Source organism: Passer domesticus, chromosome 4, assembly GCF_036417665.1.
Source record: "Passer domesticus isolate bPasDom1 chromosome 4, bPasDom1.hap1, whole genome shotgun sequence".
NCBI classification, from domain to species: domain Eukaryota; kingdom Metazoa; phylum Chordata; class Aves; order Passeriformes; family Passeridae; genus Passer; species Passer domesticus.
Window position 1 is genome coordinate 2,630,451 of NC_087477.1, and position 1,137,982 is coordinate 3,768,432.

Here is a 1,137,982-nt window from a genome sequence, read left to right on the forward strand (position 1 = left end):
AGATGATGGCTGTAGATATTACGGCGGTGTATATATGTTTGAAAAGTTAGGATATTTTTGTAAATATGTTCTTAGGTTAGTAGTTCTTTGTAAATATGTTTTGAAGATTGTTACTCCATAGGATCCCATGGAAATATGTGCAGTAGATTGTTGTTGTTGTTGTTATGAGGATTGTTGTAATGAAATGTGTTCTGTAAATCCTCGTGTTTGCCGATGTTCAGCAAATAAATAATGATTCTTTATAAAACTTCACTTCTCTTTCTCATTCCTTTGGGCACTGTCAGAAGCCCGGACCTCCCCCTGACCATCCTAAATGATTCCAGCCCCAGCCAGGGGGCTTTAAATCCCTGGCAGGGGGTTCAGAGACCCTGGCATGTAGCCAAAGACCCCTGGGCCTTTGAATTTAACCCATAAAGCATGTTACCACCTTTATGTCAAGAATTAAAAGTCACAACAATTTAGATAGTCTAGTAATAGTAATCACAAAGTGAACGGAAAACATTTAGAGCACTGTAGACAGAGGTTTTGAACCTTGTACGAAAGAGTTTGGTATTATCTACATAGATAGAAAAATTTGGGTGTACCCAGTCCTTCCTCTTTCTTCTCGCTAGCATCCATATGAAAGACGATATTACCATTCACATATTGGTTTCAAGTAGAAAGTCACTATCTAACTTAAGTAATAGCTATTAAAACATTCTTGTAAACATAGTATAGTCAGGTTTTAATATAAAAGATAACACCAACCCAAGAGGCAAAAAGAGTACCTTAAGCTGACCTGCTGAACAAACCTCAGCAGGCCAGCAAAAAAATGTTTTAGACAAAATATAAAAATCAACCTTAAGAGAGTGAAGCACATACTTCTCAACTCTTCCTTCGACAGCTAAGTTAGAGAAAAAGAGACTTCTAACATACCTCGAAATCCCCTCAACCAAAGAAAACCCAAGAGGCACAGGCAGCGTTTGCACAGTTGGGATTTCCACTTGTTCCGGGATCCCGGGGCTGGAGCTCCCTGGGGCTGCTGCCACGGCCACCCCGCGGCTGGGGCTCCCTGTGCACAGGGGGTCCCACTGACACCACTGCTGCCGCTGGCCACTGCTGCTGCTCCTGGGCTGGGGCACAGCCGCGTCCCCAAGAGCTGAGCTGTCACCAGCACAGAGGGGGCTCTCACTGCACTGGCCCCTGCAGCCATGCCACCAAAGCAAGGCAGGAAACTTTCAGCCACCCTTCCTGCTGCAGCCACAGCCACTCCTGGCTCCAGAGCCGCCATCAGCCCACAGGGATGCAAAATCCACCTGCCCGCTCTCAAGGCCTTGACAGCCTTGGCAACTGTGGCACCTGCATCTGGGCTGCTGCAGGGGCTGATGTTTAAGGCTTGCAGCCTCCAAAGGCTCCGGGCTCTGCTTCCCACCCTGCTCTGCACTGCCCTGGGCCCGCATTGCTCAAGAGACAAAAGCCAAGCCAGGGGATCCTCACCCTACCCAAATTGCTGAATTGACTGCAGTCCTTAGGACCTTCTCCACTTTCAAAGAACCTCTTCCTTTGATCACTGATTCGGCACATGTCTATGACCTAGTGCAGCGGGCCGAAAATTCCATTTTCAAAGACATTTCTAACCCCAACTAGAGCATTTGCTTTCCCCTTTCATTTCTCTTCTGTCCCACAGACAACACCCACACTATATCATGCACACAAGGTCTCATACCACCCTTCCTGCATTTATAGTAGGCAATGCTAGAGCAGATGCCTCAGCAATGCTTCTCCAAACCTCCCTACGGAATCTTTCTGACCAGGCTAGGATCCGCCACCACTTCTACCATCAAAACATTCCTGCACCGCTCAGCATCTTTAAAATTACCCAAGATCAGGCAAGATTCATGGCAGCCACCTGCCCAAATTGTCAGCAACGTGCCTTTGCTTCTGTCAGAGCTGCACTCAATCCAAGAGGACTAAAGACTCTCCAGATCGGGCAATCTCACATCACACACCAAGCCCCTTTTGGGAGACTAAAATACATCCCCGTCTCAATCCACACCGACAACGCTGCGGTTTCTGCCCCTGCCCATGCTGCTGAAAAATCAAAAGATGCTATAAAACGTTCCTTTTTAGCCTTTTCCACCTCCCCTGTTCCACAGGAAATTAAAACTGATCATGGTCCTGCTTATACCTCCCACTGATTCCAACCGTTTTCTGACCAGTGGGCTACAAAACATGTCACAGCCATACCACACTCTGCCACAGGACAGTCCATAGTCCAGAGGGCCCACTCTTCCATCCAAAGGATCCTTGATCAACAGAGACAGGGAGTCCACATATTATCTCCCATTGAGAGCCTGGCCAAGGCCCTTGATGTGCTCAACTTTTTCAACAACTCCCCCAGTCATCAGGCATTTTATATTTAATTGGCAGCCCAATAAAAAGAAAAGCCACCTGTCTTGATCAAAGACCCTGAATCCAAACAAATTATGGGCCCTTTCCCATTCATTACTTGGGAGGGAGGATATGCTTGTGTCTCTACAGCAGCAGGCCCAAGACGCATCCCAGCAAAAAACATAAAACTCTTCTGCCAATGGCCAGGCAAACACCAGGGCCACCTTCAGAAAAACAGAACAAAAGCCTAAGAGAGACAGCGGCAGCCTGCAAAAGAAGAAGAAGAAGGACAGAAGAAGATCTCCTAAGCAGTGTGGACCGCACAGACCAACACCAAGAGAGCTCAGACACCACTAACTGCGATATCCCGCTTAACAATTGGAAAAACTGTATTCTAGCCTTGATATTTGATTCTTCTAATAAGAAGACTTCAAACCCTTGCCTTACAGAAGAGAAAGTTTAGTGGGAACAGAATTTCAGTTTCACATTGCAATCTCCCTATCTCTTTACTTTCAGGCCACCCAAGCCTCCACCCACTAGTAAATTAGCTAAAGTCAAAGGATGCTGTCCTTTCTTGCCACTGCAGCAGGAAGCTGGATGCTCCTAACTATGCCGCATGCCTTCGCATGGGTGGTTCCACAGCCAAGCCACAATTTCTTGCCCATGGCCACGCATGTCAACCTCTTCTCACATAGGGACTCAGTATACCAGAGCGGCCAGCTGCTCACAGATCAAATCAATAAGATCCAGACAAAAGGCAACAACGACTGGCTCACTGGACTGTTGAAAGACTGGGGCATGAAAGGCTGGCTTTCATCTTTACGTCCAACAATATGAAGTCTAATAAGTCTAAGTGCCATGTTCTGCATTTTGGCCACAAAAATCCCCTACAGCGTTACAGGCTGGGGACGGTGTGGCTGGATAGTGTTCAGGCAGAAAGGGACCTGGGGGTGCTGGTTGACAGGCGATTGGATATGAGCCAGCAATGTGCCTTGGTGGCCAAGAAGGCCAACGGCATCCTGGCCTGCATTAGGACTTGTGTGAGCAGCAGGAGCAGGGAGGTCATTCTCCCCCTGTACTCGGCACTGGTGAGGCCACATCTTGAGTACTGTGTCCAGTTCTGGGCCCCTCAATTTAGGAAGGATATTGAGATACTTGAGCGTGTCCAGAGGAGAGCAACGAGGCTGGTGAGGGGCTTGGAAAACAAGCCCTACGAGGAACATTTGAGGGAGCTGGGGTTGTTTAGCCTGGAGAAGAGGAGGCTTAGAGGTGACCTTATTGCTCTCTACAACTTCCTGAAGGGAGGTTGTAGACAGGTGGGGGTCGGTCTCTTCCACCGGGCAGCAACTGACAGAACAAGGGGACACAGTCTCAAGCTACGTCAGGGAAGGTATAGGTTAGATATTAGGAAAAAAATTTTCACTGAAAGAATAATAAAGCACTGGAACTGTCTTCCCAGGGAGGTGGTGGAATCACCATCACTGGATGTGTTTAAAAAAAGACTGGACATGCCACTTGGTGCTATAGTCTAGTTGAGATGTTAGGGCATAGGTTGGACTTGATGATCTTAGGGGTCTCTTCCAAACTCATGTTTCTGTGATTCTGTGATTTAGTCAAGACTGTTTTGTGGGCTTTGTTTCTTGTATTCATTGTCTTGGTTATTCTATCCAGTTTTGCTCAACGCTTGCAAAAGTCCATGGCAGAAGCCTTCATTCTTGAAAACAAAAAGGGGGCACTTGTGGAGGCCCAGGGGCCTCTCATTGCAACTGTAATACCTTAGGGCAAAGGGGACCAAGGTGAAACAGAGAAACCCCTCTGAATGCAAGGCTCTCACCCATGGCCACTTGCAGCCTCTTGCAATCTGCAGGTTTTGTTGCTATCACCCACTTCAACTGCCATTTTTTCCTTATATCTACTCTCCAGAGAATGTTCTCCTCTCTCTTCTCCCCTGCTGGTCCTGGCTTCACCCCTTCTCCCCCCCGAATGAAACCCTCAGACCCCCGTCTCATTTTCTCTCTGGCCCTGGACCCTCTTCATGGCAATGCACAGCGTTTGGAGTTCCACACAAAGACCCATCTCTGGCCTCATTCATCAGCACTTGAAGCAAGTGTGCTCCGGCCTCTGGGAGTGCAGCTCGCTCACAGGGGCTCACTGTGGACACGCCGCAATCACACAGTCATTGAGTGCACCAGAGAACCTGGCCTCTAATAAAAGGCATGAATGCCACAGCCCACCCAACACAATGCCTTGCATGACTCTACTTTTTCCTTCTCCTCTCATCTCTCATGTCACTTTCCCCATTTCCTCTCTCTGCCAGCTTGGCTTCTCTCTCTCCTGGCTGCAGCTTCAGCCACATGTGTGACACTGCAGGAACAGCCTGACCCACAGGGAAGTGGGAGAGGACTCTTTGTCAGCAACTGAAGTCACAGAACAAGGGGGAATGGGATGAAACTGCAAGAGCTGGAATCCATTCCATGATGGCAAGAACTTCTTTCCTGTCAGGGTGCTTGTCCCTGACACAGGGACCAGCGCAGAGAGGCTGTGCATACCCCATGCCCACCAACATCCAAGGCCAGCTTGGACAGGGGCCGCAGCAACCTGCTGTGCTGGGAGGCTGCTCAGCTTGGAACCAGATGATCCTTAGGGTCCCTTCCAGGCCAAACCATTCAAGGATTTCATCATTCCACCATGCCCATCTCCCAGTGTGGAGCGGCCCTGAAACTTCTGTGACATCACAGCTCCCACAGCGTTCCAGGTGGAACGTCCAGCACCTGGAAACCACCACAGCAGACACTCTGCCTGCTGCCAGCGCTCAGTTGGCGCTCGCTCTGCGCTCTGCCCGTCAGCACTCAGCTGTTGCTGCTGCTGCCTGGCCTTTTCCTGCTGCCTGCTCTGGAGCACCAACCCCAGCAGGATGAGCACTGCTGCGCCAGTGGAGGTACTGTGCCATTCCAGGGAGGAGGCAGCCTGCTTGAGCAGGCTGCAGCCATGTGGCAATGGATGGTGTGGGACAGGAACCCCACTGTGAGATTGTGCTGTCTCTTGCAGACTAACAGAGACACTGTGGTGGCGATGGAAGTGGACATGGTGCTGAATGAGGAAGAGATGATGGAGGTGGACGTGGAAGAGCAGGTTGAGGAGATGGAAGTTGATGAGGAGGATGACATCGAGGCGATGGAAGTGGATGAGAAGGATGAGGAGGAGCCCATGGTCCTTGGATGAAGATGGAGCCCCACAAGTAAGACAGGCAGATGCTCCCCATGCCCTGCCCACAGACACAGTGGCTGCCCTGGCGCCAGGCTGGGGCTGGGCTGGATGGCCCCGCTCAGGGACACGCTGCCCGCAGGGGGCCTGGATTGTGCTGCCACAAGCACCAGCCCTGGCCTGCCCTGCACTTGCCTGGGGCCACACCAGCCCTGCCAGCCCTGTCCCAGCTCCTGGGGCCCAGCTGGGCCCAGTGCTGGCAGCTGACTCCAGCTTTGCTTCTTTCTTCCTTCCAGGACTGATGCAGATGATGGCTGTAGATATTACGGCGGTGTATATATGTTTGAAAAGTTAGGATATTTTTGTAAATATGTTCTTAGGTTAGTAGTTCTTTGTAAATATGTTTTGAAGATTGTTACTCCATAGGATCCCATGGAAATATGTGCAGTAGATTGTTGTTGTTGTTGTTATGAGGATTGTTGTAATGAAATGTGTTCTGTAAATCCTCGTGTTTGCCGATGTTCAGCAAATAAATAATGATTCTTTATAAAACTTCACTTCTCTTTCTCATTCCTTTGGGCACTGTCAGAAGCCCGGACCTCCCCCTGACCATCCTAAATGATTCCAGCCCCAGCCAGGGGGCTTTAAATCCCTGGCAGGGGGTTCAGAGACCCTGGCATGTAGCCAAAGACCCCTGGGCCTTTGAATTTAACCCATAAAGCATGTTACCACCTTTATGTCAAGAATTAAAAGTCACAACAATTTAGATAGTCTAGTAATAGTAATCACAAAGTGAACGGAAAACATTTAGAGCACTGTAGACAGAGGTTTTGAACCTTGTACGAAAGAGTTTGGTATTATCTACATAGATAGAAAAATTTGGGTGTACCCAGTCCTTCCTCTTTCTTCTCGCTAGCATCCATATGAAAGACGATATTACCATTCACATATTGGTTTCAAGTAGAAAGTCACTATCTAACTTAAGTAATAGCTATTAAAACATTCTTGTAAACATAGTATAGTCAGGTTTTAATATAAAAGATAACACCAACCCAAGAGGCAAAAAGAGTACCTTAAGCTGACCTGCTGAACAAACCTCAGCAGGCCAGCAAAAAAATGTTTTAGACAAAATATAAAAATCAACCTTAAGAGAGTGAAGCACATACTTCTCAACTCTTCCTTCGACAGCTAAGTTAGAGAAAAAGAGACTTCTAACGTACCTCGAAATCCCCTCAACCAAAGAAAACCCAAGAGGCACAGGCAGCGTTTGCACAGTTGGGATTTCCACTTGTTCCGGGATCCCGGGGCTGGAGCTCCCTGGGGCTGCTGCCACGGCCACCCCGCGGCTGGGGCTCCCTGTGCACAGGGGGTCCCACTGACACCACTGCTGCCGCTGGCCACTGCCGCTGCTCCTGGGCTGGGGCACAGCCGCGTCCCCAAGAGCTGAGCTCTCACCAGCACAGAGGGGGCTCTCACTGCACTGGCCCCTGCAGCCATGCCACCAAAGCAAGGCAGGAAACTTTCAGCCACCCTTCCTGCTGCAGCCACAGCCACTCCTGGCTCCAGAGCCGCCATCAGCCCACAGGGATGCAAAATCCACCTGCCCGCTCTCAAGGCCTTGACAGCCTTGGCAACTGTGGCACCTGCATCTGGGCTGCTGCAGGGGCTGATGTTTAAGGCTTGCAGCCTCCAAAGGCTCCGGGCTCTGCTTCCCACCCTGCTCTGCACTGCCCTGGGCCCACATTGCTCAAGAGACAAAAGCCAAGCCAGGGGATCCTCACCCTGCCCAAATTGCTGAATTGACTGCAGTCCTTAGGACCTTCTCCACTTTCAAAGAACCTCTTCCTTTGATCACTGATTCGGCACATGTCTATGACCTAGTGCAGCGGGCCGAAAATTCCATTTTCAAAGACATTTCTAACCCCAACTAGAGCATTTGCTTTCCCCTTTCATTTCTCTTCTGTCCCACAGACAACACCCACACTATATCATGCACACAAGGTTTCATACCACCCTTCCTGCATTTATAGTAGGCAATGCTAGAGCAGATGCCTCAGCAATGCTTCTCCAAACCTCCCTACGGAATCTTTCTGACCAGGCTAGGATCCGCCACCACTTCTACCATCAAAACATTCCTGCACCGCTCAGCATCTTTAAAATTACCCAAGATCAGGCAAGATTCATGGCAGCCACCTGCCCAAATTGTCAGCAACGTGCCTTTGCTTCTGTCAGAGCTGCACTCAATCCAAGAGGACTAAAGACTCTCCAGATCGGGCAATCTCACATCACACACCAAGCCCCTTTTGGGAGACTAAAATACATCCCCGTCTCAATCCACACCGACAACGCTGCGGTTTCTGCCCCTGCCCATGCTGCTGAAAAATCAAAAGATGCTATAAAACGTTCCTTTTTAGCCTTTTCCACCTCCCCTGTTCCACAGGAAATTAAAACTGATCATGGTCCTGCTTATACCTCCCACTGATTCCAACCGTTTTCTGACCAGTGGGCTACAAAACATGTCACAGCCATACCACACTCTGCCACAGGACAGTCCATAGTCCAGAGGGCCCACTCTTCCATCCAAAGGATCCTTGATCAACAGAGACAGGGAGTCCACATATTATCTCCCATTGAGAGCCTGGCCAAGGCCCTTGATGTGCTCAACTTTTTCAACAACTCCCCCAGTCATCAGGCATTTTATATTTAATTGGCAGCCCAATAAAAAGAAAAGCCACCTGTCTTGATCAAAGACCCTGAATCCAAACAAATTATGGGCCCTTTCCCATTCATTACTTGGGAGGGAGGATATGCTTGTGTCTCTACAGCAGCAGGCCCAAGACGCATCCCAGCAAAAAACATAAAACTCTTCTGCCAATGGCCAGGCAAACACCACAGCCACCATCAGAAAAACAGAACAAAAGCCTAAGAGAGACAGCAGCAGCCTGCAAAAGAAGAAGAAGAAGGACAGAAGAAGATCTCCTAAGCAGTGTGGACCACACACACCAACACCAAGAGAGCTCAGACACCACTAACTGCGATATCCCGCTTAACAATTGGAAAAACTGTATTCTAGCCTTGATATTTGATTCTTCTAATAAGCTGACTTCAAACCCTTGCCTTACAGAAGAGAAAGTTTAGTGGGACCAGAATTTAAGTTTCACATTGCAATCTCCCTATCTCTTTACTTTCAGGCCACCCAAGCCTCCACCCACTAGTAAATTAGCTAAAGTCAAAGGATGCTGTCCTTTCTTGCCACTGCAGCAGGAAGCTGGATGCTCCTAACTATGCCGCATGCCTTCGCATGGGTGGTTCCACAGCCAAGCCACAATTTCTTGCCCATGGCCACGCATGTCAACCTCTTCTCACATAGGGACTCAGTATACCAGAGCGGCCAGCTGCTCACAGATCAAATCAATAAGATCCAGACAAAAGGCAACAACGACTGGCTCACTGGACTGTTGAAAGACTGGGGCATGAAAGGCTGGCTTTCATCTTTACGTCCAACAATATGAAGTCTAATAAGTCTAAGTGCCGTGTTCTGCATTTTGGCCACAAAAATCCCCTACAGCGTTACAGGCTGGGGACGGTGTGGCTGGATAGTGTTCAGGCAGAAAGGGACCTGGGGGTGCTGGTTGACAGCCGATTGGATATGAGCCAGCAATGTGCCTTGGTGGCCAAGAAGGCCAACGGCATCCTGGCCTGCATTAGGACTTGTGTGAGCAGCAGGAGCAGGGAGGTCATTCTCCCCCTGTACTCGGCACTGGTGAGGCCACATCTTGAGTACTGTGTCCAGTTCTGGGCCCCTCAATTTAGGAAGGATATTGAGATACTTGAGCGTGTCCAGAGGAGAGCAACGAGGCTGGTGAGGGGCTTGGAAAACAAGCCCTACGAGGAACATTTGAGGGAGCTGGGGTTGTTTAGCCTGGAGAAGAGGAGGCTTAGAGGTGACCTTATTGCTCTCTACAACTTCCTGAAGGGAGGTTGTAGACAGGTGGGGGTCGGTCTCTTCCACCGGGCAGCAACTGACAGAACAAGGGGACACAGTCTCAAGCTACGTCAGGGAAGGTATAGGTTAGATATTAGGAAAAAAATTTTCACTGAAAGAATAATAAAGCACTGGAACTGTCTTCCCAGGGAGGTGGTGGAATCACCATCACTGGATGTGTTTAAAAAAAGACTGGACATGCCACTTGGTGCTATAGTCTAGTTGAGATGTTAGGGCATAGGTTGGACTTGATGATCTTAGGGGTCTCTTCCAAACTCATGTTTCTGTGATTCTGTGATTTAGTCAAGACTGTTTTGTGGGCTTTGTTTCTTGTATTCATTGTCTTGGTTATTCTATCCAGTTTTGCTCAACGCTTGCAAAAGTCCATGGCAGAAGCCTTCATTCTTGAAAACAAAAAGGGGGCACTTGTGGAGGCCCAGGGGCCTCTCATTGCAACTGTAATACCTTAGGGCAAAGGGGACCAAGGTGAAACAGAGAAACCCCTCTGAATGCAAGGCTCTCACCCATGGCCACTTGCAGCCTCTTGCAATCCGCAGGTTTTGTTGCTATCACCCACTTCAACTGCCATTTTTTCCTTATATCTACTCTCCAGACAATGTTCTCCTCTCTCTTCTCCCCTGCTGGTCCTGGCTTCACCCCTTCTCCCCCCCGAATGAAACCCTCAGACCCCCGCCTCATTTTCTCTCTGGCCCTGGACCCTCTTCATGGCAATGCACAGCGTTTGGAGTTCCACACCAAGACCCATCTCTGGCCTCATTCATCAGCACTTGAAGCAAGTGTGCTCCGGCCTCTGGGAGTGCAGCTCGCTCACACGGGCTCACTGTGGACACGCCGCAATCACACAGTCATTGAGTGCACCAGAGAACCTGGCCTCTAATAAAAGGCATGAATGCCACAAATCACCCAACCCAATGCCTTGCATGTCTCTACTTTTTCCTTCTCCTCTCATCTCTCATGTCACTTTCCCCATTTCCTCTCTCTGCCAGCTTGGCTTCTCTCTCTCCTGGCTGCAGCTTCAGCCACATGTGTGACACTGCAGGAACAGCCTGACCCACAGGGAAGTGGGAGAGGACTCTTTGTCAGCAACTGAAGTCACAGAACAAGGGGGAATGGGATGAAACTGCAAGAGCTGGAATCCATTCCATGATGGCAAGAAGTTCTTTCCTGTCAGGGTGCTTGTCCCTGACACAGGGACCAGCGCAGAGAGGCTGTGCATACCCCATGCCCGCCAACATCCAAGGCCAGCTTGGACAGGGGCCGCAGCAACCTGCTGTGCTGGGAGGCTGCTCAGCTTGGAACCAGATGATCCTTAGGGTCCCTTCCAGGCCAAACCATTCAAGGATTTCATCATTCCACCATGCCCACCTCCCAGTGTGGAGCAGCCCTGAAACTTCTGTGACATCACAGCTCCCACAGTGTTCCAGGTGGAACGTCCAGCACCTGGAAACCACCACAGCAGACACTCTGCCTGCTGCCAGCGCTCAGTTGGCGCTCGCTCTGCACTCTGCCCGTCAGCACTCAGCTGTTGCTGCTGCTGCCTGGCCTTTTCCTGCTGCCTGCTCTGGAGCACCAATCCCAGCAGGATGAGCACTGCTGCGCCAGTGGAGGTACTGTGCCATTCCAGGGAGGGGGCAGCCTGCTTGAGCAGGCTGCAGCCACGTGGCAATGGATGGTGTGGGACAGGAACCCCACTGTGAGATTGTGCTGTCTCTTGCAGACTAACAGAGACACTGTGGTGGCGATGGAAGTGGACATGGTGCTGAATGAGGAAGAGATGATGGAGGTGGACGTGGAAGAGCAGGTTGAGGAGATGGAAGTTGATGAGGAGGATGACATCGAGGCGATGGAAGTGGATGAGAAGGATGAGGAGGAGCCCATGGTCCTTGGATGAAGATGGAGCCCCACAAGTAAGACAGGCAGATGCTCCCCATGCCCTGCCCACAGACACAGTGGCTGCCCTGGCGCCAGGCTGGGGCTGGGCTGGATGGCCCCGCTCAGGGACACGCTGCCCGCAGGGGGCCTGGATTGTGCTGCCACAAGCACCAGCCCTGGCCTGCCCTGCACTTGCCTGGGGCCACACCAGCCCTGCCAGCCCTGTCCCAGCTCCTGGGGCCCAGCTGGGCCCAGTGCTGGCAGCTGACTCCAGCTTTGCTTCTTTCTTCCTTCCAGGACTGATGCAGATGATGGCTGTAGATATTACGGCGGTGTATATATGTTTGAAAAGTTAGGATATTTTTGTAAATATGTTCTTAGGTTAGTAGTTCTTTGTAAATATGTTTTGAAGATTGTTACTCCATAGGATCCCATGGAAATATGTGCAGTAGATTGTTGTTGTTGTTGTTATGAGGATTGTTGTAATGAAATGTGTTCTGTAAATCCTCGTGTTTGCCGATGTTCAGCAAATAAATAATGATTCTTTATAAAACTTCACTTCTCTTTCTCATTCCTTTGGGCACTGTCAGAAGCCCGGACCTCCCCCTGACCATCCTAAATGATTCCAGCCCCAGCCAGGGGGCTTTAAATCCCTGGCAGGGGGTTCAGAGACCCTGGCATGTAGCCAAAGACCCCTGGGCCTTTGAATTTAACCCATAAAGCATGTTACCACCTTTATGTCAAGAATTAAAAGTCACAACAATTTAGATAGTCTAGTAATAGTAATCACAAAGTGAACGGAAAACATTTAGAGCACTGTAGACAGAGGTTTTGAACCTTGTACGAAAGAGTTTGGTATTATCTACATAGATAGAAAAATTTGGGTGTACCCAGTCCTTCCTCTTTCTTCTCGCTAGCATCCATATGAAAGACGATATTACCATTCACATATTGGTTTCAAGTAGAAAGTCACTATCTAACTTAAGTAATAGCTATTAAAACATTCTTGTAAACATAGTATAGTCAGGTTTTAATATAAAAGATAACACCAACCCAAGAGGCAAAAAGAGTACCTTAAGCTGACCTGCTGAACAAACCTCAGCAGGCCAGCAAAAAAATGTTTTAGACAAAATATAAAAATCAACCTTAAGAGAGTGAAGCACATACTTCTCAACTCTTCCTTCGACAGCTAAGTTAGAGAAAAAGAGACTTCTAACGTACCTCGAAATCCCCTCAACCAAAGAAAACCCAAGAGGCACAGGCAGCGTTTGCACAGTTGGGATTTCCACTTGTTCCGGGATCCCGGGGCTGGAGCTCCCTGGGGCTGCTGCCACGGCCACCCCGCGGCTGGGGCTCCCTGTGCACAGGGGGTCCCACTGACACCACTGCTGCCGCTGGCCACTGCCGCTGCTCCTGGGCTGGGGCACAGCCGCGTCCCCAAGAGCTGAGCTCTCACCAGCACAGAGGGGGCTCTCACTGCACTGGCCCCTGCAGCCATGCCACCAAAGCAAGGCAGGAAACTTTCAGCCACCCTTCCTGCTGCAGCCACAGCCACTCCTGGCTCCAGAGCCACCATCAGCCCACAGGGATGCAAAATCCACCTGCCCGCTCTCAAGGCCTTGACAGCCTTGGCAACTGTGGCACCTGCATCTGGGCTGCTGCAGGGGCTGATGTTTAAGGCTTGCAGCCTCCAAAGGCTCCGGGCTCTGCTTCCCACCCTGCTCTGCACTGCCCTGGGCCCGCATTGCTCAAGAGACAAAAGCCAAGCCAGGGGATCCTCACCCTGCCCAAATTGCTGAATTGACTGCAGTCCTTAGGACCTTCTCCACTTTCAAAGAACCTCTTCCTTTGATCACTGATTCGGCACATGTCTATGACCTAGTGCAGCGGGCCGAAAATTCCATTTTCAAAGACATTTCTAACCCCAACTAGAGCATTTGCTTTCCCCTTTCATTTCTCTTCTGTCCCACAGACAACACCCACACTATATCATGCACACAAGGTCTCATACCACCCTTCCTGCATTTATAGTAGGCAATGCTAGAGCAGATGCCTCAGCAATGCTTCTCCAAACCTCCCTACGGAATCTTTCTGACCAGGCTAGGATCCGCCACCACTTCTACCATCAAAACATTCCTGCACCGCTCAGCATCTTTAAAATTACCCAAGATCAGGCAAGATTCATGGCAGCCACCTGCCCAAATTGTCAGCAACGTGCCTTTGCTTCTGTCAGAGCTGCACTCAATCCAAGAGGACTAAAGACTCTCCAGATCGGGCAATCTCACATCACACACCAAGCCCCTTTTGGGAGACTAAAATACATCCCCGTCTCAATCCACACCGACAACGCTGCGGTTTCTGCCCCTGCCCATGCTGCTGAAAAATCAAAAGATGCTATAAAACGTTACTTTTTAGCCTTTTCCACCTCCCCTGTTCCACAGGAAATTAAAACTGATCATGGTCCTGCTTATACCTCCCACTGATTCCAACCGTTTTCTGACCAGTGGGCTACAAAACATGTCACAGCCATACCACACTCTGCCACAGGACAGTCCATAGTCCAGAGGGCCCACTCTTCCATCCAAAGGATCCTTGATCAACAGAGACAGGGAGTCCACATAGTATCTCCCATTGAGAGCCTGGCCAAGGCCCTTGATGTGCTCAACTTTTTCAACAACTCCCCCAGTCATCAGGCATTTTATATTTAATTGGCAGCCCAATAAAAAGAAAAGCCACCTGTCTTGATCAAAGACCCTGAATCCAAAGAAATTATGGGCCCTTTCCCATTCATTACTTGGGAGGGAGGATATGCTTGTGTCTCTACAGCAGCAGGCCCAAGACGCATCCCAGCAAAAAACATAAAACTCTTCTGCCAATGGCCAGGCAAACACCAGGGCCACCTTCAGAAAAACAGAACAAAAGCCTAAGAGAGACAGCGGCAGCCTGGAAAAGAAGAAGAAGAAGGACAGAAGAAGATCTCCTAAGCAGTGTGGACCGCACAGACCAACACCAAGAGAGCTCAGACACCACTAACTGCGATATCCCGCTTAACAATTGGAAAAACTGTATTCTAGCCTTGATATTTGATTCTTCTAATAAGCTGACTTCAAACCCTTGCCTTACAGAAGAGAAAGTTTAGTGGGACCAGAATTTCAGTTTCACATTGCAATCTCCCTATCTCTTTACTTTCAGGCCACCCAAGCCTCCACCCACTAGTAAATTAGCTAAAGTCAAAGGATGCTGTCCTTTCTTGCCACTGCAGCAGGAAGCTGGATGCTCCTAACTATGCCGCATGCCTTCGCATGGGTGGTTCCACAGCCAAGCCACAATTTCTTGCCCATGGCCACGCATGTCAACCTCTTCTCACATAGGGACTCAGTATACCAGAGCGGCCAGCTGCTCACAGATCAAATCAATAAGATCCAGACAAAAGGCAACAACGACTGGCTCACTGGACTGTTGAAAGACTGGGGCATGAAAGGCTGGCTTTCATCTTTACGTCCAACAATATGAAGTCTAATAAGTCTAAGTGCCGTGTTCTGCATTTTGGCCACAAAAATCCCCTACAGCGTTACAGGCTGGGGACGGTGTGGCTGGATAGTGTTCAGGCAGAAAGGGACCTGGGGGTGCTGGTTGACAGCCGATTGGATATGAGCCAGCAATGTGCCTTGGTGGCCAAGAAGGCCAACGGCATCCTGGCCTGCATTAGGACTTGTGTGAGCAGCAGGAGCAGGGAGGTCATTCTCCCCCTGTACTCGGCACTGGTGAGGCCACATCTTGAGTACTGTGTCCAGTTCTGGGCCCCTCAATTTAGGAAGGATATTGAGATACTTGAGCGTGTCCAGAGGAGAGCAACGAGGCTGGTGAGGGGCTTGGAAAACAAGCCCTACGAGGAACATTTGAGGGAGCTGGGGTTGTTTAGCCTGGAGAAGAGGAGGCTTAGAGGTGACCTTATTGCTCTCTACAACTTCCTGAAGGGAGGTTGTAGACAGGTGGGGGTCGGTCTCTTCCACCGGGCAGCAACTGACAGAACAAGGGGACACAGTCTCAAGCTACGTCAGGGAAGGTATAGGTTAGATATTAGGAAAAAAATTTTCACTGAAAGAATAATAAAGCACTGGAACTGTCTTCCCAGGGAGGTGGTGGAATCACCATCACTGGATGTGTTTAAAAAAAGACTGGACATGCCACTTGGTGCTATAGTCTAGTTGAGATGTTAGGGCATAGGTTGGACTTGATGATCTTAGGGGTCTCTTCCAAACTCATGTTTCTGTGATTCTGTGATTTAGTCAAGACTGTTTTGTGGGCTTTGTTTCTTGTATTCATTGTCTTGGTTATTCTATCCAGTTTTGCTCAACGCTTGCAAAAGTCCATGGCAGAAGCCTTCATTCTTGAAAACAAAAAGGGGGCACTTGTGGAGGCCCAGGGGCCTCTCATTGCAACTGTAATACCTTAGGGCAAAGGGGACCAAGGTGAAACAGAGAAACCCCTCTGAATGCAAGGCTCTCACCCATGGCCACTTGCAGCCTCTTGCAATCCGCAGGTTTTGTTGCTATCACCCACTTCAACTGCCATTTTTTCCTTATATCTACTCTCCAGAGAATGTTCTCCTCTCTCTTCTCCCCTGCTGGTCCTGGCTTCACCCCTTCTCCCCCCCGAATGAAACCCTCAGACCCCCGCCTCATTTTCTCTCTGGCCCTGGACCCTCTTCATGGCAATGCACAGCGTTTGGAGTTCCACACAAAGACCCATCTCTGGCCTCATTCATCAGCACTTGAAGCAAGTGTGCTCCGGCCTCTGGGAGTGCAGCTCGCTCACACGGGCTCACTGTGGACACGCCGCAATCACACAGTCATTGAGTGCACCAGAGAACCTGGCCTCTAATAAAAGGCATGAATGCCACAAATCACCCAACCCAATGCCTTGCATGTCTCTACTTTTTCCTTCTCCTCTCATCTCTCATGTCACTTTCCCCATTTCCTCTCTCTGCCAGCTTGGCTTCTCTCTCTCCTGGCTGCAGCTTCAGCCACATGTGTGACACTGCAGGAACAGCCTGACCCACAGGGAAGTGGGAGAGGACTCTTTGTCAGCAACTGAAGTCACAGAACAAGGGGGAATGGGATGAAACTGCAAGAGCTGGAATCCATTCCATGATGGCAAGAAGTTCTTTCCTGTCAGGGTGCTTGTCCCTGACACAGGGACCAGCGCAGAGAGGCTGTGCATACCCCATGCCCGCCAACATCCAAGGCCAGCTTGGACAGGGGCCGCAGCAACCTGCTGTGCTGGGAGGCTGCTCAGCTTGGAACCAGATGATCCTTAGGGTCCCTTCCAGGCCAAACCATTCAAGGATTTCATCATTCCACCATGCCCACCTCCCAGTGTGGAGCAGCCCTGAAACTTCTGTGACATCACAGCTCCCACAGTGTTCCAGGTGGAACGTCCAGCACCTGGAAACCACCACAGCAGACACTCTGCCTGCTGCCAGCGCTCAGTTGGCGCTCGCTCTGCACTCTGCCCGTCAGCACTCAGCTGTTGCTGCTGCTGCCTGGCCTTTTCCTGCTGCCTGCTCTGGAGCACCAATCCCAGCAGGATGAGCACTGCTGCGCCAGTGGAGGTACTGTGCCATTCCAGGGAGGGGGCAGCCTGCTTGAGCAGGCTGCAGCCACGTGGCAATGGATGGTGTGGGACAGGAACCCCACTGTGACATTGTGCTGTCTCTTGCAGACTAACAGAGACACTGTGGTGGCGATGGAAGTGGACATGGTGCTGAATGAGGAAGAGATGATGGAGGTGGACGTGGAAGACCAGGTTGAGGAGATGGAAGTTGATGAGGAGGATGACATCGAGGCGATGGAAGTGGATGAGAAGGATGAGGAGGAGCCCATGGTCCTTGGATGAAGATGGAGCCCCACAAGTAAGACAGGCAGATGCTCCCCATGCCCTGCCCACAGACACAGTGGCTGCCCTGGCGCCAGGCTGGGGCTGGGCTGGATGGCCCCGCTCAGGGACACGCTGCCCGCAGGGGGCCTGGATTGTGCTGCCACAAGCACCAGCCCTGGCCTGCCCTGCACTTGCCTGGGGCCACACCAGCCCTGCCAGCCCTGTCCCAGCTCCTGGGGCCCAGCTGGGCCCAGTGCTGGCAGCTGACTCCAGCTTTGCTTCTTTCTTCCTTCCAGGACTGATGCAGATGATGGCTGTAGATATTACGGCGGTGTATATATGTTTGAAAAGTTAGGATATTTTTGTAAATATGTTCTTAGGTTAGTAGTTCTTTGTAAATATGTTTTGAAGATTGTTACTCCATAGGATCCCATGGAAATATGTGCAGTAGATTGTTGTTGTTGTTGTTATGAGGATTGTTGTAATGAAATGTGTTCTGTAAATCCTCGTGTTTGCCGATGTTCAGCAAATAAATAATGATTCTTTATAAAACTTCACTTCTCTTTCTCATTCCTTTGGGCACTGTCAGAAGCCCGGACCTCCCCCTGACCATCCTAAATGATTCCAGCCCCAGCCAGGGGGCTTTAAATCCCTGGCAGGGGGTTCAGAGACCCTGGCATGTAGCCAAAGACCCCTGGGCCTTTGAATTTAACCCATAAAGCATGTTACCACCTTTATGTCAAGAATTAAAAGTCACAACAATTTAGATAGTCTAGTAATAGTAATCACAAAGTGAACGGAAAACATTTAGAGCACTGTAGACAGAGGTTTTGAACCTTGTACGAAAGAGTTTGGTATTATCTACATAGATAGAAAAATTTGGGTGTACCCAGTCCTTCCTCTTTCTTCTCGCTAGCATCCATATGAAAGACGATATTACCATTCACATATTGGTTTCAAGTAGAAAGTCACTATCTAACTTAAGTAATAGCTATTAAAACATTCTTGTAAACATAGTATAGTCAGGTTTTAATATAAAAGATAACACCAACCCAAGAGGCAAAAAGAGTACCTTAAGCTGACCTGCTGAACAAACCTCAGCAGGCCAGCAAAAAAATGTTTTAGACAAAATATAAAAATCAACCTTAAGAGAGTGAAGCACATACTTCTCAACTCTTCCTTCGACAGCTAAGTTAGAGAAAAAGAGACTTCTAACGTACCTCGAAATCCCCTCAACCAAAGAAAACCCAAGAGGCACAGGCAGCGTTTGCACAGTTGGGATTTCCACTTGTTCCGGGATCCCGGGGCTGGAGCTCCCTGGGGCTGCTGCCACGGCCACCCCGCGGCTGGGGCTCCCTGTGCACAGGGGGTCCCACTGACACCACTGCTGCCGCTGGCCACTGCCGCTGCTCCTGGGCTGGGGCACAGCCGCGTCCCCAAGAGCTGAGCTCTCACCAGCACAGAGGGGGCTCTCACTGCACTGGCCCCTGCAGCCATGCCACCAAAGCAAGGCAGGAAACTTTCAGCCACCCTTCCTGCTGCAGCCACAGCCACTCCTGGCTCCAGAGCCACCATCAGCCCACAGGGATGCAAAATCCACCTGCCCGCTCTCAAGGCCTTGACAGCCTTGGCAACTGTGGCACCTGCATCTGGGCTGCTGCAGGGGCTGATGTTTAAGGCTTGCAGCCTCCAAAGGCTCCGGGCTCTGCTTCCCACCCTGCTCTGCACTGCCCTGGGCCCGCATTGCTCAAGAGACAAAAGCCAAGCCAGGGGATCCTCACCCTGCCCAAATTGCTGAATTGACTGCAGTCCTTAGGACCTTCTCCACTTTCAAAGAACCTCTTCCTTTGATCACTGATTCGGCACATGTCTATGACCTAGTGCAGCGGGCCGAAAATTCCATTTTCAAAGACATTTCTAACCCCAACTAGAGCATTTGCTTTCCCCTTTCATTTCTCTTCTGTCCCACAGACAACACCCACACTATATCATGCACACAAGGTCTCATACCACCCTTCCTGCATTTATAGTAGGCAATGCTAGAGCAGATGCCTCAGCAATGCTTCTCCAAACCTCCCTACGGAATCTTTCTGACCAGGCTAGGATCCGCCACCACTTCTACCATCAAAACATTCCTGCACCGCTCAGCATCTTTAAAATTACCCAAGATCAGGCAAGATTCATGGCAGCCACCTGCCCAAATTGTCAGCAACGTGCCTTTGCTTCTGTCAGAGCTGCACTCAATCCAAGAGGACTAAAGACTCTCCAGATCGGGCAATCACACATCACACACCAAGCCCCTTTTGGGAGACTAAAATACATCCCCGTCTCAATCCACACCGACAACGCTGCGGTTTCTGCCCCTGCCCATGCTGCTGAAAAATCAAAAGATGCTATAAAACGTTACTTTTTAGCCTTTTCCACCTCCCCTGTTCCACAGGAAATTAAAACTGATCATGGTCCTGCTTATACCTCCCACTGATTCCAACCGTTTTCTGACCAGTGGGCTACAAAACATGTCACAGCCATACCACACTCTGCCACAGGACAGTCCATAGTCCAGAGGGCCCACTCTTCCATCCAAAGGATCCTTGATCAACAGAGACAGGGAGTCCACATAGTATCTCCCATTGAGAGCCTGGCCAAGGCCCTTGATGTGCTCAACTTTTTCAACAACTCCCCCAGTCATCAGGCATTTTATATTTAATTGGCAGCCCAATAAAAAGAAAAGCCACCTGTCTTGATCAAAGACCCTGAATCCAAAGAAATTATGGGCCCTTTCCCATTCATTACTTGGGAGGGAGGATATGCTTGTGTCTCTACAGCAGCAGGCCCAAGACGCATCCCAGCAAAAAACATAAAACTCTTCTGCCAATGGCCAGGCAAACACCAGGGCCACCTTCAGAAAAACAGAACAAAAGCCTAAGAGAGACAGCGGCAGCCTGCAAAAGAAGAAGAAGAAGGACAGAAGAAGATCTCCTAAGCAGTGTGGACCGCACAGACCAACACCAAGAGAGCTCAGACACCACTAACTGCGATATCCCGCTTAACAATTGGAAAAACTGTATTCTAGCCTTGATATTTGATTCTTCTAATAAGCTGACTTCAAACCCTTGCCTTACAGAAGAGAAAGTTTAGTGGGACCAGAATTTCAGTTTCACATTGCAATCTCCCTATCTCTTTACTTTCAGGCCACCCAAGCCTCCACCCACTAGTAAATTAGCTAAAGTCAAAGGATGCTGTCCTTTCTTGCCACTGCAGCAGGAAGCTGGATGCTCCTAACTATGCCGCATGCCTTCGCATGGGTGGTTCCACAGCCAAGCCACAATTTCTTGCCCATGGCCACGCATGTCAACCTCTTCTCACATAGGGACTCAGTATACCAGAGCGGCCAGCTGCTCACAGATCAAATCAATAAGATCCAGACAAAAGGCAACAACGACTGGCTCACTGGACTGTTGAAAGACTGGGGCATGAAAGGCTGGCTTTCATCTTTACGTCCAACAATATGAAGTCTAATAAGTCTAAGTGCCGTGTTCTGCATTTTGGCCACAAAAATCCCCTACAGCGTTACAGGCTGGGGACGGTGTGGCTGGATAGTGTTCAGGCAGAAAGGGACCTGGGGGTGCTGGTTGACAGCCGATTGGATATGAGCCAGCAATGTGCCTTGGTGGCCAAGAAGGCCAACGGCATCCTGGCCTGCATTAGGACTTGTGTGAGCAGCAGGAGCAGGGAGGTCATTCTCCCCCTGTACTCGGCACTGGTGAGGCCACATCTTGAGTACTGTGTCCAGTTCTGGGCCCCTCAATTTAGGAAGGATATTGAGATACTTGAGCGTGTCCAGAGGAGAGCAACGAGGCTGGTGAGGGGCTTGGAAAACAAGCCCTACGAGGAACATTTGAGGGAGCTGGGGTTGTTTAGCCTGGAGAAGAGGAGGCTTAGAGGTGACCTTATTGCTCTCTACAACTTCCTGAAGGGAGGTTGTAGACAGGTGGGGGTCGGTCTCTTCCACCGGGCAGCAACTGACAGAACAAGGGGACACAGTCTCAAGCTACGTCAGGGAAGGTATAGGTTAGATATTAGGAAAAAAATTTTCACTGAAAGAATAATAAAGCACTGGAACTGTCTTCCCAGGGAGGTGGTGGAATCACCATCACTGGATGTGTTTAAAAAAAGACTGGACATGCCACTTGGTGCTATAGTCTAGTTGAGATGTTAGGGCATAGGTTGGACTTGATGATCTTAGGGGTCTCTTCCAAACTCATGTTTCTGTGATTCTGTGATTTAGTCAAGACTGTTTTGTGGGCTTTGTTTCTTGTATTCATTGTCTTGGTTATTCTATCCAGTTTTGCTCAACGCTTGCAAAAGTCCATGGCAGAAGCCTTCATTCTTGAAAACAAAAAGGGGGCACTTGTGGAGGCCCAGGGGCCTCTCATTGCAACTGTAATACCTTAGGGCAAAGGGGACCAAGGTGAAACAGAGAAACCCCTCTGAATGCAAGGCTCTCACCCATGGCCACTTGCAGCCTCTTGCAATCCGCAGGTTTTGTTGCTATCACCCACTTCAACTGCCATTTTTTCCTTATATCTACTCTCCAGAGAATGTTCTCCTCTCTCTTCTCCCCTGCTGGTCCTGGCTTCACCCCTTCTCCCCCCCGAATGAAACCCTCAGACCCCCGCCTCATTTTCTCTCTGGCCCTGGACCCTCTTCATGGCAATGCACAGCGTTTGGAGTTCCACACAAAGACCCATCTCTGGCCTCATTCATCAGCACTTGAAGCAAGTGTGCTCCGGCCTCTGGGAGTGCAGCTCGCTCACACGGGCTCACTGTGGACACGCCGCAATCACACAGTCATTGAGTGCACCAGAGAACCTGGCCTCTAATAAAAGGCATGAATGCCACAAATCACCCAACCCAATGCCTTGCATGTCTCTACTTTTTCCTTCTCCTCTCATCTCTCATGTCACTTTCCCCATTTCCTCTCTCTGCCAGCTTGGCTTCTCTCTCTCCTGGCTGCAGCTTCAGCCACATGTGTGACACTGCAGGAACAGCCTGACCCACAGGGAAGTGGGAGAGGACTCTTTGTCAGCAACTGAAGTCACAGAACAAGGGGGAATGGGATGAAACTGCAAGAGCTGGAATCCATTCCATGATGGCAAGAACTTCTTTCCTGTCAGGGTGCTTGTCCCTGGCACAGGGACCAGCGCAGAGAGGCTGTGCATACCCCATGCCCACCAACATCCAAGGCCAGCTTGGACAGGGGCCGCAGCAACCTGCTGTGCTGGGAGGCTGCTCAGCTTGGAACCAGATGATCTTTAGGGTCCCTTCCAAGCCAAACCATTCAAGGATTTCATCATTCCACCACGCCCACCTCCCAGTGTGGAGCGGCCCTGAAACTTCTGTGACATCACAGCTCCCACAGTGTTCCAGGTGGAACGTCCAGCACCTGGAAACCACCACAGCAGACACTCTGCCTGCTGCCAGCGCTCAGTTGGCGCTCGCTCTGCGCTCTGCCCGTCAGCACTCAGCTGTTGCTGCTGCTGCCTGGGCTTTTCCTGCTGCCTGCTCTGGAGCACCAACCCCAGCAGGATGAGCACTGCTGCGCCAGTGGAGGTACTGTGCCATTCCAGGGAGGGGGCAGCCTGCTTGAGCAGGCTGCAGCCATGTGGGAATGGATGGTGTGGGACAGGAACCCCACTGTGACATTGTGCTGTCTCTTGCAGACTAACAGAGACACTGTGGAGGAGATGGAAGTGGACATGGTGCTGAATGAGGAAGAAATGATGGAGGTGGACGTGGAAGAGCAGGTTGAGGACATGGAAGTAGATGTGGAGGATGACATCAAGGAGATGGAAGTGACACCAGGAGGAATTTCCCCAGGGAAATGCTGCTCTGGCCTTGGCAGGGGCTGCCCAGGGAGCTTTGCAGTGCCCATCCCTGCAGCTGTCCCAGGAAGGCCTGCAGGTGGCACTCAGGCCTCTGGGCTGGGGACAAGGTGGGCATCGAGCACTGCTGGGACTCCATGGTCTCACAGACCTTTCCCAACCTTAGTGATTCCATGAGTCTATGATTCTATGAAGACATGATTCAGAACAGAGTTAACTCAAATCTATCATACACAAATATTACAGAGGTCAAAATTCACGTGAATGAAATTTAAGATTATTCTTTAAGACTGAAAGAATCGTATGTCAATGTTGCATATAGGTAAAGCCCTATAAAAGAAGAGCCTTGTTACCCTTGTAAGATGATGCCTCGGGCCTCCTGCTTCGGCTAAGTACAGCTAACAGGCAGGGGTGAGGGGCTCCCAGCAGGGCAGGGAGAGCCGAGCTCAGGATCCCAGGCATCCGAGCAGAAGGGGATTGGTGTCTCCTTTATTGAGGTGGGTGTTAATAAGCTCCCAGTTCAGTGGCTGTTCTCACCAGCAGAGGCTCACCCCACGGCAGAGGAAGCAGCTCTGGGCTGGGCTCCTGCAGCAGCAGTGGAATTCCTTTCCCCAAGAGCAGTGGCTCCCACAGTGCTCCTCCAAAGCCAAGACAGGGCTAGGAGCTGCACCCAGCCCCTTCCCCCAGCCCAAATCCCACCGTAGCTCTGGCCCTCCTCCTGCTTCCCCAGGGAAAACTCCCAAAGAAACAGAGCTCTCCCTTTGTCTGAAGCACCCAGCAATCACCTGCCATTAGCAACTCACTGGCAAGAAATTCTACAGGTGAAAAGGAAGAACAGAAAAGAAAACCCTTCCCCAAACAAGGAGGTGGCCAGATGCTGAAGGAGCACACACACATCCCCAGCTGGTGAGAAACCCTCCCCCTGCCTCAAAGAGGAAGAGTCTGACCGTGCAGGAGTGAAACCCACAGACATTACAACCAGCCAGGTTCCAGCTGAACTGCAAGGGCAGCCACAGCCAGCAGCAGTCGCCCCTGTAGAACCAAGGAGATCGAAGATGAAATCAGAGCACCCAAATGCTGTGGAGTCTGGCAAATCTGGGGCCATCTCAATACACCACCTTCACTGCAACCATTAATGCCCATACCAACCCAGAGACAGTGGGCTCTGCCACCAACAAGCTTAGAAATAATGAGAGTGTGATCAATGGCCCCATGCAGGCCTGATGCAGTCTGTGCTGTGGTTAAGGACCTCAGAAAAGAATTTAAAGAGGAAATGAGGGAGATGAGGCAGGAGGTAAGATAAATGCAGCACTAGTGCAAGTCACAGGCCCCAAAGTCAGAGCCCAACGTCCCCCAGCTACTGTGAGAGTACATCCCACGAGCTGACCTGTGCTTCTTCCTGAGTGACCATGGGGAAGGCATGGGAACGTGGGATGGGAAACCCACTTCTGTCTTAGCAGCACAAGGAGGGAAAACTCAACTCAAGGAAGGAAACACTAATCGAGGGAGTTCCAGTAAGGTGAAGGTAGCCTCCTGCCATGACCAAGCTGCTGGGTATGATCTGTCAGATCCCCTTGAAGGTACCTCTAGTATGAATGCCCAGGAAAGAAAGAATAACCACGGCTAAAGGGGCCCTGCCTCTAGCCAGGGAGAGGCACGGGAAAAACAGGTCTTTTGGATGGTGTGCCTCCAATGGCCTTTCCACATCTTCTGTGGAAAGGAAGGTGCCCACAGCACAGCTCGTACAGCAGGATGCCCAGGGACCAGATGGTGGCTGGCTGGCCATGGGAGCAGCCAAAGAGGATCCACTCCACTGGGCTGTACTCCGGCATTCCTATGGGACACGGGCGCAGCTCATCAGGCCCATGCTGCTCCCTCCCTCCCTCCCAGCCAGCTTCCGTTCCACAACAGCCAGCCCCTGCCCTGCCAAAAAGCAACTGGGCTGCAGCTGGCTGAAGAAGGATTCTCCCTCCCTCCCTCCCTGTTTCCCCTCTGCCAGCAAAGGGGGGAACCTCCGCTGCCCGGCTGGGCCCAGCTTTGGGCTCACCTGACATCCGGGTGTAGAACATGTCCTGGAGGATCGTGCCGCACCCGAAGTCGATGAGCTTCACCTCGCCCGTGCCCAGGTCCACGAGGATGTTCTCGGCCTTGATGTCGCGGTGCAGACGCCGCGGCTGCTGCGGTGCTGCACGGCCTCCAGCACCGGGCGGAGCAGCCCCCGCGCCACGGGCTCCGTCAGGAAGCCCCGCTCCTCCAGCAAGTGCCAGAGCTCCTGACTGCGCTCCGCACGCTCCATGACCAGCGCCAAGCCGTCGGGCACCTCGAACCAGCCCAGGAGCCGCACCACGCCGCGGAAGCCGGGCCGCCACACCTTCCACAGCAGCGCCAGCTCCAGGGCCACAAGGGCGCCCTTGTGCTGCGGGGGGACCGCGATGCCGACAGCGGGGCCGATGCTGCGCCGCGCCTTGGGCCCCCTGCCCGGCCCCGCCGCGGCTCGCCACTGCCCGGCCCGGCACGCTGCGCGGGCCCCGCTCTCTCCACGCTCGCTCCCCTCCGCCTGCCGCCCTGCCGGGCCCCGCCTCAGCCCCGCCCGGCACGCCCCGCCGGCTCCTCCGCGGGCCCCGCTCCCTCACCGGCCGCGCCCACTCCCAGACGCGCTCCCGGCACGCTCGCTTGATGGCCGCCTGCGAGCCAAGGCCAGCGGCGGGCTCAGCTCGCCGCCCGCCGCCCCGCTCCGACCCGGCCCCGTCTCTTACCGGGTCCCGGAGTAAACGCTGCCGCAGCCGCCGCTGCCCAGCAGCGGCCCTCCCGGCAGAGCTGCTCTGGGCGAGGCTTCTCCGCCCGTGCGGGCGGCACCGCGCTCTCGCTCTTGTGCCCGGGGCAGCCGAGCGCCCGGCGCGCTGCTGCTTGCCGAGCCGCCCCGGGCTGCGGCGGCTCGGGGCCGGCGGCCGAGCTGGCGAGCGGCGGGCCGGGAGCCGGGCGGCAGCGCTGTCGGCGGCGGGCCGGGAGCCGGGCGGCAGCGGGGCGGCTGCGGGCGGAACCGCGGCAGGGGCTTCGTTCGGGGCCGGGGCCTCGGCCGGGGCCGGGCCAGAGCCCGCGCCAGGCGGAGCCGAAAGACCGTGCTGCTCCGCCGGCAGCAGAGCGAGCGGCACCTCCAGCGGCGCCACGGGCGGGACGGAGGGAGCCCGGCGGTGGCGGAAGCACGGCGGGCCGGGCAGCGGCGGGCACGGGGCGGCCCCGCCGAGGGGCGCCGTGCGGGACGCGGCGTGAGCCGGGCGGGAGAGGCGGGACACGGACGGGACGGGACGGGAGTAGAGCGAGTGTGAGAGCGAGAAGGGGATGGGGAGCCAGTGGAAAGTCGAACGGAAAACCCATCGAGAGAAGCGCTGCTGCTGCTGCTGCTGCCCCTGCAGCTGCTGCTGCTGCTGCTGCTGTGCCCCGCGGAACGAAAGAGAGAAAGAAACAAATCACACCCCAAAGTCATTCCTATTAGAGAAATAACCAAAGAAAACAATGGAGCAATAAAGAAGAGTGCTGGCTTGTGGCTTCTTTCTTCTTTGGGTGAGACGAAGCATTTCATGGGGAAGAATTGCCTCTTCTGACAGTTTTGCCAGAGTGGACAGGAGTGCAGCATTGAATTTTGAAGTCGAAAAGGGAAATCGTGTCAGTAATGTCATCTCTTTTCATCCTCTCTTGAGACAGTTGCAGGCTGCCAAAAGACATGGGCTGCAGTGTGGAACTTGGGGCCAAGTTTCTTTTTCTGCCAGAGGATGAGAAGGGGAAGCATCCCAGAATCATGGAGTCGTGGCATGGCTGGGCTTGGAAGGGATCTGAAGAATCCCATGGCTGCAACCCCGCTGCTGTGGCTGGGGAGCCCTTGCACTAGACCGGCTTGTCTGGAGCTCCGTGCAGCCCGGCCTTGACCACTGTCAGGGACGGGACATGCACGCCTTCTCTGGGCAACCTGTTCCAGGAGAGTCTTTTTTTCTGAATCCCTTAGCTAAACCTAATCTGTCTCCATTTGGATCCATTCTCCCTTGTCCTGTCCTTGCCTGCCCTTGTACAAAGTGGCAGGGGGGGGGGATTGGTTGTGGAAGAGATTAAGAAAAGTGCCCAATGAACAGACAATCAGTGCCCCACCTCTAACAGATAGGAATAGAATTCCCCTATTTGTAACCTAAGACAACTGGGATCCTGGATCCATTTTTCCTGTGGCTGCGGGTCCTAGCCCCAGCGGAGCAGAACTGGGAGCTGGGACTGCGATCCCTGATTGTCGATCCCCTTGTCTCTCTCTCTCCTGTTCCCTCCCTTTCCTCTGGGGGATCACAAATCCCAGAGCAGCTGCAGAGCCCCGTGCCCAGGCCAGGTTTCCCAGCAAAGGGAGGCCTGGGGGTGAGGTGCCCCGGGCTAGCCAGGAATGGGGGTCCGGGGGTCCCTGGGCTCATGGAAACAGGGAATCCAGGGGCTGGCAGAGGGGGATACCCGGGAAAGGGGGTGCAGGGGGTGTTGGTGCAGGACAAGGGAGTGCAGGGGGTCCTGGAACTGGGGAAGGAGATGCAGGGGGGTCCCAGTGCCCCAAAATGGGGATTCAAGGGGGTCCCCGGGGGAGTCCCCAAAGCCCCTCCCAGGGGGAGCAGGAGCTGGGTCGGGAGCTCTGGGCAGAGAAAAGGGGGTGACCCCGGCATGGGGGGACATGGGGGAGTCAGACGCGCTCTGAGGGGGGACACGACCCCCGGGGACCCCCCTCACCTTCTCCCGCAGGGGAGGCCGAGCCCCAGCCCAGCAGATGAAGCCGAACACGAAGCCCCCGAGCCCCGGCAGCACCTTGGGGGGCGTCCGGCGGCAGCTCCGGGGGCGGGAGGGGCAGGATCCGGGAAACGGCGGCTGGGAAGGGACCGGCACGGACTGGGACAGGCTGGGATGGACTGGGACAGGCACGGACTGGGACAGGCACGGACTGGGACAGGGATGGACTGGGACAGGCACGGACTGGGACAGGCACGGACTGGGACAGGCATGGACTGGGATAGGGATGGACTGGGACAGGCTGGGATGGACTGGGACAGGCATGGACTGGGACAGGCACGGACTGGGACAGGCTGGGATGGACTGGGACAGGCACGGACTGGGACAGGCTGGGATGGACTGGGGCAGGGATGGACTGGGACAGGCATGGACTGGGACAGCCATGGACTGGGACAGCCATGGACTGGGACAGGCACGGACTGGGACAGGCACGGACTGGGACAGGCATGGACTGGGATAGGGATGGACTGGGACAGGCATGGACCGGGACAGACTGGGATGGACTGGGACAGGTATGGACTGGGACAGGGATGGACTGAGACAGGCTGGGATGGACTGGGACAAGCTGGGATGGACTGGGACAGGCACGGACTGGGACAGGCATGGACTGGGACAGGTATGGACTGGGACAGGGATGGACTGGGACAGGCTGGGATGGACTGGGACAGGCACGGACTGGGACAGGCTGGGATGGACTGGGACAGGCATGGACTGGGACAGGCACGGACTGGGACAGGCTGGGATGGACTGGGACAGGCATGGACTGGGACAGGGATGGACTGGTACAGGGATGGACTGGGACAAGGATGGACTGGGACAGGCTGGGATGGACTGGGACAGGGATGGACTGGGACAGGCACGGACTGGGACAGGGATGGACTGGGACAGGCATGGACTGGGACAGGCTGGGATGGACTGGGACAGGCATGGACTGGGGCTGGGATGGACTGGGACACTGGGACACACCAGGGTACACCGAGATACCCCAGGACACACCAGAATACACTGGGACACACCACACCCAGGACTGGGACCCACTGGGAGCAGGATCAGAGCACACTGGGACCTAGCAGGACCAGAAGTGGGGCAGTAGGGATCATAGTGGCAGCAACTGGGATATACTGGGAGTGACTGGGATCATACTGGTGGAAACTGGAACTATATTGGGTTAGCTGGATGTGACTGGAAAGGACCATGAGTATGCTGAGGGCAACTGGGATATACTGGGAGTGTCTGTAACCATACTGGGGGTGACTGGTTTGACTGGGACCATGCTGAGGGAGAATGGGATCACACTTGGAATGACTGGGCCAGTGCTAGGGGCAACTGAGAGCAACTGGGATCATACTGGAGCAACTGGGACCACACTGAGGGTGACTGGGGTCATACTGGGATCATATTGGAAGTCACTAGGAGCAAGCTGAGAACAGCTGGGACTATGTTGGGGCAACTGGGATATACAGGGAGTAACTGGAATCATGCTGGAGTTGACTGGGAGTCGCTATGAGCAACTGGAATCATGGTGGAAGCTACTGGGAGCAACTGGGAGTGCGTGGAAGCACGCTGCAGGCAACTGGGATATACTGGGAGAGGCCAGGAGTGAGTGGAATCACAGAGCAATCATAAAGGAAGCTACTGGAATAATATACTGGGAGTGACTGGGATGGTACTGGGAGTAACTGGAACCATACTGGGATGATAGTGGGGGCAAAGGGCATTGTACTGAGAGTACTGGGAGTGACTGAGATGATACTGGGGGTGAGTGGAACCATACTGGGAGAGGCTGGAACCATCCTAGGGGTGAATGGTAACACCTGGGACCATTCTGGGATCATTCTGGGAGTGACTGGGATCATACTGGGATTGTAATGAATGCAACTGAAAGTTACTGGGATCATACTGGGTGTGACTGGGAGCCGCAGAGCCCATGCTGGGAGTGACCTGGGCACCCCTGGGGGAACTGGGGCAACTGGCCCAGCTGGGGCTCAGGGTTGTTCTCCCCCAGGGCTGCCCCGGGTCCTGCTGCCACCTCCGACCCCACAGAGCCAAGGGACAGGGGACAGGGACAGGGGAGAGCTGAGGGACAAGGACAGGAGACAGGGACAGGGACAGGAGAGGGACAGGGGACAGGGCAGAGCCAGGGAACACGGCCTGGCCGAGGGACACTGAGCTCCAGCACTTGGGGCTGTTGCCCTTGGGCTCCCAGCACAGCCCAGGGGCAGAATCCCCTCCAGAAACTGTTGTTTGCTTTCAGCTTTGCTCTGGAACATTCCCCAGGAGCCCCTGCAGCGGTTGCAGCCCGGCCGGGTGCCCGGGGCCACCAAAGCTGCTCTGGCAGTGCCCTCCTGCCCTGGGCAGGGCACAGAACAGCCAAGGAAAGGCTCGTGCTGGGCTCAGGGCAGGCACAGGGCACTCCCCTGGCGCTGCCACGGGCACAGCAGAGCCGGCCTGGGCACAGCATTGGCACCCATGTCCCATGCCATCCCAGCAGGGATTATGGCTCATTGTGTTATAAATGAGAAGCTTGACTAGACCAATGTTCAGGCAGCAATCAATATATTAATTAATATGGTAAAGTATGAGCAATACAGCACTTGGTAACAGTGGGGGAAATTTTCCCTGCAACTGCACACTGATAGTTGAGGCTTACAGGCATTGATAGGGGTACTCATAAGTTTTCTCAGCAGTTTCCATTCCCAATTTTTATGTCACAATTCTATACACTATTATGATTTAGTTTTTCTCAGGATGTATCCCAGAAAGGAGTATCCCCAGATGGTGGTGTCTGTCTTCTGAAAGAAGGAAGAAATCTCTCAGCTGGTGAGGTCCAGATTCCAGATGGGTTCACCTTTTAATTGCAAATCTCATAACAGTGATATCCAGCTTCCCTTGGTGGAAACTATCAATCCTTGAGTAGATGTTCATCTTCCTTTGTTAAGCTGCTTTTCACTGTTTTGTTAATGCGTCGAGATAAGCATGTTTCCTTTTGATATCTTCTAAAGCTATAGTTTCAAAGATCCTTACTACAAACAATATTCTAAAATGATACTTCAAAAGGTTATTATTGCAAAACTCTTTTTAGCTCAAAGCAGAAAATTCCAACATCCTTAAAGCTTTAATTCAAATGCTCCTAAATCAAGATTTATAAAGATTAATTGTGAACAAAGGAGAGGTTCAAAGGCCTTCTTCCATGCTTTCCTTCCTCAGTTATTTATTAGAATTGTCTTTATAACTGTCCCACAGTCAGTTTCTACACATATCACAATCACAGATATACACGTTGCCTGTATGTACCTGACATGAAACACAGCTTTGTATTTCACATTACTCCCTTTTTTCTTTTTGTTACTTTTATTAACACTTTCTTTATAACCTTTTAAAATTTTAAGCCTGCTTTACTTTTCTCCTAATCCTATCTCACAACAAAATAAATATATAAATATTCAAGTGACAATAAAACCCACCACACTCATGAATACATTAATTAAGAAATCTCAAAATTAGAAAAATCTTAAATTAACAAACTATAACACTACAATGTCACAATAAACCTTTTGCCAAAATTTCTCTAATTTTCTAAAGTTCCCAGTAAAGGCTGTTTTGAGCCTCTGAGAATCTCTTGTTGGTATTTCTCCAGGGAGGCCAACTCAAAGGACAAAATAATAATAAGTCCTTCTAAAGGTCTTCTTGAGAGAGTTGTTTGGAGGAAACAGCTGCAAGAGGAAATCTGGGAGCAAGGGGAAGGGCATAGATCCAGCTGCTCCAATTGAAGAGATGTCCTTAGACATGGCCATTTAACCAGGAGAGCTGGAAACACCTGAAGGAGGGGGTCATGAAATATTAGACTGAATGTTGGTGGCTCAAATAGAGGGGAAGATCAGTATTTCTTCTCCTGACATCAGTAGAAGAATCCATGAGATCCAGGAAATAATTTCCTGTTCCCGATGGGATAACTTTGCCATTTCTTAAATGTACTCAAGTGACCCAGGTAATAAAGGTTTGCTTGTATATGATGAAATATGCAAGTATTAAAACCTGTGCCCCTTTCCAGGCAGCCATCAGCTGTGTGCCCATGAACAGGCAGTGCCACTTGTGCCCTGAGGTGCCCAGCTGGGATTGGATCTCTCCGAGAGCACCTGAGGGAGAGCAGAGCACCTTGCAAGCTGCAGGTCCCTGACAGCCCCGCAGGGCTCCTGTCCCATCAACATCTGCTCTGCTCCAGTCTGAAACAGGGCCCAGCATGGTGCCGGGATCATCAGAGAGCTGAGGTGTGTGTTGGAATTCAATGCCCTCCCCATCCCGCAGCAGCCCTGCATTTCCCTGCTCCAGCCTTGGTCTCAGCACAGCCATGGAGGCTCTTTGGGCTCCTGACTGTTCCTGCAGCCCCCAAGGGCAGCTGAGCTCTGCCTGTGGCAGTGGGGTTTTTTGAGGTTGTTTGGTCTCCTGTTGCACTGGGTTTGAGTATGTTTGGTCTTTCCCTGTCTGGCTGGAATGGCAGTTTGAAGATGTTTAGTCTATGTTTGCCTCCTGTCTAGCCAGGGCACTTGCAGTGGTTTTTTCCCCTAGCCTGGTAAGTTCCCTGTCAGTTCCGGGTTTCTCTCTTTGCTATGGGTTTATGCCTTTCCCATCTTAGCTTCTGACCTAACCCCCACCCCGATTTCCCGCTCTCTCTTACGCAAAAGCCGCTGTTTTCTCTGCCTCCCCGCTCTGTGCCACTGTCTGCCCTTCCAGCTGCACGGCTCCCGCGCTCTGCCGGATCCCGTGCCCCGCCGGCTCCCCCTCCGCAGCCGGCACCCCTCTCCGCCCGGGAAAGGAGGTCACCCCGCGGGGCATCGGCCGCCTGGCTCCTGCCCGCGCCGCCGGCACCGCTGAGCCTCCCGTGAGCCACGGCTCCTGGCGAGAGGGGATCGCCCACACGAGCACCGCTGCTGCCAGCGCCGTGAGGAGAGAGACTGTCCCCGCCGTGAGGAGAGAGACTGTCCCCGCCGTGAGGAGAGAGACTGTCCCCGCCGCCAGGACAGAGACTGTCCCCGCCGCGCTGCCGCTGCCTGCGAGTGCTGCGCCATCTTCTCATGCCGGCGCTGCTGCCACCGCGGCAAAGAACAGCTCCTGTGCCACGCTGCCGATTCCAAGCAGCGCCATCCTGGCGCGGGACAGAAATAAAGCGGCTCGGAGAAGCCAGCACGGGGTCGTTCCTTATTTCCTTTACAATGAATCTCAGAGGCTGAGCCCGCGTTGCAGCAGCCGAAGCGTGACCCTGCCGGCCGGCGGCAGAGGTCGGGCACGGCCGCTCCTGGGCCTGCCCCGATCGCCTGCAGGGATTGGGGCACGCTGGTGCACACCTCAGCTGTCTGCAGGGTGCACGGACGCTGCTGCCAAGTGAAGTTCGTGCTCCGTCAAGCGCTGCCGGTGAATTCGCACACTTTCTGCTTGCTGCAGCTCCCGGGAAAGTCAACCCCCTCCATTCCAGACGTGAGAGGAGTTTTCCCCTGGATCAAGGACTACCTCCGAGATTTTCGTTTCAAGAATCTTGGGTTTCGTGAGTATTCCGGTGGCTGGGACGGACCGGACTGGGGCACCTTAAAATTGGGTGGGGGTGACTCCCGGGGATTAGGGGAGGCACAGTGCACAACATTAAAAACTCCTATGGCTGGTGATTCCTGGGTGTTTTTGTTTGACCTGGGAGATGGATGGAAAAGAACCTAGCAAATAGTCTCAGTCTGAGTTTTCTAGTGGCCAGGACGGACCCGACCGGGGTGCAATGGGGTACAGGGAGACTGTCTGCTTAGGAGAAGGAAGTTTATAACCAAATTGTGGATTCCTTGGTGGGGGAGGGTTTTGTTTATCACAGGTGTTATAAATGATAAGCTTGACTACGCCAATATTCAAGCAGCAATCAATTTATTTATTAATGAATATGGTAAAGTATGAGCAATACAGCGCTGAGTAGAGTGGGGGAAATTTTCCCTCCAACTGCACACTGATAGTTGGGGCTTACAGGTATTTAGAGGGGTACTCATAAGCTTTCTCAGCAGTTTCTATTCTCAATTTTTACATCACAATTCCAGCTATCAGTAGCAAGGGATTTTTATTTTAGTTTTTTCAGGGAGAATGGGAAATTAAAAATACTTTTTCTTCCTTAGATGCTAATGTATCTTTTACTAGTTTTTCTAGGCTGTAGGATAATGATAAGTGCAGAACAATGTTCTTTTATGGAACCTTATCTCCTTGTAACATTTCAGTTAAATGCCAGTTGATGTTTGGCTTCTCCTTCTTCAACTTTTTGGCTAAACGTTTCCTAAACCTCCAGTGGCTGTCTCAGCACCACACTGCCTGTATATCTGTAAAACCAGCTCATAAAGAGGAGGAGCATCCCAAAAGAGATTGTTTGGCTCATTTTAGTCTGTTTATGTTTGGAATACGGAAAGTTCAGTTGTGTAATTCACAGTGATTCAAAAATGAATGAGGGAAATATCATTTGCATTTTCCCCATGTGTATGTCCAGTAGAAAGCAGCCTCTGCAAAAAACACAATACTGCTTTTATTCATCCACAATGTATCAAAACAAAATTGGTTAAAAGGGGAGATGTGAAAAATTTAATGTTGGCAATGTGCTATTGGTACCTAGTTTGGGTTTTACTTTTTGGTAATTTAAATCCTGATCCTTCACATTCCTACTGGAGACCTTTAAGTTCTAGGCATGGATTAAGTGCTTCTGAAAACCAAAATTTTGATGAAATGTTCACAGACAGTGAATTGGGTTTTGTCATTGTATTTTCAAAACATGAATATAGAAATAAGCCTGCAAACACCAGCAAAATTAAAAACTACTTGGTTTGGCCAATGAAGCACAAGCAACCAAATGTGTTCAAACTTGTAGAGAATTCTTTGTTTTCATTTTCACAAGTTTCACTTGATTTCATGTAGGATCAAAGTGAACTAACAAAAAATAACTGCTCCCACAATAAACAGGAACAAAAGAAGAACAAATCCTTCCTCGACATAAAACACAGCTCCCCCTCCTCTGTCTATTGACTCTGACACACCTCAATATTTTGTTTCAACCAGTGCCTAAAATGCCTTCTGAGTATGTTTATTGTACTTATATAGAGTGTCTGTGTGTGAAATTATATTTATACAAACACGTATTATTAGTTGTAAGTGTAGACGTGAGAATGTAGATAAATCTAATAATTTAGCATTACTAACAACCTGACTGGGTGTTAGTTTCAGTAGTAGGCAGCTTAATAGCTGAGAGTGTTGAGAGGTAACATTTTTCACTTTTTTTCCCTGTTATTATTTTGCCCTGATTTACTGGGCAGGTGGCAAGAGTGGTGAAGTAGGTCATGGGGATTTATTGTTTGAAAATAGAAGTTCAGTGGGTCAGAGATTGGATTGAGGCATGGATTGAACCCAAAACATCTTGAAAGGTGATGATTCATAATTCTGTCCCTGTCTTGATTCCTTCTGTCTGAAACTCAGGAGACAAGTCTGCCTGACCTCTGGCAGCTTCAGTCTCACACATATTCCTCACAACTGTGTTTGTAATGGACCAAAAACTCCTGCGTGGCAAGGGAAAGCTTCCAAAATCCCAGAACAGACAAAACTGTTACTGCAGTGTATCCCATAGGATTTTCCACAGGGTCCTCCTGTATTCACAAGCAACCATCTGATGATGTTTTGGAAGAAACCAGACTGGAAAGTCTCCTTTGTGAAGAGAGGAAGGTGTGAATATCAGCAGGGCAATGGGGTGAGAGGAGACTGGAACAGCTGCACTGGCCTTTCCTTTTCCTCTCAGCACTTTGCTGGAGGAGGATCACAGTGCCTCAGAAATTCAGATAATAATGAGGACACTGTGGAAAAACCCAGACTTGTAGAAGGTTAAGAAGCAGGTGAACAGCAGCTTTGGAGAATAGCTGTGTGACAGTGAAAACTTAATGCAGTTCTAAGAAATAGTATCTGGCATGCACTGTTTGGGACTTGAAAATTGGGAGAAAATTTGAGATTTTTGTATAAAAATTGGTTGGGTGGGGTTGTTTGGTTGGTTTTTTTGGGTTTTTTTTTGTTTGTTTGTTGGGATTTTTTTGGGGGGGGTTGGTTTTTTGTTGTTGTTGTTGTTGTTGTTTTTTAATAAGGAAGCTTAAAAGGGAAAAATAAAAATAATTGAGAAAATTTTCCTGAGCCCATCTGGAGCATAAGTGGGAGAGGGAGCAGTGAGGTGGGTAAGATGGAGATTAGTATGGTGGATTTGGCATTTTTCTGAAGCAAAACAGATTCTTAAATGTCAAGAGTCAGGAGTATTAAGTGTTTAGGAAGCTGTCGAAGAAGAGAGTGGTGAGAGCTATATGAAGAGTGTGTGGTGAATTGCATGAAAAGATGAGTTTTAAAGAGCAAAAAGTCTTCTGGGAGGCTGTTACAATTAAAATGGAGGACGAGGTGTTGGCTGAGATGTGTACTCTCCTTTTTTTCTTTGTGTAACACATTATTGCTGATTCCTGTGGAATGGTACAAGGTGTGAGAAAATAATTCTTTTTTTTTTTTCAGTCTATATGTGATCACAATTCAATTCCTGAGGACATTTGCATAGTATGATACACCTTAGGAAGTTACAATGTAGAAGAATTCAGATTGATACTGGCTTCAAGATACTCATAGCATCTGGTTTGAGTGAGGATGTAGATTTCAAATGTTGTCCCTCCCTTGATGTCTCCAGTCACATTGGTCACATTCTTGCTGAATTTTGTATCACTTTTCTAAGCTTCAGTGCTATACAACATTGGCACTGCTTTTCTGTCTGGCTCCATCTGTCCTTTCACTCCATCTGAGATATTTAACTTCAGTGTACAGAGGATTTGGCTTCTCAGCCCCTGCCAGCTTTTCTCCAGGAGCCATAGGTGCTTTGCTCTTCCCTGCTGCTTTTCATGCTCCACAGAAGGGCACAGTTTTTGAGCCAGCCTTTGGCTTAATAGCCAAAACATCCCTCTGTGAAGCATGAAAGACGAGAGAGAGCAGCGGGGCAGCCCCAAGAGACAGATGGAAAAGAAGCTGACTTGGTGAAATCAGCAGCCAGGCTGTGCCCCACCTCACACAAACAAACCTGGCCACAAAAAGCAGCTCAGGACAGCTCTCAGGCTTGAAATCCTGCTGCTGAGCTTGGAGGGAAGAGCAGCTGGAGCTCCCTGGGAAGCCACTTTGGGCCAATGTCCCTCCCAGCTGTGCCCCACAAGGGCATTCACAGGGGCTGACTCACGCCCCTTGTCTGTGGAGGTGCCACCCTGCTCCACACCAAACCATCTGACCCACATGGGACAAGTCTAGCAGAATGGCAAAACCTCTCATGTCTTTACTGTTCTTAGTACCAGACAGTAGTTACAAGATTTTCCAAGTCTGTGTAGATGATATAACTATACTTAACTGGGGCCTCTTTGTGATCACATGTCAATTGGATAAGCTAAAAACCCACCAAAGTACAAAGCAAAAGGTCATCTTACTGTGGCTTGTTCTGTTTGCTTTGGTTAGCAGTCAGATCAGAACTTTGGCTAGTGGAATGGCCATTTTGAAACACATATCTCTATTCAAATCAATAAATTATAACAAGAGTACTCTCCAGCTTCTCATATTCAAGTATTTTTACAACTCTTAAATTGAGTTGCCTTTGTCCACAGTAATGGGTTTTTATTGCTTATACAATTCAAAGTGTGTGTCACCTTGGTCCAGAAAATGCTATGGACTCCTCAGTAAAAAAAAAATTGAATTATTAAGAAGCAGAAGCTCCTTCTTCCTTCTCTTCCTTCTCTTCCTTCTCTTCCTTCTCTTCCTTCTCTTCCTTCTCTTCCTTCTCTTCCTTCTCTTCCTTCTCTTCCTTCTCTTCTTTCTCTTCCTTTCTTTTTCTGTTTCTTTTTATCCTAACCAAACTGAAACCACTGGCCAGAGGAAAACAAATTTTAAAAATGGAATAGTAACAGAAATGGTTGATGTAGAAGGCCTTTATTTCCCTTTCATGCATGAAAAGCATGATAAATACCACAAGCATATGTTTTGCAGCACACTCAATTGTTGTCTTCATGGACTCTCATTCTATTCCTTTGGTTGTATCTTTCAGAACACCTTGAGACTAATTATTATAAGTAAATATTACAATATGTGAATTTCCTCTGTAATAGAGGGTTTCTCTATAAGTTTTCACACTGCAGCACAATAAATGCATTTTAAAAATGCCATGGAGGAATGAGGTCAGCTGTCAATATATTATGAAGAGAGTGAATTCTATGCACAGGTCTTACTGCATTAATTAAGATAACACAGGGATATGATTGTAAACTCTTTAGATACATGCTGCCTTCTATCAGCTGTCATCTGAGAAACTGGTTGGTAGATTATCCTGAACATAATGTCAAGGTTTTTAATCAAAACATTTTCCCTATTCAGAAGAAAATCATATAATGGCATTAGCAAAAGTAGTTGAATTAGATCTGTAGAGAGAAGGATGTTGTAGAAAAGGGTTGGGAAAAAGGTAGTAACAGGCCTAGCAAGTGGAGGTACAGGAACAATGGATTGAATTATAGCACAGAAGGCAAGCTGTTCTCTTTAATCAGTAGTGGGTGACCCTCTGTAAAACCTCCTGTGTCCAGTACAATTTAAAACTCAGAAACCACCTCGTGTGTCTGAGACTTTCCCAGTGGAGAAAAAACCCTATATTCTTGGCTACCACAACAACAGAGTTGTTTTGACAGGCTCAGCAGGCTCAGAGTGTGGCTCTGCAGAACGCCTGGGTGCACAGGGTGCTTTGCCCACAAAAGCTGAGGGAGAGGCTGGGGAAACATGAGGCAGAGTGCTGAATGGGTATGTCAGAGCCAGACTCTACAGGTGTGGATGTTTATGGGTGTTCATGCAAAAGAAAAGGGATTCCTGGAATGGCAAACATGCTGGAAGCACTGTGTGTTAACTCCTGGCTGGCTCAGTGCTGGTCCCTGAGGGGTGCTGGAAAGGATTCCAGACTTGGAGACCTTTGATCTGTCTCAGTCCAAGGTGACTGACTTGTACCAGCTCCCTACAGAGAGCAAAAGGCTGAAAGCCTGGCTGGTGTGTTCAGCAGGAGATGGAGGCTATAAATGTCTTCTCTATCACTAGGAAGGAGTGTTCCTCTGCTTTGTCCAAATGCAACTGATATAAGAGTTCTCATGGTTCTCTGTCACTGGACAGAACTGCAAACTTTCGTTTCAGCACGTACATGCAGCCTGATTTTTATTTTATTTTATTTTATTTTATTTTATTTTATTTTATTTTATTTTATTTTATTTTATTTTATTTTATTTTATTTTATTTTATTTTATTTTATTTTATTTTATTGTCAATAGCAGCATTCAGGACTGGCTTTATGATTTCTGACTGAGGACCCTAAGTAAGTTTCCAGAATTGGAAGTGTTCAAACCACATCTCCTCTAGCCCATGCACAGAGGGAGAGGAATCGAGTGTGTCCTGCCCACAGTGCAATTTTAACTAGAAATCCTTTTCTCCATGGGTAGTATGGACTCCCAGAGCAGGTATTCAAAGCTCATGCTTGCTGAGGTTAACCTGAACATTTGCACAGGAAGGAATAAAGCTACTGCCAAGTGGTTTGTGGAAAGCCCACCAGAACATGGTGAGATTGTTCTGCTGTCCTTGTGCTGAAGACCTTTGTGTTCCAGGCACAGGAATTGTAATTTCAGCTGACTGGAAACACAAGACAGTGGCTCGTGGCATGTGAGTGGCTGTTTAGCAATGCAGCCTGCTGTAAGCACTTCAGGTCTCTCTTCCAGACTCTGCACTCTTGTGGCACCAAATCCTGCCCAAGGAAAGTGCAGCAGCACTCAAACTGCAGTGTGGGGGTGTCTGGGGCTGCCTGTGCTCCAGAATTTCAGCTGTGCTCTCAGTGCTTGATAGGAGACAGAAACCCTGGGGGCTCAGAGACACTCAGCTTGTCCCTCAGGTGATGTGGAACAGAATATTCCTAGGGATAATGTCAAGCTGGAGAGGAAACATTTCTGTCAGCTCTTTCCATGCCCCAAAGAAGCCACATATCCCCATTCTTCCACACTGCAAGCAAGGAGAAAAGAGCCAAAACATGTAAGATCATCAAACTGGTTTAGCTGCAGAATGAGAAGGAGATAGATAAGACACATTATCATTTCTATTTTAAAAAGTTTGAAGAGTTTGCAAAGTTAGGGTGTGGGGTGACACCTGGAAAAAGAAATCCTGATCCCTTCTGTTTTTCCCACACCACTTAGGTGACTGGAAGTGGTCAGCACCACTGAGTTTGTCATATTCCATAGAGCAATAGTTGGAAATTTTGTTTAAATCTGAAGCTAGCTCAGAATGTTTAATTTGAGAAAGTGTGTTTTGTGGTCACTTATAGTATTTTAGTGCTTTTTACATAAACAGCTTCCTCAGTTTTAAAATGAACTTGCCCAGATACCAAAAACGTTGTCTTCTCCTGTGATATGTGAGGATGCAGTTCTTGTTCTAAACTTCAGTTCCTGCCAGCAATGCTTTTACAGCCAGCTGACATGGCACACATCTGCCCTTCTATAGCATTTATCCTTAAAAAACCCTCCAAGAAATCTCTGGAGGAATTTATTACTGAATAATAATGGTTTCTGAAGAGAGGGAGTGGAGGTATAATTAGAAGTGGAAACACTTGAAGCAAGATCTCTAGAATCTACTGTTTCCTACTGTAATCTCACTTAGGAAAGCATCTGAAGTGTGTGCTTGAATCTTAGTAACTACACAAGCAATAAACACATTTCCTAAGAAAGAAGGATTGGCTCATGTACTGAAAATGTGGTGAATATTTTGAAGAACCATGTTCTATATTAGATCAGTGACAGAAATTATGGTAATATGACAGCTCTGCTTTACAGACTCTTTCTTTCCCTGTCAGTCTATGACTTTCATTATATTATCTTTTTGTCTTTCACCTGTTTCTTCAAATTGCATGGGTTACTCCTAGGACATAGAAGAATCTTATTAGGCACGGAGAAAAGCCTTGTCACAAAGAAAAAGGTGCTGCTCTTTTAAAACATTGGTCTGGAAAAAGATGATATAGACTGATGGAATTATTTTCTAAGCTCTCCATTGTCTTATTTATGTACACATCATTTTTATATCTATTGTTTGTTGGCTCCTTAAGTTACAGTAATTTCTTTAAGACATTCCTTAAGATGGATGTACTGTGAAATGTATATAAAATAGTTTTCCAAAGTGGATAACAAAATGTCCAAATATTGTTTCAAGTAAACAGTAAAATATCTAAAAGCCATGCCATAAATGCTGCATTAAAAGTGAGTTTTCTTCAAACCTTTTGGCATAAAACCATCACAACATCCTGCCAGGAAAAAAAAAAAAAAAGGAATAATTAAACCTGATTTGAAGCATCATAGGAGACAGAGCTGGGAGCTGGGTAGAAATTCTCTGTCCAACCAATTTCCTGTAACTCCACAATACAATTATGTGTGACAAAAAGGATTATTCCCTGGACCAGGTGTATTTGGTAGCGTATGGTGAGGTCTGAATACCTGCCATAAAATTGCTGCTTTTGGCCAGTTTCTGTTGCAGTAGATATTCCCAAATATGGAATATCCAGAAGATTGAAGGTGCCTTCCAATTTCCCCAGTGGCTGGTGATGCTGTCTAGCACACTAGCCTTGCTGAAAGGTGTTTGCTTGGTTTTAACAAGGAGATTCTCCAGGAGCTTTGGTGAGAAAGATACTGGTTGTTTTCTTCTCTTCTGGTTTATTCTTTCTCCTGTAGATAAGAAACGAACAGTGTTTTTGTGTGTCTTCAGATAAGTTGATGGGGCAGAGTGGGCATTTTAGGGCCACACACACACCCTAGAGATTTGTAAACAAGAACATGTGTGACAACTGTATGATAGAATGACATCTTTCTTTTCACATGGTCTGCTTTCCCTTCCTGTGTGAACTGCAGTCTTCACTGTATTTGCTTTTTTGCTTTGTTCTGAATGTCACCACCTACCACGAGCACTCCTTGGGTGTCAGCCTACGGGGGTCATGCAATTAAGCTGTAATTGAGCAGCTGCACATCCATGGGAGGCTGTAGGGATACTCTGAAAATGTATCAGAGCAAACCAATGGACAGTTGTTTCCCTTGACTGGAAATTGCTGCGCATTGATTTGAGCAATAATCCATGCCATGACACATATCAAGGATATTGGAGCTGTTGCCAGTCATTAAAAAGCTCCAGATTCCTGTAGGATTATTTTATATACCATATGAGAATACAGAGAAGTAATATTACATCACTTTTTGTTAAAATTTCCCATGAAAATCAGACCATTGTTCTTCTTGGCTGGGCTTTTTTAAAGGATGACTAGTTTTGTAAAAAAAAAAAAAAAAAGTATTTCCCCCACATATAAAACTAATTTCAGTGGAACGTTTTTTCAATTATTGATACACTTGAATGGTGTTACACTGGATTTGCATGGATTTAAATTAAATCAGAAACCTTCCAAAACACAACTCATTGACTTTGCCTTCAGAGCTTGCTTTAAAGGTGTTGACATTGGCCTATAGGAAGGTAAAGAATTATGGTTAAATTAATGATGTAGTGATAAATTTTTATTTCCCCTTCAGTATTTTTAATAATCTGAAAACTTTTAATGGCTATTTTGTGAGCTACCCATTAGTGATGTGAAATAAACTAGTCCTAGTCCAAATTTACAGAAATAAGCACAGTTATTTCAACAAATAAACAGGAAATAAGTTTGTACTGTTAGCAGCAAATCCAGCCTTGTGAAGCAAAATGTTTCTACAGGACATTTCCAGGTGGCCATAATCAGTGGCAAATTTGTTTTGGTGTTTGAAAAACCAACATCTCAGTAATTCAAGTATTTGTCAAGTATAGCTCAATAGAGAAACTCAACATAGAGATAAAAAGTACAGCACTTGCATTAGGTATTTTTTTTTGTCTGAGAATAGTTTATTCATTGCTGAAGGTTTCCATTTATAAATTTAGCAAGTTAGGTAAAAAACCCAACAATAATAGTACAGTACAAATGGAGAATTTTTATTCAGGGGAAATTGCATTTGCATGTAACGAAAAACAACACCTCACCAAAAAAATCTGCATGGTTTAGGATGAATTGGGTAAAATCAACTAGCAATGGAAACATGAATTTTCTGCAGGGGAAAAAAAAGTAGTTTTATTTTGATAAATATTTTGATAAAATGAAGGCAATCTGAATTTCACTTCTTGCAGCTCCCCCAGGCTTTCATTGCAGAGCCTGTCAGCTGAAGGGAATGGTGTTTTCCTAGGACCAGAATATTTTCTCTGCAAGTGTGTCTGCAGAGATGCAGGAGCAATCTGAGGCTCCACTTCCATGGCTGTGTCATTTACCCATGAGAACAGACTCTTACCAGGGAGAATTGCCAAGGCTTGCTCCTTCATTGCTGCAGGCACCTGCAGAAATGGTAGTGCAGTGCAAGGAATGCTCTGATCCCTGCAATACAGAGCCACTCTCACAAGAAAATAGCTCCAGTGAACAAGGACAAGTGGAAGGAAGGGCTTGACAATCCTGACCTACCAATCTCAGAAAGAATCAATCTGATTGTGAAATCCAGCGTGCAAAATTGGCACAAATATCAGCTCACATCTTTAAAAAGTCTTCATAACATGCAAATCCCAATTAGTCCTCACTGAGGAAAAGGCAAAGCTAAAATATATTTGCCTACATTTTTAATTATTATTATTAAATTTACAGAACTTATGCTGACCAGCATATATTTCCTGTGAAGTGTGCAGATTATCTACATGCACACACTGAGGGAGGATTTTTCCCAAGGAATTATATAAAGTTTTATTGTCTGAAAACAGATGTAGTTATCTCTTACACTACTGAGTCGTTTCAAAGGAGCAAGCAACATAGATTAGGTGACTTTTTAGACCCCTAGCACAGGCACAGGAAAGGGACACCTCTCTGAAGTCATGGATCATACCAGCACATAATTTCACTTGCTTGAAAGCCCGAAGCCAAGGTCAAGATACACCAGTGTTATTCAAACCTTATTAACAACAATGTTGAAAACACTTTGCCAGGACTCTGCTTCAAAATATTTCCAGCATATTTCTGCCTAGAACATCTTCCTCTGTCCCATTTGTCTGTTTAACACACTCTGCTCATTTCTTTCCCATCAGACCCTGAGAAGCCTTTCCCATTCCTGTTGTATCAGTACCTGGACATCACCTTCTATGCAACTTAAAGATTTTAATAATAATAGTATATAATATAATATAATATAATATAATATAATATAATATAATATAATATAATATAATTATTATATTGTAATATTATGCATTTTTTAATAGTAATAGTGTGTCCTTTTCTGCAGGCCTACCTTCTCCTACCTTTGGTGACTAGTTAGCAAAATATTATCTGTTATCAGCCCATCTTCTTGTCTTAATTAAGCTTGCAGGGAGGTTTTATTCCTCTGCCTGTGATGATCTTTGGTGCCCTAAATTTAATTTCTTTTCATAATCCCTACAGGAGCAAGCAGCACAGAGGAGTTTTAAATAATAAAGTGTTGGAACCTTGGAAGCAACAAGAACTTGGCAGAAACACCCATGGGATAAGATAAATTATCGTGTTTAAAAACAAACAAGCAGGCACTATAAGCCTCAGTAGGGCTGTGAGCAGTGCTGGCTTTCCATTGCAGAGCCTTGCTGGCTTTTAGAAGAGGGATGAGGGGTGCAAAGGCAGCAGTAAAAGCCATGTGGTGGCTTCTGTCTGTTCCCTTCCTTCCTTCTCAGCAATCCAAGTCACCAGGTGCTGCAGAGCACCCTGCAGCAGCCCCTCCTGCAGGGACAGGCACAGGCAGCAGAAAGCTGCTTTTCCTTGGAGTCAGGCTCAGAATTCTTTGTGCGGGAGCCCTGAACTAGCCTGTAGAACCAAGTGGTCAGGGAAGAGACACTAGAAATCCATCCCGGTTTCTGATGTCAAGCTTGATTCTTTCATCTGCAAAGCAGGATGGAATATCATTTCAAAATCTGCAAAGCTGTTGCTTTGGAATGATGTCTTCACATCTGCCTTTGGATGGGGAACTTAGTAAATAAATCTGAAGGCAGAACTGAAAAATGGGAGTCCCTAACCACTCTCAGCTTTGCCACTGTACTTCAGCAGTGCAAAACACTTAGAAAATATCACTTATAGATATGGTTTATTGCACTTAGAAATATGGCTTATACAATGTGAATTTTGTCCTGGTGTTCAGGGTCACAACACTGAATTTTACTTAAATATTTCAGTTACTCTTGTATCCCTCTTCTTTTACCCAAAGGCATTCACTGAACCAAGGTGGTGTCACATTTTTAGCATTGCCCTTTAGAAGCTGAATGAACTTTAAAAGCAGCTTTTTATTTTCTCACTGAAACTAAATAGGCTACATCCTGAAATTTTAGACCATTTAAAATTGGCTGATAGATAAACCTTTTATTTATTACTTATATATTAGTTATTTATATTGTATTGTAAACTGTGTGAGTATGACTTTAGTAAAAAACTGCATTCCTATCATAGAATTATTTCTCAAGCTCAGGAACAGACTCACAGCAGAAGAAAGCCTTAGGGTCTATCAGGTAACACAACCAAATTTAAAAGCAAACATCAGCTTCTCTAGAAGTGAGGTGCATGACTGCCTTTGAGAGAAAGATCATCCTACACTCACAGCGAGATGTTCTCTTTATTTTTGGTAATTGACAGTAAAAAGAAGTGCTGGAGTACCTGGTGGCATGAAATAAGGGGCTGACAGTGGGAGGAGGGAACAGTGGTTGTTTACTGGGGCTAGAAACGCTCGTACGAGGTGCAAACCTCATCCAGCAGCAGGAATCCTTGCTACATGAACAAGATTTACTGCCAGACTCCATCTGTGCCTTCCCACCAAACAAGGTCACTCAGTCAGATCCTAGGAAGCCTAATGAGCAAAGCTGCCAAGTCTCTGCAGTGATAATGGAGGCTTGCTCTGACTTACGCCTCAGGCACTTGCAATGTTTTTAGTACTGGAAAACAAAATAGGGTAGAGGAAAAAAGGTCATAATTTTTATCAAACCAGTCCCCCTTGAGAAATATCAGTGTGCGTGCCTGTGCATGAACATACCTGGGTATTTTTTCTTTCTTTTCCTGGTGATTTGCAGTTTACTTTACTCTTGAGGCACTCCTTCATCTTGGCCTTCATCTTGGCCATTCATCTCACATCTGCACCTTGGTTATGGAAACATCACTGTGGTGGTACCATGCCCCTTCCTTACAAAAGGCTGTATCAACAGCTTGTGTGGTGGCTCCAGAGCTGAGGGAGAGGCTTTAGCCATGGATTTTTGATGTTCATCAATTTTCTGCCTGGAGTTTCTGTGATGCAGTCTGGTCAACTTACAGGAAATATTGTGGTAGGGGACAAAAATAAATTTAGAGCATTGCACAGGCCCAGAAAAAAAAGTCTCTGCTAAGAACTTTTAGTATTCACAGCTGATTTGTTCCTGTAGACAAGCTGATAGTTAAACCAAAACAACTGAACCGCAAGTACCCTGAATCCCTTGTTTTGTCTAGAATCTATTCGTGTTTATCTGTATTCCTTGGGTAAAGCAACATCCACCCATGGGCCAGCACTTTAGCTTGGATGACAATGCAGACAAAATTGCTGCCCCTTCCTGCTGCTGTAGCTGACTCCAAATCATGAGAAATGTGCCAACTCTGCCAAAGACAGGCAGACCTGGTGAGATAAAAAGAGCCAGTCTGCTGAAAAGGAGACCAAATGAATGTTTTCTAATGCCCCCTTTTCATCCTTTCCCCAGGCAAGACAGAGCAATGTCCTTCCTCCCTGTCACCGATGGTGACCCAGGCACGGGATGCAGCGCAGGGACAGAGCCCGCCGCTGCTCTCAGTGCCCTGCCCTGCCCTCCCTGCCTGCCTTGCCCGCCGAGTCCTGCTGTAACCTGCCCTTCCCTGCCGTGCCGTGCGGAGCCCGGCCAGCCCCAGGAGCCACCCCGCCAAGCTGTGGTGCCTGGTGAACAGCCCCCGCGTCCGCTCCGTGCGCTGGGACAGCCGGGCCCAGGGGCTGCTCGTCGACCGCTCCCTCTCTGAGCGGGAGCTGCTCGGCCCGGGTCCCGCCCGCGGGGGCGGTGGCACTGGGGCGGGTCCGGTGCCGCGCCCCTTCAGGGCCGCGCAGTTCCGCAGCTTCGTCCACCAGCTGTACCGCTACAGCTTCCGCAAGGTGCCGGGCTGGCTCGGCACGGCTGCGCCGGGCGATGCCGGGGGCTGGCTGCACTACAGCAGCCCCTGCTTCCGCCGCGACCGCCCCGACCTCCTGCTCCGCGTCAGGCGCCGGAGCGCGGCCGACAGGCGGCGGCCGGCGGCGGGCCGGGAGGGCCGCAGGCGCCCGCCCTGCGGCTCCCGGCAGCTCCCCGGGGCGCGGCCGCTGCCGGACGGGCGGGACCGGTGCAGGCGCTTCCAGTCGCTGCCCCGGGAGCGGCCGCTGCTCGCCCGGTGCCCGCCCTGCGGCTTCCTGCTGCTGCACAGGGACCAGCCAGTGCCGGCCCGGCGGGAGGGGCCGAGCCGCTTGCAGGAGCTCTACGGGGAACGGCCACCGCCCGCCCAGCGGGAGGTGCTCAGGGTCCAGCCCTGCAGCTTCCAGCAGCTCCACAGGGAGCAGCAGCCCCCAGCCTTCAACCCACGAGGCAGGAAAAGAGTTGTAGCCTTGTTTTTCCAAAACGTAATGAAAAGTGACGTTTGAAGTATTTTTCCACAAGGCTCTGTCATTCTCAGCCAGAAATTGTCAAGCCTATTAGGAAGAGGAACCTAGAAGGCCAAAAAATTCTCTGCCTGTTTTTTTTCCTGCATGCTTCCTGTGATGTTTGATCCAAGGCAGCAATAGAGATCTGTGTCCTAGAGCCACATTGTGGAGCCTGACCAATATGTTTGGATTCTTGCAGCCACCCCAGGCACTTTAGCGTCCAGCACTCCAGCTGGCAGTGCTGGTTGTGCAGCATTGACAGTGTCCAGCTCCACACAGAACACACCTGGGGAAGAGCAGTCACCAGTGGATCTTGGCTTTGCCATTGAGCAAATGATCCGGGAGATCCCTGCCTGAAAGGTCTCTCTCTGCACAGGTAACTCCATTGGAGGGGAAAGTAAGAGGCTGAGCTGAGAGCTTACATGGAGAAGAAGAGAAACTGTATCCCTGATATGATTCCAAGAAAATACCAAATGATCTTGAGTTTTCTTTCTTTCCATTGTTCTTTCAAGGGCAATATTAATGTTGTGCCTAAGTCTTCTGGAGGCGAGCCTGTGAACCAGGCTGCAGCAGAGGAAGCCTCATCTGGCACTGAGAGGAACAGTTTGCCAGAGCCTGAGGAGCTTGGTAAGGACAGAGCCCCCATTGGTTTAGAGAGGTGTGAGATGGCTGCTCTGAGCCTGCCTCTGGCAGCAAGGGAGATGAGCAGAGTTGAGTTCCTGTCTGCAGGGCTGGTGCTGCCTGGTGCCTTTAGTTCAAATCCTGCACTGCCACAGCCTCCCCGAGCCCTGCCCTCCACGCTTCTCCAGAGGCTCTGACACTGAGTCCACTGCTGTGGCAAGAGAGCAGGGAATAAAGCTGACCTTGTGGCAGTTGTGTCACCAAGCTGGGTGTCCCAGTTTGGTTCATAACTCAGCTCCCAGCAGCTTCAGCTTCGGCCACTTCAGTGAGGACTGAGGTCTCTCTGTCACTGAGACTGTCTGTGTTTCAAGCTCAAGCCTTTGCTGAGACTTTATCAGGATACTTAAATGCTTTACACAATTCAGTTTTGAACACTTGGAAGGATCCCTGTTCTTTAAAGAGCAGGCTTCAAATTGCCAAGTGAGAGTTTGCCTTTCGGGCCATCTTTGACAGTCCCTCATAGAAGGACAATTGGTGCTCAAGGAACACGTGCACAAGGGCCAATATTGACTCAGTGTTTCCTTTGCTTCCCAGATCCTGTGTGATTGACCTCTGCAGGAGGGCTGCCCTGTGTGGCAGGAAGAGACAGAGGGAGAGGCTGTGACCATCGGGCAGGTAGAATTCCTCTGTCTCTAGTTATATTTATAGATGCGCATAGTTATGTTTATTTATCTAGGTAGTTGTATTTATAGATTTATGTAATTATATTTATCTATATAGGTAGAGATCTGTACAGTTAATTTTTTTTTTGTTTTAGATGTATATCGTTATAGCTTTAGATGTGTTGGTGTAGTTATAGATGTGCACAGTTGCACTTATACCTGTGTATAGTTACATTTATATATATACATTTGTAAATGCATATTTATATTTGTATATGGGGGTTTAGCTAAATAGATTGATATCTGTAGACGCCTCTTTTTAACCTCTTGCCCTGCTCTGCTTCCTCCCTCACTCGTGCTTTTCCCCCTGTGCCCGCTCTGTCCCCTCTCCCTGTGCTGGGTCCGAGCTGGCGGCCGGGCCGGGCGCAGCAGCAGTTCCAGCCCCGGCTGTCCCTGGAGCGCTGGGAGCTGCCGGTGGCCCCAGGCACTGTCCCCTGAGGAGCTGCTGAAGGATGGTGAGACTGAGGGGGCTGAGGGGGCGGTGGTGCTGAAGGGACGCTGACCCTGAGCTGCTGCTGGGGCTGAGGGCTGTGGGGCAGCCCAGGGCCATGGTGGCACTGAGGTGACAGGCAAGTGGCACAGGCTGAGGGGCTGGCGGGTCTAAGGGGATGGGATGGGTCAGAAGGGACTGAGGGAGGTGAGAGGACTGTGAGGGGCTGAAGAAGCTGAAGGGGGCTGGGGGTTTGGCGAGAGCATGGGTGGGGCTGAGGGGATGGAGGGGCCAGCAGGGAGCACAGAGGGCTCTGGGACTGCAGCTCTGACAGGCCTTGGAACCAATTCCAGAGCCTCCACTTTTGCCACAGCTGCAAAGAAAACCTTGAGAACAGCCAGAGACTGCCAGGAGCCAGCAGGGAGAAGCTGAGTGCCAGCAGCAGGAGCAGTGAGCAGGGCCCTGCTGCTGCCAGCCTGGAGAGAGCCCGGGTGAGGCCCCATGGCCGGGGAGGCAGGGTGGGCTGAGGCTGGCGTGGGCTGTGGCCGTGGGCCCTGCCCGTGCTGGGGCTGCTCAGCGCAGCTGCCCCGGCTGGCACAGGGGCTGTCCTTGGGCAAGGCAGCTGTGCCGGCAGGGCCCGGGAGCTGTGCCGGCTCTGCCGGGCTGCCGGGGCTGCGGGATGGTCCCGCCGCGGCTGTGCTCGCCACAGCCCAGCCCGCTCGGCTGCTTTCTCTTTCTGACCCTCCTGGGGAGGCTCTGACATTTCCTCTTCCCTGATGGAAGTGCAGCTGCTGCCAAGGGAAACGTCCCCATACTGACTCAGTGTTCCCTTTGCTTCCCAGATGTCCCATCTGCTGTCCCTGTCCAGGAGATGTGCCGAACTTCATCTGCAGGATCAGAAGAACCAGTGTCCTTTGGCCTCCCCCAGTTCCCACTGAGGACGAGAGCACCTGCAGAGCAGAGGAGACCAGCTGCAGCTCCAGGCCCAGGTCTTGCTGGTCACAGCTGAGCCTGTGTGAAAAGGTTTCTTAAGTTATAGGTTAAAATTCAACACATAATTCTACAAGCTAAAATTTAAATGCTGAATTCATATTGCTAACTCAAGGGAGCTCCAAAAATCTCTATTTCAAAAGCAACAAACCTTTGAAAGGTTAAACCTCAACAGAGCTGTGATCCTCCATCAATACCTCCTTCTTCCACTTGCTTAAAATCTCTTTGTCCTGGGCACTCACTAAGGCCTTTTTCCTGGAAGCTCTCTGGCTGTCTTGAATGCTTATGGAGTAACAGGTAACCCCTGATCTATTTTCAACTCTCTGCCCAGAGACTTCTGGAAGGGAGGTAGGACTGGTACTGGGGACCTGACAGCTTGTCCAGGAATCAAAATTATTGAAATAATGGTAATGTGGACAAGGCATGCAAGTCCAGGTGGTGAGCTCAAATATGCAAGTACTTGCAGTTTCCCCTCAGCACTTGACAGCTAAGGGGTATGGTCTCTTCTTATTTCTGTCTCTTAATCCTCAATCCTTGCCACACTCCTTCAACATCTTTTGCATTGTCATCTTCCCTGTTTTCTCCCTCCCTTCTTCTTTCTGTGACTTTCTGTACACGACAGACTATCTGTCACACTCTGTCAGCTTGCTCAGTCACCCGAGCAGTGATAATGATGGTGTAGAAATTGTAGGTGCACAGGAGGCAAAGGTGTCATGCTTCTGTGTGCCCTCTGCAGGCAAAGCTGCTTCCCGAAGCTTCAGTCAAACTTGGAACAAAGGCTTGTCCCCACTGCAGGGACAAGAGAGGTAGGAAACTGGGCTCATAAAACATGCTTCTTCTGCTTCAACAAAAAACCGTGACTTCCCTTCACAGAGAAGGATGTAAACTTTTTCTTGAAGGGAATAAACAAATCTCTTTATGTCCTGATCTTTTACCAGTCTGAAATTATTTAAAAATGTCGTAAATTTTGTTTGTTTGTTTGTTTCTTTGTGGTGTTTTTTTTTTGTTTGTTTTGGGGGTTTTTTGGGTTTGTTTTTTTTTTGTTTGTTTGTTTGTTTTGTTTTGTCTTGTTTTGGTTTTTTTGGGGGTTTTTTTGGTTGTTTTTGGTTTTTTGGGGTTTTTTTTGTTGTTGTTGTTGTTCTGGGGTTGGGTCTGCATTTCAAGCCTGTTCTCCCAGCAGTCAGGGACCTGCACAGCTGCTGTGGGTGGGGCAGGTGCTCAGGTAATTACCAACAGGTAATTACTAACAGCCAGGTGAGAAGTTGGCTTGTGCCTGGTTGAGGGCTTGAGGACTGTGCTGAGAGAAGGGCTAGGGAGTGGAGTGGAAAATACAATTTACACAAGCAGGTATAGGTGGATGTCTGGGGTGTAGGTGGGAGTTAACTGGTTTAGGTACTGCATTTATGAAGAATTGAACATTTAACTCTGAGATAGGACTATTTAGTTGCTACTCTAAGTGCTGCATTTACTAACACGTAATGTAATTTCTGCTGCTGTGGCAGAACCTGCTGTCCCCTGAGCTCGGAACAGGCGTGGAGGGTCCCCAAGGCATCCTCAGAATGGGCTTTGCCCTCACCTTGGCTTGTGCTGCTGCAGATTTTGGAGACAATTGTGCATAAGAACGGGCACTAGAACCAGACTTGGGGCTGGCATGCTCTGCATTTCCAGGATGGCTCATGGACAGGGTAAGGTGGTATCGGTGCACTCTGGGTGAAGCTGTGATTCTATGGATACTTCAGTAAGAGAGGTTTTTTCAGGGTGATTAAACTTTCGTCCTTGCTGTGCTTTCTATGACATTTGCATCTCTATTTTGTAAAACTTCAGAAATCTGAATCCTCTTTGGCCCTGTGAAATGTTAAAAACGTCAGCAAAAGCCATCATAGTTTGCATGCGAAAATACATAATTTTTTACATTTGGGAATTGGAAATTCTAAAAATTTAAAACTGATTTCTGTTGCTGATGATACAGAAAGGGGGCACGTTGGTGCCCTGGGGCTTATGTCTGCTACTGTTGACTGAAAAAAATAATTTGAAGTAGCACCCTATGACTGTGGATGGCCAGAACGGAGGTCCAGGAGGCTTGACAGGTGTTTACTACTGAGTCCTTGACCTTTCCTGCCAAGCAAAAATTATAATTTCTTAGAACTATGTATTTATAAAAGAAAAGTATAAAGGAGAGATGTTGTACACTCTGTGTGTGTCCCATCTTGAACATATGACATTATAAAAACACACTCTCCAAACATCCATTCTTTTGTATGACCAGGTACATGCCAGGTAAAAGTGATTTCTTTGTTCAGAAGTATCTCACCTACTGACAACAATTAGAATTGCTTACAGGGCCTCAGTTGCAAATGCAAAACATTCAAAACTCAAACTAACTGGTTACATTAGAAAGCACACTTTGCTTTTCTCAAGGGGCTGATTGTGAGCTATTTGATGAGCTATTCATGAACATATCCTGGGGCTGTTTGCATCAAACACTGGGATTTTGTTAGCAGTAAAAGAGGGAAAGTGCACCATGTGTGGGAAAGTAATTCCTTCCCAAAATATGTGCTTGGAGGCTACTTGGGTCAAAAGAATTTATTTTTAATTCAGTGGGCTGAAGAACTGCCCACCATCTGCTTTTTCAGAAAAAGAGGGTTAAGTCTTTGGCCCCTTTCAGAGCGTTAAATTACCAAAGCCGAAGGGATTTGCCCCAAAAAGCAAGGAGTGTGTGAGGCTCATGGCCATAGCTGTCTGCAGAAGTGAGCATGGGCCAAGGGAAGGTCCTGCTGCAGAGCCAGCCCGAGGTGTCCCTGAGGATGTGTCACATCCTCTGCCTCCTCTGGCAGTGCTGCCACAGAGCACAGCAGGAGGGATTGCAGGGATTTGTCAGCATGGGGAGGCAGAGCATGAGCTCCTGCTGACATTTCCATCCAGGGCTGGCACTTTCAGGCCAGCAGTGACAAATTCTGCGGCTCTGGCTGCACAGTTGCTGTTGGCAGTGCTGTGACAGCCTCTGCCACCAAGCCAGAGCCTCTGCAGGGGTTCCCATGACGTGCTTGGCATTTAGTTTCATCTGGGCACAATGCTCCTTCTTCCTTGATGTATCTGTTCGAGGACAGCACATGGTCTGTCTTGTTCTGGGGACAGTACAGAGTAACTCTGTAAACTGCAGGCCAGGTTGTCCAGTTCCCACAGGAGAATGTCATGGCATTGTTCAGCCAGCAATCTTTCTACAGTTTAGTGGACCCATTTTCTGCATGGCCAGAGGATTTTCCTTGTCACAAAAAAAAAAAAAAAAAAAAAAAAAAAACAAAACAACAACAACAAGAAGCCTAAATAATTACCTCAAGTAATAATAAGAGAAAAACTACTAAGATTCGGAATTCCCTGATTCCTTTTGGAATGTCATCAGATACAGATCTTCATTTCATAGCTGAAACTGCAAAAGTTATGTAAAACACTCCCAGTTAAATGGGACCTACTCAGCCCATGGAGGTCATTCCCAGCAGCAAGGCTGAGAGAACAAAGCAGAGTCTAAAAGCAGAAATTAGTAAATATGGCCAGGAAAACTCACTGAAGTGCCCACCAGTGCTTCCCCTTGCACTCTTGAGGTTCAGAATTCCAGTGGCTTCTAAAGAAAAAGTGAGCCCATCGGAAATGCCCTGTGGAAGGCACTACAAATTCCAATCCTTTCTAGAGAAAGTCTTATGATAGGAATAATTTCAGTCCCTTTTTATCTTCTTTGTGGAAAGTGCTCTCATCTTTCCACAAATTTCTGACCATCCCTGGTGCCTCAGGCACTTCCTCATCAACCTGGGGACTGTGTCTTATGTCAGAAAGCAGAGTAAAAAGGCACTTAAAGAAAAGTGGAAAGGACCATTTGAAGTGTTCCTAAGCACTCCTGCAGCAATAAAAGGGGATGGGATCAGTACATTGATACATCTGCCCCCAAGGGAAGCCAGCCCCAACACATAAGGGACTGGAGGGGAAAATATAGATGAGAATTTGAAGCTTCAATTTGTTAAAGCATGGAAATAAAATTTTCTAATGCAGTGTAGAGTGAGTTAGAAGAAATCCCATCAAGGGAAAGATATGTCATGAAGGGGTAACTATGAAAAGTCCTCAGTGTCAGCCCATCCTGGGCAGCAGCACTCTGGCACACTCTGTCAAGCAGCAGCAGCCAGCAGGCCCAGGGGAGGCAGCCCAGCACAATTCACCCCATGCCCCCCACGGCAGCGTCCCTGGGGCTGCTGCACTGCAGAGCTGGAGGAGCACCCCCTGAGCCAGGCAAAAATGGACCCAAGTCTCAGGGTTTAGGAGGTGACATTTCTTGAACTTGGCTTGAAGGAGAACAGAAGGGCAACAACGGCTCAGGTGTTCAATCACAAAACACCCCAAGGGCTCTCACATACAGGGACTCAATATCGTTGTCTTGGGGACAATGGAGGAATTTGTAGAATACTCTGCAAGGAAGAAAGGGGCATTCCCAGCCACCTTTGAGTGTTCCCAAATATTATCCTCCCTCAGACAATTTCATATCCTTTCCCAAGAGAAGATTATGGTCTTGTTGCTAACATGTCCTCTTTTTCAGCTGAATAAATAAATGGCAGGAAATTTAGGAAAATAACTAGACATCAAAGTCCCCATTGGTCTGTGCAGGAATCAACATCTGTGTCTCTCTAGAAAGACAGGTTGTGACTGACTAGTTTGGAGAAATCTACAAAACTGATAGCGATCCTGAAGGGACACTTGAACGGAATTTCTCTTTTTAAACCAATTGATGTACCTTGCCTCCAACGCTTTTCCATGTCTTTTACAAAACCCTTACAGAGATCTGGATCTTCCCCGGCTCATGACAAGGTGAGGCCATGATCTGCCAGCAGTCCTGGGAGCTGCTTCAGCTGACAGCTTAGAGCAGCCCATGGGCACTCCTCTGCAACCCTCCACAACAAGGTCATTTGGGGTGGAGGTTGTCCTCTACCCTTTCCATCCCTTAAGGCAAAGATTTTAAATTAACAAGTAAATCAGAAAACAGGCTTATTCTTGTCATAAAGAAATTCCATTTGCTACAATATTTTCTTAATATGTGCACAATTTTATAATAAAGGTACTGGGCTTCCATTCTCTACTGATAAGTTTCATTCAGTGGACAGAGCTAAGTCTTGAAGAGAAGAATTGACCAGAAGAAAGACTCTCCAAATATGATAAAACTGATGATAAGAGAAGGAGTTAACAATAATGCAACTTTTTTATTGCTAAAGTTCAATACTAAAGTCTCTAATCGTAGACTAACTAATCCTACATTTTTAACAAATAATCATCTCCTTATTACTAACTTGAAGAAACCTAAAAAGCTAATCATCTTTTAAAATAAAACAGCTGGAGCTCATAGATGATCCTTTGCTGAAGCAGAAGACTGGTGCCAGGACTCCAGGACTTGCTGCTTGCCAAATTCAGATACTCATTGCTGAATGTGGGACAGCTTTTTGTGGAGCTACTGCTCCTGTGGCACCTGCTCTTCATCTCGGAGTAGCTGGGGCTACCCTATGAAGGAGAAATCAAAAGAAAATCAGTGCATGCCAACATTTCTGCAGAGTTTAGAATTTCCTGACCTTTCCTACAAAATAGCCTTGAGGCACACTCAGCTAGTCCAGTCTGGTTTTATTCATGTAAAACAGAAAATATACACTGAGTTTATCTTTTGAGCTATTTTTCTCTGTGAGCACCACTCTTGAGGGAACATGGCAAACTGAGGCAGTTATAATGCAGACCAAAAAACAAACTCTAGACAAGTCAGAAACTACAACAACAAAAACCCAAAGCGCGTCAGCTCCTCAGGAGGGCAAAACTCATTAATGCTCAAAGCCACCGATGGGAGTCAAACCTTCTTCATTCCCTTCTCCCTCAAATCAACAGGTGTGAGGTTTATCAAGCTCATGATACAAATCCAAGATGAAGTGGCAATGAGAATAATAGATGCCACTTCCCAGCACTCTCACACCAATGCTTCTGCTCCTCTAGGCCTTAAGGTCTGGTTCTTATTGGATGAAAAAAACTCCCTCCACATCAGGCAGTTTTTCCTTCAATTCCTTCAAACCACCCTGAGATTAATATTTACAAGCAGTAAATTGCTAACAAGTTGAAATTCAGTAGCAGGACAGACAACAACTTGTGCCAAGGATGCATGCCAGGCCTGATACACCTCAGTAGTATGCAGGATAGTTTTGAAAAGAAAACCACAGATGCCTTTCCACATTTTGGGTGGTCCCGGAGCAATGTGAGCCGGGGCCCTGCCGCGCCTGCTCCAAAGGCCGCAGCTGCCCCAGAGCCCCAGAGCTGCAGGAGGCCTGGCTGCCCCTGCCAACACCACTGCCCTGACACAAGCTGTGAGCAATTTCCAGGGCTTTAGACCACACACACACTTCTCCCTCCCCTCCTGCAAATGCCATGAGGGGATGCAGCAGCACTGCTGCAGCTGAGCCTGTGCAGCTGCACTGCAGGAAGGGAGGGCCCGTCCGGGCCTCACCCACCTCGGTGTTCATCTCTGCACTTCCCCCCACCTGGCCCATCTCCTCCTTTACCTTTCTAGCTCCCTAGTTCACATTTACTTGTAAACAACATCTGTAGTATTAACTCTGAAATATGGTCTTGGTTGCACCAAAATTCGGGCAGAGGCTTCTCTTAATAATCAAATTTTACTCCATCATTGTCCACACTGGAGTTGGGAAAAGCAGCACATTAATACCTTCATTGAAATCCAAGGGACACTACTGCTTCAGCCTCCCCAGCTCTCTTCACATCTTTTTGGACATGCTAGTCCTCTACACAACTGCTGGCATTCTAGAACTCCAACATTTGTCTTTTTCTTGAACCTAAAGGGTGCAGGGGAAATGGAGCCCAGACTTGGAGACAGGGTGCTGGCTTTGACATCCCATTCTACAGGGATGGCTTTGACATCCCCATAGAATGGAATGTTAAAGCCAGCACCCAGGAAGAAGAGTGGCCACCAGCTGCTGCCTGGATGTAACTGGGCTACTGCTCAGTTCTCTGCTTCTTGCTCCTGACAGGACTGATAAAGCCAGAAGCCCAAGGCCGTATCTGCAACAACAACAAAATAATTCATTCTTCTATGATCACAATCAGGTTTTGCTCTCCATTCTAAAAAAGCAGCATCTGTGAATTGGCAAAGTTTTAAAATGCACTATTTTTAATTAAAAATAACTGTCAAACCTGGAAGACCTGCAGGTAAATATCTGCTCTTCTGCATTCCTACTTTCTCATCTTAGCACTTAGCAAGACCTTCTCCAAGTCTACTGCTAAAAGGCTTTGGGAAGTAGACGCTCCCTTCAGCAGCTCCAGCAAAGCTTCCCCAAAATGGGGATGCCAGGTAACTTTTGTCTAGGTCCCAATTACTGCTTGCACACACCAGGAAAAGACTCAGCTTTTGCTATCAAACACCCACATAATTTATTACAGAGGAACCTGGCTGTTTTGGAGTTTTATGCATTAAAAACAAGATTAATGCTTCACTATTACAACCCATGAGTACAGGATGTTGTGGTTGGTTGTGAATTCTCATCAGGATGAACACAGACACCAGTCACATGTCCAGAAACTCTTGTGCATTTAGGTACAGCTGTCTTAAATCCAGCAGGCTCACCCACTCCGCAGACTCAAAAGCTGTTGGCTAACAAGCCTTTAAACTTGTACAAGAGAGTTTCACAAGTGGTTACCAAGGAGCCCTTGCTGTTGCTCAGGGCCCTTCAGTCATCTCTCAGCTCCTCCCAAGGAGCTTCTCAAAGGTGCTGCCTCACGAGCCACAACACACGGCCACAAGCTCCCCACAGGCACAGCAAACCTCAGGGCCGGGGATGGAGTAGAACAGGACAGCCGTGCTGTGCCCAGGCAGAGGGAGGGAGGAGAGAAATTAAGGCAGAGGAGGGAGTGAGGGAATAGCACCATTCTGTAGGTGCTGTGTTTTGTCCAGCCATGTGGATAGTGCAGAGCTGGGGTCAACAATGAGAGTGACAGAGAGACAGAGGGAGAAGATAGCAAGAGGGTTCCATCTGCCCCAGCCTGGTGCAGCCTCTTATGCACAGGAGATTTCTCATGCAGTTCTGTCACACAAGCAGAGCCAGCCATTTGAGCCCTTCTCCAGGGAATGAGTTGAGGGTGGGGACTGAGCTCAAGTCTCCAGGCAGAGCAGAAAGTTGGATCAGGACAATGCTGCTCCACCCCTGCTGGATCCTCTCTTCTTATCATAACCTTGAGGTCACAGCAGTGTGTGGCAAAACATGCCTAGGCCTGATCCTGCACATTCCCATCACAGCTTCTACATCACCAGCAAGTCTGCTAAAATTTACTATACAATGCAGAATATTAAAAATGCACAAAATACCTGAGCAGGTCTTGCTGGAGCATCTGTCTCAGAAGGCCTTGGAGACGTTGCTTGGCTGCTGCTGGTGGGGTTCTGAGATGGAGCTGATTTTCTGTATGGATGGTCCAAGAGTTCATGTTACAAAGCCTAAATATCAACTGTCATAGTTCTTTCCTTGCAGGGAAAACAGACCTTCAGTGTCAGGACTCAAGGAAAAAACATGAAGCAGAGTTGAGGGAACTTTAGGCAGGACATCAGGAAAACATTCATGGCCCAGAGGGTGCTTGAGCACTGCAACAGGCTCCCCAGGCCAGTGGTCACTGCAGCAAGGGCTCAAGAACAGTTTGGACAACTCTCTTGGGCACAGGGTGTGATTCTCGTGGTGTCTGTGCAGGGCCAGGAGTTGGATTCCATGACCCTGATGGGCCTCTGCTGGTGCAGCATATTCTAAGAATCTAGGCTTCATTTCCCAGGGCTTTTTTTCTAAAAAGGCTCTTTTCCTTCCCCAAGAGACTGAACTTACCTAGAAAGTATTGACTTCAAACTCTTTCTTTCGATTTTACTGTAGCCAGGCCAATCACTCTGAAGGGTTTGAAACAGATGTTCCTTCAGACTAAAGGAATTCTCCTTTGCATTCACGTTGGCTACCTACAGGCAGACGTTTAGGAAAACAAATCTTCATTATACCTATATGCAAACTATAGAAATCTAAAGGAGCTACTTCAGCTGGGATGGCAGAACATGGCTCTCATTATGTTGTGAATGTCTGCAGCGTGAAAAAGCCCTGCCACTACCCTGGGCAAACACAGCAACAAACTTTGCAGGTTCAGGGAATGAGTTCTTAAAAGTCACTGTGGGATCAACTAAAACTGTATCGACGTTGAATTTGAGTCCTTTGCCTAGGCTCCAAAACTATTTTCTTAGCTAAAGAGGAAATAATCCAATTTAATATAATAATGCTTGCATAATTCAGCAACAGCACCATTCAGGTGCATGGGGAATATTTAAAAAGGAAAGAAGGAGCTACTGCATCTTTCCATGGGTGTGCCTCTGATGAAAGCCTATCAGAAAGAAATACCAGTGGAACTTACCTTGAAGGAGTATTGGGAAAGTCTCTAATTTGAACAGGTGAGGAAGTAGTAAAATTATGAACAGCAGAACAGCATGATGGAAGAATTGGTGGTACAAGCTCCATGATCTCACCTGCTGAAGGATCTTTCCAAGGGAATCCTTGTCCTTTGGCCTGACTCCATCTCTCTGCAGCCGAGCAAGTAACTCTGGCTCCTTGTAATCCCTCAGAGCAAGCAGATGAATCACCCTGTCCCTGTAGGGTCGGCCGTAAACAGCAGCGCAGCCGCTCCAGTCGATGTCTGCAAGTCTCATAGGCACCATCCTCTTCTTCTCAGGCACAGGACCTGGATTGTTTTGTTGGGCTCCTCTGACCTCTGCTTCTTCTCCTAAAGTGAGGGAAAACCAGAAACAGAGAGTTCAAATTGCAGGTTTGCAGAAGGCAAGGTAGTTGATTCCAAAGGATGCACCAAGAATGTTGAACCTCCATTGGCTGGGCATTTACAAATATAAAAGAATCCAAATAGTAAAGCATTAAAAAGAAACAGTTAGTAAAATGCCTGGTAAAGGAGTGATACTGGATGGGAGGTTTTAATGAAAACTTCTTTTTATGCATGGTGCTTTTATATGATTTCCCCAGTTTGTAAGCTCAAGCGTTGGCTATGTCAAGAATGGCATGGACAGTGGGAATATGTGCACTCTCAGCAAGTTTGCCAGCACCAGAGGCATGGGATGCCATCCACAGGGACCAGGACAAGCTTGGGAATTGGGGCCCTGGGAACCTCATTGGTTTCAACTAGGCCAAGTGCAAAGTGCTGCATCTCTGGGGTTGGGACATGCCCTGGCACCGAGGCACGCCTGGGGATGAAGGTGGGGAGGACTTGGAGGTGCTGGTGGATGAGAGGCTGGATATGGGCATAAAAACATATAGATATCCAGTAAAAAAATGAAATGGAAGCATATCTGAAAGGAGTCCATCAGTTTAATACCCTTTGCACTTGGATTGTGTGACTCCTTTTCTGCCTGGGTCCTGAGCTCTCTGCTCTTCTCTTTGGCTTTGAGCATGGCAAGCATTTCATAAAAATCCAAAGGATGGGATTTTTTTACCCTCTCTCATTCTGTTTACTCACCTTTGGACTTGGGAGTCTTCCCCTGCACCCTGGCAGACACTGGGAATCCAGAATGTGTCAGAACCTTATTTTTCAGTTGTACTTCGGTGGAAGCGGAAATGGATCTGACACTTGGAGACATGTTCAAAATTGAACAGGATGTGGAAGGCAGGTCCAAGAAAGAAGGAGAGTGGCCACCAGCTGCTGGCTGGACATCACTGGGCTCTTGGTCAATCCTCTGCTTCTTGCCCATCACAGGACTGAGAAAGTCAGAATCCAGAGGCCGTTTCTGCAAAGATGATCCCGATTAGTTTTCCTCCCATTCTGAACAAACAGCATTTCTGAACTGGCGATGGTTGAAAACACACCTTTCTTACCTAAAACAGCCTTTCAAACAAGGAGTGCTGCAGCTAAATATGTTCTCTATTTCATCCCTACTTTCTCACCCCAGTATTCAGCAAGTCTTTCTCCTAGTCTGTAGCTCAAAGGCTTTGGGACAAAGACACTCCCTTCAGCACCTCTATCAAAGGCTTCCCCAAAATGGGGAGCTCAAGTTGGTTTTATCTTGCTCCCTGTTTCTCCTTAGACACACCAGGAAAACACTCAGCTCTTGCTGTCACACACCCACATGATTCCCTAAAGCAGCCCCAAGGAGCCACCGGTGTGGTGCCGATCACAGCGTGTCCAAAGCAGACATGATAACAACAGAGGGAAGGCCCAGTCTGGCTGCAGGTCTCATTCCTGCTGTTCTCCAGAGGAAACCCTGGATCACAGCCTCTTCACTACCGAGCAAACACTGCTCCTATCCGTGCACATCAGCAGCTCAGAACAGGAGTGCCAGACACAGCTCTGTGCCTGCCTGCTGACAGAAATCCTGTGGGCAAGGAGGCAGGACTTAAGAGGATGCTGGGCCCTGCAACATTTCCTACTGTGGCTGGGAAAAGAGTAGGGAAAAACAGAGCTGTGTCCTCCCTCCTCTATTTAAAGAGTATTTTTAATCTTTAGGAAACTAACCTTTTCATGCAATGTTTTCCAAGATTCTTTCAAAAAGACCACGCTCTGATTTTAAGCCTAACAAGTCCGAGCTATTCCATGATGATTCAGAGTTCCCTCCTCTCACATGGGATAGTCTGAATCAAAATGGGAGCCTAAATGCTGCTTAGGACAGAAAAACAAGTTTCCTACAAATGCCTTATACTGGAATTTGTCCTTATTCTAGACTTCCCTTAGATTTCTCTTCAAACAGTAGCACTGGCATGACCGTGCATGTTTTAAGTACTAGAGCTGCCATATCATCAAGAACCCTGCACAGACACAGCCAGGTACCAGAAACATGTCCACATCTTGTCCTTAGCAGAGTTTCCTACGCACCATGAGAAACAAGTCATGTGTGCAAGCTTGTTGCAGGCTTTGACATTGCAACCATCTGGAAAACTATACAGGAATCCCATTGGAAGTACACGCCTCAGGTTCATACAATATAAAGAGAGCACTACTGCTTCATATCACAGCTTGGACACCAGGAGCAAGTGGGATAAAACATCATTCATAGTAGAGAATGTTTAAAAAATTCACAAAATACCTGAGCAGTTCTGGGTGGAGTATCTCCTTCAGAAGGTCCCAGAGATGGTGACTGGCTGGTGCTGGTGGAATTCTGAGATGGAGTTGGTTTTCTGTAAGGATGGTCCAACATTTCAGGTTACAAAGCAAAACTATCAACAGTTATCGTTCTTTTCTCACAGGGAAAACAGACCTTCATTTCCCAGAGGGTTTTTTGAAATGGTTGTTGTCCTGACTGAACTTACTGAGAAAGGGTCACCTCCAATGTCTGTCTATCTCTTTCAGTGTAGCCAGGCCAATCTTCCTGGATGTCTTTAAAGAAATGTTCCTTCAGGCTGAAAGAATTCTCATTTGCATCCAGGTTGGCTACCTAAGGACAGACATTTAAAACATAAATGTTCATTTCACCTAAAGGCAGACTATAGATGTCAAACTGATACTGCAAAGCTAAAGCAAAGGTGAAAAGAAATCATGCACCAGTTTTCCTGGACTTTTGTTCAATGTGAAGAACAATGCAGCTGACATGTAAGAGGTAACAATATTAAAGAGGTGTGGTCCATTTGGGCTCTAGAAATTGGGAGGTAAATAAATGCCAAAGTGCTGCAAGCATGGAGGAAATGGATGCTATGAAAACCTCTCCCTGCAGCAGGGATCCAGGTTTTTTGGTCTTTAACACAGCTTTGAGAGTCAAAGTCCCCTATGCCACAGCTCTCAATCTTCACCATTTGAAATACAAGGAGAGGCCAGGCTTTTCCTTTCTGTTTCCTTATCTTTTGAGTAAGACCTGAAGAACATCATCTCCATGGGCAAATCCATATTTTTCCACCCTCAGGAACACATTGGCTACCCTCTTGTTTCACCCAGCTGCATTGCCATGGCAGAGCACAGCCTGGGCCTCTAACGGGGCATGCTTTCACCATCCCATGAAGCTCCACAGGATGCTGGCATTTGTCTCTGCAAACAGAACTGCTTTTCTTTCTCAAGTGCTTGCTCAGAGGAAACTACAGGTTCCTATGGAACACTTGTGGGAGATAACCTACCTAGAGCTACACTTCAACAGCTAAAAAGTAACCAAGATACCCAGAATCAGGAATTTACTTCTTAAAAGCACAACTAAGTCTGTGTTGGAAGAGAAGGAAGGCTGTGAGTGTAAGAGCTCAGCAAATTCACCCTACTGGTTTTTCATCTATACCCAAAAACAATGCCACCTGCTGCGAAGTTAAGAAAAATGTGAATAATAGTTTTCAGGATGAAGTGCTGTTCACACAGCCCTTTCAGAATGCAAACCAGTACCTTGAGGCAGTTCACACTGCAAACATGAAACTACTCCTTCAAAATCTCCTTAAACATTGACAAGAAGAAAAGGGAAAGGAGATTTTTCCACCTCTTACCTTCTAAGGAGCTGAGCTTTGAAATCCTATAATCCCTTCTTTCATAGCTAAAAAGGAAATATTGCTGCATGATATGCTATTTAATGATAGCATAATTCAGTAACAGCCTACATGGACGGGGAATATGGAAAAGGAAGGAAACAGACACTGAATCCTTCCATAAATGTGAATTGTAGGAATGATAAAGAAATACCAGTGGAACTAAACAAACACCTGGAAAAGTTACTGAATAATAATAGGTGCCAAGGAATTTGAAGACTTGATACACAGGACAACAAAGAACCCCTGTGCTCAAAGTTGGGAACCATCTCTATCATGGAGGATTTTCCTGGAACACCCTCCCCTGGAAAGCAATCCCCACAGATCCCAGCAGCAGTCAAGTACCATCGAGTGGCCACCAAATCCCTTCAAGTGAAATACTGCCCTAGGCAGCTACCAAAATTCTCTCCTCTGAAACTTGTCCCAGGATTTTAAGGACCTCAACTAAGTGTTTCATCCAGTTGAGACTTTCACCCTCTGAAGTTCCTCCATGAAGCAGTTAAAGAGTCCAAGGAAAAGAGAGAGGATTACAAAAAGGCACGAGAAGCAAGCATGTTACAAAGAATTTATCATTGCCAGCCATTCTAGAAAAACAACAATGCCTCCCAAGTTTGGAAGGTTTCTTTCTTTCCTCACATGGGCTTGCCATTGGGGGGAACTGGGTAAAGCTGATGGAAAAATCTAAACCAGGAGCATTTCCCAAGCCTCTCATTAGTTTCTAATTGAAACCCTGAAGTAAGACAGCTGAGAGTTAGCATTGCTGGCAGCGACTCCAGGATCTCACCTCCTGAAGGATCTTTCCAAGAGATTCCTTGTCCTTTTGCACAACTCCCTCTCTTTCTAAGTGGGAAAGTAGCTCTGGCTTCTTGTAATTCTTGAGAGCCAGTAAATGAATCACCCTGTCTCTGATGGGTCGTTGGGAAACAGTCCTGGAAAGTCTCTGGAAGAATTTGGCAGGGTTCGTGGGCATCGTTCTCTTCCTCTCAGGCACAAGATCTGGAGAGCTGCATGGGGCTCTCCTGAGCTCTGGTATTTTCACTTCAGTAAAGGAAAAACAGAAAAAGAGTTGTCAAATGGGGGGTTGGGAGAAGGCAAGGAAGTTGATTCAAAAGGATGTACCGAGACTGCTGAAATTCTGTTTGTTCAGCATTGATAGATCAGTAAGAATCCAAACAGTAAAGCATTGGGAAGAAACAATCCTTAAAAATACCTGGTAAACGAATGATATTGGAGGGATGGTATTAATGAAAAATTACTTTTATGCATGGTGCTTTTGTATGATTTTCCCAGTTTGTAAGCTCAAGCAGTGAGCTATGTCAGGAATGGCATGGACACTTGGATTAAATGCAAGCTTGGCAAGTTTGCCAACACCAGAGGCATGGGATGCCATCCAGAAGGACCAGGACAAGCTTGGGAAGTGGGGCCCTGGGAACCTCCTGCGATTCAACAAAGCCAAGTGCAAAGTGCTGCATCTTTGGGGTTGGGACATGCCCTGGCACTGAGACACGCTTGGGGATGAAGGTGGGGAGGACTTGCAGGTGCTGGTGGATGAGAGGCCAGGCATGAGCTGGCACCGTGTGCCGGCAGCCCAGAAAGGCAACCGTGTGCTGGGCTGCACCAGGGGAAGCGTGGCCAGCAGGTCGAGGGAGGGGATATGACACACCAGGCACTGCTTTGAAACCAGGAACTCGTGCTTGGTGTCTGATGGAGACTCTCTGAGTCCTGGTGAGACATCCGGGAGCTTTGTCTCTCCCATCACACACACACAGACTGACCTTTCTTTACACGCTCCTTCAATCTTTCAATGTAGGTCAAACTTTTAATGCCTTTCTCCACTTCCTGTTCTTTGGACCATGCCTCTCTGATATGTGCCTGCAAACCTAATGACACAAACATCACACACTTCAATTACTTAGAACAAGGTAAACATGCCAGTTATTGAGTGGGGGCACTGCTGGTGTTTTGAGAAGCTCAATCCGATGTAGGTACAGAGACTTCCCACAGCATTCAAGCAAAAGACCTCCCAAAATGATACCCCTGAATGACTTCTAATGAAAATTACCTGAAACCATAACCAAGCATCAGGATGAAAAGTAGGTAAGAGTTCTTCACCACAGGGTAGTCAGGCATTGGGACAGGCTCCCTTAGTGGGCTCAGGGCACCAAGTCCAGCAGAGCTCATGAAGCATTTGGACAAGGTCCACAGGTACCTGGTGGGATTCTTGGGGACAGAGCTGCACTTGCATGTCCTTGTGGATCCCTTCCAAATCACATATTCTCTGATTCTGTGACAAACACCAGTCCCAAACTGATACTGCATGGAGCACGTTGCAAAGGCACGCTCTACCCTATCAGCAACCAGAGCTGTCTCACCTGAGATTCTCTGTGCCAGCCCAAAGTAGAAGTGGCCCCAAGTTCCACAATCGTCTCACTACTGCCAGTCCTCAGACCCCAGTTACTGAATGTTAAATATTCCCTTAGGATTTACGTAGACCACCACCAAGAATCACACAAATCTTCATTCACATGTGAAACAGAATGTCCTGAATGAGGAATTCAGAAGTTTAGCGTTGTCTCTCCAAAAAGCCACCAAGGGTGCTGCCTTAAAATGCTCTGCACTAGGCTAAGGCAGAGCAAGAGCTGCATGTGCAGGGGCAGAGATGTCCCTGCAGGCAGGTGACTGCAGCCACAGCCAGGTGAGAGCCTGTTTTTCTCAGGGCAGCTGGCTGTACCTGGCTCAGCTCACTGCTGCAGGCAGCACCACGGAGTGCCTGCAAGGGGAATGTGCACCTGGTGTCTGCCTGGAGCCAGGCTCCTTGGGGAAACAGCACTCAGAACAGGTTAACAACAAATGGCAGCCCCTAAGCACATTGTGCTTTGTGGGAAGTGATGGAATCCACTGGGAAGATGACACCAATGCCTTCCTTCCAATTTCCTTGAAAAGAACCCAACACAGTAATATGATAACAGTGACTTATTAATGACCAAGACCAAAAAAATTAAATAAAGCATGGTTCTCCACAATGACTTTATGGAAATTCTCCATGCGACTTCCTCTCAGTCATTTTTTCTTTCAATTTGCAATTAATTCTTATGGATAGGCACAATGCCTAGGTACTCCAAAATCTAATTGTAAATCAAAAACATTAGCTACCAAAACTGTGAATTTAAGTGCATAAGGTGGTCCAAATCTTGACCTCCATGCTCCAAATTCCAGCCCATCAAGGAGTATGGGAACAAGGAAGGACTGGCAGGCTTTCTCAGGGGAAAACAAACCAGTGCCTGAATGAACTGACAAGAGACTGCAAGGCTGACCTGAGGCCAAACCACCTCCAGCTGAGAGCTCTGAACACAAGAGATTCCCTCTCCCAAAAATATGCTGCAAAAATGAATTGCCAAGGTGAAAATCTTACAGACATTGAGCAAAATATGAAAGGCAACCATACCTCCAAGTGGGTTATACAATTTGACATCCTGCACACTTCCATTGTGCGACACCTCGCTGGCATTTGGCTAAAAGGAAGAAGAAATTTTCTGTAAAATCTTCAGCCTACTCTCCATCACTGCTGATTAACTAAGCCCTTCATTTTAAACAAGAGCTGCACTTGCAAAGGTTTGCTGTTCCATCACTCAAAAGGGCTGCTTTGACACAGTTCTCCCTCTGAAAGCAACCAGCTACAAAAGTGCCCTGAGAGAGTGACCCTCACTTAGCCTCTAATGCAGCCAAGCCTTCAAGTAGCAGGTCATCCTTTCCCAATTGCTGGAATTTATAGGCACAGGCTTCCCCTGAAATCAAGTGCCTGAGTACAGTTGAACTGGTCAGTGCTCAGCTAACAATCCAGGTGAGAGTGGTTCACAAAAAGATTAAGAATTCAGAGCAGGACCCAACACTGGGATTTATCTGGCACTATGGAAGTACATCGTAGAGTCAGCTCCAAGAAGAATTTCATCTGCATGAGGTGAATTTCGACTCTCAAGAGGCATGAAAACCCTTTCTCTTTTCCTCAGCTCTAGATGCAATTCTTCATAGATGTGAAGAGGAAAGAGTTTCTCCTCGGTAAGTCAGATATACCAAATTTGGGTTACTTGGCTGATCTCATAATTTAGTACAGAAAGTGTCACATTCCAGTAGAACTTAAAAATCTCTAAAATGTTTTTCAGCCTAAGTACATTTTTTAACAAAAACAACTACTGCCATCCAACTGCTTCATTCTGAAGGCACAATTGGCTGAGATAAAATCTAAAAAGGTATGATAAATGGACTGGAAAATGTGGACTAATTAGCATGAGAAAGGAGACATCAATCCCAAATAGAGGATAGCATATTACTTAGTGGAATTGTACTTTAGAACCAATTAAGGTTAATTTCTATGTTTGCTAAAACTGTATCAAAGAGTGGAAAAGCTTTGAAAATGATGTGCATGTGGCTGGAGTTCTCCACTAGGCATCACAGCTGGGAATATACTAATACATCCTCCTAATACTAGAAAATACTGTCAGAGAGTTTCCTTTACCCTGACATGTTCGGTGAGTGCAGTACAACGTGGAACAATGAGAAATCCATGCATTTTGGCCAAGAGCCATGCCCAGGCATGAATTTCCCAAGTGTCCCAGCATGGAGAACATGTGACTTTCACTGGCACCTCCTCAGTGTCATCACTGAGTGCCACATCCACCAGAGAACCTCCCACATCCACTGGCACCTCCTGTGTGTCATCCCTGTGAGTGGTTCCCACCTGGGCAGCTGCCTCCAAGGGGCCCTGGAGCAGCCGTGGGGCCCCAGCCCTGCCCAACAGGTCCCGCGGGCTCAGCAGCACCTGACACCAACACCATGGCCAAGCCCCCACCCGCTGCCAGCCCGCAGAGCCCCACAGCTGCCCCTCACCTCTTGGTCCTGGGGCCTCTGGGTCACCCTGACGGGCACGGCAGTGCTGCTGGGGGCCCTGCGGGACGCAGCGCGCGCTGGGGCCCTGCGGAACACACTGGATCCTGCCCAGGCCCGCAGCTCCGCCATCCCGCTCTGCCTCGGCTGCTCCCGCTGCCACAGACACTGATCCTGCTGCAAAGGCTGCAAAATGCAAAATCCTTCTTAGCAAAATGTGTTCCTGGATGTTTGGCCTTGGTGGCTTTCAAGGCTCATCAAGAAGAAGGGAGATCACCCCCATGAAACAAGAAGCAGCCACCAAGCTCAAAGGGATGGCCCGGCCTTTGAAAGGCAGGTTACTTGTTGGCTCAATTGCCTTGGTGAGGTGCAGGGCTTGACAGCCTTCAGTGACCTCGACACAGGGGAGGTTAGCAAGGCTTGGGAAGAACGATGCACCTCTGATGGTGGACACAAAGAATGCAGGATTTATGGGCACAAGGACATTTGGCAGAACCCCCGAGAAAAGGAACAAACTGATGAAGCCAACACAGCAACTGTGCTGCATCAGCTGTGACAGGGTAAAAGGCCATTCCAGCAGGAGCAGACCATGGCCACCCACTCCAGAAACCTCACTGTGAATAAGGGGGAGACTGAGCATGCAGACTATTGACCATGAGAAGTGAGAGGAAATTACCCAACAGCAGACATAATACTAATTATGAAAAGAACTAGGAGACTTGCAGTCAATGAACACTAATTCCTTTCTTTGCTCAATTGTATAAATACTAAGACACTCTGGTTCTTGTGGTGCTGGCTTTGTGAATTTGCCCCTGAGCCCCCCCTTTCTGCCCAGAGCTGTAAATAATTACCTCCACTCAGTGTGTGGATCGGCCTCTTGAACAACGAGTGCTGGAACCACCAAAGCTGGAACAACACTCGCTGTCCCTCTGACACCTCCGCTCTGGCTGCAGCCGCCGAAGGGTCTGAGCGGTCCTGCCGTGTGCCGGTGACAATGGCCACGTGTCCTTGGAAACGGGGAGTTCCATGTTCCAGGCTGGGCGGGATGTCACTGAGGAGCGGGACGTGTCACAGTCGGGGCAGAGGGAATTCACAATGGGCACAGGTGGGGAATGCCCTGCCTGGCCCATGACTGACTCAGCTCATTTCCAAGTGCAGAAAGGGGCACTCCACCAACCCCAGGTGCTGCAGCTGTGCAAACCAGGCCTAGTGAAGGGTTTCTGCTCTAACGTGCTGCACTTGGCTCTCACGGAGGCGAAGGAGCAGCTTAACACCTCTCACCAGGGCAGCAAGGTGCAGCCCTCCCAGCACTGGGTGCTCCTGTCCTGGGCCCTTCAGTCTGTGAGGCTTCCAGCACGTACACGGTCACTCAAACATCATCTCTTTGACAAAATCCCCCAACCTTTCCTCATCCCAGTCCCCTAAAAGGAAACAAGCCAGCAGCATGCCCAGGCCCCCACAGCCTCTGCAGGAGGAGCTGACATGGAAAGGCCAGTGCTGGCCCCGAGCAAAATTCTAGGCTGACATTTGTGCTGACTGCAAGTGGCCATTGAAGTTATTGACACATGTAGAAAAACATTTTATATTCAATTTATGATGGTTTTATTGTCATTTCCCCCATACCCAAGATTAGTCCAGATTTCAGTCAGCTGGCACCAAAAATAAGTGCTAGCCATAAGTTGTCCAGGCATTACAGGGAGAAATAATAAAGCATGTAGGTTAAAATGTGTTGAATATTACCATCCAAAGTTCATTTTCAATGATATCTTGTGTTAGTTTTGAAGTCCATGTCTATATCTACCCATGTCTCATCTCCTGGCTGCCACACTCACAAGGACAGTGTAGTCTGGGGACACAAAGGGAGGAATCAATTTGTCAAACACCAGAGCCCAGATCTGTAAAAGAACTGCGTGCCTTTTTGGGAATGACTGGTTTGTGTTGATTATGGAGCCCCAGTTAGGGACTGTTGGAAAAGTCTTTGTATGAACCATGAAAGGAATCCATGGAGGTTGTTACACTGGACTCGAATGTCCAACAGCCTTTCCATACCTTTTAAAGGTTATTGATGACAACCCCTGCTCTGGAGTTACCAGATTTGATGGAACCCTTTGCACTGTTCATCCATGAGTGCCTTTGCCCTGCACAGTAGCCCCATATTTAGCTCAAAGAATGGGAACGAAGGAAGAAACCCTGTGGTATTTTGGGCGTATTTCTCAAAAAATAACTAAAAAATGTACTCAAGGCATGGTCAGTGCACCTCAGAGCAGGAACCACCATGGTCCTGATTGATAGAATATACTTGAAAATAAATGGGAAAGAAAAGTGATAGTTTATGTGCCCAACATGGTTATGTCTGGTTCAGCACAAAAAGGAGGTCACTGGTTATCCCTGAACAGAAACTGAAAGTAACAGGTGGTACTCCTGGAACAAAACACGTGGTGCTAAAGACAGCTACTGCCTTGAGCCCTGAGTAAAGGTTACAAATTGCTGGATTTGTTACAAGAATGCTGGTTGATTTGATATCCAGCAATCTGGCATATCATCAGTCAGAAAAAGGAGTGTAAGAATGGGAGAAGACTAGAAGTCCCCACTCTAGGTGGGACTGGCTTTCCTCATGGCTACCAGACCTTTAAAGGCTTACAGAAGTATTTCTAACCCGTGCTGGAATTGTGACTGTTTGCATTTTTTTCTGTGTGATAATTCATTGTATTTCAGCTTTCATGAGATGGTTTGCAAATATTTGTAATAACAAACATTCTTATCCTAGAAAAGAAAATTAGTTTTAGAAGTGAGACTTCCAAGACAAATCTTGAAAGGATCTCTGTGAGGGATTGTTGCAAATAGCTTATGAGGGAGGAGTGGGTAGTGGAACACTGAAAGCTCTGAAACCCTCTATGTCCCAAGCCAAGCCAGAACAACACAGTTTCTTCAAGAACACATTCTGCTGCTCAGACAACCAAGATGAAAATGACTACTATATGGAAGACCACAATGAAAAGTCAACAAAAGGCCAAAAGCTCAGTGAACACCCAGGGTCTCTAAAGATCCCCAGTAGACCCTCAGAAACTAACTGTGCAGACTCCAGCAATTTATACATATTTAATGATTTCTGAGAAACGGAATGCCTGTGTGCTGCATACTGCAGTAAAGCACAGCAAGCTCACCCCAAAGTGTGCGTGTCCCCGCGGTGCCTGTGCGCCAGCAGCAGGTGTCACTTGGGGTCTGCCCGGTATCTGCGTCTCTCTGCTCCCCCAGGGTTTCCCTGGCTCAGGAGATCCCCCGTTCTCCACGCTTGACTGCTCCACTCTTGGCTGTGCCTCTCAGAAACAGGGCTCCTATTGCATGAGTGAATGCCTTGAGAGCCAGCCCCTCCAACACTTTCTTTGTCCTTGCTGCACATGTGCCTAGAGCAACATGTGGGTCACCTTCCTGCCACTTCAGCATGTGCAGAACTGCACTTAAGTGCCACTTCTGTTCAAAGTTTTCTGGAGGCAAAAAGGGAGCTGGGGCGGGGCAGAGGGGCTGATGTCAGTAAGTGAGAGGTTGTCCTCAAGTCCCTTTTGCCGGGGCAGATGCCACGGGGGTCTGTCACCCAGAGCAAGAGCCAGGACCCGCAGGAAGGATCCTGTGTCCTGGATCCGGCCAGGAGGGTGATCTTTGCAGCAGCTCGGAGGAGCACGGCCAGGACCTTGGGGTAACTGGATACCACCTGCCACGTGGCAGGGGCAAATGGAAGGGTTTGTTCTTCCTCCACCTGTGTGCTGCAAGTCACGGGCTGTGCCAAGTTCTGTGTGGAGAACGATCACGTGTGACTCGTTCGCGTCTTGTATGCTCTCCTTTTAGTGTTGTTATTACCGTTTGTGTTCTTTTTTCACTGCTCTTTCTAGTAAATTGTTCTTATCTCAACCCGTGATCTTTACCTATTTGTGCTCTTCTCTCCATCCTGCCACAGGGAAAGTGGTGGGGAAGTCAGTGAGGGGCACGTGCTCTGAGGGGTATCAGTGTGAGCACTCAACTGGGGAATACCATTCCTACACTGCAACAATGTGGAAAACTCAGTTTCCTAAGGTACTTTCCTTGGATAGTCCTACAGGAAAATCAGCCTGCTGAAAAGCAACTGCTGTCATTGAACTGAAAGCCTGCTAGGTAACACTTGTTTTAAACTACAGATTTAATAAAGTTACACAAGCAGCAAAAATTAAATATTGCCAAACCGTCTTTATAATAACATTTTAAATTATTTTAAAATCCAAGATGGGAGAAACTCCTGTGAACTTTTTCCAATCCCACAGTGGCAAAGAATACAAAGAAAGTAAAGCAAATTACAACTGAATATTTTCAGCCCCTAAAAAAAAAGTTAAGCAAAATAGCAGAAAGAGTTACATTTGAGCTGCATTTCCAAAGCAGATGGTTGACTTTAATGCTTAAGGCTACAGAAGAGGAAATGAGAGAATCTGTGTGTTGAAAAAAAACAACCTGTAATGGAACTGTGCAAATGCATTCTCTTCCTCCCTGAAATGAAAATTCTCATATTCAAAATATCATTAAAAGTTGAGGCCAAAATTTCAAGTGACTTGATGTCAATGAGCTGTGTTAAATCTTTGAAGAGAGCATTGCTGGTCTGGCTTCACAGGCACCTGAATGAATGATGAACAGAAGATCTGTACATTCCAAATTATACTTTCTTGGATAAGCCAGATTTTCCAAAGATTCAACAAACAGATTTGGGTTTGGTTTATTTTCTCCCACTAAAAAGAGCTAAAAGAGTTCATGCACTCGCTTAGTCAGGTCAAGGTTCTGAAGGTCACTCGGCCAGTATTGAGGTCACAGACAGCGGATTCCAGAAAGATGTCCTTGATTTTCAGACTTTTCACAGACAAAATACCAAGAAAGAAAAAATTGAAATCAATTGAATTCAGACACTGCTTTGCTCCCCATGAAACCACAAGCCCACACTTTACTCTTCTCATTAATACAAACACAGAAACACCGGCAGCCTTGGTTGGCAGAAGATGGAAAACTGTCATTTCCAGACACTCACTGAGAGCAGGCAATGTGAAAGCCCCGCCCTGGGTTTCACAGCCACTCCCCTCCTGTGCCCATCCCTTCAGGGCAGGCCCAGCATCAGGACGAGCTGTGGAAAGAGCTGGTGACAGTGGCAGGTCCCTCTGCCCAGGGCAGAAGGCACAGCACCTCTGCTCCTGGCTGGAAAAGGGGCCGCTTGCCCAGCTAGACCTGGTGTCCCAAAAAGAGGAGGGGCCCTGGCCCCAGGGCTCTCCCCAGCCCTGCAAGAGGCCAAGCCACCAGCAGCTCTAGCAGGGCTCTTGCAACTCTTTACTCAAGGAAAAGGAAATCAATTGGTATTTCCCTCACACACTCCCTAGACACTGGTTTCTCTCCCTCCTAATGCCCTTCCCCTTCCCCTTGTGCCCCACCGTGGGTGACACTCCTGTGCTGGGGGCACAGCCAAGGGCCCCTGCAGTCGAGGGCCATGGCAGCAGTGCTGCCTCTTCCACAGGAAATCCTGCTGCAGCTGCCACACCTGCAGCATATCAGATGCCAAAGGCAGAGCGGGCAGCAGGAGCATCTGCTCTCTCACAGGACCATGCCCTCAATATTCCTATCCAAACATCTGGATACACAGTGACTCCACAGCCCGAGGTAATCCAATCGGGGGCACTCCCCTCTGATGTTCCAGCCCAGAAGGTAAAACTAATTTCAGTCACCCGAGCTTTGGAATTGAGTAGAGGAAAATGAGTTAACATTTGAACTGATTCATAATATACCTTTGGAGTGCTATGTGCACATGGGATTTCTGGAAAGAAAGGGACCTTTTGACCTCTCAAGGCACATCAATCAAAAATGGAAAAGAAATATTGGGCACACTTGAAAGTATCCAGAAACCAGAGGAAGTTGCCATCAGGCATTGCAGAGCACACCAAGTGGCTAAGACCAAACTGGAATTGGGGAAACATTTAGCCAACGAGGCTGCAGAAAAAGACATGTTAGAAAACAAAGCTTTATCTTTAATACCCTTGCCAGAGATACCTCTCCAACTAGAAAAAACAGAGTATAATGCTAGGGACTGTCAATTAACTGCAACTGTAGAATTGTGATTTGATCCACAGGGTTAGACAGTTATCCCAACTGGGCAAAGAATAGTCCCAGAATCACTCCTGTGTGAAAAAATGGATTGCAAACACAAAGCCACTCATTGGAGTACTAAAAAACATTGGAAACATTTGCAAAAATCTGTAACTGGGTGTGAAATGGCTCAGATTGTACAATCAAGACTCCAAAAGTGTATAGTTTGTAAAAGAGACAACTGTAGCACAGCTCACAATGTAGTGCTAAGAGCCATAAAATCTGAAGGTGTTCCAAGGGAATAGTGCCTGATGGATTTCACTCAATTTCCCAGAAAATGGGGGTATCAATCCCTCCTACATCTGGTGGATACCTTTGCCGGGTGGCCAGAAGACTTCCCTTGTCTTACCAACCAGTCTAGGGAAGTGGCTAAAATACTGTTGAATCAAATAATACCTAGATTTGGGGTACCTTTGGGAATGTCATCAGATAGAGGTTCCCACTCTCTTGTAGAAGAGGTACAAGAGATTAGGAAAGCCTTGGGAATAGCTTGGGATCTTTGTGCTCCTTATAGGCCCCATGCTAGCGACAAAGGAGAGAGAATGAATTATACAATCCAATTGAACTTGGGTAAAATACGTCAGGAAACCTCCTTGACATGGTTCCAAGCCTTACCCGTGGCTCTGCTTTGAATTAGGATTCAGACATGGGGCACCAGCAAAATCTGGCCCTGTAAGCTGCTGTATGGTTGACCCTACCAAGTACCACACATTTCAGGAAACACACACATATAAGGAGAGGTTGATTTGAATAATTACCTCATTTCTCTTAGCAAAACTTTACAGGACTTACAGCAAGCAGTGGCGATCTCCAGACCAACAGGACTGGACATACCAGTGCACAAGTTCCACCCAAGAGCTTGGGTGTACTTGAAAGGCTGGGGAAGCTGTTCTGCTACAGCCAAAGCAGGGCCTTCTCAACTTCTGTAGACAATATTGCTGCATTGAAATGGATAGGATAAAATCGTGGATACATTATTCCAGAATCAAAAGAGCCAAAGCCTCTTAGCTCAAGACAACATTTCCTTGGGATTTGAAGAAATCTGGGCCAAGCTTACTTCATGGTTACCCAGCTGGACTTGGTTAAAACATCGGTCTGTAGCTGTTGTAGTGCCTTATCCTGTAAGATGAAATTATAGCTATTAAGAAACTAGTTCCCATAATGAACTTTGTCTCAAGAAAAGGGGGCACATGATAAGGACCATAGGACAGAGCAGCACAGCCTTGAAGAAGTGGATGAAGGATGTAACTTCTTTGGCACGTAGAAGTCATGAAAAACACAAGCAGGATGCCAGCTCATTTCTGCAAGGCTGACAAAGCAGAAGTTGCTGTGCAAAAAATGATACTGTGCTTAGTGCAAAGTGGGGGTGAGGAACAGCCACCTAAAAAGGACATCGGATGTTGAAGACAGACCCCAAAGAATCATGTGAGGACTATTGAGGCGGCTTCCAGCCGGGCTGTGCCCGGTGGGCTGCCTTGGCCAGGATAGCTCAGTGGTGCTCAGCACAGCGTCCGAGTTCCCAAGCAGCTGCCAGCCGCAGGCAACCTAAGCAAGCTCAAGTGATATCAGCTCTTAGTGATTATCAGCTCTTTGTGATTTCAGCTCTTTAGCCTGCTGGTGCCACAGCAGACACTGGGAGAGAGAGGGGAAGCGCTGTGTGATGTTCCAAAGAATTCTTTATTGGTGTCTTCTATGAAGGTTCTCAGTGACAGCTCTTCTACTAGACCAGGCAGAAGTTGGGGTTTATATACCTTACAGGGGTTTTGGAAATTGTCCAATAGTAAGGGTCAAGGGAAAGTGACCTATGGGCTTACAGAGAGATAAGCAGGGTCCGAAAGGCAGAAGAGAGGGGCTGCTAAGGCTCAGTCATCATGTCCTGGCCTTTCCTAGCTCAGGCTTGTGGCCTCCAAGGAAGCCTTGCAGGCCCTGGACCTGCTGTGGTGGTTCAATAACGTGACATGAGGGAGTTCCCCCAGGGCAACTGGGATGCCTGAAAGAAGTGAACAGCCTCACCACAGCCTGGCATGCTCAGCTGCTTTTCCTTCTGATCCTCCTGGGGAGGCTCTGACATTTCCTCTTCCCTGCTGGAAGTGTAGCTGCTGCCAAGGGAAATGTCCCCATACTTACTCAGTGTTCCGGACAGATTGATGTCATTGGCAAAATTCCCTCTCTTCCAAAGGATTTTAATTTTCTTTGGCTGTACTTTGTATGGCTGCAGGTCACATCTCCCTTGATTTAAGGAAGTATCTTGGCAGTTCTTGAAGAAATTGCCTTTGGAGGAATTACTCAGTTCTGCAGTCCTCATTGTATGCCCTGTTCTAAAAAACTGTTATGCTATTTTCCCACTCTCTGTGTTTTCACACTCGTTCAACAAGGTTTCCTTTCTAAGAATATTAATCACAATATCCCAGAGGCTTAAAGTGCTTGGGTATTTTTTATCTAAGTATTTACAAAAGAGCAATTTTTTAAAAACTGTATAAATACTGGACATAAAATGCAAATGCAAATGCAAATGCAAAAAAAAAAAAAAAACAACAAAAAACCCCCAAAACAACCCAAACAAAAAACAAACAAACAAACAAAAAAACAAACCAAAACAAAAAACTTCACCTTTCTCCCAAAAACCTTAAAAAAACCCCCATGTACTCTATAAAACCAGATAATTCAACTACAGAATACAAAAAGAATACAAAAAGTTCCAGAAGATAAAACTTGTACCACAGTGCTGCACAGAATGATATTATTTCAAGCTTTTTGCACGTCAGGGGCAGTATCATTCTTTGAACTGCAATGCTCTGAGCATGTTCTGCTTACCATGGCAGCTTTCTGCTCTCCCCTGGTGCAGATCATTGTCAGAACCCAGGGCACAGGGAATATTTCTCTGCCTGTCCTCAGGAGTCCTGATCCCCAGGAGAACACTGCTTTTAACCTTTGTCCATGGAGAAAGCTTCCAAGACTTTGGAATGAATTGGGATCTATGAGTGTGTGAAATAGATAGTTGCGTAGTTTATCACAGGGTAAAAAACTTAGAGTTTTGGGTTTTTAGTGTGGAGGTAGATAGAACACAAGATGGAGTGTTTTTGGGCATTGTCTGATCTCCTTCTTGTTCTTCATCTACTCCATTTTCTGCACTGTTGCAAGCACAGAGTGATTGGTTAGAAAGAGCTGCAATGCAGATGTTGCATGAACAGACAAATAATTATTGATAGAAAGGTAGAAATAAAATATGTTTTAAGAGTTAATTGGACAAAATAATTTTAAAAGACCCTGAACCTGTGTGTCTTGTGACTTTTTGGTGCGTCTCTCTTTGTACACTAAGTCTTGTGTGCAGAGTGTGCTGAACTGTTGGTAAGAGAAAAAATCAACAACCTGAAGACTGAAAACTCAAAAGTCCTGTTTCATCTCTCAATCCTGGCACAGAACTTTTTAGGGGTCTCTCCATCAGGTGATCCATGGGGGAGTTTCCACAGATCATCCTCCCAGCCAAGGCTGAGTGCAGCCACCACAGCTCGCAGCACCTTCCCACACAGCAAGAACCTGAATGAGAGAGATGGCTTCCCCCAACTGCTGTGTGTTCTAACACTGCCACCTCGCAGCTGCTGAAAGCCTCAATTTCTGTGCCCCTTCTTCCTTCCCCAATTGTTACATTCTGCACTCCAAACCTGCAAACCATTCCTCTCATCAAGGAGGAATGTCTACCCCACCTGTATTTCAATGCCACCACTTGGCTCAGCCTCCTTTCCTTAGACCTACAAGTTTTTTCCCAGTGTGTGAAATGCCTCCTCTTTAGAAAGGCATATTCCAGAACCTGGCAAAACAGCAGGGGTGATGGATGGATTGAGAGCAGCCCTGTGAAGAAGGACTGGGCCATCCTTGAGAAAGGAAATACTGGATATGAGCTGGCACTGTGTGCTTGCAGCCCTGACACCCCTCTGTACCTGTGCCTAAACAGGGATGTCCAACAAGTCAAGGGAGGGAATTCTGCCCCTCTGCTGGAGTGAAAGCCAGGAAAAGGATGCCTGTGAATGTTGTGGATGTCCCATCATTGGTAGTGTTCAGGGTCAGGTTGGATGAGGGTCTGAGGAATGTGGTCTAGTGGAAAGTGTCCCTGACCATGGCAGAGAGAGAAAGGCCCCAGACCCTGAGGAGTCTCCCCACCCCTGCCAGAGTCCCCCCTGCCAGTAGCACCAGCAAGGCTCCTTCAGCCCCTTATTTCAGAGACAAGAAAGAAATAGTTGTTATTTCCCCCACAGAGTCTCTGGGCTCTGCTTCCTCAGCCTTCCCCTTGTGCCCCACCACGGGTGGCACCCATGTCCTGTGGGGCACAGCCTTAGGCCCAGGGCCATGGGGGCAGCACCTTTTCCCACAGGAAATCCAAGGCTCCAATCTCTCTGCATCTCTCTGCATGGCATCTTGTTGTTGTGGTGGGTTTTCATTTTCTTTATTTGCTATATTTTATTGCTTGATTTGTGGTTTTTTTAATCCCTCTGTGTTTTTCTCCCCGCCTTTGGAGTAGCACAGGTTCCCCATTTTGTATCTTATGTTGCTAAATTTAGACTCGCTCCCTCGTTGTTATTCAGCTTGGTTAACTGTCTTTGTGTTTGTTGCCTGGCCACTCCCTGCCAAATTGTCAATCCCTCTTGTCCCTACTCTTTTTCCCCCAACACCTTCCCTGCTCCTTCCCTCCTCAGATGTCAATCCTTCCCTAAGCCTGCCTTTTTCTCCAGAACCTTCTTTGTCAGTTCTCTATCCTTTGAAACCCCATTGGTTTACTTAAGCCTTTCCCCTCCCTTCAGATCCTCTATTGGTTTACAGATTGTATTTCCCCACCTTGTGTTCCACCGTCAGTCCTCTCAATTGGTTAACAATTGTATTCTCCCCCAAAACCATCCCTGTTTATATAAGTTAGTACCTGTCCTTGGTTCAGGGTCTTGGGACTTTGGACTTGGGGAGTTTACCATCAAATAAAGCTACCCCTGTTGCGACTCCAAGACCCGTGCTGCTTTGTTAATCTGTGCCAAACCTCTGCTGGCAGCTGGAATTCTGCGGGGTCTGCCAGGGGGATCTGTCACACCCCTGGTCTCTCTGTCGCTGGGCTGGGCACACATAGCCTCTACACCACAACATCTTGTCCCTCAAGAGAGTCAACAGCCCCTCCCAGTTTGAGATCAGCAGCAGCCTTGAATTGGGACATTTAACTGCGGCATCCCAATCTTTGAAAAATCCCAACCTTCTCCTCCAGCCGAGCTTCCAGCTGTCCCTCACTTGGTCAGTTCCTACGAGGTGTCCCACAACAACACAGCGAGGCCCACAAGACCCTGCTGGCAGCCTGGCTGCCCTGATTCAGACACATTTTCCTTTCTTCCCACAGTTCTGCAGCTTGAACAATGGGAAGGGGCCCTTGTTTGGTCAGCAGTGAAGTGTCAGACTGCACCTTGCTGGCTCAGTGCCCTTCCCAGGCTTCAGGATTCAGGTGGGGAGGACAACTCAGCACAGGCAGGAGGAGAAAAGTTGAGCTGCACCCCTGGGGCACCATTTGTGTATTTGCAGATTTCCTTTGTTCAGGGGCCTACATGCTGTCCTTGTCACCTCAGGGGTGCTGCCAGCATGGAGGCCTGGCCTTGTCATTGTGCAGATGAAAGAACTGCTGCCAAAACAAAAGGCAGAATTCCTTCCTGGGTTTGGAGCCCCCTAGACAGGACCCATTCTACTGAACAAGCAAGGCTGAACAGTCCCACAGCCCTAAACACAGCTGCAAAGTGTCCTTGTGCCCATCACCCTCGATCCAGAAGGGCTGCAGAGAGGACAAACTCTGAGCTTTAAACCAAAAGGGACAAAATCATGCACAGGGCCTGGCCTGGAAGGCCTGGATGTGATGGCCGCTCCCAGGGAGAGAGACCAGAGGCCCTGTGAGTAGAGACCAGGACTGTTCCCAGGAAACCATGGCAAGGTGTCAGGAGCAGGCATTAGAGACAGGGCCAGGGAGATGTGATGCAGGTGGCTGAGGGAGAGCATCATGGAGATGAAACTAGGAAATTAAAACTAGGAAACAGGATTTCCTTTGTTCTCTGACAACATGTGCCTGCAGGGATGGAAGGCCTCCTGTGTAATCACAGTGTTAGAAATGAACTTTTAGATACAAATAAATGGAGAGACAATGTTGTGGAGGCAAAAGAAATCTGTTTATTAGTAACAATTCACCTGAGCTGCAGGTATGCCCTCTTTCCCTCAAGAGCCAAACACACACACCCTCCAAAAAAGGACTACATTTTATCCCCTTTCCTGGCCAGGGGCGATCCCTGTCCCCTTTCCCATTGCCTGGGTACTTGGGAATTCCTATTCTCTCCTCACTACCTTCTTTTCTGTCCCCACTCCTCTGATCCTACTTCCTTTTTGGTCATGTCTTTAACTTGGCTGTTTTCCCAGCTCACAGCAACAAATTAACTGGAGCAATTCCAAACCAGAAGTTACAACACACAGAATGAACGACTTTCATTTTTTTACCTAATAACCTTTTAGGTTCAGCAAAATATTACCTTATCGCTGACAACAGGGTAGAGGACTCTGATGTCACCAACCTCTGGATGATGACATCAGGAATTGCTGGATTGTGACCTCACCTTCTCTCCCTGCTTATCTTGGGGTTCCAAGGAGTTTCAATGCTTTTTGTGCTGTCACAGGGGTTGGAGGCTGGTGTCAGAGAGCAGTGGGCTGTGACATCACAGGGGGATGCATTGTGACATTATGCCCCTCAGTTCCAAGGGATACTTCTGAAAAATACCTCCCAAAGTAAATCTTTCTCCAAGCAGATGGACTGGCAAAACCCATGTACGATCAAGTGATAAGACAATTTGTACTCTCACAAATTTGTTTTTCTTCCTCACACCTCTGAAAACCTCTAATTTTTTTGGATTTTCTTTCTTCTTTAGAATCTGTGAGCAGAAGACCGGAATACTTTTGCCTGTTGGAAAAATGCCAAAGCAACGTGCTCTTGACTAGACATTCTCTTGTCCTTACCATAAAGAAAAAGACACTGAACAAACTGAAACATCAGGGATTTTGTGGGAGCAGAAAGGAGAGACAAAATCTGTTTCATTCTTTAAGTTGTCTGGAAAAATTCTGCAAGTTTGCAAAGTGCACAGAGATGCAGTCACTAGAATGAGGCCGTTACTCACATCTGGCATCCCTAAGCCTTTGCCTCAGTTTTCAGAGAGTTTGTAAGTGAGGGATACATGCAAGATTTGTCTAATTAGTAAAGGTAAAGATTCACTTAGGGTTTGATGTGTGGGGATCTCTGCAGTCCCAGAAGGCATGCTGAGACCAATTTCTTTGGTTTCATTCCCTCACAGCAAAAAAAAAAAAAAAAAAAGGAAAAAAAAAACCCAATTAGGCTCTTTCTGTGCCACGCTGTGGCAGCTCTGCCCTCTCACCTTTGCCTTGAGCCCTTTGGTTCTTTTCCCTGAGCCCCTGAGCCCTGATTCCCATCCTCAGCCAAGGGCCCCTGGAGCCCTTTCCGGGACTGCAGGAAAAGCTCCCTCAGCCATGACCACAGAAGAGCTTCTGGAAAAGTTTATTGTCTCTTGCTGTGTCTTAGTCAGAACTGGTATATATCAACTTGGAGTTCTAGAGGAACAAATTTTCAGGGACTATTCCTCTTCAAATCTGTTTTGTTCTAACCCAGAAGGAAGACAAAGAGGAGGTTCTCTGCTGGTGCTAAGTTACTTGCAATTAGTGTAATAGTAGTCATTAAGTTGGGGAAAGCAACAAGAGCAGTGCAGTGAGCACTTCACGCATTACAAGTTAGGACCCAGTCCAAAAGATCCCAGAGTTGATGCAGTTTCACACCTTGGTTTTGCCCAGGAAGTTTGTCTTGTTTGCTGTTTCTAGGAACACCCCCACTTCCCTGCTGAAGATCAGCAGAACCAGTCTGGGAGCGGGGCAGCTGCCAGCAGTTTTAAATTGAGATGTGATGATCGTTTTTCACTTAGGCTCTGTCACCTTTGGCTTAGATACAAGAGGCTTTCCTTCTTTTTCATAATGGGTATGTCGTGGGTCAAATTTCCTTCTTCCTTTTTAAAGAAACCTTCCTAGAGTTGAGATGGAGCTGTGGGAGAACCAATGCAATTTTGAATTGCCACAGTTGCTTCTATTGACAATTTACTAATGTTTGTGACTTGTCTGCATTCTCATCACAAGTGACATGTTGAGAGACCAAATATGAGTCAAAGAACTTCATTTTATTTTTTTAAATGAAAAACAAAAAAAGCGGTGTAGGAAAACTCCTATAGATGTCTAATTTTTCTCAACATAAATTTCTACATATTTGAAATCATGTTAACCTTCCCAGCACTGCCTTGGGAAGCTTCAGAATTGTTATGATCTGGCTACATTTTTCAGATTTCATAATAAGGAACTAAAGAATCCTAACAGAAAACAAAAATGTCCCATGAGGAATGGTTCCCTTCACCTTCCCCAACTCCTTTTTGCCTGCAATGCTGTCACCCCAGCAGCAGTGCCATCGCGGCAGTGAGTCTGAGAGGTGGCAGCTCTCTGGCCCACACGGTGCTGCTGGCAGAGCCGGCTGCTGCCTACTCAAGGCTCAGGCAGGCCCCTGAGCTGCCGAGCTGCACGGCCAGAGCCATCTCGATGCTGCAGTGCAGGCCAGAGGCGCCGCTCAGCCGGAAGCTGCAGGACTTGCCGGAGGGCAGCGCCGTGAGCTGGCAGTGGCGCGACTGCGGCAGAAGCGGCCAGGCCGACAGCACCAACATCTGCACCCAGCGGGTGACTTTCTGCAGGTCCAAGTAGGAGCCCGTGCAGAGGGTGTCCAGCAGGTACCACTCCTGATCCGTGGGCAGCTGGCCACCAGCGGCGTGCAGGAAGCACGTGTGCCCCAGCAGCTGCTCCCCGTAGCACAGGCACTCCAGCGCCACATGGATGCGCCTGGCTGGCGGCCGCTTGGTGCTCTCTGGGCTGAAGGAGTGGCCGGGGGGTGGCCGCAGGATGACCAGCGTGCGGTAGCTGCTGCTGCTCTCCTGGACGCTGCAGGCTGCAGGGCTGGTGTCCGTCCCGGCAGCTGGGTGCAGCTCCGGCACGAAGCTCCTCCAGGAGAGCACTCGGCAGACACCCAGGAGCTCGTCCACCAGCTCCTGCAGCACCTTCGTGCTGGGCAGGCCCTGCTGCAGAATCACAGAATCACAGAACAGCTGGGCTTGGCAGTGAGCTTTAAGGACTGTCCAGTGTGACCCCACAGCAATGAGCAGGGACATTCCAATGAGATCAGTTTGCTCACAGCCCCCTCCAGCCCTATCCCAGATGTGCCCAGTGGTGATGGGCTGGGCACAGCCAAAATGCTGCCACCCCTGTCTGCACCCTTGTTCTTCTCATGCTCACTCACCTTCTCCTTGCTGCTGAACTTCACCCTGACAATACTCATCTTGCTGCTGGATTCCTCCTGCGTGCTGTGTCTGGCAGAGCCACACTTCCATCTCGTGACCAGCCAAAAGGCAAGAGAGAGCAGAGGCAGCCACAGCAGCTGCCATAGACAAAGGAAAAGGCTTTCCATGATGGAATTGTTGCCATCAATCTCCTGCAGGAGCTGAGTCATTTCCCAAAGCAGATACTCCTCGTGTTCCTGCATCCGTTTAGCTTCATTCTTTTCAATTTCTGGATTCCCTTTCTGCGCAGCTATGGTCAGCCAAGGCAGCCACAGCAGCTGTCGTACAGAAAAGAGCAGGCTTTCCATGATGGAATTGTTGTCATCCACCTCCTGCAGGAGCCGAGTCATCTCCCGATGCAGAAATTCCTCATGCTCCTGGATCCGCCTGACCGCATCTTTATCAATTTTCATGTCCGCTTTCAACCCACTGGGGGTGAATAACAGGGCCAGGATGAAGGCCAGTGTTGGAGACATGGCCTGGTGGGAGAAAGGGGGCTCAGCATGTCTGGCTGGGAGGGACCAGGGAGCTGGTGACACCTGCAATGTCCCCAGAGCCTCTCTGGGCACCTGCCACATTGAGAGCCCCAAGCCCCACTTCCCTCAGCCCTGGGGACAGTGCCCTGCCCTGAGGGTCCCAGCTCTCACTCTGGCTTTAAATCCCCAGGGCATCTTTCCCAGCCCAGCATTTTCCCTGCATGTGCACTCACTGGCTGCCAGAATCAAACTGCCCAGAGCTGCTCCTGACACAGATGCCAGCGTGACCTCTCCTCTCTGATGTCACAGCCAGCAGAACCATGTCACTCAGCTGCCAAACTGGCCGTGCCCCTGCTCACAGCTCCCACTGTGACCCATGCCCTGGCATCTCCCAGCCCCCAGAGCCACACCTGCCCGGCCACGAGCCCCAGCCTTGGTCCCCACTGCCGGCCTCAGTGGCTCCTGGCCATCCTCACCCTGAGTGCAAAGCCAGCCCCAGGAGCCCCCCAGGGTGCTCTGGATCCAGGCTGAGACACCCTCAAGCCATCACTGAAAGGGACATGGATGGGGACTGCAGCTGGATCTTCCAGTGCTCACCACCCCTGACTGTGCTCCAGGTGAACCCAAACCTCAGCTGCAGCAACTTCAGAAGTTTATAAGACTTTGTGTTCTACATGTGTGAATTTCATGCAAAGATATATACCAATGTGCAATTGCTCAAACATATTCAAGTCATCTAATAATTAATTTTTTTATAGGCATGGTTTCTTTTATAGCTATTTTTGTGACCTTTTAAGAATGCTTTCTGTTTTCAACATTCTGTTATATTCTAACAGCACAACTGTGTCTCCTTTTTATAAGGGTAGTTAGAAGACCCCAGTAAATTTGTCTTAAGAATATCAAGTCTTTAAAACCATTGGATAGCAGAGAGGTAAAACCCTCTAACAGCCTTACTAAAAGGATGTGTAACTAAATAAAATTTTGTCTCTCTGTGTACTCTGGACGTAACAAATCTGTGAATTGAAATTTGCAAATACTCAGTGTTTACTAAATCTTGCAGCCTATCACAATTTAATTTTTTCTTGCCAATGTATTCTATTTACAGGTTGTTCTCTGAGAAATTACCTCCGAGGGAGCCCTGCTCGCCCATGAAGCCTCTTGGAAACCTTACTCCCCACCAGCAAATAAATGGTGCCATGGTCAAAACACCCTGTGACTTGGGAAGCCTGCTCTGCTAGCACCTAGCATTACCATAATTTGTGACCAAAAAAATTAAGCACAACAGATTTGTCCATCAGTTTAAATCTGGCTGCAGAAACAATATTGATTTTTGAGGCAGAATAAAGAAAATAGCAGCCTCAGTATTGATCCCTGGGGTTACTGCTGCAAAAACTTAAAAAAATAAATGCTAAGAGAATCGAAAGTGCTCGCTCAGTAAGCAAACCAGTGCTACCTCCAAAGCACTGAGTGAGCTGCTACCAAATGTTAATAACACCAAGCATGTAACACTCTAAAACCAGCAGCAATACACTTTTCACTGGTCACCATGGACACAGCTGCCACAACTTTGAAAGGATGTACTGCTTCAAATTTCTTCACACCCAACATCCATCCATCTAAACATCCAGAGCTGAGGGAGCAAGGACTTTTTAAGGACTTAAAAGTTAAGAAGAACCCAGATGGCATCAATTAACTTTTCAGACAATGGGGGTTGACAGGATAGGTTTCATCATTTGTTAGAGGAATTTTTCGGGTTGCAATCATTGTTTTTACTCATGTTTCCCTGTTTAGTTAAGTGCCTGCAGAGGTCCACTGGGGAAATCTTCATAGTAAGAAAAAACAGGGGAGTTGTGGAATCCTCTGACTCCTCCCCCTCAAGGAAGATCAGATCACAGAGTTTTCTCAACCTAGGCTGATAGAGAAGACTTAACCCCTGACGCTCTGCAGCACTTCTGCCAATCCACATCAGATTGCCTCCCCCACTGGCCAGCTGACACCGCCCACCCCAATTATTCATCCCTCATCCCCCTACAGGTTGCTGCCCTTGGCCCTGCCCTGTGCCCGCCCCTGTGCCCTCAGGTCACCGGTCACTGACCCCACACTGAAGTCCTGCAGACAACAGGCTTTGGTCTTTTGTCTCTGGTCCCTCTGGCGTGCTGGATGCAGTAAAACCCTTGCTGGAATATGCCATGCAAAGACCCTTCCTGCCTTCCTGTGCTGAGCTGTCTGTGGCGTGTGCATGTGCATGGACTGGAAATGGCTGTTCTCGTGGCCTTCCTCGGAGCGGCTTCTGAAGGAGACGCCTCCAAGAAGGTTGCAGCATTTCTACCACCCTGTAGCACTGCAACACTAAACAAATATACAAAAATCAACTTAGGTTAAAAATATGAAATTTTTTATAAATTGCTACACTGGCGATGTCAACATACAAATATCAATTTAAGGTTGCAAAACAAATTTATTGTTACTATCATGCAATGTAAATATATAGAAATATCAAATACAGTTTAAAAAATCTAATGTACTGAAACCCTCTACAAACACTCATTAGAAACAAATATCAATCAAAGTTTAACAATTAAATTTATTACAAATTACTACAACTGAACAGCCCATATACAAACACAGGAATATCAATATTCCTCTCTAAACAACCCTAGCCTAGAACTAAATGAACACAATTTCAGAACTGTACAAATCCATACGCGTTTCAATAGAATTAAATACACCACAGCAATGTGCAGTGTAAATATATATTAAGTGTTACATATGACATATAGTAAGACATATGTAAACATATTCTTAAGAATCCTATCTATAAATACAAATATCAGTGTACCAATAGAAAAATCCATCTAACTGTAACAGTGGAACTATAGAGCTGTACAACTGTACACATATGTGAATATAACAAAGCAGGGACATAAAGTGAACATAGGTACACATATATATAACTGCATACATATCTATATTTTTATATATGTTTACACACACACAAACACACATATATACATACATAACATACATCCATAAATGCAAGTAGATACACATTCATAATATCCCTATACAAATATCAGTCAATGTATGTAAATATCCCTACACTTGTAACTATCCAAGTCTAACTCTGCCCATCCATAAACAGAACCAGATCAGCAGGGATTGCAGCCCCCCATGTTCCCAGGCTCTCCCTCGGTCTCCTCCTCCCGTGCAGAGCAGCTCTCTTGGACAGGGACAGCAGATGGGACATGTGGGAAGCAAAGGGAACACTGAGTCAGTACGGGGACGTTTCCCTTGGCAGCAGCTGCACTTCCAGCAGGGAAGAGGAAATGTCAGAGCCTCCCCAGGAGGGTCAGAAGGAAAAGCAGCCGAGCGGGCCAGGCTGTGCTGAGCTGTTCACTTCTTTCAGGCATCCCAGTTGCTCTGGGGGAACTCCCTCATGTCACGTTATTGAACCACCTCTGCACTTACCAAGACTGTGGCCCCCAAATCAAGCAGTATTTCTGTCTCCAGCTGCTTGCACCAGTGACAGGGAACGTCCTCTGACAGTGCTGGGGCACAAAGTTACCTTCCACAGCTCATCTGACAGGGCCTTGCTCTTCCTCTGCTTCCTGTCTTTCTCCTTATCTTCCACTTGGAATTTTCACTGAATTTTTTTTTTTCTTTCTTTCCCTTTGATCAGTGCTAAAATGAATGTTTCTCTTCCAAGCTTGAGTTTGTTCAGTGATCCTGTGGAGTGTTTTCTCAGAAGCCTTTATCATGGAATTGAGTGTTAATTTCAGCAGTTTTGGTGATTTTCTGTGTGATTTACACAAATCTCCTTTTAGTTAAGGCACCACTTGGGAAGGTATAAAGAGAAGAAGGATGTTTCTGTATGTCAGTCCACTAGTGGAATATTCATGGAGAGAGAGAGTGATTAGCTGCATTTTACATGTACTCCTAACCTGAAAGTGCAACAGATAACTTGGGGAGAAATTAAAGCCAGATCTCTCCTTCTACCTGCCGGGGTCGGCTGTTGCTTGTCTCTGCCCCAGCACGGGAAAAAGTGGTTCTGGGTAGGCCGCGCTCTCGAAGAAGGAGTCTGGACTCTTGCTTTCGGTCTTCAGTCGAGTTTATTATTTCTTATCTACAAAGATTTTCTGTCTGTCCAGCTGAGGTCTGTTCAGCAGGACAGCCAAAGGCACTCTCTCCCGCCCACGAGGCGGTTGTCTCTTTTATAATGAAAATTACGTATTCGATATTTACCTTTACTTCCCAATACTTTCTGCCCTTGTTGGCAAGTGTACTCTTTCTATGAACCAATCCACACATGCCAACATCATCCTGAACATGGATGCCAAGGAGAAGAAAGAAGAAGGACAGGGCACGCCCAAATTCCTCCATCTTGGGACTCCTGATCCATGCACAGAATTCTAGACCCCCCTGTACAATACATAAAACCCCCCTGTACAGTGCATTCTAACTTAAGCTCTAACAAGTGAATAACATCCCCTCACCATTTAGACATGAAATTCTCTCATCTCTTCACCTTCAGGTGTCATTTCTTTAAAAGGATCAAAGTCAAGCCACCAGGTACCTTTGGCAACATTCCAGGGCCTCCGAGCCCCCCAAGGGTTGTCTCGGTAGCTCTGGACATCCGGAGTGATGTACTGAGTTCCCACATCTACCAGCCTGTATTCAAATGTAAAGTAAATAGAGCAGGGTGAGAATGTTAGTGTTGAGTTCCTAATGTGCCTTATTAAGGTGTTCTTAAAGTAATGCAGATAAAATCTGGGTTGGCATTCCTAATTTCCAGACACTCCTTGTCAGTTTCATTGACTCTGAAAACACCAGAGGTGTGCCCATCCTACCTTATTAATCGATTTGGGGAGGTTTTAGGTTCAGATTCTCTGAGGCTTTAGCTTTTTAGATCTCTAGACAATGCTTCCAGGAATCTAAATGGGTTTCAGAAATTAAACTTTGCTCCTTTTTTCCCTCAGTCTGGTGCACTTGTGTGCACCAGAAACCTTCAGTGAATGGATTCCACTCTAATACAACTCCAAGCTGAATCTCTCAGCTCTGTTTATAGTTGTGGTTTACTCTCCTGCAGTGCAATTTTAAAATCTTCATTCCTTTTTATCTGTCTTTCTTTTTCTGTTTTAGCTTGCAAATGCATGCAGATGTATCAGAAATTATACATTTAATTTCTGATCCATCACTTCCAGTCTAGTAATTTCATTTTATCCTGTTCTGATGTTATGCTAGCCTTGTATGTTTTATTCTAAGTGCACTCATGTTTTCTTGAATGTGGAAGTTTTAGAATGCAATGTTCTCATACATCTCCTTTCACGAAACCCTTCACTATCATCAGCAGAAGTAACTGTGTGGTTCCTTTCTGCTTTGTAGAAGATTTTGGGAAAGTCCTGCTCAGCTCCAAAAACCATTTATGATGCTAGGTAATTCTCCTAAGAGCTGAAGTTAATGGTAAAGCAACGGCAGCTGCTTGTTCACTTGACAGAAATTGGGAGAAAGCACACTGCAGATACTGAGGAATGCAGTGCAAGGATGGTGGGCATCCCTCAGTCATCCCAGCAGATTGATATCACTGGCAAAATTCCCTCTTTTCCAAAGGGTTTTCATTTGCTTTGGCTGTACTTTGTATGGCTGCAGGTCACATTTCCCTTGATTTCAGGAAGTATCTTGGCAGTAACTCTTGGTAATATACCTTGCTAATTCCCCCCTTGGAGGAATTACTCAGTTCTGCAGTCCTCATTATATGCCCTGTTTTAAAAGACTTTTATGCTATTTTCCCTCTCTCGGTGTCTTCACACTTGTTCAACAAGGTTCTCTTTCTGAAGATATAAATCACAATATCCCAAAGGATTAAAAATGCTTGCGTATTTGTTCCCTAAGTACTTACAAAAGAACAATAAGAAAAATCCGTATAAATGCTGGATGTAAAATGTAAATAAAAATAAACTTGAGAGTTCTCCCAAAACCCTTATGAAAAAGCCCCAATGTATTCTATAAATCCTGATAATTTGTCTACAGAATACAAAAAGGGACATGTCCTAGAAGAGAAAATTTGTACCACAGTGCTGCACAGAATTCTATGCTTTCAAGCTTTTTGCACTTCAGGGGCAGTATCATTCTCTGCACTGCAGTGCTCTGAGCATGTTCTGCTCACCATGGCAGCTTTCTGCTCTCCCTGGTACAGATCATCCTCCCAGCCAAGGCTGAGTGCAGCCACCACAGCTCGCAGCACCTTCCCGCACAGCAAGAGCCGAGAGATGACTTCCCCCAGCTGCTGCGTGCTCTAACACTGCCCCCTCGCAGCTGCTGAGAGCCTCAATTCCTGGGTTGCGGCGTGTTAGTTTATTGAGTCCAATGTTCTATTAGCTTGTCGTATGTTCAGGTGTTCCCCGAGTTATCACAGTTAGTTTCTCCCCTGCCTTATGCCCTCCTACCCAACTGGCCCTCCAGGAATCCCCTCCCTCCTTCCCAGATTTTTCCCTGTCTGTCAAAACAACCCGGCCCCTTTGCCCTGTCCATCAGCTCAAACCTTGCCCTTTGTTCCAGAAAGTTCCCTGTACCTCACCCTAAGATCCAATCCCTATCCCAACCCTCTGTCCTCCCCTTGTTCTGATTTGTTTCAGCCCTCAAAACCACACCCTGGGACTCGTTTATTGGTTACTATATGGTGCCTGCGCCCTGTTTTAAGAGTTTTTAAAAACAGATCATCCTCCCAGCCAAGGCTGAGTGCAGCCACCACAGCTCGCAGCACCTTCCCAGACAGCAAGAGCCGAGCGAGAGGTCGGCTTGTGTTCCCGTTTGGCAGTTCTGTCCTGTGTAACCTGTCCTTGCCTCTCCTAATAAATTTGCTGGACTTTGCACTGCAGAAGAGCCTCCTCTGCCTCTTTCACTCGGTGCTTGTGGCTCCTCCAGGGTCTCTACTGCCAGGCTGGCTTAGAGGTTCTGGCTCAGGCAAAACCCCAGTCTAGCCACTTCCCTGCTCTCGCCATTGCCCCTGGAGCATCACAGAGCTAGCCAGGGCTCCGGAGGACAGTGGCAGTGAGCCATGCCCTGGCATGTCCCAGCTCCCAGAGCCACACCTGCCAGGCCACGAGCCCCAGCCTTGGTCCCCACTGCCGGCCTCAGTGGCTCCTGGCCATCCTCACCCTGAGTGCAAAGCCAGCCCCAGGAGCCCCCCAGGGCGCTCTGGGTCCAGGCTGAGACACCCTCAAGCCATCACTGAAAGGGACATGGATGGGGACTGCAGCTGCATCTTCCAGTGCTCACCACCCGTGACTGTGCTCCAGGTGAACCCAAACCTCAGCAGCTACACCTTGAGCACATTGATCCTTCTTGCCCACCCTGGAACGTGGTATTCCCACATCATACATGAGCCCTTTGCAGGGAGTGACCAGCTCCCAGCTGATCTGCTACCTTGGCATTCTTTTGTGTTTCCCAGCAATGAACTTAATGGATCCACTCATGAGAATCCCAGCACATCATTTGCTTCTCAGAGCTCTTAGGAAAAAACCTCCACTCATCACTAGTTTTTGCACAGAGAAGGAGGTGCTGACAAGCATAAGGCACAGACAGGGCCCTGACATAAGAATTCCTGAGCCATAGGATTCTACACATTGCTGATGCCAGCTGCTTGGTTCATATTTCATAGGCAGTTGTGGATGGGGGTTGCTGCTGACAGGGTAGGAAAATTTGGAGAAATGAAGGTGCAGGAGACAAGCAAAACCAAGAAGCAAGAGGGAAGACACTTAGAAATACAGAGCACAAGAGAAGACCTTGGAGATGGCTCAATAGAAAATGCCAGCAGCAGCGCCCAGAGCCCGGAGCTGCTCACTGCCACCACAGGGGCTCCTCAGTGCCCTGCTGGTTTGTGTCTGATCCCTGCTGGGCTCCCTCTGCCCCTCCAGCAGACACAGCCCTGCCTGCAAAGGGCTCCGTGCTCTGGTGTTCTCAGCTTGCTGCAGGCTACATTCTTAGCAGCGCTGAAAGAGGAGGTGAAACAAAGAGCCCTCTTCTGTGCTGCCTGCAGCTCGGAGTGCCCGGAGCCCGGGCCCGTGAAGAGCTGCTCCTGGCGCTGGCTGTGCTCAGCCCGCTGTGCCGAGCAGCCGCGGCCATGGAGACACAGGCGGGAGCTCTGCCCGAGGCCGGCAGCGGCCAGGCCCGGCTCGCAGCTGCGAGGACGCCGGCAGCCTGTGCCTGAGCCGAGGCCATGCGGGGGGTTTGCGGGCAGGGCTTTTGCGAGCCGGCCGGAATGTGCCGCCTCCCGTGTGGGCCCGGCTGCGGCAGAGGCAGCGGGAGCGCGGCGGGGCCGGCAGCGGCGGGCAGAGGCCGCGGAGAGCAGCAGCCCGGCCGGGCCCGCTGCGGACCGGCACGAAGCTCCCGGGCAGCCCTCGGCCGTGTCTGTGCCCGCCGGGCAGGAGCCACAGCAGGAGCCGGCCATAGCGGCAGCTCGCTGTGCCCGGGGCCGCGGCCGCAGCTCTCCCCGCCCGGCCGCAGCAGCAGCCGCTCGCCTCCGAGGCTCCGGCGCTTCCCGAAGAGGACGGGCCCGGCCCCCGGGACGCGCTGGAGCCCCGCAGCGAGAGGAGCCGCCGGCGCCACAAACGGCAGCGTGGATGGCGCGGCCTGAGGAGGAGCAGATGAGGCTCTTGCTGGGCCACGCTGTGGCAGCTCTGCCCTCTCGCCTTCGCCTTGAGCCCTTTGCTGCTTTTCCCTGAGCCCTGATCCCCGTCCTTGGCCAAGGGCTCCCGGAGCCCTTTCCAGGGCTGCAGGGAAAGTTTCCTCAGTCACAGAATCACAGAATCACTGGGTTGGAAGACACCTTCAAGATCATGGAGTCCAACCCATGCCTTAACACCTCAAGTAAACCATGGCACCCAGTGCCACATCCAGTCTTTTCTGAAACACTTGCAGGGATGGTGACTCCACCAGCTGCCTGGAGGGGTCTGTCCCAGGAAGAACCAAGATAGCACTGGGGCCTTCTACCTCCCCCCCAGTAGTGCTTGGAGCTCTGGAGGTTTGTCTTTCTGCTTAGGGAAAGGCCGTGGAAAAGTATTGGGAAAACTAGTCACTAATAGAGTAGCTTACAGAGATACCAATATATGTGCAAAGAATACAGAAAACATAGAAAAGAAAAATGGCAAAACCCAAACAGCATGAGCGTGGTCTTGGGCATGATCACATAGATCCAAATGGTCTTCTCAGCCCTATATCTGTTGTATTTCTGAGAACCAAAGGAATCCTGCTGGAGCCTGTGGGGAGATGGGTTTGGGAGGTACAAGTTCATTCATTTTTTTTCTCCTTGGGGCAGCTCCTGTTCCTAACATCAGCCGAGCCTGTCTCCAGACTGATGCCTCTGATGGTTGCAGCCAAACAATTCATGGCAGGCAGAAGACATGACTTTCTCCAGTGCTATCTGTGAGTGGGAGTCAGAATAAAAACTACAGAACCCACAGCTCCATTGGAAAATTCCCTTTCTTTTCATTCTGTAAATAAGTTCTGTGTCCACTTCTGAATTGTCAGTTATTTGTTAAGGATGGGAAGTTCTCTTTTACAAATTTTTTAATGTGGTTTGCAATTGGATAAGGGTCTCCTTCCTTCACAAACTCCAGCCCAAACTGCCTTTGGAATATGGCCCACTGGGCAGTTTTTGCCAAGCCATGGTATGTCTGGATAAGAAAGCAAGGGCAATGGTATTTGCAGCTAAAAGCCAACAAAGCCTGGGACAGCCAAAGCATCCTGTGGAGATCCAGGCCTCCAGCTGTTACTAGAAATCAGCAGAGTTCCAGCCAAATGGTTCTGTGTCACTAAGTGCAATCTCTTTGCCTGGATCAGAGCCTTGGTCAACAGAAAAAGCAGAAAGATCAGCAAGGGTGATCCCAAAGGCCCACAACAGCATTGTTATGTTGTTATTTTGCTCATCTTGTTTAAGTTTGCAACTAAATGTTGAGCTGATGGGGGGGGGGGGGGTTGGGGGGGGCGTGGGTAAGAAAAGAAAAGAGGCTTATGACAGGGCCATGACATTCTACAAGAGGAATCACTGGTGTGCCTGGTGTGCATTTCCTGGACCTGTCTCAATTGCATTAAAGAATTGTAGCCCTGATTTAAAACAGACAGGTAGGAAACGACCTTTGAGAGCCAGAGGCTAAAATGGCTTGTGGATTTTTTTTAAGAACGAGGACATAAAAATTACCAACTGCAATAAATAAAGAGTTAAAAAAGAAGTATTTTGGTATATGAATAATTAGAAACACAAAAATGTGGAGATGGGAATGCATGTTTTCATGAAAATAATGAAATTATAGACCAAAAACACAGGGCTGTTGACATTTATCTCTCCTCCTGTGGCATTCTTGAGTGCTCTAACCACCTCTCCAAAAGACCTAGAAACAAAAGAGAAGCAGTGAAATGAGAAGCTGTTTAGCTCTTGGAGTGAAAGCCAGCCCACACAGGAGATGTCTCCTGCAAATGCCCAGAACCTGCAGGATGCAGGAGGGCTCTGCCAGAAGGCAGATGATGCATTTTCCTCTCAAGTGCATGGGCACTGCGCCTGTTCCTGAAGCACTGGGGTTCACTGCCTCAGCTCCTAAAGGGAGTTTATTCTTTCATCTTGGGTTTCAGTTTCTAAACTGTGTGGTTCCTATCCTAACCACAGATTATTTCCTTCAGCAAACCATGGGAAAGAAATGTTCCTGAGAACTGTAACCTGACAGCTTTGATAAGGGGGTTGCCCTTTCAGGCAAGCAAGATTCTTCTTTTTTCATTAGTGTGTCAGTATGATTGTGAGACATACAGAAATGCTAAAGAAATTAACACAGAGCTGTCCTACACTTGAGAGACAAGGAGATCTTCCAGGTCCTGCTCCTTGATGCAGGCAAGACCTCAGCAGCATGAAGATGTCTCTGACAAAGCCTTCTGAGCACACTCACAAATTCTGAGCAGCACTGAGAGATGGGACAATCTATCCTCAGGGTGTGAAGATGTTTCCAGCTGGCCTGACTTCATGCTGGATAGACATTTCCACCAGAAAAACTCCTGGCCCATGGTTGTGTAGAAGTAACTGCATTTGGACTCACCCGCTGCCAATACGTCCCCTTTCTGTGTATTTAATCACAGGGTTTTCCATGGTCACCATTCTCTCTGAGGGAAACAAAATACAAGATGCTCACTTTTAAGCAGAGATCCGAGCTTCCAGGAGATACAAAAGGCAGCCCCACTGTCAGGGACTCTGAGCCCTTTGTGGTCAGCTGGGTAACAATAGTAACAACCACAATAGCAAAAACAAACCAAAAGAAAACAAACAAACCCCACAAAAATAAGCAAAACAAAACAACAACCCTTCCCCCTCAACCAAAATGACAAAAATAAATCCCCAGCCAAAAAGACAAAACTCCAAAACCAGTCAACTTCTGTGAGGTTTGTTTGCTCTGATGACTATTTGGGAGTCAGGAATCTAAGGAGAATTTAAGAAGCTAAAAATTGTGTTCAGTTTGGCCACTAGCACACAGGACTTGTCCAGATGATTTGCTTGTCCACAGCCTTCATCTGGTTCAAAAACAATCGCTGCTTCAGCCTTTAGCAGAGAGGGAAGCTCAGGCAAAGCCAAGCCAGTCCAAGCTGCCCTCAGAGGCAGCAGGAACACCCAGAGCGCTCCCTCGCTGCCTCAGAGCACAGCACTTCCTCTGGGGAGTCCTGAATGTCCCCAGTGGGACACCAGACTCAGGAGGAGCATTTGGTACAGCTGTGCTGACACCTGCACAGAGTACACTGTCCCTCAGACAAGAAATACGCCACACTAACCCAGTATCTCCAGGTACTTCTCAATCTCCAGTTTCGGAGCAGCCATGCTGCTGTCAGACCTGGAGATGAACAAACTGCCCCAGCTCGAATTCCCAGGTTCAACAGAATAGATTCCCCCAGGTAATGCTGCAGCAGCAGGTTTAGTGCCAGAGTCCATGTAGGTGTGCTGAACCTGTAGCACTTCTGGTGGGGACAGTTCCTGTGCTTCACACCAACCTTGGGGCCCTTCATTGCCCGTTGTTTGCTGGAAGTCTTTGCGGTCTGCCAGGTGAGATGTCGACACTTGCACCTCAAGTCAGAGAACAAAACAATCAGAGACCACAGCTTGTCCCTCTCAGCCAAGAGTCATTGACTGTGAGCAAAGGGAAAGAACAGATATACAAGGGATACAGACAGCTTGTTTCAATCCTCCTCTGGGTCACCATGTTCCCCTGTAAAGAAACAGAGAGAGCAGGAACATGCCAGCAGGAATCAATTTGGATGATTGCTGGCCAAAAGCCAAAGAACAAGTCCCACTGTCCAGGGCAGCACTTGAGATCCAGCAGGAAATGTCCTTCAGAGTGACTGTGATATATACTAGAGCAGGATGGCACTCAGAGGCATGGCCCCACTCCCTGCTGCTCTGCACTGAAAGGCAAGAAGGGCAGAAAGCATCAGTTTGGTGACTGCAGTGGCTGTCCCTCCTTCACTCACTTGCTTTTGTAGAGCCTGAGGGAGGTGATTAACTTTCTCTCTGATGATTTTCATTTCTTCTTCCAGCCTCTTCTCCCTTGCCTTGTTCCTAGCCTCAGATTCCTGCAGCTCTGCCTGCACATCTTCCTTGATGGTTTGTAAACAACAATGGAGAGGAAGTTTCATGAGTGGAGTGGCTGCCACTCTTTCTCTCACCTGGTTTTGTTGATCGCCCCTGTGCTGATGGAGATTCATCTCCTCTTGAATTCTTCTCATGTCTTCCTTGTTCTTTCTCTTCACTGCCATGATGGCACTCTGAGCTTCGGGCAGCTCTGCTTGTGGCTCTGCCTTGATGTTCTGTACACACAAATGCAGAGCAAGTGACTGGGAGCTGCCATCAGGCTCAGCTTTTTCCTCTTGCAGCCTCAAAAGCACATCTATTCAGCCACGTCTTTCTGCTTCCCTATCCACCTCTGCTTCCACTGCAAACCTCCTGTCCCAGTGCTGATCTCTGCAGATTCCAAGGCTCTGTGCTTTCAGTGCCTGTGGGACTCCTGGCCTCCTCAGTCCCAAGAGCTCAATTTTATGCCCCTCTTCCTGCCCTTCCCTCTGTCACCTGGCCAGTCAGGCTTACCTGGCCATTCTGCTGTGGCTCTTCCACCTGCTGCCTGAGCTGCTCTTCCTGCTCTCGGGCTGGGAACAGCTCTCCCTGAGCCTGGCATGGCATCTCTGATAAGCAGTCTGCCCCTGCTCTTTCTCTAGAAAGACCTTCACAGAAAGCAAGAGAAAATGGGTTTCAACTTCCCATGTGATATTTGTGAGCCAAGACTCAGAGACTGATGGGCTCACACATTCCCAAGGCACTGTGCTGATGCTCTCCTGGGTCATTCTCTGCCCGTGGGGAGGCACAGATTCCAAAGTGAGCCTGGCACTACAATCAGGGGCCATCTGGCACTGAAGCTCCAACAGCCTCTCAGGCAGCTGACAGGGAAGGTGTGGCATTCCTCAAGGCTCTGGTGAGGGCCTCCCTCTGCTCCTGCCATGTCCTCTTTGTCTTTCAGTAGTGACTGACACCCAGCCCTGTCCCACAGCTCCATCCTGGCTCTGCAGGTGGCTTCCTGGCTGAGCTCAGCCCTTGGGAGAGACACTTCTGCAGTTCACGTTCTCCTCAGGCCTGCACCAGCATTCCTGCCTTCCTGACATCTACACTCTTGTTAGAAATCCTGGTCATTCAGGAGATAGGGATGCGTGCAAAGATACTTTGATGTATGTCACAGAGCCTCTACAGCCGCCTCAGTATATGGAAGAGGACCAAGGTGTTTTTTCTCCCTCTTTTGTCAACTGAGAATTCTGACCAGCAGTAACAGAGACTCTCATAAGGCCCCAATTAACGAATGCACTTACACACCCCTGGGGATGCCAGTGAAGGAAACCATGTGTCGTGTAATGCATGTATGAGCAGAGTCACCAAACAGCACCTAACCATGGAATTGTTCCACCTCTCTAGGACAGGCAGAAATTTAAAGAATTAAGTGGGGACTTCAGGGCAGAAGAGGCCGGAGAAGGAAAACAGCTTTGAGGGGGAAAAACCCATATCTGGAGGGGGAAACATCTCTGCCTGCTCAGAACTGGTACACGGAACATGTCTCTAATCCTCTCCTGAAAGGGATGCTTTAGGTGAGGTTTGCACCTCCAACATCCTTGGCCCAGAGATGGGAAGATTCAATTATGTAAAAGTTACATAGATAGATAGATAGATAGAAGATAGATAGACAGACAGACAGACAGACAGGTAGATCTCACTACTATAATCTGTCTTTACTGTCCTCTCTCACATCAAAACTTGGTAGGCAGTGCCCCCACTCAGCAGCAATCCTGAGATTGCTGTTCTGTTGCTTCAATAAACCACACTCTTGGGGAATTTGGAGCTTGTAGGTACTTATGGAAAACGATCTGACCCAGAGCATTGCACTGAGAACTGCACTCTTTCTGCATCTGTGCTTGAGCAAGTTCTTCTCTTGGACTCAACCACACTGACACTGCTGAAGTGGATGAAATCAGAAATGCTGCCCAGCCCCTCCCAGCTCCTCTGATCTCTGAGGACCGGTTGGAATAAAAGGCCAATGATATCCTGCTCAATTCCCGAACACAAAACAAATTGATTCCCTGGGCTGCAAAAAGCCACAGGCGTTGATAACCTGAAAGTGATCTCAAATGCCATACTGGCTGGCCAAGAAATACACAGTTTCATCTGCACCAAGGTGCTAGCACTGAATGATGTCTTGTCATGCAAAATTATTTCATTCTACAGCAGTGACACCTTAGAAATTAAAATTCTAGCAGAACCAGTACCAGTCCTGTAAAAGGACAGAAAATAATGAGGAAAAGCAGCATGGATGGGAAAAAAAGAAAATGAAGAAGCCTCATTCTCCAAGCAAAGACAAAATAGCAGTTAAAAAAAAAGGGGGGAAAAAGTAACTACAAAAAGTGGCTAAAATAGTTCAATGGAGAGAGTAGAAGCTGAAGGTCCCCTCATGAGCCTCCCGTTGCCCAGGCTAAAGCTCCCTCAGCACCTCGTCACTGGGCTTGTGCTCCACACCCTTGCCCAGCTCCCGTGTCCTTCTCTGCACACGCTCCAGCCCCTCAGTGACATTCTGCTTCACAGGGGCCACAACTGCACACAGCAGTCACTGCAGCTGTGGCCGCAGCGCTGCCCAGCACAGGTCAACGCTCAGTGCCCTGCTCCTGCTGCCCCTCTGCTGCTGACACAGCCCACCATGCCCTTGGCCTTCTTGGCCACCTGGCCACAGGCTGCCTCACGTTCAGCTGCTCTGGACCGGCAGCACCCCTGGCTCCTTTTGGCCTACGCAGCTGGCCAGCCAAAAAGTTGCCCATCTGACTTCAAATACTGCATCCTCCATTTCAATACGTCCCTCCTGTGCAGAGCAACACAAGAGAGCACTCAAGGACTTGCAGCTTCACCCTCACTCCAGGCTCCAAGGCACTTTCCAAAGCTGCAGACTTCACCATGGAACAGAGCCACAGAAATTCGCCACTTCTGCCTTTTGCCTGACAAGAAGGCTTCGCAACTGCGCAGTTCCTTTCCTTGGCCACACGGGACAGAAATGGCCCCCCACAGCTTCAGGGACAGCGCAGTCATCTCCTTGCAGCTTATCAAAAGCCAAAAGACAGCTGGGCCAAAAGAGTCTGTACGAGTGAAGAACTCCTCAGGAATACTGCAGAACACTTCCACAAGCCAACCACACCTTTCCACGATGGAAAAACCAACATAGCCCTGGGATCTCCAGCACTGCCATGTGTGCCCTTGGCCAAAGCACTGCAGAAGCCCAGAAATAGAGCTTCACTGAGTCAGGCAGCCAAAGGGTCATCCAGAGCCCCCAGCTCTTCGGTGCCTCAGCATGACAGGTTAAAGGCCAATTTTGAGCTGTCACTGCCCACAGGAAATGGCTACATCCTGCAGGACTCCAGCACTCAGCATCCTCGGCCAGCAACAGCAAGTGCTGGCTGCTCAGAAACTTGCACCTCTGCCTTGCACTAAAGACAGCAGCACCCACAACTGGCACTTAGTCTCTTGGAATGATGGGGCTGTGCTGTGAGCACAGCTGGACGCATGTGGTTGTCCTGCTCACTTTGCTCCTTTTTGGCTTCTTGTCCAAGAGCAGAAGGAGCCAGGGGAGAGACGGCTGTTGCTTTTGTCGTCTGTGGCAAGAGAGAAGCATGAGGGACAGGCTGTTACCTATCATTTCTAACCTCATTTCTCCTTGCATCTACAACCACATCTTCTAAGAGAACTCATCAACTGTGTCACAATGGCCCCTTGGTTCCATGACACCCCAAAGCATCATAATGGTCTCCACAGTTCTATGAGGCCCCTTGGTGTCACAATGGACCCTCTGTAGATGGGGCCTCACAGTGTCACAATGGTCCCTAGTGTCCATGGAACCATACAGCTTTAGTATGGTCCCCCTGTTCCATGAGGCGAGCGAAATATCACAGTGCTCTCCATGATTCCATGAAGCCCCACGGTGTAACAATGGTCCCTTGGTCTCACTGGTCCCCACAGTGTCACAATGGTCCCTTGGTGTCACAAGGCCTCACGGTGTCACAATGGTCCATGCATTCCATGAGCCCTGTGCTGCTGCATTCCCCCCTCCCCTTCTCAGGCCGCCCTGCCAGCTGAGAAATGCTCCTTGGGCCTCGGCCTTGGCCAACAGCCCCTGGGCTCAGCTCCTCTGTGTAGGAATCCATAAAATCAGAGGGTTTGGGAAAGCTGCAAAAGGCAAGCCTCAGAGACAGGAGAACTGTGATTAGAGCTAAGCAGTAGCCATAAGATAGGTCAGCAGAAAATTATGTAAGAAGTATAAAAATAAGCACAAGTAGAACAATGGTCTGTGTATTAATGCTGGGCTAAAATAACTCCCTAAGCTCCAGAGAAGTATATCTAGTGAGATATTAGGAAGTTCTAAGCTTAATAATGGAGATCTGTGCCTTGTATTTTAAGGCTTACAAGCAGGTAATGTATTTGAAATAAGCAAGCATTCTTTATGTTATGCTGCAAGCTGAGAAATGCTCCTTGGGCCTTGGCCTTGGCCAACAGCCCCTGGGCTCAGCTCCTCTGCAGCTCAGCACAAACACTGTCTGCCCCAGGCACTGCTGCTGTCCAACCAGCTCCTGGTTGCTGTAGCAGCAGCACTGGGAACTGGTTTTGTTCCCTCAGTGGCACAACATCCCTGTTCGCACAGTGCCAAAGAAAGCTGTTGATGCCAAGTGCAGCCAGGATGAACCATTGCTGTGACTGCAGCCCCTCTCTAGGGGCCCTACAAACAGCGCTGCAAAAGGAGCCCCTTGGAGCTCTCCTGGGCCAGCGACTCCCTCTGAGTGGGGCCTCTCCCAGCCGGGAACTCTCCCGTTTGCTGCACTCGGGGATCCTGAACAACGAGGGAGCCTGCGCCGATCCCCCCACTCCTCCAGGCTCAACCCTTCACCTGCTGGGGAGATGCCAAAGCATCCACAGGGAGCATTTCCTGCCCTCAGGGGAATTTCTCACAGGTGCCTTGCACTGACTCTTTGTGTCTGTGTGCACACAGGAGTGCCTGTGCTGGGGAAATGTGGCAGAAATGCTGCTCTCGGAGGGGTTGGAGTGCCCTGGCTATCTGAGTCAGTCAGGCCTGTAAGTGAGGTTAAGTCATGATGTCTAAGCTAAGTTGTTATAAGAGGTGCTGCTAAGAGTTGTACTTCTGTTAAGTTTAATGTAAGTTATAAGCTGATATAAATATTGTTAATGTTATTCCACTGTTATATTGCAATATCATAGGTTATAAGTAAGGTTAAATAGTGTTAAGTGCTGTTCTTTTGCTAAATTGTGAAGTTTAAGGCAGAAATTAAGGTTAAGGTATAAGTTAAGTCCTGTTAAGTTTGAGCTCTGTTAAGCTTTTGGGTTGTATTCCTTTTGTCCTTGCCGTCACTGTCCTTTTGTCACAGACAGACACACACAGGGACAGTTCACGCTTCAATTCTCGTTTGACTGCCTAGATTTTGTTTGGCCTAGTTGTTGTTCATTTGATTGCTGTGCCTGAAGTGTCCAGTCAGGAGCAGAGTGACTCTTGCCAAGGAACTTTGTGGTGCTGTCCCTTAATATTAAATCTGGTTTTTGCTGATCCCTAGCCAGGGATTTTTCAGAGCTCTCAAGCCCTCGTTCAGAACAGGGTGAAGGAGCCCTGGCCCAGGCTCTGGCCCTGGGGGACACGGGGACGCTGCCGGGGGGTCCCTGTCCCCCTGTCCCACCCCCCAGGGCCCCGGCCCCCCCTCCCCGTGTCAGGCTCTGGGGTCGATCTCGTGGAACATTCTCTGGGGGAGGCTGCGGCACCGGGGGCGGGAGGACCCGGGGGGACAGGGGACCCCGCTGTGCACGAGCAGCGTTGGACTGCTCTGGGGGAACTGTGAGGGGGCCTGGGGCAGAGTGACCTCCCCAGTGACCTCACACAGCCCCTGTGATGTCACACAGCACCTGTGATGTCACACAGCCTCCTGTTATATCACAGCCCACTCTGGGATGTCACCCTGTGATGTCATACAGCTGCTCTGTGATGTCACAGAAGACTCTGTGGTGTCACAAAGTCACCCTGTGATGTCACTGTCTGTTCTGTGATGTCACAGCCTCCTCTATGATGTTTCACAGCCATCTGGTGATGTCACAACCCACTCTCTGATGTCACAGAGCCACCCTCTATGATGGAAGAGTCTGCTCTATAGCCTCACACCCTACCCTGTCCTGTCACAGCTGTTATAAATTTGAACAAGGCCAAATTTCAGAAGAGAGGTTGAAACAGGCTCTCATTTATTAAAAATAAGTCAAAGAGAACAGAAGACCCAGGATAAGCCCAGGTCTTTCACAACAGCTCAAAATTCCAAAAGCAGTGTGCTTCTCACACGCTGGGTTCTTTCAAAAATACACGAACACCAACACGAACAAACCCGAAAGAACCCCGAAGAACTGAAAACCCCCCTTTTTATAACAGTCCCTGGTCCAGGATTGGTGGGTTTTGGATCCACGCACCGATTGGTGGAATTTGGGCGCTTTGCTTGGTCCTTACTGATGTTCATTCTGGACCAATCATTTCCCCAGGGCGTCGAGTGATTGGTCGGTGCCCTGGTCCAATCACCATCCACCTCCAGCCCCCACCAAGTCCTGGACGCTTCCCTTCCCCCACAACGAGCAACCCCCATTCTTCCCCAACTTTATTAAAACAAAACTCATAACAACTCCCCCTCTAAAACTTTGATCAGGCTTTAGCCCTCATCAACCCGCATCAACTCCCACTCAGTCTTTAGTTTAAACAGTCTTTTTAAATAGTCTCTTAACAGTTCATTTCTGAGCTGTTTTTAACAGTTTCTCCAAACAGTTCATTTTGAACTGTTTTTAAATAGTTTCTTCTTTGATAGTGTACAATTCTCTTAATTTCTGGTATCTTCTGTAAGTCTCTGCCGCAGTTTCATCATTCTCTGCCACTGGGTTGGGTTCCATCCCTTGTCCTTGTAACATTAAAATGTTGTTAGCATCTTTGTCTTTTTCTCCACTTTTGAGGGTGAGTTCGAGGGAGTTGATCACAGTTCTCGTAACGACCCGGATGAGGCATGGGATCATACATGGAAGAAACATGATACTTATTAGGGCACCACCTAAGACAATCAGTACTTTCTTCCACCTATCACCTTTTAATAAGTTATTCCACCAATTTCCCCAATCAGTCTGTATCAATGGGGTCCACCTTTGAACAGGGACGTGGGCTAATTTTCTGATGTTAGTCATGATATTGGTAATTACTTCACTGTGATCATCTATTTCAATACAGCATTCCGAGGAATTAAATTTCCCACATACCTCTCCTTCTTTCGGCTAGAAGGTAGTCTAAAGCTAGCCGGTTTTGGTATATCATGGTTCTCATCTGCCTCGATTGGGCATTGAGGAGGTCTATTGTTAGTGTGGATTGGTTGGAAATAATTTCTAATAAAGCTTGTAACCTGATTATTCTGTTTAGCATGTAAATAGGAGTCCTATATCCCCATGACCCATCTTGAGCCCAAGTAGCTGGGCCGTAGGTGGCAATGATACGTTCTGGTGGCCATTCTTCCTCTCCCCATTGTTGAGTGCCTCCTATGGACAACTCTCGCTTTTTCCGGCTAACTCATCATAGAGAGGTACCCCTAAATGATGCCCTTCTATCCTGGGGAGGAGAAAGAAGGAGGGTCTTATTACGCCCAGGGTACAACTCCCAGCCCATCCTTTTGGCAGGACTACATATGCTCTTTTTCCACACAGCCAATATAAATTTTTTGGAGCTCTCCAAAACTGAAGTTGGCTTTCTAAGTTATAGTTGGTTTTGTTCCAAAATTTGGCAATTTGGGGTGCATCCCAGAATGGATTGGGCTCTCTGGTAGGGCATTCATATAACTTTTCTCTTTCTATATAAGAGCATTGGGATCTTTTGGACCTTGACCAATATAAGTGCGGACGTTTGGGAATCCACCACTGATAGGTTTTATTCATGACTAAATAACTCTTACAATGGATCTCACCCAAATACACGGTGTACTCTGGATGCCTCCTCCAAAGGCACTCTTCACCAATCATTTCGGATCGTAGGTTCCATGCCTCTTCCTCCGGTCGGTTGTCTCGCTCGGATCCTTCTTTGTCTAGAATTCTAAGTACGTCCTGTGGACTCATGGGGATTCCCTCCCATGGCCAAATTTCAGCCATACAAGTATCTCCACAAATCCAGCAGTTAGAGATGTTAAATTCGTGACTTATCTTTTCCGCTAGGTCGAGGAATAGATTTTTCCCTCCCAGAGTTGGGATTTTCGGTCCCTTTTTAATCACCCATTTTATTTCTTTTTCTTTTATCAAATCGGGTTCATAATCCTCATATCCTACTTGTCCTTCAATGGGTTTCTTCTCAGAACAGACCCACTTCTCTTTCATAGGGCATTCCCCCAACAATTTTTGTTTAAAATTTCCTATATTTTCGAATAGCCAATATGTTTTTCCATCCTCCATACAAGTTGTTACTGACAAAAAGTTGATACAATTAGGACTCGGGTTAGTGTGTGTCCTGAGGACGGCAGTCCGAGACTCTCCTGCATACAAAGGGTAGTAACACTTCTCGCATGGTTCTGTCTCTCCCTTGTTGATGATCATAAGTAGGAGGATTCCTAGGAATGGGGGTCCGGTACAAGCCACTCTCCCAATCATGTCTCCCCTCCGTAGAGGATCAGCAACTCTTTGTGGCAAGAGTGTAACTTGATCCGGTCTTGCCCCCCTCTCGCTCTTTTTCTTAACGTGTTACTCTTACCAGTTACTGTTGCAGGAGTTCACTTTCCCTTTTTTTATCAACTTGTTTCTTCTGTTCTTTTTAGGGCCAGATTGCTAGATGTGTGGGAGAATGCTCTATTTCTTTCCTTTGATCTTCTGATCTGAAACAAGAGATACCAGAAATTAATATATTTTACAATTTTACATCTTTCACACTAAACATTAAATTTCATTAAAAACATATTAACAACTTTTCACTTAAACATTTATATAACAATTTTTAGGAATTATAGCTTATGGGTCTCTTGGCGGTGTGTCTGAGGTCTCTTTAGACTTTGTTAAAGTCGGTGGTGGTTCCTTAGGTGCAGAAACCAGCCCTTTTACTCTGGTTATATGTGTCCATCCTCGTTCTTGGGTTCGCACAGCAGTTTCAGTAGTCAATAGTACTTGAAAAGGGCCTTCCCATTTTGGGACTAAGGGTTGTTCTTTCCAGGCTCTGATTAACACCCAGTCACCGGGCTGAAATTTATGAATTTTAAAATCAATAGGAGTGGATTGAGGAAGGTATCCTTTAACTCTTAGTTCTTCTAAGGTGCTGGTGATAGTCTTTATATATTTTCTTACACTCATTTCTCCTTCTTCGTATGTTCCTGCATGTCCTAGGGTTGTTAAAAACGGTAGCCCAAACATCATTTCTTACGGGGATACTCCTACATCTGCTCTCGGTCTTGTCCTTATTCTTAGTAAAGCTAAAGGGAGACATTTCAGCCAATTCATTTTCGTTTCCCCTGTTAATTTGGTAAGTGTATTCTTAAGAGTTTGATTCATTCGTTCTACTCTTCCAGAACTCTGGGGTCTCCAAGGTGTATGAAATCTCCACGTGATGTTTAGGGCTTCTACAAGCTGTTGTATTATTTTAGCTGTGAAATGAGGACCTCTATCTGAATCGATGGTATTTATGATTCCGTACCAGGGTATGATTTGTTCTAATAGGATCTTACTTACAGTTTCTGCAGTTTCTCTGGTGGTCGGATATGCTTCTACCCAATGGGTTAGATGGTCTATTATTACTAATAGGTACTTGTATCTCTGCACTTGAGGCAGTTCTGTGAAATCTATTTGGATGCTTTGGAATGGTCTTTTTGCTAACTCTCTTCCTCCTTGAGGTGGTTTTCTCATCACTTTTCTATTTATTCTCTGACATATCATACAGTCCCTCATTATTATTCTTGCAATTTCCCATACTCCGATACATGCATAGGTCCTCATGAAATGGTCATGTAACGCTTGGGTCCCCCAATGGGTTGATGCATGCAGGTCTTCTAATTTCTTTCTTGTGAGTGCTTTGTTTAGTATTTGCCTCCCATCTGGCATTTCCCATTTTCCTGTTTCTTTTAATATTGCACCATGTTTTTGTAACTCTTCCTGTTCTTTTTCATCAAAGATTGGAACTTCCTCTAGACTCATTATACCTGCCCCCTTCTCCTCCTGCTAATCCATTGCTTCCAAATCCTGCACTCTCCCTTGCTACTGCCACCATCATTTTCGCCTTGGTTCTTGTCTTCCCTTCATCTCTCCTCAAATATACCTTCTGTGCTTCTCTTAACAATTCATTCATTCCCTTGTCTTGCCAATCATCTATCTTTTCTAGTTCTTTCTTATATCAACCCATGCTTTTGTCACAAATTGTATCTTAACCAACACTTGTCCCTCTGGGCTGTCTGGGTCTACACTTGAATATAGCTGGAAATTTCTCTTTAACCTCTCTAACCAGGCACTTGGTGACTCTTCCTTTTGCTGGTGACTGTCAAAAGCTAACCTTGCGTTATTGGTTCTTGGTACTGCCTTCCGTATTGCCGTTATTATTAAGGTCCGGTATTGTCTCATATTTGTTCTTCCTTCCTCTTCATTTGGGTCACAGTCAGGGGCGTTAAGAGGCATTTTATCTTCCCCTCTAGGACCACCTCGATTTTCCCTCTCCCAGATTCTCATACCTGCTGCCCTGATCATTTGTATTTCCTCGGAAGAAAATAATATAACCAGGATTGAGTTTAGCTCCTCCCACACGTAAATGTTAGGTCCCAAAAACTGATCTAATTGCTGGGAAATACCTAGTGGGTCTTCCAAAAGGGGTTTAATATCTGTCTTAAAATTTCTAATCTTGGAGGCGGTTAAGGGTGCATTCACAAAGCCTATACCTCCTCTGGCTCCACCCATAGGTACTTCCCTTGAAGGAAATAATTTTTCAGCTTTTTTTAGATTTTCTTGTATTTTCTTGGCCTGGAACCTAGTATTGTATGGGTGACTCTCAACATATTTGTCTTTCTCGTTTATTTTATGTTCTTCCTTATTTCTACAGCAGCAAGCTGTTTCGGTTGTTGGATGTTCTTTCCCTGTTTGACTTTTGGGGTTTTGGGGTACATGGGGTATATAAAAAGGAGTACCAAAAATGGGAGAAGACACGTTTTGAGGGATTGGCTGGAATATAGAAGAAAAATTAAAAGGAGGATTTTGGAAGGTTTTAGGAACTACAATTGGGGTAGGGGTACTTTGAGTAGAATTTGATGCACTCGGCGAAATTGGAGATAAATTTGAGTGCTCAGGCTCATGTGTCACTGGGAGGGGAGATGGCACAGAGGAAGATACATCTGCAATATGTTGTTCTTTATTTGAGGAGGGAGGTGATTTTGTTGTTTCTACATTTAGGTCTTGTCTTAATTTTTCCTTTGGGGTTGGTATTGTGGAGTATAATTCCGGAGGAGATGGTGGCAAATCATTTACTGGTGCTGTTGAGGGAGGAGGAGGTAATGGGAGGTATTCTATTGGATCTGGAGGAGGAGGAAGATGGTCTAAGGGGTCCCACCTCCTTTCTGGCAACTTATCAACTTCTCTTTTTCTTTCGAGACTTTATATATCTTTACTTCTCTTTCTTGTTTCTTTTGTTCCATCCAACATCTTGCGTATTTAATTTCTTGTTGGCATGGATCTAGTCGGGTGTTAACGTACCTATTTAGGGCCTCACATAACCATTTTTCCTCTGTTCCATACCACGGCCAATACACTGGACCTTCCGCAATACTCTCCTGAGGCCAAACCTCAGTACAGTATTTTATCATCTGTATTCTATTTAAACTCTTCAATCCTTCATCATCATCCCAACTATCCAGCATCTTCCCTAATGGACTATTAGGTGGTATATTCTTAAGGGTCTGTTTCACTTTCTGTTTCTTAACTGCACTCTTTCCTGTACCCTGCCCCATGCTTAGAATTTAAACTGTGCCTCTTACTCTATAACACACAACAACAACACTGTTTAAAGAGATCAAATATAACCAAATATAGGAGACACCAAGTGTGGGAAATGAGATGAAATAAATATGATGACTTAAGATGGGAACTGAAATAAAGATGGCAGATTTTATAGAAATTAAATAAAATATGATGATTTAAATAAAATAAATCGGATAGTGGGGTGTGGGAGTTAAAATAAAGATGGCGGGAATTGAAATAAAAATAGCAGGTTTAACTGATTGTGGGAAACTCTAAGTGGGGGAATTGAAATAAAGATGGCGGATTTTAATGGAACTGAAATAAAATAAATATGGCATCTAATGATGAGAATCAAAATAAAGTGGCAGATTTTATAGAAATAAATACTACAGCTTAAATATAACTGATATAGGATGATAAATTAAAATAGCAGGACGTGGAAGTTAAAATAAAGGTGGCTAATATAAATCAGTAAATTGAAATAGTAAAATATAGGAATTGTAATAAAAATAACAAATCTTAAGGAAATCAATTGTATTTGGACCTATAAGGATTTAAAGTAAATAGCAGCTCTAAGGTAATAAACTAGAAATAACTCAACTAAAGAAATTAATCTGCTTTAAAAGAAGTAAATATTCAAAAATATTCTGAAAAGAAATTTTAACTAACAATTTTATTAAACTTATACTGAGCACTGTTTCGCTTACTTAAAATGGCCGCTGCTCGGCCCACAATCACCACACAGTAAAAGAACACACAACACAGTACGCACCCAAAATGGCCACCACTCGGCCCTCGACCACAATACGACAAAAACTTACAATGGCTGACTCACAGCCTCCACGCAACACTATTTCACCAACTTAAAATGACCGCCACTCGGCCCACAACCACACAGCACCATAAAAGAGAACTTAAAATGGCTGCCTCGCAGCCCTCACACAGCACTACTTTACCAACTTAAAATGGCCGCCACTCGGCCCACAACTTAAAGCCACCGAGATAAAACTTAAAATGGCTTCCACTTGGCCAATCACTTAAAACAACACTCAAAGTAAACTTAAAATGGCCACCACCTGGCCAATTACTTAAAAACACTGCTTGGGAGCTGTCTGGGGACTTTTGGGCTAGCCCTCACCCCAGAACCTCCCTCCTTATATTTTCAAACTCAATTTAAACACAAACAAAACAAGTTTCGTACACAAACCAAAAATTTTCCCTAACCTCAGGTCAGTTCTAACCTCCTTTCCAGCCCTAGTGACTGGAAAGGCCCTTTCACAGCCGGTGGCCCGCCTTCACCCTGTGGGTCACCGCTCCTGTGAAGATATTTTCGGCTACCCCTACGACCCTCTTTAGCTAGGATCCTGGCTCGGGGTAGCCTACTTTCCCCCTATGACCCCTTTCCACTGGGGTCCTAGTTCAGAGGTCCCTACTATTTCCCTCAGGTGGGGCACCCTCCCCTTCCCTGGCCTGGAAAAAGGGGCACTCTCCCGCACGGTGGCTGCTTTAAGCTGCAGTCTCCGTGTGGGAGTATTTTCTCCCACACCTGAGGTCCTAATGCCTCAGAAGTCAGACTTCTCTCAGTCTGCCTCTGAGGAACAGCCCTCCAGGTGGTCTTAGTGGGCAGAGACCCCCCACTGGGCAAATCTGCCTCACCAACCCCCACCCAGACACTTCTATGACCCCCTTTAACTGAGGTCCTAGTTCAGAGTGCCAGGCGTGCCCCCCTGTATGACCCCCTTCAACTGGGGTCCTAGTTCGAGGGGAGCAATTCGGGCCACTGACTAAGACCACTCCTAGGAGCCTCCACTCTCAGGAGGAACAGGAGCCTATGCGGGTAAGGGCAACGAACGGGTAGGTACTCCCCGTCTCCCCTACTCCCGGGGGTCCCTAGGGGTACACTCACTCCTCAAGACTCGCTTCCCTCCTATCCCAGCCGGCCCCCTCGCGGGAGTCCGGAACCGCAGTACTAGGAGGTCCACACTCGCTTCGGGAGTCTGTACTAACAGCCTCAGTCTCGCTCACACACACGCACTTCGCACCCCCGATGACTTAAACCCCACTCGTGTGGCTCATGGACCACACGAGCCCCGCTCCTTCTCAGAGGGCTTACCCTTTGAGCTGTTGTCGTTTTCTCTGACCTCGGGAGTCAGCACGTTCCCCTCCTCGGTCCAACGTAGTCCAAGATCCGAGCAGCCGAAAAATGTGGCTGGAAACGTCTTCTCGGGCCCGGGCTATCCCGGACCGCTTCAGGGTCGTGGCTGACTCCGGACGAGTCCCCAAAGATGTTATAAATCGAACAAGGCAAAATTTTAGAAGAGAGGTTGAAACAGGCTCTCATTTATTAAAAATAAGTCAAAGAGAACAGAAGACCCAAGATAAGCCCAGGTCTTTCACAACAGCTCAAAATTCCAAAAGCAGTGTGCTTCTCACACGCTGGGTTCTTTCAAAAATACATGAACACCAACACGAACAAACCCGAAAGAACCCCGAAGACCTGAAAACCCCCCTTTTTATAACAGTCCCTGGTCCAGGATTGGTGGGTTTTGGATCCACGCACCGATTGGTGGAATTCGGGCGCTTTGCTTGGTCCTTACTGATGTTCATTCTGGACCAATCATTTCCCCAGGGCGTCGAGTGATTGGTCGGTGCCCTGGTCCAATCACCATCCACCTCCAGCCCCCACCAAGTCCTGGACGCTTCCCTTCCCCCACAACAAGCAACCCCCATTCTTCCCCAACTTCATTAAAACAAAACTCATAACAATTGCCAGCTCTGTGATGTCACAAGCCCTTCAGTGATGTCATAAAACCCTCTCTGTGATGTCATACTGCCACTCTGTAATGTCACAGCACATACTTTGACCTGACAGTCTGCTCTATGGTGTCATACAGATATGCCATGATGTCACAGCCTGCTGTGTGATGTCACAGAGTCCCCTCTATGATGTCATAGCTGCTCAATGACCTCACACAAGAAACTATGTGATGTCACACACTCCCATCTATGATGTCATAGCTGCTCAGTGACCTCACACAATAAACTCTGTGGTCTCATAGCCCAGTCTGTGACCTCACACAGCCCACTCTGTGCTGTCACACAGTCCACTCTGTGCTGTCACACAGTCTCTTTCTGACATCACAGCTGCTCTGTGCCTCCATGACACAGCCACAGAGGTGCCGCTGTGACACAGCCCCCTCTGGGACATCCCCCAGCCCCTGCCAGTGCTGAGCCCCTGTCAGCTCTGGCTGTGCCCTGCTGGTGTCCCTGAGCTGCCCTGGCAGTGCCCCAGCCCTGCTGGGCTGAGCACAGGAGCTGCTCCTGGCCAGAGCTGTCTCTCTGCAGCGCTGCCCTTGCCAGGAGCTGCCTCTGGGCCAGGAGCCCGGCCCAGCTCAGCAGCACAGACACAGCAGCAGGACTTTAATCACCCTCTGGGGCTTTGGTGCTCTTTGCATCAGACTCAGTCCCTCAGAGTGTGCTCAAAAAAACTTCTCAAGAACTCCTAATCAGATTCAAACTTCAAACTTTCTTTAACTTCTAATGGGTCCCAGTGAGAGACACAACTCATGTGAAAGTGTCCCCAAGTTCCACGTAGAGCAGAATACTGGAGGCAGTGATGACAGCTGGGGACAAACAAGGCAAAGGTGTCTCTGGTGCTGAGCAAACCTGGATGTGTTTCAGGAATGCAAAGGGCCAAGGCCTGAGCCCCAGGCCCTGGCCAGGCAGATCCTGTCCCTCCCTCCTTGCTCAGGGCTCTTCCCAGGGCACTGGCATGTGGGGATGTGCAATGCCAAGGGCAGCACCATGGGGCGGCCCCTGCCAGGCTGCTGAGCAGGGACAAGGAGGCAATGAGGCCCCAGGCCTGCCAGGGTCACTTGTCCCCTGCTCCTGGCTCAGGCCCAGGGCCAGCAGCCATGGCCAAAGTGCTGCCCAAGTTGGCTCTGTCAGGGCCTTGCAGCTGCTGCCCATCCCTGTGCCCTGTGCAGCCCAGGCTGTCCTACGGTGTCCCTGCCCTGTGCCTCTGTCCCTGCAGGCTGTTGTCATCCCCCGGCTGCCCCACCTGGCTGGCCCCTTCCTTTGCTGACAGCTCTGCCTCCTGCCTGCCTCTGCCTGCCCACACAAAGCCTTGGGCTTGATACCAAAAGGGTTAATTCAATTCTTACCATGCCTGCGAACTTTTAGCACAGGAACAAAGCATGCAGGGGCTGCTTTCCTGGCAAGGGTGGTTGGAAGAGAAGAAGAAGACATCTGGCTCAAGAATGCAGCGACAGAAAAAGCGAGGACTGAACTGGGAACTTGGGGTGGATTTTACGGAAATGGGTAAATAACCATACACACATAGTGACTGTACATAAGTGATACACTTGTGGAATCACGTGTCCCTGTAAGGTTAGGAATTATCCCCTCCTGGACCTCAGGCCTGAATAAATGATGCTCTCTAAAACACCAAATTAGTGTCAAGGAGTTGTGTTCTGATATTTTGGACATTTGGTGACAGCAGAAGGTCCCGGCATCAAGGAGCCAGCTGTGACATTTGGAACCTATGGAACAAAGGGTCCATTGTGGTGCAGTGGAACCTCATGGAACCAAAAGTCCATTGTATCAGAGCAAGGCCTCATGGAACCCGGGAGACCATTGTTGACAGAATAGAAGTTCATGGAGCCGTGGGGTCATTGTGAGTGTTTGGGGCTGCATGGAACCAACGGTCCATTGGCTCCCTGCAGAACCTTCTGGAACCAAGGTGGTCATGTTATGCTCTGGAACCTCATGGAACAAAGGATCCATGGTGATACTGCGGAACTCAGACCATTGTTGACGGTGCGAAAGCTCATGGAACCAAAAGCCCATTGTGACACAGCATGGCCTCCTGGAACCAAGGGTCCATTGTGGCTCTGTAGGGCTTCACAGAACAAAGGAGACCATTTTGACACAGTGGGGCCTCATGGAACCACCTGCAACTGTGACACAGCAGGGCCACATGGAGCCAAGGGGCCGCTGAGACACTGAGGAACGTCATGGAACCAAAGGTCCATTGTTACACTGTGGGCCCCTGTGGATCCAATGGGACCATGGTGACACAGTGGTTCTACATGGAACCAAGGAGTCATTCTGATTCTGCTTTGCCTCATAGAACCAAGGGGCCACTATGACACTTCAGGGCCTCTAAGTCAAACTAAGGCAGCCTTGTGATACTGTGGGCCCCATTGGAAGCAAGGGTCCATTGGGATATTGTGGGGCCTCATGGAAGCATGGAGACCATTCTGACCCTTCAGAACCCATTGTAACCAAGAGGCCATTGCAGCATGGCAGGGCCTCATGGAATCAAGGGGCCCATAGTGACACTGTGGGGCTCCATGGGACAAAGGGGCCATTCTGACACCGTGGAAGCAAGGAGACCATTGCTATGCTATGGGGCATCATGGTACCAAGGAGGCCATTGTGATACTACAAGGCCTCATGGAAGCAAGGAGTCCATTGTGACACTATGAGGCCCTGTTGGGCCAAAAGGCAATTGTGGCACTGTGTGGTACCACTGAACCAAGGAGACCATTGTGACAGTACAAGGCCCCATGGAACTAAGGATTAATGGAACAATGTGGGACTCATGGAATCAAAGGTTCATTGTGACATTGCAGGGCCTCATGGAATACTGGAGACCATTGTGCCACTTCAAAGCCTCCCTGAACCAAGGGTCAATTGTGATAGTGTGGTAGCAAGGAGAGCACTGTGACATGGCAAGGCCTCATGGAAGCAAGAGGGGACAATTTTGAGTCTACCTGGCCCAATGGAAGTAAGGGGCTAGTGTGCCACAGTTGAGCCTCATGCAGCCAAGGGGCCACTGGGATCCTGAGGACCCCAAAAGAACCAAAGGGGCCATTGTGGCACTCTGCAGCCTCATGGAGCCAAGGGGGCCATTGTGTCATTGTGCAGCTCCATGGAACCAAGGAAACCATTTTGGCACTGCAAGGCCTCATGGAAGCAAGGGGCCATTGTGACATTACGGGGCCCCATGGAAACAAGGGGCCAGTGTGACACAGGGGGGCCTCGTGGTACCAAGGATCCAGTATGACACCCCCAGTGTGACACTGCTGGGCCTCATGGATCCAAGGGAACAGGGAACAGGTCTGCTTGGCTTGGCCTGACTGCCTCAAATTACCTCGGCATGTTGGGGGTCTGTTGTCATGTGCCTCTGAAACAGTAGGGCTCAGTGCTTTCCTTTCTGTGGGAAGAACCATCTCTCCTGCCCAGGCACCGATGGGCAAAATTGGTACTTCTCCAAAATTCCCTATATGCCAGGGTTTCTCCCAGACAAAAGCTGCCAGGACACACAGGCCTAGCTCGCTTTGGCCTCTGGTGGTCGCCTCTAATGTGCCCTGGAAACTCTGGGGCTCTCTGCTTTCCTTCCTATGGGGAAGAACCATACACTTTTCCAGGTACCCACAGCAAAAATGGATACTCCCCCTGAAAAATTCCCTACATGCAAGGCCTCCCCTTGACATAGCTGCCAGGACAGAGAGCTCTGTCTGGCCTTGGCCTCGGGTGGTCACCCCTCATCTCAAGGAAGCCCTGAGGAAAGTATTTGAACAGGTTTGACTAGTGGAACATCAATGAGTCTCTCACCCTCTGAAAAACTCAAATGCTCTTCTGATCATATGTGTCTTTTTTTCTCATTATATATTATGCATGAAATATTATTTTCAGCTAAAAAAATATTATCACTCTAGCAGTGTTATCTGACACAAGACACCTCATCTACATATGGATCCAAGTCACCTGTATAAGCAAACACAAGAAAGAATCCAGCAGGAATAATTTGTCTTTGCTCCCATCCGTTGCATCTCCTCTGGAGCTGGAGGTGAAGCCCCAGCACTTGGCAGGGCTCAAAGGGTCACAAGCTCAGCTGCCACACAGAAAACTTGCAGACCCTGGGGTGCTCTCCTTGGCCCCTGCACGCTCAGCCAGGCTGAGATGGACACTGATGGTTTCTGTGGCAGGCTCTCTGAGCCCAGCCCAGCTCCCTGCAAGCTCTGCCAGCTGCCCTGAGCTCTGGGCAGCACCAAGGGCCTCTCTCCAGCCCAGCCCAGCCGGCTCTGGCCCCACAGCTCTGCTCAGGCCAGGCTGCTCTGGCCACTGGCCCCACGGCCTCAGCCCCTGCCAAGGGCACAGCAGCAGCTGCAGCTCACACAGGACTCAGCCCCAGCCATGGGGGAAGGTGCTGGGAAAAGGCCAAAGGAGGCTCCCTGGCTGCCCTGCTCCCCTCTGGCTCAGGTGCTGAGAGCTCTGCAGCCCCTGCTGCCATCCCATGTGCCCAGGGCAGCACAAGAGCCCCGGCCTTGGGGCCTCAAGAGCTGCTCCTGCTCCAGGCCGAGGGCCCATCCCTAAACTGGGCCAGCCACAAAGCTGTGCCCATTTCTGCTCATTGCTGCTCTGATGGGGATGGATCCTCAGCCACTTGGAGGTTGCTGATGAATTTTACTCCTCCAGAAGCCTCTTCTTTCTTGAGCATTTCAGTTCAGGAATTCAGTGACAAGGGCTTATAAACATTTGTTCAATACACCCAAACAAGACAAGCCCTGAGAATAATTCAAGTCTTCAATTCTTCTGTGGTTAATTAGACAGATTTCAGAAGTGTATTCAAAGTGAATCTACTATATTGAAACCAATGCAGAGCATATTGTTTTGTCCTGTTTAGTTTTCTTTTCCTGTTTATAGATTGATATCAGCATTCCCCAGCTTATACTGACCCCCTGAACATCCTAATACAGTTTGAACATATACAAAAATCAAGATCCTTCATGGCTGACCATCAATCACACTTTGTTCTTACCCCCACCCAGTCGTTTCCCTCATCCAACCCCTGGTGCTCAGAGCAACTGAGGAATGGAGTCACATCCACAGGTGTCCCCAGAGTTCAGGACTGGGGCCAGGTCAGTGAAATCTCTTTATTGCTGATCTGGACGAGGCCATCGAGGGCACCCTCAATCAGTTTCCAGGTGAGCCCAAGTTGGGTGGGAGTGTGGCTGTGCTAGAGGGCAGGAAACTCTGCAGAGGGATCTGGACAGGCTGGAGCCATGGGCCCAGGACAATGGGATGAGGTTCAACAAGGCCAAGGGCCAAGTCCTGCCCTGGCTCACAACCATCCCAAATCCCTGGCTGTGCCCTGCCCCTGATCCCCACAGCCTGTGCTGTTTCCTTCATCCCTGCATTGCCAGGGAATTTCTGGGACACAGGAGCTCTGCTCTGGCTATTGAGGGAGCTGCAAGTGCCACCACTGGAGTGGGAACCACAACTCATCAGGTTTGTGTCCTTTGGGGGTCAGGAACTGGTGAGACTCAGAGGCACAGAAAGGTTTCTCTTCATGGCCAACATACCATAGTTGAACATGATAAAATTTAATAACAATCATGCTTCTCCCTGAGCTATATGCAAGGTCCCAGCATTGTCTGATGAGTCCTCCATCCGCAAGTGATTTCCATACTAAAATTAATTTTAGATAAAAGTGGTTCTGAGACAGATATAAACACAATTAAATTCTTGTATCAGGATGCTCGTCCTGGAGTGGGATCAAAACAGCTCAAACAATTCCTGATTTGCAAAGCTGTCAGTGGTAGATAGAGAAGGGGCTCAGGCAGCTTTTTCTGTTGAGAAAATGCGGAAACCAGCCTGACTAATTTCATCTCTTCCTGTCCTGGCTGATCTCCCCTCTTTCCCCTTCCACCCATTGGCTTTTGTCTCCCACCAGGCCCCCTGGTGAAGAGCCTGGCTCTGTGTTCTCCATCACCTCCTGGCTGGCACTGCCAGGCTAGGATGAGGAGCCCTTCAGCCTTCCCCGCTCTGGGCTGGACAAGCCCAGCTCCCTCCGCCTCTGCTCACAGCCCAAGGGCTCCAGCCCCACCTTGGAGGCCCTTCCCTAACCCTGTTCCATCTGCCAGACATCTTTCCTGCCCTGGAGTACCCAAACCAGGACACAGTGACCTGGATCATCCACGGCCTTGATGTCCTGGTCACACTGCCCTGGCCCCTTGTCCCCATGTCAAGCTCTGGGCTGGATCCTGTGGAACATCCTTTGCTGGAGGCTGTGGCTCCAGGTGGACCGGGTGGATACCAGGGGACAGGGACCCCGCTGGGCATGAACATCATTGGACTTGTTGGGAGAAACTGTGAGGGGGAGCTGGGGCTGAGTGAGCAACCCAGTGACCTCACACAGCCCTCCTGGGATGTCACAGAGCCCCTCTGGGATGTCACAACCTGCTCTGTGAGGTCACAGCCCATTCTATAATGTCACACAGCGGGTCGCTGATGTCACAGCCAACTCTGTGATGTCATAGTCTTCTCTGTGATGTCAGGCCTCTGCCTTGTGATGTCACAGAGATGGCCTGTGATGTCATAGCTTCTCAATGACCTGACATAACCCACTCTGTGATGTCATAGCCCACTCTATGTCCTCATGTTACCAGATGATCAATTGTCTACACCAGGTGAGCTGACACCTGGAGCTTGTTCTCCTAAAACCCAGGCCTATGGAAAGCACACAATGCCCATTGTGTCAGAAGGGGAACTGGAAGTTCACCAGCCTCAGTGTCCTGCCAGCTCAGCCAGGCCCACTGGAACACTGGGGTCCACGACCACCAGGGACCACCAGAGAGACCCACAGGACAGAACTCATGGGTAAAGAGGAGGGGAAATATGTCAATGATTTTGGGGAAATGATTATCATATGTGTGTTTAGTCCAGGGCAATCAATGAATGTGTGTGCAAAATACAGAAAATAAACAGAAACTTTCCTGTACTCAGCATGCAGGGCTTTGGGAGGAGCTCTCCCCCGTGCATCCGGCTGAATAAATAATGCTGCTTCTTCATGCTACATTGGGGTTAATGAATTTTCTATTTTACCAAATATACCAAATTTTTGGTAACATTCTCAAGGAAAGCTCTGTCTCCTGCTGTTCAAAAACAGAGAAGGGCTGGTGGCAGATGTGGGGGTCAGGGGCTGCCTGGAGCACAGTGACCATGAAATAATCAAGTTTTCAATGTTCTGTGAAAGAAGGAGGGGCAGCAACAAAACTTCTACACTGGAATTAGCTAAGGCAGACTTTGGCCTATTTAGAATGTAGATTTGCAGAGTACCAAATCAGGTCCTGATTTTTTTAAGGGAAACTGTCCTTAAAAACAAAGGGCCCAAGGAAGGACAGACACATTTCAAGAAAGTAATCTTAAGGGAGGAGGAGCAGCCTGTCCCAGTGTGGCAAGAGATGAGCTAGAGAGGAAAATGACTGTCCTGGCTGCACATGGAGCTTTTGTGGGAAGTCAGTGGAAAAAAGAAGGTGCATCAGCTTTGGACAGAAGGTCAGGCATCTTAGAAAATATTTAAGGATGTTGTTAGGTCATGCAGAATGAAAAGTCGAGAGGTGAAAGCTCAATTAGAGCTTAACCTGGTCATTTCTGTAAATAATAATAGAAAATGTTTCTATAAATAAACTAAATAGCAACATGTGGTATAAGGAGAACCTCAATTCCTTATTGGATACAGTGGGGAATATAGCAACAAAAGATAAAAAAAAGGCTGAGCTGCTTAACACCTCGTTTGTCTCAATTTTCAATATTAGGACAGGTTGCCCTCAGGGCAAGTGTTCCCCTGAGCTGCTGGATGGGCACAGGGAGCAGAACAGCCCCCTGAAATCCAGGAGGAAGCCGCTGCTGACCTGCTGAGCCACTCAGATGCTCACAGGAGTATGGGAGCAGATGGGATCCATCCTAGGGGGATGAGGGGGCTGGTGGGTGAGCTCCCCAAGCTGCTCTCCATCATTTACCATCAGTCCTGGCTCAGCAGGGAGGTCCCAGAGGAGTGGAGGTGCCAATGTCAGCCCATCCCCAAGAGGGGCTGGAAGGAGGATCTGGGGAACTCCAGGCCTGTCAGCCTGAGCTGGGTGCCTGGCAAGGTTATGGAACAGATCACCTTGAGAGCCATCACAGGGCACCCACAGGATGGCTGAGGGATCAGAGCCAGTCAGTGTGGAATTAGGGGTGGCAAGTCCTGCCTGACCAACCTGGTCTCTCCTTTTATGACCAGGTGACCAGCCTGTGGATGCAGGAAAGGCTGTGGATGTTGTGTGCCTGGAATTCAGCAAGGCCTTTGACACTGTCTCTGACAGCATTCCCTGGAAAAGCTGCAGCCCACGGCTTGGGCAGGTTCCCTCCTCCCTGAGAGATTTAAGAGCTGGCTGGAGGCTGGGCCCAGAGAGTGGTGGGGATGGTGCTGCACCCAGCTGGTGTCCAGGCACTGGTGCTGTCCCCCAGGGATCTGTGTTGGACCCAGTCCTGTTTAATATCTTCACTGATGATCTGGGTGAGGGGATCGAGTCCACCATTCACAAATTTGCAGATGACACCAAGCTGTGTGAGAGTGTGGATCTGCTGGAGGGCTGGACAAGAAGACACAGCCTTAAGCTGCACCAGGGGAGGTTTAGGCTGGACAGTAGGAAGAAGTTCTTCACAGAAAGAGTGATTGGGCATTGGAATGGGCAGGCCAGGGGGAGGTGGCAGAGTCACTGTCCCTCTCCAGTAGCACTTAGTGGCATAGTCTGGGTGACAAGGCAGTATTAGGGCATTGGTTGGACTTGATGATCCCAAAGGTCTTTTCCAGCCTCTTTGATTCTGTCATTTTCTGATGATTGGGACACTCTGGGGAAGCAAGGGGCAATTGTGACACTACAGGACCTTGTGGAACTAAGAGGACCATGGTGACACTGTGCAGCCTGATAGAACCAGGGGCCCATTGTGGTGCTGTGGGGCCAAATGGAACCAGGGAGTGCACTGTGACACTCTGGGTCCTCATGGAACCACAGAGGCCATTGTGACACTGCATCACCTTGTGTACCCAAGGGGTTTCACCATTTTGACAGTGAGAAACCAAGGAGACCATTGGGAGACTCCAGGGCCCAGTGGAACCAAGGGGTCATTCTGACACTGCGGGGCCTCATGGAACCAAGGGGACATTGTGACACTGTGTAACCAAGGAGCCACTGTGACACAATTGGGCCTCAAGGGATCTGGAAGACAGCTGTGACACTGTGTGGCCTTGTGGAAACAAGGAGTCCATTGTGACACTGAGGGGACTTGTGGAACCACAGAGACCATGGTGACAGTGTGGGACCTCGTGCAACCATGGGGCCATTGTGACACCCTGGGGCCCCATGGAACCAAGGGGCCACTGTGAAACTGCAGCACAAATTAGAACATTGTGACGCTGTGAAGTCCCATGGAAACAAGGAGTCCTTTGTCATATTTTGGGGCCCCATGGAACCAAGGAGAGCATTGTTGCTCTGCATGGTCTCATTGAAACAAGGCGACCACTGTGACAGTGCAGGGTCTGGTGTAACCTGAGGGCCATGGTGACACTGAGAGGCCACATGGAGCCAAGGACATCTTTGCAGATGACACCATGCTGGGTGTGAGTGTTGATGTGCTGGAGGGTAGGAGGGCTCTGCACAGGGCCCTGGACAGGCTGGATCCAGGGGCCAAATCCAGCAAGGTGAGGTTGAACAAGTCCAAGCGCTGGGTCCTGCACTTGGGCCACAACAACCCCTGCAGCGCTACAGACTGGGGACAGAGTGGCTGGACAGCAGCCAGGCAGAAAGGGACCTGCAGGGACTGATGGACAGCAGGCTGGACATGAGGCAGCAGTGTGCCCAGGTGGCCAAGAAGGCCAGTGGTTCCTGTCATGGATCAAGAATGGTGTGGCCAGCAGCAGCAGGGCAGTTGTGCCAGCACTGATCTGCCCCCAGCTCTGCACACAGACATTGCTGCTGCAGCTCCAGAGAAGGCAACAAAAGGGCATCTCTGCAGAAAACTTTGCTGCGAGATCCTTTAGTTCCTTTAAAGCTCCCAAGAGCACAGCCCCTCATTGACACAGTCTGTGGCCACAGGCAAGTTGAAGAGAAACAAAATGAGATATGGCACAATGACACTTCTTTGTGGACAATGTGAAAAAATTAAAACAGGAAAAGAACATCCAAAATGAAACGAACAACAAGTATCAAAGGTGATTTTTATTACAAGTGATTTGCAGAAATTGGCCAGCAGTTTAATGTTCCTGAAAGCATCCAGTCATCAGTGTCCACATTTCAGCCTTGAGCTCCTTGTTCCTCAGGCTGTAGATGAGGGGGTTCAGGGCTGGAAGCACCACCGAGTACAGAAATGACACCACCAGTTCCAGAGATGTGGAGGAGATGGAGGGAGGCTTCAGATGAGCAAAAATGACAGTGCTGAAAAACAGGGAGACCATAGCCAAGTGAGGAAGGCAGATGGAAAAGGCTTTGTGCCGTCCCTGCTCAGAGGGGATCCTCAGCACAGTCCTGAAGATCTGCACATAGGAGAAAACAATGAACACAAAACATCCGAGTCCTAAACAGGCACTAGCAGCAAGAAGACCAAGTTTCTTGAGTTTGGAGTGTGAGCAAGAGAGCTTGAGGATGTGTGGGATTTCACAGAAGAACTGGCCCTGGGCATTGCCATGGCACAGGGGCAGGGAAAATGTATTGGCTGTGTGCAGCAGTGAACAGAGAAAAGCACTGGCCCAGGCAGCTGCTGCCATGTGGGCACAAGCCCTGCTGCCCAGGAGGGTCCTGTAGTGCAGGGGTTTGCAGATGGACACGTAGCGGTCATAGCACATGATGGTCAGGAGTGAAAGCTCTGCTGAGATGAAGAAATACAAAAAGAAGAGCTGAACAGCACATCCTGTGTAGGAGATGGTCGTGGTGTCCCAGAGGGAATTGTGCATGGCTTTGGGGACAGTGGTGCAGATGGAGCCCAGGTGGCTGAGGGCCAGGTTGAGCAGGAAGAAGAACATGGGCGTGTGCAGGTGGTGGCCGCAGGCTACGGCGCTGATGATGAGGCCGTTGGCCAGGAGGGCAGCCAGGGAGATGCCCAGCAAGAGACAGAAGTGCAGGAGCTGCAGCTGCCACGTGTCTGCCAATGCCAGCAGGAGGAAGTGGCTGATGGAGCTGCTGTTGGACATTTGCTGGGGCTGCACAGGGGGACCTGTTCATGGAGAAAGGACAGTGACAAGTCAGGAGAGGCTGCTTTGAGCCAAACCTGGACCATTCCCTGCAGAGTGTCCTGCTGGGACTCACCCAGCCTTGTTCCTGCTTTGGGAAAACCTTCCCCCAGGTCCCTGCCTGAGCTCCAGTTGTGCTGGCTGAGTGTGCTAGGAGCAGCCAGGCCTATGCAGGGGGGCTCTTGAGGAGCCATCCCTGCCCTGCTGCCCTGAGTTTGTGGCCATGTGGAAGAGGGACAAGGCTGAATATTCAGGATTTGTCAGGGAAATCACTCCTAATGGAGAATGAATTGGTACCATCTGCACTCACACTTCTAAAGAATGTCAGGAGTTGGTTTTAGGAGTTGTTTTAAAACATCATTGCTGGATTGCTGAGGTCAGAAAACCGCAGCATTCCTGCTGCACTCAGAGTTTGCTACTGAGAGATGAGAGAAGCAAAGGATTCCCTGTGGCTGAGGGAAGGTGAGGGGCTGGATGGGCTTGTTCCCAACTGCCCTGGCTTTGCACCTTTGGCTGCAATCAGAGCACAGTCACATTCTCGGGTTAGCCTGGGATAAACCAGACCCTACCCAGAGCACAGGGATCCCTGAATGTCTCACCCTCTCTCAAGGTCTCTGGGCAAGGTCTCAGCACCCCCTTGTGCCAAGGACACTCACAGCTCCCTTGGCAAACCCAGCAGCATTTCCTCAGGTGTGGCAGTTCTGCCCTTCCCCGTGGGACATTCAGGGAACTGCCAGGGGCTCTGGCACAGATTTGCACCCAGGAGCCCAGCCCAGCTCAGCAGCACAGACACAGCACAAGGACTTGAATGACCCTCTGGGGCTTTGTGCTCAGGCCCTGAACATCAGTTCCTGAGAGGCAGCTGAAGAAACCTCTCCAGAACTCCAAGTCAGAATCCAACTCCAAAGTTTCTTGGACTTTTAATGCGTCCCACTGAGGGACTCGACTGAGAAAATGTCCCCAGGCCCCAGGCAGAGCAGAGAACTGGAGGCAGTGAAGACAGGTGGGGAAAAAGAGAAGGCAAGTCTTGGTGGCCTGGGGCACAGCAGGGTCTGTGCCACCAAGGGCTGTGAGAAGACACCTTGTCCTGAGGCACTGGGGCCATCTGGCACAGCCCCAGCCAGGCTGGGCACTGTCAGCCACTTGTCCTGCCCTCAGCGAGATTCAGTGTTGGCTAATTACCAGTGCACTCACTAGAATATTCTTACTCATTTCATGCTGTGTGATAGGATTAGGAGAAAGGCAAAGTAGGCACAAAACTTTAAAAGGGTATAAAGTAAAGTTTATTAATAGTAAGTAAAAAATAGAGTAATAAGAATCAGAACAAAACTTTCAGAACACTTCTTCCTACAACCTTTTCTTTCTTATTGACAATGTAGAGAGAAAACCTAAAATTTTCAGTCAGTTTACCATCTCTATAACAGTTTTTCTTCAGTTCACTTAAGGAGAGGAGTCTCTCTTTCATGCTATGGAGATCTCTTCATAACAAAAGAGTACTCTCGTGCCTTCAATTACAATGAGTAAAAGCTGCCCAGAAAAATCTGTAATCGTGAAGTGCCTCCCATTTTTTCACAACTTTTCCCACAGCTGTGTTTATGGGCCATGTCAGCTTATGGGGTATTAGTTTAAAGATGAGCTGTTTAGGAGCAGAGGTTCTCTTCATCCATTTCTGAAATCATCTTCATCTCTGAGAACACAGATCTTCTCTCCCCGAGGGCACAGGGTCTCATCACTCTGCTCTCTTTCTCTGTACAAAATTCTCATGGGATCACAGCTACTTCAACGTTTGCTTCCTTTAGCATGGAGGCCTTTGCTGAACAAGTCATCTCCCCATAGTTTTTAAAGCATTATATGGAAAAAGAGAGACTGATGTATCAATTACATCCTTCTCCATAGCTTTACAAGAGGATTTCGGCCCCAAGTTCAAGGCACCTCCTCATCCCTCCCATCTGGGACTCAACTTCTCCTCACTGACCTCGGTGTCTTCATGTTCCTGCTCTGTGTGCCTGCACTTTGTCCTTTCCTCTCATTCGACGGAGGATGGAAGCACTGAAAGAGTTAATATCTCACCCAGGACCTGCAGATGGTTCCGTGACCCCGGCTGGGCTCGGTCCTTGCGGCCAGAGCTGTTTTACGATGGAGGTTTCTGCAGCGGCTGCGCTGGGGCTGTGTCAGGATGGGCCGTGCTGGGGCAGGGCCAGGATCTCAGCAGCCAGGCCAGAACACAGCAGCAGCACGGCTGGGGCCCATGGCTTCTCCTCCCCCTGCCCGGGGCTTGCGGGTGAACCCCAAGGGTGGCAGAATCTTGGACGAGCCGGCCCGGCCCGGGGCTGCTCCTGGGGCCCGGCGGATCCTGGCTCGGCCCGGGCTGGCGGCGGGGCAGGGCTCGGTAGCGCCCAGGTGTTGGCAACCGCAGCCATGGCCCGGCCCGGCCTCGGCCCCGTGGCCTCCCCTACCCTGCCCGGCAGCCGATGGGGCCTGGGGGGCTCCCTGGGAAGGGGCCCGGCCCCACGGCAGGAGCCGCCCGGCCCGGCCCGGCTGAGACAGGGGCTGGGCCAGCCTTGTTACCTCTTTGCTGGCCAGAAGGGAAAGAGACCCTCCCAGGCTTTCTCATCTTTAACATGTGTCTTCACAGAGGCATGTACACTTTCCTTAGTGGTTAAACAGACTGTCAATTCTCAGAGCTAATTACTGTTGGTTTTTTTTTTTTTCCAGAGACAGAGGAAACTGCTAGCAGCTTCTCTTTGAACATCACTTCCATGATGCAAAAGCACCACAACATCACAGAACACAGAGCTCCTTTGTTCATATGTAGTGGTCATGTGCCCGAGGCCTCAAAACCCCTCCTTGGGAGATCTCTGGGCCCTCTCCAAGGTTTTTTCAAATGAAAACATGCAGCTCATAGTCTAAGAAAATCACCAGAGGACAGGGCCAGCCTGACCTGTCTGTCCTGGCTACTTTTGTCTGGGAGAAATCCTTGTACATAAGGAATTTGGGAGGCCAAATTCTAATTTTGGCCACAGCTCCTAGACATGAAGGCCGGTTCTTTTTCATAGGAATGAAGGAACAGAGCCCCTCTGTTTCCTGGGCATATGAGAGATGACCACCAGAGGCCAAGGCCAGCCAGAGATGGCAGGTTTTTTCTGGGAGATATCCTTGCCTATAGGAAAATTTTTAGGGAGAGTACTAATTTTGGCAATGGGCATCTGAAAGGAGGGATGGTTCTTTTCCATAGCAAGGAAAGCACGGAAACCCAGTGTTGCAGGGGCAGATGTGAAGCCCTCGACATGCCAAGGTCAGCCACACCTGTCAGGTGGCCCCTGGGAGGCCAAGCCAGCCAGACCTATTCCATGTTCTCTCGGTTCCATGGGGCCCGACAGTGTCCACATGGTCTCTTGCTTACATGAGGCCCTGAGGTGCCATAATGTCACCCCCTTGGTGACACAGAGCCCTGAAGGGTCGTGATGCTCTGCATGGTTCTGTCAGGCACCACAGAGCCATAATGGTCTCTGGGTTCCATGAAGCCCCACTATGTCACCATGGCCCCTTGGTTTCATGAGGTCCCCACAGTGTCCCAGTGATCTCCATGGGAAGGAAAGAACCCAGCCCCAGTGTAGCAGGGGCAGTCACCGGAGGCCATGGCCAGCCAGACTTGATGGTACTGGCAGATTTTGCCTGTGAGCAACCCTTGGATATACAGCTTTTTCCAGGTGGAATCCTAATTTCAGACATGGACACCTGGATGACAATGACGGTTCTTTTCCACAGGATGGAAACCATGGAACACTGGTGTATCAGGGGCAGATGGAAGGTGGCCATCAGAGGTCTAGGCCAGCAAGACCTCTCTGTCCTAGAAGCTTTTGCCTAAAAGCAACTCTTGGATAGAGGGAATTTGGGAGGTGGAATCCCAGTTTCGGCCATTTCTGTGTAAACAAGGACAGTTCTTTTCCATAGGAAGGAAAGCATAGAGCCCAATGTTCCAAAGGCAGAAAAGGAGAGCGGTGGCTCCTGGGAGGCCAAGCCAGCCAGACCTGTTTGTCCTCACAGCTTTTGTCAGGAGGAATCCTTGGATATATGGAATTTGGGAAGAGGAATCTCTATTTTGACCACACACACCATGAGAAGAAATATAATTCTTTTCCATATGAAGGAAAGCCCAGAGACCCAGTGTTTGGAAAGCAGGTGAGAGGCAGCCCCCAAGAGGCCAAGGGCAGCCAGACCTGTCTGTCCTGGCAGCTTTCACTGGGGAGAAATCCTTGGATGTATGGAGTTTTGGAGGTGCAATCCCAGTTTTGGCCATGGGCACCTGCTCAAGATGGATGTTTTTTTTTCCCATAGGAAAGAGAATGTGAAGTCCAAGTGTTTTGGAAGAAGATGAGAGGTGGCCACCCTCAGGCCAAGCCAAGCCACACCCATCTCTCCTGGCAACTTTCATCTAGGGGCTATCCTTGGCCATAGGGCATTTTGGAGGTGGAATCTCCATTTTGGCCGTGGGCGCCTGGACAGGAAGAAGAGTTCTTTTCATTAGGAAGGAAAGCAGAGAGCCCCAGTGTTTCAGAGGCACATGAATGCCAGCCCTCTGGAAGCCAAGGCCAGCCAGACTTGTCAGTCCTGGCAGTTTTTGTCTGGGAGTTATCCTTGGATAGAGGGAATTCTGGAGGTAGATTCCTAATTTTGGCTGTGAGTGCCTGGTCAAGATGGATGGTTTTTTCTGCTAAGAAAGAAAAGCACATGGTCCCAGTGTTTCAAAGGCGGATGGGAGATGGCCCCTGGGGGGGCCAAGGCTGACAGATCTGTCTCTCCTGGCAGATTTCTGCTGGAAACAATGTTTGCATATCAGGAAATTTGGAGGTGGAATCCCAATTTTGGCAATGGGCCCTGGAGGAGAAGGACATTTCTCTCCCGTAGGAAGGAAAGCCCAGAGCCCCAGTGCTTCAGGGGCAGATGAGAAGCAGCCCTCAACATGCCAAGGTCAGCTGGACCCATCAGGTGGTCCCCAGGAGGCCCAGCCAGCCAGACCTGTTCCCTGTTCCCTTGGTTTTGCGGGACCCCACAGTGTCCCAATGGTCTCCTTGGTTCCATGAGGCCCTGGAGTGCCACAATGTTCCCCCTGCTTCTGCAGTGTCACAATGGCCCCGCGCTTCCATGAGGCCTTGCAATGTCACAATGTCTTTGTGGTTCCACAAAGCCCTGATGTGTCACCATGGCCCCTGGCTCCCTGTGCCCTCGCTGTGTCACAATGGCTCCTCTGTGACACTACGGGCTCCACAAGGTCACCATGGCCCCTTGGTTCCATGAAGTTCTGTAGTGTCCCTGCGCTCTCTGTCAGAGGCTGGATGAGATCGATGTCCCGAGACACCTTGGGATGCTCGGAATGCCCGTGTGGGGCCAGGCCCGGGTCAGGCCTTGGTTTGTGGGGGGACAGAGCCCCGCCCCCTGCCCTGGCAGAGCTGTCAATCACACAGCAGGGGCCGTGCTATTCCAGCTCTAATTGGTCCAGCTGTCAATCAATCACACACTAAAAAGCTGGTGCCATCCCTGACTCTGATTGGACAAGCCACTGGCAGTCCCACCCCAGGGGCGGACCCATGAATGCCCAGGGGGTTAAATGCCGGAGTGCGAGGCCAGCCCATGCTCTGGATCCTGGGTTTCCTCTGTCAATGGTGCTGGAACCTGATCAGTTGGTACCTATGTGTCTGTCTTCTTATAGATTTTCTGTCGTTCTGTTGTTCTCTATTTCTTCTCCATCTAATCCTACTTACCTGGAATGTTTTTGGGTATCTTAACACCTTAAGTGTTAAGTTTTTAGGTAAATGGGCTAAGTGAAGTTAATGCTATGGTAAGAGTTTTATGTTGAAGTGAATGTTGTATTAAACTCTTTGCCAAAGTTCCTTGTCTATATTTTGCCAGTAAAATTTGTGCCATTTTGACCTCTTAGCTCAGTTTGTTAGAGCATGGTGCTGGTATCACCAAGGCTGTGGGTTCAATCTTGAGTGGGCCATTCACTCAAGAGCTGGATTTGATGATCCTTGTGGGTCCCTTCCTACCAAGAATATTCTTTGCATCTGGCCATGTTGAGAATATCTGGTGTTTCTCCTGTGCACCAAACCCAAAGAAAGGAGCCTTTGGTTCCCCCCAGCATTTGGTTCCCCCCAGCATTGTGAGCCCCCCTGCAGGCTCACAATGGCCTCTTGTTTCCATGAGGCCCCTCAGTGTCACACTGGCTCCTTGATTCCATGGGCCCCAACAGTGCCACAATGATTACCTTGGTTCCACAACTTCCCACAGTGTCCTACTGGCCCCTTGGTTCCATGAGGATCTGGAAGGTCACACAGGTTTATGGCATTTGTCCTTGCTGCCCCTCACATCCCCCTGCCCCACAGAGAGCTCCGAGCCACCCGTGAGGGACAGGCCCTGCTGGCCCAGGCTGGGCTCAGGGCTTGGTCTTTCTGCTTCCCCCAGCCAGCCCAGGCCTTGCTCAGCATTGCAGTTCCCTGCCCAGAGCCTTGGGCTCCCTGCACTCCTGGCCTCAAGGATCTGCTCTCAGCAGTCCCTGGGGAGCCTTTGGCACTCCCTGCCCTCACTGGGGCCCAGCCATGCTCCAGGGGACTTGGAGTTTTGCTGCTGACTCCTTGAGCAGCTTCTTCAGCCTTCACTCAGTGTGTCAGGGTCCTAGACTCAGCCCCATATCCACCGTGGGGATCGTCAAAACACAGAAAGCTCTTGATGGACCTTTCTTAGGTGCTCTTCATGTGTCCATGGCTTGTGCAGCTGATTGGAGTCAGTCTAGAGTTCCTTTAAGGATGAAAGATTTCAAAGTATGCCTCATTATGTTTTTTTTTCTTTAATCAAGTATTTTTTTATGTTCCAGTTCAGAGAAGAGCTGATAGAAGCATTCCCCAGGTGATCTTGATGCTGAATGTCTCCTCAGGAGGTCTGGGCATGGAGAAGAATGAGCCCTTTGAGGGCTGACCCTGTTTGGACAAGCTGCTCCTTACCCCCAGCCTCACCATGTCTGGAAGGAGTGGCTCCTCCCTCTGGGCAGAGCACCTCACAGTGGGATGATATAATTTTTATCAGTCCTGCAGTTACACTCAGTGGCCCATTAACAAAAGATATCTCCCTGGAGGGAGGATTGATTTGTTGAAGAGATAAAGAAAACTGCCCAATTAACAGAACATAACTGCCCTACCTCTGACAGATGGCAAATACAATACACGCATTATCTTTCAATCCAAAATAATAGGAATTCAAATTAATAGAATGTAACTTAACATTGCTCAAATCTAACAATAATGAAGCTTAACTTTGTTTAATCTTATCAACCCTGAATTTGAATTAAATTAAACATCACAGAAATAAAAATTAATATCCTTAAAAGTTATACATACAACAAAATTTAACTTATTCTGATGCTATTCGTGAAAAAAGCAGCACTATTAACTTGAACAATCTGCGAATGAAGTAACAGTATCATGGATTTACTGGAGGTATTAAAAGGATGTAATGAGTACGTCATGTTTTTATGTAATTTAGTTTTGAGAGAAGCCCATGGTAGCCACAAATTTTATGCCAGCATAAGTTTACTAAGACCATTTAAACTGCAGATTTATTGAAAGAAACAACAATGTGGAATTTGGCAAACTGCCCAGCAAACCAGCAGCTTCTTGAAATCGTATTTAGTGTCATTCCAGATGGTCAATTTACCAGCATTTCTGTTAAAGAACCTCCGGCCAGTGCCGTGGTGGGGTGGCCTGGTGGAGCTGTGCCGGGGGCTCGGGGGAACCGCGCCGGGAGCAGCCGAGCCACACACCCCAAACCGCCCGTGGTTCCCCCTCCTGCCCCAGAGCCTGTGAATGTGCCTCCATGCCAGAGGGAAGGGGCAGGAGATCCCCCAGTGCATCCCCAGCAGGACAGCGTTGGCAGTGGGTTGTCCTGCAGCTGGGGGCCATGCTGGGCTGGGAGATGGAGCAGGAGAGAGGAGAAAGGGGGCAGTGACTTCCTCCTCACCTGTCTGTGTGTCTCCGGGCATCTTCCTCTTCCTTGCAGCCTTCTCCTCCATTGGGCCAAGATTTGGGAATGGGAAATCCTGGTTTGGGGAAAAACAAGGGATGAGCACAGAGAGTCTGAAGGTCCTCTGCCCAAGTCCATCTCTAGAAGTCACCTGCTGTCCAGAAAAACCTTCAAAAAGCAAAAGTGAATTTAAAAAAGCCACCAGGAGTGTCCCATTTCCAGTCTCATCCCTCTGGGATTCTGGTGGTCCCCTCTTTCATGGCTGCCAAGGATCCCAGAGCACCTGAGGATCCCCCCTCTCCAGGGTCCTACTTAGGGATGCTGGGGGATTTTGGGGTCCCAGGGTCCCTCTCTCCAGCCTCCCCCCAGTCCAGGCACTTGGGGCTCTCTCCTCTCCCCACCACCCTGTCCTAGTTTAGGGCAAATTTGGGAGAAAACCTCCAAAAGGGGTTTCCTCTGGAAAGCAAATTCAAGCAGCCTCTTCCCCAATCAGTTTGGGAAAAGATTTCCTTGGAGAAAAGTGGAAAAACCTGTTTATTTAACAGACAAAGCATTCACAAGCACAGCAAATGACCAATATTAAACAATAAAACCTCTTGCCACTCCTAAAGAGATGACAAACTCAGAAAGTCCCTCTGTGAGCTGTAGCTCTGCTCACTCAGTCTCTTCTCAGTTTCTCTAGCACTGGAAATGCTGTGGACCAGGCTCGGGCCAATGGACCACAGGTGGAGCTGCCAGTGCTCTTCTGGATGTTGAGAGGAGGTTTAAACAGCTCTAAAGTAAAAGAAAAACCACAGGCCAGGGCACTTATCTGTCTTAGTGAGGTAAAACTAACTAAAACCAAAGGAGAGCCCTGTCCTGCTATTTGTCTGTCCAGGAGCCAGAATATGGAGGAGTGCAGTTTTTTAAAAAACCTGCTCACTTGCTGCCTCCCTTCGCTCTCAGAACCAGCCTTAAAGGTGCAGAACTCATTTCTGGGCTAAAGAGATGAAGAAGGTATGAGCATGATCCCAGGTTCAGCCCTTCTGGGGGTTTGGGGGGGTCTCTGTCCCTCTGACCCCGATGATGTTTGGGTAGGGGTCACACCAGGGCTGAGAGGGACAGAGACGCCCCTGGCCTCCCCAGGGATGAGAAGGTCAGAGAGCCCCCCCCAGGCCTGAGCACCCTCAGCAGTGAGAGGGACACAGAGCCCCTGGTCCCCAGCCCTGCACAAGCATTCCCTGAGGCCAGAGGGATGGAGACCCCCCAAACAAGCCCAGGGTGAGGGGACAGAGACCCCTGAGTATCCCCTGGGCTGAGAGGGACAGAGACTGCCCCGAGCATCCCCCTGGCATGGGGGTGAGAGGAAGGAAAACCACCCAGGCATTCCCTGGGGTGAGAATGATGGAGACCCCCTGGGGAATGGTCTGGGGTGACAGGGACAGGGACAGCCCCTGGGGAATGGTCTGGGGTGACAGGGACAGGGACAGCCCCCACAAGCCCTTCCCATACATCCCCCAAGGTGAGAGGCACGAACAGCGACCCCTCGAGCATCCCCTGGGCACTGGACAAAATAAACTTGGCAGAAATCAAACTTAACTCTGCATAAACCACTTTGACAAATATTTGATTTTCCCACTAGTCACATGTCATGAAACGCAAACCAATCCCAAGCATTAATAAACTGACAATGGAAGCAATTTTGTGAAAATTCCAAGTTCCATCGGTTCCTGCACAGCTCCAGCTCAGCAGCTGGCAGGTTCCCATAAAAGAAAAGTGGAAATTTGGTGCAGTACAGATTACTAAAAGGAAGAGAAACCTTTGTGTAACTATCACAAAGGTGACAGGGATCAATAGAATAATGATTCTCACATTTGGCAAAGTCCCTAAGCCTGTGAATTTGGGAGTTATTCAGGAACTTAGCTACCTTAGCTGGGCTTCCTGTGGCACTTTTAGCAGCCTTGTGTTCCTCACCTTGGGGTGAATGAACCTTGTCAGTCACACTGGTAATATTTGTTCCCTTTTCTCCAGTGATTTGAACAAACTTTTCAAGGAAGGACAAGAAAATATTTTCTTTACACTGGCCCCCCGCAACAGCCATTTTCTGCATCAGTTTTCCCATAAGTTGCTCAGAGGAAGCTGCATCCAAGTTACCAAATGTTCCTCTGGAAAGAAAGAGCCACAAGCTCCTCAGAGGAGGGAACCATGCTGTTGTCAAAGGCACTTGGGGTCAGAGAACAGTGCCTAAACTCCCTGTGCCAAAATAATGTCACAATCCAATTAATAAAATTTTTAGAAATGTCTCTTCCCCAATTAAGGTGCTAATGAGACCAAATTTAAAGTAGATTTTATTGAACAGTAAATGTGAGGTAAAGAGAGAGAGATGGAAAGAAAGAGAAAAGGGGGGAGAGCAAGAGACAGGGACAGAGAGCCTCACTGGGGTGCAGCAAGTGTGACATTGTCCCCTGTGTGCGTGGCCTTCCCGGGGTGGGGGTTTTACACCTGAGCCAGTTTGAGCCAGTAATCCCGAGCAGGGATTACCCCACTGTTTCAGGTTACAGTGCAAGATGGACCAAACGCATGTTTTCAATCCCCATCTTGACAAACTGTTGTAAACAGACAGGGCAGTGTTCTTTATCTCTTCCATGACTCAGCCCTGATAACACCCTCCAGGGGCTCTCTTCTGTGAATGGGCCATTGAGTGTCCCTGAAGGACTGATAAAATTACATCATCCCATTGTGGGATGCTCCGCCCAGGGGGAGGAGCCAAGCATTCCTACCTGGATATAAGCTGAAGCTTACAGCCCCAGGAGCACCTTGCCTACTGGATTGCCAGAGGACAAGAGCTCCATAAGCACCACTGGACCTTCAGAGGAAGACCAGACCCTTCTACAGGATCACTGGTTTGACAGAATCACGATCATCACTGCAGCCACCATTTAATGGCACTGCTCCCACCACCCTGACCAGCAGGGTGTCAGTTTATATCCTGACTGTGTCAGTTTAAGGCAGTGTTTCTGTATCATTGCCTTGACCTTAATTTTCTTGTTAAATTGTAATTCTGGCTTAAAATCTCCCCCTGGTTTGACCTCAAACCAGTACAAAACTGAATACACTAATCTCTTGTTTTCCTCCCAAAACAGAATTTCACATCCCAAACCCACTGCCAGATGGAGGAGAAGGCTGTGAGGAAGAGGAAGATGCCCTGAGACATTCAGGCAGCTGAGGAGGAAGTCAGTGCCCCTTTCCTTATCTCTCCTGCTTCATCTTCCAGCCCAGCACAGCCCAAGGCTGCAGGACAGCCCCACTGCCAACGCCGTCCGGCTGGGGATGCACTGGGGGGATCTCCTTCCCTTTCCCTGTGGCACGGAGGCAAATCCAATCCTCTCCTTGCCCTGCCTTCCTCAGATTTGAGTGGCTCCATGGCACAGGAATCTAACAAGGAGGAAAATTCCCTGAGATTCCGCAGGAGGAAGGGCTTCAAACCCAGCCCAGGGTGCTCTGAGGAGGAAAGACCCACCCTCTGCCAGGAAGGTGGACAGAGCTTCAGACAGAGCTCAGCTTATCCCCATCATGAAGCTCCTCATGGACCATCGGAGCTGATGGTCCATGAGGAGCTTCATGATGGGGATAAGCCCTACAAGTGCTTGGAGTGTGGGAAGAGCTTCAGGCAGAGCAGCACCCTGATCCGCCACCAGATGATCCACACTGGGAAATGGGCATGTGAGTGTTGGGAGTGTGGGAAGGGCTTCAGCTGCAGCTCAGAACTTGTCAGGCACCAACGCATCCACACTGGGGAGAGGCCCTACGAGTGTTCCGAGTGCCAGAAGAGGTTTCACACCAGCTCCAATCTCCTCCAGCACCAGCGGATTCACACAGAGGAGAGGCCCTTCCGCTGCCATGACTGCGGGAAGGGCTTCAACCGCAACTCCCACCTTGTCACCCACCAGAGCATCCACACTGGGGAGAAGCCCTACGAGTGTCCCCAGTGTGGGAAGAGCTTCAGACAGAGCTCTCATTTGAGCAGACACCAACACAGTCACCAGTAAGGGAAGACATGCAAATGCTGCAATTGCAGGAAGAGCTTTGTGCACTGCTCCAACTTCATCCCCCATGGGAGAACCATGTTGGGAAGAGCCCTGGTGTGTTGTCTGTGATCCATGCTGGGAAGACACCTGTTTGTCTTCCTGCCCCTGCCAATGATATGATGTGAGCCTGAAGAACATGAGGGTCTGGCCAGGGCTGTGTCATACATTCACTCCGACCTCAGATCATTGCCACGGGCAGGAAAGGGACTCTCTCTGTCTCTCTCCCTGAGGAGAAGGGTGTCCTTTCCAGGCAGGTGGAAATTATGGCTGGGAAGTTGTGTTGTGGTTTTCCCTTTTTTATAACCCTTCTGTTGTCAATATTTTTCTGTTCCTGTTTGTTTTTGTCTTGGTGCTGTTCCCATTAAATTATTCTTTTCCCAGCCTGGGATCTTTGCCTTTTGTGCTTTCCATGGGAGGCGGGAGGGCAGCAAGTGGCAGAGCAGTTCTAGTGGGAGCAGGAAATTGGGGAATCCCATTCCTAAAGGCCAGCCTGTGGAAACCGAGCATCCCAGCTGGTCCCAGACCTGCTGGCCATGGCAACAGCCTTGGGAGCGGGTCCCTGGCTGGGGCTGTGGGAACCTCTTCCCTCTGGTGCCCAGGGACAGGACAGGAGGGAACGGCTGCAGCTGAGTCGGGGCAGGCTCAGGTTGGATCTCAGGAAAAGGTTTTTCCCCAGAGGCTGCTGGGGCACTGCCCAGGCTCCCCAGGGAAGGCTCCCAGCTCCAGGGCTCTCTGAGCTCCAGCAGCATTTGGACAGCGCTGCCAGGCCCAGGCTGGCATTGTTGGGGTGTCCTGTGCAGGGCCAGCACTTGGACTCCAGAATCCTGATGGGTCCCTCCCAGCTCAGCCAATTCTGTGGATCTGGGATCCCATGACCCATAGCAACAGGGTCCTGGTGATCGTTGCCTGCTAAGGATCAGATTTGTCACAGACCCTCAGAGGGGCTCCATGAGGACATTCCAAGAGTCTCCAGGCTGTTCAAGAGCTGGAATGTCACAGGCAGAGACAGGAGCTCCATAGACACCTCCCAGGGGTTTCTCGGAATGGTAAAGAGCCCTGTGCTCAGACGCAGTCACAGCCATTCCATGGTGACATCCCAGGGCACCTTGGGCTGGAAAGGCACCGATCTGTCACAGGCACTCACGGGGACTCCACGGTGACATCCCAGGAGTCCCCAGGCTGCCAAAGAGCTGGGATGTGACAGACACTCCCAGGGTTTCCTGTCATAGGCACAGCAGGAGCTTCAGGCAAAGTTTATTGGAGAAGCTCCTGTTAGGTCACGAGGTGCAGAAAGGATCCCAAATATCCCCCACAGATCCCCAAATGTGACTGTGGAGTCAGAGATGACACAGACTCAGGTCAGAAGGCTGAGAGCTAAAGCCCCCCATTTATTCAATCCTCTTCTTTTATACCTTGGTTTGCCTCTAGTGGACCTCATTGGTCATTTAATCAACACATTTCATATGATTGGCTAATGAAGAAAACACCTTCCATTAAACAACTTTATGGAAAAAAACAACCTATTCCAAACACCACCTGTGGATAGTTACAATTCTTTCTCTCCTGCTCCCTAAAAGTTCTCAGCCCAGTTCATGGGAAATCTTATCTTGCTTTCTCTGTCTCTGACCAGACTGTCATATCCACACTCAAACACCCCCAAGAATCTCCAGGCTTTCTAAGCTCTTTTAGTGAGAACAGCCATGGAGCAGCTGGTTCCAATCCCAGCCCTGGAGTTTTCAAGCGTTGGTGTGTAGAGAATTAATGAGGTGGAATTAACATTTTGTTGTGGTTTGACCAGGAAGTGAGTTTCTGGGAAAGTTGTGGTCAAACCAATTAGTGGCCAGATTTGAAAATTGCCACCAGGTGTGGCCACTGGGGACCTGGATACACCTCTGAGAACACACAGGGGTTAAAAGCAGAAGATTCCCAGAGGGACTCTCTCTTTTGAGTCCAGTAGTGAGTTGATCTGAGCTCTCCCCTGCCCAGCTGTGTCTGGGTGGGGCAGGGGAGGCCATGCGGCCTGTGGGGAGGGAGGCCGGAGCCCTGCAGGGTGGAGGAGACCTGGGATGTTTGGGCAGCCCTCCCCGGGAGAGAGTGATAGAAACTGTGCTGGCTTGAAATTTGATATCTTGTGATGGCACCATGGCCAGGAGAAGAAGTGGGGGGGGCGAGGTGCCCAGCCGCAGGCAGACCATGGCTGAGGTTTTAACCCCTTTGGTACTGAAACAATGGAAGCTGTAAAAACACTGATCCTCCCTAGCTGAGAATTGAGAGGGGACGGAGGATGGGCAAATGAGAAGAAGGTTTGAGTGAATAAAGAAATGCCAGCAGATGAGAAGTGCCATAGATGGAGGAGATGATGGAGTGGACTGTTGGGCTGGACTTTTCTCTTACATGGCCACAGGACAGAACCAATTTCTTCCTGTAATGTAGAGACTGTACCTTGGGGGAGGCGGTTGGCCAAAAACCAAAAGTGACAAAGCTGTTGTAAGAAGAAATAGAGGGAACAGAGACTGATGAGGAGGGTGTGGTGGAGCCCTCTGCCTTCAGAGGAGAAAGATCTCTGTTCACGAGGCCCTTCGGCTCCAAGGGGTGAAATATGGGGGGGACAGGTGTCCCAAATGGTGAGAGGCTGCCACTTCTTGAAACTGAGCAAAGCATTCTTAAAAAGACCTAAGAAGCAGTTTAGATCCCTGGCCAGTGGTGAGAGCACTGGACATGGAAGGAAGATGATCACCAGGGCAGATTCTCTCTGGGCGGCTGCCACGTGTGACATGGAAGCACAAGAACTTCCAACTGTGTTTCCTGGGGAGGCCCATGGTGCAAGAGGGAGACTCCTCTCTCCTGATGAACTGAGGGGAGGTTGTGTGAAGGATGGTATTGGACTAAGATTTGAATGTTAGAGGACTGGGGGGAGGAGGAGTGTTTTGGGAGTGTTCCATTGTGGATTGTTGTGTGTGGATTTTTCTTTTTTTCCTCATGTTTCTGTGTTGTAGATTATTAAAGTGTTGTGTTTTTCCCTCCATCCCCAAGTTAAAACCTGCTTAGTTCCGTTTCCGAGTCACATCTCACAATAACCATTTTGAAAATACATCTTTCATAAAGGCCCTGGCATTGTGCCAGGATCAAACCATGACAGGGACTATTTCTACAATTCCATGGACTGAAATTGGCTGCAAAAATAATCTTAGAGCCATTTCAGTAATCTTGCACCTGTTACATGATTACTTGTTACAGACTGATGGAAAAGCTAGCACTTTTGCTCAACTTGTCAAGTGACATCTGGAATCCCTGAAGTACTTGTTAAAAATCAGTTTCACTGCCAATGCTGCCATATAAAAGTACTTTTTTTTCTCTTTTAGAGAAATGGATCATACACCCTGTACATATTACCCAGTCACAGAAAGAGTCACTGCTATAATTATTAGCTTTTCCCTGCGTGAAAACACGGTATGGGACACTGTTTGAGGCACTGGAACTGTCAGTGCCTTTTGAGTGACACAAATGGAGTAATCTCAGTAGAGGTTTCCATATGTGCTTTGTTTGTGGTGGGAGGCAGGACCATGAATGAGTAAAAACTCAGCAGATGAGGGGTCCTATTAGTGGTTGGTTAAACCCTCTGGAGCCCAGCTGGCAAAGAGAAGGACATTTCTTCATGTAGGTGATTTTCCAAACCAAGCTGCAACAAGCAGACAGGTGCTGGGGTGGTGATGGAAACCCAGTCTCAGACCCTGAGATGGTCTCAATCACTGGGGGAGGTGTTCACTAATTGCTAGAAAAGGTTGTAACTAATTAAACATTAATCACCCTCTGTTCAGTGCTAAGCAGAGCTGTATCAGAACAACTCCCTTGAAATGAAAGAGTTGTCCTATGACTAATGGACAGAAGTGTTGCCTGTCTTTGCCTTTCCCTGACTCTTCCCCATTCTTTTCTGCAGTTCCTAGGGCATGCCTGGCTGAAACTCATCAAGAATTACAATTTACAATTTTATCAGGCTGTGATAAAGCTCAGTGGAAATGCAGCCCTCAGTGAGCGTGGCAAGGAGCTCCAGGACAGGACACCTGGGCACCGGACCATGAAAGTCTGAGAGGGAACAGCCAGCAAATTACTGCCTCTGCAGGAAGTCTGAAATGTTCCATTCCATTTCTTTCACATATTAATGTTGCATTGACAGCTGCTCAAGCTTAAAACATCTTTAACTGAAAGGTTAAACGAGAGACATGGGAAGATCCCAAAGAAAAGGTTCATCTCTCTTTATAGTCATGTCATATGGGTTTGTGTTACCCAGTTGCAAGTCTTTCTAGATGCAATTTATTCACAGTGAGTACTTGAAGCTTCTTGTATCCCTTACTTCCTTTTATTTGTGCAAGGCTGTTCAATACAACATCTGCATCCATGCTTCCTAATAGCTTCATCTGTGGATCTCTGTAAGTGGGGGTTTTTTGCATTGTAAGATGTACACAAAAGGTTTATTGTTGATTACACATACAATTTCTTACAAGTCAACACTGCTGTTGTAAAGAGGTTCTATAGCAAAACATATTTTGAACTGTTTTTTTCAGGCACCAACTTTCCTTTCAGTTTAAGACAAGTTTTTAATTATAAATAAAATTAAATTAAATTTTGATTATAATGTATAAAATATTTGGGTTTTTTCTTAAAAAAACACCCAAACAACAACAAAGAAAAAGCATACACAATCCTTTAGCTTTAATGAATAACTGAATAATATGGGTCAGGAGAGGAGCTTCATGAAATACATATTATAGAAAAATTACTTAGATCTGACCTAAAACTTGGGCTTAGGCTGACCTAGGTGAGGCGTGAGGGCAGGGGGAAATGAGAGGTGGCCTGACTGGAAAAGAACACTGGTACACACAGCATGGAGCCAAGCATGGCTGTGGGCAAGGTCAGAAGGGAAAAGAAATAAAAATAATTACTAGCAGAAATGTGATGGGACGGGAGAGAAAAAATCTTCAGGTTTTTGGCAATTCTGGTGCTTGAGGGTGAAGCTGTCAGTGCACCTCAAGATCTGTGCACAGCCAGGACAGAGCTGCTTTGAGTTTCAGCTGTGAAATACTGTGTGGTGTGCCAGAGTGAACTGGGGAACGGAGGGACAGGGATTTCAGGGAACAAGTACCTGCTCTTTAGGGAGAAGAGCTGAGAGACTGCACCTTAAACCTTCATTTCTCCTTAGTGTGTGTGCAGGGTGATGTGCTGTTCTGTGCACATCTGTGCTGTTCTGTCTTATGGGAACTAATACCATGCTTGCTGTCGGTTGGAGATTTCATACTGTTCCACCCCCACCCGTCAGAACATTTCATTACATCTCTCAGGCAATAGAAAGGACTTTTAGGATTATTAGGTAAGTCACTACATTATTAGATATGTTTTTGAATATATGGGCAGAGCTGTCATTTTATAAGTCTGTCAGATGGCAGGAAACAACAGAGAATAAGGGGAAAAACATCAATTCCTACATCCATTTAGCTCATATTGCTAAACTAGTTACCCCCCACTTGTAACTGGGATTTAGAAGTGTGAGTATTGCTAAAAAAAGCCTTGGCACTGCTTACAGCAAACTTCAGGGGCCATTTGAAAGCTGTGGGCAATCCAGAACATCCTACACTGGAAATTTGGACAGATATCCCAAAAAGCCTTGGGCTTAACATCAAGTTCCGCATTTTCAGTCTGCACTCACTGCTGGAGAATGGATATTTGCAGAGCCTGAGCTACAGTGTCTTTGTAAGTTAAGCAATAAATAAAAATTTAATTCATAATCTTGGTGTATTCTTCAACTCAGAATTAAAATTTTCATGTCTTTTCCACTTGTAGATCTACTTCTACCACAGTCAGTGATATTATATCACTGCAGAAAGACATCTCTTACAATTGTATTTTACAAGGCAACTGAGTGCCAGTGTCACTATGCAGAGTCCCTTGGCAATTGTAGAGACATCTCCTCCAGAATATGGAAATATTCACTTGTGCATGTGCATTTTCCTGGACGCTTATCCCCTAGAACTTTTAAATTAGTGCTCTATTCTGATCACCAGGTGTGCAATTTGGCAATGTCCTGTTGTATACATTGAGTGTGAAGGCACACAAGAGAAAATGTGACTCCCCATCCTGTGAAGAAGTTTTCTGTATGTGAGATCTTAGGACCTGAGTTAGTTTACACTGACTCAGGGGCAGAACAGAATCCTGTCAGAAGGTGACACAGAATGGATTCTGCAGGGTAAAGCCATTTCCAGAAGATCTGCTCACATCTTCTCCATACTAAGACTCTGATAGCCGTACATTGCAACACATCTCTCACCACAAGAAGCACTATTTCATTCCAGAAACATTCCATCCTGCACTAAAGGATGGCACTGAGAAACTTCACTGACTGTCCATCTAAATTTCTCTTCTTATTCCACTGTTTTACATGATGGTTTTGGTCTCCTTAATCCCATCTCACAGATTTAAACAAGAATTATTTTACTCACTAAGAAGTCAAACAAGGGGCTAATTTTTTGCAGGCAGTGCATAAACATACACTGGAAACATACACTGGACCAGATATTCCTATCAAAAGCAGATAAACATGAATAGATCCTAGATCAAACAAGGGATTCAGGTTACTTGCGGTTCAGTTGTTTTGGTTTAACTATCAGCTTGTCTACAGGAACAAATCAGCTGTGAATACTAAAAGTTCTTAGCAGAGATTTTTTTTCTGGGCCTGTGCAATGCTCTAAATTTATTTTCGTCCCTTACCACAATATTTCCTGTAAGTTGACCAGACTGTATCACAGAAACTCCAGGCAGAAAATTGATGAACATCAAAAATCCATGGCTAAAGCCTCTCCCTCAGCTCTGAAGCCACCACACAAGCTGTTGATACAGCCTTTTGTAAGGAAGGGGCATGGTACCACCACAGTGATGTTTCCACAACCAAGGTGCAGATGTGAGATGAATGGCCAAGATGAAGGCCAAGATGAAGGAGTGCCTCAAGAGTAAAGTAAACTGCAAATCACCAGGAAAAGAAAGAAAAAATACCCAGGTATGTTCATGCACAGGCACGCACACTGATATTTCTCAAGGTGGACTGGTTTGATAAAAATTATGACCTTTTTTCCTCTACCCTATTTTGTTTTCCAGTACTAAAAACATTGCAAGTGCCTGAGGCGTAAGTCAGAGCAAGCCTCCATTATCACTGCAGAGACTTGGCAACTTTGCTCATCAGGCTTCCTAGGATCTGACTGAGTGACCTTGTTTGGTGGGAAGGCACAGATGGAGTCTGGCAGTAAATCTTGTTCATGTAGCAAGTATTCCTGCTGCTGGATGAGGTTTGCACCTCGTACGAGCGTTTCTAGCCCCAGTAAACAACCACTGTTCCCTCCTCCCACTGTCAGCCCCTTATTTCATGCCACCAGGTACTCCAGCACTTCTTTTTACTGTCAGTTACCAAAAATAAAGAGAACATCTTGCTGTGAGTGTAGGATGATCTTTCTCTCAAAGGCAGTCATGCACCTCACTTCTAGAGAAGCTGATGTTTGCTTTTAAATTTGGTTGTGTTACCTGATAGACCCTAAGGCTTTCTTCTGCTGTGAGTCTGTTCCTGAGCTTGAGAAATAATTCTATGATAGGAATGCAGTTTTTTACTAAAGTCATACTCACACAGTTTACAATACAATATAAATAACTAATATATAAGTAATAAATAAAAGGTTTATCTATCAGCCAATTTTAAATGGTCTAAAATTTCAGGATGTAGCCTATTTAGTTTCAGTGAGAAAATAAAAAGCTGCTTTTAAAGTTCATTCAGCTTCTAAAGGGCAATGCTAAAAATGTGACACCACCTTGGTTCAGTGAATGCCTTTGGGTAAAAGAAGAGGGATACAAGAGTAACTGAAATATTTAAGTAAAATTCAGTGTTGTGATCCTGAACACCAGGACAAAATTCACATTGTATAAGCCATATTTCTAAGTGCAATAAACCATATCTATAAGTGATATTTTCTAAGTGTTTTGCACTGCTGAAGTACAGTGGCAAAGCTGAGAGTGGTTAGGGACTCCCATTTTTCAGTTCTGCCTTCAGATTTATTTACTAAGTTCCCCATCCAAAGGCAGATGTGAAGACATCATTCCAAAACAACAGCTTTGCAGATTTTGAAATGATATTCCATCCTGCTTTGCAGATGAAAGAATCAAGCTTGACATCAGAAACCGGGATGGATTTCTAGTGTCTCTTCCCTGACCACTTGGTTCTACAGGCTAGTTCAGGGCTCCCGCACAAAGAATTCTGAGCCTGAATCCAAGGAAAAGCAGCTTTCTGCTTGCCTGTGCCTGTCCCTGCAGGAGGGGCTGCTGCAGGGTGCTCTGCAGCACCTGGTGACTTGGATTGCTGAGAAGGAAGGAAGAGAACAGACAGAAGCCACCACACGGCTTTTACTGCTGCCTTTCCACCCCTCATCCCTCTTCTAAAAGGCAGCAAGGCTCTGCAATGGAAAGCCAGCACTGCTCACAGCCTTACTGAGGCTTATAGTGCCTGCTTGTTTGTTTTTAAATACGATAATTTATCTCATCCCATGGGTGTTTCTGCCAAGTTCTTGTTGCTTCCAAGGTTCCAACACTTTATTAGTTAAAACTCCTCTGTGCTGCTTGCTCCTGTAGGGATTATGAAAAGAAATTAAATTTAGGGCACCAAAGATCATCACAGGCAGAGGAATAAAACCTCCCTGCAAGCTCAATTAAAACAAGAAGATGGGCTGATAACAGATAATATTTTGCTAACTAGTCACCAAAGGTAGGAGAAGGTAGGCCTGCAGAAAAGGACACACTATTACTATTTAAAAATGCATAATATTACAATATAATAATTATATTATATTATATTATACTATATACTATTATTATTAAAATCTTTGAGTTGCATAGAAGGTGATGTCCAGGTACTGATACAACAGGAATGGGAAAGGCTTCTCAGGGTCTGATGGGAAAGAAATTAGCAGAGTGTTTTAAACAGATAAATGGGACAGAGGAAGATGTTCTAGGCAGAAATACGCCAGAAATATTTTGAAGCAGAGTCCTGACAAAGTGTTTCCAACGTTGTTGTTAGAAAGGTTTGAATAACACTGGTGTATCTTGACCTTGGCTTCAGGCTTTCAAGCAAGTGAAATTATGTGCTGGTATGACCCATGACTTCAGAGAGGTGTCCCTTTCCTGTGCCTGTGCTAGGGGTCTAAAAAGTCACCCAATCTGTGTTGCTTGCTCCTTTGAAACGACTCAGTAGTGTAAGAGATAACTACATCAGTTTTCAGACAATAAAACTTTATATAATTCCTTGGGAAAAATCCTCCCTCAGTGTGTGCATGTAGATAATCTGCACACTTCACAGGAAATATATGCTGGTCAGCATAAGTTCTGTAAATTTAATAATAATAATTAAAAATGTAGGCAAATATATTTTAGCTTTGCCTTTTCCTCAGTGAGGACTAATTGGGATTTGCATGTTATGAAGACTTTTTAAAGATGTGAGCTGATATTTGTGCCAATTTTGCACACTGGAGTTCACAATCAGATTGATTCTTTCTGAGATTGGTAGGTCAGGATTGTCAAGCCCTTCCTTCCACTTGTCCTTGTTCACTGGAGCTATTTTCTTGTGAGAGTGGCTCTGTATTGCAGGGATCAGAGCATTCCATGCACTGCACTACCATTTCTGCAGGTGCCTGCAGCAATGAAGGAGCAAGCCTTGGCAATTCTCCCTGGTAAGAGTCTGTTCTCATGGGTAAATGACACAGCCATGGAAGTGGAGCCTCAGATTGCTCCTGCATATCTGCAGACACACTTGCAGAGAAAATATTCTGGTCCTAGGAAAACACCATTCCCTTCAGCTGACAGGCTCTGCAATGAAAGCCTGGGGGAGCTGCAAGAAATGAAATTCAGATTGCCTTCATTTTATCAAAATATTTATCAAAATAAAACCACTTTTTTTTTCCCCTGCAGAAAATTCATGTTTCCATTGCTAGTTGATTTTACCCAATTCATCCTAAACCATGCAGATTTTTTTGGTGAGGTGTTGTTTTTCGTTACATGCAAATGCAATTTCCCCTGAATAAAAATTCTCCATTTGTACTGTACTATTATTGTTGGGTTTTTTACTTAACTTGCTAAATTTATAAATGGAAACCTTCAGCAATGAATAAACTATTCTCAGACAAAAAAAAAAATACCTAATGCAAGTGCTGTACTTTTTATCTCTATGTTGAGTTTCTCTATTGAGCTATACTTGACAAATACTTGAATTACTGAGATGTTGGTTTCTCAAACACCAAAACAAATTTGCCACTGATTATGGCCACCTGGAAATGTCCTGGAGAAACATTTTGCTTCACAAGGCTGGATTTGCTGCTAACAGTACAAACTTATTTCCTGTTTATTTGTTGAAATAACTGTGCTTATTTCTGTAAATTTGGACTAGGACTAGTTTATTTCACATCACTAATGGGTAGCTCACAAAATAGCCATTAAAAGTTTTCAGATTATTAAAAATACTGAAGGGGAAATAAAAATTTATCACTACATCATTAATTTAACCATAATTCTTTACCTTCCTATAGGCCAATGTCAACACCTTTAAAGCAAGCTCTGAAGGCAAAGTCAATGAGTTGTGTTTTGGAAGGTTTCTGATTTAATTTAAATCCATGCAAATCCAGTGTAACACCATTCAAGTGTATCAATAATTGAAAAAACGTTCCACTGAAATTAGCTTTATATGTGGGGGAAATACTTTTTTTTTTTTTTTTACAAAACTAGTCATCCTTTAAAAAAGCCCAGCCAAGAAGAACAATGGTCTGATTTTCATGGGAAATTTTAACAAAAAGTGATGTAATATTACTTCTCTGTATTCTCATATGGTATATAAAATAATCCTACAGGAATCTGGAGCTTTTTAATGACTGGCAACAGCTCCAATGTCCTTGATATGTGTCATGGCATGGATTATTGCTCAAATCAATGCACAGCAATTTCCAGTCAAGGGAAACAACTGTCCATTGGTTTGCTCTGATACATTTTCAGAGTATCCCTACAGCCTCCCATGGATGTGCAGCTGCTCAGTTACAGCTTAATTGCATGACCCCGTAGGGTGACACCCAAGGAGTGCTCGTGGTAGGTGGTGACATTCAGAACAAAGCAAAAAAGCAAATACAGTGAAGACTGCAGTTCACACAGGAAGGGAAAGCAGACCATGTGAAAAGAAAGATGTCATTCTATCATACAGTTGTCACACATGTTCTTGTTTACAAATCTCTAGGATGTGTGTGGGGCCCTAAAATGCCCACTCTGCCCATCAACTTATCTGAAGACACACAAAAACACTGTTCGTTTCTTATCTACAGGAGAAAGAATAAACCAGAAGAGAAGAAAACAACCAGTATCTTTCTCACCAAAGCTCCTGGAGAATCTCCTTGTTAAAACCAAGCAAACACCTTTCAGCAAGGCTAGTGTGCTAGACAGCATCACCAGCCACTGGGGAAATTGGAAGGCACCTTCAATCTTCTGGATATTCCATATTTGGGAATATCTACTGCAACAGAAACTGGCCAAAAGCAGCAATTTTATGGCAGGTATTCAGACCTCACCATACGCTACCAAATACACCTGGTCCAGGGAATAATCCTTTTTGTCACACATAATTGTATTGTGGAGTTACAGGAAATTGGTTGGACAGAGAATTTCTACCCAGCTCCCAGCTCTGTCTCCTATGATGCTTCAAATCAGGTTTAATTATTCCTTTTTTTTTTTTTTTTTCCTGGCAGGATGTTGTGATGGTTTTATGCCAAAAGGTTTGAAGAAAACTCACTTTTAATGCAGCATTTATGGCATGGCTTTTAGATATTTTACTGTTTACTTGAAACAATATTTGGACATTTTGTTATCCACTTTGGAAAACTATTTTATATACATTTCACAGTACATCCATCTTAAGGAATGTCTTAAAGAAATTACTGTAACTTAAGGAGCCAACAAACAATAGATATAAAAATGATGTGTGCATAAATAAGACAATGGAGAGCTTAGAAAATAATTCCATCAGTCTATATCATCTTTTTCCAGACTAATGTTTTAAAAGAGCAGCACCTTTTTCTTTGTGACAAGGCTTTTCTCCGTGCCTAATAAGATTCTTCTATGTCCTAGGAGTAACCCATGCAATTTGAAGAAACAGGTGAAAGACAAAAAGATAATATAATGAAAGTCATAGACTGACAGGGAAAGAAAGAGTCTGTAAAGCAAAGTTGTCATATCACCATAATTTCTGTCACTGATCTAATACAGAACATGTTTCTTCAAAATATTCACCACATTTTCAGTACATGAGCCAATCCTTCTTTCTTAGGAAATGTGTTTATTGCTTGTGTAGTTACTAAGATTCAAGCACACACTTCAGATGCTTTCCTAAGTGAGATTACAGTAGGAAACAGTAGATTCTAGAGATCTTGTTTCAAGTGTTTCCACTTCTAATTATACCTCCACTCCCTCTCTTAAGAAACCATTATTATTCAGTAATAAATTCCTCCAGAGATTTCTTGGAGGGTTTTTTAAGGATAAATGCTATAGAAGGGCAGATGTGTGCCATGTCAGCTGGCTGTAAAAGCATTGCTGCCAGGAACTGAAGTTTAGAACAAGAACTGCATCCTCACATATCACAGGAGAAGACAACGTTTTTGGTATCTGGGCAAGTTCATTTTAAAACTGAGGAAGCTGTTTATGTAAAAAGCACTAAAATACTATAAGTGACCACAAAACACACTTTCTCAAATTAAACATTCTGAGCTAGCTTCAGATTTAAACAAAATTTCCAACTATTGCTCTATGGAATATGACAAACTCAGTGGTGCTGACCACTTCCAGTCACCTAAGTGGTGTGGGAAAAACAGAAGGGATCAGGATTTCTTTTTCCAGGTGTCACCCCACACCCTAACTTTGCAAACTCTTCAAACTTTTTAAAATAGAAATGATAATGTGTCTTATCTATCTCCTTCTCATTCTGCAGCTAAACCAGTTTGATGATCTTACATGTTTTGGCTCTTTTCTCCTTGCTTGCAGTGTGGAAGAATGGGGATTTGTGGCTTCTTTGGGGCATGGAAAGAGCTGACAGAAATGTTTCCTCTCCAGCTTGACATTATCCCTAGGAATATTCTGTTCCACATCACCTGAGGGACAAGCTGAGTGTCTCTGAGCCCCCAGGGTTTCTGTCTCCTATCAAGCACTGAGAGCACAGCTGAAATTCTGGAGCACAGGCAGCACCAGACACCCCCACACTGCAGTTTGAGTGCTGCTGCACTTTCCTTGGGCAGGATTTGGTACCACAAGAGTGCAGAGTCTGGAAGAGAGACCTGAAGTGCTTACAGCAGGCTGCATTGCTAAACAGCCACTCACATGCCACGAGCCACTGTCTTGTGTTTCCAGTTAGCTGAAATTACAATTCCTGTGCCTGGAACACAAAGGTCTTCAGCACAAGGACAGCAGAACAATCTCACCATGTTCTGGTGGGCTTTCCACAAACCACTTGGCAGTAGCTTTATTCCTTCCTGTGCAAATGTTCAGGTTAACCTCAGCAAGCATGAGCTTTGAATACCTGCTCTGGGAGTCCATACTACCCATGGAGAAAAGGATTTCTAGTTAAAATTGCACTGTGGGCAGGACACACTCGATTCCTCTCCCTCTGTGCATGGGCTAGAGGAGATGTGGTTTGAACACTTCCAATTCTGGAAACTTACTTAGGGTCCTCAGTCAGAAATCATAAAGCCAGTCCTGAATGCTGCTATTGACAATAAAATAAAATAAAATAAAATAAAATAAAATAAAATAAAATAAAATAAAATAAAATAAAATAAAATAAAATAAAATAAAATAAAATAAAATAAAATAAAAATCAGGCTGCATGTACGTGCTGAAACGAAAGTTTGCAGTTCTGTCCAGTGACAGAGAACCATGAGAACTCTTCTATCAGTTGCATTTGGACAAAGCAGAGGAACACTCCTTCCTAGTGATAGAGAAGACATTTGTAGCCTCCATCTGCTGCTGAACACACAAGCCAGGCTTTCAGCCTTTTGCTCTCTGTAGGGAGCTGGTACAAGTCAGTCACCTTGGACTGAGACAGATCAAAGGTCTCCAAGTCTGGAATCCTTTCCAGCACCCCTCAGGGACCAGCACTGAGCCAGCCAGGAGTTAACACACAGTGCTTCCAGCATGTTTGCCATTCCAGGAATCCCTTTTCTTTTGCATGAACACCCATAAACATCCACACCTGTACAGTCTGGCTCTGACATACCCATTCAGCACTCTGCCTCGTGTTTCCCCAGCCTCTCCCTCAGCTTTTGTGGGCAAAGCACCCTGTGCACCCAGGCGTTCTGCAGAGCCACACTCTGAGCCTGCTGAGCCTGTCAAAACAACTCTGTTGTTGTGGTAGCCAAGAATATAGGGTTTTTTCTCCACTGGGAAAGTCTCAGACACACGAGGTGGTTTCTGAGTTTTAAATTGTACTGGACACAGGAGGTTTTACAGAGGGTCACCCACTACTGATTAAAGAGAACAGCTTGCCTTCTGTGCTATAATTCAATCCATTGTTCCTGTACCTCCACTTGCTAGGCCTGTTATTACCTTTTTCCCAACCCTTTTCTACAACATCCTTCTCTCTACAGATCTAATTCAACTACTTTTGCTAATGCCATTATATGATTTTCTTCTGAATAGGGAAAATGTTTTGATTAAAAACCTTGACATTATGTTCAGGATAATCTACCAACCAGTTTCTCAGATGACAGCTGATAGAAGGCAGCATGTATCTAAAGAGTTTACAATCATATCCCTGTGTTATCTTAATTAATGCAGTAAGACCTGTGCATAGAATTCACTCTCTTCATAATATATTGACAGCTGACCTCATTCCTCCATGGCATTTTTAAAATGCATTTATTGTGCTGCAGTGTGAAAACTTATAGAGAAACCCTCTATTACAGAGGAAATTCACATATTGTAATATTTACTTATAATAATTAGTCTCAAGGTGTTCTGAAAGATACAACCAAAGGAATAGAATGAGAGTCCATGAAGACAACAATTGAGTGTGCTGCAAAACATATGCTTGTGGTATTTATCATGCTTTTCATGCATGAAAGGGAAATAAAGGCCTTCTACATCAACCATTTCTGTTACTATTCCATTTTTAAAATTTGTTTTCCTCTGGCCAGTGGTTTCAGTTTGGTTAGGATAAAAAGAAACAGAAAAAGAAAGGAAGAGAAAGAAGAGAAGGAAGAGAAGGAAGAGAAGGAAGAGAAGGAAGAAGGAGCTTCTGGTTCTTAATAATTCAATTTTTTTTTTACTGAGGAGTCCATAGCATTTTCTGGACCAAGGTGACACACACTTTGAATTGTATAAGCAATAAAAACCCATTACTGTGGACAAAGGCAACTCAATTTAAGAGTTGTAAAAATACTTGAATATGAGAAGCTGGAGAGTACTCTTGTTATAATTTATTGATTTGAATAGAGATATGTGTTTCAAAATGGCCATTCCACTAGCCAAAGTTCTGATCTGACTGCTAACCAAAGCAAACAGAACAAGCCACAGTAAGATGACCTTTTGCTTTGTACTTTGGTGGGTTTTTAGCTTATCCAATTGACATGTGATCACAAAGAGGCCCCAGTTAAGTATAGTTATATCATCTACACAGACTTGGAAAATCTTGTAACTACTGTCTGGTACTAAGAACAGTAAAGACATGAGAGGTTTTGCCATTCTGCTAGACTTGTCCCGTGTGAGTCAGATGGTTTGGTGTGGAGCAGGGTGGCACCTCCACAGACAAGGGGCGTGAGTCAGCCCCTGTGAATGCCCTTGTGGGGCACAGCTGGGAGGGACATTGGCCCAAAGTGGCTTCCCAGGGAGCTCCAGCTGCTCTTCCCTCCAAGCTCAGCAGCAGGATTTCAAGCCTGAGAGCTGTCCTGAGCTGCTCTTTGTGGCCAGGTTTGTTTGTGTGAGGTGGGGCACAGCCTGGCTGCTGATTTCACCAAGTCAGCTTCTTTTCCATCTGTCTCTTGGGGCTGCCCCGCTGCTCTCTCTTGTCTTTCATGCTTCACAGAGGGATGTTTTGGCTATTAAGCCAAAGGCTGGCTCAAAAACTGTGCCCTTCTGTGGAGCATGAAAAGCAGCAGGGAAGAGCAAAGCACCTATGGCTCCTGGAGAAAAGCTGGCAGGGGCTGAGAAGCCAAATCCTCTGTACACTGAAGTTAAATATCTCAGATGGAGTGAAAGGACAGATGGAGCCAGACAGAAAAGCAGTGCCAATGTTGTATAGCACTGAAGTTTAGAAAAGTGATACAAAATTCAGCAAGAATGTGACCAATGTGACTGGAGACATCAAGGGAGGGACAACATTTGAAATCTCCATCCTCACTCAAACCAGATGGTGTGAGTATCTTGAAGCCAGTATCAATCTGAATTCTTCTACATTGTAACTTCCTAAGGTGTATCATACTATGCAAATGTCCTCAGGAATTGAATTGTGATCACATATAGACTGAAAAAAAAAAAAGAATTATTTTCTCACACCTTGTACCGTTCCACAGGAATCAGCAATAATGTGTTACACAAAGAAAAAAAGGAGAGTACACATCTCAGCCGACACCTCGTCCTCCATTTTAATTGTAACAGCCTCCCAGAAGACTTTTTGCTCTTTAAAACTCATCTTTTCATGCAATTCACCACACACTCTTCATATAGCTCTCACCACTCTCTTCTTCGACAGCTTCCTAAACACTTAATAATCCTGACTCTTGACATTTAAGAATCTGTTTTGCTTCAGAAAAATGCCAAATCCACCATACTAATCTCCATCTTACCCACCTCACTGCTCCCTCTCCCACTTATGCTCCAGATGGGCTCAGGAAAATTTTCTCAATTATTTTTATTTTTCCCTTTTAAGCTTCCTTATTAAAAAACAACAACAACAACAACAAAAAACCAACCCCCCCAAAAAAAACCCCAACAAACAAACAAAAAAAAAACCAAAAAAACCAACCAAACAACCCCACCCAACCAATTTTTATACGAAAATCTCAAATTTTCTCCCAATTTTCAAGTCCCAAACAGTGCATGCCAGATACTATTTCTTAGACCTGCATTAAGTTTTCACTGTCACACAGCTATTCTCCAAAGCTGCTGTTCACCTGCTTCTTAACCTTCTACAAGTCTGGGTTTTTCCACAGTGTCCTCATTATTATCTGAATTTCTGAGGCACTGTGATCCTCCTCCAGCAAAGTGCTGAGAGGAAAAGGAAAGGCCAGTGCAGCTGTTCCAGTCTCCTCCCACCCCATTCCCCTGCTGATATTCACACCTTCCTCTCTTCACAAAGGAGACTTTCCAGTCTGGTTTCTTCCAAAACATCATCAGATGGTTGCTTGTGAATACAGGAGGACCCTGTGGAAAATCCTATGGGATACACTGCAGTAACAGTTTTGTCTGTTCTGGGATTTTGGAAGCTTTCCCTTGCCACGCAGGAGTTTTTGGTCCATTACAAACACAGTTATGAGGAATATGGGTGAGACTGAAGCTGCCAGAGGTCAGGCAGACTTGTCTCCTGAGTTTCAGACAGAAGGAATCAAGACAGGGACAGAATTATGAATCATCACCTTTCAAGATGTTTTGGGTTCAATCCATGCCTCAATCCAATCTCTGACCCACTGAACTTCTATTTTCAAACAATAAATCCCCATGACCTACTTCACCACTCTTGCCACCTGCCCAGTAAATCAGGGCAAAATAATAACAGGGAAAAAAAGTGAAAAATGTTACCTCTCAACACTCTCAGCTATTAAGCTGCCTACTACTGAAACTAACACCCAGTCAGGTTGTTAGTAATGCTAAATTATTAGATTTATCTACATTCTCACGCCTACACTTACAACTAATAATACGTGTTTGTATAAACATAATTTCACACACAGACACTCTATATAAGTACAATAAACATACTCAGAAGGCATTTTAGGCACTGGTTGAAACAAAATATTGAGGTGTGTCAGAGTCAATAGACAGAGGAGGGGGAGCTGTGTTTTATGTCGAGGAAGGATTTGTTCTTCTTTTGTTCCTGTTTATTGTGGGAGCAGTTATTTTTTGTTAGTTCACTTTGATCCTACATGAAATCAAGTGAAACTTGTGAAAATGAAAACAAAGAATTCTCTACAAGTTTGAACACATTTGGTTGCTTGTGCTTCATTGGCCAAACCAAGTAGTTTTTAATTTTGCTGGTGTTTGCAGGCTTATTTCTATATTCATGTTTTGAAAATACAATGACAAAACCCAATTCACTGGCTGTGAACATTTCATCAAAATTTTGGTTTTCAGAAGCACTTAATCCATGCCTAGAACTTAAAGGTCTCCAGTAGGAATGTGAAGGATCAGGTTTTAAATTACCAAAAAGTAAAACCCAAACTAGGTACCAATAGCACATTGCCAACATTAAATTTTTCACATCTCCCCTTTTAACCAATTTTGTTTTGATACATTGTGGATGAATAAAAGCAGTATTGTGTTTTTTGCAGAGGCTGCTTTCTACTGGACATACACATGGGGAAAATGCAAATGATATTTCCCTCATTCATTTTTGAATCACTGTGAATTACACAACTGAACTTTCCGTATTCCAAACATAAACAGACTAAAATGAGCCAAACAATCTCTTTTGGGATGCTCCTCCTCTTTATGAGCTGGTTTTACAGATATACAGGCAGTGTGGTGCTGAGACAGCCACTGGAGGTTTAGGAAACGTTTAGCCAAAAAGTTGAAGAAGGAGAAGCCAAACATCAACTGGCATTTAACTGAAATGTTACAAGGAGATAAGGTTCCATAAAAGAACATTGTTCTGCACTTATCATTATCCTACAGCCTAGAAAAACTAGTAAAAGATACATTAGCATCTAAGGAAGAAAAAGTATTTTTAATTTCCCATTCTCCCTGAAAAAACTAAAATAAAAATCCCTTGCTACTGATAGCTGGAATTGTGATGTAAAAATTGAGAATAGAAACTGCTGAGAAAGCTTATGAGTACCCCTCTAAATACCTGTAAGCCCCAACTATCAGTGTGCAGTTGGAGGGAAAATTTCCCCCACTCTACTCAGCGCTGTATTGCTCATACTTTACCATATTCATTAATAAATAAATTGATTGCTGCTTGAATATTGGCGTAGTCAAGCTTATCATTTATAACACCTGTGATAAACAAAACCCTCCCCCACCAAGGAATCCACAATTTGCTTATAAACTTCCTTCTCCCTAGCAGACAGTCTCCCTGTACCCCATTGCACCCCGGTCGGGTCCGTCCTGGCCACTAGAAAACTCAGACTGAGACTATTTGCTAGGTTCTTTTCCATCCATCTCCCAGGTCAAACAAAAACACCCAGGAATCACCAGCCATAGGAGTTTTTAATGTTGTGCACTGTGCCTCCCCTAATCCCCGGGAGTCACCCCCACCCAATTTTAAGGTGCCCCAGTCCGGTCCGTCCCAGCCACCGGAATACTCACGAAACCCAAGATTCTTGAAACGAAAATCTCGGAGGTAGTCCTTGAACCAGAAAACTCCTCTCACGTCTGGAATGGAGGGGGTTGGTTTTCCCGGGAGCTGCAGCAAGCAGAAAGTGTGCGAATTCACCGGCAGCGCTTGACGGAGCACGAACTTCACTTGGCAGCAGCGTCCGTGCGCCCTGCAGACAGCTGAGGTGTGCACCAGCGTGCCCCAATCCCTGCAGGCGATCGGGGCAGGCCCAGGAGCGGCCGTGCCCGACCTCTGCCGCCGGCCGGCAGGGTCACGCTTCGGCTGCTGCAACGCGGGCTCAGCCTCTGAGATTCATTGTAAAGGAAATAAGGAACGACCCCGTGCTGGCTTCTCCGAGCCGCTTTATTTCTGTCCCGCGCCAGGATGGCGCTGCTTGGAATCGGCAGCGTGGCACAGGAGGTGTTCTTTGCCGCGGTGGCAGCAGCGCCGGCGTGAGAAGATGGCGCAGCACTCGCAGGCAGCGGCAGCGCAGCGGGGACAGTCTCTGTCCTGGTGGCGGGGACAGTCTCTCTCCTCACGGCGGGGACAGTCTCTCTCCTCACGGCGGGGACAGTCTCTGTCCTGGCGGCGGGGACAGTCTCTCTCCTCACGGCAGGGACAGTCTCTCTCCTCACGGCGGGGACAGTCTCTCTCCTCACGGCGGGGACAGTCTCTGTCCTGGCGGCGGGGACAGTCTCTGTCCTGGCGGCGGGGACAGTCTCTGTCCTCACGGCAGGGACAGTCTCTGTGCTGGCGGCGGGGACAGTCTCTGTCCTGGCGGCGGGGACAGTCTCTCTCCTCACGGCGGGGACAGTCTCTCTCCTCACGGCGAGGACAGTCTCTCTCCTCACGGCGAGGACAGTCTCTGTCCTCACGGCGGGGACAGTCTCTCTCCTCACGGCGGGGACAGTCTCTCTCCTCACGGCAGGGACAGTCTCTCTCCTCACGGCGAGGACAGTCTCTCTCCTCACGGCGCTGGCAGCAGCGGTGCTCGTGTGGGCGATCCCCTCTCGCCAGGAGCCGTGGCTCACGGGAGGCTCAGCGGTGCCGGCGGCGCGGGCAGGAGCCAGGCGGCCGATGCCCCGCGGGGTGACCTCCTTTCCCGGGCGGAGAGGGGTGCCGGCTGCGGAGGGGGAGCCGGCGGGGCACGGGATCCGGCAGAGCACGGGAGCCGTGCAGCTGGAAGGGCAGACAGTGGCACAGAGCGGGGAGGCAGAGAAAACAGCGGCTTTTGCTGTAAGAGAGAGCGGGAAATCGGGGCGGGGGTTAGGTCAGAAGCTAAGATGGGAAAGGCATAAACCCGTAGCAAAGAGAGAAACCCGGAACTGACAGGGAACTTACCAGGCATGGGGAAAAAACCACTGCAAGTGCCCTGGCGAGACAGGAGGCAAACACAGACTAAACATCTTCAAATTGCTATCCCAACCAGACAGGGAAAGACCAAACATACTCAAACCCAGTGCAACAGGAGACCAAACAACCTCAAAAAACCCCACTGCCACAGGCAGAGCTCAGCTGCCCTTGGGGGCTGCAGGAACAGTCAGGAGCCCAAAGAGCCTCCATGGCTGTGCTGCAGACCAAGGCTGGAGCAGGGAAATGCAGGGCTGCTGCGGGATGGGGAGGGCATTGAATTCCAGCACACACCTCAGCTCTCTGATGATCCCGGCACCATGCTGGGCCCTGTTTCAGACTGGAGCAGAGCAGATGTTGATGGGACAGGAGCCCTGCGGGGCTGTCAGGGACCTGCAGCTTGCAAGGTGCTCTGCTCTCCCTCAGGTGCTCTCGGAGAGATCCAATCCCAGCTGGGCACCTCAGGGCACAAGTGGCACTGCCTGTTCATGGGCACACAGCTGATGGCTGCCTGGAAAGGGGCACAGCTTTTAATACCTGTTACTTTCATAATATACACGCAAACCTTTGTCATCTGGGTCACTTGAGTACTTTGAAAAAATGGCAAAGTTTTCCCACCAGGAACAGGAATTTTCTGGATCTACTAGATTCTTCTACTGGTGTCAGGAGAAGAAATACTGATCTTCCCCTCTATTTGAGCCACCAACATTCAGTCTAATATTTCATGACCCCTCCTTCCGGTGTTTCCAGCTCTCCTGGTTAAATGGCCATGTCTAAGGACATCTCTTCAATTGGAGCAGCTGGATCTATGCCCTTCCCCTTCTCCCAGATTTCCTCTTGCAGCTGTTTCCTCCAAACAACTCTCTCAAGAAGACCTTTAGAAGGACTTACTATTATTTTGTCCTTTGAGTTGGCCTCCCTGGAGAAATACCAACAAAAGATTCTCAGAGGCTCAAAACAGCCTTTACTGGGAACTTTAGAAAATTAGAGAAATTTTGGCAAAAGGTTTATTGTGACATTGTAGTGTTATAGTTTGTTAATTTAAGATTTTTCTAATTTTGAGATTTCTTAATTAATGTATTCATGAGTGTGGTGGGTTTTATTGTCACTTGAATATTTATATATTTATTTTGTTGTGAGATAGGATTAGGAGAAAAGTAAAGCGGGCTTAAAATTTTAAAAGGTTATAAAGAAAATGTTATTAAAAGTAACAAAAAGAAAAAAGGTAGTTAATGTGAAATACAAAGCTATGTTTCATGTCAGGTACATACAGGCAACGTGTATATCTGTGATTGTGATATGTGTGGAAACTGACTGTGGGACAGTTATAAAGACAATTCTAATAAATAACTGAGGAAGGAAAGCATGGAAGAAGGCCTTTGAACCTCTCCTTTGTTCACAATTAATCTTTATAAATCTTGATTTAGGAGCATTTGAATTAAAGCTTTAAGGATGTTGCTGTTTGACAGGAACTTTCTGCTTTGAGCTAAAAAGAGTTTTGCAATAATAACCTTTTGAAGTATCATTTTAGAATATTGTTTGTAGTAAGGATCTTTGAAACTATAGCTTTAGAATATATCAAAAGGAAACATGCTTATCTCAACGCATTAACAAAACAGTGAAAAGCAGCTTAACAAAGGAAGATGAACATCTACTCAAGGATTGATAGTTTCCACCAAGGGAAGCTGGATATCACTGGTATGAGATTTGCAATTAAAAGGTGAACCCATCTGGAATCTGGACCTCACCAGCTGAGAGATTTCTTCCTTCTTTCAGAAGACAGACACCACCATCTGGGGATACTCCTTTCTGGGATACATCCTGAGAAAAACTAAATCATAATAGTGTATAGAATTGTGACGTAAAAATTGGGAATGGAAACTGCTGAGAAAACTTATGAGTACCCCTATCAATGCCTGTAAGCCTCAACTATCAGTGTGCAGTTGCAGGGAAAATTTCCCCCACTGTTACCAAGTGCTGTATTGCTCATACTTTACCATATTAATTAATATATTGATTGCTGCCTGAACATTGGCCTAGTCAAGCTTCTCATTTATAACACAATGAGACATAATCCCTGCTGGGATTGCATGGGACATGGGTGCCAATGCTGTGCCCAGGCCGGCTCTGCTGTGCCCGTGGCAGCGCCAGGGGAGTGCCCTGTGCCTGCCCTGAGCCCAGCACGAGCCTTTCCTTGGCTGTTGTGTGCCCTGCCCGGGGCAGGAGGGCACTGCCAGAGCAGCTTTGGTGGCCCCGGGCACCCGGCCGGGCTGCAGCCGCTGCAGGGGCTCCTGGGGAATGTTCCAGAGCAAAGCTGAAAGCAAACAACAGTTTCTGGAGGGGATTGTGCCCCTGGGCTGTGCTGGGAGCCCAAGGGCAACAGCCCCAAGTGCTGGAGCTCAGTGTCCCTCGGCCAGGCCCTGTTCCCTGGCTCTGCCCTGTCCCCTGTCCCTCTCCTGTCCCTGTCCCTGTCTCCTGTCCTTGTCCCTCAGCTCTCCCCTGTCCCTGTCCCCTGTCCCTTGGCTCTGTGGGGTCGGAGGTGGCAGCAGGACCCGGGGCAGCCCTGGGGGAGAACAACCCTGAGCCCCAGCTGGGCCAGTTGCCCCAGTTCCCCCAGGGGTGCCCAGGTCACTCCCAGCATGGGCTCTGCGGCTCCCAGTCACACCCAGTATGATCCCAGTAACTTTCAGTTGCATTCATTACAATCCCAGTATGATCCCAGTCACTCCCAGAATGATCCCAGAATGGTCCCAGGTGTTACCATTCAACCCTAGGATGGTTCCAGCCTCTCCCAGTATGGTTCCACTCACCCCCAGTATCATCTCAGTCACTCCCAGTACTCTCAGTACAATGCCCTTTTCCCCCACTATCATCCCAGTATGGTTCCAGTTACTCCCAGTACCATCCCAGTCACTCCCAGTATATTATTCCAGTAGCTTCCTTTATGATTGCTCTGTGATTCCACTCACTCCTGGCCTCTCCCAGTATATCCCAGTTGCCCGCAGCGTGCTTCCACGCACTCCCAGTTGCTCCCAGTAGCTTCCACCATGATTCCAGTTGCTCATAGCGACTCCCAGTCAACTCCAGCATGATTCCAGTTACTCCCTGTATATCCCAGTTGCCCCAACATAGTCCCAGCTGTTCTCAGCTTGCTCCTAGTGACTTCCAATATGATCCCAGTATGACCCCAGTCACCCTCAGTGTGGTCCCAGTTGCTCCAGTATGATCCCAGTTGCTCTCAGTTGCCCCTAGCACTGGCCCAGTCATTCCAAGTGTGATCCCATTCTCCCTCAGCATGGTCCCAGTCAAACCAGTCACCCCCAGTATGGTTACAGACACTCCCAGTATATCCCAGTTGCCCTCAGCATACTCATGGTCCTTTCCAGTCACATCCAGCTAACCCAATATAGTTCCAGTTTCCACCAGTATGATCCCAGTCACTCCCAGTATATCCCAGTTGCTGCCACTATGATCCCTACTGCCCCACTTCTGGTCCTGCTAGGTCCCAGTGTGCTCTGATCCTGCTCCCAGTGGGTCCCAGTCCTGGGTGTGGTGTGTCCCAGTGTATTCTGGTGTGTCCTGGGGTATCTCGGTGTACCCTGGTGTGTCCCAGTGTCCCGGTCCATCCCAGCCTGTCCCAATCCATCCCTGTCCCAGTCCATGCCTGTCCCAGTCCATCCCAGCCTGTCCCAGTCCATGCCTGTCCCAGTCCATCCTAGCCTGTCCCAGTCCATCCCTGTCCCAGTCCGTGCCTGTCCCAGTCCATCCCTGTCCCAGTCCATCCCAGCCTGTCCCAGTCCATCCCTGTCCCAGTCCATCCCTGTACCAGTCCATCCCTGTCCCAGTCCGTGCCTGTCCCAGTCCATCCCTGTCCCAGTCCATCCTAGCCTGTCCCAGTCCATCCCTGTCCCAGTCCGTGCCTGTCCCAGTCCATCCCTGTCCCAGTCCATCCCAGCCTGTCCCAGTCCATCCCTGTCCCAGTCCATCCCTGTACCAGTCCATCCCTGTCCCAGTCCGTGCCTGTCCCAGTCCATCCCTGTCCCAGTCCATCCCAGCCTGTCCCAGTCCATCCCTGTCCCAGTCCATCCCTGTACCAGTCCATCCCTGTCCCAGTCCATGCCTGTCCCAGTCCATCCCAGCCTGTCCCAGTCCATGCCTGTCCCAGTCCATCCCTGTACCAGTCCATCCCTGTCCCAGTCCATGCCTGTCCCAGTCCATCCCAGCCTGTCCCAGTCCGTGCCTGTCCCAGTCCATGCCTGTCCCAGTCCATCCCAGCCTGTCCCAGTCCGTGCCTGTCCCAGTCCATCCCAGCTTGTCCCAGTCCATCCCAGTCTGTCCCAGTCCATGCCTGTCCCAGTCCATCCCTATCCCAGTCTGTGCCTGTCCCAGTCTGTGCCTGTCCCAGTCCATGCCTGTCCCAGTCCATCCCAGCCTGTCCCAGTCCGTGCCTGTCCCAGTCCATGCCTGTCCCAGTCCATCCCAGCCTGTCCCAATCCATCCCTGTCCCAGTCCGTGCCTGTCCCAGTCCATCCCTGTCCCAGTCCATGCCTGTCCCAGTCCATCCCTGTCCCAGTCCGTGCCTGTCCCAGTCCATCCCAGCCTGTCCCATTCCGTGCCGGTCCCTTCTCAGCCGCCGTTTCCCGGATCCTGCCCCTCCCGCCCCCGGAGCTGCCGCCGGACGCCCCCCAAGGTGCTGCCGGGGCTCGGGGGCTTCGTGTTGGGCTTCGTCTGCTGGGCTGGGGCTCGGCCTCCCCTGCGGGAGAAGGTGAGGGGGGTCCCCGGGGGTCGTGTCCCCCCTCAGAGCGTGTCTGACTCCCCCATGTCCCCCCCATGCCGGGGTCACCCCCTTTTCTCTGCCCAGAGCTCCCGACCCAGCTCCTGCTCCCCCTGGGAGGGGCTTTGGGGACTCCCCCGGGGACCCCCTTGAATCCCCATTTTGGGGCACTGGGACCCCCCTGCATCTCCTTCCCCAGTTCCAGGACCCCCTGCACTCCCTTGTCCTGCACCAACACCCCCTGCACCCCCTTTCCCGGGTATCCCCCTCTGCCAGCCCCTGGATTCCCTGTTTCCATGAGCCCAGGGACCCCCGGACCCCCATTCCTGGCTAGCCCGGGGCACCTCACCCCCAGGCCTCCCTTTGCTGGGAAACCCGGGCTGGGCACGGGGCTCTGCAGCTGCTCTGGGATTTGTGATCCCCCAGAGGAAAGGGAGGGAACAGGAGAGAGAGAGACAAGGGGATCGGCAATCAGGGATCGCAGTCCCAGCTCCCAGTTCTGCTCCGCTGGGGCTGGGACCCGCAGCCACAGGAAAAATGGATCCAGGATCCCAGTTGTCTTAGGTTGCAAATAGGGGAATTCTATTCCTATCTGTTAGAGGTGGGGCACTGATTGTCTGTTCATTGGGCACTTTTCTTAATCTCTTCCACAACCAATCCCCCCCCACTTTGTCACTTTGTACAAGGGCAGGCAAGGACAGGACAAGGGAGAATGGATCCAAATGGAGACAGATTAGGTTTAGCTAAGGGATTCAGAAAAAAAGACTCTCCTGGAACAGGTTGCCCAGAGAAGGCGTGCATGTCCCGTCCCTGACAGTGGTCAAGGCCGGGCTGCACGGAGCTCCAGACAAGCCGGTCTACTGCAAGGGCTCCCCAGCCACAGCAGCGGGGTTGCAGCCACGGGATTTTTCAGATCCCTTCCAAGCTCAACCATGGCACGACTCCATGATTCTGGGATGCTTCCCCTTCTCATCCTCTGGCAGAAAAAGAAACTTGGCCCCAAGTTCCAGACTGCAGACCGTGTCTTTTGGCAGCCTGCAACTGTCTCAAGAGAGGATGAAAAGAGATGACATTACTGACACGATTTCCCTTTTCGACTTGAAAATTCAATGCTGCACTCCTGTCCACTCAGGCAAAACTGTCAGAAGAGGCAATTCTTCCCCATGAAATGCTTCGTCTCACCCAAAGAAGAAAGAAGCCACAAGACAGCACTCTTCTTTATTGCTCCATTGTTTTCTTTGGTTATTTCTCTAATAGGAATGACTTTGGGGTGTGATTTGTTTCTTTCTCTCTTTCGTTCCGCGGGGCACAGCAGCAGCAGCAGCGCTTCTCTCGATGGGTTTTCCGTTCGACTTTCCACTGGCTCCCCATCCCCTTGGCCCTCTCACACTCGCTCTGCTCCCGTCCCGTCCCGTCTGTGTCCCGCCTCTCCCGCCCGGCTCACGCCGCGTCCCGCACGGCGCCCCTCGGCGGGGCCGCCCCGTGCCCGCCGCTGCCCGGCCCGCCGTGCTTCCGCCTCCGCCGGGCTCTCTCCGTCCCGCCCGTGGCGCCGCTGGAGGTGCCGCTCGCTCTGCTGCCGGCGGAGCAGCACGGTCTTTCGGCTCCGCCCGGCGCGGGCTCTGGCCCGGCCCCGGCCGAGGCCCCGGCCCCGAAGGAAGCCCCTGCCGCGGTTCCGCCCGCAGCCGCCCCGCTGCCGCCCGGCTCCCGGCCCGCCGCCGACAGCGCTGCCGGCAGCTTCCCCGCTCCGAGCTCCGCCGCTCGCCAGCTCGGCCACCGGCCCCGAGCCGCCGCAGCCCGGGGCGGCTCGGCAAGCAGCAGCGCGCCGGGCGCTCGGCTGCCCCGGGCACAAGAGCGAGAGCGCGGTGCCGCCCGCACGGGCGGAGAAGCCTCGCCCAGAGCAGCTCTGCCGGGAGGGCCGCTGCTGGGCAGCGGCGGCTGCGGCAGCGTTTACTCCGGGACCCGGTAAAAGACGGGGCCGGGTCGGAGCGGGGCGGCGGGCGGCGAGCTAAGCCCGCCGCTGGCCTTGGCTCGCAGGCGGCCATCAAGCGAGCGTGCCGGGAGCGCGTCTGGGAGTGGGCGCGGCCGGTGAGGGAGCGGGGCCCGCGGAGGAGCCGGCGGGGCGAGCCGGGCGGGGCTGAGGCGAGGCCCGGCAGGGCGGCAGGCGGAGGGGAGCGAGCGTGGAGAGAGCGGGGCCCGCGCAGCGTGCCGGGCCGGGCAGTGGCGAGCCGCGGCGGGGCCGGGCAGGGGGCCCAAGGCGCAGCGCAGCATCGGCCCCGCTGTCGGCATCGCGGTCCCCCCGCAGCACAAGGGCGCCCTTGTGGCCCTGGAGCTGGCGCTGCTGTGGAAGGTGTGGCGGCCCGGCTTCCATGGCGTGGTGCGGCTCCTGGGCTGGTTCGAGGTGCCCGACGGCTTGGCGCTGGTCATGGAGTGTGCGGAGCGCAGTCAGGAGCTCTGGCACTTGCTGGAGGAGCGGGGCTTCCTGACGGAGCCCGTGGTGCGGGGGCTGCTCCGCCCGGTGCTGGAGGCCGTGCGGCACCGCAGCAGCCGCGGTGTCTGCACCGCGACATCAAGGCCGAGAACATCCTCGTGGACCTGGGCACGGGCCAGGTGAAGCTCATCGACTTCGGGTGCGGCACGATCCTCCAGGACATGTTCTACACCCGGATGTCAGGTGAGCCCAAAGCCGGGCCCAGCCGGGCAGCGGAGGTTCCCCCCTTTGCTGGCAGAGGGGAAACAGGGAGGGAGGGAGGGAGAATCCTTCTTCAGCCAGCTGCAGCCCAGTTGCTTTTTGGCAGGGCAGGGGCTGGCTGTTGTGGAACGGGAGCTGGCTGGGAGGGAGGGAGGGAGCAGCATGGGCCTGATGAGCTGCGCCCGTGTCCCATAGGAATGCCGGAGTACAGCCCAGCGGAGTGGATCCTCTTTGGCTGCTCCCATGGCCAGCCAGCCACCATCTGGTCCCTGGGCATCCTGCTGTACGAGCTGTGCTGTGGGCACCTTCCTTTCCACAGAAGATGTGGAAAGGCCATTGGAGCCACACCATCCAAAAGACCTGGTTTTCCCGTGCCTCTCCCTGGCTAGAGGCAGGGCCCCTTTAGCCGTGGTTATTCTTTCTTTCCTGGGCATTCATACTAGAGGTACCTTTTAAGGGGATCTGACAGATCATACCCAGCAGCTTGGTCATGGCAGGAGGCTCCCTTCACCTTACTGGAACTCCCTCGATTAGTGTTTCCTTCCTTGAGTTGAGTTTTCCCTCCTTGTGCTGCTAAGACAGAAGTGGGTTTCCCATCCCACGTTCCCATGCCTTCCCCATGGTCACTCAGGAAGAAGCACAGGTCAGCTCGTGGGATGTACTCTCTCAGTAGGTGGGGGACGTTGGGCTCTGACTTTGGGGCCTGTGACTTGCACTAGTGCTGCATTTATCTTACCTCCTGCCTCATCTCCCTCATTTCCTCTTTAAATTCTTTTCTGAGGTCCTTAACCACAGCACAGACTGCATCAGGCCTGCATGGGGCCATTGATCACATTCTCATTATTTCTAAGCTTGTTGGTGGCAGAGCCCACTGTCTCTCGGTTGGTATGGGCATTAATGGTTGCAGTGAAGGTGGTGTATTGAGATGGCCCCAGATTTGCCAGACTCCACAGCATTTGGGTGCTCTGATTTCATCTTCGATCTCCTTGGTTCTACAGGGGCGACTGCTGCTGGCTGTGGCTGCCCTTGCAGTTCAGCTGGAACCTGGCTGGTTGTAATGTCTGTGGGTTTCACTCCTGCACGGTCAGACTCTTCCTCTTTGAGGCAGGGGGAGGGTTTCTCACCAGCTGGGGATGTGTGTGTGCTCCTTCAGCATCTGGCCACCTCCTTGTTTGGGGAAGGGTTTTCTTTTCTGTTCTTCCTTTTCACCTGTAGAATTTCTTGCCAGTGAGTTGCTAATGGCAGGTGATTGCTGGGTGCTTCAGACAAAGGGAGAGCTCTGTTTCTTTGGGAGTTTTCCCTGGGGAAGCAGGAGGAGGGCCAGAGCTACTGTGGGATTTGGGCTGGGGGAAGGGGCTGGGTGCAGCTCCTAGCCCTGTCTTGGCTTTGGAGGAGCACTGTGGGAGCCACTGCTCTTGGGGAAAGGAATTCCACTGCTGCTGCAGGAGCCCAGCCCAGAGCTGCTTCCTCTGCCGTGGGGTGAGCCTCTGCTGGTGACAACAGCCACTGAACTGGGACCTTATTAACACCCACCTCAATAAAGGAGACACCAATCCCCTTCTGCTCGGATGCCTGGGATCCTGAGCTCGGCTCTCCCTGCCCTGCTGGGAGCCCCTCACCCCTGCCTGTTAGCTGTACTTAGCCGAAGCAGGAGGCCCGAGGCATCATCTTACAAGGGTAACAAGGCTCTTCTTTTATAGGGCTTTACCTATATGCAACATTGACATACGATTCTTTCAGTCTTAAAGAATAATCTTAAATTTCATTCACGTGAATTTTGACCTCTGTAATATTTGTGTACGATAGATTTGAGTTAACTCTGTTCTGAATCATGTCTTCATAGAATCATAGACTCATGGAATCACTAAGGTTGGGAAAGGTCTGTGAGACCATGGAGTCCCAGCAGTGCTCGATGCCCAGCTTGTCCCCAGCCCAGAGCCCTGAGTGCCACCTGCAGGCCTTCCTGGGACAGCTGCAGGGATGGGCACTGCAAAGCTCCCTGGGCAGCCCCTGCCAAGGCCAGAGCAGCCTTTCCCTGGGGAAATTCCTCCTGGTGTCACTTCCATCTCCTTGATGTCATCCTCCACATCTACTTCCATGTCCTCAACCTGCTCTTCCACGTCCACCTCCATAATTTCTTCCTCATTCAGCACCATGTCCACTTCCATCTCCTCCACAGTGTCTCTGTTAGTCTGCAAGAGACAGCACAATGTCACAGTGGGGTTCCTGTCCCACACCATCCATTGCCACGTGGCTGCAGCCTGCTCAAGCAGGCTGCCCCCTCCCTGGAATGGCACAGTACCTCCACTGGCGCAGCAGTGCTCATCCTGCTGGGATTGGTGCTCCAGAGCAGGCAGCAGGAAAAGCCCAGGCAGCAGCAGCAACAGCTGAGTGCTGACGGGCAGAGCGCAGAGCGAGCGCCAACTGAGTGCTGGCAGCAGGCAGAGTGTCTGCTGTGGTGGTTTCCAGGTGCTGGACGTTCCACCTGGAACACTGTGGGAGCTGTGATGTCACAGAAGTTTCAGGGCCGCTCCACACTGGGAGGTGGGCGTGGTGGAATGATGAAAATCTTGAATGGTTTGGCTTGGAAGGGACCCTAAGGATCATCTGGTTCCAAGCTGAGCAGCCTCCCAGCACAGCAGGTTGCTGCGGCCCCTGTCCAAGCTGGCCTTGGATGTTGGTGGGCATGGGGTATGCACAGCCTCTCTGCGCTGGTCCCTGTGTCAGGGACAAGCACCCTGACAGGAAAGAACTTCTTGCCATCATGGAATGGATTCCAGCTCTTGCAGTTTCATCCCATTCCCCCTTGTTCTGTGACTTCAGTTGCTGACAAAGAGTCCTCTCCCACTTCCCTGTGGGTCAGGCTGTTCCTGCAGTGTCACACATGTGGCTGAAGCTGCAGCCAGGAGAGAGAGAAGCCAAGCTGGCAGAGAGAGGAAATGGGGAAAGTGACATGAGAGATGAGAGGAGAAGGAAAAAGTAGAGACATGCAAGGCATTGGGTTGGGTGGGCTGTGGCATTCATGCCTTTTATTAGAGGCCAGGTTCTCTGGTGCACTCAATGACTGTGTGATTGCGGCGTGTCCACAGTGAGCCCGTGTGAGCGAGCTGCACTCCCAGAGGCCGGAGCACACTTGCTTCAAGTGCTGATGAATGAGGCCAGAGATGGGTCTTTGTGTGGAACTCCAAACGCTGTGCATTGCCATGAAGAGGGTCCAGGGCCAGAGAGAAAATGAGGCTGGGGTCTGAGGGTTTCATTCGGGGGGGAGAAGGGGTGAAGCCAGGACCAGCAGGGGAGAAGAGAGAGGAGAACATTCTCTGGAGAGTAGATATAAGGAAAAAATGGCAGTTGAAGTGGGTGATAGCAACAAAACCTGCGGATTGCAAGAGGCTGCAAGTGGCCATGGGTGAGAGCCTTGCATTCAGAGGGGTTTCTCTGTTTCACCTTGGTCCCCTTTGCCCTAAGGTATTACAGTTGCAATGAGAGGTCCCTGGGCCTCCACAAGTGCCCCCTTTTTGTTTTCAAGAATGAAGGCTTCTGCCATGGACTTTTGCAAGCGTTGAGCAAAACTGGATAGAATAACCAAGACAATGAATACAAGAAACAAAGCCCACAAAACAGTCTTGACTAAATCACAGAATCACAGAAACATGAGTTTGGAAGAGACCCCTAAGATCATCAAGTCCAACCTATGCCCTAACATCTCAACTAGACTATAGCACCAAGTGGCATGTCCAGTCTTTTTTTAAACACATCCAGTGATGGTGATTCCACCACCTCCCTGGGAAGACAGTTCCAGTGCTTTATTATTCTTTCAGTGAAAATTTTTTTCCTAATATCTAACCTATACCTTCCCTGACGTAGCTTGAGACTGTGTCCCCTTGTTCTGTCAGTTGCTGCCCGGTGGAAGAGACCGACCCCCACCTGTCTACAACCTCCCTTCAGGAAGTTGTAGAGAGCAATAAGGTCACCCCTAAGCCTCCTCTTCTCCAGGCTAAACAACCCCAGCTCCCTCAAATGTTCCTCGTAGGGCTTGTTTTCCAAGCCCCTCACCAGCCTCGTTGCTCTCCTCTGGACACGCTCAAGTATCTCAATATCCTTCCTAAATTGAGGGGCCCAGAACTGGACACAGTACTCAAGATGTGGCCTCACCAGTGCCGAGTACAGGGGGAGAATGACCTCCCTGCTCCTGCTGCTCACACAAGTCCTAATGCAGGCCAGGATGCCGTTGGCCTTCTTGGCCACCAAGGCACATTGCTGGCTCATATCCAATCGGCTGTCAACCAGCACCCCCAGGTCCCTTTCTGCCTGAACACTATCCAGCCACACCGTCCCCAGCCTGTAACGCTGTAGGGGATTTTTGTGGCCAAAATGCAGAACACGGCACTTAGACTTATTAGACTTCATATTGTTGGACGTAAAGATGAAAGCCAGCCTTTCATGCCCCAGTCTTTCAACAGTCCAGTGAGCCAGTCGTTGTTGCCTTTTGTCTGGATCTTGTTGATTTGATCTGTGAGCAGCTGGCCGCTCTGGTATACTGAGTCCCTATGTGAGAAGAGGTTGACATGCGTGGCCATGGGCAAGAAATTGTGGCTTGGCTGTGGAACCACCCATGCGAAGGCATGCGGCATAGTTAGGAGCATCCAGCTTCCTGCTGCAGTGGCAAGAAAGGACAGCATCCTTTGACTTCAGCTAATTTACTAGTGGGTGGAGGCTTGGGTGGCCTGAAAGTAAAGAGATAGGGAGATTGCAATGTGAAACTGAAATTCTGGTCCCACTAAACTTTCTCTTCTGTAAGGCAAGGGTTTGAAGTCAGCTTATTAGAAGAATCAAATATCAAGGCTAGAATACAGTTTTTCCAATTGTTAAGCGGGATATCGCAGTTAGTGGTGTCTGAGCTCTCTTGGTGTTGGTGTGTGTGGTCCACACTGCTTAGGAGATCTTCTTCTGTCCTTCTTCTTCTTTTGCAGGCTGCTGCTGTCTCTCTTAGGCTTTTGTTCTGTTTTTCTGATGGTGGCTGTGGTGTTTGCCTGGCCATTGGCAGAAGAGTTTTATGTTTTTTGCTGGGATGCGTCTTGGGCCTGCTGCTGTAGAGACACAAGCATATCCTCCCTCCCAAGTAATGAATGGGAAAGGGCCCATAATTTGTTTGGATTCAGGGTCTTTGATCAACACAGGTGGCTTTTCTTTTTATTGGGCTGCCAATTAAATATAAAATGCCTGATGACTGGGGGAGTTGTTCAAAAAGTTGAGCACATCAAGGGCCTTGGCCAGGCTCTCAATGGGAGATAATATGTGGACTCCCTGTCTCTGTTGATCAAGGATCCTTTGGATGGAAGAGTGGGCCCTCTGGACTATGGACTGTCCTGTGGCAGAGTGTGGTATGGCTGTGACATGTTTTGTAGCCCACTGGTCAGAAAACGGTTGGAATCAGTGGGAAGTATAAGCAGGACCATGATCAGTTTTAATTTCCTGTGGAACAGGGGAGGTGGAAAAGGCTAAAAAGGAACGTTTTATAGCATCTTTTGATTTTTCAGCAGCATGGGCAGGGGCAGAAATCGCAGCGTTGTCGGTGTGGATTGAGACGGGGATGTATTTTAGTCTCCCAAAAGGGGCTTGGTGTGTGATGTGTGATTGCCCGATCTGGAGAGTCTTTAGTCCTCTTGGATTGAGTGCAGCTCTGACAGAAGCAAAGGCACGTTGCTGACAATTTGGGCAGGTGGCTGCCATGAATCTTGCCTGATCTTGGGTAATTTTAAAGATGCTGAGCGGTGCAGGAATGTTTTGATGGTAGAAGTGGTGGCGGATCCTAGCCTGGTCAGAAAGATTCCGTAGGGAGGTTTGGAGAAGCATTGCTGAGGCATCTGCTCTAGCATTGCCTACTATAAATGCAGGAAGGGTGGTATGAGACCTTGTGTGCATGATATAGTGTGGGTGTTGTCTGTGGGACAGAAGAGAAATGAAAGGGGAAAGCAAATGCTCTAGTTGGGGTTAGAAATGTCTTTGAAAATGGAATTTTCGGCCCGCTGCACTAGGTCATAGACATGTGCCGAATCAGTGATCAAAGGAAGAGGTTCTTTGAAAGTGGAGAAGGTCCTAAGGACTGCAGTCAATTCAGCAATTTGGGCAGGGTGAGGATGCCCTGGCTTGGCTTTTGTCTCTTGAGCAATGCGGGCCCAGGGCAGTGCAGAGCAGGGTGGGAAGCAGAGCCCGGAGCCTTTGGAGGCTGCAAGCCTTAAACATCAGCCCCTGCAGCAGCCCAGATGCAGGTGCCACAGTTGCCAAGGCTGTCAAGGCCTTGAGAGCGGGCAGGTGGATTTTGCATCCCTGTGGGCTGATGGCGGCTCTGGAGCCAGGAGTGGCTGTGGCTGCAGCAGGAAGGGTGGCTGAAAGTTTCCTGCCTTGCTTTGGTGGCATGGCTGCAGGGGCCAGTGCAGTGAGAGCCCCCTCTGTGCTGGTGAGAGCTCAGCTCTTGGGGACGCGGCTGTGCCCCAGCCCAGGAGCAGCAGCAGTGGCCAGCGGCAGCAGTGGTGTCAGTGGGACCCCCTGTGCACAGGGAGCCCCAGCCGCGGGGTGGCCGTGGCAGCAGCCCCAGGGAGCTCCAGCCTCGGGATCCCGGAACAAGTGGAAATCCCAACTGTGCAAACGCTGCCTGTGCCTCTTGGGTTTTCTTTGGTTGAGGGGATTTCGAGGTACGTTAGAAGTCTCTTTTTCTCTAACTTAGCTGTCGAAGGAAGAGTTGAGAAGTATGTGCTTCACTCTCTTAAGGTTGATTTTAATATTTTGTCTAAAACATTTTTTTGCTGGCCTGCTGAGGTTTGTTCAGCAGGTCAGCTTAAGGTACTCTTTTTGCCTCTTGGGTTGGTGTTATCTTTTATATTAAAACCTGACTATACTATGTTTACAAGAATGTTTTAATAGCTATTACTTAAGTTACTTAGTGACTTTCTACTTGAAACCAATATGTGAATGGTAATATCGTCTTTCATATGGATGCTAGCGAGAAGAAAGAGGAAGGACTGGGTACACCCAAATTTTTCTATCTATGTAGATAATACCAAACTCTTTCGTACAAGGTTCAAAACCTCTGTCTACAGTGCTCTAAATGTTTTCCGTTCACTTTGTGATTACTATTACTAGACTATCTAAATTGTTGTGACTTTTAATTCTTGACATAAAGGTGGTAACATGCTTTATGGGTTAAATTCAAAGGCCCAGGGGTCTTTGGCTACATGCCAGGGTCTCTGAACCCCCTGCCAGGGATTTAAAGCCCCCTGGCTGGGGCTGGAATCATTTAGGATGGTCAGGGGGAGGTCCGGGGTTCTGACAGTGCCCAAAGGAATGAGAAAGAGAAGTGAAGTTTTATAAAGAATCATTATTTATTTGCTGAACATCGGCAAACACGAGGATTTACAGAACACATTTCATTACAACAATCCTCATAACAACAACAACAACAATCTACTGCACATATTTCCATGGGATCCTATGGAGTAACAATCTTCAAAACATATTTACAAAGAACTACTAACCTAAGAACATATTTACAAAAATATCCTAACTTTTCAAACATATATACACCGCCGTAATATCTACAGCCATCATCTGCATCAGTCCTGGAAGGAAGAAAGAAGCAAAGCTGGAGTCAGCTGCCAGCACTGGGCCCAGCTGGGCCCCAGGAGCTGGGACAGGGCTGGCAGGGCTGGTGTGGCCCCAGGCAAGTGCAGGGCAGGCCAGGGCTGGTGCTTGTGGCAGCACAATCCAGGCCCCCTGCGGGCAGCGTGTCCCTGAGCGGGGCCATCCAGCCCAGCCCCAGCCTGGCGCCAGGGCAGCCACTGTGTCTGTGGGCAGGGCATGGGGAGCATCTGCCTGTCTTACTTGTGGGGCTCCATCTTCATCCAAGGACCATGGGCTCCTCCTCATCCTTCTCATCCACTTCCATCGCCTCGATGTCATCCTCCTCATCAACTTCCATCTCCTCAACCTGGTCTTCCACGTCCACCTCCATCATCTCTTCCTCATTCAGCACCATGTCCACTTCCATCGCCACCACAGTGTCTCTGTTAGTCTGCAAGAGACAGCACAATCTCACAGTGGGGTTCCTGTCCCACACCATCCATTCCCACATGGCTGCAGCCTGCTCAAGCAGGCTGCCTCCTCCCTGGAATGGCACAGTACCTCCACTGGCGCAGCAGTGCTCATCCTGCTGGGGTTGGTGCTCCAGAGCAGGCAGCAGGAAAAGCCCAGGCAGCAGCAGCAACAGCTGAGTGCTGACGGGCAGAGCGCAGAGCGAGCGCCAACTGAGCGCTGGCAGCAGGCAGAGTGTCTGCTGTGGTGGTTTCCAGGTGCTGGACGTTCCACCTGGAACGCTGTGGGAGCTGTGATGTCACAGAAGTTTCAGGGCCGCTCCACACTGGGAGATGGGCATGGTGGAATGATGAAATCCTTGAATGGTTTGGCCTGGAAGGGACCCTAAGGATCATCTGGTTCCAAGCTGAGCAGCCTCCCAGCACAGCAGGTTGCTGCGGCCCCTGTCCAAGCTGGCCTTGGATGTTGGCGGGCATGGGGTATGCACAGCCTCTCTGCGCTGGTCCCTGTGTCAGGGACAAGCACCCTGACAGGAAAGAACTTCTTGCCATCATGGAATGGATTCCAGCTCTTGCAGTTTCATCCCATTCCCCCTTGTTCTGTGACTTCAGTTGCTGACAAAGAGTCCTCTCCCACTTCCCTGTGGGTCAGGCTGTTCCTGCAGTGTCACACATGTGGCTGAAGCTGCAGCCAGGAGAGAGAGAAGCCAAGCTGGCAGAGAGAGGAAATGGGGAAAGTGACTTGAGAGATGAGAGGAGAAGGAAAAAGTAGAGACATGCAAGGCATTGGGTTGGGTGGGCTGTGGCATTCATGCCTTTTATTAGAGGCCAGGTTCTCTGGTGCACTCAATGACTGTGTGATTGCGGCGTGTCCACAGTGAGCCCGTGTGAGCGAGCTGCACTCCCAGAGGCCGGAGCACACTTGCTTCAAGTGCTGATGAATGAGGCCAGAGATGGGTCTTTGTGTGGAACTCCAAACGCTGTGCATTGCCATGAAGAGGGTCCAGGGCCAGAGAGAAAATGAGGCTGGGGTCTGAGGGTTTCATTCGGGGGGGAGAAGGGGTGAAGCCAGGACCAGCAGGGGAGAAGAGAGAGGAGAACATTCTCTGGAGAGTAGATATAAGGAAAAAATGGCAGTTGAAGTGGGTGATAGCAACAAAACCTGCAGATTGCAAGAGGCTGCAAGTGGCCATGGGTGAGAGCCTTGCATTCAGAGGGGTTTCTCTGTTTCACCTTGGTCCCCTTTGCCCTAAGGTATTACAGTTGCAATGAGAGGCCCCTGGGCCTCCACAAGTGCCCCCTTTTTGTTTTCAAGAATGAAGGCTTCTGCCATGGACTTTTGCAAGCGTTGAGCAAAACTGGATAGAATAACCAAGACAATGAATACAAGAAACAAAGCCCACAAAACAGTCTTGACTAAATCACAGAATCACAGAAACATGAGTTTGGAAGAGACCCCTAAGATCATCAAGTCCAACCTATGCCCTAACATCTCAACTAGACTATAGCACCAAGTGGCATGTCCAGTCTTTTTTTAAACACATCCAGTGATGGTGATTCCACCACCTCCCTGGGAAGACAGTTCCAGTGCTTTATTATTCTTTCAGTGAAAATTTTTTTCCTAATATCTAACCTATACCTTCCCTGACGTAGCTTGAGACTGTGTCCCCTTGTTCTGTCAGTTGCTGCCCGGTGGAAGAGACCGACCCCCACCTGTCTACAACCTCCCTTCAGGAAGTTGTAGAGAGCAATAAGGTCACCTCTAAGCCTCCTCTTCTCCAGGCTAAACAACCCCAGCTCCCTCAAATGTTCCTCGTAGGGCTTGTTTTCCAAGCCCCTCACCAGCCTCGTTGCTCTCCTCTGGACACGCTCAAGTATCTCAATATCCTTCCTAAATTGAGGGGCCCAGAACTGGACACAGTACTCAAGATGTGGCCTCACCAGTGCCGAGTACAGGGGGAGAATGACCTCCCTGCTCCTGCTGCTCACACAAGTCCTAATGCAGGCCAGGATGCCGTTGGCCTTCTTGGCCACCAAGGCACATTGCTGGCTCATATCCAATCGGCTGTCAACCAGCACCCCCAGGTCCCTTTCTGCCTGAACACTATCCAGCCACACCGTCCCCAGCCTGTAACGCTGTAGGGGATTTTTGTGGCCAAAATGCAGAACACGGCACTTAGACTTATTAGACTTCATATTGTTGGACGTAAAGATGAAAGCCAGCCTTTCATGCCCCAGTCTTTCAACAGTCCAGTGAGCCAGTCGTTGTTGCCTTTTGTCTGGATCTTATTGATTTGATCTGTGAGCAGCTGGCCGCTCTGGTATACTGAGTCCCTATGTGAGAAGAGGTTGACATGTGTGGCCATGGGCAAGAAATTGTGGCTTGGCTGTGGAACCACCCATGCGAAGGCATGCGGCATAGTTAGGAGCATCCAGCTTCCTGCTGCAGTGGCAAGAAAGGACAGCATCCTTTGACTTCAGCTAATTTACTAGTGGGTGGAGGCTTGGGTGGCCTGAAAGTAAAGAGATAGGGAGATTGCAATGTGAAACTGAAATTCTGGTCCCACTAAACTTTCTCTTCTGTAAGGCAAGGGTTTGAAGTCTTCTTATTAGAAGAATCAAATATCAAGGCTAGAATACAGTTTTTCCAATTGTTAAGCGGTATATCGCAGTTAGTGGTGTCTGAGCTCTCTTGGTGTTGGTGTGTGTGGTCCACACTGCTTAGGAGATCTTCTTCTGTCCTTCTTCTTCTTTTGCAGGCTGCTGCTGTCTCTCTTAGGCTTTTGTTCTGTTTTTCTGATGGTGGCTGTGGTGTTTGCCTGGCCATTGGCAGAAGAGTTTTATGTTTTTTGCTGGGATGCGTCTTGGGCCTGCTGCTGTAGAGACACAAGCATATCCTCCCTCCCAAGTAATGAATGGGAAAGGGCCCATAATTTCTTTGGATTCAGGGTCTTTGATCAACACAGGTGGCTTTTCTTTTTATTGGGCTGCCAATTAAATATAAAATGCCTGATGACTGGGGGAGTTGTTCAAAAAGTTGAGCACATCGAGGGCCTTGGCCAGGCTCTCAATGGGAGATAATATGTGGACTCCCTGTCTCTGTTGATCAAGGATCCTTTGGATGGAAGAGTGGGCCCTCTGGACGATGGACTGTCCTGTGGCAGAGTGTGGTATGGCTGTGACATGTTTTGTAGCCCACTGGTCAGAAAACGGTTGGAATCAGTGGGAGGTATAAGCAGGACCATGATCAGTTTTAATTTCCTGTGGAACAGGGGAGGTGGAAAAGGCTAAAAAGGAACGTTTTATAGCATCTTTTGATTTTTCAGCAGCATGGGCAGGGGCAGAAATCGCAGCGTTGTCGGTGTGGATTGAGACGGGGATGTATTTTAGTCTCCCAAAAGGGGCTTGGTGTGTGATGTGTGATTGCCCGATCTGGAGAGTCTTTAGTCCTCTTGGATTGAGTGCAGCTCTGACAGAAGCAAAGGCACGTTGCTGACAATTTGGGCAGGTGGCTGCCATGAATCTTGCCTGATCTTGGGTAATTTTAAAGATGCTGAGCGGTGCAGGAATGTTTTGATGGTAGAAGTGGTGGCGGATCCTAGCCTGTTGAAAAACATTCCGTGGGGAAGTTTGGACAACCCTTGCTGGGGCATCTGCTGTAGCATTGCCTACTATAAATGCAGGAAGGGTGGTATGAGACCTTGTGTGCATGATATAGTGTGGGTGTTGTCTGTGGGACAGAAGAGAAATGAAAGGGGAAAGCAAATGCTCTAGTTGGGGTTAGAAATGTCTTTGAAAATGGAATTTTCGGCCCGCTGCACTAGGTCATAGACATGTGCCGAATCAGTGATCAAAGGAAGAGGTTCTTTGAAAGTGGAGAAGGTCCTAAGGACTGCAGTCAATTCAGCAATTTGGGCAGGGTGAGGATGCCCTGGCTTGGCTTTTGTCTCTTGAGCAATGCGGAGCCAGGGCAGTGCAGAGCAGGGTGGGAAGCAGAGCCCGGAGCCTTTGGAGGCTGCAAGCCTTAAACATCAGCCCCTGCAGCAGCCCAGATGCAGGTGCCACAGTTGCCAAGGCTGTCAAGGCCTTGAGAGCGGGCAGGTGGATTTTGCATCCCTGTGGGCTGATGGCGGCTCTGGAGCCAGGAGTGGCTGTGGCTGCAGCAGGAAGGGTGGCTGAAAGTTTCCTGCCTTGCTTTGGTGGCATGGCTGCAGGGGCCAGTGCAGTGAGAGCCCCCTCTGTGCTGGTGAGAGCTCAGCTCTTGGGGACGCGGCTGTGCCCCAGCCCAGGAGCAGCGGCAGCGGCCAGCGGCAGCAGTGGTGTCAGTGGGACCCCCTGTGCACAGGGAGCCCCAGCCGCGGGGTGGCCGTGGCAGCAGCCCCAGGGAGCTCCAGCCTCGGGATCCCGGAACAAGTGGAAATCCCAACTGTGCAAACGCTGCCTGTGCCTCTTGGGTTTTCTTTGGTTGAGGGGATTTCGAGGTACGTTAGAAGTCTCTTTTTCTCTAACTTAGCTGTCGAAGGAAGAGTTGAGAAGTATGTGCTTCACTCTCTTAAGGTTGATTTTTATATTTTGTCTAAAACATTTTTTTGCTGGCCTGCTGAGGTTTGTTCAGCAGGTCAGCTTAAGGTACTCTTTTTGCCTCTTGGGTTGGTGTTATCTTTTATATTAAAACCTGACTATACTATGTTTACAAGAATGTTTTAATAGCTATTACTTAAGTTAGATAGTGACTTTCTACTTGAAACCAATATGTGAATGGTAATATCGTCTTTCATATGGATGCTCGCGAGAAGAAAGAGGAAGGACTGGGTACACCCAAATTTTTCTATCTATGTAGATAATACCAAACTCTTTCGTACAAGGTTCAAAACCTCTGTCTACAGTGCTCTAAATGTTTTCCGTTCACTTTGTGATTACTATTACTAGACTATCTAAATTGTTGTGACTTTTAATTCTTGACATAAAGGTGGTAACATGCTTTATGGGTTAAATTCAAAGGCCCAGGGGTCTTTGGCTACATGCCAGGGTCTCTGAACCCCCTGCCAGGGATTTAAAGCCCCCTGGCTGGGGCTGGAATCATTTAGGATGGTCAGGGGGAGGTCCGGGCTTCTGACAGTGCCCAAAGGAATGAGAAAGAGAAGTGAAGTTTTATAAAGAATCATTATTTATTTGCTGAACATCGGCAAACACGAGGATTTACAGAACACATTTCATTACAACAATCCTCATAACAACAACAACAACAATCTACTGCACATATTTCCATGGGATCCTATGGAGTAACAATCTTCAAAACATATTTACAAAGAACTACTAACCTAAGAACATATTTACAAAAATATCCTAACTTTTCAAACATATATACACCGCCGTAATATCTACAGCCATCATCTGCATCAGTCCTGGAAGGAAGAAAGAAGCAAAGCTGGAGTCAGCTGCCAGCACTGGGCCCAGCTGGGCCCCAGGAGCTGGGACAGGGCTGGCAGGGCTGGTGTGGCCCCAGGCAAGTGCAGGGCAGGCCAGGGCTGGTGCTTGTGGCAGCACAATCCAGGCCCCCTGCGGGCAGCGTGTCCCTGAGCGGGGCCATCCAGCCCAGCCCCAGCCTGGCGCCAGGGCAGCCACTGTGTCTGTGGGCAGGGCATGGGGAGCATCTGCCTGTCTTACTTGTGGGGCTCCATCTTCATCCAAGGACCATGGGCTCCTCCTCATCCTTCTCATCCACTTCCATCGCCTCGATGTCATCCTCCTCATCAACTTCCATCTCCTCAACCTGGTCTTCCACGTCCACCTCCATCATCTCTTCCTCATTCAGCACCATGTCCACTTCCATCGCCACCACAGTGTCTCTGTTAGTCTGCAAGAGACAGCACAATCTCACAGTGGGGTTCCTGTCCCACACCATCCATTCCCACATGGCTGCAGCCTGCTCAAGCAGGCTGCCTCCTCCCTGGAATGGCACAGTACCTCCACTGGCGCAGCAGTGCTCATCCTGCTGGGGTTGGTGCTCCAGAGCAGGCAGCAGGAAAAGCCCAGGCAGCAGCAGCAACAGCTGAGTGCTGACGGGCAGAGCGCAGAGCGAGCGCCAACTGAGCGCTGGCAGCAGGCAGAGTGTCTGCTGTGGTGGTTTCCAGGTGCTGGACGTTCCACCTGGAACGCTGTGGGAGCTGTGATGTCACAGAAGTTTCAGGGCCGCTCCACACTGGGAGGTGGGCATGGTGGAATGATGAAATCCTTGAATGGTTTGGCCTGGAAGGGACCCTAAGGATCATCTGGTTGCAAGCTGAGCAGCCTCCCAGCACAGCAGGTTGCTGCGGCCCCTGTCCAAGCTGGCCTTGGATGTTGGCGGGCATGGGGTATGCACAGCCTCTCTGCGCTGGTCCCTGTGTCAGGGACAAGCACCCTGACAGGAAAGAACTTCTTGCCATCATGGAATGGATTCCAGCTCTTGCAGTTTCATCCCATTCCCCCTTGTTCTGTGACTTCAGTTGCTGACAAAGAGTCCTCTCCCACTTCCCTGTGGGTCAGGCTGTTCCTGCAGTGTCACACATGTGGCTGAAGCTGCAGCCAGGAGAGAGAGAAGCCAAGCTGGCAGAGAGAGGAAATGGGGAAAGTGACATGAGAGATGAGAGGAGAAGGAAAAAGTAGAGACATGCAAGGCATTGGGTTGGGTGATTTGTGGCATTCATGCCTTTTATTAGAGGCCAGGTTCTCTGGTGCACTCAATGACTGTGTGATTGCGGCGTGTCCACAGTGAGCCCGTGTGAGCGAGCTGCACTCCCAGAGGCCGGAGCACACTTGCTTCAAGTGCTGATGAATGAGGCCAGAGATGGGTCTTTGTGTGGAACTCCAAACGCTGTGCATTGCCATGAAGAGGGTCCAGGGCCAGAGAGAAAATGAGGCTGGGGTCTGAGGGTTTCATTCGGGGGGGAGAAGGGGTGAAGCCAGGACCAGCAGGGGAGAAGAGAGAGGAGAACATTCTCTGGAGAGTAGATCTAAGGAAAAAATGGCAGTTGAAGTGGGTGATAGCAACAAAACCTGCGGATTGCAAGAGGCTGCAAGTGGCCATGGGTGAGAGCCTTGCATTCAGAGGGGTTTCTCTGTTTCACCTTGGTCCCCTTTGCCCTAAGGTATTACAGTTGCAATGAGAGGCCCCTGGGCCTCCACAAGTGCCCCCTTTTTGTTTTCAAGAATGAAGGCTTCTGCCATGGACTTTTGCAAGCGTTGAGCAAAACTGGATAGAATAACCAAGACAATGAATACAAGAAACAAAGCCCACAAAACAGTCTTGACTAAATCACAGAATCACAGAAACATGAGTTTGGAAGAGACCCCTAAGATCATCAAGTCCAACCTATGCCCTAACATCTCAACTAGACTATAGCACCAAGTGGCATGTCCAGTCTTTTTTTAAACACATCCAGTGATGGTGATTCCACCACCTCCCTGGGAAGACAGTTCCAGTGCTTTATTATTCTTTCAGTGAAAATTTTTTTCCTAATATCTAACCTATACCTTCCCTGACGTAGCTTGAGACTGTGTCCCCTTGTTCTGTCAGTTGCTGCCCGGTGGAAGAGACCGACCCCCACCTGTCTACAACCTCCCTTCAGGAAGTTGTAGAGAGCAATAAGGTCACCCCTAAGCCTCCTCTTCTCCAGGCTAAACAACCCCAGCTCCCTCAAATGTTCCTCGTAGGGCTTGTTTTCCAAGCCCCTCACCAGCCTCGTTGCTCTCCTCTGGACACGCTCAAGTATCTCAATATCCTTCCTAAATTGAGGGGCCCAGAACTGGACACAGTACTCAAGATGTGGCCTCACCAGTGCCGAGTACAGGGGGAGAATGACCTCCCTGCTCCTGCTGCTCACACAAGTCCTAATGCAGGCCAGGATGCCGTTGGCCTTCTTGGCCACCAAGGCACATTGCTGGCTCATATCCAATCGGCTGTCAACCAGCACCCCCAGGTCCCTTTCTGCCTGAACACTATCCAGCCACACCGTCCCCAGCCTGTAACGCTGTAGGGGATTTTTGTGGCCAAAATGCAGAACACGGCACTTAGACTTATTAGACTTCATATTGTTGGACGTAAAGATGAAAGCCAGCCTTTCATGCCCCAGTCTTTCAACAGTCCAGTGAGCCAGTCGTTGTTGCCTTTTGTCTGGATCTTGTTGATTTGATCTGTGAGCAGCTGGCCGCTCTGGTATACTGAGTCCCTATGTGAGAAGAGGTTGACATGCGTGGCCATGGGCAAGAAATTGTGGCTTGGCTGTGGAACCACCCATGCGAAGGCATGCGGCATAGTTAGGAGCATCCAGCTTCCTGCTGCAGTGGCAAGAAAGGACAGCATCCTTTGACTTTAGCTAATTTAGTAGTGGGTGGAGGCTTGGGTGGCCTGAAAGTAAAGAGATAGGGAGATTGCAATGTGAAACTTAAATTCTGGTCCCACTAAACTTTCTCTTCTGTAAGGCAAGGGTTTGAAGTCAGCTTATTAGAAGAATCAAATATCAAGGCTAGAATACAGTTTTTCCAATTGTTAAGCGGGATATCGCAGTTAGTGGTGTCTGAGCTCTCTTGGTGTTGGTGTGTGTGGTCCACACTGCTTAGGAGATCTTCTTCTGTCCTTCTTCTTCTTTTGCAGGCTGCTGCTGTCTCTCTTAGGCTTTTGTTCTGTTTTTCTGATGGTGGCTGTGGTGTTTGCCTGGCCATTGGCAGAAGAGTTTTATGTTTTTTGCTGGGATGCGTCTTGGGCCTGCTGCTGTAGAGACACAAGCATATCCTCCCTCCCAAGTAATGAATGGGAAAGGGCCCATAATTTGTTTGGATTCAGGGTCTTTGATCAACACAGGTGGCTTTTCTTTTTATTGGGCTGCCAATTAAATATAAAATGCCTGATGACTGGGGGAGTTGTTCAAAAAGTTGAGCACATCAAGGGCCTTGGCCAGGCTCTCAATGGGAGATAATATGTGGACTCCCTGTCTCTGTTGATCAAGGATCCTTTGGATGGAAGAGTGGGCCCTCTGGACGATGGACTGTCCTGTGGCAGAGTGTGGTATGGCTGTGACATGTTTTGTAGCCCACTGGTCAGAAAACGGTTGGAATCAGTGGGAAGTATAAGCAGGACCATGATCAGTTTTAATTTCCTGTGGAACAGGGGAGGTGGAAAAGGCTAAAAAGGAACGTTTTATAGCATCTTTTGATTTTTCAGCAGCATGGGCAGGGGCAGAAATCGCAGCGTTGTCGGTGTGGATTGAGACGGGGATGTATTTTAGTCTCCCAAAAGGGGCTTGGTGTGTGATGTGTGATTGCCCGATCTGGAGAGTCTTTAGTCCTCTTGGATTGAGTGCAGCTCTGACAGAAGCAAAGGCACGTTGCTGACAATTTGGGCAGGTGGCTGCCATGAATCTTGCCTGATCTTGGGTAATTTTAAAGATGCTGAGCGGTGCAGGAATGTTTTGATGGTAGAAGTGGTGGCGGATCCTAGCCTGGTCAGAAAGATTCCGTAGGGAGGTTTGGAGAAGCATTGCTGAGGCATCTGCTCTAGCATTGCCTACTATAAATGCAGGAAGGGTGGTATGAGACCTTGTGTGCATGATATAGTGTGGGTGTTGTCTGTGGGACAGAAGAGAAATGAAAGGGGAAAGCAAATGCTCTAGTTGGGGTTAGAAATGTCTTTGAAAATGGAATTTTCGGCCCGCTGCACTAGGTCATAGACATGTGCCAAATCAGTGATCAAAGGAAGAGGTTCTTTGAAAGTGGAGAAGGTCCTAAGGACTGCAGTCAATTCAGCAATTTGGGCAGGGTGAGGATCCCCTGGCTTGGCTTTTGTCTCTTGAGCAATGCGGGCCCAGGGCAGTGCAGAGCAGGGTGGGAAGCAGAGCCCGGAGCCTTTGGAGGCTGCAAGCCTTAAACATCAGCCCCTGCAGCAGCCCAGATGCAGGTGCCACAGTTGCCAAGGCTGTCAAGGCCTTGAGAGCGGGCAGGTGGATTTTGCATCCCTGTGGGCTGATGGCGGCTCTGGAGCCAGGAGTGGCTGTGGCTGCAGCAGGAAGGGTGGCTGAAAGTTTCCTGCCTTGCTTTGGTGGCATGGCTGCAGGGGCCAGTGCAGTGAGAGCCCCCTCTGTGCTGGTGAGAGCTCAGCTCTTGGGGACGCGGCTGTGCCCCAGCCCAGGAGCAGCAGCAGTGGCCAGCGGCAGCAGTGGTGTCAGTGGGACCCCCTGTGCACAGGGAGCCCCAGCCGCGGGGTGGCCGTGGCAGCAGCCCCAGGGAGCTCCAGCCTCGGGATCCCGGAACAAGTGGAAATCCCAACTGTGCAAACGCTGCCTGTGCCTCTTGGGTTTTCTTTGGTTGAGGGGATTTCGAGGTACGTTAGAAGTCTCTTTTTCTCTAACTTAGCTGTCGAAGGAAGAGTTGAGAAGTATGTGCTTCACTCTCTTAAGGTTGATTTTAATATTTTGTCTAAAACATTTTTTTGCTGGCCTGCTGAGGTTTGTTCAGCAGGTCAGCTTAAGGTACTCTTTTTGCCTCTTGGGTTGGTGTTATCTTTTATATTAAAACCTGACTATACTATGTTTACAAGAATGTTTTAATAGCTATTACTTAAGTTACTTAGTGACTTTCTACTTGAAACCAATATGTGAATGGTAATATCGTCTTTCATATGGATGCTAGCGAGAAGAAAGAGGAAGGACTGGGTACACCCAAATTTTTCTATCTATGTAGATAATACCAAACTCTTTCGTACAAGGTTCAAAACCTCTGTCTACAGTGCTCTAAATGTTTTCCGTTCACTTTGTGATTACTATTACTAGACTATCTAAATTGTTGTGACTTTTAATTCTTGACATAAAGGTGGTAACATGCTTTATGGGTTAAATTCAAAGGCCCAGGGGTCTTTGGCTACATGCCAGGGTCTCTGAACCCCCTGCCAGGGATTTAAAGCCCCCTGGCTGGGGCTGGAATCATTTAGGATGGTCAGGGGGAGGTCCGGGGTTCTGACAGTGCCCAAAGGAATGAGAAAGAGAAGTGAAGTTTTATAAAGAATCATTATTTATTTGCTGAACATCGGCAAACACGAGGATTTACAGAACACATTTCATTACAACAATCCTCATAACAACAACAACAACAATCTACTGCACATATTTCCATGGGATCCTATGGAGTAACAATCTTCAAAACATATTTACAAAGAACTACTAACCTAAGAACATATTTACAAAAATATCCTAACTTTTCAAACATATATACACCGCCGTAATATCTACAGCCATCATCTGCATCAGTCCTGGAAGGAAGAAAGAAGCAAAGCTGGAGTCAGCTGCCAGCACTGGGCCCAGCTGGGCCCCAGGAGCTGGGACAGGGCTGGCAGGGCTGGTGTGGCCCCAGGCAAGTGCAGGGCAGGCCAGGGCTGGTGCTTGTGGCAGCACAATCCAGGCCCCCTGCGGGCAGCGTGTCCCTGAGCGGGGCCATCCAGCCCAGCCCCAGCCTGGCGCCAGGGCAGCCACTGTGTCTGTGGGCAGGGCATGGGGAGCATCTGCCTGTCTTACTTGTGGGGCTCCATCTTCATCCAAGGACCATGGGCTCCTCCTCATCCTTCTCATCCACTTCCATCGCCTCGATGTCATCCTCCTCATCAACTTCCATCTCCTCAACCTGGTCTTCCACGTCCACCTCCATCATCTCTTCCTCATTCAGCACCATGTCCACTTCCATCGCCACCACAGTGTCTCTGTTAGTCTGCAAGAGACAGCACAATCTCACAGTGGGGTTCCTGTCCCACACCATCCATTCCCACATGGCTGCAGCCTGCTGAAGCAGGCTGCCTCCTCCCTGGAATGGCACAGTACCTCCACTGGCGCAGCAGTGCTCATCCTGCTGGGGTTGGTGCTCCAGAGCAGGCAGCAGGAAAAGCCCAGGCAGCAGCAGCAACAGCTGAGTGCTGACGGGCAGAGCGCAGAGCGAGCGCCAACTGAGCGCTGGCAGCAGGCAGAGTGTCTGCTGTGGTGGTTTCCAGGTGCTGGACGTTCCACCTGGAACGCTGTGGGAGCTGTGATGTCACAGAAGTTTCAGGGCCGCTCCACACTGGGAGATGGGCATGGTGGAATGATGAAATCCTTGAATGGTTTGGCCTGGAAGGGACCCTAAGGATCATCTGGTTCCAAGCTGAGCAGCCTCCCAGCACAGCAGGTTGCTGCGGCCCCTGTCCAAGCTGGCCTTGGATGTTGGCGGGCATGGGGTATGCACAGCCTCTCTGCGCTGGTCCCTGTGTCAGGGACAAGCACCCTGACAGGAAAGAACTTCTTGCCATCATGGAATGGATTCCAGCTCTTGCAGTTTCATCCCATTCCCCCTTGTTCTGTGACTTCAGTTGCTGACAAAGAGTCCTCTCCCACTTCCCTGTGGGTCAGGCTGTTCCTGCAGTGTCACACATGTGGCTGAAGCTGCAGCCAGGAGAGAGAGAAGCCAAGCTGGCAGAGAGAGGAAATGGGGAAAGTGACTTGAGAGATGAGAGGAGAAGGAAAAAGTAGAGACATGCAAGGCATTGGGTTGGGTGGGCTGTGGCATTCATGCCTTTTATTAGAGGCCAGGTTCTCTGGTGCACTCAATGACTGTGTGATTGCGGCGTGTCCACAGTGAGCCCGTGTGAGCGAGCTGCACTCCCAGAGGCCGGAGCACACTTGCTTCAAGTGCTGATGAATGAGGCCAGAGATGGGTCTTTGTGTGGAACTCCAAACGCTGTGCATTGCCATGAAGAGGGTCCAGGGCCAGAGAGAAAATGAGGCGGGGGTCTGAGGGTTTCATTCGGGGGGGAGAAGGGGTGAAGCCAGGACCAGCAGGGGAGAAGAGAGAGGAGAACATTCTCTGGAGAGTAGATATAAGGAAAAAATGGCAGTTGAAGTGGGTGATAGCAACAAAACCTGCGGATTGCAAGAGGCTGCAAGTGGCCATGGGTGAGAGCCTTGCATTCAGAGGGGTTTCTCTGTTTCACCTTGGTCCCCTTTGCCCTAAGGTATTACAGTTGCAATGAGAGGCCCCTGGGCCTCCACAAGTGCCCCCTTTTTGTTTTCAAGAATGAAGGCTTCTGCCATGGACTTTTGCAAGCGTTGAGCAAAACTGGATAGAATAACCAAGACAATGAATACAAGAAACAAAGCCCACAAAACAGTCTTGACTAAATCACAGAATCACAGAAACATGAGTTTGGAAGAGACCCCTAAGATCATCAAGTCCAACCTATGCCCTAACATCTCAACTAGACTATAGCACCAAGTGGCATGTCCAGTCTTTTTTTAAACACATCCAGTGATGGTGATTCCACCACCTCCCTGGGAAGACAGTTCCAGTGCTTTATTATTCTTTCAGTGAAAATTTTTTTCCTAATATCTAACCTATACCTTCCCTGACGTAGCTTGAGACTGTGTCCCCTTGTTCTGTCAGTTGCTGCCCGGTGGAAGAGACCGACCCCCACCTGTCTACAACCTCCCTTCAGGAAGTTGTAGAGAGCAATAAGGTCACCTCTAAGCCTCCTCTTCTCCAGGCTAAACAACCCCAGCTCCCTCAAATGTTCCTCGTAGGGCTTGTTTTCCAAGCCCCTCACCAGCCTCGTTGCTCTCCTCTGGACACGCTCAAGTATCTCAATATCCTTCCTAAATTGAGGGGCCCAGAACTGGACACAGTACTCAAGATGTGGCCTCACCAGTGCCGAGTACAGGGGGAGAATGACCTCCCTGCTCCTGCTGCTCACACAAGTCCTAATGCAGGCCAGGATGCCATTGGCCTTCTTGGCCACCAAGGCACATTGCTGGCTCATATCCAATCGGCTGTCAACCAGCACCCCCAGGTCCCTTTCTGCCTGAACACTATCCAGCCACACCGTCCCCAGCCTGTAACGCTGTAGGGGATTCTTGTGGCCAAAATGCAGAACACGGCACTTAGACTTATTAGACTGCATATTGTTGGACGTAAAGATGAAAGCCAGCCTTTCATGCCCCAGTCTTTCAACAGTCCAGTGAGCCAGTCGTTGTTGCCTTTTGTCTGGATCTTATTGATTTGATCTGTGAGCAGCTGGCCGCTCTGGTATACTGAGTCCCTATGTGAGAAGAGGTTGACATGTGTGGCCATGGGCAAGAAATTGTGGCTTGGCTGTGGAACCACCCATGCGAAGGCATGCGGCATAGTTAGGAGCATCCAGCTTCCTGCTGCAGTGGCAAGAAAGGACAGCATCCTTTGACTTTAGCTAATTTAGTAGTGGGTGGAGGCTTGGGTGGCCTGAAAGTAAAGAGATAGGGAGATTGCAATGTGAAACTGAAATTCTGGTCCCACTAAACTTTCTCTTCTGTAAGGCAAGGGTTTGAAGTCAGCTTATTAGAAGAATCAAATATCAAGGCTAGAATACAGTTTTTCCAATTGTTAAGCGGGATATCGCAGTTAGTGGTGTCTGAGCTCTCTTGGTGTTGGTGTGTGTGGTCCACACTGCTTAGGAGATCTTCTTCTGTCCTTCTTCTTCTTTTGCAGGCTGCTGCTGTCTCTCTTAGGCTTTTGTTCTGTTTTTCTGATGGTGGCTGTGGTGTTTGCCTGGCCATTGGCAGAAGAGTTTTATGTTTTTTGCTGGGATGCGTCTTGGGCCTGCTGCTGTAGAGACACAAGCATATCCTCCCTCCCAAGTAATGAATGGGAAAGGGCCCATAATTTGTTTGGATTCAGGGTCTTTGATCAACACAGGTGGCTTTTCTTTTTATTGGGCTGCCAATTAAATATAAAATGCCTGATGACTGGGGGAGTTGTTCAAAAAGTTGAGCACATCAAGGGCCTTGGCCAGGCTCTCAATGGGAGATACTATGTGGACTCCCTGTCTCTGTTGATCAAGGATCCTTTGGATGGAAGAGTGGGCCCTCTGGACGATGGACTGTCCTGTGGCAGAGTGTGGTATGGCTGTGACATGTTTTGTAGCCCACTGGTCAGAAAATGGTTGGAATCAGTGGGAGGTATAAGCAGGACCATGATCAGTTTTAATTTCCTGTGGAACAGGGGAGGTGGAAAAGGCTAAAAAGGAACGTTTTATAGCATCTTTTGATTTTTCAGCAGCATGGGCAGGGGCAGAAATCGCAGCGTTGTCGGTGTGGATTGAGACGGGGATGTATTTTAGTCTCCCAAAAGGGGCTTGGTGTGTGATGTGTGATTGCCCGATCTGGAGAGTCTTTAGTCCTCTTGGATTGAGTGCAGCTCTGACAGAAGCAAAGGCACGTTGCTGACAATTTGGGCAGGTGGCTGCCATGAATCTTGCCTGATCTTGGGTAATTTTAAAGATGCTGAGCGGTGCAGGAATGTTTTGATGGTAGAAGTGGTGGCGGATCCTAGCCTGTTGAAAAACATTCCGTGGGGAAGTTTGGACAACCCTTGCCGAGGCATCTGCTCTAGCATTGCCTACTATAAATGCAGGAAGGGTGGTATGAGACCTTGTGTGCATGATATAGTGTGGGTGTTGTCTGTGGGACAGAAGAGAAATGAAAGGGGAAAGCAAATGCTCTAGTTGGGGTTAGAAATGTCTTTGAAAATGGAATTTTCGGCCCGCTGCACTAGGTCATAGACATGTGCCGAATCAGTGATCAAAGGAAGAGGTTCTTTGAAAGTGGAGAAGGTCCTAAGGACTGCAGTCAATTCAGCAATTTGGGCAGGGTGAGGATCCCCTGGCTTGGCTTTTGTCTCTTGAGCAATGCGGAGCCAGGGCAGTGCAGAGCAGGGTGGGAAGCAGAGCCCAGAGCCTTTGGAGGCTGCAAGCCTTAAACATCAGCCCCTGCAGCAGCCCAGATGCAGGTGCCACAGTTGCCAAGGCTGTCAAGGCCTTGAGAGCGGGCAGGTGGATTTTGCATCCCTGTGGGCTGATGGCGGCTCTGGAGCCAGGAGTGTCTGTGGCTGCAGCAGGAAGGGTGGCTGAAAGTTTCCTGCCTTGCTTTGGTGGCATGGCTGCAGGGGCCAGTGCAGTGAGAGCCCCCTCTGTGCTGGTGAGAGCTCAGCTCTTGGGGACGCGGCTGTGCCCCAGCCCAGGAGCAGCAGCAGTGGCCAGCGGCAGCAGTGGTGTCAGTGGGACCCCCTGTGCACAGGGAGCCCCAGCCGCGGGGTGGCCGTGGCAGCAGCCCCAGGGAGCTCCAGCCCCGGGATCCCGGAACAAGTGGAAATCCCAACTGTGCAAACGCTGCCTGTGCCTCTTGGGTTTTCTTTGGTTGAGGGGATTTCGAGGTACGTTAGAAGTCTCTTTTTCTCTAACTTAGCTGTCGAAGGAAGAGTTGAGAAGTATGTGCTTCACTCTCTTAAGGTTGATTTTTATATTTTGTCTAAAACATTTTTTTGCTGGCCTGCTGAGGTTTGTTCAGCAGGTCAGCTTAAGGTACTCTTTTTGCCTCTTGGGTTGGTGTTATCTTTTATATTAAAACCTGACTATACTATGTTTACAAGAATGTTTTAATAGCTATTACTTAAGTTAGATAGTGACTTTCTACTTGAAACCAATATGTGAATGGTAATATCGTCTTTCATATGGATGCTAGCGAGAAGAAAGAGGAAGGACTGGGTACACCCAAATTTTTCTATCTATGTAGATAATACCAAACTCTTTCGTACAAGGTTCAAAACCTCTGTCTACAGTGCTCTAAATGTTTTCCGTTCACTTTGTGATTACTATTACTAGACTATCTAAATTGTTGTGACTTTTAATTCTTGACATAAAGGTGGTAACATGCTTTATGGGTTAAATTCAAAGGCCCAGGGGTCTTTGGCTACATGCCAGGGTCTCTGAACCCCCTGCCAGGGATTTAAAGCCCCCTGGCTGGGGCTGGAATCATTTAGGATGGTCAGGGGGAGGTCCGGGGTTCTGACAGTGCCCAAAGGAATGAGAAAGAGAAGTGAAGTTTTATAAAGAATCATTATTTATTTGCTGAACATCGGCAAACACGAGGATTTACAGAACACATTTCATTACAACAATCCTCATAACAACAACAACAACAATCTACTGCACATATTTCCATGGGATCCTATGGAGTAACAATCTTCAAAACATATTTACAAAGAACTACTAACCTAAGAACATATTTACAAAAATATCCTAACTTTTCAAACATATATACACCGCCGTAATATCTACAGCCATCATCTGCATCAGTCCTGGAAGGAAGAAAGAAGCAAAGCTGGAGTCAGCTGCCAGCACTGGGCCCAGCTGGGCCCCAGGAGCTGGGACAGGGCTGGCAGGGCTGGTGTGGCCCCAGGCAAGTGCAGGGCAGGCCAGGGCTGGTGCTTGTGGCAGCACAATCCAGGCCCCCTGCGGGCAGCGTGTCCCTGAGCGGGGCCATCCAGCCCAGCCCCAGCCTGGCGCCAGGGCAGCCACTGTGTCTGTGGGCAGGGCATGGGGAGCATCTGCCTGTCTTACTTGTGGGGCTCCATCTTCATCCAAGGACCATGGGCTCCTCCTCATCCTTCTCATCCACTTCCATCGCCTCGATGTCATCCTCCTCATCAACTTCCATCTCCTCAACCTGGTCTTCCACGTCCACCTCCATCATCTCTTCCTCATTCAGCACCATGTCCACTTCCATCGCCACCACAGTGTCTCTGTTAGTCTGCAAGAGACAGCACAATCTCACAGTGGGGTTCCTGTCCCACACCATCCATTCCCACATGGCTGCAGCCTGCTCAAGCAGGCTGCCTCCTCCCTGGAATGGCACAGTACCTCCACTGGCGCAGCAGTGCTCATCCTGCTGGGGTTGGTGCTCCAGAGCAGGCAGCAGGAAAAGCCCAGGCAGCAGCAGCAACAGCTGAGTGCTGACGGGCAGAGCGCAGAGCGAGCGCCAACTGAGCGCTGGCAGCAGGCAGAGTGTCTGCTGTGGTGGTTTCCAGGTGCTGGACGTTCCACCTGGAACGCTGTGGGAGCTGTGATGTCACAGAAGTTTCAGGGCCGCTCCACACTGGGAGATGGGCATGGTGGAATGATGAAATCCTTGAATGGTTTGGCCTGGAAGGGACCCTAAGGATCATCTGGTTCCAAGCTGAGCAGCCTCCCAGCACAGCAGGTTGCTGCGGCCCCTGTCCAAGCTGGCCTTGGATGTTGGTGGGCATGGGGTATGCACAGCCTCTCTGCGCTGGTCCCTGTGTCAGGGACAAGCACCCTGACAGGAAAGAACTTCTTGCCATCATGGAATGGATTCCAGCTCTTGCAGTTTCATCCCATTCCCCCTTGTTCTGTGACTTCAGTTGCTGACAAAGAGTCCTCTCCCACTTCCCTGTGGGTCAGGCTGTTCCTGCAGGGTCACACATGTGGCTGAAGCTGCAGCCAGGAGAGAGAGAAGCCAAGCTGGCAGAGAGAGGAAATGGGGAAAGTGACATGAGAGATGAGAGGAGAAGGAAAAAGTAGAGACATGCAAGGCATTGGGTTGGGTGGGCTGTGGCATTCATGCCTTTTATTAGAGGCCAGGTTCTCTGGTGCACTCAATGACTGTGTGATTGCGGCGTGTCCACAGTGAGCCCGTGTGAGCGAGCTGCACTCCCAGAGGCCGGAGCACACTTGCTTCAAGTGCTGATGAATGAGGCCAGAGATGGGTCTTTGTGTGGAACTCCAAACGCTGTGCATTGCCATGAAGAGGGTCCAGGGCCAGAGAGAAAATGAGGCTGGGGTCTGAGGGTTTCATTCGGGGGGGAGAAGGGGTGAAGCCAGGACCAGCAGGGGAGAAGAGAGAGGAGAACATTCTCTGGAGAGTAGATATAAGGAAAAAATGGCAGTTGAAGTGGGTGATAGCAACAAAACCTGCGGATTGCAAGAGGCTGCAAGTGGCCATGGGTGAGAGCCTTGCATTCAGAGGGGTTTCTCTGTTTCACCTTGGTCCCCTTTGCCCTAAGGTATTACAGTTGCAATGAGATGATGTCACAGAAGGGGCCTCCACAAGTGCCCCCTTTTTGTTTTCAAGAATGAAGGCTTCTGCCATGGACTTTTGCAAGCGTTGAGCAAAACTGGATAGAATAACCAAGACAATGAATACAAGAAACAAAGCCCACAAAACAGTCTTGACTAAATCACAGAATCACAGAAACATGAGTTTGGAAGAGACCCCTAAGATCATCAAGTCCAACCTATGCCCTAACATCTCAACTAGACTATAGCACCAAGTGGCATGTCCAGTCTTTTTTTAAACACATCCAGTGATGGTGATTCCACCACCTCCCTGGGAAGACAGTTCCAGTGCTTTATTATTCTTTCAGTGAAAATTTTTTTCCTAATATCTAACCTATACCTTCCCTGACGTAGCTTGAGACTGTGTCCCCTTGTTCTGTCAGTTGCTGCCCGGTGGAAGAGACCGACCCCCACCTGTCTACAACCTCCCTTCAGGAAGTTGTAGAGAGCAATAAGGTCACCTCTAAGCCTCCTCTTCTCCAGGCTAAACAACCCCAGCTCCCTCAAATGTTCCTCGTAGGGCTTGTTTTCCAAGCCCCTCACCAGCCTCGTTGCTCTCCTCTGGACACGCTCAAGTATCTCAATATCCTTCCTAAATTGAGGGGCCCAGAACTGGACACAGTACTCAAGATGTGGCCTCACCAGTGCCGAGTACAGGGGGAGAATGACCTCCCTGCTCCTGCTGCTCACACAAGTCCTAATGCAGGCCAGGATGCCGTTGGCCTTCTTGGCCACCAAGGCACATTGCTGGCTCATATCCAATCGGCTGTCAACCAGCACCCCCAGGTCCCTTTCTGCCTGAACACTATCCAGCCACACCGTCCCCAGCCTGTAACGCTGTAGGGGATTTTTGTGGCCAAAATGCAGAACACGGCACTTAGACTTATTAGACTTCATATTGTTGGACGTAAAGATGAAAGCCAGCCTTTCATGCCCCAGTCTTTCAACAGTCCAGTGAGCCAGTCGTTGTTGCCTTTTGTCTGGATCTTATTGATTTGATCTGTGAGCAGCTGGCCGCTCTGGTATACTGAGTCCCTATGTGAGAAGAGGTTGACATGTGTGGCCATGGGCAAGAAATTGTGGCTTGGCTGTGGAACCACCCATGCGAAGGCATGCGGCATAGTTAGGAGCATCCAGCTTCCTGCTGCAGTGGCAACAAAAGACAGCATCCTTTGACTTTAGCTAATTTAGTAGTGGGTGGAGGCTTGGGTGGCCTGAAAGTAAAGAGATAGGGAGATTGCAATGTGAAACTGAAATTCTGGTCCCACTAAACTTTCTCTTCTGTAAGGCAAGGGTTTGAAGTCAGCTTATTAGAAGAATCAAATATCAAGGCTAGAATACAGTTTTTCCAATTGTTAAGCGGGATATCGCAGTTAGTGGTGTCTGAGCTCTCTTGGTGTTGGTGTGTGTGGTCCACACTGCTTAGGAGATCTTCTTCTGTCCTTCTTCTTCTTTTGCAGGCTGCTGCTGTCTCTCTTAGGCTTTTGTTCTGTTTTTCTGATGGTGGCTGTGGTGTTTGCCTGGCCATTGGCAGAAGAGTTTTATGTTTTTTGCTGGGATGCGTCTTGGGCCTGCTGCTGTAGAGACACAAGCATATCCTCCCTCCCAAGTAATGAATGGGAAAGGGCCCATAATTTCTTTGGATTCAGGGTCTTTGATCAACACAGGTGGCTTTTCTTTTTATTGGGCTGCCAATTAAATATAAAATGCCTGATGACTGGGGGAGTTGTTCAAAAAGTTGAGCACATCAAGGGCCTTGGCCAGGCTCTCAATGGGAGATAATATGTGGACTCCCTGTCTCTGTTGATCAAGGATCCTTTGGATGGAAGAGTGGGCCCTCTGGACGATGGACTGTCCTGTGGCAGAGTGTGGTATGGCTGTGACATGTTTTGTAGCCCACTGGTCAGAAAATGGTTGGAATCAGTGGGAGGTATAAGCAGGACCATGATCAGTTTTAATTTCCTGTGGAACAGGGGAGGTGGAAAAGGCTAAAAAGGAACGTTTTATAGCATCTTTTGATTTTTCAGCAGCATGGGCAGGGGCAGAAATCGCAGCGTTGTCGGTGTGGATTGAGACGGGGATGTATTTTAGTCTCCCAAAAGGGGCTTGGTGTGTGATGTGTGATTGCCCGATCTGGAGAGTCTTTAGTCCTCTTGGATTGAGTGCAGCTCTGACAGAAGCAAAGGCACGTTGCTGACAATTTGGGCAGGTGGCTGCCATGAATCTTGCCTGATCTTGGGTAATTTTAAAGATGCTGAGCGGTGCAGGAATGTTTTGATGGTAGAAGTGGTGGCGGATCCTAGCCTGTTGAAAAACATTCCGTGGGGAAGTTTGGACAACCCTTGCTGGGGCATCTGCTGTAGCATTGCCTACTATAAATGCAGGAAGGGTGGTATGAGACCTTGTGTGCATGATATAGTGTGGGTGTTGTCTGTGGGACAGAAGAGAAATGAAAGGGGAAAGCAAATGCTCTAGTTGGGGTTAGAAATGTCTTTGAAAATGGAATTTTCGGCCCGCTGCACTAGGTCATAGACATGTGCCGAATCAGTGATCAAAGGAAGAGGTTCTTTGAAAGTGGAGAAGGTCCTAAGGACTGCAGTCAATTCAGCAATTTGGGCAGGGTGAGGATGCCCTGGCTTGGCTTTTGTCTCTTGAGCAATGCGGAGCCAGGGCAGTGCAGAGCAGGGTGGGAAGCAGAGCCCGGAGCCTTTGGAGGCTGCAAGCCTTAAACATCAGCCCCTGCAGCAGCCCAGATGCAGGTGCCACAGTTGCCAAGGCTGTCAAGGCCTTGAGAGCGGGCAGGTGGATTTTGCATCCCTGTGGGCTGATGGCGGCTCTGGAGCCAGGAGTGGCTGTGGCTGCAGCAGGAAGGGTGGCTGAAAGTTTCCTGCCTTGCTTTGGTGGCATGGCTGCAGGGGCCAGTGCAGTGAGAGCCCCCTCTGTGCTGGTGACAGCTCAGCTCTTGGGGACGCGGCTGTGCCCCAGCCCAGGAGCAGCAGCAGTGGCCAGCGGCAGCAGTGGTGTCAGTGGGACCCCCTGTGCACAGGGAGCCCCAGCCGCGGGGTGGCCGTGGCAGCAGCCCCAGGGAGCTCCAGCCCCGGGATCCCGGAGCAAGTGGAAATCCCAACTGTGCAAACGCTGCCTGTGCCTCTTGGGTTTTCTTTGGTTGAGGGGATTTCGAGGTACGTTAGAAGTCTCTTTTTCTCTAACTTAGCTGTCGAAGGAAGAGTTGAGAAGTATGTGCTTCACTCTCTTAAGGTTGATTTTTACATTTTGTCTAAAACATTTTTTTGCTGGCCTGCTGAGGTTTGTTCAGCAGGTCAGCTTAAGGTACTCTTTTTGCCTCTTGGGTTGGTGTTATCTTTTATATTAAAACCTGACTATACTATGTTTACAAGAATGTTTTAATAGCTATTACTTAAGTTAGATAGTGACTTTCTACTTGAAACCAATATGTGAATGGTAATATCGTCTTTCATATGGATGCTAGCGAGAAGAAAGAGGAAGGACTGGGTACACCCAAATTTTTCTATCTATGTAGATAATACCAAACTCTTTCGTACAAGGTTCAAAACCTCTGTCTACAGTGCTCTAAATGTTTTCCGTTCACTTTGTGATTACTATTACTAGACTATCTAAATTGTTGTGACTTTTAATTCTTGACATAAAGGTGGTAACATGCTTTATGGGTTAAATTCAAAGGCCCAGGGGTCTTTGGCTACATGCCAGGGTCTCTGAACCCCCTGCCAGGGATTTAAAGCCCCCTGGCTGGGGCTGGAATCATTTAGGATGGTCAGGGGGAGGTCCGGGGTTCTGACAGTGCCCAAAGGAATGAGAAAGAGAAGTGAAGTTTTATAAAGAATCATTATTTATTTGCTGAACATCGGCAAACACGAGGATTTACAGAACACATTTCATTACAACAATCCACATAACAACAACAACAACAATCTACTGTACATATTTCCATGGGATCCTATGGAGTAACAATCTTCAAAACATATTTACAAAGAACTACTAACCTAAGAACATATTTACAAAAATATCCTAACTTTTCAAACATATATACACCGCCGTAATATCTACAGCCATCATCTGCATCAGTCCTGGAAGGAAGAAAGAAGCAAAGCTGGAGTCAGCTGCCAGCACTGGGCCCAGCTGGGCCCCAGGAGCTGGGACAGGGCTGGCAGGGCTGGTGTGGCCCCAGGCAAGTGCAGGGCAGGCCAGGGCTGGTGCTTGTGGCAGCACAATCCAGGCCCCCTGCGGGCAGCGTGTCCCTGAGCGGGGCCATCCAGCCCAGCCCCAGCCTGGCGCCAGGGCAGCCACTGTGTCTGTGGGCAGGGCATGGGGAGCATCTGCCTGTCTTACTTGTGGGGCTCCATCTTCATCCAAGGACCATGGGCTCCTCCTCATCCTTCTCATCCACTTCCATCGCTTCGATGTCATCCTCCTCATCAACTTCCATCTCCTCAACCTGGTCTTCCACGTCCACCTCCATCATCTCTTCCTCATTCAGCACCATGTCCACTTCCATCGCCACCACAGTGTCTCTGTTAGTCTGCAAGAGACAGCACAATCTCACAGTGGGGTTCCTGTCCCACACCATCCATTCCCACATGGCTGCAGCCTGCTCAAGCAGGCTGCCTCCTCCCTGGAATGGCACAGTACCTCCACTGGCGCAGCAGTGCTCATCCTGCTGGGATTGGTGCTCCAGAGCAGGCAGCAGGAAAAGGCCAGGCAGCAGCAGCAACAGCTGAGTGCTGACGGGCAGAGCGCAGAGCGAGCGCCAACTGAGCGCTGGCAGCAGGCAGAGTGTCTGCTGTGGTGGTTTCCAGGTGCTGGACGTTCCACCTGGAACGCTGTGGGAGCTGTGATGTCACAGAAGTTTCAGGGCCGCTCCACACTGGGAGATGGGCATGGTGGAATGATGAAATCCTTGAATGGTTTGGCTAGAAAGGGACCCTAAGGATCATCTGGTTGCAAGCTGAGCAGCCTCCCAGCACAGCAGGTTGCTGCGGCCCCTGTCCAAGCTGGCCTTGGATGTTGGCGGGCATGGGGTATGCACAGCCTCTCTGCGCTGGTCCCTGTGTCAGGGACAAGCACCCTGACAGGAAAGAACTTCTTGCCATCATGGAATGGATTCCAGCTCTTGCAGTTTCATCCCATTCCCCCTTGTTCTGTGACTTCAGTTGCTGACAAAGAGTCCTCTCCCACTTCCCTGTGGGTCAGGCTGTTCCTGCAGTGTCACACATGTGGCTGAAGCTGCAGCCAGGAGAGAGAGAAGCCAAGCTGGCAGAGAGAGGAAATGGGGAAAGTGACATGAGAGATGAGAGGAGAAGGAAAAAGTAGAGACATGCAAGGCATTGGGTTGGGTGGGCTGTGGCATTCATGCCTTTTATTAGAGGCCAGGTTCTCTGGTGCACTCAATGACTGTGTGATTGCGGCGTGTCCACAGTGAGCCCATGTGAGCGAGCTGCACTCCCAGAGGCCGGAGCACACTTGCTTCAAGTGCTGATGAATGAGGCCAGAGATGGGTCTTTGTGTGGAACTCCAAACGCTGTGCATTGCCATGAAGAGGGTCCAGGGCCAGAGAGAAAATGAGGCTGGGGTCTGAAGGTTTCATTCGGGGGGGAGAAGGGGTGAAGCCAGGACCAGCAGGGGAGAAGAGAGAGGAGAACATTGTCTGGAGAGTAGATATAAGGAAAAAATGGCAGTTGAAGTGGGTGATAGCAACAAAACCTGCGGATTGCAAGAGGCTGCAAGTGGCCATGGGTGAGAGCCTTGCATTCAGAGGGGTTTCTCTGTTTCACCTTGGTCCCCTTTGCCCTAAGGTATTACAGTTGCAATGAGATGATGTCACAGAAGGGGCCTCCACAAGTGCCCCCTTTTTGTTTTCAAGAATGAAGGCTTCTGCCATGGACTTTTGCAAGCGTTGAGCAAAACTGGATAGAATAACCAAGACAATGAATACAAGAAACAAAGCCCACAAAACAGTCTTGACTAAATCACAGAATCACAGAAACATGAGTTTGGAAGAGACCCCTAAGATCATCAAGTCCAACCTATGCCCTAACATCTCAACTAGACTATAGCACCAAGTGGCATGTCCAGTCTTTTTTTAAACACATCCAGTGATGGTGATTCCACCACCTCCCTGGGAAGACAGTTCCAGTGCTTTATTATTCTTTCAGTGAAAATTTTTTTCCTAATATCTAACCTATACCTTCCCTGACGTAGCTTGAGACTGTGTCCCCTTGTTCTGTCAGTTGCTGCCCGGTGGAAGAGACCGACCCCCACCTGTCTACAACCTCCCTTCAGGAAGTTGTAGAGAGCAATAAGGTCACCTCTAAGCCTCCTCTTCTCCAGGCTAAACAACCCCAGCTCCCTCAAATGTTCCTCGTAGGGCTTGTTTTCCAAGCCCCTCACCAGCCTCGTTGCTCTCCTCTGGACACGCTCAAGTATCTCAATATCCTTCCTAAATTGAGGGGCCCAGAACTGGACACAGTACTCAAGATGTGGCCTCACCAGTGCCGAGTACAGGGGGAGAATGACCTCCCTGCTCCTGCTGCTCACACAAGTCCTAATGCAGGCCAGGATGCCGTTGGCCTTCTTGGCCACCAAGGCACATTGCTGGCTCATATCCAATCGGCTGTCAACCAGCACCCCCAGGTCCCTTTCTGCCTGAACACTATCCAGCCACACCGTCCCCAGCCTGTAACGCTGTAGGGGATTTTTGTGGCCAAAATGCAGAACACGGCACTTAGACTTATTAGACTTCATATTGTTGGACGTAAAGATGAAAGCCAGCCTTTCATGCCCCAGTCTTTCAACAGTCCAGTGAGCCAGTCGTTGTTGCCTTTTGTCTGGATCTTATTGATTTGATCTGTGAGCAGCTGGCCGCTCTGGTATACTGAGTCCCTATGTGAGAAGAGGTTGACATGTGTGGCCATGGGCAAGAAATTGTGGCTTGGCTGTGGAACCACCCATGCGAAGGCATGCGGCATAGTTAGGAGCATCCAGCTTCCTGCTGCAGTGGCAACAAAAGACAGCATCCTTTGACTTTAGCTAATTTAGTAGTGGGTGGAGGCTTGGGTGGCCTGAAAGTAAAGAGATAGGGAGATTGCAATGTGAAACTGAAATTCTGGTCCCACTAAACTTTCTCTTCTGTAAGGCAAGGGTTTGAAGTCAGCTTATTAGAAGAATCAAATATCAAGGCTAGAATACAGTTTTTCCAATTGTTAAGCGGGATATCGCAGTTAGTGGTGTCTGAGCTCTCTTGGTGTTGGTGTGTGTGGTCCACACTGCTTAGGAGATCTTCTTCTGTCCTTCTTCTTCTTTTGCAGGCTGCTGCTGTCTCTCTTAGGCTTTTGTTCTGTTTTTCTGATGGTGGCTGTGGTGTTTGCCTGGCCATTGGCAGAAGAGTTTTATGTTTTTTGCTGGGATGCGTCTTGGGCCTGCTGCTGTAGAGACACAAGCATATCCTCCCTCCCAAGTAATGAATGGGAAAGGGCCCATAATTTCTTTGGATTCAGGGTCTTTGATCAACACAGGTGGCTTTTCTTTTTATTGGGCTGCCAATTAAATATAAAATGCCTGATGACTGGGGGAGTTGTTCAAAAAGTTGAGCACATCAAGGGCCTTGGCCAGGCTCTCAATGGGAGATAATATGTGGACTCCCTGTCTCTGTTGATCAAGGATCCTTTGGATGGAAGAGTGGGCCCTCTGGACGATGGACTGTCCTGTGGCAGAGTGTGGTATGGCTGTGACATGTTTTGTAGCCCACTGGTCAGAAAATGGTTGGAATCAGTGGGAGGTATAAGCAGGACCATGATCAGTTTTAATTTCCTGTGGAACAGGGGAGGTGGAAAAGGCTAAAAAGGAACGTTTTATAGCATCTTTTGATTTTTCAGCAGCATGGGCAGGGGCAGAAATCGCAGCGTTGTCGGTGTGGATTGAGACGGGGATGTATTTTAGTCTCCCAAAAGGGGCTTGGTGTGTGATGTGTGATTGCCCGATCTGGAGAGTCTTTAGTCCTCTTGGATTGAGTGCAGCTCTGACAGAAGCAAAGGCACGTTGCTGACAATTTGGGCAGGTGGCTGCCATGAATCTTGCCTGATCTTGGGTAATTTTAAAGATGCTGAGCGGTGCAGGAATGTTTTGATGGTAGAAGTGGTGGCGGATCCTAGCCTGTTGAAAAACATTCCGTGGGGAAGTTTGGACAACCCTTGCTGGGGCATCTGCTGTAGCATTGCCTACTATAAATGCAGGAAGGGTGGTATGAGACCTTGTGTGCATGATATAGTGTGGGTGTTGTCTGTGGGACAGAAGAGAAATGAAAGGGGAAAGCAAATGCTCTAGTTGGGGTTAGAAATGTCTTTGAAAATGGAATTTTCGGCCCGCTGCACTAGGTCATAGACATGTGCCGAATCAGTGATCAAAGGAAGAGGTTCTTTGAAAGTGGAGAAGGTCCTAAGGACTGCAGTCAATTCAGCAATTTGGGCAGGGTGAGGATGCCCTGGCTTGGCTTTTGTCTCTTGAGCAATGCGGAGCCAGGGCAGTGCAGAGCAGGGTGGGAAGCAGAGCCCGGAGCCTTTGGAGGCTGCAAGCCTTAAACATCAGCCCCTGCAGCAGCCCAGATGCAGGTGCCACAGTTGCCAAGGCTGTCAAGGCCTTGAGAGCGGGCAGGTGGATTTTGCATCCCTGTGGGCTGATGGCGGCTCTGGAGCCAGGAGTGGCTGTGGCTGCAGCAGGAAGGGTGGCTGAAAGTTTCCTGCCTTGCTTTGGTGGCATGGCTGCAGGGGCCAGTGCAGTGAGAGCCCCCTCTGTGCTGGTGACAGCTCAGCTCTTGGGGACGCGGCTGTGCCCCAGCCCAGGAGCAGCAGCAGTGGCCAGCGGCAGCAGTGGTGTCAGTGGGACCCCCTGTGCACAGGGAGCCCCAGCCGCGGGGTGGCCGTGGCAGCAGCCCCAGGGAGCTCCAGCCCCGGGATCCCGGAGCAAGTGGAAATCCCAACTGTGCAAACGCTGCCTGTGCCTCTTGGGTTTTCTTTGGTTGAGGGGATTTCGAGGTACGTTAGAAGTCTCTTTTTCTCTAACTTAGCTGTCGAAGGAAGAGTTGAGAAGTATGTGCTTCACTCTCTTAAGGTTGATTTTTACATTTTGTCTAAAACATTTTTTTGCTGGCCTGCTGAGGTTTGTTCAGCAGGTCAGCTTAAGGTACTCTTTTTGCCTCTTGGGTTGGTGTTATCTTTTATATTAAAACCTGACTATACTATGTTTACAAGAATGTTTTAATAGCTATTACTTAAGTTAGATAGTGACTTTCTACTTGAAACCAATATGTGAATGGTAATATCGTCTTTCATATGGATGCTAGCGAGAAGAAAGAGGAAGGACTGGGTACACCCAAATTTTTCTATCTATGTAGATAATACCAAACTCTTTCGTACAAGGTTCAAAACCTCTGTCTACAGTGCTCTAAATGTTTTCCGTTCACTTTGTGATTACTATTACTAGACTATCTAAATTGTTGTGACTTTTAATTCTTGACATAAAGGTGGTAACATGCTTTATGGGTTAAATTCAAAGGCCCAGGGGTCTTTGGCTACATGCCAGGGTCTCTGAACCCCCTGCCAGGGATTTAAAGCCCCCTGGCTGGGGCTGGAATCATTTAGGATGGTCAGGGGGAGGTCCGGGGTTCTGACAGTGCCCAAAGGAATGAGAAAGAGAAGTGAAGTTTTATAAAGAATCATTATTTATTTGCTGAACATCGGCAAACACGAGGATTTACAGAACACATTTCATTACAACAATCCTCATAACAACAACAACAACAATCTACTGCACATATTTCCATGGGATCCTATGGAGTAACAATCTTCAAAACATATTTACAAAGAACTACTAACCTAAGAACATATTTACAAAAATATCCTAACTTTTCAAACATATATACACCGCCGTAATATCTACAGCCATCATCTGCATCAGTCCTGGAAGGAAGAAAGAAGCAAAGCTGGAGTCAGCTGCCAGCACTGGGCCCAGCTGGGCCCCAGGAGCTGGGACAGGGCTGGCAGGGCTGGTGTGGCCCCAGGCAAGTGCAGGGCAGGCCAGGGCTGGTGCTTGTGGCAGCACAATCCAGGCCCCCTGCGGGCAGCGTGTCCCTGAGCGGGGCCATCCAGCCCAGCCCCAGCCTGGCGTCAGGGCAGCCACTGTGTCTGTGGGCAGGGCATGGGGAGCATCTGCCTGTCTTACTTGTGGGGCTCCATCTTCATCCAAGGACCATGGGCTCCTCCTCATCCTTCTCATCCACTTCCATCGCCTCGATGTCATCCTCCTCATCAACTTCCATCTCCTCAACCTGGTCTTCCACGTCCACCTCCATCATCTCTTCCTCATTCAGCACCATGTCCACTTCCATCGCCACCACAGTGTCTCTGTTAGTCTGCAAGAGACAGCACAATCTCACAGTGGGGTTCCTGTCCCACACCATCCATTCCCACATGGCTGCAGCCTGCTCAAGCAGGCTGCCTCCTCCCTGGAATGGCACAGTACCTCCACTGGCGCAGCAGTGCTCATCCTGCTAGGGTTGGTGCTCCAGAGCAGGCAGCAGGAAAAGCCCAGGCAGCAGCAGCAACAGCTGAGTGCTGACGGGCAGAGCGCAGAGCGAGCGCCAACTGAGCGCTGGCAGCAGGCAGAGTGTCTGCTGTGGTGGTTTCCAGGTGCTGGACGTTCCACCTGGAACACTGTGGGAGCTGTGATGTCACAGAAGTTTCAGGGCCGCTCCACACTGGGAGGTGGGCATGGTGGAATGATGAAATCCTTGAATGGTTTGGCCTGGAAGGGACCCTAAAGATCATCTGGTTGCAAGCTGAGCAGCCTCCCAGCACAGCAGGTTGCTGCGGCCCCTGTCCAAGCTGGCCTTGGATGTTGATGGGCATGGGGTATGCACAGCCTCTCTGCGCTGGTCCCTGTGTCAGGGACAAGCACCCTGACAGGAAAGAACTTCTTGCCATCATGGAATGGATTCCAGCTCTTGCAGTTTCATCCCATTCCCCCTTGTTCTGTGACTTCAGTTGCTGACAAAGAGTCCTCTCCCACTTCCCTGTGGGTCAGGCTGTTCCTGCAGGGTCACACATGTGGCTGAAGCTGCAGCCAGGAGAGAGAGAAGCCAAGCTGGCAGAGAGAGGAAATGGGGAAAGTGACATGAGAGATGAGAGGAGAAGGAAAAAGTAGAGACATGCAAGGCATTGGGTTGGGTGGGCTGTGGCATTCATGCCTTTTATTAGAGGCCAGGTTCTCTGGTGCACTCAATGACTGTGTGATTGCGGCGTGTCCACAGTGAGCCCGTGTGAGCGAGCTGCACTCCCAGAGGCCGGAGCACACTTGCTTCAAGTGCTGATGAATGAGGCCAGAGATGGGTCTTTGTGTGGAACTCCAAACGCTGTGCATTGCCATGAAGAGGGTCCAGGGCCAGAGAGAAAATGAGGCTGGGGTCTGAGGGTTTCATTCGGGGGGGGAGAAGGGGTGAAGCCAGGACCAGCAGGGGAGAAGAGAGAGGAGAACATTGTCTGGAGAGTAGATATAAGGAAAAAATGGCAGTTGAAGTGGGTGATAGCAACAAAACCTGCGGATTGCAAGAGGCTGCAAGTGGCCATGGGTGAGAGCCTTGCATTCAGAGGGGTTTCTCTGTTTCACCTTGGTCCCCTTTGCCCTAAGGTATTACAGTTGCAATGAGATGATGTCACAGAAGGGGCCTCCACAAGTGCCCCCTTTTTGTTTTCAAGAATGAAGGCTTCTGCCATGGACTTTTGCAAGCGTTGAGCAAAACTGGATAGAATAACCAAGACAATGAATACAAGAAACAAAGCCCACAAAACAGTCTTGACTAAATCACAGAATCACAGAAACATGAGTTTGGAAGAGACCCCTAAGATCATCAAGTCCAACCTATGCCCTAACATCTCAACTAGACTATAGCACCAAGTGGCATGTCCAGTCTTTTTTTAAACACATCCAGTGATGGTGATTCCACCACCTCCCTGGGAAGACAGTTCCAGTGCTTTATTATTCTTTCAGTGAAAATTTTTTTCCTAATATCTAACCTATACCTTCCCTGACGTAGCTTGAGACTGTGTCCCCTTGTTCTGTCAGTTGCTGCCCGGTGGAAGAGACCGACCCCCACCTGTCTACAACCTCCCTTCAGGAAGTTGTAGAGAGCAATAAGGTCACCTCTAAGCCTCCTCTTCTCCAGGCTAAACAACCCCAGCTCCCTCAAATGTTCCTCGTAGGGCTTGTTTTCCAAGCCCCTCACCAGCCTCGTTGCTCTCCTCTGGACACGCTCAAGTATCTCAATATCCTTCCTAAATTGAGGGGCCCAGAACTGGACACAGTACTCAAGATGTGGCCTCACCAGTGCCGAGTACAGGGGGAGAATGACCTCCCTGCTCCTGCTGCTCACACAAGTCCTAATGCAGGCCAGGATGCCGTTGGCCTTCTTGGCCACCAAGGCACATTGCTGGCTCATATCCAATCGGCTGTCAACCAGCACCCCCAGGTCCCTTTCTGCCTGAACACTATCCAGCCACACCGTCCCCAGCCTGTAACGCTGTAGGGGATTTTTGTGGCCAAAATGCAGAACACGGCACTTAGACTTATTAGACTTCATATTGTTGGACGTAAAGATGAAAGCCAGCCTTTCATGCCCCAGTCTTTCAACAGTCCAGTGAGCCAGTCGTTGTTGCCTTTTGTCTGGATCTTATTGATTTGATCTGTGAGCAGCTGGCCGCTCTGGTATACTGAGTCCCTATGTGAGAAGAGGTTGACATGCGTGGCCATGGGCAAGAAATTGTGGCTTGGCTGTGGAACCACCCATGCGAAGGCATGCGGCATAGTTAGGAGCATCCAGCTTCCTGCTGCAGTGGCAACAAAAGACAGCATCCTTTGACTTTAGCTAATTTAGTAGTGGGTGGAGGCTTGGGTGGCCTGAAAGTAAAGAGATAGGGAGATTGCAATGTGAAACTGAAATTCTGGTCCCACTAAACTTTCTCTTCTGTAAGGCAAGGGTTTGAAGTCAGCTTATTAGAAGAATCAAATATCAAGGCTAGAATACAGTTTTTCCAATTGTTAAGCGGGATATCGCAGTTAGTGGTGTCTGAGCTCTCTTGGTGTTGGTGTGTGTGGTCCACACTGCTTAGGAGATCTTCTTCTGTCCTTCTTCTTCTTTTGCAGGCTGCTGCTGTCTCTCTTAGGCTTTTGTTCTGTTTTTCTGATGGTGGCTGTGGTGTTTGCCTGGCCATTGGCAGAAGAGTTTTATGTTTTTTGCTGGGATGCGTCTTGGGCCTGCTGCTGTAGAGACACAAGCATATCCTCCCTCCCAAGTAATGAATGGGAAAGGGCCCATAATTTGTTTGGATTCAGGGTCTTTGATCAACACAGGTGGCTTTTCTTTTTATTGGGCTGCCAATTAAATATAAAATGCCTGATGACTGGGGGAGTTGTTCAAAAAGTTGAGCACATCAAGGGCCTTGGCCAGGCTCTCAATGGGAGATAATATGTGGACTCCCTGTCTCTGTTGATCAAGGATCCTTTGGATGGAAGAGTGGGCCCTCTGGACGATGGACTGTCCTGTGGCAGAGTGTGGTATGGCTGTGACATGTTTTGTAGCCCACTGGTCAGAAAATGGTTGGAATCAGTGGGAGGTATAAGCAGGACCATGATCAGTTTTAATTTCCTGTGGAACAGGGGAGGTGGAAAAGGCTAAAAAGGAACGTTTTATAGCATCTTTTGATTTTTCAGCAGCATGGGCAGGGGCAGAAATCGCAGCGTTGTCGGTGTGGATTGAGACGGGGATGTATTTTAGTCTCCCAAAAGGGGCTTGGTGTGTGATGTGTGATTGCCCGATCTGGAGAGTCTTTAGTCCTCTTGGATTGAGTGCAGCTCTGACAGAAGCAAAGGCACGTTGCTGACAATTTGGGCAGGTGGCTGCCATGAATCTTGCCTGATCTTGGGTAATTTTAAAGATGCTGAGCGGTGCAGGAATGTTTTGATGGTAGAAGTGGTGGCGGATCCTAGCCTGTTGAAAAACATTCCGTGGGGAAGTTTGGACAACCCTTGCTGGGGCATCTGCTGTAGCATTGCCTACTATAAATGCAGGAAGGGTGGTATGAGACCTTGTGTGCATGATATAGTGTGGGTGTTGTCTGTGGGACAGAAGAGAAATGAAAGGGGAAAGCAAATGCTCTAGTTGGGGTTAGAAATGTCTTTGAAAATGGAATTTTCGGCCCGCTGCACTAGGTCATAGACATGTGCCGAATCAGTGATCAAAGGAAGAGGTTCTTTGAAAGTGGAGAAGGTCCTAAGGACTGCAGTCAATTCAGCAATTTGGGCAGGGTGAGGATGCCCTGGCTTGGCTTTTGTCTCTTGAGCAATGCGGAGCCAGGGCAGTGCAGAGCAGGGTGGGAAGCAGAGCCCGGAGCCTTTGGAGGCTGCAAGCCTTAAACATCAGCCCCTGCAGCAGCCCAGATGCAGGTGCCACAGTTGCCAAGGCTGTCAAGGCCTTGAGAGCGGGCAGGTGGATTTTGCATCCCTGTGGGCTGATGGCGGCTCTGGAGCCAGGAGTGGCTGTGGCTGCAGCAGGAAGGGTGGCTGAAAGTTTCCTGCCTTGCTTTGGTGGCATGGCTGCAGGGGCCAGTGCAGTGAGAGCCCCCTCTGTGCTGGTGACAGCTCAGCTCTTGGGGACGCGGCTGTGCCCCAGCCCAGGAGCAGCAGCAGTGGCCAGCGGCAGCAGTGGTGTCAGTGGGACCCCCTGTGCACAGGGAGCCCCAGCCGCGGGGTGGCCGTGGCAGCAGCCCCAGGGAGCTCCAGCCCCGGGATCCCGGAACAAGTGGAAATCCCAACTGTGCAAACGCTGCCTGTGCCTCTTGGGTTTTCTTTGGTTGAGGGGATTTCGAGGTACGTTAGAAGTCTCTTTTTCTCTAACTTAGCTGTCGAAGGAAGAGTTGAGAAGTATGTGCTTCACTCTCTTAAGGTTGATTTTTACATTTTGTCTAAAACATTTTTTTGCTGGCCTGCTGAGGTTTGTTCAGCAGGTCAGCTTAAGGTACTCTTTTTGCCTCTTGGGTTGGTGTTATCTTTTATATTAAAACCTGACTATACTATGTTTACAAGAATGTTTTAATAGCTATTACTTAAGTTAGATAGTGACTTTCTACTTGAAACCAATATGTGAATGGTAATATCGTCTTTCATATGGATGCTAGCGAGAAGAAAGAGGAAGGACTGGGTACACCCAAATTTTTCTATCTATGTAGATAATACCAAACTCTTTCGTACAAGGTTCAAAACCTCTGTCTACAGTGCTCTAAATGTTTTCCGTTCACTTTGTGATTACTATTACTAGACTATCTAAATTGTTGTGACTTTTAATTCTTGACATAAAGGTGGTCACATGCTTTATGGGTTAAATTCAAAGGCCCAGGGGTCTTTGGCTACATGCCAGGGTCTCTGAACCCCCTGCCAGGGATTTAAAGCCCCCTGGCTGGGGCTGGAATCATTTAGGATGGTCAGGGGGAGGTCCGGGGTTCTGACAGTGCCCAAAGGAATGAGAAAGAGAAGTGAAGTTTTATAAAGAATCATTATTTATTTGCTGAACATCGGCAAACACGAGGATTTACAGAACACATTTCATTACAACAATCCTCATAACAACAACAACAACAATCTACTGTACATATTTCCATGGGATCCTATGGAGTAACAATCTTCAAAACATATTTACAAAGAACTACTAACCTAAGAACATATTTACAAAAATATCCTAACTTTTCAAACATATATACACCGCCGTAATATCTACAGCCATCATCTGCATCAGTCCTGGAAGGAAGAAAGAAGCAAAGCTGGAGTCAGCTGCCAGCACTGGGCCCAGCTGGGCCCCAGGAGCTGGGACAGGGCTGGCAGGGCTGGTGTGGCCCCAGGCAAGTGCAGGGCAGGCCAGGGCTGGTGCTTGTGGCAGCACAATCCAGGCCCCCTGCGGGCAGCGTGTCCCTGAGCGGGGCCATCCAGCCCAGCCCCAGCCTGGCGTCAGGGCAGCCACTGTGTCTGTGGGCAGGGCATGGGGAGCATCTGCCTGTCTTACTTGTGGGGCTCCATCTTCATCCAAGGACCATGGGCTCCTCCTCATCCTTCTCATCCACTTCCATCGCCTCGATGTCATCCTCCTCATCAACTTCCATCTCCTCAACCTGGTCTTCCACGTCCACCTCCATCATCTCTTCCTCATTCAGCACCATGTCCACTTCCATCGCCACCACAGTGTCTCTGTTAGTCTGCAAGAGACAGCACAATCTCACAGTGGGGTTCCTGTCCCACACCATCCATTCCCACATGGCTGCAGCCTGCTCAAGCAGGCTGCCTCCTCCCTGGAATGGCACAGTACCTCCACTGGCGCAGCAGTGCTCATCCTGCTAGGGTTGGTGCTCCAGAGCAGGCAGCAGGAAAAGCCCAGGCAGCAGCAGCAACAGCTGAGTGCTGACGGGCAGAGCGCAGAGCGAGCGCCAACTGAGCGCTGGCAGCAGGCAGAGTGTCTGCTGTGGTGGTTTCCAGGTGCTGGACGTTCCACCTGGAACACTGTGGGAGCTGTGATGTCACAGAAGTTTCAGGGCCGCTCCACACTGGGAGGTGGGCATGGTGGAATGATGAAATCCTTGAATGGTTTGGCCTGGAAGGGACCCTAAAGATCATCTGGTTGCAAGCTGAGCAGCCTCCCAGCACAGCAGGTTGCTGCGGCCCCTGTCCAAGCTGGCCTTGGATGTTGATGGGCATGGGGTATGCACAGCCTCTCTGCGCTGGTCCCTGTGTCAGGGACAAGCACCCTGACAGGAAAGAACTTCTTGCCATCATGGAATGGATTCCAGCTCTTGCAGTTTCATCCCATTCCCCCTTGTTCTGTGACTTCAGTTGCTGACAAAGAGTCCTCTCCCACTTCCCTGTGGGTCAGGCTGTTCCTGCAGGGTCACACATGTGGCTGAAGCTGCAGCCAGGAGAGAGAGAAGCCAAGCTGGCAGAGAGAGGAAATGGGGAAAGTGACATGAGAGATGAGAGGAGAAGGAAAAAGTAGAGTCATGCAAGGCATTGGGTTGGGTGGGCTGTGGCATTCATGCCTTTTATTAGAGGCCAGGTTCTCTGGTGCACTCAATGACTGTGTGATTGCGGCGTGTCCACAGTGAGCCCGTGTGAGCGAGCTGCACTCCCAGAGGCCGGAGCACACTTGCTTCAAGTGCTGATGAATGAGGCCAGAGATGGGTCTTTGTGTGGAACTCCAAACGCTGTGCATTGCCATGAAGAGGGTCCAGGGCCAGAGAGAAAATGAGGCTGGGGTCTGAGGGTTTCATTCGGGGGGGAGAAGGGGTGAAGCCAGGACCAGCAGGGGAGAAGAGAGAGGAGAACATTCTCTGGAGAGTAGATATAAGGAAAAAATGGCAGTTGAAGTGGGTGATAGCAACAAAACCTGCAGATTGCAAGAGGCTGCAAGTGGCCATGGGTGAGAGCCTTGCATTCAGAGGGGTTTCTCTGTTTCACCTTGGTCCCCTTTGCCCTAAGGTATTACAGTTGCAATGAGATGATGTCACAGAAGGGGCCTCCACAAGTGCTCCCTTTTTGTTTTCAAGAATGAAGGCTTCTGCCATGGACTTTTGCAAGCGTTGAGCAAAACTGGATAGAATAACCAAGACAATGAATACAAGAAACAAAGCCCACAAAACAGTCTTGACTAAATCACAGAATCACAGAAACATGAGTTTGGAAGAGACCCCTAAGATCATCAAGTCCAACCTATGCCCTAACATCTCAACTAGACTATAGCACCAAGTGGCATGTCCAGTCTTTTTTTAAACACATCCAGTGATGGTGATTCCACCACCTCCCTGGGAAGACAGTTCCAGTGCTTTATTATTCTTTCAGTGAAAATTTTTTTCCTAATATCTAACCTATACCTTCCCTGACGTAGCTTGAGACTGTGTCCCCTTGTTCTGTCAGTTGCTGCCCGGTGGAAGAGACCGACCCCCACCTGTCTACAACCTCCCTTCAGGAAGTTGTAGAGAGCAATAAGGTCACCTCTAAGCCTCCTCTTCTCCAGGCTAAACAACCCCAGCTCCCTCAAATGTTCCTCGTAGGGCTTGTTTTCCAAGCCCCTCACCAGCCTCGTTGCTCTCCTCTGGACACGCTCAAGTATCTCAATATCCTTCCTAAATTGAGGGGCCCAGAACTGGACACAGTACTCAAGATGTGGCCTCACCAGTGCCGAGTACAGGGGGAGAATGACCTCCCTGCTCCTGCTGCTCACACAAGTCCTAATGCAGGCCAGGATGCCGTTGGCCTTCTTGGCCACCAAGGCACATTGCTGGCTCATATCCAATCGGCTGTCAACCAGCACCCCCAGGTCCCTTTCTGCCTGAACACTATCCAGCCACACCGTCCCCAGCCTGTAACGCTGTAGGGGATTTTTGTGGCCAAAATGCAGAACACGGCACTTAGACTTATTAGACTTCATATTGTTGGACGTAAAGATGAAAGCCAGCCTTTCATGCCCCAGTCTTTCAACAGTCCAGTGAGCCAGTCGTTGTTGCCTTTTGTCTGGATCTTATTGATTTGATCTGTGAGCAGCTGGCCGCTCTGGTATACTGAGTCCCTATGTGAGAAGAGGTTGACATGCGTGGCCATGGGCAAGAAATTGTGGCTTGGCTGTGGAACCACCCATGCGAAGGCATGCGGCATAGTTAGGAGCATCCAGCTTCCTGCTGCAGTGGCAACAAAAGACAGCATCCTTTGACTTTAGCTAATTTAGTAGTGGGTGGAGGCTTGGGTGGCCTGAAAGTAAAGAGATAGGGAGATTGCAATGTGAAACTGAAATTCTGGTCCCACTAAACTTTCTCTTCTGTAAGGCAAGGGTTTGAAGTCAGCTTATTAGAAGAATCAAATATCAAGGCTAGAATACAGTTTTTCCAATTGTTAAGCGGGATATCGCAGTTAGTGGTGTCTGAGCTCTCTTGGTGTTGGTGTGTGTGGTCCACACTGCTTAGGAGATCTTCTTCTGTCCTTCTTCTTCTTTTGCAGGCTGCTGCTGTCTCTCTTAGGCTTTTGTTCTGTTTTTCTGATGGTGGCTGTGGTGTTTGCCTGGCCATTGGCAGAAGAGTTTTATGTTTTTTGCTGGGATGCGTCTTGGGCCTGCTGCTGTAGAGACACAAGCATATCCTCCCTCCCAAGTAATGAATGGGAAAGGGCCCATAATTTCTTTGGATTCAGGGTCTTTGATCAACACAGGTGGCTTTTCTTTTTATTGGGCTGCCAATTAAATATAAAATGCCTGATGACTGGGGGAGTTGTTGAAAAAGTTGAGCACATCAAGGGCCTTGGCCAGGCTCTCAATGGGAGATAATATGTGGACTCCCTGTCTCTGTTGATCAAGGATCCTTTGGATGGAAGAGTGGGCCCTCTGGACGATGGACTGTCCTGTGGCAGAGTGTGGTATGGCTGTGACATGTTTTGTAGCCCACTGGTCAGAAAATGGTTGGAATCAGTGGGAGGTATAAGCAGGACCATGATCAGTTTTAATTTCCTGTGGAACAGGGGAGGTGGAAAAGGCTAAAAAGGAACGTTTTATAGCATCTTTTGATTTTTCAGCAGCATGGGCAGGGGCAGAAATCGCAGCGTTGTCGGTGTGGATTGAGACGGGGATGTATTTTAGTCTCCCAAAAGGGGCTTGGTGTGTGATGTGTGATTGCCCGATCTGGAGAGTCTTTAGTCCTCTTGGATTGAGTGCAGCTCTGACAGAAGCAAAGGCACGTTGCTGACAATTTGGGCAGGTGGCTGCCATGAATCTTGCCTGATCTTGGGTAATTTTAAAGATGCTGAGCGGTGCAGGAATGTTTTGATGGTAGAAGTGGTGGCGGATCCTAGCCTGTTGAAAAACATTCCGTGGGGAAGTTTGGACAACCCTTGCTGGGGCATCTGCTGTAGCATTGCCTACTATAAATGCAGGAAGGGTGGTATGAGACCTTGTGTGCATGATATAGTGTGGGTGTTGTCTGTGGGACAGAAGAGAAATGAAAGGGGAAAGCAAATGCTCTAGTTGGGGTTAGAAATGTCTTTGAAAATGGAATTTTCGGCCCGCTGCACTAGGTCATAGACATGTGCCGAATCAGTGATCAAAGGAAGAGGTTCTTTGAAAGTGGAGAAGGTCCTAAGGACTGCAGTCAATTCAGCAATTTGGGCAGGGTGAGGATGCCCTGGCTTGGCTTTTGTCTCTTGAGCAATGCGGAGCCAGGGCAGTGCAGAGCAGGGTGGGAAGCAGAGCCCGGAGCCTTTGGAGGCTGCAAGCCTTAAACATCAGCCCCTGCAGCAGCCCAGATGCAGGTGCCACAGTTGCCAAGGCTGTCAAGGCCTTGAGAGCGGGCAGGTGGATTTTGCATCCCTGTGGGCTGATGGCGGCTCTGGAGCCAGGAGTGGCTGTGGCTGCAGCAGGAAGGGTGGCTGAAAGTTTCCTGCCTTGCTTTGGTGGCATGGCTGCAGGGGCCAGTGCAGTGAGAGCCCCCTCTGTGCTGGTGACAGCTCAGCTCTTGGGGACGCGGCTGTGCCCCAGCCCAGGAGCAGCAGCAGTGGCCAGCGGCAGCAGTGGTGTCAGTGGGACCCCCTGTGCACAGGGAGCCCCAGCCGCGGGGTGGCCGTGGCAGCAGCCCCAGGGAGCTCCAGCCCCGGGATCCCGGAGCAAGTGGAAATCCCAACTGTGCAAACGCTGCCTGTGCCTCTTGGGTTTTCTTTGGTTGAGGGGATTTCGAGGTACGTTAGAAGTCTCTTTTTCTCTAACTTAGCTGTCGAAGGAAGAGTTGAGAAGTATGTGCTTCACTCTCTTAAGGTTGATTTTTACATTTTGTCTAAAACATTTTTTTGCTGGCCTGCTGAGGTTTGTTCAGCAGGTCAGCTTAAGGTACTCTTTTTGCCTCTTGGGTTGGTGTTATCTTTTATATTAAAACCTGACTATACTATGTTTACAAGAATGTTTTAATAGCTATTACTTAAGTTAGATAGTGACTTTCTACTTGAAACCAATATGTGAATGGTAATATCGTCTTTCATATGGATGCTAGCGAGAAGAAAGAGGAAGGACTGGGTACACCCAAATTTTTCTATCTATGTAGATAATACCAAACTCTTTCGTACAAGGTTCAAAACCTCTGTCTACAGTGCTCTAAATGTTTTCCGTTCACTTTGTGATTACTATTACTAGACTATCTAAATTGTTGTGACTTTTAATTCTTGACATAAAGGTGGTAACATGCTTTATGGGTTAAATTCAAAGGCCCAGGGGTCTTTGGCTACATGCCAGGGTCTCTGAACCCCCTGCCAGGGATTTAAAGCCCCCTGGCTGGGGCTGGAATCATTTAGGATGGTCAGGGGGAGGTCCGGGGTTCTGACAGTGCCCAAAGGAATGAGAAAGAGAAGTGAAGTTTTATAAAGAATCATTATTTATTTGCTGAACATCGGCAAACACGAGGATTTACAGAACACATTTCATTACAACAATCCTCATAACAACAACAACAACAATCTACTGCACATATTTCCATGGGATCCTATGGAGTAACAATCTTCAAAACATATTTACAAAGAACTACTAACCTAAGAACATATTTACAAAAATATCCTAACTTTTCAAACATATATACACCGCCGTAATATCTACAGCCATCATCTGCATCAGTCCTGGAAGGAAGAAAGAAGCAAAGCTGGAGTCAGCTGCCAGCACTGGGCCCAGCTGGGCCCCAGGAGCTGGGACAGGGCTGGCAGGGCTGGTATGGCCCCAGGCAAGTGCAGGGCAGGCCAGGGCTGGTGCTTGTGGCAGCACAATCCAGGCCCCCTGCGGGCAGCGTGTCCCTGAGCGGGGCCATCCAGCCCAGCCCCAGCCTGGCGCCAGGGCAGCCACTGTGTCTGTGGGCAGGGCATGGGGAGCATCTGCCTGTCTTACTTGTGGGGCTCCATCTTCATCCAAGGACCATGGGCTCCTCCTCATCCTTCTCATCCACTTCCATCGCCTCGATGTCATCCTCCTCATCAACTTCCATCTCCTCAACCTGGTCTTCCACGTCCACCTCCATCATCTCTTCCTCATTCAGCACCATGTCCACTTCCATCGCCACCACAGTGTCTCTGTTAGTCTGCAAGAGACAGCACAATCTCACAGTGGGGTTCCTGTCCCACACCATCCATTCCCACATGGCTGCAGCCTGCTCAAGCAGGCTGCCTCCTCCCTGGAATGGCACAGTACCTCCACTGGCGCAGCAGTGCTCATCCTGCTGGGATTGGTGCTCCAGAGCAGGCAGCAGGAAAAGCCCAGGCAGCAGCAGCAACAGCTGAGTGCTGACGGGCAGAGCGCAGAGCGAGCGCCAACTGAGCGCTGGCAGCAGGCAGAGTGTCTGCTGTGGTGGTTTCCAGGTGCTGGACGTTCCACCTGGAACGCTGTGGGAGCTGTGATGTCACAGAAGTTTCAGGGCCGCTCCACACTGGGAGGTGGGCATGGTGGAATGATGAAATCCTTGAATGGTTTGGCCTGGAAGGGACCCTAAGGATCATCTGGTTGCAAGCTGAGCAGCCTCCCAGCACAGCAGGTTGCTGCGGCCCCTGTCCAAGCTGGCCTTGGATGTTGGCGGGCATGGGGTATGCACAGCCTCTCTGCGCTGGTCCCTGTGTCAGGGACAAGCACCCTGACAGGAAAGAAGTTCTTGCCATCATGGAATGGATTCCAGCTCTTGCAGTTTCATCCCATTCCCCCTTGTTCTGTGACTTCAGTTGCTGACAAAGAGTCCTCTCCCACTTCCCTGTGGGTCAGGCTGTTCCTGCAGGGTCACACATGTGGCTGAAGCTGCAGCCAGGAGAGAGAGAAGCCAAGCTGGCAGAGAGAGGAAATGGGGAAAGTGACATGAGAGATGAGAGGAGAAGGAAAAAGTAGAGACATGCAAGGCATTGGGTTGGGTGGGCTGTGGCATTCCTGCCTTTTATTAGAGGCCAGGTTCTCTGGTGCACTCAATGACTGTGTGATTGCGGCGTGTCCACAGTGAGCCCGTGTGAGCGAGCTGCACTCCCAGAGGCCGGAGCACACTTGCTTCAAGTGCTGATGAATGAGGCCAGAGATGGGTCTTTGTGTGGAACTCCAAACGCTGTGCATTGCCATGAAGAGGGTCCAGGGCCAGAGAGAAAATGAGGCTGGGGTCTGAGGGTTTCATTCGGGGGGGAGAAGGGGTGAAGCCAGGACCAGCAGGGGAGAAGAGAGAGGAGAACATTGTCTGGAGAGTAGATATAAGGAAAAAATGGCAGTTGAAGTGGGTGATAGCAACAAAACCTGCGGATTGCAAGAGGCTGCAAGTGGCCATGGGTGAGAGCCTTGCATTCAGAGGGGTTTCTCTGTTTCACCTTGGTCCCCTTTGCCCTAAGGTATTACAGTTGCAATGAGAGGCCCCTGGGCCTCCACAAGTGCCCCCTTTTTGTTTTCAAGAATGAAGGCTTCTGCCATGGACTTTTGCAAGCGTTGAGCAAAACTGGATAGAATAACCAAGACAATGAATACAAGAAACAAAGCCCACAAAACAGTCTTGACTAAATCACAGAATCACAGAAACATGAGTTTGGAAGAGACCCCTAAGATCATCAAGTCCAACCTATGCCCTAACATCTCAACTAGACTATAGCACCAAGTGGCATGTCCAGTCTTTTTTTAAACACATCCAGTGATGGTGATTCCACCACCTCCCTGGGAAGACAATTCCAGTGCTTTATTATTCTTTCAGTGAAAATTTTTTTCCTAATATCTAACCTATACCTTCCCTGACGTAGCTAGAGACTGTGTCCCCTTGTTCTGTCAGTTGCTGCCCGGTGGAAGAGACCGACCCCCACCTGTCTACAACCTCCCTTCAGGAAGTTGTAGAGAGCAATAAGGTCACCTCTAAGCCTCCTCTTCTCCAGGCTAAACAACCCCAGCTCCCTCAAATGTTCCTCGTAGGGCTTGTTTTCCAAGCCCCTCACCAGCCTCGTTGCTCTCCTCTGGACACGCTCAAGTATCTCAATATCCTTCCTAAATTGAGGGGCCCAGAACTGGACACAGTACTCAAGATGTGGCCTCACCAGTGCCGAGTACAGGGGGAGAATGACCTCCCTGCTCCTGCTGCTCACACAAGTCCTAATGCAGGCCAGGATGCCGTTGGCCTTCTTGGCCACCAAGGCACATTGCTGGCTCATATCCAATCGGCTGTCAACCAGCACCCCCAGGTCCCTTTCTGCCTGAACACTATCCAGCCACACCGTCCCCAGCCTGTAACGCTGTAGGGGATTTTTGTGGCCAAAATGCAGAACACGGCACTTAGACTTATTAGACTTCATATTGTTGGACGTAAAGATGAAAGCCAGCCTTTCATGCCCCAGTCTTTCAACAGTCCAGTGAGCCAGTCGTTGTTGCCTTTTGTCTGGATCTTATTGATTTGATCTGTGAGCAGCTGGCCGCTCTGGTATACTGAGTCCCTATGTGAGAAGAGGTTGACATGCGTGGCCATGGGCAAGAAATTGTGGCTTGGCTGTGGAACCACCCATGCGAAGGCATGCGGCATAGTTAGGAGCATCCAGCTTCCTGCTGCAGTGGCAACAAAAGACAGCATCCTTTGACTTTAGCTAATTTAGTAGTGGGTGGAGGCTTGGGTGGCCTGAAAGTAAAGAGATAGGGAGATTGCAATGTGAAACTGAAATTCTGGTCCCACTAAACTTTCTCTTCTGTAAGGCAAGGGTTTGAAGTCAGCTTATTAGAAGAATCAAATATCAAGGCTAGAATACAGTTTTTCCAATTGTTAAGCGGGATATCGCAGTTAGTGGTGTCTGAGCTCTCTTGGTGTTGGTGTGTGTGGTCCACACTGCTTAGGAGATCTTCTTCTGTCCTTCTTCTTCTTTTGCAGGCTGCTGCTGTCTCTCTTAGGCTTTTGTTCTGTTTTTCTGATGGTGGCTGTGGTGTTTGCCTGGCCATTGGCAGAAGAGTTTTATGTTTTTTGCTGGGATGCGTCTTGGGCCTGCTGCTGTAGAGACACAAGCATATCCTCCCTCCCAAGTAATGAATGGGAAAGGGCCCATAATTTCTTTGGATTCAGGGTCTTTGATCAACACAGGTGGCTTTTCTTTTTATTGGGCTGCCAATTAAATATAAAATGCCTGATGACTGGGGGAGTTGTTCAAAAAGTTGAGCACATCAAGGGCCTTGGCCTCCAATGGGAGATACTATGTGGACTCCCTGTCTCTGTTGATCAAGGATCCTTTGGATGGAAGAGTGGGCCCTCTGGACGATGGACTGTCCTGTGGCAGAGTGTGGTATGGCTGTGACATGTTTTGTAGCCCACTGGTCAGAAAATGGTTGGAATCAGTGGGAGGTATAAGCAGGACCATGATCAGTTTTAATTTCCTGTGGAACAGGGGAGGTGGAAAAGGCTAAAAAGGAACGTTTTATAGCATCTTTTGATTTTTCAGCAGCATGGGCAGGGGCAGAAATCGCAGCGTTGTCGGTGTGGATTGAGACGGGGATGTATTTTAGTCTCCCAAAAGGGGCTTGGTGTGTGATGTGAGATTGCCCGATCTGGAGAGTCTTTAGTCCTCTTGGATTGAGTGCAGCTCTGACAGAAGCAAAGGCACGTTGCTGACAATTTGGGCAGGTGGCTGCCATGAATCTTGCCTGATCTTGGGTAATTTTAAAGATGCTGAGCGGTGCAGGAATGTTTTGATGGTAGAAGTGGTGGCGGATCCTAGCCTGGTCAGAAAGATTCCGTAGGGAGGTTTGGAGAAGCATTGCTGAGGCATCTGCTCTAGCATTGCCTACTATAAATGCAGGAAGGGTGGTATGAGACCTTGTGTGCATGATATAGTGTGGGTGTTGTCTGTGGGACAGAAGAGAAATGAAAGGGGAAAGCAAATGCTCTAGTTGGGGTTAGAAATGTCTTTGAAAATGGAATTTTCGGCCCGCTGCACTAGGTCATAGACATGTGCCGAATCAGTGATCAAAGGAAGAGGTTCTTTGAAAGTGGAGAAGGTCCTAAGGACTGCAGTCAATTCAGCAATTTGGGCAGGGTGAGGATCCCCTGGCTTGGCTTTTGTCTCTTGAGCAATGCGGGCCCAGGGCAGTGCAGAGCAGGGTGGGAAGCAGAGCCCGGAGCCTTTGGAGGCTGCAAGCCTTAAACATCAGCCCCTGCAGCAGCCCAGATGCAGGTGCCACAGTTGCCAAGGCTGTCAAGGCCTTGAGAGCGGGCAGGTGGATTTTGCATCCCTGTGGGCTGATGGCGGCTCTGGAGCCAGGAGTGGCTGTGGCTGCAGCAGGAAGGGTGGCTGAAAGTTTCCTGCCTTGCTTTGGTGGCATGGCTGCAGGGGCCAGTGCAGTGAGAGCCCCCTCTGTGCTGGTGACAGCTCAGCTCTTGGGGACGCGGCTGTGCCCCAGCCCAGGAGCAGCAGCAGTGGCCAGCGGCAGCAGTGGTGTCAGTGGGACCCCCTGTGCACAGGGAGCCCCAGCCGCGGGGTGGCCGTGGCAGCAGCCCCAGGGAGCTCCAGCCCCGGGATCCCGGAACAAGTGGAAATCCCAACTGTGCAAACGCTGCCTGTGCCTCTTGGGTTTTCTTTGGTTGAGGGGATTTCGAGGTACGTTAGAAGTCTCTTTTTCTCTAACTTAGCTGTCGAAGGAAGAGTTGAGAAGTATGTGCTTCACTCTCTTAAGGTTGATTTTTATATTTTGTCTAAAACATTTTTTTGCTGGCCTGCTGAGGTTTGTTCAGCAGGTCAGCTTAAGGTACTCTTTTTGCCTCTTGGGTTGGTGTTATCTTTTATATTAAAACCTGACTATACTATGTTTACAAGAATGTTTTAATAGCTATTACTTAAGTGACTTTCTACTTGAAACCAATATGTGAATGGTAATATCGTCTTTCATATGGATGCTAGCGAGAAGAAAGAGGAAGGACTGGGTACACCCAACTTTTTCTATCTATGTAGATAATACCAAACTCTTTCGTACAAGGTTCAAAACCTCTGTCTACAGTGCTCTAAATGTTTTCCGTTCACTTTGTGATTACTATTACTAGACTATCTAAATTGTTGTGACTTTTAATTCTTGACATAAAGGTGGTCACATGCTTTATGGGTTAAATTCAAAGGCCCAGGGGTCTTTGGCTACATGCCAGGGTCTCTGAACCCCCTGCCAGGGATTTAAAGCCCCCTGGCTGGGGCTGGAATCATTTAGGATGGTCAGGGGGAGGTCCGGGGTTCTGACAGTGCCCAAAGGAATGAGAAAGAGAAGTGAAGTTTTATAAAGAATCATTATTTATTTGCTGAACATCGGCAAACACGAGGATTTACAGAACACATTTCATTACAACAATCCTCATAACAACAACAACAACAATCTACTGCACATATTTCCATGGGATCCTATGGAGTAACAATCTTCAAAACATATTTACAAAGAACTACTAACCTAAGAACATATTTACAAAAATATCCTAACTTTTCAAACATATATACACCGCCGTAATATCTACAGCCATCATCTGCATCAGTCCTGGAAGGAAGAAAGAAGCAAAGCTGGAGTCAGCTGCCAGCACTGGGCCCAGCTGGGCCCCAGGAGCTGGGACAGGGCTGGCAGGGCTGGTATGGCCCCAGGCAAGTGCAGGGCAGGCCAGGGCTGGTGCTTGTGGCAGCACAATCCAGGCCCCCTGCGGGCAGCGTGTCCCTGAGCGGGGCCATCCAGCCCAGCCCCAGCCTGGCGCCAGGGCAGCCACTGTGTCTGTGGGCAGGGCATGGGGAGCATCTGCCTGTCTTACTTGTGGGGCTCCATCTTCATCCAAGGACCATGGGCTCCTCCTCATCCTTCTCATCCACTTCCATCGCCTCGATGTCATCCTCCTCATCAACTTCCATCTCCTCAACCTGCTCTTCCACGTCCACCTCCATCATTTCTTCCTCATTCAGCACCATGTCCACTTCCATCGCCACCACAGTGTCTCTGTTAGTCTGCAAGAGACAGCACAATCTCACAGTGGGGTTCCTGTCCCACACCATCCATTCCCACATGGCTGCAGCCTGCTCAAGCAGGCTGCCTCCTCCCTGGAATGGCACAGTACCTCCACTGGCGCAGCAGTGCTCATCCTGCTGGGGTTGGTGCTCCAGAGCAGGCAGCAGGAAAAGCCCAGGCAGCAGCAGCAACAGCTGAGTGCTGACGGGCAGAGCGCAGAGCGAGCGCCAACTGAGCGCTGGCAGCAGGCAGAGTGTCTGCTGTGGTGGTTTCCAGGTGCTGGACGTTCCACCTGGAACACTGTGGGAGCTGTGATGTCACAGAAGTTTCAGGGCCGCTCCACACTGGGAGATGGGCATGGTGGAATGATGAAATCCTTGAATGGTTTGGCCTGGAAGGGACCCTAAGGATCATCTGGTTGCAAGCTGAGCAGCCTCCCAGCACAGCAGGTTGCTGCGGCCCCTGTCCAAGCTGGCCTTGGATGTTGGCGGGCATGGGGTATGCACAGCCTCTCTGCGCTGGTCCCTGTGTCAGGGACAAGCACCCTGACAGGAAAGAACTTCTTGCCATCATGGAATGGATTCCAGCTCTTGCAGTTTCATCCCATTCCCCCTTGTTCTGTGACTTCAGTTGCTGACAAAGAGTCCTCTCCCACTTCCCTGTGGGTCAGGCTGTTCCTGCAGGGTCACACATGTGGCTGAAGCTGCAGCCAGGAGAGAGAGAAGCCAAGCTGGCAGAGAGAGGAAATGGGGAAAGTGACATGAGAGATGAGAGGAGAAGGAAAAAGTAGAGACATGCAAGGCATTGGGTTGGGTGGGCTGTGGCATTCATGCCTTTTATTAGAGGCCAGGTTCTCTGGTGCACTCAATGACTGTGTGATTGTGGCGTGTCCACAGTGAGCCCGTGTGAGCGAGCTGCACTCCCAGAGGCCGGAGCACACTTGCTTCAAGTGCTGATGAATGAGGCCAGAGATGGGTCTTTGTGTGGAACTCCAAACGCTGTGCATTGCCATGAAGAGGGTCCAGGGCCAGAGAGAAAATGAGGCTGGGGTCTGAGGGTTTCATTCGGGGGGGAGAAGGGGTGAAGCCAGGACCAGCAGGGGAGAAGAGAGAGGAGAACATTCTCTGGAGAGTAGATATAAGGAAAAAATGGCAGTTGAAGTGGGTGATAGCAACAAAACCTGCGGATTGCAAGAGGCTGCAAGTGGCCATGGGTGAGAGCCTTGCATTCAGAGGGGTTTCTCTGTTTCACCTTGGTCCCCTTTGCCCTAAGGTATTACAGTTGCAATGAGATGATGTCACAGAAGGGGCCTCCACAAGTGCCCCCTTTTTGTTTTCAAGAATGAAGGCTTCTGCCATGGACTTTTGCAAGCGTTGAGCAAAACTGGATAGAATAACCAAGACAATGAATACAAGAAACAAAGCCCACAAAACAGTCTTGACTAAATCACAGAATCACAGAAACATGAGTTTGGAAGAGACCCCTAAGATCATCAAGTCCAACCTATGCCCTAACATCTCAACTAGACTATAGCACCAAGTGGCATGTCCAGTCTTTTTTTAAACACATCCAGTGATGGTGATTCCACCACCTCCCTGGGAAGACAGTTCCAGTGCTTTATTATTCTTTCAGTGAAAATTTTTTTCCTAATATCTAACCTATACCTTCCCTGACGTAGCTTGAGACTGTGTCCCCTTGTTCTGTCAGTTGCTGCCCGGTGGAAGAGACCGACCCCCACCTGTCTACAACCTCCCTTCAGGAAGTTGTAGAGAGCAATAAGGTCACCTCTAAGCCTCCTCTTCTCCAGGCTAAACAACCCCAGCTCCCTCAAATGTTCCTCATAGGGCTTGTTTTCCAAGCCCCTCACCAGCCTCGTTGCTCTCCTCTGGACACGCTCAAGTATCTCAATATCCTTCCTAAATTGAGGGGCCCAGAACTGGACACAGTACTCAAGATGTGGCCTCACCAGTGCCGAGTACAGGGGGAGAATGACCTCCCTGCTCCTGCTGCTCACACAAGTCCTAATGCAGGCCAGGATGCCGTTGGCCTTCTTGGCCACCAAGGCACATTGCTGGCTCATATCCAATCGGCTGTCAACCAGCACCCCCAGGTCCCTTTCTGCCTGAACACTATCCAGCCACACCGTCCCCAGCCTGTAACGCTGTAGGGGATTTTTGTGGCCAAAATGCAGAACACGGCACTTAGACTTATTAGACTTCATATTGTTGGACGTAAAGATGAAAGCCAGCCTTTCATGCCCCAGTCTTTCAACAGTCCAGTGAGCCAGTCGTTGTTGCCTTTTGTCTGGATCTTATTGATTTGATCTGTGAGCAGCTGGCCGCTCTGGTATACTGAGTCCCTATGTGAGAAGAGGTTGACATGCGTGGCCATGGGCAAGAAATTGTGGCTTGGCTGTGGAACCACCCATGCGAAGGCATGCGGCATAGTTAGGAGCATCCAGCTTCCTGCTGCAGTGGCAACAAAAGACAGCATCCTTTGACTTTAGCTAATTTAGTAGTGGGTGGAGGCTTGGGTGGCCTGAAAGTAAAGAGATAGGGAGATTGCAATGTGAAACTGAAATTCTGGTCCCACTAAACTTTCTCTTCTGTAAGGCAAGGGTTTGAAGTCAGCTTATTAGAAGAATCAAATATCAAGGCTAGAATACAGTTTTTCCAATTGTTAAGCGGGATATCGCAGTTAGTGGTGTCTGAGCTCTCTTGGTGTTGGTGTGTGTGGTCCACACTGCTTAGGAGATCTTCTTCTGTCCTTCTTCTTCTTTTGCAGGCTGCTGCTGTCTCTCTTAGGCTTTTGTTCTGTTTTTCTGATGGTGGCTGTGGTGTTTGCCTGGCCATTGGCAGAAGAGTTTTATGTTTTTTGCTGGGATGCGTCTTGGGCCTGCTGCTGTAGAGACACAAGCATATCCTCCCTCCCAAGTAATGAATGGGAAAGGGCCCATAATTTCTTTGGATTCAGGGTCTTTGATCAAGACAGGTGGCTTTTCTTTTTATTGGGCTGCCAATTAAATATAAAATGCCTGATGACTGGGGGAGTTGTTCAAAAAGTTGAGCACATCAAGGGCCTTGGCCAGGCTCTCAATGGGAGATAATATGTGGACTCCCTGTCTCTGTTGATCAAGGATCCTTTGGATGGAAGAGTGGGCCCTCTGGACGATGGACTGTCCTGTGGCAGAGTGTGGTATGGCTGTGACATGTTTTGTAGCCCACTGGTCAGAAAATGGTTGGAATCAGTGGGAGGTATAAGCAGGACCATGATCAGTTTTAATTTCCTGTGGAACAGGGGAGGTGGAAAAGGCTAAAAAGGAACGTTTTATAGCATCTTTTGATTTTTCAGCAGCATGGGCAGGGGCAGAAATCGCAGCGTTGTCGGTGTGGATTGAGACGGGGATGTATTTTAGTCTCCCAAAAGGGGCTTGGTGTGTGATGTGTGATTGCCCGATCTGGAGAGTCTTTAGTCCTCTTGGATTGAGTGCAGCTCTGACAGAAGCAAAGGCACGTTGCTGACAATTTGGGCAGGTGGCTGCCATGAATCTTGCCTGATCTTGGGTAATTTTAAAGATGCTGAGCGGTGCAGGAATGTTTTGATGGTAGAAGTGGTGGCGGATCCTAGCCTGTTGAAAAACATTCCGTGGGGAAGTTTGGACAACCCTTGCTGGGGCATCTGCTGTAGCATTGCCTACTATAAATGCAGGAAGGGTGGTATGAGACCTTGTGTGCATGATATAGTGTGGGTGTTGTCTGTGGGACAGAAGAGAAATGAAAGGGGAAAGCAAATGCTCTAGTTGGGGTTAGAAATGTCTTTGAAAATGGAATTTTCGGCCCGCTGCACTAGGTCATAGACATGTGCCGAATCAGTGATCAAAGGAAGAGGTTCTTTGAAAGTGGAGAAGGTCCTAAGGACTGCAGTCAATTCAGCAATTTGGGCAGGGTGAGGATGCCCTGGCTTGGCTTTTGTCTCTTGAGCAATGCGGAGCCAGGGCAGTGCAGAGCAGGGTGGGAAGCAGAGCCCGGAGCCTTTGGAGGCTGCAAGCCTTAAACATCAGCCCCTGCAGCAGCCCAGATGCAGGTGCCACAGATGCCAAGGCTGTCAAGGCCTTGAGAGCGGGCAGGTGGATTTTGCATCCCTGTGGGCTGATGGCGGCTCTGGAGCCAGGAGTGGCTGTGGCTGCAGCAGGAAGGGTGGCTGAAAGTTTCCTGCCTTGCTTTGGTGGCATGGCTGCAGGGGCCAGTGCAGTGAGAGCCCCCTCTGTGCTGGTGAGAGCTCAGCTCTTGGGGACGCGGCTGTGCCCCAGCCCAGGAGCAGCAGCAGTGGCCAGCGGCAGCAGTGGTGTCAGTGGGACCCCCTGTGCACAGGGAGCCCCAGCCGCGGGGTGGCCGTGGCAGCAGCCCCAGGGAGCTCCAGCCCCGGGATCCCGGAGCAAGTGGAAATCCCAACTGTGCAAACGCTGCCTGTGCCTCTTGGGTTTTCTTTGGTTGAGGGGATTTCGAGGTACGTTAGAAGTCTCTTTTTCTCTAACTTAGCTGTCGAAGGAAGAGTTGAGAAGTATGTGCTTCACTCTCTTAAGGTTGATTTTTACATTTTGTCTAAAACATTTTTTTGCTGGCCTGCTGAGGTTTGTTCAGCAGGTCAGCTTAAGGTACTCTTTTTGCCTCTTGGGTTGGTGTTATCTTTTATATTAAAACCTGACTATACTATGTTTACAAGAATGTTTTAATAGCTATTACTTAAGTTAGATAGTGACTTTCTACTTGAAACCAATATGTGAATGGTAATATCGTCTTTCATATGGATGCTAGCGAGAAGAAAGAGGAAGGACTGGGTACACCCAAATTTTTCTATCTATGTAGATAATACCAAACTCTTTCGTACAAGGTTCAAAACCTCTGTCTACAGTGCTCTAAATGTTTTCCGTTCACTTTGTGATTACTATTACTAGACTATCTAAATTGTTGTGACTTTTAATTCTTGACATAAAGGTGGTCACATGCTTTATGGGTTAAATTCAAAGGCCCAGGGGTCTTTGGCTACATGCCAGGGTCTCTGAACCCCCTGCCAGGGATTTAAAGCCCCCTGGCTGGGGCTGGAATCATTTAGGATGGTCAGGGGGAGGTCCGGGGTTCTGACAGTGCCCAAAGGAATGAGAAAGAGAAGTGAAGTTTTATAAAGAATCATTATTTATTTGCTGAACATCGGCAAACACGAGGATTTACAGAACACATTTCATTACAACAATCCTCATAACAACAACAACAACAATCTACTGCACATATTTCCATGGGATCCTATGGAGTAACAATCTTCAAAACATATTTACAAAGAACTACTAACCTAAGAACATATTTACAAAAATATCCTAACTTTTCAAACATATATACACCGCCGTAATATCTACAGCCATCATCTGCATCAGTCCTGGAAGGAAGAAAGAAGCAAAGCTGGAGTCAGCTGCCAGCACTGGGCCCAGCTGGGCCCCAGGAGCTGGGACAGGGCTGGCAGGGCTGGTATGGCCCCAGGCAAGTGCAGGGCAGGCCAGGGCTGGTGCTTGTGGCAGCACAATCCAGGCCCCCTGCGGGCAGCGTGTCCCTGAGCGGGGCCATCCAGCCCAGCCCCAGCCTGGCGCCAGGGCAGCCACTGTGTCTGTGGGCAGGGCATGGGGAGCATCTGCCTGTCTTACTTGTGGGGCTCCATCTTCATCCAAGGACCATGGGCTCCTCCTCATCCTTCTCATCCACTTCCATCGCCTCGATGTCATCCTCCTCATCAACTTCCATCTCCTCAACCTGGTCTTCCACGTCCACCTCCATCATTTCTTCCTCATTCAGCACCATGTCCACTTCCATCGCCACCACAGTGTCTCTGTTAGTCTGCAAGAGACAGCACAATCTCACAGTGGGGTTCCTGTCCCACACCATCCATTCCCACATGGCTGCAGCCTGCTCAAGCAGGCTGCCTCCTCCCTGGAATGGCACAGTACCTCCACTGGCGCAGCAGTGCTCATCCTGCTGGGGTTGGTGCTCCAGAGCAGGCAGCAGGAAAAGGCCAGGCAGCAGCAGCAACAGCTGAGTGCTGACGGGCAGAGCGCAGAGCGAGCGCCAACTGAGCGCTGGCAGCAGGCAGAGTGTCTGCTGTGGTGGTTTCCAGGTGCTGGACGTTCCACCTGGAACACTGTGGGAGCTGTGATGTCACAGAAGTTTCAGGGCCGCTCCACACTGGGAGGTGGGCATGGTGGAATGATGAAATCCTTGAATGGTTTGGCCTGGAAGGGACCCTAAGGATCATCTGGTTGCAAGCTGAGCAGCCTCCCAGCACAGCAGGTTGCTGCGGCCCCTGTCCAAGCTGGCCTTGGATGTTGGCGGGCATGGGGTATGCACAGCCTCTCTGCGCTGGTCCCTGTGTCAGGGACAAGCACCCTGACAGGAAAGAAGTTCTTGCCATCATGGAATGGATTCCAGCTCTTGCAGTTTCATCCCATTCCCCCTTGTTCTGTGACTTCAGTTGCTGACAAAGAGTCCTCTCCCACTTCCCTGTGGGTCAGGCTGTTCCTGCAGGGTCACACATGTGGCTGAAGCTGCAGCCAGGAGAGAGAGAAGCCAAGCTGGCAGAGAGAGGAAATGGGGAAAGTGACATGAGAGATGAGAGGAGAAGGAAAAAGTAGAGACATGCAAGGCATTGGGTTGGGTGGGCTGTGGCATTCATGCCTTTTATTAGAGGCCAGGTTCTCTGGTGCACTCAATGACTGTGTGATTGCGGCGTGTCCACAGTGAGCCCGTGTGAGCGAGCTGCACTCCCAGAGGCCGGAGCACACTTGCTTCAAGTGCTGATGAATGAGGCCAGAGATGGGTCTTTGTGTGGAACTCCAAACGCTGTGCATTGCCATGAAGAGGGTCCAGGGCCAGAGAGAAAATGAGGCTGGGGTCTGAGGGTTTCATTCGGGGGGGAGAAGGGGTGAAGCCAGGACCAGCAGGGGAGAAGAGAGAGGAGAACATTCTCTGGAGAGTAGATATAAGGAAAAAATGGCAGTTGAAGTGGGTGATAGCAACAAAACCTGCGGATTGCAAGAGGCTGCAAGTGGCCATGGGTGAGAGCCTTGCATTCAGAGGGGTTTCTCTGTTTCACCTTGGTCCCCTTTGCCCTAAGGTATTACAGTTGCAATGAGATGATGTCACAGAAGGGGCCTCCACAAGTGCCCCCTTTTTGTTTTCAAGAATGAAGGCTTCTGCCATGGACTTTTGCAAGCGTTGAGCAAAACTGGATAGAATAACCAAGACAATGAATACAAGAAACAAAGCCCACAAAACAGTCTTGACTAAATCACAGAATCACAGAAACATGAGTTTGGAAGAGACCCCTAAGATCATCAAGTCCAACCTATGCCCTAACATCTCAACTAGACTATAGCACCAAGTGGCATGTCCAGTCTTTTTTTAAACACATCCAGTGATGGTGATTCCACCACCTCCCTGGGAAGACAGTTCCAGTGCTTTATTATTCTTTCAGTGAAAATTTTTTTCCTAATATCTAACCTATACCTTCCCTGACGTAGCTTGAGACTGTGTCCCCTTGTTCTGTCAGTTGCTGCCCGGTGGAAGAGACCGACCCCCACCTGTCTACAACCTCCCTTCAGGAAGTTGTAGAGAGCAATAAGGTCACCTCTAAGCCTCCTCTTCTCCAGGCTAAACAACCCCAGCTCCCTCAAATGTTCCTCGTAGGGCTTGTTTTCCAAGCCCCTCACCAGCCTCGTTGCTCTCCTCTGGACACGCTCAAGTATCTCAATATCCTTCCTAAATTGAGGGGCCCAGAACTGGACACAGTACTCAAGATGTGGCCTCACCAGTGCCGAGTACAGGGGGAGAATGACCTCCCTGCTCCTGCTGCTCACACAAGTCCTAATGCAGGCCAGGATGCCGTTGGCCTTCTTGGCCACCAAGGCACATTGCTGGCTCATATCCAATCGGCTGTCAACCAGCACCCCCAGGTCCCTTTCTGCCTGAACACTATCCAGCCACACCGTCCCCAGCCTGTAACGCTGTAGGGGATTTTTGTGGCCAAAATGCAGAACACGGCACTTAGACTTATTAGACTTCATATTGTTGGACGTAAAGATGAAAGCCAGCCTTTCATGCCCCAGTCTTTCAACAGTCCAGTGAGCCAGTCGTTGTTGCCTTTTGTCTGGATCTTATTGATTTGATCTGTGAGCAGCTGGCCGCTCTGGTATACTGAGTCCCTATGTGAGAAGAGGTTGACATGCGTGGCCATGGGCAAGAAATTGTGGCTTGGCTGTGGAACCACCCATGCGAAGGCATGCGGCATAGTTAGGAGCATCCAGCTTCCTGCTGCAGTGGCAAGAAAGGACAGCATCCTTTGACTTTAGCTAATTTAGTAGTGGGTGGAGGCTTGGGTGGCCTGAAAGTAAAGAGATAGGGAGATTGCAATGTGAAACTTAAATTCTGGTCCCACTAAACTTTCTCTTCTGTAAGGCAAGGGTTTGAAGTCAGCTTATTAGAAGAATCAAATATCAAGGCTAGAATACAGTTTTTCCAATTGTTAAGCGGGATATCGCAGTTAGTGGTGTCTGAGCTCTCTTGGTGTTGGTGTGTGCGGTCCACACTGCTTAGGAGATCTTCTTCTGTCCTTCTTCTTCTTCTTTTGCAGGCTGCTGCTGTCTCTCTTAGGCTTTTGTTCTGTTTTTCTGATGGTGGCTGTGGTGTTTGCCTGGCCATTGGCAGAAGAGTTTTATGTTTTTTGCTGGGATGCGTCTTGGGCCTGCTGCTGTAGAGACACAAGCATATCCTCCCTCCCAAGTAATGAATGGGAAAGGGCCCATAATTTGTTTGGATTCAGGGTCTTTGATCAACACAGGTGGCTTTTCTTTTTATTGGGCTGCCAATTAAATATAAAATGCCTGATGACTGGGGGAGTTGTTGAAAAAGTTGAGCACATCAAGGGCCTTGGCCTCCAATGGGAGATACTATGTGGACTCCCTGTCTCTGTTGATCAAGGATCCTTTGGATGGAAGAGTGGGCCCTCTGGACTATGGACTGTCCTGTGGCAGAGTGTGGTATGGCTGTGACATGTTTTGTAGCCCACTGGTCAGAAAACGGTTGGAATCAGTGGGAGGTATAAGCAGGACCATGATCAGTTTTAATTTCCTGTGGAACAGGGAAGGTGGAAAAGGCTAAAAAGGAACGTTTTATAGCATCTTTTGATTTTTCAGCAGCATGGGCAGGGGCAGAAAGCGCAGCGTTGTCGGTGTGGATTGAGACGGGGATGTATTTTAGTCTCCCAAAAGGGGCTTGGTGTGTGATGTGAGATTGCCCGATCTGGAGAGTCTTTAGTCCTCTTGGATTGAGTGCAGCTCTGACAGAAGCAAAGGCACGTTGCTGACAATTTGGGCAGGTGGCTGCCATGAATCTTGCCTGATCTTGGGTAATTTTAAAGATGCTGAGCGGTGCAGGAATGTTTTGATGGTAGAAGTGGTGGCGGATCCTAGCCTGGTCAGAAAGATTCCGTAGGGAGGTTTGGAGAAGCATTGCTGAGGCATCTGCTCTAGCATTGCCTACTATAAATGCAGGAAGGGTGGTATGAGACCTTGTGTGCATGATATAGTGTGGGTGTTGTCTGTGGGACAGAAGAGAAATGAAAGGGGAAAGCAAATGCTCTAGTTGGGGTTAGAAATGTCTTTGAAAATGGAATTTTCGGCCCGCTGCACTAGGTCATAGACATGTGCCGAATCAGTGATCAAAGGAAGAGGTTCTTTGAAAGTGGAGAAGGTCCTAAGGACTGCAGTCAATTCAGCAATTTGGGCAGGGTGAGGACCCCCTGGCTTGGCTTTTGTCTCTTGAGCAATGCGGGCCCAGGGCAGTGCAGAGCAGGGTGGGAAGCAGAGCCCGGAGCCTTTGGAGGCTGCAAGCCTTAAACATCAGCCCCTGCAGCAGCCCAGATGCAGGTGCCACAGTTGCCAAGGCTGTCAAGGCCTTGAGAGCGGGCAGGTGGATTTTGCATCCCTGTGGGCTGATGGCGGCTCTGGAGCCAGGAGTGGCTGTGGCTGCAGCAGGAAGGGTGGCTGAAAGTTTCCTGCCTTGCTTTGGTGGCATGGCTGCAGGGGCCAGTGCAGTGAGAGCCCCCTCTGTGCTGGTGCCAGCTCAGCTCTTGGGGACGCGGCTGTGCCCCAGCCCAGGAGCAGCAGCAGTGGCCAGCGGCAGCAGTGGTGTCAGTGGGACCCCCTGTGCACAGGGAGCCCCAGCCGCGGGGTGGCCGTGGCAGCAGCCCCAGGGAGCTCCAGCCCCGGGATCCCGGAGCAAGTGGAAATCCCAACTGTGCAAACGCTGCCTGTGCCTCTTGGGTTTTCTTTGGTTGAGGGGATTTCGAGGTACGTTAGAAGTCTCTTTTTCTCTAACTTAGCTGTCGAAGGAAGAGTTGAGAAGTATGTGCTTCACTCTCTTAAGGTTGATTTTTACATTTTGTCTAAAACATTTTTTTGCTGGCCTGCTGAGGTTTGTTCAGCAGGTCAGCTTAAGGTACTCTTTTTGCCTCTTGGGTTGGTGTTATCTTTTATATTAAAACCTGACTATACTATGTTTACAAGAATGTTTTAATAGCTATTACTTAAGTTAGATAGTGACTTTCTACTTGAAACCAATATGTGAATGGTAATATCGTCTTTCATATGGATGCTAGCGAGAAGAAAGAGGAAGGACTGGGTACACCCAAATTTTTCTATCTATGTAGATAATACCAAACTCTTTCGTACAAGGTTCAAAACCTCTGTCTACAGTGCTCTAAATGTTTTCCGTTCACTTTGTGATTACTATTACTAGACTATCTAAATTGTTGTGACTTTTAATTCTTGACATAAAGGTGGTCACATGCTTTATGGGTTAAATTCAAAGGCCCAGGGGTCTTTGGCTACATGCCAGGGTCTCTGAACCCCCTGCCAGGGATTTAAAGCCCCCTGGCTGGGGCTGGAATCATTTAGGATGGTCAGGGGGAGGTCCGGGGTTCTGACAGTGCCCAAAGGAATGAGAAAGAGAAGTGAAGTTTTATAAAGAATCATTATTTATTTGCTGAACATCGGCAAACACGAGGATTTACAGAACACATTTCATTACAACAATCCTCATAACAACAACAACAACAATCTACTGCACATATTTCCATGGGATCCTATGGAGTAACAATCTTCAAAACATATTTACAAAGAACTACTAACCTAAGAACATATTTACAAAAATATCCTAACTTTTCAAACATATATACACCGCCGTAATATCTACAGCCATCATCTGCATCAGTCCTGGAAGGAAGAAAGAAGCAAAGCTGGAGTCAGCTGCCAGCACTGGGCCCAGCTGGGCCCCAGGAGCTGGGACAGGGCTGGCAGGGCTGGTATGGCCCCAGGCAAGTGCAGGGCAGGCCAGGGCTGGTGCTTGTGGCAGCACAATCCAGGCCCCCTGCGGGCAGCGTGTCCCTGAGCGGGGCCATCCAGCCCAGCCCCAGCCTGGCGCCAGGGCAGCCACTGTGTCTGTGGGCAGGGCATGGGGAGCATCTGCCTGTCTTACTTGTGGGGCTCCATCTTCATCCAAGGACCATGGGCTCCTCCTCATCCTTCTCATCCACTTCCATCGCCTCGATGTCATCCTCCTCATCAACTTCCATCTCCTCAACCTGGTCTTCCACGTCCACCTCCATCATTTCTTCCTCATTCAGCACCATGTCCACTTCCATCGCCACCACAGTGTCTCTGTTAGTCTGCAAGAGACAGCACAATCTCACAGTGGGGTTCCTGTCCCACACCATCCATTCCCACATGGCTGCAGCCTGCTCAAGCAGGCTGCCTCCTCCCTGGAATGGCACAGTACCTCCACTGGCGCAGCAGTGCTCATCCTGCTGGGGTTGGTGCTCCAGAGCAGGCAGCAGGAAAAGCCCAGGCAGCAGCAGCAACAGCTGAGTGCTGACGGGCAGAGCGCAGAGCGAGCGCCAACTGAGCGCTGGCAGCAGGCAGAGTGTCTGCTGTGGTGGTTTCCAGGTGCTGGACGTTCCACCTGGAACACTGTGGGAGCTGTGATGTCACAGAAGTTTCAGGGCCGCTCCACACTGGGAGGTGGGCATGGTGGAATGATGAAATCCTTGAATGGTTTGGCCTGGAAGGGACCCTAAGGATCATCTGGTTGCAAGCTGAGCAGCCTCCCAGCACAGCAGGTTGCTGCGGCCCCTGTCCAAGCTGGCCTTGGATGTTGGCGGGCATGGGGTATGCACAGCCTCTCTGCGCTGGTCCCTGTGTCAGGGACAAGCACCCTGACAGGAAAGAACTTCTTGCCATCATGGAATGGATTCCAGCTCTTGCAGTTTCATCCCATTCCCCCTTGTTCTGTGACTTCAGTTGCTGACAAAGAGTCCTCTCCCACTTCCCTGTGGGTCAGGCTGTTCCTGCAGGGTCACACATGTGGCTGAAGCTGCAGCCAGGAGAGAGAGAAGCCAAGCTGGCAGAGAGAGGAAATGGGGAAAGTGACATGAGAGATGAGAGGAGAAGGAAAAAGTAGAGACATGCAAGGCATTGGGTTGGGTGGGCTGTGGCATTCATGCCTTTTATTAGAGGCCAGGTTCTCTGGTGCACTCAATGACTGTGTGATTGCGGCGTGTCCACAGTGAGCCCGTGTGAGCGAGCTGCACTCCCAGAGGCCGGAGCACACTTGCTTCAAGTGCTGATGAATGAGGCCAGAGATGGGTCTTTGTGTGGAACTCCAAACGCTGTGCATTGCCATGAAGAGGGTCCAGGGCCAGAGAGAAAATGAGGCTGGGGTCTGAGGGTTTCATTCGGGGGGGAGAAGGGGTGAAGCCAGGACCAGCAGGGGAGAAGAGAGAGGAGAACATTCTCTGGAGAGTAGATATAAGGAAAAAATGGCAGTTGAAGTGGGTGATAGCAACAAAACCTGCGGATTGCAAGAGGCTGCAAGTGGCCATGGGTGAGAGCCTTGCATTCAGAGGGGTTTCTCTGTTTCACCTTGGTCCCCTTTGCCCTAAGGTATTACAGTTGCAATGAGAGGCCCCTGGGCCTCCACAAGTGCCCCCTTTTTGTTTTCAAGAATGAAGGCTTCTGCCATGGACTTTTGCAAGCGTTGAGCAAAACTGGATAGAATAACCAAGACAATGAATACAAGAAACAAAGCCCACAAAACAGTCTTGACTAAATCACAGAATCACAGAAACATGAGTTTGGAAGAGACCCCTAAGATCATCAAGTCCAACCTATGCCCTAACATCTCAACTAGACTATAGCACCAAGTGGCATGTCCAGTCTTTTTTTAAACACATCCAGTGATGGTGATTCCACCACCTCCCTGGGAAGACAATTCCAGTGCTTTATTATTCTTTCAGTGAAAATTTTTTTCCTAATATCTAACCTATACCTTCCCTGACGTAGCTAGAGACTGTGTCCCCTTGTTCTGTCAGTTGCTGCCCGGTGGAAGAGACCGACCCCCACCTGTCTACAACCTCCCTTCAGGAAGTTGTAGAGAGCAATAAGGTCACCTCTAAGCCTCCTCTTCTCCAGGCTAAACAACCCCAGCTCCCTCAAATGTTCCTCGTAGGGCTTGTTTTCCAAGCCCCTCACCAGCCTCGTTGCTCTCCTCTGGACACGCTCAAGTATCTCAATATCCTTCCTAAATTGAGGGGCCCAGAACTGGACACAGTACTCAAGATGTGGCCTCACCAGTGCCGAGTACAGGGGGAGAATGACCTCCCTGCTCCTGCTGCTCACACAAGTCCTAATGCAGGCCAGGATGCCGTTGGCCTTCTTGGCCACCAAGGCACATTGCTGGCTCATATCCAATCGGCTGTCAACCAGCACCCCCAGGTCCCTTTCTGCCTGAACACTATCCAGCCACACCGTCCCCAGCCTGTAACGCTGTAGGGGATTTTTGTGGCCAAAATGCAGAACACGGCACTTAGACTTATTAGACTTCATATTGTTGGACGTAAAGATGAAAGCCAGCCTTTCATGCCCCAGTCTTTCAACAGTCCAGTGAGCCAGTCGTTGTTGCCTTTTGTCTGGATCTTATTGATTTGATCTGTGAGCAGCTGGCCGCTCTGGTATACTGAGTCCCTGTGTGAGAAGAGGTTGACATGTGTGGCCATGGGCAAGAAATTGTGGCTTGGCTGTGGAACCACCCATGCGAAGGCATGCGGCATAGTTAGGAGCATCCAGCTTCCTGCTGCAGTGGCAAGAAAGGACAGCATCCTTTGACTTTAGCTAATTTACTAGTGGGTGGAGGCTTGGGTGGCCTGAAAGTAAAGAGATAGGGAGATTGCAATGTGAAACTGAAATTCTGGTCCCACTAAACTTTCTCTTCTGTAAGGCAAGGGTTTGAAGTCAGCTTATTAGAAGAATCAAATATCAAGGCTAGAATACAGTTTTTCCAATTGTTAAGCGGGATATCGCAGTTAGTGGTGTCTGAGCTCTCTTGGTGTTGGTGTGTGTGGTCCACACTGCTTAGGAGATCTTCTTCTGTCCTTCTTCTTCTTTTGCAGGCTGCTGCTGTCTCTCTTAGGCTTTTGTTCTGTTTTTCTGATGGTGGCTGTGGTGTTTGCCTGGCCATTGGCAGAAGAGTTTTATGTTTTTTGCTGGGATGCGTCTTGGGCCTGCTGCTGTAGAGACACAAGCATATCCTCCCTCCCAAGTAATGAATGGGAAAGGGCCCATAATTTGTTTGGATTCAGGGTCTTTGATCAAGACAGGTGGCTTTTCTTTTTATTGGGCTGCCAATTAAATATAAAATGCCTGATGACTGGGGGAGTTGTTCAAAAAGTTGAGCACATCAAGGGCCTTGGCCAGGCTCTCAATGGGAGATAATATGTGGACTCCCTGTCTCTGTTGATCAAGGATCCTTTGGATGGAAGAGTGGGCCCTCTGGACTATGGACTGTCCTGTGGCAGAGTGTGGTATGGCTGTGACATGTTTTGTAGCCCACTGGTCAGAAAACGGTTGGAATCAGTGGGAGGTATAAGCAGGACCATGATCAGTTTTAATTTCCTGTGGAACAGGGAAGGTGGAAAAGGCTAAAAAGGAACGTTTTATAGCATCTTTTGATTTTTCAGCAGCATGGGCAGGGGCAGAAAGCGCAGCGTTGTCGGTGTGGATTGAGACGGGGATGTATTTTAGTCTCCCAAAAGGGGCTTGGTGTGTGATGTGAGATTGCCCGATCTGGAGAGTCTTTAGTCCTCTTGGATTGAGTGCAGCTCTGACAGAAGCAAAGGCACGTTGCTGACAATTTGGGCAGGTGGCTGCCATGAATCTTGCCTGATCTTGGGTAATTTTAAAGATGCTGAGCGGTGCAGGAATGTTTTGATGGTAGAAGTGGTGGCGGATCCTAGCCTGGTCAGAAAGATTCCGTAGGGAGGTTTGGAGAAGCATTGCTGAGGCATCTGCTCTAGCATTGCCTACTATAAATGCAGGAAGGGTGGTATGAGACCTTGTGTGCATGATATAGTGTGGGTGTTGTCTGTGGGACAGAAGAGAAATGAAAGGGGAAAGCAAATGCTCTAGTTGGGGTTAGAAATGTCTTTGAAAATGGAATTTTCGGCCCGCTGCACTAGGTCATAGACATGTGCCGAATCAGTGATCAAAGGAAGAGGTTCTTTGAAAGTGGAGAAGGTCCTAAGGACTGCAGTCAATTCAGCAATTTGGGCAGGGTGAGGATCCCCTGGCTTGGCTTTTGTCTCTTGAGCAATGCGGGCCCAGGGCAGTGCAGAGCAGGGTGGGAAGCAGAGCCCGGAGCCTTTGGAGGCTGCAAGCCTTAAACATCAGCCCCTGCAGCAGCCCAGATGCAGGTGCCACAGTTGCCAAGGCTGTCAAGGCCTTGAGAGCGGGCAGGTGGATTTTGCATCCCTGTGGGCTGATGGCGGCTCTGGAGCCAGGAGTGGCTGTGGCTGCAGCAGGAAGGGTGGCTGAAAGTTTCCTGCCTTGCTTTGGTGGCATGGCTGCAGGGGCCAGTGCAGTGAGAGCCCCCTCTGTGCTGGTGAGAGCTCAGCTCTTGGGGACGCGGCTGTGCCCCAGCCCAGGAGCAGCAGCAGTGGCCAGCGGCAGCAGTGGTGTCAGTGGGACCCCCTGTGCACAGGGAGCCCCAGCCGCGGGGTGGCCGTGGCAGCAGCCCCAGGGAGCTCCAGCCCCGGGATCCCGGAGCAAGTGGAAATCCCAACTGTGCAAACGCTGCCTGTGCCTCTTGGGTTTTCTTTGGTTGAGGGGATTTCGAGGTATGTTAGAAGTCTCTTTTTCTCTAACTTAGCTGTCGAAGGAAGAGTTGAGAAGTATGTGCTTCACTCTCTTAAGGTTGATTTTTATATTTTGTCTAAAACATTTTTTTGCTGGCCTGCTGAGGTTTGTTCAGCAGGTCAGCTTAAGGTACTCTTTTTGCCTCTTGGGTTGGTGTTATCTTTTATATTAAAACCTGACTATACTATGTTTACAAGAATGTTTTAATAGCTATTACTTAAGTTAGATAGTGACTTTCTACTTGAAACCAATATGTGAATGGTAATATCGTCTTTCATATGGATGCTAGCGAGAAGAAAGAGAAAGGACTGGGTACACCCAACTTTTTCTATCTATGTAGATAATACCAAACTCTTTCGTACAAGGTTCAAAACCTCTGTCTACAGTGCTCTAAATGTTTTCCGTTCACTTTGTGATTACTATTACTAGACTATCTAAATTGTTGTGACTTTTAATTCTTGACATAAAGGTGGTCACATGCTTTATGGGTTAAATTCAAAGGCCCAGGGGTCTTTGGCTACATGCCAGGGTCTCTGAACCCCCTGCCAGGGATTTAAAGCCCCCTGGCTGGGGCTGGAATCATTTAGGATGGTCAGGGGGAGGTCCGGGGTTCTGACAGTGCCCAAAGGAATGAGAAAGAGAAGTGAAGTTTTATAAAGAATCATTATTTATTTGCTGAACATCGGCAAACACGAGGATTTACAGAACACATTTCATTACAACAATCCTCATAACAACAACAACAACAATCTACTGCACATATTTCCATGGGATCCTATGGAGTAACAATCTTCAAAACATATTTACAAAGAACTACTAACCTAAGAACATATTTACAAAAATATCCTAACTTTTCAAACATATATACACCGCCGTAATATCTACAGCCATCATCTGCATCAGTCCTGGAAGGAAGAAAGAAGCAAAGCTGGAGTCAGCTGCCAGCACTGGGCCCAGCTGGGCCCCAGGAGCTGGGACAGGGCTGGCAGGGCTGGTGTGGCCCCAGGCAAGTGCAGGGCAGGCCAGGGCTGGTGCTTGTGGCAGCACAATCCAGGCCCCCTGCGGGCAGCGTGTCCCTGAGCGGGGCCATCCAGCCCAGCCCCAGCCTGGCGCCAGGGCAGCCACTGTGTCTGTGGGCAGGGCATGGGGAGCATCTGCCTGTCTTACTTGTGGGGCTCCATCTTCATCCAAGGACCATGGGCTCCTCCTCATCCTTCTCATCCACTTCCATCGCCTCGATGTCATCCTCCTCATCAACTTCCATCTCCTCAACCTGGTCTTCCACGTCCACCTCCATCATCTCTTCCTCATTCAGCACCATGTCCACTTCCATCGCCACCACAGTGTCTCTGTTAGTCTGCAAGAGACAGCACAATGTCACAGTGGGGTTCCTGTCCCACACCATCCATTCCCACATGGCTGCAGCCTGCTCAAGCAGGCTGCCTCCTCCCTGGAATGGCACAGTACCTCCACTGGCGCAGCAGTGCTCATCCTGCTGGGATTGGTGCTCCAGAGCAGGCAGCAGGAAAAGGCCAGGCAGCAGCAGCAACAGCTGAGTGCTGACGGGCAGAGCGCAGAGCGAGCGCCAACTGAGCGCTGGCAGCAGGCAGAGTGTCTGCTGTGGTGGTTTCCAGGTGCTGGACGTTCCACCTGGAACACTGTGGGAGCTGTGATGTCACAGAAGTTTCAGGGCCGCTCCACACTGGGAGGTGGGCATGGTGGAATGATGAAATCCTTGAATGGTTTGGCCTGGAAGGGACCCTAAGGATCATCTGGTTGCAAGCTGAGCAGCCTCCCAGCACAGCAGGTTGCTGCGGCCCCTGTCCAAGCTGGCCTTGGATGTTGGCGGGCATGGGGTATGCACAGCCTCTCTGCGCTGGTCCCTGTGTCAGGGACAAGCACCCTGACAGGAAAGAACTTCTTGCCATCATGGAATGGATTCCAGCTCTTGCAGTTTCATCCCATTCCCCCTTGTTCTGTGACTTCACTTGCTGACAAAGAGTCCTCTCCCACTTCCCTGTGGGTCAGGCTGTTCCTGCAGGGTCACACATGTGGCTGAAGCTGCAGCCAGGAGAGAGAGAAGCCAAGCTGGCAGAGAGAGGAAATGGGGAAAGTGACATGAGAGATGAGAGGAGAAGGAAAAAGTAGAGACATGCAAGGCATTGGGTTGGGTGGGCTGTGGCATTCCTGCCTTTTATTAGAGGCCAGGTTCTCTGGTGCACTCAATGACTGTGTGATTGCGGCGTGTCCACAGTGAGCCCGTGTGAGCGAGCTGCACTCCCAGAGGCCGGAGCACACTTGCTTCAAGTGCTGATGAATGAGGCCAGAGATGGGTCTTTGTGTGGAACTCCAAACGCTGTGCATTGCCATGAAGAGGGTCCAGGGCCAGAGAGAAAATGAGGCTGGGGTCTGAGGGTTTCATTCGGGGGGGAGAAGGGGTGAAGCCAGGACCAGCAGGGGAGAAGAGAGAGGAGAACATTCTCTGGAGAGTAGATATAAGGAAAAAATGGCAGTTGAAGTGGGTGATAGCAACAAAACCTGCGGATTGCAAGAGGCTGCAAGTGGCCATGGGTGAGAGCCTTGCATTCAGAGGGGTTTCTCTGTTTCACCTTGGTCCCCTTTGCCCTAAGGTATTACAGTTGCAATGAGAGGCCCCTGGGCCTCCACAAGTGCCCCCTTTTTGTTTTCAAGAATGAAGGCTTCTGCCATGGACTTTTGCAAGCGTTGAGCAAAACTGGATAGAATAACCAAGACAATGAATACAAGAAACAAAGCCCACAAAACAGTCTTGACTAAATCACAGAATCACAGAAACATGAGTTTGGAAGAGACCCCTAAGATCATCAAGTCCAACCTATGCCCTAACATCTCAACTAGACTATAGCACCAAGTGGCATGTCCAGTCTTTTTTTAAACACATCCAGTGATGGTGATTCCACCACCTCCCTGGGAAGACAGTTCCAGTGCTTTATTATTCTTTCAGTGAAAATTTTTTTCCTAATATCTAACCTATACCTTCCCTGACGTAGCTTGAGACTGTGTCCCCTTGTTCTGTCAGTTGCTGCCCGGTGGAAGAGACCGACCCCCACCTGTCTACAACCTCCCTTCAGGAAGTTGTAGAGAGCAATAAGGTCACCTCTAAGCCTCCTCTTCTCCAGGCTAAACAACCCCAGCTCCCTCAAATGTTCCTCGTAGGGCTTGTTTTCCAAGCCCCTCACCAGCCTCGTTGCTCTCCTCTGGACACGCTCAAGTATCTCAATATCCTTCCTAAATTGAGGGGCCCAGAACTGGACACAGTACTCAAGATGTGGCCTCACCAGTGCCGAGTACAGGGGGAGAATGACCTCCCTGCTCCTGCTGCTCACACAAGTCCTAATGCAGGCCAGGATGCCGTTGGCCTTCTTGGCCACCAAGGCACATTGCTGGCTCATATCCAATCGGCTGTCAACCAGCACCCCCAGGTCCCTTTCTGCCTGAACACTATCCAGCCACACCGTCCCCAGCCTGTAACGCTGTAGGGGATTTTTGTGGCCAAAATGCAGAACACGGCACTTAGACTTATTAGACTTCATATTGTTGGACGTAAAGATGAAAGCCAGCCTTTCATGCCCCAGTCTTTCAACAGTCCAGTGAGCCAGTCGTTGTTGCCTTTTGTCTGGATCTTATTGATTTGATCTGTGAGCAGCTGGCCGCTCTGGTATACTGAGTCCCTGTGTGAGAAGAGGTTGACATGTGTGGCCATGGGCAAGAAATTGTGGCTTGGCTGTGGAACCACCCATGCGAAGGCATGCGGCATAGTTAGGAGCATCCAGCTTCCTGCTGCAGTGGCAAGAAAGGACAGCATCCTTTGACTTTAGCTAATTTACTAGTGGGTGGAGGCTTGGGTGGCCTGAAAGTAAAGAGATAGGGAGATTGCAATGTGAAACTGAAATTCTGGTCCCACTAAACTTTCTCTTCTGTAAGGCAAGGGTTTGAAGTCAGCTTATTAGAAGAATCAAATATCAAGGCTAGAATACAGTTTTTCCAATTGTTAAGCGGGATATCGCAGTTAGTGGTGTCTGAGCTCTCTTGGTGTTGGTGTGTGTGGTCCACACTGCTTAGGAGATCTTCTTCTGTCCTTCTTCTTCTTTTGCAGGCTGCTGCTGTCTCTCTTAGGCTTTTGTTCTGTTTTTCTGATGGTGGCTGTGGTGTTTGCCTGGCCATTGGCAGAAGAGTTTTATGTTTTTTGCTGGGATGCGTCTTGGGCCTGCTGCTGTAGAGACACAAGCATATCCTCCCTCCCAAGTAATGAATGGGAAAGGGCCCATAATTTGTTTGGATTCAGGGTCTTTGATCAAGACAGGTGGCTTTTCTTTTTATTGGGCTGCCAATTAAATATAAAATGCCTGATGACTGGGGGAGTTGTTCAAAAAGTTGAGCACATCAAGGGCCTTGGCCAGGCTCTCAATGGGAGATAATATGTGGACTCCCTGTCTCTGTTGATCAAGGATCCTTTGGATGGAAGAGTGGGCCCTCTGGACGATGGACTGTCCTGTGGCAGAGTGTGGTATGGCTGTGACATGTTTTGTAGCCCACTGGTCAGAAAATGGTTGGAATCAGTGGGAGGTATAAGCAGGACCATGATCAGTTTTAATTTCCTGTGGAACAGGGAAGGTGGAAAAGGCTAAAAAGGAACGTTTTATAGCATCTTTTGATTTTTCAGCAGCATGGGCAGGGGCAGAAATCGCAGCGTTGTCGGTGTGGATTGAGACGGGGATGTATTTTAGTCTCCCAAAAGGGGCTTGGTGTGTGATGTGAGATTGCCCGATCTGGAGAGTCTTTAGTCCTCTTGGATTGAGTGCAGCTCTGACAGAAGCAAAGGCACGTTGCTGACAATTTGGGCAGGTGGCTGCCATGAATCTTGCCTGATCTTGGGTAATTTTAAAGATGCTGAGCGGTGCAGGAATGTTTTGATGGTAGAAGTGGTGGCGGATCCTAGCCTGGTCAGAAAGATTCCGTAGGGAGGTTTGGAGAAGCATTGCTGAGGCATCTGCTCTAGCATTGCCTACTATAAATGCAGGAAGGGTGGTATGAGACCTTGTGTGCATGATATAGTGTGGGTGTTGTCTGTGGGACAGAAGAGAAATGAAAGGGGAAAGCAAATGCTCTAGTTGGGGTTAGAAATGTCTTTGAAAATGGAATTTTCGGCCCGCTGCACTAGGTCATAGACATGTGCCGAATCAGTGATCAAAGGAAGAGGTTCTTTGAAAGTGGAGAAGGTCCTAAGGACTGCAGTCAATTCAGCAATTTGGGCAGGGTGAGGATCCCCTGGCTTGGCTTTTGTCTCTTGAGCAATGCGGGCCCAGGGCAGTGCAGAGCAGGGTGGGAAGCAGAGCCCGGAGCCTTTGGAGGCTGCAAGCCTTAAACATCAGCCCCTGCAGCAGCCCAGATGCAGGTGCCACAGTTGCCAAGGCTGTCAAGGCCTTGAGAGCGGGCAGGTGGATTTTGCATCCCTGTGGGCTGATGGCGGCTCTGGAGCCAGGAGTGGCTGTGGCTGCAGCAGGAAGGGTGGCTGAAAGTTTCCTGCCTTGCTTTGGTGGCATGGCTGCAGGGGCCAGTGCAGTGAGAGCCCCCTCTGTGCTGGTGAGAGCTCAGCTCTTGGGGACGCGGCTGTGCCCCAGCCCAGGAGCAGCAGCAGTGGCCAGCGGCAGCAGTGGTGTCAGTGGGACCCCCTGTGCACAGGGAGCCCCAGCCGCGGGGTGGCCGTGGCAGCAGCCCCAGGGAGCTCCAGCCCCGGGATCCCGGAGCAAGTGGAAATCCCAACTGTGCAAACGCTGCCTGTGCCTCTTGGGTTTTCTTTGGTTGAGGGGATTTCGAGGTACGTTAGAAGTCTCTTTTTCTCTAACTTAGCTGTCGAAGGAAGAGTTGAGAAGTATGTGCTTCACTCTCTTAAGGTTGATTTTTACATTTTGTCTAAAACATTTTTTTGCTGGCCTGCTGAGGTTTGTTCAGCAGGTCAGCTTAAGGTACTCTTTTTGCCTCTTGGGTTGGTGTTATCTTTTATATTAAAACCTGACTATACTATGTTTACAAGAATGTTTTAATAGCTATTACTTAAGTTAGATAGTGACTTTCTACTTGAAACCAATATGTGAATGGTAATATCGTCTTTCATATGGATGCTAGCGAGAAGAAAGAGGAAGGACTGGGTACACCCAAATTTTTCTATCTATGTAGATAATACCAAACTCTTTCGTACAAGGTTCAAAACCTCTGTCTACAGTGCTCTAAATGTTTTCCGTTCACTTTGTGATTACTATTACTAGACTATCTAAATTGTTGTGACTTTTAATTCTTGACATAAAGGTGGTAACATGCTTTATGGGTTAAATTCAAAGGCCCAGGGGTCTTTGGCTACATGCCAGGGTCTCTGAACCCCCTGCCAGGGATTTAAAGCCCCCTGGCTGGGGCTGGAATCATTTAGGATGGTCAGGGGGAGGTCCGGGGTTCTGACAGTGCCCAAAGGAATGAGAAAGAGAAGTGAAGTTTTATAAAGAATCATTATTTATTTGCTGAACATCGGCAAACACGAGGATTTACAGAACACATTTCATTACAACAATCCACATAACAACAACAACAACAATCTACTGTACATATTTCCATGGGATCCTATGGAGTAACAATCTTCAAAACATATTTACAAAGAACTACTAACCTAAGAACATATTTACAAAAATATCCTAACTTTTCAAACATATATACACCGCCGTAATATCTACAGCCATCATCTGCATCAGTCCTGGAAGGAAGAAAGAAGCAAAGCTGGAGTCAGCTGCCAGCACTGGGCCCAGCTGGGCCCCAGGAGCTGGGACAGGGCTGGCAGGGCTGGTGTGGCCCCAGGCAAGTGCAGGGCAGGCCAGGGCTGGTGCTTGTGGCAGCACAATCCAGGCCCCCTGCGGGCAGCGTGTCCCTGAGCGGGGCCATCCAGCCCAGCCCCAGCCTGGCGCCAGGGCAGCCACTGTGTCTGTGGGCAGGGCATGGGGAGCATCTGCCTGTCTTACTTGTGGGGCTCCATCTTCATCCAAGGACCATGGGCTCCTCCTCATCCTTCTCATCCACTTCCATCGCTTCGATGTCATCCTCCTCATCAACTTCCATCTCCTCAACCTGGTCTTCCACGTCCACCTCCATCATCTCTTCCTCATTCAGCACCATGTCCACTTCCATCGCCACCACAGTGTCTCTGTTAGTCTGCAAGAGACAGCACAATCTCACAGTGGGGTTCCTGTCCCACACCATCCATTCCCACATGGCTGCAGCCTGCTCAAGCAGGCTGCCTCCTCCCTGGAATGGCACAGTACCTCCACTGGCGCAGCAGTGCTCATCCTGCTGGGATTGGTGCTCCAGAGCAGGCAGCAGGAAAAGGCCAGGCAGCAGCAGCAACAGCTGAGTGCTGACGGGCAGAGCGCAGAGCGAGCGCCAACTGAGCGCTGGCAGCAGGCAGAGTGTCTGCTGTGGTGGTTTCCAGGTGCTGGACGTTCCACCTGGAACGCTGTGGGAGCTGTGATGTCACAGAAGTTTCAGGGCCGCTCCACACTGGGAGATGGGCATGGTGGAATGATGAAATCCTTGAATGGTTTGGCTAGAAAGGGACCCTAAGGATCATCTGGTTGCAAGCTGAGCAGCCTCCCAGCACAGCAGGTTGCTGCGGCCCCTGTCCAAGCTGGCCTTGGATGTTGGCGGGCATGGGGTATGCACAGCCTCTCTGCGCTGGTCCCTGTGTCAGGGACAAGCACCCTGACAGGAAAGAACTTCTTGCCATCATGGAATGGATTCCAGCTCTTGCAGTTTCATCCCATTCCCCCTTGTTCTGTGACTTCAGTTGCTGACAAAGAGTCCTCTCCCACTTCCCTGTGGGTCAGGCTGTTCCTGCAGTGTCACACATGTGGCTGAAGCTGCAGCCAGGAGAGAGAGAAGCCAAGCTGGCAGAGAGAGGAAATGGGGAAAGTGACATGAGAGATGAGAGGAGAAGGAAAAAGTAGAGACATGCAAGGCATTGGGTTGGGTGGGCTGTGGCATTCATGCCTTTTATTAGAGGCCAGGTTCTCTGGTGCACTCAATGACTGTGTGATTGCGGCGTGTCCACAGTGAGCCCATGTGAGCGAGCTGCACTCCCAGAGGCCGGAGCACACTTGCTTCAAGTGCTGATGAATGAGGCCAGAGATGGGTCTTTGTGTGGAACTCCAAACGCTGTGCATTGCCATGAAGAGGGTCCAGGGCCAGAGAGAAAATGAGGCTGGGGTCTGAAGGTTTCATTCGGGGGGGAGAAGGGGTGAAGCCAGGACCAGCAGGGGAGAAGAGAGAGGAGAACATTGTCTGGAGAGTAGATATAAGGAAAAAATGGCAGTTGAAGTGGGTGATAGCAACAAAACCTGCGGATTGCAAGAGGCTGCAAGTGGCCATGGGTGAGAGCCTTGCATTCAGAGGGGTTTCTCTGTTTCACCTTGGTCCCCTTTGCCCTAAGGTATTACAGTTGCAATGAGAGGCCCCTGGGCCTCCACAAGTGCCCCCTTTTTGTTTTCAAGAATGAAGGCTTCTGCCATGGACTTTTGCAAGCGTTGAGCAAAACTGGATAGAATAACCAAGACAATGAATACAAGAAACAAAGCCCACAAAACAGTCTTGACTAAATCACAGAATCACAGAAACATGAGTTTGGAAGAGACCCCTAAGATCATCAAGTCCAACCTATGCCCTAACATCTCAACTAGACTATAGCACCAAGTGGCATGTCCAGTCTTTTTTTAAACACATCCAGTGATGGTGATTCCACCACCTCCCTGGGAAGACAGTTCCAGTGCTTTATTATTCTTTCAGTGAAAATTTTTTTCCTAATATCTAACCTATACCTTCCCTGACGTAGCTTGAGACTGTGTCCCCTTGTTCTGTCAGTTGCTGCCCGGTGGAAGAGACCGACCCCCACCTGTCTACAACCTCCCTTCAGGAAGTTGTAGAGAGCAATAAGGTCACCTCTAAGCCTCCTCTTCTCCAGGCTAAACAACCCCAGCTCCCTCAAATGTTCCTCGTAGGGCTTGTTTTCCAAGCCCCTCACCAGCCTCGTTGCTCTCCTCTGGACACGCTCAAGTATCTCAATATCCTTCCTAAATTGAGGGGCCCAGAACTGGACACAGTACTCAAGATGTGGCCTCACCAGTGCCGAGTACAGGGGGAGAATGACCTCCCTGCTCCTGCTGCTCACACAAGTCCTAATGCAGGCCAGGATGCCGTTGGCCTTCTTGGCCACCAAGGCACATTGCTGGCTCATATCCAATCGGCTGTCAACCAGCACCCCCAGGTCCCTTTCTGCCTGAACACTATCCAGCCACACCGTCCCCAGCCTGTAACGCTGTAGGGGATTTTTGTGGCCAAAATGCAGAACACGGCACTTAGACTTATTAGACTTCATATTGTTGGACGTAAAGATGAAAGCCAGCCTTTCATGCCCCAGTCTTTCAACAGTCCAGTGAGCCAGTCGTTGTTGCCTTTTGTCTGGATCTTATTGATTTGATCTGTGAGCAGCTGGCCGCTCTGGTATACTGAGTCCCTGTGTGAGAAGAGGTTGACATGTGTGGCCATGGGCAAGAAATTGTGGCTTGGCTGTGGAACCACCCATGCGAAGGCATGCGGCATAGTTAGGAGCATCCAGCTTCCTGCTGCAGTGGCAAGAAAGGACAGCATCCTTTGACTTTAGCTAATTTACTAGTGGGTGGAGGCTTGGGTGGCCTGAAAGTAAAGAGATAGGGAGATTGCAATGTGAAACTGAAATTCTGGTCCCACTAAACTTTCTCTTCTGTAAGGCAAGGGTTTGAAGTCAGCTTATTAGAAGAATCAAATATCAAGGCTAGAATACAGTTTTTCCAATTGTTAAGCGGGATATCGCAGTTAGTGGTGTCTGAGCTCTCTTGGTGTTGGTGTGTGTGGTCCACACTGCTTAGGAGATCTTCTTCTGTCCTTCTTCTTCTTTTGCAGGCTGCTGCTGTCTCTCTTAGGCTTTTGTTCTGTTTTTCTGATGGTGGCTGTGGTGTTTGCCTGGCCATTGGCAGAAGAGTTTTATGTTTTTTGCTGGGATGCGTCTTGGGCCTGCTGCTGTAGAGACACAAGCATATCCTCCCTCCCAAGTAATGAATGGGAAAGGGCCCATAATTTGTTTGGATTCAGGGTCTTTGATCAAGACAGGTGGCTTTTCTTTTTATTGGGCTGCCAATTAAATATAAAATGCCTGATGACTGGGGGAGTTGTTCAAAAAGTTGAGCACATCAAGGGCCTTGGCCAGGCTCTCAATGGGAGATAATATGTGGACTCCCTGTCTCTGTTGATCAAGGATCCTTTGGATGGAAGAGTGGGCCCTCTGGACGATGGACTGTCCTGTGGCAGAGTGTGGTATGGCTGTGACATGTTTTGTAGCCCACTGGTCAGAAAATGGTTGGAATCAGTGGGAGGTATAAGCAGGACCATGATCAGTTTTAATTTCCTGTGGAACAGGGAAGGTGGAAAAGGCTAAAAAGTAACGTTTTATAGCATCTTTTGATTTTTCAGCAGCATGGGCAGGGGCAGAAAGCGCAGCGTTGTCGGTGTGGATTGAGACGGGGATGTATTTTAGTCTCCCAAAAGGGGCTTGGTGTGTGATGTGAGATTGCCCGATCTGGAGAGTCTTTAGTCCTCTTGGATTGAGTGCAGCTCTGACAGAAGCAAAGGCACGTTGCTGACAATTTGGGCAGGTGGCTGCCATGAATCTTGCCTGATCTTGGGTAATTTTAAAGATGCTGAGCGGTGCAGGAATGTTTTGATGGTAGAAGTGGTGGCGGATCCTAGCCTGGTCAGAAAGATTCCGTAGGGAGGTTTGGAGAAGCATTGCTGAGGCATCTGCTCTAGCATTGCCTACTATAAATGCAGGAAGGGTGGTATGAGACCTTGTGTGCATGATATAGTGTGGGTGTTGTCTGTGGGACAGAAGAGAAATGAAAGGGGAAAGCAAATGCTCTAGTTGGGGTTAGAAATGTCTTTGAAAATGGAATTTTCGGCCCGCTGCACTAGGTCATAGACATGTGCCGAATCAGTGATCAAAGGAAGAGGTTCTTTGAAAGTGGAGAAGGTCCTAAGGACTGCAGTCAATTCAGCAATTTGGGCAGGGTGAGGATCCCCTGGCTTGGCTTTTGTCTCTTGAGCAATGCGGGCCCAGGGCAGTGCAGAGCAGGGTGGGAAGCAGAGCCCGGAGCCTTTGGAGGCTGCAAGCCTTAAACATCAGCCCCTGCAGCAGCCCAGATGCAGGTGCCACAGTTGCCAAGGCTGTCAAGGCCTTGAGAGCGGGCAGGTGGATTTTGCATCCCTGTGGGCTGATGGCGGCTCTGGAGCCAGGAGTGGCTGTGGCTGCAGCAGGAAGGGTGGCTGAAAGTTTCCTGCCTTGCTTTGGTGGCATGGCTGCAGGGGCCAGTGCAGTGAGAGCCCCCTCTGTGCTGGTGAGAGCTCAGCTCTTGGGGACGCGGCTGTGCCCCAGCCCAGGAGCAGCAGCAGTGGCCAGCGGCAGCAGTGGTGTCAGTGGGACCCCCTGTGCACAGGGAGCCCCAGCCGCGGGGTGGCCGTGGCAGCAGCCCCAGGGAGCTCCAGCCCCGGGATCCCGGAGCAAGTGGAAATCCCAACTGTGCAAACGCTGCCTGTGCCTCTTGGGTTTTCTTTGGTTGAGGGGATTTCGAGGTACGTTAGAAGTCTCTTTTTCTCTAACTTAGCTGTCGAAGGAAGAGTTGAGAAGTATGTGCTTCACTCTCTTAAGGTTGATTTTTACATTTTGTCTAAAACATTTTTTTGCTGGCCTGCTGAGGTTTGTTCAGCAGGTCAGCTTAAGGTACTCTTTTTGCCTCTTGGGTTGGTGTTATCTTTTATATTAAAACCTGACTATACTATGTTTACAAGAATGTTTTAATAGCTATTACTTAAGTTAGATAGTGACTTTCTACTTGAAACCAATATGTGAATGGTAATATCGTCTTTCATATGGATGCTAGCGAGAAGAAAGAGGAAGGACTGGGTACACCCAAATTTTTCTATCTATGTAGATAATACCAAACTCTTTCGTACAAGGTTCAAAACCTCTGTCTACAGTGCTCTAAATGTTTTCCGTTCACTTTGTGATTACTATTACTAGACTATCTAAATTGTTGTGACTTTTAATTCTTGACATAAAGGTGGTAACATGCTTTATGGGTTAAATTCAAAGGCCCAGGGGTCTTTGGCTACATGCCAGGGTCTCTGAACCCCCTGCCAGGGATTTAAAGCCCCCTGGCTGGGGCTGGAATCATTTAGGATGGTCAGGGGGAGGTCCGGGGTTCTGACAGTGCCCAAAGGAATGAGAAAGAGAAGTGAAGTTTTATAAAGAATCATTATTTATTTGCTGAACATCGGCAAACACGAGGATTTACAGAACACATTTCATTACAACAATCCACATAACAACAACAACAACAATCTACTGTACATATTTCCATGGGATCCTATGGAGTAACAATCTTCAAAACATATTTACAAAGAACTACTAACCTAAGAACATATTTACAAAAATATCCTAACTTTTCAAACATATATACACCGCCGTAATATCTACAGCCATCATCTGCATCAGTCCTGGAAGGAAGAAAGAAGCAAAGCTGGAGTCAGCTGCCAGCACTGGGCCCAGCTGGGCCCCAGGAGCTGGGACAGGGCTGGCAGGGCTGGTGTGGCCCCAGGCAAGTGCAGGGCAGGCCAGGGCTGGTGCTTGTGGCAGCACAATCCAGGCCCCCTGCGGGCAGCGTGTCCCTGAGCGGGGCCATCCAGCCCAGCCCCAGCCTGGCGCCAGGGCAGCCACTGTGTCTGTGGGCAGGGCATGGGGAGCATCTGCCTGTCTTACTTGTGGGGCTCCATCTTCATCCAAGGACCATGGGCTCCTCCTCATCCTTCTCATCCACTTCCATCGCCTCGATGTCATCCTCCTCATCAACTTCCATCTCCTCAACCTGGTCTTCCACGTCCACCTCCATCATCTCTTCCTCATTCAGCACCATGTCCACTTCCATCGCCACCACAGTGTCTCTGTTAGTCTGCAAGAGACAGCACAATCTCACAGTGGGGTTCCTGTCCCACACCATCCATTCCCACATGGCTGCAGCCTGCTCAAGCAGGCTGCCTCCTCCCTGGAATGGCACAGTACCTCCACTGGCGCAGCAGTGCTCATCCTGCTGGGATTGGTGCTCCAGAGCAGGCAGCAGGAAAAGGCCAGGCAGCAGCAGCAACAGCTGAGTGCTGACGGGCAGAGCGCAGAGCGAGCGCCAACTGAGCGCTGGCAGCAGGCAGAGTGTCTGCTGTGGTGGTTTCCAGGTGCTGGACGTTCCACCTGGAACGCTGTGGGAGCTGTGATGTCACAGAAGTTTCAGGGCCGCTCCACACTGGGAGATGGGCATGGTGGAATGATGAAATCCTTGAATGGTTTGGCTAGGAAGGGACCCTAAGGATCATCTGGTTGCAAGCTGAGCAGCCTCCCAGCACAGCAGGTTGCTGCGGCCCCTGTCCAAGCTGGCCTTGGATGTTGGTGGGCATGGGGTATGCACAGCCTCTCTGCGCTGGTCCCTGTGTCAGGGACAAGCACCCTGAGAGGAAAGAAGTTCTTGCCATCATGGAATGGATTCCAGCTCTTGCAGTTTCATCCCATTCCCCCTTGTTCTGTGACTTCAGTTGCTGACAAAGAGTCCTCTCCCACTTCCCTGTGGGTCAGGCTGTTCCTGCAGTGTCACACATGTGGCTGAAGCTGCAGCCAGGAGAGAGAGAAGCCAAGCTGGCAGAGAGAGGAAATGGGGAAAGTGACATGAGAGATGAGAGGAGAAGGAAAAAGTAGAGACATGCAAGGCATTGGGTTGGGTGGGCTGTGGCATTCATGCCTTTTATTAGAGGCCAGGTTCTCTCGTGCACTCAATGACTGTGTGATTGCGGCGTGTCCACAGTGAGCCCATGTGAGCGAGCTGCACTCCCAGAGGCCGGAGCACACTTGCTTCAAGTGCTGATGAATGAGGCCAGAGATGGGTCTTTGTGTGGAACTCCAAACGCTGTGCATTGCCATGAAGAGGGTCCAGGGCCAGAGAGAAAATGAGGCTGGGGTCTGAAGGTTTCATTCGGGGGGGAGAAGGGGTGAAGCCAGGACCAGCAGGGGAGAAGAGAGAGGAGAACATTGTCTGGAGAGTAGATATAAGGAAAAAATGGCAGTTGAAGTGGGTGATAGCAACAAAACCTGCGGATTGCAAGAGGCTGCAAGTGGCCATGGGTGAGAGCCTTGCATTCAGAGGGGTTTCTCTGTTTCACCTTGGTCCCCTTTGCCCTAAGGTATTACAGTTGCAATGAGAGGCCCCTGGGCCTCCACAAGTGCCCCCTTTTTGTTTTCAAGAATGAAGGCTTCTGCCATGGACTTTTGCAAGCGTTGAGCAAAACTGGATAGAATAACCAAGACAATGAATACAAGAAACAAAGCCCACAAAACAGTCTTGACTAAATCACAGAATCACAGAAACATGAGTTTGGAAGAGACCCCTAAGATCATCAAGTCCAACCTATGCCCTAACATCTCAACTAGACTATAGCACCAAGTGGCATGTCCAGTCTTTTTTTAAACACATCCAGTGATGGTGATTCCACCACCTCCCTGGGAAGACAGTTCCAGTGCTTTATTATTCTTTCAGTGAAAATTTTTTTCCTAATATCTAACCTATACCTTCCCTGACGTAGCTTGAGACTGTGTCCCCTTGTTCTGTCAGTTGCTGCCCGGTGGAAGAGACCGACCCCCACCTGTCTACAACCTCCCTTCAGGAAGTTGTAGAGAGCAATAAGGTCACCTCTAAGCCTCCTCTTCTCCAGGCTAAACAACCCCAGCTCCCTCAAATGTTCCTCGTAGGGCTTGTTTTCCAAGCCCCTCACCAGCCTCGTTGCTCTCCTCTGGACACGCTCAAGTATCTCAATATCCTTCCTAAATTGAGGGGCCCAGAACTGGACACAGTACTCAAGATGTGGCCTCACCAGTGCCGAGTACAGGGGGAGAATGACCTCCCTGCTCCTGCTGCTCACACAAGTCCTAATGCAGGCCAGGATGCCGTTGGCCTTCTTGGCCACCAAGGCACATTGCTGGCTCATATCCAATCGGCTGTCAACCAGCACCCCCAGGTCCCTTTCTGCCTGAACACTATCCAGCCACACCGTCCCCAGCCTGTAACGCTGTAGGGGATTTTTGTGGCCAAAATGCAGAACACGGCACTTAGACTTATTAGACTTCATATTGTTGGACGTAAAGATGAAAGCCAGCCTTTCATGCCCCAGTCTTTCAACAGTCCAGTGAGCCAGTCGTTGTTGCCTTTTGTCTGGATCTTATTGATTTGATCTGTGAGCAGCTGGCCGCTCTGGTATACTGAGTCCCTATGTGAGAAGAGGTTGACATGCGTGGCCATGGGCAAGAAATTGTGGCTTGGCTGTGGAACCACCCATGCGAAGGCATGCGGCATAGTTAGGAGCATCCAGCTTCCTGCTGCAGTGGCAAGAAAGGACAGCATCCTTTGACTTTAGCTAATTTACTAGTGGGTGGAGGCTTGGGTGGCCTGAAAGTAAAGAGATAGGGAGATTGCAATGTGAAACTGAAATTCTGGTCCCACTAAACTTTCTCTTCTGTAAGGCAAGGGTTTGAAGTCAGCTTATTAGAAGAATCAAATATCAAGGCTAGAATACAGTTTTTCCAATTGTTAAGCGGTATATCGCAGTTAGTGGTGTCTGAGCTCTCTTGGTGTTGGTGTGTGCGGTCCACACTGCTTAGGAGATCTTCTTCTGTCCTTCTTCTTCTTCTTTTGCAGGCTGCTGCTGTCTCTCTTAGGCTTTTGTTCTGTTTTTCTGATGGTGGCTGTGGTGTTTGCCTGGCCATTGGCAGAAGAGTTTTATGTTTTTTGCTGGGATGCGTCTTGGGCCTGCTGCTGTAGAGACACAAGCATATCCTCCCTCCCAAGTAATGAATGGGAAAGGGCCCATAATTTGTTTGGATTCAGGGTCTTTGATCAACACAGGTGGCTTTTCTTTTTATTGGGCTGCCAATTAAATATAAAATGCCTGATGACTGGGGGAGTTGTTGAAAAAGTTGAGCACATCAAGGGCCTTGGCCTCCAATGGGAGATACTATGTGGACTCCCTGTCTCTGTTGATCAAGGATCCTTTGGATGGAAGAGTGGGCCCTCTGGACTATGGACTGTCCTGTGGCAGAGTGTGGTATGGCTGTGACATGTTTTGTAGCCCACTGGTCAGAAAATGGTTGGAATCAGTGGGAGGTATAAGCAGGACCATGATCAGTTTTAATTTCCTGTGGAACAGGGAAGGTGGAAAAGGCTAAAAAGTAACGTTTTATAGCATCTTTTGATTTTTCAGCAGCATGGGCAGGGGCAGAAAGCGCAGCGTTGTCGGTGTGGATTGAGACGGGGATGTATTTTAGTCTCCCAAAAGGGGCTTGGTGTGTGATGTGAGATTGCCCGATCTGGAGAGTCTTTAGTCCTCTTGGATTGAGTGCAGCTCTGACAGAAGCAAAGGCACGTTGCTGACAATTTGGGCAGGTGGCTGCCATGAATCTTGCCTGATCTTGGGTAATTTTAAAGATGCTGAGCGGTGCAGGAATGTTTTGATGGTAGAAGTGGTGGCGGATCCTAGCCTGGTCAGAAAGATTCCGTAGGGAGGTTTGGAGAAGCATTGCTGAGGCATCTGCTCTAGCATTGCCTACTATAAATGCAGGAAGGGTGGTATGAGACCTTGTGTGCATGATATAGTGTGGGTGTTGTCTGTGGGACAGAAGAGAAATGAAAGGGGAAAGCAAATGCTCTAGTTGGGGTTAGAAATGTCTTTGAAAATGGAATTTTCGGCCCGCTGCACTAGGTCATAGACATGTGCCGAATCAGTGATCAAAGGAAGAGGTTCTTTGAAAGTGGAGAAGGTCCTAAGGACTGCAGTCAATTCAGCAATTTGGGCAGGGTGAGGATCCCCTGGCTTGGCTTTTGTCTCTTGAGCAATGCGGGCCCAGGGCAGTGCAGAGCAGGGTGGGAAGCAGAGCCCGGAGCCTTTGGAGGCTGCAAGCCTTAAACATCAGCCCCTGCAGCAGCCCAGATGCAGGTGCCACAGTTGCCAAGGCTGTCAAGGCCTTGAGAGCGGGCAGGTGGATTTTGCATCCCTGTGGGCTGATGGCGGCTCTGGAGCCAGGAGTGGCTGTGGCTGCAGCAGGAAGGGTGGCTGAAAGTTTCCTGCCTTGCTTTGGTGGCATGGCTGCAGGGGCCAGTGCAGCGAGAGCCCCCTCTGTGCTGGTGAGAGCTCAGCTCTTGGGGACGCGGCTGTGCCCCAGCCCAGGAGCAGCAGCAGTGGCCAGCGGCAGCAGTGGTGTCAGTGGGACGCCCTGTGCACAGGGAGCCCCAGCCGCGGGGTAGCCGTGGCAGCAGCCCCAGGGAGCTCCAGCCCCGGGATCCCGGAACAAGTGGAAATCCCAACTGTGCAAACGCTGCCTGTGCCTCTTGGGTTTTCTTTGGTTGAGGGGATTTCGAGGTACGTTAGAAGTCTCTTTTTCTCTAACTTAGCTGTCGAAGGAAGAGTTGAGAAGTATGTGCTTCACTCTCTTAAGGTTGATTTTTATATTTTGTCTAAAACATTTTTTTGCTGGCCTGCTGAGGTTTGTTCAGCAGGTCAGCTTAAGGTACTCTTTTTGCCTCTTGGGTTGGTGTTATCTTTTATATTAAAACCTGACTATACTATGTTTACAAGAATGTTTTAATAGCTATTACTTAAGTTAGATAGTGACTTTCTACTTGAAACCAATATGTGAATGGTAATATCGTCTTTCATATGGATGCTAGCGAGAAGAAAGAGGAAGGACTGGGTACACCCAAATTTTTCTATCTATGTAGATAATACCAAACTCTTTCGTACAAGGTTCCAAACCTCTGTCTACAGTGCTCTAAATGTTTTCCGTTCACTTTGTGATTACTATTACTAGACTATCTAAATTGTTGTGACTTTTAATTCTTGACATAAAGGTGGTAACATGCTTTATGGGTTAAATTCAAAGGCCCAGGGTTCTTTGGCTACATGCCAGGGTCTCTGAACCCCCTGCCAGGGATTTAAAGCCCCCTGGCTGGGGCTGGAATCATTTAGGATGGTCAGGGGGAGGTCCGGGGTTCTGACAGTGCCCAAAGGAATGAGAAAGAGAAGTGAAGTTTTATAAAGAATCATTATTTATTTGCTGAACATCGGCAAACACGAGGATTTACAGAACACATTTCATTACAACAATCCTCATAACAACAACAACAACAATCTACTGCACATATTTCCATGGGATCCTATGGAGTAACAATCTTCAAAACATATTTACAAAGAACTACTAACCTAAGAACGTATTTACAAAAATATCCTAACTTTTCAAACATATATACACCGCCGTAATATCTACAGCCATCATCTGCATCAGTCCTGGAAGGAAGAAAGAAGCAAAGCTGGAGTCAGCTGCCAGCACTGGGCCCAGCTGGGCCCCAGGAGCTGGGACAGGGCTGGCAGGGCTGGTGTGGCCCCAGGCAAGTGCAGGGCAGGCCAGGGCTGGTGCTTGTGGCAGCACAATCCAGGCCCCCTGCGGGCAGCGTGTCCCTGAGCGGGGCCATCCAGCCCAGCCCCAGCCTGGCGCCAGGGCAGCCACTGTGTCTGTGGGCAGGGCATGGGGAGCATCTGCCTGTCTTACTTGTGGGGCTCCATCTTCATCCAAGGACCATGGGCTCCTCCTCATCCTTCTCATCCACTTCCATCGCCTCGATGTCATCCTCCTCATCAACTTCCATCTCCTCAACCTGGTCTTCCACGTCCACCTCCATCATCTCTTCCTCATTCAGCACCATGTCCACTTCCATCGCCACCACAGTGTCTCTGTTAGTCTGCAAGAGACAGCACAATCTCACAGTGGGGTTCCTGTCCCACACCATCCATTCCCACATGGCTGCAGCCTGCTCAAGCAGGCTGCCTCCTCCCTGGAATGGCACAGTACCTCCACTGGCGCAGCAGTGCTCATCCTGCTGGGGTTGGTGCTCCAGAGCAGGCAGCAGGAAAAGGCCAGGCAGCAGCAGCAACAGCTGAGTGCTGACGGGCAGAGCGCAGAGCGAGCGCCAACTGAGCGCTGGCAGCAGGCAGAGTGTCTGCTGTGGTGGTTTCCAGGTGCTGGACGTTCCACCTGGAACACTGTGGGAGCTGTGATGTCACAGAAGTTTCAGGGCCGCTCCACACTGGGAGATGGGCATGGTGGAATGATGAAATCCTTGAATGGTTTGGCCTGGAAGGGACCCTAAAGATCATCTGGTTGCAAGCTGAGCAGCCTCCCAGCACAGCAGGTTGCTGCGGCCCCTGTCCAAGCTGGCCTTGGATGTTGGTGGGCATGGGGTATGCACAGCCTCTCTGCGCTGGTCCCTGTGTCAGGGACAAGCACCCTGAGAGGAAAGAACTTCTTGCCATCATGGAATGGATTCCAGCTCTTGCAGTTTCATCCCATTCCCCCTTGTTCTGTGACTTCAGTTGCTGACAAAGAGTCCTCTCCCACTTCCCTGTGGGTCAGGCTGTTCCTGCAGGGTCACACATGTGGCTGAAGCTGCAGCCAGGAGAGAGAGAAGCCAAGCTGGCAGAGAGAGGAAATGGGGAAAGTGACATGAGAGATGAGAGGAGAAGGAAAAAGTAGAGACATGCAAGGCATTGGGTTGGGTGGGCTGTGGCATTCATGCCTTTTATTAGAGGCCAGGTTCTCTGGTGCACTCAATGACTGTGTGATTGCGGCGTGTCCACAGTGAGCCCGTGTGAGCGAGCTGCACTCCCAGAGGCCGGAGCACACTTGCTTCAAGTGCTGATGAATGAGGCCAGAGATGGGTCTTTGTGTGGAACTCCAAACGCTGTGCATTGCCATGAAGAGTGTTGTCCTGGGTTGACTATATGATGCTTTTATCCCCAATCGTCTTGTTCTGTTTATACTGAATAATATGTTTTAAACCTTTAAGACTCTCTTCCAGACAGTGAGGACGGGAGGGAAGAAGCGCACAGTTTGTTTTCAGACTGCTCTCACTCCTCCACATTCCTGCTCCTGGACTGTGTTGTCTGCGGATGGACAGACAGCCGGACAGAGCTCCTTTTTTCCCTTTTTCTTTTTTTTAGTTAGTTTTAGCTGGCTGAGGCAAAGAAGTTCTCCAGATTGTGATTTTTTTCCTGTTTTCTTGGACCTGTTCAAGCCTGCTCTGCACTGAACACCCAGAAGAGCACCGGCAGCTCCACCTGTAGCCCCTGGCCAGGCCTAGGCCGCGGCGTTTCCAGCACCAGAGACTGATCAGAGACTGAGTGAGCCAAGCTGCAACCAAGAGAGAGGACTGTTCTGAGTTTGCTTTCCTTGGATCAGTGAGAAGTTTTATTGTTTAATATTGTTTGGTTTCTATTGTTTAATAAACAGGTTTCTTTCCACTTTTCTCCAAAGAAATATTTTCTCCTGAACCGGTTGGAGGGTGGAGGGGCAATTGGATCTGCTTTTGTAGAGAAGCCCCTTTGGGAGTTATCTCCCAAACTTGCCCTAAACCAAGACAAATACAGCTAGTGGCGCCCAACGCGTGGCTTGAGAAAGTGGAAAAAAACCCTTTATTGATTGTAGGTTTGTTGTGCTTGGTGTGTAGTAGGTTAAAGTACCCAGTAGCCATGTTATTTGAATTTGTAATGTCTCTTGGGGAGGCCTTTATGTGGCTCTGGTCTCTAGACCTTTTTGAGGTTTCAATACCTTTCTGGTCACTAGGATTATTGTCCCTATCACGTAGTTTTTGCGGTAAAGGGGCATGGATTAGATTAGCTATTGTGTTAGCCTTGGTGATAATGATTTATAAGGCGTTTACAAAAATACTGGCGTCTGTTTACGATATGTATGGTTTATGGTTTCTTCGTCTTACCCTGCATCCCAGTTCTAGCAGTATGTTTTGGGAATTTATTAGTAATTGCACCCAGCTGGTTAGAGGAGGAGCAAGGAATGAGGCTTTCCAGCCTTTCCTTTCCTTCTTCTCCTTTGAATCTGTTATGTCACTTTTGGAGAATGTTCAGTTTCCCCTGAATATTAAAGAGACCATCTTTCTGGCATTTAATCTAGTAGGCTTCCTCTATATGGTCTGCAGCTTCTCTAGAATGAGGGCTGAGATGTCTAGAAGAGCTGATGAGAACCCTGACCCAGAAGTAGACCCACGTGTGGAGAATCCTGAGTGGGGTGGAGAATGGGAAAATATGAGCCAAATCCTGAAAGAATTCTCTGACCCTATAGTCTGGGACTTTCCCCATGAACAAATTCAGAACCCAGCTGAGGTGGGGAAATATCTGAAAGAGAAGTATCTCAATGATAGCCCTAAGGAGAAAAGGATCATTGCAGTGAGCTGGGCCCTAGCATATGCTTATCGTACACTGCTAGATACTCTAGGGCAGCAGACCGAGGAACGGGGGCAGGGAGATACATCAAGAGCTATCCCAATCGCTCAAGTTGCAACCAACACCCCAAGCTCAAAACCAGCAGCTAAACCACATAGTGAACCTAAGCCAGTGGTTAAACCAAACAATAAGCCTCAACCAATAGCTGTTGCTACTAGCACTAAAAGTAAGAAGTGCACAGACAAGACCGATCGACCAATAGATGATAATGATGATGATGCAAAAGAAAGACCCTCAACATTTCCTAACATAAAATCAGGAGTCAAAGCAACTAACACAAAATCAGAAGCCAATATTAAGTCCTTCTCCCTAAAAGACCTGCGTGGCCTAAGGAAGGATTACACCCGACGATCTGATAAATCCATAATTAGCTGGTTAGTCTGTCTTTAAAATGCTGCAAGCGAAGCTACAATTCTGAATAACACAGAAGCGAAGCATTTGAGATCCCTGTCACATGATCCTGTCATTGACCAAAGCATGATGAGGGGGGCTAACCCTCACAGCCTCTGGGTACAGGTCTTAAACAGTGTAGCACAAAGATACCTGTGTGCCGATGATCTCTACATGCAGCAAACACAGTAAAAAACCATAGAACAAAAGATTCAACGCTTGAAAAAAATAACAATAAGAGAAATTATATTCTCAGATGACATAACAACTAAAAATCCAGACTTAGTACCATGCACATCTGTGATGTGGCGAAAACTAGTACAACTTGAACCACATGAATATGCATCTGCTCTAGCTATCATAAAGCGAGATAACACGGATGAGACTGTGCTTGACATGGCAAAGAAACTCCGAGCTTATGCAGATGCTGTGCATAGCCCCACACATGCCAGAATCGCAGCGGTGGAAACACGTCTGCAGAGATTAGAAGATAAGATAAAAAAGAATCATAAGAAGCTTAGAAAAGAGATTAAAGAAAACCTTCTCCAAATCTCAGCAGTACAGATCAGAGGTTCTAGTACCCAACGCAGACGTTCCCCAGATGGAGAAAGAAAGTACACCCCACGAGCTGAGCTGTGGTTCTTTCTGCGTAATTGTAGAGAAAACATGAAGCTATAAGATGAAAAATCCACCGCTGCTCTGGCCCGAAAAGTACGTGAATTAAAAGAAGACAAAGCTCAGAGAAGAAGTTCCACCACAAGGAAAGCAGCTCCAGTTACCCATAGCCAAACTGCCAGGTATGATAATAATAATGACATGTCTAATCCCCTTGAAAAAACCTCTAAGACATATGCCCAAAGAAAGAAAGATAACCAAGCTTAGAGGAGCCCTGCCGCTAGCCAAGTAGAAGCTAAAAAAAATCTTGTTTTCTGGACAGTATAGATTCGTTGGCCTAGCACATCAGAACCACAAAAGTATAAAGCTTTAGTCAACACTGGTGCACAGTGTACCATAATTCCATCAAGACACGTAGGGACAGAATCCGTTTCTATCGCTGGTGTGACAGGGAGATCACAAGACTTCACTTTAGTAGAAGCTGATGTGAGCTTGACTGAGAATGAGTAGAAGAAACATCCTATTGTGACTGGCCCAAAAGCCCCATGTATCCTGGGCATAGATTATCTGTGAAGTAGGTATTTCAAAGACCCAAAAGGACTGAAGTAAGCATTTAAGATAGCAACTATAGTAACAGAGGGCGTCCAGCAATTGAATACCTTGCCTAGACTGTCTGAAAATCCATCTACAATAAAGCTTCTAAAGAGAAAAGAACAACAAGTACCAATTGCCACTTCCACAGTACATCATCGACAATATAAAACCACTCGAGATGCTGTAATTCCCATCCATAAGATGATGCGAGAGCTAGAGAGCCAAAGAATAGTCAACAAAACCCACTCACCCTTCAACAGCCCCATCTAGCCTGTGCATAAATCTAAAAGAGAATAGAGACTGACGGTTAACTACCGTGCATTAAATAAAGTGAGTCCACCACTGAGCGCTGCTGTACCAGACATATTAGAGCTCCAGTATGAGCTTGAGTCCAAAGCAGCGAAGTAGTATGCCACTATCAATATTGCCAATACATTTTTCTCCATTCCGCTGACAGCAGAATGCAAGCCTCAGTTTGCCTTCACCTAGAGAGGTGTGCAGTACACTTGAAACCGACTGCCCCAGGAGTAGAAGCACAGTCCTACCATCTGCCATAGACTGATCCAAAGTACACTAGAAAAAGGTAAAACTCCAGAACATCTGCAGTATATTGATGACATCATTATATAGGGGAAGACAGCAGCAGAAGTGTTTGAGAAAAGAGAGAAAATTATCCAAATTCTCCTGAAAGCCGGCTTTACCATCAAGAAGAGCAAAGTCAAAAGACCTGCTCAAGAAATCCAGTTTCTAAGAGTAAAGTAGCAAGACGAACAGCGTCAGATTCCCACTGATGTCATCAACAAGATAACAGCAATGTCTCCACCATCGAACAAGAAGGAAACACAAGCTTTCCTAAGTGCCATAGGTTTTTAGAAAATGCACATTCCTGAATATAGTCAAATCGTGAGCCCTCTCTATCTAGTCACCCATAAAAAGAACACTTTCCACTAGAGCCCTGAACAGCAACAAGCCTTCGTCCAAATTAAGCAAAAAATCGCTCATGCAGTAACCCTTAGCCCAGTCAAAACAAGACCAGATGTGAAAAATGTGCTCTATTCTACAGCCGGGAACCATGGTTTGTCCTAGAACTTGTAGCAGAAAGTGCCTGAAGAGACTCGAAGCCGACCACTGGGATTTTAGAGTCGAAACTACAGAAAGTCTGAAGCCAACTATACTCCAACAGAGAAAGAAATTTTAGCAACCTATAAAAGAGTCCAAACTGCCTCAGAAGTAATAAACACCGAAGCACAACTCCTCCTGGCACCCCGACTACCAGTACTGGGGTGGATGTTCAAAGCAAAAGTTCCCTCTACCCACCATGCCACCAGTGCTACATAAAATAAGTAGATTGCTCTCATAACACAGCGTGCCTGTATTAGAAAGCTGAATTGCCCTGAAATTCTAGAAATAATTACAAACTAGCCAGAAAGTAAAAACTTCAGTCTCACTGATAAAGAAGAACAAGAAATGACACATGCTGAAGAAGCTCCTCCATATAACCAACTGCCAGCGGAAGAAACACAATATGCTCTTTTTACTGATGGTTCCTGTCGCATGGTAGGAATGAATCGGAAGTGGAAAGCAGCCGTATGGAGCCCCACACGACAGGTTGCAGAGGCCACTGAAGGAGAAGATGGATCGAGCCAACTTGCTGAACTCAAAGCTGTTCAACTGGCCTTGGACATTGCTGAAAGAGAGAAGTGGCCAAAGCTCTACCTCTACACTGATTCATGGATGGTAGCCAACACTCTGTGGGGATGGCTGGAGAGGTGGAAAGAGGCTAATTGGCAGCGTAGAGGAAAACCAGTTTGGGCTGTTGAAGAGTGGAAAGACATCGCTACCAGGGTAGGGAGGCTACCTGTGAAGGTCCGCCATGTAGATGCCCATGTCCTCAAGAGTAGAGCTAATGAGGAGCACAAGAACAATGAGCAGGTAGACCAGGCTGCAAAGATAGGGGTGTCCAAGACAAACCTAGATTGGGAGCATAAGGGAGAGTTATTCCTAGCTCGATGGGCCCATGATGCCTCAGGTCATCAGGGTAGAGATGCCACCTATAAGTGGGCACGAGACCGAGGAGTGGATTTAACCATAGACAGTATTTCTCAAGTTATCCACAGCTGTGAGACGTGTGCTGCCGTCAAACAGGCCAAGCGGATGAAGCCCCTATGGTATGGTGGGCGGTGGTCCAAGTACAAGTATGGGGAGGCCTGGCAGATTGACTACATCACACTGCCCCACACACACCAAGGCAAGTGCTACGTGCTCACAATGGTAGAAGCCACCACAGGATGGTTGGAGACCTACCCTGTGCCTCATGCTACTGCCCAGAACACCATCCTGTGCCTGGAAAAGCAAGTCCTGTGGAGACATGGTACCCCTGAGAGGACTGAGTCAGACAACAGGACTCATTTCAAGAACAGCCTTATTAGCACCTGGGCCAGAGAACATGGCACTGAGTGGGTGTACCATAACCCCTACCATGCACCAGCTGCGGGAAAAGTGGAAAGGTACAATGGGCTGCTAAAAACCACCTTAAAAGCCTTAGGTGGGGGATCTTTCAAAAATTGGGAGCAGCATTTGGCAAAGGCCACCTGGTTAGTTAATACCCGAGGCTCTACTAACTGATTGGGCCCTGCCCAATCTGAGCCTTTGCATAGAGTAGATGGAGACAAAGTCCCAGTGGTACATGTCAGGGGTTTGTTAGGGAAGACAGTTTGGATCAATCCTACCTTGAGTACAGACAAACCCATTTGCGGAGTTGTTTTTGCTCAGGGACCAGGTTGCACATGGTGGATAATGCAAAAAGATGGAAGAACAGGATGTGTACCTCAGGGAGATCTGATTGTTGGGTGAGAACTATGTATAAATATCACTGTTTGCTGAATGTTACCACCATTGTCTGTGTATAGCTGTATATTAGATGTATAATATATGTGTTTGTAGAGTAAGAATATATATTAGTTTTAGTAGTAAGCCGATGATATGGGGATAAGGGGTGGAATGTCCTGGGTTGACTATATGATGCTTTTATCCCCAATCGTCTTGTTCTGTTTATACTGAATAATATGTTTTACACCTTTAAGACTCTCTTCCAGACAGTGAAGAGGGGAGGGAAGAAGCGCACAGTTTGTTTTCAGACTGCTCTCACTCCTCCACATTCCTGCTCCTGGACTGTGTTTTCTGCGGATGGACAGACAGCCGGACAGAGCTCCTTTTTCCCTATTTTCTTGCTTTTAGTTAGTTTTACCTAGCTGAAGCAAAGAAGTTCCCTGGACTGTGATTTTTTCCTTTTTTCTTGGACCTGTTCAAGCCTGCTCTGCACTGAACACCCAGAAGAGCACCAGCAGCTCCACCTGTAGCCCCCCTGTCTGGGCCTGGGCAGCAGCATTTCCAGCACCAGAGAGACTGATCAAAGACTGAGTGAGCCGAGCTGCAACCCAGGGAGGTGGCCGTTCTGAGTTTGCTTGTTTTTTTGGATCAGTGAAAAGTTTTGTTGTTTAATATTGTTTGGGTTCTATTGTTTAATAAACAGGTTTCTTTCCACTTTTTCTCCAAGGAGATATTTTCTCCCAAACTGGTTGGAGGGTGGAGGGGCAATTGAATCTGCTTTTGTAGAGAAGCCCCTTTGGGGGTTATCTCCCAAATTTTCCCTAAACCAGGACAAAGTCCAAGGGACAAATTTGTGCCAATGAACTTCACACCTTGAACTAGGAGGATCTGTGCTCAGCAGAGTCTGGGGACAGAGAGGGTTTCCAAAGGAAATCTTGGTCCATGTGGGGCTGAGGCTCCCTCCAGGCTGGCTCCAGCCCCTCAGGGTGCCCACAGCCCAGTGCCCCCTCCTTAGCCCTGGGGCTGCCCAGGGAAGAGCCATGGCTGAAGCTCTGCAGGAGCACACAGGCTCAGCCCTGCTCCAACATGGGATTCATGGGCCAGGGCACGCTGGGCTTTGCCCCTACAGCTCCCAAGTGTGTCCAGAGAAACTGCAAGGAGAGGCTCACCTCTGTCAGTGGGACCCCTCTGTGCACAGGGACCCCCACTCCTGGGGAGGCTGTGCCAGGGACCTCCAGCCCTGGGAACCTGGAGCAAGTGGAAAGCACAACTTGTCAAAATGCTGCCTGTGCCTGAAGCAAATGCAAGGAGAACTGAGATGTGAAAAATAAAATTTGTTTATTACAGAAGAACAGAAGCAAAAATACAGAAGATATTTACATTCTAAGAATGTTTGTAACAACAACAATTGATAGAACATATATAGAGAAAAACCTACCTAGCAAAACTATGTGAAATGTATTTACAGAAGTCCAAAATAGCCCTAAAATCTATATTCTAAAAAACAACAACAAAGTGTAAAACATATATACAAAAGGGTGGTGCCTCTGTCGGTGATGTCCATCGCACCTGGAAGAAAAGCAAATGGCACGGTCACTCCAGTCAGGCACAGAGGGCTCTTGCATGTGCCCCCAGGCTGGCACATGCTTACCCAGCAGCAGGACTCTGCTACCAGAACTGAGCCTGGCTGGGTCTGGCATGGAGCTTGTGTGGAGCAAAGCAGGCACAGGACGGGCTGTGGATGGCCACCAGAATCCAGTGCCCTGGCTACAATGTCCCTGAGCAGGGAGCACCCAGCCCAGCCCCAGCCTGGCAGCAGGAGACCCACTCTGCCTGTCCTGCTGCTGGCATTGCTCTTCATGCCAAGATCATGGCCGCTTCCTCACCTTCTTAATCAATATCCATGTCCTCAATGGACTCTTCCATATCCACATCCATCTCTTCGTCCTCATGCACATCCACGTCCATCTCTTCTTCATCATCCTCATCCACATCCATCTCTTCCTCTCCAGGGTCTTCTCCGTCTATTTCCATCTCCTCCTCCATATCAATCTTGGTATCTACCTCCATCTCCTCCTCTCTGTCTGGGACAGCCTGCAGAGGTAGGTAGCAAAAGCTCAGAGCGGGTCCCTGTCCCACTCCATGCCCACAGAGCTCCAGCCCACCCGGGCAGGTGGGGGGTGTCCACCTCCATGGAATGGCACCATACCTTCCTCAGAAGAAAGGGGAGCATCCTGCAGGGCTGGATGATGAAATCCAGGCACTCAGGAGCTGTCAGGAATGATCGAGGTGATCGGGGTATCGGGGCGATAAGAAGAGTGAAAGGCGAGGGCAGGAGCAAGGTGCAGAGCGTGTCAACACAGCGGCCAAGGGTTGTGTTGTGCCCTTTGCTGGGCGCTGGACGTTCCAGCTGGAGCGTGGGCTGTGACATCACAGTTCCCAGGCTCCATCTGAAGTGGACAGTGGAGACCATGGAATGATGGAGTCCCTGAACGGTTGGGCTTGCAAGGGAGCCTGAAGAACAACATCTTGTTCCCAGCTGAGCAGTCTTCCCCCAGAGCATGCTGCTGAGAGCCCTGTTGCCAAGGATGGGACATGCACAGCCTCTGTGCACAGCCTGGGCCAGTGCCCCACCACCCCCAGTGGAAAAGAGCAGCTTCCTTAGATGCAGCTTCCATCAACCTGCTGCAGTTGAAAGCCATCCCCCCTTGTCCTGTCAGCACAGGCCCTGCTGAACACTCTGTCCCCTTCTTTCCTGCGGGAGCCTTCCAGTCCTGCAGAGCCGCAGTGAGGCTGCCCAGTGTCTCCTCTCTCCAGGCTGAGCATCCCCAGCCCCACTTGCCCAGCAGTCAGTCACATCAGGGCCAGTCAAGGCTGAAGGGTAGCAAATAGCATCAGGAACTGAGAGATGCAAGCTTTAGACCCAGGTGTCCTGGCTTGTAAAATAAGCATGTATTCTATTTTTGCCATCTGTTGGGGGTTAGGCAGTTTTTCTTATCTCTTTCAAGAACAATGACACTGCCTGGAAGATAATCTCCTGCTAATGGGCTATTGAATTACTCACTGTGGCTGGTAAGATTAGTTACATCATCCCATTGGGAGATGCTCCACCCAGAGGGAGGAGCCAAGCATCCCTGCCACCATAAAACAAGCATTTCTGAGACCACAGACAGCCTTCTTCGCTGGATTTCCCAGAGGAATCAGGAACCAAGGCCCAGCTGCTCCTTCGCCGCATTTTCAGAAAGGATCTACACCCTTCTGCACATCGCCGCTCCAGGAGGAGCAGCCACCATCTGGCTGGACTACTATCAACACCCTGACTTCTCAGGGTGTCAGGTTTTTCTCACTCTGCCAGTGGTTTTTTGCTTGTGCTAAATTACATTGTTATTTAGGGTTTTTTTTCTTCCTAGTAAAAAACTGTTATTCCCATTCCCATATCTTTGCCTGAGAGCCCTTTTAATTCTGAAATTGTGATAATTCGGAAGGAGGGGGTTTACCTTTTCCATTTCACAGGAGGCTTTTGCCTTCCTTCACAGACTCCTGTCTTTTCAAACCAAGACAGATTTTGGCACCTGAACAGGGGCTCGAGGGCATTGAGAAAAAAAAAAAAAAAGGGATTAACAGTTCTTAGGTAGTTTAATTTTTAAGTACCACCATGTGGTCTAGTTTTCCCTGGTTTGGGTGGCATGTGGTCGCAAGTGTATTCTTCCCATTTACAGGCCCTTATCTAAATATGGGTCCTATAACTAAAGCCACTGTGTCTGTTATCAAGTTTGTCCTCTGGGTGAAGGATTCATGGATCTTTAATTTCCTCTGGATGGCAGGTACATAGATTCAGAGCTATCACACACTAACTGCATGTTTTTGGAGTTACTTTAATAATGGTACCTACTGTGAGGAAATGACACGGGGGGAAACTTTCTCCCAACCTTTTAACCATCTTTTTGGGTCTGCTCCACCAGTTTTCGAAGGGTTAAGATCCACTCTAAGTGCTAATGATATCATACAATGGATGGTGTTGCTGATATGCCTGTTATGTTTAGCACTCAGAGATAAGAGAAGATTAACCTGGATAAGTACCCTGACACTTACACCAGAGACTAGGGATGCTGCTGCAGAGCCTGACACTACCCCAGAGACTGGAGATGCTGCTGCTCCAGAGCCTGACCCTGCCCCACAGCCTGCCTCAGAAACGAACCACCCAGATTGGGTGAGGGTGCTGGTTAAGGAGATGCAGGAGATGCAAGAGATGCTGAAGGAGTGCATTTCACCAGCTGGTGAGAAGCCCGCCTTTTGCCTTGAAGAGGGACAGTCTAATAGTACAGCTGTGGAACCCACAAATGTTACAACTGTCCAGGCTCCAGCTGAACCACAAAGGCAGTCACAGCCAGCAGCAGTTGCCCCGGTAGAAACAAGGAGGTCTGAGATGAAAGCAGAGCACCCAGATAGAGATAGGAATGGAGGAACCTCACAACCCACAGGGGAGCCAGGAGTTGCGATCATCACCGAGTCCCTGACGTACGAAAGTCTCCGTAATCTGCACAAAGACATTGTGCGACGAGGGCGTGAGGCTTATACTACCTGGCTACTCCGGGTCTGGGACCTTATGGGTACAGGCGTGCAGCTGGACGGTGGTGAGGCAAGGAACTTGGGACCCTTAATCCAGGACTCAGGTATGAATCAGATTTTTGTAAGGGAGCCAGGATCCCTTTCTCTCTGGGAGCGGCTTTTAATGAGTGTCAGAGAGAGGTTTGTCCACAGGGAGAGAATGCAGGAGCACCACCATAGAATGCGTTGGAAGACCCTGGAGGAAGGGATCCAACAGTTAAGGGAAGTGGCAGTATTAGAGGTACTCTTTGGGAGGGATGGACAACATAATAATGACCCCGACAAGGTCAGGTGCACAGGGCAAATGCTGTGGAGTCTGGCAAATCTGGGGCCATCTCAGTACACCACTTTCATTGCAACAATTGATGCTGACACTAACCGAGAGACAGTGGGCTCTGTTGCCAACAAACTTAGGAATTATGAGAGTATGATTAATGGCCCAATGCAGGCTCATATCTCAGCTGTGATTAAGGAGTTCAAAGAAGAGATGAGGGAGGAAATGAGGAAGGTTAATGCAGCACCCGTACGAGTCACAGGCCCCAAAGTCAGAGCCCAACATTCCCCAGCTAGAGAGAGAGGGTACACCCCAAGGGCTAATCTGTGGTTCTTCCTGCGTGACCACGGGGAAGACATGGGGAGGTGGGATGGGAAACCCACTTCTGTCCTGGCAGCACGGGTCTGTCAACTCAAGGAGGGAAACTCTAACCAGGGGAGTTCCACCAAGGTGAAGGTAGCCTCAACCTCCCATGACCAAGCTTTTGGGTACGATCTGTCAGATCCCCTTGAAGGGACCTCTAGTATGTATACCCAGGAGAGGAATAATAACCAGTGTTAGAGGGGCCCTGCCTCTAGCCAGGGAGAGGCACGGGAAAACCGGATCTTCTGGACAGTGTGGATCCGATGGCCTGGCACATCAGAGCCACAAAAATACGATGCCCTAGTTGATACTGGTGCGCAGTGTACCCTGATACCATCGGGACATGTGGGGGCAGAGCCTGTTTCTATTGCTGGTGTGACAGGGGGATCACAGCAATTGACCCTGGTGGAAGCCGAGGTGAGCCTGACTGGGAAGGAGTGGCAGAAACATCCTATAGTGACTGGCCCAGAGGCCCCGTGTATTCTGGGCATAGACTTCCTCCGGAACGGCTATTACAAAGACCCAAAGGGACTCAGGTGGGCTTTTGGCATAGCTGCTGTAGAGGCAGGGGACATTAAGCAATTGAACACCTTGCCTGGACTGTCAGAAAACCCGTCTGCAGTAGGACTCCTGAGGGTGGAAGAGCAACTCGTGCCAATTGCGACCTCGACAGTGCACCGCCGGCAGTATCGGACGGATCGAGATGCCGTGATCCCCATCCACAGAATGATTCGTGAGCTGGAGAGCCAAGGGGTGGTCAGCAAAACCCACTCACCATTCAACAGCCCCATCTGGCCTGTGCGCAAATCTGACGGAGAATGGAGATTGACTGTGGACTATCGTGCCTTGAATGAAGTGACTCCACCGCTGAGCGCCGCTGTACCGGATATGCTGGAACTCCAGTACGAGCTGGAGTCCAAGGCAGCGAAGTGGTATGCCACTATTGATATTGCTAATGCGTTTTTCTCCATTCCTCTGGCAGCAGAATGCAGGCCTCAGTTTGCTTTCACCTGGAGGGGCGTGCAGTACACCTGGAACCGACTGCCCCAGGGGTGGAAACACAGTCCCACTATCTGCCATGGACTGATCCAGACTGCACTAGAAAAGGGTGAGGCTCCAGAACACCTGCAGTACATCGATGACATCATTGTGTGGGGGAACACAGCGGCAGAAGTGTTTGAGAAAGGTAAGAGGATCATCCAGATACTGCTAGAATCTGGCTTTGCCATCAAGAAGAGCAAAGTCAAGGGACCTGCCCGAGAAATCCAGTTCCTGGGAGTGAAATGGCAAGACGGACGGCGCCAGATTCCCACTGAGGTCATCAACAAGATCACCGCTATGTCCCCACCAACCAGCAAGAAGGAAACACAAGCTTTCCTAGGTGCCATAGGTTTTTGGAGGATGCACATTCCCGAGTATAGCCAGATTGTGAGCCCTCTTTACCTGGTTACCCGCAAAAAGAACGATTTCCACTGGGGCCCTGAGCAGCAACAAGCCTTCACCCAAATCAAGCAGGAGATCGCTCATGCTGTAGCCCTTGGCCCAGTCAGAACGGGACCAGAAGTCAAAAATGTGCTCTACTCTGCAGCCGGGAACAATGGTTTGTTCCTGGAGCCTTTGGCAGAAGGTGCCTGGTGAGACTCAAGGTCGACCATTGGGATTCTGGAGCCGAAGTTTCAAAGGGTCCGAAGCCAACTACACCCCAACAGAGAAGGAAATCTTGGCTGCCTATGAAGGAGTTCAAGCCGCCTCAGAGGTGATTGGCACGGAAGCACAACTCCTCCTGGCAGCCCGACTACCAGTGCTGGGGTGGATGTTCAAAGGAAAGGTTCCTACTACCCACCACGCCACCGACGCCACATGGAGCAAATGGATTGCCCTCATCACCCAGCGCGCCCGTATTGGAAACCTGAATCGCCCTGGGATTTTAGAGATAATTACGAACTGGCCAGAAGGTGAAAACTTTAGTCTCACTGACAATGAGGAGCAGGTACAAGCGACAAGAGCTGAAGAAGCTCCACCCTATAACCAACTACCAGCAGAGGAAACACGTTACGCTCTTTTCACTGACGGTTCTTGTCGCATCGTAGGGATGAACCGGAAGTGGAAAGCAGCCGTATGGAGCCCCACACGACAGGTTGCACAAGCTACCAAAGGAGAAGGTGGATCGAGCCAACTTGCTGAACTCAAGGCCGTTCAGCTGGCCCTGGACATTGCTGAAAGGGAGAGGTGGCCAAAGCTCTACCTTTATACTGATTCATGGATGGTAGCCAATGCTCTATGGGGCTGGCTGGGAAGGTGGAGAAAAGCCAACTGGCAACGTAAAGGAAAACCAATCTGGGCTGCTGATATATGGAAAGACATTGCCTCTCGGGTGGAGAAACTAACGGTGAAAGTCCGTCATGTAGATGCCCATGTCCCCAAAAGTCGGGCTAATGAGGAACACCGAAACAACGAGCAGGTAGATCAGGCAGCGAGAATAGAAGTGTCAAAGATAGACTTAGATTGGCACCATAAGGGGGAGTTGTTCCTGGCTCGATGGGCTCACGATGCCTCGGGTCATCAGGGCAGAGATGCCACCTACAAGTGGGCACGAGACCGAGGGGTGGATCTAACCATGGACAGTATTTCTCAGGTTATCCACGACTGTGAGACATGTGCTGCCATCAAACAGGCCAAGCGGGTGAAGCCCCTGTGGTATGGGGGGCGGTGGTCCAAGTACAAGTATGGGGAGGCCTGGCAGATTGACTACATCACACTGCCCCAGACATGCCAAGGCAAGCGCTACGTGCTGACCATGGTGGAAGCCACCACTGGATGGCTAGAGACCTACCCTGTACCTCATGCCACTGCCCGGAACACCATCTTAGGCCTGGAAAAGCAAGTGCTATGGAGACATGGCACACCTGAAAGGATTGAATCTGACAACGGCACCCATTTCAAGAACGGCCTTATCAACACCTGGGCCAGAGAACATGGTATCGAATGGATATATCATATCCCCTATCATGCTCCAGCTGCTGGCAAAGTTGAACGGTGCAACGGACTCCTTAAGACTACCCTGAAGGCACTTGGTGGGGGAACATTTAGAATCTGGGAAAATAACCTGGCAAAAGCAACCTGGATGGTCAACACCCGAGGGTCCATCAATCGAGCTGGCCCTGCCCAGTCTGAACCCTTGCACACAGTAGATGGAGATAAAGTCCCTGTGGTACATATGAAGGGTATTTTAGGGAAAACTGTCTGGATTAATCCCACCTCAGGCAGAGACAAACCCATCCGTGGGATTGTTTTTGCTCAAGGACCTGGTTACACTTGGTGGGTAATGCAGAAAGATGGGGAAACCCGTTGTGTACCACAGGGAAACCTGGTCTTAAGTGAAAACTGAGTATAAGATTTCATTGTGACACAGATGGAAATAGAATAAGGGGTGGATAATGTCCTGGCTTGTAAAATAAGCATGTATTCTATTTTTGCCATCTGTTGGGGGTTAGGCAGTTTTTCTTATCTCTTTCAAGAACAATGACACTGCCTGGAAGATAATCTCCTGCTAATGGGCTATTGAATTACTCACTGTGGCTGGTAAGATTAGTTACATCATCCCATTGGGAGATGCTCCACCCAGAGGGAGGAGCCAAGCATCCCTGCCACCATAAAACAAGCGTTTCTGAGACCACAGACAGCCTTCTTCGCTGGATTTCCCAGAGGAATCAGGAACCAAGGCCCAGCTGCTCCTTCGCCGCATTTTCAGAAAGGATCTACACCCTTCTGCAGATCGCCGCTCCAGGAGGAGCAGCCACCATCTGGCTGGACTACTATCAACACCCTGACTTCTCAGGGTGTCAGGTTTTTCTCACTCTGCCAGTGGTTTTTTGCTTGTGCTAAATTACATTGTTATTTAGGTTTTTTTCTTCCTAGTAAAAAACTGTTATTCCCATATCTTTGCCTGAGAGCCCTTTTAATTCTGAAATTGTGATAATTCGGAAGGAGGGGGTTTACCTTTTCCATTTCACAGAAGGCTTTTTGCCTTCCTTCACAGACTCCTGTCTTTTCAAACCAAGACATATGGTCAGTTTCCATGGCAACCATAACCAGCCCCCTGTTGCTATGGTCAGTTTCCATGGCAACCATCCCCAGCCCCCTGTTGCTATGGTCAGTTTCCATGGCAACCATCATCAGCTACCGTTGCTATGGTCAGTTTCTATGGCTACCATCACTAGTCCCCTGTAGCTATGGTCACTATCCATGGCAACCATCACCACCCCCCAGTTGCTATGGTCAGTTTCCATAGCAATCATCCCCACCCCCCTGTTGCTATGGTCAGTTTCCACGGCAACCATTCCCAGCACCCCGTTGCTATGGTCAGTTTCCATGGCAGCCATCCCCAGCCCACTGTTTCTATGGTCAGTTTCCATGGCAACCATCCCCAGCTCCCGTTTCTATGGTCAGTTTCCATGGAAACCATCCCCAGCCCCCCGTTGCTATGGTCCGTTTCCATGGCAACTATCGCCACCGCCCGTTGCTATTGTCGGTTTCCATGGCTAGCATCACCAGCCCCTTCTTGCTATGGATAGTTTCCATACCAACCATCCCCAGCCTCTCGTTGCTATGGTCGGTTTCCATGACAACCATCCTCAGCCCACTGTTGCTGTGGTCAGTATCCATGGCAACCATCCCTAGCTCCCTGTTGCTATGGTCAGTTTCCAAGGAAAACGTCTCCAGCCCTCCGTTGCTATGGTCGGTTTCCATGGCAACAATCGTGAGCCCCCTGTTGCTATGGTCAATTTCCATGGCAACCATCTACACCCCGCAGTTGCTATGGTCTATTTCCATGGCAGCCATCCCCAGCCCCCTGTTGCTATGGTCAGTTTCCATGGTAACCATCAACACCCCCCAGCTGCGATGGTCACTTTCCATGGCAACAACCCCAGCCCCCTGTTGATATGGTCGGTTTCCACAGCAACCATCAACACCCCCCAGTTGCAGTGATCAATTTCCATGGCAACAACCCCAGCCCACTCTTACTATGGTCAGTTTCCACGGCAATTATCACCAGCCCCCAGTTGCTATGGCCAGTTTCCATGACAACCATCCCCAGCACCTTGTTACTATGCCAGGTTCCATGGCAACCATCACCAGCCCCCCGTTGCTATGGTCAGTTTCCATGGCAACCATCCCCAGCCCCCAGTTGCCATAGTCACTTTCCATGGCAACCATTCCCAGCCCCTTGTTCCTATGGTCAGTTTCCATGGCAACCAACCCCAGCCCCCTGTTGCTATGGTCAGTTTCCATGGCAAACATTACCAGCCCCCTGTTGCTATGGTCAGTTTCCATGGCAACCATCCCCAACCCATTGTTGCTATGTCAGGTTCCATGGCAACTATCACAGCCCCCGTTGCAATGGTCAGTTTCCATGGCAACCATCAGCAGCACACTGTTGCTATGATCAGTTTCCGTGGCAACCATCCCCAGCCCCCGCTTGCCATGGTCACTTTCCATGGCAACCATCACCAGCCCCTTGTTGCTATGATCAGTTTCCATAGACACCATCCCCAGCCCCCCTTGCTATGGTCGGTTTCCATGGCAGCCATCCCCACCCCATGTTGCTATGGTCAGTTTCCATGACAACCATCCCCACCTCCGGTTGCTATGGTCAGTTTCCATAGCAACCATGCCCCCGGTGCTATAGTCAGTTTCCGTCGCAACCATCACCAGCATGCCTGTTGCTATGCTCGGTTTCCATGGCAACCATACCCAGCACCCCGTTGCTATGGTCAGTCTCTATGGTAACCACCCGCAGCCCAATGTTGCTATGGTCACTTTCCATGGTAACCATCCCCTGGCCCTTGTTGCTATGATCAGTTTCCATGGCAGCCATCCCCAGCCCACTGTTGCTATGGTTAGTTTCCATGGCAGCCATCCCCAGCCCACTGTGGCTATGGTTAGTTTCCATGGCAACTATCACCATCCCCCTGTTTCTATGGTCGGTATCCATGGCAGCCATCCCCAACCCCCTGTTGCTATGGTCAGTTTCCATGGCAACCATCCCCAGCTCCCGTTTCTATGGTCGGTTTCCATGGAAACCATCCCCAGCCCCCTGTTGCTATGGTCCGTTTCCATGGCAACCATCGCCACCCCCCGTTGCTATTGTCGGTTTCCATGGCTACCATCACCAGCCCCTTCTTGCTATGGGTAGTTTCCATACCAACCATCCCCAGCCTCTCGTTGCTATGGTCGGTTTCCATGACAACCATCCTCAGCCCACTGTTGCTATGGTCAGTATCCATGGCAACCATCCCTAGCTCCCTGTTGCTATGGTCAGTTTCCAAGGAAAACCTCTCCAGCCCTCCGTTGTTATGGTCGGTTTCCATGGCAACAATCGTGAGCCCCCTGTTGCTATGGTCAGTTTCCATGGCAACCATCAACAGCCCCCAGTTGCGATGGTCAGTTTCCATGGCAACCATCACCAGCCCCCTGTTGATATGGTCGGTTTCCACGGCAACCATCAACACCCCCCAGTTGCTGTGATCAATTTCCATGGCAACAACCCCAGCCCACTCTTGCTATTGTCAGTTTCCACGGCAATTATCACCAGCCCCCACTTGCTATGGCCAGTTTCCATGGCAACAATCCCCAGCCCCTTCTTACTATGTCAGGATCCATGGCAACCATCCCCAGTCCCCCGTTGCTATGGTCAGTATCCATGGCAACCATCCGCAGCCCACTGTTGCTATGGTCACTTTCCATGGCAACCATCACCAGACCCCAGTTGCTATGGTCTGTTTCCATTGCAACCATCAACACCCCCCCAGTTGCTATGATCAATTTCCATGGCAACCACCCCCAGCCCCCTCTTGTTGTGGTCAGTTTCCATGGCAATCAACCACACACCCATGTAGCTATGGTCAGTTTCCAGGGCAACCATCCCCGGCCCCCTGTTGGTATGGTAAATATCAATGGTAGACATCACCAGCCGCCCGTTGCTATGGTCAGTTTCCATGGCAACCATCATCAGCCCGCCATTGCTATGGTCAGTTTCCATGGCAGCCATCCCCAGCCCCCCGTTGCTATGTCAAGTTTCCAGGGCAGCCATCACCAGCCCCCTGTTGCTCTGGTCAGTTTCCATCGCAACCACCCCAGCCCCCTGTTGCTATGGTCGGTTTGCAAGGAAAACATCACCAGCCCCCTGTTGCTATGGTCAGTTTCCATGGCAAACACCCCCAGCCCCCTCTTGCTATGGTCAGTTTCTATGGCAACCATCACAACTCCCCTATTGCTATGGTCTATTTCCATGGAAACCATCACCAGACCCCAGTTCCTGTGGTCAATATGGTTGGTTTCCGTGGCTACCATCACCAGCCCCCTGTTGCTATGATCGATTTCCATGGTAACCATCACCAGCCCCCTGTTGCTATGGTCAGTTTCCAAGGAAAACGTCTCCAGCCCCCTGTTGCTATGGTCAGTTTTCATGGCAACCATCCCCAGCCTCTTGTTGCTATGGTCGGTTTCCATGACAACCATCCCCAGCCCGCCTTTGCTATGGTCAGCTTTCATGGCAGACATCACCGGCATACTGTTGCTATGGCAAGTATCCATGGCAACCATCCCTAGCTCCCTGTTCCTATGGTCAGTTTTCCAGGAAAACATCACCAGCCCCCTGTTGCTATGGCCAGTTTTCATAGCAACCATCCCCAGCACTCCATTGCTATGGTCAGTTTCCATGGCAAACATCACCAGCCCACTGTTGCTATGGTCAGTTTCCATGGCAGCCATCCCCAGCCCCCTCTTGCTATGGTCAGTTTCCAAGGAAAACGTCACCAGCCCCCAGTTGCTCTGGTCAATTTCCACGGCAACAATCAGCAGCCACCTGTTGCTATGGTCAGATCCCAATGAAAACATCACTAGCCCCCTCTTGCTATGGTCAGTTTCCATGGCAACCATCCCCAGCCGCCTGTTGCTATGATTCATTTCCACGGCAACCATCACCAGCCCCCTGTTGATACGGTCCGTTTCCATGGCAAGCAGCAACACCCCCCAGTTGCTATGATCAATTTACATGGCAACAATCCCCAGCCCACTCTTGCTATGGTCAGTTTCAAAGGAAAACATCTCAAGCCCCCTGTTGCAATGGTCAGTTTTCATAGCAACCATCACCAGCCCCCTGATGCTATGGCCAGTTTCCATGGCAACCATCCCCACCTGCCTGTTGCTATGGTCCGTTTCCAAGGAAAACATCACCAGCTCCCTGCTGCTATGCTCGATTTCCATGTCAGCCATCACCAGCCCCATGTTGCTATGGTCAGTTTCCACGACAATCATCACCAGACACCTGTTGCTATGGTCAGTTTCCATAGCAATCATCCCCACCCCCCAGATGCTATGGTCAGTTTCCATGGCAACCATCACCATTCCCTGTTGCTATGGTCAGTTTCCATGGAAACCATCCGCAGCCCACTGTTGCTATGGTCACTTTCCATGGCAACCATCCCCCGCCCCTTGTTGCTATGATCAGTTTCCATGGCAGCCATCCCCAGCCCCCTGTTGCTATGGTCACTTTCCATGGCAACCATCGCCACCCCCCGTTTCTATGGTCGGTTTCCATGGAAACCATCCCCAGCCCCCTGTTGCTCTGGTCAGTTTCCATGGCAACCATCCCCAGCTCCCCATTGCTATGGTCGGTTTCCATGGCAGCCATCACCAGCCTCCTGTTGCTACGGTCGGTTTCCATCGCAACCATTCCCAGCCCCCCGTTCCTATGGTCAGTTTCCACGGCGACCACCATTAGTACCCCGTTGCTATGGTAAATCTCCATGGCAGCCATCCCCAGCCCACTGTTGCTATGGTCAATTTCCATGGCAACCATCACCCGCCCCCTCTTGCTATGGTCAGTTTCCAAGGAAAACATCTCCAGCCCCCTGTTGCAATGGACAGTTTTCATATCAAACATCACCAGCCCCCTCTTGCTATTGTCTGTTTCCATGGCAACCATCCCCAGCCCCCCGTTGCTATGGTCAGTTTCCAAGGCAGCCATCACCAGACCACTGATCCTCTGGTCAGTTTCCATGGCAACCATCCCCAGCTCCCCGTTGCTATGGTCAGTTTCCACATCGACCACCATTAGTACCCCGTTGCTATGGTAAATCTCCATGGCAACCATCCCCAGCCCACTGTTGCTATGGTCAGTTTCCATGGCAGCCATCAAAAGCCCCTTGTTCCTATGGTCAGTTTCCTTGGCAGCGATCCACAGCCCCCCGTTGCTATGGTCAGTTTCTATGGCAACCATCCCCAGCCCCCAGTTGCTATGATCAGTTTCAATGGCAATTATCATCAGCCCGCCAGTTGCTATGGTCAGTTTCCATGGCAACCATCCCCAGCACCCCGTTGCTATGGTCAGTTTCCATGGTAACCATCCGCAGCCCACTGTTGCTATGATCACTTTCCATGGCAACCATCCCCCGCCCATTGTTGCTATGATCAGTTTCCATGGCAGCCATCCCCAGCTCCCGATTCTATGGTCGGTTTCCATGGCAACCATCCCCAGCCCCCTGTTGCTATGGTCCGTTTCCATGGCAACCATCCCCACCCACCGTTGCTATTCTCGGTTTCCATGTCTACCATCACCAGCCCCTCCTTGCTATGGACAGTTTCCATGGTAACCATCCCCAGCCCACTGTTGCTATGGTCAGTTTGCATGGCAGCCATCAAAAGCCCCTTGTTCCTATGGTCAGTTTCCTTGGCAGCGATCCACAGCCCCCTGTTGCTATGGTCAGTTTCCATGGCAATCATCCCCAGCCCCCTGTTGTTATGGTTGGTTTCCGTGGCTACCATCACCAGCCCCCTGTTGCTATGATCGATTTCCATGGTAACCATCACCAGCCCCCTGTTGCTATGGTCAGTTTCCAAGGAAAACGTCTCCAGCCCCCTGTTGCTATGGTCAGTTTTCATGGCAACCATCCCCAGCCTCTTGTTGCTATGGTCGGTTTCCATGACAACCATCCCCAGCCCGCCTTTGCTATGGTCAGCTTTCATGGCAGACATCACCGGCATACTGTTGCTATGGCAAGTATCCATGGCAACCATCCCTAGCTCCCTGTTCCTATGGTCAGTTTTCCAGGAAAACATCACCAGCCCCCTGTTGCTATGGCCAGTTTTCATAGCAACCATCCCCAGCACTCCATTGCTATGGTCAGTTTCCATGGCAAACATCACCAGCCCACTGTTGCTATGGTCAGTTTCCATGGCAGCCATCCCCAGCCCCCTCTTGCTATGGTCAGTTTCCAAGGAAAACGTCACCAGCCCCCAGTTGCTCTGGTCAATTTCCACGGCAACAATCAGCAGCCACCTGTTGCTATGGTCACTTCCCAATGAAAACATCACTAGCCCCCTCTTGCTATGGTCAGTTTCCATGGCAACCATCCCCAGCCGCCTGTTGCTATGATTAATTTCCACGGCAACCATCACCAGCCCCCTGTTGATACGGTCCGTTTCCATGGCAAGCAGCAACACCCCCCAGTTGCTATGATCAATTTACATGGCAACAATCCCCAGCCCACTCTTGCTATGGTCAGTTTCAAAGGAAAACATCTCAAGCCCCCTGTTGCAATGGTCAGTTTTCATAGCAACCATCACCAGCCCCCTGATGCTATGGCCAGTTTCCATGGCAAACACCCCCAGCCCCCTCTTGCTATGGTCAGTTTCTATGGCAACCATCACAACTCCCCTATTGCTATGGTCTATTTCCATGGAAACCATCACCAGACCCCAGTTCCTGTGGTCAATATCCATGGCAGCGACCCCCAGTCCGCTGTTTCTATGGTCAATTTCCATGGCAACTATCACCAGCCCCTTGCTGCTATGGTCGGTATCCATGGCAACCAACCCCAGCCCCCTGTTGCTATGGTCAGTTTCCATGGCAAACATTACCAGCCCCCTGTTGCTATGGTCAGTTTCCAAGGAAAACATCACCAGCCCCCTGTTGCTATGCACGGTTTCCATGGCAGCCATCATCAGCCCCATGTTGCTATGGTCAGTTTCCATGGCAATCATCACCAGACACCTGTTGCTATGGTCAGCTTCCATAGCAATCATCCCCACCCCCCTATTGCTATGGTCGCTTTCCATGGCTACCATCACCAGACCCCTGTTGCTATGGTCAGTTTCCATGGTAACCATCCGCAGCCCACTGTTGCTATGATCACTTTCCATGGCAACCATCCCCCGCCCATTGTTGCTATGATCAGTTTCCATGGCAGCCATCCCCAGCTCCCGATTCTATGGTCGGTTTCCATGGCAACCATCCCCAGCCCCCTGTTGCTATGGTCCGTTTCCATGGCAACCATCCCCACCCACCGTTGCTATTCTCGGTTTCCATGTCTACCATCACCAGCCCCTCCTTGCTATGGACAGTTTCCATGGTAACCATCCCCAGCCCACTGTTGCTATGGTCAGTTTGCATGGCAGCCATCAAAAGCCCCTTGTTCCTATGGTCAGTTTCCTTGGCAGCGATCCACAGCCCCCTGTTGCTATGGTCAGTTTCCATGGCAATCATCCCCAGCCCCCTGTTGTTATGGTTGGTTTCCGTGGCTACCATCACCAGCCCCCTGTTGCTATGATCGATTTCCATGGTAACCATCACCAGCCCCCTGTTGCTATGGTCAGTTTCCAAGGAAAACGTCTCCAGCCCCCTGTTGCTATGGTCAGTTTTCATGGCAACCATCCCCAGCCTCTTGTTGCTATGGTCGGTTTCCATGACAACCATCCCCAGCCCGCCTTTGCTATGGTCAGCTTTCATGGCAGACATCACCGGCATACTGTTGCTATGGCAAGTATCCATGGCAACCATCCCTAGCTCCCTGTTCCTATGGTCAGTTTTCCAGGAAAACATCACCAGCCCCCTGTTGCTATGGCCAGTTTTCATAGCAACCATCCCCAGCACTCCATTGCTATGGTCAGTTTCCATGGCAAACATCACCAGCCCACTGTTGCTATGGTCAGTTTCCATGGCAGCCATCCCCAGCCCCCTCTTGCTATGGTCAGTTTCCAAGGAAAACGTCACCAGCCCCCAGTTGCTCTGGTCAATTTCCACGGCAACAATCAGCAGCCACCTGTTGCTATGGTCACTTCCCAATGAAAACATCACTAGCCCCCTCTTGCTATGGTCAGTTTCCATGGCAACCATCCCCAGCCGCCTGTTGCTATGATTAATTTCCACGGCAACCATCACCAGCCCCCTGTTGATACGGTCCGTTTCCATGGCAAGCAGCAACACCCCCCAGTTGCTATGATCAATTTACATGGCAACAATCCCCAGCCCACTCTTGCTATGGTCAGTTTCAAAGGAAAACATCTCAAGCCCCCTGTTGCAATGGTCAGTTTTCATAGCAACCATCACCAGCCCCCTGATGCTATGGCCAGTTTCCATGGCAAACACCCCCAGCCCCCTCTTGCTATGGTCAGTTTCTATGGCAACCATCACAACTCCCCTATTGCTATGGTCTATTTCCATGGAAACCATCACCAGACCCCAGTTCCTGTGGTCAATATCCATGGCAGCGACCCCCAGTCCGCTGTTTCTATGGTCAATTTCCATGGCAACTATCACCAGCCCCTTGCTGCTATGGTCGGTATCCATGGCAACCAACCCCAGCCCCCTGTTGCTATGGTCAGTTTCCATGGCAAACATTACCAGCCCCCTGTTGCTATGGTCAGTTTCCAAGGAAAACATCACCAGCCCCCTGTTGCTATGCACGGTTTCCATGGCAGCCATCATCAGCCCCATGTTGCTATGGTCAGTTTCCATGGCAATCATCACCAGACACCTGTTGCTATGGTCAGCTTCCATAGCAATCATCCCCACCCCCCTATTGCTATGGTCGCTTTCCATGGCTACCATCACCAGACCCCTGTTGCTATGATTAGTTTCCACGGCAACCATCACCAGCCCCCTGTTGATATGGTCCGTTTCCATGGCAACCATCAACACCCCCCAGTTGCTATGATCATGGCAACAACCCCCAGCCCACTCTTGCTGTGGTCAGCTTCCACGGCAATTATTACCAGCCCCCTCTTGCTATGGCCAGTTTCCATGACAACCATCCCCAGCCCCTTGTTACTATGCCAGGTTCCATGGCAACCATCAGCAGCCCCCCGTTGCTATGGTCAGTTTCCATGGCAACCATCCCCAGCCCCTAGTTGCTATGGTCAGTTTCCATGGCAAACATTACCAGCCCCTAGTTGCTATGTCAGTTTCCATGGCAACCATCCCCAACCCATTATTGCTATGTCAGGTTCCATGGCAACTATCACAGCCCCCTTTGCAATGGTCAGTATCCATGGCAACAATCCGCAGCACACTGTTGCTATGGTCAGTTTCCGTGGCAACCATCCCCAGCCCCCGGTTGCCATGGTCACTTTCCCTGGCAACCATCACCAGCCCCTTGTTGCTATGATCAGTTTCCATAGACACCATCCCCAGCCCCTCTTGCTATGGTCGGTTTCCATGGCAGCCATCCCCACCCCATGTTTCTATGGTCAGTTTCCATGACAACCATCCCCACCTCCAGTTGCTATGGTCAGTTTCCACAGCAATCATCACCAGACACCTGTTGCTATGGTCAGTTTCCATAGCAACCATCCCCACCCCCCGTTGCTATGGTCAGTTTCCATCGCAACCATCACCAGCACGCCTGTTTCTACGCTCGGTTTCCATGGCAAACATACCCAGCACCCCGTTGCTATGGTCTGTTTCCATTGCAACCATCAACACCCCCCCAGTTGCTATGATCAATTTCCATGGCAACCACCCCCAGCCCCCTCTTGTTGTGGTCAGTTTCCATGGCAATCAACCCCACACCAATGTGGCTATGGTCAGTTTCCACGGCAACCATCCCCGGCCCCCTGTTGGTATGGTAAATATCAATGGTAGACATCACCAGCCGCCCGTTGGTATGGTCAGTTGCCATGGCAACCATCATCAGCCCGCCATTCCTATGGTCAGTTTCCATGGCAGCCATCCCCAGCCCCCCGTTGCTATGTCAGGTTTCCAGGGCAGCCATCCCCAGCCCCCTGTTGCTATGGTCAGTTTCCAAGGAAAACATCACCAGCCCGCTGTTGTTACGGTCAGTTTCCATGGCAACCACCCCAGCCCCCTGTTGCTATGGTCGGTTTGCAAGGAAAACATCACCAGCCCCCTGTTGCTATGGTCAGTTTCCATGGCAACCACCCCCAGCCCCCTCTTGCTATGATCAGTTTCTATGGCAACCATCACCAGCCCCCCGTTGCTATGGTCAGTTTTCATACCAACCATCCCCAGCCCGCCGTTGCTATGGTCAGCTTTCATGGCAGATATCACCGCCATACTGTTGCTATGGTCAGTATCCGTGGCAACCATCCCCAGCACCCCGTTGCTATGGTCAGTTTCCATGGCAACCATCCCCAGCACCCCGTTGCTATGGTCAGTTTCCATGGTAACCACCCGCGGCCCACTGCTGCTATGGTCACTTTCCATGGCAACCATCCCCGCCCCTTGTTGCTATGGTCAGTTTCCATGGCAGCCATCCCCAGTCCACTGTTGCTATGGTCAGTTTCCATGGCAACCATCCCCAGCTCCCGATTCTATGGTCGGTTTCCATGGCAACCATCACCAGCCCCCTGTTGCTATGGTCCGTTTCCATGGCAACCATCGCCACCCCCCGTTGCTAAGGTCGGTTTCCATGGCTACCATCACCAGCCCCTTCTTGCTATGGATAGTTTCCATAGCAACCATCCCCAGCCTCTCGTTGCTATGGTCGGTTTCCATGACAACCATCCTCAGCCCATTGTTGCTATGGTCAGTATCCATGGCAACCATCTACACCCCGCAGTTGCTATGGTCTATTTCCATGGCAGCCATCCCCAGCCCCTTGTTGCTATGGTCAGTTTCCATGGCAGCCATCACCAGCCCCCTGTTGCTATGGTCAGTTTCCACGGTAGCCATCCCCAGCGCTTTGTTGCAATGGTCGGTTTCCATGGCAACCATCACCAGACCCCCATTGCTGTGATCAGTGTCCATGGCAGCGACCCCCAGCCCCCTGTTGCTATGGCCAGTTTCCATGACAACCACCCCCACCCCCTGTTGCTATGGTCAGTTTCCTTGGCAGCAATCATCACCAGACACCTGTTGCTACGGTCAGTTTCCATCGCAAACATCACCAGCCCGCCTATTGCTATGGTCAGTTTCCATGGCAACCATCCCCAGCCCCCCGTTGCTACGGACAGTTTCCATGGCAACCATCACCAGCCCTTTGTTGCTATGATCAGTTTCCATAGCAAACATCCCCGGCCGCAGTTACTATGGTCTGTTTCCATGGCAACCATCAACACCCCCCCAATTGTTATGATCAATTGCCATGGCAACCACCCCCAGCCCCCTCTTGTTGTGGTCAGATTCCATGGCAATCATCCCCAGCCCCCTGTTGCTATGGTCAGTTTCCATAGCAACCATCCCCCCGCCCGTTGCTCTGGTCAGTTTCCATCGCAACCATTCACCAGCCCGCCCGGTGCTATGGTCAGTTTCCATGGACACCATCCCTCCGCCCGTTGCTCTGGTCAGTTTCTATGGCAACCATCACCAGCCCGCCTATTGCTATGGTCAGTTTCCATGGCAACCATCCCCAGCCTCCTGTTGCTATGGTCAGTATCCATGGCAGCGACCCCCAGCCCCCGGTTGCTATGGTCTATTTCCATGGCAACTATCACCAGCCCCCAGTTGCTATGGTCTGTTTCCATGGCAACCATCAAGGCCCCCCAGTTGGTATGATTAATTTCCACGGCAACCACCCCCAGCCCCCTCTTTTTGTGGTCAGTTTCCATGGCAACCAACCCCATACCCCTGTTGCTATGGTCGGTTTCCATGGCAGCCATCACCAGCACCCCGTTGCTATGGTAAATTTCCATGGAAACCATCCCTAGCCCCCTGTTGCAATGGTCGGTTTCCAGGGCAGCCATCACCAGCCCCCAGTTGCTATGGTCAGTTTCCGTGGCAACCATCCCCAACCCCCTGTTGCAATGGTCATTTTTCATAGCAACCATACCCAGCCCCCTATTGCTATGGTCGGTTTCTAAAGCTACCATCTCCAGCCCCCTGTTGCTATGGTCGGTTTCCCTGGCAACCATCAGCAGCTCCAATTACTATGGTCGTTTTCCATGGCAGCCATCACCAGCCACCTGTTGCTATGGTCGGTTTCCAAGGAAAACGTCACCAGACCCCTGTTGCTATGGTCAGATTTCATGGCAACCATCCCCAGCCTCTTGTTGCTATGTCAGGTTCCATGGCAACCATCCCCAGCCCCCCGTTGCTATGGTTAGTTTCCATTGCAGCCATCCCCAGCCCCTAGTTTCTATGGTCGGTTTCCAAGGCAACCATCCCCAGTCCCCTGTTGCTATGGTTGCTTTCCATGGCAACCATCCCCAGCCCCCCGTTGCTATGGTCGGTATACAAGGAAAACATCACCAGCCCCCTGTTGCTATGGTCAGTTTCCATGGCAACCATCCCCAGCTCCCCGTTGCTATGGTCAGTTTCCATCGCAGCCATACCCAGCCCATTGATTCTGTGGTCGGTTTCCATGGCAACCATCCCCAGCTCCCCATTCCTATGGTCCGTTTCCACGTCGACCACCATTAGTACCCCGTTGCCATGGTAAATCTCCATGGCAACCATCCCCAGCCCACTGATGCTATGGTCAGTTTCTATAGCAGACATCAAAAGCCCCTTGTTCCTATGGTCCGTTTCCTTGGCAGCGATCCACAGCCCCCTGTTGCTATGGTCAGTTTCCATGGCAATCATCCCCAGCCCCCTGTTGTTATGGTCTGTTTCCGTGGCTACCATCACCAGCCCCCTGTTGCTATGATCGGTTACCATGGTAACCATCACCAGCCCCCTGTTGCTATGGTCAGTTTCGAAGGAAAACGTCTCCAGCCCCCTGTTGCTATGGTCAGTTTCCATGGCAACCATCCCCAGCCTCTTGTTGCTATGGTCGGTTTCCATGACAACCATCCCCAGCCCGCCGTTGCTATGGTCAGTATCCGTGGCAACCATCCCTAGCTCCCTGTTGCTATGGTCAGTTTTCCAGGAAAACATCACCAGCTCCCTGTTCCTATGGTCAGTTTTCAGAGCAACCATCACCTGCCCCCTGTTGATATGGTCGGTTTCCACGGCAACCATCCCCAGCAGCCCGTTGCTATGGTCAGTTTTCATGGCACACATCACTAGCCCACAGTTGCTATGATCAGTTTCCATAGCAACCATCACCAGCCCCGCGTTGCTATGGTCGGTTTCCATGGCAAGCATCCCAAGCTCCCCGTTGCTATGATCAGTTTCCATGGCAGCCATCCCTAGCCCCCTCTTGCTATGGTCAGTTTCCAAGGAAAACATCACCAGCCCCTTCTTGCTATGGTCAGTTTCCATGGCAACCATCCCCAGCACCCTGTTGCTATGGTCAGATCCCAAGGAAAACATCACTAGCCCCCTCTTGCTATGGTCAATTTCCATGGCAAACATCCCCAGCCCCCCGTTGCTGTGGTCAGTTTCCACGGCAACCATCACCAGCCCCCTCTTGCTATGGTCCGTTTCCATGGCAATCATCAACACCCCCCAGTTGCTATGATCAATTTACATGGCCACAACCCCCAGCCCCGTCTTGTGGTGGTCAGATTCCATGGCAATCATCCCCAGCCCCCTCTTGCTATGGTCAGTTTCCAAGGAAAACATCTCCAGCCCCCTGTTGCAATGGACAGTTTTCATATCAACCATCACCAGCCCCCTCTTGCTATTGTCTGTTTCCATGGCTACCATCCCCAGCCCCCCGTTGCTATGGTCAGTTTCCACGGCAGCCATCACCAGACCACTGATGCTCTGGTCAGCTTCCATGGCAACCATCCCCACCTCCCCGTTTCTATGGTCAGTTTCCACGTCGACCACCATTAGTACCCCGTTGCTATGGTAAATCTCCATGGTAACCATCCCCAGCCCACTGTTGCTATGGTCAGTTTGCATGGCAGCCATCAAAAGCCCCTTGTTCCTATGGTCAGTTTCCTTGGCAGCGATCCACAGCCCCCTGTTGCTATGGTCAGTTTCCATGGCAATCATCCCCAGCCCCCTGTTGTTATGGTTGGTTTCCGTGGCTACCATCACCAGCCCCCTGTTGCTATGATCGATTTCCATGGTAACCATCACCAGCCCCCTGTTGCTATGGTCAGTTTCCAAGGAAAACGTCTCCAGCCCCCTGTTGCTATGGTCAGTTTTCATGGCAACCATCCCCAGCCTCTTGTTGCTATGGTCGGTTTCCATGACAACCATCCCCAGCCCGCCTTTGCTATGGTCAGCTTTCATGGCAGACATCACCGGCATACTGTTGCTATGGCAAGTATCCATGGCAACCATCCCTAGCTCCCTGTTCCTATGGTCAGTTTTCCAGGAAAACATCACCAGCCCCCTGTTGCTATGGCCAGTTTTCATAGCAACCATCCCCAGCACTCCATTGCTATGGTCAGTTTCCATGGCAAACATCACCAGCCCACTGTTGCTATGGTCAGTTTCCATGGCAGCCATCCCCAGCCCCCTCTTGCTATGGTCAGTTTCCAAGGAAAACGTCACCAGCCCCCAGTTGCTCTGGTCAATTTCCACGGCAACAATCAGCAGCCACCTGTTGCTATGGTCAGATCCCAATGAAAACATCACTAGCCCCCTCTTGCTATGGTCAGTTTCCATGGCAACCATCCCCAGCCGCCTGTTGCTATGATTAATTTCCACGGCAACCATCACCAGCCCCCTGTTGATACGGTCCGTTTCCATGGCAAGCAGCAACACCCCCCAGTTGCTATGATCAATTTACATGGCAACAATCCCCAGCCCACTCTTGCTATGGTCAGTTTCAAAGGAAAACATCTCAAGCCCCCTGTTGCAATGGTCAGTTTTCATAGCAACCATCACCAGCCCCCTGATGCTATGGCCAGTTTCCATGGCAACCATCCCCACCTGCCTGTTGCTATGGTCCGTTTCCAAGGAAAACATCACCAGCTCCCTGCTGCTATGCTCGATTTCCATGTCAGCCATCACCAGCCCCATGTTGCTATGGTCAGTTTCCACGACAATCATCACCAGACACCTGTTGCTATGGTCAGTTTCCATAGCAATCATCCCCACCCCCCAGATGCTATGGTCAGTTTCCATGGCAACCATCACCATTCCCTGTTGCTATGGTCAGTTTCCATGGAAACCATCCGCAGCCCACTGTTGCTATGGTCACTTTCCATGGCAACCATCCCCCGCCCCTTGTTGCTATGATCAGTTTCCATGGCAGCCATCCCCAGCCCCCTGTTGCTATGGTCACTTTCCATGGCAACCATCGCCACCCCCCGTTTCTATGGTCGGTTTCCATGGAAACCATCCCCAGCCCCCTGTTGCTCTGGTCAGTTTCCATGGCAACCATCCCCAGCTCCCCATTGCTATGGTCGGTTTCCATGGCAGCCATCACCAGCCTCCTGTTGCTACGGTCGGTTTCCATCGCAACCATTCCCAGCCCCCCGTTCCTATGGTCAGTTTCCACGGCGACCACCATTAGTACCCCGTTGCTATGGTAAATCTCCATGGCAGCCATCCCCAGCCCACTGTTGCTATGGTCAATTTCCATGGCAACCATCACCCGCCCCCTCTTGCTATGGTCAGTTTCCAAGGAAAACATCTCCAGCCCCCTGTTGCAATGGACAGTTTTCATATCAAACATCACCAGCCCCCTCTTGCTATTGTCTGTTTCCATGGCAACCATCCCCAGCCCCCCGTTGCTATGGTCAGTTTCCAAGGCAGCCATCACCAGACCACTGATCCTCTGGTCAGTTTCCATGGCAACCATCCCCAGCTCCCCGTTGCTATGGTCAGTTTCCACGTCGACCACCATTAGTACCCCGTTGCTATGGTAAATCTCCATGGCAACCATCCCCAGCCCACTGTTGCTATGGTCAGTTTCCATGGCAGCCATCAAAAGCCCCTTGTTCCTATGGTCAGTTTCCTTGGCAGCGATCCACAGCCCCCCGTTGCTATGGTCAGTTTCTATGGCAACCATCCCCAGCCCCCAGTTGCTATGATCAGTTTCAATGGCAATTATCATCAGCCCGCCAGTTGCTATGGTCAGTTTCCATGGCAACCATCCCCAGCACCCCGTTGCTATGGTCAGTTTCCATGGTAACCATCCGCAGCCCACTGTTGCTATGATCACTTTCCATGGCAACCATCCCCCGCCCATTGTTGCTATGATCAGTTTCCATGGCAGCCATCCCCAGCTCCCGATTCTATGGTCGGTTTCCATGGCAACCATCCCCAGCCCCCTGTTGCTATGGTCCGTTTCCATGGCAACCATCCCCACCCACCGTTGCTATTCTCGGTTTCCATGTCTACCATCACCAGCCCCTCCTTGCTATGGACAGTTTCCATGGTAACCATCCCCAGCCCACTGTTGCTATGGTCAGTTTGCATGGCAGCCATCAAAAGCCCCTTGTTCCTATGGTCAGTTTCCTTGGCAGCGATCCACAGCCCCCTGTTGCTATGGTCAGTTTCCATGGCAATCATCCCCAGCCCCCTGTTGTTATGGTTGGTTTCCGTGGCTACCATCACCAGCCCCCTGTTGCTATGATCGATTTCCATGGTAACCATCACCAGCCCCCTGTTGCTATGGTCAGTTTCCAAGGAAAACGTCTCCAGCCCCCTGTTGCTATGGTCAGTTTTCATGGCAACCATCCCCAGCCTCTTGTTGCTATGGTCGGTTTCCATGACAACCATCCCCAGCCCGCCTTTGCTATGGTCAGCTTTCATGGCAGACATCACCGGCATACTGTTGCTATGGCAAGTATCCATGGCAACCATCCCTAGCTCCCTGTTCCTATGGTCAGTTTTCCAGGAAAACATCACCAGCCCCCTGTTGCTATGGCCAGTTTTCATAGCAACCATCCCCAGCACTCCATTGCTATGGTCAGTTTCCATGGCAAACATCACCAGCCCACTGTTGCTATGGTCAGTTTCCATGGCAGCCATCCCCAGCCCCCTCTTGCTATGGTCAGTTTCCAAGGAAAACGTCACCAGCCCCCAGTTGCTCTGGTCAATTTCCACGGCAACAATCAGCAGCCACCTGTTGCTATGGTCACTTCCCAATGAAAACATCACTAGCCCCCTCTTGCTATGGTCAGTTTCCATGGCAACCATCCCCAGCCGCCTGTTGCTATGATTAATTTCCACGGCAACCATCACCAGCCCCCTGTTGATACGGTCCGTTTCCATGGCAAGCAGCAACACCCCCCAGTTGCTATGATCAATTTACATGGCAACAATCCCCAGCCCACTCTTGCTATGGTCAGTTTCAAAGGAAAACATCTCAAGCCCCCTGTTGCAATGGTCAGTTTTCATAGCAACCATCACCAGCCCCCTGATGCTATGGCCAGTTTCCATGGCAACCATCCCCACCTGCCTGTTGCTATGGTCCGTTTCCAAGGAAAACATCACCAGCTCCCTGCTGCTATGCTCGATTTCCATGTCAGCCATCACCAGCCCCATGTTGCTATGGTCAGTTTCCACGACAATCATCACCAGACACCTGTTGCTATGGTCAGTTTCCATAGCAATCATCCCCACCCCCCAGATGCTATGGTCAGTTTCCATGGCAACCATCACCATTCCCTGTTGCTATGGTCAGTTTCCATGGAAACCATCCGCAGCCCACTGTTGCTATGGTCACTTTCCATGGCAACCATCCCCCGCCCCTTGTTGCTATGATCAGTTTCCATGGCAGCCATCCCCAGCCCCCTGTTGCTATGGTCACTTTCCATGGCAACCATCGCCACCCCCCGTTTCTATGGTCGGTTTCCATGGAAACCATCCCCAGCCCCCTGTTGCTCTGGTCAGTTTCCATGGCAACCATCCCCAGCTCCCCATTGCTATGGTCGGTTTCCATGGCAGCCATCACCAGCCTCCTGTTGCTACGGTCGGTTTCCATCGCAACCATTCCCAGCCCCCCGTTCCTATGGTCAGTTTCCACGGCGACCACCATTAGTACCCCGTTGCTATGGTAAATCTCCATGGCAGCCATCCCCAGCCCACTGTTGCTATGGTCAATTTCCATGGCAACCATCACCCGCCCCCTCTTGCTATGGTCAGTTTCCAAGGAAAACATCTCCAGCCCCCTGTTGCAATGGACAGTTTTCATATCAAACATCACCAGCCCCCTCTTGCTATTGTCTGTTTCCATGGCAACCATCCCCAGCCCCCCGTTGCTATGGTCAGTTTCCAAGGCAGCCATCACCAGACCACTGATCCTCTGGTCAGTTTCCATGGCAACCATCCCCAGCTCCCCGTTGCTATGGTCAGTTTCCACGTCGACCACCATTAGTACCCCGTTGCTATGGTAAATCTCCATGGCAACCATCCCCAGCCCACTGTTGCTATGGTCAGTTTCCATGGCAGCCATCAAAAGCCCCTTGTTCCTATGGTCAGTTTCCTTGGCAGCGATCCACAGCCCCCCGTTGCTATGGTCAGTTTCTATGGCAACCATCCCCAGCCCCCAGTTGCTATGATCAGTTTCAATGGCAATTATCATCAGCCCGCCAGTTGCTATGGTCAGTTTCCATGGCAACCATCCCCAGCACCCCGTTGCTATGGTCAGTTTCCATGGTAACCATCCGCAGCCCACTGTTGCTATGATCACTTTCCATGGCAACCATCCCCCGCCCATTGTTGCTATGATCAGTTTCCATGGCAGCCATCCCCAGCTCCCGATTCTATGGTCGGTTTCCATGGCAACCATCCCCAGCCCCCTGTTGCTATGGTCCGTTTCCATGGCAACCATCCCCACCCACCGTTGCTATTCTCGGTTTCCATGTCTACCATCACCAGCCCCTCCTTGCTATGGACAGTTTCCATGGTAACCATCCCCAGCCCACTGTTGCTATGGTCAGTTTGCATGGCAGCCATCAAAAGCCCCTTGTTCCTATGGTCAGTTTCCTTGGCAGCGATCCACAGCCCCCTGTTGCTATGGTCAGTTTCCATGGCAATCATCCCCAGCCCCCTGTTGTTATGGTTGGTTTCCGTGGCTACCATCACCAGCCCCCTGTTGCTATGATCGATTTCCATGGTAACCATCACCAGCCCCCTGTTGCTATGGTCAGTTTCCAAGGAAAACGTCTCCAGCCCCCTGTTGCTATGGTCAGTTTTCATGGCAACCATCCCCAGCCTCTTGTTGCTATGGTCGGTTTCCATGACAACCATCCCCAGCCCGCCTTTGCTATGGTCAGCTTTCATGGCAGACATCACCGGCATACTGTTGCTATGGCAAGTATCCATGGCAACCATCCCTAGCTCCCTGTTCCTATGGTCAGTTTTCCAGGAAAACATCACCAGCCCCCTGTTGCTATGGCCAGTTTTCATAGCAACCATCCCCAGCACTCCATTGCTATGGTCAGTTTCCATGGCAAACATCACCAGCCCACTGTTGCTATGGTCAGTTTCCATGGCAGCCATCCCCAGCCCCCTCTTGCTATGGTCAGTTTCCAAGGAAAACGTCACCAGCCCCCAGTTGCTCTGGTCAATTTCCACGGCAACAATCAGCAGCCACCTGTTGCTATGGTCACTTCCCAATGAAAACATCACTAGCCCCCTCTTGCTATGGTCAGTTTCCATGGCAACCATCCCCAGCCGCCTGTTGCTATGATTAATTTCCACGGCAACCATCACCAGCCCCCTGTTGATACGGTCCGTTTCCATGGCAAGCAGCAACACCCCCCAGTTGCTATGATCAATTTACATGGCAACAATCCCCAGCCCACTCTTGCTATGGTCAGTTTCAAAGGAAAACATCTCAAGCCCCCTGTTGCAATGGTCAGTTTTCATAGCAACCATCACCAGCCCCCTGATGCTATGGCCAGTTTCCATGGCAACCATCCCCACCTGCCTGTTGCTATGGTCCGTTTCCAAGGAAAACATCACCAGCTCCCTGCTGCTATGCTCGATTTCCATGTCAGCCATCACCAGCCCCATGTTGCTATGGTCAGTTTCCACGACAATCATCACCAGACACCTGTTGCTATGGTCAGTTTCCATAGCAATCATCCCCACCCCCCAGATGCTATGGTCAGTTTCCATGGCAACCATCACCATTCCCTGTTGCTATGGTCAGTTTCCATGGAAACCATCCGCAGCCCACTGTTGCTATGGTCACTTTCCATGGCAACCATCCCCCGCCCCTTGTTGCTATGATCAGTTTCCATGGCAGCCATCCCCAGCCCCCTGTTGCTATGGTCACTTTCCATGGCAACCATCGCCACCCCCCGTTTCTATGGTCGGTTTCCATGGAAACCATCCCCAGCCCCCTGTTGCTCTGGTCAGTTTCCATGGCAACCATCCCCAGCTCCCCATTGCTATGGTCGGTTTCCATGGCAGCCATCACCAGCCTCCTGTTGCTACGGTCGGTTTCCATCGCAACCATTCCCAGCCCCCCGTTCCTATGGTCAGTTTCCACGGCGACCACCATTAGTACCCCGTTGCTATGGTAAATCTCCATGGCAGCCATCCCCAGCCCACTGTTGCTATGGTCAATTTCCATGGCAACCATCACCCGCCCCCTCTTGCTATGGTCAGTTTCCAAGGAAAACATCTCCAGCCCCCTGTTGCAATGGACAGTTTTCATATCAAACATCACCAGCCCCCTCTTGCTATTGTCTGTTTCCATGGCAACCATCCCCAGCCCCCCGTTGCTATGGTCAGTTTCCAAGGCAGCCATCACCAGACCACTGATCCTCTGGTCAGTTTCCATGGCAACCATCCCCAGCTCCCCGTTGCTATGGTCAGTTTCCACGTCGACCACCATTAGTACCCCGTTGCTATGGTAAATCTCCATGGCAACCATCCCCAGCCCACTGTTGCTATGGTCAGTTTCCATGGCAGCCATCAAAAGCCCCTTGTTCCTATGGTCAGTTTCCTTGGCAGCGATCCACAGCCCCCCGTTGCTATGGTCAGTTTCTATGGCAACCATCCCCAGCCCCCAGTTGCTATGATCAGTTTCAATGGCAATTATCATCAGCCCGCCAGTTGCTATGGTCAGTTTCCATGGCAACCATCCCCAGCACCCCGTTGCTATGGTCAGTTTCCATGGTAACCATCCGCAGCCCACTGTTGCTATGATCACTTTCCATGGCAACCATCCCCCGCCCATTGTTGCTATGATCAGTTTCCATGGCAGCCATCCCCAGCTCCCGATTCTATGGTCGGTTTCCATGGCAACCATCCCCAGGCCCCTGTTGCTATGGTCCGTTTCCATGGCAACCATCCCCACCCACCGTTGCTATTCTCGGTTTCCATGTCTACCATCACCAGCCCCTCCTTGCTATGGACAGTTTCCATGGTAACCATCCCCAGCCTCTCGTTGCTATGGTCGGTTTCCATGACAACCATCCTCAGCCCACTGTTGCTATGGTCAGTATCCATGGCAACCATCAACACCCCCCAATTCCGATGGTCAGTTTACATGGCAGCCATCCCCAGCCCCCTGTTGGTATGGTCAGGTTCCATGGCTACCATCACCAAGCCCTTCTTGCTATGGTCAGTATCCATGGCAACCATCACCAGCCCCCTGTTGCTGTGATCAATTTCCATGGCAACAACCCCAGCCCACTCTTGCTCTGGTCAGTTTCCACGGCAATTATCACTAGCCCCCAGTTGCTATGGCCACTTTCCATGGCAACCATCCCCAGCCCCTTGTTACTATGTCAGGATCCATGGCAACCATCACCATTCTCCGTTGCTATAGTCAGTTTCCATGGTAACCATCCGCAGCCCACTGTTGCTATGGTCATTTTCCATGGCAAGCATCCCCCGTCCCTTGTTGCTATGGTCAGTTTCCATGGCAGCCATCCCCAGACCAATGTTGCTATGGTCAATTTCCATGGCAACCATCACCAGCCCCCTGTTGCTATGATCAGTTTCCATGGCAACCATCCCCAGCTCCCGTTGCTATGGTCAGTTTCCGTGGCAACCATCCCCAGCCCCCTGTTGCTATGGTCAATTTCTATGGCTACCATCACAAACCCCCTGTTGCAATGGTCAGTTTTCATAGCAACCATACCCAGCCCCCTGTTGCTATGGTCAGTTTCCATGGCAAGCATCACCAGGTCTCGTTACTATGGTCGGTTTCCAAGGAAAACGTCACCAGACCCCTGTTGCTATGGTCAGTTTCCACGGCAGCCATCACCAGCGCCCTGTTGCAATGGTCGGTTTCCATGGCAACCATCCGCAGCACACTGTTGCTATGGTCAGTTTCCATGGCAACCATCACCAGCCCCCGGTTGCCGTGGTCACTTTCCATGGACACCACCCGCAGCCCCCTGTTGCTATGGTCAGTTTCCATGGCAACCATCCCCAGCCCACTGTTGCTATGGTCGGTTTCCATGGCAGCCATCACCAGCCCCATGTTGCTATGCTCGGTTTCCATGGCAACCATCCCCAAGCTCCCCATTGCTATGGTCAGTTTTCACGGCAGTCATCACCAGACCCCTGTTGCTATGGTCAGTTTCCATGGCAACCATCCCCAGCTCCCCGTTGCTATGGTCGGTTTCCATGACAAACACCCCCACGCCCTGGTGCTATGGTCAGTTTCCACAGCAATCATCACCAGACAGCTGTTGCTATGGTCAGTTTCCATCGCAACCATCACAAGCCCGCCTGTTGCTATGGTCAGTTTCCATCCCAACCATCACCAGCCCGCCTTTTGCTATGGTCAGTTTCCATCGCAACCATCACCAGCCCGCCTGTTGCTATGGTCAGTTTCCATGACCACCATCTCCACGCCCCCCTTGCTAGGGTCGGTTTCCATGGCAACCAGCCCCAGACCTTTTTTGCTATGGTCAGTTTCCATAGCAACCATCCCCAGCCCCCAGTTACTATGGTCTGTTTCCATGGCAACCACCCCCAGCCCCCTCTGGTTGGGGTCAGATTCCATGGCAATCATCCCCAGCCCCCCGTTGCTATGGTCAGTTTCCATGGACACCATCCCCAGCCCCCCGTTGCTATGGTCAGTTTCCATGGCAATCATCACCAGACACCTGTTGCTATGGTCAGTTTCCATAGTAAACATCCCCCCGCCCGTTGCTATGGTCAGTTTCCATGGCAACCATCCCCCTGCCCGTTGCTATGGTCAGTTTACATCGCAACCATCACCAGCTTGCCGGTTGCCATGGTCAGTTTCCATGGCAACCATCCCCAGCCCTTTGTTGCTATGGTCAGTTTCCATAGCAACCATACCAGCCCCTATTACTATGGTCAGTTTCCATGGCAACCATCCCCAGCCCCCTGTTGCTATGGTCAGTATCCATGGCAGCGACCCCCAGCCCCAAGTTGCTATGGTCTGTTTCCATGGCAACAATCAACGCCCCCAAGTTGCTATGATCAATTTCCATGGCAACCACCACCAGCCCCCTCTTGTTGTGGTCAGTTTCCATGGCAACAAACAGGATACCCCTGTTGCTATGGTCGGTTTCCATGGCAGCCATCCCCGGCCCCCCGTTGCTATGGTAAATTTCCATGGAAACCATCCCCAGCCCCCTGTTGCAATGGTCGGATTCCAGGGCAGCCATCACCAGCCCCCAGTTGCTATGGTCAGTTTCCGTGGCAGCCATCACCAGCCCCCTGTTGCTATGCTCGGTTTCCAAGGAAAACGTCACCAGACCCCTGTTGCTATGGTCAGATTTCATGGCAACCATCCCCAGCCTCTTGTTGCTATGTCAGGTTCCATGGCAACCATTGCTAGCCCCCTGTTGCTATGGTCAGTTTCCACGGCAGCCATCCCCATTGCCCTCTTGCAATGGTCGGTTTCCATGGCAACCATCACCAGCCCCCCGTGTCTATGGTCAGTTTCCATGGTAACCATCCGCAGCCCAATGTTGGTATGGTGAGTTTCCATGGCAACCATCCCCAGCCCTCCGTTGCTATGCTTAGTTTCCATGGCAGCCATCCCCAGCCTCTAGTTACTATGGTCAGTTTCCATGGCAACCATCCCCAGCCCCCCGTTGCTATGGTCGGTTTCCAAGGAAAACATCACCAGCCCCGTCTTGCTATGGTCAGTTTCCAAGGAAAACATTTCGAATCCCCTGTTGCAATGGACAGTTTTTATAGCAACCACCACCAGCCCCCTGTTGCTATTGTCAGTTTGCATGGCAACCATCCCCAGCCCCCCGTTCCTATGGTCAGTTTTCATAGCAACCATCACCAGCCCCCTGTTGCTATGGTCAGTTTCCATGGCAACCATCCCCAGCCCCCCGTTGCTATGGTCAGTTTCCATCGCAGCCATCCCCAGCCCCTTGTTTCTGTGGTCGGTTTCCATGGCAACCATCCCCAGCCCCCCGTTCCTATGGTCAGTTTTTACAACGACCACAATTAGTACCCCGTTGCTACGGTAAATCTCCATGGCAATCATCCCCAGCCCACTGTTGCTATGTTCAGTTTCCATGGCAGCCATCCCCAGCCCCCCGTTGCTATGGTCAGTTTCCACGGCAGCCATCACCAGACCACTGATGCTCTGGTCAGTTTCCATGGCAACCATCCCCAGCTCCCCGTTGCTATGGTCAGTTTCCACGTCGACCACCATTAGTACCCCGTTGCTATGGTAAATCTCCATGGCAACCATCCTCAGCCCACTGTTGCTATGGTCAGTTTCCATGGCCGCCATCAAAAGCCCCTTGTTCCTATGGTCAGTTTCCTTGGCAGAGATCCACAGCCCCCCTTTGCTATGGCCAGTTTCCATGGCAATCATCCCCAGCCCCCTGTTGTTCTTGTCGGTTTCGGTGCTTACCATCACCAGCCCCCTGTTCCTATCGTCAGTTTCCAAGGAAAAGGTCTCCAGCCCCCTGTTGCTATGGTCTGTTTTCATGGCAACCATCCCCAGCCTCTTGTTGCTATGGTCGGTTTCCATGACAACCATCCCCAGCCCGCCGTTGCTATGGTCAGCTTTCATGGCAGACATCACCGCCATACTGTTGCTATGGTCAGTATCCGTGGCAACCAGCCCCAGCACCCCGTTGCTATGGTCAGTTGTCATAGCAACCATCACCAGCCCCCTGTTGCTATGGTCAGTTTCCAGGGCAACCATCCCCAGCACCCCATTGCTAATGTCAGTTTTGATGGGAAATATCACCAGCCCACTGTTGCTATGGTCAGTTTCCATGGCAACCATCCCCAGCCCCGTGTTTCTATGGTCAGTTCCCAAGGAAAACATCACTAGGCCCCTCTTGCTATGGTCAGTTTCCATGGCAACCATCCCCAGCCGCCTATTGCTATGATTAGTTTCCACGGCAACCACCACCAGCCCCCTGTTGATATGGTCCGTTTCCATGCCAACCATCAACACCCCCCAGTTGCTATGATCAATTTACATGGCAACTACCCCCAGCCCACTCTTGCTGTGGTCAGCTTCCACGGCAATTTTTATCAGCCCCCTCTTGCTATGGCCAGTTTCCATGGCAACCATCCCCAGCCCCTTGTTACTATGCCAGGTTCCATGGTAACCATTACCAGCCCCCCGTTGCTATGGTCAGTTTCCATGGCAACCATCCCCAGCCCCCAGTTGCCATAGTCACTTTCCATGGCAACCATTCCCAGCCCCTTGTTCCTATGGTCAGTTTCCATGGCAACCATCCCCAGCCCCCTATTGCTATGGTCAGTTTCCAAGGAAAAGATCACCAGCCCCTTGTTGCTATGCTCGGTTTCCATGTCAGCCATCCCCAGCCCCATGTTGCTATGGTCAGTTTTCACGGCAATCATCACCAGACACCTGTTGCTATGGTCAGTTTCCATAGCAATCATCCCCACCCCCCTGTTGCTATGGTCAGTTTCCATGGCAATCATCACCAGCCCGCCAGTTGCTATGCTCAGTTTCCATGGCAACCATCCCCAGCACCCTGTTGCTATGATCAGTTTCCATGGCAGCCATCCCCAGCCTACTGTTGCTATGGTTAGTTTCCATGGCAACTTTCAACAGCCCCCTGTTTCTATGGTCGGTATCCATGGCAGCCATCCCCAACCCCCTGTTGCTATGGTCAGTTTCCATGGCAACCATCCCCAGCTTCCGTTTCGATGTTCGGTTTCCATGGCTACCATCACCAGCCCTTTCTTGCTATGTATAGTTTCCATGCCAACCATCCCCAGCATCTCGTTGCTATGGTAGGTTTCCATGGCAACCATCCTTAGCCCACTGTTGCTGTGGTCAGTATCCACGGCAACCATCCCTAGCTCCCTATTGCTATGGTCAGTTTCCAAGGAAAACGTCTCCAGCCCTCCGTTGCTATGGTCGGTTTCCATGGCAACAACCGTCAGCCCCCTGTTGCTATGGTCAATTTCCACGGCAACCATCTACACCCCGCAGTTGCTATGGTCTATTTCCATGGCAGCCATCCCCAGCCCACTGTTGCTATGGTCAGTTTCCATGGCAACCATCAACACCCCCCAGTTGCGTTGGTCAGTTTCCATGGCAGCCATCGCCAGCCCCCTGTAGCTATGGTCCGTTTCCATGGCTACCATCACCAAACCCTTCTTGCTATGGTCCATTTCCATGGCAACCATCACCAGCCCCCTGTTGCTATGGTCAGTGTCCATGGCAACCATCCCCAGCTGCCTGTGTATATGGTCGGTTTCCAGGGCAACCATCAACACCCCCCAGTTGCTGTGATCAATTTCCATGGCAACAACCCCAGCCCACTCTTGCCATGGTCAGTTTGCACGGCAATTATCACTAGCCCCCAGTTGCTATGGCCAGTTTCCATGGCAACCATCCCCAGCCCCTTGTTACTATGTCAGGTTCCGTGGCAACCATCCCCAGCCGCCTTGTTGCTATGGTCAGTTTCTACGGCAGCCATCCCCAGCGCCCTGTTGCAAAGGTCGGTTTCCATGGCAACCATCACCAGACCCCAGTTGCTGTGGTCAGTATCCATGGCAGCGACCCCCAGCCCCCTGTTGCTATGGTCAGTTTCCATGGCAACCATCCCCAGCCCCTTGTTCCTATGGTCGGATTCCATGGCAACCGTCCCCAGCCCCCTGTTGCGATGGTCCGTTTCCATGGTAACCATCGCCACCCCCCGTTGCTATTGTCGGTTTCCATGGCTACCATCATCAGCCCCTTCTTGCTTTGGATAGTTTCCATACCAACCATCCCCAGCACTCCGTTGCTATGGTCGGGTTCCATGGCAACAACCGTCCGCCCCCTGTTGCTATGATTAGTTTCCATGGCAACCATCCCCAGCCCGGCGTTGCTATGGTCACTTTCCACGGCTACCATCACCAGCCCCCTGTTTCGATGGTCCGTTTCCATGCCAACCATCAACACCCCCCAGTTGCTATGATCAATTTACATGGCAACTACCCCCAGCCCACTCTTGCTGTGGTCAGCTTCCACGGCAATTATTACCAGCCCCCTGTTGCTATGGCCAGTTTCCATGGCAACCATCCCCAGCCCCTTGTTACTATGCCAGGTTCCATGGCAACCATCACCAGCCCCCCGTTGCTATGGTCAGTTTCCATGGCAACCATCCCCAGCCCCCAGTTGCCATAGTCACTTTCCATGGCAACCATTCCCAGCCCCTTGTTCCTATGGTCAGTTTCCATGGCAACCATCACCAGCCCCCTATTGCTATGGTCATTTTCCAAGGAAAAGATCACCAGCCCCCTGTTGCTATGGTCACTTTCCATGGCAATCATCACCAGCCCGCCAGCTGCTATGGTCAGTTTCCATGGCAACCATCCCCAGCCCCCTCTTGCTATGGTCAGTTTCCAAGGAAAACATCACCAGCCCCCTGTTGCTATGCTCGGTTTCCATGGCAGCCATCACCAGCCCCATGTTGCTATGGTCAGTTTCCACGGCAATCATCACCAGACACCTGTTGCTATGGTCAGTTTCCTTAGCAATCATCCCCAACCCCATGTTGCGATGGTAAGTTTCCATGGCAATCATCACCAGCCCGCCAGTTGCTATGGTCAGTTTCCATGGTAACCATCCGCAGCCCACTGTTGCTATCGTCACTTTCCATGGCAACCATCCCCCGCCCCTTGTTGCTATGATCAGTTTCCATGGCAGCCATCCCCAGCCCACTGTTGCTATGATCAGTTTCCATGGCAACTATCACCAGCCCCCTGTTTCTATGGTCGGTATCCATGGCAGCCATCCCCAGCCCCCTGTTGCTATGGTCAGTTTCCATGACAACCATCCCCAGCTCCCGTTTCAATGGTCGGTTTCCATGGCAACTGTCCCCAGCCCCCGGTTGCGATGGTCCGTTTCCATGGCTACCATCGCCACCCCCCGTTGCTATTGTCGGTTTCCATGGCTACCATCATCAGCCCCTTCCTGCTTTGGATAGTTTCCATACCAACCATCCCCAGCCTCTCGTTGCTGTGGTCGGTTTCCATGGCAACCATGACCAGCCCCCTATTGCTATGGTCGGTTTCCATGGCAACCGTCCCCAGCCCCTTGTTGCTATGGTCAGTTTCCATGGCAACCATCCCCCGCCCCTTGTTGCTATGATCAGTTTCCATGGCAGCCATCCCCAGCCCACTGTTGCTATGATCAGTTTCCATGGCAACTATCACCAGCCCCCTGTTTCTATGGTCGGTATCCATGGCAGCCGTCCCCAGCCCCCTGTTGCTATGATTAGTTTCCATGGCAACCGTCCCCAGCCCCGCGTTGCTATGATTAGTTTCCACGGCAACCATCACCAGCCCCCTGTTGATAAGGTCCGTTTCCATGGCAACCATCAACACCCCCCAGTTGCTATGATCAATTTACATGGCAACTACCCCCAGCCCACTCTTGCTGTGGTCAGCTTCCACGGCAATTATTACCAGCCCCCTGTTGCTATGGTCAGTTTCCATGGCAACCATCCCCAGCACCCCATTGCTATTGTCAGTTTTCATGGCAGCCATCACCAGCCCCATGTTGCTATGGTCAGTTTCCATGGCAACCATCCCCAGCCCACTGTTGCTATCGTCACTTTCCATGGCAACCATCCCCCGCCCCTTGTTGCTATGATCTGTTTCCATGGCAGCCATCCCCAGCCCACTGTTGCTATGATCAGTTTCCATGGCAACCATCACCAGCCCCCTGTTTCTATGGTCGGTATCCATGGCAGCCATCCCCAGCCCCCTGTTGCTATGGTCAGTTTCCATGGCAACCATCCCCAGCCCCTCGTTCCTATGGTCGGTTTCCATGGCGACCATAATTTGCCCATCGTTGTTATGGTCCGTTTCCATACTAACCATCCCCAGCCCCTCGTTGCTATGGTCAGTTTCCATGATAACCATCCTCAGACCCCCTGTTGCTATGGTCAGTTTCCATGGCAACCATCAACACCCCGCAGTTGCTACGGCCTGTTTCCATGGACACCATCCCCAGCCCCCCCTTGCTATGGTCGGTTTCCCTGACAACCGCCCCCAGCCCCCCGTTGCAATAGTCAGTTTTCATGGCAGACATCACCAGCCCACTGTTGCTATGGTCGGTTTCCATGGCAACCATCCCCAGCCCCTTGTTGCTATGGTCAGTTCCTATGGCTACCATCACCCGCCCCCCGTTACTATGGTCGGTTTCCATGGCAGCCATCTCCAGCCCCCTCTTGCTACGGTCAGTTTCCAAGGAAAACATCACCACCCCCTGTTTCTATGTTCAGTTCTCATGGCAGCCATCCCCAGTCCCCTGTTGCTATGGTCGGTTTCCAAGGAAAACGTCACCAGACCCCTGTTGCTATGGTCAGTTTTCATTGCAACCATCACCAGCCTCTTGTTGCTCTGTCAGGTTCCATGGCAACCATCCCCAGCCCCCCACTACTATGGTAGTTTTCCATTACAGCCATCACCAGCCCCATGTTGCTATGGTCAGTTTCCATGGCAACCATCCCTAGCCCCGCGTTGGTATGGTCGGTTTCCATGGCAAGCATCCCTAGCGCCCCGTTGCTATCATCAGTTTCCATGGCAGCCATCCCCAGCCCCCTGTTGGCATGGTCAGTTTCCAGGCAAAACGTCACCAGACCCCTGTTGCTATGGTCAGTTTCCACGGCAGCCATCCCCAGCACCCTGTTGCAATGGTCGGTTTCCATGGCAACCATCACCAGACCCCCGTTGCTGTGGTCAGTATCCATGGCAGCGACCCCCAGACCCCTGTTGCTATGGTCAGTTTCCATAGCAACTATCACCAGCCCACTGTTGCTATGGTCAGTTTCCATGGACACTTTCCCCAGCCCCCTGTTGCTATGGTCACATTCCATGGCAAACATCACCAGCCCACTGGTGCTATGGTCGGTTTCCCTGGCAGCCATCCCCAGCCCCATGTTGCTATGGTCAGTTCCCACGGCAATCATCACCAGACACCTGTTGCGATGGTCCGTTTCCATGGCTACCATCGCCACCCCCCGTTGCTATTGTCGGTTTCCATGGCTACCATCATCAGCCCCTTCCTGCTTTGGATAGTTTCCATACCAACCATCCCCAGCCTCTCGTTGCTGTGGTCGGTTTCCATGGCAACCATGACCAGCCCCCTATTGCTATGGTCGGTTTCCATGGCAACCATCCCCAGCCCCTTGTTGCTATGGTCAGTTTCCATGGCAACTATCCCCAGCACTCCGTTGCTATGGTCGGGTTCCATGTGAACAAACGTCAGCCCCCTGTTGCTATGATTAGTTTCCATGGCAACCGTCCCCAGCCCCGCGTTGCTATGGTCGGTTTCCATGGCAAGCATCCCAAGCACCCCGTTGCTATGATCAGTTTCCATGGCAGCCATCCCCAGCCCCCTCTTGCTATGGTCAATTTCCACGGCAACCATCAGCAGCCCCCTGTTGCTATGGTCACTTCCCAAGGAAAACATCACTAGCCCCCTCTTGCTATGGTCAGTTTCCATGGCAAGCATCCCCAGCCGCCTGTTGCTATGATTAGTTTCCACGGCAACCATCACCAGCCCCCTGTTGATAAGGTCCGTTTCCATGGCAACCATCAACACCCCCCAGTTGCTATGATCAATTTACATGGCAACTACCCCCAGCCCACTCTTGCTGTGGTCAGCTTCCACGGCAATTATTACCAGCCCCCTGTTGCTATGGTCAGTTTCCATGGCAACCATCCCCAGCACCCCATTGCTATTGTCAGTTTTCATGGCAAACATCACCAGTCCCCCGTTGCTATGGTCAGTTTCCATGGCAACCATCCCCAGCCCCGTGTTGCTATGGTCGGTTTCCATGACAAGCATCCCAAGCACCCCGTTGCTATGGTCAGTTTCCATGGCAGCCATCCCCAGCCCCCTCTTGCTATTGTCAATTTCCACGGCAACCATCAGCAGCCCCCTGTTGCTATGGTCAGTTCCCAAGGAAAACATCACTAGCCCCCTCTTGCTATGGTCAGTTTCCATGGCAACCATCCCCAGCCGCCTATTGCTATGATTAGTTTCCACGGCAACCACCACCAGCCCCCTGTTGATATGGTCCGTTTCCATGGCAACCATCAATACCCCCCAGTTGCTATGATCAATTTACATGGCAACTACCCCCAGCCGACTCTTGCTGTGGTGAGCTTCCACGGCAATTATTACCAGCCCCCTGTTGCTATGCTCAGTTTCCATGGCAACCATCCCCAGCCCCTTGTTACTATGCCAGGTTCCATGGTAACCATCACCAGCCCCCCGTTGCTATGGTCAGTTTCCATGGCAACCATCCCCAGCCCCCAGTTGCCATAGTCACTTTCCATGGCAACCATTCCCAGCCCCTTGTTCCTATGGTCAGTTTCCGTGGCAACCATCCCCAGCCCCCTGTTGCTATGGTCAGTTTCCAAGGAAAACATCACCAGCCCCCTGTTGCTATGCTCGGTTTCCATGGCAGCCATCACCAGCCCCATGTTGCTATGGTCAGTTTCCAAGGCAATCATCACCAGACGGCTGTTGCTATGGTCAGTTTCCATAGCAACCATCCCCACCCCCATGTTGTTATGGTCAGTTTCCGTCGCAACTATCACGAGCCCGCCAGTTGCTATGGTCAGTTTCCATGGCAACCATCACCAGCTCCCTTTGCTATGGTCGGTTTCCATTGCAACCATCCCCAGCCCCATGTTACTACGGTCAGTTTCCATGGCAACCACCCCCAGCCCCCTCTTGCTATGGTCGGTTTCCATGACAACCATCCTCAGCCGACTGTTGCCATGGTCAGTATCCATGGCAACCATCCCTAGCTCCCTGTTGCTATGGTCAGTTTTCAAGGAAAACGTCTCCAGCCCCATGTTGCAATGGACAGTTTTCATAGCAAGCATGCCCAGCCCTCCGTTGCTATGGTCGGTTTCCATGGCAACCATCACCAGCCCCCTGTTGCTATGGTCAGTTTCCATGGACACCATCCCCAGCCCCCTGTTGCTATGGTCAGTTTCCATGGCAACCATCCCCAGCCCCTCGTTCCTATGGTCGGTTTCCATGGCGACCATAATTTGCCCATCGTTGTTATGGTCCGTTTCCATACTAACCATCCCCAGCCCCTCGTTGTTATGGTCGGTTTCCATGATAACCATCCTCAGACCCCCTGTTGCTATGGTCAGTTTCCATGGCAACCATCAACACCCCGCAGTTGCTACGGCCTGTTTCCATGGACACCATCCCCAGCCCCCCCTTGCTATGGTCGGTTTCCCTGACAACCGCCCCCAGCCCCCCGTTGCAATAGTCAGTTTTCATGGCAGACATCACCAGCCCACTGTTGCTATGGTCGGTTTCCATGGCAACCATCCCCAGCCCCTTGTTGCTATGGTCAGTTCCTATGGCTACCATCACCAGCCCCCCGTTACTATGGTCGGTTTCCATGGCAGCCATCTCCAGCCCCCTCTTGCTACGGTCAGTTTCCAAGGAAAACATCACCACCCCCTGTTTCTATGTTCAGTTCTCATGGCAGCCATCCCCAGTCCCCTGTTGCTATGGTCGGTTTCCAAGGAAAACGTCACCAGACCCCTGTTGCTATGGTCAGTTTTCATTGCAACCATCACCAGCCTCTTGTTGCTCTGTCAGGTTCCATGGCAACCATCCCCAGCCCCCCACTACTATGGTAGTTTTCCATTACAGCCATCACCAGCCCCATGTTGCTATGGTCAGTTTCCATGGCAACCATCCCTAGCCCCGCGTTGGTATGGTCGGTTTCCATGGCAAGCATCCCTAGCGCCCCGTTGCTATCATCAGTTTCCATGGCAGCCATCCCCAGCCCCCTGTTGGCATGGTCAGTTTCCAGGCAAAACGTCACCAGACCCCTGTTGCTATGGTCAGTTTCCACGGCAGCCATCCCCAGCACCCTGTTGCAATGGTCGGTTTCCATGGCAACCATCACCAGACCCCCGTTGCTGTGGTCAGTATCCATGGCAGCGACCCCCAGACCCCTGTTGCTATGGTCAGTTTCCATAGCAACTATCACCAGCCCACTGTTGCTATGGTCAGTTTCCATGGACACTTTCCCCAGCCCCCTGTTGCTATGGTCACATTCCATGGCAAACATCACCAGCCCACTGGTGCTATGGTCGGTTTCCCTGGCAGCCATCCCCAGCCCCATGTTGCTATGGTCAGTTCCCACGGCAATCATCACCAGACACCTGTTGCTATGGTCCGTTTCCATAGCAACCATCCCCACCCCCCTGTTGCTATGGTCAGTTTCCATCGCAACTATCACGAGCCCGCCAGTTGCTATGGTCAGTTTCCATGGCAACCATCACCAGCTCCCTTTGCTATGGTCGGTTTCCATTGCAACCATCACCAGCCCCATGTTGCTACGGTCAGTTTCCATGGCAACCATCCCCAGCCTCTCGTTCCTATTGTTGGTTTCCATGGCGACCATTATTTGCCCATCGTTGCTATGGTCGGTTTCCATGATAACCATCCTCAGACCCCCTGTTGCTATGGTGAGTTTCCATGGCAACCATCAACACCCCGCACTTCCTACGGCCTGTTTCCATGGCAACCAACCCCAGCCCCCTCTTGCTATGGTCGTTTTCCATGACAACCGCCTCCAGCCCCCCGTTGCAATGGTCAGTTTTCATTGCAGACATCACCAGCCCACTGTTGCTATGGTCAGTTTCCATGGCAACCATCCCCAGCCCCATGTTGCTATGGTCAGTTTCTATGGCTACGATCACCAGCCACCCGTTACTATTGTCGGTTTCCATGGCAGCCATCTCCAGCCCCCTCTTGCTATGGTCAGTTTCCAAGGAAAACGTCACCAGACCCCTGTTGCAATGGTCAGTTTTCATGGCAACCAACCCCAGCCTCTTGTTGCTCTGTCAGGTTCCATGGCAACCATCGCCAGCCCCATGTTGCTATGGTCAGTTTCCACGGCAATCATCACTAGACACCTGTTGCTATGATCAGTTTCCATAGCAACCATCCCGACCTCCCTGTTGCTATGGTCAGTTTTCATGGGAACCATCCCCAGCCCCGCGTTGCTATGGTCGGTTTCCATGGCAGACATCACCAGCCAACTGTTGCTATGGTCTGTCTCCTTGGCTACCATCCCCAGCTCCCCGTTGCTATGGTCAGTTTCCATGGCAGCCATCCCCAGCCCCTTGTTTCTATGGTCGGTTTCCATGGCAACCATCCCCAGCCCCCTGTTCCTATGGTCAGTTTCCATGGCAACCACCACTAGGACCCCGTTGCTATGGTAAATCTCCATGGCAACCATCCCCAGCCCACTGTTGCTGTGGCCAGCTTCCATGGCAGCCATCACCAGCCCCCTGTTCCTATGGTCAGTTTCCATGGCTACCATCACCAGCCTCCTGTTGCTATGATCGGTTTCCATGGCAACCATCACCAGCCCCCTGTTGATATTGTCAGTTTCCATGGCAACCATCCGCAGCCCACTGTTGCTATGGTCAGTTTCCATAGCAACCATCCCCAGCCCCCGGTTGCCATGGTCACTTTCCATGGCAACCATCCCCCGCACCTTGTTGCTATGGTCAGTTTCCATAGAAGCCAACCCCAGCCCACTATTGCTATGGTCAGTTTCCATGGCAACCATCACCAGCCCCCTCTTGCTATTTTCAGTTTCTATTTCAACCATCCCGAGCTCCCGTTGCTATAGTTAGTTTCCATGGCAACCAGACCCAGCCCCTTGTTGCTGTGGTCAGTTTCCGTGGCAACCATCACCAGCCCCTTCTTCCTATGGTCAGTTTCCAAGGAAAACATCTCCAGCCCCCTGTTGCTATGATCAGTTTCCATAGCAGCCATCCCCAGCCCCCAGTTGCTATGGTCAGTTTCGAAGACAACCATCACCAACCCCCTGTTGCTATGGTCAGCTTCCATGGCAACCATCATTTGCCCCCGTTGCTATGGTCGGTTTCCATGGCAGCCATCACCAGCCCCATGTTGCTATGGTCGGTTTCCATGGCGACCACAATTTGCCCACCGTTGCTATGGTCCGTTTAGATAGCAACCATCCCCAGACCCCCGTCGGTATGGTCGGTTTCCATGATAATCATCCTCAGACCCCCTGTTGCTATGGTCAGTGTCCATGGCAACCATCAAAACCCCGCAGTTACTACGGCCTGTTTCCATGGCAACCATCCCTAGCTCTCTGCTGCTATGATCAGTTTCCAAGGAAAACATCACCAGCCCCCTGTTGCTATGGCCAGATTTCATAGCAGCCATCCCCAGTCCCCTGTTGCTATGATCGGTTTCCATGGCAACCATCCCCAGCCCCCTGTTGCTATGGTGTGTTTCCATGGCAGCCATCCCCAGCCCCTTGTTCCTATGGTCAGTTTCCATGGCAACCATCCCTAGCCCCGCATTGGTATGGTCGGTTTCCATGGCAAGCATCCCAAGCTCCCCGTTGCTATGGTCAGTTTTCATGGCAACCATCCCCAGCTCCCCATTGCCATGGTCGGTTTCCATGGCAACCATTCCCGGCCCCCTGTTTCTATGGTCAGTTTCCATGGCAACCATCAACACCCCCCAGTGGCTATGATCAATTTCCATAGCAACAACCCCCAGCCCCCTGTTGCGATGGTCGGTATCCATTGCAGCCATCCCCATCCCCTGTTGCTATGGTCAATTACTATGGCAACCATCACCAGCCCACTGTTGCTATGGTCAGTTTCCATAGCAACCATCCCCAGCCCCCGGTTGCCATGGTCGCTTTCCATGGCAACCATCCCCAGCACCTTGTTGCTATGGTCTGTTTCCATGGAAGCCGTCCCCAGACCATTATTGCTATGGTCAGCTTCCATGGCAACCATCACCAGCCCCCTCTTGCTATTGTCAGTTTCCATGGCAACCATCCCCAGCTCCCGTTGCTATGGTCAGTTTCCATGGCAACCATCACCAGCCCCTTGTTGCTGTGGTCAGTTTCCGTGGCAACCATCCCCAGCCCCCTGTTGCTATGGTGTGTTTCCGTGGCAACCATCCCCAGCCCCTTGTTGCTGTGGTCAGTTTCCATGGCAACCATCCCCAGCCTCCCGTTGCTATGTCAGGTTTCCATGGCAACCATCCCCAGCTCCCCGTTGCTATGATCAGTTTCCATGGCAACCATCACCAGCCCCCTGTTGCTATGGTCAGTTTCCAAGGAAAACATCTCCAGCCCCCTGTTGCTATTGTCAGTTTCCACGGCAGCCATCCCCAACCCCCTGTTGGCATGGTCAGTTTCCAAGGAAAACGTCTCCAGCCCCTTGTTGCTATGGTCAGTTTTCATGGCAACCATACCCAGCCTCTTGTTGCTATGGTCGGTTTCCATGACAACCATCCCCAGCCCCTCGTTGCTGTGGTCAGCTTTCATGGCAGACATCACCAGCATACTGTTGCTATGGTCAGTATCCATGGCAACCATCCCTAGCTCCCTGTTGCTATGGTCAGTTTCCAAGGAAAACATCACCGGCCCCCTGTTGCTATGTGTGAGAGTCTGTCCGAAACTTCCCTCATTTTTTGCCTCTCGATTGTCATGAAAGCCAAGACCACCGGAGAAAGGGAAAGATCCTGTTCTGAAAATCCAGGTCTGTCTGGTCCACCAAGCCAGATTATTGCCTACGGGTGTGTTTGCTCAACTCATGGAACACTGCACCCAAGAAGGGGCAGTGTGCTCTCCTTCGCCTGCATCACCTAGCAACGCTAGTGCTGGAATTTCTCCACCCTTCTGACTTGGCTGGACTTTCTCTCTGGAATGACCTTCCTGGAGGTCGCCACAAAAGGACCCTCCACTCACCGTACATCAACCACCATGACAGATGGACTGAGATGGGAGAAGGTTCTCCCCTCAAGGACTGAGACGTGCGACCCCTACATGGAAAAGCTCCCCTCTTTTGCCAAAAGGACTAAGACTGAAATCCCCACCGTAGGGTGAAGGAAGGCGTGTGTGGGGACCGGAGCAAGTTTTGCAAGCGACCACTGGACCGAGAAGACAATGGTTCCTGCCTACGACATCTGCTGCTGACAACGCCTGCTCCTGATGGACTACTGATGGACTCCTTGTACCCTTTATCAATAGACTATTTTGAAATGGGTCCCCTTCCCCCTTTTCAAAAGGACTATAAAAAAGGTTAGACCTGACTGATACCTTTGAGATCTCCCCTGACGTGAAGACGACAGGCCTCTTCGTCGACCGGACTTCGAGGGACTTTGTCATCCGCACGTCTGGTAGCTATATACCTCCTTGCCCTCTCTCTCTCTTCTTTTTCTTTTCCTTATTCTTTTCCCTTTCTTCTTTCCCCCTTTCTCTAACACATCTTTGCTATGGCTATTTAATAAAAGTACATGTATTTTGATTTTACTGCAAATCCCCTTGTCGTGTCAATTTTTGCACCCTGAGATCAGTGAAAAAAGAACCTCCACGAATCACGTCCTTAGGACGGATCGTGTCAGCAAGTCACGGGCTGTGCCAAGTTCTGCGTGGAGAACGATCACGTGTGACTCGTTTGCCTCTGGTACACTCTCCTTTTAGTGTTGTTATTACCGTTTGTGTTCTTTTTTCACTGCTCTTTCTAGTAAATTGTTCTTATCTCAACCCGTGATCTTTACCTATTTGTGCTCTTCTCTCCATCCTGCCACAGGGAAAGTGGTGGGGAAGTCAGTGAGGGGCACGTGCTCTGAGGGGTATCAGTGTGAGCACTCAACTAGGGAATACCATTCCTACACTGCAACAATGTGGAAAACTCAGTTTCCTAAGGTACTTTCCTTGGCTAGTCCTACAGGAAAATCAGCCTGCTGAAAAGCAACTGCTGTCATTGAACTGAAAGCCTGCTAGGTGACACCTGTTTTAAAGCACAGATTTAATAAAGTTACACAAGCAGCAAAAATTAAATATTGCCAAATCGTCTTTATAATAATATTTTAAAATATTTTAAAATCCAAGATGGGAGAAACTCCTGTGAATTTTTCCAATGCCACAGTGGCAAATAATACAAAGAATGTAAAGCAAATTACAACTGAATATTTTCAGCCCCTAAAAAAAAGTTAAGCAAAACAGCAGAAAGAGCTACATTTCAGCTGCATTTCCAAAGCAGATGGTTGATTTTAATGCTTAAGGCTACAGAAGGGGAAATGAGAGAATCTGTGTGTTGAAAAAAAAAAAAACAAACCATAATGGAACTGTGCACATGCATTCTGCTCCTCCTTGAAACGGGAATTGTCATATTCAAAATATCACTGAAAGTTGAGGCCAAAATTTCAAGCGACTTGATGTCAATCAGCTGTGTTGAATCTTTGAAGAGGGCATTGCTGGTCTGGCTTCACAGGCACCTGAATGAATTATGAACAGAAAATCTGTATGTTCCAAATTATACTTTCTTGGATAAGTCAGATTTTCCAAAGATTCAACAAACAGGTTTGGGTTTGGTTTATTTTCTCCCTCTAAAAAGAGCTAAAAGAGTTCATGCACTCGCTTAGTCAGGTCAAGGTCCTGAAGGGTCACTCAGCCAGTATTGAGGTCACAGACAGTGGATTCCAGAAAGATGTCCTTGATTTTCAGACTTTTCACAGACAAAATACCAAGAAAGAAAAAATTGAAATCAATTGAATTCAGACTGCTTTGCTCTCCATGAAACCACAAACCCACACTCTACCCTTCTCATCAATACAAACACAGAAACACTGGCAGCCTTGGTTGGCAGAAGATGGAAAACTGTCATTTCCAGACACTCACTGAGAGCAGGCAATGTGAAAGCCCCGCCCTGGGTTTCACAGCCACTCCCCTCCTGTGCCCATCCCTTCAGGGCAGGCCCAGCATCAGGACGAGCTGTGGGAAGAGCTGGTGACAGTGGCAGGTCCCTCTGCCCAGGGCAGAAGGCACAGCACCTCTGCTCCTGGCTGGAACAGGGGCTGTTTGCCCAGCTAGACCTGGTGTCCCAAAAAGAGGAGGGGCCCTGGCCCCAGGGCTCTCCCCAGCCCTGCAAGAGGCCAAGCCACCAGCAGCTCTAGCAGGGCTCTTGCAACTCTTTACTCAAGGAAAAGGAAATCAATTGGTATTTCCCTCACACACTCCCTAGACACTGGTTTCTCTCCCTCCTAATGCCCTTCCCCTTCCCCTTGTGCCCCCCGTGGGTGACACTCCTGTGCTGGGGGCACAGCCAAGGGCCCCTGCAGTCGAGGGCCATGGCAGCAGTGCTGCCTCTTCCACAGGAAATCCTGCTGCAGCTGCCACACCTGCAGCATATCAGATGCCAAAGGCAGAGCGGGCAGCAGGAGCAGCTGCTCTCTCACAGGACCATGCCCTCAATCTTCCTATCCAAACATCTGGATACACAGTGACTCCACAGCCCGAGGTAATCCAATCGGGGACACTCCCCTCTGATGTTCCAGCCCAGAAGGTAGAACTAATTTCAGTCACCCGAGCTTTGGAACTGAGTAGAGCAAAATGAGTTAACATTTGAACTGATTCATTATACACTTTTGGAGTGCTACGGGTACATGGGATTTCTGGAAAGAAAGGGACCTTTTGACCTCTCAAGGCACATCAATCAAAAATGGAAAAGAAATCTTGGACACACTTGAAAGTATCCAGAAACCAGAGGAAGTTGCCATCAGGCAGTGCAGAGCACACCAAGTGGATAGGACCAAATTTGAATTGGGGAAACATTTAGCCAACGAGGCTGCAGAAAAAGACATGTTAGAAAACAAAGCTTTATCTTTAATACCCTTGCCAGAGATACCTCTCCCAGTAGAAAAAACAGAGTATAATGCTAGGGACTGTCAATTAAGTGAAACTGTAGAAGCGTGATTTGATCCACAAGGCTAGGCACTTATCCCAGCTGGGCAAAGAGTAGTCCCAGAATCACTCCTCTGCGAAAAAATGGATTGCAAACACAAAGCTACTCATTGGAGTATTGAAAAACTCTTGAAACATTTGCAAAAATCTGTAATTGGGTCTGAAATGGCTCAGATTGTACAATCAAGACTCCAAAAGTGTATAGTTTGTAAAAGAGACAACTGTAGCACAGCTTGCAATGTAGTGCTAAGAGCCATAAAATCTGGAGATGTTCCAAGGGAATAATGCCTGATGGATTTCATTGAATTTCTCAGAAAATGGGGGTATCAATCCCTCCTACATCTGGTGGATACCTTTTCTGGGTGGCCAGAAGACTTCCCTTGTCATACCAACCAATCTAGGGAAGTGGCTAAAATACTGTTGAATCAAATAATACCTAGATTTGGGGTACCTTTGGGAATGTCATAGATAGAGGTTCCCACTTTCTTGCAGAAGGGGTACAAGAGGTTAGGAAAGCCTTGGGAATAGCTTGGGATCTTCATGCTCCTTACAGGCCCCAAGCTAGTGGCAAAGGAGAGAGAATGAATTACACAATCCAATTGAACTTGGGTAGAATACGTCAGGAAATCTCCTTGACATGGTTCCAAGCCTTACCCATGGCTCTGCTTTGAATCAGGATTCAGACATGGGGCACCAGCAAAATCTGGCCCTGTAAGCTGCTGTATGGTTGACCCTACCAAGTACCACACACTTCAGGAAACACACACATATAAGGAGAGGTTGATTTGAATAATTACCTCATTTCTCTCAGCAAAACTCTACAGGACTTACAGCGAGCAGTGGCGATCTCCAGACCAACAGGACTGGACATAGCAGTGAACAAGTTCCAACCAAGAGCTTGGGTGTACTTGAAAGGCTGGGGAAACTGCTCTGCTACAGCCAAAGCAGGACCTTCCCGAGTTCTGCAGACAATATTGCTGCATTGAAACAGACAGGGTAAAATTGGGGGTACACTGTGAGCAAGGGTGCTCACAGTGTACCGGAATCAAAAGAGCCAAAGCCTCTTAGCTCAAGAAAACATGTATTTGGGATTTGAAGAAATCCTTGTAAAAATCTTTGCACTTTGTAACATCAGCTGAGCCTGCCCCCAGCCTGGCTGATGGGACCCTGTCAGCAAAGGAAGTGCAGGAAGCCTGGAGAGGAGGCAGCGGTGCTTGCGGAGGCTCTCTGCCCTGCCAGCTCAGCACAGGACTGGGAATCCAACCACCTGACTCCTGCACTCCGTGGGAGCATTCCCTTCCTGGCCAGGCTGCGCTGAAGCTGTGCTGTGCCCGGCGCTGTCCCTGTCCCTGGCGCTGTGCGTGCCGCACGGACAGTCCCGTTTGTGGCTCCGCACTGCCCGAGGCTCTCCCCCCTCACACAGGGCCCCGCCCCGCCCCGGGCGCCCCCTGGCGGCTGCCCGGCCCCGCCCGCCCCGCGCAGGCGCGCTCCCTGCCCATGGCGCCGCCCAGCGGCAGCCGCCCCTCCCTGCAGGCCCGGGCCGGGGTCGGGCCCTGCTGCTCGTCCTGGCCCTCGGCTCCCTTCTTTCCAGAGAGAGGAAGGCTCCAAAGGAAGCGTTTCCAGCTGTGGCCCTCTGCTTTACTCTGTGGGGCCGAACGTCTCCCCTGAAGGTGGCCCTGGTGCGTCCATGAGTGCTGGTGCGGGAAAAGGCCCCTTCCTTCTGCCGCCAGCCGTCATCAGTGGCTCAAAAGCAGCACCCAGCTCTGGAAGGAGAAACAGCCCGTGGCACAGTGGTGCCATCCCTGCCCAGACGGGGCTTTCTGCCACAGCAGCAGCAGCAGCAGCAGGGCTTGCCTTGGCTTCACCTGGAAAGCCAGAAGCCTCTGTAAGTCAGCAGGTTGCCAGGCTGCATCAGCTCCTGGTGGGGGTGAATCCTGCTAGCTCTGACCATTTCCAAAAGGTTATAAAGGCAGCAGTACAGACATACATGCAGAGCAACCAGCATCCCATAAATGTGTAAAACTGTGTGGGTTTTGTGGCATTCTTAGGGCTGTCATGCTGACGGTGCCTCCTGCACAGCTTGTGTGCCATGCCATTGCTGGGCCAGCCTTGTCCCCAAGCTGTCACCCCCAGACTCGTTCTCTGGCTGCTGTTGCATCTCAAAGCACGATTGCCCAATTGCTGAGTTCCAGCTCTCAGGCTGGAGCACCAACCCGTGCTGTTGCATGTGAACGAATGGTCTGTGTCCACTTCATTGTGCTGGCAGAAGCCACTTTTGCTGAGACACAGGATAAAGAAAGTAGAGGAAAAAATCAGTTGGAAACTCTTGTATGGAAAATCAAGGTGACTGTGACATTGTGGAGAGGGAGAGAGAATGATGCATCTGACTCCACCTTATCAGAAGCCTAAATAATTACTTTCTTATACCATACTATATACATTGCATCTAAACTGAATCTGCCCCACACTCACCCTTGCTCACAGCTGCACAGAACTGCATCCGCTCTGATTCTCTCGTGTCTGTCTCGTGGCAGTCCCGACACACACATTCTCGTGGCCCTGATAGGCCAAGGGAACAAAACATCCTCACTTTGGGTAAACAATCTCCATACTGCACTCTCCTTTGGCACAACACAGTCATAAGAATTTTCTCCTTCTCTGATGTTCAGAAAATGTGAAACCCAGAAATATTCCTGGGAAGAATTGTGTCTTGCTTTTCTCTATGAAGAGAACGTGGCAACACTCTTGGGCTGGGGGCAGGCTGTTGGAGCTTTCTGTAGTTTTCCTTTGAGGAAACAGCAGTGTTTTGTGAATGGTGGGCAGAAAACGGTATGCCTGGCTCTGGGGACTGTTTTGCAAGCAGTGCATGTTTGAAACTATTCCCTGATCTCTAGCCTGGAGGAAATTAGGGTCACCCAGAAACATCTTAAAGCTTCAGGATTATGACACCAGTAAGGCACAAATGTGGGGTCTGTAGATCCACAGGCATTCCTCATCTAATCAGACATTTCTTGAAAATTGTCCTGACTTTCCGTGTGACACGCAGAGGGAATTTGCATCAGGACAATATGCAACCTCCCAGCTGTCACATGTGGTGTCTGACCAGCTGCTCTCTCCACTCCACTTGCTGGGCTCATGCCAGAGGTGGTCCTGGGGCTGGGAAACACCTCGACTTGTGTAGAGCCCTTCCAAAATGCTACCATGGCTGCAAGAGCAGGCAAACAGCAAAAGCCCAGATCTTTCTCCATTCTTTTTAGTTTTTAACTGGGACCTGGTGGTTTTTCCAGGCACTTTCTGTTCGTGCTCAAGAAGGTATTTTTAGGAGGGGGAAAAAAAATTGTTTTCAAGGGCAGAGGAGAGGAGGGGGAAGGAAGCTTCTGAACTTTGGAAAGCTTGTGGTTGCTCTGTTTTCCTGAGCCTGCCTTGCTAAGGTGTGCCCACCAGCTGAGCTATTTGGACTCTGCCTCATAATTCTCTTTTAGGTGGGACTTGCCCATTTTGGTGGTTTTCCTCCCCCCACCAGCTTCTACATTGTCCCACATTGGGATTTAAGGTTCTTTTCCTTCTTTCTGTGTGTCCATTGGAGTCAGATCCCCGTGACTGCCAGATGCATACTGCAGGGAAGCTGCCAGAAGTGAGGCACAGGCCCCAAAGGCTTCTTTGAGGTGCTGTAATTGTGCAGCAGCAGTGTGCTGTGTGTGCAGCAGGTTGGTTACTTGGCTTTTTCCCCCCACTTAGGTGTCATTCTTCCTTCAGCAAGCCCTACAGTTTGCTGGTTGATGTTAGCCATGCAGCAAATGAGTGGGAATGACAGGCATTCCAGCTGAGGGAACTCTCCAGGATATTAGCAAAGCACAATTTCATCCACAGCATTTAAACAAATGTTCTTGGTTTTAGTCAGAAGCACTGCTGGGCAAAAGGGCACATTGCCTTTGGCTTCCTCACATGCTGGCTCTTTCTGAGTGTTCAGCTTGGCATACAGGGTGAATGGGCTTGGTGCCTGTTGTGTGTTACTCTGGGATCCTTTGAGCTGTGGGTTATGGACTGCAAGGGGGTTTTGTGCTGCTTTGGGGCAGAGGAGAACTTTCTGGGCTTTTCTGTTGCATTAGCTGTAGAGGAGGTTTGGTTGCCATGCATGAACTCACAGAGCAAGCCAGAGCAGCTGCTATTGTGATGTCAGCAGAGGGCTGCCACGTCACAGCGTTGTCACCAGGAGGTTTTCCTGGTGCCTGCAAGGCCTCAGCGTGCAGAGCAGCTCTTGGCGTGCTCCTTGCAGGAGGATCACCTCGTCTGAGCTGTTCTCAGATTACGGCCAGTGTTCCTTTTTCTCTGTATTTTCTTGCACAGTCCTTGGACTTGTGCAAGTGTCCTGTTTTTCACCTTTTTACTTGCACAGTCTCAGGACTTGTGCAAGTGTCCTGTTTTTACCCTTTTTACTTGCACAGTCTCAGGACTTGTGCAAGTGTCCTGTTTTTCCCCTTTTTACTTGCACAGTCTCAGGACTTGTGTGTGTCCTTTTTTTCCCCTTTTCATTTGCACAGTCCCGGGACTTGTGCAAGTGTCCTGTTTTACCCCTTTTTTACTTGCACAGTCTCAGGACTTGTGCAAGTGGGGTTTTTTTCCATTTGTGTTTCCTGGCCTACGGACTCGAGCAGCCCTGCTCAAAGGATGGAGCGAGTCCGTAGAGCAGTCAGCAGCGCCTTTTCATTGGCGGCTTCTCGGAAAGCTTTTCTGCATTTGGCTGGTAAATAGAAGTTGTTTTTTCCTTTGGGGCTGCACGTTGGAGCTAAAATGGCATAAAGATGCCATGTGTTTGGTAAAGCTCCTGTCAAGAGCTTCAGCTGGAGAAGGGGGTGTCTCTTGCCTAGCAGAGTGTAGGAATCTCCAAAATGCAGACTGGGAGAGCCTTGTAGGCATCCTCCCAAAAACTGTGCAGGTCTCTCCAGAACTGAGGAAAAGCATCTTTTGCTTGCATTCCATCCTTAAAGGATGTGCCTGTCTAACTGGACCTCCTCTGTGTGCTCCAAGAGCCATTGGCTCTGCGCTGCAGGGCAAACTGCCGAGCACTTTGTGTGTGCTCCTGAAGCCTGGAGCTGGGCCTGTGCTGTGTCCCAACAGAACTGCAAGTGCTGGGAGGGGTTTGGTGGAAGGTTTTGTAGGGAATTGTTTACAGCAACCACATGGCACATGCTGCATGCAATTTACAAAAAGAAAAATGCTCTCTGCTTGGGTGGGCTTGTTCTGTGGGATTCCTCAGCACAAACAGTTTTCTAACAGCACCTGGTTCGTTTTCCCTTGCCCCTGGCAGCTCGCCTCAGAGGTGGAAGGAGTCCAGCGCGCGCTTCGGTGAGTGGGACGGGCACCCTTGACATTCCTGGTGTCTGAGGAGTGTGGAGAAAGCTGTGGGCTTGGCCTGTTGCAGTACAGTGCCAGCCTGGCAGGCTGAAAGAAAGTCCACATCAGCGTCTGCATGAACACTACCAGAAGGATTCCATCCCTTTCCTCCTTTTCAACTGAAGAGGTTTTAACTAATGGAAGTCAATCTTTGCAGGCAGGAGGCTGCATGCTGATTGTAGCCAGCCTGGAATATCTCCTGCAGAGGCATGCACAATCCTGTTTAAACATTAGACTTATCAGCCCTTTTTAATTGAGTTTTAATGCCTGAGCATCTCACTTTTATCCAAATTCATGACTTGTGCTTAGGAGAGCTGAGGATAGAGCTCAGGAGAAATCAGGCTCTAAATGACAGGTGACTCCCTGTCCCTCACACTGCTGCCTGTCTGCAGAGCACCACAGCAGCAGCAGAACCTCCTCTGGCTTGCTCTCTTCCTCCAGAGGCTAAAGGGGACACAAAGGACAACAAACCTCCAGGTGTTGTCAGTCCAGGGCCTGAGCATCCTACAGCAATCAGTGGCAGCTTTGGTTGGTTGAGTGCAAAGCTTTGGGGCAGTGCAGAGCTGCAAGTTTCTGAGCAGGCAGCCCTTGCCCTTTGAGGCTGAGGACGCTGTGGGCTGGAGTCCTGCCATGACCTCGCACTTCAGCCCAGCCACTGACCCATGAGAAATGGCATCTGAAAATTGACATGCAGGCATCATTTTCCTGGCATTCTCACAGGGACTGTGAACTTCCCTTGGTGTCAGAGAAGCGGTAGCATGATGTCCTTTAGTGCTACTGGTGTGGAAGTCAGCTCCTTTGTGCACAGAGTCTATGCAGGCTCCTTGCTGTCAGCAGAGAGAGGTCCCCAGGTGCAGTTCCCAGCCTTGTGGGGTGCCGAGGAGCCGCTGTTGCCTGCAGGGACCCACCCCTCTCCACGCCTATCTAGGTAGCTACAGGCACTGCTTCAACTGCCCCCTTAACTTTGACATGACCCAAGTGTGTTGAAAAGACTCCTGAGCAGCTCTGCATGGCAGAGACAAAATCTGTCTGTGAAGGGCTGGAATGCAGTTCCTCTTGGCTGCTCTTGAAGGTCTGAAATCCTGAGGGGAAGCCAGTTGAGCAGAGCTGAGCAGGGAAATGTTCCCTGCTTCTATTCAGACACTCCCAGAGCAACTCCAGGGTTAGTTGGGACATAAACACCACATCAACACCACATAAACAGCCCCACACAACAGCTTTTGTCTTCAGGAGGGCTGCTGCTTGCTGCTTCTAGCAGCTCTCAGGAGCCAACTTCCCTGCTCCTGATTGCTTGTTTGTGCTTTTTCCCTGCCTATTCCTTGCAGGTCCCGCTAGGAGAGGATCTTGCCAGTCAGGACTCCTGGGCCCAGGCAGGAAAGGCGGAGCGGCAGGAGAGCACGGATGGAGTGCACGGCGCCCAGGAGTTCAGGTGTGTGTTGAGCTTTCTCGCTTTCTCTGAGCAGGGGTGGGCATTGCTGGGCTTTAGGAAGCCCAGTGTCAAAGAACAAATTTGGCTTTCTCCTTGTTGGACTTGCTCAGCAAAGACGGGGGGAGGCAGCCCAGGGCACGTCTGGCTGCTGAGCAACCTAGAGCACAGCTGCCTCCTGGGACTCACTCCTTAAACCTTGACAAAAAGCATTCCTAACTAGACCAGAGTAAAAGCAAGGGAGGGTCAGGCTGGGCTTAAGGACAGCAGAGCATTGACCTGCAAAGGCAGTCATGCAGCAGAACAAGTGTCTCAGAGAGCTTGTGTAGATTGCACCCCTGGAAATTCAGAACCCCAGCTGGATGGGGCCTTGAGCAGCCTGTCCAGATGCTGACCCCAAGTGCTTGGAACTGAAGACTGGGCTAGAGGCTTCCTGGGATCTCTGCCAGCCTAACCATCCTTTGATAACTGGATTGGAAAATCGTCCCCACCTCCTCCCCAAGCTGTGGCTTGCAGGCTCTTTCCTTGTTTCACTAGTGAAAGCAAGAGTAATTGTGGCAGTACTCATCTCGACTTAGCAAGCATGTCTTAGCCATAGAAGAACTTTTGCAAGTCCAGTATCCACTGTAATCAGAAAGGAGTGTAAGAGCTAGCAGGCAGGAAGCTGTTACGCTGAGAGTACCTGAGCTTTCTGGAAGTGTTCTGTGGCTTCTGGAAGCTTGTTTGACTTCCTCAGTGGTGACTCTTTCACCTGCACAAAAGACAAAGAGAATGCTGGTCTAGGGAGGGAATTGCAGCATTCTCTTGAGGTGGAAGTAGAGGGCTGTTGGAAGCCCCTGAGACTGCCTTGTGTGGGACATGGTATGCAGTCCTGGTTTGCAAGGAGACTGTGTTGCAATTAAAGGCTTGTTTGTCTGTCTGCTTGCTGTAGGTGGAAGGAGTTGGCTGCATTTGAGAGAAGGCGCCACTCCTCACTGGAGAGGGCGTCTGAAGTGGCGGCAGCGACAGCGGAGGAATGGCAGCCTCAGAGGGATCTGCTGAAGGAAGCGGTTTCTCTGGCTGTGCCAAAGGTACGCTCACCTTGTTCCTAGGCAGCACTTGTGGGAGAGGGATTTGTCCTAGCAAGATCCCCCCAAATGCTGCTTCTGGCAGCAAGCTGAGACCGAGGCTGTGTTGTTGTTGTTGTTGTTCCTCTTGAAAAATGGTGCCCCCCCACTGCCAGGTTTTCCGCTGGCAGCGGCCAGCCCACAGGGGTCTGGAGAAGCTGCTGCAGGAGTTCTCCCGCCAAGGGCACACCCTGTCCCAGGTGTGCAGAGAGAAGGCGGTGCTGGCACAGGAGAACGCTGCCCTGGAAGCCCGACTGGCAGCCACGGAGCGGGACCTGCGAGGCCTTTCAGAGCAGCTGGCAGAGGCCAGGTAAAGGCAGGGAGGAGACCCTGGGTGGGACATTACTGAAGGTCTGTAGTTACAAAGGTGGTGAGCATTATGCCAGGATTTACTGCCTGCTGTGTGCTCTCCAGATGTTTCTTGGGCAGAGAAGCAAAGAGATACGAGCAAAAAGGGAAGGATACTGTGATGTGAATATTACTTTTCTGCCAGCTCAACTCTCAAAGCTTTTTTTGGGTGCCTGCTTGGGACCCCTTGCACATTCCTGTGACAAGTGCAAAGCAAGCCAACTTGGCACTCAGTTGAGGACCAGGAACACTGTGCAGATGTTTGCTGAATCCAGAAGTTTCCCTCTGGTTTTGCTTTCTCCTTCAGTGTATCTGACCATCAATCTTTGCTTGCCAAGTTGTTTGACATGGGGTTTTTGGAATTCAAGGCTCTTAGATGTGTTGTGAGTAGGGCGCTGACGCTTCAGGTGAAGCTGGAGGGTCATGCTGAAAATCTTGAGAGCCTGCAGAGCTGACTCTTGTGATGGATGGTGCAGAACCTAGAACTGCTTACAAACAGCAGCAGCAGCAGAAGGGAAAGGTCTTGTGACTTCTTGACAGTGTCTGGGGATTCTTGCTGCGCACTGATTCTTGCCCACTTGTCCAGTCACCTCTGTAACCTGTCAAGGATCTTTTTGGCTGATTGTTCTTCCTTTTTAAAGAGTGCCCAGATATTTGGGCACTGCTGGCTTAGTTAGCCAAAAATAAAGGTAGCAATTGGTCTTGTTCATCCAATTCCAGTAATTTAATTGGCCGGATATCTGTCCCTCCTCCTAGAGAGTTGTTGTGCAGATAGAAACCTACTTCTGGTTTCCTACTCATGCTGCTAGAAGCCAGAGGTTTTGCTATATGGTTTGGTGAATTCCTTAGTCCCTTTTACTTAGAGAGTGCCTGGCCAACAAAGTACCTATACGTCCACTATGAATGGCATGAGCATTGAGGAGTCAGCCAGGAGAGCCCTGTTCTGTCCTGCACCTGCAGAGTGACTTGGAAGTGCTGATGAGCTCAGGGCTGTGAGCAAAGGCTGGGCTTTTGTCCCTTTGCAGATACTTGGTGGGCACACCCGTGTGTGATAGGTCAGGCAACAGCAATTTCAGCTTTGGTTGCTGAGACCAAACTGAGCTGGGCTAGGTCATGAGGAAAGGCTGCCCAGTCACCTGGAGGGGCCTGATTTGCTATGTAAAGTGGCAAAATAGTCCTGCTGTATCTGAGTTTCCATGCAAGCCATTTTGCATACTAAGGTGTAGGGATCTTAAGGCACATCTTACTGGAGAAGCTGCCCCTGTGTGCCAGGAGCAATTGCTCTTCATCTTCACGCCTTGTAGGTCAGAGAAGGAGAGCCTGCAAAGCAGCCTGCTGGAGGCTGAGCAGCACATATGGGAGCTGGAGATGGCCAGGAGCCGTGTGGAAGCCCAAGTGTGCAGGGCCAGGCAGGCCAAGGAGGCGATACTGGGTGAGAGCCTGGTGCGCTTTGTTTCTGCTGGTGGCCCTGCCCAGTGCAGTGGCTGCGAAGGCAGCTCTGTGCCCAGGGCTTCTGAGCAGTGAAGCAGCTGAGGGCAGGTCCCTCCTTGCCTGAAACTGGAAGGGCTTAAGGCCAGCAGATTGCTCTGCTTGTGGAGTGTCTGACTGCTGCCGTGTGTCATGTTTGCAGAGGATGTGAGGGGCCTTCGTCGTGAGCTGCTGGCTGTAAGAGCTCTCAGCCAGCAGCAATGTGAAGACATGGCTGAACAGCTCCGCTGGGCACAAGAACAGTGCTGCAAGGCTCTGAGACTCTGGCAATCTGCCCAGGAAGAGGAAAAAAGGAATCTCATGAGAGAACTGGTAAGAAACAAGAGGCCCCTGAAGATTTCAGGCAGGTTTGGTGGGCTGGCTCAGCAGAAGAGCAGCCTGAGTATGTGACATGGCCGCAAGCATCTGCTGTAGGCCAGACGTTGCTGGGCCAGGCAGCAGGGGCCTTCAAGGGCTCATACTTGAAGGCCTGTGAAGAGCCAGAGGACAATGCTGGGACAGTATATGCATGCACAGGTTGAGGATGGGCATCAGCCAAGTTCCCCAGGAGGCTGGGTGGTCGCCACCCAAAGCATGGCAGCGAAGGGGCAGGATCTTCCCCACAGCCTTGTGCCATGCAGCAGGCGGCTGCTGACCTTGCTGCCAACTGCAGTCCCAGCAACCGGGTTCCTTGCTTTCTGTCCTCCCATGGTGGACAGATGTCTTTGGGCCTGAATCATATGCAAGAGGCCCCGTGTTGCTGGTATTTCAGCTGGTGGCCTGCCTTGTGACTGGATCATGGAGGCGCTGGCCTCATCCTCATCCTGCAGTCCATGTGCACCTCTTCCTTGATCAAAGGGCAGGGGGAATGTGAGCACAGAGCCTCTGAGAACAGGCAGAAATGCTGAGGAGAGAGGGGCCATAAAACAGGCAGCCATGAGAGCAGGGAAGGAAGGTGGCATCTCCTTCCTTCCACCTGCTGACACTCCCTCTACATTTTGGGTTAGAACAGCATTGCTGGAGGGCACAAAGTCACGACTCATGTGCACTTTCCAGTTGGGGGGGTTGTTGGAGGGATGGAGCTTCCATTTCTCTCTGTGGGGAGCATTGCTTGGACTTCATCAGGAATTGTCTCTTCCCCTCATCAGGAGAGACAACTGGAAGAGCAGCATGTGGAGGCACGGAAGCAGCTGGAGGAATGGGCAAACTTCCTGGTGGAGGTACAGAGGGAGCAGGAGAAAAGGCTGCTTGAGATGAAGGGGGAAATTGGCATCATGCAAGCTGAAGAAGAAAAGCTACCAAGCAGAGGCAGTCAAGAGGCACAGAGTGTGGAAAGAGAGTTTGTGTGCTGTTTTGGACTCCTCTGTGCTCCCTATGGGCACTGCTTCCCTGGGCACTGTCTGTCTGGGTGGCATTGTCTCTTAGCTGGCCCCTTAGAAATACGAGCATGAGAACAAAATGCTTTTGGAAAGCGAGAGCACATCAGTCTTGGTTGCCACACAAGTGGAGTGTGGGAAGTTTAAAGCCATCTTCTCTTCCTTTGTGTGCAGATGCTGCAGGAAGAGCAGCGTCAGAAGATTGCTGTCATCCACAAGGTGTACCAGCTGCAGAGAGAGCTGAAGCAAAGTGAGCAGCTGAGGCAGAAGCTGAATGAGCAGTGGCAGAACGGGCAGGTGAGCCTGAGTAGGCAGGCAGCAGAGGGAAGGGCAGTGATGGGGGCAGGAACTGGAGATCTGAGGAAGGGGAGGCAAGGACTACTGCAGGCACTGGAAGCACAGAGCCTGGCAGGCTCCAGTGCTGAGCAGCAGGAAGAAGAGCTGGGATGGAAGGGTGAGAGCTGGGTAGAGAAGCAGAAAGAAGTGGCTGAATAGAAGTGCTTTAGAGACTGGAAAAGAGGAAACCTGAGTGTGATGGCAGGTGCCAGTAAGATTTCTCTTGATGGAATATCAAGGTCATGCTGCAGGCTGAGCTGCAGGAAGCTGAGAGGAAGATGATGGCAATGGAGAAGAGGCACCAAGAGGAAATGGAAAGGATGCACAAGGTCCTGCTGCAGTGCAGGCTGGCTGAAGAAAAGCAGGTGAGTGAAAGAACAGGAGGCACTGCAGTCCTGCAACAAGTGGTCTCTGCCCTTGCTGCCTTTCCCCTGCAGAGCAGCAGTGGATGGGGGCAATGTCTCTGACCGCTGTGCTCTGTGGGCTCCATGGCAGCTGGACAGAAGGACACTTCCTGGGCTGCTGAACCTCAGCTGCTGCCCCGGGCAGCAGGGCAAGTGCTTTGGCCAGTGGGCCAGCAATCCTGTGAATGTATTTCTGCTGGCCTCTTAGTGCTCCCTTTGTTTTTTGAGGGGTTTGTTCAGGTGAGCATGGTGACCCACGCAGATTCTGAGCAAGTTGTCCCTGTCCATGGTGACTGCAGTCCTCAGAACGGGCTGAAGTGTAAAGTTGCTCTTTTCCTTTCACGCTCTCCTCTACGGCTGGCTGTGACAAGCTGTAGTCTCTGACTGCTTGTGTGGGTTTGACTTGAGGAGGAAGAGTTGACAGCTCAGCCTGCAGCCTAACACCAGTGCTGTTCCTAAGGGCTTGCCTTTGAAATGCTCTGTCTGGGACATCTCTGCCAAGCACCTTTCTGACACAAACAAATTTCTTCTCCCAGGTGGACGCAGGATCTGCCATCGAAGCTGCTGGTGCAGCAGCATCCTGCCAAGAAGCCTCCTCTCCACAGCCTGAAAACCAGAGCATGAGCAGCTCGGCCCACTCAAGCCAGGAGAGAGAGAAGCAGTTCCTGAAGCTGCTGAGTACGTCCTGGGGATTTCTTGTGTGACTGAGCAGTGTTTTATGGTGTGTGTGCCTCAGCATGGCCTGGAGCACATGTTCCTCCTGCCTTTGGTGTCAGACAGACATTTTGGACTCCCTACAGAAGCAAGTGTTGTGCTTGGGGGCAGCCAGGCAGCACTTTGGGGCATTCCTTTTGCCTTTGAGGGCAGCTGGGAGTGGGTGGGCTTTGCCTGAGCTTCCCTGTGCAGTCAAGACAAAAGCAGGGATTGTTTTGCAAGCAGCAGAAGGCTGCAACCCAGCCAATGACTCCGTGAAGGTGTGTGTGCTAGTCTGGCCAAACTGATGAGAACATTTGGCTTCCTAGATTCCCTTTAGACTCCTGACCTGTCACCAGCCATTGGAGACAAAATACTTCCCAGAACTTGATTGTCTGTGGGGCTGGTTTAATGCTGGTGTTGTTTTTATGACTGTTAGTATTTCTACTGTTCCTTCTACAGTTTGGGTTTGATAAGAATTCTACATTTTGGTTAGCCTGACCTCCTGGAAGATAACATGAGGTGACAGCACAGAGAGAGAAGAGGTCTTTTCAATGTGCCTTAAAAGTTAAAATGTTACATTCTTAGAACAATCCCGAGGTATCAGATAGGAAGTGTTGTTTTCATTGTGCCCCAAAAGAAGAAGGACGTTTTTTTACAATCCCTGTTGGATATTTTAGTTGTATGCCTAGGAAGATGCATCAAAGAGACACATCCATGTGGCATTTCCAGATAGAACTGCCCTGCAGGCAATTCTCAGGAGGAAGCCTGCAGCCCCTCTGCTGCATGTTCCTGCAGTACCAGGCACTTTGTCACTGCTAATGCCCAGCTGATAAACACTCTTGGAATACTAAGCGTTGGCCTCAATCCCTGCACAGATTCCTGCACTCTAGGAAAGCACACCAAGCCCTTGGTGACTCTGCAGTACAGCTGAGTTGCTTCTTACAACTAGTAAGGGCTGCCAGTGCAGTGCTGTCAGGGACTGACGGGTCAGGCACAGAGCAGAGCCCAGTTTACTCAGTGTCTGCCATCAGCTGTTGGGACAAAAGGTGGATTGATTGACTCCTCTGTGGGTCTGAAGAGAAAGACAACCATGTTCTGCCTTGAGTGGGGTCAACAGCTTGTAACAGAGCTGGGTGTGCCTCTGGCTTCTTGACAGTGGCTGTCAGTGGCCGTTCGTGGGCTTTGCCAAGCTTTTTGTCATACCTGCCCTGTCACTGACAGCTGCTGTGCCTGCAGGGGCTGGAGCCTTCCTCAGCTGTGGGGTTGCAGCTGGCGCCCCATTGCTGCAGCTTTGCCTGGGCTGGTGAGAGGATCAGCATCTCCTTTGTGCAGGTGTCTGTGTCACGGCAGCGCCTGAGGAGCGGCGCTGTCCTTGTGACCCGTCTGGGCTGTGCCCTTTGGGAAGATGGGGCACGTGGGTGCTCTTCAAGGGGCTGAGTCCAGTGCCAGTGGCTGCTGCAGCCCAGGCTGAAGACCAGCACTTGTAGTTCTTCACTGAATGAGGAACAGGCAAAGTGGTCTTCAGAACTTAGCCTGCTCCTAAATAAAAGGGTTCTAATTCTTAGAGTCATTGTTCTTGGATGTAGCATGAGCTGCTGTTCTCTGAAAATGTCAAGGCATTCTTTAGGCAAACTGCTGAGAGGAAGGGAACATCCCCTCCTCTCCTGGAATTCACTTTGCAATATTCTTTCTGCTCTGCAAAAAGCAGATGTTGATAAAAATTCATCCCAGATCCCAGGGTGCATTGAATCTTTGGAAGTATGTAATCTTGTGCTGAATCTCACAAGAGAGTGTTTCTTCCCAAGAAAATGAAGGCTCCTGATTTTTCAGCCCTCCTCCCCATTTGTAGATGACAGCCGCTTGCCTTGGTGCCAGTTTGTCTTCTGATTTCTGTCTGCTCTGATGGTTTTTCCATGGGCTTAGTTTCCCTTCAAGGCAACCCTGCAAAGGAGTGTGGGAGAATCAGACTCTGTGCAGAGCTGCCTGTTTTGCTGGGGCTGCTGTTGTTGTTGTTCTTGTTGATGTTATCGTTAGCCAAAAGACCACAAATTGCTCAGAGCCCCAGAGAGTGGAGCTGGGTTTCAGATCTCCTGCAAGCTCAATCTCTCTGTTTTGAACTTTGCTTCTTGCATTTTGTTTCTTTCAGGGTGTGTGGTGAGTGTGGAAGATCCAGAAAAGAAGTACACTGGATGGGAACATCTTGGCAGTGGGTGAGTGCAGTCACACTTATTTCTACAGAACCACAGGCCAGGAATTTTGGTGGTGCAATGGCACGTGGGAAGTCAGGCAAGCTGCAAGCATCTTGAGAGCCTGGCTCCAGATTGTCCCTGTCTCACTACTGAGGCAGTACAAGGCATCATCAAAGATAAGTGGATGCTGACAATGTCTTGGCTGCCTCAAGGAGCAGGACCTGGAAGCCCTCCTGTCCCTCCAAGATGTGGCACCAGTTTGCCTATTTTCCCAGGAGACATGGTTTTGTATGATTCAAAGTAATATGGCCACACTCATGAAGGAAGGAAAACCTGAGAGAGCAGGTTTTGTGTGTTGTTTCCCACCAGACAGCTGTCAGATAACAGCTCTCAGTAGCATTTCTTAGTAGTATTTTTCTGGAAACAATATTCAGTGGTCAGGAAAATAAGAAAGGCTGTGTGGCATTGCCTGAGTTTGGCAGGTAGGATGAAAAGAGAGCAGTGAGAAGGACCAGCAGCACTGTGTGTTTCATTGCCTGGAAAGGCACGTCACAGGCACATACACAAGAAGAAAAAGGCAAAGAAAACCCCCCCACATGCATAACCTACTGTGTACATTGGAGATTTCTAGCAGCCCTTTTTCTTCCTGTGGGAGCCAGCTTTTCTCTTGGACACTCTGCATGGCAGAGGGCTGCTGGGCTGCTGTGCCCTTGGCTGAAGAGTAGACAAAGCCCAGTGTTTTAGAGCCACTGCAGGCAGCACAGAGGTCCTGCCTGGGCTGCCTTTTGCTCCTCAGCACTGAACAACTTCTCTGTTCTTGCCACTGTTCTGATTCTAGGGGCTTTGGAGCTGTTTATAAGGCCTTCGACACTGCCACAGGACAAGCGGTGAGTGCCCGTGCAGATCTTGCAGCTCTTGAGTGCTTTCCCTGTGATGTGATCTGTGGCCAGAGCTTTGGGCCGCCTGTCTGTGCTGCAGAGGCTGTTCTGCAGAAGCAGTCTGTCTAGAGGCAGGCTGCAAAATGCATTTGGGACAGACTTTGTCCTTCCTACCTACCTGAATGAATGCAAGGATGGCCGTGGTCTCTTTCAGAGGACACGCTAGCTTGGACTTACTGGATAAATATGCATAGATTAGCTGATGGCAAGAGCCATCATTCCAGCCCAATTCCTCTTAAGCCCAGGATCAGACACAGATATTTTGTTTTCTATCACGTGATTCAGTTGGAAAATACAATGCAAGCCCTTCAGAAAGAGAGATCTTGTCTGAAGCACAGTTTTGCCTTTCAGTCCTAGGGAACCTAGTTCACATACACACACACCTACACACACAGAGGGACACATGCACAGATGAATGAGAAGAAGTTGATGAAGAGCCTTAAATAATACAACCTTGTGTTGATCCTGTGTTCCACTAGAGAGATGCTCTCTGTTCTGAACAGGCATGGTGGTGTCTTGGAGAGTCTTGCTGCTCTTTGGGGCTAGAAGTTCCAAGTCCTGAATTCTCCTTTTTGACTCTCAGGAAATACATTCCATCTTCCTTGATAGTAAGGAATTAGAGAAGGTAGTTTCTTATCCAGCTGCAGAGCTGTGCTCAGGAACTGCACTTGGAGGGAGGTCTCGGAGGCGTCCAAAAGCCCCAAGCCCTGTGCTTAGAACTTGGGGCACATCCATAGTGTACCACAGAAAGAGGTATTCATTTTTAAACCCATTCAATAATTTCAAGTCTAAAGATTGTTCTTCAAAGTTGCAAAAGCCAAACTGAAGAAGTGAGGATGTGCTGGGATTGTAACTTTACCTTGAGTCACTTTGCAGTTCTTTTTTGACAGCATTTTCCCCATCATGTTTTATGTGTTTACTCTGGCACACAATTGAATTGGCAGCCGTCTCTTCACAGGAGCAAAATTACTTTTGGCTTCCAAAGCGTGTGTAAATGATAATAGTAGTGCTAAACAAAGTCTGTTTGAGAAGCCTGCGGGTGCAGAGGGTGGTGTTAGCGCTTTGTGGTTGATGGTTTAGAGTCCCTTTTTTCCAAGGTGACAAGGCATCCAGGCCCATGAGTGCCAGAGAAAGAGGCTCTGGTCATGTCTGTCCCTAAGAGCTTTTGATGTCATTGTAGGTGGCTGTAAAGGAACTTTATCTCCAGCACCAGGGCTGTGAGGGAATATTAAAAGAAATCCTGCTCATGAGAGAAAATAAGAACGTCAATATTGTCAGCTACTTAGAAAGGTAAGTAGTTCTGGTGATTTTCTGGGAATGTTCATTTCCATACTTGCAAGGCAAAGATTTAAAAGCTCTTTAGCCACTGGCAGAAAATGGATCTTTCAATGAACATCAATCCACTCCTGCACCAGGCATGGGAGGAGTTTACATTCTGTCCCCATGAATGCTTCCTGACATAAACAGCTTGAAGATTGATCTCAGAAACCTGGCTCTCTTACTAAGCCAGCAGCCTGTATGTTCACTTGCTGCATGTGGTTTTGCTGGTTTGGGGCATGATTTTTTCCAAGTGTTGGAGGAGAAAACATGCCAGAGATTATTTCCCTTGTGCTGTTCCCACTATTTTCCATAGCCTTGCATGCCAAAAGACTAGGCTAGGAGACACATAATTTGCCAGGTCTGAAATTGTTTTCCTGTTTGTGACTGTCCTTTCTGCAAGGTTTTCCAAAGGGTGTTGGCAGTGCTGCACACCCATTTGCCTTTAGTAAAAGTTGTGAAAACTGTGTCTTCTTGCTGCTGGAGGGAATGGTGCAATTTGTGTCTGAAGATGATGAAGCAGCTGCTGGGATGTGCCCACTTCCAGATTTATCTTTTTCCTCACTAAACCTCCTTTTTCCCACTGCTTGCCACCTAAGCCGTCTCCTTTTCCATGGATGTGCCTTCCTCCTTTAGGTGGCACAGATGGCAGGCACTGGCTAGCCTAGGTGGAGTGTGTCTTCATTTGATTCCATCTTCATTTACCAGTGACCTGGAAACAAAACTCAGCTGTAGTCTTTTCTTCCCCACAGCAATTTAGCTGTGCACGTTCAGCTCCACGCTGTTGCTTTCCTCTTGCAGCTACCTTGTGGATGAGGCTGTCCTGCTGGTGTTGGAATATATGGATGGAGGCTCCTTAGCTGATGTGGTCACCGTGAGAAGGATGGCTGTAGGACACATAGCAACAGTGTGTCGGGAGGTAAGGGGTCCTGCTTGTGCTTGCGAAGGCTTGGACAAGGCTAGTCCTTTGAAAGCACTGCAAAGTGAGTGATTCCATGTTCAGAGCTTTCTTTCTGTGTTGCTCTTCTGCTTCAGAGAAGAAAGAGCATCTGGACTGAACTGCCTGCCAGTGTCCCTGCCCTTCCTGTACTCTGTTCTTCACTCTTATCCACCATCATTGAACTCTCTGTCTCTTTTTCCTTTTTATTTTCTGTTCTGCACTTTGCCTCCCCAAGCCTTTGCCCAGAGCCTTTGTGCACTGCCTTCTTTGCCTGTAAGTGCAAAGGTGCTGCTGTGAGAGTTTTAAACCAGAGGCCAAGCCAAAGAGAGACTCATCTGCCACAGGTCTCCACTCCAAAGGATGGCATGGCACCCAGCATGGTGCTTGCTGCTGAAAACTGACAAAGGAGCTACTTCCAAGTCTGCTGTCGAGGCAGCCGTAGAACCCTTGTCCTCCAGTCTCCCGCCCGACAGTGATCTCCTTGGTATCCAAGGCAGGGACGTTTTCCTCTTTTGGCAAACCATTGTTTGTCGTCCGGACGGGGAGAGCGCATCCGCTGCAGCAGCGCTCATTCTGACTGGCTTTGCAGGGGACAGTCTCGAGCAACGACTGACTGATGTTTCCCCCTCCAAAGCAAATATGCCTTCCCTTGGAAAGATCCTGCTCTCCTAGTGCTGCAGCAGCAAGCTCTTCCTCCTGCCAGCACTCACTGCTCCTTGGAGATCTGTGAATCTTCAGGAGCAGCCTCCTTTTGCATGTGATGAAATCAGATCAGGCTAACTTTTGGCCTCCTGTTTCTTTTTCCCCTGGCAGTGCCTGCAAGGCCTGGCTTTCCTTCATGCCAAGCAGGTGATCCACAGAGACATCAAAAGCGACAACATCCTTCTGGGCCGGGATGGCTCCGTCAAGCTGGGTGGGTATTCCTGCTCAGGCGCAGCGCTGCGGGAGGCGGTGTGGGGCTGCTTTGGAGAGGTGCCGGGTGCCAGCAGTGGCTGCTGAGAGTGCAGGGAGCGCTGTGCAAGCCCAGGCCACAGCTGGAAGGTGCCGAGTGGTCTAGAGAGCAACCAGGTATCCAGAGTAACTTTGGTTTGTGGGTGTTCCTTCCAAAGGGAGAGAGTTACAGTGTAAACGTTCAGGGCAATGAGGAAAAGCCAAGGTTTTGTAGGAGTCATGGGCGGGTTGTCACCTGCACAATTGCCCATGTCCTTGGCTGCAGCCCTGAGGAAGGAGAGCCCAGCTGCTTTTCCAGATTGATTCAGCACTGCATTCTGGGACTGAGAGTGAGGAACCCTTTTCCTTGGTTTCCTACTTGAAGCAGTGTTTGTTTTCCTCCTCAGCTGATTTTGGCCTCTGTGCTGTGCTCAGCCCTGAGCACAGGAAACGGAGGTCGATGGTCGGGACCACTTACTGGATGGCACCCGAGGTGGTGAGAAGAGAGCCTTACGGCCCCAAAGTGGACACCTGGTCCCTTGGCATTGTGGGAATAGAAATGGCCACAGGAGAGGCTCCTTATATGCAGGAGACCAGTGACAAGGTAAGGTGCAAATGTGCTCAGATAGCCGTGTCCTTCTGCTCCGAGTCCATTAGAGAAAATCCCATTCCCACAGCTTGGAGTGCTTCCAGCAAGGGCCACTTCTCAAAAGGTCCCTGGGGCTCACATCAGCTGTCAAGGCAAGACCTGGTGCAGCTTGGAATAGCTGGGGCTGCACTGGAACCTTTTTTCCTTTGGGAGAGAAGGCTCATCTCTAAGTATCTGGTAGGCAAGAAATTGCCACTGCAGACTGGAGCTTCAAAGATGGGGTCTAGGTGAGCCCTGAAGGATATGGAAGAATCACATAGAGTCTCATGTTTCCTTTTGCTTCAGGCCAGCTACCTGATAGGCAAGCAAGGGGTTCCAAATCTGCACCAGCTCAAGCTACCCCCTGGCTTGTGTGAATTTCTGGGCTGCTGCCTGCAGATGGATGTGGACAGGCGAGGCTCTGCCAAGGAACTTCTGCAGGTACAAGGCAAAGCGGCTGCAGGCCAAACAGCTGTTCCCTGCCAGGGTTTGCTCCTCGGCCAAACTCCAGGGAATCAGATGGGCCCCCCACAGAGTAATCTCTGCTTTGGGTGCTTTTCAAATGAAAGCCAAGTAGGCTCTTGATTGCTGAGGTTAGAAGGGCCCAGTGAAGGTCATCTAGCCCAGAACTCCAGCCACTGGCAAGGACATCTTCAAGTAGATCAGGTTGCTCAGAGTCCCATCCAACCGGAGCTTGAATGTTGCTGGGCTTGGGGCTCCTCCCAGCTCTCTGGGCAGCCTGTGCCAGTGTTCCAGCACTCTCCTCACAAACAGTTTCTTCCTCAGAGCCAATCTGAATTGAGTGTCTTTTAGCTTAAAGCCATTCCCCCTTGTCCTCTTGCAATTGGCCCTGCTAAAAGATATCTCCCCAGCTTTCTTAGGAGCCCCTACAACTATTGAAAAGTCTCCTTGGGGCTTGCTCTTCTCCAGGCTAAACAAGCACAAGTCTCTCAGCCCTTCCTCAGAGGAGAGCTCCCCCCTTCTGGTCATTTCTGTGTCCCTCTTTTGCTCTCAGGTGCTGTATTCAGGTTTGCCTGGTAGCAAAGGAACTGAAGTATTGCAATGCTGGGGACGGGGGCTTGAGGAACACAATGAAAGCAGTCCCTGCCAAGCGGTTTTAGATTGGTCTGTGGGAAGGTGGGGGCTGGGGTGGAGCTCACTCTGAGCATCCGAGGGCAGCCAGCTTGTCCCTCCTGGCCCACCCTTGGAGGTTTCTGCCAGCCAAACAGGCACAGCTGTGCAGGATTTGTGCCAGCCCCATGTGCTGCCTGGCCCCATCAAGTAGCTGAGAATGGCTGTGGCTTTGCTGCCAGGTTTGGTGGCAGACAAGGAGCTGGTGACCGGGCCACTTCCTTGGCTGTGCCTGCTGTGAAGGAAGATGCCAGCCAGCACAGGAGGGAGTGGGGTGTGCTGAGGCAGACACTGCTCTTCCTGCAAGCCAGAGCTGAGCACATCTGCACCCTGCTGCTTGTGTCCTTGCTCCTGGCTTGCTGCTGAAAACCTGCATGTCCAGCTTTCCTGAGATCAACACGTGGGATCAACATTTTTCAGAGCTCTTGGGAGTCTCTTGAGGAGTGCCTTTTGCCATATATCTCTCTTGGACACTCAAAGAGCCCATGTCTGTAGAAAAAAGGAGCTTAAATAAGTCTGCTGACTTTCCTGAAAGGAATAAATCCTTAGGACAGCAAGCAGCAATCCCACAGTTATAGGAGGACAAAAATCCCAGCAAGTGACGACACCATGAGGAATGGACTAGTGCAGTTCTGGGCTGTGTTTGCCTGTGACAGCAGCATGCTGGACATGAAGGCAGATGTGCTGCTGGTGCCCTCAGCCCCATGTCTGTGTATTTCTGGGTGCTGGAGGAATCCAGCTCGACCCTGTTAGGAAATCAGTTTGGAAAAGAATGGTTCCTTTTTCCTTTGTCTCTTTTAATTTGGTTTGTTTTGTTTCTTTTTCCCTTTGGTCAGCATCCATTTCTGCAATCAGCAGAGCCTCTCTTAAGCCTCTTCTGACAGCCTGATTGCTGCCATCCCTGCAGCAAGGGAATGCAGGAAGCAAAGGAAATGAGAAGGACCACGTCAGCACTGGAGAACAGAGCCTCTGAGAGCACGTAGGAATCCAGAGAAGAGAGGGGCTAGGAAAGAGGGAGCCATCAGAGCAGGAAAGGAAGGTGCCATCTCCTTTTCTCCCACCTGCTGAATTTCTGCTTAGGACAGCATTTCTGGAGGGCACAGAGTCACTACTGATGTGCATTTTTCTGGTGGGGGGTGGTGTGAGGCAAGAAGCTTCCACTGATTATTTGGGGAGCTTGTCTGGGACTACATTGAAAGTGTCTTCCTCCCCTCACCAGGAGCTGGAAGGGCAGCGTTTGGAGGCACAGTAGCTGCTGGCACCATGGGCAAACTTCCTGGCAGAGGTAGAGAAGGAGCAGGAGAAAAGGCTGCTTGAGATGAAGCAGGAAGTTGCCACCATGCAAGTGACCAAGAAGAGGTACGAAGCTGAGGCAGTCAAAAGGCAAAGGGTGTGAAAAGAGAGCTTGTGTGTTGTTTTGGACTGCTCTGCACTCCTTATGGGCACTGTTTCTCTGGGCTCTGTCAGTCTGGGTGGCTTTGTCTCCCTGCTGGCCCTTGGTAAACAGTGCTGGAGAGACCTTTGTGCCATGAGGGAAAGGAGCGGTCAGGTGAGAGACTACCAGAATGCAGGTTTGAGGAAGGCAGGAATGGCACTGCAGGCCCAAAGATAATGGGAAAGGCAGAGCTGTGTCTCAGAAGGAGGGAGGTCCCCCAGAATGCTCCCTGCAGAGCCAGGCTGGAGCTGTGGGAGCAGGCTGGCTGTCAGGCTGCTGAGGAGGTGCCTGAAGCTGCTGAGTACGTCCTGAGTGTTCTCTGTCTGATGGACCAGTGCATGGTGTGTGTGCCTCAGCATGGCCTGGAGCACATGTTCCTCCTGCCTTTGGTGTCAGACAGACATTGTGGATCTCTACAGAAGCCACTGTTGTGCTCAGGGGCAGCCACGCAGCACTTTGGGGCATTCCTTTTGCCTTTGAGGGCAGCTGGGAGTGGGTGGGCTTTGCCTGAGCTTCCCTGTGCAGTGAAGACAAAAGCAGGGATTGTTTTGCAAGCAGCAGAAGGCTGCAACCCAGCCAATGCCTCCGTGAAGGTGTGTGTGCTAGTCTGGCCAAACTGATGAGAACATTTGGCTTCCTAGATTCCCTTTAGACTCTGACTTGTCACCAGCCATTGAAGACAAAATACTTCCAAGAAATTGATTGGCTGTGTGGCTGGTTTAATGCTGGTGTTGTTTTTATGACTGTTAGTACATCTATTACTCCTTCTACAGTTTGGGTTTGATAAGAACTCTACATTTTGGTTAGCCTGACCTCCTGGAGGAGCATATCAGTTGACAGCACAAATAAGACAGGAAGAGTTGTTTTCAAAGTGCCCCAAAAGAAGAAAACAACCACACTTTTTTTTTTTTTTTTAAATCCCTGTTGGATATTTTAGTTGTAGATGCATCAAAGAGACACATCCATATGGCATTTCCAGATAGAACTGCCCTGCAGGCAATTCTCAGGAGGAAGCCTGCAGCCCCTCTGCTGCATGTTCCTCCAGTACCAGGCACTTTGTCACTGCTAATGCCCAGTTGGTAAACACTCTTGGAATACTAAGCATTGGCCTTAATCCCTGCACAGATTCCTGCACTCGAGGAAAGCACACCAAGGCCTTGGTGACTCTGCAGTACAGCTGAGTTGCTTCAAATAGTAGGAGCTGCAGAGAGGCAGAGAGGACTTTTATAAGGTCACTTCCAGTGAGGTTTATTTGAGCGCCCCAAAGGGGAACCAGAGACAAATATGAGCCATGTCCTCTGCACAAGGTTTAAGCGGGGGTGGGTACAGGGTCCGTAGCAAGGGGCAGGGCAAAGGGAATTGGCTCTCAGGGAAGAAGGGGCCATCCACCTCTTCCTGACCCCCTCTCTTTACATATTGTGACTAAACCACTAAATGTGTTTTTTTCAATGGAAGTCTTGCTGGATATGAATGGAGATACTTGGTTGTTTCCAATTGGTGAAACATTAATATGGCTTAAAACTCATGCGGCAAGGGAATAATTCAGCTCTGTGCAAAAAGACATTGTTCAGCTCTAATTGCGTGCTCACACCCAATTCAGGAACAATCATATTTCTCTAGTGTGCATGCAGCAACCATAATGAAGATTTGTTTTCTGAAATGTCTGCCCATAGGTAGCCAAGTGGAATCCAAAGGAGAATTCCTTCAGTCTGAAGGAACATCTATTTCAAACCCTTCAGACTGATTGGCCTGGCTACACTGACACAGACAGACAGAATTTGAAGTTAATATTCAGTCGTTCAGAGAACGGGAAAAAAAAAGCCCTGGAAATGAAGCCTAGATTCTTAGAATATGCTGAGGTAGCAGGGACCTGCCAGGATCCTGGTCCTGCACAGACACCACGAGAATCACACCCTGTGCCCAAAGAGTTGTCCAAACGCTTTTTGAGCTCTTTCTGCAGTGACCACTGGCTTGGGGAGCCTGTTGCAATGCTCGAGCACCCTCTGGGCCATGAATGTTTTCATGATATCCTGATTAAGCTCCCTCAATTCAGCTTCATGCTGTTTCCTTGAGTCCTGACACTCAAGGTCTGTTTTCCTTGCATGGAAAGAACTATGACAGTTGATATTCAGGCTTTTTAACACGAACTATTGGATCATCCATACAGAAAATCAGCTCCATCTCAGAACCCCACCAACACCAGTCAAGTGACATCTCTGGGACCTTCTGAGAGAGACGCTCCAGCAAGACCTGCTCAGGTATTTTGTGCATTTTTAACCTTCTGGACTGTATGGTAAATTTTAGCAGACTTGCTGGTGGTGTAAAAGCTGTGATGTCAATGTGCAGGACCTTCCCTTTTCGGGAAGTTTTGATGGAGCTCCTGAATGGGAATGTCTTTCTCTCAAAGCATTTTAGCTCCAGACTTGAAGTAGGACTTGCTAAGTGCTAGGATGAGAAAGGAGGGATGAGATAGAGCCTGTATTTACCTGCAGTTTACTTGCTAGTTTGAATGCTCTTTTTAGTTAAGAAAGATGTGTTTTCAACCTTGGCCAGTTCAGAAATGCTGCCTTTTCAGAATGGGAGCAAAAGCTGACCCTGCTCCTAGGTTGATGAACAAATTATGTTGTCATTGTTGCAGAAACGGCCTCTGGCTTCTGAATTTACCAGTCCTGTGATGAGGAAGAAGAGGACAATTGGTCACTGGCCCAGTCATGTCCAGGCAGCAGCTGGTGGCCACTTTTCTTCCTTCTTTCTGCCTTCCACATCCCTTTGCTTTTTGGACATGCTTCCAAGTTTTGGCTCCATTTCCCCCTGCACTCATGTGGTGCAAAAACGAGAGAAATTTCAGAGTTCCATCATCCCAGCACCTGCCAGAGTGCAGAGGAGATCCCCAATTCAAACAGGAAGAAAAATGAATTGGGAAGACTGAAGCAGTTGCATCCCTTGGATTTCGATGAAGGTATTAATGTGCTGGTTTCCCTGACTCCTGTTTTCATAACTGTGGTGTAAAGATTTGGTTATTAAGGTGCAATTAAGGTGCAAGCGCACCTCTTTCCACAGTCAAGAGTAAAAATGTTATTGAACAGGAAATGCAAAGTAGGGAGATAGAAAGAAATAAGAGAAGAGAGGCAGAGTGAGGGGAAGAGAGAGACATTCAGTAGGAAGATATCATCCCCACATGGGCCCTCTGTCATCCAGCTGGTCCTTCCTCACCCTTGGTCTTCTCGGTGGTGGGGGTTCCCAAGTCTCTCTGGGGGTACCACCTTTATACTGACCAAGATTGGGGGATCCACAGGGTGGTCACAGCTGTCCCCACGTCTTGGGCTAGAAGCCATGGAAGCAGTGATTCTCCTTACCCACACTCTCTACAGTGGAGTTTCTGTCTGGTGTCCTAATTCCAAACCTTCATCTCTGCTAGGCCAAGGCTTAGTGCTTTTCTTCCTGCCATCTGTGCTTCTCTCATATTCCTCTTCTGGTGGTTCATTATATGGAAACATCCTTCTTTGACAGTGTTTGGAAATAGTTAATTGTGCTCTTGCACCTTGTGACAAGGGAGCTTTGAAAGCTGGCTCTGGATACACAAAGGCACTGCTCTACATCACTGCTCTACCATTACCCCTGCTGTATGGTCATGAAAAATCAAGAATTTTTTTTTTCCTGCCATTAGATTAGATTGTATCTCTTGCTTTAAAAGACAACAACAGCAAAGCCCAGAACCTGTGCTGCTGGAACCTTGTCTAAAATGACATTAAGTTTTAGAAATTCTCCCTCTAAGTAGTGCAAAAACCAGTTGAGGACAAAGAAATGTGAAATTGCTTGCTGTTGGGAGAAGCTGATTAAAATGAAGAACCAGGCATTATAAAACCACAGGGAATGGGTTATTTCTTTCCATTTGATTTCTAGTAAACTGACCGTTGACTGAGACACCGCTTTTTCCATCAGCAGATTTCCAAGACTGCATGCTGAATGCACAAACCTGTCACACATTGATTTCAGACTAGTTTACTGAAACAGTCAAATCTCTGTGATTGCATGGTTTTTCACTGAACTCAGCCTTTTCATGGAAACTCCAAAGGCTCAAAACCTGGGGTGTGGTTTCCTGGAGATCTGGATTTGAATGGGGCTGTGAGTTCCTCTCCATCCCAGCTGCAGAATTTCCTTCTTCAAAAGCTGTGGAAGTAGTACAGACTGAAAACAGTGTTGAAAAGCTAAACATAAAGGCATAAAGAACACTTGATTTCTGATGACAGGGACACAGGCAGTAGGGCAGAGTTCAGTTGCTTTGTTAAATCTGTGGCTTGTCTCTTTTGGAGGTTGACCTTGCAGATTCCAAGTTGGGTTTGGCGTGGAGGCAGGTTTAGAGTATGCAGATGCCTCTTGCAAGTGCTGGTGTGCTTGTAGAGACAGGTGCTTTGAGATGGTCTTCCCACATTTCTTCTGGACATGCACACGGCACCTGCAAACCTTGGGATGCCTTTGAAGGATTTCTGCTTGAATCCATAAACACATGAGCAGCTTTTAACAGGAGGCAGTAACAAAATTCTGCCCAGATGGTGAAGGAAAAATCTGTTCTGTGTTTCAAATTGGGGCTCAGGCTGAAGCTTTTGTGTGGACTGAGCCATGAGAGCAACTGCACTTTTGGAAATTAAATGCTCACAGCAAAGGCAAGTTGTATTGAACATGCTCTGACTATTGGTATTTCTGTCCAGCTTTATTACTATATTTACACTTCTTTTTATACTTCTGCTATACCATGTAATAGTTTGAACACTGAAATCAACAAAAGCAAATGGAATATCACATGACAGCTCTTTCCTCAAAAATTAAAGCTCAGGTGGCCTAAAGATTGGCAAGAATGGCTGAGTTTGAACAAGATTACTTTGTGTAAATAAGGGCAATGGAAGCTCACAAGGAACATAAAGGATCCTGTGGGTCTTTGATGCTTGGCACAAAACCTCAAGTGGAAAGCAGAGATTACCAAGATCCTGAGTGTTCCTTCCTGTTTCTGCTGACTTTTCCTTATGGCAGCTCTTTTTATTATCATCGTAGCTCTTCAACATTTCTTTGGAAAGAGGGCTTTGAGGTTATGTGTGCAATGCTTCCCAAATGCCTTTGGAAAGAGCCAAAGGGCAATTCACAAGTGCAGAGCTGTTTCCAACCCCATCCTGCCATGTTAATCTGTTTTGGCTGCAGGTCATTGGAGCCTTAGTGCCAGTAAGCCAAATAGAATGGAACTGGCTTTCCTGCTGACAAGAGTGCAGGCACTCCTCCAAACTTTGGGCCCTGGAACTGGCAGGGAATTGGGGATAAAACATGGTGTGAGAAGAACTCAGCTTCCTTCTTCATTTCTTGTTAGAACCTCAATGTTGGTCTCTCTCAAGCTGTTGTCTTTTGTGAAGCTGCATCTGTTGCTGCAATAATTGAATGGCTCTGCAGATGACACCTCATGCTTTATATATGACAAATTATATAGCTGGGGCTAACACTGTGGGAATGCACAACCTGTAGGATAAAGTGGCCATTCCCTCTTTCTAAACCCCAGGACAGGCTACTGTGGAGAGGGTTGTGTGTGCCCCATTAATAAATGTTACTGCTTCTTCTAAATAATTTATTGTGAAAAGAAAGGTCTGCAGGATTTTTCTCAAGAATGTCCAATGGGGATCCTTTGGCCTTTTAACGATCTCCTGACGAAGAGTGTCAAAATTCTGCTTTTCTGCAGGAACAAGAAAAGATCCTTCCATTGCCTCCACATGCTCTGCAACAAGCAACCAAGCAGACTACTTGAGGTGAGCCAAATAGCAATTCACTCTTGCCACTCTCAGTGGGGTGCAGTGTCCATCTCTTTGCTGTGCTGAAAGGATGAGTTTGAGCAGGTTTTGTTGGGCCTCCAAGGCTCAGAGCAGAGATGAACACCGAGGTGGGTTAGGCCCAGACGGGCCCTCCCTTCCTGCAGTGCAGCTGCACAGGCTCAGCTGCAGCAGTGCTGCTGCATCCCCTCATGGCATTTGCAGGAGAGGAGGGAGAAGTGTGTGTGTGGTATAAAGCCCTGGAAACTGCTCGCAGCTTGTGTCAGGGTAGTGGTGTTGGCAGGGGCAGCCAGGCCTCCTGCAGCTCTGGGGCTCTGGGGCAGCTGCGGCCTTTGGAGCAGGCGCGGCAGGGCCCCGGCTCACATTGCTCCGGGACCGCCCAAAATGGGGAAAGGCATCTGTGGTTTTCTTTTCAAAATTATCCTGCTAGTCAGGTGTATCAGGCCTGGCATGCATCCTTGGCACAAGTTGTTGTCTGTCCTACTACTGAATTTCAACTTGTTAGCAATTTACTGCTTGTCAAAATTAATCTCAGGGTGGTTTGAAGGAATTGATTCCAACGTGGAGGGAGTTTTTATCATCCAATAAGAACCAGACCTTAAGGCCCAGAGGAGCAGAAGCATTGGTGTGAGAGTGTTGGCAAGTGACATCTATTATTCTCATTGCCACTTCATCTTGGATTTGTATCATGAGCTTGATAAACCTCACACCTGCTGATTTGAGGGAGAAGGAAATGAAGAAGGTTTGACTCCCATCAGTGGCTTTGAGCATTAATGAGTTTTTCCCTCCTTAGGAGCTGATGTGCTTTGGGTATTCTTCTTGTAGTTTCTGACTTGTCTAGAGTTTGCTTTTGTGGCTTTGTTTCCTTTTGTGTATTAGAAATGCCTCAGTTCCCAGGTCAGTGATGTAACTTGCTCTCCACTAGAAGAATCAAATATTATCATTGACTCTGCTTTACCATTAGCAGAAAAGAATGTAGCTCAAAAATTCACTCATCTCCATAAATACATTCCTTTACAAAAATATTTTGCAGATGAATTTTTGCAGTCATATGTAACTCAATTAAGTTTTTCCTACAGAGGAAGAGATTATAATTTAGTTATGTCTTCTCTTCCTGAAGCTGCTGTGTTTGTTTTTCCTTTGACATTTGAAATGAGGGCACATAATTTCTAAATGTGCTCCACCTGCTCATGAAGGAAACCTCTACAATGTCAGCGATTTTGAACTAGAAATGGGCCACATAGAAATGTGGCAGATTCCCAGAGTTACCTGACTACATTCTCTTGATGCACATGAGCTTGAAAGCAAAAAGGCCAGAGCCACTGACTCAAAGCTTGGTTGTCTGTGTTTGAGATTTCACTGTGCTTGGTGTCAAATTATATGTGTGTTTTATGGATTAGAAACACACTCAAATGTTCTCTTAGAATTCACTCAGAGAAAAATGGTCTCATTTTTTCCTTTAGAAAATACAGAGCAATTGTCTCCTTGGAGCAACGCCAGCACTACAAGGACGACTTCAATGCAGAATATGAGGAATATTGGAATTTATATTTTAAGATTGACAAGATCATCAAGAAATTCAGACAATTTCAGGAGCAATGGAAGTCTCTGACTCCAGGCTCCAAAGCTTATCAGGTAAAGAAGGATAAAACCACGAAGACTGTGCTTCATCACAGCAGTGTTTTGGATTCCCTGGAGCTGCTCAGTGAGACAGAGGGAAACTGTGGAACTGGCAAATATGCTCAGACACTGCTTGGGCTGAGTCTGATTTTTGCAAGACCCTGCCCAAAAGCCCCTGTTTGAGCTGTCTATGAAGAAACAGTTGTCTATGAGAGATGTCCCAAGCAGAGTCTTAGAGCATGGACTCCTTCTGTTGCCTATTGAGAGGCTTAATTACAGATCTTGGGTGATGCTGGGAGATGGAGATTTATTTTGCAGAGCTCCCAGAAGAGTGGTGGCTCACAGAGAAGAAAATCTCTATAGAGTCAGACTGAATGTACTTTTAGTGTTTTACCAAAGCGTGCATTTTATGGTGCCAGTGAAACATTCTTCATGATTTGTTATTTTTGTTTCTTTGTTTTTCCTGCAGATGCTGCATTATCGAATCCTAGCAGATTATCAGCAGTTACAACAGGTACGTGTGACACCAGACCTGCAGGGCCATGGCAACTGCTAAGTTTGCCTCAAGGCATTTTTAAAGCAAAGGACATCAGATTCTAAGCTCTGCAGAAGTGTTTGCGTGCCCTGATTTTCTTTTGCTTTCTCCTTCAGAGGGTAGCCCCAGCTACTCTGAAATGAAGAGTGGGTGCCAGTACCTCCACAAGAAGCTGGCCCATATTCAGAGCCGCATTTCTGAATTTGACCAGCAGTGAGTGGAGTACTGGCACCAGACATCAGCTTCAGCATGGAAGATCTCTGAAATCAGGATTTTTCATTTCAACTAGAAGATTAGATTTTTTAGGATTCTTTAAATTAGTACAGAAGAGTAGGTTATCTTAGCACTGAGCAGTAGGTGATTTCTTATAAATGTAGGATTAGTTCAAAGAAGTTTAGTAAGTTTAAGTCAAAGTTGAAAGATGATAGTATTGAAATTTAACAATAAAGAAATCTCACTATTGGTAATTCCTTCTCTCCTTGTTGATTGTATCATTTGCATTGGGTTTCTTCTGGTCACTTGTTTTCTTCAAGTCCTAAGTTTGTCCACTGAAATAAATTGATCAGTAGAGGGTGGAAGCCCGCTACCTCTACTATGAAGTTGAGCTCATTTTAAGAAAAGATGGTAGTGGATGGAAATTCTTTATGATAAGTGTAGGGGTGGTTTTTGACCTTTCTTGTTAAATTCAAACTCTTTGCCAAAGTTGTCAAAGGCTTAGAAGTTGGACAAACCTGTCCCCAAATGACCTTGTTTTGGAGGGTTGCAGAGGAGTGCACATGGGCTGCTCTAAGCTGTCAGCTGAAGCAGCTCTCAGGACTGCTTGGAGATCATGGCCTCCCCTTGTCAGTGAGCCAGGAAAGATCCAGATCTCTGTAAGAGTTTTCTAAAACACTTGGAGTAATGTTGGAGGCAAGGTACTTCAATGGATTTTAAATGGAAATTCAGTTCAAGTGTCCCTATGGAAATGCTGTCAATTTCTTAGCATTTTTAAGACTAATCTGTCTCAAGCAGCCTTTCTAGAGAGACACAGATCTTGATTCCAGCACAAACCTATGGGGACTTTGATGTTTGAGACTTTTCCTAAGTTTCCTCCATGTATTCATTCAGCTGACATGGTAGAGCTGTTGCCAGCAAGGCTGTAAGCGTCTTTAGGGAAAGGATATGAAATTGATTGAGGGAGGATAATATTTGGGAACACTCAAAGGTGGCTATGAATGCCCCTTTCTTCCTTGCAGAGCATTCCACAAATTCCTCCATTGTCTCCAAGCCAATGATGTTGAGTCCCTGTACCTGAGAGCCCTTGGGGTGTTTTGTGATTGAACACCTGAGCCATTGTTGCCCTTCTGCTCTCCTTCAAGCCAAGTTCAAGAAAATGTCACCTCCTAAACCCTGAGACTTGGGTCCATTTTTGCCTTGCTCAGGGGTGCTCCTCCAGCTCTGCAGTGCAGCAGCCCCAGGGACGCTGCCGTGGGGGGCATGGGGTGAATTGTGCTGGGCTGCCTCCCCTGGGCTTGCTGGCTGCTGCTGCTTGACAGAGCGTGCCAGAGTGCTGCTGCCCAGGCTGGGCTGAGACTGAGGACTTTTCATGGTTACCCCTTCATGATATATCTTTCCCTTGATGGGATTTCTTCTAACTCACTCTAGACTGCATTAGAAAGTTTTATTTCCATGCTTAACAAATTGAGGCTTCAAATTCTCATCTATATTTTCCCCTCCAGTCCCTTATGTGTTGGGGCTGGCTTCCCTTGGGGACAGGTGTATCAATGTACTGATCCCATCCCCTTTTATTGCTGCAGGAGTGCTTAGGAACACTTCAAATGGTCCTTTCCACTTTTCTTTAGGTGGCTTGTTGCTGTGCTTTCTGACATAAGACACAGTCCCCAGGCTGATGAGGATGTACCTGAGTATCCAAAGTCACCAGGGTTGGTCACAGCAGAGACTTGTGGAAAAATGAGAGCACTTTCCAAGAAGATGATAAGGGACTGAAATTATCATTTCCTATCATATGATTTTCTCTAGAAAGCATTGGAACTTTATAGTGCCTTCCATAGAGCATTTCCTATGGGCTCACTTTTTCTTTAGAAGCCACTGGAATTCTGCACCTCAAGAGAGCAAGGGGAAGCACTGGTGGCCACTTCAGTGAGTTTTCCTGGCCACTTTTATTCATTTCTGCTTTTAGACTCTGATTTGTTCTCTCAGTCTTGCTGCTGGGAATGACCTCCATGGGCTGAGTAGGTCCCATTTAACTGGGAGTGTTTTAGATAACTTTTGTACAGTTTCAGCTCTGAAATGAGAATCTCTATGGATGACATTCCAAAAGGAATAAATGAATCCTAATCTTAGTAGTTTTTCTTTTATTACTACTTGAGGTAATTCTTTGAGTTGGTTTGTTTTTTGGTTTTTTGATTTTTATTTTTTTTACCTTTTTGTTTTGTTTTGGTTTTTTGGGTTTTTGTTTGTTTGTTTGTTTGTTTGGGTTTTTTGCTATTGTTGCTATTGTTGATTTTGGGTGGTGGTTTTGTTTTGGGTATTTTGTTTGTTTGTTTGTTTGTTTGTTTGTTTGGTTTGGTTTTGTATTTGAAAGTTTGTGGGGTTTTTTTGTTTTTCTGTTGGGGTTTTTTTGTGGCAAGGAAAAGCCTCTGGCCATACAGAAAATGGGTCCACAAACTGTAGAAGGGTTCCTGGCTGAACAAGGCCATGGCATTCTCCTGTGAGAATTGGAAAATCTGGTCTGCAGTTTACACAGTTACTCTGAAGACCATGTACTGTCCCCAGAACGAGACAGACCATGTACTGTCCTCCAACAGATACATCAAGGAAGAAGGAGCATTGTGCCCAGATGAAACCAAATGCCAAACACACACAAGTGGGAACTGCTAATTTGGCACACCTTAGCTAAAGATGCTTATGGTGTGACAGCCAATCAGTAATTAACATGCATGTGTGAATGCAGCTACTGAACCAAGGAGCATTAAGCATTAGTGGCCTGAGACAGTGTCTAGAGAAGGATAAATGTGCCAAAGTTGCTTAAAAAAGGGGAGCAGCATGTAGCCACATGGGCTGTGAGTGTCGTTCCTCGGCCAACTCTCCGTGGGACCCTCTTCCCTTTGGTGCCTGTGCACAGGGACTCTCTTTGCTGAAATGCAGTTCGCTGAAATGCAGTTCCCCTAAACGCGGAAGACTCCGAGCATCAGGTTCCCAGGCATAGCAGGAATCTATGGATGCACTAATGGAGCACTAACATTCTCACCCTGCTCTACTTACTTTACATTTGAATACAGGCTGGTAGAAGGAGAGATCTGGCTTTGATTTCTCCCCAAGTTACCTGTTGCACTTTCAGGTTAGGAGTACATGTAAAATGCAGCTAATCACTCTCTCTACCCATGAATATTCCACCAGTGGACTGACGTACAGAAACATCCTTTTTCTCTTTGTACCTTCCTAAGTGGTGCCATAATGAACAGAAGATTTGCAGAAATCACACAGAAAATCACCAAAACTGCTGAAATTAACACTCAATTCCATGAGAAAGGCTTCTGAGAAAATGCTTGACAGGATCACTGAACAAACTCAAGCTTGGAAGAGAAATATTCATTTTAGCACTGATCAAGGGGAAAGAAAAAGAAATGCTGTAAAAATTCCAAGTGGAAGATAAGGAGAAAGACAGGAAGCTGAGGAAGAGCAAGGCCCTGTCAGATGAGCTGTGGAAGGTAACTTTGTGCCCCAGCGCTGTCAGAGGACGTTCCCTGTCATTGGTGCAAGCAGCTGGAGACAGAAATACTGCTTGATCTGGGGGCCACAGTCTTGGTAAGTGCAGAGGTGGTTCAATAACGTGACATGAGGGAGTTCCCCCAGGGCAACTGGGATGCCTGAAAGAAGTGAACAGCTCACCACAGCCTGGCCTGCTCGGCTGCTTTTCCTTCTGACCCTCCTGGGGAGGCTCTGACATTTCCTCTTCCCTGATGGAAGTGCAGCTGCTGCCAAGGGAAACGTCCCCATACTGACTCAGTGTTCCCTTTGCTTCCCAGATGTCCCATCTGCTGTCCCTGTCCAGGAGAGCTGCTCTGCACGGGAGGAGGAGACCGAGGGAGAGCCTGGGAACATGGGGGGCTGCAATCCCTGCTGATCTGGTTCTGTTTATGGATGGGTAGAGTTAGACTTGGATAGTTACAAGTGTAGGGATATTTACATACATTGACTGATATTTGTGTAGGTATCTGTGTATGTATATTGTTATATTGATGCATGGATATTGATGGGTTTACACCTGTAGTTATATTTACATACTTGTACATTTTTGTAGCTGTGTAGTTCTATTGCTGGGGTTGTATGGATTTTTTTATTGATCCATTGATATTTGTATATTTATAGATATGTTTGTTATGTGTGTATTATAAGTCATATATGGAATGAAATACGTAATACATATTTACATCTATATATTCTTATGGATATATATGTATTTACTTCTACTTAAATATATATGGAGTTGCATAGTTCTAAAATTGTATTTATTTCGTTCTGGATCTGAGATTCTTTAGAGAGGGATATTGATATTCCTGTGCTGGGGTCGGCTGTTGCTTGTCTCTGCCCCAGCACGGGAAAAAGTGGTTCTGGGTAGGCCGCGCTCTTGAAGAAGGAGTCTGGACTCTTGCTTTTAGGTCTTCAGTCGAGTTTATTATTTCTTATCTACAAAGATTTTCTGTCTGTCCAGCCGAGGTCAGATCAGCAAGACAGCCAAAGGCACTCTCTCTCGCCCACGAGGCGGTTGTCTCTTTTATAATGAAAATTACGTATTCGATATTTACCTTTACTTCCCAATACTTTCTGCCCTTGTTGGCAAGTGTACTCTTTCTATGAACCAATCCACACATGCCAACATCATCTTGAACATGGATGCCAAGGAGAAGAAAGAAGAAGGACAGGGCACGCCCAAATTCCTCCATCTTGGGACTCCTGATCCATGTACAGAATTCTAGACCCCCCTGTACAATACATAAAACCCCCCTGTACAGTGCATTCTAACTTAAGTTCTAACAAGTGAATAACATCCCCTCACCATTCAGACATGAAATTCTCTCATCTCCTCACCTTCAGGTGTCATTTCTTTAAAAGGATCAAAGTCAAGCCACCAGGTACTTTTGGCAACATTCCAGGGCCTCCGAGCCCCCCAAGGGTTGTCTCGGTAGCTCTGGACATCCGGAGTGATGTACTGAGTTCCCACATTCCTGTATTTGTATATGGGCTGTACAGTTGTAGTAATATGTAAAAAATTTAATTGTTAAACTTCAATTCATATTTGTGTATAGTGAGTTGTAGAGTTGCAATAAACTAATTTTTTAAACTGAAGTTGATATTTGTATATATTTACAAAGCACAATTATCTCAAAAAGAATTAGATTTAAACTTAAATTGATATTTGCATGTTTATACATTGGCAGCACAAGTGTAGCAATTTAAAACAAATTTCATTTTTAAACTAAAGGGTTTTTTGCATATTTGTACATTACTAGTGCAGGTGTAGCTATCTGCAATAAATGTAATGATTCAATTGAAGGAACTGTAGATTTGTGCTACCCAAAGCCAGGAGCAGATGGAAATGCTGCAGGATTTGGGCCATGGAAATCCCCGGCCATGCCCAGCACAGGCCCCACCTGCACTCAGGCTGGGCAAGGGCAGCGCAGATTTGGGATGGCAGCAGAGCCACACGTTGGCTCAGAACTCGCTGCCAAGGCCTGCTGAGAAAACTCCGAGACTCCACTGAGAGCAGAACTCCAAGCAGGAGCCACCTGGGGAGGACAAATCCACCCCCCATCCCACGGGCAGCTCTTCAGGAAGAGCTCCAAGTGTCCCCCTGAAGCTCATCCCAGAGCCCAGAAGCCAACAGGGATCCTGAGCCAGCTCCGCTGCCTTTGGCAGCACTTGGGCAAATGAGCTGCAGCAAGGGGGAGGCAGCAGTGACTGTGACTGCTGCAGGCTGGGGATGAAGGAAGGGCCATGGACACAAGTGCTGAGATGCTCCAAAATCCAGAAAGAGGCTGGAGAACCGGGAAGGAACAAGTTCTGGCAAGCACTGAAATGATGGAAGCCCTTTGTGTGAAGTTCCCTGAAGGAACTACCAGGGATATGGATGCTATAATAAGTAGTACCAGAATACACAAATGCAGTAACACCAGGAGATGGTCTGTATGACCCACAGGCAATGGCTGAGAAAAAGACCAAGTCTATATTTTATATTTTCTGTTTATTATAGTATCTATATTAAAATATATAGTATGTAGTCTACAGATGACAAATTACATATATAATAAATTCATATGTGTTGTGTGATACATTTTGGTATATTTTGATAAATGTTTTTATTTTGTACAGATTTGATATATTCCTCCAACTTGGGAGAGTGAAGATGTACAGCAGTCCAAAACCTTCTGCCCACACAGCAATCAGCCCCGGCTGTGTGCATGCACACCCACCCACTGTGCTTGCTCTCCTCAGCACCTCGGGGCTGCTGTTTGCACAGAATTGGGATGAATTTAACTCAACAGAGCCACGAGTGGGGTGTCCAGCTTGTCATGAACACTCATGTGGCAAGGAACAACAGAGCTCTCAAATCACATCATCACAGGTCCTTTCATTCCTGCTGGGCACTGAGGAACTCCTAAAAGCACAAAGACACAGAGAAGAGGTGGAAAAAATTGGCATCATGCTACTGCTGGTATCCTCATGGAGGAAAATCTGCTGGGTTTCTTAAGGTCAAAGCTTTCCAAAAACTAGGAAAACTGCTCAGCACCATGAGCCCAATTGTGAGAGGTTTCCTTGACTTGGCAAAGCTGGGATGTTAACAGTGGACTCTGTCCTTGGCTCAAATCACCTGCCCTCACCTGCAGACAAAAGCACCACCACCAGCAGTAGCTACATCAGTCCATTTTATCAAAAAGCTGTGTTAAATAGGGGAGACAAAAGGAAAACATATCAGACACTATGGATTAATGACAGGACCCTGTGAAACAGTTGCAAAGCAAAGGGCAGCAGCTTCTCTCTGGGACACTCCCTGTGCTCCAGGGCAGTCGGGCTGTCCAGCTGCCCAGGACCCGGCGCTGCGCAGGCTCTGCAGAGCTGCACAGCGGGGAGGCAGCTTCGGGCACCTCAGCCCCTGGCCAGGAGTGGCTTCGTGCTCTGGACGGCTCCCTGTGGGCAAATGCAGGCTGCTGGCCTTCTGCTCTTGGCCCTAGCCTGGCCTTGCAGGGCTAATCCTCTTCCCTGTCTCAAATGTGCTAAAGACAGACTTGTTTGTTTCCAGCTCTGCACAGCAATGATTTGCACCACAAAATACTGAAGGACTGAAGCCTGAACTTCAGACCCTGCCTGAAGCCTCAACAACAGGACCTGAGCCAAAGCTGCCCTCTAGGTGACCCTTCCAACCAAATGTGCTGTGTATCTGCTCCTTAACCAAGTATTGCTATCAAAAGGATCAATGCATCCATTCACTGGGGAAACACGTCTGCACCTTTCTGCATTAGGAAAATGGACAAGGCCACACCTGGCCCTGGCTCCTCCTTGAGCCCTGGGCAGGCTCGGGCAGAAAACCAAGAGGAGAATGAAATCAGATGTCCCCCAGAAGAAGCTCTGTCACGTTGCCTGTCCAGCACTGTCAAAGCCGGGCTGCTCTCACAGCGCACTCGGAAGCCTCGTGGCCAGCAAAGGTGGAGGCTCTGCAGGATTTCCCAGTTCCCGGCCGTGGCTCTCCAGGGCTTGGCTGGGACAGCTTCCTCCAGCTGATGTGCCGCTCTGGATGAAGGGGAAAGCATTGGGGTATCTGCTGATGTATCTTTCTTAACCACTAGAGGCAACCTTTTGTAATAATGCTGGGGTGCATTGCTTGGCTTCTCCTTTTCTGACTCTTTCTTGCACTTTTGCATTGCAGTAAATGACACTATTCCTCCAGCTGGTGTCTGTGTCTGCCTCTCCGACCCTCCCCACTATCAAAACAAACACACAGCCACTTTAGCACCAGACCTGCCTCTCTGCCAGCCCTTCTCTTGGAAAAATCCCTGATGGCCATCTCTGCAAAGGAAATTCTCACTTGGCAACTTCCTTTTCTGCAGGCAGCTGAGAAAAGGAGCCACTCCCAGCTCTGGACACCTCTGGAAACCAGCTGCTTTCAGCAGTCACAGCCCTGAAATATCAACCTCCTTCCTTAACCTGCCACTGGGAGCTCCCACCAAGAGGCCTTTTGTCCAAGGATGCCCACAGAAGAGCTCGAGGAGGGAGCAATTTGGAACACAACTCCTCCAGAGTTTAAACCTGCCTTTATCTAATGAGTACACACCGACCTGTCCCAAAGAAAAAGCAGGCAGGAAAGAGAAGCTGCTCTCCCACAACAGCAAACTCTCTGCTTTCTTCTGTTCCAGCTGGAGAGTGGAAAACATGGCCTACACCTCAGTGTGGGAAGGAACCTGGGAATTGGCCTCATCTGGGAGCCTAGCAGAGAGAAGTTTCCTAAAGACATGGAAAAGATTCTCTGGAAGCAAAAGATTATGGCAATAATTCTGCAAGGAAAAAAACCCAAAAAACCAAACCAAACCAAAACAAAAAAAACCACCAAACAAACAACAACAACAACAAAAAAAACCCTAAAAAAACCACCAAACAAAAACAGAGTAATTGAAGCATTTCAAGAAGTTCCCAGACTGAAATTTGTGCCCCAACATGACAGCCTCAAAGTCTCTGTGGCGAGTCAGGAAGCTCAGGAATGAATCTGCAGGGCTTGGATAAACATCATTGGTGTGCGTCCCCCAGAGCACAAGCAGCTCCTCAACAAGACTTCAAGGCTGAGGGACAAAGCTTCCCCCTTCAGCCCTCCACTGTGGAGGATTTTGTGAACAGCTGGCTAGCTGACAAAGGTCACACTGATATAATACCGTTAGTTAAGGATGAAGGAGATGGGTATAGGAGCCAGCAGTCAGTGTCCAAACCTGGCAAGGGCACTGTGCCCTTGGTGCAACATCAGGATGGGGGAGAGGATGGTTAGTTAGAAATATGAAGAAAAGATGTGGACAGCTGCAACATAGTAGCCACAAGAATGCTAAGGTAGGTGTAGTTACCTGATAAGTAACTAACCAATGATGAGCTCGCCTTTTGCAATATGTATTGGCCTCATTAGCACCAATATAAATGTATGTGCCTATCAATAAAGTTTTGAGATTTGCTGATCACTCATATTGAGTGCCGCATTTCTTCCACCGATTACCACAAATGGTGACCCTGGACGTGAAACCGGTAACGGCAACCACGGTGGATCAGTGAACGAGTTCGGGTCCTACAGCAGCAAGGACGGCGAATAAGCATTGCTGAAAAAGGGAAAGGTGCCGTGCCCTGGGTGACCTTATAGAAGAGCCCGGCCAATATGTGCTGCCGAGACCTTGAAGGGCTGCAAAAACGTTGATGTTCTCAAAAATGGAAATGGAAAGGCAAGCAGAATATGATTTATTTACTTGCTTTTTAAAAAAGCATCAGGTTAAGGACATAGATTTGCAGAACGAGCTCCCACAGTTGTTAGCTTACGGGTATGCACAAGGAGTTTCTCAAAATCCTTATACAGTACATGAATTAACAGAGTGGCATAAGTTCGGGACCAGGAGTGCGACAGGGGCCGCGGGAGAGCCCGGGGCAGACGCGGCGGCGAGAACGCGTGTGGCAGTGGTGGCATGCTCGGTGCCGGCGGCGGTTACGCGCACCGCGGGTCCAGTGACGCGCACGGTGACAAAAACTCACACGGCAGCTGTCCGTGGAGAAAGCGCACAGATCGCGAGGGAAGTGCCAGCCAGGGCCGGGCCAGCCAAGGTGAGACGCGGGGGCCGAATACACGGCAGCGACAAGCGCAGTGCCAGTGATAGCGGCGCGGACGTGCACCAGTAACACGAAACCCGAAAGCTGGAGCTGGGAGGGCTTTTTCACTTTTTGCAAGCGCACAAGAGCACCAGCGGTGTGGGACATTCTCCTGCTGGCTGTGGGTGTTGGCGCAGAGCCAGGGGGAACCAGCCCGAGCGGAGATCCAGGCAGAGCGGAGCCCAAAGGAGACCGGGGCTGCGCGGGTCCGGGCGAGGGCATTCCTCTCCACACCCCCGAGGTGGCACAGGCTGAGGCTGTGCTGGAGCAGGTGGAGACGGGGCGGGAGCTGACATTCCTCAAGGCACCGCCCTGTCACAGCTGCCAGGCAACCACAGCAGCCAGCCCATCGCAGCAATTCAAACAAGTGTCTGAGAAAAAACAGGTCAGGAATTTTCTTCAAGATCAGGATGGAAAACTTCTGAAAATTCACACAGTGCTTTATCCAGCTTTTTATAAAAAAAAAAAAAAAAAGGGCAACTCCACAGAAAATGCAGCAGATGTTTCACGGGGCACTTCACCCAACTGTTCCACAGGCTTTACAGTTAGTTTACCGTTTTGTGGTTTTTTTGTAAATGTGTTTGCTTTTTTAAAAGTGGTAGAGTATTTGGGTTTGATGGCTTAAAGTTTGATGACTTCATTGCCTTTCCCTTACCTGAGGCAGGAACAACCTTTTAAGGGAACAGAATCTAAATAAACTTCCTAGTTTCTGTTTGGACTACATGTGAGAAGATTTAAACTGTAATATTTCTGTATACTATGGTCTTTATGGTCTTTGCTCTCTTCTATTCATTAAGAGATGGCATTAGATAAATGGATGTAAATGTGTGAATTGTTTTTGTACTGTCCTTATTTTAAGTGAAATTATTTGTGTTTGAAATTATCTGTCATCTTTCTCAGTTTTGTTTTAAAATATCTCTGCGAACTGTCCAGCTTTACCAGCCTGTTATCCTTCAGTTAATGATTGTTGTCAATCAGTAAGAAATCTCAGTGTAACAAAATGCCACCTGGATTCATCAAAAAAACCAAAAAAAACAACAAAAAGCAACAAAACAAAATTAAAAAAAAAAAAGGGGGAACTGCTTTTATTATAAAAAATTATTCCCTGGGAAACAAAATGTCGTGTAAAGATGAAAGTATTAGTAAAGATTTAATTACTCAAGGTGTCTTGGAAGACAAAGCATTTGGGAAAGGTGAATCAGATCCTGTTGTGGGGTCATCAGTCGATTCCCCAATGATTCAAAGTTTTAAGAATTATTTATATTAAGTTTATAACCTTTGTTATTTTCGGTTTTTGTAAGTAATGCTGATAGATAGCGATTGTTGTTAATACTAGATGAATACTTTGGGAAGGTTGTCTTAACCCCTTCAAGCACTTCTTGTTAGGGAGTTTTCAGATTTTTGTGATGAGAGTTGTTGTTGGTGTGTTGTTGTGGTGTTTGCAGCTGGCTTTCATGTGTTTTTCTATTTTTTTTGTGTGATCACCTGCAAGACACGTGTCTCTTCAAGATCCTGTCTTTTTATTTCGTAACTATTTAGATGTTTCTGAGGGTTTTTATCCAAATTGCCAGTTTTGTGGTTCTTTTATTATTATTACAGAAATACTCCAGCAGAGAATTCAAGAAGTGTGCTGTGTTTAGAAAATCTCTGTCTTGACAGAAACTTCAGAAGGATTCAATTATTTGCTGGTTTGATTGGTTTGTAACCCTAAGGTTTCTTGTTTATAACAGCTGTTTTTAAAAGTCCTGTTTAAAAAATGTGTTAAGTGATACTCACCAATTAGAGTTCGGGCTCTGGCCAAGCTCTGAATCTATTTGGATAGAGTGACTGACAATCGACCCAGATGTTTTCTGCATCAAATAGTATTCAAGTCCTTTTGACTTGGCGATTTGACCATCTATGATGGCTGAGCCATTTTCAGAGGTAATTTGGAGAACCATGAATCCGGACATGATTTCCCCAATTCTCTGTCATTTTAAGGTTTATCAGCTGTCACAGACTCTGGGATAAGAGTTCAGTGTTGTAGTGTTTGGTAATTTTCTGATCTTGTATGTGTTGTTGATGGTGTGTATTATCTGAATTTATTCCTAATTACTCTTATCTTAACATTTCTCTATGTAACATTGCAAAATGAAACCAGGACCCATTCTTCACCTCTAGGATTTTGAGAAAATTCTTCAGTCCTGCGGGGACATGGGATTTGTTTGTGTTTTAACAGGTGCAAAGTCCAGATGGATTTCAATGAAGAATGTGAAACTCTATCAAGAGCAAGAGAAATGTTGACCATTCAACAAGCAAAGAAGACAGACAGATATTGGACTGTGTGACACAGGGCAGTGTCCGGAGACGAGACCTTAACCTCCCTATACAGCTGACAGTTTGGTGTGGAACTAAATACTTACTAGGTGCACTTACTCAGCAAAACAGAAAAACGGGGGAGGCGTGGGCCTTGGAATGGATATCTCCTCCACTTCAACAGCATAAAACCCTCTTTCAAAAAATCGAAATTTTGGCTGATTTCATCAAGGAGGGTTGTGAACGGACACTACAGATCATGGGAAAGGAGCCTGCTCAGATACGGGTACCAATGAAGAAAGATACATTGACCTGGTACCTGATAAACAGTATGGAATTACAAGAGGCACTGTTAGGAGCCGGAAGTGTGATCGCCACTGATGATGTCCCCAATATACCGTTGAATTGGGTAGGGCAATGGGGTTGGACTCAATGCCCAAAAAGGTCACAGAAACCCCTGTCAGGATGCCATAACAGCCTACACAGATGCAGGAAGAAAATCCAGAATTGCTGCAGTGACCTGGCAGGAAAAGGGACAATGGCACCATCAGATTCTCCAGGCCTCCGAATTGGATACTTTACAAACCATGGAGTTATTGGCTGTTGTTTGGGCCATGATGCATTTTTCTGGGCCCCTCAATATAGTGACAGATTCTTTGTACGTTGCTGGAGTATGCGAGCGAATAGAAGATGCCTCTATAAAAGAGGTTCAAAACAGGAGGTTACATGAGCTGTTTATACAGTTACAGAGGGCAATTAAGCTGAGGAAGTATCCTTTCTCTGTCATTCATATCAGAAGTCATAAGTGGGATATTGGTCTAGGAAAGGGTAATGCCTGAGCAGATAAGCTAGTCTCAATCACACATGTGACTCCAATTCCCAGGCAGACTATGGCCAGAGGGGCACACTCCATGTTTCACCAAAATGCAAAAGGCCTCCATAGAGAATTTCAGATATCTCTGGAAGAGGCACGGGCAATAGTCAAAGCCTGTCCCATATGTAGTCATCATAACGGGGGCTGCGGGTTAGGTCTAGGAGTTAACCCCAGAGGGCTGAATACAAATGAGACCTGGCAAATGGATGTCACACATGTTGCTGAGTTTGGAAGGATAAAGTATGTGCATGTTACTGTAGACACCTGTAGTCATTTTATATGGGCCACAGCACAAACTGGTGAGAAAGCAGGGCACGTGGAGAGGCATCTTAGTAGCTGCTTTGCAGTAATGGGAGTGCCACGGCGTATTAAGACAGACAATGGGCCTGCCTACTGCAGCAAAAGAATAAAGCAGTTCATGCAAATGTGGGGGATAGAACACGTGACAGGCATCCCTAATTCCCCGACGGGACAAGTGATGGTAGAAAGAGCTAATGGTACCCTGAAAAGATATCTAGGTAAATACAAAGATATTAGAGAGCCGCAAGAAAGGTTGCTAAAGTGTCTATTTGTCTTAAAGCACCTGTGTGTTTTTGGGGAAAGCAAAGTTCCTGCTGTAATTCATCATTATGTAACAGAGAAAGATAGTGTGAGGCAGGATGTATGGGTAAAATACAGAGATCCCAAGACAGGACAATGGCAAGGTCCTGCTAAGGTATAATACTGGTGCCGTGGATATCTTTGTGTTTCTACCCCTACAGGATCCTTGTGGGTAGCTGCTAAATGGACCCCAGCAGCCGTGTTAGATGGAACCAGACCCCAGACAACTGAGCGAAGAGGACCGTCGGCGAGTGGAGGCAAAGCTGCTGATCACCATTCGACCGATACTTCTCAAGCTGAAAGGACACTGTAGCTTTGCCATTGACCGAGCGATTGATCGGTGTCAATCTCTAGACAATATACTAAGCCTGCTTCCATCGCTTCATACGTTTTATCGTAGAAGGCCTAAGAGATTAGCTTGCATTAAGTGTCAAAATACTCAGTGTGCTGCATGGATATTGCCTTTTTGCGGGGCTTGTCAGCAAACTAAGTGGGTGCTTCAGTCCCAGTTACCTGAGCTGTGGTGCAGAAGCTGTGCATTTTATTGGCAGTGGGATTCCTGGCAAGTAGAACTCCAGGCCTTTACAGGGTTACCTGGCCACCAAGGGTTACAGCTGTATGAGTCCCCAGAACAGAAAATTCTCGCATGGTTTAGGTGGGAAACCCAGCACTTTGCCAAACACGCTTTACAGCAATCTCAATTGTGTATCTTACTGTCTAAGTGTGGTTGGGGTATTCCCCTCTCCCAGTTAGATGTAGTAAGTCCGATTCTGGGGGATCAAGATCCCAACCAAGCGTAGGACGATTGTTTAAGGGCTCTAAAAAGATTAAGTCTGGGCAGCTCGAGAAAGAAAAAGGGGAAAGGAGAGAAGAGACTTTCTTAACAGTTTGTGGGCAACCTGTTAATTTCCCAAATGTCTGGATGGTTCAAAACAGCGCCCAGGAAAATCAGGGTGATGTGGCAGACTTATGCTGCTGTTTTACTCATATTTACCCTCTTAATAGACAGCCCAGACATTGCCAAAGGAGTGAGAACCCATCAAGCATGGGCCCCACCTCAGCCCAAGACTAATATTTGGATCACCATGGCAAATTTAACTAACCAGGAGGCTATTTGCTTGTCATTATCTTCTCCCGGCAATCCATTTACCGCCTGTTTGATTGGACTACCGGCAGATCCCTGGCCATGCCCATCAAAAATACCCACCTGCAAAACCAATGACGCCAGGGTCAGTGTAGATAACTGGGACCAATGGATTTCTCATTTTCCTATAGCACCGCAGGAACCCCAAGATTTGGAACTGTTAGGCTCAGTGATAGTGGATGCATGCCTTAGGTTTAAGCATAAAAGTCAGCTGCCAGCCAAAAACTATTCTACTATTGTAACTTCTAGCATGGCCATTTACCGTAATGCAACAACTTGGTGCAATTATACCACAAAGAGGGTGTCAATCTCATCAAATGACCCTATTCAATTACCAGCAGGTTACTTTTTAATATGTGGTGACTGTGCTTGGCCCAGCGTCCCATCGATGCTGAACGGGGGGCCATGTACAATTGCACGGTTGTCTCTACTCACACCCAATACGTCAATGATCCTTAATATGAGCCACCGCTATCATAGAATTAAAAGAATGGCCCCTGCATTTACTGCTGACTGCAAAGATGATGTAAAACTTTGGTCCCCAGGGGCCATAGTGGCAGCATCCTTTTTGGCTCCAGGGGTATCAGCAGCAGGTGCCCATGCCATTTTAAACAAGCTACGATGCTGGCTTGCTAAACAAACTAATGCCACTTCTTTGGCACTTTCTAGCTTTTTGCTTGATGTTGAATCTATTCTCCATGCAACGCTTCAGAATAGAGCTGCAATTGACTTCCTTTTACTGGCACAAGGCCATGGTTGTGAGGAATTTGAGGGCATGCATTGCATGAACCTCTCTGATCATTCCCAGTCCATCCACTCCCAGCTCTCTGAGTTGCGAAGGTTAATTGGAAACTTACAGGTAGAATCGGGCTCCGGTATTGATGAATGGCTCAAATCTTTAGGCTTGGGATCATGGTTGCGCTCTATTCTTAGAGTCATCATTATAGTAGGCATTATAGCTTTGTTAGTAGTGTTAGTTTTGCCTTGTTTTTGCATGTGCTTACAGAACATGGTTCAAAGAATGATACTTGCTGCATCTAATCAGACTATGCTTGTGCAACAGAAAAACAGGGGAAGTGTGGAGGATTTTGTGAACAGCTGGCTAGCTGACAAAGGTCACACTGATATAATACCGTTAGTTAAGCAAGAAGGAGACGAGGATAGGAGTCAGCAGTCAGTTTCTAAACCTGGCAAGGGCACTGTGTCCTTGGTGCAACATCAGGATGGGGGAGAGGATGGTTAGTTAGAAATATGAAGAAAAGATGTGGACAGCTGCAACAGAGTAGTCACAAGAATGCTAAGGTAGGCGCAGTTAGCTGATAAGTAACTAACCAATAATGAGCTCACCTTTTGCAATATGTATTAGCCTCATTAATACCAATATAAATGTATGTGCCTATCAATAAAGTTTTGAGATTTGCTGATCACTCATACTGAGTGCCGCATTTCTTCCGCCGATTACCACAAGCTGGCAGATATGGAAGCAAAAGAAGCAGTGAAAAATGAGGTAATAACTGAGGCAGCCCTGGTTCCAGATGGGCAAATTTCCCTCAAAATACAACAAATTAGACAAAAAAATTGATCTATGAGCAGAAAGGAGCCTATAACCAAAAGGGATAGGCCATCACAGAGGGAAAATTTGTTATACCTTCTGACTTATTATGATCTCCAATAAGGGAGAAACATCAGAAAACACATAGGGAAATTGACGCCCTACATATCTAAATGAAAGGATCATTGACAGAAATTTACGAGCCGCTATCACCCAAGTGACTCCACAACGTGACCTTTGCCTCCAGACCAATCCCAGGAATATTCCCAAACCAAAACATGGCCAGATTGGAAAAGACCATGGACCTGGGCAACAATGGCAAATCGATTTCACAGAATTGCCAAGAAAAGGGGAGTGTAAGTTTTTACTAGTACTAACAGATACCTTTTCAGGGTGGCCAGAAGCATTCCCCACCAGGACTTGTAAAGCTCAGGAGGTAACTAAGGCATTGGTACAGGAAATCATACCATGCTTTGGAGTCCTGGTCACAATCTCCTCGGATAGAGGACCACATTTCATCACAAAATTAGTGCAACAAGTTAGCCAGTACTTGGGCATAGACTAGGAACTTCACACCCCATATAACCCACCATCAAGTGGTCAGATAGAGAAAATGAATCATTTGATCGAACAACAAGTTACACAACTGGGACAAGAGGCTAATTTGCCATGGCATCAATCCCTCCCATTAGCGCTGCTGCAGATTTGGACCAAACCCAGGACTAAGAAATAGCTAAGTCCCTTTGAATTGCTTTATGGGAGACCATACACGGTGCAGAAGGGAACTTCTGCCCAGGACGTATCGTTATGTGATCGCTCTGACCAAACAGCTTAGAGCAATTGAAAAATATGTGGCTGGAACTCGGGGTACAGGGCTCGATGCACCAGTATATGATGTGCAGGCTGGAGACTATGTATATGTTAAGTCTCTAAGAGAGAAGGCCCTGGAACCACAATGGGAGGGACCATACCAAGTGCTCCTTACTACCGTCACTGCAATCAAGACTAAGGAACAAAGTGCTTGGATCCACCACAGCCGTGTTAAGAAAGTTCCAGAAGCCCCTTGGAGAATAACACCGGGTGATGGTAAACTGAAACTGAAACTTACCCGCACAAAATGAATGCATCATGGTGGGGGGGGATTTGCGCTGAAGTGTTGTTCACAATCATCGCTGTCATCCAAAAATTAGAAAGTACTCCTAGCCAGAACAATGCTGAATGGCCTTGGTCCCAAGCCCTTACTCAATAGACCAGATCCATGGGAAAACCTTCCCATTTAAAAGGTTTAAACCTAACAACTGTGGTCATGTGCAAAAAAAGCAAATATAAAAAATGCTGCAGTGGCAGAAACAGAGGTTGTGGTCACTTCAAGGGACCATGGCAGAGGTAATTAAGATAGGGTGTAGAATGATTATAGGGACTACCTATAGTAAAGTAACCCAAATCAGTGTAAATAAGCACTGGAAGATTTGCAAGCGTCCAAATGAATTGGACTGTTGGCACAACTTCACATTAAGACAAACTGTCGACATGGTTTGCCTCTGGGCCTGCAACACTATTGGGCTGTCTTTCAAATTGAAAATAAGTGCTATAGCTAAGCCTGTTACAACCCACCCCAGCACTCAAGGACAAACCCAAAATACGCCATTTAAGCTTGAACCTACAGTTTATCAAATTGGCCCATACATAATAAGGAATACGGGTCAACAACAACTGTTATTTAATCCAGAATTATGACATGTCAAACTGGTAATGCAAACTACTATCTCGACAGTTCAGCCAGCTTGTTCCCCCTTCATAAGGTCATCCTTCGAGGGATGGACAAGATGGCTGCAAAAACAAGCGCACTTCAGAGACAGAATGCAAAGGAATTTAACCATTATGTTAGGGACTGGACTAGGGGTTTTGAATAGGATTGACTCAGAAATATTAATGAACAAATTAGCTGTAGCAGCTAGCCATCCAATAAAATTAAAACAGCCTTTACAGTCATCTCTTTTGACATTGGGAAATAGTCAGTGGCAAGTCTCGAGGGTGCTGCCGAAATGGAGAGATATTGAAGATCAAGACCATAGCTTGCTAGCAGACACATTAAAGGGGGCACAGGATAACATATCTTTAGCCCTCAGCTATATACAAACACAATTATGGGTACAGTCAACAGCTGCTTTAACCATAAGAGAAGGAAGTGAAGGGGTGTTTCCCACTGAAGTGCAAAAGGTTGTCTGGGGCAGTGCTACAGACATTGAGAAAGATTTCCAGTCTTGGTGGGCCATGGTAATTTTACATATAATCCCCCCACTAACACAGCTCCAGCCTTCGTGCTCACTCTGCGTAATGGCACAGTTCACGCTATTCACGCCATTGCTGCCTTAGGGCTCAGTCACGAGCAGCCAGCATTATACCCCTCAGAATACAGGGTATGGGCTTGGAAAATCCAGGGGAGATGGCAAACCGTAAACTTGGAACTTTGCATTGCTCAAGAACAACAGGGATTCGTCTGTGACAGTAATGTGATTAGTGCTCAAGACATATGCCTTGACAATGACCAAGGCATTTGCCACTTTGAGATCCACCCAGAGACCAACCAATAAACGGTACTAGTGTATGTAGGTGATGGCTGTGTGTGTTTAAGGACTGTGTGTGATGTCATAGAAATTGAAAAGAACAAGGTTGCCGGGGTCAGGATTTTCACCCGCTGGACCCTGGCTAGATATTTCTCTTCACCAGATAGAAGGATGGCAGCTCGAGTCCTGGATAATTTCAACTGATTTATTGCAGGGCCCAAAAAGGATAGGAAAACACGGAGGGTAGGCTGAGGGACACACGGTGGACTGGAGAGACAGCAGGGATGGTAACAACCAGCAGCGGGACACCAGGGCGAGTGCGAGATCTCTGGGGAAAGTTACAGATTTTGTGCACAGCTACATGGAGGGGGATGGGAGGGGAAAAGTTTTCACAGGAGCAACTAATGAAAGATACAAAGGGTACAGGATGAGTGGGATGGGGAAGGGAGTACAGCATTTGAACCATGGGAAAGGAATGAATTTTCCCTGACTTAGACAATGGTGCTTTCCCAGGGCATTCCTGAGATAGCTTTCTCACCCATGACCCCCACATCTCCCCCTTCTTTCTTTATTAAATAAATTTTTCCAAGTGACTTTTCTATTACTCTTTTGAAACAACTCAGGGCAACCATTATCATAAAAATGACAACTTAAATCCACACCAAATTTTTGAAAATTGGTACAAGCCACCTGGGGTTGGTTTCAAATTTGCTGAGTGCTGGCATGTGGGGAGGTGCTTTTAGATGTTAAATTAAAATAGCACAGACCAGCAAAGTCCTGACAGCTGTGACCGTGTGCCAGAAGGAGAAAATCAATGGCAGCTCTATTTTGTAGGGTGGCGTGCCTGGTGGTTTCTTCTTCCGTGAGCAGATCTGACAGGGCTGCGGAGGCAGCTTTGGCCTGACAGCTGAGCCAACACCCCAGGTGGGAAATTTCACCCAGAGAGAGAGAGAGCCTTTGCAGCTGCGTACCAAGGTAGAAAAATGGACGCAGAGACTCTTTTGCATTCTCTCCAATCATAAATTTTGTCATCACAATTTGGGTCGAATTGACTGTAAGATCTCTTTTTGCGTGCCAATCATTCTTGATTCTGCCAATTTATAATTTGTGATGTGTTTGGGGTGAGGACAGTCAGCTGTCCGAGGCTGCAGGGACCTCCTTTGATCTTTGATGGGATCCCTGCCCACACTCTGTCACCGCAGATAAGAAACACGCCTCTCGGTGACACTCTGGGACCATCACTGGACTCAGGTGGTGTGCTAGAGGTATAGTTGCACCATGTGGCTGAATTATGCTTTCTGCTATTGGGTGTTACATATTTCTGAGTTATTGTGCCTGAGACTGCAGAGTCATGCCAAATGGGTGTGTTTTGTAGACAGAACAACCTAACACAGTATGTAGCTGGAGCAGAGCCCAAGAGATCTAACTCCTGACACTCCTGTCTGGCATGTGGTATAATCTTTGTCTAGGTGTCCCAGGTATCAACTGGATTTGGTTTCTTCCCCGCATAGGGATAATCTTTTTGTGACAGGCATTCCCACCAGGCACGTAGATAGAGGATTGTCCACGCTGCCCATTGACAAGCAGATCTTATCTTGTTTCAGAGTTTTTGCCAGAGTCAGCCATACATCTTCTGTCGGTTGTTGCACCATGCACCCTTCTGCTGTCCACGGATGGAGCAGAATGATGATTGCAGTGAAAAGCACTCGTTTGAATTTCATTCTTTCCAGGGGGCCTTCCAGGGTGATTCTGCTGTAGCAAATAGCAAGAGAAACATATGACATTAAATTTCTGTACACTCTTTTCAGTCACTCTCCTCACCCTCCCCCTTTTCTAATAATAATAGGACACAAGCAGGAAAGAGAAGTGTGGGGACTAGTGGGATGGATTGGGGGCAAGGTATGTGGGAAAAGGGATAGGGATAGTTGGGGAGGAAAGGAGGGGTTCTGCAGCAAGGTATGACAGTGGAAAATATTTTTTTGTGATGAGAGTTCATGCTACAATGTTGGGAATTCTGGTCTTCTTGTTCCGACGCTTCCAAGCGACTGCATCTGCTGCGGTGTCTGGCTGATCAGATGCATCTTGGCTTTTCCTGGGTGGGTCAGCAGGCTGATTTGCATCCTGGTAGGGTTTGACAAAGTGGCCTGGAATCCAGTTCGGCCCTGTTTCTGTTGAAACACACACGTACCCTTGGCCCCAGGTTATTAGTGGAAAAGGACCTTTAATTTGGTGGGACTCAGGGTCTCTGATGAGCACAGGTGGGTGTTCTTTGAGATGGGCAAATATGTTGTTATGCAAATGCCAAAGGATTGGAGGATTTGGCTCTTTTGAATGGCAGTTAAGAAAAGTGAGCACATATAGTGCTTTGCAGAGTCTTTCTTGAGGTGTCATTAAAAGGGCAGAATCTTTTTGTAAACTTAACAGGTTGTTAATTTCTTTGTGTGTGCCTTCTATTATTGATTGTCCCTGAGAGTTGTGAGGAATGCCGGTGTGATGGTGATTTCCCCAAGCTGAGAGAAAATTTTGAAATGCTTTGGAGGTGTAACTTGGTTCATTATCTGTCTTAATCTTTTTTGGAACTCCTAGGGTAGCAAAGGCCATGTTAAAGTGCTTGGTGACATCTTTGGCTTTCTCTCCTACATGCAGAGATGCAAAGATTGCACCAGAAAATGTATGTATACATACGTGAATATATTTTAATTTCCCAAAAAGTGGGTAATGAGTAATGTCTGACTGCCACAGGTTAAATGCATTCAGTCCCCTAGGATTGATACCTGTTAATACTGTTGGAAGGGCACGGGATTGGCAATTTGGACATGTGGCTACAATGGCACGGGCTTGTTCTTGTGACAATTTCAACTGACGTGCCAGGGCTGGCGCGTTTTGGTGGTAGAACATGAGGCTCAATTGTGCTTGTTTAAAAATGTCAGGTAAAGTTGGTGAAGTAATTGTGGTGGTGACTGTCATTGCCAATGCATCTGCCCTCTGGTTCCCCTCAGTAAGGAAGCCAGGCATGTCGGTGTGGGATCTTACATGTAGAATATGATAGGGTTGCTCTCGATGAGAGATGAGCCAGATTAATTCTGAAAGCAAGGAAAACAGCTGTTTGTTTTGCACGTCTTTGAGCAGAGCATGCTCTGCTCCATCAGCTATCCCGGCAACATAAGATGAATCAGTCACTAAGTTAAATGGTTGCTGGAATATCCTGAAGGCCCTCACAACTGCAAAAAGCTCTGCAATCTGGGGGGAACCTTCGATGGTCTGAACATCAGCTTCCCACTTTTGAGTGTTCAGGTCTTTCCAGGTAAATACCGATCTGTGGGACCTGCCAGACCCATCAGTGAACACTGTGACAGCGCCTTTAATAGGAAGATGACTTTGGAAAGTTTTTGGAACTAAATGGAATGAATCTTTGAATAATTTGTGCTTTGGGTAGTGAATTGAGACTTTCCCGAGATAGCTATCTAAAGCAATTTGGATGTTTTCATTTGTTTTTAATAAGGCGTCCAATTGATCTAACTTCAAAGGCAGGTAAATGCATGAGGGATCACAGCCTGCGAGGCTTCGGAGGCGATGGTGACTTTTGGCAATTAATTTTGCTAGCAACTCTGATGGTGTATACACTGTTTTCGCAGGCTGATGTGGGAGAAATAACCACTCGAGTATGATGAGTGAGTCTTTCTGTGTCGTGTCCCACTGAAATAGGAGCCCATGAAAGTGTGGGCACTTACCCAGGATGACAAATTCAATCGGAAGGTTTTTTCTGACATGTTGAGCCTGTCGTGTCCTCATTGCCTCTGCTACTTTCTGCAATGTTTCCTCTGCCTCTGGTGTCAGGGTCCGTGGGGCTGTGGGGTCGGTGTCTTTCTTCAGCAAGGAGAACAGTGGAGCCAGCTCTTGCCTTGTCAAGCCGAGCAAAGGCCGGACCCAAGTGATGATCCCACAAATGCGTCTGATGGGAGGGGCCACTGATCCACCCACACTGGAACATTGGTTTTCCAATTCAATGGTGGGGAAGTTTGCTCTGCAGTGGCCCATGCTAAAAATCCCACTTGGGGTCAGGGATATCAAGGTGGGCACCCCACTGGGATAAAACATCCCTGCCTAATAGAGAGATATTGGATGACACGACAAATGGTCAGATGGTGGAGACTTGCCCCTCGGGCCCCTCTACGCTTACCAGATGAGATCTTCTCATGGAATTGACAGCTCCACCAACACCGGAGATTGTGCCACAAGGGGACACCAGCGCCCAGTCGCGGGGCCACTTTGCTCTGGGGAGGATAGTAACGTCCACTCCTGTGTCAGCCATGAGAGGAAGTTCAATGGATTTCCCATTTTTGGAAATACAAGAATCAATCAGGGGTTTGTCTTTACAAATCTAGTGACATGCAAACACATCAAAATTTGAATCAGGTTCAACCTCTGAATCCTGGCCGGGTAAAATTAACATTTGTGCAAAAGGTGCAAATTTCAACAATGTAAATGGTGGATTGTAACAAACAACTGCCACAGTAATTTCATTGCCTGGATTTACAGTCACAACTTCTGGTAATATACTTATCTGATCTGGAGTGTGTTCACTGTCCCCAAACAGCAGGACTGTAGTTGGTTGAGGGTGGAAAGGGGGCTCAAGGTACCCAGCTGGAACTCAAACTAGATCTTCGTCGGGGAAAAGTAGATGGACAGAACTTACTAACATTGGTCGGAGGCTTTGGGGAAAGTTCCGGGTTCTGCGGAAGAACCGGAGTCTGTCCTCATGACTGCGGTCCTCTGCGAGGAGCCTGTTGGGGCGGGGGACTCCTGGATGGCTGGCAGCTGAGGTGGGCTTTGCAGGCAAGGCCGGTAATTTGCTGTTGTCGCGCGGCGTGGCCCCATGCTCTGCTAAGCATTTCCCTGGGTCGGCTCATAATATTGCTGCTGAAAGTTGTATGTGGGCCGATAGGGCTGTTGGAAAGGAGGAGGCCTAGGAGGTGGAACATAGTTAATAAATTGCCCAACAGGAAGGTGAGGACAGTCTTTCTGGAAATGTCCAAGTTGGGCACAGTAAAAGCAACGGACATTGCTAATGTTTGTCATGGCTTCCCCCACTCCCTTACTCACTGCAAAAGACACCAGGGCCAGCACTTTGGGGACAGAGGCTCCTGTTCTGGGTGGTGGCAGTATGTCCCTAGCAACAAGCTGATAATGCAGCTGTGGCAGGGATGTTGGACATGGCTTGGGGATGGCTGATGAGAGGCGCAGGTACAGGTACAGGTCTCCCTGATGGAAATCTTTGGCCGATCTTGTGAAGCTGCAGAGATGCTCCTGTGGAGAGAGGAGGTGGCTGAGGCCCCAGCTGCCAGTGGCACACAGGGACCCTCGTGCACAGCAGGGCCCCGAGCTGGCAAGGCTCCCCAGCACGGCTGGAGCTGCTGGCACAGCTGGGCCCAGCTGGACAGCTGCCCCTCAAGGCCCCGGCCAGCAGGGCACGGCTCTGGGCAGGGTCCCTGGCCAGGAGCGGGCCCCAGAGCGCCTCTGCCTTTCAAGGGCAACCTCGGCCCTGCTCTTTCTCCTCCCCACCTCCCTCTGCCTCTGCCCCGTGCCCCTGGGGCTGCTCTTGGCCACAACTGCTAATCCGTGATTGTTCTCTCAGGAAAGGGACATGGAGAAGCTGCCTCCAGCATGCAGCATGATCTTCACACTGTGACTGGCAAGGACTTCCAGTCAATCCATCTCTCAATCCCAGTGTCCATGGGAGCACAGTTCAGAAGCGTTTCCATGCTGTGCTGGCTTGCCCACGTGCTTTAGGGAAGTGGGCATTGCAAGGAGCTCCTTCCTCAGTGGGAGCAGGCACGGCCTCAGCTGCAGCCCCGGTGCTGCCTGTGGTGCAGGGAGCGGCCGTGGCTGTCCCTGTGCTCGGCTGCAGCACAGGGCCAGGCCGGAGCGGGGCCCTTGTTGTGCCTCCGCCGCTGCTCGGCAGCGCCGCTGGAGCCCGGGGCCGCGGCCCTTCCCCGCCAGGGCCGGGACCTGCCCGACAAGGGCGCGGCGGCTCCAGAGGCCCCGCCCGACCCCCAAGGATGGGCTCCGTCCGCCCGCCGGCCGCAAGGCTTGGCAGGAAGCTTTCTGCCCACTTTGCACAGCCTCCACCCAGAGTGGCCCTTTGCTGCGCTGAGGAGATGAAAAACCCCACTGCACATCTCATGAGGGATCCCTGCACACCTTAGTAGAGACCATCAATACTCCTTTGTGCCTCCTGAGGGATCCCTGCACCCCTCAGCAGAGACCCCAAAATATCCCTGTGTGCCTCACAGAGAATCCATGCACACCAATGCCGAGACCCCAGGGCAGCCTCGTATGCCTCACAAAAGAGCCCAGCCTCCTGCCCACCTTAGGAAGGACTCAGCTCCTCTCCAGGCCTTGACGGCAAGCACTAAACCACCACGTTAATCACGAGGAACTCAAGCCCCTGCCAGCCTTACAGATGTCTCCAGTCCCCTGTACGCCACAGAAGAGATCTCAAATCCCCTGAGAACCTCACGAGGAACCCCAGCCCCATGCACCACTTACAAAGGACGCAAAGCCCTGCATGCCTTACTGCAAAACCCAACACCTACAAAACACCCCCTCCAGCTCATGTGCCTCATGAGGGACCCCGGCCAAGTGCCATCCTTACAGGGGTCCCCCAATGCCCTGCATGCAATAGAAAAGCCAGGCTTGGCATTAACTCTAGCCAGCAGTGTGTTCCCTGGCAGAAACCAATTCCCTTCTGGGAATCGGGAAGACGTGTTGTGTCGCCACCTGCATCTGTGGGAGCAATGGGGAGTGTGAGCCCGTGCTGTGCTGCACTGCTGAGCTGGCAGCACGGTGGATACGGGCAGGACGTTCTCTGTTTCCCCCAGAGCTGGGGCCTGCAGGCACCTTGCCGGCCCTTGGCACAGGCTGTGCCAGCCAACAAAGCCCAGCAGGCCGGGAGGAGAGCCCGGGGGCAGCAGGAAGCTGAGAGAAGCCCCTGCTCTCGAACTTAGGCAGTTCTTGCAGAAGCAAAGATGGTGACTTGAAGAGATTCCCACTGTGCTCAAAGTTTGCCTCTGAAAACTAAGAGGTGAGCTGGTCAAGAATCCCAGGAAATATCTGGGAAAAGGTTTTATGTGACTTGGTTGTGACTAGATATAAAGTTCCTGTGGGAAAAGATCTTTGCCTCTGCAGCAGGCTGGCTGTCTTAGCGTGTCTTAGTTCTTCACAGAGTAAAGAGTACCACTGAAATGCCACTTTATATTTTATTGTATATTGGTAAATTATTTTCTGCAAAACTACTTTCAAACATAGAAATGTATTCTAGAAAAAGGGATGAACTATGTGCTGAATTGTCTCAGCAAGAAATATTTCTAAATATTTCTAAAAATTAGAAGTCCAGAAAAAATAGGGTTGCCTTTTCGGGATTCTAAAACTACTGTGTAAAGTCCTTAACTACTGCACTACACGGGAATAAATATTTAGGGATGTCTCTCTACAGTAAAAAAAATACTTAAAATATTTTTTTAAAGACAAATTTCTAAAAATGAAAAACAAAGACAAAATAGGGTTGCTTGTTCTCAGGAGCCCCACACTGCTGCCTGCCCCCTGGGCTCCCCCAGCCCATCGAGACACTGCCGCTGGTCACAGCAGCCCCTGCCTGCCTCCTGCCTGCCCAGACCGTGGCCATCCCCAGCTGCCCCTGGGCACGGAGCTCAGCCAGTGCTGGTGCCGGGTGGGCTTTGCTGCTGCTACCTCCCAGACACTGGGGTGGCAGCTCCATCTCTGTAGTGCAACAGAAGAAGGGGCCATCGCCTACCCTGGTGGGGCAGCAGGGCTTAACTCCAGTGTTGTTTAGAGGGCAAGGCCAGGGAGCTGAGGGGCAGAGGAAGGGATGTGTTGGTCTCAGGATGGGCTGGAGGGTGCTCGGCTGGGCCTGGGGTCTCCAGAAGACCTTGAGAATTGGCTGGGATGGGATGCAGGGAGATCAAAAAAGGGATGAAGGCATCTTGGGGAGACCTATAGAGAGAGCAGGCGGCAGTGGGATCTACAGGGTAGTAGGAGGTTTCCTTGTAGATGGCTGTTCTTGGGTTCCCTTCACAGAACAGTTGAGAGGGCTGTCCAGGCCCTTATTACTGCTGGAGGAGCAGCTCACGCTGTCTGGGTGTGAGGTGCAGCCACCGTCTTCCAACTCCTGTCCAGAGGTGCTCCTGTGAAGAGAGGAGGTGGCTGAGGCCCCAGCTGCCAGTGGCACACAGGGAGCCTCGTGCACAGCAGGGCCCAGAGCTGGCAAGGCTCCCCAGCACGGCTGGAGCTGCTGGCACAGCTGGGCCCAGCTGGACAGCTGCCCCTCAAGGCCCCGGCCAGCAGGGCACGGCTCTGGGCAGGGTCCCTGGCCAGGAGCGGGCCCCAGAGCGCCTCTGCCTTTCAAGGGCAACCTCGGCCCTGCTCTTTCTCCTCCCCACCTCCCTCTGCCTCTGCCCCGTGCCCCTGGGGCTGCTCTTGGCCAGGCAGCCTCAGTGGGAGCCAGCACTGGCAATTGACAGGCCAACGAAAGAAATCGGCAGCAGCAGAACCCTCAGAAGAGTTATTTGGACAATCATGGACTGGCAACAACTCGACCCCAGGCTCTCTGGGAATGTTTCCTCTCTGCATTAGGTTTTCATAAGAACCTATTCCTGGGAAAGGTGTCGAAAACAGCATTTTCTCATCCAGTAACTCCAAATTCGGACACAACATAAAATAATGATAATCTCCGAAAGAAGCAGGCCTGCCATTAACCTTGGTCAGCAGCTTGCTCCCTGACAGAAACCCCTTCCGAGGCCACCCTGGGCATCGGGAACAGGTCTTGTGGTGCTGGCTGCATCTGTGGGAGCAATGGGGAGTGTGAGCTCGTGCTGTGCTGCACTGCTGAGCTGGCAGCACGGTGGATACGGGCAGGACGTTCTCTGTTTCCCCCAGAGCTGGGGCCTGCAGGCACCTTGCCGGCCCTTGGCACTGGCTGTGCCAGCCAACAAAGCCCAGCAGGCCGGGAGGAGAGCCCGGGGGCAGCGCAGCTGCTTGGGCAGTGGCTGCTGCCAGGGACACGGGCCAAAGCCATCCCTGAGCAGCCACTGCCAGCCCTGGCCCTCCCTGCCCCGTGACAGCTCCCCCAGCCCCAGGGGACAGGCTCAGGCCCTGTCAGGACCCAGCGCAGCCCCTGCCCAGTCGGGAGCCAGGGCTGGCTCTGGCCCTGGGCTGGCGGCAGGGCTCCCGCTCGGGGCTGCTCCTGTGCCTTGGGCCTCTGGGCACTCAGGGCCAGCTCCGCAGCAGCTGCAGCGCCAGGGACGTTGCTGCACCAGTCCCGTTTCCCCGGGGCTCTGAACCAGCTCCAGAGGCCTGGAAGCCGAGGCACCTCCAGCTTTGGCTGCTGCCGGGCCGGGCAAGGGCAGGCCCTGGGGGAAGAGCTGCTGCCACACAGCCCCGGCCAGGGCTGAGCCCGGCACAGCAATTACCTGCTGTGCCTGTGCCCGTGTCTGGCATCGCCTTCCTCCCTGCAGCAGGGGCTGGCACCGAAGATGGAGTGCTTCCTTCAGGAAATGCCAACTTCCACTGAAGCAATATGTCCATCTCTTGACAAAAGAAGGGAGACAGCTGCATCAGATGGAGCTGTTCCCAATTGGGTGGTGGCATCAGAGGTAATATTTATGAAATTTATGGAGCAGGAAAATGGCCAGGTTATGGTGGCATGATGAGAGCACTTCTACCTCCAAACAGACACCCTTTTCCTAATCTGCAGGGCTGGATATAGTGGGGGATCTCAGGGTGTGTTACAGTTTGGGATGCCTGTCAGCTGATGCCAAATAACTTCATACAGAGCCTGGGCAGAAGCTGCAGCCCGGCCAGGCTGGGAAACAGCCCTGCAGGGCGTCAAAGCAGCCGTGGGGCAGCGAGGCTGCCATGGATCCCTTCCTGCTGTGCCGGGCACGGCGTGTCCAAATGTGCAGCCAAAGCCCCCGGCTGCTGAGTCCCAGGGGAAGCATGAGGGAAATGCACTCACCTAGTCTGGTCTGCAGGAGTTCCTTCAGCTCTTGCCTCATCTGTTTGGATGGTTCCAGGGATATCTTATCTGTTGTATCTTGGATTTTCCCTGTTGGAGCACCTTAGAGAAAAATATTTCCATTTCCCAGGAATGGATCCGACAAAAGTAGGGCTCAGCCTGTGGGGTCAGCAGGGACACACTACTCACCCCTGTGACGGGAGCTGGGCTTGAGTGCAGCATCCAAGGAAGGAGCTGGAGAAGTCCTCCCTGTAGACACATCTGTAACACAACAGCCACAGAAGCTTCTGTCACCTGGTGCCTGCCCGCTTGTCTACAATTCTTCCTTGGTGGCACACTGAGAACATACCTGCAGGAGGCTCCAAGGGCTTCAAAACTTTATTTATCCAAGCTGATGGAGAAGCCTTCCCAGACACCTCATCTAGAATGGGGCACAGATGAGAACACTTTCCAGGGTGTGCTGGGATCCCCTTCTGCCACAGGGAACTGGGCACTGCAAGGGGGTTGGGTAAGGCCGTGGGAGCCAGATGTGAATGGACATGGCCAAAGCAGCACAGGGGCCTGGGGAGCTCTGGGCTGGCTCCTGATCACTCTCCACACTCTTTCCCTGCCCTCAGCAACATTCCTTGTTGGGGTGGCTTGAGCAGTGTAGGGCCCTGTGGCTCTCTCCCTCACACACAGAAGAAATCCTCCCTAAAGCACGGGGGCAAACTGCAGCAGGCAGTGCCACAGCTATCCATCCCTCCCTCCCTCTGTCCCTCCTGCCCTCCTTCTGCTGGGACACCCCGCAGATCCCAAGGGCAAACAGCCAGGCCCTCTCAGGACACACTGGAGCCTTGCTCTCCCCCTCTGTCCTTTCCCCACCGTGGGCACCCTGTGCAGTCACTCCCAGGTTTCAGGACATGTCTCCCATGGAGGGACCCCAGCAGGACTGCTCAGTACCCGAGTGCCCTGAGCCTGCTCGGGATAATTCCCCTGGGCTGTGCTGCTCTAGTCCAGGCTGTGCCTGCACTGCCAAGCAGCAGAGAGGGCAGCTCAAGCCTCAGCAGGGCTCAGGCCCAGAGGCACAGCAATTATCTCCCGTGCCTGTGCCTGGCATGGCCTCCCTTCCTGCAGCAGAGGCTAGCATGGAGCCACTGCTTCTCCTGGGAAATTCTTCCTTCTGCCCAGCCTCTCCATCCACTTCTGGAGAAAGGAAGAGGGACGGCTGGATCAGGTGGGGCTGTTCCCCATTGCGGAGGTGGCATCTTCAGCAGCCAGTACTTGTGAAAGTCATGGTTAAGGATCAGGAATCCACACAATTTTCTAGGTAGACCAGGGCCCATCTTCATCATAATACCCACCCTTAGTGATCATCCTGGAGACTATGAAATTTCAGGGGATCTCAGGCACATGGTGCAGTTTGGGCTGCCTGTCAGCTAATGCCCAATGCCTTCCTGCAGGGGCTGGGAAAAAGCTACAGCCAGGCCAGGTTGGGAAACAGCCCTGCAGGGTGTCAAAGCAGCAGCAGCAGCAGCAGTGTGGCAGCGAGGCTGCCATGGATCCCTTCCTGCTGTGCCGGGCATGGCGTGTCCAGATGTGCAGCCAAAGCCCCCGGCTGCTGAGTCCCAGGGGAAGCATGAGGGAAATGCACCCACCACGGCGTCTCTCCAGATCACTCGGCATCTCCTCCATGTGTTTGGATGCCTCCAGGACTTAGTGTCTCCTCTAAGTTTGTTCTCCATTCTCAGGGGACCTGAAGTGAAATAGTTCCATTTCCCAGGAATGGATCCCACAAAACCAGTGCTCAGCCTGTGGGGTCAGCAGGGTCACACTACTCACCTCTGCGATGGGAGCCAGGCTTCTGTGTAGGGATCAGCAAAGGAGCTGGAGAAGTCCTCCCTGCAGACACACCTGTAACTCAACAGCCACAGAAGCTTCTGCCATCTCTGCTGATCTGCACGGGCACCACTGAGCCACAGGAGCGGTGAGGGGATCGTGCAGGGCGAGGGCACACACGTGCATGGTTCTGTGCTGGCACGTGCAGCGATGGCCCCCTGGCCCAGCTTTGGGCTCTGAGCTGGCAGCTCTCCCAGGGAGGAAAGTCTTTACCTACCCTCAGCATCTCCCAGATGCTCAGTAATGGGTATGGGCTGGGAATCCCGATCATCTTCATCAACAGCATCATCTTCATCAACTTCAGCTGCAAAGAAAGCCAGGACACAACAGCTCCTGTGACCCTGCTGAAGATTCTCCTTCAGGCCCGAGTGTCAGTGAGGGCACCTGGGTGATTGGTGCCCTCCAAGGCACTCCCTCCGCTCTGCCTCCCACTCAGGAGCAGGGGCAGGGGGACCACGTGCCTGCAGTGGCCCCACACTGGGATGGAAGGAGCCCCTTGCAGGGCAGTCGAGGCAGAAAGGACTCCCTGGAGCTGCCAGCAGCTCTAAAGCCAGCCTCGGGCAGGGCCGGGGCTTGGCAGTGGCAGCAGGAGCAGCTCAGGCTCCCTGGGGTCAGTAAAGGAGCTGCCAAAGGCTCAGCCCTGGGGCACAGCCCTGGGCCCGGCCCCTTCCCTCTCTGCCCTTCTCCCTGGCTGCACAGAGCACATGGAAGGACACACTGGCATTGCACATGGGAGGAAGGCTGAAAGCTAAATGCACCCTTCTCTCACTGACAGCGATCCTCCGTGATCACTGTTGGGCACAATAGTAGAAACTTTGAGGCCAGGATTTCCAGAATCCATCAAACTTCAGAGGATCTTAAGGGAAATGACAGAGGAATATTCCTCTGGACAACGATTACACTTGGACAGTGATTACTCTGTTAGGAAAGGGTTGCTGACAACCTACCTTCACCAAGCTCCAAGATCCTTAAACCATGGTTTACCAGCGTTTCCAAATGATGCAAGTCCCGATCCCAATCTAGAAAGGAGCACAGATGGGAACTGTTCCATGGTGTGCTGGGATCCCCTTGTATAGGGAACCGAGCACTTCAAGGGGGTCAGGTAATGCTGTGTGCCTGCACTGCCAAGCAGCAGAGAGGGCAGCTGAAACCTCAGCAGGGCTCAGGCCCAGAGGCACAGCAATTACCTCCTGTGCCTGTGCCTGGCAGCGCCTCCCTTCCTGCAGCAGAGGCTGCCATGGAGCCACTGCTTCCTCCGGGAAATGCTTCCATCTGCACAGGCTCTCCTTTAATTTCTGGAGAAAGGAAGAGGGACAGCTGGATCAGATGGAGCTGTTCCCCAGTGGGGAGGTGTAGGAGAGTGCCCCCCTAATGACAGAGTGGCAAAGCTAGCCTTTGTCCCCCAAAAAAGGAAAAAAGCCCAGAAGTTTCTCCCAACGATCAGGTGAAAAGCCACCTCGTAAGACCCCAGAGGCTTCACTAAAACCTTGGGGTCACCTAACTGGATAGAAGCGAAAAGGTCCTGCCTGGCCCATCAAGTATAAAAGAGGAGGACAAAAGGACCACGAGGCTTTTGTGAAGGTGTTTATACCAGTGGCAGACTGCTGTACCTGGATTGGATTTTCTGTTTGTCATTTTGCCTTTTATTAAACCTTTTTGTTTCTAACACTGCAGCAGAAGCCATCCTGCTCATTATTTGCCTCCAAAGGTAATAGCTGAGCTATCCTTGGGTGTGCTGGGTTCCCTTTTGAAGGTTTATAACACCCGGCCCGAGAAAAAAGAACCCAGCACGTGGCGCCCGGACAGTATTTCTCATATTGAGGAAGATGGTCTAGGGATTTTTTGATTACCTCCATCAAAATAGGACATTTTTACTTGATATTTGCGTGTTTTGAGGGAGCAGGCCTGCACCTGAGTTTTTTGTCCCTTTAAAATAGAAAACCCAGAAGAAGGCATTTGAGATTGAGAGGGAATCTCGAATCAAAGCCTCATACTGGTGAAGAGGAGGCTGTAATCAGAGACGGGACTGGAGCAGCACCGCAGCCTCAGAGGACTCTGCCGCTCAGCTCAGCTGATTTGTCACTGTTGTGACCCAGGACCGGGGAGGAATTTCATACCAAGAAGCACAACTGGAAAACTTTGGTGAGTGCCACCATGGGAAATCGGTTGTCTTTAGCTGAGCAGGATTTTTTTTCATATTTCATTTATAAGTTAGAAATTCAAGATATTCAGTTTGACAACAAACAGCTTAAAAAGCTTGTAAAATGGGTCTTAACAGAGTTCCCAAACTCAGACATATCTCAGAAACTCGATCCAGAATTCCGGGATTCGGTTGGACTGAAATTACATAACATGGAAAAGAATAAGAAGTCCAACTTAAAGCTGCATCCAATATTCAGGACGGTGTTAAAATTTGTAACAATGGAAAGTGCAAAGCAAGCAAAGAATGCACACAAGCAAGCAAAGATCAGGGACAGGGCAGAATGCAGGCAGCAACAGCAGGACCGGGAGGAGAGGAGAAAGAGGAGTTCTGAGGGGACCCAGAAGACTTCCCTTATCCCAGTCGAGAACCAGAAACCCCGGAGGAGCGGCCGGGAGCTGGCCAGGCCAGCCGCCCTCCCCCTTCCCCACCCCCGTCCCGGGAGAGAGGGGAGCAGACCAGCCCTGGCCAGGCTCCTCTGCAAACCACATCTTTCACAATCCCTGCCATACCTAAGTCCTCTGTATTCCCTCTGAAAAGCTGCCTTTGGTGCTCAAAATCGGTGAATTTTGGCAGTACAATGGAAAAAAGACGAGCCGATTGTGCCCACTCTGAGAACAGAGGAGCTCATGGCAGACGCCATGATGGCCCCGGCCCAGCCCCGCCCTTCGTGGGCGTGGCTCGCCCTCCTCCTCGGGCTCCCAGCAGTCCCTGGGTGGCTCCTCCCTGAGCTCCTGCCCATCAGAGCAGGGACACGCCCCTTTTGTGGGCGGAGCCCCAGCAGTGTCCCCGCCCCTGCTCCCCGCCCACAGCCCGGGAGGGCACGCCCCCTCCCTGCCGGGCGTGGGAACCGGATGTGAGCCCCGGAAGTCACCCTGTCCAAGATGGCGGCGCCCATGTCAGAAACCTTGCCAGAACAAAAAACTAATTATTCCTATGCTCCACAATGTAATTCCAAATAATCTAAGGAAGAGTTTAACACACGAGGACTCACAGATACCTGGCAGAGGATAAGAAAGGATGCAGTTCAGGAAGGAGAGTGGGAAATTGCATCGAAGTTAAAAGTTTTTCCTGTGAGGTGCACAGCAGGTCCTGCACCGAGAGGGAGCTGGCAGCAGATCAGTTTTGCTGAGTTAAAAGAGATTTGCAAAGCCTCTTGTTTGTATGGTAGCGATTCTGCATATTTCAGAAGTCTTTTACAAGCCACCTTTACAGCAAATGTATTTACTCCACACGATTTAAAGCAGCTTTGCACATCCCTGCTGTCCCCAAGAGAATTTTCTCAGTGGGAACTGGCATGGAAACGTTTGTTAAATGACCTTTTAGGAGGTTATGCAGGAACTCCAGCCTCTGCAAATTTGACTATAGATCAGCTCTCAGGTGAAGGAGCTCATACAGATCCTCAAACACAAGCCCGAACTCTCAATAAACAAGTATTACAGGATATCAAAGAAGCAGCAAAAACAGCTTTGTTACAGGTTCCTGATGGCAACAAACCAGAACTAGATTTCACAGAAATAAAACACAGAATAGATGAGCCTTATATTAAGTTTTTGGACCGTTTGAAAATAGCATTGGAAAAGCAGATTCCAATAGACGGAGCCAGACAAGAGTTATTAAAATGGCTCGCAATTTCTAATGCAAACCCGAGCTGCAAAAAAGTATTAGGTGCATTGCCACAGGATCCTGAGCCCAGCCTGACCCAGCTCGTGGATGCTTGAACCGCCTGGGCACCCCTGAGCCTGCAGCAGCCATGCAGGCAGAGGTGCTGGCCAGTGCCATCACAGCAGCTCAGGAAAACACCCCAAAGCAGCAGGAAAACGCAGCAGAAATGCAAACACAAGCCCTAGCAGAGGCTCTAAGAGCATTCAGAGGTGCAATTGAAAACCAGCAGACTCCAAGGGACACGTGCCATTCGTGTGGCCAGAGAGGTCATTTCAAAGGGGATGTCCTGGGGCCCGCAGAAGGCCACTGCCCAGAAACAGTGGATGCAGAGGTTTCTGTCACGTGCTAACAGCTGTCACCCAGCACAGGGCTGTCCGTGCCATCTGCCGGGAAACGTGCAGCCCGGCACGGGGCAGTGGCTGCCATGACACAGGAACCCTGCACCAGGGGCAGAGAGCACCACAGGCCACCACGGTCAGAGCTGCAGCACGTCTGTGCAGGACTGCCGACCACAATGTCCCCAGGTGCCAGACTGGAGCTGTCCCCAGCCCAGCCAGTGGTGCTGACCAATGCCATTGCTCACACAGTGCCCACAGGACAGCTGGGGCCTGAACCACAACCACGTCAGCTCCTCATCGTGGGAGTGAGCAGATCCCATGCAGAAGGTTTTTATGTCATTCCAGCTGTGCTCTCTGTCACCTGTTCACAGGAAATTACAGCGTTAGCTTTGTGTCCAGACCCTCCATGCTTTTTACCCAAAGGACTGACCACAGCACAAGCTTTCCTCCAACCAGAGTCCCAGAACAGCACAGCTGCCATGGCCTGGACCAGGCTCATCAGCCGCGGGCGGCCTCAGCTCACCTGTGTGCTGCAGCCCCTCGGGCAGCCATCACCCTCAGTGGCCTGACAGATCCCGGAGCAGACGGCATCTGGCACCGGAATGGCCACAGGACTGGGCCACGGTGCCTGCGCTGGATCAGCTGGCAGCTATTGGTGGTCACTGTGAGAGCTCTCGAAGCTCCCACTCAGGCACATTTGAGGGGCCTGCAGGTCGTGTTGCCACCACAAGACCATTCGTTGTAGGAGCTGATATTGTTCTTTGGGGCCGGGACATTTTGTCGCAATGGGGTGTGAGGTTAGAAACTGGATTTTAACAAAAGCTGTTGATGGACATAACACTTTAAAACTGACATGGACATCTAATACACCCATCTGGGTCAGCTAGTGGCCCTTACCCAAAGAGAAACTTGCTGCTTTAGAGCAGTTGGTACAGGAACAGTTAAACAAAGGTCACTTAACTCCAACTACTAGTCCCTGGAACACCCCAGGTTTTGTAATCAAAAAGCCAAACAGTGGGAAGTGGAGGTTGTTGCAGGATCTCAGAAAAGTTAATGAAGTGATTCAAGAAATGGGTTCTTTACAACCAGGTTTACCCTCTCCTGTTATGATTCCAAAAGATTGGAAGTTGTCTGTTATTGATTTAAAAGACTGTTTTTTCAATATTCCCTTGCATCCAGATGATGCACCAAGATTTGCATTTTCCATCCCATCCATAAATCAGCAAGCACCCTTGAAAAGATATCATTGGCTTTCTCTACCAGAAGGAATGAGAAATTCCCCGAGTATATGCCAGTGGTATGTTGCAAAAATACTTTCCTCAGTTCGTGCACAATATCCAAATTCTCTCATATTACATTACATGGAAGATATTTTAGTAGCAGCCAAGGACCAAACATCAATGCAGGAGACAACAGATCAGGTCATCTCAGCAGAGGAGAAAGCAGGACTCGCTGTAGCAAAGGAAAAAATTCAGACACTTCCTCCCTGGAAATATTTAGGATACAGGATGACAGAACAAACGGTAACCCCGCAGCCACTCCAGCTAAGGACAAATCCAAAGACATGGAATGAAGTGCAGCAGCTGGTAGGGACTCTGAACTGGCTTCATCCACTACTAGGCCTTTCAAATCAGGACTTGGCTCCTCTGGCAGATTTGTTGAGAGGAGACACAGCCTTAAACTCACCGTGAGAATTCAACAAAGAAGCTCAAAATGCTTTGGACAAAGTGATGAGAGCCATCCAGTCACGTCAGGCTCATCGGTATAATCCTAACCTGTCTTTTTTGTTTGCAGTTTTAGGAGAGAGTCCATAGCTTCATGGTTTAATATTCCAGTGGGATCTAGAGAAGAAGGACCATCTGATAATCTTAGAGTGGGTTTTCCTATAGCGTCAATTGGGTAAAACTATAACAACTTGCCCTGAAATTATTTCACAATTGATTATCAAGGCTAGATCTTGAATGCTTTCCCTTGCAGGAAAAGATTTTGCAGAAATCTTCCTGCCTCCAACATCCATCTATTTAGAATGGTTAATTCAAAATTAAGAAGTCATGCAATTTGCTTTGGAAAATTTTGCAGGAAAAATTTCAGTCAATTGTCCCAAACATGAGCTATTAAGTTCATCTTTAAAATTAATTCATAAGCCTTTAAGAAGTAATGCACCCCTCGAGGCAATCACATTTTTTACAGACGGTTCTGGGAAGTCTAAAAGGTCTGTGATTGCTTGGCAAAATTCAGAGACAAAAAAATGGGAATCAGATATTGAGGAAGTAGATGGTTCTGCACAGATTACAGAGTTAGCAGCAGTTGTACGGGTCTTTTCAAAATTCACATTTCCTTTTAATTTAGTAACGGATTCAATTTACGTTGCAGGTGTGGTGGAAAGAGCAGAAGGATCTCTGCTGAAAGAAGTTTCTGATGATCAGTTATACGGTTTGCTTAAAAAGTTAATCCTACTTCTTTCCATTCAACAAGAACTTTACTTTGTAATGCACATTCGCTCACATTCTTCTCTTCCAGATTTTTTAGCAGAAGGCAATGCCATGGCTGATTTGTTAGCCGTGCCAATCCAGCACACACTTTTTAATGTTATTGAACTCTTCCTCTGTTGTTGTTGATTTAAGCTTCCACTCACCTTCCCTTCTTTTGGGTACCACTGTGCTTTTTCTTGATGTAATCCATTTAAAAATGTCTAGGGGACCTAAACTGATATTGTCCCATGGCCAAATTTCACTTAAGTGTGTCCCCCTGCACACTCAACAATGAGTCAAATTAAATTCTTTTGTACCATATTGATAAAAAAGATTCTTTCTGTATATTTGTCCCTCTCTATCCCTTTGTCTTTTCAATTGCACTTCTTTCTCTTTGAATGTATCCTCTGAGTTGGTTTCACTTCCTTGTTCAAAGCATACCCATCTTTCTTTCACAGGGCACTCTCCTGACATCCTCTGGCTTGGGTTTGCAATATTTTTAGCCAGCCCATATAGTTTATTTTCTTCTTTACAGGTTGTTAACTGGGAGTGATCGATGCATTTGGGATTCATGTCTGTGTGTACTCTGATGAGTACACGTACTGTATCTCCTCTATACAAGGGATAGTAACACTTCTCACAAGTGTTTCCTCCACTTCCTCCAAAGTGCGTGAGTAGTAGCATTGCTACGAGTGGGAGTCTGGTACGGGCTGGCCTCCTCACCTCTCGAACCACAGGGGTTTTCTCGGTGCCCAGAGAGTATTTCCTGGAGGTAATTCCCAATCCAGTCTTGCCTCCCACTTCTGGTTTTCCCTTCTTCTGGAGACATTCTGCCATGACCTTTATTGTACTGACTCCCTTTCTTCAATTTGGTCCCAATTAGGGTTGCAAGGAGAGTGCTCTATGGAACAGTACCGGAAACTGAGATCTTATTTTGATAGTCATTCTTAGCTGAACAAAACTTGACCTTGTACTATAACAAACATTAACAAACTTTAAGGATTTAAGGATAACAATGTAGATGCTTCCCGTGCGGGGTTGTGTTCAGGGTTGCGCTTCTTTTGCTGTTTTCCTCAGGACCAATTTCAAGTCTTTATTGTCTCTGCTGCCTATAGCCCATTTGCTTGCCTCATTTGAGGGTTGTACTGGACCCTTCACTGGACTTGCATGTGTCCACCCCCGCTCCTTTGTTCTTCCTGCGGTGTTTGTTGTAAGCAGCACCTGGAAGGGGCCCTCAAAGCGAGCAGTGAGTGGAGAGGTTTTCCATGATTTAATCAATACCCAGTCTCCTGGGTTAATACTACGTATTTTACAGTTCAGTGGGGAAGTTTGGGGAAGGTGTCCCTTTTCCCTTAGTTCTTCCAGGGTTGCTGTTACTGTTTCTAAGTATTTTTGCATTGTCATGCCCCCTTCTAGATGTTCCCTGGTACTGTACAGGGTAAGCAAGAAAGGCAGCCCAAGCAGCATTTCATAAGGAGAGACCCCTAGATCTGTTCTGGCTCTTGTTCTTATTTGTAATAGGGCTAGATGTAAACATTTGACCCAGTTCTATTGGGTTTCTAAGACCAATTTTGTTAAGATATGCTTTAAGGTTTGATTCACCCTCTTGCCCTTCCCAGAACTCCGAGAGTGCCAAGGGGTGTGTAACTCCCACTTTATTCCCAGGGCCCTGATGACTTGTTGCAGAACACTGGATGTAAAGTGGGGGCCACAGTCCAAATCAATAAGATTTACTAGCCCATATCTCAGAAGAATTTCTTCCAAGAGAACTTTTGTCACAGTTTGAGTTTCTTGTGGGGAACACTTCAACCCAGTGGGTTAGGTGGTTAAGTATGACCAATAGGTGTTGATACCCTGGGGCTGGAGTTAATTCAGTAAAATCAACCTGAATACTCTGGAAAGGTCTTATGGCTAATTTCCTCCCTCCTGGAGTTGTTTTTCACATTACCTTTTTGTTGACTTTTTGGCAGGTTAGACATTCTCCTGTGATGGATCTGGCCATTTCATATATTCCTGTCCCCATGCAATATTTCAGGAAATGATCATATATTCATTGTGTTCCCCAGTGAGTTAATTGGTGTATCTCTTCCATCACTTTCCTGGTTATTATTCAGTTGAATATTTATCATCCATCTGGGGTCCAGCACTTTCCATCCCCTGTTTTTACTGCTCCCATTTGCTCTATTTCTTTTAGCTCCTTGTCCTTGAAAACTGGAACCCCCTCTTCCTTTATTTTCCCCTGGTCTTTTTTTACCCTTAGGACTATGACTGAGTCCAGCATTTCAAAGGCTGCTTTTTTGGCTGCCCGGTCTGCTAATTTGTTTCCTTGGATTTCAGGGGTATCCCCTTTTTAGTAGCCTTTAATATGGACTGTGGCAATTTCTTTTGGTCCTCTGAGGGATTCAAGTGCTTCCCTATCAGACTTTCATGTGCCAGATTTTTCCCCTTTGAGTTAAGGTATGCCCTCTCTGGCCAGATTTTTCCAAAGGTATGAGCTATCCCAAAGGCATATTGAGAATCCATGTAGATTGTCCCTATATCATCTAATAAATCAAAACCTCTCTTTAGGGCATATACCTCGCAGTTTGTGCAGAGCAATTTGAGGGTAATTTCCCTTTTTCTTTGTTTTCCTCTGCTTCAATAATGGCGTATCCTGATGCCCATTTTCCCATTACTGTTTGGGAGGATCCATCTATATACTGGATCCTTCCATATGGTAAGGGGTCTTCTTCTAGCTCTTCTCTTACATTTGTTTGCATCTCAATTAGCTCTATACAATTATGATCTAAATTTTCCATTTTTGGTTCCCCGGTTAAGAATTGAGCAGGATTTCAACCTTTTGAGGTGACAGTCTCTAGATTCTTGACATTCATCAGGGTTATTTCATACCTCAGGATTCAGCTGTGTGTTAGCCACTGAGGAGTTTTTGGCTTAACACTGTCCTCAAATAATGGGATGTGTGTACTGAAATCCTTCCATTTAATGTAGGATTTGGAGTGTCTTCTAATAAGGTAGCTGTGGCTGCCACAGCTTGAATACAGGCTGGCCACCCTCTTGCAACCACATCCAATAATTTTGACAGATAAGCCACCAGCTTCCTGCTTCCCCCCCAGCCTTGGGTTATCACTCCATATGCTATCCATTCATTAACATTAACAAACAGATCAAATGGTTTTCTTCAATTAGGCAGACTCAAAACTGGGGTTTTCGTCAATCGAGCCTTTAAGTCTTGGAACCGTTCGGTATCCTCCAGAGTCCAGACTACAGGTTCTGTCCTTGTTAATTTTTCATACAAAAATTTTACAGCTTGAGTATACTGATCAATCCATAATATACAAGAGCCCATTAGACCTATTAGCTTTCTTACATCTTTTTTAGTCTTGGGTGGTGGAATTGACAGGATCCCCACAACTCTTTCAGGACTGAGCTTTTTCTACCCTTTTCCAATTAGATGTCCCAGGTACTTTATCTCTTCTTCTACAAATTGGAGGTTTTTCTTTGATCCTTTTAATTCTTTATCTCCCAGAAAGTTTAGTAAACTTATACTGGCCTGTTTGACTTGTTCTTGATCTTTGCCTGATATTAGCAGGTCATCCACATATTGTAGAATTTGTATTTCTTCCCCAGGTACAGAGGATTTTAAAGGATCCTCTAAGGCTCGTCCAAATAGGTTAGGGGACTCTGTGAATCCCTGCGGGAGGCAGGTCCACCTGTGTTGTTGTTTACATTTGCAGTGTGGGTCTTCCCGTTCAAAGGCAAACAAATTCCTGCTCCCCACCTCTAATGGACGGGCCCAGAAGGCATCCTTCAAATCTATTACTGAGAACCATGCATGCTCTTGTGGAATTTGACTAAGAAGAGGATATGGATTTGATACTATTGGCTATCTGGAAATTGTTTGTTAATTTCCCTCAAATCCTGCACCAATTCATAGGTTCCGTCAGCCTTCTTGACAGCTAACATTGGTGTATTATGTGGTGACATGCATGGTTCTAGTATGCCTTCTTCCATGAGTCCCTGTATCACAGCTGCTAGTCCTCTCTGGCCTTCAGGGGAGATGGGGTATTGTTTAACCTGAGCAGGGGGAATTTCTGACTGCATTTCTGTCTTAATTGGTGGGATATTTAACAACCCTGGCCCTCCTCCTTCCGCCCAGACTACTGGGTTATTTTCTCCCAAATCCTGTCCAGTTAATAACATTATTTGGGGTACCAAATCCTCCCCTCCTTTGGCACTACTGCAATTCCCATCTTTACTTGCAAGCCTCGCCCCAGTTACAAGTTATTTTTGGGATATAAAGGAAATCATCCCTACATTCCTTTGAATTGCCTTTTATAATTATGCTCTCTGTAACCTGGGCTCCGAACGGTTCCCCTTTTGCTCCCCACATTTGGCAGATCTTTTTGCTTAGCTGAGCCCCTCTGGGAAGCTTTGTCACACAGGATCGATCAGCACCTGTGTCCACTAAAAACTCATATTCTTCACTCTGGGGACCAATTTCTAAGTTTATCAGGGACTCTATCTAGTGTCCAATCTCATCCCCCACAGCGTTGACTCCTGACACCCCTAATCATCATCTCCTCTCAGAATCTTCTCTAGGGTGTGACATTCAGATTCTCTGAAAAATCCCTTTGCCCAGGGTTTTTCTCCTGGGAAGCTGAAAGGTAGTGAGAGAGGCCTCAGAGAAAAGGAAAACAGTTCTTATCTCCTTTGCTGCTCCTGTGTTGTGATCGTCTGGAATGTGTTTGGACATTGTTTACCCAAGGGTGATTGCCGCTTTGGACTCTGGTGTGAGTTGTTTTGACTCATTGGCCAATTAGTGCCAAGCTGTGTTGGGACTCTGGAAAGAGTCACGAGTTTTCATTATTATCTTTTTAGCACTGAGTAAGTATCTTTTCGGTATTCTTTAGTATAGTACAGTATAGTATTCTTTAATATAGTATTATAAAGTAATAAATTTGCTTTTGGAGAACATGGAGTCCTCCACGTCATCCCTGCCTACATTGGGGCCCTTTGTTTACAATACTAGGGTGTCCTGTTCTTTCTCAATTGCTTCATCCATTTGTAATTTTTTTACAGGACTGCTTAACATGCTTTCTTTAGCCACAGTAACAGCAATACACATAATCTAATGGTGGTTTTTTCCATTTACCCAGCTTCACTTTATTTTCTGCTCCCCCTTTTGGCTCCCCTCTTCCCACTTCTAGGCTTTCTCTTGTTACTGCCACCATAATTTTTGCTTTTGTTCTGTTCTCCTCATGTCTCCTTAAATAAATTTTCAGAGTTTCCCAGATCCTTAATTCCCCTTTCTTGCCAGTCTTCCAATTTTTCCAGTCTTTTAATTTTTCTAATTTCTGCCTGATGTCAGGCCAACCTTTGGTAACAAACCATACTTTTAATAATACTTGGCCCTCTGGTCCATCAGGATCAATGCTGGAATGTAACTGAAAATTTTGTTTTAATCGATTTAGCCATGACCCCGGGGACTCATCCTTTTCTTGACTCCCATCAAATGCTAATTGCTGCTTTTGGGTACAGATTCTTTTATGCCTCTTATAATTAGGTTCCTGTAGTCTTGCATGTTTCCCTGGCCCTCTTCCTGGATGGGATTCCAATTTGGGTCCACTACAGGGAGTTTTCGCTCACCTGGGGGTCTGGTGCAGTTTTCCTTCTCCCAGATCTTAACCCTGCTGGCCTAATGAGGCATATTTCCTCTGGGGAGAAGAGGATGTTCATAACAGAATCCAGCTCCCCCCAGGTATATATATTGGGACCCAGGAACTGATCTCATTGCTGTGCTGTCCCAATGGGATCTTCTACCAGGTTACCCAGTTCCTTTTTCAAGGTTCTTTCTTCAGAGGCTGTCAGGGGTGCATTTACAAACCTATTCCTCCTACGCCCCCTCCTAGAGGGACTTCCCTCAGGGGAAACAGCCTGTCCAGATTTACCTCTGGCCTTACACCCCTTTTTGATCTGGTATTACAGTAAGGGCCAGCATCTGAAGGGTTATTCGACTGGCTCTCTAATTCTTTGTTATCATTTTCGGAAAGGTGCAGTTGTTAGGTTGGAGGATATATGCAGAGGCTTTTTCTCAGGGAAAAGTGTTGTATTCTGACTTAGAGGTTGAGCATGCTGCAGGTTAGTGGGTGTAGGGGGCAGCAGAGGAAAAGCATCAAGGGGTGGATATATATGGGGGAGTGGAGTTGTTGGAGGGGGTAAAAATGACATGGAGATTCCCTGAGGATACAGAGGAGAGGCGGGGATCACTGGAGGGGGTAAAGGTTGGTTTTGAGAAGCAGGAGGCTGGGTGTTAAGCGGGGGGGGTGGCTTGATAGTTGGGAGGAAGAGTTGGTGGGGCTACATAATCAAGGGGATCCCACCTCTTTTGAATAACTCTCTTGTTTTCTTTATCCTTTCCCTCAGATTTCTGCTCCTTATCTTTTTTTACTTTGTATACCTTTGAATCTCCTTCTAAGAATTTGACCCAGCAAGTAACTAACTCTACTTCTTCTGCATTAGGGCTTTCTTGGTTACACACTTGCTGATATAATAAATTACATAACCACTTGCGAAAAATGCCAGTCACTTGTTCTAAAATTTTAAAAGTTTAATAGTAAATAAAATAGTTTTAAAATGAGTAATAAAAATTAGAGCAATATTAATTTGGACAATCAGAGTTAGGACAATAAAGGAGAATAAAAAGCAATTTTTTTCTTTTTATTCTCCTTTATTGTCCTAACTCTGATTGTCCAGATGCTTCTTGGGCACCAAGGCCCAAAAAGCATGGCTTGCTAACAAAGGATTAACCCTTAAAAGCAATAGCCTGTTGTATATTCATATATCTCATACATGATTCAAAAATTCTTTTCAAACAAAAGGTGTCTTCTGCTTTACTTCTGCTCCCCCCTCATCTTGTAAATCAATTCCTCTGCCTCTTTCGAGTCTGGAAGAAGTCTGGTTCTTCCCGATAAGAAGTTAATAATTCTTCTCGTGGAATTTTGGTGTCTTGGAGCTGTTATATCTATGCGCAGAATTTCTTCATTCTCTCATAGATTCCTTGAGCTAGTTACAAAACATATCTTCCATCATATAGGGTCTATTTTAATATTATGCTGTAGATGAAAAACTTTATTTACCACACTACTTAAAAGGATTAATACAACATAACTTTCTAACATAACACATATAGCATTCATTTTAATAATTGCTGTGAAAAACGCCAACCACTTTTTTTAAAAATTTTTAAAAGTTTAATCATAATAAAATGGTTATAACAATAGTAATATAATTAGAGTAATAAAAATTTGGACAATTTGGATTCAGATAATATGAGACAATAAAAACAAAGAGTTACAGACTTCCGTGTACCTTTTTCTGGGCAACACAAGCCCGAAAAAGGACACCTGTTAACAGAGGATCAATCCTTAAAAACAACAGCCTATTGCATATTCATACATCTCATACATGATGCATAAATTCTATTCAAACTCAGGATTCTGTCTGTTCATCGTCAACTTCTTTGTCTTAATGCTAATGCCAACTTCATGTCTGAGTGAGACAGGAAGAAGTTAGTTTACTGCTGATAAGGGAACAATAAATTCTCTTTCTCAGAAAGTTGTAGGTGTCCTGTGGCTGCTACCTGGTGCAAGTCCTTTCTTTAAAAAAATGTCATACATAGCATACTTTCTATTTTAACTTTCTATTATGATAAAACCTCAAACTATATTTAACACACTACTTAAGAAAATTAATACAGCATAACGTTGTAGCATAACACATAAAAGATTCATTTTAATATTTACGAAAAGCCAATGATAAAATATGCATTTTTGACAATCTCTCTGGGCAGAGCCATCCCAGCTCTGCTCGACTCCTGGCTGCCTCCCGCTGCTTCTGTTTGTCCCCTGCCTGCTTCCCTGCAGGCAGAGCTAAATCTAAAGCCTGCCCAGCAGCTGTAACCAGAGTCTGGGGTGCTAAAAGTGGCAAAAACCCTGGAAGAGGCTTGGTGGAGGAATCTCTATGAAAAGAATTCTCAGAACTGCGAAACAATCTGCCCGCCTGAGCCCAATCTGAGGGAATGACTTCATGGGAAGAAACTGTGGCAGGGGTGACTCCCACAGCCCCTCGGCCAGGCAAAGCAGATCTGGAGCCCCCCTCGGCAGACCCCGCTGAACAACTTCAGAACAAGATCCAACCACAACTTGTTTGGAAGCGGAACAGGGCTCAGAAACAGCAGCCCTCGTTTTGCAAACCTTCCCCAAACTCTCATCTCTCACACCCGTTTGACTCCCAATCTCCCCAGAACACGACTCCTGACCCCCCAAATTCTCGCAGCACAATGAAAATCCCGCATGCTTTCCCGGGAAATCCAAGGGTGGATGATTTTGTGGAGGAATGGAGGATGCCTGGTTGCAGCATCAGAGACACAGGGAATCCTGGAAGAAACAGAGGACACGACCGAAGCTGGAAGCTGATCTGATTCCCCCTTTGCGGGGATTGGGATGCTGTCCACACTGCCTGGGGAAACCCCAGACATGCCAGGAGAAGGGAAAGAGCTACAAACAAAACCCGAGATCCTCCCAGAGATGGACAAAGACCTAGCACCACTCGGAGTTAACATCTTAGAACTAGGTGTTCTGTTTTGGTGTTTGAGAAAGTCTCTGTTACGATCATTCTGTTTAAAGCTCTATGATAAAGCTCTGGAAACAGGTTTGATTAAAGTCTCTTCCTTTTGAGAGAGACTAGATTGTAAATTTTCCAGTTTTTCCGGTCCCAGAAATCAAAGGCAAAAGCAGACTTCAAGTCTACATTTTGAGTATTCACTTTTACCCAGATTAATAAGTCTTTTCGTTCATGTTTTGAGCTGTCTGAATGTCCTTTCTCCTGTAAAATTGTCTGAAGCTGGAAAAAGACATCTCCTCCTGTTTTGGATAGATGGTTTCCCATCTCATTGCCCAGGAGCCCCTAAAATTGCTACTTGTTACTTACAAGGATACCAGCTACAGACAACAAAGGGCATGATCCATTCCTCCTTTTAACAGCCTGGGCCTCAGGCAACAGCACTGTCCACGGTCTTATTTTTTATTTTTTATATTCTTCTAGTCTACAAATCCTCCTCACTGAGGAGCACCATTTATTGCTGACCGGGGGAGTCTACGTACAAAGCACAAACGGGATGGGACTGCTGGGGAACGCGTCTCGAGCTGTTTCTTTTCCAGCATCAGTTCCATTACATGGCTATGACAATGGGAAGATGCCAGCAGCTCACATCCCTGGCAGCAGACCAAGAACTTAATGTTACAACTTACTTCAAAAGTTTTTTGACCAATCACACAAAGCAAAAGCATATTGACAGTAGTTCTATCGGTGAGAAACAGCTGCTCACTTTGAAAATGTAAAAAGGTTTATTAAACCCTAACAAAAATACAACAAAAGACTATATAAGGAAAAATTTGCAGTGCTGGGAACTGGCCTCGTGGAGACCACGTTGCTGGCTCTTTTTCAAGATTGGTGCTCAGCCTGTTCTACCCCTGAGACTTGCATCAGACAGCCCTGGGCCCTGCCAAAGTCTGTCAGTCAGCTCTTTGCCATTTATCGGTGGAGATTGCTTTCTTGTAACTTGATGGGAGATCAGGTGTTGCCATGCTGTACCCCCTTGGCAACAAGCTTCTCCATTCCCAACTGCCCCAGGTAAGGGACACGTGCACGCCTTCTTCTACCTGGCCTTGACAACCCCGGCTGCCTGATGGTAACAATACATGGGGGGAAAGGGAACTATGGGGAGAACAGAGGACGTCTAAACTACAATAACTTAACTACACATCACTGTTGCTTGGCCCAGATGGATGGTGACAGGGGGGCAACAATCCCCCTCCCCCGAGCTCCACTAAATCCCAGCTGCCAGTGATGGCACAGCATGAAACAAAGGAACAGCAACACGGGTCCCGGGGTAACTTTATTTGATGGTAAAAGTTCCCCTCTTCATCATCCCAGGACCCTGAACTGAGGGCAAACAGTAACTTATAGACAGGGGCAGGTCCCAGCGGGAGGATACAATCTTTAACAAATCAGGAAAATTGGGAGTAAAAACAAGGCGGGAAATACAATGTATAAACCAATGAAGAATTTCAAGGGAGGAAAACAGTTTCAGTGAACTAATAAAGTTTGAAGAAATACAAAACTGAAAATTCTCGAGGGGAGGCAAGCTCTGGGAGAAACCAGCATCTAATAACATTAAAGGAAAAATGCTGAAAGTTCTGGGAAAAGGGCAGGGACAAAAGGAACAGCATAAGGAAACCACACAATTACAAATCAAACTAATAAAAGAAAAAACACATCACAATACCGAGAGCTCCATTATTAAGCTTCAGACTTCCTAATATTCAACTAGATGTAATTTTCCATTCCTTTAATATTCGTTGGTCTCAGGTCACATAGTTCTTAGTATTTGTTTTTCTCCTGAAGCCAGATTTCTTGGCCTCTGATGTTAATAAAGTCCACCCTCCTTGATTTTCTTCTCAACCTCTTCCAGACCAGGTGTCTCCAACTATGCCAGGGGGCAGTGTCTGGGGCAGATGTTCCTTGATGTTTGCTGATGGTCATTGATGTGTTCTTGATGGTCATTATCTTTTTGGGGACCTTTTGGGTTATTCCCAGTTCATTGAGATGTTCAGCTCATTTCCCTTGAGAGTGGTGCAAGATCCCTTAAAAAAGCCATGAGAATTCCTTTCCCCAAGGCAAAGGCAAACCAAGCCTGACTGGAGACATGAAACAAAAATTAAACTTGGTATATTATCCAACACACGTGTGCAGCGCAAGTGCCCAGCTGCTGAGGGAAATGCACCCACTACGCCCCCTCTGCAGCTCACTCAGCCTCTGGTGCAGAAGTTTGGATGCCTGCAGGGGTTGCTTGTCTCCTCTGGGTTTGTTCTTCCCTCTGGGAGGGCCCCAGTGGAAATTAGTTCCATTTCCCCTGCAGACCAGAGTGGCAGTGAGTCACTGCAGGCTGCTGATAGTCTGATACAAGGAAACAGGTGTGCATAAAAATCACGCTGTGAAAAGCCAGTGTCCATAAAGGAGCCAGAGAAGTCCTGCAGCTTTGTTTGAACATAGGGAGCGAGTCCATTGGGACATCCGCTTGTGGGGTTGTCTCTCTCAGCTAGTGGGGAACACAGCCTTGTTTTATACCCCCGGCCACATATTGCCCTCTTCCTTTCCCCGCTGGCTGAGGTACTGAAGCAGGGGACTCCAGGGACCTTTGTACCCTCTTTTCCTTTTGCCAGCTATTAGTTCTGGTCTCCATCCAAACCCAGTCCAAAGGTGGGATGAGCGTGTTAGTCCTGACAAGGATGGGCTCCCTGCACTCCCAGCCCCTCTGCAGCCTGTGCTTTTCCATGCCTCACTTGGCTCGTCAGGTGGCAGATGGCTTGGGGCAGGTTACTCCAGACACACAGCAGTGCCCGTGGAGGCCCAGTCCCTAAAGCTCTCCCAGAGCTGTGCTTGGCTCCAAATTTTGTCTGCGTCCACCTGATTTTAAAGACTGTAGCACATCTGCACTTTCAAGGGGTAGTACAGCCAGTGCTGCACTCTGAGAAGTAAGTCCACAGTCTGAGTTGTTGATGTCATTTAACTGATTTGCAGCTCAATCTGATGATGATGATGATGGTATCCCAGAACATTTCCTTTATTTTCCTCCCCCAAATGAAATGGTGCCATTCAGCTTCTGGAGGAAAGAACTGTCAAAGGTGCTGTTTGGCAGTCATGGAGGGAGAGGTGTGGGGGAGAAAGATATGCCCTGGAAGGATGCACTGGTGTGCTCCAGCATTTAAACAAGTTCCTTTGGTACACAGACTGGGCCATTTTCAGTACTAAATGGCTGCATTAAATGGTTTTCCAGGCCGTATGCTGGCCAGAAAGCGTTGAAAGCCCATGGGAGTTTAGGCTCCATGAGAAAGGCAGCATCAGTTCCTGTGCCAGGTGAAACACAGCATTCAGAAGCTCAGCTTGTGTTTCGAGAAGCCACCAGCCTAATGTAATCATGGCCAGAAAGCTTCTCCAATCCAGCTGAGCGGCTGTGGCAGAGCTGTTGTGTTTTACAGCAGCTCCATGGCAGTGCAGCAGCTGCAGGAGAGGGCTCAGGACAGGCTTGGGGTGGAGTGGGGTGGAAGGAAGCTGAGAGAAGCCTCTGCTCTAGAACTGAGGCAGTTCTTGGCAGAAGCAAACAAAGATGGTGACTTGAAGAGATTCCGACTGTGCTCAAAGCTTGCCTCTGAAGACTAAGAGGTGAGCTTGTCAGAAATCCCAGAAAATATGAGGGAAAAGGTTTGTTGTTAGTTATTGTGACAAGATACAAATCTGCCCTGGGAAATGAGCCTCTGCAGTAGACAAGGTGTCTTTTATTGTCTTAGTTCTTCCAGGAATAAAGATTACCAATTCAATGCAATTTTATAATTTACTCTAGAAGTGTGAAAATGTTCTATGTTTTTCCCAATTCTAAAACTACGTAGAAAAATATAGAACTATTGCGGAAAAGGGGAAGAATTTTTAGGGGAATATTCTATGACAAATGTTCCTAAATCTTGCAAAATCCAAAATAAATATAGTAGCTCCTAGTCTCAGGAGACCCATGCCCGGCTGCTGTCTGCACAAACCTGGCGGTGCCCAGAAAATCAGCACAGCTAGGGCTGGTGCTGCCACCCAGAGAGCAGAGGTGAAGCTCAAAGGTGTTGCTCAAGCCCTTCCCTGGTGGGAGGGGCCCACCTTCAGTCCTGGCTGGATACCAATGCCAGAACGTTCAGGGCCAGAGGCGCCTGTTCTGCGTGGTGGCAGCATGTCCCTAGCAACAAGCTGGTAATGCAGCCGTGGCAGGGATGTTGGGCATGGCTTGGAGATGGCTGATGACAGGTGCAGGTACAGGTACAGGTCTCCCTAATGGAACTCTTTGGCCGGTCTTGTGAAGCTGCAGAGGCACTCCTGTGCAGAGAGGAGGTGGCTGAGGCCCCAGCTGCCAGTGGCACACAGGGACCCTCGTGCACAGCAGGGCCCAGAGCTGGCAAGGCTCCCCAGCACGGCTGGAGCTGCTGGCACAGCTGGGCCCAGCTGGACAGCTGCCCCTCAAGGCCCCGGCCAGCAGGGCACGGCTCTGGGCAGGGTCCCTGGCCAGGAGCGGGCCCCAGAGCGCCTCTGCCTTTCAAGGGCAATCTCGGCCCTGCTCTTTCTCCTCCCCACCTCCCTCTGCCTCTGCCCTGTGCTCCTGGGGCTGCTCTTGACCAGGCAGCCACAGTGGGAGCCAGCACTGGCTGCTGTCCCAGCGGGCCCCTAGGACAAGGCCCAGCAATTAAGAGGCCAATGGAAGCACTGGGCAGCAGCAGAACCCTCAGCAGAGTTATTTGGAGAACCATGAACTGGCCACAACTCCATTGCGGCCTCCCTGCGAATGTTTCCTGTCTACATTAGATTTTCATAAGAAGCTGTTTCAGGGAAAGATGAAGAAAACACTCACCATTTTCTCTTCCAGTAAAAATGAATTTGGACACAGCATAAGATGCAGATAAACGCCAAACAAAGCAGGCCTGCCATTAAGCCTGCCTAGCAGCCTGTTCCCTTACAGAAGCTCCTTCTGAGGCCCTTCTGGGCATCAGGAAGATGTGTTGTGGTGCTGGCTGCATCCGTGGGAGCAATGGGGAGCATGAGCTCGTCCTGTGCTGCGGTGCTGCACTGCTGAGTTGGCAGCACAGTGGATGGGGGCACGACATTCTCTGTTTCCCCCAGAGCTGGGGCCTGCAGACCCTGTTGCCTGGCGACGCCGAAGAAAGAAGCCTGTCCAGCCAAATATCATTGCTGAAGTTCTAATTTCCCGGAGATATTTTCCAATGTTAAATGACTCTACAGGTTCCTTTATACCCTCTCCTGAAATCCCAGTAGCATTTCCCTCATACCCCGTCCCTCGATCTCTCCCGTAACCCCTACCCACTACCCCCATAACCAACCTTACCTATGTCTTTAACCTATTAATTTAAATATGGGAGGAGACAGGAAGGAAAACCAAAGACTTAGTATATAGTGGTTACAAAACAAAGAATATAACGGTGACAGCTAACTTGACTATTCCTGTTTCTAGCAGTGCTCAAACAGTCTATACCTGATTCGTTTGAGAACCAGATGCCCACTCCCAGGACACCCCAAAACATTTTAATGGCTGCCACCACCATCACTGCCCTCCTATGCATCCAAACATCGGTCGGATGGGTCATGCCACAACCAAAAGAAAATGTATAGATCACACTAGTGAAATCTCTCAAACAAGATAATTTTTGCATGGCCATGGGAAGCGTAGAAGACCTGCTCTCTACATGTCTGGTGGGAATCCCCCTGTCACCAAACAAATACCCATATACAAGTAAGAAACCCACCCCAATGTACACTTGGGATGATTGGATGAAGATTCTACCACATGCACCACAAGAGCCCCAGCAACTAGACCTACTGGGCTCCTCAAAAGCCACTGACTGTGTAAGCTTTTTCTGTGAACCACTCAAACAAAACTGCCTGGAAATAACTAAGCCACAGATGAATGTGAGAAAAGATGTATCTCCAAATGATACAAGATACAAGGTTGTTGAGTGGTACAATTATACTGCTGAAACATTGTCTAAGTCCTCTGTATTACCCAGAGTACTCCCCAGGGCAGTGTTTCTCATCTGCAGCAACAGGGTCTGGGCAGGGATCCCCTCAAAGATCAAAAGGGGGCCTCTGCAGCCTTGATCAGCTTACCATCCTTACCCCAACACTACTCCAATTAAATATTGGAAATGAGAAACTCAACTGACATGCCAAAAACTATCATACTCTCAATTCAACCAAAATTGTGATGACCAAATGTACAACAGGGGCAAGACAAAGAGGGTAGCTGTGTCCATATTTTTGCCATGGGTCGCAGCCGCCAAGGCTCTTGGTGAGCTTTCTCACCTGGAGTGCTGGCTCAGTAAGCAGACCAACGCTATGTCCACCACCCTTTCAGACCTCTTGGTGGACAAAGAAACCACCAGACATGCCACCCTCCAGAACAGAGCGGCAATCGACTTCCTGCTGCTCACCCATGGCCATGGTTGTGAGGATTTTGAAGGACTTTGTTGTTTTAACCTTTCTTCAAGAAGCACGTCGATCCGAGGCAACATCAAGCAAATGCAAGACCAAATGAAGACTTTTCTTACTGATAAGAAGGTTGTGGACATGATGGACAAAACGATTATGCAATGGCGCGTTCCTGGGTGGGTGGCCCCCATTCTTAAGAGTTTATGGTGGGTCTTCCTCATCATTGCTATACTCTCAACAGTGATGAAGTGTTTTAAGAAAACCGGAGACAAAACTTTAGGAAATGTTTATTTAATAAATAAAAAGGGGAAGATGTGGAAGACAGTCATGGGAATGATGGGGCTGGAATGCCCTGGGAGGACAGTGCCGTTTAGTTAGGGTGAGAGGCTGGCACAAATCCCCAGGAGTCTCTGGTTGTTAATTTGCTGTTGTCACACAACTGCTGTTTGTTCCCTATTCTAGAGAGTTCTGTGCCCCCTCTTCCCCCACTGGCTTTCCCTGGGAAACCACCCCCTCTCTGCTCCCCCTCTGGTGGACCCCCAGTCACCCCATTTCAACTCCTCCCCTGACTCCCTTCCCCATTCCATGATTTGTACCCTGACCCCTCCTACCTTCCCCCAGTGATATACCCTGGCCCATCCCTTGCTGCTCGCTCTTGGCCCCTGATTCCCTTCAGCAGAGCTTGTGCTCCTGTTTGTTCTCCACACCCTCACCCCACCTGGAGCCCTGGATCTTCCCTAAACAAACCCTGCTGGATCTGCCGAGCCAAGAGTGCCCTCGTCTGTCTGGTGAGGCTGTCATTACTCCATCCAGGCTCAGGCATCTGCTGGGCTGGGGGAGTTGTCAAGGCTGCCCGAAGCGGAGACACTTTTGGTGCTGCAGGCACTCCGACAGCACCTGCCTGGGGAAGCTACTCGGGCCTCCCGCAGTGCTCCCTGCTCCCCGGGAAGCACTGGGGATGGTTTTACCCAGGGCTTTGGGGAGGGTTTCCTCTGTGGGAGAGAGAGAAACCCCACGGGCCTGGGGATGCTCCAGCCACCACTCCAGGGATGTTGCACAGGGCCTGCAAAGAGGGTGGAGAGTGACCAGGAGCCAGTCCAGAGCTCCCCAGGCCCCTGTGCAGCTTTGGCCTTGTCCACTGACATCTGGCTCCCTGACCCCCTTGCAGTGCCCAGTTCCCTAAGGGAGCGAGGGATCCCAGCACACCATGGAAATGGGTCTGGTCTGTGCTCCCATCTAGATTGAGATCGTGACATAACTTATATGAGAAAGCTGGTGAGTGAGAGTTTGAAGATTCTGCAGCATGCAGGAGGCAAGTTCTCTGTGTGAACTTCCTGACAAAATAATCGGTGTCCATGTGGCAAGAGCTCACTCATGTGCCCCTTCCCTTAACATCAGCTCCCACTGAGGCTGCCTGGCCAAGAGAAGCCCCAGGGGCACAGGGCAGAGGCAGAGCAAGTTCTCAACAGTATTTGGGCAGCACAGCTCAGGACAGGACAGGACAGTGCTTTTTTTGTAGCCCGTGTAAAGATTCATGGTAACAGTGGTGTTGCAGGTCAAGCAAATTTGCTCCAGATCAGTGTTAAAACAAATCCAACGTGATGAAGGTTTGTCTTTGGCCTTGAGACTTTGCTCTTTGTGTGAGCCTTGCTCTGGATTGATTCCCAATCAGTCTTGGAGCTGGTTTTGGGCGAAGGCTCATCCCAGCCCTGAGCCTTGGCAGTTCTCTGGCCTCAAAGGGAGAGCTGAGGCTGCACTGTACATGACTGGTGTTCAAGGCTCCATTATCAAAGAGCTTTGAGGTGATTCAATTACTGTATTCTTACTAAATGGTTTTCTTTATGAAACTTGTTAATTAGTTTTTAAAACTTAACTGTAAAAAAACTTCCAGTGCTTTTTCCAGTTATTTGATATAGTGAGTGATGGCCTAAGTATCCCATGGCTGAATTAGAAGACTGTAAGTATTATAAAATGAAATAATCTTGACACTCTTATGTCTTTCACAGACTCCTGAAACTTATGTTAGCTTGATGTGACCAACAGAAGAGTTTGGCTCTGCTTTAATTGAAACAAGCAGCAGAGCTGGAACCTGTTGAGAAGAGTTTCTCCACCGCTAAAGCAAACTGCCAGGGTTCTTTTATTCCAGCTCTGGGCAGGACGATAAAAATCTCTCAGCAGTAAATCCTCCTGACCAGTAACTGATATAAACTAGGCATTTGGGCTGTTTGCTGCCTCACCCCTGAGTTCCTCAGAGCTGCAGCTCCCTGTTCTCTTGGCAGACAGGGGCTGGCTATGGATGACAGTCACGTCTCTGGCCTGGTGCACACCAGGTCCACACACGAACTGAGGGATCATCCTTGCACACCCCATCCTGGAAGAGCCCAGGTCAGTGATGAGTCTGACACAGTTTGATGCATGGCAGCAAAAGAAGGCAAAATAAAGGCTGGAATTGGTACCATTCTGTAATATGCTTTTGCCACCAACATTATCCAAGTTCCTGTGCTTGTTTTCCTGGAGAATTGGCACTCAACAGAGCTTCAGTGCCTTTGATCAAATCAGTCTTAAGAGCAGCTTGGGGCTGGTCAGTCATGTAGATGTCAGCACTGACTGGGGTCCAGGCAACAAAAGAACATTCGCTGCAGGCCATCCATACAGCTTTTCATCTTAATGAGCACAAAGCCTTTATTTTTGCAAACGGAGGGATGTTGGGAGGATTTTTGCACCATTGGGCCAAGGCACAAGGCTGTGGATCTACACAGCACTTTGGTAAGGAGGGGAACACGGGAGGGGACAATCCAGGCTGTTAGCAGTGCCCCACCCCCTGATTAGGGACAGCACAATTGCTTTTAGAGCTCCTTAAGCAGATGGTGAAACACTGATCTTCTTTTCTTGCCCCCTGCATACTGACAGGCAAGTTGAACAGAAAATCTGCCTCTTCCTCCATGCTCTCTGAGCACCAAAGCAAAGAACCACAAAAAAACCCCAAAAAACCAAAACAAACAATAACAACAACTACAACAACAAAAAACCCAAACAGCTAAAATACAAATAATTTTTTGACCAGTCAAAGCTTTTATTAGAACTTTATAAGACTGACTAAGCCAGTGCTGAATTAAGAGTGGCACATGTTATGTGCCTTCCACAAAGTGTGGGACAGCTGCTGCCATGCAAACGTGGGTGCAGGGTCAGACCCTTTACTTCAGACCCAGCCCTGCCTTCCTGAGGGACAGAAATTCATCTGTTAGAATCCTTTGGAACTTCTGGAGCTGCTCTTGGCCCTCCTGTGGATAACTGGGCTGCTGTGGAGCACTGGAGAACTTTCAGCTTGGTAGCTGTTATGTATATTATGGTTATTTGTGCTGATAGAATATATATATATATATATATATATATATATATATATATATAAGAACAAAATATCAAACCTTGAAATCACACTAGCAGGGGAAGAGGGGATTGCTTCACAGGGTGAGGAAACCGCAGCTGGCAGTCGGGTAGGAGGAGTGTCATTAACATAGGAAGTGAACCCAGCCAGCACAGGAGATTGTCGTTCTCACTGGTGTGAACAGGAGGAGGTCCAGCGATGATGGCCCATGGAGATGTTCATCTTAGACAGGGGGGACCATCAAGGACATACATCTGCATACGGGATTCCGGTAACCGAAGAGTGGATACACATCAGTTCCCGGACAAGGTTCTGTCCAGCACAGGACGGAGAATAGAGGCATCATGAATATGAAGAACCCTGAGGAAAGACAAAGGGACTCTGCCACGGGCTAGAAAAAGAGTATAAGAACGGACTCTGCCAAGCGGCATTGGTGAACAGGGGGGATTGGGTGCGATAGAAGGTGGATCTGTGTTCACCCAGCTTCCATCCCAGGGTCAGTGCTGTCCTTGATTGTTGGCTGTCGGGACTGTATATCGATTGTGAATAAATTTATATTTTATTTTTATTCAATTGGCTGGATCGATTTTTACCTGTAACAGTACCCATGTATGGGGGCCTGCAGAATCTAAGCAGCATCTTCCTTGGCCAACAACAGACTGGAAAGGAAAAACCAGCATCAGAAACCTGTGAGATGGAAAACTTTGGGCTGTTTGAGATCAAAAATATCACCTAAAAATATAAATGGCGAAGAACAACCTTTCTCACAAGGATTCCAGTAGAACAAATGACACAGGTGTTGGAATAACAGCCAGTGCCCACAGCAATGACAATTCCTTGGTGAGGAGGGTCCCATGGAGAGTCAGCTGAGTAATGACACTCACAGCCAATGTGTCTACATGTTGTCCTCCTTTATTAAGTAACTTTGACATAGTTATCCTTTTCTATACACAGTCTCACGCCACTGGTGCTTAATGCTGATTGGTTAAGTAGCTATATTCACACATACATCTTAATTACTGATTGGTTGTCACGCTATAAGCATCTTTAGCTAAGGTGTGCCAAATGAGCAGTTCCCACAACGTGCTTGGCGCATTTGGTTTCATCCTGGCACAATGCTCATTCTTCCTTGTTGCATCTATTTGAGGACAGTGCATGGTCTATCTTGTTCCTGTTTGAGGATGGTACATGGTTTTCAGAGCAACTCTGTAATCTGCAGACCAGGGCTGTCCCATTCCCACAGGAGAATATCACAGCCTTGTTCAGCCAAGAATCCTTCTACACCTTGGAATAAAAGGCAGTGCCCACTGCAAAGACATTTCCCTGTCCTGTGGGCTCCATAACCCACACATAACATGGCACTTTTCCTGAGTGCTTCCCAAAGCTTCTCTGCAAAAAGCACTGGAGAAGTGGGGTAAGAGTTCTGCAAGTGCCAGGCTCTTGTGCAGCAGAAAAGTCATAAAATATAAAAGATTCTTGCAACCCAAATAAATCCATAATTTATGGCTTGTAAATACTCCAGGGAATCTCAGTTACTTCAGGGCAAAAACAAACACAGGGAAAACTTTCCAAAGTATGGTTTCATGACAAAAATCCCATTTGGATGCTCCTGTTTGTGGGAGAAGACAAGTTTATAAGCTCTCCAGCTGAAGAAGGAAAGGAGGATCTACACTTCCCTGTCATATTTTCCTACTGACAAAGGAATTAAGACAGAGAATTTGGGTAATGGAGGGATAAGATTGGAGTATGGATGAGGGTTTACATCCTAAGATACTTCATTTGCTGAAATAGAAGCACTTTTGTTGTACATGGATCTCCTTGCTAAACCTCTTTGTCTTCAAACTCCCTTCTTCCATGGCAGAACTGAGCAAGCTCCATGTGTCAGAGCTTCAAGTTAAAAGCTCTGTGATGAGTTAGTTTTAATGGATTCATTACCAGTCCATGGGGTTGCTGTCATGTGGAGCTCAGGTGGCTTTTTGTTGAGATCGAAATCAATGAGCCATTTGTCCCAGCTCCACCTGTCCTGAGGCAGCACTGGCTCCACTGTGCCATTTCTAGATGAAAATTGAATCTCCTAAAGAAGCCAGGCCAAAATCACAAGAGAGTAGTCACAAAAACTAATTTAGGTAGTTTGCTGGGTATTGATCTAACAGCTACCACCTTCCCAAAGTCAAGGCTACACTAAAAAAGGCTCTTTGCTCTGTAATCAACCTTTCAATTGGTAGTGTTTCATACCCATGCAGAAGAACAAAAAGCCACTTCCACTGTAGAAACATGAGCTGCAGCTATGCAGTAAGTTGTGCTCAGTAGCTGACCTGCTGCTTTAGTTTTGAGGCAGGAGATACTGCCATAAAATTTCACAAGAAAACTATCAAGTATCTAAACTATCCAGTTTTATGTTATTTTCTACTTCCAATATTGCCAGCACATAGCTTAAGGAAGAAAGCTATTTACCTGCCACCATACATGAAATAAAACTAAAATGTAAAAAGTTTTTTTAGAGGAAATCAGATTGATGGCCACCAGTCATTTTCCAGCTTTGCAGGATTTCGGTTCAAAGTCAATCTAAACAAGCCCGCATATGTCTAGCAAGAAGGAAATCACAGTTCAGGTTTGCTCCTCCACCCAAGCTTTTCTATATCAAAGATGGATGGTATTCTTTTCCAGCTCTCAAGAGATGTGTCATAATTTCCAAATAAACAAAATATCATGCATAGAAATATTTCATAGATTGTAGCAGTTCTTTGAGGGGAGCTCCCCAGGGGGTCCCCGGAGGGCCCCCTGGGCTGTGAGTTCGCTGGCAGCAGCAGGCACGCAAGGAGACTCCACACGGCTTCTGAGGGTGCTGATTAGATGAGGGTTTATTGGGGGTCCCAGCCCCGGGAGTAACATGGTTTCAGAAGGAGAAAGGAGAAAGGGAAAGAGAGGGGGAGAGAGGGCGAGCCTAGGGGAGAGATGGGCCATGAGAGAATCTGGTCTTCCTCACACAGCTTAAGAGGGAAATTCAAAGTGGGCACGAAATAAGATTTGGGCCAATGGGATTAAAGATCCATGAGACTTCAGGGGAGGAACACAGCTTGGAATAAATCATACATTTCTGAGGCATAGATTTTCAAGATAGAGCACACTATTTGAATAAAATGCAACACCACAATAAATTAGTAAGATAGATGATAGATAGATAGATAGATAGATAGATGATAGATAGATAGATAGATAGATAGATAGATAGATAGATAGATAGATAGATAGATAGATAGACAAGGCAGATAGAGATATATGAATGTACCTGCCTGTATCACTTTGTCTAGAAAGGGATGGGGAAGTGAGAGGTTATTCTTTTCCACACATGGGAAACTGTCTTTTTCCCAGAAAAATCAGCTTCCTTCTCCAGTGACCACCAGGGTATCTGAAGACCCCACCAAGAAGGCCCTGTGATGCCAATGGCCTGTGCATCCAGCAAGTCAAGAAAGTAAGGCCTGCCTCTTAATACTACAGTGGTGTTAAAGAGGTTTATTCTCGGTTTTTGGTACCAAGATGAACGAACTGAAACCAGTTACTGTAAAATGCCTTCACAAGCACCAGTGCAAATCACAGCCAAAGGAAGGATGAAGCCAAGGTGTCCCACAACCACAGCCCAAGCAGCCAGAGATCCTCCTTCAACCCTGGCTACATTGAAACCCCACTGACCGCCAAGAAGAAAAGCGCCCTACTGAGAGCAAGCAAACTTAACCCTCTGCCAGGACACAAATTTAGAGGGAAAAATGTTTAAATCCCTACACCACCACATTTCCCAGTGAGAAGGGTTGGAACTCTCTGCCCCCCAGCACTTCCCCGGCAGGCAGGTTCACAAAGGTGCTGGGAGCTAAGCTGTGCCCTGCGAGGGAACAGAGCCAGCCTCCCTTCAGTGGCAGAAGGCGCGGCCTCAGCTGTAGCCCCGGGTGCCTGCGGTGGCCCAGGGCACGGCCATGGCTGTCAATGTGTTGGGCTGCAGCACAGGGCAGGCCGGAGCTCAGCAGCCTCAGCAGAGCCCAGGGCCGCGGCCCTTCCCTGCCGGGGCCCGAGCCTGGCCCGGCCCGGCCCGGCCTGAGCAGCCCGGACTGGCCCAGGGGATGGGCTGCGCCCGCCCGCTGTGCCCACAGGCTGGGCCCAAGCCTTTGCAAGAGGCTTTCTCCCAGCTTGGCAAAAACTTCGGCCAAGTGTCCCTGTGCTGTGCTGAGAAGAGTAAAAACCCCATCAAATTTAACCCTGCTGCCCAACGCATGAGGGATCCCTGCACACCGTAGGAGAGGCCATCAATACTCCTTTGTGCCTCATGAGGGATCCCTGCACCCCTCAGCAGGGACCCCAAAATATCCCTGTGTGCCTCGTGAGGTCCAGGCCCAGCTGGTGCCAACGAAGGAAATGTGCCCTCAGCCCAGGGACGCTCAGCATGGGCTCCCCCATCCCCTCGGGGCCCCGCCACTGGTCACAGCAGCCCCTGCCTGGCTCCTGCCTGCCCACACCGTGGGCATCCACGGCTGCTCCTGGGCATGGAGCTCAGTCAGTGCTCGTGCCGTGTGGGCTTTGCTGCTGCTACCACCCGGACATAGTTGTGAAAACTCTATTCTTTTATTTAAATATGAAATATGGGCCAAGCCCTGCCCTGTCAGACAGGGGATGCCGAACTTCAGTTCTGGCCAGGGAACAGGACCAGGGGGCTCGGGGGCAGAGGGTCTCGTGGAGGGACGGGTTTTGGGAAGGCCTCATGACGCTGCTGCAGCCACGGCAGGGCAGATAGGGGCAGAAGCGGAGAGCTGGGATAAACGGCCACGTTCTCATTGCCTGTGTTGTTAGGGCCATCTGCTGTAGATGCACAGAAGCACCTGTGAAGAGAGGAGGAGGCTGAGGCCCCAGCTGCCAGTGGCACACAGGGACCCTCGTGCACAGCAGGGCCCAGAGCTGGCAAGGCTCCCCAGCACAGCTGGAGCTGCTGGCACAGCTGGGCCCAGCTGGACAGCTGCCCCTCAAGGCCCCGGCCAGCAGGGCACGGCTCTGGGCAGGGTCCCTGGCCAGGAGCGGGCCCCAGAGCACCTCTGCCTTTCAAGGGCAACCTCGGCCCTGCTCTTTCTCCTCCCCACCCCTCTCTGCCTCTGCCCAAGTGCCCCTGGGGCTGCTCTTGGCCAGGCAGCCTCAGTGGGAGCCAGCACTGGCTGCTGCCCCAGCGGGGCCCCCAGGACACGGCCCAGCAATTGAGAGGCCAATGGAAGCACTGGGCAGCAGCAGAACCCTCAGCAGAGTTATTTGGACAATCATGGACTGGCCACAGCTCCACTGCGACCTCGCTGGGAATGCTTCCTGTCTACATTAGACTTTCAAAAGAAGCTCTTTCAGGGAAAGATGTCCACTCACCGTTTCTTCTTCCAGTAACACCACAATCTGACACAGCACAACATGAGAACAAGCTCCAAACAAAGCAGGCCAGCCATTAACCCTGCCCAGCAGGCTGCTCCCTTGCAGAAGTCCCTTCCAAGGCCCTTGTGGGCATCGGGAACACATGTTGTGGTGCCAGCTGCATCTGTGGGAACAATGGGAAGCGTGAGCCCGTGCTGTGCTGCACTGCTGAGCTGGCAGCATGGTGGATACGGGCAGGACGTTCTCTGTTTCCCCCAGAGCTGGGGCCTGCAGGCACCTTGCCGGCCCTTGGCACAGGCTGTGCCAGCCAACAAAGCCCAGCAGGCCGGGAGGAGAGCCCGGGGGCAGCGCAGCTGCTTGGGCAGTGGCTGCTGCCAGGGACACGGGCCAAAGCCATCCCTGAGCAGCCACTGCCACCCCTGGCCCTCCCTGCCCCGTGACAGCTCCCCCAGCCCCAGGGAACAGGCTCAGGCCCTGTCAGGACCCAGCGCAGCCCCTGCCCAGTCGGGAGTCAGGGCTGGCTCTGGCCCTGGGCTGGCGGCAGGGCTCCCGCTCGGGGCTGCTCCTGTGCCTTGGGCCTCTGGGCACTCAGGGCCAGCTCCGCAGCAGCTGCAGCGCCAGGGACGTTGCTGCACCAGTCCCGTTTCCCCGGGGCTCTGAACCAGCTCCAGAGGCCTGGAAGCCGAGGCGCCTCCAGCTTTGGCTGCTGCCGGGCCGGGCAAGGGCAGGCCCTGGGGGAAGAACTGCTGCCACACAGCCCCGGCCAGGGCTGAGCCCAGCATAGCAATTACCTGCTGTGCCTGTGCCCGTGTCTGCCATCGCCTTCCTTCCTGCAGCAGGGGCTGCCAATGAGCCACTGCTTCCTTGGGGAAACACCTCCTTCTGTCCTGCCTTTTGGTCCATCACTTGAGAAACAAAAAGGGACAGCTGGATGAGATGGAAAATTTCCCCATTCCTTTGCTGGCATCATCATGGCAGCATGCTTATCAAAAATAGGGAAAGGATTCACAAAATATCTGGGCTTTTGTGGCTGCGCTATGGCCCTCCCTTCCCCAGACAGCTGTCAGTGCTGAGCAGAAATCATGAAGGTTTCGTGCAGGGCGAGGGCACACACGTGCATGGTTCTGTGCTGGCACCTGCAGCGCTGCCTCCCTGGCTGAGCTTTGGGCTCTTGAGCCAGCAGCTCTCCCAGGGGGAAAGGCCTTGACCTACCCTCAGCATCTCCCAGAGGCTCAATCCTGAATGTGGGTTCGGAAGCCAGATCATTTTCACCAGCCGCGTTAGCTGCAAAGAAAGGCAGGACAGAACAGCTCCTGTGACCCTGCTGAAGATTCTCCTTTAGGCCCGAGTGGCAGTAAGAGCACCTGGGTGATTGGTGCCCTCCAAGGCACTCCCTCAGCTCTGCCTTCCACTCTGAAGCAGGGGCAGGGGGACCTCGTGCCTGCAGTGGCCCCACACTGGGATGGAAGGAGCCCCTTGCGGGTCAGAAAGAACTCCCTGGAGCTGCCAGCAGCTCTAAAGCCAGCCCCGGGCAGGGCCAGGGCTTGGCAGTGGCAGCAGGAGCAGCTCAGGCTCCCTGGGGCCGGCAGAGGAGCTGCCAAAGGCTCAGCCACGGGGCACAGCCCTGGGCCCGGCCCCTTCCCTCTCTGCTCTTCTCGGTGGCTGCAACAGAGCACATGGAAGGACACACTGGCATTGCACACGGGAGGAAGATGGACAGATAAATGTTCCCACTGACAGCAATCCTGTGGGATCCTTCACAGCACAAGAATGGAGCAGGGCAAGACTTCCTGAACTGATTAACCTTCAGAGGAACTTAAGGGAAATGCCACTTGACTGAGCTCTTGCCACATTGACACTGATTATTCTGTCAGGAAATGTACATTGAGAACTTGCCTCCAACATCTGGCAAGGTCTGCAAACCACCATTCACCAGTGTTTCCAAGTAATCTAAACCATGATCCCAATCTAAAAGGGAGCAGCGATCATAACCATTTCCATGGTGTGCTGGGATACCTTTCTGCCTTAAGGATCTGGGCACTGCAAGGGGGTTGGATAAGGCTGTGGCAGCCTGTGGCTCCTGGTCTCTCTCAACACTCTTTCCATGCCCTTGGGAACATCCCTGGAGGGGCTGCTGGAGCAGCCCAGGGCCCTGGGCCTCCCTCATTCCCACACAGGAACCCCTCACTAAATGCTTGGAGAAAACTGCAGCAGGCAGTGCCACAACTATCCCTCCCAACCTCTGTCCCTCCCTCCTGCTTGCCCACCTGCCCACGGAACAGCTCCCACAGCCCAAGGGCAAACAGCCAGGCCCTCTCAGGACACACTGGATCCTTGCTCTCCCCCTCTGTCCTTTCCTCACACTGGGCACTCCGTGCAGTCACTCCCAGGTTTCAGGACATGTCTCCCATGGAGGGACCCCAGCAGGACTGCTCAGTACCAGAGTGCCATGAGTCTTCTCGGGATAATTCCCCTGGGGTGTGCCTGTCTTCTCCGGGCTGTGCCCGCACTGCCAAGCAGCAGAGAGGGCAGCTCAAGCCTCAGCAGGGCTCAGGCCCAGAGGCACAGCAATTACCTCCTGTGCCTGTGCCTGGCATCTCCTCCCTTCCTTCAGGAAATGCCACCTTCCACAGAGCCTCTCTGTCCATCCCTTGAGAAAGGAAGAGGCACAGCTAGATCAGATGGAATCATTACGCACTGGGGAGGTGGCCTCTTCAGGAGGCAACACATGTCCCAGTCATGGATAAGGATCAGGAAAATCCTGATCCCTCCAGTGCCTTGGGACTGGCTATGGCCCTCCCTCCTCCAAGCAGCCACCACTCCGGATGGGCCTGGGGACTGGGAAATTGGAGAGGAATTCAGGCCAGTGGTGCAGTTTGGGCTGCCTGTCAGCTGATGCCAAATGCCTTCCTGCAGGGGCTGGGCAGAAGCTGCGGCCAGGCCAAGCTGGGAAACAGCCCTGCAGGGCGTGAAAGCAGCAGCGGGGCAGCGAGGCTGCCATGGATCCCTTCCTGCTGTGCCGGGCACGGCGTGTCCAGATGTGCAGCCAAAGGCCCTGGCTGCTGAGTCCCAGGGTAAGGCAGAGGGAAATGCTCTCACCATGCCCTTTGTGCAGTTCTGTACCGATTTGTTTCAGGGTGTTGTTTGGCTCGTGGGGTTTCTTCTGTCCTTTGCCTTTGTTCTTCCCTCTCAGGGGACCTTAAGAGAAAGTAGTTCCGTTTCCCAGGAATGGGTCCCACAAAAGCAGGGCTCAGCCTGTTGGGTCAGCAGGGAAGCACGACTTACCCCTGCCATGGGAGCCAGGCTTCTGTGCAGGAATCAGCAAAGGAACAGGAAAAGTCCTCCCTGCAGACCCATCTGTAAGACAAGAGCCACAGAATCTTCTGTCACCTGGTTCCTGACAGGCTGTCAACAATTCTTCCTTGGTGGCACACTGAGAACATACCTGCAGGAGACTCCAAGGGCTTCAAAACTTTATGCAGCCAAGCTAATGGAGAAGCCTTCCAAGCAACCACATCTAGAATGGATGACAGATGAGAACATTTTTCAGGGTGTGCTGGGATCCCCCTCTGCCACAGGGAACTGGGCACTGCAAGGGGGTCGGGTAAGGCCGTGGGAGCCGGATGTGAATGGATGTGGCCAAAGCTGCACAGGGGCCTTAGGAACTCTGGGCTGGCTCCTGGTGCCTCTTTCCATGCCCGTTGCAACATCCCTGGAGGGGCTGATGGAGCAACCCACGGCCCTCGGACTCTCTCTCACTCCCACAGCTGAAAATCTTGCTAAAGCACTGGGGAAAACTGCAGCAGGCAGTGCCACAACTATCCCTCTATCCCTCCATCCCTCCTGCCCTTTTCTCCCTCCCGTTCTACCTTCTTCTGTCTCTCCATGCCTCTTTTCCCCTGGGAACAGCTCCCAGATCCCAAGGGCACATATCCAGGCCCTCTCAGGACACACTGGAGCCTTGCTCTCCCCCTCTGTCCTTTCCCCACCGTGGGCACCTCGTGCAGTCACTGCCAGGTTTCAGGACATGTCTCCCATGGAGAGACCCCAGCAGGACTGCTCAGTACCCGAGTGCCCTGAGCCTGCTCGGGATAATTCCCCTGGGCTGTGCCGCTCTAGTCCAGGCTGTGCCCGCAGTGCCAAGCAGCAGAGAGGGCAGCTCAAGCCTCAGCAGGGCTCAGGCTCAGATACACAGCAATTACCTCCTGTGCCTGTGCCTGGCATGGCCTCCCTTCCTGCAACAGAGGCTGGCACAGAACCACTGCTTCCTCCAGGAAACGCCGTCTTCTGCCCAGCCTCTCCATCCAGTTCTAGAGAAAGGAAGAGGGACAGTTGGATCAGGTGTGGTTGTTCCCCACTGGGGAGGTGGCAACTGTAGGAGGGAATGCTTGTCAAAGACATCACTAAGAATCAGGAAAATTCCTATAAACTTTTTGGGCAGGCCAGGGCCCTCCCTCCTACAAGCAGGTGCCCTTTCTGTTCTACCGGGCGACTGGAAAATTGCAGGGGATCTCAGGCCCATGGTGCAGTTTGGGGTGCCTGTCAGCTGATGCCAAATGCCTTCCTGCAGGGGCTGGGCAGAAGCTGCGGCCAGGCCAGGCTGGGAAACAGCCCTGCAGGGCGTGAAAGCAGCAGCGGGGCAGCGAGGCTGCCATGGATCCCTTCCTGCTGTGCCGGGCACAGCGTGTCCAGATGTGCAGCCAAAGCCCCCGGCTGCTGACTCCCAGGCGAAGCATGAGGGAAATGCACCCACCTTGTCCTCCTGCCTGCTGCATTTCCTTCAGCATTTGCCTCATGTTTTCAGATGGCTCATGGGGTTTCTGGTGTTCTGTAGCTTTGTTCTTTCCCCTCAGAGGACCTTAGAACAACATTAGTTCCATTTCCCAGGAACGGATCCAACAAAAGCAGGGCTCAGCCTGTGGGGTCATCAGGCAGACGCTACTCACCCCTGCGACGGGAGCTGGGCTTGCGTGCAACATCCACCAAGGGACCTGGGAAAGTCCTCCCTGCAGACACACCTGTAACTCAACAGCCACAGAAGCTTCTGCCATCTCTGCTGATCTGCACGGGCACCACTGAGCCGCAGCAGCGGTGAGGGGATCGTGCAGGGCGTGGGCACACACGTGCATGGTTCTGTGCTGGCACCTGCAGCGCTGCCTCCCTGGCCCAGCTTTGGGCTCTGAGCTGGCAGCTCTCCCAGGGGAAAGGCCTTGACCTACCCTCAGCATCTCCCAGAGCCTCAGTCCTGGACGTGGCTTGGGAAGCTGCACCACCTTCACCGGCAGGTTCAGCTGCAAAGAAAGGCAGGACAGAAGAGCTCCTGTGGCACTGCAGGTGATCCTCAGGCTGCCCACAAGGCTCAGCCCCGGGGCACAGCCCTGGGCCCGGCCCCTTCCCTCTCTGCTCTTCTCTGTGGCTGCACAGAGAACATGGAAGGACACACTGGCATTGCACACAGGAGGAAAATGGACAGCTAAATGCTGCTTCCTCCCAATGACAGTGATCCTGTGGGATCCCTCAGGGCTCCAGAAGGGAGCAGGGCAAGGTTTTCAGAATCTTTCAACCCTGACTTAACAAATGGCCCAGGAGTGAGCTTTTGCCACATGGACACGGATTATTCTGCCAGTCAAAACGCAAATGCAGAACGTGCCTCCAGCATTCTCTAAGACATTCAAAATGTCATTCACCAGGACTTCCAAGTCATGTAAGTCATGATCCAATTCTAGAAGGGAGCAAAGACCAGAACCATTTCTGTGTGTGCTGGGATCCCCTTCAGCCACAGGGAACTGGGCACTGCAAGGGCATCGGGTAAGGCCGTGGGAGCCAGATGTGAATGGACGTGACCAAAGGTGCACAGGGGCCTGGGGAGCTCTGGGCTGGCTCCTGGCCTCTCTCCACCCACTTTCCCTGCCCTGTGTAACATTCTGGGAGAGGAATGGGAAATGGGGCTACCCAGGGCCCCTTGGGACACTCTCCCTCCCACACAGGAAACCCTCCCTAAAGCCCTGGGCAAAACCATCCCCAGCACTTCCCGGGGAGCAGGGAGCGCTGTCCCGGGAAAGGGCAGCCAGGCTGCCGGCTCACCTGCTCGCCGCGCTTGCAGCGGAGCAGCCTGGGCAGCCCTGGCAGGCAGGGCCACGGCCAGGAGCAGCAGGAGTAGGAGGCGCAGAGCAAGGGCCATGGTGCCTTGCCCTCCGCCAGTCCCGCAGCTCTTGCTGCCACCGCTGTCCCGACACCGCTGTCCCAATGTCAGCACCGCTGCTGCCACCGCCGCTGCTGCCGCAACAGTTGTGCTCAGGGACTGACTGCTGGCTCCTTGTGCTGCTGTGCAACCACCGGGTTCTGGCACCTCTGGCACCTCTGTGACATCAGGGTCTGCTGAGAGCTCAGCCTGCTGTGACCCCAGAGCCCTGCTGTGACCTCATGGCCTTAGCTGTACCCCCAGAGTGTGCCCCCATCTGTACCAATGGACTGCCCTGATTTGTTGGGAAGGATGAAAGTTTGACAAGAAAGTCTCACAGATATGTGTGCTTGGCAGAGAGATTTTTGAATGTGGAATCTGAAGAAGAAATAGAGATGGAAGCAAGTGTTGATATAGAATTAAAGAATTGCCGAGCCACTCTTAGTGGATAACTAAGAAGGCAAATGGTGTGTTAGTTTGAAGGGGGCTTTATGATCTGGAGCAAAGGATAAACCCACCTGAAAGAAGAAGATGCTTTCACCAAGCATGAAGATAGCACAGGAAACAAGACGGCTGATGTTGCAAGTAGAAAGAAGCTCTCAGAATTTTCGACAACTTCTAGTTTAAACTGTAATGTACTAACTTTTAGTGACTGGAGAAAAATAACATGAATGTGGTAATTACAGTAGTTATGACAGGTTATAGATAAATGTTAAGGTACCGATTGGTTCTTCTCTCTTAAGATGCTCAACGAAGAAAAGTACATAATGCATTGTCAGCAAAACTAAAGGGTCTTCAGGCTTGTGTGCAGCTGGAGCTGACAGCTGCAGGCACAGGCTCTGTCACCCACGACCCTGGACTGCTGTAATGTCTTGGATGTAAGAAAGTGCATTATGAAGAGCTGCCTGGAGTCCCCCATCCCCCATTAAGGCTATTACACTGATTGTAATTGCTTTGCTTCATCCAAGGGCCATTGCTCAGCAAAACCTGCAGGGACACAGGGTCTTGTTTGGGTGGAGGCAGCATCTGCACAGCAGCAGGCTGGTAATGCAGCTGTGACAGGGACATTGGGCATGGGCATGGAGATGGGAAGTGTGTGCCAGGTGTGTCCCAGACAGAGGTGTTTGGATGTTGTTGTGAACTTGCAGAGTGGCAGCTGTTGAGCGAGGAGGTAGCTGCAGCCCCAGTTGCAGCTGGGACACTGTCCTGGGAAGACTTTATGATGCTTGTATCCCCATTTGTGGGTTGAGCCCAGAAATAAGTTTTGCACCTTTAGGTCTGGTTCCAAGAGTGAAGGGGGGACAAGAAGAATCGTGGAGTTTGTTATCAGAAACTGCACTTGCACGTCTGCATCCTTCTCCTGCACTGTGTTGTCTGCGGCAAGGACAGACAACAGGATAGAGCTCTACTTTGATTTTTAGTTAGTTTTAGCTAGCTAAGGCAGAGAATTTCTCTGGACTGTGGTTTTTCTTTTTTCGTGGAACTGTTTAAACCTCCTCTGGACTGAAAAACCAGAAGGGCACCAGCAGCTCACTGCTGTGGCCCACTGGGCTGGGCCAGGCTTGCAGCATTTCCAGTGCTAGAGGGACTGAGAAGAGAATGAGTTAGCAGAGCTATAGCCCACGAAGGTGACTTTCTGATCATGTCATCTCTTCTAAGTGGCGAGAGGTTTTATTGTTTAACATTGTTCATCATTTTTTCTGATGGTGAATTCTTTGCCTATTAAATAAAGAGGGTTTTTATCCCATTTTCACAAAAAAAAAATATTTTTCCCAATCTAGTTGGCAGAGGGGCCTCTTGAATGTGTTTCCTAGAGAATGCCTTTGGAGGTTATCTCCCAAATCTGCCCTAAACCAAGATAACAAGAGACCAACCTGCGCAGCAGCAGATTAGTATTGTACTCAAAGTTTGCTGCTGAAGACTAAGAGCTAAGCTTGTCAGATATTCTGAAAAATATCAAGAAAAAGGTTTTTCATTGGTTGTTGTGACTACGTAAAAATCTCCAGAGGGAAAGTGGTTTCTCCAGTAGACTAGGTGTCTTGAGATGTCTTAGTTCTTCCTGGAGTAAAAATTGGCTATTAAATTCTGGTGTTTATTCTAGAAGGGCAAAAATGTTCTACATTATTCCCTATTCTAAAACTACTTTGAAAATCCTATGCTACTATGGAAAAAGGGGAGAAATATTTGGGGTTTTCTTTCTACAAAAAAGAAAAGTCTGAATATTTTTAAAAATTTCTAATTTCTAAAAAAGAAAAATGAAGACAAAACATGGTGGCTCAGTAGCCCCATGCCCGGCTCCAGCCTGCGCACTCCTGGCTGTGCTCAGCCAGTGCTGCTGCTACCAGCCAGAGAGCAGAAGTGAAGCCCAAAGGTATTGCTCAAGCCCTTTCCTAGCAGGGGGGGGCCCATCTTCAGTCCTGGCCGGACACCAGGGCCAGCAGCTTTGGGGACAGAGGCTCCTGTTCTGGGTGGTGGCAGCATGTCCCTAGCAACAAGCTGATAATGCAGCTGTGGCAGAGATGTTTGACACAGGCTTGGGGATGGCTGATGACAGGTACAGGTACAGGTACAGGTCTCCCTGATGGAACCCTTTGGCTGGTTTTGTGAAGCTGCAGAGGCGCTCCTGTGAAGAGAGGAGGTGGCTGAGGCCCCAGCTGCCAGTGGCACACAGGGACCCTCCTGCACAGCAGGGCCCAGAGCTGGCAAGGCTCCCCAGCACGGCTGGAGCTGCTGGCACAGCTGGGCCCAGCTGGACAGCTGCCCCTCAAGGCCCCGGCCAGCAGGCACGGCTCTGGGCAGGGTCCCTGGCCAGGAGCGGGCCCCAGAGCGCCTCTGCCTTTCAAGGGCAATCTCGGCCCTGCTCTTTCTCCTCCCCACCTCCCTCTGCCTATGCCCCGTGCCCTTGGGGCTGCTCTTGGCCACAATTGCTAATCTGTGATTGTTCTGTCAGCAAAGGGACATGGAGAAGTCGCCTCCAGCATCCAGCATGATCTTCACACTGTGACTGGCCAGGACTTCCAGTCAATCCATCTCTCAATCCCAGTGTCCAAGGGAGCACAGTTCAGAAGCGTCTCCATGCCGTGCTGGCTTGCCCATGTGCTTTAGGGAAGTGGGCATTGCAAGGAGCTCCTTACTCAGTGGCAGCAGGCACGGCCTCAGCTGCAGCCCCGGTGCCGCCTGTGGCGCAGGAAGCGGCCGTGGCTGTCCCTGTGCTCGGCTGCAGCACAGGGCCAGGCCGGAGCGGGGCCCTTGTTGTGCCTCCGCCGCTGCTCGGCAGCGCCGCCGGAGCCCGGGGACGCGGCCCTTCCCCGCCGGGGCCGGGACCTGCCCGACAAGGGCGCGGCGGCTCCAGAGGCCCCGCCCGACCCCCAAGGATGGGCTCCGCCCGCCCGCCGGCCGCAAGGCTTGGCAGGAAGCTTTCTGCCCACTTTGCACAGCCTCCATCCAGAGTGGCCCTTTGCTGCGCTGAGGAGACTGAAAAACCCCACTGCACATCTCATGAGGGATCCCTGCACACCTTCGTAGAGACCATCAAGACTCCTTTGTGCCTCCTGAGGGATCCCTGCACCCCTCAGCACAGACCCCAAAATATCCCTGTGTGCCTGGCAGGGAATCCGTGTTCACCAATGCAGAGACCCCAGGGCAGCCTTGTGTGCCTCACAAAAGAGCCCAGCCTCCTGCCCATCTTAGGAAGGACTCAGCTCCTCTCCAGGCCTTGACGGCAAGCACTAAACCACCACGTTAATCACGAGGTACTCATGCCCCTGCCAGCCTTACAGATGTCTCCAGTCCCCTGTACGCCACAGAAGAGATCTCAAATCCCCTAAGAACCTCACGAGGAACCCCAGCCCCGTGCACCACTTACAAAGGACGCAAAGCCCTGCATGCCTTCCTGCAAAACCCAACACCTACAAACCCCCCCTCCAGTTCGTGTGCCTCATGAGGGACCCCGGCCAAGTGCCATCCTTACAGGGGTCCCCCAATCCCCTGCATGCAATAGAAAAGCCAGGCTTGGCATTAACTCTAGCCAGCAGTGTGTTCCCTGGCAGAAACCAATTCCATTCTGGGCATCGGGAAGACGTGTTGCGGTGCCGACTGCATCTGTGGGAGCGATGGGGAGTGTGAGCCCGTGCTGTGCTGCACTGCTGAGCTGGCAGCACGGTGGATACGGGCAGGACGTTCTCTGTTTCCCCCAGAGCTGGGGCCTGCAGGCACCTTGCCGGCCCTTGGCACAGGCTGTGCCAGCCAACAAAGTCCAGCAGGCCGGGAGGAGAGCCCGGGGGCAGCAGGAAGCTGAGAGAAGCCCCTGCTCTGGAACTGAGGCAGTTCTTGCACAAGCAAACAAAGATGGTGACTTGAAGAGATTCCCACTGTGCTCAAAGTTTGCCTCTGAAGACTAAGAGGTGAGCTTGTCAAGAATCCCAGGAAACATCTGGGAAAAGGTTTTACATAACGTGGTTGTGACTAGGTACAAAGTTCCTGTGGGAAAAGATCTTTGCCTCTGCAGCAGGCTGGGTGTTTTAGGGTGCCTTACTTCTTTGCAGAGCAAATATTACCACTGAAATGCCACTTTATTTTTTTATTGTATAAGTGTAAAAAATTTTCCAGAACTGTAAAACTACTTTCAAAAATAGAAACATAATGTGGAAAAAGGGATGAACCATCTGGTGAACTGTCTCTACAAGAAGCATTTCTAAATATTTCTAAAAATTAGAAGTGAAGATAAAATAGGGTTGCTTTTTCAGGATTCTAAAACTGCTTTAGGAGTGAAGTCCTTAGTCCTTGAAAAATCCTTAAATTCTGTAGTACTCAGGAATAAATATTTCAGGAAATCTCTCTACAGTAAATACATTTAAAAATATTTCTAAAACTTTCTCATTTCTAAGAATTAAAAACAAAGGCAAAATGGGGTGGCTTGTTCTTAGGAGCCCCATGCTGCTGCCTGCCCCCTGGGCTCCCCCATCCCCTTGGGGCCCCGCCGCTGGGCACAGCAGCCCCTGCCTGGCTCCTGCCTGCCCACACCATGGCCATCCCCAGCTGCCTCTGGGCATGGAGCTCAGCCAGTGCTGGTGCCGGGTGGGCTTTGCTGCTGCTACCACCCAGACACTGGGGTGACAGCTCCATCTCTCTATTGCAACAGAAGAAGGGGCCATCACCTACCGATTCATAGAATCACAGAATCACAGAATTTCAAGGTTGGAAGAGACCTTTAAGGTCATCGAGTCCAACCCATGTTGTAGCACCTCAACTAGATCATGGCACCAAAGTGCCACATCCAGTCTTTTTTTAAACACATCCAGGGATGATGACTCCACCACCTCCCTGGGCAGATGATTCCAGTGTTTGACCACTCTTGCTGTGAAAAACTCCCTCCTTAAGTCTAGCCTGTATCTCCCTTGGTGCAGCTTGAGACTGTATCCTCTTGTTCTATCTGTTGTTGCCCGGAGAAAGAGACCGACCCCCAGCTCACCACAGCCACCCTTCAGGAAGTTGAAGAGAGTGGTAAGGTCACCTCTGAGTCTCCTTTTCTCCAGGCTAAACAATCCCAGCTCCCTCAGCCGTTCCTCGTATGGCTTGTGTTCCAAGCCCCTCACCAGCCTTGTTGCTCTTCTTTGGACACACTCAAGCATCTCAACATCCCTCCTAAACTGAGGGGCCCAGAACTGGACACAGTACTCAAGGTGTGGCCTCACCAGTGCCGAGTACAGGGGAAGAATGACCTCCCTGCTCCTGCTGGCCACACTACTCCTGATACTGGCCAGGATGCCATTGGCCTTCTTGGCCACCTGGGCACACTGGTGGCTCATGTTCAGCCGACTGTCAACCAGCACCCCCAGGTCCCTTTCCACCTGAGCACTGTCCAGCCACACCGTCCCCAGCCTATAACGTTGCAGGGGGTTATTGTGGCCAACGTGCAGGACTTGGCACTTGGATTTATTGAACTTCATCCCAGAAGATTCTGCCCATCCATCCAACCGTTCCAAGTCCCTCTGCAAAGCCCTCCCTCCCTCTACCAGATCCACACATGCTCCCAGCTTAGTGTCATCTGCAAATTTACTACTAAAAGACTTTAAACCCTCATCCATATCATCAATAAAAATATTAAACAGAACTGGCCCCAGCACTGACCCCTGAGGGACACCCCTGGTGGCTGGCTGCCAGCTGGATGCAGCACCATTCACAACCACTCTCTGGGCCCGGCCATGCAGCCAGCTCCTAACCCAGCACAGAGTGCTCTTGTCCAAGCCACGGGCTGCCAGTTTATCAAGGAGTATGCTGTGGGAGACAGTGTCAAAGGCCTTGCTGAAATCCAAATAAACAACATCTACAGCCTTCCCTGCATCCACTAGGCGGGTTACATGGTCATAGAAGGTGACCAGGTTGGTTAAACATGACCTACTCCTCCTAAACCCATGCTGACTGGGCCTGATACCCTGGCCATCCTGTAAATTCTGTGTGATGGCACTTGATATAAACTGTTCCATTATTTTGCCAGGTACTGAGGTCAGGCTGACCGGTCTATAATTACCAGGATCCTCCTTTGCACCCTTTTTGTGAATGGGTGTCACATTGGCCAGCTTCCCGTCATCTGGAACCTCACCAGTGAGCCAGGACTGTTGGTAAATGATGGAGAGTGGCTTTATAAGCTCATGTGGCAGCTCTCCCATTACCCTGGGGTGGATCCCGTCAGGTCCCATAGATTTATGAACATCCAAGCATTTCAGTAGTTCTTTGACTGCCTCCTCTTGGATAATGGGGGGGACCATTCTGCTCCCTGACACCATCAACCAGCCCAGGCGGACAGGTGTCTTGAAGGCAAGTCCTCTTCCCACTAAAAACTGAGGCAAAGTAGGCATTAAGCACTTCTGCCCGCTCCTCATCTGCAGATACTGAGTTCCCTCCCTTGTCCAATAAAGAACAAAGGCTGGTCTTACCCTTCCTTCTAGCATTAATGTATTTGTAAAAATATTTTTTATTATCCTTTACAGAAGTCGCCATTCTATGTTCAAACTGAGCTTTGGCCTCCCTAATTTTTTTCCTGCATGCTCTAGCAGCCCTCTTGAATACTTCCTTAGAGACCTGACCCTCCTTCCAAAGCTGATACATCCTCTTTTTATTCTTAAGTTCCTCCTAAACCTCCTTGCCCAGCCAGGCTGGACGTTTACCCCACTGACTTATCTTTCGGCACACAGGGACAGTCTGTTCCTGTGCCCTCAAGATCTCTGTTTTGAGGCATGCCCACCCTTCCTGGATCCTTTGTTTTTAAGGGCTGCCTCCCAAGGGACGCTCTGAATAAGTATCCTAAACAGGCCAAAGTCTGCTCTCTGGAAGTCCAGTGCAAGAGTCTTACTGGTGCTCCTCCTGACTTCACCAAATATTGAGAACTCTATTATGTCAGGATCACTCTGCCCCAAGCGACCTCCAACCACCACATCTCCCACCAGCCCATCTCTATTTGCAAACAGCAGATCTAACATAGTCCCTCTCCTGGTGGGTTCACCCACCAGCTGCGACAAAAAGTTGTCCTCCATACACTCTAAGAATTTCCTGGACTGCCTCTTTACTGCTCTATTAAGTTCCCAGCAGATGTCTGGTAGGTTGAAGTCACCCACAAGAACAAGGGCTGATGATCCTGAAACATTACCTAGCTGCTTATAGAATAAGTCATCTACCTCTTCTTCCTGCTTGGGTGGACGATAACAGACTCCCAGTAGGGTGTCAGCCTTGTTGGCCTTCCCCTTAATTCTTACCCATAGACATTCAACTCCAGCTTCCTTAGTTTCAATTTCTATGGCATCAAAAGTCTGCTTAATATAAAGGGCCACCCCTCCACCTCTTCTTCCTTTCCCGTCTCTTCTGAAGAGCTTGTAGCCATCCAGTGCAGCGCTCCAGCCATGTGGGGCATCCCACCATGTTTCCGTGATGGCAGCTACATCCTAGCTCTGCAGCTGCACCATGGCCTCCAGCTCATCATGTTTGTTGCCCAAGCTGCGTGCATTGGTATACACGCATCTCAGCTGGGCTACTGACTTCATCCCTAACTTAGCCTTGCAACCCTTGGGCCTGCTTCCAGACAGCCCAGCTGCATCCCCTTCCCCCTTCAAACCTAGTTCAAAGCCCTCTCAATGAGCTCTGCCAGTTCATGAGCTAAAAACCTTTTGCCCTTAACAGAGAGATGTACCCCATCTGGTTCCAGCAGAGCAGATGCTGTAAAAGTTTCCCCATCATCAAAGAATCCAAAATGTTGCCGATGACACCAACCCTTAAGCCATTTGTTGGTGATGCGGATTCTCCTGTTTCTTTCATCATTTTCCTCCGCCACCAAAGGGACTGAGCGGAACACTACCTGTGCTCCTGCCCTATCAACTACCTGACCCAGTACCCTAAAGTCCTTTCTAATTGCCTTGACACTCCTCTTTTCAATCTCATCATTGCCAGCCTGGAGTATCAGCAGTGGATAATAATCAGAGGGCTGAATCAGCCCAGGAAGTCTCTCAGTGATATTTTGTACCCGGGCCCCAGGGAGGCAACAGACCTCCCTGTGGGATGGGTCTGATCGACATACGGGGCCCTCAGTTCCCTTCAGAAGGGAATCACCTACTACGATTACCCTTCTTTTCTTCTTGATGTTAGAGGTAGTGATCCATCTTACAGATGAATCATAATTGGGGGGCTCACTGGGCAGACAGTTTTCTTCTAAATCATCTAGTTGGGTCTTTAGTTCCAGGACCTCATACCTATTCTGTAGTGGGACCTGCCAGGATGATGGGGATGGGGAGGAGTTTTTGTTATTACCTCCCCAAATGGGGACCCATTTCCACTCCTCTTCATCCACCAGGTGCCCTTCTATTGCCTGACAGCGGGAGGCATAGAAGTCCTCAGTCTCTCGGTCAGAGGCCTCCCTTAAGGATGGAAGGGCCCAGCTCCACCAACCTATTTCCATTTCACTTTCCCTGATACTCCTTAACCTTTCAACTTTCTCCCTAAGCTCAGCCACCAGTGAAAGGAGGTCGTTCACCTGTTCACACCGCAGGCAGGTCTCCTCCACAACACTCCCTGAAGCCACCGATAAGCTCAAACATTCTGGGCTCGGATGGGTCTGTACAGACACATCCTTTTTGGAGGGCTCAACTCACTTACACTTATACCAGCCACAGTTTGTGACCGTGTAGAAACCATTACTAACAGACACCTCAAACACAAGCAGGCAGCAGAAAAACCTCAAACAACACAGAGGACTCCTTACTAGCAAGAAAGTTGGCAACCCTGCCTGTTTGCCCTGCCTGTGGGAACTGCCGCGCAAACTGCCTTGTATAAGCCCCAGAGACTCACCACACCCCTGTTTGCTCGCTCCTGTTCGCCCCGCTCCCCAGACACCTCTTATAATCAGCCACTCAGCAGCAACTCAGGTAGCTGCACCCCTTGCTCCTCACTGACTCACAATGGCCCAATGGCGGGGCAGCAGGGCTTAACTCCAGTGTTGTTTAGAGGGCAAGGCCAGGGAGCTCAGGGGCAGAGGAAGGGATGCGTTGGTCTCAGGAGGGGCTGGAGGCTGCTCGGCTAGTCTTGGGGTCTCTAGAAGAACTTGAGAAATGGCTGGGACAGGATACAGGGAGACCAAAAAAGGGATGAAGGCATCTTGGGGAGACCTATGGGGAGAGCAGGTGGCAGTGGGATCTACAGGGTAGGAGGAGGTTCCCTTGCAGATGGCTGTTCTGGGGTCCCTTTCACAGAGCACTTGAGAGGGCTGTCCAGGCCCTTATTACTGCTGGAGGAGCTGCTCACGCTGTCTGGGTGTGAAGTGCAGCCACCGTCTTTCAACTCCTGTCCCGAACTGCCCCTGTGGTGAGAGGAGGTGGCTGAGGCCCCAGCTGCCAGTGGCACACAGGGAGCCTCGTGCACAGCAGGGTCCAGAGCTGGCAAGGCTCCCCAGCACGGCTGGAGCTGCTGGCACAGCTGGGCTCAGCTGGACAGCTGCCCCTTATTGCTGGATCTGGATCTATGTAGAAATCACAAACAGGACAGTACTACTCAGGAATGCGCCTTGAGCCGTTTCATTTTCCAGCATCAGTCTCATTATATAGTTATGACAATGGGAAGATGCAAGCATTTCACATCCCAAGCAGCAGACCAAGAACTTAATGTTGCAACTTACTTTAAAAGTTTCCTGGCCAATCACAAAACCCAAAACCTATTGACAGTAGTTCCATCCAATTAATGTAAGCACACATTCCTTTGGTTAAAGTAATGCTTGCTTATTTCAAATACAATATCTGCTTAAAATACAACGCACAGAGCTCCATTATTAAGCTTAGAACTTCCTCACGTTCAACTAGATAGACTTTTCTGCAGGTTAGGGAGTTGTTCTAGACAAGTGTTAATACATAGACCATTGCTCTCTAAGTCTTTACTTGCCTACCTCTTATACAATTTTTCTGCTGACAAATCTTATGATTACTTTTTAGCTCTAATTGCAGTTCTGCTGTCACTGAGGCTTGCCTTTTGCAGCTTTCCCAAAACCCTCAGATTCTATGGATTCCCACAATTCCCCCTCTTGGTTCAACTAAAAAGAAACTTTCCTAACTGTCTCCTTTATTAACTCCCTTGCGTTTTGTAGATTTCCTATAATATATCTGCTTGTTACTTGCTTAAAGCTTCCTTTTTGCTCACATTAAGTATTGCTATACTAAAACACAGCAATTTTAATGCTGTGAAAGTCCAGTCAGTTCAAAGGGCATAAGTCATGTCTGATAATAATTACAAGTCATTGTTCAAAAAATCTCGCCTGTTCTAAGTTTAATTCAAAACCTTTTTCTATGGCTATACCTTCATCTACCATCTCTGTAAGATTTTGACAACTTTCTGTGAATCTATTTCCTACTTTTCTCTCTTGTATGACAAAAACTTCTTTGATAGTTTTCTCCATCATTTGTCGCACCAAAGTCTGCAAGGTGTCACTACTAGTATGGCCACCAAAACACTCTGCACATATAGACCTATCTTACAGAGTTCCCTTAGCCAAGGTGCAAAGCTCCATTCTTGGAACAAATCATCTAAGTATGACAGACCATCTTCTTTAATTTGAGCTGTCAAATCTTTCAGCTTTTGTATGCTGTTTGGATGGATTCAGAATGCTCTGACAGGATCATGCAACAGAATCCTTCAAATTCCTCACAACCGTGTCCATGTGCCAGTAAAAGAAAATCTACTGCTGCCCTGGTTTGAAGGGTAGCATGTCTAACACTAGTAACATCTGTCAGCATATCACTGATTGCAGTGGATGTGGCATTAGTTTCTTTACTCAGCCAATATCCAACTCAATCTCATTGTTTCAATGCCCTTGCTGAAGCCACTTGGGGTAAAAACAAACCTGGCAGCCTGGGCAGCCCTGGCAGGCAGGGCCACGGCCAGGAGGAGCAGGAGGAAGAGGCGCAGAGCAAGGGCCATGGTGCCTTGCCCTCTGCCAGTCCCGCAGCTCTTGCTGCCACCGCTGTCCTGACACCGCTGTCCCAATGTCAGCACCGCTGCTGCCACCGCCGCTGCTGCCGCAACAGTTGTGCTCAGGGACTGACTGCTGGCTCCTTGTGCTGCTGTGCAACCACGGGGCTCTGGGACCTCAGAGCCTGCTCTGACATCATGGCCAGGGTGGAATTGTTTGGGAAGGTGGATCTGCCTTCTTCAGGAGCGAGCTCATCCTGCTCAGCTGCTCTGCCCAAGGGCTGTGACACAGTCCCAGCTCAGCTGATCTCACAGGCTGGGACATGAAGGGATGCAGAGCAGCTCTGCCAGGATGGACTTGGGGTTGCTGCTAGAAGAGAGGCTGGACGTGAGGCAGCCATGTGCATCCAAAGGAGAGTGCCCAGCAGGTTGAAGGAGGTGATTCCACCTCTCTGCTCTGGTGAGACCCCACCTGGAGTACTGTGGAGGAGGTTTTACAGTGGCCTCTGTGAGCCATCAAGATGTTTGATAAGAGGATCCACGTTAACCCTGGAAATAATTTTCTGCCAATTTTCTATGTCATTGACATAGAAACCAAGAAAGAAAGAAGGATAAATAAGAGAAACCTGCAATGGCCTATTCCAAGAAGAGCTTTGTAAGAATGTAGAAAAGGCATGCAGGCTAGAATAAAAACAGGGTTTGAAGCCTTCTGGAAATGGAGTGTGTTTCTTTGTAGTGTCTCGGTCTCTACCACAACAGAGTACTGCATCCTGCTGTGGGTCCCCAAGACAGGAAGGATCAAGTCCAGAGGAGGGACAAAATGCTCTGAGGGCTGGAGCCCTTCTGCTTTGGAGACAGGCTAGGAGAGCTGGCAGTGCTCAGCCTGGAAGAGAGAAGACTCCAGGGACACCTGATTGCTGCCTTTCAGTGCCTTCTGGGGGCTTGTAAACAGATGGGACAGAATTTTTAGTAGAGACTTTTGTGACCAGACCGAGGGTCTTTTAATCTAAAAGATGGTCAATTCAGACTAGATGAAAGAAGCACATATTTTACACTATTGCTTTTGAAACCCTGGCACAGGTTGCCCAGAGAGCTGGACATCCATCCCTGCAGACATTCAAGCTCCTGCTCTGAGCAACCTGACCTAGTTCAACGTGTCCCTGCTCACTCCAGGCCATTGGGACTAGATGGCCTTTAAATGTCCCTTCCAACCCAAGCCATTCTGTGCTCCTGTGCACCATCAAAGCAGTGCTGCATTAGTGCTGGGCTGATTGTGCTGGCACCTGTATTTTGGTCGTTGTGCCATTTAGCAATTGGCCACGAGAGGATTGATGGGCTGGACAGTGAAGTTTGCAAATAACACACAGTGTGCTCAAGGAGAAACAGGAGAGGAACACGGCTTCCACTTCAGATAAATGTCAGCATTTTGCTGCCCATTTCCAGTTAAGAAATATAGGAATGTCCTGAAGATCCCTTCATGTGGGTGCATTATTGGCCATATCAGTACTTGTGTTCTGTAAAACAGGTTAAGTTGTTACAGCTTCTTGCCCCATTTATCCCTGGATAAAACCCAAATACTGCATTGCTCCTTGTCTACTTTCTTCCAAGTCAAGGCAAATTTTGTTCATTACTGAGTGGGACATAGTCATCTCTTCACAAGCAAATTCCTCTTGCCATTCACACAATGGCTAGACTGCTTTGTTGATTTGCTCTAATCGGACTGTAATTAAGGCTACCTCTCACTAGAATTAAAGCTGATGCATTGGGAGGCAAAGTGTTGAGTCATTTCTCCTGGAGTCTGACACTGTAGAGAGTTGTTCTGTAAGTAAATGACATCTGAAGACAGGTGTAGTCTACCATACTTCTGGCATACTAGAAGTGAGAAAAACCCTTTGAATCAGGATTTTATCCTTTCTTCCTCCACCTACTCCTACCAGGAATTTTAATCTCTGAGGTCTAAGCTCTTCAGCTGCCTCACAAACATTGTTTTAATTCAGACAGGCATCCATGCATTGAGCCACAAATCAGGACCATGGTGTGAACCTTGAAGCAATGTAGGTTTATAGCACTGAAAATAATAATCCAATACCCAGGTTAAGCCAAGCCTATTGGTTATTTCCCAAATAACTCTACCTATCCTCAGAGATGTTTCAAAAATGATCATTGTAAAGGCTAGGAGCGGGGAGAGAGAATGTTATCAAAATTAAAAATAGAGCTTTCTGAGCTCTTTATATTCCTATAAAAAGAGAGTCCAAACCGTTCATCTATGGAACATTAACTGAGAAGTGAACAAAAGACTGTCAAAATAATTGCTTGGGGAACAAAAAACGCATAAATAAATACAAGCTTAAATGTAGTGTTGCAGTGTTGGTCTGCCCCTGATTGCCTGTAGAATAATCACCTTTGGAAAACATAGAGAAGACCTCTCCCTGTTCCTTGTCCCTACCCTCAGTGCAGTCCTACCCCCAAGGCAGTCCACCTGTGCTGTAGAGCAGCTGTGCCCTGCAGCCACAGCCCAGATTTGACAGTTTTCTGGGGGCGGCCCAGTGCCACTGTGGGTGTGGGCAGCTAGTGGGGCTGAAGAAATGGGGCAACACAGCACTTCCCAAATCAGCTCTTCTGCTGCAATAAAGAGATGCAGCTGTGACCCAGTGTCCTGGTGGTAGCACAAGCAAAGCCCAACTGGCAAAAGCACTGGCTGAGCTCCATGCCCAGGAGCAGCCGTGGATGCCAGGACTGAGCCCAGCTGTGCAGGAGGGTCCCTGTTTGCCACTGGCAACTGGGACCTCAGCCACCTCCTCTCTACACAGGTGCTCCTGTGCATATTCAGAAGACAAGCAGAAAAGCAGAGGCAATGAGAAGTTGACAGTTTATGCCAGGTCTTCGCTTCTGCCCCTATCTGCCCTGCTGTGGCTGCACCCCTGCCATGAGGCCGTCCCAAAACCCACCCCTCCACAACGAGACCCTCTGCCCCTGAGTCCCCTGGTCCTGTTCCCTGGCCAGGAATGAAGGTGGGCAGCCCTTGTCTGGCAGGGCAGGGCTTGTCCCACATTTTATGTTCAAATAAAGAGATGGAGTTGTCGCAACTATGTCCGAGTGGTAGCAGCAGCAAAGCCCACCAGGCACCAGCAGTGGCTGAGCTCCGTGCCCAGGAGCAGCCGTGGATGGCCACGGTGTGGGCAGGCAGGAGCCAGGCAGGGGCTGCTGTGCCCAGCAGTGGGGCCCCGAGGGGATGGGGGAGCCCATGCTGAGCGTCCCTGGGCTGAGGGCACATTTCCTTCTGTGGCATCATCTCGGCCTGGACCCCGTCCAGGGGCATGCCCAGGAAAAGAGGGAAACCACCTAGAAAGTGCTTGCCTTGAGATCAATGGAATGAGGCTGGACTCTGAAGGAAGTCCTTCATAGCCTGAGGGGTGAGCTCAGAGCCCAGAGACAGAGACTGAGCCTGTGGCACCCGCAGATCTCTTATGAGCAGAGTGGCCATTTGCCCCCAAGCCTCATCTGTTCACCCAGGGACACGTGGTGAGCACACACCGAAGATGGCTCAGCCCTGTTGCTGCTCCCTGAGTGTTATGTTTGGCTCCCTCTAAAAGGCACGCAGGGGCTTTAGGTCATCTCGGTGCTGTGCAAGGGGCTGGGGGCACCCAAAATTGTGCAGGGAATTTATTGTATGTGGAAAGGTGTGCAGGGGTCAAGGGACACCTGTAAATAGAGCAGGGGTCTGGGGTCTCTTGTGAGGCACACAGGGGGATTTTAGGGTGGCTGAGGGTATAGCCATAAGATGTGCAGTGGGTTTGGGTGTCCCCTAAAGTGTGCAGCTCCCCTGATAGCCTGTGTTGCATTACTTTTGTAAGCTATGGCATCAAGTCCTTCACTTTTGAAATAGGGGCCAAAGGCCAGCACAGCGCACAGCACGGACTTGGTGGGAGCGGGGCAGGGCTGGGGCTGCCTGCAATAGTGGGAATGGCCAACGTGAGATGAATTTTGGACATGACATTGCTTTGGCATGTAGAACCATGAAATGTCTCACATGCCCAATATTGTCTAACTCACTTCTGGTGAAAAAGAGCTAGATTGCACATAACTACCAGCAGGGACACACTCTCCTTGCTGGAAGGGCACCTCTTGAGATCCTTTGCCACAAAAACCTGCCCCGGCCATGAGGTCACAGCAGGCTCACGGGTCACAGCAGGCTGAGCTCTTAGCAGGCTCTGAGGTCACAGAGGTGCCAGAGCCCCGTGGCTGCACAGCAGCACAAGGACCCAGCAGTCAGTCCCTGAGCACAACTGTTGCGGCAGCAGCGGCGGTGGCAGCAGCGGTGCTGACATTGGGACAGCGGTGTCGGGACAGCGGTGGCAGCAAGAGCTGCGGGACTGGCGGAGGACAAGGCACCATGGCCCTTGCTCTGCGCCTCCTACTCCTGCTGCTCCTGGCCGTGGCCCTGCCTGCCAGGGCTGCCCAGGCTGCTCCGCTGCAAGCGCGGCGAGCAGGTGAGCCGGCAGCCTGGCTGCCCTTTCCCGGGACAGCGCTCCCTGCTCCCAGGAAGCGCTGGGGATGGTTTTGGCCAGGGCTTTAGGGAGGGTTTCCTCTGTGGGAGGGACAGAGCCCCCACAGGGCCTGGGCATCTCCAGCCATCACTCCAGGGATGTTGCACAGGGCCTGCAAAGAGGGTGGAGAGTGACCAGGAGCCAGTCCAGAGCTCCCCAGGCCCCTGTGCACCTTTGGCCTTGTCCACTGACATCTGGCTCCCACAGCCTTACCCAACCCCCTTGCAGTACCCAGTTCTCTAAGGCAGAGGGGGATCCCAGCACACCATGGAAATGGGTCTGATCAGATCTTGATCCCCTCTAGATGAGCATGCTAGGAAGGCTTCTCCAGCAGCTTGGCTCCATGAAGATTTCCAGCCTCTTAACCCTCCAGCAGGTATGTTGTCAATGTTCCTAAAAGAATAATCATTGACAGCCTGGTAGGCACCAGGTGACAGGAGCTTCTGTGGCTGTTGAGTTACAGGTGTGTCCGCAGCAAAGACTTTTCAGGCTCCTTTCCTGGTTGCTGCACACAAGCCCCGCTCCCATGGCAGGGGTGAGTAGTGTGTGCCTGCTGACCCCACAGGCTGAGCCCTTGTTCTGTGGGATCCCTCCCGGGGAAAATGCAAATGCTTCTCTTAAGGTCCTCAAAGAGGGAGGAACAAACCAAGAGGAGACAGGAAGTCCCTGGAGGCATCCAAACACATAGGGTTTCGATAGGGTCCTGAGTGAGGTGGACAGGCAGCGTGGTGGGTGCATTTCCCTCAGCCTTCCCCTGGGACTCAGCAGCCGCGGGCTTTGGCTGCACATCTGGACACGCCGTGCCCGGCACAGCGGGAAGGGATCCATGGCAGCCTCGCTGCCCCGCTGCTGCTGCTGCTTTCATGCCCTGCAGGGCTGTTTCCCAGCCTGGCCTGGCTGCAGCTTCTGCCCAGCCTCTGCAGGAAGGCATTTGGCATCAGCTGCGAGGGAGCCCAAACTGCACCATGGGCCATGCCCACCCTGAGATCCTTTGCAATTTCCCTTCACTGGGGAGCTCCGGAGGGGTGGTGGTTTGGAGGAGGGAGGGCCCTGGTCCCGCTCCAAAGCTTGGATGACTTCCTGAACCTTATTAATATCTTCAACTAGCATTGCCTCCTGAAGATGCCGCCTTCCCATTGGGGAAGAGCCCCACCTGATTCATCTGTCCCTTCTCCTTTATGCAGAGATGGAAGGAAAGCCTGTGCTGAAGGCTGAGTTTCCCAAAGGAAGCAGTGGCTCATTGGCAGCCTCTGCTGCAGGAAGGGAGGCGATGCCAGGCACAGGCCCAGGAGGTAATTGCTGTGCCTCTGAGCCTGAGCCCTGCTGAGGCTTCAGCTGCCCTCTCTGCTGCTTGGCAATGCGGAAAGAGCCCGGAGAGGACCAGCACAGCCCAGGGGAATTATCCTGAGCAGGCTCAGGGGCACTCGGGTACTGAGCAGTCCTGCTGGGGTCCCTGCATGGGGGACACGAACTGAAACTTGGGAGCCACTGCACAGGGTGTCCATGGTGGGGAAAGGGCCGAGGGGGAGAGCAAGGCTCCAGTGTGTCCTGAGAGGGCCTGGGTATGTCCACGTGGGCTGGGGAAGCTGTCGCCGCAGAAGGAGGGACAGAGGCGGGGAGGGACACTTGTGGCACTGCCTGCTGCAGTCTTCCCCAAGGATTTAGTGTGGATTTCCTTTGTGGGAGGGAGAGAGCCCCCACGGGCCCTGGGCTACTCCTGCCGCCCCTCCAGGGATGTTGCACAGGGCCTGCAAAGAGGGTGGAGAGTGACCAGAGCCAGTCCAGAGCTCCCCAGGCCCCTGTGCACCTTTGGCCTTGTCCACTGACATCTGGCAGCCAAGACCTTACCCGACCCCCTTGCAGTGCCCACTTCCCTAAGGCAGAGGGGGATCCCAGCACACCATGGAAATGGGTCTGATCAGATCTGTGCTCCCCTCTAGATGAGCATGCTAGGAAGGCTTCTCCAGCAGCCTGGCTCCATGAAGATTTTCAGCCTCTTAAGCCTCCTGCTGGTATGTTGTCAATGTTCCTAAAAGAATAATCATTGACAGCCTGGTAGGCACCAGGTGACAGGAGCTCCTGTGGCTGTTGAGTTACAGGTGTGTCTGCAAGAAAGACTTTTCAGGCTCCTTTCTTGGTTGCTGCACACAAGCCCCACTCCCATGGCAGGGGTGAGTAGTGTGTGCCTGCTGACCCCACAGGCTGAGCCCTTGTTCTGTGGGATCCCTCCCAGGGAAAATGCAAATAATTCTCTTAAAGTCCTCCAAGAAGGAGGAACAAACCTATAGGAGACAGGAAGTCCCTGGAGGCATCCAAACACATGGATAGGGTCCTGAGTGAGGTGGACAGGCAGCGTGGTGGGTGCATTTCCCTCAGCCTTCCCCTGGGACTCATCACCCGCGGGCTTTGGCTGCACATCTGGACACGCCGTGCCCAGCACAGCGGGAAGGGATCCATGGCAGCCTCGCTGCCCCGCTGCTGCTGCTGCTTTGACGCCCTGCAAGGCTGTTTCCCAGCCTGGCCTGGCTGCAGCTTCTGCCCAGCCTCTGCAGGAAGGCATTTGGCATCAGCTGCGAGGGAGCCCAAACTGCACCATGAGCCATGCCCACCCTGACATCCCCTGCAATTTCCCAGTCTCTGAGCACATCTGGAGGGGCCGCTCTTTGGAGGAGGGAGGGCCCTGGAGCAGCCCCAGTAACCTGGTGACAAGCATTGCCTCCTGAAGATGCCACATTCCCACTGGGGAAGAGCCACACCTGATTCAGCTGTCCCTTTTCCTTTCTGCAGAGATGGAAAGAAAGCCTATGCTGAAGGCAGCATTTCCCAGAGGAAGCAGTGGCTCCATGGCAGCCTCTGCTGCAGGAAGGGAGGCGATGCCAGGCACAGGCCCAGGAGGTAATTGCTGTGCCTCTGGGCCTGAGCCCTGCTGAGGTTTCAGCTGCCCTCTCTGCTCCTTGGCAGTGCGGGCACACAGCATTACCTGACCCTCTTGCAGTGCTCGGTTCCCTATACAAGGGGATCCCAGCACAGCATGGAACAGTTCCCATCTGTGCTCCTTTCTAGACTGGGAACGTGACTTCCGTCATTTGTTAAAGCACAGTTTAAGGATCTTGGAGCTTGGTGAAGGTAGGTTATCAACAACCCTTCGCTAACAGAATAATCATTGTCTAAGTGTAATCATTGTCCAGAGTAATATTCCTCTGTCACTTCCCTTAAGATCCTCCAAAGTTTGATGGATTCTGTAAATCCTAGCCTCCAAATTTTTACTCTTGTACCCAACAATGATCCCACAGGATCGCTGTCAGTGGGAGGAAGGAGCATTTAGCTGTCCATCTTCCTCCCGTGGGCAATGCCAGTCTGTCCTTCCGTGTGCTCTGTGCAGCCAGGGAGAAGAGCAGAGAGGGAAGGGGCCGGGCCCAGGGCTGTGCCCCGGGGCTGAGCCTTTGGCAGCTCCTTTACCGACCCCAGGGAGCCTGAGCTGCTCCTGCTGCCACTGCCAAGCCCTGGCCCTGCCCGTGGCTGGGTTTAGAGCTGCTGGCAGCTCCCGGGAGTCCTTTCTGCCCCGACTGCCCCGCAAGGGACTCCTTCCATCCCAATGTGGGGCCACTGCAGGAACGTGCTCCCCCTGCTCCTGCTCCTGAGTGGGAGGCAGAGCTGAGGGAGTGCCTTGGAGGGCACCAAGAATCCAGGTGCCCTCATTGCCACTTGGGCCTGAAGGAGAATCTTCAACAGTGTCACAGGAGCTCTTCAGTCCTGCCTTTCTTTGCAGATGAACCTGATGATGATCCTGATGATGAATATGAGCCTGTTGACGAAGACTATCCTGTGAATGGAGATGACTTGGATTCCCAACGCATATCCATTACTGAGCCTCTGGGAGATGCTGAGGGTAGGTCAAGTCCTTTCCCCCTGGGAGAGCTGCCAGCGCAGAGCCCAAAGCTGGGCCAGGGGGGCATTGCTGCAAGTACCAGCACAGAACCAGGCACGTGTGTGCCCTCTCCCTGCGCAATCCCCTCCCTGCTCCTGCGGCTCAGTGGTGCCCGTGCAGATCAGCAGAGATGGCAGAAGCTGTTTTGTTACAGGTGTGTCTGCAGGGAGGACTTTCCCAGGTCCTTTGGTGGATGTTGCACGCAAGCCCAGCTCCCATCACAGGGGTGAGTAGTTTGTTCCTGCTGACCCCACAGGCTGAGCCCTCGTATTGTGGGATCCTTTCCTGGGAAACGGAAATATTTCTCTTAAGGTCCTCCAAGACGGAAGAAGAAACCTACAGGAGCTCGTACATCCCTGGAGGAATCCAAATATCTGGAAAAACTCCTGAGTGATGTGGACAGCCAGCGTGGTGGGTGCATTTCCCTCATGCTTCCCCTGGGACTCAGCAGCCGGGGGCATTGGCTGCAAATGTGGACACACCGTGCCCGGCACAGCGGGAAGGCATCCATGCACCACAGGCCATGCACACCCTAAGATCCCCTGCAATTTCCCAGTCTCTGCGCACATCTGGAGGGGCCGCTCTGTGCAGGAGGGAGGGCCCTGGAGCAGCTCCAAAACCCTGGCCATTCTCCTTATCCATGTCTTTGACAAGTGTTGCCTGGAGCAGAAGGGCACAACACAGAGGAATTATGGCATGCAGGCTCAGGGGGTTTGGGTACTGAGCAGGCCTGTGCCAAGGGGCAGCAAGGTGCCTGCAGGCCCCAGCTCTGGGGTAAACAGGGAGTGAGAACGTCCTGCCCGTATCCACAGTGCTGCCAGCTCAGCAGTGCAGCTCAGCACGGGCTCACGCTCCCCATTGCTCCAACAGATGCAGACAGCACATCAACACATTCTGACATCATCTGGAAAAGCATGAGAAGAGTTTTCTGCTGGGGAACACCTTGTTTGATTAAGTTGATGGCCATTGTGGCTGGTGCGGCACTGTGCCTGATGATGTGCTGTGCAGGAATCTGGTATTGCTGGAAGAGAAAATGGTGAGTGTTTTGCGATTCTCCACCTCAAGCAGCTTCCTTTACAGGCTGCTCATAGTCAGGGAACATTCCCAGAGAGTCTGCAGTGGAGTTGTGGCCAGTCCATGATTTTCCAAATAACTCTGCTGAGGGTTCTGCTGCTGCCCAGTGCTTCCATTGGCCTCTCAATTGCTGGGCCGTGTCCTGGGGGCCCCGCTGGGGCTGCAGCCAGAGCTGGCTCCCACTGAGGCTGCCTGGCCAAGAGCAGCCCCAGAGGCACGGGGCAGAGGCAGAGGGAGGTGGGAAGGAGAAAGAGCAGGGCCGAGATTGCCCTTGAAAGGCAGAGGCGCTCTGGGGCCCGCTCCTGGCCAGGGACCCTGCCCAGAGCCGTGCCCTGCTGGCCGGGGCCTTGAGGGGCAGCTGTCCAGCTGGGCCCAGCTGTGCCAGCAGCTCCAGCTGTGCTGGGGAGCCTTGCCAGCTCTGGGCCCTGCTGTGCACGAGGGTCCCTGTGTGCCACTGGCAGCTGGGGCCTCAGCCACCTCCTCTCTTCACAGGTGCTCCTGTGCATGTTCAGAAGACGCAACTAAAAACAGAGAAAATGAGAACCTGAAACTTTATCCCAGCTCTTCACTTCTGCCCCTATCTGCCCTGCCATGGCTGCATCCCCGCCATGAGGCCGTCCCAAAACCCACCCCTCCTCAACGAGACCCTCTGCCCCCGAGCCCTCTGGTCCTGTTCCCTGGCCAGGAATGAAGGTGGGCAGCCCTTGTCTGGCAGGACAGAGCTTGTCCCACATTTTATGTTTAAATAAAGAAATAGAGTTTTCACAACCATGTCCGGTTGGTAGCACCAACAAAGCCCACCCGGCAGCAGCAGCAGTGGCTGAGCTCCATGCCCAGGAGCAGCCATGCATGCCCACGGTGTGGGCAGGCAGGAGCCAGGCAGGAGCTGCTGTGCCCAGCGGCGGGGCCCCGAGGGGATGGGGGAGCCCATGCTGAGCGTCCCTGGGCTGAGGGCACATTTCCTTCCATGGCATCATCTGGGCCTGGACCTGAAGAGGCTCAAAGGGATATTTTGGGGTCCCTGCTGAGGGGTGCAGGAATCCCTCATGAGGCACAAAGGAGTATTGATGGCCTCTCCTAAGGTGTGCAGGGATCCCTCATGCGTTGGGCAGCAGGGTTAAATTTGAGGGGGTTTTTTACTCTTCTCAGCACAGCACAGGGACACTTGGCCGAGGTTTTGCCAAGCTGGGAGAAAGCCTCTTGCAAAGGCTTGGGCCCAGCCTGTGGGCACAGCGGGTGGGCACAGCCCATCCCCTGGGCCAGGCCGGGCTGCTCAGGCCGGGCCGGGCCGGGCCAGGCTCGGGCCCCGGCAGGGAAGGGCCGCGGCCCTGGGCTCTGCTGAGGCTGCTGAGCTCCGGCCTGCCCTGTGCTGCAGCCCAACACATTGACAGCCATGGCCGTGCCCTGGGCCACCGCAGGCACCCAGGGCTACAGCTGAGGCCGCGCCTTCTCCCACTGAAGGGAGGCTGGCTCTGTTCCCTCGCAGGGCACAGCTTAGCTCCCAGCACCTTTGGGAACCTGCCTGCTGGGGAAGTGCTGGGGGGCAGAGAGTTCCAACCCTTCTCACTGGGAAGTGTGGCTGATGGTGCGGGGGTTTTAACATTTTTTTCCCTCTGAATTTGTGTCCTGCCAGAGGGTTAAGTTTGCTTGCTCTCAGTAGGGTGCTTTTCTTCTTGGCAGTCAGTGGGGCTTCAATGCAGCCAGGGTTGAAGGAGGATCTCTGGCCGCTTGGGCTGTGGTTGTGGGACACCTTGGCTTCATCCTTCCTTTGGCTGTGATTTGCACTGGTGCTTGTGCAGGCATTTTATGGCAAGTGGCTTCAGTTTGTTCCTCTTGGTACCAAAAACCGAGAATAAACCCCTTTAACACCACTGTAGTATTAAGAGGCAGGCCTTACTTTCTTGACTTGCTGGATGCACAGGCCAATGGCATCACAGGGCCTTCTTGGTGGGGTCTTCAGATACCCTGGTGGTCACTGAAGAAGGAAGCTGATTTTTCTGGGAAAAAGACAGTTTCCCATGTGTGGAAAAGAATAACCTCTCACTTCCCCATCCTTTTCTATACAAAGTTATACAGGCAAGTGCATCCATATATCTCTATTTTCCTTGTCAATCTATCTATCTATCTATCTATCTATCTATCTATCTATCTATCTATCTATCATCTATCATATTAATCTATTGTGGTGTTGCATTTCATTCAAATGGTATGCTCTATCTTGAAAATGTACCCCTCAAAAATGTATGATTTATTCCAACCTGTGTTCCTCCCCTGAAGTCCCATGAATCTGCAATCCCATTGGCCCAAATCTTATTTCGTGCCCACTTTGAATTTCCCTCTTAAGCTGTGTGAGGAAGACCAGATTCTCTCATGGCCCATCTCTCCCCTAGGCTCGCCCTCTCTCCCCCTTCCTTTTGCCTTTCCCCCTTCTCCCTCTGAAACCATGTTACTCCCGGGGCTGGGACCCCCAATAAACCCTCATCTAATCAGCACCCTCAGAAGCCGTGTGGAGTCTCCTTGCGTGCCTGCTGCTGCCAGCGAACTCACAGCCCAGGGGGCCCTCCGGGGACTCCCCGGGGAACCCCCCCCCCCCCAAACAAACTGCTACAATCTATGAAATGTTTCTGTGATTTCCTTCTTGCTAGACATATGCAGGCTTGTTTAGATTGACTGTGAACCAAAATCCTGCAAAGCTGGAAAATGACTGGTGGCCATCACTCTGATTTCCTTAAAAGCCATTTTTCATTCTAATTTTTTCATCTATGGTGGCTGGTAAATACCTGTCTTCCTTAAGCTATGTGCTGGCAATACTGGAGGTAGAAAATAACATAATGCTGCATAGTTTAGATACTTGATAGTTTCCTTGTGAAATTTTATGGCAGTATCTCCTGCCCCAAAACTAAAGCAGCAGGTCAGCTACTGAGCACAACTTACTGCATAGCTGCAGCTCATGTTTCTACAGTGGAAGTGGCTTTTTGTTTTTCTGCATGGGTATGAAACACTACCAATTGAAAGGCCGTTTACAGAGCAAAGAGCCTTGTTAACTGTTGCCTGGATTTTGGGAAGGTGGTAGCTGTTAGATCAATACCCAGTAAACTGCCGAAATTAATTTTTGTGACTACTCTCTTGTGATTTTGGCCTGGCTTCTTTAGGAGGTTCAATTTTCATTAGAAATGGCACAGTGGAGCCAGTGCTGCCTCAGGACAGGTGGAGCTGGGACAAATGGCTCATTGATTTTGATCTCAACAAAAAGCCACCTGAGCTCCTCATGACAGCAACCCCACGGACTGGAAATGGATCCATTAAAACTAACTCTTCACAGAGCTTTTAACTCGAAGCTCTGACACATGGAGCTTGCTCAGTTCTGCCATGGAGGAAGGGAGTTTGAAGACAAAGAGGTTTAGCAAGGAGATCCATGTACAACAAAAGTGCTTCTATTTTAGCAAATGAAGTATCTTAGATGTGAAACTTCATCCGTACTCCAGTCTTATCCTTCCATTTACCCAAATTCTCTGTCTTAAATCCTTTGTCAGTAGGAAAATATGACAGGGAAGTGTAGATCCTCCTTTCCTTCGTGAGCTGGGCAGCTTGTAACCTTGTCTTCTCCGACAAACAGGAGCAGACAAATGGGAATTTTGTCATGAAACCATACTTGGGAAAGTTTGCCCTGTGTTTGTTTTTGTCCCAAAGTAACTGAGATTCATCGGAGTATTTACAAGCCCTAAAGGATGGATTTATTTTGCTTGCTAGAATTTTGATTTTTTTAGACCTTTTCTGCTGCAGAAGAGCCTGGCACTTGCAGAACTCTTACCCCATGCACTTCTCCAGTGCTTCTTGCAGAGAATCATGTGTTGTGAATGAAACTTTCACAGTTGACTTCTGCCTCCTTTCCTGCCACTGTTTTGTTCTTTTCCCATTTATAAGGACACAGGTGAACTAGAAATGTTGTGGTCAGATGTGCTCTGTGGCTGCTCTGTGCTCAGAGGAGCTCTCCTGGATGTACAGCTTAGCATCTCCCTCTTTAAAGGGCTGCCCGGCTTCCTCCTGTCCCATCTCGTGGGTCCATCTTTTCATTCCCTTTTAATTTAAAATACTTCCACAATTTAATATTAAATGCTAGGTAAAAAAATCCAGTGGCACTCCCAGATAGAAAAAAATATGTTGTGTGTAACCCAGAGGAGGAATTCTGCTGGCAAAGTGATGGCTTTCCACTGAAGTGGATCAAACAGGTGCTCAGTTGGATGCTGGTGCTGAAGTACTTTTCTTGTGGCTTGAGTGTCTCATGGCAACAGCCTGAGATTTTAATAGCAGAAAGAAGGGATTTCCTGCTAATTTTCCTCTGAGAACTGTCACCTGTACAATCTTTTCCAGCCTCATGTAGTCTGACCTGTAACTGCTCCAAAGCCTGGTTAATTTTTTTAATGCTTTTGAAATTTTTGGTCCCATTTGCAGAGAACAGGAGGGTGCTGGCTATTTTTTTTCAGGTGCAGTGTATTTTTACTGGGGGCGGGACTGGCTTTAGTTTTACCTTCCCAGCATCAGCTGCACTGATGCTGGGAAGTTACTCTCTCTTATTCCAGTTACTCTCCAGGCTGGTACGTGCAACCCCAGTGGCAGCAGTGGTAGATTGAACTGTGCCTGGGCTGGGTTGGGAGGGGAATAATCCTACTGCATCCATGATTTTCCCTCCTGGGCACCTGCAGCAGGCAGAGCTGTGCCCTCCCACTGAGGCTGCCTCAGCCAGGAATGCTTGCAAAATCCCCGTGCTCCTTTTGCACAGTTCTGTTTTCTCCCTGGCAGAAGCAGGGCTGGTATCTCCAGACCAGGGGACATGGTGAGACTGGGTGTTGCCATGGAACGTGGTGACGCTGGGTGTTGCCATGGGACAGGTGAGTCCTTGAAGGCACACACTTGTCCACTGAGCTTGGGGCCCCTATTTGGAGATCAGCTGCAGACGACTGGAAAAAAGAATGTGGCATCTCCCAGTTCAAACAAACAAACCAGAAAACTTTATTTTGAGGGATGAGGGGGCCAAACAACAGGGGTGGGTGCTCGTCTGGTCCTGCCCTGGTTTTCAGGCCGACTGTAGGGCTTTTTATCTCGCCGCTGCCGCCGCAAGACGTACCTCACACGAATTGGCCCGGATTGGGAGCGGGGCAAGATCCAGGGGGGTATGTATGGGGCTGTTTGTTTCCTGGATGACTGAGATTTCTGGGACAGCCTCAATGCCACCTGGCTGGTGGTACCAGCACTCTGGGCTGGACCATCCTCCAACCTGCGGTGCTTTGCCAGTGGGCTCTTGGGTGCCTGAGGATCCGTGTCTCCCCGTGGGTGGCCTCGCTTCAGGCCCTGCTTTCGGCAGGGCAAGCTGCTGCTGGTGACCAGCCCCACGGCCTGGGACCACCCTGACACCTCCTGAGGGGCTGGACCATCCTCCAACCTGCGGCGCTTTGCCAGTGGGCTCTTGGGTGCCTGAGGCTCCGTGTCTCCCCGTGGGTGGCCTCGCTTCAGGCCCTGCTTTCGGCAGGGCAAGCTGCTGCTGGTGACCAGCCCCACGGCCTGGGACTGCCCTGACACCGCCTGAGGGGCGGTGCTGGGGCTGCTGGTCTCAGCACGCAGCAGTGGCACGCGGTTGAGCCGGATGCGTTTTCCTTTCTGGCTGCCCGAGTCTTGTGCTTGCTGTCTCCATGAACGGCGACGAGCCTGGTCCGGCCTGGCATGTCCGGAGAGGCAGCTGCCGCTCTCTGCGTCTGCCTCTGCCCGGTGACACGGTGTGCATTGGGGAGAGAGAGAGAGGGCAGGGGGAGTGAGCACCTTGTAGAGCTCAGGAAATGTCCCTGCAGCATTGTCCCCAAGGCCCTGCTGGCTGGCTAAAGGGCAGGGGAAGTGCCGGTGCCCACAGCCCAGCCTGGCTCCTCTGGCCCATGAGAGGAGGGCCTCTACTCTGGGGTGATTCTGTGGATCTCCTGTTTCCCCTTTCTGCTGCTCTTGGCCGCTCCCCCTCTGCCATCTGTGGGGAGGGAGACTTGGCTCTCACCTCGCTCCTTGCCAGGGGGACGCTTCTTAGCAGCGTTCTGCTGCACCATTGTGGGTACGGAGGAATGCCTGGACGGTCTGTGCCACAGCACTGCCGGCCTTTCTCCTCCTGACAAAGCCTTCCAATCCTTCCTTGAGTGAAGAGAGATGTCTCAGAGACACCAAAACTCGCTCAGCAGCCTTGGGCAAGCTCCCTCTCGGGATCCTGTCCTCAGCTCTGAGTGCAATGTTGATGTACAGCAACGGTTATACCTCAGGCCTCCCTGGAGATGTGCCCGTGACCTCACAATCGGTGAGTTCTGCGTGCCCCACTCCCCTCACTTGGGGACGGTGTCCTTGTGGGTGCTGGCTGGGACTTTGTCCATGTCAGGCATGGCTGTGGTGGGAAGAGGAGAAATGGGAACAGGTCCATCAACAGGTTTATGGGCTTGAGTAGGCTCAGGTCTTACTACAGGTCATCAGTGATGATTGTTCCCCCCACCACAGCACCCAGGGGACCTTGTAAAGTCTGAAGACTTTGCTTATTTTTAGGCCTCTCATGTTAAAAGAATTCCATGCTGGGCCTGTGTTACATAATTTTCTCAAAAAAATTGTCCAGTTAGACCAAGCTGAAAAGTAGTTCTTTTACTGTGGTAGGTTTAGGAAGGAACACAGATGTCGACTAAAAATCAGTCATTCCTAAGAAAGCGGAACTGTCATTATCAAAGAATTATGGATGTTGAATAGCTTAAATGTACAAAATAACATGAAACTAAAGTTGAAGCAGGTTATTACTTACAGTCTAATTCAGAGCCCCTTGAAGTATGTCAAAAAGAAGCTTTGACTTCAGTGCTCTTTGCATCTGACTTAATTCCACAAATTGGAAACAATGTTTTGGTCAAGCTTTTTTTAATTTTTTTTAACAATTTAATATATGTCAAAAACTCCTAAGGTTCACTACATTTGCCTATGGAGTATTTTTGATTTCCAGTGTTTTCTTATTCCCATGTTGGGTTGTTGTTGCTGGGTTTTTTGCCTTTTTTTAAATTTTATTTTCCAGTCTAAAATAAAAATCTGCTGTATTTAAGTTTTTGATCCTGTATGATAATGAAGACTAAACTATCCCATTTCAGTTACTTTTCAAAATAAATATGTGGATGAAAGTAGGTAAAATCTACTTAACAATATGATTATATTCACATGAGGGTCTGAAAAAAATAAGTACTTTTTTCTTATCTGTTAGCTCACATAATTAGTTGTTAGAGCACTCTTGGAAAAAGAGCTATGGGAGTAAAAGCAGTGGAGCTAAAAAAGTGCAGCTAATGTAAGGCAATGGTTGTAGTGCAAAGATGCCAGAGAATATAATAAAAAATATCTGTTGTGATCTAAATTTAGCATTATTAGAGTCTGGGGAAAACTATGGCTGAGAAGTCATTAGGGCAAGAACAAAGGTTAGTGCTGCAGAGAAGAGAGCTGATGCCAAGCTGAAGACACTGTTATTTACAGATGATTCAGATCTGCCTATCAGTTCAGAAAATTGCCCTCTAAAAATGGAAACCATCATCATATTAAACTTCACATGGAAACAAGAACCACAGCATGTGGACTGGCCTTTCTCCTCGTGTTGTCTATGTATAAATATCTATTTAGCAGTGGGCAACTGGGCTGCCTCTGTGTGGTGGGGATGATGGGGTAGTAGTTTGTGGAAGGTAGCTGGGACAAACTTTAGGAGAGGTAAAGGACAAGTACCCACAGCCAAAGAATATGGTCAATGAAACACTTGTGGTTTTGTCATGAAGAGTAAATTTTAAGGAATTAAACACTTGTGGTTTTACCATGAAGAGTAAATTTTCTTAGTGTAAAGTCATCTTTTTATCATAGACTGTTGAATTTTAAGCAGTGTATGTGGCTGTAATGCAGCTCTCAACGTCAAAATTTTGGAAAATTTCAGAGTATGGTATGTCTTTAGGTCCATGGTTTTCATGTGCCTTCACTTGCTATGAGGGGTTTATCCAAACCCCAGGTTCAGATAGTATCCAGCTTGTTCCAGATGTCCTGCACTTTTGTTTCATGGGCACATAGATAATAAAAAAGTTATCAGTTTCTTTATGCCTTTTAACTGTTGTTGTTAGCCAAGGACATGGTGTACATTTTTGTGAAAGCATTTTAAAACCAGATGAAATTGTTTTTAATTCAGAGGTTTTTCAGAAATATTTTCAATGATACACATTATAGCATACAATCAGTGCACTGGAATTTGGATTAACTTAAATAAGATCAAGTGAATATATCAGCAATCTTCCACAAAATAATTAAGAAGTAACTGTGTACTGCATATGACTTTTAAATATCTTTAAATATCTGATGACTATTGCAATTGTGTTGTGGTGCAGGGTTCATTTGGTTTCTTCCGTTTCCCCCTAAAGTTATAACGGTTCGGTCCTAGGGTTCCCCCCCCCCACCCCCCCTGGCAGCCCCTCCTTTTGAGAGTGTCAGTTTTTTGTCTCCACCCCTGTTCCCCTGGTTACCCTCTGTCAATCCCTCCCTGAGTTCCTGTCCATCAGCCACTGTCCCTTTCCCTATTTCCAGAAAGTTCTCCCCTCCTCGGTGGGTGACTGGATCGGGAACAAGGGTCCCTCCCTGTCGCATTCCCTATTGGCGAGCCGGCATATTTGTCACGAGTTTGTTCCCTCCCAAGTTCTCTCTCATTGGTTGAAATGTTCTATGTTCCGTCCCTTTCTAATCGGCTGTACCCCTGCCTCGTGGTCCCGACTCGGCTGGCGTTCCCTGGAGACATTAAAGCACTCTGGACTTTGCCCTGATTCGGGTCCCTCTTTTCTACTTCGCCTTCTTGCTGATCACTGCTGCCTCCTGCTGAGGCGCTGCCCGGACGCCCCCGGCGCATCTGGGCAGTGCCCCCCCGGCTGTCAGTTGCTGTGCCACAGCTCGGCCGGTGCAGCCTCCTCCCCCGCCCGGGGGAGTAGAGAAAAAACCTCGGACAGCAACTCGGCACAATTGTACTTCAACTCGGATGAAACTTTGACAGATTTCAGTGCATGTTTTGCTTTTTTTTTTGATCTGGGCCAGAACTGTAGAGAAATGGAAGTCTGACCATGTGTGCACTTTGTGTGGAATGTATTGAGTGGTTGCAAACTTGTTTGAAGTCGTTGTTTTGGGGAACTAAATATATTTTTTTCCGTGTGTGTGAAAGTTACAGAAGAGTTACTGTCTAACACATAAAAATTCAAAGCTAGCCCTATAAATGGGTAAGAAATCACATGTCTCTCACAGCTTTCAAGAAGTGAACCTTTCTTTGGAAAAAGAGAACCAACAATAAGCTGTGCTTTTTATTAAAATTTCTTTTTATTTAATATCTCTCTCCATGTTTGTATACAATGTGTATAATTTAGTGGATTTTGTGGTCAAAACAATTGATATTGCCCCTATTTTCCTGCAGGTTTCTCTAAATATATATCCTCTTCAATGATTTTTTCCCTTTTAATAATCTTTATTTATGGTTCACATGAAAAACCAGCCACTGGGGAGTTGGGAACATGGTTTTTATTGTCTGGATGTTGTCAGTGATGGTGCACGGAAGCATAAAGGATCTTGAATTTTGTAAACCAAGGTAATTGTGCAGGAATCTTGATAACAAATTCTTGTTTTGACTAGTAAAGGATAGGTTATTAAATTCATCGTTGTAGTATCTAAAGCTTGCTCCAAAATGGGGTAATTTTTCATCTAAGGACCACTTTGAAGTACACTCTGCATGTTTTTTTTGAAGCATCCCTTAACAACAGAAAGTTACAGCTGGGATGATGTTTCACTGCTTTTTAAATAGATCCTCTATGCAAAACCTGAGGGCTGTAGTTGAGCTGAGCCCTGTTTTGCTTGGAACTTTTTTGCCCCCACAATTTCCCACAAAGTGAAGGTGGAGAAATTACTAACTTTTACTAAGAAAGATAATAGGTCTAATGGGCTCTTGTATATTATGGATTGATCAGTATACTCAAGCTGTAAAATTTTTGTATGAAAAATTAACAAGGACAGAACCTGTAGTCTGGACTCTGGAGGATACCGAACGGTTCCAAGACTTAAAGGCTCGATTGACGAAAACCCCAGTTTTGAGTCTGCCTAATTGAAGAAAACCATTTGATCTGTTTGTTAATGTTAATGAATGGATAGCATATGGAGTGATAACCCAAGGCTGGGGGGGAAGCAGGAAGCTGGTGGCTTATCTGTCAAAATTATTGGATGCGGTTGCAAGAGGGTGGCCAGCCTCTATTCAAGCTGTGGCAGCCACAGCTACCTTATTAGAAGACACTCCAAATCCTACATTAAATGGAAGGATTTCAGTACACACATCCCATTATTTGAGGACAGTGTTAAGCCAAAAACTCCTCAGTGGCTAACACACAGCTGAATCCTGAGGTATGAAATAACCCTGATGAATGTCAAGAATCTAGAGACTGTCACCTCAAAAGCTTGAAACCCTGCTCAATTCTTAACCGGGGAACCAAAAATGGAAAATTTAGATCATAATTGTATAGAGCTAATTGAGATGCAAACAAATGTAAGAGAAGAGCTAGAAGAAGACCCCTTACCATATGGAAGGATCCAGTATATAGATGGATCCTCCCAAACAGTAATGGGAAAATGGGCATCAGGATACGCCATTATTGAAGCAGAGGAAAACAAAGAAAAAGGGAAATTACCCTCAAATTGCTCTGCACAAACTGCGAGGTATATGCCCTAAAGAGAGGTTTTGATTTATTAGATGATATAGGGACAATCTACATGGATTCTCAATATGCCTTTGGGATAGCTCATACCTTTGGAAAAATCTGGCCAGAGAGGGCATACCTTAACTCAAAGGGGAAAAATCTGGCACATGAAAGTCTGATAGGGAAGCACTTGAATCCCTCAGAGGACCAAAAGAAATTGCCACAGTCCATATTAAAGGCTACTAAAAAGGGGATACCCCTGAAATCCAAGGAAACATATTAGCAGACCGGGCAGCCAAAAAAGCAGCCTTTGAAATGCTGGACTCAGTCATAGTCCTAAGGGTAAAAAAAGACCAGGGGAAAATAAAGGAAGAGGGGGTTCCAGTTTTCAAGGACAAGGAGCTAAAAGAAATAGAGCAAATGGGAGCAGTAAAAACAGGGGATGGAAAGTACTGGACCCCAGATGGATGATAAATATTCAACTGAATAATAACCAGGAAAGTGATGGAAGAGATATACCAATTAACTCACTGGGGAACACAATGAATATATGATCATTTCCTAAAATATTGCATGGGGACAGGAATATATGAAATGGCCAGATCCATCACAGGAGAATGTCTAACCTGCCAAAAAGTCAACAAAAAGGTAATGTGAAAAACAACTCCAGGAGGGAGGAAATTAGCCATAAGACCTTTCCAGAGTATTCAGGTTGATTTTACTGAATTTACTCCAGCCCCAGGGTATAAACACCTATTGGTCATACTTAACCACCTAACCCACTGGGTTGAAGTGTTCCCCACAAGAAACTCAAACTGTGACAAAAGTTCTCTTGGAAGAAATTCTTCTGAGATATGGGCTAGTAAATCTTACTGATTTGGACTGTGGCCCCCACTTTACATCCAGTGTTCTGCAACAAGTCATCAGGGCCCTGGGAATAAAGTGGGAGTTACACACCCCTTGGCACTCTCAGAGTTCTGGGAAGGGCGAGAGGGTGAATCAAACCTTAAAGCATATCTTAACAAAATTGGTCTTAGAAACCCAATAGAACTGGGTCAAATGTTTACATCTAGCCCTATTACAAATAAGAACAAGAGCCAGAACAGATCTAGGGGTCTCTCCTTATGAAATGCTGCTTGGGCTGCCTTTCTTGCTTACCCTGTACAGTACCTGGGAACATCTAGAAGGGGGCATGACAATGCAAAAATACTTAGAAACAGTAACAGCAACCCTGGAAGAACTAAGGGAAAAGGGACACCTTCCCCAAACTTCCCCACTGAACTGTAAAATACGTAGTATTAACCCAGGAGACTGGGTATTGATTAAATCATGGAAAACCTCTCCACTCACTGCTCGCTTTGAGGGCCCCTTCCAGGTGCTGCTTACAACAAACACCGCAGGAAGAACAAAGGAGCGGGGGTGAACACATGCAAGTCCAGTGAAGGGTCCAGTACAACCCCCAAATGAGGCAAGCAAATGGACTATAGGCAGCAGAGACAATAAAGACTTGAAATTGGTCCTGAGGAAAACAGCAAAAGAAGCGCAACCCTGAACACAACCCCCCACGGGAAGCATCTACATTGTTATCCTTAAATCCTTAAAGCTTGTTAATGTTTGTTATAGTACAAGGTCAAGTTTTGTTCAGCTAAGAATGACAATCAAAATAAGATCTCAGTTTCTGGTACTGTTCCATAGAGCACTCTCCTTGCAACCCTAATTGGGACCAAATTGAAGAAAGGGAGTCAGTACAATAAAGGTCATGGCAGAATGTCTCCAGAAGAAGGGAAAACCAGAAGTGGGAGGCAAGACTGGATTGGGAACTACCTCCAGGAAATACTCTCTGGGCACCGAGAAAACCCCTGTGGTTCGAGAGGTGAGGAGGCCAGCCCGTACCAGACTCCCACTGGTAGCAATGCTACTACTCACCCACTTTGGAGGAAGTGGAGGAAACACTTGTGAGAAGTGTTACTGTCCCTTGTATAGAGGAGATACAGTACGTGTACTCATCAGAGTACACACAGACATGAATCCCAAATGCATCGATCACTCCCAGTTAACAACCTGTAAAGAAGAAAATAAACTATATGGGCTGGCTAAAAATATTGCAAACCCAAGCCAGAGGATGTCAGGAGAGTGCCCTGTGAAAGAAAGATGGGTATGCTTTGAACAAGGAAGTGAAACCACAAGGAAAGTGATACATTCAAAGAGAAAGAAGTGCAATTGAAAAGACAAAGGGATAGAGAGGGACAAATATACAGAAATAATCTTTTTTATCAATATGGTACAAAAGAATTTAATTTGACTCATTGTTGAGTGTGCAGGGGGACACACTTAAGTGAAATTTGGCCATGGGACAGTATCAGTTTAGGTCCCCTAGACATTTTTAAATGGATTACATCAAGAAAAAGCACAGTGGTACCCAAAAGAAGGGAAGGTGAGTGGAAGCTTAAATCAACAACAACAGAGGAAGAGTTCAATAACATTAAAAAGTGTGTGCTGGATTGGCACGGCTAACAAATCAGCCATGGCATTGCCTTCTGCTAAAAAATCTGGAAGAGAAGAATGTGAGCGAATGTGCATTACAAAGTAAAGTTCTTGTTGAATGGAAAGAAGTAGGATTAACTTTTTAAGCAAACCGTATAACTGATCATCAGAAACTTCTTTCAGCAGAGATCCTTCTGCTCTTTCCACCACACCTGCAACCACCACCACCACACCTGTAAATTGAATCCGTTACTAAATTAAAAGGAAATGTGAATTTTGAAAAGACCCGTACAACTGCTGCTAACTCTGTAATCTGTGCAGAACCATCTACTTCCTCGGTATCTGATTCCCATTTTTTTGTCTCTGAATTTTGCCAAGCAATCACAGACCTTTTAGACTTCCCAGAACCGTCTGTAAAAAATGTGATTGCCTCGAGGGGTGCATTACTTCTTAAAGGCTTATGAATTAATTTTAAAGATGAACTTAATAGCTCATGTTTGGGACAATTGACTGAAATTTTTCCTGCAAAATTTTCCAAAGCAAATTGCATGACTTCTGAATTTTGAATTAACCATTCTAAATAGATGGATGTGACAGGCAGAAAGATTTCTGCAAAATCTTTTCCTGCAAGTGAAAGCATTCAAGATCTAGCCTTGATAATCAATTGTGAAATAATTTCAGGGCAAGTTGTTATAGTTTTACCCAATTGACGCGATAGGAAAACCCACTCTAAGATTATCAGATGGTCCTTCTTCTCTAGATCCCACTGGAATATCAAACCATGAAGCTGTGGACTCTCTCCTAGAACTGCAAACAAAAAAGACAGGTTAGGATTATACCGATGAGCCTGACGTGACTGGATGGCTCTCATCACTTTGTCCAAAGCATTTTGAGCTTCTTTGTTGAATTCTCGCGGTGAGTTTAAAGCTGTGTCTCCTCTCAACAAGTCTGCCAGAGGAGCCAAGTCCTGATTTGAAAGGCCTAGTAGTGGACGAAGCCAGTTCAGAGTCCCCACGAGCTGCTGCACTTCATTCCATTTCTTTGGATTTGTCCTTAGCTGGAGTGGCTGCGGGGTTACCGTTTGTTCTGTCATCCTGTATCCTAAATATTTCCAGGGAGGAAGTGTCTGTATTTTTTCCTTTGCTACAGCGAGTCCTGCTTTCTCCACTGCTGAGATGACCTGATCTGTTGTCTCCTGCATTGATGCTTGGTCCTTGGCTGCTACTAAAATATCTTCCATGTAATGTAATATGAGAGAATTTGGATATTGTGCACGAACTGAGGAAAGTATTTTTGCAACATACCACTGGCATATACTCGGGGAATTTCTCATTCCTTCTGGTAGAGAAAGCCAATGATATCTTTTCAAGGGTGCTTGCTGATTTATGGATAGGATGGAAAATGCAAATCTTGGTGCATCATCTGGATGCAAAGGAATATTGAAAAAACAGTCTTTTAAATCAATAACAGACAGCTTCCAATCTTTTGGAACCATAACAGGAGAGGGTAAACCTGGTTGTAAAGAACCCATTTCTTGAATCACTTCATTAACTTTTCTGAGATCCTGCAACAACCTCCACTTCCCACTGTTTGGCTTTTTGATTACATAAACTGGGGTGTTCCAGGGACTAGAAGTTGGAGTTAAGTGACCTTTGTTTAACTGTTCCTGTACCAACTGCTCTAAAGCAGCAAGTTTCTCTTTGGGTAAGGGCCACTGGCTGACCCAGACGGGTGTATTAGATATCCATGTCAGTTTTAAAGTGTTATGTCCATCAACAGCTTTTGTTAAAATCCAGTTTCTAACCTCACACCCCATTGCGACAAAATGCCCCGGCCCCAAAGGACAAAATCAGCTCCTACAATGAATGGTCTTGTGGTGGCAACACGACCTGCAGGCCCCTCAAATGTGCCTGAGTGGGAGCTTCGAGAGCTCTCACAGTGACCACCAATAGCTGTCAGCTGATCCAGCGCAGGCACCGTGGCCCAGTCCTGTGGCCATTCCGGTGCCAGATGCCGTCTGCTCCGGGATCTGTCAGGCCACTGAGGGTGATGGCTGCCCGAGGGGCTGCAGCACACAGGTGAGCTGAGGCCGCCCGCGGCTGATGAGCCTGGTCCAGGCCATGGCAGCTGTGCTGTTCTGGGACTCTGGTAGGAGGAAAGCTTGTGCTGTGGTCAGTCCTTTGGGTAAAAAGCATGGAGGGTCTGGACACAAAGCCAACACTGTAATTTCCTGTGAACAGGTGACAGAGAGCACAGCTGGAATGACATAAAAACCTTCTGCATGGGATCTGCTCACTCCCACGATGAGGAACTGACGTGGTTGTGGTTCAGGCCCCAGCTGTCCTGTGGGCACTGTGTGAGCAATGGCATTGGTCAGCACCACTGGCTGGGCTGGGGACAGCTCCAGTCTGGCACCTGGGGACATTGTGGTCGGCAGTCCTGCACAGACGTGCTGCAGCTCTGACCGTGGTGGCCTGTGGTGCTCTCTGCCCCTGGTGCAGGGTTCCTGTGTCATGGCAGCCACTGCCCCGTGCCGGGCTGCACGTTTCCCGGCAGATGGCACGGACAGCCCTGTGCTGGGTGACAGCTGTTAGCACGTGACAGAAACCTCTGCATCCACTGTTTCTGGGCAGTGGCCTTCTGCGGGCCCCAGGACATCCCCTTTGAAATGACCTCTCTGGCCACACGAATGGCACGTGTCCCTTGGAGTCTGCTGGTTTTCAATTGCACCTCTGAATGCTCTTAGAGCCTCTGCTAGGGCTTGTGTTTGCATTTCTGCTGCTTTTTCCTGCTGCTTTGGGGTGTTTTCCTGAGCTGCTGTGATGGCACTGGCCAGCACCTCTGCCTGCATGGCTGCTGCAGGCTCAGGGGTGCCCAGGCGGTTCAAGCATCCACGAGCTGGGTCAGGCTGGGCTCAGGACCCTGTGGCAATGCACCTAATACTTTTTTGCAGCTCGGGTTTGCATTAGAAATTGCGAGCCATTTTAATAACTCTTGTCTGGCTCCGTCTATTGGAATTTGCTTTTCTAATGCCATTTTCAAACAGTCCAAAAACTTAATATAAGGCTCATCTATTCTGTGTTTTATTTCTGTGAAATCTAGTTCTGGTTTGTTGCCATCAGGAACCTGTAACAAAGCTGTTTTTGCTGCTTCTTTGATATCCTGTAATACTTGTTAATTGAGAGTCCGGGCTTGTGTTTGAGGATCTGTATGAGCTCCTTCACCTGAGAGCTGATCTATAGTCAAATTTGCAGTGGCTGGAGTTCCTGCATAACCTCCTAAAAGGTCATTTAACAAACGTTTCCATGCCAGTTCCCACAGAGAAAATTCCATTGGGGACAGCAGGGATGTGCAAAGCTGCTTTAAATTGTGTGGAGTAAATACATTTGCTGTAAAGGTGGCTTGTAAAAGACTACTGAAATATGCAGAATCGCTACCATACAAACGAGAGGCTCTGCAAATCTCTTTTAACTCAGCAAAACTGATCTGCTGCCAGCTCCCTCTCGGTGCAGGACCTGCTGTGCACCTCACAGGAAAAACTTTTAACTTTGATGCAATTCCCCACTCTCCTTCCTGAACTGCATCCTTTCTTATCCTCTGCCAGGTATCTGTGACTCCTTGTGTGTTAAACTCTTCCTTAGATTATTTGGAATTACATTGTGGAGCATAGGAATAATTTGTTTCTTGTTCCGGCAAGGTGTCTGACATGGGCGCCGCCATCTTGGACAGGGTGACTTCCGGGCATCACATCCGGTTCCCACGCTCGGCGGGGAGGGGGCGTGCCCTCCGGGCTGTGGGCGGGGAGCAGGGGCGGGGACACCACCCAGGCTCCGCCCACAAAAGGGGCGTGTCCCTGCTCTGATGGGCAGGAGCTCAGGGAGGAGCCACGCAGGGACTGCTGGGAGCCCGAGGAGGAGGGTGAGCCACGCCCACGAAGGGCGGGGCTGGGCCGGGGCCATCATGGCGTCTGCCATGAACTCCTCTGTTCTCAGAGTGGACACAATCGGCTCGGCTTTTTTCCATTGTACTGCCAAAATTCACCGATTTCGAGCGCCAAAGGCAGCTTTTCAGAGGGAATACAGAGGACTTAGGTATGGCAGGGATTGTGAAAGATGTGGTTTGCAGAGGAGCCTGGCCAGTGCTGGTCTGCTCCCCTCTCTCCCAGGACGGGGGTGGGGAAGGGGGAGGGCAGCTGGCCTGGCCACCTCCCGGCCACTCCTCCGGGGTTTCTGGTTCTCGACTGGATTAAGGGAAGGCTTCTGGGTCCCCTCAGAACTCCTCTTTCTCCTCTCCTCCCGGTCCTGCTTTTGCTGCCTGCATTCTGCCCTGTCCCTGATCTTTGCTTGCTTGTGTGCATTCTTTGCTTGCTTTGCACTTTCCATTGTTACAAATTTTAAGACTGTCCTGAATATTGGACGCAGCTTTAAGTTGGACTTCTTATTCTTTTCCATGTTACGTAATTTCAGTCCGACCGAATCCCAGAAGTCTGGATCGAGTTTCTGAGACATGTCTGAATTTGGGAACTCTGTTAAGACCCATTTTACAAGCTTTTTAAGCTGTTTGTTGTCAAACTGAATATCTTGAATTTCTAACTTATAATTGAAATATGAAAAAAAATGCTGCTCAGCTAAAGACAACCGATTTCCCATGGTGGCACTCACCAGAGTTTTCCAGTTGTCCTTCTTGGTATGAAATTCTTCCCAGGTCCTGGGTCACAACAGTGACAAATCAGCTGAGCTGAGCGACAGAGTCCTCTGAGGCTGCGGTGCTGCTCCAGTCCCGTCTCCGATTACAGCCTCCTCTTCACCAGTATGAGGCTTTGATTCGAGATTCCCTCTCAATCTCAAATCCCTTCTTCTGGGTTTTCTATTTTAAAGGGACAAAAAACTCAGGTGCAGGCCTGCTCCCTCAAAAACACAAATACCAAGTAAAAATGTCCTATTTTGATGGAGGTAATCAAAAAATCCCTAGACCATCTTCCTCAATAGGAGAAATACTGTCCGGGCGCCACGTGCTGGGTTCTTTTTTCTGGGGCCAGGTGTTATAAACCTTCAAAAAGGGAACCCAGCACACCCAAGGATAGCTCAGCTATTACCTTTGGAGGCAAATAATGAGCAGGATGGCTTCTGCTGCAGTGTTAGAAACAAAAAGGTTTAATAAAAGGCAAAATAACAAACAGAAAAATCCGATGCAGGTACAGCAGTCTGCCACTGGTATAAACACCTTCACAAAAGCCCTTTGGTTCTTTTGTCCTCCCCTTTTCTACCTGATGGGTCAGGCGGGACTTTTTGGCTTCTATCCAGTTAGGTGACCCAGAGTTTTTACTGAAGCCTCTGGGGTCCTTTGAGGTGGCTTGTCACCTGATCTTTGGGAGAAACTTCTGGGCTTCATTCCTTTTTTGGGGGATAAAGGTTAGCTTTGCCACTCTGTAATTAGGGGGCACTCTCCTACATTCCTACATCCAAGGATGTTTCACAGGGCCTGAAAAGAGTCTGGAGTGTGACCAGGAGCCAGCCCAGAGCTCCCCAGGCTGCTGTGCAGCTTTGGCTTTATCCATTCACGTCCGACTCCCACAAACTTACCCGACCCCATTGCAGTGCCCAGTTCCCTGAGGCAGAAGGGGACTCCAGCACACCATGGAGATGAGTCTGATCTCTGCTCCCTTCTAGATGAGGTGTCTGGGAAGGCTTCTCCATTAGCTTGGCTGCATAAAGTGTTGGTCCTATCTGAGCCACCGTCAGGTATGTTCTCAGTGTGCCACCAAGGAATAATTGTTGTGAACCTGGCAGGAATCAGGTGACAGAAGCTTCTGTGGCTCTTGTGTTCCAGGTGTGTCTGCAGGGAGGACTTGTCTAGCTGCTTTGCTGATTCCTACACAAAAGCCCAGCTCCCATGGCAGGGGTGAGTAGTGTGTCCCTGATGACCCCACAGGCTGAGCCCTGCTTTTCTGGGATCCGTTCCTGGGAAATGGAACTCTGTTGCTCTAAGGTCCTCCGAGGGGAAAGAACAAAGCTACAGGACACCAGAAACCCCATGAGCCATCCAAAAACATGAGGCAAATGCTGAAAGAATTGCTGCAGGGAGGAGGACAAGGTGGGTGCATTTCCTTCATGCTTCCCCTGGGACTCAGCAGCCGGGGCCTTTGGCTGCACATCTGGACACGCCGTGCCCGGCACAGCGGGAAGGGATCCATGGCAGCCTCGCTGCCCCGCTGCTGCTTTCACGCCCTGCAGGGCTGTTTCCCAGGCTGACCTGGCTGCAGCTTCTGCCCAGCCTCTGCAGGAAGGCATTTGGCATCAGCTGACAGGGAGCCCAAACTGCACCACGAGCCAGAGATCCCCTGAAATTTCATAGTCTCCAGGATGATCACTAAGGGCGGGTGTTATCATGAAAGTGGACCCTGGCCTACCCAGAAAATTGTGTGGATTCCTGATCCTTAACCATGAATTTCACAAGTACTGGCTGCTGAAGGCACCACCTCCCCAGTGGGGAACAGCCCCACCTGATCCAGCCGTCCCTCTTCCTTTCTCCAGAAGTGGATGGAGAGGCTGGGCAGAAGGCGGCGTTTACCAGAGGAAGCAGTGGCTCCATGACAGCCTCTGCTGTAGGACTGGAGGCGATGCCAGGCACAGGCCCAGGAGGTAATTGCTGTGCCTCTGGGCCTGAGCCCTGCTGAGGCTTGAGCTGCTCTCTCTGCTGCCTGGAAGTGAGGGCACAACCCAGAGGAATTATCCCGAGCAGGCTCAGGGCACTGAGCAGTCCTGCTGGGGTCCCTCTATGGGAGACATGTCCTGAAACCTGGGAGTGACTGCACGGGGTGCCCATGGTGGGGAAAGGACAGAGGGGCAGAGCAAGGCTCCAGCGTGTCCTGAGAGGGCCTGGCTGGGTCCCCTTGGGCTGTGGGAGCTGTTCCGTGGGCAGATGGAGGAAGGGTGGCTGGGAGGACAGGCAGGAGGGAGTTTGCGAGGGATACTTGCAGCACTGCCTGCTGCAGTTCTCCCCAGGGATTCAAGGAGCATTTTCCTTGTGCGACTGAGAGAACCCCCACGGGCCCTGGGCTGCTCCAAGCACCTCTCCAGGGATGTTGCACAGGGCCTGCAAAGAGGATGGGGATTGACCATGAGCCTGCCCAGAGCTCCCCAGGCCCCTGAGCAGCTTTGGCCTTGTCCATTCACATCTGGCTCCCATGGCCTTACCTGACCTATATGCAGTGCCCAGTTCCCTGAGGCAGAAGGGGATCCCAGCACATCATGGAAATGGTTCTGATCTTTGCAAACTTCTAGGTTGGGAACAAGACATGGATTATCTGGGAAACCTGCTGGATTATGGCTTGAGACTCATGGGAAATCCTGGAGGCAAGTGCTCAATGTACCTTTCCTGAGAGAATACGCAGTGAGCAGGTGTCAAGAGCTCATACATTTGCCCTTTCACTTAAGATCATCTGAAGGTTGATGGAATATGGAAAATTTCCTCTGCTCCCTTCTGGAGCCCTGAGGGATCCCACAGGATCACTGTTAGTGGGAGGAAGGAGCATTTAGCTGTCCATCTTCCTCCTGTGCAATGCCCATGTGTCCTTCCATGTGTTCTGTGCAGCCACAGAGAAGAGCAGAGAGGGAAGGGGCTGGGCCCAGGGCTGTGCCCCAGGGCTGAGCCTTGTGGGCAGCCTGAGGATCTCCTGCAGTGCCACAGGAGCTCTTCTGTCCTGCCTTTCTTTGCAGCTGAACCTGCTGGTGAAGGTGGTGCAGCTTCCCAACCCACATCCAGGACTGAGCCTCTGGGAGATGCTGAGGGTAGGTCAAGGCCTTTCCCCTGGGAGAGCTGCCAGATCAGAGCCCAAAGCTGGGCCAGGGGGGCATCGCTGCAGGTGCCAGCACAGAACCATGCACGTGTGTGCCCTCGCCCTGCGCGATCCCCTCACCGCTCCTGCGGCTCAGGCATGGCAGCTGTTTGGAAACAGGGGAGCCCTGACCCTGCCCTGAAAGCCAAGACATTTTCTGAAACCTATCCCCATGTTTAACACGCATGACATCCTGAAGATGCCGGCACCCAAATCAGGAAGTCTTCCATCTAATCCAACTGTCCTTTTTCCTGTCTGAAGTGATGGGCCAAACATCTGTGCAGAAGGAGGCACATCCTGGAGGAAGCATTTCCCCATGGGTAGCCCCTGCTGCAGGAAGGAAGGCGATGCCAGACATGGGCACAGGCACAGCAGGTAATTGCTGTGCCGGGCTCAGCCCTGGCTGGGGCTGTGTGGCAGCAGCTCTTCCCCCAGGGCCTGCCCTTGCCCGGCCCGGCAGCAGCCAAAGCTGGTGGCGCCTCGGCTTCCAGGCCTCTGGAACTCGTTCAGAGCCCCGGGGAAACGGGACTGCTGCAGCAACGTCCCTGGCGCTGCAGCTGCTGCGGAGCTGGCCCTGAGTGCCCAGAGGCCCAAGGCACAGGAGCAGCCCCGAGCGGGAGCCCTGCCGCCAGCCCAGGGCCAGAGCCAGCCCTGGCTCCCGACTGGGCAGGGGCTGCACTGGGTCCTGACAGGGCCTGAGCCTGTTCCCTGGGGCTGGGGAAGCTGTCACGGGGCAGGGAGGGCCAGGGCTTGCAGTGGCTGCTCAGGGATGGCTTTGGCCCCTGTCCCTGGCAGCAGCCACTGCCCAAGCAGCTGCGCTGCCCCCGGGCTCTCCTCCCGGCCTGCTGGGCTTTGTTGGCTGGCACAGCCTGTGCCAAGGGCCGGCAAGGTGCCTGCAGGCCCCAGCTCTGGGGGAAACAGAGAATGTCCTGCCCATATCCACCGTGCTGCCAGCTCAGCAGTGCAGCACAGCAGGGGCTCACACTCCCCATTGCTCCCACAGATGCAGCCAGCACCACAACACGTCTTCCCCATGCCCAGGAAGGCCTCGGAAGTGTCTTCTATATGGGAACAGGCTGCTGGGCAGGGTTAATGGCAGCCCTGCTTCTGTTGGACCTTACTCTCATATTGTTCTGTGTCAGAATCTGGTGTAACTGGAAGAAGAAATGGTGAGTGGTCATCTTTCCCTGAAAGAGTTTCTTTTGAAAGTCTAATGTAGACAGTAAGCATTCCCACTGAGGCTGCATTGGTGCTGTGGCCAGTCCATGGTTGTCCAAATAACTCTGCTGAGGGTTCTGCTGCTGCCCAGTGCTTCCATTGGCCTCTCAATTGCTGGGCCTTGTCCTGGGGGCCCACTGGGGCAGCAGTCAGTGCTGGCTCCCACTGAGGCTGCCTGGCCAAGAGCAGCCCCAGGGGCACGCGGCAGAGGCAGAGGGAGGTGGGGAGGAGAAAGAGCAGGGCCGAGGTTGCCCTTGAAAGGCAGAGGCGCTCTGGGGCCCGCTCCTGGCCAGGGACCCTGCCCAGAGCCGTGCCCTGCTGGCCGGGGCCTTGAGGGGCAGCTGTCCAGCTGGGCCCAGCTGTGCCAGCAGCTCCAGCCGTGCTGGGGAGCCTTGCCAGCTCTGGGCCCTGCTGTGCACGAGGCTCCCTGTGTGCCACTGGCAGCTGGGGCCTCAGCCACCTCCTCTCTCCACAGGAGCACCTCTGGACAGGAGTTTAAAGACGGTGGCTGCACCTCACTCCCAGACAGTTTGAGCTGCTCCTCTGGCCGTCATAAGGGCCTGGACAGCCCTCTCACCTGTTCTGTGAAGGGAACCCAAGAACAGCCATCTACAAGGAAACCTCCTACTACCCTGTAGATCCCACTGCCACCTGCTCTCCCCATGGGTCTCCCCAAGATGACTTCATCCCTTTTTTGATCTCCCTGCATCCCATCCCAGCCAATTCTCAAGTTCTTCTGGAGACCCCAGGCCCAGCTGAGCACACTCCAGTCCCTCCTGAGACCAACACATCCCTTCCTCTGCCCCTCAGCTCCCTGGCCTTGCCCTCTAAACAACACTGGAGTTAAGCCCTGCTGCCCCGCCAGGGTAGGCGATGGCCCCTTCTTCTCTTGCACTACAGAGATGGAGCTGTCACCCCAGTGTCTGGAGGTAGCAGCAGCAAAGCCCACCCGGCAGCAGAACTGGCTGAGCTCCGTGCCCAGGGGCAGCTGGGAATGGCCATGGTGTGGGCAGGCAGGAGCCAGGCAGGGGCTGCTGTGCCCAGCGGCGGGGCCCCGAGGGGATGGGGGAGCCCGGGGGCAGGCAGCAGCATGGGGCTCCTGAGAACAAGTGACACTATTTTTCTTTGTTTTTCATTTTTAGAAATTTGACTTTTGAAAAAATATTTTAAAATTTATTTACTGTAGAGAGACATCCCTAAATATTTATTCCCGAGTAGTGTAGTAGTTAAGGACTTTACAAAATAGTATTAAAATCCTGAAAAGGCAAACCTATTTTTTCTTCACTTTTAATTTTTAGAAATATTTAGAAATATTTTTTGTAGAGACATATCACCAAAATATTCATCCCTTTTTCCAGAATACATTTGTATTTTTAAAGTAGTTTTACAGTTCTGGAAAGTTTTTTACACTTATACAATAAAAAATAAAATGGCATTTCTGTGGTAATCTTTACTCTGTGAAGAACTAAGACACCCTAAGACACCCAGCCTGATGCTTAAGCAAAGATCTTTTCCCACGGGAACTTTGTACCTAGTCACAACCAAGTGACGTAAAACCATTTCCCAGATATTTCCAGGGATTCTTGACCAGCTCAACTCTTAGTCTTCAGAGGCAAACCTTGAGCACAGTGGGAATCTTTTCAAGTCACCATCTTTGTTTGCTTGTGCAAGAACTGCCTCAGTTCCAGAGCAGGGGCTTCTCTCAGCTTCCTGCTGGCTGAGAAACAACAAAGCCCAGCAGGCTCTCCTCCCGGCCTGCTGGGCTTTGTTGGCTGGCACAGCCTGTGCCAAGGGCCAGCAAGGTGCCTGCAGGCCCCAGCTCTGGGGGAAACAGAGAACGTCCTGCCCGTATCCACCGTGCTGCCAGCTCAGCAGTGCAGCACATCACGGGCTCACTCTCCCCACGGATCTTGTAGAGGTTCAAAGCAAGACAGGAACACGTGCCCTGATTCCACTTTGATGAATCTCAATGATATTCTGCTTGCAGGATGGGCACAAGCAGTGCATGATAGGTATAGCAGAGCCTCTGTTCCCTGTGTCTCTTGCCATGGCCTCTTTCACAGTTGTATCTTCCTCCCTTCATATGTCCCGCCAAACACCTAAGGGAGAACTGGACCTCTAATTGCATGGCACATCTCCATGCCCATGCCTGATGTCCCTGTGCCAGCTGCTTTAACAGCTTGTGGCTGTGCAGATGCTGCCTCCAGCCAGACAAGGTCCTCTCCCCCTGAAGGCACCAGCCCTGCTCTCTGGCCCCTACTGAAGGTGGGCAGGGCTTGGCCCAGCTCTTCTCTTGCACTAAAGAGATGGAGCTGTCACCCCAGTGTCCGGGTGGTAGCAGCAGCAAAGCCCAGCCAGGATCAGCACTGGCTGAGTTCCGTGCCCAGGGGCAGCTGGGGATGGCCACGGTGTGGGCAGGCAGGAGCCGGGCAGGGGCTGCTGTGACCAGTGGCGGGTCCCCGGGGAGGATGGGGCAGCCCATGCTGAGCGTCCCTGGGCTGAGGGACCTTTCCTTGCCTGGGACCATCTGGGCCTGGACCTCCTCCAGTGGCATGCCCAGGAAAAGAGGGAAGCCATCAAGCGCCTGTGAGTTACGCAGGGATGGGCTGCAGCTTCCTCCCTCCTTGGTTAGCGGGCGAATTAAGAGAGGCCTCTAGGGTTTGTGGCAAACAGGAGTGGGCAAACAGGGCCCTGGCATGTCTCTGAGGGACAATTCACGAGGCAGTGTGCACAGGCAGGGCAAGCAGGCAGGGTTGCAGGTTTTCTTGTTAGGAAGGTTTACTGTGTGTTGTTTGCAGTGTTTCTGTTGGTTGGGTGGTTTTGGTGTTTCTGGTAGTAGTGGTTTTTACGCAATCGAAAACTGTAGTTAGTACAAGTAACTAGATGGAACCCTCCAAAAAGGATGTGTCTGTCCTGACCCATTCCTGTGCAGAGTGTTTGAGCTTAGCAGTGGTTTCAGGGGGCAGTGAGGAGAAAAGCTGCCTGTGGTGTGAACAGGTGAATGATCTCCTTTCACTGGTGGCCGAGCTTAGGGAGGAAGTTTAAAGACTAAGGAGTATCAGGGAAAGTGAAAGGGAAATAGATTGATGGAGTTCAGCCCTTCCATCCTTACGGAAGGCCCAGCAAGAGTCACAGGACTCCTGTGCTGCACACTGTCAGGCAAGAGAAGGACACCTGTAGATGAAGGGGAGTGGAAATGGTCCCTGAACGGGGAGGTTATGATAAAAATTCCTCCCGACCCCCGTCCCCTAGCCAGGGGCCACTTCAGAATAGGTATGAGCCCCTGGATCTAGAGAGTCAGCCAAATGATTAAGAAGAAAATTATCTGCCCAGAGAGCCTCCCAATTATGATTAATCTGTAACATGGATTGCCACCTCTAACATCAAAAAGGAAAGAAGGGTAATCGTGGTGGGTGATTCCCTTCTGAGGGGAACAGAGGGCCCCATGTCAACCGGACCCACCCCACAGAGAGGTCTGCTGCCTCCCTGGGGCCCAGGTGCAGGATATTCCTCAGGGACTTCCTGGGCTCATTCAGTCCTCTGATTATTATCCACTGTTGAAACTCCAGGCTGGCAGTGATGAGATTGAGAAGAGGAGTGTCAGGACCATTGAAAGGCACTTTAGGGCACAGGGACAAGTGGTTCATAGAACAGGGACACAGGTAGTCTTTTCCTCAGTCCCTTTGCTGGCTGAGAAAAATGGTGAAAGCAATAGGAGAGCTCGTATCATCAACAAGTGGCTCAAGGGTTGGTGTCATTGGCAGAATTTTGGATTCTTTGATCATGGCGCAGCTTTGATGGCACCTGGCCTGCTGGAACCAGATGGGCTCCATCTCTCTGTTCAGGGCAGAAGGTTTTTAGCTGATGAGCTTGCAGAACTTGTTGAGAGGGCTTTAAACTAGGTTTGAAGAGGGAACGGGATGCAGCTGGGCTGTCTGGAAGCAGGCCCAAGGGTGGTAAGCCTGAGTTAGGGATGAAATCAGCAGCCCAGCTGAGGTGCATGGATAGCAGTGCACACAGCATGGGTAACAAACAGCAAGAGCTGGAGGCCATGGTCCAGCAGCAGAGCTGTGATGTCATTGCCATCACAGAAACGTGGTGGCATGCCTCACATGGCTGGAGCACTACACTGGATGGCTACAAGCTCTTCAGGAGAGACAGGAAAGGGAGAAGAGGTGGAGACGTGGGTTTTTTTTATATTAGAGAGGCTTTGGACACCATGGATATTGAAACTAATGATGATGAAGTGGAATGCCTATGGGTGAGCATTAGGGGGAAGGCCAACAAGGCTGACATCCTACTGGGAGTCTGTTATCATCCACCCAACCAGGAAGAAGTGGTGGACATCTCATTCTATAAACAGCTAGAGGATGTTTCAGGATCATCAGCCCTTCTTCTTGTAGGCGACTTCAACTTGTCAGACATCTGCTGGGAACTTAATACAACAGAAAAAAAGCAGCCCAGGAAATTTGTAGAGTGTGTGGAGGACAAGTGTTGGTTGCAGCAGGTGGGCGAGCCCAGCAGGGGAGGGACTATGTTAGATCTGCTGTTTGCAGATAGAGGTGGGCTGGGGGGACATGTGGTGGCTGGAGCCCGCTTGGGGCACAGTGATCATGAAATGATAGAATTTGTTGCATTGCAAGCTGATCTGTAGTCAGCATTAATCAAGTTCTAAGAAGCAGTCCAGCTCAGCTCCATGAACTAGCCTCTGTGTCTGAATGACAGAAGCTCACATGCAGTGGGAACTCTCCTAGGATGCAGACATTGTCTTGGTTCAGAGTCTGGGGGCACACAGATAGACCAATGAGCTGTCTCGGCCCAGGAGATTTGAATGGGCTATAAAAGAACACTCCAGACAATAAACAAGGCTGTTTTTCTGAGGAAACACGAGTGGTCTGTTGTATGTTATGTCTCAGACAGGGGAACACCAATGTATGAAGAATTCTTGGTATTTTGTGAAAACAGGAGGAACATCAATAAGACTTTTACACATGACTTCCAGAGGGCAGACTTTGGCCTGTTTAGGAGACTTCTTCAGAGAGTTCCTTGGTAAGCAGCCCTTAAAAACCAAGGACTCCAGGAAAGGTGGGCATGCTTCAAACCAGAGATCTTGAGGGCACAGGAACAGTCTGTCCCTGGGTGTCAAAGGATGAGTCAATGAGGCAAACGCCCAGCCTGGATGGGCAAGGAGGTTTTGGAGGAATTTAGGAATAAAAAGAGGATGTATCATCTTTGGAAGGAGGGTCAAGTCTCTCAGGAAGTTTTTAAAGGAGCTGCTAGAGCACGTAGGAAAAAAAAAATTAGGGAGGCCAAAGCTCAGTTTGAAATTTAAATGGCGACTTCTGTAAGGGATAATAAAAAAATGTATTTACAAATATATCACCGATAAAAGGAAGGGTAAGACCAACCTTTGTTCTTTGTTTGATGTGGGAGGGAATTTAGGAACTGCAGATGAGGACAAGGCAGAGGCGCTGAACACCTTCTTTGCCTCAGTCTTTAGTAGGAAGATGACTTGTCCTCAGGACAAGTGTCCTGCTGGGCTGGTAGATGGTGTCAGGGAGCAGAATGGGCCCCCTGTTAGCCAAGAGGAGGCAGCCAGAGAACTGCTGAGCTGCTTGGATGTTCCTAAATCTATCGGGCCAGATGGGATCCACCCCAGGGTGATGAGGGAGCTGGCAGATGAGCTGCTGAAGCCGCTCTCCATCATTTATCAGCAGTCCTGGCTCACTGGTGAGGTTCCAGATGACCGGAAGCTTCCCAATGTGACGCCCATGTACAACAAGGGTGGGAAGGAGGATCCTGGTAATTATAGGCCAGTCAGTCAGACCTCAGTACCCACTGAGGTGATGGAACAGTTTATACTGAGTGCCATCACACAGCACTTACAGGATGGCCAGGGTATCAGACCCAGCCAGCAGGGGTTTAGGAGGGGTAGGTCGTGTCCGACCAACCTGATCTCCTTTCACGAGCAAGTGACCTGCCTGGTGGATGCAGGAAAGGCTGTGGATGTGTCTATTTGGACTGCAGAAAGGCCTTTGCACTGTCTTCCACAGCACGCTCCTGGAAAAGCTGCAGCCCAGGGCTTGGAGAGGAACACTCTTTGCTGGGCTCAGAACCAACTGGATGGCTGGCCCAGAGAGGGCTGGTGAACGGTGCTGCACCCAGCTGGCAGCCAGTCACCAGTGGTGTCCCTGCGGGCTCTGTGCTGGGGCCAGCTCTGGTCAATGGTTTTATTGACAACATGGATGAGGGGATTGAGTCTTTCATTAGCAAATCTGCAGACAACACTAAGCTGGGAGAGTGTGTTGATCTGTTGGAAGGTAGGAGGGCTCTGCAGGCAGACCTGGAATGGTTGGAGCAATGGGCAGAGTCCAGTGGGATGAAGCTCAGTAGGTGCAATTGCCCAGTGCTGCACTTTGGCCACAAGAAGCACCTGCAGTGTTCTAGGTTGGGGATAGTGTGGCTGGACAGTGGCCAGGCAGAAAGGGACCTGGGGGCACTGGTCACAGCCAGCTGAACATGAGCCAGCAGTGTGGCCTGGTGGCCAAGGAGGCCAATGGCTCCTGGCCTGTGTCAGGAACAGCGTGGCCAGCAGGAGCAGGGAGGTCATTCTGTGCCTGTACTTGGCACTGGTGAGGCCGCACCTCGAGTGCTGTGTCCAGTTCTGGGCCATCAGTTTGGGAAGGACATTGAGTCGCTCGAGCACATCCAGAGGGGGCAACGAGGATGGTGAGGGGCTGGGAGCACAAGCCCTGGTGAGGAATGACTGAGGGAGCTGGGGGTGTTTACCCTGGAGAAAAGGAGACTCCGAAGTGACCTTATCACTCCACAGCTCCCTGAAGGGTAGTTGTAGTCAGGTGGGGTTGGTTTCTTTCTCCAGACAGCACTGACAGAACCAGAGGACACAGTCTCAAGCTGCATCAAGGGAAATGTAGGTTGGATATTAGGAAAATGTTTTCCACAGAAAGAGTGATAAAATTCTGGAATGGCCTGCCAGGGGAGGTGGTGGAGACACCATCCCTGGATGGGTTTAAAAAAGACTGAATGTGGCACTTGGTGCCATGGTTTAGTTGTGGTGTTGGGACATGGGTTGGAGTGGATGATCTTGAAGGTCTCTTCCAACCTGGTCATTCTGTGAATTCTGTATGAATACTGAGCATCTGCAGGGACACAGCCTGACCAGCAATGTCAGCAGGTGAAAAATAAGTTTTGTGAATGGCCCTTTGATGAAGCAAAACATTTACAATCAGGGCAGTCCATTCATACAGATGGGGGCACACTCTGGGGATACAGCGAAGGCCATGAGGTCACAGAAGGGCTCTGGGGTAACAACAGGCTGAGGTCACAGCAGGCCCTGAGGTCACAGAGGTGCCAGAGGTGCCAGAGCCCCGTGGTTGCACAGCAGCACAAGGAGCCAGCAGTCAGTCCTGGAGCACAACTGTTGCGGCAGCAGCAGCGGTGGCAGCAGCGGTGCTGACATTGGGACAGCGGTGTCGGGACAGCGGTGGCAGCAAGAGCTGTGGGACTGGCAGAGGGCAAGGCACCATGGCCCTTGCTCTGCGCCTCCTGCTCCTGCTCCTCCTGGCCGTGGCCCTGCCTGCCAGGGCTGCCCAGGCTGCTCCGCTGCAAGCGCGACGAGCAGGTGAGCCAGCAGCCTGGCTGCCCTTTCCCGGCACAACGCTCCCTGCTCCCTGGGAAGCGCTGGGGATGGTTTTGCCCAGGGCTTTAGGGAGGGTTTCCTCTGTGGGAGGGAGAGGGTCCCAAGGGGCCCTGGGCAGCCCCATTTCCCTTTCCTCTCCCAGAATGTTACACAGGGCAGGGAAAGAGGGTGGAGAGTGGCCAGGAGCCTGCCCAGAGCTCCCCAGGCCCCTGTGCAGCTTTGGCCATGTCCATTCACAACTGGCTCCCATGGCCTTTCCTTTCCCATTTCCTGTACCCAGCTCCCTGAGGCAGAAGAGGATAAAACTCAGCATGGAAATAGTTATGATCTCTGCTCCCTCTAGATTTGGATGGCAACATAAATTATTTGCAAGTACTGGTGAATGACACTTTAAAGATCTTGGAAAATGCTGGAGGCAAGTTCTGAATTTCTGTTTTATCTGATAGAATAATCAGTGTCAATGTGGCAGGAGCTCATTCATGCCACTTTCCTTAAGGTTCTGTTAGGGTTGAAAGGCTGAAAAATTTGCTCTGCTCCCTTCTGGAGCCCTGAGGGATCCCACAGGATCACTGTCAGTGGGAGGAAGGAGCATTTAGTTGTCAGTCTTCCTCCTGTGTGCAATGCCAGTGTGTCCTTCCATGTGCTCTGTGCAGCCACAGAGAAGAGCAGAGAGGGAAGGGGTCGGGCCCAGGGCTGTGCCCCGGGGCTGAGCCTTGTGGGCAGCCCGAGGATCTCCTGCAGTGCCACAGGAGCTCTTCTGTCCTGCCTTTCTTTGCAGCTGAACCTGCTGGTGAAGGTGGTGCAGCTTCCCAACCCACGTACAGGACAGAGCCTTTGGGAGATGCTGAGGGTAGGTCAAGGCCTTTCCCCCTGGGAGAGCTGCCAGCTCAGAGCCCAAAGCTGGGCCAGGGGGGCATCGCTGCAGGTGCCAGCACAGAACCATGCACGTGTGTGCCCGCGCCCTGCACGATCCCCTCACCGCTCCTGCGTCTCAGTGGTGCCCGTGCAGATCAGCAGAGATGGCAGAAGCTTCTGTGGCTGTTGAGTTACAGGTGTGTCTGCAGGGAGGACTTCTCCAGCTCCTTTGCTGATTCCTACAGAGAAGCCTGGCTCCCATGGCAGGGGTGAGTAGTGTGTCCCTGCTGACCCCACAGGCTGAGCCCTGCTTTTGTGGGATCTGTTCCAAGGAAATAGAAATATTCCTCGTAAGGTCCCCTGAGAATGGAGAACAAACCCAGGAGGAACAGTAAGTCCCTGGAGGCATCCAAACACATGGAGAAGATGCCGAGTGATCTGGAATGATGCCATGGTGGATACATTTCCCTCATGCTTCCCCTGGGAGTCAGCAGCCGGGGTTTTGGCTGCACATCTGGACACGCCGTGCCTGGCACAGTGGGAAGGGATCCATGGCAGCCTCTCTGCCCTGCTGCTGCTTTCACGCCCTGCAGGGCTGCTTCCCAGCCTGGCCTGGCTGCAGCTTCTGCCCAGCCTCTTCAGGAAGGCATTTGGCATCAGCTGACAGGCAGCCCAAACTGCACCACAGGCCATGCCCACCCTGAGAGCCCCTGCGATTTTGCAGTCTCCAGACTGATCACTAATGGCAGGTGTTTTGATGAAAGTGGGCCCTGTCCTACCTAGGATGTATATGTCTTTGACAAGAATTGCCTCTTGAAGATGCCGCCTCTCCAGTGGGGATCAGTCTTACCTGATGAGCTGTTGCTTTTCCTTTCTCCACAAGTGGATGGAGAGGCTGTACAGAAGGCGGCGTTTCCCGAAGGAAGCACTGGCTCCATGCCAGCCTCGGCTGCAGGAAGAGAGGCGATGCCAGGCACAGGCATGGGAGGTAATTGCTGTGCCTCTGGACTTGAGACCTGCTACGGTTTGAGCTGCCCTCCCTGCTGCCTGGCAGTGCGGGCACAGCCCAGACAAGACTGGCACAGCCCAAGGGAATTATCCCAAGCAGGCTCAGGGCACTCGGTACTGAGCAGTCCTGCTGGGGTCCCTGCGTAGGAGGCAGATCCTGAAACCTAGGAGCGACTGCATTCCCATGGTGGGGAATTGACAGAGCAGGACAGGAAGGCTCCAGTGTGTCCTGAGGGGCCTGCTTATGTCCTTTCCATTCGGGGAGGAATTTCAGGGGGAAGAGGAATAGAGGGAGAGAAGAAATTAGGAAGGGAGGGAGAGAGGGGGGAGGGAGGGAGGGAGGGAGGGAGGGAGGGAGGGAGGGAGGGAGGGAGGGAGGGAGGGAGGGAGGGAGGGAGGGAGGGAGGGAGGGAGGGAGGGAGGGAGGGAGGGAGGGAGGGAGGGAGGGAGGGAGGGAGGGAGGGAGGGAGGGAGGGAGGGAGGGAGGGAGGGAGGGAGGGAGGGAGGGAGGGAGGGAGGGATGATTGTGGTAGTGCCTGCTGCATTTTTTCACTAGTGCTTTAGCAAGAGTTTTAGCTCTGGGAGTGGGAGAGCCCAAATGCACCCTGGGCTGCTCCAGCCACCTCACTAGGGATGTTACACAGGGCCTGCAGAGAGGATGGGAATTGGCCAGGAGCCTGCCCAGAGCTCCCGAGGCCCCTGTGCAGCTTTGGCCACGTCCATTCACATCTGGCTCCCACAACCTTACCCAACCCACTTGCAATGCCGTTATCTGAGGCAGAGGGGGCCACAATACACCAGGGAAATGGTTCTGATCTGTGCTCCCTTCTAGATCTGGATGGCAAATTGCACTATTTGGATGCCCTGCTGGATGATGGCTTAAGGCTCTTGAAGAATGCTGGAGGCAAGTTGTCCCTGTGTCTTTCTTAACAATATCCTGACAGCGCTGCAGGTGCCAGCACAGATCCATGCACGTGTGTGCCCTTGCCCTGCGCGATCCCCTCACAGCTCCTGCGGCTCAGTGGTGCCCGTGCAGATCAGCAGAGATGGCAGAAGCTTCTGTGGCTGTTGTGTTACAGGTGTGCCTGCAGGGAAGACTTTCCCAGGTCCTTTGGTGGATGTTGCAGGCAAGCCCAGCTCCCATCGCAGGGGTGAGTAGTGTGTCCCTGCTGACCCCACAGGCTGAGCCCTGCTTTTGTGGGATCTGTTCCTGGGAAATGGAACTCTGTTGCTCTAAGGTCCTCCGAGGCGAAAGAACAAAGCTACAGGTCACAAGAAACCCCATGAGCCACTCAAAATCACGGGACTAATGGTGAAAGAATTACTGCAAACCGAACAAGGTGGGTGCATTTCCCTCATGCTTCCCCTGGGACTCAGCAGTCAGGGCCTTTGGCTGCACATCTGGACACACCGTGCCCAGCACAGCGGGAAGGGATCCATGGCAGCCTCTCTGCCCCACTGCTGCTTTCACGCCCCGCAGGGCTACTTCCCAGCCTGGCCTGGCGGCAGCTTCTGCCCAGTCTCTGCAGGAAGGCATTTGGCGTCAGCTGACAGGGAGCCCAAACTGCACCACGGGCCTGAGATTCCCTGAAATTTCATAGTCTCCAGGATGATCACTAAGGGCGGGTGTTATCATGAAAGTGGACCCTGGCCTACTCAGAAAATTGTGTGGATTCCTGATCCTTAACCATGACTTTCACAAGTACTGGCTGCTGAAGATGCCACCTCCCCAATGGGGAACAGCCCCACCTGATCCAGCCGTCCCTCTTCCTTTCTCCAGAAGTGGATGGAGAGGCTGGGCAGAAGGCGGCGTTTCCCGAAGGAAGCAGTGGCTCCATGACAGACTCTGCTGTAGGACTGGAGGCGATGACAGGCACAGTCACAGGAGGTAATTGCTGTGCCTCTGGGCCTGAGCCCTGCTGAGGCTTGAGCTGCTGTCTCTGCTGCCTGGAAGTGAGGGCACAACCCAGAGGAATTATCCCGAGCACGCTCAGGGCACTCGGGTACTGAGCAGTCCTGCTGGGGTCCCTGTGTGGGAGACACTTCCTGAAACCTGGGAGTGACTGCACGGGGTGCCCATGGTGGGGAAAGGACAGAGGGGCAGAGCAAGGCTCCAGTGTGTCCTGAGAGGGCCTGGCTGGGTCCCCTTGGGCTGTGGGAGCTCTCCCAGCCCAGATGGAGGAAGGGCGGCTGGGAGGACAGGCAGGAGGGAGTTTGCGAGGGATACTTGCAGCACTGCCTGCTGCAGTTCTCCCCAGGGATTCAAGGAGCATTTTCCTTGTGCGACTGAGAGAACTGCCACGGGCCCTGGGCTGCTCCAGCCACCTCTCCAGGGATGTTGTACAGGGTCTGCAAATAAGATAGGGATTGACCATGAGCCTGCCCAGAGCTCCCCAGGCCCCTGAGCAGCTTTGGCCTTGTCCATTCACATCTGGCTCCCATGGCCTTACCTGATCTATATGCAGTGCCCAGTTCCCTGAGGCAGAAGGGGATTCCAGCACATCATGGAAATGGTTCTGATCTTTGCAAACTTCTAGGTTGGGATCAAGACATGGATTATCTGGGAAAGCTGCTGGATTATGGCTTGAGACTCATGGGAAATCCTGGAGGCAAGTGCTCAATGTACCTTTCCTGAGAGAATACACAGTGACCAGGTGGCAAGAGCTCATACATTTGCCCTTTCACTTAAGATCATCTGAAGGTTGATGGAATATGGAAAATTTGCTCTGCTCCCTTCTGGAGCCCTGAGGGATCCCACAGGATCACTGTCAGTGGGAGGAAGGAGCATTTAGCTGTCCATCTTCCTCCCGTGTGAAATGCCCATGTGTCCTTCCATGTGCTCTGTGCAGCCACAGAGAAGAGCAGAGAGGGAAGGGGCCGGGCCCAGGGCTGTGCCCTGGGGCTGAGCCTTGTGGGCAGCCTGAGGATCTCCTGCAGTGCCACAGGAGCTCTTCTGTCCTGCCTTTCTTTGCAGCTGAACTTGCTGGTGAAGGTGGTGCAGCTTCCCAAGCCACGTCCAGGACGGAGCCTCTGGGAGATGGTGAGGGTAGGTCAAGGCCTTTCCCCCTGGGAGAGCTGCTAGCTCAGAGCCCAAAGCGGGGCCAGGGGGGCATCGCTGCAGGTGCCAGCACAGAACCATGCACGTGTGTGCCCTCGCCATGCGCGATCCCCTCCCTGCTCCTGTGGCTCAGGCACGGCAGCGGTTTGGAAACAGGAGAGCCCTGACCCTGCCCTGAAAGCCAAGACATTTTCTTAAACGTATCCCCATGTTTAACGCACATGACATCCTGAAGATGCCAGCACCCAAATCAGGAACTCTTCCATCTAATCCAACTGTCCTTTTTCCTGTCTGAAGTGATGGACCAAACATCTGTGCAGAAGGAGGCACATCCTGGAGGAAGCATATCCTCATGGGTAGCCCCTGCTGCAGGAAGGAAGGCGATGCCAGACACGGGCACAGGCACAGCAGGTAATTGCTATGCCGGGCTCAGCCCTGACCGGGGCTGTGTGGCAGCAGCTCTTCCCCCAGGGCCTGCCCTTGCCCATCCCGGCAGCAGCCAAAGCTGGAGGCGCCTTGGCTTCCAGGCCTCTGGAGCTGGTTCAGAGCCCCGGGGAAACGGGACTGGTGCAGCAACGTCCCTGGCGCTGCAGCTGCTGCGGAGCTGGCCCTGAGTGCCCAGAGGCCCAAGGCACAGGAGCAGCCCCGAGCGGGAGCCCTGCCGCCAGCCCAGGGCCAGAGCCAGCCCTGGCTCCCGACTGGGCAGGGGCTGCGCTGGGTCCTGACAGGGCCTGAGCCTGTCCCCTGGGGCTGGGGGAGCTGTCACGGGGCAGGGAGGGCCAGGGCTGGCAGTGGCTGCTCAGGGATGGCTTTGGCCCGTGTCCCTGGCAGCAGCCACTGCCCAAGCAGCTGCGCTGCCCCCGGGCTCTCCTCCCGGCCTGCTGGGCTTTGTTGGCTGGCACAGCCTGTGCCAAGGGCCGGCAAGGTGCCTGCAGGCCCCAGCTCTGGGGGAAACAGAGGACGTCCTGCCCTTATTCACCATGCTGCCAGCTCAGCAGTGCAGCACAGCACGGGCTCACGCTCCCCATTGCTCCCACAGATGCAGCCAGCACCACAACACGTGTTTGCGATGCCCAGAAAGGCCTCAGAAGTGTCTTCCATATGGGAACAGGCTGCTGGGCAGGGTTAATGGCAGGCCTGCTTCTGTTGGACCTTGTTCTCATATTGTGCTGTGTCAGAATCTGGTGTAACTGGAAGAAGAAATGGTGAGTGGTCATCTTTCCCTGAAAGAGTTTCTTTTGAAAGTCTAATGTAGACAGGAACCATTCCCACTGAGGCTGCAGTGGAGTTGTGGCCAGTCCATGGTTCTCCAAACAACTCTGCTGAGGGTTGTGCTGCTGCCCAGTGCTTCCATTGGCCTCTCAATTGCTGGGCCTTGTCCTGGGGGCCCCGCTGGAGCTGCAGCCAGTGCTGGCTCCCACTGAGGCTGCCTGGCCAAGAGCAGCCCCAGGGGCACGGGGCAGAGGCAGAGGGAGGTGGGGAGGAGAAAGAGCAGGGCCAAGATTGCCCTTGAAAGGCAGACGCGCTCTGGGGCCCGCTCCTGGCCAGGTACCCTGCCCAGAGCCGTGCCCTGCTGGCCGGGGCCTTGAGGGGCAGCTGTCCAGCTGGGCCCAGCTGTGCCAGCAGCTCCAGCCGTGCTGGGGAGCCTTGCCAGCTCTGGGCCCTGCTGTGCACGAGAGTCCCTGTGTGCCACTGGCAGCTGGGACCTCAGCCACCTCCTCTCTCCACAGGAGCACCTCTGGAACTTCACAAGACCAGCCAAAGGCCTCAGTGCGGGAGAACTGGGCCTGTCATCATGCATCTCCGTGCCAGTGTCCATTGTCCCTTCCAGAGGTGTATTACCAGCTTATTGCTGGAAATATGCTGTAGCCAGTACCTAGAACAGAACCGTCTCTCCCTGAAGGGCCTGGCGTCGCTCTCCATCCAGGACAGGAGGTGCAGCCCTCTAGCCAGGGAATGGATTGTTCCAGAAGTTATATTTACTTGTAAAAATTTTAAATGTTTATTAAAAACCTTATTAGAAATATAACAGGACACTGAATAAGGAAAATGTTACGTCGTCGGGAGTAGAGGTTTTTTCCCACCACATTCTCATCCACACAATGGAGGTTTCACCTTTTAACTCTTTTGCCCTTCTTAAAGTTCTGTCCATCGACTCCTTCTTTGATGCCCAGTGGTGGAGTTTACTTCCTTACATCTCACTTGGAGGTCAGGTGCTGCTGTCGTAGCAATTTGACCCTCTTATATGTCCCAAACTTAGGTAACGCCAAGATAACACATCAGGGGGTAAAACTTATCTATAAATATATAAAACTTCTCTTAACATATATACATGACATTTTTCCTTTAATTGTGAGAGTCAACTGTCGCATTATTCATCTATCACAGGCTTGAGTCCAGCTTCAGCTCAGGTGTCGGTGTGCTACCACCCGCACTGGCGGAGCTGCTCGTCTGGGCACAGCCAGGCATGGGCAGGCAGCAGCTGGGCATGGGGCTCATTCGACCAACAGCACTCTCATGTTATCTTTGTCTTTTCTTTTGAAACATTTAGATATGTTTTTCCTTTGTAGCATTGAGAAATGTTTTTCATAGAATACGGACACCAGATATTTGTTCCCCTTTCCTCCAACAGTTCTGTAATTGATAAAGTAGCTTTACAGTCAGGGAAACCTAGAATCTTCTGACACATTGGCAATAAAAGTAAAATTGCTTTTAATTCTTAATGTTTAGTCTTACTCAGCCTGAAAAGACTGGCATAGCTCAGGGGAATTATCCCAAGCAGGCTCAGGGCACTCAGGTTCTGAGCAGTCCTGCTGGGGTCCCTCTGTGGGAGACACATCCCGAAACCTGGGAGTGTCTGCACGAGGTGCCCATGGTGGGGAAAGGACAGAGGGGAGGAGCAAGGCTTCAGTGTGTCCTTAGTGGGCCTGAGCCTGTCCCCTGGGGCTGGGGGAGCTGTCTCGGGGCAGGGAGGGCCAGGGCTGGCAGTGGCTGCTCAGGGATGGCTTTGGCCCGTGTCCCTGGCAGCAGCCACTGCCCAAGCAGCTGCGCTGCCCCTGGGCTCTCCTCCCGGCCTGCTGGGCTTTGTTGGCTGGCACAGCCTGTGCCAAGGGCCGGCAAGGTGCCTGCAGGCCCCAGCTCTGGGGGAAACAGAGAACGTCCTGCCCATATCCAGCGTGCTGCCAGCTCAGCAGTACAGCACAGCACGGGCTCACGCTCCCCATCGCTCCCACAGATGCAGCCGGCACCACAACACATGTTCGTGATGCCCAGAAAGGCCTCAGAAGTGTCTTCTATATGGGAACAGGCTGCTGGGCAAGGTTAATGGCAGGCCTGCTATTTTTGGACCTTATTCTCATGTTGTGCTGTGTCAAAATCTGGTGTAACTGGAAGAAGAAATGGGGAGTGGTCATCTTTCCCTGAAAGAGTTTCTTTTGAAAGTCTAATGTAGACAGGAAGCATTCCCACTGAGGCTGCAGTGGAGCTGTGGCCAGTTCATGGTTCTCCAAACAACTCTGCTGAGGGTTGTGCTGCTGCCCAGTGCTTCCATTGGCCTCTCAATTGCTGGGCCTTGTCCTGGGGGCCCCGCTGGAGCTGCAGCCAGTGCTGGCTCCCACTGAGGCTGCCTGGCCAAGAGCAGCCCCAGGGGCACGGGGCAGAGGCAGAGGGAGGTGGGGAGGAGAAAGAGCAGGGCCGAGGTTGCCCTTGAAAGGCAGAGGCGCTCTGGGGCCCGCTCCTGGCCAGGGACCCTGCCCAGAGCCGTGCCCTGCTGGCCGGGGCCTTGAGGGGCAGCTGTCCAGCTGGGCCCAGCTGTGCCAGCAGCTCCAGCCGTGCTGGGGAGCCTTGCCAGCTCTGGGCCCTGCTGTGCACGAGAGTCCCTGTGTGCCACTGGCAGCTGGGGCCTCAGCCACCTCCTCTCTCCACAGGAGCACCTCTGGAAATTCACAAGACCGGCCAATGGCCTCAGTCATGGAGAACTGGGCCTGTCATCTTCAATCTCTGTGCCAGTGTCCGTTGTCCCTGCCATGGCTGCATGACCAGCTTATTTCTGGGCATGTGCTGCTGCCACCACCACCCAGAACAGGAGCCTCTGTCCCTGAACGTGCTGGCCCTGGTGTCCAGCCGGGACTGAAGGTGGGCCCCTCCTGCCAGAGAAGGTCTTGATCAGCATCTTTCACCTCTGCTCTCTATGTGGTGGCACCAGCCCTGCCTGTGCTGATTTTCTGGGCACAGCCAGATTTGTGCTGGCAACAGCCGGGCATGGGTCTCCTGAGACTAGGAGCTACTATAGTTATTTTTAATTTTGCAAGATTTAGGAACATTTTTCATAAACTATTCCCCTAATAGTTCTTCCCCTTTTCCACAATAGTTCTATATTTTTCAACGTAGTTTTAGAATTTGGAAACACATAGAACATTTTCGCACTTCTAGAATTAAAAAACTATTACATTTAATTGGTAATCTTTATTCCTGGAAGAACTAAGTTCACTGAAGAAACATAGTCTACTGCAGAGGCTCATTGCCCAGGGCAGATTTGTATCTTCTCACAAGTAACCAAGAACCTTTTTTCTCATATTTTCTGGGATTTCTGAGAAGCTCGCCTCTTGGTCTTCAGAGGCAAGCTTTGAGCACAGTAGGAATCTCTTCAAGTCACCATCTTTGTTTGCTTCTGCCAAGAACTGCCTCAGTTCCAGAGCAGAGGCTTCTCTCAGCTTCCTGCCGCCCCGCTCCCCCCAAGCCTGTCCTGAGCCCTCTCCTGCAGCTGCTGCACTGCCATGGAGCTGCTGTAAAACACAACAGCTCTGCCACAGCCGCTCAGCTGGATTGGAAAAGCTTTCTGGCCATGCTTACATTAGGCTGGTGGCTTCTCGAAACACAAGCTGAGCTTCTGAATGCTGTGTTTCACCTGGCACAGGAACTGATGCTGCCTTTCTCATGGAGCCTAAACTCCCATGGGTTTTCAACGCTTTCTGGGCAGCATACGGCCTGGAAAACCATTTAATGCAGCCCTTTAGTACTGAAAATTACCCAGTCTGTGTATCAAAGGAACTTGTTTAAATGCTGGAGCCCACCAGAGCATCCTTCCAGGCCCTAATTTACTCCCCCGCACCTCCCCCTCCATGACTGACAAACAGCACCTTTGACAGTTCTTTCCTCCAGAAGCTGAATGGCACCATTTTATTTGGGGGAGGAAAAAAAAGGAAATGTTCTGGGATACAATCATCATCATCATCATCATCATCACAATGAGCCACAAATTAGTTAAATTACATCAACATCTCAGACTGTGGACTTATTTCTCAGAGTGCAGCACTGGCTGTACTACCCCTTGAAACTGCAGATGTGCTACAGTCTTTAAAATCAGGTGGATGCAGACGAGATTTGGAGCCAAGCACAGCTCTGGGAGAGCTTTAGGGATTGGGCCTCCACGGGCACCGCTGTGTGCCTGGAGTAACCTGCCCCAAGCCATCTGCCACCTGAAGAGCCAAGTGGGGCACGGAAAAGCACAGGCTGCAGAGGGGCTGGGAGTGCAGGGAGCCCATCCTGGTCAGGACTAACACGCTCATCCCACCTTCGCACTGGGTTTGGATGGAGACCAGAACTAATAGCTGGCAAAAGGAAAAGAGGGTACAAAGGTCCCTGGAGTCCCCTGCCCCAGTACCTCAGCCAGTGGGGAAAGGAAGAGGCCAACATGTGGCCGGGGGTTTAAAAGGAGGCTGTGCTCCCCACGAGCTGAGAGAGACAACCCCACAAGGGGATGTCCCAATGGACTCTCTCCCTATGTTCAAACAAAGCTGCAGGACTTCTCTGGCTCCTTTATGGACACTGGCTTTTCACAGCGTGATTTTTATGCACACCTGTTTCCTTGTATCAGACTATCAGCAGCCTGCAGTGACTCACTGCCACTCTGGTCTGCAGGGGAAATGGAACTAATTTCCATTGGGGCCCTCCCAGAGGGAAGAACAAACCCAGAGGAGACAAGCAACCCCTGCAGGCATCCAAACTTCTGCACCAGAGGCTGAGTGAGCTGCAGAGGGGGCCTAGTGGGTGCATTTCCCTCAGCCTTCTCCCGAGACTCAGCAGCTGGGCACCTGCGCTGCACATGGGTGTTGGATAATATGCCAAGTTTAATTTTTGTTTCATGTCTCCAGTCAGGCTTGGTTTGCCTTTGCCTTGGGGAAAGGAATTCTCATGGCTTTTTTAAGGGATCTTGCACCACTCTCAAGGGAAATGAGCTTAACATCTCAATGAACTGGGAATAACCCAAAAGGTCCACAAAAAGATAATGACCATCAGCAAACATCAAGGAACATCTTCCCCAGACACTGCCCCCTGGCATAGTTGGAGACACCTGGTCTGCAAGAGGCTGGGACGAAAATCAAGGAGGGTGGACTTTTTATTAACATCAGAGGCCAAGAAATCTGGGTCCAGGAGGAAAACAAATACTAAAAACTATGTGACTTGAGACTAACAAATATTAAATGAATGGAAAATTGCATCTAGTTGAATATTAGGAAGTCTGAAGCTTAATTATGGAGCTCTGTGTACTGTGATGTGGTTTTTCTTTTATTAATTTGATTTGTAATTTTGAAGTTTCCTTATGCTGTTCCTTTTGTCCCTGCCCTTTTCCCAGAACTTTCCGCACTTTTCTTTTATTAGATGCCAGTTTCTCCCAGAGGCTGCCTCCCCTCGAGAATTTTCAGTTTTGTATTTCTTCAAACTTTATTTGTTCACTGAAACTCTTTTGCTCCCTTGAAGTTCTTTATTGGTTTCTACATTGTATTTCCCGCCTTGTTTTTACTCCCAATTTTCCTGATTTGTTAAAGGTTGTATCCTCCCGCTGGGACCTGCCCCTGTCTATAAGTTACTGTTTGCCCTCAGTTCAGGGTCCTGGGATGATGAAGAGGGGAAGTTTTACCATCAAATAAAGTTACCCCGGGACCCATCTTGCTGTTCCTTTGTTTCATGCTGTGCCATCACTGGCAGCTGGGATTTAGTGGAGCTCGGGGGAGGGGGATTGTTGCCCCTCTGTCACCATCCAGCTGGGCCAAGCAACAGTGATGTGTAGTTATGTTATTTTAGTTTAGATGTCCTCTGTTCTCCCCATAGTTCCCCTTTCCCCCCATGTATTGTTACCATCAGGCAGCCGGGGTTGTCAAGGTCATGTAGAAGGCGGCGTGCACGTGTCCCTTACCTGGGGCAGTTGGGAATGGAGAAGCTTGTTGCCAAGGGGGTGCAGCATGGCAACACCTGATCTCCCATCAAGTTACAAGAAAGCAATTTCCACCGATAAATGGCAAAGAACTGACTGACAGACTTTGGCAGGGCCCAGGGCTGTCGGAAGCAACTCTCAGGGGTAGAAAAGTCTGAGTACCAATCTTGAAAATTAATCAGACACGTGGTCTCCATGAGGGCAGTTCCCAGCACTGCAAATTTTTTCTTATGTTGTCCTTTGCTGTATTTTTGTTAAGGTTTAATAAACCTTTTTTAAATTTTCAAAGTGAGCAGTTGTTTCTCACTGATAGAACTACTGTCAATATGCTTTTGCTTTGTGTGATTGGTCAAAAAACTTTTAAAGTAAGTTGTAACATTAAGTTCTTGGTCTGCTGCCAGGGATGTGAGCTGCTGGCATCTTCCCATTGTCATAACCATGTAATGGGACTGATGCTGGAAAAGAAACAGCTCGAGACGCGTTCCCCAGCAGTCCCATCCTGTTCGTGATTTGTACGTAGACCCCCCCGGCCGGCAATAAATGGTGCTCCTCAGTGAGGAGGATTTGTAGACTAGAGGAATATAAAAAATAAAAAATAAGACCGTGGACAGTGCAATTGCCAGAGGCCCAGGCTGTTAAAAGGAGGAATGGATCATGCCCTTTGTTGTCTGTCGCTGGTATGCTTGTAAGTAACAAGTAGCAACTTTAGGGGCTCCTGGGCAACGAGATGGGAAACCATCTATCTAAAACAGGAGGGGATGTCTTTTACTGGCTTCAGACAATTTTACAGGAAAAAGGACATTCAGACAGCTCAAAACATGAACGAAAAGACTTATTAATCTGGGTAAAAGCGAATACTCAAAATATAGACTTGAAGTCTGATTTTACCTTTGATTTCTGGGACCGGATAAACTGGAAAATTTACAATCTAGTCTCTCTCAAAAGGAAGAGACTTTAATCAAACCTGTTTCCAGAGCTTTATCATAGAGCTTTAAACAGAATGATCGTAACAGAGACTTTCTCAAACACCAAAACAGAACACCTAGTTCTAAGATGTTAATTCCGAGTGGTGCTAGGTCTTTGTCCATCTCTGGGAGGATCTCGGGTTTTGTTTGTAGCTTTTTCCCTTCTCCTGGCATGTCTGGGGTTTCCCCAGGCAGTGTGGACAGCATCCCAATCCCCGCAAAGGGGGAATCAGATCAGCTTCCAGCTTCGGTCGTGTCCTCTGTTTCTTCCAGGATTCCCTGTGCCTCTGATGCTGTGACCAGGCATCCTCCATTTCTCTGCAAAATCATCCACCCCTGGATTTCCTGGGAAAGCATTCAGGATTTTCGTTGTGCTCCGAGAATTTGGGGGTTAAGGAGTCGTGTTCTGGGGAGATTGGGAGTCAAACGGGTGTGAGAGATGAGAGTTTGGGGAAGGTTTGCAAAACGAGGGCTGCTGTTTCTGCGCCCTGTTCCTCTTCCAAACAAGTTGTGGTTGGATCTTGTTCTGAAGTTGTTCAGCGGGGTCTGCCAAGGGGGGCTCCAGATCCACTTTGCCTGGCCAAGGGGCTGTGGGAATCACCCCTGCCATGGTTTCTTCCCGGGAAGTCATTCCCTCAGATTGGGCTCAGGCGGGCAGATTGTTTTGCAGTTCTGAGAATTCTTTTCATAGAGATTCCTCCACCAAGCCTCTTCCAGGGTTTTTGCCACTTTTAGCACCCCAGACTCTGGTTACAGCTGCTGGACAGGCTTTAGATTTAGCTCTGCCTGCAGGGAAGCAGGCAGGGGGACAAACAGAAGCAGTGGGAGGCAGCCAGGAGTCGAGCAGAGCTGGGATGGCTCTGCCCAGAGAGATTGTCAAAAATGCGTATTTTATGATTGGCTTTTCGTAAATATTAAAATGAATCTTTTATGTGTTATGCTACAACGTTATGCTGTATTAATTTTCTTAAGTCGTGTGTTAAATATAGTTGGAGGTTTTATCATAATAGAAAGTTAAAATAGAAAGTATGCTATGTATGACATTTTTTTAAAGAAAGGACTTGCACCAGCTAGCAGCCACAGGACACCTACAACTTTCCGAGAAAGAGAATTTATTGTTCCCTTATCAGCAGTAAACTAACTTCTTCCTGTCTCACTCAGACATGAAGCTGGCATTAGCATTAAGACAAAGAAGTTGACGATGAACAGACAGAATCCTGTGTTTGAATAGAATTTATGCATCATGTAAGAGATGTATGAATATGCAATAGGCTGTTGTTTTTAAGGGTTGATCCTCTGTTAACAGGTGTCCTTTTTCGGGCTTGTGTTGCCCAGAAAAAGGTACACGAAAGTCTGTAACTCTTTGTTTTTATTGTCTCATATTATCTGAATCCAAATTGTCCAAATTTTTATTACTCTAATTATATTACTATTGTTATAATCATTTTATTATGATTAAACTTTTAAAAATTTTAAAAACAAGTGGTTGGCGTTTTTCACAGCAATTATTAAAATGAATGCTATATGTGTTATGTTAGAAAGTTATGTTGTATTAATCCTTTTAAGTAGTGTGGTAAATAAAGTTTTTCATCTACAGCATAATATTAAAATAGACCCTATATGATGTAAGATATGTTTTGTAACTAGCTCAAGGAATCTGTGAGAGAATGAAGAAATTCTGCGCATAGATATAACAGCTCCAAGACACCAAAATTCCACGAGAAGAATTATTAACTTCTTATCGGGAAGAACCAGACTTCTTCCAGACTCGAAAGAGGCAGAGGAATTGATTTACAAAATGAGGGGGGAGCAGAAGTTAAGCAGAAGACACCTTTTGTTTGAAAAGAATTTTTGAATCATGTATGAGATATATGAATATACAACAGGCTATTGCTTTTAAGGGTTAATCCTTTGTTAGCAAGCCATGCTTTTGGGGCCTTGGTGCCCAAGAAGCATCTGGACAATCAGAGTTAGGACAATAAAGGAGAATAAAAAGAAAAAAATTGCTTTTTATTCTCCTTTATTGTCCTAACTCTGATTGTCCAAATTAATATTGCTCTAATTTTTATTACTCATTTTAAAACTATTTTATTTATTATTAAACTTTTAAAATTTTAGAACAAGTGACTGGCATTTTTCGCAAGTGGTTATGTAATTTATTATATCAGCAAGTGTGTAACCAAGAAAGCCCTAATGCAGAAGAAGTAGAGTTAGTTACTTGCTGGGTCAAATTCTTAGAAGGAGATTCAAAGGTATACAAAGTAAAAAAAAGATAAAGAGCAGAAATCTGAGGGAAAGGATAAAGAAAACAAGAGAGTTATTCAAAAGAGGTGGGATCCCCTTGATTATGTAGCCCCACCAACTCTTCTTCCCAACTATCAAGCCACCCCCCCCTGCTTAACACCCAGCCTCCTGCTTCTCAAAACCAACCTTTACCCCCTCCAGTGATCCCCACCTCTCCTCTGTATCCTCAGGGAATCTCCATGTTATTTTTACCCCCTCCAACAACTCCACTCCCCCATATATATCCACCCCTTGATGCTTTTCCTCTGCTGCCCCCTACACCCACTAACCTGCAGCATGCTCAACCTCTAAGTCAGAATACAACACTTTTCCCTGAGAAAAAGCCTCTGCATATATCCTCCAACCTAACAACTGCACCTTTCCGAAAATGATAACAAAGAATTAGAGAGCCAGTCGAATAACCCTTCAGATGCTGGCCCTTACTGTAATACCAGATCAAAAAGGGGTGTAAGGCCAGAGGTAAATCTGGACAGGCTGTTTCCCCTGAGGGAAGTCCCTCTAGGAGGGGGCGTAGGAGGAATAGGTTTGTAAATGCACCCCTGACAGCCTCTGAAGAAAGAACCTTGAAAAAGGAACTGGGTAACCTGGTAGAAGATCCCATTGGGACAGCACAGCAATGAGATCAGTTCCTGGGTCCCAATATATATACCTGGGGGGAGCTGCATTCTGTTATGAACATCCTCTTCTCCCCAGAGGAGATATGCCTCATTAGGCCAGCAGGGTTAAGATCTGGGAGAAGGAAAACTGCACCAGACCCCCAGGTGAGCAAAAACTGCCTGTAGTGGACCCAAATTGGAATCCCATCCAGGAAGAGGGCCAGGGAAACATGCAAGACTACAGGAACCTAATTGTAAGAGGCATAAAAGAATCTGTACCCAAAGGCAGCAATTAGCATTTGATGGGAGTCAAGAAAAGGATGAGTCCCCAGGGGCATGGCTAAATCGATTAAAACAAAATTTTCAGTTACATTCCAGCATCGATCCTGATGGACCAGAGGGCCAAGTATTATTAAAAGTATGGTTTGTTACCAAAGGTTGGCCTGACATCAGGCAGAAATTAGAAAAATTAAAAGACTGGAAAAATTGGAAGACTGGCAAGAAAGGGGAATTAAGGATCTGGGAAACTCTGAAAATTTATTTAAGGAGACATGAGGAGAACAGAACAAAAGCAAAAATTATGGTGGCAGTAACAAGAGGAAGCCTAGAAGTGGGAAGAGGGGAGCCAAAAGGGGGAGCAGAAAATAAAGTGAAGCTGGGTAAATGGAAAAAAACACCATTAGATTATGTGTATTGCTGTTACTGTGGCTAAAGAAAGCATGTTAAGCAGTCCTGTAAAAAAATTACAAATGGATGAAGCAATTGAGAAAGAACAGGACACCCTAGTATTGTAAACAAAGGGCCCCAATGAAGGCAGGGATGACGTGGAGGACTCCATGTTCTCCAAAAGCAAATTTATTACTTTATAATACTATATTATATTAAAGAATACTATACTGTACTATACTAAAGAATACGGAAAAGATACTTACTCAATGCTAAAAAGATAATAATGAAAACTCGTGACTCTTTCCAGAGTCCCAACACAGCTTGGCACTTATTGGCCAATGAGTCAAAACAACTCACACCAGAGTCCAAAGCGGCAATCACCCTTGGGTAAACAATGTCCAAACACATTCCAGACGAGCACAACACAGGAGCAGCAAAGGAGATAAGAATTGTTTTCCTTTTCTCTGAGGCCTCTCTCACTACCTTTCAGCTTCCCAGGAGAAAAACCCTGGGCAAAGGGATTTTTCAGAGAATGTGAATGTCACATCCTAGAGAAGATTCTGAGAGGAGATGATGATTAGAGGTGTCAGGGGTCGACGCTGTGGGGGATGAGATTGGACACTAGATAGAGTCCCTGATAAACTTAGAAATTGGTCCCCAGAGTGAAGAATATGAGTTTTTAATGGACACAGGTGCTGATCGATCCTGTGTGACAAAGCTTCCCAGAGGGGCTCAGCTAAGCAAAAAGATCTGCCAAATGTGGGGAGCAAAAGGGGAACCGTTCGGAGCCCAGGTTACAGAGAGCATAATTATACAAGGCAATTCAAAGGAATGTAGGGATGATTTCCTTTATATCCCAAAAATAACTTGTAACTTACTGGGGCGAGGCTTGCAAGTAAAGATGGGAATTGCAGTAGTGCCAAAGGAGGGGAGGATTTGGTACCCCAAATAATGTTAACTGGACAGGATTTGGGAGAAATTAACCCAGTAGTCTGGGCGGAAGGAGGAGGACCAGGGTTGTTAAATATCCCACCAATTAAGACAGAAATGCAGTCAGAAATTCCCCCTGCTCAGGTTAAACAATACCCCATCTCCCCTGAAGGCCAGAGAGGACTAACAGCTGTGATCCAGGGACTCATGGAAGAAGGCGTACTAGAACCATGCATGTCACCACATAATACACCAATGTTAGCTGTCAAGAAGGCTGACGGAACCTATGAATTGGTGCAGGATTTGAGGGAAATTAACAAACAATTTCCAGATAGCCAATAGTATCAAATCCATATCCTCTTCTTAGTCAAACTCCACAAGAGCATGCATGGTTCTCAGTAACAGATTTGAAGGATGCCTTCTGGGCCCGTCCATTAGAGGTGGGGAGCAGGAATTTGTTTGCCTTTGAACGGGAAGACCCACACTGCAAATGTAAACAACAACACAGGTGGACCTGCCTCCCACAGGGATTCACAGAGTCCCCTAACCTATTTGGACGAGCCTTAGAGGATCCTTTAAAATCCTCTGTACCTGGGGAAGAAATACAAATTCTACAATATGTGGATGACCTGCTAATATCAGGCAAAGATCAAGAACAAGTCAAACAGGCCAGTATAAGTTTACTAAACTTTCTGGGAGATAAAGAATTAAAAGGATCAAAGAAAAACCTCCAATTTGTAGAAGAAGAGATAAAGTACCTGGGACATCTAATTGGAAAAGGGTAGAAAAAGCTCAGTCCTGAAAGAGTTGTGGGGATCCTGTCAATTCCACCACCCAAGACTAAAAAAGATGTAAGAAAGCTAATAGGTCTAATGGGCTCTTGTATATTATGGATTGATCAGTATACTCAAGCTGTAAAATTTTTGTATGAAAAATTAACAAGGACAGAACCTGTAGTCTGGACTCTGGAGGATACCGAACGGTTCCAAGACTTAAAGGCTCAATTGACAAAAACCCCAGTTTTGAGTCTGCCTAATTGAAGAAAACCATTTGATCTGTTTGTTAATGTTAATGAATGGATAACATATGGAGTGATAACCCAAGGCTGGGGGGGAAGCAGGAAGCTGGTGGCTTATCTGTCAAAATTATTGGATGTGGTTGCAAGAGGGTGGCCAGCCTGTATTCAAGCTGTGGCAGCCACAGCTACCTTATTAGAAGACACTCCAAATCCTACATTAAATGGAAGGATTTCAGTACACACATCCCATTATTTGAGGACAGTGTTAAGCCAAAAACTCCTCAGTGGCTAACACACAGCTGAATCCTGAGGTATGAAATAACCCTGATGAATGTCAAGAATCTAGAGATTGTTACCTCAAAAGGTTGAAATCCTGCTCAATTCTTAACCGGGGAACCAAAAATGGAAAATTTAGAGCATAATTGTATAGAGCTAATTGAGATGCAAACAAATGTAAGAGAAGAGCTAGAAGAAGACCCCTTACCATATGGAAGGATCCAGTATATAGATGGATCCTCCCAAACAGTAATGGGAAAATGGGCATCAGGATATGCCATTATTGAAGCAGAGGAAAACAAAGAAAAAGGGAAATTACCCTCAAATTGCTCTGCACAAACTGCGAGGTATATGCCCTAAAGAGAGGTTTTGATTTATTAGATGATATAGGGACAATCTACGTGGATTCTCAATATGCCTTTGGGATAGCTCATACCTTTGGAAAAATCTGACCAGAGAGGGCATACCTTAACTCAAAGGGGAAAAATCTGGCACATGAAAGTCTGATAGGGAAGCACTTGAATCCCTCAGAGGACCAAAAGAAATTGCCACAATCCATATTAAAGGCTACTAAAAAGGGGATACCCCTGAAATCCAAGGAAACAAATTAGCAGACTGGGCAGCCAAAAAAGCAGCCTTTGAAATGCTGGACTCAGTCATAGTCCTAAGGGTAAAAAAAGACCACGGGAAAATAAAGGAAGAGGGGGTTCCAGTTTTCAAGGACAAGGAGCTAAAAGAAATAGAGCAAATGGGAGCAGTAAAAACAGGGGATGGAAAGTGCTGGACCCCAGATGGATGATAAATATTCAACTGAATAATAACCAGGAAAGTGATGGAAGAGATACACCAATTAACTCACTGGGGAACACAATGAATATATGATCATTTCCTGAAATATTGCATGGGGACAGGAATATATGAAATGGCCAGATCCATCACAGGAGAATGTCTAACCTGCCAAAAAGTCAACAAAAAGGTAATGTGAAAAACAACTCCAGGAGGGAGGAAATTAGCCATAAGACCTTTCCAGAGTATTCAGGTTGATTTTACTGAATTTACTCCAGCCCCAGGGTATAAACACCTATTGGTCATACTTAACCACCTAACCCACTACGTTGAAGTGTTCCCCACAAGAAACTCAAACTGTGACAAAAGTTCTCTTGGAAGAAATTCTTCTGAGATATGGGCTAGTAAATCTTATTGATTTGGACTGTGGCCCCACTTTACATCCAGTGTTCTGCAACAAGTCATCAGGGCCCTGGGAATAAAGTGGGAGTTACACACCCCTTGGCACTCTCAGAGTTCTGGGAAGGTCTAGAGGGTGAATCAAACCTTAAAGCATATCTTAACAAAATTGGTCTTAGAAACCCAATAGAACTGGGTCAAATGTTTACATCTAGCCCTATTACAAATAAGAACAAGAGCCAGAACAGATCTAGGGGTCTCTCCTTATGAAATGCTGCTTGGGCTGCCTTTCTTGCTTACCCTGTACAGTCCCAGGGAACATCTAGAAGGGGGCATGACAATGCAAAAATACTTAGAAACAGTAACAGCAACCCTGGAAGAACTAAGGGAAAAGGGACACCTTCCCCAAACTTCCCCACTGAACTGTAAAATACGTAGTATTAACCCAGGAGACTGGGTATTGATTAAATCATGGAAAACCTCTCCACTCACTGCTCGCTTTGAGGGCCCCTTCCAGGTGCTGCTTACAACAAACACCGCAGGAAGAGCAAAGGAGCGGGGGTGGACACATGCAAGTCCAGTGAAGGGTCCAGTACAACCCCCAAATGAGGCAAGCAAATGGACTATAGGCAGCAGAGACAATAAAGACTTGAAATTGGTCCTGAGGAAAACAGCAAAAGAAGCGCAACCCTGAACACAACCCCCCACGGGAAGCATCTACATTGTTATCCTTAAATCCTTAAAGTTTGTTAATGTTTGTTATAGTACAAGGTCAAGTTTTGTTCAGCTAAGAATGACTATCAAAATAAGATCTCAGTTTCCGGTACTGTTCCATAGAGCACTCTCCTTGCAACCCTAATTGGGACCAAATTGAAGAAAGGGAGTCAGTACAATAAAGGTCATGGCAGAATGTCTCCAGAAGAAGGGAAAACCAGAAGTGGGAGGCAAGACTGGATTGGGAACTACCTCCAGGAAATACTCTCTGGGCACCGAGAAAACCCCTGTGGTTCGAGAGGTGAGGAGGCCAGCCCGTACCAGACTCCCACTCGTAGCAATGCTACTACTCACCCACTTTGGAGGAAGTGGAGGAAACACTTGTGAGAAGTGTTACTGTCCCTTGTATAGAGGAGATACAGTACGTGTACTCATCAGAGTACACACAGACATGAATCCCAAATGCATCGATCACTCCCAGTTAACAACCTGTAAAGAAGAAAATAAACTATATGGGCTGGCTAAAAATATTGCAAACCCAAGCCAGAGGATGTCAGGAGAGTGCCCTGTGAAAGAAAGATGGGTATGCTTTGAACAAGGAAGTGAAACCAACTCAGAGGATACATTCAAAGAGAAAGAAGTGCAATTGAAAAGACAAAGGGATAGAGAGGGAAAAATATACAGAAAGAATCTTTTTTATCAATATGGTACAAAAGAATTTAATTTGATTCATTGTTGAGTGTGCAGGGGGACACACTTAAGTGAAATTTGGCCATGGGACAGTATCAGTTTAGGTCCCCTAGACATTTTTAAATGGATTACATCAAGAAAAAGCACAGTGGTACCCAAAAGAAGGGAAGGTGAGTGGAAGCTTAAATCAACAACAACAGGGGAAGATTTCAATAACATTAAAAAGTGTGTGCTGGATTGGCACGGCTAACAAATCAGCCATGGCATTGCCTTCTGCTAAAAAATCTGGAAGAGAAGAATGTGAGCGAATGTGCATTACAAAGTAAGGCTCTTGTCGAATGGAAAGAAGTAGGATTAACTTTTTAAGCAAACCGTATAACTGATCATCAGAAACTTCTTTCAGCAGACATCCTTCTGCTCTTTCCACCACACCTGCAACCACCACCACCACACCTGTAAATTGAATCCGTTACTAAATTAAAAGGAAATGTGAATTTTGAAAAGACCCGTACAACTGCTGCTAGCTCTGTAATCTGTGCAGAACCATCTACTTCCTCAATATCTGATTCCCATTTTTTTGTCTCTGAATTTTGCCAAGCAATCACAGACCTTTTAGACTTCCCAGAACCGTCTGTAAAAAATGTGATTGCCTCGAGGGGTGCATTACTTCTTAAAGGCTTATGAATTAATTTTAAAGATGAACTTAATAGCTCATGTTTGGGACAATTGACTGAAATTTTTCCTGCAAAATTTTCCAAAGCAAATTGCATAACTTCTGAATTTTGAATTAACCATTCTAAATAGATGGATGTGACAGGCAGGAAGATTTCTGCAAAATCTTTTCCTGCAAGGGAAAGCATTCGAGATCTAGCCTTGATAATCAATTGTGAAATAATTTCAGGGCAAGTTGTTATAGTTTTACCCAATTGACGAGACAGGAAAACCCACTCTAAGATTATCAGATGGTCCTTCTTCTCTAGATCCCACTGGAATATCAAACCATGAAGCTGTGGACTCTCTCCTAAAACTGCAAACAAAAAAGACAGGTTAGGATTATACCGATGAGCCTGACGTGACTGGATGGCTGTCATCACTTTGTCTTAAAGCATTTTGAGCTTCTTTGTTGAATTCTCACGGTGAGTTTAAGGCTGTGTCTCCTCTCAACAAGTCTGCCAGAGGAGCCAAGTCCTGATTTGAAAGGCCTAGTAGTGGATGAAGCCAGTTCAGAGTCCCCACGAGCTGCTGCACTTCATTCAGTGTCTTTGGATTTGTCCTTACCTGGAGTGGCTGCGGGGTTACCGTTTGTTCTGTCATCCTGTATCCTAAATATTTCCAGGGAGGAAGTGTCTGTATTTTTTCTTTTGCTACAGTGAGTCCTGCTTTCTCCACTGCTGAGATGACCTGATCTGTTGTCTCCTGCATTGATGCTTGGTCCTTGGCTGCTACTAAAATATCTTCCATGTAATGTAATATGAGAGAATTTGGATATTGTGCACGAACTGAGGAAAGTATTTTTGCAACATACCACTGGCATATACTCGGGGAATTTCTCATTCCTTCTGGTAGAGAAAGCCAATGATATCTTTTCAAGGGTGCTTGCTGATTTATGGATGGGATGGAAAATGCAAATCTTGGTGCATCATCTGGATGCAAAGGAATATTGAAAAAACAGTCTTTTAAATCAATAACACTTAACTTCCAATCTTTTGGAATCATAACAGGAGAGGGTAAACCTGGTTGTAAAGAACCCATTTCTTGAATCACTTGATTAACTTTTCTGAGATCCTGCAACAACCTCCACTTCCCACTGTTTGGCTTTTTGATTTCATAAACTGGGGTGTTCCAGGGACTAGTAGTTGGAGTTAAGTGACCTTTGTTCAACTGTTCCTGTACCAACTGCTCTAAAGCAGCAAGTTTCTCTTTGGGTAAGGGCCACTGGCTGACCCAAATGGGTGTATTAGATGTCCATGTCAGTTTTAAAGTGTTATGTCCATCAACAGCTTTTGTTAAAATCCAGTTTCTAACCTCAGACCCCATTGCGACAAAATGCCCCGGCCCCAAAGGACAAAATCAGCTCCTACAACGAATGGTCTTGTGGTGGCAACACGACCTGCAGGCCCCTCAAATGTGCCTGAGTGGGAGCTTCGAGAGCTCTCACAGTGACCACCAATAGCTGCCAGCTGATGCAGCGCAGGCACCGTGGCCCAGTCCTGTGGCCATTCCGGTGCCAGATGCCGTCTGCTCCGGGATCTGTCAGGCCACTGAGGGTGATGGCTGCCCGAGGGGCTGCAGCACACAGGTGAGCTGAGGCCGCCCGCGGCTGATGAGCCTGGTCCAGGCCATGGCAGCTGTGCTGTTCTGGGACTCTGGTAGGAGGAAAGCTTGTGCTGTGGTCAGTCCTTTGGGTAAAAAGCATGGAGGGTCTGGACACAAAGCTAACGCTGTAATTTCCTGTGAACAGGTGACAGACAGCACAGCTGGAATGACATAAAAACCTTCTGCATGGGATCTGCTCACTCCCACGATGAGGAACTGACGTGGTTGTGGTTCAGGCCCCAGCTGTCCTGTGGGCACTGTGTGAGCAATGGCATTGGTCAGCACCACTGGCTGGGCTGGGGACAGCTCCAGTCTGGTACCTGGGGACATTGTGGTCGGCAGTCCTGCACAGACGTGCTGCAGCTCTGACCCTGGTGGCCTGTGGTGCTCTCTGCCCCTGGTGCAGGGTTCCTGTGTCATGGCAGCCACTGCCCCGTGCCGGGCTGCACGTTTCCCGGCAGATGGCACGGACAGCCCTGTGCTGGGTGACAGCTGTTAGCACGTGACAGAAACCTCTGCATCCACTGTTTCTGGGCAGTGGCCTTCTGCGGGCCCCAGGACATCCCCTTTGAAATGACCTCTCTGGCCACACGAATGGCACGTGTCCCTTGGAGTCTGCTGGTTTTCAATTGCACCTCTGAATGCTCTTAGAGCCTCTGCTAGGGCTTGTGTTTGCATTTCTGCTGCTTTTTCCTGCTGCTTTGGGGTGTTTTCCTGAGCTGCTGTGATGGCACTGGCCAGCACCTCTGCCTGCATGGCTGCTGCAGGCTCAGGGGTGCCCAGGCGGTTCAAGCATCCACGAGCTGGGTCAGGCTGGGCTCAGGATCCTGTGGCAATGCACCTAATACTTTTTTGCAGCTCGGGTTTGCATTAGAAATTGCGAGCCATTTTAATAACTCTTGTCTGGCTCGGTCTATTGGAATTTGCTTTTCTAATGCCATTTTTAAACGGCCCAAAAACTTAATATAAGGCTCATCTATGCCCTGTTTTATTTCTGTGAAATCTAGTTCTGGTTTGTTGCCATCAGGAACCTGTAACAAAGCTGTTTTTGTTGCTTCTTTGATATCCTGTAATACTTGTTTATTGAGAGTTCGGGCTTGTGTTTGAGGATCTGTATGAGCTCCTTCACCTGAGAGCTGATCTATAGTCAAATTTGCAGAGGCTGGAGTTCCTGCATAACCTCCTAAAAGGTCATTTAACAAACATTTCCATGCCAGTTCCCACAGAGAAAATTCTCTTGGGGACAGCAGGGATGTGCAAAGCTGCTTTAAATCGTGTGGAGTAAATACATTTGCTGTAAAGGTGGCTTGTAAAAGACTTCTGAAATATGCAGAATTGCTACCATACAAACGAGAGGCTTTGCAAATCTCTTTTAACTCAGCAAAACTGATCTGCTGCCAGCTCCCTCTTGGTGCAGGACCTGCTGTGCACCTCACAGGAAAAACTTTTAACTTCGATGCAATTTCCCACTCTCCTTCCTGAACTGCATCCTTTCTTATCCTCTGCCAGGTATCTGTGAGTCCTCGTGTGTTAAACTCTTCCTTAGATTATTTGGAATTACATTGTGGAGCATAGGAACAATTCATTTTTTGTTCTGGCAAGGTTTCTGACATGGGCGCCGCCATCTTGGACAGGGTGACTTCCGGGCATCACTTCCGGTTCCCACGCCCGGCAGGGAGGGGGCGTGCCCTCCGGGCTGTGGGCGGGGAGCAGGGGCGGGGACACTGCCTGGGCTCCGCCCACAAAAGGGGCGTGTCCCTGCTCTGATGGGCAGGAGCTCAGGGAGGAGCCACGCAGGGACTGCTGGGAGCCCGGGGAGGAGGGCGAGCCACGCCCATGAAGGGCGGGGCTGGGCGGGGCCATCATGGCGTCTGCCATGAGCTCCTCTGTTCTCAGAGTGGGCACAATCGGCTCGGCTTTTTTCCATTGTACTGCCAAAATTCACCGATTTTGAGCACCAAAGGGAGCTTTTCAGAGGGAATACAGAGGACTTAGGTATGGCAGGGATTGTGAAAGATGTGGTTTGCAGAGGAGCCTGGCCAGGGCTGGTCTGCTCCCCTCTCTCCCAGGACGGGGGTGGGGAAGGGGGAGGGCGGCTGGCCTGGCCACCTCCCAGCCGCTCCTCCGGGGTTTCTGGTTCTCGACTGGGATAAGGGAAGGCTTCTGGGTCCCCTCAGAACTCCTCTTTCTCCTCTCCTCCTGGTCCTGCTGTTGCTGCCTGCATTCTGCCTTGTCCCTGATCTTTGCTTGCTTGTGTGCATTCTTTGCTTGCTTTGCACTTTCCATTGTTACAAATTTTAACACCGTCCTGAATATTGGACGCAGCTTTAAGTTGGACTTCTTATTCTTTTCCATGTTATATAATTTCAGTCCAACCGAATCCCGGAATTCTGGATCGAGTTTCTGAGATATGTCTGAGTTTGGGAACTCTGTTAAGACCCATTTTACAAGCTTTTTAAACTGTTTGTTGTCAAACTGAATATCTTGAATTTCTAACTTATAAATGAAATATGAAAAAAAAATCCTGCTCAGCTAAAGACAACCGATTTCCCATGGTGGCACTCACCAAAGTTTTCCAGTTGTGCTTCTTGGTATGAAATTCCTTCCAGGTCCTGGGTCACAACAGTGACAAATCAGCTGAGCTGAGCGGCAGAGTCCTCTGAGGCTGCGGTGCTGCTCCAGTCCCATCTCTGATTACAGCCTCCTCTTCACCAGTATGAGGCTTTGATTCGAGATTCCCTCTCAATCTCAAATGCCTTCTTCTGGGTTTTCTATTTTAAAGGGACAAAAAACTCAGGTGCAGGCCTGCTCCCTCAAAAACACAAATACCAAGGAAAAATGTCCTATTTTGATTGAGGTAATCAAAAAATCCCTAGACCATCTTCCTCAATAGGAGAAATACTGTCCGGGCGCCACGTGCTGGGTTCTTTTTTCTCGGGCCGGGTGTTATAAACCTTCAAAAGGGAACCCAGCACACCCAAGGATAGCTCAGCTATTACCTTTGGAGGCAAATAATGAGCAGGATGGCTTCTGCTACAGTGTTAGAAACAAAAAAGGTTTAATAAAAGGCAAAATAACAAACAGAAAAATCCGATGCAGGTACAGCAATCTGCCACTGGTAGAAACACCTTCACAAAAGCCCTTTGGTTCTTTTGTCCTCCCCTTTTCTACCTGATGGGTCAGGCGGGACTTTTTGGCTTCTATCCAGTTAGGTGACCCAGAGTTTTTACTGAAGCCTCTGGGGTCCTTTGAGGTGGCTTGTCACCTGATCGTTGGGAGAAACTTCTGGGATTCTTTCCTTTTTTGGGGGATAAAGGTTAGCTTTGCCACTCTGTAATTAGGGGGCACTCTCCTACATTCCTACATCCAAGGATGTTTCACAGGGCCTGAAAAGAGTCTGGAGTGTGACCAGGAGCCAGCCCAGAGCTCCCCAGGCTGCTGTGCAGCTTTGGCTTTATCCATTCACGTCCGACTCCCACAAACTTACCTGAGCCCCTTGCAGTGCCCAGTTCCCTGAGGCAGAAGGGGACTCCAGCACACCATGGAAATGGGTCTGATCTCTGCTCCCTTCTAGATGAGGTGTCTGGGAAGGCTTCTCCATTAGCTTGGCTGCATAAAGTGTTGGTCCTATCTGAGCCACCGTCAGGTATGTTCTCAGTGTGCCACCAAGGAATAATTGTTGTGAACCTGGCAGGAATCAGGTGACAGAAGCTTCTGTGGCTGTTGTGTTCCAGGTGTGTCTGCAGGGAGGACTTGTCCAGCTGCTTTGCTGATTCCTACACAAAAGCCCAGCTCCCATGGCAGAGGTGAGTAGTGTGTCCCTGATGACCCCACAGGCTGAGCCCTGCTTTTGTGGGATCCGTTCCTGGGAAATGGAACTCTGTTGCTCTAAGGTCCTCCGAGGGGAAAGAACAAAGCTACAGGACACCAGAAACACCATGAGCCATCCAAAAACATGAGGCAAATGCTGAAAGAATTGCTGCAGGGAGGAGGACAAGGTGGGTGCATTTCCCTCATGCTTCCCCTGGGACTCAGCAGCTGGGGCCTTTGCCTGCACACCTGGACACGCCGTGCCCGACACAGCGGGAAGGGATCCATGACAGCCTTGCTGCCCCGCTGCTGCTTTCACGCCCTGCAGGGCTGTTTCCCAGCCTGGCCTGGCGGCAGCTTCTGCCCAGCCTCTGCAGGAAGGCATTTGGCATCAGCTGACAGGGAGCCCAAACTGCACCACGGGCCTGAGATTCCCTGAAATTTCATAGTCTCCAGGATGATCACTAAGGGCGGGTGTTATCATGAAAGTGGACCCTGGCCTACCCAGAAAATTGTGTGGATTCCTGATCCTTAACCATGACTTTCACAAGTACTGGCTGCTGAAGATGCCACCTCCCCAATGGGGAACAGCCACACCTGATCCAGCCGTCCCTCTTCCCTTCTGCAGAAGTGGATGGAGAGGCTGGGCAGAAGGCGGTGTTTCCTGAAGGAAGCAGTGGTTCCATGCCAGCATCTGCTGTAGGACTGGAGGCGATGCCAGGCACAGTCACAGGAGGTAATTGCTGTGCGTCTGGGCCTGAGCCATGCTGAGACTTGAGCTGCTGTCTCTGCTGCCTGGAAGTGAGGGCACAACCCAGGGGAATTATCCCGAGCAGGCTCAGGGCACTTGGGTACTGAGCAGTCCTGCTGGGGTCCCTGTGTGGGAGACGTCCCGAAACCTGGGAGTGACTGCAAGGGTTGCCCATGGTGGGGAAAGGACAGAGGGGCAGAGCAAGGCTCCAGCGTGTTCTTAGTGGGCCTGGCTGGGTCCCTTTGGGCTGTTGGAGCTGTCCCAGCAGATGGAGGAAGGGCGGCTGGGAGGACAGGCAGGAGGGAGTTTGCGAGGGATACTTGCAGCACTGCCTGCTGCAGTTCTCCTCAGCGATTCAAGGAGCATTTTCCTTGTGCGACAGAGAATCCCCACGGGCCCTGGGCTGCTCCAGGCACCTCTCCAGGGATGTTGCACAGGGCCTGCAAAGAGGATAGGGATTGACCAGGAGCCTGCCCAGAGCTCCCCAGGCCCCTGAGCAGCTTTGGCCTTGTCCATTCACATCTGGCTCCCATGGCCTTACCTGACCTACATGCAGTGCCCAGTTCCCTGAGGCAGAAGGGGATCCCAGCACATCATGGAAATGGTTCTGATCCTTGCAAACTTCTAGGTTGGGATCAAGACATGGATTATCTGGGAAAGCTGCTGGATTATGGCTTGAGACTCATGGGAAATCCTGGAGGCAACTGCTCAATGTACCTTTCCTCAGAGAATCAACAGTGACCAGGTGTCAAGAGCTCATACATTTGACCTTTCACTTAAGATCATCTGAAGGTTGATGGAATATGGATAATTTGCTCTGCTCCCTTCTGGAGCCCTGAGGGCTCCCACAGGATCGCTGTCAGTGGGAGGAAGGAGCATTTAGTTGTCAATCTTCCTCCTGTGTGCAATGCCCATATGTCCTTCCATGTGCTCTGTGCAGCCACAGAGAAGAGCAGAGAGGGAAGGGGCCGGGCCCAGGGCTGTGCCCTGGGGCTGAGCCTTGTGGGCAGCCTGAGGATCTCCTGCAGTGCCACAGGAGCTCTTCTGTCCTGCCTTTCTTTGCAGCTGAACCTGCTGGTGAAGGTGGTGCAGCTTCCCAAACCATGTCCAGGACTGAGCCTCTGGGAGATGCTGAGGGTAGGTCAAGGCCTTTCCCCTGGGAGAGCTGCCAGCTCAGAGCCCAAAGCGGGGCCAGGGGGGCATCGCTGCAGGTGCCAGCACAGAACCATGCACGTGTGTGCCCTCGCCCTGCGCCATCCCCTCCCTGCTCCTGTGGCTCAGGCATGGCAGCTCTTTGGAAACAGGAGAGCCCTGACCCTGCCATGAAAGCCAAGACATCTTCTGAAACCTATCCTCATGTTTAACGCACATGACATCCTGAAGATGCCAGCGCCCAAATCAGGAACTCTTCCATCTAATCCAACTGTCTTTTTCCTGTCTGAAGTGATGGACCAAACATCTGTGCAGAAGGAAGCACATCCTGGAGGAAGCATTTCCCCATGGACAGCCCCTGCTGCAGGAAGGAAGGCGATGCCAGACACGGGCACAGGCACAGCAGGTAATTGCTGTGCCGGGCTCAGCCCTGGCCGGGGCTGTGTGGCAGCAGCTCTTCCCCCAGGGCCTGCCCTTGCCCGGCCCGGCAGCAGCCAAAGCTGGAGGCGCCTCGGCTTCCAGGCCTCTGGAACTCGTTCAGAGCCCCGGGGAAACGGGACTGGTGCAGCAACGTCCCTGGCGCTGCAGCTGCTGCGGAGCTGGCCCTGAGTGCCCAGAGGCCCAAGGCACAGGAGCAGCCCCGAGCGGGAGCCCTGCTGCCAGCCCAGGGCCAGAGCCAGCCCTGGCTCCCGACTGGGCAGGGGCTGCGCTGGGTCCTGACAGGGCCTGAGCCTGTCCCCTGGGGCTGGGGGAGCTGTCACGGGGCAGGGAGGGCCAGGGCTGGCAGTGGCTGCTCAGGGATGGCTTTGGCCCGTGTCCCTGGCAGCAGCCACTGCCCAAGCAGCTGCGCTGCCCCCGGGCTCTCCTCCCGGCCTGCTGGGCTTTGTTGGCTGGCACAGCCTGTGCCAAGGGCCGGCAAGGTGCCTGCAGGCCCCAGCTCTGGGGGAAACAGAGAACGTCCTGCCCGTATCCACCGTGCTGCCAGCTCAGCAGTGCAGCACAGCACGGGCTCACGCTCCCCACGGATCTCGTAGAGGTTCACAGCAAGACAGGAACACATGCCCTGATTCCACTTTGATGAATCCCAATGATTTTCTGCTTGCAGGACGGGCACAAGCAGTGCATGATAGGTATAGCAGAGCCTCTGTTCACTGTGTCACTTGCCATAGCCTCTTTCACAGTTGTATCTTTCCCCCTTCATATGTCCTGCCAAACACCTAAGGGAGAACTGAACCTCTAATTGCATCGCACATCTCCATGCCCATGCCCGATGTCCCTGTGCCAGCTGCTTTAGCAGCTTGTTGCCGTGCAGATGCTGCCTCCAGCCAGACAAGGTCCTCTCCCCCTGAAGGCACTGGCCCTGCTCTCTGGCCCCTACTGAAGGTGGGCAGGGCTTGGCCCAGCTCTTCTCTTGCAATACAGAGATGGAGCTGTCACCCCAGTGTGCGGGTGGTAGCAGCAGCAAAGCCCAGCCAGGATCAGCACTGGCTGAGCTGCGTGCCCAGGGGCAGCTGGGGATGGGCACGGTGTGGGCAGGCAGGAGCCAGGCAGGGGCTGCTGTGACCAGTGGCGAGTCCCCGGGGAGGATGGGGCAGCCCATGCTGAGCGTCCCTGGGCTGAGGGACATTTCCTTCCCTGGGACCATCTGGGCCTGGACCTCCTCCATTGGCATGCCCGGGAAAAGAGGGAAGCCATCAAGAGCCTGTGAGTTACGCAGGGATGGGCTGCAGCTTCCTCCCTCCTTGGTTAGCGGGCGAATTAAGAGAGGCCTCTAGGGTTTGTGGCAAACAGGAGTGGGCAAACAGGGCCGTGGCATGTCTCTGAGGGACAATTCACGAGGCAGTGTGCACAGGCAGGGCAAGCAGGCAGGGTTGCAGGTTTTCTTCTTAGGAAGGTTTACTGTGTGTTGTTTGCAGTGTTTCTGTGGTTTTGGGGTTTCTGGCAGTAGTGGTTTTTACGCAATCGAAAACTTTAGTTAGTACAAGTGCATGTAACTAGATGGAACCCTCCAAAAAGGATGTGTCTGTCCTGACCCATTCCTATGCAGAGTGTTTGAGCTTAGCAGTGGTTTCAGGGGGCAGTGAGGAGAAAAGCTGCCTGCAGTGTGAACAGGTGAATGATCTCCTTTCACTGGTGGCCGAGCTTAGGGAGGAAGTTTAAAGACTAATGAGTATCTGGGAAAGTGAAAGGGAAATAGATTGGTGGAGTTCAGCCCTTCCATCCTTACGGGAGGCCCAGCAAGAGTCACAGGACTCCTATGCCGCACACTGTCAGGCAAGAGAAGGACACCTGGTAGATGAAGGGGAGTGGAAATGGTCCCTGAATGGGAAGGTTATGATAAAAATTCCTCCCGACCCCCATCCCCTAGCCAGGGGCCACTTCAGAAAAGGTATGAGCCCCTGGATCTAGAGAGTTAGCCAAATGATTAAGAAGAAAATTATCTGCCCAGAGAGCCTCCCAATTATGATTAATCTGTAACATGGATTGCCATCTCTAACATCAAAAAGGAAAGAATGGTAATCGTGGTGGGTGACTCCCTTCTGAGGGGAACAGAGGGCCCCATGTCAACCGGACCCACCCCACAGAGAGGTCTGCTGCCTCCCTGGGGCCCAGGTGCAGGATATTCCTCAGGGACTTCCTGGGCTGATTCAGTCCTCTGATTATTATTCACTGTTGAAACTCCAGGCTGGCAGTGATGAGATTGAGAAGAGGAGTGTCAGGACCATTGAAAGGGACTTCAGGCCACAGGGACAAGTGGTTCATAGAACAGGGACACAGGTAGTCTTTTCCTCAGTCCCTCTGGTGGCTGAGAAAAATGGTGAAAGCAATAGGAGAGCTCATATCACCAACAAGTTGCTCAAGGTCTGGAGTCCCTGGCAGAATTTTGGATTCTTTGATCATGGCGCAGCTTTTATGGCACCTGGCCTGCTGGAACCAGATGGGCTCCATCTCTCTGTTAAGGGCAGAAGGTTTTTAGCTGATGAGCTTGCAGAACTTGTTGAGAGGGCTTTAAAGTAGGTTTGAAGAGGGAACGGGATGCAGCTGGGCTGTCTGGAAGCAGGCCCAAGGGTGGTAAGCCTGAGTTAGGGATGAAATCAGCAGCCCAGCTGAGGTGCATGGATACCAGTGCACACAGCATGGGTAACAAACAGCAAGAGCTGGAGGCCATGGTCCAGCAGCAGAGCTGTGATGTCATTGCCATCACAGAAACGTGGTGGCATGCCTCACATGGCTGGAGCACTACACTGGATGGCTACAAGCTCTTCAGGAGAGACAGGAAAGGGAGAAGAGGTGGAGACGTGGCTTTTTTTTATATTAGAGAGGCTTTGGACACCATGGATATTGAAACTAATGATGATGAAGTGGAATGCCTATGGGTGAGAATTAGGGGGAAGGCCAACAAGGCTGACATCCTACTGGGAGTCTGTTATCATCCACCCAACCAGGAAGAAGTGGTGGACAACTCATTCTACAAACAGCTAGAGGATGTTTCAGGATCATCAGCCCTTGTTCTTGTAGGTGACTTCAACTTGCCAGACATCTGCTGGGAACTTAATACAACAGAAAAAAAGCATCCCAGGAAATTTGTAGAGAGTGTGGAGGACAACTGTTGGTTGCAGCTGGTGGGTGAGCCCAGCAGGGAGGGACTATGTTAGATCTGCTGTTTGCAGATAGAGGTGGGCTGGGGGGACATGTGGTGGCTGGAGCCCGCTTGGGGCACAGTGATCATGAAATGATAGAATTTGTTGCATTGCAAGCTGATCTGTAGTCAACATTAATCAAGTTCTAAGAAGCAGTCCAGCTCAGCTCCCATGAACTAGCCTCTGTGTCTGACTGACAGAAGCTCACATGCAGTGGGAACTCTCCTAGGATGCAGACATTGTCTTGGTTCAGAGTCTGGGGGCACACAGATAGACCAATGAGCTGTCTCGGCCCAGGAGATTTGAATGGGTTATAAAAGAACACTCCGGACAATAAACAAGGCTGTTTTTCTGAGGAAACACGAGTGGTCTGTTGTATGTTATGTCTCAGACAGGGGAACACCAATGTATCAAGAATTCTTGGTATTTTGTGAAAACAGGAGGAACATCAATAAGACTTTTACACATGACTTTCAGAGGGCAGACTTTGGCCTGTTTAGGAGACTTCTTCAGAGAGTTCCTTGGCAAGCAGCCCTTAAAAACCAAGGAGTCCAGGAAAGGTGGGCATGCTTCAAAACAGAGATCTTGAGGGCACAGGAGCAGTCTGTCCCTGGGTGCCAAAGGATGAGTCAATGAGGCAAACGCCCAGCCTGGATGGGCAAGGAGGTTTTGGAGGAATTTAGGAATAAAAAGAGGATGTGTCATCTTTGGAAGGAGGGTCAAGTCTCTCAGGAAGTTTTTAAAGGAGCTGCTAGAGCACGTAGGAAAAAAAAATTAGGGAGGCCAAAGCTCAGTTTGAAATTTAAATGGCGACTTCTGTAAGGGATAATAAAAAAATGTATTTACAAATATATCACCGATAAAAGGAAGGGTAAGACCAACCTTTGTTCTTTGTTTGATGTGGGAGGGAACTTAGGAACTGCAGATGAGGACAAGGCAGAGGCGCTGAACACCTTCTTTGCCTCAGTCTTTAGTAGGAAGACGACTTGTCCTCAGGACAAGTGTCCTGCTGGGCTGGTAGATGGTGTCCGGGAGCAGAATGGGCCCCCTGTTAGCCAAGAGGAGGCAGCCAGAGAACTGCTGAGCTGCTTGGATGTTCCTAAATCTATGGGGCCAGATGGGATCCACCCCAGGGTGATGAGGGAGCTGGCAGATGAGCTGCTGAAGCCGCTCTCCATCATTTATCAGCAGTCCTGGCTCACTGGTGAGGATCCAGATGACCGGAAGCTTCCCAATGTGACGCCCATGTACAACAAGGGTGGGAAGGAGGATCCTGGTAATTATAGGCCAGTCAGTCTGACCTCAGTACCCAGTAAGGTGATGGAACAGTTTATACTGAGTGCCATCACACAGCACTTACAGGATGGCCAGGGTATCAGACCCAGCCAGCAGGGGTTTAGGAGGGGTAGGTCGTGTCCGACCAACCTGATCTCCTTTCATGAGCAAGTGACCTGCCTGGTGGATGCAGGAAAGGCTGTGGATGTGTCTATTTGGACTGCAGAAAGGCCTTTGCACTGTCTTCCACAGCACGCTCCTGGAAAAGCTGCAGCCCAGGGCCGGGAGAGGAACACTCTTTGCTGGACTCAGAACTGGCTGGATGGCTGGCCCAGAGAGGGGTGGTGAACGGTGCTGCACCCAGCTGGCAGCCAGTCACCAGAGGTGTCCCTCCGGGCTCTGTGCTGGGGCCAGCTCTGGTCAATGCTTTTATTGACAACATGGATGAGGGGATTGAGTCTTTCATTAGCAAATCTGCAGACAACACAAGCTGGGAGAGTGTGTTGATCTGTTGGAAGGTAGGAGGGCTCTGCAGGGAGAGCTGGAATGGTTGGAGCGATGGGCAGAGTCCAGTGGGATGAAGCTCAGTAGGTGCAAGTGCCCAGTGCTGCACTTTGGCCACAAGAAGCACCTGCAGTGTTCTAGGCTGGGGATAGTGTGGCTGGACAGTGGCCAGGCAGAAAGGGACCTGGGGGCACTGGTCACAGCCAGCTGAACATGAGCCAGCAGTGTGGCCTGGTGGCCAAGGAGGCCAATGGCTCATGGCCTGTGTCAGGAACAGCGTGGCCAGCAGGAGCAGGGAGGTCATTCTGTCCCTGTTCTTGGCACTGGTGAGGCCGCACCTCGAGTGCTGTGTCCAGTTCTGGGCCATCAGTTTGGGAAGGACATTGAGTCGCTCGAGCACATCCAGAGGGGGCAACGAGGATGGTGAGGGGCTGGGAGCACAAGCCCTGGTGAGGAATGACTGAGAGAGCTGGGGGTGTTTACCCTGGAGAAAAGGAGACTCCGAAGTGACCTTATCACTCCACAGCTCCCTGAAGGGTAGTTGTAGTCAGGTGGGGTTGGTTTCTTTCTCCAGACAGCACTGACAGAACCAGAGGACACAGTCTCAAGCTGCATCAAGGGAAATGTAGGTTGGATATCATGAAAATATTTTCCACAGAAAGAGTGATGAAATTCTGGAATGGCCTGCCAGGGGAGGTGGTGGAGACACCATCCCTGGATGGGTTTAAAAAAGACTGAATGTGTCACTTGGTGCCATGGTTTAGTTGTGGTGTTGGGACATGGGTTGGAGTGGATGATCTTGAAGGTCTCTTCCAACCTGGTCATTCTGTGAATTCTGTATGAATACTGAGCATCTGCAGGGACACAGCCTGACCAGCAATGTCAGCGGGTGAAAAATAAGTTTTGTGATGGCCCTTTGATGAAGCAAAACATTTACAATCAGGGCAGTCCATTCATAGAGATGGGGGCACACTCTGGGGGTACAGCTAAGGCCATGAGGTCACAGCAGGGCTCTGGGGTCACAGCAGGCTGAGCTCACAGCAGGCCCTGAGGTCACAGAGGTGCCAGAGGTGCCAGAGCCCCGTGGTTGCACAGCAGCACAAGGAGCCAGCAGTCAGTCCCTGAGCACAACTGTTGCGGCAGCAGCGGCGGTGGCAGCAGCGGTGCTGACATTGGGACAGCAGTGTCGGGACAGCGGTGGCAGCAAGAGCTGCGGGACTGGCAGAGGGCAAGGCACCATGGCCCTTGCTCTGCGCCTCCTGCTCCTGCTGCTCCTGGCCGTGGCCCTGCCTGCCAGGGCTGCCCAGGCTGCTCCGCTGCAAGCGCGGCGAGCAGGTGAGCCGGCAGCCTGGCTGCCCTTTCCCGGGACAGCGCTCCCTGCTCCCCGGGAAGCGCTGGGGATGGTTTTGCCCAGGGCTTTAGGGAGGGTTTCCTCTGTGGGAGGGAGAGTGTCCCAAGGGGCCCTGGGCAGCCCCATTTCCCTTTCCTCTCCCAGAATGTTACACAGGGCAGGGAAAGAGGGTGGAGAGTGGCCAGGAGCCTGCCCAGAGCTCCCCAGGCCCCTGTGCAGCTTTGGCCATGTCCATTCACAACTGGCTCCCATGGCCTTTCCTTTCCCATTTCCTGTACCCAGCTCCCTGAGGCAGAAGGGGATAAAACACAGCATGGAAATAGTTATGATCTCTGCTCCCTCTAGATTTGGATGGCAACATAAATTATTTGCAAGTACTGGTGAATGACACTTTAAAGATCTTGGAGAATGCTGGAGGCAAGTTCTGAATTTCTGTTTTATCTGATAGAATAATCAGTGTCAATGTGGCAGGATCTCATTCATGCCACTTTCCTCAAGGTTCTGTCAGGGTTGAAAGGCTGAAAAATTTGCTCTGCTCCCTTCTGGAGCCCTGAGGGATCCCACAGGATCGCTGTCAGTGGGAGGAAGGAGCATTTAGTTGTCAGTCTTCCTCCTGTGTGCAATGCCAGTGTGTCCTTCCATGTGCTCTGTGCAGCCACAGAGAAGAGCAGAGAGGGAAGGGGTCGGGCCCAGGGCTGTGCCTTGGGGCTGAGCCTTGTGGGCAGCCTGAGAATCTCCTGCAGTGCCACAGCAGCTCTTCTGTCCTCCCTTTCTTTGCAGCTGAACCTGCTGGTGAAGGTGGTGCAGCTTCCCAAGCCACGTCCAGGACGGAGCCTCTGGGAGATGCTGAGGGTAGGTCAAGGCCTTTCCCCTGGGAGAGCTGCCAGCTCAGAGCCCAAAGCTGGGCCAGGGGGGCAGCGTTGCAGGTGCCAGCACAGAACCATGCACGTGTGTGCCCTCGCCCTGCGCGATCCCCTCACTGCTCCTGCGTCTCAGTGGTGCCCGTGTAGATCAGCAGAGATGGCAGAAGCTTCTGTGGCTGTTGTGTTACAGGTGTGTCTGCAGGGAGGACTTCTCCAGCTCCTTTGCTGATTCCTACAGAGAAGCCTGCCTCCCATGGCAGGGGTGAGTAGTGTGTCCCTGCTGACCCCACAGGCTGATCCCTGCTTTTGTGGGATCTGTTCCGAGGAAATAGAAATATTCCTCTTATGGTCCCCTGAGAATGGAGAACAAACCCAGAAGGAACAGTAAGTCCCTGGAGGCATCCAAACACATGGAGAAGATGCCGAGTGATCTGGAATGATGCCATGGTGGATACATTTCCCTCATGCTTCCCCTGGGACTCAGCAGCCGGGGTTTTGGCTGCACATCTGGACACGCCGTGCCTGGCACAGCAGGAAGGGATCCATGGCAGCCTCTCTGTCCTGCTGCTGCTTTCACGCCCTGCAGGGCTGCTTCCCAGCTTGGCCTGGCTGCGGCTTCTGCCCAGCCTCTTCAGGAAGGCATTTGGCATCAGCTGACAGGCAGCTCAAACTGCACCACAGGCCATGCCCACCCTGAGATCCCCTGCGATTTTGCAGTCTCCAGGCTGATCACTAATGGCGGGTGTTTTGATGAAAGCAGGCCCTGTCCTACCTAGGATGTTTATGTCTTTGACAAGAATTGCCTCTTGAAGATGCCGCCTCTCCAGTGGGAATCGGTCTTACCTGATGAGCTGTTGCTTTTCCTTTCTCCACAAGTGGATGGAGAGGCTGTACAGAAGGCGGCGTTTCCCAAAGGAAGCACTGGCTCCATGCCAGCCTCGGCTGCAGGAAGAGAGGCGATGCCAGGCACAGGCATGGGAGGTAATTGCTGTGCCTCTGGACTTGAGACCTGCTGCGGTTTGAGCTGCCCTCTCTGCTGCCTGGCAGTGCAGGCACAGCCCAGACAAGACTGTCACAGCCCAGGGGAATTATCCCGAGCAGGCTCAGGGCACTCGGTACTGAGCAGTCCTGCTGGGGTCCCTGCGTGGGAGGCAGATCCTGAAACCTAGGAGCGACTGCATTCCCATGGTGGGGAATTGACAGAGCAGGACAGGAAGGCTCCAGTGTGTCCTGAGGGGCCTGCTTATGTCCTTTCCATTCAGGGAGGAATTTCAGGGGGAAGAGGAATAGAGGGAGAGAAGAAATGAGGGAGGGAGGGAGGGAGGGAGGGAGGGAGGGAGGGAGGGAGGGAGGGAGGGAGGGAGGGAGGGAGGGAGGGAGGGAGGGAGGGAGGGAGGGAGGGAGGGAGGGAGGGAGGGAGGGAGGGAGGGAGGGAGGGAGGGATGATTGTGGCAGTGCCTGCTGCATTTTTTCAATAGTGCTTTAGCAAGAGTTTTAGCTCTGGGAGTGGCAGAGCCCAAATGCACTCCGGGCTGCTCCAGCCACCTCGCCAGGGATGTTACACAGGGCCTGCAAAGAGGATGGGGATTGGCCAGGAGCCTGCCCAGAGCTCCCCAGGCCCCCGTGCAGCTTTGGCCACATCCATTCACATCTGGCTCCCACAACCTTACCCAACCCACTTGCAGTGCCCTGTTATCTGAGGCAGAGGGGGCCACAACACACCAGGGAAATGGTTCTGATCTGTGCTCCCTTCTAGATGGGGATGGCAAATTGCATTATTTGGATGCCCTTCTGGATGATGGTTTAAGACTCTTGAAGAATGCTGGAGGCAAGTTGTCCCTGTGTCTTTCTTAACAATATCCTGACAGCGCTGCAGGTGCCAGCACAGATCCATGCATGTGTGTGCCCTCGACCTGTGCGATCCCCTCACCGCTCCTGCGGCTCAGTGGTGCCTGTGCAGATCAGCAGAGATGGCAGAAGCTTCTGTGGCTGTTGTGTTACAGGTATGCCTGCAGGGAGGACTTTCCCAGGTCCTTTGGTGGATGTTGCACGCAAGCCCAGCTCCCATCGCAAGGGTGAGTGGTGTGTCCCTGCTGACCCCACAGGCTGAGCCTTGCTTTTGTGGGATCTGTTCCTGGGAAATGGAACTCTGTTGCTCTAAGGTCCTCCGAGGCGAAAGAACAAAGCTACCGGTCACAAGAAACCCCATGAGCCACTCAAAATCACGGGACAAATGGTGAAAGAATTACTGCAAGCCGAACAAGGTGGGTGCATTTCCCTCATGCTTCCCCTGGGACTCAGCAGCTGGGGCCTTTGGCTGCACATCTGGACACGCCGTGCCCGGCACAACGGGAAGGGATCCATGGCAGCCTCGCTGCCCCGCTGCTGCTTTCACGCCCTGCAGGGCTGTTTCCCTGCCTGGCCTGGCTGCAGCTTGTGCCCAGCCTCTGCAGGAAGGCCTTTGGCATCAGCTGACAGGCAGCCCAAACTGCACCACGGGCCTGAGATTCCCTGCGATTTTCCAGTCACTGGGTAGAAGAGAAAGGGCACCTGTTCGGAGAAGGGAGGGCCCTGGCCTGCCCAAAAAGTTTATAGGAATTTTCCTGATTCTTACTGATGTCTTTGACAAGCATTCCCTCCTAAAGATGCCACCTCCCCAGTGGGGAACAGCCCCACCTGATCCAGCCATCCCTCTTGCTTTCTCCAGAAGTGGATGCAGAGGCTGGGCAGAAGGCGGCATTTCCCGAAGGAAGCAGTGGTTCCGTGCCAGCCTCTGCTGTAGGATTGGAAGCGATGCCAGGCACAGGCACAGGAGGTAATTGCTGTGCCTTTGGGCCTGGGCCCTGCTGAGATTTGAGCTGCTGTCTCTGCTGCCTGGAAGTGAGGGCACAACCCAGGGGAATTGTCCCGAGCAGGCACAGGGCACTCGGGTACTGAGCAGTCCTGCTGGGGTCCGTCCGTGGGAGACACTTCCCGAAACCTGGGAGTGACTGCACGGGGTGCCCATGGTGGGGAAAGGACAGAGGGGCAGAGCAAGGCTCCAGTGTGTCCTGAGAGGGCTTACCTCTGTGCCCTTGGGCCGTGGGAGCTGTCCCAGCAGATGGAGGAAGGGCGGCTGGGAGGACAGGCAGGAGGGAGTTTGTGAGGGATACTTGCAGCACTGCCTGCTGCAGTTCTCCACAGGGATTCAAGGAGCATTTTCCTTGTGCGACTGAGAGAACCCCCACGGGCCCTGAGCTGCTCCAGGCACCTCTCCAGGGATGTTGCACAGGGCCTGCAAATAAGATAGGGATTGACCATGAGCCTGCCCAGAGCTCCCCAGGCCCCTGAGCAGCTTTGGCCTTGTCCATTCACATCTGGCTCCCATGGCCTTACCCGACCTACATGCAGTGCCCAGTTCCCTGAGGCAGAAGGGGATCCCAGCACATCATGGAAATGGTTCTGATCCTTGCAAACTTCTAGGTTGGGATCAAGACATGGATTATCTGGAAAACCTGCTGGATTATGGCTTGAGACTCATGAGAAATCCTGGAGGCAAGTGCTCAATGTACCTTTCCTGAGAGAATACACAGTGACCAGGTGGCAAGAGCTCATACATTTGCCCTTTCACTTAAGATAATCTGAAGGTTGATGGAATATGGAAAATTTGCCCTGCTCCCTTCTGGAGCCCTGAGGGATCCCACAGGATCACTGTCAGTGGGAGGAAGGAGAATTTAGCTGTCCATCTTCCTCCTGTGTGCAATGCCAGTGTGTCCTTCCATGTGCTCTGTGCAGCCACAGAGAAGAGCAGAGAGGGAAGGGGCCGGGCCCAGGGCTGTGTCCCGGGGCTGAGCCTTGTGGGCAGCCTGAGGATCTCCTGCAGTGCCACAGCAGCTCTTCTCTCCTGCCTTTCTTTGCAGCTGAACCTGCTGGTGAAGGTGGTGCAGCTTCCCAAGCCACGTCCAGGACGGAGCCTCTGGGAGATGCTGAGGGTAGGTCAAGGCCTTTCCCCTGGGAGAGCTGCCAGCTCAGAGCCCAAAGCGGGGCCACGGGGGCATTGCTGCAGGTGCCAGCACAGAACCATGCACGTGTGTGCCCTCGCCCTGCGCGATCCCCTCACTGCTCCTGTGGCTCAGGCATGGCAGCTGTTTGGAAACAGGAGAGCCCTGACACTGCCATGAAAGCCTAGACATTTTCTGAAACCTGTCGTTGTCGAGGTGGTCACGACACAAAGCAGGGACCAGAAGCAGTTTCAGATGGCAACAGTTTATTATTGAACATGGCTGACCTTTTATACACTCTTTAATTGTTTATGTTTCTTCTACCCTAACTATTGGATACAATAAATCAACATAACATCATTGGTGAAAAGTTACAGTGACTTAACTAACTTTCTAAATATACTTCATGCAGCTGTGAAGTTCTTATCTTTCTTCAGTCTCTCAATTCTCTTGGTCTCCTTGGTTACAGCCTTGGAGAGAGGTCCTTATCAGCTTCTTCTTTCTTCTCAGCTTCTTCTTACTCCTTTAGCTAAGAGGCCCGCTGTTAGCCCCTTCCACAGAAACCTATCCCCATTTTAACGCGCATGACATCCTGAAGATGCCGGCACCCAAATCAGGAACTCTTCCATCTAATCCAACTGTCCTTTTTCCTGTCAGAAGTGATGGACCAAACATCTGTGCAGAAGGAGGCACATCCTGGAGGAAGCATTTTCCCATGGGGAGCCCCTGCTGCAGGGAGGAAGGCGATGCCAGACACGGGCACAGGCACAGCAGGTAATTGCAGGGAGCCCTGCCGCCAGCCCAGGGCCAGAGCCAGCCCTGGCTCCTGACTGGGCAGGGGCTGCGCTGGGTCCTGACAGGGCCTGAGCCTGTCCCCTGGGGCTGGGGGAGCTGTCACGGGGCAGGGAGGGCCAGGGCTGGCAGTGGCTGCTCAGGGATGGCTTTGGCCCGTGTCCCTGGCAGCAGCCACTGCCCAAGCAGCTGCGCTGCCCCCGGGCTCTCCTCCCGGCCTGCTGGGCTTTGTTGGCTGGCACAGCCTGTGCCAAGGGCCGGCAAGGTGCCTGCAGGCCCCAGCTCTGGGGGAAACAGAGAACGTCCTGCCCGTATCCACCGTGCTGCCAGCTCAGCAGTGCAGCACAGCACGGGCTCACGCTCTCCATTGCTCCCACAGATGCAGCCGGCACCACAACACGTCTTCCCCATGCCCAGAAAGGCCTCAGAAGTGTCTTCTATATGGGAACAGGCTGCTGGGCAGGGGTAATGGCAGGCCTGCTACTGTTGGACCTTATTCTCATATTGTGCTGTGTCAGAATCTGGTGTTACTGGAAGAAGAAATGGTGAGTGGTCATCTTTCCCTGAAAGAGCTTCTTTTGAAAGTCTAATGTAGACAGGAACCATTCCCACTGAGGTTGCAGTGGAGTTGTGGCCAGTCCATGGTTCTCCAAATATGTCTGCTGAGGGTTCTGCTGCTGCCCAGTGCTTCCATTGGCCTCTCAATTGCTGGGCCTTGTCCTGGGGCCCCGCTGGGGCTGCAGCCAGAGCTGGCTCCCACTGAGGCTGCCTGGCCAAGAGCAGCCCCAGGGGCACGGGGCAGAGGCAGAGGAAGGTGGGGAGGAGAAAGAGCAGGGCAGAGATTGCCCTTGAAAGGCAGAGGCGCTCTGGGGCCCGCTCCTGGCCAGGGACCCTGCCCAGAGCCGTGCCCTGCTGGCCGGGGCCTTGAGGGGCAGCTGTCCAGCTGGGCCCAGCTGTGCCAGCAGCTCCAGCCGTGCTGGGGAGCCTTGCCAGCTCTGGCCCCTGCTGTGCACGAGGCTCCCTGTGTGCCACTGGCAGCTGGGGCCTCAGCTACCTCCTCTCTCCACAGGAGCACCTCTGGCACTTCACAAGACCGGCCAAAGGCCTCAGCCATGGAGAACTTGGCCTGTCATCATGCATCTGCGTGCCAGTGTCCATTGTCCCTTCCTGAGGTGCATTACCACCTTATTACTGCAAATACGCCGCAACCACTGCCTAGAAGAGAACCACCTCTCCCTGAAGGGACTGGCGTCGCTCTCCATCCAGGACAGGAGGTGCAGCCTTCTAGCCACTTCATGGATTGTTGAAAAAGTTATCATTACTTCTAAAATTTTTAAATGTTTATTAAAAACCTTATTAGAAATATAAGAGGACACTGAATAAAGACAATTTTACGGCGCTGGGAGTAGAGGATTTTTCCCACCATGTGCTCATCCACACAATGGAGGTTTCACCTTTTAACTGTTTTGCTCTTATTAATGTTCTGTCTATCGACTCCTTCTTTGATGTCCAGTGGTGGAGTTTACTTCCTTACATCTCGATTGGAGGTCAGGTGCTGCCGTCGTAGCAAGGTGACCCTCTTATATGTCCCAAACTCAGGTAACTCCATGATAACACAACAGGGGGTAAAACATATCTATAAATATATAAAACTTCTCTTAACATATATGCATGATATTTATCCTTTAATTGTGAGAGTCAACTGTCACTTTACTCATCTATCACAGGCTTGAGTCCAGCTTCAGCTCAGGTGTCTGTGTGCTACCACCTGCACTGGCGGAGCTGCTCGTCTGGGCACAGCCAGGCATGGGCAGGCAGCAGCTGGGCATGGGGCTCATTCGACCAACAGCACCCTCATGTTATCTTTGTCTTTCATTTTGAAACATTTAGATATGTTTATCCTTTGTAGCATTGAGAAACGTTTTTCATAGAATACAGACACCAGATATTTGTTCCCCTTTCCTCCAACACTTCTGTATTTGTCCAAGTAGTTTTACAGGCAGGGAAACCTAGAATCTTCTGACACATTGGCAATAAAAAGTAAAATTGCCTTTAATTTTTAATGTTTAGTCTTACACAGCCTGGACAAGACCGGCATAGCTCAGGGGAAATATCCCAAACAGTCTCAGGGCACTCGGGTTCTGAGCAGTCCTGCTGGGGTCCCTCCGTGGGAGACACATCCCAAAACCTGGCAGTGACTGCATGTGGTGCCCATGGTGGGGAAAGGACAGAGGGGGAGAGCAAGGCTCTAGTGTGTCCTTAGTGGGCCTGAGCCTGTCCCCTGGGGCCGGGGGAGCTGTCATGGGGCAGGGAGGGCCAGGGGTGGCAGTGGCTGCTCAGGGATGGCTTTGGCCCGTGTCCCTGGCAGCAGCCACTGCCCAAGCAGCTGCGCTGCCCCCGGGCTCTCCTCCCGGCCTGCTGGGCTTTGTTGGCTGGCACAGCCTGTGCCAAGGGCCGGCAAGGTGCCTGCAGGCCCCAGCTCTGGGGGAAACAGAGAACTTCCTGCCCGTATCCAGCGTGCTGTCAGCTCAGCAGTGCAGCACAGCACGGGCTCACGCTCCCCATCGCTCCCACAGATGCAGCCGGCACCACAACACGTCTTCCCCATTCTTGGAAGTGTCTTCTGTAAGACTGGCCATAGAGTTCCATCAGGGAGACCTGTACCTGTACCTGTACCTGTCATCAGCCATCCCCAAGCCATGTCCAACATCCCTGCCCCAGCTGCATTATCAGCTTGTTGCTAGGGACATGCTGCCACCACCCAGAACAGGAGTCTCTGTCCCCAAAGGTGCTGGCCCTGGTGTCTGGCCAGGACTGAAGATGGGGCCCCTCTGCCAGGGAAGGGCTTGAGCAACACCTTTGGGCTTCACCTCTGCTCTCTGGCTGGTAGCCGCAGCACTGGCTGAGCTGATTGTCTCGCCACAGCTAGGAGTGCGCAGGCAGCAGCCGGGCACGGGGCTCCTGAGGCACCATGTTTTGTCTTCATTTTCCTTTTTTAGATATTAGAAATTTTTAAAAATATTCAGACTTTTTTCTTTTTGGAGAAAGAAACCCCCAAATATTTCCCCCCTTTTCCCTTAGCAGTTTAGGGTTTTTCAAAGTAGTTTTAGAATAGGAAAAAATGTAGAACATTTTTACCATTCTAGAATAAACACCAGAATTTAATAGCCAATCTTTACTCCAGGAAGAACTAAGACATCTCAAGACACCTTGTCTACTGGAGAAGCCATTTGCCCTCTGGAGATTTTTACTTAGTCACAACAACCAATGAAAAACCTTTTCCCTGATATTTTTCAGAATATCTGACAAGCTTAGCTCTTAGTCTTCAGCAGCAAACTTTGAGTACAATGCTAATCTGCTGCTGTGCAGGTAGGTCTCTGTTTTGATCTTGGTTTAGGGCACATTTGGGAGATAACCTCCAAAGGCATTCTCTAGGAAACACATTCAAGAGGCCCCTCCCCCAACTAGATTGGGAAAAAGATTTTTTTTTTTGTGAAAATGGGATAAAAACCCTCTTTATTTAATAGGCAAGGAATTCACCATCAGAAAAAATGATGAACAATGTTAAACAATAAAACCTCTCACCACTTAGAAGAGATGACATGCTCAGAAAGTCACCTTCGTGGGCTATAGCTCTGCTAACTCATTCTCTGGTCAGTCCCTCTGGCACTGGAAATGCTGCAAGCCTGGCCCAGCCCGGTGGGCCACAGCAGTGAGCTGCTGGTGCTCTTCTGGGTTTTCAGTCCAGAGGAGGTTTAAACAGTTCCACAAAAAAAGAAAAACCACAGTCCAGAGAAATTCTCTGCTTTAGCTAGCTAAAACTAACTAAAAATCAAAGTAGAGCTCTATCCTGCTGTCTGTCCTTGCCGCAGACAACACAGTGCAGGAGAAGGATGCAGAGGTGCAAGAGCAGTTTCTGATAACAAACTCCACCATTCTTCTTGTCCCCCCTTCACTGTTGGAACCAGACCTAAAGGTGCAAAACTTATTTCTGGGCTCAACCCACAAATGGGGATACAAGCATCATAAAGTCATGCCAGGACAGTGTCCCAGCTGCAACTGGGGCTGCAGCTACTTCCTCTCTCAACAGCTGCCCCTCTGCAAGTTCACAAGAACAGCCAAACACCTCAGTCTGGGACACACCTGGCACACACTTCCCATCTCCATGCCCATGCCTGATGTCCCTGTCACAGCTGCATTACCAGCGTGTTGCTGCCGTGCAGATGCTGCCTCCACCCAAACAAGACCCTGTGTCCCTGCAGGTTTTGCTGAGCAATGGCCCTTGGATGAAGCAAAGCAATTACAATCAGTGTAATAGCCTTAATGGGGGATGCGGGACTCCAGGCAGCTCTTCATAATGCACTTTCTTACATCCAAGACATTACAGCAGTCCAGGGTCGTGGGTGACAGAGCCTGTGCCTGCAGCTGTCAGCTCCAGCTGCACACAAGCCTGAAGACCCTTTAGTTTTGCTGACAATGCATTATGTACTTTTCTTTGCTGGGCATCTTAAGAGAGAAGAACCAGTCGGTACCTTAACATTTACCTATAACCTGTCAAACTACTGTAAGTACCACATTCATGTTATTGTTCTCCAATAACTAAAAGTTAGTACATTACAGTTTAAACTGGAAGTTGTTGAAAATTCTGAGGGCTTCCTTCTACTTGCAACATCACCCGTCTTGTTCCCTGTGCTATCTTCATGACTGGTGAAAGCATCTACTTCTTTCAAGTGGGTTTCTCCTTTGATCCAGATCATAAAGCCCCCTTCAAACTAACACACCATTTACCTTCTTAGTTATCCACTAAGAGTAGCTCAGCAATTCTTTTATTCTATATCAAAACTTGCTTCCATCTCTATTTCTTCTTCAGATTCCACATTCAAAAATCTCTCTGCCAAGCACACATAGCTGTGAGACTTTCTTGTCAAACTTTCATCCTTCCCAACAAATCAGGGCAGTCCATTGGTAGAGATGGGGGCACACTTTGGGGGTACAGCTAAGGCCATGAGGTCACAGCAGGCTCTGGGGTCACAGCAGGCTGAGGTCACAGCAGGCCCTGATGTCACAGAGGTGCCAGAGGTGCCAGAGCCCCGTGGTTGCACAGCAGCACAGGGAGCCAGCAGTCAGTCCCTGAGCACAACTGTTGCGGCAGCAGCGGCGGTGGCAGCAGCGGTGCTGACATTGGGACAGCGGTGTTGGGACAGTGGTGGCAGCAAGAGCTGCGGGACTGGCGGAGGGCAAGGCACCATGGCCCTTGCTCTGCGCCTCCTACTCCTGCTGCTCCTGGCCGTGGCCCTGCCTGCCAGGGCTGCCCAGGCTGCTCCGCTGCAAGCACGGGGAGCAGGTGAGCCGGCAGCCTGGCTGCCCTTTCCCGGGACAGCGCTCCCTGCTCCCTGGGAAGCGCTGTGGATGGTTTTGCCCAGGGCTTTAGGGAGGGTTTCCTCTGTGGGAGGGAGACAGTACCCACGGGCCCTGGGCTGCTCGAGACACCCCTCCAGGGAAGTTGCAAAGGGCCTGCAAAGAGGGTGGAGAGTGACCAGAGCCAGCCCCTGTGCAGTTTTGGCCTTGTCTATTCACATCTGTCTCCCATGGCCTTACCCAACCCTCCTGCAGTGCCCAGTTTCCTAAGGCAAAAGGGGATCCCAGCACACATTGGATATGGTTCTGGTCTGTGTTCCATTCCAGATGTGGATCGTGACTTGGATTATTTGGAAATACTGGTGAATGATGATTTGAAAACCTCGCCAGATGCTGGAGGCAAGTCCTCAATGTACCTTTCCTGACAAAAAAATAGTGTCAATCCAGCAAGAGATTACTTGTAACATTTCCCGTAAGTTCTTCTGAAGGTTGATGTATTCAGCAAACCTTGCCCTTCTGGAGCCCTGAGGGATCCACAGGATCACTGTCAGTGGGAGGAAGGAGCATTTAGCTGCTCCATCTTCCTTCCATATGCAATGCCAGTGTGTCCTTCCATGTGTTCTGTGCAGCCACAAAGAAGAGCAGAGAGTGAAGGGGTCGGGCCCAGGGATGTGCCCCGGGGCTGAGCCTTCTGGGCAGCCTGAGGATCTCCTGCAGTGCCACAGCAGCTCTTCTGTCCTGCCTTTCTTTGCAGCTGAACCTGCTGGTGAAGGTGATGCAGCTTCCCAACCCATGTCCAGGACGGAGCCTCTGGGAGATGCTGAGGGTAGGGCAAGGCCTTTCCCCTGGGAGAGCTGCCAGCTCAGAGCCCAAAGCTTGGCCAGGGGGGCAGCGCTGCAGGTGCCAGCACAGAACCATGCACGTGTGTGCCCTCGGCCCGCACGATCCCCTCACCGCTCCTGCGGCTCAGTGGTGCCCGTGCAGATCAGCAGAGATGGCAGAAGCTTCTGTGGCTAGAGCCCTGGTTTTGTGAAATCCACTGGGAAATGGAACTATGTTGCTCTAAGTTTCTCTGACAGGGAATTACCCAGCTACAGGTCACAAGAAACCCCATGAGCCAGCCATAGTCAAGATGCAAGTACTGAAGGAAATGCAGCAGGAAGGACAAGGTGGGTGCATTTCCCTCATGCTTCCCCTGGGACTCAGCAGCCGGGGGCTTTGGCTGCACATCTGGATATGCCGTGCCCGGCACAGCGGGAAGGGATCCATGGCAGCCTCACTGCCCCACTGCTGCTTTCACGCCCTGCAGGGCTGCTTCCCAGCCTGGCCTGGCTGCAGCTTCTGCCCAGCCTCTGCTGGAAGGCATTTGGCATCAGCTGACAGGCAGCCCAAACTGCACCACAGGCCATGCCCACCCTGAGAGCCCCTGCGATTTTGCATTCTCCAGGCTGATCACTAACGGCGGGTGTTTTGATGAAAGTGGGCCCTGTCCTACCCAGGATGTTTATGTCTTTGACAAGAATTGCCTCCTGAAGATGCCACCTCTCCAGTGGGGATCAGTCTTACCTGATGAGCTGTTGCTTTTCCTTTCTCCACAAGTGGATGGAGAGGCTGGGCAGAAGGTGGCGTTTCCCGAAGGAAGCAGTGGCTCCATGCCAGCCTCTGTTGCAGGAAGGGAGGTGATGCCAGGCACAGGCAGAGGAGGTAATTGTTGTACCTCTGGACCAGAGACCTGCTACGGTTTGAGCTGCCCTCTCTGGTGCCTGGCAGTGCAGGCACAGCTCAGACAAGACTGGCAGAGCCCAGGGGAATTATCCCGAGCAGGCTCAGGGCACTCGGGTACTGAGCAGTCCTGCTGGGGTCCCTGCGTGGGAGGGAGATCCTGAAACCTGGGAGCGACAGCATTCCCATGGTGGGGAAAGGACAGAGGGGGAGAGCAAGGCTCCAATGTGTCCTGTAAGGGCCTGGCTATGTGCCCTTGGGCTGGGGGAGCTGTGCCAAGAGATGGAGGGAGAGAGGGACTGCAGGAGGGAAGGAGGCAGGAGTGGTTCTGGCACTACATACTGCAGTTATCCCCAGGGATTTAGGGAAGTCTCCCTCAGTGAGGAGGGAGAGAGCCCCAGGGCCCTGGGCTGCTCCAGCTGCCCTTCTAGGGATGTTGCATAAGGTCTATGGCGGGCAAAGATTGTAAAGGATGTGGAGATTAACCAGGAGCCAGCCCAGAGCTCCCCAGGTCCCTGTGCAGCTTTGGCCATGGCCATTCACATCTGACTCCCACAACCTTACCCAACCCCCTTGCAGTGCCCAGTTCCCAAAGGCCAAAGGGGAACCCAGCAGAGCATGGAAGCAGTTCCGTTTTATGCTCCCTTCTAGATTGGGATCGTGACATGGATTCCATGCTTGTCTTTCTGGATGAGAGTTTGAAGACCTCGGCAGATAGTAGAGGTAAGTTCGCAAAGTCCCTTTTTACTTAGAGAATAATCAGTGTCAGTGTGGCAAAAGGTCATGCATGTCCCACTTTCCTTAAGAGTAGGAAGGTTGTTGAATTCTGGAAGCCTTGCCCTGCTCCCATCTGGAGCCCTGAAGGATCCCACAGGATTGCTGTCAGTAGGAGGAAGGAGCATTTAGCTGTCCATCTTCCTCCTGTGTGCAATGGCAGTGTGTCCTTCCATGTGCTCTGTGCAGCCAGGGAGAAGGGCAGAGAGGGAAGGGGCCGGGCCCAGGGCTGTGCCCCGTGGCTGAGCCTTTGGCAGCTCCTTTGCCAGCCCCGGGGAGCCTGAGCTGCTCCTGCTGCCACTGTCAAGCCCTGGCCCGGCAAGGGGCTGGCTTTAGAGCTGCTGGCAGCTCCAGGGAGTCCTTTCTGCCCCGACTGCCCCGCAAGGGGCTCCTTCCATCCCAGTGTGGGGCCACTGCAGGCACGAGGTCCCCCTGCTCCTGCTCCTGAGTGGAAGGCAGAGCTGAGGGAGTGCCTTGGAGGGCACCAAACACCCAGGTGCACCCACTGCCACTTGGGCCTGAATGAGAATCTTCAGCAGAGTCACAGCAGCTGTTCTGTCCTGCCTTTCTTTGCAGCTAACCCGGCTGGTGAAACTGATCTGGCTTCCCAACCCACGTTCAGGAATGAGCCTCTGGGAGGTTCTGAGGGTAGGTCAAGGCCTTTCCCCTGGGATAGCTGCCAGCTCAGAGCCCAAATCTGGGCCAGGGAGGCATCGCTGCAGGTGCCAGCACAGAACCATGCACGTGTGTGCCCGCGCCCTGCACGATCCCCTCACCGCTCCTGTGGCTCAGTCGTGCCAGTGCAGATCAGCAGAGATGGCAGAAGCTTCTGTGGCTGTTGAGTTACAGGTGTGTCTGCAGGGAGGACTTTCCCAGGTCCATTGGTGGATGTTGCACGCAGGCCCAGCTCCCTTGGCAGGGGTGAGTAGTGTCTGCCTGCTGACCCCACAGGCTGAGCACTGGTTTAGTGGGACCCATTCCTGGGAAATGGAAATATTTCTCTTAAGGTCTCCTGAGATTGGAGAACAAACTTAGAGGAGAGAGTAAGTTCCTGGAGGCATCCAAACACATGGAGAAGATGCTGAGTGATCTGGAGAGAAGACAAGGTGGGTGCATTTCTCTCATGCTTCCCCTGGGACTCAGAAGCCGGGGGCTTTGGCTGCACATCTGGACACGCCGTGCCCGGCACAGTGGGAAGGGATCCATGGCAGCCTCGCTGCCCCGCTACTGCTTTCACGCCCTGCAGGGCTGTTTCCCAGCCTGGCCTGGCGGCAGCTTCTGCCCAGCCCCTGCAGGAAGGCATTTGGCATCAGCTGACAGGCAGCCCAAACTGCACCACGAGCCTGAGATCCCCTGAAATTTCATAGTCTCCAGCATGATCACTATGGGACGGTGTTATGATGAAAGTGGACCCTGGTCTACCCAGAAAATTTTATGGATTCCTGATCCTTAACCATGTCTTTCACAAGTACTGGCTGCTGAAGATGCCAGGGCCCAGTGGGGAACAGCCCCACCTGATCCAGCCGTCCCTCTTCCTTTCTCCAGAAGTGGATGGAGACGCTGGGCAGAAGGCGGCATTTCCCGAAGGAAGCAGTGGCTCCATGACAGCCTCTGCTGTAGGACTGGAGGCGATGCCAGGCACAAGCACAGGAGGTAATATCTGTGCCTCTGGGCCTGAGCCCTGCTGAGGCTTGAGCTGCTGTCTCTGCTGCCTGGAAGTGAGGGCAAAACCCAGGGGAATTATCCCAAGCAGGCTCAGGGCACTCTGGTACTGAGCAGTCCTGCTGGGGTCCCTCTGTGGGAGACACTTCCTGAAACCTGGGAGTGACTGCATGGGGTGCCCATGGTGGGGAAGGGACAGAGGGGGAGATCAAGGCTCCAGTGTGTCCTGAGAGGGCTTGACTATGTGCCTTTGGGCTGTGGGAGCTGTCTCAGCAGATGGAGGAAGGGTGGCTGGGAGGACAGGCAGGAGGGAATTTGCAGGGGATACTTGCAGCACTGCCTGCTGCAGTTCTCTCCAAGGATTAAAGGAGCATTTCCCTTGTGCGACTAAGAGAACCCCCACAGGCCCTGGGCTGCTCCAGGCACCTCTCCAGGGATGTTGCACAGGGCCTGCAAATAAGATAGGGATTGACCATGAGCCTTCCCAGAGCTCCCCAGGCCCCTGAGCAGCTTTGGCCTTGTCCATTCACATCTGGCTCCCATGGCCTTACCTGACCTACATGCAGTGCCCAGTTCCCTGAGGCAGAAGGGGATCCCAGCACATCATGGAAATGGTTCTGATCTTTGCAAACTTCCAGGATGGGATAAAGACATGGATTATCTGGAAAACCTGCTGGATTATGGCTTGAGATTCATGGGAAATCCTGGAGGCAAGTGCTCAATGTACCTTTCCTGAGAGAATACACAGTGACCAGGTGGCAAGAGCTCATATATTTGCCCTTTCACTTAAGATCATCTGAAGGTTGATGGAATACGGAAAATTTGCCCTGCTCCGTTCTGGAGCCCTGAGGGATCCCACAGGATCACTGTCAGTGGGAGGAAGGAGCATTTAGCTGCTCCATCTTCCTCCCGTGTGCAATGCAAGTGCCAGCACATTCGATGTGCTCTGTGCAGCCACAGAGAAGGGCAGAGAGGGAAGGGGCCAGGCCCAGAGCTGTGCCCCGGGGCTGAGCCTTCTGGGCAGCCTGAGGATCTCCTGCAGTGCCACAGGAGCTCTTCTGTCCTGCCTTTCTTTGCAGCTGGACCTGCGGGTGAAGGTGGTGCAGCTTCCCAACCCACGTCCAGGACGGAGTCTCTGGGAGATGCTGAGGGTAGGTCAAGGCCTTTCCCCTGGGAGAGCTGCCAGCTCAGAGCCCAAAGCTGGGCCAGGGGGGCATCGCTGCAGGTACCAGCACAGAACCATGCACGTGTGTGCCCTCGATCTTTGCGATCCCCTCACCGCTCCTGTGGCTCAGGCATGGCAGCTGTTTGGAAAGTGAAAACCCTGGCCCTGCCCTGAAAGCCAAGACATTTTCTGAAACCTATCCCCATGTTGGACAAGCATGACATCCTGAAGATGCCAGCACCCAAATCAGGAACTCTTCCATCTAATCCAGCTGTCCTTTTTCCTGTCTGAAGTGATGGACCAAACATCTGTGCAGAAGGAGGCACATCCTGGAGGAAGCATTTCCCCATGGGCAGCCCCTGCTGCAGGAAGGAAGGCAAAGCCAGACACGGGCACAGGCACAGCAGGTAATTGCTGTGCCGGGCTCAGCCCTGGCCGGGGCTGTGTGGCAGCAGCTCTTCCCCCAGGGCCTGCCCTTGCCCGGCCCGGCAGCAGCCAAAGCTGGAGGCACCTCAGCTTCCAGGCCTCTGGAGCTGGTTCAGAGCCCCGGGGAAACGGGACTGCTGCAGCAACGTCCCTGGCGCTGCAGCTGCTGCAGAGCTGGCCCTGAGTGCCCAGAGGCCCAAGGCACAGGAGCAGCCCCGAGCGGGAGCCCTGCCGCCAGCCCAGGGCCAGAGCCAGCCCTGGCTCCCGACTGGGCAGGGGCTGCGCTGGGTCCTGACAGGGCCTGAGCCTGTTCCCTGGGGCTGGGGGAGCTGTCACGGGGCAGGGAGGGCCAGGGGTGGCAGTGGCTGCTCAGGGATGGCTTTGGCCCCTGTCCCTGGCAGCAGCCACTGCCCAAGCAGCTGCGCTGCCCCCGGGCTCTCCTCCCGGCCTGCTGGGCTTTGTTGGCTGGCACAGCCTGTGCCAAGGGCCGGCAAGGTGCCTGCAGGCCCCAGCTCTGGGGGAAACAGAGAACGTCCTGCCCGTATCCACCGTGCTGCCAGCTCAGCAGTGCAGTACAGCACGGGCTCACGCTCCCCATTGCTCCCACAGATGCAGCCGGCACCACAACACGTGTTCCTGATGCCCAGAAGGGCCTCGGAAGGGTCTTTTATATGGGAACAGGCTGCTGGGCAGGGGTAATGGCAGGCCTGCTTCTTTTGCACCTAATTCTCATATTGTGCTGTGTCAAAATCTGGTGTTACTGGAAGAAGAAATGGTGAGTGGTCATCTTTCCCTGAAAGAGCTTCTTTTGAAAGCCTTATGTAGACAGGAAGCATTCCCACTGAGGTTGCAATGGAGTTGTGGCCAGTCCATGATTGTCCAAATAACTCTGCTGAGGGTTCTGCTGCTGCCCAGTGCTTCCATTGGCCTCTCAATTGCTGGGCCTTGTCCTGGGGGCCCCGCTGGGGCTGCAGCCAGTGCTGGCTCCCACTGAGGCTGCCTGGCCAAGAGCAGCCCCAGGGGCACGCGGCAGAGGCAGAGGGAGGTGGGGAGGAGAAAGAGCAGGGCCGAGGTTGCCCTTGAAAGGCAGAGGCGCTCTGGGGCCCGCTCCTGGCCAGGGACCCTGCCCAGAGCCGTGCCCTGCTGGCCGGGGCCTTGAGGGGCAGCTGTCCAGCTGGGCCCAGCTGTGCCAGCAGCTCCAGCCGTGCTGGGGAGCCTTGCCAGCTCTGGGCCCTGCTGTGCACGAGGGTCCCTGTGTGCCACTGGCAGCTGGGGCCTCAGCCACCTCCTCTCTCCACAGGAGCACCTCTGGTGCTAGTCCAGCCAAATACCTCAGTCATGGAGAACTTGGCCTGTCATCGTGCATCTCCGTGCCAGTGTCCATTGTCCCTTCCACAGGTGTATTACCAGCTTGTAGCTGGAAGTATGCTACAACCACTGCCTAGAACAGATCCGTCTCTCCCTGAAGGGACTGGCCTAGCTGCCCATCCAGGACAGGAGGTGCAGCCCTCTAGCCAGGGAATGGATTATTTGAAAGGTTATATTTACTTGTAAAAATTTTAGATGTTTATTAAAAACCTTATTAGAAATATAACAGGTTACTGAATAAAGACAATGTTACTGTGCCGGGAGTAGAGGATTTTTCCCACCACATTCTCATCCACACAATGGAGGTTTCACCTTTCAACTCTTTTGCCCTTCTTAAAGTTCTGTCCATTGACTCTGTCTTTGATGACCAGTGGTGGAGTTTACTTCCTTACATCTCGATTGGAGGTCAGGTGCTGCCGTCGTAGCAAGGTGACCCTCTTAAATGTCTCAAACTCAGGTAATCCCAAGATAACAACACAACAGGGGGTAAAACATATCTATAAATATATAAAACTTCTCTTAACAAATATACATGATATTTCTCCTTTATTGTGAGAGTCAACTGTCACATTACTCATCTATCACAGGCTTGAGTCCAGCTTCAGCTCAGGTGTCTGTGTGCTACCACCAGCACTGGCGGAGCTGCTCGTCTGGACACAGCCAGGCATGGGCAGGCAGCAGCTGGGCATGGGGCTCATCAGACCAACAGCACCCTCATGTTATCTTTGTCTTTCATTTTGAAACATTTAGATATGTTTATCCTTTGTAACATTGAGAAAAGTTTTTCATATAATACAAAAACCAGATATTTGCTCCCCTTTCCTCCAATAGTTCTGTATTTGACAAAGTAGCTTTACAGTCAGGGAAACCTAGAATCTTCTGACCGTTTGGCAATAAATGTAAAATTGCCTTTAATTCTTAATGTTAGTCTTACACAACCTGGACAAGACTGGCATAGCTCACCGGAATTATCCCGAGCAGGCTCAGGGCACTGGGGTTCTGAGCAGTCCTGCTGGGGTCCCTCCATGAGAGACACTTCCTGAAACCTGGCAGTGACTGCACGGGGTGCCCATGGTGAGGACAAGACAGAGGGGAAGAGCAAAGCTCCAGTGTGTTCTTAGTGGGCCTGAGCCTGTCCCCTGGGGCTGGGGGAGCTGTCACGGGGCAGGGAGGGCCAGGGGTGGCAGTGGCTGCTCAGGGATGGCTTTGGCCCGTGTCCCTGGCAGCAGCCGCTGCCCAAGCAGCTGCGCTGCCCCCGGGCTCTCCTCCCGGCCTGCTGGGCTTTGTTGGCTGGCACAGCCTGTGCCAAGGGCCGGCAAGGTGCCTGCAGGCCCCAGCTCTGGGGGAAACAGAGACCGTCCTGCCCGTATCCAGCGTGCTGCCAGCTCAGCAGTGCAGCACAGCACGGGCTCACGCTCCCCACGGATCTTTTAGAGGTTCAAAGCAAGACAGGAACACATGTCCTGATTCCACTCTGATGAATCCCGATGATTTTCTGCTTGCAGGACGGGCACAAGCAGTGCATCATAGGAATAGCCAAGACTCTGTTCACTGTGTCACTTGCCATGGCCTCTTTCACAGTTGTATCTTTCTCCCTTCATATGTCCTGACAAACACCTAAGGGAGAACTGGACCTCTAATCGCATGGCACATCTCCATGCCCATGCCCGATGTCCCTGTGCCAGCTGCTTTAACAGCTTGTTGCTGTGCAGATGCTGCCTCCAGCCAGACAAGGTCGTTTACCCCTGAAGGCACTGGCCCTGCTCTCTGGCCCCTACTGAAGGTGGGCAGGGCTTGGCCCAGCTCTTCTCTTGCACTAAAGAGATGGAGCTGTCACCCCAGTGTCCGGGTGGTAGCAGCAGCAAAGCCCAGCCAGGATCAGCACTGGCTGAGCTCCGTGCCCAGGGGCAGCTGGGGATGGCCACGGTGTGGGCAGGCAGGAGCCGGGCAGGGGCTGCTGTGACCAGTGGCGGGGCCCTGGGGGGATGGGGCAGCCCATGCTGAGCATCCCTGGGCTGAGGGCACATTTCCTTCCCTGGGACCAACTGGGCCTGGACCTCCTCCAGTGGCATGCCCAGGAAAAGAGGGAAGCCATCAAGAGCCTGTGAGTTACGCAGGGATGGGGTGCAGCTTCCTCCCTCCTTGGTTAGCCAGCGGATTAAAAGAGGCCTCTAGGGTTTGCGGCAAACAGGAGTGGGCAAACAGGGCCCTGGCATGTCTCTGAGGGACAATTCACGAGGCAGTGTGCACAGGCAGGGCAAGCAGGCAGGGTTGCAGGTTTTCTTCTTAGGCAGGTTTACTGTGTGTTGTTTGCAGTGTTTCTGTTGGTTGGGTGGTTTTGGGGTTTCTGGTAGTAGTGGTTTTTACACAATCGAAAACTGTAGTTAGTACAAGTGCATGTAACTAGATGGAACCCTCCAAAAAGAATGTGTCTGTCCTGACCCATTCCTGTGCAGAGTGTTTGAGCTTAGCAGTGGTTTCAGGGGGCAGTGCGGAGAAAAGCTGCCTGTGGTGTGAACAGGTGAATGATCTCCTTTCACTGGTGGCCAAGCTTAGGGAGGAAGTTTAAAGACTAAGGAGTATCAGGGAAAGTGAAAGGGAAATAGATTGGTGGAGTTCAGCCCTTCCATCCTTATGGGAGGCCCAGCAAGAGTCACAGGACTCCTATGCCGCGCACTGTCAGGCAAGAGAAGGACACTGTAGAAGAAGGGGAGTGGAAATGGTCCCTGCACGGGGAGGTTATAATAAAAATTCCTCCCGACCCCCGTCCCCTAGCCAGGGGCCACTTCAGAATAGGTATGAGTCACTGGATCTAGAGATTCAGCCAAATGATTAAGAAGAAAATTATCTGCCCAGAGAGCCTCCCAATTATGATTAATCTGTAACATGGATTGCCAGCTCTAACATCAAAAAGAAAAGAATGGTAATCGTGGTGGGTGATTCCCTTCTGAGGGGAACAGAGGGCCGCATGTCAACTGGACCCACCCCACAGAGAGGTCTGCTGCCTCCCTGGGGCCCAGGTGCAGGATATTCCTGAGGGACTTCCTGGGCTCATTCAGTCCTCTGATTATTATCCACTGTTGAAACTCCAGGCTGGCAGTGATGAGATTGAGAAGAGGAGTGTCAGGACCATTGAAAGAGACTTTAGGGCACAGGGACAAGTGGTTGATAGGACAGGGACACAGGTAGTCTTTTCCTCAGTCCCTTTGGTGGCTGAGAAAAATGGTGAAAGCAATAGGAGAGCTCATATCACCAACAAGTTGCTCAAGGTCTGGAGTCCCTGGCTGAATTTTGGATTCTTTGATCATGGCGCAGCTTTGATGGCACCTGGCCTGCTGGAACCAGATGGGCTCCATCTCTCTGTTAAGGACAGAAGGATTTTAGCTGATGAGCTTGCAGAACTTGTTGAGAGGGCTTTAAAGTAGGTTTGAAGAGGGAACGGGATGCAGCTGGGCTGTCTGGAAGCAGGCCCAAGGCTGGTAAGCCTGAGTTAGGGATGAAATCAGCAGCCCAACTGAGGTGCATGGATACCAGTGCACACAGCATGGGTAACAAACAGCAAGAGCTGGAGGCCATGGTCCAGCAGCAGAGCTGTGATGTCATTGCCATCACAGAAACGTGGTGGCATGCCTCACATGGCTGGAGCACTACACTGGATGGCTACAAGCTCTTCAGGAGAGACAGGAAAGGGAGAAGAGGTGGAGGTGTGGCTCTTTTTATTAGAGAGGCTTTGGACACCATGGATGTTGAAATTAGTGATGATGAAGTGGAATGCCTATGGGTGAGCATTAGGGGGAAGGCCAACAAGGCTGACATCCTACTGGGAGTCTGTTATCATCCACCCAACCAGGAAGAAGTGGTGGACAACTCATTCTACAAACAGCTAGAGGATGTTTCAGGATCATCAGCCCTTCTTCTTGTAGGCGACTTCAACTTGCCAGACACATGCTGGGAACTTAGTACACCAGAAAAAAAGCAGCCCAGGAAATTTGTAGAGTGTGTGGAGGACAAGTGTTGGTTGCAGCTGGTGGGTGAGCTCAGCAGGGGAGGGACTATGTTAGATCTGCTGTTTGCAGATAGAGGTGGGCTGGGGGGACATGTGGTGGCTGGAGCCCGCTTGGGGCACAGTGATCATGAAATGATAGAATTTGTTGCATTGCAAGCTGATCTGTAGTCAACATTAATCAAGTTCTAAGAAGCAGTCCAGCTCAGCTCCATGAACTAGCCTCTGTGTCTGACTGACAGAAGCTCACATGCAGTGGGAACTCTCCTAGGATGCAGACATTGTCTTGGTTCAGAGTCTGGGGGCACACAGATAGACCAATGAGCTGTCTCGGCCCAGGAGATTTGAATGGGCTATAAAAGAACACTCCGGACAATAAACAATGCTGTTTTTCTGAGGAAACACGAGTGGTCTGTTGTATGTTATGTCTCAGACAGGGGAACACCAATGTATCAAGAATTCTTGGTATTTTGTGAAAACAGGAGGAACATCAATAAGACTTCATCAATATGACTTGCAGAGGGCAGACTTTGGCCTGTTTAGGAGACTTCTTCAGAGAGTTCCTTGGTAAGCAGCCCTTAAAAACCAAGGAGTCCAGGAAAGGTGGGCATGCTTCAAAACAGAGATCTTGAGGGCACAGGAACAGTCTGTCCCTGGCTGCCGAAAGATGAGTCAATGAGGCAAACGCCCAGCCTAGATGGGCAAGGAGGTTTTGGAGGAATTTAGGAATAAAAAGAGGATGTATCATCTTTGGAAGGAGGGTCAAGTCTCTCAGGAAGTTTTTAAAGGAGCTGCTAGAGCACGTAGGAAAAAAAAAATTAGGGAGGCCAAAGCTCAGTTTGAAATTTAAATGGCGACTTCTGTAAGGGATAATAAAAAAATGTATTTACAAATATATCACCGATAAAAGGAAGGGTAAGACCAACCTTTGTTCTTTGTTTGATGTGGGAGGGAACTTAGGAAGTGCAGATGAGGACAAGGCAGAGGCGCTGAACACCTTCTTTGCCTCAGTCTTTAGTAGGAAGACGACTTGTCCTCAGGACAAGTGTCCTGCTGGGCTGGTAGATGGTGTCCGGGAGCAGAATGGGCCCCCTGTTAGCCAAGAGGAGGCAGCCAGAGAACTGCTGAGCTGCTTGGATGTTCCTAAATCTATCGGGCCAGATGGGATCCACCCCAGGGTGATGAGGGAGCTGGCAGATGAGCTGCTGAAGCCGCTCTCCATCATTTATCAGCAGTCCTGGCTCACTGGTGAGGTTCCAGATGACCGGAAGCTTCCCAATGTGACGCCCATGTACAACAAGGGTGGGAAGGAGGATCCTGGTAATTATAGGCCAGTCAGTCTGACCTCAGGACCCAGTAAGGTGATGGAACAGTTTATACTGAGTGCCATCACACAGCACTTACAGGATGGCCAGGGTATCAGACCCAGCCAGCAGGGGTTTAGGAGGGGTAGGTCGTGTCCAACCAACCTGATCTCCTTTCATGAGCAAGTGACCTGCCTGGTGGATGCAGGAAAGGCTGTGGATGTGTCTATTTGGACTGCAGAAAGGCCTTTGCACTGTCTTCCACAGCACACTCCTGGAAAAGCTGCAGCCCAGGGCTTGGAGAGGAACACTCTTTGCTGGGCTCAGAACCAACTGGATGGCTGGCCCAGAGAGGGCTGGTGAACGGTGCTGCACCCAGCTGGCAGCCAGTCACCAGTGGTGTCCCTCCGGGCTCTGTGCTGGGGCCAGCTCTGGTCAATGGTTTTATTGACAACATGGATGAGGGGATTGAGTCTTTCATTAGCAAATCTGCAGACAACACTAAGCTGGGAGAGTGTGTTGATCTGTTGGAAGATAGAAGGACTCTGCAGGGAGACCTGGAATGGTTGGAGCGATGGGCAGAGTCCAGTGGGATGAAGCTCAGTAGGTGCAAGTGCCCAGTGCTGCACTTTGGCCACAAGAAGCACCTGCAGTGTTCTAGGCTGGGGATAGTGTGGCTGGACAGTGGCCAGGCAGAAAGGGACCTGGGGGCACTGGTCACAGCCAGCTGAACATGAGCCAGCAGTGTGGCCTGGTGGCCAAGGAGGCCAATGGCTCATGGCCTGTGTCAGGAACAGCGTGGCCAGCAGGAGCAGGGAGGTCATTCTGTGCCTGTACTTGGCACTGCTGAGGCCGCACCTCGAGTGCTGTGTCCAGTTCTGGGCCATCAGTTTGGGAAGGACATTGAGTCGCTCGAGCACATCCAGAGGGGGCAACGAGGATGGTGAGGGGCTGGGAGCACAAGCCCTGGTGAGGAATGACTGAGAGAGCTGGGGGTGTTTACCCTGGAGAAAAGGAGACTCCAAAGTGACCTTATCACTCCACAGCTCCCTGAAGGGTAGTTGTAGTCAGGTGGGGTTGGTTTCTTTCTCCAGACAGCACTGACAGAACCAGAGGACACAGTCTCAAGCTGCATCAAGGGAAATGTAGGTTGGATATTAAGAAAATATTTTCCACAGAAAGAGTGATAAAATTCTGGAATGGCCTCCCAGGGGAGGTGGTGGAGACACCCTCCCTGGATGGGTTTAAAAAAGACTGAATGTGTCACTTGGTGCCATGGTTTAGTTGTGGTGTTGGGACATGGGTTGGAGTGGATGATCTTGAAGGTCTCTTCCAACCTGGTCATTCTGTGAATTCTGTATGAATACTGAGCATCTGCAGGGACACAGCCTGACCAGCAATGTCAGCAGGTGAAAAATAAGTTTTGTGAATGGCCCTTTGATGAAGCAAAACATTTACAATCAGGGCAGTCCATTCATAGAGATGGGGGCACACTCTGGGGGTACAGCTAAGGCCATGAGGTCACAGCAGGGCTCTGGGGTCACAGCAGGCTGAGCTCACAGCAGGCCCTGAGGTCACAGAGGTGCCAGAGCCCTGTGGTTGCACAGCAGCACAAGGAGCCAGCAGTCAGTCCCTGAGCACAACTGTTGCGGCAGCAGCGGCGGTGGCAGCAGCGGTGCTGACATTGGGACAGCGGTGTCGGGACAGCGGTGGCAGCAAGAGCTGCGGGACTGGCAGAGGGCAAGGCACCATGGCCCTTGCTCTGCGCCTCCTGCTCCTGCTGCTCCTGGCCGTGGCCCTGCCTGCCAGGGCTGCCCAGGCTGCTCCGCTGCAAGCGCGGCGAGCAGGTGAGCCAGCAGCCTGGCTGCCCTTTCCCGGCACAGAGCTCCCTGCTCCCCGGGAAGCGCTGGGGATGGTTTTGCCCAGGGCTTTAGGGAGGGTTTCCTCTGTGGGAGGGAGAGTGTCCCAAGGGGCCCTGGGCAGCCCCATTTCCCTTTCCTCTCCCAGAATGTTACACAGGGCAGGGAAAGAGGGTGGAGAGTGGCCAGGAGCCAGCCCAGTGTTCCCCAGGCCCCTGTGCAGCTTTGGCCATGTCCATTCACAACTGGCTCCCATGGCCTTTCCTTTCCCATTTCCTGTACCCAGCTCCCTGAGGCAGAAGGGGATAAAATGCAGCATGGAAATAGTTATGATCTCTGCTCCCTCTAGATTTGGATGGCAACATAAATTATTTGCAAGTACTGGTGAATGACACTTTAAAGATCTTGGAAAATACTGGAGGCAAGTTCTGAATTTCTGTTTTATCTGATAGAATAATCAGTGTCAATGTGGCAGGATCTCATTCATGCCACTTTCCTCAAGGTTCTGTCAGGGTTGAAAGGCTGAAAAATTTGCTCTGCTCCCTTCTGGAGCCCTGAGGGATCCCACAGGATCGCTGTCAGTGGGAGGAAGGAGCATTTAGTTGTCAGTCTTCCTCCCGTGTGCAATGCCAGTGTGTCCTTCCATGTGCTCTGTGCAGCCACAGAGAAGAGCAGAGAGGGAAGGGGTCGGGCCCAGGGCTGTGCCTTGGGGCTGAGCCTTGTGGGCAGCCTGAGAATCTCCTGCAGTGCCACAGCAGCTCTTCTGTCCTCCCTTTCTTTGCAGCTGAACCTGCTGGTGAAGGTGGTGCAGCTTCCCAAGCCACGTCCAGGACTGAGCCTCTGGGAGATGCTGAGGGTAGGTCAAGGCCTTTCCCCTGGGTGAGCTGCCAGCTCAGAGCCCAAAGCTGGGCCAGGGGGGCAGCGTTGCAGGTGCCAGCACAGAACCATGCACGTGTGTGCCCTCGGCCTGCGCCATCCCCTCACCGCTCCTGCGGCTCAGTGGTGCCCGTGCAGATCAGCAGAGATGGCAGAAGCTTCTGTGGCTGTTGTGTTACAGATGTGTCTGCAGGGACGACTTCTCCAGCTCCTTTGCTGATTCCTACAGAGAAGCCTGCCTCCCATGGCAGGGGTGAGTAGTGTGTCCCTGCTGACCCCACAGGCTGATCCCTGCTTTTGTGGGATCTGTTCCGAGGAAATAGAAATATTCCTCTTAAGGTCCCCTGAGAATGGAGAACAAACCCAGAAGGAACAGTAAGTCCCTGGAGGCATCCAAACACATGGAGAAGATGCCGAGTGATCTGGAATGATGCCATGGTGGATACATTTCCCTCATGCTTCCCCTGGGACTCAGCAGCCGGGGCTTTGGCTGCACATCTGGAGACACCGTGCCTGGCACAGTGGGAAGGGATCCATGGCAGCCTCTCTGCCCTGCTGCTGCTTTCACGCCCTGCAGGGCTGCTTCCCAGCTTGGCCTGGCTGCGGCTTCTGCCCAGCCTCTGCAGGAAGGCATTTGGCATCAGCTGACAGGCAGCTCAAACTGCACCACAGGCCATGCCCACCCTGAGATCCCCTGCGATTTTGCAGTCTCCAGGCTGATCACTAATGGCGGGTGTATTGATGAAAGTGGGCCCTGTCCTACCTAGGATGTTTATGTCTTTGACAAGAATTGCCTCTTGAAGATGCCGCCTCTCCAGTGGGAATCGGTCTTACCTGATGAGCTGTTGCTTTTCCTTTCTCCACAAGTGGATGGAGAGGCTGTACAGAAGGCGGCGTTTCCCAAAGGAAGCACTGGCTCCATGCCAGCCTCGGCTGCAGGAAGAGAGGCGATGCCAGGCACAGGCATGGGAGGTAATTGCTGTGCCTCTGGACTTGAGACCTGCTACGGTTTGAGCTGCCCTCTCTGCTGCCTGGCAGTGCAGGCACAGCCCAGACAAGACTGGCACAGCCCTGGGGAATTATCCCGAGCAGGCTCAGGGCACTCGGGTACTGAGCAGTCCTGCTGGGGTCCCTGCGTGGGAGGCAGATCCTGAAACCTAGGAGCGACTGCATTCCCATGGTGGGGAATTGACAGAGCAGGACAGGAAGGCTCCAGTGTGTCCTGAGGGGCCTGCTAATGTCCTTTCCATTCAGGGAGGAATTTCAGGGGGAAGAGGAATAGAGGGAGAGAAGAAATGAGGGAGGGAGGGAGGGAGGGAGGGAGGGAGGGAGGGAGGGAGGGAGGGAGGGAGGGAGGGAGGGAGGGAGGGAGGGAGGGAGGGAGGGAGGGAGGGAGGAGGGAGGGATGATTGTGGCTGTGCCTGCTGCATTTTTTCAATAGTGCTTTAGCAAGAGTTTTAGCTCTGGGAGTGGGAGAGCCCAAATGCACTCCGGGCTGCTCCAGCCACCTCGCCAGGGATGTTACACAGGGCCTGCAAAGAGGATGGGGATTGGCCAGGAGCCTGCCCAGAGCTCCCCAGGCCCCTGTGCAGCTTTGGCCACGTCCATTCACATCTGGCTCCCACAACCTTACCCAACCCACTTGCAGTGCCCTGTTATCTGAGGCAGAGGGGGCCACAACACACCAGGGAAATGGTTCTGATCTGTGCTCCCTTCTAGATGGGGATGGCAAATTGCATTATTTGGATGCCCTTCTGGATGATGGTTTAAGACTCTTGAAGAATGCTGGAGGCAAGTTGTCCCTGTGTCTTTCTTAACAATATCCTGACAGTGCTGCAGGTGCCAGCACAGAACCATGCACGTGTGTGCTCTCGACCTGTGCGATCCCCTCACCGCTCCTGCGGCTCAGTGGTGCCCGTGCAGATCAGCAGAGATGGCAGAAGCTTCTGTGGCTGTTGTGTTACAGGTGTGCCTGCAGGGAGGACTTTCCCAGGTCCTTTGGTGGATGTTGCACGCAAGCCCAGCTCCCATCGCAAGGGTGAGTGGTGTGTCCCTGCTGACCCCACAGGCTGAGCCTTGCTTTTGTGGGATCTGTTCCTGGGAAATGGAACTCTGTTGCTCTAAGGTCCTCCGAGGGGAAAGAACAAAGCTACCGGTCACAAAAAACCCCATGAGCCACTCAAAATCACGGGACAAATGGTGAAAGAATTACTGCAAGCCGAACAAGGTGGGTGCATTTCCCTCATGCTTCCCCTGGGACTCAGCAGCTGGGGCCTTTGGCTGCACATCTGGACACGCCGTGCCCGGCACAACGGGAAGGGATCCATGGCAGCCTCGCTGCCCCACTGCTGCTTTCACGCCCTGCAGGGCTGTTTCCCTGCCTGGCCTGGCTGCAGCTTGTGCCCAGCCTCTGCAGGAAGGCATTTGGCATCAGCTGACAGGCAGCCCAAACTGCACCACGGGCCTGAGATTCCCTGCGATTTTCCAGTCACTGGGTAGAAGAGAAAGGGCACCTGTTCGGAGAAGGGAGGGCCCTGGCCTGCCCAAAAAGTTTATAGGAATTTTCCTGATTCTTACTGATGTCTTTGACAAGCATTCCCTCCTAAAGATGCCACCTCCCCAGTGGGGAACAGCCCCACCTGATCCAGCCATCCCTCTTGCTTTCTCCAGAAGTGGATGCAGAGGCTGGGCAGAAGGCGGCATTTCCCGAAGGAAGCAGTGGTTCCGTGCCAGCCTCTGCTGTAGGATTGGAAGCGATGCCAGGCACAGGCACAGGAGGTAATTGCTGTGCCTTTGGGCCTGGGCCCTGCTGAGATTTGAGCTGCTGTCTCTGCTGCCTGGAAGTGAGGGCACAACCCAGGGGAATTGTCCCGAGCAGGCACAGGGCACTCGGGTACTGAGCAGTCCTGCTGGGGTCCGTCCGTGGGAGACACTTCCCGAAACCTGGGAGTGACTGCACGGGGTGCCCATGGTGGGGAAAGGACAGAGGGGGAGAGCAAGGCTCCAGTGTGTCCTGAGAGGGCTTACCTCTGTGCCCTTGGGCCGTGGGAGCTGTCCCAGCAGATCGAGGAAGGGCAGCTGGGAGGACAGGCAGGAGGGAGTTTGTGAGGGATACTTGCAGCACTGCCTGCTGCAGTTCTCCCCAGGGATTCAAGGAGCATTTTCCTTGTGCGACTGAGAGAACCCCCACGGGCCCTGGGCTGGTCCAGCCACCTCTCCAGGGATGTTGCACAGGGCCTGCAAAGAGGATAGGGATTGACCATGAGCCTGCCCAGAGCTCCCCAGGCCCCTGAGCAGCTTTGGCCTTGTCCATTCACATCTGGCTCCCATGGCCTTACCCGACCTACATGCAGTGCCCAGTTCCCTGAGGCAGAAGGGGATCCCAGCACATCATGGAAATGTTTCTGATCTTCTAGATTGGGATCAAGACATGGATTATCTGGAAAACCTGCTGGATTATGGCATGAGACTCATGAGAAATCCTGGAGGCAAGTGCTCAATGTACCTTTCCGGAGAGAATACACAGTGAGCAGGTGGCAAGAGCTCATACATTTGCCCTTTCACTTAAGATAATCTGAAGGTTGATGGAATATGGAAAATTTGCCCTGCTCCCTTCTGGAGCCCTGAGGGATCCCACAGGATCACTGTCAGTGGGAGGAAGGAGAATTTAGCTGTCCATCTTCCTCCTGTGTACAATGCCAGTGTGTCCTTCCATGTGCTCTGTGCAGCCACAGAGAAGAGCAGAGAGGGAAGGGGCTGGGCCCAGGGCTGTGCCCCACGGCTGAGCCTTGTGGGCAGCCTGAGGATCTCCTCTGCAGTGCCACAGCAGCTCTTCTCTCCTGCCCTTCTTTGCAGCTGAACCTGCTGGTGAAGGTGGTGCAGCTTCCCAAGCCACGTCCAGGACGGAGCCTCTGGGAGATGCTGAGGGTAGGTCAAGGCCTTTCCCCTGGGAGAGCTGCCAGCTCAGAGCCCAAAGCTGGGCCAGGGGGGCATCGCTGCAGGTGCCAGCACAGAACCATTCACGTGTGTGCCCTCGCCCTGCGCGATCCCCTCACTGCTCCTGTGGCTCAGGCATGGCAGCTGTTTGGAAACAGGAGAGCCCTGACACTGCCATGAAAGCCTAGACGTTTTCTGAAACCTGTCGTTGTCGAGGTGGTCACGACACAAAGCAGGGACCAGAAGCAGTTTCAGATGGCAACAGTTTATTATTGAACATGGCTGACCTTTTATACACTCTTTAATTGTTTATGTTTCTTCTACCCTAACTATTGGATACAATAAATCAACATAACATCATTGGTGAAAAGTTAGTGACTTAACTAACTTTCTAAATATACTTCATGCAGCTGTGAAGTTCTTATCTTTCTTCAGTCTCTCAATTCTCTTGGTCTCCTTGGTTACAGCCTTGGAGAGAGGTCCTTATCAGCTTCTTCTTTCTTCTCAGCTTCTTCTTACTCCTTTAGCTAAGAGGCCCGCTGTTAGCCCCTTCCACAGAAACCTATCCCCATTTTAACGCGCATGACATCCTGAAGATGCCGGCACCCAAATCAGGAACTCTTCCATCTAATCCAACTGTCCTTTTTCCTGTCAGAAGTGATGGACCAAACATCTGTGCAGAAGGAGGCACATCCTGGAGGAAGCATTTTCCCATGGGGAGCCCCTGCTGCAGGGAGGAAGGCGATGCCAGACACGGGCACAGGCACAGCAGGTAATTGCAAGGAGCCCTGCCACCAGCCCAGGGCCAGAGCCAGCCCTGGCTCCCGACTGGGCAGGGGCTGCGCTGGGTCCTGACAGGGCCTGAGCCTGTCCCCTGGGGCTGGGGGAGCTGTCACGGGGCAGGGAGGGCCAGGGCTGGCAGTGGCTGCTCAGGGATGGCTTTGGCCCGTGTCCCTGGCAGCAGCCACTGCCCAAGCAGCTGCGCTGCCCCCGGGCTCTCCTCCCGGCCTGCTGGGCTTTGTTGGCTGGCACAGCCTGTGCCAAGGGCCGGCAAGGTGCCTGCAGGCCCCAGCTCTGGGGGAAACAGAGAACGTCCTGCCCGTATCCACCGTGCTGCCAGCTCAGCAGTGGAGCACAGCACGGGCTCACACTCTCCATTGCTCCCACAGATGCAGCCGGCACCACAACACGTGTTTCCCATGCCCAGGAAGGCCTCGGAAGTGTCTTCTATATGGGAACAGGCTGCTGGGCAGGGGTAATGGCAGGCCTGCTACTGTTGGACCTTATTCTCATATTGTGCTGTGTCAGAATCTGGTGTTACTGGAAGAAGAAATGGTGAGTGGTCATCTTTCCCTGAAAGAGCTTCTTTTGAAAGTCTAATGTAGACAGGAACCATTCCCACTGAGGTTGCAGTGGAGTTCTGGCCAGTCCATGGTTCTCCAAATAACTCTGCTGAGGGTTCTGCTGCTGCCCAGTGCTTCCATTGGCCTCTCAATTGCTGGGCCTTGTCCTGGGGGCCCGCTGGGGCTGCAGCCAGAGTTGGCTCCCACTGAGGCTGCCTGGCCAAGAGCAGCCCCAGGGGCACAGGGCAGAGGCAGAGGGAGGTGGGGAGGAGAAAGAGCAGGGCAGAGATTGCCCTTGAAAGGCAGAGGCGCTCTGGGGCCCGCTCCTGGCCAGGCACCCTGCCCAGAGCCGTGCCCTGCTGGCCGGGGCCTTGAGGGGCAGCTGTCCAGCTGGGCCCAGCTGTGCCAGCAGCTCCAGCCGTGCTGGGGAGCCTTGCCAGCTCTGGGCCCTGCTGTGCACGAGGCTCCCTGTGTGCCACTGGCAGCTGGGGCCTCAGCCACCTCCTCTCTCCACAGGAGCACCTCTGGCACTTCACAAGACCGGCCAAAGGCCTCAGCCATGGAGAACTTGGCCTGTCATCATGCATCTGCGTGCCAGTGTCCATTGTCCCTTCCTGAGGTACATTACCACCTTATTACTGCAAATACGCCGCAACCACTGCCTAGAACAGAACCACCTCTCCCTGAAGGGACTGGCGTCGCTCTCCATCCAGGACAGGAGGTGCAGCCTTCTAGCCACTTCATGGATTGTTGAAAAAGTTATGATTACTTCTAAAATTTTTAAATGTTTATTAAAAACCTTATTAGAAATATAAGAGGACACTGAATAAAGACAATTTTACGGCGCCGGGAGTAGAGGATTTTTCCCACCATGTGCTCATCCACACAATGGAGGTTTCACCTTTTAACTGTTTTGCTCTTATTAATGTTCTGTCCATCGACTCCTTCTTTGATGTCCAGTGGTGGAGTTTACTTCCTTACATCTCGATTGGAGGTCAGGTGCTGCCGTCGTAGCAATTTGACCCTCTTATATGTCCCAAACTCAGGTAACTCCATGATAACACAACAGGGGGTAAAACATATCTATAAATATATAAAACTTCTCTTAACATATATGCATGATATTTATCCTTTAATTGTGAGAGTCAACTGTCACATTACTCATCTATCACAGGCTTGAGTCCAGCTTCAGCTCAGGTGTCGGTGTGCTACCACCTGCACTGGCGGAGCTGCTCGTCTGGGCACAGCCAGGCATGGGCAGGCAGCAGCTGGGCATGGGGCTCATTCGACCAACAGCACCCTCATGTTATCTTTGTCTTTCATTTTGAAACATTTAGATATGTTTATCCTTTGTAGCATTGAGAAACGTTTTTCATAGAATACAGACACCAGATATTTGTTCCCCTTTCCTCCAACACTTCTGTATTTGTCCAAGTAGTTTTACAGTCAGGGAAACCTAGAATCTTCTGACACATTGGCAATAAAAAGTAAAATTGCCTTTAATTTTTAATGTTTAGTCTTACACAGCCTGGACAAGACCGGCATAGCTCAGGGGAAATATCCCAAACAGTCTCAGGGCACTCGGGTTCTGAGCAGTCCTGCTGGGGTCCCTCCGTGGGAGACACATCCCAAAACCTGGCAGTGACTGCACGGGGTGCCCATGGTGAGGACAGGACAGAGAGGGAGAGCAAGGCTCCAGTGTGTCCTTAGTGGGCCTGAGCCTGTCCCCTGGGGCCGGGGGAGCTGTCACGGGGCAGGGAGGGCCAGGGGTGGCAGTGGCTGCTCAGGGATGGCTTTGGCCCGTGTCCCTGGCAGCAGCCACTGCCCAAGCAGCTGCGCTGCCCCCGGGCTCTCCTCCCGGCCTGCTGGGCTTTGTTGGCTGGCACAGCCTGTGCCCAGGGGCGGCAAGCTGCCTGCAGGCCCCAGCTCTGGGGGAAACAGAGACCGTCCTGCCCGTATCCACCATGCTGCCAGCTCAGCAGTGCAGCACAGCACGAGCTCATGATCCCCATCGCTCCCACAGATGCAGCCAGCACCACAACACGTGTTCCCAATGCCCAGAAGGGCCTCGTAAGGGGCTTCTATATGGGAACAGGCTGCTGGGCAGGTTTAATGGCAGGCCTGCTTTGTCTGGCATTTATCTGCATCTTATGCTGTGTCCAAATTCATTATTACTGGAAGAGAAAATGGTGAGTGTTTTCTTCATCTTCCCCTGAAAGAGTTTCTTATGAAAATCTAATGCAGACAGAATTCGCAGGGAGGCCGCCATGGAGTTGTGGCCAGTCCATGATTGTCCAAATAAGTCTGCTGAGGGTTCTGCTGCTGCCCAGTGCTTCCATTGGCCTCTCAATTGCTGGGCCTTGTCCTGGGGGCCCCGCTGGAGCTGCAGCCAGTGCTGGCTCCCACTGAGGCTGCCTGGCCAAGAGCAGCCCCAGGGGCACGGGGCAGAGGCAGAGGGAGGTGGGGAGGAGAAAGAGCAGGGCCAAGATTGCCCTTGAAAGGCAGAGGCGCTCTGGGGCCCGCTCCTGGCCAGGCACCCTGCCCAGAGCCGTGCCCTGCTGGCCGGGGCCTTGAGGGGCAGCTGTCCAGCTGGGCCCAGCTGTGCCAGCAGCTCCAGCCGTGCTGGGGAGCCTTGCCAGCTCTGGGCCCTGCTGTGCTCGAGCGTCCCTGTGTGCCACGGGCAGCTGGGGCCTCAGCCACCTCCTCTCTCCACAGGTGCTCCTGTGCATCTTCAGCAGATGGGCCTAACAACACAGGCAGCGGGAACTTGATAGTTTATCCCAGCTCTCCACTTCTGCCCATATCTGCCCTGCCGTGGCTGCAGCAGCGTCATGAGGCCATCCCAAAACCCATCCTTCCAGGAGACCCTCTGCCCCTGAGCCCCCTGGTCCTGTTCCCCGGCCAGGAATGAAGGTGGGCATCCCCTGTCCGCCAGGGCAGGGCTTGGCCCATATTTCATATTTAAATAAAAGAATAAAGTTTTCACAACTATATCCGGGTGGTAGCACCAGCAAAGCCCACCCGGCAGCAGCAGTGGCTGAGCTCCGTGCCCAGGAGCAGCCGTGGATGGCCACGGTGTGGGCAGGCAGGAGCCAGGCAGGGGCTGCTGTGGCCAGCGGCGGGGCCCCGAGGGGATGGGGGAGCCCATGCTGAGCATCCCTGGGCTGAGGGCACATTTGCTTCTGTGGGATCATCTGGGCCTGGACCTGAAGAGGCAGAAAGGGATATTTTGGTGTCCCTGCTGAGGGGTGCAGGGATCCCTCATGAGGCACAAAGGAGTATTGATGGCCTCTCCTAAGGTGTGCAGGGATCCCTCATGCGTTGGGCAGCAGGGTTAAATTTGAGGGGGTTTTTTACTCTTCTCAGCACAGCACAGGGACACTTGGCCGAGGTTTTGCCAAGGTGGGAGAAAGCCTCTTGCAAAAGCTTGGGCCCAGCCTGTGGGCACAGCGGGCGGGCGCAGCCCATCCCCTGGGCCAGTCCGGGCTGCTCAGGCCGGGCCGGGCCGGGCCAGGCTCGGGCCCCGGCAGGGAAGGGCCGCGGCCCTGGGCTCTGCTGAGGCTGTTGAGCTCCGGCCTGCCCTGTGCTGCAGCCCAACACATTGACAGCCATGGCCGTGCCCTGGGCCACCGCAGGCACCCGGGGCTACAGCTGAGGCCGCGCCTTCTCCCACTGAAGGGAGGCTGGCTCTGTTCCCTCGCAGGGCACAGCTTAGCTCCCAGCACCTTTGGGAACCTGCCTGCCGGGGAAGTGCTGGGAGCCAGAGAGTTCCAACCCTTCTCACTGGGAAGTGTGTCTGGTGGTGCAGGGATTTTAAATTTTTTTTCCCTCTAAATTTGTGTCCTGGGAGAGGGTTAAGTTTGCTTGCTCTCAGTAGGGCGCTTTTCTTCTTGGCAGTCAATGGGGCTTCAATGCAGCCAGGGTTGAAGGAGGATGTCTGGCCGCTTGGGCGGTGGTTGTGGGACACCTTGGCTTCATCCTTCCTTTGGCTGTTATTTGCACTGGTGCTTGCGGAGGCATTTTACAGTAAGAGGCTTCAGTTCGTTCCTCTTGCTGCCAAAAACTGAGAATAAACCCCTTTAACCTCTTTAGTATTAAGAGGCAGGCCTTACATTCTTGACTTGCTGGATGCACAGGCCATTGGCATCACAGGGCCTTCTTGGTGGGGTCTTCAGATACCCTGGTGGTCACTGAAGAAGGAAGCTGATTTTTCTGGGAAAAAGACAGTTTCCCATGTGTGGAAAAGAATAACCTGTCACTTCCCTATCCCTTTCTCTGTAAAGTGATACAAGCATGTGCATTCATCTATCTCTGTCTGCCTTGCCAATCCATTTATCTATCTATCTATCTATCTATCTATCTATCTATCTATCTATCTATCTATCATCTATCTTACTAATTTATTGTGGTGTTGCATTTTATTCAAATGGTATGCTCTATCTCGAAAATGTACCCCTCAGAAATGTATGGTTTATTCCAAGCTGTGTTCCTCCCCTGAAGTCCCATGAATCTGCAATCCCATTGACCCAAATCTTATTTCGCACCCACTTTGAATTTCCCTCTTAAGCTGTACGAGGAAGACCAGATTCTCTCATGGCCCATCTCTCCCCTAGGCTCCCCCTCTTTCCCCCTCCCTTTCCCTTTCCCCCTTCTCCCTCAGAAACCATGTTACTCCCGGGGCTGGGTCCCCCAATAAACCCTCATCTAATCAGCACCCTCAGAAGCCGTGTGGAGTCTCCTTGCGTGCCTGCTGCTGCCAGCGAACTCACAGCCCAGGGGGCCCTCTGGGGACTCCCCGGGGAGCTCCCCTCAAAGGAACTGCTACAATCTATGAAATATTTCTATGCATGATATTTTGTTTATTCGTAAATTATGACACATCTCTTGAGAGCTGGAAAATAATACCATCCATCTTTGATATAACAAAGCTTGGGTGGAGGAACAAACCTGAACTGTGATTTCCTTCTTGCTAGACATATGCGGGCTTGTTTAGATTGACTTTGAACTGAAATCCTGCAAAGATGGAAAATGACTGGTGGCCATCACTCTGATTTCCGTAAAAGCCATTTTTTCATTTTAATTTTTTTTTCATCTATGATGGCTGGTAAATACCTGTCTTCCTTAAGCTATGTGCTGGCAATACTGGAGGTAGAAAATAACATAATGCTGCATAGTTTAGATACTTGATAGTTTTCTTGTGAAATTTTATGGCAGTATCTCCTGCCCCAAAACTAAAGCAGCAGGTCAGCTACTGAGCACAACTTACTGCATAGATGCAGCTCATGTTTCTACAGTGGAAGTGGCTTTTTGTTCTTCTGCATGGGTATGAAACACTACCAATTGAAAGGCCGTTTACAGAGCAAAGAGCCTTGTTAACTGTTGCCTGGACTTTGGGAAGGTGGTAGCTGTTACATCAATACCCAGCAAACTGCCGAAATTATTTTTTGTGACTACTCTCTTGTGATTTTGGCCTGGCTTCTTTAGGAGGTTCAATTTTCATTAGAAATGGCACAGTGGAGCCAGTGCTGCCTCAGGACAGGTGGAGCTGGGACAAATGGCTCATTGATTTTGATCTCAACAAAAAGCCACCTGAGCTCCTCATGACAGCAACCCCACGGACTGGAAATGGATCCATTAAAACTAACTAATCACAGAGCTTTTAACTCGAAGCTCTGACACATGGAGCTTGTTCACTTCTGCCATGGAAGAAGGGAGTTTGAAGACAAAGAGGTTCAACAAGGAGATCCATGTACAACAAAAGTGTTTGTATTTTAGCAAATGAAGTATCTTAGATGTGAAACTTCATCCGTACTCCAGTCTTATCCCTCCATTTACCCAAATTCTCTGTCTTAATTCCTTAGTCAGTAGGAAAATATGACAGGGAAGTGTAGATCCTCCTTTCCTTCTTGAGCTGGGCAGCTTGTAACCTTTTCTTCTCCCACAAACAGGAGCAGACAAATGGGAATTTTGTCATGAAACCATACTTGGGAAAGTTTGCCCTGTGTTTGTTTTTGTCCCGAAGTAACTGAGATTCATCGGAGTATTTACAAGGCATAAAGGATGGATTTATTTTGCTTGCTAGAATTTTGATTTTTTTAGACCTTTTCTGCTGCAGAAGAGCCTGGCACTTGCACAACTCTTGCCCCATGCACTTCTCCAGTGCTTCTTGCAGAGAAGCTTTGGGAAGCAGCCAGGAAAAGTGCCATGTTCATGTGTTGTTTATGGAGCCCACAGGACAGGGAAATGTGTTTGCAGTGGGCACTGCCTTTTATTCCAAGGTGTAGAAGGATTCTTGGCTGAACAGGGCCATGATATTCCCCTGCGGGAATTGGACAGCCCTGGCCTGCAGGTTACAGAGTTACTCTGAAAACCATGTACCGTCCACAAACAGGAACAAGATAGACCATGTACTGTCCTCAAATAGATGCAACAAGGAAGAACGAGCATTGTGCCAGGATGAAACCAAATGCGCCAAGCTCATCATGGGAACTGCTCATTTCGCACACCTTAGCTAAAGATGCTTATAGTGTGACAACCAACCAGTAAGTAAGATGTATGTGTGAATATAGCTACTTAACCAATGAGCATTATGCACCAGTGGCGTGAGACTGTGTATAGAGAAGGATAAATATGCCAAAGTTGCTTAATAAAGGAGGATGACATGTAGCCACATTTGTTATGAGTGTCATTACTCAGCCGACTCTCCGTGGGACCCTCCTCACCAAGGAATTGTCATTGCTGTGGGCACTGGCTGTTATTCCAACACCTGTGTCATTTGTTCTACTGGAATCCTTGTGAGAAAGGTTGTTCTTCGCCATTGAGATTTTTAGTGACATTTTTGATCTCAAACAGCCCAAAGTTTTCCATCTCACAGGTTTCTGATGCTGGTTTTCCCTTTCCAGTCTGTTGTTGGCCAAGGAAGATGCTGCTTAGATTCTGCAGGCCCCCATACATGGATACTGTTACAGGTAAAAATCGATCCAGGCAATTTAATAAAAATAAAATATAAATTTATTCACAACCAATATACAGTCACGACAGCCAACAACCAAGGACAGCACTGACCCCGGGATGGAAGCTGGGTGAACACAGATCCGCCTTCTATCGCACCCAATCCCCCCTGTTCACCAATGCCGCTTGGCAGAATCCTTTCTTATACTCTTTTTCTAGCCCGTGGCAGAGTCCCTTTGTCTTTCCTCAGGGTTCTTCATATTCATGATGTCTCTATTCTCCGTCCTGTGCTGGACAAAACCTTGTCCGGGAACTGATGTGTATCCACTCTTCGGTTACCGGAATCCCGTATGCAGATGTATGTCCTTGATGGTCCCCTCTGTCTAAGATGAACATCTCCATGGGCCACCATCGCTGGGTCTCCTCCTGTTCACACCAGTGAGAACGACAATCTCCTGTGCCGGCTGGGTTCACTTCCTATGTTAATGACACTCCTCCTACCCGACTGCCAGCTGCGGTTTGCTCACCCTGTGAAGCAATCCCCTCTTCCCTTGCTACTGTGATTTCAAGGTTTGATATTTTATTCTTATATATATATATATATATATAGTCTATCAGCAGGAATTACCATAATATACATAACAGGTACCAAGCTGAAAGTTCTCCAGTGCTCCACAGCAGCCCAGTTATCCACACGAGGGCCATGAGCAGCTCCAGAAGCTCCAAGGGATTCTAACAGATGAATTTCTGTCCCTCAGGAAGGCAGGGCTGGGTCTGAAGTACAGGGTCTGACTCTGCACCCAGCTTGGCATGGCAGCAGCTGTCCCACACTTTGTGCAAGGCACATAACATGTGCCACTCGTAATTCAGCACCGGCTTAGTCAGTCTTATAAACCTCTTACAAAAAAAAAACCAGAGCGGGCAAAAAATTATTTGTATTTAATTGGTTAGGGTGTTTTTGGCTTTTTTTTTTTTCTTGGTTCTTTGCTTTGGTGATCAGAGATCATGGAGGAAGAGACAGATTTTCTGTTCAACTTGCCTGTCAGTGTGCAGGGGGCAAGAAAAGAAGATCAGTGTTTCACCAGCTGGTTAAGAAGCTCTAAAAGCAACTGTGCTGTCCCTAATCAGGGGGTGGGGGCACTGCTAACAGCCTGGACTGTCCCCACCTGTGTTCCCCTCCTTACCAAAGTGCTGTGCAGATCCAGAGCCTTGTGCCTTGGCCCAATGGTGCAAAAATCCTCCCAGCATTGCTCTGTTTGCAAAAATGTGTTCTCATTAAGATGAAAAGCTGTATGGGTGGCCTGCAGCTAATGTTCTTTTGTTGCCTGGACCCCAGTCAGTGCTGACATCTAAATGACTGACCAGCCCCAAGCTGCTCTTAAGACTGATTTGATCAAAGGTACTGAAGCTCTGTTGAGTGCAAATTCTCCAGGAAAACAAGCACAGGAACTTGGATAATGTTGGTGGCAAAATCAGAGTGCAGAGTTGAACCTCTGAGGACACCTCACTGCTGCCTCTCCCCACCCTTTTATTTTAAATTCATTTCATATTCTGAGTGTGAGCTCTTGCATGAAATGGGTCCTCAGCAAGGAGCTGCTGGGCCTCCTGGCTGTGTCCCTTTGTGCTCCCAGTGCTTCTTGAAATAAATGGGGTAGGAGTTCTTTCTCCTTTTTACTGCCTTTATTAAAAAGAATCAGCTCAGGTGGGGAGAAATCAAAGGGTCGTGCCCACGCCGCCGGAGCTCCCAGGAGTGGCACGGAGGAGGAGGATGATGCAGCTGTGTCCGCTGGTCTGCAGGCAGAGCTGGGGATTCCGTCCTCACCAGAGATTAGGAGATTCCGCCTTTTTGGTCCAACACCTCGGGTCCTCTCTCTAGTCAACATCCTTTCAGGTTAGGGTGAGAAACAAAAAGGATCCAAGCAGGCACTGGACTACGCTCCCATCCTTAGACATCACCTAGGTCCCCTAGTTCTATGTTGGCTCCTTGTTTTTAGGGGTTTTCCTGGAAAACTGCAAAATTTGGTGCAATGTATTTCTCATCTGCATACTGGCTCTGATGCCACTGCCATTCTCCTGGTACCTGCAGGGTCCCTGTGGCACTCCCTGGCAAGCATCAGGTGGAATATGGTTAATCACCAACCATTAACAGGTAATTGAAGAAGAACTCTTAACAATGAAGCTAACTTAACAGCAACTGGTCCAACTTGTTTTAACTTTGCAAGCTTAAACAAAAATAGATAACTTTTTATTCATAACAGTCCCCCCTCTTTTTCTTTGATCAGGCTTAAGCTTAAGCTTGCATCAACTTACAGTTTTTGCCTCATTAACATAGAATTTCTTATATTTTTTGTATTGATTATAAATTTCCTGAGCACTCTGGTGATCATATTTACCCAGCTTCATTACTTTTTTTTTGGTTTTTTCAGGTTAATCTCTTTAGAGATCCTTAGGTTATTCTGCACAGCAGATATCACTATTTTAATTAAGCAGGGAAATAAGAACAAACTAACAAGTGCACACACTGTGAAGGTTGTAGTTTTCTAACTTTTTTTGAAAGTCCATAAATTATCCCACCAACTGGAATCAAGTACAGGAATCCTTTTTTGATTTCTTACATATGCCAGTTTTCTTATTTCATTTAAGATGTCTCTCATGACTGCTACAGCTAATTTGATTTGATAAATTACTGTTTTGGTTTGGGTGAGTTGGTCATTAATATGGTTAAGAGCTAATGTGGTCTGATTCAATATTATCTCTAATATTGCTTGTAACTTCATAATTTGGTTTAATATATACCGCTTCTTCAATTTGTTTTTTCTTAAATTCATCGTATATAGGGACTCTTGTACTTGATCCAGATTCTTTGGGAAATATAAAGAAAGCTTGTTTTATAATTCTAATGATGCAACTGCCAGACCAGTCTCTTGGCAATTTAGTGGATGTTGTGGTACCATTGACCCAAAACAGGTGTTTAGGGGTTTCCTGAAATATATTAGCTTTTGTTGTGCTCTCCTAATATTTAGAAATATCTTTTCCTTTGACCAGATTTACCAGGCTTGCTTTAGTAGTATCACGTTCAAAGCACCACCAGGCTTCTCCTACAGGGTGCTCTCCCAGGAGTGGCTGCCTAAATGTGGCGGTGTTCTGGGCTGTGCAATATATTTTCTTGTTCTCTTGATAAAGGATCAATTGGGAGAGATTAACACAATTATAGTTTAAATTGGTGTGGACTCTCAGCAAGGAACTTACTTCTTTCTCATAGGGAGGTTGGTAGCACTCACTGCACGGCTCTCTTGGGCTCCCCAGAGCACCCCCAGCAGTCAGAGCCATTGCTACTACCCTTCCCAAGAGTCCAGTATGGGTCATCTTGCACAGCCTGCCCACCCGGCCTTGCCTCTTGAGGATTTTACTGAGAAGAAGTTTCCAAGCTCTTTAGAGTCTCTTGCTCTTCTGGTTAAACCTCTCTTGATCTGTCTCTGCTAATTTGGTCTCTCCTAGGGGAGCACTCTGCAGAAGATTAACCTGGAGTCTTTGGTACTAAGTTGGGAGGACTTCACCAGAATTACTTATTAACAATTTTTAACTTGTACAAATTTCTTGAAACACTTTAAGACATGTTATGATTCTAAACTTTTGTCTTATGCAGTTCATCAGTCTTTTTGATATGTCAACTTTAAGTCATTTGGTCCTTTTATAATAGTATATTCAGCTGAATTGGCTCCTGATGTGGTTGAATCTTGTCCTGAGTTAGGGTGTGAGGATGGTGTGGAATCTGGTCCAATACCAGAGGGAGACACTGACCAATCTTGTCCAATGCCCGGGGGTGGGACTGGTCCTTTAATTCTCGTGATGTGGGTCTAACCTTTTTCTCTGGTCCGCACAGCAGAATTAGCGATGACAAGTGCCTGAAAGGGGCCTTCAAATTTAGGCATTAATGGTCTACTATTCCAGGATTTTATCAGAACCCAGTCTCCTGGGTTCATGTCGTGTGCTTTTGTATCAAGAGGGGAGGTTTGGGGGAGGTATCCTTTTTTTCTAAATCTTTCTAGGGTTCTTCCAATGACTTCTAAATATTTTCTGGTAACTTCTTCTTCCAAATAGTCTCCTGTGCTATAGGGTGTTAACAAGAATGGCTGTCCAAACATCATTTCATAGGGTGAAATCTTTATATCAGACCGGGGTCTTATTCTGATGCGCAAGAGCGCTAGGGGCAAACACTTTAGCCAATTCATTTTTGTTTCTTTGATTAATTTAGTCAATACATTTTTGAGAGTTTTGTTCATCCGTTCCACCCTCCCAGAACTCTGGGGGTGCCACGGAGTATGTAATCTCCATTTTATTCTTAAGGCTTTTTGCATTTTGCAATGTTTGGGCCACAAAGTGTGGACCTCGGTCTGAGTCTATGGTATTCACCATTCTGTATCTGGGGATAATGTTTTCCAAGATTACCCTTGCTACGACTTGGGCTGTTTCCCTTTTGGTTGGGAAGGCTTCTACCCAGTGAGTGAGATGATCCACTATAACTAGTAGATGTTTGTATCCTTGTTCTGGGGGCATCTCAGTAAAATCTATTTGTATGCTTTGGAAAGGTCTTAGAGTTAGTTCCCTCCCTCCAGGTGTTACTTTTCTCATGACTTTCTGATTTACTTTTTGGCAAATTAAACACCCTTTTGTGATTGCTTTTGCTAGGTCATATACACGTATGCACAGGTTATTTCTTAGGAAATGATCACATAGTCCTTGGACTCCTCAGTGGGTTAATTTATTTAGTTCTGTTAGCACTGTCCCGGCAAGTGCTTTGTTTAAAAACACCCTTCCGTCTGATGTTAACTACTCCCCTCGTTGCCTTTGGTGTAACTTTCTATCTTTTATAGCCTTTAATTCTTTTTCACTAAATATAGGTTTTTCTCTTTCCTCCTCCTCGGGTGTGGTTTCTGTTTTAAAAACTTTCACTGGATCCCCTGGTTCTAAAGCTGCTTCCTTTGCTATCTGATCAGCCAATCGGTTTCCTTTAACTTCAAGGCTGTGTCCTTTTTGGTGCCCTTTTATATGGACTACTGCTATTTCTGTTGGTTTTTGTAGAGATTCCAATACAGACTTGACTAGATTCTCATGAGCTAAGCTTTTTCCACTTGAGCTTAGATATCCACGCTCCTCCCATATTTTCCCAAATGTGTGTAATATCCTAAATGCATATTTGGAATTTGTAGAAATGGTTCCCCGGTCTCCCTCCAATAAGTCTAATCTTCTTTTCAGGGCATATATTTCACAACTTTGGGCTGACCAGGTTTGGGGTAGTTTTCCTTTTTCATCAATTTGTAAAGTTTTTCCGTCTATGATGGCATAACCTGAATCTCTTTTTCCACCTACTACCCTTGAAGAGCCATCTATAAACAAAATTCTTCCAGTTGTTAGAGGTTGATTTTCTAAATCCTCTCTTACTTTGTTTTGGAGACTTATCAATTCAAGGCAATCATGTTCTAAATTCTCGATAGGCTCTCCCATAAGGAATTGTGTTGGATTGAGGGCGTTTGATGTAATGAATTCTAAATGATCTGTGTTCATTAGTATTATTTCATATTTTAATATTCTTGCATTGGTTAGCCACTGTTGAGCTCTTTGGCTCAGCACTGTTTTAAGATCGTGAGGGGTATGTACTTTAATTTTTCCTTGTAAGGTCAATTTTTGGGTCTCTTCTATCAGAATAGCAGTTGCTGCTACTGCTTGTATACAAAGTGGCCAGCCTCTAGCCACTGGCTCTAACAATTTGGAGATGTAAGGTACAGGTTTTCTGCAGCCTCCTCACTCTTGAGTTAGTACACCGTAGGCTAGACTTCCTTCAGCACTTACAGAAAGATCAAAGCTCTTCTTGAGGTCTGGTAAGCTTAGGACTGGAGCAGAAGACAACTTCTCTTTTAGGTTCTCTAGTTGTTGATCGTCTTCTGCTGTTCAAATTATGGGATCTGGGGCTACCAGCTTATCATATAAAAATGTCACACTTTGTGTGTATTGATCCAACCATAACGTGCAGTATCCAAACAGGCCTAGAAGCTTTCTCACATCTCTTTTTGTTTGTGGAGCTGGGAGAGATAGGATGCCTGAAATTCTGTCAGGACTCAATTTCTTATATCCCTCTCCTATTATGTGCCCAAGGTATGTTACTTCTGATTGTACGAACTGTAGCTTCTCTTGGGAAACTTTTAATCTTTTCTCTCCCAGAAAATTCAAAAGTTTAATGCTAGTTGTTCTGACCTGATTTTTTCCTTTCCCTGATACCATCAGGTCATCAACATACTGCAGGATTTGTACCTCTTTTTCAGGAACAAACTGTTCTAACAAACCCTCTAGGGCTTGTCTAAAGAGGTGGGGTGATTCAGTAAACCCTTGCAGTAATCGGGTCCATCTTAGCTGTTGTTTTCTTTTTGTACTTGGGTCTTCCCATTCCGAGGCAAACCAATCTCTACATTCTGCTGCCAGAGGACACGCCCAGAAAGCATCCTTCAAATCTATAATAGTGAACCAAGCATGTTCTCTTGGAATTCAGCTTAGAAGATTATACGGGTTGGGCACAACCGGATGTCTAGCAATGGTTTTCTTGTTTACCTCTCTTAGGTCTTGTACCAGCCTGCATTTCCCTTCAGCTTTCTTAACTGCCAGTACAGGGGTATTGTGCGGTGACATACAGGGTTCCAAAATTCCCTCTTGCAGCAGCTGTTCAATAACTATGGCCAGCCCTCTCTTTCCTTCCAGGGAAATTGGATACTGTTTGACCCGTATGGGTGAAGTATCATCTTGCATTTTTATTGTTATCGGAGGAATGTCCCGCTTTCCTCCTTCAGCCCACACCTCTGGGCTTATTTCAGCAACATCACCTTGGGATAACTTCATTATTTGTACCACCATCTTCTCTTCTCTTCTCTCAGGACAATTCCTACTCCCAAATGAACTTGTAGATCTCTCCCTAACAAACGTTTTTCTAGTTTAGGCAGGTAGATCAAATTTGCTTCACACTGCCTTGAGTTTCCGATTATTTTTACATTCTCGATCGCTGAGGCTCTAAATGGTTTCCCTTCAGCCCCTAATACTTCACAGAATTTTCTACCAATTATCATACTTTCTGGTATTTTGTTGAGACAGGACTTATCTGCTCCTGTATCAACCAAAAATTCAAATTCCCTATTTTGGGTTCCCACTTCAAAGTTTACCAAGGGCTCTTCTAGGTGTTGCATTGTGTCCCCTAAAGTATAGAGCCCTTGACACCCCTAATCGTCACCTCTAAGCATTTTCTCTAAGGCTTCTTGTTCTTTGGCTATTGCTTCATCAAGGGTCAGCTTTTTACAAAACCTTCTAATGTGCCCAGTCTGCTCACAGTAATAGCAAGGCCTTTCACTTAAAGGGACTTGAGGCCTCTCCATTCCTCTTGTACCTGATGGTACTGGCCTATCCTTACCTGCTCCTGGTGGTGGATTCCTCTACTCTTTTGTGGCCTTGGAGTGTAGGAAAGAGTTGTTTGCTCCTACATTTTCTCTAGCTATAGAGACCATGATCCTAGCTTTGGCCTTTGCTTTTTTTTCTTCCCTCCTTAAATACACTTTCAATGCTTCCTTCAATAACTCATTAAGGTCTTTTTCTTGCCAATCTTCAATCTTTTCCAGTTTTCTCCATATATCAGGCCAAGATTTAGTAAAAACTGGACCTTTAATAGCACTTCACCCTCTTTGGTGTCTGGGTCTGTTCTAGAATACAATTGAAAGTTCCGCTTTAGGTGATTAAGCCAAGTAGCAGGAGTTTCATCCTTCTCTTGTGCGCCCGCGAATGCCAATTTTGTATTAGTTCCTTTGGGAACTGATTCTCTGATCCTTCCAATTATCAGAGACCTCTACTCCGTCATGCCTTTCCTCCCTTCCTCCTGATTAGGGTTCCAATTGGGATCCACTAGTGGCAATTTGTCTTCACCTGATGGCACTTGGGGTCCTGGACAATTACCCTTTTCCCAAAGTCTTATGCTAGCAGCTCTAATCATTCAGGACTCTTCTGGGGAAAATAATATATTTAGAATAGAATTCATCTCCCCCCAAGTGTAGATATTTGGACCTAAGAACTGATCCACTTGGTTAGCAATGCCCACGGGGTCTTAACTAAATTCCCTAACTCCTTCTTGAATCCTCTCACCTCAGAGGCATGTAGAGGAGCGTTTACAAAAGCAACACCTCTTGCTACTCCTTCCATAGGAACTTCTCTAAGGGGAAAATGTCTCTCTACTTTGGAGGTCTTGGATCAGGTACCGCAGTATGGCCCATCTTCAGACACAAGATTACTCATTTGAGGGGTATTAGCACTAGCTTGGACCTGCTGTAGGCCAACGGCTGTACCTGGTGATAAGAGGTTACTAGGTAAGGAAGCATTTGTGTCCCAGTTAGGAGGAGGTGGAGGGACAGCAGTAGGAGGGAGAGAAGAGCTTGAGTGCATGTTAAGTGGAGCTGGAGAAGGGGTGGAGCATGCAGCAGGTGGAGTAGGTATTAGGGGTGGTGCAGAAGCAGCTAAAGGAGTCGAAGTGGGTGGTGAGGGAATGGCCCCCATGGCCGCCGGGGGAAGAACTGGATCTGCTATTTGAGGTGCTCGAAGGAGAGGATTATAAGGTGGAGGGGCATCAGGAGGCAAGTAGTGTAGGGGGTCCCACCTTTTGGCAATCTCTTTAACTTCAGCATCTCCTCTTTCATTCCCCTCTTTCTTCCTCTGCACTTTACAAATTCACACTCCTTCGTCCTTGATGGCATTCAACCAACAAGCTCCATAGAACAATTGCTCAGGATCGGTATCCTCTGGAGATGTCAGATACTGACTCAGCTGTTGACACATCCACTTGTCTTTTCTCCCACACCACAGCCATCCTCCTTGTACATCTAATTCTGGCCACACTTCTAGACAATAGTGAATCATCTTAACTTTATCTAATCCTTCTGTGGCTTCTATAGAGTCCCATCTCTCTAATAGTTCACCTAGGGGACTGTGGGGAGGTATAGTCCTCAGTCTCTGGCCACTTTTCTTACTATTGCACCCTCCCATTTTTCCAGCCTCAAAAAAAAATCACAAAGATGATTTTATCTTAAAGGAAATATATCTTACTTAAGAAGTCCCAACCTCCTCCACCAAAACTCCAATTTCTCTGACCCTTTTCGTCAGGACTTTGTTGAGGCCTTGGCCTCGCGTGCCAAGACTCAACAAACAAACAAAACAACAAAAAAAAAATTCCTCGAGACCCTGGCCTCTGAGGCTGTATGCCTGACCTCCTTTGTCAGGACTTTGTTTGCTTGCAGGACTTTTAGACTTGCCCGAATTCTTCTTGGGACTTCTGAGTTTGCCTAACCTCTCTTGTCAGGACTTAAAACAAAAGTATTGCCTGATTTTCAGTTTGCCTGACCTTCCCCTGTCAGGACTTATGCTTCAGGGCTTGAAAAAACTCAAGATAGGCTTCCTCTGCCAGACCTCGTGCCTGACCTCTGTCATCAGGACTTAAAAACAAAACTGCCTGATATTCTAAATCGCCTAACTTCCTTTGTTAGGACCTCTATCAGGGCTTTTGGGGTACGTGCCACTCACACAGCTATTTCCTCCGCATGCCCGGAGGGGGGTCCTCTTTACCCCTTTGGAGGCGCCTCAATCACCAGTTCCACTCGCTTCCCCCTGTTCCCGGCCGGCCCCCTCGGGGGGGTGTGGAACCGCGGTACTGAGGGGTCCTCAGGGGGACTCGCTTCGAGGGGCCGAGCTGCCGGCCCTCGTCTCACTCACACACACTCGCTCGTCTCCCTCTCCCGCCGCCGGATATTCTCACCAATCCGGCCCTGCTCGGTGTCACTGTCCCAAGCCAATCTTCTCTGGTCCTGGTATCCAGCTGTCCTGCAGGGCCAGGGTGGGCGGCCGTCCCAGTCCTGGTGTCCTCTTCAGGTGTGGCTATCCCGGACGAACCGCCAAGCTGAAATGAATGGGGCAGGAGATCTTTCTCCTTTTTAAAGCCTTTATTAAAAAGAATCAGCTCAGGTGGGGAGAAATCAAAGGGTTGCGCCCACGCCGCCGGAGCTCCCAGGAGTGGCACGGAGGAGGAGGATGATGCAGCTTTGTCCGCTGGTCTGCAGGCAGAGCTGGGGATTCCGTCCTCACCAGAGATTAGGAGATTCCGCCTTTTTGGTCCAACACCTCGGGTCCTCTCTCTAGTCAACATCCTTTCAGGTTAGGGTGAGAATCAAAAAGGATCCAAGCAGGCACTGGACTACGCTCCCATCCTTAGACATCACCTAGGTCCCCTAGTTCTATGTTGGCTCCTTGTTTTTAGGGGTTTTCCTGGAAAACTGCAAAATTTGGTGCAATGTATTTCTCATCTGCATACTGGCTCTGATGCCACTGCCATTCTCCTGGTACCTGCAGGGTCCCTGTGTCACTCCCTGGCAAGCCTCATGGGGTCAATCACCAACCATTAACAAGTAATTGAAGAAGAACTCTTAACAATGAAGCTAACTTAACAGCAACTGGTCCAACTTGTTTTAACTCTGCAACCTTAAAAAAAATAGATAACTTTTTATTCATAACACTTCTGGTCAGGTTTGGCTGGGAAAATTGTCCATCCTGCCTCTGTGTTTGCTCCCTGTCATTCCAATGCACAGCCCTTGCCCGCTGCTTGGCATTTAAATACTCTGATTATTTTATTGGGTAACTTGCATCTTGCACTCCATGACATTAAATTGTGTTTACTCAGACTCTGCCCTATCCTGAGTTTCTGGAAGACATTTCTAAGCCTTCCAGCTGTAGCCCAAGGGAAACTGTTTCTGTCTTGCATCACAAAATTGGCAGATTTTTTGCAAGGACAGCCCGTTACAAAGGACTTGTTGTGTGCATTAACATCTGAGGGGCTGCTTTCAAAGACAGATAAAAAACCCATGAACAAACAGCAAACCAACCAAACAACATATTATTAAAAATTACTTTATTTTTACCTCTTATTTTTAATCTTTTCCAAGCTGGCCTCCTTTTCCGCTGCAGTGTTTTTCTTTGAACAGAAAAGCCCCCTTGCCAGATGATGCGACTTCACAGGAAAACAAAACTCACACACAATGCATATATGAAAGCTAAACGTGGAGATTCCCATTATCACAATCATCATCATTGATTTTCAGTGTATTTTGATGTCAGATTGTTTCCAGAAGGGTGAGAACAGTATCTCAGATCCCCTGGCTAGTTTGGTGTCATAGCAACTTATTATCTCTCCTTTCTTATTATCTTTCCTTTCTGCAGTTCTGTAGTTGCTCTGCCCATTTGTTGCTCTTGGATCTCTGCCTCCTTCACCTGATTTTTACCTTTTTCTGGATTTGTGGGGATTTTTCTGTTGCTTTTGGTTTTTCTTGGTGGTTGTTTTGTTTACCTATTTTATTTGGTCACAGTTTTGCTTTTGTTTTTTGTGGGTTTTTTTAATCCACTCAACAGCAGAATCAGCTTTTGACTTCTATTATGAAGTTTTGATATACAGGTGTAGCACATAAAGGTTGTTTTTGTTTCTAAAGTCATCTCAGACACAGACCTGCAAGCTCCTGTGACTTTGAGAACTGAGTGCTCTCAGACAGCAAATTGTGCATGAATAGGAAACTTGTAGTACCTATCTCCATTACACACAGCAGAATGTCAAGTGGTTGGAATTGTTATAGATAAAAATTGATCAAGCCAATTTAATAAGAATTTTAAAAAAAAGAATGGAATGTATTGCATGACTGATATACAGAATTGAGATGCACAATCAAAGGGACAGTGTTGAGCCTGGATGGACACTGGGTGAACACTGATCCGACCTCTATCGCATCAGGCCCGCTCTGTTCACTAAGGCAGTCTGGTACAGTCGGGTTTTATACCCTTTCTGTTGCTTGAGGCAGCGTCTCTCTTGTTCTTTTCATAGTCAAACACATTCATGATGTCCTCTTTCTCCAAGTTGCACTGGACAATGTGGTTCCCGGCAAGCTGTGAATGTTGACAGTAGGGGGTACCTGGTATTGGGATGCAGGTTCCCTGATAACTTCTGCTATCTCAACCTCAGAGCTTGAGGAGCGTTGACCGCCCAGGTGGCATTTAAGTAACGATCCATCTCCTTCCCCAGCTAGGCTCTTTTAATTGCAAATTAGACCCCTCCTCGCTGCTGTCTGCAGTTTTGCAATGGCATGCAGCAGTCTCTAGGCATGAAGCAATTCCATGTGGATTTGAAAATGCTTTTGAGTATTTCTTTTAAACATTATAACATATCTTCCTCTCATATTCTACATAAGCACAAATTACCTATATCACATATTACAGAATGGTACCAATTCTAGCCTTTATTTTGCCTTCTTTTGCTGCCATATATCAAATTGTGTCAGACTCATCAATGACCTGGGTTCTTCCAGGATGGGGTGTGCAAGGACGATCCCACAGCTCATGTGTGCACCTGGTGTGCACCTGGTGTGCACCAGGCCAGAGACCTGACTGTCATCCATAGCCAGCCCCTGTCTGCCAAGAGAACAGGGAGCTGCAGCTCTGAGGAACTCAGGGGTGAGGCAGCAAACAGCCCAAATGCCTAGTTTATATCAGTTACTGGTCAGGAGGATTTACTGCTGAGAGATTTTTATCTTCCTGCTTAGAGCTGGAATAAAAGAACCCTGGCAGTTTGTTTAGCTGTGAGGAGACTCTTTTCAACAGGTTCCAGCTCTGCTGCTTGTTTCAATTAAAAGCAGAGCCAAACTCTTCTGTTGGTCACATCAAACCAACATAAGTCTCAGGAGTCTGTGAAAGACATAAGAGTGTCAACATTATTTCATTTTCTAATACTTACAGTCTTTTAATTCAGCCATGGGATACCTAGGCCATCACTGACTATATCAAATAACTGGAAAAAGCACTGGAAAAGAAGTTTTTTTACAACTAAGTTTTAAAAACTAATGAATGAATTTCATAACAAAACCATGTAGCAAGAATACAGTAATGTATATATCTCAAAGCTCTTTGATAATGGAGCCCTGAACCCCAGTCATGTGCAGTGCAGCCTCAGCTGTCCCTTTGAGGCCAGAGAACTGCCAAGGCTCAGGGCTGGGATGAGCCTTCGCCCAAAAGCGGCTCCAAGACTGACTGGGAATCAATCCAGAGCAGGGCTCACACAAAGAGCAAAGTCTCAAGGCCAAAGCCAAACCTTCATCACGTTGGATTTGTTTTAACACTGATCTGGAGCAAATTTGCTTGATCTGCAACACCACTGTTACCATGAATCTTTACATGAGCTACTAAATAAGCACTGTCCTGTTCTGTCCTGAGCCGTGCTGCCCAAATACAGTGGAGAACTTGCTCTGCCTCTGCCCTGTGCCCCTGGGGCTTCTCTTGGCCAGGCAGCCTCAGTGGGAGCTTAGTTTAAGGGAAGGGGCACATGAGTGAGCTCTTGCCACATGGACACCGATTATTTCGTCAGGAAACGCACATAGAGATCTTGCCTCAGCATGCTGTAGAATCTTCAAACTGTCATTCACCAGCTTTCCAATATAAGCAATGTCACGATCCCAATGCAGAAGGGAGCACAGACCAGACCCATTTCCATGATGTGCTGGGATCCCTCGCTCCCTTAGGGAACTGGGCATTGCAAGGAGTTCGGGTAAGGCCATGGGCACCAGATATCAATGGACAAGGCCAAAGCTGCACAGGGGCCTGGGGAGCTCTGGGTAAGCTCTGATCACTCTCCACCCTCTTTGCAGGCCCTGTGCAACATCCCTGGATGGGTGGCTGGGGCAGCCCCAGGCCTGTGGGGGCTCTCTCTCTCCCACAGAGGAAACCCTCCCCAAAGCCCTGGGCTAAACCATCCCCAGCGCTTCCCGGGGAGCAGGGAGCGCTGCTGTTGGTCATAGTAGCTTCCCCAGGCAGGCGCTGTCGGGGTGCCTGCAGCACCAAAAGCGTCTCTGCTTCGGGCAGCCTTGACAACTCCCCCAGCCCAGCAGACGCCTGAGCCCGGATGGAGTAATGACAGCCTCACCAGACAGACGAGGGCACTCTTGGCTTGGCAGATCCAGCAGGGTTTGTTTAGGGAAGATCCAGGGCTCCAGGTGGGGTGAGGGTGAGGAGAACAAACAGGAGCACAAGCTCTGCTGAAGGGAACCAGGGGCCAAGAGCGAGCAGCAGGGGATGGGCCAGGGTACATCACTGGGGGAAGGTAGGAGGGGTCAGGGTACAAATCATGCAATGGGGAAGGGAGTCAGGGGAGGAGTTGAAATGGGGTGACTGGGGGTCCACCAGTGGGGGAGCAGAGAGGGGGTGGTGTCCCAGGGAAAGCCAGTGGGGGGAGAGGGGGCACAGAACTCTCTAGAACAGGGGGATGAACAGCAGTTGAGTGACAACAGCCAATTAACAACCAGAGACTCCTGGGGATTTGTGCCAGTCTCTCACTCTAACTAAACAGCACTGTCCTCTCAGGGCATTCCAGCCCCATCATTCCCATGACTGTCTCCCACAGAGCGCTGTCCCAGGAAAGGGCAGCCAGGCTGCCGGCTCACCTGCTCCCCGTGCTTGCAGCAGAGCAGCCTGGGCAGCCCTGGCAGGCAGGGCCACGGCCAGGAGCAGCAGGAGTAGGAGGCGCAGAGCAAGGGCCATGGTGCCTTGCTCTCTGCCAGTCCCGCAGCTCTTGCTACCACCGCTGTCCTGACACTGCTGTCCCAACGTCAGCACCACTTGTTAAGGACGGAGAGTCTGGACATTGTGATGCTGTAGAACCACAGGGCTCTGTGACCCCAGAGCCTGCTGTGACCTCACTATCCTGCTGTGACCTCACAATCCTCCTGTGACTTCATGGCCTGGGTGGAGATGGATCTCAGGACTAGAATTTTCCTTTCTGGGGGGGGAGCTTGTCCTGCCTGGCAGTTGTGTCCAAGGGCTGGGCCAGTCCCCCCAGTCGAGCTCACTGCTCTGTGTTCTGCACACTGGCCCAGGAGATCACATCCAAAGATTTCTGAGCTCCTCAGGCACTGTCAGCCACAGCCCACGATGCTGAGGAGTGAGTGATCTCTGGCTGGAGACGAGTACCCCACTCCCTCCTGTCAGCAGCTTCCCAGCTGGAAGTTTGGCATCTTGGGAGGGCCCTGGCTCACACAGCCCTTTTGTTTCATAGGAAAGGGTGAAGCCTTTACTTCACCATTTGCTCTTCATGTGCAATGGAAGGCTCTGCTTCCTCTTGTGGTCCTCAAAGGACACACTCAGTCAATAACACAGCGGGGGAAACCATCCAAGCTCTTCAATGCTTTGATATGCCAAAGGAAACCTTGAGGAGCACACGGTGGGTCTGTGCTGCCTGACCAAGCCAGAGGCCTTCCATGGTGGAGTGGCTGCCTCAGTGCACGAGGGAAGAGCTGCAGATGCCACCACTCTGCACTTCTGTAATGCCCTGGACACATCAGCCCTGCCCAGCATCCTTGTCCCTCATCTGGTGAGCTATGGATCTGATGGAGGCACAGTTTGGAGAATGAGGCATTGCCTGGCTGGTCACATCCACGGGGTTGTGGACAATGGCTCAGAGGCCCGATGGATGTCAGTGACCAGTGGTGTCCCTCAGGGCAACAGCAAAACCATGCCTGGACACTGGGAACTCAATGTCCTGATGGTGCTGCTGGACAAGAAAGCTGGAGGTGCCTCCCAAACAGAACTGTTCTCATTCCCCAAGTCTTTCAGCCTTGCTCAGTGAATGAGCAGCTTTAAAAAAAAAAAAAACAACAACTCTTTTTTTATCCTTTTTGTATGAAGTTTTGATTAGAAAGAAATTTTATTCTACACAGTTACATTCAGAAAAGACATTAAATAGCAGATGCTTTTAAGATGCCACATTCTGGAACTGCAGCAAATTCCTCCCTGACTGACATTCATGAGTGTCTGCTCTCAGGGAGGAATCAGAAGGTCCTGTCCAGAGGGTGGGAACAGATGTATGCCCTCTTCTCCAGGAGCTGCTTTCCAGCTTTTTTAATGGAATCATACCGGTTTGCATCTGCGTCTGTGGAGACAGCGAGAAAAGTCAACTAAGGGACCACAAAGAGCTGTTGTAAATTTCTTTTGAGAAGTGTTTTTCAATGCAAATGCAAGAGTGTGAGGGCCAGGAAGAAACTGAACATTCTCTATTGAAAAAGATTGGTTATTACAGACTGAGCTTCAGAGAGCCAATGTCCAACTGGTCAGTACTTCCCAAAGAGTCCAAATCCCTCATTTCTATCAGCTACTTGTCAGGAGTATATACATGAAATATAGATATTATATTCCTCAATAAGAACCCTGGCTGTTTGCTTTAGCTATGAAGCGAAGAGACTCTTTTCAACAGGTTCCAGCTCTGCCGCTTGGTTCAATTAAAAGCAGAGCCAAACTCTTCCGTTGGTCACATCAAACCAACATAAGTTTCAGGAGTCTTTGAAAGATATAAGAGTGTCAACATTATTTCATTTTCTAATACTTACAGTCTTTTAATTCAGCCATGGGATAATTAGGCCATCACTGACTATATCAAATAACGGGAAAAAGCACTGGAAAAGAAGTTTTATTACAACTAAGTTTTAAAATCTAATGAATGAATTTCATAAAAACAACTATCTAGTAAGAATACAGTAATTTAAACATCTCAAAGCTCTTTGATAATGGAGCCCTGAACCCCAGTCATGTGCAGTGCAGCCTCAGCTGTCCCTTTGAGGCCAGAGAACTGCCAAGGCTCAGGGCTGGGATGAGCCTTCGTCCAAAACCAGCTCCAAGATTGATTGGGAATCAATCCAGAGCAGGGCTCACACAAAGAGCAAAGTCTCAAGGCCAAAGCCAAACCTTCATCACATTGGATTTGTTTTAACATGGATCTGGAGCAAATTTGCTTGATCTGCAACACCACTGTTACAATGAAACTTTACACGAGCTACTAAATAAGCACTGTCCTGTTCTGTCCTGAGCCGTGCTGCCCAAATACTGTGGAGAACTTGCTCTGCCTCTGCCCTGGGCCCCTGGGGCTGCTCTTGGCCAGGCAGCCTCAGTGGGAGCCAGCTCTGGCTGCAGCCCCAGCAGGCCCCCAGGACAAGGCCCAGCAATTGAGAGGCCAATGGAAGCACTGGGCAGCAGTAGAACCCTCAGCAGAGTCATTTGGACAACCATGGACTGGCCACAAGTCCACAGCAGCATGACTCCCAGTCAGGCTACCTATGCCAGGAGCAGAATTATAAGAAAACTGTGGAGAAAAATCAACAACTGACCCTCTGTGCTCGTACAGCTTACGAATGCCAAAATAGCAGCCTATCAGCACAAGTGGCACAGTGAACACTGTCACCACCGTGCCTATCATGCAGGTCCTGCGCACATCCTGGGGGCAGACAATTCTTGGGAGGCGCACTGGATCCGGGGCATATATTCCTGTTTCATTGATAACGTCTGTGGGAGCAATGGGGAGCGTGAGCTTGTGCTGTGCTGCACTGCTGAGCTGGCAGCACGGTGGATACAGCAGGACGTCCTCTGTTTCCCCCAGAGCTGGGGCCTGCAGGCACCTTGCCGGCCCTTGGCACAGGCTGTGCCAGCCAACAAAGCCCAGCAGGCCGGGAGGAGAGCCCGGGGGCAGCGCAGCTGCTTGGGCAGTGGCTGCTGCCAGGGACACGGGCCAAAGCCATCCCTGAGCAGCCACTGCCAGCCCTGGCCCTCCCTGCCCCGTGACAGCTCCCCCAGCCCCAGGGGACAGGCTCAGGCTCTGTCAGGAGGCATGGGAATCCTTGCACTCCCCCTCTGCCCTTTCCCCACCATTGCCACCCTGTGCAGCTGCTCCCAGGTTTTGGGACGTGTCTCCCAGGGAATGGGCCCAGCAGGACTGCTGAGCCTGACTGAGCCTGGCAGAGCAATCACCTTCTGTGGCACTGTCTGGCATCTCCTCCCTTTGTGCATCGGTGGCTGGCACTGAGCCATCGTTTCCTCCAGGAAGTGCTGCCTTCCGTAAAGCTTTTTGGTCCATATCTGGAGAAAGGAAAAAGGACAGCTGGATCTGGTGGAACCATTCCCCATTAAGGTGGTGGCATCTTTAGGAAACACTAAATGTCAAAGGTATGGATAAGTATCAGGGAAAGGCCAAGGCTCTTGGGGCTGCTCCAGGGCCCTCCCATCTCCAAATAGTTGCCTTTCCAGATCTACCCAGAGACCAGGAAATTGCAGGGGATCTCAGGGTGTGCATGGCCGTGGTGCAGTTTGGGCTCCCTGTCAGCTGATGCCAAATGCCTTCCTGCAGAGGCTGGGCAGATGCTGCAGCCAGGCCAGGCTGGGAAACAGGCCTGCAGGGCGTGAAAGCAGCAGCGGGGCAGCGAGGCTGCCATGGATGCCTTCCTGCTGTACCGGGCACGGCGTGTCCAGATGTGCAGCCAAAGCCCCCAGCTGCTGAGTCCCAGGAGAAGAATGAGGGAAATGCACCCACCACGTTGTCTCTCCAGTCCAGTCAAGATTTGGTCTGCTTGGTTGGATTCCTCCAGGGACTTACTCTGTTTTGTAGTTTTTTTCCTCCCTCTCAAAGGACCTTAAGAGAAATTATTTCCATTTCTCCAGAAGTGGATTCCACAGAACCAGGGCTCATCCTGTGGGGTCAGCAGGCACACACTACTCACCCCTGCGATGGGAGCTGGGCTTGTGTTCAGCAACCAGACCTGGAGCTTGAAAAGTCCTCCCTGCAGACACACCTGGAACTCAACAGCCACAGAAGCTCCTGTCACCTGGTTCCTGACAGTTTGTCAATGATTATTCTCTGAGGGGAAGTTGAGAACTTACCTGCAGAGGCTCCCAAGGGTTCCAAACCATCTTCCATCCCAGCTGCTGGAGAACCTATCCCAGCACCCTCACCTAGAAAGGGAGCATAGATCAGACCCATTTCCATGGTGTGCTGGGATCCCCTTCTGCCTTTGAGAACTGGGCACTGAGAGCCAGATGTCAGTGGACAAGGCCAAAGCTGCACAAGGGCCTGGGGAGCTCTGGACTGGCTCTGGTCACTCTCCACCCTCTTTGCAGGCCCTGTGCAACATCCCTGGAGGGACAGGCACTGACACAAAGCAGCAGAGAGGGCAGCTCAAGCCTCAGCAAGGCTCAGGCCCAGAGGCACAGCAATTACCTCCTGGGCCTGTGCCTGGCATCGCCTCCCTTCCTGCAGCAGAGGCTGCCAATGAGCCACTGCTTCCTCTGGAAAACTCAGCCTTCAGCACAGCCTTTCGTTTCATCTCTGCAGAAAGAAAAGGGAACCGTTGGAATAGGTGCAGATGTTCCCCTTTCTGGGAGTTGGAATCTTCAGGAGACAATACTGGTCAAACTGATGAATAAGGATCTGGAAATCATAAAAACTTTTGGGATTGGACAGGGCACTCTCTTGTCCAAACAGCTGCCATTCCTGATCTGCCTGGTGACCGGGAAATTGCAGGGCATCTCAGCCCAATGGTGCAGTTTGGGCAGCCTCTCAGCTGATGCCAAATGCCTTCCTGCAGGGGCTGGGCAGAAGCTGCAGCCAGGCCAGGCTGGGAAACAGCCCTGCAGGGCGTGAAAGCAGCAGCGGGGCAGCGAGGCTGCCATGGATCCCTTCCAACTGTGCACGGCGTGTCCAGATGTGCAGCCAAAGCCCCCGGCTGCTGAGTCCCAGGAGCAGCATGAGGCAAATGCACCCACCACGACGTCTCTCAAGGTCACTCAGCATCTTGTCCAGAAGTTTGGCTGCCTCCAGTGACTTGCTGTCTCCTGCGTCTTGGTTCATCCATCTAGGAAGACCTTAATGGAAAGTGATTGAATTTCTCCTTCAGGCCCGAGTGGCAGTGAGGGCACCTGGGTGATTGGTGCCCTCCAAGGCACTCCCTCAGCTCTGCCTCCCACTCAGGAGCAGGGGCAGGGGGACCTCGTGCCTGCAGTGGCCCCACACTGGGATGGAAGGAGCCCCTTACGGGGCAGTCGTGGCAGAAAGGACTCCCTGGAGCTGCCAGCAGCTCTAAAGCCAGCCCCGGGCAGGGCCAGGGCTTGGCAGTGGCAGCAGGAGCAGCTCAGGCTCCCAGAGGCCAGCAGAGGAGCTGCAAAAGGCTCAGCCATGGGGCACAGCCCTGGGCCCGGCCCCTTCCCTCTCTGCCCTTCTCCCTGGCTGCACAGAGCACATGGAAGGACACACTGACATTGCACACGGGAGGAAGATGGACAGCTAAATGCTCCTTTCTGCAACAGATAGCAATCCTGTGGGATCACTCAGGGCCTCAGTGGGGAGCAGGGCAAATTTTGGAGATTCTTTCAGTCCTGAGATTATGTTAAGGGAAATGCCACTTGACTGAGCTCTTGCTGCCTGGACAGAGAGTATTTTCTCTGAAAGGCTCACAGAGAACTTACCTCCAGCATTCTCCGGGGGTTTCAAGTCATTATCCGATAGGGCATCCAGATAGTCCATGACGCCATCCCAGTCTAGAAGGGAGCAAAGATCAGAACCATTTCCATGATGTTCTGGGATCCCCCTCTGCCTTAGGGAACTGGACACTGCAAGGGGGTCGGGTAAGGCTGTGGGAGCCAGATGTCAGTGGACAAGGCCAAAGCTGCTCAGGGGCCTGGGGAGCTCTGGAATGGCTCTGGTCACTCTCCACTCTCTTTGCAGGCCCTGTGCAACATCCCTGGAGTGGTGGCTGGAGCATCCCAGACCCCGTGGGGGCTCTCTCACTCCCACAGAGGAAACCCTCCCAAAAGCCCTGGGCAAAACCATCCCCAGCGCTTCCCAGGGAGCAGGGAGCGCTGTCCCGGGAAAGGGCAGCCAGGCTGCCGGCTCACCTGCTCGCCGCGCTTGCAGCGGAGCAGCCTGGGCAGCCCTGGCAGGCAGGGCCACGGCCAGGAGCAGCAGGAGTAGGAGGCGCAGAGCAAGGGCCATGGTGCCTTGCCCTCTGCCAGTCCCGCAGCTCTTGCTGCCACCGCTGTCCTGTCACCGCTGTCCCAACACCAACACCGCTGCTGCCACCGCCGCTGCTGCCGCAACAGTTGTGCTCAAGGACTGACTGCTGGGTCCTTGTGCTGCTGTGCAACCACGGGGCTCTGGCACCTCTGGCACCTCTGTTACCTCAGAGCCTGCTGTGACCTCAGCCTGTTGTGACCCCTGAGCTTGCTGTGACCTCATGCCCTTAGCTGTACCCCCAGAGTGTGCCCCCGTCTGTATGAATGGATTGCCCTGAATGTAAATGTTTTACTTCATCAATGAGCCATTACTCAGCAAAATTTGTGTTTTGCCTACTGACATTGCTGGTCAGGCTGTGTCCCTGGAGATGCTGTTTATGGCTTTCCTCTTTTCCTGGGCATGCCACTGGAGGAGGAAAAGTCCTAGGTGGTGCCAAAGAAGGAAATGTGCCCTCAGCCCAGGGACGCTCAGCATGGGCTCCCCCATCCCCTCGGGGCCCCGCCGCTGGGCACAGCAGCCCCTGCCTGGCTCCTGCCTGCCCACACCGTGGCCATCCACGGCTGTTTCTGGGCATGGAGGTCAGCCAGTGCTGGTGCCGTGTGGGCTTTGCTGCTGCTATCACCTGGACACTGATGGGTGACAGCTCCATCACTTTATTGCATCACAAGATCTGGGCCAAACCCTGCCCTGGAATGGGAGTAGGTGGTGTGGCATGGAGGCTCTTTCAGTGTCATTTGGAGGGCTGCTCTGAGCATTTTGGGCAATCAGGAGGGGGTGGTCTCGGCTGGGTATGGAAGGTGCTGAACTGGTTCTGGGTTGCTGCATAGGTGGAGATGGACTGGGAGGGGGTGGAGGCATCTTGAAAATCCCCATGCGTAGCGGAGGCGGCTCAGGGATTCCTATAGGGAGTGGAGGTGGCACTGGGATTTCCACAGTGATAGGCTGATTTCCTCTTCTAGGCCAGCTGTTCTGGGGTTGTCCACTGAGGGCTTTTCATGGGGCTACCCAGGTTCTTATCACTGCTGGAGGAGCTACTTAAGTTATCTGGGTATGAGGTCCAGCCACTGCCCTTCAGTTGCAGTCCAGAGGCGCTCCTGTGAAGAGAGGAGGTGGCTGAGGCCCAAGCTGCCAGTGGCACACGGGGACCCTCGTGCACAGCAGGGCCCAGAGCTGGCAAGGCTCCCCAGCACGGCTGGAGCTGCTGGCACAGCTGGGCCCAGCTGGACAGCTGCCCCTCAAGGCCCCGGCCAGCAGGGCACGGCTCTGGGCAGGGTCCCTGGCCAGGAGCGGGCCCCAGAGCGCCTCTGCCTTTCAAGGGCAACCTCGGCCCTGCTCTTTCTCCTCCCCACCTCCCTCTGCCTCTGCCCCGTGCCCCTGGGGCTGCTCTTGGCCAGGCAGCCTCAGTGGGAGCCAGCCCTAGCTGCAGCCCCAGCGGGGCCCCCAGGACAAGGCCCAGCAATTGAGAGGCCAATGGAAGCACTGGGCAGCAGCAGAACCCTCAGCAGAGTTATTTGGACAACCATGGACTGGCCACAACTCCATTGCAGCCTCCCTGTGAATGTTTCCTGTCTGCATTAGATCTTCATAACAAGCTGTTTCAGGAAAAGATGAAGAAAACACTCACCATTTTCTCTTCCAGTAAAAATGAATTTGGACCGAGCATAAGATGAAGATAAACTCCAAAAAAAGCAGGCCTGCCATTAACCCTGCCCAGCAGCCTGCTCCCTTGCAGAAGCCCCTTCCGAAGCCATTCTGGGCATCAGGAAGACGTGTTGTGGTGCTGGCTGCATCTGTGGGAGCAATGGGAAGCGTGAGCCCGTGCTGTGCTGCACTGCTGAGCTGGCAGCATGGTGGATACGGGCAGGACGTTCTCTGTTTCCCCCAGAGCTGGGGCCTGCAGGCACCTTGCCGGCCCTTGGCACAGGCTGTGCCAGCCAACAAAGCCCAGCAGGCCGGGAGGAGAGCCCGGGGGCAGCGCAGCTGCTTGGGCAGTGGCTGCTGCCAGGGACATGGGCCAAAGCCATCCCTGAGCAGCCACTGCCACCCCTGGCCCTCCCTGCCCCATGACTGCTCCTCCAGCCCCGGGGGACAGACTGTCAAAAAGTCCACAGCCAGCAAAGAGATTGTCCCAGGAATTGTGTCCTGCTTTTGCTCCCTGCACTTGGTTCCAGAAACATCCCTCAGACTGCTGTACATGCCCACACATGATCTGATCAGCCCCTATGCTTTTCCACTCTGCTCTCAGAAATTTTGCAACAAATCCACAAATAAATTCGAGGTTACATCTGTGAATTGCACACTACAGTTTCCTTCATTTTTCCCAATACCTGGAAGTTTCTATATTTAGTAATGCCCTTGAGGATCTCTGATAATTTTCAGTATTTGGGATTTTTTGTATTGAGAGAGACGATACAGCCTAATTCATTTTAGTTTTTGCAGGTCTGGGTTTTTCCTCAGCATGATGGTTTACTTATTATCTACATGTAAACTTGTTTTTATTTATGTTTTTTTTTGGTTCGCCAAGTGTGGCAGAGAGAATAGGGACAGGCGGTCGGAAGATTTCGGGCTGTCACGGAAACCTGATAGGGCCTCCCTCACCTGACTCCCAGAGATAAGGATAGCCGCAGGACAAGAGGCCAAGAATGTTGTAATCCCCCCAAGAATGTTGTAACTAACACGGCCTCCAGTCCCCTTACTAACCATATAAGGTAAAAGTCAGACCCCAAAGGTAGGGGAAGGACCAAGGGTATATATACCGAGGAGAAAACCAATAAAGGGCCTTTGGACCGTCTATCACATTGATGTCTGCGTGTCCTTAGCCCGAGCGGCCAAGAGCATTGGGCCGTCGTGCTGCGTTTCCTTGGAACCAGGTCGTTACGCCTTGCCTGCAAGGCAACAAGTGGTGCCGAAACCCGGGAACAGAAAAGAAACAGAACCCGGGATCGGGAGTCTCCTGGACAAGGCCAGCGGCTGCGGGGGGTCCTGGACTCCACCACAGCGAGGAGGGACGCCTCCGGAAACCGCCACAGCCTCATACAAGCTGTGGCCTGAGTTTGAATTGGAACCGCCATAGCCCCATACAAGCTGTGGCCTGAGTTTTACGAGGACCGCCGCAACCTTGCAGAAGTTGTGACCAGAGTCTTGTAGGACCGCCAGTCTCGTGGAAGTCGTGGCCCGAGTCGCGTGGGGACCGCCGCAGCCTCATGGAAGCTGTAGCCCGAGTCGTGAGTTATTTTAATTTACAATGGGGTATTAGATGTGACTTCAAGCATTTTCAGCTTGCTATTAATAAGCTCCAAGAGCTAAGGACGATAACTCGTCCCATAGACATATTAAATTCAGAGGTGTGGGAGAGATGTACACTCGCTTTAGCCGAGGATTTAAAGGTTACAGGCAGTGGGAAATGTCTTAAGGCGTGGGCTAAAGCAGAGGAAGCTTTAAAAAAGGCCTCAGAACAGCAGGAGGCATGGGAAGCAGCGAAGACCATGCTGTTAGCAACCCCAAAAATCGGGAGCGTGGCTGCGACCCAAACGGCCCCGGGAAACAGCCCGGAGGGGGGGGGCAACACGCGGGAGGCGGGCGTTCCCCGCCCGAACCCGCGCGCGGACGCGAGCCCGGGTCGCGACCACCCGGCGCCCCGGGGGGACCCCCCGACCCCTCCGCAGTGCCCGCGGGACTCCCCGACCCCACAGCCCACCTTGCGGGACCCCTTGAACCCCCCGCGGAGTGCGCCCGGCCCCGGCCCGCCCGAGGAGCCCGCCGGGGTCGCGGAGCCGCTGCCCCCTCCCCTCCCCCCACCGCGAACCGCCGATTCGGGGACGCTGACGGCGGAACAGGACTCGCGTTCGTTCTGGGAAGGTTTAATGGCAGACGCGCGCCGCGCGGAGAGTATCGCGGCCGCGGAGTCCGGCAACGCCGTGCCGGCGGCGGCCGGCGGACCCGGCGCCAGAGCCGCACCGCCGCCATACGGGTTTGAAAATGGCGCGGGCCACGCGGGAGAGGGGCGGGGCCAGCCGCCCAGCGGCGAGAACGGCACGGAGCCGAGAAGGAGCACTACCGCGCATGCGCGGGGCCGTGCGGGGGGGCGGACACCCGAACGGGAGCCGCGCCCAGCGGCGCCACCGTCTAAAGGGGAGACCCCGCCCCGCAGGGGGCAGGAAACTCACGGGGGGCGAGAGCGGCGCCCCCCCCGAGAGGCGGAGCGACACCGCCCACGCGGGGAGGAGCGGGGCCGCTCCAGAGGGGAGGAACGAGAGCGACACCGCTCGCGAGGGGAGGCGCGACTCCACCCCCGAGGGGAGGAGCGGGGGCGGAGCCGCGGGAAAACGCGGAGCAGACCGGAAGCGTACTGGCATTCAACTTCCGGCTCGGAGACAAGTGAGAGCTCCTCAGTCAGCTCAACCGAGCTTACCGAGTCAGACTGTGACTCGGAAGCCGAGAGGGCAGAATTAACGCGGTTTCAAGCGAAACCGAATAAAGCTTTCAATAAAACCGGGAAGCAAACACAACATAAGCTTACAGACTGGGGCAAAATAAAGATAGCATGTGCAGACTGGGTGGATATGACCAGCGTTCATACTTACCCAGTCAGAGTTACAGGGGCCCAGGGAAATCAGCAGCGAACGTATACACCAGTAAATGTAAAAGAGGTTCAGACAATAGCAAAAGCAATTTCAGAAAAAGGGATCAACTCAGCAGTGGTTACTACTTTAATAGACGGGCTTTTTAGCAATGATGATTTACTTCCCTTCGACATTAGACAAATCGCTCGTAGGATCTTTGATGCGGCAGGTATGAGACTGCACGGTTTTTCCCCTAGCAAGTTGGCCCAGACATTGGCAATTCAAAGAAGTCCCACCAGTGAACGGAGTGGAGGGACAATCCCGAGCGTGGAAGAGCACCCAGCTGGTAGCTATAACGCTTCACACAAAAGAGGGGCCAGAAGAAACAGTAGCAGTCTATCCATACATCCTGCAGAATTCTCCACCCCTGTTGGGAAGGGACATCCTTGCTATGTTAGGAGTCAGGATCACAAATTTATAATGAGGGCCACTGCCATACACCCAGCGCTGCCAATCAAAATAACTTGGAAATCATCAAACCCCATATGGGTCGAGCAGTGGCCCCTATCTGAGCCTCGAGTGGCAGCCTTATTAGAATTGGTCGATCGCGAGTTACAAAAGGGTCACATAGAACCGACCACTAGCCCATGGAATACCCCTGTATTCGTGATCCCCAAAAGGTCAGGGGAAGGCTATCGCCTCATCCACGACCTAAGAGAAGTGAATAAGACAATTCAACCCAAGGGTCCAGTTCAGACCCTGATACCCGCAAACTCAGCCATACCCGAGGGACAGCCATGCGCAGTGCTGGACATCAAAGACTGTTTCTTTTCCATACCCTTGCACCCTGAGGACAAAGAACGATTCGCCTTTTCCGTTGTGTTTCCGAACGGTAAGCGGCCAAATCTGCGCTTCCAGTGGAGAGTGCTACCACAAGGTTTGGTGGACAGTCCGACTATATGCCAGATCTCCGTGGACAAAGCGCTGACGCCAGTTCGACACTCCTATCCCACCGCAACCATCATCCAATACATGGACGACATCCTGATCGCAGCTCCATCAACGAGCCAGGTGGATCACCTGGTGTCCACAGTTACAGAAACCCTGCGAGCCAACGGTTTCGAGATCGCGACCGCAAAGATCAAGAAAGGACCCTGCGTGACATTCCTGGGAGTAGGGATCACAAGCTCCTACGTGACCCCTCCAAGGGTGAGAGTGAACCGAGACGTCAAGACACTACACGACGTCCAGCGCCTGGTAGGATCACTGCAGTGGCTTCGCAACATCATCCTGGTTCCTCCGGAGGTCATGGACCCTTTGCACGACCTCCTGAAAGGGAAGCAGCCCTGGGAACCAAAGGAGCTGACACCGCAAGCAAAGAGCTCCCTCGACTTCATCGAACACCGGATGTCCACTGGCACACTTGCCAGGTGGAACCCAGCTATGCCCCTGGACTTGTACGTCCACTTCACGCCGAAAGGAGGAGTGGGAGCATTGGCCCAAGGACCTACCGAGAAGTCCCAACCGATCCAATGGGTGGTCCTCGGAAGACCAGCTCGAGCGTTCTCCCCAGGAACGGAATGCATCGCGAACCTCATCATAAAAGGCAGAAAACTCGCCCTGAAACACCTAGGAACGGAGCCAACAAGGATCCACCTTCCGCTTCGCAAGCAACCGGCAACAGAATCGACAACAATATCGGAGCACCTAGCCCTTGCACTCACCGGCTTCGGAGGAGAAATCTCCTACTCCGCCAAGCCACCTTGGACTCAGCTGCTGACCATCGTCGACATAGACATGCCACCGAAGGTCAGAGACAGACCGCAGCCAGGACCAACAGTCTTCACGGACGCTTCCTCCACGACCTCGACCGCAACGGCAGTGTGGCAGGCAGGAGAGCAATAGCATTGCATCAAAGCGTGTGACCCAACACTGTCAGTGCAGCAACTGGAGGCAGCGGCAGTAGCCTTGGCGTGTGGACTCTTCCGAGAGGAACACCTCAACATCGTGACAGACTCCATATTCGTGGCAAAACTCTGCCTAGCCATGGCAGAACCGGGGGTGTCAACATCAGCAGCAGCCCAAATGCTGGAAGAAGCGCTCTCCTCACGACGGGGCACCATATCCGTCATACACATCAACAGCCACAACCCAGTCAAAGGTTACTTCCAGATCGGCAACGACAAAGCGGACGCCGCAGCAAAAGGAGTTTGGACGTTGCAAGAAGCGCGTCAGCTGCACGAATCGCTTCACATCGGGGCAAAAGCACTGGCAAAGAGATGCGGAATCTCGACAGCAGACGCGAAACACGTAGTGGCGACCTGTCCTCATTGCCAGAAGTCACCACTGTGGACCAGCGGAGTCAATCCAAGAGGCCTCAAGCCCTCAGAAATCTGGCAATCAGACTTCACCGTGTGCCAACTGATGAAGCCAAGAGCGTGGCTAGCAGTGACAGTAGACACCTTCAGCGGAACGATAGTAGCCACGCAGCACCTCAAAACGGACTCAAAAGCCACGATTCAGCACTGGCTGACAGCCATGGCATGGCTCGGTGTCCCCAAACAAATCAAAATAGATAACGGGTCGAATTTCACTTCCAAGCAGGCGCAAGAATTCGCCAAAAAATGGGGTATCACCCTGGTACAAGGTATCCCTTACAACAGTACCGGGCAGGCAATAGTAGAGCGGGCAAATCAGACCCTAAAAACCAGAATAGAGGTGTTGGCAAAAGCAGACGGCTTTGCCAACTCCATTCCCCCAGGAGAGCAGGCACGCATACTAGCAACAGCTTTGTTAGCGCTCAATCAATTTCCCAGGGGGGACGAGACAAACAGTCCTGTCCAAAAACATTGGACCACTCGAATGCAGGAGGAGGGTCCACGAGTAATAATAAGGAACGAGCTAGGCGAATGGGAACGGGGTTGGAGGTTAATGCTCACGGGACGAGGGTACGCAGCAGTCAAAAAAGACGGAGAAATCAGGTGGTGTCCACTTAAATCGATCAAACCAGATCTCCAAAAGGAGCAGGGTGACGCTAATGAGAATGGCGAGTCTCTGTTTACAGGACATGATCAAGAGACGTCCGCGAGACGTGCACACCCGCGTTCTGGAGGAGAGAGACAGACCACCGAGCCGCCAGACAGCACCCGAAGGACCGGCACGGGCGAGATCCAGTCATCAAGGGTATCTCTGGGTAATGTTGCTGCTGGGGCTAGTTGCCAGGGGGCAAGCCAGCTCACAGCACTATCCCCATCAGCCATTCAGGTGGGTCATATGGCACCTCACCAATGACAAGGTGCTCAGACACGTCATTACACCAGACGCCCCATCCTTCATACTTCGCATTACAGACCTGTTCCCGGGACGACCAAAGCCAGACCCTCATTCCCCATACGCCAAAAACACATACCTATCCTATTGGTGCCCAGCCTCAAACCCCGGAAAAAGTTACTGTAATCGCCCGGGGTGGGGATATTGCGGACACTACGGTTGTGAAACAATAGTCACAGACACCAGACCGACAGGGCCGGGGTGGGACCCACAGGAACCCGACAGATTCTTACAGTTCACTTGGGCGCCAAAAGGCTGCAAAACACCACTCTTCCATCACGAAAGCACCCATCGAAACAGCCACAAACTCCCAAAAATCCAGAAATGTATTAGGTACAACATGACAGTCTTGCAGCCCAGAGACCCCAGTTGGGCCTTCGGAAAAATGTGGACAGTAGTCCTTCACGGGACAAACGAGTGGGTAAACGTGCAGATTATCAGGCTCATACCGTCAGCACCCCGAGCGGTCGGACCAAACAAAGCAATCAAAAGCGTGCAGAAAGGGAAAAACATGACCTACCCCAAAACCTTACCTACAAGGGTCGCGAATACCCAGACAGGCCTAGCGAGAACCATTCAGACACATCGCTTAGCTAAGTCGGATTCAGACCCAATCCTTCGCATGTTAGAAGCTACCTTCCTATCCCTAAACGAATCCAACCCTAACCTAACCAATTCCTGTTGGCTATGTTACGATGTCAAACCACCCTTTTACGAAGGAGTCGCCTTAGATACCCCTTTCACATATTCCTCAGCAGACGCCCCTCACCAATGCAGATGGGACACTCCCCGCAAAGGAATCACCCTGAGTCAGGTCACGGGGAGGGGGAGATGCTTTGGAAATGCAGCCCTAGCTAGGCGGGAAGGCAACGTGTGCACCAAAGTAGTCAAACCCGACAGGAGAAAAAAGTGGGTAGTCCCATCCGCATCGGGCATGTGGGTTTGCCAAAGATCCGGAGTGAGTCCCTGTGTGTTCCTAGACAAATTCAATGACTCAACAGACTTCTGTGTCCAAGTCTTAATCGTTCCCAGGATCCTGTATCACTCAGACGAGGAGGTGTACCAACTCCTCGGAGAACCCAGCCGACTCCACAAGAGAGAAATAATAACAGGCATAACAATCGCAATGTTGCTCGGCCTAGGAGCGGCAGGAACAGCAACGGGAGTCGCGGCCTTGGCGACCCATCACCAAGGTTTGTCCCAGCTGCAGAGGACCGTCGACGAGGATCTACAGAGAATAGAGAAATCCATATCCTTTCTAGAGAAATCAGTTTCCTCACTTTCAGAGGTGGTCCTGCAGAACAGGCGAGGACTGGACCTCCTACTCATGCAACAAGGAGGCCTGTGCGCCGCCTTAAAGGAGGAATGCTGTTTCTACGCAGACCACACAGGAGTCGTCAGAGACTCCATGGCAGAACTCCGAAACAGACTGGCTCAGAGACAGAGAGACAGAGACGACCAACAAAGCTGGTTCGAATCCTGGTTCAATCAATCACCATGGCTAACCACTCTAATTTCTTCCCTAATAGGTCCGTTAGCAATCCTGCTTCTAGCCGTCACGTTCGGACCGTGCCTACTGAACAAGCTAGTCTCATTCGTCCGGACCCGCTTGGAACGGACCAACATCCTGCTCTTGGGCAGACATCCGATGCTGTGAATTCAACAAGAAGTTCAACAGGGAACGCTGCCGGACGCAAGAACCCGAGAAAGAACTTGCCAGGCAGAAAAACTAACTCAGGAACCCCAAATCCCCTTTCCTTGTCAAGCGACAACCTTAGATACCTCATATCAGCATGTAGACAACTACCTCATCCATTTGTGGGAGAAGGGGGGGGAGATGTGGCAGAGAGAATAGGGACAGGCGGTCGGAAGATTTCGGGCTGTCACGGAAACCTGATAGGGCCTCCCTCACCTGACTCCCAGAGATAAGGATAGCCGCAGGACAAGAGGCCAAGAATGTTGTAATCCCCCCAAGAATGTTGTAACTAACACGGCCTCCAGTCCCCTTACTAACCATATAAGGTAAAAGTCAGACCCCAAAGGTAGGGGAAGGACCAAGGGTATATATACCGAGGAGAAAACCAATAAAGGGCCTTTGGACCGTCTATCACATTGATGTCTGCGTGTCCTTAGCCCGAGCGGCCAAGAGCATTGGGCCGTCGTGCTGCGTTTCCTTGGAACCAGGTCGTTACGCCTTGCCTGCAAGGCAACAGCCAAGGAATTATTTTCACAATCTGACATTCACTTCTTAGTTAATGTTCCATAGAAGAACAATTTGGACTCTCTTTTTATAGAAATATAAAGATCTCAGAAAGCTGTATTTTTAATTTTGAGGACACTCTTTCTGCCCACTCCCACCTATAACAGTGATCGTTTTTGAAACATCTCTGAGGACATGTGGAGTTATTTGAGAAATGCTTGGCTTAACCTGGGTATTGGATTATTATTTTCAGTGCTATAAACCTACATTGCTTCAAGGTTCACACCACGGTCCTGATTTGTGGCTCAATGCATGGATGCCTGCCTGAATTAAAAGAATGTTTGTGAGGCAGCTGAAGAGCTTAGACCTCAGAGATTAAAATTCCTGGGAGGAGGAGGTGGAGGAAGAAAGGATAAAATCCTGATTCAAAGGGTTTTTTCTCACTTCTAGTATGCCAGAAGTATGGTAGACTACACCTGTCTTCGGATGTCATTTACTTACAGAACAACTCTCTACAGTGTCAGACTCCAGGAGAAATGACTGAACACTTTGCCTCCCAATGCATCAGCTTTAATTCTAGTGAAAGGTAGGCCTTAATTACAGTCCAATTGGAGCAAATCAACAAAGCAGTCTAGCCATTGTGAGAGTGGCAAGAGGAATTTGCTTGTGAACAGATGACTATGTCCCACTCAGTAATGAACAAAATTTGCCTTGACTTGGAAGAAAGTAGACAAGGAGCAATGCAGTATTTGGGGTTTATCCAGGGATAAATGGGGCAAGAAGCTATAACAACTTAACCTGTTTTACAGAACACAAGTACTGATACGGCCAATAATGAACCCACATGAAGGGATCTTCAGGACATTCCTTTATTTCTCTAACCAGGAATGGGAAGCAAAATGCTGGCATTTATCTGAACCGGAAGCCGTGTTCCTCTCCTGTTTCTCCTAGAGCACACTGTGTGTTATTTGCAGACTTCACTGCCCAGCCCATCAATCCTCTCGTGGCCAATTGCTAAATGGCACAAGTACCAAAATACAGGTGCCAGCACAATCAGCCCAGCACTAGTGCAGCACTGCTTTGATGGTGCACAGGAGCACAGAATGGCTTGGCTTGGAAGGGGCATTTAAAGGCCATCTAGTCCCAATGGCCTGCAGTGAGCAGGGACACCTTGAACTAGGTCAGGTTGCTCAGAGCAGGAGCTTGAATGTCTGCAGGGATGGATGTCCACCTCTCTGGGCAACCTGTGCCAGGGTTTCAAAAGCAATAGTGTAAAATATGTGCTTCTTTCATCTAGTCTGAATTGACCATCTTTGAGATTAAAAGACCCTCGGTCTGGTCACAAAAGGCTCTACTAAAAATTCTGTCCCATCTGTTTACAAGCCCCCAGAAGGCACTGAAAGGCAGCAATCAGGTGTCCCTGGAGTCTTCTCTCTTCCAGGCTGAACACTGCCAGCTCTCCTAGCCTGTCTCCAAAGCAGAAGGGCTCCAGCCCTCAGAGCATTTTGTCCCTCTTCTGGACTTGATCCTTCCTGCCTTGGGGACCCAGAGCATGATGCAGTACTCTTTCGTGGTAGAGACCGAGACACTACAAAGCAACACACTCCATTTCCAGAAGGCTTCAAACCCTGTTTTTATTCTAGCCTGCATGCCTTTTCTACATTCTTACAAAGCTCTTCTTGGAATAGGCCATTGCAGGTTTCTCTTATTAATCCTTCTTTCTTTCTTGGTTTCTATGTCAATGACATAGAAAATTGGCAGAAAATTATTTCCAGGGTTAACGTGGATCCTCTTACCAAACATCTTGATGGCTCACAGAGGCCACTGTAAAACCTCCTCCACAGTACTCCAGGTGGGGTCTCACCAGAGCAGAGAGGTGGAATCACCTCCTTCAACCTGCTGGGCACTCTCCTTTGGATGCACATGGCTGGCTCATGTCCAGCCTCTCTTCTAGCAGCAACCCCAAGTCCATCCTGGCAGAGCTGCTCTGCATCCCTTCATGCCCCAGCCTGTGAGATCAGCTGAGCTGGGACTGTGTCACAGCCCTTGGGCAGAGCAGCTGGACAGGATGAGCTCCCTCCCGAAGAAGGCAGATCCACCTTCCCAAACAATTCCACCCTGGCCATGATGTCAGAGCAGGCTCTGAGGTCCCAGAGCCCCGCGGTTGCAGAGCAGCACAAGGAGCCAGCAGTCAGTCCCTGAGCACAACTGTTGCGGCAGCAGCGGCGGTGGCAGCAGCGGTGCTGACATTGGGACAGCGGTGTCAGGACAGCGGTGGCACCAAGAGCTGCGGGACTGGCAGAGGGCAAGGCACCATGGCCCTTGCTCTGCGCCTCCTACTCCTGCTGCTCCCGGCCGTGGCCCTGCCTGCCAGGCCTGCCCAGGCTGCCAGGTTTGTTTTTACCCCAACTGGCTTCAGCAAGGGCATTGAAACAATGAGATTGAGTTGGATGTTGGCTGAGTAAAGAAACTAATGCCACACCCACTGCAATCAGTGATATGCTGACAGATGTTACTAGTGTTAGACATGCTACCCTTCAAAACAGGGCAGCAGTAGATTTTCTTTTACTGGCACATGGACACGGTTGTGAGGAATTTGAAGGATTCTGTTGCATGATCCTGTCAGAGCATTCTGAATCCATCCAAACAGCATACAAAAGCTGAAGGATTTGACAGCTCAAATTAAAGAAGATGGTCTGTCATAGTTAGATGATTTGTTCCAAGAATGGAGCTTTGCACCTTGGCTAAGGGAACTCTGTAAGAGTCTATATGTGCTGAGTGTTTTGGTGGCCATACTAGTAGTGACACCTTGCAGACTTTGGTGCGACAAATGATGGACAAAACTATCAAAGAAATTTTTATCATACAAGAGAGAAAAGTAGGAAATAGATTCACAGAAAGTTCTCCAAATCTTTCCGAGATGGTAGATGAAGGTATAGCCATAGAAAAAGGTTTTGAATTAAAACCTTAGAACAGGCGAGAGTTTTTGAACAATGACTTGTAATTGTTATCAGACATGACTTATGCCCTTTGAACTGACTGGATTTACACAGCATTAAAATTGCTGTGTTGTAATATAGCAATACTTAATGTGAGCAAAAAGGAAGCTTTAAGCAAGTAACAAGCAGATATATTAGAGTAACGCTACAAAACGCAAGGGAGTTAATAAAGGATACAGTTAGGAAAGTTTCTTTTTAGTTGAACCAAGAGGGGGAATTGTGGGAATCCATAGAATCTGAGGGATCTGGGAAAGCTGCAAAAGGCAAGCCTCAGTGACAGCAGAACTGCAATTACAGCTAAAAAGTAATCATAAGATTTGTCAGCAGAAAAATTGTATAAGAAGTAGGCAAGTAAAGACTTAGAGAGCAATGGTCTATGTATTAACACTTGTCTAGAACAACTCCCTAACCTACAGAAAAGTCTATCTAGTTGAACGTGAGGAAGTTCTAAGCTTAATAATGAAGCTCTGTGCATTGTATTTTAAGCAGATATTGTATTTGAAATAAGCAAGCATTATTTTAACCAAAGGAATGTGTGCTTATAGTAATTGGATGGAACTACTGTCAATAGGTTTTGGGTTTTGTGATTGGCCAAGAAACTTTTAAAGTAAGTTGCAACATTAAGTTCTTGGTCTGCTGCTTGGGATGTGAAATGCTTGCATCTTCCCATTGTCATAACTATATAATGAGACTGATGCTGGAAAATGAAACGGCTCAAGGCGCATTCCTGAGTAGTACTGTCCTGTTTGTCATTTCTACATAGATCCAGATCCAGAAATAAGGGGCAGCTGTCCAGCTGAGCCGAGCTCTGCCAGCAGCTCCAGCCGTGCTGGGGAGCCTTGCCAGCTCTGGGCCCTGCTGTGCACGAGGGTCCCTGTGTGCCACTGGCAGCTGGGGCCTCAGCCACCTCCTCTCTCCACAGGGGCAGCTCTGGACAGGAGTTGAAAGACGGTGGCTGCACCTCACACCCAGACAGCGTGAGCAGCTCCTCCAGCAGTAATAAGGGCCTGGACAGCCCTCTCAAGTGCTCTGTGAAGGGGACCCCAGAACAGCCATCTGCAAGGGAACCTCCTCCTACCCTGTAGATCCCACTGCCACCTGCTCTCCCCATGGGTCTCCCCAAGATGCCTTCATCCCTTTTTTGGTCTCCCTGTATCCTGTCCCAGCCATTTCTCAAGTTCTTCTAGAGACCCCAAGACTAGCCGAGCAGCCTCCAGCCCCTCCTGAGACCAACGCATCCCTTCCTCTGCCCCTGAGCTCCCTGGCCTTGCCCTCTAAACAACACTGGAGTTAAGCCCTGCTGCCCCGCCATTGGGCCATTGTGAGTCAGTGAGGAGCAAGGGGTGCAGCTACCTGAGCTGCTGCTGAGTGGCTGATTATAAGAGGTGTCTGGGGAGCGGGGCGAACAGGAGCGAGCAAACAGGGGTGTGGTGAGTCTCTGGGGCTTATACAAGGCAGTTTGCGCGGCAGTTCCCACAGGCAGGGCAAACAGGCAGGGTTGCCAACTTTCTTGCTAGTAAGGAGTCCTCTGTGTTGTTTGAGGTTTTTCTGCTGCCTGCTTGTGTTTGAGGTGTCTGTTAGTAATGGTTTCTACACGGTCAAAAACTGTGGCTGGTATAAGTGTAAGTGAGTGAGTTGAGCCCTCCGAAAAGGATGTGTCTGTACAGACCCATCCGAGCCCAGAATGTTTGAGCTTATCGGTGGCTTCAGGGAGTGTTGTGGAGGAGACCTGCCTGCGGTGTGAACAGGTGAACAACCTCCTTTCACTGGTGGCTGAGCTTAGGGAGGAAGTTGAAAGGTTAAGGAGTATCAGGGAAAGTGAAATGGAAATAGGTTGGTGGAGCTGGGCCCTTCCATCTTTAAGGGAGGCCTCTGACCGAGAGACTGAGGACTTCTATGCCTCCCGCTGTCAGGCAATAGAAGGGCACCTGGTGGATGAAGAGGAGTGGAAATGGGTCCCCATTTGGGGAGGTAATAACAAAAACTCCTCCCCATCCCCATCATCCTGGCAGGTCCCACTACAGAATAGGTATGAGGTCCTGGAACTAAAGACCCAACTAGATGATTTAGAAGAAAACTGTCTGCCCAGTGAGCCCCCCAATTATGATTCATCTGTAAGATGGATCACTACCTCTAACATCAAGAAGAAAAGAAGGGTAATCGTAGTAGGTGATTCCCTTCTGAAGGGAACTGAGGGCCCCATATGTCGATCAGACCCATCCCACAGGGAGGTCTGTTGCCTCCCTGGGGCCCGGGTACAAAATATCACTGAGAGACTTCCTGGGCTGATTCAGCCCTCTGATTATTATCCACTGCTGATACTCCAGGCTGGCAATGATGAGATTGAAAAGAGGAGTGTCAAGGCAATTAGAAAGGACTTTAGGGTACTGGGTCAGGTAGTTGATAGGGCAGGAGCACAGGTAGTGTTCTGCTCAGTCCCTTTGGTGGCGGAGGAAAATGATGAAAGAAACAGGAGAATCCGCATCACCAACAAATGGCTTAAGGGTTGGTGTCATCGGCAACATTTGGATTCTTTGATGATGGGGAAACTTTTACAGCATCTGCTCTGCTGGAACCAGATGGGGTACATCTCTCTGTTAAGGGCAAAAGGTTTTTAGCTCATGAACTGGCAGAGCTCATTGAGAGGGCTTTGAACTAGGTTTGAAGGGGGAAGGGGATGCAGCTGGGCTGTCTGGAAGCAGGCCCAAGGGTTGCAAGGCTAAGTTAGGGATGAAGTCAGTAGCCCAGCTGAGATGCGTGTATACCAATGCACGCAGCTTGGGCAACAAACATGATGAGCTGGAGGCCATGGTGCAGCTGCAGAGCTAGGATGTAGCTGCCATCACGGAAACATGATGGGATGCCTCACATGGCTGGAGCGCTGCACTGGATGGCTACAAGCTCTTCAGAAGAGACGGGAAAGGAAGAAGAGGTGGAGAGGTGGCCTTTTATATTAAGCAGACTTTTGATGCCGTAGCAATTGAAACTAAGGAAGCTGGAGTTGAATGTCTATGGGTAAGAATTAAGGGGAAGGCCAACAAGGCTGACACCCTACTGGGAGTCTGTTATCGTCCACCCAAGCAGGAAGAAGAGGTAGATGACTTATTCTATAAGCAGCTAGATAATGTTTCAGGATCATCAGCCCTTGTTCTTGTGGGTGACTTCAACCTACCAGACATCTGCTGGGAACTTAATAGAGCAGTAAAGAGGCAGTCCAGGAAATTCTTAGAGTGTATGGAGGACAACGTTTTGTTGCAGCCGGTGGGTGAACCCACCAGGGGGGGGACTATGTTAGATCTGCTGTTTGCAAATAGAGATGGGCTGGTGGGAGATGTGGTGGTTGGAGGTCGCTTGGGGCAGAGTGATCATGACATAATAGAGTTCTCAATATGTGGTGAAGTCAGGAGGAGTACCAGTAAGACTCTTGCACTGGACTTCCAGAGGACAGACTTTGGCCTGTTTAGGAGACTTATTCAGAGCGTCCCTTGGGAGGCAGCCCTTAAAAACAAAGGAGTCCAGGAAGGGTGAGCATGCCTCAAAACAGAGATCTTGAGGGCACAGGAACAGACTGTCCCTGTGTGCCGAAAGATAAGTCAGTGGGGTAAACGTCCAGCCTGGCTGGGCAAGGAGGTTTAGGAGGAACTTAGGAATAAAAAGAGGATGTATCAGCTTTGGAAGGAGGGTCAGGTCTCTAAGGAAGTATTCAAGAGGGCTGCTAGAGCATGCAGGAAAAAAATTAGGGAGGCCAAAGCTCAGTTGGAACATAGAATGGCGACTTCTGTAAAGGATAATAAAAAATATTTTTACAAATACATTAATGCTAGAAGGAAGGGTAAGACCAGCCTTTGTTCTTTATTGGGCAAGGGAGGGAACTTAATATCTGCAGATGAGGAGAAGGCAGAAGTGCTTAATGCCTACTTTGCCTCAGTTTTTAGTGGGAAGTGGACCTGCCTTCAAGACACCTGTCCGCCTGGGCTGGTTGATGGTGTCAGGGAGCAGAATGGTCCCCCCCATTATCCAAGAGGAGGCAGTCAGAGAACTACTGAAATGCTTGGATGTTCATAAATCTATGGGACCTGACGGGATCCACCCCAGGGTAAGGGGAGAGCTGGCAGATGAGCTTACAAAGCCACTCTCCATCATTTACCAACAGTCCTGGCTCACTGGTGAGGTTCCAGATGACTGGAAGCTGGCCAATGTGACATCCATTCACAAAAAGGGCACAAAGGAGGATTCTGGTAATTATAGACCAGTCAGCCTGACCTCAGTACCTGGCAAAATAATGGAACAGTTTATATTAAGTGCCATCACACAGAATTAATAGGATGGCCAGTGTATCAGACCCAGTCAGCATGGGTTTAGGAGGAGTAGGTCATGTTTAACCAACCTGGTCACCTTCTATGACCATGTAACCCGCCTAGTGGATGCAGGGAAGGCTGTAGATGTTGTTTATTTGGATTTCAGCAAGGCCTTTGACACTGTCTCCCACATCATACTCCTTGATAAACTGGCAGCCCGTGGCTTGGACAAGAGCACTCTGTGCTGGGTTAGGAGCTGGCTGCATGGCCGGGCCCAGAGAGTGGTTGTGAATGGTGCTGCATCCAGCTGGCGGCCAGCCACCAGGGGTGTCCCTCAGGGGTCTGTGCTGGGGCCAGTTCTGTTTAATATTTTTATTGATGATATGGATGAGGGTTTAAAGTCTTTTTTTAGTAAATTTGCAGATGACACTAAGCTGGGAGCATGTGTGGATCTGGTAGAGGGACGGAGGGCTTTGCAGAGGAACTTGGAACGGTTGGATGGATGGGAAGAATCTAATGGGATGAAGTTCAATAAGTCCAAGTGCCGAGTCCTGCACTTTGGCCACAATAACCCCCTGAAACGTTATAGGCTGGGGACGGTGTGGCTGGACAGTGCTCAGGTGGAAAGGGACCTGGGGGTGCTGGTTGACAGTCGGCTGAACATGAGCCACCAGTGTGCCCAGGTGGCCAAGAAGGCCAATGGCATCCTGGCCAGTATCAGGAATAGTGTGGCCAGCAGGAGCAGGGAGGTCATTCTTCCCCTGTACTCGGCACTGGTGAGGCCACACCTTGAGTACTGTGTCCAGTTCTGGGCCCCTCAGTTTAGGAGGGATGTTGAGATGCTTGAGTGTGTCCAAAGAAGAGCAACAAGGCTGGTGAGGGGCTTGGAACACAAGCCATACGAGGAACGGCTGAGGGAGCTGGGATTGTTTAGCCTGGAGAAAAGGAGACTCAGAGGTGACCTTACCACTCTCTTCAACTTCCTGAAGGGTGGCTGTGGTGAGCTGGGGGTCGGTCTCTTTCTCCGGGCAACAACAGCAAGAACAAGAGGATACAGTCTCAAGCTGCACCGAGGGAGATACAGGCTAGACTTAAGGAGGGAGTTTTTCACAGCAAGAGTGGTCAAACACGGGAATCATCTGCCCAGGGAGGCAGTGGAGTCACCATCCCTGGATGTGTTTAAAAAAAGACTGGATGTGGCACTTTGGTGCCATGATCTAGTTGAGGTGCTAGAACATGGGATGGACTCGATGATCTTAAAGGTCTCTTCCAACCTAGAAATTCTGTGATTCTGTGATTCTATGAATCAGTAGGTGATGGCCCCTTCTTCTGTTGCAATAGAGAGATGGAGCTGTCACCCCAGTGTCTGGGAGGTAGCAGCAGCAAAGCCCACCTGGCAGCAGCACTGGCTGAGCTCCATGCCCAGGAGCAGCCGTGGATGGCCACGGTGTGGGCAGGCAGGAGCCAGGCAGGGGCTGCTGTGCCCAGCGGCGGGGTCCCGAGGGGATGGGGGAGCCCAGGGGGCAGGCAGCAGCATGGGGCTCCTGAGAACAAGCCACCCCATTTTGCCTTTGTTTTTAATTCTTAGAAATGAGAAAGTTTTAGAAATATTTTAAAATTTATTTATTGTAAAGAGACTACCCTAAATATTTATTCCTGAGTACTACAGAATTTAAGGACTTTTCAAGGACTAAGGACTTCACTCCTAAAGCAGTTTTAGAATCCTGAAAAAGCAACCCTATTTTATCTTCACTTCTAATTTTTAGAAATATTTAGAAATGCTTCTTGTAGAGACAGTTCACCACATGGTTCATCCCTTTTTCCACAATATGTTTCTATTTTTGAAAATAGTCTTACAGTTCTGGAAAATTCTTTACACTTATACAATAAAAAATAAAGTGGCATTTCAGTGGTAATGTTTACTCTGCAAAGAAGTAAGGCACCCTAAGACACCCAGCCTGCTGCAGAGGCAAAGATCTTTTCCCACAGGAACTTTGTACCTACTCACAACCACGTTATGTAAAACCTTTTCCCAGATATTTCCTGGGATTCTTGACAAGCTCACCTCTTAGTCTTCAGAGGCAAACTTTGAGCACAGTGGGAATCTCTTCAAGTCACCATCTTTGTTTGCTTCTGCAAGAACAGCCTCAGTTCCAGAGCAGGGGCTTCTCTTAGCTTCCTGCTGCCCCCGGGCTCTCCTCCCGGCCTGCTGGGCTTTGTTGGGTGGCACAGCCTGTGCCAAGGACCGGCAAGGTGCCTGCAGGCCCCAGCTCTGGGGGAAACAGGGGACATCCTGCCCGTATCCACCGTGCTGCCAGCTCAGCAGTGCAGCACAGCACGGGCTCACGCTCCCCATCGCTCCCACAGATGCAGCCGGCACCGCAACACGTCTTCCCGATGCCCAGAAGGGAATTGGTTTCTGCCAGGGAACACACTGCTGGCTAGAGTTAATGCCAAGCCTAGCTTTTCTATGGCATGCAGGGGATTGGGGGACCCCTGTAAGGATGGCACTTGGCCGGGGTCCCTCATGTGGCACACGAACTGGAGGGGGGGTTTTGTAGGTGTTGGGTTTTGCAGGAAGGCATGCAGGGCTTTGCGTCCTTTGTAAGTGGTGCACGGGGCTGGGGTTCCTAGTGAGGTTCTTAGGGGATTTGAGATCTCTTCTGTGGCGTACAGGGGACTGGAGATATCTGTAAGGCTGGCAGGGGCTTGAGTACCTCGTGATTAACGTGGCGGTTTAGTGCTTGCCGTCAAGGCCTGGAGAGGAGCTGAGTCCTTCCTAAGGTGGGCAGGAGGCTGGGCTCTTTTGTGAGGCACACAAGGCTGCCCTGGGGTCTCTGCATTGGTGAACACGGATTCCCTGCCAGGCACACAGGGATATTTTGGGGTCTCTGCTGAGGGGTGCAGGGATCCCTCAGGAGGCACAAAGGAGTCTTGATGGTCTCTACTAAGGTGTGCAGGGATCCCTGATGAGATGTGCAGCGGGGTTTTTCAGTCTCCTCAGCGCAGCAAAGGGCCACTCTGGGTGGAGGCTGTGCAAAGTGGGCAGAAAGCTTCCTGCCAAGCCTTGCGGCCGGCGGGCGGGAGGAGCCCATCCTTGGGGGTCGGGCGGGGCCTCTGGAGCCGCCGCGCCCTTGTCGGGCAGGTCCCGGCCCCGGCGGGGAAGGGCCGCGGCCCCGGGCTCCGGCGGCGCTGCCAAGCAGCGGCGGAGGCACAACAAGGGCCCCGCTCCGGCCTGGCCCTGTGCTGCAGCCGAGCACAGCGACAGCCACGGCCGTTCCCTGCGCCACAGGCGGCACTGGGGCTGCAGCTGAGGCCGTGCCTGCTGCCACTGAGTAAGGAGCTCCTTGCAATGCCCACTTCCCTAAAGCACGTGGGCAAGCCAGCACGGCATGGAGACGCTTCTGAACTGTGTTCCCATGGACACTGGGATCGAGAGATGGATTGACTGGAAGTCCTGGCCAGTCACAGTGTGAAGATCATGCTGGATGCTGGAGGCAACTTCTCCATGTCCCTTTGCTGACAGAACAATCACAGATTAGCAATTGTGGCCAAGAGCAGCCCCAGGGGCACGGGGCAGAGGCAGAGGGAGGTGGGGAGGAGAAAGAGCAGGGCCGAGGTTGCCCTTGAAAGGCAGAGGCGCTCTGGGGCCCGCTCCTGGCCAGGGACCCTGCCCAGAGCCATGCCCTGCTGGCCGGGGCCTTGAGGGGCAGCTGTCCAGCTGGGCCCAGCTGTGCCAGCAGCTCCAGCCGTGCTGGGGAGCCTTGCCAGCTCTGGGCCCTGCTGTGCACGAGGGTCCCTGTGTGCCACTGGCATCTGGGGCCTCAGCCACCTCCTCTCTGCACAGGAGCGCCTCTGCAGCTTCACAAGACCGGCCTAAGAGTTCCATCAGGGAGACTGCCACCTGCACCTGCGCCTCTCATCAGCCTTCTCTATGCCAGTGTCCAAAGTCCCTGCCACGGCTGCATTACCAGCTTGTTGCTAGGGACATGCTGCCACCACCCAGAACAGGAGCCTCTGGCCCTAAACGTGCTGGCATTGGTGTCCAGCCAGGACTGAAGGTGGGACCCTCCTGCCAGGGAAGGGCTTGATCAACGTCTTTTACCTCTGCTCTCTGGGTGGTAGCATCAGCCCTGCCTGTGCTGATTTTCTGGGCACCACCAGGTTTGTGCAGACAGCAGCCGGGCATGTGTCTCCTGACACTAGGATCTAATATATTTATTTTTAATTTTGCAAAATTTAGGAACATTTGTCATAGAATATTCCCCTAATAGTTCTTCCCCTTTCCCACAACAGTTCTATATTTCTCAGCGTAGTTTTAGTAGTTGGAAAACCAGAATATTTTCACACTTCTAGAATAAAATAAAAAAAAAAAATTGCATTTAATTGGTAATCTTTATTCCTGGAAGAACTAAGTTCACTGAAGAAACATAGTCTACTGGAGAGGCTCATTGCCCAGGGCAGATTTGTATCTTCTCACAACTAACCAAGAACCTTTTCCCTCATATTTTCTGGCATTTCTGACAAGCTCACCTCTTAGTCTCCAGAGGCAAACTTTGAGCACAGTAGGAATCTCCTCAAGTCATCATCTTTGTTTGTTTCTGCCAAGAACTGCCTCAGTTCTAAAGCAGAGGATTCTCTCAGCTTCCTGCCGCCCCGCTCCCCCCAAGCCTGTCCTGAGCCCTCTCCTGCAGCTGCTGCACTGCCGTGGAGCTGCTGTAAAACACAACAGCTCTGCCACAGCCGCTCAGCTGGATTGGAGAAGCTTTCTGACCCTGCTTACATTAGGCTGGTGGCTTCTCGAAACACAAGCTGAGCTTCTGAATGCTGTGTTTCACCTGGCAAAGGAACTGATGCTACCTTTCTCATGGAGCCTAATCTCCCATGGGCTTTCAATGCTTTCTGGCCAGCATACAGCCTGGAAAACCTTTTAATGCAGCCATTTAGTACTGAAAATTACCCAGTCTGTGTATCAAAGGAACTTTTTAAAATGCTGGAGCCCACCAGAGCATCCTTCCAGGCCATAATTTACTCCCCCGCACCTCCCCCTCCATGACTGACAAACAGCACCTTTGACAGTTCTTTCCTCCAGAAGCTGAATGGCACCATTTTATTTGGGGGAGGAAAAAAAAAGGAAATGTTCTGGGATACAATCATCATCATCATCATCATCATCATCATCATCACAATGAGCCACAAATTAGTTAAATTACATCAACATCTCAGACTGTGGACTTACTTCTCAGAGTGCAGCACTTGCTGTACTACCTCCTGAAACTGCAGATGTGCTACAGTCTTTAAAATCAGGTGGATGCAGACGAGATTTGGAGCCAAGCACAGCTCTGGGAGAGCTTTAGGGATTGGGCCTCCACGGGCACCGCTGTGTGCCTGGAGTAACCTGCCCCAAGCCATCTGCCACCTGAAGAGCCAAGTGGGGCACGGAAAAGCACAGGCTGCAGAGGGGCTGGGAGTGCAGGGAGCCCATCCTTGTCAGGACTAACACGCTCATCCCACCTTTGGACTGGGTTTGGATGGAGACCAGAACTAATAGCTGGCAAAAGGAAAAGACGGTACAAAGGTCCCTGGAGTCCCCTGCCCCAGGAAAGGAAGAGGGCAATATGTGGCTGGGGGTTTAAAAGGAGGCTGTGTTCCCCACTAGCTGAGAGAGACAACCCCACAAGCGGATGTCCCAATGGACTCGCTCCCTATGTTCAAACAAAGCTACAGGACTCCTCTGGCTCCTTTATGAACACTGGCTTTTCACAGCGTGATTTTTATGCACACCTGTTTCCTTGTATCAGACTATCAGCAGCCTGCAGTGACTCACTGCCACTCTGGTCTGCAGGGGAAATGGAACTAATTTCCTTTGGGGCCCTCCCAGAGGGAAGAACAAACACAGAGGAGACAAGCAACCCCTGCAGGCATCCAAACTTCTGCACCAGAGGCTGAGTGAGCTGCAGAGGGGGCGTAGTGGGAGCATTTCCCTCAGCAGCTGGGCACTTGCGCTGCACACGTGTGTTGGATAATATACCAAGTTTAATTTTTGTTTCATGTCTCCAGTCAGGCTTGGTTTGCCTTTGCCTTAGGGAAAGGAATTCTCATGGCTTTTTTAAGGGATCTTGCACCACTCTCAAGGGAAATGAGCTGAACATCTCAATGAACTGGGAATAACCCAAAAGGTCCCCAAAAAATAATGACCATCAAGAACACATCAATGACCATCAGCAAACATCAAGGAACATCTGCCCCAGACACTGCCCCCTGGCATAGTTGGAGACACCTGGTCTGGAAGAGGTTGAGAAGAAAATCAAGGAGGGTGGACTTTATTAACATCAGAGGCCAAGAAATCTGGCTTCAGGAGAAAAACAAATACTAAGAACTATGTGACCTGAGACCAACGAATATTAAAGGAATGGAAAATTACATCTAGTTGAATATTAGGAAGTCTGAAGCTTAATAATGGAGCTCTCGGTATTGTGATGTGTTTTTTCTATTATTAGTTTGATTTGTAATTTTGTGGTTTCCTTATGCTGTTCCTTTTGTCCCTGCCCTTTTCCCAGAACTTTCAGCATTTTTCCTTTAATGTTATTAGATGCTGGTTTCTCCCGGAGCTTGCCTCCCCTTGAGAATTTTCAGTTTTGTATTTCTTCAAACTTTATTAGTTCACTGAAACTGTTTTCCTCCCTTGAACTTTATTGGTTTATACATTGTATTTCCCGCCTTGTTTTTACTCCCAATTTTCCTGATTTGTTAAAGATTGTATCCTCCCGCTGGGACCTGCCCCTGTCTATAAGTTACTGTTTGCCCTCAGTTCAGGGTCCTGGGATGATGAAGAGGGGAACTCTTACCATCAAATAAAGTTACCCCGGGACCCGTGTTGCTGTTCCTTTGTTTCATGCTGTGCCATCACTGGCAGCTGGGATTTAGTGGAGCTCGGGGGAGGGGGATTGTTGCCCCCCTGTCACCATCTAGCTGGGCCAAGCAACAGTGATGTGTAGTTATGTTATTGTAGTTTAGATGTCCTCTGTTCTCCCCATAGTTCCCTTTCCCGCCATGTATTGTTACCATCAGGCAGCCGGGGTTGTCAAGGCCGGGTAGAAGAAGGCGTGCACGTGTCCCTTACCTGGGGCAGTTGGGAATGGAGAAGCTTGTTACCAAGGGGGTGCAGCATGGCAATACCTGATCTCCCATCAAGTTACAAGAAAGCAATCTCCACTGATAAATGGCAAAGAAGAGCTGACTGAGAGACTTTGGCAGGGCCCAGGGCTGTCTGATGCAACACTCAGGGGTAGAACAGGCTGAGCACCAATCTTGAAAAAGAACCAGCAACGTGGTCTCCACGAGGCCAGTTCCCAGCACTGCAAATTTTTTCCTTATATAGTCCTTTGTTGTATTTTTGTTAAGGTTTAATAAACCTTTTTTAAATTTTCAAAGTGAGCAGTAGTTTCTCACAGATAGAACTACTGTCAATATGCTTTTGCTTTGTGTGATTGGTCAAAAAACTTTTAAAGTTGTAATATTAAGTTGTTGGTCTGCTGCCAGGGATGTGAGCTGCTGGCATCTTCCCATTGTCATAGCCATGTAATGGGACTGATGCTGGAAAAGAAACAGCTCGAGACCCATTCCCCAGCAGTCCCATCCTGTTCGTGATTTGTACGTAGACCCCCCGGCCGACAATAAATGGTGCTCCTCAGTGAGGAGGATTTGCAGACTAGAGGAATATAAAAAATAAAAAATATGACTGTGGACAGTGCTATTGCCAGAGGCCCAGGCTGTTAAAAGGAGGAATGGATCATGCCCTTTGTTGTCTGTAGCTGGTATCCTTGTAAGTAACAAGTAGCAACTTTAGGGGCTCCTGGGCAATGAGATGGGAAACCATCTATCTAGAACAGGAGGGGATGTCTTTTACCAGCTTCAGACAATTTTACAGGAAAAAGGACATTCAGACAGCTCAAAACATGAACTAAAAGACTTATTAATCTGGGTAAAAGTGAATACTCAAAATATAGACTTGAAGTCTGCTTTTACCTTTGATTTCTGGGACTGGATAAACTGGAAAATTTACAATCTAGTCTCTCTCAAAAGGAAGAGACTTTAATCAAACCTGTTTCCAGAGCTTTATCATAGAGCTTTAAACAGAATGATCGTAACAGAGACTTTCTCAAACACCAAAACAGAACACCTAGTTCTAAGATGTTAACTCCGAGTGGTGCTAGGTCTTTGTCCATCTCTGGGAGGATCTTGGGTTTTGTTTGTAGCTCTTTCCCTTCTCCTGTCATGTCTGGGGTTTCCCCAGGCAGTGTGGACAGCATCCCAATCCCCGCAAAGGGGGAATCAGATCAGCTTCCAGCTTCGGTCGTGTCCTCTGTTTCTTCCAGGATTCCCTGTGCCTCTGATGCTGTGACCAGGCATCCTCCATTTCTCCGCAAAATCATCCACCCTTGGATTTCCCGGGAAAGCATTAGGGATTTTCGTTGTGCTCCAAGAATTTGGGGGTTAAGGAGTCGTGTTCTGGGGAGATTGGGAGTCAAACGGGTGTGAGAGATGAGAGTTTGGGGAAGGTTTGCAAAACAAGGGCTGCTGTTTCTGCGCCCTGTTCCTCTTCCAAACAAGTTGCGGTCGGATCTTGTTCTGAAGTTGTTCAGCGGGGTCTGCCGAGGGGGGCTCCAGATCCACTTTGCCTGGCCAAGGGGCTGTGGGAGTCACCCCTGCCACGGTTTCTTCCTGGGAAGTCATTCCCTCAGATTGGGCTCAGGCGGGCAGATTGTTTTGCAGTTCTGAGAATTCTTTTCATAGAGATTCCTCCACCAAGCCTCTTCCAGGGTTTTTGCTGCTTTTAGCACCCCAGACTCTGGTTACAGCTAGTGGGGGGGCTTTAGATTTAGCTCTGCCTGCAGGGAAGCAGGCAGGGGGACAAACAGAAGCAGTGGGAGGCAGCCAGGAGTCGAGCAGAGCTGGGATGGCTCTGCCCAGAGAGATGGATGGGGTGGAGGCGGGAGAGCTCAGGAAAGTTTCTGTGCAAACACAAAGAGTTAATTAGGAGCCTTGAAACCTCTCTCATTTGTTGCTGGGGGTTGGGCGGGGGGGGAAAGCATGCTGAGATCGCAGCTCAGACCTGAGAGTTTTCCAGCTGAGTCCCTGTGGGTGGGGATGCGGTGTGGAACCTGTAACAGCTCATTGCAAAGTGTCACAAATACAAATTTGGGATCTGCAGCTGTAGAGCAGCTTGATTTGTATGAATCTATAAACCCCAATTTAGTGAATTGAGATGTGATTTAGCAAGCTCTAGCTTTCTTCCTCTAACCAATACAACACATTCCTCGGCCGCTACCTCCAGCGGTGGGCAGGGGAGGGGAGGTGGGGGGTGTGTTAAAAATGTAGAGCTCTCCTCCTCCACCCTTCCTGGCAGGGCTCCCGGGAAGGGCGACGCCTCTGCCAAGAACTTGGAGCTTCTTGGCAAGGTTCCTGAGACAGCTGATTGCTGTGACAACACTACCTGTTCTTCTGTACCAGATACAGGAGTGATGAGAGCAAGAAACCACACACAGTCTAAATCAGAGGGAAACCTTCCACTTCAACTACCTAATTCATCTAATATTAGTCAAAGTTTAGAAAAAATTTAGACTCAAATAAACAGCTCCTTGCCTTAACCTGTAGGATATAGTCATAATGATGTAAATCCATGCTATGAAACTCATTCTCACCATGATATAAAAGAACTCCGTCAAGCTTTGAAAGAATGTAGGTTCTTTTCTCCTTATTTTAAGAATGTCTTGAAAAGTATATTTAATTCTTTTACTTTAGTCCCTGCTGATTGTCAAAATGTAGCTTCCTTGATCTGAACCAATTCACCATATCTTTTATGGGAATTACAATGGAAAAAATCTTCTTAATAAATCAGTTGAAAAATATAACAATACTCCTTATGAGAATATAAATATTATATACCCAACTAGCAAGTGATCCAACTTTCCACAGACCAGAAAATCAGGCTGTAGAATTGCCTCAGCCTATAGTCACAGATATTAAAAATGCTGCTAGAAAAGCTTTCCTTGCAGTTGAGCCAGATGGTACCCATGTAAATGCTTACCCTACTATCAAACAAACTGATTTAGAACCCTTTAGTTCTTTCCTAGATAGATTAAGCCAAGCTGTTGAAAAACAGTGTCCAGGTGAACGAACTCATTTCTGTTTTATTCAAAACCTTGCTTTTGTCAATGCTAACGAAGAATGTAAAAAAATTATTTTAACTGTACCTGATCAGTCTCCAAGTGTAACACAGATGCTAACAGCTGGCAGTAAGCTCACCTCTCCACAACATCTGACTAATGTACAAGTCAATGCTTTTGGAAAGCAGATTGCAGAATCGCAAGAATAGTCCAGAAAAACATCGGGAGATAATTTAGGAAAAGCTTTAAGTGAAAATTTGAGACAACAAATGGAAAAGCTTGAAAAAGCCCTAGAAGCACAAACAAAAATTTTGTCCAAATCTGTTGGCACTTTACTGTTGGACTCTGATAAAAAAAATTTCTTGCTTTGCTTGTAGTAAAACAGGTCACATTAAAAAATATTGTCCTACAAAAACATTCCAACCTAAACAACTTTCTATTTGCCCTCGATGTCGGAAAGGGAAGCATCTTGCTAAGCACTGACACTCTCAGTTTGACATCGATGGCAAACCTTTGTCGTTAAACTCAAAAAAGATCGTGGATAATCTCTAAAAAGAGTGTGGATTAGCACCGCGCCTCGACACAAGCAGTGGTACCTCCTGACAGTCAATTACCCAGCCAAGTGGCATTGGTACCTTCATCATTTATTCCGCAGTCAACCATTCCTCAAATGGTCCCAGCTCAATACCCTCAAGCAGAAGGTTTGAATTGGCCTCCTCAAAATTAATACAGCTTTTAAATAAATTTTGTTATGAAAGTATTTCTACTGGAATTATCAGGTTTTTTTCAACTAAGACAAGATCTTTTAATTATAGGCAAGGCCAGCACCAAAATTTTCAGACTTTCAGTGCATCCAGCTGTTGTTTCAGTAAATTGTATCAAAGAGCTAGTAATTTTAGCTCTTGCACTTAATGTTCCTATAGTAATTCCACCAAAAACACCTATAGCTATTGCATTCCATGAATACATCTAAGCAAAACAACTTTCCAGAGAATTCAATTCTGTCTGTGCTATTTGGAACTCAGGTCCTGAGGTCTTTTGGGTGCAATCTTTAGACCACAGCCAACCAAAATTGACTTGTAGCCTGACTCACCGTGGTAAAACAATTTCCATTACAGGCATGCCAGGTACTGGTGCAGATGTCACTGTAATTTCTCACGTGTTTTGGCCCAGTAATTGGGATTTGGTAACTCCTTCAAGTTCCCTCACAGGGACTGGAGGTGCTACTGTGTGTTTGCAAAGTGCATCCCTGATTAACATTACAAGTCCTGAAGGAGAAACAGCCACGGTGCATCCTTTTGTTGTTCAGAAGCCTCTCAGTGTCTGGGGGAGAGACATCCTGTCCCAACAGGGAGCAAAACTAAAAGTGAGCCTGTGATGGAAACCACACCAAAACCTGCCACTTTAAAGCTGAACTAAAACACTGATCATCCTATAGAGATTGATCAATTGCCTTTAACTGAGAAAAAATTAAATATCCTTAAAAGATTAGGAAAAGAACAGTTACAGCAAGGTCACATCACACCCACAAACAGTCCCTGAAATTCACCAGTATTTGTCAACCACAAGAAGACATTGGACAACCCTAGAAGTTGCTTCATGACCTAAAGAAGATCAATAAAGTAATTGAAGACATGGGACCTCTTCAGCCTAGACTTCCTTCTTTATCAATGATCCCAAAACACTGGCCTCTTGTTGACATTGATTTAAATGACTGTTTTTTCCACATCCCACATCATCCTAGTGATGCTCCAAGATTTGTCTTTTCAGTTCCAGTCAGTCATCGATCGAAGAGATGCCACCAGAAATCATTGCCTCAAAGAATAAAATAATTGCCTATAATTTGTCAATATTTTGTTGCACAAGTTTTGTCTCCAGGTCAACAGAAGCATCCAAGATCCATTATTCTACACTAGATAGATGATTTGCTCATCACAACTACAATGCAGCCAAGGAGAAAACAAACTCGTGCTAGTGTTGTTACTGAAATCCAAAATACTGGAGTTGAAATTTCTATGACCAAAATTCAAGAAGTTCCACCCTAGAAGTATCTAGGATGGAAAATGACTGAAAAAAACATCACAAAAGATACAGCTCCAGACCAGTATCAGCAACCTACAAAATTTACAACAACTTCTAAGAGAAATCACTTAGGTCAGGACTGATTTGAGAATTACCAGTGATGAACTGAGACCACTTTTTAATTTACTGAGAAGCTGTGACATCAATTCTCCTAAAACTCTAACACCTGAAGCTCTTGCAGGCCTTAACAAAGTCATAGAAGCTCTCCAAAGACGACAAGATCATCGCTGTATTCCAGAAAAGCCTTACTTTTTTGCAATTTTGAGAGAAAAAAATGCAACTTTGTAGCCTCATCTTTTGATGAGACTCTTCTAAGAGAGATCCTTTGTTGATAATAAAATAAGTCTTTCTTCCCTACAAGTTTCCAAAGACTATTTTTTCAGTTTTAGAGATAATAGCACAAATTGTAATGAAAGCCAGAATAAAATTGTAATTTTAGCAGGTGAAGAATTTTAGTTTTCTATTTACCATTGGAAAAAAAATCTTAATTAGGCAATGTAAAATTCTGATGATTTGCAATATGCATTGTTACATTTTCCAAGTATTTGTTGTGTTCATTACCCAGCTCACAAATTATCACAAGCAAAATTGAGTTGGAGAGAGAAACCTATGTTAGGCAAAGAAGCTTTGAACACAATAACTCTTTTCACTAACAAATCTAGCAAAAGTATCAAGTCAGTTGTAACTTAGTTGAACCAAACAACTAAAATTTAAGAATCAGATATTGCAATAGTAGAAGGATCTCCTCAAATTGTTAAGCTTGCTGCTGTAGTTTGGGCTTTTCATCTCTTTCTACAACCTTTTAATTTAATCACAGATTCTGCTTATGTTGCTAATGTGGTTAAAAGAATAGAAAGATCAGTTCCAAAAGATGTTATGTTGCTAATGTAGTTAAAAGAATAGAAAGATCAGTTCTAGAAGATGTTATGTTGGTAATGCAGTTCAAAGAATAGAAAGATCAGTTTAAAGAATGTTAATAATGACACTTTATATCGTTGGCTTTCATGTCTTTATACAACTTTGCAATCTAGAACTAATCCATATTTTGTTTCTCACATTAGGGCTCATTCCTTGCTTCCTAGATTTTTAGTGGAAGGAAACGCAGGAGCACAAAACCTGACAATGGTTATTTCAAACACTTTACCAAACATTTTTCAATAAGCAAATCTGAGTCATGCCTTTTTTCACCAAAACGCACAAGCACTTGTGCAAATGTTTCAAATTTCCAAAAGTGAAGCTAAGGCTATCGTCAGTACTTACACTCAGTCAGCTTCTGCAGCCTCCTGTTTCTACAAGAGCAGTCAACCCACAAAGCTTACAAAGCCTGCAGTTATGGCAAACGGATATCACTAAATATCCTTCCTTTGGTACATTTAAAAATATACATGTTTCAGTAGACATGTTCTCTTGCACAGTTTTTACTTCTGCTCACAAAAGTAAAACAAGTAATCATGCCTGTCAACCTTTTTTGCAAGCTTTTGCTTCATTAAGTGTACCCCAAGAAGGAAAAACTGACAATAGTCCTGCATATAGATCTCAAAAATTAGCCACATTTTAAAAAAATTAAGTGTTCATCACAACTTTAGTATTCCTCATTCTCCCACAAGTCAAGCAATTATTGAGACAACACATCAAACATTAAAACATATTCTTCACCGACAGAAGGGGGATTAGAGGTCACACCACAGATGAGGCTGAACAAAGCTTTCTATGTTTTGAATTTTTTAAACAGCTATGTTGCAGAACCCGATCCACCAATTTTTAGGCATTTTTCAAATAATAGACAGATAAAACGGAAAGAAAATCCCCCTGTTTTAATTAGAAGCCCTGAGACTGGACAAATTGGAGGTCTTTTTGGCTTAATCACTTGGGGCAAAGGGTGTGCTCCTGTCTCTACAGGTGCAGGAATTAAGTGGGTCCCAGCCAAAAACGTCAAACTGTATCGCACCCCAGAACGTGTTGGCGAGTCCGCAGACGTGAGCCCAACAGAGGCATCACGGGCCACGCCTGGCATTCCTTGTTCGTCCCTGGAACCTGCAAAGTCTGATTGTATGCTATTTATCAATGTGTCAATTGTGTGTTTCGTAGAATCTTTTTGGCAAAAGTGTGGGTTTTGTTTTGTTACATTATAGATCTCCCTCTACTGGATTTTCAAAGGTGAAATTCTTTTTAAAGGTCAAAAGCAGAGTTTTTAAATTGAGATATATAGGAAGATCTTTTGCCAAAAATATGCTCACTAAAAGGATGGAACGAAATTGAGTGATACACTAGTGTTAGTTGGTTTTAATTGTTTCTTGTAGTGCAAATTTGCCTGTAGAACAACTAAAAACAAATGTTTGGGTGACCTTAGCCAAGGCAACAGGCTCAGATATCATATGCTTGTCTAATTCAGAAGCAGAAAACCTGTCCAGTTGGTGTGCCAGTAAAGGATTTGCCTTTGATTGAAAAACAATTTAATAGTAAGCCTAGTGAAATTGACAATGAGAGCAATCCTGCACTGAATTGGAACATTTGGGCCAAGGAACTTCCCAAAGCAGTGTCTGAACCCCAAGATTTAGAAATCCTTGGTTCTTTCACAATGGACTTTTGCCTTACGTTGACAGCTTCTGACCCGAAGGCGACCTTCCAAAGTACAATGTTAGTCCCCATTATTTTGCATACAGAAATTCAAGTTTTTAGTGTAGTGATTCAGACAGTTGGGATGCGCTTTCCGAGGCTGACCAATGTCCTTGACAATTGCCAAAAGGATATGGGCTCATTTGTGGAGATAGGGCTTGGCAAGGCTTTCCATCACGCCTTGAAGGTGGCCTGCTCACTGTGGCATGCTCACTGTGATAGCACCTACTGCTAAAGCAGTCATTAAGAAGAAACATAGGGGAACAAGATCCGCTCATCACTATGATGAGAATTGTAAGAGTGATTTCATGCCTTAGAATGCTGCTAAAAAGGGTTCCAGCAGGTTGGTTTTTACCCCAAATGGCTTCAGCAAGGGCATTGAAACAATGAGATGGAGTTGAATGTTGGCTGAGTAAAGAAACTAATGCCACATCCACTGTAATCAGTGATATGCTGACAGATGTTAATAGTGTTAGACATGCTACCTTTCAAAAGAGAGCAGCAGTGGATTTTCTTTTACTGGCACATGGACACGGTTGTGAGGAATTTGAAGGATTCTGTTGCATGATCCTGTCAGAGCATTCTGAATCCATCCAAACAGCATACAAAAGCTGAAAGATTTGACAGCTCAAATTCAAGAAGATGGTCTGTCATACTTAGATGATTTGTTCCAAGAATGGAGCTTTGCACCTTGGCTAAGGGAACTCTGTAAGATAGGTCTATACGTGCAGAGTGTTTTGGTGGCCATTCTAGTAGTGACACCTTGCAGACTTTGGTGCGACAAATGATGGAGAAAACTATCAAAGAAGTTTTTATCATACAAGAGAGAAAAGTAGGAAATAGATTCACAGAAAGTTCTCCAAATCTTACAGAGATGGTAGATGAAGGTATAGCCATAGAAAAAGGTTTTGAATTAAAACCTTAGAACAGGCGAGAGTTTTTGAACAATGACTTGTAATTGTTATCAGACATGACTTATGCCCTTTGAACTGACTGGATTTACACAGCATTAAAATTGCTGTGTTGTAATATAGCAATACTTAATGTGAGCAAAAAGGAAGCTTTAAGCAAGTAACAAGCAGATATATTAAAGCTACAAAACGCAAGGGAGTTAATAAACAAGACAGTTAGGAAAGTTTCTTTTTAGTTGAACCAAGAGGGGGAATTGTGGGAATCCATGAAATCTGAGGGATCTGGGAAAGCCGCAAAAGGCAAGCCTCAGTGACAGCAGAACTGCAATTACAGCTAAAAAGTAATCATAGGATTTCCCAGCAGAAAAATTGTATAAGAAGTAGGCAAGTAAAGACTTAGAGAGCAATGGTCTATGTATTAACACTTGTCTAGAACAACTCCCTAACCTGCAGAAACGTCTATCTAGTTGAACGTGAGGAAGTTCTAAGCTTAATAATGGAGCTCTGTGCATTGTATTTTAAGCAGATATTGTATTTGAAATAAGCAAGCATTATTTTAACCAAAGGAATGTGTGCTTATAGTAATTGGATGGAACTAATGTCAATAGGTTTTGGGTTTTGTGATTGGCCAGGAAACTTTTAAAGTAAGTTGCAACATTAAGTTCTTGGTCTGCTGCTTGGGTTGTGAGATGCTGGCATCTTCCCATTGTCATAACCATATAATGAGACTAATGCTGGAAAATGAAACTGCTCAAAGCACATTCCTGAGTAGTACTGTCCTGTTTGTGATTTCTACATAGATCCAGATCCAGCAATAAAGGGCAACTGTCCAGCTGAGCCGAGCTCTGCCAGCAGCTCCAGCCGTGCTGGGGAGCCTTGCCAGCTCTGGGCCCTACTGTGCACGAGGGTCCCTGTGTGCCACTGGCAGCTGGGGCCTCAGCCACCTCCTCTCTGCACAGGAGCGCCTCTGCAGCTTCACAACACCGGCCAAAGGCCTCAGTCATGGAGAACTGGGCCTGTCCTCTTGCATCTCCGTGCCAGTGCCCATTGTCCCTGCCATGGCTGCATGACCAGCTCGTTGCTGGGCACATGCTGCTGCCACCACCACCCAGAACAGGAGCCTCTGTCCCCAGAGGTGCTGCTCCTAGTGTCCAGCCAGGACAGATGCTGCGGCCCTCCTGCCAGGGAAGGGCCTGAGCCCAGCAACATCTTTGGGCTTCAGCTCCTGTGTCTGTGTGCTACTACCAGCACTGGCTGAGCTGATTGTCTGGCACAGCCAGGAGGGGCAGCCAGCAACCACAGATAGGACTCCTGAGAAAAAGCGACCCCATTTTGTCTTTGTTTTACATTTTGACATATTAGAAATTTTTAGAAATATTCAGCATTATTTTTCATAGGAAAAAAATCCCCAAATATTTCTTACATTTTTCTATTGTCCTTTAGGATTCTTCAAAATACTTTTCGAATTAGAAAAATTTAGAACACTTTTACACTTGTAGAATAAAAAATAAAATTGCATTTAATTGGTAATCTTTGCTCTAAGAAGAATAAAGTCATGACAAGACACCCAGTGTACTGGAGAGACTCTTTTCTCACTGGAGATTTGTACCTAGTGACAACAACCAACTTAAAACCTTTTCCCTGATATTTTCTGGGATTTCTCACAAGCTCACCTCTCTGTCTTCAGAGGCAAACTTTGAGCACGGTGGGCATCTCCTGCAGTGCAGGAGGGTCCCTGTGTGCCAGCTGCAACTGGGGCCTCAGCCACCTCCTGTCTCAACAGGTGTCCATCTGCAGCTTTACAGGAATGGCCAAACACCTCAGTCTGGGACAGCTGGAGCAGACATTTCCCATCTCCATGCTTATGCCCGATGTCCCTGTGCCAGCTGTTTTAACAGCTTGTTGCTGTGCAGATGTTGCCTCCAGCCAGACAAGGTCCTCTGCCCCTGAAGGCACTGGCCCTGCTCTCTGGCCCCTACTGAAGGTGGGCAGGGCTTGGCCCAGCTCTTCTCTTGTAATACAGAGATGGAGCTGTCACCCCAGTGTCCGGGTGGTAGCAGCAGCAAAGCCCACCCAGCACCAGCACTGGCTGAGCTGCGTGCCCAGGGGCAGCTGGGGATGGCCACGGGGTGGGCAGGCAGGAGCCAGGCAGGGGCTGCTGTGACCAGTGGCAGGGCCCCGGGGGGATGGGGGAGCCCATGCTGAGCGTCCCTGGGCTGAGGGCACATTTCCTTCCATGGGACCATCTCGGACTGGACCTCCTCCAGTGGCATGCCCAGGAAAATAGGAAAGACATCAAGAGCATCTCCAGGGACACAGCCTGACCAGCAATGTCAGCAGGTGAAAAATAAGGTTTTTCTGAGCAATGGAACTGTGATAAAGCAAAACAATCAGGGCAGTCCATTCATACAGATGGGGGCACACTCTGGGGGTACAGCTAAGGCCATGAGGTCACAGCAGGGCTCTGGGGTCACAGCAGGCTGAGCTCTCAGCAGGCCCTGAGGTCACAGAGGTGCCAGAGGTCCCAGAGCCCCGTGGTTGCACAGCAGCACAAGGAGCCAGCAGTCAGTCCCTGAGCACAACTGTTGCGGCAGCAGCGGTGGTGGCAGCAGCGGTGCTGACGTTGGGACAGCGGTGTTGGGACAGCGGTGGCAGCAAGAGCTGCGGGACTGGCGGAGGACAAGGCACCATGGCCCTTGCTCTGCGCCTCCTACTCCTGCTCCTCCTGGCCGTGGCCCTGCCTGCCAGGGCTGCCCAGGCTGCTCCGCTGCAAGCGCGGCGAGCAGGTGAGCCGGCAGCCTGGCTGCCCTTTCCTGGCACAGCGCTCCCTGCTCCCTGGGAAGCGCTGGGGATGGTTTTGGCCAGGGCTTTAGGGAGGGTTTCCTCTGTGGGAGGGAGAGAGACCCCACGGGCCCTGGGCTACTCCAGCCACCCCTACAGAGATGTTGCACAGGGCCTGCAAAGAGGTTGGAGAGTGACCAGGAGCCAGCCCAGAGCTCCCCAGGCCCCTGAGCAGCTTTGGCCTTGTCCACTGACATCTGGCTCCCACAGCCTTACCCAACACCCCTGCATTGCCCAGTCTCCTGTGGCAGAAGGGGATCCCAGCACACCATGGAAATGGTTCTGATCTCTGCTCCCTTCTAGACTGGAATCGTGACATGGGTTTTCAGGAAGTCCTGATGAAGCATGGTTTGAAGTTCCTGGAGGATGCTGGAGGCAAGTTTTCATTCAGCCTTTCCTGAGTGAATAATCTTGATTAATGCAACAAAAGCTCACTTACAAACCATTTCTCTTAACATAATCTTAAGGTTGAAAGAATCTGGAAACCTTGCCCTGTTCCCTTCTGGAGCCCTGAGGGATCCCACTGGATCACTGTCATTGGGAGGAAGGAGCATTTAGCTTTCAATCTTCCTCCCGTGTGCAATGCCAGTGTGTCCTTCCGTGTGCTCTGTGCAGTCAAAGAGAAGAGCAGAGAGGGAAGGGGCCGGGCCCAGAGCTGTGCCCCGGGGCTGAGCCTTGTGGGCAGCCTGAGGATCTCCTGCAGTGCCACAGGAGCTCTTCTGTCCTGCCTTTCTTTGCAGCTGAACCTGCTGGTGAAGGCCTCACATCCAGGACTGAGCCTCTGGGAGATGCTGAGGGTAGGTCAAGGCCTTTCCCCTGGGAGAGCTGCCAGCTCAGAGCCCAAAGCTGGGCCAGGGAGGCAGCGCTGCAGGTGCCAGCACAGAACCATGCACGTTTGTGCCCGCGCCCTGCACGATCCCCTCACCGCTGCTGCGGCTCAGTGGTGCCCGTGCAGATCAGCAGAGATGGCAGAAGCTTCTGTGGCTGTTGAGTTACAGGTTTGTCTGCAGGGAGGAGATTCATACGTCCTTTGGTGGTTATTGCCAACAAGACCAGCCCCCATGGCAGGGGTGAGTAGTGTGTCCCTGCTGACCCGACAAGTTGAGCCCTGCTTTTGTGGGATGCATTCCTGGGAAATGGAAATATTTTTCTCGAAGTTCCTCCGAAGAGGAAGATGCAAGACACAACAGAGAAGATATCCCTGGAACCATCCAAAAAGACGAAGCAAGAGCTGAAGGAAATGCGGCAGGGAGGACAAGGTGGGTGCATTTGCCTCATGCTTCCCCTGGGACTCAGCAGCCGGGGGCTTTGGCTGCACATCTGAACGCATGGTTCCCGGCACAGCGGGATGGGATCCATGGCCCATTCCCAATGAGGAATGTTTCCATCTGATCCAGCTGTCTCTTTTTCATTCTCCAGAAATGAAAGGAGAGCCTGTGCAGAAGGAAGCATTTCCCAGAGGAAGCAGTGGTTCCGTGCCAGCCTCTGCTGAAGGAAGGGAGGCCATGCCAGGCACAGGAGGTAATTGCTGTGCCTCTGGGCCTGAGCCCTGCTGAGGCTTGAGCTGCCCTCTCTGCTGCTTGGCAGTGCGGGCACAGCCTGGACTAGAGCGGCACAGCCCAGGGGAATTATCCCGAGCAGGTTCAGGGCACTCGGGTACTGAGCAGTCCTGCTGGGGTCCCTCCATGGGAGACATGTCCTGAAACCTGGCAGCGACTGCACGGGGTGCCCACAGTGGGGAAAGGACAGAGGGGGAGAGCAAGGCTCCAGTGTGTCCTGAGAGGGCCTGGCTGTTTGCCCTTGGGATCTGGGAGCTGTCGCCGCAGAAGGAGGGCAGGAGGGAGTGTAGGAGGGAAGGATGGATAGCTGTGTCACTGCCTGCTGCAGTTTTCCCCAGGGTTTTAGAGAGGATTTCCTCTGTGTCTGAGGGAGAGAACCCCGGGGCCCTGCGCTGCTCCAGCCACCTCTCCCTGGGATGTTGCTGAGGGCAGGGAAAGAGTGTGGAGAGTGGCCAGCAGCCAGCCCAGAGCTCCCCAGGCTCCTGTTCACCTTTGGCCATGTCTATTCACATCTGGCTCCCACGGCCTTAGCCGACCCCCTGGCAGTGCCCAGTTCTCTGTGGCAGAAGGGGATCCCAGCACACCCTGGAAAATGTTCTCATCTGTGCTCCATTCTAGATGAGGTGTCTGGGAGGGCTTCTCCATCAGCTTGGATGAATAAAGTTTTGAAGCCCTTGGAGCCTCCTGCAGGTATGTTGTCAGCGTGCCACCAAGGAAGAATTGTAGACAAGCGGGCAGGAACCAGGTGACAGGAGCTTCTGTGGCTGTTGTGTTACAGATGTGTCTACAGGGAGGACTTCTCCAGCTCCTACTTTGGATGTTGCAATTAAGCCCAGCTCCCATCACAGGAGTGAGTAGTGTGTCCCTGCTGACCACACAGGCTGAGCCTTGCTTTTGTAGGATCCATTCCAGGGAAATGGAAATATTTTTCTCTAAGGTATTCCAACAGGGAAAATCCAAGATACAACAGATAAGATATCCCTGGAACCATCCAAACAGATAAGGCAAGAGCTGAAGGAAGCCCTGCAGACAAGACAAGGTGGGTGCATTTCCCTCATGCTTCCCCTGGGACTCAGCAGCCGGGGGCTTTGGCTGCACATCTGGACACGCCGTGCCCGGCACTGCAGGAAGGGATCCATGGCAGCCTCGCTGCCCCGCTGCTGCTTTCACGCCCTGCAGGGCTGTTTCCCAGTCTGGCCTGGCTGCAGCTTCTGCCCAGCCTCTGTAGGAAGGCGTTTGGCATCAGCTGACAGGCAGCCCAAACTGGAACACACCCTGAGATCCCCCACAATATCCAGCCCTCCAGATTAGGAAAAGGGTGTCTGTTAGGAGGTGGAAGTGCTCTCATCATGCCACTGGAATCTGGCCATTTTCCTGCACCATAAATTTCACAAATATTACCTCTGATGCCACCGCCCAAGTGGGAAACAGCTCCATCTGATGCAGCTGTCTCCCTTCCTTTCTCAAGAGATGGACATAGTGCTTCAGTGGAAGTTGGCATTTCTTGAAGGAAGCACTCCATCTTTGGTGCCAGCCCCTGTTGCAGGAAGGAAGGCGATTCCAGACACGGGCACAGGCACAGCAGGTAATTGCTGTGCCGGGCTCAGCCCTGGCCGGGGCTGTGTGGCAGCAGCTCTTCCCCCAGGGCCTGCCCTTGCCCGGCCCGCCAGCAGCCAAAGCTGGAGGCGCCTCGGCTTCCAGGCCTCTGGAGCTGGTTCAGAGCCCCGGGGAAACGGGACTGGTGCAGCAACGTCCCTGGCGCTGCAGCTGCTGCGGAGCTGGCCCTGAGTGCCCAGAGGCCCAAGGCACAGGAGCAGCCCCGAGCGGGAGCCCTGCCGCCAGCCCAGGGCCAGAGCCAGCCCTGGCACACAATGGAAACAGTTCTCATCTTGGTTTGCTTCCAGACTGGGAGGCTGGGAAGGATTCTGCATTAGCCTGGCGCTCTGAAGTTGTGAAGCCGTCTGAGCATTCTGCAGGTATGTTCTCACAGTCCCAACAAGGTCTAATGTTTGAATGACTGGTCAGGACCAGGTGACAGAAGCTTCTGTGGCTGTTTTGTTACAGATGTGTCTGCAGGGACGACCTCACCAACTCCTACCTTGGATGCTGCACCAAAGCCCAGCTCCCATCACAGGGGTGAGCAGTGTGTCCCTGCTGACCCCACAAGCTGAGCCCTGCTTTTGTGGGATCCATTCCTGGGAAATGGAACTACTTTCTCTTAAGGTCCTACGACAGGAGAGACCAAAGGCATGGCAGGCAAGAAATTCCAGGACCCATTAGAAGTCATGTGGCAAATGCTGAAGGAATGTCTGCAGAGAAAGCAAGGTGGGTGCATTTGCCTCATGCTTCCCCTGGGACTCAGCAGCCGGGGGCTTTGGCTGCACATCTGGACACGCCATGCCCGGCACAGCGGGAAGGGATCCATGGCAGCCTTGCTGCCCCGCTGCTGCTATCACACCCTGCAGGGCTGTTTCCCAGTCTGGCCTGGCTGCAGCTTCTGCCCAGCCTCTGCAGGAAGGCATTTGGCATCAGCTGACAGGGAGACCCAATTGCACCACAGTCCATGCCCACCCTCAGATCCCCTGCAATTTCCTGGTGTCCAGGCAGATCAGATTTTGGGGCTGTTTGGGGAAGGAAGCAACCTTGGGTTGTCCCAAAATCCTGGGTGTTTTCTGATCCTTATCCATTCCTTTCACAAGTGAGGCCTCCTGAAATTGTCCCCATCCCCACTGCCAGTCAGGAATGTTTCCATCTGATCCAGCTGTCTCTTTTCCATTCTCCAGAAATGAAAGGAGAGCCTGTGCAGAAGGAAGCACTTCCAGGAGGAAGCAGTGGTTCTGTGCCAGCCTCTGCTGCAGGAAGGGAGACGATGCCAGGCACAGGCCCAGGAGGTAATTGCTGTGCCTCTGGGCCTGAGCCCTGCTGAGGCTTGAGCTGCCCTCTCTGCTGTTTGGCAGTGCGGGCACAGCCTGGACTAGAGCAGCACAGCCCAGGGGAATTATCCCGAGCAGGCTCAGGGCACTGAGCAGTCCTGCTGGGGTCCCTCCATGGGAGACATGTCCTGAAACCTGGCAGTGACTGCACAGGGTGCCCACGGTGGGGAAAGGACAGAGGGGGAGAGCAAGGCTCCAGTGTGTCCTGAGAGGGCCTGGCTGTTTGCCCTTGGGATCTGGGAGCTGTCGCCGCAGAAGGAGGGCAGGAGGGACAGAGGGAGGGATGGAGGGATAGCTGTGGCACTGCCTGCTGCAGTTTTCCCCTGGGCTTTAGGGAGGATTTCTTTTGTATGTGAAGAGAGAGTCCCAGGTCCCTGCGCTGCTTCAGCCGTCCCTCCCAGGGATGTTGCTGAGGGCAGGGAAAGAGTGTGGAGAGTGGCCAGCAGCCAGCACAGAGCTCCCCAGGCTCCTGTTCACCTTTGGCCATGTCTATTCACATCTGGCTCCCATGGCCGTACCCGGCCCCCTGGCAGTACACAGTTCCCTGTGGCAGAAGTGGATCCCAGCACACCCTGGAAAATGTTCTCATCTGTGCTCCGTTCTAGATGAGGTTGCTGGGAAGGCTTCTCCATCAGCTTGGATGAATAAAGTTTTGAAGCCCTTGGAGCCTCCTGCAGGTATGTTCTCAGTGTGCCACCAAGGAAGAATTGTAGACAAGCGGGCAGGAACCAGGTGACAGAAGCTTCTGTGGCTGTTGTGTTACAGATATGTCTCCAGGGAGGACTTCTCCAGCTCCTACTTTGGATGCTGCACTTAAGCCCAGCTCCCATGGCAGGGGTGAGTAGTGTGTCCCTGCTGACCCCACAGGCTGAGCCCTGCTTTTGTGGGATGCATTCCTGGGAAATGGAACTACTTTCTCTTAAGGTCCTCCACCAGAAGAGACCAAAGTCATGGCAGACAAGAAATTCCAGAACCTATTTGAAATCATGTGGCAAATGCTGAAGGAAATGCTGCAGAGAAGACAAGGTGGGTGCAATTCCTTCATGCTTCCCCTGGGACTCAGCAGCTGGGGCCTTTGGCTGCACATCTGGACACGCCGTGCCCGGCACTGCAGGAAGGGATCCATGGCAGCCTCGCTGCCCCGCTGCTGCTTTCATGCCCTGCAGGGCTGTTTCCCAGTCTGGCCTGGCTGCAGCTTCTGCCCAGCCTCTGTAGGAAGGCATTGGGCATCAGCTGACAGGCAGCCCAAACTGCACCATGGGCCTGAGATCTCCTGCGATTTCCCAGTCTCTGAGCAGATCAGGAGACACAGCTATTTGGAGGAGGAAGTGCTCTGGCCCAGACCCAAGACCGTGGACCTTTCCTGATCCTTATAATTTTTTTTAATAATTATTGCCTCCTGAGGATGTCACCTCCCCAATGAGAAACAACTCCACCTGATCCAGCTTTGCCTTTTCCATTCTCCAGGAGTGGATTGTGAGCCTGTGCAGATGGAAGCATATGCCGGAGGAAGCAGTGGTTCCGTGCCAGCCTCTGCTGAAGGAAGAGAGGCGATGCCAGGCACAGGCACAGGAGGTAATTGCTGTTCCTCTGCGCCTGAGCCCTGCTGAGGCTTGAGCTGCCCTCTCTGCTGTTTGGCAGTGCGGGCACAGCCTGGACTAGAGCGGCACAGCCCAGGGGAATTATCCCGAGCAGGCTCAGGGCACTCGGGTACTGAGCAGTCCTGCTGGGGTCCCTCTGTGGGAGACATGTCCTGAAACCTGGCAGTGACTGCACAGGGTGCCCACGGTGGGGAAAGGACAGAGGGGGAGAGCAAGGCTGCAGTGTGTCCTGAGAGGGCCTGGCTGTTTGCCCTTGGGATCCGGGAGCTGTTGCCGCAGAAGGAGGGCAGGAGGGACAGAGGGAGGGATGGAGGGATAGCGGTGGCACTGCCTGCTGCAGTTTGCCCCCGTGCTTTAGGGAGGATTTCCTCTGTGTGTGAGGGAGAGAGCCCCGGGGCCCTGGGCTACTCCAGCCACCTCTCCCTGGGATGTTGCTGAGGGCAGGGAAAGAGTGTGGAGAGTGACCAGGAGCCCGTCCAGAGCTCACCAGGCCCCTGTGCAACTATGGGCATGTCAATTCGCATCTGGCTCCCACGGCCTTAGCCGACCCCCTGGCAGTGCCCAGTTCTCTGTGGCAGAAGGGGATCCCAGAATGCCACTGAGATCATTCTGATCTCTGCTCCCTTCTAGACTGGAATCATGACTTGGATTTTTTTGAAGCCCTGCTGGGAAATGGCTTGAAATTCCTGGAGGATGCTGGAGGCTATTCCTCCGTGTGCCTTTCTTGACAGAATAATCAGTGTCAATGTTACAAGAGCTCACTCATAAGCCATTTCCCTTAACATTATTTAAGGGCTGAAGGATTCTGAAAATCTTGCCCTGCTCCCTTCTGGATCCCTGAGGGATCCCACAGGATCGCTGTCATTGGGAGGAAGGAGCATTTAGCTTTCAATCTTCCTCCCGTGTGCAATGCCAGTGTGTCCTTCCGTGTGCTCTGTGCAGTCACAGAGAAGAGCAGAGAGGGAAGGGGCCGGGCCGGGCCCAGAGCTGTGCTCCGGGGCTGAGCCTTGTGGGCAGCCTGAGGATCTCCTGCAGTGCCACAGGAGCTCTTCTGTCCTGCCTTTCTTTGCAGCTGAACCTGCCGGAGAAGGCCCCACATCCAGGACTGAGGCTCTGGGAGATGCTGAGGGTAGGTCAAGGCCTTTCCCCTGGGAGAGCTGCCAGCTCAGAGCCCAAAGCTGGGCCAGGGAGGCATCGCTGCAGGTGCCAGCACAGAACCATGCACGTGTGTGCCCTCGCCCTGCACGATCCCCTCACCGCTCCTGCGGCTCAGTGGTGCCCGTGCAGATCAGCAGAGATGGCAGAAGCTTCTGTGGCTGTTGAGTTACAGGTGTGTCTGCAGGGAGGACTTCTCCAGCTCCAGGGCTGGATGCTTGGCCCCAACCCAGCTCCCATGGCAGGGGTGAGTATTGTGTCCCTGCTGACCCCACAGGCTGAGCCCTGCTTTTGTGGGATGCATTCCTGGGAAATGGAACTACTTTCTCTTAAGGTCCTCCAAAAGGCAAGACCCAAGATACTACAGCCAAAATGTCTCATGAGGCAGATGAATTCCTGACACAAACACAGAAGGAAGCACCCGGAGGACAAGGTGGGTGCATTTCCCTCATGCTGTCCCTGGGACTCAGCAGCCGGGGGCTTTGGCTGCACACCTGGACACGCCGTGCCCGGCACAGTGGGAAGGGATCCATGGCAGCCTCGCTGCCCCGCTGCTGCTTTCACGCCCTGCAGGGCTGTTTCCCAACCTGGCCTGGCTGCAGCTTCTGCCCAGCCTCTGCAGGATGGAATTTGGCCTTAGCTGATAGGGTGCCCCAACTGTACTGTGGGCCTGAGATCCCCTGCCATTTCCCAGTCTCTGAGAAGATCAGGAGGTGCAGCTGTTTTCTCAAGGGAGTGCACTGGCCCAGCCCCAATTACCTGGGATTTTTCCTGATCTTTACCTGTGACTTTGACAAGCATTGCCTCATGAAGATGACACATCCCCAGTGGGGAATGTTTCCATTTGATCCAGTTGTCCCTTTTTTCCTTTTTCAAGTGATGGACCAAAAGGCTGTGCAGAAGGAGGAACACTCAGGGAGAAGCAGTGGCTCATTGGCAGCCCCTGCAGCAGAAAGGAAGGCGATGCCAGACACGGGCACAGGCACAGCAGGTAATTGCTGTGCCGGGCTCAGCCCTGGCCGGGGCTGTGTGGCAGCAGCTCTTCCCCCAGGGCCTGCCCTTGCCCAGCCCGGCAGCAGCCAAAGCTGGAGGCGCCTCGGCTTCCAGGCCTCTGGAGCTGGTTCAGAGCCCCGGGGAAACGGGACTGGTGCAGCAACGTCCCTGGCGCTGCAGCTGCTGCGGAGCTGGCCCTGAGTGCCCAGAGGCCCAAGGCACAGGAGCAGCCCCGAGCGGGAGCCCTGCCGCCAGCCCAGGGCCAGAGCCAGCCCTGGCTCCCGACTGGGCAGGGGCTGCGCTGGGCCCTGACAGGGCCTGAGCCTGTCCCCTGGGGCTGGGGGAGCTGTCACGGGGCAGGGAGGGCCAGGGGTGGCAGTGGCTGCTCAGGGATGGCTTTGGCCCGTCTCCCTGGCAGCAGCCACTGCCCAAGCAGCTGTGCTGCCCCTGGGCTCTCCTCCCGGCCTGCTGGGCTTTGTTGGCTGGCACAGCCTGTGCCAAGGGCCGGCAAGGTGCCTGCAGGCCCCAGCTCTGGGGGAAACAGAGAACGTCCTGCCAGTATCCACTGTGCTGCCAGCTCAGCAGTGCAGCACAGCACGGGCTCACGCTCCCCATCACTCCCACAGATGCAGCCGGCATCACAAGACCTGTTCCCAATGCCCAGGATGGCCTCGGAAGGGGTTTCTGTCAGGGAACAGGCTGCTGGCTAGGGTTACTGGCCGGCGTGCTTTGTTTGGAGCTTGTCTTCATGTTGTGCTGCTTTGGAATCGGGTATTCCTGGAACAGAAAACAGTGAGTGTTTTGTTGCTCTCCCCCTCCAACAGCTTCTTTTGAAAGTCTAACGTGGACAGGGAACATTCCTATTGAGACTGCAGTGGAGTTGTGGCCAGTCCATGATTGTCCAAATGACTCTGCTGAGGGTTCTGCTGCTGCCCAGTGCTTCCATTGGCCTCTCAATTGCTGGGCCTTGTCCTGGGGGCCCGCTGGGGCTGCAGCCAGTGCTGGCTCCCACTGAGGCTGCCTGGCCAAGAGCAGCCCCAGGGGCACAGGGCAGAGGCAGAGGGAGGTGGGGAGGAGAAAGAGCAGGGCCGAGATTGCCCTTGAAAGGCAGAGGCTCTCTGGGGCCCGCTCCTGGCCAGGGACCCTGCCCAGAGCCGTGCCCTGCTGGCCGGGGCCTTGAGGGGCAGCTGTCCAGCTGGGCCCAGCTGTGCCAGCAGCTCCAGCCATGCTGGGGAGCCTTGCCAGCTCTGGGCCCTGCTGTGCACGAGGGTCCCTGTGTGCCACTGGCAGCTGGGGCCTCAGCCACCTCCTCTCTTCACAGGAGCACCTCGGGACAGGAGTTGGAAGACGGTGGCTGCACCTCACACCAGACAGCGTGAGCAGCTCCTCCAGCAGCAGGAACGGCCTGGACAGCCCTCTCAAGTGTTCTGTGAAGAGGACCCCAGAACAACCGTCTATGAGGAAGCCTCTTATTGCCCCGTAGATCCCACTGCCACCTGCTCTCCCCATGGGCCTCCCCAAGCTGCCTTCATCCCTTTTTTCTCTCCATGTGTCCCATCCCAGCCAACCCGAGTTCCTCTAGAGACCCCAGGACCAGCCCAGCACCTTCCAGCCCCTCCTGAGACCAACACATCCCTTCCTCTGCCCCTGAGCCCCCTGGCCTTGCCCTCTAAGCAGCACTGAAGGTGACACCCCGCCCTCCCCCCCCCCCCCCCCCCCCCACTTGCAGAGTAGGCAATGGCCCATTCCTCTGTTGAAATAAAGAGAAGGATCTGTGTTGTGGTTTGAAAGCAAAACCAGTGAGAGACTCCAAGTTAGAAATACAATTTATTAGGAAAAGGGAAAAAAGAAAAACAAAATACATGCAATAATACAAAAGAAAAACCACTGACAGGGTCAGCATACAGCCTGACACCCTGCTAGTTAGGGTGGTGGTAGCAGTCCAGCTGAAATGGCCTTGTGGAAGTCGTGATCCTGTAGAAACAATCTGGTAGCTCTCATCCTCTGGAAAAGCAGTGGGTAAGGGCGGCGGTTCCTCTGGGAATCCAGTGGAAAGACTGCTTGTTGTGTCCCAAAACCCAGATTATATCCAGCTGGGGATGCTTAGCTCCTCCCCCATGGGCAGAGCATCTCACAGTGGGCTGATATCATTCTGCCTCATGCTGTGGGTCCTTGATTAGCCATTAAACAGAAATGGCTCTGGGAGGGAGTTATCACTGAGTCATGTGGCAAGACATTGATGGGCCTGTTAACAGGAGATGAGGAAGAAACAATGCCCCTCCTGGTTTCAGTAGCTCTTGAGGATGGCATTAGAATACATCTTTACACTGCAACCCAGGACAAGCGGTCACCCCAGTGTCCAGGTGGCAGCAGCAGCAAAGCCCACCCAGCACCAGCACTGACTGAGCTCCATGCCCAGGAGGAGCTGTGGATGCCCACGGTGTGGGCAGGCAGAAGCCAGGCCGGGGCTGCTGTTGAAATGGAGGTTTTGGGCCGCTCACAGGCTCAACACAGTTGGCTGTGATTGGTCATCAAGTGAAAACAATCCACATGGACCAATGGAAGATGCACCTGTTGCATTCCACAGCAGCAGACAGTTATTGTTTACATTTCTTTCCTGAGGCCCTCAGCTCCTCATGAGGGGAAAAATCCCAGGAAAGGATTTTTAATAAAATATCATAGCTACAGATAACTGTTTTACTCATAAGGCCAGGAGAAGACCAGGAAATGCAGGTAGCCTAGACTAAGGAGCTCCTCTGTCTCCAAGCTGATCCAAGCCAACAGACCTACTCAGATAAGCACCAGGGGACCACAGTGCATGCACAAAGGAGAAAAGTTCAAAAGTTCAGTCATGAGGAAGACCACAGCCTTCGACCTCAGAGACCACCAAAGACCCCAGTGTGACCACCACAGGAAACAACGCGTGCCCAGAAGGGCGTGGATCTCATCGCCATGTGAGGGGAGGACAGGCGGGGCCAGGGGTTGAATGTGCATGACGAGATTGTGTAATGCATTGCATATGGAACATGTTTGTGAACAAAGATGTGGCTCAGTCCAGGGCTCGGGGCACAAGTTTTCACGAGAGCCATCTCGCTTGTGCCAGGCCCTGACACGCATACCCACTTCACAACTACATCAGGTTGTGGAGTGCCGCTGTAGGACATGAAATAAAACAACGCAGACACGCATCTCTCCAAGGTAAAAAAGAAGGCAGTTGAATTTCTGACTCCAACATTTACAGATTTCCAAAAGTGACAGTGGATTGGAGGGTGAAAGTGCCACCTCTCCAATGACACTGGACAAACCAACAGTCCATCAAATTTCTCCTCTGCAGAAAAGAATGCAAAACAATAAGTTATTTACATAAAGTGTTTGGGAAAGTTTGCTACAAGAATGTAAACATCAGAAGGCTTAGAAGAACATTAAAAACCAGGGCGACAGTGGAGTCTATTTATTCTGCAGATGGCTTCACTGTGACCAGCGGTGGGGCCTCGAGGGGATGGGGCAGCCCATGCTGAGCGTCCCTGGGCTGAGGGACATTTCCTTCCGTGGGATCATCTGGGCCCACACCTCCTCCAGTGCCATGCCCAGGAAAAGAGGGAAGCCATCAAGAGTATCTCCAGGGACACAGCCTGACCAGCAATGTCAGCAGGCAAAACAAAGCTCCTCCCTAATTAACACACACTTGATAGGACCTAATTGATGGGCCATCACCAATGCAGGGTGCTGCACAGGGTCTGCTGCTCTCAGCCAGGGCCAGAAGGAAGGGAAGGGAAGGGAAGGGAAGGGAAGGGAAGGGAAGGGAAGGGAAGGGAAGGGAAGGGAAGGGAAGGGAAGGGAAGGGAAGGGAAGGGAAGGGAAGGGAAGGGAAGGGAAGGGAAGGGAAGGGAAGGGAAGGGAAGGGAAGGGAAGGGAAGGGAAGGGAAGGGCTGTGTGGCCATGGGGTTCGACAGGGCTGGTGAGCAGCCCCAGAGACACAACAACCCAGGTGCAACCAGGCTTGATTTCCAGGTCGAAACACTCGGCGTAGCTGGCCTGGACTTCCCTGTAAGGCATGTGGGGGCTTTGGAGTCCCCCTAAGGTGCATGAGGAGCTGGGGTCCCTCGTGGCACACCCAGGGATATTTTAGGTTTCCTCTGAGGCATGGAGGGCACTGGGGTCCACTTCAAGTCATGCAAGGTATTTGGAATCCTGTGTGAGGCATGCAGAGGGTTTGGGATCTCTCCCAAGGTGTGCAGGGTGCTGGGATCTCTCCTGAGGCACATGTCACGGTTCTGGGGTCTCATTTCACATGTAGAAAGGGCTGTGGACTCTCGTAAGCGTGCAGATGCTTTGTGTCCCTCCTGCTGCACGCAGTGGGGCTGGAGTGGCTGCTGAGGCACGCAGGGGAGGGGGACCTCCGGCAGTCCCTCCCGGGCCCGTGCGGCTCGGGGCTGCCGTGGCCCAGGGCCAGCCGCCGTGCCGGGATGGCGGTGGCGAGGCGCCGAGGCGGAGCTGCCCCGCCGGGTCACGCTGCACCGGCACGGCACGGGCGGTGCTGAGCGCCGGGCAGGCGGCACCGCCATCCCAGGGGCCACAGCCCCGGCCCTGCCTCTTTTGGGGCCGGGCACAGAAAGCCCCGCGGGACGGGCACCGCTCAGCGCCTGAGGGGATGGAACAGATGCCAGAGGAGCCCCAGGAGCCCTGGACAGGGCCCTGGCGTTGCCCGCCCGGCTCCCCCGGGCCTGTGGCCATCCTGGGCAGCAGGGGCTCGCTCTGGGCCGTGCTCTCCCCGGCCAGCGGGGCTCCGGGCCAGCACCCGGCTCCTGCCACTGCCCTGAGAATGCTGAGGGGCTTTCGGGGCAGAACTGAACTTGACAGGGACAGAATTCATAGGAGACTTGTTTTGGCCTTTTACAAGGTTAACTGAGAAACAACTTAAAATCCCAGGCTAAATCGTGTGCTTTAATGCGTGGGGATTCCTTCAAGACCCTTCCTAACTCCCGTGGTGCCGGGCCGGGCCGCGTCCCAACGAGCACCAACACCCAGCAGCTCGATGTATGCAGCACGGCTGGCACCAGGGAAACGAGTCAGTATCCCTACAGCTGCCCGCTCTGCCTGCACGGCTGTCACACAACAGCAATGTTCCAGAAGGAACAGGCATTTTTACATCCTCAGGACCATGTGATCTTTGGTCCTGGTGGTGGATCAGAGAGAAAAGCCAAATGTGACAGACTAAACTTGACTGTAGGAGAGGGATACCTCAGCAGAGGGTCTGGGGACCTGTGGTGCCAGCCAGTGGCCCGGCACTCGGACACAGCAGGAAGACCTGAGATTATCACACTTCACCTGGGAGGGTAGAAAAGCTCAGGGGTTCTTTGTTCAAGGTCCCCCAGAGGCACCAGCTGAAGCCGCCACAGCTCCACCTTGATAAAATTGTTTAAAAGGATCCAGAGGTCTGACACTCTGCTGTGGAGGACATTCCACATGTTATATTTGCCCAATTATCCAATCCAAAAAACCGAAAGAACAAACCCAAACAAAATGAAATGTGACAGCAGTTTTAATTATGTAGCTTAATATATATACAATTGAATACACTCAAAATATTGACAATATAATTTGCTTTAAATTATGAATAATTTGTTTCTGATAATAGCGTATAAGCAAAAATAACCTCGCGGGGTATGCGTGGGGTACGGGTGCAGGGCTTTTGGACCCCCGTCACCTCACGTACTAGTGTGTCAAGCCCAAATTCCCCTTTTTATGCTGTATGTCATTACCATCTCCTCCCATTTTCGATTCGTCACACTTGTATCACTGCCCTCATCATCACCTTCCCCACGCATGCTCCACACTTCTTTAAGTAAGTTGTACCACTCTTTGGGGATCTTCTTTGAGGAAGGCCTCTCCTCTTCCTCCATGTCCTGGAGTTCACCTTTTGGATTACACATGCGCACCAAGCTGCTACAGTATAAGCCAATACTGTGTTCTAACATTAAAGCAGTGAATCTCATATAATCAACATTTGCCTGGTGTCCAACCAAATTCTCCTCTCTTCCAACGAAATTTAGTCATAGTTATCTCTTGCTTCCTCCTGTTCTGAACATCTGCAGGAGAAGGTTGGGGGTGGACCCCTCCTCTCCCTTTCTTGCTTGGCATGACTCCTTTAACTGGTTTTTTATTTCCAAATATTAATTATCAATATTGATTACTGTTTCAATTTTGTCAGCATGAATCATATCTATTTACCACACACAGTTCTCATCTTTTGGGCATTTAGAAGCTTTTGATTTTGCTTTGCACCCAAGGAAAATATACCCCCAAATGTGCACAAATAACTCCTTTAGCATGTCCTCTTTTTCAGCTGGTTTTTCCATTGTTCTCTGCTATCTTGTCCTCATCTTTCCACAACTCCTGTGCCTATTCAAGTCCAGCCTGGGACCGTGCATGCATTTGCTTTAGTTCTGTAGTGATTTATGCCCAGCCATCCTGCCAACCACACCCATTTCAATGTTGCAACAACCTAACTCTGGGCTGCAGTATGTGAATCTCACTCTGCTGTGTGAGCTGGCAGAGCACCAGAGCAGGCACTGAAGAAGGGGCATTCGGTACATTAGTGAAGTGAGTGCTGGAACCTGGGCTAGCTCTTACAACTCCGGCACTACGGCAGGAGTCGGGAACTGCCTCGCTATGGGGATTTACCAGAGGCAGAGCCTTTAGTGCAACTTGCTCTCCAGTGCCAGACACAAGCCACGACAGGGACAAGGCACAGGAGAAAGGAGGAGGCTCCCTGTCTTCAGGTTCCGCAAGGAACAGCTTAGTCCAGGTGAAGAGAACAGGATGAAAAGCCCCTAGCTGTACTGCCCAAGGGGTTTTGTACACATACAAGTCATGGGGTGGATGCAAACAATGAACCAATAGGGAATCCTCAGGAGAGGAGTGAGGGGATTACATCAAGTGTCTGGGGCCAATTGGGGTAGGAGGGTGGAGAGGATGGGTCACAAGGGCCAGTGGGGCTCCCAGGAGTAGGGGAATTCCAAAGGGGAGTTGCAGTCAGGGATTGCCCAAAGATTTGGGAACCAAGGTGTTGGGTTGCCTTGACAGGCAGGGAAAGAGCTGGAACAAGGGGTGGGGAAGGGCACGAGGGACAGTTTGGAGGGAGGGTAAAACCCACAGGTAAACCAACTCAGGAAAAACATGGGGGCACAACAGAGCCCTTAAACAACACTTAAAATGAAATCAATAAAATAAATTTGAACTGCAACAATCAAGAGCATCTTGAGGGACGCAGCCTGACCAGCAACGTCAGCAGGCAAAAGAATGGTTTTGCTGAGCAATGGCCCTTTGATGAAGCAAAACATTTACAATCAGGGCAGTCCATTCATGCGGACGGGCGCACACTCTGGGGGTACAGCTGAGGCCATGAGGTCACAGCAGGCTCTGGGGTCACAGCAGGCTGAGCTCTCAGCAGGCCCTGAGGTCACAGAGGTCACAGAGGTGCCAGAGCCCCGTGGTTGCACAGCAGCACAAGGAGCCAGCAGTCAGTCCCTGAGCACAACTGTTGCGGCAGCAGCGGTGGTGGCAGCAGCGGTGCTGACGTTGGGACAGCGGTGTCGGGACAGAGGTGGCAGCAAGAGCTGTGGGACTGGCGGAGGACAAGGCACCATGGCCCTTGCTCTGCGCCTCCTACTCTTGCTGCTCCTGGCCGTGGCCCTGCCTGCCAGGGCTGCCCAGGCTGCTCCGCTGCAAGCGCGGGGAGCAGGTGAGCCGGCAGCCTGGCTGCCCTTTCCCGGCACAGTGCTCCCTGCTCCCTGGGAAGCGCTGGGAATGGTTTTGCCCCAGGGCTTTAGGGAGGGTTTCCTCTGTGGGAGGGAGAGAGACCCCACGGGCCCTGGGCTACTCCAGCCACCCTCCAGGGATGTTGCAAAGGACCTGCAAAGAGGGTGGAGAGTGACAAGGAGCCAGCCCAGAGCTCCACAGGCCCCTGTGCAGCTTTGGCCATGTGCATTCACGTCTGGCTCCCACAGCCTTACCCAACACCCCTGCATTGCCCAGTTCCCTGTGGCAGAAGGGGATCCCAGCACACCATGGAAATGGTTCTGATCTCTGCTCCCTTCTAGACTGGAATCGTGACATGGGTTCTCAGGAAATCCTGATGAATGATGGTTTGAAGTTCCTGGAGGATGCTGGAGGCAAGTTTTCATTCTGCCTTTCCTTAGTGAATAATCAGGGTCAGTGCAACAGAAGCTCATTTATAAACCATTTCCCTTAATATAATCTTAAGATTAAAAGAATCTGGAAACCTTTCCCTGCTCCCTTCTGGAGGCCTGAGGGATCCCTCAGGATCGCTGTCAGTGGGAGGAAGGAGCATTGATCTTTCAGTCCTCCTCCCGTGTGCTGTGCCAGTGTGTCCTTCCGTGTGCTCTGTGCAGCCACAGAGAAGAGCAGAAAGGGAAGGGGCGGGGCCAGGGCTGTGCCCCGGGGCTGAGCCTTGTGGGCAGCCTGAGGATCTCCTGCAGTGCCACAGGAGCTCTTCTGTCCTGCCTTTCTTTGCAGCTGAACCTGCCGGTGAAGACCCCACATCCAGGACTGAGCCTCTGGGAGATGCTGAGGGTAGGTCAAGGCCTTTCCCCTGGGAGAGCTGCCAGCTCAGAGCCCAAAGCTGGCCCAGGGAGGCATCGCTGCAGGTGCCAGCACAGAACCATGCATGTGTGTGCCCTCGCCCTGCACGATCCCCTCATGATTTCTGCTGCGGCTCAGTGGTGCCCGTGCAGATCAGCAGAGATGGCAGAAGCTTCTGTGGCTGTTGAGTTACAGGTGTGTCTGCGGGGAGGACTTCTCAAGCTCCAGGGCTGGATGCTTGGCCCCAACCCAGCTCCCATGGCAGGGGTGAGTAGTGTGTCCCTGCTGACCCCACAGGCTGAGTCCCGCTTTTGTGGGATCCATTCCTGGGAAATGGAACTACTTTCTCTTAAGGTCCTCCAAAAGTAAAGACCCAAGTTTTTGCCGCCAAAAAGTCTCATGACTCAGATGAATTCCTGAGACAAACACAGAAGGAAGCACCCGGAGGACAAGGTGGGTGCGTTTCCCTCATGCTTCCCCTGGGACTCAGCAGCCGGTGCCTTTGGCTGCACATCTGGACACGCCGTGCCCGGCACAGCGGGAAGGGATCCATGGCAGCCTCGCTGCCCCGCTGCTGCTTTCACGCCCTGCAGGGCTGTTTCCCAACCTGGCCTGGCTGCAATTCCTCCCCAGCCTCTGCAGGATGGAATTTGGCCTTAGCTGATAGGGTGCCCCAACTGTACTGTGGGCCTAAGATCCCCTGCCATTTCCCAGTCTCTGAGAAGATCAGGAGGTGCAGCTGTTTGCACAAGGGAGTGCACTGGCCCAGCCCCAATTACCTGAGCTTTTTCCTGATCTTTACCTGTGACTTAGACAAGCATTGCCTCCTGAAGGTGCCACCTCCCCAGTGGGGAATATTTCCATTTGATCCAGTTGTCCCTTTTTTCCTTTTTCAAGTGATGGACCAAAAGGCTGTTCAGGAGGAGGAACACTCAGGGAGAAGCAGTGGCTCATTGGCAGCCCCTGCTGCAGGAAGGAAGGCGATGCCAGACATGGGCACAGGCACAGCAGGTAATTGCTGTGCCGGGCTCAGCCCTGGCCGGGGCTGTGTGGCAGCAGCTCTTCCCCCAGGGCCTGCCCTTGCCCAGCCCGGCAGCAGCCAAAGCTGGAGGCGCCTCGGCTTCCAGGCCTCTGGAGCTGGTTCAGAGCCCCGGGGAAACGGGACTGGTGCAGCCACGTCCCTCCCGCTGCAGCTGCTGCGGAGCTGGCCCTGAGTGCCCAGAGGCCCAAGGCACAGGAGCAGCCCCGAGCGGGAGCCCTGCCGCCAGCCCAGGGCCAGAGCCAGCCCTGGCTCCCGACTGGGCAGGGGCTGCGCTGGGTCCTGACAGGGCCTGAGCCTGTCCCCTGGGGCTGGGGGAGCTGTCACGGGGCAGGGAGGGCCAGGGCTGGCAGTGGCTGCTCAGGGATGGCTTTGGCCCGTGTCCCTGGCAGCAGCCACTGCCCAAGCAGCTGTGCTGCCCCCGGGCTCTCCTCCCGGCCTGCTGGGCTTTGTTGGCTGGCACAGCCTGTGCCAAGGGCCGGCAAGGTGCCTGCAGGCCCCAGCTCTGGGGGAAACAGAGAACGTCCTGCCAGTATCCACTGTGCTGCCAGCTCAGCAGTGCAGCACAGCATGGTCTCACGGTCCCCATTGCTCCCACAGATGCAGCCGGCACCACAAGACCTGTTCCCAATGCCCAGGATGGCCTCGGAAGGGGTTTCTGTCAGGGAACCGGCTGCTGGCTAGGGTTTCTGGCAGGCATGCTTTATTTGGAGCTTGTCTTCATGTTGTTCTGCATTGGAATCTGGTATTCCTGGAACAGAAAACAGTGAGTGTTTTATTGCCTGCCCCCTCCAACAGCTTCTCTTCAAAGTCCAGCGTGGACAGGGAACATTCCCATTGAGGCTGCAGTGGGGTTGTGGCCAGTCCATGATTGTCCAAATAACTCTGCTGAGGGTTCTGCTGCTGCCCAGTGCTTCCATTGGCCTCTCAATTTCTGGGCCTTGTCCTGGGGGCCCCGCTGGGGCTGCAGCCAGAGCTGGCTCCCACTGAGGCTGCCTGGCCAAGAGCAGCCCCAGGGGCACGGGGCAGAGGCAGAGGGAGGTGGGGAGGAGAAAGAGCAGGGCCGAGATTGCCCTTGAAAGGCAGAGGCGCTCTGGGGCCCGCTCCTGGCCAAGGACCCTGCCCAGAGCCGTGCCCTGCTGGCCGGGGCCTTGAGGGGCAGCTGTCCAGCTGGGCCCAGCTGTGCCAGCAGCTCCAGCCGTGCTGGGGAGCCTTGCCAGCTCTGGACCGTGCTGTGCAGGAGGGTCCCTGTGTGCCACTGGCAGCTGGGGCCTCAGCCACCTCCTCTCTGCACAGGAGCACCTCGGGACAGGAGTTGGAAGACGGTGGCTGCACCTCACACCCAGACAGCGTGGGCAGCTCCTCCAGCAGCAGGAACGGCCTGGACAGCCCTCTCAAGTGTTCTGTGAAGAGGACCCCAGAACAACCGTCGACAAGGAAGCCTCTTATTGCCCCGTAGATCCCACTGCCACCTGCTCTCCCCATGGGCCTTCCCAAGCTTCCTTTATTCCTTTTTTTCTCTCCGTCTGTCCCATCCCAGCCAACCCGAGTACCTCTAGGGACCCCAGGACCAGCCCATCACCTTCCAGCACCTCCTGAGACCAACACATCCCTTCCTCTGCCCCTGAGCCCCCTGGCCTTTCCCTCTAGGAATCACTGAAGGTGACACCCCACCCCACCCCACCCTCCCCGCCCCTCCAACTCCCGCTTGCAGGGTAGGCAATGGCCCATTCCTGTGTTCAAATAAAGAGATGGATTTGTTTCCTAGTTTGAAAGCAAAACCAGTGTGAGGCTCTCTTGTTTCAACTGCGACCCTTTGGACGAGGACACGAGGCTTGACTCCATTTTCATCAGAAGGCTGATTTATTATGTTATATATTATACTAAAATACTACATTACAACTATATGAAAAGGACAGAGAGAAGAAGATCAGAAAGCTACCAAGACAAGAATAGAATAGGAATCAATAACAAAAACCTGTGACTGCTCACAGCCTTGGCACAGGTGGCTGTGATTGGTCACTGGTTGAAAACAATCTACACGAACTAATGGAAGATGCACCCGTGGCATTCCACAGCAGCAGATAGCCATTGTTTACATTTCTTTCCTGAGGCTCTCAACTCCTCAGGACAGGAAAAGTCCTAGCAGAGGCTTTTTCCCTAAATTATCATGGCAACATCTCACCCTTTTAAATTATTAAATTAAATAGAAAAAGAAATGTTTGCAATTTCTTCTACTAGGGCTTTGTAGAAGAGAGAACAACACCTCTTGAGGTTGATCTGTTGCCAATCAAAATCTCAATCATTTGCTGATGTGGAATGGTCAGGGAAATTCTTCACCTGTAGATCATTCAGGGAAATTCTTCACTTATCAAACATCTAATTATATCATATCACTAAAACAATCTTAAAAAATAAGAAAATGCAAAAACTCATGCAAGGAAAGTTCATTGTTTCAAGTCCAAGCAGCTGAATTTCAGGACAGAGTCCATGGACTGAAGATGTTCTTTTTTGACATCTCTGGAAGTCCCCTTTGGTCCTGAAACAGGCTTGCAGAATTCTGAAACAAAGAACTGCTAAAGAAAACAAGAATTAGCAAACAATTCATTGACAGTCATGAAACAATTCAGAGAAAATTTCTGGAATGCCCTGGCCACAGCCCTTCATTGAACCACTTGGGCTGAGGCTAATTTTTGGCTTTTCAATGCTTTTGAGCTGCTAGCTCTTTCCACTTTTCTTTATTATTATTATTTTTTTTTTTTCCATTAGAAGAAGAGTAGCAGCAGCAGCAGAGTGTCTCTAGGACCCTTGGGTGGCTCTGGTCCTGGTGGGTGGACCAGAGAACTCAGACTTGGCTCACAGAATGGTGGCCTAGGTTCTTGTGGGGAAAGCAAAGTTTTTGAACTCAGCACTGGACGGGGCGATGGCCCCGGCCCAGGGAAATGAGTTAAACGGCTTAGAACTAGCTTGTGAGGCGGGCTCTGCACGCTCAGAACTTGGTAGGACTATGCTGCTAGTGTTTTGAGAGTAGAAATGACGAAATGTTTTTTTTTTTTTTAGAAGCACTGGTGCACACTGGCAGCTGGAGAAGAGAAGTTTTCTCAGGAATTGTTATTTTAGATTTGAGGGTTTCTTGTCTCCAGAGCAAGCGAGCAGTGCTTGCTTTGCTCTGTGTCTCTTGTTTTTGTAAGGTAAATGTTATTTTTTCTGCTTTTTGCTTTTTGGCACTACTTTTATCTCTACTGGGTTGGGAACTAGAGGTAGATGTTACAGGAGCCAACTCCCCCACGCCGCTGGGGCGCTCGGGGGAAGGCAGGCACTTTAACTTCTAGGGAGAAGCTCTCGACTATACGCGAAGTGATTTAAAAACTATATTGATTTTGAACACAGCCAGCCGAACTGCTCCTGCAGTCAGCTGAAGGGTTATGCTTTTTTTACGGAAGGATAGGCTTTTCGCAGGGTTTGATGTGAATGATGGAGTTTCGGAAACCTGCGGGACAACTGGGGTGGGTGGTGCAGGCAGCACGGGCGCTAGTGTCGACTTTTGAGGCGGTCTCGTGGGCTCAGCACCATTCTCAGCAAGCTCTTGCACTGCAATTGGATCGGCAGGGAGCGGCGGGACAGGCGGGGGCGGCGGGCTCGGAGCGGGGTCGGCCCGCGCAGGCGCCGCCTGCACCGTTGCGAATTCAGTTGCCGGCTGGGATGCAGAAAAAGAAGAAGACACGGAGGCAACTCCTGCAGCTCCCGGGGACAGCAGCACAGCCGGAGAATCACTGTTGTTGATCGCATTGCCTGGCAACACGGGCGGATCGGCGGGAGGCGGTTCCGGGTGCCTCGGCGCAGGCGCAGTCATCAGAGCCGGTGAAGCTGGCTCGGGCGGCTGCGGGGCCGCGGGCGGAGCCGGCTGAGGCGGAGCCGCGGGGTCCGGCGCCTCCCGCGGGGCTGGCTGAGGCGGAGCCGGATCCGCTCCCTCCCGGGGTGGGGGAAGCGGAGAGTTCCGCGGCGAAGCGGGCGGGGCCGGCCCGGAAAGCGGGCTCGGCTCCCCATCCCCCCCAAGAGAAGGAGCGGGGGGGGAAGGCAGATCTGTTTGCTCCGAGGGAGCGGAGAAAAACTTTTGCTCAGCTGTGGGCTGTGCGGGGGGGCAGCAAACCCGCGGTTCGTCTTCTTTGAGAGGCTTCTTTCGTGCTGAACCTGGCGGGGACAGCAAGCGACTGCGCGCCTGAGCCAGGATGTCCCTCGCATTGTGCAATGTTTTCAAAATAAAAAAATAAATGTATATGTGCACTACAAACACCTCTGGGTAGTCAACACCCTGGCCTAGTGCCCAATGAAAAGCAGCGTCCATGAGCTCCCATAAATCGAAATCAAGGGAGTAGACGACATTTGTAAAAAATCTATGAAATTTTGCCCATTTGAAAAACTCATAACAATCTCTCTCCCACTGACGATAAGGAATTCTGTTCCTGTGTCCCCATCTGCACCAGAATTTAATAACTTTCTCCTCTGACGCAGTAAACGGAACCTGAGCTTCCGAAGGTACCTTTTCCCAACTTTCCTCCCACCTTTTGCGAATGGCAGGATCTTCAGAAAGGGAAAAAATAACAGTACCTTTAGACAGTGTCCTTGTGGATCCAGCTGTGCAGCTCTGCTGCTCTGCGGTCTCTGGACACAATCTCCAGGAAAGTCCAACAGGTTCTCCTGTTTGCCTTGGCTGTGAACTCTGCCCATCTTCAGGGTCTCGTTTCTTCAGCTCCAGGCTAGATTCCATGGTCACTCTTGGGGTGACCATCAGTTTCACACGTCCAGGGGTCACCAATTGTTGCTTTGACTTGGACTCTTGGTGCGAGGACACGAGGCTTTACTCCATGTTGATCAGAAGGCTGATTTATTATGATATATATTATACTAAAATGCTACATTACAACTATACTAAAAAGAACAGAGAGAAGAAGATCAGAAGGCTACAAAGACAAGAATAGAACAGGAATGAATAACAAAAATCCTGTGACTGCTCACAGCCTTGGCACAGGTGGCTGTGATTGGTCACTGATTGAAAACAATCCACATGGACCAATGGAAGATTCACCTGTGGCACTCCACAGCAGCAGATAGTTATTGTTTACATTTCTTTCCTGAGGCCCTCAGCTCCTTAGGACAGGAAAAATCCTAGCAGAGGCTTTTTCACTAAAAATCCTGGCAACACCCGGGGACTCATCCTTTTCTTGACTCCCATCAAATGCTAATTGCTGCTTTGGGGTACAGATTCTTTTATGCCTCTTATAATTAGGTTCCTGTAGTCTTGCATGTTTCCCTGGCCCTCTTCCTGAATGGGATTCCAATTTGGGTCCACTACAGGGAGTTTTTGCTCATCTGGGGGTCTGGTGCAGTTTTCCTTCTCCCAGATCTTAACCCTGCTGGCCTAATGAGGCATATTTCCTCTGGGGAGAAGAGGATGTTCATAACAGAATGCAGCTCCCCCCAGGTATATATATTGGGACCCAGGAACTGATCTCATTGCTGTGCTGTCCCAATGGGATCTTCTACCAGGTTACCCAGTTCCTTTTTCAAGGTTCTTTCTTCAGAGGTTGTCAGGGGTGCATTTACAAACCTATTCCTCCTACGCCCCCTCCTAGAGGGACGTCCCTCAGGGGAAACAGCCTGTCCAGATTTACCTCTGGCCTTACACCCCTTTTTGATCTGGTATTACAGTAAGGGCCAGCATCTGAAGGGCTATTCGACTGGCTCACTAATTCTTTGTTATCATTTTCGGAAAGGTGCAGTTGTTAGGTTGGAGGATATATGCAGAGGCTTTTTCTCAGGGAAAAGTGTTGTATTCTGACTTAGAGGTTGAGCATGCTGCAGGTTAGTGGGTGTAGGGGGCAGCAGAGGAAAAGCATCAAGGGGTGGATATATATGGGGGAGTGGAGTTGTTGGAGGGGGTAAAAATGACATGGAGATTCCCTGAGGATACAGAGGAGAGGCGGGGATCACTGGAGGGGGTAAAGGTTGGTTTTGAGAAGCAGGAGGCTGGGTGTTAAGCGGGGGGGGGTGGCTTGATAGTTGGGAGGAAGAGTTGGTGGGGCTACATAATCAAGGGGATCCCACCTCTTTTGAATAACTCTCTTGTTTTCTTTATCCTTTCCCTCAGATTTCTGCTCTTTATCTTTTTTTTACTTTGTATACCTTTGAATCTCCTTCTAAGAATTTGACCCAGCAAGTAACTAACTCTACTTCTTCTGCATTAGGGCTTTCTTGGTTACACACTTGCTGATATAATAAATTACATAACCACTTGCGAAAAATGCCAGTCACTTGTTCTAAAATTTTAAAAGTTTAATAGTAAATAAAATAGTTCTAAAATGAGTAATAAAAATTAGAGCAATATTAATTTGGACAATCAGAGTTAGGACAATAAAGGAGAATAAAAAGCAATTTTTTTCTTTTTATTCTCCTTTATTGTCCTAACTCTGATTGTCCAGATGCTTCTTGGGCACCAAGGCCCAAAAAGCATGGCTTGCTAACAAAGGATTAACCCTTAAAAGCAATAGCCTGTTGTATATTCATATATCTCATACATGATTCAAAAATTCTTTTCAAACAAAAGGTGTCTTCTGCTTAACTTCTGCTCCCCCCTCATCTTGTAAATCAATTCCTCTGCCTCTTTTGAGTCTGGAAGAAGTCTGGTTCTTCCCGATAAGAAGTTAATAATTCTTCTCGTGGAATTTTGGTGTCTTGGAGCTGTTATATCTATGCGCAGAATTTCTTCATCCTCTCGTAGATTCCTTGAGCTAGTTACAAAACATATCTTCCATCATATAGGGTCTATTTTAATATTATGCTGTAGATGAAAAACTTTATTTACCACACTACTTAAAAGGATTAATACAACATAACTTTCTAACATAACACATATAGCATTCATTTTAATAATTGCTGTGAAAAACGCCAACCACTTGTTTTTAAAATTTTTAAAAGTTTAATCATAATAAAATGGTTATAACAATAGTAATATAATTAGAGTAATAAAAATTTGGACAATTTGGATTCAGATAATATGAGACAATAAAAACAAAGAGTTACAGACTTCCGTGTACCTTTTTCTGGGCAACACAAGCCCGAAAAAGGACACCTGTTAACAGAGGATCAACCCTTAAAAACAACAGCCTATTGCATATTCATACATCTCATACATGATGCATAAATTCTATTCAAACACAGGATTCTGTCTGTTCATCGTCAACTTCTTTGTCTTAATGCTAATGCCAACTTCATGTCTGAGTGAGACAGGAAGAAGTTAGTTTACTGCTGATAAGGGAACAATAAATTCTCTTTCTCGGAAAGTTGTAGGTGTCCTGTGGCTGCTAGCTGGTGCAAGTCCTTTCTTTAAAAAAATGTCATACATAGCATACTTTCTATTTTAAGTTTCTATTATGATAAAACCTCCAACTATATTTAACACACGACTTAAGAAAATTAATACAGCATAACGTTGTAGCATAACACATAAAAGATTCATTTTAATATTTACGAAAAGCCAATCATAAAATACGCATTTTTGACAATCTCTCTGGGCAGAGCCATCCCAGCTCTGCTCGACTCCTGGCTGCCTCCCGCTGCTTCTGTTTGTCCCCTGCCTGCTTCCCTGCAGGCAGAGCTAAATCTAAAGCCCCCCCACTAGCTGTAACCAGAGTCTGGGGTGCTAAAAGTGGCAAAAACCCTGGAAGAGGCTTGGTGGAGGAATCTCTATGAAAAGAATTCTCAGAACTGCAAAACAATCTGCCCGCCTGAGCCCAATATGAGGGAATGACTTCCCAGGAAGAAACCGTGGCAGGGGTGACTCCCACAGCCCCTCGGCCAGGCAAAGCGGATCTGGAGCCCCCCTCGGCAGACCCCGCTGAACAACTTCAGAACAAGATCCAACCACAACTTGTTTGGAAGAGGAACAGGGCGCAGAAACAGCAGCCCTTGTTTTGCAAACCTTCCCCAAACTCTCATCTCTCACACCCGTTTGACTCCCAATCTCCCCAGAACAAGACTCCTGACCCCCCAAATTCTCGCAGCGCAACGAAAATCCCAAATGCTTTCCCGGGAAATCCAGGGGTGGATGATTTTGCGGAGAAATGGAGGATGCCTGGTCGCAGCATCAGAGGCACAGGGAATTCTGGAAGAAACAGAGGACACGACCGAAGCTGGAAGCTGATCTGATTCCCATTTTGCGGGGATTGGGATGCTGTTCACACTGCCTGGGGAAACCCCAGACATGCCAGGAGAAGGGCAAGAGCTACAAACAAAACCCCAGATCCTCCCAGAGAAGGACAAAGACCTAGAAACACTCGGAATTAATATCTTAGAACTAGGTGTTCTGTTTTGGTGTTTGAGAAAGTCTCTGTTACGATCATTCTGTTTAAAGCTCTATGATAAAGCTCGGGAAACAGGTTTGATTAAAGTCTCTTCCTTTTCAGAGAGACTAGATTGCAAATTTTCCAGTTTATCCAGTCCCAGAAATCAAAGGCAAAAGCAGATTTCAAGTCTATATTTTGAGTATTCACTTTTACCCAGATTAATAAGTCTTTTAGTTCATGTTTTGAGCTGTCTGAATATCCTTTTTTCTGTAAAATTGTCTGAAGCCAGTAAAAGACATCCCCTCCTGTTTTAGATAGATGGTTTCCCATCTCATTGCCCAGGAGCCCCTAAAATTGCTACTTGTTACTTACAAGGATACCAGCTACAGACAACAAAGGGCATGATCCATTCCTCCTTTTAACAGCCTGGGCCTCAGGCAATAGCACTGTCCACGGTCTTATTTTTTATGTTTTAAATTCCCCTAGTCTAAAAATCCTCCTCACTGAGGGTCACCATTTATTGCCGGCCGGGGGGTCTACGTACAAAGCACAAACGGGATGGGACTGCTGGGGAACGCGTCTCGAGCTGTTTCTTTTCCAGCATCAGTCCCATTACATGGTTATGACAATGGGAAGATGCCAGCAGCTCACATCCCTGGCAGCAGACCAAGAACTTAATGTTACAACTTCAAAAGTTTTTTGACCAATCACACAAAGCAAAAGCATATTGACAGTAGTTCTATCGGTGAGAAACAACTGCTCACTTTGAAAATGTAAAAAGGTTTATTAAACCTTAACAAAAATACAGCAAAGGACAACATAAGAAAAAATTTGCAGTGCTGGGAACTGGCCTCATGGAGACCACGTGTCTGATTAATTTTCAAGATTGGTACTCAGACTTTTCTACCCCTGAGAGTTGCTTCTGACAGCCCTGGGCCCTGCCAAAGTCTGTCAGCTCTTCTTTCCCATTTATCGGTGGAGATTGCTTTCTTGTAACTTGATGGGAGATCAGGTGTTGCCATGCTGCACCCCCTTGGCAACAAGCTTCTCCATTCCCAACTGCCCCAGGTAAGGGACACGTGCACGCCTTCTTCTACCCGGCCTTGACAACCCCGGCTGTCTGATGGTAACAATACATGGGGGGAAAGGGAACTATGGGGAGAACAGAGGACATCTAAACTACAATAACATAACTACACATCACTGTTGCTTGGCCCAGCTGGATGGTGACAGGGGGGCAACAATCCCCCTCCCCCGAGCTCCACTAAATCCCAGCTGCCAGTGATGGCGCAGCATGAAACAAAGGAACAGCAAGATGGGTCCCGGGGTAACTTTATTTGATGGTAAAACTTCCCCTCTTCATCATCCCAGGACCCTGAACTGAGGGCAAACAGTAACTTATAGACAGGGGCAGGTCCCAGCGGGAGGATACAACCTTTAACAAATCAGGAAAATTGGGAGTAAAAACAAGGCGGGAAATACAATGTATAAACCAATAAAGAACTTCAAGGGAGCAAAAGAGTTTCAGTGAACAAATAAAGTTTGAAGAAATACAAAACTGAAAATTCTCGAGGGGAGGCAGGCTCTGGGAGAAACTGGCATCTAATAAAAGAAAAGTGCTGAAAGTTCTGGGAAAAGGGCAGGGACAAAAGGAACAGCATAAGGAAACTACAAAATTACAAATCAAATTAATAAAAGAAAAAACACATCACAATACACAGAGCTCCATAATTAAGCTTCAGACTTCCTAATATTCAACTAGATGTAATTTTCCATTCCTTTAATATTTGTAGGTCTCAAGTCACATAGTTTTTAGTATTTGTTTTTCTCCTGGACCCAGATTTCTTGGCCTCTGATGTTAATAAAGTCCACCCTCCTTGATTTTCGTCTCAGCCTCTTGCAGACCAGGTGTCTCCAACTATGCCAGGGGGCAGATGTTCCTTGATGTTTGCTGATGGTCATTGATGTGTTCTTGATGGTCATTATCTTTTTGGGGACCTTTTGGGTTATTCCCAGTTCATTGAGATGTTCAGCTCATTTCCCTTGAGAGGGGTGCAAGATCCCTTAAAAAAGCCATGAGAATTCCTTTCCCCAAGGGAAAGGCAAACCAAGCCTGACTGGAGACATGAAACAAAAATTAAACTTGGTATATTATCCAACACACATGTGCAGTGCAAGTGCCCAGCTGCTGAGTCTCGGGAGAAGGCTGAGGGAAATGCACCCACTAGGCCCCCTCTGCAGCTCACTCAGCGTCTGGTGCAGAAGTTTGGATGCCTGCAGGGGTTGTTTGTCTCCTCTGGGTTTGTTCTTCTCTCTGGGAGGGCCCCAATGGAAATTAGTTCCATTTCCCCTGCAGACCAGAGTGGCAGTGAGTCACTGCAGGCTGCTGATAGTCTGATACAAGGAAACAGGTGTGCATAAAAATCACGCTGTGAAAAGCCAGTGTCCATAAAGGAGCCAGAGGAGTCCTGTAGCTTTGTTTGAACATAGGGAGCGAGTCCATTGGGACATCCGCTTGTGCGGTTGTCTCTCTCAGCTAGTGGGGAACACAGCCTCCTTTTAAACCCCCGGCCACATATTGCCCTCTTCCTTTCCCCACTGGCTGAGGTACTGGGGCAGGGGACTCCAGGACCTTTGTACCCTCTTTTCCTTTTGCCAGCTATTAGTTCTGGTCTCCATCCAAACCCAGTCCAAAGGTGGGATGAGCGTGTTAGTCCTGACCAGGATGGCTCCCTGCACTCCCAGCCCCTCTGCAGCCTGTGCTTTTCCGTGCCCCACTTGGCTCTTCAGGTGGCAGATGGCTTGGGGCAGGTTACTCCAGGCACACAGCAGTGCCCGTGGAGGCCCAGTCCCTACAGCTCTCCCAGAGCTGTGCTTGGCTCCAAATTTCGTCTGCATCCACCTGATTTTAAAGACTGTAGCACATCTGCAGTTTCAGGAGGTAGTACAGCCAGTGCTGCACTCTGAGAAATAAGTCCACAGTCTGAGATGTTGATGTAATTTAACTAATTTGTGGCTCATTGTGATGATGATGATGATGATGATGATGATTGTATCCCAGAACATTTCCTTTTTTTTCCTCCCCCAAATAAAATGGTGCCATTCAGCTTCTGGAGGAAAGAACTGTCAAAGGTGCTGTTTGGCAGTCATGGAGGGGGAGGTGCGGGGGAGTAAATTATGGCCTGGAAGGATGCTCTGGTGGGCTCCAGCATTTAAACAAGTTCCTTTGATACACAGACTGGATAATTTTCAGTACTAAATGGCTGCATTAAAAGGTTTTCCAGGCCGTATGCTGGCCAGAAAGCGTTGAAAACCCATGGGAGTTTAGGCTCCATGAGAAAGGCAGCATCAGTTCCTGTGCCAGTGAAGCACAGCATTCAGAAGCTCAGCTTGTGTTTCGAGAAGCCACCAGCCTAATGTAAGCATGGCCAGAAAGCTTTTCCAATCCAGCTGCGCGGCTGTGGCAGAGCTGTTGTGTTTTACAGCAGCTCCATGGCAGTGCAGCAGCTGCAGGAGAGGGCTCAGGACAGGCTTGGGGGGAGCGGGGCGGCAGGAAGCTGAGAGAAGCCTCTGCTCTGGAACTGAGGCAGTTCTTGGCAGAAGCAAACAAAGATGGTGACTTGAAGAGATTCCTACTGTGCTCAAAGCTTGCCTCTGAAGACCAAGAGGCGAGCTTCTCAGAAATCCCAGAAAATATGAGAAAAAAGGTTCTTGGTTACTTGTGAGAAGATACAAATCTGCCCTGGGCAATGAGCCTCTGCAGTACACTATGTTTCTTCAGTGAACTTAGTTCTTCCAGGAATAAAGATTACCAATTAAATGTAATAGTTTTTTAATTCTAGAAGTGTGAAAATGTTCTATGCGTTTCCAAATTCTAAAACTACGTTGAAAAATATAGAACTATTGTGGAAAAGGGGAAGAACTATTAGGGGAATAGTCTATGAAAAATGTTCCTAAATCTTCCAAAATTAAAAATAACTATAGTAGCTCCTAGTCTCAGGAGACCCATGCCTGGCTGTTGCCAGCACAAATCTGGCTGTGCCCAGAAAATCAGCACAGGCAGGGCTGGTGCCACCACATAGAGAGGAGAGGTGAAAGATGCTGATCAAGACCTTCTCTGGCAGGAGGGGCCCACCTTCAGTCCTGGCTGGACACCAGGGCCAGCACGTTCAGGGACAGAGGCTCCTGTTCTGGGTGGTGGTGGCAGCAGCACATGCCCAGAAATGAGCTGGTCATGCAGCCGTGGCAGGGACAACGGACACTGGCACAGAGATTGAAGATGACAGGCCAAGTTCTCCATGGCTGAGGCCTTTGGCCGGTCTTGTGAAGTGCCAGAGGTGCTCCTGTGGAGAGAGGAGGTGGCTGAGGCCCCAGCTGCCAGTGGCACACAGGGAGCCTCGTGCACAGCAGGGCCCAGAGCTGGCAAGGCTCCCCAGCACGGCTGGAGCTGCTGGCACAGCTGGGCCCAGCTGGACAGCTGCCCCTCAAGGCCCTGGCCAGCAGGGCACGGCTCTGGGCAGGGTCCCTGGCCAGGAGCGGGCCCCAGAGCACCTCTGCCTTTCAAGGGCAATCTCGGCCCTGCTCTTTCTCCTCCCCACCTTCCTCTGCCTCTGCCCCGTGCCCCTGGGGCTGCTCTTGGCCAGGCAGCCTCAGTGGGAGCCAGCTCTGGCTGCAGCCCCAGCGGGGCCCCAGGACAAGGCCCAGCAATTGAGAGGCCAATGGAAGCACTGGGCAGCAGCAGAACCCTCAGCAGACTTATTTGGAGAACCATGGACTGGCCACAACTCCACTGCAACCTCAGTGGGAATGGTTCCTGTCTACATTAGACTTTCAAAAGAAGCTCTTTCAGGGAAAGATGACCACTCACCATTTCTTCTTCCAGTAACACCAGATTCTGACACAGCACAATATGAGAATAAGGTCCAACAGTAGCAGGCCTGCCATTACCCCTGCCCAGCAGCCTGTTCCCATATAGAAGACACTTCTGAGGCCTTTCTGGGCATGGGGAAGACGTGTTGTGGTGCCGGCTGCATCTGTGGGAGCAATGGAGAGTGTGAGCCCGTGCTGTGCTGCACTGCTGAGCTGGCAGCACAGTGGATACGGGCAGGACGTTCTCTGTTTCCCCCAGAGCTGGGGCCTGCAGGCACCTTGCCGGCCCTTGGCACAGGCTGTGCCAGCCAACAAAGCCCAGCAGGCCGGGAGGAGAGCCCGGGGGCAGCGCAGCTGCTTGGGCAGTGGCTGCTGCCAGGGACACGGGCCAAAGCCATCCCTGAGCAGCCACTGCCAGCCCTGGCCCTCCCTGCCCCGTGACAGCTCCCCCAGCCCCAGGGGACAGGCTCAGGCCCTGTCAGGACCCAGCGCAGCCCCTGCCCAGTCGGGAGCCAGGGCTGGCTCTGGCCCTGGGCTGGCGGCAGGGCTCCCTGCAATTACCTGCTGTGCCTGTGCCCGTGTCTGGCATCGCCTTCCTCCCTGCAGCAGGGGCTCCCCATGGGAAAATGCTTCCTCCAGGATGTGCCTCCTTCTGCACAGATGTTTGGTCCATCACTTCAGACAGGAAAAAGGACAGTTGGATTAGATGGAAGAGTTCCTGATTTGGGTGCCGGCATCTTCAGGATGTCATGCGCGTTAAAATGGGGATAGGTTTCTGTGGAAGGGGCTAACAGCGGGCCTCTTAGCTAAAGGAGTAAGAAGAAGCTGAGAAGAAAGAAGAAGCTGATAAGGACCTCTCTCCAAGGCTGTAACCAAGGAGACCAAGAGAATTGAGAGACTGAAGAAAGATAAGAACTTCACAGCTGCATGAAGTATATTTAGAAAGTTAGTTAAGTCACTGTAACTTTTCACCAATGATGTTATGTTGATTTATTGTATCCAATAGTTAGGGTAGAAGAAACATAAACAATTAAAAAGTGTATAAAAGGTCAGCCATGTTCAATAATAAACTGTTGCCATCTGAAACTGCTTGTGGTCCCTGCTTTGTGTCGTGACCACCTCGACAACGACAGGTTTCAGAAAATGTCTAGGCTTTCATGGCAGTGTCAGGGCTCTCCTGTTTCCAAACAGCTGCCATGCCTGAGCCACAGGAGCGGTGAGGGGATCGCGCAGGGCGAGGGCACACACGTGCATGGTTCTGTGCTGGCACCTGCAGCGATGGCTCCCTGGCCCAGCTTTGGGCTCTGAGCTGGCAGCTCTCCCAGGGGAAAGGCCTTGACCTACCCTCAGCATCTCCCAGAGGCTCCGTCCTGGACGTGGCTTGGGAAGCTGCACCACCTTCACCAGCAGGTTCAGCTGCAAAGAAAGACAGGACAGAAGAGCTGCTGTGGCACTGCAGGAGATCCTCAGGCTGCCCACAAGGCTCAGCCGCGGGGCACAGCCCTGGGCCCGGCCCCTTTCCTCTCTGCTCTTCTCTGTGGCTGCACAGAGCACATGGAAGGACACACTGGCATTGCACACGGGAGGAAGATGGACAGCTAAATTCTCCTTCCTCCCACTGACAGTGATCCTGTGGGATCCCTCAGGGCTCCAGAAGGGAGCAGGGCAAATTTTCCATATTCCATCAACCTTCAGATTATCTTAAGTGAAAGGGCAAATGTATGAGCTCTTGCCACCTGCTCACTGTGTATTCTCTCCGGAAAGGTACATTGAGCACTTGCCTCCAGGATTTCCCATGAGTCTCAAGCCATAATCCAGCAGGTTTTCCAGATAATCCATGTCTTGATCCCAACCTAGAAGTTTGCAAATATCAGAACCATTTCCATGATGTGCTGGGATCCCCTTCTGCCTCAGGGAACTGGGCACTGCATGTAGGTCGGGTAAGGCCATGGGAGCCAGATGTGAATGGACAAGGCCAAAGCTGCTCAGGGGCCTGGGGAGCTCTGGGCAGGCTCATGGTCAATCCCCATCCTCTTTGCAGGCCCTGTGCAACATCCCTGGAGAGGTGGCTGGAGCAGCCCAGGGCCCGTGGGGGTTCTCTCAGTCGCACAAGGAAAATGCTCCTTGAATCCCTGTGGAGAACTGCAGCAGGCAGTGCTGCAAGTATCCCTCACAAACTCCCTCCTGCCTGTCCTCCCAGCCGCCCTTCCTCGATCTGCTGGGACAGCTCCCACAGCCCAAGGGCACAGAGGTAAGCCCTCTCAGGACACACTGGAGCCTTGCTCTGCCCCTCTGTCCTTTCCCCACCATGGGCACCCCGTGCAGTCACTCCCAGGTTTCGGGAAGTGTCTCCCACGGACGGACCCCAGCAGGACTGCTCAGTACCCAAGTGCCCTGAGCCTGCTTGGGACAATTCCCCTGGGTTGTGCCCTCACTTCCAGGCAGCAGAGACAGCAGCTCAAATCTCAGCAGGGCCCAGGCCCAAAGGCACAGCAATTACCTCCTGTGCCTGTGCCTGGCATCGCCTCCAATCCTACAGCAGAGGCTGGCACGGAACCACTGCTTCCTTCGGGAAACGCCGCCTTCTGCCCAGCCTCTGCATCCACTTCTGGAGAAAGCAAGAGGGATGGCTGGATCAGGTGGGGCTGTTCCCCACTGGGGAGGTGGCATCTTTAGGAGGGAATGCTTGTCAAAGACATCTGTAAGAATCAGGAAAATTCCTATAAAATTTTTGGGCAGGCCAGGGCCCTCCCTTCTCCAAACAGGTGCCCTTTCTCTTCTACCCAGTGACTGGAAAATCGCAGAGAATCTCAGGCCCGTGGTGCAGTTTGGGCTGCCTGTCAGCTGATGCCAAATGCCTTCCTGCAGAGGCTGGGCACAAGCTGCAGGCAGGCCAGGCAGGCAAACAGCCCTGCAGGGCATGAAAGCAGCAGCGGGGCAGCGAGGCTGCCATGGATCCCTTCCTGCTGTGCCGGGCACGGCGTGTCCAGATGTGCAGCCAAAGGCCCCAGCTGCTGAGTCCCAGGGGAAGCATGAGGGAAATGCACCCACCTTGTTCGGCTTGCAGTAATTCTTTCACCATTTGTCCCGTGATTTTGAGTGGCTCATGGGGTTTCTTGTGACCGGTAGCTTTGTTCTTTCTCCTCGGAGGACCTTAGAGCAACAGAGTTCCATTTCCCAGGAACAGATCTCACAAAAGCAGGGCTCAGCCTGTGGGGTCAGCAGGGACACACCACTCACCCTTGCGATGGGAGCTGGGCTTGCGTGCAACATCCACCAAAGGACCTGGGAAAGTCCTCCCTGCAGGCACACCTGTAACACAAAAGCCACAGAAGCTTCTGCCATCTCTGCTGATCTGCACGGGCACCACTGAGCCGCAGGAGCGGTGAGGGGATCGCACAGGTCGAGAGCACACACGTGCATGGTTCTGTGCTGGCACCTGCAGCACTGTCAGGATATTGTTAAGAAAGACACAGGGACAACTTGCCTCCAGCATTCTTCAAGAGTCTTAAACCATCATCCAGCAGGGCATCCAAATAATGCAATTTGCCATCCCGATCTAGAAGGGAGCACAGATCAGAACCATTTCCCTGGTGTGTTGTGGCCCCCTCTGCCTCAGATAACAGGGCACTGCAAGTGGGTTGGGTAAGGTTGTGGGAGCCAGATGTGAATGGACGTGGCCAAAGCTGCACAGGGGCCTGGGGAGCTCTGGGCAGGCTCCTGGTCACTCTCCACACTCTTTCCCTGCCCTCAGCAACATCCCTGGGAGGGGTGGCTGCAGCAGTGCAGGGACCTGGAACTCTCCCCCTCACACACAGAAGAAATCCTCCCTAAAGCACGGGGGAAAACTGCAGCAGGCAGTGCCACAGCTATCCATCCTGCCCTCCCTCTGTCCCTCCTGCCCTCCTTCTGTGGGGAAACCCCCCAGATCCCAAGGGCAAACAGCCAGGCCCTCTCAGGACACACTGGAGCCTTGCTCTCCCCCTCTGTCCTTTCCCCACCGTGGGCACCCCGTGCAGTCACTCCCAGGTTTCAGGACATGTCTCCCACAGAGGGACCCCAGCAGGACTGCTCAGTTACACGAGTGCCCTGAGCCTGCTCGGGATAATTCCCCTGGGCTGTGCCGCTCTAGTCCAGGCTGTGCCTGCACTGCCAAACAGCAGAGAGGGCAGCTCAAGCCTCAGCAGGGCTCAGGCCCAGAGGCACAGCAATTACCTCCTCTGCCTGTGCGTGGCATCATCTCCCTTCCTGCACCAGAGTCTGGAATGGAGCACCTGCTTCCTCTGGGAAACGCCGCCTTATGCCCAGCCTCTCCATCTACTTTTGGCGAAAGGAAGAGGGACAGCTGGATCAGGTGGGGCTGTTCCCCACTGGGGAGGTGGCGCCATCAGGAGGGAATGCTTGTCAAAGACATGGCTAAGAATCAGGAAATCCCTATAAACATTTTGGGAAGGCCAGGGCCCTCCCTTCTCCAAACTGGTGCCCTTTCTGTTCTACCCGGCGACTGGAAAATCGCAGGAGATCTCAGGCCCATGGTGCAGTTTGGGCGGCCCGTCAGCTGATGCCAAATGCCTTCCTGCAGGGGCTGGGCTGTAGCTGCAGCCAGGCCAGGCTGGGAAACAGCCCTGCAGGGCGTGAAAGCAGCAGCGGTGCAGCGAGGCTGCCATGGATCCCTTTCCGCTGTGCCAGGCACGGCGTGTCCAAATGTGCAGCCAAAGCCCCCAGATGCTGAGACCCAGGATAAGCATGAGGGAAATGCACCCACCTTGTCCTGCCTGCTGCATTTCCTTCAGCATTTGCCTCATGTTTTCGAATGGATCATGGGGTTTCTGGTGTCCTGTAGCTTTGTTCTTTCCCCTCGGAGGACCTTGGAGCAACAGAATTCCATTTCCCAGGAACAGATCCCACAAAAGCAGGGCTCAGCCTGTGGGGTCAGCAGGGACACACTACTCACCCCTGCGATGGGAGGCAGGCTTCCGTGTAAGAATCAGCAAAGGAGCTGGAGAAGTCCTCCCTGCAGACACACCTGTAACTCAACAGCCACAGAAGCTTCTGCCATCTCTGCTGACCTGCACGGGCACCGCTGAGCCGCAGCAGCGGTGAGGGGAATCACACAGGGCGAGGGCACACACGTGCATGGTTCTGTGCTGGCACCTGCAGCGATGGCCCCCTGGCCCAGCTTTGGGCTCTGAGCTGGCCGCTCTCCCAGGGGAAAGGCCTTGACCTACCCTCAGCATCTCCCACAGCCTCAGTCCTTGACGTGGCTTGGGAAGCTGCACCACCTTCACCAGCAGGTTCAGCTGCAAAGAAAGGCAGGACAGAAGACCTGTAAATCCACCAACAGAAACACCAGCCAAACCTCACTAAAAAAGTCACCACTACTCCTTGAAGTAAAATAGACTGATGCATGTTAATACCTAAGCTTGTAAGCTGTAAAACCCGTTGTTAGGAGAAGTAAAATATTTTAATTTAAACTGTATTATTCATGAGATTGTTTTAAGTGAACTGAATATTTAAGGTGTGATATGCAAATTTATTTCAAAAAATAAAATATTTTAGTGCTTTTGTTATAACAGACTAAAGAAATAGAAGTAAAAGCTAATGAAACACTGTAAATAATATATTAGAACAATAATATGATTCGTGAAAAATCGGAAAAAAATTAAGTATATAAGATACAAACCAGATTTAAGTTCCAAGAAACACTAAAAGTAACATTAAATCAGATAGGATATAACAAAAGCCATTAGATATTTAATAAGGATCAAATTAAAATAAAGGAAAAAAGCCAAGTATAGCTGAAAGAAAGAGAAGTGTACAGACTAATTACAACTTTAGAGCTAAAATGTCAAAGAAATAAAACTATAACAATTAGAAATAAGCAGATGCTATCCTAAATCCTGAAAAACAATTTAAAAGGCTCTTATAAATCTTATGAAGTAAATACTGAGAATGAGACGAATGACAGCAGTGACTAGATCCCAAGGTGTAAGCTCTGCTACCAAGAAGATACACATCTTGGCCCTTTGGCTGCAACCCAAAGGGGCTTTGAGAGAGCTAGAGAGTTAAAACTGCAGAGGATTATTGTCACTGTATCAGTCATCCAAGCCCAAAAAGAATGAGCCATATGCACACTCCCAAGTTAGTGTAGTACGCTATAATTTTAACAAATTCAGAAGGTGCACTATGAGTAGTAAAAGACACTGGAATAAAGAAAATGTGAAATAGAGCAAAAAGAATAAAATGGCAAAATTTGTAAGCAATATATTAAAACTTTTTGTTCTGTAAGAGATAGAGAAGAAATAAATCCTGAGAGCAGAATAAAGCAAATTCCTCAAGAATTAGAAAACAAGAACATGAGACAGTTATAAAGACACATTTTAGCAGGCAACATAAGAAAACATGAAAAACTTATTTTACAAATATTACCAGCCTTAAACGACTATGGAGTCAAAATATATCTAAAGTACAATAAGCACATGCATTGATATAAAAAAATATAATTGACAATCCAAAGAAAAGAAATTAAAGATTTGGAATAATCTACCTTATGAGAAGAGCTGTTAATTTTATACCCTGACTAGTAGTATGACAGTGTAGTTGTTAAGTTTTATAAATACTAAACATAAAATTAGAAAATAAGTAAGCTTTGTCAAAGTGTATCCTAAAAGTACAAATTTAATAAATTAATAGAGAAAGGGAGGGATTCTGATAGATTGTATGTACAAATTCATGCTGAGAGTACAGTAATCTCGCCTAATGAAAATCCTAGCATAACAAAGGAGGGTTCAGGGCAATCAACATGCACCAAAATCCTAGCCTGAATATTCGTCCCCAGAAATGCTGATTCCAGAAGATTATTTCTCTGACCAAACCTCAGCAATGTGCATTCAATTTGCATCATCTATAAGATAAATGTGTGCCTCCTAGAATGCATATTGCAGGAGATTTTCCTCTAACAAAGTGAATTTTTTACCAGTTTTGGGGAAACTCTCAGCAAGAGCTGCAGCAAGAAAGGAAAAAATACATGAATATGCAAAAAGGATAAAAACAACCATAAGAAAGCAGAAAAACTCCTGCCCTCCACATCGCTTGGAGCTTGGAAATGGACAAAAAAGACTTTGAGAGGGCTGTCCCTTCGTGATGCACAGGGGAGAGAAATGCCCCACCTGTCTCACCTGACGCTGTTAGCCTGCTTCAGGGCCAATCTGATATTTGCTTCTAGATTTTCTATGACTGAATTTTAATTATGGAATAAATTCTCCTTATTAATCAAAAAAAGCTAATTCATTTAAAACATGCGGGACTCCTGGAACCCTCATCAGGCAACCCAAAATATCCCTTTGTGCCTCTTCAGGTCCAGGCCCAGATGATCCCACAGAAGGAAATGTGCCCTCAGCCCAGGGATGCTCAGCATGGGCTCCCCCATGTCCTCGGGGCCCCGCCGCTGGGCACAGCAGCCCCTGCCTGGCTCCTGCCTGCCCACACCTTGGGCATCCATGGCTGCTCCTGGGCATGGAGCTCAGCCACTGATGGTGCCGGGTGGGCTTTGCTGGTGCTACCACCAGGACATAACTGTGAAAACTCCAACTCTTTATTTGAATATAAAATGTGGGCCACGCCCTGCCCTGCCAGGCAAGGGCTGCCCACCTTCATTCCTGGCCGGGGAACAGGACCAGGGGGCTCAGGGGCAGAGGTTCTCGTTGAGGAGCGGTGGGTTTTGGGATGGCCTCGTGACACTGCTGCAGCCACGGCAGGGCAAATAGGGGCAGAAGTGAAGAGCTGAGGTCATGGCTCAAATTCTCGCTGCCTGCGTTGTTAGGCTGCTCTTCTGGAGATGGAGAGGAGCACCTGTGAAGAGAGGAGGTGGCTGAGGCCCCAGCTGCCAGTGGCACACAGGGACCCTCCTGCACAGCAGGGCCCAGTCCTGGCCTCCACGGCTGCTCCTGGACATGGAGCTCAGTCAGTGCTGCTGCCAGGTGTGCTTTGCTGGTGCTACCTCCCAGGCACTCGCGTGACAGCTCCATCTCTTTATTGCAGCAGAAGAGCTGATTTGGGAAGTGCTGTGCTGCCCCATTTCTTCAGCCCCACTAGCTGCCCACACCCACAGTGGCACTGGGCCGCCCCCAGAATACTGTCGAATCTGGGCTGTGGCTGCAGGGCACAGCTGCTCTACAACACAGGTGGACTGCCTTGGGGGTAGGACTGCCCTGAGGGTAGGGACAAGGAACAGGGTGAGGTCTGCTCTATGTTTTCCTAAGGTGATTATTCTACAGACCATCAGGGCCAGGCCAACACTGCACTAAAGGCATACACCAACTTACAAACTTGGCAGGGTCCCAGGGGAGGATCCAATCTTTAGCCAATTGGGAGAAACTGAGGGTGGAACAGCAGGCGGGGAATACAAGGTTTAAACCAATTGGGGATTACAGGGGAGGGGAAGAACTTAAACAAACCAATGGGGTTCCGAAGGATACAAAATTGATAGGAAAATTTCTAGAGCAAGGGGCAGGCTTGGAGAGGGACTGACATGCAATGGGAGGAGGAACAGTGAACAAAAGGGCTGGTCTTTGGGGAGATGGACAAGTGGAGCAAAACCAACACATGGGGTAAAGGAGCAAGCCCTTGGTAATAAAATATGCTATAACAATAGAAAATAAGGGGAGGGGTATAAAACTGACTGCTAGGACCGAATTACAATCAAAGACATGAACTGCAGTGCCGAAACTCTGAGTTGAGGTTCAGTTGAGCACTTCCAAATAATTTCCTGGCAGAAACAGATAGCCAGACTTGCCCTTATCACATGCAAACAGAGGGTTCCCCAACAGCAACCCATTCTGAGGCTCTTCTGGGCATGGGAAACACGTGTTGTGGGGTCAGCCGCATCTGTGGGAGCGATGGGGAGCGTGAGCCCGTGCTGTGCTGCACTGCTGAGCTGGCAGCACAATGGATACGGGCAGGACATTCTCTGTTTCCCCCAGAGCTGGGGCCTGCAGGCACCTTGCCGGCCCTTGGCACAGGCTGTGCCAGCCAACAAAGCCCAGCAGGCAGGGAGGAGAGCCCGGGGGCAGCGCAGCTGCTTGGGCAGTGGCTGCTGCCAGGGACACGGGCCAAAGCCATCCCTGAGCAGCCACTGCCACCCCTGGCCCTCCCTAACAAATTCTAGGTTACATCTGTGAATTGCATGCTACACTTTCCTTCATGTTTTTCCCAATACCAGGAAGTTTCTATATATAGTAATGCCCTTGAGAATCTCTGATTATTTCAGGTTGTTTTTTTTTTTTTTTTTTTTTTTTTTTTTTTTTTTTTTTTTTTTAATTGAGACAGATGAAACAGCCTTATTGGTTTTAGTTTTGGCAGGTCTGTTTTTTTTCTTTGCATGATGGTTTACTTATTATCTACATTTAAGCTTGTTTTTATTTATGGGTTTTTTGTTCCCCAACCAATTATTTTGACAGTCTTTTGTTCACTTCTTACTTAATGTTCCATAGATGAATAGTTTGGACTCTCTTTTTAGAGGAATATAAAGATCTCAGAAAGCTCTATTTTTAATTTTGATAACATTCTCTCTCCCCGCTCCTAGCTTTCACAATGATCGTTTTTGAAACATCACTGAGGATAGGTAGAGTTATTTGGGAAATAACCAATAGGCTTGGCTAAACCTGGGTATTGGATTATTATTTTCAGTGCTATAAACCTACATTGCTTCAAGGTTCACACCACGGTCCTGATTTGTGGCTCACTGCATGGATACCTGTCTGAATTAAAACAATGTTTGTGAGGCAGCTGAAGAGCTTAGACCTCAGAGATTAAAATTCCTAGGAGGAGGAGGAGAAAGAAGAAAGGATAAAATCCTGATTCAAAGGGTTTTTTCTCACTTCTAGTATGCCAGAAGTATGGTAGACTACACCTGTCTTCAAATGTCATTTACTTACAGAACAACTCTCTACAGTGTCAGACTCCAGGAGAAATGACTGAACACTTTGCCTCCCAATGCATCAGCTTTAATTCTAGTGAAAGGTAGGCCTTAATTACAGTCCGATTAGAGCAAATCAACAAAGCAGTCTTGCCATTGTGAGAGTGGCAAGAGGAATTTGCTTGTGAACAGATGAATATGTCCCACTCAGTAATGAACAAAATTTGCCTTGACTTGGAAGAAAGTAGACAAGGAGCAATGCAGTATTTGGGTTTTATTCAGGGATAAATGGGGCAAGAAGCTGTAACAACTTACCTGTTTTACAGAACACAAGTACTGATATGGCAAGTAATGCACCCACATGAAGGGATCTTCAGGACATTCCTTTATTTCTCTAAACAGGAATGGGCAGCAAAATGCTGACATTTATCTGAAGTGGAAGCCGTGTTCCTCTCCTGTTTCTCCTTGAGCACACTGTGTGTTATTTGCAGACTTCACTGCCCAGCCCATCAATCCTCTCGTGGCCAATTGCTAAATGGCACAAGTACCAAAATACAGGTGCCAGCACAATCAGCCCAGCACTAATGCAGCACTGCTTTGATGGTGCACAGGAGTACAGAATGGCTTGGCTTGGAAGGGACATTTAAAGGCCATCTAATCCCAATGGCCTGCAGTGAGCAGGGACACGTTGAACTAGGTCAGGTTGCTCAGAGCAGGAGCTTGAATGTCTGCAGGGATGGATGTCCACCTCTCTGGGCAACCTGTGCCAGGGTTTCAAAAGCAATAGTGTAAAATATGTGCTTCTTTCATCTAGTCTGAATTGACCATCTTTGAGATTAAAAGACCCTCGGTCTGGTCACAAAAGGCTCTACTAAAAATTCTGTCCCATCTGTTTACAAGCCCCCATAAGGCACTGAAAGGCAGCAATCAGGTGTCCCTGGAGTCTTCTCTCTTCCAGGCTGAACACTGCCAGCTCTCCCATCCTGTCTCCAAAGCAGAAGGGCTCCAGCCCTCAGAGCATTTTGTCCCTCCTCTGGACTTGATCCTTCCTGTCTTGGGGACCCAGAGCAGGATGCAGTACTCTGTCGTGGTAGAGACTGAGACACTACAAAGCAACACACTCCATTTCCAGAAGGCTTCAAACCCTGTTTTTATTCTAACCTGCATGCCTTTTCTACATTCTTACAAAGCTCTTCTTGGAATAGGCCATTGCAGGTTTCTCTTATTTATCCTTCTTTCTTTCTTGGTTTCTATGTCAATGACATAGAAAATTGGCAGAAAATTATTTCCAGGGTTAACGTGGATCCTCTTATCAAACATCTTGATGGCTCACAGAGGCCACTGTAAAACCTCCTCCACAGTACTCCAGGTGGGGTCTCACCAGAGCAGAAAGGTGGAATCACCTCCTTCAACCTGCTGGGCACTCTCCTTTGGATGCACATGGCTGCCTCACGTCCAGCCTCTCTTCTAGCAGCAACCCCAAGTCCATCCTGGCAGAGCTGCTCTGCATCCCTTCATGCCCCAGCCTGTTAGATCAGCTGAGCTGGGACTGTGTCACAACCTTTGGGCAGAGCAGCTGGGCAGGATGAGCTCGCTCCCGAAGAAGGCAGATCCACCTTCCCAAACAATTCCACCCTGGCCATGATGTCAGAGCAGGCTCTGAGGTGCCAGAGCCCCGTGGTTGCACAGCAGCACAAGGAGCCAACAGTCAGTCCCTGAGCACAACTGTTGCGGCAGCAGCGGCGGTGGCAGCAGCGGTGCTGACGTTGGGACAGCGGTGTCAGGACAGCGGTGGCACCAAGAGCTGCGGGACTGGCAGAGGGCTAGGCACCATGGCCCTTGCTCTGCGCCTCCTACTCCTGCTGCTCCTGGCCGTGGCACTGCCTGCCAGGGCTGCCCAGGCTGCCAGGTTTGTTTTTACCCCAACTGGCTTCAGCAAGGGCATTGAAACAATGAGATTGAGTTGGATATTGGCTGAGTAAAGAAACTATTGCCACATCCACTGCAATCAGTGATATGCTGACAGATGTTACTAGTGTTAGACATGCTACCCATCAAAACAGGGCAGTGGTAGATTTTCTTTTACTGGCACATGGACACGGTTGTGAGGAATTTGAAGGATTCTGTTGCATGATCCTGTCAGAGCATTCTGAATCCATCCAAACAGCATACAAAAGCTGAAAGATTTGACAGCTCAAATTAAAGAAGATGGTCTGTCATAGTTAGATGATTTGTTCCAAGAATGGAGCTTTGCACCTTGGCTAAGGGAACTCTGTAAGATAGGTCTATATGTTCTGAGTGTTTTGGTGGCCATACTAGTAGTGACACCTTGCGGACTTTGGTGCGACAAATGATGGAGAAAACTATCAAAGAAGTTTTTGTCATACAAGAGAGAAAAGTAGGAAATAGATTCACAGAAAGTTGTCAAAATCTTACAGAGATGGTAGATGAAGGTATAGCCATAGAAAAAAGGTTTTGAATTAAAACCTTAGAACAGGCGAGATTTTTCTAACAATGAGTTGTAATTGTTATCAGACATGACTTATGCCCTTTGAACTGACTGGACTTTCACAGCATTAAAATTGCTGTGTTGTAATATAGCAATACTTAATGTGAGCAAAAAGGAAGCTTTAAGCAAGTAACAAGCAGATATATTATAGGAAATCTACAAAACGCAAGGGAGTTAATAAAGGAGACAGTTAGGAAAGTTTCTTTTTAGTTGAACCAAGAGGGGGAATTGTGGAAATCCATAGAATCTGAGGGTTTTGGGAAAGCTGCAAAAGGCAAGCCTCAGTGACAGCAGAACTGCAATTAGAGCTAAAAAGTAATCATAAGATTTGTCAGCAGAAAAATTGTATAAGAAGTAGGCAAGTAAAGACTTAGAGAGCAATGGTCTATGTATTAACACTTGTCTAGAACAACTCCCTAACCTGCAGAAACGTCTATCTAGTTGAACGTGAGGAAGTTCTAAGCTTAATAATGGAGCTCTGTGCGTTGTATTTTAAGCAGATATTGTATTTGAAATAAGCAAGCATTATTTTAACCAAAGGAATGTGTGCTTATAGTAATTGGATGGAACTAATGTCAATAGGTTTTGGTTTTTGTGGTTGGCCAGGAAACTTTTAAAGTAAGTTACAACATTAAGTTCTTGGTCTGCTGCTTGTGATGTGAGATGCTGGCATCTTTCCATGGTCATAACCATATAATGAGACTGATGCTGGAAAATGAAACTGCTCAAGGCACATTCCTGAGTAGTACTGTCTTGTTTGTGATTTCTACATAGATCCAGATCCAGCAATAACGGGCAGCTGTCCAGCTGGGCCCAGCTGTGCCAGCAGCTCCAGCCGTGCTGGGGAGCCTTGCCAGCTCTGGGCCCTGCTGTGCACGAGGGTCCCTGTGTGCCACTGGCAGCTGGGGCCTCAGCCACCTCCTCTCTGCACAGGAGCGCCTCTGCAGCTTCACAAGACCGGCCAAAGGCCTCAGTCATGGAGAACTGGGCCTGTCCTCTTGCATCTCCGTGCCAGTGCCCGTTGTCCCTGCCACGGCTGCATGACCAGCTCATTGTTGGGCACATGCTGCTGCCACCATCACCCAGAACAGGAGCCTCTGTCCCCAGAGGTTCTGGCCCTGGTGTCCAGCCAGGACAGATGCCGTGGCCCTCCTGCCAGGGAATGGCCTGAGCCCAGCAACATCTTTGGGCTTCAGCTCAGGTGTCTGTGTGCCACCACCAGCACTGGCTGAGCTGCTTGTCTGGGCACAGCTAGGAGGGGCAGCCAGCAACCACACATAGGACTCCTGAGAAAAAGCGACCCCATTTTGTCTTTAATTTACATTTTGACATATTAGAAATTTTTAGAAATATTCAGCATTATTTTTCATAGGAAAAAATCCCCAAATATCTCTTACATTTTTTCTATAGTCCTTTAGGAATTTTCAAAGTACTTTTTGAATTAGAAAAATTTAGAACACTTTTACACTTGTAGAATAAAAAATAAAATTGCATTTAATTGGTAATCTTCTCTCTAAGAAGAATGAAGTCATGACAAGACACCCAGTGTACTGGAGAGACTCTTTTCTCACTGGAGATTTGTACCTAGTGACAACAACCAACTTAAAACCTTTTCCCTGATATTTTCTGGGATTTCTGACAGCTCACGTCTCCATCTTCAGAGGCAAAATTTGAGCCCAGTGGGCATCTCCTGCAGTGGAGGAGGGTCTCTGTGTGCCAGCTGCAACTGGGGCCTCAGCCACCTCCTGTCTCAACAGGTGTCCATCTGCAGCTTTACAGGAACGGCCAAACACCTCAGTCTGGGACACCCGTAGCAGACATTTCCCATCTCCATGCCCATGCCCGGTGTCCCTGTGCCAGCTGCTTTAACATCTTGTTGCTGTGCAGATGCTGCCTCCAGCCAGACAAGGTCCTCTCCCCCTGAAGGCACTGGCCCTGCTTTCTGGCCCCTACTGAAGGTGGGCAGGGCTTGGCCCAGCTCTTCTCTTGCACTAAAGAGATGGAGCTGTCACCCCAGTGTCCGGGTGGTAGCAGCAGCAAAGCCCAGCCAGGATCAGCACTGGCTGAGCTCCGCGCCCAGGGGCAGCTGGGGATGGCCACGGGGTGGGCAGGCAGGAGTCAGGCAGGGGCTGCTGTGGCCTGTGTGGAGGGTCCCTGGGGAGATGGGGCAGCCCATGCTGAGCATCCCTGGGCTGAGGGCACATTTCCTTCTGTGGGATCATCTGGGCCTGGACCTCCTCCAGGGCGATGCCCAGGAAAAGAGGGAAGCCATCAAGAGCATCTCCAGGGACACAGCCTGACCAGCAATGTCAGTAGGCAAAACACAAATTTTGCTGAGCAATGGCTCATTGACGAAGCAAAACATTTACATTCGGGGCAATCCATCCATGCAGATGGGGGCACACTCTGGGGGTACAGCTGAGGCCATGAGGTCACAGCCGGGCTCTGGGGTCACAGCAGGCTGAGGTCACAGCAGGCCCTGAGGTCACAGAGGTGCCAGAGGTGCCAGAGCCCCGTAGTTGCACAGCAGCACAAGGAGCCAGCAGTCAGTCCCTGAGCACAACTGTTGCGGCAGCAGCGGCGGTGGCAGCAGCGGTGCTGACGTTGGGACAGCGGTGTCGGGACAGCGGTGGCAGCAAGAGCTGCAGGACTGGCAGAGGGCAAGGCACCATGGCCCTTGCTCTGCGCCTCCTCCTCCTGCTGCTCCTGGCCGTGGCCCTGCCTGCCAGGGCTGCCCAGGCTGCTCCGCTGCAAGCGCGGCGAGCAGGTGAGCCGGCAGCCTGGCTGTCCTTTCCCGGCACAGCGCTCCCTGCTCCCCGGGAAGAGCTGGGGATGGTTTTGCCCAGGGCTTTGGGGAGGGTTTCCTCTGTGGGAGGGAGAGAGTCCCCACAGGCCCTGGGCTCCTCCAGCCACCACTCCAGGGATGTTGCACAGGGCCTGAAAAGAGGGTGGAGAGTGACCAGAGCCAGCTCAGAGCTCCCCAGACCCCTGTGTAGCTTTGGCCTTGTCCACTGACATCTGGTTCCCACAGTCTTACCCGATCCCCTTGCAGTGCCCAGTTCCCCAAGACAGAGGGGGAATCCCAGAACATCATGGAAATGGTTCTGATCTCTGCTCCCTTTTAGACTGGGATGGTGTCATGGACTATCTGGATGCCCTATCAGATAATGACTTGAAACCCCCGGAGAATGCTGGAGGTAAGTTCTCTGTGAGCCTTTCAGAGAAAATACTCTGTGTCCATGCGGCAAGAGATCACTCATGTGCCATTTCCCTCAACATAATCTCAGGATTGAAAGAATCTTGAGAATTTGCCCTGCTCCCCACTGAGACCCTGAGTGATCCCACAGGATTACTGTCAGTTGCAGCAAGGAGCATTTAGCTGTCCATCTTCCTCCCGTGTGCCATGCCAGTGTGTCCTTCCGTGTGCTCTGTGCAGCCAGGGAGAAGAGCAGAGAGGGAAGGGGCCGGGCCCAGGGCTGTGCCCCACGGCTGAGCCTTTTGCAGCTCCTCTGCCGGCTACAGGGAGCCTGAGCTGCTCCTGCTGCCGCTGCCAAGCCCTGGCCCTGCCCGTGGCTGGCTTTAGAGCTGCTGGCAGCTCCAGGGAGTCCTTTCTGCCCCGACTGCCCTGCAAGGGGCTCCTTCCATGCCAGTGTGGGGCCACTGCAGGCACGTGCTGCCCCTGCCCCTGCTCCTGAGTGGGAGGCAGAGCTGAGGGAGTGCCTTGGAGGACACCAGTCACCCAGGTGCCCTTACTGCCACTTGGGCCTAAAGGAGAAATTCAATCACTTTCCATTAAGGTCTTCCTAGATGGAAGAACCAAGACGCAGGAGACAGCAAGTCGCTGGAGGCAGCCAAACTTCTGGACAAGATGCTGAGTGACCTGGAGAGACGTCGTGGTGAGTGCATTTCCCTCATGCTTCCCCTGGGACTCAGCAGCCGGGGGCTTTGGCTGCACATCTGGACACGCCATGCCCGGCACAGTGGGAAGGGATCCATGGCAGCCTCGCTGCCCCACTGCTGCTGCTGCTGCTTTGACACCCTGCAGGGCTGTTTCCCAGCCTGGCCTGGCTGCAGCTTCTGCCCAGCCTCTGCAGGAAGGCATTTGGCATCAGCTGACAGGCTGCACAAACTGCAGCTTTGGCTTGAGCTGCCCTGCAATTTGGTCTCCAGGCAGATCAGGAATGGCAGCTGTTTGGACAAGAGAGTGCCCTGTCCAATCCCAAAAGTTTTTATGATTTCCAAATCCTTATCCATCAGTTTGACCAATATTGTCTCCTGAAGATTCCAACTCCCAGAAAGAGGAACATCTGCACCTAATCCAACTGTTCCTTTTTCTTTCTGCAGAGATGAAACGAAAGGCTGTGCTGAAGACTGAGTTTCCCAGAGGAAGCAGTGGCTCATTGGCAGCCTCTGCTGCAGGAAGGGAGGCGATGCCACGCACAGGCAGAGGAGGTAATTGCTGTGCCTCGGGGCCTGAGCCCTGCTGAGGCTTGACATGCCCTCTCTGCTGCTGTGTGTCAGTGCCTGCCCCTCCAGGGATGTTGCACAGGGCCTGCAAAGAGGGTGGAGAGTGACCAGAGCCAGCCCAGAGCTCCCCAGGCCCCTGTGCAGCTTTGGCCTTGTCCATTGACATCTGGCTCCCGCAGCCTTACTCGACCCCCTTGCAGTGCCCAGTTCCCAAAGGCAGAAGGGGATCCCAGCACACCATGGAAATGGGTTCTGATCTATGCTCCCTTTCTAGGTGAGGTTGCTGGGATAGGTTCTCCAGCAGCTGGGATGGCAGTTGGTTTGGAACCCTTGGGAGCTTCTGCAGGTAAGGTCTCAACTTCCCCTCAGAGAATAATCATTGACAAACTGTCAGGAACCAGGTGACAGGAGCTTCTGTGGCTGTTGAGTTCCAGGTGTGTCTGCAGGGAGGACTTTTCAAGCTCCAGGGCTGGTTGCTGCACACAAGCCCAGCTCCCATCGCAGGGGTGAGTAGGTTACCCCTGCTGTCCCCACAGGCTGAGCCCTGGTCCTGTGGAATCCATTTCTGGAGAAATGGAAATACTTTCTCTTAAGGTCCTCTGAGAGGGAGGAAAAAACCTATTAAACAGAGTGAGTCCCTGGAGGAATCCAAACAAGCAGACCAAATCTTGACTGGACTGGAGAGACAACGTGGTGGGTGCATTTCCCTCATGCTTCCCCTGGGACTCAGCAGCCGGGGGCTTTGGCTGCACATCTGGACACGCCGTGCCCGGCACAGCAGGAAGGGATCCATGGCAGCCTCGCTGCCCCGCTGCTGCTTTCACGCCCTGCAGGGCTGTTTCCCAGCCTGGCCTGGCTGCAGCTTCTGCCCAGCCCCTGCAGGAAAGCATTTGGCATCAGATGACAGGCAGCCCAAACTGCACCAAAGGGCATGGCCACCCTGAGATCCCCTGCAATTTCCTGGTCTGTGGGTAGATCCGGAGAGGCAACTATTTGGAGAAGGGAGGGCCCAGGAGCAGAACCAAGACCCTTGGCCTTTCCCTGATACTTATCCATATCATTGACACGTAGTGTTTCATAAAAATGCCACCTCTCCAAAGGGGAATGGTTCCACCAGATCCAGCTGTCCTTTTTCCTTTCTCCAGACGTGGACCAAAAAGGTTTGCGGAAGGCAGCACTTCCTGGAGGAAGCGATGGCTCAGTGCCAGCCACTGATGCACAAAGGGAGGAGATGCCAGACAGTGCCACAGAAGGTGATTGCTGTGCCAGGCTCAGCCAAGCTCAGCAGTCCTGCTGGGCTCCTTCCATGGGAGACACGTCCCAAAACCTGGGAGCAGCTGCACAGGGTGGCCATGGTGGGGAAAGGGCAGAGGGGGTGTGCAAGGCTCCCATGACTCCTGACGGGGTCTGAGCCTGTTCCCTGGGGCTGGGGGAGCTGTCACGGGGCAGGGAGGGCCAGGGCTGGCAGTGGCTGCTCAGGGATGGCTTTGGCCCGTGTCCCTGGCAGCAGCCACTGCCCAAGCAGCTGCGCTGCCCCCGGGCTCTCCTCCCGGCCTGCTGGGCTTTGTTGGCTGGCACAGCCTGTGCCAAAGGCTGGCAAGGTGCCTGCAGGCCCCAGCTCTGGGGGAAACAGAGAACGTCCTGCCCGTATCCACCGTGCTGCCAGCTCAGCAGTGCAGCACAGCACAGGCTCACGCTCCCCATTGCTCCCACAGACGTTATCAATGAAACAGGAATATATGCCCCGGATCCAGTGCGTCTCCCAAGAATTGTTTGCCCCCAGGATGTGCGCAGGACCTGCATGATAGGCACGGTAGTGACAGTGTTCACTGTGCCAGTTGTGCTGATAGGCTGCTATCTTGGCATTCGCAAGCTGTACGAGCTCAGACGGTCAGTTGTTGATTTCTCTCCACAGTTTTCTTATAACTCTTATAATTCTGCTTCTGGCATTGGTAGCATGACTGGGAGTCATGCTGGTGTGGAGTTGTGGCCAGTCCATGGTTGTCCAAATAACTCTGCTGAGGGTTCTGCTGCTGCCCAGTGCTTCCATTGGCCTCTCAATTGCTGGGCCTTGTCCTGGGGGCCCGCTGGGGCTGCAGCCAGTGCTGGCTCCCACTGAGGCTGCCTGGCCATGAGCAGCCCCAGGGGCACAGGGCAGAGGCAGAGCAAGTTCTCAACAGCATTTGGGCAGCACTGTTCAGGACTGAACAGAACAGTGCTTATTTAGTAGCTCGTATAAAGTTTCATGGTAACAGTGGTGTTGCAGGGGAAGCAAATTTACTCCAGATCAGTGTTAAAACAAATCCAACGTGATGAAGGTTTGGCTTTGGCCTTGAGACTTTGCTCTTTGTGTGAGCCCTGCTCTGGATTGATTCCCAATCAGTCTTGGAGCTGGTTTTGGGCGAAGGCTCATCCCAGCCCTGAGCCTTGGCAGTTCTCTGGCCTCAAAGGGAGAGCTGAGGCTGCACTGCACATGACTGGGGTTCAGGGCTCCATTATCAAAGAGCTTTGAGATATATAAATTACTGTATTCTTACTACATGGTTTTTGTTATGAAATTCATTCATTAGTTTTTAGAACTTAATTGTAATAAAACTTCTTTTCCAGTGCTTTTTCCAGTTATTTGATATAGTCAGTTATGGCCTAGGTATCCCATGGCTGAATTAAAAGACTGTAAGTATTATAAAATGAAATAATGTTGACACTCTTATGTCTTTCACAGACTCCTGAAACTTATGTTGGTTTGATGTGACCAACAGAAGAGTTTGGCTCTGCTTTTAATTGAAACAAGCAGCAGAGCTGGAACCTGTTGAAAAGAGTCTCTTCACTTCATAGCTAAAGCAAACAGCCAGGGTTCTTATTGAGGAATATAATATCTACATTTCATGTATATACTCCTGACAAGTAGCTGATAGAAATGAGGGATTTGGACTCTTTGGGAAGTACTGACCAGTTGGACATTGGCTCTCTGAAGCTCAGTCTATAATAACCAATCTTTTTCAGAAGAGAATGTTCAGTTTCTTCCTGGCCCTCACACTCTTGCATTTGCATTGAAAAACACTTCTTGAAAGAAATTTACAACAGCTCTTTGTGGTCCCTTAGTTGACTTTTCTCTCTTTCTCCACAGACGTCGTTGAAAACCTGTACGATGCCATTAAAGAAGCTGGAAAGAAGCTCCTGGAAAAGAGAGCAATACATCTGCTCCCACCCTCTGGACAGGACCTTCTGATTTCTTCCTGCGAGCAGGCACTCATGAATGTCAGTCAGGGAGGAATTTGCTGCAGTTCCAGCATTTGGCATCTTAAAAGCGTCTGTTATTTAATGTCCTGACTAAATGTAACTGTATAAAATAAAATTTCTTCTAATCAAAACTCATAGGAAAAGGAGAAAAAAAATACTTTTTTTTTTTTTAAAGCTGCTCATTCACTGAGTGTAGCAGGCACAGGGCCTGCACGGCCTCCTTGGCGGTCAGAGGCCTAAGAGCTAGGAAATGCCAAGTCAGCATGACTGGACCCTAGCAGCCCCTCTCTTCCGCCTGTCGGACCCTGCTTATCTCCCTGTAAACCCATAGGTCACTTTCCCCTGACCCTTACTATTGGACAGTTTTCAAAACCCCTGTAGGGTATAAAAACCCCTGATTCTGCCCGGTTCGGCAGAAGAGCTGTCACTGGACCCTTCACGGAGACCCGAATAAAAGAATCCTGCGGAACCCAGACAGCGCTTCTCACATCTCTCTCCCCTGTGTCTGCTGCTGCAGCACCTAGCAAGCTACGAGCTGAAATCACTAAGAGCTGATCATCACTAAGAGCTGCAAATCACTATAGCTTGCCTAGGTTGCCTGAGCCCCCCGCTGAGCTATCCTGGCTGGCCGGCATTCCCTGCTGGGCTCCTGCCCTGAGGGTAATGACCTGGCCATAGCTGGCGCACCGAACAGCCGGGGCCTCTGGACCGACATCTGAACCGCCGCGATATTCTGGCCGCGGAACTGAATGCCAGACCTGGCATTTCAGAGGAGCAGCATTTCTTCTTGAAATTGTCACTGCCTTCGCTCGTCAGAAATCCTGGAAGAAGAAGCTCTCTGTTTTAGAAGGACTCTTCTGGAAAGGAGGTCAGCCGAACCGTAACACGACACCTGAGCACGCAAGTGTTAGTGGAGGCTGACAAGCAGACGACCCCCAGCAGAACTTTGACCCACAACTGGCTGAAGAAGTGTAAGTTTAAAACAGCCTTTCTTGCGCGCAAAATACTTTTTCCTTGGGTCCTTTTTTTTGGTTTTTTTCTCTTTTTTTCTCTTTTTTCTGCTGGCGGGGAACGGGAACATGGAATCAAAGCTTAGTACATTGAAACGATCCCAGAACGAGAGAGATTTATATTTACTAATCCTAGAAATCCTATCTTCTAACAACTTTTCTTTTTCTAAAGGTAACCTTTCAAAAATTAACCTGAAAAAATTTATAACGTGGATTCTCTGCCACTTTCCAGATACTAATACACAGACTATTACCTTAGATTCCTTTTGGGATACAATTGGGACCACGATATATAAGTTTCAAACTAACCAAGACTTTTCTGTAACCTGGTTTTTACCTATATTTCACACTACAACTAAAGCTGTAGAAAAAACTAACAAAAAAATAGTAACTTCAGGGCAAACTTCTGTTGAACAAAGCTCCAAACTCTTACCTGACTCAACAGACGTCCCTCTTTCAAATGCTAATCGCGCAGAGAACTCCCCATCCGCCCTGGAATCCAGTACTCCTCTGGGTCCTAGCGTCCTGCCATCCACCACTACCCTTGCACCGCACATCCCCGACCCCGCTGCCCCCACGGCCCCTGCCCAACCCCTCCTCCCCCCCGCCTCCCCGTCAGGAGCTACACCCTGCGCGCCTCCTTGCTCTGTTTTATCTCCGAGAGCATCTGCGCCAGTTCCCGCCGAGTCTGACCCAAACCCCATTCCCTCTGCCGTCCCTCCTGCCCCTGCCGCGGCCCCCCCACTCCCTCTCCCGCCCCTCCCACCCCTGCCCCCCCCGCCACCTTGGCGTCTTTCCCTGCCCCCGGTATCATCCCTGCTGAGGCAGGGGATCAGCCCGCCTGCGTACCCATGGCACCCTCCTCCAGTCCCGCCGCCTCCTCCCTCCCGCACCCCCCTGCCCCCATACCCAGGCTCTGCAGCCACACACCCACCCTCAGGGACCCCCGGTCGGGACCTCCCAGACTTCCCCCAGCACCACCCCCCCTCCCCACGCCCCCCAGTCCTGTGCCTGCTGTGCCACGCATTGCACAGCCACTCCAGCCCCACTGCCTCCCTGTAGCCACGTTCTGCCATGTGCTGCCTTACACTCTGACCAGCCACATGCCCCTCGGCCAAATGTTGCTCCAGCCTGCCATAAGAAACATAAGGCACGGCCTGCTAACTCTCACTTCTCGTCATCTGATGACAGCAGTGACAGCGATTCGGATTCGGAAATAGAGTATATTGATCCATGGGCAAAAAGAAAAATGGAAGCAACACAGGCAGAGGACTGGCAATTACCTCAGAGAATTACTGCCTTTCCAGTAGATTATAAAAAGGGAAAAAGGGGAGGTGCTACTACTAGAAAGACATGGGAACCTATTACAAATAAAGAACTCGTGCAATTAAGAAATACTGCCAAAGAACAAGGCAGAAGTTCACATATTTTTAGAAATTTCCTAGAAGCTACATTCTCAGCACATTTTCTGGTACCCCACGATATTAAAAATATTGCCCAGTGCCTCCTTTCTCCCGCCGAGTACATGCTTTGGGAAAGGCATTGGAAAAGCAATTACAAACATTATCAGATAACTACGCTGCAGATGCTGATACGTCAAACTTTACACTCGAACAGCTGGCTGGTGAAGGGGATTTGCAGAAACCCTCTCACCAAGCTGATACTTTACCTAAGGCAACACTACAAGACGTGGCTATAGCAGCAAAAACCTCCTTACTCCTTACCCCTGATGACTCTACCCCTACCCAATATTTTTCTACTATCAAACAAGGAATAGATGAAAGCTTTATCAAATTTGTGGATAGAATTAAGGATGCTCTGGAAAAACAGATAGAGAGCTCAGAGGCAAAGAAAGAACTGTTGTGTAAGCTTGCCATGAGTAATTCGAATGAAAAATGTAAAGCAATTCTGAGAGCCTTACCCTTAGACACAGAACCTACCATAGAGCAAATGCTGGAAAGCTGCACACGCCACCTGTCCACTGAAGATACAGTGGCACAAGCAGTTACTAAGGGTGTTGCAGAAGGAGTTTCTAGTGCATATGCAGTAATAGCTTCTAAAGATCAGGTCCGCTGCTACCACTGCGGAGATTTTGGACATTTTATAAAGGACTGTCCAGAGAGGTCACCTCCCAGGTACCCTCGCAATTTCCACCAAAGGCCCCAGAATCAGCAGCACTATCAGCCGCGTCCGGGAAACTTCCATCGGAGCGTGGTGGGGCCCCACGCAAGGACACCAAATCAAAGGCCATCCAGACCCAGTCACGCACCATCCCAGGAGATTCCAGACCACATGAGGAGGATCCAACACACGGAGCGATACCAAAGGGAACACGCCGTCAGCTGGTAACTGCACTGTCCATTGACTTTAAAAATGACAATGTTTATCGTGTTCCCACAGGCAAACGTGGGCCAAATCAGGTCCTTCTAACATCCTAATTATAGGTGATTCTCTCCATACCCCAAAGGAAATATTTGTTGTTCCAGAAGTACAAACAGTGCACCCGGGACAAGAAATCTTTGTCCAGGTGTACTGCACAGACTTACCATATTTGCTTCCAAAGGGTACCCCATTCGCACAAGCCTTTCTACTCCCTAAGAATCACAGGGAACAGCTTCCTCTCAACCCCACAGCAATGTGGATACAAGTTGTGGGACCGAGTAAGCCTGTCATCGAGTGCGGTCTTACCTGCAGAGGAGAGAAGATCCACCTGCCGGGGATGCTGGACACCTCTGACATAAAAATAGTGGAGGGATCTCCACAGATTGCGGAATTAGCAGCTGTTGTCAGAGCCTTTGAGAAATTCAAAGACGAACCTTTTAATCTGGTCACAGATTCAGCTTATGTTGCTGGCATAGCTATGAGAGCAGAACATGCTCTTCTCAAAGAGGTTTCCAATCCAAAGTTATACCAATTGATCTCTACATTAACACGCTTAATTTCCCACAGAAAACAACCTTACTATATAATGCATGTGAGGTCACACACTGATCTCCCAGGTCCCATTGCAGAAGGGAACAGGAAAGCAGACACCTTAGCCATGGCAATAGAGACTGCTAATGTTCCTGACATCTTTGCCCAGGCAAAGTTGTCACACTCATTTTTTCATCAAAATGTGCCTGCCCTTGTCAGAATGTTCAAGCTTTCAAAAGATCAGGCAAAAGCTATTGTTGCCACATGCCCGAACTGTCAAAACTACCAGATACCATCTATGGGGACGGGAGTCAATCCCCGAGGTTTAAACAGCTGCCAGCTGTGGCAGACAGATGTAACCCACTTTGCACCTTTTGGAAGGTCAAAGTACGTGCATGTATCAGTCAATACGTTCTCAGGAGCAGTATTTGCATCAACACATACAGGAGAAACTGCACAGCACACCATAAAACATTTTCTCCTGGCATTTGCTACCCTGGGAGTACCAAAGGAGATCAAAACAGACAATGGACCTGCCTATACCTCTCGTAAGTTAAAAGAGTTCTTCAGTGAGTGGGGAATACAACACAAGACAGGTATACCTGCAAACCCCACAGGACAATCCATCGTGGAAAGGACACATCAAACTCTCAAAAGAGTCCTCAATCAGCAACAGAGAGGAACGAAAATCATTTCTCCAGTTGAAAGACTTTGCAAGGCTCTCTATGTCATCAACTTCCTGAACTGTACAACCTCAGAGCCTGATCCACCAATACTTCGCCACTTTGCAAATATCACCCAAGCAAAGCTCACAGAGAAACCACCTGTGCTGGTGAAGGACCCAGAAACACATAAAGTCTCTGGACCTTTCGAACTCATTACGTGGGGAAGAGGATATGTGTGTGTTCTGCTACCATCTGGTCCAAGATGGTACCCAGGGAAAAACATAAAGCCATACCTAGGTACTGCAAATACCACTTCCACAAGCAGGGACAAGAATCCTCCTGAGTCAAACACAAAACCTCCTCAAAACCAGACCAGCTCGGCCTGGAGACGAAGACGTCGGCAAACATCCACAGGTGGAGGAGACGACTGTCCCATCACACAGCAGCAGACAAACCAGACAGCTGAACGACATTCTGCGGCATCAAGCCCTAGGCCAGGCACAGCCTGAAAACGAACTGTTCTCTGAATTAGATGTTATTACCCTTCTTACCCTAAAACCCTATTATCCCCTTTATCTACCCTTACCAAAAGCCTCTAACCTTTTACCCACTCCCCCGCCCTTAGCACCATAGAAAAAAAAAAAAAAAAGAAGAAGAAAAAAAAAATCAGTAAAAAACTAAAAATAAAAGGGGGGGGTGGAAGGAACAGAGGAAAGGAACAAGAAAGGAACCCTAACCCTCCCTTCCTACCATAAAAATAACAAGCTTTGCTTATATTCCCTATCAGAAGCCCCATTCCTGCCCAAAGATGAAAAATATCTCCGTTGGTGCTGTCCTCACTGCTGCCTGGATGTTCCTCTCCGTGCCGTGTGCCGTCGGTTGGATTGGCCCACAGCCGAGCCATAATGTCTGGGTAACCTTAGCAAGAACATTAAAACAGGATAACATGTGCTTATCCATGGGAAGCGTTGATAACCCACTTTCCACATGTCTAGTAGGAATTCCTTTTGTAGTCGATGACTGGCCCTCCTATAATTCAGAGCTTCTCCGCACCACAGGTAAGAGACCCCACCAGGTAGAAACTTGGGACCAGTGGACAAAAATACTGCCCAATGCTCTTGAGGAACCCCAGGAATTGGATCTATTGGGGTCCTCTAAGGCCACATTCTGTGTCAAATTTTACTTTAGACGTCCAAAGAATAATTTGCCTGAAATTGACCTGAACAAAAACACATACCGAAAAGACATCTCGCCAGTTAACAAAGCCTACAACCCTCACGATTGGTGTAATTACACTGCTCGTGTGATCTCTGTGTCCTCTCTCCATCCCAAAGTTCTACCCAAGGGAACGTTTCTCATCTGTGGTGACAGAGTATGGGCTGGGATCCCCTCACGACTCCAGGGAGGTCCCTGTACCCTAGGAAAACTTTCTACCCTTACTCCAAATATCACCTTGTTGCACAATTGGAAAAAGGAGAGCGAGTTATAAACGCCACAAAAGGTCCTACACAGCATTTGATGAAAATTGCGATCCCAAATTATACAATTGGAACAAACCTAAAAAGATAGCGGTCTCTATATTCCTACCATGGGTTGCTGCAGCTAAGGCCCTGGGTGACATAAATCACCTTGGGTGCTGGCTCAGTAAGCAAGCTAACGCTACTTCTGCTGCCCTGAGTGATCTCTTAAAGGAAGAAGAAACCACAAAGACATGCCTCCCTCCAAAATCGAGCAGCGATTGACTTCCTGCTGCTTGCCCACGGACATGGCTGCGAGGACTTCGAAGGGATGTGCTGCTTCAATCTCTCTTCACGCTCGGAATCCATCCACGCCAACATCCAGAAACTGAAGGGACTTGTGAAGGACTTAAAAGTAGAACAGACCCCAGACTGGGTCAATGACCTCTTCGGTCAATGGGGATTAACGGGATGGGTTGCATCTTTGGTTAAGGGAATGTTGTGGATTTTTCTTGTAATTGTCATCGTGTTACTTATGTTCTCATGCCTTGTCCATTGTTTTAAAAGAACCATAGGGAACGCCTTTTTTCTAAATACAGAATGTGGAGTTGTAGCAGGCACAGGGCCTGCAAGGCCTTGGCAATCAGAAGCCTGAGCTAGGAAATAACAAAGTCAGCATGACTAAGGTTTTAGAAACCCCTCTCTTCCGCCTTTGGGACCCTGTTATCTCCCTGTATATCCATAGGTCACTTTTCCCTTGACCCTTACTATTGGACAGTTTTCAATACCCCTGTAAGGTATAAAAACCCCTAACTCTGCCCGGTTCAGCAGAGGAGAGCTGTCACTGGACCCTTCGCGGAGACCCCAATAAAGGAACCCTGCGGAACCTACACAGCGCTGCTCTCTCTCTCTCTGTGTCTGCTGCGGCGATACCTAGGGCGGCAGCCCCAGGCAAGCTAAAAGGGCTGAAATCACTAAAGAGCTGAGCTGCAAATCACTATAGCTTGCCTGGGTTGCCTGAGCCCCCCCCGCTGAGCAATCCTGGCCCTCCGTGAGCTATCCTGGATGACCGGCATTCCCCACTGGGCTTCTGCCCTGAGGGAGCCATAAAGCAGTATTTCTGTCTCCAGCTGCTTGCACCAATGACAGGGAACGTCCTCTGACAGCGCTGGGGCACAAAGTTACCTTCCACAGCTCATCTGACAGGGCCTTGTTCTTCCTCTGCTTCCTGTCTTTCTCCTTATCTTCCACTTGGAATTTTTGCAGCATTTCTTTTTCTTTCCCCTTGATCAGTGCTAAAATGAATGTTTCTCTTCCAAGCTTGAGTTAGTTCAGTGATCCTGTGGAGTGTTTTCTCAGAACCCCTTGTCATGGAATTAAATGTTAATTTCAGCAATTTTGGTGATTTTCTGTGTGATTTATGCAAGTCTCCAGTTCATTATGGCACCACTTAGGAAGGTACAAAGAGAAGAAGGATGTTTCTGTATGTCAGTCCACTAGTGGAATATTCATGGATAGAGAGAGTGATTAGCTGCATTTTATATGTACTCCTAATCTGAAAGTGCAACAGGTAACTTGGGGAGAAATCAAAGCCAGATCTCTTCTCCTACCAGCCTGTGTTCAAATGTAAAGTAAATATAGCAGGGTGAGAATGTTAGTGTTCAGTTCCTAATGTGATTTATTAAGGTGTTCCTAAAGTAATGGAGGTAAAATCTGGGTTGGCATTCCTAATTTCCAGACACTCCTTATGAGGAGTGACTCGGAAAACAGCAGAGATGTGCCCATCATACCTTATCAATCCATTTGGGGGTGTTATAGGTTCAGATTCTGAGGCTTTACCCTTTTAGATCTCTAGACAATGCTTCCAGGAATCTAAATGGCTTTCAGAAATTAAACTTTGCTCCTTTTTTCCTCAGTCTGGTGCATTCGTGTGCACCAGAAACCTTCAGTGAATGGATTCCACTCTAATACAACTCCAAGCTGAATCTCTCAGCTCTGTTTATACTGGTGGTTTACTCTGCTGCACAGTGCAATTTTAAAACCTTTATTCCTTTTTATCTCTGCCCTTCTTTTTCTGTTTTAGCTTGCAAATGCATGCAGATGTATCAGAAATTATACATTTCATTTCTGATACAACACTTCCTGTCTAGTAATTTCATTTTATCCTGTTCTGTTGTTATGCTAGCCTCGTATGTTTTATTCTAAGTGCACTCATGTTTTCTTGAATGTGGAAGTTTTATAATACAATCTCTCATACACCTCCTTTCATGAAACCCTTCATTAACATCAGCAGAAGTAACTGTGTGGTTCCTTTCTGCTTTGTAGAAGATTTTGGGAAACTCAAGTCCTGCTCAGCTACAAAAAACATTTATGATGCTTGGTAATTCTCCTAAGAGCTGAAGTTAATGGTAAAGTAACAGCAGCTGCTTGTTCACTTGACAGAAATTGGGAGAAAACACGCTGCAGATACTGAGGAATGCAGTCCAAGGATGATGGGCATCCCTCAGTTATCCCGGCACATTGATGCCACTGGCAAAATTTCCCCTTTTCCAAAGAGTTTTAATTTGCTTGGCTGTATTTTGTATGGCTGCAGGTCACATTTCCCTTGATTTCAGGAAGTATTTTAGTACTTATTCTTGGTAATATATCTTGCTAATTCCCCCCTTGGAGGAATTACTCAGTTCTGCAGTCCTCATTATATGCCCTGTTCTAAAAGACTTTTATGCAATTTCCCTCTCTTGGTGTTTTCACACTTGCTCAGCAAGGTTTCCTTTCTAAGAATGTGAATCACAATACTCCAAAGGATTAAAAAATGCTTGGGTATTTGTTCCCTAAGTATTTACAAAAAAAGAATTTAAAAAAAATCTCTATAAATCCTGGATGTAAAATGCAAATAAAAGTAAACTTGAGAGTTCTCCCAAAAACCTTAAGAAAAAAAAACCCCAATGTATTTTATAAATCTTGATAATTCATCTACAGGATACAAAAAGGGACATGTTCTAGAAGAGAAAATTTGTACCACAGTGATGCACAGAATTCTATGCTTTCAAGCTTTTTACACTTTATCATTCTCTGCACTGCAGTGCTCTGAGCATGTTCTGCTCACCGTGGCAGCTTTCTGCTCTCCCTGGTACAGATCATCCTCCCAGCCAAGGCTGAGTGCAGCCACCACAGCTCTCAGCACCTTCCCACACAGCAAGAGCCGAGCGAGAGAGAGATGGCTTCCCCCAGCTGCTGCGTGTTCTAACACTGCCACCTCACAGCTGCTGAAAGCCTCAATTCCTGGGTTGCGGCATGTTAGTTTATTGAGTCCAATGTTCTATTAGCTTGTGGTATCTTCAGGTGTTCCCCGAGTTATTACAGTTAGTTTCTCCCCTGTGTCATGCCCTCCTACCCAACTGTCCCTCCAGGAATCCCCTCCCTCCTTCCCAGATTTTTCCCTGTCTGTCAAGACAACCTGGCCCCTTTGCCCTGTCCATCAGCCCAAACCCTACCCTTTGTTCCAGAAAGTTCCCTGTCCCTCACCCTAAGATCCAATCCTATCCCAAGCCTCTCTCCTCCCATTGTTCTGATTGGATGTAGTCCTCAAAACCACACCTTGAGACTCGTTTATTAGTTACTATATGGTGCCTGTGCCCTGTTTTGAGAGATTTTAAAAACCCGTGCACAAAGCGGGTGAGTGTAGCCATGATATTTTAGTGAAAAAGCCTCTGCTAGGATTTTTCCTGTCCTGAGGAGCTGAGAGCCTCAGGAAAGAAATGTAAACAATAACTATCTGCTGCTGTGGAATGCCACAGGTGCATCTTTCATTGGTCCATGTGGATTGTTTTCAATTAGTGACCAATCACAGCCACCTGTGCCAAGGCTGTGAGCAGTCACAGGATTTTGTTAGGCATTCCTATTCTGTTCTCATCTTTGTAGCCTTCTGATCTTGTCTCTCTGTTCTTTTAGTATAGTTTTAATGTAGTATTTTAATATAATATATAACATCATAAATCAGCCTTCTGAGCAAAATGGGGTCAAGTCTCGTGTCCTCACACAAGGGGTCTCAGCCCAAACAAGACCAGAGGGTCATTAAAGTCCTTGTGCTGTGTCTGTGCTGCTGAGCTGGGCCAGGCTCCTGGCCCAGAGGCAGCTCCTGGCAAGGGCAGCGCTGCAGAGAGACAGCTCTGGCCAGGAGCAGCTCCTGTGCACAGCCCAGCAGGGCTGGGGCACTGCCAGGGCAGCTCAGGGCCACCAGCAGGGCAAAGACAGAGCTGACAGGGGCTCAGCACTGGCAGGGGCTGGGGGATGTCCCAGAGGGGGCTGTGTCACAGCGGCACCTCTGTGGCTGTGTACTAGAGGCACAGGGCAGCTGTGATGTCAGCAAGGGGCTGTGTGACAGCACAGAGTGGGCTGTGTGAGGTCACAGATTGGGCTGTGACATCACAGTTTGTTGTTTGAGGTCAGCAAGCAGCTACACCATCATAGAGGGGAATGTCTTACATCACAGAGCAGGCTGTGACATCATGGCATTGCTGTATGACATCATAGAGCAGGCTGTAAGGTCACAGTGTGTGCTGTGACATTAAAAATTGGCAGTATGACATCACAGCGAGGATTTTGTGACATCACTGAGGGGGTTGTGACATCACAGAGCTGTCTGTGACATCATAGAGTAGGATGTGAGGCTATAGAGCAGATCCTGCCGTCATGGAGGGTGGCTCTGTGATATCAGAGAGTGGGTTGTGACATCACCGGGTGGCTGTGTAACATCATAGAGCAGGCGGTGACATCACAGAACAGACTGTGACATCACATGGTGACTTTGTGACGTCACAGAGTCTTCTGTGACATCACAGTGCATATACATGACATTGCAGGTTGACATCCCAGATTTGGTTCTGTGACATCACAGAGGCTGTGTGACATCACAGGGTGATTGTGATATCACAGGATGCTGTGTGAGGTCACTGGGGAGGTCACTCTGCCCCAGCCCCCCTCACAGTTCCCCAGAGCAGTCCAACCCTGCTCGTGCACAGCGGGGTCCCCTGTCCCCCCGGGTCCCCCCGCCCCTGGCGCCGCAGCCTCCCCCAGAGGATGTTCCACGAGATTGACCCCAGAGCCTGACACGGGGACGGGGGCCGGGGCCCTGGGGGGTGGGACAGGGGGACAGGGACCCCCCAGCAGCATCCCCCTGTCCCCCAGGGCCAGAGCCTGGGCCAGGGCTCCTTCACCCTGCTATGAATGAGGGCTTGAGAGCACTGAAAAAATCCCCAGCAAGGGATCAGCAAAAACCAGTTTTAATATTAAGCAACAGCACCACAAAGTTCCTTGGCAAGAGTCACTCTGCTCCTGACTGGACCCTTCAGGCACAACAAAGAAACAAAGCAACAACAAAACCAAACAAAATCTGGTTAATCAAACCAGAAATGAACTGAGAAATGTCCTTGTGTGTGTGTGACACAAGGACAGTGAGGGCAAGGATAAAAGGAATACGGCCTAAAAGCTGAACAGAGCTCAAGCTTAACAGGAGTTTATACACTTTCAAAATATTAAGTCTGCTTTACCTTTCTCCTAATCCTATCTCACAACAAAATAAAAACATAAATAATTAACTGACACTAAAACACACCACACTCATCAATACATTAATTAAGAAATCTCAAAATTAGAAAAATCTTAAATTAACAAACCAAAATCACCACAATGTCATAATAAACATTTTGCCAAAGTTTCTCTGATTTTCTAAAGTTCCCAGTAAAGGCTGTTTGGTTGTTTTGAGTTCCTGAGAATTCTTGTAAATATTTCTCCATTGCACACAACTCAGAGTACACAAATAATCATAATGCCTTTTAAATGTCTCCTTGAGAGAATTTTTTTAGTGGATACGGGTAAGGGCTTGTCTGTCCTGCTTGGCACAGCCCAGGCAGGGCTTTCCCAGCCACATTCCACACTCCATTGCCCAGCTGGAGCTGCTGGTGCCTCTGAGTTCTGCTGGCCCAGCCCCAGGGACGCTCTCCTTGTCTGCCCATTCCCCCACGGTCTCTGGGCAGGGATGGCCTCAGTGGGGGCTGCTGACATCCTCAGCAACTTGGAGGCTGCTGCTGGATTTCACTGCTGCAGAGGCTTGTTCAGCCTTCAGCTCTTCAGTTGAGGAATTCAGTGTCCCAGGGCTCATTAACATTCAGAACACCTTAACAAACCAAGCCTCTGGGAATAATTTGATTTAAGTTTCCAAATAATTTGTGGTTAATTAGACAGATTTAAGGAGTGTATTCAAACTGAATATATTCTGTTTAAAAAGACAGGGGAAAATATTTTTAGGTCCTGTTTAGGTTTTTTTTTCCTGATCATAAATTGATATGTGCAATCTCCAATGGACAGTGAATCCAAGCACCTCCTCATGTAGTTTGAATAGATATGAAAATCAAGACCCTCCATGGCTGACAATCAATCAGACTCTGTCCCTCCTCCCTCCCCACCATTTCCCCCATCCAAGCCCTGGCACTCAGAGCAGCCTTGTGCAAATCTGAGCTCCCTCCAGCCCAAGCTGCACCTGCAGGTTTCAGCTCCTTGGCTCCAACTCCCACCTGCTTTCCTTGGAGAAGGAGCTGCCTGAGACACAGTGGGATGTTCATTTCTTGTCAGCCAACAAAGCCAAGGGAAGGCACAGCTCCATCAAATGCAAAAGTCATTCTTCTCCCTGGCTGTTCCCTGGCCCTGATCCCCACAGCCTGTCCTATTTCCTTCACCCCTCCTTTGCCAGGCACTTTCTGGGACAAGGGAGCTCTGCTCTGGCTGTGGAGGGGGGTCCAAGTGCAGCCTCTGGAGTAGGAACCACAGCTTATCAGGTTTGTGTCCTTTGGGGGTCAGGAACTGGTGAGACTAGAGGCACAGGAAGGTTCCTCTTAATGGACAACATTAAAAAATGTGAACATGATAAAATTTAAGAAACATCAAACCCCTTACCTGAATTCCTTCTGACATCCCAGCAGCATCGGACATGTCCACCACCCACAAGGGATTGCCATACAGGAAGGATTTTAGGCAAAGACTTAAGAAGATGCGATAAAAATACAACTAAAAACCTGACTAAGGAGGTATTTAAACTTTTGGAAGATAGGGCAACTCCCTGAAGCTCAAAGCATGAAGCCAGTCAAAGGACACACATCAGAATGACCAGAGAGCAGCTGCATGAGGAAATCTGGGAGCAGTGGGAATGACATAGATCCAGCTGCTCTAAATGAAGAGATATCCTTAGACATGTCCATTTAACCAGGAGAGCTGGTTAAATAAAGGAGGGGGTCATGAAATATTAGACTGAATGTTGGTGCCTCGAGTAGAGGGGAAGATCAGAATTTCTTCTCCTGCCATCAGTAGAAGAATCTAGTAGATCCAAAAAATTCCTGTTCCTGGTGGGAAAACTTTGCCATTTTTTCAAAGTACTCAATTGACCCAGATGACAAAAGTTTGCTTGTATCTTATGAAACTAACAGGTATTTGCACCTGTGCCCCTTTCCAGGCAGACGTCAGCTGTGTGCCCATGAACAGGCAGTGCCACTTGTGCCCTGAGTTGCCCAGCTGGGATTGGATCTCTCCGAGAGCACCTGATGGAGAGCAGAGCACCTTGCAAGCTGCAGGTCTCTGACAGCCCCACAGGGCTCCTGTCCCATCAACATCTGCTCTGCTCCAGTCTGAAACAGAGCCCAGCATGGTGCCGGGATTATCAGAGAGCTGAGGTGTGTGCTGGAATTCAATGGCCTCCCCATCCCGCAGCAGCCCTGCATTTCCCTCCTGCAGCCTTGGTCTCCAGCACAGCCATGGAGGCTCTTTGGGCTCCTGACTGTTCCTGCAGCCCCCAAGGGCAGCTGAGCTCTGCCTGTGGCAGTGGGGATTTTTGAGGTTGTTTGGTCTCCTGTTGCACTGGGTTTGAGTATGTTTAGTATTTCCCTGTCTGGTTGGGATGGCAGTTTGAAGATGTTTAGTCTATGTTTGCCTCCTGTCTAGCCATGGCACTTGGAGTGGTTTTTGCCCTAGCCTGGAAAGTTCCCTGTCAGTTCAGGGTTTCTCTCTTTGCTATGGGTTTATGCCTTTCCCATCTTAGCTTCTGACCTAACCCCCGCCCCGATTTCCCGCTCTCTCTTACGCAAAAGCCTCTGTTTTCTCTGCCTCCCCGCTCTGTGCCACTGTCTGCCCTTCCAGCTGCACGACTCCCGCGCTCTGCCGGATCCCGTGCCCCGCCGGCTCCCCCTCCGCAGCCGGCACCCCTCTCCACCCGGGAAAGGAGGTCACCCCGCGGGGCATCGGCCGCCTGGCTCCTGCCCGCGCCGCCGGCACCGCTGAGCCTCCCGTGGCTGCCAGCGCCGTGAGGAGAGAGACTGTCCCCGCCGTGAGGAGAGAGACTGTCCCCACCGCCAGCACAGAGACTGTCCCTGCCGTGAGGACAGAGACTGTCCCCGCCGCCAGGACAGAGACTGTCACCGCCGCCAGGACAGAGACTGTCCCCGCCGCGCTGCTGCTGCCTGCGAGTGCTGCGCCATCTTCTCACGCCGGCGCTGCTGCCACCGCGGCAAAGAACAGCTCCTATGCCACGCTGCCGATTCCCAGCAGCGCCATCCTCACGCGGGAGAGAAATAAAGCAGCTTGGAGATACCAGCACAGGGTTGTTCCTTATTTCCTTTATAATGATTCTTAGGCGTTGAGCCTGTGTTTCGAGCAGCCGAACCGTGACCCTGCCGGCCGGCGGCAGAGTTCGGGCACGGCCACTCCTGGCGCCTGCCCTGATCGCCTCCAGGGATTTGGACACACTGGTGCATGCCTCAGCTTGGTGCCCAGCCGTGGGGCACAGACCACAGAAAGGACTGTCTTCAGGGTGCACAGACGCCCCTGCCAAGTGAAGTTCGTGGTCCGTCAAGCGCCGCCGGTGAATTTGCACACTTTCTGGTTGCTGCAGCTCCCGGCGGGTGGGAATGACACGAAACACAGCTTTGTATTTCACAGTCTCCCCTCTGCTTGTATAAATTTTCATTTATCTTAGTCATTCATGCCTGGGCTTCAAATCTGGCCAAAATTTTATAATATTTTCCTTTTTTGTTTTCTTTCTTTAATTTAATTATTTTGCATATCTTAGTTGTTTTCTTAAATTGGCCAACTTCTCTTATAGTCAATTCTGGGTCTACAGGTAGCACAGCAAACTGCATGCTTTTAATAACTGAGTGGATTAGTTGGATAAACACGGAATAACGCAAGGTAGAAACAATAACCCAGCTAATGAACACAATATTATGAACCCTATTTTCGTCCACCAAGTTCCCCCTTCTATTCTTTGTAAATCATTTGGCTTGAGTAATATTTCTTGTTTACTTGTATTCTGTCGACTGTGCTGGCAAAATAAAGCAAGGAGATTACACAAGGAAGAAATATCAAAACAGTTGTAACACATAAAAGGAAAAATTCTTTTATCATCTTATCTCTAATACGTTACTCCACCAGCTAGGTTTTAACATTGTTTTTCTAATATCTTTTCCTAGAATGACTTTTCTGTGGTCATCAATTTTCAACAATCTGATATATTAAACTTTCCACAAACACCCCCTTCTTTAGCCAATAAATATTCCAAAGGCAGCCTATTTTGATACACTACAGTTTTTGTTTGGCTTTGCTGACTTGATATTAATTCTAATGCCTGAGCAGGTTTATTTGTTATCATTTCTATAACTGCTTGGAGTCTTGTAATATGACTCAACATATAATTTGGGTTCAAGACAGCATTAGATTGCTTTGCTGATTTTACTCTTTTTTTGTTTACTAGTAGTTTTTCGTTGGGTTATTTTTTTTTACCAAATCGTGAACTGTTTCTTTATGATTATATGTGAAACAAATCCATCTCTCTTCTTTTGGGCATTCAATTCCCTGTCTATTACCACTTTTTCCTAAGTTTCTTGCAATCCAATAATTTCCTCTGTTTTGCCTACAGGTTCTTAATTTGGATGGGTTATAACAGTGACTGCTGGCATAGGAGTGTGTAATAAAAGAGGAACTTTGGTTTCTTTCCATGTGATGCTTTCTGTAGCATTTGTGACATGTTCTTGCTGGTATCTCAAAAGGAAAAATATAACAAGTGAGTGACAGAAACAAGAATAACAGAGGTCCAGTATAGCTTATATTCCCACTTCCCATGCCTGTGGAGTTGCAGTCCACAGCAGGTGTATTTGATCTTCTTGGTGGCAAAATACAGAGGCCAATCTGGTCTTGCCCTCTATTTCCTTATCACTTTCTCTTAGCTAATTTCCAGGCAAATAATTTTTGCCACCCCTTAACTGTGGTTTCCTACCATTCCTCAGGTATCTCCCATTCAACAGGCACTAATAATTCCCATCCACAAAACAAAGTTCTTACTTTAACACTTCTTGCAACAAGAGCATAAATTTTGTGAACTACAATACTAATTATTCCCACAATTCAAGCATTTACTTGTAACCCAGCTAGCATGTCTAGTATCAGAACGAATTAAATAAAGTTTACAGTATGGTACTGATAGAGATGGTAATTCTCCCTCTCTCCTTTTTAATTCACAGGCTAAGGTCAGAATATAACAGCTCTTTGACCAAAACAGTCCTGCTTCTTCTGTTTGAAGTATCCCTCCCCAAGGAGATGTTTTATTTAGGCAGTGCTTGAAACCAGTGATGTAAGCTTTGCCTTATTTCTTAATTAAGTGTTATTCTTTGTACATTTCTTGGATCATGTGGGCTTTCCCAAATCATTACCACCCAGTCTCCGTTTGAAAGTCAATTTGGTATCACCCGGTTTAAATGTGATAGTCCATTCTTCAGGTTCCTTCACAAGTCCTTTGATTCTACTGGCATGAATTCACCCTCTCCCTATGGTTTGGATTGCTGTTTCAGTAGTACCTGGAAAGGACTTCTTAACAGTACAGTGATAAAAGAAAGACAGTACTGCATCAACTTTTACTATTAGCTTTTTTTTCCCCCCAGACTTCCTGGATTTAGCTAAAAGCTTTTTCCACAGCCGCCTCTTCTTCTTGTATCCAGCTGTGCTAATAGCTGCAGAGGCAAATTCTTCTTTCTGTGAGCTACAGTTAGTTAAATAAGAAAGGCCAGACCAATTTTAAGGCGAGATGGATCACATCTATTGCTTTTTACTTTTTGGGCACCATTTAACTGTTTTAGTCTTACATATTCCTTCCTCAGAACAAAAGCCTCCTCTTTTTCACAGCTAACAAAATAAAAAACCTCTTAATTTAGAAAATAAACCGCTTTGTGAGGTTTGAAGAGTCAGCAATCTCTGCCTTGATTTTATCTTTTAGTGCTGGCCTCTCTCTTTCTCTCTCTCTCATTCTCTCTCTCTCTCTCTTTCTCTCTCTTTTCTCTCTCTTTTTCTCTCTCTCTCCTCTTTCTCTCTCTCTCTCTCGACCCACTTGCTGGGACCGATGCTGCCATCCTGGACTCGGGACCCCGATGGTCTTGGAGCCACCCCAGCAGTTCCACCACTGAGCCAGCCCACTCCTGGGCAGCAAACCTGTGTAATCTGTGCTCAGCACTGCCGCCAGGTCACCTCCATGAATCGGTCCCTACCACAGCTTCTGAGACCCTGCCACTCCTACAGCAGCAGTCAAACACCTCCCAACCTTGACAACCCCAAACTTGGCGTCTCTAGATGCTCCTGACTGTTGAGATTTATTTCGGGGGGGGGGGGGAGGGGTGAACCCCAGGGTGTCCCCGGAGGGCCCCCTAGGCTGTGAGTTCACTGGCAGCAGCAGGCAGGCAAGGAGACTCCACATGGCTTTTGAGGGTGCTAATTAGAAGAGGGGTAATTGGGGGTCCCATCCCCAGGAGCATGGTGGTAACTGAGGGGGAAGGGGAAAGGGGGAGGGAGGGGGAGAGGGGAAGGGAGAGCCTAGGGAAGGGCCAAGAGGGGAGTAAAAGGGGCTAAGAGAGGAGAAAGGCTAAGAGAGAGACTGGTCTCACTTGCACGGTTTAAGAGGGAGATTGAAAGTGGGTGCGGAATCAGACTTGGGCCAATGAGATTACAGACACAGGATGGTTCAGGGCAGGACCACAGGCTTGCGATATACCATACATTTTGGAGGGGTGAGACAGAGCATACAATTTAAATAAAATGCAATACTACACCTCACCGTTTTTTGGCTAGAAAAAAAAGATAAAGAGAAATATGATAATTAACAATTTAAAAAATAAAACAGTAGTTATACAGTTTTGTAACATTAAAATAAATACAATTGCAGTGAGGATTATGTTTTAAACAGTCCATTTGTTTTGATGTTTGCTTTTTGTGGTAGGCAGCAAAGATAAAATGAGCATTTAATTGTAATAAGCTGGTTATGTTTGGAATGAAGGAAACAGGACAGGCTGTAGGGATCAGGGCCAGGGCACTGCCAAGGAGAAGAATGACTTTTGCATTTGATGGATCTGGGCCTTCCCTTGGCTTTGTTGGCTGACAATAAATGAACATCCCTCTGTGTCTCTGGTCCATATTGCAGATCTTAAGCAAATTTAAAGCATGAGCGAGTGCTTCCTTTGGCACTAACCTCATAGGAAAATTTTGGGATTGGCCTTTTCAGCATGACTGGCCCAATGGTGTCTAACCTTTTCCAACTGGCTTTTTGGAGCATCACAGCCCCCAATTTAGGCTGAGGCGCCAACTTTGCTCCCCTCCTTCAGGTGTTTCCCACTCTCCTGGTTAAATGGCCATGTCTAAGGACATATCTTAATTCTCTTCATTTAGAGCAGCTGGATCTATGTCATTGCTGCTGCTTCCAGATTTCCTCCTGCAGCTGGTCTCTAGTCATTCCAATGTGTCCTTTGACTGGCTTCCTGCTTTGAGCTTCAGGGAGTTGCCCTATCTTCCAAAAGTTTAAATACCTCCTTAGTCAGAATCTCATTGTAGTTTTAGCTTTTATATCACCTCTTCTTATGTCTTCGTCTAAAATCCTTCCTGTATGGCAATCCCTTGGGGGTGGTGGACATGTCAGACGTTGCTGGGAGTAAGAATTAAAATAAACTCTTTAGAATACTTTTCTTTTACATCTTTTTTTTACTGACAATGTAAAGAAAGTAAACTTAAAATTTCTAGTTAGTTTACCCTATCTATAATAGTCTTTTTTAGTTTACCTAGGGAGAGAAGTTTTTCTTGTTAAGGTTATGGAGATTTTTTACACGACGAAAAAATTGAGGGTTTTGTTTGAGGTTCTTAATTTTGTTGTGGATAACAGTTGTCTGGGGAATGTTGTTATTGTGAAGTTGTTTTTATTGCTACATAGTTTTTTACAGCTTATTGATGGGCCATGTTGACCAATGGGGTATTGTTTAAAGATTAGTTGTTTAAAGGTAAAAATTTTTATTATTTACTTTTAAAAGTGGTTTTATCTCTGGGAATAGAGATATTCTCTCAGAGGTAGTGGATTACTCTTTTTTTTCTTTTTTTTTTCTACTTAAACTTTTTATGAAATTACAGTTATTTTAACATTTGTTTATTTTAGTATGCAGGTTTTTGTTTGATATTAATTTCAATTTTTTATAATTTTATGTGTTATAAAAAAAAGAGTTTTTACTTTATGGTTTATAAGGGATTTTAGTCTTAAGATTATGGCTTTTTTCTTCATTTTTAATTCGGATTTAATTTTTTCTTTTCTGACTTTGATGGTTTTACGTTGTTCTTTAATATGCTTATATTTTGTTTTTCTTTTACTCGAGGGAGGATAGAAGTATTGAAAGGATTAACACCTCACCTGCTGGTAACTTGTTGTGGAAGTTGTGGTTGGGTTTTGTTAGGATTGGTTTTATGGTTGGTTTTTGCCTTTTTTTTGTGTTTAATTTTAGTTGTTTTTTATAATTTTAGGATTATTTTGTATGGGTTGCAGGTTGTAGGGGTTTTTGGTTGCAGGGAGGGGACTTGATGGTAACATTTTAACAGCTGTGGTTGGCTTTGTTCTGGTTAGGCTGTTGTAGCCTCTTTTGTGTTCCTGTTTGGTCATTGTTGGGGTTTGGTTTGGTCAGAATGGGGCCCATGGTGGGGTGGCCTGGGGAGGGAGAAGGGGCTCGGCCCAGGGCAGGGCTGCTTGGCTTGGTTTGGTTCAGATGGGGGCCAGGGCTGGGCCTGCTACTTCTTTGCTGACTGGAAAAGAAAGAGGAGGTTCCTGGGTTTTGTCATCTTTAACATCTGTATTTCACAGAGACGTGTTCAGTATCTTAGTGGTTTACCAGATTGACAGTTACACAAAAAGTTTTGTATTACTTTTTAAAATTCTTCTCATGTCAAACTACAACAGACATTCAATCAACAGAAAACCCTTCTCAAAGCATTGACTTGGCCCATTCAACTTCACAAACTCTAAGCCTGATCAATTTAATGTTAATCAAAATTTGCAGGAACACAGAAACAGAAGAAGACACAGAAAGAGAGAAAGACGAAAAAAATACAGAGAAGCACACACAGAGCTACCAGCTCCTGCATTTCAGTGGTGTTCATATGGAAATTCCAAGAGGAGGTAGAGTCAAGATGTGTGCTTGCCTTGTGGTCAGCCTTCAATACCCCTTGGTCTTCCTGGGCCCTTCCCCAGGTGGGACCTGGGCTCATTTGGTCACTCAGGAGCTGGGCTGGGGCTCCAGAGGTGGCAATGGAGCATTCCTGTGCTATGCCAGGGACTGGCAGCCACTGCTGGGCTGGGATAGAGGCTCTGGGGGGATTGGGGTTGCAGGGCAGGGCAGTGCTGGGGTTCCAGGGCAGGGCAGGGCTGGACCTGCCCCTTCCTCCCCCACACACAAAATGTTTCCAGCCAACAATCTCTTCCAGTCTGTCACAACAGGGAATGTTGGAGGTGAAATCCCAATTCTGGCCATGAACACCTGGCAAAGGAGAGATCTTTTCCATAGTAAGGAAAGCAAAGAGCCTCAGTGTTTGAAGGGCAGGTGAGAGTCTCACTAGGTCAAAGCCAGTCAGACTTGTCAGGAATGGCAGATTTTGTCTAGGAGCAGTCTTTGGATTTAGGGAATTTTGGAGGTAGAAGCCCAATTTCAGCTATGGTCGTCTGGATAAGCAGGACAGTTCATTTCTATAGGAAGGAGAGCATGGAGCCTTCCCCAGTGTTCTGGGGACAGATGGGAAGTGACCCTCATTAAACCATTGCCAGACAGACTTCTCCTGACAATATCCTTATGGGAACAATCCCTGGTTATAAGGAAATTTGGTGGTGAAATCCCAATTCTGGGCATGGGTGCCTGGAGGAGAACAACAGTTCTTTTCCATTGGGAAGGAAAGCATGGAGCCCCAGTGTTTCAGAAGCAGATGAGAAGAGACCCTCAACATGCCATGATCAGCTGGTCTAGTCATGGGCCCAGGAGGCCAAACCATTCAGGGCTGTTCCACTTTTCCTTTGTTTTATGGTTCCCCACAGTGTCACAATGATTCCTGGGTTCCATGAGACCTTGCAGTGTCACAATGGTCCCAGCGATTCCATGTGGCCTTCCTTTGTCACAATAGTCTCTGTGGTTCCCCAGGCCCCACAATGTCACATGACTCCTCTGGTCCATGAGCCCTGCAATGTCACAATGGACCTTTGGACCCTGGGTGTTTGCAGTGTCACAATGGTCTCCTTTGACTCCACAGTGTCACAATGGACCACTGATGACACGAGACCCTGCAATGTCACAATGGACCTTTGGCTCCATAGGGTCTCACAGTGTCAAAATAGTCCCTTGTTTCCATGACACCCCAAAGTGTCATAATGGTCTCTACGGTTCCATGAGGCCCCATGGTGTCACAATGAACCATTGGTTTGATGGGGCCTCTCAGTGTCACCATGATACTACATTCCATGGAGCCAAACAGCATCAGTACGGTCCCCTTCATTCCATGAGGCCCAGCAATGTCACAGTGCCCTCCATGATTCCATGAGTCCCTTTAGTGTCACAATGATCCCTTGGTGTCACAGGCCCCCCCCAGTGTCACAATGGTCCCTGGGTCTCACAGGGCCCCACGGTGTCACCATGGTCCCTTGGTTCCATGGGCCCTGTGCTGCTGCATTCCCCCCTCCTCTTCTCAGGCTGCCCTGCCAGCTCAGAAATGCTCCTTGGGCCTCGGCCTTGGCCAACAGCCCCTGGGCTCAGCTCCTCTGCAGCTCAGCACAAACACTGTCTGCTCCAGGCTCTGCTGCTGCCTAACCAGCTCCTGGTTGCTGTAGGAGCAGCCCTGGGAACTGGTTTTGTTCCCTCAGTGGCACAACATCCCTGTTCTCACACTGCCAAAGAAAGCTGTTGATGCCAAGTGTGGCCAGGATGAACCATTGCTGTGACTGCAGCCCCTCTCTTGGGGCCCTACAAACAGTGCTGCAAAAGGAGCCCCTTGGAGCTCTCCTGGGCCAGCCACTCCCTCTGAGTGGGGCCTCTCCCAGCCGGGAACTCTCCCGTTTGCTGCACTCGGGGATCCTGAACAAGGACAGAGCCTGGGCTGATCCCCCCACTCCTCCAGGCTCAACCCTTCGCCTGCTGGGGAGATGCCAAAGCATCCACAGGGAGCATTTGCTGCCCTCAGGGGAATTTCTCACAGGTGCCTTGCACTGACTTTGTGTCTGTGTGCACACAGGAGTGCCTGTGCTGGGGAAATGTGGCAGAAATGCTGCTCTCTGAGGGGTTGGAGTGCCTTGGATGGCTGAGTCAGTCAGGCCTGTAAATAATGTTAAGTCGCAAGATCTGAGCTGAATTAAATGCTTCTAAGAGTTGTTATTTTGCTAAGTTGTTATGTTTAATATAAGTTATAAGCTAAGTTAAATATTTTTGTTATTCCTCTGTTAAATTGCTATGTCATAGGTTACAAGTTAGGTTAAATACTGTTAACTGCTGTTCTTTTGCTAAATTGGGAAGTTGAAGGTACCAAGTAAAGGTTGTGGTACAAGTTCAGTCCTGTTAACTTTGAGCTCTGTTAAGCTTTTAGGCCGTATTCTTTTTATCCTGACCATCGCTGTCCTTGTGTCACACACACGCACACACAGGGACAATTCTCAGTTAATTTCTGAATTTGATTTGGTTTTGTTGTTGCTTTATTTTCTTGGTGTGCCTGAAATGTCCAGTTAGGAGCAGAGTGACTCTTGCCAAGGAACTTTGTGGTGCTGTTGCTTAATATTAAATCTGGTTTTTGCTGATCCCTTGCTGGGGATTTTTTCAGTGCTCTCAAGCCCTCATTCATAGCAGGGTGAAGGAGCCCTGGCCCAGGCTCTGGCCCTGGAGGACACGGGGACACTGCCAGGGGTCCCTACCTCCCTGTTCCACCCTCCAAGGCCCCGGCCCCCCGTCCCCGTGTCAGGCTCTGGGGTCGATCTCGTGGAACATCCTCTGGGGGAGGCTGCGGCACTGGGGGCGTGGGGACCCGGGGGGACAGGGGACCCGCTGGACATGAGCAGCGTTGGACTGCTCTGGGAGAACTGTGAGAGGGGCAGGGGCACAGTGACCTCCCCAGTGACCTCACGCAGCCCCTGTGATGTCACACAGCCCCTTGTGATGTCACACAGCCCCTGTGATGTCGTACAGCCCCTTTGTGATGACACAGCCCTCATTATGATGTCACAGTTACTCTTGTGATATTACACATCCTACCCTGGGTTGTCACACAGCCATTCTGTGATGTCACAGCCCCTCTGTGATGTCACACAGATACCCTGTGATGGCAGAATCCATTCTATGATGTCACAGCCTATGATGTCACAGCGCCGACTCTATAACATCACAGGCAACTCAGTGATGGGACACTACTGCTCTGTGATGTCACAGCTTGTTCTGTGATGTCACAAAGCCTCTTCATGATATCCCAGGGCCAGTGTTAGGATATCACTCTGTGATACTACAAAGCTGCACTGTGATGTCGCAGCCCCTCTGTGATGTCAGAAAGTCACTCAGTGATGCCACAGTCTGTTCTGTGATGTCACCGCCTGCTCTATGATGTTACACAGCCACCTAGTGATGTCACAACCCACTCTCTGATATCACAGAGCCACTCTCCATGATGGCAGAGGCTACTCCATGGCCTCACACCCTACTCTATGATGTCACAGACAGCTCTGTGAAGTCACAACCCCCTCAGTGATGTCATAAAACCCTATCTGTGATGCCATATTGCTACTCTGTAATGTCACAGCACACACTGTGACCTCACAGCCTGCTCTATGATGTCATACAGCAATGTCATGATGTCACAGCCTGCTCTGTGATGTCACAGAATCCCTTCTATGATGCTGTAGCTGCTCAGTGACCTCACACAACAAACTCTGTGATGTCACAGCCCAATCTGTGACCTCACACAGCCCACTCTGTGCTGTCACACAGCCCCTTGCTGACATCACAGCTGCCCTGTGCCTCTAGTACACAGCCACAGAGGTGCCGCTGTGACACAGCCCCCTCTGGGACATCCCCCAGCCCCTGCCAGTGCTGAGCCCCTGTCAGCTCTGGCTGTGCCCTGCTGATGTCCCTGAGCTGCCCTGGCAGTGCCCCAGCCCTGCTGGGCTGTGCACAGGAGCTGCTCCTGGCCAGAGCTGTCTCTCTGCAGCGCTGCCCTTGCCAGGAGCTGCCTCTGGGCCAGGAACCCGGCCCAGCTCAGCAGAACAGACATAGCACAAGGACTTTAATGACCCTCTGGCGCTTTGGTGCTCTTTGTGTCTGCCCAAGTTGGCTCTGTCAGGGCCTTGCAGCTGCTGCACATCCCTGTGCCCTGTGCAGCCCAGGCTGTCCTACGTTGTCCCTGCCCTGCGCCTCTGTCCCTGCAGGCTGTCGTCATCCCCCGGCTGCCCCACCTGGCTGGCCCCTTCCTTTGCTGACAGCTCTGCCTCCTGCCTGCCTCTGCCTGCCCACACAAAGCCTTGGGCTGCTCCAGGCTTCTTCTGGGGGATGTGTTGCACCACAGCCCTGCCCTGGCAGAGGGAATTAATTTCTCCTGCTGTCCAGTCTGGGCTTCCCCAGCTGCCCTTGTGTTGTGTTCTGCTGCAGTAAGCAGTGCAACAACTCCTCCAGGCCCCGGAGTCTCAGACCTCAGGCAGGCACCGATGACCAACAGGGAAAGGAGGGCAACAGGACAGGTCTTGGTTTAGCACTACCCAGGATCCTTTATTGAGCCAGAGCCCAAGAAAAGAAATTAAGGGGGTGGGGTCATGGGTTTAGGGGTGAAGCTTAGGGTCGGAGTCCAATAGCAGGAGGAGCAGGGGACTGCAAAGGGGTGAATCAAGGAGGACAATCGAGGAAAAAAAATCTAAGCTGGAGACATTGCAGTAGAACATAAAACAATGAGGGTACAGAAAAGGAAGAATATTGTGAGGCCATTCCTTATTTGACCAGATGGGGTGGAGTATCTTTTCCTGGGCTTGAAAGGGCACACCCCACAGGGTGGAGGAGGAGAATCTTCTTTCAATCACACCCCTTGCCCAATGGTGGCTGTCTGTGTAGAATCCCTGCCTCCTGGGGTAGGGACACTCCACACCCTTGGTGCCATTATCTCTTTCTCTGGGTGTTTTATACAATGAAGAAGAGCACCAGCCTCTCTGAAACCACCCTTCAATCCCTCCCAGGCTATTCCTGTTCTGTCCTCAGTCTCCACACCACTGAGGCCAGAGCCATCAGCCTCTCCCTGCTGGTTATGTGATGAGGCCTCCAAACTCCATCTTAGGAGATTTTTGGGTCCTCACTAAGATCTGTGAAAATGGAAAAATAGTGGTCAAAGTTATTTTCTCCCAAATCTTGCAGTGACAGAACAAGGCTCAGTATCTTTCAACTGAATAAGAGCGGATTTACTTTGTTAAAAGGAGGAAATATTTTACAATGATGAGAGTGGCACAAAACTGCAACTTTTCCCAAAGAAGTGGATTCCCTATCACAGCAATACTCCAAGATCAGGAGCTTTGTGCAACCTGACCCAGTGAAACCCACTCATCCCCAAGAACAGAATTCCTGTTGTGTGGCTTCTCTGATGTGCTGGGTGCCCTCACAACACTTCTGGCCAGAATGTCTGCTGAGGGCAGCCAGGCTGCTGCAGGGGCAGTGACCTCACAGCCATCACCATGGCAGCCCTGTCCCCTGGGCCTGGCTCTCCCCTTTCCTCTGCCCCTGCCTTGTCTCTGCTGGCATGAAGAGTTTTCTCATTCATATCTTGTCCCCAAGGTGCTGGGGCCAATGGCTTCCCAGGCAGGCTCCTGGAGCAGAAGTGGCTTTTCAGAGCCCAGGCAGAAATGAGCCCTGAGGCAGCAGCTCTGCAGTGCTGGCCACCAGGCCGGGCTGCCAAGGGAGGCTTCTGGCCATGGCCTGCAAGCAGCTGCTGCTGCCAAGGTGCCTTTGGTGCCTCAGGCTCTGCCTGGCCCAGCTCCCAGCACGGCACTCTGCCCTTGTGCCCAAGCCCTTCCCTGTGCTGGGGCTGGCCTGGGGCTTTTCCTGCAGCGGGACCTGCCCTGCTGATGGCACAGGAAAGGCAGTTCCTGCTGGAGCAGGAGGCTCTGCCTGCCATGGGCTCCAACAACTCCAGCAAGGCCCTGTTGACTGCAAAATTGCTTCCTAGAGCAGAATATTCTAATAATTGTTTTATCTCAGATACTGAGGAGTATATAACTCATTTTTAAAAATTTAGTCTGTGGTCTAAACAAACTATTCAGTCTAATCATGATCAGAATCAATCAGAGCTGTATTTACATAAATTTATCAGGTATTTAATTGTTAATTCTGTGCGACAAATTGCATTAAGGTTCAATGCCACCTGTCCAATCTTTTATACCTTTGGCAAAGGACCCGCTCACAAGGCTGTTGCCATGGCCACCAGGGCTGGGACCAGCTGGGATGCTCACTTTCCATGGGCCAGGGTTTAGGGCTGGGATTCCCCAATTTTCTGCTCCCGCTAAAACCGTGCTACCTCTTGTTGCCCTCCCGCCTTCCATGGAAAGCACAAAAAGGAAAGATCCCAGGCTGGGATAAGAACAATTTATTTGGAACAGCAACGAGATAAAAAAAAAACAGAAACAAAAATAATATTGATAACAGAAGGGATTTGAAAAAGGGAAAACTTCAACACAAGTGACTGTCTCTTCCTGGCCACAATTTCCTCCTGCCTGCAAAGGACAATCTTCTCCTTGGGGAGAGAGAGAGACCCTTTCCTGCCCCTGGCAATGACTTGAGGTGAGAGTGAATGTAATGACACGGCCCTGGCCAGACCCTCATGTTCTTTGATCCCACATCAGGTCATTGGCAGGGGCAGGAAAAGGGACAGGTGTCTTCCCAGCATGGATCACAGGGAACATGGATCACCATGGCTCTTCCCAACGTGGATCCTCCAATGGGGGATGAAGCTGCAGCAGGGCACAAAGCTCTCCCTGCAGTTGGGGCATTTGCAGGGCTTCCCTTAACGGTGACTCCGCTGGTGTCTCATCAAGTGCGAGCTCTGGGTGAAGCTCTTCCCACACGTGGGGCACACATACGGCCTCTCCCCAGTGTGGATGCGCCTGTGGGTGACGAGGTGGGAATTGCACTTGAAGTCCTTCCTGCAGTCGGGGCAGAGGAAGGGCCTCTCCTTGGTGTGAATCCTCTGGTGTCTGAGGAGAGTGGAGTGAGTCTGAAACCTCTTCTGACACTCAGGACAATCATAGGGCCTCTCCCCACTGTGGATGTGTTAGTGGGTCACAAGGATGGATCTGTAGCTGAACCCCTGTCCTGGGTTGACTATATGATGCTTTTATCCCCAATCGTCTTGTTCTGTTTATACTGAATAATAAGTTTTACACCTTTAAGACTCTCTTTCAGACAGTGAAGAGGGAAGGGAAGAAGCGTGCAGTTCGTTTTCAGACTGCTCTCACTCCTCCACATTCCTGCTCCTGGACTGTGTTGTCTGCGGATGGACAGACAGCCGGACAGAGCTCCTTTTTCCCTTTTTTTCTGCTTTTAGTTAGTTTTAGCTAGCTGAGGCAAAGAAGTTCCCTGGACTGTGATTTTTTTTTCCTTTTTTTGGACCTGTTCAAGCCTGCTCTGGACTGAACACCCAGAAGAGCACCGGCGGCTCCACCTGTGGCCCCCCTGGCCGGGCCTGGGCTGCCGCGTTTCCAGCACCAGAGACTGATCAAAGACTGAGTGAGCCAAGCTGCAACCTGGGGAGAGGACTGTTCTGAGTTTGCTTTCTTTGGATCAGTGAGAAGTTTTATTGTTTAATATTGTTTGGTTTCTATTGTTTAATAAACAGGTTTCTTTCTACTTTTCTCCAACCGGTTGGAGGGGGGAGGGGCAATCTGATCTGCTTTTGTAGAGAAGCCCCTTTGGGGGTTCTCTCCCAAACTTGCCCTAAACCAGGACAACCTCTTCCCACATTCCCCACACTCGTAGGGCAATTCCCCAGTGTGGATCCTCTGGTGACAGATCAGGGTGCTGCTCTGCCTGAAGCTCTTCCCACATTCCAAGCACTTGTGGGGCTTTTCCCCATCATGAAGCTGCTTATGGACCACCAGCTCTGAGCTCTGGCTGAAGCTCTGTCCACCTTCCTAGCACAGGGTGGGTCTTTCCTTTTCAGAGTTCCTTGGGCTGGGTTTTGAGCCCGTCATCCTATGGGATCTCTTGGGCTTTTCTTCCCCATTGGATTCCTGTGCCATGGATCCACTCAAAACAGCCTCTTCCATGGGGTTCTGCCATGGGGATTTGTCCTTGCTGGTCTCCATCCTCATCTCCTTGTCTGGGGGAGGAAGGAGAAGGAGAGGATGGGATTTGCCTCTGTGCCACAGGGAAAGGGAAGGAGATCCTTCCAGGGCATCCCCAGCAGGATGGTGTTGGCTGCAGGGTTGTCCTGCAGGCGGGGGCCATACTGGGCTGGGAGATGGAGCAGGAGAGAGGGGGAAAGGGGCACTGACTTCCTTCTCACCTGCCTGAGTGTGCTGGGGAATCTTTCTCTTCTGCTCAGCCTTCTCCTCCATCTGGCAAAGATGTGGGGATAGGAAATTCTGTTTTGGGAGGAAAACAAGAGATGAGTGCATTGAGTTTTGTACTGGTTTGAAGGCAAACCAGGGGGAGAGTCTAAGCCAGAATTACAATTTAATAAGAAAATTGAGATCAACGCAATGATACAGAAACAGTGTCTTAAACTGACAGAGTCAGGATATAACCTGACACCCTGTGTGTCAGGGTGGTGGTAGCAGTCCCATTAAATGGTGGCTGCAGTCCTGTTGCAGTGAAGTGATTCGGTCGAAGCGGTGATCCTGTAGAAGGGTCTGGTCTTCCTCTGAAGGTCCAGTGGTGCTTATGGAGCTCTTGTCCTCTGGCAATCCAGTAGCCAAGGTGCTCCTGGTGTTGCAAGCCTCAGCTTATATCCAGGTAGGAATTCTTGGCTCCTCCCCCTGGGCGGAGCATCCCACAATGGTATGATGTCATTTTATCAGTCCTGCAGGGACACTCAATGGCCCATTCACAGAAGATGGCCCCTGGAGGGCTTTATCAGGGCTGAGTCATGGAAGAGATAAAGAGCACTGCCCTGTCTGTTTATAACAGTTTGTCAAGATGGTGATGGAAAACCTGCTTTTGGTTACATCTTGCACTGCAACCTGAAAGAGTGGGGTAATCCCTGCTCGGGATTACTGGTTCAAACTGGCTCAGGTGTAAAACCCCCACCCCGGGAAGGCCACACACACAGCGGACAATGTCACACTTGCCCCGCCCCAGGGGAGGTCTCTGTCCTTGTCACTCTCTTGCCCTCCCCCTGTTTTCTCTTTTATTCCATCTCTCTCTACCTCACATATCCTGTTTAATAAAATCCACATTGCATTTGGTCTCATTAGCACCTTAACTGTGAAAGAGGCATCTCTCTAACAATATTCTCAACCAGATTGTGACATTATTTTGGCACAGAGAGTTTAGGCACTGTTCTCTGACCCCAAGTGCCTTTGACAACAGCATAGTTCCTTCCTCTGAGGTGGTTGTGGTTCTGTCTGGAGGAACTCTTGGAAAATTGGACGCCGCTTCTTCTGAGGGACTTGTGGGAAAACTGATGAGGAAAATGGCTGCTGTGGCTGGCCAGTGTAACGAAATATTTTGTTGTCCTCCCTTGAAAATTTTATTAAAATCACTGGAGGAAAGGGAGCAAATGATACCAGCAAGACTGACAAGATTCATTCACCCCAATGTGAGGAACACAAGGCTGCTAGAAATCCCACAGGGAAGCCCAGCTCAAGTAGCTAAATTCCTAAATTAGTCCTGAATTCACAGGCTTGGAGACTTTGCCACATGTGAAAATCGTAAGTGTCTTTGTCCTTGTCACCTTTGTCACATCTATACAGAGTTTTTCCTTCCTTTTAATAATCTTGGGCCAAATTTCCATCTTTTTTTTTTTTTTTTGGAACCTGCCAGCTGCCAAGGTGGAGCTGTGCAGGAACCAATGAAACTTGGAATTGCCACAGAATTGTTTCTATTTTTGGTTTATTAATGTTTGGGATTTGTTTACATTTCCATCAGAAGTGACTTGTGGCAAGAGCAAATGTTCCTCAAGGCATTTAACGTGGTGTTAAGTTTGATTTTTGCCAAGTTTATTTTGTCCATTGCCCTGGGGATGCTCGAGGGATGCTTGGGAGGGGCTTGGGAGGATTTTGTCCCTGTCCCTGTCACCCCAGGCCATTCCTGAGGTGGTCTCCATCACTCCCACCCCAGGCAATGCCTAGGGGTCTCCCTCCCTCTCACCCCCATGCCAGGGGGATGCTCGGGGCAGTCTCTGTCCCTCTCAGCCCAGGGGATGCTCGGGGGTCTCTGTCCCCTCACCCTGGGGGATGCTCGGGGGTCTCTCCATCCCGTTGGCCTCAGGTAATGCTTGTACAGGGCTGGGAACCAGGGGCTCTGTGTCCCTCTCACGGCTCAGGGTGCTCGGGGCTGGGGGGGCTCTCTGACCTTCTCATCCCTGGGGAGACCAGGGTGGTCTCTGTCCTTCTCGGCCCTGGTGTGACCCTGCCCAAACATCGTTGTGGTCAGAGGGACAGTGACACCCCCAAACCCCCAGAAGGGCTGGACCTGGGATCATGCTCATACCCCCATTTGTCTGTTTAGCCTTGAAATGAGTTCTGCACATTTAAGGCTGGTTCTGAGAGTGAAGGGAGGGAGGAAGAAGTGAGCAGTTTGTTTTAGAAACTGCATTCACTCCTCCACATTCCAGCTCCTGGAGGGACAGAGGTGGGACAGGGCTCTCCTTTGTTTTTATTTCATTTTTAGCTCTCTGAGGCAGCTACGTTCCCTGGACTATGATTTTTCTTTTTCTTTGGAGCTGTTTAAACCTGCTCTGGACTGAACACCGAGAAGAGCACCTGCAGCTGACACCTGTGGCCCACAGCCTGGCCTGTGGCATTTCCAGTGCTGGAGGAACTGATAAAAGACAGATAAGAGACTGATAAGAGAATGAGTGAGCTGAGTTACAGCCCAGGGAGGGACTTTCTGAGTTTGTCATCTCTTTAGGAGTGGCAAGAGGTTTTGTTGTTTAATATTGGTCATTTGCTGTGTGCCGGGGTCGGCTGTTACTTGTCTCTGCCCCAGCACGGGAAAAAGTGGTTCTGGGTAGGCCGCGCTCTCGAAGAAGGAGTCTGGACTCTTGCTTTCGGTCTTCAGTCGAGTTTATTATTTCTTATCTACAAAGATTTTCTGTCTGTCCAGCCGAGGTCTGACCAGCAAGACAGCCAAAGGCACTCTCCCCCGCCCACGAGGCGGTTGTCTCTTTTATAATGAAAATTACGTATTCGATATTTACCTTTACTTCCCAATACTTTCTGCCCTTGTTGGCAAGTGTACTCTTTCTATGAACCAATCCACACATGCCAACATCATCCTGAACATGGATGCCAAGGAGAAGAAAGAAGAAGGACGGGGCACGCCCAAATTCCTCCATCTTGGGACTCCTGATCCATGTACAGAATTCTAGACCCCCCTGTACAATACATAAAACCCCCCTGTACAGTGCATTCTAACTTAAGTTCTAACAAGTGAATAACATCCCCTCACCATTCAGACATGAAATTCTCTCATCTCCTCACCTTCAGGTGTCATTTCTTTAAAAGGATCAAAGTCAAGCCACCAGGTACTTTTGGCAACATTCCAGGGCCTCCGAGCCCCCCAAGGGTTGTCTCGGTAGCTCTGGACATCCGGAGTGATGTACTGAGCTCCCACAGCTGTGCTCATGAATTCTTTGCCTGTTAAATAAACAGATTTTTTCCACTTTTCTCCAAGGAAATCTTTTCCCAAACTGGTTGGTGGAGGGGCCGCTTGAATTTGCTTTCTAGAGGAAACCCCTTTTGGAGGTCTTCTCCCAAATTTGCCCTAAACCAGCAGAGATCAGTGGGGAGAGGAGAGAGCCCCAAGTGGCTGGATTGAGGGGAGGCTGGAGAGAGGGACCCTGGGACCCCAAAACCCCCCAGCATCCCTAAGCAAGACCCTGGACAGGGGGGATCCCCAGGAGCTATGGGATCTTTGGGAGCCATGAAAAAGGGGACCACCAGAACCCCAGAGGGATGAGACTGGAAACAAGACACTCCTGGTGGCATTTTTTTAGATTCACTTTTGCATTTTGAAGGCTTTTATGGACACCAGGTGACTTCTGGAGATTGACTTGGGCAGAGGACCTTCAGACTCACTGTGCTCATCCCTTGTTTTTCCCCAAACCAGGTTTTCCCATTCCCAAATCTTGGCCCAGTGGAGGAGAAGGCTGCAAGGAAGAGGAGGATGCCCAGTGACACTCAGGCAGGTGAGGAGGAAGTCACTGTCCCCTTTCTCCTCTCTCCTGCTCCATCTCCCAGCCCAGCATGGCCCCCAGCTGCAGGACAACCCCACTGCCAATGCTGTCCTGCTGGGGATGCACTGGGTGGATCTCCTTCCCCTTCCCTCTGGCACGGAGGCACATTCACAGGCTCTGGGGCAGGAGGGGGAACCGCGGGCGGTTTGGGGTGCGTGGCTCGGCTGCTCCCAGCACGGTTCCCCCAAGCCCCCGGCGCGGTTCTGCCAGGCCCCCTCACCACGGCACTGGCCAGAGGTTCTTTAACAGAAATGCTGGTAAATTGACCTTCTGGAATTACACTCAATACGATTTCAAGAAGCTGCTGGTTGGCTGGGCAGTTTGCCAAATTCCACATTGTTTTTTCTTTCAGTAAAACTTTAAAAGCTCTTAGTAAATTTATGATGGCATAAAATTTGTGGCTACCATGGGCTTTTCTCAAAACTAAATTACATAAAATCATGACACACTTATTACATCCTTTTAATCCCTCCAGTAAATCTATCATGCTGTTAATTCAATTCCAGATTGTTCAACTTTTTCAGTGCCTTATTTCCATTAATAGCATCAGAGTAAGTTAAATTTTGTTGTATGTATAACTTCTAATGATACTAATTTTTGATTCTGTGATGTTTAATTTCATGTAAATTCAGGGTTGATAAGATTAAGCAAAGTTGAACTTCATTATTGTTAGATTTGAGCAATGTTAAGTTACATTCTATTAATTTGAATTCCTATTGTTCTGGATTGAAAGATTGCGTGTATTGTATTTGCCATCTGTCACAGGTAGGGCAGTTATGTTCTGTTAATTGGGAAGTTTTCTTTATCTCTTCAACAAATCAATCCTCCCTCCAAGGAGATATCTTTTGTTAATGGGCCATTGATTGTAACTGCAGGACTGATAAACATTACATCATCCCACTGTGAGGTGCTCTGCCCAGAGGGAGGAGCCACGCATCCCAGACATGGTGAGGCTGGGGGTGAGGAGCAGCTTGTCCAAACAGGGTCAGCCTCAAGGGGCTCATTCTTCTACATGCCCAGACCTCCCAAGGAGACATTCAGCATCAAGATCACCTGGGGAATGCTTCTATCAGCTCTTCTCTGAACTGGAACATAAAAAAATACTCGATTAAAGAAAAAAAAAATTAATGAGGTGCACTTTGAAATCTTTCATCCTTAAAGGAACTCTACACTGACTCCAATCAGCTGCACAAGCTATGGATACAACAAGAGCACTGAAGAAAGAGCCCTCAAGAGCTTTCTGTGTTTTGACTATCACTATGTTGGATTTGTTGCGGAGTCCGGGACCCTGACGCACTGAGAGGAGGCTGAAGAAGCTGCTCAAGGAGTCAGAAGCAAAACTCCAAGTCCCCTGGAGCATGGATGGGCCCCAGTGAGGGCAGGGAGTGCCAAAGGCTCCCCAGGGACTGCTGAGAGCAGATCCTTGAGGCCAGGAGTGCAGGGAGCCCAAGGCTCTGGGCAGGGAACTGCAATGCTGAGCAAGGCCTGGGCTGGCTGGGGGAAGCAGAAAGGCCAAGCCCTGAGCCCAGCCTGGGCCAGCAGGGCCTGTCCCTCACGGGTGGCTCGGGGCTTTTTGTGGGGCAGGGGGATGTGAGGGGCAGCAAGGACAAATGTCATAAACCTGTGTGACACTCCAGATCCTCAGGGAACCAAGGGGCCAATGTGACACTGAGGGGCCTCATGGAAACAAAAGGCCATTGTGAGCCTGCAGGGCTGGAACACCCCAGAACACTGAAATGCTGGGGGGAACCAAAGGTTCCTTTCCTTGAGTTTGGTGCACAGGAGAAACACCAACCAGATATTCTCAACATGGCCAGATGCAAAGAATATTCTTGGTAGCAAGGGACCCACAAGGATCATCAAGTCCAGCTCTTGAGTGAATGGCCCACACAGGGATTGAACCCACAGCCTTGATGATTCCAGCACCATGCTCTGACAAACTGAGCTAAGAGGTCAAAATGACATAAAATTTTACTGGCAAAATAGAGACAATCAAGGAACTTTGGCAAAGGGTTTAATACAACATCCACTTCAACATGAAACTCTTATCATAGCATTAACTTAGCCCATTTACCTAAAAAGCTTTAACCCTTAGGATGTTAAGTTAGCCAAAAATGTTCCAGGTAAGTAGGATCAGGAGAAGAAACAGTGAACAACAGAAACACAGAAGATCTATAGAAATACACACACGGGTACCAACTGCTCGAGTTCCAGAGCCACTAATGGAGGAACCCCAGCAGAAGGCAGGATCCAGACCATGGGCTGGCCTCATGCTCCGGCGTTTAACCCCTGGGCCTTCATGGGCCCGCCCCTGGTGAGGGACTGCCAGCTGATTGCCCAGTCAGAGTCAGGGTAGCACCAGCTGTTAGTATGTGATTGATTGATTGACAATTCAACCAATCAGAGCTGTGTTAGTGCTGCCTCTTGTTTGATTGATTGATTGATTGATTGATGGATTGATAGTTTGGCCAATCAGTGCCAGGGCAGGGGGCGGGGCTCTGTCCCCCCACAAACCAAGGCCTGACCCGGGCCTGGCCCCACACGGGCATCCCGAGCATCCCAAGGTGTCTCGGGACATCGATTTCATCCAGCCTCTGACAGTGACCACAGTGACGCTACCACCTGACAGGTCCAGCTGATCTTGCCATGTTGATGGCTGCTTCTCATCTGCCCCTGGAGCACTGGGGCTCTGGGCTTTCCTTCCTGTGGGAGAGAACTGTCCTTGTCCTCCAGGGACCTATGGCAAAAATTGGGATTTCTCCTCCAAATTTCCTTACATGCAAAGATTGTTCCCAGAAGAAATCTGCCAGAACAGACAGATCTGGCTGCCTTGGCCACCTGGGGCCCACCTCTCATCTGCCTTTGAAATACTGGGACCATGTGCTTTTATTTCCTATGGGATAAAACCATCCATCTCGACCAGGGACCCATGGCCAAAACTGGGCATCTGCCTCCAGCATTCCCTGTATCCAAGGGTAGCTCCCAGACAAAAGCTGCCAGGACTGACAAGTCTGGCTGGCCTTGGCTTCCAGAGGGCTGGCACTCACCTGCCTCTGAAACACTGGGGCTTTGTGCTTTCCGTCCTAATGAAAAGAACTTTTCTTCCTGTCCAGAAGCCCATAACCAAAATGGTGATTCCATGTTCAAAATTCCCTATGTCCAAGGATAGCCCCTAAACAAACAGTGCCAGGAGAGACAGGTCTGCCTGCCTTGGCCTAAGGGTCGCCACCTCTTGTCTTCTTCCAGAACACTTGGACTTGGCTCTTTTCTTTCCAACAGGAAAAAAGCATCCACCTTGACCAGGTGCACATGGCCAAAAATGGGATTCCACCTCCAAAACTCCATAAATCTAAGGATTGCTCCCAGTGAAAGCTGCCAGGACAAATAGGTATGGCTGCCCTTGGCCTCTTGGACCTGCCTCTCACCTGCTTTTGAAACACTGGGGCTCGGTGCTTTTCTTCCAATGGAAAAGAACTGTCCTTCTTATTTGTGCAAAAATGGCCAAAACTGGGATTCCTCCTCCTAAATTCCATATATCCAAGGGTTCCTTTCTGACAAAAGCTACCAGGACAGAGAGGCCTGGCTGGCCTAGGCCTCTGGTGACCACCTTTCATCTGCCCCTCAAACACCGGTGTTCTGTGCTTTCCTTCCTATGGAAAAGAACAGTCCTTATCCTCTGGGTGCCCATATCTGAAACTGGGATTCCACCTCTAAAATTCTCTACATCCAAGTGCTACTCCCAGGCAAAATCTACCAGTACCATCAATTCTGGCTGGCCTTGGCCTATGGTGACTGCCCCTGCAACACTGGGGCTGGGTACTTTTCTTCCCATGGAGATCCCTGGGACACTGTGGGGACCTCATGGAACCAAGGGGATCATTGTGGCACCACTGGAGCCCATGGAACCAAGGGGCCATAGTGACACAGTGGGGCTTCATGGAACCCAGAGACCATTATGACTCTGTGGGGCCTGATGGAACCATGGAGACCATTAGGGCCCTTCAGGGCCACGTGTCACCAAGGGGCCATTGGGGCACTGTCGGGCCCCATGGAACCGAGTGAACATGGAACAGGTCTGGCTGGCTTGGCCTCCCAGGGGGCACCTGACAGGTCTAAGTGATGTTGGGATGTCAAGGGCTGCCTCTCATCAGCTCCTGGAACACTGGGGCTCCGTGCTTTCCTTGCTATAGAAAAGAACCATCCCTCTTTTCAGATGCCCATTGCTAAATTTGGTATTCTTCTGAAAAAATTTCCTGTGTGCAAGGGTATCTCCCAAAACAAACCTGCCAGTTCAAGCTGGCCTTGGCCTCTGGTGGTCACTTTGCATCTCCTCCTGAAACACTGGGCCTCTGTTCCTTCATTCCTATGGAAAACAACTGGCCTTCCTGCCAAGGGACCATGGCCAAAATCAGAATTTGGCCTCCCAAATTCCATACATCCAGGGATTGCTACCACACAAAAGCAGCCAGGACAGACAGTTCTTGCTGGCCCTGTCCTCTGGTGATTTTATTAAACTGTGAACTGAATGTTTTCATTGGAAAACACCTTGGAGGGGACCCAGAGATCTCTCAAGGTGGGATTTTGAGGCCTTGGGCTCATGAGCACTACATATGGACAAAGGAGCTCTGTGCTCTGTGCTGTTGTGGTGGTTTTGCATCATGGAAGTGATGTCCTAAGAGAAGCTGCTAGCCATTTCCTCTGTGTCTGACAAAAAAACAATCAGTAATTAGCTTTGAAAATTGACAATCTGTTAAACCACTAAGGAAACTGTACATGCCTCTGTGAAGACACATGTTAACGATAAAGAAGCCTGGGACGGTCTCTTTCCCTTCTGTCTGGCAAAGAGGTAACAAGGCTGGCCCAGCCCCCGTCTCAGCCGGGCCAGGCCGGGCGGCTCCTGCCGTGGGGCCGGGCCCCTTCCCAGGGAGCCCCCCAGGCCCCATCAGCTGCCGGGCAGGGCAGGGGAGGCCGCGGGGCCGAGGCCGGGCTGGGCCATGGCTGCGGTTGCCAACACCTGGGCGCTACCGAGCCCTGCCCCGCCGCCAGCCCGGGCCCAGCCAGGATCCACCGGGCCCCAGGAGCAGCCCCGGGCCGGGCCGGCTCAGCCAAGATTCTGCCACCCTTGGGGTTCACCCGCAAGCCCCGGGCAGGGGGAGGAGAAGCCATGGGCCCTGGCCGTGCTGCTGCTGTGCTCTGGCCTGGCTGCTGAGATCCTGGCCCTGCCCCAGCACAGCCCATCCTGACACAGCCCCAGTGCAGCCGCTGCAGAAACCTCCATGGTAAAACAGCTCCGGCCGCAAGGACCCAGCCCGGCTGGGGTCACGGAACCATCTGCAGGCCCCGGGAGAGATATTAACTCTTTCTTTGCTTCTGTCTTCCCTTGAGTGAGAGAAAAGGACAAAGTGCAGGCACATAGAGGAGCAACATGAAGACACCGAGGTCATTGAAGAGGGAGTTGAGTCCCAGATGGGAGGCATGAGGAAATGCCTTTATCTTTGGGATGAAATCCATTTGTGATGCTATGGAGAAGGATGTAATTGATACATGAGACTCTCTTTTTCCCTATAATGCATTGAAAATTATGGGGAGTTGACTTGTTCAGCAAAGGCCTCCATGGTAAAGTAAGCAAATGTTGAAGTAGCTGTGATCGTATGAGAAGTTTGAGTGGAGAAAGACAGCAGAGTGATGAGGCCCTATGCCCTCACGGAGAGAAGAAGAAGATCTCTGTCCTCAGAGATGAAGATGATTTTAGAAATAGATGAAGAGAACCTTTGCTCTCTAAGAGCTGATCTTTAAATTAATAGCCCATAAGTTGACATGGACCATAAATACAACTGTGGGAAAGGCTGTGAAAAAATGGTAGGGAATTGACAATAGCAGATTTTTTTCTGGGTGGCTGTTCATGGAAATTAAAAGCCATGAGAGAACTGTTTTCTTGTGGAGAAGTCTCCATTAACAAGAGGAACTCCTCTCCCTAAGTGAGCAGAAGAGAGCCTATTCTAGAGGTGGTAAACTGACTGAAAATTTAAGGTTTTGTCAATTTACATGACCAATAAGAAAGAAAAGATAGTAGGAAGAGGAGAAGTGTTCTGAAAGGTTTGTTCTAATAATTTTTTTTTCTTTTAATTACTGTTAATAAATTTTCTTTATACACTCCTAAAGCTTTCACAATACTTTGCCTTGCTCCTAATCCTATCTCACAGCAGGAAATAAGTAAGTATATTCTAGTGAGTGCACTGGTAATGAGCAACATGGAACCCACCACAATAATTGATGCATTGGCCGAGAAATCTCAGATTGGTGAACCAAAACCACTACAGAAATGTTCCGGATGAACTGCACTAGACCAGAGGGAAATCAAGGCAGAGCCGTGGTTTGCCAGGACTGCTTGATACTAATGAGCCACATGGTGCTTTTGGAGCTGAGCCCTAGAATCTCAGGCCCTGAGAGAAGATTGCATAAACCTGTCCAGGAGTCAAAGTCAGAAGAAAGCCCCAAAGTGTGTCAAGGCATGAATGGGTCCCACTGAGGTCCATCCCCAACACAGGCTCCTCATGGACTCCTTGGAGGAGAGAATTGGAAGCCAAGATGGCACAAAACTTCTCAAAGACTCAATGTGAACAGGAAAATTCAAAGTGCCTTAAAAACCTTGAGTATCTCAAAGTATTAATGAGCCCCCTGAATGTCAGTACAAAGCTCTCAAGGGACTCCTTAAAGCAGATAATTGAGGCCATGATTGCACAAACCTCTCACAGACTCTGTACCAAAAGGGAAACATCAAGTACCTTCAAATAACTGAAGAACCTTGAAGCATTAATGAGCCCCACTGAGTGTTGTTACTGACAAAGCCTCTCCAGGGACTAATTACAGCAGATAATTGGAGGCCATGATTGCAGAAACTTCTCAGAGACTCCAAGGCAAAAGCAAAACCCAAAGTCCTTGGAAAAACCTGCAGTCCCTGGGAGCCTGAAGGAGCCCCCAGGGCCATTGCTGAGCAAGGCTCCCCAGGGACTCCTTCCAGCAGATCCTTGAGGCCACTGGGATGTGGGCTAGGGGGGGATGCTGAGGGAAGGACAAGGGGCTGACAGTGCCCAGCCTGGCTGGGGCTGTGCCAGGAGGCCCCAGGGCCTCAGGACAAGGTGTCTCCTCCCAGCCCTTGCTGGCACAGACCCTGCTGTGCCCCAGAGCACCAAGACTTGGCTTCTCTTTGTCCCCACCTGTCATCACTGCCTCCAGTTCTCTGCTCTGCCTGGGGCCTGGGGACACTTTCTCAGTGGTGTCCCTCAGTGGGACGCATTAAAAGTCCAAACAAATTTGGAGTTGGATTCTGACTTGGAGTTCTGGAGAGGTTTCTTCAGTTGCCTCTCAGGGACTGATGTTCAGGGCCTCAGCACAAAGCCCCAGAGGGTCATTCAAGTCCTGCTGCTGTGCCTGTGCTGCTGAGCTGGGCTGGGCTCCTGGCACACAGGCAGCTCCTGGTAAGCAAGCAGAGCTTCAAAAGCACATTTGTCTTGATGAGCAGCTCTTCTGCCAGCCCAGCAGGGCTGGGGCACTGCCTGCAGCCAGCCTGGGCACAGCCCAGAGGCACAGAGAGTTTCCATCTGTCAGGGCTGGGAAGGTGCTGAGAAGTGCCTGGGGCAGAGTCACTGCCAGCCCTTGGCACAGGAACCTCTGGCTGCAGGACAATGCAGCTGCAGCTCCTGGAGCCATCTCCTAAAGCTGGAACATCCCAATGCCTACAGACCCTGTGAGTACAACTCTTAGTATATTTGGTGCAGGGGAGGTGAAATGCTCATGAAGCTCTGACATGCTGAGCAGCTCTGATCAGTCATATTATATTTCCAAGACAAAGATTTTGATAAAAATGAGGAAATTTCCTAAGACTTTGTGTTCAAATTCCTACTACTGGATAATGGCAAGGAGGGAGAAGGAACAATATAGGATGATTATGAATTATTCATTATGAAATTTGAAAAGTGTCTGAAACATCTGAACTGTTTCTTTTAGTGATCACTAGGTTCACAAGAGAACCCTAATGTGCTTTAAGCCTCTCTGCCCATGGACAGCAGCAGCATCACCTTTGCTGGAGCCATCAGGCTCAGTCTGAGCTGTCCTTTCTCCAAGCTGCAAACAGAACCTAACCCCAGCCAGTGCCCTGCAAACAGGCAGGGTTCTGTAGGGCCAGGGAGAGTGCACAGAGATTTGGGGTCTGTGAGTGCTGGCAGGGAGAGATCAGGCACAGGGAAACACCTGCAGGAGGAAAATCTCCAGAAAGCAGAGAGAAGATCAGGCGAAGAGAGAAAACAAAACCCAGCAATGCTGTGGCAGGGAGAGTTTAGAGATGTCCACAGGATCCCCTGCAGTGCAGTCCCTCCCTCTGAACAAGCCCCCTCCCTCCTGTCCCCCAGCCAAGCCTCTGCCCTCAGGGCCGGGGCTCCAAGGCATGAAGCCCCTCCTGTGCAGGCAGAGCTGCAGCAGAGCTGTGGGGCAGCTCTGCAGCCCTGGGCCCAGTTCCCTCTGCAGAGCACAGGGCTGGGAGCAGCTGCCCGGCCCTGGGGGCTCTGGGAGGGGGCACAGCTGGCTCAGGGTGACGCTGTCCCCAGTGCCCAGCTTTGGGCAATGCTGTCAGTGCAGCCAGGCAAGGAGCTGCATCTCCCTTCATCCAATGCCAGCATAAAGATACTTGGAAATCTCCCTGAGATTTCAGTCCAAGCTGGGAGCATCAATCCAGGATGCAAACCTGTCCTAGAGCATCACTGAGTTATAAGACTGATGGGGAAAGGCAGATGTGTTCTGACACTGAAAATGCTGTTGTGTTGGTGAAATGAGCAATGTGAGTCCTTGACTACAGGTGTGGACCTGGGTTGGGGTGGATCCATGTGCTCTCAGCTGCACCTGAGGATTTTTAAGGAAAACTTGGGAGTGTAAACATCCCAAATTTGAGGAAAGTGAAAGCCCCGAGAAACTCCAAACAGAATGAAGTGACAGAGCATCTCCCCCCAGTTTCCACTTTGCGTCACATAACTTTCTTTCTTCACCCTGAGTACAGAAAAAATGCTGAGGGCTCCTGATATCGAAGGACACCACTAGAGATATGGGGGAGCTTATAAAGGAAACATCAGAACTCAAAAAAAATCAAAGACCATGTTTGTGTGTTACACAGGAGGGCATATTGGGAATGGCTTTGATTGTGTTTACAGGTATCTTTTCTAAGACTTCATTGACTATTTCTCCATGAACAGATCCCCATGTGCAGCCCCAGCAAATGTCCAAAAGCAGCTCCATTAGCCACTTCCTCCTGCTGGCATTGGCAGACACACAGCAGCTGCAGCTCCTGCACTTCTGCCTCTTGCTGGGCATCTCCCTGGCTGCCCTCCTGGGCAACGGCCTCATCATCAGCGCCGTAGCCTGCGGCCACCACCTCCACACGCCCATGTTCTTCTTCCTGCTCCACCTGGCCCTCAGCCACCTGGGCTCTGTCTGCACCACTGTCCCCAAAGCCATGCACAATTCCCTCTGCGACACCAGCACCATCTCCTATACAGGATGTGCTGCACAGCTCTTTTTCATTCTCTTTTTCATCTCAGCAGAGCTTTCCCTCCTGACCATCATGTCGTATGACCGCTACGTGTCCATCTGCAAAGCCCTGCACTACGGGACCCTCCTGGGCAGCAGAGCTTGTGCCCACATGGCAGCAGCTGCCTGGGCCAGTGCCTTTCTCAATGCTCTCATGCACACGGCCAATACATTTTCCCTGCCCCTATGCCATGGCAATGCCCTGGACCAGTTCTTATATGAGTTGCCCCAGATCCTCAGGCTCTCCTGCTCACGCTCCAACCTCAGGGAACTTGGGCATCTTGTGGTTAGTCTTTGTATAGCATTTGGTTGTTTTGTGTTCATTGTTTTCTCCTGTGTGCAGATCTTCAGGGCTGTGCTCAGGATTCCCTCTGAGCAGGGACGGCACAAAGCCTTTTCCACTTGCCTCCCTCACCTGGCCGTGGTCTCTCTGTTCCTTGGCACTGGCACATTTGCACACTAGAAGCTTTCTTGCATGTCCTCCCCATCCCTGGATCTGGCAGTGTCAGTTCTGTACTCCGTGGTGCCTCTATCACTGAACCCACTCATCTACAGCCTGAGGAACCAGTAGCTGAAGGCTGCAGTGTGCAAACTAATGAGTGGAAGGTTTCAGAAACATTAAACTGCTCACCAATTTCTACAAATCACTTGTAATGAAAGTAATCTTTGCTGGTATTTTTTTTTGGTTTGGTTCTTGTATTTTTTCCTGTGATTTCCATTTTTTATATTACAACCAAAACTATGTCATTGTTTGTGCCATTTATCATTTTGTTTCTCTCCCCCTTTTAACTGGCCCCAGATTGGGTCAACAAAGAATTGTTCTCTCAATGACTTTAAACAAACTAACGGATCTCCCAGCAGAGTTTTCTGCAGAGATGCCCCTTTTGTTGCCTTCTCTGGAGCTGCAGCCACAATGTCTGTGTGCAGAGCTGGGGCAGATCAGTGCTGGCACAGCAGCTGTGCCCAGCAGCAGCAGCAGCACTTGGTGTTGCCAGTGCTGCTGCCGTGGCCCTGCCCCGCTGCCCTGGTGGCCCTGGTGTTGCTGCAGGGCCTGAGTGCTCTCGGGGCCGGGCACAGTCCTGGGGGTGGCAGTGCCGGGGCTGCAGCAGGGACAGGCCATGGGCACTGCTGGGGCAGCGCTGATGCCTCAGGCCAGGCCCTGGGGGCTCCAGGCTCCTTGCCCAGGCTCTCTCAAGAACATGGCCAGGCCAATGCTCAGCACAGAAAAGCCCCAGGGTGAGCAGCCCCAGGCTGGCCGTGGGCAGGCTGGGGACAAACAGCATGGCTGGAGCTCTGCAAGGGCCCTGGGAGAGACGGGAAGGAGCAGCAGAGCAGGGGCTGATCCATCCCCAGTGTGCTGGACAGCCCAGGACAGCATCCCAGAGCGTCCTCATGGAGCTGCCAACAACATCCCCTTCTGCAGCCCTGGCCTCTCCCCCAGCTCACAGAGGTGCCGCAGCCTTGCAGGCACAGCCACGGCAGCACTGGCTCAGGAGCCCCTGTTTGCATTGCACAGAGCAGGCGGGAGCACCCCCATGCTGCTGCTGTGAGGACATGAACCTGAGGGAGCACAAATGCCATCAGCCCCTGGGGCCAGCAAGGGCTGGGGGACACCAGGGAAAGCACTCAGCTTTGTCCTGGCCTCTGCAGTCAGCCAGAAAGTTTGTTCCCATCAGCTGGGAGTTTCCTGTCCCACTGCAGATGCTGTTGCTCAGCGCCTGGGCTGCCTGGCAGCCACCCCCAAACTGCCCTCAGCATTTCCTTGGCTTCACCTTTGCTTCATTCATGCTGTCTGGCACAAATTTCTTCCTCTTGCTCAGCCCTGTTTTCTCCCCTGCAAACAGCCCATCCCTGTTTGCCCTTCCCTCTCTGGCCCCACTCCCCATTCCAGTTCCTGACTTGGCACCATGGGAATATCCCTTGAGATGCAGGATCATCCTCCAAGTGCTGCAGCAATTGTCTGCTGGCTCCTGCAGTGCCTCGTGCTGCTCCCTTGCCTGAGGCACCTCAGGCCAGAGGGGCACATCTGGGCTGCTGTGTCTGCCTGTGGGGCTCCCTATTCTGGGCAATGAGGAGGAGCTGCAGCGGCTCTGCAGGATTGACAGGATGGGCTTTGGGATTGGAGGGAGAAGCTGAGGGACCTGGGCTGCTGCAGCTTCTGAACAGGAGGCCCAGGGCTCATTGTGCAACTGCTCCAAGGCTGGTTTCATAGAATCACAGAAGCAGCAAGGCTGGAAAAGTCCTTGGAGATCATCAAATTCAACCTGTGCCCTGACACTGGCTTGTCTCCCTGAGCCTCCTCTTCTCCAGGATTAACAACCCCAGCTCCCTCAGCTACTCCTCACAGGACTTGTGTTCCTGACCCCTCACCAGCCTTGTTGCCCTTCTCTGGACACCCTCCAGCCCCTCCATGTCCTCCTCAAATTGAGAGGCCCAGAACTGGACACAGCACTCGAGGTGCTGCTCAGACTGTGCTGAGTTCAGGGGAAGAATCCCTGCCCTGGTCCTGCTGGCCACACCATTCCTGATCCAGGCCAGGAGCCATTGGCCTTCTTGGCCACCTGGGCACACTGCTGCCTCATGTCCAGCCTGCTGTCCGTCTGTCCCTGCAGGTCCCTTTCTGCCTGGCTGCTGTCCAGCCACTCTGTCCCCAGCCTGTAGTGCTGCAGGGGTTGTTGTGGCCAAAGTGCTGGATCCGGCACTGGGACTTGTTCAACCTCACCTTGATCGATTTCATCCCTGGATCCAGCCTGTCCAGGACCCTCTGCAGAGCCCTCCTACCCTCTAGCAGATCAATACTCACACACAGCTTGATGTCACCATGGTTCCTTGAGGCCCTAGAGTGTCCCAGTGGTCTCCATGAATCCATGAGGCCTCCCAGTGTCACAATGTCCCTTTGGTTCCATGGGACCCCTTGGTGTCACAAAGTCCCTTGGATTCTTGAACACCACAGTGTCACAATGGTGCCATGGTCCTCTAAGGCCCTTCAGTGTCCCAATGGATCCTTGGTTCCATGAGGTCTGGCAGTGCAGCAATGCTCTCCTTGGTTCCATAATTTCACAATGGCCTCTTGGTCCCAAGGGCCACAACAGTGTCAAACATGTTTCCTTGATTCCAGGAGTCCCTGGTGAGCAGCAGTCGCTGTTTGGTTCCCTGGGGCCCTGCAGTGTCACAATGGCCCCATCATGACACCAGGTGCTGCTCTGTCACATTGCTCTGCATGGTTCAACAAGGCCTTGCAGTGTCACAGTGGCCTCTGTGGTTCCACCAGGACCCAGACTGTCACAATGGACTCCTTGCTTCCATTCAACCCCACAGTGTCACAGTGGCCCCTTGGCTCTGTGGTGCCATGTCGTACACAGTGTCACCATGGTCCTGTTAGTGCCACCAGGCCCTGCAGTGTCACAATGGCCCCTTGCTTCCCCAGGGCCCTGCAGTGTCACAATCATCAGAGAATCAACCAGGCTGGAAAACACCTTGGACAGCATCGAGTCCAACCTGGGACCCAACAACATCTTGTCACCCATCCCATTGCACTGAGTGCCACATCCAGTCTTTCCTCAAGCACCTCCACTGACGGTGACTCACCCGCTTCCCTGGGCAGCCCATCCCAATGCCCAATCACCCTTTCTTTGAAGAGTATTTCCTAATGTCCAGTCTAAACCTCCTCTTATGCAGCTGAAGGGTGTGTCCTCTTGTCCTGTCACTGTTCCCTGGGAGAAGAGTGTCGCCCTGATTTTTTAAGACTTTCTAAAGCCTTCTGATGTTTGCATTCTTGTATGAAACTTTCTCACACACTTTTCTGTAAACAACTTATTGTTTGCATTCTTTTATGGAGGAGGAGAAATTTGATGGACTGTTAGTTTGTCCACTGTCCCTGGAGAGGTGGCACTTTCACCTTCCAATCCTCTGTCACCTTTGGAAATCTATAAATGTAGGAGTCAGAAAATAAACTCGCTCTTTTCCCTGTCTGAGAGCAGCAGCGTGTCTGCGTCGTGTTGTCTTGTGTCCTGTAGCGACAGAAGAGCCTGACTCCCACTTGGCTGTACCCTTCTGTCAGGGAGTTGTAGAGAGTGATGAGGTCTCCCCTGAGCCTCCTCTTCTCTAGGATAAACAACCCCAGCTCCCTCAGACACTCCTCTCAGGATTTGTGCTCCAGACCCCTCATCAGCCTTGTTGCCCCTCTCTGGACACGCTCCAGCCCCTCCATGTCCTTCCTAAATTGGAGGGCCCAGAACTGGACACAGCACTCGAGGTGCTGCCCACCAAGTTCTGAGCACAGGGGAAGAATCCCTGCCCTGCTCCTGCTGCCCACACCATTCCTGATCCATAGGAGTGCCTGGGGTTGGATGGGGAAATGGTGGGGAGAGGTTAGGGATCCATTGTTACTGATCGCCAGCCATGAAGGGTCTTGATTTTACTATCTGTTTAGACTGCATTAGGAGGTGCTGGGGGTCAATATCCATTGGAAATTGCTGATATCAATCTATAAACAGGAAAAGAAAACAGCACAAAACAGTTCTCTCTGCATTATTTCAATATAATATATTCACTTTGAATACACTTCTGAAATCCGTTCAATTAACCACAGAAGAATTGAACATTTAAATGATTCCCAGGGGCGTTTCTTGTTTGGGTGTTTTGAACAAATGTTTATGAGCTTTTCTCCCTGAATTCCTCAACTGAAGAGCTCAAGAAAGAAGAGGCATCTGGAGGAGTAAAATTCATCAGCAACCTCCAAGTGGCTGAGGATCCATCCCCATCAGAGCAGCAATGAACAGAAATGGGCACAGCCTTGTGGCTGCCCCAGCTTTGGGATGGGCCTGGAGCAGGAGCAGGAGCAGCTCTTGAGGGCCCCAAGGCCAGGGCTCTTGTGCTGCCCTGGGCACATGGGATGGCAGCAGGGACTGCAGAGCTCTCAGCACCTGAGCCAGAGGGGAGCAGGGCAGCCAGGGAGCCTCCTTTGGCCTTGTCCCAGCACCTTCCCCCATGGCTGGGGCTGAGTCCTGTGTGAGCTACTGTATTTGTTCAATACACCCAAAGAAGACAAGCCCTGAGAATAATTCAAGTCTTCAACTCTTCTGTGGTTAATTAGACAGAGGGGAGATCAGCCAGGACAGGAGGAGATGAAATGAGTCAGGCTGGTTTCTGCATTTCCTCAGCAGCAAAAGCAGCCTGGCTGATCTCCCCACTTTCCCCTTCCACCCATTGGCTTTTGTCTCCCACCAGGCCTCCCGGTGAAGAGCCTGGCTCTGTGTTCTGCATCACCTCCTGGCTGGCACTGCAGGCTAGGATGAGGAGCCCCTCAGCCTTCCCTGCTCCAGGCTGGACAAGCCCAGCTCCCTCAGCCTCTGCTCACAGCCCAAGGGCTTCAGCCCCACCTTGGAGGCCCTTCCCTAACCCTGCTCCAGCTGCCAGACATCTTTTCTGCCCTGGGGTCCCCAACCCAGGCCACAGTGACCTGGATAATTCATGTCTTTGGTGTCTTGGTCTCACAGCCCTGCCCCCTTGTCCCAATGTTGGTCTCTGGGTTGGATCCTGTGGAACATCCTTTGGTGGAGGCTGAGGCTCTAGGTGGAGTGGGGGGAATACCTGGAGACAGGGACCCCGCTGGGTATGAACAGCATTGGACTTGTTGGGAGAAACTGTGAGGGGGAGCTGGGGTGGAGTGAGCAACCCAGTGACCTCACACAGCCCTCCTGGGATGTCACACAGCCCCTCTGTGATGTCACAGACTGCTCTGTGATGTCACAGCTCATTCTCTAGTGTCACACAGCTGGTCTCTGATGTGACAGCCAACTCTGTGATGTCATAGTCTGCTCTGTGATGTCAAACCTCTGCCCTGTGATATCACAGCCTGTCTGTGATGTCACAGCCTGTCTGTGATGTCCTGTAATGTCATAGCTTCTCAATGACCTCACATAACCTACACTGTGATGTCATAGCTCACTCTGTGGCCTCATGTTGCCAGATGATCAATTGTCTACACCAGGTGAGCTGACACCTGGAGCTTGTTCTCCGAAACCCCAGCCCTATGGGAACCACACAATGCCCATTCTGTGAGAAGGGGAACTGGAAGTTCACCAGCCCCAATGTCCTGCCAGCTTAGCCAGGCCCAGTGGAACATTGGGGTCCACGACCACCAGCGACCACCAGAAAGAACTCCAGGAGAGAAGGGGAGGGGAAATACGTAAGTGATTTGGGGAAAATGGTTATCAGATGTATATTTAGTCTGGGACAATCAATGAATATCTATTCAAAGTACAGAATATAAAAAAGAAACTTTCCTGTACTCAGCATGCATGGCTTTGGGAGGAGCCATCCCCCGTGCATCCAGCTGAATAAAGAATGCTGCTTCTCAATGCTACATTGGTGTTAAAGAGTTTTCTATTTTACAGAAGTTTTGGTAACACTCCCACTGCCAAGGAGAGCTCTGTCTCCTGCTGTTCACAAACAGGGAAGGGTTGGTGTCAGATATAGTGTTCGGAGGTTGCCTGGGGCACAGTGACCATGAAATAATCAATTTTTCAATATTCTGTGAAAGAAAGAGAGGCATCAACAAAACTTCTACACTGGAATTAGGAAGGGCAGACTTTGGCCTGTTTAGAATGCACATTTGCAGAGTAACAAATCGGGTACTGATTTTTTTAAGGGAAACAGCCCTTAAAAACAAAGAGGTCCAGGAAGAATGGACAGATTTCAAGAAAATAATCTTAAGAGGAAAAGAGCAGTCTGTTCCACTGTGGCAAAAGATGAGCTAGTGAAGAAAATTACTGGCCTGGCTGCCCATGGAGATCTTGTGGGAACTCAAGGGAAAAAAGAGGGTGCATCAACCTTGGAATGAAAGTCAAGTGTCTCCATCTCTCTGGGTGCCTCCCAGTGAACCCCGGTCAGCCCCGTGTCGGCAGACAATGGGGGGGGGGCAGCCCCGAAGCAATCGACAGCCGGGGGACACTCTCTGGTGTCCCGAGGGTACTGAGGGCAGCTAGTCTAGTAGCCTTTACATCAGAAGAGACACTGGAGACATTGGTGGAGGATAAAAGGCCGACTCTCAGCAGGGGGCCAGCCCAAGGTTGATTCGGAGCTTCTCAGGAGCCCCACAGCTCAGTGGGCACCTTGCTCAGAGTGAAACAAAGGAATCTCAAGGTTACATTTAAAGGGGGGAGGAAACCAAAGGTAGATACATTTCTTGACCAATAAAGACCCTTCAGGGATGAAACCTTAGGGATGGACATTTGGGATGGCATATAAAATAATACTTAGGGGGCTGACCCTTGGCCTCGGACTAATCACTTGACAACTTTGACCGGAAATTCTAGATAGAGGGGATGGGATGCTGAGTGACTGACAGAGAACCAGGGCGGGGATATGGGGGATGATCTCAACACAGGAGAATGATTACACAGGTAGAGGAAGGGGGTACAAAAAAGGGGTGCATCATTTGGGGAAAATAAGGAGATACAAAACCAAAACTATCACAAAGTATTACAAAGTATAGAAGCACACTACAACAGTCGAGCAACCTCGGAAATGTTTAAGGATCTCGTTAGATCATGCAAAAAGAAAAGAAAAGTGGGGGAAAGCTCAGTTAGAGCTTAACCTGTCCACTTTTGTAAAAAATCATAGAAAATGTGTCTATAAAAAATTAATAGCAAAACATGTGATAAGGAGAACCTCTATTCTTTTTTGGATGCAGAGGGGAATTATGGTCCCGAGGGCAGAAGCCCAGCGGGGAATGCCGGTCGTCCAGGATAGCTCACGGAGGGCCAGGATCGCTCAGCGGGGGGGGCTCAGGCAACCCAGGCAAGCTATAGTGATTTGCAGCTCAGCTCTTTAGTGATTTCAGCCCTTTTAGCATGCCTGGTGCTGTCGCCCTGGGTATCGCCGCGGCAGACGCAGAGAGAGAGAGAGCAGCACTGTATGGGTTCCGCAGGGTTCTTTATTGGGGTCTCCGTGAAGGGTCCAGTGACAGCTCTCCTCTGCCGAACCGGGCAGAGTTAGGGTTTTTATACCTTACAGGGGTATTGAAAACTGTCCAATAGTAAGGGTCAAGGGAAAAGTGACCTATGGATATACAGGGAGATAACAGGGTCCCAAAGGTGGAAGAGAGGGGTTTCTAAAACCTTAGTCATGCTGACTTTGGTATTTCCTAGCTCAGGCTTCTGATCGCCAAGGCCTTGCAGGCCCTGTGCCTGCTACAACTCCACATTCTGTATTTAGAAAAAAGGCGTTCCCTATGGTTCTTTTAAAACAATGGACAAGGCATGAGAACATAAGTAACACGATGACAATTACAAGAAAAATCCACAACATTCCCTTAACCAAAGATGCAACCCATCCCGTTAATCCCCATTGACCGAAGAGGTCATTGACCCAGTCTGGGGTCTGTTCTACTTTTAAGTCCTTCACAAGTCCCTTCAGTTTCTGGATGTTGGCGTGGATGGATTCCGAGCGTGAAGAGAGATTGAAGCAGCACATCCCTTCAAAGTCCTCGCAGCCATGCCCGTGGGCAAGCAGCAGGAAGTCAATTGCTGCTCGATTTTGGAGTGAGGCATGTCTTGTGGTTTCTTCTTCCTTTAAGAGATCGCTCAGGGCAGCAGAAGTAGCGTTAGCTTGCTTACTGAGCCAGCACCCAAGGTGATTTATGTCACCCAGGGCCTTAGCTGCAGCTACCCATGGTAGGAATATAGAGACCGCTATCTTTTTAGGTTTGTTCCAATCGTATAATTTGGGATCGCAATTTTCATCAAATGCTGTGTAGGACCTTTTGTGGCGTTTATAACTCGCTCTCTTTTTTCCAATTGTGCAACAGGGTGATATTTGGAGTAAGGGTAGAAAGTTTTCCTAGGGTACAGGGACCTCCCTGGAGTCGTGAGGGGATCCCAGCCCATACTCTGTCACCACAGATGAGAAACGTTCTCTTGGGTAGAACTTTGGGATGGAGAGAGGACACAGAGATCACATGAGCAGTGTAATTACACCAATCGTGAGGGTTGTAGGCTTTGTTAATTGGCGAGATGTCTTTTCAGTATGTGTTTTTGTTCAAATCAATTTCAGGCAAATTATTCTTTGGACGTCTAAAGTAAAATTTGACACAGAATGTGGCCTTAGAGGACCCCAATAGATCCAATTCTTGGGGTTCCTCAAGAGCATTGGGCAGTATTTTTGTCCACTGGTCCCAAGTTTCTACCTGGTGGGGTCTCTTACCTGTGGTGCGGAGAAGCTCTGAATTATAGGCAGGCCAGTCATCGGCTACAAAAGGAATTCCTACTAGACATGTGGAAAGTGGGTTATCAACGCTCCCCATGGATAAACACATGTTATCCTGTTTTAATGTTCTTGCTAAGGTTACCCAGACATTATGGCTCGGCTGTGGGCCGATCCAACCGACGGCACACGGTACGGTGAGGAACATCCAGGCAGCAGTGAGGACAGCGCCAACGGAGATATTTTTCATCTTTGGGCAGGAATGGGGCTTCTGATAGGGAATATAAGCAAAACTTGTTATTTTTATGGTAGGAAGGGAGGGTTAGGGTTCCTTTCTTGTTCCTTTCCTCTGTTCCTTCCACCCCCCCCTTTTATTTTTAGTTTTTTACTGGTTTTTTTTTGTTTTGTTTTGTTTTGGTTTGGTTTTTTTTTGTTTTTTCTATGGTGCTAAGGGTGGGGGAGTGGGTAAAAGGTCAGAGGCTTTTGGCAAGGGTAGATAAAAGGGACAATAGGGTTTTTAGGGTAAGAAGGGTAATAACATCTAATTCAGAGAACAGTTTGTTTTCAGGCTGTGCCTGGCCTAGGGCTTGATGCCTCAGAATGTTGTTCAGCTTTCTGTCTTGTCTGCTGCTGTGTGATGGCACGGTCATCTCCTCCACCTGTGGACGTTTGGCGACGTCTTCGTCTCCAGGCCGAGCTGGTCTGGTTTTGAGGAGGTCTTGGTTTGACTCAGGAGGATTCTTGTCACTGCTTGTGGAAGTGGTATTTGCAGTGCCTAGGTATGGTTTTATGTTTTTCCCTGGGTACCATCTTGGACCAGATGGTAGCAAAACACACGCATATCCTCTTCCCCATGTGATGAGTTCGAAAGGTCCAGAGACTTTATGTGTTTCTGGGTCCTTCACCAGCACAGGTGGTTTCTCTGTGAGCTTTGCTTGGGTGATATTTGCAAAGTGGCGAAGTATTGGTGGATCAGGCTCTGAGGTTGTACAGTTCAGGAAGTTGATGACATAGAGAGCCTTGCAAAGTCTTTCAACTGGAGAAATGATTTTCGTTCCTCTCTGTTGCTGATTGAGGACTCTTTTGAGAGTTTGATGTGTCCTTTCCACGATGGATTGTCCTGTTTGCAGGTATACCTGTCTTGTGTTGTATTCCCCACTCACTGAAGAACTCTTTTAACTTACGAGAGGTATAGGCAGGTCCATTGTCTGTTTTGATCTCCTTTGGTACTCCCAGGGTAGCAAATGCCAGGAGAAAATGTTTTATGGTGTGCTGTGCAGTTTCTCCTGTATGTGTTGATGCAAATACTGCTCCTGAGAACGTATTGACTGATACATGCACGTACTTTGACCTTCCAAAAGGTGCAAAGTGGGTTACATCTGTCTGCCACAGCTGGCAGCTGTTTAAACCTCGGGGATTGACTCCCGTCCCCACAGATGGTATCTGGTAGTTTTGACAGTTCGGGCATGTGGCAACAATAGCTTTTGCCTGATCTTTTGAAAGCTTGAACATTCTGACAAGGGCAGGCACATTTTGATGAAAAAATGAGTGTGACAACTTTGCCTGGGCAAAGATGTTAGGGACATTAGCAGTCTCTATTGCCATGGCTAAGGTGTCTGCTTTCCTGTTCCCTTCTGCAATGAAACCTGGGAGATCAGTGTGTGACCTCACATGCATTATATAGTAAGGTTGTTTTCTGTGGGAAATTAAGCGTGTTAATGTAGAGATCAATTGGTATAACTTTGGATTGGAAACCTCTTTGAGAAGAGCATGTTCTGCTCTCATAGCTATGCCTGCAACATAAGCTGAATCTGTGACCAGATTAAAAGGTTCGTCTTTGAATTTCTCAAAGGCTCTGACAACAGCTGCTAACTCTGCAATCTGTGGAGATCCCTCCACTATTTTTATGTCAGATTCCCAATTTTGGGTTTTAGGGTCCCTCCATGTCATTACCGACTTGTGGGATGACCCTGAGCCATCTGTAAAGATGGTTAGAGCTTTGAGAGGTGTCCTACTTTGGACTAATTTTGGGGTCAGATGAAATGTTACATCACGATTAAAAAGCTTATGTTTTGGGATATGTACTGAAATTTGGCCTGTATAGCTATCTAAGGCATACTGGAGACTCTCATTGGTCTGGAGCAAATGTTCCAGGTCCCCAGTGGTCATTGGCAAATATATGCATGTGAACTCACACCCTGCAAGGGAACGGAGACGAGTCCTAGCCTTTTTTATTAAATGTGCCAGAATTTCTTGGAAGGTGGTAATTGTTTTTGTGGGTTGGTTATTTGTAAAGATCCACTCCAGGATTAGTAGAGGGTCTCGAAGTTGAGTGTCCCATTGGAAAATCAGTCCATAGAACCTAGGTGCTTTTCCCAGAATGACGAACTGGAAAGGCAGGCTGGGCTCGAAGCGATGGGCTTTGCGTGAAGACAGGGCTTCCTGGACCTTGGTGATGGCATCTCGGGCCTCTGGTGTTAGAGTGCATGGAGAGTCCAGATTCTCCTTGCCTCGGAGGAGGTTGAACAGTGGAGCGAGGTCCTCTGTTGTAATTCCTAGCAGTGGACGTACCCAGTTGATGGATCCGCACAGACTGTGTAAGTCTCTCAGGGTTTTTGGGTCGTCTCGGATGGCGAGCTGCTGGGGTACGATGGTCCTTTCCCGGATCTGGAGTCCCAGGTAAGTCCATGGATTGGTGTACTGTATTTTGTCCTCACGGATCTTAAATCCTGCCTTTTCTATGGTTTCAATAGTCCTTTTAACCGCTTTGTCCAAGTACGTTTTTTCTGGTGCACAGACCAGGATATCGTCCATATAGTGATGGATGATCGCATTTGGGAATAGGTTCCGAACAGGAGACAGGATGTGAGCAACATACCACTGGCATATACTTGGACTGCACTTTAGTCCTTGAGGAAGAAAAAGCCAATGATATCTCTTGAGTGGAGCCTCTCTGTTAAGAGAGGGGACGGAGAAGGCAAACTGTGGAGCATCCTGGGGATGCAGCGGGATGCTGAAGAAACAGTCTTTAATATCAATGATAGCAAGTGTCCAGTCTCTAGGCAGCATCGATGGTGAGGGCAGGCCAGGCTGGAGGGGACCCATGTCCTCGATGACCTCGTTGATTTTGCGAAGATCGTGGAGGAGCCTCCACCTGTCCGTTCCAGGCTTTTGTAGTACGAAGACTGGAGAATTCCAAGGGCTGGTGGCCTCTACGATGTGGCCTTTGGTGAGCTGTTCATCCAAAAGGGCATGTAGTGCGCGCAGTTTGACTTTAGAGAGGGGCCACTGCTCGATCCAGATCGGGTCATGGCATTTCCAGGTGAGACGAGGAGTGTCTGGCAGTGCGCGCTCCTCAGTGGCCCCAATTAGAAATCCGGACTGGGAATACGGAGGGAGGCTCCCCACTGACATAAAATGTCCCGTCCATACAAGGTGATGGGAGCCCTTACCACAAATGGGCGGATGGTTGCCAACTTGCCTTCAGGCCCTTCGACGAGGATGTTGTTCTTGCTCCGCATGGAAACTGTAGCTCCACCGATCCCTGTGATCATGCCTGCCACAGGTTGTAGCTCCCAGTGTGCTGGCCATTCTGAGCGAGCGATGATGGTCACGTCTGCACCGGTGTCCAGCATCCCTGGTAGGTGGATCTTCTCTCCTCTGCAGGTAAGACCGCACTCGATGACAGGCTTACTCGGTCCCACAACTTGTATCCACATTGCTGTGGGGTTGAGAGGAAGCTGTTCCCTGTGATTCTTAGGGAGTAGAAAGGCTTGTGCGAATGGGGTACGCTTTGGAAGAAAATATGGTAAGTCTGTGCAGTACACCTGGACAAAGATTTCTTGTCCTGGGTGCACTGTTTGTACTTCTGGAACAACAAATATTTCCTTTGGGGTATGGAGAGAATCACCTATAATTAGGATGTTTTGGCCCACGTTTGCCTGTGGGAACACGATAAACATTGTTATTTTTAAAGTCAATGGACAGTGCAGTTACCAGCCAATGGCGTGTTCCCTTTGGTATTGCTCCATGTGTTGGATCCTCCTCATGTGGTCTGGAATCTCCTGGGATGGTGCGTGACTGGGTCTGGATGGCCTTTGATTTGGTGTCCTTGCGTGGGGCCCCACCACGCTCCGATGGAAGTTTCCCGGACGCGGCTGATAGTGCTGCTGATTCTGGGGCCTTTGGTGGAAATTGCGAGGGTACCTGGGAGGTGACCTCTCTGGACAGTCCTTTATAAAATGTCCAAAATCTCCGCAGTGGTAGCAGCGGACCTGATCTTTAGAAGCTATTACTGCATATGCACTAGAAACTCCTTCTGCAATACCCTTAGTAACTGCTTGGGCCACTGTGTCTTCAGTGGACAGGTGGCGTGTGCAGCTTTCCAGCATTTGCTCTATGGTAGGTTCTGTGTCTAAGGGTAAGGCTCTCAGAATTGCTTTACATTTTTCATTCGCATTACTCATGGCAAGTTTACACAACAGTTCTTTTCTTGCCTCTGTGCTCTCTATCTGTTTTTCCAGAGCATCCTTAATTCTATCCACAAATTTGATAAAGCTTTCATCTATTCCTTGTTTGATAGTAGAAAAATATTGGCTAGGGGTGGAATCATCAGGAGTAAGGAGTAAGGAGGTTTTTGCTGCTATAGCCACGTCTTGTAATGTTGCCTTAGGTAAAGTATCAGCTTGGTCAGGGGGTTTTTGCAAATCCCCTTCACCAGCCAGCTGTTCGAGTGTAAAATTTGACTTATCAGCATCTGCAGCGTAGTTATCTGATAATGTTTTTAATTGCTTTTTCCAATGCCTTTCCCAAAGCATGTACTCGGCGGGAGAAAGGAGGCACTGGGCAATATTTTTAATATCGTGGGGTACCAGAACATGTGCCGAGAATGTAGCCTCTAGGAAATTTCTAAAAATATGTGAACTTCTACCATGTTCTTTGGCTGTATTTCTTAATTGCACAAGTTCTTTATTTGTAATAGGTTCCCTTGTCTTTCTAGTAGTGGCACCTCCTCGTTTTCCCTTCTTATAATCTACTGGAAAGGCAGTAATTCTCTGAGCTAATTGCCAGTCCCCTGCCTGTGTGGCTTCCATTTTTATTTTTGCCCAAGGATCTACATATTCTATTTCCAAATCAGAATCGCTGTCACTGCTGTCATCAGATGACGAGAAGTGAGAGCTATCAGGCCTTGCTTTATGTTTCTTATGGCTGGTTGGAGCAGCATTTGGCAGAGGTGCCTGTGGCTGTGGAGAGTGTAAGGCAGCACATGGCAGAACGTGGCTACAGGGAGGCAGCTGTGCTGGAGTGGCTGTGTAATGCGTGATACAGCATGCACAGGACTGGGGGGCGTGGGGAGGGGGGGCAGGACTGAGGGAAGTCTGGGGGGTCCCGACCGGGGGCTGCGGAGCGTGGGTATGGGGTTGCGCAGCGAGGGTATGGGGGGAGGGGGGGTGCGGGATGTAGGAGGCGGCGGGGCTGGAAGAGGGTGTGGCGGATACAGGGTGGCTTGGGTCAGGGGCCGACACGCGGGCGGGCACGATTCCGGCGGCAGGCAAAAGTGCGATGGTGGGGGGGGGCGCGGAGACGCAGGCGGGCTGGTCCAGTGCCGCAGCAGGGATGATGCCAGGGGCAGGGAAAGACGCGATGGTAGCGGGGGGGGGCGAGGGCGGGAGACGGAGTGGGGGCGGGTACGGCGGGGACAGGAGGGACGGAAAAGGGGGTGGGGGGGGCGCCAGTAGGGTCGGGGGGAGCAGGGGGAGGGGTGGGGTTTGGGTCGGTCCCGGCGGGAACTGGCGCAGATGCTCTCGGAGATAACACAGAGCAAGGAGGCGCGCAGGGTGTGGCTCCCGGGGGGCAGGCGGGGGGGAGGAGGGGGTGGGCAGGGGCCATGGGCGCCCTGGGGTCGGGGGGGTGCGGCGCAGATGGCGGGACACTAGGACCCAGCGGAGTACTGGATTCCAGGGTGGAGGGGGTGTTATCTCCTCCATTAGCATTTGAAATAGGCGCTTCTGTTGACTCAGATAAGCACTTTCCGTTTTGTTCGACAGAAGGTAGCCCTGAAGTTACTATCTTTTTGTTAGTTTTTTCTACAGCTTTAGTGATAGCGTGAAATATAGGTAAAAACCGGGTTACAGAAAAGTCTTGGTTAGTTTGAAACTTATATATCGTGGTCCCAATTGTATCCCAAAAGGAGTCTAAGGTAATAGTCTGTGTATTAGTATCTGGGAAGTGGCAGAGAATCCACTTTATAAATTTTTTCAGGTTAGTTTTTGAAAGGTTACCTTTAGAAAAAGAAAAGTTGTTAGAAGATAGGATTTCTAGGATTAGGGAATATAAATTTCTCTCGTTCTGGGATCGTTTACTAAGCTTTGATCCCATTTTTCAGTTCCCGCCAGCAGAAAAAAGAGAAAAAAAAAGAAAAAACCAAAAAAAGGACCCGAGGAAAAAATATTTTTGCGCGCAAGAAAGGCTGTGTTAAACTTACAATTCTTCAGCCTGTTGTGGGTCAAAGTTCTGCTGGGGGTCATCTGCCAGTCAGCCTCCGTGAACACTCGCGTGCTCAGGTATCGGGGTGCGGGTCAGCTGACCTCCTGTCCAGAAGAGTCCTGCTAAAACGAAGAGCTTCTTCTTCCAGGATTTCTGGCGAGCGGAGGCAGTGACAATTTCACGAAGAAATGCTGCTCCTCTGAAATGCCAGGTCCGGCATTCAGTTCCGCGGCCAGGCTATCACGGCGGTTCAGATGTCCGTCCAGGGACCCCTCGCTGTTCGGGCGTCCGCTATGTTTGGTGCGCCAGCTATGGTCCCGAGGGCAGAAGCCCAGCGGGGAATGCCGGTCATCCAGGATAGCTCACGGAGGGCCAGGATTGCTCAGCGGGGGGGGCTCAGGCAACCCAGGCAAGCTATAGTGATTTGCAGCTCAGCTCTTTAGTGATTTCAGCCCTTTTAGCATGCCTGGTGCTGTCGCCCTGGGTATCGCCGCGGCTGACGCAGAGAGGGAGAGAGCAGCGCTGTGTGGGTTCCGCAGGGTTCTTTATTGGGGTCTCCGCGAAGGGTCCAGTGACAGCTCTCCTCCGCCGAACCAGGCAGAGTTAGGGTTTTTATACCTTACAGGGGTATTGAAAACTGTCCAATAGTAAGGGTCAAGGGAAAAGTGACCTATGGATATACAGGGAGATAACAGTGTCCAAAAGGCGGAAGAGAGGGGTTTCTAAAACCTTAGTCATGCTGACTTTGTTATTTCCTAGCTCAGGCTTCTGATCGCCAAGGCCTTGCAGGCCCTGTGCCTGCTACAGGGAATATAGTAACTAAAGATAAAAAAAGGCTGAGCTACTTAACATTTTTTCCTCAATTTTCAATATTAGGACAGGTTGTACTCAGGACAAGTGTTCTCGTGAGCTGGTAGATGGGCACAGGGAGCAAAACAGTCCCCTGGAATCCAGGAGGAAGCACTTGGTGACCTGCTGAGCCACTCAGATGCTCACAGGTATATGGGATTAGAGGGGATCCATCATAGGTGGATGAAGGAGCTGGTGGATGAGTTCTCCAAGCTGTTCTCCATCATTTACCATCAGTCCTGGCTCAGCAGGGAGGTGCCAGATGAGTGGAGGTGCCAGTGTGAGCCCATCCCCAAGAAGGGCTGGAAGGAGGATCTGGGGAACTCCAGACCTGTCAGCCTGACCTTGGTGCCTGGCAATGTTATGGAACAGATCACCTTGAGATCCATCACAGGGCACCCATGGGATGGCTGAGGCATCAGAGCCAGCCAGCGTGGATTTCAGTATCTGCAGTGATGATCTGCATGAGGGCACTGAGTCCAGCATCAGCAAATTTGCAGATGACAGCAAGCTGGGTATGAGTATGGATCTGCTGGAGGGCAGGAGGGCTCTGCAGAGGGTCCTGGACAGGCTGGATCCAGGGACCAAATCCAACCAGGTGAGGTTGAACAAGACCAAGTGCTGGGTCCTGCACTTTGGCCACAACAACCCCTGCAGCACTACAGGCTGGGGACAGAGTGGCTGGACAGCAGCCAGGCAGAAAGGGACCTGCAGGGACAGACGGACAGCAGGCTGGACATGAGGCAGCAGTGTGCCCAGGTGGCCAAGAAGGCCAATGGCTCCTGGCCTGGATCAGGAATGGTGTGGCCAGCAGGACCAGGGCAGGGATTCTTCCCCTGAACTCAGCACAGTCTGAGCAGCACCTCGAGTGCTGTGTCCAGTTCTGGGCACCCCAATTTAAGAAGGACATGGAGGGGGTTGGGGAATATCCAGAGAAGGGAAACAAGGCTGGTGAGGGGTCTGGAACACAAGTTCTCTGAGGAGGGGCTGAGGGAGCTGGGGTTGTTTATCCTGGAGAAGAGGAGGCTCAGGGAGACAAGCCAGTGTCAGGGCACAGGTTGAATTTGATGATCTCCAAGGACTTTTCCAGCCTTGCTGCTTCTGTGATTCTATGAAACCAGCCTTGGAGCAGTTGCACAATGAGCCCTGGGCCTCCTGTTCAGAAGCTGCAGCAGCCCAGGTCCCTCAGCTTCTCCCCCCAGTCCCAAAGCCCATCCTGTCAATCCTGCAGAGCCGCTGCAGCTCCTCCTCATTGCCCAGAATAGGGAGCCCCACAGGCAGACACAGCAGCCCAGATGTGCCCCTCTGGCCTGAGGTGCCTCAGGCAAGGGAGCAGCACGAGGCACTGCAGGAGCCTGCAGACAATTGCTGCAGCACTTGGAGGATGATCCTGCATCTCAAGGGATATTTCCATGGTGCCAAGTCAGGAACTGGAATGGGGAGTGGGGCCAGAGAGGAAAGGGCAAACAGGGATGGGCTGTTTGCAGGGGAGGGAACAGGGCTGAGCAAGAGGAAGAAATATGGACCAAGGAAGAGTAAAGAAAGCAAAGGTGAAGCCAAGGAAATGCTCTGGGCAGTTTGGGGCTGGCTGTCAGGCAGCCCTGGCTCTGAGCAATAGCAGCTGCAGTGGGACAGGAAACTCCCAGCTGATGGGAACAAACTTTCTGGCTGACTGCAGAGGCCAGGACAAAGCTGAGTGCTTTCCCTGGTGTCCCCCAGCCCTTGCTGGCCCCAGGGGCTGATGGCATTTGTGCTCCCTCAGGTTCATGTCCCCACAGCAGCAGCATGGGGGTGCTCCTGCCTAATCTGTGCAATGCAAACAGGGGCTCCTGAGCCAGTGCTGCTGTGTCTGTGCCTGCAAGGCTGCGGCACCTCTGTGAGCTGGGGGAGAGGCCAGGGCTGCAGAAGGGGATGTTGTTGGCAGCTCCATGAGGATGCTCTGGGACGCTGCCCTGGGCTGTGCAGTGCACTGGGGATGGATCAGCCCCTGCTCTGCTGCTCCTTCCCGTCTCCCCCAGGGCCCTTGCAGAGCCCCAGCCATGCTGTTTGTCCCCAGCCTGCCCACGGCCAGCCTGGGGCTGTTCACCCTGGGGCTTTTCTGTGCTGTGCGTTCGCCTGGCCGTGTTCTTGAGAGAGCCTGGGCAAGGAGCCTGGAGCCCCCAGGGCTTGGCCTGAGGCGTCAGCGCTGCCCCAGCAGTGCCCATGGCCTGTCCCTGCTGCAGCCCCGGCACTGCCACCCCCAGGACTGTGCCCGGCCCCGAGAGCACTCAGGCCCTGCAGCAACACCAGGGCCACCAGGGCAGCGGGGCAGGGCCACGGCAGCAGCACTGGCAACACCAAGTGCTGCTGCTGCTGCTGGGCACAGCTGCTGTGCCAGCACTGATCTGCCCCAGCTCTGCACACAGACATTGCTGCTGCAGCTCCAGAGAAGGCAGCAAAAGGGCATCTCTGCAGAAAACTCTGCTGGGAGATCCTTTAGTTCCTTTAAAGCCACTGAGAGTGCAGCCCCTTATTGACACAGTCTGTGGCCACAGGGATTGTGGAGAGAAACAAAATGAGTAATGGCACATAGAATGGCATTTCACTGTGGACAATATTAATAAAATGTTTAAACTAAAGAAAACCCCAATGAAAACAATAAGAAGCATCAAAAATGACATTTATTAAAAGTGATTTGCAAACACTGGCCAGGAGATTAATTTTCCTGAAAACATCCAGTCATCAGTCTTCTCACTTCAGCCTTTAGCTCCTGGTTCCTCAGGCTGTAGATGAGGGGGTTCAGGGCTGGAGGCACCACTGAGTACAGAACTGACAGGGACAGATCCACGGGTGGGAAGGACATGGATGGGGGCTTCAGATGAGCAAACATGCCAGTGCTGATAAAGAGGGAGACCACAGCCAGGTGAGGGAGGCATGTGGAAAAGGCTTTGTGCCGTCCCTGCTCAGAGGGGATCCTCTGCACAGCCCTGAAGAGCTGCACATAGGAGAAAACAATGAACACAAAAAACCAAATACTAAACAGGCACTGATTGCAATAAGCCCAAGTTCCCTGAAATAAGATTTGGAGCAGGAGAGCTTGAGGATTGCCGGGATTTCACAGAAGAACTGGCCCAGGGCATTGCCATGGCATAGCGGCACGGAAAATGTATTGGCTGTGTGCATGAGAGCATTGAGAAAGGCACTGGCCCAGGCAGCTGCTGCCATGTGGGCACAAGCTCTGCTGCCCAGGAGGGTCCCGTAGTGCAGGGGTTTGCAGATGGACACGTAGCGGTCGTAGCACATGATGGTCAGGAGGGAAAGCTCTGAGCCAAGGAAGAAGAAATTCAGAAAAACCTGAGCAGCACATCCTGTGTAGGAGATGGTGCTGGTGTCGCAGAGGGAATTGTGCATGGCTTTGGGGACAGTGGTGCAGATGGAGCCCAGGTCGCTGAGGGCCAGGTTGAGCAGGAAGAAGAACATGGGCGTGTGCAGGTGGTGGCCGCAGGCTACGGCGCTGATGATGAGGCCGTTGCCCAGGAGGGCAGCCAGGGAGATGCCCAGCAAGAGGCAGAAGTGCAGGAGCTGCAGCTGCCGCGTTTCTGCCAATGCCAGCAGGAGGAAGTGGCTGACGGAGCTGCTGTTGGACATTTGCTGTGGCTGCACATGGGGACCTGTTGATGGAGAAAAGACAGTGACAAGTGAGGACAGGCTGCTTTGAGCCAAACCTGGGCCGTCCCCTGTGCCTGCCTCGCTGGGACTCACCCACCCTTGTCCCTGCTCTGGGAAAACCTTCCCCCATGTCCCTGCCTGAGCTCCAGTTGAGCAGGCAGAGTGTGCCAGGAGCAGCCAGGCCTGTGCATGGGGGCTCTCAAGGAGCCATCCCTGCCCCACTGCTCATGGTTTTTGGCCATGTGTCCGAGGGACAAGGCTGGATATTCAGGATTTGGCAATGGAATCATTCCTGATGCAGAAAGGCTTGGTAGCATCTGCATTCCCAAGTCTAAAGGATGGCAGGAGTTGGTTTTAGGAATTGTTTTCCTACCCATGCATCATTCCTGGTTGTGTGAGGTCATAAATCCCCAGCATTTCTGATGCACTCAGAGTTTGCCACTGAGAGATGGGAGAGGCAAAGGATTCCCTGTGGCTGAGGGGAGGTGAGGGGCTGGATGGGCTTGTTCCCAGCTGCCCTGGCTTTGCACCTTTGGCTGCAATCAGAGCACAGACACACTCCCAGGTCAGCCTGGGATAAACCAGACCCTGCCCAGAGCAGAGGAATCCCTGAGTGTCTCACCCTCTCTAAAAGTCTCTGGGCAAGTTCTCCGCCCCCCCTTGTGCCAAGGACACTCACGGCTCTCTTGGCAAAGCCAGCAGCATTTCCTCAGCTCTGGCAGCTCTGCCCTTCCCCGTGGGAAATTCAAGGAACTGCCAGAGGCTCTGGCACAGATTTGCACCCAGGAGGGCAGCTCAGAGCTTGGAAGGGCACAGCAAGGAGATCCCTGGCTGTGCCCATGATGGGATCTCAGGGAGGGGGCTCAGCTCATGCCCCTTTCCCATGGACTGCTTTGCCCACAGCCCCACAGGTCCCAGGGAAGCTTGGACACCCCATTCCCATGGACACCCCTGCCTGGCAGGAATGCCAAGGGCAGTGCCTGACTCAGCTGCTGCAAATGCCAGAGCCTCCCTGAGAGCAGCAGATAACAGTGACAATATCAGGGCAGGGCAGAAACAAGAGAAGATGCTGTGGTGCTGTGCCTGAGAGGGCAGGGCAGAGACAGCCGGGCACGCAGGACAGTGTTCCCGTGCCCAGCTGTGCCCAGCACCTCCCACACACCAACAGTGCCCTCCTGCCCCAGCACTGCTCTCTTCAGCCCCCTCTCCTTGCCTGAGCATCTCCCTGGGCCTGGACATTCCCTCCTGAGAGGAGCCTTGTCCCTGCCAGCGCTCACAGAGCCCATCCCACCCTGTGTGCCCTGGCCCCGGCCCTACAGAAACCTGCCTGTGTGCAGGGCCCTGGCTGGGGCAGGCTGTGTGTGCAGGTGGGCAAGGGCAGCTCAGGAGAGCCCTGCTGGGCCCTGCAGAGGTGATGCTGATGCTGTCCAGAGCTGAGGAGTGGCTGAGGACCCTTTGGGAGGCTCCCAGCAGAGACTGACGACCCAAAGTTACAGTTCTAGGTCTCTGTAAATGTTCAAACATTCCTTTGATGATCCTGTATGTCTCATTCAACTCAGAATGTTCTGTGATTGTGGGATTACAATTCCTGTTCTGCCTCTCATTCCTCTGTTGGTCTCTAATCAAAAGAGGAATAACCCCCTTGCAACAGTGTTGGAACAATAAAATAAAAACCAGACTTTTATTGGAAGCTTCCAGGTGTCCCAGTGGGGATGGGGCACACCTGGCCCTTGATTTCAACAATTTATTAAGGTTGAATAATTGGGATATTTAACAGGAACATCCAAAAGCAGATTGAGTTGCCCCAGTTACACACCCCTGGCTCAACCCATTGGAGTATGTCCCACTCTTTGCCCCACTCTTTCTTATGACTGCTCACATGCTGGTCAAAAACCAAAGCATTCTCCTTGTAGGTCCTCTTCCTGATAATAAGACTATACAGTATTTCAGGACTGTATTTAGACAGTCAGATTATTGTTCTAAAATCTAATAGAAAGGTTAGAAATGTACTAGAGTTAATTAAGGAGTATAAATATAGAAGTATATAATAGTCGTTTAATAGAGTTAATAAAGAGTTTAATAGATTTAAATAAGGATTATAGTTTTATAACTGTATAATAGTAATTTACAGATCTACGAATATATGAAGAAATGTATAAAATGTAAAAATCTTTTTGTCATCACCCCAAATTTCCCATCCTTTTCCAAGCAGGAAACTGAAAACACTCCCAGGAAAGCTCCTGATCTTTCCAGCAATGCCAGGCTTACCTTCTTTGGGAAGTTTCTTCCGGAGCTGTGCCCAGTTTGGTGTGGAGCTGGGAGCAGCCCTGCCCCACCCAGACCCTCACAGCAGCAGCACCTGCCCTGCTCAGGGTGGCTCCTTCCCCCCACAGCTTCTCCCCAGCGCTGGGAGCAGCTCCCCGGGCCGGCTGAGAGCTGTCCCTGGCAGGCAGCAGAGTCCCTGCCCCAGCACAGTGCCGTGGGCTGCAGGAGCCTGCTCTGCAGGACATCCCTGGGCACCCCTGGCTGCACCCGCGGCTGCTCAGCCCTGCAGCAGAGCCTGGCAACCGGAGCTGCCTTGGGCTGTGCCTTGGCTGGGGCAGCAGGGAAAGCCAGCCCTGCCCTGGGGCCACATCCCTGCCCTGGAGCAACTCTGATAGTGCTCCTGAAAGGTCCTAAAAGCTGTGGGATGCGCCAGCTCCAGGGGATCCCTGCAGGAGCTGCAGCTTCTCTTCCACAGCCAGAGAATTACTGTTTCAAACCTGGGATGATTTCTGCTCTAGTGAGCTCTGAGCGAGCTCTGCTCTTTATTCCCAAGCCCAGGCTGAGTTTAACCCCTCTGTGCCTCTGGGCTGTGCCCGGGCTGGCTGCAGGCAGTGCCCCAGCCCTGCTGGGCTGGCAGAAGAGCTGCTCATCAAGACAAATGTGCTTTTGAAGCTCTTCTTGATTAACAGGAGCTGCCTCTGGGCCAGGAGCCCAGCCCAGCTCAGCAGCACAGACACAGCACAAGAACTTCAATGACCCTCTGGGGCTTTGTGCTCAGGCCCTGAACATCAGTCCCTGAGAGGCAGCTGAAGAAACCTCTCCAGAACTCCAAGTCAGAATCCAACTCCAAAGTTTCTTGGGCTTTTAATGGGTCCCACTGAGGGACACGACTGAGAAAGTGTCCCCAGGCCCCAGGCAGAGCAGAGAACTGGAGGCAGTGATGACAGGTGGAGACAAAGAGAAGCCAAGTCTTGGTGGCCTGGGGCACAGCAGCAGGGTCTGTGCCAGCAAGGGCTGGGAGGAGACACCTTGTCCTGAGGCCCTGGGGCCTCCTGGCACAGCCCCAGCCAGGCTGGGCACTGTCAGCCCCTTGTCCTGCCCTCAGCATCCCCCCCTAGCCCACATCCCAGTGGCCTCAAGGATCTGCTGGAAGGAGTCCCTGGGGAGCCTTGCTCAGCAATGGCCCTGGGGACTCCTGAATGCTTCCAGGGACTGCAGGTTTTTCCAAGGACTTTGGGTTTTGCTTTTGCCTTGGAGTCTCTGAGAGCTTTGTGCAATCATGGCCTCCAATTATCTGCTGTAATTAGTCCCTGGGGAGGCTTTGTCAGTAACAACACTCAGTGGGGCTCATTAATGCTTCAAGGTTCTTCAGTTATTTGAAGGTACTTGATGTTTCCCTTTTGGTACAGACTCTGGGAGAGGTTTGTGCAATCATGGCCCCAATTATCTGCTTTAAGGAGTCCCTTGAGAGCTTTGCATTAACACTCAATGGGGCTCATTAATGCTTTGAGATACTCAAAGTTTGTTAAGGTACTTTGGATTTTCCTTTCCACACTGAATCTCTGAAAGGGTTTTGTGCCATCCTGACCCCCTAGTTCTCTCCTCCAAGGAGTCCATGAGGAGCCTGTGTTGGGGATGGACCTCAGTGGGACCCATTCATACTTTGCGACACTTTGGGGTTTTCTTCTGACTTGGACTCCTGGAAAGCTTTGTGCAATCTCCTCTCATGCCCTGAGCTTCAGGGGCTCCACTCAAATGCACCACGGGGCTCACTAGGATCAAAGAGTCCTGACAGACCATGGCTCTACCTTGATTTCCCTCTACTCTGGGCAATTCATCAGGAAGATTTCTGTAGTGGTTTTGTTTCGCCAGTTTGACATTTCTTGGAGGAAGGATTAATTAGTATGGTGTGTTCAGTTTTGCCTAATTTCCAGTGAACTCACTAGTATATTCTTACTCATTTCCTGCTGGGAGATAGGATTAAGAGAAAGGCAAAGTAGGCTCAAAACTTCAGAAGGGTATGAAGATAAGTTTATTAATAATAACTGAAAGATAGAGAATTAAGAATCAGGAAAAAGCTTTCAGAACACTTCTCTTCCTACAACCTATTCTTCCTTACTGACAACGTAAAGAGACAAAACATAAACATTCCTGTTTGTTTGCCACCTCTAGAATAGTCTTTGTTCAGTTCACTTAGGGAGAGGATTCTCTCTTTCATGCTATGGAGACGTCTCCATAAGAAAATATTTCTCTCATGGCTCTCAATTTCCAGGAATAGAAGCTGCCCAGAATAACATGAAGTCCTTCCTATTTTTTCACAGCCTTCCCACAGCTGTGTTTATGGGCTATGCTGGCTTATGGGACGACATTAGTTTAAAAACAAGCCGTTTAAAAGCAAAAGTTCTCTTCATCCATTCTTGAAATAATTTTCATCTCTGAAATCTTCTTCTCTCCCTGAGGGCACAAGGTCTCATCAGTCTTGCCAGTTTCAATGTTCAAACTTCTCGTGGGGTCATAGCTACTTCAACATTTGCTTACTGTAGCATGGAGGCCTTTGCTGAAGAAGTCATCCCCCCATATTTTTCAGTGAATTATAGGGCAAAAGAGAGTCTTCTGTATCAATTACATCCTTCTCCATAGCTTTACAAGAGGATTTCAGCCCCAAGATCAAGGCATTTCCTCATCCCTCCTATTTGGGACTCAACTTCCTCCTCACTGATCTCGGTTGCTCCTCTGTGTGCCCGCACTTTGTCCTTTTCTCTCACTCGAGGGAGGATGGAAGCACTGAAAGAGTTAATATCTCTCCCGAGGCCTGCAGATGGTTCCGTGACCCCGGCCGGGCTGGGTCCTTACGGCCGGAGCTGTTTTACCATGGAGGTTTCTGCAGCGGCTGCGCTAGGGCTGTGTCAGGATGGGCCGCGCTGGGGGAGGGCCAGGATCTCAGCAGCCAGGCCAGAGCACAGCAGCAGCACGGCCGGGGCCCATGGCTTCTCCTCCCCCTGCCCGGGGCTTGCGGGTGAACCCCAAGGGTGGCAGAATCTTGGCCGAGCCGGCCCGGCCCAGGGCTGCTCCTGGGGCCCGGCGGATCCTGGCTGGGCCCGGGCTGGTGGGGGGGCAGGGCTTGGTAGCGCCCAGGTGTTGGCAACCGCAGCCATGGCCTGGCCCGGCCTCGGCCCCGCGGCCTCCCCTGCCCTGCCCGGCAGCCGATGGGGCCTGGGGGGCTCCCTGGGAAGGGGCCCAGCCCCACGGCAGGAGCCGCCCGGCCCGGCCTGGCTGAGACGGGGGCTGGGCCAGCCTTGTTACCTCTTTGCTGGCCAGAAGGGAAAGAGACCCTCTGTGGCTTTCTTGTCTTTAACATGTGTCTTCACAGAGGCATGTACACTTTCCTTAGTGGTTAAACAGACTGTCAATTCTCAAAGCTAATTACTGATTGGTTTTTTTGTCAGACACCAACAAAATTGCTAGCAGCTTCTCTATAGAACATCACTTCCATGATGCAAAACCCCCATAACAGCACAGAGCACAGAGCTCCTTTTTCCATATGTAGTAGTCATGAGCCGTAGGCCTCAAAACCCATCCTTGGGAGATCTCTGGGCCCTGTCCAAAGTGTGTCCAAATGAAAATATTCAACTCATAGTCTAAGAAAATCAGCAGAGGACAGTGCCATCCTGACGTGCCTGTCCTGGCTACTTTTGTCTGGGAGCAATCCATGGGTATACAGAATTTTGGAGGCCAAATTCTAATTTTGGTCATGGCCCCTGGATATGAAAGCCAGTTCTTTTCCACAGGAATGAAGGAACAGAGCCCCAGTGTTTCAGGGGCAGATGAGAGGTAACCACCAGAGGCCAAGGCCAGCCAGAGGTGCCAGGTTTTATTCGGAGAGATACCCCTCCAGGAGCTGATGAGAGGCAGCCCTTGACATCCCAAGATCAGCCAGACCTGTCAGGTGGCCCCTGGGAGGCCAAGCCAACCAGACCTGTTCCATGTTCCCTGGGTTCCATCAGGCCCCACAGAGTCATAATGGTCTCTGGGGTCCATGAAGCCCCGCTGTGTCACCATGGCCCCTTGGTTCCATGGGCTCCAGTGGTGCCACAATGAACCCCTTGCTTTCATGAGGTCCCCACAGTGTCCCAGGGATCTCCATGGCAAGGAAAGAACCAAGCCCCAGTGATGCAGGGACAGTCACCAGAGGCCAAGGCCAGCCAGACTTGACAGTACTGGCAGATTTTGCCTGGGAGCAATTCTTGGATATGCAGACTTTTAGAGGTGGAATCCCAATTTCACGCATGGACACCAGAGGAGAAGGATGGTTCTGTTCCATAGGAAGGAAAGCACGGAGCACCGGGGTTTGACAGGCAGATGAAAGGCAGCCATCAGAGGCCTAGGACAGACAGACCTCTCTGTCCTGGTGGCTTTTGTCTGACAGCAACCCTTGGATATAGGGGATTTTGGAGGTGGAATCCCAATTTTAGCCATTTCTGCATAGATAAGAAGGACAGTTCTTTTCCATAGGAAGGAAAGCACAAAACCCAAGGGTTTCAAAGGCAGAAGAGGAGAGAGGTGGCTCCTGGGTGGCCAAGACAGCCAGACCTGTTTGTCCTGGCAGCTTTCATCATGGAGGAATCCTTTGATATATGGAATTTGGTAGGAAGAATCTCAGTTTTGTCCACGGGCATCTTGAGAAGAAGGATGGTTCTTTTCCATTGGAAGGAAAGCCCAACACACAGTGTTTGGAAAGCAGATGAGATGCAGCCTCCAAGAGGCCAAGGGCAGCCAGACCTGTCTGTCCTGGCATCTTTCATTGGGGGGAAATCCTTGGATGTATTGTGTTCTTGAGATGGAATCCCAGATTTGACCATGGGACCCTGGTCAAGATGGATGGGTTTTTTTGTATTGGAAAGAAAAGTGCAAAGTCCAGGTGTTCTGGAAGATGATGAGAGTTGGCCACCATTAAGACAAGCCAGCCAAACCTCTCTCTGCTGGCACCTTTTGTCTAGGGGCTTTCCTTGGTCACAGGGCATTTTGGAGGTGGAATGTCAATTTTGGCCATGGGCACCTGGACAGCAAGAAGAGTTCTTTTCATTAGGAAGGAAAGCACAGAGCCTCAGTGTTTCAGAGGCAGATGAGTACCAGCCCTCAGGAAGCCAAGGCTAGCCAGACTTGTCACTCCTGGCAGCTTTTGTCTGGGAGTTATCTTTGGATATAGGGAATGCTGGAGACAGATGCCCAATTTTAGTCATGGGTGCCTAGTCCAGATGGATGTTTTTTTTCCCATAAGAAAGAAAAGCACATGGTCCCAGTGTTTCAAAGGAAGATGAGAGGTGGTTCCTGGATGGCCAAGGCAGCCAGAGCTGTCACTCCTGGCAGATTTCATCTGGAAACAACCTTTGCATATAAGGAAATTTGGAGGAGGAATCCCAATTTTGACATGGGCCCCTGGAGGACAAGGACAGTTCTCTCCCATAGGAAGGAAAGCCCAGAGCCCCAGTGCTTCAAGGGCAGATGAGAAGCAGCCCTCGACACGCCAAGGTCAGCTGGACCTGTCAGGTGATCCCCAGGAGGCCCAGCCAGCCAGACCTGTTCCCTGTTCCCTTGGTTTTGTGAGACCCCACAGTGTCCCAATGGTCTCCTTGGTTCCATAAGGCCCTGGAGTGTCCTTTGTGCTCCCACAAAGCCCTGATCTGTCACCATGACCCCTCGGCTCCATGTGCCCTCACTGTGTCACAATGGCTCCTCTGTGACACTGGGGGCTCCACAAGGTCACCATGGACCCTTGGGGCTTGGGGCCCCTGAGTTTCACAATGGAGACAGTCCTGGATTGCCAAGCAGATTGTATTCTCTTTGCCATCTGTATGGCAGTTGTCTTCTGTTAAGTGAGCAGTTTTCCTTATCTCTTCCACACCCACTCCTTCCTCAGGGCAGACATCTGCTGATAACAGGCTATTGAATGTCACTGCATGACTGATAAGAACTACAGCATCCCCTTGGGAGATGCTCCGTCCAGAGGGGAGAGCCAAGCATTCCTACCAGATATAATCTTGAGTTTCTGGAACACTAGCATGGCTTTCTCCACTGGATTTCCCAGAGGAACAGCAGCTGCCTCTTCCACTGGATTTTCAGAGGAAGACTACACCTTTCTACAGGATCCCTGCTCCAACAGAACCGCACCTGACACTCCAGGAGGACTGCAGCCACCATTCCAATTGGACTGCTACCAACACCCTGTGCAACAGGGTGTCAGGTAGTGTTCTGATTCTGTCAGTGTTGTCTTGCTTTACTGCATTGTTTATTTTATCTTTTTATTTGTTTCCCTAATAAAGAACTGCTATTCCTGCTCCCATATTTTTGTCTGAGAGCCCCTTAATTTCAAATTTATAACAATTCAGAGGCAGGGGGTTTACATTTTACATTTTAGGACACACTCCTGCCTTCCTTAGAAGACACGTGTCTTTTCAAACTGACACAGGAAGTGACATCAATCTCTGCTTAATAACTGGTTCTGCTTTAATACAGTTACTTTGCAATCACTTCCTAGTACATGATACAATATGATATGATATGTGATATGATATGATATGATATGATATGATATGATATGATATGATATGATATGATATATAATATGTTACAGATGTTATACTTAGGAGCAAATTTTTCTGATTAAGATAATATTGTGTAATCATTACCATAATCAATAATATATATTTATAGAAATATCTCTGGTTTGCCATCATTAATCCTGTAGGACAAATTCTACAAAGGTTTCGTTCCACCTTTATAATTCTTTACATACAAAATCTTGAAAAGTCTCGGGCTGGGATTGAAACCAGCTGCTCCAAGGCTCCTCTCACAAGAAGGAGTTTAGAAAGCTTGGAGGTCCTTGCAGGTGTTTGGGGATCTGTGGGGGCTATTTGGGGTACAATTAACTGCCTAATTAACAGAAGGTAACTGCCCTACCTGTGACAGATGGCAAATACAATACACACATTATCTCTCAATCCAGAACAACAGGATTTCAAATTAATGGAATTTAACTTAACATTGCTCAAATCTAACAATAATGAAGTTTAACTTTGCTTAATCTTGTCAATCCTGAATTTACATTAAATTAAACATCACAGAATTAAAAAAATAATATTCTTAAAAGTTATAGATTCAGCAAAATTTAACTTATTCTCATGCATTTAATGGAAATAAGGCACTGAAAAGTTGAACAATCTGTGACTGAAATAACAGCATGAAGGATTTACTGGAGGAATTCAAAGAATGTAATAAGTGTGACATGATTTTATGTAAATTAGTTTTGAGAGAAGCCCATGGTAGCTGTTATGAAATGAGCGCAATGGGCCAGTCGGGTCAATTATATAGCCAATTTATTAATACAGAAAAGAGAAAGCAAATCGCAGCGCTGGGCGGCGGGGGAGTCCTCGCTCCATCAACTGCCGCGCCGAAAGCTGTCCCGTTCCCCTTTTTGTACCCCCCGCTCTCTTAGCCCCATCGCATTTCCGGTGCTTCTCCGCGCATGTTCGCTCGGTTGTTAGAGGGTCTCCTTCTGCCTCCTGGTGGTCGTCGAATAGGGCCTCTGGTACTTTTCCTCGGCGCCCCCCCTCTCTGGGAACCTGGGACTGGGAACAACTTGTATTTTGATTAGCTCAGCAATGTTTAGTCTCATATGTTATCGCATGCTAGTTGACAGTTACTTATTTACATTATGTTTCCTCCTGTTTTTAGTGAACAAGAAGGTCACATTCCCATCACAACCTTATGCTTTCTCCTGTTTTTAGTGAACAAAAAGGTCATATTCCCATCACAACCCCCCCTTTTTTTTCTATGTCACTCTTTTTGTTCACTGAATCTGGCAAGCTCCTTTCTGCTGAGCTCTAAGTAGTCCTCTGTGTTCCCATCGCTCAGAGGTTCATACCTCGCCTTAATGAGCATGAGGTGGGCGGCTTCCAATCTTCCCTTTACTACATTAATTAATTTATTAAATATGCAAGGCCCGAAAGTGATTGTTAGGATAAACAATATGAGAGGTCCCGCTATAGTGGACAGGAGTGTGGTGAGCCAAGGGGAGTGGTTGAACCATGATTCGTACCAGTTTTGTTGTGCTTCCCTTTCCCTTTTTCGCTTTTCCAATTGTTTTCTGAGCTCGGCCATGGTATCTATCACTATCCCAGTGTGGTCTGCATATGTGCAACATTCCTCTCATAATGCTACGCACAACCCTCCTTGTTGTAGAAACAGTATATCCAATCCCCGTCTGTTCTGGAGTACAACTTCTGATAAAGATCTTACTGATTTGACTAGTCCGTCTATTGCTTTTTCGATTCTACTTAGATCTTCATCTACTGAGGCTCTCAAGTCTTTCATACCCCTTTGGTGATTTATTAGGGCAGTTGCCCCTGTTCCTACTCCTGCTCCTCCTAAGCCCAATAGGACGGCTACTGTAAGAGCTGTGGCTGTAAAGGGCTCTCGTTTCACTAAATGATGTTCAGGAGTGATCTGATGTTCATATATATATTCCTTTGGATGGTATATAATTCGGGGAACTATCACAACCTGTATGCAATATTCGAATGTCTCATTGAAATGAGGTATAGATATACATGGAGTCACTCCCAGTGTATTGCATACCCATTTGGCGTTTACTGCAGGGAGAAGCCACTTAGCCGATTTTTCAGACTTGACGGTTGTCATACCTATTTCACACAGATGTTTTTTGTCTGGTGGAATCCTTCCTACGCACCTCCCTTTCCCTGTTACCTGAACTATTGATATCCCTGGGGTTCTGTCCTGGCCTCTCTTCCAAAGGCACTCTCGTGGATTGGTTCCGTTAATCCTCCTAGGTTTTGCTGTAGTTCCTAAAGCTTCATAAAAAGGCGGGTTAACAGTATAGCACAACCAGCATTCATTGGTTAAATTTGGGTTCGTAGTATTGAGAACTCTGAATGTAGCTTGCATCACTTTCCACAGCATACTATACTCCCGAGCAGGTGGAGCTGTTAGTGGCCAATCTCCCGACTGAGTCGGCTTCCTTGTGAGATTTTCTACTAATGAATAATTGCCCCTTTCTCTCTTTCTCCCTTCTTCAGTAATTACGGGGTTCGGCCCCACAGGTTCTGGGTCATGAGGGACTGGCTCTTTTCTAATCAGGAAGTGCCCCCCCGATCCTTTCCTGGTTCCCATAATCTTGCCCCCCAGGTTTTTCCGGTGACCCAAACTGGATCGCTAATTTTGTCATTGGTCACGTTTATCTGAATAGACTGGCAGTTCCCCCCCGTTGTCACTCCACCGGCAAAATCAAATCGGGGAGGGGTACAGCCCCATGGGTACCATCCGACTCTTATGTATGAGTCCCTCCCTCCTCCTGGGGTAAAACCATGAGCTATGGTTTCACATCCCCAATATCCACAATAAAAGTGTCCAGGATAGTTGCAGTATGGTTTCCCTGGATTCGACGCTGGGCACATATAAAACCCTATCCTATTTAGACAGGGTTTAGCCTGGATAATGTCACATAGCTGACACCTAAAGGAGGGGACTCCTGAAGTTATAGTTGTTGCTATGACTCGGTGATCTTCCCATCTAATAAGTGACCATTTGAAGGGTTCATGGCTTACGCCATCCCCTAGTGTTTCCCTGATCAATAACCATATCATCAATATTCACATTAAAGTTGAGTAACATCCACTGCCAGTATGGGTATGAATAATCAGCCTGTCCAGTTTCACCCTTTCTCCAACTTGAGTCCTTTGGCCCTTCTGATCCCTGCCTGTAAGCTCTATTGGTGCTCCCATTTTGTGAAGTTCCATCCTTCCACTAAGTGTCCCTCCGCCTCGCTCGTCAACTAGTTTGCGACTAGTTACGAGGGCTGTTATCTTCTCGGCGGCAAGGATCTTCTGAGGGATGGAGCTTGCACTTCTTTCGCCTCTTAAGAGGGTTAACAGGAAGTCGCACCTGTAGCTGTTGTTTCGCTTGCGAGTTTTACCCTTGCAAGGACCAAGAGACTGGTTAGGATACTCTAGAGTCTTTTCCCAAGTTATCCCTCCCAATAAGGTCGGCAAGTATTTTCTGGGAGCCCCCCCTCTCTGGCAGTGGACTCACCACAACCTTTTACAAAGTTTATGACAGGGACGGATTGACCTGGCTTTTCTTGATATGTAGGCGTTCAAATTTAGCAATCCAATTATTTAAAGCTGTGTCTGGGTCTATGTCCTTTCCTAGGGGTCCGACTATTGAAGTCCTTAAGTGTGGTACCGTATGTCGGCACCTTGCAGTTAGAATACGGGAATTGGCGATCTGTCGGCACTTTTTCAACCAACATTTAATTTGCCACCTTGCCCATGCTAACAAGAGCTGTTCTGGGGTCTCATACACACTCCGAAATTGAGTATAAGGTATTCCGTTCTCTCTTTCTAATGCTAGAGCCCAATCTTCCCTCCTAATGTCCTTGCCTGCACACCTCCCGCACCACAAGTGATAGATCAACCTTTGTTCTTTCCAGTAAACCTTATTACAACCACCGCATTTAAAGGCTACCCATGCCTCACAAAGTTCTTTTCCACAGCTACATCAGGGACTGTGTTTAAAAGGTTGGAACGAGGGTTCCTCTTGAGGTCCATAAGTTTCAATCCACCAGACCCAGTTGTCTGGAGGATTCGCTATGGCTTCTCGAGCTGCTGAGTTGAAGCGTGCCAAACTTAGTAGATACGGCTGCAAAGTTAATGACAGTTTCTGTTGGACCCTCCTTTGGTCCGCTGGTCCTAGCCTTTCCCATTGCTCAGTCATCGAGATGACGGCCCATTTCTGGTTTTTTTGGTGAATGTCAGTCTTAGGCCGTCTGGGGGTCCTTTTATTCTCCACTGACAGTTCTGTGGATGCTCAGGAAAGTTGGAAGGGTTCACTGGTCCTTTTACTCGACTAGCGTGAGTCCACCCTTTTTCGGCAGTTCTCACAGCAGTGTCTGTGGTGAGCAGGGTAAGATATGGGCCTTCCCACCTTGGGGTTAAGGGACTTTCCTTCCAACTCTTGATTAACACCCAGTCTCCTGGCTGAACCTGGTGTAATACAAGATTCAAAGGAGGTCGTTGAACCCACATTCCCTTTTCCCACAGTTTCTTTCTGTATTTTTCCAAGGTAACCAAATAACTGTTCAAACTCTTATTACTGATATTGGGGTTTATCTGTACTTTTTCCAAGTTGTAGGGCATTCCATATAGCATCTCAAAGGGGGATAGCCCTGTGTCCGCCCGGGGTTGTGTCCTAATGTTCAGTAATGCCAGGGGTATACACTTTACCCAGGACAATTTGGTTTCTAATACTAATTTGGTTAGCTGTTTCTTTATTTCTCCGTTCATTCTCTCCACCCTTCCCGAACTCTGGGGATGATAAGGGGTGTGTTGTTCCCACCTTATTCCTAGGGAGTCGGCTAGATCTTGGGTTACCTTTGAGGTGAAATGCGGCCCTTTGTCTGAGTCTATGGTTTCAGGTACCCCATATCTTGGCACTATTTCCTCTAATAGGATTCTTACCACAGTATGGGCGGTTTCTCTGGTAGTTGGGAATGCTTCTACATAATGGGTAAGGTGGTCTACCATTACTAAGAGGTATCGTGTCCGCCCTACCTTTGGAAGTTCAGTAAAGTCAATTTGTATATGTGAAAATGGTCTCTTTGCCAACGGCCGACCCCCTGGGGGCAACTTCCTCAGGTTGCTTCGATTAACCCTTAAACATGTTGGGCAACTCTTGGTAATGTATTTGGCGATATCATGTAGCCCTATAGTCATATATTGGGTTGCAAAATGGTCTGCTAACCCTTGTGCTCCCCAATGTGTACCTTGGTGTAGTTTATACAGGACTCTTTGGGCTACGGCTTTTGGCAAGATTTTCCGCTTATCCCGAGTTACCCATTCCCCATTGAGTTTAGACAGTCCCATTTTCTTCAATTTGTCCTCCTCTTCAGGAGTGAAGACCAATGCTGGATCTTCCTGACTATCCTGCTCCCTTGGTTTTTCTCTCAAGAGCATTTCTCTAGCCGCTGCTCGTTTAGCCTCTTGATCTGCTGCATTATTACCCCTAGTCTTGAGGTCTGTTCCTACTTGGTGGCCTTTCAAATGTACTACTGCTATCCTTTTTGGTCCCCTCAGGGCTTGCAGTACTTCAGTTATCAATTGTTGATGGACTAGTCCCTTCCCTTGTGAGTTTACTAATCCCCTTTCTTCCCATAATTTTCCAAAGGTATGTACCACCCCAAACCCATATCTAGAATCGGTATATATCGTTCCCTCTTTCCCTTTTAAGAGCTTCAAAGCTCTTAGAATAGCGTATAGTTCACAGGCTTGTGCTGACCAGGATTTATCTAAGGCCCCTGATTCCACTACTTGTAAGTCTGTGCCCCCAATAATAGCGTATCCTGATTGGCGTTTCCCATCTACCACCCGGGAGGACCCATCTATGAACAACTTTTCTCCTTCGTCTAGCTCTTCTTCTTCCAGGTCAGGCCTAATCTTGGTTTGTTCTTCAATAGTTATTAAGCAATCATGTATTAAAGGTGCTTCTTCTACATTCCCGAACAAAAAGGTAGCCGGATTTTGAATAGCAGTTGTTTCTAAGGTAAAATTTGGTGCTTCTAGTAAAATCCCCTCATATTTCAGGAGCCTAGCATCTGATATCCATTTATCTGCTTTTTTCTGCATTACGCTCCTGATATTATGGGGGGAGAAAACCTTAAGACTACTGTTAAAGGTAATTTTCCTAGCTTCTTCAACTAATAAAGCGCATCCGGCTAACATTTGTAAACACGTAGGCCATCCCCTGCTCACGGGGTCCAAAAGTTTCGATAAGTACGCTACAGGTTTCCTCTTGTCTGCCCATTCTTGGGTTAGTACTCCAAAGGCAATTCCCCCTTCTATATTAACGAATAAATAAAAGGGTCTTTTTAAGTCAGGGAGACTTAGAACTGGAGCATGCACCAAGCTCTCCTTTAATTCTTTCAGATTTTCTGTATCCTCCTGAGTCCATTTCATCCACCCATCCTGAGTCAATTTTTGGTATAAAAACCTGGCCTTACTACTGTAATTCTCTATCCACTGTCTACAGTATCCTGTTAAACCCAAGATTTGTCTGATTTGTCTCTTGTTCTTGGGGGTTGGCAATGATAGGATAGCCTGCACCCTTTCCGGATCTATTCTTTTCTCACCTCGTCTTAGATAGTGTCCTAAGTACTTTACCTCTTCCTCTACAAACTGCAGCTTAGCCTTCGAAACCTTTAGTCCTTTAAGCCCCAGGAAATTCAAAAGTTTTATGCTTTCTCTTCTTACTCCTTCCTCATCTTTCCCTGCTAACAATAGATCGTCTACATATTGTATCAGGGTTATCCCCGGTTCAGTTTGGTAATCCTCTAAAATTTGTTCCAAAGCTTGTCCAAATAAATTAGGGGATTCTGTAAAGCCCTGGGGTAACACCGTCCATCTAAGCTGTTGTTTTCTCCCTGTCTCTGGGTCTTCCCATTCGAAGGCGAAATAATCCCTGCTTGCTTCATCTAAGGGGCAAGCCCAAAAGGCATCCTTCAGGTCGATTACACTGTACCAGTGGTTATCCGGGCTTAGTTTGCTCAATAATGTGTAGGTGTTAGCCACCACTGGGAACCTAGCTATCGTCCTCTTGTTTATTTCTCTCAGGTCATGTACTAAACGATAAGACCCGTTTGACTTCTTTACTGGTAAAATTGGGGTATTATAAGGGGACATACAGGGTTCTAATAATCCTTGTTTGATTAGTCTATCGATTTCCGGTTTCAACCCTTTGCTTCCTTCCAAAGACATCGGGTATTGTTTTATTCTTACTGGAATCTCCGGATTTTTAATGGTTACCTTGAAGGGGGTAATTTCTAATCTGCCGGCACTATCCGGATTATACCATACTTCAGGGTTGATTTTTCTCTCATCTTCTAATCTTAGGGGACACAACTTAATCTGAATCTCCTGTTCTACCACCTTGATTTGAATACCTAATTCTACAATCATATCTCTACCTAATAGTTATAATCTGATTCTGGTACTAATAGAAAATCCCCAATACCCATCTTGGAGTCCGATTCTACTACTACCTCTTTTATAACTTTAACTTCGAACGGTTCCCCTTTTGCTCCCACTACTGTAACAGTCTCCCTAGATAACTTACACCCTCTAGGTAATGACTGGAGTGTGGACCTTTCAGCTCCAGTATCAACCAGGAAGGTAATATCCTGGCCCTGGGGACCTACCTTCAATTTTACCAAGGGCTCCCTTTGATGTTTCTGGGTCCCCAAGAGATAGAGCCCCTGACCCCCCTAGTCCTCCTTAAACTCCTTCTCGTCCCGAATCCGCGTCCAACATTCCCTCTTAAAGTGTCCTCTCCGTCCGCAGTAAAAGCACACCTTCAGTTCCTGTTTATCCCGTGGGCTTTTCTGCCCACTCCACCTCAATTCCCTTCTGTCCTGTTCGGGTCTCCTATCCGTTCCCTGGCCTTCGCGCACTGCCGCCATCATTATTCGGGCTTGTCTCCTATCTCGCTCTTCCTCTCTCCTCACGTACACTCTCTGAGCTTCTCTTAGCAACTCGTCTAACCCTCTATCTAGCCAATCCTCTAATTTCTGTATTTTCCTTCTGATGTCCTCCCAGGATTTGGAAACGAAGTGTACCTTTAGCACTGCCTGTCCCATCTGTCCATCTGGATCCATTCCTGAATACAACTGAAAATTCTTCATTAATCTTTCTAGCCATTCAGTGGGGGTCTCATCCTTTTTCTGTCTTTCGTTAAAGGCTTTATTAATATTCTGTCCTCTTGGGACAGACTCCCTGATTCCCTGCACAATTATTGTTCTGAGGTCTTGCATGTGCACTCTATGGGCCGGGTCCTGATGATCCCAATTAGGATTTTGCAATGGCCATTTTATATCTGCTGCCGGCCCCTGCGCGTGCTGCGCATCCCAGATACGCATTCCCTCTCTTCTAATCATATTTTTTTCCTCTGCCGTAAATAGGATATTCAGTATGGATTGTAATTCCTCCCAGGTGTACATATTAGGTCCTAAGAATTGATCTACCCGCTCGGCCACTCCAAGCGGGTCGTCCAGAAGGTGTCCCATTTCTTTCTTAAATTCCCTAACATCTCCTGAGCTTAGGGGCACCGATACAAACCCTATGCCGGCCTGGGGTCCCCCCATAGGCATTTTCCTTAAGGGGTATAAACCTTTCTTGGTTCGACTTCGAGTCATTGGCCCTGTATATTCGGGCCCATCCGAATCCGAGTCTGTCCCTGCTGGTGCACTCGGAGGAGCCTCCGCTGCCTGTGCTTGGGGTGGGAGTACATAAGGAGGGGGTAGTACCAAAGTGTCTTCTGGTCTATTCCCCTTTTTCTTACTCTTATTCCCTTTCGATGTTTCAGAAAGTTTGAAGAGAAACACTTCGGGTCTCTCTGCCCAAACTTTAGCATAATTACTCTCCTCCTGAGTGCAGGGGGGTCCTCTACTATTTACCCAGATATTTAAGGTTTGCCTTACCCAATCTTCTGAAGAGCCAAATACAGGCCAAAACACACCCTTGGAGATTTCTTTCCCTCCCCATACTTCCACACAATAGTGAATCATTTTAGCCTTATCCTTGTCCCGTGTGCCTGGAAAGTGTTGCCAGTTTTCTATCATAAATCCTAAAGGGCTTTCCCTAGGTATTGGAGGGAGTTTCACCTCGGCAGGGGGCTTACTCTTCCCCTGTCCCATTCTTCCGGAGTGCCTTCTTTCACACAATCAACTTTCGCTTCCCCTGGTTCGTGGCCCAAGCCCTCGCGGGTCAATGGGAAACGCACTACTGGGGGTCCGCACTCACTTGGAAAGTCTGGCTGCCAGCTCTCCTCTCACACACCACACACTCGCCACACTCCGGGATCCCAACCCCGCCCGGACGGATCCCGTAATACTTACGCGTCCCGCGTCTTCGTCCGGACTTTGTGCACAAATCTTTTAAGGGGTCTCCTTGGGCCCGCAACCTCCCTTTGCTTTCTCCTTTCCTCTTTTCGGGGTTCGTTGGTCGGGGCCGGGAGCGGGTCCCTCAGGTCCCGGGGCCTCCGAATCGGAGGGGCGCCCCCCCCGGTATTGAGAGACCTCTCTGACGGCCACCGATCCGAGTCACGGCACCAAGTTGTTATGAAATGAGCGCAATGGGCCAGTCGGGTCAATTATATAGCCAATTTATTAATACAGAAAAGAGAAAGCAAATCGCAGCGCTGGGCGGCGGGGGAGTCCTCGCTCCATCAACTGCCGCGCCGAAAGCTGTCCCGTTCCCCTTTTTGTACCCCCCGCTCTCTTAGCCCCATCGCATTTCCGGTGCTTCTCCGCGCATGTTCGCTCGGTTGTTAGAGGGTCTCCTTCTGCCTCCTGGTGGTCGTCGAATAGGGCCTCTGGTACTTTTCCTCGGCGCCCCCCCTCTCTGGGAACCTGGGACTGGGAACAACTTGTATTTTGATTAGCTCAGCAATGTTTAGTCTCATATGTTATCGCATGCTAGTTGACAGTTACTTATTTACATTATGTTTCCTCCTGTTTTTAGTGAACAAGAAGGTCACATTCCCATCACAACCTTATGCTTTCTCCTGTTTTTAGTGAACAAAAAGGTCATATTCCCATCACAGTAGCCACAAATTTTATGCAAGCACAAATTTGCTAAGACCTTTTAAAGTGCAGTTTTCCTGAAAGAAACAACAATGTGGAATTTGGCAATCTGCCCAGCAAACCAGCAGCTTCTTGAAATTGTATTTAGTGTAATTCCAGATGGTCAATTTACCAGCATTTCTGTTAAAGAACCTCTGGCCAGTGCCACGGTGGGGGGGCCTGGCAGAGCCGCGCCGGGGGCTTGGGGGAACTGTGCTGGGAGCAGCCGAGCCACGCACCCCAAACTGCCCACGGTTCCCCCTCCTGCCCCAGAGCCTGTGAATGTGCCTCCGTGCCAGAGGGAAGGGGAAGGAGATCCCCCAGTGCATCCCCAGCAGGACAGCGTTGGCAGTGGGTTGTCCTGTAGCCAGGGGCCATGCTGGGCTGGGAGATGGAGCAGGAGAGAGGGGGAAAGGGGAACTGACTTCCTCCTCACCTGCCTGAATGTCTCTGGGCATCTTCCTCTTCCTTGCAGTCTCGTCCTCCATTGGGCCAAGATTTGGGAATGGGAAATCCTGGTTTGGGGAAAATCAAGGGATGAGCACCGTGAGGCTGAAGGTCCTCTGCCCAAGTCCATCTCTAGAAGTCACCTGCTGTCCAGAAAAAACTTCAAAAAGCACAAGTGAATCTAAAAAAGCCACCAGGAGTGTCCCATTTCCAGTCTCATCCCTCTGGTGGTCCCCCCTCTCATGGCTGCCAAGGATCCCATGGGTCCTGGGGATCCCCCCTCTCCAGGGTCCTGCTTAGGGATGCTGGGGGATTTTGGGGTCCCATGGTCCCTGTCTCCTGCCTCCCCTCAACCCAGCCACTTTGGGCTCCCTCCTCTCCCTACCGCCCTGTCCTGGTTTAAGGCAAATTTGGGAGACAACCTCCAAAAGGGGTTTCCTCTAGAAAGAAAATTTAAGCGGCTCCTCCCCCAACCAGATCTGGAAAATATCTCCTTGGAGAAAAGTGGAAAAAACCTGGTAATTTAACAAGCAAAGTATTCACCAGCCAGCAAGAACTGAACACTATTAAACAATAAATCCTCTTGCCACTCCAAAAGAGATGGCAAATTCAGCAAGTCCGTCCGTGGGCTTTAGCTTGGCTCCCTCAGTCTCTTATCAGTTCCTCCAGCACTGGAAATGCCGTGAACCAGGCTCAGCCCAATGGGTCACAGTTACAAGCTATCGGTGCCCTTCTGGGTGTTCAGTGCAGAGCAGGTTTAAACAGCTCCAAAGAGAAAGAAAAATCACAGTACAGGAAACTTATAAACTTATCTGCCTCAGTGAGCTAAAAACTAACTAAAACCAAAGGAGAGCCCTGTCCTGCCATCTGTCTGTCCAGGAGCCAGAATGTGGAGGAGTGAATGCAGTTTCTAAAACAAACTGCTCGCTTCTTCCTGCCTCCCTTTGCTCTCAGAACCAGCCTTAAGGTGCAGAACTCATTTCTGTGCTAAACAGACAAATGGGGGTATGAGCATGATCCCAGGTTCAGCTCTTATGGGAGTTTGGAGTGTGTCTGTCCCTCTGACCCCGATGATGTTTGGGCAGGGTCACACCAGGGCTGAGAGGGACAGAGACCTCCCTGGCCTCCCCAGGGATGAGAAGGTCAGAGAGCCCCCCCAGCCCCGAGCACCCTCAGTGGTGAGAGGGACACAGAGCCCCTGGTCCCCAGCCCTGCACAAGCATTCCCTGAGGCCAGAGGGATGGTGACCCCTGAGCATCCCCCAGGGCGAGGGGACAGAGACCCCGAGCATCCCCTGGGCTGAGAGGGACAGAACTGCCCTGAGCATCCCATGCCAGAAGGTGAGAGGGAGACCCGCCAGGCATTCCCTGGGGTGAGAATAATGGAGACCCCCTGGGGAATGGCCTGGGGTGACAGGGACAGGGACAACCCCCACAAGCCCCTCCCAAGCATCCCCCAGTGTGAGAGGCACAGAGACCCCTCGAGCAATCCCTGGGCACTGGACAAAATAAACTTGGCAGAAATCAAATTTTACTCTGCATTAATCACTTTGATGAATTTTGATTTTCCCACAAGTAACATGTGATTAAAATGCAAACAAATCCAATACATTAGTAAACTGATAATAGAAGCAATTCTGTGGCAATTCCAAGTTTCATTGGTTGCTGCACAGCTCCAGCTCAGCTGCTGGCAGGTTCCCATAAAAGAAAAGTGGAAATTTGGCCCACTATAGATTACTAAAAGGAAGAGAAAGCACTGTGGGGCTGTCACAAAGGTGACAGGGACGAAGAGAATAATGATTCTCACATTTGGCAAAGTCCCTAAGCCTGTGAATTTGGCATTTATTCAGGAATTTAGCTGCTTGAGCTGGGCTTCTCGTGGAACTTTTAGCAGCCTTGTGTTCCTTACTTTGGGGTGAATGAACCTTATCAACCTTGCTGGTATCATTTGCTGCCTTTCCTCCAGTGTTTTTAAGAAACTTTTCAAGGAAGGACAACAAAACATTTTCTTTCCACTGGCAACCCAGCCACCTAAAGCCTTTTTCCTCATCAGTTCTCCCATAAGTTACTCAGATGAAGCTGCATCCAAGTTTCCAAGAGTTCATCCAGAGAGAACCACAACCTCCTCAGAGGAGGGAACCATGCTATTGTCAAAGGCACTTGGGGCAAAGAACAGTGTCTAAACTCACTGTGCCCAAATAATGTTGCAGTCTGGTTAAGAAAATTATTAGAGAGATGCTTCTGCCGCAATTAAGGTGCTACCAAGACCAAATCCAAAGTGGATTTTTTTGAACAGGAAATGTGAGGTAGAGAAAGAGAAAAAGAGAGAAGAGGGGGTAGGGCAAGGTAGTGAAGGGGACAGAGACCTCCCCTGGCAGGGCAAGTGTGACATTGTCCCCTGTGTGTGTGGCTTTCCTGGGGTGAGGGTTTTACACCTGAGCCAGTTCGGGCAAGGGGGGTGGTATTCACCCCCCCCCCCCCAAGCAGGGATTACCCCACTGTTTCAGGTTGCAGTGCAAGATGTAACCAAATGCATGTTTTCCATCACCACCTTTAGAAACTGTTATAAACAGGCAGGGCAGTGTTCTTTATCTCTTCCATGTCTCAGCCCTGATAACGCCCTCCAGGGGCCATCTTCTGTGAATGGGCCATTGAGTGTCCCTGCAGGACTGGCAAAATGACATCATCCCATTGTGGGATGCTCCGCCCAGGGGGAGGAGCCAAGCATTCCTACCTGGATATAAGCTGATGCATGCAACAGCAGGAGCACCTTGCCTACTGGATTGCCAGAGGACAAGAGCTCCATAGGCACCACTGGGCCTTCAGAGGAAGACCAGACCCTTCTACAGGATCACTGCTTTGACAGAATCACGTTCCTCACTGCAACAGGACTGCAGCCACCATTTAATGGGACTGCTACCACCATCCTGAGCAACAGGGTGCCAGGTTATATCCTGACAGTTTAAGGCAGTGTTTCTGCATCATTGTCTCGATCTTAATTTTCTTATTAAATTAAATTAAATTAAAATATAAATTTCTTATTAAATTGTAATTCTGGCTTAAAATCTCCCCTTGGTACAAAACTCAATGCACTCATCTCTTGTTTTCCTCCCAAAACAGAATTTCCCATCCCAAAACCACCGCCAGATGGAGGAGAAGGCTGCGAGGAAGAGGAAGATGTCCCGGGACCACCAGGTAAGTGAGGAGGTAGTCACAGCCCATTTCCCCCTCTCTCCTGCTCCATCTCCTTGCACAGCACAGCCCAAGGCTGCAGGACAGCCCTGCTTCCAACTCCATAATGCCAGGGATGCATGCAGGGGAGGATCTCCTTCCCCTTCCCTCTGGCACGGAGGCAAATCCCATCCTCTCCTTGCCCTGCCTTCCTCAGACAAGGAGGTAAGGATGGAGACCAGCAAGGACAAATCTCCACAGCAGAACCTTGTGGAAGAGGCTGTTTTGAGTGGCTCCATGGCACAGGAATCCATTGGGGAAGAAATTTCCCTGAGATCCTGTAGGAGGAGGAGCTCCAAACCCAGCCCCGGGTGCTCTGAGGAGGAAAGACCCACCCTGTGCCAGGAAGGTGGACAGAGCTTCAGCCAGAGCTCAGAGCTGGTGGTCCATAAGCAGATTGATGATGGGGAGAAGCCCTACAAGTGCTTGGAGTGTGGGAAGAGCTTCAGGCGGAGCAGCACCTTGATCTGCCACCAGATGATCCACACTGGGGAATGGGCCTACGAGTGTGGGGAGTGTGGGAAGGGCTTCAGCTACAGATCCACCCTTGTGACCCACCAACGCATCCACACCGGGGACAGGCCCTATGAATGCCTTGAGTGTCAGCAGAGATTTCAGACCCGCTCCACTCTCCTCAGGCACCAGAGGATTCACACTGATGAGAGGCCCTTCCTCTGCCCTGACTGTGGGAAGGGCTTCAAGCGCAATTCCCACCTCGTCACCCACCAGCGCATCCACACGGATGAGAGGCCCTTCCTCTGCCCTGACTGCGGGAAGGGCTTCAAGCGCAATTCCCACCTCATCACCCACCAGCGCATTCACACTGGGGAGAGGCCCTACGAGTGCCGCACCTGTCAGAAGAGGTTTCACACCAGCTCCAATCTCCGCCTGCATGAGCGGATTCATACAGAGGAGAGGCCCTTCCGCTGCCCTGACTGTGGGAAGGGCTTCAAGAACAACTTCACCCTTGTCAGGCATAGGCGCATCCACACTGGGGAGAGACCCTACGAGTGTCCGCGGTGTGGCAAGAGCTTCACTCAGAGCTCTGACTTGACCAGACACCAATGGAGTCACTGATAAGGGAAGCCCTGCAAATTCCCCAACTGCTGGAAGAGCTTCATGCGCTGCTGCAGCTTCATCCCCCATTGGATGACCCATGTTGGGAAGAGCCCTGGTGATCCATGTTCCCTGTGGTCCATGCTGGGAAGACACCTGTCCCTTTTCCTGCCCCTTCCAATGACATGATGTGGAATTGAAGAATCATGGCCATGGCCGTGACATTACATTCACTCCCACCTCAGGTCATGGCCAGGGGCAGGAAAGGGAGTCTCTCTCTCCCCTCGAGGAGAAGGGTGTCCTTTCCAGGCAGGAGGAAATTGTGTCCAGGAAGAGACAGTCAGCTGAGTTTTGGAACCCAGGAAGTCTCTCTGGATGCCCTGGATGTCTCCAAGCCCTGGCAGGGGCTCGGAGACCCTGGCAGGAAGCCAAAGACACCTGGAAATTCTACCTTAATTCATAGAGCAAATTGCCAACCTTATATAAAGAGTTACGGGCCACAAAAGTTTGAGTAGCATAGTAGTAGCAATCACAGGGTGAAGGGAAAAAATTTTGGAGCACTGTACAGAGGGGTTTTGTATGTTGTACAGGGGGGTTTGAAATTCTGTACATGGGGGTCAGGGGTTCTAAGATGGAGGGATTTGGGCGTGCCCTGTCCTTCTTCTTTCTTCTCCTTGGCATCCATGTTCAGGATGATGTTGGCATGTGTGGATTGGTTCATGGTGAAGGTACACTTGCTAACAAGGATGAAAAGTATTGGAAATTGAAGGTAAATATCTAATATGTAGTTTTCACTATAAAAGAGACAACCGCCCTGTGGGCGGGAGAGAGTGCCCTTGGCTGTCTTGCTGATCAGAACTCGGCTGGACAGACAGAAAAACTTTGTAGATAAGGAACAATAAATGCAACTGAAGACCAAAAGCAAGAGTCCAGACTCCTTCTTCGAAAGCGCGGCCTGCTCAGAACCACCTTTTCCCGTGCTGGGGCAGAGACAAGTAACAGCTGACCCCGGCAGCTGAATTGTAGTTTTCCATTTTTCTTATCCCTCTTGTTATCAATATTGTTGCTGTTCCTGTTTGTTCCTGATCTTGTTGCTGTTCCCAAAAAATTGTTCCTATTCTAGTCCAGGATCTTTGCCTTCTGTGCTTTCCATGGGAGGCAGGAGGGCAGCAATCGGCAGTGTGGTTTTAGCGGGAGCTGGAAATTGGGGAATCCCATTCATGAACCCCGCCCTGTGGAAACCAAGCATCCCAGCTGGTCCCAGCCCTGGTTGCCATGCTAAGGATCAGATTTGTCACAGGCCCTCAGAGGGGTTCCATGGGATTTGCAAGAGTCTCCAGGCTGTTCAAGAGCTGGAATGTCACAGGCAGAGACAGGGGCTCCATGGACACCTCCCAGGTGTTTCTGGGGATGGTAAAGATCTTCTGTGGTCACAGACAGTCACAGCCATTCCATGGTGACCTCCCAGGGCACCTTGGGCTGCAAAGGCACTGATCTGTCACAGGCACTCACGGGGGGGCTCCGTGGTGACATCCCAGGAGTCCCCAGGCTGCCAAAGAGCCGGGATGTCCCAGACACTCCCAGGGCTTCCTGTCATGGGCAGAGTGGGAGCTTCAGGCAAAAGCTTTAGTTCTTTTTTTGAGAAACTCCTGCTGAGTCATGAGGTGGAGAAATGGCACGCAACACCCACCATGGATCCTCAAACCCCTGTAAGGCCCCTAGGCTTCTAAAATTCATTCTGAAAAAGGAGACTGGGAGTGGCTGGATCAAATCCCAGCCCCAGACTTTTTCAAAGGTGTAGAGATTATACACGTGGAATTGTACCTTAATACAATTTGTCCCACAGGATTAACGATGGTATACCAGATATATTTATGTAAATATGGCTCAGATTGATTCTGATCATGATTAAATAACATGGCTTATTTACACCACAGAGTAAATTTTTTTTTGAAATAGTTATTTACTCCACAATACGGGAACTATAACAATCATTAGAATATTCTGCTCTAGGAAGCAATTTTGAAGTCAACAATGCCTTACTGGAGTTGTTGGAGCCCGTTGCAGGCAGAGCCTCCTGCTCCAGCAGGAACTGCCTTTCCTGTGCCATCAGCAGGGCAGGTCCCACTGCAGGAAAAGCCCCAGGCCAGCCCCAGCACAGGGAAGGCCTCGGGCACAAGGGCAGAGTGCCGTGCTGGGAGCTGTGCCAGGCAGAGCCTGAGGCACCAAAGGCACCTTGGCAGCAGCAGCTGCTTGCAGGACATGGCCAGAAGCCTCCCTTGGCAGCCTGGCCTGGTGGCCAGCACTGCAGAGCTGCTGCCTCAGGGCTCATTTCTGGCTGGGCTCTGAAAAGCCACTTCTGCTCCAGGAGCCTGCCTGGGAAGCCATTGGCCCCAGCACCTTGGGGACAAGATATGAATGAGAAAACTCTTCATGCCAGCAGAGACAAGGCAGGGGCAGAGGAAAGGGGAGAGCCAGGCCCAGGAGACAGGGCTGCCATGGTGATGGCTGTGAGGTCACTGCCCTGCAGCAGCCTGGCTGCCTTCAGCAGACATTCTAGCCAGAAGCATTGCGAGGGCATCCAGCACATCAGAGAACTCACACAACAGGAATTCTGTGCTTGGGGATGAGTGGGTTTCACTAGGTCAGGCTGCACAAAGCTCCTGCTCTTGGACAATTCCTGGGGTTGGGAATCCACTTTTCTGGGAAAACAGTTGCAGTTTTGTGCCGCTCTCATCATTGTAAAATATTTCCTCCTTCTAACAAATGTAAATCCACCCTCATTCATTTCAGAGATATTGAGCCTTGTTCAGTCACTGCAAGATTTGGGAGAAAATAATTTCGACCACTATTCTTCTATTTTCACAGACCTTGGAGAGGACACAAAAATCTCCCAAGATGGGGTTTGGAGGCATCATCACATAACCAGCGGGAGGAGGCTGCAGGCTCTGGGCTCACTGGTGTGGAGACTGAGGACAGAACAGGAGTAGTCCGGGAGGGAGTGAAGGGTGGTTTCAGAGAGGCTGGAGCTTTTCTTCATAGTGGGAATGAGCCTGAAGAACAAATAATTGTGCTAAGTGCAGCTGGGGAGGCCCAGATTGGACACCAGGAGAAAAGCATTCCCCTGCCAGGCCAGAGCTGTGGTGCAACATATCCCCCAGAAGGAGCCTGGAGCAGCCCAAGGCTTTGTGTGGGCAGGCAGAGGCAGGCAGGAGGCAGAGCTGTCAGCAAAGGAAAGGTCCAGCCAGGTGGGGCAGCCAGGGGATGACGACAACCTGCAGGGACAGAGGCACAGGGCAGGGACACCATAGGACAGCCTGGGCTGCACAGGGCACAGGGATGTGCAGCAGCTGCAAGGCCCTGACAGAGCCAACTTGTGCAGCACTTTGGCCATGGCAGACACAAAGAGCACCAAAGCCCCAGAGGGTGATTAAAGTCCTGGTGCTGTGTCTGTGCTGCTGAGCTGGGCTGGGCTCCTGGCCCAGAGGCAGCTCCTGGCAAGGGCAGCGCTGCAGAGAGACAGCTCTGGCCAGGAGCAGCTCCTGTGCACAGCCCAGCAGGGCTGGGGCACTGCCAGGGCAGCTCAGGGCCACAAGCAGGGCACAGACAGAGCTGACAGGGGCTCAGCACTGGCAGGGGCTGGGGGATGTCCCAGAGGGGGCTGTGTCACAGCGGCACCTCTGTGGCTGTGTCATAGAGGCACAGAGCATCTGTGATGTCAGCAAGGGTCTGTGTGACAGCACAGAGTGGGCTGTGTGAGGTCACAGGTTGGGCTATGACATCACAGAGTTTATTGTGTGAGGTCATTGGGCAGCTAGAGCATCATAGAGGGGACTGTGTGACATCACAGAGCAGGTTGTGACATCATTGCATAGCTGTATGACATCACAGAGTGGGCTGTGCTGTGACATTAGAGAGTGGCAGTATCACATCATAGAGAGGGTTTTTTGATATCACTGAGTTGGTTGTGACATCACAGAGCTGGCTGTGACATCATAGAGTAAGATGTGAGGCCATGGAGCAAACTCTCCCATCAGGGATGTTGGCTCTGTGACATCAGAGAGTGGGTTGTGACATCACCGGGTGACTGAGTAACATCACAGAGACAGGTCTGACACCACAGAACAGTCTCTGACATCACAGAGTGACTTTGTGACATCACAGAGTCCTCTGTGACATCACAGTGCAGCTTCATGGTATTCCAGGGTGGCATCAAAGGGCTCTGTGACATCACAGGTGGATGTGTGACATCACAGGGATGCGTGACATCACAGGGGCTCTGTGAGGTCACTGGGGAGGTCACTCTGCACCAGCTCCCCCTCACAGTTCCCCCAGAGCAGTCCAACGCTGCTCGTGCACAGTGGGGTCCCCTGTCCCCCGGGTCCCCCCGGCTCCCCCGGTACCGCAGCCTCCCCCAGAGGATGTTCCACGAGATCGACCCCAGAGCCTGACACGGGGACGGGGGGCCGGAGCCCTGGGGGGTGGGACAGGGGGACAGGGATCCCCCGGCAGCCTCCCCGTGTCCCCCAGGGCCAGAGCCTGGGCAAGGGCTCCTTCACCCTGTTACGAACGAGGGCTTGATGGCGCTGGAAACATCACCAGCAAGGGATCAGCAACAACAAGATTTAATATTAAGCAATGGCACCACAGAGTTCCTTGGCAAGACTCAATCTGCTCATGACTGGACACTTCAGGCACACCAGGGAAACAAAGCGACAACAAAACCAAGCCAAATCCTGGCAATCAAACCGGAAATGAACTGAGAACTGTCCCTATGTGTGTGTGACAGCAAGACAGTGAGGGCAAGGACAAAAGGAATGTGGCCTAAAAGCCAAACAGAGCTCAAACCTAACAGGACTTAATTTATAACTTAACCTTAACTTCCATCTTATCCTTAACTTCTACGTTAAACTTCACAATTTAGCAACAGAAAAGCACTTAATAGTATTTCGCCTAACTTAGGCCCTATGACTTTGCAATTTAACAAAGAAATAACATTTAACAGTATTTAACTCAGCTTATAACTTATATTAATAAACTTACCAGAAAAACCACTATTAAAAGCATTTAACTTTCGTTATTCCTCATGACATAACCTTACTTACAGGCCTGACTGACTCAGCTATCCAAGGCACTCCAACCCCTCCGAGAGCAGCATTTCTGCCACATTTCCCCAGCACAGGCACTCCTGTGTGCACACAGACACAAAGAGTCAGTGCAAGGCTCCTGTGAGAAATTCCCCTGAGGGCAGCAAATGCTCCCTGTGGATGCTTTGGCATCTCCCCAGTGAGTGAAGGGTTGAGCCTGGAGGAGTGGGGGGATCGGCCCAGGCTCCCTCGTTGTTCAGGATCCCCGAGTGCAGCAAACGGGAGAGTTCCCGGCTGGGAGAGGCCCCACTCAGAGGGAGTCGCCTGCCCAGGAGAGCTCCAAGGGGCTCCTTTTGCAGCGCTGTTTGTAGGGCCCCAAGAGAGGGGCTGCAGTCACAGCAATGGTTCGTCCTGTTATAAGTTTGGTTTTTTTATAAAGTTGGGGTTTGCTTGTTGTGGGGGAAGGGAAGTGTCCTGGACTTGGTGGGGGCTGGAGGTGGATGGTGATTGGACCAGGGCACTGACCAATCACTCGACGCCCTGAGGAAATGATTGGTCCAGAATGAACACCAGTAAGGACCAATCAAAGCGCCCGAATTCCACCAATCGGTGCGCGGATCCAAAAACCCACCAATCCTGGACCAGGGTAGTAATAAAAAGCGGGGTTTTCAGTTACTTGGGGGTTCTTTCAGTTTTGTTGTTGTTGGTGTATTGTTTTGTGGAAGAACCCAACGTGTGTCTCACACGTTGTTAGATGTTTTTGAGCTGTTGTGTGGGGATTCTGGGCTTTTCCCAGGTCCCTTTGTTCTTACTGGCTTATTTTTTTAATAAACGAGAACCTGTTCCTGCTCTGGAATCTGGCCTCGTTCAAATTTTTAACATCTTTTGGGGACTCGTCCGGGATCGGCCACGACCCTGAGGTGGTCTGGGGTAGCCTGGAGCCCGAAGACGCGTCCAGCCACATTTTTGGCTGCCGAGCTTTGGACTACATCGGACCGAGGAGGGGAAGGCGCCGACTCCCGAGGCCAGTGAGAACAGCAGCAGCTCAAAAGGGTAAGCCCTCCGAGAGGGAGCAGGGAGACTCCTAGGGGTGGTTTTAGGCAGTGGCCCGAATTGCTCCCCTTGAACTAGGACCCCAGTTAAAGGGGGTCATAGAGGGGAGCACGCCCGACACTCTGAACTAGGACCCCAGTTGAGGGGGGTCATAGGAGTGTCTGGGTGGGGGTTAGTGAAGCAGATTTGCCCGGTGGGGGGGTTTTTCTGCCCACTAACTAAAACCATCCGGAGGGCTGTTCCTCAGAGGCAGACAGAGAGAGGTCTGACCTCTGAGGAACTAGGACCTTAGGTGTGGGAAGGAATACTCTCACACGGAGACTGGGTGTTTAAAGCAGCCACCGTGTGGGGGAGTGCCCCTTTTTCCAGGCCAGGGAAGGGGAGGGTGCCCCACCTAAGGGAAATAGGAACCTCCGAACTAGGACCCCAGTCGAAGGGGGTCATAGGAGGAAGTAGGCTACCCCGAGCTAGGATCCTAGCCAAAGAGGGTCGTAGGGGTAGCTGAAAATATCTTCACAGGAGTGGTGACCCACAGGGGGGAGGTGGGCCACCAGCTGTGGAAGGGCCTTTCCAGTCACTAGGACTGGAAAGGAGGTTAGAACTGGCCTGGAACTAGGGAAAATATTTTTTTAATTATTATTTAAATTGCGTTCGGGATATAAGGAGTAAGGTTCTGGGGTGAGGGCTAGCCCAAAAGTCCCCAGATGACTCCCAAGTGATTTTTTTTTAAGTGCGGGCTGGTAGGCAGCCATTTTAAGTGCTCCTTTGTCCTGGTGATTTTTAAGTGTGTGGGCTGTGAAGCAGCCATTTTGAGTTCTTACTGTGTGGCAGATATTAGCCGAGCGGCGGCCATTTTGAGTTAAGTGTGTGCTTTGTGGTGTGAAGGCTGTGGAGCAGCCATTTTAAGTTCTTATTGTGTGGTGGCTATTGGCCGAGCGGCGGCCATTTTGAGAAAGTGAAACAGTACCCAGAAAACTAAGTGGCTATTTTAATTAAAGGTTGAATTAAATTGTTAGTTAAATTTCCTTACAAAGTGCTGTTTAGATTTTTGATTCTCTTAAAACAGATTAGTTTACTCCTTTAATTGAATGGTTCCCATTTTATTACATTTGAGCCATTACTTACTGTAATTCCTTATAAATCTAAGATATAGTTAATTTCTTTAAAACTTATTATTTTGTTGTAATTCCTACATTTTGCCATTTTATTCATAAAATCCAAATTCGACATCTTTATTTTAATTCCTACGTCCTGCCATTTTGATTAATTTATTATCCTATAGCTGTTTTACTTAAATTGTAAAAGTTATTAAAATTCATTTATATAAAATCAGCCATCTTTATTTCAATTCCAACATCCTGTCATTTTCTTTATTATATCTTTATTTCATTTATCATAGGACGCCATATTTATTTTTATTTTATTTCCATAAAATCCACCATCTTTATTTTGATTCCCACCTTAAACAGCCATATTTATTTTATTTCATTTACATAAAATCGGCCATCTTTATTTCAATTCCCACGTTTAAGTGGTTCCCACAGTTAACTCCCATGCCCTGTTATTTTATCTGTTTTATTTAAATCATCATATTTATTTCATTTCTATAAAACCCGCCATATTTATTTCAATTCCCACCATAAGTTGTCATATTTATTTTATTGCATTTCAATTCCCACGCTTGGTGTTGCCTATATTTAGTTATATTTGATCTTTTTAAACAGTGTTGCTGGTGTGTATTAAAGAATAAGAGGAGAAGTTTAAACGCTAAAAATGGGACAGTGTGCAGGAAAGAGTGTAACTAAGAAAAGAAAGGTGAAGCAAACCTTTAAGAGCATACCTCCCAGTAGTCCATTGGGGAAAATGTTAGATAACTGGGACGATAATGAGAACTTAAAAGAATTAAATAGAATACAAATGATAAAGTATTGCACAGAAATATGGCCTAAAGAAAGCATAGCTGAAGGTCCAGTATATTGGCCATGGTATGGCACTGAAGAAAAGTGGTTGTGTATGGCTTTAAACAGATATGTTAATACCAGGGTAGAGCCATGCCAACAGGAAATTGAATATGCTAAATGTTGGCTGGAAAAGGAGAAGCAAGAAGGAGAAATAAGAGTGTATAAGGTTTCCAAAGAAAAGGAAAAAGAAGTTAATAAGGTACCAGAAAGGAGGTGGGACCCATTAGACCATCTTCCTCCTCCACCTCCTCCAGATCCAATAGAATACCTCCCATTACCTCCTCCTTCCTCAAGTTCACCCATACATGATTTGCCACCACCTCCCCCAGAGTTATACCCCACAATACCAACCTCAAGGGAAAAATTGAGACAAGGCACAAATATAGAAACAATAAAATCACCTCCCTCCTTAAGTAGAGAAGACCATATTGTAAATGTATCTTCCTCTGTGCCATCTCCCCTCCCAGTAACACCTGAGCCTGAGCACTCAAATTCATCTTTAATTTTGCCAAATGCATCAAATTCTTCAAATACTACCCAAAGTACCCCTACCCCTATAGCAATTCCTAAAACCTTCCAAAATCCCCCTTTTTATTTTTCCCCTATATTTCCACCAATCCCCCAAAATCCCATTTTTGGTACTCCTTTCTATATACCTCATGTACCCCAAAACCCTAAAAGTCAAATAGAGGAAGAGCATGTAAGAGTAGGAACAACCTGTTGTTGTAAAGATAAAGAAGAAAATAAAATAACTGAGCAGGACAAACATGTTGAGGGTCATCCATATAACACAAGGTTCCAAGTAAAGAAGATGAAGGAAAATCTAGAAAAGACTGAGAAATTATTTCCTCTAAGGGAAGTACCTATGGGTGGAGCCAGGGGAGGTATAGGGTTTGTGAATGCTCCTTTAACCGCTTCAGAGGTCAGAAACTTTAAGAAGGAAATTAAACCCTTCCTGGAAGATCCTATAGGTATCTCCCAACAATTAGATCAGTTTTTAGGACCTAATATTTACATGTGGGAGGAACTAAATTCAATTATGGACATACTATTTTCTTTAGAAGAAATACAAATGATCAGAGCAGCAGGCATGAGAATATGGGAGAGAGAAAATCGAGGTGGCCCTAAAGGGGAAGACAAAATGCCACTTAATGTACCAGACTGGGATCCCAACGAGGAGGAGGGAAGAGCAAACATGAGACAATACAGGACATTAATAATCAGAGGAATACGAGAGGCGGTACCAAGAACCAATAATGCCCGACTAGCTTTTGACAGCCAACAGGAGAAGGATGAGTCTCCAAGTACTTGGTTGGAGAGGTTAAAAAGAAATTTTCAACTATATTCAAGTGTAGATCCAGATAGCCCGGAAGGGCAAGTGTTAGTCAAAATACAATTTGTTACGAAAGCATGGGTGGATATAAGAAGGAAGCTAGAAAAGATAGATGATTGGCAAGAAAAGGGTATGAATGAACTGTTAAGAGAAGCACAGAAGGTATATTTGAGGAGAGATGAGGAGAAGACAAGAACCAAGGCTAAAATCATGGTAGCAGTAGCAAGAGAAAGTGCAGGATTTGGAAATGATGGATCGACTAGAGAGGGAAGGGATAAGTATACTGGACCTAGAGGAAATGAATTTAAAAAGCCATTTGGAGGAAACAGTGAATATACTAAAGACAGTAGAACACCGTGGATGGAAAGGAGACCACCATGGGCAGAGATTACATGTTTTTATTGTGGAGAGAAAGGACACACAAGGAACTTTTGTAAAAAGAGAAAAATAGATGTTGCTATGTCCCAAGAACAAGAGGAATTAGAAAGAAAGCTTAGAGGGAACGATTAGGGGTGTCGGGGGCTCTATGCTCTGAGGGATGGTCTAGGTTATCAAAAGGAGCCCCTGGTAAACTTGGAAATTGGCCCTCAGAGCGAGGAAACTGAATTCTTAGTAGACACTGGAGCAGACCGATCAAGCGTTTCAAAAATCCCAAAAGGATGCAAATTGAGTAATAGGACTTGCAAAGTTAGAGGTGCTGAAAATAATCCTTTTGAAGTACCTATCATAGAGGATGTAACAGTGAAGGGAAGTTTCAGAGAAGGCTGTACTGACCTCCTATATTTGCCAGAACTTGATTCGAATCTCCTAGGCCGGGACTTACAGGTACAACTAAAAATAGGAGTGGTGCCAGAAGGAAAGCATATGGTAGCAAAGATGATGTTATTAAAAGATGAAGATGAAAAAGGAATTAACGCAAATGTGTGGGCAGAGGAAGGAAGATATGGGTTGCTGGACATTACACCTATTCAGATTGAAATGAAACCAAACCTTCCTCCAATTAGAGTTAAGCAGTATCCAATTTCTGTAGAAGGAAAACAAGGACTGAAAGCAGTTATCAAAAATTTGCTGAAGGAAGGTATATTAGAACCATGCATGTCACCGCACAACACACCTATATTACCTATCAGGAAACCCGATGGTACATACCGTTTAGTTCAAGACTTACGAGAAGTAAATAAACAAACAATTACAAGGTATCCTGTAGTTGCCAACCCATATAATTTACTAAGTAAAGTACCATCAACCCATGCATGGTTCAGTGTTATAGATTTAAAAGATGCATTTTGGTCGTGCCCACTAGAGAAAGAAAGCAGGAAATGGTTTGCGTTTGAGTGGGAAGATGAAGAGACTGGAAGGAAACAACAATTACAGTGGACAAGGTTGCCACAAGGGTTTACAGAGTCACCTAATTTGTTTGGACAGACCTTGGAGGAAATAATAAAGCACTTTACACCTGAGGACAATACCCAAGTTCTGCAATATGTGGACGATTTATTAATTTCTGGAGAACAAAAGGAGGAAGTAGAGAAAACAACAGTTAACTTGTTGAACTTCTTAGGTGAAAAAGGGTTGAAAGTATCAAAAAGAAAATTGCAATTTGTGGAACTCGAAGTAAAATATTTAGGACATTTAATTGGAAAAGGTTATAAGAAATTAGATGCTGATAGAATTCAAGGGATACTTTCGTTACCAGCACCAAAAACAAAAACAGACATAAGAAAATTATTGGGACTAATTGGATATTGTAAGTTGTGGATTGATGGTCATACAAAATTAGTCAAATTTTTATACAATAAATTAGTTGAAGATGAACCTATTAATTGGAACGAAGATGATGATGCAAAATTAGAAGAACTCAAAGAGAAATTAGCGAATGCTCCAGTTCTAGGTTTACCGGACTTAAATAAACTGTTTGAATTGTTTGTTAACGTTGAAGATGGAATAGCCTATGGTGTTATAACACAAGATTGGTGCGGGGTACGGAAACCTATAGCCTATCTTTCAAAACTAATGGACCCAGTTGTCAGAGGCTGGCCTACGTGCCTTCAAGCTGTAGCTGCCACAGTAACCCTGGTAGAAGAAGGCTACAAACTAACCTTAGGGAATAAAATCAAAGTGTATACACCCCATGATTTAAAAAGCCTACTGAGCAAACGAGCCTGTCAGTGGATTTCCGACAGCCAACTGTTAAAATATGAATTGATTTTAAATAACAGTAACAACATAGAATTATCCACCACCAGGATACAAAACCCTGCCCAATTTTTATACAGAGAACCTAAGGAAGAGCTCGAACACCACTGCCTCGAGACCATAGATATGCAAATAAAAGTAAGAGAGGATTTACAGGAACAGCCAATACCAGAAGGAGAAATACTTTTTGTAGATGGGTCATCTCGAGTGGTGGATGGGAAGCGAGCATCAGGGTATGCAGTAGTAGATGGCCATACTATGATGATAAAAGAACAAGGAAAATTACCTGTAAACTGGTCAGCTCAGTGCTGTGAAATCTATGCACTATTGAGAGGATTGAAGCAGCTTGAAGGAAAAAGTGGAACTATTTATACTGACTCTAAATATGCTTATGGAGTAGTCCACACCTTTGGTAAGATTTGGGCAGAAAGAGGATTTATTAATACAAAAGGGAAAACCCTAATTCACGAAGGTCTCATAAAAGCAGTTTTAGAAGCTCTGAAAGGACCTAAGGAAATCGCTATTGTTCATGTGAAAGGACACCAAAGAGGGGACACTAAGGAGATAAAAGGAAATAATTTAGCTGATATGGCAGCAAAACAGGCTGCTCTAGAGAACACAGAAAAGATCTTTAAGTTGAATGAAATAGGAGATGGGAAGGAAGAGGATAAAGGAATAGAAGAAATTCCTGTTTTTGATGAAAAAGAGCAGGAAGAGCTACTAAAACAAGGTGCAATATTGAAGGAAACAGGAAAATGGGAAATGCCAGATGGGAGGCAAATATTAAACAAAGCACTCACCAGAAAGATATTGGAAGACCTGCATGCATCAACCCATTGGGGGACTCAAGCGTTACATGACCATTTTGTGAGGACCTATGTATGTATTGGAGTATGGGAAATTGCCAGAATAATAACTAGAGACTGCATGATATGTCAGAAAATAAATAGAAAAGTAATGAGAAAACCGCCTCAAGGGGGAAGAGAATTAGCAAAGAGACCATTCCAAAGCATTCAAATAGATTTTACAGAATTACCGCAAGTGCAAAGGTACAAATATCTATTGGTAATAATAGACCATCTGACACACTGGGTGGAAGCCTATCCGACCACCAGAGAAACTGCAGAAACTGTAAGTAAGATCTTATTAGAACACATCATACCCCGGTATGGAATTATAAACACCATCGATTGAGATAGAGGTCCTCACTTCACAGCTAAAATAATACAACAGCTTGTAGAAGCCCTTAACATCACATGGAAGTTTCATACACCTTGGAGACCCCAGAGTTCTGGGAGAGCAGAACGGATGAATCAAACCCTCAAGAATACACTTACCAAATTAACAGAGGAGACAAAAATGAATTGGCTAAAATGTCTCCCTTTAGCCTTATTAAGAATAAGAACAAGACCAAGAGCAGATGTAGGAGTTTCCCCATATGAAATGATGTTTGGACTACCATTTTTAACAACTCTAGGACATGCAGGAACATACGAAGAAGGAGAAATGAGTGTAAGAAAATATATAAAGACCATCACCAGCACTTTAGAAGAACTGAGAGTTAAAGGATATCTTCCTCAATCCACTCCTATTGATTTCAAGATTCATAAATTTCAGCCCGGTGATTGGGTACTAATCAGAGCTTGGAAAGAACAACCCTTAGTCCCAAAGTGGGAAGGTCCTTTTCAAGTGCTATTGACTACCGAAACAGCTGTCCGGACACAGGAACAAGGGTGGACACATATAACTAGAGTAAAAGGGCCAGTTTCCGCACCCAAAGAGTTACTACCAACCTTAGCAAAATCTAAAGAGACCTCGGATACACTGCCGAAAAACCCATAGACTGTAATTTCTGAGAGTTGTTATGTAAATGTTTGAGTGAAAAGTTGTTAATATGTTTTTAAATGAAACGGATATTTGGTGTGAAAGATGTAGTAATTGTGAAATATTAATTTCTGGTATCTTTTGTTGCAGATCAGAAGATCCAAGCAGAGAAATAGAGCATTCTCCCACGCATGTAGCAATCTGGCCCTAAAAAGGATAGAAGAAAGAAGTTTATACAAAAGGGAAAGTGAACTCCTGCTACAGTAACTAGTAAGAGTAACACCTTAAGAAAAGGAGAAAGGGGGGCAAGACCGGATCAAGTTACATTCTCGCCATAGAAAGTTGCTGATCCTCTACGGAGGGGAGACATGATTGGGAGAGTGGCTTGTACCGGACCCCCGTTCCTATGTATCCTCCTACTTATGATCCTTGATAAGGGATGGACAGAACCATGTGAAAAGTGTTACTACCCTTTGTACGCAGGAGAATCTCGGACTGCCGTCCTCAGAACACACACTAACCCGAGTCCTAATTGTATCAACTTTTTATCGGTAACAACATGCATAGAGGATGGAAAAACATATCGGCTGTTCGAAAATATAGGAAATTTTAAACAGAAATTGTTGGGGGAATGCCCTATAAAAGAAAAGTAGATCTGTTCTGCAAAGAAACCTACCAAAGGATAAGTAAGATATGAGAAGGATAAATCTTATTTGATAAAAGAAAAAGAGAAATAAATGGAGTAATTAAAAAGGGACTAAAAATCTCAACTCTGGGAGAGAAACTAGTATTGTTTTAAGCGGTGCTCTAATAATTATCATTTTTCTTCCCTGTATGATCACATGCTTCATCCGAGTCATTACAAAAACAGTGATCAACTCCCTCGAACTCACCCTCAAAAGTGGAGACAAGGACAAAGATGCTAAAAGCATTTTAATGTTACAAGAACAAAGAGTGGAACCCAACCCGATGGCAGAGACGGATGAGTCCGCAACAGAAACATATAGAAGATACCAGAAATTAAGAAAATTATATACCATAGAAGAAGAAACTGTTTAAAAAACAGTTCAAAATGAACTGTTGAAAATACTTTCTAAAGAAAACTGTTTCAAAACTGTTCAAAAATGGACTACTAAGAGACTGTTTAAGAGAAGACTGAATGGAGTTGTTGATGCGGGCTAAAGCCCGATCAAAGTTTTAGAGGGGGGAGTTGTTATAAGTTTGGTTTTTTTATAAAGTTGGGGTTTGCTTGTTGTGGGGGAAGGGAAGTGTCCAGGACTTGGTGGGGGCTGGAGGTGGATGGTGATTGGACCAGGGCACTGACCAATCACTCGACGCCCTGAGGAAATGATTGGTCCAGAATGAACACCAGTAAGGACCAATCAAAGCGCCCGAATTCCACCAATCGGTGCGCGGATCCAAAAACCCACCAATCCTGGACCAGGGTAGTAATAAAAAGCGGGGTTTTCAGTTACTTGGGGGGGTTCTTTCGATTTTGTTGTTGTTGGTGTATTGTTTTGTGGAAGAACCCAACGTGTGTCTCACACGTTGTTAGATGTTTTTGAGCTGTTGTGTGGGGATTCTGGGCTTTTCCCAGGTCCCTTTGTTCTTACTGGCTTATTTTTTTAATAAACGAGAACCTGTTCCTGCTCTGGAATCTGGCCTCGTTCAAATTTTTAACAGTCCTGGCCGCACTTGGCATCAACAGCTTTCTTTGGCAGTGTGAGAACAGGGATGTTGTGCCACTGAGGGAACAAAACCAGTTCCCAGGGCTGCTCCTACAGCAACCAGGAGCTGGTTGGGCAGCAGCAGAGCCTGGAGCAGACAGTGTTTGTGCTGAGCTGCAGAGGAGCTGAGCCCAGGGGCTGTTGGCCAAGGCTGAGGCCCAAGGAGCATTTCTGAGCTGGCAGGGCAGCCTGAGAAGAGGAGGGGGGAATGCAGCAGCACAGGGCCCATGGAGCCAAGGGACCATGGTGACATTGTGGGGCCCTGTGAGACCAAGGGACCATTGTGACACTGTGGGGGTCTCATGGAATCATGGAGATCACTGTGACGTTGCTGGGCCTCATGGAAACAAGGGGACTGTACTGATGCTGTGTGGCTCCATGGAATGTAGGGATCATTGTGACAATGAGAGGCCCCATCAAACCATAGAACCAGTGTGACACCACAGGGCCTCATGGAACCATGGAGACCATTATGATGCTTTGGGGTGTCACAGAACCAAGGGGGCCATCGCAATGCTATGTGACTCCATGGAGCCAAAGTTCCATTGTGGCATTACAAGGCCTCATGGTATCATGGAGACACCATTAAGACACTTCACAGTCTCATCTAACTAAGGGGCCATTGTGACACTCAGGGGACTCATGGAATCATGGAGACCATTATGACACTATGAGGCCCCATGGAATAAGCAAAGCATTGTGACATTGTGAGGCCTCATGGAACCAGTGAGACCATTGTGACCCTGGGGGTCCCCACAGAACCAAGAGGACCATTGTGATACTCTGGGGCCTGGTGAAACCAAGAGGCCTTTGTGACACTGCTGGGCTGCATGGAACCAAAGGTGCATTGTGACATTGCAGGGCCTCGTGTCATCAGTGGTCCATTGTGACACTGTGAGGTCAAAGGAGACCATTGTGACACAGCAAACCCCCAGGGTCCAAAGATACATTATGGCCTTGCAGGGTTCATGGAACAGAGGAGTCATGTGACATTGTGGGGCCCGGGGAACCACAGAGACCATGGTGACACTGCAAGGCCACATGGAATCGTTGGGACCATTGTGACACTTTGTGGCCTTCTGGCACCTAGGGGCCACTGTGACACTGTGGGATGCCATCGAACCTTGGGGCCAGTGTGACACAGCTGGTCTTCTTGTAAACAATGTGTAATTGTGACACTGCTGGACCCCATGGAATCAAGGCAACAATTATGACACTATGGGGCCCCATGGACCCACTGCACCATTGTGACACTATGGGGCACCATAAAACCAAGGGAACACAGAATAGGTCTGGCTGGTTTTGGCCTCCCATGGACTGCCTGACTGGTCCAGCTGACCTTGGCATGTTTAGCGTCACTTCTCATCTACTTCTGAAATACTGGGGCTCCGTGCTTTCCTTCCCAATGGAAAAGAACTGTCCTTCCCCTCCAGCCACCCATGGCCAGAATTGGAATTTCACCTCCAAATTTTCTTATTTCCAGGGATTGTTCCCATAGGAATATTGCCAGAACAAGTCTATCTTGCAGAGGTTTCACAAGGGTCACCTCCCATCTGTCCCCAAAACACTGGGGAAGGCTCCGTGCTTTCCTTCCCATGGGAGAGAATTGTCTTGCTTCTCCAGTTGCCCATGAGCAAGATTGGGCTTCCACCTTCAAAATTCCTTAAATCCAAAGACAAAATATGCCATTCCTGCCAAGTCTGGTTGGCCTTGGCCTAGTGAGGCTCTCACCTGCCTTCCAAACACTTGGGCTCTGCGCTTTCCTTCCTATGGAAAAGAACTGTCCTTCTCAGCCAGGTGCCCATGGCCAGAATTGGGATGTCACCTCCAACATTGGCTTCCTGTGACAGACTGGAGGAGATTGTTAGCTGGAAGCATTTTGTGTGTGGGGGAGGAAGAGGCAGGTCCAGCCTTGCCCTGCCCTGGAACCCCAATTTACCCAGAGCCTCTACCCCAGCCCTGGCACAGCACAGGCAATGCTCCACAGCCATGTCTGGAGCCCCCAGCCCAGCTCCTGAGTGACCAAATGAGCCCAAGTCCCACCTGGGGAAGGGCTCAGGAAGACCAAGGGGTATTTTAGGCTGACCACAAGGCAAGCACACCTCTTGACCTGACCTCCTCTTGCCATTTCCATCTGAACGCCACTGGAATCCGGGAGTTTGTAGCTCTGTGTGTGCTTCTCTGTATTTTTTTCATCTTTCTCTCTTTCTGTGACTTCTTCTGTTTCTGTGCTCCTGCAAATTTTGATTAACATTAAACAGGCTTAGAGTTTGTGAAGTTGAACAGACCAAGTTAATGCTTTGAGAAGTGTTTATGGTTGATTGAATGTCTGTTGTAGTTTGACATGAGAAGAATTTTAGAAAGTAATACAAAACTTTTTGTGTAACTGACAATCTGTTAAACCACTAAGATAGTGAACACGCCTCTGTGAAACACAGATGTTAAAGATGAAAAACCCAGGAAACTCCTCTTTCTTTTCCAGTCAACAAAGAAGCAGCGGACCCTGGCCCCAGCCCCCATCTGAACCAAACTAAACCAAGCAGCCCTGCCCCAGGCCAAGCCCCTTCCCCCCTCCCCACGCCGCCCCGCCATGGGCCCCATTCTGACCAAACCAAACTCCAACAACGACCAAACAGGAAAACAAAAGAGGCTACAACACCCTAACCAGAACAAAGCCAGCCACAGCTGTTAAAATCTTACCATCAATCAAGTCCCCTCCCGCAAAAGCTAAAACAAAAACCCCTACAACCTGCAACCCATACAAAAGAATCCTATAACTAAAAAATTAAACACAAAAAAAGTCAAAAACCAACCATAAAACCAATCCTAACAAAACCCAACCACAACTTCCACCACAATTTCCTGGCAGGTCAGGTGTTAACCCTTTCAATACTTAAATCCTTCCTCGAGTAAAAGAAAAACAAAATATAAGCAAATAAAAAACAACATAGAGCCATCAAAGTCAGTAAAGAAGAAATTAAATCCCAATTAAAAAATAAGAAAAAAATATTTAATCTTAAACCAAAAAATCCTCTAATAAACGATATAAAAAACATTTTCTTTATAAGACATAAAACTATTTTAAAAAGTCAAATATAAAACAAAATCCTGCATATGAATATTTTAAAAAGTTAAAATAACTGTAATTTCATAACAAGTTTAAACAGAAAAAAACCCATAATCCAGAACCCCTGAGAGAAGATCTTTATTCCCAGAGATAAAAATAATTTAAAAAGTAAATAATAAAAACTTTTACCTTTAAACAACTCATCTTTAATACAATACGCCATAGGTCAACATGGCCCATCAACAATCTGTAAAAAAGCTGGTAGCAATAAAAACAACTTCACAATAACAAATTTCCCCAGAAAATTGTTATCCATGAGAAAATTAAGAGCCACAAAAATCCGATTATTTCCTATTGTAAAAAAATCTCTATAACATTACCAAGAAAAACTTCTTTCCCTAAATAAAGTTTAAAAAGACAATTCTAGAAATAGTAAACCAACTTAGAAACTAAGTTTAGTTTCTTAACATTGTCAGTAAAAAAAAAGTTGTAAAAAAAATGTGTTCTAAAGAGTTTGTTTTAATACTCAGTACCTTTTTTCTTTTTGTTACTTTTAATGAAATTTTCTTTATAACCTTTTGAAATTTTAAGCCTGCTTTACCTTTCTCCTAATCCTAGCTCACAACAAAATAAATACATAAATAATCAACTGACAATAAAACCCACCAACTCATCAATACATTAATTAAGAAATCCCAAAATTAGAAAAATCTTAAATTAAAAAACCATAACCACTACAATGTCATAATAAACCTTTTGCCAAAGTTTCTCTGATTTTATAAAGTTGCAAGTAAATGCTGTTTTGAGCTCCTGAGAATCTCTTGTGGGTATTTCTCTAGGGAGTCCGACTCAAAGGACAAAATAATAGTAATTCCTTTTAAATGTCTCCTTGAGAGAATTGTTTAGGGGATGGGAGTCAGGGCTTGTCTGTCCTGCTTGGCACAGCCCAGGCAGGCCTTTCCCAGCCACATTCCACACTCCATTTCCCAGCTGGAGTCGCTGGTGCCTCTGAGTTCTGCTGGCCCAGCCCCAGGGACACTCTACTTGTCTGCCCATTCCCCCACGGTCTCCGGGCAGGGATGGCCTCAGTGGGGGCTGCTGACATCCTCAGCAACATGGAGGCTGCTGCTGGATTTCACTGCTGCAGAGGCTTGTTCAGCCTTCAGCTCTTCAGTTCAGAGATTCAGTGTCCCAGGGCTCACTAACATTCAGAGCACCTTAACAAGCCAAGCCTCTGGGACTAATTTGATTTAAGTTTTCATACCTTTTTTGGTTAATTAGACAGATATCAGAAGTGTGTTCAAATGGAATATATTCTATTTAAAAAGACAGAAAACATTTTTAGGTCCTGTTTAGTTTTTTTTTCCTGTTTATAAATGGATATTTGCAATCTCTAATTGATATTGAATCCAAGTACCTCCGCATGCATTTTGAATAGATATGAAAATCAAGACCCTTTTTGGCTGACAATCAATCAGACTCTGTCCCTACCCCCACCCCTCCATTTCCCCCATCCAAGCCCTGGCACTCAGAGCAGCCTTGTGCAAATCTCAGCTCCCTCCAGCCCAGGCTGGACCTGCAGCTTTCAGCTCCTTGACTCCAACTCCCACCTGCTTTCCTTGGAGAAGGAGCTGCCCGAGACACAGATGGATGTTCATTGATTGTCGGCCAACAAAGCCAAGGGAAAGCACAGCTCCATCAAATGCATAAGTCATTCTTCTCCCTGGCTCTGCTCTGGCCCTGATCCCCACAGCCTGTCCTGTTTCCTTCATCCCTGCATTGCCAGGCACTTTCTGGGACAAGGGAGCTCTGCTCTTGATATGGAGGGACATTCAATTGCAGCCACTGGAGTGGAAACCACATCTCATCAGATTCGTGTCCTTTGAGGGACCAGGAACTGGTGAGACTCAGAGGCACAGAAGGGTTTTCTTCATGAAGAACATAAAAAAAAGTGAACATGATAAAATTTAAGAAACATCAAACCCCTTCCCTCAGTTCCTTGTAACATCCCAGCAGCATCTGACATGTCCACCACCCATAAGGGATTGCCATACAGGAAGGATTTTAGACAAAGACTTAAGAAGACGTGATATAAAAGATAAAAATGCAATTAAGTTGCTGACTAAGGAGGTATTTAAACTTTTAAAAGACTGGGCAACTCCATGAAGCTCAAAGCATGAACCCAGTCGAAGGATACACATTGGAATGACCAGACAACAGCTGCAGGAGGAAATCTGGGAGCAGTGGGAAGGACATAGATCCAGCTGCTCTAAATGAAGAGATATCCTTATTCATGGCCATTTAACCAGGAGAGCTGGAAACACCTGAAAGAGAGGTAATGAAATATTAGACTGAATGTTGGTGTCTCAAGTAGAGGGGAAGATCAGAGTTTCTTCTCCTGTATCAGTAGAAGAATCTAGTAGATCCAGAAAATTCCTGTTCCTGGTGGGAAAACTTTGCCATTTTTTCAAAGTACTTAAGTGACCCAGATGACAAAAGTTTGCTTGTATATTATGAAACTAACAGGTATTAAAACCTGTGCCACTTTCCAGGCAGCCATCAGCTGTGTGCCCATGAACAGGCAGTGCCACTTGTGCCCTGAGGTGCCCAGCTGGGATTGAATCTCTCCGAGAGCACCTGAGGGAGGGCAGAGCACCTTGCAAGCTGCAGGTCCCTGACAGCCCCGCAGGACTCCTGTCCCATCAACATCTGCTCTGCTCCAGTCTGAAACAGGGCCCAGCATGGTGCCGGGATCATGAGAGAGCTGAGGTGTGTGCTGGAATTCAATGCCCTCCCCATCCCGCAGCAGCCCTGCATTTCCCTGCTCCAGCCTTGGTCTCCAGCACAGCCATGGAGGCTCTTTGGGCTCTTGATTGTTCCTGCAGCCACCAAGGGCAGCTGAGCTCTGCCTGTGGCAGTGGGGTTTTTTGTGGTTGTTTGGTCTCCTCTTGCAGTGGGTTTGAGTATGTTTGGTCTATCCCTGTCTGGTTGGAAAGGCAGTTTGAAGATATTTAGTCTATGTTTGCCTCCTGTCTAGGAGTGGTTTTTGCCCTAGCCTGGTAAGTTCACTGTCACTTCAGGGTTTCTGTCTTTGCTATGGGTTATGCCTTTCCCGTCTTAGCTTCTGACCTTCTCCCTGCGAATTCTCGCTCTCTCTTACATACAAGCCTCTGTTTTCTCTGCCTCCCCGCTCTCTGCCACTGTCTGCCCTGCCAGCTGCACGGCTCCTGCGCTCTGCCGGATCCCGTGCCCCACCGGCTGCCCCTCCGCAGCCGGCACCCCTCTCCGTCCGGGAAAGGAGGTCACCTCGCGGGGCATCGGCCGCCTCGCTCCTGCCCACGCCGCCGGCACCGCTGAGCCTCCCATGCGGCCGCGGCTCCTGGCGAGAGGGGGATCGCTCACACGAGCACCGCTGCTGCCAGCGCCGTGAGGAGAGAGACTGTCACCGTCGTGAGGAGAGAGACTGTCCCCACCGTGAGGAGAGAGACTGTCCCCGCCGCCAGGACAGAGACTGTCCCCGCCGTGAGGAGAGAGACTGTCCCTGCCGCCAGGACAGAGACTGTCCCCGCCGCGCTGCCGCTGCCTGCGAGTGCTGCGCCATCTGACTCATGCCGGCGCTGCTGCCACCGCAGGAAAGAACAGCTCCTGTGCCACGCTGCCGATTCCAAGCAGCACCATCCTCGCACCAGAGAGAAATAAAGCGGCTCGGAGAAGCCAGCACTGGCTCGTTCCTTATTTCCTTTATAATGAATCTTAGAGGCTGAGCCCACGTTTCAGCAGCCGAACCGTGACCCTGCCGGCCGGCGGCAGAGGTCGGGCACGGCCGCTCCTGGCGCCTGCCCCGATCGCCTCCAGCCACTGGGGCACACTGGTGCAGGTGTCAGCTTGGCGCCCAGCCGTGGGGGCACAGACCCCACGGAAAGGACTGTATCCAGGGTGCACGGACGCCCCTGCCAGGTGAAGTTCATGGTCTGTCTGTGAATTCACACACTTTCTGTTTGCTGCAGCTCCGGGCAGGCGGGAAAGTCAACCCCCTCAGTTCCAGACGTGAAAGGAGTTTTCCCCTGGATCCATGGCTACCTCCGAGATTTTTGCTTCCAAGAATCTTCAGTTTAGTGAGTATTCCAGTGTCTGGGACGGACCTGACTGGGGCATCCTGAAGTTGGGTGGGGGTGACTCCCGGGGATTAGGGCAGGTGTAGTGCACAGCGTTCAAACACACCCCGTCCCACCCAGCCCCCAATGGGTGAATCTTGGTTGTTTTTCCTTTAGTTTTTGTTTTATCTCAGAGGTGGGTGGAAAGGAACCTAGCAAACAGTCTCGATCTGAGTATTCTAGTGGCCAGGATGGACCCAACTGAGGTACAATGAGGTACAGCGAGACTGTCTGCTAGGGAGGAGGAAGTTTATAACCAAGTAGTGGATTTCTTGATGGGGGAGGGTTTTATTTATCAATGGTGTTATAAATGAGAAGCCAGACTAGGCCAATATTCAAGTAGCAATTAATTTATTAATTAATATGGTAAAGTATGAGCAATGCAGTGCTGGGTACAGTGGGGGAAATTTTTCCTACAACTGCACATCAATAGTTGGGGCTTACAGGTATTTATAGGGGTATTTACAAGATTTCTCAGCAATTTCTATTTCCAATTTTTACTCATCAGCAATTTCTATTCCAAATTTTTATGTCACAATTCTATACACTATTGTAATGTAGTTTTTCTCAGGATGTATCCCAGAAAGGAGTATCCCCAGATGGTGAGGGTCTGGCTTCCAAAAGAAGAAAGCAGTCTCCCAGCTGGTGAGGACCAGGTTCCAGATGTGGGTCCACCTTTTAATTGCGAGGACTATAAATCTCATAACAGTGATGTCCAGCTTCCCTTGGTCAAAACTATCAGTCCTTGAGTTGATGTTCCTCTTCCTTTCTCAAGCTGCTTTTCACTGTTTTGTTAAGGCGTCGAGTTAATCATGTTTCCTTTTCATATATTCTAAAGCTATAGTTTCAAAGATCCTTACTACAAGCAATTATACTTCAAAATTTTACTTCAAAAGGTTATTATTGCAAAACTTTTGAAGTCTTAGCTAGAAGCAGAACATTCTTGTGAAACAGCAACATCCTTAAAGCTTTAATTCCAATGCTCCTAAATCAACTGAAGACTTATAAAGGTTAATCGCGAAAAAAGGCCTTCTTCCATGCTTTACTTCCTCAGTTATTTATTAGAATCCATCTCTATAACTGTATCACAATCACAAATACACACATTGCCTGTATGTACCTGACACAAAACACTTTGTATTTCACAGTCCCTCCTCTGCTTGTATAAATTTTCATTTATCTAATTCATTTGTATCTGGGCTTCAAAACTGGCCAAAACTTTAGAAACTTTTTCTTTTTTTGTCTTTTTTCTTTAATTTCATTATTTTGGATATCTTAGCTGTTTTCTTAAATCGGCCAACTTCTGCCAGGTGTACAGGCAGTGCAGCAACCTGCATGCTTTGAATAACTGAGTGGATTAGTCAGATAAAATACAGAATAAGGCAAGGTAGAAACAATAACCCAGCTAATGAACACAATATTATGAACCCTATTTTCTTTCACCAAGTTCCCCCTCCTATTCTTTGTAAATCCTTTGGCTTGAGCAATATTTCTTGTTTACTTGCATTTGTCGACTATGCTGGCAAAATAAAACAAGGAGATTACACAAGGAAGAAATATCAAAACAGTTGTAACACATAAAAGGAAAAATCTTAATTTCTTTTATCATCTCGTCTCTGATACATTACTCTACCAGTTAGTTTTTAACATTGTTTTTCTGATATCTTTTCATAGAATGACTTTTCTGTGGTCATCAATCTTCAGCAATCTGATATATTAAACTTTCTACAAACACCCCCTTCTTTAGCCAATAAATAGTCCAAAGCCAATCTGTTCTGATACACTACAGTTATTGTTTGGCTTTGCTGACTTGATATTAATTCTAATGCCTGAGCAGCTTTATTTGTTATCATTTCTATAACTGCTTGGAGTCTTCTAATACAACTCAACATATAATTTGGGTTCAATACAGAGTTAGATTGCTTTGCTGGTTTTACTCTTTTGTTTACAAGTAGTTTTTTTTTTTTTTTTTTTTTTTTTTTTTTACTAAATCCTGAACTGTTTCTTTTAGAATAAATATAAAACAAATCCATCTCTCTCCTTTTGGACATTCAATTCCCTGTCTATTACCACTTTTTCCTAAGTTTCTTGCAATCCAATAATTTTCTTCCGTTTTGCCTACAGGTTCTTGATTTGGATGGGTTATAACAGTGACTGCTGGCATAGGAGTGTGTAATAAAAGAGGAACTTTAGTTTCTTTCTATGTGATGCTTTCTGTAGCATTTGTGACATGTTCTTGCTGGTATCTCAAAAGGAAAAATATAACAAATGAGTGACAGAAACAAGAATAACAGAGGTCCAGTATAGCTTATACTCCCACTTCCCATGCCTGTGGAGTTGCAATCCACAGCAGGCGTATTTGGTCTTCTTGGTGGCAATATTTTGCCAATCTGGTCTTGCCCTCTATTTCCTTGTCACTTTCTCTTAGATAATTTCCAGGCAAATCATTTTGCCACTCCTTAACTGTGGCTTCCTACCCTTGCTCAGGTACTTCTCATTCAACAGGCACTAATAATTCCCATCCACAAAACAATGTTGTTACTTTTTAACACTTCTTGCAACAAGAGCATAAATTTTGTGAACCAAAATACTAATTATTCCCACAATTCAAACATTTATTTATAACCCAGCTATCATGTCCTATGGTATTGGAACGAATTAAATAAAGTTTACAGTATGGTACTGATGGAAATGGTAATTCTCCTTCTCCCTTTTTGAATTCACAGGCTAAGGTCAGAATATAACAGCTCTTTGACCAAAACAGTTCTGCTCCTTCTGTTTGAAGTATCCCTCCCCAAGGAGATGTTTTATTTAGGCAGTGCTTGAAACCAGTGATGTAAGCTTTGCCTTATTTCTTAATTAAGTGTTATTCTTTGTACATTTCTTGGATCATGTGAGTTTTCCCAAATCATTACCACCCAGTCTCCATTTGAAAGTCAATTTGGTATCACCCGGTTTAAATGTGATAGTCCATTCTTCAGGTTCCTTCACAAGTCCTTTGATTCTACTGGCATGAATTCACCCTCTCCCTATGGTTTGGATTGCTGTTTCAGTAGTACCTGGAAAGGACTTCTTAACAGTACAGTGATAAAAGAAAGACAGTACTGCATTAACTTTTACTATTAGCTTTTTTTTCCCCCCAGACTTCCTGGATTTAGCTAAAAGCTTTTTCCACAGCCGCCTCTTCTTCTTGTATCCAGCTGTGCTAATAGCTGCAGAGGCAAATTCTTCTTTCTGTGAGCTACAGCTAGTTAAATAAGAAAGGCCAGACCAATTTTAAGGCGAGATGGATCACATCTATTGCTTTTTACTTTTTGGGCACCATTTAACTGTTTTAGTCTTACATATTCCTTCCTCAGAACAAAAGCCTCCTCTTTTTAACAGCTAACAAAATAAAAAAACCTCTTACTTTAGAAAATAAACCACTTTGTGAGGTTTGGACAGTCATCAATCTCTGCCTTGATTTTATCTTTTAGTTTCAAAGATCCTTACTACAAGCAATATTCTAAAATGATACTTCAAAAGGTTATTATTGCAAAACTCTTTTTAGCTCAAAGCAGAAAGTTCCTGTCAAACAGCAACATCCTTAAAGCTTTAATTCAAATGCTCCTAAATCAACTGAAGACTTATAAAGGTTAATTGTGAAGAAAGGAGAGGTTCAAAGGCCTTCTTCCATGCTTTACTTCCTCAGTTATTTATTAGAATTTTGTTTATAATTGTCCCATAGTGGGTTTCCACACGTATCACAATCACAAATACACACGTTGTCTATATGTACCTGACACAAAACACAGCTTTATATTTTACAGTCTGCAGCTGCCTGAATGCAAAACTGGAATAGGAGCCTCTCTCCAGGGGTTAACCTCCCCCTCCTGTGCCAGCCCCTGGCAATGCTGCCATTCTCTGCTGCTGCTGCTGGGGCACTCGGGGCTCTGGCTGAGCAGCAAAGGTGACCCTGAGCCAGGAGCTTTCCTTGGCTGCAGCAAAGCCTCGGCACACAAAGCCCTTCCTGGCGCTGTGCCCTGCACCAGGAGGGATTGTGCCAGCAGAGCTGACCCGAAATTTCTTCTCTCAGGCAGCTTTAGGACACGCAACATGGAGAAGCCAGAACCCACTCAGCTTTGCGCAGTCCTGCAGAAGAATCCTGTGTGTGAAGCAGCCTGGGAACAGGGTTTGGTGTCAGGGGAGGGGAGCTCAGAGCCCTTTTCTGCCCTGTGGGCTGAGGCTCTGCATTTCCAATGGCCCTGCAGCTGCCAAAGGGGCCTTTTTGGCTCAGCTGAGAACAGTTCTGCTGAAAACCTGTCTTAAACCCGCTTTTCCTGCAAATGTGCCCAATGAATCCTAGCTTTGCAGCCCCAGGTGTGTGAGTGCAGGCAGGACAATTGAAGGATGGAACAGCTCTGCTGGGGAGGGGAGTTGCCTGTTTCTTCTTTTGTTTTGTGTTTTGGGTTTTTTTGTTGTTTGTTTGTTTGATTTGTGTTTTTGTTCTCTGTTTTGTTTGTTTTGTTTGTTTTTGTTGGGTTTTGGGAGTTTTTTGGGGATTTTCTGTGGTTGTGGTGTTTGGTTTTTTTGTTGTTCTTGTAGTTTTGTTATAGTTTTGTTTGGTTTTTTGGTTATTTTTCTTGATTTTTTATGGTTCTTTTTAAGGAACTGCCCCTGCCATCTCTGGGCAGAGCTCTGTAACTGTGTCTGACACTTGTCTGTGGCACTGTGCAGGTGGCCAGGGGGACCTTCCTTCCTCTGTGTGCAGAGGAATCCACATCAGCCCAGGCCAGGCTGGGCAGTGGCCGCTCAGTTCCATGGACTGGACGCGGCTCTGGACGCTTCCCTTGGAGCGTCTGCAGGGAGGGAACGCTGGGGCTGTCACTGCTGGAGTGTCACAGACAGGGGAACGCTGGGGCTGTCACCGCTGGGGTGTCACAGGGGAACGCTGGGGCTGTCACCGCTGGGGTGTCACACAGGGGAACTCTGGGGCTGTCACCGCTGGGGTGTCACACACAGGGGAACGCTGGGGCTGTCACTGCTGGGGTGTCACAGACAGGAGAACGCTGGGGCTGTCACTGCTGGGGTGTCACACACAGGGGAATGCTGGGGCTGTCACCGCTGGGGTGTCACAGACAGGGGAACGCTGGGGCTGTCACTGCTGGGGTGTCACAGACAGGAGAACGCTGGGGCTGTCACCGCTGGGGTGTCACACACAGGGGAACGCTGGGGCTGCCCTACTCCTGCCTTGTCCCCAACAGCTCTGCCAGTGCCTCGAGGGGACACAAAGGCTGAGCCAAAGGGTGAGAATTGCAGTTGGGCTGAGCTGGTAGGGGCCCATTGGGATCAGTGAGTTACAGAATGACAGAATGATAGAATTACTGTATTGAAGAGACCTTCAAGATCATCGAGTTTAACACAGCCTTAACACTTGAACTGCACCATGGCACTGAGTGCCACATCCAGTCTGTTTTTAAACATATCCAGGGATGGTGACTCTACCATTTCTCTGAGCAAAGCAATCAAATACTTTCATCATCCTTTCTGTAAAAAACTTTGTCCTAATATCCAACCTCTATTTCCCTTGGTGCAGCTTAAGACTGTGTCCTCTGGTTCTGTCAGTTGTTGTCTGGAGAAAGAGACCAACCCCCACCTGACTACAACCACCTTTCAGGAAGTTTTAGAGAGTGGTAAGGCCACCTCTGAGTCTTCTTTTCTCCAGGCTAAACAACCCCAGCTCCCTCAGTCGCTCCTTACAGGATGTGTGTTCCAAGCCCCTCACCAGCCTTGTTGCCCTTCTCTGGACACGCTCCAGCCCCTCCATGTCCTTCCTAAATTGGGGGGCCCAGAACTGGACACAGCACTCAAGGTACAGTGCCAGTACAGGGGAATAATGCCAAGTACACCAGTGCCAAGTGTGGGGGAAGAATGACCTCCCTGCTGCTGCTGGCCACACCATTCCTGATCCAGGCCAGGAGCCATTGGCCTTCTTGGCCCCCAGGGCACACTGCTGCCTCATGTTCAATCGGCTGTCGAGCAGCACCCCCAGGTCCCTTTCTGCCTGGCCACTGTCCAGCCACACCATCCCCAGCCTCTGGCATTGCAGGGGGTTATTGTGGCCAAAATGCAAGACTTGGGACGTGGAGTTTTTAAACTTCATCTGTTTGGACTCTGCCCATCCATTCAACCATTCCAGGTCTCCCTGCAGAGCCCTCCTACCCTCCAGCAGATGGACACACGCTCCCAGCTCAGTGTCATCTGCAGATTTACTAATGAAAGACTCAATCCCCTCATCCATGTCATCAATAAAAATATTGAACAGAGCTGGCCCCAGCACAGAGCCCTGAGGGACAGCACTGGTGCCTGGCTGCCAGCTGGATGCAGCAGCGCTCACCAGCACTCTCTGGGCTGGCCATGCAGCCAGTTCTGAACCCAGCAGAACAGAGTGCTCCTGTCCCAGCCCTGGGCTGCAGCTTTTCCAGGAGTGTGCTGTGGGAGACAGTGCCAAAGGCCTTGCTGGAGTGCAAATAGACACATCCACAGCCTGTCCTGCATCCACCAGGAGGGGCACCTGGTCATAAAAGATGACCAGGTTGGTCAAACACGACCTACCCCTCCTGAACCGCTGCTGGCTGGCTCTGATACCCTGGCCATGCTGGAAGTGCTGGCTGATGACACTCAGTATAAACTGCTCCATTTCCTCACTGGGTACTGAGGTCAGGCTGACTGGCCTGTAATTACCAGGATCCTCCTTCCCACCCTTGTTGTGAATGGGTGCCACATTGGACAGCTTCCAGTCATCTGGAACCTCCCCAGTGAGCCAGGACTGCTGGTAAATGATGGATGGAGGGTGGCTTGGCAAGCTCATCTGCCAGCTCCCTCATCATCCTGGGGTGGATCCCATCTGGGCCCATGGATTATGAACATCCAAGCAGCTCAGAAGTTCTCTGACTGGCTCCTCTTGGATAATGGGGGGACTATTCTGTTCCCTGGCACCATCTACCAACCCAAAAGGACAGTTGTCCTGGGGACAAGCCATCTTCCCACCAAAGACTCAGGCACAGAAGGTGTTAAGCACTTCTGCCTTCTCATCTGCAGTTACTAAGTTCTTTCCCTCATCCAGTGTAGAACAGAGGTTGTTCTTACCCTTCTTTTTACCATTAATATACCTGTAAAAACATTTTTTGTTGTCCTTTACAGAAATTGCCATTTTAAATTCAAAATGAGCTTTGGCCTCCCTGATTTGTTTCCTATATGCTCTAGAAGCCCTCTTAAATATTTCCTGAGATACCTGACCCTCTTTCCAAAGGTCATTCATCCTCCTTTTATTCTTAAGGTCCTCCAAAACCTCCCTCCCCCATCTAGGCTGGGCGATTGCCTCGTCACCTCATCTTTCAGCACACAGGGACAGTCTGTTCCTGTGCCCTCAAGATCTGTTTTGAAGCACATCCACTTTTCCTGAACCCCCTTGCATTTAAGGGCTGCTTCCCAAGGAACTCTTTGAATAAGCCTCCTAAATAGGTCAAAGTCTGCCCTCTGAAAGTCCAGTATAAAAGTCTTATTAATGTTCCTCCTGACTTCACCAAATAGCAACAATTTCATAATCTCGTGATCACTCTGCCCCAAGTGGATTCCAACCACCACATCTCCCACCAGCCCATCTCTATTTGCAAACAACAAGATCTAACACAGCCCCTCCCCTGGTGGGCCCACCCATCAGCTGTGACAAAAAGTTGTCCTCCACACACTCTAAAAATTTCCTGGACGGTCTTTTTTTTTGGGTATTGAGCTCCCAGTAGATGTCTGGCAAGTTGAAATTGCCTACAAGAACAAGGAATGATGTGCCTGAAACATTCTCTAGCTGCTTATAGAATGAGTTGTCCACCACTTCTTCCTGGCAGGGTGGACAAAAACAGACTCCTAGTAGGATGTCAGCCTTGTTGGCCTTCCCCCTAATTCTTACCCACAGACATTCAACTCCATCCTCATTAGTTTCAATACCTGCGGTGTCCAAAGCCTCCCTAATATAAAGGGCCACCCCTCCACCTCTTCTCCCTTTCCCATCTCTCCTAAAGAGCTTGTAGCCATCCAGTGCAGCACTCCAGCCATGTGAGTCATCCCACCACGTTTCTGTGATGGCAATGACATCACAGCTCTGCTGCTGGACCATGGCCTCCAGCTCTTCCTGTTTGTTACCCATGCTGCATGCACTGGTATCCGTGCACCTCAGCTGGGCTGCTGATTTCACCCCTAACTCAGGCTTACCTCCCTTGGGCCTGCTTCCAGAGAGCCCAACAGCATCCCCTTCCCTCTTCAGACCTAGTTTAAAGCCCTCTCAACAAGTTCTGCCAGTTCATGAGCTAAAGTTCTTCTGCCTTAATAGAGAGATAGAGCCCACCTGGTTCCAGCAGGCCAGGTGCTGTAGAAGTTGCCCCGTGATCAAAGAATCCAAAGTTCTGCTGATGACACCAACCCTTGAGCCACTTGTTAATAATTTGAGCTCTTCTATTGCTTTCACTGTTCTTCTTAGCCATCAAAGGGACTGAGGAAAAGACTACCTGTGCCCCTGTCCTATCAACCACTTGTCCCAGTGCCCTAAAGTCGCTTTTCAATTGTCCTGACACTCCTGTTTTCAATCTCATCACTGCCAGCCTGGAGTATCAGTAATGGGTAATAATCAGAGGGCGGAATCAGCCCAGGCAGTCTCTCAGTAATATCCCGTACCTGGGCCCCAGGGAGGCAACAGACCTCTCTGTGGGGTGGGTCTGGTTGACATATGGGGCCCTCTGTTCCTGTCAGGGATAAAGAATTACTTTTTCCAGCCTTTCAGGCTTGATAGAGCAGTTTTTGAAAATGTTTTCTCTCTGGATGCCAAGGCAGCATAGTGTTGTTGTTAGTTCTGCTTTGTCTTCTCTGCACAGCCTGCAACATGCTTAGAAACAAAGCACTACATGGTATAGAGCAGCGTCTTCTTGAGGACGAGGAAAAGAGAAGCAAATCAGCAGTGCCTGTGTCTGCACAGAATGCCACAGAGGAAGAAAGAACCAAATGCAAAACAACAGTCATCCATGTCTATGCAGACTGTCACAGAGGAGGAAGAAACCAAAAGCGCCATCAACGTCTCCACACAGACCATCACCAAACCAGAACAGCCTGAACCAGTAGCAGCTGCCCCCATTCAGAAGACAAAATCAAAGAGCAAATCAGTCCACATAGTGACTGATGAGGATGCAGCAGGACCCTCACACCCAGCAGAAGAGACAGAGCCCAAAATCATTACTTGTTCTTTGTCCCTGGGTGAGCTGCGTGACCTGTGGAGGGAATTCACCCACCAGATGAACGAGTCCATCCTGACCTGGCTGCTCTGCACCTGGGATGCTGCAGGGGTGATGGCTGAAGTACAGGTATGGGGAAGCTTGGCAAATTGATTACATCACGCTTCCCCAAACCCGCCAAAGGAAACACTTCGTGTTGACCATGGTGGAAGCAACCACAGGACGGTTGGAAACCTACCCCTTGCCTCATGCTACTGCCCAGAACACCATCCTGGGCCTAGAAAAGCAGGTCCTGTGGAGACATGGCACCCGTGAGAGAAATTAGTTGGACAACAGGACCCATTTCAAGAATAGTCTTATCAACACTTGGGCCAGGGAACATGGTATTTAATGGATATATCGTATCCCCTATCATGCACTAGCTGCTGGGAAAGTTGAACAATGTAACGACTACTTAAGACTACCCTGAAGGCACTTGATGGGAGAACCTTCAGAATTGGGAATTGAACTTAGCAAAAACCACCTGGATGGTCAATACCTGAGGGTCCATCAATCGAGCTCTTTCTGCCCAGTCTGAACTCCTGCACACAGTGGATGGAGACAAAGTTCCTGTGATACACATGAAAGGTATTTTAGGAAAGACTGTTTGGATTAATCCCACTGCAGGCAGGGGCAAACCCATCCATGGGAATGATTTTGCTCAAGGACCTGGTTACACTTGGAGGGTAATGCAGAAGGATGGGGAAACAAGGAGACCTAATTTTAAGTGAGAACTGTGTATAAAGTTTCATTCTATATTTTTATATATATATATATATATATAATTTGTAAGAGGGCATTGGTTTGGGTATAGATGGTATTAGAATAAGTGGTGGATTATGTCCTAGGTTACAATATAAAGATGTATTTTATTCCCATCCTCAAGAGCTATTGAAACCAGGAGGGGCACTGTTTTTACCTTATCTCCTGCTAATGGGCCCATCAATGCCTTGCCACTCACATGACTCAGAGATAATTCCCTCCAGGAGCCATTTCTGTTTAATGAGCAATCAAGGACCCACCCCATGACACAGAATGATATCAGCCCATTGTGAGATGCTCTGCCCAGGGGGGAGAGCTAAGCATCCCCACCTGGATATAATTTGGGTTTTGGGACAGAACAAGCTGTCCTTACCCACTGGTTTCCAGAGGATAAGAGCTACTAGATCTTTTCTACAGCATCACCACTTCAACAAGACCATTTCATCTGGGCTGCTACCAACACCCAGACTAGCAGGGTGTCAGGTTGTATTCTGATACTGTCAGTGTTTTTTTCTTTTGCATCATTGCATGTATTTTGGGTTTTTCATCTTTTCCTAATAAACTGTATTTCTGACTTGGAGTCTCTCACTGGTTTTGCTTTCAAAGCAGAATATATATATAATATAATAAAACAATCTATTTTATATCTATGTCATTAAAAATTGATAATGTGAAATAAGGCAGACAATGCTAATATGTCAGCTTTGGCTGCTCACTGTGACACTAAATGCCATACAGAAAAGAACTGGCCAAGACCCAACTGTCAGTTGTAAACTTTGTGAGATTGTATACAACAAATAAAAAAGGAAGGGATGAAATTGGCTATTTTTATAGGATTTGCTGATACTGTGACGTGGAATGCTTTGTCTGTTAGTGTGAAAAATACAATTATTAAGTCTGCTGGGTTTTTCATGTTCCAGACAATCCACAAGCTGGAGGATTGGTTGAACAGGTGAAGGGGTTGTTAAAAGAGCAGTTGAAAAAATGAGGAGATGGGAACCTGTCCCCATGGTGAACCCATCTCCCAGATGTGCTCCATTCCTTAACAGTGGCCCATTGGGGAAATGGAAACCCCGTGGCTGTGCACAGCTGCACCCAATTTGTACCCATGGACAGAGAGACTTGGACTGCCTGGAAAATTGTTCTGGGTGTGATGGCCCCTGGCAGGGCCAGCCCAGAGGCTGGAGGGCTGGACCTTCCTGCTTGGAATTATTTAGCATAAATGAGAAGAAAATGAGAGTTATCCATACAGGAACAGGAATTCAGATTCCTCCAGGACATTTTAGTTTGGTAACTGCCCACTTGCAGCTTGGCCTTGGAAAATGTTCATGTCATGGGAGGAGGAACTGATGCAGATTATCAAGGAGAAATTAAAGGAAATGTGTTAAACAACAGTAAACAAAATTGGATTGTTCAATCCCATGGCAGGGTATCACAATTATTGATATGGTCAGTTTTTAAAACAATTGGGAAAAAAGGATATCCATCTCAAATCACTGCTGTTGGTGGAGATAAAGGGTTTGGATCCAGCAGTCCTAATAATGGAGGCAGAGTGTGGTTCCAGAGGCCAAAAGGGCCTCCTGAGGCAGCTGAAGGAATAACAGCTCCTGGGAAAGACAGCACTGTTTGAATCCTGAAACCTGGGCAGGAACAATGGCAATGTATCCCTGCAGCCAGGTGTTCTGTGTGAGAACAAGCAGATATTATATGATGTTGTTTTACACATCCTGCCGGACCAAATCTCCCTGTTTGCCTCAAAGGCCCCTTTGGAAAATGCTCTGATCCACGGGGCTCCATGTGAAGGCTGCTGTGGCACTGAGGGACTTCCAGACAAATTCCATCCAGGAGCCTGGGTGCCCTCAGGGACTGGAATCCAGCCTCCTTCTTGCCAAAGGGGAAAGAGCCCCACCAAGCTTTGTTACCCACAGACACTGTGCTAAAGCTGAACAGCAAAGGACTTTGGGGGCATTCTTCTGAAATTAAAAAGGTGCCAGCTCCATGGACAACAGAATTATTGCTCTTATCCCAAATGAGACTGAGGAAAAAGAATGATTAACCGTGTCACTGAAGTACTGCTGATGTCTATAAGTTGTATCTTGAGAGTCAGCCAGAATCTTTGTTTGCCACAAACATCTCTAGAGTTTCACCAAGGGATTGGTCATAAAAATTGTTATGAAAATTTCAATATCAAAATAGCCAAAGTATTCAATGTCGCTAATTGCTCAGTATGTTCTCAGCTGTAGCTGGGAGGAATGGGGCTCCCTTGGAAAGCCCACTGTGTGGGGTGGCCAGAACTCTGTCTGTGGGCTCTGCCTCATAACAGAGGCAATGAAGGGACGGTTGCAGGAAACTGTGCTGTGGAACACAAGAACACAATGATCAGTTTGACAGGATTCACTAAGATTTCCCTTCAGGAGAAACTGAACTGTGTTCTAGTTACAGAGGCCACAGTGTGAGAGGATTTCTGTGCTTCACCATCACTCCCAATGTCAGTACAACTTGGGATGCTGGGGCAGGTCCATGTCAGTGTCACACCACTCCCAGCTACAGGGCCACCATTTAGGGTCCTTCAGCAACAACCACAAGGAAGAACTGGGGCCCAGAGAATTTCCCTCCAAGGAGTGCCTTGGTTTTTAAAAAGCCAAAAATTCCGGTTCACGCTCTGCCCCATGGGCACTGCCTTATACTGTGGAGTTTACAGTAACGAGATAAATTGATTATTAGAAGAAATAGGAAATGATACTATGAAAATATCCAATAGCACATCCTGTGAGCTCCAACAAACACGAATGGGGACTCAGCAAAACCGTATGGCCTTGGATTATCTGCTTGATGGCCAAGGAGGAAGCTGGGTTATAATGGTACAGGGATGTTGCACTACTATGAGTGCTGGGTTTCAAGTCAAACAGTCAGGAATCACCTTGACAGAAAAAAAACAGTAGAAGAGTGGAAAAAAGAAGAAAATGCTTTTGGGTGGGATTGGTTTCATGGCTGCCAAATTGGAGGATGCTGCAAAATGAATTTCTGACAGTGTCTCTCATTGCAGTGTGAGCACTTGGTGTGTTATGATTCCATGTTAGAGTTGTTGTGACAATGTGTGCTAGAAATGGAGTACTGAGACGTGTCTAAATAGAGACACAGTCTCAAGAAAAAATGGGATTTGATAAACTAACAGAGAATAGCAACTAATTAGGGTTGTTTTAAAAGGAATGTGAATTATAGTTCTGGGTAATGAACTTGAACACACTTAGTTGAAGAACAAGAGGCCATGCCTGTATGCCTAATACCTAAATCTAAACTGTGTTATTGAAATAATTGTTATAAAGGTTGTAGTTCATCTGCAGGTTACAGGACCCAATTAAAGTCCTGAGTCCTTAACACTAGGTCCTGGCTGAGGCCTGAACAGCAGGCCCTGAGCCGAAGCTGACCTCTAAATAAACCTTCCAACCAAAGATTATCTTTGTATCTGCTTATTAATGAATAATTTTTAGCACTATGATCTCTGTAGCTATTCATTGGTGAAATGTGGATTTACCTTTCTGTATTTAAAAATTGGACAAGGCCCCATCTGGCCTTGTCTGGAGATGAATGGTCAAAGTCACTTCCCTTGGTTCCTCCTTGGGCCCTGGCCAGACTTTGGGAGGAACCCAAGAGGAGGATGAAACCAGATGTTCCCACACTAGAAGTGCTGTCAGTTTGTTCATTCAGCACTGTCAGAGCTGGGCCCTCTCACAGCGAGGTTGGAGCCTCACCTGTGGCTGGAGGCACCTTCAGGAATTCCCAGTGTCCAGGAGTGGCTCTGCAGTCCTTGGCTGGGACAGCTTCCCCTGCTGCTGTGTGGATCTGGGGGATGGCAAAGCCTGAGGGGAACTGGTGCTGCATCTTTCTTAATCACTGCAGGCAATCTTTGGTGGTGATTATTGAGTGCATTGCTGACCTGCTCCTATTGTAATTATTTTCAAATAATTATGTACTTTACTTTTGTATTTTTTGCAGATTTCCCTTATATAAATTACACAATTCCTTCATTTGGTATCTGTGTCTTTGGTGCTGATCCTGCCCACTGGCAAAACGGACCCTGTGGGCTCCACAGAACCAAGGGGCCCTTGTGACACTGCAGGGCCTCGTGTTACCTAGGGACCATGGTGACCCTGTGGGGCTTCATGGAACCAAGGAGCCATTGCGACACTGTGGGGCCTCATGGAACCACGGAGCGCATTCTGACACTGCGGGGGATTCATGGTGACAAGGCTCCATTGTTTTCATCTCCCTGGCACTGCCCAGTTCAGCCTTTCCCTGTCCCAGCTCAGCAGAGCAGCAGAGTCAGGTCTGGCCCTGCAGCAGGAACTGCAGGCACTGGAGGTCAGGGACAGCCATTCTGGGTCTGGAATGCTCAGCAGATGCTCAGCTCGAGCAGCTCCTGCAGCCCCAGGGCCAGCCCCACTGCCCAGCCCAGCAGCAGAGTTGGCCCCGGGGCTCCTCAGGCAGCTCCTGCTGGCCCAGGGACAGGGCAGCCTCTTGCCAGGGCTCCTCTGCACACCCACGGGCTCCTGCTCTGCTCCTGGCCCATGCCAGCTGCCCTCAGAGCCTTTCCCAGGGGAACACGTCTGTGCTGGCCCCAGCAGCCATTGCTGCAGCCCCTGCCCTGCTGCCCAGAGCCCCGAGCTGGGGCTGCTGCTCTGCAGAGCACGAGGGCTGTGCTGCCCGGGGCCCTGGGCTGCCTCTGCTGGGCTCTGCTGCTCAGCCTGGCACACAGAGGCAGCTGATGGTGCTCCCTGCACTGACTCCCTCCCACACAGGCTCTTGCAGGGCATGGAGGGGGCTCAGAGGTGCCTGCCTTGTGCCAGGGCTGCCAGAGGGGCTTGGGGCTGCCCTGGATCCTCCTGGGGGAGTTCCCTGAGGGTCAGAGGAGGCAGTGCCCAGACTCCTTTCCCTGGGCCTGCTGTGTCCCTGGGCTGCAGAGCTCTCCTGGCTCACAGCAGACATTCAGTCCTGGATCTCGGGGTGACCCCAGCCTGGCCAGGCCTGTGCCCAGTGAGCTCCACTCCCTGCTGGTCCCTGGCACACACTGTCCCTGCGGGTCCCCTGTGTTCTCCTGGCAGCTCCCAAGGCCCTCCAGAAAAACCTTCCCCTGCCATCAGCCCTGGCACAAGCTGCAGAGCCCCTGGAAGGTTCAGCACAGACCATTCAGCATCTGATGGGCACTGGCCACCAACAAGCAAAACCTGACCCAGACCTGAGTCCCCTGAAGGCCCCAGGGAGACCCTGATCTCATCCCACTGAGCTCTGGGAGAACAAAGGAACACAAGAAGCCTCTTGAGAGTCCTGAGAGTGACTCTGGAGGGGAGCAAAGCCTTCCTGCCCTGCGCTCAGGAGATGCCCTTTGCTGGTGGAGCTGCTGTGCTGGAGCCCAGCTGTGTCCCAGCAGTGCCCATGGCCTGTCCCTGCCTGAGGGCACAGCACGGACATGCAGCAGGACAGTGACCAAGCTGCCAGAGCACTCCGGCCTCGCACCCACAGCAGGGCTGGGAAGGAGAGTGTGGAGCAGGGAGGAGCAGATGTGGAAAGAGGCAGGGCCATTGTCCCTGGCTGTGTTGCTGTGCTGGGAACCTATTCCCTCCACCTCTGCTCACAGGCACTGCCCCTGCAGAGCCAGAGGAGGGCTGAGGAAATGCCTTGGACACACAGGTCAGGACAGCCACTGGTTTTTATTCAAATGCACAGAGAACAAGTCTCCTGAAGGTCTTTGTGTTGCAAAAGAAAAGTAGATGTTCATGTAGAAAGACTCAGAATAGTACTACAATATTTATTTAAAAAATTATAACACTGGAAAAAAGAATAAGAAAAGGTCCCAATGAAAAAACTGACAAATAGAAAAATAAAGGCCAAGATTGTAAAGAGTTACATTCTGAATATTCTGAAGCAGAAAAGACAGAGTTTCTTGTCCCTGAAAAGATAGGGTCATAATTTTCCGCAGGGTATCCTTGAGCTCCTGGTTCCTCAGGCTGTAGATGAGGGGGTTCAGTGCTGGAGTCACCACTGAGTACAGAACTGACAGGGCCAGATCCAGGGATGGGGAGGAGATGGAGGGGGGCTTCAGGTGAGCAAAGATAACAGTGCTGATAAACAGAGAGACCATGGTCAGGTAGGGAGGCAGGTGGAAAAGGCTTTGTGCCGTCAGAGGGGATCCTCAGCATAGCCTTAAAGATCTGCACATAGGAGAAAACAATGAACACAAAACAGCCAATTGCTAAGGAGACTGAAAACACAATGAGCCCAAGTTCCCTGAGATAGGATTTGGAGCAGGAGAGCTTGAGGATCTGGGGGATTCCACAGAAGAACTGGCCCAGGGCATTGCCATGGCACAGGGGCAGGGAAAATGTATTGGCCATGAGCAGCAGAGCATTGAGAAAGGCACTGGCCCAGGCAGCTGCTGCCATGTGGGCACAAGCTCTGCTGCCCAGGAAGGTCCCATAGTGCAGGGGTTTGCAGATGGACACGTAGTGGCCGTAGCACATGATGGTCAGGAGGGAAAACTCTGCTGAGAAGAAGAACAGAAAGAAAAAGAGCTGTGCAGCGCATCCTGTGTAGGAGATGGTGCTGGTGTCCCAGAGGGAATTGTGCATGGCTTTGGGGACAGTGGTGCAGATGGAGCCCAGGTGGCTGAGGGCCAGGTGGAGCAGGAAGAAGAGCATGGGCATGTGCAGGTGGTGGCCGCAGGCTACGGCGCTGATGATGAGGCCGTTGCCCAGGAGGGCAGCCAGGGAGATACCCAGCAAGAGGCAGAAGGGCAGGAGCTGCAGCTGCCGTGTGTCTGCCAATGCCAGCAGGAGGAAGTTGCTGATGGAGCTGCTGTTGGGCATTTCTTCACTCTCAGCATGGTAGACTCTTGAAAGAAGACATTGACAAGTTGGGGCCAACTTCTTTTAGTCAGTGATTTTCTATTTAATTGGAAATCCCTAGAAAATTACTTTTCTTCTTGTGAGGGAACTTTCCATAACTATTTTGAGTTTGGGTTTTTGCTGCTGATGAGTTACTGCCTCATCCTCAGCATTGCTGTCAGCTAGAACACTGGGGAGCCCAGAAGGAAAACAGGGCTCCCTGTGCCCCAGTGCAGTCAGACCTGCTGGTCCCACACAGGTGCCCTTTGCTCATTACATCGCCCTATATTTCAGAGTGATTGCACTTCAAATTCAAATCCTTGCAATTAAAATGGACATTTTGAAGTCTCTAGATTCAAAGTCAATTTCTCTATACTCTTCCCTCTTTCCCTGTGCACCTGAACAGGAAGGGAAACCAAGGGTTGGTCTGGCTCTCTGCTGCTGGAATTGTGCCTACTGGGAGCTGTTTCTCTCTACCCAAGTCTTGTCCCTGCCAGTGCTGCCAGAGCCCAGCCCAGCCCCAGGGACTCAGCTCTGCCCTGCAGACCCCTCCCAGCACAGGGCACTGCCCAGGGGCATCTCCGTGGCAGCAGGGCCTTAAGGGCAGGCCAGACAAACAGAGATGCTGCAAGCCAAGGTGCTGCTGCTGCTGCCTGCTGCCCTGCCCTGTCCCTCTGAGGGTGCCCAGGGCAGCCCCGTTCTGCAGCACATCCTCCCACAAAGCAGAAACAGTAGCAGAGCCATCCTTACAGTCACATCAGTCCTGTTCTGGGTCAGCTTTAGGAGATCCCTGCAGCCACAGACTGGCTGTGTCAGAAGTGGTGAAGATTTCTCCATGAACGAGCTCAGAATTGTCCTTGCAGCTGCTCTGAGCCTCTGTCTACTTCACTGCTCTCAGGTACTGTCCTTGCAGGCAGTGCCCTCAGCCCTGCTGGGCTGGGAGAGGAGCTGCTCATCAAGAGAAATGTTTTTTTGAAGCTTTTTTTGATTACGAGGAGCCCAGCCCAGCTCAGCAGCACAGACACAGCACAAGGACTTTAATGACCCTCTGGGGACTTGGGTGTTGTTTACATCAGACTCAGTCCCTGAGAGAGCATTCAAAAAACTTCTCAAGAACTGAAAGTCAAATTAAAACCCCAAAGTTTCTTGAAGTTTTAATAAGTCCCTCTGAGAAAGTGTCTCCAGTTAGAGCAGGTTCCAGTTAGAGCAGAACACTGGAGGCAGTGATGACAGCTGGGGACAAACAAGGCAAAGGTGTCTCTGGTGCTGAGCAAACCTGGATGTGTTTCAGGAATGCAAAGGGCCAAGGCCTGAGCCCCAGCCCCTGGCCAGGCAGATCCTGTCCCTCCCTCCTTGCTCAGGGCTCTTCCCAGGATGGGCACTGGGATGTGGGGATGTGCAATGCCAAGGGCAGCACCATGGGGCAGCCCCTGCCAGGCTGCTGAGCAGGGACAAGGAGGCAATGAGGCCCCAGGCCTGCAAGGGTCACTTGTCCCCTGCTCCTGGCTCAGGCCCAGGGCCAGCAGCCATGGCCAAAGTGCTGCCCAAGTTGGCTCTGTCAGGGCCTTGCAGCTGCTGCCCATCCCTGTGCCCTGTGCAGCCCAGGCTGTCCTACCGTGTCCCTGCCCTGTGCCTCTGTCCCTGCAGGCTGTCGTCATCCCCCAGCTGCCCCACCTGGCTGGCCCCTTCCTTTGCTGACAGCTCTGCCTCCTGCCCGCCTCTGCCTGCCCACACAAAGCCTTGGGCTGACCCAGACCCATTCTGGGGGACGTGTTGCACCACAGCCCTGCCCTGGGAGAGAAATTCCTTTCTCCTTGCTTCCAGTCTGGACCTCTCCAGGTGATTCTCTGTGGCATGATTTTTTCTCAGGCTTTTTCATACAATGAAGAAGAGCTCTACCATTTCTGAAACCATCCTTCAAGCCCTCTCAGGCTACTCCTGTTCTGTCATTAGTCTTCACACCACTGAGCCCTGGGCCATCAGTCTCTCTGGGTCATGTGCTTGAGGCCTCCTAACCCCATCTTGGAAGATTTTTGTGTCCTTTCAAGGTCCTTTCAGATTAAAACATTGTGGTCATAATCCAAGAAAAATTGAAATATTTTTATAGTGGCAGAGAAAGGGACGTAGCCTTTAAAATGCTCAAGGATATGCTTAGATTTGAGATAAGAAATAAATATTTTGTGATAAGGTTAAGAATTTGTAAACAGGTCATCCGTAGACATGAATACCCCATTCCAAAATGTGTTCAAGGTCAGGATCTTTGACCATCTGTTCCAGTGGTAGTTGTGCCTTCCCACAGAAAGAGGGCTGCAGTAGATGATATTTTAGGGCCATTCCAATTTGAAAAACAGAAGATAAAAAACAAATTTATGAAAGTTCTGACACCTCCTCATGAAAGACTCACCAAGGGGGTCAATGGCAGAGCTTTCCAGCATGACCTTGCCAGTTGAGCATGGGGGGTTCTGCATTGGGTCTGAGATTCATGATGGAAATCCACAAAGGTCATCTGGGGAATGTGCAACATTTCCCATGTGATGCCTAAGAAAGGCCCACAGGAAGGGAAAGGGTGGCACTATGGTGCTTTGTGAAAGAACAAACATGAATCAGCAGGGAAAAGGGGATGAAAGAGCTGGTCATGAGCAAACATGCGTCCCTGGCTATGCCCTACAGCTGATCCCCACAGCCTGTGGCATTTTCCTAAACCCCCATTGCCAGGAACTGTCTGGAACAAGGGAGCTCTGGGTACCAAGGAATGTCCAAGTGCCAGATACTGGAGTGGGGACCACAAATCATCAGGTCCTGTGTCCTTTGGGGGCCCAGGCACTGGTGAAACTGGTGTGTGTGTGCACACAGCACTGGTGTGGGGGGCTGGTGTAACCACCAGGGAACATCAAACCAGAGCAACCAGTGAGCAGCAGAGGCCTGAGAGCTGCTGTGTGAGATCCACTCCTGCAGGGATCCACATGGTCTGGGTGTCTCTGCAGCTCTGCCTCTCCTCCTGCCATGGCAGAACACACAAACAGCCCATCCCTGTGTCTTTTCTCCACTGACTGTGCTTTGGCCTGGCCTGGAAACTACCCGAGGTCTCTCCCAGGAGGAGTCCCTGTGCATTTCCCTCCCCCATGCCTCTGCCCTTCCTGATCCAGCAGTGGTGGGGCAGGGAGAGGGCTGGCTCTGACAGGGCTGTTGTGGTTTAGGAATGGTGCTCTCCAATTTCCTACTCCCACTACAAAGACCACGTGTCTCCCCAGACTGATATTCCCACCATTGTCCCCCACACCACAGGGGCTTTGCCTGCCTGGCCCTGCTTGATCTCAGACATGTTTCACAGTCAGGGATAACCTGGAGATGGTGTCCATGGTTAAATCTACCCCTTGCTCATGAGCCCATCTGGAGGTTGCATCTCTGCCCTGATGACTTGAGGTGTCCAGCAATAACTCACCTTTGTGTGGCCAGTCCAGACCCAGCTGAGACACTTTAATCCTAGCAGCCCCATCCTCCTGTCCATTGTTTCGATGCTCTTCAGTGCCTGACTCTTGGGCACGTGAGCATCCATAGGAGGGACTTTCACAGCCAACTTCTCCCCTGGGCAATGATGTCTTGCCCCGGTCCAGCAGCCCAGATGGGTTTCCCTCTGCACTGCCAATTGTCCCTTTTCCATCATTCCAGCCACCCCACAGAGCATTTCCCACCATCCCTGAGTCAGTGCAGAGGTGCAGCGCTGGCCATTTCTCTCCCTCAGAGCTCCGGGTATGGTCCCAGTGCTGCAGTGACTGTAGGAAAGGGGACCCACAATGGGACATTTCTTGGTCAAATACAGACAGAAAGAGTGAGAAACTGTCTGTGACTTGGGTTTTGGCCTCACAGCCCCTGCCGTGGTTTGCAGGGAGCTGCAGTGTGGCACAGCCCTGGCTGTGCCCTGCGGTGCTGGCCTGGGAGAAGGTGTCGGTGCCAGCTGGCCCAGGGAGCTGCAGCGTGTGGGGAATGAATCCCTCCTGGTCTCCTGCCCCAGGGTGACACTGCAGGGCCTCATGGAGCCAAGGGGCCATTGTAGCACTTCAGGGCCCCATGGAATTAAGGGAACTATTTGGACATTGCAGGGCCTTGTGGGACTGAGGCTATTGTGACACTTCAGAACCAAGGGGCCACTGTGAAACTACGGGGCCTTGTGGAACTGCTATTGAAATCGCCCAAATAGAAACTTTCTAACACAGTTTGAGTATTAGAAAGCAGCTATTCTTTACTGCAGTGCTGATCACTAGGAGGATCCTTCCCCCATTTGAGTGCCCCGAGCATCAGGTGAGCAGAGGTTTTATCACACACACTGATTACATATTCGTGAGCTGTTCCCTTGTGGTGGCCTACAGCTGGCCTGTAGGCCTCATAGAAAAAACAATTCCAACTTTATAACTGAAATAAGTGATTTATTATATAATTACCTAACTTATGTAATTTGACCAGTAAGAGCAGGCCCAGGCTGTTGGGGACTCAGGCTACGTTGGCTGGTTAGCCGAATAGTAACTGGCTCAGCCTATGAGGATTAACCTCATGGGCTTTCTTATCTATATAAGAAAGATCTCAATAAAGCTGGCTGTTGCTGCATGAACACAGAGTGTCGAGTCGTCTGTCTCCAAAACTGTGACCCCATTGGTGACCCCAATGTGATCATAATAGCTGCTGCCAAGAGAGCGGGGAACAGACGGGGTAGCCAAGAGTGTGGGAATCTATAAAATTTGGTTTTGGGAAAGCTGTGAAAGGTCGGCCTCAGAGACAGCAGAACTGTGATTAGAGCTAAGCAGTGGCCATAAAATAAGTTAGCAGAAAAATTATGTAAAAAGTTGAAAAATAAGGACAAATGGAACAATGGTCTGTGTATTAATGCTTGGCTAGAATAACTCCCTAAGTTGCAGAAAAGTATATCTAGCAAGATATTAGCAAGTTCTAAGCTTAATAATGGAGCTCTGTGCATTGTGTTTTAAGGTTTACAAACAGGTATTGTATTCAAAATAAGCAAGCATTGTTTTAACCAAAGGTACGTGTGCTTAGAGTGGTTGGATAGAACTACTGTCAATATGCTTTTGCTTTGTGTGATTGGTCAAAAAATTTCTAAAGTCAGTTGCAACATTAGGTTCTTGGTCTGCTGCCTGGGATGTGAGCTGCTGGCATCTTCCCATTGTCACAACCATGTAATGAGACCGATGCTGGAAAATAAAACAGCTCAAGACATGTTCCGAGCAGTCCCACCCATCCTGTTCGTGACTTTTACATAGCCCCGAGCCGGCGATACCCAGAGCTGCCCCTGGACACAGATGTCAGCGTGACCTGCCCTCTGTGATGTCCCAGACAGCAGAACCACGTCATCAGCTGCCAATCTGGCCGTGCCCCTGCTCACAGCTCCCACTGTGACCCAAGCCCTGGCATGTCCCAGCCCCCAGAGCCACACCTGCCAGGCCATGAGCCCCAGCCTTGGTCCCCACTGCCGGCCTCAGTGGCTCCTGGCCATCCTCACCCTGAGTGCAAAGCCAGCCCCAGGAGCCCCCCAGGGTGCTCTGGATCCAGGCTGAGACACCCTCAAGCCATCAGTGAAAGGGACATGGATGGGGACTGCAGCTGGATCTTCCAGTGCTCACCACCCCTGACTGTGCTCCAGGTGAACCCAAACCTGACCTGCAACTTCAGAAGTGAATAAGACTTTTTGTTCCATATGTGTAAATTTCATGCAAAGACATATACCAATATGCAATTACTCAAACACACGCAAGTCAACTGATAAAATAAAAATTAATAATTTTTTTAAAGAAGGCATAGATTCCTCTATATATATTTCTTGTGAGCTTTTAAGAATGCTTTCAGTTTTCAAAATTCTGTTGTATTCTAAAAGCACAACTGTGTCTCCTTTTTATAAGGGTAGTTGGAAGTTCCAATTAAATTTGTCTTAAGAATATCAAGTCTTTAAAACCATTGGAAAGCAGAGAGGTAAAACCTTCTAACAGCCTTACTAAAAGGATGTATAACTAAATACAATTTTGTCTCCCTATGTACTCTAGACATAACAAATCCCTGAACTGAAATTTGCCAATACTCAGTCTTTACTAAATCTTACAGCCTATCATAATATAATTTTTTCTTGCCAATGTATTCTATTTACAGGTTGTTCTCTGAGAAATTACCTCTGAGGGAGCCTGCTCACCCATGCAGCCTCTTGGGAACCTTACACCCCACCAGCAAATAAATGGTGCCATGGTCAAAACACCCTGTGGCTTGGGGAAGCCTGCTCTGCTAGCACCTAACATTACCACAATTCGTGACCAAAAAAATTAAGCACAACAGATTTTTCCATCAGTTTAAATCTGGCTGCAGAAACTACATTGATTTTTGAGGCAGAAAACACAAAATAGTAGCCTCAGTATTGGACCCTGGGGTTATTGCTGCAAAAACTTAAAAAAAAAAAGCTAAGAGAATCGAAAGTGCTCGCTCAGTAAGCAAACCAGTGCTACCTCCTAAGCACCGAGTGAGCTGCTACCAAATGCTAATAACACCAAGCATGTAACACTCTGAAACCAGCAGCAATACACTTTTCACTGCTCACCATGGACACAGCTGCCACAACTTTGAAAGGATGTACTGCTTCAAATTTCTTCACACCCAACATCCATCCATGTAAACATCCAGAGCTGAGGGAGCAAGTAAAGGACTTAAAAGTTGAGAAGAACCCAGATGGCATCAATGAACTTTTCGGACAGTGGGGATTGACAGGATAGGTTTCATCGTTTGTTAGAGGAATATTTTGGGTTGTAATCATTGTTTTTACTCATGTTTCCCTGTTTAGTTAAGTGGCTGCAGAGGTCTACTGGGGAAGTCTTCATAGTAAGAAAAAACAGGGGAGTTGTGGAATCCTCTGACTCCTCCCCCTCAAGGAAGATTAGATCACAGAGTTTTCCCCACCTAGGCTGATAGAGAAGACTTAACCCCTGACGCTCTGCAGCACTTCTGCCAATCCACATCAGATTGCCTCCCCCACTGGCCAGCTGACACTGCCCACCCCAATTATTCATCCCTCATCCCCCCTACAGGTTGCTGCCCTTGGCCCTGCCCTGTGCCCGCCCCTGTGCCCTCAGGTCACCGGTCACTGGCCCCACACTGAAGTCCTGCAGAGCACATGGTTTGGTCTTTTGTCTCTGGTCCCTCTGGCGTGCTGGATGCAGTAAAACCCTTGCTGGAATATGCTATGCAAAGACCCTTCCTGCCTTCCTGTGCTGAGCTGTCTGTGGTGTGTGCGTGTACATGGACTGGAAATGGCTGTTCTTGTGGCCTTCCTCGGAGCGGCTTCTGAAGGAGACGCCTCCAAGAAGGTTGCAGCATTTCTACCACCCTGCAGGGCTGCAACACTAAACAATACATAAAAATCAACTTAAGTATAACAAATGAAATTTTTATAAATTGCTACACTGGCACTGGCACATACAAATATCAATTTAAGGTTAGAAAACAAATTTATTGTTACTGTCATGCAATGCAAATACTTACAAATACCAAATACAGTTAAAAAAACCTAATGTACTGAAATCCTCTACAAACTCACTATAAACAAATATGAAGTTTAACAATTAAGTTTTTTACTTATTACTACAAATGTACAGCCCATATACAAACACAGCAATATCAATATCCCTCTCTAAATAACCCTAGGCCTGGAATTAAATGAATACAATTTCAGAACTATACAAATCCATATGCATTTCAATATAAGTAAATACACCACCATAACAATGTGCAGTATAAATATATATTGTTACATATGACATATAATAAGACATATGTAAATATTTACATAATAATCCTATCTATAAATACAAATATCAATGTACCAATTTAAAAATCCATCTAACTTTAACAGTGGAACTATAGAGCTGCACAACCGTACATACATGTGAATATAACAAAGAAGGGATGTAAAGTGAACACAGGCATATAACTACATACATAGGTACACATACATATAACTACATACATATCTGTGTTTTTACATAAATTTACACACACACACACACACACACACACACACACACACACACATATATAACATGCATCTATAAATGCAACTAGATACACATTCATAGTATCCCCATACAAATATGAGTCAATGTATGTAAATATCCCTACACTTGTAACTATCCAAGTCTAACTCCACCCATCCATAAGCAGAACTAGATCAGGAGGGATTGCAGCTGCCGATGTTCCCAGGCTCTCCCTCGGTCTCCTCCTCCCGGGCAGAGCAGCTCTCCTGCACAGGGACAGCAGACGGGACATCTGGGAAGCCAAGGGAACACTGAGTCAGTGTGGGGACGTTTCCCTTGGCAGCAGCTGCACTTCCACCAGGGAAGAGGAAATGTCAGAGCCTCCCCAGGAGGGTCAGAAGGAAAGGCAGCCGAGCGGGCCAGGCTGTGGTGAGCTGTTCACTTCTTTCAGGCATCCCAGTTGCTCTGGGGGAACTCCCTGAACTCCCTCATGTCACGTTCTTGAACTAACCTCTGCACTTACCAAGACTGTGGCCCCCAGATCAAGCAGTATTTCTGTCTCCAGCTGCTTGCACCAATGACAGGGAACGTCCTCTGACAGCGCTGGGGCACAAAGTTACCTTCCACAGCTCATCTGACAGGGCCTTGTTCTTCCTCTGCTTCCTGTCTTTCTCCTTATCTTCCACCTGGAATTTTTGCAGCATTTCTTTTTCTTTCCCCTTGATCAGTGCTAAAATGAATGTTTCTCTTCCAAGCTTGAGTTTGCTCAGTAATCCTGTGGAACGTTTTCTCAGAAACGTTTCTCATGGAATTGAGAGTTAATTTCAGCAATTTCGGTGATTTTCTGTGTGATTTATGCAAATCTCCAGTTCATTAGGGCACCACTTAGGAAGGTGCAAAGAGAAGAAGATGTTTCTACATGTCAGTTCACCAGTGGAATATTCATGGATAGAGAGAGTGATTAGCTGCATTTTACATGTACTCCTAAGCTGAAAGTGCAACAGGTAACTTGGGGAGAAATTAAAGCCAGATCTCTCCTTCCACCAGCCTGTATTCAAATGTAAAGTAAATAGAGCAGGGTGAGAATGTTAGTGTTTAGTTCCTCATGTGCCTTATTAAGGTGTTCTTAAAGTAAGGCAGATAAAATCTGGGTTGGCATTCCTAATTTCCAGACACTCCTTGTCAGTTTCATTGACTCTTAAAACAGCAGAGATGTGCCTATCATACCTTATCAATCCATTTGGGGGTGTTATAGGTTCAGATTCTCTGAGGCTTTAGCTTTTTAGATCTCTAGGCAATGCTTCCAGGAATCTAAATGGCTTTCAGAAATTAAACTTTGCTCCTTTTTTCCTGAGTCTGGTGCACTCATGACCAGAAACCTTCAGTGAATGCATTCCACTCTAATACAACTCCAAGCTGAATCTCTCAGCTGTGCTTACACTGGTGTTTTGTGTGTCTCTTCTGCACAGAGCAATTTCAAAACCTTCATTCCTTTTTATCTCTGCCCTTCTTTTTCTGTTTTAGCTTGTAAATGCATGCAGATGTATCAGAAATTATACATTTCATTTCTGATACATCACTTCCTGTCTAGTAATTTCATTTTATTCTGTTCTGTTGTTATGCTAGACTTGTATGTTTTATTCCAAGTACACTGTTTTCTTGAATGTGGAAGTTTTATATTGCAATGCAATCATTCACCTCTTTCATGAAACCCTTCATTAACATTAGCAGAAGTAACTGTGTGGTTCCTTTCTGCTTTGTAGAAGATTTGGGAAAATCAAGTCCTGCTCAGCTACAAAAAACATTTATGGTGCTTGGTAATTCTCCTACAAGCTGAAGTTAATGGTAAAGCCACGGCAGCTGCTTGTCACTTGACAGAAATTGGGAGAAAGCACACTGCAGATACTGAGGAATGCAGTGCAAGGATGATGGGCATCCCTCAGTTATCCCGGCAGATTGATATCACTGGCAAAATTCCCTCTTTTCCAAAGGGTTTTCATTTGCTTTGGCTGTACTTTGTATGGCTGCAGGTCACATTTCCGGTGATTTCATCAAGTATCTTGGCAGTTATTCTTGGTAATATATCTTGCTAATTCCCCCTTTGGAGGAATTACTCAGTTCTGCAGTCCTCATTATATGCCCTGTTCTAAAAGACTTTTATGCTATTTTCCCTCTCTTGGTGTTTTCACACTTGTTCAACAAGGTTTCCTTTCTTAGAAAGTGAATCACAGTATCCCAAAGGATTAAAAAATGCTTGGGTATTTGTTCCCTAAGTATTTGCAATAGAAGAATAAATTACAAAATCTGTATAAATCCTGGATATAAAATGCAAATAAAAATAAACTTGAGAGTTCTCCCAAAAACCTTGTTATATTTGTCCAATTATCCAATTTTTAAAAAAAGAAAAAAAAGAGGCAAAATTAAATGTAACAGCAATTTTAATTAAGTAGCTTAATATATATAAAATTGAATACACTCAAAATATTGACAATACAATTTGGGTAAAATAAGGAATAATTTGGTTCTGGTAATACCATATAAGCAAAAATAACCACGTGGGGTAGCGCGGGGTACAGAGGGCAGGGCTTGACCCCTGTCACCTCATGTACAAGCTTGTCAAGCCAAAATTCCCTTTTTATGCTCTATGTCATCACCATCTCGTCCCATTTTCAATTTGTCACACTTGTATCACCACCCTCATCACCTTTACCACACATCCTCCACCATTCTTTTAGGGGGTTGCACCCCTCTTTGGGGTTCTTCTTTGAAGAAGGCCTCTCCTCTACCTTGGTGTCCTTTAGTTCACTTTTTGGATTACACATGTGCACCAAGCTGGTATAGTACAAGCCAATATTATATTCTAACATTAAAGCATCAAATCTCATATAATTAACATTTTCCTGGTGTCCAACCAAATTTTCCTCTCTTCCAACTAAATTTAGTAATAGTTATCTCTTGCTTCTTCCTGTTCTGAACATCTGCAGGAGAAGGGGGGCGGGGGGAAGCCCTCATCTCCCTTTCTTTCCTGGCATTACACCTTCAACTGTTTTATTATTTCCAAATATAAAATACTGTATCAATATTGATTACTGTTTGAATTTTATCAGCACAAATCATACCTATTTATTACATTTCCTTTCTAACAATATGAACCACAATATACCAAAAGATTAAGAAATGCTTGGGTATTTATTCCTTAAGTATTTACAAAAGAAGAATAAAAAAAATCTCTAAAAATAGTGGTTGTAATATGGAAATAAAAATAAACTTGAGAGTTCTCCCAAAAACCATAAGAAAAAAACCCCATGTATTCCATAAATCCATATAATTAATCTACAGAATACAAAAAGGGACATGTTCTAGAAGAGAAAATTTGTACCACAGTGCTGCACAGAATTCTATGCTTTCAAGCTTTTTGCACTTCAGGGGCAGTATCATTCTCTGGACTGCAATGCTCTGAGCATGTTCTGCTCACCGTGGCAGCTTTCTGCTCTCCCCTGGTACACATCATCCTCCCAGCCAAGGCTGAGTGCAGCCACCACAGCTCGCAGCACCTTCCCGCACAGCAAGAGCCGAGCAAGAGAGCGATGGCTTCCCCCAGCTGCTGCGTGTTCTAACACTGCCACCTCGCAGCTGCTGAGAGCCTCAATTCCTGGGTTGCGGCGTGTTAGTTTATTGAGTCGCATGCTCCGTTACCTTGTGGTATGTTCAGGTGTTCCCCGAGTTATCACAGTTAGTTTCTCCCCCGTGTTATGCTGTCCTACCCAACTGGCCCTCCAGGAATCCCCTGCTTCCTTCCCAGATTTTTCCCTGTCTGTTAAAACAACCTGGCCCCTTTGCCGTGTCCATCAGCCCAAACCCTACCCTTTGTTCCAGAAAGTTCCCTGTCCCTCATCCTAAGATCCAATCCCTATCCCAACCCTCTCTCCTCCCCTTGTTCTGATTTGTTGCAGCCCTCAAAACCACACCCCGAGACTCGTTCATTGGTTACTATATGATGCCTACCCCCTGTTTTGAAAGATTTTACAAAGCTGTACACAGGAGATACTGAGGGCTTTTTCTGCTTGTGTTTCTCTTTGGCAATATGTGTCCTGTGTAACTTGTCCTTGCCTCTCCTAATAAATTTGCTCGACTTTGCACCGCAGAAGAGCCTCCTCTGCCTCCTTCACTCGGTGCTCGTGGCTCCTCCAGGGTCTCTACTGCTGGGCTGGCTTAGAGGTTCTGGCTCAGGCAAAACCCCAGTCTAGCCACTTCCCTGCTCTTGCCGTTGCTCCTGGAGCATCACAGAGCTAGCCAGGGCTCCGGAGGACAGTGGCAGTGAGCCATGCCCTGGCATGTCCCAGCCCCCAGAGCCACACCTGCCAGGCCATGAGCCCCAGCCTTGGTCCCCACTGCCGGCCTCAGTGGCTCCTGGCCATCCTCACCCTGAGTGCAAAGCCAGCCCCAGGAGCCCCCCAGGGCGCTCTGGATCCAGGCTGAGACACCCTCAGGCCATCAGTGAAAGGGACATGGATGGGGACTGCAGCTGGATCTTCCAGTGCTCACCACCCCTGACTGTGCTCCAGGTGAACCCAAACCTCAGCAGCTGCACCTTGAGCACATTGATCCTTCTTGCCCACCCTGGAACGTGGTATTCCCACATCATACACGAGGCCTTTGCAGGGAGTGACCAGCTTCCAGCTGATCTGCTACCCTGGCCTTACTTTCTGTTTCCCAGCAATGAACTTAATGGATCCACTCATGAGAATGCCAGCACATCATTTGCTTCTCAGGAGCTTTTAAGGAAAAAAACTCCACTCATTACTAGTTTTTGCACAGAGAAGGAGGTGCTGACAAGCATAAGGCACAGACAGGGCCCTGACATAAGAATTCCAGAGCCATAGGGTTCTACACATTGCTGATGCCAGCTGCTTGGTTCATATTTCATAGCCAGTTGTGGATGGGGGTTGCTGCTGACAGGGTAGGAAAATTTGGAGAAACAAGGGTGCAGCAGACAACCAAAACCAAGAGGGAAGACACTTAGAAATACAGAGCACAAGAGAAGACCTTGGAGATGGCTCAATAGAAAATGCCAGCAGCAGTGCCCAGAGCCCGGAGCTGCTCACTGCCACCACAGGGGCTCCTCAGTGCCCTGCTGGTTTGTGTCTGGTCCCTGCTGGGCTCCCTCTGCCCCTCCAGCAGACACAGCCCTGCCTGCAAAGGGCTCCGTGCTCTGGTGTTCTCAGCTTGCTGCAGGCTACATTCTTAGCAGCGCTGAAAGAAGAGGTGAAACAAAGAGCCATTTTCTGTGCTGCCTGCAGCTCGGAGTGCCCGGAGCCCGGGCCCGTCAAGAGCTGCTTCTGGCGCTGGCTGTGCTCAGCCCGCTGTGCCGAGCAGCCGCGGCCATGGAGACACAGGCGGGAGCTCTGCCTGAGGCCGGCAGTGGCCAGGCCCGGCTCGCAGCTGCGAGGACGCCGGCAGCCTGTGCCTGAGCCGAGGCCATGCGGGGGGTTTGCGGGCAGGGCTTTTGCGAGCCGGCCGGAATGTGCCGCCTCCCGTGTGGGCCCGGCTGCGGCAGAGGCAGCGGGAGCGCGGCGGGGCGGGCAGAGGCCGCGGAGAGCAGCAGCCCGGCCGGGCCCGCTGCGGACCGGCACGAAGCTCCCGGGCAGCCCTCGGCCGTGTCTGTGCCCGCCGGGCAGGAGCCGCGGCAGGAGCCGGCCATAGCGGCAGCTCGCCGTGCCTTGGCCGCGGCCGCAGCTCTCCCCGCCCGGCCGCAGCAGCAGCCGCTCGCCTCCGAGGCTCCGGCGCTTCCCGAAGAGGACGGGCCCGGCCCCCGGGACGTGCTGGAGCCCCGCAGCGAGAGGAGCCGCCGGCGCCGCAAACGGCAGCGCGGATGGCGCGGCCTGAGGAGGAGCAGATGAGGCTCTTGCTGGGCCACGCTGTGGCAGCTCTGCCCTCTCGCCTTCGCCTTGAGCCCTTTGCTGCTTTTCCCTGAGCCCTGATCCCCGTCCTTGGCCAAGGGCCCCCGGAGCCCTTTCCAGGTCTGCAGGGAAAGCTCCCTCAGTCACAGAATCACAGAATCACTGGGTTGGAAGACACTTTCAAGATCATGGAGTCCAACCCATGCCCTAACACCTCAACTAAACCACGGCACCTAGTGCCATATCCAGTCTTGTCTTAAACACTTGCAGGGATGGTGACTCCACCAGCTGCCTGGAGGGGTCTGTCCCAGGAAGAACCAAGATAGCACTGGGGCCTTCTACTCCCCGGTGCTTGGAGCCCTGGAAATTTGTTTTTCTGCTTAGGGAAAGACAATGGAGAAGTACTGGGAAAACTAGTCACTAATAGAATAGGCTATAGAGCTACAAATATATGTGCAAAGAATACAGAAAACATAGAAAAGAAAAATTACAAAACCCAAACAGCATCAGCAAGGTCTTGGGCATGAACACATAGATCCAGATGGTCTTCTCAGCCCTATTTCGGTGTATTTCTGAGAACCAAAGGAATCCTGCTGGAGCCTGTGGGGAGATGGGTTTGGGAGGTACAAGTTCATTCATTTTTTTTTCTCCTTGGGGCAGCTCCTGTTGCTAACATCAGCCAAGCCTGTTTCCAGCCTGATGCCTCTGATGGTTGCAGGCAAACAATTCATGGCAGGCAGAAGACACTGACACTTCCAGGGACATGAGTTTCTCCAGTGCTATCTGTGAGTGGGAGTCAGAATAAAAACTCCAGAAACCACAACTCCATTGGAAAATTCCCTTATTTTTCATTCTGTAAATAAGCTCTGCATCCACTTCTGAATTGTCAGTTGTTTGTTAAGGATGGGAATTCCTCGTTTATGATTTTTTTAATGTGGTTTGGAATTGGATAAAGGTCTCCTTCGTTCACAAACTCCAGATCAAACTGCCTTTGGAATATGGCCCACTGGTGGTTCTTGCCATGGAACTTCTGGATAAGAAAGCAAGGAAAATGGTATTTGCAGCCAAAAGCCAACAGAGCCTGGGGCAGCCAAAAGCCAACAGAGCCTGGGACAGCCAAAGCATCCTGTGGAGATCCAGGCCTCCAGCTGTTACTAGAAATCAGCAGAATTCCAGCCAAATGGTTCTGTATCACTAAGTGCAATCTCTTTGCCTGGATCAGAGCCTTGCTCAACAGAAAAAGCAGAAAGATCAGCAAGGGTACTCCCAAAGGCCCATGACATGGTTTTTATTTTGCTCATCTTGTTTAAGTTTGCAGCTAAATGTTGAGCTGATAAGAGGGAAGAAAAAAAAAAAAAGAGGAATCACTGGTGTGCATTTCCTGAACCTGTCTCAATCGTATTAATGACTTGTAGGCCTGATTTAAAACAGACAGGTATGAAACAACCTTTGAGAGACAGAAGCTAAAATGGGTTGTGGGTTTTTTTTAAGAATGCGGAATATTACCCAAAGGGTGTTGTTTTGTGATATTTTAAAATACACTACATAAAAATTACCAACTGCAATAAATTAAGAGTTAAAAAATAATTATTTTGGTATATGAATAATTAGAAACACAAAAATATGGAGATGGGAATGCATGTTTTCATAAAAACAATGAAATTACAGACATAAAAACACAGGGCTGTTGACTTTTGCCTCTCCTCCTGTGGCATTGTTGAGTGTTCTAACCACATCTCCAAAAGACCTAGAAACAAAACAGAGGCAGAGAAAGGAGAAGCTGTTTAGCTCTTGGAGTGAAAGCCAGCCCACACAGGAGATGTCTCCTGTAAATGCCCAAAACCTGCAGGATGCAGGAGGGCTCTGCCAGAAGGCAGATGATGCATTTTCCTCTCAAGTGCACGGGCACTGGGCCTGTTCCTGAAGCATTGGGGTTCACTGCCTCAGATCTTAAAGGGAGTTTGTTCTTTCATCTTGGGTTTCAGTTTCTAAACTGTGTGGTTCCTCTCCTGACCACAGAGTATTTCCTTCCACAAACCACAGGAAAGAAATGTTCCTAAGAACTATTATCTGACAGCTTTGATAGGGGGTAGGTTGACCTTTCAGGCAAGCAATATTCTTCTTTCTGAATTAGTGTGTCGATATGATTTTCAGACATACAAAAACGCTAAAGAAATTAACACAGTGCTGTCCTATACTTGAGAGAGAGGAGATGTTCCAGGTTCTGTTCCTTCATGCAGGCAAGACCTCGACAGCATGGAGATGTCTCTGACAAAGCCTTCTGAGCACACTCACAAATTCTGAGCAGCACTGAGAGATGGGACAATCTATTCCCAGGGTGTGAACATATTTCCATCTGGCCTGACTTCATGCTGGATAGAAGTTCCACCAGAAAAACTCCTGGCCCATGGCTGTGCAGAAGTAACTGCAGTTGGACTCACCCGCTGCCAATGTGTTCCAGTTCCGTGTATTTCATTGCGGGATTTTCCATGGTCACCATTCTCCCTGAGGGAAATAAAATGCAAGATGCTCACTTTAAAGCAGAGATGCCAGCTTCCAGGAGATACAAAAGGCAGCCCCACTGCCTGGGGCTCTGAGCCCTTTGTGGTCAGCTGGGTAACAATAATAACAACCACAATAGCAAAAAAAAACGAAAAAAAAAACCCAAAATAACCCACTAAAAATGAGCAAAACAAAACAACAACACACCTCCCCCCCACCCAAAAAAAAAAAAAATCCCCAACAAAAAAAAACAAAACTCCAAAACCAGTTAACTTCTGTGAGGTTTATTTGCTCTGATGACTAGCTGGAAGTCTGCAGTCTAAGGAGAATATAGGAAGCTAAAGATTCTGTTCAGTTTGGCCACTGGCACCCAGGACTTGTCCAGATGATTTGCTAGTCCACAGCCTTCATCTGGTTCAAGAACAATTCCTGCGTCAGCCTTTAGCAGAGAGGGAAGCTCAGGCAAAGCCAAGCCAGTCCAAGCTGCCCTCAGAGGCAGCAGGAACACCCAGAGCGCTCTCTTAATGCCTTGGAGCAGAGCACTTCCTCTGGGGAGTCTTGAATGTCTCCAGTGGGACACCAAAGTCAGGAGGAGCATTTGGTACAGCTCTGCTGATACCTGCACAGAGTACACTGTCCCTCAGACAAGAAACACACCAGACATACCCAGAATCTCCAGGTACCCCTTGTCAATCTCCGGTTTTGGAGCAGCCATGCCGCTGTCAGAACTGGTGATGAACAAACAGCCCCAGCTTGAGTTCCCAGGTTTGACAGAATAGATTCCCCCAGATAATGCTGCTGCAGCAGCAGGTTTAACACCAGAGGCCATGGTGTGCTGAACCTGTCGCATTTCTGGTGGGGACAGTTCCTGTGCCTCACACCAACCTTGGGGCCCTTCATTGCCCGTTGTTTGCCGGAAGTCTTTGCAGGCTGCCAGGTGAGATGTCAACACTTGCACCTCAAGTCAGAGAACAAAGCAGTCAGAGACTACAGCTTGTCCCTGTCAGCCAGGAGTCATTGACTGTGAGGACAGGGAAAGAACCGATTTACAAGGGATACAGACAGGGATTCAGTCCTCCATCTGCGTCACCATGTTCCACTGTAAAGAAACAGGGAGAGCAGGAACAGGCCAGCAGGAATCAATTTGGATGACTGCTGGCCAAAAGGCCACAGGACAAGTCCCACTGTCCAGGGCAACAGCTGAGATTCAGCACAGCAGGAAATGTCCTTCAGAGAGACTGTGATCCACACTAGAGCAGGATGGCACTCAGAGGCACGGCCCCACTCCCTGCTGCTCTGCAGTGGAAAGGCAAGAAGGGCAGAAAGCACCAGTTTGGTGACTGCAGTGGCTGTCCCTCCCTCACTCACTTGATTTTGTAGAGCCTGAGGGAGGGGATTAACTTTCTCTCTGACAATTTTCATTTCTTCCTCCAGCCTCCTCACCCTTGCCTTGTTCCTATCCTCAGATTCCTGCAGCTCTGCCTGCACATCTTCCTTGATGGTCTGTAAACAACAATGCATGGGAAGTTTCATGAGTGGAGTGGCTGCCACTCTTCCACTTACCTGTTTTTGTTGATCGCCCCTGTGCTGATGGCGATTCATCTCCTCTTGAATTCTTCTCATGTCTTCCTTCTTCCTCCTCTTCACTGCCATGATGGCACTCTGAGCTTCGGGCAGCTCTGCCTGGGGCTCTGACTTGATGTTCTGTACACACAAATGCACAGCAAGTGACTGGCAGCTGCCATCAGGCTCAGCTTTTTCCTCTTGCAGCCTCAAAAGCACATTTATTCAGCCACTTCTTTCTGCTTCCCTACCCACCTCTGCTTCCACTGCAAACCTCCTGTCCCAGTGCGGATCTCTGCACATTCCAAGGCTCTGTGCTTTCAGTGCCTGTGGGACTCCTGGCCTCCTCAGTCCCAAGAGCTGTTTTATGCCCCTCTTCCTGCCCTTCCCTCTGTCACCTGGCCAGTCAGGCTTACCTGGCCATTCTGCTCTGGCTCTTCCACCTGCTGCCTGAGCTGCTCTTCCTGCTCTCGGGCTGGGAACAGCTCTCCCTGAGCCTGGCATGACATCTCTGATAAAGCCATCTGCTCCTGCTTTTTCTCTACAGGAACTTGCAGAGAAAGCAAGACAAGATGGTTTCGACTTGCCATACGATATTTGAGGGCCAAGACTCAAAGGCTGATGGGCTCACACATTCCCAAAGCTCTGTGCTTATCTCCTGGGTCATTCCCTGCCCGAGGGGAGGCACAGATTCCAAAGTGAGCCTGGCACTACAATCAGGGGCCATCTGGCACTGAAGCTCCAACAGCCTGTCAGGCAGCTGACAGGGAAGGTGTGGCATTCCTCAAGGCTCTGGTGAGGGCCTCCCTCTGCTCCTGCCATGTCCTCTTTGTCTTTCAGTAGTGACTGACACCCAGCCCTGTCCCACAGCTCCATCCTGGCTCTGCAGGTGGCTTCCTGGCTGAGCTCACCCTTTGGGAGAGACACTTCTGCAGTTCACGTTCTCCTCAGGCCTGCACCAGCATTCCTGCCTTTCTGACATCTACACTCTTGTTAGAAATCCTGGTCATTCGGGAGATAAGAATGCCTGCAAAGATCCTCTGATGGAGGTCACAGAGCCTCTATGGCCACCTCAGTTATATGGAAGAGGACCAAGGTGTTTCTTCTCCCTCTTTTGTCAGCTGAGAATTCTGACCAGCAGTAACAGAGACTCTCATAAGGCCCCATTAACAAATGCATTTAAACACCCGTGGGGATGCCAGTGAAGGAAACCATGTGTCATGTAATGCATGTATGAGCAGAGTCACCAAACACCACTGAACCATGGAATTGTTCCACCTCTCTAGGACAGGCAGAAATTTCAAGATTTAACTGGGGACTTCTGGGCCGAAGAGGCCGGAGGAGGTGAACAGCTCTGAGGGGAAAAAAATGCCACGTCTGGAGGGGGAAACATCTCTGCCTGCTCAGAATCAGTTGACAGAACATGTCACTAATCCTCTCCTGAAAGGGATGCTTTAGGTGAGCTTTGCACCTCCAACTCCTTTGTGCCAGAGCTGGGAAAATTCAGTTATGTAAATGTTACATAGATAGACAGATAGAAACACAGAAACATAGACATATCTCACTGATATAATCTCTCTTTACTGTCCTCTCTGCTGCTGCACACATCAACACTTGGTAGCCAGTGCCGTGCTCAGCAGCAATCCTGAGATTGCTGTCCTATTGCTTCAATAAACCACACTCTTGGGGAATATGGAGTGTGTAAGTCCTTATGGAAAGTGATCTGATCCAGAGCATTGTACTGGGAACTGCACTCTTTGTGCATCTGTGCTGGAGCAAGTTCTTCTCTTGGACTCGACCACACTGACAATTCTAAACTGGCTGTAATAAGACATAAAGCCCAGCCCCTCCCAGCTCCTCTGATCTCTCAGGACCAGCAAAATGCAAAGGTATTGATATCCTGCTAAATCCCAAACACAACACACACTGATTCACTGGGCTGCAAAAAGGCACAGGCACTGATAACCTCAAACTGGTCTGTAATGCCATACTGTCTACCCTGGAACCACAACAGCTTCTTCTGCACCAAGGTGCCTGCACCGAAGGATGAGTTCACAAGCAAAAACGTTCCATTGTCCAAAAGTGACACCTAGGGAATCAGAATTCTAGCAGATCCAGTCCAAGTACCATAAAAGGGCAAGAAATAATGAGGAAATGTGCCTCAGAAGGGAGGAAAAGAAAGTGTGGCAGGACTTGCACTCCAAGCAAAACAAAAATTAGAAATTAAAAAAAAAATAAAAAAGGCAAAAAGTCACACCTGAAGGTGACTAAAACATTTGGAAGCATTGAGGGAAAGTTGAAGGTCCCTCAAGAGTCTCCAGTTCTCCAGGCTAAAGCTCCCTCAGGACCTCCTCCCTGGCGTTATGCTCCACACCCTTGCCCACCTCCCGTCTCCTTTTGTGCACACGCTCCAGCCCCTCAAGGACTTGCTGCTTCACAGGGGCCCACAACTGCCCACAGCACTCACTGCAGCTGCGGCCGCAGCGCTGCCCAGCACAGGCCGGCGCTCACTGCCCTGCTCCTGCTGCCCCTCTGCTGCTCACACAGCCCACCATGCCCTTGGCCTTCTTGCCTGCCTGCCCACACGCTGCCTCACGTGCAGCTGCTCTTCACCACCAGCAGCCCTGCCTCCTTTTGGCCCACGCAGCTCGCCCGACACACTCTTGCCCATCTGACTTCAAATACTGCATCCTCCATTTCAACATCTCCTTCCTCTTCTCTACAACGCAAGACAGCACTCAAGGACTTCCAGCTTCACCCCCACTCCAGGCTCCAGTGCACTTGCCAAAGCTGCAGACTTCACCGCAAAAGGGAGCCACAGAAACTCCCCGCTTCTGCCTTTTGCCTCACAAGAAGCCTTCTCAACTACGCGCTTCCTTTCCTTGGCCACACGGCACAAGAATGGCCCCTCACAGCTTCACGCACAGCACACTCACCTCCTTGCAGCTTATCAAAAGCCAACAGACAGCTAGGCCAAAAGAGGCTGTACAAATGAAGAACTGCTCAAGAAAGATGCAGAACACTTCCACAAGCCACTATGGAAAAACAAAGAAACAAAGCCCTGGGACCGACAGCACCACCACCTGTGCCCTTGGCCAATGCACTGCAGAAGCCCAGACATAGAGCTGCACTCAGCCAGGCAGCGAAAGTTCACCCAGAGCCCCCAGCTCTTCGGTGCCTCAACATGACAGGCCAAAGGCCAATTGCCAGCTGGCACTGCCTGCAGGAATGGCTACGTCCTGCAGGACTCCAGCACTCCACCTCCTCGGCCAGCAACAGCAAGTGCTGGCTGCTCAGCAGCTTGCACCTCTGCCTTGCCCTAAAGACAGCGCCACCCACAACTGGCACTTACTCTCTTGCAAGGAGCACCCTGGGCTGTCACAACAGAGGGCTGCTTCTGCTTCTCTCGCTCCCTTTGCTCCTCTTTGCCTTCTTCTCCGGGAGCAGAGGGAGCCACGGGAGAGACGGCTGTTCCTTTCGTCACCTGTGGCAAGAGAGAAGCATGAGGGACACGCCGTTACCTAGCATTTCTAAACTCATTTCTCCTGGCATCTACAACCACATCTTCGAAGGAGAACTCATCAGCTCTGTTAGCAATGGCATTCCAAGTCACTCCAACCAGATTAAAATGGGCCAATTCAACACAACACTATATGCCTAGGAATTTCACATTCCTCCTTGCCTGCTATCAGCAAGCAACCTTGTCTCTGCAAAACGCAGCTTTTATTTCTTGCAAGCTCTGAAATGCACAAGTAGCAAAGAGCCGGCAAGGCCTTAGCTCTTGCTGCAGACAGGGAAAACTACAACTGGATCACAATCCCATCCAGTGCTGGAAAAGGGCAGGAAATGTGCGGAAGCCCCCTTGCTGGCTGCAGAAAGACAAAACAAACAGGGCTTCTCCTCCTAGCATACCAAAAAACGCAGAAGCCACAGGGTGCAAGCGGCAGCTACTCCAGCCTCTGAAGCCCTGGCATGCACTGAGGCCATGTTTGAACGGGCAACAGCCCTTGTGCTGAGCGCTGTCACGTGGCCATCTATGGAAGTCTGCCTGAAGGTCCCTCAGCAGACTCCCCTTGTCCAGGCTAAAGCTCCCTCAGCACCTCCTCCCTGGCCTTATACTCCACACCCTTGCCCACCTCCCGTCTCCTTCTGTGCACACGCTCCAGCCCCTCAAGGACTTGCTGCTTCACAGGGGCCCACAACTGCCCACAGCACTCACTGCAGCTGCGGCCGCAGCGCTGCCCAGCACAGGCCGGCGCTCACTGCCCTGCTCCTGCTGCCCCTCTGCTGCTCACACAGCCCACCATGCCCTTGGCCTTCTTGCCTGCCTGCCCACATGCTGCCTCACGTGCAGCTGCTCTTCACCACCAGCAGCCCTGCCTCCTTCTGGCCCACGCAGCTCGCCCGACACACTCTTGCCCATCTGACTTCAAATACTGCATCCTCCATTTCAACATCTCCTTCCTCTTCTCTACAACGCAAGACAGCACTCAAGGACTTCCAGCTTCACCCCCACTCCAGGCTCCAGTGCACTTGCCAAAGCTGCAGACTTCACCGCAAAAGGGAGCCACAGAAACTCCCCGCTTCTGCCTTTTGCCTCACAAGAAGCCTTCTCAACTACGCGCTTCCTTTCCTTGGCCACACGGCACAAGAATGGCCCCTCACAGCTTCACGCATAGCACATTCATCTCCTTGCAGCTGATCAAAAGCCAACAGACAGCTGGGCCAAAAGAGGCTGTATAAGTGAAGAACTGCTCAAGAAAACTGCAGAACACTTCCACAAGCCAAACACATCTTTCCACTAGGGAAAATCAAAGAAACAAAGCCCTGGGACTGCCAGCACCACCAGCTGTACCCTTGGCCAATGCACTGCAGAAGCCCAGACATAGAGCTGCACTCAGCCAGGCAGCCAAAAGTTCACCCAGAGCTCCCAGCTCTTCGGTGCCTCAACATGACAGGCCAAAGGCCAATTGCCAGCTGGCACTGCCTGCACGAAATGACTACGTCCTGCAGGACTCCAGCACTCCGCCTCCTCGGCCAGCAACAGCAAGTGCTGGCTGCTCAGAAACTTGCACCTCTGTCATGCACTAAAGACAGCAGCACCTAAACTGGCATTTATTCTCTTGAAATTATCAGGCAAACCTGGCCCAGAATCCCACTCATCTGTTTATTGTGATGTCTTCATCTTGCTGGGATTTTTGCCCTGCCAGTGCTCTAGAAATGGTGTTTCTGCCCTGAGGTATCTTCCTTTCAGAAAACTCCAATGAATCACATAGGTCCCTCTCTTTAAAAGACAAGCACTGTGCTGATTCCCACAGGGAGACAGAGCAGTGTCTACCTTTCCATGCCCTGCCCCTCCTGTGCTGGATGGCACCTTCCTTCCCAGCAGGGACAGCCCAGTGGCACTGGCTGCTGCACTTCCCTCTCTGCCACACGAGCTGGCAGTAACCCTGGGGCAGTTCCTGTGTGCTTGAGCGTGCCAGGCAGCAGATGGGGCTGGGACAAGTCCCTCTCAGCTCTCCCTGTTTGCGTGCCAGAAACCTCCAAGGGTGGGCTGGGGGCACAAACCAGGGCCCTTCAGAGGCTCACAGTGAGCCCCCCCACAGCCCCTCCTGCCCACAGCCAAATCTCTGACCACTTGGCCAGCCTGGCTTCCTTGGGTTCCTGCACCACCTTTTCATGTCTCTGTACCCTGCATTGCTCTACTTCAATTCTTTTGCCATTGGATAAAATGGAGCACACCACCAAATTACAAAACAGGGCAGCAGAAACAGTCAGAGGACAGAGTACCTGTCCTCTCAGGAAATGTGGAGAGAGGTGGAGTTATTCAGTTGTGTGAAAAACAGGCCCCAGAGAGCCACGTGTTGCCACTTTCCAAGACTTCAGATAGGCTTTGAAGAAAGTGGGGGACACCTTTTTGAACAGGACAAGTTACAATAGGATGTGGGCAAATAATTTTAAATACACAGGGGATCAAGTCAGAGTAGGTCGAAGGAAGAAATTGTTTCCTCATGGCATGGTGCCACCCTGGCACGGGTTGCCCCAAGAGCTTATAGTTGCCCCGTCCCTGGAAATATTCTAGGTCAGGTAGCAAAGGGCTGTGAGCAATCTGATCTCTTTAAAGATGTCCCTGCTCATGGCAGGACACTTGCACCTGATGACCTTTACAGGGCCCTGCCAGCCCAGCCCAGTCTAGGACTCCTCACCGTTTTCATTTGAAGAGCACCAAGAGTGGAGGTGAGGAGGAAGGGAGCTCATCTGATGCCTTGAACTTCCGTGGAGGAGGAGCCCATCCCTCGCACCCTGTTTCACCTGCAGCCCCTTTGGGGCCATCTACACAGACAAAAGAACTGGAACCACTTATAACCCAAAGGCAAGTGTTGCCTGAGAGTGGAATTTTTTTGCATGTGTTAAGGCTTGAGTTCCCCCACTGATGCAACCAAAGCTACAGCAGATGCTGATGTGTTGCAGGGACATTTTTAGGAGGGGACCTTGGTGCAAGTAGTCCTAGCAGATGGCAATGGGATTTTGTCCAATGGCACACAGAACATGGGACAGGTGAGAAAGACAGCGGGATCAGTAAGGATTTGCTCCTTACCGAGGCAGGACTTCAGTTCCAGTAAGGAGGTTCCTGTTCTACTATTTCAATTCCCACAATTCCAAAAGACCATATGTCCACTTTGGGGCCATATGGTTGACCTGTCACCCCTTCAGGCGCCGTCCACCAAGCAGTCCCTGCTAACACGCTCCGTGTATTCTTCTCAGGGATGAGTTGAGTAGAGAGGCCAAAATCGGCTGAGGAGAAAGCAAAATAACTGTTTTTATTTTAATTCTGTGCCATTAGGAAACCAAGCAAAAGAATTTCTCAGTAGAAGTCTGAGAATGTGCTGTTGAATCTCTTGGACAACTGTCCTGCTCTGTTTTCTCAGGACTTTAGCCAAGGAAATATGGCATTGTGACTTAAAAAATTCCCACAGTTTTTTACACTCCAGCAGTGGCTTTTGTTCTTTGGAAGCTTTAGACCTGTAGCTCCCTCCCCCTGGAAGGGACACACAGAGAAACACCACTCTTGGCTGCTTGTTCCTTGTCATGCCTCTGTACACATTGCAGCCGTGTCACCAGCTCACAGCAGATATCCCTGCACTGTCACCAGCACCATTTCTGGGGAGCTGGCAGTCACTCCAAGCAGCCCCACACCCACATCCCTGGAATGTTGCACCTGACCAAGAATACACTGACCCAGCTTGACAGATCCGTCGGTTCTGAGAAGGATGTTGCTTCTCTTCACATCTCGGTGGATCACGTGGTTGGAGTGAAGAAAATCCAGTCCTTGCAGGCACTGAGAGAGGAAACAGAAACAGGAGGGCAAAACACGTGATGTGATTTCATCACATAAGAAAGGACACAAAGATTCAAAAAGATTCCCTCTCCAGGGGAATGGGGAATAATGGCAAAACACAGTGCCACTGAGAGGAAGAGCTTGTTTCTGCAACACTTGCAGAGCAGGACCTTTCTAAGGAAAGGCATGTCAACTTTTGAAAGAGCAACAGCACCTGCTGTTGTAGACTGTTCCCTGCACACCAGCCAGGATGACTGCTGCTGCAGGGGATGTGCTCAGAAGCAAACAGTGCTTTGGCTGCACTCCTATCCTTTTTAGCTGAGGACTGAGAGAAACGAGTCTCTCTCTTTTCCTTTGCTGTTCCTTTCAAATCCTGCCACCAGCACCTTTGCTTTTACAGGCAAGGAATGCAGTGAAGACAGGCAAAAGTTTAGAAAGCAAGATGGAGAAGAGCAAATACAAGAGGCAGAGTGAGAACACAACAGCAGGCGATAAAGAGTACAAGAACTGAGTTCAGTGAGTGCAGGGGCACTGGCAGCCATTTCACTTGAGATGCTTCTACTTGCCCACAGCATAGCAGCAACACACAAACAAAGCTTGGCACATGAAACCTCTCCTGTCCTGAGCCCCTGTTTCCCAGACAATCCTGCCCAAGCCCTCGGCAGCACAGATGGGATTGCTGACCTCCCGACTGATGGCTGCCATCTCCTCTTCAGACAGGTAGCTCTTGCTGATGACATCGCTCAGGGTGCCTCCATCCATGTGCTCCATAACCAGCCAGAGTTCCTCAAACAGAAGGTAGCTGAAAGATGGAAACAAGGGCGTGGAGATAAACATGCATGGCTACGTTGATATTTTCCTTCCGTGTTTCTTGTTTCCAAGTCCCTTTGTGACTAGGACAGAATCAAAGGAATAGACATTCCCTCTTGGCTGTGCATTGTTTGCAGTCTGTGCAGTCTCAAGGAGAAAGGTACAGTGGTGAAAAAGGAGATTGCTTAGATGGCCTGCAAGTGAAAAGTTCAGTTTAGTAACAGCCCAGGCAAAAACCTGTCAGGCATGGTGCTTCTGGAAATAAGCACCCAGTCTTCCTGGCATGCATAGCAATGGCAAAGAGGGGCAAGGATCTAAGGGAAATCCTCTTTAGGAAGGTTCATCAGCATTGAAGAAACTTTAAAAAATCAGTCCTGAAAAACTGTGGAGGCAGTGAACTTTGAGGGTATTGACTTAGTAAGATACAGCCGATCCAGCTGATCCAGGTTTTGAATAATTTTTGAATAATTTTTAAACTATGTGTGCCTGGGAAGACTCATGCAAACATGATGCCATCTCTTCTCATCCATTGGAGATGAGTAGAGAAATATTAATAAATAATAATTAACAGCTCTACTTTCTGACACTGACCAAAGTGAGTTTTTAACCTCTCATGTTTGTTGTGTGTAAATGCACATTCATGGAATAAGACCATGACCTCTCACGTGTCTAAATAATTTCCAACACCATCCTCACCCTTTCTATCATTTCATCATTTCAGGGTACATGGGATAGAAGAGGAAAAGAAATGAAATGTGACCATGGCAGTGAGTTAATGGGGGGAGTTCTGGGGCACTAATGTGCAAGGAACTCCAGATGAAATCAGCACCTTGGCCAAGAGTCCTCCTCAAGCATGAAATGCATCTCCTGGACTAACTGTGGCCTTAGTTTCCCCAGGAAAAGGAGAATATCTTGGTACTCTGAAATTCCAGCTGCTGCCTACATATTTAAACTGGTACAATTCCAATTCCAAATAAAATAGAATATAACTGTACACTTTAAGAGGCACTTTCTCAAGCAAGGAAAAACACCCCTCCCAATAAAAAGAAAAAGAATCCCTGATGAACAAACATCCATCTTTTTCCATGTGGACTGTAAAGCACCAAAGTATGTCAGTGGACATCCTCCATGTGCACAGGTTTGAAGAGAGAGCTCTGCCCCCTGAGGCAGAGACACGTGGTGGTTGCACGCAGCATCCTTGCTTCACACCAGCCAAGCCTCAAACCAGGAGAAATTAGTTCCCAGTGAAGAAAGAACTGCTTGGGCTGATGACTCTCAGGGATGACAACAGCCAGCGGCAAGAGGGGATGATGGCACAGCATGGCCCACGTGGTGATGGGTCCTGGGCTCTCCAGAGTCATGACAGGGTTCCTCTGGCCCTCGTACCCCACTCTGCAGGGACAGCAGCTCCAGCTCCTTCCTGAGATCACTCCCACCAGGGGCCAAAGCCACCCCCAGCTGTGCCGGTGTCCCCAGAGCAGGACCAGCCCCAGGAGGAGGCAGGTCCCTCTGTCCAGGGCACCAGCCCCAGACCCTCTGCTCCCACCCACGGCGGGCGCTGCTCACCTGGGCAGCCCCGGCGGTCCCTAAAGAGCAAGGTCCCAGACCCTGAGGAGTCTCCCCACCCCTTCCAGAGCCCCCCCTGGATCTCTCTGCATTGCATCTTGTTGTTGTGGTGTGTTTTCATTTTCTTTATTTGCTATATTTTATTGCTTGATTTGTGGTTTTTTAATCCGTGTTTTTCTCCCCGCCTTTGGAGTAGCACAGGTTCCCCATTTTGTATCTTATGTTGCTAAATTTAGACTCTCTCCCTCATTGTTATTCAGCTTGGTTAACTGTCTTCTTGTTTGTTGCCTGGCCACTCCCTGCCAAATCCTCAATCCCTCTTGTCCCTACTCTTTTTCCCCAACACCTTCCCTGCTCCTTCCCTCCTCAGATGTCAATCCTTCCCTAAGCCTGCCTTTTTCTCCAGAACCTTCCTTGTCAGTTCTCTATCCTTTGAAACCCCATTGGTTTACTTAAGCCTTTCCCCTCCCTTAAGATCCTCTATTGGTTTACAGATTGTATTTCCCCACCTTGTGTTCCACCGTCAGTCCTCTCCATTGGTTAACAATTGTATTCTCCCCCAAGACCGTCCCTGTTTATAAGTTATTGCCTGCCCTTGGGTCAGGGTCTTGGGACCTTGGACTTGGGGAGTTTACCATCAAATAAAGCTACCTCTATTCCGACTCCAAGACCCGTGCTGCTTTGTTCATCTGTGCCGAACCTCCGCTGGCAGCTAGAATTCTGCGGGGTCTGCCAGGGGGATCTGTCACACCCCTGTTCTCTCTGTTGGTGGGCCGGGGACACATAGCCTCTACACCGCAACACTTGTCCCTCAAGAGAGTCAACAGCCCCTCCCAGTTTGAGATCAGCAGCAGCCTTGAATTGGGACATTTAACTGCAGCATCCCAATCTTTCAAAAATCCCAACCTTCTCCTCCAGCTGAGCTTCCAGCTGTCCCTCACTTGGTCAGTTCCCATGAGGTGTCCCACAACAACACAGGGAGGCCCACAAGACCCTGCTGGCAGCGTGGCTGCCCTGATTCAGACACATTTTCCTTTCTTCCCACGGTTCTGCAGCTTGAACAATGGGAAGGGGCCCTTGTTTGGTCAGCAGTGAAGTGTGCGACTGCACCTTGCTGGCACAGTGCCATTCCCAGGCTTCAGAATTCAGGTGGGGAGGACAACTCAGCACAGGCAGGAGGAGAAAAGTCGAGCTGCACCCCTGGGGCACCATTTGTGTATTTGCAGATTTCCTTTGTTCAGGGGCCTACATGCTGTCCTTGTCACCTCAGGGGTGCTGCCAGCATGGAGGCCTGGCCTTGTCATTGTGCAGATGAAAGAACTGCTGCCAAAACAAAAGGCAGAGAGAATTCCTTCCTGGGTTTGGAGCCCCCTTGACAGGATCCATTCTACTGAGCAAGCAAGGCTGAACAGCCCCACAGCCCTAAACACAGCTGCAAAGTGTCCTTGTGCCCATCACCTTCGATCCAGCAGGGCTGCAGAGAGGACAAACTCTGACCTTTAAACCAAAAGGGACAAAACCTTGTACAGGACCCGGCCTGGAAGGCCTGGATGTGATGGCCTCTCCCAGGGAGAGAGACCAGAGGCCCTGTGAGTAGAGACCAGGACTGTTCCCAGGAAACCATGGCAAGGTGTCAGGAGCAGGCATTAGAGACAGGGCCAAGGAGATGTGATGCAGGTGGCTGAGGGAGAGCATCATGGAGATGTAGAAATTGAAACTAGGAAACAGGATTTCCTTTGTTCTCTGACAACATGGGCCTGCAGGGATGGAAGGCCTGCTGTGTCATCACAGTGTTAGAAATGAACTTTGAGATACACTTAAATGGACACACAAAGTAGTGGAGGCAAAAGAAATCTGTTTATTAGTAACAATTCACCTGAGCTGCAGGTATGCCCTCTTTCCCCCAAGAGCCAAACACACACACCCTCCAAAAAAGGACTACATTTTATCCCCTTTCCTGGCCAGGGGCGATCCCTGTCCCCTTTCCCATTGGCTGGGTACTTGAGAATTTCTATTCTCTCCTCACCACCTATTTTTCTGTCCCCACTCCTCTGATTCTACTTCCTTTTTGGTCAGGTCTTTAACCTGGCTGCTTTCCCAGCTCACAGCAACACCCAACAAATTAACTGAAGCAAATCCAAACCAGAAGTAACAACACACAGAACCAACAACTTCCATTTTTTTACCTAATAACCTTTTGGGTTCAGCAAAATATTACCTCATCTCTGACAACAGGGTAGAGGACTCTGATGTCAGCAATCTCTGGATGGTGACATGAGGCATTGCTGGATTGTGACCTCACCTTCTCTCCCTGCTTATCTTGGGGTTCCAAGGAGTTTCAATGCCTTTTGTGCTGTCACAGGGGTTGGAGGCTGGTGTCAGAGAGCAGTGGGCTGTGACATCACAGGGGGATGCATTGTGACATTGTGCCCCTCAATTCCAAGGAATACTTTTGAAAACTACCTCCCAAAGTGAATCTTTCTCCAAGCAGGTAGACTGGCAAAACCCATGTACGATCAAGTGATAAGACAGAGTTTGTACTCTCACAAATTTGTTTTTCCTCCTAACACCTCTGAAAACCTCTAATTTTTTTGGTTTTTCTTTCTTCTTTAGAATCTGTGAGCAGAAGACAGGAATACTTTTGCCTATTGGAAAAACGCCATAGCAATGCACTGTTGATTAGGCATGCTCTTGTCCTTACCATAAAGAAAAGACACTGAACAAACTGAAATATCAGGGATTTTGTGGGAGCAGATAGGAGAGACAAAATGTGTTTCATTCTTTAAGTTGTCTGGAATAATTCTGCAAGTTTGCAAAGTGCACAGAAATGCAGTCACTAGAATGAGGCCATTACTCACATCTGGCATCCCTAAGCCTTTGCCTCAGTTTTCAGACAGTTTGTAAGTGAGGGATACATGCAAGATTTATCTAATTAGTAAAGGTAAAGTTTTACTGAAGGTTTGATGTGTGGGGATCTCTGCAGTCCCAGAAGACATGCTGAGACCAATTTCTTTCGTTTCATTCCCTCACACCAAAAAAAAAAAAGGAGAAAAAAAGATGAGGCTCTTTCTGTGCCACGCTGTGGCAGCTCTACCCTCTCAGCCTTTGCCTTGAGCCCTTTGGTTCTTTTCCCTGAGCCCTGATCCCCTTCCTCAGCCAAGGGCCCCTGGAGCCCTTTCCAGGGCTGCAGGAAAAGCTCCCTCAGCCATGACCACAGAAGAGCTTCTGGAAGTGTTTGTCGTCTCTTGCTGTCTCTTAGTCAGAACCGGTATGGATCAACTTGGAGTTCTAGAGGAACAAATTTTCAGGGACTATTCCTCTTCAAATTTGTTTTGTTCTAACCCAGAAGGAAGACAAAGAGGAGGTTCTTCTGCTGGTGCTAAGTTATGCTTGCAATTAGTGTAATAGTAGTCATTAAGTTGGGGGAAGCAACAAGTGCAGTTCAGCGAGCATTTAACAAAATACAAGTTAGGACCCAGCCCAAAAGATCACGGAGTTGATGCAGTTTCACAGGTTGGTTTTTCCCAGGCAGTTGGTCTTGTTTTCTTTTTGTAGGAACGCTCCCACTCCCTGCTGAAGATCAGCAGAACCAGTCTGGGAGCAGGGCAGCTGCCAGTAGTTTTAAATTGAGATGTGATGATCGCTTTTCACTTAGGTTCTGTCACCTTTGGCTTAGATACAAGAGGCTTTCCTTCTTTTTCATAATGGGTATGTAGTGGGTCAAATTTCCTTCTTCCTTTTTATAGAAACCTTGCTAGAGTTGAGATGGAGCTGGGGGAGAACCAATGCAATTTTGAATTGCCACAGTTGCTTTTATTGACAATTTACTAATGGTGGTGACTTGTCTGCATTCTCCTCACAAGTGACATGTTGGGAGACCTAATACGAGTCAAAGAACTTCATTTTATTTTTTTAAATGAAAAACAAAAAAAGTGGTGTAGGAAAACTCTTATAGATGTCTAATTTTTCTCAACATAAATTTCTACATATTTGAAATCATGTTAACCTTCCCAGCTCTGCCTTGGGAGGTTTTAGAAGTATTATGATCTGGCTACATTTTTCAGATTTCATAATAAGAAACTAGAGAATCCTGAGAGAAAACAAAAAATGTCCCATGAGGAATGGTTCCCTTCACCTTCCCCAACTCCTTTTTGCCTGCAATGCTGTCACCCCAGCAGCAGTGCCATCGCGGCAGTGAGTCTGAGAGGTGGCAGCTCTCTGGCCCACACGGTGCTGCTGGCAGAGCCGGCTGCTGCCTACTCAAGGCTCAGGCAGGCCCCTGAGCTGCCGAGCTGCACGGCCAGAGCCATCTCGATGCTGCAGTGCAGGCCAGAGGCGCCGCTCAGCCGGAAGCTGCAGGACTTGCTGGAGGGCAGCGCCGTGAGCTGGCAGTGGCGCGACTGCGGCAGAAGCGGCCAGGCCGCCAGCACCAACATCTGCACCCAGCGGGTGACTTTCTGCAGGTCCAAATAGGAGCCCGTGCAGAGGGTGCCCAGCAGGTACCACTCCTGATCCGTGGGCAGCTGGCCACCAGCGGCGTGCAGGAAGCACGTGTGCCCCAGCAGCTGCTCCCCGGAGCACAGGCACTCCAGCGCCACATGGATGCGCCTGGCTGGCGGCCGCTTGGTGCTCTCCGGGCTGAAGGAGTGGCCAGGGGGTGGCCGCAGGATGACCAGCGTGCGGTAGCTGCTGCTGCTCTCCTGGACGCTGCAGGCTGCAGGGCTGGTGTCCGTCCCGGCAGCTGGGTGCAGCTCCGGCATGAAGCTCCTCCGGGAGAGCACTCGGCACACACCTTCGTGCTGGGCAGGCCCTGCTGCAGAATCACAGAATCACAGAACAGCTGGGCTTGGCAGTGACCTTTAAGGACTGCCCAGTGTGATCCCACAGCAATGAGCAGGGACATTCCCAATGAGATCAGTTTGCTCACAGCCCCCTCCCACCTTATCCTGGATGTGCCCATTGGTGATGGGCTGGGCACAACCAAAATGCTGTCACCCCTGTCTGCACCCTTGTCCTTCTCATGCTCACTCACCTTCTCCTTGCTGCTGAACTTCACCCTCACAATATTCGTCTTGCTGCTGGATTCCTCCTGTGTGCTGTGTCTGGCAGAGCCACACTTCCATCTCGTGACCAGCCAAAAGGCAAGAGAGAGCAGAGGCAGCCACAGCAGCTGCCATAGACAAAGGAAAAAGCTTTCCATGATGGAATTGTTTCCATCAATCTCCTGCAGGAGCTGAGTCATTTCCTGCAGCAGATACTCCTCGCGCTCTTGCATCCTTTGAGCTTCATTCTTTTCAATTTCTGGATTCCCCTTATTCCCAGCTATGGTCAGTCAAGGCAGCTGTCGTACAGAAAGGAGCAGGCTTTCCATGATGGAATTGTTGTCATCCACCTCCCGCAGGAGCCGAGTCATCTCCCGATGCAGAAATTCCTCGCGCTCCCGCATCCGCCTGACCGTGTCCTTTTCGATTTTCATCTCCGCTTTCAACCCACTGGGGGTGAATAACAGGGCCAGGATGAAGGCCAGTGTTGGAGATATGGCCTGGTGGGAGAAAGGGGGCTCAGCATGTCTGGCTGGGAGGGACCAGGGAGCTGGTGACATCTGCAATGTCCCCAGAGCCTCTCTGGGCACCTGCCACATTGAGAGCCCCAAGCCCCACTTCCCTCAGCCCTGGGGACAGTGCCCTGCCCTGAGGGTCCCATCTCTCACTCTGGCTTTAAATCCCCAGGGCATCTTTCCCAGCCCAGCATTTTCCCTGCATGTGCACTCACTGGCTGCCAGAATCCAACTGCCCAGAGCTGCTCCTGACACAGATGCCAGCGTGACCTCTCCTCTGTGATGTCACAGCCAGCAGAACCATGTCACTCAGCTGCCAAGCTGGCCGTGCCCCTGCTCACAGCTCCCACTGTGACCCCTGCCCTGGCATCTCCCAGCCCCCAGAGCCACACCTGCCCGGCCATGAGCCCCAGCCTTGGTCCCCACTGCCAGCCTCAGTGGCTCCTGGCCATCCTCACCCTGAGTGCAAAGCCAGCCCCGGGAGCCCCCCAGGGCGCTCTGGATCCAGGCTGAGACACCCTCAAGCCATCACTGAAAGGGACATGGATGGGGACTGCAGCTGGATCTTCCAGTGCTCACCAGCCCTGACTGTGCTCCAGGTGAACCCAAACCTCACCTGCAGCATCTTCAGAAGTTTATAAGACTTTGTGTTCTACATGTGTGAATTTCATGCAAAGATATATACCAATTGCAATTGCTCAAACACACGCAAGTCATCTGATAAAATAAAAATAAATTTTTTTTAAGAAGGCATAGCTTCTTTTATAGCTATTTTTTGTGAGCTTTTAAGAATGCTTTCAGTTTTCAACATTCTGTTATATTCCAACAGCACAACTGTGTCTCCTTTTTATAAGGGTAGTTGGAAGATCCCAGTAAATTTGTCTTAAGAATATCAAGTCTTTAAAACCATTGGAAAGCAGAGAGGTAAAACCCTCTAACAGCCTTACTAAAAGGATGTGTAACTAAATACAGTTTTGTCTCTCTGTCTACTCTGGACATAACAAATCTGTGAATTGAAATTTTCAAATATCAATGTTTACTAAATCTTGGAGCCTATCACAATTTATTTTTTTCTTGCCAATGTGTTCTATTTACAGGTTGTTCTCTTGAGAAATTACCTCTGAGGGAGCCCTGCTCGCCCATGAAGCCTCTTGGAAACCTTACTCCCCACCAGCAAATAAATGGTGCCATGGCCAAAAGACACTGTGACTTGGGGAAGCCTGCTCTGCTAGCACCTAGCATTACCATAATTCGTGACCAAAAAAATTAAGCACAACAGATTTGTCCATCAGTTTAAATCTGGCTGCAGAAACAATATTGATTTTTGAGGCAGAAAAAAGAAAATAGAAGCCTCAATATTGGTCCCTGGGGTTAATGCTGCAAAAACTTAAAACAAATGCTAAGAGAATTGAAAGTGCTCACTCAGTAAGCAAACCAGTGCTCCCTCCTAAGCCCTGAGTGAGCTGCTACCAAATGCTAGTAACACCAAGCATGTAACACTCTAAAACCAGCAGCAACACACTTTTCACTGCTCGCTCATGGACACAGCTGCCACAACTTTGAAAGGATGTACTGCTTCAAATTTCTTCACACCCAACATCCATCCATGTAAACATCCAGAGCTGAGGGAGCAAGTAAAGGACTTAAAAGTTGAGAAGAACCCAGATGGCATCAATGAACTTTTCGGACAGTGGGGATTGACAGGATAGGTTTCATCGTTTGTTAGAGGAATATTTTGGGTTGTAATCATTGTTTTTACTCATGTTTCCCTGTTTAGTTAAGTGGCTGCAGAGGTCTACTGGGGAAGTCTTCATAGTAAGAAAAAACAGGGGAGTTGTGGAATCCTCTGACTCCTCCCCCTCAAGGAAGATTAGATCACAGAGTTTTCCCCACCTAGGCTGATAGAGAAGACTTAACCCCTGACGCTCTGCAGCACTTCTGCCAATCCACATCAGATTGCCTCCCCCACTGGCCAGCTGACACCGCCCACCCCAATTATTCATCCCTCATCCCCCCTACAGGTTGCTGCCCTTGGCCCTGCCCTTTGCCCGCCCCTGTGCCCTCAGGTCATCGGTCACTGACCCCACACTGAAGTCCTGCAGAGCACATGGTTTGGTCTTTTGTCTCTGGTCCCTCTGGCGTGCTGGATGCAGTAAAACCCTTGCTGGACTATGCCATGCAAAGACCCTTCCTGTCTTTCCTGCACTGAGCTGTCTGTGGCGTGTGCGTGTACATGCACTGGAAATGGCTGTTCTTGTGGCCTTCCTCGGAGCGGCTTCTGAAGGAGACACCTCCAAGAAGGTTGCAGCATTTCTACCACCCTGCAGCGCTGCAACACTAAATAAATACACAAAAATCTACTTAGGTTAAAAAAATGAATTTTTTAATAAATTGTTACACTGGCGATGTCAACATACAAATATCAATTTAAGGTTGCAACACAAATTTTTTCCTACTATCATGCAATGTAAATATATACAAATATCAAATACAGTTAAAAAAACCTAATGTACTGAAACCTCTACAAACACTAATTAGAAACAAATATCAATCAAAGCTTAACAATTAAATTTATTACAAATTACTACAACTGAACAGCCCATATACAAACACAGCAATATCAATATTCCTCTCTAAATAACCCTAGGCCTAGAACTAAATGAACACAATTTCAGAACTGTACAAATCCATACGCATTTCAATAGAAGTAAATACACCACAACAATGTGCAGTGTAAATATATATTAAGTGTTACATATGACATATAGTAAGATATATGTAAACATATTCTTAAGAATGCTATCTATAAATACAAATATCAGTGTACCAATAGAAAAATCCATCTAACTGTAACAGTGGAACTATACTGCAGCGGCGGCTGACCTCAAGCCAAATCCCGGCAGGCTGCGGCCAGCACTGCCTGCAGCACTGGAGCACTCTCCTGATCCCAAGTCGGGTTTAGAGAGCGCCTAAGGCTTTCAGCCTTGGGGCGACGAGGACCCGCAGTAGCAAAAAGGTGAGAGCTGCTGACCCACAGGAGATCCACAAGAGACGGACTTCAGAGGTAGTTCAGTCCAGTTTATTAGCACCAGGGGAATCCACCAGCTGAAGACAGGGCTAAGGGTCTGACAAGTGTTTTTTAAGGAGGAGTGGGTGCATACAAAGACAGTGGTCAACAACCAATAGAAATACAGGTAGGCATGAGGTGATGGTGAGTGACACAGTATGTAAACCAATAACAGAGGATCTGGGGAGGAGCCCTGGCCCCTGAACCAATCACTCGATGCCCTAGGTGGAAGATTCTAGATGGAAAGGTTGGGCCACCGAGTGACGGACAGGGCACCAGGGAGGGAACAAGGGAAGGATACATGGGTTGTTAGGGGAGACGGGGAGGAGAGATACTAGATAGATGGGGCGATCAAAGGGAGAGAGGGGATCAGGGCAGAACCATAATAACTGTAGGGGTATGTGGAACAAACCAAATATACAGCTCAATAAAACAATGCATGACAAACACAATACAACATCTCCCTCTTTTTTGTTTAAAAAGAAAAGAAAAGAAAAATATATGAGACTTAATAACTAAAGTTCAAATCAGAACTGTGATTTTCTGGGTCAAGATGACTGGGAGGAATGGACGCCCACTGTTCTTCTACTTCCAGATTTCCTCCTTCTAGTTGCTCTTCTAGTTCTTCTAGTTCACATCCTTCCTCCTCAGCCATCACCCGGTTAACTTGCAAGGGGAGATTAACTTATAAATTAATCTCTGTAATATTTTCCAAACTATAGAAGTGGCAACTAAAATTGCTAACAAAATGAAAAGAACTAAAAGTATAGTTTTTAAAACTGATCCAACCCATCCCGAGAGTCCCCATCCCGAGAAGATGTTCCCCAGCCAGTCCAATGTGTCCTGCTTGATCTCATGAAGCAAGTCTTTCATCTCGCCGATGGATTTTCTGGCGTCCTCAGCTTTAGATGACAAATTCAGGCAGCAGAGCTCCTCCTCGCATCGGTGATCATGCAATAGGAGCAGGAAATCAATTGCTGCGCTATTCTGGAGTGTAGCCCGCCTTGTTATTTCCTCGTCTGAGAGGAGGTCACTGAGGATGGCTGACGTTAAATTGGCTTGTTTAGCCACCCAACACTCTAGGTGGGCCAATTCACCTAGAGACTTCGCGATGGACACCCACGGCAAAAAAACTGTCCATGCGACACCTTCTGGAATTGACCAATGAGTAATTTCAGGGTCACACTGTGAGTCTAAGTCTTTCAGGTCTCTCTTATAACGGGCCGAATTATGTGTGACAACTTTAGCTTTCCAATTGGTAATTTGGGTATCATTGGGGGTAAACAGCGACAGTCTCCCAAAGGAACATGGGCCTCCTGTCAGGCGAGAGGGGATGCCTGCCCACGCTCAGTATCCGCAAATAAAAAAGACTCCACGGGGGAGGGATCTAGGGTATTCATCAAAAGTTGGGGCAGTGGTAATATGGGCAACTGTGGTGCACCAATTTCCCACTGTGTACTCATGATTGGGTTGGATCACGCGGAAATAGGGTTTTCCGGTGGGGTCAAGGGAGGACATAAACTCAACACAAACGGAGGCAACAACGGAGCCGAGCAACTTAAATTCAATAGGTTCAGATTTTGAAATATTTAATTTAGAAACAAAACGTCGCCAGATGAGGTTGGGATTGGAGCCGGGGGAGCGCAGGACTTTATATTGGGCAAGGGGTTTTAGGGAGGAATCGAGGGGGGTAGGGAACTCATCTGGATTAAAAGGGATCCCCACAAGGCAGGTCGACAAGGGGTCTGCTGCTGAGGCGGACGTCAGACACAGCTGGTCTTGGCTGAGGGCCTTGGCGAGTAGCTTCCACACCTTCTGTTTTGGCTGGGGAATGATCCATAAGTTGGATGGTAGAAGCGTGGACCAGAAGATGACAAAGGTGACAGTGATGGAGACTGGGATGGGGTTCATCGGGCTCATGTTTCTATAAAAGGACAAAAAAAGGTGCGTTAGAGTAAATCAAAAAAGGTGGTTCTGCCCCGGAAGGATGTCTAAATCATCAGAGAAGGGTTTCCGTCTCCTCCTCCATCAAGCCTCTTCGACTTGCGCCACAGCTTCTGACTGAATGAATTTTTTTGGCAAGAATGGTTTGACCCATTTGGAGGGAACCCACTTCAAACCTGAAGGAGTGGACACGCAAGCGTATCCCCTCCCCCAGGTAATCAAGTCGAAGGGTCCCTCCGTTTTCCAGGTCTCAGGGTCCTTTATGAGGACGGGTGGTTTGGCCCTAAGGTGCAGTTGCTCGTTCTGCCCGAAGTGTCTCACGATCGGAGGATTTAAATTATCATAAGAACAATTCAGGAAGTTGATAATATAAAGTGCCTTTGCGAGGCGGACCTGTGGGGACTCCATTTTCATCGTCGAACTTTGTTGATGTAATACTCTTTTCAGACTCTGATGGGTCCTTTCCACCACAGCTTGACCTGTCGGGGAATATGGGATGCCGGTCTTATGCTCTATTCCCCATTGCTGCAGGAAGTTCCGAAATTCCCTGGACTTATACGCAGGGCCGTTGTCGGTTTTGATAACTTTTGGGATGCCCAGCACGGAGAAAGCGAATATAAGGTGTTTCTTGACGTCAGATGCTTTCTCCCCTGTGTGGGCAGAGGCATAGACTGCACTAGAGAACGTGTCTACTGACACGTGGATGTAGGAAAGTCTGCCAAACTCTGCATGATGTGTTACATCCATCTGCCACACCTCGCAGCTGCTTAGACCTCAGGGATTAGTGCCCAAACTGAGTGATGGTAATTGATGTGATTGGCACTGGGGACATGTGGCCACAATCGCTTTGGTCTGTTCGCAGCTGAGTTTGAATTGGCGAACAAGGCCAGGCGCATTTTTCAGCTACCTTCTGTTTGAGGAACTCTGGCTGGTTATGGAGCACATGGATGGAGGCACCCTGAGCGATGTCATCAGCAAGAGCTACCTGTCTGAAGAGGAGATGGCAGCCATCAGTCGGGAGGTCAGCAATCCCATCTGTGCTGCCGAGGGCTTGGGCAGGATTGTCTGGGAAACAGGGGCTCAGGACAGGAGAGGTTTCATGTGCCAAGCTTTGTTTGTGTGTTGCTGCTATGCTGTGGGCAAGTAGAAGCATCTCAAGTGAAATGGCTGCCAGTGCCCCTGCACTCACTGAACTCAGTTCTTGTACTCTTTATCTCCTGCTGTTTTGTTCTCACTCTGCCTCATGTATTTGCTCTTCTCCATCTTGCTTTCTAAACTTTTTCCTGTCTTCACTGCATTCCTTGCCTGTAAAAGCAAAAGTGCTGGTGGCAGGATTTGAAAGGAACAGCAAAGGAAAAGAGAGAGACTCGTTTCTCTCAGTCCTCAGCTAAAAAGGATAGGAGTGCAGCCAAAGCACTGTTTGCTTCTGAGCACATCCCCTGCAGCAGCAGTCATCCTGGCTGGTGTGCAGGGAACAGTCTACAACAGCAGGTGCTGTTGCTCTTTCAAAAGCTGACATGCCTTTCCTTAGAAAGGTCCTGCTCTGCAAGTGTTGCAGCCGCAAGCTCTTCCTCTCAGTGGCACTGTCTTCTGCCATTATTCCCCATTCCCCTGGAGAGGGAATCTTTTTGATTCTTTGTGCCCTTTATTTTGTGATGAAATCACATCACGTGTTTTGCCCTCCTGTTTCTGTTTCCTCTCTCAGTGCCTGCAAGGACTGGATTTTCTTCACTCCAACCACGTGATCCACCGAGATGTGAAGAGAAGCAACATCCTTCTCAGAACCGACGGATCTGTCAAGCTGGGTCAGTGTATTCTTGGTCAGGTGCAACATTCCAGGGATGTGGGTGTGGGGCTGCTTGGAGTGACTGCCAGCTCCCCAGAAATGGTGCTGGTGACAGTGCAGGGATATCTGCTGTGAGCTGGTGACACGGCTGCAATGTGTACAGAGGCATGACAAGGAACAAGCAGCCAAGAATGGTGTTGCTCTGTGTGTGTCCCTTCCACAGGGAGGGAGCTACAGGTCTAAAGCTTCCAAAGAACAAAAGCCACTGCTGGAGGCAGTGTAAAAAAATGTGGGAATTTTTTAAGTCACAATGCCATATTTCCTTGGCTAAAGACCTGAGAAAACAGAGCAGGGACAGTTGTCCAAGAGATTCAACAGCACATTCTCAGACTTCTACTGGGGAATTCTTTTGCTTGGTTTCCTATTGCACAGAATTAAAATAGAAACAGTTATTTTGCTTTCTCCTCAGCCAATTTTGGCCTCTCTACTCAACTCACCCCTTAGAAGAATACATGGAGCTCGTTAGCAGGGACTGCTTGGTGGATGGCACCTGAAGTGGTGACAGGTCAACCATATGGCCCCAAAGTGGACATATGGTCTTTTGGAATTGTGGGAATTGAAATGGTGGAACAAGAACCTCCTTACTGGAACCAGAGTCCTGCCTCGGTAAGGAGCAAATCCTCACTGATCCCGCTGTCTTTCTCACCTGTCCCATATTCTGTGTGCCATTGGACAAAATCCAATTGCCATATGCTGGAAGTACTTCCAGCACAGTGCCGTCCTAAAAATGTCCCTGCAACACACCAGCATCTGCTGTAGTTTTGGTTGCATCAGTGGGGGAACTCAAGCCTTACCACATGCAAACAAACTCCATTCTCAGGCAGCACTTGCCTTTGGGTTATAAGTGGTTCCAGTTCTTTTGTCTGTGTAGATGGCCCTAATAACAGGAAGCAAGCATCTTAGAACTACTCGTATCCTTCCAGAAATGAAGGAAGGAAACCCAAACCAAACAGAGTTTCTAAAACTGTGGTTTTCAGAGAGGGACTGCATCCCCTGTGCAGTTTCTTCTCGGTGGGAAGAAACCCTCTCTCAGGAAGCTTGCCTGAAATCTGGGCAGGAGGGTGTAGAGGCCACGGAGTCTCTTCTGTTTCTTGTGGAGTGCTGCTGAAACATTCAGTGACCATGTTTCTCTCATAGCGCAAGCCACGTTCTCTATGTCACCAAGCCAGAGCCTGCTGATGTGGAGAGCCTGCCAAAACCTCCTGTTTGTTTCCCGGCACTTTCTAGGATGGGCCTACCATTAATGCATTGACTTGAGTATCCAAATGAGCAGAGAGTGACCATAGGGATGGCACCTCCCCTTCTTCTGACCATGAAAAGTTTTTCTTTTCCACATAAGGGAAGCTGAAATTTTCAGACTGCTGAGAGACAGAGCTGCAGGTGGCTGCTGTTTGCCCAAGCAGGCATTTTCATCCCAGTACATTTCTGCAGGCATCTTAATGTGTCTGTGTGGAATGTGAGATTGTAGATGTTAGTTTTCTTCCCTGGGGATTAACTGATGGATTTCCTTTCTTTCCTTCCAATTACCATTGTTTTCAAGAACAGGAAGAAAAGCTTGATGAGTTTTGTTCTATGGCAGCTGTGCTTAATGGATGAACAAGCACTGCAGAGATGCCTTTCATGTACTATTCCTTGGAATTAGTATAGAAAAGTCCCTCTTCCAAAAAGCCTGTCAAGCTGGTGTGAATCCTCAGAGAAGCAGATGTGCTTTTGTTGATGTCGTTCCCACTGAGTAGGTCAGTCAATGAAATCAGCTGCCACGGCAAGATCTGCAGGATGTTGGAAAAGCTGTGGCTGCTTCGGGGTTTGGGTTTTTTGTTGGTAAAGAAAAGCATCTCTGGGTCTCTGCCAGGGCAGTAACTGCCACTGAAGAACAGAGGTTAAACAGTGGGATGTGGGAGAGCAGTTACAGATGTGAAAGCAGCAGGTGGAGACTCGTGTTTCCTTTTTCTCCAGGCTAAATTCATGATAGCCTCAATAGGGACCCCACAGCTGCTGCATCCCAAGCTCCTCTCGGCTTGGCTGCGTGACTTCCTGAGCTGCTGCCTGCAGACAGACGAGGAGCGGCGCTGGTCTGCCAAGGAGCTCCTGCAGGTAAAATGCAAAGGGGCTGCAGGTGAAACAGGGTGCATGGGATGGGCTCCTCCTCCATGGAAGTCCAAGGGATCAGATGAGCCCCCTTCTTCCTCACCTCCACTCTTGGTGCTCTTCAAATGGAAACAGTGAGGAATCCTAGACTGGGCTGGGCTGGCAGGGCCCTGTAAAGGTCATCAGGTGCAAGTGTCCTGCAATGAGCAGGGACATCTTTAAAGAGATCAGATTGCTCAGAGCCATTTTCCACCTGACCTGGAATGGTTCCAGGGACAGGGCAACTACAAGCTCTTGGGGCAACCTGTGCCAGGGTGGCACCATGCTGCAAAGAAACAATTTCTTCCTTCGACCTACTCTGACTTGATCCCCTATGTGTTTAAAATTTTTCACCCACATTCTATTGTAACTGGCCCTGTTCAAAAAAGTTGTCCCCCACTTTCTTCAAAGCCACTGTGAAATCTTGGAAAATGGCAATAAGTGGCTCCCTGGTGCCTGTTCTTCACACAACTGAATAACTCCACCTCTCTCAGTTTTTCCTGAGAGGACAGGTACTCTGTCCTCTGACTGTTTCTGTTGCCCTGATTTGTAATTTGGTGGTGTGCTCCATTTTATCCAATGGCAAAAGAATTGAAGTAGAGCAATGCAGGGTACAGAGACATGAAAAGGTGGTGCAGGAACCCAAGGAAGCCAGGCTGGCCAAGTGGTCAGAGATTTGGCTGTGGGCAGGAGGGGCTGTGGGGGGGCTCACTGTGAGCCTCTGAGGGGCCCTGGTTTGTGCCCCCAGCCCACCCTTGGAGGTTTCTGGCACGCAAACAGGGAGAGCTGAGGGGGACTTGTCCCAGCCCCATCTGCTGCCTGGCACGCTCAAGCAGACAGGAACTGCTCCAGGGTTACTGCCAGCTCGTGTGGCAGAGAGGGAAGTGCAGCAGCCAGTGCCACTGGGCTGTCCCTGCTGGGAAGGAAGGTGCCATCCAGCACAGGAGGGGCAGGGCATGGAAAGGTAGACACTGCTCTGTCTCCCTGTGGGAATCAGCACAGTGCTTGTCTTTCAAAGACAGGGACCTATGTGATTAGTTGAAGTTTCTTGAAAAGAAGAAACTCCAAGGACTGAAAGCAGCATTTCTAGAGCACTGGCAGGGCAAAAATCCCAGCAAGATGAAGACACCTGTTTAAATGGAAGAGTGGGATTCTGGGCCAGGTTTGCCTGTGATGGCAAGGTCGTGCACATGACAATTGAGGAGCAGATGGTCCCATTGTTCTACTTTGTGGGTCTTTGTAGGAACTAGAGGTATCCTCATGGAGCCAGTGAAGCACTGAGCTTGGAAAGTCATGGTTCACTGTTCTTTGTTGTTTTTTTTTTTCTTTTTCCTGTGGACAGCATCCATTTGTAATATCAGCCAAGCCAGCCTCCATCCTGGCACCACTCATCATTTCAGTGCAGAATAAGAAGAAGAAGTAGGAGACAAGAATTTTACAATCACGTCAAGATGTTATCTTCATAAGCAATTTAGAGTAGAACTGTAGAGTAGGATTGTAGAGTAGGATTGTTGAAGAGTTTTGTAGAGTTGAATTATAGATCAGGATTGGAATGAAATAAAATTTCCGAATCATCAACTCATTTGGAAGAATCCCCTCCTTCTGACCCTTCAGAAAACTCAACGTTTACTTCTTGTTTTTTATTGCTGCTAAATCACACTATGGCTTCTTTTGTATGGTTTATAAGTGGGGAAGGATCTTCTTCATCCATCCTCTCCAGACCACACTGTGTTTGGAATATGACCCACTGGCTTGTTTTTGCCCAGCTGTGGTATTTCTAGTGCAGGCAGAAAGGGAATCAACATTTTAAGGAAAGACCAAAGGAGTGGGGCAGCCAAGACTTCCTGTGCAGATTCAGGCCTGCAGCTGTGACTCGAGAACATTTGGTTCCTGCTATTTAGATTTGTATCCCCAAGTGCAATCTCTTTGGCAGAAGGAGAGCCTTGCTCAAGTGAGAAAGCAGAAGGATCAGAGAGGGGGCTCTGAAAGGTCTCCTCTGGTGCAGAGCTGGCAGCGCCTGTGAGGTGAGAGCGGGCCCGGCCTTGGCCGGGGTGCAGCCCCAGCAGAGGCCTGGCAGAGCCCGGAGCAGCCTGAGCCTGGGCAGAGGCAGGCTGGAAGGAGGCCCTTGGAGCTGCAGGAGGCAGCAGCCGGGCCCTGGGTGCCTCTTCCTGGCAGCGGGCGAATCCTCCGCTCTCAGAGCCCAGGTGGCAGCTGGCTGCTCCCGAGGGGAAGCGTAGCCGTGCTGGGCACAGCCCAGACTGGAGGCATTGGCCGTCTGGAGTCCGCCCAGGAGCAGAGAAAGGCCAGGGGCAGGCGAGGGCCGGTGGCCTGGCTGAGGATTCCTACTCTTCTGCCGGCTGCCCTGTGACTCCTGGCAAAGGGCAGCAGTGTGTGCAGCACTCTGGGCAGCGGCGCAGGGAGCCGGGCTGCTGGGCAGGCTGGAGCACAGGGCAGCGTCCTTCAGGCACGGCACTTCTGCCAGGGCAACCCAGGCCAGCCTGAGGCACTGACAGCTTGGCAGCTCACATCTGCAGGAGCCAGTGCCTCCCACAGCTCTGCCAGGAAGCGCCTGCAGGCCTGCAGTTCTGCCCTGAGCCACAGCAAAGGTGTGAAATGCAGAGTGTTTTGCAGAAATATTCAGGGCCACCAGGCCAGCCTGCTTTGTGCTCTCTGGAGCACAGCAAGCACTGTGCAATGCTGCTCTGAGCTGCTGGGAGAGAGGGAATCGGGGATGTGCCTGAGGTTGTACTTGAGTAGTGAACTGATTTGGAAAAGAGCAGAATAATTTCATCAGGCAATCTGTGTTTTCCTGGTTAATTTCTGAAAGAAAGTCACCATGTGTTGCACACAGATAGGGGTATTAGAAAAGAAAGGCCTTATAAAATCAGGCCTTGCTCTGCTCAATTACCAGGTGGCCTGTTATGTCTTCTATGTGCAGCTAGCTAACTTCCCATGTGAAAAATCATAAGAATGAGTGCAGTTAACACAGTAAGCTTTTGTGGTTAGAAAACAGTTTGCATCTGTAATAAATAAGAAATATGTCCCACGAGAGTCCACAGAGGAAAAATGTAAACACCTGAGTAACAGAGAAAGTCTTAGCACATACACACAAAAACACCTTCTAAGCAATGAATTGTGTGGCAAGGAAACTACCAGGCAGTTGGAATTGAACACGAGGGCTGTGAAAACCACATAAAAATGTGTTATATGAATAAAGAATTGGCTTTCCCTGCATGAAGAAATGGAGTCCCAGTTGCTTTATTGACACAGCAATGTGGTGTGACTCAGCAAGAGCGCTTGTATGGTGTATTGATGAAATGCTTGTGTTTGATTCCCAGAAAAGGAAGGAGAGGCATGAAGTGTAACAAACAGGGCTTAGTCTTGTGAATTCCTTTAGCTTTAACGGGCAGTGCTGAACCCTGTATTCCCCCATTGCAGTGATGAATGTGTGCAAGTGGCTATCTTAGCCTTGAGAATAAAGAGAGAGGTCCTGCTAAGAAGGTAGCTGGAATGCATTGGAAGGGAAGAATGTGTTCTTAGAAGGCTCTTTACCACCAAAGGAGAATTTGAGGAATCTGATATTTCCCAAACCACTGTGTCAGTAACCAGAGTTATGTCCGAGGTGCTGCCATATTTGATCCATGTTAGAGCAGGTTGATAAGACAATGAAGAAAAGTGTGTTGTTTAAAGGGGGGAACCTGACCCTTGAAAGAGAAAGAATGTATTGGTCAGTGGGTGGGCAGTTCGGCTTTGAAAGGGGAACAATGCATCATGGAGCCCTTGTTGGCAGGGAGTCATGGAGTATGGTGAGCCATGGTGGCCTCATCTCACACGCCGGCCGTGTGTGAGCTGATGCTGTAACTGGGAAAATCCCACTCCTGAGCAGGAGATAGAAGGCCTGGTTCTGGGGTGGAGGGGTGAGAATGATGAGATGCACACCGTTTTGATCCAGGGGATGTCCTGGAAGTGCACTGCCTACCTGTGCCTCCTACTGAGCACCACGCTCCAGCTCCTTCTCCTGCTCAGCGGATGTTTGGGAAACCAGGGGTTGGTATGTATTATTTGCTACTGCAACTAATGGAATAAGTTTGCTTTGCAAGCCCAGTTGTGTCTTAGGTGCTTTTCTGCATGGGTCTCCTCCTGAACCTGTGGCAACCACCATCAGGGACCCACAGGACACTCCTACTCTGATGGCAATAAATTCTGAGAAGAGGTTTAAATATGTCAAATAATTTGGAGTAATGTTTAGCCTGTGAGTTTCAGCAAAGTATTGACTATGTCTTAGTTCCATGGATACAAACTACTAAGTCAGATTGCTGGGTGTGCATGTGTTAGGGAAGTGAATCCCTACACACCCAGCACTGAAACAAAGTATTGCTTTCTTTCTAACCCTGAGCTGGCAGCAGGGATCAGGCCCTGCTTGGTGACTTTCATTTTGGCAACTTCTGTTAGCAGGTAAGAAAGGTCCCAATGAAACCTTTTCCAGCTCTTTCCCTCTGGTTTCTCTTTTTAGATACCAAAGCTCTGTGCCATGGGTGGTCTGGATGTGTGCGGGCAATGCAGCTCTGTTCTGGTTTGGAAGCAAAACTACTGAGAGACTCCAAGTCAGAAATACAATTTATTAGGAAAAGGGAAAAAAATCCCAAAATGCATGCAATAACACAAAAGAAAAACCATGGGCAGAATCAGAATACAACCTGACCCTCTGCTAGTTAGGGTGGTGGTAGCAGTCCAGATGAAATGGTCTTGTTGAAGTGCTGATCCCATAGAAAAGATCTGGTAGATCTTCTCTTCTGGAAACCACTTGGCTGGGGCCCCTTGTTCTGTCCCAAATCCCAAATGATATCCAGGTGGGGATGCTTAGCTCCTCCCCGCTGGGGGGAGCATCTCACAATGGGCTGATATCATTCTGAGTCATGCAGTGGGTCCTTGACTGCCCATTAAACAGAAATGGCTCCTGTAGGGAGTTATCTCTGAGTCATGGGGAAAGGCATTGATGGGCCCATTAACAGGAGATAAGGACAAAACAATGCCCCTCCTGTTTTCAACAGCTCTTGAGGATGGGAATAGAATATATCTTTATATTGTAACCTAGAAAACTCCAAATGAAATGGAATTTACTTGGCCCATGGAGGTCTTGCCCCAGCAGCAAGACTGTGAGAACAAATCAGAGTCTAAAAGAGAAATGAGTAAATTTTGTCAGGAAAACTCACTGAAATAGACAAAAACACTTCCCCTTGCACTACTAAGAGGAATTCCAGAATTCCAGTGGCTTCTAAAGAAAAAGTGAGCTCATAGAAAATGCTCTTCGGAATACAATACCAAATTACAATCCTTTCTAGAGAAGGTGTTATTATAGGAAATGGTAATTTAAATCCCTTTTTATCATCCTTGTGAAAAGTGCTCTCAATCTTTCCACAAATTTATGGTTTGACCATTCCTGATTGCTTTGGATACTCAGCCACAGCCTCATCAACCTGGGGACTGTGTCTTGTGTCAGAAAGCAGAACAACAAGCCACCTAAAGAAAAGTGGAAAGAACCATTTGAAGAGTTCCTAAGCACTCCTGCAGCAATAAAAGGGGATGGGATCAGTACATTGATACACCTGCCCCCAAGGGAACCAACCCCAACATATAAGGGACTTGGGGGAGGGAATATAGATGAGAATTTGAAGCCTCTATTTGTTAAAACATGGAAATAAAACTTTCTAATGCACTGTAGAGTGAGTTAGAAGAAATCCCATCAAGGGGAAGATATGTCATGAATGGGTAACCATGAAGTCCTCAGTCTCAGCCCAGCCTGGGCAGCAGCACTCTGGCACGCTCTGTCAAGCAGCAGCAGCCAGCAGGCCCAGGGGAGGCAGCCCAGCACAATTCACCCCATGCCCCCCACGGCAGCATCCCTGGGGCTGCTGCACTGCAGAGCTGGAGGAGCACCCCTGAGCCAGGCAAAAATGGACACAAGTCTCAGGGTTTAGGAGGTGACATTTTCTTGAACTTGGCTTGAAGGAGAACAGAAGGGCAACAACGGCTCAGGTGTTCAATCACAAAACACCCCAAGGGCTCTCAGGTACAGGGACTCAACATCATTGGCTTGGAGACAATGGAGGAATTTGTAGAATGCTCTGCAAGGAAGAAAGGGGCATTCCCAGCCACCTTTGTGTGTTCCCAAATATTATCCTCCCTCAGACAATTTCATATCCTTTCCCAAGAGAAGATTATGGTCTTGTTGCTAACATGTCCTCTTTTTCAGCTGAATAAATAAATGGCAAGAAATTTAGGAAAAGAACTAGACATCAAAGTCCCCATAGGTCTGTGCAGGAATCAACATCTGTGTCTCTCTAGAAAGACTGGTTGTGACTGACTAGTTTGGAGAAATCTACGAAACTGATAGCGATCCTGAAGGGACACTGGAACGGAATTTCTCTTTTTAAACCTATTGATGTACCTTGCCTCCAACACTTCTCCATGTCTTTTACAAAACTCTTACAGAGATCTGGATCTTCCCTGGCTCATGACAAGGTGAGGCCATGCTCTCCAAGCAGTCTTGAGAGCTGCTTCAGGTGACAGCTTAGAGCAGCCCATGGGCACTCCTCTGCAACCCTCCACAACAAGGTCATTTGGGGAGGAGGTTGTCCTCTATGCCTTCCACCCCTTAAGGCAAAGACCTTAAATTCACAAGAAAATCAGAAAACAGGCTTATTCTTATCATAAAGAATTTCCATTTGCTACAATATTTTCTTAATAGGTGCTCAATTTCATAATAGAGGTACTGGGCTTCCATTCTCTACTGATAAGTTTCATTCAGTGGACAGAGCTAAGTCTTGAAGAGAATATCTGACCAGAAGAAAGATTCTCCAAATATGATAAAACTGATGATAAGAGAAGGAGTTAACAGTAATGCAACTTCTTTATTGCTAAAGTTCAAGACTAAATTCTCTAATCTTAGACTAATTAATCCTACATTTTTAACAAATAATCATCTCCTTATTACTAACTTGAGGAAACCTAAAAACATAATTTTCTTTTAAAATTAAACAGCTGGAGCTCATAGATGTTCCTTTGCTGAAGCAGAAGACTGGTGCCAGGACTCCAGGACTTGCTGCTTGCCAAATTCAGATATTCATTGCTGAATGTGGGACAGCTTTTTGTGGAGCTGCTGGCACCTGCTCTTCATCTCGGAGTAGCTGGGGCTACCCTATGAAGGAGAAATCAAAAGAAAATTAGTGCGTGCCAACATTTCTGCAGAGTTTAGAATTTCATGACCTTTCCTACAAAATAGCCTTGAGGCACACTCAGCTGGTCCAGTCTGGCTTTATTCATGTAAAACAGTAAAAATACACTCAGTTTATCTTTTGAGCTACTTTTCTCTGTGAGCCACCACCCTTGAGGGAACTTTGCAAACTGAGGCTGTTATAATGCAGACTGAAAAACAAACTCTAGACAAGTCAGAAACTACAACAACAAAAACCCAAAGCATATCAGCTCCTCAGGAGGGAAAAACTCATTAATGCTCAAAGCCACCGATGGGAGTCAAACCTTCTTGATTCCCTTCTCCCTCAAATCGACAGGTGTGAGGTTTATCAAGCTCATGATCAAATCCAAGATGAAGTGGCAATGAGAATAATAGATGCCACTTCCCAGCACTCTCACACCAATGCTTCTGCTCCTATGGGCCTTAAGGTCTGGTTCTTATTGGATGACAAAGTCTCCCTCCACAGGAAATGAACATTTCCAAGCATCCTGAGATTAATATTTACAAGCCACACATCTTTAACAAGTTGAAATTCAGTACCAGGACAGACAACAACTTGTGCTAGAGATGCATCCCAGGCCAGCTACACCAGACTGGTGTGTTGGACAGGTTTGAAAAGAAAACTACAGATGCCTTTCAACATTTTGGGAGGCACCAGAGAAGCAGTAGCCTGCACTACTGGCTTCTGCCCAGTGACATTTGCTGGCAAGAGCCCTGGCACAGGCCTCACTGCACTGCTGCCCTGCAGGGCCAGACCTGCCCTCAGCCTGGCACGGAGCATCCCTGGCTGTATCCAGTGTGAGCCGGGGCCCTGCCGCGCCTGCTCCAAAGGCCGCAGCTGCCCCAGAGCCCCAGAGCTGCAGGAGGCCTGGCTGCCCCTGCCAACATCACTGCCCCGACACAAGCTGCGAGCAATTTCCAGGGCTTTATACCACACACACACTTCTCCCTCCCCTCCTGCAAATGCCATGAGGGGATGCAGCAGCACTGCTGCAGCTGAGCCTGTGCAGCTGCACTGCAGGAAGGGAGGGCCCGTCCGGGCCTAACCCACCTCGGTGTTCATCTCTGCACTTCCCCCCACCTGGCCCATCTCCTCCTTTACCTTTCTAGCTCCCTAGTTCACAGTTACTTTTAAATAATATCTGTAGTATTAATTCTGAAATATGGTCTTCCTTGCACCAAAATTCGAACAGAGGCTTCTCTTAATAATCAAATTTTACTCCATCATTATCCACACTGAAGTTAGGAAAAGCAGCACATTAATACCTTCATTGAAATCCAAGGGACACTACTGCTTCAGCCTCCCCAGCTCTCTTCACATCTTTTTGGACATGCTAGTCCTCTACACATCCATGCTGGCATTCTAGAACTCCAACATTTGTCTTTTTTTTAACCTAAAGGGTGCAGGGGAATGGAGCCCAGACTTGGAGGCAGGGTGTTGGCTTTGACATCCCATTCCATGGGGATGGCTCTGACATTCCTGTAGAATAGGATGTTAAAGCCAGCACCCAGGAAGAAGAGCGGCCACCAGCTGCTGCCTGGATGTAACTGGGCTACTGCTCAGTTCTCTGCTTCTTGCTCCTGACAGGACTGATAAAGCCAGAAGCCCGAGGCCGTTTCTGCAACAAAAACAAAATAATTCATTCTTCTATGATCACAATCAGGTTTTGCTCTCCATTCTAAAAAGCAGCATCTGTGAATTGGCAAAGTTTTAAAATGCACCATTTGAAATTAAAAATAACTGTCAGACCTGGAAGACCTGCAGGTAAATATCTGCTCTGCTGCATTCCTACTTTCTCATCTTAGCACTTAGCAAGTCCTTCTCCAAGTCTACTGCTAAAAGGCTTTGGGAAGTAGAGGCTCCCTTCAGCAGCTCCAGCAAAGCCTCCCCAAAATGGGGATGCCAGGTAAGTCTTGACTAGGTCCCAATTACTGCTTGCACACACCAGGAAAAGACTCAGCTTTTGCTATCAAACACCCACATAATTTATTACAGAGGAACTTGGCTGTTTTAGACTTTTATGCATTAAAAACAAGATTAATGCTTCACTATTACAACCCATGAGTACAGGATGTTATGGTTGGTTGTGAATTCTCATCAGGATGAACACAGACACCAGTCACATGTCCAGAAACTCTTGTGCATTTAGGTACAGCTGTCTTAAATCCAGCAGGCTCACCCACTCCGCAGACTCATAAGCTGTTGGCTAACAAGTCTTTAAATTTGTACAAGAGAGTTTCACAAGTGGTTACCAATGAGCCCTTGCTGTTGCTCAGGGCCCTTCAGTCATCTCTCAGCTCCTCCCAAGGAGCTTCTCCAAGGTGCTGCCTCACGAGCCACAACACATGGCCACAAGCTCCCCACAGGCACAGCAAACCTCAGGGCCAGGGATGGAGTAGAACAGGACAGCCGTGCTGTGCCCAGGCAGAGGGAGGGAGGAGAGAAATTAAGGCAGAGGAGGGAGTGAGGGAATAGCACCATTCTGTAGGTGCTGTGTTTTGTCCAGCCATGTGGATAGTGCAGAGCTGGGGTCAACAATGAGAGTGACAGAGAGACAGAGGGAGAAGAGAGCAAGAGGGCCCCATCTGCCCCACCTGGTGCAGCCTCTTATGCACAGGAGATTTTTCATGCAGTTCTGTCACACAGGCAGAGCCAGCCCTTTGAGCCCTTCTCCAGGGAATGAGTTGAGGGTGGGGACTGAGCTCAAGTCTCCAGGCAGAGCAGAAAGTTGGATCAGGACAATGCTGCTCCACCCCTGCTGGATCCTCTCTTCTTATCACAACCTTGAGGTCACAGCAGTGTGTGGCAAAACATGCCTAGGCCTGGTCCTGCACATTCCCATCACAGCTTCTACATCACCAGCAAGTCTGCTAAAATTTACTATACAATGCAGAATATTAAAAATGCACAAAATACCTGAGCAGGTCTTGCTGGAGCATCTGTCTCAGAAGGCCTTGGAGATGTTGCTTGGCTGCTGCTGGTGGGGTTCTGAGATGGAGCTGATTTTCTGTATGGATGGTCCAAGAGTTCATGTTACAAAGCCTAAATATCAACTGTCATAGTTCTTTCCTTGCAGGGAAAACAGCCCTTCAGTGTCAGGACTCAAGGGAAAAACATGAAGCAGAGTTGAGGGAGCTTTAGGCAGGACATCAGGAAAACATTCATGGCCCAGAGGGTGTTTGAGCACTGCACCAGGCTCCCCAGGCCAGTGGTCACTGCAGCGAGGGCTCAAGAACAGTTTGGACAACTCTCTTGGGCACAGGGTGTGATTCTCGTGGTGTCTGTGCAGGGCCAGGAGTTGGATTCCATGACCCTGGTGGGCCTCTGCTGGTGCAGCATATTGTAAGAATCTAGGCTTCATTTCCCAGGGCTTTTTTTCTGAAAAGGCTCTTTTCCTTCCCCAAGAGACTGAACTTACCTAGAAAGTATTAACTTCAAACTCTTTCTTTCGATTTTACTGTAGCCAGGCCAATCAGTCTGAAGGGTTTGAAATAGATCTTCCTTCAGACTGAAGGAATTCTCCTTTGCATTCAGGTTGGCTACCTACAGGCAAACGTTTAGGAAAACAAATCTTCATTACACCTATATGCAAACTACAGAAATCTAAAGGAGCTACTTCAGCTGGGAAGGCAGAACATGGCTCTCATTATGTTGTGAATGTCTGCAGGGTGAAAAAGCCCTGCCACTGCCTGGGCAAGCACAGCAACAAACTTTGCAGGTTCAGGGAATGAGTTCCTAAAAGTCACCCTGCGATCAACTAAAACTGTACACACGTTGAATTTGAGTCCTTTGCCTAGGCTCCAAAACTCTTTTTCTTAGCTAAAGAGGAAAATAATCCTATTTAATATAATAATGCTTGCATAATTCAGCAACAGCACCATTCAGGTGCATGGGGAATATTTTAAAAGGAAAGAAGGAGCTACTGCATCTTTCCATGGGTGTGCCTCTGATGAAAGCCTATCAGAAAGAAATACCAGTGGAACTTATCTTGAAGGAGTATTGGAAAAGTCTCTAATTTGAACAGGTGAGGAAGTAGTAAAATTATGAACAGCAGAACAGCATGATGGAAGAATTGCTGGCACAAGCTCCATGATCTCACCTGCTGAAGGATCTTTCCAAGGGAATCCTTGTCCTTTGGCCTGACTCCATCTCTCTGCAGCCGAGCAAGTAACTCTGGCTCTTTGTAATCCCTCAGAGCAAGCAGATGAATCACCCTGTCCCTGTAGGGTCGACCGTAAACAGCAGCGCAGCCGCTCCAGTCGATGTCTGCAAGTCTCACAGGCACCATCCTCTTCTTCTCAGGCACAGGACCTGGATTGTTCTGTTGGGATCCTCTGACCTCTGCTTCTTCTCCTGAAGTGAGGGAAAACCAGAAACAAAGAGTTCAAATTGCAGGTTTGCAGAAGGCAAGATAGTTGATTCCAAAGGATGCACCAAGAATGTTGAACCTCTATTGGTTGGGCATTTACAAATCTAAAAGAATCCAAGCAGTAAAGCATTAGGAAGAAACAGTCCTTAAAAATACCTGGTAAAGGAATGCTATTGGGGGGTGGTATTTATGAAAAATTCTTTTTATGCATGGTGCTTTTATATGATTTCCCCAGTTTGTAAGCTCAAGCATTGGCTATATCAAGAATGGCATGGACAGTGGGAATATGTGCACTCTCAGCAAGTTTGCCAGCACCAGAGGCATGGGATGCCATCCAGAGGGACCAGGACAAGTTTGGGAACTGGGGCCCTGGGAACCTCATGGGATTCAACAAGGCCAAGTGCCAAGTGCTGCATCTTTGGGGTTGGGACATGCCCTGGCACTGAGGCACACTTGGGGATGAAGGTGGGGAGGACTTGGAGGTGCTGGTGGATGAGAGGCTGGATATGAGCAAAAAACCATATAGATATCCAGTAAGAAAATTAAATGGAAGCATATCTGAAAGGGGTCCATCACTTTAATACCCTTTGCACTTGGATTGTGTGACTCCTTTTCTGCCTGGGTCCTGAGCTCCCTGCTCTTCTCTTTGGCTTTGATCATGGCAAGCATTTCATAAAAATACAAAGGATGGGATTTTTTTACCCTGTCTCATTCTGTTTACTCACCCTTGGACTTGGGAGTCTTCCCCTGCACCCTGGCAGACACTGGGAATCCAGAATGTATCTGAAACTTATTCTTCTCTTGTTCTTCCGGGGTGGAAGTGGAAATCAATCTGACAATTGGAGACGGGTTCAAAGTTGAACAGGATGTGGAAGGCAGGTCCAAGAAAGAAGGAGAGTGGCCACCAGCTGTTGGCTGGACATCACTGGGCTCTTTGTCAATCCTCTGCTTCTTGCTCATCACAGGACTGAGAAAGTCAGAAGCCAGAGGCCGTTTCTGCAAAGATGATCCCGATTAGTTTTGCTTCCATTCTGAACAAACAGCATTTCTGAACTGGCAATGGTTGAAAACACACCTTTCTTACCTAAAACAGCCTTTCAAACAAGGAGTGCTGCAGCTAAATATGTTCTCTATTTCATCCCTACTTTCTCACCCCAGTATTCAGCAAGTCTTTCTCCTAGTCTGTAGCTCAACGGCTTTGGGACAAAGACACTCCCTTCAGCACCTCTATCAAAGGCTTCCCCAAAATGGGGAGCTCAGGTTGGTTTTATCTTGCTCCCTGTTTCGCCTTAGACACACCAGGAAAACACTCAGCTCTTGCTGTCACACACCCACACAATTCCCTAAAGCAGCCCCAAGGAGCCGCCGGTGCAGTGCCGATCGCAGCGTGTCCAGAACAGAGATGATAACAACAGAGACCCAGTCTGGCTGCAGGTCTCATTCCTGCTGTTCTCCAGAGGAAACCCTGGATCACAGCCTCTTCCCTACCGAGCAAACACTGCTCCTGTCCGTGCACATCAGCAGCTCAGAGCAGGAGTGCCAGACACAGCTCCATGCCCGCCTGCTGACAGAAATCCTGTGGGCAAGGAGGCAGGACATAAGAGGATGCTGGGCCCTGCAACATTTCCTGCTCTGGCTGGGAAAAGAGTAGGGAAAAACAGAGCTGTGCCCTTCCTCTTCTATTTAAAGAGAATTCTTTAAGGTTTAGGAAATATACCTTTCATGCAGTGTTTTCCAAGATTCTTTCCAAAAGGTTTGCCTTGCCCTCTTGTGTTTGTAAGAAAACAGACCATGCTCCGATTTTAAGCCTGACAAGTCTGAGGTATTCCCTGATTATTGAGAGTCCTCTTCTCACACATGGGATAGTCTGAGTCAAAATGGGAGCCTAAATGCTGCTTAGGACAGAAAAACAAGTTTCCTACAAATGCCTCACTACGGGAATTTGTCCTTATTCTAGACTTCCCTAAGATTTCTCTTCAAACAGTAGCACTGGCATGTCTGTGCATGTTTTAAGTACTATAACTGCCATATCTTCAAGAACCCTGCACAGACACAGCCAGGTACCAAAAACATGTCCACATCTTGTCCTTAGCAGAGTTTCCTATGCACCATGAGAAATAAGTCATGTGTGCAAGCTTGTTGCAGGCTTTGACATTGTAACCATCTGGAAAAGTATACAGGAATCCCATTGGAAGTACACGCCTCAGGTTCATACAATATAAACTGATCATTACTGCTTCATATCACAGCTTGGACACCAAGAGCAAGTGGGATAAGACATCATTCATGGTAGAGAATGTTTAAAAAATTCACAAAATACCTGAGCAGTTCTGGGTAGAGTATCTCCTTCAGAAAGTCCCAGAGATGGTGACTGGCTGGTGCTGGTGGCATTCTGAGATGGAGTTGGTTTTCTGTAAGGATGGCCCAACATTTCAGGTTACAAAGCAAAACTATCAACAGTCATCGTTCTTTTCTCACAGGGAAAACAGACCTTCATTTCCCAGAGGGTTTTTTGAAGTGGTTGTTATCCTGACTGAACTTACTGAGAAAGGGTCACCTCCAATGTCTGTCTATCTCTTTCAGTGTAGCCAGGCCAATCTTCCTGGATGTCTTTAAAGAAATGTTCCTTCAAGCTGAAAGAATTCTCGTTTGCATCCAGGTTGGCTACCTAAGGATAGACATTTAAAACATAAATGTTCATTTCACCTAAAGGCAGACTACAAACGTAAAACTGGTACTGCAAAGCTAAAGCATGGCTGAAAAGAAATCATGCACCAGTTTTCCTGGACTTTTGTTCAATGTGAAGAACAAAGGAGCTGACATGTGAGAGGCAACAATATTAAAGAGGTGTGGTCCATTTGGGCTCTAGAAATTTGGAGGTAAGTAAATGTCAAAGTGCTGGAAGCATGGAGGAAATGGATGCTATGAAAACCTCTCCCAGCACCAGGGATCCAGGTTTTTTGGTCTTTAACACAGCTTTGAGAGTCAAAGTCCCCTATGCCACAGCTCTCAACCTTCACCATTTGAAATACAAGCAGAGGCCAGGCTTTTCTTTTCTGTTCCCTTTTCTTTTGAGTAAGACCTGAAGAACATCATCTCCATGGGCAAATCCATATTTTTCCACCCTCAGGAACACACTGGCTACCCTCTTGTTTCACCCAGCTGCATTGCCATGGCAGAGCACAGCCTGGGCCTCTAACGGGGCATGCTTTCACCATCCCGTGAAGCTCCACAGGATGCTGGCATTTGTCTCTGCAAACAGAACTGCTTTTCTTTCTCAAGCTTGCTCAGAGGAAGCTACAGATTCCTGTGGAACACTTGTAGGAGATAACTAACCTAGAGCTACACTTCAACAGCTAAAAAGTAACCAAGATACCCAGAATCAGGAATTTACTTCTTAAAAGCACAACTAAGGCTGAGTTGGAAGAGAAGGAAGGCTGTGAGTGTAAGAGCTCAGCAAGTTCACCCTACCGGTTTTTCCTCTATACCCAAAAACAATGCCACCTGCTGCGAAGTTAAGAAAAATGTGAATAATAGTTTTCAGGATGAAGTGCTGTTCACACAGCCCTTTCAGAATGTAAACCAGTACCTTGAGGCAGTTCACACTGCAAACATGAAACTACTCCTTCAAAATCTCCTTAAACATTGACAAGAAGAAAAGGGAAAGGAGAAGATTTTTCCACCTCTTACCTTCTAAGGAGCTGAGATTTGAAATCCTATAATCCCTTCTTTCATAGCTAAAAAGGAAATATTGCTGCATGATATGCTATTTAATGATAGCATAATTCAGTAACAGCCTACATGGACGGGGAATATGGGAAAAGGAAGGAAACAGCCACTGAATCCTTCCATCAATGTGAATTGTAGGAATGATCAAGAAATACCAGTGGAACTAAACAAACACCTGGAAAAGTTACTGAATAATAATAGGTGCCAAGGAATTTGAAGACTTGATACACATGACAACAAAGAACCCCTGTGCTCAAAGTTGGGAACCATCTCTATCATGGAGTATTTGCCTGAAACACCCTCCCCTGGAAAGCAATCCCCACAGATCCCAGCAGCAGTCAAGTACCATCGAGTGGCCACCAACTCCCTTCAAGTGAAATACTGCCCTAGGCAGCTACCAAAATTCTCTCCTCTGAAACTTGTCCCAGGATTTTAAGGACCTCAACTAAGTGTTTCATCCAGTTGAGACTTTCACCCTCTGAAGTTCCTCCATGAAGCAGTTAAAGAGTCCAAGGAAAAGAGAGAGGATTACAAAAAGGCATGAGAAGCAAGCATGTTACAAAGAATTTATCATTGCCAGCCATTCTAGAAAAACAACAATGCCTCCCAAGTTTGGAAGGTTTCTTTCTTTCCTCACATGGGCTTGCCATTGGGGGGAACTGGGTAAAGCTGATGGAAAAATCTAAACCAGGAGTATTTCCTAAGCCTCTCATTAGTTTCTAATTGAAACCCTGAAGTAAGACAGCTGAGAGTTAGCATTGCTGGCAGCAACTCCAGGATCTCACCTCCTGAAGGATCTTTCCAAGAGATTCCTTGTCCTTTTCCACAACTCCCTCTCTTTCTAAGTGGGAAAGTAGCTCTGGCTTCTTGTAATTCTTGAGAGCCAGTAAATGAATCACCCTGTCTCTGATGGGTTGTTGGGAAACAGTCCTGAAATTTCTCCGGAAGAATTTGGCAGGGTTCATGGGCATCGTTCTCTTCCTCTCAGGCACAAGATCTGGAGAGCTGCATGGGGCTCTCCTGAGCTCTGGTATTTTCACTTCAGTAAAGGAAAAACAGAAAAAGAGTTGTCAAATGGGGGGTTGGGAGAAGGCAAGGAAGTTGATTCAAAAGGATGTACCGAGACTGCTGAAACTCTGTTTGTTCAGCATTGATAGATCAGTAAGAATCCAAACAGTAAAGCATTGGGAATAAACAATCCTTAAAAATACCTGGTAAACGAATGATATTGGAGTCATGGTATTAATGAAAAATTACTTTTATGCATGGTGCTTTTGTATGATTTTCCCAGTTTGTAAGCTCAAGCAGTGAGCTATGTCAAGAATGACATGGACAGTTGGATTAAATGCAAGCTTGGCAAGTTTGCCAGCACCAGAGGCATGGGATGCCATCCAGAGGGACAAGGAGAACCTTGGCAAGTAGGGCCCTGGGAACCTCATGGGATTCAACAAGGCCAAGTGCCAAGTGCTGCATCTTTGGGGTTGGGACATGCCCTGGCACTGAGACACGCTTGGGGATGAAGGTGGGGAGGACTTGGAGGTGCTGGTGGATGAGAGGCCAGGCATGAGCTGACACCGTGTGCCGGCAGCCCAGAAAGGCAACTGTGTGCTGGGCTGCACCAGGGGAAGCGTGGCCAGCAGGTCGAGGGAGGGGATATGACACACCAGGCACTGCTTTGAAACCAGGAACTCGTGCTTGGTGTCTGATGGAGACTCTCTGAGTCCTGGTGAGACATCCGGGAGCTTTGTGTCTTCCATCACACACACACAGACTGACCTTTCTTTACACGCTCCTTCAATCTTTCAATGTACGTCAAACTTTTAATGCCTTTCTCCACTTCCTGTTCCTTGGACCATGCCTCTCTGATATTTGCCTGCAAACCTAATGACACAAACATCACACATTTCAATTACTTAGAACAAGGTAAACATGCCAGTTATTGAGTGGGGACACTGCTAGTGTTTTGAGAAGTTCAATCCGATGTAGGTACAGAAACTTCCCACAGCATTCAAGCAAAACACCTCCCAAAATGATACCCCTGAATGACTTCTAATGAAAATTACCTGAAACCATAACCAAGCATCAAGATGAAAATTAGGTAAGAGTTCTTCACCACAGGGTGGTCATGCACTGGGACAGGCTCCCTTAGTGGGCTCATGGCACCAAGTCCAGCAGAGCTCATGAAGCATTTGGACAAGGTCCACAGGCACCTGGTGGGATTCTGGGGACAGAGCTGCACTTGCATGTCCTTGTGGATCCCTTCCAAGTCACATATTCTCTGATTCGGTGACACAGACCAGTCCCAAACTGATACTGCATGGAGCATGTTACAAAAGGCAACCTGTACCCTACCAGCAACCAGAGCTGTCTCACCTGAGATTCTCTGTGCCAGCCCAAAGCAGAAGTGGCCCCAAGTTCCACAATTGTCTCACTACTGCCAGTCCTCAGACCCCAGCTACTAAATGTTAAATATTCCCTTAGGATTTACGTAGACCACCACCAAGAATCACACAAATCTTCATTCACATGTGAAACAGAATGTCCCGAATGAGAAATTCAGAAGTTTAGTGTTGTCTCTCCAAAAAGCCACCATGGTGCTGCCTCAAAATGCTCTGCACTAGGCTAAGGCAGAGCAAGAGCTGCACGTGCAGGGGCAGGGATGTCCCTGCAGGCAGGTGACCGCAGCCACAGCCAGGTGAGAGCCTGTTTTTCTCAGGGCAGCTGGCTGAACCTGGCTCAGCTCACTGCTGCAGGCAGCACCACAGAGTGCCTGCAAGGGGAATGTGCACCTGGTGTCTGCCTGGAGCCAGGCTCCTTGGGAAACAGCACTCAGAACAGATTATCAACAAATGGCAGCCCCTAAGCACATTGTGCTTTGCGGGAAGTGATGGAATCCACTGGGAAGAGGACATCAATGCCTTCCTTCCAATTTCCTTGAAAAGAACCCAACACAGTATTGTGGCAACACTGACTTATTAATGACCAATACAAAAAACTAAATCAAGCAGAGTTTCCCATATTGACCTTATGAAATTCTCTGTGCGACTTCCTCAAGGTCATTTTCTTTCAATTTCCAATTAAATTTAATGGATAATGGCAGTGCCTAGGTACAATTTCTAATTAAATTTAATGGATAATGGCAGTGCCTAGGTACTGCAAAACCAACACATTTGCTACCAAGGCAGTGAAATTAGGTACACGGAGTGGGTCCAAACCATGACATCCATGCTCCAAATTCCAGCCCATCAAGCAGTATGGGAACAAGGAAGGACTGGCAGGTTTCTCAGGGGAAAACAAACCAGTGCCTGAATGCACTGACAAGACACTGCAAGGCTGACCTGAGGCCAAACCACCTCCAGCTGAGAGCTCTGAACACAAGAGATTCCCTCTCCCAAAAATATGCTGCAAAAATGAATTGCCAAGGTGAAAATCTTACAGACATTGAACAAAATATGAAAGGCAACCATACCTCCAAGTGGGTTATACAATCTGACATCCTGCACACTTCCATTGTGTGACACCTCGCTGGCTTTTGGCTAAAAGGAAGAAGAAATTTTCTGTAAAATCTTCAGCCTACTCTCCATTACTGCTGATTAACTAGGCCCTTCATTTTAAACAAGAGCTGCACTTGCAAAGGTTTGCTGTCCCATCACTCAAAAGGGCTGCTTTGACACAGTTCTCCCTCTGAAAGCAGCCGGCTACAAAAGTGCCCTGAGAGAGCGACCCTCACTTAGCCTCTAATGCAGCCAAGCCTTCAAGTAGCAAGTCATCCTTTCCCAATTGCTGGAATTTATAGGCACAGGCTTCCCTTTAAATCAAGTGCCTGAGTACAATTGAACTGGGCAGTGCTCAGCTAACAATCCAGGTGATAGTGGTTCACAAAAAGATTAAGAATTCAGGGCATGACCCAACACTGGAATTTATTTGGCACTATGGAAGTACATCCTGGAGTCAGCTCCAAGAAGAATTTCATCTGCGTAAGGTGAATTTCGACTCTCAAGAGGCATGAAAACCCTTTCTCTTTTCCTCAGCTCTAGATGCAATTTTGAATAGATGTGAAGTGGAAACAGTTTCTCCTTGGTAAGACAGATATACCAAAATTGGGGTTACTTGGCTGATCTAATAATTTAGCACAAATTGTGTCACATTCCAGTGGAGTTTAAAAATCTCTAAAATGTTTTTCAGCCTAAGTACATTTTTTAACAAAAACAACTGCTGCCATCCAACTGCTTCATTCTGAAGGCACAATTGGCTGAGATAAAATCTAAGAAGGTATGATAAATGGACTGGAAAATGTGGACTAATTAGCATGGGAAAGGAGACATCAAACCAAATAGAAGATAGAATATTATTTAGTGGAACTGAAATTAAGAGCCAATGAAAGTTAATTTCTATGTTTGCTAAAACTGTATCAATAAGTGGAAAAGCATTGAAAATGATGTGCATGTGGCTGGAGTTCTCCACTAGGCATCACAGCTGGGAATATACTAATACATCCTCCTAATACTAGAAAATACTGTTAGAGAATTTCCTTTACCCTGACATGTTTGGTGAGTGCAGTACAACGTGGAACAATGAGAAATCCATGCATTGTGGTCAAGAGCCATGCCCAGGCATGAATTTCCCAAGTGTCCAGCATGGAGAACATGTGACTTTCACTGGCACCTCCTCAGTGTCATCCCTGAGTGCCACATCCATCAGAGATCCTCCCACTTCCACTGGCACCTCCTGTGTGTCATCCCTGTGAGTGGCTCCCACCTGGGCAGCTGCCTCCAAGGGGCCCTGGAGCAGCAGTGGGGCCCCAGCCCTGCCCAACAGGTCCCGCGGGCTCAGCAGCACCTGACACCAACACCATGGCCAAGCCCCCACCCCTGCCAGCCCGCAGAGCCCCACAGCTGCCCCTCACCTCTTGGTCCTGGGGCCTCTGGGTCACCCTGACGGGCACGGCAGTGCTGCTGGGGGCCCTGCGGGACGCAGCGCGCGCTGGGGCCCTGCGGAACACACTGGATCCTGCCCAGGCCCGCAGCTCCGCCATCCCGCTCTGCCTCGGCTGCTCCCGCTGCCACAGACACTGATCCTGCTGCAAAGGCTGCAAAATGCAAAATCCTTCTTAGCAAAATATGTTCCTGGATGTTTGGCCTTGGTGGCTTTCAAGGCTCATCAAGAAGAAGGGAGATCACCCCCATGAAACAAGAAGCAGCCACCAAGCTCAAAGGGATGGCCCGGCCTTTGAAAGGCAGGTTACTTGTTGGCTCAATTGCCTTGGTGAGGTGCAGGGCTTGACAGCCTTCAGTGACCTCGACACAGGGGAGGTTAGCAAGGCTTGGGAAGAACGATGCACCTCTGATGGTGGACACAAAGAATGCAGGATTTATGGGCACAAGGACATTTGGCAGAACCCCCGAGAAAAGGAACAAACTGATGAAGCCAACACAGCAACTGTGCTGAATCAGCTGTGACAGGGTAAAAGGCCATTCCAGCAGGAGCAGACCATGGCCACCCACTCCAGAAACCTCACTGTGAATAAGGGGGAGACTGAGCATGCAGACTATTGACCATGAGAAGTGAGAGGAAATTACCCAACAGCAGACATAATACTAATTATGAAAAGAACTAGGAGACTTGCAGTCAATGAACACTAATTCCTTTCTTTGCTCAATTGTATAAATACTAAGACACTCTGGTTCTTGTGGTGCTGGCTTTGTGAATTTGCCCCTGAGCCCCCCCTTTCTGCCCAGAGCTGTAAATAATTACCTCCACTCAGTGTGTGGATCGGCCTCTTGAACAACGAGTGCTGGAACCACCAAAGCTGGAACAACACTCGCTGTCGCTCTGACACCTCCGCTCTGGCTGCAGCCGCCGAAGGGTCTGAGCGGTCCTGCCGTGTGCCGGTGACAATGGCCACGTGTCCTTGGAAACGGGGAGTTCCATGTTCCAGGCTGGGCGGGATGTCACTGAGGAGCGGGACGCGTCACAGTTGGGGCAGAGGGAATTCACAATGGGCACAGGTGGGGAATGCCCTGCCTGGCCCATGACTGACTCAGCTCATTTCCAAGTGCAGAAAGGGGCACTCCACCAACCCCAGGTGCTGCAGCTGTGCAAACCAGGCCTAGTGAAGGGTTTCTGCTCTAACGTGCTGCACTTGGCTCTCTCGGAGGCGAAGGAGCAGCTTAACACCTCTCACCAGGGCAGCAAGGTGCAGCCCTCCCAGCACTGGGCACTCCTGTCCTGGGCCCTTCAGTCTGTGAGGCTTCCAGCACGTACACGGTCACTCAAACATCATCTCTTTGACAAAATCCCCCGACCTTTCCTCATCCCAGTCCCCTAAAAGGAAACAAGCCAGCAGCATGCCCAGGCCCCCACAGCCTCTGCAGGAGGAGCTGACATGGAAAGGCCAGTGCTGGCCCCGAGCAAAATTCTAGGCTGACATTTGTGCTGACTGCAAGTGGCCATTGAAGTTATTGACACATGTAGAAAAACATTTTATATTCAATTTATGATGGTTTTATTGTCATTTCCCCCATACCCAAGATTAGTCCAGATTTCAGTCAGCTGGCACCAAAAATAAGTGCTAGCCATAAGTTGTCCAGGCATTACAGGGAGAAATAATAAAGCATGTAGGTTAAAATGTGTTGAATATTACCATCCAAAGTTCATTTTCAATGATATCTTGTGTTAGTTTTGAAGTCCATGTCTATATCTACCCATGTCTCATCTCCTGGCTGCCACACTCACAAGGACAGTGTAGTCTGGGGACACAAAGGGAGGAATCAATTTGTCAAACACCAGAGCCCAGATCTGTAAAAGAACTGCGTGCCTTTTTGGGAATGACTGGTTTGTGTTGATTATGGAGCCCCAGTTAGGGACTGTTGGAAAAGTCTTTGTATGAACCATGAAAGGAATCCATGGAGGTTGTTACACTGGACTCGAATGTCCAACAGCCTTTCCATACCTTTTAAAGGTTATTGATGACAACCCCTGCTCTGGAGTTACCAGATTTGATGGAACCCTTTGCACTGTTCATCCATGAGTGCCTTTGCCCTGCACAGTAGCCCCATATTTAGCTCAAAGAATGGGAACGAAGGAAGAAACCCTGTGGTATTTTGGGCGTATTTCTCAAAAAATAACTAAAAAATGTACTCAAGGCATGGTCAGTGCACCTCAGAGCAGGAACCACCATGGTCCTGATTGATAGAATATACTTGAAAATAAATGGGAAAGAAAAGTGATAGTTTATGTGCCCAACATGGTTATGTCTGGTTCAGCACAAAAAGGAGGTCACTGGTTATCCCTGAACAGAAACTGAAAGTAACAGGTGGTACTCCTGGAACAAAACACGTGGTGCTAAAGACAGCTACTGCCTTGAGCCCTGAGTAAAGGTTACAAATTGCTGGATTTGTTACAAGAATGCTGGTTGATTTGATATCCAGCAATCTGGCATATCATCAGTCAGAAAAAGGAGTGTAAGAATGGGAGAAGACTAGAAGTCCCCACTCTAGGTGGGACTGGCTTTCCTCATGGCTACCAGACCTTTAAAGGCTTACAGAAGTATTTCTAACCCGTGCTGGAATTGTGACTGTTTGCATTTTTTTCTGTGTGATAATTCATTGTATTTCAGCTTTCATGAGATGGTTTGCAAATATTTGTAATAACAAACATTCTTATCCTAGAAAAGAAAATTAGTTTTAGAAGTGAGACTTCCAAGACAAATCTTGAAAGGATCTCTGTGAGGGATTGTTGCAAATAGCTTATGAGGGAGGAGTGGGTAGTGGAACACTGAAAGCTCTGAAACCCTCTATGTCCCAAGCCAAGCCAGAACAACACAGTTTCTTCAAGAACACATTCTGCTGCTCAGACAACCAAGATGAAAATGACTACTATATGGAAGACCACAATGAAAGGTCAACAAAAGGCCAAAAGCTCAGTGAACACCCAGGGTCTCTAAAGATCCCCAGTAGACCCTCAGAAACTAACTGTGCAGACTCAAGCAATTTATACATATTTAATGATTTCTGAGAAACAGAATGCCTGTGTGCTGCATACTGCAGTAAAGCACAGCAAGCTCACCCCAAAGTGTGCGTGTCCCCGCGGTGCCTGTGCGCCAGCAGCAGGTGTCACTTGGGGTCTGCCCGGTATCTGCGTCTCTCTGCTCCCCCAGGGTTTCCCTGGCTCAGGAGATCCCCCGTTCTCCACGCTTGACTGCTCCACTCTTGGCTGTGCCTCTCAGAAACAGGGCTCCTATTGCATGAGTGAATGCCTTGAGAGCCAGCCCCTCAAACACTTCCTTTGTCCTTGCTGCACATGTGCCTAGAGCAACATGTGGGTCACCTTCCTGCCACTTCAGCATGTGCAGAACTGCACTTAAGTGCCACTTCTGTTCAAAGTTTTCTGGAGGCAAAAAGGGAGCTGGGGCGGGGCAGAGGGGCTGATGTCAGTAAGTGAGAGGTTGTCCTCAAGTCCCTTTTGCCGGGGCAGATGCCATGGGGGTCTCTCACCCAGAGCAAGAGCCAGGACCCGCAGGAAGGATCCTGTGTCCTGGATCCGGCCAGGAGGGTGATCTTTGCAGCAGCTCGGAGGAGCACGGCCAGGACCTTGGGGTAACTGGATACCACCTGCCACGTGGCAGGGGCAAATGGAAGGGTTTGTTCTTCCTCCACCTGTGTGCTGCAAGTCACGGGCTGTGCCAAGTTCTGTGTGGAGAACGATCACGTGTGACTCGTTCGCCTCTTGTATGCTCTCCTTTTAGTGTTGTTATTACCGTTTGTGTTCTTTTTTCACTGCTCTTTCTAGTAAATTGTTCTTATCTCAACCCGTGATCTTTACCTATTTGTGCTCTTCTCTCCATCCTGCCACAGGGAAAGTGGTGGGGAAGTCAGTGAGGGGCACGTGCTCTGAGGGGTATCAGTGTGAGCACTCAACTGGGGAATACCATTCCTACACTGCAACAATGTGGAAAACTCAGTTTCCTAAGGTACTTTCCTTGGCTAGTCCTACAGGAAAATCAGCCTGCTGAAAAGCAACTGCTGTCATTGAACTGAAAGCCTGCTAGGTAACACTTGTTTTAAACTACAGGTTTAATAAAGTTACACAAGCAGCAAAAATTAAATATTGCCAAACCGTCTTTATAATAACATTTTAAATTATTTTAAAATCCAAGATGGGAGAAACTCCTGTGAACTTTTTCCAATCCCACAGTGGCAAAGAATACAAAGAAAGTAAAGCAAATTACAACTGAATATTTTCAGCCCCTAAAAAAAAAGTTAAGCAAAATAGCAGAAAGAGTTACATTTGAGCTGCATTTCCAAAGCAGATGGTTGACTTTAATGCTTAAGGCTACAGAAGAGGAAATGAGAGAATCTGTGTGTTGAAAAAAAAACAACCTGTAATGGATCTGTGCAAATGCATTCTCTTCCTCCCTGAAATGAAAATTCTCATATTCAAAATATCATTAAAAGTTGAGGCCAAAATTTCAAGTGACTTGATGTCAATGAGCTGTGTTAAATCTTTGAAGAGAGCATTGCTGGTCTGGCTTCACAGGCGCCTGAATGAATGATGAACAGAAGATCTGTACATTCCAAATTATACTTTCTTGGATAAGCCAGATTTTCCAAAGATTCAACAAACAGATTTGGGTTTGGTTTATTTTCTCCCACTAAAAAGAGCTAAAAGAGTTCATGCACTCGCTTAGTCAGGTCAAGGTTCTGAAGGTCACTCGGCCAGTATTGAGGTCACAGACAGCGGATTCCAGAAAGATGTCCTTGATTTTCAGACTTTTCACAGACAAAATACCAAGAAAGAAAAAATTGAAATCAATTGAATTCAGACACTGCTTTGCTCTCCATGAAACCACAAGCCCACACTTTACTCTTCTCATTAATACAAACACAGAAACACCGGCAGCCTTGGTTGGCAGAAGATGGAAAACTGTCATTTCCAGACACTCACTGAGAGCAGGCAATGTGAAAGCCCCGCCCTGGGTTTCACAGCCACTCCCCTCCTGTGCCCATCCCTTCAGGGCAGGCCCAGCATCAGGACGAGCTGTGGAAAGAGCTGGTGACAGTGGCAGGTCCCTGTGCCCAGGGCAGAAGGCACAGCACCTCTGCTCCTGGCTGGAACAGGGGCCACTTGCCCAGCTAGACCTGGTGTCCCAAAAAGAGGAGGGGCCCTGGCCCCAGGGCTCTCCCCAGCCCTGCAAGAGGCCAAGCCACCAGCAGCTCTAGCAGGGCTCTTGCAACTCTTTACTCAAGGAAAAGGAAATCAATTGGTATTTCCCTCACACACTCCCTAGACACTGGTTTCTCTCCCTCCTAATGCCCTTCCCCTTCCCCTTGTGCCCCCCGTGGGTGACACTCCTGTGCTGGGGGCACAGCCAAGGGCCCCTGCAGTCGAGGGCCGTGGCAGCAGTGCTGCCTCTTCCCACAGGAAATCCTGCTGCAGCTGCCACACCTGCAGCATATCAGATGCCAAAGGCAGAGCGGGCAGCAGGAGCATCTGCTCTCTCACAGGACCATGCCCTCAATCTTCCTATCCAAACATCTGGATACACAGTGACTCCACAGCCCGAGGTAATCCAATCGGGGGCACTCCCCTCTGATGTTCCAGCCCAGAAGGTAAAACTAATTTCAGTCACCCGAGCTTTGGAATTGAGTAGAGGAAAATGAGTTAACATTTGAACTGATTCATAATATACCTTTGGAGTGCTACGTGCACATGGGATTTCTGGAAAGAAAGGGACCTTTTGACCTCTCAAGGCACATCAATCAAAAATGGAAAAGAAATATTGGGCACACTTGAAAGTATCCAGAAACCAGAGGAAGTTGCCATCAGGCATTGCAGAGCACACCAAGTGGCTAAGACCAAACTGGAATTGGGGAAACATTTAGCCAACGAGGCTGCAGAAAAAGACATGTTAGAAAACAAAGCTTTATCTTTAATACCCTTGCCAGAGATACCTCTCCAACTAGAAAAAACAGAGTATAATGCTAGGGACTGTCAATTAACTGCAACTGTAGAATTGTGATTTGATCCACAGGGTTAGACAGTTATCCCAACTGGGCAAAGAATAGTCCCAGAATCACTCCTGTGTGAAAAAATGGATTGCAAACACAAAGCCACTCATTGGAGTACTAAAAAACTTTGGAAACATTTGCAAAAATCTGTAACTGGGTGTGAAATGGCTCAGATTGTACAATCAAGACTCCAAAAGTGTATAGTTTGTAAAAGAGACAACTGTAGCACAGCTCACAATGTAGTGCTAAGAGCCATAAAATCTGAAGGTGTTCCAAGGGAATAGTGCCTGATGGATTTCACTCAATTTCCCAGAAAATGGGGGTATCAATCCCTCCTACATCTGGTGGATACCTTTTCCGGGTGGCCAGAAGACTTCCCTTGTCTTACCAACCAGTCTAGGGAAGTGGCTAAAATACTGTTGAATCAAATAATACCTAGATTTGGGGTACCTTTGGGAATGTCATCAGATAGAGGTTCCCACTTTCTTGCAGAAGAGGTACAAGAGATTAGGAAAGCCTTGGGAATAGCTTGGGATCTTTGTGCTCCTTATAGGCCCCATGCTAGCGACAAAGGAGAGAGAATGAATTATACAATCCAATTGAACTTGGGTAAAATACGTCAGGAAACCTCCTTGACATGGTTCCAAGCCTTACCCGTGGCTCTGCTTTGAATTAGGATTCAGACATGGGGCACCAGCAAAATCTGGCCCTGTAAGCTGCTGTATGGTTGACCCTACCAAGTACCACACATTTCAGGAAACACACACATATAAGGAGAGGTTGATTTGAATAATTACCTCATTTCTCTTAGCAAAACTTTACAGGACTTACAGCAAGCAGTGGCGATCTCCAGACCAACAGGACTGGACATACCAGTGCACAAGTTCCACCCAAGAGCTTGGGTGTACTTGAAAGGCTGGGGAAGCTGTTCTGCTACAGCCAAAGCAGGGCCTTCTCAACTTCTGTAGACAATATTGCTGCATTGAAATGGATAGGATAAAATCGTGGATACATTATTCCAGAATCAAAAGAGCCAAAGCCTCTTAGCTCAAGACAACATTTCCTTGGGATTTGAAGAAATCTGGGCCAAGCTTACTTCATGGTTACCCAGCTGGACTTGGTTAAAACATCGGTCTGTAGCTGTTGTAGTGCCTTATCCTGTAAGATGAAATTATAGCTATTAAGAAACTAGTTCCCATAATGAACTTTGTCTCAAGAAAAGGGGGCACATGATAAGGACCATAGGACAGAGCAGCACAGCCTTGAAGAAGTGGATGAAGGATGTAACTTCTTTGGCACATAGAAGTCATGAAAAACACAAGCAGGATGCCAGCTCATTTCTGCAAGGCTGACAAAGCAGAAGTTGCTGTGCAAAAAATGATACTGTGCTTAGTGCAAAGTGGGGGTGAGGAACAGCCACCTAAAAAGGACATCGGATGTTGAAGACAGACCCCAAAGAATCATGTGAGGACTATTGAGGCGGCTTCCAGCCGGGCTGTGCCCGGTGGGCTGCCTTGGCCAGGATAGCTCAGTGGTGCTCAGCACAGCGTCTGAGTTCCCAAGCAGCTGCCAGCCGCAGGCAACCTAAGCAAGCTCAAGTGATATCAGCTCTTAGTGATTATCAGCTCTTTGTGATTTCAGCTCTTTAGCCTGCTGGTGCCACAGCAGACACTGGGAGAGAGAGGGGAAGCGCTGTGTGATGTTCCAAAGAATTCTTTATTGGTGTCTTCTATGAAGGTTCTCAGTGACAGCTCTTCTACTAGACCAGGCAGAAGTTGGGGTTTATATACCTTACAGGGGTTTTGGAAATTGTCCAATAGTAAGGGTCAAGGGAAAGTGACCTATGGGCTTACAGAGAGATAAGCAGGGTCCGAAAGGCAGAAGAGAGGGGCTGCTAAGGCTCAGTCATCATGTCCTGGCCTTTCCTAGCTCAGGCTTGTGGCCTCCAAGGAAGCCTTGCAGGCCCTGGACCTGCTGTGGTGGTTCAATAACGTGACATGAGGGAGTTCCCCCAGGGCAACTGGGATGCCTGAAAGAAGTGAACAGCCTCACCACAGCCTGGCATGCTCAGCTGCTTTTCCTTCTGATCCTCCTGGGGAGGCTCTGACATTTCCTCTTCCCTGCTGGAAGTGTAGCTGCTGCCAAGGGAAATGTCCCCATACTGATTCAGTGTTCCGGACAGATTGATGTCATTGGCAAAATTCCCTCTCTTCCAAAGGATTTTAATTTTCTTTGGCTGTACTTTGTATGGCTGCAGGTCACATCTCCCTTGATTTAAGGAAGTATCTTGGCAGTTCTTGAAGAAATTGCCTTTGGAGGAATTACTCAGTTCTGCAGTCCTCATTGTATGCCCTGTTCTAAAAAACTGTTATGCTATTTTCCCACTCTCTGTGTTTTCACACTCGTTCAACAAGGTTTCCTTTCTAAGAATATTAATCACAATATCCCAGAGGCTTAAAGTGCTTGGGTATTTTTTATCTAAGTATTTACAAAAGAGCAATTTTTTAAAAACTATATAAATACTGGACATAAAATGCAAATGCAAATGCAAATGCAAAAAAAAAAAAAAAAAACAACAAAAAAACCCCAAAACAACCCAAACAAAAAACAAACAAACAAACAAAAAAACAAACCAAAACAAAAAACTTCACCTTTCTCCCAAAAACCTTAAAAAAACCCCCATGTACTCTATAAAACCAGATAATTCAACTACAGAATACAAAAAGAATACAAAAAGTTCCAGAAGATAAAACTTGTACCACAGTGCTGCATAGAATGATATTATTTCAAGCTTTTTGCACTTCAGGGGCAGTATCATTCTTTGAACTGCAATGCTCTGAGCATGTTCTGCTTACCATGGCAGCTTTCTGCTCTCCCCTGGTGCAGATCATTGTCAGAACCCAGGGCACAGGGAATATTTCTCTGCCTGTCCTCAGGAGTCCTGATCCCCAGGAGAACACTGCTTTTAACCTTTGTCCATGGAGAAAGCTTCCAAGACTTTGGGATGAATTGGGATCTATGAGTGTGTGAAATAGATAGTTGCGTAGTTTATCACAGGGTAAAAAACTTAAGAGTTTTGGGTTTTTAGTGTGGAGGTAGATAGAACACAAGATGGAGTGTTTTTGGGCATTGTCTGATCTCCTTCTTGTTCTTCATCTACTCCATTTTCTGCACTGTTGCAAGCACAGAGTGATTGGTTAGAAAGAGCTGCAATGCAGATGTTGCATGAACAGACAAATAATTATTGATAGAAAGGTAGAAATAAAATATGTTTTAAGAGTTAATTGGACAAAATAATTTTAAAAGACCCTGAACCTGTGTGTCTTGTGACTTTTTGGTGCGTCTCTCTTTGTACACTAAGTCTTGTGTGCAGAGTGTGCTGAACTGTTGATAAGAGAAAAAATCAACAACCTGAAGACTGAAAACTCAGAAGTCCCATTTCATCTCAATCCTGGCACAGAACTTTTTAGGGGTCTCTCCATCAGGTGATCCATGGGGGAGTTTCCACAGATCATCCTCCCAGCCAAGGCTGAGTGCAGCCACCACAGCTCGCAGCACCTTCCCACACAGCAAGAACCTGAATGAGAGAGACGGATTCCCCCAACTGCTGTGTGTTCTAACACTGCCACCTCGCAGCTGCTGAAAGCCTCAATTTCTGTGCCCTTTCCTCCTTCCCAAATGTTACATTCTGCATCCAAACCTGCAAACCATTCCTCTCCTCAAGGAGGAATTTCTACCCCACCTGTATTTCAATGCCACCACTTGGCTCAGCCTCCTTTCCTTAGACCTACAAGTTTTTTCCCAGTGTGCGAAATGCCTCCTCTTTAGAAAGGTATATTCCAGAACTTGGCAAAACAGCAGGGGTGATGGATGGATTGAGAACAGCCCTGTGCAGAAGGACTGGGCCATCCTTGAGAAAGGAAATACTGGATATGAGCTGGCACTGTGTGCTTGCAGCCCTGACACCCCTCTGTACCTGTGCCTAAACAGGGATGTCCAACAAGTCAAGGGAGGGAATTCTGCCCCTCTGCTGGAGTGAAAGCCAGGAACAGGATGCCTGTGAATGTTGTGGATGTCCCATCATTGGCAGTGTTCAGGGTCAGGCTGGATGAGGGTCTGAGGAATGTGGTCTAGTGGAAAGTGTCCCTGACCATGGCAGAGAGAGAAAGGCCCCAGACCCTGAGGAATCTCCCCACCCCTGCCAGAGCCCCCCCTGCCAGTAGCACCAGCAAGGCTCCTTCAGCCCCTTATTTCAGAGACAAGAAAGAAATTGTTGTTATTTCCCCCACAGAGTCTCTGGGCTCTGCTTCCTCAGCCTTCCCCTCGTGCCCCACCACGGGTGGCACCCATGTCCTGTGGGGCACAGCCTTGGGCCCAGGGCCATGGGGGCAGCACCTTTTCCCACAGGAAATCCAAGGCTCCAATCTCTCTGCATCTCTCTGCATGGCGTCTTGTCACTTAAGAGAGTCAACAGCCCCTCCCAGTTTGAGATCAGCAGCAGCCTTGAACTGGGACATTTAACTGCAGCATCCCAATCTTTGAAAAATCCCCACCTTCTCCTCCAGCCGAGCTTCCAGCTGTCCCTCACTTGGTCAGTTCCCATGAGGTGTCCCACAACAACACAGCGAGGCCCACAAGACCCTGCTGGCAGCCTGGCTGCCCTGATTCAGACACATTTTCCCTTCTTCCCACAGTTCTGCAGCTTGAACAATGGGAAGGGGCCCTTGTTTAGTCAGCAGTGAAGTGTCAGACTGCACCTTGCTGGCTCAGTGCCCTTCCCAGGCTTCAGGATTCAGGTGGGGAGGACAACTCAGCACAGGCAGGAGGAGAAAAGTCGAGCTGCACCCCTGGGGCACCCTTTGTGTATTTGCAGATTTCCTTTGTTCAGGGGCCTACATGCTGTCCTTGTCACCTCAGGGGTGCTGCCAGCATGGAGGCCTGGCCTTGTCATTGTGCAGATGAAAGAACTGCTGCCAAAACAAAAGGCAGAGAGAATTCCTTCCTGGGTTTGGAGCCCCCTGGACAGGATCCATTCTACTGAGCAAGCAAGGCTGAACAGTCCCACAGCCCTAAACACAGCTGCAAAGTGTCCTTGTGCCCATCACCCTCGATCCAGCAGGGCTGCAGAGAGGACAAACTCTGACCTTTAAACCAAAAGGGACAAAACCTTGTACAGGGCCTGGCCTGGAAGGCCTGGATGTGATGGCCGCTCCCAGGGAGAGAGACCAGAGGCCCTGTGAGTAGAGACCAGGACTGTTCCCAGGAAACCATGGCAAGGTGTCAGGAGCAGGCATTAGAGACAGGGCCAGGGAGATGTGATGCAGGTGGCTGAGGGAGAGCATCATGGAGATGTAGAAATTGAAACTAGGAAACAGGATTTCCTTTATCTCTGACAACATGAGCCTGCACAGATGGAAGGCCTGCTGTGTCATCACAGTGTTAGAAATGAACTTTTAGATACAAATAAATGGACACACAAAGTAGTGGAGGCAAAAGAAATCTGTTTATTAGTAACAATTCACCTGAGCTGCAGGTATGCCCTCTTTCCCCCAAGAGCCAAACACACACACCCTCCAAAACAAGCACTATATTTTATCCCCTTTCCTGGCCAGGGGCAATCCCTGTCCCCTTTCCCATTGCCTGGGTACTTGAGAATTTCTATTCTCTCCTCACCGCCTACTTTTCTGTCCGCATTCCTCTGATCCTACTTCCTTTTTGGTCAGGTCTTTAACCTGGCTGCTTTCCCAGCTCACAGCAACACCCAACAAATTAACTGGAGCAAATCCAAACCAGAAATAACAACACACAGAACCAACTTTCATTGTTTTACCTAATAACCTTTTGGGTTCAGCAAAATATTACCTCATCTCTGACAACAGGGTAGAGGACTCTGATGTCAGCAATCTCTGGATGGTGACATGAGGCATTGCTGGATTGTGACCTCACCTTCTCTCCCTGCTTATCTTGGGGTTCCAAGGAGTTTCAATGCCTTTTGTGCTGTCACAGGGGTTGGAGGCTGGTGTCAGAGAGCAGTGGGCTGTGACATCACAGAGGGATGCATTGTGACATTGTGCCCCTCAATTCCAAGGAATACTTTTGAAAACTACTTCCCAAAGTGAATCTTTCTCCAAGCAGATGGACTGGCAAAACCCATGTACGATCAAGTGATAAGACGGAGTTTGTACTCTCACAAATTTGTTTTTCCTCCCAAGACCTCTGAAAACCTCTGATTTTCTTTTTCTGATTTTCTTTCTTCTTTAGAATCTGTGAGCAGAAGACAGGAATATTTTTGCCTGTTGGAAAAATGCCATAGCAATGTGCTCTTGACTAGGCGCACTCTTGTCCTTACCATAAAGAAAAGACACTGAACAAAATGAAACATCAGGGATTTCGTGGGAGCAGATAGGAGAGACAAAATCTGTTTCATTCTTTAAGTTGTCTGGAATAATTCTGCAAGTTTGCAAAGTGCACAGAGATGCAGTCACTAGAATGAGGCCATTACTCTCATCTGGCATCCCTAAGCCTTTGCCTCAATTTTCAAACAGTTTGTAAGTGAAGGATATATGCAAGATTTGTCTAATTAGTAAAGGTAAAGATTCCCTTAGGGTTTGATGTGTGGGGATCTCTGCCATCCCAGAAGGCATGCTGAGACCAATTTCTTTGGTTTCATTCCCTCACAGAAAAAAAAAAAAAGAAAAAAAAAAGAAAAAAAAAAAGAAAAAAAAAAAAAACGATGAGGCTCTTTCTGTGCCACGCTGTGGCAGCTCTGCCCTCTCAGCCTTTCCCTTCAGCCCTTTGGTTCTTTTCCCTGAGCCTTGATCCCCATCCTCAGCCAAGGGCCCCTGGAGCCCTTTCCAGGGCTGCAGGAAAAGCTCCCTCAGCCATGACCACAGAAGAGCTTCAGGAAGAGTTTATTGTCTCTTGCTGTCTCTTAGACAGAATTGGTATGGATCACCTTGGAGTTGTAGAGGAACAAATTTTCAGGGACTATTCCTCTTCAAATTTGTTTTGTTCTAACCCGGAAGGAAGACAAAGAGGAGTGCAGCGGCGGCGGCTGGCCTCTGAGTCTCTGGATTCCCGGCTAGCTGCGGCCAGCACCGCCGGCAGTACTGAGGGGGGAAGGGCACCCTCCCGCTAGGAGACTTCCTGGGGAGAGTGCTTAAGGCGGAATGCCTTCAGGAGAGCGAGAATCCACGGAGCCGTTTGGAGAGGAGCCGGGCTGCGACCCACAGGAGAAAGACAGGACCGCGCCGACAGGGAAAAGGAAGGTGTTTTATTGAAAGTGCGTCGTGCGCGGACAAAAAGGCATGCCCGGCAGGGCCTTATAACCAGAATACAATGACCAATCTAAATTTTTGAGAGGAGGGAATAACACGTAACAAACATCTCGGATCTCCAGTGGGAATAAACTGAGGGTTGAACCCTGACCCCTGGTCCAATCATTCAATGTCCAAGGCAGAAGGTTCTGGATGGAAGGGTGTGGACACCGAATAACAGACAGGCAGCCAGGGAGGGATTAGGAGAGATAACTCGTAGGGAAGGGGAGGGGAAAAGTGCAACTGACGGGGCGATCTAGAAGAGGGAGAGAGAGAGAGCCCGGGCAGAACCATAAACAGGAATGGGGGGCACAGGAATAAACCAACTTAAAACTAATGCACCCCAACAGAGGAGGTTCTCTGCTGGTGCTAAGTTATGCTTGCAATTAGTGTAATAGTAGTCATTAAGTTGGGGAAAGTAACAAGAGCAGTGCAGCGAGCACTTCATGCAATACAAGTTAGGACCCAGCCCTACAGATCCCGGAGTTGATGCAGTTTCACAGGGTGGTTTTAACCAGGAAGTTTGTCTTTTTTTCTTTTTATAGGAACATACCCACTTCCCTGCTGAAGATCAGCACAACCAGTCTGGGAGTGGGGCAGCTGCCAGCAGTTTTAAATCGAGATGTGATAATAATTTTTCACTTAGACTCTGTCACCTTTGGCTTACATAGAGGAGGCTTTTCCTTCCTTTTCATAATGGGTATGTAGTGGGCCAAATTTCTCTTTCCTGTTTATAGAAACCTTCCTGGAGTTGAGATGGAGCTGGGGGAGAGCCAATGAAATTTTGAATTGCCACCACAGTTGCTTCTATTGACAATTTACTAATGTTTGTGACTTGTCTGCATTCTCATCACAAGTGACATGTTGGGAGACCAAATATGAGTCAAAGAACTATATTTTATTTTTTTAATGGAAAAAAAAAGGTGGCATACGAAAACTCCTATGGATGTCTAATTTTTCTCACCATAAACTTCTACGTATTTGAAATCATGTTAACCTTCTCAGCTCTGCCTTGGGAGGTTTTAGAATTATTATGGTCTGGCTGCATTTTTCAGATATCAGAATAAGGAACTAAAGAATCCTAACAGAAAACAAAAAATGTCCCATGAGGAATGGTTCCCTTCACCTTCCCCAACTCCTTTTTTCCTGCAATGCAGTCACCCCAGCAGCAGCGCCATCGCGGCAGTGAGTCTGAGAGGTGGCAGCTCTCTGGCCCACATGGTGCTGCTGGCAGAGCCGGCTGCTGCCTACTCAAGGCTCAGGGGGGCCCCTGAGCTGCCGAGCTGCACGGCCAGAGCCATCTCAATGCTGCAGTGCAGGCCAGAGGCGCCGCTCAGCCGGAAGCTGCAGGACTTGCTGGAGGGCAGCGCCGTGAGCTGGCAGTGGCGCGACTGCGGCAGAAGCGGCCAGGCCGACAGCACCAACATCTGCACCCAGCGGGTGACTTTCTGCAGGTCCAAGTAGGAGCCCGTGCAGAGGGTGTCCAGCAGGTACCACTCCTGATCCGTGGGCAGCTGGCCACCAGCGGCGTGCAGGAAGCACGTGTGCCCCAGCAGCTGCTCCCCGGAGCACAGGCACTTCAGCACCACACGGATGCGCCTGGCTGGCGGCCGCTTGGTGCTCTCCGGGCTGAAGCAGTGGCCGGGGGGTGGCCGCAGGATGACCAGCGTGCGGTAGCTGCTGCTGCTCTCCTGGACGCTGCAGGCTGCAGGGCTGGTGTCCGTCCCGGCAGCTGGGTGCAGCTCCGGCATGAAGCTCCTCCAGGAGAGCACTCGGCACACACCCAGGAGCTCGTCCACCAGCTCCTGCAGCACCTTCGTGCTGGGCAGGCCCTGCTGCAGAATCACAGAATCACAGAACAGCTGGGCTTGGTAGTGACCTTTAGGGACTGTCCAATTTGATCCCACAGAAATGAGGAGGAACATTCCCAATGAGATCAGTTTGCTCACAGCCCCCTCCCGCCTTGTCCTGGATCTGCCCATTGGTGAATGGGCTGGGCACAGCCAAAATGCTGCCACCCCTGTCTGCACCCTTGTCCTTCTCATGCTCACTCACCTTCTCCTTGCTGCTGAACTTCACCCTGACAATATTCATCTTGCTGATGGATTCCTCCTGCGTGCTGTGTCTGGCAGAGCCACACTTCCATCTCGTGACCAGCCAGAAGGCCAGAGGGAGCAGAGGCAGCCACAGCAGCTGCCATAGACAAAGGAAAAAGCTTTCCATGATGGAATTGTTGCCATCAATCTCCTGCAGGAGCCGAGTCATTTCCTGCTGCAGATACTCCTTGCGCTCTTGCATCCTTTCAGCTTCATTCTTTTCAATTGCTGGATTCCCTTTCTGCCCAGCTATGGTCAGCCAAGGCAGCCACAGCAGCTGTCGTACAGAAAGGAGCAGGCTTTCCATGATGGAATTGTTGTCATCCACCTCCCGCAGGAGCCGAGTCATCTCCCGATGCAGAAATTCCTCGCGCTCCCGGATCCGCCTGACCGCATCTTTATCAATTTTCATGTCTGCTTTCAACCCACTGGGGGTGAATAACAGGGCCAGGATGAAGGCCAGTGTTGGAGACATGGCCTGGTGGGAGAAAGGGGGCTCAGCATGTCTGGCTGGGAGGGACCAGGGAGCTGGTGACACCTGCAATGTCCCCAGAGCCTCTCTGGGCACCTGCCACATTGAGAGCCCCAAGCCCCACTTCCCTCAGCCCTGGGGACAGTGCCCTGCCCTGAGGGTCCCAGCTCTCACTCTGGCTTTAAATCCCCAGGGCACCTTTCCCAGCCCCCGTCCAGACCAGCATTTTCCCTGCATGTGCACTCACTGGCTGCCAGAATCCAACTGCCCAGAGCTGCTCCTGACACAGAGGTCAGTGTGACCTCTCCTCTGTGATGTCACAGCCAGCAGAACCATGTCACTCAGCTGCCAATCTGGCTGTGCCCCTGCTCACAGCTCCCACTGTGACCCCTGCCCTGGCATGTCCCAGCCCCCAGAGCCACACCTGCCCGGCCATGAGCCCCAGCCTTGGTCCCCACTGCCGGCCTCAGTGGCTCCTGGCCATCCTCACCCTGAGTGCAAAGCCAGCCCCAGGAGCCCCCCAGGGCGCTCTGGATCCAGGCTGAGACACCCTCAAGCCATCACTGAAAGGGACATGGATGGGGACTGCAGCTGGATCTTCCAGTGCTCACCACCCCTGACTGTGCTCCAGGTGAACCCAAACCTCAGCAGCTGCAGCATCTTCAGAAGTTTATAAGACTTTGTGTTCTACATGTGTGAATTTCATGCAAAGATATATACCAATGTGCAATTGCTCAAACATATTCAAGTCATCTGATAAAATAAAAATAATTTTTTTTAAGAAGGCATAGCTTCTTTTATAGTTATTTTTTGCAAGCTTTTAAGAATGCTTTCAGTTTTCAACATTCTGTTATATTCTAACAGCACAACTGTGTCTCCTTTTTATAAGGGTAGTTGGAAGACCCCAGTAAATTTGTCTTAAGAATATCAAGTCTTTAAAACCATTGGAAAGCAGAGAGGTAAAACCCTCTAACAGCCTTACTAAAAGGATGTGTAACTAAATACAGTTTTGTCTCTCTGTGTAGTCTGGATGTAACAAATCTGTGAATTGAAATTTGCAAATACTCAATCTTTACTAAATCTTGCAGCCTATCACAATTTAATTTTTTTCTTGCCAATGTGTTCTATTTACAGGTTGTTCTCTTGAGAAATTACCTCTGAGGGAGCCCTGTTCTCCCATGAAGCCTCTTGGAAACCTTACTCCCCACCAGCAAATAAATGGTGCCATGGTCAAAACACCCTGTGACTTGGGGAAGCCTGCTCTGCTAGCACCTAGCATTACCATAATTCGTGACCAAAAAAATTAAGCACAAGAGATTTTTCCATCAGTTCAAATCTGGCTGCAGAAACAATATTGATTTTTGAGGCAGAAAAAAGAAAATAGAAGCCTCAATATTGGTCCCTGGGGTTAATGCTGCAAAAACTTAAAACAAATGCTAAGAGAATCGAAAGTGCTTGCTCAGTAAGCAAACCAGTGCTACCTCCTAAGCACTGAGCTGCTACTAAATGCTAATAACACCAAGCATGTAACACTCTAAAACCAGCAGCAATACACTTTTCACTGGTCACCATGGACACAGCTGCCACAACTTTGAAAGGATGTACTGCTTCAAATTTCTTCACACCCAACATCCATCCATCTAAACATCCAGAGCTGAGGGAGCAAGTAAAGGACTTAAAAGTTGAGAAGAACCCAGATGGCATCAATGAACTTTTCAGACAATGGGGGTTGACAGGATAGGTTTCATCATTTGTTAGAGGAATTTTTCGGGTTGCAATCATTGTTTTTACTCATGTTTCCCTGTTTAGTTAAGTGTCTGCAGAGATCCACTGGGGAAATCTTCATAGTAAGAAAAAACAGGGGAATTGTGGAATCCTCTGACTCCTCCCCCTCAAGGAAGATCATATCACAGAGTTTTCCCAACCTAGGCTGATAGAGAAGACTTAACCCCTGACGCTCTGCAGCACTTCTGCCAATCCACATCAGATTGCCTCCCCCACTGGCCAGCTGACACCGCCCACCCCAATTATTCATCCCTCATCCCCCTACAGGTTGCTGCCCTTGGCCCTGCCCTGTGCCCGCCCCTGTGCCCTCAGGTCACCGGTCACTGACCCCACACTGAAGTCCTGCAGACCACATGGTTTGGTCTTTTGTCTCTGGTCCCTCTGGCGTGCTGGATGCAGTAAAACCCTTGCTGGAATATGCCATGCAAAGACCCTTCCTGCCTTCCTGTGCTGAGCTGTCTGTGGCGTGTGCGTGTGCATGGACTGGAAATGGCTGTTCTCGTGGCCTTCCTTGGAGCGGCTTCTGAAGGAGACACCTCCAAGAAGATTGCAGCATTTCTACCACCCTGCAGCGCTGCAACACTAAATAAATACACAAAAATCAACTTAGGTTAAAAAAATGAAATTTTTATAAATTGCTACACTGGCGATGTCAACATACAAATATCAATTTAAGGTTGCAAAACAAATTTTTTCCTACTATCATGCAATGTAAATATTTACAAATATCAAATACAGTTAAAAAAACCTAATGTACTGAAACACTCTACAAACACTAATTAGAAACAAATATCAATCAAAGCTTAACAACTAAATTGATTACAAATTACTACAACTGAACAGCCCATACACAAACACAAGAATATCAATATTCCTCTCTAAATAACCCTAGGCCTAGAACTAAATGAACACAATTTCAGAACTGTACAAATCCATACGCGTTTCAATAGAATTAAATACACCACAACAATGTGCAGTGTAAATATATATTAAGTGTTACATATGACATATAGTAAGATATATGTAAACATATTCTTAAGAATCCTATCTATAAATACAAATATCAGTGTACCAATAGAAAAATCCATCTAACTGTAACAGTGGAACTATAGAGCTGTACAACTGTACACATATGTGAATATAACAAAGCAGGGACGTAAAGTGAACATAGGTACACATATATATAACTGCATACATATCTATGTTTTTATATATGTTTACACACACACAAACACATATATATACATACATAACATACATCCATAAATGCAACTAGATACACGTTCATAATATCTATACAAATATCAGTCAATGTATGTAAATATCCCTACACTTGTAACTATCCAAGTCTAAGTCTACCCATCCATAAACAGAACCAGATCAGCAGGGATTGCAGCCCCCCATGTTCCCAGGCTCTCCCTCGGTCTCCTCCTCCCGTGCAGAGCAGCTCTCCTGGACAGGGACAGCAGATGGGACATCTGGGAAGCAAAGGGAACACTGAGTCAGTATGGGGACGTTTCCCTTGGCAGCAGCTGCACTTCCATCAGGGAAGAGGAAATGTCAGAGCCTCCCCAGGAGGGTCAGAAGGAAAAGCAGCCAAGCGGGCCAGGCTGTGGTGAGCTGTTCACTTCTTTCAGGCATCCCAGTTGCTCTGGGGGAACTCCCTCATGTCACGTTATTGAACCACCTCTGCACTTACCAAGACTGTGGCCCCCAAATCAAGCAGTACTTCTGTCTCCAGCTGCTTGCACCAATGACAGGGAACATCCTCTGACAGCGCTGGGGCACAAAGTTACCTTCCACAGCTCATCTGACAGGGCCTTGTTCTTCCTCTGCTCCCTGTCTTTCTCCTTATCTTCCACTTGGAATTTTTGCAGCATTTCTTTTTCTTTCCCCTTGATCAGTGCTAAAATGAATATTTCTCTTCCAAGCTTGAGTTTGTTCAGTGATCCTGTGGAGTGTTTTCTCAGAACCCCTTGTAGTGGAATTAAATGTTCATTTCAGCAATTCTGGAGATGTTCTGTGTGATTTATGCAAGTCTCCAGTTCATTAGGGCACCACTTAGGAAGGTACAAAGATAAGAAGGATGTTTCTATATGTCAGTTCACTAGTGGAATATTCATGGATAGAGAGAGTGATTAGCTGCATTTAACGTGTACTCCTAACCTGAAAGTGCAACAGGTAACTTGGGGAGAAATTAAAGCCAGATCTCTCCTTCCACCAGCCTGTATTCAAAGTAAAGTAAATAGAGCAGAGTGAGAATGTTAGTGTTGAGTTCCTAATGTGCCTTATTAAGGTGTTCTTAAAGTAATGCAGATAAAATCTGGGTTGGCATTCCTAATTTCCAGACTCTCCTTGTCAGTTTCATTGACTCTGAAAACAGCAGAGATGTGCCCATCCTACCTTATCAATTGATTTGGGGAGGTTTTAGGTTCAGATTCTCTGAGGCTTTAGCTTTTTAGATCTCTAGACAATGCTTCCAGGAATCTAAATGGCTTTCAGAAATTAAACTTTGCTCCTTTTTATCTCAGTCTGGTGCACTTGTGTGCACCAGAAACCTTCAGTGAATGGATTCCACTCTAATACAACTCCAAGCTGAATCTCTCAGCTCTGTTTACACTGGTGGTTTACTCTCCTGCACAGTGCAATTTTAAAACCTTCATTCCTTTTTATCTGTCTTTCTTTTTCTGTTTTAGCTTGCAAATGCATGCAGATGTATCAGAAATTAAACATTTAATCACTTCCTGTCTAGTAATTTCGTTTTATCCTGTTCTGATGTTATGCTAGCCTTGTATGTTTTATTCTAAGTGCACTCATGTTTTCTTGAATGTGGAAGTTTTAGAATGCAATGTTCTCATACATCTCCTTTCACGAAACCCTTCACTATCATCAGCAGAAGTAACTGTGTGGTTCCTTTCTGCTTTGTAGAAGATTTTGGGAAACTCAAGTCCTGCTCAGCTACAAAAAACATTTATGGTGCTTGGTAATTCTCCTAAGAACTGAAGTTAACATAAAGCAATGGCAGCTGCTTTTTCACTTGACAGAAATTGGAAGAAAGCACACTGCAGATACTGAGGAATGCAGTGCAAGGATGGTGGGCATCCCTCAGTTATCCCAGCAGATTGATATCACTGGCAACATTCCCTCTTTTCCAAAGGGTTTTCATTTGCTTTGGCTGTACTTTGTATGGCTGCAGATCACATTTCCCTTGATTTCAGGAAGTATCTTGGCAATAACTCTTGGTAATATACCTTGCTAATTCCCCCCTTGGAGGAATTACTCAGTTCTGCAGTCCTCAATATATGCCCTGTTTTAAAACACTTTTATGCTATTTTCCCTGTCTTGGTGTCTTCACACTTGTTCAACAAGGTTCTCTTTCTGAGGATACAAATCACAATATCCCAAGGGATTAAAAATGCTTGCATATTTGTTCCCTAAATACTTACAAAAGAACAATAAGAAAAATCCGTATAAATGCTGGATGTAAAATACAAATAAAAATAAACTTGAGAGTTCTCCCAAAACCCTTATGAAAAAGCCCCAATGTATTCTATAAATCCTGATAATTTGTCTACAGAATACAAAAAGGGACATGTTCTAGAAGAGAAAATTTGTACCACAGTGCTGCACAGAATTCTACACTTTCACGCTTTTTGCACTTCAGGGGCAGTATCATTCTCTGCACTGCAGTGCTCTGAGCATGTTCTGCTCACCATGGCAGCTTTCTGCTCTCCCTGGTACAGATCATCCTCCCAGCCAAGGCTGAGTGCAGCCACCACAGCTCGCAGCACCTTCCCGCACAGCAAGAGCCGAGAGATGGCTTCCCCCAGCTGCTGCGTGTTCTAACACTGCCACCTCGCAGCTGCTGAGAGCCTCAATTCCTGGGTTGCGGCGTGTTAGTTTATTGAGTCCAATGTTCTATTAGCTTGTCGTATGTTCAGGTGTTCCCCGAGTTATCACAGTTAGTTTCTCCCCTGCCTTATGCCCTCCTACCCAACTGTCCCTCCAGGAATCCCCTCCCTCCTTCCCAGATTTTTCCCTGTCTGGCAAAACAACCCGGCCCCTTTGCCCTGTCCATCAGCCCAAACCCTACCCTTTGTTCCAGAAAGTTCCCTGTCCCTCACCCTAAGATCCAATCCCTATCCCAACCCTCTGTCCTCCCCTTGTTCTGATTTGTTGCAGTCCTCAAAACCACACCCTGAGACTCATTTATTGGTTACTATATGGTGCCTGCGCCCTGTTTTAAGAGTTTTTAAAAACAGATCATCCTCCCAGCCAAGGCTGAGTGCAGCCACCACAGCTCACAGCACCTTCCCACACAGCAAGAGCCGAGCGAGAGCTCAGCTTGTGGTCCCGTTTGACAGTTCTGTCCTGTGTAACCTGTCCTTGCCTCTCCTAATAAATTTGCTGGACTTTGCACTGCAGAAGAGCCTCCTCTGCCTCCTTCACTCGGTGCTCGTGGCTCCTCCAGGGTCTCTACTGCTGGGCTGGCTTAGAGGTTCTGCCTCAGGCAAAACCCCAGTCTAGCCACTTCCCTGCTCTCGCCATTGCCCCTGGAGCATCACAGAGCTAGCCAGGGCTCTGGAGGACAGTGGCAGTGAGCCATGCCCTGGCATGTCCCAGCCCCCAGAGCCACACCTGCCAGGCCACGAGCCCCAGCCTTGGTCCCCACTGCCGGCCTCAGTGGCTCCTGGCCATCCTCACCCTGAGTGCAAAGCCAGCCCCAGGAGCCCCCCAGGGCGCTCTGGATCCAGCCTCAAGCCATCACTGAAAGGGACATGGATGGGGACTGCAGCTGGATCTTCCAGTGCTCACCACCCCTGACTGTGCTCCAGGTGAACCCAAACCTCAGCAGCTGCACCTTGAGCACATTGATCCTTCTTGCCCACCCTGGAACGTGGTATTCCCACATCATACCTGAGCCCTTTGCAGGGAGTGACCAGCTCCCAGCTGATCTGCTGCCTTGGCATTCTTTTGTGTTTCCCAGCAATGAACTTAATGGATCCACTCATGAGAATCCCAGCACAGCATTTGCTTCTCAGGACCTCTTAGGCAAAAAACCTCCACTCATCACTAGTTTTTGCACAGAGAAGGAGGTGCTGACAAGCATAAGGCACAGACAGGGCCCTGACATAAGAATTCCTGAGCCATTGGATTCTACACATTGCTGATGTGTAGAACAACCAGCTGCTTGGTTCATATTTCATAGGCAGTTGTGGATGGGGGTCGCTGCTGACAGGGTAGGAAAATTTGGGGAAATGAAGGTGCAGGAGACAAGCAAAACCAAGAAGCAAGAGGGAAGACACTTAGAAATACAGAGCACAAGAGAAGACCTTGGAGATGGCTCAATAGAAAATGTCAGCAGCAGCGCCCAGAGCCCGGAGCTGCTCACTGCCACCACAGGGGCTCCTCAGTGCCCTGCTGGTTTGTGTCTGATCCCTGCTGGGCTCCCTCTGCCCCTCCAGCAGACACAGCCCTGCCTGCAAAGGGCTCCGTGCTCTGGTGTTCTCAGCTTGCTGCAGGCTACATTCTTAGCAGCGCTGAAAGAAGAGGTGAAACAAAGAGCCCTTTTCTGTGCTGCCTGCAGCTCGGAGTGCCCGGAGCCCGGGCCGTGAAGAGCTGCTCCTGGCGCTGGCTGTGCTCAGCCCGCTGTGCCGAGCAGCCGTGGCCATGGAGACACAGGCGGGAGCTCTGCCCGAGGCCGGCAGCGGCCAGGTCCAGCTCGCAGCTGCGAGGACGCCGGCAGCCTGTGCCTGAGCCGAGGCCATGCGGGGGGTTTGCGGGCAGGGCTTTTGCGAGCCGGCCGGAATGTGCCGCCTCCTGTGTGGGCCCGGCTGTGGCAGAGGCAGCGGGAGCGCGGCGGGGCCGGCAGCGGCGGGCAGAGGCCGCGGAGAGCAGCAGCCCGGCCGGGCCCGCTGCGGACCGGCAGGGAGCTCCCGGGCAGCCCTCGGCCGTGTCTGTGCCCGCCGGGCAGGAGCCGCGGCAGGAGCCGGCCATAGCGGCAGCTCGCCGTGCCCGGGGCCGCGGCCGCAGCTCTCCCCGCCCGGCCGCAGCAGCAGCCGCTCGCCTCCGAGGCTCCGGCGCTTCCCGAAGAGGACGGGCCCGGCCCCCGGGACGCGCTGGAGCCCCGCAGCGAGAGGAGCCGCCGGCGCCGCAAACGGCAGCGCGGATGGCGCGGCCTGAGGAGGAGCAGATGAGGCTCTTGCTGGGCCACGCTGTGGCAGCTCTGCCCTCTCGCCTTCGCCTTCAGCCCGTTGCTGCTTTTCCCTGAGCCCTGATCCCCGTCCTTGGCCAAGGGCCCCCGGAGCCCTTTCCAGGGCTGCAGGGAAAGCTCCCTCAGTCACAGAATCACAGAATCACTGGGTTGGAAGACACCTTCAAGATCATGGAGTCCAACCCATGCCCTAACACCTCAACTAAACCACGGCACCTAGTGCCACATCCAGTCTTTTCTGAAACACTTCCAGGGATGGTGACTCCACCAGCTGTCTGGAGGGGTCTGTCCCAGGAAGAACCAAGATAGCACTGGGGCCTTCTACCCCCGGTACTTGGAGCTCTGGAAGTTTGTCTTTATGCTTAGGGAAAGGCCATGGAAAAGTGTTGGGAAAACTAGTCACTAATAGAGTAGCTTACAGAGCTACAAATATATGTGCAAAGAATACAGAAAACATAGAAAAGAAAAATGGCAAAACCCAAACAGCATCAGCAAGGTCTTGGGCATGAACACATAGATCCAAAAGGTCTTCTCAGCCCTATATCTGTGTATTTCTGAGAACCAAAGGAATCCTGCTTGAGCCTGTGGGGAGATGGGTTTGGGAGGTACAAGTTCATTCATTTTTTTCTCCTTGGGGCAGCTCCTGTTCCTAACATCAGCCGAGCCTGTCTCCAGCCTGATGCCTCTGATGGTTGCAGCCAAACAATTCATGGCAGGCAGAAGACACTGACACTTCCAGGGACATGATTTTCTCCAGTACTATTTGTGAGTGGGAGTCAGAATAAAAACTACAGAAACCAAAACTCCATTGGAAAATTCCCTTCCTTTTCATTCTGTAAATAAGTTCTGTATCCACTTCTGAATTGTCAGTTATTTGTTAAGGATGGGAAGTTCTCTTTTACAAATTTTTTAATGTGGTTTGCAATTGGATAAGGGTCTCCTTCCTTCACAAACTCCAGCCCAAACTGCCTTTGGAATATGGCCCACTGGGCAGTTTTTGCCAAGCCATGGTATGTCTGGATAAGAAAGCAAGGGCAATGGTATTTGCAGCTAAAAGTCAACAAAGCCTGGGACAGCCAAAGCATCCTGTGGAGATCCAGGCCTCCAGCTGTTACTAGAAATCAGCAGAGTTCCAGCCAAATGGTTCTGTGTCACTAAGTGCAATCTCTTTGCCTGGATCAGAGCCTTGCTCAACAGAAAAAGCAGAAAGATCAGCAAGGGTGATCCCAAAGGCCCACAGCAGCGTTGTTATTTTGCTCATCTTGTTTAAGTTGGCAACTAAATGTTGAGCTGATGGGGGGGGGGGAGGAGGGGGGGGCGTGGGTAAGAAAAGAAAAGAGGCTTATGACAGGGCCATGATATTCCACAAGAGGAATCACTAGTGTGCCTGGTGTGCATTTCCTGGATCTGTCTCAATTCCATTAAAGAATTGTAGCCCTGATTTAAAACAGACAGGTAGGAAACGACCTTTGAGAGCCAGAGGCTAAAATGGCTTGTGGATTTTTTTAAAGAACGAGGACATAAAAATTACCAACTGCAATAGATAAAGAATTAAAAAAGAAGTATTTTGGTATATGAATAATTAGAAACACAAAAAATGTGGAGATGGGAATGCATGTTTTCATGAAAATAATGAAATTATAGACAAAAAACACAGGGCTGTTGACATTTCTCTCTCCTCCTGTGGCATTCTTGAGTGCTCTAACCACATCTCCAAAAGACCTAGAAACAAAACAGAAGCAGTGAAATAAGAAGCTCTTGGAGTGAAAGCCAGCCCACACAGGAGATGTCTCCTGTAAATGCCCAAAACCTGCAGGATGCAGGAGGGCTCTGCCAGAAGGCAGATGATGCATTTTCCTCTCAAGTGCCTGGGCACGACACCTGTTCCTGAAGCATTGGGGTTTACTGCCTCAGCTCCTAAAGGGAGTTTGTTCTTTCATCTTGGGTGTCAGTTTCTAAACTGTGTGGTACCTATCCTAACCACAGATTATTTCCTTCAGCAAACCATGGGAAAGAAATGTTCCTGAGAACTGTTATCTGACAGCTTTGATAAGGGGGTTGCCCTTTCAGGCAAGCAAGATTCTTCTTTTTTCATTAGTGTGTCAGCATGATTTTGAGACATACAGAAATGCTAAAGAAATTAACACAGAGCTGTCCCACATTTGAGAGACAAGGAGGTCTTCCAGGTCCTGCTCCTTGATGCAGGCAAGACCTCGGCAGCATGAAGATGTCTCTGACAAAGCACTCTGAGCACACTCACAAATTCTGAGCAGCACTGAGAGATGGGACAATCTATCCCCAGGGTGTGAAGATGTTTCCAGCTGGCCTGACTTCACACTGGATAGACATTTCCACCAGAAAACCTCCTGGCCCATGGTTGTGCAGAAGTAACTGCGTTTGGACTCACCCGCTGCCAATACGTCCCCTTTCTGTGTATTTAATCACAGGGTTTTCCATGGTCACCATTCTCCCTGAGGGAAACAAAATGCAAGATGCTCACTTTTAAGCAGAGATCCCAGCTTCCAGGAGATACAAAAGGCAGCCCCACTGTCTGGGGCTCTGAGCCCTTTGTGGTCAGCTGGGTAACAATAGTAACAACCACAATAGCAAAAACAAACCAAAAGAAAACAAACAAACAAACCCCACAAAAATAAGCAAAACAAAACAACAACCCTTCCCCCCCAACAAAAATGACAAAAATAAATCCCCAGCCAAAAAGACAAAACTCCATAACCAGTCAACTTCTGTGAGGTTTGTTTGCTCTGATGACTATTTGGGAGTCAGGAATCTAAGGAGAATTTAGGAAGCTAAAAATTGTGTTCAGTTTGGCCACTAGCACACAAGACTTGTCCAGATGATTTGCTAGCTCGCAGCCTTCATCTGGTTCAAGAAAAATCCGTGCTTCAGCCTTTAGCAGAGAGGGAAGCTCAGGCAAAGCCAAGCCAGTCCAAGCTGCCCTCAGAAGCAGCAGGAACACCCAGAGCACTCCCTCGCTGCCTCAGAGCACAGCACTTCCTCTGGGGAGTCCTGAATGTCCCCAGTGGGACACCAGACTCAGGAGGAGCATTTGGTACAGCTCTGCTGACACCTGCACAGAGTACACGGTCCCTCAGACAAGAAATACGCCAGACGTACCCAGTATCTCCAGATACTTCTCAATCTCCAGTTTCGGAGCAGCCGTGCTGCTGTCAGACCTGGAAATGAACAAACTGCCCCAGCTCGAATTCCCAGGTTCAACAGAATAGATTCCCCCAGGTAACGCTGCTGCAGCAGCAGGTTTAGTGCCAGAGCCCATGGAGGTGTGCTGAACCTGTAGCACTTCTGGTGGGGACAGTTCCTGTGCCTCACGCCAACCTTGGGGCCCTTCATTGCCAGTTGTTTTCTGGAAGTCTTTGCGGTCTGCCAGGTGAGATGTTGACACTTGCACCTCAAGTCAGAGAACAAAGCAATCAGAGACTACAGCTTGTCCCTATCAGCCAAGAGTCATTGACTGTGAGCAAAGGGAAAGAACAGATTTACAAGGGATACAGACAGCTTGTTTCAGTCCTCCTCTGGGTCACCATGTTCCCCTGTAAAGAAACAGAGAGAGCAGGAACAGGCCAGCAGGAATCAATTTGGATGATTGCTGGCCAAAAGCCAAAGAACAAGTCCCACTGTCCAGGGCAGCACTTGAGATCCAGCACAGCAGGAAATGTCCTTCAGAGTGACTGTGATATATACTAGAGCAGGATGGCACTCAGAGGCACGGCCCCACTCCCTGCTGCTCTGCAGAGGAAAAGCAAGAAGGGCAGAAAACAGCAGTTTGGTGACTGCAGTGGCTGTCCCTCCATCACTCACTTGCTTTTGTAGAGCCTGAGGGAGGCGATTAACTTTCTCTCTGATGATTTTCATTTCTTCTTCCAGCCTCTTCTTCCTTGCCTTTTTCCTAGCCTCAGATTCCTGCAGCTCTGCCTGCACATCTTCCTTGATGGTCTGTAAACAGCAATGGAGAGGAAGTTTCATGAGCGGAGTGGCTGCCATTCTTTCTCTCACCTGGTTTTGTTGGTCGCCCCTGTGCTGATGGAGATTCATCTCCTCTTGAATTCTTCTCATGTCTTCCTTGTTCTTTCTCTTCACTGCCATGATGGCACTCTGAGCTTCGGGCAGCTCTGCTTGTGGCTCTGCCTTGATGTCCTGTACACACAAATGCACAGCAAGTGACTGGGAGCTGCCATCAGGCTCAGCTTTTTCCTCTTGCAGCCTCAAAATCACATCTATTCAGCCACGAACTTTCTGCTTCCCTACCCACCTCTGCTTCCACTGCAAACCTCCTGTCCCAGTGCTGATCTCTGCAGATTCCAAGGCTCTGTGCTTTCAGTGCCTGTGGGACTCCTGGCCTCCTCAGGCCCTAGAGCTCTGTTTTATGCCCCTCTTCCTGCCCTTCCCTCTGTCACCTCGCGAGTCAGGCTTACCTGGTCATTTCCTGTGGCTCTTCCACCTGCTGCCTGAGCTGCTCTTCCTGCTCTCGGGCTGGGAACAGCTCTCCCTGAGCCTGGCATGGCATCTTTGATAAGCAGTCTGCTCCTGCTCTTTCTCTAGAAAGACCTGCACAGAAAGCAAGAGACGATGGGTTTCGACTTCCTGTGTGATATTTGTGAGCCAAGACTCAAAGGCTGATGGGCTCACACATTCCCAAAGCTCTGTGCTGCTGCTCTCCTGGGTCATTCTCTGCCCGTGGGGAGGCACAGATTCCAAAGTGACCCTGGCACTACAATCAGGGGCCATCTGGCACTGAAGCTCCAACAGCCTGTCAGGGAAGGTGTGGCATTCCTCAAGGCTCTGGTGAGGGCCTCCCTCTGCTCCTGCCATGTCCTCTTTGTCTTTCAGTAGTGACTGACACCCAGCCCTGTCCCACAGCTCCATCCTGGCTCTGCAGGTGGCTTCCTGGCTGAGCTCAGCCCTTGGGAGAGACACTTCTGCAGTTCACGTTCTCCTCAGGCCTGCACCAGCATTCCTGCCTTCCTGACGTCTACACTCTTGTTAGAAATCCTCGTCATTCAGGAGATAGGGATGCGTGCAAAGATACTTTGATGTATGTCACAGAGCCTCTACAGCCGCCTCAGTATATGGAAGAGGACCAAGGTGTTTTTTCTCCCTCTTTTGTCAACTGAGAATTCTGACCAGCAGTAACAGAGACTCTCATAAGGCCCCATTAACGAATGCACTTACACACCCTTGGGGATGCCAGTGAAGGAAACCGTGTGTCCTGTAATACATGTATGACCAGAGTCACCAAACACCACTGAACCATGGAATTGTTCCACCTCTCTAGGACAAGCAGAAATTTAAAGAATTAAGTGGGGACTTCAGGGCAGAAGAGGCCAGAGGAGGAAAACAGCTTTGAGGGGAAAAAACCCATATCTGGAGGGGGAAACATCTCTGCCTGCTCAGAACTGGTACACGGAACATGTCTCTAATCCTCTCCTGAAAAGGATGCTTTAGGTGAGGTTTGCACCTCCAACATCCTTGGGCCAGAGATGGCAAAATTGAATTATGTAAAAGTTACATAGATAGATAGATAGATAGATAGACAGACAGACAGACAGGTAGATCTCACTACTATAATCTGTCTTTACTGTCCTCTCTCACATCAAAACTTGGTAGGCAGTGCCCCCACTCAGCAGCAATCCTGAGATTGCTGTCCTGTTGCTGCAATAAACCACACTCTTGGGGAATCTGGAGCTTGTAGGTACTTATGGAAAACGATTGACCCAGAGCATTGCACTGAGAACTGCACTCTTTCTGCATCTGTGCTTGAGCAAGTTCTTCTCTTGGACTCAACCACACTGACACTGCTGAAGTGGCTGTAATCAGAAATGCTGCCCAGCCCCTCCCAGCCCCTCTGATCTCTGAGGAACAGTTGGAATAAAAGGCCAATGATATCCTGCTCAATTCCCGAACACAAAACAAATTGATTCCCTGGGCTGCAAAAAGCCACAGGCGTTGATAACCTGAAAGTGATCTCAAATGCCATACTGGCTGGCCAAGAAATACACAGTTTCATCTGTACCAAGGTGCTAGCACTGAATGATGTCTTGTCATGCAAAACTCTTTCATCCTACAGCAGTGACACCTTAGAAATTAAAATTCTAGCAGAACCAGTACCAGTCCTGTAAAAGGGCAGAAAATAATGAGGAAAAGCAGCATGGATGGGAAAAAAAGAAAATGAAGAAACCTCATTCTCCAAGCAAAGACAAAACAGCAGTTAAAAAAAAGGGGGGAAAAAGTAACTACAAAAAGTGGCTAAAATAGTTCAGTGGAGAGAGTAGAAGCTGAAGGTCCCCTCACGAGCCTCCCGTTGTCCAGGCTAAAGCTTCCTCAGCACCTCGTCACTGGGCTGCTGCTCCACACCCTTGCCCAGCTCCTGTGTCCTTCTCTGCACCCGCTCCAGCCCCTCAGTGACGTTCTGCTTCACAGGGCCCACAACTGCACACAGCAGTCACTGCAGCTGTGGCCGCAGCGCTGCCCAGCACAGGCCGACGCTCACTGCCCTGCTCCTGCTGCCCCTCTGCTGCTCACACAGCCCACCATGCCCTTGGCCTTCTTGGCCACCTGGCCACAGGCTGCCTCACGTTCAGCTGCTCTGGACGGGCAGCACCCCTGGCTCCTTTTGGCCCACACAGCTGGCCAGCCACAAAGTTGCCCATCTGACTTCAAATACTGTATCCTCCATTTCAACACGTCCCTCCTGTGCAGAGCAACACAAGACCGCACTCAAGGACTTGCAGCTTCACCCCCACTCCAGGCTCCAAGGCACTTTCCAAAGCTGCAGACTTCACCGCAAAACAGATCCACAGAAACTTGCTGCTTCTGCCTTTTGCCTGACAAGAAGGCTTCGCAACTGCGCGGTTCCTTTCCTTGGCCACACGGGACAGAAATGGCCCCCCACAGCTTCAGGGACAGCGCAGTCATCTCCTTGCAGCTTATCAAAAGCCAAAAGACAGCTGGGCCAAAAGAGTCTGTACGAGTGAAGAACTCCCTCAGGAATACTGCAGAACACTTCCACAAGCCAACCACACCTTTCCACGATGGAAAAACCAACATAGCCCTGGGATCTCCAGCACTGCCATGTGTGCCCTTGGCCAAAGCACTGCAGAAGCCCAGAGATAGAGCGTCACTGAGTCAGGCAGCCAAAGGGTCATCCAGAGCCCCCAGCTCTTCGGTGCCTCAGCATGACAGGTTAAAGGCCAATTTTGAGCCGTCACTGCCCGCAGGAAATGGCTACATCCTGCAGGACTCCAGCACTCAGCATCCTCGGCCAGCAACACAAAGTGCTGGCTCCTCAGAAACTTGCACCTCTGCCTTGCACTAAAGACAGCAGCACCCACAACTGGCACTTAGTCTCTTGGAATGATGGGGCTGTGCTGTGAGCACAGCTGGACGCATGTGGTTGTCCTGCTCACTTTGCTCCTTTTTGGCTTCTTGTCCAGGAGCAGAGGGAGCCAGGGAAGAGACGGCTGTTGCTTTTGTCATCTGTGGCAAGACAGAATCATGAGGGACAGGCTGTTACCTACCATTTCTAACCTAATTTCTCCTCGCATCTACAACCAGAACTTCTAAGGAGAACTCATCAACTGTGTCACAATGGTCTTTTGGTTCCATCACCCCCCAATGCATCATAATGGTCTCCACAGTTTTATGAGGCCCTGTGGTGTCACAATGGACCCTCTGTAGATGGGTCCTCACAGTGTCACAATGGTCCCTACCTTCCATGGAACCATACAGCTTTAGTATGGTCCCCCTGTTCCATGAGGCGAGCGAAATATCACAGTGCTCTCCATGATTCCATGAAGCCCCACGGTGTAACAATGGTCCCTTGGTCTCACAGGGCCCCACAGTGTCACAATGGTCCCTTGGTCTCACAAGGCCTCACGGTGTCACAATGGTCCATGCATTCCATGAGCCCTGTGCTCCTGCATTCCCCCCTCCCCTTCTCAGGCCGCCCTGCCAGCTGAGAAATGCTCCTTGGGCCTCGGCCTTGGCCAACAGCCCCTGGGCTCAGCTCCTCTGCAGCTCAGCACAAACACTGTCTGCTCCAGGCTCTGCTGCTGCCCAACCAGCTCCTGGTTGCTGTAGGAACAGCCCTGGGAACCGGTTTTGTTCCCTCAGTGCCACAACATGCCTGTTCTCACACTGCCAAAGAAAGCTGTTGATGCCAAGTGCGGCCAGGAGGAACCATTGCTGTGACTGCAGTCCCTCTCTTGGGGCCCTACAAACAGCGCTGCAAAAGGAGCCCCTTGGAGCTCTCCTGGGCCAGCGACTCCCTCTGAGTGGGGCCTCTCCCAGCCGGGAACTCTCCCGTTTGCTGCACTCGGGGATCCTGAACAAGGACAGAGCCTGGGCTGATCCCCCCACTCCTCCAGGCTCAACCCTTCACCCACTGGGGAGATGCCAAAGCATCCACAGGGAGTATTTCCTGCCCTCAGGGGAATTTCTCACAGGTGCCTTGCACTGACTCTTTGTGTCTGTGTGCACACAGGAGTGCCTGTGCTGGGGAAATGTGGCAGAAATGCTGCTCTCGGAGGGGTTGGAGTGCCTTGGATAGCTGACCCAGTCAGATATCCAGTTTTCAGTAAGTAAGGTTACGTCACGAGGTCTAAGCTAAGTTAAACGCGGCTAAGAGTTGTTCTTTTACTAAGTTGTTAAGTGTAATTTAAGTTATTAGCTAAATTAAATATTGTGAAGTGTTATTCCTTGGTTAAATGCTAAATCATAGGTTATAAATTAGGTTAAATACTGTTAAGTGCTGTTCTTTTATTAAACTCTGATGTTTAAGGTATCAGTTAAGGTTAAGGTATAAGTTCAGTCCTGTTAAGTTTAAGCTCTGTTAAGCTTTAAGGCCGTATGCCTTTTATCCTTGCCCTCACTGTCCTTGTGTCACACACACACACACACACACACAAGGACAGTTCTCAATTCATTTCTGCTTTGATTGCCTGGATTTTGTTTGGTTTTGTTGTTGCTTTGTTTCATTGCTGTGCCTGAAGTGTCCAGTTAGGAGCAGAGTGACTCTTGCCAAAGAACTTTGTGGTGCCATTGCTTAATATTAAATCTGGTTTTTGCTGATCCCTTGCAGGGATTTTTTCAGTGCTCTAAAGCCCTCATTTGTAGCAGGGTGAAGGAGCCCTGGCCCAGGCTCTGGCCCTGGGGGACACGGGGACACTGCCGGGGGGCCCCTGTCCCCCTGTTCCACCCTCCAAGGCCCCGGCCCCCCGTCCCCGTGTCAGGCTCTGGGGTCGATCTCGTGGAACATCCTCTGGGGGAGGCTGCAGCGCCGGGGGCGGGGGGACAGGGGGGACAGGGGACCCCGCTGTGCACGAGCAGTGTTGGACTGCTCTGGGGGAACTGTGAGGGGGGCTGGGGCAGAGTGACCTCCCCAGTGACCTCACACAGCCCCTGTGAGGTCACACAGCTCCTGTGATGTCACACAGCATCCTGTGATGTCACACAGCCATCCTGTGATGACACAGCCCCTTGTGATGTCACAGCCCATATTGTGATGTCACAGATAATGCTGTGATACCACACAACCTACCCTGGGATGTCACACAGCCATTCTATGATTTCACAGGGAGGTCTGTGATGTCACACACATACCCTGTGATGGCAGAGTCCATTCTATGATGTCCAGCCTATGATATAACAGAGCCTAATGTGCGATGTCACAGGCAACTCTGTGATGACACACACAACTGCTCTGTGATGTCACAGCCTGCTCTGTGATGTCACAAAGCCCCTTAATAATATCATGGGCCAGTGCTGGAATACCATTCTGTGATATCATAGAGCTGCACTGTGATGTCACAGAAGATTCAGTGATGTCACAAACTCACCATGTGATATCACAGACTTTTCTGTGATGTCACAGCTGGTCCTGTGATGTTACTCAGTCACACAGGGATGTCATAACTTCCTCAGTGATGTCACAAATCCCTCTCTGTGATGTCATACTGCCAACGTAATATAACAGCACACACTTTCACATCACAGCCTGCTCTATGTCATACAGCCATGCCATGATGTCACAGCCTGCTCTGTGATGTAAGACATTCCCCTCTATGATGGTGTAGCTGCTTGCTGACCTCAAACAACAAACTGTGATGTCACAGCCCAATCTGTGACCTCACACAGCCCACTCTGTGCTGTCACACAGCCCCTTGCTGACATCACAGCTGCTCTGTGCCTCTAGGACACAGCCACAGAGGTGCTGCTGTGACACAGCCCCCTCTGGGACATCCCCCAGCCCCTGCCAGTGCTGAGCCCCTGTCAGCTCTGCCTGTGCCCTGCTGGTGTCCCTGAGCTGCCCTGGCAGTGCCCCAGCCCTGCTGGGCTGTGCCCAGGAGCTGCTCCTGGCCAGAGCTGTCTCTCTGCAGTGCTGCCCTTGCCAGGAGCTGCCTCTGGGCCAGGAGCCCGGCCCAGCTCAGCAACACAGACACAGCAGCAGGACTTTAATCACCCTCTGGGGCTTTGCTGCTCTTTGCATCAGACTCAGTACCTCAGTGTGTGCTCAAAAACCTCTTAACAACTCAAAGTGAGATTGAAACACAGAAGATTTCTTGAAGGGTTAATGGTCCCATTGAAGGACAGGTCTGAGAAAGTGTCCCCAGGTTGAAGCCAGAGAAGAACACTGGAGGCACTGAAGACAGCTGGGGACAAGCAAGACAAATGTGTCTCTGATCCTGAGCAATCCTGCGCCTCTGTCCCTGCAGGCTGTCGTCATCCCCTGGCTGCCCCACCTGGCTGGCCCCTTCCTTTGCTGACAGCTCTGCCTCCTGCCTGCCTCTGCCTGCCCACACAAATTCTTGGGCTGCTCCAGGCTCCTTCTGGGGGACGTGTTGCACCACAGCCCTGCCCTGGCAGGGAAACTCCTTTCTCCCGCTGTCCAGTCTGGGCCTCCCCAGCTGCCCTTGGTGCCATTATTGCCTTCTCATGATTATATCCTCTATGAAGAAAAGCTCCAGCCTCTCTGACACCACCCTTCAATCCCTCCCAGGCAACTCCTGTTCTGTCCTCAGTCTCCACACCACTGAGCCCAGAGCCACCACCTTCTACCTCCTGCTTATGTGATGAGGCCTCCAAACCCCATCTTGGGAGATTTCTGGGTCCTCTCCAAAGTCTGTGAAAATGGAAGAATAGTGGTTGAAATTATTTTTTCCCAAATCTTGCAGTGACAGAACAAGGGTCAGTATCTCTGAACTGAATGAGGGTGGATTTCATTTGTTAGAAGGAGGAAATATTTTCCAATTATGAGAGTGGCACAAAACTGCAATTATTTTTCCAGAGAAGTGGATTCCTCATCCCAGGAATTCTCCAAGAGCAGGAGCTTTGTGCAACCTGACCCAATGAAACCCTCTCATCCCCAAGCACAGAATTCCTGTTGTGTGGGTTCTCTGATGTGCTGGGTGCCCTCACAACGCTTCTGGCCAGAATGTCTGCTGAGGGCAGCCAGGCTGCTGCAGGGGCAGTGACCTCACAGCCATCACCATGGCAGCCCTGTCCCCTGGGCCTGGCTCTCCTCTTTCCTGTGCCCCTGCCTTGTCTCTGCTGGCATGAAGAGTTTTGTCATGAATATATTGTCCCCAAGGTGCTGGGGCCAATGGCTTCCCAGGAAGGCTCCTGGAGCAGAAGTGGCTTTTCAGAGCCCAGGCAGAAATGAGCCCTGAGGCAGCAGCTCTGCAGTGCTGGCCACCAGGCCGGGCTGCCAAGGGAGGCTTCTGGCCATGCCCTGCAAGCAGCTGCTGCTGCCAAGGTGCCTTTGGTGCCTCAGGCTCTGCCTGGCCCAGCTCCCAGCACGGCACTCTGCCCTTGTGCCCGAGCCCTTCCCTGTGCTGGGGCTGGCCTGGGGCTTTTCCTGCAGCGGGACCTGCCCTGCTGATGGCACAGGAAAGGCAGTTCCTGCTGGAGCAGGAGGCTCTGCCTGCCATGGGCTCCAACAACTCCAGCAAGGCCCTGTTTGCAAAGCCCCAGTGGGAAATTAAGGAAGGGGGGGATCATGCTGCTTTTGGGGTGAATAATGCTGAAAGCAGCCTGATTCCTCCATCCCAATGTTCCACATCCTCAGAGGGAGCTGTAGCTGTGGCAGAGCTGGAAAAATCCCTAGAGAAAGGAACAACCAAGGGACTGCACTGAGAGCTTCTGCAGAGCTGCTGAGCTGGCCCAGCCTGGGCACATCTGACTGACAGGGCAGCACTTCAGACTAGAAAAGCCCCATTCCAAATTGTAATGGCAGTATCTCCTCACATTTCCCTTCTTGGGGGTTGTGGAGATTCCTCCCTGGAGCGGGGACAACCCTCGAGGTCACTGCTCCAGGCTGAACCAAAGGGATTTGCCCACGGTCATTGGTCTGGCGGAGTGACATCAATCTCTGCTTAAATAACTGGTTTTGTTTTAATAAAGTTGCTTTGAAATCACATCCAAGTGCTCTATACAATATAATATGTTACCACTCTTATATCTTGGTGTAATTATTTCTTATTAAGATAATTTTGTCTCATGATTGCTATAATAGATATTTATATAAATATCACTGGTTTGCCATCCTTAATCCTGTGGGACAAATTCTGTAAAGGTTTAACTCTACCTTGATAATTCTTTACACATGAACACTTGAAAAGTCTGAGGACTGGACTGGAAGCAGCTGCTCCAAGGCTCCTCTCACAAAAGGAGCTTAGAAATCCTGGAGGTCCTTGGGGGTACTTGGGTGTCGATATGACAATCTGGTCAGAGACAGAGAAAAATAATAAGCTTTCCCATGAATTGTTCTGGGAACTTTTCGAGAGCTGAAGAAAAAGAATTGTAAATTATCCACAGGTGGTATTTGTAATAAGATGGTTTTTTTTCATAAAGTTGTTTGCTGAAGGGTGTTGTCTTAATTAGCCAATCATGTTAAATGTGTTGAATAAATGATCAATGAGATCCACCTGTAGCAAACCAAGGTATAAAAGAAGATAATTGAAAAAAGAAGTGGCTTTTAGCCTTTAGCTTTCTGGTCTGAATCTGTGTCATCTCTGACTCAATGGTGATATTTGGGGATCTGTGAGGGCTATTGGGGGTCCTCTCTGCATGTCGTGTCCTAACGGGAGCTTCTCCAATAAGCTTTGTCTGAAGCTCCCACTGTGCCCATGACAGGAACCCCTGTGAGTGTCTGGGGCATCCTGGTTCATTGGCAGCCTGGGGACTCCTGGGATGTCACTATGGAATGGCTGTGACTGTCTCTGAGCACAGGGCTCTTTACCATCCCCAGAAACCCCTGGGAGGTGTCCATGGAGCCCCTGTCTCTGCCTGTGACATTCCAGCTCTTGAACAGCATGGAGACTCTTGGAAAGCCCCCATGGAACCCCTCTGAGTGTCTGTGACAAATCTGATCCTTAGCAGGCAACCATCACCAGGACCCATTTCTGTGGTCAGTATCCACGGCAACCATCACCAGCCCCCTGTTGCTAAGGTCAGTTTCCATGGCAACCATCCCCAGCCCCTGTTGCTAAGGTCAGTTTCCATGGCAACCATCCCCAGCCCCCTGTTGCTATGGTCAGTTTCCATGGCAACCATCCCCAGCCCCCTGTTGCCATGCTCAGTCCCTTGGCAGCTCCATGCAGACCCCATGCCTGGGGTGGTTGCCATGGACACCAGCTCAGGCCTGCAGCCAGAGCCCGTTGCCATGGCAACCATTGGCAGCCCCATCTCCAGGGTCATGGGATCCCAGATCCACAGAATTGGCTGAGCTGGGAGGGACCCATTGGGATCCTGGAGTCCAACTGCTGGCCCTGCACAGGACACCCCAACAATGCCAGCCTGGGCCTGGCAGCGCTGGCCAAACGCTGCTGGAGCTCAGAGAGCCTGGAGCTGGGAGCCTTCCCTGGGGAGCCTGGGCACTGCCCCAGCAGCCTCTGGGCAAAAACCTTTTCCTGAGATCCAACCTGAGCCTGCCCCGACTCAGCTGCAGCCGTTCCCTCCAGTCCTGTCCCTGGGCACCAGAGGGAAGAGATTCCCACAGCCCCAGCCAGGGACCCGCTCCCAAGGCTGTTGCCATGGCCAGCAGGGCTGGGACCAGCTGGGATGCTCGGTTTCCACGGGCTGGGGTTTAGGAATGGGATTCCCCAATTTCCTGCTCTGGCTAAAACCGCGCTGCCGCTCGTTGCCCTCCCACCTCCCATAGAAAGCACAAAAGGATCCTGGGCTGGGGTAAGAACAGTTTACTGGGAACAGCTACGAGACAAACAACAAACAGGAATAGAATCAATACTGGTAACAGAAGGGAAAAGAAAAACTTTCCACAGGGAAAACCAAAACACAACTCACTGGGCCATCCTGGCCATGTATTTCCTCCTGCCTGGGAAGGACACCCTTCTCCTCAGGGAGAGAGAAAGAGACCCTTCCGTGACCCTGGCAATGACCTGAGAAGAGAGTGAATATAATGACACGGCCCTAGCCAGACCCTCATGTTCTTCGATCCCACATCATGTGGTGCAGGGGCAGGAAAAGGGACAGATGTCTTCCCAGCATGGATCACAGTGAACATGGATCACAGGTCTCTTCCCAACATGGGTACTTCAATTGATTATGAAGTTGAAGCCAGGAACAAAGCTCTCCCTGCAGCTGGGGCATTTGCAGGGCTTCCCTTACTGGTGCTTCCTTTGGTGTCTGGTTAAGTTAGAACTGTGGGTGAAGCTCTTCCCACAAATGGGGCACTCGTAGGGCCTCTCCCCAGTGTGGATGCGCTGGTGTCTGATGAGGTGGGAGTTGTACTTGAAGCCCTTCCCGCAGTCGGGGCAACGGAAGGGCCTCTCCTGTATGTGAATTCTCTCATGCAGGAGGAGATTGGAGCTGGTTTGGAACCTCTTCTGGCACACAGGACACTCATAGGGCCTCTCCCCAGTGTGGATGCGTTGGTGGTTGACAAGTTTTGAGCTGCAGCTGAAGCCCTTCCCACACTCCCCACACTCGTAGGGCCATTCCCCAGTGTGGTTCATCTGGTGTCTGATCAGGTGGGAGCTCTGCCTGAAGCTCTTCCCACACTCCAAGCACTTGTAGGGCTTCTCCCCATCACGAAGCTGCTCATGAGCCACCAGCTCTGAGCTCTGGCTGAAGCTCTGCCCACCTTCCTGGCACAGGGTAGGCATTTCCCCCTCAAAGCATCCTGGGCTGGATTTGCAGGCCCTCCTCCTGTGGGATCTCAGGGGCTTTTCCTCCCCCTTGGATTCCTGCCCCGTGGTGTTGCTCAAAACAGCCTCTTCCATGAGGTTCTGCCTTGGAGATTTGTCCTCCCTGGTCTCCATCCTCAGCTCCTTGTCTGGGGGACGAAGGACAAGGTGAAGATAGGATTTGCCTCCGTGCCACAGGGAAGGGGAAAGAGATCTCCCCAGTGCATCCCAAGCAGGACGGCATTGGCTGAGGGGTTGTCCTGCAGCCAGGGGCCATGCTGGGCTGGAGCAGGAGAGAGGGGGAAAGGGGCACTGACTTCCTCCTCACCTGCCTGGGTGTCCTGGGGCATCTTCCTCTTCTTCACAGCCTCCTCCTCCATCCGGCCAAGGTTTGGCAATGGGTAATTCTGGTCTGAGGAAAAATACAATGTATAAGCACATTGGGTTAAGGGGTTCCTCCTGCCCAAGTCCATCTCTGGTGTTGCGGCACATCCACAATGAGCCCCTATGAGCAACCTGCACTCCCAGAGCCCAGAGCACGCTTGCTTAACCTGCTGACGGACAAGGCCAGAGACGGGTCTGTGTGCACAGCTCCAAACGCAGTTTATTGCAATGTAGAGGGGCCAGGGACAGAGACAAAATGGGGCTGAGGACACAGGGTTTGATAAGGGGGGAAAGGGGCGGGTCTGAGGGCCAAGGGCCAATGGGAACTGAGCACAGGTGGTGCAGAGGAGGGGCAGCCAACTGGGGAACCAATGAGGTAACAGGGGCGGAGCATTGCAGTAAACCGGGACCAAGAGAGGGGAGAACATTCTAGGCGGAGTACATATAGGGAAAAATGGCAGCTGGACTGGGTGATACCCATGAAGCTGCTGCATTCACATGAGCCTGAAAATGCTGATGGTGAGACCATTGTCCTCAGAGGGGTGTCTCTCTCTGACTCTGGTCACCTTTGCCCTGAGCTATTGCAGTTCCAGTGTTGGGCCCCTGTGCCTGCACACTCTAGAAGTCACCAGGAATTTGGTGCCCATGTAAGCCTCCAAGACACCAAGATTTATTCCCCCAAAATACACAAATGACCAAGATTCAGCAAGAAACCCCAACCCTTAGTTTCCCCTCTCTGGTCTCTCCACTTTGGGCTCCTGGAGGCCCCCTGTCTGGGTTGCTGCGGGTCAGGTTTGTATTGGTGTTCCCCTCTCTGGGCTGCTGGGGCTCCTGGCAATCCCACAGGTTCCCCTTCTCTGGGCTCACCACTTTGGCATCACAGGCATCCCAGGGGGCAGCACTGGCCGGGGCCCCTGTTTCAGAGTCCTGGGGTATCCAAGGGTCCACCCTGTCCATGCTGCCAACATGTCCAGGCTTCTGGAGCACCCCCAGCTCTCGCATTGCCCGTTTCTGCTCCCCCAGTGCCGGTTTCCCTGCCAGCCCTGCCGGTCCCGGGCGATCCCCAGGTGGCTCTGGGCTGACAGTGCAGCCCCTGGGCCGGGCAGAGCCCGCCCCAGCACGGGGGGACCCTGCATCCTCCGCTGCCTCGGCAGCCGCGCCCAGCGCCGGGCACGGAGCTCGGGCAGCCCCCGCCGCCCCCTGCCCAGGGAGCCCCGGGGACCCCCGCAGCCGGGGCTGGCTCTGAGCGAGGCGGCCCCGAGCCCGGCTGCGTGGCCAGGGGGGCACGGTGAGCCCGGGGCCTCTGTGCCAGCGCTTCCCCCGCTCTCCCTCAGCCTTTGCCCGGCCCGGCCTCCGAGCACAGAGCTCTGCCCGGGGCTCCCGGCCCGAGGGGCGGCTCCGGGCCCGCCCGGCCGCTCCCGGCTCCCACAGCCCGCCCGGGGCCGCCAACAAAACATCCCAGCACCAAATCCACAAACCAGCCACTGCCACCCTGTCCTGCTGCGCCTTCCCAGGGACCCCAACCCCGCGGCAATGCCCCCGGTGCATGGGGACAAAAAGCTGCTCCAGCCCAGCGCCTCGGAAGCCCCAGCTGCGGCCCGTCCCTGGCACAGCGGTCCCGGCAGCTGCCCCGCTGCCGCAGCTGCGGCTCTGGAGCAGGGAGGCTCTGCGGGACCCCCGGGCTGGGCCCCCTCCCAGCCCGTGCCCGCCCCGCACCTTCAGCCCGGCCTCTCTCGCTGCTCCGGCTCCTGCACAGTCCCCGCTCTCCATTCCTTGGCCCCCGGGGCTCTCCTCTGGGGCTCCTACAACACCCGGCAATGGAAAATAATCGATTTTGGTGCTCTCCGGACAGGCCACAACTGAAACTTTGTTCCCTTTGCTTGGCTGCAGGGACCCCAGGGCGTTTTCTGCACACAGTCCCAGCCCCCAGCGCTTGCTGAAGGCGCTCCTTGTAAATGTCACCGTGCCAGGGCCCTGTCCTTGCTGTCACCTGCTGGGGCTGGCCATGCACAGAGCTCCTGGACTTGCATTTCCAGCTGCTGTGCAGCCAAAGCTGAGGCATCTGCAGCTGCCTGAATGCAAAAACTGCAATAGGAGCCTCTCTCCAGGGGGAAATCTCCCCTCGTGTGCCAGCCCCTGGCAATGCTGCCATTCTCTGCTGCTGCTGCTGCTGCTGCTGCTGCTGGGGCACTCGGGGCTCTGGCTGAGCAGCAAAGGTGACTCTGAGCCAGGAGCTTTCCTTGGCTGCAGCAAAGCCTCAGCACACAAAGCCCTTCCCGGCGCTGTGCCCTGCACCAGCAGGGATTGTGCCAGCAGAGCTGACCCGAAATTTCTTCTCCCAGGCAGCTTTAGGACACGCGACATGGAGAAGCCAGAGCCCACTCTCAGCTTTGTGCAGCCCTCCAGAAGAATCCTGTGTGTGAAGCAGCCTGGGAACAGGGTTTGGTGTCAGGGGAGGGGAACTCAGAGCCTTTTTCTGCCCTGTGGGCTGAGGGTCTGCATTTGCAATGGCCCTGCAGCTGCCAAAGGGGCTCAGCTGAGAACAGTTCTGCTGAAAGTCTGTCCTAAACCTGCTTTTCCTGCAAATGTGCTTAATGAATCCTCAACTTTTGTAACTCCCTGTCTTGTGTGAGTGCAGGTGTGACAGCTGAAGGATGGAAGAGCTCTGCTGGGGGGAAGTTCTCTTTTTCTTTTTCTTGGTTTTTTTTTTCCCTTTGGTTTGGTTTTAATCTTTGTTTTGGTTTGGTTTGTTTATTTTTGTTGGCTTTTATTTTTTTTTGTTTGGGTTGGGTTTTTTTTTTGTTTTTGTTGTTGCTTAGGTGATAGGTTTTTTGTTTTCATATAGTGTTGTTAGTTTTTTTGTTGGTTTTCTGCAACTGTGTCTGACACCTGTCTGTGGCACTGTGCAGGTGGCCAGAGGGACCTTCCCCAAGCTGTGTGCAGAGGAATCCACATCAGCCTAGGCCGGGCTGGTGTCCTAGGTTGACTATATGATGCTTTTATCCCCAATCGTCTTGTTCTGTTTATACTGAATAATAAGTTTTACACCTTTAAGACTCTCTTCCAGACAGTGAGGAGGGGATGGAAGAAGCGCGCAGTTTGTTTTCAGACTGCTCTCACTCCTCCACATTCCTGCTCCTGGACTGTGTTGTCTGCGGATGGACAGACAGCCGGACAGAGCTGCTTTTTCCCTTTTTTTTTTTTTTGCTTTTAGTTAGTTTTAGCTAGCTGAGGCAAAGAAGCTCCCTGGACTGTGTTTTTTTCCTTTTTGCTTGGGCCTGTTCAAGCCTGCTCTGCACTCAACACCCAGAAGAGCACTGGGAGCTCCACCTGTGGCCCCCCTGGCCAGGCCTGGGCAGCAACATTTCCAGCACCAGAGAGACTGATCAGAGACTGAGTGAGCCGAGCTGCAACCCGGGGAGGGGACTGTTCTGAGTTTGTTTTCTTTGGAGCAGTGAGAAGTTTTATCGTTTAATATTGTTTGGTTTCTATTGTTTAATAAACAGTTTTCTTTCCACTTTTTCTCCAAGGAGATATTTTCTCCTGAACCGGTTGGAGGGGGGAGGGGCAATTGAATCTGCTTTTGTAGAGAAGCCCCTTTGGGGGTTATCTCCCAAACTTCCCCTAAACCAAGACAAATACAGCTAGTGGTGCCCAACGCGTGGCTTGAGAAAGTGGAAAAGAACCCTTTATTGATTGCAGATTGGTTGTGCTTGCTGTGTAGTAGGTTAAAGCACACAGTAGCCATGTTATTTGAATTTGTAATGTCTCTTGGGGAGGCCTTTATGTGGCTCTGGTCTCTAGACCTTTTGAGGTTTCAATACCTTTCTGGTCACTAGGATTATTGTCCCTATCATGTAGTTTTTGCGGTAAAGGGGCATGGATTAGATTAGCTATTGTGTTAGCCTTGGTGATAATGATTTATAGGGCGTTTACAAAGATACTGGCGTCTGTTTACGATATGTATGGTTTATGGTTTCTTCGTCCTACCCTGCATCCCAGTTCTAGCAGTATGTTTTGGGAATTTATTAGTAATTGCACCCAGCTGGTTAGAGGAGGAGCAGGGAATGAGGCTTTCCAGCCTTTCCTTTCCTTCTTCTCCTTTGAATCTGTTATGTCACTTGTAGAGAATGTTCAGTTTCCCCTGAATATTAAAGAGACCATCTTTCTGGCATTTAATCTGGTAGGCTTCCTCTATATGGTCTGCAGCTTCTCTAGAATGAGGGCTGAGATGTCTAGAAGAGCTGATGAGACCCCTGACCCAGAAGTAGACCCACGTGTGGAGAATCCTGAGTGGGGTGCAGAATGGGAAAATATGGGCCAAATCCTGAAAGAATTCTCTGACCCTATAGTCTGGGACTTTCCCCATGAAAAATTCAGAACCCAGCTGAGGTAGGGAAATATCTGAAAGAGAAATATCATGATGACCCTAAAAAGAAAAGGATCATTGCAATGAGCTGAGCCCTGGCATATGCTTATGGCACACTGCTAGATACTCTAGGGCAGCAGACAGAGGAAGGGGGGCAGGGAGATACATCAAGAGCTATCCCAGTCACTCAGGCTGCAGCCAACACCCCAGGCTCAAAGCCAGCAGCTAAACCACATAGTGAGCCTAAGCCAGCAGTTAAACCAAACAATAAGCCTCAACCAATGGCTGTTGCTACTAGCACTAGAAGTGGGAAGTGCACAGACAAGACCGATCGACCAGTGGATGATGATGATGATAATGCAGGAAAAGGACCCTCAACGTTTCCTGACATAAAATCAGGGGTCAAAGCAACTGGCACAAGATCAGAAGCCAATATTGAGTCCTTCTCCCTGAAGGACCTGCGTGGCCTAAGGAAAGATTACGCCCAATGATCTGATGAATCCATAATTAGATGGTTAATCCGTCTTTGGGATGCTGCAGGCGAGGCTACAATTCTGGATGGCACGGAAGCGAGGCATTTGGGATCCCTGTCACATGATCCTGTCATCGACCAAGGCATGATGAGGGGGGCTAACCCTCACAGCCTCTGGGCACGGGTCTTGGACAGTGTAGCGCAAATATACCTGTGTGCCGATGATCTCTACATGTAGCAAACACAGTGGAAAACCATAGAACAAGGGATTCAATGCTTGAGGAAAATGGCAGTGGTGGAGATTATCTTCTCAGATGACATAACAACTAGGAATGCAGACTTGGTACCATGCACATCTGTGATGTGGCGAAAACTGGTAGGACTTGGGCCACATGAATATACTTCTGCTCTAGCTATCATGAAGCGGGATGACACGGATGAGACCCTGCTTGACATGGCAAAGAAGCTCCGAGCTTATGCAGATGCTGTACATGTCCCAACACATGCCAGAATCGCAGTGGTGGAAACACGTCTGCAGAGATTAGAGGATAAGATAGAGGAGAATCGTAAGAAGCTCAGAGAGGAGATTAAAGAAGACCTTCTCCAAATCTCGGCAGTACAGATCAGAGGTTCTGGTACCCAACGCAGACATTCCCCAGATGGAGAGAGAAGGTACACCCCACGAGCTGAGCTGTGGTTCTTCCTGCGCAATTGTGGAGAAAACATGAGGCTATGGGATGGAAAATCCACCGCTGCTCTGGCCCGAAGGGTGCGTGAATTGAAGGAAGACAGGGCTCAGAGAGGAAGTTCCACCACTTCCAAGGAAAAGTGGTGGAAAGGAAGGAAGTTCCAAGGAAAGCAGCTCCAGTTGCCCATAGCCAAACTGCCAGGTATGATGATGATTATGACATGTCTGATCGCCTTGAAGGAACTTCTGAGACATATGCCCAAGGAAAGAAGGATAACCAGGCTTAGAGGGGCCCTGCCTCTAACCAGGTAGAGGCTAGGGAAAATTGTGTTTTCTGGACGGTGTGGATTCGTTGGCCTGGCACATCGGAACCACAAGAGTATAAAGCTTTGGTCGACACTGGTGCGCAGTGTACCTTAATTCCATCAAGACATGTGGGGACAGAATCTGTTTCTATCGCTGGTGTGACAGGGGATCACAAGATTTCACTTTGGTGGAAGCTGATGTGAGCTTGACTGGGAATGAGTGGAAGAAACATCCTATTGTGACTGGCCCAGGGGCCACATGTGTTTTGGGCATAGATTATCTGCAAAGTGGGTATTTCAAAGACCCAAAAGGACTGAGGTGGGCATTTGGGATAGCAGCTGTAGTGACAGAGGGTGTCCAGCAATTGAATACCTTGCCTGGACTGTCTGAGAATCCATCTACAGTAGGGCTTCTGAAGGGAGAAGAGCAACAGGTACCAATTGCCACTTCCACAGTGCATCGTCGACAGTATACCACTCGAGATGCTGTGATTCCCATCCATAAGATGATCCAAGAGCTGGAGAGCCAAGGGGTGGTCAGCAAAACCCACTCACCCTTCAACAGCCCCATCTGGCCTGTGCATAAATCTGAAGGAGAATGGAGATTGACTGTGGACTACCGTGCACTGAATGAAGTGACTCCACCACTGAGCGCTGCTGTGCCAGACATATTAGAGCTCCAGTATGAGCTTGAGTCCAAGGCAGCGAAGTGGTATGCCACTATCGATATTGCCAATGCATTTTTCTCCATTCCGCTGGCAGCAGAATGAAGGCCTCAGTTTGCCTTCACCTGGAGAGGTGTGCAGTACACTTGGAACCGGCTGCCCCAGGGGTGAAAGCACAGTCCTACCATCTGCCATGGACTGATCCAGAGTACACTAGAAAAGGGTGAAGCTCCAGAACATCTGCAATATATTGATGACATCATTGTATGGGGGAAGACAGCAGCAGAAGTGTTTGAGAAAGGAGAGAAAATCATGCAGATTCTCCTGAAAGCTGGCTTTGCTATCAAGAAGAGCAAAGTCAAGGGACCTGCTCAAGAGATCCAGTTTCTGGGAGTGAAGTGGCAAGACGGACGGCATCAGATTCCCACTGATGTCATCAACAAAATCACAGCAATGTCTCCACCATCCAACAAGAAGGAAACACAAGCTTTCCTAAGTGCCATAGGTTTTTGGAGAATGCACATTCCTGAGTACAGTCAGATCGTGAGCCCTCTCTATCTAGTCACCCGTAAGAAGAACACTATCCACTGGGGCCCTGAGCAGCAACAAGCCTTCGTCCAGATTAAGCAGGAGATCGCTCATGCAGTAGCCCTTGGCCCAGTCAGGACAGGACCAGATGTGGAAAATGTGCTCTACTCTGCAGCCGGGAACCATGGTTTGTCCTGGAGCCTGTGGCAGAAGGTGCCTGGGGAGACTCGAGGCCGACCACTAGGATTTTGGAGTCGAAGCTACACAGGGTCTGAAGCCAACTATACTCCAACAGAGAAGGAAATTTTAGCAGCCTATGAAGGAGTCCAAGCTGCCTCAGAGGTAATAGGCACTGAAGCACAACTCCTCCTGGCACCCCGACTACCAGTACTGGGGTGGATGTTCAAAGCAAAGGTTCCCTCTACCCACCATGCCACCAGTGCTACCTGGAGTCAGTGGATTGCTCTCATAACACAGCACACCCGTATTGGAAAGCTGAATCGCCCTGGGATTCTGGAAATAATTACAAACTGGCCAGAAGGTGAAAACTTCAGTGTCACTGATGAAGAGGAACAAGAAGTGACACGTGCTGAAGAAGCTCCTCCATATAACCAATTGCCAGTGGAAGAAACACAATATGCTCTTTTTACTGATGGTTCCTGTCGCATGGTAGGAATGAATCGGAAGTGGAAAGCAGCCGTATGGAGCCCCACACGACAGGTTGCAGAGGCCACTGAAGGAGAAGGTGGATCAAGCCAACTTGCTGAACTCAAAGCTGTTCAACTGGCCTTGGACATTGCTGAAAGAGAGAGGTGGCCAAAGCTCTACCTCTACACTGATTCATGGATGGTAGCCAATGCTCTGTGGGGATGGCTGGAGAGGTGGAAAGAGGCTAGTTGGCAGCATAGAGGAAAACCAATTTGTGCTGTTGAAGAGTGGAAAGACATTGCTACCAGGGTAGGGAGGCTACCTGTGAAGGTCCGCCATGTAGATGCCCATGTTCCCAAGAGTAGAGCCAATGAGGAGCACCAAAACAATGAGCAGGTAGACCAGGCTGCAAAGATAGGGGTGTCCAAGATAGACCTAGATTGGGAGCACAAAGGAGAGTTATTCCTAGGTCGATGGGCCCATGATGCCTCAGGTCATCAGGGTAGAGATGCCACCTATAAGTGGGCACGAGACGAGGGGTGGATTTAACTATGGACAGTATTTCTCAGGTTATCCACGACTGTGAGACGTTGCTGCCATCAAACAGGCCAAGAGGGTGAAGCCCCTATGGTATGGTGGGCGGTGGTCCAAGTACAAGTGTGGGGAGGCCTGGCAGATTGATGACATCACACTGTCCCAGACACACCAAGGCAAGTGCTACGTGCTCACAATGGTAGAAGCCACCACGGGGTGGTTGGAGACCTACCCTGTGCCTCATGCTACTGCCCGTAACACCATCCTGTGCCTGGAAAAGCAAGTCCTGTGGAGACATGGTACCCCTGAGAGGACTGAGTCAGGGAATGGGACTCATTTCAAGAACAGCCTTATCAGCACCTGGGCCAGAGAACATGGCATTGAGTGGGTGTACCATATCCCCTACCATGCACCAGCTGCGGGCAAAGTGGAAAGGTACAATGGGCTGCTAAAAAGCACCTTAAAAGCCTTAGGTGGGGGATCTTTCAAAAATTGGGAGCAGCATTTGGCAAAGGCCACCTGGTTAGTTAATACCCAAGGCTCTACTAACTGAGTGGGGCCTGCCCAATCTGAGCCTTTGCATAGAGTAGATGGAGACAAAGTCCCAGTGGTACATGGGACTTTGTCTTCCCTTTGTTAGGGAAGACAGTTTGGATCAATCCTGCCTCGAGTACAGACAAACCCATTTGCGGGGTTGTTTTTGCTCAGGGACCAAGTTGCACATGGTGGATAATGCAAAAAGATGGAAGAACACGATGTGTACCTCAGGGAGATCTGATTGTTGGGTGAGAACCATGTATAAATATCACTGCTGAATGTTACTACAATTGTCTGTGTATAGCTGTATATTGGATGAATAATGTATGTGTTTGTAGAGTTAGAATATATATTAGTTTTAGTAGTAAGCTGATGATATGGGGATAAGGGGTGGAATGTCCTGGGTTGACTCTATGATGCTTTTATCCCCAATCGTCTTGTTCTGTTTATACTGAATAATAAGTTTTACACCTTTAAGACTCTCTTCCAGACAGTGAAGAGGGGAAGGAAGAAGCGCACAGTTTGTTTTCAGACTGCTCTCACTCCTCCACATTCCTGCTCCTGGACTGTGTTGTCTGCGGATGGACAGACAGCCGGACAGAGCTCCTTTTTCCCTTTTTCTTGCTTTTAGTTAGTTTTAGCTATCTGAGGCAAAGAAGTTCCCTGGACTGTGATTTTTTCCTTTTTTCTTGGACCTGTTCAAGCCTGCTCTGGACTGAACACCCAGAAGAGCACCGGCAGCTCCACCTGTGGCACCTCTGGCCGGGCCTGGGCAGCAACATTTCAAGCACCAGAGAGACTGATCAAAGACTGAGTGAGCCGAGCTGCAACCCGGGGAGGGGACTGTTCTGAGTTTGGGGGTTTTTTGGAGCAGTGAGAAGTTTTATTGTTTAATATTGTTTGGTTTCTATTGTTTAATAAACAGGTTTCTTTCCACTTTTTCTCCAAGGAGATATTTTCTCCCGAACCGGTTGGAGGGGGGAGGGGCAATTGAATCTGCTTTTGTAGAGAAGCCCCTTTGGGGGTTATCTCCCAAACTTGCCCTAAACCAGGACAAAGTCCAAGGGACAAATTTGTGGCAATGAACTTCACACCTTGAACTAGGAGGATCAATTCTTGTTGTGCTCAGCAGAGTCTGGGGACAGAGAGGGTTTCCAAAGGAAATCTTGGTCCATGTAGGGCTGAGGCTCCCTCCAGGCTGGCTCCAGCCCCTCAGGGTGCCCACAGCCCAGTGCCCCCTCCTTAGCCCTGGGGCTGCCCAGGGAAGAGCCATGGCTGAGGCTCTGCAGGAGCACACAGGCTCAGCCCTGCTCCAACATGGGATCCATGGGCCAGGGCACGCTGGGCTTTGCCCCTACAGCTCCCAAGTGTGTCCAGAGAAACTGCAAGGAGAGGCTCACCTCTGTCAGTGGGACCCCTCTGTGTACAGGGACCCCCACTCCTGGGGTGGCTGTGCCAGGGACGTCCAGCCCTGGGAACCTGGAGCAAGTGGAAAGCACAACTTTGCAAAATGCTGCCTGTGACTGAAGCAAATGCAAAGAGAACTGGGGTGTGAAAAGTAAAATTTGTTTATTACAGAAGAACAGCAGCAAACATACAGAACATATTAACATTGTAAGAATATTTGTAACAACAACAATCGATAGAACATATATACATAAGAACCTATCTAAAAAAAAAAAAGGAAACATATTTACAGAAGACAAAAAGCCCTAAAACCAGTATCCTAAAGACAACATCAAAGTGTAAAACATATGTACAAAAGGGTGGCATCTCTCTCCATGATGTCCACTGGTCCTGGAAGAAAAGCAAGTGCCACGGTCACTCCAGTCAGGCACAGAGGGTTCTTCCATGTGCCCCCAGGCTGGCAGACACTGGCCCAGCAGCAGGACTCTGCTACCAGAACTGAGCCTGGGTGGATCTGGGACCGAGCTTGTGCAAAGCAAAGCAGGCACAGGACAGGCTGTGGATGGCCACCAGAATCCAGTGCCCTGGGTACAATGTCCCTGAGCAGGGAGCACCCAGCCCAGCCCCAGCCTGGCAGCAGGAGACCCACTCTGCCTGTCCTGCTGCTGGCATTGCTCTTCAGCCCAAGATCATGGCCTCTTTCTCACTTTTTCAATCAATGTCCATGTCCTCAATGGACTCTTCAATATCCACTTCCATCTCCTGTTCCACCTCCACCTCCATCTCCTCCTCTCCAGTGTCTTCTCCCTCTGTCTCCATGACCTCCTCTCTATCAATCTCTGTATCCACCTCCATCTCCTCCTCTCCATCTGGGACAGCCTGCAGAGGCAGCAAAACCTCAGAGTGGGATGCCTCTCCCACTCCATCCCCACAGAGCTCCAGCCCACCCGGGCAGGTGGGGGGTGTCCACCTCCATGGAATGGCTCCATACCTTCCTCAGGACAAATGGGAGCATCCTGCAGGGCTGGATGATGAAATCCTGGCACTCAGGAGCTGTCAGGAATGATCGAGGTGATCGGGGGGATAAGAAGAGTGAAAGGCGAGGGCAGGAGCAAGGTGCAGAGCGTGTCAACACAGCGGCCAAGGGTTGTGTTGTGCCCTTTGCTGGGCGCTGGACGTTCCAGTTGGAGCGTGGGCTGTGACATCACAGTTCCCAGGCTCCATCTGAAGTGGACAATGGAGACCATGGAATGATGGAGTCCCTGAACGGTTGGGCTTGCAAGGGAGCCTGAAGAACAACATCTTGTTCCCAGCTGAGCAGTCTTTCCCCAGAGCAGGCTGCTCAGAGCCCTGTTGCCAAGGATGGGGCATGCACAGCCTCTCTGCACAGCCTGGGCCAGTGCCCCACCACCCCCAGTGGAAAAGAGCAGCTTCCTTAGATGCAGCTTCAATCAACCTGCTGCAGCTGAAAGCCATCCCCCCTTGTCCTGTCAGCACAGGCCCTGCTGAACACTCTGTCCCCTTCTTTCCTGTGGGAGCCTTCCAGTCCTGCACAGCCACAGGGAGGCCTCCCAGTGTCTCCTCTCCAGGCTAAGCATCCCCAGCCCCACTTGCACAGCAGTCAGTCACATCAGGGCCAGTCAAGGCTGAAGGGTAGCAAATAGCATCAGGAACTGAGAGATGCAAGCTTTAGACCCAGGTTTGCCTCTAAATGTACAAAACTAATAACAGTGGAGGGGAAGATGGTGGGGCACTGGGAAGATGGGACACTGGTTCTGTTCTAACTGGTGATTTATTTTGCTTTTTCTTCTTTTCTGTCATGCTGACCCAGGATTCTCTGTTTGAAAGGAAGCTTGGCACAATGTCCATTGTCTTCTCCATTTGTGAAACAACAAGCAGAGTCTGGGCAGGCTGATGATGCAGAGCACAATCTGAAAATATACTAGTGATCCTGAGCCTGGGGGATGCAGCTAAACCCAGCCAAAAGGAATTTCTGCAGAGTCGAGCCTGGTTTACATTTTCTTGAGTGTGGCTATGCCAACTTCCCCAGTCATTTCTAAAAAAGCAAACAAAAACTCAAACCAAAACAGACAAAAACTCAAACAAAGAAACACACAAACAAACCCACGCAAACCAATCCAACAAATAGATAAAAAACCCCAAATAAAACCAAAGGGAATGAGGAGTTAGTATTAGTTGTGAGGATAGCACAGCAGGCAAATGGCTGCTTCCCACAGGATCACCATCAAAAGCCACATAGAACAGCTGCTCCAAAATATACCCAAGAGGAGAAAAAGAAAAAGTGATCCATGGCAACTTTGGGGGCAGCTCCACATTCAGGTGAAGGATGAGCACGCAGTGGTACAGATCCAGCCTTGCCCACTGACACGATCCGTCCTAAGGACGTGATTCGTGAAGGTTCTTTTCCACTGATCTCAGGGTGCAAAAACTGACACGACAAGGGGATTTGCAGTAAAATCAAAATACATGTACTTTTATTAAATAGCCATAGAGAAGATGCGTTAGAGAGAGGGGAATGAAGAAAGGGAAAAGAATAAGGGAAAGAAAAGAAGAGAGGAAGGGCAAGGAGGTATATAGCTACCAGACGTGTGGATGACAAAGTCCCTCAAAGTCCGGTCGACAAAGAGGCCTGTCGTCTTCACATCAGGGGAGATCTCAAAGGTATCAGTCAGGTCTAACCTTTTTTATAGTCCTTTTGAAATGGGGGAAGGGGACCCATTTCAAAATAGTCTATTGATAAAGGGTACAAGGAGTCCATCAGTAGTCCATCAGGAGCAGGCGTCGTCAGCAGCAGATGTCGTAGGCAGGAACCATTGTCTTCTCGGTCCAGTGGTCGCTTGCAAAACTTGCTCCGGTCCCCACGCATACCTTCCCTCACCCTACGGTGGGGATTTCAGTCTTAGTCCTTTTGGGAAGAAAAGGGGAGCTTTTCCATGTAGGAGTCGCACGTCTCAGTCCTTGAGGGGAGAACCTTCTCCCATCTCAGTCCATCTGTCACGGTGGTTGATGTACGGTGAGTGGAGGGTCCTTTTGTGGTGACCTCCAGAAAGGTCATTCCAGAGAGAAAGTCCAGCCAAGTCAGAAGGGTGGAGAAATTCCAGCACTAGCATTGCTAGGTGATGCAGGCGAAGGAGAGCACACTGCCCCTTCTTGGGTGCAGTGTTCCATGAGTTGAGCAAACACACCCGTAGGCAATAAACTGGCTTGGTGGACCAGACAGACCTGGATTTTCAGAACAGGATCTTTCCCTTTCCTTGTTGGTCTTGGCTTTCATGACGATCGAGAGGCAAAAAATGAGGGAAGTTTCGGACAGATTCTCACACATAGCAACAGGGGGCTGGTGATGTTTTCCTTGGAAACTGACCATAGCAACAGGGAGCTAGGGATGGTTGCCATGGATACTGACCATAGCAACAGTATGCTGGTGATGTCTGCCATGAAAGCTGACCACAGCAACGGGGGGCTGGGGATGGTTGTCATGGAAACTGACCATAGCAACAAGAGGCTGGGTATGGTTGCCATGAAAACTGACCACAGCAACAAGGGGCTGGAGACGTTTTCCTTGGAAACTGACCATGCCAACAGGGGGCTGGAGATGGCTGCCGTGGAAACTGACAATAGCAACAGGGGGCTGGAGATGTTTTCCTTGGAAACTGACCATAGCAAGAGGGGGCTGGGGATGGTTGCCATGGAAACTGATCATAGCAACGGGGAGCTTGGGATGGTTGCCATGGAAACCTGACATAGCAACGGGGGGCTGGGGATGGTTGCCATGGAAACTGACCACAGCAACAAGGGGCTGGGGATGGTTGCCACGGAAACTGACCACAGCAACAAGGGGCTGGGGATGGTTGGCATGGAAACTGAGCTTAGCAACGGGAGCTGGGGATGGTTGCCATGGAAGCTGACCATAGCAATAATGGTCTGGGAATAGCATCCATGGAAACAGACCATACCAACAAGGTGCTGGGGATGGTTGCCATGGAAAGTGACCATGGCAACCGGGGGCTGGGGATGGTTGCTATGGAAACTGACCATAGCAACAGTGGGCTGGGGATGGTTGCCATGGAAACTGACCATAGCAACAGGGGGCTGGTGATGGTTGCCATAGTAATTGACCATAGCAACAGGGGATGGGGATGGCTGCAATGGATACCGACCATCGCAACAGGGGGCTGGGGGTTGTTGCTATGGAAATTGATCATAGCCACTGGGGGGTGTTGATGGTTGCCAAGGAAACTGGCCATAGCAACAGGGGGCTGGTGATGGTTACCATGGAAACCGATCATAGCAACAGGGGGCTGGGGATGGTTGCCATGGAGACTGCCCATAGCAACAGTTGGCTGGGGATGTCTGCCATGAAAACTGACCATAGCAACGGGGAGCTTGGGATGCTGGCCATGGAAACCAACCATACGAACACGGGGCTAGGGATGGTTGCCATGGAAACTGACCATAGGAACAAGGGGCTGGGGATGGCTGCCATGGGAACTGACCATAGAAGATGGGGCTGGGGATGGTTGCCATGGAGATTTACCATAGCAACGGGCTGCTAGTGATGGTCGCCCTGGAAACAGACCATAGCAACATGGGGCTGGGGATGGTTGCCATGGAAACCGATCATAGCAACAGGGGGCTGGGGATGGCTGCTATGAAATCTGGCCATAGCAACAGGGGGCTGGTGATGTTTTCCTTGGAAACTGACCATAGCAACAGGGAGCTAGGGATGGTTGCCATGGAAACAGGCCATAGCAACAGGGGGGCCGGGGATGGTTATCATGGAAACCGACCATAGCAACGGGGGTCCGGGGATGGTTGCTATCTAAACGGACCATAGCAACGGTGGGCAAATTATGGTCGCCTTGGAAACTGACCATAGCAACATGGGGCTGGTGATGGCTGCCATGGAAACCGACCATAGCAACGGGGGCTGGTGATGGTTGCCATGGAAGCTGACCATAGCAACTGGGGGCTGGGGATGGCTGCCATGGAAACTGACAATAGCAACAGGGGGCTGGAGACGTTTTACTTGGAAACTGACCACAGCAACAAGGGGCTGGGGCTGGTTGCCATGGAAACTGACCATAGCAACGGGAGCTGGGGATGGTTGAAATAGAAACTGACAATGGCAAGAGGGGGCTGGTGATGGTTGCCATGGAAACTGACCATAGCAATAGTGGGCTGGGGATGGCTTCTATGGAAACTGACCATAGCAACAAGGTGCTGGGGATGGTTGCCATGGAAAGTGACCACGGCAACCGGGGGCTGGGGATGGTTGCTATGGAAACTGACCATAGCAACAGTGGGCTGCGGATGGTTGCCATGGAAACTGACCATAGCAACATGGGGCTGGTGATGGTTTCCATGGAAACCGATCATAGCAACAGGAGGCTGGTGATGGTAGCCATAGAAACTGACCATAGCAACAGGGGGCTGGTGATGGTTGCCATGGAAATTGATCATAGCAACGTGGGGCTGTGGATCTCTGCCATGGAAACTGACCATAGGAACAGGGGGCTGGTGATGTCTGCCATGGAAACTGACCATAGCAACAGTGGGCTGGGGATGGTTGCCATGGAGATTTACCATAGCAACGGGGTGCTAGTGGTGTTTGCCCTGGAAAGTGACCATAGGAACAGGGGGCTGGGGATGGCTGCCATGGAAACTGACCATAGCAACGGGGGGCTGGGGATGGTAGCCATGGAGACAGACCATAGCAACAGTTGGCTGGTGATGTCTGCCATAAAAACTGACCATAGCAACGGGGGGCTGGGGATGGTTGCCAGGGATACTGACCATTGAAACGGTGGGCAAATTATGGTCGGCATGGAAACCGACCATAGCAACGCAGGGCTGGGGATGGTTCCCATGGAAACTGACCATAGCAACAGGGAGGTCGGGATGGTTGCTATGGAAACTGACCATAGCAACAGGTGTCTGGTGATGATTGCCGTGGAAACTGACCATAGCAACATGGGGCAGGCGGTGGTTACCATGGAACCTGACAGAGCAACAAGAGGCTGGGGATGGTTGCCATGAAAACTGACCATAGCAACAGGGGTCTGGTGACGTTTTCCTTGGAAACCGACCATAGAAAGACGGGGCTGGAGATGGCTGCCATGGAAACCGACCATAGTAACGGGGGGCTGGTGATGTCTGCCATGAAAACTGACCATTGCAACGGGGGGCTGGGGGCGGTTGTCATGGAAACCGACCATAGCAAGAGGGGGCTGGGGGTGGTTGCCATGGAAACAGGCCGTAGCAACTGCGGGGTGTTGATGGTTGCCATGGAAACTGACCATAGCAACAGGGGGTCTGAGGATGGTTATCATGGAAACCGACCATAGCAACGATGGACAAATTATGGTCGCCATGGAAACCGACCATAGGAACGAGGGGCTGGGGATGGTTGCCATGGAAACTGACCGTAGTAACATGGGGCTGGTGATGGTTGCAATGGAAACCGACCATAGCAAAGGAAACTGGTGATGGTTGCCATGGAAACTGACCATAGCAACAAGGGGCTCGTGGTAGTTGCGATGGAAACTGACCATAGCAACAGGGGGCTGGGGATGGTTGCTATGGAAACTGACCATAGAAACAGGTGTCTGGTGATGATTGCCATTGGAACTGACCATAGCAACATGGGGCTGGTGATGTTTGCATTGGAAACTGACCATAGCAACAGGGGAATGGTGATAGTTGCTATGGAAACTGACCATAGCAACAGGGGGTGGGGGTGGCTGCCTTGGATACTGACCACAGCAACTGGGGTCTGGTGATGGTTGCCAAGGAAACCGACCATTGCAACAGGACGATGGGGATGGCTGCCGTGGAAACTGACCATAGCAACAAGGGGCTGGCGATGGTTGCCATGGAACCTGACATAGTAACAAGGGGCTGGGGATGGTTGCCATGAAAACTGTCCATAGCAACAGGGGTCTGGTGACGTTTTGCTTGGAAACTGACCATAGCAACAGGGGGCTGGGGATGGCTGCCATGGAAACTGATCATAGCAACGGGGCGCTTGGGATGCTTGCCATGGAAACCGACCATACCAACGCGGGGCTAGGGATGGTTGCCATGGAAACTGACCATAACAACATGGGGCTGGTGATGGCTGTAATGGAAACCGACCATAGTAGCGGGGGGCTGGGGATGGTTGCCATGGAATCTGACAGAGCAACAAGAGGCTGGGGATGGTTGCCATGAAAACTGACCATAGCAACAGGGGTCTGGGGATGGCTGCCATGAGAACTGAACATAGAAACAGTGGGTGGTGATATTTTCCTTGGAAACTGACCGTAGCAAGAAGGGGCTGGAGATGGCTGCCATGGAAACCGACCATAGTAACGGGGGGCTGGTGATGGTAGCCATAGAAACTGACCATAGCAACAAGGGGCTGGGGATGGTTGCCATGGAAACCGACCATAGCAACAGTGCGCTGGTGATGTCTGCCATGAAAACTGACCATAGCAACAGGGAGCTAGGGATGGTTGCCATGGATACACACCATAGCAACAGTGGGTGGGGATAGTTGCCATGGAAAGTGACCATAGCAACAGGGGGCTAGGGGTCGCTGCCATGGATACTGACCACAGCAACTGGGGTCGACTGATGGTTGCCATGGAAACTGACCATAGCAATACGGGATTTGTGATGGTGTCATGGAAACTGACCACAGCAACAGGGGTCTGGTGATAATTGCCGTGGAAACTGACCACAGCAAGAATGGGCTGGGGGTTGTTGCCATGGAAATTGATCATAGCAACTGGGGGGTGTTGATGGTTGCCATGGAAACCGACCATATCAACAAGGGGCTGCTAATGGTTGCCATGGACACTGACCATAGCAAGAGGGGGCTGCTGATGTTTCCCCTGGAAACTGACCATAGCAACAGGGGGCTGGTGATAGTTGCCCTGGAAACTGACCATAGCAACGGGGTGCTAAGGATGGTTGCTATGGAAACTGACCATAGAAACTGGCGAGCTGGGTATGGTTGCGATGGAAACTGACCATAGCAACAGGAAGGTGGGGATGGTTGCTATGGAAACTGGCCATAGCAACAGGTGTCTGGTGATGATTGCAGTGGAAACTGACCATAGAAACAGGGGGCTGGGTATGGTTGCTATGAAAACTGGCCATTGCAACAGGGGGTTTGTGATGGTAGCCATAGAAATTGACCACAGCAACAGGGGGCTGGGGATGGTTGCGACGGAAAGTGACCATGGCAACCGGGGGCTGGGGATGGTTGCCATGGAAACTGGCCGTAGCAACAGTGTGCTGCGGATCGTTGCCATGGAAACTGACCATTGCAACGGGGGCTGGTGATGGTTGCGTGGAACCTGACATCGCAACAAGGGGTTGGGCATGGCTGCCATGGAAACTGACCATAGCAACAGGGGGCTGGGTATGGTTGCCATGAAAACTGACCATTGCAACGGGGGACTGGTGATGGTTGCCATGGATCCTCACATAGTAACAAGGGGCTGGGGATGGTTGCCATGGAAACTGGCCATAGCAAGAGTGGGCTGGGGTTGTTGCCATGGAAATTGATCACAGCAACTGGGGGGTGTTGATGGTTGCCGTGGAAACCGACCATATCAATAGGGGGCTGGCGATGGATGTCATGGAAACTGACCATCGCAACTGGGGGGTGTTGATGGTTGCCATGGAAACTGACCATAGCAACAGGGGGCTGGGGATGGCTGCCATGGAAATAGACCATAGCAACTGCAGGGTGTAGATGGTTGCCTTGGAAATTGACCATAGCAACAGGGGGCTGGCGGTTGTTGCCATGGAACCCGACCATAGCAACGGAGGGCTGGAGACGTTTTTCTTGGAAACTGACCATAGCAACAAGGGGCTGGTGATGGTTGCCATGGAAACGGATCATAGCAACAGGGGGCTTGTGATGGTTGCCATGGAAACCGACCACAGCAACGAGAGGCTGGGGATGGTTGGTATGGAAACTATCCAAAGCAAGAAGGGGCTGGTGATGGTAGCCATGGAAACCGACAATAGCAACGGGAGCTGGGGATGGTTGCCATGGAAACTGACCATAGGTACATGGGGCTGCTAATGGTTGCAATGGAAACTGACCATAGCAACAGGGGGTGGGGATGGCTGCCATGGATACCGACCATAGAAACAGGGGGCTGGTGATAGTTGCCATGGAAACTGACCATAGCAACAGTGGGCTGGCGATGGCTGCCATGGAAACTGATCATAGCAACAAGGGGCTGGTGATGGTTGCCATGGAAAGTGACCATAGCAACAGGCAGGTGGGGATGGTTGCCATGCAAACTGACCATAGGAACAAGGGGCTGGGAATGGTTGCCATGGAAAGTGACTATGGCAACTGGGGGCTGGGGATGGTTGCCATGGAAAATGACCATAGCAACAGTGGGCTGGTGATGTTTGCCATGGAAAGTGACCATAGTAACGGGGCTGCGGATGGTGTCCATGGAAAGTGACCATGGCAACCAGGGGCTGGTGATGGTTACCATGGAAACTGACCATTGCAACGGAGGCTGGTGATGGTTGCCGTGGAACCCGACATAGCAACAGTGGTCTGGGGATGGCTGCCATGGAAATAGACCATAGCAACTGCGGGGTGTAGATGGTTGCCATGGAAATAGACCATAGCAACAGGGGGCTGACGGTTTTTGCCATGGAAACCGACCATAGCAACGGAGGGCTGGAGACGTTTTCCTTGGAAACTGACCATAGCAACAAGGGGCTGGTGATGGTTGCCATGGAAACTGACCATAGCAACATGGGGCTGGTGATGGCTGCCATGGAAACCAACCATAGTAACAGGGGGCTGGGGATGGTTTCCATTGAAATTTACCATAGCAACGGGGGGCTGGGGATGGCTGCCATGGAAACTGACCATAGCAATGGCGGGCTGATGATGGTTGCCATGGCAACTGACTATAGCAACGGGCGGCTGGTGATGTCTACCATTGATATTTACCATACCAACAGGGGGCCAGGGATGGTTGCCGTGGAAACCGACCATAGCTACAGGGGTGTGGGGTTGATTGCCTTGGAAACTGACCACAACAAGAGGGGGCTGGGGGTGGTTGCCATGGAAACTGACCATAGCAACGGTGGGCTGCGGATGGTTACCATGGATACTGACCATAGCAACGGGGGACTGGTGATGGTTACCATGGATCCTGACATAGTAACAAGGGGCTGGGGATGGTTGCCATGGAAACTGGCCGTAGCAACTGGGGGCTGGTGATAATTGCCGTGGAAACTGACCATAGAAAGAGTGGGCTGGGGTTGTTGCCATGGAAATTGATCACAGCAACTGGGGGGTGTTGATGGTTGCCGTGGAAACCGACCATATCAACAGGGGGCTGGGGTTGTTGCCATGGAAACTGACCATCGCAACTGGGGGGTGTTGATGGTTGCCATGGAAACTGACCATAGCAACAGGGGGCTGGGGATGGCTGCCATGGAAATAGACCATAGGAACTGCGGGGTGTAGATGGTTGCCATGGAAATTGACCATAGCAACAGGGGGCTCATGATTGTTGCCATGGAAACCGACCATAGCAACGGAGGGCTGGAGACGTTTTCCTTGGAAACTGACCATAGCAACAGGGAGCTAGGGATGGTTGCCATGGATACTGACCATAGCAACAGTGGGCTGAGGATGGTTGTCATGGAAACCGACCATAGCAACGAGAGGCTGGGGATGGTTGGTATGGAAACTATCCATAGCAAGAAGGGGCTGGTGATGGTAGCCATGGAAACCGACAATAGCAACAGGGGTGGCGATGGTTGCCATGGAAACGGACCATAGCAACAGGGGGCTGGGGATGGTTGCCATGGAAACCGACCATTGAAACGGGAGCTGGGGATGGTTGCCACGGAAACTGACCATAGCAACAGTGTGCTGCGGATGGTTGCCATGGAAACTGACCATTGCAACGGGGGCTGTGATGGTTGCCATGGAACCTGACATAGCAACAATGGGTTGGGGATGGTTGCAATGGAAACTGACCATAGCAACAGGGGGCTGGTAATGTTTGCTGTGGAAACTGACCATAGCAACAGGGGGCTTGGGTTGGTTGCCATGGATACCGACCATAGAAGCAGGGGTCTGGTGATGGTTGCCATGGAAACTGACCATAGCAATAGGGGATTTGTGATGGTTGCCATAGAAACTGACCATAGCAAGAGGGGGCTGGGTGTGGTTGCCATGGAAACTGACCACAGCAACTGGGGGCTGGTGATGTTTTCCTTGCAAACCGACCATAGCAACAGGGGGCAGGGGATGGTTGCCATGGAAACTGACCAGAGCAACAGGGGTCTGGTGATGGTTGCCATGGAAACCGACCACAGCAACAGGGGGCTGGGGATGGTTGGCATGGAAACTGAGCTTAGCAACAGGGGGGTGGGGATGGTTGGTATGAAAACTGACCATAGCAACGGGGGGCTGGTGATGGTTGCCATGGAAACTGACCACAACAAGAGGGGGCTGGGATGGTTGCCACGGAAACCGACCATCGAAACAAGGGGCTGGGGATGGCTGCCATGGAAAGCGACCACAGCAACGGGCGGCTGGTGATGGTCGCCGTGGAAACTGACCATAGAAACAGGGGGCTGGTGATTATTGCCATAGAAACTGACCATAGCAACAGGGGTCTGGAGATTGTTGCCATGGAAACTGACCATAGCAACAGGGGTCTGGTGATGGTTGCCATGGAAACTGACCATAGCAACGGGGGCTGATAATGGCAGCCATGGAAACTGACCATAGCAACGGGGGCTGATAATGGTAGCCATGGAAACTGACCATAGCAAGAGGGGGCTGGGGATGGCTGCCATGGATACCGACCATAGCAACAGGGGGCTGGTGATGTTTTCCTTGGAAACTGACCATAGCAACAGGAGGCTGGGGATGGTTGCGATGGAAACTGACCATAGCAACATGGGGCTGGTGATGGCTGCCATGGAAACCGACCATAGCAACAGGGGGCTGGGGATGGTTTCCATTGAAATTTACCATAGCAACGGGGGGCTGGGGATGGCTGCCACGGAAACTGACCATAGCAAGGGCGGGCTGATGATGGTTGCCATGGCAACTGACCATAGCAACGGGCGGCTGGTGATGTCTACCATTGATATTTACCATACCAACGGGGGGCCGGGGATGGTTGCCGTGGAAACCGACCATAGCTACATGGGTGTGGGGTTGATTGCCATGGAAACTGACCACAACAAGAGGGGGCTGGGGGTGGTTGCCATGGAAAGTAACCATAGCAACAGTGGGCTGCGGATGGTTATCATGGATACTGACCATAGCAACGGGGGACTGGGGATGGTTGCCATGGATCCTGACATAGTAACAAGGGGCTGGGGATGGTTGCCATGGAAATAGACCATAGCAACTGGGGGCTGGTGATAATTGCCGTGGAAACTGACCATAGCAAGAGTGGGCTGGGGTTGTTTTCATGGAAATTGATCACAGCAACTGGGGGGTGTTGATGTTTGCCGTGGAAACTGACCATAGCAACAGGGGGCTGGGGATGGCTGCCATGGAAATAGACCATAGCAACGAGAGGCTGGGGATGGTTGGTATGGAAACTATCCATAGCAAGAAGGGGCTGGTGATGGTAGCCATGGAAACCGACAATAGCAACGGGGGGTGGCGATGGTTGCCATGGAAACTGACCATAGCAACAAGGGGCTGGGAATGGTTGCCATGGAAACTGACCATAGCAACAAAGGGCGGGGGATGGTTCCCATGGAAACTGATCATAGCAACGGGGGGCTGGGGATAGTTGCCATGGAAATTTACCATAGCAACGGGCGGGCTGGTGATGGTTGCGATGGAAACTGACCATAGCAACAGGGGGCGGGGATGGTTGCTATGGAAACTGACCATAACAACAGGTGTCTGGTGATGATTGCCGTGGAAACTGACCATAGCAACAGGGGGCTGGTCATGGCTGCCATGGAAACCGACCATAGCAACAGGGGGCTGGGGATGGTGTCCATGGAAGCTGACCATTGCAACAGGGGGATGGGGATGATTGCCATGGAATCTGACCACAACAAGAGGGGGCTGGGGGGGGTTGCCATGAAAATTGATCATAGCAACTGGGGGGTGTTGATGGTTGCCATGGAAACTGACCACAGCAACTGGGACCTGGGGATGGTTGCTATGGAAACTGACCATAGCAACAAAGGGCTGGGGATGGTTGCCATGGAAACTGACCATAGCAACGGGGGGCTGGGGATGGTTGCCATGGAAACTGACCATAGCAACAGGCGGGCTGGTGATAGTTGCAATGGAAACTGACCATAGCAACGGGGGGGGATGGTTGCTATGGAAACTGACCATAGCAACATGTGTCTGGTGATGATTGCTGTGGAAACCAACCATAGCAACAGGGGGCTGGGGATGGTGTCCATGGAAACTGACCATAGCAACAGGGGGCTGGGGATGGCTGCCATGGAAAGTGACCATGGCAACATGGGGCTGGGGATGGTTGCCACGGAAACTGACCATAGCAACAGTGTGCTGCGGATGGTTGCCATGGAAACTGACCATTTGAACTGGGGCTGTGATGGTTGCCATGGAACCTGACATGGTAACAATGGGTTGGGGATGGTTGCCATGGAAACTGACCATAGCAACAGGGGGCTGGGGATGGTTGCCATGGAAACAGACCATAGCAACAGGGGGCTGGGGTTGGTTGTCATGGATACCGACCATAGCAACAGGGGGCTGGTGATAGTTGCCATGGAAACTGACCATAGCAACAGGGGACTGGGGGTCGCTGCCATGGATACTGACCACAGGAACTGTGGTCTGGTGATGGTGGCCATGGAAACTGACCACAGTAATAGTGTATTGGTGATGGTTGCCATAGGAATTGACCATACCAACAGGGGGCTGGGGATGGTTGCCATGGAAACTGACCACAGCAACAGGGGTCTGGTGATGGTAGCCATGGAAACCGACCATAGCAACAGGGGGCTGGGGATGGTTGGCATGGAAACTGAGCTTAGCAACAGGGGGTGGGGATGGTTGGTATGAAAACTGACCATAGCAACAAGGCCTGTGGATGGTTGCCATGGAAACTGACCATAGCAACTGGGGGGTCGGGATGGTTGCCATGGAAAGTGACCATAGCTACAGGGGGCTAGTGATGGTAGCGATAGAAACTGACCATAGTAACAGGTGGCTGGTGATGGCTGGCATGGAAACTGACCATAGCAACGGTAGCTGATGATGGTTGCCATGGAATCTGACCATAGTAACAGTGGACTAGGGATGGTTGCCATGGAAAGTGACCATAGCAACAGGGGGCTTGGGATGGTTGCCATGGAAACTGACCATAGCAACAGGGGGCTGGTTATGGTTGCCATGGAAACTGACCATATGTCTTGGTTTGAAAAGACAGGAGTCTGTGAAGGAAGGCAAAAAGCCTTCTGTGAAATGGAAAAGGTAAACCCCCTCCTTCCGAATTATCACAATTTCAGAATTAAAAGGGCTCTCAGGCAAAGATATGGGAATAACAGTTTTTTACTAGGAAGAAAAAAAACCCTAAATAACAATGTAATTTAGCACAAGCAAAAAACCACTGGCAGAGTGAGAAAAACCTGACACCCTGAGAAGTCAGGGTGTTGATAGTAGTCCAGCCAGATGGTGGCTGCTCCTCCTGGAGCGGCGATCTGCAGAAGGGTGTAGATCCTTTCTGAAAATGCGGCGAAGGAGCAGCTGGGCCTTGGTTCCTGATTCCTCTGGGAAATCCAGCGAAGAAGGCTGTCTCTGGTCTCAGAAATGCTTGTTTTACGGTGGCAGGGATGCTTGGTTCCTCCCTCTGGGTGGAGCATCTCCCAATGGGATGATGTAACTAATCTTACCAGCCACAGTGAGTAATTCAATAGCCCATTAGCAGGAGATTATCTTCCTGGCAGTGTCATTGTTCTTGAAAGAGATAAGAAAAAACTGCCTAACCCCCAACAGATGGCAAAAATAGAATACATGCTTATTTTACAAGCCAGGACATTATCCACCCCTTATTCTATTTCCATCTGTGTCACAATGAAGTCTTATACTCAGTTCTCACTTAAGACCAGGTTTCCCTGTGGTACACAACGGGTTTCCCCATCTTTCTGCATTACCCACCAAGTGTAACCAGGTCCTTGAGCAAAAACAATCCCACGGATGGGTTTGTCTCTGCCTGAGGTGGGATTAATCCAGACAGTTTTCCCTAAAATACCCTTCATATGTACCACAGGGACTTTATCTCCATCTATTGTGTGCAAGGGTTCAGACTGGGCAGGGCCAGCTCGATTGATGGACCCTCGGGTGTTGACCATCCAGGTTGCTTTTGCTAGGTAATTTTCCCAGTTTCTAAATGTTCCCTCACCAAGTGCCTTCAGGGTAGTCTTAAGGAGTCCGTTGCACCGTTCAACTTTGCCAGCAGCTGGAGCATGATAGGGGATATGATATATCCATTCGATACCATGTTCTCTGGCCCAGGTGTTGATAAGGCCGTTCTTGAAATGGGTGCCGTTGTCAGATTCAATCCTTTCAGGTGTGCCATGTCTCCATAGGACTTGCTTTTCCAGGCCTAAGATGGTGTTCCGGGCAGTGGCATGAGGTACAGGGTAGGTCTCTAGCCATCCAGTGGTGGCTTCCACCATGGTCAGCACGTAGCGCTTGCCTTGGCGTGTCTGGGGCAGTGTGATGTAGTCAATCTGCCAGGCCTCCCCATACTTGTACTTGGACCACCGCCCCCCATACCACAGGGGCTTTACCCGCTTGGCCTGTTTGATGGCAGCACATGTCTCACAGTCGTGGATAACCTGAGAAATACTGTCCATGGTTAGATCCACCCCTCGGTCTCGTGCCCACTTGTAGGTGGCATCTCTGCCCTGATGACCCGAGGCATCGTGAGCCCATCGAGCCAGGAACAACTCCCCCTTATGGTGCCAATCTAAGTCTATCTTTGACACTTCTATTCTCGCTGCCTGATCTACCTGCTCGTTGTTTCGGTGTTCCTCATAAGCCCGACTTTTGGGGACATGGGCATCTACATGATGGACTTTCACCGTTAGTTTCTCCACCCGAGAGGCAATGTCTTTCCATATATCAGCAGCCCAGATCGGTTTTCCTTTACGTTGCCAGTTGGCTTTTCTCCACCTTCCCAGCCAGCCCCATAGAGCATTGGCTACCATCCATGAATCAGTATAAAGGTAGAGCTTTGGCCACCTCTCCCTTTCAGCAATGTCCAGGGCCAGCTGAACGGCCTTGAGTTCAGCAAGTTGGCTCGATCCACCTTCTCCTTCGGTAGCTTGTGCAACCTGTCGTGTGGGGCTCCATACGGCTGCTTTCCACTTCCGGTTCATCCCTACGATGCGACAAGAACCGTCAGTGAAAAGAGCGTAACGTGTTTCCTCTGCTGGTAGTTGGTTATAGGGTGGAGCTTCTTCAGCTCTTGTCGCTTGTACCTGCTCCTCATCGTCAGTGAGACTAAAGTTTTCACCTTCTGGCCAGTTCGTAATTATCTCTAAAATCCCAGGGCGATTCAGGTTTCCAATACGGGCGCGCTGGGTGATGAGGGCAATCCATTTGCTCCATGTGGCGTCGGTGGCGTGGTGGGTAGTAGGAACCTTTCCTTTGAACATCCACCCCAGCACTGGTAGTCAGGGTGCCAGGAGGAGTTGTGCTTCCGTGCCAATCACCTCTGAGGCAGCTTGAACTCCTTCATAGGCAGCCAAGATTTCCTTCTCTGTTGGGGTGTAGTTGGCTTCGGACCCTTTGAAACTTCGGCTCCAGAATCCCAATGGTCGACCTCGAGTCTCACCAGGCACCTTCTGCCAAAGGCTCCAGGAACAAACCATTGTTCCCGGCTGCAGAGTAGAGCACATTTTTGACTTCTGGTCCCGTTCTGACTGGGCCAAGGGCTACAGCATGAGCGATCTCCTGCTTGATCTGGGTGAAGGCTTGTTGCTGCTCAGGGCCCCAGTGGAAATCGTTCTTTTTGCGGGTAACCAGGTAAAGAGGGCTCACAATCTGGCTATACTCGGGAATGTGCATCCTCCAAAAACCTATGGCACCTAGGAAAGCTTGTGTTTCCTTCTTGCTGGTTGGTGGGGACATAGCGGTGATCTTGTTGATGACCTCAGTGGGAATCTGGCGCCGTCCGTCTTGCCATTTCACTCCCAGGAACTGGATTTCTCGGGCAGGTCCCTTGACTTTGCTCTTCTTGATGGCGAAGCCAGATTCTAGCAGTATCTGGATGATCCTCTTACCTTTCTCAAACACTTCTGCCGCTGTGTTCCCCCACACAATGATGTCATCGATGTACTGCAGGTGTTCTGGAGCCTCACCCTTTTCTAGTGCAGTCTGGATCAGTCCATGGCAGATAGTGGGACTGTGTTTCCACCCCTGGGGCAGTTGGTTTTAGGTGTACTGCACGCCCCTCCAGGTGAAAGCAAACTGAGGCCTGCATTCTGCTGCCAGAGGAATGGAGAAAAACGCATTAGCAATATCAATAGTGGCATACCACTTCGCTGCCTTGGACTCCAGCTCGTACTGGAGTTCCAGCATATCTGGTACAGCGGCGCTCAGCGGTGGAGTCACTTCATTCAAGGCACGATAGTCCACAGTCAATCTCCATTCTCCGTCAGATTTGCGCACAGGCCAGATGGGGCTGTTGAAGGGTGAGTGGGTTTTGCTGACCACCCCTTGGCTCTCCAGCTCACGAATCATTCTGTGGATGGGGATCACGGCATCTCGATCCGTCCGATACTGCCGGCGGTGCACTGTCGAGGTCGCAATTGGCACGAGTTGCTCTTCCACCCTCAGGAGTCCTACTGCCGACGGGTTTTCTGACAGTCCAGGCAAGGTGTTCAATTGCTTAATGTCCCCTGCCTCTACAGCAGCTATGCCAAAAGCCCACCTGAGTCCCTTTGGGTCTTTGTAATAGCCGTTCCGGAGGAAGTCTATGCCCAGAATACACGGGGCCTCTGGGCCAGTCACTATAGGATGTTTCTGCCACTCCTTCCCAGTCAGGCTCACTTCGGCTTCCACCAGGGCCAATTGCTGTGATCCCCCTGTCACACCAGCAATAGAAACAGGCTCTGCCCCCACATGTCCCGATGGTATCAGGGTACACTGCGCACCAGTATCAACTAGGGCATCGTATTTTTGTGGCTCTGATGTGCCAGGCCATCGGATCCACACCGTCCAGAAGATCCGGTTTTCCCGTGCCTCTCCCTGGCTAGAGGCAGGGCCCCTCTAACACTGGTTATTATTCCTCTCCTGGGTATACATATTAGAGGTCCCTTCAAGGGGATCTGACAGATCGTACCCAAAAGCTTGGTCATGGGAGGTTGAGGCTACCTTCACCTTAGTGGAACTCCCCCGCTTAGAGTTTCCCTCCTTGAGTTGACGGACCCGTGCTGCCAGGACAGAAGTGGGTTTCCCATCCCACCTCCCCATGTCTTCCCCGTGGTCACGCAGGAAGAACCACAGATTAGCCCTTGGGGTGTACCCTCTCTCTCTAGCTGGGGAATGTTGGGCTCTGACTTTGGGGCCTGTGACTCGTACGGGTGCTGCATTAACCTTCCTCATTTCCTCCCTCATCTCTTCTTTGAACTCCTTAATCACAGCTGAGATATGAGCCTGCATTGGGCCATTAATCATGCTCTCGTAATTCCTAAGTTTGTTGGCAACAGAGCCCACTGTCTCTCGGTTAGTGTCAGCATCAATTGTTGCAATGAAAGTGGTGTACTGAGATGGCCCCAGATTTGCCAGACTCCACAGCATTTGCCCTGTGCACCTGACCTTGTCGGGGTCATTATTATGTTGTCCATCCCTCCCAAAGAGTACCTCTAATACTGCCACTTCCCTTAACTGTTGGATCCCTTCCTCCAGGGTCTTCCAACGCATTCTATGGTGGTGCTCCTGCATTCTCTCCCTGTGGACAAACCTCTCTCTGACACTCATTAAAAGCCGCTCCCAGAGAGAAAGGGATCCTGGCTCCCTTACAAAAATCTGATTCATACCTGAGTCCTGGGTTAAGGGTCCCAAGTTCCTTGCCTCACCACCGTCCAGCTGCACGCCTGTACCCATAAGGTCCCAGACCCGGAGTAGCCAGGTAGTATAAGCCTCACGCCCTCGTCGCACAATGTCTTTGTGCAGATTACGGAGACTTTCGTACGTCAGGGACTCGGTGATGATCGCAACTCCTGGCTCCCCTGTGGGTTGTGAGGTTCCTCCATTCCTATCTCTATCTGGGTGCTCTGCTTTCATCTCAGACCTCCTTGTTTCTACCGGGGCAACTGCTGCTGGCTGTGACTGCCTTTGTGGTTCAGCTGGAGCCTGGACAGTTGTAACATTTGTGGGTTCCACAGCTGTACTATTAGACTGTCCCTCTTCAAGGCAAAAGGCGGGCTTCTCACCAGCTGGTGAAATGCACTCCTTCAGCATCTCTTGCATCTCCTGCATCTCCTTAACCAGCACCCTCACCCAATCTGGGTGGTTCGTTTCTGAGGCAGGCTGTGGGGCAGGGGCAGGCTCTGGAGCAGCAGCATCTCCAGTCTCTGGGGTAGTGTCAGGCTCTGCAGCAGCACCCCTAGTCTCTGGTGTAGCTGTCAGGGTAGTTATCCAGGTTAATCTTCTCTTATCTCTGAGTGCTAAACATAACAGGCATATCAGCAACACCATCCATTGTATGATATCATTAGCACTTAGAGTGGATCTTAACCCTTCGAAAACTGGTGGAGCAGACCCAAAAAGATGGTTAAAAGGTTGGGAGAAAGTTTCCCCCCGTGTCATTTCCTCACAGTAGGTACCATTATTAAAGTAACTCCAAAAACATGCAGTTAGTGTGTGATAGCTCTGAATCCATGTACCTGCCATCCAGAGGAAATTAAAGATCCATGAATCCTTCACCCAGAGGACAAACTTGATAACAGACACAGTGGCCTTAGTTATAGGACCCATATTTAGATAAGGGCCTGTAAATGGGAAGTATACACTTGCGACCACATGCCACCCAAACCAGGGAAAACTGCACCACATGGTGGTACTTAAAAATTAAACTACCTAAGAACTGTTAATCCCTTTTTTTTTTTTTTTCAATGCCCTCGAGCCCCTGTTCAGGCGCCAAAATCTGTCTTGGTTTGAAAAGACAGGAGTCTGTGAAGGAAGGCAAAAGCCTCCTGTGAAATGGAAAAGGTAAACCCCCTTCTTCCGAATTATCACAATTTCAGAATTAAAAGGGCTCTCAGGCAAAGATATGGGAATGGGAATAACAGTTTTTTACTAGGAAGAAAAAAAACCCTAAATAACAATGTAATTTAGCACAAGCAAAAAACCACTGGCAGAGTGAGAAAAACCTGACACCCTGAGAAGTCAGGGTGTTGATAGTAGTCCAGCCAGATGGTGGCTGCTCCTCCTGGAGCGGCGATCTGCAGAAGGGTGTAGATCCTTTCTGAAAATGCGGCGAAGGAGCAGCTGGGCCTTGGTTCCTGATTCCTCTGGGAAATCCAGCGAAGAAGGCTGTCTCTGGTCTCAGAAATGCTTGTTTTACGGTGGCAGGGATGCTTGGTTCCTCCCTCTGGGTGGAGCATCTCCCAATGGGATGATGTAACTAATCTTACCAGCCACAGTGAGTAATTCAATAGCCCATTAGCAGGAGATTATCTTCCTGGCAGTGTCATTGTTCTTGAAAGAGATAAGAAAAAACTGCCTAACCCCCAACAGATGGCAAAAATAGAATACATGCTTATTTTACAAGCCAGGACATTATCCACCCCTTATTCTATTTCCATCTGTGTCACAATGAAGTCTTATACTCAGTTCTCACTTAAGACCAGGTTTCCCTGTGGTACACAACGGGTTTCCCCATCTTTCTGCATTACCCACCAAGTGTAACCAGGTCCTTGAGCAAAAACAATCCCACGGATGGGTTTGTCTCTGCCTGAGGTGGGATTAATCCAGACAGTTTTCCCTAAAATACCCTTCATATGTACCACAGGGACTTTATCTCCATCTATTGTGTGCAAGGGTTCAGACTGGGCAGGGCCAGCTCGATTGATGGACCCTCGGGTGTTGACCATCCAGGTTGCTTTTGCTAGGTAATTTTCCCAGTTTCTAAATGTTCCCTCACCAAGTGCCTTCAGGGTAGTCTTAAGGAGTCCGTTGCACCGTTCAACTTTGCCAGCAGCTGGAGCATGATAGGGGATATGATATATCCATTCGATACCATGTTCTCTGGCCCAGGTGTTGATAAGGCCGTTCTTGAAATGGGTGCCGTTGTCAGATTCAATCCTTTCAGGTGTGCCATGTCTCCATAGGACTTGCTTTTCCAGGCCTAAGATGGTGTTCCGGGCAGTGGCATGAGGTACAGGGTAGGTCTCTAGCCATCCAGTGGTGGCTTCCACCATGGTCAGCACGTAGCGCTTGCCTTGGCGTGTCTGGGGCAGTGTGATGTAGTCAATCTGCCAGGCCTCCCCATACTTGTACTTGGACCACCGCCCCCCATACCACAGGGGCTTTACCCGCTTGGCCTGTTTGATGGCAGCACATGTCTCACAGTCGTGGATAACCTGAGAAATACTGTCCATGGTTAGATCCACCCCTCGGTCTCGTGCCCACTTGTAGGTGGCATCTCTGCCCTGATGACCCGAGGCATCGTGAGCCCATCGAGCCAGGAACAACTCCCCCTTATGGTGCCAATCTAAGTCTATCTTTGACACTTCTATTCTCGCTGCCTGATCTACCTGCTCGTTGTTTCGGTGTTCCTCATAAGCCCGACTTTTGGGGACATGGGCATCTACATGATGGACTTTCACCGTTAGTTTCTCCACCCGAGAGGCAATGTCTTTCCATATATCAGCAGCCCAGATCGGTTTTCCTTTACGTTGCCAGTTGGCTTTTCTCCACCTTCCCAGCCAGCCCCATAGAGCATTGGCTACCATCCATGAATCAGTATAAAGGTAGAGCTTTGGCCACCTCTCCCTTTCAGCAATGTCCAGGGCCAGCTGAACGGCCTTGAGTTCAGCAAGTTGGCTCGATCCACCTTCTCCTTCGGTAGCTTGTGCAACCTGTCGTGTGGGGCTCCATACGGCTGCTTTCCACTTCCGGTTCATCCCTACGATGCGACAAGAACCGTCAGTGAAAAGAGCGTAACGTGTTTCCTCTGCTGGTAGTTGGTTATAGGGTGGAGCTTCTTCAGCTCTTGTCGCTTGTACCTGCTCCTCATCGTCAGTGAGACTAAAGTTTTCACCTTCTGGCCAGTTCGTAATTATCTCTAAAATCCCAGGGCGATTCAGGTTTCCAATACGGGCGCGCTGGGTGATGAGGGCAATCCATTTGCTCCATGTGGCGTCGGTGGCGTGGTGGGTAGTAGGAACCTTTCCTTTGAACATCCACCCCAGCACTGGTAGTCAGGGTGCCAGGAGGAGTTGTGCTTCCGTGCCAATCACCTCTGAGGCAGCTTGAACTCCTTCATAGGCAGCCAAGATTTCCTTCTCTGTTGGGGTGTAGTTGGCTTCGGACCCTTTGAAACTTCGGCTCCAGAATCCCAATGGTCGACCTCGAGTCTCACCAGGCACCTTCTGCCAAAGGCTCCAGGAACAAACCATTGTTCCCGGCTGCAGAGTAGAGCACATTTTTGACTTCTGGTCCCGTTCTGACTGGGCCAAGGGCTACAGCATGAGCGATCTCCTGCTTGATCTGGGTGAAGGCTTGTTGCTGCTCAGGGCCCCAGTGGAAATCGTTCTTTTTGCGGGTAACCAGGTAAAGAGGGCTCACAATCTGGCTATACTCGGGAATGTGCATCCTCCAAAAACCTATGGCACCTAGGAAAGCTTGTGTTTCCTTCTTGCTGGTTGGTGGGGACATAGCGGTGATCTTGTTGATGACCTCAGTGGGAATCTGGCGCCGTCCGTCTTGCCATTTCACTCCCAGGAACTGGATTTCTCGGGCAGGTCCCTTGACTTTGCTCTTCTTGATGGCGAAGCCAGATTCTAGCAGTATCTGGATGATCCTCTTACCTTTCTCAAACACTTCTGCCGCTGTGTTCCCCCACACAATGATGTCATCGATGTACTGCAGGTGTTCTGGAGCCTCACCCTTTTCTAGTGCAGTCTGGATCAGTCCATGGCAGATAGTGGGACTGTGTTTCCACCCCTGGGGCAGTTGGTTTTAGGTGTACTGCACGCCCCTCCAGGTGAAAGCAAACTGAGGCCTGCATTCTGCTGCCAGAGGAATGGAGAAAAACGCATTAGCAATATCAATAGTGGCATACCACTTCGCTGCCTTGGACTCCAGCTCGTACTGGAGTTCCAGCATATCTGGTACAGCGGCGCTCAGCGGTGGAGTCACTTCATTCAAGGCACGATAGTCCACAGTCAATCTCCATTCTCCGTCAGATTTGCGCACAGGCCAGATGGGGCTGTTGAAGGGTGAGTGGGTTTTGCTGACCACCCCTTGGCTCTCCAGCTCACGAATCATTCTGTGGATGGGGATCACGGCATCTCGATCCGTCCGATACTGCCGGCGGTGCACTGTCGAGGTCGCAATTGGCACGAGTTGCTCTTCCACCCTCAGGAGTCCTACTGCCGACGGGTTTTCTGACAGTCCAGGCAAGGTGTTCAATTGCTTAATGTCCCCTGCCTCTACAGCAGCTATGCCAAAAGCCCACCTGAGTCCCTTTGGGTCTTTGTAATAGCCGTTCCGGAGGAAGTCTATGCCCAGAATACACGGGGCCTCTGGGCCAGTCACTATAGGATGTTTCTGCCACTCCTTCCCAGTCAGGCTCACTTCGGCTTCCACCAGGGCCAATTGCTGTGATCCCCCTGTCACACCAGCAATAGAAACAGGCTCTGCCCCCACATGTCCCGATGGTATCAGGGTACACTGCGCACCAGTATCAACTAGGGCATCGTATTTTTGTGGCTCTGATGTGCCAGGCCATCGGATCCACACCGTCCAGAAGATCCGGTTTTCCCGTGCCTCTCCCTGGCTAGAGGCAGGGCCCCTCTAACACTGGTTATTATTCCTCTCCTGGGTATACATATTAGAGGTCCCTTCAAGGGGATCTGACAGATCGTACCCAAAAGCTTGGTCATGGGAGGTTGAGGCTACCTTCACCTTAGTGGAACTCCCCCGCTTAGAGTTTCCCTCCTTGAGTTGACGGACCCGTGCTGCCAGGACAGAAGTGGGTTTCCCATCCCACCTCCCCATGTCTTCCCCGTGGTCACGCAGGAAGAACCACAGATTAGCCCTTGGGGTGTACCCTCTCTCTCTAGCTGGGGAATGTTGGGCTCTGACTTTGGGGCCTGTGACTCGTACGGGTGCTGCATTAACCTTCCTCATTTCCTCCCTCATCTCTTCTTTGAACTCCTTAATCACAGCTGAGATATGAGCCTGCATTGGGCCATTAATCATGCTCTCGTAATTCCTAAGTTTGTTGGCAACAGAGCCCACTGTCTCTCGGTTAGTGTCAGCATCAATTGTTGCAATGAAAGTGGTGTACTGAGATGGCCCCAGATTTGCCAGACTCCACAGCATTTGCCCTGTGCACCTGACCTTGTCGGGGTCATTATTATGTTGTCCATCCCTCCCAAAGAGTACCTCTAATACTGCCACTTCCCTTAACTGTTGGATCCCTTCCTCCAGGGTCTTCCAACGCATTCTATGGTGGTGCTCCTGCATTCTCTCCCTGTGGACAAACCTCTCTCTGACACTCATTAAAAGCCGCTCCCAGAGAGAAAGGGATCCTGGCTCCCTTACAAAAATCTGATTCATACCTGAGTCCTGGGTTAAGGGTCCCAAGTTCCTTGCCTCACCACCGTCCAGCTGCACGCCTGTACCCATAAGGTCCCAGACCCGGAGTAGCCAGGTAGTATAAGCCTCACGCCCTCGTCGCACAATGTCTTTGTGCAGATTACGGAGACTTTCGTACGTCAGGGACTCGGTGATGATCGCAACTCCTGGCTCCCCTGTGGGTTGTGAGGTTCCTCCATTCCTATCTCTATCTGGGTGCTCTGCTTTCATCTCAGACCTCCTTGTTTCTACCGGGGCAACTGCTGCTGGCTGTGACTGCCTTTGTGGTTCAGCTGGAGCCTGGACAGTTGTAACATTTGTGGGTTCCACAGCTGTACTATTAGACTGTCCCTCTTCAAGGCAAAAGGCGGGCTTCTCACCAGCTGGTGAAATGCACTCCTTCAGCATCTCTTGCATCTCCTGCATCTCCTTAACCAGCACCCTCACCCAATCTGGGTGGTTCGTTTCTGAGGCAGGCTGTGGGGCAGGGGCAGGCTCTGGAGCAGCAGCATCTCCAGTCTCTGGGGTAGTGTCAGGCTCTGCAGCAGCACCCCTAGTCTCTGGTGTAGCTGTCAGGGTAGTTATCCAGGTTAATCTTCTCTTATCTCTGAGTGCTAAACATAACAGGCATATCAGCAACACCATCCATTATATGATATCATTAGCACTTAGAGTGGATCTTAACCCTTCGAAAACTGGTGGAGCAGACCCAAAAAGATGGTTAAAAGGTTGGGAGAAAGTTTCCCCCCGTGTCATTTCCTCACAGTAGGTACCATTATTAAAGTAACTCCAAAAACATGCAGTTAGTGTGTGATAGCTCTGAATCCATGTACCTGCCATCCAGAGGAAATTAAAGATCCATGAATCCTTCACCCAGAGGACAAACTTGATAACAGACACAGTGGCCTTAGTTATAGGACCCATATTTAGATAAGGGCCTGTAAATGGGAAGTATACACTTGCGACCACATGCCACCCAAACCAGGGAAAACTGCACCACATGGTGGTACTTAAAAATTAAACTACCTAAGAACTGTTAATCCCTTTTTTTTTTTTTTTCAATGCCCTCGAGCCCCTGTTCAGGCGCCAAAATCTGTCTTGGTTTGAAAAGACAGGAGTCTGTGAAGGAAGGCAAAAGCCTCCTGTGAAATGGAAAAGGTAAACCCCCTTCTTCCGAATTATCACAATTTCAGAATTAAAAGGGCTCTCAGGCAAAGATATGGGAATGGGAATAACAGTTTTTTACTAGGAAGAAAAAAAACCCTAAATAACAATGTAATTTAGCACAAGCAAAAAACCACTGGCAGAGTGAGAAAAACCTGACACCCTGAGAAGTCAGGGTGTTGATAGTAGTCCAGCCAGATGGTGGCTGCTCCTCCTGGAGCGGCGATCTGCAGAAGGGTGTAGATCCTTTCTGAAAATGCGGCGAAGGAGCAGCTGGGCCTTGGTTCCTGATTCCTCTGGGAAATCCAGCGAAGAAGGCTGTCTCTGGTCTCAGAAATGCTTGTTTTACGGTGGCAGGGATGCTTGGCTCCTCCCTCTGGGTGGAGCATCTCCCAATGGGATGATGTAACTAATCTTACCAGCCACAGTGAGTAATTCAATAGCCCATTAGCAGGAGATTATCCTCCTGGCAGTGTCATTGTTCTTGAAAGAGATAAGAAAAACTGCCTAACCCCCAACAGATGGCAAAAATAGAATACATGCTTATTTTACAAGCCAGGACACCTGGGTCTAAAGCTTGCATCTCTCAGTTCCTGATGATATTTGCTACCCTTCAGCCTTGACTGGCCCTGATGTGACTGACTGCTGGGCAAGTGGGGCTGGGGATGCTCAGCCTGGAGAGAGGAGACACTGGGCAGCCTCACTGCGGCTCTGCAGGAGTGGAAGGGTCCCGCAGGAAAGAAGGGGACGGAGTGTTCAGCAGGGCCTGTGCTGACAGGACAAGGGGGGATGGCTTTCAACTGCAGCAGGTTGATGGAAGCTGCATCTAAGGAAGCTGCTCTTTTCCACTGGGGGTGGTGGGGCACTGGCCCAGGCTGTGCAGAGAGGCTGTGCATGCCCCATCCTTGGCAACAGGGCTCTCAGCAGCATGCTCTGGGGGAAGACTGCTCAGCTGGGAACAAGATGTTGTTCTTCAGGCTCCCTTGCAAGCCCAACCGTTCAGGGACTCCATCATTCCATGGTCTCCACTGTCCACTTCAGATGGAGCCTGGGAACTGTGATGTCACAGCCCACGCTCCAGCTGGAACGTCCAGCGCCCAGCAAAGGGCACAACACAACCCTTGGCCGCTGTGTTGACACGCTCTGCACCTTGCTCCTGCCTTCGCCTTTCTCTCTTCTTATCCCCCCGATACCCCGATCACCTCGATCATTCCTGACAGCTCCTGAGTGCCTGGATTTCATCATCCAGCCCTGCAGGATGCTCCCCTTTCTTCTGAGGAAGGTATGGAGCCATTCCATGGAGGTGGACACCCCCCACCTGCCCGGGTGGGCTGAAGCTCTGTGGGGATGGAGTGGGACAGGGACCCGCTCTGAGCTTTTGCTACCTACCTCTGCAGGCTGTCCCAGACAGAGAGGAGGAGATGGAGGTAGATACCAAGATTGATATGGAGGAGGAGATGGAAATAGACGGAGAAGACCCTGGAGAGGAAGAGATGGATGTGGATGAGGATGATGAAGAAGAGATGGACGTGGATGTGCATGAGGACGAAGAGATGGATGTGGATATGGAAGAGTCCATTGAGGACATGGATATTGATTAAGAAGGTGAGGAAGCGGCCATGATCTTGGCATGAAGAGCAATGCCAGCAGCAGGACAGGCAGAGTGGGTCTCCTGCTGCCAGGCTGGGGCTGGGCTGGGTGCTCCCTGCTCAGGGACATTGTAGCCAGGCCACTGGATTCTGGTGGCCATCCACAGCCCATCCTGTGCCTGCTTTGCTCCACACAAGCTCCATGCCAGACCCAGCCAGGCTCAGTTCTGGTAGCAGAGTCCTGCTGCTGGGTCAGCATGTGCCAGCCTGGGGGCACATGCAAGAGCCCTCTGTGCCTGACTGGAGTGACCGTGCCATTTGCTTTTCTTCCAGGTGCGATGGACATCACCGACAGAGGCACCACCCTTTTGTATATATGTTTTACACTTTGTTGTTGTTTTTTAGAATATAGATTTTAGGGCTATTTTGGACTTCTGTAAATACGTTTCACATAGTTTTGCTAGGTAGGTTTTTCTCTATATATGTTCTATCAATTGTTGTTGTTACAAACATTCTTAGAATGTAAATATCTTCTGTATTTTTGCTTCTGTTCTTCCGTAATAAACAAATTTTATTTTTCACATCTCAGTTCTCCTTGCATTTGCTTCAGGCACAGGCAGCATTTTGCAAAGTTGTGCTTTCCACTTGCTCCAGGTTCCCAGGGCTGGAGGTCCCTGGCACAGCCTCCCCAGGAGTGGGGGTCCCTGTGCACAGAGGGGTCCCACTGACAGAGGTGAGCCTCTCCTTGCAGTTTCTCTGGACACACTTGGGAGCTGTAGGGGCAAAGCCCAGCGTGCCCTGGCCCATGAATCCCATGTTGGAGCAGGGCTGAGCCTGTGTGGTCCTGCAGAGCCTCAGCCATGGCTCTTCCCTGGGCAGCCCCAGGGCTAAGGAGGGGGCACTGGGCTGTGGGCACCCTGAGGGGCTGGAGCCAGCCTGGAGGGAGCCTCAGCCCCACACGGACCAAGATTTCCTTTGGAAACCCTCTCTGTCCCCAGACTCTGCTGAGCACAAGAATTGATCCTCCTAGTTCAAGGTGTGAAGTTCATTGGCACAAATTTGTCCCTTGGACTTTGTCCTGGTTTAGGGAAAATTTGGGAGATAACCCCCAAAGGGGCTTCTCTACAAAAGCAGATTCAATTGCCCCTCCACCCTCCAACCAGTTTGGGAGAAAATATCTCCTTTGAGAAAAAGTGGAAAGAAACCTGTTTATTAAACAATAGAACCCAAACAATATTAAACAACAAAACTTTTCACTGATCCAAAAAAACAAGCAAACTCAGAACAGTCACCTCCCCGGGTTGCAGCTCGGCTCACTCAGTCTTTGATCAGTCTCTCTGGTGCTGGAAATGCTGCTGCCCAGGCCCAGACAGGGGGGCTACAGGTGGAGCTGCTGGTGCTCTTCTGGGTGTTCAGTCCAGAGCAGGCTTGAACAGGTCCAAGAACAAAGGAAAAAATCACAGTCCAGGGAACTTCTTTGATTCAGCTAGGTAAAACTAACTAAAAGCAAGAAATAGGGAAAAAGGAGCTCTGTCCGGCTGTCTGTCCATCCGCAGAAAACACAGTCCAGGAGCAGGAATGTGGAGGAGTGAGAGCAGTCTGAAAACAAACTGTGCGCTTCTTCCCTCCCCTCTTCACTGTCTGGAAGAGAGTCTTAAAGGTGTAAAACATATTATTCAGTATAAACAGAACAAGACGATTGGGGATAAAAGCATCATATAGTCAACCCAGGACATTCCACCCCTTATCCCCATATCATCGGCTTACTACTAAAACTAATATATATATTCTAACTCTACAAACACATACATTATACATCTAATATACAGCTATACACAGACAATGGTGGCAACATTCAGCAAACAGTGATATTTATACATGGTTCTCACCCAACAATCAGATCTCCCTGAGGTACACATCGTGTTCTTCCATCTTTTTGCATTATCCACCATGTGCAACTTGGTCCCTGAGCAAAAACAACCCCGCAAATGGGTTTGTCTGTACTCGAGGCAGGATTGATCCAAACTGTCTTCCCTAACAAACCGCTGACATGTACCACTGGGACTTTGTCTCCATCTACTCTATGCAAAGGCTCAGATTGGGCAGGGCCCACTCAGTTAGTAGAGCCTTGGGTATTAACTAACCAGGTGGTCTTTGCCAAATGCTGCTCCCAATTTTTGAAAGATCCCCCACCTAAGGCTTTTAAGGTGCTTTTTAGCAGCCCATTGTACCTTTCCACTTTGCCCGCAGCTGGTGCATGGTAGGGGTTATGGTACACCCACTCAATGCCATGTTCTCTGGCCCAGGTGCTGATAAGGCTGTTCTTGAAATGAGTCCCATTCCCTGACTCAGTCCTCTCAGGGGTACCATGTCTCCACAGGACTTGCTTTTCCAGGCACAGGATGGTATTACAGGCAGTAGCATGAGGCACAGGGTAGGTCTCCAACCATCCTGTGGTGGCTTCTACCATTGTGAGCACGTAGCGCTTGCCTTGGCGTGTCTGGGGCAGTGTGATGTAGTCAATCTGCCAGGCCTCCCCACACTTGTACTTGGACCACCGCCCACCATACCATAGGGGCTTCACCCGCTTGGCCTGTTTGATGGCAGCACACGTCTCACAGTTGTGGATAACTTGAGAAATACTGTCCATGGTTAAATCCACCCCTCGGTCTCGTGCCCACTTATAGGTGGCATCTCTACCCTGATGACCTGAGGCATCATGGGCCCATCGAGCTAGGAATAACTCTCCCTTATGCTCCCAATCTAGGTTTATCTTGGACACCCCTATCTTTGCAGCCTGGTCTACCTGCTCATTGTTCTTGTGCTCCTCATTAGCTCTACTCTTGGGGACATGGGCATCTACATGGCGGACCTTCACAGGTAGCCTCCCTACCCTGGTAGCGATGTCTTTCCACTCTTCAACAGCCCAAACTGGTTTTCCTCTACGCTGCCAATTAGCCTCTTTCCACCTCTCCAGCCATCCCCACAGAGCGTTGGCTACCATCCATGAATCAGTGTAGAGGTAGAGCTTTGGCCACCTCTCTCTTTCAGCAATGTCCAAGGCCAGTTGAACAGCTTTGAGTTCAGCAAGTTGGCTTGATCCATCTTCTCCTTCAGTGGCCTCTGCAACCTGTCGTGTGGGGCTCCATACGGCTGCTTTCCACTTCCGATTCATTCCTACCATGCGACAGGAACCATCAGTAAAAAGAGCATATTGTGTTTCTTCCGCTGGCAGTTGGTTATATGGAGGAGCTTCTTCAGCATGTGTCATTTCTTGTTCTTCTTTATCAGTGAGACTGAAGTTTTTACTTTCTGGCTAGTTTGTAATTATTTCTAGAATTTCAGGGCGATTCAGCTTTCTAATACGGGCACGCTCTGTTATGAGAGCAATCTACTTATTTTATGTAGCACTGGTGGCATGGTGGGTAGAGGGAACTTTTGCTTTGAACATCCACCCCAGTACTGGTAGTCGGGGTGCCAGGAGGAGTTGTGCTTCGGTGTTTATTACTTCTGAGGCAGTTTGGACTCTTTTATAGGTTCCTAAAATTTCTTTCTCTGTTGGAGTATAGTTGGCTTCAGACTTTCTGTAGTTTCGACTCTAAAATCCCAGTGGTCGGCTTCGAGTCTCTTCAGGCACGTTCTGCTACAAGTTCTAGGACAAACCATGGTTCCCGGCTGTAGAATAGAGCACATTTTTCACATCTGGTCTTGTTTTGACTGGGCTAAGGGTTACTGCATGAGCGATTTTTTGCTTAATTTGGACGAAGGCTTGTTGCTGTTCAGGGCTCTAGTGGAAAGTGTTCTTTTTATGGGTGACTAGATAGAGAGGGCTCACGATTTGACTATATTCAGGAATGTGCATTTTCTAAAAACCTATGGCACTTAGGAAAGCTTGTGTTTCCTTCTTGTTGGATGGTGGAGACATTGCTGTTATCTTGTTGATGACATCAGTGGGAATCTGACGCTGTTCGTCTTGCTACTTTACTCTTAGAAACTGGATTTCTTGAGCAGGTCTTTTGACTTTGCTCTTCTTGATGGTAAAGCCGGCTTTCAGGAGAATTTGGATAATTTTCTCTCTTTTCTCAAACACTTCTGCTGCTGTCTTCCCCTATATAATGATGTCATCAATATACTGCAGATGTTCTGGAGTTTTACCTTTTTCTAGTGTACTTTGGATCAGTCTATGGCAGATGGTAGGACTGTGCTTCTACTCCTGGGGCAGTCGGTTTCAAGTGTACTGCACACCTCTCTAGGTGAAGGCAAACTGAGGCTTGCATTCTGCTGTCAGCGGAATGGAGAAAAATGTATTGGCAATATTGATAGTGGCATACTACTTCGCTGCTTTGGACTCAAGCTCATACTGGAGCTCTAATATGTCTCGTACAGCAGCGCTCAGTGGTGGACTCACTTTATTTAATGCACGGTAGTTAACCGTCAGTCTCTATTCTCTTTTAGATTTATGCACAGGCTAGATGGGGCTGTTGAAGGGTGAGTGGGTTTTGTTGACTATTCTTTGGCTCTCTAGCTCTCACATCATCTTATGGATGGGAATTACAGCATCTCGAGTGGTTTTATATTGTCGACAATGTGCTGTGGAAGTGGCAATTGGTACTTGTTGTTCTTTTCTCTTTAGAAGCTTTATTGTAGATGGATTTTCAGACAGTCTAAGCAAGGTATTCAATTGCTGGACGCCCTCTGTTACTATAGTTGCTATCTTAAATGCTTACTTCAGTCCTTTTGGGTCTTTGAAATACCTACTTCACAGATAATCTATGCCCAGGATACATGGGGCTTTTGGGCCAGTCACAATAGGATGTTTCTTCTACTCATTCTCAGTCAAGCTCACATCAGCTTCTACTAAAGTGAAGTCTTGTGATCTCCCTGTCACACCAGCGATAGAAACGGATTCTGTCCCTACGTGTCTTGATGGAATTATGGTACACTGTGTACCAGTGTTGACTAAAGCTTTATACTTTTGTGGTTCTGATGTGCCAGGCCAACGAATCTATACTGTCCAGAAAACACGATTTTTTTTAGCTTCTACTTGGCTAGCGGCAGGGCTCCTCTAAGCTTGGTTATCTTTCTTTCTTTGGGCATATGTCTTAGAGGTTTTTTCAAGGGGATTAGACATGTCATTATTATTATCATACCTGGCAGTTCGGCTATGGGTAACTGGAGCTGCTTTCCTTGTGGTGGAACTTCTTCTCTGAGCTTTGTCTTCTTTTAATTCACGTACTTTTCGGGCCAGAGCAGCGGTGGATTTTTCATCTTATAGCTTCATGTTTTCTCTACAATTACGCAGAAAGAACCACAGCTCAGCTCGTGGGGTGTACTTTCTTTCTCCATCTGGGGAATGTCTGCGTTGGGTACTAGAACCTCTGATCTGTACTGCTGAGATTTGGAGAAGGTTTTCTTTAATCTCTTTTCTAAGCTTCTTATGATTCTTTTTTATCTTATCTTCTAATCTCTGCAGACGTGTTTCCACCGCTGCGATTCTGGCATGTGTGGGGCTATGCACAGCATCTGCATAAGCTCGGAGTTTCTTTGCCATGTCAAGCACAGTCTCATCCGTGTTATCTCGCTTTATGATAGCTAGAGCAGATGCATATTCATGTGGTTCAAGTTGTACTAGTTTTCGCCACATCACAGATGTGCATGGTACTAAGTCTGGATTTTTAGTTGTTATGTCATCTGAGAATATAATTTCTGTTATTGTTATTTTTTTCAAGCGTTGAATCTTTTGTTCTATGTTTTTTTACTGTGTTTGCTGCATGTAGAGATCATCGGCACACAGGTATCTTTGCGCTACACTGTTTAAGACCCGTACCCAGAGGCTGTGAGGGTTAGCCCCCCTCATCATGCTTTGGTCAATGACAGGATCATGTGACAGGGATCTCAAATGCTTCGCTTCTGTGTTATTCAGAATTGTAGCTTCGCTTGCAGCATTTTAAAGACGGACTAACCAGCTAATTATGGATTTATCAGATCGTCGGCTGTAATCCTTCCTTAGGCCACGCAGGTCTTTTAGGGAGAAGGACTTAATATTGGCTTCTGATTTTGTGTTAGTTGCTTTGACTCCTGATTTTATGTCAGGAAATGTTGAGGGTCTTTCTTTTGCATCATCATCATTATCATCTATTGGTCGATCGGTCTTGTCTGTGCACTTCTTACTTTTAGTGCCAGTAGCAACAGCTATTGGTTGAGGCTTATTGTTTGGTTTAACCACTGGCTTAGGTTCACTATGTGGTTTAGCTGCTGGTTTTGAGCTTGGGGTGTTGGTTGCAACTTGAGCGATTGGGATAGCTCTTGATGTATCTCCCTGCCCCCCTTCCTCGGTCTGCTGCCCTAGAGTATCTAGCAGTGTACGATAAGCATATGCTAGGGCCCAGCTCACTGCAATGATCCTTTTCTCCTTAGGGCTATCATTGAGATACTTCTCTTTCAGATATTTCCCCACTTCAGCTGGGTTCTGAATTTGTTCATGGGGAAAGTCCCAGACTATAGGGTCAGAGAATTCTTTCAGGATTTGGCTCATATTTTCCCATTCTCCACCCCACTCAGGATTCTCCACACGTGGGTCTACTTCTGGGTCAGGGGTCTCATCAGCTCTTCTAGACATCTCAGCCCTCATTCTAGAGAAGCTGCAGACCATATAGAGGAAGCCTACTAGATTAAATGCCAGAAAGATGGTCTCTTTAATATTCAGGGGAAACTGAACATTCTCTACAAGTGACATAACAGATTCAAAGGAGAAGAAGGAAAGGAAAGGCTGGAAAGCCTCATTCCCTGCTCCTCCTCTAACCAGCTGGGTGCAATTACTAATAAATTCCCAAAACATACTGCTAGAACTGGGATGCAGGGTAAGACGAAGAAACCATAAACCATACATATCGTAAACAGACGCCAGTATTTTTGTAAATGCCTTATAAATCATTATCACCAAGGCTAACACAATAGCTAATCTAATCCATGCCCCTTTACCGCAAAAACTACGTGATAGGGACAATAATCCTAGTGACCAGAAAGGTATTGAAACCTCAAAAAGGTCTAGAGACCAGAGCCACATAAAGGCCTCCCCAAGAGACATTACAAATTCAAATAACATGGCTACTGGGTACTTTAACCTACTACACACCAAGCACAACAAACCTACAATCAATAAAGGGTTTTTTTCCACTTTCTCAAGCCACGCGTTGGGCGCCACTAGCTGTATTTGTCTTGGTTTAGGGCAAGTTTGGGAGATAACTCCCAAAGGGGCTTCTCTACAAAAGCAGATCCAATTGCCCCTCCACCCTCCAACCGGTTCAGGAGAAAATATTTCTTTGGAGAAAAGTGGAAAGAAACCTGTTTATTAAACAATAGAAACCAAACAATATTAAACAATAAAACTTCTCACTGATCCAAGGAAAGCAAACTCAGAACAGTCCTCTCTCCTGGTTGCAGCTTGGCTCACTCAGTCTCTGATCAGTCTCTGGTGCTGGAAACGCCGCGGCCTAGGCCTGGCCAGGGGCTACAGGTGGAGCTGCCGGTGCTCTTCTGGGTGTTCAGTGCAGAGCAGGCTTGAACAGGTCCAAGAAAAAAGGAAAAAAATCACAATCTGGAGAACTTCTTTGCCTCAGCCAGCTAAAACTAACTAAAAAAAAGAAAAAGGGAAAAAAGGAGCTCTGTCCGGCTGTCTGTCCATCCGCAGACAACACAGTCCAGGAGCAGGAATGTGGAGGAGTGAGAGCAGTCTGAAAACAAACTGTGCGCTTCTTCCCTCCCGTCCTCACTGTCTGGAAGAGAGTCTTAAAGGTTTAAAACATATTATTCAGCGTAAACAGAACAAGACGATTGGGGATAAAAGCATCATATAGTCAACCCAGGACAACACTCTTCATGGCAATGCACAGCGTTTGGAGTTCCACACAAAGACCCATCTCTGGCCTCATTCATCAGCACTTGAAGCAAGTGTGCTCCGGCCTCTGGGAGTGCAGCTCGCTCACACGGCCTCACTGTGGACACGCCGCAATCACACAGTCATTGAGTGCACCAGAGAACCTGGCCTCTAATAAAAGGCAGGAATGCCACAAATCACCCAACCCAATGCCTTGCATGTCTCTACTTTTTCCTTCTTCTCTCATCTCTCATGTCACTTTCCCCATTTCCTCTCTCTGCCAGCTTGGCTTCTCTCTCTCCTGGCTGCAGCTTCAGCCACATGTGTGACCCTGCAGGAACATCCTGACCTACAGGGAAGTGGGAGAGGACTCTTTGTCAGCAACTGAAGTGACAGAACAAGGGCGAATGGGATGAAACTGCAAGAGCTGGAATCCATTCCATGATGGGAAGAAGTTCTTTCCTGTCAGGGTGCTTGTCCCTGACACAGGGACCAGCGCAGAGAGGCTGTGCATGCCCCATGCCCATCAACATCCAAGGCCAGCTTGGACAGGGGCCGCAGCAACCTGCTGTGCTGGGAGGCTGCTCAGCTTGCAACCAGATGATCTTTAGGGTCCCTTCCTAGCCAAACCATTCAAGGATTTCATCATTCCACCATGCCCACCTCCCAGTGTGGAGCAGCGCTGAAACTTCTGTGACATCACAGCCCCCACAGTGTTCCAGGTGGAACGTCCAGCACCTGGAAACCACCACAGCAGACACTCTGCCTGCTGCCAGCGCTCAGTTGGCGCTCGCTCTGCGCTCTGCCCGTCAGCACTCAGCTGTTGCTGCTGCTGCCTGGGCTTTTCCTGCTGCCTGCTCTGGAGCACCAATCCCAGCAGGATGAGCACTGCTGCACCAGTGGAGGTACTGTGCCATTCCAGGGAGGGGGCAGCCTGCTTGAGCAGGATGCAGCCATGTAGGAATGGATGGTGTGGGACAGGAACCCCACTGTGAGATTGTGCTGTCTCTTGCAGACTAACAGAGACACTGTGGAGGAGATGGAAGTGGACATGGTGCTGAATGAGGAAGAAGTGATGGAGGTGGACGTGGAAGACCAGGTTGAGGACATGGAAGTAGATGTGGAGGATGACATCGAGCAGATGGAAGTGGACGAGGAGCATGAGGAGGAGCCCATGGTCCTTGGATGAAGATGGAGCCCCACAAGTAAGACAGGCAGATGCTCCCCCTGCCCTGCCCACAGACACAGTGGCTGCCCTGACGCCAGGCTGGGGCTAGGCTGGATGGCCCCGCTCAGGGACACGCTGCCCGCAGGGGGCCTGGATTGTGCTGCCACAAGCACCAGCCCTGGCCTGCCCTGCACTTGCCTGGGGCCACACCAGCCCTGCCAGTCCTGTCCCAGCTCCTGTGGCCCAGCTCCCAGCCCAGCTGGGCCCAGTGCTGGCAGCTGACTCCAGCTTTGCTTCTCTCTTCCTTCCAGGACTGCTGGAGATGACGGCCGTACCTATTATGCCTGTGTATATATGTTTGAAAAGTTAGGATATTTTTGTAAATATGTTCTTAGGTTAGTAGTTCTCTGTAAATATGTTTTGAAGATTGTTAGTCCATAGGATCCCATGGAAATATGTGCTGTAGATTGTTGTTGTTGTTGTTGTTATAAGGATTTTTGTAATGGAATGTGTTCTGTAAATCCTCGTGTTTGCCGATCTTCGCCAAATAAATACTGCTTCTTTATAAAACTTCACTTCTCTATCTCATTCCTTTGGGCACTGTCAGAACCCCGGACGTCTCGCTGACCATCCTAAGTGATTCCAGCCCCAGCCAGGGGGCTTTAAATCCCTGGCAGGGGGTTCAGACACCCTGGCATGTAGCCAAAGACCCCTGTGCCTTTGAATTTAACCCATAAAGCATGTTACCACCTTTATGTCAAGAATTAAAAGTCACAACAATTTAGATAGTCTAGTAATAGTAATCACAAAGTGAACGGAAAACATTTAGAGCACTGTAGACAGAGGTTTTGAAACGTGTACGAAAGAGTTTGGAATAGTCTACATAGAAGTCAGAGGTTCTAAGATAGAAAAATTTGGGCGTACCCTGTCCTTCCTCTTTCTTCTCCCTAGCATCCATATGAAAGATGATGTTAGCATCCACAAATTGGTTTCAAGTAGAAAGTCACTATCTAACTTAAGTAATAGCTATTAAAACATTCTTGTAAACATAGTATACGCACTTTTTAATATAAAAGATAACACCAACCCGAGAGGCAAAAAGAGTGCCTTGAGCTGACCTGCTGAACAAACCTCAGCAGGCCAGACAAAAAATGTTTTAGACAAAACATAAAAATCAACCTTAAGAGCGTGAAGCACATACTTCTCAACTCTTCCTTCGACAGCTAAGTTAGAAAAAGAGACTTCTAACATACCTCGAAATCCCCTCAACCAAAGAAAACGCAAGAGGCACAGGCAGCGTTTGCACAGTTGGGATTTCCACTTGTTCCGGGATCCCGGGGCTGGAGCTCCCTGGGGCTGCTGCCACGGCCACCCCGCGGCTGGGGGTCCCTGTGCACAGGGGGTCCCACTGACACCACTGCTGCCGCTGGCCACTGCTGCTGCTCCTGGGCTGGGGCACAGCCGCGTCCCCAAGAGCTGAGCTGTCACCAGCACAGAGGGGGCTCTCACTGCACTGGCCCCTGCAGCCATGCCACCAAAGCAAGGCAGGAAACTTTCAGCCACCCTTCCTGCTGCAGCCACAGCCACTCCTGGCTCCAGAGCCGCCATCAGCCCACAGGGATGCAAAATCCACCTGCCCGCTCTCAAGGCCTTGACAGCCTTGGCAACTGCAGCACCTGCATCTGGGCTGCTGCAGGGGCTGATGTTTAAGGCTTGCAGCCTCCAAAGGCTCCGGGCTCTGCTTCCCACCCTGCTCTGCACTGCCCTGCCTCCGCGTTGCTCAAGAGACAAAAGCCAAGCCAGGGGATCCTCACCCTGCCCAAATTGCTGAATTGACTGCAGTACTTAGGACCTTCTCCACTTTCAGAGAACCTATTCGTTTGATCACTGATTCGGCACATGTCTATGGCCTAGTGCAGCGGGCTGAAAATTCCATTTTCAAAGACATTTCTAACCCCAACTAGAGCATTTGCTTTCAGCATTCATTTCTCTTTTGTCCCACAGACAACACCCACGCTATATCATGCACACAAGGCCTCATACCACCCTTCCTGGGTTCATAGTAGGCAATGCTACAGCAGATGCCCCAGCAAGGGTTGTCCAAACTTCCCCACGGAATGTTTTTGAACAGGCTAGGATCCGCCACCACTTCCACCATCAAAACATTCCTGCACCGCTCAGCATCTTTAAAATTACCCAAGATCCATGGCAAACACCTGCCCAAATTGTCAGCAACGTGCCTTTGCTTCTGTCAGAGCTGCACTCAATCCAAGAGGACTAAAGACTCTCCAGATCGGGCAATCTCACATCACACACCAAGCCCCTTTTGGGAGACTAAAATACATCCCCGTCTCAATCCACACCGACAACGCTGCGGTTTTCGCCTTTGCCCATGCTGGTGAGAAATCAAAAGATGCTATAAAACGTTCCTTTTTAGCCTTTTCCACCTTCCCTGTTCCACAGGAAATTAAAACTGATCATACCTCCCACTGATTCCAACCGTTTTCTGACCAGTGGGCTACAAAACATGTCACAGCCATACCACACTCTGCCACAGGACAGTCCATAGTCCAGAGGGCCCACTCTTCCATCCAAAGGATCCTTGATCAACAGAGACAGGGAGTCCACATAGTATCTCCCATTGAGAGCCTGGCCAAGGCCCTTGATGTGCTCAACTTTTTCAACACCTCATTTATGGAGCCAACTCCCCCAGTCATCAGGCATTTTGCATTTCATGTCACTGCAGGCCAGTGAAAAGAAAAGCCACCTGTCGTGATCAAAGACCCTGAATCCAAACAAATTATGGGCCCTTTCCCATTCATTACTTGGGGGAGAGGATATGCTTGTGTCTCTACAGCAGCACGCCCAAGATGGATCCCAGCAAAAAACATCAAACCCTTCTGCCAATGGCCAGGCAAACACCAGGGCCACCTTCAGAAGAACAGTATGAAAGCCTAAGAGAGACAGCAGCAGCCTAGAAAAGAAGAAGAAGAAGGACAGAAGAAGATCTCCTAAGCAGTGTGGACCACACAGACCAACACCAAGAGAGCTCAGACACCACTATCCGGGATATATCGCTTAACTTTTCTAAAAACTGTATTCTAGCCTTGATATTGGATTCTTCTAATAAGCTGACTTCAAACCATTGCCTTACAGAAGAGAAAGTTTAGTGGGACCAGAATTTAAGGTTCACATTGCAATCTCCCTATCTCTTTACTTTCAGGCCACCCAAGCCTCCACCCACTACTAAATTAGCTAAAGTCAAAGGATGCTGTCTTTTGTTGCCACTGCAGCAGGAAGCTGGATGCTCCTCACTATGCCACATGCCTTCAGCTGGCTGGTTCCACAGCCAAGCCACAATTTCTTGCCCATGGCCACGCTTGTCAACCTCTTCTCACATAAGGACTCAGTATACCAGAGCGTCCAGCTGCTCACAGATCAAGTCAACAAGATCCAGACGAAAGACAACAACGACTGGTTCACTGGACTTTTGAAAGACTGGGGCACAAAAGGCTGGCTTTCACCTTTAGTCAAGACTGTTTTGTGGGCTTTGTTTCTGGTATTCATTGTCTTGGTTATTCTATCCAGTTTTGCTCAACGCATGCAGAAGTCCATGGCAGAAGCCTTCATTCCTGAAAACAAAAAGGGGGCAGTTGTGGAGACCCAGGGGCCTGCCATTGAACTGTAATACCTTAGGGCAAAGGGGACCAAGGTGAAGCAGAGAAACCCCTCTGAATGCAAGGCTCTCACCCATGGCCACTTGCAGCCTCTTGCAATCTGCAGGTTTTGTTGCTATCACCCACTTCAACTGCCATTTTTTCCTTATATCGACTCTCCAGAGAATGTTCTTCCCTCTCTTCTCCCCTCCTTCGCCCCTTCGCCCTCCAATATAAAACCCTCATTCCCCAGCCTCATTTTCTCTCTGGCCCTGGACCCTCTTCATGGCAATGCACAGCGTTTGGAGTTCCACACAAAGACCCGTCTCTGGCCTCATTCATCAGCACTTGAAGCAAGTGTGCTCCGGCCTCTGGGAGTGCAGCTCGCTCACACGGGCTCACTGTGGACACGCCGCAATCACACAGTCATTGAGTGCACCAGAGAACCTGGCCTCTAATAAAAGGCATGAATGCCACAAATCACCCAACCCAATGCCTTGCATGTCTCTACTTTTTCCTTCTTCTCTCATCTCTCATGTCACTTTCCCCATTTCCTCTCTCTGCCAGCTTGGCTTCTCTCTCTCCTGGCTGCAGCTTCAGCCACATGTGTGACACTGCAGGAACAGCCTGACCCACAGGGAAGTGGGAGAGGACTCTTTGTCAGCAACTGAAGTCACAGAACAAGGGCGAATGGGATGAAACTGCAAGAGCTGGAATCCATTCCATGATGGCAAGAAGTTCTTTCGTGTCAGGGTGCTTGTCCCTGACACAGGGACCAGCGCAGAGAGGCTGTGCATACCCCATGCCCATCAACATCCAAGGCCAGCTTGGACAGGGGCCGCAGCAACCTGCTGTGCTGGGAGGCTGCTCAGCTTGCAACCAGATGATCTTTAGGGTCCCTTCCTAGCCAAACCATTCAAGGATTTCATCATTCCACCATTCCCACCTCCCAGTGTGGAGCGGCCCTGAAACTTCTGTGACATCACAGCTCCCACAGTGTTCCAGGTGGAACGTCCAGCACCTGGAAACCACCACAGCAGACACTCTGCCTGCTGCCAGCACTCAGTTGGCGCTCGCTCTGCGCTCTGCCCGTCAGCACTCAGCTGTTGCTGCTGCTGCCTGGGCTTTTCCTGCTGCCTGCTCTGGAGCACCAATCCCAGCAGGATGAGCACTGCTGCTCCAGTGGAGGTACTGTGCCATTCCAGGGAGGGGGCAGCCTGCTTGAGCAGGCTGCAGCCATGTAGGAATGGATGGTGTGGGACAGGAACCCCACTGTGAGATTGTGCTGTCTCTTGCAGACTAACAGAGACACTGTGGAGGAGATGCAAGTGGACATGGTGCTGAATGAGGAAGAAAGGATGCAGGTGGATGTGGAAGACCAGGTTGAGGAGATGGAAGTTGATGAGGAGGATGACATCGAGGCGATGGAAGTGGATGAGAAGGATGAGGAGGAGCCCATGGTCCTTGGATGAAGATGGAGCCCCACAAGTAAGACAGGCAGATGCTCCCCATGCCCTGCCCACAGACACAGTGGCTGCCCTGGCGCCAGGCTGGGGCTGGGCTGGATGGCCCCGCTCAGGGACACGCTGCCCGCAGGGGGCCTGGATTGTGCTGCCACAAGCACCAGCCCTGGCCTGCCCTGCACTTGCCTGGGGCCACACCAGCCCTGCCAGTCCTGTCCGAGCTCCTGTGGCCCAGCTCCCAGCCCAGCTGGGCCCAGGGCTGGCAGCAGACTCCAGCTTTGCTTCTCTCTTCCTTCCAGGACTGCTGGAGATGACGGCCGTACCTATTACACCTGTGTATATATGTTTGAAAAGTTAGGATATTTTTGTAAATATGTTCTTAGGTTAGTAGTTCTCTGTAAATATGTTTTGAAGATTGTTAGTCCATAGGATCCCATGTAAATAAATCCTGTAGATTGTTATTGTTGTTGTTGTTGTTGTTGTTATAAGGATTGTTGTAATGAAAGGTGTTCTGTAAATCCTAGAGTTTGGCAATCTTTGGCAAATAAATACGGCTTCTTTTTAAAACCTCACTTCTCTTTGTCATTCCTTTGGGCACAGGCAGCGTTTGCACAGTTGGGATTTCCACTTGTTCCGGGATCCCGGGGCTGGAGCTCCCTGGGGCTGCTGCCACGGCCACCCCGCGGCTGGGGGTCCCTGTGCACAGGGGGTCCCACTGACACCACTGCTGCCGCTGGCCACTGCTGCTGCTCCTGGGCTGGGGCACAGCCGCGTCCCCAAGAGCTGAGCTCTCACCAGCACAGAGGGGGCTCTCACTGCACTGGCCCCTGCAGCCATGCCACCAAAGCAAGGCAGGAAACTTTCAGCCACCCTTCCTGCTGCAGCCACAGCCACTCCTGGCTCCAGAGCCGCCATCAGCCCACAGGGATGCAAAATCCACCTGCCCGCTCTCAAGGCCTTGACAGCCTTGGCAACTGCGGCACCTGCATCTGGGCTGCTGCAGGGGCTGATGTTTAAGGCTTGCAGCCTCCAAAGGCTCCGGGCTCTGCTTCCCACCCTGCTCTGCACTGCCCTGCCTCCGCGTTGCTCAAGAGACAAAAGCCAAGCCAGGGGATCCTCACCCTGCCCAAATTGCTGAATTGACTGCAGTACTTAGGACCTTCTCCACTTTCAGAGAACCTATTCGTTTGATCACTGATTCGGCACATGTCTATGGCCTAGTGCAGCGGGCTGAAAATTCCATTTTCAAAGACATTTCTAACCCCAACTAGAGCATTTGCTTTCAGCATTCATTTCTCTTTTGTCCCACAGACAACACCCACGCTATATCATGCACACAAGGCCTCATACCACCCTTCCTGGGTTCATAGTAGGCAATGCTACAGCAGATGCCCCAGCAAGGGTTGTCCAAACTTCCCCACGGAATGTTTTTCAACAGGCTAGGATCCGCCACCACTTCCACCATCAAAACATTCCTGCACCGCTCAGCATCTTTAAAATTACCCAAGATCCATGGCAAACACCTGCCCAAATTGTCAGCAACGTGCCTTTGCTTCTGTCAGAGCTGCACTCAATCCAAGAGGACTAAAGACTCTCCAGATCGGGCAATCTCACATCACACACCAAGCCCCTTTTGGGAGACTAAAATACATCCCCGTCTCAATCCACACCGACAACGCTGCGGTTTCTGCCCCTGCCCATGCTGCTGAAAAATCAAAAGATGCTATAAAACGTTACTTTTTAGCCTTTTCCACCTTCCCTGTTCCACAGGAAATTAAAACTGATCATGGTCCTGCTTATCCCTCCCACTGATTCCAACCGTTTTCTGACCAGTGGGCTACAAAACATGTCACAGCCATACCACACTCTGCCACAGGACAGTCCATAGTCCAGAGGGCCCACTCTTCCATCCAAAGGATCCTTGATCAACAGAGACAGGGAGTCCACATAGTATCTCCCATTGGAGGCCAAGGCCCTTGATGTGCTCAACTTTTTCAACAACTCCCCCAGTCATCAGGCATTTTATATTTAATTGGCAGCCCAATAAAAAGAAAAGCCACCTGTGTTGATCAAAGACCCTGAATCCAAACAAATTATGGGCCCTTTCCCATTCATTACTTGGGAGGGAGGATATGCTTGTGTCTCTACAGCAGCAGGCCCAAGACGCATCCCAGCAAAAAACATAAAACTCTTCTGCCAATGGCCAGGCAAACACCACAGCCACCATCAGAAAAATAGAACAAAAGCCTAAGAGAGACAGCAGCAGCCTGCAAAAGAAGAAGAAGGACAGAAGAAGATCTCCTAAGCAGTGTGGACCACACACACCAACACCAAGAGAGCTCAGACACCACTAACTGCGATATACCGCTTAACAATTGGAAAAACTGTATTCTAGCCTTGATATTTGATTCTTCTAATAAGCTGACTTCAAACCCTTGCCTTACAGAAGAGAAAGTTTAGTGGGACCAGAATTTAAGGTTCACATTGCAATCTCCCTATCTCTTTACTTTCAGGCCACCCAAGCCTCCACCCACTAGTAAATTAGCTAAAGTCAAAGGATGCTGTCCTTTCTTGCCACTGCAGCAGGAAGCTGGATGCTCCTAACTATGCCGCATGCCTTCGCATGGGTGGTTCCACAGCCAAGCCACAATTTCTTGCCCATGGCCACGCATGTCAACCTCTTCTCCCATAGGGACTCAGTATACCAGAGCGGCCAGCTGCTCACAGATCAAATCAATAAGATCCAGACAAAAGGCAACAACGACTGGCTCACTGGACTGTTGAAAGACTGGGGCATGAAAGGCTGGCTTTCATCTTTACGTCCAACAATATGAAGTCTAATAAGTCTAAGTGCCGTGTTCTGCATTTTGGCCACAAAAATCCCCTACAGCGTTACAGGCTGGGGACGGTGTGGCTGGATAGTGTTCAGGCAGAAAGGGACCTGGGGGTGCTGGTTGACAGCCGATTGGATATGAGCCAGCAATGTGCCTTGGTGGCCAAGAAGGCCAACGGCATCCTGGCCTGCATTAGGACTTGTGTGAGCAGCAGGAGCAGGGAGGTCATTCTCCCCCTGTACTCGGCACTGGTGAGGCCACATCTTGAGTACTGTGTCCAGTTCTGGGCCCCTCAATTTAGGAAGGATATTGAGATACTTGAGCGTGTCCAGAGGAGAGCAACGAGGCTGGTGAGGGGCTTGGAAAACAAGCCCTACGAGGAACATTTGAGGGAGCTGGGGTTGTTTAGCCTGGAGAAGAGGAGGCTTAGAGGTGACCTTATTGCTCTCTACAACTTCCTGAAGGGAGGTTGTAGACAGGTGGGGGTCGGTCTCTTCCACCGGGCAGCAACTGACAGAACAAGGGGACACAGTCTCAAGCTACGTCAGGGAAGGTATAGGTTAGATATTAGGAAAAAAATTTTCACTGAAAGAATAATAAAGCACTGGAACTGTCTTCCCAGGGAGGTGGTGGAATCACCATCACTGGATGTGTTTAAAAAAAGACTGGACATGCCACTTGGTGCTATAGTCTAGTTGAGATGTTAGGGCATAGGTTGGACTTGATGATCTTAGGGGTCTCTTCCAAACTCATGATTCTGTGATTCTGTGATTTAGTCAAGACTGTTTTGTGGGCTTTGTTTCTTGTATTCATTGTCTTGGTTATTCTATCCAGTTTTGCTCAACGCTTGCAAAAGTCCATGGCAGAAGCCTTCATTCTTGAAAACAAAAAGGGGGCACTTGTGGAGGCCCAGGGGCCTCTCATTGCAACTGTAATACCTTAGGGCAAAGGGGACCAAGGTGAAACAGAGAAACCCCTCTGAATGCAAGGCTCTCACCCATGGCCACTTGCAGCCTCTTGCAATCTGCAGGTTTTGTTGCTATCACCCACTTCAACTGCCATTTTTTCCTTATATCTACTCTCCAGAGAATGTTCTCCTCTCTCTTCTCCCCTGCTGGTCCTGGCTTCACCCCTTCTCCCCCCCGAATGAAACCCTCAGACCCCAGCCTCATTTTCTCTCTGGCCCTGGACCCTCTTCATGGCAATGCACAGCGTTTGGAGTTCCACACAAAGACCCATCTCTGGCCTCATTCATCAGCACTTGAAGCAAGTGTGCTCCGGCCTCTGGGAGTGCAGCTCGCTCACACGGGCTCACTGTGGACACGCCGCAATCACACAGTCATTGAGTGCACCAGAGAACCTGGCCTCTAATAAAAGGCATGAATGCCACAGCCCACCCAACCCAATGCCTTGCATGTCTCTACTTTTTCCTTCTCCTCTCATCTCTCATGTCACTTTCCCCATTTCCTCTCTCTGCCAGCTAGGCTTCTCTCTCTCCTGGCTGCAGCTTCAGCCACATGTGTGACACTGCAGGAACAGCCTGACCCACAGGGAAGTGGGAGAGGACTCTTTGTCAGCAACTGAAGTCACAGAACAAGGGGGAATGGGATGAAACTGCAAGAGCTGGAATCCATTCCATGATGGCAAGAAGTTCTTTCCTGTCAGGGTGCTTGTCCCTGACACAGGGACCAGCGCAGAGAGGCTGTGCGTACCCCATGCCCACCAACATCCAAGGCCAGCTTGGACAGGGGCCGCAGCAACCTGCTGTGCTGGGAGGCTGCTCAGCTTGGAACCAGATGATCCTTAGGGTCCCTTCCAGGCCAAACCATTCAAGGATTTCATCATTCCACCATGCCCATCTCCCAGTGTGGAGCGGCCCTGAAACTTCTGTGACATCACAGCTCCCACAGCGTTCCAGGTGGAACGTCCAGCACCTGGAAACCACCACAGCAGACACTCTGCCTGCTGCCAGCGCTCAGTTGGCGCTCGCTCTGCGCTCTGCCCGTCAGCACTCAGCTGTTGCTGCTGCTGCCTGGGCTTTTCCTGCTGCCTGCTCTGGAGCACCAACCCCAGCAGGATGAGCACTGCTGCGCCGGTGGAGGTACTGTGCCATTCCAGGGAGGAGGCAGCCTGCTTGAGCAGGCTGCAGCCATGTGGCAATGGATGGTGTGGGACAGGAACCCCACTGTGACATTGTGCTGTCTCTTGCAGACTAACAGAGACACTGTGGTGGCGATGGAAGTGGACATGGTGCTGAATGAGGAAGAGATGATGGAGGTGGACGTGGAAGACCAGGTTGAGGAGATGGAAGTTGAGGAGCAGGATGACATCGAGGCGATGGAAGTGGATGAGAAGGATGAGGAGGAGCCCATGGTCCTTGGATGAAGATGGAGCCCCACAAGTAAGACAGGCAGATGCTCCCCATGCCCTGCCCACAGACACAGTGGCTGCCCTGGCGCCAGGCTGGGGCTGGGCTGGATGGCCCCGCTCAGGGACACGCTGCCCGCAGGGGGCCTGGATTGTGCTGCCACAAGCACCAGCCCTGGCCTGCCCTGCACTTGCCTGGGGCCACAGCAGCCCTGCCAGCCCTGTCCCAGCTCCTGGGGCCCAGCAGGGCCCAGTGCTGGCAGCTGACTCCAGCTTTGCTTCTTTCTTCCTTCCAGGACTGATGCAGATGATGGCTGTAGATATTACGGCGGTGTATATATGTTTGAAAAGTTAGGATATTTTTGTAAATATGTTCTTAGGTTAGTAGTTCTTTGTAAATATGTTTTGAAGATTGTTACTCCATAGGATCCCATGGAAATATGTGCGGTAGATTGTTGTTGTTGTTGTTATGAGGATTGTTGTAATGAAATGTGTTCTGTAAATCCTCGTGTTTGCCGATGTTCAGCAAATAAATAATGATTCTTTATAAAACTTCACTTCTCTTTCTCATTCCTTTGGGCACTGTCAGAAGCCCGGACCTCCCCCTGACCATCCTAAATGATTCCAGCCCCAGCCAGGGGGCTTTAAATCCCTGGCAGGGGGTTCAGAGACCCTGGCATGTAGCCAAAGACCCCTGGGCCTTTGAATTTAACCCATAAAGCATGTTACCACCTTTATGTCAAGAATTAAAAGTCACAACAATTTAGATAGTCTAGTAATAGTAATCACAAAGTGAACGGAAAACATTTAGAGCACTGTAGACAGAGGTTTTGAACCTTGTACGAAAGAGTTTGGTATTATCTACATAGATAGAAAAATTTGGGTGTACCCAGTCCTTCCTCTTTCTTCTCGCTAGCATCCATATGAAAGACGATATTACCATTCACATATTGGTTTCAAGTAGAAAGTCACTATCTAACTTAAGTAATAGCTATTAAAACATTCTTGTAAACATAGTATAGTCAGGTTTTAATATAAAAGATAACACCAACCCAAGAGGCAAAAAGAGTACCTTAAGCTGACCTGCTGAACAAACCTCAGCAGGCCAGCAAAAAAATGTTTTAGACAAAATATAAAAATCAACCTTAAGAGAGTGAAGCACATACTTCTCAACTCTTCCTTCGACAGCTAAGTTAGAGAAAAAGAGACTTCTAACGTACCTCGAAATCCCCTCAACCAAAGAAAACCCAAGAGGCACAGGCAGCGTTTGCACAGTTGGGATTTCCACTTGTTCCGGGATCCCGGGGCTGGAGCTCCCTGGGGCTGCTGCCACGGCCACCCCGCGGCTGGGGCTCCCTGTGCACAGGGGGTCCCACTGACACCACTGCTGCCGCTGGCCACTGCTGCTGCTCCTGGGCTGGGGCACAGCCGCGTCCCCAAGAGCTGAGCTCTCACCAGCACAGAGGGGGCTCTCACTGCACTGGCCCCTGCAGCCATGCCACCAAAGCAAGGCAGGAAACTTTCAGCCACCCTTCCTGCTGCAGCCACAGCCACTCCTGGCTCCAGAGCCGCCATCAGCCCACAGGGATGCAAAATCCACCTGCCCGCTCTCAAGGCCTTGACAGCCTTGGCAACTGTGGCACCTGCATCTGGGCTGCTGCAGGGGCTGATGTTTAAGGCTTGCAGCCTCCAAAGGCTCCGGGCTCTGCTTCCCACCCTGCTCTGCACTGCCCTGGGCCCGCATTGCTCAAGAGACAAAAGCCAAGCCAGGGGATCCTCACCCTGCCCAAATTGCTGAATTGACTGCAGTCCTTAGGACCTTCTCCACTTTCAAAGAACCTCTTCCTTTGATCACTGATTCGGCACATGTCTATGACCTAGTGCAGCGGGCCGAAAATTCCATTTTCAAAGACATTTCTAACCCCAACTAGAGCATTTGCTTTCCCCTTTCATTTCTCTTCTGTCCCACAGACAACACCCACACTATATCATGCACACAAGGTCTCATACCACCCTTCCTGCATTTATAGTAGGCAATGCTAGAGCAGATGCCTCAGCAATGCTTCTCCAAACCTCCCTACGGAATCTTTCTGACCAGGCTAGGATCCGCCACCACTTCTACCATCAAAACATTCCTGCACCGCTCAGCATCTTTAAAATTACCCAAGATCAGGCAAGATTCATGGCAGCCACCTGCCCAAATTGTCAGCAACGTGCCTTTGCTTCTGTCAGAGCTGCACTCAATCCAAGAGGACTAAAGACTCTCCAGATCGGGCAATCACACATCACACACCAAGCCCCTTTTGGGAGACTAAAATACATCCCCGTCTCAATCCACACCGACAACGCTGCGGTTTCTGCCCCTGCCCATGCTGCTGAAAAATCAAAAGATGCTATAAAACGTTACTTTTTAGCCTTTTCCACCTCCCCTGTTCCACAGGAAATTAAAACTGATCATGGTCCTGCTTATACCTCCCACTGATTCCAACCGTTTTCTGACCAGTGGGCTACAAAACATGTCACAGCCATACCACACTCTGCCACAGGACAGTCCATAGTCCAGAGGGCCCACTCTTCCATCCAAAGGATCCTTGATCAACAGAGACAGGGAGTCCACATAGTATCTCCCATTGAGAGCCTGGCCAAGGCCCTTGATGTGCTCAACTTTTTGAACAACTCCCCCAGTCATCAGGCATTTTATATTTAATTGGCAGCCCAATAAAAAGAAAAGCCACCTGTGTTGATCAAAGACCCTGAATCCAAAGAAATTATGGGCCCTTTCCCATTCATTACTTGGGAGGGAGGATATGCTTGTGTCTCTACAGCAGCAGGCCCAAGACGCATCCCAGCAAAAAACATCAAACTCTTCTGCCAATGGCCAGGCAAACACCACAGCCACCATCAGAAAAACAGAACAAAAGCCTAAGAGAGACAGCAGCAGCCTGCAAAAGAAGAAGAAGGACAGAAGAAGATCTCCTAAGCAGTGTGGACCACACACACCAACACCAAGAGAGCTCAGACACCACTAACTGCGATATCCCGCTTAACAATTGGAAAAACTGTATTCTAGCCTTGATATTTGATTCTTCTAATAAGCTGACTTCAAACCCTTGCCTTACAGAAGAGAAAGTTTAGTGGGACCAGAATTTAAGGTTCACATTGCAATCTCCCTATCTCTATACTTTCAGGCCACCCAAGCCTCCTCCCACTACTAAATTAGCTGAAGTCAAAGGATGCTGTCCTTTCTTGCCACTGCAGCAGGAAGCTGGATGCTCCTCACTATGCCGCATGCCTTCGCATGGGTGGTTCCACAGCCAAGCCACAATTTCTTGCCCATGGCCACGCATGTCAACCTCTTCTCACATAGGGACTCAGTATACCAGAGCGGCCAGCTGCTCACAGATCAAATCAATAAGATCCAGACAAAAGGCAACAACGACTGGCTCACTGGACTGTTGAAAGACTGGGGCATGAAAGGCTGGCTTTCATCTTTACGTCCAACAATATGAAGTCTAATAAGTCTAAGTGCCGTGTTCTGCATTTTGGCCACAAAAATCCCCTACAGCGTTACAGGCTGGGGACGGTGTGGCTGGATAGTGTTCAGGCAGAAAGGGACCTGGGGGTGCTGGTTGACAGCCGATTGGATATGAGCCAGCAATGTGCCTTGGTGGCCAAGAAGGCCAACGGCATCCTGGCCTGCATTAGGACTTGTGTGAGCAGCAGGAGCAGGGAGGTCATTCTCCCCCTGTACTCGGCACTGGTGAGGCCACATCTTGAGTACTGTGTCCAGTTCTGGGCCCCTCAATTTAGGAAGGATATTGAGATACTTGAGCGTGTCCAGAGGAGAGCAACGAGGCTGGTGAGGGGCTTGGAAAACAAGCCCTACGAGGAACATTTGAGGGAGCTGGGGTTGTTTAGCCTGGAGAAGAGGAGGCTTAGAGGTGACCTTATTGCTCTCTACAACTTCCTGAAGGGAGGTTGTAGACAGGTGGGGGTCGGTCTCTTCCACCGGGCAGCAACTGACAGAACAAGGGGACACAGTCTCAAGCTACGTCAGGGAAGGTATAGGTTAGATATTAGGAAAAAAATTTTCACTGAAAGAATAATAAAGCACTGGAACTGTCTTCCCAGGGAGGTGGTGGAATCACCATCACTGGATGTGTTTAAAAAAAGACTGGACATGCCACTTGGTGCTATAGTCTAGTTGAGATGTTAGGGCATAGGTTGGACTTGATGATCTTAGGGGTCTCTTCCAAACTCATGATTCTGTGATTCTGTGATTTAGTCAAGACTGTTTTGTGGGCTTTGTTTCTTGTATTCATTGTCTTGGTTATTCTATCCAGTTTTGCTCAACGCTTGCAAAAGTCCATGGCAGAAGCCTTCATTCTTGAAAACAAAAAGGGGGCACTTGTGGAGGCCCAGGGGCCTCTCATTGCAACTGTGATACCTTAGGGCAAAGGGGACCAAGGTGAAACAGAGAAACCCCTCTGAATGCAAGGCTCTCACCCATGGCCACTTGCAGCCTCTTGCAATCTGCAGGTTTTGTTGCTATCACCCACTTCAACTGCCATTTTTTCCTTATATCTACTCTCCAGAGAATGTTCTCCTCTCTCTTCTCCCCTGCTGGTCCTGGCTTCACCCCTTCTCCCCCCCGAATGAAACCCTCAGTCCCCAGCCTCATTTTCTCTCTGGCCCTGGACCCTCTTCATGGCAATGCACAGCGTTTGGAGTTCCACACAAAGACCCATCTCTGGCCTCATTCATCAGCACTTGAAGCAAGTGTGCTCCGGCCTCTGGGAGTGCAGCTCGCTCACACGGGCTCACTGTGGACACGCCGCAATCACACAGTCATTGAGTGCACCAGAGAACCTGGCCTCTAATAAAAGGCATGAATGCCACAGCCCACCCAACCCAATGCCTTGCATGTCTCTACTTTTTCCTTCTCCTCTCATCTCTCATGTCACTTTCCCCATTTCCTCTCTCTGCCAGCTAGGCTTCTCTCTCTCCTGGCTGCAGCTTCAGCCACATGTGTGACACTGCAGGAACAGCCTGACCCACAGGGAAGTGGGAGAGGACTCTTTGTCAGCAACTGAAGTCACAGAACAAGGGGGAATGGGATGAAACTGCAAGAGCTGGAATCCATTCCATGATGGCAAGAAGTTCTTTCCTGTCAGGGTGCTTGTCCCTGACACAGGGACCAGCGCAGAGAGGCTGTGCGTACCCCATGCCCACCAACATCCAAGGCCAGCTTGGACAGGGGCCGCAGCAACCTGCTGTGCTGGGAGGCTGCTCAGCTTGGAACCAGATGATCCTTAGGGTCCCTTCCAGGCCAAACCATTCAAGGATTTCATCATTCCACCATGCCCATCTCCCAGTGTGGAGCGGCCCTGAAACTTCTGTGACATCACAGCTCCCACAGCGTTCCAGGTGGAACATCCAGCACCTGGAAACCACCACAGCAGACACTCTGCCTGCTGCCAGCGCTCAGTTGGCGCTCGCTCTGCGCTCTGCCCGTCAGCACTCAGCTGTTGCTGCTGCTGCCTGGGCTTTTCCTGCTGCCTGCTCTGGAGCACCAACCCCAGCAGGATGAGCACTGCTGCGCCGGTGGAGGTACTGTGCCATTCCAGGGAGGAGGCAGCCTGCTTGAGCAGGCTGCAGCCATGTGGCAATGGATGGTGTGGGACAGGAACCCCACTGTGACATTGTGCTGTCTCTTGCAGACTAACAGAGACACTGTGGTGGCGATGGAAGTGGACATGGTGCTGAATGAGGAAGAGATGATGGAGGTGGACGTGGAAGACCAGGTTGAGGAGATGGAAGTTGAGGAGCAGGATGACATCGAGGCGATGGAAGTGGATGAGAAGGATGAGGAGGAGCCCATGGTCCTTGGATGAAGATGGAGCCCCACAAGTAAGACAGGCAGATGCTCCCCATGCCCTGCCCACAGACACAGTGGCTGCCCTGGCGCCAGGCTGGGGCTGGGCTGGATGGCCCCGCTCAGGGACACGCTGCCCGCAGGGGGCCTGGATTGTGCTGCCACAAGCACCAGCCCTGGCCTGCCCTGCACTTGCCTGGGGCCACAGCAGCCCTGCCAGCCCTGTCCCAGCTCCTGGGGCCCAGCTGGGCCCAGTGCTGGCAGCTGACTCCAGCTTTGCTTCTTTCTTCCTTCCAGGACTGATGCAGATGATGGCTGTAGATATTACGGCGGTGTATATATGTTTGAAAAGTTAGGATATTTTTGTAAATATGTTCTTAGGTTAGTAGTTCTTTGTAAATATGTTTTGAAGATTGTTACTCCATAGGATCCCATGGAAATATGTGCGGTAGATTGTTGTTGTTGTTGTTATGAGGATTGTTGTAATGAAATGTGTTCTGTAAATCCTCGTGTTTGCCGATGTTCAGCAAATAAATAATGATTCTTTATAAAACTTCACTTCTCTTTCTCATTCCTTTGGGCACTGTCAGAAGCCCGGACCTCCCCCTGACCATCCTAAATGATTCCAGCCCCAGCCAGGGGGCTTTAAATCCCTGGCAGGGGGTTCAGAGACCCTGGCATGTAGCCAAAGACCCCTGGGCCTTTGAATTTAACCCATAAAGCATGTTACCACCTTTATGTCAAGAATTAAAAGTCACAACAATTTAGATAGTCTAGTAATAGTAATCACAAAGTGAACGGAAAACATTTAGAGCACTGTAGACAGAGGTTTTGAACCTTGTACGAAAGAGTTTGGTATTATCTACATAGATAGAAAAATTTGGGTGTACCCAGTCCTTCCTCTTTCTTCTCGCTAGCATCCATATGAAAGACGATATTACCATTCACATATTGGTTTCAAGTAGAAAGTCACTATCTAACTTAAGTAATAGCTATTAAAACATTCTTGTAAACATAGTATAGTCAGGTTTTAATATAAAAGATAACACCAACCCAAGAGGCAAAAAGAGTACCTTAAGCTGACCTGCTGAACAAACCTCAGCAGGCCAGCAAAAAAATGTTTTAGACAAAATATAAAAATCAACCTTAAGAGAGTGAAGCACATACTTCTCAACTCTTCCTTCGACAGCTAAGTTAGAGAAAAAGAGACTTCTAACGTACCTCGAAATCCCCTCAACCAAAGAAAACCCAAGAGGCACAGGCAGCGTTTGCACAGTTGGGATTTCCACTTGTTCCGGGATCCCGGGGCTGGAGCTCCCTGGGGCTGCTGCCACGGCCACCCCGCGGCTGGGGCTCCCTGTGCACAGGGGGTCCCACTGACACCACTGCTGCCGCTGGCCACTGCTGCTGCTCCTGGGCTGGGGCACAGCCGCGTCCCCAAGAGCTGAGCTCTCACCAGCACAGAGGGGGCTCTCACTGCACTGGCCCCTGCAGCCATGCCACCAAAGCAAGGCAGGAAACTTTCAGCCACCCTTCCTGCTGCAGCCACAGCCACTCCTGGCTCCAGAGCCGCCATCAGCCCACAGGGATGCAAAATCCACCTGCCCGCTCTCAAGGCCTTGACAGCCTTGGCAACTGTGGCACCTGCATCTGGGCTGCTGCAGGGGCTGATGTTTAAGGCTTGCAGCCTCCAAAGGCTCCGGGCTCTGCTTCCCACCCTGCTCTGCACTGCCCTGGGCCCGCATTGCTCAAGAGACAAAAGCCAAGCCAGGGGATCCTCACCCTGCCCAAATTGCTGAATTGACTGCAGTCCTTAGGACCTTCTCCACTTTCAAAGAACCTCTTCCTTTGATCACTGATTCGGCACATGTCTATGACCTAGTGCAGCGGGCCGAAAATTCCATTTTCAAAGACATTTCTAACCCCAACTAGAGCATTTGCTTTCCCCTTTCATTTCTCTTCTGTCCCACAGACAACACCCACACTATATCATGCACACAAGGTCTCATACCACCCTTCCTGCATTTATAGTAGGCAATGCTAGAGCAGATGCCTCAGCAATGCTTCTCCAAACCTCCCTACGGAATCTTTCTGACCAGGCTAGGATCCGCCACCACTTCTACCATCAAAACATTCCTGCACCGCTCAGCATCTTTAAAATTACCCAAGATCAGGCAAGATTCATGGCAGCCACCTGCCCAAATTGTCAGCAACGTGCCTTTGCTTCTGTCAGAGCTGCACTCAATCCAAGAGGACTAAAGACTCTCCAGATCGGGCAATCTCACATCACACACCAAGCCCCTTTTGGGAGACTAAAATACATCCCCGTCTCAATCCACACCGACAACGCTGCGGTTTCTGCCCCTGCCCATGCTGCTGAAAAATCAAAAGATGCTATAAAACGTTACTTTTTAGCCTTTTCCACCTCCCCTGTTCCACAGGAAATTAAAACTGATCATGGTCCTGCTTATACCTCCCACTGATTCCAACCGTTTTCTGACCAGTGGGCTACAAAACATGTCACAGCCATACCACACTCTGCCACAGGACAGTCCATAGTCCAGAGGGCCCACTCTTCCATCCAAAGGATCCTTGATCAACAGAGACAGGGAGTCCACATAGTATCTCCCATTGAGAGCCTGGCCAAGGCCCTTGATGTGCTCAACTTTTTCAACAACTCCCCCAGTCATCAGGCATTTTATATTTAATTGGCAGCCCAATAAAAAGAAAAGCCACCTGTGTTGATCAAAGACCCTGAATCCAAAGAAATTATGGGCCCTTTCCCATTCATTACTTGGGAGGGAGGATATGCTTGTGTCTCTACAGCAGCAGGCCCAAGACGCATCCCAGCAAAAAACATCAAACTCTTCTGCCAATGGCCAGGCAAACACCACAGCCACCATCAGAAAAACAGAACAAAAGCCTAAGAGAGACAGCAGCAGCCTGCAAAAGAAGAAGAAGGACAGAAGAAGATCTCCTAAGCAGTGTGGACCACACAGACCAACACCAAGAGAGCTCAGACACCACTAACTGCGATATCCCGCTTAACAATTGGAAAAACTGTATTCTAGCCTTGATATTTGATTCTTCTAATAAGCTGACTTCAAACCCTTGCCTTACAGAAGAGAAAGTTTAGTGGGACCAGAATTTAAGGTTCACATTGCAATCTCCCTATCTCTATACTTTCAGGCCACCCAAGCCTCCTCCCACTACTAAATTAGCTGAAGTCAAAGGATGCTGTCCTTTCTTGCCACTGCAGCAGGAAGCTGGATGCTCCTCACTATGCCGCATGCCTTCGCATGGGTGGTTCCACAGCCAAGCCACAATTTCTTGCCCATGGCCACGCATGTCAACCTCTTCTCACATAGGGACTCAGTATACCAGAGCGGCCAGCTGCTCACAGATCAAATCAATAAGATCCAGACAAAAGGCAACAACGACTGGCTCACTGGACTGTTGAAAGACTGGGGCATGAAAGGCTGGCTTTCATCTTTACGTCCAACAATATGAAGTCTAATAAGTCTAAGTGCCGTGTTCTGCATTTTGGCCACAAAAATCCCCTACAGCGTTACAGGCTGGGGACGGTGTGGCTGGATAGTGTTCAGGCAGAAAGGGACCTGGGGGTGCTGGTTGACAGCCGATTGGATATGAGCCAGCAATGTGCCTTGGTGGCCAAGAAGGCCAACGGCATCCTGGCCTGCATTAGGACTTGTGTGAGCAGCAGGAGCAGGGAGGTCATTCTCCCCCTGTACTCGGCACTGGTGAGGCCACATCTTGAGTACTGTGTCCAGTTCTGGGCCCCTCAATTTAGGAAGGATATTGAGATACTTGAGCGTGTCCAGAGGAGAGCAACGAGGCTGGTGAGGGGCTTGGAAAACAAGCCCTACGAGGAACATTTGAGGGAGCTGGGGTTGTTTAGCCTGGAGAAGAGGAGGCTTAGAGGTGACCTTATTGCTCTCTACAACTTCCTGAAGGGAGGTTGTAGACAGGTGGGGGTCGGTCTCTTCCACCGGGCAGCAACTGACAGAACAAGGGGACACAGTCTCAAGCTACGTCAGGGAAGGTATAGGTTAGATATTAGGAAAAAAATTTTCACTGAAAGAATAATAAAGCACTGGAACTGTCTTCCCAGGGAGGTGGTGGAATCACCATCACTGGATGTGTTTAAAAAAAGACTGGACATGCCACTTGGTGCTATAGTCTAGTTGAGATGTTAGGGCATAGGTTGGACTTGATGATCTTAGGGGTCTCTTCCAAACTCATGATTCTGTGATTCTGTGATTTAGTCAAGACTGTTTTGTGGGCTTTGTTTCTGGTATTCATTGTCTTGGTTATTCTATCCAGTTTTGCTCAACGCTTGCAAAAGTCCATGGCAGAAGCCTTCATTCTTGAAAACAAAAAGGGGGCACTTGTGGAGGCCCAGGGGCCTCTCATTGCAACTGTGATACCTTAGGGCAAAGGGGACCAAGGTGAAACAGAGAAACCCCTCTGAATGCAAGGCTCTCACCCATGGCCACTTGCAGCCTCTTGCAATCCGCAGGTTTTGTTGCTATCACCCACTTCAACTGCCATTTTTTCCTTATATCTACTCTCCAGAGAATGTTCTCCTCTCTCTTCTCCCCTGCTGGTCCTGGCTTCACCCCTTCTCCCCCCCGAATGAAACCCTCAGACCCCAGCCTCATTTTCTCTCTGGCCCTGGACCCTCTTCATGGCAATGCACAGCGTTTGGAGTTCCACACAAAGACCCATCTCTGGCCTCATTCATCAGCACTTGAAGCAAGTGTGCTCCGGCCTCTGGGAGTGCAGCTCGCTCACACGGGCTCACTGTGGACACGCCGCAATCACACAGTCATTGAGTGCACCAGAGAACCTGGCCTCTAATAAAAGGCATGAATGCCACAAATCACCCAACCCAATGCCTTGCATGTCTCTACTTTTTCCTTCTCCTCTCATCTCTCATGTCACTTTCCCCATTTCCTCTCTCTGCCAGCTTGGCTTCTCTCTCTCCTGGCTGCAGCTTCAGCCACATGTGTGACACTGCAGGAACAGCCTGACCCACCGGGAAGTGGGAGAGGACTCTTTGTCAGCAACTGAAGTGACAGAACAAGGGGGAATGGGATGAAACTGCAAGAGCTGGAATCCATTCCATGATGGCAAGAAGTTCTTTCCTGTCAGGGTGCTTGTCCCTGACACAGGGACCAGCGCAGAGAGCCTGTGCATACCCCATGCCCACCAACATCCAAGGCCAGCTTGGACAGGGGCCGCAGCAACCTGCTGTGCTGCGAGGCTGCTCAGCTTGGAACCAGATGATCCTTAGGGTCCCTTCCAGGCCAAACCATTCAAGGATTTCATCATTCCACCATGCCCATCTCCCAGTGTGGAGCGGCCCTGAAACTTCTGTGACATCACAGCCCCCACAGCGTTCCAGGTGGAACGTCCAGCACCTGGAAACCACCACAGCAGACACTCTGCCTGCTGCCAGCGCTCAGTTGGCGCTCGCTCTGCGCTCTGCCCGTCAGCACTCAGCTGTTGCTGCTGCTGCCTGGGCTTTTCCTGCTGCCTGCTCTGGAGCACCAACCCCAGCAGGATGAGCACTGCTGCGCCAGTGGAGGTACTGTGCCATTCCAGGGAGGAGGCAGCCTGCTTGAGCAGGCTGCAGCCATGTGGGAATGGATGGTGTGGGACAGGAACCCCACTGTGACATTGTGCTGTCTCTTGCAGACTAACAGAGACACTGTGGTGGCGATGGAAGTGGACATGGTGCTGAATGAGGAAGAGATGATGGAGGTGGACGTGGAAGACCAGGTTGAGGAGATGGAAGTTGATGAGGAGGATGACATCGAGGCGATGGAAGTGGATGAGAAGGATGAGGAGGAGCCCATGGTCCTCGGATGAAGATGGAGCCCCACAAGTAAGACAGGCAGATGCTCCCCATGCCCTGCCCACAGACACAGTGGCTGCCCTGACGCCAGGCTGGGGCTGGGCTGGATGGCCCCGCTCAGGGACACGCTGCCCGCAGGGGGCCTGGATTGTGCTGCCACAAGCACCAGCCCTGGCCTGCCCTGCACTTGCCTGGGGCCACACCAGCCCTGCCAGCCCTGTCCCAGCTCCTGGGGCCCAGCAGGGCCCAGTGCTGGCAGCTGATTCCAGCTTTGCTTCTTTCTTCCTTCCAGGACTGATGCAGATGATGGCTGTAGATATTACGGCGGTGTATATATGTTTGAAAAGTTAGGATATTTTTGTAAATATGTTCTTAGGTTAGTAGTTCTTTGTAAATATGTTTTGAAGATTGTTACTCCATAGGATCCCATGGAAATATGTGCAGTAGATTGTTGTTGTTGTTGTTGTTATGAGGATTGTTGTAATGAAATGTGTTCTGTAAATCCTCGTGTTTGCCGATGTTCAGCAAATAAATAATGATTCTTTATAAAACTTCACTTCTCTTTCTCATTCCTTTGGGCACTGTCAGAAGCCCGGACCTCCCCCTGACCATCCTAAATGATTCCAGCCCCAGCCAGGGGGCTTTAAATCCCTGGCAGGGGGTTCAGAGACCCTGGCATGTAGCCAAAGACCCCTGGGCCTTTGAATTTAACCCATAAAGCATGTGACCACCTTTATGTCAAGAATTAAAAGTCACAACAATTTAGATAGTCTAGTAATAGTAATCACAAAGTGAACGGAAAACATTTAGAGCACTGTAGACAGAGGTTTTGAACCTTGTACGAAAGAGTTTGGTATTATCTACATAGATAGAAAAATTTGGGTGTACCCAGTCCTTCCTCTTTCTTCTCGCTAGCATCCATATGAAAGACGATATTACCATTCACATATTGGTTTCAAGTAGAAAGTCACTATCTAACTTAAGTAATAGGTATTAAAACATTCTTGCAAACATAGTATAGGCAGGTTTTAATATAAAAGATAACACCAACCCAAGAGGCAAAAAGAGTACCTTAAGCTGACCTGCTGAACAAACCTCAGCAGGCCAGCAAAAAAATGTTTTAGACAAAATATAAAAATCAACCTTAAGAGAGTGAAGCACATACTTCTCAACTCTTCCTTCGACAGCTAAGTTAGAGAAAAAGAGACTTCTAACGTACCTCGAAATCCCCTCAACCAAAGAAAACCCAAGAGGCACAGGCAGCGTTTGCACAGTTGGGATTTCCACTTGTTCCGGGATCCCGGGGCTGGAGCTCCCTGGGGCTGCTGCCACGGCCACCCCGCGGCTGGGGGTCCCTGTGCACGGGGGGTCCCACTGACACCACTGCTGCTGCTGGCCACTGCTGCTGCTCCTGGGCTGGGGCACAGCCGCGTCCCCAAGAGCTGAGCTCTCACCAGCACAGAGGGGGCTCTCACTGCACTGGCCCCTGCAGCCATGCCACCAAAGCAAGGCAGGAAACTTTCAGCCACCCTTCCTGCTGCAGCCACAGCCACTCCTGGCTCCAGAGCCGCCATCAGCCCACAGGGATGCAAAATCCACCTGCCCGCTCTCAAGGCCTTGACAGCCTTGGCAACTGTGGCACCTGCATCTGGGCTGCTGCAGGGGCTGATGTTTAAGGCTTGCAGCCTCCAAAGGCTCCGGGCTCTGCTTCCCACCCTGCTCTGCACTGCCCTGGGCCCGCATTGCTCAAGAGACAAAAGCCAAGCCAGGGCATCCTCACCCTGCCCAAATTGCTGAATTGACTGCAGTCCTTAGGACCTTCTCCACTTTCAAAGAACCTCTTCCTTTGATCACTGATTCGGCACATGTCTATGACCTAGTGCAGCGGGCCGAAAATTCCATTTTCAAAGACATTTCTAACCCCAACTAGAGCATTTGCTTTCCCCTTTCATTTCTCTTCTGTCCCACAGACAACACCCACGCTATATCATGCACACAAGGTCTCATACCACCCTTCCTGCATTTATAGTAGGCAATGCTAGAGCAGATGCCTCAGCAATGCTTCTCCAAACCTCCCTACGGAATCTTTCTGACCAGGCTAGGATCCGCCACCACTTCTACCATCAAAACATTCCTGCACCGCTCAGCATCTTTAAAATTACCCAAGATCAGGCAAGATTCATGGCAGCCACCTGCCCAAATTGTCAGCAACGTGCCTTTGCTTCTGTCAGAGCTGCACTCAATCCAAGAGGACTAAAGACTCTCCAGATCGGGCAATCACACATCACACACCAAGCCCCTTTTGGGAGACTAAAATACATCCCCGTCTCAATCCACACCGACAACGCTGCGGTTTCTGCCCCTGCCCATGCTGCTGAAAAATCAAAAGATGCTATAAAACGTTACTTTTTAGCCTTTTCCACCTCCCCTGTTCCACAGGAAATTAAAACTGATCATGGTCCTGCTTATACCTCCCACTGATTCCAACCATTTTCTGACCAGTGGGCTACAAAACATGTCACAGCCATACCACACTCTGCCACAGGACAGTCCATCGTCCAGAGGGCCCACTCTTCCATCCAAAGGATCCTTGATCAACAGAGACAGGGAGTCCACATAGTATCTCCCATTGAGAGCCTGGCCAAGGCCCTTGATGTGCTCAACTTTTTGAACAACTCCCCCAGTCATCAGGCATTTTATATTTAATTGGCAGCCCAATAAAAAGAAAAGCCACCTGTGTTGATCAAAGACCCTGAATCCAAAGAAATTATGGGCCCTTTCCCATTCATTACTTGGGAGGGAGGATATGCTTGTGTCTCTACAGCAGCAGGCCCAAGACGCATCCCAGCAAAAAACATCAAACTCTTCTGCCAATGGCCAGGCAAACACCACAGCCACCATCAGAAAAACAGAACAAAAGCCTAAGAGAGACAGCAGCAGCCTGCAAAAGAAGAAGAAGGACAGAAGAAGATCTCCTAAGCAGTGTGGACCACACACACCAACACCAAGAGAGCTCAGACACCACTAACTGCGATATCCCGCTTAACAATTGGAAAAACTGTATTCTAGCCTTGATATTTGATTCTTCTAATAAGCTGACTTCAAACCCTTGCCTTACAGAAGAGAAAGTTTAGTGGGACCAGAATTTAAGGTTCACATTGCAATCTCCCTATCTCTATACTTTCAGGCCACCCAAGCCTCCTCCCACTACTAAATTAGCTGAAGTCAAAGGATGCTGTCCTTTCTTGCCACTGCAGCAGGAAGCTGGATGCTCCTCACTATGCCGCATGCCTTCGCATGGGTGGTTCCACAGCCAAGCCACAATTTCTTGCCCATGGCCACGCATGTCAACCTCTTCTCACATAGGGACTCAGTATACCAGAGCGGCCAGCTGCTCACAGATCAAATCAATAAGATCCAGACAAAAGGCAACAACGACTGGCTCACTGGACTGTTGAAAGACTGGGGCATGAAAGGCTGGCTTTCATCTTTAAGTCCAACAATATGAAGTCTAATAAGTCTAAGTGCCGAGTTCTGCATTTTTGCCACAAAAATCCCCTACAGCGTTACAGGCTGGGGACAGTGTGGCTGGATAGTGTTCAGGCAGAAAGGGACCTGGGGGTGCTGGTTGACAGCCGATTGGATATGAGCCAGCAATGTGCCTTGGTGGCCAAGAAGGCCAACGGCATCCTGGCCTGCATTAGGACTTGTGTGAGCAGCAGGAGCAGGGAGGTCATTCTCCCCCTGTACTCGGCACTGGTGAGGCCACATCTTGAGTACTGTGTCCAGTTCTGGGCCCCTCAATTTAGGAAGGATATTGAGATACTTGAGCGTGTCCAGAGGAGAGCAACGAGGCTGGTGAGGGGCTTGGAAAACAAGCCCTACGAGGAACATTTGAGGGAGCTGGGGTTGTTTAGCCTGGAGAAGAGGAGGCTTAGAGGTGACCTTATTGCTCTCTACAACTTCCTGAAGGGAGGTTGTAGACAGGTGGGGGTCGGTCTCTTCCACCGGGCAGCAACTGACAGAACAAGGGGACACAGTCTCAAGCTACGTCAGGGAAGGTATAGGTTAGATATTAGGAAAAAAATTTTCACTGAAAGAATAATAAAGCACTGGAACTGTCTTCCCAGGGAGGTGGTGGAATCACCATCACTGGATGTGTTTAAAAAAAGACTGGACATGCCACTTGGTGCTATAGTCTAGTTGAGATGTTAGGGCATAGGTTGGACTTGATGATCTTAGGGGTCTCTTCCAAACTCATGATTCTGTGATTCTGTGATTTAGTCAAGACTGTTTTGTGGGCTTTGTTTCTGGTATTCATTGTCTTGGTTATTCTATCCAGTTTTGCTCAACGCTTGCAAAAGTCCATGGCAGAAGCCTTCATTCTTGAAAACAAAAAGGGGGCACTTGTGGAGGCCCAGGGGCCTCTCATTGCAACTGTGATACCTTAGGGCAAAGGGGACCAAGGTGAAACAGAGAAACCCCTCTGAATGCAAGGCTCTCACCCATGGCCACTTGCAGCCTCTTGCAATCCGCAGGTTTTGTTGCTATCACCCACTTCAACTGCCATTTTTTCCTTATATCTACTCTCCAGAGAATGTTCTCCTCTCTCTTCTCCCCTGCTGGTCCTGGCTTCACCCCTTCTCCCCCCCGAATGAAACCCTCAGACCCCAGCCTCATTTTCTCTCTGGCCCTGGACCCTCTTCATGGCAATGCACAGCGTTTGGAGTTCCACACAAAGACCCATCTCTGGCCTCATTCATCAGCACTTGAAGCAAGTGTGCTCCGGCCTCTGGGAGTGCAGCTCGCTCACACGGGCTCACTGTGGACACGCCGCAATCACACAGTCATTGAGTGCACCAGAGAACCTGGCCTCTAATAAAAGGCATGAATGCCACAAATCACCCAACCCAATGCCTTGCATGTCTCTACTTTTTCCTTCTCCTCTCATCTCTCATGTCACTTTCCCCATTTCCTCTCTCTGCCAGCTTGGCTTCTCTCTCTCCTGGCTGCAGCTTCAGCCACATGTGTGACACTGCAGGAACAGCCTGACCCACCGGGAAGTGGGAGAGGACTCTTTGTCAGCAACTGAAGTGACAGAACAAGGGGGAATGGGATGAAACTGCAAGAGCTGGAATCCATTCCATGATGGCAAGAAGTTCTTTCCTGTCAGGGTGCTTGTCCCTGACACAGGGACCAGCGCAGAGAGCCTGTGCATACCCCATGCCCACCAACATCCAAGGCCAGCTTGGACAGGGGCCGCAGCAACCTGCTGTGCTGCGAGGCTGCTCAGCTTGGAACCAGATGATCCTTAGGGTCCCTTCCAGGCCAAACCATTCAAGGATTTCATCATTCCACCATGCCCATCTCCCAGTGTGGAGCGGCCCTGAAACTTCTGTGACATCACAGCTCCCACAGCGTTCCAGGTGGAACGTCCAGCACCTGGAAACCACCACAGCAGACACTCTGCCTGCTGCCAGCGCTCAGTTGGCGCTCGCTCTGCGCTCTGCCCGTCAGCACTCAGCTGTTGCTGCTGCTGCCTGGCCTTTTCCTGCTGCCTGCTCTGGAGCACCAACCCCAGCAGGATGAGCACTGCTGCGCCAGTGGAGGTACTGTGCCATTCCAGGGAGGAGGCAGCCTGCTTGAGCAGGCTGCAGCCATGTGGGAATGGATGGTGTGGGACAGGAACCCCACTGTGACATTGTGCTGTCTCTTGCAGACTAACAGAGACACTGTGGTGGCGATGGAAGTGGACATGGTGCTGAATGAGGAAGAGATGATGGAGGTGGACGTGGAAGACCAGGTTGAGGAGATGGAAGTTGATGAGCAGGATGACATCGAGGCGATGGAAGTGGATGAGAAGGATGAGGAGGAGCCCATGGTCCTCGGATGAAGATGGAGCCCCACAAGTAAGACAGGCAGATGCTCCCCATGCCCTGCCCACAGACACAGTGGCTGCCCTGACGCCAGGCTGGGGCTGGGCTGGATGGCCCCGCTCAGGGACACGCTGCCCGCAGGGGGCCTGGATTGTGCTGCCACAAGCACCAGCCCTGGCCTGCCCTGCACTTGCCTGGGGCCACAGCAGCCCTGCCAGCCCTGTCCCAGCTCCTGGGGCCCAGCTGGGCCCAGTGCTGGCAGCTGACTCCAGCTTTGCTTCTTTCTTCCTTCCAGGACTGATGCAGATGATGGCCGTACATATTACACCTGTGTATATATGGTTGAAAAGTTAGAAGATTGTTGTAAATATGTTCTTAGGTTATTAGTTCTTTGTAAATATGTTTTGAAGATTGTTAGTCCATAGGATCCCATGGAAATATGTGCAGTAGATTGTTGTTGTTGTTGTTATAAGGATTGTTGTAATGAAATGTGTTCTGTAAATCCTCGTGTTTGCTGATGTTCAGCAAATAAATAATGATTCTTTATAAAACTTCACTTCTCTTTCTCATTCCTTTGGGCACTGTCAGAACCCCGGAGCTCCCCCTGACCATCCTAAATGATCCCAGCCCCAGCCAGGGGGCTTTAAATCCCTGGCAGGAGGTTCGGAGACCCTGGCATGTAGCCAAAGACCCCTGTGCCTTTGAATTTAACCCATAAAGCATGTTACCACCTTTATGTCAAGAATTAAAAGTCACAACAATTTAGAGCACTGTACACAGAGGTTTTGAACCTTGTGCGAAAGAGTTTGGTATTATCTACATAGGTAGAAAAATTTGGGCGTACCCTGTCCTTCCTCTTTCTTCTCCCTAGCATCCATATGAAAGACGATATTACCATTCACAAATTGGTTTCAAGTAGAAAGTCACTATCTAACTTAAGTAATAGGTATTAAAACATTCTTGCAAACATAGTATAGGCAGGTTTTAATATAAAAGATAACACCAACCCAAGAGGCAAAAAGAGTACCTTAAGCTGAGCTGCTGAACAAACCTCAGCAGGCCAGCAAAAAATGTTTTAGACAAAACATAAAAATCAACCTTAAGAGCGTGAAGCACATACTTCTCAACTCTTCCTTCGACAGCTAAGTTAGAAAAAGAGACTTCTAACGTACCTCGAAATCCCCTCAACCAAAGAAAACCCAAGAGGCACAGGCAGCGTTTGCACAGTTGGGATTTCCACTTGTTCCGGGATCCCGGGGCTGGAGCTCCCTGGGGCTGCTGCCACGGCCACCCCGCGGCTGGGGCTCCCTGTGCACAGGGGGTCCCACTGACACCACTGCTGCTGCTGGCCACTGCTGCTGCTCCTGGGCTGGGGCACAGCCGCGTCCCCAAGAGCTGAGCTATCACCAGCACAGAGGGGGCTCTCACTGCACTGGCCCCTGCAGCCATGCCACCAAAGCAAGGCAGGAAACTCTCAGCCACCCTTCCTGCTGCAGCCACAGCCACTCCTGGCTCCAGAGCCGCCATCAGCCCACAGGGATGCAAAATCCACCTGCCCGCTCTCAAGGCCTTGACAGCCTTGGCAACTGTGGCACCTGCATCTGGGCTGCTGCAGGGGCTGATGTTTAAGGCTTGCAGCCTCCAAAGGCTCCGGGCTCTGCTTCCCACCCTGCTCTGCACTGCCCTGGCTCCGCATTGCTCAAGAGACAAAAGCCAAGCCAGGGCATCCTCACCCTGCCCAAACTGCTAAATTGACTGCAGTCCTTAGGACCTTCTCCACTTTCAGAGAACCTCTTCATTTGATCACTGATTCGGCAGATGTCTATGACCTAGTGCAGCGGGCCGAAAATTCCATTTTCAAAGACATTTCTAACCCCAACTAGAGCATTTGCTTTCCCCTTTCATTTCTCTTTTGTCCCACAGACAACACCCACACTATATCATGCACACAAGGTCTCATACCACCCTTCCTGCATTTATAGTAGGCAATGCTAGAGCAGATGCCTCAGCAATGCTTCTCCAAACCTCCCTACGGAATGTTTCTGACCAGGCTAGGATCCGCCACCACTTCTACAATCAAAACATTCCTGCACCGCTCAGCATCTTTAAAATTACCCAAGATCAGGCAAGATCCATGGCAAACACCTGCCCAAATTGTCAGCAACATGCCTTTGCTTCTGTCAGAGCTGCACTCAATCCAAGAGGACAAAAGACTCTCCAGATCGGGCAATCTCACATCACACACCAAGCCCCTTTGGGGAGACTAAAATACATCCCCGTCTCAATCCACACCGACAACGCTGCGGTTTTCACCTTTGCCCATGCTGGTGAGAAATCAAAAGATGCTATAAAACGTTCCTTTTTAGCCTTTTCCACCTTCCCTGTTCCACAGGAAATTAAAACTGATCATGGTCCTGCTAATACCTCCCACTGATTCCAACCATTTTCTGACCAGTGGGCTACAAAACATGTCACAGCCATACCACACTCTGCCACAGGACAGTCCATAGTCCGGAGGGCCCACTCTTCCATCCAAAGGATCCTTGATCAACAGAGACAGGGAGTCCACATATTATCTCCCATTGGAGGCCAAGCTCCTTGATGTGCTCAACTTTTTGAACAACTCCCCCGGTCATCAGGCATTTTATATTTAATTGGCAGCCCAATAACAAGAAAAGCCACCTGTGTTGATCAAAGACCCTGAATCCAAACAAATTATGGGCCCTTTCCCATTCATTACTTGGGAGGGAGGATATGCTTGTGTCTCTACAGCAGCAGGCCCAAGATGGATCCCAGCAAAAAACATCAAACCCTTCTGCCGATGGCCAGGCAAACACCAGAACCACAATCAGAAAAACAGAACAAAAGCCTAAGAGAGACAGCAGCAGCCTGCAAAAGAAGAAGGACAGAAGAAGATCTCCTAAGCAGTGTGGACCACACAGACCAACACCAAGAGAGCTCAGACACCACTAACTGCGATATACCGCTTAACAATTGGAAAAACTGTATTCTAGCCTTGATATTTGATTCTTCTAATAAGCTGACTTCAAACCCTTGCCTTACAGAAGAGAAAGTTTAGTGGGACCAGAATTTCAGTTTCACATTGCAATCTCCCTATCTCTTTACTTTCAGGCCACCCAAGCCTCCTCCCACTACTAAATTAGCTAAAGTCAAAGGATGCTGTCCTTTCTTGCCACTGCAGCAGGAAGCTGGATGCTCCTAACTATGCCGCATGCCTTCGGATGGCTGGTTCCACAGCCAAGCCACAATTTCTTGCCCATGGCCACGCATGTCAACCTCTTCTCACATAGGGACTCAGTATACCAGTGCAGCCAGCTGCTCACAGATCAAATCAATAAGATCCAGACAAAAGGCAACAACGACTGGCTCACTGGACTTTGAAAGACTGGGGCATGAAAGGCTGGCTTTCACCTTTAGTTAAGACTGTTTTGTGGGCTTTGTTTCTGGTATTCATTGTCTTGGTTATTCTATCCAGTTTTGCTCAACGCATGCAAAAGTCCATGGCAGAGCCTTCATTCTTGAAAACAAAAAGGGGGCAGTTGTGGAGGCCCAGGGGCCTCTCATTGCAACTGTAATACCTTAGGGCAAAGGGGACCAAGGTGAAACAGAGAAACCCCTCTGAATGCAAGGCTCTCACCCATGGCCACTTGCAGCCTCTTGCAATCCGCAGGTTTTGTTGCTATCACCCACTTCAACTGCCATTTTTTCCTTAGATCTACTCTCCAGAGAATGTTCTCCTCTCTCTTCTCCCCTGCTGGTCCTGGCTTCACCCCTTCTCCCCCCCGAATGAAACCCTCAGACCCCAGCCTCATTTTCTCTCTGGCCTTGGACCCTCTTCGTGGCAATGCACAGCGTTTGGAGTTCCACACAAAGACCCATCTCTGGCCTCATTCATCAGCACTTGAAGCAAGTGTGCTCCGGCCTCTGGGAGTGCAGCTCGCTCACACGGGCTCACTGTGGACACGCCGCAATCACACAGTCATTGAGTGCACCAGAGAACCTGGCCTCTAATAAAAGGCAGGAATCCCGCAGCCCACCAAACCCAATGCCTTGCATGTCTCTACTTTTTCCTTCTTCTCTCATCTCTCATGTCACTTTCCCCATTGCCTCTCTCTGGCAGCTTGGCTTCTCTCTCTCCTGGCTGCAGCTTCAGCCACATGTGTGACACTGCAGGAACAGCCTGACCCACAAGGAAGTGGGAGAGGACTCTTTGTCAGCAACTGAAGTGACAGAACAAGGGGGAATGGGACGAAACTGCAAGAGCTGGAATCCATTCCATGATGGGAAGAAGTTCTTTCCTGTCAGGGTGCTTGTCCCTGACACAGGGACCAGCGCAGAGAGGCTGTGCATACCCCATGCCCACCAACATCCAAGGCCAGATTGGACAGGGGCCGCAGCAACCTGCTGTGCTGGGAGGCTGCTCAGCTTGGAACCAGATGATCTTTAGGGTCCCTTCCAGGCCAAACCATTCAAGGATTTCATCATTCCACCATGCCCACCTCCCAGTGGGGAGCGGCCCTGAAACTTCTGTGACATCACAGCTCCCACAGTGTTCCAGGTGGAACGTCCAGCACCTGGAAACCACCACAGCAGACACTCTGCCTGCTGCCAGCGCTCAGTTGGCGCTCGCTCTGCGCTCTGCCCGTCAGCACTCAGCTGTTGCTGCTGCTGCCTGGCCTTTTCCTGCTGCCTGCTCTGGAGCACCAATCCCAGCAGGATGAGCACTGCTGCGCCAGTGGAGGTACTGTGCCATTCCAGGGAGGGGGCAGCCTGCTTGAGCAGGCTGCAGCCACGTGGCAATGGATGGTGTGGGACAGGAACCCCACTGTGACATTGTGCTGTCTCTTTCAGACTGCCAGAGACACTGTGGTGGCGATGGAAGTGGACATGGTGCAGGATCAGGAAGAAATGATGGAGGTGGACGTGGAAGAGCAGGTTGAGGACATGGAAGTAGATGTGGAGGATGACATCGAGGAGATGGAAGTGGACGAGAAGGATGAGGAGGAGCCCATGGTCCTTGGATGAAGATGGAGCCCCACAAGTAAGACAGGCAGATGCTCCCCATGCCCTGCCCACAGACACAGTGGCTGCCCTGACGCCAGGCTGGGGCTGGGCTGGATGGCCCCGCTCAGGGACACGCTGCCCGCAGGGGGCCTGGATTGTGCTGCCACAAGCACCAGCCCTGGCCTGCCCTGCACTTGCCTGGGGCCACACCAGCCCTGCCAGCCCTGTCCCAGCTCCTGGGGCCCAGCTGGGCCCAGTGCTGGCAGCTGACTCCAGCTTTGCTTCTTTCTTCCTTCCAGGACTGATGCAGATGATGGCCGTACATATTACACCTGTGTATATATGGTTGAAAAGTTAGAAGATTGTTGTAAATATGTTCTTAGGTTATTAGTTCTTTGTAAATATGTTTTGAAGATTGTTAGTCCATAGGATCCCATGGAAATATGTGCAGTAGATTGTTGTTGTTGTTGTTATAAGGATTGTTGTAATGAAATGTGTTCTGTAAATCCTCGTGTTTGCTGATGTTCAGCAAATAAATAATGATTCTTTATAAAACTTCACTTCTCTTTCTCATTCCTTTGGGCACTGTCAGAACCCCGGAGCTCCCCCTGACCATCCTAAATGATCCCAGCCCCAGCCAGGGGGCTTTAAATCCCTGGCAGGAGGTTCGGAGACCCTGGCATGTAGCCAAAGACCCCTGTGCCTTTGAATTTAACCCATAAAGCATGTTACCACCTTTATGTCAAGAATTAAAAGTCACAACAATTTAGAGCACTGTACACAGAGGTTTTGAACCTTGTGCGAAAGAGTTTGGTATTATCTACATAGGTAGAAAAATTTGGGCGTACCCTGTCCTTCCTCTTTCTTCTCCCTAGCATCCATATGAAAGACGATATTACCATTCACAAATTGGTTTCAAGTAGAAAGTCACTATCTAACTTAAGTAATAGGTATTAAAACATTCTTGCAAACATAGTATAGGCAGGTTTTAATATAAAAGATAACACCAACCCAAGAGGCAAAAAGAGTACCTTAAGCTGAGCTGCTGAACAAACCTCAGCAGGCCAGCAAAAAATGTTTTAGACAAAACATAAAAATCAACCTTAAGAGCGTGAAGCACATACTTCTCAACTCTTCCTTCGACAGCTAAGTTAGAAAAAGAGACTTCTAACGTACCTCGAAATCCCCTCAACCAAAGAAAACCCAAGAGGCACAGGCAGCGTTTGCACAGTTGGGATTTCCACTTGTTCCGGGATCCCGGGGCTGGAGCTCCCTGGGGCTGCTGCCACGGCCACCCCGCGGCTGGGGGTCCCTGTGCACAGGGGGTCCCACTGACACCACTGCTGCTGCTGGCCACTGCTGCTGCTCCTGGGCTGGGGCACAGCCGCGTCCCCAAGAGCTGAGCTATCACCAGCACAGAGGGGGCTCTCACTGCACTGGCCCCTGCAGCCATGCCACCAAAGCAAGGCAGGAAACTCTCAGCCACCCTTCCTGCTGCAGCCACAGCCACTCCTGGCTCCAGAGCCGCCATCAGCCCACAGGGATGCAAAATCCACCTGCCCGCTCTCAAGGCCTTGACAGCCTTGGCAACTGTGGCACCTGCATCTGGGCTGCTGCAGGGGCTGATGTTTAAGGCTTGCAGCCTCCAAAGGCTCCGGGCTCTGCTTCCCACCCTGCTCTGCACTGCCCTGGCTCCGCATTGCTCAAGAGACAAAAGCCAAGCCAGGGCATCCTCACCCTGCCCAAACTGCTAAATTGACTGCAGTCCTTAGGACCTTCTCCACTTTCAGAGAACCTCTTCATTTGATCACTGATTCGGCAGATGTCTATGACCTAGTGCAGCGGGCCGAAAATTCCATTTTCAAAGACATTTCTAACCCCAACTAGAGCATTTGCTTTCCCCTTTCATTTCTCTTTTGTCCCACAGACAACACCCACACTATATCATGCACACAAGGTCTCATACCACCCTTCCTGCATTTATAGTAGGCAATGCTAGAGCAGATGCCTCAGCAATGCTTCTCCAAACCTCCCTACGGAATGTTTCTGACCAGGCTAGGATCCGCCACCACTTCTACAATCAAAACATTCCTGCACCGCTCAGCATCTTTAAAATTACCCAAGATCAGGCAAGATCCATGGCAAACACCTGCCCAAATTGTCAGCAACATGCCTTTGCTTCTGTCAGAGCTGCACTCAATCCAAGAGGACAAAAGACTCTCCAGATCGGGCAATCTCACATCACACACCAAGCCCCTTTGGGGAGACTAAAATACATCCCCGTCTCAATCCACACCGACAACGCTGCGGTTTTCACCTTTGCCCATGCTGGTGAGAAATCAAAAGATGCTATAAAACGTTCCTTTTTAGCCTTTTCCACCTTCCCTGTTCCACAGGAAATTAAAACTGATCATGGTCCTGCTAATACCTCCCACTGATTCCAACCATTTTCTGACCAGTGGGCTACAAAACATGTCACAGCCATACCACACTCTGCCACAGGACAGTCCATAGTCCGGAGGGCCCACTCTTCCATCCAAAGGATCCTTGATCAACAGAGACAGGGAGTCCACATATTATCTCCCATTGGAGGCCAAGCTCCTTGATGTGCTCAACTTTTTGAACAACTCCCCCGGTCATCAGGCATTTTATATTTAATTGGCAGCCCAATAACAAGAAAAGCCACCTGTGTTGATCAAAGACCCTGAATCCAAACAAATTATGGGCCCTTTCCCATTCATTACTTGGGAGGGAGGATATGCTTGTGTCTCTACAGCAGCAGGCCCAAGATGGATCCCAGCAAAAAACATCAAACCCTTCTGCCGATGGCCAGGCAAACACCAGAACCACAATCAGAAAAACAGAACAAAAGCCTAAGAGAGACAGCAGCAGCCTGCAAAAGAAGAAGGACAGAAGAAGATCTCCTAAGCAGTGTGGACCACACAGACCAACACCAAGAGAGCTCAGACACCACTAACTGCGATATACCGCTTAACAATTGGAAAAACTGTATTCTAGCCTTGATATTTGATTCTTCTAATAAGCTGACTTCAAACCCTTGCCTTACAGAAGAGAAAGTTTAGTGGGACCAGAATTTCAGTTTCACATTGCAATCTCCCTATCTCTTTACTTTCAGGCCACCCAAGCCTCCTCCCACTACTAAATTAGCTAAAGTCAAAGGATGCTGTCCTTTCTTGCCACTGCAGCAGGAAGCTGGATGCTCCTAACTATGCCGCATGCCTTCGGATGGCTGGTTCCACAGCCAAGCCACAATTTCTTGCCCATGGCCACGCATGTCAACCTCTTCTCACATAGGGACTCAGTATACCAGTGCAGCCAGCTGCTCACAGATCAAATCAATAAGATCCAGACAAAAGGCAACAACGACTGGCTCACTGGACTTTGAAAGACTGGGGCATGAAAGGCTGGCTTTCACCTTTAGTTAAGACTGTTTTGTGGGCTTTGTTTCTGGTATTCATTGTCTTGGTTATTCTATCCAGTTTTGCTCAACGCATGCAAAAGTCCATGGCAGAGCCTTCATTCTTGAAAACAAAAAGGGGGCAGTTGTGGAGGCCCAGGGGCCTCTCATTGCAACTGTAATACCTTAGGGCAAAGGGGACCAAGGTGAAACAGAGAAACCCCTCTGAATGCAAGGCTCTCACCCATGGCCACTTGCAGCCTCTTGCAATCCGCAGGTTTTGTTGCTATCACCCACTTCAACTGCCATTTTTTCCTTATATCTACTCTCCAGAGAATGTTCTCCTCTCTCTTCTCCCCTGCTGGTCCTGGCTTCACCCCTTCTCCCCCCCGAATGAAACCCTCAGACCCCAGCCTCATTTTCTCTCTGGCCTTGGACCCTCTTCGTGGCAATGCACAGCGTTTGGAGTTCCACACAAAGACCCATCTCTGGCCTCATTCATCAGCACTTGAAGCAAGTGTGCTCCGGCCTCTGGGAGTGCAGCTCGCTCACACGGGCTCACTGTGGACACGCCGCAATCACACAGTCATTGAGTGCACCAGAGAACCTGGCCTCTAATAAAAGGCAGGAATCCCGCAGCCCACCAAACCCAATGCCTTGCATGTCTCTACTTTTTCCTTCTTCTCTCATCTCTCATGTCACTTTCCCCATTGCCTCTCTCTGGCAGCTTGGCTTCTCTCTCTCCTGGCTGCAGCTTCAGCCACATGTGTGACACTGCAGGAACAGCCTGACCCACAAGGAAGTGGGAGAGGACTCTTTGTCAGCAACTGAAGTGACAGAACAAGGGGGAATGGGACGAAACTGCAAGAGCTGGAATCCATTCCATGATGGGAAGAAGTTCTTTCCTGTCAGGGTGCTTGTCCCTGACACAGGGACCAGCGCAGAGAGGCTGTGCCTACCCCATGCCCACCAACATCCAAGGCCAGCTTGGACAGGGGCCGCAGCAACCTGCTGTGCTGGGAGGCTGCTCAGCTTGGAACCAGATGATCTTTAGGGTCCCTTCCAAGCCAAACCATTCAAGGATTTCATCATTCCACCACGCCCACCTCCCAGTGTGGAGCGGCCCTGAAACTTCTGTGACATCACAGCTCCCACAGTGTTCCAGGTGGAACGTCCAGCACCTGGAAACCACCACAGCAGACACTCTGCCTGCTGCCAGCGCTCAGTTGGCGCTCGCTCTGCGCTCTGCCCGTCAGCACTCAGCTGTTGCTGCTGCTGCCTGGCCTTTTCCTGCTGCCTGCTCTGGAGCACCAATCCCAGCAGGATGAGCACTGCTGCGCCAGTGGAGGTACTGTGCCATTCCAGGGAGGGGGCAGCCTGCTTGAGCAGGCTGCAGCCACGTGGCAATGGATGGTGTGGGACAGGAACCCCACTCTGAGATTGTGCTGTCTCTTGCAGACTAACAGAGACACTGTGGAGGAGATGGAAGTGGACATGGTGCAGGATGAGGAAGAAATGATGGAGGTGGACGTGGAAGAGCAGGTTGAGGAGATGGAAGTAGATGTGGAGGATGACATCGAGGAGATGGAAGTGACACCAGGCGGAATTTCCCCAGGGAAAGGCTGCTCTGGCCTTGGCAGGGGCTGCCCAGGGAGCTTTGCAGTGCCCATCCCTGCAGCTGTCCCAGGAAGGCCTGCAGGTGGCACTCAGGCCTCTGGGCTGGGGACAAGGTGGGCATCGAGCACTTCTGGGACTCCATGGTCTCACAGACCTTTCCCAACCTTAATGATTCCACGAGTCTATGATTCTATGAAGACATGATTCAGAACAGAGTTAACTCAAATCTATCATACACAAATATTACAGAGGTCAAAATTCACGTGAATGAAATTTAAGATTATTCTTGAAGACTGAAAGAATCGTATGTCAATGTTGCATATAGGTAAAGCCCTATAAAAGAAGAGCCTTGTTACCCTTGTAAGATGATGCCTCGGGCCTCCTGCTTCGGCTAAGTACAGCTAACAGGCAGGGGTGAGGGGCTCCCAGCAGGGCAGGGAGAGCCGAGCTCAGGATCCCAGGCACCCGAGCAGAAGGGGATTGGTGTCTCCTTTACTGAGGTGGGTGTTAATAAGGTCCCAGTTCAGTGGCTGTTCTCACCAGCAGAGGCTCACCCCACGGCAGAGGAAGCAGCTCTGGGCTGGGCTCCTGCAGCAGCAGCAGTGGAATTCCTTTCCCCAAGAGCAGTGGCTCCCACAGTGCTCCTCCAAAGCCAAGACAGGGCTAGGAGCTGCACCCAGCCCCTTCCCCCAGCCCAAATCCCACCGTAGCTCTGGCCCTCCTCCTGCTTCCCCAGGGAAAACTCCCAAAGAAACAGAGCTCTCCCTTTGTCTGAAGCACCCAGCAATCACCTGCCATTAGCAACTCACTGGCAAGAAATTCTACAGGTGAAAAGGAAGAACAGAAAAGAAAACCCTTCCCCAAACAAGGAGGTGGCCAGATGCTGAAGGAGCACACACACATTCCCAGCTGGTGAGAAACCCTCCCCCTGCCTCAAAGAGGAAGAGTCTGACGGTGCAGGAGTGAAACCCACAGACATTACAACCAGCCAGGTTCCAGCTGAACTGCAAGGGCAGCCACAGCCAGCAGCAGTCGCCCCTGTAGAACCAAGGAGATCTAAGATGAAATCAGAGCACCCAAATGCTGTGGAGTCTGGCAAATCTGGGGCCATCTCAATACACCACCTTCACTGCAACCATTAATGCCCATACCAACCGAGAGACAGTGGGCTCTGCCACCAACAAGCTTAGAAATAATGAGAGTGTGATCAATGGCCCCATGCAGGCCTGATGCAGTCTGTGCTGTGGTTAAGGACCTCAGAAAGGAATTTAAAGAGGAAATGAGGGAGATGAGGCAGGAGGTAAGATAAATGCAGCACTAGTGCAAGTCACAGGCCCCAAAGTCAGAGCCCAACGTCCCCCAGCTACTGTGAGAGTACATCCCACGAGCTGACCTGTGCTTCTTCCTGAGTGACCATGGGGAAGGCATGGGAACGTGGGATGGGAAACCCACTTCTGTCTTAGCAGCACAAGGAGGGAAAACTCAACTCAAGGAAGGAAACACTAATCGAGGGAGTTCCAGTAAGGTGAAGGTAGCCTCCTGCCATGACCAAGCTGCTGGGTATGATCTGTCAGATCCCCTTAAAAGGTACCTCTAGTATGAATGCCCAGGAAAGAAAGAATAACCACGGCTAGAGGGGCCCTGCCTCTAGCCAGGGAGAGGCACGGGAAAACCAGGTCTTTTGGATGGTGTGGATCCAATGGCCTTTCCACATCTCCTTGGGAAAGGAAGGTGCCCACAGCACAGCTCGTACACCAGGATGCCCAGGGACCAGATGGTGGCTGGCTGGCCATGGGAGCAGCCAAAGAGGATCCACTCCGCTGGGCTGTACTCCGGCATTCCTATGGGACACGGGCGCAGCTCATCAGGCCCATGCTGCTCCCTCCCTCCCTCCCTCCCTCCCAGCCAGCTCCCGTTCCACAACAGCCAGCCCCTGCCCTGCTGAAAACCAACTGGGCTGCAGCTGGCTGAAGAAGGATTCTCCCTCTCTCCCCGTTCCCCCTCTGCCAGCAAAGGGGGAACCTCCGCTGCCCGGCTGGGCCCGGCTTTGGGCTCACCTGACATCCGGGTGTAGAACGTGTCCTGGACGATCGTGCCGCACCTGAAGTCGATGAGCTTCGCCTCGCCTGTGCCCAGGTCCACGAGGACGTTCTCGGCCTTGATGTCGCGGTGCAGACGCCGCGGCTGCTGCGGTGCCGCACGGCCTCCAGCACCGGGCGGAGCAGCCCCCGCACCACGGGCTCCGTCAGGAAGCCCCGCTCCTCCAGCAAGTGCCAGAGCTCCTGACTGCGCTGCGCACGCTCCATGACCAGCGCCAAGCCGTCGGGCACCTCGAACCAGCCCAGGAGCCGCACCACGCCGCGGAAGCCGGGCCGCCACACCTTCCACAGCAGCGCCAGCTCCAGGGCCACAAGGGCGCCCTTGTGCTGCGGGGGGACCGCGATGCCGACAGCGGGGCCGATGCTGTGCCGCGCCTTGGGCCCCCTGCCCGGCCCCGCTGCGGCTCGCCACTGCCCGGCCCGGCACGCTGCGCGGGCCCCGCTCTCTCCACGCTCGCTCCCCTCCGCCTGCCGCCCTGCCGGGCCTCGCCTCAGCCCCGCCCAGCACGCCCCGCCGGCTCCTCCGCGGGCCCCGCTCCCTCACCGGCCGCGCCCACTCCCAGACGCGCTCCCGGCACGCTCGCTTGATGGCCGCCTGCGAGCCAAGGCCAGCGGCGGGCTCAGCTCGCCGCCCACCGCCCCGCTCCGACCCGGCCCCGTCTCTTACCGGGTCCCGGAGTAAGCGCTGCCGCAGCCGCCGCTGCCCAGCAGCGGCCCTCCCGGCAGAGCTGCTCTGGGCGAGGCTTCTCCGCCCGTGCGGGCGGCACCGCGCTCTCGCTCTTGTGCCCGGGGCAGCCGAGCGCCCGGCGCGCTGCTGCTTGCCGAGCCGCCCCGGGCTGCGGCGGCTCGGGGCCGGCGGCCGAGCTGGCGAGCGGCGGAGCTCGGAGCGGGGAAGCTGCCGGCAGCGCTGTCGGCGGCGGGCCGGGAGCCGGGCGGCAGCGGGGCGGCTGCGGGCGGAACCGCGGCAGGGGCTTCCTTCGGGGCCGGGGCCTCGGCCGGGGCCGGGCCAGAGCCCGCGCCGGGCGGAGCCGAAAGACCGTGCTGCTCCGCCGGCAGCAGAGCGAGCGGCACCTCCAGCGGCGCCACGGGCGGGACGGAGAGAGCCCGGCGTAGGCGGAAGCACGGCGGGCCAGGCAGCGGCGGGCACGGGGCGGGCCCGCCGAGGGGCGCCGTGCGGGACGCGGCGTGAGCCGGGCGGGAGAGGCGGGACACGGACGGGACGGGACGGGAGTAGAGCGAGTGTGAGAGGGCCAAGGGGATGGGGAGCCAGTGGAAAGTCGAACGGAAAACCCATCGAGAGAAGCCCTGCTGCTGCTGCTGCTGCCCCTGCAGCTGCTGCTGCTGCTGCTGCTGCTGTGCCCCGCGGAACGAAAGAGAGAAAGAAACAAATCACACCCCAAAGTAATTCCTGTTAGAGAAATAACCAAAGAAAACAATGGAGCAATAAAGAAGAGTGCTGGCTTGTGGCTTCTTTCTTCTTTGGGTGAGACGAAGCATTTCATGGGGAAGAATTGCCTCTTCTGACAGTTTTGCCTGAGTGGACAGGAGTGCAGCATTGAATTTTCAAGTCGAAAAGGGAAATCGTGTCAGTAATGTCATCTCTTTTCATCCTCTCTTGAGACAGTTGCAGGCTGCCAAAAGACACGGTCTGCAGTCTGGAACTTGGGGCCAAGTTTCTTTTTCTGCCAGAGGATGAGGAGGGGAAGCATCCCAGAATCATGGAGTCGTGCCATGGTTGGGCTTAGAAGGGATCTGATGAATCCCGTGGCTGCAACCCCGCTGCTGTGGCTGGGGAGCCCTTGCACTAGACCGGCTTGTCTGGAGCTCCGTGCAGCCTGGCCTTGACCACTGTCAGGGACGGGACATGCACGCCTTCTCTGGGCAACCTGTTCCAGGAGAGTCTTTTTTTCTGAATCCCTTAGCTAAACCTAATCTGTCTCCATTTGGATCCATTCTCCCTTGTCCTGTCCTTGCCTGCCCTTGTACAAAGTGACAAAGTGGGGGGGGATTGGTTGTGGAAGAGATTAAGAAAAGTGCCCAATGAACAGACAATCAGTGCCCCACCTCTAACAGATAGGAATAGAATTCCCCTATTTGTAACCTAAGACAACTGGGATCCTGGATCCATTTTTCCTGTGGCTGCGGGTCCCAGCCCCGGCGGAGCAGAACTGGGAGCTGGGACTGCGATCCCTGATTGTCGATCCCCTTGTCTCTCTCTCTCCTGTTCCCTCCCTTTCCTCTGGGGGATCACAAATCCCAGAGCAGCTGCAGAGCCCCGTGCCCAGCCCGGGTTTCCCAGCAAAGGGAGGCCTGGGGGTGAGGTGCCCCAGGCTAGCCAGGAATGGGGGTCCGGGGGTCCCTGGGCTCATGGAAACAGGGAATCCAGGGGCTGGCAGAGGGGGATACCCGGGAAAGGGGGTGCAGGGGGTGTTGGTGCAGGATAAGGAAGTGCAGGGGGTCCTGGAACTGGGGAAGGAGATGCAGGGGGGTCCCAGTGCCCCAAAATGGGGATTCAAGGGGGTCCCTGGGGGAGTCCCCAAAGCCCCTCCCAGGGGGGAGCAGGAGCTGGGTCGGGAGCTCTGGGCAGAGAAAAGGGGGTGACCCCGGCATGGGGGGACGTGGGGGAGTCAGACGCGCTCTGAGGGGGGACACGACCCCCGGGGACCCCCCTCACCTTCTCCCGCAGGGGAGGCCGAGCCCCAGCCCAGCAGATGAAGCCCAACACGAAGCCCCCGAGCCCCGGCAGCACCTTGGGGGGCGTCCGGCGGCAGCTCCGGGGGCGGGAGGGGCAGGATCCGGGAAACGGCGGCTGGGAAGGGACCGGCACGGACTGGGACAGGCTGGGATGGACTGGGACAGGCACAGACTGGGACAGGCTGGGATGGACTGGGACAGGCACGGACTGGGACAGGCTGGGATGGACTGGGACAGGCATGGACTGGGACAGGGTTGGACTGGGACAGGCATGGACTGGGACAGGCACGGACTGGGACAGGCACGGACTGGGACAGGCATGGACTGGGATAGGGATGGACTGGGACAGGCATGGACTGGGACAGGGATGGACTGGGACAGGCACGGACTGGGACAGGCACAGACTGGGACAGGCACAGACTGGGATAGGGATGGACTGGGACAGGCATGGACTGGGACAGGGATGGACTGGGACAGGCTGGGATGGACTGGGACAGGGATGGACTGGGACAGGGATGGACTGGTACAGGGATGGACTGGGACAGGGATGGACTGGGACAGGCTGGGATGGACTGGGACAGGGATGGACTGGGACAGGCACGGACTGGGACAGGGATGGACTGGGACAGGGATGGACTGGGACAGGCTGGGATGGACTGGGACAGGGATGGACTGGGACAGGCTGGGATGGACTGGGACAGGCATGGACTGGGACAGGGATGGATTGGGACAGGCTGGGATGGACCGGGACACTGGGACACACCAGGGTACACCGAGATACCCCAGGACACACCAGAATACACTGGGACACACCACACCCAGGACTGGGACCCACTGGGAGCAGGATCAGAGCACACTGGGACCTAGCAGGACCAGAAGTGGGAGAGCAGGGATCATAGTGGCAGCAACTGGGATATACTGGGAGTGACTGGGATCATACTGGTGGAAACTGGAACTATATTGGGTTAGCTGGATGTGACTGGGAAGGACCATGAGTATGCTGAGGGCAACTGGGATATACTGGGAGTGTCTGTAACCATACTGGGGGTGACTGGTTTGACTGGGACCATGCTGAGGGAGAATGGGATCACACTTGGAATGACTGGGCCAGTGCTAGGGGCAACTGAGAGCAACTGGGATCATACTGGAGCAACTGGGACCACACTGAGGGTGACTGGGGTCATACTGGGATCATATTGGAAGTCACTAGGAGCAAGCTGAGAACAGCTGGGACTATGTTGGGGCAACTGGGATATACAGGGAGTAACTGGAATCATGCTGGAGTTGACTGGGGGTTGCTGTGAGCAACTGGAATTGTGGAAGCTACTGGGAGCAACTGGGAGTGTGTGGAAGCATGCTGCAGGCAACTGGGATATACTGGGAGAGGCCAGGAGTGACTGGAATCACAGAGCAATCATAAAGGAAGCTACTGGAATAATATACTGGGACTATCTGGGAGTCACTGGGATGGTACTGGGAGTAACTGGAACCATACTGGGATGATAGTGGGGGCAAAGGGCATTGTACTGAGAGTACTGGGAGTGACTGAGGTGATACTGGGGGTGAGTGGAACCATACTGGGAGAGGCTGGAACCATCCTAGGGGTGAATGGTAACACCTGGGACCATTCTGGGATCATTCTGGGAGTGACTGGGATCATACTGGGATTGTAATGAATTCAACTGAAAGTTACTGGGATCATACTGGGTGTGACTGGGAGCCGCAGAGCCCATGCTGGGAGTGACCTGGGCACCCCTGGGGGAACTGGGGCAACTGGCCCAGCTGGGGCTCAGGGTTGTTCTCCCCCAGGGCTGCCCCAGGTCCTGCTGCCACCTCCGACCCCACAGAGCCAAGGGACAGGGGACAGGGACAGGGGAGAGCTGAGGGACAAGGACAGGAGACAGGGACAGGGACAGGAGAGGGACAGGGGACAGGGCAGAGCCAGGGAACACGGCCTGGCCGAGGGACACTGAGCTCCAGCACTTGGGGCTGTTGCCCTTGGGCTCCCAGCACAGCCCAGGGGCAGAATCCCCTCCAGAAACTGTTGTTTGCTTTCAGCTTTGCTCTGGAACATTCCCCAGGAGCCCCTGCAGCGGCTGCAGCCCGGCCGGGTGCCCGGGGCCACCAAAGCTGCTCTGGCAGTGCCCTCCTGCCCTGGGCAGGGCACACAACAGCCAAGGAAAGGCTCGTGCTGGGCTCAGGGCAGGCACAGGGCACTCCCCTGGCGCTGCCACGGGCACAGCAGAGCCGGCCTGGGCACAGCATTGGCACCCATGTCCCATGCAATCCCAGCAGGGATTATGGCTCATTGCGTTACAAATGAGAAGCTTGACTAGGCCAATATTCGAGCAGCAATCAATTTATTAATTAATATGGTAAAGTATGAGCAATACAGCACTTGGTAACAGTGGGGGAAATTTTCCCTGCAACTGCATACTGATAGCTGAGGCTTACAGGCATTGATAGGGGTACTCATAAGTTTTCTCAGCAGTTTCCATTCCCAATTTTTACGTCACAATTCTATACACTATTATGATTTAGTTTTTCTCAGGATGTATCCCAGAAAGGAGTATCCCCAGATGGTGGTGTCTGTCTTCTGAAAGAAGGAAGAAATCTCTCAGCTGGTGAGGTCCAGATTCCAGATGTGGGTTCACCTTTTAATTGCAAATCTCATAACAGTGATATCCAGCTTCCCTTGGTGGAAACTATCAATCCTTGGGTAGATGTTCATCTTCCTTTGTTAAGCTGCTTTTCACTGTTTTGTTAATGCGTTGAGATAAGCATGTTTCCTTTTGATATCTTCTAAAGCTATAGTTTCAAAGATCCTTACTACAAACAATATTCTAAAATTATACTTCAAAAGGTTATTATTGCAAAACTCTTTTTAGCTCAAAGCAGAAAGTTCCTGTCAAGCAGCAACATCCTTAAAGCTTTAATTCAAATGCTCCTAAATCAAGATTTATAAAGATTAATTGTGAACAAAGGAGAGGTTCAAAGGCCTTCTTCCATGCTTTCCTTCCTCAGTTATTTATTAGAATTGTCTTTATAACTGTCCCACAGTCAGTTTCCACACATATCACAATCACAGATATACACGTTGCCTGTATGTACCTGACATGAAACATAGCTTTGTATTTCACATTACTCCCTTTTTTCTTTTTGTTACTTTTAATAACATTTTCTTTATAACCTTTTAAAATTTTAAGCCTGCTTTACTTTTCTCCTAATCCTATCTCACAACAAAATAAATATATAAATATTCAAGTGACAATAAAACCCACCACACTCATGAATACATTAATTAAGAAATCTCAAAATTAGAAAAATCTTAAATTAACAAACTATAACACTACAATGTCACAATAAACCTTTTGCCAAAATTTCTCTAATTTTCTAAAGTTCCCAGTAAAGGCTGTTTTGAGCCTCTGAGAATCTCTTGTTGGTATTTCTCCAGGGAGGCCAACTCAAAGGACAAAATAATAGCAAGTCCTTTTAAAGGTCTTCTTGAGAGAGTTGTTTGGAGGAAACAGATGCAAGAGGAAATCTGGGAGAAGGGGAAGGGCATAGATCCAGCTGCTCCAATTGAAGAGATGTCCTTAGACATGGCCATTTAACCAGGAGAGCTGGAAACACCTGAAGGAGGGGGTCATGAAATATTAGACTGAACGTTGGTGGCTCAAATAGAGGGGAAGATCAGTATTTCTTCTCCTGACACCAGTAGAAGAATCCATGAGATCCAGGAAATAATTTCCTGTTCCTGATGGGATAACTTTGCCATTTCTTAAATGTACTCAAGTGACCCAGGTAATAAAGGTTTGCTTGTATATGATGAAATATGCAAGTATTAAAACCTGTGCCCCTTTCCAGGCAGCCATCAGCTGTGTGCCCATGAACAGGCAGTGCCACTTGTGCCCTGAGGTGCCCAGCTGGGATTGGATCTCTCCGAGAGCACCTGAGGGAGAGCAGAGCACCTTGCAAGCTGCAGGTCCCTGACAGCCCCGCAGGGCTCCTGTCCCATCAACATCTGCTCTGCTCCAGTCTGAAACAGGGCCCAGCATGGTGCCGGGATCATCAGAGAGCTGAGGTGTGTGCTGGAATTCAATGCCCTCCCCATCCCGCAGCAGCCCTGCATTTCCCTGCTCCAGCCTTGGTCTCAGCACAGCCATGGAGGCTCTTTGGGCTCCTGACTGTTCCTGCAGCCCCCAAGGGCAGCTGAGCTCTGCCTGTGGCAGTGGGGTTTTTTGAGGTTGCTTGGTCTCCTCTTGCACTGGGTTTGAGTATGTTTGGTCTTTCCCCGTCTGGTTGGGATAGCAATTTGAAGATGTTTAGTCTATGTTTGCCTCCTGTCTAGCCAGGGCACTTGGAGTGGTTTCTTCCCCTAGCCTGGTAAGTTCCCTGTCAGTTCCGGGTTTCTCTCTTTGCTATGGGTTTATGCCTTTCCCATCTTAGCTTCTGACCTAACCCCCACCCCCGATTTCCCGCTCTCTCTTACGCAAAAGCCGCTGTTTTCTCTGCCTCCCCGCTCTGTGCCACTGTCTGCCCTTCCAGCTGCACGACTCCCGCGCTCTGCCGGATCCCGTGCCCCGCCGGCTCCCCCTCCGCAGCCGGCACCCCTCTCCGCCCGGGAAAGGAGGTCACCCCGCGGGGCATCGGCCGCCTGGCTCCTGCCCGCGCCGCCGGCACCGCTGAGCCTCCCGTGAGCCACGGCTCCTGGCGAGAGGGGATCGCCCACACGAGCACCGCTGCTGCCAGCGCCGTGAGGAGAGAGACTCCCTGCCGTGAGGAGAGAGACTGTCCCCGCCGTGAGGAGAGAGACTGTCCCCGCCGCCAGGACAGAGACTGTCCCCGCCGCCAGCACAGAGACTGTCCCCGCCACCAGGACAGAGACTGTCCCCGCCGTGAGGAGAGAGACTGTCCCCGCCGTGAGGACAGAGACTGTCCCCGCCGCCAGGACAGAGACTGTCCCCGCCGCCAGGACAGAGACTGTCCCCGCTGCGCTGCCGCTGCCTGCGAGTGCTGCGCCATCTTCTCACGCCGGCGCTGCTGCCACCGCGGCAAAGAACAGCTCCTGTGCCACGCTGCCGATTCCAAGCAGCGCCATCCTGGCGCGGGACAGAAATAAAGCGGCTCGGAGAAGCCAGCACGGGGTCGTTCCTTATTTCCTTTACAATGAATCTCAGAGGCTGAGCCCGCGTTGCAGCAGCCGAAGCGTGACCCTGCCGGCCGGCGGCAGAGGTCGGGCACGGCCGCTCCTGGGCCTGCCCCGATCGCCTGCAGGGATTGGGGCACGCTGGTGCACACCTCAGCTGTCTGCAGGGCGCACGGACGCTGCTGCCAAGTGAAGTTCGTGCTCCGTCAAGCGCTGCCGGTGAATTCGCACACTTTCTGCTTGCTGCAGCTCCCGGGAAAGTCAACCCCCTCCGTTCCAGACGTGAGAGGAGTTTTCTCCTGGTTCAAGGACTACCTCCGAGATTTTAGTTTCCAAGAATCTTGGGTTTTGTGAGTATTCCGGTGGCTGGGACGGACCGGACTGGGGTACCTCAAAATTGGGTGGGGGTGACTCCCGGGGATTAGGGGAGGCACAGTGCACAGCATTAAAAACTCCTCCGGCTGGTGATTCTTGGGTGTTTTTGTTTTACCTGGGAGATGGATGGAAAAGAACCTAGCAAATAGTCTCAGTCTGAGTTTTCTAGTGGCCAGGACGGACCCGACCGGGGTGCAATGGGGTACAGCGAGACTGTCTGCTTAGGAGAAGGAAGTTTATAACCAAATTGTGGATTCCTTGGTGGGGGAGGGTTTTGTTTATCTAAGGTGTTATAAATGATAAGCTTGACTAAGCCAATATTGAAGCAGTAATCAATTTATTAATGAATATGGTAAAGTATGAGCAATACAGCGCTGGCTACAGTGGGGGAAATTTTCCCTGCAACTGCACACTGATAGCTGGGGCTTACAGGTATTTAGAGGGGTACTCATAAGCTTTCTCAGCAGTTTCTATTCTCAATTTTTACGTCACAATTCTATACACTAGTATGATTTAGTTTTTCTCAGGATGTATCCCAGAAAGGAGTATCCCCAGATAGTGGGGGTGCAGCTTCCAAAAGAAGTCTCCCAGCTGGTGAGGTCCAGATTCCAGATGTGGGTTCACCTTTTAATTGCAAGGACTATAAATCTCATACCAGCGATGTCCAGCTTCCCTTGGTTGAAATGATCAGTCCTTGAGTTGATCCTCCTTTCTCAAGCTGCTTTTCACTGTTTTGTTAAGGCGTTGAGATAAGCATGTTTCCTTTTGATATATTCTAAAGCTATAGTTTCAAAGATCCTTACTACAAGCAATATTCTAAAATGATACTTCAAAAGGTTATTATTGCAAACTCTTTTTAGCTCAAAGCAGAAAGTTCCTGTCAAACAGCAACATCCCTAAAGCTTTAATTCAAATGCTCCTAAATCAAGATTTATAAAGGTTAATTGTGAACAAAGGAGAGGTTCAAAGGCCTTCTTCCATGCTTTCCTTCCTCAGTTATTTATTAGAATTGTCTTTATAACTGTCCCACAGTCAGTTTCCACACATATCTCAATCACAGATATACACGTTGCTTGTATGTACCTGACACGAAACACAGCTTTGTATTTCTCACTATTATGTAGATAAGTCTTTATTAGACAACTGAGTCTTCTGACCTAAGGAAGGCTGAGATAATTCTGGAAAGATTGTAATATATACCAGTTAAAGTTATAACAGGGAACTTCAAGTGACTTTCAGATTAATTAGTGACAAAGGAAGTTCATATTTTTTCCTTCTGCTGTTAGGAGAAGAAGAGGTTTTGTTCTTGACTGAAACAGTTATGACAGAAGAAAGCCCCGATAATGTCCCTTCCACTGTGACTTGAGCAGCTCAGTTTGCTCCTGGGGAGTGATTATAATATAGTCACTGTTTGTGTGGCTACTTCCAAACAAATATCCTTCTCACCAAGGCATAGGGAAAAATGGAAGGACCAACAGGAAAACCAGAGTGCAAAATCAAAACTACTTTGTGTTACCATACCACATTTTAATTAATCCTTATTCCACCTGGCACTAGAAATGTATATAGTGTATGAAACTGGTTCCATCTCAATTGAAAAATAAATCATTTTGTCTTTAAATTAATGTTCATTTCAACTCCTTTTTAGGAAAAAAAATTACACGTTTTGATGGATTTAAACTGATTTTGAAGTTTGGATTTTCTTTCATTTTTATTGTAATTTTAATATAAAATTCTTTTGTTGAATTAAAGCAAAGCTAAGAGCTTCTATTTAGACCACAAGGTCCTGGTCTAAAGAATCACACAAACCTTAAAAACTTAGATTTCTTCTGTCAACTTCAGAGTTTTGTGCAAGCCTACAGACAAGAAAGGAAATTCTGGGCGTGTGATTCATTCTGTTTTCGTGTAATTTCCCTGGTGCCATAATTTAAAAGGAAAAAAATAAGGTTTTTTTTCCGCAGGGAAAAATAGTTTATTCACAGAAAGGTAGCAAAAGCAGTATTAGGTGAGTTTTGTGCTTTTTACACAGGAAAATTCCATCTGAAATGAAATTTGGTCCTTGATTTCAATGAGACCTTTAGCTTCAATGAACCCAGATTTCATTTCAAGCTCCTAAAGCAGTATGTGTTCATTTCAGTATGCTGGATTTGCTCATCTGTTGGCCCAGTAGCCCATGAATTGGATCTCCAGCTATGGAATGTGGTCTCAATGGTTTTAATCAGCCAAAGAGGCAATCAGGGTTGATGCATAAGAGACCCATTCTGGAGATGGACAGCCACCATTTATCTCTAGTCAGGGAACCTCCAGGAAGGCCTAGTTTAAATTCCCTGCTCCTTGAGTCCTAATCTTCCTAAATTAGTGCTCCCTGCTGTTAGAGGAGAGGAAGTGGTCCCATTGCTGCTCCTTTGGTCTGAGGTAACCTTGAAAGATCTGTCCAAAAAGGGGGTTACTAATATTGTACTTTATTTTGAGATGATATTTTGCTTGTTAATGTTTGGTGTGAGGTATCCCACAGCTACTGGCCCCAGGATAAGCAACTTGCTCCAGGAATTCCTCTGAAATGTGGATTTACAGGTGATGGACTAATATGGACCTCAATCTGTGCAAAAGGTTAACGGCCCATCACAAAGTCTGATCAGGACCAGAGGTGGCTCTTAGCTTTGTGAAATTAAAGCATGCTGAGATTGCAGTGACTAATAGTTGTGGACATTTATAGCCAGTAAACAGAAGCTCTGAAAAAAACCTGGAGCTGAGCATCAGGCAGCGTCAGCTGTTACAAACACAAATTTCTGTTGCTCATTCTGAAACACAAATTTCTATTGCTCATTCTGAAATAGTAGGTTTCTGCTTCCTCTTCCCATAAGACTTTGACAAAGCAGTTGCCTGTCTATGCAACATAAATCGAGATGGATCTGTAAGGGATCCCAGTTCAATAATGCCAAGGTTCAGCAGTTAAAAGACAGCATAAATCTGATGAAAATTAATGCAAGAGAGATTGCAGCCTTCACCCACTGTAAAACTCAATTTGATGTGGGTCAGATTGCAGCTGAGTCTTTTCTTCTTCAGTAAACTGGGCATGGTGGGGTGTCTTTTCAGAGCCTTTGAACCCTCTGTGCAAAAGCTATTTCCAGCTGTCTTTCATATTTAAAAAGTATCACTTAGCAAATTGGTCATGGATTATTTAATAATCCTTCTTAGTCAAGGCTTTGGTTGAATAACTTATTCAAAAGTTGGATTAATATAAGCATGCTTTAGTTTTGTCTTTGATATTTTATGAATTGGAGTTCCATTCCTGGAGTTCTATTCACCAGGGAGTCTTTGAGAGGATAACTCCTGAGAAGTAGTAGTTTCACTTACTTTCCTTCCATTATTTTATTGATTCCTTATTTGTACATAGGCTTCAAAATGTTACTTCATTACCATACTTCTGGCTTTTCTAGACTATCTCGTGCATTGAGATACACATTCTGGAATGAAAGCATTTTATCACGTTTTTGAACAGGAAACTACCTTTCAGTTATACAAATTGCCCAAATCAAGTAGATAAATGCAAGTGTTAGCAAGAAGGAAGAATTATTTGGAACTCATTTGTATTCAGGTTATCACATTCATCATCCTCAGTCTTAGTCTGTGATCCATTGGAGCTCCTCATAATGTTTAACTATTTCCTTCATTTTCTGTTTCCTGTTCTTTATCTCATCTTTGTTACTTTCACTCACCCTGACGATAATGTATATAAAATCATTAAACAAACAGATAGTTGTAAGGCCATCTCTTGGCTGATAACTAGCAAAAAGAGGTTGTCTCGTTTTAAAATGTATGGTTTTGCTGAGAGTAAAATTCACTGTAACTGCACAGTTTCCAGCTAGGAGAAAAATTGAGAAAGAATGGCTGAGGCAGGAGAGGGGTTTGTTTATGTCAGACTGGTGGAAAGTTTTTCCTGACTCTTATCAGGGCCATGGCATGCCAGTTTATGCCAGGATTCAGGTATTCCCAGCAGAGCTGTGGGACTGTGGTGTCACGTGTAACTTCAGTAGGGGCCTGGGGCAGCACAATTCTTCATTCTGAAAGTCAAAAATGAGCCTAGAAATATCATAATAGAAGCTGAAATTAGCTCATCACGACCAGCTTCTGTTTGTGTACTCATGGTTTTAAGCAACTGAGAAAAAAATCGATTGGATAATCGTACAGCTGCCACAGTGAAGATGCATATTCCCAGTCAGACACATGCCCAAGGTAACCTCTTAGTGCAGTGTCATTCACAGAGTTGCATGGGCCAGGTTTGAGAAACAGCAAATGGCTGAAGAATGTGCAATTTGTGCTGAACAGACACAGAAAGAAGCTGAATAATCACAGCCAGAACGACCCTCAGACTGTGAGCCCTAAAGCACTGTGGCTGCCCGTGCCCACACTTCAAGCTGTGAATGTGTGGGGCTTGAAGGATGTGCATGCATTCACCTGCTGCTGCTGAATTTACCACTGAATTCATGGAAGGATTAGGACACTTGAACTAAAAAACCTCCTCCACCCTCAGAGGTCACCCACATATACCAGGAGAGGAGGCTTTAAGAGACAGTACACCCAAGTTTTAGGTGACAAAGCTCTCTTTTAACAGCCGCAAAGGCACCCCTCAGTCAGAGAGGAAATCCCAATTGTGTGGTATTTCCTGCGAGTTACCATGTCCCCAGGCCCTGGGTTCAAGAGCCTCCAGTGTGGAAATGAGGGCACAGGGGAAGGGAGCTGAGGTACAAAGGGGTGTGGGCAGGAATGAGCCTCAGCTTGAGAGCTTAGGAGTCATCTTGGGTCACTTGAGCCTTCTTGTAACTGGGGATCCTCTAAGTAAAAACTGACCAAGAGTGTCAGCTGACTTACCAAACCTTCTGTGGAAACCATTCTCTTCACTTCAAGTTCTCATCTTTTCCCTTTATACTGTGTAAATAAAAAAGGGCAAATTTAATCTCCTCTTTTAGTAATTCTGCAAGACTTAAGACTTGAACAGACATCCATGCCTGTGAATATGCCATAAACATTCTTCTTAGGTCTCAAAAACGTCTTTTTAGAGGCCTGCATTGGAAAAAGGCTTGAAACTGTTGTGTCTCCAGCTGCCTCCAGATCAGATGCATGACGTCTGATTTCTCTCTGCTTACAGAGGGAGAAAACTTATGTTCAGTTTTAGCAAATTAATTGCTCAATTTTTTTTAAGGTTGAATTAAATAAATAATGTATCAGATGTAGGGGGGACATAATTTTTAAAGGGAATTGAGGGGCATAGCTGCACAGCAGTGAGACAGGGATTGTTGCTGTTGTTTTCACCAGGAAACAACTGCATTCAGTGTGTAAGAGTCTAAGCAGATACTGGCTGAAGTGGACTGTAGTTACTGAGGGATAAACCTTGTGGTTACCATAGAGAGCCCTTGGCTGTAGTGAATTAACATTCCCTAAGTCAGGAGTGCATCAGAGAGTGTGTTAAGACCAGTGCTGCTATGCTTCCTTTCCTGTGTTATAATTTCTTAGATGAATCAGTGGACAGGCAAAGTTCAAGGCTCACAGGAGAGCTGAGCAGTTGCACCAAGTCACCACATTAATTCCCAGTATTCTGCTCAGCAGCACTCTCCATGTGTGCTTCAGCCTTTAACTGGTACCTCAGGTGATGCTGGTACTGGGGTTTTGTTACTCTGGGGTGAGTAGGCAACACAATAAAACCTGCTGGAAGAAACCTGTAAACTGAATTTATGAAATAACAATCCAGCTGCTTCCATGGAATCAGTAAATCAATCTGGCAGAAATCACTATGCACAATGCACTCAGAACTAGGGACACCTTCCCACAAAAGTATTTGAGTCTGATTCATTACATTGGTCTTATGAGGGATGGCTTTGGTCTGTAAATTCACCCTATTTGTGCTTGATGCTGTACATGGAGTGAAAAATCCCAGCAGAGATTTTAGGAACACACAACTGAGCTTCAGCATTAAAACAATATTAATAAAGCCACATGCACTTAAAATAATAAATTTTATGAAAAGGAGAAATTAATTTATAATTAAGATTGTCAGAAGATCCTCTCCACCTGAAAAGAAAAACACCAAAAGTGAAAAAAACACACAAAAGACCCAGAAGAAAGTAATACTTTTTTTGGAATAACACATGTGAGCAACTGGTGCAGGTATTATGTCAGGCCACATGAAAAAATATTTCAGAGAGTGTAAACATAGGCTGATATGCACTACAGCTCGGGGTTTGTTACTGCATTGTGTAACATGAAAAGGTGAAACACACACTCAGGAGACAAATGTGATAAGTGTTATGGTTTTCCCAGCGTGCAGAGCTGAGAAAATATGTCAAGATTGCTAAATTCTGCACTTTCTGCCTGGCTTCTGTTTTACAATGCCACCTTACACTGGCTGGGATGGGATAATGCATGCAGTATATTTAGACTACTTTAAAAATTTGGATTTATTTTTTTCTGTTCAGTTTCTTGCACAGGTACAGGTACATGTCTGTTCCTCTTCTGCTGTGAATGCACAATGAACCCCCTGGGAACAGACATGGAGCAGAGTTAGTGTTGAATGTACAAAGTCACCTCCTCTACCAAGAAATCTTTCCTTCAGCATTGTTTGCACCTACCTCCCACAGGTGTAAATAGCTACAAAATGCATGGGAACTGTTATGAATAGAAAATTGTAATTTTTTTAAAGTTTCAGAGTTAAAAAAACCAAGCCAGACCGAGTCAGCCTCCTTTGGTTTCCTGCTGAAGGAAAGCTTTTCAAATACCTGTTAATGGCAGGTGATTAACTGATTGTTTCCCTGATGCTGGCCGCATGCCAAGAAGATACCAAGGGAAACCCTCCAGGGTAAAGAGATGGGCAGTGACACCAGAGACAGCATGCAAATAAGAAACGCAGTGCACCCTGGATTTTTACAGTTTTACAGTTTTTATAAGAAAAACCCCTAAAATCACGAGCCAACAAAGTGACTTAAAGTGACGTCTAAGGATGGGAGCATTGTCCCGTACCTGCTTGTATCTTTTTATTTCTCACCCTAACCTGAAAAGAGACTGATTAAAGAGACCCCTCGGGTTCCTAAACCAACAAACCAAGGACTCAACGACTCTCCCGTGAGGACAGAGTCCCCAGTTCTGTCTGCAGACCAGCGGACAAAACTGCATCATCCTCCTCCTTCGTGCCACGCCTGGGAGCAGCGGCGGCGAGGGCGCAACCCGTCGATTTCTCCCCACCTGAGCTGATTCTTCTTAATAAAGGCATTAAAAAGGAGAAAGATCTCCTGCCCATTTATTTCAGGAACGTTGCAGAACAGCAGAGATCAGAAGGAGGAATAAGTCTGGGGAGGAAAATACTTGGAGAAAAAAAGGAGATGCAGGCAAACCATGGTATTGGAAGGTGGTGAGAAGATTGAGCTGTGACACTGCACTGTTCTCTTCTTTGATGGCAAGGAACCATTTTTTCTGAGGATGAGGAGTATTTTTTTGAACCAGGTTTGTTCCCAAGCTGTGGTGACACATTGTCACTTGGTTACTCTGCTGCACTTTCTGTCCAGGAGATACTGGATGTGCACAGCTGCCAGCTTTAGGTAGCAGTAGTGGTTTGTAACCAAAAATACAACAAACACTTGGAAAATTTGAAATAAGAAATGAGAAGGCACTCTGAAAAGTCTGCCCAGGACCTGTGCCTGTCTCCTTGGTCCCCAGGCAAGCAGGGAGGCTGGGTGGACTATGGGATCCTCAAGAGTACATGCAAGTAGGGCCATAATTTTATAATCCATGTTTTGAAACTGGATCCTTTAAAGCAGTGCCTGTGTTGCTTTTTTTTTTCTACCATGTACTAAAATTTAAATACTTCAACACTCTTTAATAAAAAAATTTGATATAAAAATAAATATCAATAATATTAATAGAAATGTTTGAATGTTGCAGTGTAGGTCAAAAGAACAAATTGGTTCCAGTTCAGAAATAATCTTTGATTTCTTTTCCTCTTTCAGAAAAAGAGAAATATTTATGTTTCCACTGAATGTGTTCAGTAAACAGTTAGATGATAACCATGTAAATCCATTGTGTACTTTAAGAAGGGGGGAGTTAATTCTTTTGTTGCCTTTGCAACCAGAAGCAGCATTTTTCTGCAATATTTGCCTAAGAGAGCAGTGAATTTGAGTCTGAGTTGACACATGTATGTCTTGAAAAAGTTATGGTGGTCTTGAAGTTAAATGATTGCAATGCTTTTGTCTTCTGAAGAAATTCCCTGCCATTGGACTACTGCAAATTCTGTAGTGGCTCCAGAGTTTTTGGTTACTATTTGCTGCTGACAATTTCTGTCTGATTTTACCCTAAGAATGGCTCTTAGTGGCACATACCTGGTCAGCTGCTCTTTCTGTCTGTGTGTAATGCTGGCGCTTGGAAATTCAGGTGCTGCTTTGGAAACAGAGCACTTTCAGCATCTGCTGCTCAGGGACTCAGAAAGAGCACTGACAACATCTGGCCTTGGAGATTTTGCCTTTTTGCTTCAAAGAAAACTGCTGCAGAAGATGCAGCACAAGGAGAAGGAAGAGTTCAGTCTGCCCCTGAGCTTTGCAGCTTTATTTAATCAGGGTATGCCATGCTCTTCAGTTCCTTCCATTGAGAGGGTTGGGTGGGGAGACACAGATTAACATGGCTGCTTATTTTAATGTCTATTTACTTGTAGATTTTCCTACAGAGAGGGTAGGGATGGTAGCCTACAGCAAACTCTGTTCTCATGAAACAGATATTATTCTGCCTTAGCAGCAGGAGGGCAAATTCCAGCTATCAGTAGCAAGGGATTTTTATTTTAGTTTTGTCAGGGAGAATGGGAAATTAAAAATACTTTTTCTTCCTTAGATGCTAATGTATCTTTTACTAGTTTTTCTAGGCTGTAGGATAATGAGAAGTGCAGAACAATGTTCTTTTATGGAGCCTTATCTCCTTGTAACATTTCAGTTAAATGCCAGTTGATGTTTGGCTTCTCCTTCTTCAACTTTTTGGCTAAAAGTTTCCTAAACCTCCAGTGGCTGTCTCAGCACCACACTGCCTGTATATCTGTAAAACCAGCTCATAAAGAGGAGGAGCAACCCAAAAGAGATTGTTTGGCTCATTTTAGTCTGTTTATGTTTGGAATATGGAAAGTTCAGTTGTGTAATTCACAGTGATTCAAAAATGAATGAGGGAAATATCATTTGCACTTTCCCCATGTGCATGTCCAGTAGAAAGCAGCCTCTGCAAAAAACACAATACTGCTTTTATTCATCCACAATGTAGCAAAACAAAATTGGTTAAAAGGGGAGATGTGAAAAATTTAATGTTGGCAATGTGCTATTGGTACCTAGTTTGGGTTTTACTTTTTGGTAATTTAAATCCTGATCCTTCACATTCCTACTGGAGACCTTTAAGTTCTAGGCATGGATTAAGTGCTTCTGAAAACCAAAATTTTGATGAAATGTTCACAGCCAGTGAATTGGGTTTTGTAATTGTATTTTCAGAACATGAATATAGAAATAAGCCTGCAAACACCAGCAAAATTAAAATCTACTTGGTTTGGCCAATGAAGCACAAGCAACCAAATATGTTCAAACTTGTAGAGAATTCTTTGTTTTCATTTTCACAAGTTTCACTTGATTTCATGGAGGATCAAAGTGAACTAACAAAAAATAACTGCTCCCACAATAAACAGGAACAAAAGAAGAACAAATCCTTCCTCAACATAAAACACAGCTCCCTCTCCTCTGTCTATTGACTCTGACACACCTCAATATTTTGTTTAAACCAGTGCATAAAACACCTTCTGAGTATGTTTATTTTACCTATATAGAGTGTCTGTGTGTGAAATTATATTTATACAAACACATATGATTGGTTGTACATGTAGGCATGAGAATGTAGATAAATCTAATAATTTAGCATTACTAACAACCTGACTGGGTGTTAGTTTCAGTAGTAGGCAGCTTAATAGCTGAGAGTGTTGAGAGGTAACATTTTTCACTTTTTTTCCTGTTATTATTTTGCCCTGATTTACTGGGCAGGTGGCAAAAGTGGTGAAGTAGGTCATGGGGATTTATTGTTTGAAAATAGAAGTTCAGTGGGTCAGAGATTGGATTCAGGCATGGATTGAACCCAAAACATCCTGAAAGGTGATGATTCAGAATTCTGTCCCAGTCTTGATTCCTTCTGTCTGAAACTCAGGAGACAAGTCTGCCTGACCTCTGGCAGCTTCAGTCTCACACATATTCCTCATAACTGTGTTTGTAATGGACCAAAAACTCCTGCGTGGCAAGGGAAAGCTTCCAAAATCCCAGAACAGACAAAACTGTTACTGCAGTGTATCCCATAGGATTTTCCACAGGGTCCTCCTGTATTCACAAGCAACCATCTGATGATGTTTTGGAAAAAACCAGACTGGAAAGTCTCCTTTGTGAAGAGAGGAAGGTGTGAATATCAGCAGGGGAATGGGGTGAGAGGAGACTGGAACAGCTGCACTGGCCTTTCCTTTTCCTCTCAGCACTTTGCTGGAGGAGGATCACAGTGCCTCAGAAATTCAGATAATAATGAGGACACTGTGGAAAAACCCAGACTTGTAGAAGGTTGAGAAGCAGGTGAACAGCAGCTTTGGAGAATAGCTGTGTGACAGTGAAAACTTAATGCAGGTCTAAGAAATAGTATCTGGCATGCACTGTTTGGGACTTGAAAATTGGGAGAAAATTTGAGATTTTTGTATAAAAATTGGTTGGGTGGGTTTTTTTTGGTTGTTTGTTTTTTGGTTTTTTTTTATTTTTTTGGGGTTTTTTTGTTTTGTTTTGTTTTTTTTGTTTGTTTGTTTGTTTGTTTTGTTTTGTTTTGGGTTTTTTTGCATAAGGAAGCTTAAAAAGGAAAAACAAAAACGTCATTGAGAAAATTTTCCTGGGCCCATCTGGCGAATAAGTGAAAGAAGGAGCAGTGAGGTGGGTAAGATGGAGATTAGTATGGTGGATTTGGCATTTTTCTGAAGCAAAACAGATTCTTAAATGTCAAGAGTCAGGAGTATTAAGTGTTTAGGAAGCTGTCGAAGAAGAGAGTGGTGAGAGCTATATGAAGAGTGTGTGGTGAATTGCATGAAAAGATGAGTTTTAAAGAGCAAATCTTCTGGGAGGCTGTTACAATTAAAATGGAGAACGAGGTGTCGGCTGAGATGTGTACTCTCCTTTTTTTCTTTGTGTAACACATTATTGCTGATTCCTGTGGAACCGAACAAGGTGTGAGAAAATAATTCTTTTTTTTTTTTTCAGTCTGTATGTGATCACAATTCAATTCCTAAGGACATTTGCATAGTATGATACACCTTAGGAAGTTACAATGTAGAAGAATTCAGATTGATACTGGCTTCAAGATACTCACACCATCTGGTTTGAGTGAGGATGGAGATTTCAAGTGTTGTCCGTCCCTTGATGTCTCCAGTCACATTGGTCACATTCTTGCTGAATTTTGTATCACTTTTCTAATCTTCAGTGCTATACAACATTGGCACTGCTTTTCTGTCTGGCTCCATCTGTCCTTTCACTCCATCTGAGATATTTAACTTCAGTGTACAGAGGATTTGGCTTCTCAGCCCCTGCCAGCTTTTCTCCAGGAGCCATAGGTGCTTTGCTCTTCCCTGCTGCTTTTCATGCTCCACAGAAGGGCACAGTTTTTGAGCCAGCCTTTGGCTTAATAGCCAAAACATCCCTCTGTGAAGCACGAAAGACGAGAGAGAGCAGCGGGGCAGCCCCAAGAGACAGATGGAAAAGAAGCTGACTTGGTGAAATCAGCAGCCAGGCTGTGCCCCACCTCACACAAACAAACCTGGCCACAAAGAGCAGCTCAGGACAGCTCTCAGGCTTGAAATCCTGCTGCTGAGCTTGGAGGGAAGAGCAGCTGGAGCTCCCTGGGAAGCCACTTTGGGCCAATGTCCCTCCCAGCTGTGCCCCACAAGGGCATTCACAGGGGCTGACTCACGCCCCTTGTCTGTGGAGGTGCCACCCTGCTCCACACCAAACCATCTGACTCACACGGGACAAGTCTAGCAGAGTGGCAAAACCTCTCATGTCTTTACTGTTCTTAGTACCAGACAGTAGTTACAAGATTTTCCAAGTCTGTGTAGATGATATAACTATACTTAATTGGGGCCTCTTTGTGATCACATGTCAATTGGATAAGCTAAAAACCCACCAAAGTACAAAGCAAAAGGTCATCTTACTGTGGCTTGTTCTGTTTGCTTTGGTTAGCAGTCAGATCAGAACTTTGGCTAGTGGAATGGCCATTTTGAAACACAAATCTCTATTCAAATCAATAAATTATAACAAGAGTACTCTCCAGTTTCTCATATGCAAGTATTTTTACAATTCTTAAGTTGCCTTTGTCCACAGTAATGGGTTTTTATTGCTTATACAATTCAAAGTGTGTGTCACCTTGGTCCAGAAAATGCTATGGACTCCTCAGTAAAAAAAATTGAATTATTAAGAAGCAGAAGCTCCTTCTTCCTTCTCTTCCTTCTCTTAATTCTCTTCTTTCTCTTCCTTTCTTTTTCTGTTTCTTTTTATCCTAACCAAACTGCAACCACTGGCCAGAGGAAAACAAATTTTAAAAAAGGAATAGTAACAGAAATGGTTGATGTAGAAGGCCTTTATTTCCCTTTCATGCATGAAAAGCATGATAAATACCACAAGCATTTGTTTTGCAGCACACTCATTTGTTGTCTTCATGGACTCTCATTCTATTCCTTTGGTTGTATCTTTCAGAACACCTTGAGACTAATTATTATAAGTAAATATTACAATATGTGAATTTCTTCTGTAATAGAGGGTTTCTCTAATTTTTCACATTGCAGCACAATAAATGCATTTTAAAAATGCCATGGAGGAATGAGGTCAGCTGTCAATATATTATGAAGTGAGTGAGAGTGGAGGAAAAAAAAACCCCATATTCTTGGCTACCACAACAACAGAGTTGTTTTGACAGGCTCAGCAGGCTCAGAGTGTGGCTCTGCAGAACGCCTGGGTGCACAGGGTGCTTTGCCCACAAAAGCTGAGGGAGAGGCTGGGGAAACACGAGGCAGAGTGCTGAATGGGTATGTCAGAGCCAGACTCTACAGGTGTGGATGTTTATGGGTGTTCATGCAAAAGAAAAGGGATTCCTGGAATGGCAAACATGCTGGAAGCACTGTGTGTTAACTCCTGGCTGGCTCAGTGCTGGTCCCTGAGGGGTGCTGGAAAGGATTCCAGACTTGGAGACCTTTGATCTGTCTCAGTCCAAGGTGACTGACTTGTACCAGCTCCCTACAGAGAGCAAAAGGCTGAAAGCCTGGCTGGTGTGTTCAGCAGCAGATGGAGGCTATAAATGTCTTCTCTATCACTAGGAAGGAGTGTTCCTCTGCTTTGTCCAAATGCAACTGATAGAAGAGTTCTCATGGTTCTCTGTCACTGGACAGAACTGCAAACTTTTGTTTCAGCATGTACATGCAGACTGATATTTATTTTATTTTATTTTATTTTATTTTATTTTATTTTATTTTATTTTATTTTATTTTATTTTATTTTATTTTATTTTATTTTATTTTATTTTATTTTATTTTATTTTATTTTATTTTATTTTATTTTATTTTATTTTATTTTCAATAGCAGCATTCAGGACTGGCTTTATGATTTCTGACTGAGGACCCTAAGTTTCCAGAATTGGAAGTGTTCAAACCACATCTCCTCTAGCCCATGCACAGAGGGAGGGGAATCGAGTGTGTCCTGCCCACAGTGCAATTTTAAATAGAAATCCTTTTCTCCATGGGTAGTATGGACTCCCAGAGCAGGTATTCAAAGCTCATGCTTGCTGGGGTTAACCTGAACATTTGCACAGGAAGGAATAAAGCTACTGCCAAGTGGTTTGTGGAAAGCCCACCAGAACATGGTGAGATTGTTCTGCTGTCCTTGTGCTGAAGACCTTTGTGTTCCAGGCACAGGAATTGTAATTTCAGCTAACTGGAAACACAAGACAGTGGCTCGTGGCATGTGAGTGGCTGTTTAGCAATGCAGCCTGCTGTGAGCACTTCAGGTCTCTCTTCCAGACTCTGCACTCTTGTGGCACCAAATCCTGCCCAAGGAAAGTGCAGCAGCACTCAAACTGCAGTGTGGGGGTGTCTGGGGCTGCCTGTGCTCCAGAATTTCAGCTGTGCTCTCAGTGCTTGATAGGAGACAGAAACCCTGGGGGCTCAGAGACACTCAGCTTGTCCCTCAGGTGATGTGGAACAGAATATTCCTAGGGATAATGTCAAGCTGGAGAGGAAACATTTCTGTCAGCTCTTTCCATGCCCCAAAGAAGCCACATATCTCCATTTTTCCACACTGCAAGCAAGGAGAAAAGAGGCCAAAACACGTAAGATCATCAAACTGGTTTAGCTGCAGAATGAGAAGGAGATAGATAAGACACATTATCATTTCTATTTTAAAAAGTTTGAAGAGTTTGCAAAGTTAGGGTGTGGGGTGACACCTGGAAAAAGAAATCATGATCCCTTCTGTTTTTCCCACACCACTTAGGTGACTGGAAGTGGTCAGCACCACTGAGTTTGTCATATTCCATAGAGCAATAGTTGGAAATTTTGTTTAAATCTGAAGCTAGCTCAGAATGTTTAATTTGAGAAAGTGTGTTTTGTGGTCACTTATAGTATTTTAGTGCTTTTTACATAAACAGCTTCCTCAGTTTTAAAATGAACTTGCCCAGATACCAGAAACGTTGTCTTCTCCTGTGATATGTGAGGATGCAGTTCTTGTTCTAAACTTCAGTTCTTGGCAGCAATGCTTTTACAGCCAGCTGACATGGCACACATCTGCCCTTCTATAGCATTTATCCTTAAAAAACCCTCCAAGAAATCTCTGGAGGAATTTATTACTGAATAATAATGGTTTCTTAAGAGAGGGAGTGGAGGTATAATCAGAAGTGGAAACACTTGAAGCAAGATCTCTAGAATCTACTGTTTCCTACTGTAATCTCACTTAGGAAAGCATCTGAAGTGTGTGCTTGAATCTTAGTAACTACACAAGCAATAAACACATTTCCTAAGAAAGAAGGATTGGCTCATGTACTGAAAATGTGGTGAATATTTTGAAGAAACATGTTCTGTATTAGATCAGTGACAGAAATTATGGTGATATGACAACTTTGCTTTACAGACTCTTTCTTTCCCTGTCAGTCTATGACTTTCATTATATTATCTTTTTGTCTTTCACCTGTTTCTTCAAATTGCATGGGTTACTCCTAGGACATAGAAGAATCTTATTAGGCACGGAGAAAAGCCTTGTCACAAAGAAAAAGGTGCTGCTCTTTTAAAACATTAGTCTGGAAAAAGATGATATAGACTGATGGAATTATTTTCTAAGCTCTCCATTGTCTTATTTATGCACACATCATTTTTATATCTATTGTTTGTTGGCTCCTTAAGTTACAGTAATTTCTTTAAGACATTCCTTAAGATGGATGTAGTGTGAAATGTATATAAAATAGTTTTCCAAAGTGGATAACAAAATGTCCAAATATTGTTTCAAGTAAGCAGTAAAATATCTAAAAGCCATGCCATAAATGCTGCATTAAAAGTGAGTTTTCTTCAAACCTTTTGGCATAAAACCATCACAACATCCTGCCAGGAAAAAAAAAAAAAAAAGGAATAATTAAACCTGATTTGAAGCATCATAGGAGACAGAGCTGGGAGCTGGGTAGAAATTCTCTGTCCAACCAATTTCCTGTAACTCCACAATACAATTATGTGTGACAAAAAGGATTATTCCCTGGACCAGGTGTATTTGGTAGCGTATGGTGAGGTCTGAATACCTGCCATAAAATTGCTGCTTTTGGCCAGTTTCTGTTGCAGTAAATATTCCCAAATCTGGAATATCTAGAAGATTGAAGGTGCCTTCCAATTTCCCCAGTGGCTGGTGATGCTGTCTAGCACACTAGCCTTGCTGAAAGGTGTTTGCTTGGTTTTAACAAGGAGATTCTCCAGGAGCTTTGGTGAGAAAGATACTGGTTGTTTTCTTCTCTTCTGGTTTATTCTTTCTCCTGTAGATAAGAAACGAACAGTGTTTTTGTGTGTCTTCAGATAAGTTGATGGGCAGAGTGGGCATTTTAGGGCCACACACACACCCTAGAGATTTGTAAACAAGAACATGTGTGACAACTGTATGATAGAATGACATCTTTCTTTTCACATGGTCTGCTTTCCCTTCCTGTGTGAGCTGCAGTCTTCACTGTATTTGCTTTTTTGCTTTGTTCTGAATGTCACCACCTACCACGAGCACTCCTTGGGTGTCACCCTACGGGGGTCATGCAATTAAGCTGTAATTGAGCAGCTGCACATCCATGGGAGGCTGTAGGGATACTCTGAAAATGTATCAGAGCAAACCAATGGACAGTTGTTTCCCTTGACTGGAAATTGCTGCGCATTGATTTGAGCAATAATCCATGCCATGACACATATCAAGGACATTGGAGCTGTTGCCAGTCATTAAAAAGCTCCAGATTCCTGTAGGATTATTTTATATATCATATGAGAATACAGAGAAGTAATATTACATCACTTTTTGTTAAAATTTCCCATGAAAATCAGACCATTGTTCTTCTTGGCTGGGCTTTTTTAAAGGATGACTAGTTTTGTAAAAAAAAAAAAAAAAAGTATTTCCCCCACATATAAAACTAATTTCAGTGGAAAGTTTTTTCAATTATTGATACACTTGAATGGTGTTACACTGGATTTGCATGGATTTAAATTAAATCAGAAACCTTCCAAAACACAACTCATTGACTTTGCCTTCAGAGCTTGCTTTAAAGGTGTTGACATTGGCCTATAGGAAGGTAAAGAATTATGGTTAAATTAATGATGTAGTGATAAATTTTTATTTCCCCTTCAGTATTTTTAATAATCTGAAAACTTTTAATGGCTATTTTGTGAGCTACCCATTAGTGATGTGAAATAAACTAGTCCTAATCCAAATTTACAGAAATAAGCACAGTTATTTCAACAAATAAACAGGAAATAAGTTTGTACTGTTAGCAGCAAATCCAGCCTTGTGAAGCAAAATGTTTCTCCAGGACATTTCCAGGTGGCCATAATCAGTGGCAAATTTGTTTTGGTGTTTGAGAAACCAACATCTCAGTAATTCAAGTATTTGTCAAGTATAGCTCAATAGAGAAACTCAACATAGAGATAAAAAGTACAGCACTTGCATTAGGTATTTTTTTTTTGTCTGAGAATAGTTTATTCATTGCTGAAGGTTTCCATTTATAAATTTAGCAAGTTAGGTAAAAAACCCAACAATAATAGTACAGTACAAATGGAGAATTTTTATTCAGGGGAAATTGCATTTGCATGTAACGAAAAACAACACCTCACCAAAAAAATCTGCATGGTTTAGGATGAATTGGGTAAAATCAACTAGCAATGGAAACATGAATTTTCTGCAGGGGAAAAAAAAAGTAGTTTTATTTTGATAAATATTTTGATAAAATGAAGGCAATCTGAATTTCATTTCTTGCAGCTCCCCCAGGCTTTCATTGCAGGGCCTGTCAGCTGAAGGGAATGGTGTTTTCCTAGGACCAGAATATTTTCTCTGCAAGTGTGTCTGCAGAGATGCAGGAGCAATCTGAGGCTCCACTTCCATGGCTGTGTCATTTACCCATGAGAACAGACTCTTACCAGGGAGAATTGCCAAGGCTTGCTCCTTCATTGCTGCAGGCACCTGCAGAAATGGTAGTGCAGTGCATGGAATGCTCTGATCCCTGCAATACAGAGCCACTCTCACAAGAAAATAGCTCCAGTGAACAAGGACAAGTGGAAGGAAGGGCTTGACAATCCTGACCTACCAATCTCAGAAAGAATCAATCTGATTGTGAACTCCAGTGTGCAAAATTGGCACAAATATCAGCTCACATCTTTAAAAAGTCTTCATAACATGCAAATCCCAATTAGTCCTCACTGAGGAAAAGGCAGAGCTAAAATAGATTTGCCTACATTTTTAATTATTATTATTAAATTTACAGAACTTATGCTGACCAGCATATATTTCCTGTGAAATGTGCAGACGATCTACATGCACACACTGAGGGAGGATTTTTCCCAAGGAATTATATAAAGTTTTATTGTCTGAAAACTGATGTAGTTATCTCTTACACTACTGAGTCGTTTCAAAGGAGCAAGCAACATAGATTAGGTGACTTTTTAGCCCCTTAGCACAGGCACAGGAAAGGGACACCTCTCTGAAGTCATGGATCATACAAGCACATAATTTCACTTGCTTGAAAGCCTGAAGCCAAGGTCAAGATACACCAGTGTTATTCAAACCTTACTAACAACAACGTTGGAAACACTTTGCCAGGACTCTGCTTCAAAATATTTCCAGCATATTTCTGCCTAGAACATCTTCCTCTGTCCCATTTATCTGTTTAACACACTCTGCTCATTTCTTTCCCATCAGACCCTGAGAAGCCTTTCCCATTCCTGTTGTATCAGTACCTGGACATCACCTTCTATGCAACTCAAAGATTTTAATAATAATAGTATATAGTATAATATAATATAATTATTATATTGTAATATTATGCATTTTTAAATAGTAATAGTGTGTCCTTTTCTGCAGGCCTACCTTCTCCTACCTTTGGTGACTAGTTAGCAAAATATTATCTGTTATCAGCCCATCTTCTTGTTTTAATTGAGCTTGCAGGGAGGTTTTATTCCTCTGCCTGTGATGAACTTTGGTGCCCTAAATTTAATTTCTTTTCATAATCCCTACAGGAGCAAGCAGCACAGAGGAGTTTTAACTAATAAAGTGTTGGAACCTTGGAAGCAACAAGAACTTGGCAGAAACACCCATGGGATGAGATAAATTATCGTATTTAAAAACAAACAAGCAGGCACTATAAGCCTCAGTAGGGCTGTGAGCAGTGCTGGCTTTCCATTGCAGAGCCTTGCTGGCTTTTAGAAGAGGGATGAGGGGTGCAAAGGCAGCAGTAAAAGCCATGTGGTGGCTTCTGTCTGTTCCCTTCCTTCCTTCTCAGCAATCCAAGTCACCAGGTGCTGCAGAGCACCCTGCAGCAGCCCCTCCTGCAGGGACAGGCACAGGCAGCAGAAAGCTGCTTTTCCTTGGAGTCAGGCTCAGAATTCTTTGTGCGGGAGCCCTGAACTAGCCTGTAGAACCAAGTGGTCAGGGAAGAGACACTAGAAATCCATCCCGGTTTCTGATGTCAAGCTTGATTCTTTCATCTGCAAAGCAGGATGGAATATCATTTCAAAATCTGCAAAGCTGTTGCTTTGGAATGATGTCTTCACATCTGCCTTTGGATGGGGAACTTAGTAAATAAATCTGAAGGCAGAACTGAAAAATGGGAGTCCCTAACCACTCTCAGCTTTGCCACTGTACTTCAGCAGTGCAAAACACTTAGAAAATATCACTTATAGATATGGTTTATTGCACTTAGAAATATGGCTTATACAATGTGAATTTTGTCCTGGTGTTCAGGATCACAACACTGAATTTTACTTAAATATTTCAGTTACTCTTGTATCCCTCTTCTTTTACCCAAAGGCATTCACTGAACCAAGGTGGTGTCACATTTTTAGCATTGCCCTTTAGAAGCTGAATGAACTTTAAAAGCAGCTTTTTATTTTCTCACTGAAACTAAATAGGCTACATCCTGAAATTTTAGACCATTTAAAATTGGCTGATAGATAAACCTTTTATTTATTACTTATATATTAGTTATTTATATTGTATTGTAAACTGTGTGAGTATGACTTTAGTAAAAAACTGCATTCCTATCATAGAATTATTTCTCAAGCTCAGGAACAGACTCACAGCAGAAGAAAGCCTTAGGGTCTATCAGGTAACACAACCAAATTTAAAAGCAAACATCAGCTTCTCTAGAAGTGAGGTGCATGACTGCCTTTGAGAGAAAGATCATCCTACACTCACAGCGAGATGTTCTCTTTATTTTTGGTAACTGACAGTAAAAAGAAGTGCTGGAGTACCTGGTGGCATGAAATAAGGGGCTGACAGTGGGAGGAGGGAACAGTGGTTGTTTACTGGGGCTAGAAACGCTCGTACGAGGTGCAAACCTCATCCAGCAGCAGGAATACTTGCTACATGAACAAGATTTACTGCCAGACTCCATCTGTGCCTTCCCACCAAACAAGGTCACTCAGTCAGATCCTAGGAAGCCTGATGAGCAAAGCTGCCAAGTGTCTGCAGTGATAATGGAGGCTTGCTCTGACTTACGCCTCAGGCACTTGCAATGTTTTTAGTACTGGAAAACAAAATAGGGTAGAGGAAAAAAGGTCATAATTTTTATCAAACCAGTCCACCTTGAGAAATATCAGTGTGCGTGCCTGTGCATGAACATACCTGGGTATTTTTTCTTTCTTTTCCTGGTGATTTGCAGTTTACTTTACTCTTGAGGCACTCCTTCATCTTGGCCTTCATCTTGGCCATTCATCTCACATCTGCACCTTGGTTATGGAAACATCACTGTGGTGGTACCATGCCCCTTCCTTACAAAAGGCTGTATCAACAGCTTGTGTGGTGGCTTCAGAGCTGAGGGAGAGGCTTTAGCCATGGATTTTTGATGTTCATCAATTTTCTGCCTGGAGTTTCTGTGATACAGTCTGGTCAACTTACAGGAAATATTGTGGTAAGGGACGAAAATAAATTTAGAGCATTGCACAGGCCCAGAAAAAAAGTCTCTGCTAAGAACTTTTAGTATTCACAGCTGATTTGTTCCTGTAGACAAGCTGATAGTTAAACCAAAACAACTGAACCGCAAGTAACCTGAATCCCTTGTTTGATCTAGGATTTATTCATGTTTATCTGCTTTTGATAGGAATATCTGGTCCAGTGTATGTTTCCAGTGTATGTTTATGCACTGCCTGCAAAAAATTAGCCCCTTGTTTGACTTCTTAGTAAGTAAAATAATTCTTGTTTAAATCTGTGAGATGGGATTAAGGAGACCAAAACCATCATGTAAAACAGTGGAATAAGAAGAGAAATTTAGATGGACAGTCAGTGAAGTTTCTCAGTGCCATCCTTTAGTGCAGGATGGAATGTTTCTGGAATGAAATAGTGCTTCTTGTGGTGAGAGATGTGTTGCAATGTACGGCTATCAGAGTCTTAGTATGGAGAAGATGTGAGCAGATCTTCTGGAAATGGCTTTACCCTGCAGAATCCATTCTGTGTCACCTTCTGACAGGATTCTGTTCTGCCCCTGAGTCAGTGTAAACTAACTCAGGTCCTAAGATCTCACATACAGAAAACTTCTTCACAGGATGGGGAGTCACATTTTCTCTTGTGTGCCTTCACACTCAATGTATACAACAGGACATTGCCAAATTGCACACCTGGTGATCAGAATAGAGCACTAATTTAAAAGTTCTAGGGGATAAGCGTCCAGGAAAATGCACATGCACAAGTGAATATTTCCATATTCTGGAGGAGATGTCTCTACAATTGCCAAGGGACTCTGCATAGTGACACTGGCACTCAGTTGCCTTGTAAAATACAATTGTAAGAGATGTCTTTCTGCAGTGATATAATATCACTGACTGTGGTAGAAGTAGATCTACAAGTGGAAAAGACATGAAAATTTTAATTCTGAGTTGAAGAATACACCAAGATTATGAATTAAATTTTTATTTATTGCTTAACTTACAAAGACACTGTAGCTCAGGCTCTGCAAATATCCATTCTCCAGCAGTGAGTGCAGACTGAAAATGCGGAACTTGATGTTAAGCCCAAGGCTTTTTGGGATATCTGTCCAAATTTCCAGTGTAGGATGTTCTGGATTGCCCACAGCTTTCAAATGGCCCCTGAAGTTTGCTGTAAGCAGTGCCAAGGCTTTTTTTAGCAATACTCACACTTCTAAATCCCAGTTACAAGTGGGGGGTAACTAGTTTAGCAATATGAGCTAAATGGATGTAGGAATTGATGTTTTTCCCCTTATTCTCTGTTGTTTCCTGCCATCTGACAGACTTATAAAATGACAGCTCTGCCCATATATTCAAAAACATATCTAATAATGTAGTGACTTACCTAATAATCCTAAAAGTCCTTTCTATTGCCTGAGAGATGTAATGAAATGTTCTGACGGGTGGGGGTGGAACAGTATGAAATCTCCAACCGACAGCAAGCATGGTATTAGTTCCCATAAGACAGAACAGCACAGATGTGCACAGAACAGCACATCACCCTGCACACACACTAAGGAGAAATGAAGGTTTAAGGTGCAGTCTCTCAGCTCTTCTCCCTAAAGAGCAGGTACTTGTTCCCTGAAATCCCTGTCCCTCCGTTCCCCAGTTCACTCTGGCACACCACACAGTATTTCACAGCTGAAACTCAAAGCAGCTCTGTCCTGGCTGTGCACAGATCTTGAGGTGCACTGACAGCTTCACCCTCAAGCACCAGAATTGCCAAAAACCTGAAGATTTTTTCTCTCCCGTCCCATCACATTTCTGCTAGTAATTATTTTTATTTCTTTTCCCTTCTGACCTTGCCCACAGCCATGCTTGGCTCCATGCTGTGTGTACCAGTGTTCTTTTCCAGTCAGGCCACCTCTCATTTCCCCCTGCCCTCACGCCTCACCTAGGTCAGCCTAAGCCCAAGTTTTAGGTCAGATCTAAGTAATTTTTCTATAATATGTATTTCATGAAGCTCCTCTCCTGACCCATATTATTCAGTTATTCATTAAAGCTAAAGGATTGTGTATGCTTTTTCTTTGTTGTTGTTTGGGTGTTTTTTTAAGAAAAAACCCAAATATTTTATACATTATAATCAAAATTTAATTTAATTTTATTTATAATTAAAAACTTGTCTTAAACTGAAAGGAAAGTTGGTGCCTGAAAAAAACAGTTCAAAATATGTTTTGCTATAGAACCTCTTTACAACAGCAGTGTTGACTTGTAAGAAATTGTATGTGTAATCAACAATAAACCTTTTGTGTACATCTTACAATGCAAAAAACCCCCACTTACAGAGATCCACAGATGAAGCTATTAGGAAGCATGGATGCAGATGTTGTATTGAACAGCCTTGCACAAATAAAAGGAAGTAAGGGATACAAGAAGCTTCAAGTACTCACTGTGAATAAATTGCATCTAGAAAGACTTGCAACTGGGTAACACAAACCCATATGACATGACTATAAAGAGAGATGAACCTTTTCTTTGGGATCTTCCCATGTCTCTCGTTTAACCTTTCAGTTAAAGATGTTTTAAGCTTGAGCAGCTGTCAATGCAACATTAATATGTGAAAGAAATGGAATGGAACATTTCAGACTTCCTGCAGAGGCAGTAATTTGCTGGCTGTTCCCTCTCAGACTTTCATGGTCCGGTGCCCAGGTGTCCTGTCCTGGAGCTCCTTGCCACGCTCACTGAGGGCTGCATTTCCACTGAGCTTTATCACAGCCTGATAAAATTGTAAATTGTAATTCTTGATGAGTTTCAGCCAGGCATGCCCTAGGAACTGCAGAAAAGAATGGGGAAGAGTCAGGGAAAGGCAAAGACAGGCAACACTTCTGTACATTAGTCATAGGACAACTCTTTCATTTCAAGGGAGTTGTTCTGATACAGCCCTGCTTAGCACTGAACAGAGGGTGATTAATGTTTAATTAGTTACAACCTTTTCTAGCAATTAGTGAACACCTCCCCCAGTGATTGAGACCATCTCAGGGTCTGAGACTGGGTTTCCATCACCACCCCAGCACCTGTCTGCTTATTGCAGCTTGGTGTGGAAAATCACCTACATGAAGAAATGTCCTTCTCTTTGCCAGCTGGGCTCCAGAGGGTTTAACCAACCACTAATAGGACCCCTCATCTGCTGAGTTTTTACTCATTCATGGTCCTGCCTCCCACCACAAACAAAGCACATATGGAAACCTCTACTGAGATTACTCCATTTGTGTCACTCAAAAGGCACTGACAGTTCCAGTGCCTCAAACAGTGTCCCATACCGTGTTTTCACGCAGGGAAAAGCTAATAATTATAGCAGTGACTCTTTCTGTGACTGGGTAATATGTACAGGGTGTATGATCCATTTCTCTAAAAGAGAAAAAAAAGTACTTTTATATGGCAGCATTGGCAGTGAAACTGATTTTTAACAAGTACTTCAGGGATTCCAGATGTCACTTGACAAGTTGAGCAAAAGTGCTAGCTTTTCCATCAGTCTGTAACAAGTAATCATGTAACAGGTGCAAGATTACTGAAATGGCTCTAAGATTATTTTTGCAGCCAATTTCAGTCCATGGAATTGTAGAAATAGTCCCTGTCATGGTTTGACCCTGGCACAATGCCAGGGCCTTTATGAAAGATGTATTTTCAAAATGGTTATTGTGAGATGTGACTCGGAAACGGAACTAAGCAGGTTTTAACTTGGGGATGGAGGGAAAAACACAACACTTTAATAATCTACAACACAGAAACATGAGGAAAAAAAGAAAAATCCACACACAACAATCCACAATGGAACACTCCCAAAACACTCCTCCTCCCCCCAGTCCTCTAACATTCAAATCTTAGTCCAATACCATCCTTCACACAACCTCCCCTCAGTTCATCAGGAGAGAGGAGTCTCCCTCTTGCACCATGGGCCTCCCCAGGAAACACAGTTGGAAGTTCTTGTGCTTCCATGTCACACGTGGCAGCCGCCCAGAGAGAATCTGCCCTGGTGATCATCTTCCTTCCATGTCCAGTGCTCTCACCACTGGCCAGGGATCTAAACTGCTTCTTAGGTCTTTTTAAGAATGCTTTGCTCAGTTTCAAGAAGTGGCAGCCTCTCACCATTTGGGACACCTGTCCCCCCCATATTTCACCCCTTGGAGCCGAAGGGCCTCGTGAACAGAGATCTTTCTCCTCTAAAGGCAGAGGGCTCCACCACACCCTCCTCATCAGTCTCTGTTCCCTCTATTTCTTCTTACAACAGCTTTGTCACTTTTGGTTTTTGGCCAACCGCCTCCCCCAAGGTACAGTCTCTACATTACAGGAAGAAATTGGTTCTGTCCTGTGGCCATGTAAGAGAAAAGTCCAGCCCAACAGTCCACTCCATCATCTCCTCCATCTATGGCACTTCTCATCTGCTGGCATTTCTTTATTCACTCAAACCTTCTTCTCATTTGCCCATCCTCCGTCCCCTCTCAATTCTCAGCTAGGGAGGATCAGTGTTTTTACAGCTTCCATTGTTTCAGTACCAAAGGGGTTAAAACCTCAGCCATGGTCTGCCTGCGGCTGGGCACCTTGCCCCCCCCACTTCTTCTCCTGGCCATGGTGCCAGCACAAGATATCAAATTTCAAGCCAGCACAGTTTCTATCACTCTCTCCCGGGGAGGGCTGCCCAAACATCCCAGGTCTCCTCCACCCTGCAGGGCTCCGGCCTCCCTCCCCACAGGCCGCATGGCCTCCCCTGCCCCACCCAGACACAGCTGGACAGGGGAGAGCTCAGATCAACTCACTACTGGACTCAAAAGAGAGAGTCCCTCTGGGAATCTTCTGCTTTTAACCCCTGTGTGTTCTCAGAGGTGTATCCAGGTCCCCAGTGGCCACACCTGGTGGCAATTTTCAAACATGGCCACTAATTGGTTTGACCACAACTTTCCCAGAAACTCACTTCCTGGTCAAACCACAACAAAATGTTAATTCCACCTCATTAATTCTCTACACACCAACGCTTGAAAACTCCAGGGCTGGGATTGGAACCAGCTGCTCCATGGCTGTTCTCACTAAAAGAGCTTAGAAAGCCTGGAGATTCTTGGGGGTGTTTGAGTGTGGATATGACAGTCTGGTCAGAGACAGAGAAAGCAAGATAAGATTTCCCATGAACTGGGCTGAGAACTTTTAGGGAGCAGGAGAGAAAGAATTGTAACTATCCACAGGTGGTGTTTGGAATAGGTTGTTTTTTTCCATAAAGTTGTTTAATGGAAGGTGTTTTCTTCATTAGCCAATCATATGAAATGTGTTGATTAAATGACCAATGAGGTCCACTAGAGGCAAACCAAGGTATAAAAGAAGAGGATTGAATAAATGGGGGGCTTTTAGCTCTCAGCCTTCTGACCTGAGTCTGTGTCATCTCTGACTCCACAGTCACATTTGGGGATCTGTGGGGGATATTTGGGATCCTTTCTGCACCTCGTGACCTAACAGGAGCTTCTCCAATAAACTTTGCCTGAAGCTCCTGCTGTGCCTATGACAGGAAACCCTGGGAGTGTCTGTCACATCCCAGCTCTTTGGCAGCCTGGGGACTCCTGGGATGTCACCGTGGAGTCCCCGTGAGTGCCTGTGACAGATCGGTGCCTTTCCAGCCCAAGGTGCCCTGGGATGTCACCATGGAATGGCTGTGACTGCGTCTGAGCACAGGGCTCTTTACCATTCCGAGAAACCCCTGGGAGGTGTCTATGGAGCTCCTGTCTCTGCCTGTGACATTCCAGCTCTTGAACAGCCTGGAGACTCTTGGAATGTCCTCATGGAGCCCCTCTGAGGGTCTGTGACAAATCTGATCCTTAGCAGGCAACGATCACCAGGACCCTGTTGCTATGGGTCATGGGATCCCAGATCCACAGAATTGGCTGAGCTGGGAGGGACCCATCAGGATCCTGGAGTCCAAGTGCTGGCCCTGCACAGGACACCCCAACAATGCCAGCCTGGGCCTGGCAGCGCTGTCCAAATGCTGCTGGAGCTCAGAGAGCCCTGGAGCTGGGAGCCTTCCCTGGGGAGCCTGGGCAGTGCCCCAGCAGCCTCTGGGCAAAAACCTTTTCCTGAGATCCAACCTGAGCCTGCCCCGACTCAGCTGCAGCCGTTCCCTCCTGTCCTGTCCCTGGGCACCAGTGGGAAGAGGTTCCCACAGCCCCAGCCAGGGACCCGCTCCCAAGGCTGTTGCCATGGCCAGCAGGTCTGGGACCAGCTGGGATGCTCGGTTTCCACAGGCTGGCCTTTAGGAATGGGATTCCCCAATTTCCTGCTCCCACTAGAACTGCTCTGCCACTTGCTGCCCTCCCGCCTCCCATGGAAAGCACAAAAGGCAAAGATCCCAGGCTGGGAAAAGAATAATTTAATGGGAACAGCACCAAGATAAAAACAAACAGGAACAGAAAAATATTGACAACAGAAGGGTTATAAAAAAGGGAAAACCACAACACAACTTCCCAGCCATAATTTCCACCTGCCTGGAAAGGACACCCTTCTCCTCAGGGAGAGAGACAGAGAGAGTCCCTTTCCTGCCCGTGGCAATGATCTGAGGTCGGAGTGAATGTATGACACAGCCCTGGCCAGACCCTCATGTTCTTCAGGCTCACATCATATCATTGGCAGGGGCAGGAAGACAAACAGGTGTCTTCCCAGCATGGATCACAGACAACACACCAGGGCTCTTCCCAACATGGTTCTCCCATGGGGGATGAAGTTGGAGCAGTGCACAAAGCTCTTCCTGCAATTGCAGCATTTGCATGTCTTCCCTTACTGGTGACTGTGTTGGTGTCTGCTCAAATGAGAGCTCTGTCTGAAGCTCTTCCCACACTGGGGACACTCGTAGGGCTTCTCCCCAGTGTGGATGCTCCGGTGGGTGACAAGGTGGGAGTTGCGGTTGAAGCCCTTCCCGCAGTCATGGCAGCGGAAGGGCCTCTCCTCTGTGTGAATCCGCTGGTGCTGGAGGAGATTGGAGCTGGTGTGAAACCTCTTCTGGCACTCGGAACACTCGTAGGGCCTCTCCCCAGTGTGGATGCGTTGGTGCCTGACAAGTTCTGAGCTGCAGCTGAAGCCCTTCCCACACTCCCAACACTCACATGCCCATTTCCCAGTGTGGATCATCTGGTGGCGGATCAGGGTGCTGCTCTGCCTGAAGCTCTTCCCACACTCCAAGCACTTGTAGGGCTTATCCCCATCATGAAGCTCCTCATGGACCATCAGCTCCGATGGTCCATAAGGAGCTTCATGATGGGGATAAGCTGAGCTCTGTCTGAAGCTCTGTCCACCTTCCTGGCACAGGGTGGGTCTTTCCTCCTCAGAGCACCCTGGGCTGGGTTTGAAGCCCTTCCTCCTGCGGAATCTCAGGGAATTTTCCTCCTTGTTAGATTCCTGTGCCATGGAGCCACTCAAATCTGAGGAAGGCAGGGCAAGGAGAGGATTGGATTTGCCTCCGTGCCACAGGGAAAGGGAAGGAGATCCCCCCAGTGCATCCCCAGCCGGACGGCGTTGGCAGTGGGGCTGTCCTGCAGCCTTGGGCTGTGCTGGGCTGGAAGATGAAGCAGGAGAGATAAGGAAAGGGGCACTGACTTCCTCCTCAGCTGCCTGAATGTCTCAGGGCATCTTCCTCTTCCTCACAGCCTTCTCCTCCATCTGGCAGTGGGTTTGGGATGTGAAATTCTGTTTTGGGAGGAAAACAAGAGATTAGTGTATTCAGTTTTGTACTGGTTTGAGGTCAAACCAGGGGGAGATTTTAAGCCAGAATTACAATTTAACAAGAAAATTAAGGTCAAGGCAATGATACAGAAACACTGCCTTAAACTGACACAGTCAGGATATAAACTGACACCCTGCTGGTCAGGGTGGTGGGAGCAGTGCCATTAAATGGTGGCTGCAGTGATGATCGTGATTCTGTCAAACCAGTGATCCTGTAGAAGGGTCTGGTCTTCCTCTGAAGGTCCAGTGGTGCTTATGGAGCTCTTGTCCTCTGGCAATCCAGTAGGCAAGGTGGTCCTGGGGCTGTAAGCTTCAGCTTATATCCAGGTAGGAATGCTTGGCTCCTCCCCCTGGGCGGAGCATCCCACAATGGGATGACGTAATTTTATCAGTCCTTCAGGGACACTCAATGGCCCATTCACAGAAGAGAGCCCCTGGAGGGTGTTATCAGGGCTGAGTCATGGAAGAGATAAAGAACACTGCCCTGTCTGTTTACAACAGTTTGTCAAGATGGGGATTGAAAACATGCGTTTGGTCCATCTTGCACTGTAACCTGAAACAGTGGGGTAATCCCTGCTCGGGATTACTGGCTCAAACTGGCTCAGGTGTAAAACCCCCACCCCGGGAAGGCCACGCACACAGGGGACAATGTCACACTTGCTGCACCCCAGTGAGGCTCTCTGTCCCTGTCTCTTGCTCTCCCCCCTTTTCTCTTTCTTTCCATCTCTCTCTCTTTACCTCACATTTACTGTTCAATAAAATCTACTTTAAATTTGGTCTCATTAGCACCTTAATTGGGGAAGAGACATCTCTAAAAATTTTATTAATTGGATTGTGACATTATTTTGGCACAGGGAGTTTAGGCACTGTTCTCTGACCCCAAGTGCCTTTGACAACAGCATGGTTCCCTCCTCTGAGGAGCTTGTGGCTCTTTCTTTCCAGAGGAACATTTGGTAACTTGGATGCAGCTTCCTCTGAGCAACTTATGGGAAAACTGATGCAGAAAATGGCTGTTGCGGGGGGCCAGTGTAAAGAAAATATTTTCTTGTCCTTCCTTGAAAAGTTTGTTCAAATCACTGGAGAAAAGGGAACAAATATTACCAGTGTGACTGACAAGGTTCATTCACCCCAAGGTGAGGAACACAAGGCTGCTAAAAGTGCCACAGGAAGCCCAGCTAAGGTAGCTAAGTTCCTGAATAACTCCCAAATTCACAGGCTTAGGGACTTTGCCAAATGTGAGAATCATTATTCTATTGATCCCTGTCACCTTTGTGATAGTTACACAAAGCTTTCTCTTGCTTTTAATAATCTGTACTGCACCAAATTTCCACTTTTCTTTTATGGGAACCTGCCAGCTGCTGAGCTGGAGCTGTGCAGGAACCGATGGAACTTGGAATTTTCACAAAATTGCTTCCATTGTCAGTTTATTAATGCTTGGGATTGGTTTGCGTTTCATGACATGTGACTAGTGGGAAAATCAAATATTCGTCAAAGTGGTTTATGCAGAGTTAAGTTTGATTTCTGCCAAGTTTATTTTGTCCAGTGCCCAGGGGATGCTCGAGGGGTCGCTGTTCGTGCCTCTCACCTTGGGGGATGTATGGGAAGGGCTTGTGGGGGCTGTCCCTGTCCCTGTCACCCCAGACCATTCCCCAGGGGCTGTCCCTGTCCCTGTCACCCCAGACCATTCCCCAGGGGGTCTCCATCATTCTCACCCCAGGGAATGCCTGGGGGGTTTTCCTTCCTCTCACCCCCATGCCAGGGGGATGCTCGGGGCAGTCTCTGTCCCTCTCAGCCCAGGGGATACTCAGGGGTCTCTGTCCCCTCACCCTGGGCTTGTTTGGGGGGTCTCCATCCCTCTGGCCTCAGGGAATGCTTGTGCAGGGCTGGGGACCAGGGGCTCTGTGTCCCTCTCACTGCTGAGGGTGCTCAGGCCTGGGGGGGCTCTCTGACCTTCTCATCCCTGGGGAGGCCAGGGGCGTCTCTGTCCCTCTCAGCCCTGGTGTGACCCCTACCCAAACATCATCGGGGTCAGAGGGACAGAGACCCCCCCAAACCCCCAGAAGGGCTGAACCTGGGATCATGCTCATACCTTCTTCATCTCTTTAGCCCAGAAATGAGTTCTGCACCTTTAAGGCTGGTTCTGAGAGCGAAGGGAGGCAGCAAGTGAGCAGGTTTTTTAAAAAACTGCACTCCTCCATATTCTGGCTCCTGGACAGACAAATAGCAGGACAGGGCTCTCCTTTGGTTTTAGTTAGTTTTACCTCACTAAGACAGATAAGTGCCCTGGCCTGTGGTTTTTCTTTTACTTTAGAGCTGTTTAAACCTCCTCTCAACATCCAGAAGAGCACTGGCAGCTCCACCTGTGGTCCATTGGCCCGAGCCTGGTCCACAGCATTTCCAGTGCTAGAGAAACTGAGAAGAGACTGAGTGAGCAGAGCTACAGCTCACAGAGGGACTTTCTGAGTTTTTCATCTCTTTAGGAGTGGCAAGAGGTTTTATTGTTTAATATTGGTCATTTGCTGTGCTTGTGAATGCTTTGTCTGTTAAATAAACAGGTTTTTCCACTTTTCTCCAAGGAAATCTTTTCCCAAACTGATTGGGGAAGAGGCTGCTTGAATTTGCTTTCCAGAGGAAACCCCTTTTGGAGGTTTTCTCCCAAATTTGCCCTAAACTAGGACAGGGTGGTGGGGAGAGGAGAGAGCCCCAAGTGCCTGGACTGGGGGGAGGCTGGAGAGAGGGACCCTGGGACCCCAAAATCCCCCAGCATCCCTAAGTAGGACCCTGGAGAGGGGGGATCCTCAGGTGCTCTGGGATCCTTGGCAGCCATGAAAGAGGGGACCACCAGAACCCCAGAGGGATGAGACTGGAAATGGGACACTCCTGGTGGCTTTTTTAAATTCACTTTTGCTTTTTGAAGGTTTTTCTGGACAGCAGGTGACTTCTAGAGATGGACTTGGGCAGAGGACCTTCAGACTCTCTGTGCTCATCCCTTGTTTTTCCCCAAACCAGGATTTCCCATTCCCAAATCTTGGCCCAATGGAGGAGAAGGCTGCAAGGAAGAGGAAGATGCCCGGAGACACACAGACAGGTGAGGAGGAAGTCACTGCCCCCTTTCTCCTCTCTCCTGCTCCATCTCCCAGCCCAGCATGGCCCCCGGCTGCAGGACAACCCACTGCCAACGCTGTCCTGCTGGGGATGCACTGGGGGATCTCCTGCCCCTTCCCTCTGGCACAGAGGCACATTCACAGGCTCTGGGGCAGGAGGGGGAACCACGGGCGGTTTGGGGTGTGTGGCTCGGCTGCTCCCGGCGCGGTTCCCCCGAGCCCCCGGCACAGCTCCACCAGGCCACCCCACCACGGCACTGGCCGGAGGTTCTTTAACAGAAATGCTGGTAAATTGACCATCTGGAATTACACTAAATACGATTTCAAGAAGCTGCTGGTTTGCTGGGCAGTTTGCCGAATTCCACATTGTTGTTTCTTTCAATAAATCTGCAGTTTAAATGGTCTTAGTAAACTTATGCTGGCATAAAATTTGTGGCTACCATGGGCTTCTCTCAAAACTAAATTACATAAAAACATGACGTACTCATTACATCCTTTTAATACCTCCAGTAAATCCATGATACTGTTACTTCATTCGCAGATTGTTCAAGTTAATAGTGCTGCTTTTTTCACGAATAGCATCAGAATAAGTTAAATTTTGTTGTATGTATAACTTTTAAGGATATTAATTTTTATTTCTGTGATGTTTAATTTAATTCAAATTCAGGGTTGATAAGATTAAACAAAGTTAAGCTTCATTATTGTTAGATTTGAGCAATGTTAAGTTACATTCTATTAATTTGAATTCCTATTATTTTGGATTGAAAGATAATGCGTGTATTGTATTTGCCATCTGTCAGAGGTAGGGCAGTTATGTTCTGTTAATTGGGCAGTTTTCTTTATCTCTTCAACAAATCAATCCTCCCTCCAGGGAGATATCTTTTGTTAATGGGCCACTGAGTGTAACTGCAGGACTGATAAAAATTATATCATCCCACTGTGAGGTGCTCTGCCCAGAGGGAGGAGCCACTCCTTCCAGACATGGTGAGGCTGGGGGTAAGGAGCAGCTTGTCCAAACAGGGTCAGCCCTCAAAGGGCTCATTCTTCTCCATGCCCAGACCTCCTGAGGAGACATTCAGCATCAAGATCACCTGGGGAATGCTTCTATCAGCTCTTCTCTGAACTGGAACATAAAAAAATACTTGATTAAAGAAAAAAAAAAACATAATGAGGCATACTTTGAAATCTTTCATCCTTAAAGGAACTCTAGACTGACTCCAATCAGCTGCACAAGCCATGGACACATGAAGAGCACCTAAGAAAGGTCCATCAAGAGCTTTCTGTGTTTTGACGATCCCCACGGTGGATATGGGGCTGAGTCTAGGACCCTGACACACTGAGTGAAGGCTGAAGAAGCTGCTCAAGGAGTCAGCAGCAAAACTCCAAGTCCCCTGGAGCATGGCTGGGCCCCAGTGAGGGCAGGGAGTGCCAAAGGCTCCCCAGGGACTGCTGAGAGCAGATCCTTGAGGCCAGGAGTGCAGGGAGCCCAAGGCTCTGGGCAGGGAACTGCAATGCTGAGCAAGGCCTGGGCTGGCTGGGGGAAGCAGAAAGGCCAAGCCCTGAGCCCAGCCTGGGCCAGCAGGGCCTGTCCCTCACGGGTGGCTCGGGGCTCTCTGTGGGGCAGGGGGATGTGAGGGGCAGCAAGGACAAATGCCATAAACCTGTGTGACCTTCCAGATCCTCATGGAACCAAGGGGCCAGTAGGACACTGTGGGAAGTTGTGGAACCAAGGTAATCATTGTGGCACTGTTGGGGCCCATGGAATCAAGGAGCCAGTGTGACACTGAGGGGCCTCATGGAAACAAGAGGCCATTGTGAGCCTGCAGGGGGGCTCACAATGCTGGGGGGAACCAAATGCTGGGGGGAACCAAAGGCTCCTTTCTTTGGGTTTGGTGCACAGGAGAAACACCAGATATTCTCAACATGGCCAGATGCAAAGAATATTCTTGGTAGGAAGGGACCCACAAGGATCATCAAATCCAGCTCTTGAGTGAATGGCCCACTCAAGATTGAACCCACAGCCTTGGTGATACCAGCACCATGCTCTAACAAACTGAGCTAAGAGGTCAAAATGGCACAAATTTTACTGGCAAAATATAGACAAGGAACTTTGGCAAAGAGTTTAATACAACATTCACTTCAACATAAAACTCTTACCATAGCATTAACTTCACTTAGCCCATTTACCTAAAAACTTAACACTTAAGGTGTTAAGATACCCAAAAACATTCCAGGTAAGTAGGATTAGATGGAGAAGAAATAGAGAACAACAGAACGACAGAAAATCTATAAGAAGACAGACACATAGGTACCAACTGATCAGGTTCCAGCACCATTGACAGAGGAAACCCAGGATCCAGAGCATGGGCTGGCCTCGCACTCCGGCATTTAACCCCCTGGGCATTCATGGGTCCGCCCCTGGGGTGGGACTGCCAGTGGCTTGTCCAATCAGAGTCAGGGATGGCACCAGCTTTTTAGTGTGTGATTGATTGACAGCTGGACCAATTAGAGCTGGAATAGCACGGCCCCTGCTGTGTGATTGACAGCTCTGCCAGGGCAGGGGGCGGGGCTCTGTCCCCCCACAAACCAAGGCCTGACCCGGGCCTGGCCCCACACGGGCATTCCGAGCATCCCAAGGTGTCTCGGGACATCGATCTCATCCAGCCTCTGACAGAGAGCGCAGGGACACTACAGAACTTCATGGAACCAAGGGGCCATGGTGACCTTGTGGAGCCCGTAGTGTCACAGAGGAGCCATTGTGACACAGCGAGGGCACAGGGAGCCAGGGGCCATGGTGACACATCAGGGCTTTGTGGAACCACAAAGACATTGTGACATTGCAAGGCCTCATGGAAGCGCGGGGCCATTGTGACACTGCAGAAGCAGGGGGAACATTGTGGCACTCCAGGGCCTCATGGAACCAAGGAGACCATTGGGACACTGTGGGGTCCCGCAAAACCAAGGGAACAGGGAACAGGTCTGGCTGGCTGGGCCTCCTGGGGACCACCTGATGGGTCCAGCTGACCTTGGCATGTTGAGGGCTGCTTCTCATCTGCCCCTGAAGCACTGGGGCTCTGGGCTTTCCTTCCTACGGGAGAGAAATGTCCTTCTCCTCCAGGGCCCATTGCCAAAATTGGGATTCCACCTCCAAATTTCCTGATATGCAAACATTGTTTCCAGAAGAAATCTGCCAGGAGAGACAGATCTGTCAGCCTTGGCCCCCCCAGGGGCCATCTCCCATCTGCCTTTGAAACACTGGGACCATGTGCTTTTCTTTCTTAGCAGAAAAAACCATCCATCTTGACCAGGCACTCACAGCCAAAATTAGGAATCTACCTCCAGAATTCCCTCTATCCAAGGATAACTCCCAGACAAAAACTGCCAGGACTGACAAGTCTGGCTGGCCTTGGCTTCCAGAGGGCTGGCATTCATGTGCCTCTGAAACACTGGGGCTCTCTGCTTTCCTTCCTAATGAAAAGAACTCTTCTTCCTGTCCAGGCGCCCACGGCCAAAATGGAGATTCCACCTCCAAAATGCCCTATGGCCAAGGATAGCCCCTAGATGAAAGTTGCCAGGAGAGATGGGTGTGGCTTGGCTTGGCCTGAGGGTGGCCACCTCTCATCTTCTTCCAAAACACTTGGACTTCACATTCTCTTTCCTATGGGAAAAAAAAACATCCATCTTGAGCAGGTGCCCATGGCCAAAACTGGGATTGCACCTCCAAAACTCCATACATCCAAGGATTTCTCCCCAGTGAAAGCTGCCAGGACAGACAGGTCTGGCTGCCCTTGGCCTCTTGGGGGCTGCCTCTCACCTGCTTTCCAAACACTGGGTCTCTGGGCTTTCCTTCATATGGAAAAGAATTATATTTCTTCTCATGGTGTGTGTGGTCAAAATAGAGATTCCTCTTCCCAAATTCCATATATCCAAGGATTCCTCCTGACAAAAGCTGTGAGGACAAACAGGTCTGGCTGGCTTGGCCTCCCAGGAGCCACCGCTCTCCTTTTCTGCCTTTGGAACATTGGGCTCTATGCTTTCCTTCCTATGGAAAAGAACTGTCCTTCTTGTTTACACAGAAATGGCCGAAACTGGGATTCCACCTCCCAAATTCCCTCTATCCAAGAGTTGCTTTTAGGCAAAAGCTTCTAGGACAGAGAGGTCTTGCTGGCCTAGACCTCTGATGGCCACCTTCCATCTGCCCCTGATACACCAGTGTTCCATGGTTTCCATCCTGTGGAAAAGAACCGTCATTGTCATCCAGGTGTCCATGTCTGAAATTAGGATTCCACCTGGAAAAAGCTGTATATCCAAGGGTTGCTCACAGGCAAAATCTGCCAGTACCATCAAGTCTGGCTGGCCATGGCCTCCGGTGACTGCCCCTGCTACACTGGGGCTGGGTTCTTTCCTTCCCATGGAGATCACTGGGACACTGTGGGGACCTCATGAAACCAAGGGGCCATGGTGACATAGTGGGGCTTCATGGAACCCAGAGACCATTATGGCTCTGTGGTGCCTGACAGAACCATGCAGAGCATCACGACCCTTCAGGGCTCTGTGTCACCAAGGGGGTGACATTATGGCACCTCAGGGCCTCATGTAAGCAAGAGACCATGTGGACACTGTCGGGCCCCATGGAACCGAGAGAACATGGAATAGGTCTGGCTGGCTTGGCCTCCCAGGGGCCACCTGACAGGTGTGGCTGACCTTGGCATGTCGAGGGCTTCACATCTGCCGCTGCAACACTGGGTTTCCGTGCTTTCCTTGCTATGGAAAAGAACCATCCCTCCTTTCAGATGCCCATTGCCAAAATTAGTACTCTCCCTAAAAATTTTCCTATAGGCAAGGATATCTCCCAGAAAAAACCTGCCATCTCTGGCTGGCCTTGGCCTCTGGTGGTCATCTCTCATATGCCCAGGAAACAGAGGGGTTCTGTTCCTTCATTCCTATGAAAAAGAACCGGCCTTCATGTCTAGGAGCTGTGGCCAAAATTAGAATTTGGCCTCCCAAATTCCTTATGTACAAGGATTTCTCCCAGACAAAAGTAGCCAGGACAGACAGGTCAGGCTGGCCCTGTCCTCTGGTGATTTTCTTAGACTATGAGCTGCATGTTTTCATTTGAAAAAACCTTGGAGAGGACCCAGAGATCTCCCAAGGAGGGGTTTTGAGGCCTCGGGCACATGACCACTACATATGAACAAAGGAGCTCTGTGTTCTGTGATGTTGTGGTGCTTTTGCATCATGGAAGTGATGTTCAAAGAGAAGCTGCTAGCAGTTTCCTCTGTCTCTGGAAAAAAAAAAAAAAAACAACAGTAATTAGCTCTGAGAATTGACAGTCTGTTTAACCACTAAGGAAAGTGTACATGCCTCTGTGAAGACACATGTTAAAGATGAGAAAGCCTGGGAGGGTCTCTTTCCCTTCTGGCCAGCAAAGAGGTAACAAGGCTGGCCCAGCCCCTGTCTCAGCCGGGCCGGGCCGGGCGGCTCCTGCCGTGGGGCCGGGCCCCTTCCCAGGGAGCCCCCCAGGCCCCATCGGCTGCCGGGCAGGGCAGGGGAGGCCGCGGGGCCGAGGCCGGGCCGGGCCATGGCTGCGGTTGCCAACACCTGGGCGCTGCCGAGCCCTGCCCCGCCGCCAGCCCGGGCCCGGCCAGGATCCGCCGGGCCCCAGGAGCAGCCCCGGGCCGGGCCGGCTCGTCCAAGATTCTGCCACCCTTGGGGTTCACCCGCAAGCCCCGGGCAGGGGGAGGAGAAGCCATGGGCCCCGGCCGTGCTGCTGCTGTGTTCTGGCCTGGCTGCTGAGATCCTGGCCCTGCCCCAGCACGGCCCATCCTGACACAGCCCCAGCGCAGCCGCTGCAGAAACCTCCATCGTAAAACAGCTCTGGCCGCAAGGACCGAGCCCAGCCGGGGTCACGGAACCATCTGCAGGTCCTGGGTGAGATATTAACTCTTTCAGTGCTTCCATCCTCCGTCGAATGAGAGGAAAGGACAAAGTGCAGGCACACAGAGCAGGAACATGAAGACACCGAGGTCAGTGAGGAGAAGTTGAGTCCCAGATGGGAGGGATGAGGAGGTGCCTTGAACTTGGGGCCGAAATCCTTTTGTAAAGCTATGGAGAAGGATGTAATTGATACATCAGTCTCTCTTTTTCCATATAATGCTTTAAAAACTATGGGGAGATGACTTGTTCAGCAAAGGCCTCCATGCTAAAGGAAGCAAACGTTGAAGTAGCTGTGATCCCATGAGAATTTTGTACAGAGAAAGAGAGCAGAGTGATGAGACCCTGTGCCCTCGGGGAGAGAAGATCTCTGTTCTCAGAGATGAAGATGATTTCAGAAATGGATGAAGAGAACCTCTGCTCCTAAACAGCTCATCTTTAAACTAATACCCCATAAGCTGACATGGCCCATAAACACAGCTGTGGGAAAAGTTGTGAAAAAATGGGAGGCACTTCACGATTACAGATTTTTCTGGGCAGCTTTTACTCATTGTAATTGAAGGCACGAGAGTACTCTTTTGTTATGAAGAGATCTCCATAGCATGAAAGAGAGACTCCTCTCCTTAAGTGAACTGAAGAAAAACTGTTATAGAGATGGTAAACTGACTGAAAATTTTAGGTTTTCTCTCTACATTGTCAATAAGAAAGAAAAGGTTGTAGGAAGAAGTGTTCTGAAAGTTTTGTTCTGATTCTTATTACTCTATTTTTTACTTACTATTAATAAACTTTACTTTATACCCTTTTAAAGTTTTGTGCCTACTTTGCCTTTCTCCTAATCCTATCACACAGCATGAAATGAGTAAGAATATTCTAGTGAGTGCACTGGTAATTAGCCAACACTGAAAATCGCTGAGGGCAGGACAAGTGGCTGACAGTGCCCAGCCTGGCTGGGGCTGTGCCAGATGGCCCCAGTGCCTCAGGACAAGGTGTCTTCTCACAGCCCTTGGTGGCACAGACCCTGCTGTGCCCCAGGCCACCAAGACTTGCCTTCTCTTTTTCCCCACCTGTCTTCACTGCCTCCAGTTCTCTGCTCTGCCTGGGGCCTGGGGACATTTTCTCAGTCGAGTCCCTCAGTGGGACGCATTAAAAGTCCAAGAAACTTTGGAGTTGGATTCTGACTTGGAGTTCTGGAGAGGTTTCTTCAGCTGCCTCTCAGGAACTGATGTTCAGGGCCTGAGCACAAAGCCCCAGAGGGTCATTCAAGTCCTTGTGCTGTGTCTGTGCTGCTGAGCTGGGCTGGGCTCCTGGGTGCAAATCTGTGCCAGAGCCCCTGGCAGTTCCCTGAATGTCCCACGGGGAAGGGCAGAACTGCCACACCTGAGGAAATGCTGCTGGGTTTGCCAAGGGAGCTGTGAGTGTCCTTGGCACAAGGGGGTGCTGAGACCTTGCCCAGAGACCTTGAGAGAGGGTGAGACATTCAGGGATCCCTGTGCTCTGGGTAGGGTCTGGTTTATCCCAGGCTAACCCGAGAATGTGACTGTGCTCTGATTGCAGCCAAAGGTGCAAAGCCAGGGCAGTTGGGAACAAGCCCATGCAGCCCCTCACCTTCCCTCAGCCACAGGGAATCCTTTGCTTCTCTCATCTCTCAGTAGCAAACTCTGAGTGCAGCAGGAATGCTGCGGTTTTCTGACCTCAGCAATCCAGCAATGATGTTTTAAAACAACTCCTAAAACCAACTCCTGACATTCTTTAGAAGTGTGAGTGCAGATGGTACCAATTCATTCTCCATTAGGAGTGATTTCCCTGACAAATCCTGAATATTCAGCCTTGTCCCTCTTCCACATGGCCACAAACTCAGGGCAGCAGGGCAGGGATGGCTCCTCAAGAGCCCCCCTGCATAGGCCTGGCTGCTCCTAGCACACTCAGCCAGCACAACTGGAGCTCAGGCAGGGACATGGGTGAAGGTTTTCCCAAAGCAGGAACAAGGCTGGGTGAGTCCCAGCAGGACACTCTGCAGGGAATGGTCCAGGTTTGGCTCAAAGCAGCCTCTCCTGACTTGTCACTGTCCTTTCTCCATGAACAGGTCCCCCTGTGCAGCCCCAGCAAATGTCCAACAGCAGCTCCATCAGCCACTTCCTCCTGCTGGCATTGGCAGACACGTGGCAGCTGCAGCTCCTGCACTTCTGTCTCTTGCTGGGCATCTCCCTGGCTGCCCTCCTGGCCAACGGCCTCATCATCAGCGCCGTAGCCTGCGGCCACCACCTGCACACGCCCATGTTCTTCTTCCTGCTCAACCTGGCCCTCAGCCACCTGGGCTCCATCTGCACCACTGTCCCCAAAGCCATGCACAATTCCCTCTGGGACACCACGACCATCTCCTACACAGGATGTGCTGTTCAGCTCTTCTTTTTGTATTTCTTCATCTCAGCAGAGCTTTCACTCCTGACCATCATGTGCTATGACCGCTACGTGTCCATCTGCAAACCCCTGCACTACAGGACCCTCCTGGGCAGCAGGGCTTGTGCCCACATGGCAGCAGCTGCCTGGGCCAGTGCTTTTCTCTGTTCACTGCTGCACACAGCCAATACATTTTCCCTGCCCCTGTGCCATGGCAATGCCCAGGGCCAGTTCTTCTGTGAAATCCCACACATCCTCAAGCTCTCTTGCTCACACTCCAAACTCAAGAAACTTGGTCTTCTTGCTGCTAGTGCCTGTTTAGGACTCGGATGTTTTGTGTTCATTGTTTTCTCCTATGTGCAGATCTTCAGGACTGTGCTGAGGATCCCCTCTGAGCAGGGACGGCACAAAGCCTTTTCCATCTGCCTTCCTCACTTGGCTATGGTCTCCCTGTTTTTCAGCACTGTCATTTTCGCTCATCTGAAGCCTCCCTCCATCTCCTCCACATCTCTGGAACTGGTGGTGTCATTTCTGTACTCGGTGGTGCTTCCAGCCCTGAACCCCCTCATCTACAGCCTGAGGAACAAGGAGCTCAAGGCTGAAATGTGGACACTGATGACTGGATGCTTTCAGGAACATTAAACTGCTGGCCAATTTCTGCAAATCACTTGTAATAAAAATCACCTTTGATACTTGTTGTTCGTTTCATTTTGGATGTTCTTTTCCTGTTTTAATTTTTTCACATTGTCCACAAAGAAGTGTCATTGTGCCATATCTCATTTTGTTTCTCTTCAACTTGCCTGTGGCCACAGACTGTGTCAATGAGGGGCTGTGCTCTTGGGAGCTTTAAAGGAACTAAAGGATCTCGCAGCAAAGTTTTCTGCAGAGATGCCCTTTTGTTGCCTTCTCTGGAGCTGCAGCAGCAATGTCTGTGTGCAGAGCTGGGGGCAGATCAGTGCTGGCACAACTGCCCTGCTGCTGCTGGCCACACCATTCTTGATCCATGACAGGAACCACTGGCCTTCTTGGCCACCTGGGCACACTGCTGCCTCATGTCCAGCCTGCTGTCCATCAGTCCCTGCAGGTCCCTTTCTGCCTGGCTGCTGTCCAGCCACTCTGTCCCCAGTCTGTAGCGCTGCAGGGGTTGTTGTGGCCCAAGTGCAGGACCCAGCGCTTGGACTTGTTCAACCTCACCTTGCTGGATTTGGCCCCTGGATCCAGCCTGTCCAGGGCCCTGTGCAGAGCCCTCCTACCCTCCAGCACATCAACACTCACACCCAGCATGGTGTCATCTGCAAAGATGTCCTTGGCTCCATGTGGCCTCTCAGTGTCACCATGGCCCTCAGGTTACACCAGACCCTGCACTGTCACAGTGGTCGCCTTGTTTCAATGAGACCATGCAGAGCAACAATGCTCTCCTTGGTTCCATGGGGCCCCAAAATATGACAAAGGACTCCTTGTTTCCATGGGACTTCACAGCGTCACAATGTTCTAATTTGTGCTGCAGTTTCACAGTGGCCCCTTGGTTCCATGGGGCCCCAGGGTGTCACAATGGCCCCATGGTTGCAGGAGGTCCCACACTGTCACCATGGTCTCTGTGGTTCCACAAGTCCCCTCAGTGTCACAATGGACTCCTTGTTTCCACAAGGCCACACAGTGTCACAGCTGTCTTCCAGATCCCTTGAGGCCCAATTGTGTCACAGTGGCTCCTTGGTTACACAGTGTCACAATGTCCCCTTGGTTCCATGAGGCCCCGCAGTGTCAGAATGACCCCTTGGTTCCACTGGGCCCTGGAGTCTCCCAATGGTCTCCTTGGTTTCTCACTGTCAAAATGGTGAAACCCCTTGGGTACACAAGGTGATGCAGTGTCACAATGGCCTCTGTGGTTCCATGAGGACCCAGAGTGTCACAGTGCACTCCCTGGTTCCATTTGGCCCCACAGCACCACAATGGGCCCCTGGTTCTATCAGGCTGCACAGTGTCACCATGGTCCTCTTAGTTCCACAAGGTCCTGTAGTGTCACAATTGCCCCTTGCTTCCCCAGAGTGTCCCAATCATCAGAAAATGACAGAATCAAAGAGGCTGGAAAAGACCTTTGGGATCATCAAGTCCAACCAATGCCCTAATACTGCCTTGTCACCCAGACTATGCCACTAAGTGCTACTGGAGAGGGACAGTGACTCTGCCACCTCCCCCTGGCCTGCCCATTCCAATGCCCACTCTTTCTGTGAAGAACTTCTTCCTACTGTCCAGCCTAAACCTCCCCTGGTGCAGCTTAAGGCTGTGTCTTCTTGTCCAGCCCTCCAGCAGATCCACACTCTCACACAGCTTGGTGTCATCTGCAAATTTGTGAATGGTGGACTCGATCCCCTCACCCAGATCATCAGTGAAGATATTAAACAGGACTGGGTCCAACACAGATCCCTGGGGGACAGCACCAGTGCCTGGACACCAGCTGGGTGCAGCACCATCCCCACCACTCTCTGGGCCCAGCCTCCAGCCAGCTCTTAAATCTCTCAGGGAGGAGGGAACCTGCCCAAGCCGTGGGCTGCAGCTTTTCCAGGGAATGCTGTCAGAGACAGTGTCAAAGGCCTTGCTGAATTCCAGGCACACAACATCCACAGCCTTTCCTGCATCCACAGGCTGGTCACCTGGTCATAAAAGGAGAGACCAGGTTGGTCAGGCAGGACTTGCCACCCCTAATTCCACACTGACTGGCTCTGATCCCTCAGCCATCCTGTGGGTGCCCTGTGATGGCTCTCAAGGTGATCTGTTCCATAACCTTGCCAGGCACCCAGCTCAGGCTGACAGGCCTGGAGTTCCCCAGATCCTCCTTCCAGCCCCTCTTGGGGATGGGCTGACATTGGCACCTCCACTCCTCTGGGACCTCCCTGCTGAGCCAGGACTGATGGTAAATGATGGAGAGCAGCTTGGGGAGCTCACCCACCAGCCCCCTCATCCCCCTAGGATGGATCCCATCTGCTCCCATACTCCTGTGAGCATCTGAGTGGCTCAGCAGGTCAGCAGCGGCTTCCTCCTGGATTTCAGGGGGCTGTTCTGCTCCCTGTGCCCATCCAGCAGCTCAGGGGAACACTTGCCCTGAGGGCAACCTGTCCTAATATTGAAAATTGAGACAAACAAGGTGTTAAGCAGCTCAGCCTTTTTTTTATCTTTTGTTGCTATATTCCCCACTGTATCCAATAAGGAATCGAGGTTCTCCTTATACCACATGTTGCTATTTAGTTTATTTATAGAAACATTTTCTATTATTATTTACAGAAATGACCAGGTTAAGCTCTAATTGAGCTTTCACCTCTCGACTTTTCATTCTGCATGACCTAACAACATCCTTAAATATTTTCTAAGATGCCTGACCTTCTGTCCAAAGCTGATGCACCTTCTTTTTTCCACTGACTTCCCACAAAAGCTCCATGTGCAGCCAGGACAGTCATTTTCCTCTCTAGCTCATCTCTTGCCACACTGGGACAGGCTGCTCCTCCTCCCTTAAGATTACTTTCTTGAAATGTGTCTGTCCTTCCTTGGGCCCTTTGTTTTTAAGGGCAGTTTCCCTTAAAAAAATCAGGACCTGATTTGGTACTCTGCAAATCTACATTCTAAATAGGCCAAAGTCTGCCTTAGCTAATTCCAGTGTAGAAGTTTTGTTGCTGCCCCTCCTTCTTTCACAGAACATTGAAAACTTGATTATTTCATGGTCACTGTGCTCCAGGCAGCCCCTGACCCCCACATCTGCCACCAGCCCTTCTCTGTTTTTGAACAGCAGGAGACAGAGCTTTCCTTGAGAATGTTACCAAAAATTTGGTATATTTGGTAAAATAGAAAATTCATTAACCCCAATGTAGCATGAAGAAGTAGCATTATTTATTCAGCCGGATGCACGGGGGAGAGCTCCTCCCAAAGCCCTGCATGCTGAGTACAGGAAAGTTTCTGTTTATTTTCTGTATTTTGCACACACATTCATTGATTGCCCTGGACTAAACACACATATGATAATCATTTCCCCAAAATCATTGACATATTTCCCCTCCTCTTTACCCATGAGTTCTGTCCTGTGGGTCTCTCTGGTGGTCCCTGGTGGTCGTGGACCCCAGTGTTCCAGTGGGCCTGGCTGAGCTGGCAGGACACTGAGGCTGGTGAACTTCCAGTTCCCCTTCTGACACAATGGGCATTGTGTGCTTTCCATAGGCCTGGGTTTTAGGAGAACAAGCTCCAGGTGTCAGCTCACCTGGTGTAGACAATTGATCATCTGGTAACATGAGGACATAGAGTGGGCTATGACATCACAGAGTGGGTTATGTCAGGTCATTGAGAAGCTATGACATCACAGGCCATCTCTGTGACATCACAAGGCAGAGGCCTGACATCACAGAGAAGACTATGACATCACAGAGTTGGCTGTGACATCAGCGACCCGCTGTGTGACATTATAGAATGGGCTGTGACCTCACAGAGCAGGTTGTGACATCCCAGAGGGGCTCTGTGACATCCCAGGAGGGCTGTGTGAGGTCACTGGGTTGCTCACTCAGCCCCAGCTCCCCCTCACAGTTTCTCCCAACAAGTCCAATGATGTTCATGCCCAGCGGGGTCCCTGTCCCCTGGTATCCACCCGGTCCACCTGGAGCCACAGCCTCCAGCAAAGGATGTTCCACAGGATCCAGCCCAGAGCTTGACATGGGGACAAGGGGCCAGGGCAGTGTGACCAGGACATCAAGGCCGTGGATGATCCAGGTCACTGTGTCCTGGTTTGGGTACTCCAGGGCAGGAAAGATGTCTGGCAGATGGAACAGGGTTAGGGAAGGGCCTCCAAGGTGGGGCTGGAGCCCTTGGGCTGTGAGCAGAGGCTGAGGGAGCTGGGCTTGTCCAGCCCAGAGCAGGGAAGGCTGAAGGGCTCCTCATCCTAGCCTGGCAGTGCCAGCCAGGAGGTGATGGAGAACACAGAGCCAGGCTCTTCACCAGGGGGCCTGGTGGGAGACAAAAGCCAATGGGTGGAAGGGGAAAGAGGGGAGATCAGCCAGGACAGGAAGAGATGAAATTAGTCAGGCTGGTTTCCGCATTTTCTCAACAGAAAAAGCTGCCTGAGCCCCTTCTCTATCTACCACTGACAGCTTTGCAAATCAGGAATTGTTTGAGCTGTTTTGATCCCACTCCAGGACGAGCATCCTGATACAAGAATTTAATTGTGTTTATATCTGTCTCAGAACCACTTTTATCTAAAATTAATTTTAGTATGGAAATCACTTGCGGATGGAGGACTCATCAGACAATGCTGGGACCTTGCATATAGCTCAGGGAGAAGCATGATTGTTATTAAATTTTATCATGTTCAACTATGGTATGTTGGCCATGAAGAGAAACCTTTCTGTGCCTCTGAGTCTCACCAGTTCCTGACCCCCAAAGGACACAAACCTGATGAGTTGTGGTTCCCACTCCAGTGGTGGCACTTGCAGCTCCCTCAATAGCCAGAGCAGAGCTCCTGTGTCCCAGAAATTCCCTGGCAATGCAGGGATGAAGGAAACAGCACAGGCTGTGGGGATCAGGGGCAGGGCACAGCCAGGGATTTGGGATGGTTGTGAGCCAGGGCAGGACTTGGCCCTTGGCCTTGTTGAACCTCATCCCATTGTCCTGGGCCCATGGCTCCAGCCTGTCCAGATCCCTCTGCAGAGTTTCCTGCCCTCTAGCACAGCCACACTCCCACCCAACTTGGGCTCACCTGGAAACTGATTGAGGGTGCCCTCGATGGCCTCGTCCAGATCAGCAATAAAGAGATTTCACTGACCTGGCCCCAATCCTGAACTCTGGGGACACCTGTGGATGTGACTCCATTCCTCAGTTGCTCTGAGCACCAGGGGTTGGATGAGGGAAACGACTGGGTGGGGGTAAGAACAAAGTGTGATTGATGGTCAGCCATGAAGGATCTTGATTTTTGTATATGTTCAAACTGTATTAGGATGTTCAGGGGGTCAGTATAAGCTGGGGAATGCTGATATCAATCTATAAACAGGAAAAGAAAACTAAACAGGACAAAACAATATGCTCTGCATTGGTTTCAATGTAGTAGATTCACTTTGAATACACTTCTGAAATCTGTCTAATTAACCACAGAAGAATTGAAGACTTGAATTATTCTCAGGGCTTGTCTTGTTTGGGTGTATTGAACAAATGTTTATAAGCCCTTGTCACTGAATTCCTGAACTGAAATGCTCAAGAAAGAAGAGGCTTCTGGAGGAGTAAAATTCATCAGCAACCTCCAAGTGGCTGAGGATCCATCCCCATCAGAGCAGCAATGAGCAGAAATGGGCACAGCTTTGTGGCTGGCCCAGTTTAGGGATGGGCCCTCGGCCTGGAGCAGGAGCAGCTCTTGAGGCCCCAAGGCCGGGGCTCTTGTGCTGCCCTGGGCACATGGGATGGCAGCAGGGGCTGCAGAGCTCTCAGCACCTGAGCCAGAGGGGAGCAGGGCAGCCAGGGAGCCTCCTTTGGCCTTTTCCCAGCACCTTCCCCCATGGCTGGGGCTGAGTCCTGTGTGAGCTGCAGCTGCTGCTGTGCCCTTGGCAGGGGCTGAGGCCGTGGGGCCAGTGGCCAGAGCAGCCTGGCCTGAGCAGAGCTGTGGGGCCAGAGCCGGCTGGGCTGGGCTGGAGAGAGGCCCTTGGTGCTGCCCAGAGCTCAGGGCAGCTGGCAGAGCTTGCAGGGAGCTGGGCTGGGCTCAGAGAGCCTGCCACAGAAACCATCAGTGTCCATCTCAGCCTGGCTGAGCGTGCAGGGGCCAAGGAGAGCACCCCAGGGTCTGCAAGTTTTCTGTGTGGCAGCTGAGCTTGTGACCCTTTGAGCCCTGCCAAGTGCTGGGGCTTCACCTCCAGCTCCAGAGGAGATGCAACGGATGGGAGCAAAGACAAATTATTCCTGCTGGATTCTTTCTTGTGTTTGCTTATACAGGTGACCTGGATCCATATGTAGATGAGGTGTCTTGTGTCAGATAACACTGCTAGAGTGATAATATTTTTTTAGCTGAAAATAATATTTCATGCATAATATATAATGAGAAAAAAAGACACATATGATCAGAAGAGCATTTGAGTTTTTCAGAGGGTGAGAGACTCATTGATGTTCCACTAGTCAAACCTGTTCAAATACTTTCCTCAGGGCTTCCTTGAGATGAGGGGTGACCACCCGAGGCCAAGGCCAGACAGAGCTCTCTGTCCTGGCAGCTATGTCAAGGGGAGGCCTTGCATGTAGGGAATTTTTCAGGGGGAGTATCCATTTTTGCTGTGGGTACCTGGAAAAGTGTATGGTTCTTCCCCATAGGAAGGAAAGCAGAGAGCCCCAGAGTTTCCAGGGCACATTAGAGGCGACCACCAGAGGCCAAAGCGAGCTAGGCCTGTGTGTCCTGGCAGCTTTTGTCTGGGAGAAACCCTGGCATATAGGGAATTTTGGAGAAGTACCAATTTTGCCCATCGGTGCCTGGGCAGGAGAGATGGTTCTTCCCACAGAAAGGAAAGCACTGAGCCCTACTGTTTCAGAGGCACATGACAACAGACCCCCAACATGCCGAGGTAATTTGAGGCAGTCAGGCCAAGCCAAGCAGACCTGTTCCCTGTTCCCTTGGATCCATGAGGCCCAGCAGTGTCACACTGGGGGTGTCATACTGGATCCTTGGTACCACGAGGCCCCCCTGTGTCACACTGGCCCCTTGTTTCCATGGGGCCCCGTAATGTCACAATGGCCCCTTGCTTCCATGAGGCCTTGCAGTGCCAAAATGGTTTCCTTGGTTCCATGGAGCTGCACAATGACACAATGGCCCCCTTGGCTCCATGAGGCTGCAGAGTGCCACAATGGCCCCTTTGGTTCTTTTGGGGTCCTCAGGATCCCAGTGGCCCCTTGGCTGCATGAGGCTCAACTGTGGCACACTAGCCCCTTACTTCCATTGGGCCAGGTAGACTCAAAATTGTCCCCTCTTGCTTCCATGAGGCCTTGCCATGTCACAGTGCTCTCCTTGCTACCACACTATCACAATTGACCCTTGGTTCAGGGAGGCTTTGAAGTGGCACAATGGTCTCCAGTATTCCATGAGGCCCTGCAATGTCACAATGAACCTTTGATTCCATGAGTCCCACATTGTTCCATTAATCCTTAGTTCCATGGGGCCTTGTACTGTCACAATGGTCTCCTTGGTTCAGTGGTACCACACAGTGCCACAATTGCCTTTTGGCCCAACAGGGCCTCATAGTGTCACAATGGACTCCTTGCTTCCATGAGGCCTTGTAGTATCACAATGGCCTCCTTGGTACCATGATGCCCCATAGTATAGCAATGGTCTCCTTGCTTCCACGGTGTCAGAATGGCCCCTTTGTCCCATGGAGCCCCACAGTGTCACTATGGGCCCCTTGATTCCATGAGGCCCTGCCATGCTGCAATGGCCTCTTGGTTACAATGGGTTCTGAAGGGTCAGAATGGTCTCCATGCTTCCATGAGGCCCCACAATATCCCAATGGACCCTTGCTTCCAATGGGGCCCACAGTATCACAAGGCTGCCTTAGTTTGACTTAGAGGCCCTGAAGTGTCATAGTGGCCCCTTGGTTCTATGAGGCAAAGCAGAATCAGAATGACTCCTTGGTTCCATGTAGAACCACTGTGTCACCATGGTCCCATTGGATCCACAGGGGCCCACAGTGTAACAATGGACCTTTGGTTCCATGACGTTCCTCAGTGTCTCAGCGGCCCCTTGGCTCCATGTGGCCCTGCTGTGTCACAGTTGCAGGTGGTTCCATGAGGCCCCACTGTGTCAAAATGGTCTCCTTTGTTCTGTGAAGCCCTACAGAGCCACAATGGACCCTTGGTTCCAGGAGGCCATGCTGTGTCACAATGGGCTTTTGGTTCCATGAGCTTTCGCACCGTCAACAATGGTCTGAGTTCCGCAGTATCACCATGGATCCTTTGTTCCATGAGGTTCCAGAGCATAACATGACCACCTTGGTTCCAGAAGGTTCTGCAGGGAGCCAATGGACCGTTGGTTCCATGCAGCCCCAAACACTCACAATGACCCCACGGCTCCATGAACTTCTATTCTGTCAACAATGGTCTCCCGGGTTCCATGAGGCCTTGCTCTGATACAATGGACTTTTGGTTCCATGAGGTTCCACTGCACCACAATGGACCCTTTGTTCCATAGGTTCCAAATGTCACAGCTGGCTCCTTGATGCCGGGACCTTCTGCTGTCACCAAATGTCCAAAATATCAGAACACAACTCCTTGACACTAATTTGGTGTTTTAGAGAGCATCATTTATTCAGGCCTGAGGTCCAGGAGGGGATAATTCCTAACCTTACAGGGACACGTGATTCCACAAGTGTATCACTTATGTACAGTCACTATGTGTGTATGGTTATTTACCCATTTCCGTAAAATCCACCCCAAGTTCCCAGTTCAGTCCTCGCTTTTTCTGTCGCTGCATTCTTGAGCCAGATGTCTTCTTCTTCTCTTCCAACCACCCTTGCCAGGAAAGCAGCCCCTGCATGCTTTGTTCCTGTGCTAAAAGTTCGCAGGCATGGTAAGAATTGAATTAACCCTTTTGGTATCAAGCCCAAGGCTTTGTGTGGGCAGGCAGAGGCAGGCAGGAGGCAGAGCTGTCAGCAAAGGAAGGGGCCAGCCAGGTGGGGCAGCCGGGGGATGACAACAGCCTGCAGGGACAGAGGCACAGGGCAGGGACACCGTAGGACAGCCTGGGCTGCACAGGGCACAGGGATGGGCAGCAGCTGCAAGGCCCTGACAGAGCCAACTTGGGCAGCACTTTGGCCATGGCTGCTGGCCCTGGGCCTGAGGCAGGAGCAGGAGACAAGTGACCCTTGCAGGCCTGGGGCCTCATTGCCTCCTTGTCCCTGCTCAGCAGCCTGGCAGGGGCCGCCCCATGGTGCTGCCCTTGGCATTGCACATCCCCACATCCCAGAGCCCATCCCGGGAAGAGCCCTGAGCAAGGAGGGAGGGACAGGATCTGCCTGGCCAGGGCCTGGGGCTCAGGCCTTGGCCCTTTGCATTCCTGAAACACATCCAGGTTTGCTCAGCACCAGAGACACCTTTGCCTTGTTTGTCCCCAGCTGTCATCACTGCCTCCAGTGTTCTGCTCTATCTGGAACCTGGGGACACTTTCACATGAGTTGTGTCTCTCACTGGGACCCATTAGAAGTTAAAGAAAGTTTGAAGTTTGAATCTGATTAGGAGTTCTTGAGAAGTTTTTTTGAGCACACTCTGAGGGACTGAGTCTGATGCAAAGAGCACCAAAGCCCCAGAGGGTCATTAAAGTCCTGGTGCTGTGTCTGTGCTGCTGAGCTGGGCCGGGCTCCTGGCCCAGAGGCAGCTCCTGGCAAGGGCAGCACTGCAGAGAGACAGCTCTGGCCAGGAGCAGCTCCTGTGCTCAGCCCAGCAGGGCTGGGGCACTGCCAGGGCAGCTCAGGGACACCAGCAGGGCACAGCCAGAGCTGACAGGGGCTCAGCACTGGCAGGGGCTGGGGGATGTCCCAGAGGGGGCTGTGTCACAGCGGCACCTCTGTGGCTGTGTCATGGAGGCACAGAGCAGCTGTGATGTCAGAAAGAGACTGTGTGACAGCACAGAGTGGACTGTGTGACAGCACAGAGTGGGCTGTGTGAGGTCACAGACTGGGCTATGAGACCACAGAGTTTATTGTGTGAGGTCACTGAGCAGCTATGACATCATAGATGGGAGTGTGTGACATCACATAGTTTCTTGTGTGAGGTCATTGAGCAGCTATGACATCATAGAGGGGACTCTGTGACATCACACAGCAGGCTGTGACATCATGGCATATCTGTATGACACCATAGAGCAGACTGTCAGGTCAAAGTATGTGCTGTGACATTACAGAGTGGCAGTATGACATCACAGAGAGGGTTTTATGACATCACTGAAGGGCTTGTGACATCACAGAGCTGGCAATTGTTATGAGTTTTGTTTTAATGAAGTTGGGGAAGAATGGGGGTTGCTTGTTGTGGGGGAAGGGAAGCGTCCAGGACTTGGTGGGGGCTGGAGGTGGATGGTGATTGGACCAGGGCACCGACCAATCACTCAACGCCCTGGGGAAATGATTGGTCCAGAATGAACATCAGTAAGGACCAAGCAAAGCGCCCGAATTCCACCAATCGGTGCGTGGATCCAAAACCCACCAATCCTGGACCAGGGACTGTTATAAAAAGGGGGGTTTTCAGGTCTTCGGGGTTCTTTCGGGTTTGTTCGTGTTGGTGTTCATGTATTTTTGAAAGAACCCAGCGTGTGAGAAGCACACTGCTTTTGGAATTTTGAGCTGTTGTGAAAGACCTGGGCTTATCTTGGGTCTTCTGTTCTCTTTGACTTATTTTTAATAAATGAGAGCCTGTTTCAACCTCTCTTCTAAAATTTTGCCTTGTTCGATTTATAACATCTTTGGGGACTCGTCCGGGGTCAGCCACGACCCTGAAGCGGTCCGGGATAGCCCGGGCCCGAGAAGACGTTTCCAGCCACATTTTTCGGCTGCTCGGATCTTGGACTACGTTGGACCGAGGAGGGGAACGTGCTGACTCCCGAGGTCAGAGAAAACGACAACAGCTCAAAGGGTAAGCCCTCTGAGAAGGAGCGGGGCTCGTGTGGTCCATGAGCCACACGAGTGGGGTTTAAGGCATCGGGGGTGCGAAGTGCGTGTGTGTGAGCGAGACTGAGGCTGTTAGTACAGACTCCCGAAGCGAGTGTGGACCTCCTAGTACTGCGGTTCCGGACTCCCGCGAGGGGGCCGGCTGGGATAGGAGGGAAGCGAGTCTTGAGGAGTGAGTGTACCCCTAGGGACCCCCGGGAGTAGGGGAGACGGGGAGTACCTACCCGTTCGTTGCCCTTACCCGCATAGGCTCCTGTTCCTCCTGAGAGTGGAGGCTCCTAGGAGTGGTCTTAGTCAGTGGCCCGAATTGCTCCCCTCGAACTAGGACCCCAGTTGAAGGGGGTCATACAGGGGGGCACGCCTGGCACTCTGAACTAGGACCTCAGTTAAAGGGGGTCATAGAAGTGTCTGGGTGGGGGTTGGTGAGGCAGATTTGCCCAGTGGGGGGTCTCTGCCCACTAACTAAGACCACCTGGAGGGCTGTTCCTCAGAGGCAGACTGAGAGAAGTCTGACTTCTGAGGCATTAGGACCTCAGGTGTGGGAGAAAATACTCCCACACGGAGACTGCAGCTTAAAGCAGCCACCGTGCGGGAGAGTGCCCCTTTTTCCAGGCCAGGGAAGGGGAGGGTGCCCCACCTGAGGGAAATAGTAGGGACCTCTGAACTAGGACCCCAGTGGAAAGGGGTCATAGGGAGAAAGTAGGCTACCCCGAGCCAGGATCCTAGCTAAAGAGGGTCGTAGGGGTAGCCGAAAATATCTTCACAGGAGCGGTGACCCACAGGGTGAAGGCGGGCCACCGGCTGTGAAAGGGCCTTTCCAGTCGCTAGGGCTGGAAAGGAGGTTAGAACTGACCTGAGGTTAGGGAAAATTTTTGGTTTGTGTACGAAACTTGTTTTGTTTGTGTTTAAATTGAGTTTGAAAATATAAGGAGGGAGGTTCTGGGGTGAGGGCTAGCCCAAAAGTCCCCAGACAGCTCCCAAGCAGTGTTTTTAAGTAATTGGCCAGGTGGTGGCCATTTTAAGTTTACTTTGAGTGTTGTTTTAAGTGATTGGCCAAGTGGAAGCCATTTTAAGTTTTATCTCGGTGGCTTTAAGTTGTGGGCCGAGTGGCGGCCATTTTAAGTTGGTAAAGTAGTGCTGTGTGAGGGCTGCGAGGCAGCCATTTTAAGTTCTCTTTTATGGTGCTGTGTGGTTGTGGGCCGAGTGGCGGTCATTTTAAGTTGGTGAAATAGTGTTGCGTGGAGGCTGTGAGTCAGCCATTGTAAGTTTTTGTCGTATTGTGGTCGAGGGCCGAGTGGTGGCCATTTTGGGTGCGTACTGTGTTGTGTGTTCTTTTACTGTGTGGTGATTGTGGGCCGAGCAGCGGCCATTTTAAGTAAGCGAAACAGTGCTCAGTATAAGTTTAATAAAATTGTTAGTTAAAATTTCTTTTCAGAATATTTTTGAATATTTACTTCTTTTAAAGCAGATTAATTTCTTTAGTTGAGTTATTTCTAGTTTATTACCTTAGAGCTGCTATTTACTTTAAATCCTTATAGGTCCAAATACAATTGATTTCCTTAAGATTTGTTATTTTTATTACAATTCCTATATTTTACTATTTCAATTTACTGATTTATATTAGCCACCTTTATTTTAACTTCCACGTCCCGCTATTTTAATTTATCATCCTATATCAGTTATATTTAAGCTGTAGTATTTATTTCTATAAAATCTGCCACTTTATTTTGATTCTCATCATTAGACGCCATATTTATTTTATTTCAGTTCCATTAAAATCCGCCATCTTTATTTCAATTCCCCCACTTAGAGTTTCCCACAATCAGTTAAACCTGCTATTTTTATTTCAATTCCCGCCATCTTTATTTTAACTCCCACACCCCACTATCCGATTTATTTTATTTAAATCATCATATTTTATTTAATTTCTATAAAATCTGCCATCTTTATTTCAGTTCCCATCTTAAGTCATCATATTTATTTCATCTCATTTCCCACACTTGGTGTCTCCTATATTTGGTTATATTTGATCTCTTTAAACAGTGTTGTTGTTGTGTGTTATAGAGTAAGAGGCACAGTTTAAATTCTAAGCATGGGGCAGGGTACAGGAAAGAGTGCAGTTAAGAAACAGAAAGTGAAACAGACCCTTAAGAATATACCACCTAATAGTCCATTAGGGAAGATGCTGGATAGTTGGGATGATGATGAAGGATTGAAGAGTTTAAATAGAATACAGATGATAAAATACTGTACTGAGGTTTGGCCTCAGGAGAGTATTGCGGAAGGTCCAGTGTATTGGCCGTGGTATGGAACAGAGGAAAAATGGTTATGTGAGGCCCTAAATAGGTACGTTAACACCCGACTAGATCCATGCCAACAAGAAATTAAATACGCAAGATGTTGGATGGAACAAAAGAAACAAGAAAGAGAAGTAAAGATATATAAAGTCTCGAAAGAAAAAGAGAAGTTGATAAGTTGCCAGAAAGGAGGTGGGACCCCTTAGACCATCTTCCTCCTCCTCCAGATCCAATAGAATACCTCCCATTACCTCCTCCTCCCTCAACAGCACCAGTAAATGATTTGCCACCATCTCCTCCGGAATTATACTCCACAATACCAACCCCAAAGGAAAAATTAAGACAAGACCTAAATGTAGAAACAACAAAATCACCTCCCTCCTCAAATAAAGAACAACATATTGCAGATGTATCTTCCTCTGTGCCATCTCCCCTCCCAGTGACACATGAGCCTGAGCACTCAAATTTATCTCCAATTTCGCCGAGTGCATCAAATTCTACTCAAAGTACCCCTACCCCAATTGTAGTTCCTAAAACCTTCCAAAATCCTCCTTTTAATTTTTCTTCTATATTCCAGCCAATCCCTCAAAACGTGTCTTCTCCCATTTTTGGTACTCCTTTTTATATACCCCATGTACCCCAAAACCCCAAAAGTCAAACAGGGAAAGAACATCCAACAACCGAAACAGCTTGCTGCTGTAGAAATAAGGAAGAACATAAAATAAACGAGAAAGACAAATATGTTGAGAGTCACCCATACAATACTAGGTTCCAGGCCAAGAAAATACAAGAAAATCTAAAAAAAGCTGAAAAATTATTTCCTTCAAGGGAAGTACCTATGGGTGGAGCCAGAGGAGGTATAGGCTTTGTGAATGCACCCTTAACCGCCTCCAAGATTAGAAATTTTAAGACAGATATTAAACCCCTTTTGGAAGACCCACTAGGTATTTCCCAGCAATTAGATCAGTTTTTGGGACCTAACATTTACGTGTGGGAGGAGCTAAACTCAATCCTGGTTATATTATTTTCTTCCGAGGAAATACAAATGATCAGGGCAGCAGGTATGAGAATCTGGGAGAGGGAAAATCGAGGTGGTCCTAGAGGGGAAGATAAAATGCCTCTTAACGCCCCTGACTGTGACCCAAATGAAGAGGAAGGAAGAACAAATATGAGACAATACCGGACCTTAATAATAACGGCAATACGGAAGGCAGTACCAAGAACCAATAACGCAAGGTTAGCTTTTGACAGTCACCAGCAAAAGGAAGAGTCACCAAGTGCCTGGTTAGAGAGGTTAAAGAGAAATTTCCAGCTATATTCAAGTGTAGACCCAGACAGCCCAGAGGGACAAGTGTTGGTTAAGATACAATTTGTGACAAAAGCATGGGTTGATATAAGAAAGAACTAGAAAAGATAGATGATTGGCAAGACAAGGGAATGAATGAATTGTTAAGAGAAGCACAGAAGGTATATTTGAGGAGAGATGAAGGGAAGACAAGAACCAAGGCGAAAATGATGGTGGCAGTAGCAAGGGAGAGTGCAGGATTTGGAAGCAATGGATTAGCAGGAGGAGAAGGGGGCAGGTATAATGAGTCTAGAGGAAGTTCCAATCTTTGATGAAAAAGAACAGGAAGAGTTACAAAAACATGGTGCAATATTAAAAGAAACAGGAAAATGGGAAATGCCAGATGGGAGGCAAATACTAAACAAAGCACTCACAAGAAAGAAATTAGAAGACCTGCATGCATCAACCCATTGGGGGACCCAAGCGTTACATGACCATTTCATGAGGACCTATGCATGTATCGGAGTATGGGAAATTGCAAGAATAATAATGAGGGACTGTATGATATGTCAGAGAATAAATAGAAAAGTGATGAGAAAACCACCTCAAGGAGGAAGAGAGTTAGCAAAAAGACCATTCCAAAGCATCCAAATAGATTTCACAGAACTGCCTCAAGTGCAGAGATACAAGTACCTATTAGTAATAATAGACCATCTAACCCATTGGGTAGAAGCATATCCGACCACCAGAGAAACTGCAGAAACTGTAAGTAAGATCCTATTAGAACAAATCATACCCTGGTACGGAATCATAAATACCATCGATTCAGATAGAGGTCCTCATTTCACAGCTAAAATAATACAACAGCTTGTAGAAGCCCTAAACATCACGTGGAGATTTCATACACCTTGGAGACCCCAGAGTTCTGGAAGAGTAGAACGAATGAATCAAACTCTTAAGAATACACTTACCAAATTAACAGGGGAAACGAAAATGAATTGGCTGAAATGTCTCCCTTTAGCTTTACTAAGAATAAGGACAAGACCGAGAGCAGATGTAGGAGTATCCCCGTAAGAAATGATGTTTGGGCTACCGTTTTTAACAACCCTAGGACATGCAGGAACATACGAAGAAGGAGAAATGAGTGTAAGAAAATATATAAAGACTATCACCAGCACCTTAGAAGAACTAAGAGTTAAAGGATACCTTCCTCAATCCACTCCTATTGATTTTAAAATTCATAAATTTCAGCCCGGTGACTGGGTGTTAATCAGAGCCTGGAAAGAACAACCCTTAGTCCCAAAATGGGAAGGCCCTTTTCAAGTACTATTGACTACTGAAACTGCTGTGCGAACCCAAGAACGAGGATGGACACATATAACCAGAGTAAAAGGGCTGGTTTCTGCACCTAAGGAACCACCACCGACTTTAACAAAGTCTAAAGAGACCTCAGACACACCGCCAAGAGACCCATAAGCTATAATTCCTAAAAATTGTTATATAAATGTTTAAGTGAAAAGTTGTTAATATGTTTTTAATGAAATTTAATGTTTAGTGTGAAAGATGTAAAATTGTAAAATATATTAATTTCTGGTATCTCTTGTTTCAGATCAGAAGATCAAAGGAAAGAAATAGAGCATTCTCCCACACATCTAGCAATCTGGCCCTAAAAAGAACAGAAGAAACAAGTTGATAAAAAAAGGGAAAGTGAACTCCTGCAACAGTAACTGGTAAGAGTAACACGTTAAGAAAAAGAGCGAGAGGGGGGCAAGACCGGATCAAGTTACACTCTTGCCACAAAGAGTTGCTGATCCTCTACGGAGGGGAGACATGATTGGGAGAGTGGCTTGTACCGGACCCCCATTCCTAGGAATCCTCCTACTTATGATCATCAACAAGGGAGAGACAGAACCATGCGAGAAGTGTTACTACCCTTTGTATGCAGGAGAGTCTCGGACTGCCGTCCTCAGGACACACACTAACCCGAGTCCTAATTGTATCAACTTTTTGTCAGTAACAACTTGTATGGAGGATGGAAAAACATATTGGCTATTCGAAAATATAGGAAATTTTAAACAAAAATTGTTGGGGGAATGCCCTATGAAAGAGAAGTGGGTCTGTTCTGAGAAGAAACCCATTGAAGGACAAGTAGGATATGAGGATTATGAACCCGATTTGATAAAAGAAAAAGAAATAAAATGGGTGATTAAAAAGGGACCGAAAATCCCAACTCTGGGAGGGAAAAATCTATTCCTCGACCTAGCGGAAAAGATAAGTCACGAATTTAACATCTCTAACTGCTGGATTTGTGGAGATACTTGTATGGCTGAAATTTGGCCATGGGAGGGAATCCCCATGAGTCCACAGGACGTACTTAGAATTCTAGACAAAGAAGGATCCGAGCGAGACAACCGACCGGAGGAAGAGGCATGGAACCTACGATCCGAAATGATTGGTGAAGAGTGCCTTTGGAGGAGGCATCCAGAGTACACCGTGTATTTGGGTGAGATCCATTGTAAGAGTTATTTAGTCATGAATAAAACCTATCAGTGGTGGATTCCCAAACGTCCGCACTTATATTGGTCAAGGTCCAAAAGATCCCAATGCTCTTATATAGAAAGAGAAAAGTTATATGAATGCCCTACCAGAGAGCCCAATCCATTCTGGGATGCACCCCAAATTGCCAAATTTTGGAACAAAACCAACTATAACTTAGAAAGCCAACTTCAGTTTTGGAGAGCTCCAAAAAATTTATATTGGCTGTGTGGAAAAAGAGCGTATGTAGTCCTGCCAAAAGGATGGGCTGGGAGTTGTACCCTGGGCGTAATAAGACCCTCCTTCTTTCTCCTCCCCAGGATAGAAGGGCATCATTTAGGGGTACCTCTCTATGATGAGTTAGCCGGAAAAAGCGAGAGTTGTCCATAGGAGGCACTCAACAATGGGGAGAGGAAGAATGGCCACCAGAACGTATCATTGCCACCTACGGCCCAGCTACTTGGGCTCAAGATGGGTCATGGGGATATAGGACTCCTATTTACATGCTAAACAGAATAATCAGGTTACAAGCTTTATTAGAAATTATTTCCAACCAATCCACACTAACAATAGACCTCCTCAATGCCCAATCGAGGCAGATGAGAACCATGATATACCAAAACCGGCTAGCTTTAGACTACCTTCTAGCCGAAAGAAGGAGTGGTATGTGGGAAATTTAATTCCTCGGAATGCTGTATTGAAATAGATGATCACAGTGAAGTAATTACCAATATCATGACTAACATCAGAAAATTAGCCCACGTCCCTGTTCAAAGGTGGACCCCATTGATACAGACTGATTGGGGAAATTGGTGGAATAACTTATTAAAAGGTGATAGGTGGAAGAAAGTACTGATTGTCTTAGGTGGTGCCCTAATAAGTATCATGTTTCTTCCATGTATGATCCCATGCCTCATCCGGGTCGTTACGAGAACTGTGATCAACTCCCTCGAACTCACCCTCAAAAGTGGAGAAAAAGACAAAGATGCTAACAACATTTTAATGTTACAAGGACAAGGGATGGAACCCAACCCAGTGGCAGAGAATGATGAAACTGCGGCAGAGACTTACAGAAGATACCAGAAATTAAGAGAATTGTACACTATCAAAGAAGAAACTATTTAAAAACAGTTCAAAATGAACTGTTTGGAGAAACTGTTAAAAACAGCTCAGAAATGAACTGTTAAGAGACTATTTAAAAAGACTGTTTAAACTAAAGACTGAGTGGGAGTTGATGCGGGTTGATGAGGGCTAAAGCCTGATCAAAGTTTTAGAGGGGGAGTTGTTATGAGTTTTGTTTTAATAAAGTTGGGGAAGAATGGGGGTTGCTCGTTGTGGGGGAAGGGAAGCGTCCAGGACTTGGTGGGGGCTGGAGGTGGATGGTGATTGGACCAGGGCACCGACCAATCACTCGACGCCCTGGGGAAATGATTGGTCCAGAATGAACATCAGTAAGGACCAAGCAAAGCGCCCGAATTCCACCAATCGGTGCGTGGATCCAAAACCCACCAATCCTGGACCAGGGACTGTTATAAAAAGGGGGGTTTTCAGTTCTTCGGGGTTCTTTCGGGTTTGTTCGTGTTGGTGTTCGTGTATTTTTGAAAGAACCCAGCGTGTGAGAAGCACACTGCTTTTGGAATTTTGAGCTGTTGTGAAAGACCTGGGCTTATCCTGGGTCTTCTGTTCTCTTTGACTTATTTTTAATAAATGAGAGCCTGTTTCAACCTCTCTTCTGAAATTTGGCCTTGTTCAAATTTATAACAGCTGTGACAGGACAGGGTAGGGTGTGAGGCTATAGAGCAGACTCTTCCATCATAGAGGGTGGCTCTGTGACATCAGAGAGTGGGTTGTGACATCACCAGATGGCTGTGAAACATCATAGAGGAGGCTGTGACATCACAGAACAGACAGTGACATCACAGGGTGACTTTGTGACACCACAGAGTCTTCTGTGACATCACAGAGCAGCTGTATGACATCACAGGGTGACATCCCAGAGTGGGCTGTGATATAACAGGAGGCTGTGTGACATCACAGGTGCTGTGTGACATCAGAGGGGCTGTGTGAGGTCACTGGGGAGGTCACTCTGCCCCAGGCCCCCTCACAGTTCCCCCAGAGCAGTCCAACGCTGCTCGTGCACAGCGGGGTCCCCTGTCCCCCCGGGTCCTCCCGCCCCGGCGCCGCAGCCTCCCCCAGAGGATGTTCCACAAGATCGACCCCAGAGCCTGACACGGGGAGGGGGGGCCGGGGCCCTGGGGGGTGGGACAGGGGGACAGGGACCCCCCGGCAGCGTCCCCGTGTCCCCCAGGGCCAGAGCCTGGGCCAGGGCTCCTTCACCCTGTTCTGAACGAGGGCTTGAGAGCTCTGAAAAATCCCTGGCTAGGGATCAGCAAAAACCAGATTTAATATTAAGGGACAGCACCACAAAGTTCCTTGGCAAGAGTCACTCTGCTCCTGACTGGACACTTCAGGCACAGCAATCAAATGAACAACAACTAGGCCAAACAAAATCTAGGCAGTCAAACGAGAATTGAAGCGTGAACTGTCCCTGTGTGTGTCTGTCTGTGACAAAAGGACAGTGACGGCAAGGACAAAAGGAATACAACCCAAAAGCTTAACAGAGCTCAAACTTAACAGGACTTAACTTATACCTTAACCTTAATTTCTGCCTTAAACTTCACAATTTAGCAAAAGAACAGCACTTAACACTATTTAACCTTACTTATAACCTATGATATTGCAATATAACAGTGGAATAACATTAACAATATTTATATCAGCTTATAACTTACATTAAACTTAACAGAAGTACAACTCTTAGCAGCACCTCTTATAACAACTTAGCTTAGACATCATGACTTAACCTCACTTACAGGCCTGACTGACTCAGCTATCCAAGGCACTCCAACCCCTCCGAGAGCAGCATTTCTGCCACATTTCCCCAGCACAGGCACTCCTGTGTGCACACAGACACAAAGAGTCAGTGCAAGGCACCTGTGAGAAATTCCCCTGAGGGCAGGAAATGCTCCCTGTGGATGCTTTGGCATCTCCCCAGTGGGTGAAGGGTTGAGCCTGGAGGAGTGGGGGGATCAGCCCAGGCTCCATCGTTGTTCAGGATCCCCAAGTGCAGGAAACGGGAGAGTTCCCGGCTGGGAGAGGCCCCACTCAGAGGGAGTCGCTGGCCCAGGAGAGCTCCAAGGGGCTCCTTTTGCAGCGCTGTTTGTAGGGCCCCTAGAGAGGGGCTGCAGTCACAGCAATGGTTCATCCTGGCCGCACTTGGCATCAACAGCTTTCTTTGGCAGTGTGCGAACAGGGATGTTGTGCCACTGAGGGAACAAAAACAGTTCCCAGTGCTGCTGCTACAGCAACCAGGAGCTGGTTGGGCAGCAGCAGTGCCTGGAGCAGACAGTGTTTGTGCTGAGCTGCAGAGGAGCTGAGCCCAGGGGCTGTTGGCCAAGGCCAAGGCCCAAGGAGCATTTCTCAGCTTGCAGCATAACATAAAGAATGCTTGCTTATTTCAAATACATTACCTGCTTGTAAGCCTTAAAATACAAGGCACAGATCTCCATTATTAAGCTTAGAACTTCCTAATATCTCACTAGATATACTTCTCTGGAGCTTAGGGAGTTATTTTAGCCCAGCATTAATACACAGACCATTGTTCTACTTGTGCTTATTTTTGTACTTCTTACATAATTTTCTGCTGACCTATCTTATGGCTACTGCTTAGCTCTAATCACAGTTCTCCTGTCTCTGAGGCTTGCCTTTTGCAGCTTTCCCAAAACCCTCTGATTTTATGGATTCCTACACAGAGGAGCTGAGCCCAGGGGCTGTTGGCCAAGGCCGAGGCCCAAGGAGCATTTCTCAGCTGGCAGGGCGGCCTGAGAAGGGGAGGGGGGAATGCAGCAGCACAGGGCTCATGGAATGCATGGACCATTGTGACACCGTGAGGCCTTGTGACACCAAGGGACCATTGTGACACTGTGGGGACCAGTGAGACCAAGGGACCATTGTTACACCGTGGGGCTTCATGGAATCATGGAGAGCACTGTGATATTTCGCTCGCCTCATGGAACAGGGGGACCATACTAAAGCTGTATGGTTCCATGGACACTAGGGACCATTGTGACACTGTGAGGCCCCATCTACAGAGGGTCCATTGTGACACCAAGGGGCCTCATAGAACTGTGGAGACCATTATGATGCTTTGGGGTGTCATGGAACCAAGGGGCCATTGTGACACAGTTGATGAGTTCTCTTAGAAGATGTGGTTGTAGATGCAAGGAGAAATGAGGTTAGAAATGATAGGTAACAGCCTGTCCCTCATGCTTCTCTCTTGCCACAGACGACAAAAGCAACAGCCATCTCTCCCCTGGCTCCTTCTGCTCCTGGACAAGAAGCCAAAAAGGAGCAAAATGAGCAGGACAACCACATGCGTCCAGCTGTGCTCACAGCACAGCCCAATCATTCCAAGAGACTAAGTGCCAGTTGTGGGTGCTGCTGTCTTTAGTGCAAGGCAGAGGTGCAAGTTTCTGAGCAGCCAGCACTTGCTGTTGCTGGCCGAGGATGCCAAGTGCTGGAGTCCTGCAGGATGTAGCCATTTCCTGTGGGCAGTGACAGCTCAAAATTGGCCTTTAACCTGTCATGCTGAGGCACCGAAGAGCTGGGGGCTCTGGATGACCCTTTGGCTGCCTGACTCAGTGAAGCTCTATTTCTGGGCTTCTGCAGTGCTTTGTCCAAGGGCACACATGGCAGTGCTGGAGATCCCAGGGCTATGTTGGTTTTTCCATCGTGGAAAGGTGTGTTTGGCTTGTGGAAGTGTTCTGCAGTATTCCTGAGGAGTTCTTCACTTGTACAGACTCTTTTGGCCCAGCTGTCTTTTGGCTTTTGATAAGCTGCAAGGAGATGACTGCGCTGTCCCTGAAGCTGTGGGGGGCCATTTCTGTCCCGTGTGGCCAAGGAAAGGAACTGCGCAGTTGCGAAGCCTTCTTGTCAGGCAAAAGGCAGAAGTGGCGAATTTCTGTGGCTCTGTTCCATGGTGAAGTCTGCAGCTTTGGAAAGTGCCTTGGAGCCTGGAGTGAGGGTGAAGCTGCAAGTCCTTGAGTGCTCTCTTGTGTTGCTCTGCACAGGAGGGACGTATTGAAATGGAGGATGCAGTATTTGAAGTCAGATGGGCAACTTTTTGGCTGGCCAGCTGCGTAGGCCAAAAGGAGCCAGGGGTGCTGCCCGTCCAGAGTAGCTGAACGTGAGGCAGCCTGTGGCCAGGTGGCCAAGAAGGCCAAGGGCATGGTGGGCTGTGTCAGCAGCAGAGGGGCAGCAGGAGCAGGGCACTGAGCGTTGACCTGTGCTGGGCAGCGCTGCGGCCACAGCTGCAGTGACTGCTGTGTGCAGTTGTGGCCCCTGTGAAGCAGAATGTCACTGAGGGGCTGGAGCGGGTGCAGAGAAGGACACGGGAGCTGATCAAGGGTGTGGAGCACAAGCCCAGTGACGAGGTGCTGAGGGAGCTTTAGTCTGGACAACGGGTGGCTCGTGAGGGGACCTTCAGCTTCTACTCTCTCCATTGAACTATTTTAGCCACTTTTTGTAGTTACTTTTTCCCCCCCTTTTTTTTAACTGCTATTTTGTCTTTGCTTGGAGAATGAGGTTTCTTCATTTTCTTTTTTTCCCATCCATGCTGCTTTTCCTCATTATTTTCTGTCCTTTTACAGGACTGGTACTGGTTCTGCTAGAATTTTAATTTCTAAGGTGTCACTGCTGTAGAATGAAATAGTTTTGCATGACAAGACATCATTCAGTGCTAGCACCTTGGTGCAGATGAAACTGTGTATTTCTTGGCCAGCCAGTATGGCATTTGAGATCACTTTCAGGTTATCAACGCCTGTGGCTTTTTGCAGCCCAGGGAATCAATTTGTTTTGTGTTCGGGAATTGAGCAGGATATCAACGGCCTTTTATTCCAACCGGTCCTCAGAGATCAGAGGAGCTGGGAGGGGCTGGGCAGCATTTCTGATTTCATCCACTTCAGCAGTGTCAGTGTGGTTGAGTCCAAGAGAAGAACTTGCTCAAGCACAGATGCAGAAAGAGTGCAGTTCTCAGTGCAATGCTCTGGGTCAGATCGTTTTCCATAAGTACCTACAAGCTCCAAATTCCCCAAGAGTGTGGTTTATTGAAGCAACAGAACAGCAATCTCAGGATTGCTGCTGAGTGGGGGCACTGCCTACCAAGTTTTGATGTGAGAGAGGACAGTAAAGACAGATTATAGTAGTGAGATCTACCTGTCTGTCTGTCTGTCTGTCTATCTATCTTCTATCTATCTATCTATCTATGTAACTTTTACATAATTGAATCTTCCCATCTCTGGGCCAAGGATGTTGGAGGTGCAAACCTCACCTAAAGCATCCCTTTCAGGAGAGGATTAGAGACATGTTCCGTGTACCAGTTCTGAGCAGGCAGAGATGTTTCCCCCTCCAGATATGGGGTTTTTCCCCCTCAAAGCTGTTTTCCTTCTCCGGCCTCTTCTGCCCTGAAGTCCCCACTTAATTCTTTAAATTTCTGCCTGTCCTAGAGAGGTGGAACAATTCCATGGTTAGGTGCTGTTTGGTGACTCTGCTCATACATGCATTACATGACACATGGTTTCCTTCACTGGCATCCCCAGGGGTGTGTAAGTGCATTCGTTAATTGGGGCCTTATGAGAGTCTCTGTTACTGCTGGTCAGAATTCTCAGTTGACAAAAGAGGGAGAAAAAACACCTTGGTCCTCTTCCATATACTGAGGCGGCTGTAGAGGCTCTGTGACATACATCAAAGTATCTTTGCACGCATCCCTATCTCCTGAATGACCAGGATTTCTAACAAGAGTGTAGATGTCAGAAAGGCAGGAATGCTGGTGCAGGCCCGAGGAGAACGTGAACTGCAGAAGTGTCTCTCCCAAGGGCTGAGGTCAGCCAGGAAGCCACCTGCAGAGCCAGGATGGAGCTGTGGGACAGGGCTGGGTGTCAGTCACTACTGAAAGACAAAGAGGACATGGCAGGAGCAGAGGGAGGCCCTCACCAGAGCCTTGAGGAATGCCACACCTTCCCTGTCAGCTGCCTGAGAGGCTGTTGGAGCTTCAGTGCCAGATGGCCCCTGATTGTAGTGCCAGGGTCACTTTGGAATCTGTGCCTCCCCACGGGCAGAGAATGACCCAGGAGAGCAGCAGCACAGAGCTTTGGGAATGTGTGAGCCCATCAGTCTTTGAGTCTTGGCTCACAAATATCACATGGGAAGTTGAAACCCATTTTCTCTTGCTTTCTGTGAAGGTCTTTCTAGAGAAAGAGCAGGGGCAGACTGCTTATCAGAGATGCCATGCCAGGCTCAGGGAGAGCTGTTCCCAGCCCGAGAGCAGGAAGAGCAGCTCAGGCAGCAGGTGGAAGAGCCATAGCAGAATGGCCAGGTAAGCCTGACTGGCCAGGTGACAGAGGGAAGGGCAGGAAGAGGGGGATAAAACAGCTCTTGGGACTGAGGAGGCCAGGAGTCCCACAGGCACTGAAAGCACAGAGCCTTGGAATCTGCAGAGATCAGCACTGGGACAGGAGGTTTGCAGTGGAAGCAGAGGTGGGTAGGGAAGCAGAAAGACGTGGCTGAATAGATGTGATTTTGAGGCTGCAAGAGGAAAAAGCTGAGCATGATGGCAGCTCCCAGTCACTTGCTCTGCATTTGTGTGTACAGAACATCAAGGCAGAGCCACAAGCAGAGCTGCCCGAAGCTCAGAGTGCCATCATGGCAGTGAAGAGAAAGAACAAGGAAGACATGAGAAGAATTCAAGAGGAGATGAATCTCCATCAGCACAGGGGCGATCAACAAAACCAGGTGAGAGAAAGAGTGGCAGCCACTCCACTCATGAAACTTCCTCTCCATTGTTGTTTACAAACCATCAAGGAAGATGTGCAGGCAGAGCTGCAGGAATCTGAAGCTAGGAACAAGGCAAGGGAGAAGAGGCTGGAAGAAGAAATGAAAATCATCAGAGAGAAAGTTAATCACCTCCCTCAGGCTCTACAAAAGCAAGTGAGTGAAGGAGGGACAGCCACTGCAGTCACCAAACTGATGCTTTCTGCCCTTCTTGCCTTTCAGTGCAGAGCAGCAGGGAGTGGGGCCGTGCCTCTGAGTGCCATCCTGCTCTAGTATATATCACAGTCACTCTGAAGGACATTTCCTGCTGGATCTCAAGTGCTGCCCTGGACAGTGGGACTTGTTCTTTGGCTTTTGGCCAGCAATCATCCAAATTGATTCCTGCTGGCATGTTCCTGCTCTCTCTGTTTCTTTACAGGGGAACATGGTGACCCAGAGGAGGATTGAAACAAGCTGTCTGTATCCCTTGTATATCTGTTCTTTCCCTTTGCTCACAGTCAATGACTCTTGGCTGATAGGGACAAGCTGTAGTCTCTGATTGCTTTGTTCTCTGACTTGAGGTGCAAGTGTCGACATCTCACCTGGCAGACCGCAAAGACTTCCAGCAAACAACGGGCAATGAAGGGCCCCAAGGTTGGCGTGAGGCACAGGAACTGTCCCCACCAGAAGTGCTACAGGTTCAGCACACCTACATGGACTCTGGCACTAAACCTGCTGCTGCAGCATTACCTGGGGGAATCTATTCTGTTGAACCTGGGAATTCGAGCTGGGGCAGTTTGTTCATCTCCAGGTCTGACATCAGCATGGCTGCTCCGAAACCGGAGATTGAGAAGTACCTGGAGATACTGGGTTAGTGTGGCGTATTTCTTGTCTGAGGGACAGTGTACTCTGTGCAGGTGTCAGCACAGCTGTACCAAATGCTCCTCCTGAGTCTGGTGTCCCACTGGGGACATTCAGGACTCCCCAGAGGAAGTGCTGTGCTCTGAGGCAGCGAGGGAGCGCTCTGGGTGTTCCTGCTGCCTCTGCGGGCAGCTTGGACTGGCTTGGCTTTGCCTGAGCTTCCCTCTCTGCTAAAGGCTGAAGCAGCGATTGTTTTTGAACCAGATGAAGGCTGTGGACAAGCAACTCATCTGGACAAGTCCTGTGTGCTAGTGGCCAAACTGAACACAATTTTTAGCTTCTTAAATTCTCCTTAGATTCCTGACTCCCAAATAGTCATCAGAGCAAACAAACCTCACAGAAGTTGACTGGTTTTGGAGTTTTGTCTTTTTGGCTGGGGATTTATTTTTGTCATTTTGGTTGAGGGGGAAGGGTTGTTGTTTTGTTTTGCTTATTTTTGTGGGGTTTGTTTGTTTTCTTTTGGTTTGTTTTTGCTATTGTGGTTGTTACTATTGTTACCCAGCTGACCACAAAGGGCTCAGAGCCCCAGACAGTGGGGCTGCCTTTTGTATCTCCTGGAAGCTCGGATCTCTGCTTAAAAGTGAGCATCTTGTATTTTGTTTCCCTCGGAGAGAATGGTGACCATGGAAAACCCTGTGATTAAATACACAGAAAGGGGACGTATTGGCAGCGGGTGAGTCCAAATGCAGTTACTTCTACACAACCATGGGCCAGGAGTTTTTCTGGTGGAAATGTCTATCCAGCATGAAGTCAGGCCAGCTGGAAACATCTTCACACCCTGAGGATAGATTGTCCCATCTCTCAGTGCTGCTCAGAATTTGTGAGTGTGCTCAGAAGGCTTTGTCAGAGACATCTTCATGCTGCCGAGGTCTTGCCTGCATCAAGGAGCAGGACCTGGAAGATCTCCTTGTCTCTCAAGTGTAGGACAGCTCTGTGTTAATTTCTTTAGCATTTCTGTATGTCTCACAATCATACTGACACACTAATGAAAAAAGAAGAATCTTGCTTGCCTGAAAGGGCAACCCCCTTATCAAAGCTGTCAGATAACAGTTCTCAGGAACATTTCTTTCCCATGGTTTGCTGAAGGAAATAATCTGTGGTTAGGATAGGAACCACACAGTTTAGAAACTGAAACCCAAGATGAAAGAATAAACTCCCTTTAGGAGCTGAGGCAGTGAACCCCAGTGCTTCAGGAACAGGCGCAGTGCCCATGCACTTGAGAGGAAAATGCATCATCTGCCTTCTGGCAGAGCCCTCCTGCATCCTGCAGGTTCTGGGCATTTGCAGGAGACATCTCCTGTGTGGGCTGGCTTTCACTCCAAGAGCTAAACAGCTTCTCATTTCACTGCTTCTCTTTTGTTTCTAGGTCTTTTGGAGAGGTGGTTAGAGCACTCAAGAATGCCACAGGAGGAGAGATAAATGTCAACAGCCCTGTGTTTTTGGTCTATAATTTCATTATTTTCATGAAAACATGCATTCCCATCTCCACATTTTTGTGTTTCTAATTATTCATATACCAAAATACTTCTTTTTTAACTCTTTATTTATTGCAGTTGGTAATTTTTATGTCCTCGTTCTTAAAAAAAATCCACAAGCCATTTTAGCCTCTGGCTCTCAAAGGTAGTTTCCTACCTGTCTGTTTTAAATCAGGGCTACAATTCTTTAATGCAATTGAGACAGGTCCAGGAAATGTACACCAGGCACACCAGTGATTCCTCTTGTAGAATGTCATGGCCCTGTCATAAGCCTCTTTTCTTTTCTTACCCACGCCCCCCCCAACCCCCCCCCCCCCCCCCCATCAGCTCAACATTTAGTTGCAAACTTAAACAAGATGAGCAAAATAACAACATAACAATGCTGTTGTGGGCCTTTGGGATCACCCTTGCTGATCTTTCTGCTTTTTCTGTTGACCAAGGCTCTGATCCAGGCAAAGAGATTGCACTTAGTGACACAGAACCATTTGGCTGGAACTCTGCTGATTTCTAGTAACAGCTGGAGGCCTGGATCTCCACAGGATGCTTTGGCTGTCCCAGGCTTTGTTGGCTTTTAGCTGCAAATACCATTGCCCTTGCTTTCTTATCCAGACATACCATGGCTTGGCAAAAACTGCCCAGTGGGCCATATTCCAAAGGCAGTTTGGGCTGGAGTTTGTGAAGGAAGGAGACCCTTATCCAATTGCAAACCACATTAAAAAATTTGTAAAAGAGAACTTCCCATCCTTAACAAATAACTGACAATTCAGAAGTGGACACAGAACTTATTTACAGAATGAAAAGGAAGGGAATTTTCCAATGGAGCTGTGGGTTCTGTAGTTTTTATTCTGACTCCCACTCACAGATAGCACTGGAGAAAGTCATGTCTTCTGCCTGCCATGAATTGTTTGGCTGCAACCATCAGAGGCATCAGGCTGGAGACAGGCTCGGCTGATGTTAGGAACAGGAGCTGCCCCAAGGAGAAAAAAAATGAATGAACTTGTACCTCCCAAACCCATCTCCCCACAGGCTCCAGCAGGATTCCTTTGGTTCTCAGAAATACAACAGATATAGGGCTGAGAAGACCATTTGGATCTATGTGATCATGCCCAAGACCACGCTCATGCTGTTTGGGTTTTGCCATTTTTCTTTTCTATGTTTTCTGTATTCTTTGCACATATATTTGTAGCTCTGTAAGCTACTCTATTAGTGACTAGTTTTCCCAATACTTTTCCACGGCCTTTCCCTAAGCAGAAAGACAAACCTCCAGAGCTCCAAGCACTACTGGGGGGGAGGTAGAAGGCCCCAGTGCTATCTTGGTTCTTCCTGGGACAGACCCCTCCAGACAGCTGGTGAAGTCACCATCCCTGGAAGTGTTTCAGAAAAGACTGGATGTGGCACTGGGTGCCATGGTTTACTTGAGGTGTTAAGGTATGGGTTGGACTCCATGATCTTGAAGGTGTCTTCCAACCCAGTGATTCTGTGATTCTGTGACTGAGGGAACTTTCCCTGCAGCCCTGGAAAGGGCTCCGGGAGCCCTTGGCCAAGGACGGGGATCAGGGCTCAGGGAAAAGCAGCAACGGGCTCAAGGTGAAGGCGAGAGGGCAGAGCTGCCACAGCGTGGCCCAGCAAGAGCCTCATCTGCTCCTCCTCAGGCCGCGCCATCCACGCTGCCGTTTGCGGCGCCGGCGGCTCCTCTCGCTGCGGGGCTCCAGCGCGTCCCGGGGGCCAGGCCCGTCCTCTTTGGGAAGCGCCGGAGCCTCGGAGGCGAGCGGCTGCTGCTGCGGCCGGGCGGGGAGAGCTGCGGCCGCGGCCCCGGGCACGGCGAGCTGCCGCTATGGCCGGCTCCTGCCGCGGCTCCTGCCCGGCGGGCACAGACACGGCCGAGGGCTGCCCGGGAGCTCCGTGCCGGTCCGCAGCGGGCCTGGCCGGGCTGCTGCTCTCCGCGGCCTCTGCCCGCCGCTGCCGGCCCCGCCGCACTCCCGCTGCCTCTGCCGCAGCCGGGCCCACACGGGAGGCGGCACATTCCGGCCGGCTCGCAAAAGCCCTGCCCGCAAACCCCCCGCATGGCCTCGGCTCAGGCACAGGCTGCCGGCGTCCTCGCAGCTGCGAGCCGGGCCTCGACGCTGCCGGCCTCGGGCAGAGCTCCCGCCTGTGTCTCCATGGCCGCGGCTGCTCGGCACAGCGGGCTGAGCACAGCCAGCGCCAGGAGCAGCTCTTCACGGGCCCGGGCTCCGGGCACTCCGAGCTGCAGGCAGCACAGAAAAGGGCTCTTTGTTTCACCTCCTCTTTCAGCGCTGCTAAGAATGTAGCCTGCAGCAAGCTGAGAACACCAGAGCACGGAGCCCTTTGCAGGCAGGGCTGTGTCTGCTGGAGGGGCAGAGGGAGCCCAGCAGGGATCAGACACAAACCAGCAGGGCACTGAGGAGCCCCTGTGGTGGCAGTGAGCAGCTCCGGGCTCTGGGCGCTGCTGCTGGCATTTTCTATTGAGCCATCTCCAAGGTCTTCTCTTGTGCTCTGTATTTCTAAGTGTCTTCCCTCTTGCTTCTTGGTTTTGCTTGTCTTCTGCACCTTCATTTCTCCAAATTTTCCTACCCTGTCAGCAGCAACCCCCATCCACAACTGGCTATGAAATATGAACCAAGCAGCTGGCATCAGCAATGTGTAGAATCCTATGGCTCAGGAATTCTTATGTCAGGGCCCTGTCTGTGCCTTATGCTTGTCAGCACCTCCTTCTCTGTGCAAAAACTAGTGATGAGTGGAGGTTTTTTCCTAAGAGCTCTGAGAAGCAAATGATGTGCTGGGATTCTCATGAGTGGATCCATTAAGTTCATTGCTGGGAAACACAAAAGAATGCCAAGGTAGCAGATCAGCTGGGAGCTGGTCACTCCCTGCAAAGGGCTCATGTATGATGTGGGAATACCACGTTCCAGGGTGGGCAAGAAGGATCAATGTGCTCAAGGTGCAGCAGCTGAGGCTTGGGTTCACCTGGAGCACAGTCACGGGTGGTGAGCACTGGAAGATCCAGCTGCGGTCCCCATCCATGTCCCTTTCAGTGATGGCTTGAGGGTGTCTCAGCCTGGACCCAGAGCACCCTGGGGGGCTCCTGGGGCTGGCTTTGCACTCAGGGTGAGGATGGCCAGGAGCCACTGAGGCCGGCAGTGGGGACCAAGGCTGGGGCTCGTGGCCTGGCAGGTGTGGCTCTGGGAGCTGGGACATGCCAGGGCATGGCTCACTGCCACTGTCCTCCGGAGCCCTGGCTAGCTCTGTGATGCTCCAGGGGCAATGGCGAGAGCAGGGAAGTGGCTAGACTGGGGTTTTGCCTGAGCCAGAACCTCTAAGCCAGCCTGGCAGTAGAGACCCTGGAGGAGCCACAAGCACCGAGTGAAAGAGGCAGAGGAGGCTCTTCTGCAGTGCAAAATCCAGCAAATTTATTAGGAGAGGCAAGGACAGGTTACACAGGACAGAACTGCCAAACGGGAACACAAGCCGAGCTCTCGCTCGGCTCTTGCTGTCTGCGAAGGTGCTGCGAGCTGTGGTGGCTGCACTCAGCCTTGGCTGGGAGGATGATCTGTTTTTAAAAACTCTTAAAACAGGGCGCAGGCACCATATAGTAACCAATAAACAAGTCCCAGGGTGTGGTTTTGAGGGCTGCAACAAATCAGAACAAGGGGAGGACAGAGGGTTGGGATAGGGATTGGATCTTAGGGTGAGGGACAGGGAACTTTCTGGAACAAAGGGCAAGGTTTGAGCTGATGGACAGGGCAAAGGGGCCGGGTTGTTTTGACAGACAGGGAAAAATCTGGGAAGGAGGGAGGGGATTCCTGGAGGGCCAGTTGGGTAGGAGGGCATAAGGCAGGGGAGAAACTAACTGTGATAACTCGGGGAACACCTGAACATACGACAAGCTAATAGAACATTGGACTCAATAAACTAACACGCCGCAACCCAGGAATTGAGGCTCTCAGCAGCTGCGAGGTGGCAGTGTTAGAGCACGCAGCAGTTGGGGGAAGCCATCTCTCAGCTCTTGCTGTGCGGGAAGGTGCTGCGAGCTGTGGTGGCTGCACTCAGCCTTGGCTGGGAGGATCATCTGTACCAGGGAGAGCAGAAAGCTGCCATGGTGAGCAGAACATGCTCAGAGCACTGCAGTGCAGAGAATGATACTGCCCCTGAAGTGCAAAAAGCTTGAAAGCATAGAATTCTGTGCAGCACTGTGGTACAAATTTTCTCTTCTAGGACATGTCCCTTTTTGTATTCTGTAGACAAATTATCAGGATTTATAGAATACATTGGGGCTTTTTCATAAGGGTTTTGGGAGAACTCTCAAGTTTATTTTTATTTACATTTTACATCCAGCATTTATACGGATTTTTCTTATTGTTCTTTTGTAAGTACTTAGGGAACAAATACGCAAGCATTTTTAATCCTTTGGGATATTGTGATTTATATCTTCAGAAAGAGAACCTTGTTGAACAAGTGTGAAGACACCGAGAGAGGGAAAATAGCATAAAAGTCTTTTAAAACAGGGCATATAATGAGGACTGCAGAACTGAGTAATTCCTCCAAGGGGGGAATTAGCAAGGTATATTACCAAGAGTTACTGCCAAGATACTTCCTGAAATCAAGGGAAATGTGACCTGCAGCCATACAAAGTACAGCCAAAGCAAATGAAAACCCTTTGGAAAAGAGGGAATTTTGCCAGTGATATCAATCTGCTGGGATGACTGAGGGATGCCCACCATCCTTGCACTGCATTCCTCAGTATCTGCAGTGTGCTTTCTCCCAATTTCTGTCAAGTGAACAAGCAGCTGCCGTTGCTTTACCATTAACTTCAGCTCTTAGGAGAATTACCTAGCATCATAAATGGTTTTTGGAGCTGAGCAGGACTTTCCCAAAATCTTCTACAAAGCAGAAAGGAACCACACAGTTACTTCTGCTGATGTTAGTGAAGGGTTTCGTGAAAGGAGATGTATGAGAACATTGCATTCTAAAACTTCCACATTCAAGAAAACATGAGTGCACTTAGAATAAAACATACAAGGCTAGCATAACATCAGAACAGGATAAAATGAAATTACTAGACTGGAAGTGATGTATCAGAAATTAAATGTATAATTTCTGATACATCTGCATGCATTTGCAAGCTAAAACAGAAAAAGAAAGACAGATAAAAAGGAATGAAGATTTTAAAATTGCACTGCAGGAGAGTAAACCACAACTACAAAGAGAGCTGAGAGATTCAGCTTGGAGTTGTATTAGAGTGGAATCCATTCACTGAAGGTTTCTGGTGCACACAAGTGCACCAGACTGAGGGAAAAAAGGAGCAAAGTTTAATTTCTGAAAGCCATTTAGATTCCTGGAAGCATTGTCTAGAGATCTAAAAAGCTAAAGCCTCAGAGAATCTGAACCTAAAACCTCCCCAAATCGATTAATAAGGTAGGATGGGCACACCTCTGGTGTTTTCAGAGTCAATGAAACTGACAAGGAGTGTCTGGAAATTAGGAATGCCAACCCAGATTTTATCTGCATTACTTTAAGAACACCTTAATAAGGCACATTAGGAACTCAACACTAACATTCTCACCCTGCTCTATTTACTTTACATTTGAATACAGGCTGGTAGAAGGAGAGATCTGGCTTTAATTTCTCCCCAAGTTATCTGTTGCACTTTCAGGGTAGGAGTACATGTAAAATGCAGCTAATCACTCTCTCTCTCCATGAATATTCCACTAGTGGACTGACATACAGAAACATCCTTCTTCTCTTTATACCTTCCCAAGTGGTGCCTTAACTAAAAGGAGATTTGTGTAAATCACACAGAAAATCACCAAAACTGCTGAAATTAACACTCAATTCCATGATAAAGGCTTCTGAGAAAACACTCCACAGGATCACTGAACAAACTCAAGCTTGGAAGAGAAACATTCATTTTAGCACTGATCAAAGGGAAAGAAAGAAAAAAAAAAATTCAGTGAAAATTCCAAGTGGAAGATAAGGAGAAAGACAGGAAGCAGAGGAAGAGCAAGGCCCTGTCAGATGAGCTGTGGAAGGTAACTTTGTGCCCCAGCACTGTCAGAGGACGTTCCCTGTCACTGGTGCAAGCAGCTGGAGACAGAAATACTGCTTGATTTGGGGGCCACAGTCTTGGTAAGTGCAGAGGTGGTTCAATAACGTGACATGAGGGAGTTCCCCCAGAGCAACTGGGATGCCTGAAAGAAGTGAACAGCTCAGCACAGCCTGGCCCGCTCGGCTGCTTTTCCTTCTGACCCTCCTGGGGAGGCTCTGACATTTCCTCTTCCCTGCTGGAAGTGCAGCTGCTGCCAAGGGAAACGTCCCCATACTGACTCAGTGTTCCCTTTGCTTCCCACATGTCCCATCTGCTGTCCCTGTCCAGGAGAGCTGCTCTGCACGGGAGGAGGAGACCGAGGGAGAGCCTGGGAACATGGGGGGCTGCAATCCCTGCTGATCTGGTTCTGTTTATGGATGGGCAGAGTTAGACTTGGATAGTTACAAGTGTAGGGATATTTACATACATTGACTGATATTTGTATAGGGATATTATGAATGTGTATCTACTTGCATTTATGGATGTATGTTATGTATGTATATATGTGTGTTTGTGTGTGTGTAAACATATATAAAAATATAGATATGTATGTAGTTATATATATGTGTACCTATGTTCACTTTATGTCCCTGCTTTGTTATATTCACATATGTGTACAGTTGTACAGCTCTATAGTTCCACTGTTACAGTTAGATGGATTTTTCTATTGGTACACTGATATTTGTATTTATAGATAGGATTCTTAAGAATATGTTTACATATGTCTTACTATATGTCATATGTAACACTTAATATATATTTACACTGCACATTGCTGTGGTGTATTTAATTCTATTGAAACGCGTATGGATTTGTACAGTTCTGAAATTGTGTTAATTTAGTTCTAGGCTAGGGTTGTTTAGAGAGGAATATTGATATTCCTGTGTTTGTATATGGGCTGTTCAGTTGTAGTAATTTGTAATAAATTTAATTGTTAAACTTTGATTGATATTTGTTTCTAATGAGTGTTTGTAGAGGGTTTCAGTACATTAGATTTTTTAAACTGTATTTGATATTTCTATATATTTACATTGCATGATAGTAACAATAAATTTGTTTTGCAACCTTAAATTGATATTTGTATGTTGACATCGCCAGTGTAGCAATTTATAAAAAATTTCATATTTTTAACCTAAGTTGATTTTTGTGTATTTATTTAGTGTTGCAGCGCTGCAGGGTGGTAGAAATGCTGCAACCTTCTTGGAGGCGTCTCCTTCAGAAGCCGCTCCGAGGAAGGCTACGAGAACAGCCATTTCCAGTCCATGCACATGCACACGCCACAGACAGCTCAGCACAGGAAGGCAGGAAGGGTCTTTGCATGGCATATTCCAGCAAGGGTTTTACTGCATCCAGCACGCCAGAGGGACCAGAGACAAAAGACCAAAGCCTGTTGTCTGCAGGACTTCAGTGTGGGGTCAGTGACCGGTGACCTGAGGGCACAGGGGCGGGCACAGGCAGGGCCAAGGGCAGCAACCTGTAGGGGGGATGAGGGATGAATAATTGGGGTGGGCGGTGTCAGCTGGCCAGTGGGGGAGGCAATCTGATGTGGATTGGCAGAAGTGCTGCAGAGCGTCAGGGGTTAAGTCTTCTCTATCAGCCTAGGTTGAGAAAACTCTGTGATATGATCTTCCTTGAGGGGGAGGAGTCAGAGGATTCCACAACTCCCCTGTTTTTACTTACTATGAAGATTTCCCCAGTGGACCTCTGCAGGCACTTAACTAAACAGGGAAACATGAGTAAAAACAATGATTGCAACCCGAAAAATTCCTCTAACAAATGATGAAACCTATCCTGTCAACCCCCATTGTCTGAAAAGTTCATTGATGCCATCTGGGTTCTTCTTAACTTTTAAGTCCTTAAAAAGTCCTTGCTCCCTCAGCTCTGGATGTTTACATGGATGGATGTTGGGTGTGAAGAAATTTGAAGCAGTACATCCTTTCAAAGTTGTGGCAGCTGTGTCCATGGTGACCAGTGAAAAGTGTATTGCTGCTGGTTTTAGAGTGTTACATGCTTGGTGTTATTAACATTTGGTAGCAGCTCACTCAGTGCTTAGGAGGTAGCACTGGTTTGCTTACTGAGCGAGCACTTTCGATTCTCTTAGCATTTATTTTTTTAAGTTTTTGCAGCAGTAACCCCAGGGATCAATACTGAGGCTGCTATTTTCTTTATTCTGCCTCAAAAATCAATATTGTTTCTGCAGCCAGATTTAAACTGATGGACAAATCTGTTGTGCTTAATTTTTTTGGTCACAAATTATGGTAATGCTAGGTGCTAGCAGAGCAGGCTTCCCAAGTCACAGGGTGTTTTGACCATGGCACCATTTATTTGCTGGTGGGGAGTAAGGTTTCCAAGAGGCTTCATGGGCGAGCAGGGCTCCCTCGGAGGTAATTTCTCAGAGAACAACCTGTAAATAGAATACATTGGCAAGAAAAAATTAAATTGTGATAGGCTGCAAGATTTAGTAAACACTGAGTATTTGCAAATTTCAATTCACAGATTTGTTACGTCCAGAGTACACAGAGAGACAAAATTTTATTTAGTTACACATCCTTTTAGTAAGGCTGTTAGAGGGTTTTACCTCTCTGCTATCCAATGGTTTTAAAGACTTGATATTCTTAAGACAAATTTACTGGGGTCTTCTAACTACAGTTGTGCTGTTAGAATATAACAGAATGTTGAAAACAGAAAGCATTCTTAAAAGGTCACAAAAATAGCTATAAAAGAAACCATGCCTATAAAAAAATTAATTATTAGATGACTTGAATATGTTTGAGCAATTGCACATTGGTATATATCTTTGCATGAAATTCACACATGTAGAACACAAAGTCTTATAAACTTCTGAAGTTGCTGCAGCTGAGGTTTGGGTTCACCTGGAGCACAGTCAGGGGTGGTGAGCACTGGAAGATCCAGCTGCAGTCCCCATCCATGTCCCTTTCAGTGATGGCTTGAGGGTGTCTCAGCCTGGATCCAGAGCACCCTGGGGGGCTCCTGGGGCTGGCTTTGCACTCAGGGTGAGGATGGCCAGGAGCCACGGAGGCCGGCAGTGGGGACCAAGGCTGGGGCTCGTGGCCGGGCAGGTGTGGCTCTGGGGGCTGGGACATGCCAGGGCAGGGGTCACAGTGGGAGCTGTGAGCAGGGGCACGGCCAGTTTGGCAGCTGAGTGACATGGTTCTGCTGGCTGTGACATCACAGAGGAGAGGTCACGCTGACATCTGTGTCAGGAGCAGCTCTGGGCAGTTGGATTCTGGCAGCCAGTGAGTGCACATGCAGGGAAAATGCTGGGCTGGAGGGGGGCTGGGAAAGGTGCCCTGGGGATTTAAAGCCAGAGTGAGAGCTGGGACCCTCAGGGCAGGGCACTGTCCCCAGGGCTGAGGGAAGTGGGGCTTGGGGCTCTCAATGTGGCAGGTGCCCAGAGAGGCTCTGGGGACATTGCAGGTGTCACCAGCTCCCTGGTCCCTCCCAGCCAGACATGCTGAGCCCCCTTTCTCCCACCAGGCCATGTCTCCAACACTGGCCTTCATCCTGGCCCTGTTATTCACCCCCAGTGGGTTGAAAGCGGACATGAAAATTGATAAAGATGCGGTCAGGCGGATCCAGGAGCGTGAGGAATTTCTGCATCGGGAGATGACTCGGCTCCTGCAGGAGGTGGATGACAACAATTCCATCATGGAAAGCCTGCTCCTTTCTGTACGACAGCTGCTGTGGCTGCCTTGGCTGACCATAGCTGGGCAGAAAGGGAATCCAGAAATTGAAAAGAATGAAGCTAAACGGATGCAGGAACACGAGGAGTATCTGCTTTGGGAAATTACTCAGCTCCTGCAGGAGATTGATGGCAACAATTCCATCATGGAAAGCCTTTTCCTTTGTCTATGGCAGCTGCTGTGGCTGCCTCTGCTCTCTCTTGCCTTTTGGCTGGTCACGAGATGGAAGTGTGGCTCTGCCAGACACAGCACGCAGGAGGAATCCATCAGCAAGATGAGTATTGTCAGGGTGAAGTTCAGCAGCAAGGAGAAGGTGAGTGAGCATGAGAAGAACAAGGGTGCAGACAGGGGTGGCAGCATTTTGGCTGTGCCCAGCCCATCACCACTGGGCACATCTGGGATAGGGCTGGAGGGGGCTGTGAGCAAACTGATCTCATTGGAATGTCCCTGCTCATTGCTGTGGGGTCACACTGGACAGTCCTTAAAGCTCACTGCCAAGCCCAGCTGTTCTGTGATTCTGTGATTCTGCAGCAGGGCCTGCCCAGCACGAAGGTGCTGCAGGAGCTGGTGGACGAGCTCCTGGGTGTCTGCCGAGTGCTCTCCTGGAGGAGCTTCATGCCGGAGCTGCACCCAGCTGCCGGGACGGACACCAGCCCCGCAGCCTGCAGCGTCCAGGAGAGCAGCAGCAGCTACCGCACGCTGGTCATCCTGCGGCCACCCCCCGGCCACTCCTTCAGCCCGGAGAGCACCAAGCGGCCGCCAGCCAGGCGCATCCGTGTGGCGCTGGAGTGCCTGTGCTCCGGGGAGCAGCTGCTGGGGCACACGTGCTTCCTGCACGCCGCTGGTGGCCAGCTGCCCATGGATCAGGAGTGGTACCTGCTGGACACCCTCTGCACGGGCTCCTACTTGGACCTGCAGAAAGTCACCCACTGGGTGCAGATGTTGGTGCTGTCGGCCTGGCCGCTTCTGCTGCAGTCGCGCCACTGCCAGCTCACGGCGCTGCCCTCCGGCAAGTCCTGCAGCTTCCGGCTGAGCGGCGCCTCTGGCCTGCACTGCAGCATCGAGATGGCTCTGGCCGTGCAGCTCGGCAGCTCAGGGGCCTGCCTGAGCCTTGAGTAGGCAGCATCCGGCTCTGCCAGCAGCACCGTGTGGGCCAGAGAGCTGCCACCTCTCAGACTCACTGCCGCGATGGCACTGCTGCTGGGGTGACAGCATTGCAGGCAAAAAGGAGTTGGGGAAGGTGAAGGGAACCATTCCTCATGGGACATTTTTGTTTTCTGTTAGGATTCTTTAGTTCCTTATTATGAAATCTGAAAAATGTAGCCAGATCATAACAATTCTGAAGCTTCCCAAGGCAGTGCTGGGAAGGTTAACATGATTTCAAATATGTAGAAATTTATGTTGAGAAAAATTAGACATCTATAGGAGTTTTCCTACACCGCTTTTTTTGTTTTTCATTTAAAAAAATAAAATGAAGTTCTTTGACTCATATTTGGTCTCTCAACATGTCACTTGTGATGAGAATGCAGACAAGTCACAAACATTAGTAAATTGTCAATAGAAGCAACTGTGGCAATTCAAAATTGCATTGGTTCTCCCACAGCTCCATCTCAACTCTAGGAAGGTTTCTTTAAAAAGGAAGAAGGAAATTTGACCCACGACATACCCATTATGAAAAAGAAGGAAAGCCTCTTGTATCTAAGCCAAAGGTGACAGAGCCTAAGTGAAAAACGATCATCACATCTCAATTTAAAACTGCTGGCAGCTGCCCCGCTCCCAGACTGGTTCTGCTGATCTTCAGCAGGGAAGTGGGGGTGTTCCTAGAAACAGCAAACAAGACAAACTTCCTGGGCAAAACCAAGGTGTGAAACTGCATCAACTCTGGGATCTTTTGGACTGGGTCCTAACTTGTAATGCGTGAAGTGCTCACTGCACTGCTCTTGTTGCTTTCCCCAACTTAATGACTACTATTACACTAATTGCAAGTAACTTAGCACCAGCAGAGAACCTCCTCTTTGTCTTCCTTCTGGGTTAGAACAAAACAGATTTGAAGAGGAATAGTCCCTGAAAATTTGTTCCTCTAGAACTCCAAGTTGATATATACCAGTTCTGACTAAGACACAGCAAGAGACAATAAACTTTTCCAGAAGCTCTTCTGTGGTCATGGCTGAGGGAGCTTTTCCTGCAGTCCCGGAAAGGGCTCCAGGGGCCCTTGGCTGAGGATGGGAATCAGGGCTCAGGGGCTCAGGGAAAAGAACCAAAGGGCTCAAGGCAAAGGTGAGAGGGCAGAGCTGCCACAGCGTGGCACAGAAAGAGCCTCATTGGGTTTTTTTTTTTCCTTTTTTTTTTTTTTTTTTTTTTGCTGTGAGGGAATGAAACCAAAGAAATTGGTCTCAGCATGCCTTCTGGGACTGCAGAGATCCCCACACATCAAACCCTAAGTGAATCTTTACCTTTACTAATTAGACAAATCTTGCATGTATCCCTCACTTACAAACTCTCTGAAAACTGAGGCAAAGGCTTAGGGATGCCAGATGTGAGTAACGGCCTCATTCTAGTGACTGCATCTCTGTGCACTTTGCAAACTTGCAGAATTTTTCCAGACAACTTAAAGAATGAAACAGATTTTGTCTCTGCTTTCTGCTCCCACAAAATCCCTGATGTTTCAGTTTGTTCAGTGTCTTTTTCTTTATGGTAAGGACAAGAGAATGTCTAGTCAAGAGCACGTTGCTTTGGCATTTTTCCAACAGGCAAAAGTATTCCGGTCTTCTGCTCACAGATTCTAAAGAAGAAAGAAAATCCAAAAAAATTAGAGGTTTTCAGAGGTGTGAGGAAGAAAAACAAATTTGTGAGAGTACAAACTGTCTTATCACTTGATCATACATGGGTTTTGCCAGTCCATCTGCTTGGAGAAAGATTTACTTTGGGAGGTATTTTTCAGAAGTATCCCTTGGAACTGAGGGGCATAATGTCACAATGCATCCCCCTGTGATGTCACAGCCCACTGCTCTCTGACACCAGCCTCCAACCCCTGTGACAGCACAAAAAGCACTGAAACTCCTTGGAACCCCAAGATAAGCAGGGAGAGAAGGTGAGGTCACAATCCAGCAATTCCTGATGTCATCATCCAGAGGTTGGTGACATCAGAGTCCTCTACCCTGTTGTCAGCGATAAGGTAATATTTTGCTGAACCTAAAAGGTTATTAGGTAAAAAAATGAAAGTCGTTCATTCTGTGTGTTGTAACTTCTGGTTTGGAATTGCTCCAGTTAATTTGTTGCTGTGAGCTGGGAAAACAGCCAAGTTAAAGACATGACCAAAAAGGAAGTAGGATCAGAGGAGTGGGGACAGAAAAGAAGGTAGTGAGGAGAGAATAGGAATTCCCAAGTACCCAGGCAATGGGAAAGGGGACAGGGATCGCCCCTGGCCAGGAAAGGGGATAAAATGTAGTCCTTTTTTGGAGGGTGTGTGTGTTTGGCTCTTGAGGGAAAGAGGGCATACCTGCAGCTCAGGTGAATTGTTACTAATAAAGAGATTTCTTTTGCCTCCACAACACTGTCTCTCCATTTATTTGTATCTAAAAGTTCATTTCTAACACTGTGATTACACAGGAGGCCTTCCATCCCTGCAGGCACATGTTGTCAGAGAACAAAGGAAATCCTGTTTCCTAGTTTTAATTTCCTAGTTTCATCTCCATGATGCTCTCCCTCAGCCACCTGCATCACATCTCCCTGGCCCTGTCTCTAATGCCTGCTCCTGACACCTTGCCATGGTTTCCTGGGAACAGTCCTGGTCTCTACTCACAGGGCCTCCCTCCCTGGGAGCGGCCATCACATCCAGGCCTTCCAGGCCAGGCCCTGTGCATGATTTTGTCCCTTTTGGTTTAAAGCTCAGAGTTTGTCCTCTCTGCAGCCCTTCTGGATCGAGGGTGATGGGCACAAGGACACTTTGCAGCTGTGTTTAGGGCTGTGGGACTGTTCAGCCTTGCTTGCTCAGTAGAATGGGTCCTGTCTAGGGGGCTCCAAACCCAGGAAGGAATTCTGCCTTTTGTTTTGGCAGCAGTTCTTTCATCTGCACAATGACAAGGCCAGGCCTCCATGCTGGCAGCACCGCTGAGGTGACAAGGACAGCATGTAGGCCCCTGAACAAAGGAAATCTGCAAATACACAAATGGTGCCCCAGGGGTGCAGCTCAACTTTTCTCCTCCTGCCTGTGCTGAGTTGTCCTCCCCACCTGAATCCTGAAGCCTGGGAAGGGCACTGAGCCAGCAAGGTGCAGTCTGACACTTCACTGCTGACTAAACAAGGGCCCCTTCCCATTGTTCAAGCTGCAGAACTGTGGGAAGAAAGGAAAATGTGTCTGAATCAGGGCAGCCAGGCTGCCAGCAGGGTCTTGTGGGCCTCGCTGTGTTGTTGTGGGACACCTCATAGGAACTGACCAAGTGAGGGACAGCTGGAAGCTCGGCTGGAGGAGAAGGTTGGGATTTTTCAAAGATTGGGATGCCGCAGTTAAATGTCCCAATTCAAGGCTGCTGCTGATCTCAAACTGGGAGGGGCTGTTGACTCTCTTGAGGGACAAGATGTTGCGGTGTAGAGGCTATGTGTGCCCAGCCCAGCGACAGAGAGAACAGGGGTGTGACAGATCCCCCTGGCAGACCCCGCAGAATTCCAGCTGCTAGCAGAGGTTTGGCACAGATGAACAAAGCAGCACGGGTCTTGGAGTCGCAACAGGGGTAGCTTTATTTGATGGTAAACTCCCCAAGTCCAAAGTCCCAAGACCCTGAACCAAGGACAGGTACTAACTTATATAAACAGGGATGGTCTTGGGGGAGAATACAATTGTTAACCAATTGAGAGGACTGACGGTGGAACACAAGGTGGGGAAATACAATCTGTAAACCAATAGAGGATCTGAAGGGAGGGGAAAGGCTTAAGTAAACCAATGGGGTTTCAAAGGATAGAGAACTGACAAAGAAGGTTCTGGAGAAAAAGGCAGGCTTAGGGAAGGATTGACATCTGAGGAGGGAAGGAGCAGGGAAGGTGTTGGGGGAAAAAGAGTAGGGACAAGAGGGATTGACAATTTGGCAGGGAGTGGCCAGGCAACAAACACAAAGACAGTTAACCAAGCTGAATAACAACGAGGGAGCGAGTCTAAATTTAGCAACATAAGATACAAAATGGGGAACCTGTGCTACTCCAAAGGCGGGGAGAAAAACACAGAGGGATTAAAAAAAACCACAAATCAAGCAATAAAATATAGCAAATAAAGAAAATGAAAACCCACCACAACAACAAGATGCCATGCAGAGAGATCCAGAGAGATTGGAGCCTTGGATTTCCTGTGGGAAAAGGTGCTGCCCCCATGGCCCTGGGCCTAAGGCTGTGCCCCACAGGACATGGGTGCCACCCGTGGTGGGGCACAAGGGGAAGGCTGAGGAAGCAGAGCCCAGAGACTCTGTGGGGGAAATAACAACTATTTCTTTCTTGTCTCTGAAATAAGGGGCTGAAGGAGCCTTGCTGGTGCTACTGGCAGGGGGGACTCTGGCAGGGGTGGGGAGACTCCTCAGGGTCTGGGGCCTTTCTCTCTCTGCCATGGTCAGGGACACTTTTCACTAGACCACATTCCTCAGACCCTCATCCAACCTGACCCTGAACACTACCAATGATGGGACATCCACAACATTCACAGGCATCCTTTTCCTGGCTTTCACTCCAGCAGAGGGGCAGAATTCCCTCCCTTGACTTGTTGGACATCCCTGTTTAGGCACAGGTACAGAGGGGTGTCAGGGCTGCAAGCACACAGTGCCAGCTCATATCCAGTATTTCCTTTCTCAAGGATGGCCCAGTCCTTCTTCACAGGGCTGCTCTCAATCCATCCATCACCCCTGCTGTTTTGCCAGGTTCTGGAATATGCCTTTCTAAAGAGGAGGCATTTCACACACTGGGAAAAAACTTGTAGGTCTAAGGAAAGGAGGCTGAGCCAAGTGGTGGCATTGAAATACAGGTGGGGTAGACATTCCTCCTTGATGAGAGGAATGGTTTGCAGGTTTGGAGTGCAGAATGTAACAATTGGGGAAGGAAGAAGGGGCACAGAAATTGAGGCTTTCAGCAGCTGCGAGGTGGCAGTGTTAGAACACACAGCAGTTGGGGGAAGCCATCTCTCTCATTCAGGTTCTTGCTGTGTGGGAAGGTGCTGCGAGCTGTGGTGGCTGCACTCAGCCTTGGCTGGGAGGATGATCTGTGGAAACTCCCCCATGGATCACCTGATGGAGAGACCCCTAAAACGTTCTGTGCCAGGATTGAGAGATGAAACAGGACTTTTGAGTTTTCAGTCTTCAGGTTGTTGATTTTTTCTCTTATCAACAGTTCAGCACACTCTGCACACAAGACTTAGTGTACAAAGAGAGACGCACCAAAAAGTCACAAGGCACACAGGTTCAGGGTCTTTTAAAATTATTTTGTCCAATTAACTCTTAAAACATATTTTATTTCTACCTTTCTATCAATAATTATTTGTCTGTTCATGCAACATCTGCATTGCAGCTCTTTCTAACCAATCACTCTGTGCTTGCAACAGTGCAGAAAATGGAGTAGATGAAGAACAAGAAGGAGATCAGACAATGCCCAAAAACACTCCATCTTGTGTTCTATCTACCTCCACACTAAAAACCCAAAACTCTAAGTTTTTTACCCTGTGATAAACTACGCAACTATCTATTTCACACACTCATAGATCCCAATTCATCCCAAAGTCTTGGAAGCTTTCTCCATGGACAAAGGTTAAAAGCAGTGTTCTCCTGGGGATCAGGACTCCTGAGGACAGGCAGAGAAATATTCCCTGTGCCCTGGGTTCTGACAATGATCTGCACCAGGGGAGAGCAGAAAGCTGCCATGGTAAGCAGAACATGCTCAGAGCATTGCAGTTCAAAGAATGATACTGCCCCTGAAGTGCAAAAAGCTTGAAATAATATCATTCTGTGCAGCACTGTGGTACAAGTTTTATCTTCTGGAACTTTTTGTATTCTTTTTGTATTCTGTAGTTGAATTATCTGGTTTTATAGAGTACATGGGGGTTTTTTTAAGGTTTTTGGGAGAAAGGTGAAGTTTTTTGTTTTGGTTTGTTTTTTTGTTTGTTTGTTTGTTTTTTGTTTGGGTTGTTTTGGGTTTTTTTTTTTTGTTGTTTTTTTTTTTTTTTTGCATTTGCATTTGCATTTGCATTTTATGTCCAGTATTTATACAGTTTTTAAAAAATTGCTCTTTTGTAAATACTTAGATAAAAAATACCCAAGCACTTTAAGCCTCTGGGATATTGTGATCAATATTCTTAGAAAGGAAACCTTGTTGAACGAGTGTGAAAACACAGAGAGTGGGAAAATAGCATAACAGTTTTTTAGAACAGGGCATACAATGAGGACTGCAGAACTGAGTAATTCCTCCAAAGGCAATTTCTTCAAGAACTGCCAAGATACTTCCTTAAATCAAGGGAGATGTGACCTGCAGCCATACAAAGTACAGCCAAAGAAAATTAAAATCCTTTGGAAGAGAGGGAATTTTGCCAATGACATCAATCTGTCCGGAACACTGAATCAGTATGGGGACATTTCCCTTGGCAGCAGCTACACTTCCAGCAGGGAAAAGGAAATGTCAGAGCCTCCCCAGGAGGATCAGAAGGAAAAGCAGCTGAGCATGCCAGGCTGTGGTGAGGCTGTTCACTTCTTTCAGGCATCCCAGTTGCCCTGGGGGAACTCCCTCATGTCACGTTATTGAACCACCACAGCAGGTCCAGGGCCTGCAAGGCTTCCTTGGAGGCCACAAGCCTGAGCTAGGAAAGGCCAGGACATGATGACTGAGCCTTAGCAGCCCCTCTCTTCTGCCTTTCGGACCCTGCTTATCTCTCTGTAAGCCCATAGGTCACTTTCCCTTGACCCTTACTATTGGACAATTTCCAAAACCCCTGTAAGGTATATAAACCCCAACTTCTGCCTGGTCTAGTAGAAGAGCTGTCACTGAGAACCTTCATAGAAGACACCAATAAAGAATTCTTTGGAACATCACACAGCGCTTCCCCTCTCTCTCCCAGTGTCTGCTGTGGCACCAGCAGGCTAAAGAGCTGAAATCACAAAGAGCTGATAATCACTAAGAGCTGATATCACTTGAGCTTGCTTAGGTTGCCTGCGGCTGGCAGCTGCTTGGGAACTCGGACGCTGTGCTGAGCACCACTGAGCTATCCTGGCCAAGGCAGCCCACCGGGCACAGCCCGGCTGGAAGCCCCCTCAATAGTCCTCATATGATTCTTTGGGGTCTGTCTTCAACATCCGATGTCCTTTTTAGGTGGCTGTTCCTCACCCCCACTTTGCACTAAGCACAGTATCATTTTTTGCACAGCAACTTCTGCTTTGTCAGCCTTGCAGAAATGAGCTGGCATCCTGCTTGTGTTTTTCATGACTTCTACGTGCCAAAGAAGTTACATCCTTCATCCACTTCTTCAAGGCTGTGCTGCTCTGTCCTATGGTCCTTATCATGTGCCCCCTTTTCTTGAGACAAAGTTCATTATGGGAACTAGTTTCTTAATAGCTATAATTTCATCTTACAGGATAAGGCACTACAACAGCTACAGACCGATGTTTTAACCAAGTCCAGCTGGGTAACCATGAAGTAAGCTTGGCCCAGATTTCTTCAAATCCCAAGGAAATGTTGTCTTGAGCTAAGAGGCTTTGGCTCTTTTGATTCTGGAATAATGTATCCACGATTTTATCCTATCCATTTCAATGCAGCAATATTGTCTACAGAAGTTGAGAAGGCCCTGCTTTGGCTGTAGCAGAACAGCTTCCCCAGCCTTTCAAGTACACCCAAGCTCTTGGGTGGAACTTGTGCACTGGTATGTCCAGTCCTGTTGGTCTGGAGATCGCCACTGCTTGCTGTAAGTCCTGTAAAGTTTTGCTAAGAGAAATGAGGTAATTATTCAAATCAACCTCTCCTTATATGTGTGTGTTTCCTGAAATGTGTGGTACTTGGTAGGGTCAACCATACAGCAGCTTACAGGGCCAGATTTTGCTGGTGCCCCATGTCTGAATCCTAATTCAAAGCAGAGCCACGGGTAAGGCTTGGAACCATGTCAAGGAGGTTTCCTGACGTATTTTACCCAAGTTCAATTGGATTGTATAATTCATTCTCTCTCCTTTGTCGCTAGCATGGGGCCTATAAGGAGCACAAAGATCCCAAGCTATTCCCAAGGCTTTCCTAATCTCTTGTACCTCTTCTGCAAGAAAGTGGGAACCTCTATCTGATGACATTCCCAAAGGTACCCCAAATCTAGGTATTATTTGATTCAACAGTATTTTAGCCACTTCCCTAGACTGGTTGGTAAGACAAGGGAAGTCTTCTGGCCACCCGGCAAAGGTATCCACCAGATGTAGGAGGGATTGATACCCCCATTTTCTGGGAAATTGAGTGAAATCCATCAGGCACTATTCCCTTGGAACACCTTCAGATTTTATGGCTCTTAGCACTACATTGTGAGCTGTGCTACAGTTGTCTCTTTTACAAACTATACACTTTTGGAGTCTTGATTGTACAATCTGAGCCATTTCACACCCAGTTACAGATTTTTGCAAATGTTTCCAAAGTTTTTTAGTACTCCAATGAGTGGCTTTGTGTTTGCAATCCATTTTTTCACACAGGAGTGATTCTGGGACTATTCTTTGCCCAGTTGGGATAACTGTCTAACCCTGTGGATCAAATCACAATTCTACAGTTGCAGTTAATTGACAGTCCCTAGCATTATACTCTGTTTTTTCTACTGGGAGAGGTATCTCTGGCAAGGGTATTAAAGATAAAGCTTTGTTTTCTAACATGTCTTTTTCTGCAGCCTCGTTGGCTAAATGTTTCCCCAATTCCAGTTTGGTCTTAGCCACTTGGTGTGCTCTGCAATGCCTGATGGCAACTTCCTCTGGTTTCTGGATACTTTCAAGTGTGCCCAATATTTCTTTTCCATTTTTGATTGATGTGCCTTGAGAGGTCAAAAGGTCCCTTTCTTTCCAGAAATCCCATGTGCACGTAGCACTCCAAAGGTATATTATGAATCAGTTCAAATGTTAACTCATTTTCCTCTACTCAATTCCAAAGCTCGGGTGACTGAAATTAGTTTTACCTTCTGGGCTGGAACATCAGAGGGGAGTGCCCCCGATTGGATTACCTCGGGCTGTGGAGTCACTGTGTATCCAGATGTTTGGATAGGAATATTGAGGGCATGGTCCTGTGAGAGAGCAGATGCTCCTGCTGCCCGCTCTGCCTTTGGCATCTGATATGCTGCAGGTGTGGCAGCTGCAGCAGGATTTCCTGTGGAAGAGGCAGCACTGCTGCCACGGCCCTCGACTGCAGGGGCCCTTGGCTGTGCCCCCAGCACAGGAGTGTCACCCACGGTGGGGCACAAGGGGAAGGGGAAGGGCATTAGGAGGGAGAGAAACCAGTGTCTAGGGAGTGTGTGAGGGAAATACCAATTGATTTCCTTTTCCTTGAGTAAAGAGTTGCAAGAGCCCTGCTAGAGCTGCTGGTGGCTTGGCCTCTTGCAGGGCTGGGGAGAGCCCTGGGGCCAGGGCCCCTCCTCTTTTTGGGACACCAGGTCTAGCTGGGCAAGTGGCCCCTTTTCCAGCCAGGAGCAGAGGTGCTGTGCCTTCTGCCCTGGGCACAGGGACCTGCCACTGTCACCAGCTCTTCCCACAGCTCGTCCTGATGCTGGGCCTGCCCTGAAGGGATGGGCACAGGAGGGGAGTGGCTGTGAAACCCAGGGCGGGGCTTTCACATTGCCTGCTCTCAGTGAGTGTCTGGAAATGACAGTTTTCCATCTTCTGCCAACCAAGGCTGCCGGTGTTTCTGTGTTTGTATTAATGAGAAGAGTAAAGTGTGGGCTTGTGGTTTCATGGAGAGCAAAGCAGTGTCTGAATTCAATTGATTTCAATTTTTTCTTTCTTGGTATTTTGTCTGTGAAAAGTCTGAAAATCAAGGACATCTTTCTGGAATCCGCTGTCTGTGACCTCAATACTGGCCGAGTGACCTTCAGAACCTTGACCTGACTAAGCGAGTGCATGAACTCTTTTAGCTCTTTTTAGTGGGAGAAAATAAACCAAACCCAAATCTGTTTCCTGAATCTTTGGAAAATCTGGCTTATCCAAGAAAGTATAATTTGGAATGTACAGATCTTCTGTTCATCATTCATTCAGGCGCCTGTGAAGCCAGACCAGCAATGCTCTTTTCAAAGATTTAACACAGCTCATTGACATCAAGTCACTTGAAATTTTGGCCTCAACTTTTAATGATATTTTGAATATGAGAATTTTCATTTCAGGGAGGAGGAGAATGCATTTGCACAGTTCCATTACAGGTTGTTTTTTTTCAACACACAGATTCTCTCATTTCCTCTTCTGTAGCCTTAAGCATTAAAGTCAACCATCTGCTTTGGAAATGCAGCTCAAATGTAACTCTTTCTGCTATTTTGCTTAACTTTTTTTTTAGGGGCTGAAAATATTCAGTTGTAATTTGCTTTACTTTCTTTGTATTCTTTGCCACTGTGGGATTGGAAAAAGTTCACAGGAGTTTCTCCCATCTTGGATTTTAAAATAATTTAAAATGTTATTATAAAGACGGTTTGGCAATATTTAATTTTTGCTGCTTGTGTAACTTTATTAAATCTGTAGTTTAAAACAAGTGTTACCTAGCAGGCTTTCAGTTCAATGACAGCAGTTGCTTTTCAGCAGGCTGATTTTCCTGTAGGACTAGCCAAGGAAAGTACCTTAGGAAACTGAGTTTTACACATTGTTGCAGTGTAGGAATGGTATTCCCCAGTTGAGTGCTCACGCTGATACCCCTCAGAGCACGTGCCCCTCACTGACTTCCCCACCACTTTCCCTGTGGCAGGATGGAGAGAAGAGCACAAATAGGTAAAGATCACGGGTTGAGATAAGAACAATTTACTAGAAAGAGCAGTGAAAAAAGAACACAAACGGTAATAACAACACTAAAAGGAGAGCATACAAGAGGCGAACGAGTCACACGTGATCGTTCTCCACACAGAACTTGGCACAGCCCATGACTTGCAGCACACAGGTGGAGGAAGAACAAACCCTTCCATTTGCCCCTGCCACGTGGCAGGTGGTATCCAGTTACCCCAAGGTCCTGGCCGTGCTCCTCCGAGCTGCTGCAAAGATCACCCTCCTGGCCGGATCCAGGACACAGGATCCTTCCTGCGGGTCCTGGCTCTTGCTCTGGGTGACAGACCCCCATGGCATCTGCCCCAGCAAAAGGGACTTGAGGACAACCTCTCACTTACTGACATCAGCCCCTCTGCCCCGCCCCAGCTCCCTTTTTGCCTCCAGAAAACTTTGAACAGAAGTGGCACTTAAGTGCAGTTCTGCACATGCTGAAGTGGCAGGAAGGTGACCCACATGTTGCTCTAGGCACATGTGCAGCAAGGACAAAGGAAGTGTTTGAGGGGCTGGCTCTCAAGGCATTCACTCATGCAATAGGAGCCCTGTTTCTGAGAGGCACAGCCAAGAGTGGAGCAGTCAAGCGTGGAGAACGGGGGATCTCCTGAGCCAGGGAAACCCTGGGGGAGCAGAGAGACGCAGATACCGGGCAGACCCCAAGTGACACCTGCTGCTGGCGCACAGGCACCGCGGGGACACGCACACTTTGGGGTGAGCTTGCTGTGCTTTACTGCAGTATGCAGCACACAGGCATTCCGTTTCTCAGAAATCATTAAATATGTATAAATTGCTTGAGTCTGCACAGTTAGTTTCTGAGGGTCTACTGGGGATCTTTAGAGACCCTGGGTGTTCACTGAGCTTTTGGCCTTTTGTTGACCTTTCATTGTGGTCTTCCATATAGTAGTCATTTTCATCTTGGTTGTCTGAGCAGCAGAATGTGTTCTGGAAGAAACTGTGTTGTTCTGGCTTGGCTTGGGACATAGAGGGTTTCAGAGCTTTCAGTGTTCCACTACCCACTCCTCCCTCATAAGCTATTTGCAACAATCCCTCACAGAGATCCTTTCAAGATTTGTCTTGGAAGTCTCACTTCTAAAACTAATTTTCTTTTCTAGGATAAGAATGTTTGTTATTACAAATATTTGCAAACCATCTCATGAAAGCTGAAATACAATGAATTATCACGCAGAAAAAAATGCAAACAGTCACAATTCCAGCACGGGTTAGAAATACTTCTGTAAGCCTTTAAAGGTCTGGTAGCCATGAGGAAAGCCAGTTCCACCTAGAGTGGGGACTTCTAGTCTTCTCCCATTCTTACACTCCTTTTTCTGACTGATGATATGCCAGATTGCTGGATATCAAATCAACCAGCATTCTTGTAACAAATCCAGCAATTTGTAACCTTTACTCAGGGCTCAAGGCAGTAGCTGTCTTTAGCACCACGTCTTTTGTTCCAGGAGTACCACCTGTTACTTTCAGTTTCTGTTCAGGGATAACCAGTGACCTCCTTTTTGTGCTGAACCAGACGTAACCATGTTGGGCACATAAACTATCACTTTTCTTTCCCATTTATTTTCAAGTATATTCTATCAATCAGGACCATGGTGGTTCCTGCTCTGAGGTGCACTGACCATGCCTTGAGTACATTTTTTAGTTATTTTTTGAGAAATACGCCCAAAATACCACAGGGTTTCTTCCTTCGTTCCCATTCTTTGAGCTAAATATGGGGCTACTGTGCAGGGCAAAGGCACTCATGGATGAACAGTGCAAAGGGTTCCATCAAATCTGGTAACTCCAGAGCAGGGGTTGTCATCAATAACCTTTAAAAGGTATGGAAAGGCTGTTGGACATTCGAGTCCAGTGTAACAACCTCCATGGATTCCTTTCATGGTTCATACAAAGACTTTTCCAACAGTCCCTAACTGGGGCTCCATAATCAACACAAACCAGTCATTCCCAAAAAGGCACGCAGTTCTTTTACAGATCTGGGCTCTGGTGTTTGACAAATTGATTCCTCCCTTTGTGTCCCCAGACTACACTGTCCTTGTGAGTGTGGCAGCCAGGAGATGAGACATGGGTAGATATAGACATGGACTTCAAAACTAACACAAGATATCATTGAAAATGAACTTTGGATGGTAATATTCAACACATTTTAACCTACATGCTTTATTATTTCTCCCTGTAATGCCTGGACAACTTATGGCTAGCACTTATTTTTGGTGCCAGCTGACTGAAATCTGGACTAATCTTGGGTATGGGGGAAATGACAATAAAACCATCATAAATTGAATATAAAATGTTTTTCTACATGTGTCAATAACTTCAATGGCCACTTGCAGTCAGCACAAATGTCAGCCTAGAATTTTGCTCGGGGCCAGCACTGGCCTTTCCATGTCAGCTCCTCCTGCAGAGGCTGTGGGGGCCTGGGCATGCTGCTGGCTTGTTTCCTTTTAGGGGACTGGGATGAGGAAAGGTCGGGGGATTTTGTCAAAGAGATGATGTTTGAGTGACCGTGTACGTGCTGGAAGCCTCACAGACTGAAGGGCCCAGGACAGGAGTGCCCAGTGCTGGGAGGGCTGCACCTTGCTGCCCTGGTAAGAGGTGTTAAGCTGCTCCTTCGCCTCCGAGAGAGCCAAGTGCAGCACGTTAGAGCAGAAACCCTTCACTAGGCCTGGTTTGCACAGCTGCAGCACCTGGGGTTGGTGGAGTGCCCCTTTCTGCACTTGGAAATGAGCTGAGTCAGTCATGGGCCAGGCAGGGCATTCCCCACCTGTGCCCATTGTGAATTCCCTCTGCCCCGACTGTGACACGTCCCGCTCCTCAGTGACATCCCGCCCAGCCTGGAACATGGAACTCCCCGTTTCCAAGGACACGTGGCCATTGTCACCGGCACACGGCAGGACCGCTCAGACCCTTCGGCGGCTGCAGCCAGAGCGGAGGTGTCAGAGCGACAGCGAGTGTTGTTCCAGCTTTGGTGGTTCCAGCACTCGTTGTTCAAGAGGCCGATCCACACACTGAGTGGAGGTAATTATTTACAGCTCTGGGCAGAAAGGGGGGGCTCAGGGGCAAATTCACAAAGCCAGCACCACAAGAACCAGAGTGTCTTAGTATTTATACAATTGAGCAAAGAAAGGAATTAGTGTTCATTGACTGCAAGTCTCCTAGTTCTTTTCATAATTAGTATTATGTCTGCTGTTGGGTAATTTCCTCTCACTTCTCCTGGTCAATAGTCTGCATGCTCAGTCTCCCCCTTATTCACAGTGAGGTTTCTGGAGTGGGTGGCCATGGTCTGCTCCTGCTGGAATGGCCTTTTACCCTGTCACAGCTGATGCAGCACAGTTGCTGTGTTGGCTTCATCAGTTTGTTCCTTTTCTCGGGGGTTCTGCCAAATGTCCTTGTGCCCATAAATCCTGCATTCTTTGTGTCCACCATCAGAGGTGCATCGTTCTTCCCAAGCCTTGCTAACCTCCCCTGTGTCGAGGTCACTGAAGGCTGTCAAGCCCTGCACCTCACCAAGGCAATTGAGCCAACAAGTAACCTGCCTTTCAAAGGCCGGGCCATCCCTTTGAGCTTGGTGGCTGCTTCTTGTTTCATGGGGGTGATCTCCCTTCTTCTTGATGAGCCTTGAAAGCCACCAAGGCCAAACATCCAGGAACACATTTTGCTAAGAAGGATTTTGCATTTTGCAGCCTTTGCAGCAGGATCAGTGTCTGTGGCAGCGGGAGCAGCCGAGGCAGAGCGGGATGGCGGAGCTGCGGGCCTGGGCAGGATCCAGTGTGTTCCGCAGGGCCCCAGCGCGCGCTGCGTCCCGCAGGGCCCCCAGCAGCACTGCCGTGCCCGTCAGGGTGACCCAGAGGCCCCAGGACCAACAGGTGAGGGGCAGCTGTGGGGCTCTGCGGGTCGGCAGCAGGTGGGGGCTTGGCCATGGTGTTGGTGTCAGGTGCTGCTGAGCCCGCGGGACCTGTTGGGCAGGGCTGGGGCCCCACGGCTGCTCCAGGGCCCCTTGGAGGCAGCTGCCCGGGTGGGAACCACTCACAGGGATGACCCGCAGGAGGTGCCAGAGGAAGTGGGAGGTTCTCTGATGGATGTGGCACTCAGGGATGACACTGAGGAGGTGCCAGTGAAAGTCACATGTTCTCCATGCTGGGACACTTGGGAAATTCATGCCTGGGCATGGCTCTTGGCCAAAATGCATGGATTTCTCATTGTTCCACGTTGTACTGCACTCACCGAACATGTCAGGGTAAAGGAAACTCTCTGACAGTATTTTCTAGTATTAGGAGGATGTATTAGTATATTCCCAGCTGTGATGCCTAGTGGAGAACTCCAGCCACATGCACATCATTTTCAAAGCTTTTCCACTCTTTGATACAGTTTTAGCAAACATAGAAATTAACCTTAATTGGTTCTAAAGTACAATTCCACTAAGTAATATGCTATCCTCTATTTGGGATTGATGTCTCCTTTCTCATGCTAATTAGTCCACATTTTCCAGTCCATTTATCATACCTTTTTAGATTTTATCTCAGCCAATTGTGCCTTCAGAATGAAGCAGTTGGATGGCAGTAGTTGTTTTTGTTAAAAAATGTACTTAGGCTGAAAAACATTTTAGAGATTTTTAAGTTCTACTGGAATGTGACACTTTCTGTACTAAATTATGAGATCAGCCAAGTAACCCAAATTTGGTATATCTGACTTACCGAGGAGAAACTCTTTCCTCTTCACATCTATGAAGAATTGCATCTAGAGCTGAGGAAAAGAGAAAGGGTTTTCATGCCTCTTGAGAGTCGAAATTCACCTCATGCAGATGAAATTCTTCTTGGAGCTGACTCTACGATGTACTTCCATAGTGCCAGATAAATCCCAGTGTTGGGTCCTGCTCTGAATTCTTAATCTTTTTGTGAACCACTCTCACCTGGATTGTTAGCTGAGCACTGACCAGTTCAACTGTACTCAGGCACTTGATTTCAGGGGAAGCCTGTGCCTATAAATTCCAGCAATTGGGAAAGGATGACCTGCTACTTGAAGGCTTGGCTGCATTAGAGGCTAAGTGAGGGTCGCTCTCTCAGGGCACTTTTGTAGCTGGTTGCTTTCAGAGGGAGAACTGTGTCAAAGCAGCCCTTTTGAGTGATGGAACAGCAAACCTTTGCAAGTGCAGCTCTTGTTTAAAATGAAGGGCTTAGTTAATCAGCAGTGATGGAGAGTAGGCTGAAGATTTTACAGAAAATTTCTTCTTCCTTTTAGCCAAATGCCAGCGAGGTGTCGCACAATGGAAGTGTGCAGGATGTCAAATTGTATAACCCACTTGGAGGTATGGTTGCCTTTCATATTTTGCTCAATGTCTGTAAGATTTTCACCTTGGCAATTCATTTTTGCAGCATATTTTTGGGAGAGGGAATCTCTTGTGTTCAGAGCTCTCAGCTGGAGGTGGTTTGGCCTCAGGTCAGCCTTGCAGTCTCTTGTCAGTTCATTCAGGCACTGGTTTGTTTTCCCCTGAGAAAGCCTGCCAGTCCTTCCTTGTTCCCATACTCCTTGATGGGCTGGAATTTGGAGCATGGAGGTCAAGATTTGGACCACCTTATGCACTTAAATTCACAGTTTTGGTAGCTAATGTTTTTGATTTACAATTAGATTTTGGAGTACCTAGGCATTGTGCCTATCCATAAGAATTAATTGCAAATTGAAAGAAAAAATGACTGAGAGGAAGTCGCATGGAGAATTTCCATAAAGTCATTGTGGAGAACCATGCTTGATTTAATTTTTTTGGTCTTGGTCATTAATAAGTCACTGTTATCATATTACTGTGTTGGGTTCTTTTCAAGGAAATTGGAAGGAAGGCATTGGTGTCATCTTCCCAGTGGATTCCATCACTTCCCACAAAGCACAATGTGCTTAGGGGCTGCCATTTGTTGTTAACCTGTTCTGAGTGCTGTTTCCCCAAGGAGCCTGGCTCCAGGCAGACACCAGGTGCACATTCTCCTTGCAGGCACTCTGTGGTGCTGCCTGCAGCAGTGAGGTGCTACCTGAGCCAGGTACAGCCAGCTGCCCTGAGAAAAACAGGCTCTCACCTGGCTGTGGCTGCAGTCACCTGCCTGCAGGGACATCTCTGCCCCTGCACATGCAGCTCTTGCTCTGCCTTAGCCTAGTGCAGAGCATTTTAAGGCAGCACCCTTGGTGGCTTTTTGGAGAGACAACGCTAAACTTCTGAATTCCTCATTCAGGACATTCTGTTTCACATGTGAATGAAGATTTGTGTGATTCTTGGTGGTGGTCTACATAAATCCTAAGGGAATATTTAACATTCAGTAACTGGGGTCTGAGGACTGGCAGTAGTGAGACGATTGTGGAACTTGGGGCCACTTCTACTTTGGGCTGGCACAGAGAATCTCAGGTGAGACAGCTCTGGTTGCTGATAGGGTAGAGCGTGCCTTTGCAACGTGCTCCATGCAGTATCAGTTTGGGACTGGTGTTTGTCACAGAATCAGAGAATATGTGATTTGGAAGGGATCCACAAGGACATGCAAGTGCAGCTCTGTCCCCAAGAATCCCACCAGGTACCTGTGGACCTTGTCCAAATGCTTCATGAGCTCTGCTGGACTTGGTGCCCTGAGCCCACTAAGGGAGCCTGTCCCAATGCCTGACTACCCTGTGGTGAAGAACTCTTACCTACTTTTCATCCTGATGCTTGGTTATGGTTTCAGGTAATTTTCATTAGAAGTCATTCAGGGGTATCATTTTGGGAGGTCTTTTGCTTGAATGCTGTGGGAAGTCTCTGTACCTACATCGGATTGAGCTTCTCAAAACACCAGCAGTGCCCCCACTCAATAACTGGCATGTTTACCTTGTTCTAAGTAATTGAAGTGTGTGATGTTTGTGTCATTAGGTTTGCAGGCACATATCAGAGAGGCATGGTCCAAAGAACAGGAAGTGGAGAAAGGCATTAAAAGTTTGACCTACATTGAAAGATTGAAGGAGCGTGTAAAGAAAGGTCAGTCTGTGTGTGTGTGATGGGAGAGACAAAGCTCCCGGATGTCTCACCAGGACTCAGAGAGTCTCCATCAGACACCAAGCACGAGTTCCTGGTTTCAAAGCAGTGCCTGGTGTGTCATATCCCCTCCCTCGACCTGCTGGCCACGCTTCCCCTGGTGCAGCCCAGCACACGGTTGCCTTTCTGGGCTGCCGGCACACGGTGCCAGCTCATGCCCGGCCTCTCATCCACCAGCACCTCCAAGTCCTCCCCACCTTCATCCCCAAGCATGTCTCAGTGCCAGGGTATGTCCCAACCCCAAAGATGCAGCACTTTGCACTTGGCTTTGTTGAATCGCAGGAGGTTCCCAGGGCCCCACTTCCCAAGCTTGTCCTGGTCCTTCTGGATGGCATCCCATGCCTCTGGTGTTGGCAAACTTGCCAAGCTTGCATTTAATCCAACTGTCCATGCCATTCCTGACATAGCTCACTGCTTGAGCTTACAAACTGGGAAAATCATACAAAAGCACCATGCATAAAAGTAATTTTTCATTAATACCATCCCTCCAATATCATTCGTTTACCAGGTATTTTTAAGGATTGTTTCTTCCCAATGCTTTACTGTTTGGATTCTTACTGATCTATCAATGCTGAACAAACAGAATTTCAGCAGTCTCGGTACATCCTTTTGAATCAACTTCCTTGCCTTCTCCCAACCCCCCATTTGACAACTCTTTTTCTGTTTTTCCTTTACTGAAGTGAAAATACCAGAGCTCAGGAGAGCCCCATGCAGCTCTCCAGATCTTGTGCCTGAGAGGAAGAGAACGATGCCCACGAACCCTGCCAAATTCTTCCAGAGACTTTCCAGGACTGTTTCCCAACGACCCATCAGAGACAGGGTGATTCATTTACTGGCTCTCAAGAATTACAAGAAGCCAGAGCTACTTTCCCACTTAGAAAGAGAGGGAGTTGTGCAAAAGGACAAGGAATCTCTTGGAAAGATCCTTCAGGAGGTGAGATCCTGGAGTCGCTGCCAGCAATGCTAACTCTCAGCTGTCTTACTTCAGGGTTTCAATTAGAAACTAATGAGAGGCTTGGGAAATGCTCCTGGTTTAGATTTTTCCATCAGCTTTACCCAGTTCCCCCCAATGGCAAGCCCATGTGAGGAAAGAAAGAAACCTTCCAAACTTGGGAGGCATTGTTGTTTTTCTAGAATGGCTGGCAATGATAAATTCTTTGTAACATGCTTGCTTCTCGTGCCTTTTTGTAATCCTCTCTCTTTTCCTTGGACTCTTTAACTGCTTCATGGAGGAACTTCAGAGGGTGAAAGTCTCAACTGGATGAAACACTTAGTTGAGGTCCTTAAAATCCTGGGACAAGTTTCAGAGGAGAGAATTTTGGTAGCTGCCTAGGGCAGTATTTCACTTGAAGGGATTTGGTGGCCACTCGATGGTACTTGACTGCTGCTGGGATCTGTGGGGATTGCTTTCCAGGGGAGGGTGTTCCAGGAAAATCCTCCATGATAGAGATGGTTCCCAGCTTTGAGCACAGGGGTTCTTTGTTGTCCTGTGTATCAAGTCTTCAAATTCCTTGGCACCTATTATTATTCAGTAACTTTTCCAGGTGTTTGTTTAGTTCCACTGGTATTTCTTTATCATTCCTACAATTCACATTTATGGAAGGATTCAGTGGCTGTTTCCTTCCTTTTCCATATTCCCCGTCCATGTAGGCTGTTACTGAATTATGCTATCATTAAATAGCATATCATGCAGCAATATTTCCTTTTTAGCTATGAAAGAAGGGATTATAGGATTTCAAAGCTCAGCTCCTTAGAAGGTAAGAGGTGGAAAAATCTCCTTTCCCTTTTCTTCTTGTCAATGTTTAAGGAGATTTGGAAGGAGTAGTTTCATGTTTGCAGTGTGAACTGCCTCAAGGTACTAGTTTGCATTCTGAAAGGGCTGTGTGAACAGCACTTCATCCTGAAAACTATTATTCACATTTTTCTTAACTTCGCAGCAGGTGGCATTGTTTTTGGGTATAGATGAAAAACCAGTAGGGTGAATTTGCTGAGCTCTTACACTCACAGCCTTCCTTCTCTTCCAACACAGACTTAGTTGTGCTTTTAAGAAGTAAATTCCTGATTCTGGGTATCTTGGTTACTTTTTAGCTGTTGAAGTGTAGCTCTAGGTAGGTTATCTCCCACAAGTGTTCCATAGGAACCTGTAGTTTCCTCTGAGCAAGCACTTGAGAAAGAAAAGCAGTTCTGTTTGCAGAGACAAATGCCAGCATCCTGTGGAGCTTCATGGGATGGTGAAAGCATGCCCCGTTAGAGGCCCAGGCTGTGCTCTGCCATGGCAATGCAGCTGGGTGAAACAAGAGGGTAGCCAATGTGTTCCTGAGGGTGGAAAAATATGGATTTGCCCATGGAGATGATGTTCTTCAGGTCTTACTCAAAAGATAAGGAAACAGAAAGGAAAAGCCTGGCCTCTCCTTGTATTTCAAATGGTGAAGATTGAGAGCTGTGGCATAGGGGACTTTGACTCTCAAAGCTGTGTTAAAGACCAAAAAACCTGGATCCCTGCTGCAGGGAGAGGTTTTCATAGCATCCATTTCCTCCATGCTTGCAGCACTTTGGCATTTATTTACCTCCCAATTTCTAGAGCCCAAATGGACCACACCTCTTTAATATTGTTACCTCTTACATGTCAGCTGCATTGTTCTTCACATTGAACAAAAGTCCAGGAAAACTGGTGCATGATTTCTTTTCACCTTTGCTTTAGCTTTGCAGTATCAGTTTGACATCTATAGTCTGCCTTTAGGTGAAATGAACATTTATGTTTTAAATGTCTGTCCTTAGGTAGCCAACCTGGATGCAAATGAGAATTCTTTCAGCCTGAAGGAACATTTCTTTAAAGACATCCAGGAAGATTGGCCTGGCTACACTGAAAGAGATAGACAGACATTGGAGGTGACCCTTTCTCAGTAAGTTCAGTCAGGACAACAACCATTTCAAAAAACCCTCTGGGAAATGAAGGTCTGTTTTCCCTGTGAGAAAAGAACGATAACTGTTGATAGTTTTGCTTTGTAACCTGAAATGTTGGACCATCCTTACAGAAAACCAACTCCATCTCAGAATTCCACCAGCACCAGCCAGTCACCATCTCTGGGACCTTCTGAAGGAGATACTCCACCCAGAACTGCTCAGGTATTTTGTGAATTTTTTAAACATTCTCTACTATGAATGATGTTTTATCCCACTTGCTCCTGGTGTCCAAGCTGTGATATGAAGCAGTAGTGCTCTCTTTATATTGTATGAACCTGAGGCGTGTACTTCCAATGGGATTCCTGTATAGTTTTCCAGATGGTTGCAATGTCAAAGCCTGCAACAAGCTTGCACACATGACTTGTTTCTCATGGTGCGTAGGAAACTCTGCTAAGGACAAGATGTGGACATGTTTCTGGTACCTGGCTGTGTCTGTGCAGGGTTCTTGATGATATGGCAGCTCTAGTACTTAAAACATGCACGGTCATGCCAGTGCTACTGTTTGAAGAGAAATCTAAGGGAAGTCTAGAATAAGGACAAATTCCAGTAGTAAGGCATTTGTAGGAAACTTGTTTTTCTGTCCTAAGCAGCATTTAGGCTCCCATTTTGATTCAGACTATCCCATGTGAGAGGAGGGAACTCTGAATCATCATGGAATAGCTCGGACTTGTTAGGCTTAAAATCAGAGCATGGTCTTTTTGAAAGAATCTTGGAAAACATTGCATGAAAAGGTTAGTTTCCTAAAGATTAAAAATACTCTTTAAATAGAGGAGGGAGGACACAGCTCTGTTTTTCCCTACTCTTTTCCCAGCCACAGTAGGAAATGTTGCAGGGCCCAGCATCCTCTTAAGTCCTGCCTCCTTGCCCACAGGATTTCTGTCAGCAGGCAGGCACAGAGCTGTGTCTGGCACTCCTGTTCTGAGCTGCTGATGTGCACGGATAGGAGCAGTGTTTGCTCGGTAGGGAAGAGGCTGTGATCCAGGGTTTCCTCTGGAGAACAGCAGGAATGAGACCTGCAGCCAGACTGGGCCTTCCCTCTGTTGTTATCATCTCTGCTTTGGACACGCTGTGATCGGCACCACACCGGTGGCTCCTTGGGGCTGCTTTAGGGAATCATGTGGGTGTGTGACAGCAAGAGCTGAGTGTTTTCCTGGTGTGTCTAAGGAGAAACAGGGAGCAAGATAAAACCAACTTGAGCTCCCCATTTTGGGGAAGCCTTTGATAGAGGTGCTGAAGGGAGTGTCTTTGTCCCAAAGCCTTTGAGCTACAGACTAGGAGAAAGACTTGCTGAATACTGGGGTGAGAAAGTAGGGATGAAATAGAGAACATATTTAGCTGCAGCACTCCTTGTTTGAAAGGCTGTTTTAGGTAAGAAAGGTGTGTTTTCAACCATCGCCAGTTCAGAAATGCTGTTTGTTCAGAATGGGAGGAAAACTAATCGGGATCATCTTTGCAGAAACGGCCTCTGGATTCTGACTTTCTCAGTCCTGTGATGGGCAAGAAGCAGAGGATTGACCAAGAGCCCAGTGATGTCCAGCCAGCAGCTGGTGGCCACTCTCCTTCTTTCTTGGACCTGCCTTCCAGATCCTGTTCAATTTTGAACATGTCTCCAAGTGTCAGATCCATTTCCGTTTCCACCGAAGTACAACTGAAAAATAAGGTTCTGACACATTCTGGATTCCCAGTGTCTGCCAGGGTGCAGGGGAAGACTCCCAAGTCCAAAGGTGAGTAAACAGAATGAGAGAGGGTAAAAAAATCCCATCCTTTGGATTTTTATGAAATGCTTGCCATGCTCAAAGCCAAAGAGAAGAGCAGAGAGCTCAGGACCCAGGCAGAAAAGGAGTCACACAATCCAAGTGCAAAGGGTATTAAACTGATGGACTCCTTTCAGATATGCTTCCATTTCATTTTTTTACTGGATATCTATATGTTTTTATGCCCATATCCAGCCTCTCATCCACCAGCACCTCCAAGTCCTCCCCACCTTCATCCCCAGGCGGGCCTCGGTGCCAGGGCATGTCCCAACCCCAGAGATGCAGCACTTTGCACTTGGCCTAGTTGAAACCAATGAGGTTCCCAGGGCCCCAATTCCCAAGCTTGTCCTGGTCCCTGTGGATGGCATCCCATGCCTCTGGTGCTGGCAAACTTGCTGAGAGTGCACATATTCCCACTGTCCATGCCATTCTTGACATAGCCAACGCTTGAGCTTACAAACTGGGGAAATCATATAAAAGCACCATGCATAAAAAGAAGTTTTCATTAAAACCTCCCATCCAGTATCACTCCTTTACCAGGCATTTTACTAACTGTTTCTTTTTAATGCTTTACTATTTGGATTCTTTTATATTTGTAAATGCCCAGCCAATGGAGGTTCAACATTCTTGGTGCATCCTTTGGAATCAACTACCTTGCCTTCTGCAAACCTGCAATTTGAACTCTCTGTTTCTGGTTTTCCCTCACTTTAGGAGAAGAAGCAGAGGTCAGAGGAGCCCAACAAAACAATCCAGGTCCTGTGCCTGAGAAGAAGAGGATGGTGCCTATGAGACTTGCAGACATCGACTGGAGCAGCTGCGCTGCTGTTTACAGCCGACCCTACAGGGACAGGGTGATTCATCTGCTTGCTCTGAGGGATTACAAGGAGCCAGAGTTACTTGCTCGGCTGCAGAGAGATGGAGTCAGGCCAAAGGACAAGGATTCCCTTGGAAAGATCCTTCAGCAGGTGAGATCATGGAGCTTGTACCACCAATTTTTCCATCATGCTGTTCTGCTGTTCATAATTTTACTACTTCCTCACCTGTTCAAATTAGAGACTTTCCCAATACTCCTTCAAGGTAAGTTCCACTGGTATTTCTTTCTGATAGGCTTTCATCAGAGGCACACCCATGGAAAGATGCAGTAGCTCCTTCTTTCCTTTTTAAATATTCCCCATGCACCTGAATGGTGCTGTTGCTGAATTATGCAAGCATTATTATATTAAATTGGATTATTTCCTCTTTAGCTAAGAAAATAGTTTTGGAGCCTAGGCAAAGGACTCAAATTCAACGTCGATACAGTTTTAGTTGATCCCACAGTGACTTTTAAGAACTCATTCCCTGAACCTGCAAAGTTTGTTGCTGTGTTTGCCCAGGGTAGTGGCAGGGCTTTTTCACGCTGCAGACATTCACAACATAATGAGAGCCATGTTCTGCCATCCCAGCTGAAGTAGCTCCTTTAGATTTCTATAGTTTGCATATAGGTATAATGAAGATTTGTTTTCCTAAACGTCTGCCTGTAGGTAGCCAACGTGAATGCAAAGGAGAATTCCTTTAGTCTGAAGGAACATCTGTTTCAAACCCTTCAGAGTGATTGGCCTGGCTACAGTAAAATCGAAAGAAAGAGTTTGAAGTCAATACTTTCTAGGTAAGTTCAGTCTCTTGGGGAAGGAAAAGAGCCTTTTTAGAAAAAAAGCCCTGGGAAATGAAGCCTAGATTCTTAGAATATGCTGCACCAGCAGAGGCCCATCAGGGTCATGGAATCCAACTCCTGGCCCTGCACAGACACCACGAGAATCACACCCTGTGCCCAAGAGAGTTGTCCAAACTGTTCTTGAGCCCTTGCTGCAGTGATCACTGGCCTGGGGAGCCTGTTGCAGTGCTCAAGCACCCTCTGGGCCATGAATGTTTTCCTGATGTCCTGCCTAAAGTTCCCTCAACTCTGCTTCATGTTTTTTCCTTGAGTCCTGACACTGAAGGTCTGTTTTCCCTGCAAGGAAAGAACTATGACAGTTGATATTTAGGCTTTGTAACATGAACTCTTGGACCATCCATACAGAAAATCAGCTCCATCTCAGAACCCCACCAGCAGCAGCCAAGCAACATCTCCAAGGCCTTCTGAGACAGATGCTCCAGCAAGACCTGCTCAGGTATTTTGTGCATTTTTAATATTCTGCATTGTATAGTAAATTTTAGCAGACTTGCTGGTGATGTAGAAGCTGTGATGGGAATGTGCAGGATCAGGCCTAGGCATGTTTTGCCACACACTGCTGTGACCTCAAGGTTATGATAAGAAGAGAGGATCCAGCAGGGGTGGAGCAGCATTGTCCTGATCCAACTTTCTGCTCTGCCTGGAGACTTGAGCTCAGTCCCCACCCTCAACTCATTCCCTGGAGAAGGGCTCAAATGGCTGGCTCTGCTTGTGTGACAGAACTGCATGAGAAATCTCCTGTGCATAAGAGGCTGCACCAGGCTGGGGCAGATGGGGCCCTCTTGCTCTCTTCTCCCTCTGTCTCTCTGTCACTCTCATTGTTGACCCCAGCTCTGCACTATCCACATGGCTGGACAAAACACAGCACCTACAGAATGGTGCTATTCCCTCACTCCCTCCTCTGCCTTAATTTCTCTCCTCCCTCCCTCTGCCTGGGCACAGCACGGCTGTCCTGTTCTACTCCATCCCTGGCCCTGAGGTTTGCTGTGCCTGTGGGGAGCTGTGGCCGTGTGTTGTGGCTCGTGAGGCAGCACCTTTGAGAAGCTCCTTGGGAGGAGCTGAGAGATGACTGAAGGGCCCTGAGCAACAGCAAGGGCTCCTTGGTAACCACTTGTGAAACTCTCTTGTACAAGTTTAAAGGCTTGTTAGCCAACAGCTTTTGAGTCTGCGGAGTGGGTGAGCCTGCTGGATTTAAGACAGCTGTACCTAAATGCACAAGAGTTTCTGGACATGTGACTGGTGTCTGTGTTCATCCTGATGAGAATTCACAACCAACCACAACATCCTGTACTCATGGGTTGTAATAGTGAAGCATTAATCTTGTTTTTAATGCATAAAACTCCAAAACAGCCAGGTTCCTCTGTAATAAATTATGTGGGTGTTTGATAGCAAAAGCTGAGTCTTTTCCTGGTGTGTGCAAGCAGTAATTGGGACCTAGACAAAAGTTACCTGGCATCCCCATTTTGGGGAAGCTTTGCTGGAGCTGCTGAAGGGAGCGTCTACTTCCCAAAGCCTTTTAGCAGTAGACTTGGAGAAGGTCTTGCTAAGTGCTAAGATGAGAAAGTAGGAATGCAGAAGAGCAGATATTTACCTGCAGGTCTTCCAGGTTTGACAGTTATTTTTAATTAAAAATAGTGCATTTTAAAACTTTGCCAATTCACAGATGCTGCTTTTTTAGAATGGAGAGCAAAACCTGATTGTGATCATAGAAGAATGAATTATTTTGTTGTTGTTGCAGATACGGCCTTGGGCTTCTGGCTTTATCAGTCCTGTCAGGAGCAAGAAGCAGAGAACTGAGCAGTAGCCCAGTTACATCCAGGCAGCAGCTGGTGGCCACTCTTCTTCCTGGGTGCTGGCTTTAACATTCCATTCTATGGGGATGTCAAAGCCATCCCTGTAGAATGGGATGTCAAAGCCAGCACCTTGTCTCCAAGTCTGGGCTCCATTTCCCCTGCACCCTTTAGGTTCAAGAAAAAGACAAATGTTGGAGTTCTAGAATGCCAGCAGTTGTGTAGAGGACTAGCATGTCCAAAAAGATGTGAAGAGAGCTGGGGAGGCTGAAGCAGTAGTGTCCCTTGGATTTCAATGAAGGTATTAATGTGCTGCTTTTCCCAACTCCAGTGTGGACAATGATGGAGTAAAATTTGATTATTAAGAGAAGCCTCTGCCCGAATTTTGGTGCAACCAAGACCATATTTCAGAGTTAATACTACAGATGTTGTTTACAAGTAAATGTGAACTAGGGAGCTAGAAAGGTAAAGGAGGAGATGGGCCAGGTGGGGGGAAGTGCAGAGATGAACACCGAGGTGGGTGAGGCCCGGACGGGCCCTCCCTTCCTGCAGTGCAGCTGCACAGGCTCAGCTGCAGCAGTGCTGCTGCATCCCCTCATGGCATTTGCAGGAGGGGAGGGAGAAGTGTGTGTGTGGTCTAAAGCCCTGGAAATTGCTCACAGCTTGTGTCAGGGCAGTGGTGTTGGCAGGGGCAGCCAGGCCTCCTGCAGCTCTGGGGCTCTGGGGCAGCTGCGGCCTTTGGAGCAGGCGCGGCAGGGCCCCGGCTCACATTGCTCCGGGACCACCCAAAATGTGGAAAGGCATCTGTGGTTTTCTTTTCAAAACTATCCTGCATACTACTGAGGTGTATCAGGCCTGGCATGCATCCTTGGCACAAGTTGTTGTCTGTCCTGCTACTGAATTTCAACTTGTTAGCAATTTACTGCTTGTAAATATTAATCTCAGGGTGGTTTGAAGGAATTGAAGGAAAAACTGCCTGATGTGGAGGGAGTTTTTTTCATCCAATAAGAACCAGACCTTAAGGCCTAGAGGAGCAGAAGCATTGGTGTGAGAGTGCTGGGAAGTGGCATCTATTATTCTCATTGCCACTTCATCTTGGATTTGTATCATGAGCTTGATAAACCTCACACCTGTTGATTTGAGGGAGAAGGGAATGAAGAAGGTTTGACTCCCATCGGTGGCTTTGAGCATTAATGAGTTTTGCCCTCCTGAGGAGCTGACGCGCTTTGGGTTTTTGTTGTTGTAGTTTCTGACTTGTCTAGAGTTTGTTTTTTGGTCTGCATTATAACTGCCTCAGTTTGCCATGTTCCCTCAAGAGTGGTGCTCACAGAGAAAAATAGCTCAAAAGATAAACTCAGTGTATATTTTCTGTTTTACATGAATAAAGCCAGACTGGACTAGCTGAGTGTGCCTCAAGGCTATTTTGTAGGAAAGGTCAGGAAATTCTAAACTCTGCAGAAATGTTGGCATGCACTGATTTTCTTTTGATTTCTCCTTCATAGGGTAGCCCCAGCTACTCCGAGATGAAGAGCAGGTGCCACAGGAGCAGTAGCTCCACAAAAAGCTGTCCCACATTCAGCAATGAGTATCTGAATTTGGCAAGCAGCAAGTCCTGGAGTCCTGGCACCAGTCTTCTGCTTCAGCAAAGGATCATCTATGAGCTCCAGCTGTTTTATTTTAAAAGATGATTAGCTTTTTAGGTTTCTTCAAGTTAGTAATAAGGAGATGATTATTTGTTTAAAATGTAGGATTAGTTAGTCTACGATTAGAGACTTTAGTATTGAACTTTAGCAATAAAAAAGTTGCATTATTGTTAACTCCTTCTCTTATCATCAGTTTTATCATATTTGGAGAGTCTTTCTTCTGGTCAATTCTTCTCTTCAAGACTTAGCTCTGTCCACTGAATGAAACTTATCAGTAGAGAATGGAAGCCCAGTACCTTTATTATAAAATTGTGCACATATTAAGAAAATATTGTAGCAAATGGAATTTCTTTATGACAAGAATAAGCCTGTTTTCTGATTTACTTGTTAATTTAAAATCTTTGCCTTAAGGGATGGAAAGGGTAGAGGACAACCTCCACCCCAAATGACCTTGTTGTGGAGGGTTGCAGAGGAGTGCACATGGGCTGCTCTAAGCTGTCAGCTGAAGCAGCTCTCAGGACTGCTGGCAGATCATGGCCTCACCTTGTCATGAGCCGGGGAAGATCCAGATCTCTGTAAGGGTTTTGTAAAAGACATGGAAAAGCGTTGGAGGCAAGGTACATCAATTGGTTTAAAAAGAGAAATTCCGTTCAAGTGTCCCTTCAGGATCGCTATCAGTTTTGTAGATTTCTCCAAACTAGTCAGTCACAACCTGTCTTTCTAGAGAGACACAGATGTTGATTCCTGCACAGACCAATGGGGACTTTGATGTCTAGTTCTTTTCCTAAATTTCCTGCCATTTATTTATTCAGCTGAAAAAGAGGACATGTTAGCAACAAGACCATAATCTTCTCTTGGGAAAGGATATGAAATTGTCTGAGGGAGGATAATATTTGGGAACACTCAAAGGTGGCTGGGAATGCCCCTTTCTTCCTTGCAGAGTATTCTACAAATTCCTCCATTGTCCCCAAGACAACGATATTGAGTCCCTGTATGTGAGAGCCCTTGGGGTGTTTTGTGATTGAACACCTGAGCCGTTGTTGCCCTTCTGTTCTCCTTCAAGCCAAGTTCAAGAAATGTCACCTCCTAAACCCTGAGACTTGGGTCCATTTTTGCCTGGCTCAGGGGTGCTCCTCCAGCTCTGCAGTGCAGCAGCCCCAGGGGCGCTGCCGTGGGGGGCATGGGGTGAATTGTGCTGGGCTGCCTCCCCTGGGTTTGCTGGCTGCTGCTGCTTGACAGAGCGTGCCAGAGTGCTGCTGCCCAGGGTGGGCTGACACTGAGGACTTTTCATAGTTACCCCTTCATGACATATCTTTCCCTTGATGGGATTTCTTCTAACTCACTCTACACTGCATTAGAAAATTTTATTTCCATGCTTTAACAAATTGAAGCTTCAAATTCTCATCTATATTTTCCCCTCCAGTCCCTTATGTGTTGGGGCTGGCTTCCCTTGGGGGCAGATGTATCAATGTACTGATCCCATCCCCTTTTATTGCTGCAGGAGTGCTTAGGAACACTTCAAATGGTCCTTTCCACTTTTCTTTAAGTGCCTTTTTACTCTGCTTTCTGACATAAGACACAGTCCCCAGGTTGATGAGGAAGTGCCTGAGGCACCAGGGATGGTCAGAAATTTGTGGAAAGATGAGAGCACTTTCCACAAAGAAGATAAAAAGGGACTGAAATTATTCCTATCATAAGACTTTCTCTAGAAAGGATTGGAATTTGTAGTGCCTTCCACAGGGCATTTCCGATGGGCTCACTTTTTCTTTAGAAGCCACTGGAATTCTGAACCTCAAGAGTGCAAGGGGAAGCACTGGTGGGCACTTCAGTGAGTTTTCCTGGCCATATTTACTAATTTCTGCTTTTAGACTCTGCTTTGTTCTCTCAGCCTTGCTGCTGGGAATGACCTCCATGGGCTGAGTAGGTCCCATTTAACTGGGAGTGTTTTACATAACTTTTGCAGTTTCAGCTATGAAATGAAGATCTGTATCTGATGACATTCCAAAAGGAATCAGGGAATTCCGAATCTTAGTAGTTTTTCTCTTATTATTACTTGAGGTAATTATTTAGGCTTCTTGTTGTTGTTGTTTTGGGGTTTTTTGTTTGGTTTGTTTTTTTTTTTTTGTTTTTTGTTTTTTTTTTTTTGTTTTGTTTTTTTTGTGACAAGGAAAATCCTCTGGCCATGCAGAAAATGGGTCCACTAAACTGTAGAAAGATTGCTGGCTGAACAATGCCATGACATTCTCCTGTGGGAACTGGACAACCTGGCCTGCAGTTTACAGAGTTACTCTGTACTGTCCCCAGAACAAGACAGACCATGTGCTGTCCTCAAACAGATACATCAAGGAAGAAGGAGCATTGTGCCCAGATGAAACCAAATGCCAAGCACGTCATGGGAACCCCTGCAGAGGCTCTGGCTTGGTGGCAGAGGCTGTCACAGCACTGCCAACAGCAACTGTGCAGCCAGAGCCGCAGAATTTGTCACTGCTGGCCTGAAAGTGCCAGCCCTGGATGGAAATGTCAGCAGGAGCTCATGCTCTGCCTCCCCGTGCTGACAAATCCCTGGAATCCCTCCTGCTGTGCTCTGTGGCAGCACTGCCAGAGGAGGCAGAGGATGTGACACATCCTCAGGGACACCTCGGGCTGGCTCTGCAGCAGGACCTTCCCTTGGCCCATGCTCACTTCTGCAGACAGCTATGGCCATGAGCCTCACACACTCCTTGCTTTTTGGGGCAAATCCCTTCGGCTTTGGTAATTTAACGCTCTGAAAGGGGCCAAAGACTTAACCCTCTTTTTCTGAAAAAGCAGATGGTGGGCAGTTCTTCAGCCCACTGAATTAAAAATAAATTCTTTTGACCCAAGTAGCCTCCAAGCACATATTTTGGGAAGGAATTACTTTCCCACACATGGTGCACTTTCCCTCTTTTACTGCTAACAAAATCCCAGTGTTTGATGCAAACAGCCCCAGGATATGTTCATGAATAGCTCATCAAATAGCTCACAATCAGCCCCTTGAGAAAAGCAAAACGTGCTTTCTAATGTAACCAGTTAGTTTGAGTTTTGAATGTTTTGCATTTGCAACTGAGGCCCTGTAAGCAATTCTAATTGTTGTCAGTAGGTGAGATACTTCTGAACAAAGAAATCACTTTTACCTGGCATGTACCTGGTCATACAAAAGAATGGATGTTTGGAGAGTGTGTTTTTATAATGTCATATGTTCAAGATGGGACACACACAGAGTGTACAACATCTCTCCTTTATACTTTTCTTTTATAAATACATAGTTCTAAGAAATTATAATTTTTGCTTGGCAGGAAAGGTCAAGGACTCAGTAGTAAACACCTGTCAAGCCTCCTGGACCTCCGTTCTGGCCATCCACAGTCATAGGGTGCTACTTCAAATTATTTTTTTCAGTCAACAGTAGCAGACATAAGCCCCAGGGCACCAACGTGCCCCCTTTCTGTATCATCAGCAACAGAAATCAGTTTTAAATTTTTAGAATTTCCAATTCCCAAATGTAAAAAATTATGTATTTTCGCATGCAAACTATGATGGCTTTTGCTGACGTTTTTAACATTTCACAGGGCCAAAGAGGATTCAGATTTCTGAAGTTTTACAAAATAGAGATGCAAATGTCATAGAAAGCACAGCAAGGACGAAAGTTTAATCACCCTGAAAAAACCTCTCTTACTGAAGTATCCATAGAATCACAGCTTCACCCAGAGTGCACTGATACCACCTTACCCTGTCCATGAGCCATTCTGGAAATGCAGAGCATGCCAGCCCCAAGTCTGGTTCTAGTGCCCGTTCTTATGCACAATTGTCTCCAAAATCTGCAGCAGCACAAGCCAAGGTGAGGGCAAAGCCCATTCTGAGGATGCCTTGGGGACCCTCCACGCCTGTTCCGAGCGCAGGGGACAGCAGGTTCTGCCACAGCAGCAGAAATTACATTACGTGTTAGTAAATGCAGCACTTAGAGTAGCAACTAAATAGTCCTATCTCAGAGTTAAATGTTCAATTCTTCATAAATGCAGTACCTAAACCAGTTAACTCCCACCTACACCCCAGACATCCACCTATACCTGCTTGTGTAAATTGTATTTTCCACTCCACTCCCTAGCCCTTCTCTCAGCACAGTCCTCAAGCCCTCAACCAGGCACAAGCCAACTTCTCACCTGGCTGTTAGTAATTACCTGTTGGTAATTACCTGAGCACCTGCCCCACCCACAGCAGCTGTGCAGGTCCCTGACTGCTGGGAGAACAGGCTTGAAATGCAGACCCAACCCCAGAACAACAACAACAAAAAAAAAAAAACCCAAAAAACCAAAAACAACCAAAAAAACCCCCAAAAAAACCAAAACAAGACAAAACAAAACAAACAAACAAACAAAAAAAAAACAAACCCAAAAAACCCCCAAAACAAACAAAAAAAAACACCACAAAGAAACAAACAAACAAACAAAATTTACGACATTTTTAAATAATTTCAGACTGGTAAAAGATCAGGACATAAAGAGATTTGTTTATTCCCTTCAAGAAAAAGTTTACATCCTTCTCTGTGAAGGGAAGTCACGGTTTTTTGTTGAAGCAGAAGAAGCATGTTTTATGAGCCCAGTTTCCTACCTCTCTTGTCCCTGCAGTGGGGACAAGCCTTTGTTCCAAGTTTGACTGAAGCTTCGGGAAGCAGCTTTGCCTGCAGAGGGCACACAGAAGCATGACACCTTTGCCTCCTGTGCACCTACAATTTCTACACCATCATTATCACTGCTCGGGTGACTGAGCAAGCTGACAGAGTGTGACAGATAGTCTGTCGTGTACAGAAAGTCACAGAAAGAAGAAGGGAGGGAGAAAACAGGGAAGATGACAATGCAAAAGATGTTGAAGGAGTGTGGCAAGGATTGAGGATTAAGAGACAGAAATAAGAAGAGACCATACCCCTTAGCTGTCAAGTGCTGAGGGGAAACTGCAAGTACTTGCATATTTGAGCTCACCACCTGGACTTGCATGCCTTGTCCACATTACCATTATTTCAATAATTTTGATTCCTGGACAAGCTGCCAGGTCCCCAGTACCAGTCCTACCTCCCTTCCAGAAGTCTCTGGGCAGAGAGTTGAAAATAGATCAGGGGTTACCTGTTACTCCATAAGCATTCAAGACAGCCAGAGAGCTTCCAGGAAAAAGGCCTTAGTGAGTGCCCAGAACAAAGAGATTTTAAGCAAGTGGAAGAAGGAGGTATTGATGGAGGATCACAGCTCTGTTGAGGTTTAACCTTTCAAAGGTTTGTTGCTTTTGAAATAGAGATTTTTGGAGCTCCCTTGAGTTAGCAATATGAATTCAGCATTTAAATTTTAGCTTGTAGAATTATGTGTTGAATTTTAACCTATAACTTAAGAAACCTTTTCACACAGGCTCAGCTGTGACCAGCAAGACCTGGGCCTGGAGCTGCAGCTGGTCTCCTCTGCTCTGCAGGTGCTCTCGTCCTCAGTGGGAACTGGGGGAGGCCAAAGGACACTGGTTCTTCTGATCCTGCAGATGAAGTTCGGCACATCTCCTGGACAGGGACAGCAGATGGGACATCTGGGAAGCAAAGGGAACACTGAGTCAGTATGGGGACGTTTCCCTTGGCAGCAGCTGCACTTCCATCAGGGAAGAGGAAATGTCAGAGCCTCCCCAGGAGGGTCAGAAAGAGAAAGCAGCCGAGCGGGCTGGGCTGTGGCGAGCACAGCCGCGGCGGGACCGTCCCGCAGCCCCGGCAGCCCGGCAGAGCCGGCACAGCTCCCGGGCCCTGCCGGCACAGCTGCCTTGCCCAAGGACAGCCCCTGTGCCAGCCGGGGCAGCTGCGCTGAGCAGCCCCAGCACGGGCAGGGCCCACGGCCACAGCCCACGCCAGCCTCAGCCCACCCTGCCTCCCCGGCCATGGGGCCTCACCCGGGCTCTCTCCAGGCTGGCAGCAGCAGGGCCCTGCTCACTGCTCCTGCTGCTGGCACTCAGCTTCTCCCTGCTGGCTCCTGGCAGTCTCCGGCTGTCCTCGTAGTCTTCCTTACAGCTGTGGCAAAAGTGGAGGCTCTGGAATTGGTTCCAAGACCTGGCAGAGCTGCAGTCCCAGAGCCCTCTGTGCTCCCTGCTGGCCCCTCCATCCCCTCAGCCCCACCCATGCTCTCGCCAAACCCCCAGCCCCCTTCAGCTTCTTCAGCCCCTCACAGTCCTCTCACCTCCCTCAGTCCCTTCTGACCCATCCCATCCCCTTAGACCCGCCAGCCCCTCAGCCTGTGCCACTTGCCTGTCACCTCAGTGCCACCATGGCCCTGGGCTGCCCCACAGCCCTCAGCCTCAGCAGCAGCTCAGGGTCAGCGTCCCTTCAGCGCCACCGCCCCCTCAGCCCCCTCAGCCCCCTCAGTCTCACCGTCCTTCAGCAGCTCCTCAGGGGACAGTGCCTGGGGCCACCGGCAGCTCCCAGCGCTCCAGGGACACCCGGGGCTGGAGCTGCTGCTGCGCCCGGCCCGGCCGCCAGCTTGGACCCAGCCCAGGGAGAGGGGACAGAGGGGGCACAGGGGGAAAAGCACGAGTGAGGGAGGAAGCAGAGCAGGGCAAGAGGTTAAAAAGAGGCGTCTACAGATATCAATCTATTTAGCTAAACCCCCATATACAAATATAAATATGCATTTACAAATGTATATATATAAATGTAACTATACACAGGTATAAGTGCAACTGTGCACATCTATAACTACACCAACACATCTAAAGCTATAACGATATACATCTAAAACAAAAAAAAAATTAACTGTACAGATCTCTACCTATATAGATAAATATAATTACATAAATCTATAAATACAACTACCTAGATAAATAAACATAACTATGCGCATCTATAAATATAACTAGAGACAGAGGAATTCTACCTGCCCGATGGTCACAGCCTCTCCCTCTGTCTCTTCCTGCCACACAGGGCAGCCCTCCTGCAGAGGTCGATCACACAGGATCTGGGAAGCAAAGGAAACACTGAGTCAATATTGGCCCTTGTGCACGTGTTCCTTGAGCACCAATTGTCCTTCTATGAGGGACTGTCAAAGATGGCCCGAAAGGCAAACTCTCACTTGGCAATTTGAAGCCTGCTCTTTAAAGAACAGGGATCCTTCCAAGTGTTCAAAACTGAATTGTGTAAAGCATTTAAGTATCCTGATAAAGTCTCAGCAAAGGCTTGAGCTTGAAACACAGACAGTCTCAGTGACAGAGAGACCTCAGTCCTCACTGAAGTGGCCGAAGCTGAAGCTGCTGGGAGCTGAGTTATGAACCAAACTGGGACACCCAGCTTGGTGACACAACTGCCACAAGGTCAGCTTTATTCCCTGCTCTCTTGCCACAGCAGTGGACTCAGTGTCAGAGCCTCTGGAGAAGCGTGGAGGGCAGGGCTTGGGGAGGTTGTGCCAGTGCAGGATTTGAACTAAAGGCACCAGGCAGCACCAGCCCTGCAGACAGGAACTCAACTCTGCTCATCTCCCTTGCTGCCAGAGGCAGGCTCAGAGCAGCCATCTCACACCTCTCTAAACCAATGGGGGCTCTGTCCTTACCAAGCTCCTCAGGCTCTGGCAAACTGTTCTTCTCAGTGCCAGATGAGGCTTCCTCTGCTGCAGCCTGGTTCACAGGCTCGCCTCCAGAAGACTCAGGCACAACATTAATATTGCCCTTGAAAGAACAATGGAAAGAAAGAAAACTCAAGATCATTTGGTATTTTCTTGGAATCATATCAGGGATACAGTTTCTCTTCTTCTCCATGTAAGCTCTCAGCTCAGCCTCTTACTTTCCCCTCCAATGGAGTTACCTGTGCAGAGGGAGACCTTTCAGGCAGGGATCTCCCGGATCATTTGCTCAATGGCAAAGCCAAGATCCACTGGTGACTGCTCTTCCCCAGGTGTGTTCTGTGTGGAGCTGGACACTGTCAATGCTGCACAACCAGCACTGCCAGCTGGAGTGCTGGACGCTAAAGTGCCTGGGGGGGCTGCAAGAATCCAAACATATTGGTCAGGCTCCACAATGTGGCTCTGGGACACAGATCTCTATTGCTGCCTTGGATCAAACATCACAGGAAGCATGCAGGAAAAAAAACAGGCAGAGAATTTTTTGGCCTTCTAGGTTCCTCTTCCTAATAGGCTTGACAATTTCTGGCTGAGAATGACAGAGCCTTGTGGAAAAATACTTCAAACGTCACTTTTCATTACGTTTTGGAAAAACAAGGCTACAACTCTTTTCCTGCCTCGTGGGTTGAAGGCTGGGGGCTGCTGCTCCCTGTGGAGCTGCTGGAAGCTGCAGGGCTGGACCCTGAGCACCTCCCGCTGGGCGGGCGGTGGCCGTTCCCCGTAGAGCTCCTGGAAGCGGCTCGGCCCCTCCCGCCGGGCCGGCACTGGCTGGTCCCTGTGCAGCAGCAGGAAGCCGCAGGGCGGGCACCGGGCGAGCAGCGGCCGCTCCCGGGGCAGCGACTGGAAGCGCCTGCACCGGTCCCGCTCGTCCGGCAGCGGCCGCGCCCCGGGGAGCTGCCGGGAGCCGCAGGGCGGGTGCCTGCGGCCCTCCCGGCCCGCCGCCGGCCGCCGCCTGTCGGCCGCGCTCCGGCGCCTGACGCGGAGCAGGAGGTCGGGGCGGTCGCGGCGGAAGCAGGGGCTGCTGTAGTGCAGCCAGCCCCCGGCATCGCCCGGCGCAGCCGTGCCGAGCCAGCCCGGCACCTTGCGGAAGCTGTAGCGGTAGAGCTGGTGGACGAAGCTGCGGAACTGCGCGGCCCTGAAGGGGCGCGGCACCGGACCCGCCCCAGTGCCACCGCCCCCGCGGGCGGGACCCGGGCTGAGCAGCTCCCGCTCAGAGAGGGAGCGGTCGACGAGCAGCCCCTGGGCCCGGCTGTCCCAGCGCACGGAGCGGACGCGGGGGCTGTTCACCAGGCACCACAGCTTGGCGGGGCGGCTCCTGGGGCTGGCCGGGCTCCGCACGGCACGGCAGGGAAGGGCAGGTTACAGCAGGACTCGGCGGGCAAGGCAGGCAGGGAGGGCAGGGCAGGGCACTGAGAGCAGCGGCGGGCTCTGTCCCTGCGCTGCATCCCGTGCCTGGGTCACCATCGGTGACAGGGAGGAAGGACATTGCTCTGTCTTGCCTGGGGAAAGGATGAAAAGGGGGCATTAGAAAACATTCATTTGGTCTCCTTTTCAGCAGACTGGCTCTTTTTATCTCACCAGGTCTGCCTGTCTTTGGCAGAGTTGGCACATTTCTCATGATTTGGAGTCAGCTACAGCAGCAGGAAGGGGCAGCAATTTTGTCTGCATTGTCATCCAAGCTAAAGTGCTGGCCCATGGGTGGATGTTGCTTTACCCAAGGAATACAGATAAACACGAATAGATTCTAGACAAAACAAGGGATTCAGGGTACTTGCGGTTCAGTTGTTTTGGTTTAACTATCAGCTTGTCTACAGGAACAAATCAGCTGTGAATACTAAAAGTTCTTAGCAGAGACTTTTTTTCTGGGCCTGTGCAATGCTCTAAATTTATTTTTGTCCCCTACCACAATATTTCCTGTAAGTTGACCAGACTGCATCACAGAAACTCCAGGCAGAAAATTGATGAACATCAAAAATCCATGGCTAAAGCCTCTCCCTCAGCTCTGGAGCCACCACACAAGCTGTTGATACAGCCTTTTGTAAGGAAGGGGCATGGTACCACCACAGTGATGTTTCCATAACCAAGGTGCAGATGTGAGATGAATGGCCAAGATGAAGGCCAAGATGAAGGAGTGCCTCAAGAGTAAAGTAAACTGCAAATCACCAGGAAAAGAAAGAAAAAATACCCAGGTATGTTCATGCACAGGCACGCACACTGATATTTCTCAAGGGGGACTGGTTTGATAAAAATTATGACCTTTTTTCCTCTACCCTATTTTGTTTTCCAGTACTAAAAACATTGCAAGTGCCTGAGGCCTAAGTCAGAGCAAGCCTCCATTATCACTGCAGACACTTGGCAGCTTTGCTCATCAGGCTTCCTAGGATCTGACTGAGTGACCTTGTTTGGTGGGAAGGCACAGATGGAGTCTGGCAGTAAATCTTGTTCATGTAGCAAGTATTCCTGCTGCTGGATGAGGTTTGCACCTCGTACGAGCGTTTCTAGCCCCAGTAAACAACCACTGTTCCCTCCTCCCACTGTCAGCCCCTTATTTCATGCCACCAGGTACTCCAGCACTTCTTTTTACTGTCAGTTACCAAAAATAAAGAGAACATCTCGCTGTGAGTGTAGGATGATCTTTCTCTCAAAGGCAGTCATGCACCTCACTTCTAGAGAAGCTGATGTTTGCTTTTAAATTTGGTTGTGTTACCTGATAGACCCTAAGGCTTTCTTCTGCTGTGAGTCTGTTCCTGAGCTTGAGAAATAATTCTATGATAGGAATGCAGTTTTTTACTAAAGTCATACTCACACAGTTTACAATACAATATAAATAACTAATATATAAGTAATAAATAAAAGGTTTATCTATCAGCCAATTTTAAATGGTCTAAAATTTCAGGATGTAGCCTATTTAGTTTCAGTGAGAAAATAAAAAGCTGCTTTTAAAGTTCATTCAGCTTCTAAAGGGCAATGCTAAAAATGTGACACCACCTTGGTTCAGTGAATGCCTTTGGGTAAAAGAAGAGGGATACAAGAGTAACTGAAATATTTAAGTAAAATTCAGTGTTGTGACCCTGAACACCAGGACAAAATTCACATTGTATAAGCCATATTTCTAAGTGCAATAAACCATATCTATAAGTGATATTTTCTAAGTGTTTTGCACTGCTGAAGTACAGTGGCAAAGCTGAGAGTGGTTAGGGACTCCCATTTTTCAGTTCTGCCTTCAGATTTATTTACTAAGTTCCCCATCCAAAGGCAGATGTGAAGACATCATTCCAAAGCAACAGCTTTGCAGATTTTGAAATGATATTCCATCCTGCTTTGCAGATGAAAGAATCAAGCTTGACATCAGAAACCGGGATGGATTTCTAGTGTCTCTTCCCTGACCACTTGGTTCTACAGGCTAGTTCAGGGCTCCCGCACAAAGAATTCTGAGCCTGACTCCAAGGAAAAGCAGCTTTCTGCTGCCTGTGCCTGTCCCTGCAGGAGGGGCTGCTGCAGGGTGCTCTGCAGCACCTGGTGACTTGGATTGCTGAGAAGGAAGGAAGGGAACAGACAGAAGCCACCACATGGCTTTTACTGCTGCCTTTGCACCCCTCATCCCTCTTCTAAAAGCCAGCAAGGCTCTGCAATGGAAAGCCAGCACTGCTCACAGCCCTACTGAGGCTTATAGTGCCTGCTTGTTTGTTTTTAAACACGATAATTTATCTTATCCCATGGGTGTTTCTGCCAAGTTCTTGTTGCTTCCAAGGTTCCAACACTTTATTATTTAAAACTCCTCTGTGCTGCTTGCTCCTGTAGGGATTATGAAAAGAAATTAAATTTAGGGCACCAAAGATCATCACAGGCAGAGGAATAAAACCTCCCTGCAAGCTTAATTAAGACAAGAAGATGGGCTGATAACAGATAATATTTTGCTAACTAGTCACCAAAGGTAGGAGAAGGTAGGCCTGCAGAAAAGGACACACTATTACTATTAAAAAATGCATAATATTACAATATAATAATTATATTATATTATATTATATTATATTATATTATATTATATTATATACTATTATTATTAAAATCTTTAAGTTGCATAGAAGGTGATATCCAGGTACTGATACAACAGGAATGGGAAAGGCTTCTCAGGGTCTGATGGGAAAGAAATGAGCAGAGTGTGTTAAACAGACAAATGGGACAGAGGAAGATGTTCTAGGCAGAAATATGCTGGAAATATTTTGAAGCAGAGTCCTGGCAAAGTGTTTTCAACGTTGTTGTTAATAAGGCTTGAATAACACTGGTGTATCTTGACCTTGGCTTCGGGCTTTCAAGCAAGTGAAATTATGTGCTGGTATGATCCATGACTTCAGAGAGGTGTCCCTTTCCTGTGCCTGTGCTAGGGGTCTAAATAGTCACCTAATCTATGTTGCTTGCTCCTTTGAAACGACTCAGTAGTGTAAGAGATAACTACATCTGTTTTCAGACAATAAAACTTTATATAATTCCTTGGGAAAAATCCTCCCTCAGTGTGTGCATGTAGATAATCTGCACACTTCACAGGAAATATATGCTGGTCAGCATAAGTTCTGTAAATTTAATAATAATAATTAAAAATGTAGGCAAATATATTTTAGCTTTGCCTTTTCCTCAGTGAGGACTAATTGGGATTTGCATGTTATGAAGACTTTTTAAAGATGTGAGCTGATATTTGTGCCAATTTTGCACGCTGGATTTCACAATCAGATTGATTCTTTCTGAGATTGGTAGGTCAGGATTGTCAAGCCCTTCCTTCCACTTGTCCTTGTTCACTGGAGCTATTTTCTTGTGAGAGTGGCTCTGTATTGCAGGGATCAGAGCATTCCTTGCACTGCACTACCATTTCTGCAGGTGCCTGCAGCAATGAAGGAGCAAGCCTTGGCAATTCTCCCTGGTAAGAGTCTGTTCTCATGGGTAAATGACACAGCCATGGAAGTGGAGCCTCAGATTGCTCCTGCATCTCTGCAGACACACTTGCAGAGAAAATATTCTGGTCCTAGGAAAACACCATTCCCTTCAGCTGACAGGCTCTGCAATGAAAGCCTGGGGGAGCTGCAAGAAGTGAAATTCAGATTGCCTTCATTTTATCTAAATATTTATCAAAATAAAACTACTTTTTTTTTCCCCTGCAGAAAATTCATGTTTCCATTGCTAGTTGATTTTACCCAATTCATCCTAAACCATGCAGATTTTTTTGGTGAGGTGTTGTTTTTCGTTACATGCAAATGCAATTTCCCCTGAATAAAAATTCTCCATTTGTACTGTACTATTATTGTTGGGTTTTTTACCTAACTTGCTAAATTTATAAATGGAAACCTTCAGCAATGAATAAACTATTCTCAGACAAAAAAAAATACCTAATGCAAGTGCTGTACTTTTTATCTCTATGTTGAGTTTCTCTATTGAGCTATACTTGACAAATACTTGAATTACTGAGATGTTGGTTTTTCAAACACCAAAACAAATTTGCCACTGATTATGGCCACCTGGAAATGTCCTGGAGAAACATTTTGCTTCACAAGGCTGGATTTGCTGCTAACAGTACAAACTTATTTCCTGTTTATTTGTTGAAATAACTGTGCTTATTTCTGTAAATTTGGACTAGGACTAGTTTATTTCACATCACTAATGGGTAGCTCACAAAATAGCCATTAAAAGTTTTCAGATTATTAAAAATACTGAAGGGGAAATAAAAATTTATCACTACATCATTAATTTAACCATAATTCTTTACCTTCCTATAGGCCAATGTCAACACCTTTAAAGCAAGCTCTGAAGGCAAAGTCAATGAGTTGTGTTTTGGAAGGTTTCTGATTTAATTTAAATCCATGCAAATCCAGTGTAACACCATTCAAGTGTATCAATAATTGAAAAAACGTTCCACTGAAATTAGCTTTATATGTGGGGGAAATACTTTTTTTTTTTTTTTTTACAAAACTAGTCATCCTTTAAAAAAGCCCAGCCAAGAAGAACAATGGTCTGATTTTCATGGGAAATTTTAACAAAAAGTGATGTAATATTACTTCTCTGTATTCTCATATGGTATATAAAATAATCCTACAGGAATCTGGAGCTTTTTAATGACTGGCAACAGCTCCAATGTCCTTGATATGTGTCATGGCATGGATTATTGCTCAAATCAATGCACAGCAATTTCCAGTCAAGGGAAACAACTGTCCATTGGTTTGCTCTGATACATTTTCAGAGTATCCCTACAGCCTCCCATGGATGTGCAGCTGCTCAGTTACAGCTTAATTGCATGACCCCGTAGGCTGACACCCAAGGAGTGCTCGTGGTAGGTGGTGACATTCAGAACAAAGCAAAAAAGCAAATACAGTGAAGACTGCAGTTCACACAGGAAGGGAAAGCAGACCATGTGAAAAGAAAGATGTCATTCTATCATACAGTTGTCACACATGTTCTTGTTTACAAATCTCTAGGATGTGTGTGGGGCCCTAAAATGCCCACTCTGCCCCATCAACTTATCTGAAGACACACAAAAACACTGTTCGTTTCTTATCTACAGGAGAAAGAATAAACCAGAAGAGAAGAAAACAACCAGTATCTTTCTCACCAAAGCTCCTGGAGAATCTCCTTGTTAAAACCAAGCAAACACCTTTCAGCAAGGCTAGTGTGCTAGACAGCATCACCAGCCACTGGGGAAATTGGAAGGCACCTTCAATCTTCTGGATATTCCATATTTGGGAATATCTACTGCAACAGAAACTGGCCAAAAGCAGCAATTTTATGGCAGGTATTCAGACCTCACCATACGCTACCAAATACACCTGGTCCAGGGAATAATCCTTTTTGTCACACATAATTGTATTGTGGAGTTACAGGAAATTGGTTGGACAGAGAATTTCTACCCAGCTCCCAGCTCTGTCTCCTATGATGCTTCAAATCAGGTTTAATTATTCCTTTTTTTTTTTTTTTTCCTGGCAGGATGTTGTGATGGTTTTATGCCAAAAGGTTTGAAGAAAACTCACTTTTAATGCAGCATTTATGGCATGGCTTTTAGATATTTTACTGTTTACTTGAAACAATATTTGGACATTTTGTTATCCACTTTGGAAAACTATTTTATATACATTTCACAGTACATCCATCTTAAGGAATGTCTTAAAGAAATTACTGTAACTTAAGGAGCCAACAAACAATAGATATAAAAATGATGTGTGCATAAATAAGACAATGGAGAGCTTAGAAAATAATTCCATCAGTCTATATCATCTTTTTCCAGACTAATGTTTTAAAAGAGCAGCACCTTTTTCTTTGTGACAAGGCTTTTCTCCGTGCCTAATAAGATTCTTCTATGTCCTAGGAGTAACCCATGCAATTTGAAGAAACAGGTGAAAGACAAAAAGATAATATAATGAAAGTCATAGACTGACAGGGAAAGAAAGAGTCTGTAAAGCAAAGTTGTCATATCACCATAATTTCTGTCACTGATCTAATACAGAACATGTTTCTTCAAAATATTCACCACATTTTCAGTACATGAGCCAATCCTTCTTTCTTAGGAAATGTGTTTATTGCTTGTGTAGTTACTAAGATTCAAGCACACACTTCAGATGCTTTCCTAAGTGAGATTACAGTAGGAAACAGTAGATTCTAGAGATCTTGTTTCAAGTGTTTCCACTTCTAATTATACCTCCACTCCCTCTCTTAAGAAACCATTATTATTCAGTAATAAATTCCTCCAGAGATTTCTTGGAGGGTTTTTTAAGGATAAATGCTATAGAAGGGCAGATGTGTGCCATGTCAGCTGGCTGTAAAAGCATTGCTGCCAGGAACTGAAGTTTAGAACAAGAACTGCATCCTCACATATCACAGGAGAAGACAACGTTTTTGGTATCTGGGCAAGTTCATTTTAAAACTGAGGAAGCTGTTTATGTAAAAAGCACTAAAATACTATAAGTGACCACAAAACACACTTTCTCAAATTAAACATTCTGAGCTAGCTTCAGATTTAAACAAAATTTCCAACTATTGCTCTATGGAATATGACAAACTCAGTGGTGCTGACCACTTCCAGTCACCTAAGTGGTGTGGGAAAAACAGAAGGGATCAGGATTTCTTTTTCCAGGTGTCACCCCACACCCTAACTTTGCAAACTCTTCAAACTTTTTAAAATAGAAATGATAATGTGTCTTATCTATCTCCTTCTCATTCTGCAGCTAAACCAGTTTGATGATCTTACATGTTTTGGCTCTTTTCTCCTTGCTTGCAGTGTGGAAGAATGGGGATATGTGGCTTCTTTGGGGCATGGAAAGAGCTGACAGAAATGTTTCCTCTCCAGCTTGACATTATCCCTAGGAATATTCTGTTCCACATCACCTGAGGGACAAGCTGAGTGTCTCTGAGCCCCCAGGGTTTCTGTCTCCTATCAAGCACTGAGAGCACAGCTGAAATTCTGGAGCACAGGCAGCCCCAGACACCCCCACACTGCAGTTTGAGTGCTGCTGCACTTTCCTTGGGCAGGATTTGGTACCACAAGAGTGCAGAGTCTGGAAGAGAGACCTGAAGTGCTCACAGCAGGCTGCATTGCTTAACAGCCACTCACATGCCACGAGCCACTGTCTTGTGTTTCCAGTTAGCTGAAATTACAATTCCTGTGCCTGGAACACAAAGGTCTTCAGCACAAGGACAGCAGAACAATCTCACCATGTTCTGGTGGGCTTTCCACAAACCACTTGGCAGTAGCTTTATTCCTTCCTGTGCAAATGTTCAGGTTAACCTCAGCAAGCATGAGCTTTGAATACCTGCTCTGGGAGTCCATACTACCCATGGAGAAAAGGATTTCTAGTTAAAATTGCACTGTGGGCAGGACACACTCGATTCCTCTCCCTCTGTGCATGGGCTAGAGGAGATGTGGTTTGAACACTTCCAATTCTGGAAACTTACTTAGGGTCCTCAGTCAGAAATCATAAAGCCAGTCCTGAATGCTGCTATTGACAATAAAATAAAATAAAATAAAATAAAATAAAATAAAATAAAAAAAAATAAAATAAAATAAAATAAAATAAAATAAAAATCAGGCTGCATGTACGTGCTGAAACGAAAGTTTGCAGTTCTGTCCAGTGACAGAGAACCATGAGAACTCTTCTATCAGTTGCATTTGGACAAAGCAGAGGAACACTCCTTCCTAGTGATAGAGAAGACATTTGTAGCCTCCATCTGCTGCTGAACACACCAGCCAGGCTTTCAGCCTTTTGCTCTCTGTAGGGAGCTGGTACAAGTCAGTCACCTTGGACTGAGACAGATCAAAGGTCTCCAAGTCTGGAATCCTTTCCAGCACCCCTCAGGGACCAGCACTGAGCCAGCCAGGAGTTAACACACAGTGCTTCCAGCATGTTTGCCATTCCAGGAATCCCTTTTCTTTTGCATGAACACCCATAAACATCCACACCTGTAGAGTCTGGCTCTGACATACCCATTCAGCACTCTGCCTCGTGTTTCCCCAGCCTCTCCCTCAGCTTTTGTGGGCAAAGCACCCTGTGCACCCAGGCGTTCTGCAGAGCCACACTCTGAGCCTGCTGAGCCTGTCAAAACAACTCTGTTGTTGTGGTAGCCAAGAATATAGGGTTTTTTCTCCACTGGGAAAGTCTCAGACACACGAGGTGGTTTCTGAGTTTTAAATTGTACTGGACACAGGAGGTTTTACAGAGGGTCACCCACTACTGATTAAAGAGAACAGCTTGCCTTCTGTGCTATAATTCAATCCATTGTTCCTGTACCTCCACTTGCTAGGCCTGTTATTACCTTTTTCCCAACCCTTTTCTACAACATCCTTCTCTCTACAGATCTAATTCAACTACTTTTGCTAATGCCATTATATGATTTTCTTCTGAATAGGGAAAATGTTTTGATTAAAAACCTTGACATTATGTTCAGGATAATCTACCAACCAGTTTCTCAGATGACAGCTGATAGAAGGCAGCATGTATCTAAAGAGTTTACAATCATATCCCTGTGTTATCTTAATTAATGCAGTAAGACCTGTGCATAGAATTCACTCTCTTCATAATATATTGACAGCTGACCTCATTCCTCCATGGCATTTTTAAAATGCATTTATTGTGCTGCAGTGTGAAAACTTATAGAGAAACCCTCTATTACAGAGGAAATTCACATATTGTAATATTTACTTATAATAATTAGTCTCAAGGTGTTCTGAAAGATACAACCAAAGGAATAGAATGAGAGTCCATGAAGACAACAATTGAGTGTGCTGCAAAACATATGCTTGTGGTATTTATCATGCTTTTCATGCATGAAAGGGAAATAAAGGCCTTCTACATCAACCATTTCTGTTACTATTCCATTTTTAAAATTTGTTTTCCTCTGGCCAGTGGTTTCAGTTTGGTTAGGATAAAAAGAAACAGAAAAAGAAAGGAAGAGAAAGAAGAGAAGGAAGAGAAGGAAGAGAAGGAAGAGAAGGAAGAAGGAGCTTCTGGTTCTTAATAATTCAATTTTTTTTTTACTGAGGAGTCCATAGCATTTTCTGGACCAAGGTGACACACACTTTGAATTGTATAAGCAATAAAAACCCATTACTGTGGACAAAGGCAACTCAATTTAAGAGTTGTAAAAATACTTGAATATGAGAAGCTGGAGAGTACTCTTGTTATAATTTATTGATTTGAATAGAGATATGTGTTTCAAAATGGCCATTCCACTAGCCAAAGTTCTGATCTGACTGCTAACCAAAGCAAACAGAACAAGCCACAGTAAGATGACCTTTTGCTTTGTACTTTGGTGGGTTTTTAGCTTATCCAATTGACATGTGATCACAAAGAGGCCCCAGTTAAGTATAGTTATATCATCTACACAGACTTGGAAAATCTTGTAACTACTGTCTGGTACTAAGAACAGTAAAGACATGAGAGGTTTTGCCATTCTGCTAGACTTGTCCCGTGTGAGTCAGATGGTTTGGTGTGGAGCAGGGTGGCACCTCCACAGACAAGGGGCGTGAGTCAGCCCCTGTGAATGCCCTTGTGGGGCACAGCTGGGAGGGACATTGGCCCAAAGTGGCTTCCCAGGGAGCTCCAGCTGCTCTTCCCTCCAAGCTCAGCAGCAGGATTTCAAGCCTGAGAGCTGTCCTGAGCTGCTCTTTGTGGCCAGGTTTGTTTGTGTGAGGTGGGGCACAGCCTGGCTGCTGATTTCACCAAGTCAGCTTCTTTTCCATCTGTCTCTTGGGGCTGCCCCGCTGCTCTCTCTTGTCTTTCATGCTTCACAGAGGGATGTTTTGGCTATTAAGCCAAAGGCTGGCTCAAAAACTGTGCCCTTCTGTGGAGCATGAAAAGCAGCAGGGAAGAGCAAAGCACCTATGGCTCCTGGAGAAAAGCTGGCAGGGGCTGAGAAGCCAAATCCTCTGTACACTGAAGTTAAATATCTCAGATGGAGTGAAAGGACAGATGGAGCCAGACAGAAAAGCAGTGCCAATGTTGTATAGCACTGAAGTTTAGAAAAGTGATACAAAATTCAGCAAGAATGTGACCAATGTGACTGGAGACATCAAGGGAGGGACAACATTTGAAATCTCCATCCTCACTCAAACCAGATGGTGTGAGTATCTTGAAGCCAGTATCAATCTGAATTCTTCTACATTGTAACTTCCTAAGGTGTATCATACTATGCAAATGTCCTCAGGAATTGAATTGTGATCACATATAGACTGAAAAAAAAAAAATAATTATTTTCTCACACCTTGTACCGTTCCACAGGAATCAGCAATAATGTGTTACACAAAGAAAAAAAGGAGAGTACACATCTCAGCCGACACCTCGTCCTCCATTTTAATTGTAACAGCCTCCCAGAAGACTTTTTGCTCTTTAAAACTCATCTTTTCATGCAATTCACCACACACTCTTCATATAGCTCTCACCACTCTCTTCTTCGACAGCTTCCTAAACACTTAATAATCCTGACTCTTGACATTTAAGAATCTGTTTTGCTTCAGAAAAATGCCAAATCCACCATACTAATCTCCATCTTACCCACCTCACTGCTCCCTCTCCCACTTATGCTCCAGATGGGCTCAGGAAAATTTTCTCAATTATTTTTATTTTTCCCTTTTAAGCTTCCTTATTAAAAAACAACAACAACAACAACAAAAAACCAACCCCCCCAAAAAAAAACCCAACAAACAAACAAAAAAAAAACCAAAAAAACCAACCAAACAACCCCACCCAACCAATTTTTATACGAAAATCTCAAATTTTCTCCCAATTTTCAAGTCCCAAACAGTGCATGCCAGATACTATTTCTTAGACCTGCATTAAGTTTTCACTGTCACACAGCTATTCTCCAAAGCTGCTGTTCACCTGCTTCTTAACCTTCTACAAGTCTGGGTTTTTCCACAGTGTCCTCATTATTATCTGAATTTCTGAGGCACTGTGATCCTCCTCCAGCAAAGTGCTGAGAGGAAAAGGAAAGGCCAGTGCAGCTGTTCCAGTCTCCTCCCACCCCATTCCCCTGCTGATATTCACACCTTCCTCTCTTCACAAAGGAGACTTTCCAGTCTGGTTTCTTCCAAAACATCATCAGATGGTTGCTTGTGAATACAGGAGGACCCTGTGGAAAATCCTATGGGATACACTGCAGTAACAGTTTTGTCTGTTCTGGGATTTTGGAAGCTTTCCCTTGCCACGCAGGAGTTTTTGGTCCATTACAAACACAGTTATGAGGAATATGGGTGAGACTGAAGCTGCCAGAGGTCAGGCAGACTTGTCTCCTGAGTTTCAGACAGAAGGAATCAAGACAGGGACAGAATTATGAATCATCACCTTTCAAGATGTTTTGGGTTCAATCCATGCCTCAATCCAATCTCTGACCCACTGAACTTCTATTTTCAAACAATAAATCCCCATGACCTACTTCACCACTCTTGCCACCTGCCCAGTAAATCAGGGCAAAATAATAACAGGGAAAAAAAGTGAAAAATGTTACCTCTCAACACTCTCAGCTATTAAGCTGCCTACTACTGAAACTAACACCCAGTCAGGTTGTTAGTAATGCTAAATTATTAGATTTATCTACATTCTCACGCCTACACTTACAACTAATAATACGTGTTTGTATAAACATAATTTCACACACAGACACTCTATATAAGTACAATAAACATACTCAGAAGGCATTTTAGGCACTGGTTGAAACAAAATATTGAGGTGTGTCAGAGTCAATAGACAGAGGAGGGGGAGCTGTGTTTTATGTCGAGGAAGGATTTGTTCTTCTTTTGTTCCTGTTTATTGTGGGAGCAGTTATTTTTTGTTAGTTCACTTTGATCCTCCATGAAATCAAGTGAAACTTGTGAAAATGAAAACAAAGAATTCTCTACAAGTTTGAACACATTTGGTTGCTTGTGCTTCATTGGCCAAACCAAGTAGTTTTTAATTTTGCTGGTGTTTGCAGGCTTATTTCTATATTCATGTTTTGAAAATACAATGACAAAACCCAATTCACTGGCTGTGAACATTTCATCAAAATTTTGGTTTTCAGAAGCACTTAATCCATGCCTAGAACTTAAAGGTCTCCAGTAGGAATGTGAAGGATCAGGTTTTAAATTACCAAAAAGTAAAACCCAAACTAGGTACCAATAGCACATTGCCAACATTAAATTTTTCACATCTCCCCTTTTAACCAATTTTGTTTTGATACATTGTGGATGAATAAAAGCAGTATTGTGTTTTTTGCAGAGGCTGCTTTCTACTGGACATACACATGGGGAAAATGCAAATGGTATTTCCCTCATTCATTTTTGAATCACTGTGAATTACACAACTGAACTTTCCGTATTCCAAACATAAACAGACTAAAATGAGCCAAACAATCTCTTTTGGGATGCTCCTCCTCTTTATGAGCTGGTTTTACAGATATACAGGCAGTGTGGTGCTGAGACAGCCACTGGAGGTTTAGGAAACGTTTAGCCAAAAAGTTGAAGAAGGAGAAGCCAAACATCAACTGGCATTTAACTGAAATGTTACAAGGAGATAAGGTTCCATAAAAGAACATTGTTCTGCACTTATCATTATCCTACAGCCTAGAAAAACTAGTAAAAGATACATTAGCATCTAAGGAAGAAAAAGTATTTTTAATTTCCCATTCTCCCTGAAAAAACTAAAATAAAAATCCCTTGCTACTGATAGCTGGAATTGTGATGTAAAAATTGAGAATAGAAACTGCTGAGAAAGCTTATGAGTACCCCTCTAAATACCTGTAAGCCCCAACTATCAGTGTGCAGTTGGAGGGAAAATTTCCCCCACTCTACTCAGCGCTGTATTGCTCATACTTTACCATATTCATTAATAAATAAATTGATTGCTGCTTGAATATTGGCGTAGTCAAGCTTATCATTTATAACACCTGTGATAAACAAAACCCTCCCCCACCAAGGAATCCACAATTTGCTTATAAACTTCCTTCTCCTAAGCAGACAGTCTCCCTGTACCCCATTGCACCCCGGTCGGGTCCGTCCTGGCCACTAGAAAACTCAGACTGAGACTATTTGCTAGGTTCTTTTCCATCCATCTCCCAGGTCAAACAAAAACACCCAGGAATCACCAGCCATAGGAGTTTTTAATGTTGTGCACTGTGCCTCCCCTAATCCCCGGGAGTCACCCCCACCCAATTTTAAGGTGCCCCAGTCCGGTCCGTCCCAGCCACCGGAATACTCACGAAACCCAAGATTCTTGGAAACGAAAATCTCGGAGGTAGTCCTTGAACCAGGGGAAAACTCCTCTCACGTCTGGAATGGAGGGGGTTGGTTTTCCCGGGAGCTGCAGCAAGCAGAAAGTGTGCGAATTCACCGGCAGCGCTTGACGGAGCACGAACTTCACTTGGCAGCAGCGTCCGTGCGCCCTGCAGACAGCTGAGGTGTGCACCAGCGTGCCCCAATCCCTGCAGGCGATCGGGGCAGGCCCAGGAGCGGCCGTGCCCGACCTCTGCCGCCGGCCGGCAGGGTCACGCTTCGGCTGCTGCAACGCGGGCTCAGCCTCTGAGATTCATTGTAAAGGAAATAAGGAACGACCCCGTGCTGGCTTCTCCGAGCCGCTTTATTTCTGTCCCGCGCCAGGATGGCGCTGCTTGGAATCGGCAGCGTGGCACAGGAGCTGTTCTTTGCCGCGGTGGCAGCAGCGCCGGCGTGAGAAGATGGCGCAGCACTCGCAGGCAGCGGCAGCGCAGCGGGGACAGTCTCTCTCCTCACGGCGGGGACAGTCTCTCTCCTCACGGCGGGGACAGTCTCTGTCCTGGCGGCGGGGACAGTCTCTGTCCTGGCGGCGGGGACAGTCTCTGTCCTCACGGCAGGGACAGTCTCTGTGCTGGCGGCGGGGACAGTCTCTGTCCTGGCGGCGGGGACAGTCTCTCTCCTCACGGCGGGGACAGTCTCTCTCCTCACGGCGAGGACAGTCTCTCTCCTCACGGCGGGGACAGTCTCTGTCCTCACGGCGGGGACAGTCTCTCTCCTCACGGCGGGGACAGTCTCTCTCCTCACGGCAGGGACAGTCTCTCTCCTCACGGCGAGGACAGTCTCTCTCCTCACGGCGCTGGCAGCAGCGGTGCTCGTGTGGGCGATCCCCTCTCGCCAGGAGCCGTGGCTCACGGGAGGCTCAGCGGTGCCGGCGGCGCGGGCAGGAGCCAGGCGGCCGATGCCCCGCGGGGTGACCTCCTTTCCCGGGCGGAGAGGGGTGCCGGCTGCGGAGGGGGAGCCGGCGGGGCACGGGATCCGGCAGAGCACGGGAGCCGTGCAGCTGGAAGGGCAGACAGTGGCACAGAGCGGGGAGGCAGAGAAAACAGCGGCTTTTGCGTAAGAGAGAGCGGGAAATCGGGGCGGGGGTTAGGTCAGAAGCTAAGATGGGAAAGGCATAAACCCGTAGCAAAGAGAGAAACCCGGAACTGACAGGGAACTTACCAGGCATGGGGAAAAAACCACTGCAAGTGCCCTGGCGAGACAGGAGGCAAACACAGACTAAACATCTTCAAATTGCTATCCCAACCAGACAGGGAAAGACCAAACATACTCAAACCCAGTGCAACAGGAGACCAAACAACCTCAAAAAACCCCACTGCCACAGGCAGAGCTCAGCTGCCCTTGGGGGCTGCAGGAACAGTCAGGAGCCCAAAGAGCCTCCATGGCTGTGCTGCAGACCAAGGCTGGAGCAGGGAAATGCAGGGCTGCTGCGGGATGGGGAGGGCATTGAATTCCAGCACACACCTCAGCTCTCTGATGATCCCGGCACCATGCTGGGCCCTGTTTCAGACTGGAGCAGAGCAGATGTTGATGGGACAGGAGCCCTGCGGGGCTGTCAGGGACCTGCAGCTTGCAAGGTGCTCTGCTCTCCCTCAGGTGCTCTCGGAGAGATCCAATCCCAGCTGGGCACCTCAGGGCACAAGTGGCACTGCCTGTTCATGGGCACACAGCTGATGGCTGCCTGGAAAGGGGCACAGCTTTTAATACCTGTTACTTTCATAATATACACGCAAACCTTTGTCATCTGGGTCACTTGAGTACTTTGAAAAAATGGCAAAGTTTTCCCACCAGGAACAGGAATTTTCTGGATCTACTAGATTCTTCTACTGGTGTCAGGAGAAGAAATACTGATCTTCCCCTCTATTTGAGCCACCAACATTCAGTCTAATATTTCATGACCCCTCCTTCCGGTGTTTCCAGCTCTCCTGGTTAAATGGCCATGTCTAAGGACATCTCTTCAATTGGAGCAGCTGGATCTATGCCCTTCCCCTTCTCCCAGATTTCCTCTTGCAGCTGTTTCCTCCAAACAACTCTCTCAAGAAGACCTTTAGAAGGACTTACTATTATTTTGTCCTTTGAGTTGGCCTCCCTGGAGAAATACCAACAAAAGATTCTCAGAGGCTCAAAACAGCCTTTACTGGGAACTTTAGAAAATTAGAGAAATTTTGGCAAAAGGTTTATTGTGACATTGTAGTGTTATAGTTTGTTAATTTAAGATTTTTCTAATTTTGAGATTTCTTAATTAATGTATTCATGAGTGTGGTGGGTTTTATTGTCACTTGAATATTTATATATTTATTTTGTTGTGAGATAGGATTAGGAGAAAAGTAAAGCGGGCTTAAAATTTTAAAAGGTTATAAAGAAAATGTTATTAAAAGTAACAAAAAGAAAAAAGGTAGTTAATGTGAAATACAAAGCTATGTTTCATGTCAGGTACATACAGGCAACGTGTATATCTGTGATTGTGATATGTGTGGAAACTGACTGTGGGACAGTTATAAAGACAATTCTAATAAATAACTGAGGAAGGAAAGCATGGAAGAAGGCCTTTGAACCTCTCCTTTGTTCACAATTAATCTTTATAAATCTTGATTTAGGAGCATTTGAATTAAAGCTTTAAGGATGTTGCTGTTTGACAGGAACTTTCTGCTTTGAGCTAAAAAGAGTTTTGCAATAATAACCTTTTGAAGTATCATTTTAGAATATTGTTTGTAGTAAGGATCTTTGAAACTATAGCTTTAGAATATATCAAAAGGAAACATGCTTATCTCAACGCATTAACAAAACAGTGAAAAGCAGCTTAACAAAGGAAGATGAACATCTACTCAAGGATTGATAGTTTCCACCAAGGGAAGCTGGATATCACTGTTATGAGATTTGCAATTAAAAGGTGAACCCATCTGGAATCTGGACCTCACCAGCTGAGAGATTTCTTCCTTCTTTCAGAAGACAGACACCACCATCTGGGGATACTCCTTTCTGGGATACATCCTGAGAAAAACTAAATCATAATAGTGTATAGAATTGTGACGTAAAAATTGGGAATGGAAACTGCTGAGAAAACTTATGAGTACCCCTATCAATGCCTGTAAGCCTCAGCTATCAGTGTGCAGTTGCAGGGAAAATTTCCCCCACTGTAGCCAGCGCTGTATTGCTCATACTTTACCATATTAATTAATATATTGATTGCTGCCTGAACATTGGTCTAGTCAAGCTTCTCATTTATAACACAATGAGCCATAATCCCTGCTGGGATGGCATGGGACATGGGTGCCAATGCTGTGCCCAGGCCGGCTCTGCTGTGCCCGTGGCAGTGCCAGGGGAGTGCCCTGTGACTGCCCTGAGCCCAGCAGGAGCCTTTCCTTGGCTGTTGTGTGCCCTGCCCAGGGCAGGAGGGCACTGCCAGAGCAGCTTTGGTGGCCCCGGGCACCCGGCCGGGCTGCAGCCGCTGCAGGGGCTCCTGGGGAATGTTCCAGAGCAAAGCTGAAAGCAAACAACAGTTTCTGGAGGGGATTGTGCCCCTGGGCTGTGCTGGGAGCCCAAGGGCAACAGCCCCAAGTGCTGGAGCTCAGTGTCCCTCGGCCAGGCCCTGTTCCCTGGCTCTGCCCTGTCCCCTGTCCCTCTCCTGTCCCTGTCCCTGTCTCCTGTCCTTGTCCCTCAGCTCTCCCCTGTCCCTGTCCCCTGTCCCTTGGCTCTGTGGGGTCGGAGGTGGCAGCAGGACCCGGGGCAGCCCTGGGGGAGAACAACCCTGAGCCCCAGCTGGGCCAGTTGCCCCAGTTCCCCCAGGGGTGCCCAGGTCACTCCCAGCATGGGCTCTGCGGCTCCCAGTCACACCCAGTATGATCCCAGTAACTTTCAGTTGCATTCATTACAATCCCAGTATGATCCCAGTCACTCCCAGAATGATCCCAGAATGGTCCCAGGTGTTACCATTCAACCCTAGGATGGTTCCAGCCTCTCCCAGTATGGTTCCAGTCACCCCCAGTATCATCTCAGTCACTCCCAGTACTCTCAGTACAATGCCCTTTTCCCCCACTATCATCCCAGTATGGTTCCAGTTACTCCCAGTACCATCCCAGTCACTCCCAGTATATTATTCCAGTAGCTTCCTTTATGATTGCTCTGTGATTCCACTCACTCCTGGCCTCTCCCAGTATATCCCAGTTGCCCGCAGCGTGCTTCCACGCACTCCCAGTTGCTCCCAGTAGCTTCCACCATGATTCCAGTTGCTCATAGCGACTCCCAGTCAACTCCAGCATGATTCCAGTTACTCCCTGTATATCCCAGTTGCCCCAACATAGTCCCAGCTGTTCTCAGCTTGCTCCTAGTGACTTCCAATATGATCCCAGTATGACCCCAGTCACCCTCAGTGTGGTCCCAGTTGCTCCAGTATGATCCCAGTTGCTCTCAGTTGCCCCTAGCACTGGCCCAGTCATTCCAAGTGTGATCCCATTCTCCCTCAGCATGGTCCCAGTCAAACCAGTCACCCCCAGTATGGTTACAGACACTCCCAGTATATCCCAGTTGCCCTCAGCATACTCATGGTCCTTTCCAGTCACATCCAGCTAACCCAATATAGTTCCAGTTTCCACCAGTATGATCCCAGTCACTCCCAGTATATCCCAGTTGCTGCCACTATGATCCCTACTGCCCCACTTCTGGTCCTGCTAGGTCCCAGTGTGCTCTGATCCTGCTCCCAGTGGGTCCCAGTCCTGGGTGTGGTGTGTCCCAGTGTATTCTGGTGTGTCCTGGGGTATCTCGGTGTACCCTGGTGTGTCCCAGTGTCCCGGTCCATCCCAGCCTGTCCCAATCCATCCCTGTCCCAGTCCATGCCTGTCCCAGTCCATCCCAGCCTGTCCCAGTCCATGCCTGTCCCAGTCCATCCTAGCCTGTCCCAGTCCATCCCTGTCCCAGTCCGTGCCTGTCCCAGTCCATCCCTGTCCCAGTCCATCCCAGCCTGTCCCAGTCCATCCCTGTCCCAGTCCATCCCTGTACCAGTCCATCCCTGTCCCAGTCCGTGCCTGTCCCAGTCCATCCCTGTCCCAGTCCATCCCAGCCTGTCCCAGTCCATCCCTGTCCCAGTCCATCCCTGTACCAGTCCATCCCTGTCCCAGTCCATGCCTGTCCCAGTCCATCCCAGCCTGTCCCAGTCCATGCCTGTCCCAGTCCATCCCTGTCCCAGTCCATCCCTGTCCCAGTCCATGCCTGTCCCAGTCCATCCCAGCCTGTCCCAGTCCGTGCCTGTCCCAGTCCATCCCAGCTTGTCCCAGTCCATCCCAGTCTGTCCCAGTCCATGCCTGTCCCAGTCCATCCCTATCCCAGTCTGTGCCTTGTCGCTACAGGACACAAGACAACACGACGCAGACACGCTGCTGCTCTCAGACAGGAAAAAGAGAGAGTTTATTTTCTGACTCCTACATTTATAGATTTCCAAAGGTGACAGAGGATTGGAAGGTGAAAGTGCCACCTCTCCAGGGACACTGGACAAACCAACAGTCCATCAAATTTCTCCTCCTCCATAAAAGAATGCAAACAATAAGTTGTTTACAGAAAAGTGTGTGAGAAAGTTTCATACAAGAATGCAAACATCAGAAGGCTTTAGAAAGTCTTAAAAAATCAGGGCGACATCTCACCCTTCTCAGTTTTAAAAAGAAAAGGAAAAAATGAACAACGTGAAAAGAAAAAACCCATGAACAAAATTCAGCATCCATCCATGGAGGAATCATCGGAGTGATCACTCGCATCATCTGCATCCGAATCATCACTCCATGATTCACCCACTTGACGCCTTTCAGGTTGGTCACGGCTTCTGTTTTGCCTGTCAGTCGGATTCTGTCTCTGCGGTTGCAGGTCAGGGCGAACACACTTTGAAGGTACCCAGCGCACCCCGGTATCTGTGGATACACAAGCATACCCACGCCCCGAAGCGATAAGATCATAGGGACCTTCCCACTCTTTGGTGACTAAATTCCGCACCCGAACCTTCGCTCGAGGCTGATGTGCTTCGTCCGCAGCCTGCAACGAGAGATGGTGATTCAAAACAACAGGGTTATTTGAGTTCTGCGGCACCGTAAGATGATTGATGGTGTACAATGCCTTTGCCAACCGACTGTGCGGGGTTTCACCCTGCATTCCCCGTTTTTGTTTTTGAAGAACCCGCTTCAGAGTACCATGAGCACGTTCTACAATAGCTTGACCAGTCGGAGAATGAGGGATACCAAACTTGTGTGACACACCCCACAACTGCAGGAACTGCCGCACCTTTTGCGATGCGTAAGCAGGACTATTGTCGGTCTTCACAGCAGAAGGTATGCCCAGAATGGCAAAGGCCTGCCTCCAGTGGGCAAGGACATCACGGGCCTTCTCTCCGGTGTGAGCAGAAGCCCACATTGCAGAGGAGAATGTGTCCACCGTGACATGCACATACTTGAGCCGGCCAAACTCGGCAATCTGGGTGACATCGGTCTGCCAAAGCTCCAAGGCCCTAAGGCCCCTGGGGTTTACCCCTGCCGGTAAAGGCGGAGCCAGTGCATGGCAGTCATCACATGACTCAACAATGTCACGAGCCTCTGTTGGCGTCAGCTGAAACTGCTTCTGCAGAGTATGTGCGTTCTGGTGGAAAAACCCATGAGACGCCTTGGCCTGCGCGAGTGTATCAGGCTGAGGGGCTACCCACGCTGGGTTAGCTAACTTGTCAGCCCTCGCGTTACCTTCCACTATAAAGCCTGGCAAATTGGTGTGACTCCTCACATGCAGAACGTAGAAAGGATGAACCCGAGCCTGAATGGCACACCACAAGGCCTTCAGCAAATGAAACAAGGCAGGGTTACTGACCTCTTTCAAGACCGAGTGACCCAACCGCTGTGCAATGTCGGCCACATAGGCAGAATCCGTGACCAAGTTGAAAGGTTCCTGGGAAAATTTCTCAAATGCCATGACAGCAGCCTTCAATTCAACCAATTGGGCTGACCCATCCTCATGACCTTCCAGAACCTGCCACTCAGATCCGTCCCTCCAGGTAACAATGGCCTTTCCTGTCCTCCCTGAACCGTCGGTAAAGACGGTGGGTCCTTGCACAGGTTCCTGACTATTTTTGGGCCGCAAAGAGATTTGTGTGGACTTCGCCATATGCAACAGCCTATGGCTGGGCAGATGATAAGTGATCTGCCCTGAAAAGTTTTCCAGAGCACTCTGCAGGGACACACTGTTTGCAAAGCTCCAGTCAAAATCCTCCCGCTGTACTGGGAGTATGATCTTTGCGGGATCCGCACCCATCAATTGCAAGCACCGTTGCCGGCATTTGATTATCAAACGAGCAAAAAGCTCAGACAATGGGGTTGCCGTCTTTTGCGGCTGATGGGGCAGGAAAACCCATTCCAAAACGTGCAAGGAATCGGACCATTTGTCACTCCATTGGCCAATGATACCTGTGGGATGCGAATCTGGAGCGGTGATGAACACAGTGACATCAATGGAGGGATCAATGCGGTAAACTTGGCAAGCCGAAACGGCTTGCTGAACCACCTCCAGCACCTGACGTGCCTCAGGGGTCAATGAACGAGGTGACTTTAGATCAGAGTCTCCTTTTAGTAGATCATACAATGGAGACAGTTGTGCATCGGTTAGCCCCAGGTATGGACGTAACCAAGTGATGACACCTACCAATTTTTGGGCATCATTCAGTGTCTTCACAGGATGCACGAATTGCACCTCCTGGTGACAGATTGTCTGTTCCAGAATTTTGACCCCCAAATACTTCCAAGGTGGTTGTTGCTGGACCTTTTCTGGAGCCACCTGCAGTCCATGTGCATTTAAAGCATCGAGCAACTGAGGCTGAATTCTCAGCAGCTCATCCTGGGTGGGCGCAGCCACCAAAATGTCGTCCATATAATGATACAGACGTGCACCAGGAAACTGCTCACGAACTCCAGACAAGGCACGGGCCACATACCACTGGCATATGGCCGGAGAATTGCGCATGCCCTGAGGAAGGGTCCTCCATTGATACCTCTGTGCGGGCTCAGCGTTGTTAATTGCTGGCACTGAGAAGGCAAATTTCGGCCTGTCATTGGGATGCAAAGGAATCGTGAAGAAACAATCCTTCAGATCCACAATGAGGACCGGCCAATCGGCAGGCAGCATGGCAGGCGATGGCATGCCCGCCTGCAATGTTCCCATGCCTTCCATCACGGCATTGACCTTTCGGAGGTCTTGCAACAACCTCCATTTCCCAGATTTCTTCTTGATGCAAAAGACAGGAGTGTTCCAGGGACTGGTAGAAGGCTCCAAATGACCCTGGTCCAACTGCTCCTGCACCAGATTCCGAAGGGCGACCAATTTATCTCGAGGGAGGGGCCACTGGTTCTCCCAAACAGGTTTGTCCACCAACCACCGTATAGGAGGCGTAGGACAGTCCGCGCCCTTCATCGCAGTGGCCCCCATCAAAAACCCGTCCCGATGCGCACCCCCCACGCTGACAGAACATCCCTCCCCCAGAGGTTAACAGGAGTAGAAGTAACATGCGGCCTGATCCAGGCCGTCTGTCCCTCTGGGTTCGTGACCAGCACGGACTGCTGGCTCACGTAACACTGCGCCGTTCCCCCCAGCCCCCTGACAGGCGTCTCCACCGGATCCAGGGGCCAGTCCGGAGGCCAGGCAGCAAGAGAGAGAATCGTGATGTCAGCGCCGCTGTCAAGAAGCCCGCGAAGGCGAGTCTCCGACGGCGTCACACCAGGAATGGACAGGGCACACATCATCTCAGGACGTTCCTTGGTCAGAACAGCAGTCCAGTGCACTTGAGGCGGCCCAGTGGATCCGAAACCGCCAGCTCCACGCGACCGGTCCGCTGCCCTGCAAACAGAGGACTTAAAGGGCACAAGTTGAGCAAGTCGTGTCCCTTTCGGGATCGTGACCGGGGGGGTGGGTGTGGAAACCATGGCACAAATCTGCCCTGTAAAGTCTGCATCAATGAGCCCCAGATGCACAACGATGCCCTGAAGGGTGGCACTAGACCTCCCCATCAGGAGAGCACTCATGCCCCCACCCAAGGGACCAAAGGCATCTAGGGGAACCTTGTGTACTTCACAAGATTCTAACACAGCTGTTGCTGCTGTGCAGACGTCTACACCCGCTGAGCCGCGGGTGCTGGCTGCAAGCCGGCTGAGCAAACCTCCATCGGCTCCGGGGTCTGGAGAGAAGCTTGTGTCTGAGCGCGTCTCCCCTTCGCGCTTCGCTTCCCGTTTCCCGAGCCCGGCAGTGCCTGGCCATTAGCATGAACCGTTGCCTTGCAGACATTAGTCATATGGTTCGGTCTTCCACACCGACCACACAGAAACATAGGAATCTTTTCCTTCTGTTCTTTCTTCCCCCGTTTCTTGCTGCCCTGAGCATTCCCCTGCTGCTTCTGCCAGCCCTGTGGCGCTGCCCAGGCTGGCTGCGCAGCAGTAGCCCAGGCAGCCATCTTCTGAACAGGGGGACCTATGACCGAACAGGCCTCCGTCATTTGTGAGACAGTAGCCCCACCAGGAAGAGCGTCTATGACTCTCTTACAGTCTGCTGTACAGTTGCTCCTCGCTAGGTCCGCAATCACAGCCTCTCTTGTCAGCGGATTTGTCAGCTGCCTCTCCACTGAGGCAGTCAGCCTCCCCACGAATGTCATGAAAGGCTCATCAGCCTTCTGGACAATAGTTGAAAATGGTTGCCGTGGAGCAGCCATTTCTACGGTCTGAATCACTGCCGACATGCCTAGTGCTTGACACTGCTCAAGCACGGAGGGAGAGAAACCAGCCTGTCCCTGAGGCTCAGTGTAATTGCCTGTACCCATCAGCATGTCAACGTCAGCCACTCTCCTGGGATCCTGCAGCCCCAGTGTAGCATTATGCTGTGCTGTAGTGGCTGCCAAGCGAGCCCACTTGGTCTCAAAGACGCCAAATTGCACGGGATCAAAAAGAGCACGCGCAACATCACGGACATCGGCAGGCGTGCGCACCTCAGGAGAAATCATGCGAAGCATGTGCATGACTTCAGAAGAGCCCAGACCATGTCGAGCAACCGTCTCACGGAGTTTTGTCTTTGTCTTGAAGGGCAGAGGCTCATAAGTGTTATGAGCAAGACCCCTGATCACAGGAAAAGCCTGGGGGCCTTCTGGCAAGGCCGCAATACCTGCCATGTCCCGCCCCGTGGGCCCCACGGGAACAAGAGCAGCTGCCTGACTGCGAGGCACTGCGACAGCACTCGACCCCGCATCCCCCGCAGCACCAGCAGAGCCAGAGGAGCCCCCTCCGTGATCCTGCAGACGCTGCGAGGAGACAGGCTCACGCATCTCATCAGCCGTAGCTCCGACTTCCCCCCAGAATCGTCTGGGATCCTTCGGACGCACGGTCACCTGGCACGGGGGAAGAGTCCACACACCCGGCAGGGAGGACCTGCGACCCCGGGAGAACACCGGTTTCCCGCTGGCCGCGTCAGCAGTCGCGCTAAAGGTGAACACCCCAGCGCCCTGGCGCGCCGCAGCCCCCGCGGAGGGCGGGGACTGCAGGGCCGAACCAGCTGCTCCCCCGGCAGCGCCGTCCGCCACGGCACCGGCAGAGGGCGCCGCAGTGGACGCAGGCGCCGGCACAGACCGCAAACCCGACGCGGAGCCACCCGTCTCCCGCGCAGGGGAGGGACGGGACACAGGGAGAGATGCGGCTCGCGGAGCCACGTCAGCGCGGGGCGGCACAAGGGAGGTTGGCACAGCCCCTAGCAGCACCCGCCCCATCTCACGGGAGGCCGCAGCCGACTCTGCCTCCGCTGTACACAGCGAGGCAGGCATGCCGCCCACCATGATGGGACGAGATCGAGCACCGACCAACGCCCCGCCTCCGGCAGCCTCCACCGCCTGCGCATGCCCGGCGGGCTGCTCAGGCTCAGAAACAGGAGAAAGTGTCCCCCCGCGAGACGGGCCCGAATCTGAAGCGGGTGAACCCGCTTCCGCCGGCCGCAGGGAATATGTTGTGGACTTACCACAATGCGAACAGAGCGTTGTCACCAAATCAGACCCGAACAAAACCGGGCACTGATCCAGGGGCCCCTCATCGCCCCCGAGCGCCGGGAAGGCACAGGGGGACGACGGCTGCCCCTCCACACCGCGGTTCGGGGCAGGGCGAGTTAGCCGAGCTGCCTTCCCGGGACCCCCAGAAACCCGCGGGATTCCGCCCCCCGGCTGATCACTCTGGAACAGAGGGTTGAGAGACCGATCCTCCTCCGAAGACCAACCACCACCCTCGGAGGCGGAATCATGCTCCAGCTCCCCCCACCGGGAAGCGGAGGAAGCCTCTGCGTCGCTCAAAAGCTCAGATTCCCTTTCATCCCCATCCGAGACGGACAGGTCCTTCCGGGAACCTGCAGAGCTGCAGGATTCAGACCCCCATACAGCCCGAGCAACATCCTGCAATGTGTGCCACATCAATTTCACGCTGGCAGGACCACCAGCAATCATCTCCTGCACGAGGTGGTCATTCACGCAAGACCACGCCGCCTCAGAGAACGTCTCCGTAGCGTCGGAAAAGAATCCCCGCTGTGTAGCCCAGCAATGGAGTGTTTCGAAATCACTCCAGGGCACGGAGATCTTACTGTTCTCCAGGACCCGTCTCCACGAATCCAACACACCAAACGCACTCATGATACCCACAGGAGTGCCGCTATCACAGGACAGCAAGCCAAGCTCCCAGCAGGGAAAGGGCAAACGGCACAATCTCACCCGACAGCCCGAACTCTCTGCCTCCAGCCTAGGCTGCAGTACACTTCGGCGGTCACCAGATGTCGCTACAGGACACAAGACAACACGACGCAGACACGCTGCTGCTCTCAGACAGGAAAAAGAGAGAGTTTATTTTCTGACTCCTACATTTATAGATTTCCAAAGGTGACAGAGGATTGGAAGGTGAAAGTGCCACCTCTCCAGGGACACTGGACAAACCAACAGTCCATCAAATTTCTCCTCCTCCATAAAAGAATGCAAACAATAAGTTGTTTACAGAAAAGTGTGTGAGAAAGTTTCATACAAGAATGCAAACATCAGAAGGCTTTAGAAAGTCTTAAAAAATCAGGGCGACAGTGCCTGTCCCAGTCTGTGCCTGTCCCAGTCCATGCCTGTCCCAGTCCGTGCCTGTCCCAGTCCATCCCTGTCCCAGTCCATGCCTGTCCCAGTCCATCCCTGTCCCAGTCCATGCCTGTCCCAGTCCATCCCAGCCTGTCCCAGTCCGTGCCGGTCCCTTCCCAGCCGCCGTTTCCCGGATCCTGCCCCTCCCGCCCCCGGAGCTGCCGCCGGACGCCCCCCAAGGTGCTGCCGGGGCTCGGGGGCTTCGTGTTGGGCTTCGTCTGCTGGGCTGGGGCTCGGCCTCCCCTGCGGGAGAAGGTGAGGGGGGTCCCCGGGGGTCGTGTCCCCCCTCAGAGCGCGTCTGACTCCCCCATGTCCCCCCCATGCCGGGGTCACCCCCTTTTCTCTGCCCAGAGCTCCCGACCCAGCTCCTGCTCCCCCTGGGAGGGGCTTTGGGGACTCCCCCGGGGACCCCCTTGAATCCCCATTTTGGGGCACTGGGACCCCCCTGCATCTCCTTCCCCAGTTCCAGGACCCCCTGCACTCCCTTGTCCTGCACCAACACCCCCTGCACCCCCTTTCCCGGGTATCCCCCTCTGCCAGCCCCTGGATTCCCTGTTTCCATGAGCCCAGGGACCCCCGGACCCCCATTCCTGGCTAGCCCGGGGCACCTCACCCCCAGGCCTCCCTTTGCTGGGAAACCCGGGCTGGGCACGGGGCTCTGCAGCTGCTCTGGGATTTGTGATCCCCCAGAGGAAAGGGAGGGAACAGGAGAGAGAGAGACAAGGGGATCGACAATCAGGGATCGCAGTCCCAGCTCCCAGTTCTGCTCCGCTGGGGCTGGGACCCGCAGCCACAGGAAAAATGGATCCAGGATCCCAGTTGTCTTAGGTTGCAAATAGGGGAATTCTATTCCTATCTGTTAGAGGTGGGGCACTGATTGTCTGTTCATTGGGCACTTTTCTTAATCTCTTCCACAACCAATCCCCCCCCACTTTGTCACTTTGTACAAGGGCAGGCAAGGACAGGACAAGGGAGAATGGATCCAAATGGAGACAGATTAGGTTTAGCTAAGGGATTCAGAAAAAAAGACTCTCCTGGAACAGGTTGCCCACAGAAGGCGTGCATGTCCCGTCCCTGACAGTGGTCAAGGCCGGGCTGCACGGAGCTCCAGACAAGCCGGTCTAGTGCAAGGGCTCCCCAGCCACAGCAGCGGGGTTGCAGCCACGGGATTTTTCAGATCCCTTCCAAGCTCAACCATGGCACGACTCCATGATTCTGGGATGCTTCCCCTTCTCATCCTCTGGCAGAAAAAGAAACTTGGCCCCAAGTTCCAGACTGCAGACCGTGTCTTTTGGCAGCCTGCAACTGTCTCAAGAGAGGATGAAAAGAGATGACATTACTGACACGATTTCCCTTTTCGACTTCAAAATTCAATGCTGCACTCCTGTCCACTCTGGCAAAACTGTCAGAAGAGGCAATTCTTCCCCATGAAATGCTTCGTCTCACCCAAAGAAGAAAGAAGCCACAAGACAGCACTCTTCTTTATTGCTCCATTGTTTTCTTTGGTTATTTCTCTAATAGGAATGACTTTGGGGTGTGATTTGTTTCTTTCTCTCTTTCGTTCCGCGGGGCACAGCAGCAGCAGCAGCGCTTCTCTCGATGGGTTTTCCGTTCGACTTTCCACTGGCTCCCCATCCCCTTGGCCCTCTCACACTCGCTCTGCTCCCGTCCCGTCCCGTCTGTGTCCCGCCTCTCCCGCCCGGCTCACGCCGCGTCCCGCACGGCGCCCCTTGGCGGGGCCGCCCCGTGCCCGCCGCTGCCTGGCCCGCCGTGCTTCCGCCTCCGCCGGGCTCTCTCCGTCCCGCCCGTGGCGCCGCTGGAGGTGCCGCTCGCTCTGCTGCCGGCGGAGCAGCACGGTCTTTCGGCTCCGCCCGGCGCGGGCTCTGGCCCGGCCCCGGCCGAGGCCCCGGCCCCGAAGGAAGCCCCTGCCGCGGTTCCGCCCGCAGCCGCCCCGCTGCCGCCCGGCTCCCGGCCCGCCGCCGACAGCGCTGCCGGCAGCTTCCCCGCTCCGAGCTCCGCCGCTCGCCAGCTCGGCCGCCGGCCCCGAGCCGCCGCAGCCCGGGGCGGCTCGGCAAGCAGCAGCGCGCCGGGCGCTCGGCTGCCCCGGGCACAAGAGCGAGAGCGCGGTGCCGCCCGCACGGGCGGAGAAGCCTCGCCCAGAGCAGCTCTGCCGGGAGGGCCGCTGCTGGGCAGCAGCGGCTGCGGCAGTGTTTACTCCGGGACCCGGTAAGAGACGGGGCCGGGTCGGAGCGGGGCGGCGGGCGGCGAGCTGAGCCCGCCGCTGGCCTTGGCTCGCAGGCGGCCATCAAGCGAGCGTGCCGGGAGCGCGTCTGGGAGTGGGCGCGGCCGGTGAGGGAGCGGGGCCCGCGGAGGAGCCGGCGGGGCGAGCCGGGCGGGGCTGAGGCGAGGCCCGGCAGGGCGGCAGGCGGAGGGGAGCGAGCGTGGAGAGAGCGGGGCCCGCGCAGCGTGCCGGGCCGGGCAGTGGCGAGCCGCGGCGGGGCCGGGCAGGGGGCCCAAGGCGCAGCGCAGCATCGGCCCCGCTGTCGGCATCGCGGTCCCCCCGCAGCACAAGGGCGCCCTTGTGGCCCTGGAGCTGGCGCTGCTGTGGAAGGTGTGGCGGCCCGGCTTCCATGGCGTGGTGCGGCTCCTGGGCTGGTTCGAGGTGCCCGACGGCTTGGCGCTGGTCATGGAGTGTGCGGAGCGCAGTCAGGAGCTCTGGCACTTGCTGGAGGAGCGGGGCTTCCTGACGGAGCCCGTGGTGCGGGGGCTGCTCCGCCCGGTGCTGGAGGCCGTGCGGCACCGCAGCAGCCGCGGTGTCTGCACCGCGACATCAAGGCCGAGAACGTCCTCGTGGACCTGGGCACGGGCCAGGTGAAGCTCATCGACTTCGGGTGCGGCACGATCCTCCAGGACATGTTCTACACCCGGATGTCAGGTGAGCCCAAAGCCGGGCCCAGCCGGGCAGCGGAGGTTCCCCCCTTTGCTGGCAGAGGGGAAACAGGGAGGGAGGGAGGGAGAATCCTTCTTCAGCCAGCTGCAGCCCAGTTGCTTTTTGGCAGGGCAGGGGCTGGCTGTTGTGGAACGGGAGCTGGCTGGGAGGGAGGGAGGGAGCAGCATGGGCCTGATGAGCTGCGCCCGTGTCCCATAGGAATGCCGGAGTACAGCCCAGCGGAGTGGATCCTCTTTGGCTGCTCCCATGGCCAGCCAGCCACCATCTGGTCCCTGGGCATCCTGGTGTACGAGCTGTGCTGTGGGCACCTTCCTTTCCACAGCAGATGTGGAAAGGCCATTGGATCCACACCATCCAAAAGACCTGGTTTTCCCGTGCCTCTCCCTGGCTAGAGGCAGGGCCCCTTTAGCCGTGGTTATTCTTTCTTTCCTGGGCATTCATACTAGAGGTACCTTTTAAGGGGATCTGACAGATCATACCCAGCAGCTTGGTCATGGCAGGAGGCTCCCTTCACCTTACTGGAACTCCCTCGATTAGTGTTTCCTTCCTTGAGTTGAGTTTTCCCTCCTTGTGCTGCTAAGACAGAAGTGGGTTTCCCATCCCACGTTCCCATGCCTTCCCCATGGTCACTCAGGAAGAAGCACAGGTCAGCTCGTGGGATGTACTCTCTCAGTAGGTGGGGGACGTTGGGCTCTGACTTTGGGGCCTGTGACTTGCACTAGTGCTGCATTTATCTTACCTCCTGCCTCATCACCCTCATTTCCTCTTTAAATTCTTTTCTGAGGTCCTTAACCACAGCACAGACTGCATCAGGCCTGCATGGGGCCATTGATCACACTCTCATTATTTCTAAGCTTGTTGGTGGCAGAGCCCACTGTCTCTGGGTTGGTATGGGCATTAATGGTTGCAGTGAAGGTGGTGTATTGAGATGGCCCCAGATTTGCCAGACTCCACAGCATTTGGGTGCTCTGATTTCATCTTCGATCTCCTTGGTTCTACAGGGGCGACTGCTGCTGGCTGTGGCTGCCCTTGCAGTTCAGCTGGAACCTGGCTGGTTGTAATGTCTGTGGGTTTCACTCCTGCACGGTCAGACTCTTCCTCTTTGAGGCAGGGGGAGGGTTTCTCACCAGCTGGGGATGTGTGTGTGCTCCTTCAGCATCTGGCCACCTCCTTGTTTGGGGAAGGGTTTTCTTTTCTGTTCTTCCTTTTCACCTGTAGAATTTCTTGCCAGTGAGTTGCTAATGGCAGGTGATTGCTGGGTGCTTCAGACAAAGGGAGAGCTCTGTTTCTTTGGGAGTTTTCCCTGGGGAAGCAGGAGGAGGGCCAGAGCTACTGTGGGATTTGGGTTGGGGGAAGGGGCTGGGTGCAGCTCCTAGCCCTGTCTTGGCTTTGGAGGAGCACTGTGGGAGCCACTGCTCTTGGGGAAAGGAATTCCACTGCTGCTGCAGGAGCCCAGCCCAGAGCTGCTTCCTCTGCCGTGGGGTGAGCCTCTGCTGGTGAGAACAGCCACTGAACTGGGACCTTATTAACACCCACCTCAATAAAGGAGACACCAATCCCCTTCTGCTCGGATGCCTGGGATCCTGAGCTCGGCTCTCCCTGCCCTGCTGGGAGCCCCTCACCCCTGCCTGTTAGCTGTACTTAGCCGAAGCAGGAGGCCCGAGGCATCATCTTACAAGGGTAACAAGGCTCTTCTTTTATAGGGCTTTACCTATATGCAACATTGACATACGATTCTTTCAGTCTTAAAGAATAATCTTAAATTTCATTCACGTGAATTTTGACCTCTGTAATATTTGTGTACGATAGATTTGAGTTAACTCTGTTCTGAATCATGTCTTCATAGAATCATAGACTCATGGAATCACTAAGGTTGGGAAAGGTCTGTGAGACCATGGAGTCCCAGCAGTGCTCGATGCCCAGCTTGTCCCCAGCCCAGAGCCCTGAGTGCCACCTGCAGGCCTTCCTGGGACAGCTGCAGGGATGGGCACTGCAAAGCTCCCTGGGCAGCCCCTGCCAAGGCCAGAGCAGCATTTCCCTGGGGAAATTCCTCCTGGTGTCACTTCCATCTCCTTGATGTCATCCTCCACATCTACTTCCATATCCTCAACCTGCTCTTCCACGTCCACCTCCATAATTTCTTCCTCATTCAGCACCATGTCCACTTCCATCGCCACCACAGTGTCTCTGTTAGTCTGCAAGAGACAGCACAATGTCACAGTGGGGTTCCTGTCCCACACCATCCATTGCCACGTGGCTGCAGCCTGCTCAAGCAGGCTGCCCCCTCCCTGGAATGGCACAGTACCTCCACTGGCGCAGCAGTGCTCATCCTGCTGGGATTGGTGCTCCAGAGCAGGCAGCAGGAAAAGCCCAGGCAGCAGCAGCAACAGCTGAGTGCTGACGGGCAGAGCGCAGAGCGAGCGCCAACTGAGTGCTGGCAGCAGGCAGAGTGTCTGCTGTGGTGGTTTCCAGGTGCTGGACGTTCCACCTGGAACACTGTGGGAGCTGTGATGTCACAGAAGTTTCAGGGCCGCTCCACACTGGGAGGTGGGCGTGGTGGAATGATGAAATCCTTGAATGGTTTGGCCTGGAAGGGACCCTAAGGATCATCTGGTTGCAAGCTGAGCAGCCTCCCAGCACAGCAGGTTGCTGCGGCCCCTGTCCAAGCTGGCCTTGGATGTTGGTGGGCATGGGGTATGCACAGCCTCTCTGCGCTGGTCCCTGTGTCAGGGACAAGCACCCTGACAGGAAAGAACTTCTTGCCATCATGGAATGGATTCCAGCTCTTGCAGTTTCATCCCATTCCCCCTTGTTCTGTGACTTCAGTTGCTGACAAAGAGTCCTCTCCCACTTCCCTGTGGGTCAGGCTGTTCCTGCAGTGTCACACATGTGGCTGAAGCTGCAGCCAGGAGAGAGAGAAGCCAAGCTGGCAGAGAGAGGAAATGGGGAAAGTGACATGAGAGATGAGAGGAGAAGGAAAAAGTAGAGACATGCAAGGCATTGGGTTGGGTGATTTGTGGCATTCATGCCTTTTATTAGAGGCCAGGTTCTCTGGTGCACTCAATGACTGTGTGATTGCGGCGTGTCCACAGTGAGCCCGTGTGAGCGAGCTGCACTCCCAGAGGCCGGAGCACACTTGCTTCAAGTGCTGATGAATGAGGCCAGAGATGGGTCTTTGTGTGGAACTCCAAACGCTGTGCATTGCCATGAAGAGGGTCCAGGGCCAGAGAGAAAATGAGGCTGGGGTCTGAGGGTTTCATTCGGGGGGGAGAAGGGGTGAAGCCAGGACCAGCAGGGGAGAAGAGAGAGGAGAACATTCTCTGGAGAGTAGATATAAGGAAAAAATGGCAGTTGAAGTGGGTGATAGCAACAAAACCTGCGGATTGCAAGAGGCTGCAAGTGGCCATGGGTGAGAGCCTTGCATTCAGAGGGGTTTGTCTGTTTCACATTGGTCCCCTTTGCCCTAAGGTATTACAGTTGCAATGAGAGGCCCCTGGGCCTCCACAAGTGCCCCCTTTTTGTTTTCAAGAATGAAGGCTTCTGCCATGGACTTTTGCAAGCGTTGAGCAAAACTGGATAGAATAACCAAGACAATGAATACCAGAAACAAAGCCCACAAAACAGTCTTGACTAAATCACAGAATCACAGAAACATGAGTTTGGAAGAGACCCCTAAGATCATCAAGTCCAACCTATGCCCTAACATCTCAACTAGACTATAGCACCAAGTGGCATGTCCAGTCTTTTTTTAAACACATCCAGTGATGGTGATTCCACCACCTCCCTGGGAAGACAATTCCAGTGCTTTATTATTCTTTCAGTGAAAATTTTTTTCCTAATATCTAACCTATACCTTCCCTGACGTAGCTTGAGACTGTGTCCCCTTGTTCTGTCAGTTGCTGCCCGGTGGAAGAGACCGACCCCCACCTGTCTACAACCTCCCTTCAGGAAGTTGTAGAGAGCAATAAGGTCACCTCTAAGCCTCCTCTTCTCCAGGCTAAACAACCCCAGCTCCCTCAAATGTTCCTCGTAGGGCTTGTTTTCCAAGCCCCTCACCAGCCTCGTTGCTCTCCTCTGGACACGCTCAAGTATCTCAATATCCTTCCTAAATTGAGGGGCCCAGAACTGGACACAGTACTCAAGATGTGGCCTCACCAGTGCCGAGTACAGGGGGAGAATGACCTCCCTGCTCCTGCTGCTCACACAAGTCCTAATGCAGGCCAGGATGCCGTTGGCCTTCTTGGCCACCAAGGCACATTGCTGGCTCATATCCAATCGGCTGTCAACCAGCACCCCCAGGTCCCTTTCTGCCTGAACACTATCCAGCCACACCGTCCCCAGCCTGTAACGCTGTAGGGGATTTTTGTGGCCAAAATGCAGAACACGGCACTTAGACTTATTAGACTTCATATTGTTGGACGTAAAGATGAAAGCCAGCCTTTCATGCCCCAGTCTTTCAACAGTCCAGTGAGCCAGTCGTTGTTGCCTTTTGTCTGGATCTTATTGATTTGATCTGTGAGCAGCTGGCCGCTCTGGTATACTGAGTCCCTATGTGAGAAGAGGTTGACATGCGTGGCCATGGGCAAGAAATTGTGGCTTGGCTGTGGAACCACCCATGCGAAGGCATGCGGCATAGTTAGGAGCATCCAGCTTCCTGCTGCAGTGGCAAGAAAGGACAGCATCCTTTGACTTTAGCTAATTTAGTAGTGGGTGGAGGCTTGGGTGGCCTGAAAGTAAAGAGATAGGGAGATTGCAATGTGAAACTGAAATTCTGGTCCCACTAAACTTTCTCTTCTGTAAGGCAAGGGTTTGAAGTCTTCTTATTAGAAGAATCAAATATCAAGGCTAGAATACAGGTTTTCCAATTGTTAAGCGGTATATCGCAGTTAGTGTTGTCTGAGCTCTCTTGGTGTTGGTCTGTGTGGTCCACACTGCTTAGGAGATCTTCTTCTGTCCTTCTTCTTCTTTTGCAGGCTGCTGCTGTCTCTCTTAGGCTTTTGTTCTGTTTTTCTGATGGTGGCTGTGGTGTTTGCCTGGCCATTGGCAGAAGAGTTTTATGTTTTTTGCTGGGATGCGTCTTGGGCCTGCTGCTGTAGAGACACAAGCATATCCTCCCTCCCAAGTAATGAATGGGAAAGGGCCCATAATTTGTTTGGATTCAGGGTCTTTGATCAACACAGGTGGCTTTTCTTTTTATTGGGCTGCCAATTAAATATAAAATGCCTGATGACTGGGGGAGTTGTTCAAAAAGTTGAGCATATCAAGGGCCTTGGCCAGGCTCTCAATGGGAGATAATATGTGGACTCCCTGTCTCTGTTGATCAAGGATCCTCTGGATGGAAGAGTGGGCCCTCTGGACGATGGACTGTCCTGTGACAGAGTGTGGTATGGCTGTGACATGTTTTGTAGCCCACTGGTCAGAAAATGGTTGGAATCAGTGGGAGGTATAAGCAGGACCATGATCAGTTTTAATTTCCTGTGGAACAGGGGAGGTGGAAAAGGCTAAAAAGGAACGTTTTATAGCATCTTTTGATTTTTCAGCAGCATGGGCAGGGGCAGAAATCGCAGCGTTGTCGGTGTGGATTGAGACGGGGATGTATTTTAGTCTCCCAAAAGGGGCTTGGTGTGTGATGTGTGATTGCCCGATCTGGAGAGTCTTTAGTCCTCTTGGATTGAGTGCAGCTCTGACAGAAGCAAAGGCACGTTGCTGACAATTTGGGCAGGTGGCTGCCATGAATCTTGCCTGATCTTGGGTAATTTTAAAGATGCTGAGCGGTGCAGGAATGTTTTGATGGTAGAAGTGGTGGCGGATCCTAGCCTGTTGAAAAACATTCCGTGGGGAAGTTTGGACAACCCTTGCTGGGGCATCTGCTGTAGCATTGCCTACTATAAATGCAGGAAGGGTGGTATGAGACCTTGTGTGCATGATATAGTGTGGGTGTTGTCTGTGGGACAGAAGAGAAATGAAAGGGGAAAGCAAATGCTCTAGTTGGGGTTAGAAATGTCTTTGAAAATGGAATTTTCGGCCCGCTGCACTAGGTCATAGACATGTGCCGAATCAGTGATCAAAGGAAGAGGTTCTTTGAAAGTGGAGAAGGTCCTAAGGACTGCAGTCAATTCAGCAATTTGGGCAGGGTGAGGATGCCCTGGCTTGGCTTTTGTCTCTTGAGCAATGCGGAGCCAGGGCAGTGCAGAGCAGGGTGGGAAGCAGAGCCCGGAGCCTTTGGAGGCTGCAAGCCTTAAACATCAGCCCCTGCAGCAGCCCAGATGCAGGTGCCACAGTTGCCAAGGCTGTCAAGGCCTTGAGAGCGGGCAGGTGGATTTTGCATCCCTGTGGGCTGATGGCGGCTCTGGAGCCAGGAGTGGCTGTGGCTGCAGCAGGAAGGGTGGCTGAAAGTTTCCTGCCTTGCTTTGGTGGCATGGCTGCAGGGGCCAGTGCAGTGAGAGCCCCCTCTGTGCTGGTGAGAGCTCAGCTCTTGGGGACGCGGCTGTGCCCCAGCCCAGGAGCAGCAGCAGTGGCCAGCGGCAGCAGTGGTGTCAGTGGGACCCCCTGTGCACAGGGAGCCCCAGCCGCGGGGTGGCCGTGGCAGCAGCCCCAGGGAGCTCCAGCCCCGGGATCCCGGAACAAGTGGAAATCCCAACTGTGCAAACGCTGCCTGTGCCTCTTGGGTTTTCTTTGGTTGAGGGGATTTCGAGGTACGTTAGAAGTCTCTTTTTCTCTAACTTAGCTGTCGAAGGAAGAGTTGAGAAGTATGTGCTTCACTCTCTTAAGGTTGATTTTTATATTTTGTCTAAAACATTTTTTTGCTGGCCTGCTGAGGTTTGTTCAGCAGGTCAGCTTAAGGTACTCTTTTTGCCTCTTGGGTTGGTGTTATCTTTTATATTAAAACCTGACTATACTATGTTTACAAGAATGTTTTAATAGCTATTACTTAAGTTAGATAGTGACTTTCTACTTGAAACCAATATGTGAATGGTAATATCGTCTTTCATATGGATGCTAGCGAGAAGAAAGAGGAAGGACTGGGTACACCCAAATTTTTCTATCTATGTAGATAATACCAAACTCTTTCGTACAAGGTTCAAAACCTCTGTCTACAGTGCTCTAAATGTTTTCCGTTCACTTTGTGATTACTATTACTAGACTATCTAAATTGTTGTGACTTTTAATTCTTGACATAAAGGTGGTAACATGCTTTATGGGTTAAATTCAAAGGCCCAGGGGTCTTTGGCTACATGCCAGGGTCTCTGAACCCCCTGCCAGGGATTTAAAGCCCCCTGGCTGGGGCTGGAATCATTTAGGATGGTCAGGGGGAGGTCCGGGCTTCTGACAGTGCCCAAAGGAATGAGAAAGAGAAGTGAAGTTTTATAAAGAATCATTATTTATTTGCTGAACATCGGCAAACACGAGGATTTACAGAACACATTTCATTACAACAATCCTCATAACAACAACAACAACAATCTACTGCACATATTTCCATGGGATCCTATGGAGTAACAATCTTCAAAACATATTTACAAAGAACTACTAACCTAAGAACATATTTACAAAAATATCCTAACTTTTCAAACATATATACACCGCCGTAATATCTACAGCCATCATCTGCATCAGTCCTGGAAGGAAGAAAGAAGCAAAGCTGGAGTCAGCTGCCAGCACTGGGCCCAGCTGGGCCCCAGGAGCTGGGACAGGGCTGGCAGGGCTGGTATGGCCCCAGGCAAGTGCAGGGCAGGCCAGGGCTGGTGCTTGTGGCAGCACAATCCAGGCCCCCTGCGGGCAGCGTGTCCCTGAGCGGGGCCATCCAGCCCAGCCCCAGCCTGGCGCCAGGGCAGCCACTGTGTCTGTGGGCAGGGCATGGGGAGCATCTGCCTGTCTTACTTGTGGGGCTCCATCTTCATCCAAGGACCATGGGCTCCTCCTCATCCTTCTCATCCACTTCCATCGCCTCGATGTCATCCTCCTCATCAACTTCCATCTCCTCAACCTGGTCTTCCACGTCCACCTCCATCATCTCTTCCTCATTCAGCACCATGTCCACTTCCATCGCCACCACAGTGTCTCTGTTAGTCTGCAAGAGACAGCACAATCTCACAGTGGGGTTCCTGTCCCACACCATCCATTCCCACATGGCTGCAGCCTGCTCAAGCAGGCTGCCTCCTCCCTGGAATGGCACAGTACCTCCACTGGCGCAGCAGTGCTCATCCTGCTGGGGTTGGTGCTCCAGAGCAGGCAGCAGGAAAAGGCCAGGCAGCAGCAGCAACAGCTGAGTGCTGACGGGCAGAGCGCAGAGCGAGCGCCAACTGAGCGCTGGCAGCAGGCAGAGTGTCTGCTGTGGTGGTTTCCAGGTGCTGGACGTTCCACCTGGAACACTGTGGGAGCTGTGATGTCACAGAAGTTTCAGGGCCGCTCCACACTGGGAGATGGGCATGGTGGAATGATGAAATCCTTGAATGGTTTGGCCTGGAAGGGACCCTAAGGATCATCTGGTTGCAAGCTGAGCAGCCTCCCAGCACAGCAGGTTGCTGCGGCCCCTGTCCAAGCTGGCCTTGGATGTTGGTGGGCATGGGGTATGCACAGCCTCTCTGCGCTGGTCCCTGTGTCAGGGACAAGCACCCTGACAGGAAAGAACTTCTTGCCATCATGGAATGGATTCCAGCTCTTGCAGTTTCATCCCATTCCCCCTTGTTCTGTGACTTCAGTTGCTGACAAAGAGTCCTCTCCCACTTCCCTGTGGGTCAGGCTGTTCCTGCAGGGTCACACATGTGGCTGAAGCTGCAGCCAGGAGAGAGAGAAGCCAAGCTGGCAGAGAGAGGAAATGGGGAAAGTGACATGAGAGATGAGAGGAGAAGGAAAAAGTAGAGACATGCAAGGCATTGGGTTGGGTGGGCTGTGGCATTCATGCCTTTTATTAGAGGCCAGGTTCTCTGGTGCACTCAATGACTGTGTGATTGCGGCGTGTCCACAGTGAGCCCGTGTGAGCGAGCTGCACTCCCAGAGGCCGGAGCACACTTGCTTCAAGTGCTGATGAATGAGGCCAGAGATGGGTCTTTGTGTGGAACTCCAAACGCTGTGCATTGCCATGAAGAGGGTCCAGGGCCAGAGAGAAAATGAGGCTGGGGTCTGAGGGTTTCATTCGGGGGGGAGAAGGGGTGAAGCCAGGACCAGCAGGGGAGAAGAGAGAGGAGAACATTCTCTGGAGAGTAGATATAAGGAAAAAATGGCAGTTGAAGTGGGTGATAGCAACAAAACCTGCGGATTGCAAGAGGCTGCAAGTGGCCATGGGTGAGAGCCTTGCATTCAGAGGGGTTTCTCTGTTTCACCTTGGTCCCCTTTGCCCTAAGGTATTACAGTTGCAATGAGAGGCCCCTGGGCCTCCACAAGTGCCCCCTTTTTGTTTTCAAGAATGAAGGCTTCTGCCATGGACTTTTGCAAGCGTTGAGCAAAACTGGATAGAATAACCAAGACAATGAATACAAGAAACAAAGCCCACAAAACAGTCTTGACTAAATCACAGAATCACAGAAACATGAGTTTGGAAGAGACCCCTAAGATCATCAAGTCCAACCTATGCCCTAACATCTCAACTAGACTATAGCACCAAGTGGCATGTCCAGTCTTTTTTTAAACACATCCAGTGATGGTGATTCCACCACCGCCCTGGGAAGACAGTTCCAGTGCTTTATTATTCTTTCAGTGAAAATTTTTTTCCTAATATCTAACCTATACCTTCCCTGACGTAGCTTGAGACTGTGTCCCCTTGTTCTGTCAGTTGCTGCCCGGTGGAAGAGACCGACCCCCACCTGTCTACAACCTCCCTTCAGGAAGTTGTAGAGAGCAATAAGGTCACCTCTAAGCCTCCTCTTCTCCAGGCTAAACAACCCCAGCTCCCTCAAATGTTCCTCGTAGGGCTTGTTTTCCAAGCCCCTCACCAGCCTCGTTGCTCTCCTCTGGACACGCTCAAGTATCTCAATATCCTTCCTAAATTGAGGGGCCCAGAACTGGACACAGTACTCAAGATGTGGCCTCACCAGTGCCGAGTACAGGGGGAGAATGACCTCCCTGCTCCTGCTGCTCACACAAGTCCTAATGCAGGCCAGGATGCCGTTGGCCTTCTTGGCCACCAAGGCACATTGCTGGCTCATATCCAATCGGCTGTCAACCAGCACCCCCAGGTCCCTTTCTGCCTGAACACTATCCAGCCACACCGTCCCCAGCCTGTAACGCTGTAGGGGATTCTTGTGGCCAAAATGCAGAACACGGCACTTAGACTTATTAGACTGCATATTGTTGGACGTAAAGATGAAAGCCAGCCTTTCATGCCCCAGTCTTTCAACAGTCCAGTGAGCCAGTCGTTGTTGCCTTTTGTCTGGATCTTATTGATTTGATCTGTGAGCAGCTGGCCGCTCTGGTATACTGAGTCCCTATGTGAGAAGAGGTTGACATGCGTGGCCATGGGCAAGAAATTGTGGCTTGGCTGTGGAACCACCCATGCGAAGGCATGCGGCATAGTTAGGAGCATCCAGCTTCCTGCTGCAGTGGCAACAAAAGACAGCATCCTTTGACTTTAGCTAATTTAGTAGTGGGTGGAGGCTTGGGTGGCCTGAAAGTAAAGAGATAGGGAGATTGCAATGTGAAACTGAAATTCTGGTCCCACTAAACTTTCTCTTCTGTAAGGCAAGGGTTTGAAGTCAGCTTATTAGAAGAATCAAATATCAAGGCTAGAATACAGTTTTTCCAATTGTTAAGCGGGATATCGCAGTTAGTGGTGTCTGAGCTCTCTTGGTGTTGGTGTGTGTGGTCCACACTGCTTAGGAGATCTTCTTCTGTCCTTCTTCTTCTTTTGCAGGCTGCTGCTGTCTCTCTTAGGCTTTTGTTCTGTTTTTCTGATGGTGGCTGTGGTGTTTGCCTGGCCATTGGCAGAAGAGTTTTATGTTTTTTGCTGGGATGCGTCTTGGGCCTGCTGCTGTAGAGACACAAGCATATCCTCCCTCCCAAGTAATGAATGGGAAAGGGCCCATAATTTGTTTGGATTCAGGGTCTTTGATCAACACAGGTGGCTTTTCTTTTTATTGGGCTGCCAATTAAATATAAAATGCCTGATGACTGGGGGAGTTGTTCAAAAAGTTGAGCACATCAAGGGCCTTGGCCAGGCTCTCAATGGGAGATAATATGTGGACTCCCTGTCTCTGTTGATCAAGGATCCTTTGGATGGAAGAGTGGGCCCTCTGGACGATGGACTGTCCTGTGGCAGAGTGTGGTATGGCTGTGACATGTTTTGTAGCCCACTGGTCAGAAAATGGTTGGAATCAGTGGGAGGTATAAGCAGGACCATGATCAGTTTTAATTTCCTGTGGAACAGGGGAGGTGGAAAAGGCTAAAAAGGAACGTTTTATAGCATCTTTTGATTTTTCAGCAGCATGGGCAGGGGCAGAAATCGCAGCGTTGTCGGTGTGGATTGAGACGGGGATGTATTTTAGTCTCCCAAAAGGGGCTTGGTGTGTGATGTGTGATTGCCCGATCTGGAGAGTCTTTAGTCCTCTTGGATTGAGTGCAGCTCTGACAGAAGCAAAGGCACGTTGCTGACAATTTGGGCAGGTGGCTGCCATGAATCTTGCCTGATCTTGGGTAATTTTAAAGATGCTGAGCGGTGCAGGAATGTTTTGATGGTAGAAGTGGTGGCGGATCCTAGCCTGTTGAAAAACATTCCGTGGGGAAGTTTGGACAACCCTTGCTGGGGCATCTGCTGTAGCATTGCCTACTATAAATGCAGGAAGGGTGGTATGAGACCTTGTGTGCATGATATAGTGTGGGTGTTGTCTGTGGGACAGAAGAGAAATGAAAGGGGAAAGCAAATGCTCTAGTTGGGGTTAGAAATGTCTTTGAAAATGGAATTTTCGGCCCGCTGCACTAGGTCATAGACATGTGCCGAATCAGTGATCAAAGGAAGAGGTTCTTTGAAAGTGGAGAAGGTCCTAAGGACTGCAGTCAATTCAGCAATTTGGGCAGGGTGAGGATGCCCTGGCTTGGCTTTTGTCTCTTGAGCAATGCGGAGCCAGGGCAGTGCAGAGCAGGGTGGGAAGCAGAGCCCGGAGCCTTTGGAGGCTGCAAGCCTTAAACATCAGCCCCTGCAGCAGCCCAGATGCAGGTGCCACAGTTGCCAAGGCTGTCAAGGCCTTGAGAGCGGGCAGGTGGATTTTGCATCCCTGTGGGCTGATGGCGGCTCTGGAGCCAGGAGTGGCTGTGGCTGCAGCAGGAAGGGTGGCTGAAAGTTTCCTGCCTTGCTTTGGTGGCATGGCTGCAGGGGCCAGTGCAGTGAGAGCCCCCTCTGTGCTGGTGAGAGCTCAGCTCTTGGGGACGCGGCTGTGCCCCAGCCCAGGAGCAGCAGCAGTGGCCAGCGGCAGCAGTGGTGTCAGTGGGACCCCCTGTGCACAGGGAGCCCCAGCCGCGGGGTGGCCGTGGCAGCAGCCCCAGGGAGCTCCAGCCCCGGGATCCCGGAACAAGTGGAAATCCCAACTGTGCAAACGCTGCCTGTGCCTCTTGGGTTTTCTTTGGTTGAGGGGATTTCGAGGTACGTTAGAAGTCTCTTTTTCTCTAACTTAGCTGTCGAAGGAAGAGTTGAGAAGTATGTGCTTCACTCTCTTAAGGTTGATTTTTATATTTTGTCTAAAACATTTTTTTGCTGGCCTGCTGAGGTTTGTTCAGCAGGTCAGCTTAAGGTACTCTTTTTGCCTCTTGGGTTGGTGTTATCTTTTATATTAAAACCTGACTATACTATGTTTACAAGAATGTTTTAATAGCTATTACTTAAGTTAGATAGTGACTTTCTACTTGAAACCAATATGTGAATGGTAATATCGTCTTTCATATGGATGCTAGCGAGAAGAAAGAGGAAGGACTGGGTACACCCAAATTTTTCTATCTATGTAGATAATACCAAACTCTTTCGTACAAGGTTCAAAACCTCTGTCTACAGTGCTCTAAATGTTTTCCGTTCACTTTGTGATTACTATTACTAGACTATCTAAATTGTTGTGACTTTTAATTCTTGACATAAAGGTGGTCACATGCTTTATGGGTTAAATTCAAAGGCCCAGGGGTCTTTGGCTACATGCCAGGGTCTCTGAACCCCCTGCCAGGGATTTAAAGCCCCCTGGCTGGGGCTGGAATCATTTAGGATGGTCAGGGGGAGGTCCGGGGTTCTGACAGTGCCCAAAGGAATGAGAAAGAGAAGTGAAGTTTTATAAAGAATCATTATTTATTTGCTGAACATCGGCAAACACGAGGATTTACAGAACACATTTCATTACAACAATCCTCATAACAACAACAACAACAATCTACTGCACATATTTCCATGGGATCCTATGGAGTAACAATCTTCAAAACATATTTACAAAGAACTACTAACCTAAGAACATATTTACAAAAATATCCTAACTTTTCAAACATATATACACCGCCGTAATATCTACAGCCATCATCTGCATCAGTCCTGGAAGGAAGAAAGAAGCAAAGCTGGAGTCAGCTGCCAGCACTGGGCCCAGCTGGGCCCCAGGAGCTGGGACAGGGCTGGCAGGGCTGGTATGGCCCCAGGCAAGTGCAGGGCAGGCCAGGGCTGGTGCTTGTGGCAGCACAATCCAGGCCCCCTGCGGGCAGCGTGTCCCTGAGCGGGGCCATCCAGCCCAGCCCCAGCCTGGCGCCAGGGCAGCCACTGTGTCTGTGGGCAGGGCATGGGGAGCATCTGCCTGTCTTACTTGTGGGGCTCCATCTTCATCCAAGGACCATGGGCTCCTCCTCATCCTTCTCATCCACTTCCATCGCCTCGATGTCATCCTCCTCATCAACTTCCATCTCCTCAACCTGGTCTTCCACGTCCACCTCCATCATCTCTTCCTCATTCAGCACCATGTCCACTTCCATCGCCACCACAGTGTCTCTGTTAGTCTGCAAGAGACAGCACAATCTCACAGTGGGGTTCCTGTCCCACACCATCCATTCCCACATGGCTGCAGCCTGCTCAAGCAGGCTGCCTCCTCCCTGGAATGGCACAGTACCTCCACTGGCGCAGCAGTGCTCATCCTGCTGGGGTTGGTGCTCCAGAGCAGGCAGCAGGAAAAGGCCAGGCAGCAGCAGCAACAGCTGAGTGCTGACGGGCAGAGCGCAGAGCGAGCGCCAACTGAGCGCTGGCAGCAGGCAGAGTGTCTGCTGTGGTGGTTTCCAGGTGCTGGACGTTCCACCTGGAACACTGTGGGAGCTGTGATGTCACAGAAGTTTCAGGGCCGCTCCACACTGGGAGATGGGCATGGTGGAATGATGAAATCCTTGAATGGTTTGGCCTGGAAGGGACCCTAAGGATCATCTGGTTGCAAGCTGAGCAGCCTCCCAGCACAGCAGGTTGCTGCGGCCCCTGTCCAAGCTGGCCTTGGATGTTGGTGGGCATGGGGTATGCACAGCCTCTCTGCGCTGGTCCCTGTGTCAGGGACAAGCACCCTGACAGGAAAGAACTTCTTGCCATCATGGAATGGATTCCAGCTCTTGCAGTTTCATCCCATTCCCCCTTGTTCTGTGACTTCAGTTGCTGACAAAGAGTCCTCTCCCACTTCCCTGTGGGTCAGGCTGTTCCTGCAGGGTCACACATGTGGCTGAAGCTGCAGCCAGGAGAGAGAGAAGCCAAGCTGGCAGAGAGAGGAAATGGGGAAAGTGACATGAGAGATGAGAGGAGAAGGAAAAAGTAGAGACATGCAAGGCATTGGGTTGGGTGATTTGTGGCATTCATGCCTTTTATTAGAGGCCAGGTTCTCTGGTGCACTCAATGACTGTGTGATTGCGGCGTGTCCACAGTGAGCCCGTGTGAGCGAGCTGCACTCCCAGAGGCCGGAGCACACTTGCTTCAAGTGCTGATGAATGAGGCCAGAGATGGGTCTTTGTGTGGAACTCCAAACGCTGTGCATTGCCATGAAGAGGGTCCAGGGCCAGAGAGAAAATGAGGCTGGGGTCTGAGGGTTTCATTCGGGGGGGAGAAGGGGTGAAGCCAGGACCAGCAGGGGAGAAGAGAGAGGAGAACATTCTCTGGAGAGTAGATATAAGGAAAAAATGGCAGTTGAAGTGGGTGATAGCAACAAAACCTGCGGATTGCAAGAGGCTGCAAGTGGCCATGGGTGAGAGCCTTGCATTCAGAGGGGTTTCTCTGTTTCACATTGGTCCCCTTTGCCCTAAGGTATTACAGTTGCAATGAGAGGCCCCTGGGCCTCCACAAGTGCCCCCTTTTTGTTTTCAAGAATGAAGGCTTCTGCCATGGACTTTTGCAAGCGTTGAGCAAAACTGGATAGAATAACCAAGACAATGAATACAAGAAACAAAGCCCACAAAACAGTCTTGACTAAATCACAGAATCACAGAAACATGAGTTTGGAAGAGACCCCTAAGATCATCAAGTCCAACCTATGCCCTAACATCTCAACTAGACTATAGCACCAAGTGGCATGTCCAGTCTTTTTTTAAACACATCCAGTGATGGTGATTCCACCACCGCCCTGGGAAGACAGTTCCAGTGCTTTATTATTCTTTCAGTGAAAATTTTTTTCCTAATATCTAACCTATACCTTCCCTGACGTAGCTTGAGACTGTGTCCCCTTGTTCTGTCAGTTGCTGCCCGGTGGAAGAGACCGACCCCCACCTGTCTACAACCTCCCTTCAGGAAGTTGTAGAGAGCAATAAGGTCACCTCTAAGCCTCCTCTTCTCCAGGCTAAACAACCCCAGCTCCCTCAAATGTTCCTCGTAGGGCTTGTTTTCCAAGCCCCTCACCAGCCTCGTTGCTCTCCTCTGGACACGCTCAAGTATCTCAATATCCTTCCTAAATTGAGGGGCCCAGAACTGGACACAGTACTCAAGATGTGGCCTCACCAGTGCCGAGTACAGGGGGAGAATGACCTCCCTGCTCCTGCTGCTCACACAAGTCCTAATGCAGGCCAGGATGCCGTTGGCCTTCTTGGCCACCAAGGCACATTGCTGGCTCATATCCAATCGGCTGTCAACCAGCACCCCCAGGTCCCTTTCTGCCTGAACACTATCCAGCCACACCGTCCCCAGCCTGTAACGCTGTAGGGGATTCTTGTGGCCAAAATGCAGAACACGGCACTTAGACTTATTAGACTGCATATTGTTGGACGTAAAGATGAAAGCCAGCCTTTCATGCCCCAGTCTTTCAACAGTCCAGTGAGCCAGTCGTTGTTGCCTTTTGTCTGGATCTTATTGATTTGATCTGTGAGCAGCTGGCCGCTCTGGTATACTGAGTCCCTATGTGAGAAGAGGTTGACATGCGTGGCCATGGGCAAGAAATTGTGGCTTGGCTGTGGAACCACCCATGCGAAGGCATGCGGCATAGTTAGGAGCATCCAGCTTCCTGCTGCAGTGGCAACAAAAGACAGCATCCTTTGACTTTAGCTAATTTAGTAGTGGGTGGAGGCTTGGGTGGCCTGAAAGTAAAGAGATAGGGAGATTGCAATGTGAAACTGAAATTCTGGTCCCACTAAACTTTCTCTTCTGTAAGGCAAGGGTTTGAAGTCAGCTTATTAGAAGAATCAAATATCAAGGCTAGAATACAGTTTTTCCAATTGTTAAGCGGGATATCGCAGTTAGTGGTGTCTGAGCTCTCTTGGTGTTGGTGTGTGTGGTCCACACTGCTTAGGAGATCTTCTTCTGTCCTTCTTCTTCTTTTGCAGGCTGCTGCTGTCTCTCTTAGGCTTTTGTTCTGTTTTTCTGATGGTGGCTGTGGTGTTTGCCTGGCCATTGGCAGAAGAGTTTTATGTTTTTTGCTGGGATGCGTCTTGGGCCTGCTGCTGTAGAGACACAAGCATATCCTCCCTCCCAAGTAATGAATGGGAAAGGGCCCATAATTTCTTTGGATTCAGGGTCTTTGATCAACACAGGTGGCTTTTCTTTTTATTGGGCTGCCAATTAAATATAAAATGCCTGATGACTGGGGGAGTTGTTCAAAAAGTTGAGCACATCAAGGGCCTTGGCCAGGCTCTCAATGGGAGATAATATGTGGACTCCCTGTCTCTGTTGATCAAGGATCCTTTGGATGGAAGAGTGGGCCCTCTGGACGATGGACTGTCCTGTGGCAGAGTGTGGTATGGCTGTGACATGTTTTGTAGCCCACTGGTCAGAAAATGGTTGGAATCAGTGGGAGGTATAAGCAGGACCATGATCAGTTTTAATTTCCTGTGGAACAGGGGAGGTGGAAAAGGCTAAAAAGGAACGTTTTATAGCATCTTTTGATTTTTCAGCAGCATGGGCAGGGGCAGAAATCGCAGCGTTGTCGGTGTGGATTGAGACGGGGATGTATTTTAGTCTCCCAAAAGGGGCTTGGTGTGTGATGTGAGATTGCCCGATCTGGAGAGTCTTTAGTCCTCTTGGATTGAGTGCAGCTCTGACAGAAGCAAAGGCACGTTGCTGACAATTTGGGCAGGTGGCTGCCATGAATCTTGCCTGATCTTGGGTAATTTTAAAGATGCTGAGCGGTGCAGGAATGTTTTGATGGTAGAAGTGGTGGCGGATCCTAGCCTGTTGAAAAACATTCCGTGGGGAAGTTTGGACAACCCTTGCTGGGGCATCTGCTGTAGCATTGCCTACTATAAATGCAGGAAGGGTGGTATGAGACCTTGTGTGCATGATATAGTGTGGGTGTTGTCTGTGGGACAGAAGAGAAATGAAAGGGGAAAGCAAATGCTCTAGTTGGGGTTAGAAATGTCTTTGAAAATGGAATTTTCGGCCCGCTGCACTAGGTCATAGACATGTGCCGAATCAGTGATCAAAGGAAGAGGTTCTTTGAAAGTGGAGAAGGTCCTAAGGACTGCAGTCAATTCAGCAATTTGGGCAGGGTGAGGATGCCCTGGCTTGGCTTTTGTCTCTTGAGCAATGCGGAGCCAGGGCAGTGCAGAGCAGGGTGGGAAGCAGAGCCCGGAGCCTTTGGAGGCTGCAAGCCTTAAACATCAGCCCCTGCAGCAGCCCAGATGCAGGTGCCACAGTTGCCAAGGCTGTCAAGGCCTTGAGAGCGGGCAGGTGGATTTTGCATCCCTGTGGGCTGATGGCGGCTCTGGAGCCAGGAGTGGCTGTGGCTGCAGCAGGAAGGGTGGCTGAAAGTTTCCTGCCTTGCTTTGGTGGCATGGCTGCAGGGGCCAGTGCAGTGAGAGCCCCCTCTGTGCTGGTGAGAGCTCAGCTCTTGGGGACGCGGCTGTGCCCCAGCCCAGGAGCAGCAGCAGTGGCCAGCGGCAGCAGTGGTGTCAGTGGGACCCCCTGTGCACAGGGAGCCCCAGCCGCGGGGTGGCCGTGGCAGCAGCCCCAGGGAGCTCCAGCCCCGGGATCCCGGAACAAGTGGAAATCCCAACTGTGCAAACGCTGCCTGTGCCTCTTGGGTTTTCTTTGGTTGAGGGGATTTCGAGGTACGTTAGAAGTCTCTTTTTCTCTAACTTAGCTGTCGAAGGAAGAGTTGAGAAGTATGTGCTTCACTCTCTTAAGGTTGATTTTTATATTTTGTCTAAAACATTTTTTTGCTGGCCTGCTGAGGTTTGTTCAGCAGGTCAGCTTAAGGTACTCTTTTTGCCTCTTGGGTTGGTGTTATCTTTTATATTAAAACCTGACTATACTATGTTTACAAGAATGTTTTAATAGCTATTACTTAAGTTAGATAGTGACTTTCTACTTGAAACCAATATGTGAATGGTAATATCGTCTTTCATATGGATGCTAGCGAGAAGAAAGAGGAAGGACTGGGTACACCCAAATTTTTCTATCTATGTAGATAATACCAAACTCTTTCGTACAAGGTTCAAAACCTCTGTCTACAGTGCTCTAAATGTTTTCCGTTCACTTTGTGATTACTATTACTAGACTATCTAAATTGTTGTGACTTTTAATTCTTGACATAAAGGTGGTCACATGCTTTATGGGTTAAATTCAAAGGCCCAGGGGTCTTTGGCTACATGCCAGGGTCTCTGAACCCCCTGCCAGGGATTTAAAGCCCCCTGGCTGGGGCTGGAATCATTTAGGATGGTCAGGGGGAGGTCCGGGGTTCTGACAGTGCCCAAAGGAATGAGAAAGAGAAGTGAAGTTTTATAAAGAATCATTATTTATTTGCTGAACATCGGCAAACACGAGGATTTACAGAACACATTTCATTACAACAATCCTCATAACAACAACAACAACAATCTACTGCACATATTTCCATGGGATCCTATGGAGTAACAATCTTCAAAACATATTTACAAAGAACTACTAACCTAAGAACATATTTACAAAAATATCCTAACTTTTCAAACATATATACACCGCCGTAATATCTACAGCCATCATCTGCATCAGTCCTGGAAGGAAGAAAGAAGCAAAGCTGGAGTCAGCTGCCAGCACTGGGCCCAGCTGGGCCCCAGGAGCTGGGACAGGGCTGGCAGGGCTGGTATGGCCCCAGGCAAGTGCAGGGCAGGCCAGGGCTGGTGCTTGTGGCAGCACAATCCAGGCCCCCTGCGGGCAGCGTGTCCCTGAGCGGGGCCATCCAGCCCAGCCCCAGCCTGGCGCCAGGGCAGCCACTGTGTCTGTGGGCAGGGCATGGGGAGCATCTGCCTGTCTTACTTGTGGGGCTCCATCTTCATCCAAGGACCATGGGCTCCTCCTCATCCTTCTCATCCACTTCCATCGCCTCGATGTCATCCTCCTCATCAACTTCCATCTCCTCAACCTGGTCTTCCACGTCCACCTCCATCATCTCTTCCTCATTCAGCACCATGTCCACTTCCATCGCCACCACAGTGTCTCTGTTAGTCTGCAAGAGACAGCACAATCTCACAGTGGGGTTCCTGTCCCACACCATCCATTCCCACATGGCTGCAGCCTGCTCAAGCAGGCTGCCTCCTCCCTGGAATGGCACAGTACCTCCACTGGCGCAGCAGTGCTCATCCTGCTGGGGTTGGTGCTCCAGAGCAGGCAGCAGGAAAAGGCCAGGCAGCAGCAGCAACAGCTGAGTGCTGACGGGCAGAGCGCAGAGCGAGCGCCAACTGAGCGCTGGCAGCAGGCAGAGTGTCTGCTGTGGTGGTTTCCAGGTGCTGGACGTTCCACCTGGAACACTGTGGGAGCTGTGATGTCACAGAAGTTTCAGGGCCGCTCCACACTGGGAGATGGGCATGGTGGAATGATGAAATCCTTGAATGGTTTGGCCTGGAAGGGACCCTAAGGATCATCTGGTTGCAAGCTGAGCAGCCTCCCAGCACAGCAGGTTGCTGCGGCCCCTGTCCAAGCTGGCCTTGGATGTTGGTGGGCATGGGGTATGCACAGCCTCTCTGCGCTGGTCCCTGTGTCAGGGACAAGCACCCTGACAGGAAAGAACTTCTTGCCATCATGGAATGGATTCCAGCTCTTGCAGTTTCATCCCATTCCCCCTTGTTCTGTGACTTCAGTTGCTGACAAAGAGTCCTCTCCCACTTCCCTGTGGGTCAGGCTGTTCCTGCAGGGTCACACATGTGGCTGAAGCTGCAGCCAGGAGAGAGAGAAGCCAAGCTGGCAGAGAGAGGAAATGGGGAAAGTGACATGAGAGATGAGAGGAGAAGGAAAAAGTAGAGACATGCAAGGCATTGGGTTGGGTGGGCTGTGGCATTCATGCCTTTTATTAGAGGCCAGGTTCTCTGGTGCACTCAATGACTGTGTGATTGCGGCGTGTCCACAGTGAGCCCGTGTGAGCGAGCTGCACTCCCAGAGGCCGGAGCACACTTGCTTCAAGTGCTGATGAATGAGGCCAGAGATGGGTCTTTGTGTGGAACTCCAAACGCTGTGCATTGCCATGAAGAGGGTCCAGGGCCAGAGAGAAAATGAGGCTGGGGTCTGAGGGTTTCATTCGGGGGGGAGAAGGGGTGAAGCCAGGACCAGCAGGGGAGAAGAGAGAGGAGAACATTGTCTGGAGAGTAGATCTAAGGAAAAAATGGCAGTTGAAGTGGGTGATAGCAACAAAACCTGCGGATTGCAAGAGGCTGCAAGTGGCCATGGGTGAGAGCCTTGCATTCAGAGGGGTTTCTCTGTTTCACCTTGGTCCCCTTTGCCCTAAGGTATTACAGTTGCAATGAGAGGCCCCTGGGCCTCCACAAGTGCCCCCTTTTTGTTTTCAAGAATGAAGGCTTCTGCCATGGACTTTTGCAAGCGTTGAGCAAAACTGGATAGAATAACCAAGACAATGAATACAAGAAACAAAGCCCACAAAACAGTCTTGACTAAATCACAGAATCACAGAAACATGAGTTTGGAAGAGACCCCTAAGATCATCAAGTCCAACCTATGCCCTAACATCTCAACTAGACTATAGCACCAAGTGGCATGTCCAGTCTTTTTTTAAACACATCCAGTGATGGTGATTCCACCACCGCCCTGGGAAGACAGTTCCAGTGCTTTATTATTCTTTCAGTGAAAATTTTTTTCCTAATATCTAACCTATACCTTCCCTGACGTAGCTTGAGACTGTGTCCCCTTGTTCTGTCAGTTGCTGCCCGGTGGAAGAGACCGACCCCCACCTGTCTACAACCTCCCTTCAGGAAGTTGTAGAGAGCAATAAGGTCACCTCTAAGCCTCCTCTTCTCCAGGCTAAACAACCCCAGCTCCCTCAAATGTTCCTCGTAGGGCTTGTTTTCCAAGCCCCTCACCAGCCTCGTTGCTCTCCTCTGGACACGCTCAAGTATCTCAATATCCTTCCTAAATTGAGGGGCCCAGAACTGGACACAGTACTCAAGATGTGGCCTCACCAGTGCCGAGTACAGGGGGAGAATGACCTCCCTGCTCCTGCTGCTCACACAAGTCCTAATGCAGGCCAGGATGCCGTTGGCCTTCTTGGCCACCAAGGCACATTGCTGGCTCATATCCAATCGGCTGTCAACCAGCACCCCCAGGTCCCTTTCTGCCTGAACACTATCCAGCCACACCGTCATCAGCCTGTAACGCTGTAGGGGATTCTTGTGGCCAAAATGCAGAACACGGCACTTAGACTTATTAGACTGCATATTGTTGGACGTAAAGATGAAAGCCAGCCTTTCATGCCCCAGTCTTTCAACAGTCCAGTGAGCCAGTCGTTGTTGCCTTTTGTCTGGATCTTATTGATTTGATCTGTGAGCAGCTGGCCGCTCTGGTATACTGAGTCCCTATGTGAGAAGAGGTTGACATGCGTGGCCATGGGCAAGAAATTGTGGCTTGGCTGTGGAACCACCCATGCGAAGGCATGCGGCATAGTTAGGAGCATCCAGCTTCCTGCTGCAGTGGCAACAAAAGACAGCATCCTTTGACTTTAGCTAATTTAGTAGTGGGTGGAGGCTTGGGTGGCCTGAAAGTAAAGAGATAGGGAGATTGCAATGTGAAACTGAAATTCTGGTCCCACTAAACTTTCTCTTCTGTAAGGCAAGGGTTTGAAGTCAGCTTATTAGAAGAATCAAATATCAAGGCTAGAATACAGTTTTTCCAATTGTTAAGCGGGATATCGCAGTTAGTGGTGTCTGAGCTCTCTTGGTGTTGGTGTGTGTGGTCCACACTGCTTAGGAGATCTTCTTCTGTCCTTCTTCTTCTTTTGCAGGCTGCTGCTGTCTCTCTTAGGCTTTTGTTCTGTTTTTCTGATGGTGGCTGTGGTGTTTGCCTGGCCATTGGCAGAAGAGTTTTATGTTTTTTGCTGGGATGCGTCTTGGGCCTGCTGCTGTAGAGACACAAGCATATCCTCCCTCCCAAGTAATGAATGGGAAAGGGCCCATAATTTGTTTGGATTCAGGGTCTTTGATCAACACAGGTGGCTTTTCTTTTTATTGGGCTGCCAATTAAATATAAAATGCCTGATGACTGGGGGAGTTGTTCAAAAAGTTGAGCACATCAAGGGCCTTGGCCAGGCTCTCAATTGGAGATAATATGTGGACTCCCTGTCTCTGTTGATCAAGGATCCTTTGGATGGAAGAGTGGGCCCTCTGGACGATGGACTGTCCTGTGGCAGAGTGTGGTATGGCTGTGACATGTTTTGTAGCCCACTGGTCAGAAAATGGTTGGAATCAGTGGGAGGTATAAGCAGGACCATGATCAGTTTTAATTTCCTGTGGAACAGGGGAGGTGGAAAAGGCTAAAAAGGAACGTTTTATAGCATCTTTTGATTTTTCAGCAGCATGGGCAGGGGCAGAAATCGCAGCGTTGTCGGTGTGGATTGAGACGGGGATGTATTTTAGTCTCCCAAAAGGGGCTTGGTGTGTGATGTGCGATTGCCCGATCTGGAGAGTCTTTAGTCCTCTTGGATTGAGTGCAGCTCTGACAGAAGCAAAGGCACGTTGCTGACAATTTGGGCAGGTGGCTGCCATGAATCTTGCCTGATCTTGGGTAATTTTAAAGATGCTGAGCGGTGCAGGAATGTTTTGATGGTAGAAGTGGTGGCGGATCCTAGCCTGTTGAAAAACATTCCGTGGGGAAGTTTGGACAACCCTTGCTGGGGCATCTGCTGTAGCATTGCCTACTATAAATGCAGGAAGGGTGGTATGAGACCTTGTGTGCATGATATAGTGTGGGTGTTGTCTGTGGGACAGAAGAGAAATGAAAGGGGAAAGCAAATGCTCTAGTTGGGGTTAGAAATGTCTTTGAAAATGGAATTTTCGGCCCGCTGCACTAGGTCATAGACATGTGCCGAATCAGTGATCAAAGGAAGAGGTTCTTTGAAAGTGGAGAAGGTCCTAAGGACTGCAGTCAATTCAGCAATTTGGGCAGGGTGAGGATGCCCTGGCTTGGCTTTTGTCTCTTGAGCAATGCGGAGCCAGGGCAGTGCAGAGCAGGGTGGGAAGCAGAGCCCGGAGCCTTTGGAGGCTGCAAGGCTTAAACATCAGCCCCTGCAGCAGCCCAGATGCAGGTGCCACAGTTGCCAAGGCTGTCAAGGCCTTGAGAGCGGGCAGGTGGATTTTGCATCCCTGTGGGCTGATGGCGGCTCTGGAGCCAGGAGTGGCTGTGGCTGCAGCAGGAAGGGTGGCTGAAAGTTTCCTGCCTTGCTTTGGTGGCATGGCTGCAGGGGCCAGTGCAGTGAGAGCCCCCTCTGTGCTGGTGAGAGCTCAGCTCTTGGGGACGCGGCTGTGCCCCAGCCCAGGAGCAGCAGCAGTGGCCAGCGGCAGCAGTGGTGTCAGTGGGACCCCCTGTGCACAGGGAGCCCCAGCCGCGGGGTGGCCGTGGCAGCAGCCCCAGGGAGCTCCAGCCCCGGGATCCCGGAACAAGTGGAAATCCCAACTGTGCAAACGCTGCCTGTGCCTCTTGGGTTTTCTTTGGTTGAGGGGATTTCGAGGTACGTTAGAAGTCTCTTTTTCTCTAACTTAGCTGTCGAAGGAAGAGTTGAGAAGTATGTGCTTCACTCTCTTAAGGTTGATTTTTACATTTTGTCTAAAACATTTTTTTGCTGGCCTGCTGAGGTTTGTTCAGCAGGTCAGCTTAAGGTACTCTTTTTGCCTCTTGGGTTGGTGTTATCTTTTATATTAAAACCTGACTATACTATGTTTACAAGAATGTTTTAATAGCTATTACTTAAGTTAGATAGTGACTTTCTACTTGAAACCAATATGTGAATGGTAATATCGTCTTTCATATGGATGCTAGCGAGAAGAAAGAGGAAGGACTGGGTACACCCAAATTTTTCTATCTATGTAGATAATACCAAACTCTTTCGTACAAGGTTCAAAACCTCTGTCTACAGTGCTCTAAATGTTTTCCGTTCACTTTGTGATTACTATTACTAGACTATCTAAATTGTTGTGACTTTTAATTCTTGACATAAAGGTGGTAACATGCTTTATGGGTTAAATTCAAAGGCCCAGGGGTCTTTGGCTACATGCCAGGGTCTCTGAACGCCCTGCCAGGGATTTAAAGCCCCCTGGCTGGGGCTGGAATCATTTAGGATGGTCAGGGGGAGGTCCGGGGTTCTGACAGTGCCCAAAGGAATGAGAAAGAGAAGTGAAGTTTTATAAAGAATCATTATTTATTTGCTGAACATCGGCAAACACGAGGATTTACAGAACACATTTCATTACAACAATCCTCATAACAACAACAACAACAATCTACTGCACATATTTCCATGGGATCCTATGGAGTAACAATCTTCAAAACATATTTACAAAGAACTACTAACCTAAGAACATATTTACAAAAATATCCTAACTTTTCAAACATATATACACCGCCGTAATATCTACAGCCATCATCTGCATCAGTCCTGGAAGGAAGAAAGAAGCAAAGCTGGAGTCAGCTGCCAGCACTGGGCCCAGCTGGGCCCCAGGAGCTGGGACAGGGCTGGCAGGGCTGGTGTGGCCCCAGGCAAGTGCAGGGCAGGCCAGGGCTGGTGCTTGTGGCAGCACAATCCAGGCCCCCTGCGGGCAGCGTGTCCCTGAGCGGGGCCATCCAGCCCAGCCCCAGCCTGGCGCCAGGGCAGCCACTGTGTCTGTGGGCAGGGCATGGGGAGCATCTGCCTGTCTTACTTGTGGGGCTCCATCTTCATCCAAGGACCATGGGCTCCTCCTCATCCTTCTCATCCACTTCCATCGCCTCGATGTCATCCTCCTCATCAACTTCCATCTCCTCAACCTGCTCTTCCACGTCCACCTCCATCATCTCTTCCTCATTCAGCACCATGTCCACTTCCATCGCCACCACAGTGTCTCTGTTAGTCTGCAAGAGACAGCACAATCTCACAGTGGGGTTCCTGTCCCACACCATCCATTCCCACATGGCTGCAGCCTGCTCAAGCAGGCTGCCTCCTCCCTGGAATGGCACAGTACCTCCACTGGCGCAGCAGTGCTCATCCTGCTGGGGTTGGTGCTCCAGAGCAGGCAGCAGGAAAAGCCCAGGCAGCAGCAGCAACAGCTGAGTGCTGACGGGCAGAGCGCAGAGCGAGCGCCAACTGAGCGCTGGCAGCAGGCAGAGTGTCTGCTGTGGTGGTTTCCAGGTGCTGGACGTTCCACCTGGAACGCTGTGGGAGCTGTGATGTCACAGAAGTTTCAGGGCCGCTCCACACTGGCAGGTGGGCATGGTGGAATGATGAAATCCTTGAATGGTTTGGCCTGGAAGGGACCCTAAGGATCATCTGGTTCCAAGCTGAGCAGCCTCCCAGCACAGCAGGTTGCTGCGGCCCCTGTCCAAGCTGGCCTTGGATGTTGGCGGGCATGGGGTATGCACAGCCTCTCTGCGCTGGTCCCTGTGTCAGGGACAAGCACCCTGACAGGAAAGAACTTCTTGCCATCATGGAATGGATTCCAGCTCTTGCAGTTTCATCCCATTCCCCCTTGTTCTGTGACTTCAGTTGCTGACAAAGAGTCCTCTCCCACTTCCCTGTGGGTCAGGCTGTTCCTGCAGGGTCACACATGTGGCTGAAGCTGCAGCCAGGAGAGAGAGAAGCCAAGCTGGCAGAGAGAGGAAATGGGGAAAGTGACATGAGAGATGAGAGGAGAAGGAAAAAGTAGAGACATGCAAGGCATTGGGTTGGGTGGGCTGTGGCATTCATGCCTTTTATTAGAGGCCAGGTTCTCTGGTGCACTCAATGACTGTGTGATTGCGGCGTGTCCACAGTGAGCCCGTGTGAGCGAGCTGCACTCCCAGAGGCCGGAGCACACTTGCTTCAAGTGCTGATGAATGAGGCCAGAGATGGGTCTTTGTGTGGAACTCCAAACGCTGTGCATTGCCATGAAGAGGGTCCAGGGCCAGAGAGAAAATGAGGCTGGGGTCTGAGGGTTTCATTCGGGGGGGAGAAGGGGTGAAGCCAGGACCAGCAGGGGAGAAGAGAGAGGAGAACATTCTCTGGAGAGTAGATATAAGGAAAAAATGGCAGTTGAAGTGGGTGATAGCAACAAAACCTGCGGATTGCAAGAGGCTGCAAGTGGCCATGGGTGAGAGCCTTGCATTCAGAGGGGTTTCTCTGTTTCACCTTGGTCCCCTTTGCCCTAAGGTATTACAGTTGCAATGAGAGGCCCCTGGGCCTCCACAAGTGCCCCCTTTTTGTTTTCAAGAATGAAGGCTTCTGCCATGGACTTTTGCAAGCGTTGAGCAAAACTGGATAGAATAACCAAGACAATGAATACAAGAAACAAAGCCCACAAAACAGTCTTGACTAAATCACAGAATCACAGAAACATGAGTTTGGAAGAGACCCCTAAGATCATCAAGTCCAACCTATGCCCTAACATCTCAACTAGACTATAGCACCAAGTGGCATGTCCAGTCTTTTTTTAAACACATCCAGTGATGGTGATTCCACCACCTCCCTGGGAAGACAATTCCAGTGCTTTATTATTCTTTCAGTGAAATTTTTTTTCCTAATATCTAACCTATACCTTCCCTGACGTAGCTAGAGACTGTGTCCCCTTGTTCTGTCAGTTGCTGCCCGGTGGAAGAGACCGACCCCCACCTGTCTACAACCTCCCTTCAGGAAGTTGTAGAGAGCAATAAGGTCACCTCTAAGCCTCCTCTTCTCCAGGCTAAACAACCCCAGCTCCCTCAAATGTTCCTCGTAGGGCTTGTTTTCCAAGCCCCTCACCAGCCTCGTTGCTCTCCTCTGGACACGCTCAAGTATCTCAATATCCTTCCTAAATTGAGGGGCCCAGAACTGGACACAGTACTCAAGATGTGGCCTCACCAGTGCCGAGTACAGGGGGAGAATGACCTCCCTGCTCCTGCTGCTCACACAAGTCCTAATGCAGGCCAGGATGCCGTTGGCCTTCTTGGCCACCAAGGCACATTGCTGGCTCATATCCAATCGGCTGTCAACCAGCACCCCCAGGTCCCTTTCTGCCTGAACACTATCCAGCCACACCGTCCCCAGCCTGTAACGCTGTAGGGGATTTTTGTGGCCAAAATGCAGAACACGGCACTTAGACTTATTAGACTTCATATTGTTGGACGTAAAGATGAAAGCCAGCCTTTCATGCCCCAGTCTTTCAACAGTCCAGTGAGCCAGTCGTTGTTGCCTTTTGTCTGGATCTTATTGATTTGATCTGTGAGCAGCTGGCCGCTCTGGTATACTGAGTCCCTATGTGAGAAGAGGTTGACATGCGTGGCCATGGGCAAGAAATTGTGGCTTGGCTGTGGAACCACCCATGCGAAGGCATGCGGCATAGTTAGGAGCATCCAGCTTCCTGCTGCAGTGGCAAGAAAGGACAGCATCCTTTGACTTTAGCTAATTTAGTAGTGGGTGGAGGCTTGGGTGGCCTGAAAGTAAAGAGATAGGGAGATTGCAATGTGAAACTGAAATTCTGGTCCCACTAAACTTTCTCTTCTGTAAGGCAAGGGTTTGAAGTCAGCTTATTAGAAGAATCAAATATCAAGGCTAGAATACAGTTTTTCCAATTGTTAAGCGGGATATCGCAGTTAGTGGTGTCTGAGCTCTCTTGGTGTTGGTCTGTGTGGTCCACACTGCTTAGGAGATCTTCTTCTGTCCTTCTTCTTCTTCTTTTGCAGGCTGCTGCTGTCTCTCTTAGGCTTTTGTTCTGTTTTTCTGATGGTGGCTGTGGTGTTTGCCTGGCCATTGGCAGAAGAGTTTTATGTTTTTTGCTGGGATGCGTCTTGGGCCTGCTGCTGTAGAGACACAAGCATATCCTCCCTCCCAAGTAATGAATGGGAAAGGGCCCATAATTTCTTTGGATTCAGGGTCTTTGATCAACACAGGTGGCTTTTCTTTTTATTGGGCTGCCAATTAAATATAAAATGCCTGATGACTGGGGGAGTTGTTCAAAAAGTTGAGCACATCAAGGGCCTTGGCCTCCAATGGGAGATACTATGTGGACTCCCTGTCTCTGTTGATCAAGGATCCTTTG

General features: G+C 49.6%; 18 protein-coding genes and 21 long non-coding RNA genes across 63 annotated transcripts; 26 read left to right on the forward strand and 13 right to left on the reverse strand.

Annotated features, from left to right (window-relative positions):
- Window positions 1–47,650: 47,650 nt before the first annotated feature.
- Window positions 47,651–49,390, forward strand: LOC135298396 (uncharacterized). Of its 2 annotated transcripts, XR_010360374.1 has the most exons (3): window positions 47,651–48,177; window positions 48,314–48,428; window positions 49,017–49,390. It is a non-coding gene; the product is annotated as an uncharacterized LOC135298396 (long non-coding RNA). The 2 variants fall into 2 exon arrangements; XR_010360373.1 differs by having other exon boundaries at window positions 47,651–48,428.
- A 427-nt stretch (window positions 49,391–49,817) lies between these two features.
- On the forward strand, window positions 49,818–52,477 carry LOC135298386 (uncharacterized). Its single transcript, XR_010360357.1, has 3 exons — window positions 49,818–50,065; window positions 50,417–51,911; window positions 52,067–52,477. It is a non-coding gene; the product is annotated as an uncharacterized LOC135298386 (long non-coding RNA).
- A 3,042-nt stretch (window positions 52,478–55,519) lies between these two features.
- On the reverse strand, window positions 55,520–69,007 carry LOC135298373 (RNA polymerase II elongation factor ELL2-like). The gene is made up of 11 exons (XM_064415938.1): window positions 68,981–69,007; window positions 67,542–67,608; window positions 65,872–65,976; window positions 64,881–65,134; window positions 62,912–63,036; window positions 62,689–62,779; window positions 61,128–61,395; window positions 60,133–60,386; window positions 59,453–59,577; window positions 58,951–59,041; window positions 55,520–56,096 (listed from the first exon to the last, which is right to left on the reverse strand). Exons 4-11 carry the CDS (start codon window positions 65,064–65,066, stop codon window positions 55,911–55,913), a joined length of 1,326 nt encoding a protein of 441 aa, XP_064272008.1. The 5' UTR covers window positions 65,067–65,134; window positions 65,872–65,976; window positions 67,542–67,608; window positions 68,981–69,007; the 3' UTR covers window positions 55,520–55,910.
- A 28,171-nt stretch (window positions 69,008–97,178) lies between these two features.
- LOC135298408 (uncharacterized) lies at window positions 97,179–101,571 on the reverse strand. Its single transcript, XR_010360390.1, has 3 exons — window positions 101,277–101,571; window positions 98,140–98,273; window positions 97,179–97,862 (listed from the first exon to the last, which is right to left on the reverse strand). It is a non-coding gene; the product is annotated as an uncharacterized LOC135298408 (long non-coding RNA).
- Window positions 101,572–122,689: 21,118 nt separating this feature from the next.
- Window positions 122,690–123,352, reverse strand: LOC135299813 (olfactory receptor 4Q2-like; the record flags this gene model as incomplete). Its single annotated transcript, XM_064419237.1, has 2 exons — window positions 122,690–122,845; window positions 123,227–123,352. Coding segments are annotated over 2 exons (282 nt in total), but the record flags the coding sequence as incomplete, so codon positions are not given.
- An 11,723-nt stretch (window positions 123,353–135,075) lies between these two features.
- On the forward strand, window positions 135,076–728,564 carry LOC135299814 (zinc finger protein 271-like). The gene is made up of 3 exons (XM_064419238.1): window positions 135,076–135,691; window positions 137,639–137,649; window positions 727,812–728,564. The coding sequence occupies exons 1-3, from the start codon at window positions 135,076–135,078 to the stop codon at window positions 728,562–728,564; spliced, it is 1,380 nt and encodes a 459-aa protein (XP_064275308.1).
- On the forward strand, window positions 254,939–262,349 carry LOC135298375 (uncharacterized). Of its 5 annotated transcripts, none has more exons than XR_010360355.1 (2): window positions 254,939–258,229; window positions 259,099–262,349. XR_010360355.1 is itself a non-coding variant. In XM_064415945.1 (2 exons), the coding sequence occupies exon 2, from the start codon at window positions 260,205–260,207 to the stop codon at window positions 261,264–261,266; it is 1,062 nt and encodes a 353-aa protein (XP_064272015.1). In that variant the 5' UTR covers window positions 255,299–258,229; window positions 260,203–260,204; the 3' UTR covers window positions 261,267–262,349. The 5 variants fall into 5 exon arrangements, 3 of the variants coding, with proteins under 3 accessions (XP_064272015.1, XP_064272013.1, XP_064272014.1); XR_010360356.1 differs by having other exon boundaries at window positions 259,102–262,349; XM_064415945.1 differs by having other exon boundaries at window positions 255,299–258,229; window positions 260,203–262,349.
- LOC135298385 (ribosomal RNA processing protein 1 homolog) lies at window positions 262,790–263,827 on the reverse strand. The gene is made up of 3 exons (XM_064415964.1): window positions 263,680–263,827; window positions 263,357–263,564; window positions 262,790–263,039 (listed from the first exon to the last, which is right to left on the reverse strand). Exons 1-2 carry the CDS (start codon window positions 263,701–263,703, stop codon window positions 263,361–263,363), a joined length of 228 nt encoding a protein of 75 aa, XP_064272034.1. The 5' UTR covers window positions 263,704–263,827; the 3' UTR covers window positions 262,790–263,039; window positions 263,357–263,360.
- LOC135298394 (uncharacterized) lies at window positions 315,182–317,748 on the forward strand. The gene is made up of 3 exons (XR_010360371.1): window positions 315,182–315,688; window positions 316,253–316,290; window positions 317,664–317,748. It is a non-coding gene; the product is annotated as an uncharacterized LOC135298394 (long non-coding RNA).
- Window positions 319,968–338,791, forward strand: LOC135298370 (serine/threonine-protein kinase PAK 3-like). Of its 4 annotated transcripts, XM_064415931.1 has the most exons (18): window positions 319,968–320,650; window positions 320,849–321,018; window positions 321,834–321,905; window positions 322,236–322,358; window positions 322,637–322,762; window positions 323,338–323,479; window positions 325,644–325,707; window positions 326,525–326,573; window positions 327,805–327,914; window positions 328,743–328,860; window positions 329,695–329,794; window positions 330,219–330,415; window positions 330,746–330,880; window positions 332,407–332,609; window positions 332,790–332,929; window positions 335,173–335,263; window positions 335,644–335,964; window positions 338,725–338,791. In XM_064415931.1, exons 1-14 carry the CDS (start codon window positions 320,332–320,334, stop codon window positions 332,449–332,451), a joined length of 1,770 nt encoding a protein of 589 aa, XP_064272001.1. In that variant the 5' UTR covers window positions 319,968–320,331; the 3' UTR covers window positions 332,452–332,609; window positions 332,790–332,929; window positions 335,173–335,263; window positions 335,644–335,964; window positions 338,725–338,791. The 4 variants fall into 4 exon arrangements, with proteins under 4 accessions (XP_064272001.1, XP_064272002.1, XP_064272003.1 ...); XM_064415932.1 differs by lacking the exon at window positions 335,644–335,964; XM_064415933.1 differs by lacking the exon at window positions 330,746–330,880.
- On the forward strand, window positions 339,149–341,434 carry LOC135298388 (uncharacterized). Its single transcript, XR_010360360.1, has 4 exons — window positions 339,149–339,554; window positions 340,276–340,447; window positions 340,902–340,946; window positions 341,086–341,434. It is a non-coding gene; the product is annotated as an uncharacterized LOC135298388 (long non-coding RNA).
- On the forward strand, window positions 435,565–452,736 carry LOC135298391 (uncharacterized). 3 transcript variants are annotated; one of them, XR_010360368.1, is made up of 7 exons: window positions 435,565–435,841; window positions 448,566–448,637; window positions 448,725–448,829; window positions 449,270–449,377; window positions 450,020–450,948; window positions 451,577–451,742; window positions 452,267–452,736. It is a non-coding gene; the product is annotated as an uncharacterized LOC135298391 (long non-coding RNA). The 3 variants fall into 3 exon arrangements; XR_010360367.1 differs by lacking the exon at window positions 435,565–435,841 and adding an exon at window positions 446,698–446,827 and having other exon boundaries at window positions 448,406–448,637; XR_010360366.1 differs by lacking the exon at window positions 435,565–435,841 and adding an exon at window positions 446,698–446,827.
- LOC135299792 (uncharacterized) lies at window positions 462,398–466,600 on the forward strand. The gene is made up of 9 exons (XM_064419214.1): window positions 462,398–462,465; window positions 462,553–462,654; window positions 463,095–463,202; window positions 463,852–463,923; window positions 464,289–464,360; window positions 464,670–464,783; window positions 465,412–465,577; window positions 466,072–466,142; window positions 466,515–466,600. Exons 2-9 carry the CDS (start codon window positions 462,624–462,626, stop codon window positions 466,598–466,600), a joined length of 720 nt encoding a protein of 239 aa, XP_064275284.1. The 5' UTR covers window positions 462,398–462,465; window positions 462,553–462,623.
- LOC135298390 (uncharacterized) lies at window positions 485,111–489,367 on the forward strand. Of its 2 annotated transcripts, XR_010360364.1 has the most exons (6): window positions 485,111–485,243; window positions 486,983–487,054; window positions 487,142–487,246; window positions 487,687–487,794; window positions 488,875–488,946; window positions 489,254–489,367. It is a non-coding gene; the product is annotated as an uncharacterized LOC135298390 (long non-coding RNA). The 2 variants fall into 2 exon arrangements; XR_010360365.1 differs by lacking the exons at window positions 488,875–488,946; window positions 489,254–489,367 and adding an exon at window positions 488,438–488,812.
- On the forward strand, window positions 498,090–503,124 carry LOC135298376 (uncharacterized). 3 transcript variants are annotated; one of them, XM_064415948.1, is made up of 9 exons: window positions 498,090–498,493; window positions 498,599–498,670; window positions 498,758–498,859; window positions 499,303–499,410; window positions 500,058–500,129; window positions 500,495–500,566; window positions 501,233–501,349; window positions 501,747–501,912; window positions 502,437–503,124. In XM_064415948.1, exons 1-9 carry the CDS (start codon window positions 498,415–498,417, stop codon window positions 502,672–502,674), a joined length of 1,026 nt encoding a protein of 341 aa, XP_064272018.1. In that variant the 5' UTR covers window positions 498,090–498,414; the 3' UTR covers window positions 502,675–503,124. The 3 variants fall into 3 exon arrangements, with proteins under 3 accessions (XP_064272018.1, XP_064272016.1, XP_064272017.1); XM_064415946.1 differs by having other exon boundaries at window positions 498,090–498,670; XM_064415947.1 differs by having other exon boundaries at window positions 498,090–498,670; window positions 501,236–501,349.
- Window positions 506,879–514,092, forward strand: LOC135298372 (uncharacterized). Of its 2 annotated transcripts, XM_064415936.1 has the most exons (13): window positions 506,879–507,551; window positions 507,805–507,894; window positions 508,325–508,429; window positions 509,099–509,170; window positions 509,798–509,869; window positions 510,071–510,142; window positions 510,229–510,327; window positions 510,767–510,874; window positions 511,522–511,593; window positions 511,963–512,034; window positions 512,342–512,455; window positions 513,084–513,249; window positions 513,775–514,092. In XM_064415936.1, exons 1-13 carry the CDS (start codon window positions 507,317–507,319, stop codon window positions 513,917–513,919), a joined length of 1,422 nt encoding a protein of 473 aa, XP_064272006.1. In that variant the 5' UTR covers window positions 506,879–507,316; the 3' UTR covers window positions 513,920–514,092. The 2 variants fall into 2 exon arrangements, with proteins under 2 accessions (XP_064272006.1, XP_064272007.1); XM_064415937.1 differs by lacking the exon at window positions 506,879–507,551 and having other exon boundaries at window positions 507,681–507,894.
- LOC135298401 (uncharacterized) lies at window positions 525,734–530,156 on the forward strand. 2 transcript variants are annotated; one of them, XR_010360379.1, is made up of 4 exons: window positions 525,734–525,811; window positions 526,476–526,592; window positions 529,187–529,352; window positions 529,879–530,156. It is a non-coding gene; the product is annotated as an uncharacterized LOC135298401 (long non-coding RNA). The 2 variants fall into 2 exon arrangements; XR_010360380.1 differs by lacking the exons at window positions 529,187–529,352; window positions 529,879–530,156 and adding an exon at window positions 526,990–527,076.
- Window positions 549,911–555,008, reverse strand: LOC135298381 (uncharacterized). Its single transcript, XM_064415956.1, has 11 exons — window positions 554,923–555,008; window positions 554,494–554,565; window positions 553,795–553,893; window positions 553,250–553,357; window positions 552,913–552,984; window positions 552,753–552,824; window positions 552,566–552,664; window positions 552,007–552,114; window positions 551,370–551,544; window positions 550,596–550,661; window positions 549,911–550,141 (listed from the first exon to the last, which is right to left on the reverse strand). Exons 2-10 carry the CDS (start codon window positions 554,549–554,551, stop codon window positions 550,637–550,639), a joined length of 816 nt encoding a protein of 271 aa, XP_064272026.1. The 5' UTR covers window positions 554,552–554,565; window positions 554,923–555,008; the 3' UTR covers window positions 549,911–550,141; window positions 550,596–550,636.
- On the forward strand, window positions 590,894–610,515 carry LOC135298368 (protein bassoon-like). Of its 7 annotated transcripts, none has more exons than XM_064415925.1 (24): window positions 590,894–590,993; window positions 591,352–591,423; window positions 591,789–591,845; window positions 592,047–592,118; window positions 592,206–592,307; window positions 592,468–592,569; window positions 593,226–593,297; window positions 593,386–593,457; window positions 593,545–593,646; window positions 594,076–594,192; window positions 594,512–594,583; window positions 594,672–594,743; window positions 594,831–594,932; window positions 595,391–595,498; window positions 596,146–596,217; window positions 596,306–596,377; window positions 596,477–596,566; window positions 597,008–597,115; window positions 598,214–598,270; window positions 608,089–608,160; window positions 608,248–608,346; window positions 608,791–608,904; window positions 609,533–609,698; window positions 610,229–610,515. In XM_064415925.1, the coding sequence occupies exons 1-24, from the start codon at window positions 590,897–590,899 to the stop codon at window positions 610,389–610,391; spliced, it is 2,232 nt and encodes a 743-aa protein (XP_064271995.1). In that variant the 5' UTR covers window positions 590,894–590,896; the 3' UTR covers window positions 610,392–610,515. The 7 variants fall into 7 exon arrangements, with proteins under 7 accessions (XP_064271995.1, XP_064271994.1, XP_064271992.1 ...); XM_064415924.1 differs by having other exon boundaries at window positions 593,557–593,646; window positions 596,465–596,566; XM_064415922.1 differs by having other exon boundaries at window positions 596,465–596,566; window positions 610,229–610,512.
- On the reverse strand, window positions 626,276–628,089 carry LOC135298403 (uncharacterized). The gene is made up of 4 exons (XR_010360382.1): window positions 627,372–628,089; window positions 627,098–627,169; window positions 626,909–627,010; window positions 626,276–626,463 (listed from the first exon to the last, which is right to left on the reverse strand). It is a non-coding gene; the product is annotated as an uncharacterized LOC135298403 (long non-coding RNA).
- On the forward strand, window positions 639,316–641,057 carry LOC135298400 (uncharacterized). Its single transcript, XR_010360378.1, has 4 exons — window positions 639,316–639,541; window positions 639,630–639,728; window positions 640,181–640,288; window positions 640,751–641,057. It is a non-coding gene; the product is annotated as an uncharacterized LOC135298400 (long non-coding RNA).
- On the forward strand, window positions 710,422–713,468 carry LOC135298393 (uncharacterized). Its single transcript, XR_010360370.1, has 2 exons — window positions 710,422–712,655; window positions 713,044–713,468. It is a non-coding gene; the product is annotated as an uncharacterized LOC135298393 (long non-coding RNA).
- Window positions 728,565–759,783: 31,219 nt separating the features above from the next.
- LOC135298410 (uncharacterized) lies at window positions 759,784–765,115 on the reverse strand. Its single transcript, XR_010360392.1, has 2 exons — window positions 764,756–765,115; window positions 759,784–760,811 (listed from the first exon to the last, which is right to left on the reverse strand). It is a non-coding gene; the product is annotated as an uncharacterized LOC135298410 (long non-coding RNA).
- Window positions 765,116–792,138: 27,023 nt separating this feature from the next.
- Window positions 792,139–797,946, reverse strand: LOC135299890 (serine/threonine-protein kinase PAK 3-like). Its single transcript, XM_064419295.1, has 4 exons — window positions 797,801–797,946; window positions 793,891–794,008; window positions 793,107–793,206; window positions 792,139–792,662 (listed from the first exon to the last, which is right to left on the reverse strand). The coding sequence occupies exons 1-4, from the start codon at window positions 797,863–797,865 to the stop codon at window positions 792,478–792,480; spliced, it is 468 nt and encodes a 155-aa protein (XP_064275365.1). The 5' UTR covers window positions 797,866–797,946; the 3' UTR covers window positions 792,139–792,477.
- Window positions 797,947–808,456: 10,510 nt separating this feature from the next.
- Window positions 808,457–811,701, forward strand: LOC135299891 (serine/threonine-protein kinase PAK 3-like). Its single transcript, XM_064419296.1, has 3 exons — window positions 808,457–808,602; window positions 809,953–810,090; window positions 811,466–811,701. Exons 1-3 carry the CDS (start codon window positions 808,480–808,482, stop codon window positions 811,544–811,546), a joined length of 342 nt encoding a protein of 113 aa, XP_064275366.1. The 5' UTR covers window positions 808,457–808,479; the 3' UTR covers window positions 811,547–811,701.
- Window positions 811,702–817,014: 5,313 nt separating this feature from the next.
- LOC135298411 (uncharacterized) lies at window positions 817,015–831,384 on the reverse strand. The gene is made up of 13 exons (XM_064415968.1): window positions 831,232–831,384; window positions 830,384–830,566; window positions 828,947–829,013; window positions 827,254–827,358; window positions 826,263–826,516; window positions 824,292–824,416; window positions 824,069–824,159; window positions 822,474–822,744; window positions 821,479–821,732; window positions 820,798–820,922; window positions 820,296–820,386; window positions 818,645–818,997; window positions 817,015–817,321 (listed from the first exon to the last, which is right to left on the reverse strand). The coding sequence occupies exons 2-12, from the start codon at window positions 830,510–830,512 to the stop codon at window positions 818,932–818,934; spliced, it is 1,578 nt and encodes a 525-aa protein (XP_064272038.1). The 5' UTR covers window positions 830,513–830,566; window positions 831,232–831,384; the 3' UTR covers window positions 817,015–817,321; window positions 818,645–818,931.
- Window positions 831,385–842,421: 11,037 nt separating this feature from the next.
- Window positions 842,422–842,865, forward strand: LOC135299892 (uncharacterized). The gene is made up of 2 exons (XR_010361731.1): window positions 842,422–842,640; window positions 842,748–842,865. It is a non-coding gene; the product is annotated as an uncharacterized LOC135299892 (long non-coding RNA).
- A 13,114-nt stretch (window positions 842,866–855,979) lies between these two features.
- On the reverse strand, window positions 855,980–867,180 carry LOC135299893 (uncharacterized). 3 transcript variants are annotated; one of them, XR_010361734.1, is made up of 6 exons: window positions 866,989–867,180; window positions 858,821–858,953; window positions 857,680–858,542; window positions 857,505–857,563; window positions 856,777–856,840; window positions 855,980–856,091 (listed from the first exon to the last, which is right to left on the reverse strand). It is a non-coding gene; the product is annotated as an uncharacterized LOC135299893 (long non-coding RNA). The 3 variants fall into 3 exon arrangements; XR_010361732.1 differs by lacking the exon at window positions 866,989–867,180 and adding an exon at window positions 862,115–862,256; XR_010361733.1 differs by lacking the exon at window positions 866,989–867,180 and adding an exon at window positions 861,923–862,008.
- Window positions 867,181–868,597: 1,417 nt separating this feature from the next.
- On the reverse strand, window positions 868,598–870,811 carry LOC135299894 (zinc finger protein 3-like). 2 transcript variants are annotated; one of them, XM_064419298.1, is made up of 3 exons: window positions 870,100–870,811; window positions 869,877–869,960; window positions 868,598–869,697 (listed from the first exon to the last, which is right to left on the reverse strand). In XM_064419298.1, exons 2-3 carry the CDS (start codon window positions 869,926–869,928, stop codon window positions 869,027–869,029), a joined length of 723 nt encoding a protein of 240 aa, XP_064275368.1. In that variant the 5' UTR covers window positions 869,929–869,960; window positions 870,100–870,811; the 3' UTR covers window positions 868,598–869,026. The 2 variants fall into 2 exon arrangements, with proteins under 2 accessions (XP_064275368.1, XP_064275367.1); XM_064419297.1 differs by lacking the exon at window positions 870,100–870,811 and having other exon boundaries at window positions 869,877–870,092.
- LOC135299895 (uncharacterized) lies at window positions 870,183–873,450 on the forward strand. The gene is made up of 2 exons (XR_010361735.1): window positions 870,183–870,451; window positions 872,275–873,450. It is a non-coding gene; the product is annotated as an uncharacterized LOC135299895 (long non-coding RNA).
- A 33,766-nt stretch (window positions 873,451–907,216) lies between these two features.
- Window positions 907,217–908,167, forward strand: LOC135299896 (ribosomal RNA processing protein 1 homolog). Its single transcript, XM_064419300.1, has 3 exons — window positions 907,217–907,372; window positions 907,488–907,695; window positions 908,013–908,167. The coding sequence occupies exons 1-2, from the start codon at window positions 907,349–907,351 to the stop codon at window positions 907,689–907,691; spliced, it is 228 nt and encodes a 75-aa protein (XP_064275370.1). The 5' UTR covers window positions 907,217–907,348; the 3' UTR covers window positions 907,692–907,695; window positions 908,013–908,167.
- A 706-nt stretch (window positions 908,168–908,873) lies between these two features.
- Window positions 908,874–915,960, reverse strand: LOC135298412 (uncharacterized). The gene is made up of 2 exons (XM_064415969.1): window positions 915,076–915,960; window positions 908,874–912,967 (listed from the first exon to the last, which is right to left on the reverse strand). Exon 2 carries the CDS (start codon window positions 910,948–910,950, stop codon window positions 909,793–909,795), a length of 1,158 nt encoding a protein of 385 aa, XP_064272039.1. The 5' UTR covers window positions 910,951–912,967; window positions 915,076–915,960; the 3' UTR covers window positions 908,874–909,792.
- A 383-nt stretch (window positions 915,961–916,343) lies between these two features.
- On the forward strand, window positions 916,344–917,287 carry LOC135299897 (uncharacterized). The gene is made up of 3 exons (XR_010361736.1): window positions 916,344–916,460; window positions 916,571–916,760; window positions 917,035–917,287. It is a non-coding gene; the product is annotated as an uncharacterized LOC135299897 (long non-coding RNA).
- A 32,023-nt stretch (window positions 917,288–949,310) lies between these two features.
- On the forward strand, window positions 949,311–950,195 carry LOC135299898 (uncharacterized). The gene is made up of 3 exons (XR_010361737.1): window positions 949,311–949,437; window positions 949,548–949,737; window positions 950,000–950,195. It is a non-coding gene; the product is annotated as an uncharacterized LOC135299898 (long non-coding RNA).
- Window positions 950,196–1,015,451: 65,256 nt separating this feature from the next.
- On the forward strand, window positions 1,015,452–1,024,425 carry LOC135298413 (uncharacterized). Its single transcript, XR_010360393.1, has 2 exons — window positions 1,015,452–1,016,535; window positions 1,021,762–1,024,425. It is a non-coding gene; the product is annotated as an uncharacterized LOC135298413 (long non-coding RNA).
- A 2,261-nt stretch (window positions 1,024,426–1,026,686) lies between these two features.
- Window positions 1,026,687–1,030,683, forward strand: LOC135299899 (uncharacterized). The gene is made up of 3 exons (XR_010361738.1): window positions 1,026,687–1,026,981; window positions 1,029,986–1,030,119; window positions 1,030,395–1,030,683. It is a non-coding gene; the product is annotated as an uncharacterized LOC135299899 (long non-coding RNA).
- A 27,849-nt stretch (window positions 1,030,684–1,058,532) lies between these two features.
- On the forward strand, window positions 1,058,533–1,072,073 carry LOC135298415 (RNA polymerase II elongation factor ELL2-like). Its single transcript, XM_064415971.1, has 12 exons — window positions 1,058,533–1,058,606; window positions 1,059,979–1,060,045; window positions 1,061,618–1,061,722; window positions 1,062,460–1,062,713; window positions 1,064,558–1,064,682; window positions 1,064,815–1,064,905; window positions 1,066,200–1,066,467; window positions 1,067,209–1,067,462; window positions 1,068,018–1,068,142; window positions 1,068,554–1,068,644; window positions 1,069,944–1,070,296; window positions 1,071,498–1,072,073. Exons 4-11 carry the CDS (start codon window positions 1,062,528–1,062,530, stop codon window positions 1,070,007–1,070,009), a joined length of 1,206 nt encoding a protein of 401 aa, XP_064272041.1. The 5' UTR covers window positions 1,058,533–1,058,606; window positions 1,059,979–1,060,045; window positions 1,061,618–1,061,722; window positions 1,062,460–1,062,527; the 3' UTR covers window positions 1,070,010–1,070,296; window positions 1,071,498–1,072,073.
- Window positions 1,072,074–1,075,154: 3,081 nt separating this feature from the next.
- LOC135298416 (uncharacterized) lies at window positions 1,075,155–1,079,986 on the reverse strand. Its single transcript, XR_010360395.1, has 6 exons — window positions 1,079,464–1,079,986; window positions 1,079,213–1,079,327; window positions 1,078,042–1,078,624; window positions 1,077,567–1,077,684; window positions 1,075,721–1,077,215; window positions 1,075,155–1,075,565 (listed from the first exon to the last, which is right to left on the reverse strand). It is a non-coding gene; the product is annotated as an uncharacterized LOC135298416 (long non-coding RNA).
- Window positions 1,079,987–1,080,642: 656 nt separating this feature from the next.
- LOC135298414 (uncharacterized) lies at window positions 1,080,643–1,089,606 on the forward strand. The gene is made up of 2 exons (XR_010360394.1): window positions 1,080,643–1,081,467; window positions 1,085,826–1,089,606. It is a non-coding gene; the product is annotated as an uncharacterized LOC135298414 (long non-coding RNA).
- The last annotated feature ends 48,376 nt before the right edge of the window (window positions 1,089,607–1,137,982 follow it).

Coding starts and splice junctions, on each gene's coding strand:
- LOC135298373 (XM_064415938.1), bottom strand. CDS start 65,066: ATGCCCACGAACCCTGCCAAATTCTTCCAGAGACTTTCCAGGACTGTT. Junction 62,780..62,911: donor TTGGAGGTGACCCTTTCTCA/GTAAGTTCAGTC, acceptor CCATCCTTACAG/AAAACCAACTCCATCTCAGA. Junction 59,578..60,132: donor TTGGAAAGATCCTTCAGCAG/GTGAGATCATGG, acceptor GTCTGCCTGTAG/GTAGCCAACGTGAATGCAAA.
- LOC135299814 (XM_064419238.1), top strand. CDS start 135,076: ATGGCACAGGAATCTAACAAGGAGGAAAATTCCCTGAGATTCCGCAGG.
- LOC135298375 (XM_064415943.1), top strand. CDS start 260,109: ATGACACATGCTGAAGAAGCTCCTCCATATAACCAACTGCCAGCGGAA.
- LOC135298385 (XM_064415964.1), bottom strand. CDS start 263,703: ATGCTCCCCTTTCTTCTGAGGAAG. Junction 263,565..263,679: donor TCCCCTTTCTTCTGAGGAAG/GTATGGTGCCAT, acceptor CTACCTCTGCAG/GCTGTCCCAGACAGAGAGGA.
- LOC135298370 (XM_064415931.1), top strand. CDS start 320,332: ATGAGGAAAGGCTGCCCAGTCACCTGGAGGGGCCTGATTTGCTATGTA. Junction 321,906..322,235: donor GGGCAAACTTCCTGGTGGAG/GTACAGAGGGAG, acceptor CTTTGTGTGCAG/ATGCTGCAGGAAGAGCAGCG. Junction 328,861..329,694: donor TAGCAACAGTGTGTCGGGAG/GTAAGGGGTCCT, acceptor TTCCCCTGGCAG/TGCCTGCAAGGCCTGGCTTT.
- LOC135299792 (XM_064419214.1), top strand. CDS start 462,624: ATGGTGAAAGAATTACTGCAAACCGAACAAG. Junction 464,784..465,411: donor CACGGGCACAGGCACAGCAG/GTAATTGCTATG, acceptor TTGCTCCCACAG/ATGCAGCCAGCACCACAACA. Junction 465,578..466,071: donor TGTAACTGGAAGAAGAAATG/GTGAGTGGTCAT, acceptor TGCCACTGGCAG/CTGGGACCTCAGCCACCTCC.
- LOC135298376 (XM_064415946.1), top strand. CDS start 498,415: ATGCTGGAGGCAAGTTGTCCCTGTGTCTTTCTTAACAATATCCTGACA. Junction 499,411..500,057: donor GCCAGGCACAGGCACAGGAG/GTAATTGCTGTG, acceptor GCAAACTTCTAG/GTTGGGATCAAGACATGGAT. Junction 500,567..501,232: donor GCCTCTGGGAGATGCTGAGG/GTAGGTCAAGGC, acceptor TTTTCCTGTCAG/AAGTGATGGACCAAACATCT.
- LOC135298372 (XM_064415936.1), top strand. CDS start 507,317: ATGCAATGCCAGTGTGTCCTTCCATGTGTTCTGTGCAGCCACAAAGAA. Junction 510,143..510,228: donor GCCCAGCTCCCTTGGCAGGG/GTGAGTAGTGTC, acceptor ATTTCTCTTAAG/GTCTCCTGAGATTGGAGAAC. Junction 512,456..513,083: donor CACGGGCACAGGCACAGCAG/GTAATTGCTGTG, acceptor TTGCTCCCACAG/ATGCAGCCGGCACCACAACA.
- LOC135298381 (XM_064415956.1), bottom strand. CDS start 554,551: ATGGACTATCTGGATGCCCTATCGGATAATGACTTGAAACCCCCGGAG. Junction 553,894..554,493: donor ACCCCCGGAGAATGCTGGAG/GTAAGTTCTCTG, acceptor CTTTCCATTAAG/GTCTTCCTAGATGGATGAAC. Junction 552,115..552,565: donor TGGACTGGAGAGACAACGTG/GTGGGTGCATTT, acceptor TCCTTTCTCCAG/ATATGGACCAAAAAGCTTTA.
- LOC135298368 (XM_064415922.1), top strand. CDS start 590,897: ATGGCCCTTGCTCTGCGCCTCCTACTCCTGCTCCTCCTGGCCGTGGCC. Junction 592,308..592,467: donor AATGCGGCAGGGAGGACAAG/GTGGGTGCATTT, acceptor TTCATTCTCCAG/AAATGAAAGGAGAGCCTGTG. Junction 608,905..609,532: donor CATGGGCACAGGCACAGCAG/GTAATTGCTGTG, acceptor TTGCTCCCACAG/ATGCAGCCGGCACCACAAGA.
- LOC135299890 (XM_064419295.1), bottom strand. CDS start 797,865: ATGCCTCATGTCACCATCCAGAGATTGCTGACATCAGAGTCCTCTACC. Junction 793,207..793,890: donor TGGCAGCCATCAGTCGGGAG/GTCAGCAATCCC, acceptor TTCCTCTCTCAG/TGCCTGCAAGGACTGGATTT. Junction 792,663..793,106: donor CGACGGATCTGTCAAGCTGG/GTCAGTGTATTC, acceptor CTTTCTCCTCAG/CCGATTTTGGCCTCTCTACT.
- LOC135299891 (XM_064419296.1), top strand. CDS start 808,480: ATGGCACCTGAAGTGGTGACAGGTCAACCATATGGCCCCAAAGTGGAC. Junction 808,603..809,952: donor GGAACCAGAGTCCTGCCTCG/GTAAGGAGCAAA, acceptor CTTTTTCTCCAG/GCTAAATTCATGATAGCCTC. Junction 810,091..811,465: donor CTGCCAAGGAGCTCCTGCAG/GTAAAATGCAAA, acceptor TCCTGTGGACAG/CATCCATTTGTAATATCAGC.
- LOC135298411 (XM_064415968.1), bottom strand. CDS start 830,512: ATGGCGGAGCTGCGGGCCTGGGCAGGATCCAGTGTGTTCCGCAGGGCC. Junction 829,014..830,383: donor AGAGGCCCCAGGACCAAGAG/GTGAGGGGCAGC, acceptor TCTTCCTTTTAG/CCAAAAGCCAGCGAGGTGTC. Junction 820,387..820,797: donor TTGAAGTTAATACTTTCTAG/GTAAGTTCAGTC, acceptor CCATCCATACAG/AAAATCAGCTCCATCTCAGA.
- LOC135299894 (XM_064419297.1), bottom strand. CDS start 870,021: ATGGACTTGGGCAGGAGGAACCCCTTAACCCAATGTGCTTATACATTG. Junction 869,698..869,876: donor GCCCCAGGACACCCAGGCAG/GTGAGGAGGAAG, acceptor TTCGTCCCCCAG/ACAAGGAGCTGAGGATGGAG.
- LOC135299896 (XM_064419300.1), top strand. CDS start 907,349: ATGCTCCCCTTTCTTCTGAGGAAG. Junction 907,373..907,487: donor TCCCCTTTCTTCTGAGGAAG/GTATGGAGCCAT, acceptor CTACCTCTGCAG/GCTGTCCCAGACAGAGAGGA.
- LOC135298412 (XM_064415969.1), bottom strand. CDS start 910,950: ATGACACATGCTGAAGAAGCTCCTCCATATAACCAACTGCCAGCGGAA.
- LOC135298415 (XM_064415971.1), top strand. CDS start 1,062,528: ATGCCCACGAACCCTGCCAAATTCTTCCAGAGACTTTCCAGGACTGTT. Junction 1,067,463..1,068,017: donor TTGGAAAGATCCTTCAGCAG/GTGAGATCATGG, acceptor GTCTGCCTGTAG/GTAGCCAACGTGAATGCAAA. Junction 1,068,645..1,069,943: donor CTCCAGCAAGACCTGCTCAG/GTATTTTGTGCA, acceptor TTGTTGTTGCAG/ATACGGCCTTGGGCTTCTGG.